The 1,106,941-nt window shown below is 33.6% G+C and overlaps 45 protein-coding genes and 5 long non-coding RNA genes across 101 annotated transcripts; 25 read left to right on the top strand and 25 right to left on the bottom strand.

Moving 5' to 3' along the window:
- The first annotated feature begins 5,754 nt into the window (after nucleotides 1-5,754).
- On the top strand, nucleotides 5,755-19,775 carry Msx (homeobox protein Msx). Its single transcript, XM_083038738.1, has 3 exons — nucleotides 5,755-8,182; nucleotides 15,575-15,771; nucleotides 18,151-19,775. The coding sequence occupies exons 1-3, from the start codon at nucleotides 7,162-7,164 to the stop codon at nucleotides 18,394-18,396; spliced, it is 1,464 nt and encodes a 487-aa protein (XP_082894864.1). The 5' UTR covers nucleotides 5,755-7,161; the 3' UTR covers nucleotides 18,397-19,775.
- Nucleotides 19,776-52,341: 32,566 nt separating this feature from the next.
- Unc-115a (actin binding LIM protein Uncoordinated 115a) lies at nucleotides 52,342-82,714 on the top strand. 15 transcript variants are annotated; one of them, XM_083037635.1, is made up of 16 exons: nucleotides 58,464-58,570; nucleotides 59,113-59,415; nucleotides 67,745-67,905; nucleotides 68,045-68,210; nucleotides 69,088-69,319; nucleotides 69,629-69,947; nucleotides 71,493-71,564; nucleotides 72,129-72,312; nucleotides 72,506-72,765; nucleotides 72,863-73,130; nucleotides 73,315-73,398; nucleotides 75,054-75,154; nucleotides 76,610-76,679; nucleotides 77,808-77,890; nucleotides 79,750-79,953; nucleotides 80,189-82,714. In XM_083037635.1, exons 2-16 carry the CDS (start codon nucleotides 59,322-59,324, stop codon nucleotides 80,300-80,302), a joined length of 2,412 nt encoding a protein of 803 aa, XP_082893761.1. In that variant the 5' UTR covers nucleotides 58,464-58,570; nucleotides 59,113-59,321; the 3' UTR covers nucleotides 80,303-82,714. The 15 variants fall into 15 exon arrangements, with proteins under 15 accessions (XP_082894139.1, XP_082893761.1, XP_082894620.1 ...); XM_083038494.1 differs by adding an exon at nucleotides 76,341-76,438 and having other exon boundaries at nucleotides 58,496-59,415; nucleotides 75,054-75,158; nucleotides 77,808-77,848; XM_083037450.1 differs by having other exon boundaries at nucleotides 58,498-58,688.
- A 250-nt stretch (nucleotides 82,715-82,964) lies between these two features.
- LOC145936389 (26S proteasome non-ATPase regulatory subunit 2) lies at nucleotides 82,965-88,881 on the bottom strand. Its single transcript, XM_083038628.1, has 15 exons — nucleotides 88,846-88,881; nucleotides 88,680-88,736; nucleotides 88,133-88,491; nucleotides 87,772-87,948; nucleotides 87,194-87,380; nucleotides 86,403-86,708; nucleotides 86,018-86,100; nucleotides 85,597-85,832; nucleotides 85,193-85,331; nucleotides 84,965-85,085; nucleotides 84,666-84,874; nucleotides 84,345-84,435; nucleotides 83,735-84,022; nucleotides 83,346-83,540; nucleotides 82,965-83,225 (listed from the first exon to the last, which is right to left on the bottom strand). The coding sequence occupies exons 1-15, from the start codon at nucleotides 88,879-88,881 to the stop codon at nucleotides 83,025-83,027; spliced, it is 2,685 nt and encodes an 894-aa protein (XP_082894754.1). The 3' UTR covers nucleotides 82,965-83,024.
- Nucleotides 88,882-130,935: 42,054 nt separating this feature from the next.
- LOC145935224 (trehalose transporter 1-like protein) lies at nucleotides 130,936-149,920 on the bottom strand. The gene is made up of 7 exons (XM_083036398.1): nucleotides 149,829-149,920; nucleotides 146,929-147,360; nucleotides 138,617-138,800; nucleotides 138,273-138,444; nucleotides 137,708-137,980; nucleotides 136,558-136,866; nucleotides 130,936-133,779 (listed from the first exon to the last, which is right to left on the bottom strand). The coding sequence occupies exons 2-7, from the start codon at nucleotides 147,167-147,169 to the stop codon at nucleotides 133,351-133,353; spliced, it is 1,608 nt and encodes a 535-aa protein (XP_082892524.1). The 5' UTR covers nucleotides 147,170-147,360; nucleotides 149,829-149,920; the 3' UTR covers nucleotides 130,936-133,350.
- Nucleotides 149,921-156,309: 6,389 nt separating this feature from the next.
- Nucleotides 156,310-162,033, bottom strand: LOC145935294 (facilitated trehalose transporter Tret1). The gene is made up of 5 exons (XM_083036521.1): nucleotides 161,718-162,033; nucleotides 158,306-158,835; nucleotides 157,828-158,133; nucleotides 157,222-157,424; nucleotides 156,310-156,998 (listed from the first exon to the last, which is right to left on the bottom strand). The coding sequence occupies exons 1-5, from the start codon at nucleotides 161,797-161,799 to the stop codon at nucleotides 156,704-156,706; spliced, it is 1,416 nt and encodes a 471-aa protein (XP_082892647.1). The 5' UTR covers nucleotides 161,800-162,033; the 3' UTR covers nucleotides 156,310-156,703.
- A 4,306-nt stretch (nucleotides 162,034-166,339) lies between these two features.
- On the bottom strand, nucleotides 166,340-209,629 carry LOC145935477 (protein Star). 6 transcript variants are annotated; one of them, XM_083037106.1, is made up of 6 exons: nucleotides 209,488-209,629; nucleotides 172,751-172,942; nucleotides 172,006-172,219; nucleotides 170,674-170,838; nucleotides 170,385-170,573; nucleotides 166,340-170,109 (listed from the first exon to the last, which is right to left on the bottom strand). In XM_083037106.1, the coding sequence occupies exons 2-6, from the start codon at nucleotides 172,939-172,941 to the stop codon at nucleotides 169,924-169,926; spliced, it is 945 nt and encodes a 314-aa protein (XP_082893232.1). In that variant the 5' UTR covers nucleotide 172,942; nucleotides 209,488-209,629; the 3' UTR covers nucleotides 166,340-169,923. The 6 variants fall into 6 exon arrangements, with proteins under 6 accessions (XP_082893232.1, XP_082893379.1, XP_082893296.1 ...); XM_083037253.1 differs by lacking the exon at nucleotides 209,488-209,629 and adding an exon at nucleotides 183,558-183,676; XM_083037170.1 differs by lacking the exon at nucleotides 209,488-209,629 and adding an exon at nucleotides 179,163-179,914.
- LOC145935357 (serine/threonine-protein kinase 32A) lies at nucleotides 190,239-205,725 on the top strand. Its single transcript, XM_083036652.1, has 9 exons — nucleotides 190,239-190,399; nucleotides 192,203-192,258; nucleotides 193,353-193,521; nucleotides 194,982-195,179; nucleotides 201,937-202,026; nucleotides 202,403-202,569; nucleotides 203,062-203,342; nucleotides 203,543-203,752; nucleotides 204,060-205,725. The coding sequence occupies exons 1-9, from the start codon at nucleotides 190,351-190,353 to the stop codon at nucleotides 204,229-204,231; spliced, it is 1,392 nt and encodes a 463-aa protein (XP_082892778.1). The 5' UTR covers nucleotides 190,239-190,350; the 3' UTR covers nucleotides 204,232-205,725.
- On the bottom strand, nucleotides 207,903-212,010 carry Lost (methenyltetrahydrofolate synthase domain-containing protein lost). The gene is made up of 5 exons (XM_083036782.1): nucleotides 211,550-212,010; nucleotides 210,893-211,278; nucleotides 210,374-210,720; nucleotides 210,057-210,303; nucleotides 207,903-209,782 (listed from the first exon to the last, which is right to left on the bottom strand). Exons 1-5 carry the CDS (start codon nucleotides 211,563-211,565, stop codon nucleotides 209,396-209,398), a joined length of 1,383 nt encoding a protein of 460 aa, XP_082892908.1. The 5' UTR covers nucleotides 211,566-212,010; the 3' UTR covers nucleotides 207,903-209,395.
- Nucleotides 212,011-212,790: 780 nt separating this feature from the next.
- Idh3b (isocitrate dehydrogenase [NAD] subunit beta, mitochondrial) lies at nucleotides 212,791-215,470 on the top strand. Its single transcript, XM_083036171.1, has 6 exons — nucleotides 212,791-212,910; nucleotides 213,458-213,517; nucleotides 213,579-213,788; nucleotides 213,999-214,390; nucleotides 214,489-214,678; nucleotides 214,829-215,470. The coding sequence occupies exons 1-6, from the start codon at nucleotides 212,869-212,871 to the stop codon at nucleotides 215,057-215,059; spliced, it is 1,125 nt and encodes a 374-aa protein (XP_082892297.1). The 5' UTR covers nucleotides 212,791-212,868; the 3' UTR covers nucleotides 215,060-215,470.
- An 851-nt stretch (nucleotides 215,471-216,321) lies between these two features.
- Nucleotides 216,322-221,752, bottom strand: LOC145935020 (uncharacterized). 2 transcript variants are annotated; one of them, XR_014425149.1, is made up of 6 exons: nucleotides 221,680-221,752; nucleotides 220,087-220,191; nucleotides 217,240-217,545; nucleotides 217,057-217,133; nucleotides 216,603-216,910; nucleotides 216,322-216,428 (listed from the first exon to the last, which is right to left on the bottom strand). It is a non-coding gene; the product is annotated as an uncharacterized LOC145935020 (long non-coding RNA). The 2 variants fall into 2 exon arrangements; XR_014425154.1 differs by lacking the exon at nucleotides 221,680-221,752 and adding an exon at nucleotides 221,197-221,289.
- On the top strand, nucleotides 218,129-220,265 carry Sec20 (vesicle transport protein Sec20). Its single transcript, XM_083035921.1, has 3 exons — nucleotides 218,129-218,325; nucleotides 218,482-218,896; nucleotides 218,963-220,265. Exons 1-3 carry the CDS (start codon nucleotides 218,245-218,247, stop codon nucleotides 219,148-219,150), a joined length of 684 nt encoding a protein of 227 aa, XP_082892047.1. The 5' UTR covers nucleotides 218,129-218,244; the 3' UTR covers nucleotides 219,151-220,265.
- A 650-nt stretch (nucleotides 221,753-222,402) lies between the features above and the next one.
- Nucleotides 222,403-228,289, bottom strand: LOC145934834 (uncharacterized). 4 transcript variants are annotated; one of them, XR_014425126.1, is made up of 5 exons: nucleotides 227,970-228,289; nucleotides 226,892-227,287; nucleotides 226,663-226,746; nucleotides 223,474-226,257; nucleotides 222,403-223,353 (listed from the first exon to the last, which is right to left on the bottom strand). XR_014425126.1 is itself a non-coding variant. In XM_083035660.1 (4 exons), exons 1-4 carry the CDS (start codon nucleotides 227,985-227,987, stop codon nucleotides 224,209-224,211), a joined length of 2,547 nt encoding a protein of 848 aa, XP_082891786.1. In that variant the 5' UTR covers nucleotides 227,988-228,289; the 3' UTR covers nucleotides 222,403-224,208. The 4 variants fall into 4 exon arrangements, 1 of the variants encoding a protein (XP_082891786.1); XR_014425127.1 differs by having other exon boundaries at nucleotides 222,403-223,833; nucleotides 224,047-226,257; XR_014425129.1 differs by having other exon boundaries at nucleotides 224,047-226,257.
- A 1,046-nt stretch (nucleotides 228,290-229,335) lies between these two features.
- Nucleotides 229,336-239,048, bottom strand: LOC145934555 (uncharacterized). 3 transcript variants are annotated; one of them, XM_083035192.1, is made up of 3 exons: nucleotides 238,993-239,048; nucleotides 237,364-238,068; nucleotides 229,336-236,878 (listed from the first exon to the last, which is right to left on the bottom strand). In XM_083035192.1, the coding sequence occupies exons 2-3, from the start codon at nucleotides 237,814-237,816 to the stop codon at nucleotides 236,525-236,527; spliced, it is 807 nt and encodes a 268-aa protein (XP_082891318.1). In that variant the 5' UTR covers nucleotides 237,817-238,068; nucleotides 238,993-239,048; the 3' UTR covers nucleotides 229,336-236,524. The 3 variants fall into 3 exon arrangements, with proteins under 3 accessions (XP_082891318.1, XP_082891254.1, XP_082891409.1); XM_083035128.1 differs by having other exon boundaries at nucleotides 238,911-239,026; XM_083035283.1 differs by lacking the exon at nucleotides 238,993-239,048 and adding an exon at nucleotides 238,293-238,853.
- A 91-nt stretch (nucleotides 239,049-239,139) lies between these two features.
- Nucleotides 239,140-240,400, top strand: Ak6 (adenylate kinase isoenzyme 6). Its single transcript, XM_083035413.1, has 3 exons — nucleotides 239,140-239,515; nucleotides 239,586-239,740; nucleotides 239,897-240,400. The coding sequence occupies exons 1-3, from the start codon at nucleotides 239,482-239,484 to the stop codon at nucleotides 240,236-240,238; spliced, it is 531 nt and encodes a 176-aa protein (XP_082891539.1). The 5' UTR covers nucleotides 239,140-239,481; the 3' UTR covers nucleotides 240,239-240,400.
- A 43-nt stretch (nucleotides 240,401-240,443) lies between these two features.
- Hsc20 (iron-sulfur cluster co-chaperone protein HscB-like protein, mitochondrial) lies at nucleotides 240,444-241,464 on the bottom strand. Its single transcript, XM_083035534.1, has 3 exons — nucleotides 241,102-241,464; nucleotides 240,770-241,026; nucleotides 240,444-240,675 (listed from the first exon to the last, which is right to left on the bottom strand). The coding sequence occupies exons 1-3, from the start codon at nucleotides 241,462-241,464 to the stop codon at nucleotides 240,546-240,548; spliced, it is 750 nt and encodes a 249-aa protein (XP_082891660.1). The 3' UTR covers nucleotides 240,444-240,545.
- Nucleotides 241,465-241,820: 356 nt separating this feature from the next.
- Hook (hook microtubule tethering protein) lies at nucleotides 241,821-244,916 on the top strand. Its single transcript, XM_083034646.1, has one exon. It carries the CDS (start codon nucleotides 241,821-241,823, stop codon nucleotides 243,933-243,935), a length of 2,115 nt encoding a protein of 704 aa, XP_082890772.1. The 3' UTR covers nucleotides 243,936-244,916.
- Nucleotides 244,917-245,456: 540 nt separating this feature from the next.
- Nucleotides 245,457-247,639, bottom strand: Dhdds (Dehydrodolichyl diphosphate synthase subunit). Of its 3 annotated transcripts, none has more exons than XM_083034914.1 (6): nucleotides 247,190-247,639; nucleotides 246,881-247,112; nucleotides 246,624-246,785; nucleotides 246,399-246,547; nucleotides 246,087-246,271; nucleotides 245,457-246,003 (listed from the first exon to the last, which is right to left on the bottom strand). In XM_083034914.1, the coding sequence occupies exons 2-6, from the start codon at nucleotides 247,039-247,041 to the stop codon at nucleotides 245,770-245,772; spliced, it is 891 nt and encodes a 296-aa protein (XP_082891040.1). In that variant the 5' UTR covers nucleotides 247,042-247,112; nucleotides 247,190-247,639; the 3' UTR covers nucleotides 245,457-245,769. The 3 variants fall into 3 exon arrangements, with proteins under 3 accessions (XP_082891040.1, XP_082891120.1, XP_082890954.1); XM_083034994.1 differs by having other exon boundaries at nucleotides 246,881-247,100; XM_083034828.1 differs by having other exon boundaries at nucleotides 246,881-247,637.
- An 807-nt stretch (nucleotides 247,640-248,446) lies between these two features.
- Brwd3 (bromodomain and WD repeat-containing protein) lies at nucleotides 248,447-260,747 on the top strand. 2 transcript variants are annotated; one of them, XM_083034585.1, is made up of 22 exons: nucleotides 248,447-248,608; nucleotides 248,723-248,781; nucleotides 248,860-248,889; nucleotides 249,157-249,216; nucleotides 250,020-250,170; nucleotides 250,332-250,427; nucleotides 250,577-250,914; nucleotides 251,002-251,156; nucleotides 251,313-251,630; nucleotides 251,737-252,154; nucleotides 252,239-252,464; nucleotides 252,674-252,998; nucleotides 253,802-253,997; nucleotides 254,152-254,400; nucleotides 254,479-254,700; nucleotides 254,832-255,210; nucleotides 255,490-255,889; nucleotides 255,989-256,210; nucleotides 256,308-256,488; nucleotides 256,576-256,741; nucleotides 256,821-256,952; nucleotides 257,375-260,747. In XM_083034585.1, exons 1-22 carry the CDS (start codon nucleotides 248,566-248,568, stop codon nucleotides 258,364-258,366), a joined length of 5,358 nt encoding a protein of 1,785 aa, XP_082890711.1. In that variant the 5' UTR covers nucleotides 248,447-248,565; the 3' UTR covers nucleotides 258,367-260,747. The 2 variants fall into 2 exon arrangements, with proteins under 2 accessions (XP_082890711.1, XP_082890664.1); XM_083034538.1 differs by having other exon boundaries at nucleotides 256,576-256,747.
- Epsiloncop (coatomer subunit epsilon) lies at nucleotides 260,346-263,335 on the bottom strand. Its single transcript, XM_083034709.1, has 3 exons — nucleotides 263,180-263,335; nucleotides 262,402-262,890; nucleotides 260,346-262,284 (listed from the first exon to the last, which is right to left on the bottom strand). The coding sequence occupies exons 1-3, from the start codon at nucleotides 263,324-263,326 to the stop codon at nucleotides 261,976-261,978; spliced, it is 945 nt and encodes a 314-aa protein (XP_082890835.1). The 5' UTR covers nucleotides 263,327-263,335; the 3' UTR covers nucleotides 260,346-261,975.
- A 155-nt stretch (nucleotides 263,336-263,490) lies between these two features.
- On the top strand, nucleotides 263,491-265,918 carry LOC145939581 (uncharacterized). Its single transcript, XM_083044016.1, has 9 exons — nucleotides 263,491-263,669; nucleotides 263,796-263,815; nucleotides 264,007-264,210; nucleotides 264,295-264,475; nucleotides 264,552-264,658; nucleotides 264,818-264,958; nucleotides 265,169-265,249; nucleotides 265,357-265,587; nucleotides 265,808-265,918. The coding sequence occupies exons 1-9, from the start codon at nucleotides 263,609-263,611 to the stop codon at nucleotides 265,916-265,918; spliced, it is 1,137 nt and encodes a 378-aa protein (XP_082900142.1). The 5' UTR covers nucleotides 263,491-263,608.
- Nucleotides 265,919-266,229: 311 nt separating this feature from the next.
- Nucleotides 266,230-274,354, top strand: Vps15 (vacuolar protein sorting 15). The gene is made up of 17 exons (XM_083033728.1): nucleotides 266,230-266,415; nucleotides 266,832-267,012; nucleotides 267,098-267,241; nucleotides 267,437-267,591; nucleotides 267,687-267,877; nucleotides 268,139-268,875; nucleotides 269,037-269,345; nucleotides 269,494-269,877; nucleotides 270,103-270,429; nucleotides 270,676-271,002; nucleotides 271,090-271,255; nucleotides 271,503-271,613; nucleotides 271,712-271,904; nucleotides 272,019-272,184; nucleotides 272,269-272,539; nucleotides 272,630-272,960; nucleotides 273,043-274,354. The coding sequence occupies exons 1-17, from the start codon at nucleotides 266,324-266,326 to the stop codon at nucleotides 273,257-273,259; spliced, it is 4,302 nt and encodes a 1,433-aa protein (XP_082889854.1). The 5' UTR covers nucleotides 266,230-266,323; the 3' UTR covers nucleotides 273,260-274,354.
- Nucleotides 274,355-274,360: 6 nt separating this feature from the next.
- On the bottom strand, nucleotides 274,361-276,036 carry LOC145934120 (uncharacterized). Its single transcript, XR_014424999.1, has 2 exons — nucleotides 275,655-276,036; nucleotides 274,361-275,088 (listed from the first exon to the last, which is right to left on the bottom strand). It is a non-coding gene; the product is annotated as an uncharacterized LOC145934120 (long non-coding RNA).
- On the top strand, nucleotides 274,507-280,319 carry LOC145934058 (calsenilin-like). Its single transcript, XM_083034317.1, has 7 exons — nucleotides 274,507-274,979; nucleotides 277,708-277,875; nucleotides 278,007-278,137; nucleotides 278,403-278,785; nucleotides 279,109-279,439; nucleotides 279,728-279,929; nucleotides 280,262-280,319. Exons 4-7 carry the CDS (start codon nucleotides 278,665-278,667, stop codon nucleotides 280,307-280,309), a joined length of 702 nt encoding a protein of 233 aa, XP_082890443.1. The 5' UTR covers nucleotides 274,507-274,979; nucleotides 277,708-277,875; nucleotides 278,007-278,137; nucleotides 278,403-278,664; the 3' UTR covers nucleotides 280,310-280,319.
- A 5,651-nt stretch (nucleotides 280,320-285,970) lies between these two features.
- On the top strand, nucleotides 285,971-316,926 carry Stum (mechanosensory transduction mediator stumble). 4 transcript variants are annotated; one of them, XR_014424933.1, is made up of 12 exons: nucleotides 285,971-286,304; nucleotides 286,413-286,471; nucleotides 288,159-288,459; nucleotides 298,243-298,304; nucleotides 298,848-299,230; nucleotides 299,612-301,367; nucleotides 313,218-313,469; nucleotides 314,018-314,234; nucleotides 314,561-314,687; nucleotides 314,839-315,033; nucleotides 315,378-315,745; nucleotides 316,262-316,926. XR_014424933.1 is itself a non-coding variant. In XM_083033804.1 (11 exons), exons 5-11 carry the CDS (start codon nucleotides 298,864-298,866, stop codon nucleotides 315,503-315,505), a joined length of 3,042 nt encoding a protein of 1,013 aa, XP_082889930.1. In that variant the 5' UTR covers nucleotides 285,971-286,304; nucleotides 286,413-286,471; nucleotides 288,159-288,459; nucleotides 298,243-298,304; nucleotides 298,848-298,863; the 3' UTR covers nucleotides 315,506-315,932. The 4 variants fall into 4 exon arrangements, 3 of the variants coding, with proteins under 3 accessions (XP_082889930.1, XP_082890105.1, XP_082890020.1); XM_083033804.1 differs by lacking the exon at nucleotides 316,262-316,926 and having other exon boundaries at nucleotides 315,378-315,932; XM_083033979.1 differs by lacking the exons at nucleotides 285,971-286,304; nucleotides 286,413-286,471; nucleotides 288,159-288,459; nucleotides 316,262-316,926 and adding an exon at nucleotides 290,816-291,011 and having other exon boundaries at nucleotides 315,378-315,932.
- Nucleotides 316,927-330,790: 13,864 nt separating this feature from the next.
- Sm (heterogeneous nuclear ribonucleoprotein L) lies at nucleotides 330,791-482,146 on the bottom strand. 2 transcript variants are annotated; one of them, XM_083034101.1, is made up of 11 exons: nucleotides 481,776-482,146; nucleotides 459,426-459,469; nucleotides 456,448-456,517; nucleotides 420,624-420,709; nucleotides 418,547-418,643; nucleotides 380,904-380,967; nucleotides 341,273-341,365; nucleotides 337,627-337,925; nucleotides 336,535-336,758; nucleotides 333,801-334,060; nucleotides 330,791-333,169 (listed from the first exon to the last, which is right to left on the bottom strand). In XM_083034101.1, exons 1-11 carry the CDS (start codon nucleotides 481,836-481,838, stop codon nucleotides 333,030-333,032), a joined length of 1,440 nt encoding a protein of 479 aa, XP_082890227.1. In that variant the 5' UTR covers nucleotides 481,839-482,146; the 3' UTR covers nucleotides 330,791-333,029. The 2 variants fall into 2 exon arrangements, with proteins under 2 accessions (XP_082890227.1, XP_082890313.1); XM_083034187.1 differs by lacking the exon at nucleotides 341,273-341,365.
- A 385-nt stretch (nucleotides 482,147-482,531) lies between these two features.
- On the bottom strand, nucleotides 482,532-485,366 carry LOC145933415 (methyltransferase-like protein 25B). Its single transcript, XM_083033127.1, has 8 exons — nucleotides 485,188-485,366; nucleotides 484,864-484,973; nucleotides 484,155-484,416; nucleotides 483,919-484,067; nucleotides 483,509-483,808; nucleotides 483,265-483,418; nucleotides 483,094-483,203; nucleotides 482,532-483,002 (listed from the first exon to the last, which is right to left on the bottom strand). Exons 1-8 carry the CDS (start codon nucleotides 485,302-485,304, stop codon nucleotides 482,714-482,716), a joined length of 1,491 nt encoding a protein of 496 aa, XP_082889253.1. The 5' UTR covers nucleotides 485,305-485,366; the 3' UTR covers nucleotides 482,532-482,713.
- On the top strand, nucleotides 484,855-496,268 carry LOC145933309 (uncharacterized). Of its 2 annotated transcripts, XM_083032934.1 has the most exons (6): nucleotides 484,855-485,064; nucleotides 487,063-487,251; nucleotides 487,344-487,515; nucleotides 489,763-490,511; nucleotides 491,727-494,854; nucleotides 495,503-496,268. In XM_083032934.1, exons 4-6 carry the CDS (start codon nucleotides 490,494-490,496, stop codon nucleotides 495,666-495,668), a joined length of 3,312 nt encoding a protein of 1,103 aa, XP_082889060.1. In that variant the 5' UTR covers nucleotides 484,855-485,064; nucleotides 487,063-487,251; nucleotides 487,344-487,515; nucleotides 489,763-490,493; the 3' UTR covers nucleotides 495,669-496,268. The 2 variants fall into 2 exon arrangements, with proteins under 2 accessions (XP_082889060.1, XP_082889137.1); XM_083033011.1 differs by having other exon boundaries at nucleotides 487,063-487,515.
- Nucleotides 496,269-496,841: 573 nt separating this feature from the next.
- On the top strand, nucleotides 496,842-498,550 carry LOC145933225 (smad nuclear-interacting protein 1). The gene is made up of 2 exons (XM_083032817.1): nucleotides 496,842-498,014; nucleotides 498,302-498,550. The coding sequence occupies exon 1, from the start codon at nucleotides 497,109-497,111 to the stop codon at nucleotides 498,012-498,014; it is 906 nt and encodes a 301-aa protein (XP_082888943.1). The 5' UTR covers nucleotides 496,842-497,108; the 3' UTR covers nucleotides 498,302-498,550.
- Nucleotides 498,551-499,034: 484 nt separating this feature from the next.
- Sev (receptor protein-tyrosine kinase sevenless) lies at nucleotides 499,035-532,733 on the bottom strand. Of its 3 annotated transcripts, none has more exons than XM_083032099.1 (20): nucleotides 531,398-532,732; nucleotides 520,986-521,045; nucleotides 514,761-514,820; nucleotides 514,507-514,597; nucleotides 511,876-512,108; nucleotides 511,341-511,580; nucleotides 510,353-510,500; nucleotides 509,590-510,089; nucleotides 509,028-509,317; nucleotides 508,130-508,486; nucleotides 507,582-507,885; nucleotides 506,935-507,258; nucleotides 506,130-506,728; nucleotides 505,351-505,995; nucleotides 503,693-505,107; nucleotides 503,008-503,433; nucleotides 502,635-502,855; nucleotides 502,068-502,538; nucleotides 501,460-501,823; nucleotides 499,035-500,540 (listed from the first exon to the last, which is right to left on the bottom strand). In XM_083032099.1, exons 1-20 carry the CDS (start codon nucleotides 531,548-531,550, stop codon nucleotides 499,660-499,662), a joined length of 7,782 nt encoding a protein of 2,593 aa, XP_082888225.1. In that variant the 5' UTR covers nucleotides 531,551-532,732; the 3' UTR covers nucleotides 499,035-499,659. The 3 variants fall into 3 exon arrangements, with proteins under 3 accessions (XP_082888225.1, XP_082888268.1, XP_082888344.1); XM_083032142.1 differs by having other exon boundaries at nucleotides 511,470-511,580; nucleotides 531,398-532,731; XM_083032218.1 differs by lacking the exon at nucleotides 499,035-500,540 and adding an exon at nucleotides 501,135-501,378 and having other exon boundaries at nucleotides 531,398-532,733.
- On the top strand, nucleotides 512,135-514,827 carry LOC145933003 (cAMP-dependent protein kinase catalytic subunit beta). 2 transcript variants are annotated; one of them, XM_083032453.1, is made up of 3 exons: nucleotides 512,135-512,980; nucleotides 513,193-513,681; nucleotides 513,754-514,827. In XM_083032453.1, exons 1-3 carry the CDS (start codon nucleotides 512,639-512,641, stop codon nucleotides 513,910-513,912), a joined length of 990 nt encoding a protein of 329 aa, XP_082888579.1. In that variant the 5' UTR covers nucleotides 512,135-512,638; the 3' UTR covers nucleotides 513,913-514,827. The 2 variants fall into 2 exon arrangements, with proteins under 2 accessions (XP_082888579.1, XP_082888489.1); XM_083032363.1 differs by having other exon boundaries at nucleotides 512,137-512,980; nucleotides 513,193-514,827.
- LOC145932778 (uncharacterized) lies at nucleotides 522,434-525,154 on the top strand. Of its 2 annotated transcripts, XR_014424790.1 has the most exons (4): nucleotides 522,434-522,908; nucleotides 523,472-523,639; nucleotides 523,888-524,142; nucleotides 524,657-525,154. It is a non-coding gene; the product is annotated as an uncharacterized LOC145932778 (long non-coding RNA). The 2 variants fall into 2 exon arrangements; XR_014424785.1 differs by lacking the exon at nucleotides 524,657-525,154 and having other exon boundaries at nucleotides 523,888-524,575.
- A 12,859-nt stretch (nucleotides 532,734-545,592) lies between the features above and the next one.
- Mgr (prefoldin subunit mgr) lies at nucleotides 545,593-547,001 on the top strand. Its single transcript, XM_083032592.1, has 3 exons — nucleotides 545,593-545,749; nucleotides 546,020-546,551; nucleotides 546,665-547,001. Exons 1-2 carry the CDS (start codon nucleotides 545,672-545,674, stop codon nucleotides 546,506-546,508), a joined length of 567 nt encoding a protein of 188 aa, XP_082888718.1. The 5' UTR covers nucleotides 545,593-545,671; the 3' UTR covers nucleotides 546,509-546,551; nucleotides 546,665-547,001.
- On the bottom strand, nucleotides 546,119-548,851 carry LOC145933152 (c-Myc-binding protein homolog). Its single transcript, XM_083032717.1, has 3 exons — nucleotides 548,535-548,851; nucleotides 547,696-547,817; nucleotides 546,119-547,495 (listed from the first exon to the last, which is right to left on the bottom strand). Exons 1-3 carry the CDS (start codon nucleotides 548,535-548,537, stop codon nucleotides 547,339-547,341), a joined length of 282 nt encoding a protein of 93 aa, XP_082888843.1. The 5' UTR covers nucleotides 548,538-548,851; the 3' UTR covers nucleotides 546,119-547,338.
- Nucleotides 548,852-550,069: 1,218 nt separating this feature from the next.
- On the top strand, nucleotides 550,070-553,005 carry LOC145932549 (transmembrane protein 267). The gene is made up of 2 exons (XM_083031595.1): nucleotides 550,070-550,487; nucleotides 552,009-553,005. Exons 1-2 carry the CDS (start codon nucleotides 550,209-550,211, stop codon nucleotides 552,336-552,338), a joined length of 609 nt encoding a protein of 202 aa, XP_082887721.1. The 5' UTR covers nucleotides 550,070-550,208; the 3' UTR covers nucleotides 552,339-553,005.
- Nucleotides 553,006-554,710: 1,705 nt separating this feature from the next.
- Nucleotides 554,711-559,493, top strand: LOC145932611 (uncharacterized). The gene is made up of 3 exons (XM_083031721.1): nucleotides 554,711-554,945; nucleotides 556,435-556,559; nucleotides 557,890-559,493. The coding sequence occupies exons 1-3, from the start codon at nucleotides 554,943-554,945 to the stop codon at nucleotides 558,074-558,076; spliced, it is 315 nt and encodes a 104-aa protein (XP_082887847.1). The 5' UTR covers nucleotides 554,711-554,942; the 3' UTR covers nucleotides 558,077-559,493.
- A 5,918-nt stretch (nucleotides 559,494-565,411) lies between these two features.
- On the bottom strand, nucleotides 565,412-607,390 carry Sim (bHLH transcription factor single-minded). Of its 7 annotated transcripts, none has more exons than XM_083058945.1 (10): nucleotides 606,321-607,390; nucleotides 605,421-605,707; nucleotides 578,955-579,248; nucleotides 575,320-575,423; nucleotides 575,015-575,104; nucleotides 574,456-574,668; nucleotides 571,251-571,462; nucleotides 569,997-570,103; nucleotides 567,977-568,462; nucleotides 565,412-567,718 (listed from the first exon to the last, which is right to left on the bottom strand). In XM_083058945.1, the coding sequence occupies exons 3-10, from the start codon at nucleotides 579,127-579,129 to the stop codon at nucleotides 567,027-567,029; spliced, it is 2,079 nt and encodes a 692-aa protein (XP_082915071.1). In that variant the 5' UTR covers nucleotides 579,130-579,248; nucleotides 605,421-605,707; nucleotides 606,321-607,390; the 3' UTR covers nucleotides 565,412-567,026. The 7 variants fall into 7 exon arrangements, 6 of the variants coding, with proteins under 6 accessions (XP_082915071.1, XP_082914705.1, XP_082914973.1 ...); XM_083058579.1 differs by lacking the exons at nucleotides 605,421-605,707; nucleotides 606,321-607,390 and adding exons at nucleotides 584,171-584,517; nucleotides 584,607-584,948; XR_014427523.1 differs by lacking the exons at nucleotides 605,421-605,707; nucleotides 606,321-607,390 and adding an exon at nucleotides 584,171-584,948 and having other exon boundaries at nucleotides 565,414-566,469; nucleotides 566,753-567,718.
- On the top strand, nucleotides 577,797-700,199 carry LOC145932736 (uncharacterized). The gene is made up of 4 exons (XR_014424779.1): nucleotides 577,797-578,001; nucleotides 578,280-578,354; nucleotides 578,705-578,752; nucleotides 698,698-700,199. It is a non-coding gene; the product is annotated as an uncharacterized LOC145932736 (long non-coding RNA).
- LOC145943974 (CWF19-like protein 1) lies at nucleotides 611,110-613,259 on the top strand. The gene is made up of 3 exons (XM_083052314.1): nucleotides 611,110-612,013; nucleotides 612,134-612,785; nucleotides 612,871-613,259. Exons 1-3 carry the CDS (start codon nucleotides 611,400-611,402, stop codon nucleotides 613,168-613,170), a joined length of 1,566 nt encoding a protein of 521 aa, XP_082908440.1. The 5' UTR covers nucleotides 611,110-611,399; the 3' UTR covers nucleotides 613,171-613,259.
- On the bottom strand, nucleotides 613,289-614,674 carry LOC145944623 (putative methylthioribulose-1-phosphate dehydratase). Its single transcript, XM_083053415.1, has 5 exons — nucleotides 614,505-614,674; nucleotides 614,302-614,396; nucleotides 613,936-614,204; nucleotides 613,652-613,853; nucleotides 613,289-613,542 (listed from the first exon to the last, which is right to left on the bottom strand). Exons 1-5 carry the CDS (start codon nucleotides 614,574-614,576, stop codon nucleotides 613,407-613,409), a joined length of 774 nt encoding a protein of 257 aa, XP_082909541.1. The 5' UTR covers nucleotides 614,577-614,674; the 3' UTR covers nucleotides 613,289-613,406.
- On the top strand, nucleotides 614,811-615,993 carry Vlet (COMM domain containing 10 protein valette). Its single transcript, XM_083054541.1, has 3 exons — nucleotides 614,811-615,067; nucleotides 615,227-615,590; nucleotides 615,707-615,993. Exons 1-3 carry the CDS (start codon nucleotides 615,039-615,041, stop codon nucleotides 615,914-615,916), a joined length of 603 nt encoding a protein of 200 aa, XP_082910667.1. The 5' UTR covers nucleotides 614,811-615,038; the 3' UTR covers nucleotides 615,917-615,993.
- Nucleotides 616,091-640,249, bottom strand: LOC145942477 (uncharacterized). Of its 3 annotated transcripts, XM_083051092.1 has the most exons (12): nucleotides 639,626-640,249; nucleotides 636,650-636,792; nucleotides 636,345-636,574; nucleotides 626,479-626,787; nucleotides 625,886-626,113; nucleotides 624,305-624,613; nucleotides 623,548-623,847; nucleotides 622,503-622,811; nucleotides 622,112-622,414; nucleotides 616,965-617,118; nucleotides 616,736-616,896; nucleotides 616,091-616,643 (listed from the first exon to the last, which is right to left on the bottom strand). In XM_083051092.1, the coding sequence occupies exons 3-12, from the start codon at nucleotides 636,415-636,417 to the stop codon at nucleotides 616,312-616,314; spliced, it is 2,478 nt and encodes an 825-aa protein (XP_082907218.1). In that variant the 5' UTR covers nucleotides 636,418-636,574; nucleotides 636,650-636,792; nucleotides 639,626-640,249; the 3' UTR covers nucleotides 616,091-616,311. The 3 variants fall into 3 exon arrangements, with proteins under 3 accessions (XP_082907218.1, XP_082905781.1, XP_082906592.1); XM_083049655.1 differs by having other exon boundaries at nucleotides 636,345-636,792; XM_083050466.1 differs by lacking the exon at nucleotides 639,626-640,249 and having other exon boundaries at nucleotides 636,345-637,695.
- On the bottom strand, nucleotides 647,125-685,285 carry Pi3k21b (phosphatidylinositol 3-kinase regulatory subunit alpha). Its single transcript, XM_083055677.1, has 13 exons — nucleotides 680,073-685,285; nucleotides 673,673-673,807; nucleotides 665,251-665,554; nucleotides 664,641-664,739; nucleotides 660,677-660,862; nucleotides 658,305-658,433; nucleotides 657,957-658,164; nucleotides 657,304-657,531; nucleotides 656,739-657,072; nucleotides 656,396-656,643; nucleotides 656,029-656,205; nucleotides 655,754-655,933; nucleotides 647,125-655,478 (listed from the first exon to the last, which is right to left on the bottom strand). Exons 1-13 carry the CDS (start codon nucleotides 681,162-681,164, stop codon nucleotides 655,184-655,186), a joined length of 3,615 nt encoding a protein of 1,204 aa, XP_082911803.1. The 5' UTR covers nucleotides 681,165-685,285; the 3' UTR covers nucleotides 647,125-655,183.
- On the bottom strand, nucleotides 686,641-711,629 carry LOC145932671 (protein kinase C delta type-like). Its single transcript, XM_083031849.1, has 6 exons — nucleotides 711,290-711,629; nucleotides 709,802-710,577; nucleotides 709,587-709,700; nucleotides 709,386-709,478; nucleotides 709,058-709,105; nucleotides 686,641-686,762 (listed from the first exon to the last, which is right to left on the bottom strand). The coding sequence occupies exons 3-6, from the start codon at nucleotides 709,669-709,671 to the stop codon at nucleotides 686,734-686,736; spliced, it is 255 nt and encodes an 84-aa protein (XP_082887975.1). The 5' UTR covers nucleotides 709,672-709,700; nucleotides 709,802-710,577; nucleotides 711,290-711,629; the 3' UTR covers nucleotides 686,641-686,733.
- Nucleotides 711,630-711,649: 20 nt separating this feature from the next.
- Nucleotides 711,650-716,436, top strand: LOC145932471 (armadillo repeat-containing protein 6 homolog). The gene is made up of 6 exons (XM_083031483.1): nucleotides 711,650-711,762; nucleotides 711,893-712,042; nucleotides 713,238-713,569; nucleotides 714,119-714,414; nucleotides 714,610-714,875; nucleotides 715,024-716,436. Exons 2-6 carry the CDS (start codon nucleotides 711,929-711,931, stop codon nucleotides 715,396-715,398), a joined length of 1,383 nt encoding a protein of 460 aa, XP_082887609.1. The 5' UTR covers nucleotides 711,650-711,762; nucleotides 711,893-711,928; the 3' UTR covers nucleotides 715,399-716,436.
- On the bottom strand, nucleotides 712,061-832,564 carry LOC145946625 (thrombospondin type-1 domain-containing protein 4). Of its 6 annotated transcripts, XR_014427190.1 has the most exons (25): nucleotides 832,441-832,564; nucleotides 831,926-832,158; nucleotides 823,362-823,635; nucleotides 822,922-823,254; nucleotides 822,725-822,770; nucleotides 809,467-809,605; nucleotides 775,877-775,952; nucleotides 733,974-734,125; nucleotides 731,579-731,681; nucleotides 729,844-729,946; nucleotides 729,092-729,273; nucleotides 728,326-728,530; nucleotides 727,747-727,913; nucleotides 727,294-727,399; nucleotides 727,143-727,215; nucleotides 726,522-726,721; nucleotides 724,615-724,747; nucleotides 724,083-724,335; nucleotides 723,355-723,534; nucleotides 722,882-723,046; nucleotides 722,396-722,572; nucleotides 722,113-722,278; nucleotides 713,510-713,598; nucleotides 712,766-712,931; nucleotides 712,061-712,166 (listed from the first exon to the last, which is right to left on the bottom strand). XR_014427190.1 is itself a non-coding variant. In XM_083056613.1 (23 exons), the coding sequence occupies exons 3-23, from the start codon at nucleotides 823,512-823,514 to the stop codon at nucleotides 721,828-721,830; spliced, it is 3,228 nt and encodes a 1,075-aa protein (XP_082912739.1). In that variant the 5' UTR covers nucleotides 823,515-823,635; nucleotides 831,926-832,158; nucleotides 832,441-832,564; the 3' UTR covers nucleotides 720,809-721,827. The 6 variants fall into 6 exon arrangements, 4 of the variants coding, with proteins under 4 accessions (XP_082912739.1, XP_082914481.1, XP_082914090.1 ...); XR_014427147.1 differs by lacking the exons at nucleotides 712,061-712,166; nucleotides 712,766-712,931; nucleotides 713,510-713,598 and adding exons at nucleotides 719,782-720,410; nucleotides 720,869-721,943; XM_083056613.1 differs by lacking the exons at nucleotides 712,061-712,166; nucleotides 712,766-712,931; nucleotides 713,510-713,598 and adding an exon at nucleotides 720,809-721,943.
- An 86-nt stretch (nucleotides 832,565-832,650) lies between these two features.
- Nucleotides 832,651-833,528, top strand: Mrpl34 (mitochondrial ribosomal protein L34). Its single transcript, XM_083048509.1, has 3 exons — nucleotides 832,651-832,820; nucleotides 832,964-833,229; nucleotides 833,393-833,528. The coding sequence occupies exons 1-2, from the start codon at nucleotides 832,780-832,782 to the stop codon at nucleotides 833,190-833,192; spliced, it is 270 nt and encodes an 89-aa protein (XP_082904635.1). The 5' UTR covers nucleotides 832,651-832,779; the 3' UTR covers nucleotides 833,193-833,229; nucleotides 833,393-833,528.
- LOC145940729 (pseudouridylate synthase RPUSD4, mitochondrial) lies at nucleotides 833,289-835,347 on the bottom strand. Of its 2 annotated transcripts, XM_083046630.1 has the most exons (5): nucleotides 835,213-835,347; nucleotides 834,768-835,008; nucleotides 834,209-834,395; nucleotides 833,936-834,125; nucleotides 833,289-833,861 (listed from the first exon to the last, which is right to left on the bottom strand). In XM_083046630.1, exons 2-5 carry the CDS (start codon nucleotides 834,976-834,978, stop codon nucleotides 833,340-833,342), a joined length of 1,110 nt encoding a protein of 369 aa, XP_082902756.1. In that variant the 5' UTR covers nucleotides 834,979-835,008; nucleotides 835,213-835,347; the 3' UTR covers nucleotides 833,289-833,339. The 2 variants fall into 2 exon arrangements, with proteins under 2 accessions (XP_082902756.1, XP_082903571.1); XM_083047445.1 differs by lacking the exon at nucleotides 835,213-835,347 and having other exon boundaries at nucleotides 834,768-835,026.
- Nucleotides 835,348-835,618: 271 nt separating this feature from the next.
- On the top strand, nucleotides 835,619-839,547 carry Taf1c-like (TATA box-binding protein-associated factor RNA polymerase I subunit C-like). The gene is made up of 11 exons (XM_083044258.1): nucleotides 835,619-836,134; nucleotides 836,383-836,484; nucleotides 836,565-836,695; nucleotides 836,900-836,990; nucleotides 837,084-837,203; nucleotides 837,374-837,572; nucleotides 837,643-837,778; nucleotides 838,002-838,222; nucleotides 838,299-838,567; nucleotides 838,670-838,843; nucleotides 838,929-839,547. The coding sequence occupies exons 1-11, from the start codon at nucleotides 835,894-835,896 to the stop codon at nucleotides 839,270-839,272; spliced, it is 2,028 nt and encodes a 675-aa protein (XP_082900384.1). The 5' UTR covers nucleotides 835,619-835,893; the 3' UTR covers nucleotides 839,273-839,547.
- A 3-nt stretch (nucleotides 839,548-839,550) lies between these two features.
- Nucleotides 839,551-842,068, bottom strand: LOC145940130 (mitochondrial import inner membrane translocase subunit TIM50-C). The gene is made up of 8 exons (XM_083045336.1): nucleotides 841,785-842,068; nucleotides 841,088-841,431; nucleotides 840,752-840,871; nucleotides 840,561-840,668; nucleotides 840,299-840,430; nucleotides 840,098-840,221; nucleotides 839,844-839,947; nucleotides 839,551-839,787 (listed from the first exon to the last, which is right to left on the bottom strand). The coding sequence occupies exons 1-8, from the start codon at nucleotides 841,921-841,923 to the stop codon at nucleotides 839,695-839,697; spliced, it is 1,164 nt and encodes a 387-aa protein (XP_082901462.1). The 5' UTR covers nucleotides 841,924-842,068; the 3' UTR covers nucleotides 839,551-839,694.
- A 96,508-nt stretch (nucleotides 842,069-938,576) lies between these two features.
- On the bottom strand, nucleotides 938,577-1,105,770 carry LOC145945291 (uncharacterized). The gene is made up of 4 exons (XR_014426827.1): nucleotides 1,105,494-1,105,770; nucleotides 1,105,138-1,105,175; nucleotides 1,026,019-1,026,066; nucleotides 938,577-938,712 (listed from the first exon to the last, which is right to left on the bottom strand). It is a non-coding gene; the product is annotated as an uncharacterized LOC145945291 (long non-coding RNA).
- Between the last annotated feature and the right edge of the window lie 1,171 nt (nucleotides 1,105,771-1,106,941).

The following is a 1,106,941-nucleotide window of genomic DNA, read 5'->3' as shown; positions in this document are numbered from 1 at the left end:
ATATTTTTTCAATAACTTGTGAAAAAAGAAGAGATTAGTCATAATAGTCTGAGAAATTCTTATATAAAACTAAAAAGACCTTCCTCTGTGGGGTGCTATTATATCTTTGGAATGTTGATATTGCGACCCAAAAGTTGGTGTAGATGTTTCCGAATATAATCTTTATGGTCCTAAACGATCATTTGAAATTTGTATTATATCTACTAAAGAAAATAAATAACGAACCACACTATATACAACAAATAATGTATTCCTTCTTTTCATATTCTCTAAGTACTGCGTTAATATAATGAGAGAAAGAGAAAGAGAGAGAGAAGGAGAGAGAAAGAGAAAAAGTATTTTTTTTAAATATTTATTTATTTGAAATAAATACAAAAAAATTATATTTATTTCGTCCATAGTCCATAATACACGTTGTAAACTATTTGTATTAAAAAACGCAGGGTAATAAAATTCCGACGTATAATCTAATAAAACTTAGATAACAAATTATGATATGTTTAACGAGCACGCAAACAATGCAACAATGTTTGATAAAAGAATAGATAAAATTTTCGCTTATCTCTAGGAAGAATATAGATCTAGGGAAATTCTTAAATCATCAAACAGATTAACTACGAACAGTTCACTACACAAACAGGAAGGACGAGATAAACCATTTACAACCATTAACTGCGTAAGCATGTGTTATCGTCTGAATCTGTGAATTTGATTTTATCTAAAAGTGCTTAGTTCGAACTGTCAAATTTATTTCTGATATAAAATCTCCAATATTTGCACGTATCTGAAATAAAATATTATTTTATTTTATTTTCAGATCTCTTTATCTCGATAAAACTATATCTTTCTTCAAAAGCATTAAATATATCATTAAAAAAACTTCGATTTCAAATAAGAAAATAAGGATAATGTAAAATATAGGATAAAAAATATACTTGCGGAAAATATCGTTAATAAAACTAACTATAATATTATAGGAAATCTTAGATTTTTTAAAAATGAAACTATTTATGATGTTTATATAGACAACACACACACACTCTCTATAATACAGTTTTATTTTAAAAATCAAATTCTTCGACGATACTTCGGTTCCTGCGCTTTGTAAATTTATTTCCACGTCAGTTCATAGATTCACTTCCACATCGTGAAGCAAATATTTTCTTTCAAGACGATTCGGCATTAATGCGAGTATTAAAGGTCGCGAGAGCGAGAAAGCGACAAGAGAGCATTAGTGCCGGCTTATTAGGTTCGCGAAAAATGGTGGAACGTCTTTTCCTCGGCAGGTGATGGCATAATACGGCCGCGGCATCGCCACCTTCGTGGCAGCTAATTCCACATTAACTGCACTCTCTAAATCTCTGTCAACGCGTCTCTAGGGCGGCCTCGACAAAAGCCGAGATTCGATTCTCGCACACACGCACCCGCACTCACACATACATACGTCTCCTCTCGAGCTTGTACGCATCCGGGCCCCGGAGTCGATTTCAAAATGACTACTTACTGCTTTCTCAGGAGCACCGAAACGACACGGCATCGGTAGACGGCAAGAGGGGAGTTATTCGACCATGAAACGCCAAACTAAACGGCGCTTTGAGCGCCCAGATATGAAGCTCGAACCCCTAGGTGAGTTCTGCGTATGCGTTGCATTCGCACGAACGCACACACCCGCGCACAAAACGCGATCATACCGTCCCTTAGAAGCGGAGTGAATTCAAATGAGATTATGAAAAGTATACATAATGAGAGATGCTCAGGGATACTTAGAAAGTAAAGAACATAATACAATCAAAAGCAGTAATTAATTTTTTCATGAAGCGGACTTAATTTTGCTATGAGAATATTGCATATTAATGCACAGTTTTGTAATTTGTGTGAGAAAATTATTAAAAGCTATAAAAATAAACAATAAGCTAATAGTAAGGAGAGGAAGTTATATCACATAATCATAAGGAAATTTAGTTTTTTTTTAATGATTCTCTCATGAATATATATACATATATATATGAATTTAAATCTTCTGCCTTTTAACTTTCTGTTTTAATTAAAAAAAAATAATATAATTTTCTGTTATTCCTGCAATGTTGCGGGTTGTAATTTTAAAGTACCGATACGTATAAGTGCACAGATATCGCGTATTTATACCAACGTACGTGGAACATCACAAAAAGGGTATAATGGAGCCTGTAGTCAGATAGATGTACATAACGAGGCCACAGGAGGGGTGGGGTAAGGCATGAGAAGGCAGGGTGGCGCGCGGAGGTTGTCGAGATATAAATGGCGGGGAGGAGAGATCAGAGAGGGTTGTTCCCCTCATCCAGAACGCATCTGCCCCATTATGCTGCCCCGGGGCACTCTCGAGACCATTAATCCTCACTAAACGACAGCCATTTTGTACCTAAACTGGATTGCCGACTCACTAACTGGTTTTGAGGACGCTTAATAGACTACTCGGTGCTCCTATTATAGCGATCGCGCGTCCACGCTGTATTCGGTGTCGTTTATTCCCCGTTAATGTGCAAATCGCCCGGGACACATCCCCTCTTGCGCGCGCGCAAACGCATGCATTTTGCTCGTCACGGTGCACGGTAATTTACAAAAGACAGAGACAAATATATATATACATATAATAGAAAGAGAGAGAGAGAGAGAGAGAGGAAAAAAAAAGAAATAGATCAAGCACAACAACAAACATCTATGTTTTATTATAGTATTTAATCATCTATTTTTAGAAACATTTATTTCTATTTGTCATTTAATTTTATAAAATTAAATAATTTGTTTAGCATTTGCTTATGAAACTATTCAACATTAATTTCAAAGTACAGCACATATCTAAAAAAATTGTTAGATTTAAAAAATTAAGTATTAATACTATTTTGTTGATGCTATCTTCATAATATTGAGATTCTAAACAACATATTTAATTATATGTATAATAATTTTTTTGCTTCTGGTAATTCTAATAAATTTTATAACTTCGAATAATCTGAATTTAATTGTACACTATAAATCTAAAAATAATTCAAACTTTATACAAGGATATGTAATAAATTAAAATTAAAATATATATTCCTATTTATATATACTCGTTATATATATGTTAGCATATATTCAAGTTTCATATACATATAAGCCTAGTTTACCAAACTAAGTCGCTTGCCGTTTAAACTATCTCAGCTGTTCTATCGTCTAATTACAGTCAACGCTTCGGTGCAACGACGCGTCTTAATTGACTCCGCGATTCTATTTCACATCGTGTTTAAATATTCTTGCGCATGTAATAAAACCCGTTCAGAGCGAGAAAAATTACAAAAGTTTAGTGACAATCAATGTCTGCATAAGCATCTCGACCGAAAACGTCAACAATCGGCGAACGAAGTTTTTGTTAGTCGAATTTTAGTTTCGAAATCGGATCTGGATTTCCAAGAAAATCGAATGCAGATTTTCAAGACAACCGAGAGTTCTTCCCGTCAATCATTCTTCCGCGTCTCCACGGGACGCAACCGTTGACACGAAGGTTGTCACTTGTCATTACATTGTCATGAAATTCACCAATCGGATTAGTGATCCGGATTAGTAATCCGATAATAAAGTATTGCCGGTCCAAGTTGGTCTACGAAGCGACATTGTCGCGATTGTGTAGATTGAACGTATTGTACTAGAGTAGTAGTACTAGCTGAGAGTTTGGACAGACAAGGTTGATTAATCCTGTACCACCGGGGTAGAGAGTTTCACGTAAGGCTAACATATACAATATTCCTGAGAAGAGCAATTCGAGCGATGAACAATGAAATTTATAAATCTACTTCTCTTTGAAATTTCTCACCATTTTCAATTTCACGTCGAGCAATAAATGATATTTGTAATGAATCATTAGTTTCTTTTAAGCTACTGTTGAGCAGATTACGATTTGCTATATGTTACATATCTTTAAAAAATATCAGAGATAGAAAACTTGTGTTTTATATATGCTTATATATATATATAAATAATTATGTAATCTCTTTTTAAACTTTCAAACATAATTATATTGATATTGAAAAATCTCTGCATAATTTTCTTATAATAAAAAGTTTGTTTTCTAATTTTTTTAATGTCTTCTTATGTCAATATTTAATAAAAAGTTTGTTTGTAAAATATGTCACATCCGACTCGAAGAAGAGCATCATAAAGAGAGCATTATAAGACACAACGAGAACATGTACGGGTTGCCCAAGGCCTTCTTAGCCCTGTTCGCAACTGGCAAACAGCAAAAACCCCTATGCTTGACGGCTCAATTCTCTCTTTCTGCTTTCTCCCGCCTTCTGATACACCTCTTTCCTCGCGAGAATCGCGTGTGTGTGTTGCGGGTGCTTCCCCACCTTCGCTGCATTAGTGTGCTCCCTTCTTTTGGACCAGAGATTCAATATGCCGGCTCTGTTAACGGATTACGTTAGGTTTATGTTAGGAAGAAGTGGATTGGAGCAATCCACCCCTTCTGTCAAATGGAGCATTCTACAAATATTTTTTCAAAAAAAAATATTAATTTTTTTAATCATTTATATAATTATTTATGCACAGAACAATAATAAGGAATAAATTAACGCTATAACGTATCAGGAGGAAAATTATTACATACTTAGCAAAATTATTAAAATTATTTCCCAGAAACGTAAACGTATTTATCTATATTCAGAAGGTATAAAAGATTTTACATGCTAAAACATCAAAATCTAAAAAATTTTAATACATAATTAAAGCTTACATTAACTATTTATCTTGAAAATAGTCAATTTTATAATTTGATTATTTTAGAATGTGTTTACCCGACTTTGAGGGGATAAATAATTAGAGAAATATTTATATATCTTGAGCAGCGCATTTTTTCGAAATCAACCCTTGCCTCTGCATATTTACTAGTCCATTGTATTATGATAGCATCAGAAATGTGTGTGTGTATGGTCAACCAAAGACTAGACTGTCAAAATTAAATTCTCCAGTCACATGTTTCGGCACGCACGCCAATCTCGCTGATAGTTGAATATGATCGACGTCGAGGTCACGCATATCACCATTATCGTAAATCCTAGATTAGCCTTTACTCGCGCTCTCACGAAAGCTAGACGAGAGGTATCGCGCGAACCCGGTCGTCGAATAAACGCGAGAGGGTTGCCGTTCTCCCAGCATGCGCCCAGCATGCACACAGCCACGTGCACCCGTATTGCCAATCAATTCGCGCATTGCGCGCCCGGGAATTAGACAATTAGGAGTCGTCACGTTCCGCTCGGTCCCGTGCGTCGCGTCCCACCACGTCCACCACGTTCCACATCGACCGTTCTCGGTTCCCCACCACCTGGAGAGGTCTTTCCTCGAAGAGAGAGCTCGGGGTGATGTGTGTATAACCAGCTCCATCTAGCGGCTCTGGCAAACCGGAAGAAGAAGGGGCACCCCCTCGGCTTCCGATTCATCTCGTTGGTCGCTATTGGTCCGCGTTCAACCAAGAAGAACGCCCACTCGCAAAACACCCGAGATGTGCGTCGGCTCGCACGTATTGGTCGAGACCAGACCGCTGTACCGGTTCTGCAAACGTTGCGGGGGCGGCGCGCACCCGGCGACGACACCGCGACACCGAGAACGAGAAAAGAAAGGGAGAGAGAGAGACAGAGATGAAGAGAGCAAGAGAGATAGAATGAGAAAGAGGGAGAATGGGCCCCGGCAGGGCTCTCCGCCGCGAGTGCAGCCGAGCTGGTAATCAGTGCCGTTTCCGCGGCAGTGGCGGTCACCACGCGGCAGATTACACAGATTACACCCGATTACATTTGTACTCCACAGCACTGACGGTCGTCGTTTCTTTTCCGGGAAGATCACCGGTACTCTCCCGCCTTATCCCTTCTATCGTGCAACATAAACTGGAGTACGCGCTTGACCGTCCTGGTGAACCGTCGCGAGGTCTGATCATCGACGTCGACGTCGTCGGTGTACGAAGAGTTTGAATATTTCGACAGAAATTCAGGAGTGCTGAAGGAGGTATCGGGATCGCGTACATGTCGCCAGCGTTCAATACCCTCGAATGTGCGGAAGAATATGTTGATGGCAGCGACGGCCGACGGATCTCTCTGTCTGTTAACCTTGAAAATTAACACTTGATTTTTCTTGAGATCCACGTTTCCAAAGATCTAGTTCATCGATGATTAATAATGACTTTATTCACAAAGAATGACATTTATAATCTATTGGTGAAATAGACGGAGCATCAAGTGTATCGTACATATCACATCATGAAGAAGCTGAATTTAGAACAAGAAAATACAATGCTATAAAATATCTTTTGGAATATTAGCGGGAAATAGGTGCACAAAAAATATTATAATAATTATTGATATTTATAAACAGTAGAAATATATCATGATAACAGAAACTGTCAACGTAAAATTCGACACATCATTTTTAATAAAAACCAGTATTGTACGGCACAGATTTTATCCTGCATAGTTTATTTAAGAAGTGATTCAAATGTTTGTATACAGCCTCATTAAGCGCTGCCTGAGAAAAGACCGTAAAGTATCGTGAAAAGAAAGTTGCTGTATACGAATTATCGGCTAAAGATCGGTCGGGATGCGAAAGATATAAAAGTTAAGGGACAAGAAGAGTTGGGTCATCATGTTGATATCTTAAAAACACTCTTCTGACTTTAATGGGGGAATCCGCTCGTGTCGGCTGGGTCATTCCGCGGCGATGCGGCGGATTCCAAGAATAACGGAGCATGGGACTTGTTGAGACGACGGACTGTATCTAGAGAGCATCTTCGAAGCGTGTATCGAAGAGATTCGCCCAGGAATCGCGATGTAACTGATCGTCGTCTGAAAGTGCCGCGTGACTCGATCGCGTCAACACACCAGAGCCATCGTTCTTTAACTGTCATCCGTGAAGAAAAAAACTAATGCAGCGATCATCAGCTGACACTTTGAATTGCGTCGCTATTTGTTCGGAGTTCTGTTAGAAGTTGCGGTGGAATGGACTTTACAGCATGGAACTTAGACAGCAATCGGACGTTCTTTTTAATTGCATCTTCGAATGACTTCGGAGTGTAGATGCAATAAAATCGCGGATATTCCGCGGTTGTATTCCAAGACTAGCGAGACGTAAAATCTCGAGAAACCGGTGTACGTTAAAATCGGCATGAGCAACGGCGAAGGCGTGGTAACGGGTCCGGGTTCCGGCAACGATCGTCTGTGCGAGGACGTCGACATGGCTACTCCGACGTCAGCATCCTCGAATCTGAAACCGCGAAGCGGCAAGATCAGTTTCAGTGTCGACGCCCTGCTGAGCGGCACGAAGAAGAGTGCCATCGGCGGCGGCGCCTTCGCGGCTAGGCGAGACAACGATGACAGGATGGACGCGGAGAAGAACCTCGAGATGGAGACTAGATATCGAGAGCTGCTGATGGAACAGCAGAGGCTTCAGAGCAGAGAATTGCTCGCCAGGCTGAGCCCTCACGGGCTCGCCGGCTTCGGCAATCATCATCATCATCCGAGCAGACTCGATCAGGATCACCCGCCCGCTCGTCACGAGATGCTCACGGTGAAGGATTTCTCTAGAACAAGCCACGATAAGTCGTCCTCGCCCATCAGGATAGATCAAGAGATTCCAAAGGACCGGGACGATCATCGACTGACGACCAACTCGCCGAGCGCAATTGGCGAGACGATGCTCCAGCGAGAACAGGAGCGTATTCAGGAAGACGACGAGAGGCTCGACAGGATCACCAATCCGAGATCTGTATCGCCTGCAAGCAGACGGGAGATCCTGGACGATCGTAGCGACTCCGAGGCGAATCGTTCGCTGGAAGGAGACCGAACGACGGATCATCTGGATCTCGAGGATCATGAAATAAGAAGCGTCGGCCAGTCTGAGGATCTGAACGTGATGGACTCGGATTGCGAGCTGGAGAGGGATCTGGAGGCCGGCCAAGAGAAGGAGGAGAAGTCCAGTCCGGTAGTGCCTCAGCCGATTCATCCCGGAGTGCAAAGGCCTTCGCAAGGGCCGCCATATCTCGCCGGAGCACCCGGTGCTCCCGGCTGGAACCCCGCGGGATTTCCACATTCTCTGGCGGGGTTCGCGTGGCTACCCCCACCCCCACATCCGCACAATCCTCATGGACATCTTTACACACCGCACGGCGGGCATACTAGTCCAAACGGTAAGTCAATACGATCAAAACATCTCGTAATTAAATATTCATCAGCTGTCGTATTTTAAATTGTGTGAAATTTCATGTTATGTTAAAATGAAACATTTATATTTTCATATTATGATTTATATGACACTTATATCGTTAAATTTGTCCTAAACAAATATTTCTCAAATATCTTTAAATATAGATGAATATGTTGAATCGCAATTGTCGTCATTTAATTAAAATTATTTTATTATATTTTAATATCTTAATAATTATCCCCACATAAAGAGAAATATTCTCTGAAATAAAAACATAGACTTAACTAAAAAATGTTTTAATATCTTAATAATCATCTGCACACAAAGAGAAATATTCTCTGAAATAGAAACATAAACTTGACTAAAAAATGTCATTCTTGGAAAAGAATGCGCGCAGTAGTTTCGCTATATTTTTCTTTTCTTTACCTTGAGACCATACGATTACATTGTCGGTGATTAGATGGAGAATGCAGACTCTTATGAGAATGTATGACACGCATAGAGAGTCATAATGTTCTGTGATAATGTCATGGGTCACGCGAATAGGCGGATATTATCGGTCTTATGTGCTAAAAAATTCATACTCTAGTTTACCTTTATCACACACGCAATTAAAGCTTAAATCTGAAAGAAATTTGAGATTTTAAAATTAGCATCGAGCATAATATCATGACAAGATATCTTCGCCTTAGCAGATAATTTTTTTCGAGCGGAAAGATTTAATGAGAATAATGTCGCAAGATCAATGATAGAATATTAGAATTCTAACACGTGTAACAATACAATAAATAAATATTTAATAGATAACACATATTATATTTGAATTCATTATCATATGCTATCGTATATATATATTTAAGAACCTATTATTATCATATATTTATTATTATTTTATATAATCTTGTCAATATTAATTCAATCTAAAATTTGGTTAAATTGCTGATTATAATTACTGATTATAATTTTCATTGATTATTCGACATATATAATTATATATATTCTATAATCTTTAATTTTCACATAATTATATAACTTTAAAATAGAATTTTTACGCGGAAATCCATACATTATTAATCCATGTTATTAATTTAAATAAATAATTGATAAAAGAGCAACAATGATTTCAAAACCGTCGTGCTTTTTTTTACTTATAGATTCTCATTTGGAATAAGTTTTTTTTTCGAACGAATGTTGAATACACATTTTTATTATATGCGTTATAACATTTATATAAATATTATATATATAATTATTAATTAACTTTGTATTAATAACTATTCATTTATTCAAATTATTACGTCGTCTAATTTTTTATCACTCGAAATTACTTTATTTTTCTGATATTTTCTCTATGCTACTTTTTATCACATTTTTTTATAAGTAAAAATATTGTCAAATACTTTCTCTAATATTATTTAACAGTGTCTCTGAACATGAAATTACCGTGAGTATATACGTTGGCCATTGATTCCAAGAACTATTAGAGTTTTAACATCATTCACTTATCGAGTATAGTTACATACGCGTGCAGCCATCGAAGTCGCGATTTTCCTTCTACTGGTTGACGTCGATAGGGTTGCAACTCGGTCATTAAGGCCTCACATTGACTTTCCTGATTCTATTCCACAAATGTCACGCGGAACTCGAGTCCCTGCTACGGCTTGCAACCGGCTCCCTGAAACGCGTACGATCGGTTCGGAAAGTTCGGTATACGATTGTGCGTCGGACTCGATCGTCGTATATCTAGGCTATTAGGACGCACGATCAGCGTTTACAAAGCGACGACAAGAGCTGTTTTTCGTCGCCTTCGGTGTGATGCAGAAATGACTGTATAACAATGCAAACGAAAAATTGATCGCGCAGATAAAATTCGATGTCTAATAAGGAAGGAGAAAGCAACTGCAGCGTGAGTCTTGAGGCAAGTACAAAAATGATCAGAGACGTACAGATACAGATCTTGTTTCAAGATCGGTGGATATATAGATTGTAATTGGCTAATAAATCGAAAGAAGGAAAGTTGTAGCCGCGTAGGTTCCAAGTCGTGATAATTAAACGCCGCATTGTGCTACCTGTCGAAACATATACTTCATTGATAAATAATTTACGATAATTTCAATGAGAGAATTAGTTGCGATTTATTAATTACTGATTGCGAGGCTGCTCACTCTCTTTCTCTTTTTATTAATTAGCAATTGTTCGAAAAAGCTCTAATCTCGCTGTAATCAAAATATATATGAATTGAAGAAATATATGCACTATATCTGAGTTGTATTTGTTCAATACGAAATTATGACAAGATGTATTAATTCATTTGTCTAAGATCTCGAGATGTTTACGAAACGTAATATCAATTGTCATAACAATGCTTGAATCCTCGTATTAATTATTTCTTAATCGCAATTAATTCTTTTAACCACAGTTATTATCATTTGTCCAAGCGAATGGAAGAAAGCTATTTAATGGAGAAAGACGTTGAAGTGCAAAGACTCGTGTCCTCATGTAAGTAAAGGACTCATGAACATTACTACATGACAAAATCCATCCCTAATGGACAATTAAAGTAATACCTCGTTAAGGTGTAACCGACACCTTCTGCGCAACGAGCTGCATCGTGGCTCTCTTCAAAGTACTCTGCCTCGAGTATTCGAGTACTCGCGAGACTGCAAAAAGACAAGAGTGCTCCTCGTGCCTAACTTCGCTACTCGCGCGTCAACTCTTATGCTCGCCGAGAGAGCTCGTAATGGTTTTAGAGATTTCTTTCTCGGAAACAGCGTGAATTCCTCATTACGCGCGGATATAATCTCGCTTGCGGTAACTTCGAGATTCGCGACGTTATTTACAACTATGATATTTAACGAGGATCGTCTTCGAAGAATAAGCCACTATAGCTGTGACAAAGACTGCATAATCTTAGGTAGATATCTTCGAAAAGTCCTTTCGTAGTCCTTTTCTATCGTAAATAATATCTGCAAAGCTTTTTTTTATAATTGATAAAGTAATAAAATTAACTATAAACATTTTATTATATATAACAAAAGAGAATCATTGAACAGGCTTAGGAAATTTTAAACAGAACGTGAAGTTCTTTATGCATTTTCAAAAGTGGCATAATTGAAATTGCCCACTTAATATAAGGCAACATAACATAACATAACCATCGAAAAAGAGAAAACATACAAACATAAAACTAATATGAACATATAAGAGCAACTTGTCTGTATTACTTTATCTTCTAAAATAGTATAATTAAAAATAACGCTTTTAATATTCGATAAGCAATATGGGGATGTTAATTAGAGAAAGGAAAAATATTGAAAAAATAATTGGAAAAATCTCTCGCAATTAATAAGAGTACAATTAATAAAAATAACTGCTAAAACTTTCTTATCTTTCAAAACAGAATTATTAAATAAATCGCGTTTACATCATTTACTATCCACAACAAAATCCAGATTTTTAAATATTTAATATAAAGCAACAATTGAAGAATGAGAAGATTTTTACAAAAATTATGAGGAAAACACAATTGAAACTTTCTTTTTCTCTCTTTGATGAAAACATATAAGGGCATTACACGCTGTGCTCTCTCGCACACGAAAGAAAGAGAGAAAGAGTGTCTTATTCTCCAGATGTTACTGACAGAAAATGGAAAGTTGACGAAGGTGGATCAACCCGCGCGCCAACCGAGATCGCGAACAGTTCGACATGATAGAGTCATACATAACTCACAACATCCATAATGCATTCAAGAGGCACCGGATAAAAACTGCTCTTGTTAAGGTGGCCTGTTAGATTTAGTGTAGCGCAGCTTCAGCTTCCTGCGCAACGTCTTGAACGAAGCTTTTTACGAACGATAACGACAAACCACTCGCTTTTCGGTCTCTCGATCTCGCCTCTATGCCTTCTCTCTACGATTTGTCTTCCTCGTCTTTTTTCCGCTACTGTGATACGCGACACCAATTACCGGCACTCAGAACGGAAGCCGAAGCAACTCGGTATGCGCCATTATATTGTACCACTCGCGATTATTGCAGTCGCGACATTGTTGCTTTTGCTCCGAGATGATTGTTCACTTACAAGGAATTCGGCTAATTATCGCGTCTTTAGTCTTTGGTATTTTCAACAAAAAATTTTAAGCGATGCGAATCAGTTTTTGACCACTGAAATTAATCGCATCAAAGAATTCTCATATATATATATATATATATTCTATTTTACAAAGAAATTTAGAATTGATTGTAATAGTTTTTAGTAACACTTCTGTGTCATTTTTCGATTCGCATCTCCAGAATTGCGCATCTCCCTCGCTCGGATTGAATGATTAAACAGGAAAAATTTATTTAGTCAGTTTCACTAGCCCTCTACCACTGACAATGATTATCGTATTATGATATGCGGGGTTCTCGTAAATTTGATAATACCGGAGCCTGCCGCTGGACGACGGCTTTCGAAAATTATGAATACGAACATCATTTATAACTCGAACGTCGCTGCCCGTACGCATTTATCTGGATTGCACGCGCAAGAATGAATTAACGTCGCCCGCCCCACGTCCAATGATGTTCTACAAAGTATTTTGGACGATTCATCATTCCGTGGACGTAATTACCCGCCTCAGTCGTTCCAACGATGTTGCTGGCTGCGCTGTCTTTCCTCCAAAAACCCCAGCATCCGTTGACGAAAGTAATGTAACGTAGTGCACGTTGATGTAATTATCTTTTGAAATTTTGTATAAAATCGCGCGTTAATTTTTTTATATCCAAACAAAGGCCCGGTATTTTTTGTTAATTAAAAAAAATCAAGTTTTACATCATATAATACATATAAACAATATTTTATATATTTTATACATTATATTATAGCTGAATTTAAAATCTATAATTCTGATATAGCAACTGTGCGGTTCAGTCATACAAAATCTGTATATTTTTAATTAAGCTGAACGCGGTATACATTTTATCTCAACAATTTGAAGCAATCTTTATCGTTGTATTTTATTATCCGACAAATTTAACGTAAAGTCGAAGGAATGCGAATCATATATCATCTATTAGCCAACGGTCATTATAGCGACGTACTTATTCGCGTGCGTGTTACAGCGATCGGGTAATTAACAGAAATTAATTAGCAGTCAAGAAGAACATATTGATCGTTTACGTGGCTAACTTTGGCGAGCGACATGAAATGGCTATGTTACCGCGTGAATGGAAGGGACGTCGACGTAACGACAGATTGTCTGGCTGCGCGCAGATTTGCGGGTATCTTCTTACGTACTTTCTTTTGTAAACTCAAACACACATTAGGGATACTTTACGCAAACGCGCGGACGCAAATGGAACAGGCTGTCGCATTTGTAAATTTTTAAGTATTTTTATAAATTTAGAATAAATTTATTCGAAGACTTTTATATCTCAGATTGTGTTTTCCCAAAAATATTATTTACTGAAGATTATATATGAATTCATATTATATTTTATGTGTTAGAGATTATTGTTCCATATATGTTTGATGTTAATAAAAAATCTTTTTCTCATGGTAAGATAAATAACATTGTAATTAATTGCATTAATAATTAGTTCAGCGACTCCGACAGTAATTCTGACACCCTTACATTAACATGAACATAAAGTGTCACTAGAAAAGGTAATAAAATACCATTAGCAGAATGTTTAGTAAAAGATCGCGTCGTGTGATGTTGTCACGATCCATATACGTTGCTCTTAAAGGAAGAAAGCGGTGTGAGCAGATCCTGCTGCCTTTGATCCGTCTGAATAAGTATTTAATTAGCAGAAATTAATTAGCCTCCAGGGAGAACATATTGATCGGTTACGTGCGTAAACCCGCCTGCCTCTCTCGGCAGGCAGCACACGCGAAACGAGGAACGAGCGGTGCAAACGCGAATGGAAGACGTAATACCGATGTCTCGACTGATCAGGTCGACAATGCCGGCGGCCCGTGCCTTTTTTGTACACGACCGATCGTTAATTAGCGCACGGAATCCACGCGTGTCCTCCTCGCCGTCGCGAAATCGTCATCATTCCGTCGAGCTGGATGTCGAAAACACTTTTACACGGTGCCCACCATGCAGCCGTGCAAAATCAAGCGATGTAACCGCGCATCTGGCTGACGTAGGTTTGCTTCTATCGAGATATCAATTACTCATACTCTCATAATATGAGTTGCTTATTCCGAATGCGTCGGAGAATAGAATTATGGGAATTGGAAATAATATTTCTAATTGCAGAACGCGCGCGCGCGTGAAAAAGATTTATCGGCAACTGTAATTCTTAACATGTCAATAGCGTTCGTTTGGTCAATTGTGTGTGGTTTTTAAAGTGTGTCATATTGGATATTAATTATTGTAATCTAACGTAAAAATGTTGATAGCATAATATATTAATATATGATAAGCCTTTGTTGCTATACTCACTTTATAGATATAATAATATATTATTTTTAGCTAAAAATAAATGTATAAATGAAACGAAGGAAAATGTGCGAACTGCTGACGATGTATAATTACATTATCGTGAAAAGGTGGCAAGATTTTATGCAATATCAGTTAATTGCACGCGTCATAAACAACGACGGTGATCAACGATCGATGATAATCATGCCGGATGCATGAGACTGGGATGATAGGTCGATGATAATTAGGCGCTGTTTGCTCTGAACATTCAAGCGCAATCGGTTTTTTATGATTTAATTTGGACCCTCGTCGTGCCGTGAGACTGTAATCGCTTCATCTCGCGAAACCTATGAAAAGCATTTTACCTAATCGTTGTCGTAAATTAACAACTAACGTTGCACATTCAACGTTTATTATCACTCGATAAGTGCACGAAGATGGTGGACCGATATTTTAATAGCAAACGAATACGAATATCCGCGGACGTCGTTATTATCATTTTTCTCATTCTCTTTCTTTCTAATGATGCATAAATAGCAAAGTAATACGACAGAGTAATGTTATTTTAATCCATCTCGTTTTTTCACATCAGAAATACCGGCTCAAATCAACTAAAAATGGGCGAGATTCAAATGAGAGAGAAAAGAAGAAAGAAATATTGAGTAATTTTCTAATAAAAATTTTACATCTTGCATCAGAGATATGTCTCCACTAAATAGACATGTAATAACGTTCGCTTTATATATTGCATTTTTAAAGTAAATTAAATTCCACTCCCGCTTGATTGAGAAATATTTTGTTTTATATTATTAAATATTTACTTTATCGTATGATTTTGTATTAAACCTTTATATTTGAATGTCAACATTTTTCCACAGATATTTTTCCATTTAATGACAGCATAAGTAAACTTTATCTGCATAAATATATGAAGCCTATTTAAACACATCTTTCCTTTGGTTTCAGGGGACTTAAGACTACCGGGACCTGGACCAGGTCCGGTCAGATGCACCCTCAGAAAGCACAAGCCAAACCGAAAGCCAAGAACGCCTTTCACGACGCAGCAGCTGTTATCGCTCGAGAAAAAGTTTCGCGAGAAACAGTACCTGACGATAGCCGAAAGAGCAGAATTCTCGTCGTCCCTCCACCTTACGGAAACACAGGTGAGACATGAAAGCAATTAATTCTTTTGGCCCTGAAGAAGTCTTATTTTACGCATAATGATATTTCAGAGAAATATATTTAAGATGTATGCTATAAGAAAAAGAGATTAACAATCATGACTTTCATACAAGTTTATTTGAGACTAAAAGTGCCGCAAGTAAATTAATTTAGTACAGTTAATTATATATATATATATATATATATATATATATATATATATAAAGATATATTAAGCGTACGAAAAAATATATATTTGCTCTTACATATACATATGTATATACATATATATCCGACATATACATTACAATATAAATCGAATAAAAAGACAATGCGCGCATGTATTGACACATTTCAAATTGATATTAAATCGATTGATATTAAATACGGAATACATTCTTCAATTGGCGAGAATACAATTAATAAAAATCGATGCAATTCATTAGGTATTGATTTTATTAAATATTGAATATTTTAGTGACGAGTTTGCTAGTGACGAGCAAAGCTAAAAATATGCTATTTTTCGTCTAACAATTAATATTTATATGCTTTTATACACACATCTGAGAAAAATTAATTGCAAATTATTTTTATATAGATATATTCTTATTTATTACTTTCTGTATTTTTTTGGACTATCATCCTTCTTTGCCATATGTGTAACAGACTACGTTGTTATCGCGCACGTTATTAGCGTGCTAAGATACACTTTACGCGTTCATTACAATGCATCAGTCGAAATGAAGCTACATCGCATTCATTTGCTTAGATAAGCTACGATTACCTCGCCATCTCCTCGTGTCGCTTAAGCCGCTATAAACCGTTCCTTCGACTGTGCTCTCTCCCCTCATTATTCACCTCGGACAAAGAGGTATGTCTACAATTCAAATCGTGATATTCGCGGCGACATTCATCTCCATGGTCTTATGAAATAATTTATCACTTCGTGCGTGATTGTGCGATTTTTATGAACAGAGCGATTTTTATGAAGAGAGAAGTTGACAGACGGTTGATACATTTCTATAGTAGCATTTATGGGAAACTTATCTTTTAAACTTATCCTTTAAGTTATGAATGAATATATGAATGAATCATACTCGGTATTATATTCTATTTTTACTTATAAGCCGAAATCTTTAATTTCTAATGAATGTGATACAAAATTTTCTTGATGTGATACAAAGTTAAATTGAGCACGTACTGTGTAATGAGCAATTCAAAAGCAATCTTAAAATCGAAAAGTTTTCTAGAACATTTAGTAATATTAGTAATATTTTTCTAGGAAACACACACATCTGAGTATAATTATCATATATTAATTATCATATATTGGAGCTTTTATGCATGTTATATAGAAAATGTGCGCTTATTAACAGCTTCATCGAGACGCAAAACGATTTCATAACCCGAATATTGAATCATCTCGTTTCTATACCTACATTTTTATAGCGAAATACTGTAAATTAGCTGTCGATTCAAAGTGACAGTTGCGCAAACTACGGAATTCGTAAACGGCTGTACAAATAATAATTAAACGCAATTTAGCGTTAATTCGATTCGGTTGTATACAAATTCGACTGTTACAACGCGTGTCTTATGACATCGAGAATTTATCGATACCTCGATAATTTCTTGCCAGAAGTTTAGGTTCTTCACTGACTACTTTGTGTCTAATGACATGCTAAATGCTAACATGTTTTTTTTGCGCAGGAATTTTTATTTACCGATTATCATATATTCTAGGTTACTCAGAGTGTTAATTATTAGATTATTTATTTTATTAATTGCGTTCACGTATAGATAGATATATGCTGTTTATTAATTATAAATCCGGTTAGTGTTTAACGCGACGTCAACTAATTACAGCATAGCACTTATATAATGTTTGCAAAAGATATTGATACAACGCAACACATAGTAGAATCTATGAATTCTCACATTACTCGATACCTTTCAAGACGATATTTTCTTAGTGACTTAAACGACATAAAGGAAAGAAATTATTCAGAAATTGCTTTAATTTTCGGATAACTATTTTTCGTGTAAAACTAATTTTTACATAATTATTTATATCTAGAATCTTTAAAATTATTACGATAACTGTCATAATATATTACAAAATTATTTAACTTGTTATTAACGAATAAATTGACTTGTATTCTATTTTGAAATATTGTTGACTGTGATATATGTAGTGCTCTGCAAATATTTTACATTTTTCTTACTATCAATGTTACAAAAATGTTAAATATTTTAACAACATATATTGACACACTTGCATTTAAAGTGAAAAAGCAGCATATAGCGGCAAATTCTGTTCATATTGTGGTATCGACTTTATTCATTATCATCTTCACTCTGTGAACACCGTTATGTTCCAGGTGAAGATCTGGTTTCAAAATCGAAGAGCCAAGGCGAAGAGGCTTCAGGAAGCGGAAATAGAGAAACTAAGACTATCCGCGAGACCCCTTCTGCATCCCAGTTTCGGATCGGGACTTATGTTCTCTGGGGTAGGCCCGCCTGGTACCCCAGGAGTGCCTCCCTTCATTGCAGCTGCTATGGCTAGGCATACTCATGCCGCGGCGGCGGCGGCCATGTTCATGGGACCGCCTGGGCACCGACCTTAATAATAATGTGTCGGCATATTATACACGTGCGATTCAAAATCAATTCTTGACGTAGTCGCCTAAAGATTTGGCAACCTATTCATAAAATAAGAATTCGATGGTGTAAGATCTGTGAGAGAATACAAGAAGGATCCAAAGATTAAGGATTTACAAGAGACAGAAACGTTTATTAATTCAAGAATGCGAAAATCCAAAATCTAGTAACTTAAAAATTTGCAAAACCACAACTCTGCGAATTGAAGAATGGGAAAAGTGAAGATGCAGGTAAAGTTAGTGATTGAGAAATTTAAGAATTAAAATTTCAAGTATAAAGAAGTTTGAAGAAAGCAAAGTCTAATAATTTAAAAATTCAAGATTACGAGAATTCCAAAAATTCCAATCACTTAGTGTTGAAAGTCGAAATTACAATTAGCGTCAATTCAAAAATGTCATCTCTCCAAAGATAATTAACATATAAATACCTTAATTTTTTTCAAAAACATTAAACCAAAAGTATTTATATCGTTGGAATATTTCTATTTGAAAAATTTTGTAATATAAAAAAATATTATTTTTTTCCCTGAACGATGGAATATATCGGCGTCTCGAAAGACGCTCTAAGCTTTGATCTCAAAAAAAATATGAGTGTATATAGTGTAAATAGATATGCGTTCGTACGGTAATTATGGGTGTACGTATGTATATACACACGTGTACAGGACGCTTCGATTACTCTCAGAAGGAGGAATCATGAGGAGCAAGCGTTCAAGAATTAGTTTAACGATTTGGACCGCGCTGGATCTAGCAAACATTCGTTTCAGGATTTGTTTTAAATGTGGACCGGCTAAAAATGCAGTGATGTAAACGAGGTATGTTTAAATAATTACGAGTCTGAAAGCATTATAAAAAAAAACCTACCTATTAAAGTCAAAACTTTTTCTCTAAAAGTAATCTCATATAAAAAAAAATTTCTCCGAACATCAAAAACATTTTTTTAAAACATCAAGCAATATTTCAAAAATATATGTTTTCAAAAGTTATATTGGGGATATTAGTGTAACATTCTTTTCATAGCTATTACTAAACAAGCAATGATTTTTCATTGGCAAATACCACTTGTAATTTACTTAATCCTGATGTCTTTCAGACTTGTTGCATTTTTTCTACGTGAAAAAATGTGATGCAAGCATACGCAATTAAGTATTAGCTTGTATCGATTATGTGAATCGAAGAAAAGAGATGGAATCGTTCGTAAGTAAATACTGAAGTTACGAATGTGGCACGGTTTCTAGACGTACCTATATGCGCCTTGTATAAATGTAAGATGATAATTTATCCATGAAGGTATATTATAGCGAAATAAAAATGATTTCAGTATTTACGTTCCGCCGATTTTTCAATCCTTGATACACAAACTTATTTTTTTATATTATACAGATAATCAATGTGTGTTATATGATAAAAAAAGCATGCTTTATTTTTTTAAGATCTCTTTTAAATATCTATATTAATTTATTTATTTAGATTACATTTCATATATAGAAAAAAGATGATAGACAAAAAATAAACTTTCTCAAAACTTTAATCGAAAGAATTAATGTTACGAATAGACGTCTAATAATTTTTCAACATTGCAATTAACCAATTTGGAAATAATACAATGATCTAATTGACTGAACGTAACTTCCGTTCGAATGAGGCGTCCGTCGTACTAAGGCAAGGCAAACCGAAAAAAAAAGAAGCTGGCTATGATCGAATATATCGCACAGTCATCGACAGGTCGGCTTCATATATGGCAAGTAGTCGGTCCAATGGTATAAGGCGGCCGAAAGTGTCCGCCAGATAATTAGAAATATGTTAATCCACCGTGGTTGCTAATTGGTTTTTGACTAAATTTTTAATTAAGTCTTAAGCCTGGGCGGCGCGCTGATTTATTGAAGAGAGGAGACCCGCGGCTAATTATAAAATATATATATAGAGAGAGAGAGAAGGCCTCAATACACACGCACATCTACGGCGACCGCTCATTTGTCGTTATCATATTTGTGTATGTCTTGGCTGTGTGCACCTGTCTCGCTTTACAGTGTGTGGCCATATATACATATATAGCCGCTTGCAACTTGTTTTTTTTTTTTTTCGGCAACGCGCAACTTTCCAAAAAAGATCATCTCGATAATTGCTGTGTTAATTTGGCATTTTATTGAGCTCGCAACATTCGAAGGCGTCATCGACTCACGATGCAGAGTTTACCAGTATTAGGGATATTTAAGTGGATAGAGATAAGTGATTTAAAACAAATAAATAATTGCATTCGATCATTTTTTTATACTTTTACAAGCTTAGCTTGAAAATTGCTCTTTTGCTAGTATTATTTAACACTAAAAATGAGAAGATTTAATAAGAATATATGAATGGGTTTAATTACTTTAAAATTTTCATCGCAATTTATGGTCATCTTTATGACAATAATTTTTATGGCCGTCTAAATGAATAAATAAGAAAACAAGTTTCGAAAAAAACTATATAGAAAAAGAATAAATGAATATTTGTATCTGTAGATCTCTTCACATTTTTTAATCTTCAAATCTTGAGATCATTAAATTATCATTTAATTAACTCACCGAATCTTTCTTAATACCATCAAATTAGAGATTGAATATGCGACAAGCACATCAGGAATCAATTGCGTCACGGGACAAGTGGCAAAGCGCAAAGAGATCCTTTAAGAGCGACGATTCATCGTTAAAGGCTTTACAAACAGGCGCCAGATATTCACTACCCGTGTAGATCGGAAGCTGTTCGGGGATTCCTCTCTTCCTCCCTGCTTGTGTTCTCCAAAGCCAGCCAACCGCCTCCGCTTCTCGGCACGACTTTAGAGAGTCGGCGCTCCCATATAGATGAAATTTATGTACCGAGCCGGCCGATTCTACGCATACGGCCACATTGAGCGCTGACAATTAATTAAAGAATAATTTCTTGTCTTCGCGATACGCGGAGGAGCGTCGCCGGCTGGCGTCCAATTATGCCCTCGGACCGGAGCGGAATACCAAGCAGGTCCGTCGACGACATTGGACTTCTCCACGCACTTCTCCGGGAGCTTGTACCCTTGTAACCCTTCTAGTCACGCCGCTACCAGTGCGATTCATAAAACGCGAGTCGCGCGAGAGGAATAACGTCTGCGTCTTAATTACACGGGAAACAATAGATTTTAATCTTTTTTACTTCTACTTTAAAGCGTCAATTTCAAATCAGTGATAAAAGGTTCTTTAGTATGAGTCAAAATTAAATTTTCATACTGTTTTAAATTTTCGATTTTTAATATTTTACAGAATTATAACATTTTAATTGCATTAAGCTCTTAATTTCAATTTTTAGTTTCGAAAATTAAAAGTAACAAATATGTACGGATATAAAAATTATGAATATGTAAAGGAGAAGCAGGAAAGATGATGCATTTAACAATTTAATTTAATATTTGGCATTTCTACATACGCATACGTTTTGCCCCTGTTTTCATTTGATGATAATAGTTTCTTTAATAATTTTGTCGACGCTAAGGAATTGATCAGATGCACCTGTCAAAACAGAGACAGGAATGTACATAATGAATCAAAAGGGATAAGAGCGAAAAGGGAGGAATATTCACGGTTAACGCGCGTATCTCGAAAATAGGGTTCTCTGCGCTCATTCAGTTTATCCAAATTAATTGGTCGTAAATTAAATAGCCCGGTCTGACGAGTGGGCGAGCGATCGCGATGAAAAAAACGGGATGGTGCCGACTGAAGAGGCAAGAGGGAAGATCAAATACGCGCATAGTGGAAGAGAGATGAGTGAGCGCGGAAGAAGTCGGACCAAAAAGGTGCCGAGAAATGAGAGGGAGAGAGAAAAAGAGGATGTTTGCGCTCAGACGAAAGGGGAAAGGCAGAGATTAAAAAACCAAAAGGATATAGGTTTAGTGAGAGCACTGTCTGGGGACAGTAGCGCATCGACACGCCATTATGTGGCGGCTGGGACTAATTTATACAAGGGAAAGACGAAGACACTACCGAAAATCAAGCGCGGCCGAGGCAGAGAGGAAGGTCTTGGTGGCATTATATTTAAGGGAAGGGGCCTTATCCTAATTGGAAGCCCGCCACTGTTTCAACGGGTATATACCGATGCTCGGATTCGTGTCTTCCGACGAGGATTACAGATAATCAGAGAAAATTATCCCGCGAGGATGAAATCAAGTTATCTTTCTTCTAATTTTGATCTTAGATTTGAAGGTAAAAATGTTGAAAGAGCACAGATGTATGGCATTATGGTAATTATCCAGCTTTTATTCTTGTTTTTTTTTTTTTTTTAATTATTTTTTATCTTCTCTTTTCCTATTAATCTTAAAAATTATTTAGATTCTTGTATTTAAAAAAAAAAGAGTAACGCATACATATGTATGCAACTTGCACGCTTTTTAAGATGAGCTTCGGAAAAATGTTTCGATAAATGTCGTAGAGAAATAAAATGATCGTGTCGAAACACCATAAATCGGACGCATCGGTAAACGAGAGCGCAGATCATGTGCTGTTGCCAGTAATTGCCGGCAAGATGAATCGAAACGAAATCCCGTTTCCGACTTCGTAGGAAATTTACGAAGCGGCATCGAAGCGTTTACGGCGAGAAAGTTATCCGCTACGGTCGCAAGAAAGTCGCGGCCGATGCAAACGCGTCTCGGCGGACTCTTCAAAAGTACCGAGGAACCGAGTTCCTAATTAGGAACAAGCTTGATGGCCGTTCTTACACGTATTAAGCGATAAAACGAACAGGAAAGGTGAAGCAGGGTAATAAGTAAAATTCATAAGTAATATCATTTGCTTCATCGTGTATTCGAGCCTCCTTTTTTTTGTTCCATGAAATTATTTATCTTAATTTTCGAAATTTTACAAACGTGAATTCCAGTTTCGACAACTAATTTGATATTCCTTTAAAGAAAATTGAGAAAAAAATAATTAAATTAATTACAAAAATGATACAAAATATCCAGCAATATAAATTTAATAATTCATAATTAGTACAGAGATAGAGAGAGAGAGAGAGAGAGAAAAAGAATCTGTGCGTATGTCATTATCCAACAAATTCTCATCGCGCGCCAAGATCGAGTCTGCTCGCGAGATAAAAAGTGGCACATCGCGATATAAAAAGAGATAATAACTATATAATTTAATCGCCGGCACTTTTCCGGGCGCGAAAGCACGAGGCGTTTTACACGCGAGACGATTGTCGCGCGGAATGCTAGCTTAAGTAGATGTTCCATCGCGACTCTCGGTATGCCAGGAGCAATTAGCGCGGCGACGCGACGCGAGACGAGGCGAGGAGGCGCGGCGCGGGGGCGAGTGAACGGAAATCGCTTTAATATCTTTCTGCCTCGACAGTCGTCGGCGCGACAACCGGTTTGTAAATAGGATGAAATGACGCCGCATTATGAATTGTCGACGTAAACGCTCGTTTTTTCTTCCGATTTCGCCGCTGAAACGGCGCGATTACGCGGACGGACGCAGACGCGCGCAGGTGCGATGAAAAACGAAGAGATTTTAATTATTTCCAGAGACTCGGCTTCGCCGCATGCTGCTACTATTAATTACCGAACGGGACTCGTTCCCTATGAATATAGATGAAGACGGAGAGAAGAAATTTCTTTTTCGATTTCTCGCCGATCGGAATCGAGTTATGTCGAGATCGACATCCTGCACAGCCTTCGAATTTATACTCGAAATGCAATTTGTCATTATATTATTTTTTTATATATATATTTAATGTATTTATTCAGCATGCTTATTTAATAGATCTATTAATACGCTTATACATATTTACGTGCTAAAAAGTGCATTAAAATTACATTTTGCTAATGATTCCTAATTCTTTAAATCTCTTAAATCAAAAATCAATTAATTTTTGAAAAATTTTAATTTAATTTTACTCTCAATATTTAAAAAATTTCCTCTCTATACTTGTCGCAATTATTACAATTTCTTGTTTCGATGAATTAAAAAAAATTGCGCTTTTATTTTACTTGTGTTACTTTGTTTTTTTTTTTTATTAGCGCATCTATATATTTTTTTATATGTAAGTGTCATTATTTTATATATAAAAATTATTCATACAATCTCCACGTGAAAGAATTAATTGCTTATAAAAAACGCGGTAATATCTCGATCGAAAATTTCGGAAATGTTCGAGTGGCAGATCACGTCCGTGGCCGAGCTGACAAAAACGATAGCAGAATCCTGGGGCAATTAGTCGATATTTTAATGCGCAAAAAGTCGACCCCTCGTTAGATCCTCTCGCAGCGAAGGACCGAACGCCCGCCACTTCCCAAAGGGCCATCGAGAAAAACGGACTTGAACGCTGGACCGATGCGGCACCTTGTTAGCGCAAGGATTTTCGGGTTGACAGCTTCGAGCAAAAATAACGCGGACGTTAACCCGTTTCCACGGCTAAGGGGTATCGACGCGCGAATCGACCATTCGCTTCGATTCTCGTCGAGACACTCCAATCTACCGTGAATTTGTCAGTAAAATGAGGTTCTATAAACACGCAATTTTAATTCACGCTTTTAATATATTTGATCTGCATTTCTGATGTACTTTAAGCTAAACCAGAATTAATCGAACGAAGAAATATGGGGTATACTGAAATATTAAATACTTTACTTTACATCGTATCCTCAACTTAAAGAAATCGTTGAACAATAAATTTACTAAATATTTTTATAGTTAAAATGTTAAAATAATAAGAGATTGAATTAATTTGCACGCTAATTATTAAAAGAAATATCATATCTTTTATTATAATAATGTAATTCGCTTAATTATTAGCGATTTTACTTAAGTTTGCTTATGAAAGATCACAGTATTAAAGCTTCTCCCTTCGCTTCCGCAAATGTTCATCTGCCTCAGTTTGCGTTTAATTTTGGAACGATCTGTATTTAGCTATTTAGATACATTAATGGGAAAAGGTTGGCTGTGCACGTGGGAAGCGTGTGCGCTTATCGGATTCCAATTAAGTATGCGATTCTCCCGGTAGCGGCAGTTACGCCTATAGTTCCACCTACTTGGGCGCGCGGAAGTGATCGCGCGCGGAGAGCAAGAAATAATTAGAGCTTTCGAGCGAGAGAGCAAAGGGGAAGCAGCAGTCCCAGGGTACTTCCTTAATTGACCTCTGTTTACTTGTACGCCCGCGTGTTCCCGCTTGCACACACGCTCGTTCGATTATCCGATTAACCACGAATCGCGAAATGAGAGTGCGAAATTCGCGTGACATTAAACAACATACAGATGTTCGTATTCGTCTCCGAAACGACATAAGTGTCATCGTAAAACTTGATTACCTTAGCATAAGTTTATGCATAAATATATGTGCACAGATTATGGATGCACTTTCTGCATCCTTAATCACGGCAAACCCGTCGTTTAATTTTAATTTCTACCGATGCTGCCGATTTATCTCAAAGCGGTGCAACTATTTTCAGAATCCTTTTATTTTCTATCTTTTACTTTTAGCAATATTTTTTCGGATTTTGAGGATGTATGTATTATACTATTTTCTACAAATATTTTGTATTTGTTCGTGAGAAGAGGAAACTACGAAAAGAAATAGAACCGGGGCGCGGAGAATAGGAATTCAGATTTATACTACAATCGTCTCCGGCTGTTGTCTTATCCGGCTCGGTCCTTCGGACGCGGCTGCCCTTCGTTCCCAATTCCGATCCAATTTGATGCACGGTAGCTTCGAGATACCGCGTAAGGGGCTACGGGAGTAAATGGTAAATAACTGAGCCGTCCCTATACACGGCTTCGGCCACGGGCGGAGAGAGAGCCTAATTAAACGATGTACAATTTATAACACCAGCCAGAAGGTCTAATGGCTCGCGTTCCTGGAAACCCGTTGGTTCCACCGTAGGACCACACCTAGCCGGTCCTGCGGAGAGATTGTCATCGGCTCTAAGGAATGATGCCGCCGTCTCGTTCACGATTCATGTATAGCCCGCCATGGCTTCTGATATAGTGTGGAAGCCTCCGCGCGACGCTCGCACGCATCGTCCGAATTAATTACTCGTCTTAATTGTTATCGAGTCCTTTCAAAATTTCTCGTCGGTTACGCGGCTTATGTGTTACGCGTTAAAAACTTAATCGAAAATCTCACAAACGGTGATTTTGAAACCGTTTATAAAAGAAGGAAAACATTTAAAGATCGGACTAATAAAAATCGGAGCATTTCTCTTTATATCTCTGTGAATTTTATAAAATATATTACGAATACAAATTAAACATTTTAATCATTTATTCTCGCTCTCTCTCTCTCCGCCTCTTGCTTATATAGACGTTATATCGTTTTCTGAAATTAAATGAAATCGCAAACGTTAAATTAGACTGCCAAAAAAATAAAGGCGATGTCAATCGGCATCGCAAAGCTCGCTCGTTTAAGTTTGTCGCGAAAAGAAAGATACGCGATAATGTATCAATTTATCCTTAATCGAGGACTGTTCGTATAAAACCGTGTAAAATATCCAAGCAGGCTTCTCCCTTCACGGATCCTTCATCGTGACGAACCGATCTCTTTCCCGCGTATCAAGACGTACCGCAACTTTATTATTATCGCGCAGCGGAATGTAACCGGCGAGATGATATCCTTTAATTTTACATTATTGACGAGCGTGTCGATTAAATGGGACCGCTTATTGGTCATTCGTAAGCGCATCTAACGATTCGCGTCGGAATGCCGGACGAGACTTAAGAACGAAAATTAAGAACTCGGCGATGCCGAGGCGGCTTACGTTGATAAAAATGCCGTCCTTATCTCGATCGGTGAAACCGAAATTAGTAGCTGGCGAGCTCCCGCACTCCATGAAGGCGCAGATAAGTAAACTAAATAAAACGCGAAACTTATACTCACAATTAGAGAGATATCTCTCTTTCCTCTTCCTTCCCTTATCCGACACTCTCGCCCAACCCTTTCTCCCTCAGCCCTCCCGTTCGTCCCTGAGAAGCACCATCCATGTGGCGAACAGTAAAATAATCAAATTTAATACGCGCAATTATTTTCGTTACGCGAATGCGTAAATTAGCTCGCACCGCTTTTGTAACATCTCTCCGCAGGTTGTTAAAATAGAACTCGAGATAATTGCGCTCGTAAACCGCGTAAATCGAAGGAGATCGTCTTCGCGCCGAGTCCTACATGATTATTACGGGGATGATAATTTTTACGGAGAAATTTTTTTTTATTTGCATCTGTATGTTTTTTATTGACTTTTGCTGCGGGATATTATCATTTATTTTTAACCGTGAATTTCGCAGAATGTCTGCACAGTGTCACACGGCGTAAAATAATAATAATTCTAAAAGTTGACAGGTTTACAAATCGTTCGAATGTTAATGACATTTAAATGATTATGATATTAAACTTTGCATATCTTTCCTCTACATATATTTTAAATTCTCTCTCTAAAAAAAATTATATTATACTACAAATAAAATATATGAATGAATTACAAAGTTATGTTTATAACAACAGTCTTATATATTTTCTACGCGAATTGTGCTACAAAAGAATCGTGAAAATCATTTGTAATTTTGCGGGGAAAAGAGAGCTATATTAATTTCCATTCTCTGGGTATAATCATGTCATTATGCGGTGTCACTATTAAGTTATTGCGGTTAAGTTATTGATGCAGAAAAAAAGCGCTTTGCTCTTGACGAATTATTTAGTATAATTTATCGCGATCGCACGATAACCCAACGTCTGCACCCAACGTCGGAATTATCGCGTCAAACTGTGAGATAAATGGAGAACTTTGCGGACCGTGAGTTAGCGCCAGCTTTGCTGATCCTCGTCGGCAAAAATTCCAACCTTATCTTCTGATGAAGTCGAAATTAGTAGCCAACTACTGTACAAGTGTCATACGAAATTGGTGATAATGGTGGCGGAAACGAAGAGACGACGTTCACCATGCTGGTGACAAGTATTGCAATCATTTTTCTCACGATAAACACAAAATATAATATAAATATTTATGCTGTCAAAAGTTCTAAATATTTATATTATATTTATATATTATATTTTATAGTAAAATAGCAATCACATGTAGCCTTCTTAAAGTAATTAAAATAAAATTGATTTATAAAGTTTATCGAATTTAATACTGTCCACTAAATTTCTTCTCGCAAGCACCATCAGTCTCGTAATTTAACGTAATCCTATCTACGTGCGATTATCCTAATTAACATAGTGAGGATCTAATTTCCAAACAAAATAATAATTACGGTAGCGCATATTTCTGTTAATATTATAATAGCAATAAGAGTGACGATAATATTGGTCGCGATTGGCGACAACGATTGACCGTGGTAGCGATCGTAATGGCGGTAGCGATATGTTGGTGAATGCACACACATGTACACACGTACGAAGCACCTACACACGCGCGTAAGCCTAACGAGGTAACACAGACCGCCTTGCGGGGCCCAACGCGAGCTCCGTTGGACATCCGTAAGTGTTGGATTCTCGGCCGTTGTTAAGTAAATTGGGTCCCAACCGGTTTCTTATTTCGTGGCCACTGTCTTACTCTCCGCGGTCGTACTCGGGACACTCACGGAGCAAGAACCGCTCTCCGCGGCGTCTTCGGTCGATCGGTTCCCTTCTTCGGGCTCGTGGCTTGAAAGTTCCAGGGCCGTATACGATTGCGAATCGCGAAACTCGCTAGTTTTCAATTAATATATATATATTACGTATTCGCGCCTTGCAAAATAAGATGAAGAACTGACTAATTAATCCGCAATCGACAATCCGCGTGATACGCTTGAATCGCAAAAATATAGACGATTTGTCGCCTGCATCACAAGCTGAAGCTTGGAATTTATAAAGGCTTATAAATCTCGAAAACAAATCGAATAATTTAATTTAAAAAAAAAATTAAAATTAAAGATTAATTTGCGAAAATATATAACGAGCCTGAGATTACCAAAATTTAATTATGTGTTTAATAATAATTAAGATGATCTGTTGATGCAGATTAAGATCTGTTTACAGAGCTCTATTCAGTTATCCCAAAGTATTATAATTTATTTATTTATTTATTACGTTAATTAATTCGAGACTCGTTAACTATAACCGGAATTATACAAATAAGTTTTTAAAAATTTTTTATATAGCTTCGTTTGTTATAGTCTCGCGATTTAATTAATAAATTGTACAAAATTAAATCATCTAATTTTTTCGAGATTCAATCATTATCATATGTTACAAGCAAAGCTATAAAGATGGAAAAGATATTAGATAAGGGTTAAATAAAATTTCAAGAAGATACCAGGTGTTGAAAATATAAATACGAAAACTATTTAGATATATTTTATGTTACACATAAACCGGCATATAAACCGGCATATGCACTTATACCGCGCGCGTGTATACACGTGTCTATCTAAAAGTTTGCAACGCGAGAAGAATTTCTTCTGTTTTAGTTCGGGCAACGAAGGAAGGGTTTCTAGAGAAAGGGTTACCACGAGAGAGAGATCTCGGCGACCGATACAGCCGCTTTTTGTCAATTTATAAGGATTTATACCAGCGGCACGCAGATGCGCTTGTTCTTCCCTGCAACCCGCGTCCGTCTTTGCAACTTTCGCGAAGGGGTGGTCCTGTGCGGTGGCCGAGGGTAACAAGACTTCTTCGAGACACGATTGCCAGATCAAATCTTGATAAATAATGGTTAACTTATTAACGAAACACATATCGGCATCTAATCGAACGCAATTCGTATAAATTATTAGTTAAAATGATTATCGCATGATTACGCGCAGCATTAATTAGCAGAAATTATTCGGGGAAAATCTCGTGCATGATAAAATAAGTAAACAATTATATTTTCATCTTCTCTTCACTATGCACTCACTCTTCTTGCCGTGACCACCCTCTCTCGCTTTTCTTCCGCCCCTTCTCACCGATGGTGATTAACGCCATAAAATGGTCGAAGAAGATGAGCCCCGAGGGCGAAAGTGAGAAAAAGAGAGGGAGAAGGGGAGTCAAAAAGAAACGACCGAGGCTCATCCGACAAGGTGAGAGGGGCAAGTCCTATCTTAATGATATTGTAGCCGGCGTGCACGCGCGCAGGCTTGCTCTAATTGCGCCACTAGGGCGGCCATGTTATCCGTAACTCGCGAGTGGGACAAGGAAGGCAGACGCTTCCATCTCGGCAATTTTGGACGTGTGTCCGTGGACACGTGAACGTGCAAGATTCTCTTTCTCTCTCTTTCTCATTCCGTTTATATCCAGAAACGGGAGACAAAGAGAACGCATGTTGGTGAGAAGGCCGTGGTGTCTGGAAGAGGACGGCGCAGAGGACGAAGAAATCCTCAGAATAGAGGAAGACCGCGATAGAGGCAACGAGGGGAATATTCACGGTGTACTTGTAAATACGTGCCTGCGAGAGAGTCTGCGTGCTCGTCCCGACGAGGGAAAACAGACGAGGACGGGCAATCGTGAGCGAAGCATTGTCGGGTCTAAAAAGGGCAGAGAAAGATAAAGGGTGAGTGGAGGAGGGAGGGTAGGCTGGGAGGGTAGGCAGAGAGAAAGAGGGAGAGAGTTCAGAGAAGGGGGAGTGAGAAGGGCATGGAGAATGGAAGGGTCGAGAGGGAGAGACGACTGGTAAAAGAGAGGGGGCTCGTCGAGAGGTAAAAACCTGGATATGCAGCATGGCGGTCGGGAATCGGTAGCAATTATTACGAAAGGACGACAGTTGAATGCGAATACTCCCGGTCGGGGAAGAGGGCGACTCGTAGATCTCGTGCCACCTCGTAGACCATGGGTGGCGGATCGATACGACGATTAAGGGGGGAAATTTCGATGAGAATTCGTTGACTTTTTATTGGTACCCAAGCATCCTGCGTTACCGTTTTGGCAATCACGATTTATCGTGCCTTAATAATAATAGCTATGCTTTAATATAAAAGTGCTATGCTTTTTAAATGACGCTAATGATGAACAAATATAAATCGCGTAAAAAGAGACGAATTAATTCTCATATATTGAATTGTCCCCGTATTATCATCGAATCAAATTTTTACACTTAACATTAAATGCGAAATAGAAGGGAGAATAGAGGTCTTATCGATCATTTTTAGCAAACTAAATTTATATAATTTCCTTTTTCTGTTTTTTTTTCTCAAACCTTATTGGAACTATAACATACCCAGAGAAAATGAATTTAATTAACTGCGATAAATGTTAAACAAATATTTGATCCAATCGGTGTGTGGTAATTGTTAATAGAGACAAACGTGCCACTTCGACGATGCACATCTCCGCTTGCAGAGCAGTTATCAACGTTAGCTCGTAATGCTGAACTTTCTCGAGATCCGGTATGACTTGGTCGAGCTTGCAGCTCGCCGAGATAACCGAATTGTTTAAACGTAATGTTACGTCGACATACTGGCACATTGTCGCATAATTGCGACGTCGAAGACATTATCATTTATGGCTCACTGAAATCGACAAACATTACGGCTCAATTAGCCGCAAATTTTAATTGAATCTCGTTCACATATTTGAATCTTTCGTAGTTCAAATTGTGAAAATCTTGAATAATATCAAAAGCAAAATAATAATTTTTAAATGAGAAAATATTTCGCATAAACTTATATAAAAATATACGGAAGAATAAATAGTAATATATATGATATTACAGTTAATAAATTAAAGTTTTTTTCGCAACGGTGATAAAAAATGCTAAATAATAAGCTACATGAGAGAAAAGTCTCAAAAATACGGAAGCGTCTTATAGAAGTTGAACGAGATTTAATTTGACGGAAGCGGGAATGGAGCGGTGTTATGTGGTTGTAAGCCGGCGTGCGTTCATATCTGAAATCGCATTGCAATATCTTTTTTTCCTTCTTTTTCATTAAATGCGATACGTGCCGCACAATTATTACATTAGCTGCTCATAAAGCCGGGAGCTGTGAGCTTAGCAACGACTACAACATTGGCGAGCGGAGGTTGCGGCGGGTGTGAGTTAAAATGGGAGGGTTGTTCAGGGCAAACAGCCACTTTGGCGCAGGCGTAACCGCTGCTAGTCAATATTAACCAACGAGGCGGATTCGAGACATCGATGTCACCGGCGTGCAAAGAGCCGCATGGCGAGCGAAAGCTCCTTGCAGCGAAACAGAAGTCGAATCCACTGTCTCGCGCACAACATAAGTTCGAGCATTGAAATATTGTTCGAATAATGATAAAATTACGTACCGTCTCTGAAATATAAATGCTGCTTTACAACAAAATTACATTTATTTATAAAATTAAAAAGATCAAAATTTAATCTATTATTTTGTTGACGTCTACATTATATAATTGTGATACTACTGCTATTTAATTGTGGTGTTATTTTATTAAATATTGTCTGCTTTATGTATTCTTTCATTATCGTTCACAAACTGGTATATCTAGCTTAAAGCAATAAACTTTTGTATACATTATTAATTTCCCGAGAATGTGTGTAAAGATCTGTGTGTAAAGACACATATTTTCTCTAATATCAATCCAATTTATAATGTATATTTTAATATATATTTTATGATTTATATGGATTTTCTTATATTTACATTTTTTAATCTTATAACTTTTTTATTTATTAAAAATTTGAAAACGTTTATTACCATTTTATAAATATTACTCGGAAGAGGAGCAAATTAGAGTCAAGGGTACAATCATCTATTGCAAATATCTAATATATACAACTATATAATATGTTTTCTTATTAATTTTTAGATCATAGCAGAAGCTCTGGCTTATAAAAATCCCTTTCCCAAGTTAATTCAAAGGGATAATCTGTTCTCTAATATTATTTCTCGGGGAGGAAGAGAGAAAGAGAGATCGATTTCTTCCCATTGCTATTACTGGCGCGTAAATATATCGCTGCTTTCTAATTTCCGAAAACCGGCAGGCTGGATGCACAAAACATTTCCCGACCATTATCGGCGGCGTGTAACCGCGTTCAACGCCATCCCTTCCTCCTCTTTCTCTCTCACTCCTCAACCCACGCATTAGCCTCGCGCCGCTGACAACTTCTCATTGTCCGCGATTCAGCCTGACGTCGCCGCGACGTGCTCATTGTTAATTAAACTACGCGTCGTCGCGCCATTGCCGCATTCACAGAAGTCCGCCGCTTTTGCCGATAAGCGATGGTGTTGGTTAGATGATGATGGTAGTGGTGGTACCTTAGACGGCACGGCCACACGTACGAGTACGTTTTCCGCAACGCGGCCTTTTCCGACACGGCCAAAGCCAGCTTCGCGCCAATACGCGCGGGAAAATCCGCGGATTGTGTTGCAGTCCGAGCACGTTTCATCGAGCTGCCGGCAATAACGCGGCAGTTTAATTACCACGGCGAATTAATGCGGCGGCAGCCAGTAAAACGGGAATGCCGACGTTTGCGCGCCTTTAAACCGAGAAAACCGAGACCGACGAGGCGAGCGAGTAAAAAAATAGCTGCTCGACTAAAAAAAAAATAACGATTTAACAGCTGGCGCAGTTTTTGTGAATTTCATCCATTCTTCATTAATTTATAAATGCAAAAAAAATTTTTTTTATATACCATCTCTTCTAGTTGAATATTCTAAGTGTCAACTAGGAATATTATTCGACGTAAATGATTTCTACACTGAACCCAATTTGATGAACTGTTCACCAATGTTCTACATATTGGCGTGAAGGGCTAAACGTGCGATCGATATCCGTGTCGTTCCTTTGTGTATTATTATAGAGAGAGGTAGAAATTGCGGTTGCCGTCCTAATTCTCACAAATTCGATATAGCGCGGCGGGTTGTGCGCGAATGCTCCTTAAGCAGCCCATAAAACGCAGGAAATTACCGAGTAGGAGCATCACGACGCTCCTCTCGATAACGGCCTTATCGTATATAAGTGCTACCGCCAAGAAGTCGTCAGATTCCGCCCTAGCTACCGTAGAAACGGCAAAGCACGAGATACACTATCGCGCGATTTCGCCGTCTCGTACGAAACACTTTTTGCATTTTCGTATCTAGCACATTTCAACCCTAGAACGTGCATTTATATACCATCACTTTTTATTAGATTATTTATAGCGCAATACGCAGTGCTTTTTTCACGATGCCTACGATTATGGAAAGAAATATTTCAATATTTATAAATAAAACACACTATACGTGCGTGCCTGTAATCCAAAGAGAAAGATTTCGTTTGACATGTGTACTTTTTATAGTGAGTGCTTTTCTTTAATATTCATATAATTTTATATAAAAAAAAAAAAGATAATTGCAAAGGATATCTAAGAAAACGCGCACGATATTATTTAATATACGACATAAGTTATCAGTTTGTCATGATTTCACAATAGCTTGACTTTATTATTGAATAATCGTTACATTCTCCAATTTAGGTTTCCAACAGCTTGAATGAATCCACTCGAGCTTAACACGTTAGATACTAGCATATAATATTGTATCTTTTAAGTCCACCTCGGTACATCTCTTCGGAACGATAATCCGAGATTCGCGGTCGAAGAATTCTAGTAGAAAGTGAGTAATACAGGCGGGGGCGAGAGAAGAGTACGTATTGCAGCACGTTGCATGGTAGTGGATGGTCTCCGCCATCCTCCCTTCTCGTATCCGCGCGCTCGCGGACGATAGGAGTGGTAGGTAGGTAGGTATAGCAGCAGCTCTCGGGAGCTCCCAACAATACCCAGGAAATTACATAACTGTTGGAAATATCAACCAATACCAGTGCTCTGGCATTCGCGAGCCGGCGGCGGCGGTGGCGGTGGCGGTGCCAACCCCTCCGTGCCATTATTATAACTGGGTAGGTGGCGTATTATACGCGGCCGTCGGGGGAACTCAGGCGGGCGAACGAGATAGGACCGTGCCTGGAGAATGAAACGAGAAATTGAGTTGTGCTGAAACGGAGGGTAAGGGGGTGCTGAACCACCGCGCATTGGCGGCGCGATGGCTGCGAACGAGCCAACGGTTGGAATCAGGGTTCCGCTCGAGAAAATAATATAATTTATTTTTTACTAGTCGTACGCGTGAATGCAGCCCATATTATATGCATTTTTTAATAAAACTATTAAAATGAAATGATATTAGATGAAGCAAAGAATCGACATATATATAGATACCAATCGTGTATGAGGGGTGGATTTGTCTTTTAGATAAAATTATAAAGGATACAAATACATAAATAAATGAGTAAAAATTGTTTATGCTAGCAATTGTTTTAATAAAGTTTAGAGCTTCGGAATTGTAACGATCGATTGTAATAATTCAATCATTTGGATATCGATACGCAGATAAATCAATTGTTTTTTTAAGCGGCTTTGAAACTGGAAATGATTAATTATCTGATATTCATTACGCCTCGATTCGATCGTTCCTGATTAACATCATAATCATTAATAATCTGTAACAGTTCGTATCGTAACTATAATGCAATGCTTCATCACGCTCTACAAGTTATTAATATTCTTGTCTGCAATTAAATTGCTAATCGTTGAATGAATTTTTAACACGTATCAAACTTTGTAAAATATTAATTTTTGAGAAAGCTAACTATTTCACTCAATTCTCTAACTCTCCTTGAACAATATAAATTAACTTTAAAGCCATTACTAGTTGCGAGAGACGAGGAAAGATATTGCTCCAGTTGCACGTATACCGGTGGCAGCACGTCGACTGCCGAGTAATTCGCAAAAATTAATTACTAACTTGTTCTACGGTGAGAAAGGATCTCTCATACCGACGGCGAAGCGAAGACAAAGGAAAAAGGATCTGTTTCAGAAATCGTCGCACAATAGAACGAGAACGCGAGACATCTCCGAGAAAACAACCGCCGCGGCTACGTCATGTCGGTGTCGCCGTGATCAGTATTGGCTTTTCAATACGTGTTCCTCTTATGTAAGCATACTTCAAATTTTGCACAGAAATTATAAAGAAATAAATATCATGCTCATAATAAATTTGTTACATATATACTTGCAATATAAGCACAAAAATCTGTTCAAGAATTATTTCGTTCGTAATCAACGATAATTTCAGTTCCTTTAAATATAATTAATAAGAATTTAACATATTTCTAAATTATCTTAATCGCGCAGAGAGAAATAAGTTATAAAAAATGTATAAATTTGTAAAATCTGAAAAGACGAAGCTTGTCCATTTAATGTTACACATCATTTGTCCAATCTTTCGCCCAGTAGAAAAATTCGCTATCGAATCAAACGTTATCCAATATAGGGTTAAATGATTCCTCAAGATGACCCATCACAATAATCTTGAAAAATTACAGCCCCTGAGATATTTCGCGCACATATCCCGTGGAGGATGCGAAAACTATCCGGCAATATAAATAAGCGTTTAATGTCGCGCACTCCTAAATTGAATCTCGCCCAGCCGAAGATCCGCGGACAAGATCCTTAGAGAGGGGCAGTCTCGAGCGAAAATATTGTCCGATCTCGATCGTTATTTTTACGACGTTGCACGGGCCACCCTCGGACGAATCTTTTCCGACGATTTATGCACCCTCCTGACGCTGCATTACGCACCGAAAGTCAAGCGCCACGACGACGGACCCCATACGTTCTCTGTTTGTCTATTATGTATGGTTTACCGTGGTTTACCAGGGGAAATCTCTGGTAGCATGAGAGGGCGCGGAGCATCTGAGCCCCCTCTCCCCTTCGCCCTTTCCCCCGGGGACTTATGACCGGTGATTAAGTATGACGTATCGGTGGTGGGATCCGCAGCGAGAAAGAGGGTGGCACGCAGACTCACATCCGCGTTGCAGATATCGCGCTTTTCGTGGAAAAATCGCACCGCTCCATTGTGCTCGTTTCTCGCTGCGAGATGAATTGCCACCGGGCGATATTCCTCGTAGCTATCTGAGACGGTGCCGCCGTTTACTTAGACGATACGGATCGATGGTACTTGTGGGAGGGTGCATTAAGATAAGTTGAATCGTGAATTTTTTTTTTAAATACACAGAATTTTTTCTTTTTATTCACCCTGAAAATCATGGCAATTGTGGGACAATATGGTATGGAAAGAATTTTATGAGAATTTCTCTGATTAATATTTATCACAATAAAAATAATAACATCTATCACAACAAAATATGCTTGATTAATTTTACTATGCAGTTTAGTAAAATTAATCAAACATGTTTTATGTTTTATTGTGACAGATATTATTATTTTTGTGATAAATATTAATCAGAGAAATTCTCATAAAATTCTTTCCATACCATATTGTCCCACAATTACCATGATTTTCACGGTAAATTCTAAGAGAAAATTCTCTCAGTGTACCATTCGATACTTTGAAATAAGTCATAGTTGTGTGACGCATCTTTATTCGGAAGATAAATATTTTTTTATAAGTACGTAATATCTTTCTATACTCGATATTTCAATAATCTGTAATGTATTTCTGTATTAAAATGTGAAACGATAAAATAATAAATTCCATAGGACTCTCGTAGGAGAACAACATTTATATCGGATTCTCTGTCAAGGTATAAAATGACAGAATAATAAAATTCATAAACTTCACGGAAACATCAGCCAGACGCTGCGTCGTTACCGACGACGAGAAAAGCACTGGAATCGATTGTGAAGTGTTAGAAGCGACGGGCACGTTTCGCTTACGAGGCTTTTGAAAATGAGAATCGATTTCACGACGAAGCGGAACAAAGTGATATCGTTTATTGGACAAAGAGCCCCGGTTACACGTGGCCGATCACACGCACGAGCGACTCGCCACGCGTATTTTTATAGCGACGGCGGCGTTGAAAAATAAAAAATAGAGTAGTAAAAAAAGGAAAATACACAGATACATACACACACACGGCCGCGAAACGACGTATATATTTTTAAATAATCGCGAGCTAATGAGAAAAATTCGCGACGACTGACGGAAATGAGGTACACACTCGGATCGTATTTTTCGATCGGTTTTATTCAGCCGGGAACAATCGTGCACTCAGTAAAACTCGACAGCTCTCGCCGCAAAAAAAATAAAGAAAAACACGAGGAACAAAAAAGGGAGAAAGAAAACAAATAGCGATTGAAAAAAAAAATTTATTCACGCGCGAGAAAGAGTCCGCCATCGACGGCTTTGCCGGAAATCGGGCGGCCAACTTCGTCGACGGTTTTATTGGCGACGGCGGCGCGACCATCATAAAGAGAGAAAGAGAGAGAGAGCGGGAAAAGTAACGTAGTCGGTGATAAAGTGACCGAATGGAAAAGACGACGCATAATGCGCCATAGAAAGCCGAATATTGTGTCGCGTTGGCAAAGGGGTAATTCCGCAGTAGGAAGTCTTATTGGAAAAGGGTAGATAAGAGCGGGCGCGCGCCTATATAGGGTGACGCGCGTAACTGTGAATCGGTGTGTTCGCGTTATACGTCGAGCGCGAGCGTGTGGCGTAGTCGCTGTGAGAGCGGAAATTAAATATGCCTGACTCGATAAGTCAGAGCACCGCGACTGTGCTCCGTATCAACGGGCGGGAGATGAGCTATTGTGCTATTTTCGTGCGGGATCTGTGCGCGAGGCCATCCCCCGCGCATCCCCGTGTTTCTACGTCTCTCCTCCGCAAAACGCGTTTCGTTTATTCCCTCGCTCGCGGAGGCGGATATCGCCGTGACGCGTCCGGCGAACGCTCTCCTGCGGGTGTGTCCTGCCTACCCTTCGTCCTCGGGCATTTCGGTTTTTTTTTCTCGTTTTTTTTTCGTCATTCTATAACGGAGATTACATCGGGATTGCATTTTTTTTTTTCGTTCAATACTAATAGATTTTTTTCGCCCGATGGAATTAATAAACGCGCATGCGAAACATTATGGCGAGATCGATTTCGTTAATTCTTACACAGAATTTCTCTTGAAGATAAATTGTAGAAGGCTGTGATATTTGTCACAATGTAAGAAAAATGTATCTACTTTCAAGTGTACTCTACTCCTAAATAATAAAAAGAAAAACGATTCTTCCATGTTATTTTACTTCGAATAAATAATTTTCATCGTCATCTCATACGTTACACTTTTACATATAAGTCTCAATGATAATAATAAAAATTATCTACATTTAAGAACGATATAAATTTGTTTTATAATATCATTATATTTCTTTTGACAATATAAATTATTGATTTTGATAATAAAATGGTAAATTTGTGTTTATATATGTGAGTCAAATAATTATATCAGATTGATGAAACAATATTAATGTCTCGTCCAATCTACATAGTCGCAATTTTTTATCCCGACTAACAATAAGGTAAGAAAAAGAGAAACTCTAAAACTATGCGCATCAGAGAAAGAATTAGTCTGATCTGATAATAAAAGGAGCGCGACGCGAGCGAAATAATTATATTAGATTTATCGAACCGGACGGCAAGCGAGCTCCTTAGATAATAGGCTTTTTACGACTCCGCTGCACGAACCGCGCCGCTTGAAAGTTATGATCCTGTAACTGTAAAGCTCTCTTTACGAGACCATTACCAGGGCTGTTACTCATATTTTTACCCCAAACGATTCGAGAGACACTTTGACAATAGCACAATAGATAGGCGAGCGCGATAACTTCGTTACACAATTTCTGCATTTTCTGCAAATCAATACGCTTATCACTCGATACAACGCGTGCATCAGATGATTGTAAATGTCCTGCAATGACGTCAATTTATTATAATTGATATTAAAATTAAAATAATTTTGTATGTGTGTGTGACCCAAGTCGCGCTTCGTGATTCATAAAATTAATGACTATTTGACGATGCTAATGGCATTCGTACTCATTATGTATGATGTCAGTGTGCAAATGAGATCATTATCTGATGCATATTACATATACAGTGTTCAGTTATTTAATACAATTATTTAAACAGATGAAAATAATTGGAATGAAAATGTCATACCATAGAATAATAATATTTTGACTAATAAAAGAGAAAGAGAATTAATTAATTAAAATTAAAGTGCGATCAGTATATAATTAACGAGAAGTGATGAGCAATAGAAAGAAAAAAAAATAGAATGGAAGATATGATAAGACATCTTGTTCTTCTGATAAGACTTCTTATTAATATAATTTACTACTTATGTGAAATTTAGGAAAAATAATTGTTTATTATTATACCTCATCTATCCTGTATCTTTATTATCATAACAAACCACATTTTCATTGGCAAATGGAGGGAAAACGGTTCTAAATTCGCTATATATATAGAATTGGTAACTGGGAGATAATTTGATAAATCCAGAGAGCGAAACCTCTATAAATCCTCCACTTTTTATAGTCGCAGTCAGATATTAAGATAACAATCGCAAATTCGGTCCAGCGAGCAACGAAATCACCAGAGGAAGAAGGCGAAGGCGAGAAACGGAGGGGGCTGCTCACGCAGACTTTTCTATCGGGTAAAACACCTGAGAAGGAGGATTCGTGGTATTGCTGAAACGTCGACAAAGAAACCGCAGTAAGTCATAGGCGCAGACGGCTGCCGCTTCATTTGTCATCGGGCCCGGGATACAATTGTTCGCCAGCACCGCCATCTTGCCAGCCACCCCCGCCGATACCTAATAGACCACCCCGCGCATTCAGTGACCTCGGTGATAAATTGCGAAATAATCTCGTTCGGGGCGCATTATGTCGGAGGTTTATAGACGGCCGAGCGTGCGCGCGCGGCCACCGCGTCCTGCTCGCTCGGCTGTAACTTATTCGAGTTTTGTCGAGAATTCGAAACCTGTGCGTCTTACACTCGCACCCTGTCTCAATCCCTAAGACTCTCCAAAGAACAGCCAAAATTGCTTCATATAACATTTACAGATATTTAGTTATTGATATCATCTTTTAAATCAATTAAATGAAGCTTTTAAATAATTTATATAAAATAAAACTTCACGTCAGAATTACTTAATATATATTTAATCTCTTCAATCTTAATTACCGATGTACTTGAAGTTTAAAATTGAAAAATTGACATTTCATTCAAAAAAATCTATATTTAATATAAGATATGACAATACTCTTTAGAATTATTTTCCCTAAGAATTATTCTAAAGTATGTGTATTATTTGAGATGATATCGTACTATTAGAGTTACTATTATGAAAAAAGATTTCTAATATACTCAAAACTTTTTCACGGCATCGTTTTGAACTTTATACACCTGTGTGTGACTATGATCCTTTAGGGTTAAAAATCCTCGGAAAATCTTGACAAATTATCAAAGAAGCACAAATGCGATTATTGTCAAATAGTGCTATTCCTCACGAAATCATTGATGCAAAAATCTATTTTGCCATTACCCGACTCACAGCTTCAAAGAATTGCATCTGATCTTCGAGTGGCGAAGCACTTTTTCGCGAAAAGCCTACATTTGCCGCGTCATGCGAAAATACATATCATCGGTTTCAAGGGTTGAATGAATTTCATCGGAGTCACTTTCGATAAAGAGTTCATTAATGTAAGCCGCGACAATGAAGTAGCTCGAGGACCGCCATTGTGAGCGAGAGACGAGTGCAACGCGCGCGCGTGAAAGGTTCTGGAAAATCATTCCGGGATGAAGATGTCGGTGTCGCTTTGTCCGGGATTTCATGGGACTCCGGGATAGTTCATTCAATATTTCGCCGTCTCTTTGCCCTCGATTTGAAGAGGATCGATTTTGCTTTTCATATGAAGGATACGGCGCAGAAAATTTATGTCGAGTCTTTCACGGGTAAAACTCTGTCACCAATTTCAACCAGATTTCGTGGATTCTTTTTAAAGAATACTCGAAATAAAAAACGTAAACAAAAAATTCATAAAAATATTCTTTCAGAGCCTAATATTATCGATTTTTTTATATATTGCATATGCATATTCTTTCTCTCTGTTAATTACAATTTTTTTACGAATATGTCACCTAATGAAAGAATTAATTTTAAAAATTAAGAGGCTTTAGGAAATTATGCTACGATGTAATGGATATATCAAAATGTTCATTAAAATCGGAGAAATCAAGTCTGTGAAATCTGTGAATCGTATTTCGTAATTATAGGGTTAATTAATTGCTAACAGAGAGATATTTAATTTCTAATATATATCGCACGATTTCTGATACATTAACTTTTGTATCAACTTCATGTAACATAATCACATTGCGCAAGTTATTTTTTATATTTTGTCGAGTTCAAGTATGCAGAAGACTGTTAATGGCGACCCCAAGCAATCAGTGATTTTAACTCTAGATTAGTCAGTCAGTTATCGAGATTCAAAGGCCTCTTTTACGATCATGATACGCCGTGCGATACGAATAATCGAACGTATTTCCGGCGATTGTCGCACGATTACTGAATCAATTAGAATCCGGACATAATGAAAATAATTGAAATACAATCACTTAACCATCGGCCGAAGGTCAATGCTTGGACCCGTTCGGAGCAGGCATTGACATTTATGCTTATGCACGTTAATCGTGGGAGAAACGCACCGGATTTGCTGACGTCAGAAGTGTTGTAACAATTTACGTGCAATTCGGAGCGGGGACGATTTCACTTATTTATTCATTTGCGATTTATTCATGGTCACGCGGATCGAAAAATAAACAGTTCACGATTGATTTCGATTAACGATCAAAATATTCCATGTTGCTTCTACGAAAACGTAAGCAAAATATTCTCGTGAAATGAATTATACATTTATTTTGTTTATTTATTTGGTTTGTATAATACCACAATTTGTTTGAATTTGTTTGGTTTATATAATAACAAAGTATTCGAATTTGTTTTTTTTTAAACATTATTTTAGAAATTATATTCATTTTATGAAAAGATATCGTTCATTCTTCATTTACGATCTGTTATTTAAAAAGGGCAAATATCCGAAGAGGGAATCAGAAATAATTCATCTTATGAAAACAATTTATTTATTATGTACATTTATTTGAAAGAAAAATCATAGAGATCATTAAAATCTTTAGTATTGTGATGAGTAGTCGTGCTACTTTTGATTTTTTTAAAACATTATTTTAGAAATTATATTCATTTTATGAAAAGATATCGTTCATTCTTCATTTACGATCTGTTATTTAAAAAGGGCAAATATCCGAAGAGGGAATCAGAAATAATTCATCTTATGAAAATTCTCATGCAAATTTTTTTCGCTTGCGGATCGAAGAACAGCAATGCGATCGTCAAGCTAGATGAACGATCGACACGCGGCATCTCGACCATTCTTTTCCTCCCTTGAAGGGCGAGTAGAAAGAGGGAGGTCTGGACAAGATAGAGCTGAAGAAAGGAAGGCGAAAGAGGGGGAGACGATATCGTCTCGAGTTCGCTCGAAGCGTCGCAAGTAGCTGCCAACGACTCGAGAAACAGAGGCCAGGTGCAAAGTGACTCTGGTAGAGTTCCTTGAAGAGGAAGAGGGAGGACGTGTGACTGTGGAGTAGTGAGATGGCGAAAGAAAGACGGCAAGATCGAGGAAGGAGGACAAACAGAGTTCTCGCTCTCGCTATGTCGGACAGAAGTTTCTCGGAACACAATCGTACGTAATACATATGCAGTAGTCCTGGTCCGGTACCAGGTTTAGTCCTGGCGAATGAGTGTCCTCGGCCGAGAACAGACACCGAAGGTGGACGTCGAGAATTGTGCAACATGGCCGATACCAACAAAGCATGTTCGGCACTCGGTACTCTCTTATGTCTCTACTTTCGCGAATAATTCGCAAATTGATAGTGCAAAGAGATAGCTTATAGATCATACTTGTTGAAAAATATTTATTTATCGAAATGCAATTATTATATAATTTTGTAGCTTAAATGGACCGATGAAAGAAGTGACGATATCTTTTTCTCTCAATATTATATTATCTTTTTTGTCTTTATTATGTATTTTTTTTATTTATCTATTATTATCGCTATTTATCAATTTTTAAGTTAAAATTTACGAGAGACCGACGCGCGTAAATCAGAGATCAGAGTTTACTCTCTCGATTTAGTCGGCGCAAACTGCAAGTACAAGGATAACGCCCACGCGCGAAATAGCGCCGGAAAGCGAGGGGACATTTTAACGAACACCCCTCGCTCATCGATCAAATCGCGATAATAATACCGATCTTGTCGCGCACACGGCCGGAGAAGAATCGAACGTCGAGCTCGCGTCGAGGGACATCACGACGCTCACAGCCTGCGCGATTATCTCCCGACTTATCGGATACAATAACGGCGCGGGAAAATGTCCCCGGCGCACGATCATGGCCTGTTAAAGGAGCTTTCTACACCCGCACCCTCTCTACGGCACCCTATCTACATTTTGCAAGATAACGCCAAATTAAATTAAACGATGCAACGAATCAGAGTGCAAGCGATACTCCCTCGTCGAATTTCATACTATGACGAATGCGCGACGCTAGATCTAAAAAAATATTTTATTATGCGAATTTATCGCGGGGGTATATGTATATTCTTTCATTATCTCGTTAACGTTTATTCAAGTCTATTTAGAGTACACTGAGAGAATTTTCTCTTAGAATTTACTCTGAAAATCATGGCAATCGTGGGATAATATGGTCTGGAAAGAATTTTATGAGAATTTCTCTGATTAATATTTATCACAATAAAAATAATAATATCTATCACAATAAAATATAAAACATGTTTGATAAATTTTACTAAACTTTACTAAACTAGTAAAATTTATCAAACATGTTTTATATTTTATTGTGATAGATATTATTATTTTTATTGTGATAAATATTAATCAGAGAAATTCTCATAAAATTCTTTCCATACCATATTATCCCACGATTACCATGATTTTCAGGGTAAATTCTAAAAGAAAATTCTATCTGTGTACATAAAATCAGCGATTCACGAAACATAAAAATGTAAAAAATATGAAAAATCTATGATTTTTTTTATTACAAAACCAAGAAAATAAGAAACTTTTCGTTATCGAAATATTATAATTTAATAGAAAAATTTCTCTCTCGAAGACTCTCTTGTACTTTTGGACGATTAGAAACGCAATGTGTGCATCGAAGAAATAAACAGACGCAGACGTTACAAAGATAAGTTAGCCCGTTCTAGAAATACAGATTTAACTGCCGGCGGCAGTTTTATGACCAAGACATAGTGTACTGGTTGCACATCTGCAACGTTTAAGTTCTCATCGTTCGCGTGTCCTATGCGGTGCCACCAGAGTGCAATATGTATGTACGCATTTACGGCGTGCAAATTATAGTTAAGTCAAGAGAGACGGGCCAATGTATGCGCATGTGTAAAATTCGGTCAGAAATATCCAAAGTTTGCTCTTTTCTATTCAACTATCGAACGAGAGAATATCGTGTAAGCCTACACGAAAAGCTGCGTACACGAAAAAAAAAATTGCAAGCTAATAAATAATATTTTTTAACTAAATCTTTAATTTTTTTTAATTTTTCTAAGTTCGCCGCGGTGTATCCGCTCGCCCTAGTTGAAACCACAGTCAGAGCATTAATCGACGTTAATATAACCGTTCCCCGAAATTTGCGGAGGCAGGAAGATCCCGGGGATCCGCGAAGCCAAGGGTCCAATTAGCCCAGGCCTGGCTCGGCGCGTTCGCGCATCGACATCTAATTACCGGCCCGGGCATTGTGCGCGTTAATCAACATTTTCGGAAGGGGAGAGGGTGGAAAAAGCCTGAGTGACGTAACGGCGAACTAATAACGCACAAATACGGGCCGGATATATCCGCGAAAGGTGAAGTAAACCCGCCGCCACCATCGGCGTGGTGGCGGCGTGGCGGTTAATAGGACCACCCGTAGTCGCTACTCTAATACCGGTGCGATTAAATGCAGACAGGATATTAAACCGCGCGCTCCATACAGGCGCGACTGTAATACATTTTGACAATGCATCGCCGAGGCAATAAACTAAAATCGTAAACCTCTCTTGCCACGCGCTTATCCGCGCTAGCTCGCATCGCGAGAAACCCCGGCGAGGAAACAATTTAGAAAACACTTTGGCTCTCTATCGTTATAGTGCGTTACGTGGCAATGAACCGCGATACTTTGTCACGTTTAATTATACAATCGATTCAATAAAAAATTTCAGGGTTCAAGAGGCTAAATAATGTCTAGCGATCAATACTATTTTGAAGATGATGCTTTTATGATATTGATAATTCACATATAATATTTAAATTAGTATGTTTCGCGTTTAGGATCAATAAAAATGAGAGAGAATATTTCGATTTCAAATATTTTGCAAAATGTAAACATTTTTATACAATGCTTGATATAAATAATGATTTCTCTTTTTAAAAAAGGCATATTAAGTCAATTCTCGCAAGTATTGTTGCCTCTTTTTCGCGATGTTAATTAGCTGCCTTGATTTGCGTTGTGCGTTATATTCATAGCATCGAGAGTTAGCGGTTTGACAGTTTGTCCAAAATAAAATAAGTTACCGTCATCGCGAGAGTTAGCAGTTTGACAGTTTGTCCAAAATAAAATAAAATAAAATAATATTATGCTTTAAATAATATGTTAATACTTTAAACTCGCTTAATATTTTTGACAGTTATCAGCTGATTTCTGTCAAAAAGTATTTATCGCGGATAAAGTATTATAACATATTATATTACTTACAAATGAATATTATTTTAATTATAGTAATATGTTGTAAATATAATATAATATGTTATAATATGTACGTATAACATATACTTTGTCCGCGATTAATATTTTTTGACAGAAATCAGCTGATAACTGTCAAAAATATTAATCGAATTTAAAGTATTATAACATATTATTTTAAATTTTAATATTATTTTATTTAATTTTATTTTGGACAAACTGTCAAACTGCTAACCCTCGCAATGACAGACTCTCGATGCTATGAATATAATGCACAACGCAAATCAAGGCAGCTAATCAACATCGCGAAAAAGAGGCAACAATATTTGCGATGAGAATTGACTTAATATGCCTTTTTTTAGAAAGGGACTAGAACAACACAAGCGCGCGCAATTCCTTGATTTTATGTTAAAAAAAGAATGATGTAGAAATCAGCTGATAACTGTCCAAAAATATTAATCGTAAGTTAAAGTATTGTAACATTTTATTTAAAACATATTATTTTATAATTTTTATTACATACTATTATTTTAAAATTTAATTAACAAATTAACGTTTTAATCAGCTGAAAAATATTAAACAAGCGTTAATTTGCTAATTAAATATTTAAATAATAAAAGGTTATAAAAATTAAAATAGTAATATGTTGTAAATAATATGTTACAATGCCTTATCTGCGGTTAATATTTTTTGACAGAAATCTGCTGATTAAAGAGTTAATTTGCTAATTAATTTTTAAAATAATATGTTATAAAAATTAAAATAATATGTTTTAAATAATGTCATAATTCTTTAAACTCGATTAAAATTTGTGACAGTTATCAGCTGATTTCTGTTAAAAAATATTAACCGCAGATAAGGCATTATAACATATTATTTACAACATATTGCTATTTTACATTACGCTTAATTAATATTTTTTGACAGAAATCAGCTGATTAAAGCGTTAATTTGCTAATTAATTTTTAAAATAAGAATATGTTATAAAAATTAAAATAATATGTTTTAAATAAAATGTGTTATAATTCCTTAAACTCGATTAATATTTTTGACAGTTATCAGCTGATTTCTGTCAAAAAATATTATTCGAGTTTAAAATATTATAACATATTATTTATAACATTATTATTTTAATTTTTGTAACATGTCTTTATTTTAAAATTTAATTGTCAAATTAACGCTTTAATCAGCTGATTTCTGTCAAAAAATATTAATCAAGTTTAAGCAAACTTTATACAAAAATATCATTCTTTTTTATATAAAAGTGAGGAATAGCGTAGCGCGCTTGTGTTGTTCTAGTTATTTAAATTTTGTATTAACCTGAGAAAAAACATTACGTTTCATATATAAAAATACACAATCCCTGTACCGCGTTAATTACGTTTAATTTGTCGCTCCGTCCGCGCGTTTTCGACAATGAGCGTAAAGTTTGAGACCTCTCACAGGCGGAACAGTGTGGGCCCGCTAAATCGTTCGGCTCGCAGCGGCATAACTGAAATTCGAGCCGGCAGATCTAATGGTGCCAGAGGCAAGTCATCACGTACAGGGCCCTTTTCGGGTCCCGCCGTCACGAAGAATAAAATCGAAATCACTAGCACGTGAAAAAATCGTCGTGTCGTGTTTCGAGCATTAGTTAACGCGCGTATCATCGCAATGGCAACACGTGAATTTGCGATTGCCTCTTGTGCTGTCTTAAAGAATTAACTTTGTAAACTGTCTCGACAGTTTACAATGTTGATTCTTTGCGTTCAAATATTTCGATTATTTTTGAATTTATTATTAAAATCGTAAAAGGCTTCCACAAATGTTCAGCAAGTTCTTGCGCTTAAATAAAAAAAGCTAGTTTAACTCATAAATATTCGTACTATGTGAACAATTTATCAATATTATATCTTTCGTGTTCTCATTTTCTTTCTTTATCTATTGTATTTTCAGTCTTGCTTGTTAGGATACAAAATTACCTACGTATTTTATGATTAATTTTAAAAGCACGCGCTGAATAAATTTAATTGAGAAACATCCCTTGAAATCCTTGAAACTAAATCCCTTAAAATATATATAATATTTTTGGAGAAATGTGTCCTACATCTCTAATATTTTAAATTGTAATTGCAATGTTTTTCCTGAAATGTGCGAAACAGCTAAAACATATCAAAGAACAATTTCACAAAATGACATTGACATTATTGTACTTTGTAACTTTGCAAATTTCTTATCACTCAACGTTTCTGTCTGAGAGTTTTGGATACCCCATTTCTCTTTTTCTCGCCTCTGCGATTTTCGCATCAAAGACGCAACGTATCGGGACCATTTACAGCTGACACTGTGGATGCCTTTTAATTTTGTTTCCTCGAGCGACAAGGATTTTTCTGAGAACGCTTAAGCAGAGAGGCACCGTCTATTTTAGCCTCGGGTTAAAACGCTAAAGCGTTAAACGGTGCGCGCTGACGAACACCATGTAGAGATACCTTAAGATGCGAAAGACATACTGTGTACGTGTGTGTAAGATGCGGATGCCTGTGCATCATTAACCGCGAACCGCAAATCGAAGCGGGTTTGGCCTAATGAAGCCGTTGCAAAGCAAGATTCCAAAAAGAAAAAAAAAACGACACTCGTCGTCGCGCGTGTCAAATAAACGCCGTTCCCACATTTGCAACCATTGCAACGGTAAATTCAGCCTCTCTCATCTTTTTAAACGTCAATGCTCTTGGAACTCGAAGAATATCATGCTAAATGTTTTGTGCATATTTCAATCGATACAAGACTCAATTAACTTATAATTGGATATATATACATATATATATCCAATTATAAGTTAATTGTGTCTTGTGTCGATTGAAATATGCGTAACCCATTTACAAAAATTTCTTAATAAAATTATCTGATACTATTATATATTTTAATTTTATATATATACATAAAATTAAAATATATAATAGCATCACAGATAATTATGAGTTAATAAAAGCGAACGCGCGGAGAAAGTTAATTCAGAAAATTAATTTCGAAATTAATTTTTAATTAAAAAATATAATATTTTTATAGATAAGTATTATATTCTTTTAAAAATGTATATATTCTCTTTTAAAAACGGAAAAATGTATTAACTTTGGAAAAAGAAAAGAGAGAGAGGAAGCTAAAGAAAGACAGTTCCTTATTTAGAAAAATTAATAAACAGATGTAAAACTATTCCGTCCAATTATCTCAATGATTATAAATGAATTATAAATTTTTGAATCAACTTTATGCAAACAAATGAACGGACAAGAATCTTATTTTTGTTTTCATATGAATAATGATTGAATTGCATTTCTTTTACTTCATCGCGTCACGGTCGTTTTTTTTTTCTTTCGTTTATAAGATTGATCGTAATTTCAACGAAAAACCTAGTTACGTCCCTGACCATCTCATCTTCCCGGCGTTTTAACCCGGTGCGCCGGCTTCGTCGGGATATCGTCTGTAAGATGAGACGCACCAGAGAAGCGCACCCGATACGGTAGACTAATTGGCCGATAAATCAACTGCCGGCTTACCTTCCTTCTCCGGCTTCGCGTTCCTGACCTTCTAGATTCATAGGTAGACCATCCGGACGTGCGGTACACCGTGGGCCTGATTTCGAATGCGAATTCGCCGAACAAACTGTATCGACGTTCCGGGCTGACGTGCTGGATCTCGATTAAATCGTTGGAGCAAGTTTTATCCGAGCTCTCGCACCGCTTCGATTATTCGTTCCTGCGAATAAAATATGCAAAATTATACATAATTGTAAATATCTTTCATACGATATACATTTATTTTCCGATAGTCGCTAGATGTTAGATTAATTTGTATATGCATTAATTGTCGCTGTGTTTAATTTTCATCATCCTAACAAGATTGACGAGAATATTAGTTTATAACAGTCCAAACTCTTTATGCAAATATAGTTTAATAAATCTTTAGCTCTATCATAATGATAATTATAGATATGCCAATACATTTTAATTAGATGATATAATAGAATTATGTTGTCAATCAAAAGTAGTAGAGTAAACATTTTATTGTCGACAGTAGTTTCGTAACAGGTAATATACTTCGTAAATAATTAAGATAATTATTAGATCTCTTCGATAAACGGAAGGGAAGAAAATTAATGACAGTACGTACGTAAATCTATTGAGCGCAGCGGGTCCAATTACAACAGCATCAACAAATCGCGCGTCGCATTATTCACCGACCCGTGGCGTCTCCGAGAGAGAGAGAGAGAGAGAGAGAGAGAGAGAGAGCTCGAAAAGATCGCCGCGGGCACGTAGCTTCCAGTAGCTCCGGTAGCTCCGGTAATTTGTGTCCGCAAGCGGCGAGGCGTCGTTTTCGCCGAAGAGGAGCACGTCGGCGCCGATGCGATATCTTTCGTGCGAAAGCAGCGAGAATGTGAGAAAGCCGAGTGTCGGAACAGGTTCTCCTCGATTTCCGCAGGCAGATCCATCGACGGTGCCGGGTGCAGGGGACGATGGTCGGGCTACATAAACCGCAGCCACCACCACCATCACGTATACGCGCGCTAATCGCATCGGACGAACTTGTCGGAATTAATTGGTCCCACCAATTAACGCGGGCTCGGGCTACCGCTGTCGAGGAACACGCCGAATGGGAAGATGCGATCGGGAGAGAAACGGCACTCTTACCGCCATCTGTGTTCCGGCCTCGGTAACTAATTCCATCATTTTATAAGGTAACTGAAATAGATGAAGGTGGTATTTATTTATCATATGTATTTCTATTATTTGTTCGAATGCGTGCCGCTAGATGGCATATATGTTGCGAATTTATGTGCGTTCCGGTTTTATCGCGTCTATGTTCATGTATTATTTATTGTACAGTCAGCCATTGTGTGTGTGTGTGTGTGTGTGTGTGTGTGTAAGTCGGTCATTATCATTAATTAATTAATGAGAGTTCCTAACATAAACTTGTGAAATATAGCGAAAGAATGAACATTCTAAGAAAGATATCTAAGGTAAACGAATTGTGTCATATATATGTATATATTTTTGTGCATACATATTTTCGATCGACTTTAAATCAATTTTGCTTACATTAATGCAAAATAATGCCACACCATTGACAAAAATTTCGTCGTTTATAATTAAAAACTCTCACTTATCAGGATATAAAAATTGGAATGTACCTTTCTCGTTTTTCTAGGATTCGAGTGACACTAATAAACGGTGAATGTAGGACGAAGCGGCGAGTTCGACGGTGATTATGCAGCGATTCGAATCTCGCATCAACGGCATCGCGATGCGACGATGTAGCGCGCATGCGCGAATCGCGCGCCGCGTTCGGCTTCGGCACGACTCGGCGCGACACCGCAATGTCCGCCGTCGAGTGTACCGTGTCAGGAACGTCGCTCGCGTTTTCCGCGATTTTCTAAGTGAAAACGTGCCTCGCGCGCGCTCGCCATCACCGTCCAGTGTTGTGCTATGACCGTGTGATTTGCATATTACGAGGGTCCGCCGCCGTTTCGCCGCAGCTCGTGCCACTCCCGAAGATGGGTGAGTACAAGATCAGCGAAGAACGAACGCCGGTTAGAGCGCTCTTGCCTCGTCTCTTTTTACCCTATCTCTCCCCTTTCTTCCTCTCTCTCTTCCTTTGTCTCTTTGTCATGTCGACTTCGCGACTCGCGGCTAGGAGATGCGAGAGGAAGAGGACGTAGAGAGAGAGAGAGAGAGAGAAAGTAGGAAGGAATGCGGCGTCTGTCTGTCCATCAGTCCGTCCATTTGTTCGTTGTGTTCGCGTTCCCAACTCGCGTGCATAGGAAGGGGGGTACGCCCCTGCGTCGTACAATTTCCGTCTAATTTCCACAAGCTCGCACTCGTCCGAGAGCGGCTAATGTTTTCCAAAAGGCTCATACGCCGCGAACTCACTCGGTGGTTTATAAATAGGCAAATCCGTCGGTTTGACGTTTTCTAGGGCGAATGCCTATCTCTCCCCCCCTTCCCCCCGTCCTTCTCGCGCGTATACGATGCGTGAGCGAGGATCCCCCTTGCCTCTCTTTTTCTCCCCTCTTCCTGTGCTCTTTCTCTTTCTGCCTCCCTTCTCCTTTTCTCTCTTGCATATCGCATTTAATGCACCGCGTTTGTCCGAAGAATTTCGTATCATTCGATCCTGTGACCGCTTTCCTTTTTTTTATTATTTTTTTTACGGCGAGTCTCCCACCCTCGTCCCCTACTTCCGATCTTATGCGCCAGGAAAACGACCCTTTTTTTCTTCCTTTTTATGTCGCATTGCATTCTCGATGTGATCGGGTTTCCATGAAGCATCTTACATTTTACTCGATTATTAACTGTCTTGTTAGATCGTTTTAAGTTGTCTCTTTTGATTGTATTCTATTTTTATTTCTCTATACTAGAGAATCATATTTAATTTTAGATTGCTATTTAGAGCACAGTAATGTGGATCAGAAATATACTCCGAATCATCTTTAACAAGAAATGTTTACTAAAATGATATATATACAAACGTCAAAGACGAGATGGACAAATGACATGCATAAATGTCAGATAATATGCAATTACGAAAATACAACGTTATTATAATTACACGATAATATTTTTAAACAAGATATTTATAAAAATTAATATTATCAGATATTTATGAAAAAACATAATATTAAAATAGTTATTCATTTACCAATATAATGAAATAGAATATTACTATACAAATCATGCTTTTCTTCGGCTCAAGATATTTATCGTTTTAAATCTAATCGTTCAATTTTGTACTATAAATAATATATATGACATATATTTTGCAAGTTGCATATAGAAGTGCAATTGATTATAACGTGCGGACGCGCGTTTGACGTTTCGTCGTGAATGCCGGCACGAGCGAGTACTTGTGAATAGAATTGCTGATGGAGTAGATGCTTTTGCGCTCGAGAACTACCGTAATTTACTACCGCTTTAATATTTTGAAAGTGTATCGACTATTTTTCTTAACAGTGAAAAACATTGCAACATCAATATTATCGAGATATAATTTGCAAGTTGCAACACATTGCTTTTTTTTAAAGAATAACTATACTGGGAGAATTTTCTCTTAGAATTTATCCTGAAAATCATGGTAATCGTGGGACAATATGCTATGGAAAGAATTTTATGGGAATTTCTCTGATTAATATTTATCACAATAAAAATAATATCTATCACAATAAAATATAAAACATGTTTGATTAATTTTACTAAAATGCATAGTAAAATTAATCAAACATGTTTTATATTTTATTGTGATAAGATATTATTTTTATTGTGATAAATATTAATCAGAGAAATTCTCATAAAATTCTTTTCATATACCATATTGTTCCACGATTACCATCATGATTTTCAGGGTAAATTTTAAGAGAAAATTCTCTTTGTGTATGAATTATTAATGAATCATTAAAAAAAATAAAAAAGAAAATTTTCTTATGAAAGAAAAAACCAAGAAACATTAAACATTCCATTTTATTGTTTAATTTCAAGATAGTTTCTCGTTTTTTAATATTCATATAATGCAGTACTTTGTCTTGGCGAATGAACGAATCGCCTATCTGCCGATTGCTTACGATCATCTAAATTATTCGCGATCGCAATTACGAGGTTGATTATCTACGTGCCACGTCGGAGGAGCCAGCAAGTCCGACGAGATGCCAGTGATCCCGTAATTTGTTCGTTGCAATTTCATCTCCTACTCGATGCACCATGAGCGTGCTGCATCCGTATTCAGTCAAGGCGTGACACTCCTTACACAATAAACCGTCATTCTGTTGTTACCTATTTTAAATCATATTTTAGAGCGATTCAATGACTTTTACATATACGACCAGAAAGATAATTAGCTTGTAAAAAACTTATGGAAAGTTATTTTTACAATAATTGTAGCATTACATGTCTACAAAGCATTAGCGAAACCTAAAGCTATGGTTATATTTCTCTAGCCAATAAAAAAGATTTTCTAAGTATCTTTTTTTCGTTAGAAAATTAAGAGAAGCTTGGACGATTTTACTAAACTATATTGGAATTTTATAATTATTCTCTTCGATTAAAAAAAAATAACATTTAAATTAAAAATTAAACGCGAGAAATTGTTTTACGTTATTATATTTTAATAGTACACTTATTAATTTATTTGCACGTATATAAACGTTAAAAGACAGTAATCTCTAAACCACTTTTGGATAAATTTGTTTTTCGAATAATTAAAAATTTTACTATCACATTTGAATCGTTTAATTTGCATTGCACCACGTGCATTTGGTCATTGCATATTTGCGTCTTCGACATTTGTTTGACGATCATGTTACGACACTGTCGTAACCTCGATCTGCAGCATTACGTGGCCGTCGATCTTACAATGCACACATGCCATATGTAAACGCGAAGACGTTATACGCGGTATAACGCACGGGGCCATTTCACACACGAGGAAACGTTTACATAATAGATCAGTTAACGACGAAGCGCGTTAACCCGGAGCAACGATTGACGTATCGCGGTATTGATCCTTTTCTCGGTTTCCCTTGGACGTTGACACATTTACAGACGCGAAGCTTCCACCCTCGAAAATGCTATTAACACGTTTCGCCTGAAACTGCAAACGTGCTGCTGATCGATATCTATTCCCTGTACACGTTGCATTTCTTGAGGGGAAATCCCACTATGGTGAAGACCCCTAATTGGCGTCAACGAAAGGTCGAGCACGAAAATATAGTTTGCTTTCGGAAATGGCACGAAATTCCTTGTACCAAATTTCTCGTGAAACATACATAATTACTTGTTTTAGAGAATTACGAAAATATTTCTGTATAATTATTTCATGATTAATTTCGAGATTAATAATATTCTCATTTAGAAAGTGTTAAGTACTTGAAATCTTTAAGTCAAAATGACATTCTTCCGTATGATTTTAAAATATATCATCTATGTAAAAATAATAATATATATAGGCACTCTTGAATATTTAATTATACATTCTCTCGAAGGAAACGTTAAATTACGAGCTGAAAAGGCACTATATAGTTGCCATATGCATCCTAGATCAATATTGCGGACGCTTATTGGTGCATACGATGCGCAGCGTGCATTGACTGCGCCGGAGGGCCCTTTGACTCGATCTCGGAAAACGTAATGTAATTCTAAAGTTGCACAATGTAGTAAATGCATGACTAGGGAGATAAAGTTATCTTGTCTTTTCTCAAGACATAAAAATTTAATAATAACGTTATCATAACCATCATAATTATTAATAACATTAGTAATTTTATTTCTACATCAATATCTGCCCGAGAACAAGTATAATTTGTCTTGCTCTGATATTTAATTGTTTAGATATTTATTATTGAAATTTTTATAAAGACAATCTTTTATTGTGAATTAAAAGAGTAATGCAGTAACATTTATTATTCTAGTATTAATCAAGTAATCTTGTTATATGCAAAATCAGTTTAAACTGACGGAATTAGGACACCGCGTGCATACATGATGATAAAATTATGACAGACGCCCCGGACATCTTCTCAGCTAACTGGATTATAAAGACTTATACATATATATGTAACAACTTTCCATTTATAAATTGCATTCAAATATAACTTCTAACTCCAGTTACTCAATTTAACGAATCTCATTAATATTAGTATTGTTACATCTTATTATATTTTTTACAAAAATAATCACATTTTTTAAGAATATTAGAACACAAGCTCGTCATTCCTCGATTTTATATAAAAAAGAATGATATTTTTATATAAAGTTTGTTTAAACTCGAATAATATTTTTTGACAGAAATCAGCTGATAACTGACAAAAAATATTAATCGAGTTTAAAGTACTGTAACATTTTATTTAAAACATATTATTTTATATTATTATAACATATTACTTACAACATATTACTATTTTACATTTTATTACATACTATTATTTTAAAATTTAATTAACAAATTAACGTTTTAATCAGCTGATTTCTGTCAAAGAATATTAATAAAGCGTTAATTAGCTAATTAAATTTTAAAATAATAATAGGTTATAAAAATTAAAATAGTAATATGTTGTAAATAATATGTTATAATGCCTTATCTGCGCTTTATATTTTTTGACAGAAATCAGCTGATAACTGTCAGAAATATTAATTGAGTTTAAGGAATTATAACATATTATTATTTTAATTTTTATAACATATTCTTATTTTAAAAATTAATTAGCAAATTAACGCTTTAATCAGCTGATTTTTGTAAAAAATATTAATAATTGTTAATTTGTTAATTTGTTAATTAAATTTTAAAATAATAGTGTTATAAAATTTAAAGTAATATGTTGTAAATAATGTTATAATGCCTTATCTGCGATTAATATTTTTTAAAGTTAACAGCTGATTTCTGTCAAAAAATATTAATCGGAGATAAGGCATTGTAACAGTTGATTAAAACGTTTATTTGTTAATTAAATTTTAAAATAATAGTATTTAATAAAAATTATAAAATGTTTTAAATAAAATGTTATAGTACTCTAAACTCGATTAATATTTTTTGATAGTTATCAGCTGATTTTTGTATCATTCTGTTTAACATAAAATCGAGAAATTGCGCGCGCGTAGCACGCGCTTGTATTGTTCTAGTATTCTAGTCTCTTTCTAAAAAAAGGCATGTTAAGTTAATTTTTGCAAGTATTGTTGCCTCTTTTTCGCGATGTTAATTAGCTACCTCGATTTGCGTTGTGCTTTATATTCATAGCATCGAAAGGCTAATAGTAATATGCTTTAAATAATATGTACCAATATATATACTTTGTCCGCGATTAATATTTTTTGACAGCAATTAGTTGATAACTGTCAAAAATATTAATCGAGTTTAAAGTATTATAACATTATTTAAAACATAATATTATTTTATTTTATTTTATTTTGGACAAACTGTCAAATTGCTAATTCTCGCAATTACAGCTGCTCGATGCTATGAATATAACACAATGCGAATCGAAATAGCCAATGCATCACGGAAAAGCGACAACAATGACAATAACATGCCTTTTTTAGAAAAGGATAATTATGCCTATATAAAAAATTTCTTTATACAGATCTGTACAGCTTTATGCGCAGCTTTGAAACTTTATCCTTCGATGTCTTAAAATTTTAATAATTTCAAATATATTCGTTATATCTGCGTTTTTATGCGCGAACTTATAAATAATTCTATTATTTTATAATTATTCTATCAATTTATAATTTTTTTTCAATTTGCTTTTGACTTAGCAATCTCTTTTGCAAATATATGTGTGTTGAGCACTCAACAGATTACTATAGGGAAAAAAGAAAAAAAAAAAAGAAAAAAAAACAACGATTGCGGCAAAGTACAAAGCGCAAAGTCACTTCTGCCGATCTGAGATTAGGCTTTCGCAGGGCGTAGTCAACCGTGCAAAGTAAACGTTATCTGCGTCGACTGTACGGGTTGACAATCTCGTGGGACTCGACGCAACGAATCTCCTCCACTAGCAGTCGTCGATCGGCAGTCGCAGCTATCGTATCGCACGTGATATCGCAGACATTTCGCGTCAGTTTTTCATATTATTCGGAATAATTGAAATTCAGGTTAACTCATTGAAGTGAATGATGGATTAATCGGATAAAAAAATTCTAGTGGCGTATAAAATTTCGCGTATATACTAAATGTATATATATATTTTATAATCGAGTGAAAATGTATACTAAATATAGTCAGGTTCATATAGGTTCCTATATATTCTAAAATTAATCTCGCTATCATCGATGCACTCTTGGCAAACAATATCAATCACTTCGGCAAAATTGATATCTCGTTAATCTACCGAGGATGTTATTACCTAGAAACGATACTTATTTCATAACGGCATATATAGGGTGTCGCGAATGAGATACATTAGTTTAAAAAATACCAAAAACGTGATTTATTCTCGATTTATTAAATTCAGTACAACTAAACCAATTATCGGTGTCTCCTATAATTTTTTCAGTAAAACTTTTGAAGTTAGTTTAATAAGAGAGAGAGAGGCGCGTTGATTTATGAAGCGAAGTTGATTGATTCTCTCATTTAATTGTTATACGATTTTACGACAGATCGAACCGGCCCGCGTTCCTTTGACAAGATACGGAATCGAATTTTTGATCGACCAAAATTCGCGCACACAGATTGTCTTCGCTGATTTAACGCTATCTTATCGGTATCTCGGGACATCGCGCGGGGAAAGTAAAAAAAAAAAGGAGAAGAGTTGTGTGTGTCGGGCGACTTGTGGCCCTGAAGTTACGCAACGCAGCCAACAGGCACAATGAAATCGAAAACTAGCGAGAGTCTCATAGCGAGTGAAAGCAAAGCGGGGATCAAAAGAGACTGTGCCGACGAGCAAAAACAGTTGAAAAAAGGTAAGGGGAACGGATGGGACAGGCGGCAAAAACCGACGAATCTCGTTTCCTCGAAGTAGCTTTTATTCCGCGGTTGCCGCAATGTGAATGATCCTTTACTTTACGTCAGTTCGCATCCGTCTGTAATTATATAGATTATAACGTGGCAAGATTGAGATTAGACGCAATAGATTCCCGATGATATAATTGCTATTATTTTATGAAGATTTCATAATGGTATTTAAATGAATCATCGGCCTTTTGACGTTAATTTTTCCTACAATATGATTATCTTTCAATTTGGTGTTCGTTCCCCATCACTTCCATCTCATTGTGCTTGTTTGCATAATGGTGATAATAAATAAATGGTGATATTATTATAGATAAGAAAAATTTACGGGTAAAATCCGCACGGCGATAATGTCAAATAAAGCATATATTTCGAAATATTTGCTGAATACATTAATTTTTCATCGAAAAAGAAATTAATTACGCGAAATAATAACTTATATAAATCCTGCTTCTCCTCTATTTTTCGATTTACAGAATTGAAACCGTATCGTATCTCGTGCTGAAATAAAATCTGTGTCGACAAAAAAAAAAGACTCGGTATAATTAAAATTTACACGATAATGCTAAATCGATTGCGATAATAAATTTTACGGCGTGCCGATCGTCATTCGCGCTTATCAACTTGGTTCACAACTGGTTTAAAATCCCGGCGACACACGACTCGACACTTAAATTACACGATGCGAAAGTACCTTGTGTAATACATGCGCGAGCCGCGGTATTCAGAAAAACGACATATTTGCATATTATACGATGCTCATGCTTGAGAGCCATGAATATCTTCGTCACGATTTTCGTCGTTCGTGACGAGGCGAATCCGAAGAACGTGACGTGGCGCCGAAGGTATTTTTAACCATTCCGATATATTATGCTCCGAAGAGGAAAATATATTCCGCGATACACCAGATAACGATTGTAGTATTCCGTTCGTGTCTTACAGTGCGTAGTCGAAAAAGTACCAAAAATACTTTTTTTTTTTATTCATCTATTAACACTATATAATTCACTATATAATAGTTTTCAAATTAATGTATCAACTATAGTGTCGATTTAAATCTAAATTTAGTACAAGGCTGATTATAATTATTTGTCAGTGTTAGATATCCTAATGAGATGTTTAAAAGTGCAAAATATTATTTAATAAATAATTAAATAATTCTCTCTTCTTTTTGTTTGTTGAAACAACACTGGACACGCAGCTGAATTAGCAAACAAATGATAATACTTTGGCTCGCGCGCGAGGAATGCTTTCGTATATCACGGGATATAATTATTGCGATTTTGCTTCGTTAGGTTTGCTTCGTTCACGCTATTGATGATAAAAGTACGCACACGTTGCGAAAAATAAAATACATATATATATATATTTTTTATAATTCAATTACCCTCTCATTTATCGTGGGATACTAATTATTCGCCCCATGCATTATTAAATAGTTGTCGGGCAATTGTCATACAATGAGCACGTGTCGAAAAAATGCGTTTCTCTATGTTACATCATGTACGATCAGATTCTGTAAGATATTGCAATGATAATTTTACAGAATGGTATACACAGCCTTGAACCGCACTGAATATAATATAAAGCATTATTTATAAGAAATCTTTCTTTTTATATGTATCTATACATTGTGTGCATATGTTACTGATTAAAGTATCATTGAATTTATCAGTGCACATATCTTACAGAAACGAAAATAACATCAAGGAAACCTGTTACCATGTGTACAGAGATAAAAATAACCGCAAAAACCGCAATTATCGTACAGTTACGTGCTTCATAATCTTTGGACGATATATATTTTTATTAACTCATTCCTGGAAAACGATGCGAATATTAATAAATAAAATGTTGTTATTCAAATATAACGTTTAGAGAATTATCCATTCTATATCAAATTCTGATAGTGAATTATCTAATAGTGAAATATATCTAATTGCAATCTTATGCGCTACATCAATTTGTTATCGCAAGACAATTAAAGTGTGCGTGCAATAGATTGACACTTTTTTATTAATTAGAGCGAATTTAAGCATGGACGATAATTAAACTTGATATTTTTTTTCTTCGAGAATAATTTTCCGTCATAAGGCTAGTTACGAAGAACGGATTTTTTTGCCAGCATTATTAAAATAGAATAATTACAGTAGGAAATTATTTTAAAGTATTACTATTTAACTATTACTTAAATTTCCTTTTTCCTATTTTTTTAAAAAATTTTTTAAATTTTTTAGTGGTTTAGGAAAATGGAAACAAAGTACAAACGTGGAACAAAAGTCTAGAATAATAGAATGTGTTTCTGTAAATCAAAAAATATAAAAGTGGGATTTATAAATTATCATTGTTTCGCATAATTAATCTTTCATGAAAATTTATGTATTTAGCAAATTGATAATTGTAATAGATGTGGCAACGATTGATATATTCTTTAAATAATTTTGATAAAGAAATAAGCTTTTAACATTTTTTTTTACTTAGGAACAGCAGTTCTGCAGATGTTCCTTTAAACATGCATTCAGCGAAATTTAAGCGCACACGTGTTCTTCTGTTATATTATTCTACGCAAGCTTTTGTTCCGATATTTTTGTAAAAAAAAAATTTATAATGTAATATAAAGTTACCTGTAGCTATTATAAAACACGGATTAAGCAGAATTTGGCTGTTTTGTCGAGTTATCATGAGTAATATTTGTTTCGATAAATGTTCATTAGATTTTTGTAGATTTACAATATCGTCGTATTTTTTCAAAAATTTCTATGAATAAAACAATAGTTGTTTTTCGCATTATTTTTCTTTACATTCCAGGATATTTATGTAATTATATTATTTATAAGATTGATAAGATTTAGCAATACAAATGGCAACAACATTAAATAATACAACAATAATTACACGATTTTTAATTATAATTTTTTTCTAAGAAAGTTTCAACTAAATTTTCTTTTCTATTAACTCTCTTTAGCATTTTATAATTATCTTGTATTTTTAGTTGCATGTTAAAGAAATCATACAATACATTTATAAAAGGAAAATGCAATAAGTTATCACAAATGAGAGTAGAAGTGTTTTTTTTGATTGATATCGACCATATATAATAGAAACATGTAATAGAAACTGTGCATAGAATAATCGCTCGATGCATGGCAGAAAAGTGCAAGGCGATTAGGTGTAATCAAAGACAGACATTTATTGCACGATCGATTACTATTCGATCTTATAACCCAGAGTGCAACGCGAGAAAGATCAGGGCGGTCCAGGGTCGCTGCGTTTGACCCCACTTTGCCACATCCTATTTAGACCACTTATGAATCATATTAACATACCACATTGCCATATGACGGTACCTATGTAGAACAGTCATATTCAGAATCATATTCTTCAATTAATTTTGCATATATTTTGTGTCTCAACAAAAAATAATAGAACTCGAAATTTATTTTCCTAAGATATTTAATGTTGTAAATAATTTAACGCATAAACTTGACGTTTAAGAGAATAGATTCTTCATTTATCAGTCTTAATCATTAATATTTCGCAAATGCAAAATCTGATCTTTTATGCATCTGAATGACGTAACATTTTTTTACACAACGATGAAGTAATACGAATATCGACTTAATAATTAACAACGTGGTTGAAACATCTACATTGTCATTCGATTTATGCTTTACATTAAAGATATATTCATGCAGCTCATAATATTCTTTAGTTATTTTATACAAATTGATTTATTTTTTGATTAACTTATTAGTACTTTTTTGAAGCAATTAAAAGTATGATTAATCAAAATAAAAATATAAATTTATATTAATTCAAATCGTTTCTTCTTTTCTTTCTCTTATTTGTTACAAGATTCTTTCATCGAAAGACTCGATTAAACAATGCGATTTTATTTTATTTCTTTTTTTTGTGCTACATGTGACATCGACGTACTGTTATCAAAGTTATATATCGATGACGATAGTTGACACTTGGCGCGTGAATCGCGAGAGCGATAAATTTCGTTATTGTCCGCTCGTCTCTGTTGGACCTATCGACCAACATTTTTTCTGACCACAGATTTTTCACTGTGGTTGAAGCGTGCCGTAAATTAAACGAGATGTGACGCTCACTCAGACGAGGGTGTGTCACTTTATGGACGAGTGCCCCCGTTCGATTAAATGCGAGCTCGCATCGTAACGGTGCTCAAGTCGTGACTTTGTATTTTATTCGCACTCTTTTTCTCGGCTAGATATAGAGAAAGTAACGTCGGCATTATTTTAAACCGGAAGAGTTAACTGTGCGCGTTAGGCCCTGCGCACGATAGAAAAAATATTAGGAATAAGAATTATTTTAAAATAATAAAATCGGAAAAACTCTGATATAAAAATACAAATTCGGGTATAAAGGACTCTTACTAGTTTATTAGCCCTTACTAGTCCTTTATACTTGAATTTGTATTTTTATATCAGAGTTTTTTCGATTTTATTATTTTAAAATAATTCTTATATTTAATATTTATTCCTAATATTTTTTCTATTGTGCACAGGATTTAACAATATGCTTAATTTCATTCAAAACATTGAAATTGTTTCGTCACACTTACTTTCTATTTATTACAATACTGTTTTCTTTTTTCTATACGCGAATATTATCACAGGTTTAATGGGTGTTTAAAGTTTCTAATTTTTTTACAGAAATCTTGTAATTTTTATTCCATTAATTATAAATTATACAATACATATAACTTTGTCATAAATAAGCGGATTCTCAGATTTGAAATTTCCACAGATTTCAGAATTCAAAATCCAATTGTTCTGTAAATAAATCGCTCTCACAGCATTTAGATATATCGAAACAAAGCGGATGCGTTTAACAACGTCTGCCTACATGTGAAGAGGATTTTTTTTCGCGCTTGTCGACTTTAACTCATATAACGACTCGATGACGTCAGATATACGAGGAGGCTATGATGATGTCAACGCGTATTTTTAAAAATATGCGAGAGCCAACCTCTCGCTTTGAAAGTTTATGCACGTTTTCTCTTTTTCAAGTTATTTATAAATATCACCAATATTTGCTTTTGTTTCATTGAAATTTGCGTGAAATTTTTGGTAGCACGGAATTCCTGCGAAGTAAAGTCATTTATTTGAAGCATATTCGTGTGACTTATACAGGATGTTTAAAACACTTGGTATTTGCCAAATATATCAAGAGAGTTTAAACTTTCACGTGGCAAAAAAAAACATCAAAAGTTTTGAGAATTTGAAAAAATGTATTATATTTATTCGTATTTCTTAAAATCTTAGTCTTAATTATTTTGCAAATTAAATTTGTACTTAAATTTCTATATTAAAGCATCCACATGATATTAATTTAGAAACAATATTTTATATGTACGAAGTTTTCCCGAATTAAAATCTGTTCATGTTAATTATCTCCGGAAATAATTGTCCATCAAACTTTCAACAGATAGAAAGATCGATTTCGTTAAATGAAATATTTGTAATTAACAGATAGTTAGTTACGGAGAGTCACTCTATATTTACATAATAAAAAGTTCTGTTTCGCATCAACGGGATCGAATCGTAATGTAACGCTGCTTTCCGTGCATCTTTTTTTCTATGCACACATCATTAACTCAAAACAAGGCGGAACAACCGGATTCGGTGCAACGAGCGCAAATAGAGGAAAATTATTAGTTCTGCCTCTCTAAATATTGACTACTGTGCGAGGAAACACCTCCCTGACATTTCATGCACAATACAGCTGTGCTATAGATATATTATAATTTTATCGTGGATTGCCGTTCAAAACAACCGATAACTCAATAAAGGCGTACATTCATCGCGTCTTGTCGTAGGACTGACTCATCGATTTAAATGACTAAATGGAATAAGCACTTATTTTGACCAGCTTTTTTGCCGTTTTCCGCTTCTTCGAGAATCTTTTCTACTTAATTACTCTCCTATTTAATTACTTTCCTACTTAATTACTCTCGCGACATATTAATTTCAGATATATAAATACAAGATGACAGGAAAACACACTTAACTCACAGTTACATAAGAATTCATATCGAGAAAGAATGTTTGATTGAAAGAGAATAAGTTATGCTACTTATGTCGGATCAAGATATTTTTTATTGATAATTATAATGTAATGAAGGAGTCGTGCTTAAATATATGCGCGGATAAAACGATCATATTATATTATTGGATTGGACGACTAATGAATAATATATTTATAATACATTAATCGTAGCATACATGTTTAGCACACATACCTCTATTTGTATTAAAATGTTGTATACTTGTATTTATAGCTATATTTCGAGCTAATATTTAGTTTTAATTGATGGCGCGTTATTTTAATTCGCGACACATATAAATCAATGTGTTACGAATGTAATGCAAACAATGATAATCAAGTAATACATCAAAATCCTTTTAGCTGATTGTTATATGTATAAAATGAAAAAGGATGAAAAACCATTTGCGCACATTATTGCAATATTTAATTATTATTTCAAAAGATAATAAAAAAATCGATTAAAGTTGCTATATTTTTAGAAATTCGTATCTTAATAGATATATATAAATATAGACATATTATATATATATATATATATATATATATATATATATAAAGAAAACAAAGAAGAGATAACTCTATATTTAACCTCATCATTAAACTTTTGTGTTTTAATTTGGAGAAACTATCTAAAAATATCAGTTCGTGAAAATCGAATGTGATTATTTTGGAACTTATCCAGATCGTCTCGATAGCTAAAAACGCTATTATACTCACGAGACACAGTCTAGTCTTCTTCCTGAAAGCGAACATTGTAATGCACCCTTCTAGCTGACGACAGCTGCATTATATAACAAGTTAGACGTTACGTATGCTTAAACGAGCACCGATGATCACGCAAGTACGAGCAAGTGGAAGATGCGAGTCGTCATTGTTGCGTAAACACACTCGTAGAAATCTCGAATGATCTGCACGCACGAGCGAGCAGGTGTATTCATATAGTCGTTTTGTTTTTATTTTTATCTTCTATCTCGTACACATTCTTGCAGGAAAAAGTTCACGCTATTAATAATCACTTTATTTCATCAATTTTTAAATTCCGATTTTCTTGATTGAATTAAAGTTAAATCATATACCTATAGACTTTAAAATACATAGCACATTCAAGGGTAAAGAAATCACATTAGACTAAAAAATGTCCTATCTATTTAAATTTGTTATTTTTTGAAAATAAATTGCACGACGAATCAGTCTTTTTTTAGTTTTTTTTGACAGAAATCAGCTGATTAAAGCATTAATTTGATAATTAATTTTTAAAATAAGGATATATTATAAAAATTAAAATAATGTTTTAAATAATATGTTATAATTCCTTAAACTCGATTAATATTTTTAACAGTTATCAGCGGATTTCTATCAAAAAATATTAATTGCAGATAAGGCATTGTAACATATTTACAACATATTACTATTTTAATTTAGATAACCTATTATTATTTTAAAATTTAATTAGCAAATTAACGTTTTATTAATATTTTTTGACAGAAATCAGCTGATTAAAACGTTAATTTGTTAATTAAATTTTAAAATAATAATATGTAATAAAAATGATAAAATACTATGTTTCAAATAAGATGTTATAATACTTTAAACTCGATTAATATTTTTTGACAGTTATCAGCTGATTTCTGTCCAAAAATATTATTCGAGTTTAAAGTATTATAACATATTATTTATAACATTATTATTTTAATTTTTGTAACATATTTTTATTTTAAAATTAATTAACAAATTAACGCTTTAATCAGCTGATTTCTGTAAAAAAATATTAATCAAGTTTAAACAAATTTTATATAAAAATATCATTCTTTCTTATATAAAATCGAGAAATGGCGCGCGCTTGTGTTGTTTGTAGTTGTGTTGTTTATAGTAATAAAAAAATAAGATAAAAAACAAATTATAAAATTATCCTTAGTAAAAATATGTAAATTTTACTAAAATTTTCTAAATATCTGTTTGAACGTATAAATATTTGCTGTAAGCTTGTTATATCAGCCAGCTTAACGCAATATGCAATTTGTTACGCACGAGAGTGCTCGCGAATTAATTACAATATTCTTAAAGTCCATTTTATTCTCGCTAAATCCAAATTTAATTGGATATTAGATTATCGCATATTAGATTATATGAAAATGAAATGGAAAACCAATGATCTGGCGCGAAGAAGATCCCATCTCTGAAATGGCGAATACTTTGTTGTTTCAGGTAAGACATTTTGCCAGTCCTGCAAGAAGAAGTGCACCGGGGAGGTGCTACGCGTGCAAGACAAATACTTCCACATAGGGTGCTTCAAGTGCGCTCAGTGCAATTCCAGTTTAGCACTAGGTGGATTTTTCACGCACGAGGGTTCCTATTATTGCACCAAGGTGAGTTGCGCGTTTTATTCGACATACTCTATCTCAAATATTATCTCTTGATGAGAGTCTTTTATTGCGAAAAAAATAAGAGAAAAAAAAATGTTTGATATTTAAAATAAAATTTTTATCTGCTATTTTTTACTTACAGGATTATCGGGAACGCTGGGGTACACGATGTGCCGGTTGCGGGGAGTACGTGGAAGGTGATGTGGTGACAGCTGGCGAGAAGCACGCGTTTCATCCGAATTGCTTCCATTGCCAGAGATGCCGGCAACCGCTGCTTGGACAAGGAACAAAAGTATCTCTTGTTCAAGGTACGTGTTTAAAACACAATTGATTTTTAATCCGTTTAAGATTGAATTGATACATGACAAAGTTGTGTATTCGATCTGTATCTCTATTTAGCGCATATCACTTTTTAATATAATATAGTCATCGCTACGCAAAATGAGCATGTGCGAGTATGTAGAAAAGTTTTGCTAATTTAAATAATCGGCAGTTCCTATCAATTATAAATAGCGATGCGTGCTGAGATTACGCAGCCAGCGTCACTTTAGTGCATCTTTCACAATTAGCGTGGTAGTCAATCTGTTAGACTAAATTGCCACTTAGGCATATCGTTGCTCCACTATTACAAGGCCGCGTGTCTGTATTATGTCCTTGTAACTATTACGCGGTTAAAAGTAAAAACCTGGTGTGACGTGCATCAGCTTACGGTGATATGGTACAATAGTCCAACGTGTCACACATTTCTCAAGGAATTGAGGTCATTATAAATAAATTGCGTTGAATCTCGTATTTAATATCTTATATTATCAAGAAAATAAAAATAAAAATAAATTCTCTTTTCCTGTTTAATTCGAAGATCTCAATTTTTATCAATCGATTGAAAATATATTTCATGTTATTTTGGATCATTATATAATTCTTGATGTTTGATTATTACTATTAATAAAGCAATAATTAATGTCTTATATACAGCCAATATACAACAGATTTTAATTTGTGTCATCAATCAATCAGATTGATTGTATCCGAATGAAAGAATTCTAGGAATTAATGTGAAATTGGATGATTAGTATCATAATGGAAGAGGTGCAAAGGTTGGCACGTAGCGCGAAGGCTAATGATGACGCCACGACATCCGTTGCCGGATTTCATTAATCTTCGCGATCTGTATATTGTCCATAGGTCAAGCGCTGTGTCACCGATGCGTTGTTATCCCAGTTCGCGAGGCCTCTACGCCGCTCGGTAATAACGCCGGTACTAAAGGTGGCGGACACGCTGACCCTGGTGCCTGCGCTGGTTGCGGAAAGCAATTGAGGGAAGGTCAGGCATTGGTCGCGCTCGATCGCCAATGGCACGTTTGGTGCTTCAAGTGTCATAGCTGCGACACTGTGCTCCATGGAGAATACATGGGAAAGTGAGTCTCTCGATGCGATTCACAAATTTATCATCTCCTGATTTGATCATCCAGAATCCAGAGTATTAATTACGTTCTTTTAATTTTTTTTTTACGAAGTAGTCATAGAATTACAGAAGTTCAAAAATAAAATTCTTAAGAAAATAGATATATTTTTAAGAAAGAAAGTGTTAATATTTGATTGTTGTAAGAATTTCTTTATTTGTTTCACCATTAAATTTGTTGGGTTCTTTTAAAACTGGAATGTCAGAATAAATAAAGATATAAAATAGTTAGTAGACTGTAATTGTTATTTTTTTTCTTCGACAGAGACGGCGTGCCTTACTGCGAGAAAGATTATCAGAAGCAGTTTGGAGTAAAGTGCGCCTATTGCAACCGTTACATCAGCGGCAAGGTTTTACAGGCCGGCGACAACCATCATTTCCATCCGACTTGCGCGCGCTGTACGAAATGCGGCGATCCGTTCGGTGACGGGGAGGAAATGTACTTGCAAGGTGCCGCCATATGGCACCCGCGCTGCGGTCCAGGACCTACCACCGGACCTAATGGTATCGTGAACGGACACGACGCTCACACCCCTCAACATCGGGAATCGGAGCGGATCTCTAGCAGCGTTTCGGAGATGCAGGTAAGTCCGGTTGCAACGCGCAATCGGTGAGATTCGCCGTTCAGGCATATTTATTCTGTACATTCGTGTATAATTGATTTAGGCTGTTATACAAAAGGCTTGTTTATTTTCTCATAATTTAACTATACAAGAACTGACAAAGCAATATTGTAGCATTTTAGTAGATTTAATTGTTTGAATATGTTGTGTATATATGTATATATGATCGAGGTTGAGATTGTTAAATTAACATTTTTGAAAATATCGCATTGTTTTATTCTCATGTGCGCCTATAGCTTGTTATGAATAAAAAGTGGCTATACACGGCATTTGTATTCTGTATAATATTTTTAGCCATTGTTGTGATATGTACAAGATATAACAAGACGAAAGCGAGCTTTCGATTTTGTGAACTAACACGAGTATAATCGGTGCAATCTTATTTGCGCCTTAACAGTCATTTAATATGTATATACATACATGTCTATATGGGCATAGCAGCCTATATAGACTTTTTAAGCAATCGTGTTTTTTTAAACGATAAACTGTGTTTGAAATCAAATAGTGAATAGTTAGAATAAAGATAATATTGAGTGCTCATGATATGCTCTTTGATATACTTAATGACGTAGATACATTAGATCGAAGCAACACTCGCGTATCTCGAACGTTGAATGAAAATAGCATCACGTTCCACGATTGAAGTATCTAACTTTAATTTTCTCTTAATTAAAAAAACAAATTCATATTTTGCAAACATATATAATTTTAGTTACTCATTTAGCATAATTGTTATAAAAAAGATTGCTCGATCAGAGTTATTTATTGTATATTAAAAATTCATAAGATAAAGTTCTTTTAAAATCGAGAGCATTTAACACTGTGTATGATTTAATAGTTGGTACAATATCTCGTTTTTCTTCTTAATATTGATAAATATTATATATATGTATTATATGTTAAAAAATGAAATGTGTGTGCATGCTGCTATTTATATCTAGCACTTGCATTACTCGATTTAGCCGCATTGTACTATATTGTGTTCGTCCGCATAATTATTATCGAATATATTAATTACGATAATAAAGGAAGCCAAGTGTTTCGTGCATATTAAAATATAAAGATTTCTTTGCAATTTTTGAAAAATTTATTTTATAAATAATATCGTAAAGTAATACGCGCGCGAACATTCTCTAAATGAAAAATGTTACTTTACGTTTCACATTGCAGAGATTCTTCTACGAAATGGTTTGGCACTCTTTGTATATGTATCTGTATGTCATTATTAGTATAGTATTCTGTATATTAGCAATATATAGAAAAAACACTTTGTAGATCTAAAAAAATATTCACATTTTATCAGCTTTGTGTATAGCTTGATTTTTTGGCTCGAAATCAATTGCCTCATCGTTCTCTCGTTTCATGCACGCCTCAACATAGGAAACAAGCGAAATATACACACATCAGAGAGATTATATTATTATTTTTCAATTTTTTAATTAAGTTTTTTTTAATATCGCTTTTCTTAATCGTTGTTTACTTTTTTCGCACGGTCATTGTGTATAGTTTTCATTGCGGTCACGCACGCCAAGCCTGAACGGATCGCTGTGCAGCCCTTACAGCAGCCTCAGTCGCAAGGTATGCCATGTGTCACTTAGCACAGCACTCTCTCGACAAGTATTTCTGGTATCACTTCTCGTGCGTTACCTTTTCTTAGCATCGCGTGTTTTCGCTCTGTTAAACTCTCGCGATCCGATTTCAATTCTATCGATCCGTCGAACGAAAGGCGACGTTACACGCGACGTAAAATTTATCCGTGAATTTTTATAAAATTGAATTGCATCGTCGATTGTTTTTCAATTAATTTTAATTTTGATTCAATTGTGCTTTCGAGATGGTAAATATAATATAAATAAAGAGAGAGAAAATTGATGTAATCTTTTTTAATGACAGAGCGTTACTCGCCATGCACGATATTTTTCCTTTATATATAAGGTGTGTCAAAAATACAAACAAAATAATGTTAATTTTTTAAAATGAACAAAAAAGAAAATAAAAGAAGGCTTTACAATGCAAAATAAAGAGAGATTTTATTTTTCGTTTATTCTGTTTCTTGCGCACCTTGTATAACTGATATAACGTTTAGATAAAAATGAAGAAAGCAAACTATCCCACATGATATAAATTCATTAATTGCCTCAGTATTATCCCGCGCGAACTGGAAGTCCCGGTCTGATCTTGAGGGAATACGGACGAGGGGTAGAAGATGTATCTAGGATTTATACTTACTCGTATTTGACTGAAACGCCCAGTCAAGGATATCTGAGACGTCCGATACAGCCGTACGATAAACCCCCAACTAGCCCGCATTTCCATAGACCTAGCTGTAAGTTTTTATTCTATTCATATTTTTTGTTAAAATTTAAAAAGTCACTTTTTTAACACTTTGAAGATTAGCAATAGAACCTATAACCACTAAGAATCTTTATATTAAATTTATTATTTATTATTTATTTCTTTATGAATATGCTCTGAAAATATTATATTTAGAAATTTATAAAGACATTCTGTTTTTGTAGCATCCCGTTCGATAAGAAGTAGCGGTGGACGCAGCAGCAGATCAGGAATGCGAGCCTTGGTCGACGCATTGAGCGACACCAGACCCAAGTCGCCAGCAAGTCAGGTGGATAACGACGAACCGATAGAATTAGCTCATTACCCAGACGCCATGAAGCCACCTCCAGGTGCTCAACCGCCAATCGAAAGAGATGATTTCCCCGCTCCGCCGTATCCTTACACTGATCCTGAAAGACGTAGACGATGGTCCGATACATATAAGGTATTATCTTATCGCTCAATTTTTTTTCCAATTTATTTCTTCAATTGTACTGTGTGTTTAATGATTAACTAATATTTTATGTTTATTTCTAATTCAGGGAGTACCTGCATCTGATGACGAGGATGACGTGGACAACAAAACAACAACGTACATTAAAGAGGCGGAGCAAAAATTGAAAAAGGAGCAGGACGAGCTGAGTAAGATCGATACGGGAATAGCTAAAGTATTCTTGCAAGATCGCGAAAAGGATCGAGAAAATTTGAGACACAGAGCTGCGAACGTTGATCCTAGAAATGCCTCGAGGACACCATCTGCCGCCAGAGAACCATCATATCGATTGCGTTACGAGAGTCCTGTGGGTGCATGTAAGTTATAATTAATTTTGTATTTGTTTTAATATAAAGACTTTTCAATAACTTAGTTCGTTTAATTAAAATTTAACGTTTTAAGAAAAATACATGATTTTGTTAAATATAAAGTGATTAAATAGTATATATTGCATTTAATACAAACATTTATATAGAAAATAATTTCAATATTTTGTTGCAGCCCCTTCGCGAAATATCGACCATGCACGGCCTTGGGAGGACGATGATGGCTTCAGTTATAAATCCAGCGGTCCTAGCTACAACGGTGAGTTTCCGATTGTTACTTGTAACGCGCTACTCGTAATTGTCTCATTAACATAAGTAACGATCATCTCATACATGTCCACACGTTCGCACATGACACTAACATACCACTCTACCGTTTGAAGTAACATTGATTAGAAAACTGTGAGTCTCGATAGAGGGTTTCCCAGGGCGGGAGGTCGTAAATGGTCCAGTTTTTTACCACTGAAAAAATACGTTTACTACGTGGAGCACGACAGAATCGGCAAACCATCACGTGTGGAAGGGTTTTTTATGCTAATTAACAAACGATTATAACAGTACGTAACGAGCAGGATTTTGTTTTAAGTGGGATATAGCACCAAATACTACTCATTGGACGCCCAATTAATCTAACAGGTGATGTATGTTGTCTATGCATGTTGCATCGTTTCCTTAATTCGGTGTGCTTGTCTTATTATCTTTCCGTTCGTCGAGCTGTGTCAAGCAGCGCGTCAACCAGATCCTCAAAATAATGGACAGTTAAAAATTACCATTGCAATCTTTAGCCCTGGAAATCATTTCCCGAGGTAATTGATTCTGTCCTATATTTTGCATGGCACTTGGGACCACAAAGTTCATTATACACGAATACACATTGCCCCCATTGCACATCACTCTCATTTTCGTGGCACAACCTTCAGATAGAACTCGAACTAGATTTTGATGAAATCGATTAACTATCGATTTTCTTTTTTTTTACGCTTCATAGGAGTTTGAATCATTTTTGCAATAATTATTCGGCTTAAGTTTAACCAAAGTTAACATTCAATATAAAAATTGATAATGAAATAAAATAAATATATTATCGAATTAATTTCTAATTTCTTCTAACTTTATTTACAGTTGCATTATTTCTTTGCAATAGAAGAACTGGATTTTATTATCCTTATTTTCTATTTATTTTATGAATAATAAATAAATAGTGTAGCTAAAAATGCATCTTTTGATAAATCTTTTTTTAATTTTAAGAATTGATAAATTGAATTGCTATATATAAGAATTTTAATATTAATGCTTTTTTAGAGACGATTAATTTTTAGATATTTTGCAGTTACACAAATATCACTTACAATATTGGAAGATAATTTGGCAGAACAACTGTTTTATTTTATTGCTACCAGCGCATGATGGTTATTTCTTTCCTGCACATCTTTGCTTTTTTACAAATAGAATTTTGCTTTATAATATCTTCCAATATTGGATCATCAACTAATTTTGGAACGCTAATATGAAATGTTTATCATAATTAATCCAATTTTACGCAATACTAAAAGATAAAATATAGTCGCAAGAAATAAAGCAGAATAATATTGAAAGAAGCAATCAAGATTGCTCTCATGAATTTATTATATTTTGATTCATAATAAATCAGTATTAGTTAATTATCTCAAAATTTTTAATAATTGTATTATTGATAGTGCTTGCAACGCATCAGAAATTTTTCTTTAACTTGTTCTTTATCTACAACAATTGTAAAGATATCTTGCAATGTAACAAAGTTTTTAATCTCAAGTTAGCGTTCTAGATTTAATGGAATACGACAATCTATGTTAGTCACGACGCTACTATCTGTCTACTATCATCGTGTCTCTATTTTGTGTTTTTGTGTTTGTGTTGTGTTTGCGTGGGCGGCAGTTGGGAGGTCATCGGCGCGCTCCCCGGCTCCCAGAAACTATCCACCCCTTGGTACTCAGCGCGCCTTCACTCTTCCAAACGCCGCTAGGCACTATCACTCGGTGAGTCCGAAAACTTTCCAATTCGCCCGCCGTTGGTCTCAAGTCAAACCACAAATCCGCTTTAATTTAATTTGTTTTTTAATTTATCGGTGAGTTCTTTTTTCCATTTTTGTATATTTATTTTTTAAACAATTTTAATGTATTATATTACCTGATTATTTATGATTTTATGTAATTAAGAATTGTAAATTGCACGTGTAATATAGACATGTAAAGTACATTTGACGATGAAAGAATAGATTCATAAATTATTGCTGATATTCACATGAAAATCATTTCTGGTAATATTTACAAGCAGTTTCGTAATTTTAAATGTATCTCATATTGTAGGATTATAAAATATGTACAGCATAATGTATAAATATATAATTTTTTGTAAAGCCATTTTTATTTGTTTTTGCATTTTTAGTAAAACAGGAAAATTTTTGACTTGTCATCACACGGCGGGCGCGCTTACGAAAAGAGTCTATTGTACTTACACAAAAGTGCTAGCTTGTCTTTTTTTTTTTCTTTTTTTTTTCAAGTCGCACATTTTATTTTACGAGAGTCACTGCTTTATGCACTCGAAACTGTCGGTTTCCTTTAAGCGCCGTTTGCCGATGGGGATGCGATAATATATTCGAGATGACCTACTTCGCAGGTATTCTTGCTTTTACATGCAAAGAAATCTAAGATTCTTAGATTCTACAGGATGTATTTAGCAATACTTACTTGCACCCTTTATTTCAATCATTTTTATTAAAATTATTTTTTTATTTTAATCACTAATTAGTGATTAGTGAAATTGCGTGAGATAATTATATATGTAAAGGATACAGAAACAAATAAATGAAAAATTAATTCATAATATATTGCATGTAAATATCAATGGATACCTGCCCTTTTATAAATTGATTCGGGTTCTTAGCAAAGAAACATTGGAAAATGGGAAATGCCAAATGTATCATCATTGGGGCGCAAAGAGATAGAGGGAAATCCCTTCAGAAAGAAAACAGTGGTTGACTTTGGTGACACAAGGGAGCGGCATGGCTCCGGATAAAATTTAATTAACGGTATAAAAAAAAAAAAAAGAAAAGAAAAATCTGGCAAAAGCGAACGTTGGGCATTCGTATGGGATTGAGCGAATTGAAATCACCGCTCGGACTAATCAGTAATATCTATGTCGATTGACTGATTTGCAAACCAGTTGTGAGCTCCCTTCGGCACATCCCGAAGCCGGGGTACGGTCTGGCACCGCGAAGTCACACCTTCTCCTCGACCGGCGGTTCCGTGTCTGCTCTCCCTGTAAGTCTCGCACCGCAAGTCACAGTCGACGATGCGACGTGCACCGCCGCGCTGATAGTGCAAATTATTATCATACATGTATAGAAAAAAAAAACATGCATATACAGAGAATCGATCCGCGGCGGCCGAGCGCATCATGCCTTTCTAAGATATCGCTTTTCTGTCGTCTAGGGCGACTATTCATTCAGCGGGATGGGCGACAAGACTCACAGCACTGATTTCTCGTCTGGCAAGTCGGACAGTGAGTAAAACGAAAGGGACCGAACGCAAGGGTTCCCGCTGCACACACGCGATCCACTCACTTGTTTACACTAAGCTTTTCAAAACTTGACTCGCTTGCAAATTTTACACGCATTAGACAAATGCGGTGCCTGTTCAGTGTTATCGCGAATCGAAAGAAAACTTTTGCTAACTAATTTTTTTAGTGCTAATCTGAAATATTCTGAAGAGTTTTGCCTTCTTAATTTGGAGCCGTATTTGCTGTTTTTTTTTATTTCTAGGATTAAACATTTTGGTTTATTTTAATAAAGGAAAACCTTTGCTTAAAATCACTTAAATTGAATGAAGAATGTATCAAAAATCTATAATTATTATTTATTTCAAAAATTATTGTTCTGATCGTCTTCTGAAGGCATGTTATGAATATTTATGTTTTACAGAAGATTCTTGAGAAAGATTCTCGTATCCATTTGTCAAGCGAATTATCATAGTTTGTGATAGAACTGTTGGTGATTTTTGCAAGCGTGTCGCTGCTATGATTTTCTTTACCTATTTCGTTTCACCTTGTTCCTGCATGCTTTACTAATATCTCTGCGAGCATCTATCGCACTGCTCTTGTGAAACGTTTATACATCGTACATTGGCTTGATGTACGTCTCATACGCGCGACTTTATCTACTTAAAAATCTGTAAAAAGATACTTACTTGTTTGATTATTCATTACAAGACTATTATTTACGGTCTATCTTTTACACGACAATTTTCTTTCTCATACAAGCAAATAATCACGCTAAATTTATGTGAAAAAATAAGCTATATTATATTTTTCAACTTGGAAAAAATATACATATAAAAGCTTTAACTGATACATTCTTAAAGAATTTAGACATTTCATCTAGGAATTTATAGTATTGTAGATTTATCATTGAATTATTATGAAACAATCATGTTCCCACGTTACTTTGTCTATTTTTCATTAAATAAAAAATTGTTTGTGCTATTCTGCGCATCTTTTCAGATATAAATTGTGAAAGTTTATAGGCAGGTAATGAAAGGGGAACATTGATTAAAGACAGATTGTACTTAACATAGGAAATGGTTTGTGCAACGGGTTTGATATGGTTTTCTTTCACATTTTCCCCAATTTTAGTATCAACAGGCAGCATTACGGATGTGGATCGACGGGCATTGGTATGTACCACAGCCCCATACTACTCCCGGCGAATTAGCATGGTTTGTAGTTTGTTCTCGCACTTGTATAACGATAGAATTCCGTTTATTAGAACAATTTAAGCATATTGCAATTTAACCATGTCTCTTTCTACATTAATCTCAAAATTGTTTCGATGCCGATTATAACAATTTTGTTAAATTCAGAAAATGATTTACATTATTAATTCCTTATTGTTAAATGAGTTTTTATGAGGTCAGTGTATTTCTTTTCGAAAAATAAACAATTTCTGGACCTTTAAAGGTTTTCCTTTAACAAATAAAATTTACGAAAATGTAATTTTACTTAAAGCATTTCAAGCATGTTCCTACATAATTACAGATGTGTTGCATTAAATATTAAACGCACACATTTATCTGAAAAACAAGGCAATATACAGTTCGTACGTTCCGATAAATTTTCCCAATGAATAAAATATGCTCATTATTTATGCATATATGTGTGATTATATATAATTTGTTACTTATTTATATTACAATGTAATATATTGTACATTAATTCTATGTATAATGAATATGTATGCATGCTGTATATTTTGCTGTGATTTTGAGTTTTGCATTTTTGATTATTTGTACTTATTTTCAATCTGCTCAATGTTGCATATTTGATTTATTATAAGCCTCTTCCATTTTTTAATTAAGTTAAGTTAATCAATTGAATTAGTTTGATCTGTTTTACGTTATTTAGTCTTATTGGATAAAATGTGTTTTTCCTTTTTTTGAATTTTAATATTTCGTAATGTATTTTGCATCGGAAAACATGTATATATTTTTTATTTTGAGGAACAATAATTTTATATATGTATTATTATTATTTCCCTCAAAATAAAAAATATATACATGTTTCCAGATGTAAAATACATATATGTATATTGGAAGTCTCATCTATACAGTTTTGTATAATCCATTTAGTATAATTTTGATAACATCAAAAATTAAATAAACTATATTTTTATCATCAAAGATTTGATGATAAAAATTATTGATATTTAAAATGACATAACATTTTTATAGGATTTAAATGGATTATTCAATATAACATAAATGTCGTCTCTCGATAGTATCTGTTCAATAAATTATTCGCACGTTAAAATATATTCGTACACAAAATTAATTGCAAAAAATGTATGTTTGATATATATACATTATTAGCATCCGAAAAATCATAGTCAGTATGAATAGTCATAATTATAAACAGTAAATAGTAGAAATTTTATAAAATTTTGAAAGAAAAGATGAAAATGCTCGCATGGAATATTGCTTTGATTTACTCTGATTCGAGTAAATAAATTTATTGTTTAAGAAATTAAAACGTTTGAAGAGCCTTAATTGCGCGCGATATAATATTTTTAGCTAGAAATTTCATTAACCAAGAAATTAGAGTCACTATTGTCTATTCTATATTGAGACGGCTTATGAATTTGATCATTTGTTCGTGCATATAAAACAATCAGTCCATTAATTATATTAATTTATCATGCGATGAACAGTTTTTAGTGTGAAAATAATATAAGTATTTACTGTTCATGGATGTTGACAAGAATATTTTAGGAGATGCCAACAGAATTTTTTTTTGTAATTTACATATTAAACAATTATGTAGCTTCTTTTATCTTATTTTTTAAAAGTCTGTTATAAAATTTATATTCGATATAAAATTAATTTATTCATCCAAATCTTGTATTATTGTGTTGTGCAATTTATTTAAATTAGATTTTCTTGAAAATTTCGTGAAAGTTTAGAGAAAGAATGCACAAGTGCAACTCCTATATATTATTCTCCATACATCGTCCATGTCTTATTTTTATCTTTGCGTCTATTCTTATGAGTAAAACTAATAAATTTGTATAATCGTGGTTTAGAATGATGGTGGGATCATCCCATCATCCACCACGTACACAGGTGGCCTAGGTTCGGTTGTTGGAGGCCACGGAGGTCATCACGTGAGAAGATCGCTGCCGGACATGGGTGCTGCACCAACCGAACCACCCAAGCTTTATCCCTATCACTTACTCATTATTACTAACTACAGGCTGCCAGCTGACGTGGATCGTTGCAATCTCGAGGTAGATGATAGCTGTCATCGTTGCAAACCGTTGTCTAATTAGTTGATTATAAAAAATTATCATATATACACTAATAACATAGTTATTCTTCATCATTATATTTATCAAAATTAATGAGATATTAATTAATTACAATTATGAGATATTTATTATATGAGAAAGATTATTAATTACAATTAATGAAATATTAATTTTCATAAAAGAAATAACCCTAAGCTTTTTTTTTCTTTTTTAGCGACATCTCTCCGATGCAGAGTTCGAGGTCATTCTCCAGTGTTCTCGCGCGGAATTTTACAGAATGCCACAGTGGCGTCGCAATGAAATGAAAAGACGTGTTCGGCTGTTTTAATTCATTTTACAACATTTTACTTATTATATCCGCATTGTGTTGTACTGTGGTACAGACTGTACATTCCTACTGCGTGGGTAGATGCGTCGCAAAGGAAAAAAAAATGTGTTCGATGACCATTGCATGCAATCTGCCGGCTGGCGTATGCTTGCAAAATAGATGTTCTTTAGACAGAAGCACATCACAATACATACATACACATACACACACGCACACAGAATCACTGCCACTTATTGTCAACTTTTTCTCGCGGCAACGAATCCAAGCAGCTTATCTATGACCCGATTTATTTAGCGACATAGTCATTCTCGAATTTTACCATTTGGAATTCTATTTGACTTGATTTCACTCATACACACGTTGACGCGAGTACGCAATGACGGCTGATATTAAAGTATAGATGAGAAGATAATCAAATAGGGGAGATTGCGATTAAAACTCTTAATACAATTTGCTATTGTAAATAAGAAGTTAATCGAGAAGTCGAAAAGCGGTGTGAAAAAGCAGCTAGAGAAGTTTCATAGTAATTGCATATTCGCTAAATTGCATACATAATATTAACCTTGTGGATATTATGACGCAAGGGACGCTGCAATATGGTAGGATTTATTATTATTAATTTTTAACTATACTATTAATATTATTATAATTATTATTATATTTTACTATGTGCAACACATGAAGAGTTAAAAGTATAATTAATAAGTAAAGGCGAACCCATTTTGCTGAAAGATACGAATACGCTGATTAATCAAATAATTTGTGTGTGAATTTATCACATTTTAATTTTGCTCTGTCGAAATGATTACTTTATAGAATCGCTTGCGGTATTTTTTGTGTGAGGAGATGTATCAATGTTTTTAATTATCCTTGGATGTAATAACTAAAGTAAACACTCTGCGGTGCAGATTACGATAGACTTTTACGATCACTCGATCACTCTACATTAGAGTGTAAATATGAAAATCAGGACCAAATTTATAGTCGTGGTGGATCAACAGTCGAATCATCAAAAGGCTTATTATTATATAATTCAAAAGGTATGTTTTTATTACATTTTACCAATATATAGCAACATTCCTTATTGCTATATCACATTTATATTTATAGAATTCTTAGCATTTATAGCATTTTAAAATCTTTCACAATCTTTTAAATATAGCATAAATCAAATTTTGAAAATATCACGTCGATTTATATTCATATCCGAAACATGAAAACTATGAGCGATTTTTTACAATTATAAAGCATTTATATTATATAAAATGTTTATGTATTACATCAAGAAGTATATTCACAAAAATTTTTAAAAAGAGGCATTTAGCGCGTGCACAAGCCACTCTTATCTCAAGTTTATTCTATTTCAAAACTTGTTTTATACTACTTTCGAAATATAAATTGAAACAATGTTCAGATGTTATCGATATTTACTACTGACTAAAATATTAATTTTGTAAATACACGGCAATTATATCCTCCACCCTTAAATTAGGTCCTGCGCAGAATTTAAAAAAATTTCGAAGAAATAGATCGCGTGCAGCAAGCTGAATATATATCGAACGTACGCGCGTTCATTAAATAGAGCAGATTTATTCAAAGCGAATAAAGTTGAATTTTCATATAGTTGAAAAAACATACGACGTATCGACTGTTACGCCAACCGTGTATGATTATCATACATGTGTTTATTACGTATTTCGGATACGCATGCGTCCGATAAGATTGATACATTCGTTTAAACGAAGTCACCAAACTACTGTATTGTCGACGCGCATGCGATATTTATCGAATTAACTGCGTTTTACTATACATACACACACTTCGCCTCCTTACCCTTAAATCATGTGCCTACTAAGCGAATGTCATGAGACATTTCACGCGAGAGAGGAATCGTTAGTCTTACAAAGCGTCCTAAGCACGCTGTACATTTGTGTAACACTTACAATTCCTACCAAGGCAACACGATCCCGATTAGCCGTCCGGCAATATATTCCGATTTTTCACTCGGTGATGATCTTTTAAACTCTCGAACCATTGTGTTGCTTGGGTAACCGCTTTATTACAAAAAAATCTAACGTGCTCCATGATCGCAAACATGCAATGAATTAATTATTTCGTTATCTTTGTTATTTAAAATTTGCATTATTGCAATTTTTATGAATGTATTTTTATTCGCGTAACATATTCGCGTAATTGTCTCTTTTATTTTATTTTTATTATAGTTTATTACAATTTAAATGATCCTCGCGGCCGGTTTTGCTAATTTTTTTTTTTATGTGTCCGGTCTTTTTGATCATGGTGCAACGTTATTCCCACTGTGTAACGCGAACCAATGTATGTTTCTGTTGTATAGAGCACATTGCTTCCGCTAGTCCCTAAAATTAAATAAATGCAAACGTATGAAAAATCTAAGCGTCTGTCAGCCATTGTTACCACTTCGTTGATCAGTAAGCAGCAAATACCGCAGAACAAAGTCATATTTTCACAATATTTTCTCTCTCTAATTTATTTTACATAGATCTGTCTGTCAAAGAAAATTTTTTAATATACGGCTTTGTTCTTGTAAAGAAGCTGCGGTCTCTGAAATCGAAAGACAATTCAAAGCAGTCACCGCAGAATGTAAAATTTAAATCCTTTTAATCTACTGTAGCCGATTAAAAAATTTACACCGCGCATTTAAATCACGCACGGATAGAAACGACATATTAAATAACACATTGAATTATATTTTCTTGCGAAGGATCACGAAACCCTCCAGCACACTGGAAAGCGCTTCGTACTGATCCGACACTAATTCTGCTTTTTCACCCGCACACAGCAACACCGGTGTAGTTTGTACGTGACCACCGACAATGGATTTTGGATTACCCGCTTTTCCCACAACATCTACATTTTGACCGACTCTCACCGATAGCGGTAAACTCTGCAAAATATCGATAAAAGAGCGCAAAACTTTAAAATATAAATTCTTTTCTTTTTAGAATATTTATTTATTTGTTTATATCAGTGATTGACTAATATTGACGGGTTCTTGTATTTTTACCTTAAGATTTTCGTCGACGGTAACCAGCCACCTTGGCTCCATTGCAACCGCTAAACAATACATTAAATAATGAGACTGCGATAGTATAAGATTCCTACAATCTAGACATGCAACGAGGACGACCATCAGCCCAGCCAAGGCAGTGTAATCAAGGACTTTCGAGGCGTATCGCAAAGGTGATAAGGATAAAGTACCCTGGATGGAAAAATAACATGTTTTAAGGTACGATCGAGAACATTTATATTAAGGATAAGAGAGCTAAATTAAATATAAAATTTGTCAGAGAAAGCAATTGCTGCTTCGACTTCGTTCATCCGCTGTTATCATTCATTAATTTAAAGTTTACTTAATTGTTCGAGCTCTCTTATTCTTTCTATCGAGACGTCTACCTTGCCCAAGTGCACCAAGCCCTGAGAGATGCGTACGAGGAACAGGTGAGACGGATTTTTCGCGTGATAAGCCGCCAGTTGTCTTAACATCGTCGCTAATCGTGCATTATTCGTACCGGCGCCTACTAGACCGAGGGCGAAGATCGCATTGAGGGCAACATCGGCGTCCTGGTCGTGGCTGTATTTGTTCAACACGTCCAAGACTGCCGGGTCGGCATTTGACAGAGAGGACAGAGCCATCGCGAGTGGCATAGCTCGTCGCGCTGGCGTTGGACCGTATCTTCCTATCTATATTTATTAAGCGTAATCATAGCAAAGATCTATCGCGAGAACTATATGGGTCACGTTCTCACAATAAATATCAATTAAAGTCAAATCCACTTTAAGTGTGATTCTCCGTCTCTTTATAGATCTGTCTCGAGAGAAAAGAGACAGAGAATCCATTAAATCGCAGTGTTATGAATGAATGATAGGAGAACCCATAAATATTAATTAAGATAAATTGAGGTTTAACTGTTTCTTTGTCTTTTTTTATTCCTATATATATATAAACGCTTTCATAAATATTCATCAAAGTTCATTATAGATTTACGAAGACTCAGTTTCTCACCTGACCAAAAATTCTCGAGTTTTCCTTTCCTTCTCCAAGTCCGACTACTCCTACTCCAAGAGATGCTATTGCCTGCGGCGCTCCAATGTCTCTAAGGTAATAAATTATTAATTAATCCTAAATCCTAAATATGCAGAGAAATATATCTTATAATAAAATTTCTTATTCTTAAAATGTATTTATTGTTATAATTATTATATTTATTAAGAATTAAATTATATTAATTTATATATTTATACGTAATATTACAATTTTTCTATATTTTATTTATTTAGATATACTTCATATTTATAGTTTTAAGACGTTGAGAAAAATATTTACTTAGCAGACTCCTCGGTTTGATTGTCAGTCTTTTTATTTTTTTCCAACGTGGCAGAACTACCTTGCGATTTTCTTTGATCGCAACAGCTTGATGTCGAAGTGTTTTCAGGTGTGGTTTTTACACTCGTTATTTCCTCATTTATTTCCGAACAGATCCTTAATAGTTCTTGCACTATCAAAACATCGCCGGTGCCCGCGTACGCGCAAATCTAACAAAAGTATTTTTACTAGGTTTGAATTTTAGATACAAAATATTACGAGAAACTTTTCGACAAAATTACGTAGCGATTTAATTTTACCTGTAGCATAGTTTGCGAGGCAAAATTGTATGGCTTTGGCAGAGCTTCAAGTGCTGCGGATGGTGTTTCTATGGCGTCTCGAGTTCCCATATAAATCATTCCCAGAGCTAATGCCAAAAATCTGCATGTAAAAATAATTTTTATATGCATTACGAATTTATTTAGATATACATAATCATTATTTACATATATTATGTTAATCTATAATATAATTTAATTATGCAGCACCTGGAATGCGTAACAACAAGTTCCTTCACAGATAGCCCCAATAATTTTAACAGAATAGTCGAAGACACATCGGAATCTCCCGAGCCTACATTTACAAGGCCCAAGGAGATGGCAATTAATGATAACACTTGCATATTATCTGAAAACATGCAGAGCGTAATTAACGATTTTTATCTCTCTTTAAGATTGATTCAATAATTTCAATTCAAGCTACGCACAATATATACTTATATCTTGTAAAAAAACTGTACAATTAAAAAAAATCAGTTAAAAATTACTTTCAATTTTTTAGCACATGATTTTCTCCAGTTTGCGCGTGTAATCATAGAAGGAAGATTTTCTTTTTCTTGCTTATTTTCTAGTTTTAACTAATTGAAATAAAATTAAAACGATTCACGTTTTACTTTGCTCATCGGCTAAAGCTCCGGAAAGAAGTCCAGTAACGTCTTTTCTTCTGGATCCAGCATAAGCCAGACCTAATCCCAAGACGGCTCCGATGCGAAGAGTCTGACTACTCGAGCTAACGTACTCGCTGAGAAGCGCTAGAGCGGGATCACATTCATTATGAATTCCACAATTTACCAGTCCGATAGCTAGCAATGCACCAGATTTTATGTAATCTTCATTCGTGTAAAGATATCTATCGGAGAACGAATCATTAACAATCAATTTACGATATTTAAAAAATGTATGATGGATTCTTTTCGCAATTAGTTTACCAATAATTAATTTCTTCTTCTAGAAAGTAACGTTTTTAAAAATTAGAATTAAATTTTCGATGTTTATGATTTTCTTTTCTTATTTATTGTTAGAATTTATACTCACTTATCAATAGGAACTAATCCGCCGTCGACGTCCCACATGTGTATCAAGCCCAGAGAAGCAGTAGCTGACAACATTCCGTGTTCCTGAAAAAGAGAATGACAGGAGACTATGCACATTACTATATATATTATAATTTGCATTAATTTTGAAACTTGTTTTGTCGACTGACAAATATAATTCTGTTCAATAAACGAGAAATACATTTATAATATTTCAGTTTTTTTAAAACTCATATAAAATAATGAAATAATCATTTATATAATATAATATATTATATATAATATAATGTCTTTCATTGCAATGTAAAAAATAAAATATATAATTATTGTTTATTTAATATTATATCTTTGAGAATTAATTAATGCTAAATAGGATTCACTAAAACCTTATTTTTGTACACCCAACATTCAGATGTATCCGCCATCAATTTATCCTCGCCGAAACCTGCATGTACGAAACCAGAAACAAAGCTCGCCGCCAAATTCGACCTCGCAGAATCGTGTTCCATTTGTCTGAAAAAAAATCCGCTCATTAACCAGCTCTTGTAGATATCTTCCGGAAGTTTCGGCTCGAGTATATCAAGTTCTCTGGCAAGGATTTGGAAGTGAGTATTCACGTGGCCGTTGTTAAAAATCGCTTCTATATCTTTGACATCGTTTCCTTGATATTCTTCTATTTTTAAGGGTTGATCCTATGTTTAAAGTGTCGGTTATTAAATTTCATTGAACAATTTTCTCATTAACAATATTTTATTGAAATTATAATTCATTTTGTGAAAAATAAAAAATTACAAATTTTTTAAGTCAAAAATTTATTTTTATGTGATTGAGCTGCTTTTTTATATATTTTTAATTTGTCTATATTAATTCTATTAAAAAAGAATCATAAAAAATGTATTTCTCACATTAAGAAGTAAAGAAAAAAGAGCGCTTATAAATTATAAAATTATAATTTTGAAGATTAGTTACTCAAATTTACAGAACTGAATTTTATTCGTTTTTGTTTTAATTCATATATTCTTAACAAAGGTATCCTTATAATTATATATTTCAACATATTTGAAATTAGTGAAGTGTGAGTGGCAACTCTGAGACATTATTACTTTCGATTTATATGTTTTATTTTATTCATTGCTTTGTTGAATGCGATGCGAATATATATTATGCAGAAAGTTACTTGCAGTCGGGCGAGGATGAAGGCTAGTTGATTTCTCATCAAAGAATCAGGACAAGCGTTAAAGCACTTGAAAATGAGTTCTGAATTCGCAAGTTGCAGCGCTATCAAAATTGCCCTCGTAAACTCGTTAAACTTTAGATATTGCTCCGTGGCGAATTCTAATATTTGTCTTCTCTCCGTGTCCTCACTGAGGGATATATATATTATTGTTCATGCACAAATTATCAATCTAGCGAATGCAAGTTGAACGCACGACTTAATTATGTCTCTTGGATAAATTGTCGTTAAACTTTTCTAATTCTCTCGTTTTATTTATACAACTAAATGTGTATATATTTTATAGAAACTAAAGTGCAATTTAATTAATTAGATATCTGAATTTCTCAATTTTATTAATTATATTTCTTTTAATTAATTAATTTGTACAATTAGATTCATGTGATTTATTCAAACTGTATCCGATAGTACAGGCCATCAAACATATCACTAAGTTTACACATTAAAAAGTAATATTATATAAATAAAAAATAAGTATGCTTTTAATTTTACAGCCACGTTTTTATTGCAGCTGCAGTTACCTGTAAGCCGCGCAGCTAATTAAATAATGACACACTCGTGCAAAGTTTGTGGCATCCAAATGTTCCGCGAAGAAATTCAGTTCATCGATCTCCAAGCACAGATCACATGCTTGTATCTCTGCATTGTGTTTCATATCAAATGCAATGATGCTTTTAATCAAGGGTGTAAGACGTTTTCTATTATGAGAACAATACGATTTTACGTTATTCTTATTACTTTTCATTCCTAATAGTAAGTATATATGGCGCTCTACGTATTAGAAATATATAAATTGATATATTATCTAAATATTTTTCGTAATTGCTATAAAATTGTTATTTCTATATTTTCAGTGTTATCTTTTTAAGTAATATATTTCACCTAATCTCATGCTCCTCTTTGATCGGCGCATTCGTCCATTCGTCAACGATTTCTGTTTCGAGTTGCCTCACGTATTCATGACCCCATTCACCGGGATTATCCACCGCTCCCTCGATGCAAAAATTTAAGCAATCCCTGAATGCTGGAGTGGCTCTGGCTAGAGCAAGCACACTCAGAATTTCCGCAAAACGTATCTTTACTTCCTTTTGCTTGAGCCTTTCATACGAGCTCTTCAAACTCGGATAGAAATTTCTTAAATACTTAAGAGGTTTCGGAACGGAAGTCATTGAAGTCGTGGATGTGCGAATTAGCATTCTTAGATGATTCAACGACAACAATATGGCTGTCTCGTCTTTACCCTGATAAGAAAATTATACGCGACAATTTAAAGTAAATAATAATAAAATAATAATAAAACTTCACCTCCTCTTCAGGGAAGAGAAAAAATAGTTTTTTTAATTATCACCCAAAAATTGATAAATTTTAATGTCATCTTGATGCCTTATTGTTTTGAAAATGAATAACAGAAAGGTCAATATTTATTTACTTTTAATACGTCGACCGCTTGCAGCAGTTCTTCCTGCAATCTTTTATCTTCTTCATTCTGTATAAAGAACATGAAAATGTAATGATACGCAATCGGATATGTAATATTTTTTAAATGACGTTTTCTAATATTTCTTGCATTTTTTAAAATTAAAATATATGCATACCATATCACTTTCCTTATCTTGTTCACGCTTATTCATCGTTTTTAAAGCTTTTCTTGTCACATACGCTAAATATTTTATCAAGTTTCGATAACGCTGAATTGGACGTTTCAACGACTGAAAAAGCTTTAATTAATATGATGTCAAATAAATTTGTTTATCTCAATTTATCCGTCACATGCAGCGCAGCGCACAGCTTTTGTTTTGTTATTTCGCGGAAACTGGTATGTGGTGTGGTAACGATTATTGATTAAAATATCAATCAAGCCAAAATTAAAAGTAGTAAATTTATGTTACTAGAACAACACAAGCGCCATTCTTCGATTTTATATAAAAAAGAATGATATTTTTATATAAAGTTTGTTTAAACCTGATTAATATTTTTTGATAGAAATCAGCTGATTAAAGCGTTAATTTGTTAATTAAATTTTAAAATAATAGTATGTAATAAAAATTATAAAATAATAATGCGTTTTAAATAAAATGTTATAGTACTTTTTAAACTCGATTAATATTTTTTGACAGAAATCAGCTGATAACTGTCAAAAATATTAATCGAGTTTAAGGAAAATTATAATATATTAATTAAAACATATTATTTTAATTTTTATAACATATTCTTATTTTAAAATTTAATTAGCAAATCAAATTAACGATTTAATCAGCTGATTTCTGTCAAAAATATTAATAAAGCGTTAATTAAATTTTAAAATAATATTATGTCATAAAAATTAAAATATATTTTAAATAAAATGTTATAGTACTTTAAACTCGATTAATATTTTTTTACAGTTATCAGCTGATTTCTGTATCATTCTTTTTAACATAAAATTGAAGAATAACGCACGCCTGTGTTGTTCTAGTCCTTTTCTAAAAAAAGGCATGTTAAATCGATTCTCGCAAGTATTATTGCCTCTTTTTCGCGATGTTGATTAGCTGCCTCGATTTGCGTTATGCGTTTTATTCATAATAGACTATCATTGCCAGGGTCAGCAGTTTGACAGTTTATCCAAAATAAAATAAAATTAAATAATAATATTTGTTTTAATACTTTAAATTCGATTAATATTTTTAACAGTTATCAACTGATTTTTGTCAAAAAATATTAATCGCGGACAAATAAGTTTATATTATAAGTATATATTATAACATACTCGTATAATATTATTTACATATTTACAACATATTATTATAATTAAAATAATAATATTTTGTAAGTAATACACAAAGAGAATTTTCTCTTAGAATTTACTCTGAAAATCATGGTAATTGTGAGACAATATGATTTGGAAAGAATTTTATGAGAATTTCTCTGATTAATATTTATCACAATAAAAATAATAATTTTGATCACAATAAAATATAAAACATGTTTGATTAATTTTACTATACAGATTATTATGGTACAAAGAGCACAAGAGCCTACTAACTTTTTGATATAAAATACGTAAATTTAATATGCGACGTATGGGTTCCGCGGTGCCAAAATTATGATATTTAATACATTTAAAGCGAGTCAAAAATTAATCGTATATACATTTCAAGAGCACATAGTTAGCTGATAATTATGGTACCAAAGCACACAAGAGCCTACAAACTTTTTGATATAAAATACGTAAATTTAATATGCGACGTATGGATTCCGCGGAGACAAAATTTCGACTTTTAATACATTTAAAGTAAGCCAAAAATTAATCATATATGTATTTTAACAGTACATTTTATGCAGATTATTATGGTACCAAGAGCACAAGAGCCTACAAACTTTTTGATATAAAATACGTAAATTTAATATGCGACGTATGGGTTCCGCGGAGACAAAATTTCGATTTTTAATACATTTAAAGCAAGCCAAAAATTAATCGTATATGTATTTTAACAGTACATTTTATGCAGATTATTATGGTACCAAAAGCACAAGAGCCTACAAACTTTTTGATATAAAATACGTAAATTTAATATGCGAAGTATGGGTTCCGCGGTGCCAAAATTACGATTCTTAATAGATTTAAAGCGAGCCAAAAATTAATCGTATATACATTTCAAGAGCACACAGTTAGCAGATAATTATGGTACCAAGAGCACAAGAGCCTACAAACTTTTTGATATAAAATACGTAAATTTAATATGCGACGTAAGGGTTCCGCGGTGACAAAATTTAGATTTTAAATATTTTAGGGCGAGCCAAAAATTCATCGATTATACATTTTAATAGTACATTGATTGCAGATTTTTTTGGTACCATGCAGACACCAGCGTACAAACTCCTTCATTTCATATACGTAAAATAGGGATGCGCTGCATAGGGTTTGCGGTAAAAAAGTATCGAGTTTAAATATTTTAGGGCGAGCCTAAAATTCATCGATTATACATTTTAACATTACATTGATAGCAGAATCTTTTGGTGCCAAGCAAACACCAGCGTACAAACTCTTTTTTTTCATATACGGAAAATTAGGACGCGCCGCATAGGGTTTGCGGTAAGAAAGTATCGATTTTAAATATTTTAAAGCGAGCCAAAAATTAATCGTTTATACATTTCAATAGTACATTGATAGCAGAATCTTTTGGTACCAAGCAGACATCAGCGTACAAACTCTTTCATTTCATATACGTAAAACAAGGATGCGCCGCATGGGGTCCGCGGTAAAAAAGTATCGAATTCAAATATTTTAGGGCGAGCCAAAAATTCATCGATTATACATTTTAATAGTACATTGATAGCAGAATTTTTTGGTACCAACCAGACACCAGCGTACAAACTCTTTCATTTCATATACGTAAAACAAGGATGCCCCGCATGGGGTCCGCGGTAAAAAAGTATCGAGTTTAATTATTTTAGGGCGAGCCAAAAATTCATCGATTATACATTTTAATAGTACATTGATAGCAGAATCTTTTGGTACCAAGCAGACACCAGCGTACAAACTCTTTCATTTCATATATGTAAAACAAGGATGCGCCGCATGGGGTCCGCGGTAAAAAAATATCGAATTTAAATATTTTAAAGCGAGCCAAAAATTAATCTATTATACATTTCAATAGTACATTGATAGCTGAATTTTTTGGTACCAAGCAGATACCAGCGTACAAACTCTTTCATTTCATATACGTAAATCAAGGATGCGCCGCATGGGGTCCGCGGTAAAAAAGTATCGAGTTTAAATATTTTAGGGCGAGCCAAAAATTCATCGATTATACATTTTAATAGTACATTGATAGCAGAATTTTTTGGTACCAAGCAGACACCAGCGTACAAACTCTTTCATTTCATATACGTAAAACAAGGATGCCCCGCTTGGGGTCCGCGGTAAAAAAGTATCGAGTTTAATTATTTTAGGGCGAGCCAAAAATTCATCGATTATACATTTTAATAGTACATTGATAGCAGAATCTTTTGGTACCAAGCAGACACCAGCGTACAAACTCTTTCATTTCATATATGTAAAACAAGGATGCGCCGCATGGGGTCCGCGGTAAAAAAGTATCGAATTTAAATATTTTAGGCCGAGCCAAAAATTCATCGATTATACATTTTTACAGTACATTGATAGCAGAATTTTTTGGTACCAAGCAGACACCAGCGTACAAACTCTTTCATTTCATATACGTAAAACAAGGATGCGCCGCATGGGGTCCGCGGTAAAAAAGTATCGAGTTTAAATATTTTAGGGCGAGCCAAAAATTCATCGATTATACATTTTAATAGTACATTGATAGCAGAATTTTTTGGTACCAAGCAGACACCAGCGTACAAACTCTTTTGTTTCATATACGGAAAATTAGGATGCGCCGCATAGGGTTTGCGGTAAGAAAGTATCGATTTTAAATATTTTAAAGCGAGCCAAAAATTAATCGATTATACATTTTAATACTACATTGATTGCAGATTGGTTTGGTACCATGCAGACACCAGCGTACAAACTCCTTCATTTCATATACGTAAAACAAGGATGCGCCGCATAGGGTTTGCGGTAAAAAAGTATCGAGTTTAAATATTTTAGGCCGAGCCAAAAATTCATCGATTATACATTTTTACAGTACATTGATAGCAGAATCCTTCGGTGCCAAGCAAACACCAGCGTACAAACTCTTTTGTTTCATATACGGAAAATTAGGATGCGCCGCATAGGGTTTGCGGTAAGAAAGTATCGATTTTAAATATTTTAAAGCGAGCTAAAAATTAATCGATTATACATTTCAATAGTACATTGATAGCAGAATCTTTTGGTACCAAGTAGACAGCAGCGTACAAACTCTTTCATTTCATATACGTAAAACAAGGATGCGCCGCATGGGGTCCGCGGTAAAAAAGTATCGAATTCAAATATTTTAGGGCGAGCCAAAAATTCATCGATTATACATTTTAATAGTACATTGATAGCAGAATTTTTTGGTACCAAGCAGACACCAGCGTACAAACTCTTTCATTTCATATACGTAAAACAAGGATGCGCCGCATGGGGTCCGCGGTAAAAAAGTATCGAATTTAATTATTTTAGGGCGAGCCAAAAATTCATCGATTATACATTTTAATAGTACATTGATAGCAGAATTTTTTGGTACCAAGCAGACACCAGCGTACAAACTCCTTCATTTCATATACGTAAAATTAGGATGCGCCGCATAGGGTTTGCGGTAAGAAAGTATCGATTTTAAATATTTTAAAGCGAGCCAAAAATTAATCGATTATACATTTCAATAGTACATTGATGGCAGAATCTTTTGGTACCAACCAGACACCAGCGTACAAACTCTTTCATTTCATATACGTAAAACAAGGATGCCCCGCATGGGGTCCGCGGTAAAAAAGTATCGAGTTTAATTATTTTAGGGCGAGCCAAAAATTCATCGATTATACATTTTAATAGTACATTGATAGCAGAATCTTTTGGTACCAAGCAGACACCAGCGTACAAACTCTTTCATTTCATATATGTAAAACAAGGATGCGCCGCATGGGGTCCGCGGTAAAAAAATATCGAATTTAAATATTTTAAAGCGAGCCAAAAATTAATCTATTATACATTTCAATAGTACATTGATAGCTGAATTTTTTGGTACCAAGCAGATACCAGCGTACAAACTCTTTCATTTCATATACGTAAATCAAGGATGCGCCGCATGGGGTCCGCGGTAAAAAAGTATCGAGTTTAAATATTTTAGGGCGAGCCAAAAATTCATCGATTATACATTTTAATAGTACATTGATAGCAGAATTTTTTGGTACCAAGCAGACACCAGCGTACAAACTCTTTTGTTTCATATACGGAAAATTAGGATGCGCCGCATAGGGTTTGCGGTAAGAAAGTATCGATTTTAAATATTTTAAAGCGAGCCAAAAATTAATCGATTATACATTTCAATAGTACATTGATAGCAGAATCTTTTGGTACCAAGCAGACAGCAGCGTACAAACTCTTTCATTTCATATACGTAAAACAAGGATGCGCCGCATGGGGTCCGCGGTAAAAAAGTATCGAATTCAAATATTTTAGGGCGAGCCAAAAATTCATCGATTATACATTTTAATAGTACATTGATAGCAGAATTTTTTGGTACCAACCAGACACCAGCGTACAAACTCTTTCATTTCATATACGTAAAACAAGGATGCCCCGCATGGGGTCCGCGGTAAAAAAGTATCGAGTTTAATTATTTTAGGGCGAGCCAAAAATTCATCGATTATACATTTTAATAGTACATTGATAGCAGAATTTTTTGGTACCAAGCAGACACCAGCGTACAAACTCCTTCATTTCATATACGTAAAACAAGGATGCGCCGCATAGGGTTTGCGGTAAAAAAGTATCGAGTTTAAATATTTTAGGCCGAGCCAAAAATTCATCGATTATACATTTTTACAGTACATTGATAGCAGAATTTTTTGGTACCAACCAGACACCAGCGTACAAACTCTTTCATTTCATATACGTAAAACAAGGATGCCCCGCATGGGGTCCGCGGTAAAAAAGTATCGAATTTAAATATTTTAAAGCGAGCCAAAAATTAATCGATTATACATTTCAATAGTACATTGATAGCTGAATTTTTTGGTACCAAGCAGATACCAGCGTACAAACTCTTTCATTTCATATACGTAAATCAAGGATGCGCCGCATGGGGTCCGCGGTAAAAAAGTATCGAGTTTAAATATTTTAGGGCGAGCCAAAAATTCATCGATTATACATTTTAATAGTACATTGATAGCAGAATTTTTTGGTACCAAGCAGACACCAGCGTACAAACTCTTTTGTTTCATATACGGAAAATTAGGATGCGCCGCATAGGGTTTGCGGTAAGAAAGTATCGATTTTAAATATTTTAAAGCGAGCCAAAAATTAATCGATTATACATTTTAATACTACATTGATTGCAGATTGGTTTGGTACCATGCAGACACCAGCGTACAAACTCCTTCATTTCATATACGTAAAACAAGGATGCGCCGCATAGGGTTTGCGGTAAAAAAGTATCGAGTTTAAATATTTTAGGCCGAGCCAAAAATTCATCGATTATACATTTTTACAGTACATTGATAGCAGAATCCTTCGGTGCCAAGCAAACACCAGCGTACAAACTCTTTTGTTTCATATACGGAAAATTAGGATGCGCCGCATAGGGTTTGCGGTAAGAAAGTATCGATTTTAAATATTTTAAAGCGAGCCAAAAATTAATCGATTATACATTTCAATAGTACATTGATAGCAGAATCTTTTGGTACCAAGCAGACAGCAGCGTACAAACTCTTTCATATCATAAACGTAAAACAAGGATGCGCCGCATGGGGTCCGCGGTAAAAAAGTATCGAATTCAAATATTTGAGGGCGAGCCAAAAATTCATCGATTATACATTTTAATAGTACATTGATAGCAGAATTTTTTGGTACCAACCAGACACCAGCGTACAAACTCTTTCATTTCATATACGTAAATCAAGGATGCGCCGCATGGGGTCCGCGGTAAAAAAGTATCGAGTTTAAATATTTTAGGGCGAGCCAAAAATTCATCGATTATACATTTTAATAGTACATTGATAGCAGAATTTTTTGGTACCAAGCAGACACCAGCGTACAAACTCTTTTGTTTCATATACGGAAAATTAGGATGCGCCGCATAGGGTTTGCGGTAAGAAAGTATCGATTTTAAATATTTTAAAGCGAGCCAAAAATTAATCGATTATACATTTTAATACTACATTGATTGCAGTTTGGTTTGGTACCATGCAGACACCAGCGTACAAACTCCTTCATTTCATATACGTAAAACAAGGATGCCCCGCATGGGGTCCGCGGTAAAAAAGTATCGAGTTTAATTATTTTAGGGCGAGCCAAAAATTCATCGATTATACATTTTAATAGTACATTGATAGCAGAATTTTTTGGTACCAAGCAGACACCAGCGTACAAACTCCTTCATTTCATATACGTAAAACAAGGATGCGCCGCATAGGGTTTGCGGTAAAAAAGTATCGAGTTTAAATATTTTAGGCCGAGCCAAAAATTCATCGATTATACATTTTTACTGTACATTGATAGCAGAATTTTTTGGTACCAAGCAGACACCAGCGTACAAACTCCTTCATTTCATATACGTAAAATTAGGATGCGCCGCATAGGGTTTGCGGTAAGAAAGTATCGATTTTAAATATTTTAAAGCGAGCCAAAAATTAATCGATTATACATTTCAATAGTACATTGATAGCTGAATTTTTTGGTACCAAGCAGATACCAGCGTACAAACTCTTTCATTTCATATACGTAAATCAAGGATGCGCCGCATGGGGTCCGCGGTAAAAAAGTATCGAGTTTAAATATTTTAGGGCGAGCCAAAAATTCATCGATTATACATTTTAATAGTACATTGATAGCAGAATTTTTTGGTACCAAGCAGACACCAGCGTACAAACTCTTTTGTTTCATATACGGAAAATTAGGATGCGCCGCATAGGGTTTGCGGTAAGAAAGTATCGATTTTAAATATTTTAAAGCGAGCCAAAAATTAATCGATTATACATTTCAATAGTACATTGATTGCAGAATCTTTTGGTACCAAGCAGACACCATCGTACAAACTCTTTCTTTTCATATACGTAAAACAAGGATGCGCCGCATGGGGTCCGCGGTAAAAAAGTATGGACTTCAAATATTTTAGGGCGAGCCAAAAATTCATCGATTATACATTTTAATAGTACATTGATAGCAGAATTTTTTGGTATCAACCAGACATCAGCGTACAAACTCTTTCATTTCATATACGTAAAACAAGGATGCCCCGCATGGGGTCCGCGGTAAAAAAGTATCGAATTTAAATATTTTAAAGCGAGCCAAAAATTAATCGATTATACATTTCAATAGTACATTGATAGCAGAATTTGTTGGTACCAAGCAGACCCCAGCGTACAAACTCTTTCATTTCATATACGTAAAACAAGGATGCGCCGCATGGGGTCCGCGGTAAAAAAGTATCGAGTTTAATTATTTTAGGGCGAACCAAAAATTCATCGATTATACATTTTAATAGTACATTGATAGCAGAATTTTTTGGTACCAAGCAGACACCAGCGTACAAACTCCTTCATTTCATATACGTAAAATAAGGATGCGCCGCATAGGGTTTGCGGTAAAAAAGTATCGAGTTTAAATATTTTAGGCCGAGCCAAAAATTCATCGATTATACATTTTTACAGTACATTGATAGCAGAATTTTTTGGTACCAACCAGACACCAGCGTACAAACTCTTTCATTTCATATACGTAAAACAAGGATGCCCCGCATGGGGTCCGCGGTAAAAAAGTATCGAATTTAAATATTTTAAAGCGAGCCAAAAATTAATCGATTATACATTTCAATAGTACATTGATAGCAGAATCTTTTGGTACCAAGCAGACAGCAGCGTACAAACTCTTTCTTTTCATATACGTAAAACAAGGATGCGCCGCATGGGGTCCGCGGTAAAAAAGTATCGAGTTTAAATATTTTAGGGCGAGCCAAAAATTCATCGATTATACATTTTAATAGTACATTGATAGCAGAATTTTTTGGTACCAAGCAGACACCAGCGTACAAACTCTTTTGTTTCATATACGGAAAATTAGGATGCGCCGCATAGGGTTTGCGGTAAGAAAGTATCGATTTTAAATATTTTAAAGCGAGCCAAAAATTAATCGGTTATACATTTTAATACTACATTGATTGCAGATTGGTTTGGTACCATGCAGACACCAGCGTACAAACTCCTTCATTTCATATACGTAAAACAAGGATGCGCCGCATAGGGTTTGCGGTAAAAAAGTATCAAGTTTAAATATTTTAGGCCGAGCCAAAAATTCATCGATTATACATTTTTACAGTACATTGATAGCAGAATCCTTCGGTGCCAAGCAAACACCAGCGTACAAACTCTTTTGTTTCATATACGGAAAATTAGGATGCGCCGCATAGGGTTTGCGGTAAGAAAGTATCGATTTTAAATATTTTAAAGCGAGCCAAAAATTAATCGATTATACATTTCAATAGTACATTGATAGCAGAATCTTTTGGTACCAAGCAGACAGCAGCGTACAAACTCTTTCATTTCATATACGTAAAACAAGGATGCGCCGCATGGGGTCCGCGGTAAAAAAGTATCGAATTCAAATATTTTAGGGCGAGCCAAAAATTCATCGATTATACATTTCAATAGTACATTGATTGCAGAATCTTTTGGTACCAAGCAGACACCAGCGTACAAACTCTTTCTTTTCATATACGTAAAATAAGGATGCGCCGCATAGGGTTTGCGGTAAAAAAGTATCGAGTTTAAATATTTTAGGCCGAGCCAAAAATTCATCGATTATACATTTTTACAGTACATTGATAGCAGAATTTTTTGGTACCAACCAGACACCAGCGTACAAACTCTTTCATTTCATATACGTAAAACAAGGATGCCCCGCATGGGGTCCGCGGTAAAAAAGTATCGAATTTAAATATTTTAAAGGGAGCCAAAAATTAATCGATTATACATTTCAATAGTACATTGATAGCAGAATCTTTTGGTACCAAGCAGACAGCAGCGTACAAACTCTTTCTTTTCATATACGTAAAACAAGGATGCGCCGCATGGGGTCCGCGGTAAAAAAGTATCGAGTTTAAATATTTTAGGGCGAGCCAAAAATTCATCGATTATACATTTCAATAGTACATTGATAGCAGAATCTTTTGGTACCAAGCAGACACCAGCGTACAAACTCCTTCATTTCATATACGTAAAATAGGGATGCGCTGCATAGGGTTTGCGGTAAAAAAGTATCGAGTTTAAATATTTTAGGGCGAGCCTAAAATTCATCGATTATACATTTTAACATTACATTGATAGCAGAATCTTTTGGTGCCAAGCAAACACCAGCGTACAAACTCTTTTTTTTCATATACGGAAAATTAGGACGCGCCGCATAGGGTTTGCGGTAAGAAAGTATCGATTTTAAATATTTTAAAGCGAGCCAAAAATTAATCGATTATACACTTCAATAGTACATTGATTGCAGAATCTTTTGGTACCAAGCAGACACCAGCGTACAAACTCTTTCTTTTCATATACGTAAAACAAGGATGCGCCGCATGGGGTCCGCGGTAAAAAAGTATCGAATTCAAATATTTTAGGGCGAGCCAAAAATTCATCGATTATACATTTTAATAGTACATTGATAGCAGAATTTTTTGGTACCAAGCAGACAGCAGCGTACAAACTCTTTCATTTCATATACGTAAAACAAGGATGCGCCGCATGGGGTCCGCGGTAAAAAAGTATCGAATTCAAATATTTTAGGGCGAGCCAAAAATTCATCGATTATACATTTCAATAGTACATTGATTGCAGAATCTTTCGGTACCAAGCAGACACCAGCGTACAAACTCTTTCTTTTCATATACGTAAAACAAGGATGCGCCGCATGGGGTCCGCGGTAAAAAAGTATCGAATTCAAATATTTTAGGGCGAGCCAAAAATTCATCGATTATACATTTTAATAGTACATTGATAGCAGAATTTTTTGGTACCAACCAGACATCAGCGTACAAACTCTTTCATTTCATATACGTAAAACAAGGATGCCCCGCATGGGGTCCGCGGTAAAAAAGTATCGAATTTAAATATTTTAAAGCGAGCCAAAAATTAATCGATTATACATTTCAATAGTACATTGATAGCAGAATTTTTTGGTACCAAGCAGACACCAGCGTACAAACTCTTTCATTTCATATACGTAAAACAAGGATGCGCCGCATGGGGTCCGCGGTAAAAAAGTATCGAGTTTAATTATTTTAGGGCGAGCCAAAAATTCATCGATTATACATTTTAATAGTACATCGATAGCAGAATTTTTTGGTACCAAGCAGACACCAGCGTACAAACTCCTTCATTTCATATACGTAAAATAAGGATGCGCCGCATAGGGTTTGCGGTAAAAAAGTATCGAGTTTAAATATTTTAGGCCGAGCCAAAAATTCATCGATTATACATTTTTACAGTACATTGATAGCAGAATTTTTTGGTACCAACCAGACACTAGCGTACAAACTCTTTCATTTCATATACGTAAAACAAGGATGCGCCGCATGGGGTCCGCGGTAAAAAAGTATCGAATTCAAATATTTTAGGGCGAGCCAAAAATTCATCGATTATACATTTTAATAGTACATTGATAGCAGAATTTTTTGGTACCAACCAGACACCAGCGTACAAACTCTTTCATTTCATATACGTAAAACAAGGATGCCCCGCATGGGGTCCGCGGTAAAAAAGTATCGAATTTAAATATTTTAAAGGGAGCCAAAAATTAATCGATTATACATTTCAATAGTACATTGATAGCAGAATCTTTTGGTACCAAGCAGACAGCAGCGTACAAACTCTTTCTTTTCATATACGTAAAACAAGGATGCGCCGCATGGGGTCCGCGGTAAAAAAGTATCGAGTTTAAATATTTTAGGGCGAGCCAAAAATTCATCGATTATACATTTCAATAGTACATTGATAGCAGAATCTTTTGGTACCAAGCAGACACCAGCGTACAAACTCCTTCATTTCATATACGTAAAATAGGGATGCGCTGCATAGGGTTTGCGGTAAAAAAGTATCGAGTTTAAATATTTTAGGGCGAGCCTAAAATTCATCGATTATACATTTTAACATTACATTGATAGCAGAATCTTTTGGTGCCAAGCAAACACCAGCGTACAAACTCTTTTTTTTCATATACGGAAAATTAGGACGCGCCGCATAGGGTTTGCGGTAAGAAAGTATCGATTTTAAATATTTTAAAGCGAGCCAAAAATTAATCGATTATACATTTCAATAGTACATTGATTGCAGAATCTTTTGGTACCAAGCAGACACCAGCGTACAAATTCTTTCTTTTCATATACGTAAAACAAGGATGCGCCGCATGGGGTCCGTGGTAAAAAAGTATCGAATTCAAATATTTTAGGGCGAGCCAAAAATTCATCGATTATACATTTTAATAGTACATTGATAGCAGAATTTTTTGGTACCAAGCAGACAGCAGCGTACAAACTCTTTCATTTCATATACGTAAAACAAGGATGCGCCGCATGGGGTCCGCGGTAAAAAAGTATCGAATTCAAATATTTTAGGGCGAGCCAAAAATTCATCGATTATACATTTCAATAGTACATTGATTGCAGAATCTTTCGGTACCAAGCAGACACCAGCGTACAAACTCTTTCTTTTCATATACGTAAAACAAGGATGCGCCGCATGGGGTCCGCGGTAAAAAAGTATCGAATTCAAATATTTTAGGGCGAGCCAAAAATTCATCGATTATACATTTTAATAGTACATTGATAGCAGAATTTTTTGGTACCAACCAGACATCAGCGTACAAACTCTTTCATTTCATATACGTAAAACAAGGATGCCCCGCATGGGGTCCGCGGTAAAAAAGTATCGAATTTAAATATTTTAAAGCGAGCCAAAAATTAATCGATTATACATTTCAATAGTACATTGATAGCAGAATTTTTTGGTACCAAGCAGACACCAGCGTACAAACTCTTTCATTTCATATACGTAAAACAAGGATGCGCCGCATGGGGTCCGCGGTAAAAAAGTATCGAGTTTAATTATTTTAGGGCGAGCCAAAAATTCATCGATTATACATTTTAATAGTACATCGATAGCAGAATTTTTTGGTACCAAGCAGACACCAGCGTACAAACTCCTTCATTTCATATACGTAAAATAAGGATGCGCCGCATAGGGTTTGCGGTAAAAAAGTATCGAGTTTAAATATTTTAGGCCGAGCCAAAAATTCATCGATTATACATTTTTACAGTACATTGATAGCAGAATTTTTTGGTACCAACCAGACACCAGCGTACAAACTCTTTCATTTCATATACGTAAAACAAGGATGCGCCGCATGGGGTCCGCGGTAAAAAAGTATCGAATTCAAATATTTTAGGGCGAGCCAAAAATTCATCGATTATACATTTTAATAGTACATTGATAGCAGAATTTTTTGGTACCAACCAGACACCAGCGTACAAACTCTTTCATTTCATATACGTAAAACAAGGATGCCCCGCATGGGGTCCGCGGTAAAAAAGTATCGAATTCAAATATTCTTGGGCGAGCCAAAAATTCATCGATTATACATTTCAATAGTACATTGATTGCAGAATCTTTTGGTACCAAGCAGACACCAGCGTACAAACTCTTTCTTTTCATATACGTAAAACAAGGATGCGCCGCATGGGGTCCGCGGTAAAAAAGTATCGAATTCAAATATTTTAGGGCGAGCCAAAAATTCATCGATTATACATTTTAATAGTACATTGATAGCAGAATTTTTTGGTACCAAGCAGACAGCAGCGTACAAACTCTTTTGTTTCATATACGGAAAATTAGGATGCGCCGCATAGGGTTTGCGGTAAGAAAGTATCGATTTTAAATATTTTAAAGCGAGCCAAAAATTAATCGATTATACATTTTAATACTACATTGATTGGAGATTGGTTTGGTACCAAGCAGACACCAGCGTACAAACTCCTTCATTTCATATACGTAAAATTAGGATGCGCCGCATAGGGTTTGCGGTAAGAAAGTATCGATTTTAAATATTTTAAAGCGAGCCAAAAATTAATCGATTATACATTTCAATAGTACATTGATTGCAGAATCTTTTGGTACCAAGCAGACACCAGCGTACAAACTCTTTCTTTTCATATACGTAAAACAAGGATGCGCCGCATGGGGTCCGCGGTAAAAAAGTATGGAATCAAATATTTTAGGGCGAGCCAAAAATTCATCGATTATACATTTTAATAGTACATTGATAGCAGAATTTTTTGGTACCAACCAGACACCAGCGTACAAACTCTTTCATTTCATGTACGTAAAACAAGGATGCGCCGCATGGGGTCCGCGGTAAAAAAGTATTGAGTTTAATTATTTTAGGGCGAGCCAAAAATTCATCGATTATACATTTTAATAGTACATTGATAGCAGAATTTTTTGGTACCAAGCAGACACCAGCGTACAAACTCTTTTGTTTCATATACGGAAAATTAGGATGCGCCGCATAGGGTTTGCGGTAAGAAAGTATCGATTTTAAATATTTTAAAGCGAGCCAAAAATTAATCGATTATACATTTTAATACTACATTGATTGCAGATTGGTTTGGTACCAAGCAGACACCAGCGTACAAACTCCTTCATTTCATATACGTAAAATTAGGATGCGCCGCATAGGGTTTGCGGTAAGAAAGTATAGATTTTAAATATTTTAAAGCGAGCCAAAAATTAATCGATTATACATTTCAATTGTACATTGATTGCAGAATCTTTTGGTACCAAGCAGACACCAGCGTACAAACTCTTTCTTTTCATATACGTAAAACAAGGATGCGCCGCATGGGGTCCGCGGTAAAAAAGTATCGATTTTAAATATTTTAAAGCGAGCCAAAAATTAATCGATTATACATTTTAATACTACATTGATTGCAGATTGGTTTGGTACCATGCAGACACCAGCGTACAAACTCCTTCGTTTCATATACGTAAAACAAGGATGCGCCGCATAGGGTTTGCGGTAAAAAAGTATCGATTTTAAATATTTTAATGCGAGCCAAAAATTAATCGATTATACATTTCAATAGTACACTGATAGCAGAATCTTTTGGTACCAAGCATACAGCAGCGTACAAACTCTTTCATTTCATATACGTAAAACAAGGATGCGCCGCATGGGGTACGCGGTAAAAAAGTATCGAATTCAAATATTTTAGGGGGAGCCAAAAATTCATCGATTATACATTTTAATAGTACATTGATAGCAGAATTTTTTGGTACCAACCAGACACCAGCGTACAAACTCTTTATTTCATATACGTAAAACAAGGATACGCCGCATGGGATCCGCGGTAAAAAAGTATCGAGATTAATTATTTTAGGGCGAGCCAAAAATTCATCGATTATACATTTTAATAGTACATTGATAGCAGAATTTTTTGGCACCAAGCAGACACCAGCGTACAAACTCCTTCATTTCATATACGTAAAATTAGGATGCGCCGCATAGGGTTTGCGGTAAGAAAGTATCGATTTTAAATATTTTAAAGCGAGCCAAAAATTAATCGATTATACATTTCAAAAGTACATTAATTGCAGAATCTTTTGGTACCAAGCAGACAGCAGCGTACAAACTCTTTCATATCATATACGTAAAACAAGGATGCGCCGCATGGGGTCCGCGGTAAAAAAGTATCGAATTCAAATATTTTAGGGCGAGCCAAAAATTCATCGATTATACATTTTAATAGTACATTGATAGCAGAATTTTTTGGTACCAACCAGACACCAGCGTACAAACTCTTTCATTTCATATACGTAAATCAAGGATGCGCCGCATGGGGTCCGCGGTAAAAAAGTATCGAGTTTAAATATTTTAGGGCGAGCCAAAAATTCATCGATTATACATTTTAATAGTACATTGATAGCAGAATTTTTTGGTACCAAGCAGACATCAGCGTACAAACTCTTTTGTTTCATATACGGAAAATTAGGATGCGCCGCATAGGGTTTGCGGTAAGAAAGTATCGATTTTAAATATTTTAAAGCGAGCCAAAAATTAATCGATTATACATTTTAATACTACATTGATTGCAGATTGGTTTGGTACCATGCAGACACCAGCGTACAAACTCCTTCATTTCATATACGTAAAACAAGGATGCCCCGCATGGGGTCCGCGGTAAAAAAGTATCGAGTTTAATTATTTTAGGGCGAGCCAAAAATTCATCGATTATACATTTTAATAGTACATTGATAGCAGAATTTTTTGGTACCAAGCAGACACCAGCGTACAAACTCCTTCATTTCATATACGTAAAACAAGGATGCGCCGCATAGGGTTTGCGGTAAAAAAGTATCGAGTTTAAATATTTTAGGCCGAGCCAAAAATTCATCGATTATACATTTTTACAGTACATTGATAGCAGAATTTTTTGGTACCAAGCAGACACCAGCGTACAAACTCCTTCATTTCATATACGTAAAATTAGGATGCGCCGCATAGGGTTTGCGGTAAGAAAGTATCGATTTTAAATATTTTAAAGCGAGCCAAAAATTAATCGATTATACATTTCAATAGTACATTGATAGCTGAATTTTTTGGTACCAAGCAGATACCAGCGTACAAACTCTTTCATTTCATATACGTAAATCAAGGATGCGCCGCATGGGGTCCGCGGTAAAAAAGTATCGAGTTTAAATATTTTAGGGCGAGCCAAAAATTCATCGATTATACATTTTAATAGTACATTGATAGCAGAATTTTTTGGTACCAAGCAGACACCAGCGTACAAACTCTTTTGTTTCATATACGGAAAATTAGGATGCGCCGCATAGGGTTTGCGGTAAGAAAGTATCGATTTTAAATATTTTAAAGCGAGCCAAAAATTAATCGATTATACATTTCAATAGTACATTGATTGCAGAATCTTTTGGTACCAAGCAGACACCATCGTACAAACTCTTTCTTTTCATATACGTAAAACAAGGATGCGCCGCATGGGGTCCGCGGTAAAAAAGTATGGAATTCAAATATTTTAGGGCGAGCCAAAAATTCATCGATTATACATTTTAATAGTACATTGATAGCAGAATTTTTTGGTATCAACCAGACATCAGCGTACAAACTCTTTCATTTCATATACGTAAAACAAGGATGCGCCGCATGGGGTCCGCGGTAAAAAAGTATCGAGTTTAATTATTTTAGGGCGAGCCAAAAATTCATCGATTATACATTTTAATAGTACATTGATAGCAGAATTTTTTGGTACCAAGCAGACACCAGCGTACAAACTCTTTTGTTTCATATACGGAAAATTAGGATGCGCCGCATAGGGTTTGCGGTAAGAAAGTATCGATTTTAATTATTTTAGGGCGAGCCAAAAATTCATCGATTATACATTTTAATAGTACATTGATAGCAGAATTTTTTGGTACCAACCAGACATCAGCGTACAAACTCTTTCATTTCATATACGTAAAACAAGGATGCCCCGCATGGGGTCCGCGGTAAAAAAGTATCGAATTTAAATATTTTAAAGCGAGCCAAAAATTAATCGATTATACATTTCAATAGTACATTGATAGCAGAATTTTTTGGTACCAAGCAGACACCAGCGTACAAACTCTTTCATTTCATATACGTAAAACAAGGATGCGCCGCATGGGGTCCGCGGTAAAAAAGTATCGAGTTTAATTATTTTAGGGCGAGCCAAAAATTCATCGATTATACATTTTAATAGTACATCGATAGCAGAATTTTTTGGTACCAAGCAGACACCAGCGTACAAACTCCTTCATTTCATATACGTAAAATAAGGATGCGCCGCATAGGGTTTGCGGTAAAAAAGTATCGAGTTTAAATATTTTAGGCCGAGCCAAAAATTCATCGATTATACATTTTTACAGTACATTGATAGCAGAATTTTTTGGTACCAACCAGACACCAGCGTACAAACTCTTTCATTTCATATACGTAAAACAAGGATGCGCCGCATGGGGTCCGCGGTAAAAAAGTATCGAATTCAAATATTTTAGGGCGAGCCAAAAATTCATCGATTATACATTTTAATAGTACATTGATAGCAGAATTTTTTGGTACCAACCAGACACCAGCGTACAAACTCTTTCATTTCATATACGTAAAACAAGGATGCCCCGCATGGGGTCCGCGGTAAAAAAGTATCGAATTCAAATATTTTTGGGCGAGCCAAAAATTCATCGATTATACATTTCAATAGTACATTGATTGCAGAATCTTTTGGTACCAAGCAGACACCAGCGTACAAACTCTTTCTTTTCATATACGTAAAACAAGGATGCGCCGCATGGGGTCCGCGGTAAAAAAGTATCGAATTCAAATATTTTAGGGCGAGCCAAAAATTCATCGATTATACATTTTAATAGTACATTGATAGCAGAATTTTTTGGTACCAAGCAGACAGCAGCGTACAAACTCTTTTGTTTCATATACGGAAAATTAGGATGCGCCGCATAGGGTTTGCGGTAAGAAAGTATCGATTTTAAATATTTTAAAGCGAGCCAAAAATTAATCGATTATACATTTTAATACTACATTGATTGGAGATTGGTTTGGTACCAAGCAGACACCAGCGTACAAACTCCTTCATTTCATATACGTAAAATTAGGATGCGCCGCATAGGGTTTGCGGTAAAAAAGTATCGAGTTTAAATATTTTAGGCCGAGCCAAAAATTCATCGATTATACATTTTTACAGTACATTGATAGCAGAATCCTTCGGTGCCAAGCAAACACCAGCGTACAAACTCTTTTGTTTCATATACGGAAAATTAGGATGCGCCGCATAGGGTTTGCGGTAAGAAAGTATCGATTTTAAATATTTTAAAGCGAGCCAAAAATTAATCGATTATACATTTCAATAGTACATTGATAGCAGAATCTTTTGGTACCAAGCTGACACCAGCGTACAAACTCCTTCATTTCATATACGTAAAATTAGGATGCGCCGCATAGGGTTTGCGGTAAGAAAGTATAGATTTTAAATATTTTAAAGCGAGCCAAAAATTAATCGATTATACATTTCAATTGTACATTGATTGCAGAATCTTTTGGTACCAAGCAGACACCAGCGTACAAACTCTTTCTTTTCATATACGTAAAACAAGGATGCGCCGCATGGGGTCCGCGGTAAAAAAGTATCGATTTTAAATATTTTAAAGCGAGCCAAAAATTAATCGATTATACATTTTAATACTACATTGATTGCAGATTGGTTTGGTACCATGCAGACACCAGCGTACAAACTCCTTCGTTTCATATACGTAAAACAAGGATGCGCCGCATAGGGTTTGCGGTAAAAAAGTATCGATTTTAAATATTTTAATGCGAGCCAAAAATTAATCGATTATACATTTCAATAGTACACTGATAGCAGAATCTTTTGGTACCAAGCATACAGCAGCGTACAAACTCTTTCATTTCATATACGTAAAACAAGGATGCGCCGCATGGGGTACGCGGTAAAAAAGTATCGAATTCAAATATTTTAGGGGGAGCCAAAAATTCATCGATTATACATTTTAATAGTACATTGATAGCAGAATTTTTTGGTACCAACCAGACACCAGCGTACAAACTCTTTATTTCATATACGTAAAACAAGGATACGCCGCATGGGATCCGCGGTAAAAAAGTATCGAGTTTAATTATTTTAGGGCGAGCCAAAAATTCATCGATTATACATTTTAATAGTACATTGATAGCAGAATTTTTTGGTACCAAGCAGACACCAGCGTACAAACTCCTTCATTTCATATACGTAAAATTAGGATGCGCCGCATAGGGTTTGCGGTAAGAAAGTATCGATTTTAAATATTTTAAAGCGAGCCAAAAATTAATCGATTATACATTTCAAAAGTACATTAATTGCAGAATCTTTTGGTACCAAGCAGACAGCAGCGTACAAACTCTTTCATATCATATACGTAAAACAAGGATGCGCCGCATGGGGTCCGCGGTAAAAAAGTATCGAATTCAAATATTTTAGGGCGAGCCAAAAATTCATCGATTATACATTTTAATAGTACATTGATAGCAGAATTTTTTGGTACCAACCAGACACCAGCGTACAAACTCTTTCATTTCATATACGTAAATCAAGGATGCGCCGCATGGGGTCCGCGGTAAAAAAGTATCGAGTTTAAATATTTTAGGGCGAGCCAAAAATTCATCGATTATACATTTTAATAGTACATTGATAGCAGAATTTTTTGGTACCATGCAGACACCAGCGTACAAACTCTTTTGTTTCATATACGGAAAATTAGGATGCGCCGCATAGGGTTTGCGGTAAGAAAGTATCGATTTTAAATATTTTAAAGCGAGCCAAAAATTAATCGATTATACATTTTAATACTACATTGATTGCAGATTGGTTTGGTACCATGCAGACACCAGCGTACAAACTCCTTCATTTCATATACGTAAAACAAGGATGCCCCGCATGGGGTCCGCGGTAAAAAAGTATCGAGTTTAATTATTTTAGGGCGAGCCAAAAATTCATCGATTATACATTTTAATAGTACATTGATAGCAGAATTTTTTGGTACCAAGCAGACACCAGCGTACAAACTCCTTCATTTCATATACGTAAAACAAGGATGCGCCGCATAGGGTTTGCGGTAAAAAAGTATCGAGGTTAAATATTTTAGGCCGAGCCAAAAATTCATCGATTATACATTTTTACTGTACATTGATAGCAGAATTTTTTGGTACCAAGCAGACACCAGCGTACAAACTCCTTCATTTCATATACGTAAAATTAGGATGCGCCGCATAGGGTTTGCGGTAAGAAAGTATCGATTTTAAATATTTTAAAGCGAGCCAAAAATTAATCGATTATACATTTCAATAGTACATTGATAGCTGAATTTTTTGGTACCAAGCAGATACCAGCGTACAAACTCTTTCATTTCATATACGTAAATCAAGGATGCGCCGCATGGGGTCCGCGGTAAAAAAGTATCGAGTTTAAATATTTTAGGGCGAGCCAAAAATTCATCGATTATACATTTTAATAGTACATTGATAGCAGAATTTTTTGGTACCAAGCAGACACCAGCGTACAAACTCTTTTGTTTCATATACGGAAAATTAGGATGCGCCGCATAGGGTTTGCGGTAAGAAAGTATCGATTTTAAATATTTTAAAGCGAGCCAAAAATTAATCGATTATACATTTCAATAGTACATTGATTGCAGAATCTTTTGGTACCAAGCAGACACCATCGTACAAACTCTTTCTTTTCATATACGTAAAACAAGGATGCGCCGCATGGGGTCCGCGGTAAAAAAGTATGGACTTCAAATATTTTAGGGCGAGCCAAAAATTCATCGATTATACATTTTAATAGTACATTGATAGCAGAATTTTTTGGTATCAACCAGACATCAGCGTACAAACTCTTTCATTTCATATACGTAAAACAAGGATGCCCCGCATGGGGTCCGCGGTAAAAAAGTATCGAATTTAAATATTTTAAAGCGAGCCAAAAATTAATCGATTATACATTTCAATAGTACATTGATAGCAGAATTTTTTGGTACCAAGCAGACCCCAGCGTACAAACTCTTTCATTTCATATACGTAAAACAAGGATGCGCCGCATGGGGTCCGCGGTAAAAAAGTATCGAGTTTAATTATTTTAGGGCGAACCAAAAATTCATCGATTATACATTTTAATAGTACATTGATAGCAGAATTTTTTGGTACCAAGCAGACACCAGCGTACAAACTCCTTCATTTCATATACGTAAAATAAGGATGCGCCGCATAGGGTTTGCGGTAAAAAAGTATCGAGTTTAAATATTTTAGGCCGAGCCAAAAATTCATCGATTATACATTTTTACAGTACATTGATAGCAGAATTTTTTGGTACCAACCAGACACCAGCGTACAAACTCTTTCATTTCATATACGTAAAACAAGGATGCCCCGCATGGGGTCCGCGGTAAAAAAGTATCGAATTTAAATATTTTAAAGCGAGCCAAAAATTAATCGATTATACATTTCAATAGTACATTGATAGCAGAATCTTTTGGTACCAAGCAGACAGCAGCGTACAAACTCTTTCTTTTCATATACGTAAAACAAGGATGCGCCGCATGGGGTCCGCGGTAAAAAAGTATCGAGTTTAAATATTTTAGGGCGAGCCAAAAATTCATCGATTATACATTTTAATAGTACATTGATAGCAGAATTTTTTGGTACCAAGCAGACACCAGCGTACAAACTCTTTTGTTTCATATACGGAAAATTAGGATGCGCCGCATAGGGTTTGCGGTAAGAAAGTATCGATTTTAAATATTTTAAAACGAGCCAAAAATTAATCGATTATACATTTTAATACTACATTGATTGCAGATTGGTTTGGTACCAAGCAGACACCAGCGTACAAACTCCTTCATTTCATATACGTAAAATTAGGATGCGCCGCATAGGGTTTGCGGTAAGAAAGTATAGATTTTAAATATTTTAAAGCGAGCCAAAAATTAATCGATTATACATTTCAATTGTACATTGATTGCAGAATCTTTTGGTACCAAGCAGACACCAGCGTACAAACTCTTTCTTTTCATATACGTAAAACAAGGATGCGCCGCATGGGGTCCGCGGTAAAAAAGTATCGATTTTAAATATTTTAAAGCGAGATAAAAATTAATCGATTATACATTTTAATACTACATTGATTGCAGATTGGTTTGGTACCATGCAGACACCAGCGTACAAACTCCTTCGTTTCATATACGTAAAACAAGGATGCGCCGCATAGGGTTTGCGGTAAAAAAGTATCGATTTTAAATATTTTAATGCGAGCCAAAAATTAATCGATTATACATTTCAATAGTACACTGATAGCAGAATCTTTTGGTACCAAGCATACAGCAGCGTACAAACTCTTTCATTTCATATACGTAAAACAAGGATGCGCCGCATGGGGTACGCGGTAAAAAAGTATCGAATTCAAATATTTTAGGGGGAGCCAAAAATTCATCGATTATACATTTTAATAGTACATTGATAGCAGAATTTTTTGGTACCAACCAGACACCAGCGTACAAACTCTTTATTTCATATACGTAAAACAAGGATACGCCGCATGGGATCCGCGGTAAAAAAGTATCGAGTTTAATTATTTTAGGGCGAGCCAAAAATTCATCGATTATACATTTTAATAGTACATTGATAGCAGAATTTTTTGGTACCAAGCAGACACCAGCGTACAAACTCCTTCATTTCATATACGTAAAATTAGGATGCGCCGCATAGGGTTTGCGGTAAGAAAGTATCGATTTTAAATATTTTAAAGCGAGCCAAAAATTAATCGATTATACATTTCAAAAGTACATTAATTGCAGAATCTTTTGGTACCAAGCAGACAGCAGCGTACAAACTCTTTCATATCATATACGTAAAACAAGGATGCGCCGCATGGGGTCCGCGGTAAAAAAGTATCGAATTCAAATATTTTAGGGCGAGCCAAAAATTCATCGATTATACATTTTAATAGTACATTCATAGCAGAATTTTTTGGTACCAACCAGACACCAGCGTACAAACTCTTTCATTTCATATACGTAAATCAAGGATGCGCCGCATGGGGTCCGCGGTAAAAAAGTATCGAGTTTAAATATTTTAGGGCGAGCCAAAAATTCATCGATTATACATTTTAATAGTACATTGATAGCAGAATTTTTTGGTACCAAGCAGACACCAGCGTACAAACTCTTTTGTTTCATATACGGAAAATTAGGATGCGCCGCATAGGGTTTGCGGTAAGAAAGTATCGATTTTAAATATTTTAAAGCGAGCCAAAAATTAATCGATTATACATTTTAATACTACATTGATTGCAGATTGGTTTGGTACCATGCAGACACCAGCGTACAAACTCCTTCATTTCATATACGTAAAACAAGGATGCCCCGCATGGGGTCCGCGGTAAAAAAGTATCGAGTTTAATTATTTTAGGGCGAGCCAAAAATTCATCGATTATACATTTTAATAGTACATTGATAGCAGAATTTTTTGGTACCAAGCAGACACCAGCGTACAAACTCCTTCATTTCATATACGTAAAACAAGGATGCGCCGCATAGGGTTTGCGGTAAAAAAGTATCGAGTTTAAATATTTTAGGCCGAGCCAAAAATTCATCGATTATACATTTTTACAGTACATTGATAGCAGAATTTTTTGGTACCAAGCAGACACCAGCGTACAAACTCCTTCATTTCATATACGTAAAATTAGGATGCGCCGCATAGGGTTTGCGGTAAGAAAGTATCGATTTTAAATATTTTAAAGAGAGCCAAAAATTAATCGATTATACATTTCAATAGTACATTGATAGCTGAATTTTTTGGTACCAAGCAGATACCAGCGTACAAACTCTTTCATTTCATATACGTAAATCAAGGATGCGCCGCATGGGGTCCGCGGTAAAAAAGTATCGAGTTTAAATATTTTAGGGCGAGCCAAAAATTCATCGATTATACATTTTAATAGTACATTGATAGCAGAATTTTTTGGTACCAAGCAGACACCAGCGTACAAACTCTTTTGTTTCATATACGGAAAGTTAGGATGCGCCGCATAGGGTTTGCGGTAAGAAAGTATCGATTTTAAATATTTTAAAGCGAGCCAAAAATTAATCGATTATACATTTCAATAGTACATTGATTGCAGAATCTTTTGGTACCAAGCAGACACCATCGTACAAACTCTTTCTTTTCATATACGTAAAACAAGGATGCGCCGCATGGGGTCCGCGGTAAAAAAGTATGGAATTCAAATATTTTAGGGCGAGCCAAAAATTCATCGATTATACATTTTAATAGTACATTGATAGCAGAATTTTTTGGTATCAACCAGACATCAGCGTACAAACTCTTTCATTTCATATACGTAAAACAAGGATGCGCCGCATGGGGTCCGCGGTAAAAAAGTATCGAGTTTAATTATTTTAGGGCGAGCCAAAAATTCATCGATTATACATTTTAATAGTACATTGATAGCAGAATTTTTTGGTACCAAGCAGACACCAGCGTACAAACTCTTTTGTTTCATATACGGAAAATTAGGATGCGCCGCATAGGGTTTGCGGTAAGAAAGTATCGATTTTAAATATTTTAAAGCGAGCCAAAAATTAATCGATTATACATTTTAATACTACATTGATTGCAGATTGGTTTGGTACCAAGCAGACACCAGCGTACAAACTCCTTCAACTCATATACGTAAAATTAGGATGCGCCGCATAGGGTTTGCGGTAAGAAAGTATAGATTTTAAATATTTTAAAGCGAGCCAAAAATTAATCGATTATACATTTCAATTGTACATTGATTGCAGAATCTTTTGGTACCAAGCAGACACCAGCGTACAAACTCTTTCTTTTCATATACGTAAAACAAGGATGTGCCGCATGGGGTCCGCGGTAAAAAAGTATCGAGTTTAAATATTTTAGGGCGAGCCAAAAATTAATCGATTATACTATTCAATAGTACATTGATAGCAGAATCTTTTCGTACCAAGCAGACACCAGCGTACAAACTCTTTATTTCATATACGTAAAACAAGGATGCGCCGCATGGGGTCCGCGGTAAAAAAGTATCGAGTTTAAATATTTTAGGGCGAGCCTAAAATTCATCGATTATACATTTTAACATTACATTGATAGCAGAATCTTTTGGTGCCAAGCAAACACCAGCGTACAAACTCTTTTTTTTCATTTACGGAAAATTAGGATGCGCCGCATAGGGTTTGCGGTAAGAAAGTATCGATTTTAAATATTTTAAAGCGAGCCAAAAATTAATCGATTATACATTTCAATAGTACATTGATAGCAGAATTTTTTGGTACCAAGCAGACACCAGCGTACAAACTCTTTCATTTCATATACGAAAAACAAGGATGCGCCGCATGGGGTCCGCGGTAAAAAAGTATCGATTTTAAATATTTTAAAGCGAGCCAAAAATTAATCGATTATACATTTTAATACTACATTGATTGCAGATTGGTTTGGTACCATGCAGACACCAGCGTACAAACTCCTTCGTTTCATATACGTAAAACAAGGATGCGCCGCATAGGGTTTGCGGTAAAAAAGTATCGATTTTAAATATTTTAATGCGAGCCAAAAATTAATCGATTATACATTTCAATAGTACACTGATAGCAGAATCTTTTGGTACCAAGCATACAGCAGCGTACAAACTCTTTCATTTCATATACGTAAAACAAGGATGCGCCGCATGGGGTCCGCGGTAAAAAAGTATCGAATTCAAATATTTTAGGGGGAGCCAAAAATTCATCGATTATACATTTTAATAGTACATTGATAGCAGAATTTTTTGGTACCAACCAGACACCAGCGTACAAACTCTTTATTTCATATACGTAATACAAGGATACGCCGCATGGGATCCGCGGTAAAAAAGTATCGAGTTTAATTATTTTAGGGCGAGCCAAAAATTCATCGATTATACATTTTAATAGTACATTGATAGCAGAATTTTTTGGTACCAAGCAGACACCAGCGTACAAACTCTTTCATTTCATATACGTAAAACAAGGATGCGCCGCATGGGGTCCGCGGTAAAAAAGTATCGAGTTTAATTATTTTAGGGCGAGCCAAAAATTCATCGATTATACATTTTAATAGTACATCGATAGCAGAATTTTTTGGTACCAAGCAGACACCAGCGTACAAACTCCTTCATTTCATATACGTAAAATAAGGATGCGCCGCATAGGGTTTGCGGTAAAAAAGTATCGAGTTTAAATATTTTAGGCCGAGCCAAAAATTCATCGATTATACATTTTTACAGTACATTGATAGCAGAATTTTTTGGTACCAACCAGACACCAGCGTACAAACTCTTTCATTTCATATACGTAAAACAAGGATGCGCCGCATGGGGTCCGCGGTAAAAAAGTATCGAATTCAAATATTTTAGGGCGAGCCAAAAATTCATCGATTATACATTTTAATAGTACATTGATAGCAGAATTTTTTGGTACCAACCAGACACCAGCGTACAAACTCTTTCATTTCATATACGTAAAACAAGGATGCCCCGCATGGGGTCCGCGGTAAAAAAGTATCGAATTCAAATATTTTAGGGCGAGCCAAAAATTCATCGATTATACATTTCAATAGTACATTGATTGCAGAATCTTTTGGTACCAAGCAGACACCAGCGTACAAACTCTTTCTTTTCATATACGTAAAACAAGGATGCGCCGCATGGGGTCCGCGGTAAAAAAGTATCGAATTCAAATATTTTAGGGCGAGCCAAAAATTCATCGATTATACATTTTAATAGTACATTGATAGCAGAATTTTTTGGTACCAACCAGACATCAGCGTACAAACTCTTTCATTTCATATACGTAAAACAAGGATGCCCCGCATGGGGTCCGCGGTAAAAAAGTATCGAATTTAAATATTTTAAAGCGAGCCAAAAATTAATCGATTATACATTTCAATAGTACATTGATAGCAGAATTTTTTGGTACCAAGCAGACACCAGCGTACAAACTCTTTCATTTCATATACGTAAAACAAGGATGCGCCGCATGGGGTCCGCGGTAAAAAAGTATCGAGTTTAATTATTTTAGGGCGAGCCAAAAATTCATCGATTATACATTTTAATAGTACATCGATAGCAGAATTTTTTGGTACCAAGCAGACACCAGCGTACAAACTCCTTCATTTCATATACGTAAAATAAGGATGCGCCGCATAGGGTTTGCGGTAAAAAAGTATCGAGTTTAAATATTTTAGGCCGAGCCAAAAATTCATCGATTATACATTTTTACAGTACATTGATAGCAGAATTTTTTGGTACCAACCAGACACCAGCGTACAAACTCTTTCATTTCATATACGTAAAACAAGGATGCCCCGCATGGGGTCCGCGGTAAAAAAGTATCGAATTTAAATATTTTAAAGGGAGCCAAAAATTAATCGATTATACATTTCAATAGTACATTGATAGCAGAATCTTTTGGTACCAAGCAGACAGCAGCGTACAAACTCTTTCATTTCATATACGTAAAACAAGGATGCGCCGCATGGGGTCCGCGGTAAAAAAGTATGGAATCAAATATTTTAGGGCGAGCCAAAAATTCATCGATTATACATTTTAATAGTACATTGATAGCAGAATTTTTTGGTACCAACCAGACACCAGCGTATAAACTCTTTCATTTCATATACGTAAAACAAGGATGCGCCGCATGGGGTCCGCGGTAAAAAAGTATCGAGTTTAATTATTTTAGGGCGAGCCAAAAATTCATCGATTATACATTTTAATAGTACATTGATAGCAGAATTTTTTGGTACCAAGCAGACACCAGCGTACAAACTCTTTTGTTTCATATACGGAAAATTAGGATGCGCCGCATAGGGTTTGCGGTAAGAAAGTATGGATTTTAAATATTTTAAAGCGAGCCAAAAATTAATCGATTATACATTTTAATACTACATTGATTGCAGATTGGTTTGGTACCAAGCAGACACCAGCGTACAAACTCCTTCAACTCATATACGTAAAATTAGGATGCGCCGCATAGGGTTTGCGGTAAGAAAGTATAGATTTTAAATATTTTAAAGCGAGCCAAAAATTAATCGATTATACATTTCAATAGTACATTGATAGCAGAATCTTTTCGTACCAAGCAGACACCAGCGTACAAACTCTTTATTTCATATACGTAAAACAAGGATGCGCCGCATGGGGTCCGCGGTAAAAAAGTATCGAGTTTAAATATTTTAGGGCGAGCCTAAAATTCATCGATTATACATTTTAACATTACATTGATAGCAGAATCTTTTGGTGCCAAGCAAACACCAGCGTACAAACTCTTTTTTTTCATATACGGAAAATTAGGATGCGCCGCATAGGGTTTGCGGTAAGAAAGTATCGATTTTAAATATTTTAAAGCGAGCCAAAAATTAATCGATTATACATTTCAATAGTACATTGATAGCAGAATTTTTTGGTACCAAGCAGACACCAGCGTACAAACTCTTTCATTTCATATACGAAAAACAAGGATGCGCCGCATGGGGTCCGCGGTAAAAAAGTATCGATTTTAAATATTTTAAAGCGAGCCAAAAATTAATCGATTATACATTTTAATACTACATTGATTGCAGATTGGTTTGGTACCATGCAGACACCAGCGTACAAACTCCTTCGTTTCATATACGTAAAACAAGGATGCGCCGCATAGGGTTTGCGGTAAAAAAGTATCGATTTTAAATATTTTAATGCGAGTCAAAAATTAATCGATTATACATTTCAATAGTACACTGATAGCAGAATCTTTTGGTACCAAGCATACAGCAGCGTACAAACTCTTTCATTTCATATACGTAAAACAAGGATGCGCCGCATGGGGTCCGCGGTAAAAAAGTATCGAATTCAAATATTTTAGGGGGAGCCAAAAATTCATCGATTATACATTTTAATAGTACATTTATAGCAGAATTTTTTGGTACCAACCAGACACCAGCGTACAAACTCTTTATTTCATATACGTAATACAAGGATACGCCGCATGGGATCCGCGGTAAAAAAGTATCGAGTTTAATTATTTTAGGGCGAGCCAAAAATTCATCGATTATACATTTTAATAGTACATTGATAGCAGAATTTTTTGGTACCAAGCAGACACCAGCGTACAAACTCCTTCATTTCATATACGTAAAATTAGGATGCGCCGCATAGGGTTTGCGGTAAGAAAGTATCGATTTTAAATATTTTAAAGCGAGCCAAAAATTAATCGATTATACATTTCAAAAGTACATTAATTGCAGAATCTTTTGGTACCAAGCAGACACCAGCGTACAAACTCTTTCTTTTCATATACGTAAAACAAGGATGCGCCGCATGGGGTCCGCGGTAACAAAGTATCGAGTTTAAATATTTTAGGGCGAGCCTAAAATTCATCGATTATACATTTTAATAGTACATTGATAGCACAATTTTTTGGTACCAAGCAAACACCAGCGTACAAACTCTTTTGTTTCATATACGGAAAATTAGGATGCGCCGCATAGGGTTTGCGGTAAGAAAGTATCGATTTTAAATATTTTAAAGCGAGCCAAAAATTAATCGATTATACATTTCAATAGTACATTGATTGCAGAATCTTTTGGTACCAAGCAGACACCAGCGTACAAACTCTTTCTTTTCATATACGTAAAACAAGGATGCGCCGCATGGGGTCCGCGGTAAAAAAGTATCGAATTCAAATATTTTAGGGCGAGCCAAAAATTCATCGATTATACATTTTAATAGTACATTGATAGCAGAATTTTTTGGTACCAACCAGACACCAGCGTACAAACTCTTTCATTTCATATACGTAAAACAAGGATGCCCCGCATGGGGTCCGCGGTAAAAAAGTATCGAATTTAAATATTTTAAAGCGAGCCAAAAATTAATCGATTATACATTTCAATAGTACATTGATAGCAGAATTTTTTGGTACCAAGCAGACACCAGCGTACAAACTCTTTCATTTCATATACGTAAAACAAGGATGCGCCGCATGGGGTCCGCGGTAAAAAAGTATCGAGTTTAATTATTTTAGGGCGAGCCAAAAATTCATCGATTATACATTTTAATAGTACATTGATAGCAGAATTTTTTGGTACCAAGCAGACACCAGCGTACAAACTCTTTTGTTTCATATACGGAAAATTAGGATGCGCCGCATAGGGTTTGCGGTAAGAAAGTATCGATTTTAAATATTTTAAAGCGAGCCAAAAATTAATCGATTATACATTTTAATACTACATTGATTGCAGATTGGTTTGGTACCAAGCAGACACCAGCGTACAAACTCCTTCATTTTATATACGTAAAAGTAGGATGCGCCGCATAGGGTTTGCGGTAAGAAAATATCGATTTTAAATATTTTAAAGCGAGCCAAAAATTAATCGATTATACATTTCAATAGTACATTGATTGCAGAATCTTTTGGTACCAAGCAGACACCAGCGTACAAACTCTTTCTTTTCATATACGTAAAACAAGGATGCGCCGCATGGGGTCCGCGGTAAAAAAGTATCGAGTTTAAATATTTTAGGGCGAGCCAAAAATTAATCGATTATACATTTCAATAGTACATTGATAGCAGAATCTTTTGGTACCAAGCAGACACCAGCGTACAAACTCTTTATTTCATATACGTAAAACAAGGATGCGCCGCATGGGGTCCGCGGTAAAAAAGTATCGAGTTTAAATATTTTAGGGCGAGCCTAAAATTCATCGATTATACATTTTAACATTACATTGATGGCAGAATCTTTTGGTGCCAAGCAAACACCAGCGTACAAACTCTTTTTTTTCATATACGGAAAATTAGGATGCGCCGCATAGGGTTTGCGGTAAGAAAGTATCGATTTTAAATATTTTAAAGCGAGCCAAAAATTAATCGATTATACATTTCAATAGTACATTGATAGCAGAATTTTTTGGTACCAAGCAGACACCAGCGTACAAACTCTTTCATTTCATATACGTAAAATAAGGATGCGCCGCATAGGGTTTGCGGTAAAAAAGTATCGATTTTAAATATTTTAAAGCGAGCCAAAAATTAATCGATTATACATTTCAATAGTACACTGATAGCAGAATCTTTTGGTACCAAGCAGACAGCAGCGTACAAACTCTTTCATTTCATATACGTAAAACAAGGATGCGCCGCATGGGGTCCGCGGTAAAAAAGTATCGAATTCAAATATTTTAGGGCGAGCCAAAAATTAATCGATTATACATTTTAATACTACATTGATTGCAGATTGGTTTGGTACCATGCAGACACCAGCGTACAAACTCCTTCGTTTCATATACGTAAAACAAGGATGCGCCGCATAGGGTTTGCGGTAAAAAAGTATCGATTTTAAATATTTTAATGCGAGCCAAAAATTAATCGATTATACATTTCAATAGTACACTGATAGCAGAATCTTTTGGTACCAAGCATACAGCAGCGTACAAACTCTTTCATTTCATATACGTAAAACAAGGATGCGCCGCATGGGGTCCGCGGTAAAAAAGTATCGAATTCAAATATTTTAGGGGGAGCCAAAAATTCATCGATTATACATTTTAATAGTACATTGATAGCAGAATTTTTTGGTACCAACCAGACACCAGCGTACAAACTCTTTATTTCATATACGTAATACAAGGATACGCCGCATGGGATCCGCGGTAAAAAAGTATCGAGTTTAATTATTTTAGGGCGAGCCAAAAATTCATCGATTATACATTTTAATAGTACATTGATAGCAGAATTTTTTGGTACCAAGCAGACACCAGCGTACAAACTCTTTCATTTCATATACGTAAAACAAGGATGCGCCGCATGGGGTCCGCGGTAAAAAAGTATCGAGTTTAATTATTTTAGGGCGAGCCAAAAATTCATCGATTATACATTTTAATAGTACATCGATAGCAGAATTTTTTGGTACCAAGCAGACACCAGCGTACAAACTCCTTCATTTCATATACGTAAAATAAGGATGCGCCGCATAGGGTTTGCGGTAAAAAAGTATCGAGTTTAAATATTTTAGGCCGAGCCAAAAATTCATCGATTATACATTTTTACAGTACATTGATAGCAGAATTTTTTGGTACCAACCAGACACCAGCGTACAAACTCTTTCATTTCATATACGTAAAACAAGGATGCGCCGCATGGGGTCCGCGGTAAAAAAGTATCGAATTCAAATATTTTAGGGCGAGCCAAAAATTCATCGATTATACATTTTAATAGTACATTGATAGCAGAATTTTTTGGTACCAACCAGACACCAGCGTACAAACTCTTTCATTTCATATACGTAAAACAAGGATGCCCCGCATGGGGTCCGCGGTAAAAAAGTATCGAATTCAAATATTTTAGGGCGAGCCAAAAATTCATCGATTATACATTTCAATAGTACATTGATTGCAGAATCTTTTGGTACCAAGCAGACACCAGCGTACAAACTCTTTCTTTTCATATACGTAAAACAAGGATGCGCCGCATGGGGTCCGCGGTAAAAAAGTATCGAATTCAAATATTTTAGGGCGAGCCAAAAATTCATCGATTATACATTTTAATAGTACATTGATAGCAGAATTTTTTGGTACCAACCAGACATCAGCGTACAAACTCTTTCATTTCATATACGTAAAACAAGGATGCCCCGCATGGGGTCCGCGGTAAAAAAGTATCGAATTTAAATATTTTAAAGCGAGCCAAAAATTAATCGATTATACATTTCAATAGTACATTGATAGCAGAATTTTTTGGTACCAAGCAGACACCAGCGTACAAACTCTTTCATTTCATATACGTAAAACAAGGATGCGCCGCATGGGGTCCGCGGTAAAAAAGTATCGAGTTTAATTATTTTAGGGCGAGCCAAAAATTCATCGATTATACATTTTAATAGTACATCGATAGCAGAATTTTTTGGTACCAAGCAGACACCAGCGTACAAACTCCTTCATTTCATATACGTAAAATAAGGATGCGCCGCATAGGGTTTGCGGTAAAAAAGTATCGAGTTTAAATATTTTAGGCCGAGCCAAAAATTCATCGATTATACATTTTTACAGTACATTGATAGCAGAATTTTTTGGTACCAACCAGACACCAGCGTACAAACTCTTTCATTTCATATACGTAAAACAAGGATGCCCCGCATGGGGTCCGCGGTAAAAAAGTATCGAATTTAAATATTTTAAAGGGAGCCAAAAATTAATCGATTATACATTTCAATAGTACATTGATAGCAGAATCTTTTGGTACCAAGCAGACAGCAGCGTACAAACTCTTTCATTTCATATACGTAAAACAAGGATGCGCCGCATGGGGTCCGCGGTAAAAAAGTATGGAATCAAATATTTTAGGGCGAGCCAAAAATTCATCGATTATACATTTTAATAGTACATTGATAGCAGAATTTTTTGGTACCAACCAGACACCAGCGTATAAACTCTTTCATTTCATATACGTAAAACAAGGATGCGCCGCATGGGGTCCGCGGTAAAAAAGTATCGAGTTTAATTATTTTAGGGCGAGCCAAAAATTCATCGATTATACATTTTAATAGTACATTGATAGCAGAATTTTTTGGTACCAAGCAGACACCAGCGTACAAACTCTTTTGTTTCATATACGGAAAATTAGGATGCGCCGCATAGGGTTTGCGGTAAGAAAGTATGGATTTTAAATATTTTAAAGCGAGCCAAAAATTAATCGATTATACATTTTAATACTACATTGATTGCAGATTGGTTTGGTACCAAGCAGACACCAGCGTACAAACTCCTTCAACTCATATACGTAAAATTAGGATGCGCCGCATAGGGTTTGCGGTAAGAAAGTATAGATTTTAAATATTTTAAAGCGAGCCAAAAATTAATCGATTATACATTTCAATAGTACATTGATAGCAGAATCTTTTCGTACCAAGCAGACACCAGCGTACAAACTCTTTATTTCATATACGTAAAACAAGGATGCGCCGCATGGGGTCCGCGGTAAAAAAGTATCGAGTTTAAATATTTTAGGGCGAGCCTAAAATTCATCGATTATACATTTTAACATTACATTGATAGCAGAATCTTTTGGTGCCAAGCAAACACCAGCGTACAAACTCTTTTTTTTCATATACGGAAAATTAGGATGCGCCGCATAGGGTTTGCGGTAAGAAAGTATCGATTTTAAATATTTTAAAGCGAGCCAAAAATTAATCGATTATACATTTCAATAGTACATTGATAGCAGAATTTTTTGGTACCAAGCAGACACCAGCGTACAAACTCTTTCATTTCATATACGAAAAACAAGGATGCGCCGCATGGGGTCCGCGGTAAAAAAGTATCGATTTTAAATATTTTAAAGCGAGCCAAAAATTAATCGATTATACATTTTAATACTACATTGATTGCAGATTGGTTTGGTACCATGCAGACACCAGCGTACAAACTCCTTCGTTTCATATACGTAAAACAAGGATGCGCCGCATAGGGTTTGCGGTAAAAAAGTATCGATTTTAAATATTTTAATGCGAGTCAAAAATTAATCGATTATACATTTCAATAGTACACTGATAGCAGAATCTTTTGGTACCAAGCATACAGCAGCGTACAAACTCTTTCATTTCATATACGTAAAACAAGGATGCGCCGCATGGGGTCCGCGGTAAAAAAGTATCGAATTCAAATATTTTAGGGGGAGCCAAAAATTCATCGATTATACATTTTAATAGTACATTTATAGCAGAATTTTTTGGTACCAACCAGACACCAGCGTACAAACTCTTTATTTCATATACGTAATACAAGGATACGCCGCATGGGATCCGCGGTAAAAAAGTATCGAGTTTAATTATTTTAGGGCGAGCCAAAAATTCATCGATTATACATTTTAATAGTACATTGATAGCAGAATTTTTTGGTACCAAGCAGACACCAGCGTACAAACTCCTTCATTTCATATACGTAAAATTAGGATGCGCCGCATAGGGTTTGCGGTAAGAAAGTATCGATTTTAAATATTTTAAAGCGAGCCAAAAATTAATCGATTATACATTTCAAAAGTACATTAATTGCAGAATCTTTTGGTACCAAGCAGACACCAGCGTACAAACTCTTTCTTTTCATATACGTAAAACAAGGATGCGCCGCATGGGGTCCGCGGTAACAAAGTATCGAATTTAAATATTTTAAAGCGAGCCAAAAATTAATCGATTATACATTTCAATAGTACATTGATAGCAGAATTTTTTGGTACCAAGCAGACACCAGCGTACAAACTCTTTCATTTCATATACGTAAAACAAGGATGCGCCGCATGGGGTCCGCGGTAAAAAAGTATCGAGTTTAATTATTTTAGGGCGAGCCAAAAATTCATCGATTATACATTTTAATAGTACATCGATAGCAGAATTTTTTGGTACCAAGCAGACACCAGCGTACAAACTCCTTCATTTCATATACGTAAAATAAGGATGCGCCGCATAGGGTTTGCGGTAAAAAAGTATCGAGTTTAAATATTTTAGGCCGAGCCAAAAATTCATCGATTATACATTTTTACAGTACATTGATAGCAGAATTTTTTGGTACCAACCAGACACCAGCGTACAAACTCTTTCATTTCATATACGTAAAACAAGGATGCCCCGCATGGGGTCCGCGGTAAAAAAGTATCGAATTTAAATATTTTAAAGGGAGCCAAAAATTAATCGATTATACATTTCAATAGTACATTGATAGCAGAATCTTTTGGTACCAAGCAGACAGCAGCGTACAAACTCTTTCATTTCATATACGTAAAACAAGGATGCGCCGCATGGGGTCCGCGGTAAAAAAGTATGGAATCAAATATTTTAGGGCGAGCCAAAAATTCATCGATTATACATTTTAATAGTACATTGATAGCAGAATTTTTTGGTACCAACCAGACACCAGCGTATAAACTCTTTCATTTCATATACGTAAAACAAGGATGCGCCGCATGGGGTCCGCGGTAAAAAAGTATCGAGTTTAATTATTTTAGGGCGAGCCAAAAATTCATCGATTATACATTTTAATAGTACATTGATAGCAGAATTTTTTGGTACCAAGCAGACACCAGCGTACAAACTCTTTTGTTTCATATACGGAAAATTAGGATGCGCCGCATAGGGTTTGCGGTAAGAAAGTATGGATTTTAAATATTTTAAAGCGAGCCAAAAATTAATCGATTATACATTTTAATACTACATTGATTGCAGATTGGTTTGGTACCAAGCAGACACCAGCGTACAAACTCCTTCAACTCATATACGTAAAATTAGGATGCGCCGCATAGGGTTTGCGGTAAGAAAGTATAGATTTTAAATATTTTAAAGCGAGCCAAAAATTAATCGATTATACATTTCAATAGTACATTGATAGCAGAATCTTTTCGTACCAAGCAGACACCAGCGTACAAACTCTTTATTTCATATACGTAAAACAAGGATGCGCCGCATGGGGTCCGCGGTAAAAAAGTATCGAGTTTAAATATTTTAGGGCGAGCCTAAAATTCATCGATTATACATTTTAACATTACATTGATAGCAGAATCTTTTGGTGCCAAGCAAACACCAGCGTACAAACTCTTTTTTTTCATATACGGAAAATTAGGATGCGCCGCATAGGGTTTGCGGTAAGAAAGTATCGATTTTAAATATTTTAAAGCGAGCCAAAAATTAATCGATTATACATTTCAATAGTACATTGATAGCAGAATTTTTTGGTACCAAGCAGACACCAGCGTACAAACTCTTTCATTTCATATACGAAAAACAAGGATGCGCCGCATGGGGTCCGCGGTAAAAAAGTATCGATTTTAAATATTTTAAAGCGAGCCAAAAATTAATCGATTATACATTTTAATACTACATTGATTGCAGATTGGTTTGGTACCATGCAGACACCAGCGTACAAACTCCTTCGTTTCATATACGTAAAACAAGGATGCGCCGCATAGGGTTTGCGGTAAAAAAGTATCGATTTTAAATATTTTAATGCGAGTCAAAAATTAATCGATTATACATTTCAATAGTACACTGATAGCAGAATCTTTTGGTACCAAGCATACAGCAGCGTACAAACTCTTTCATTTCATATACGTAAAACAAGGATGCGCCGCATGGGGTCCGCGGTAAAAAAGTATCGAATTCAAATATTTTAGGGGGAGCCAAAAATTCATCGATTATACATTTTAATAGTACATTTATAGCAGAATTTTTTGGTACCAACCAGACACCAGCGTACAAACTCTTTATTTCATATACGTAATACAAGGATACGCCGCATGGGATCCGCGGTAAAAAAGTATCGAGTTTAATTATTTTAGGGCGAGCCAAAAATTCATCGATTATACATTTTAATAGTACATTGATAGCAGAATTTTTTGGTACCAAGCAGACACCAGCGTACAAACTCCTTCATTTCATATACGTAAAATTAGGATGCGCCGCATAGGGTTTGCGGTAAGAAAGTATCGATTTTAAATATTTTAAAGCGAGCCAAAAATTAATCGATTATACATTTCAAAAGTACATTAATTGCAGAATCTTTTGGTACCAAGCAGACACCAGCGTACAAACTCTTTCTTTTCATATACGTAAAACAAGGATGCGCCGCATGGGGTCCGCGGTAACAAAGTATCGAGTTTAAATATTTTAGGGCGAGCCTAAAATTCATCGATTATACATTTTAATAGTACATTGATAGCACAATTTTTTGGTACCAAGCAAACACCAGCGTACAAACTCTTTTGTTTCATATACGGAAAATTAGGATGCGCCGCATAGGGTTTGCGGTAAGAAAGTATCGATTTTAAATATTTTAAAGCGAGCCAAAAATTAATCGATTATACATTTCAATAGTACATTGATTGCAGAATCTTTTGGTACCAAGCAGACACCAGCGTACAAACTCTTTCTTTTCATATACGTAAAACAAGGATGCGCCGCATGGGGTCCGCGGTAAAAAAGTATCGAATTCAAATATTTTAGGGCGAGCCAAAAATTCATCGATTATACATTTTAATAGTACATTGATAGCAGAATTTTTTGGTACCAACCAGACACCAGCGTACAAACTCTTTCATTTCATATACGTAAAACAAGGATGCCCCGCATGGGGTCCGCGGTAAAAAAGTATCGAATTTAAATATTTTAAAGCGAGCCAAAAATTAATCGATTATACATTTCAATAGTACATTGATAGCAGAATTTTTTGGTACCAAGCAGACACCAGCGTACAAACTCTTTCATTTCATATACGTAAAACAAGGATGCGCCGCATGGGGTCCGCGGTAAAAAAGTATCGAGTTTAATTATTTTAGGGCGAGCCAAAAATTCATCGATTATACATTTTAATAGTACATTGATAGCAGAATTTTTTGGTACCAAGCAGACACCAGCGTACAAACTCTTTTGTTTCATATACGGAAAATTAGGATGCGCCGCATAGGGTTTGCGGTAAGAAAGTATCGATTTTAAATATTTTAAAGCGAGCCAAAAATTAATCGATTATACATTTTAATACTACATTGATTGCAGATTGGTTTGGTACCAAGCAGACACCAGCGTACAAACTCCTTCATTTTATATACGTAAAAGTAGGATGCGCCGCATAGGGTTTGCGGTAAGAAAATATCGATTTTAAATATTTTAAAGCGAGCCAAAAATTAATCGATTATACATTTCAATAGTACATTCATTGCAGAATCTTTTGGTACCAAGCAGACACCAGCGTACAAACTCTTTCTTTTCATATACGTAAAACAAGGATGCGCCGCATGGGGTCCGCGGTAAAAAAGTATCGAGTTTAAATATTTTAGGGCGAGCCAAAAATTAATCGATTATACATTTCAATAGTACATTGATAGCAGAATCTTTTGGTACCAAGCAGACACCAGCGTACAAACTCTTTATTTCATATACGTAAAACAAGGATGCGCCGCATGGGGTCCGCGGTAAAAAAGTATCGAGTTTAAATATTTTAGGGCGAGCCTAAAATTCATCGATTATACATTTTAACATTACATTGATGGCAGAATCTTTTGGTGCCAAGCAAACACCAGCGTACAAACTCTTTTTTTTCATATACGGAAAATTAGGATGCGCCGCATAGGGTTTGCGGTAAGAAAGTATCGATTTTAAATATTTTAAAGCGAGCCAAAAATTAATCGATTATACATTTCAATAGTACATTGATAGCAGAATTTTTTGGTACCAAGCAGACACCAGCGTACAAACTCTTTCATTTCATATACGTAAAACAAGGATGCGCCGCATAGGGTTTGCGGTAAAAAAGTATCGATTTTAAATATTTTAAAGCGAGCCAAAAATTAATCGATTATACATTTCAATAGTACACTGATAGCAGAATCTTTTGGTACCAAGCAGACAGCAGCGTACAAACTCTTTCATTTCATATACGTAAAACAAGGATGCGCCGCATGGGGTCCGCGGTAAAAAAGTATCGAATTCAAATATTTTAGGGCGAGCCAAAAATTCATCGATTATACATTTCAATAGTACATTGATAGCTGAATTTTTTGGTACCAAGCAGACACCAGCGTACAAACTCTTTCATTTCATATACGTAAAACAAGGATGCGCCGCATGGGGTCCGCGGTAAAAAAGTATCGATTTTAAATATTTTAAAGCGGGCCAAAAATTAATCGATTATACATTTTAATAGTACATTGATAGCAGAATTTTTTGGTACCAAGCAGACACCAGCGTACAAACTCTTTCATTTCATATACGTAAAACAAGGATGCGCCGCATGGGGTCCGCGGTAAAAAAGTATCGAGTTTAATTATTTTAGGTCGAGCCAAAAATTCATCGATTATACATTTTAATAGTACATTGATAGCAGAATCTTTTGGTACCAAGCAGACACCAGCGTACAAACTCTTTCATTTCATATACGTAAAACAAGGATGCGCCGCATGGGGTCCGCGGTAAAAAAGTATCGAATTTAAATATTTTAGGGCGAGCCTAAAATTCATCGATTATACATTTTAATAGTACATTGATAGTAGAATTTTTTGGTACCAAGCAGACACCAGCGTACAAACTCTTTCATTTCATATACGTAAAACAAGGATGCGCCGCATGGGGTCCGCGGTAAAAAAGTATCGAGTTTAATTATTTTAGGGCGAGCCAAAAATTCATCGATTATACATTTTAATAGTACATTGATAGCAGAATTTTTTGGTACCAAGCAGACACCAGCGTACAAACTCCTTCATTTCATATACGTAAAATTAGGATGCGCCGCATAGGGTTTGCAGTAAGAAATTATCGATTTTAAATATTTTAAAGCGAGCCAAAAATTAATCGATTATACATTTCAATAGTACATTGATAGCAGAATCTTTTGGTACCAAGCAGACACCAGCGTACAAACTCTTTCATTTCATATACGTAAAACAAGCATGCGCCGCATGGGGTTCGCGGTAAAAAAGTATCGAGTTTAAATATTTTAGGGCGAGCCAGAAATTCATCGATTATACATTTTAATAGTACATTGTTAGCAGAATTTTTGTTACCAAGCAGACACCAGCATACAAACTCGTTCATTTCATATACGTAAAATAGGGATGCGCCGCATAGGGTTTGCGGTAAAAAGTATCTTTTTTAAATATTTTAAGGCGATCCAAAATTAATCTGATGCTTATTTCAATTGTACATTGTCTGCGGAATATTCTGGTACCAAGTAAACATTAGCCTACAAACTTTTTTATTGAATATGCATAAAATAAGTATGCGCTGCATAGGGTCCGCGGCGACAAAGTGTCGACATTTAATATTTTAAGACGGTCCAAAAATTCATCTGCTGAATATTTCAATTGTACATTGTCTGCAGAATAATTTGGTACCAAGCAGACACCAGCGTACTAATTCTTTTATCAATATACATAATATAACTATGCGCCGCATAGGGTCCGCGGCGACAAAGTATCGACATTTAATATTTTGAGTCAAGCTTCAAATTCATCGATTGTATATTTTGATAGTACATTGTTTACAGATTATTTTTATACCAAACAGTTACGAGCGTACAATTTCTTACATTTAAAAATCAATACTTTGTTTACGCGAACCCTATACGGCGCAGACTTTTATTATGTTTATTGAATAAAAGAATATGCAGGTTCGTATCTGTTTGATATAAAAATTCTCTGCAAACAATGCACTATTGAAATCTACAAGCAATGAAAATTTGTCTCGTCTTAAAATATTGAAAGTCGACACTATGTCGCCGCGGATCTTATGCTGCGCATACTTATATTCTGTATATTAATATTTTAAGAGAAGCCAAAAATTCATCGCTTGTATATTTATTTTTAACACGATACAATATATATTATAAAGAATTACAACAAATCATTAAAATATACATTAAATATACTTATAATCTGTTTATTATCATAATAATTATGTACAAAAATTGTGGCAAATCTTCGCATATTAAAATATATATAATATATACATCACATAAATGCATATGGCCAACATACACTTGATTTATAATAAAACAATTATCGAACATTCCTTGCTCGTTCTTTTTTTGAAATTAATGTTTGTCTTTTTTAAAAAATTCGAACATTAATACAAGAAGGCAAAAGGAATCTCTTACAGGCACTCTCATACATATACTATAAAAGATTATTTTAACACGTCAATATACTTGCGTGTACTGTAAAATGTTTATAAAACTTATATTTGTTAATCGACATATGTGCGATTCAGCGCCTACTTGTTTCGAATAGATTTACTTTTATAATTATAATTTTTATCGAAATTTACACATATTTTAATCTATTAAATTATATTTTAGATACTAAAATAATACCATATAAGAATTTTTAAAAAATATTATATCAAATTACAAATTACATATACTTATATGTAAATTACATATACTTATATCGCTATCTGATATTTTCTTATATTATTATAAGTTCATCGTATTTCTTTGAGCTATTAAGAAGAAGGAATATGCGTTGCGCAGTTGAAGATAGATATTACTATGTTAGAGTTATATAAATAACAGAAAACATTATTAAATATAATATTAGAGAATATTATTTATAAAAAAATAGAATAATTTAAAACTAACTTAAATCAACTAATAATACGGTATTTTTAAATATTATTTCATTACCTACACTTTATAATTATAATGATTTATATTATATGCAAAATATGGAAGAATTATGATTTGTTGTAATTAAATGTATTGATGACAACTTTGTTGCTGTCAACATTTATTAAAACAACAAAGTGGTCTCACACACATCTTTATATAATCACTACATAATTCATCACAATTTATTTTTATTATTTATTCAGTTCTAGCGATATCTTTAATTTCAATGATACGATAATCGATCAATATGTGAAATGTTTTCTTAGACTTTAATTTTTCGGTGAATAATTACATTTGCTCTTTTCTATACAGATATGTTACGAAAGTCTCTCACTCGTGAATGAGAAATACGTCGTAAGAATAATTCTTTTGGTTTTTTGTTTTATTCTATATCTATAGTCAGAAAATGTAATACTTTTTCGATAAACGATAAAAAATAGAATAATTATTATTAGTAATTACGACGTTCTCTAGTCACGAGAATAGACAGGAACTTGCTAAAAAATGTTTATAGGAATGTTTACTAGCATATCACATATTTGTTTATACTCGGCAAACAAAAGGATATTTAAATGTATCGAAATATCAACGCGAAAATATTTATAAATATTAATAAGAAAAAGTAGGCCAACTAAACGAGCAAAAACATTATCTGAGTGTTAGATAAATTTATTATATCATACTGTTTGAAAGGTAAACGTTTCGACTGTACTCAGTCTTTTTCAGTACATAACGATAATAAGAAATACATAACGATAAATAAAAAACCAAAATACCGGAGCATATAAATAAACGGATAAAGGTAATTAGAAAATTAATGTATTTTTAAACCGATGGAATGAGAGATGCTATGACAAAATGTATATATTAAGCCAGTTATTCGTTCAATTTATAAAATGATGTCATATATGTTCAAAATATGTGATAATTAAATAAAGCTGATAAACCAAATTTCTTCGTTGGTAAGCGAGAAAGTGATGGTCAAATTTTCTTTGCATGTCAATCATTTTATAAGAGATCCACGAGGTTATGAGTTTGGCTTTATAATTATAAATATTTATAAATATGTTATAAATATATTATAGTATGATTTCTATATTATACGTATATGTAATTGTAGTGTTATATGTAACATTTTCCGAGGACGATAAAGATTTTTTGGTCCCTTTGTAGAAAACAATATAATTATCCGCGCATAAAAAGAGGAAATACGAAAAAGAAATAAAATCTATCAATCTCCCTCTGTTTAATGAATTTTCTAAATGTTGGTTATTCTAAATTTCTCACGATTTACTTGAATCATCCGATTATGCTTCTATTTATTAAACCCGTTTATATTTTTCTATTTAATTCATCACTAATGAAAAACTAGACAATAGTGACTAGACAATAATCCAGGCTTAAAAATATGCCGATATTGTTTACATTTTCATAAGTCTGGTAGTAGAATGATAGGCACACACGTTAATTCTGCCTATTGTGACATTTTGTAGCTATTTTTAATTTTTGTTCATCCTAATGAATACGAAATTCTTTCTACGTGTCATAAAAATATATAAATTTACCATGCATTCTATTATCGAGAAATACCTTATCTCCTCAAGGTGTCGCCAATTCACCAGATATTTAATATACATTTGTGAGAATGGATAGATCGCAAATGCTTCCTTTTTACTTTTTCGTACCGTTCTCCATATCTAAAGTAGTCGAAGTCACTCCGTTAAGCTCGTCCTGGATTTGTTGCAAGCTCTTGCCTTTCGTTTCCGGCAATAGGAGTACTGTAAAGAGAATGCTGACGACACAGAATGCGCCGAACATCCAGAAGATCGCATAATTGCCGAACGAAGTCTCCATATTTTTGGAGAACTTTGTTATGAGAAAAGCCAGGAACCAACAGATAGAAACCGTTATACCGGAGGCCTTGGCCTTGACATTCGAGGCAAACATCTCGCCCATCACGGCCCAAGGAAGCGGGCCCCAACCCACGCTATAAGTGGAGATGAAGATGATAAGCGAGACTACCGGCAGCCAGGATATCTGTGCCACCACATCATCCGCGTGCTGCACTTCTTTCAAATAGAAATACAAGCCCAAAGCACCCTGCAATATAAATATGTCACGTGATAAAATGGAAAATCTATCAAAATATAAATAGGATAAAAAAAATTTGATATTTAAAAAAATTCTAATCTATGACGAATTTTCATTTGAAAGCTTTTGTGGCAATTTTTATATCATTAAAATTTCAGATTTTAAAATATTTTTTTAACAATAACAATAAAAAGGATTATATAAATTTTTAAAATATAAAAAATATTATCTATATAGTAACATTTTACAATTTATTTTCAGGGGACTAGAGCTGCCTAAAAGCAACGGATTAAGCCTCTACTGTTTCATCGTGAGTATGCATCATATGCTTTCTGTCTCAAATTCGCATCATTTTATGTAATCGCGCATACGCGATTGTATGGACTCCCCGTTCTGTGTATGCACTGAATTGCATCCGATGTAATAATGATCGGTGCATTCCAACGGTATGTATAATAGTATCGGCATGTATAATAGTGCTCGACCTTCCTCACGTTTTACATTGTGCGTTCCGCAATGCACTTGTTGCATATCCTGCATCGGACATTTCCGAGTGCGCCAGACCTTGTGTCGCATTTATCTTTATTTAATTTACATAAGAGGAACATACAAATTAAGTAATGATTTCATAAGTCGTGACTCACATCAGATAATTAAATCATTCGCCTCGTTCTCGAAGACGCGTTTTACATGCATTATTAAAAAGAAGATGTAAAGTCGATACTCGCATATATCGAAGATCATGTCACCGCTTTATCCGCGATGTTGATTGATTGTCCCGATGTCGAATAATCGCGCGAGGAAACCTCTTGACAAAAAAACGGAGCTGTCTCAAACACGACCGCACTGTTTGACAGCTGTCACAAATCTAAGATGTCCGCCGTGAGACGTGAATTTTGCTTAATATCCTTGAAATTGTCTAATTATTGTGCTTATTTCAAGATGTTGATTTATTTTGTTATAAAAGTTTAAACTTTGAATTAAAAAATTAAGGCCCCTGTAAGTCGTACAACATTTTCTGTAGGCGCGTTTTAAAGATCTCTTCAAGGCCTACAAAATAAGCCCAAAGAAAATGTTCTATATGACTTACACAGGCCTTAATTTTTGCAATTAAAGTTTAAACGTTTTTCGCGAAAATTTAGGCCTCTATAAGGCCTAGAACATTTTCGGTGGGCGCGTGTTGTAGACCTTGAAAAAACCTTTATAACCCGCCCATGCCCATTGCTTTACGACTTATAGTTTGATTAATTTTCGCGAATAACTTTCAAAATTGAAATTCTAAAATGTAAAAACTATAAGTCTTAGAATATTTGCCTTGTTAATTTCTGTCAAAAATTATTATAATCGAAGATAAGGTGTTATAACATATTATATACAACATATAACTATTTTTATATTTTTAACGTATTATTATTTTATAATTTAATTAGCAAATTAACGTTTTATTAATATTTTTGACAGAAATCAGTTGATTAAAACGTTAATTCCTAATTATGTTTTGAAATAATGTGTTATAAAAATTAAAATAATATATTTAAAATAATATGCATGTTATAATACTTTAAACTCAGTTAATTTTTTTGACAGTTATCAACTGATTTCTATTAACAAACTTTATATTATTTTTTTGAAAATATAATTCTTTTGAATGTAAAATCGAAGATTGGCGCGCGCGTAGCGCGCGCTTGTTTTGGTCTAGTGTGATAAAAATAAGAGTTATTAAATTGCTAATTTTTGTAGCACACTTGCATATATAGCATTAAGTGCAATTATGCATGTCGACCGAACACACACTTCAATGGAATGTGTTTAATGATCTGGTGTATATAATCTACTAATGTGGCATGAAAATGAATCGGTGTGTGGTAATTTCCGCACGAGTTGCATCTTCAAAAATTTCATCAACAATTTTTAGAATTATTTGTGGAAAATATAACACGCACAATATAAAATTTTAAAATAAAAACTACAAAATTTTAATAATTTTAAGAATTATTAGTAATTTTAATTCATTTAGCACCATAATCACAATACTTAATAAAATTAAAATATTCATGAAAAAGTTAATAAATGATGATAATCTTATATATGTACTATATATGTACTTATACATATATGTACTAAGTAAGAATAATAATTAATATCTAACTTAAATCTTACACTTAATTATATACTCATTATTGATTAAATTAATACTTAAAAAAAATTAATCGCGTACTTTTTGTAAAAAGCTTAAAATCTTTTATGTTTTTACTATTTAAGTTTCTTAAGGCTCTTTTAATTTTAATAAGAAGCGATGCATATCTAGTTTAACGAATTGTTTAAGTTCATTATTCTGTCGCAATGCGACGAAATTACAGACCGTTGCATAAAACAATAAGCAAACTTTACGGGAAATCACGTTGCATCTGTCCCTTAATAAATACGCTAATTTTGAACGCAATTTTCAATGCAAATTTTTGAACGGATTTGTTGTTTATCAAGTAAAGAAAACAAGAGAGAACCAAAATTTCACGCGACGGCAAGATATATAAAACATTAATTCGTCTTTTCTCGATATATAATATATTATCAATATTCCGTGACATATCACGAAATATTTTCATATAATTAAATTAAAATTAATTTAAAAAATTGAATTAATTTAATTTTAAATTAAAGTTAATTCAAATTCGTAACTTTAAAAAATTAATTTTTTTATAAGTGTGCTTTGAATTCGTGATAAAGATGAAAATCGATAAGTATGTAGTTTAGGATTAAACTTGAAAATAGAAGAAAATCACTTACCAAACTGACTGTTTCTCCAATGCCGGAGAAAACGAGAAGCAGTCTTCTACCCCATCTGTCCACGACGAAGGGTGTTAGTGCTGATGCTAAAAATTGCACGACACCGATAATAATTGGTGCCAGTTCCGTTGGGACAGAGCTTCCGGCGGCAATGAAGATATTTTGCATATAGAATAACACGACATTGATACCAGTAAGCTGTTGGAAAGAAGCCAAAGCATTTGTGTAGATAAGGGCCTTTAAATTAGCTTTCACCTTGAACAGATCCGAGATGCTGACTTGATTTTTAAAAGCCTCATCGATTGCCATCTGAAAGATTGGAAGCAAAGTCAAGCATATTTATTAAACAGTGAAAATTAGAATGAGAAAAATTTTAAATAGAATATTCTGCAACGGATATTCTGAATCGGATGTTTAAAAAAGAAAATTGACATTAACATCCAATTGATATTAAAGCAAAAGTAAATCTAGTTTCTATTATTCATTTATATTTTGAGCTTTAATTCTTCAAAATTTTCCAGTTAGTAATGCTAATTAATTTTGTACAATAATATTTTCAACGTCTGCTTTTCTTCATTTAACATCTAGCACGTGCAAATGAAACAACACTCGAGACAAGTCCGGCAGACACTGCATTGTACGAAAAAATGTCGATTGGAAAAAGCCAGTCATAATAATTGTCTCTCACAGCTGTATCACAGCTGTATAACATTATCATTTAGGATCAAGGAACGAGCTTAGCTGTGACCTCGTTTGCTTAACGTGATCTGACGAGCAGTATACTCAGATATACAATGCTCGAGCTACTACTTATAATCATGTAAAGCAGTTACCTTGTTACTTAAGTAGAGAGTCTACTCGACAAGACATAAATAATAATTAGTAGAATAAAATCGCACAGCATATAGATTTCCAAGTTATAAATTACATAAAATTATATGCTGTGCGATTTTATATTCTACTAATTAGTATTATTATTATATAAATTTATAATTATTATTACTATATATATAAAATAAATTTGATTTCTATTTTTCTAATAGCAGAAAACAATTAACGAGAAATCAACTGGAATTCATTTTTGATTCTCGAAGATAGTTGGAATTTATAGTTTTTTAAAGCAAATTTCATTAAATCTGTTATAATTTACCTGCATTTCGTCAGCTTCTTTCTCAACAGCTGCTTCGGATTTACTTCGGAGTTTTGCCAGAGACGCGATCGCTTCATTTCTACGGCCCTTGCTGAGAAGATAATACGGAGATTCCGGCATTATTGAGAAACACACAAAGAAGAGTACTGGCAGAATGGCACAGAGGATCCAAAAGTTTGTGTAGCTAACGAACGGTCCAATAGCGTAAGAATACAACAATCCGACTGTGATAAAGAGTTGAAGAAAAGAACCCAATGCTCCTCTGATGGAAGTCTGAAAAGATAAACAATATCTATGTATTATTGTACAATGGTCAATTGCGAAAAGATTAATAACTTTATTCTAATCCAGTTTTTGACAATTTAAGAATTTAGATATTGCATCAGTAAAATGGCTTATAAAAAATTAATTTACACAAATTTATTTAGCTCTCTAATAATCATAATTTTTTTAAAGATGAAATAAAAGAATTAAATAAGAGAATTAATTACAATAATCCCAGGAAATTCTACATACAAATGATTATATCATTGATTACAATGTGTATTATGAAAAATAAATTTACCTCGGCGATTTCGCCACAATACATAGGTAGAACCGTGAATGGAATACCCAGAGCGAATCCCAATATTAGTCGCGCGACATAAAGCTGAGCAACGTGACCTGCGCTAGCAATTAATGCCCATCCAATTAAAAACGGTACGACGGCAAATAGCGCCGTTTTTTTGCGACCCCATCTGTGAAAAGATTAATGGAATAGTTTTCATCTTCTCATCAAATATTAAAAGTTAATATACATTTTATATTTTCGCAAAGAAATAAGGGCATCTTTAGTTTCGACTCTCGAAAAATGGAGCGCACAATTAAATCATATGAGAGTCATATGCATATGCTTATACTTATTTATACCTTTCTCCGAGATATCCTGCTGTCAAACTACCAGGGATTGCACCGAGAGCCACTAGAGATCCTATCCACGAACTTTCGTCGCCGGTGATCGGTGATCCCAAAGGTCCACCATCTTTCTCTAAGTTAGGAAGAACTGGACTGGTCCATGCCAACATCGCACCAGTCGCCACGATACATAGATTACCTGTAATCGCATTAAATTCAAAAGGATGCATTTCTAGGTAAACATAAAAATATGTATATCGTGATAAAATAATTTCATTAAATATTTATTGTTGTAATCAATCATTAATATCTCTTCAATCATCCGTTAAATCCGATAATCAAGCACATTATTAATCCACATACCTAAAGCCTACGTATATGCTGATCGCTATTTTATTGCTCCGATGGGATTTGATAAAATATCACAACCTATCCTTAAATTTAAATTTATATAAGCCGTAGAGAGAGAGATAAATACACGTCAAAGATGATTTATATGTAGTTCACTCGTACATCAGTGGTTCTCTAACATAATTCTCTCATATTTATACATTTAATACATACTTTTTAATAGAGAAATAATTTAGGTTGTTCCCTTATACATATATATTAAAATACCTAATCTGCTTTTTTAGTTAAAGAATTTATTTTATTTTGGCAAAAAACTAGCGACAGTTTCTTTATCATATAATACTTCTTTCATAAGTCTTTATTTTTTTATTGTAAAAGAGAAATTAAAATTTTAAATTATTGAAATAGTTACACATTGAAACTTTGATTTGAAAATCTTTTTTATTTAAGAGAGTATTTATCTTCAAAAATTCTCATCAAAGTATTTCTTATCGCTCTCGAGAAATTGACTTTTCGAAAGTGTTCCCGCACGCTTCTCGGAATTAGCAATTCAATTATGTCAGTGGTCGGTATTCTTGCCGGCAATGCTTTGCCGACGAAATGCGAATCAAAGCGCGCTTTGAAGGCTTTTCCGACGATAGAGCGGTTTTACATAATTGTATTTCAAGCAATACGGTGAAATTCAAGGCTTGCCGCGCTTCCGGTTTTACGGAGCAGTGCACGTACATACAAACCTTACAAAGTATAAATTTAAACCACAGAGCAGTAAAAGATATTAAAGACGGCAAACTGTCACGTATAAACTAGATTTTGCATTTCAGTTTCTAAATATTTACGTAAAATAAGTTCCATGAATTTTTAATATTTGCACATTTTTAGTTTTAAATTTTTTATGAATAATATAATAAGTTTATTAAAATATAATATTTTGTATACTACAAGAAAGAATTTAGCTTAATTATAGCTATTATATAATATTCCAATGTTATATAATATTTCACGTTATCAAATAGTATTTTTATATAATAGTGTTCTTATATTTTACATCTTGAATGCATAAGAGGAATAATAGCTTTTGCGTATAAATTCATAGAATAAAATGCACTCATATGTCAGTTTTATACAAATAACGTATATGATAAGAGAAAAACCGCAATGCGGTTATTTTAACAAGATAATATACTCCTCAGAATTATCGCATTTACGTAATCTACGATTATTGTTATGCGATTACACTGTCAACGGTACGTTGCATCACCAAACAAACGAGACAATAACGTATGAGTCGTAAGAATCACACAATATCGAAAAGATGCATTCTCGGTATTGTCAGAATATTGAAATTATTATTAATAACATGAACACGGAGTTGCATCTCGCTAAATTCCTGAGGAAAATAATATCCGACAATCTTTACTAAGCTTACTGAACAACCTAAGAATAACGAATTAGATATGCAGATATGCAGTTCTATATTTATCGTGCGAATTATTACATTAGCATCGTTTTTACTTGCCTTCATTTTACAATTAGAGTGTCCCAGATTTCCATAAATTGTACGTAGCATTTAATGGACACGGAATTATTCAAACAGCTCTGAAAAGTACTGCGGCATACCACAGGTAATCAGAACAATATGCTGAATTATAAAAAAAATTGCAAGAAGAGACAATATCGTATTATTGCGAGCAAAATTTGTGTTAATAATATAATTTGATTAACTTGTTCATGCATGATCGTACGCTAAATTATTAATTATTAAGATATTTTTTCGCGAATAAAAATTTTTTGTTACTAATAAAAACTGGAGGCAAACGCATCATTTTAAATAACCATTAAGTTAATAGCGCGTTCCTCACATAATTTTTTATTGTCAAATTTTATAAAACTTGTATAAAAGAAGTGCACGATTAATCACTTATGCGTTATAGATATAAACGGTCTTTGTGACAAATAAGATAAACCAAATTTTTATTTGTGAAGCCTAATCAGCATTGTGTGGGTTTATCTTTATGTTTCCTTTCATCAACTTTCTGTACGATCTAACATATTGTCACATTACTAATTCCGTTGCGATTAGTAAATTATTTTCCGATTGACCCCGCGTGTGTGCTAGATGATAGCGATTATCTATTAGATTTATTGCAACGCAATAAATCCGTGTCAAGTATCATCAAATACAAAAATCCAGATAGATACGCTTTCAGGTTCAGAGCTTTACAATATAAATGAATATATACGATGAGGTAAAATGAAAAAAAGAAAAGAAAAAAGGGAAAAAAAGAAAATGTCACTCTTATCACATTTGATACGAGGGTTTATATTATAGTGGCCCCCTTTTAATCTCATTTTCGATCTTAAAACTCACGTTTGATAAGTATTTTTCCGTATATTTTATATCATTTTAGTTCATCATACCATATATATTTTTCGCCCAAACGATTCAGTTTTTTTCTTATTACTTAATCAGTCACGATACTATATTTATCCTTTTTGTATAATTTTCTCTCTAATTATGGAGTTATACTAACAATTTGAGATTTAACAATTCAATTTTAGAAGAGCGGAAAAAAATTTTAATATTAAATAATTAGTTATACGTTTTTAAACTTTGCAGCAAATAATTAACTATGTATATATGTATGTATGTATATGTATATATACACACATGTATACTTGTATATATACATTAATTATTTATACAATGAATATGATCATATTACGTTTTATTTTACATTTATAATGCTACCATCGATATTAAATGACATTCTGTATCGGAATTTTTCGAGATATTAAGAAATCTTCCGTTATGCATAATTTTTTTATCGTAGTCTCAAGCAAAGATTCTTGACCTTTATTACACAATTAAGAAAAACACTGATTATCTTTAAAGAAGTTATCATAATCACGCGAGACTTCCAAATAAAAACGTCGATATCAAAAGAGGCGCGACGTTAAAGATGCTACGATGGGCCTTTGCCCCTAAACAAGATATCATAGTTGATGCTGCATCAAATAGCCAAAGTTAGAAAATGACGATGACCCGTCATTGAACTAAATAATCTATTTTAATATTCAATTTTATTTATTTTATTTATTTTTTTTTATTTTATTTTTTTTTTGTTGCAAAATGTACATGAAAATCCGCCCCTTTGTGTTTACACGCGTTACATATGGCATGCTAGATGATAACGCGACAAAAAAATATATCGGAACATATATACGACAAAAAATAGCCCATGCAAATGATAAATGCGATAAGAAGTAAAACGCAATCAAATTTTCCTGTGAAATGTTCCATTGCTCGTCGTGAATTCAGAAGTAGAGGTCAAGAGTCGACTAAATGTAAAAATGATGTCTTGAGTTGCAGAAGAAGTCCAAATTTCGTGAAAGTACTGTTCATTGTTTCAAAGCTTAGATATTCAATTTATATCGTTAAAATTAAATTTATTTTTTTACACTGTTCAATATTTTTTTACTTATAACTTATGTTATTATTAATTTTACACAATTTTTTGTTATTCTTATATTCTTTTTTAATAATAATTAAATTGAATTATAATATATTATATACTTTATTTATATATATGTATTTTACTTTATATTAAATTCTATTTTATATAATTAAATTAAAATATTATATATTTTATTACAATAATTTCTTTCAATCTGTGTTTTTTAGATACATATCTATATACAAAAGAAAAATCTAGCAAAATTTATTATATAATCTTAAGAGCGATAAAATAATATCGGAAAATCATCAATCACGCCGGTGAGAAAAGCGTAACCATAAAAACTGTTTTTATCATTGTGATAAGGTAATCTAGTTTATATAGCCGGTGAAAGGTATAGCTACTTCCATTTTCCGATACAAAAAGAGCAATTTTTTACTTTCTGTACAATATCGCATAACGGATAATGACAATAACATGAGGAAAAAACGATTACATTCCGCAGATTAATGCGTACGATTAATGTTCGATAGCTATAAAAGAGAGCACATTATCTTGCACATTTTCATATATAATTGTAAATATGTAAATATTGTTATCGTCATTTCGTTGCGCAAAATCATTCGCATTGACGTTATGCCAAATCGCGTTAATTGATGACGAACATTGACGTTTATGCAAATAAACTGCATCTGATAACAGTCAGAACATGTGCGTAAAATCGCGACGAATTAAAAATAAAAACAATGATAGAACAAGTAATCGATAGCTAATGACGAATACGCGGGAGGCGTTACGTAGATAACGCAATATTCAAAGAAATATTCCGATATTGTAAATAAAATTATGACATTATCAACGATTAAATGTAGTTGCGACAACAGTATTATTTATTGTATAGATTGATGTAGATCGATATTGTAGAATTGTATTGTTATATATATGACAATCTTGTCATCAAAGATTGATAAAGATATACAATCACGGATAAACATTTTACTGCAAAAGATAAGATCAAAATAAACAATTATTTTACAATTAGTTACATAAAAGTACACGAATCGATTCTAACAACATTCCTATGAAAATATAAATTCTCTTTTATAAATATAAAGGTCTTTTTGTAAATGCCAAGCTTATTGTTCCTTAATCAGTGTCGAAGCAAGAATTTACTCAATCAAATTTACTTATCAATGTGTATTAAAAGATTTTAACAAATTACATCTGATATCTTGATTACGTAGGCCGGATAAAATTTTATTTTCCAATTAACTCTAATTTTAAAGAGTGTGCTTTATTAAGGAAATGATATTTAGCTTAAATTATATTTTAATAAATTATATTTTGATTTGATAAATAAGATTGGAATATATATATTTGATTTCCAAAAAATTAAACGACAAAAAGTAATCTAAATATTTTATCTTATTGTAATGCATTCTATATTTTATATATCTTATTTATTTTATGTGATCAATTTTTTGTAATACAAGATAAATTTCTATATATATTTAGTAGAACTAAAACTTTTGATTGAAATCAATTAGTTTGAAATTTTGTAAGCTGACGAACTGGTTATGCAAGAATTTTTTCCTATAATATAAAGTCTCGTAAATAAATAAATATATATTTATTTGCATCGATCAGATATTTTCATTCATTATATGTTGACAGATTGTAATAGAATATTGCAATATGTCGTGTAATATATATGTATTCTAATAAATAATTATGGCGTGAAGTAACCATGAAATGACCATGAAATATCCGGACTTTAGTCATGGAAATTTTAACGAGGACAAGTCGATTCTATGAATATTGGCTATGTTTTGTCATATTGTGGTTTGTTGTCCTAATTCATATATATAACAGAGAAATCTCCTCGATTAATCCTCGTATAAATAAATAATTTCAGAATAAAAACGCTCGTTTTCTGCAGTCAAGGATCTTTGCTACTCGTGCATTTTGAACTCTCGCGCGCGCAAGTCGACATTTACAGAACTTAATTAGAGCTAATCTGAATTTTTATTATATTTCCAAGCGTGTCGCTGCTGGATATAAAAATTTTAATAAGTTCCAAGTTTTTTGCATTTTATCATACTTCTGTTTACACAGTCTCCAATTTTGGCAAGAAACAACATCATTAAAAAAAAAAGAATCGCATGTTTGTCTCCGTTGGAAATCAGGTTTCTTTTAATACAACCAAACGATCATTATCGCACAATCGAAGGACACGATCGCCACGAATTATATTGATCTATTTCCCGAGGGAAAAAGCGTTCGTCTAATTCAGACTCTCACTTCGAAGTCTCGTTCAGTCGCGATGGTTGTACCAGTAATGAGGAAGTAATTTAAGCCGATTGCGATCTCTGTCGGTTAAGATTGAATTCGGTCGAGCACCGGATGCGAATCGTTTAATATTCCCGTCAACCGAATATGCGAAGGACTTTACGATGGATATGAATCGTGGCACGTAGCTCGTTGTCGTCCTCCGGTGCGACGTTCTCGAGTGCATTCTCTATGCTAATACCTCAAGTTCTCGCTAATCTCTCTTGATCAACCGGGAACCATCGAGCCGAATAATCACTCGGGTTTTTCTTTTCTCATTACATGACGGCTTTGCGCTAATTCAATAGCGAATTGATCAAAGAGTTTCCTTTCCTGCTAAATTGAATCTTTGATTTTATTTATCATTTAAGTGTCAAAAGAACGAGATATTTTCAGGAGATGTAATGGAAAAATATCTTCATTATAACATCTTTATATAATGTGCTAATATTTGTAATCAATTTGTGTTTCTGCAAAAAAAATTATTTTAAACAAAAAAAAGTGACAAAAATTTAGAAAGAATTTTTACCAAATAAAAAGAATTTCAGCAAATTGATTTTTTTTGACACAATTAGCGAAAAACGTGTAATTATATCATTCTATCTCAATGAATATTGTACTTATTGTTCAACTTGACATGAGAAATAAATAATTGACAGAGAAAAATGTACGTGATGAAAATATCAGAGGCTTTGTATTGTTATGACAATATTTACATTTGAATGTATTACATGAACTGTGCATTTGAATGCACCACTTTATTTACCTGGCTCAATATTTTTATTACTATTGTTTTGACACAGTATTGTTCACTAAAGTTTCATAAAAACTGTGTAATACCATTAGATTTTATTATTATATAACATGCATTATGTTTAATATAAACAAACATAATTAATGGAATTAATTTTGTTTTGCTGTCAAATGTTTGTTTATATGCACGTTAATAAATTATTTTCTAGGCTCTTTAAAAGTGTGTAAATGCGCGCGCAGAAAACTTTTAAATATTTTGAAATATATTTTATATGTATAGCAACTTATCACTATATATATGCACATATACACAAGCTAGAAAATAATTTCGATAACCGCGTCGGACAAATATTGCACGCATGTGCAGTTGCAGCGTGCTGTACACGTGGTGAGAGCCAGTACTCTTTTATCTTCTTCAATAACATCATTCATATCAAAGGAATAAGTGCACTGTTAAAACGCAAATCGTACGATCTCGTTATCTCATTGTCCAATCTGTAATTATTATTCAATCTATTCGTTAAGCCCCGCGCTGTACTATGTTGAAAAATACATCATTAATTCTTCTCAGGGACCCGGACCGAACCGGAACCAAAACCGCGATAACCGTTCCATATTCGTTTTTTTAGTAGAACCGAAACCGTATTGAAATTCTATTAAATTTATAACACCGGAACCATAACCGGACCGTTAAATTATTTTCGGTTTACGGTTCTTTTCGATATGTTTTTCCATTTTTGCACAATAGATGGAAATGTCATGATAACTGCCTCCTTGAAGTGCAGTACAATTAAAAATAAATTATTTTTGTAATGTTCTGAAATACATGTATTATCACAATAACGATAGCTGTAAGGATAGTATGTTTTCCGTTATATATATAAGTATAATATATATATTTTTCAAAAATTTTTTATTAATTCTTTCTTCAAGGTTTCTCCTTGAGGTTCAAAAATGCAGAATGACCAAACAGATCTCTCTTGAACAAGAAGCTCGTGTGAAGAATACTCCCCAAAGCGTAATGTCGATCGATTGGGTTGCGTATAACGCAAGAATATGATTATTTGTTCTAATTATTGTATCAATGTACATATCATTGATAAAAACAGAAGTTGTTCTATTCTATTTTTAATTTAAAAAACAATCAAAAAGAAAATAAATACAAAAATATTATATAAACAAAGTATATCTGTGCAGTCTAATTTTATGTGAAATTTTGCAAAGTAAATCTCTTAGATTATTATCTGCTAGATAATGATGAAGCGTAGCATAGTTGTTATAATTTTCGTTATGCTATAGTGGAAAATACATGATGCTTTTACACGAGGAGCGTAAAATAAACATACACACTTTAATAAATTAATTCATTAAATTTCCGGTATCTAATTAATTAATTTGATTTTATTCTCAAGAAAGTTCAGCTCTGAAAAACGGACTTACCTGCCGCAGCGGCCAGGAACTGGACGAGCTTGGAACCTTTTTCCGTCATGTCTTCAGGACGATAATTGTCAACAGCGCGGAAGGATGTCTTACACGACTCTTTACCCTTTTCTATACTCAGTTCCACGGATTCTTTGCCGGGGGTATCAAACACTGCCGAAGAGGAACTCACTGGTACAGGGCTGTAAGCATAGTCTTTATACGAGCGCCCCTCTATCTCTTCATTGCGAGTGGGAGTCATTTTCTCGATCTCTCGCGTTCTCTCTTTCTTTCTATCTCTCTCTCTCTTTCTTTCGACCGGCTTCCTCTAATCGTTTCCACGTTTCTCTCCCACTCTTTTCTTTTGTCGCTATTCATCAAACGCAAAGATCTCGATCGCGTTGTAACAGTGCGGGATGCAACGACCGACGCGATGGTCTCGAGTCCTAGACCCTGAAACGAAGCGATGTCAAGGTCGCATGGCTGGAAAACGATCGCGCAGCTTCCCCATCGAAAGGAATGTCCTTTAATTGATGGGAGTTTCAAGTTACAGGAAAATAAGAAAAAAAAGAATACAAAAACTGAGAATTTTATTTTAAGCTGTATTAATGTTTTAACTTTAAATAGCAATTTGATAATTTTTAGTAATGGTTATGAAGGGAGGAAAGTACATTTTATCTGAAGCAGAAAGTTAAATAATCTCTTAACTAAGACACATTTATTTACTCTTTTTTCTTTTATTGAAAAGGATAATTAAACTTTATTACAAATGAAATTACAGTAATATATGTATATGTATAATGTATACACATAATAATTAAGAAAAAGTTAAATCGCTAGTTGTGTTTGCATATTTTCCGTTTGCAAAGAGAAAAACTACGTAATTCTACGATAAAAACAAATTAAGTTGTAATTAAGTATGATTGTTTGATTTTAATTTACGTTCAGCGTAAAATTTTTATAGAAGAAATTGCAAGTATTATATGATAAATATGTATCTGCATCTCTTTCAACTTTTATATCAATATTTTCTAAGTAAATATATAATATATATCACATTAGTCAGAGAAATAATTTATCTTGAGAGATTTTTACTTAAAACATTTTTTAACATTGGATCTACAATTTTTAAAATATGATTACAAAAATAACTTCAAAGAATTAAATGTTTCGGTGCGCGAATAAATGGTGTTGGCACCATATCTATCCAATGTAGAGAGTATCACCCCAATCGAAGATGATTCCCCTTTCTCTCGCCAGTTCTCTCCCTAATACGAACCGAAAGAAAATCGATAACGCGCTGTACCAAACGTAATAACGCTAATGCGAGCAAGCGAGCGAGCGATCGATTAAAGTGTGAGAAGCGAAATCCATTGCGATGAGATACCGGAGTGGAATATTTTGCCCGCGTTTTCGTCTCGTGTCATTTCGTGTTTTAACTTATCCGAATGTAAATGTTAATTACGTAATGCGCGGATATTATTTATCTAATATCTTTTTAAGAGCTCTCCGTTACTTATTCGTCTTCTTTTTCCTCTATCGCGAGAACGGAACGCGTTGTAACATTTCTATTCTGCTGATTGAAATACGTAGGGCGGAATAATTCGAAGAAGAATTTTCTACCTAACTCCACCCACTTACGTCAGGAGAAAAATCAATAAAATCCAGGACGATATTTACTCGTATCCTACGATGTCGGCCCGCAACCGATACTGCGTTACGCACATGCGTATCGCCACTCGATTTCGAATCAAGAACAACTTCGAGATCGCCTGAATACAAACGGAATTCTTAAATAGATACAGAAATAATAAAAATTCAATTTTACAAAATACGTTTGTAAATAACATATTAATGGTGAAAATATTTTCTAATTTTTAAATGCTATTACGTCACACAATTATTATAAAATTGCAAAGGAATTAAAGACAACAGGTGTCATTTTGTTGAAAATTCTAAACAAAAGGATAAAAAGATAAATAAAGTTCGCGAAATGTATAATCTATAGTGTAGATGTTATTTATTCATAAAAATGAAATAAATGTAATCTTTACTGCAACATGATAAACGAAATATTTCTATAATCTCAATTAATAAGTAAAAGATATTTCAAATATAATTAAGATAATCTCGATTAATTAAGTAAAAGATATTTTTATTATTATTTTAATCAGGAAAATTAAGATATAAAGTAGGAACTTTGTATATTGCTATGTAAATATAAACTCAAATTTTCTTATTAATTTTCTATTAACTTTGTTAGATTTATCTTCATTCAAAATAAAAAAAAATTAATTAAAAAACAACTTTACATGGCTTGAATGGACTGCAATTAAAAGAAATATATTTAGATTTTGTTAGAACAAGTGTTTTTTTTTACGCACTTTACAAAGTAATTTTTTTGAAATAAAAAAGACTCAGTTTAGTGAATTACAAAGTGTTAATTATAGATAAATAAAGACGTATATAGATAGATCAATAAATGTGCACACTTGTTCTAACAAATGAATTCTGGAAAGAAATTCACGAGTTCGATTAATGACGTTCGGCGCAAGTTATATTGTCGCATTATCACTTTCATGGCTAAAATGACACTATTAGAATTAAAACACTCAGAATGAAGAATGAAATAAATGTTTTATGCGTATAGAATGATTATTATCATATCGGCAAAAAATTCCGTTTTTTCATAGCTTATCTCCGTTGTAAGACCTTCAAGGGATCGATAATCGTTCCCTCCGTCACACTTTTTTGCAAACGAAAGAAAAGAACTTGCGTATCGCTCGTATTCATCGCGTATCAATAATTTAATTGCAATCTATCGTTTATCGATAGCAATATGATGATCTCGTCCAGTTTGACAAATCACGGAAAATCCGCGACGGATAATCCAAAGAGAAAAAAAGGGGGAAATCACTTACCGCTGTCGCACAGGCACTTGATTAAAATGATCCTTTCGCCAAGTAAGAGCTGTATTATAAGCCCTCGATTAATCTTATGTAATAAATGAGATGCGATAGATTATCGGTATGTATCGTGTGTGTCACCATTACGTTGATCGCTCGTATCGTATCTTTGCCACAGTAATCCTTGATATCGATAAACAAGTTAATCTTTGTAGCATCGCTAAACAAATTACACGTAAATTCATAAAATATTGATCCACCGACAGTCACGCGGATTCTACTAAATGTCAACTATTATAAATCGCAAACATACATTTTATTACTTCAGTGTTTATTCAATATCAATTAAGTGTCGCGACAATGCCAAAATTTTCTTTCGTTTTTTTTTTTTATTCTTTTCATCTTTTATAATTAGACTTAATTTATTCCATTACTTTTTTAATTTTAATATACTTTTGAAACCTTTTTTATCCAGAAGAAATATTTAATTTCTTTGTAGCGTTAATGAATGAAAATATAATTAAAAATGGAAATTTTACAAAAGGGTGCATATATTTTTCTATGAATTTTTATGGATAAAATAAAAAAGAATTTAAATCTATGTATCCAATGGTTTGATATAAAGATATACAAAAGTCTGACGCAGAATGTCATCTGCACAATAAGTTTTTATCCGTTTTATCTATATAAAACTAACTCGTGAGCGATTTGTGCGAAGGTTAAAATACAATAATTATCGTGCATCATTATCGCGCAAAGCAAAACAAGGAAACGATTTATTTGTCACATTGGCAACAAAATTATTCTCAACGTTCTAAAAAAAGAATGCGCGTTTAATTACTCGAAGCCAAACGTTCGTCGTGATTAATCTCATCCTGCGGCGAGCTTTTATACAATCCGACTTTTAATTAATCATTACACGCGAGAAAAAAGTAGCAAATTAATTGGAATAAGCGAATTAATTAACTCAACGGGATATCGATTGCACACATTTTTCAGCAAGAATTATGTACGAGTTAATTGTAGCCAGTTAATTTTAATTGAGATAATGAAAAAGCAATTCTTGTTCATCGTTTATATTGTAACTAGGATTCTGATCTGAAAGAAGACAAAATATTCAGAAATTATTAATATTGTAAATTAAAAAGAATCATCAGATACAAATATTATACTTGCAAACAAATTGAATTAAGACTTTTTTACAAAAAAATCTTATATAATCCAGAATTCAAATGTTGTCGGTTTTATATAAAATGTATTTCACATTAATATCGCATTCTATAAACAAGCAATAAAACATCTTGATAGTGAAAAAATTTAAAGAAAAATGTGAACGTCATTACTATCAATTATTCGATGCCAATTCATAAAGCTATGCAACATACTGTTTAAGGTCAAAGGCAGAAAAGTCTGGCTGCATCAGTTACTCGAATCACGCGTTTCATCATCGACTGATGTTTCTGAAGTGTCTTTCACCGAGTCAACATATTGATCGAAAAACACAGATTCGTCAATCAAGACTGTTCATTTCAGAGGGACTTAATTAACTGGGTCGCCCTTGAGCTTCGGGCGATTCTCGGGGATTCATCGAAAAAAATCGCGCTTTAAGAATCATGAAGTCTCCTAACGACTAGTTCGCCGAATAAAAAGCTAACATGACACGGTCGACGATTAAAGCTTCTGCTGTCTCCTGGTTTTGCAAATAATCGCGGTAATAATACATTTAGTCCGACTAAAAACCCTCACAGACAAAAAAGTCATTACCCTTTTTAGTCTATTGCTATAGTTTTTATTGACATGTACGCAGAGATCCTCGCCATGGCGATTTTTGACGCGTGCCTGCTGGAGATAAGTTACGAAATCTTTATTCACTCTCTATATTATCAATTTAAAATCTAGTATCAAGAAAACAGACAATATTTTTTCGTGGTAATAATGAGCTTTTTCTACGAAATTAATAATTTGTTTCCTACCAAATAATTGATCTTATAAAAATAGAGCGATCTTATAAATTATTTTTAAATTAATTTTTTAGTTAATTTCATTAATTTTAATTAATACCTAAGCCTTTAATTTATTTAATAAATAATAATTAAAAAGTATTTATTCTGAAAATAACTATTATATTATATATAAACATATAAATATATATATATATATATATATATATATATATATTACATCTGCGCAGTTATTTAAATCATAGATTTCAGAAATTGATTTTTTTAATTTTAGATTTGTTTAAAAAATTTTAAAAAGCATAAAAAAATAGAACGTTTAAATAATTTTCATTCTAAAAAATATTTGCATAAAATTAATTAAAGAATGTATAGGAAGGGGAAATATATGTTACCCGAAATATATAATCTGCAAAATTGAAAATTAAAACTATTTACTTAGAAGTGTTGAAATATTTCCATTTATAGAGGAAAAGTTAGGAAGGATGTATTACTTTTTGTTATTAATTTAGTTTCAGTAAAAAGCTAGTAGTTTAGCTTTAGTAAAAGGTATTGGAATTTTTCTCAAAGGGAAGTTAACTTCGTTTAGAGAACCAAAAATTGGCGCAATAAAGTATCATTATGCTGCCATTGTATAGGTCTATATTACATTACGTAAGTAGGGACAATAAAATCCTACTACAAGAAAAAACAATTAATGGGAAATCAGTTTTATCACAATGTTCCAAGACTCGGCTGATTATGAAATTGATCGTCAATACCGTTAACATAAGCGCAAACGTTAACATAAGCGCAAACGCAATGAGTAATGCGACAGGAAGTCAGTAATCTTTAAACGGTGTACATACATACCTCTTTGCGTGCAATTTTCACGGAATGATCTAATACGCGAAAAAATGCGTGACGCGTGTAAAAAAAAAAGACTAAATATCGCTGAGAGAATTAAAGGGAAACGTGAATACGAATGATACGGCGCAAATAGTGTTATGCACAAAACGTGACTTTTATTTATCTCGAGTGCACTTACGTCCGATGCACCTACAGTATATGAAAATACACATTAAATCATCGAAAATAGCTCATTAAAATTTTTAAATAATAAATCACATGGCAAATTATTCGTAAAAGTTGAGTCCATATTTGAGAGATTAAATTAACACTTTCGTTATTTTATGCAAGGATAAACTGAGCTGCTTTATAACAATTCCTTAGCACTCATTAGACAGAAAAAGATGCATTTTTGGATCATTAAATTCTTGAAAAGTTTTGTATATTATGTATATTTTGTATATTTTATATATATTGTATATATTTCAGTTATTTATAACTAGAAACAATGGTTGTCCATTTGCTTTAGAGTCAGGAAAATTAAAATGTTTTAATAAAAATAATGATAGCTAAAATAAGAACATTCACTTAAAAATCATTTTAATAATAAGAAATGATTTTGTTAACGTTAAGAATGCATAAACCATCATTTGTATGGAAAAGTTTTCAGCATTGAATATTAATCTTCTCGCATATAATTCTTATGAAACTTGTTTTATGATACTATATGACACTCAATATCTGTATTTATGAATTATGTAGCAATAAATTATATTTGTCAATCTTTATGCATAAAGACTTGAAATAAACTTGGCAAGTTATAGCTTGCATACCAATAAAAAGATGAATGTTATCTTGCTGTAAATTAAAAAATTTTCCATTTTTACAGTTCGTTTCTACTGGAAAGTTTTACTTAATTTTCTTATGGAAGAGTACCATTACGTCAATAAAATTCCGTCGACAATTCCTGTGAACAACGTTCTTATCGTTGGGTAAAGAAATTATAATTGTTTACAGTTTTATTTCATAGCTTTCTTAAATACTTTGATAATCTTCCAGTCTTAAGAAAAAAAATCTTGATATATATATACAGGATGCCCCAGAATTAGTGATACACCTGTTAATGGCAGATTCTTGGGATCATTTGGAGACGATTTTTCCTCAGCAAAAATGTCGAGGCACCAATAATTTTCGAATTATAAGCGATTGAAAATAAAGGGTTTTTCACAAACTAAGCTTTGAGCAAAATCACATTCTTCAATTAATTTCAAGTAGAGTTTACTTAAATAGAATTTTAATTTAAGGCTTAGTTAGTTACAAAGATACACGATCGTAAAAATTGAGAACATGCAAAAAATGATGGTCTCCTTCGACATTTTCGCTGAGGAAAAATCGTCTCCAAATGATCCCAGGAATCTGCCATTAACAAGTGTATCACTAATTCTGGGACACCCTGTATATTTATATAGAAATCATCTTATCTTTGGCTATCCTTTTTATTGTTTCGATAAGTAAAAAAAAAGTTATAATTTATTTAAAAAAAATTTTTTTTAAATTAACCTAAAGTACTATTTTAAAAATACTTTGCGTTTAAATTTAATTAGAATTAGATTTAACAGCTTCTTCGCTTTGCAATATAACTTTAATTGAATTCTAGCAAATACACAGATATAAATCAATTGTATGTTAGTCAATTATATGTATGATAAAATTTTTATTTTTGCTACTAAATTCTGTTTTAATATAAATATAATGCTTTTATTAAACTATTAAGTTCTAAAAAGAAAAGATTTATTTTAATTGGTTTCTATTAACATTTATATATATATATATATATATATATATATATATATACAGGTTCTATATACATTTATTCTCACAAGAATAAAGTTTCAATATATTTCAATTCACCTGTATTCATAAAGATATATTCATATTCTGCATTGTATAAAAGATATATCCATCGTTATCTATTAATTATTCTTCGAAACTCAGTAAATGTAACTTTATCTTGACAAAAATTTTATATGAAATCATTATTTCTACCAGCCTTTCAATGCTAAAGTACTCTGAGATTTAAGCCGGTCATTAAAATGTGTTAAAAAGTAAAGCTTGCTTTTTGAAATAACTGAAAAGTAAAAGGATTCGTCGCTTATTTTATGAAACTTATTGAAATTTCTACAATAAGTATATAGAAATTTAATTTATATTTGTTTATCTTATATGTATATTTTCAACAATAAATAACTTTTCACGCGATGCGACTTTCTTATTAAATATCTCCTGACATCTCATTTTCTTCTAATCTCACTTGTCAAAAGATCTGGAATTTTCTAGATCTAACTTTACACTTTCTGCGATAACCTTGGAGAAATAAAAATAAGATTGAATTGACAGCCGATTCAATAATCATTGTTTTATCAGTACATTATATTGAAGAAGCGCGAGTAAAGAGTTTACTTTAGAAAATAATTTAAAACGTAATATAAAGAGAATTATAAAAATAAAAATTTTAAAAAAGTTGTGTTACTTTAAATTTTGATTGATTTGGAATAGATAAAAAATATATTTGTTGCACATTTTTATTTTGTGTGTACCTATATTATATATTATATTTTACAAATATATAGCTTGTAGTCAACAGAGATTTTTTTAACGACGAATTAATTTAGATTACGTCACTTGTAACTGTTGCATGTCAACTCTATTATTGCGCTGCTCTAAAATTTAAATGTTAAGTGTTACGGGTGAAGATACGAATTATAAAAATAAATTTAAATTTCCATTCGCATTAAATTGTTTACGCTTTAATCACTCGTTGATAGCTTTAATCGCAATCTGCGTTATCGCCGTAAGATATCACTCGTCTTGAAAACGACATTCACCAGCGAGAAAAAATATAAAGAATATAAAACGCACCTAGTAGCTAGCAGTATTAAACATTTTTTCCATTCTCGAGAGCAGGATAACACTCTCGAGATATTTTCCATAGTCTAGAATAGACAGATAATAGCATGTGCATTATTACGCGTAATTGTCAGAAAGAACGCGATTAATGGGAATTGCTAATCTCTTTAGAAAATATTTATTCTAGATTCTCGGTTATTTTTATGGTTGCAAAAAGAAACAATTTTAAACAACAGAGAAAAATAAAAAAATAGATAATATTGAAAAAAATGACTTATTATTTAACTAACATTTCATATTAAAACATATAAAATGTTACTTATATTTACATTTACTTGTTATAAATTTCTACTAACATGTCACACACATTATGTCAAAAATTTATAAAAAATTAATAGTTATATTTACGAATTTATATATTTATAACAATCCAATATATATTTATAACAAGCTGTCAAGTTATTTATTATATAGTATTCTTATATTATATAATTAATTTTATTTATAGTTAAAATATTAAAGATCATTAAAATAAATGCAGATATGTCGCAGCTAATTAACATTTTTAAAAATGTTAAATGATATTCTTTTTTTTAACATTAATTGCAACATTATATAGATATTATAATTTACAATTATCGAAAAAAAATTTTATTCTAATTATCAATAATCACAAATGTAAATAAAAAGTCAATCTCTAAGAGATATATGATATATTATTTTTTTGTATAATATAGTGTATGTACATTTAAATTTTAAATATAACAATCATCGAATATATATATATATATATATATATTCGATGATTTATATATATATGCACAATGAAGTTTGTACGTATATGTCAATGAAGTTGCGTGAACAAGAATTATAAGATCAAAGATTTATGACGACAATATATTTAAATATTGTAAATGAGATAAACTTATGAATGAGATAGCAAAAAAGACGATAAATTATGAAGTTTAGTCATTTTTTTCTCAGCACACAACTTTGATATTTATTTTTTAATTTGTTTCTCCTTTTTGCTCGTTTATGTATATCTCATCATACTATGTTGGGTCAAGATCTTCTTATATCTGCAGTTTAGCTAGATAATAAACAATACTTTAAATTATTTACGTTTTGATGAATACTATTGTTGAATCGGCAGTCGTAGTATACGTCAGTGCGGATTTTCGCATTTGTCAATGTGATTCAAGTATTCGTCGTTTTGAATCGAGAATTGCCCTGTAACTCCTCCTGAATCTCTTGAGAGGATTTTCCCTTAGTTTCCGGTATAACGAAGTACGTGAACGCGGTTCCGACCACCATAATTCCAGCAAAAATCCAAAAAGTCACATCCGCACCTAATTCATCGTTCATCATCGGAAAAGTTTTCGTCACCAGAAACACGAGGAACCAATTCAACATCACAGCGATACCGGAAGCGACCGCTTTGATCTCTGCAGGAAATAGTTCGCCCATCAGCATCCATGGTATCGGACCCATCCTACGTAAAAACGTAACGTTATAATTGTGATTTATTTTTTATGTTTATTGTATTGTAGATTTTAGTTATAATTTTTACAATTTCAAAAATACTTAAGTAGTCAGTTTATTTGATTATTAATTTTAAGGCAACTTTCGACAGCAAATTAAATATGTTTAGAGCATGTAATGAATCTTATAACAGATTATTTAAAAATTTAAATGCAATTTATTGCAAAATTTACCCGATAGAAAAGGAGATCATAAATAACGTCAGAGATGTGAGCGGTAACCAGCCTAGATTACTGACGTCATTTCCGTTTGCCTTAATATTGAAATATAGACCAAGAGCTACAAGACTGACTGCCATAACACTTGAGGAAAATATAAGCAATGGCTTCCTTCCGGCACGATCTACAATTATAGCTGCTACACCTGACATCACCGTCTACCAAAAACATTGAAAGTAAACATCGTCATCTAGTATTAGGCAATTAACAATAATTGCAGAAGATGGATGTAAATATACATCACAGATATATAACACGCTGATTACAACTATCTTACACAGCTATCGCGAAAAACAAATTTTGGAGATAAAAAAACTGCAAGAGATTATATATGTACAATTCATATAAATTCATGTTCGACAAATTCATTAGAAAAAAAATTAAAATTAAAATAATTATTAAAAAAAATAGCTTTAATCAAATTTTAAAGATTTTGAGAGAAACATTTTTAAATATATTTTCTACTTTAAAGTAATGTGATAGTTACAAAGAGACACATAATATTTTTCGAATTTTATAAAAATTTAAATTTTTACGTAAGCTGGATATTCACAAGCGTACCTGAACGATTGCTACGACAATAGAGGCGACTTCCGGCGACATCGAGCTGCCGGATGCCTGAAAAATGGTAACGGTATAAAAGATCACTGCATTTATTCCGGACAATTGCTGAAAGAACATGCCGCCCAACGAAGCGAGCAAAGCTTTTTTGGCCGCCCGTGTGCGTACAAGATCGAATATGTTCGATTTCCTCGACGCTGCCTTCTCAGCCTCCTGTTGCATCTCTGCGAGTTCCTCGGATGGATCGTAAGAATCTCCTCGAAAAACTACCATTGCCAATGTAGCTTCCGGTTTCCGCTTTTTGTTCTACAAAAATTCGAATTTTTATTCGACGTCGACGAGAAATTTGATCATTTTACTCCGATTGTTACAATTATTTTCTGATATATCTCAAATATAATTCTTGTTTAATATTAGAGCGAGAGATATATAAAAAGTTAACGACACAATCAGAGGAGGATTCATCGATTCGACCTACCACTAGCCAAACGGGTGATTCTGGCATCCACACAAAGGAGGCAAAAAAGCCGATCTCTATGAGAGCGCAGATAATAGCGAACGCTGTGTAACTCAAGACCGCTCCAAGTACGAAGGCCAACAAAATTCCAATCGTGAGGAACAGCTGGAACATAGCACCGAGAGTACCTCGGGTGGAAGTCTCCGCAATTTCAGAGATATAAGTCGGTACGAGGACGCAAGCCGCACCGACGCCGAGGCCCACTATAAACCTGGCTACGTTAATCAGCCATAGCTCGGAGGCAAATATAATGATCAGCCAGGATAGAAGAAATGGAGCCGTCAGTAGAACGAGCGATTTTTTCCGTCCAAGTTTGTCGGCCATTGGTCCGGATAGGATGGCACCCAGCATCGCGCCCAGAGCCAACAATGAGCTCACCCAGGATCCTTGTTCCTTGGTAAGGACCAGCCATGAATCCGGTTCGTACAGCTGAGGCAGGACGGGCGACGTCCAGGCCAGAGCGGTGCCGACGCCGACGGCCATTAAGGAAGCTTAAGAGATTTAAATGTAAAGTTAATATAAGAAGAAGAGAGAAGATTGTATTTAAAAAACTTTATTATGATTATTTAATACTTCAAATGAAATATTTTTTAATTAATAACGTTTCAAAGAGTGAATAGATAACGTGAATAATACTTTTTATTATACTTTCCATTTTAGCGAAATTACGCAATTTACAAAATCTTTGTAAAATTATTTTGAACGAAGAAATTTTATATATATATATACGAATATTTTTTAATATTAGTAATTTAGAAGTTTTAGGGTTTATATTTATTTCATTTTTTTTATAAAATTCGTGTTTTTTAGCATCTACACATTTAGGTCAAATATCAATCTACATGCATTCAAACTGTTGCACTTATTTGGTGAAATACAAATTATCATCTATCTTAAAAACCGATATCTACTTCGATAAGATATAAAGAATTTCGTAAATTCTCCTTTATTTTTTTGTACCATATTTTTCATATAATGGAAAGTTTATTTTTTTTAAGCCGATTATATATGTTACTCTATCAAATATCTAGAACATTATTGATAACGCAGATAATTAGAGAATATTATGAATTTTTTCTATGTGTGATGGATACTAAACATGACGCAGAAATACTATTTATAAACGACTATCTGACATATGTGATAAGACGGGCAGCCAGGCTCCCTAAATTATTTTATCGTACTTAACAGTGAAACTTCAACTCAATTAAAAGCTTCAATTTAAAAAGCCGCCGTCACGAGAAGACAGTGATACATTATGATTCGGGGATGAAGTAGATCGATTCATGGAATATAGTTGCGCGAGACAACAAATCCACTGTCCTTTAAGACTTCAAATCCGTATATCAGAAATGTACGTGTATAAATTACATTGCATTGAATTCGGATGGCTTTGAGACGGACATCTACATCTTTCATTTCGGAGCAAAATGGGACACTCATTTTAATAAAATATTACGACCGTCGCCGGATTTCAGTAATATGAGCTTATTCGGCGCGTGGAATTTTATAATAATGGGGGACCTTTGATAAAAAGGACGGTTTTGTTGTGTAATTTTGCAGGAAAGTCGTGAAACTTGTCAAAAGATAGTCTGCCGACGCGCGCATGCATAATATTCTTTTTTTTCGTGAATTATCACTTATACTTGGCAGACTATAAAGCAGACTTTAATTAATATAATTAGATACAAGCGGGCATCTCCAAAATGTGAATATTGTATTAAAATTAAAAGTGTAGCAAGATTTAAATTTAGATATAAATAAAATCAACAAGCTAATTGTTTGTAATAATTACTATGTTTTAATTATTTAATTATTAACATTCTTTTTATGAAAAGAGATCAGAAATAATACATAACATAATTTTTTAGTAATATTGTAACCTGTTCTCACGTGAAATTTTAGCTGCTTATAGAATGAAAATTTCATTATTTGTGTCAGGTAAAAATTAAAATGAGTTATTAATTACACAGACAAAGGATGTATTTTTTTAAAAATAATTAAAAATATACGATAAGATTTCATCTTAATAACATTATTATCCTCTTTCGTAATTAAGGAATTGATTTTTATATAGATATAAGAGAATTTTTTAATAAGTAAATTTTGCGGATTAAAAATATTTTAGGAAAACGATATCAAGATTCATTTCGATTTACTTTTAATACTTAATGATTCTTTTATCTCTATATATTATTACATTAATCTGATAATTTAATAAACAACAGAGAAATATAGAACTTTCTATCGTGATTCTATTTGCAAAAAAATCTAAAGCTTGTAAAAAAATAACCATTTTCGTATAATTATTAAAGTTTGAAACGCGCATGTTTCTTGCAGTCAAATCAACTGATTACTCATATGATAGCACATCGTTAATCGCGATAATAGCATAACGATTATCACGATTAATGATTATCGGCGGACACGCGCATTGCAGTAAATTGATACTATCTAAATAAGCAATCACGAATTATTATATCACGAAGTAATAACTTGATCGTTTGCAATCCAATTTTTATTATTTATAACAACGAATGAGAACGCTTGAAATAGAAAGAAATTAATTCTGTGAAAGATAGATAAATTATAAAAAGGAATTATAAGAATTCATAAAATCCTATTTTATATTAATTATTTTTAATTATATTTTTTCTTAAAAAAAGAGAAAAATAATTTTAATGCCTTTTTAATAAAGTTAATATTATTTATGTATATTTTTTAACCTTAAACTTTTGATATTTAGAAAGGCACAAGCAATCTATAATTTTTAATCTGTGTTAATTATGTGTACAATTTATTTGTTTTCGTGTAAGAACAAATCTTTTTTGTAAAGATATATTGAGATAAAATTAGAAACATGCACTAAAAATGACATTATTAAAATGTCAGACATTTTAATATCAAATATCTGAAACGCGCATATAGATTATTAAAAAATAAAGTATGCAATTGCAGAAGGGAACCATTATTAATGATTTATAATCCGGTTCACAGATGCACATTTATATATGCTGTTATATATAATTTAATTAATACACATTCTCTTCAAACATGTAGTTCGTAAGTAAACATAAATGAAAATGGAATTTATATATGTACCATATTTACCACATGTTCAATAGATTATTTATTAAATATATGATATGTGCAATCAATTAAACACGTATACATATCATTTCAAACAAGGATACGATTGCATAATATATCAAACATTTTGAATCAGTAAAATAATACATAAATTTTGGACAACTTCCGTTTGATCGCTTGAAATAGATACATGCTTGCTCCGACCAATCATCTATCCTATCTCATAAAATATTTCAAAAGAAGACGACAACAAACACATTAATATATACAGTCGCTCAAATACCGGAAGTGGATGCGAGGTACTGCCACAATTTTTTGCCCTCCCGATGCACAGGAGCACCACTAATCATCCCGGTACCCTCCATCTTCGTGAATCAGGTTACTGCTTTGAGGGCTTTGAAGCACAAAGATCAACGCTTGCGAATCTCGTTCCAGCACCCTTGACACGTTTCACTTGCCTTTTTCTCTCGACTTTTCAAGTAACACGAGATACATTAACGACGAGGAAAAGTCGCAAGCCACATTTCGGACAACGCTAAGCCGCTCGATACAAAATGAACGATCCGTTACTGGGGCCACAGTATATCATGATCATCACTATCTAGTCATCCATTATCACTAATCTTTATCGCTTATCTGGCACGATCGAAACAAGAAAAATTTAGAAATCACGGTAAATAGAAATCGGCAAAATGAATGATGGAGTCGAAAATCTGAATGGACGCGCGGTACCAAATGATGAGGTGAACAGAAACACACATGGACATATACTATCTGTAGGATATCTTCTCCATGGAATCGGCATATCGTTACGATTTCTCGTCCTCGCCATACTTCTCGCGATTTTTATATAAAGAAAATGTATAGAAAATTTTGTATAAGAAGTATTGGAAATCGTCTGAAATCTCTCCATCTCGAGCATTTCGTAATAGCCTTTGATAACTTAAAATAAAAGAAACCAGGTCACTCAATTCAATACCTAATATTGAGAAGTGTTCCTTTTCATGCAAAATATGTAACATTTTTTTTACACAAAATATATAATAATAATATTTTTGAACTTAAATATAAATAAAACATCCTATACTCGTCGATTGCTTTTTAATTAATATAGTGAGATGTAACTGCATAATATAATAGTAATTTAATATGTTATTTTTTCAAGATATTTTTTCCAAATAATATCTTTGTCGGTTAACATGAAATTTCCATTAATCTTCGAAAAAAATAAAATCGTGTCAAAGATTTCCTAAGAAATTTACAATTTGTTATCTTTGTAACAGAGGATTCTTTCGCTGTACAAAGAACTTGCTGTGCTTAAAAAAAAACTTTTGCTTTCAATTTCACTTTAATATTTGTACGTTTCAAAAACGTTGTACATTATTATCATTTTCCATGTATTCTGTGCGAAATAACATTCGTTGAAATAATAGAAAATGAAAAAAAATTATACAGCGCAAATCAAAATATATCAAAAAGTTATACGACAAAGCATATATGTCTCTATTCCGTATTAAAAACGAAAAAAAATAATATACATACAAATTGTGCAGTATTATTTTATACAGTGTGAAATTTACTGCATAAATACACGATATTTTGGCTTATAAAATACAATATTTATAGAATATTTTAGTAAAATGTGTTTAGTATAATTACATAGAACGTACAATGAGAGCGTCCATCGTAAAATGAAAAGCGTTTTGACGCGAAAATATTCAATGATTTTACAAAGAAAATAAAAGCTCGCTCTGACAAATGTAACTGCTTATTTTCAGCGGAACACTCTTTTTACCGTTAAAGTTTCGTGTGAAAGACACTTCAGTTCGATTTCAATCGTTGACAGAACGCTATTTTCAGTTTTCTCCACCGTCAATTTCCTCCACGTCGAATTTTGCGCTTATTGAGCACAAAAATTTGATAAATTTTAAATTTAAAGTATAAATAAATCTTTCATATATACAAAAAAAAGTTTTAAAAATTACAATTACAATGATTATTATTTTTAGAATTAATTATTATAATTCTTACAATTTCTTCATAAAACAAATGCTTGTTTTAGAAAACAATTTACTACTAAAGATTTTCTATCATAAATGAGAGAAAAATTCGATAATAAATTTTCCAACATAAGCCATGCTCGGTAGGAATAGCAATAAAATCACATCGATAAATCACTTCATATTTGATCCTGGATCGATATCCGGATTGCGATCGTATTTTATCTGTTATTTTCACGAAAAATCCATGACGCAATACTATATACAATATAACTAAGAAGCCGTTATCGCGATTTTCTAAGTGAACGGTAAATATACGTCGAGATTTGTTTAGTGATTAGAACTTCTTCGATGCCACCTAATCATGGCTCTAAAGCTAATATATCTTTTTTTTTTCGTTATTATCGCATTACTGCTTCAAACGTCCTGAAGGAAAAAAAAAATAAGTTAATACTTTATAAATCGAAAGAGTAAAAAGATTAAGCTTAGCTCCTCAAATTGATATATTACCGTTAAAATTTGCTATCAAACAATTTAAGATAATATTAATTAATCGCTAAAATATATAGTACCTGCATTATGAAATTAAAATTATTCCTTTTGGAAATTGAAAATTTAGTAAGGCGTAATATTATAATATTAAATTAATTTACACAAATAACGTCTTAATCAAAATAAAATTAATTTTATTGTTCGGAATATTTTTATTTGTGCAATAATAATATATCTGTGTATCAATATTAATTTAAAACGCAAGGTACTAACTATTTAGCGTTAATATATGTATATATAATAAAATAATATGTACAATGTTAAATATTTCGCGGTGCGCAGCAAATTAACTGTAACACATGATATTTGGCCTTTACGATGTATAATATGTTATTATTATCACAGATGCTCATCTCGTATTGTCATTTGTACAGCGACACTCGAGCAGAAAGGTAGTGATGCGAGATGCTTCGTACATTGTAGAATTTTTATTCAAAATGCAATCGCGACAATTTCTTATTTTTTCTGTTATTTGTGAAAACAATTGTTTATTTTTATTTATTTATTTAATTTAAGTAAAGAGATAAAAAAGTAATTTTATTTATAAAATTTTATAGAAGTTTATAAAGAAATGTTGTACATAATTAATTTAAAAATAATTAATCCCAAGATAGTAATTTATTTACGAATTAAATTTTCTGTAAAATTTAAAAGAAAAGAACATTATAAGGAAGTTATTTGGATAGTTATAAGAAAGCCATTTCAAATATCTTTTCCATAATTCATTGTAAAAGATTGATAATTAAAAAGATGCTAAAAATCATTAAGTAACAGATTTATATTAAATTTATTTTAAAACACAAGAAGAGAGAAGATAAAATTTCTCTATAATCCACATAAAATTAAATAATTTATTTTCTCTTTCTCTTTCTCTCTGCCTTGTACAATAGTTAAAATGGTAAATATATCGATTAGCACCTACATAGAACCGTATAATTATAAATCTCATCTCACTGAAAGCACCGGGCGATATAAATTGAACCTCGCTAAGCATGAAAAGTTGCAAATCTACGATCATATAAAAGTTTGGCTAAATTTGTATATGTAGTATGCGTACTAATATCATTGTGTTCAATATTAAATTTTTCGTTGACAATTTTTTATTCGAATCTTAATTTGCATAAACTTTAATTTGTTAATAATTTTTTAATCAATTACAAGCAATGACTATAATCTTTCAGCTAATGTTATTTAAAGCCATGATTTTGATAACAAATTAAAGTTAAAGTTATTGGGGCTGGCTCTTTTATCGATATATTTATCATCGAAAGTGTCTTTTCAGAACACATGAATTATAACGTTATGTAATTACTACTTTAAATAATAATTCTAATTTATACACAAATAAATATATTATCTTTGTAAAAAAAATTATTTTAAATTATTGATAAATTCCAGCTCTAATATTTATAAAATAACATAAATAATAATAAATATGTAGATTTTTGTAAGAGATTATTTATTAAATTATAAAATAAGAAATTAGAAAGGATAAAGGTCTCAATAAATTTCTAATTTCAAAATATAATATTTAAATTTATTGCTTTCGAAAGGAATCGACTGTCTTTCGCAGGACAGAAATGTAAGAAGCCTTATTCGACACGTCAAATACGAAATACAATACAATCTAAAAAAAGAGCAAACAAAAATGAAAAATATCTCAAAAAACGTATAGATATTACAATTAAGTCGTATAAATATTAGCGAGAAAAAGAGAAATTTTTTCAAATTAGTATCATATCAATAATCAAAAATAATTATAAAGATAAAGTATAACAAAAAAATGAATTATTTTTCTAAATAATACAAGGATTTATAATGAAATCGCGTAATTGTGCGTAATTAAATTCTTGTAAATGTATATTCTCGCGAATGAGAGTAATAATTCAAATAATTTATTTGAAGAATGTGAAATGAGAATGAGATTACATTTATCTATATTGAAATTGTGAATGATTAAATTGCGGTTCCAATTAAAATATTCTCGTATTTGCTTGAGCATAATATATGAAACCTTCAGCTTTAGAATCATATTGTATCTTGAAATATTGAATTTTTATTTATCTCCGTGGGTATAGATGTGTGAAATACTTTAATTATTTCAATTTACTTTTACTCCATTTTATTTTATATATATTATATATATTTTATAGTTTAATTTTAAAATCATAATGTTAAATCTCAATATATAATTACATATGGTGATTTTTAAAGAATGAAGTTCCATTTATATACACACATACATTTATATACACGAGGTAGAGACAAAGAAAGAGAGAGAGAAAGAAAGAGAAAAAGAAAAATTCCATATTCAAAACTACAATTTTGATCCTAAATATGAGAAGTTTCTTAACAAAATTTACGAGTTCTTGATTGAAACCTTTCATAAAACCTTGATGGAAATCTTTCATCTCGTAGATCTATGTATCCGTGAGTTTCAAACTTTTTAGATTCTCAATCGAAAAACTTTGAAATCCAATTCTTCAATGTCCAGAAAAAAACTTTCATTTTATGAATAGTGCTCTTCACGAAAATTTAAATGCTACAAACACGCAATCAGCGATAAAAATAATATAATGATCGTCGCAACAAAGTGATGATTGATGCAAAGAAAATCATATTATTCTTAATAATAATACTATAATAATATTATTATTCTTAAGTATCTGTTGTATTGAACACTTTAATGAATCATACAATCGCAATAATGCGTCAGTAGGCTCTTGAATTAAAAAATCCGCTTTCGCAGTGTACATTTAACGCTAATGACACCTGGTTCTCATTCTTAATTATGCGATTTAAATTACAATATAAATAAAAGGTTATACCACGTTTAGCGTTAAACATGCATTACGAATGTAAGTAGTTCTCGCATTGCCTAAAATTATTGTATAATGAAATTCAAATAATACAAAAGCAATATTTTCATTTAGTATTCTTGTTTCCAAGTGGTTTGCTATCATTTCACATGATGATTCCGAACTTGCATCAAATTCTTTAGAAATAAGCAAGTTCGCAGATTACATGGCATCTGGAAAATAATAATTTTTCGCGAACCGAGGTCAGAAAAATTTTAGAGATTGAAATTTAATGCTCAATTAGCAAACATTATTTTCTTATTGAAAGAAATGCTTCCTAAGTGAGAAATATGTACTTACACATATAAATAATATATTAATAATAAACACTATGTAATTTCTTATTTCTCTAAAATTTTTACAGACGAATCGCGCGAAAGCTTATAATTTGCAGAGAACAAATATCTTTAAAAAAATAATATCTAAAGATATATATCTAATTAATATGTAGATTCCTATCGTGGAGATAGAATTTAACAAATGCGAGAACTACTTTGCGCAGATTAGTGTTACTTATCGATGCTATTCTATTCTAGGATATCTTAAGAAAATATTATCTTACGCACTAATAAGGCCTGTGTTTTAGGTATTTACGTCCCCATTCTTTGTCACACGTGTAGCACTGAATGCAATGCATATTTAAAGTTCTGATAAACAGCGGATCAAATTGATCATAAATCATTTCCGTTATCATTTGATCCATAAATAACATGTAACACGATGTGACATGAAGAACGTGCTCGGTATAAATATAAAGATGAGATTCGGACGGTCGCTATTTTCTGAGCGCGCGATGCGAATATATGCGGGAGCTTAAAAAATATCTTAGATTAACTCACTTGCTTATCACCGTGATAACACATTGGCGCGTGTACCGCATTGGCGACGATGCTCGCACACGCGTGCAATGTTTCTTAAAAAATAAAAAGTCGACGCTCCCTTCGTAAAACGCATTACTGTCGATTACTGTCGCTCTAACTTACCTTAGATTAAAACGTGCTACCATAAAATTGTACGAAAAGTAAGGTTTCTTCTCGCTTTTTTGGTGTGGAAGATATCAGACATGGACAGTTGAACTCTTCTATGACTGATTGTGAGCAGGATTTATCGAGGATTGAATTTTCGAGTATAGATTTTCTCGAATCATTAAGCAATGGGTCTCTTGAATCTTTGAATTATCAGATTTATAGCTCAACAAGAGTCTCAAAGAATTCGTATTCTGAGGACACTTTAACTTTAGATCTTGAAACTTCAAAGAACTTTGAATATCTGATTCTTATATCGTAAAAATTGCATTTTTACACGAATGTCTCATATATTCTATTACGAAAAAAAATACGAAGACAAAAATAAATAGACTATTATTTAACTCAGCCGCGAAAGAGTTAATTTCTCACCTTCTACTACGGTTCCAGTATTTTTTTTTCTACATAAAACTAAAATTCTACATTCTACAAGAACTACGAAAACTTCACCATCTGTTGTTCTTTCGCTTTCTCGAGATCAAATTAATTTCGCGTTATTTTTCATTAGGGCAAAAATGGAAGAACACGGAGCAAAGAATGATAATCAAGTAATCTATGCACAAAGCCAATCATTTTTGCTAATATACGTATTTTACAGACACATGAAATAATGAAAATCAGTTTGCACATAATATGAGTTTTTTTAACACAAACTGTTACGTGTTTGACCTGTAGAAAAATTAGTATCTATAATCTAGTTTCTTTTATATTTTTATCATGTAAATTGTAAATAGTCACCAATTATTGGAATATCTGGAATATCTATTGATGAATCACATTCATTAATGCATGTACGATATGTATGAAATGAACAGATCATTATAATGGTGTCGCATGATTTTAAAGTATTTTCTCGCGAAAGAAAAGAAATGTCACAAGAAGATGGGAAAGCGGTTCTGTGTTTTCACACGGAATCTCAGTCTTTATCGTACGTGTCATTTGCACACATAAATAGAAAAATTAAAAAAAGCTCTCTCTTCTCAGGCTTGTTAATAAAGTTATCGATACTCGTAAAGTGTAACTGAAAAAAAGAAGACGACGAGAAAAATCGCAGCAAGTCTCGTGATAATAAGACATATGCAGAGAGCCATGTATCTATGAAACAGATTTAAGGATTCGCACGTTTCCGTCATAGCGACCGCAAAATATACGCGCTTTTTTAATACGTTATCACTATATTTCGTCCGCGTCGATGAGAGAAATCTTTGAATCCCTTATTGACTGTTCGACAAGCGTATATCAAGAACGCCGGAGAGTAATCCGAATTCTCGATTTCTCAAGGTTACACAACTTTTTAGATGTAGGATCATAATTTATCTCCTGGATACGGGCAATTTATAAGAAGACTACATACAAGGACAACTCGAGGGAATTCTTAAATTTTATATAATTTGGAGTCGAGATACATTATGAAACTAAGATCTTTGAAACTTAAATTACAATTTTAAATATTTCAGAATCTGGAAAAAATAAATCCCTCTCTCAAAATTTATAATTTCTAAATGTTTTAATTTAATTTGAAGAATTTTGTACCTTTGAACTTTTGAAAAATCAAAATCTCATTTCTCGGCTATAATTTCGACTCAATTCTTTAAATCGTTGAATCGTTCAAAATATAATCGTTATATATCTTCCATTTTAACTTTGATCAAAATTCTTAAACTCATGAGTCTTTCGAGATTTAATCGATGATTGTTAGCAGTATAGTTTTAAGTTGCCGATTATCCTATAAATTGCAGGAAAGACAAACTTACCTTCTGTTAAGTGCCTTCTGAAAGTATCCCACAAAGCACGAGACAACAGATTCGAAAATTCGACAGAAAACTAATTCTAGGATTGATTACTTCCGGTGTCCTTAATATCGACGGTGAATTAATTCGTCCTTGTATGAGATCGAACGGGAGATCGCACTTTTGATCGAAAGAAATATTTTTAGACAGTAATTAAAATATTAAGAACGAATCAAAAGCGCAGCGAGAAGGGTTAATGGCGTCTCGAATCGCTGCGACAGACCCCCTCCTCCCTTTGTCCATCGCATTAACCTGAGTCAAGAATCAAATCTTACGCAGAGTATTGTACAAAAAAATCCACTTTCCGGTGTCTGTCGTGTGTACGTGCTTGAATCTCCGGCTGGTCATCTTGTCGATAAAGTTCTTTGTTTCTGTCTCACTGTGATTGGGATGCCAGCGTATCGACAGTATCGATATTCTTATAATATCCCAAGGGATGGTGTCGAGTACCTATTAGTAATTTTTCATCGCTTTTACAAGCTCTACGATACTTATTACCGATTACATTTTTACAATTCCTTGATCAATCACATTTTAAAGGCAAACGCTTCCTGGGCAAACTTGTCAAAGTCGAAATATGCATTTAACATAATATGTTTCAAATATTTAAATCTCGAAAGTAAAACACTATTTCCGCTCTTTTTGAAAATAAAATGAAAAACAAATAAATATATTTCATAAAATTTGTAATTAGAAAGAAAATTATAAAAGAAAAAAATATTTACCTGACCATCGGGAGCATCAGGACTATCTAAGCTTAGATAATCCAGAGTCGTAATGTTATATGCCAATAGTACGCTATAGAGGGGAAAGCACTTGAGTCTAGTGGTAGGAAAGCCGTCGTCCGACACAAGGCTGTTAGGGCCGTCGCCCAATTTGGTGACCTGCACCTCCGACTCCTGGTGATACTTTATCTACAATATATCATTCGCGCGCGTGAAACGCATACGTTCGATTTGTCATCGCGCTTCCTCAAAGAAAAGCTTGCTGAAAAAAGTACGATCTATCTCTCACCTCTTTGGTATCCGTGTCTGTGCTGAGACAGGCATGGAGGACTTTCGATCGCGGATTCCTGGTGCTCCTCTGCGCCTCGAAGAAGCTCTTGGGTTCGGTTAGTATCAGAATGCCACGCCAGTTCAGATTGGACTCTAGCCAAGCGGTGCTGGAAGTCACACCTATCTGAAAGAACGATGGCGCTTCATAATGATCGATAACGAACGAATTTACGGTCACGAAAATCGCGATAGAAATCGAGAGATCGAGTACACCATCACAAGTCGAATACACCATCGACCTAATTTTCGCCCTTTGCGTGCAAGAAGGTAAATAGCAAAGCGGAGAGATACCGAAATTCATGTATACATTTATCTCGTTCATCTATTTTTAATTGATTGCGTGCCGATAATAATTTGCGTGTTTCGCTAATATTACAGTGCACTATCATAGATGATAAAGAACTATAATACAATATTATGGTATCTAATATAGACTTCTAAGACTATTAAAAAAAAAAACACCGACATTTAATTTTAAGAAACTTGATAAATTGCGAAATAAAACGTACAATGAAATTTTGTTTGAGATAAAACTAAATTCCAAATTCTGTAAGAAGTATATGTTCGTAAACTTTTATATATATTATATGTATAATATATTTATATATGAAAAAAATACTTTGAAAATGCTTTCTCAAAAATTTGCATATTAAAAGCCTAACAAATTCTACATAAAGCGATATCATCTTGAAAATTGTAATCTTCTAAATTTCCATGATGCTTTTATATATATGGTAAAAATGCAGAAATTAAATTTTAATTTTAATTTTAATTTATAAAACTTATAGAATATTTTTTCTTAAAAAAATGTCTTTATTATAACTTTTTAATATTTAATAGTAAATATATTTGTATATATGTATGTGTATATATTGTATATATAATTAAAATTTTAAAAATTTCAAAAAAACCATTCAAATTTTTTTTCAGTAAACACGGTAAAATTCTTGTATTTAATTATATTTCTCGAAATCTTAATTCGTAAAACAACTTTTTATTTTCAATTGTTCATAATTTGAGAATTATTAATATCTTAACTTATCGATTAATTATGAAATGTTCTCTCTTATTATCTCTGATTGATTAAACATTCTGTCAGCAATTAAGAACTTTAAAAGACTCTGTATGATATACAGGCCATTCTTCATTATGAATACGTCCATGAACTGCGAGTTCCACAAACAAAGAGAGATTACGCCGTCACATTGAAAAGATGAGAGACTTTCAATGTGCGCAACGGTGACATGTGAAACATTAATCATGCTCGAGATTAAAATGGAAGAATCCTCACCCTGCTGATGTACTCCATGTAGATACCCTCGCGCTTGCCCTGCGACAAGCTGACCACATACTTTTCCTCCGACGTTTCGTTGGCGTTCAAAGGGTCCTGATGGGTCGTGGATTTCAGATGCACCTGTCGTATGTATGCGATCAATTGCGGATTGTCCATGGAAACGCTTTCGAGCACGTAGTCCCTGGTCATGTTCGCATCGAACGCCTGTTTCCTGTAACGGAACGTCCGCTTTAAGCTACACCAGTGGTGTTCAACCTTCTAATCTGCAATTCAATCGTGTAATCCTTTTCCAGAGTAAACAAGCGAACATTAATAATTTTCACACGAATTCACGTCAAAATCTGATCGCTTCCACGGTAAATCGCGTATCATATATATATCCTTTTTTCAACGTAAAATGATGAAATTTTAATATAGAAAATATACGTGAATTTTAAGATCATTCAAAATGAAAGAGAGATTTTAATCATGAAACTTGGAGACTTTGGGGAGTCAGAGGGAGAAAAGAGAGCGCGATTAAGAGATGTAGAGATTTTTATAATAAATTTTCACACTAATTTCGTATATTTTTTCTTTCCAATAAAATTACATGTAATATTTTTTTCTAACATTATAAGAAATAAAAATAAATTTTGTCGAAAATTGAGGGTAAACAAATATTTTCAATATTATCACATGAAAAATAGCAGAAAAAAATTCGAAAGTTTTATTAAAGAGATGGCTAATACGTAATGCAACTTACCTCAAAGCTGCCGCTTCGCTCCAGACGAGAAGCACGGCCATAGCAGTGCAAAAGGCGGAGATGAAGGCCAAGCAGGGGGCCACTTTTTTCCACCAGGCCCTTTTATAACTGGTAAACGACGTGCCGACCAGATTAGGCCCTATAAACGGCGGCAGAGCTGTGTTTGACGAAGGTACCACTGCGGGACGCATTCTGCGAAAATAGAACGAACGTGTAAACACGCGTTGCACGCAAATCACGAAAATGAGACACCCGGTGACTTGCAATCTAACAACTTTGTGATGTGTCACGTATTTTATTCTATTCTATTCTATTCTCGAAGCTGCTTTCAACCCCGAAATCTTTGCAGCAGCAGGTAAATATAAGGATTTTATAATTTTTCAATGCTATTGAACCTTAAATAATAGATGAGCGTAAACTCGTTTTTCAGTTAATCTAATTGTAAATCAATTTAAAGAAGTAAGAGATAGCTGAAAACTGACGCAACTGTAATGAAGAAAATTAGCAGGAATCAGCGGATAATCATAGGGTAACTGAAATAGGGTATTACTCTTTCAATCAGCAGCTTAATTAGTAATTAATAAAATCTTGCTTCGCAATTAACTTACAACGGCAAGTATTATGAGAAAAAGGTTCGAAAATAAAATTGATTTAATTGATATAAAGTTTAAATCAAGTAAAAATCTTGAAAATTTTAAAAATTGGGAAAAGTAGAATAACTTTCTATACAAAAATAAAAAAAATTTATATTTTTTTCTCCGCTAAGAAAGAATCGAACGTATTATATTCAACAAAAAGGCTGTAATTTAGAAGATGTATGAATTTTCTGAGACACCCTATACACGCATGCAGGTATATAACCATGAGTCACTCTGCACTTTCTAACCATCATTTTTTTCAGTCACGTTCAAGTAAATGCACACCTAAGGATTCGAGACAAAGGAAGACCCTTATGGATCAGATTATCACTCATTTGTGTCATCTATCACAAATTGTAATTCCACGAATAAAAATGTATTTTTACAATTGATTAATTTTATTTTATTCGATATATTTTTCATATTATAGAAATCATATTTTATTTTTATTTTATACTTTATTTTTTATATTTTATTTTATATTTTATATTTTATATTTTACTTCATATTATGTGTTGCAAAAGATATATATAAAACGCAATATTTTTTTTAGCTTTTTATTCTCAAAGTTATGTTATAGAGAACTGTTATAAATATTTATTTTAAAAAATCATTTCTCCAAAATTTAATAAATTAAAAATAAAATTAACTTTTATATATTAGAAATTATAAAATACATTAATTGTAAAAAACGTAATTCAGAAATAAGGATGTACAGTATGAATTGACTGTACTGTATGAATTGATAATCTTAACAAACTTTGCAAAAATAGTTTTGCATCATATATTTACATTGCAAGTACTTTAAAAATTTTGTTTGTTTAAAAAGCCTAGACTTTTGATGAAATGCTGTCCTATTTTTAATTTGACGTTTTAATAAAAAGAAAAACCAGTCTTTCTATAAAATGCCTCAATTTACAAAAAGCCTGTAACACATTTATTAGATAAGTTTGCGTGTGTTACATCGTACGGAACAATGTTTGCTCCGTTATTTGTCTCACACTATTAAAGGTGTGCCATGTTAGCGGCACAAACTTCGCCTCACTTCGTGCATCTCACGGTTCGCTTAACTAATTCACTGCGAACTTTTAGAAGGCAAAGCAAGCCAAGTATTCGTCATAAAATATTATTTGCTTGTCTGGATTGAGACAAATTTTTTCTACGTAATATTTCGTAGCATATTTCATAAAATTTATTCTTACATCTTTCTCGATCAATCAATTTAGTAAAGTCAATCTCATAAAAAAAAAATATATATATATATAATATATAAATTAATTTTCAAATTATAAATCATCGAAAACAGATAGGATGTAACAACCAAAACTTCCTTTATATTTAATTCATATTTAAATTTGATTTAACAGAACTTTAATAAGATGAATTTAAAATTTTTTAAGTGATGTAATGTCGCAAAAAAAATTGTGTTTGATCGAATCATCATTAACGTAAAATCAATTCACGATCTGTCAAAGGGTCTACGATTGAAGTTCTACTGCGTGGGTCGCGGCATGATTTTTTGACACATTTCAGCTGTTCGCGAATATATCCATATGTCCATCGCTACATCTACTCACTTTGTTTTCACCGGTTCCACGGTGATTCCGTGCTCTTCCTTATTCATGAAATCGAAGAGATCGGCGAGATGTCTATACAAGCGGGACCATTTACAATCTCTGGTCCGTTTCTGCTCACGTGCGAGCGTTCGTCACATCCCCTAAGTACTACGATATTCGAATCGATTCGATTTCACGATCGGGTCCAAACTGCACTTTTCCGCACCGATACGTCGTCGTATATCTTCTCGAAGATCGGACACACACGTGCGAAATATATGTATGTTTCACGTCAAATTGCGAATGTGTATCGTGGCGAGCGTCGCGCGGTCAAAATATTGTTTGGCTGTGTCACGTGGCTCGACCTTCCCGGTCTGTTGTCGTCGTGTTGTGTTGTGTGTCTCATAGATCGTTTCCCCGCGCGTACCCGTTCCGCTTTCCCCGACGTTGCAATGTGAAAATCTCTCTCGGATAAGCGTCGACGGGAGAGTAATGAATCGAAATCGAGAAGCTTTACCTTCCTCGTTCCTTCTTTGTTTCTGGCACCGTTTCTTGCAGATTATTGCGCAACAAATTGAATATATCCAATACAATCTCGATAAAATAATTTCAAAGTGTCCTTCTTAAAGTATAGTTTGCAGAATACAGGATTTATCTGCGCGTGAGATAGCTTCGAATAAATTTCTCTCCATATCTTCGAAACAAATTAAATATTAATTCCATCAAGAGCGCACGGTTTTAAGTCTTCAAAAAATAATTCGATACCTAGAAAATTTCTAGATAATTTTTTATAACGTAATTTTTAGCAATTTTCCAAATAAATCCAATTAAATAATTACTATAAATATTCAAGATATAGTTAAATGTCTTTTGATTGCTCCACTTGTATTTCTTATGAAAATTGAAGCTCTTTAAGAGTCTTGGAAATATATATTAGTCTAATTGGTCTTCTTCTAATTGGAATTCTTGAGTCTTCTTGGATACAGATTCAAACATTTCAAGCATTCACTGCACTCCCTTCTTCGTTTCACTCTTCTTTTATGTTTTTTTTTCCTTTTTTTTTATTATACGACTGTCCCCTCGAAGGATTCGACTCGTGCTTCTCGATGCAGCTGGGTTTTTATAGAATCGAGACCTTGAAGTATTCTCACTGTCGTCCCTTTTCTAAATTTTTTCCTTATTCTCCTATGTATTTATTACAACTCCGCTCCGAAGATTTTCCACGTGTTTCTTAGCACGACCTGGGATTCTTCACGAGATTGACATTTCTCGAAGTTTTCCTCGTTTGTCATCCTGTCACACCCCTGGAAATGGAAATCGATGGCTAGAGCAAAATCTCACTTTTACCAAGATCGATTCAATCGGAATCTCTCACGAGAATTTCTTTTCGCTTTCTCGAATCTTTTTCCTCTTCTTCTCGCCGTTTCTTCTCTCCAGGAATGCACTCACGACTTCTCCCGCGAGAATTCCCCGACAGATTCCCGCGTCGAAGGGAAGACCGTCGACAGTTAACGAGAAATGGTCGTCTCGACTCGCTCACTGGCGGCGCGACTCGCCGCGTCTGCTAGTCGGTCGCCGACTTCTTCGGGTTTGACCGACATCGAATCGCATATATCGATTCGAGCGGGGACGACAACGACCCGGCAGACGCGACAGACGAGAACAAAGATGACGACGTCGGGACCGCGGTCGTAGCCGCGACGCGACGCGACAAACGAGCCGCGTGCCGGAACGTTTGTGGCGGCTGCGTCGTGCTGAGGAAACGTGTGTCGTGTATTATGGTCGAATGTCGCATTGCAGAGCGGCGGCGGTGTATGTATATACACACGATGATGGCCCGTCGCCGCCACCACGTCGTCTGCATCTGTCACCGTCTGTCCTTGTCGCACTTACGTACTCTTGTCCCCCCTGATCTGACTCCGGGAATCTCTTTCTCCGACCGACCCTCGCATTTCTTCGACGGAACTTCTGTTCTGTCAGTGTCGATAGGCACCCGGGAGCCTCCTGCGCGACAGACGGCGAGCGAAGAGGATCGCATTCGAGATGTGAAAGAAAGAGATTCCCCACATTGTTTACTTTCCAATATATCGATGATGAAATTGAAAGACTGCAACCACGTGTGCGGATTGAAACAATTGTGTCAACTCGTTTCACTTCAAGATTGCATTGGAAACGATAATTGTTAATTTTGCTGAGCGTTTTTATGAACGTTTTGCATCGTTTAGCTCGATATTGAAAATATTGACGAATACGATAACTTGGCTTTTATATCTTTCGTATAACGCGAATTCGATTAGATTCGCTATTTATATTGATCCATTGACGCATACGAGTTGACATAACAATGCACATGCACTTGAGAAGCCGACCGTAAATCCGATCGTTGTTTTTTAGCAGAATGTTTGCTGGATACTCTAGTGGGCAATATATTTGTAAACTGTTTACCAATCTACGTATTTAAATACCTAAATTTTTATACAATGGTTTTTTAAATTTATGTGTATTGGTGCATTCAATCGAATTGACATATGACATACATAATATATAATAGGCAGATGGGCTAATAGATACAATATGACGTAAACTAAAAATTATTATGTATGTGCATGTGTCTGTGTATGTGTGTGAAATAGGAGGATATTAATTCATTTAACTTCTAATACATTATCTATTCATTTCCTTAACATAATCGCTCAGTATAGCTGCATACGCGTATATTTGGAATGGTAAAGATAATTTTGTTAAGTCCCCTAGATATAAGCACAACAGGTTTTAGATAAGTGAGATAAAAAAGTGAAGCCAAAGAATAATATTTTTACTTGAACATGAAATAGCACTGGTCTCCATTAATTTTTAAGTATTTAACAAATTATATTTGTTTATACATATTTTTCTACAAAAAATTTTTATATGATTAGATATTTTACTCAAGATTACATCAAGATGCAATTTATAATAATTTAAGATGTGAAATATTTCTTATACATACTTGCAATTAATTAATAAAATTTTATTATCTATTTTTGCGTGTATATAATTCATTATTATTTATGTTGCTAAAGAAATTTTCTCATGAAAAAAAATAATTTAATTTCCAATTATATATTACTCAAAGATAATTCAAATACTTTAATAATCTGATCTACAAGTATCAAAATCAGTCATTATATTCTTTAAGTCTGTACTTTATCTGAGTCAAGAGAAAGTGCGATAATTAATAAGCGATTTATTAATTTTATAGAAAGTGCGATAACTAATAATATAATATGATGTTATAATGATACTACACTAACAACATTATAATAATATGTTATTTTGCAATGTAGATTTTGGTGATAAAATGTCTCATCGATATTCTTCAAAATTTTGATCATTATCAAAATAATTTATCTTTTCGAGAATTATGCTGATTGCAAATACTCATTAATGAATACATATTTTACTAACAAATAAAAAAACTCTCTTTTTCTCTTTCGAATTAATTTTGACTTACTAAGAAATAGGATTTCTGTATTAGAGACGATGGAGAAAATTTTACAGTGCAAATTACATGAAAAATAAATGAAAAATAAATTCTCTTTTAAAAGATTTATTACTGTAAAACTGAAACGACATGAAAAATATATTCTCTTTTAAAAGAGTTATTATTATAAAACTAAAATATAACGATATTAAGATATTAATTACTATAAAAATTGCAAATTATGCATTTGTTCTATTATTTTTGAATATAATTATAATACTCTTTTGTAAAAAATATAATAGGTATATAATATTATTGAATAAAAAATTTCGTGTTTTTCCATACATGTTAGTACGTTTCATGATTATAAAAATTATATTGTATTTTTACCGTAATATTTTCTCCATGTGTGTATGTAATCACGTCTCACACACTAATTCTTACACGAACCAGCGTAAATCACAGTGCACACGTACTAATACAGAACACAGACAGTCCGTTTCACTTCTTATACCGTAGAACACGAGATATCCATCAGTTAAAGAGAGAGATTATGCGAACAAATTCTTTTTAATCTTTGTAACTAAAAGAACATAATTCTTCTCTCACCTCGTTCCTCCCACTTCCATTATGCGCCAGGATACTTAGATCTCCTTATATTTTTATTATTGTACAAAGAGATACATAGACAGAAGTTTGGATAACTAGATCTTGTAGAGATTTGTGTCCGAATGCAGGTTGCTCTTTCCGCGTACCTGAACCCGCGGCGACCTATCCTTTCGCGCTTCAGTCAGGAGATTGGAGCATCGTCCACAAACAGGTTTCCCTCTTGGAGCGGTGTTGGTCCTGCTCGCGCAATTCGTCGCTTTAGTGTCCCCGAAAACGATCAGAGATCCACTCGATGACTCGACCCACTAACGAACGAGTTACACACTGCTAGCAGTGTTTATGACACTGCGCGGATGATGACACGCGAGAGTACCCACCGAAAGGAAGTTCTCTCTCTCTCTCTCTCTCTCTTTCCATCTATCTAGCTTTCTCTCTCGCTCTCTTTGTCCCCGTCTCTTCTGCTCTTTGTCTTTTCTCGTCTCCCACGCCAGACTTGCAGAGAATCACCACAGAACCAGACACAGACAGAGAGAAAGAGAGAGGAGGACCATCTCGCGCGTTCACCACCGATTGCGAGATGACACCTGAAGACCTGAACGGCTAACTACAGAAGAGGAAGTGCAGGCAACGTACTATCGCTGTGCCCTAACTCGTGGCGAGTAGTCTGCCTCGACTGCCCTCCAGCACCTGGAACCTAGCGCCTGACGCTGGTTCGTTCGCCGAGTACAATGCCTTCTATATCGGGTGTCCTTCTTTAAAACACCGCCTACCTCCGTGCTCAACTATCCCCTTCAAAACCGACGCGCGAGGCCGCCTCTCTCTTTCTCTTTCTTTCTCTCTCTTTCTCGCTTTTACGAGGACATTTTCCGCTCTCCTAGCCAGGTAGTAGTCAGTGACTCTCATCCCGTCCAGGTAAATGATGCCGACTGAATATACGAGTATAGTCGCGAAATTTATCGGAAACTCGACGAGATTTCGCGCTCTGTGATTTGTATTGTCTGTGAAATATTAATAACTTTTTACTTTTATTTTTTAGTAAAATTTTTTAGTAGTTCGTTAACAAATAAAACCAGAAAAGAAATGTGATAATGTTGGAAGACATATCTCTCTTTCTCTCTCTCTCTCTCTCTCTCTTACTAATTTTTGTGCTTCTTTCGGTTTCTATCTCATTTTCGTATCATAAATGCCAAAATAATGTTTGTGTTAAGAATTTAATTCATATTATATGCATCTATTAATTGTGTAAAAAAAAAATTAATATATATTGACGTGAACTACATTATGGCATGTTATTTTTCAGAAGATGTTGCATATGAGAGCAGATCAACTTTCTGAGACTTCGCAGTATTCCTATTTATTATTTCTATTTATTGTTTTTTATAAAAAACTAGATGAGAAGATTTTTTTCTTCATTCTTTAATTAAGATTGTATGATTCATCAGGCAGAATTGTATAAATATGCAAAAGAAATCTGGAATTAATTTTCTATCATGCTCCCGAGACACTTAATGTCTCTCAAGATATAATATACATGCAAATGCACTGATCTGTCATCTTAAAACATATGATACAATTTGGAAACTATAACACTGCTCTTTGCTTGCACATAAATTTAGATATCATCAATTATGATTTAATTTCTAATTTGTGATACAGGGATCTCTTACGAAGTAATAAACTTTAAAAATACACGAGAAAACTTGTGCATAAGCATACATGCGTTCGATAAAATATTTAATTGTAAAGTAAACTTGAATTATTGACGGAATCAAGAAATGCATCATTTATATCTCAAAAAGTGTGAAACATTGAAGAATTTATTACATTAAAAAGGAACATCGATTGCGCATATTTCTAATATGAAAAAAAATTAGAGCAGAGTGGTATAAAAAGCCTCGTTAACTCGAAAGCCGGACATTGCAGTTCAGTCAGCCGACCGCGTGTTATTGATCCTGCAAGTTGCGCCCTTTGCATAACGAAACATTGTTGTTGAAGTCGACAAAGGCGTCTGTGGCGTGCACGGTTCCTTGATCAATACAGAATGAATTAATTTTAGTCCAAAGGAAATCCGTAGACTTCAGTTGCATCTGTGCACATTGTATCTGTTCATATCACGGATCGCAAAGTGATATAACTTCGGCAATTTAGATTTTGCTTTAGAGATGCAAAGATGTATATAACATCTAATATATTGTATCTTCTAAAAATATATTTATTACATTCAATAATTAATTATATGTATTAAATAATGTACATTATTTATTATATGCCACATTCAATCAAAATGCGATTCTTTGCATAAAAAATTTAACCGATCATTAGGCCGATTAATATTGGAGCACTTTATTCGTGTCCCATTTCTCGTGATGTTCTTTCAATTGTAATGATAAATTCTAGATGTGACGACCTTGGGCTTACATTTGGCGTATCGAATTTTCACGAGAGCGGCCTCGAAGCTAGACGCTTATGGATCACGCTCATAATTCAAGGTGCCAGTAGCGACAGGTCGGCGGTAGGAAGGCAGCATTTTTTATTTAGCAGTGCGGCATAACGAGATCGTCTTTCCGCGAGAGGTGGAAAGAAAAACCGGGTGAACGATGACGAGAAAGGGGCAACGAATAGCAAAAAAAAAAAAAAATATGGAACAACGCCAACCATATACGAAGTCACTTCTCGACAGTAATGTGTGTACGGTTTTGACAGAATAATTTGAGAAAATTCGCGAGAAAGAACATGACTCGAAACCGCCTTGCACCTGCCTTTTTCAAGCCAGCATTATATTTTATTACAGAGAAAACAACTGTGCTCGCATACGACTATGAATAGCGGATAAAAAAAAATTAAAAACTGCGCGAAATGAAATAAATTTCTTTAGTTCACAATTAGTGGACTAATTAGTTTAATTACGTAATTAATACAAATTATTTTCTATGTTACCAATGATTCTGAATATTAAATATTTTTTATCTGATACATAATAATAGCATATCTTAATTTGAAAGAAATTATTAAAATCCTAATGGGACAAACTAATAAAAAAGAAATTTAGTTTAAACTTGAGTTAACTTGAGTTAACTTGAATTAAATTAAAAGATTTTGTTTTTATTTTTCAAAAATATTGATTTTATAAATAAAAAATTAAATTTTATATTAAATTTTAATTTAATTCTACCGTACAACACAAACAAAAAATTGAAATAACTGTAAAAAAAACAATAAATTTATTGTACAATACTAGTTTAAAATATTAACATCTTTATTCTTCTTCTTTTCGGTATTTTAACTAATTTTATACTCGTTAAAATTTCTCGATATATAGAACATAGAACTATGCAGATATAATACGGAACGTAAATTCGTCGCATAAAATTTATAACGCGAGATGCTTCTGCAGAGATTAATATTTCATCACCATTGTTGGGCGTGCATTAATCTTAATAGGCGGTGACAACAGCGATTTTAAAAGCAGATAGTTAGATTTAACAATAATTGATCTAAATGGTCAACTATTCATTGGTTTATTCGATGTTATCATTTTCGTTACACATGATAATTGTAGAAAAAGTTAATGAGATTAATAATTTAAATTTTTATCCGGCAAAAGATTATAAGTAAAAATATCTTTTATGAAGAGTGAGTTTTACTTTATCCGACATTGTTTCATGTTGTGAACATACACCCAGAGGCAGATGGCATGATTTCAGTGACATTGAGAAAACAACCCGACAGTCCGTCACCCTTCGTTCCAAGTCCAGCTGCATCTCGACTGGGAGGGCTTGGAGTAATATTTTAGTGCATGTATGTGGAAGCAGACTTTTCTTTTTTTTTTTTTTGATAATAATTTTTCTTTAAAATTACCAAGAAAAATTATTTAGATATGTTGAAAAAGGATATGAATGCTTATTTTATATATACCTTTATCCTGCTATTTTATAATATCCTTACTATTTCCTCTCTTTTGTTTTGATCTCCTCATATAAAAAAAATAAATCGTACAAAGTGCCATATATATCCTGCATATTGATATCCGATCATTCGATTCTTTTCTATGAAATTTTTATATGTTAATATGCATTCTTTTCGTGCGATTTGCGAATAAAACGTCTAAAGCCACCTATTTTAAATATTTATTTCGTTCCTTTCTGTCTGTCATTTCCCTGTGTATTGTGCTTTGTGTGTGTGTACTTTGATAATTTATTTCGTAAACATTGCACAAATTACAAAGGCACACCGGCTATTCTGAATATATTTAACTTCCACTCTATATTTTCCATTCTTCTCACTTATATCATATATTTGCATATGTCATCTTCTGGATTTCAAAGATTGCAGAAAATTATACAGAGTGTCTGTGCTATTATCGATACTTGCCTTATCTTATTTCTCGCTCTTTTTTATCGTATTTTCGTTTCAAGAATAAATTATTTTAAAAAAGTGTCTATTTTACATTTCACTCCTTATACATTTGTTACTATATTTTCATAAAATCTCCTCCGGTTCTCAAGATTAATAGAAAGATTAATAGAAAGTGCCACAACTACCTCTAGTATATATTTGCCGCCTTTTATTCTCCGTTCCCCTTGCGTTGCATCCGTATTCCGATACTTATGCACATGGCATGCGAACTCGTTCAGGCGCAGACGCGGAGCGGCCGTTGCGCGATCAGCAGCACACACGACTGTACTGAAACCGGCGGCTGAGGAGCACTCGCGCACCGACCGCGACCGCAGTAGCTCTGATCTCTCGTCGCTTTGCTCCGAAACGCTCAAACGCGCGCGCGTGTACAGCCTCGTATTCAGAAGTTTTCCCCGAGTGTAATCAGTATGCCTAATAGAAAGTTTCGACGAAGGCTGTTTCGTAATTGAAACGTTCGATAAAACTCGATTACTCTCGATATATTGACGGAAAAATTTATTTATGTAATGTACGAGAAATGTATATTTAGTGTCATAATCGTTGATTGATTACAACATGATACATGAGACAAGGCCAAAGCTCGTGAATAAATTGCTTGATGCTGAAGGAAACGTTAGTATTGTATTTCATTGAGAATATCGATGTTTGTGTTACAAGTAGATAAAAATAGTCGAAAGAGAATTGCTTGATGTTGTAGAAAATATTAATAATTTGTGTTAATAAAATTATTATTTTTATTATAATATTATTTTCATTTTATTATTGCGGTGTTATTTTTTAAATGACCAATTACTTTAAGATTGTTTTTATGTTAGACACGCTGTGAATACATTATATATATTTCAAAAAAATATGTTATTGTTCTTTTTTTTTTTAATTAAAGAGAGAGAGAGGGAGAGAAAGAAATGTAGAGAAAATTTCTAAATACAAAATTTCTGACTGTATAAAGTTTAATAGCGCGAGTTGCATGACCAAACAGCACTAATGTATTTAGGAAATCACTCGTGACTTTGCTGTACATGGTACGTGTGTATATCCAATAGTTCGATTATTGTTTCCTCTAAATATGTCCTGTAGTGTTACGTATATGTATATGCGAAATATATTATGTAGAATATTTATTAATAACATAACTGAAGTATAATTAATAATTTTTCCATTAATAATAGATTTTTCGATAAATTATTTAGTTTGGTATATTCATGATGTTTCTGTACGAAACTACATTATACTTCAACATCAAAATACAAATAGACTATTATCAAGAAACAAAATCAATATTATATGGTCATTATATTTGTGAAATGTATGCGAGTTTATTTATACAAGATTTATATCGAAAAGATTTGTAGCAACTCAATTGGAAGATTAAATTACACAACATGATGAAAATTTAATCTCGCGATATAATAAATTTGTTAACTTAATAATTAATTATTTGTTAAAATTAAATATAGAAATTATATAAATTACGGAAATATTGGAAGTAATTATATGTGGATATTTTTTGCGAGATTTCTTAAAGTTAATTTATATTTTTGGTCTAAATTATTCTCATTGATGTAATATATATATCACTACTAATAACTTCTCAGAGAAGTAAAATTCAACTCTATTTCTAAAACTCGGTACAATTACACGACTATTGATGGTGACAGAATTCTTCCTATCAAGAAAAAATCAAAATAGAAACAATTCATGGCAGAGAGCAAAAAAAACGATATAATATGCGTAACGGGACATTGTACAACAATTCCATTGCGTACGAGAACTCTTTGATACCACCTTTGACGAACGGACTTCCAAACGCTTAGTTACAACACAACAACCTGATTTTGCTTCGGCACATTGTAATTGAACACATTGTACACTTGAAGGAAGCCACTTCGATGTGGAAGTACGCGCTCTCTTGTTTGCAAGTTACAAATGCCTCTTCCTAACTTTGGTCTCGCAGCTTTCGCTGTTTAAATACATGTTATATACAAGTTACATAAAGGATGAAAGAGCCTGTTCTCCTGTCTTACATCAATGTCCCTCGACTGTGCCATTTATAAAATTCCGGTTCAAACTTCAAATAACTTCAACAAGACAATAGAGAACTTCGAAAGAGCTATATAGAAGCATATAAAAGATATCTAAAATTAGAATATTATACTTTAAATATATATATATATTTTTTTTTCAGTGCTTTCAACTAATTATAAGTCAGTATTGAAGAAAACTTCTTCTAAATCAAATGAATCAAACAAGATCCTATAAAAAACCATGACATATGTGGCGTATTAATTCTACTTTGTGTAATATTTTATAATTTATATATTTTATCTGAGTCACACATATTGAAGAGGAGGTTTGAAATGAAGCATCTGGCGTCCATCGTATCTTTTAATACACGGAGAGAATTTTCTCTTAGAATTTACCCTGAAAATCATGGTAATCGTGGGACAATATGGTATGGAAAGAATTTTATGAGAATTTTTTTGATTAATATTTATCGTAATAAAAATAATATCCATTACAATAAAATATAAAATGTTTGATTAATTTTACTATGCAGTTTAGTAAAATCAGTTAATCAAACATGTTTTATATATTTTATTGTGATAGATATTATTATTTTTATTGTGATAAATATTAATCAGAGAAATTCTCATAAAATTCTTTCCATACCATATTGTCCCACGATTACCATGATTTTCAGGGTAAATTCTAAGAGAAAATTCTCTCAGTGTAGAATTGCTTTTAACCTAAAGTTTAAAAATGTTTTCTTTTCGTGAATGTGTAATACTTAACTTTTGTGAATATAGAGATATCAATATCTTATATATTCAAAATTCATAAAGTACGCTCTAGTCAAAATTACATAGTCAATCAAATCTTATAAAATATAAAATTTAAATATTGTGACGATCCTTGCACAAGGCAAAGAAATATTTTTCTCTATGTACAAAATTCCAAAAAAGCTTCAGTCAAACTTTTTCAAAAAAGTTCAATCTTACGCTTGAATTTGTCCTAAACTTATGCTAAATTTATTTCATTGAAATGCAGTATTTTCTCCTAGTGTAATACACCTTATAATCAAATTTGGTAACCGCTACTCTCGTTCACGCTGTCAAGACAAGTTTGTCAAGTTCACATGAACGTAAAATCGGATTTGCATCGGTTGGCGTAAGTAACTGCGAAACTTTATTAAGGCGTTTGTGTTCGCTCTAGTAGCATCGAATAAGTAAATTTTCCGCTCTACGAATGTTTCTTCTCTATAACAGATTCTGTCTGTTATAGTTATGTAATAATGCGCGTTTTTATATGCGGTATCTTTTCACAAAGCTTGCCTCTACCTTTAAGAATTCCTATGTACGGACAAATATAGGACGGAAGTCGTTCGTACAGAGTTCAAAGATTATACGTTTTTTTCCTAAGCAGATATTATTCAATTTTTAATGTAACTGAAATCCGTCGCAAGCACTTACGATACGCCACCATTCATTAAAATATACATTTCCAAATAAAAAAAATATATTGAGTTTAACACGAAAATTTTTAATAGTTTTTATTCCATGTTGCAAGCATTGTGATTATTAGAATTAAACAATTATGGAAAAATTATAAAATCTGAAAACTAACACTTTAAAATTAATAAATTAATCATAATTTAGTAATAATAATTCGAGAGTTTTGCAGAGGTATAATATAACTATAAAAATACCTAATATTCGCGTAAAAGTCACATTTATAAAATTCTCGTTTATCTTCTCTCTCCTGTTGCTTCTCTCTTTTTTCCCCTCTTGTCAGAGTTTCACTGAAAAATATCTAGTACTTTCAATATTTTTTTATTTACTTTGTATATTATTCCCTTTATTTATTTTGTATATTATTCACTTTATTTACTTTTCTAAATAATTTTAAAGTCTCTTTGTTGTATTTTATATCATATCGAGCGATGTTTTGTTAAAACACGCAACTATGTTCCTTTTATTGATAAAATACTCTGGGAAAGCAAACGTGATGGATGAATAGATGATGTATGTCTCGACAAATGTGTATTCCGAACTAACAACGCGAACATCAAGATGAAAATGTCGAGATATGTACACGAGGAAGATTCATTCGCTCCGTATTTATTCGACAACCTTGATATTATCGGTGATAAGAAAATTCTGTCATAGACAAAGTTTGTCTATCCACAATGGAAAATGTCTTTTTATTCGGAGGCTGCGGAAAAACTTTCTATGAGTTTTCACGGGCATTCTAAATGTTAATGCGTTTCGTTCTCAAAATAATAATTCTCTTTTCAGCAGCAACCTTTAACCACCACTGTTGCAGTCAAACTTAATTGACGTTAACAATTTTTCGATATCCATCAGGCATTATCGTTGCCCTATATTTTTCACAATCTAGATTATTTTTTTCGCAGTGAAATTACAGTCTTTGCAAATTGCGAGATTACGGATATAAATAGTAACATAAATTTGTAAATGGCTTTTTATCGCAACTCTATAAAATCACCAAGAAACAATTTAATTATTATGTTGCTATCATATCACACATATTATTACTCAAATTTATTATATCGAGATTATATTTATTTAACAATAAGTTAAAGCACATTTAAATTCTCTTTGTTTATATTTTGTCCTTCCTTTTTCTTTCACGTTTTTTTGAAAAACAAATAAAAAAAATAAATACGATAATATTTTATGATCTCGAAAGCCTAATAATTACGGTTTCATAGCAACTCGTTTATCTAGTGATAGGTTGTGATAAGGAGGTTACTTCACAAGACATAGCATACGTGAGTGGCCCTGCATGCGGCAAGTAAAGTGACACGCGCTGACACCCACACGCGGCATCGTACATGACACCTCGAAACGCGACATGGTGTAGTGACGTGAGATGCATCAAGTTTCCCGCATATCCGATATCTCTCTGATGATAAATTCAATATCGTCACACTAAATTTGACATGCTGATCGCACAAATACATGTGTATATATTTTTCCCTCTGACAAATTTGACTTAGCTTTCGTTTAGAAATATTTTACCATTTTCTTATAATGTGTTTATATATAATATATCTAATATATTCAAAAGTCTTCTTTATATCAAAAATTCTATCCAAACTGATAGATAATCGAGCAGAGAATCTCTATGATGTTTAATACGCATCTAATTAATACGAATTTATATTACAATTTTACATAGAATCATAATTGCTGAAAATCGCATGATAATATTATTTGTGTCATTCTATGAAGTTCAAAATAGACCTGAAGCTTCTTCAAAATTCTATTAACGCAATCAATTTGTAACACATGTATTAAATGTTGAAATTCACATCTGCGGTGGATCCCGTTGTTCATTATTGACCAATATTATTAATTAAAATAATAGTTTACTCAACCGAGTCGAAGATTAATGAAGCGCGTTTCGACGATAATTGAATTAAAAGCGAAGACCCATAATCTCGCATACACACCGAAATACAGACACAGTATACGGATGTATGCGCGGATACTGCACGGAAACCTCTATTCGATCTGCAATTCGAGTGGCGGCAATGCATCAGCCGTCGTATTTGCTGCGCCCGCACTGACTAATCAACGCCATTAATTGGTGCTGATGCTGCGCGCCTCCGCTCGACAGTATAATGTAGATCGCGCATAGAATTTCGCCGATTAATACAATGTCATGTGGGAAAGTCCGTTATCTTGTTGACAGAGAGAAACGAGCGATTGTTCCTGTTCAATCGCTCGAGCATGCTCGAGCATACTCCAAAATTTATTCATTTAAAAAGGCTCTCTCTCTCTCTCTCTCTCTCTCTCTCTCTCTCTCTCTCTCTTTATTGTTATTCGACGAGTTTTAACACTTTAAAAAGCAAATCTCAAAAATGTTGTGTTACGTATATCGTTTTTATGTTATTTCAATAATTCACATTTTTAGTGTAATCTGTATGTTTATGTAAAAATGTGCATGTTTTTCTGCATCTATTTTTAAAATTGATGTACAAAAGAAACGCATTATTGTTTGTACCTCAATTTCAACTTAAGAATGCAAATAGATAAGAGAAAATCTAATTTTTTATATTAATTTTCAAATATATTTTGCTATACATAATAAAATTTTAATTCGAAACTTGTTTTTTAAGGCGTAACATATTTTATTATAATAATTAAAAACTTTTTTAATTTATAAAAAATTCAAATTTGATTTATATAAAAAATTATTCACTTTCCTATATATATTCAATCTTAGGCAAGGGTTTTGCTTTCCCAATTTGACGACACGTCGTATCATTCATCGGATACGACAGAATTGGCGCTCATTGTACGCGTACTCCGTTGCTTCACCCAAAATCAATTAACGTGCAACGAAGGAGCAATCACGAGGGACATACGTTTATTACAGAGATCAATCGAGCCGTTCATGTCGTAAGCAAGACTCACCACGGCGATGCGTCGCGAGAGCAAGTCCGCCGCATTGCCGTCCGAAGGATCATCAACGTCCGCAATTATTCCGCACGTTAGCGCGATCCCTTAATTAAGCCGCTCAAATCAGCGGCGGATCGCTGCTAATTAACGCCATATCGCCATCGTGTTTCTCCGGGGAAAGAGCTTCACGTCATCAACCGACGGATTTAACGAGAAACCATTTGGCGCACGTGACGAGTATCTTTCTCTTTCTGTCTCTCTCTCTCTCTCTCTCTCTCCCTTAAGAAGAAAGGATGACACTCGTTGTTCGATAAAAAAAAAAAATCGCGCGACGAGGCGTCGCGGCGCCGTGACAATGTGGAAATATGAGACTTTCTACGTCAGCCGTCGGATCCCGGCGTCGTTTTCGTCGTTTTCGTCGATATCGCACTCGTACCGATGCAGCTTACACCGGTCGCCGATGTACACATCCGACGTCTATTGAAGAAAAATGGGTGCCAATCAATCGACCCGAAGTGATCCCACCCCCGGAGAAGAAGGTAAACCGTCTATCTACCTTACAAGAAGGACGCGCTTCTTTTTTTTTCTTTTGTGAGTCTCGGACACGTCACATGCGATAATTGGAAATATTGCGACTTGACTGACTCTTATTGTCAGCTATACATTGACGTCAAGTTTGATATTTTATTAAGTATCGGAAAAAGAATGGGAATCTTGATTTCCAGAGCATGATCGATAAAGGATAATTGGCTCTCACTGTTCTTTTAATATCTTAATAATTTCTCTCATGATTTTCATAATTTCTCTATTTTCTTTTCATTAGGTATCAATATAAAATTTTAATGAGATTTATAATTGAGCTCTTGCTATATAGTAATCACTTTATATAAATATTATAATATAATTAATAGCGAACTAATTTTCAATATTAAAGCTTTAACAATATATCCATCAAAAATAGTTTTTAGATCAGAAGCTGTGAATTGAAAAAGTTTAACAAGGTTATATACAAAAATTAGGAAAAAATATATACTGATTACTTCCGTAATTTAGCTTTTACAAAAAAGATTTTAAAATTATTATCAAGATATTTATTTATCTCAATTACTATGATATATGAAGATATTAATTGAGATTAATTGTGTTATATCGCTCCGCTCTATATATAATTCGTATAACTTGAATTCTCGCTCGAGTAAAACATGACAGATACGCATCGCTAATCTTACAAAGTTTCACGACCAAGATCATCTATTCTATCGTGTTCATATTTCGCTGCAGCTGCAGTTGCAACTTCGGCGACGTCTCGTGATACAGCACGACATCACGTAGAACTTTTAGCCTCCGGTTCGATTACAGAATAACAAGTTGTTGCGGGACTATTAATAAATTTGTTTCTATCGGTTGTATCGGCAATCTTATGGGCATTCAATTTAACCGAGAAAACTCCAATTCAATTTCATTATAATTGAATTCCTCTGGAAAAGACCATTTTTCTTCTTCTTATTCAATTCTTTCTTTGCACAAACTTTCTTTCACTTTTTGCAATATATTAGAAACACGGATTTTCTTTCTTTGCGCAAAACTTTTGTACAAGTTGGAAAAACTTTAAAATATGATTAAATCTATATTTTTATAATAATATAAATTATAAGAGATGTGTCATTTGTATAAAGAATTGATTATTTTCCTCGACGTTATTATTGTACCCAAAGTCTTTTTTTTTTTATTTTATAAGTATCAAAAAAGAAATTATTACAAAATTACTTTCATAATTAACTTTGCAAGACCGTGACTTATACGAGAATTGAGGTTAAAGAAAATCAAGCTCGAAATTTCCATGTTATTGATGGAGCTCATCGATTACGTAGTTTGACTATTTCAGATGGATTAGAACTGCGTGCAATATAAATTATGTATACATCTGCATATATCTTCCACGCGATCAAATCCCTGCCTCGAGAGATTCGTAATTTACATCAATCCCATCCGAATAAAATTTCAGAGATTTTTTTATAACAAATCAATAAAATATTATATTCGTAAAAGGAATAGCTAATTAATTAAAAGCTTGATTAATTAAAAGCTACATCTATAAAAAAAGAAGAAAAATCAATATCAATGCAGCTTGAAAATTATCTCATTAATTCACGTCAACACTAGAGAGTTAATCTCGATTAGCGTCAAATTTAACACACGCAAGAACGAACATTGAAAAGCGTGTAATGCTTCACCATACGGTTCATTTTAATCGCACTTTAACAACGGAGAATTAATGCGTTATTCGTCTACCGTTAAATATGGATGTCACTTCGCCTAATTGAATTACATTTCTGTTGCAGTGAACTTCGATCATTTTCAAATTTTACGCGCTATTGGAAAAGGCAGCTTTGGAAAGGTAAGGTCATAAGTTATTTCGCGGTCAAATTATGACAGAACGATGGGTAAATATTGTTACAGTCAAGTTGCGCGTTTTTAACAATTTCCTGTTTGTGGACTCGACGAGCACGTAATAGTTGCATTCGCAGATTTTAAATTATTCACTGCAGTTTCCGAGAAGTTACCGAGATCTCCGAATCAATTTATCCGCATCGGATAATATTTGTATACCGGTGGCATACAGTTTCCAGCGCGACTAAGAATTCTTGCTAATATATATGTATGTATATAAATTTAATCATGTTGTAATTTGTAATAGGCCTACTGATGCTTATTCTCAAGAAAAAAATTGGATTTCGCGGAAACCTACCCTAAAGGATTTTTATTTACTTAATATTAATAATATCGCATCAACAATTCATTATAAATCTTACATGGTATATAATACATGGCATGGTGCAAAGATCACGTAAATACATATATATTATATGAAGAATGGCCTGACATATCGATACAAGCGCACCGTTTCATAATGCAGAATGCAACGCAAATTGGATTTATATCGCTATAAAATTGTTACTCTTAGTCGTAAAAAAGTGCATTCGTTGGCTCTTTTATATTTATGGACTGCTGTAAAAATTTCAAAACCTGTTTCCTTACTTTTATAGCTGGGGCAAATATGCGACGTTCCCACATTTCTAAAAAAAGCGCTAAAAGGAATAAAATTTTTATGACAGACTGTCAACCATTTACAGTTCGAAGGCTTTCAGTTTATATTCCGTTTTAGAAAAACTTATGCGAAAAATATTTTCTTTATTCAATAATAATTAATAATTATAGCAATACAGATCAAATTAGATGAAGTAAATATCGATATTTTCTAGTTTTATATGTATTGCCATTAATTATATTGAATATCAATACTTTAGCTTAAGTCAAATTGTTTCGAGGAATAAATAAAAAATTCTACTCTTTTATATTGCATTTTATGAAGAAAAATGAAATATTTCTTGATATCAAATTTGCACTGATTTGACTATACTCAAGCTGTTTTAGCGCAGAAAGAACGATTTTACACGTAAAACTCAATTTCGATACAATTTCTGCTAACAGGTCTGTATCGTACAAAAACGTGACACTACCGGCAATATGTACGCCATGAAGTACGTACATAAAAACGAATGCGCAGAACGGGGTGCCCTAAAGAACGTGGCGAGGGAAGTCGAGATCCTATCGAAGCTGGAACATCCTTGCCTAGTGAATTTATGGTTCAGCTTCCAAGGTAAGTTTTTCAAGACATTAATCACTCGAATTATTTTTCGAGATTTTGTAAGAAACGCAAAAATATACAGAGATGCATCTCAAGATCTTTAAAAAACAATTAATTTTTGTAAATCTTCTTTTAATTCTAGCATTCATAAAAGCTCTAGCATTAATATTCATTCTAGTATTGACAAAACTCTTAATCATATTCATTACTATTCTTTTCTCATTTTTATTGTTAAATCCAATATAATAATTCCTATTAATCTGCTTGCACACTAATCTTGGCAGTAAACTTTTTTAAGGGAAGAGCAGCGTATCAGATATTATATAAATGCAAAATGCACTATAATCATTATCACAAAAAATCATGAATGTTTTTTTTTTTTCGAATTTTAAGTCGACAAATGCGCATTAAACGATTACGTTTATCTCACAAAAGCACATAAGGCACATAAGGCACATATTTTATTGAAAGAAGCCGAATTCTGTCAACGTCGGAAATACGAATGCAAATATTTATGCAAAAACGAGCAATGCAAAACTTGCACTTGCTACGAAGACTTTAATGAGAATGCGTTCTATTACAGAGTCGAATATTAAATATTTCAGACGAGGAAAAACACGATTTATATATAAAAACGATGTAATATCAAATTCTTTTGTTTTTATGTTATGGATATTTTGCTGCAAAGTAATTCAGACTGAATGACAGAAAAGTGCAACGAAAAATATTATTAGAATCCTTTACAAATAACGATTGTATTAATTAAGTTAATATAATAGTAGAGCTCGCCAAAAATATCAAATCAATATCAAGAGAAAAAAATATTTGTTTGTCATTTATAATATCTAAAATCTTCTGAACATTAATCATCTCTTCACATTGCTTGACGATAACTATGTATTTTGTTCGTCAATAATTATCATGTAACCACGCAATTTATTAAAATATCTATATGCGTAATACAGACATATAGATATACGACAATTAGCAGATTACAATCTGTAGTAGATAATATTTTCCGCTACTTTCCTGCGCGCAAACAATATAAATTATTTAATAAGCATTAATTTGTCAGCTATATTGATTAATAATATTATACATATAAACCAGTAGAATAAATTATTTAATACGTATTTGTGCATATACATACGTCCCGTTTCTGAAATATTTGTAATAAAGGGCATCGTATGTGGAATTTTATAACGCGTTTATTTACAAAATAATAGCTCATATTTCGCGAACTAGTGTAGCTGTATTTAATTGTATTAAGTCAATATTGATCAGTCAATCGTTCGATAACGTTTCATAATTTCGCTTTCATCTTTCGAATATCGCATCGAAAATAGTCGACATGCGCATGTGATATGCAAAAAATGTTCATCAGTGCCATGTGTTGCATAAGAAAGAGAAGAGAAAAAAGAGAGAGAGAGAAAGAGACAAGATTACGCATATGCTATATTGTCATGTTATAGATGAGGAGGATCTCTTCATGGTATCGGACTTACTTTTGGGCGGCGATCTGAGATACCATATCCAGCAGGAGATTGTGTTCAGCGAGGAGAGCGTCGTGCTGTTCGTGGCCGAAATCGCGTTGGCGCTCGATTATCTACAGAATCACAGGATTATCCATCGGGACATCAAACCGGACAATATACTGCTGGATGAGGAAGGTGAGTGCCCACGTTTCTTGATAATCGTGAATTGTGATCTTTTGAACTTCTACCTTTCGCGCCCACACCGTGTAAAGTAATGTAGATAAGGATAATTAATCTTGCCCTGAGGAAACTTAATTCCGTAAGTGCGATTTCCTGAAAGCTTCTCTTCTTGCATTTCGAAAAATACGAAATATATATAAAGACTTGATCATAACGCATACTATCGTTTTATACACACAAAATGCGTTGACTTAATATAATTAAATATTTCCACTTTTGTAAATTTATATTATACTATTATATTTATATTAATTTGATTTAGAAATTTAATCCACAAATTATTTAATTGTTAAATATGTGAACATTTTATTTCTATATGTGCATTTGCATTTATATAATTGGAGATGATATTTCAGAAACTAAAATTTCATTAACTATGTGAAATTATGTATGTGAAATTAATTCTGATTTAATTATAGTACTTTAAATCAATATGTTATAAATTCTATTAAATTAAAGCTAGATATAATACATATACAAGATGTCTCTGAACTCAGTGTTAAAACTGAAACAGCAGCGTTAGCACATGAAAACAAGTCGAAAATGTTAATAAACATATCAATCGAAAAGCAGCAAAAATATCGATTAAATTATTTATCGAGAAAAAGTATTTTTTAATTTTGTCACATACATTTTATTTTTATCCTATCAAAATTTATAAGAAGTCTCATATATACATACAGGGTGTGCCTTGTCCCTGAACTCAGTGCCAAAATTGATACAGCAGTTTTAGCACATGAAAACAAGTCGAAAATGTTAATAAATATATGTCCGAATCCGTACGGTTTCGAAGTTATAGAATATTTAAAGTTGTTTTCGTAAGACAATATAAATTAAAATAAATGTTATTTAATGTTCTTTATTCTGTTTAAAGCTTTACAAAAGATGTTCAAAAATTCCTCCGTCGACTTCGACACACTTTCTACCACGAATTAATAAATATTTCGATTTTTTTGAAAAATGTCATCTACGAAACTCCAAACATTTTTCAAAAAGCTTGCGAAGTCGACGGAGGAATTTTTGAACATTTTTTGTAAAGCTTTAAACAGAATAAAGAACATTAAATAACATTTATTTCAATTTATATTGTCTTACGAAAACAACTTTAATATTCTATAACTTCTCGAAACCGTTCGGATTTTCGACTTGTTTTCATGTGCTAAAACTGCTGTATCAATTTTGGCACTGAGTTCAGGGACAAGGCACATCCTGTATGTATATATGAGACTTCTTATAAATTTTGATAGGATAAAAATAATGTATGTGATAAAAATTAAAAAATACTTTTTCTCGATAAATAATTCAATCGATATTTTTGCTGCTTTTCGATTGATAACTTTAATCACAATCTGAGTCTGATTGTGAGTTTCATTTGTCACAATGCGAACACGAAACGAGAATCGATTAACTACACAATCTACACATTTAGCGGTAAACGTGAATTCACGTGATGAATACACAAAGCTTTGAATCCGATCATGTTAGTCCTCATGCGCGTGTGCGCGCTTTATGTGCGTGCTAATCGAACGAAAGAATAGAAACAAAATTGTCAACATATAGCTTCCCCAAAAGGGAAGATAAAAATATTCCTATAAACACAAGTCGCGAACGAGATATAAGGTGTATTAAAATTGAAAATGGAATTCCTGAAATATTATTATAAATTTTTAAAAATATTATTTTTACATTATTTCTTAATGTACATCATACAATTTAAAAGCACTATGATTAGAAACTTATTTTCTTCTCTAAATTAATATTTACGCGATATTTATTATATATTATTTAGCTTGCACTTTTATATATCCCAAAAAATTATTCAGAATCGGGCATAAGTAATCGGGTACAGCAATTTTTCTTGAGCCATTCTGTTTGAAAGCTCTGCAGATCGAACGAGTTTGTATTATAAATTGAAACGTTTGGCATTTAAGCCACAATCAAGCTCTCGCGTATCTTCGTTTGCATATCAAGCGCTGATTCCAGTTCGTCTGGTTTCAATATCGCCGCCATCGTAGACAAGCGTATTAATCGCCTGTGATTTAGTTATTCCGAAGTACGAACGCAAGATTGAAACACCGAATTATCGTTTGACAAGTAAATTTCGCACGACGGATGAGATTGTGGCTGTATGTATTCGTGGATTCGCGAGGGCTGCTGCTAGAAACTATCAGCAGATTTTAGTGGAATTAACTCTCTACAGTATTTGCGCTATTCCCTTTCGCTTCGAGTCTCACAGGATTAATATATTCTACTGAATATGGATTTAGCAAATTATGGAAATACAAGGCATCATGGCGTATGAAGTGCGGAAATTACTCACAAGGAATATATATATAGTGTAACGAATTTTATATATATATGTATGTATGTATATACACATACACACATACATGGAATCACTAATGACAACTAAAGTCCTTTGCTTAAATCCTGAGCATAATTTAATATATTATCGATTAAGGAATTTTCCGCGCGTTGCTTAAATATGGAAAGTTTTATAACTGTAAATATAAAGTAATACTTTTTAAAAAGTATATATAGAAAACTGACATCTTAAAGTCAATCAGTTAACAGCGTGGTTTCATTTTCGATAATGTTCTTCAATAGAAGTTATTTTCAAAGATATAAAGATTTATATATTATAGAATTTTTTAAATTCTAACACGATTTTTATTACCAGGTCAATACTTCACAGAATTTATGAAGAATAATTGAGAGCAGGAAAAGATCTCTTATTATATATCTATACTAGATACTCTATCTATCTCTCTCTTTCTTTAATATTTTGGCATATTTCCGATATTTTGCCTATTTCTCGGAAAGCCTCGAAATAAACGTAACATCTCCTTTCCGCTTATCAGTGCAGAAAATGCTGTTTCTTACTCTTCACTCTCGATCTAAAAATTATCGGTAACGCTTTTTCCGCTTTATGTACTTTCCCTGATAATAAAAATAATAAAAATACTAACAATAAATTGATTTATCGTCGAAATATTAAAAACTACGCCATAGATTTTGATGGAGGTAAAGCTGAACGAATCTTGAAAGCGCAATATTAAATAATACATGCCGGCTTTTCGAGATCTTCGGCTCTTGGATATGCATAAAATATGGCTGCATTTGTCAACCGAGCGAAATGAAGAGTAATGCAAACAAACAAACAAAACCAATGGTAAAACGGATTATTAATGATTAACTACTTTCGCACAAATTAGATATTTTCCGAATCCATGAAAAATCTATTAGCATAAATATTACGAAATAATATTATTCAATTGCGTTTTGATGACATTAATTTATTGATTTTCCGAATATATATATATATATATTTAGCTCGAAATAACAATAATGGCAAACAAAATGCTTGAATGCAATACATTTAACGACGAAATTACAAGGGAGAGAGATAAAGATAACCAAGAGGATGGCAAAACGAAAGGGTTGTGCGTACTCAAGCCGAAGATCTCGCTCCTCTCGAAGGTCGGATCCGCTTTAATAGAAAGATAGACATGGGGTGACGAGGGTATTTCGTAGGGAGCGTCTCGAAGACGCGGAAAGCAAGTACGTGCATTTACGATCCTGGAGGGAAATGGGGCGAACGAGGGAAGGAAGGAAGGAGACTATCCTAATTTCCTCCTGCACCTGGCCGACGGCTGTTTGAATCCCGAGATTGCCTCTGCATCATTTAAAATTACGCATCGGTGTCTCGCTCTTATCGCTTCGCTTTCGTGTTCCATCTAGCGTGGCATAAGACCTGTTTTGTCGAGATATTGTAGGAAGTTGGCGAAACTAGCATTACTTTATAAATTCAAGCTAAATATACGTACAATCGAGCAGTGTACGTTCTAGTGTATCAAAATAGTTTCCAATCGTTCGATTTATTTTATGCAAGAAGAGAAGGCGATTTCAAAAATTGATCAAAATTGTTTCTATATAGAGATTGAAGTTACTTTTCCTAAAAATAGAATCTCAAGAGACCACCGATGAAATAATTTATTGTGTAACGGTTCAGAAACTTCTTTTTAATCCTTCAATAATCTCATTCCTCTAATAACTATTTTTGTAATCCTTAATACCTAGAAAAATATTTTATTATCTTATGTCTTCTTCAATAGTAATTATTTTTAAAGAAATTATTTTTATAACTTTTAACAATAATTTTTAATGTCTTCTTTAATGTCAATTATCTTTTAACACATAACTTATTGTTTTATTATCAAAATATTTAAAAAATAATCATTAAAAAAATCGTTATAATTATTGATCAATGTAACGCTAAAAAATTTATAGCAGTAATTTAATATAGTATGACAAAGAATGAAATAGTTAAGAATTTTGGGAAGCCAGCTAGTTCGATCTGTAGTGTAATAATTTATGCGGAAGAGGAATCTATGCGGGAAAACTTTGACACACTTCCGAGAGAACCGTTTAGAACTACTTTCATTAAAATCTAAAGCGTTACTACAATAGAGAACGGCATAAAATCGCGATACGATACTACTATTTCTTCCTTCCGGTAATATTACATTCCAGATCCGCATTGTAGTCGTAATTTATTCCGTTAATTTAACTTACACGCGGCTTTATGTACACTCGAGATTATGCGAAGCATTAATACGGGGAAGTAATTTAGCAGACTGAAGCCATCAAATATTTCGTGAGTAAAATGAAATTAAGAATCCCAAAGAAGTGCCTAATCTATTTTGAAGAGTTCTACAAGTCATAAAATTTCACGAAATATAACGAAAGATGTTCCCTAACTTATACATATGTATATCCATGGAAACGTTATATACGAGGGTAAGTCAAAAAGTAAAAGGACAAATAAAGAAAAACACATTTATTTTAACCTATGTGGAAAATTTACATATCATTTTTCGACATAATCCCCACCAACATCGATACATTTGATCCACTACTTAATAAGCTTCTGTATTTCATCCTGGAAGAAAGATTTGGGTTGGATGCGTAGCCAGTTATGCACCACTGCAATCACCTTCTCATCCGAAGAAAAATTTTTTCCTCGTAGTGCTTCTTTTAATAAACCGAAAAGATGAAAAGAAAAAAGAAAAAAAAAAAAGAAAAGAAATACTACGAGAAAAAAAATTTTCTTTATCTACTGATATGTCAATTTTCCACATAGGTTAAAATAAATGTGTTTTTCTTTATTTGTCCCTTTACTTTTTGATTTACCCTCGTATATGTGCATATATATTATAAATTATATAATAAATAATATAGAAATAAGATCGGCTGTAGAGATAAAAGAGAAACCTCTCAAGTGATATTTCTCTCTTATTTCTACAGACAATTTTATTTCTGCTGTCGATACCCAGACCTGATTCTAGTGAACCAATAATTTTCGATTACTTCCATTCAGTAGGAAATTGTTATCGTCAAGAACTGCTTTTAAAAGCGACTCTGAAATAGACATTTAATCTTTTCGAGAAAGAGAGAGAGTATATGTTAATATAATTATTAATTCAAATGATTAATAAATTTTCTGTTTTTATAAAGTTTTACATAAAATATATTATTTAGAATAAAAATCTCTTTTGCTTCTTTGTTATAAATCAAAGTGTAAAATTAAATCAAAATCCAGGCATAGCTTATTCTTTTATGGATTGACGAACAATAACTAACAATAAGTGATAAATGACACTTTCGCGATAAAAGCAAGCATCTGGTCGTGTTTCCGCAGAGGTCGTCAATTTTTATTTTGTACCGTATTTAAAAAATGGAAAACTATTTTTCTTGATATGTGCAAGCTATCCACGTGCCTGGTACTAAAGCACAAAACCTGACTACAATGGAGGGATTGTGTGATATTGCATTGACGTAATGTGTAGCGGTGTATGTTGGTGTTCATTCTCTTTAGTTTACATCACAGCTTGATCCACATTGCGGTCGCTGCAATGTTTAGAAAATGGCAACGGATAAATATTGCGGGAGTAGAGCGTGACACACGCGAAAGAGCCACGTCGGAAAACCAATATCGCGTTCCTCTCTGCTTGTGTGGTATATATCTGTGTGTGTGTGTATGCGTGTGTATATCTCTTAATAAAGTCCTCTGATGAGCCATAGGTACAACTGTATAATATAGTTAAGGTTCATTAGGCGTTTATCCCACAAGAAATGTCTAAAGATCGCGAACACATGTACTATTTGCACACGCGTGATATTATATATAATTTCCATTATTATCTGTATCTTTTTATAATCCCCCTAGCAAAGAGAGAGGCTAAACCCTAGAAAATAAACTTTGCGCAAGAGTGTTGCTTCTCTCTATAATTTTTAATACAAAATAAATCTCTCAGATTGCAGTAAATATATGCAGCGTGCAACGGATTAAATTTTACAATTATTTAATATTCATGTACACGTGTAATACTCCTGTGTGTGCATCGCATAAAAAATTATTACTTAATCAACATACGTATATATGTCCTTTCTCTCGTTATATAAGCTTTTATTTATGTAAAAAATATGTAATGCTATTTATATAATACTGAGATTTGTATTATGGATTCGATTACAAGTATAATATAGTACTTGTTATAATCTAATATTAATTAGCGTAGTCATTAAACGTAATTACTGCCACGTGTTTCCGAAGGGGATATTCTAGAGCAAGTAAATAATTCATTTGTTTAGTCATTAACCTAATGACTATTTAGATGATTGACTAAAACGTAATTTACTTGTTGTTTAGGTCACGCCCATGTAACAGACTTTAACATCGCAACTGTACTCGAAGATGGACAATTGGCGACTTCGATGTCCGGAACAAAGCCGTATATAGGTATGTTTACAGTTTATTATCATTTATATATAATCGAATTTCTATTTACTCCCACATTAATTATTCCTGTTAAATAAAATTTTTTTACTCTAAAAAAAGTTTTATTCTATAAAAAAATAAAAAAAAAACAGAGAAAAAACTCACAAAAAAAAAGTTTCTGTGTAATTAATTTTGCAATTTTTTATACAACACGTGTAAATATAACTTTATCGCAATAAAATATCGTGTACGATTAAAGTAAGATTTGTAACCGAAAAAAATGTTTCAAGGCACGCGCAATATCTATATTTATTCTATTGTGTTATGCATCAATCAAAACGCGATCAGCACGTTTTTCTTTCCTGCATTTCTTCTTTTTAACGCGGATTTGCATCAGCCCCGGAAATTTACATGTGCTCATGCGAGGAATACGGTGTCCTCGGCTATGGATTCGCTGTGGATTGGTGGAGTCTGGGAGTTCTCGCTTGGGAGACCCTAGCCATGGAAAGACCGTATCCACTTCACTCCACGACGTCTAACAGGGAGGCTTTGAGAATCTTACAGGTGAGAGAGAATCGTGCAAGCTTAGAATGAATGAAAAAAAATTGCACAAAAGAGAGAAACGAGATAGAAATATATAATAAAAAAAAGAAATGGATATCTCTGCGATATAAAAAATAATAATGAACATTTCAAAGAAAAAATGTCTAATGCGCGATTATTGTATTCTCATCTCTACATTTTTGAAGCTATGTAAGATATTTAAACTCTATCAAACTTTTCTGAAATAATATGTGGACGTTATTCTATTAATTAAGGACGCGTCATGTCCCGAGGACTTATCATAAACATGGTATTGACACATGCCACGATATGTTATAGTGCCTGTTAATTCTATCAAAGGCATCCTTAACGTCCATTCGCGTAATATCAAAGTTTACGACATAATTCTTACTTCATTTTTTTTCCTCAAAAATCGATTCATTTATCCCACCCGTGTTCAAGCAACTGATGCGCGCGACAAGCTAGCACGAGACGAATATCCCGCTTTTTCAGGAAGAAAGGTCGACACCTTCGCACTGGAGCTCGTCGATATGCGATCTCCTGGACCGTTTATTAACTCTGGCCCCGAACGCCCGAGTGTCGAGTTTAAAGGAACTGAAGCAGGCGAGCGCAATGAGAGAGTTGGATTTCGACAAAGTGCTGAATAAGCAGATAAAGCCGCGTTTCACACCGCCGAAGGATCACTTAAATTGCGATCCCACTTTCGAGCTCGAGGAAATGATAATCGAAACGAAGCCCTTGCACAAGAAAAAAAAACGTCTGGCTAAACAAAGGTCGGTTGCCCTCGAGCGAAAGTTTCCTTCTTAAAAAATATGTATCTCTTTTTTCCCTCTTCTTTCTCTTTACGGTAATAATGGCATCTATTACGACAGAACATTCCGATGCAAGATTCTCTCTCAATGTATCCCTCTCCACATATTCCTGAGATAATACGCCTATTACCGAAGCAATGTATCTTGATGTCCCGTTATAGATCGTTAAGGGTCGAGTACTCGGTGGAGGATGCAGGCGGTTTCGCCGAGGGCGCTGGATCAAGCTTAGACACGCGGAGATTAGCTTACATTCCGGAATATCGAGTTTATAATCGCGAACGCGAGATCGAGAGATTGGAGAGAGAAAGGAAGGAGAGACAATGGGAAGAGGAACTGAACACTGCCATGAAAGGTGCCGAAGAAAGACTCAAGTACGTTCGAGTATATCTCCACGAGAGTATCGCGATATCGATAATCCCCCCCGACATTGATACCCTATTTTTTAAATACCTTTCATCAACGAAGCATCGGTTAATATTGAACAATTTTTTATTTTATTTTACCGTAGCGGAAAATTGCAAACATTTTTCAAAATTCTCTCGATATTATTCGAATGATTATTCATGCTTTTCCTCATGATCTTGTAGCAGATTCTGAATGTCATCTGTACATTAATCTCCGAACGATGTCTTTCTTAGCGCTTGAGTGATATCTATGTCGTAAAACCCTTGATTACAGAATAAAGCAGCAACATCTGCCGGCCCAGCGAACCGGAAACCGACTGAGCGTCTCGACGACGAACGTCAAAGCGCGCATAAATGCCTCACCGAGGCAAGGACGTCGCGGGAGCGCCACAACGTCCTCGGACATAGACTTCATCGACGCAAGTCCGGAGCCTAGCACATCTTAGATAACATTAAGAACTCTGTACCTATCGTAGCCTATCGATGACCAGTAGTCTCTTTTAACCCTACGAATGCGTATTAAAATCTAAGAGACACCAATATTTATCTAGTTTAATAATTTGTTATAAGAATAACATTTAATTATTTCTCACTCTATAAAACACACACACACACACATACACGTGCGCGCGCATATTTAAGAGATTAAGAAATAACCAAATTTTTACCGAGTGATTATTTTACCTAACATATGCGTCGAAAGATCCCATTTTATAAGTAAAGGAAAATTTTTATACTCTCTCTAAAAAGAGATATATGGCTATATAATATTCCTCTTATTTATTTATTTATTGATCCAGTATAAGTCAATTTATCGCCCTTTATTACACTTATAATAGATCTTCTTTCACAAGCGCAAAGTGTTCTTACTTTAAAACAATATTTTTATAATTTTTTATGAGACATTTAAATATCAATGCCGTTTTATGCAGTTGTGTTTTGATTATCTCAAAAAATTTCAAAAAATACTGATACAATTTTAAAACTTCCGGTTTTTTTTTTTCTTTTTTAATTATGCCACAACTCTGCTCCACGGACTTGAAAAGTTTAATTTAAATGGATAGATCAATTAATAATAACTTTAAATCCGCTTATGTTAATTGGTTTCATTCACAAAATCCTGAAAAAATATGGATAACAGCTGGAGAATAATAACGATCGCACGTCGCGCAAGCTTTATCAAACTTTACCATTACCGCACTTAATCATTGTATACCAGGGGAAAATTATACATTTATAAAATTAAATAAAAGAACCCAACCATCCGTATTGTTTCACGGATTTCGATCTATAGCGGCGCACGCTTATTTTGTAAAGTGGTGATCGGTATGTTGACTTTATTTGCGCAGCATCAAATTTTTTATTATTTTGATTTAAAAACCAAGATTTATAAAAAAATTCATTAAAATTAGATATCTTCGATGAATAACATAAGTTAATCCTTTCAGTACAAATCTGACGTATGCTACGTACGTCTGTCCTGAAACTTTTTGGAAATAAAAAATATTTCCACCTCGCTTTCTCTCTAAAAGTCAATACGTAATATTTATAAATCGCACTTTCATTATGTAGGGAGAATATGCAAAGCTCTATATTGTTAAATAGAATCATAATGATAAGTATTTAAGATTACATAAGACGGAAAACTTATAGATGATATAAGAGATATCAAAAATTTGAATAATTAAAAAAAAAGTGTTAAACGAGAATTAAAATAAATGGTAAATTTTTTAACATTTCTATATCTAATATAGTACTGAAAGGGTTAAGGGACGCACATTATTAATATAATTTTTCTTAGTTAATGGAACTGGGAACAATCACTTATATAATACACACACATATATATGTTTTATTCAATAAAGATATATGTTGTTTAGAAGTGAGCTATATACGAATTTAAATAAAAAATATAAAATAAAAAATATCTTTGACATGTTGCTAACGCATTTTAACTTATATTTCTCTCAAAATTCTCGATGCATACGTTATGAAAACATTTTATAAAATTTAATTCCCCCCCATCCCGTACTCCAATAAAATATCTTTTCAAATAAAACAAAACAAATAATATTTTATTTAATTGTTGTATATTTAAAATTTTATCGCAATAAATTTTATAAAGAATATTTGCAAGATTATATGGTTTATTTATGTAGTTTCGCATACTGTTATAAGAATTACAAACGCGGATTTGGCATTAACCAAGCGTCGAAGGAGTGCCGGATAATCGATAGCACCGGCGCCGTTTCGCGAGAGGGTGAAAAGGGTCACCTCATCACTTCATCCTATTCTATACAATATATACTACATTCATATAATGTAATGCATCTCTAAAACGACGTAATAAAAAAATATAGTGATATAATCGCGAAGTCTTTGAAAAGTTTGCTCTTATCGATCAACAACTTTATAGATAAAAAAATGTAATAAAAAAATGCCTTTTACATATTATTTCTTTTGACGGAAAAATATTGAAACAAATTGGCGATTGTTCTTAATGCAAATAATTGGGACAATTGCATAAACGAGATATCGTTGTGAATCACATCTAAAGAGGAGATGAATATTCCGACGTAATTGCATTTGTAAAAGCTACTGTAAACCGGTATAATGGACCAATTACCATGCAATTATTGCATTCACTTGTATCTACGTTGAAAATAACGAATAATGATTAAATTATTGCACTGTTAATGCCTTTACGTAATAATCGATTCTAAACGGCATAATAAGTGACTATAATAAAAATCATTTTTCTTCTTTCTCTTCTTTTAATTTACGTCTCCTTTCAATTAATCAAATAACGAAAATACCGCGATCAGTCTATGAGAAAAAAATTGCATTTTTCGTGATAAAATATTCTTAGAATATTTTATATATATATTTTTTTTTTAAATAAAATTTATTATCACTAACATTCTCCGAATTTGTTTCAATAAATAAGTAGAGGTGCAGAAAAAGAAATATATATAATTTTTTAAATAAAAGTTTATTATCTCTAAAAAATTCTTCTAATTATATATATATATATATATATATATATATATATATATATATATACATATAATTAGAAGAATTTTTTAGAGATAATACATTTTATTTAAAAAATTAGATATTAGTGTTCTACTCTTCGGAACCTAGGTTTGTACCATCAATCCCAAAAGAATTTATAATTTTTCACTGAATAATACTGAGGAAATCTCTGCACTGATTCTTGGCGAACGGAGAAGAGTAACGAAGCGATGGAGAACGGTAATCGCCGGCTTCGCTATTTTCGATGGAAAAATCCAATAAAAGATAATGCAATTTCTAGAGATCGATGTGAAAGCCCTGGCAGTCTTTTGCGCGATAAAGACGCCGTTAAATAAGAAAATTCAACCCGTAATAAAGTCCCGTCACTTCGCTTTTAATTGCCTTTACGCAAATTAATCCTTTTACAGTAGAGAATGAGAGATGTCTCTTCACTAGAACTATAAAAGTTGTAATTAAGAGTCTCTCTGATGTCATTAAAAAAAAAAGTTGCATTTATTTTTATGAAAAAATATTCCACAAGATGATCCTTATATATCCCGATTGTATGCATAGAAAATTATGAAAATTTTACTTTGTCCACTTGAATGAGAAAAGTTATGATTCGTGATAATAAATTCTCGTGAATTGCTTATATGGGGAAATTCAATTGAAACTAATGCAATTTCAATCGCGAATTCGATAGAAAACGAGAGGTGTTTTCGCGACGACCGTTTTAATTCTCTCACTTCTCGCTCTTCCCGATAAAAAGGAAAACGAAGCGCGTTTCTTCAAGGAAAGTAATTATTGCCGCTCGTTAATTACATCTTACTACATAGACAAACAATCGTAAATGAAAGATTGAGATCTCGATGAAAAAGTTACTTATGTTTGAGTTGCTTTAGCCTACTTTTGCCAGCTTTGAGAACTGTTGCGCCTAGCCGCGGAAGTTTCATTTATATTTATGAAGGAAAACAAGCGCACAAAAGGGAAAGAGAGAAAGAGTAGAAATATTTGCATACTCTTGTTTCTAGGAATTATCGGAAGGCATTATGGATATGGCTAATTGGAAGACATAGTAGAATACCACCATCACGAAGCAAAATTGATAAAAAGAAAGTTTTTCTTTATATATGCAAGACTTACGTACATTCTAAAAATAATCATTATTAGTTCTATATGATCATCACATCACTATTATATATATGTAGAAATAATAAATCATTTGTTAATATCACAAAGTATTGCCGTTTTTCCGCTTTTCGGCCAATACGCAAGCACCACCTGTCATTTCGAATGACAATACATGGAAGACCGTAACACGTCTATAAAGTGGTTTTAGAACATGTGAAAATATATTTGTATCTAATCTTCTTCTACGAGAATATGCACGTTCAGAAAAATAGAATACTTTTTCTTTCTGTCTACACGAAGAAATATTGATAGCTTACCTTCATTTACTTCGAATATCCTTTATAAATGAGATTTAAACTATTGTCATCAGTCTATGTTCTAATGTTAGAACAGATCTTTTATGATTGCTACTAGATGATATCGCAGATATGCACTCTACTCACATCGATTAATCTCAACTCATATGTTTGCAGAGAATAGAAAAATTATCCAGAACAATCAATTTTTGATTTTTACTATTCTTTAAAGAAATAAAACATTGATATATCTATCTATCGGCATGTAACTTTTAACAAGCCCCGAGTCACATCATGTATAATCTAATGTATCCTAATTTGAAAATTAATTTTAAAAAATATCTTCGATATTTTATATTAATGTAATTCTGGACTAGAAAAAATCAATCGTTAAAAAAAATCGAAGAAAATATTTTGTTTTTAGATAGTACCAATATGTATATGTACCGATTTAAGTCTCAAAATATTTTTATCTATTTATCTCTCAATCTATTCAGCAATTCAGCAATATTGTGCTTGCTATGTTTCTTCACAGACCAACTATCTTATACTAGATATCTTTTGATCACAGATCATTTTATGCGCAATGAGAATTTGTTGAAAAGTTACTCGATATTTTCTTGCACATCAAACGGCTTAACACGAAAGTAGTATAAATAAAATCATTAGCCAAAAATATGCAATATATCTGTGTTAATCATAATAACTATTAGAATATTAATATTCGCACTGCACCAGGTATATATATCACATCTCGGTTTGCCTGAATTTGTCATTATCGACATCCTATCTCCAGTGTAATATTTGCAAAAGTACAACTCCCAGTATGTAAAAAGCAGAATAAAACAATAATATAATGTAAAATAATTATTAAAAAGATATGCTTATATATATGTAAATATATCAATTCAAAGCATTTAAGCTAGTATCTATAAAAAAAAATTACAATGTCCCACAGAAATCGCGCAATTTCTTACACATAGAACTTGTTAAAATCCATAACCCATAACTGATGAGAAATGCGCGTATTATCTGAGGACATGTATATAAACAAAATTATTAAAAAAAGAATTAATTTTGGGGAAGGTATACTGTATATATTCAACATCGAAACGTCCAAAAAACTACGTAAATATATATGTTCGATGTAGTTCTTAATAAATGTCATTTAAACGGTCGTCACATCAGTAACCTCGATTCTGGAAATCGGTTTCGCGGGTTCTACATGTATAAAGCCTTCCTCGTTATTCATAAACTCACCGATTCGAAGCTGCTGTAAATTCGCCACAATCGAGTCTACCTGAACTGGCTGATCCGGTAAAGCAGTCTCACTCCTGAGTTTGCTAAAATGAAGGTAACAAATGCCACGATAGCCTTGCCAAGTTATCTCACTTGGCTTAATACCACGCTCCAACAAAGCATTTTTCAAATCACGGACTCTCACGCCAGACGAAATGTTCGACAGCTTTAAAGAGAAGTCGATATGCGCTTTCGTTCTGGCACGGAGATTCTTTCGTCGTCGGGGAGCACTCTTGTCGTTGTTTTCCATTTTCGTCTGTAACATAAACAAGATTTATTTATTTATATAATAAATTATAAAAGATACTGTGCAACACAAGTACTATAGAAAAAGTATAAATAAATAAATAAATGATAAAACATTATTTTTATTTTTATTTTATTTAATGTGCTTAATTTAGTGTAATTTATATACACTTTTTTTTACACACAAAGCAGATTTTAATACAAGAACATTTAATTTAACGGAGAGATTCAAATTCGAAATAGCAATTTTACAAAATTCAATATACATATATCGAAGTACTTACTTGCACTTCAGCATTAGAAAGATTATTCTCTTCTTCAGCTTTCGTTTTCTTATAAGTACGTTTTCGTGGGAAACGTGGCTTAAGAATTTTATCTTTGACACCTTCCACAGTAGAATTTTCTATATTAGATGCATCCTTTTGTACATTGAGACGTTTCTTGTTCTTCGGATATTTAACGCGATTTTTTATATATCGATGCGTCTCGATGTCAGAATCGATTTCCTTCAGAATTACCATCTTGCCATCTCTGTAAAAGAATAATCGTGTATTTACGCGAAATAGCCCATTAAGTATGATTCAAGCAACTTAATGCATACTTTTCATCCATCTCTTTGAGCTGCTGTAATACCTGCATAGTTTTAAGTTTTCTTTCACTGAGCACATGCCACAATATACCAGACGGTTTCTTTAATCTCGGCTTCACGAATATAGTCTGTGTTGGCGTAACAATTATATCTACCGGCACATCGTACTCTTTAAACAATTGTGGCGGTAAATGATCTACGATTTGACAATCGTGCACTGTCGTGATAACAACTGTATTTTCTGTTATTGTGTCCATTCTCATCATCATCGCAAATTCGAGATCTGCAAAACCTTCTCCTTTGCCAAGCCTGTATCCATCTCGACTGACGCATACAGATCCCAACACAATGAGATCTACCTGAATAAATAGCATATATTTAGATATATTAATTGTATTATAATGAAATGTTTGAATAATTTATCGTTGTATTTTTAATAATTATGTATATGTTTATCAATTAACTAATAAATATTTTTCCTGATTAAACATACTGAATTATAAGTTTAAAATACTAAATTATAAGAATTACCTTAATATTGGAATCAAGTCCAAGTGGTTTACCCACTTGTTCTAGGCCACGCATAGAAGCCAATTTTTTTAATTGTTCCTTTGTTGCACCAGCGACTGGTGTAACATGCAGAAATAAACCAGATCTTAATCTGGGAATAGGTACAATAATTTCCTTGTTAGCCTCCAGAGCTAAATATCGTACTGGTTCTTGCGGTTTGTCTGGATTTATTTTTATGGTTTTTGCTTTCTTAAATTCATCTAATTCAATTAATCGCTGCGCCGCTTCCACAGCACCCTTGAAGTTAGGGATACGTTTATATATGTTAACGGGAAAGTTTACCAACTCGTTCTTTGCCATATAATCCCACACTTTTCGACGAAAACTCGATTTCGTTATCTCCTTAGCTGTAACATAAAGCAAATAGAACAAGTCTAATCATTAAATACAGTTATACTCAACTTTATGTATACACATGTATAAATATATTTGTTCATTTAACACCTTATAAAATAATTATAAAATAGTAAAACAAGACATATATATATATATATATATATATATATATATATATATTTCTGGAATTTAAACAGGAATACAAAAATACAAATCTTTTTACTATTAGATAAATACAATTTGACTAAAAAAACATCTGTTACACTAATCGTAACTACTCACGTAATTTTTCTGTCATTCTGATTGATTCACTAAAATCTCCCAAAACAAAAAATTAAGATCCAGAGAGATCCAGGAAGGATAACTATATTCTTTATAAAAATAGACACACACACACGGTTTATTCCATCTATGCGCCACTCTTTTCTCGTCGTGTCTATTTCTACACGGGGGGCTACACGTTTACAAACTCCAAGGAATCCTAATCCTCTAGGAATTATTTTTATCGATGCGAAATATTATTTGAAAAGCAGTTTCTTGTGTGAAATTGCCCTGCCATCATGCAACGAAAAGTAACTTCCAATGTTTCATTGCATGCCATTCATAAAAATGACATTAATAATCAATGAACAATGAAAGTAAGCAATGAAAACGAATCAGCTGATCTATATTCGTCTATAAAGATGCTCCATAATGTAGTAAACGAGGGAGCAGTGCAGTGTTGCCAATTTCAGATCGCGCAACCATAGAATATATAATATATAATATTACAGCGCGTGTCGACGTGCGCGGCGCGTTCGAGTTCGACGTTCGACTTTGAATCGACTTTAACCTTCAAGGCGCTGCGGCGTCGGAATTCGGTGCGCGGAGTGGGGGCTGGGTGGTGGGGGGATGCGCGCGCCGCCCAGCCCCCACCACGCACCCCCCACTCAGCGCTCCGAATTCCGACGCGTGACATTTCAAAGTCGAACGCGCCGCGCACAACGACACACGCTCTCTCTCTGGTAACACTGCTAGGGAGTTATATTTTCAGCAAATCGCCAACGCCAATCATATAACTATTGAACAGTGACGGATGCCGCATAGTTGCCAAAAAATAGAATATTTTTTTTCTCCCTTTCTCTCTTTCTTTTTTCTCGATATAAAGATCTTTTAATTTATTTTAGTCTCTCAAGAATATGGACATTTTTGTAACATAATTATACTTTTAAATATCGACGAACATTGGAACAAATATTTTTATACACATAATAATTTTATATATATATATATATAGACATTATTTGCTTATGTGATTAAATTTTTACTTATCAAATATTAATTATATATAATATTATTAGATAAATATATAATACATATACAAAAAAAAGTTATATTTTCTTTCTTCTAATCTAAAATATTTAAATTTTAATTTATAAAAATTTTCTAAATTTCGATTATAAAGAGGATTATATAAAGAGAAGATAAAAAGTTTACTACATTTATTATAAACAAATTCGATTAAATTGATACGTCAACTCAAGGGTAACTCTAAGCGTAATTACACTCCTACATGCGCGAGTGCGAGCGAAATAAATCCAGCTCGGCTTCGTTGTGAAAAAATGGCTCTACTCGTGAGAAATATCTGTAAAACATTTTCCCAGGTAATACGATATTCCTTCGTATTTTCGGAATTCCGCCTCGCTTGTATGTGTAAAATTTGGAAAAATATAGAAAGCGAGTAAAAGTGTTAATAATTATGTTGTGCAAATAACGCGACATTTTTCGGCGAATAATAGACAGAAGAATCGCAAGGGCATTGCGTATTCGAGTATTATTTATATGTATATATTCATGTTGAGTTAAATAACAAAATAGGATCATAATGCTGATTAAGCTGTCATTAATTAGAATTGCACTAAGAGATTTTAAAATTGGAATATTTAAGAAAAATATTCATAAAATAGATATATATAACATATGATACTTCAAAATTTTTTCAATAATTCTTATATTTTTTTTCTTATATATGTAAAGTTCTTTCTTTCTCTGACATATTTATATATTTAGAGAGTATATCAATTTATAACTTTTATATATGTATAAACTACCAAACTATAAATATAATATTTATAAATTATATAATTTTATATATATATATATATATATATATATGTATAAACAATATTGTAATTTATTTTATGTATACAGGCTGCTCAGAAGAGCACTGTTAGGACTCTGCATGTAGGAGTCATACGGCAACAAGAATCAGTAAGTGTCGTTATTCTTCAATTGATAAAATTAGATATCTACTGACAACTATTTCTTTCAGGCAATTGAACAAGAAGGAAAGTTGAAATGTACCTTGATACCAGGAGATGGTGTTGGACCAGAACTTGTGGTTGCAGTTCAGTGTGTATTCAAAGCTGCAGGTGTCCCGGTTGAGTTTGAACCTTATTTCTTGTCTGAAGTGAATCCAACTCTGAGCGCTCCTTTGGATCAAGTCTCCAACAGCATCGCTAGAAATCGAGTTTGTTTAAAGGTCTGATTACATACCTCATAATCTAATGATACAATATATTTAATATTTTTATTTTATATATATTTTATATGTTGTATAAAGAGTTGTATAAAGAATTATACAATACAATATTTTAAATATATGTTCAAAATTTATTAAAAAATGTGTACAGCTGAAAGATAATTATGATTTAGTATAACATTATGTTTAACATTATTTTTTATATTACAGGGTATTCTAGCAACTCCAGATCACTCTATGACAGGAGAGTTGCAAACCTTGAACATGAAACTACGTAAGAGCTTGGACCTGTATTCGAATGTAGTGCATGTAAAATCCCTACCAGGTATCAGATCACGTCATCAGAATGTAGATTGTGTCATCATCAGAGAACAAACAGAAGGAGAATATTCTGCATTGGAGCATGAATCTGTCAAAGGAGTAGTAGAATGCCTAAAGATTGTAACTGCTGCTAAGAGTCAGAGAATCGCAAAGTTTGCCTTTGATTATGCTGTAAAGAATAATCGCAAGAAAGTTACATGTGTTCACAAAGCTAACATAATGAAGCTTGGCGATGGGCTTTTCCTCAAATCGTGCCAAGAGATTGCCGAACTGTATCCCAGGTATCCTAATAATTTTTTATCATTTATCAGCTGTCTTAAATGTTTATTATAAAAAGTTATTGCAAAATTTTTTATATTTATATTTTTTGTTAAAACAGGATTACGTTCGAGACGATGATTGTTGATAACTGCACCATGCAGATGGTTTCCAATCCACATCAGTTCGACGTCATGGTAATGCCGAATCTATATGGAAACATCGTCGATAATCTCGCGTCCGGTTTGGTCGGTGGTGCTGGAGTTGTCGCTGGTGCCAGTTATAGCGCTGAATGTGTCGTTTTTGAACCGGTAATATATTTGGCTTTACTTGTGCAACATAAGATTTATATTTGATACAATTAGTGTTACGGGGAAACAAGATAATTTCTCGAATTGTGACTTCTGTCAATTTCAAAATGCAGAGTTATGTATATTACTAAATTGTATTTTCTTCAATAGGGTGCAAGACACACATATTCTGAGGCGGTTGGCAAGAACGTTGCGAATCCAACGGCGATGCTGTTGTGTGCGGTAAAACTATTAAATCATTCGAATCTCAAACGTTACGGCGAGCAGATTCGGGAAGCGTTGAATCGCGTGCTGAATGATGGAAAGGTGCTCACAAAGGATCTGGGCGGACAAAGCTCGACATCGGAATTTACCGCCGCTGTAATAAACAGCCTGCGTTAACGATATATATAATAATATTTGTGTAATGTAGAACAGGGATATATACATATAGATCCTCGTAAACTCATTTTCTTGAAGTTATCTAGGATATCTGGAATAACTATGTGAAATGTAGTGCACCCGTTATAGGGTATATATACATATAACACTATAACTTACTATATATACATATAACACTATAACTTATACATTATAAAATTTGTAAAATTGTATAATTGTATAGAAATATTTAATGATGTATATTCCTACAATAGTAACACATTGTATGCTTTGCGACAAAAAGAGCTTTATAGTTCTTTGCACATTGCTGGTTCATGGAAGTCCAACTGCGATGTATGAATGCATAATTAAGTTTATAATAGTATACCAAATTGTATTATATCTATATGTAATAAATTATGCTACCTTATACATCCTGTTCAAAAATTACGATTAGAATCAATCAATTCAATCAAAGAATATAAATATATATATATATATATATATATATATATATATATAAACGTGTGTGTATACATTTTCATCAGTTCTACAGCAATTTCTATTTAAATAAATTAAACAAAATTATATTAAAAACTATATAATAGAAATTTATATGTTCCAATATATTTTTAATTTATAATTTTTTTTCTTTTAATTATAGTAATTGTATATTTAATTGTATTTTTATTTTTTCGTGTAATGGAATAAAAATTATAATTGTCTCGATTCGCGTTGTGCGTTATATATTCGTAGCATGGAGAAACTCTCATCGCGAGAGTTAGCAGTTTAACAGTTTGTCCAAAATCAAATTAAATAATATAATAGTATGTTATAATACTTTAAATTCGATTAATATTTTTAACATATTATTTTAAAATTGAATTAACAAATTAACGCTTTATTAATATTTTTTACAGATATCAGCTGATGAAAGCGTTAATTTGCTAATCAAATTTTAAAATAATAATATGGAAAAAATATTAAAATAGTATTAATATGTTGTAAATAATACCTTATCCGCAATTAATATTTTTTGACAGAATCAGCTGATAACTATCAAAAATATTAATCGAGTTTAAAAGTATATTATAAAGTATATATTATAAATATATTATATATATTATATATTTATTATAAAATAATTTACTTATAAATATATAAAATATATTTATTTATAAATTATATATAATATATATCTATATTTCTATGTCTATGGATCTAACGCATCATCATCGATAAATAAGACGGCAAGTTAACTTATTAACATGCCTTTTTTAAAAAGGGATGTTATAAATATAAATATTTTTTCAATTCAATCGAAATAAACAATTTCTCACTCACCGATACGTGCAATAGCTGAGTTGTAGTACACAGCACACACATTGATCTGAAAACAAAATATTCAAATTATGTACATATACATACATGGTACAAATTATGTATATATATGTGTGTGTATGTGTGGGGGGGGGGGGGTATGTGCGTGTACAAGGTGTTTTCAAAGTCTGGAAACGATCGAATATCGCAATACAGTTTAAAAAAATGTTTTTATACTGCATACCTCATAGTTGCCCCGCTGTCGCCTGATGCCTCCCCGGGTCTCCTCCTCCTTTCTTGGTCCATGCGGTAGCACTCACGACACTCGCGAAAACACACGAATTACGATCGCTCTCGACACTTTACGGTATTCCCGACACGCGAAACTTTACACGGCACTCCCGACGCGACGCGTGAATCGCACGCGTATTTCGCGTACACATTGCGCAATGAGAAATAACGATGCGAAAACTATAATCGCACGAATCAACGTCCGTTCGACACTCGAAAATCTCGCGGTCAAACTCGCGTGCAGCTTATCAGCAATGCAACCTGTAATAAATAAAATATACACACACACATATATATATATATATAGAGAGAGAGAGAGAGAGAGAGAGAGAGAGAGAGAGAGAGATACTTAAACAAAAATTATGTTTCTTAAAAGAAATGTTATTATATATAATTATTTTGCTTACCTCACAGTTGCCACAGTGTCGCCCGATGCCTCCCCGGGCCTCCTTTTCCTATATCCTATCTTATTACTAATGCTTACCTGTAATAACAAATAAAATACATATATATATATATATAGAGATACTTAAACAAATGTAACAAAAATGATGTTATTTCTTAAAGAAATATATATTCATGTTGCACACCTTACAGTTGCCCCGCTGTCGCCCGATGCCTCCCCGGACCTCCTCCTCCTCTCTTGGTCCATGGCACTCACGATACTCGCGAAAACACGAATAATTTACGATCGCCCGACACTTTACACGACACTCCCGACACGCGAAACCTTACACGGCACTCCCGACGCGACGCGTATTTCGCGTACATTGCGCAATGAGAAAAAAAGGTTCGAAAACTATAATCGCACGAATTAATAATAATGTGTCCGTTCGACACTCGCGAGAATCTCGCAGTCCAACTCGCGTGTGCAGCTTTTATCAGCAATGCTACCTCTGTAACAAATAAAATAAAATATTACTATTTTAATTTTTAAAATTATTAATTATATTATTTTAAAATTTAATTAGCAAATTTTCGCTTTATTAATTTTTTTACAGAAATCAGCTGATTAAAACGTTAATTTGTTAATTAAATTTTAAAATAATAGTATTTAATAAAAATTATAAAATAATATGTTTTAAATAAAATATAGTATATACTTTCAACTCGATTAATATTTTTTGACAGTTATCAGGTGATTTCTGTCAAAAAATATTTTTTGAGTTTAAAAGTATTATAACATATTATTTATAACATTTTTATTTTAAAATTTAATTAGCAATTGCTAATTTAAATTAATACTTTAATCAGCTGATTTCAGTCAAAAAATATTAATCTCAAAAGTGTTTAAACAAATTTTATATAAAAATAATATCATTCTTTTTTATATAAAATCGAGGAATGACGCGCGCTTATGTTGTTCTAGTAAAAATAAATAATAAAAATTATTATATAATATTGTATTCAATAAAATTCCTAATTCGAAATTTTTATAAAATTTCTCTCTATCTCTCTCTCTCTCTTTCTCTCTTTGCATCAACAGCTGATCGGAGCTTGTGTATTGTGTATTCATACTTCATACTTCATATATCATACATCTACACTTGCATATATGTATATGAAAAGTGACATAAAGCAAATAATTTAAGTCAATGGATCTCGATAATTACACAGTGGACTTAATACTTCAAGATATTGTTAAATATCATCTTCAAGTTAATGCTTTAGTACAAGTAAATATACATTAAGTGGTATACGAAATGTAACCTAATTGTAGCACTATACTAACTTATTGCAAACGATTATATTGATATATATGATTATATTGAATAGTATGAGAAATTATAGTGTATATATCAATTAATAATTTATATATTTCTATTATGCAGGATATTCAACAATGTAGTGGACCATTGGAGGTGCTTGATGAGCTCAATGCAGAGGGCAGAATCAAGATAGCAGTTTTGAAAAACTCCATTGAGCAATTAGCATCTATTGCTGAAACCGAATCAAATAAAAATAAAAAAACTGAACTGTTATTTGCAGTAGATAACTACAAGGAGCAACTGAACGCTTCTCTGGCAGCCTTTCGCAAGGCGAATGTTGTTAGTGCATGTGTCATTGATAAATTAGCAAGGGAGAATTTATTTTCTATGACAGAAGAACAACAGAACGCTCTTCGTAAACGACACGGCAAACAGAGCTTGACGAATGCGTCTAATCAAGTAACAGATAAATTATTGAGCATTTCAAGACATTTAGCTGAAACAACTCAGAGAAGCGTTGACACCTTGGACACATTATGTATGTATTCTGTTATATTACTCGATATAATAAATATCATGATTCTATGGATTATCATTATTTCAGTAACATCTTCAGACAAAGTTGGTAGCACCAAAGATGAGTTAGAACATCAACAACAGGCAATAGTACAATCGGGTAAACTTTTAGGAAAATATGGAAGACGAGAAGTCACTGATAAAGCTTTGCTCGCATTGGCATTTGCCTTTTTCCTCGCCTGTGTATTTTACATTCTGCAGAAAAGACTATTCTGAATATATATTAAATATATAAGATAATATCATGTAATTATCCCTATAGTATAGAAATTCTTATATAAATATAAAATATGTGATAAAAAATAGAATTGCGAGCAATATACAATGCTTATATATATATATATATATATATATATATATATATATATATATTGAACTTATCAAAAAGTTTTATACATCAAAGTTTATATGTATTTCAAAAATGAGCCAGAACCATTATAACGTTATATATTATATATATTATTAATATTTATATGCGAGAGAAAAAGAAATAGCAATAAAAGTGTATAGTGTATAAAATTAAGTACACATGGAGGAAAGCAAATCTTATTTGAATACATGGTATAACAGAAAGGATATATGATTTGTATGATATACAATCATGAGAAATTATCTAGAATTTATTAAAAATTTTATAGATCTCATATATAAAAATAATAGTCTTTATTTTGTCTATAGCATTTAGATAAGAGCAAACTTTATCTATTGAATATAACGGATACAAATATTCAATATAAAATGGAGTATGTTAAAATAGAAAAATTAATGTAAATATGTATTACACATATTTATATTATATGTATATATGTGTGTGTGTGTATACAGTGAGAGAAAGAGAGAGTATTATAAAAGATTTTTCTCTATATTTTTTATTCAAACTTCATTAATGTCATTTTAATCAATAAAGAAAAAGAATTGGAAACTATAGCTTTTGAAACGATGAATGATATCTTATTAGATATTTATTACTTTTTATATAAAGAGAGAATTCATATAATCTTTAGAATGCTGTATTGTAAATGTTTGCTATCTGGTAATCAAATAAATTCATATGATATAGATTTGAACATAAATTATAATAAATTTGATGCAAAGAAAAGATAACATGGATAAATATCACAAAGAAATCGATATATTTCGATCTAGACTCACCTGTATATAAAATAAATTGTTGATGTGACGATGAACGAGATATAACATGTTATTTGTGTAGAGAGATCTTCAAGTCATTCATAGTATCTTCACAATAATTGTCACCTGTGCAAACATATATTAAAATTAATTTTTGTTAAAAATTATTTCTTTCAAAAAAATTAATTTTTTTATAGAACCATTATTAATTGATAATATACATTGTATATTATATTTATTTTTGATACACATAAAAAAAATTATATTATATATATATGATATATATATAAGTTGAGTAATTTAAAATAATTTTATGTTTTGTATGCTTTGTCATAAACCTGTAGTTATTTAAATTCCACACTTAAAGTTTAGGCAAGAAATAATGTTAAGAGTATATAGGAGGAGGAAAAGTTTACCAAGTATTATTTTTATTAAAACTGTATAATCGTTTTAATGAAATATATCAAAATAGAATCCGCACAATTTTTTGTATAAGAACAAATATCTATCAAAACTACATTTTATATAGAACAGTCGCGATTATCTAATGCAAAAAAATCGCTCAATATTTTGAAATTATTTTTTATTATTATCTTTATATCTTTAAAAATTTCGATCTATATTATGTTATAAATAACTATATATATTAAAAATCTCGCAATTTATTCATAGAAAAATACTTTGCGAAAATCTCGTCTATTTGGCTCGATTATCTCTGTCGGCTTACTTATATATTATCAGATATTATCGGATCCCTCAGAGTTTCTACTTCTTTATATTTATGATACAGCGGTCCCGCGCAAAAAAAAAGAAGCTGCAAAATCGCGCGTAGCAAGTGAAGTGCGCAATCGATTCTTAAGCAGAATTTTCAAGCAAAATTTCGTAAAAAGAGCACGTAGATATAATAAACTCGACTATAAATCTATATGTAAATTCGACTCCAAATGTAAAGCATCGAGATGAGGCTCTAACGGCTCGAATTTTTACCAAAAAATTCGTTCAATTTTTGTCACTCGAAATCTCAATCTAATACGTAATAAAATTACGAAATAATCTCACAATTTATTCAGAAGACAACGCTTTTGCGAATAATCGCGTCAATTTGGTTCGATTATCTCTTTGTCGGCTTACCTGAACGGATTATTATCGAAGCTCGAAATTTCTGCTTCTTCACGATATGGCGGTTCCGCGCGAAAGAGAAACAGGAAGTTGCTGCAAAAGCGCGCATAGCATGTTCGACCAATCAGAATAAAGACGCCAAAACTTCCTGCATTCTGATTGGTTAAACAAACGAAGTATTTGTAGCGTTAAGTGGAATCGATTTTGCGCAATCAATTTTCAAGCAAAGTAATTTTCGATAAAAACGACACGTATAGACATTAAACATAGTAAATTTGATTATAAATCTAATATAAACTCGATTCTAAATATACAACACTTGAAAAAACCGATAGAAGGAAAGAATCTAATGGCTCGATTATCTCCACCGAAAAATCGCTCGATTTTTGTCACTTGAAATTTCACACTAATATGCAATAAAATTACAAAATAATCTCACAATTTATTCAGAAGGCAATGCTTTTGCGAATAATCGCATCAATTTGATTCGATTACCTCTTTGTCGGCTTATTTTTGTGGATATTATCGGAGCCCCGCGCCTGTGCTTCTTTATGCAACGACGATCCCGTGCGAAAGAGAAACATGAAGTTGCTGCAAAAGCGCGCGTAGCTTGTTTGACCAATCAGAATAAAGGCCCCAACACTTCCTGTACTCTAACCAAGTAACATTTATAGCGCCAAGTATGAAATGCGCAATCGATATTTCAGCAAAATTTCAATAAAAATGGCATTTACACATGATATATTTAATTATAAATGTACAAATAAACTCGTTTCTAAATTTACAAATAATTAAAAAACTGATAGAAAAAAAATTAATGGTCAATTATTAAATTTGCCTTTAAAAAAATCGCTCATCTTTCTCCCAAATTTCTTATATGCTATAAAATTATTAATCTCAAAATTTACTCAAAAATTAATGTATAAGTAATAATCGCTAATAATCTATTTTCGTAAGCTTTCTATGATTTTTTACATATGATCTTTAATGTACATATCTCAATTTTTTCGTTAAATAAAAAAAATAGATAAATTAATAAAAATTTATTTAATGACATAAATATATTGAAATAGGATTCTCTTTTTCGCGTAAAGTTTTATAATTAAATTTCTATATCATAAATCATCTTAATAAGAAAAATTAATCATAATTAGTTAATCAATATAAGATTATCAATATAAGTCATGTGAAATCAATAATTGTGTAAATAACACAACATTAAATCAGACGAATGTTTTTATTGGACTGTCACAAAATGTTTTTGTAGAGCGTATAATGTATTGACAAGGGTACGATGACTGAGGTTGCTAAAGCGGAAGCAATTTTCACTCTGTACGATGGACAACTCAGTTTAACTTGCATAAAATAGCAAATCTCTTAATCCTTTGAATCCAGAATATCATTTTATATAGACAAGACGTAATTATTCTCTTGTATAATAATCTTTATCTAAACTCAATTTCTCTATATGGCAAATAACATAGCGCATGCCATAGTTAAATTTATGAAATTACATTATCAGTATACAATGCTGCATAATAAATAATCAAATTATGTTCACTCATGATATTATTAATAAATGGGCTAAAAAAACCGATTGTCATTTAATCCTTTGCATCTTTATATCATATTTACAGCGACAGTGCAAAAGATCTTGTGTGTAATATAACGTAAAAGCTGATATTTTACAGAAGTTAATTGCTCAAATATTAATGTTTGCATACATATGCATTGCAAGATTCAGCTTGATTCAGTTTGATCAATTGCTACTGTCATAGCGAGAATAATTCCAAATGCAAAGGATTAAAATATTCTTATCCCAAGTGATCTAGCTTTGGTATGATATATACTTAATATATGAAATTATATTATATACTTAATATATGAAATTAATCATCAGTGATGAATTTTATAAAATAATATCCAATGGAACACAATATTTTCTGGATATTTTAAGTTAATTATAATATTGTCGTTTCTATATTTTTAATCGCGTGCGTGTGTTCACATTGCAAGACAAAAAAAAAATATTTATTACCTATTAATATCTCTCCTTGCCAGAATCATTAAAATTAAATATAATTAAATATCTTCACACTGATCATTCATGGACTGCATTCTCACACAAATAGTATTGCATTTAATATAGTATCCAGTAATAGAGTTTTGCTGCAACACGATATGCTTCAATATCATTTGCTATAAATATATTATTAATTTAACATTTTCAAAATTAAATAAATTAATAAGATTATGTTTTTCTCTAACTAAGCTGTCAAAAATACTTACGTACATTATGAGAATGGTTAATTATTAATCAACATATCCTAAAGACACGTGAAAAAATTTCACAATCAAATAAACAGTGATTCACAAAATAATATTAAGATTCTTGTTTTTCAAACTTATTTTAAACGTCTTGGCAGTGTACCAAGCAATATTCGTGCCCCGTGCACAATTATTTGATTCCAACGAAAACTTAATTTTCGTTGGAATCAACGCACCGAAATCCGCGTACGTGCTCCTATAGCCTATGTAATACGCAATTTATATTTAATATAGAAGGAGCCTTTAAATTCTTAATGTTTATTTTAAACTCTATCTGTAAAACAGCTGCATGAAAAAAATATTGATATCACACAATCGTATCTAAAAATAATGAAAAACAGTTTTTATCTGACTCAGCACATGTGTGTCGTTGTCCCAAAGTCTTTCAATTATTAATTAGGTAATTTACAATCAAATCATGTTGAATCAATCATGTTGAATTTAATTTTGCTTTCAAATTGTCCCTTAAATTTATATTTTAGACTTCAAACTTAAAATCTCAACTTATCTCTTTCATAAATAAAATCGATTTACCTGTTGTGGCATGTAGGAGTTTTTCTTTCTTAAGCAACTCGTCTCTTTTGGTACAGCCTTACTTTATATAGTTACAAAAAATAACGCTCTGTTATATCTTTAAAGGAACTCCCTGCTTGATATAGTCAATTTTGTTTTCTTCGAATGAATAATTCGCTGAGATTAAGCTTTTGAGCCTGTTTTCTCTTGAAATCTTTGCACTTGAAGTCTCTTATAATCCTTTCTATATTTCTCGATCGTCAATTCGGTATCACTAGCAGTCGACAGGCTCAAGGCTACCGGATCTAAGCTCGCCGCCAGCTTCAGATACGTCTCCTCCATCTCCTTCGTGATTTTCACCTCGTAATCTAAATTGTTCTTGTGACATTCCTTCGGTGATTGCTCGTCCTCGAAAGTTATGAGATTTTCGTTCTCCTTCTGTTCCATGCACTTTGACAAAATATTAATATTACTGGGCTCATTTTCCGTAATCCTTTCGCTACCTTCGCTCCTTTCGCCATCTTCGACATTTATCAAAGACTTCTTTGACACGTCTCGAACCTTGCAAGCCAAAATTCCGTCTTGCTTCAAAGACTTCTTCAGACAATTGTTCGGATAGACGTCGCTCGCAGTATTCTCTTCGCATTTAGTCTTATTGCTATCGTGTGACGCAGAATTTTCCACGCACGTGGATTGACGACTGACGTCAATGGACGACTGGACCCATTCGGCTACTCGTTGCAACTGATTGTCCTGCAACATTGGCGGTGAATTGTCCTCGCTATTGTTAGACATCGAGTGTTCAGAACCAGCCCGAGATGCCTTTTTCGTATGCACCAGGGCAGTACTGGCCTTGCCGGTGCCGTTACTGTACAACACAGTTTTGAAGTGACCGGCGTTGTCTAGTAAAATGTTTTTAGAGCCAGGCGTGACGCGCACCAGGCAATTTCGAGGACCTATCACGCGATTCGAGTTGGACTTGGTACTCGAGTTGAAGGTGCCACCGATCAACGATTGTGTGACATCGCTGCAGCTACTAGACGGATCGGAACTGGAAATGACCATACTGTCGCTGCTGAAGCTCGGACTCGTCGCTATTTCCATCTGACTGCTATCATTGTGATTCGCTGCGCTATTGTCTGGACTTTTAACCTCGATCAAAGTGAATTGCGCAAGTGCATTTCGCGCCTCCGTCGTCCTATCATTCTTCCAATCGCGATCGTTGATGATATCGAGCTCGATACCGTGATTCGCCTTGCATTTATCCTCCATCGAAGCGTTCACTTCAGAAGTATTCAATCTCGTCTTCCAATCGTTCTTCCATTCGTTCTTCCACAGCCTGTCATTGATGATATCGATATGTGTCTGTTCTTTATCGGAAAACCGATTGTTGGCACGCGTCGATACAGTGTCGAAGAGAGGATCAAAAGAGTTTCCTTCGTCCTTATTCCAACACTTCATGATGGATCTATTATCGATCGGGGAATCGCACTTTCTGTTGTTGCCTTTAAGTAGTTTGAACGCTTTGTCGATGTTTATTTTATTGAGATCGTTTGATCTCGGAAACGACAACGAGTGCTTACTCTCGTGACTCTGGGACGAGTTTTTTTTGTTTGATGTTTTCTTTGTAATGGCACAATTCTCCTCCGTCATGCAGTCTTGCATAGTCCTGCTGATAAACTTCTCTTTAGTACTCGGAGCTTGAGAAACGAATATAGTGTAATCGCCGTTCACACGATGGCAGATCTTATCACTGTTCTTATTGATCTCGTAGAAGATCGCATGCGATGCGAGGTTCGATTGAAGTTTACCTTTGCTTTGATGCTTCTCACCATTCGCCGTACCTTCTGATGCTTGCTTTTCGACGTGCCCATCGGAGAAAGAAAGCATATCGGGCAAACACGTTTGCGTCTCAGCATCTACCATGAGGATGCTTCTGTGACAGGTGCACGTGTCGCAGTGTTTGGCAAAGATTCTCTCTTTCTCGCGATCTTCCAGCACCTTCGCCATGATGGCCGCTGATACGATATCCATCGGCGGCTTGATTTCATCACTATCGTCATCACTATGCTTTTCTACTGCAGGCTTCGTGATATTATATACCATAGCTGTCGGCGGAAATGTGGATATCGGCACGGTGATGCTCTTTACATCCGGCTGTGTTACATCCTGCGTAGAACATCGCTTTTGCGTGACGTATGTTCGCACTTTAGCCTGCACCTCGGAAGGCAACTGCAATAATAAAATTTACTATCTTTACTTTGTCTCTATATCGCTTTACTTTACTTAAAAAACTGTATAAATATAAATGGAAAACATGGAATCTGAAATAAAGTTTATTTATGCGCGCGCACGTGTAATATTGTTGATGCGTAAAATGAACGAGACGTTATATAAATACAGGTAAAATGTCATTGTAACATTTAAGTTTGCAATAACGTCAAAATATAAAATATAGGAAAATTAAAATGTAATATTTGATTGATAAATGATAAATAAAAATACAGACTATTATAATATAACTCGTTATCATCATATACATAACTTTTTAACAATCAAACAAGAGCATTATAAATTTATTTTACATATATTTTACATATGATCTACATATGATTTAAATATGATATGATATCTTACCGAATCATACTTCTGACCCACAAAATTGGAAGGTTTACATTGTAGTAATTGGATAGCCAAACTAACATCATTTCTATATTTTTCCTGTACAAAAAAAAAGAATATCTATTACATAAAAAATAAATGCAACTTTTCTTTAATTTAGATTTATTGCAATAGAGTTTTTACAAATGATATAAAATATAAAGAAATATAACTTTTATAGAACACACTAGAATAGAATACTTACATTATCTTGTGTTAATTGATGAATTGTATAATTTGCATCTGCTAATCTATGAGACAGAGTTGCTATGTCCTTTGTAAAGGCACCTTTCTCCGTCTCACATTTGTCCACAATTCGTAGCAGTTTATCCTCCAAATTTTGATTGACCTTTTGAACTCTCTTGTGCGCTTCATGCAGGCGTGTATATTTTTCTTGCCATATTAATAATTCTTCTTTCATGGAAGCCAGTTCCCCATTTGGAAATTTATCAGCCTCATTTAAAAATTGTGTCTCCATTGTCACAATGTGATTTTCTCTCTCAAGTAGACGCTGGCGCAAATTCTCTATCTCCACATGCAAATGCATGTCACAGTGTTGTTTATTTTCTTGGCTGCAAGTGCCACACTTACAACCACATTCCTGTACAACATTACGAGATAAGCCCACAAGTGTATACAATTAAATATCCTGTTTTATAATATTGTTGTTAATTGTAATAAAGATAACATAAATAGAGAATAAAAAAATATTTATATTAAAAAAAAAATATATATATATATATTGTTATAAACAAGAGTAGTTATAAGCAAGAATATGATATATATATTAAATAGATCCTAATTATAAATATATAGATGTCGATATAGATATTGTCAGAAAAGATAGTCGCATTACAAATTAAGTTCAATTATATATTATAATATAGATAAAACTATTATAAATTGTTATATTGAGCCACTATTATAATATGTTTATATAATTGTATCAATCGTATCTCTTTTATATTTAAATAATGCAAACAAAGAGTAATCAATAATATCAGAAATACACACAGAAATCCAAATACAATTGGATTCCAATGGAAATCAAAAGCGTATAAAGAGTAAGTTGCAGTAAAAAAAGCAATGTAAATTCACTAAAATAAAATCATTAAAAATTAATAAGAAACCAACACGAGGAAATTCTCATTGTTTTGTGGAAAAAAATATCTACAATACATCAAGCTATGTCCGTTAAATCAGCTGTCTGTCGCCACGTTCCACGTTGGCAATTTTTCCGAAATTAACTGTATGGAATTTTCCCGATTAAATTATTCGCATACCTTGCACTTCTCCGCCATAATGATCCACTCCACTGGAAATGATATCGGAAATAATGGAAAAATATCGTCTAACAGCGCGACTTGTGCGATGTCGTAGGAGCCTCATAACCCTTTCCTTTCTCGGCGTCTCTGACGTGCCTTGCGGAAAGTATACAGATCTGTCAGGTGCTCGACGTCGCGATTAATCGCGTGCACGACGTGGAACTCACAGCGTAAACACGCAAATACTTGACATTTTTAATACAACTGACAGCTCGCGGAAAGGCCTGCTTATCATCTATCCTTTCTTCGTTATGTCGTCGTCTGCCACACGAACCAACACGAATGTCTCGAAACACAGTACCGTATCAATCGATTCTTGGAACCTCATCATCAAGAATCAAAAATCCAAGATATTTAATCACCGCTAAATTCAGTGTTTGCTTTATCTAAATAAAATTATATAGATGATCATCTAGATGAAATTTTGGCGTTATCTTATCTTTATATAGATAATAAAAAAAATGTATTATCTATATATCTGCATCTTAGATAAAAAAAATAAGTGTTATCTTTACTAAATTATCTAACTAAAATAATATTCAGATAATTTGGTTTAGAGTTTCATAGCACATGAAAATATTTTAAGTAATAGAACTTGAGCAGTAAACGATAAAAACTAATAAATAAAACTATAAATATATTTTTATATCTATATAATTTTCATTTTTTTATTTTACATTACATTTTTATTTATTTACATTTTTTAACTGTTTACATAAGCGATTTTAAAAATAATATTATCTGGAAGTTATCTAGATGAATTGTCATATAATTTTATCTTTTATCTAGATATATTTAAAATAAAATCATCATCTTATCTAAGATGAATTTGACATATTTTTATCTCATCTTTATCTAGCTAATTTTAAAATCATCTAAGCACAACACTGCCGCTAATACACACACATATAACATAATAATATATAATAAATTAATATAGAACAATATATAAATAAATATTAAGATATATATATATATATATATATATAATACATAAATTATATATAATTATATAATACATATATATTACATAATTATAATTTTATACATTAACAAAAACATGGTCAGACATCATAAAGAAACAAATAATATTCTAGTATAATATATAAAAAACGTATGATTATTAGTTTATATATTTAGCACAGAGAGAAAGAGATGAATAAAATTATTAAACAATGAGAAGAAAATATTTTGCAAGATTTGATATATTACAATATTATGATATAAAAAACATTTTTTTGTTATTAACTTTACAAATAAATTTTTTTATCTATAATGGATCGAGTGGAATAGGGATATAATACAGGAATAAAGATTGATTTGCAAAAGTATTTATTAAATGTGTGTTACATCCCCATACATTATTTATTTAATTATAAATCGTTAATGGCGTTAATACAATCATAATTAACATTAATGTTCACGATATTACGTCAAATAGAATACTTGAGAAATCGCCGAATCAAAGTGTTTTATATGTGTATGTGTCTGTGTGTATCTTGCTTTTTGTATGCTTTAATTTTAAGAAAAATTGCTATATTTTGAAGTCAAGACCGTATAAGTACATCGGTCACAGTTTATAACAAAGTTGAAATTAATTTTGCCTAAATGTACAGGATATCTGATCAAAAGCTAAAACTTTGCTGTTATACTGATCATCAACGTTGACCAATGTTGCTTTTTCCAATTTCAGAAATACACATGGAATGTTCAGAAAAAGTGCAGCACATAAAAAAAATTATCAAAAATATCTTAAAAATAAATTATATCTTTTACTTCAATGAATTTAATATTCCAATATCTCAAAATATCTAGATTACGACACATGTTTTGTTTCTTTTGTTAACAGAGGAAAAAATATCTATTTTCAAATATATTTGTTCTTAGCTTTACTAAAAAATTAACATTACTTATTGTAAAATTGTAAGTATTGTTGAATTTTATTTCTTTTTTTTTCTTTTTAGAGCGTTTTATATATGTATTTTAAAAAGTTATTTATTTTAATAAAGTCAAGAGTGTAATAAGGTCAAATTTTAAAATAATAAATTGTGATATATGTATTTAAGGTCTTTATATACGTGAGCTATTTAATTTCAATAAAGTCAAGAATGTTCGATAAGGTCAAATTTTAAAATAATAAATTTAAATAAGTCCAATATATGTCACATGTGTGTCATGAAATCCTCGGTTTGATGCCGATAGTCAAATAAATAAAACAAGTTTTCGAAAATGAAAAATAAGTATCATCGAAATTTTAATAAGTTAAATAAACAAAAAATTAGATGCAAATTTTGATATTGCTTGTATGCGTGAGTGATTATTCACATAAACACCTTATTTTGAACAATCCTGCGTATATGTGTGTGCATGTAATGTTCATTTAATATTGATGTATATATACAAAATGCGACAATGGTCGAGCGTTTGTTCTGATCAGACAATAGTCACTACCAACAACAATCTTAAAACTCTGTTGCAGACTGCAAAAACAAAGGCACCACAAACGCTGCCTTAAAACAATACATATAGCTTTTTCTTTATATAAATTAGATTATTTTGTTCGCTATATAAAATTTTTGTAATGTATAAACAAATGTATATATATATTTACATATTTATGAAAGATCTTAAAGTAAAAAATAATAAGTATTCAATGATCATTAGACTATGATAGTGCTAGACTATAATTAATGCCATACTACGATGTTTTTCAATGATAAGATTAACAAATTGCAATAAAACTAATAACAACGCTTAAAAATGATAATTTTTAAACGTATTATTATTTTAGTCGTATTTTTATAATGACTATTAAATAAATCGTTAGCGATCTTTTTAATAACTCTTTGAAATGCTTATTGTGAAAGCTCTCTATGTTGAAAAATATCGCAGTGTTACATTCATGTATAATTAATTGATCTTGAAAAAGAAATTCTGAAATTTCGCTTCTTAATTGCGACGAAATTTTCGAAATTTCGTTTTCTAATTGCGACGTAGTTTGTAACGCCTTCAATTTCACAGACCGCATTTGCATAGTTTATCGCTATATCATAAAACTACACACGACAGAAAAAACTCTTATCTAATTTGCTATGCAAGTGTCGAGTGCAGTCGAAGTCCTATGCGACTCCACCAATGATCATCATCACTTCGTGATTACATCGAATTAAAGCGTCGGCATGCCCTAATCGAAAAATTCTAAAGCGCTATTATTATTTTATTTGGACACGTGAACGAACGCGTCTAAGGATAAAACTTGATTGACAAGCTGTAAATTCTTATTTAGTTTCGATTGCACTGTGCAAAGTGCAAAAGTATATAGTATTATCGATGATCTGAAAATGTGTCATTCTAACATGTATGATATTTTTATCAACAGATAACATGAAACAAAGTGTCGAAAAAAAACAGCTATATTATGTTTGAACTTTATGTTTCAACTTCGAAAAATGCAAAGTGCTAATCATACAATAGAACGTAAAAAGAAACGGCTTTCTTCCTTCCTTTAATCTTTTAATTATTCTAATTATTAAATATCTGTTTTCTTTTTTTTAATTATTAATAGAAAAAATTTATTCTAGCTAATGAAATAGATATAATTGGAATTTTATATAAGTGCACAAATAAAATCTTTTTTTCCAAATTAAAATAGTACATCCCTTCGCCTTTGTTGCATTAATTTGTTCTGATTTACATGTTCTAAAGAATCAAAAATCTTTCTTACAATTAGTAGTTTATCACAAAATCCGTGTGTCAGAAGGAAATCGAACCGTTTCTTTTAACATTCACCCAGGTTTACAATGGCATTGCACAATTATGCAAGAAGAAATATATAATTCGTACAACGTATGATATACCAGTAAGATATATATGTATACAATACGTTTATATAATGCTTACTATACTCTACAATCGAAATGATCCAAACATTAATACGTTCTTCAATATGCGGTAAATCGGAAAATTATCGATCATTTTGTAATATCTCATTGTAATAGAATTCGACGTGTCAATGGAAAATGTGAAATACGATCTCGCATCCGTGAAAAAACAATATTGTGGTACAAATCAACAAGTCAGACGAAGAAAAGGCACCAATATTCATGCTTCCATAATGCGATTTAACACTTTGAATTCATCGATCTAATGATAATACATTTTTTTATTTATATTTTGTGACTGTGATAATTTTATATCTATTTTACTGACTTTCTTTTCTCTCATTTCTCTCTTTAATATACTTATAATTATACAGTATTCATATATTATATATAAATACTGTATAATTTTATTTGAATGCACAATATTTTTATAATAAAATTTAGTCTAAAATAAAATTTGAAATGGTAGAGCGATAATATCGGATTCAAAGTGCTAAAATATTGTTCTAATGAAAGTGGAATAAGTACAAAATGTTTTGTGCTGATCGCAAGCCATTATTTGTTTCTCATATAAGTATTCGTTCTGGTCGCCTCGCGCATATCGCATTCCAAATTTTCTATATAAAACTACTGTTTCACTTCTTTGAATGCTTGTTCGCTGCATTTTACAAGACATACATCACTCTGCCACATATGACTTTCGTATGGAATAATTGACTAACTATTATCATTAAGAAAAGGTACGTTGTCATCGCATTCATTTTTTCCTACATTTGAACACAGTTGCAAAGTTTGGAACATTTCAAATGTTGAGCGCGTTTCTCTCATTTTTATATTATATATACACATATATATAAATATATTTTACACATATGTATATGTATACACATATAAACACACCATTGCACATGTATATATATGTACACATGTATATATATATATATATATATATATGTTTATATATACATATATATGCATATGTTATTATATATATATATATGTTATGTAAGAATATTAATAAAAGAATATGTCCGAATGCAATATTGCTTAATTCTACATATATATACTGTTTTATATATTTATATATATATATGCATATGTATTGTATATATATATATATATAAAATATTTATAAACTTTTTATATTCCTATATAACAACAACATAACTTCTTTGAATAAAATTTAACAAATTGAACACAAAGGTTCCTACACTAGAGCAGATTATATTTAGTGAACAATGCTAATCATAAGACGTGAAAGTTGTAAAATTACGCTATATAGGACGACCCATTTCACATCAACTTCTTTCGTCATAACGGAGGTACAACAATCTCGTTTCGCTGTAAACTGTTATTAATTGTATTATAATAGAAACTAAATTTTTTTTGGAAGTCTCGAATAAATATACATTATTTATTATAAACATTCGAATAATTGTTTCAATTTTTCACTTAATGTTCAGTGTTATTTAAATAAAGAAAAAAAACCAATAACTATATTATAATCTATTTATAAAAAAAATATACATGTATAACATTTTATCTTTTGCTTAAAAAGAATAATCAGTCTTAAGATACCAACATATAATATTTGTCGAAACGAAGTTGCAGCATCTCGAAATTATTGTGCGAAACAAAGTCGCAAAAAGATATTTACAATAATAGCATCATATACTTAAAAAAAAAAAAATTGTCATCTAGTGCAGTTTACTAAGGATTTTTTTATATACATTTAGATTAATCCTTATCATTCATGTATAAAGACTATTGTTGTGTATGTATGTATTCAGCAACAGTATATATGTATCTCGGACTGTGATGAATGCAGCTACAATAATTCTACCATGCGATATTGAAAATGTAACATATTCTCCGATTATACCACATTATATATTAGAAACAATTGTTTGAAAAAGTACTGTCTCTGCTATCTGTAATTAGTATAAAAATGCATATCATGCTTCTTGTTAAAATTTTGTTGGAATTACACATAATATTTGCAATATTATTTGTTCACGTAAAATTGTTCCTTCGAGAAGCATGTATTCATTGCACAATATTCAATTAATTGCACAGTTTAAATTATGCTTATCAAATTTTTGAGATTTTATATTGAATACCAAAATTGAAAAACAACACGTTTTTAACAATAAAGTAAGAAGATAATTTACAGATTTTAAGAAAATTTTTGCAATTTTAGTTGCTATTTTATATTATATGAGAAATTGATTTTAATTTAAAAAATTATTTAAATTTTAATTAACCAACATTTTAAATATAACTTTCTCATAAATTTCTGACATGTATAGCATAGATATATGTGTATAAGAATAGCTAAACAAAATATATTAAAAGTTGCATAAAAAATATTATACTATTAGCTGTATTAATTATAATATATGACCATCCTTATTTAGCTACATAATATTTTGAAAATAGAAGCATTAACTATTAGTATCTAAGTAGCTAAGAAATGTAAGATATTAAGAAGAATGTGTAATTCAAAATTAATGTACTATGAATATGATAAAAATATCTCGAGGGAACAACAATCTTATAGAGTGAATCACAAATAAGAATTGCACTTTCGACATTATTAATTCATTAACATATTTACGCACAGCGTATATATACATATATATGTTATATGTATATGTATAAATGTATATATATATATATATATATATATATATATATATATGTACAGATATACATATACATGTATATATATATATATATATGAAGATATACAAATATAAAGAGGAGATAATACCACAAAAACAAGAAATACGAATGCCTATCATCGATAAAGCCAACGTATATATAAATAAGTATATATATATATATATTAGATCGATTTCATAAATTCTCTATAATATACATATAAGGCCAAATGTACATTGACATGACATTAGTATTACTATTGCGTTAACGTTTTGTTTGAACGTGTTACCTTCGTAAGAAACTGATACGCGAACAATGTGAGTACAGTTAAAAATAGTACATAATTTGTAAGAATAAATTCGACACGCTCGTCTTCGCGTCGAATATGACAAAAATAATATGTTTGTTTAACTGCACGTGGCAGCGCAAATAGATTTTAATGTCGTTGGCTCATTCATTTAACAACAAGCATTGATCATTGATAAAATTTCAATGACGGCAGTATCTTTAAATAACGTATCGTGGATGTCTGTTTTTTTTTCTAAGCTTGAAAATTAGTAGAATGCATTCGCGTTGCTACCCTCTAATATACAGAAAAGTAGAACGAATTTGTTCTCACATTTTGTTAAACGATATAATAACATATATATATATATATATAACATCAGATTAATAAATCAGAATATGTCAAAACTTTACTGAAATCACGTTTAACACTAATAACAATTATTTGTAATATATATATATATACACGAAGTAAAAAGTAACTTAACAATTCCCGCGTTCTTTATGACAATGTATTATTAATATGCAAATAAAATCTACTATAGCAAATATTAGTCATATCGGAACAACCGGTTATTTATAGTCCAATTCAAATTAGACTATAATGGGATGAATAACTGAATTAATTTCGAGAATCTTGAAACGGACATTCTTTAGATGGAAAATAAAGCTCTAAAATCCACCAATTTTCGACGTGCACTAAAAAAACTGATTTTTCTACATGCAAAATATACTTTAATTAATCATCGCATGTATGATCTTTATACCATATAATTATAATTGTCTGATCTTATCAGGCACAAGCTTTCGAAAAGCCCTCATATCACTTAATATACAAAGTCATAAATAAAGTTATATTTTATTTTACGCCTCCCTCTCCCAAGAAAATAATGTTTGTCAAGTTTCAAAATTTTCGAAATTTTCCTTATTTTTCCCTTATTATTGGACTATTAACGCACACAAAAAAATAATTTCATATTGTTGATTATACAATTTCAAGAATTCACTAAATTGACGATATAATTAGAAAAATGTATAATTTATCGAATTGCAGCGATTAGAGAAGCCAAGTAGATTCTCTCAATTTCTCGATATATTGTGTATTTTCCGAATAGTTTTGACCGAAGAAATAACCGTCATGTGATATGACATCTATTTCCATTTCGCGCATTTTGCTAATGCATCATACGTTATTTGAATTGCCACTAGTCTACCTTTCAAGCAACCTTGCATCCGGAGTTGAACATCTATTACTCCAATTTATCATTATATATACGTAACATGTAATAATAATGCAATATCTCTCGTCATAAAAAATCGTAAGCCTTAGTCGTACTTCGAACAAGGTCATTTGTAATTACAGGATGGATAATTTTCGTCACTGTAAAACGCGTTAACAAACCTGTTTCCAATATATAAAAATTTATATATTTATAATTCATATATTTACTCTCTAGACACACATATATTCTATCTGCATACGTATATTGCGAATGTATTTTAACTAAAATCTTTTTAATCGTGAACGTAAATCACAGCATATGATATTTTATCCCAAGATGTAACAATAATAAAGCATCTTCCATAAAACAAGCCTACACTTCGTTATACTTTTTTTCTTTCGAAATATTTTTTTCAAGAAGAAACAGGTTTCCTAACTGTTTTCTCTGAAAGAGATTTTCTTTATACCTTAAGAGTAGCTTTGGGAGACCAGTGGTGGAAACGGGCGGGTCCTGCAGGATAAGAGGACGGGTGTACCCATTTATTCCCCCGGTGTCCCATGAAAGGCGGCGGAGAAGGGCCACCGAGGAAATGCGGAGGCATTATGTTGTACCAAGGCTGGTTGATCGGATGAGGACCGTAACCCATGCTAAAGGAGTGGCCGAACCACGAACGATTTCTGTTCAGATGCAGTCTAGGACTGTTCAAATTACGCCTCCTACCTGTACCGTTATTGCTATGCTGTTGATTTTGATTAGCAGTGCTTAGTAATTTTGATTTCAGTTGTTGTTCTGTACTAGTAGTTAAAGGGGATTTCTGTAAAAGAAACATGTGAAAATTAATTTTCAAGTTATCATGTAGCTGTAGATAGAAAATATAAAGAAAATACTCCATATAAGATATAGCATACATTCGAAATAATTTCAAAGATATTCAATGTTTCAATCTATAAGTTAATAGTTTTTTTGTATAATAAATATAATAATACATATTCAATATCTAATCAACTCATTCAGAATGGATGTTTTTGTTATAAATTAATTATTAAATGTTGCGCATAATCTGAAGAACATGCAATACAAAAACAAATTGATTCATAAATTAAGAAATTGAATGACTTTATATCACTAGTTTCTTCAATTTAATAACTTTTTTTCATCTACTCTATTCAAAGTCTGCATCTATTAGATTATATTTACACTCTATATGTTAAGAAGTTTAATCTATTTTAATTTGTTTTAATCTGTTTGATACAAGAAAACATTAATTAAATTAAAAACAATCACTCTAGAAACACTTGCCTGTATCTTGATGGGCCCCATGTGATCTTCCTTGTTCTCTTTCTCTACGTTCTCTTTGTGTTCGCCTTGAAAGATGGGTACGGTGTTCTCTTTGTCCTCGAACGAAGCCAGTGTGCAGTACGATCCCTTGCTCTCACCGAATCGACAGCAGACCTCATTGGGATCAACCCACAAAGTTAACTCCACGGGTAGGGCCAGATCCTCGTACTTTACTCCAGCAGCACTCGCAGCGCTCTCCAAGGTCGCATCTCGGCGATTGTGGCCGTTGACGCGAATACAACGATAGCCCTGGCCTTTAAACGGCTTGTCGGGAAACCAGTGGTTTTTAAAGCGTTCCGTCAGCAGTTGGACCAAGTGCCGCTTGAAGCATTCTAATTGATCGGGACTAAATTTTTCGCTTTTTTCGATCAGCTTTACTAAGAACAGTACCGCCGCCCTGATCTCGTTGAGCATCTTGTCGCTGTGGTATGTCCGAATTACAGATTGATTGGGTGCACCTCTCGCGATACCACAGTAGTAAGCTCTTGGAAACTAAAGTACCATTTGCCCAAGTCACGCTGGAGCACATAGAGCCCTTCTGCACCGTAGTAATGCTTGAATTCTTCAAGATCTATGTTAGCGTGTATTGCTAGCGTCTTGCTTGCCAAACTTGGAACAATTTTGTCGTGACCGTACAGTTTTATATCCCACTAATGCCGCTACAATCTATATATAAACAGAAAAAGAAAACATTATCATTGTCATCAATTATTATATCCCGCTGATATTTCGCTTCGATATTCCGAGTAGTTTGGAATTCGGGCTATAAGTAGAATCGAACAAAAGACGAAAAACGGTGTTAGAAAATAAAGAAAACAATTGCCTCTTGCTCAATCAAAATCCTCGGTGATAAGTAAAACATATAAACGCGTGAGTCAACGATCTCTTACTCAATTAAAAGGCTGATTTCATGCTTTAATCTCGACATCGTCAAAGTACCTCAGCACGCTGGGAAAAAAAAAACTAGAACGCCGAGCGCGTTCCACTTTGAAACGAGTCACACTGCTTGAAAACACTGTGCTCTATACAAAACACAGTTGTTTGTTTATTTTTCCTCGGTACTTGGAAGTTGAAAACCACGCGTGACACGTCAAACGCGCGTTCAGCGTTTGACAGACGTCGCGCGACCCGGATATCATCCGCGCGACGAGTCTCGTACAATATGTTATGCATGCGCGCGAATCAGGTTATGCAGCTGAATAAATACAAGGCAGGCAGGTTAGGCGGAGGAGGAAGTGGCGCGATTTCCGCGCGGAAACGGCTCGCATCGTTCACGCGGCGGCCAAGCTCGAGCTAAACGATCGGGAGCTCGCGCGAAACGTCAACGAGCTGCTTCGGCTTGCGACGAGTCATTTGTGCCAGCTCATTCCTGCCGTCCCGCGCGCTGCCCGAATCGTTGCCCGAGGCCCGATTTTCTGCTGCGTCGTCGACGCGAGACCGATGCGAGTTCGTTCGCGACGCGAGATTGTTAATTATCGCGCGATAATGAAATATGAGGTCAATCTTACGAGTCAGTGACGAAAATTCCCGTGTCTCTCTAGCGTGTGCGCGAAACTCTACTACGTCTTCTTTCTCTTTAAATAAACGTACCCGACCAACACGTGTTACGTTGCACCCGAGAGCATGGAGGATAGAATAAGATGTAGATGTACCTATCTCACATATTTTCTTACAATTGGACTAAACTGGCTCGAGCAATCAGCGTGTGTCATTGCGATGCCGCCTTGAGAAATCGCACAAATCGCAGGTCTGTTCGTCTCGTTTGAGTTCTCTGGAATTCTTCCTACATTGAACGTACTCGGGCATTAGAAATGACGAAATTAGAAAGAGAGAGACAAGAAAGATAAGAAGCCCATATTCGCTACGAAAAATTTGTCGAATATATCAATCGGTTATCGGATAAAGAACGATACAGAATTTTTAGAGTGATCTAAAAATTCTCTATTCAATATTCAATACGTCTTGTGGCTTTTTTTTATTCGAAATTTACGTCGTAGCTCTCAGCTGAAGCTAAACTGCTAAACGAAGCACGTGGTTGAAATTTGACTTGATACTTGCATATTTGTGTTTTTGGAAAACATGCCTAGAAATGCGCCTAACATTCTAATAACCGGTACGTAATAGATACGTAATTGTGATATGCATCATTTAGCAAATTTCGTTAAGAATATTGTGTTTTTCAGGCACGCCTGGTGTCGGCAAGAGTGTAATGTCGCATATGTTGTCGAAGAAAACCAAACTACAATGGTTGGACGTTAGTGAGGTAGCTATGAATAATGAATGTCTAGATGAAGAATATGATGAAGTATATCAATGCAGAGTGTTAGATGAAGAAAAGGTAATGATTTTTCGATATGATGAATGATACATCTTGCTATAACGATTTTAACCGAAATAGACTGTAACATATTATTTGTTGTGAATTCTGTATTATCTAAATTTTCTTGCCATCATATACCAAATGTACAGATTTTTGTATATTTTTTTTTTCTAGTTACTGGATGAGATGGAAAGTGTCGTGAGTAAAGGAGGGATAATTGTAGATTATCATAGTGCTGAGTTATTCCCTGAGAGATGGTTTGACATTGTATTTGTACTCAGAACAGACAATACTATCTTGTACGATCGTCTCAAGAAAAGGGGATACAGTGGAAAGAAACTGGAGGATAACATAGACTGTGAAATTTTTCAAACTATTCTTGAAGAGGCAAGCAGATCCTACAAGAAAGAAATAGTACATGAACTGTTCAACAATACTTACGACCAGATGACAGATAATGTAAATAGAATATGTCAGTGGCTGGAGCAATGGAAAATAGACAATCGGCAAACTTGAAAATATGTATAATTTTTTCTTATACTCTCTTTTGCTAATATTTACATTATTTAAATTAGATTATATATATATATATATATAATGCATTACATTTAATAATATTTAGACTTTAATAACTTAGTGCCATGGTGGCAAAATTTTATTATATGTGTATGTATATATATATATATATATATATATATATATATATATACAAACTGTAAAATTTATTGCACAAAAATCTGTACATATATAAAACATGATTATATTCTAAATAATATAATGCATTAAAGAAAAATGTTTGCTTTTTGTAAAAGTTGTAATCTATTTATTCTACTATACCTAAATCATGTTTTTGTCTTTTTAATCTATTGTTTATAGAATCGTAATATTTCATTCTTATTAAGATTTTTGTTGCTGTTTCAATATCTTCCTTATTGAATGCTTCTGCTACTTGTCTGAAAAAAATTGAGAAAAATATTAGGTATACTCTGGTATATACTAAAAACAATTTCAGCAGCATAGATTTAAAGCTACAAAAGTAAGGATTACTTTGATAATGTATCAAGCACTTCCTTGGATTCTTTAGCCAATTTCAAGATTTTGTCTTTGTCTCCCATTGCATTTTCTATTTCTTCATTACGCTCCATAATTTCCATAAGAAATTCTGGATTCAAGTTGGTAGTTTCCTCTGGTATCGATATACCTTTTAATTGTAACATATACAATCCTCTTTTCAATGGATGCACCAATATACTATAAGCCTTATTTATTAGAGACGATAAATTCTCTGAGATTTGTCTTTCTTTCTATCGACAAGTAAAACAAATTTTATTTACAGATATGAAAAGGACATTTCGATAATTATAAATGAAAAAACTTGCCTCAGATTTATTACCAAATTTATCAGGATGCAACCTTTTTTGCAACTCTCTATAGTTTTCATGTACTTCCTCATTTGCCACGTTATAATTTTTTCTAATTCCCATGATGTCAAAGTAGTTCAAGTTCTGTGGTAATTCCTGCAACGCTTTGCACTTCGAGCAGAACAGCTCGGACTTGTATATATAATTACAATTCCAACATTTGAGTGGACTGTCGCTACAGAAACGCAGAGTTCCCAATAATAACGTCATAGGGTGAATCGTATTTCTCGACGATGCACTTGTGTACGAATACAGCTGACATAGCTGCTTGACCGGGCTTACTGTCAACGTGGATCTCTTAATGATTCTCGTCAAAAACATTTTTTTCCCAATATAATCTCGTATAATCTGTCACGTCATGCACAACAATAGAGTTGAATCTTACGACTTCCGCCTCTCTCCCGACCTGCTCCCGATAAAGCGTTATCAGACCGCGACAAGCGATAACATAAAGCTTTTTTAGGTTAGATCGAGTCCAGTATGAAGCAGAACAGATGGTTCATGTAGCAACGCAACTATATCCGATTCACGGTATTATATCTGGATTTAAGGTGAGACAAGTGGGATTATGAATTCAACCAAGAGTCGCGGTCACGAGAAGAAGACGTGTCACAGAATCTGACGAAAGCTAGAGTCGTGTGCGAGTGTCCTCGGAGTCCCCGGGAAAACGCAGCGAAATGGGGGACCATCGACAACAGCTGAGCAATTTAATCAAGTGGTTGGGTACGTTCGATCTTCAAGCACCGCACAACTCTGCGGAGGATATAAGCGATGGGGTTGCCCTGGCGGAGGCCTTGGCCCAGATTGCACCCGAGTGGTTCACGGCGGTATGGAAGGCGAAGATCAAAATCGACGTGGGTACCAACTGGCGTCTTAGAGTAAGCAACATGAAGAAGATCGTGGAGGCTGTAATGGAGTATTACATGGAGTGTTTGAACCAGCAATTGTCGGGCTACGTCAAGCCTGACGCGATCAAGATTGGCGAACATTGTGACAGCGACGAGCTGCGTCGTTTGTTACAGCTGATTCTTGGCTGTGCTGTCAATTGCGATCAGAAGCAGCAGTACATCACCAAAATCATGAGTATGGAGGAAACCGTGCAGCAGGCAATAATGCAGAGTATTCAGGAGCTTGATAGCAGCGTGCATGGGCCAAGAATGAGCTTAGGCACTAGTTTGAACTTCGACGTGGCTGATGGTGCTCAGCAGAGACTTTATGCGGAGCTTCAGGCGACAGCGGATATGAAGGATCAATTGGCACAAAAATGTCACGAGCTTGATCAACAACTTTCTTTATTGCAGGAGGAGAAGGCTGCATTGATTGCGGAAAATAAAAAATTCCAACAGCGACTGGACGAGTTTGAGAACCCGGAGGAGTCTGGCTCTATATTAAAATATTCTGGACTGCGGAAACAAGTGGAAGCATTAAAGGATGAATTGTTTAAAATGGAAACGTCCAGGGATGATTATAGATTAAAGGCGGAATTGTTGGAAAAGGAAGTGTTGGAGCTACAGTCGAGACAAGAGGATTTGCAAAAAGCAGCTGACGAAGCAAATCATCTGAAGGACGAAGTGGATGCCTTGAGGGAAACTGCGGATAAAGTAGCAAAGTATGAAATCACGATAGAATCGTACAAGAAGAAGATGGAGGATTTGAGCGATCTTAAGAGACAGCTGAAAATATCGGAAGATAAAAACGTTGAATATTTACAAGCCAAGTTGGACTACGAAGAAGAAGTAAAGCGCACGATGATGTTGCGTAATCATTTGGAGGCGTGTAAGCAGCAGCTCACGGAAGTTCATCATAGGCTGGATGAGCAGAGCAACAAATACGATCGACTGGAATTTGAAGGCAAAAAGATGGAAGCGAAGTTGGGTGCCTTGCAGAGGGAGAGGGATCGACTGATCATCGAAAGGGACGCCTTGAAGGAGACGAATGAGGAATTAAAATGCACGCAATTGCAAACTGCTGAGAATATGGCGAAACCCAGTGCTGATAGTACCGGCGTTGCCGGGACAGAGTTAATCCCGCTCGAGATTAAGGAAAAATTACTTTGCTTACAGTTGGAGAACAAGATGTTGAAGGTGAAGCAGACAGGTAACGAAGACAAACTACCGAGTGTGCAAGCGTTCCTGGAGGATTCCGAGGAACGTTTAAATACATTGCGAGGGCAGAATCGCAAGGCTAATCAGAGGATAATGGAATTGGAGACCAAATTGGAGGAGGTCATGGGTACTCAAGCCAGCGGCGACAACAAGACAACCGACAACCTGGCTTTGAATCAGAAGCTGTCGCAACTGCAGGACGAACTGCGAAAAACGCAGTCCGAAAGGGACCGGCTGACATTACAACTTGAAGAACGCGAGAGCGCTTTGCAAGCACAAAAGCAAAAGGTCTTCGCCGTTCAAGAGAAACTGACGCGGAAGGAGTTCGAAAACGCCGCTCTCGAGGAACGTTATAAGAAGTACATCGAGAAGGCCAAGAGCGTTATAAAGAGCCTGGATCCGAAACAGAGTAATTCTTCACCGAGCGAGGTAGCTGTGCTGCGCAACCAATTGCTGGAACAGCGCAAGATAATCGAGAACATGGAGCGTTCCATGAAGGAGTCCAAGTTGCTGCGAGAGATGGAGGAGAAGCTAATGGTGACCGCTTTTCATAGATTAGGCCTGAATTGTCACAGAGAGGTGATAGATCAACGACTCGCGGCTCTCAGTTCAGGACAGGGTCAATCCTTCTTAGCCAGACAGAGGCAACCTACGGCAAGACGTCATCCACCTTATAACTCGAAATGAGAAGAGCGAATCGCGATTTCATACTTAAGTATTATAAAATTAAGTGATATTTGATTATTTGAGGCAATTCATTATAATTATTGTCAACAATAATAGTGTGATAAATGTGATACTGCACATGTTGCATTTTAATGTACAAACTTGACAGTCAAACTTATTAAATAATGATGATATGTGGATATAACATTCAACACAATTAATATCTATTATAATAATATTAAGATATCACATTTATCTCTCTATTACAATTATCACAATTGATTCTATTTTTTCCGATATAGATATAATTGAATAATATTAAAACAAAGGCAAAAAAAAATAAAAATTAGATATTCACTTCTTAATAAAAAAAAAAAATTTATATAAAGTTTAATAGAGAATCTACAATATAAAAAAATATCATGTTAAAACGAATAAGAATTAGTTCCTTCATTTAAATCATTTGTAGGTGTGTTCAGCCAATTTTTCTGTCTTCCTGTACAATTATTAAACACCGATCGTTAATTCCGACACTTGATCCCATAATTTCGATTCTTAGCCAAACATTTGTGACGATTTTCTAGCTATTAGAGATGTGCCAATATATATGTTCCTGTATCTTTAATGAGTACATAAGTAAAAAAATAATTGCACGAAAATATCTCCAGCTAGAAAAACGAATTGAATTTACATACTTTAAAATTATATTGCAATCTATATCGGAAATGTTTACCATTATACTTATCTTATTTTGATCCAGCTCAAAATAAAAAATATATTAAATAAATAAATTGTAAATAAGAGAAATGATTTTATATATACATATATATTGTAGATAGAATATACATTGCTTCGCAGTACACTAATAACAGATATTGTGCAACACATTAAATATTCTACAATATTTAATTAAGTCTGCACAAATTTTAATCCATCTAGTGATATTTTAATTTACATGAACGATAAACAATTATTGATTTGAAAATATTGTATACATTTGTATGGTGATGCTTATTTTGATAGAGTGTGATTGACGCTAATTGTAAATGTACATTCATGAAAAATGTTACTTGCCTTGTGGAATAATATATGATGAACAAATTATTGTAAATAATGTGTATGTCAATATATACACATTTCTTGAGATTAGAGGAAAACATATATATTATATAAATATTACACAATCCAACTTATTCACGTATTTATATTTTTATTTTATAGTCGCGCGTTAATGTTACAATTAATATTATTTATTTGATACGATTTACGTTACTGCTATTATATATATTTGTTTTACAATTATATTTCATAAATTCATAATCCCCCAATGCAGAGGTAGTAAAGAACAATTGGAAAACTGTTGTATGGAATGTGTACATATAGATGAATAAATATATAAATGCGCTATATAATATACGACACATACTAGAAAACGAATGCCATCGATACCTACTATATAAATTATATCTGGAACGTTTCAAGAAAAACAAATATTCAATTCAAACAATATTAATAATTTGTCAGAATCATTACTCTAACTTATTGGCAATGACAATTATTTTTAAAAAAAGTTCCTGTTTATTTTTGCTTTTTTTATATATTATGTATTTGTTTTATAAAATATCTTGTATAACTGGAAGAATTATTTATTATATAATTATAGTTATCTCCCTGAGTTGTATAAATGTTTTAATATTAATTTTAACAGTTTATGTCTAATTGCTTGATAAATTTACATTCCATTCTAGAAAATTGATTTAAAACAAAATATGTATGGCAGATTTTCAGCAAATTTCACCGACATTTGTATTTATTGGAATATAAGCGCCATTGGACATTTATTTAATATCTATGATTAAACTTTTGTTGATAGATACGTATTTTCAATCATAACTTGGCGGTTATGATGCAACTTATTAATAAACATAGATACTCTATCATTGTGCACGATTGGCTTCGAATTTTGTACTTTCGCGATTTTTTGTAAGTCAGAATAGCATCTTTGATAATAAAAAACAGCACTAAGCAAATTCCAAAAATTGAATTCAGGCCACAATACATCAGTAAAGTAGACACAAGTATTGGAGATCTAAAAAAAGATTCAAGATTATTTTAATTAGTATTTTCTTTAGTGAATACCAATAAATGTTTATTAAACTATAATCTTCTTACTTGCCACAGGAGAAAGTCACTAAATCGAACTTCTCCAGAAGTACGAATTAATAAATCTGGATTTGGGGATTTGTAAGTATATAAACAGTGAGAAATCAAGTCTTCGTTAATATCTTCTGGTAAGATATCGGTATGCTTTACACCTTCTGCTATATCCTTAATTGCATGCGTAATTTCATCCCTTGCTGCAAAGATATTAAATATTGTTAAAAAAATTATGTAATATTGCTTGAAAAAGAATTTAAATTCTTATTTAATATATATATAGAAAATATCACGAGTATAAATATCCAATATATATAGTTATCTTACATGTATAAGCAAAAGCAAGATTTAAAGTTGCTTTATTATTGTTTTTAGTGAGAATCATAGCTTCGGCAAATAATTTACGCATATCTTCTGGAAGTAAGGACAAATTGCCAATCACACGTATACATATTTCTTGTTCCGCCAATTTATCCCTGAAAATATTGCATTTTGTAATAGATCCACCAGATTATGCTGTAATATATGTTTAATTTAGAATTTCATACATACTTCTCTTCTAGGAGACGCATAAACTTGCACCTGGCAAGATCCATAAGTCCTTCAACTTCCTCTTTGGTGCGATTATAGTTCTCTATACTAAAAGCGTACACTGTGACTTCTGTAATACCTAGGTCCCTGCACCAACTTAATGTCTCTGCCAGTTTATCAAATCTGTCATAAATAAAACAAAGTATATACATGGTGTAAAAAAGAATATAATTACTTAGATTAATACATAGTTACAAACTCTTTTCGAAGATACATACCCTTTTACATGTCCTTCTATTTTGGCCATTTTTTGTTTGTTCGCATAACGTCGATTACCATCCATTATAAACGCCACATGTTTAGGTACATGACCAGTTCTTATAATCTTTAACGCTAATGATTGAAACCAATTCAAAGTGTGCTCCCTTATCCACGACATTTGTATATTTCCACGTAGGGACGAGTGAAATTATTTACGATTCTATCGACGATTTATTCCTGTCAAATACACTTTTGCCAAACTTGACATTATTGAGCAAGTAATAAAAATATATTATACGAACATAAATATGTTGTATTGTACGTACGATATGCGGCAATTAAAACGATAACAGCGACTAATGATGCTAATCAGCTGTTAGTCATTGTTTAACCTTCACATCAGGGCTAAAGTCATTTTTGACATTAGGCGTTATCTATATAGACATTTTAATCATCTTATTTATGCACGTTGTGCATTGTTTAGATATTTTGATAAACGATAATATATCGAATTATCATCAAGCTGAATTTCTCTTTCGCGAAGACGTACGTGTCAAGACTTGCTGATAACTCGGTATACATGTGTATGTTCTCTCGGTTCTCTCATACACACATACATGTCGCTTTTATTCCATAGTATGTACAATATCAATGATACATTTTTTATTACTTCTTTTCCTACTTTTTTTATTTATTAATGAATAATTAAAACGAATGAAGAAGCTGTCTCATACATATCGTACAAATTCGTGTACGAGTTTGTTCCAATCATTTTGATAATATATACGATCGTTCGTAATAATAAACACGAAAAATATTTTACGATCTTAAGTCGAACGAAACGCTATATCTTTCGATCTGCATTGCAAATATTGATTAGTTATGTGGTGACAACTGCATATATCGAAGACGTGATGCTAGAACGAACGACGAAACACAAATAGGTTTCTGTCGGGTATAACTTTAATACATAATTTCTCAATTATTTTTGTACATACGGAATTCTTATATCGATATCGTCGCGCGAACAGATGTTATCATACATTTTTCTTTTTGTAAACATTAATCTCCTCTCGCGCAACAAGAGAATATCGGAATATCGCCAAGAGATTATTACAGCGTTCGCATATTTATTTGCATATTATATTTCCGTCGTCATCTACTTCTAAATTAACTATAAAATAATACAATTTGTCCTGAATTTGATCCGCAAATTCGACTACGATCGCGAGATACGTTCAAGCGTGGCGCGTCTCAATGGCGGATTCATCTCTTCGCCGGATGACGCAATCCGACCAGGCGTTTCCGCCTGGGTCAGCAGGGACTTCCGATCGAGTGTAAAATTTCTCGCGCGAGTTCTCAATTCTATCGAGATTACGAACTGACGAAATGATGTTTTCTTCCACGAGAAGAATTATGAGAATTTTGGACGCGAGATGCGAGGAAAAAATTGTGGGTCACCGCGAGCGAGAAGCACGTGGCGCCTTGTGACTCATCTACGCCCCTGACAGCAGGCGCTCCGTCATTGGGGGACTACTTTGCGTCGGTTCAGGCGAGCGTGTGTGCGTGCGCGTTGCGGTCGTACAGCGCTGAAGCTCGGGGAAGGAAAATGAACTCCGCGATGGTGATCGCGGCGCTATGAGCCGTAAATCCAAATGTTTTGTCGCTCGTGAGTGAATAGAAATCGATTAGCACGGTCGGGATGGAGGTCGGCGCGTCCAGGAACGAGTCCGGGATCGCACCAGGTAACGTAGAAGCCCGTATTCGAGCGAGCGAGCTCGCTGCATCTGCCTATTCGTGCCATCGTGCGTGCCGCCGTGTCTATATAAAAGCCCCCCCGTGTGTTCTTCCTTTTTCAGAGCTGTACTTCCTGATCGCGAAGTTCCTGGCGGCGGGACCCTGCGCGGAAGCCGCGACGGTAAGTTCACGAAGTCCGGGATGCCGAAATGAAGCGCGTAGTAACGCACGGGAGAGTCCTAAACGCACTTTGTTTCAGGTGCTGAAGCGGGAACTGGAGCATGCCAAGGTAAGCCGATCGGACCTGACACTGTACACAACGCTAGTCTCGCGGGCCACATGGCATCGCGCACGTGCTTTCTGCTTGTCAAAACATTAGAATCTCAAGGTCGCTGACCTTGGCGAGGTATCGCGGCCGCTCGCCGCTCGGTAAACGCGATCGGTCCCTGCCGATCGTCGTCGATCGAGCCGCCGATCGATCGGATCGATTCTACCTTCCGGCCATATTAATCATCCCCCCCGGTTATAGATTTTAGATCGTAGTTTCTGTTCGCAGACTTTGCCGTCACGACTCGATTGGGAAGGGCACGTGCACAATCAAACGTTCGAGGAGTTGGTGAGTATGGACGATATACGTGACATGGCGATCGGCGCCTAGGCGGACATATAAGCTCGACTCGCTTCACGAGTCGCAAGAGACCCCGCCGTTGCGCTATATCGCAAGGTGGTTAGATGAAATAATATGTCCGTGGAGATCCGCGGGGGGTTGCTCTACCCCCATTTAATCCCCCCGCAATAGCCCTCCTCTCGCGATTCCTCTCTCGCGTCGCTCCTTCTCTCTCTCTTGCGTAAAACGTTCGCCGTGGCCTCTCCCCCACTACTGACGTTCGACGACCAATCGTAGCGCGCTTCCGGCCATTTCGCGTGAGCTGATCAATGAATATATGTAGATGTAGACGGCTTATTTATAGAAAGTCGCGCGCGTGACGAATGGTTTACGCCGATTGGTCGGCCGCGGGAACTACTTTATCGTTCAAATTATGCGCGCGAAATGACAACGTCAGGATATTTAAGATTAATCTTAATTATTTTTTACGTTTATTGCTAACACAATTGGAAACTTTAATTAATTTTCAACTCTGCGTTATAGTATTTTATTTTTTTGCATTATGCAATTAATAATTTCTGAGGTTCATGTGAGAGATTGGTATGAAAAAGATTGAATACCATATAATGTGTCTAAAAGAAAATACACAACATATATATTGCAGATGTTGAAACTATATAGCTTTTTCAAATATTACATAATCCTAAAACTTTTATATAGTGTACAAAAAGTTCTTTAAATCCTCGCACCTTTATCTGTAAATTATTTTACATAGTAGTTTATCGTTGTGATTAAATTTTTTTTCTTTTTAGGAAAAGAAATATTCTCACATTGGGTCGAATCATTTGTTGCAAATATGTGCCAGAATTGGACCTGTGTTAGAGAAAGAAGTGCCGCCATGTGTTCCTGGAGCTATATCGCTTTTGGGCGCAGGCAGACAATCTTTGCTGCGTACCTACGAAGGTATGAGAAAAGATATAACTTCTTTCCTTTCTATTAATTATTCTTTACTGCAATAATTAGTTTAATCTTTTATCTTTTAATAGTTTTATCTTTTAACACTTTATCTTAACAAGTACGTGAATGTTGTACATGAATTAATGTGTAAAATTTTATTTCTACAGACATCACACGTCACATATGCAGTATTGTCAATTTTTCCGGAAGATTCGGTGGAAAGTCCTTTTTGGAATCTACTTACATGTCAGTGCCTAATATAGGTAAGAAATTAACAATTAAAGTAAGAGTTGACAACATACAAAATTATACTAATATATATTATACATTTTACTGACACTTTTCTGATACTTCTTTTCTCATGTAAAATGTCAATATATAATTTTGCTATGTGCATGTTTTTCCCCACTAGTACGCGTACTTCAGGGACGTGAAAACTCTGGTCCTCTGAGTCGAAGACAGGCAATACCTACAAAGTTCTACAGCAAGATGAATTTATATCGGCGTACACTGGGTCATTTATCCGCGGTGTATTGTGTGTTGTTTGATCGCACTGGTAAATATATTATAACTGGAGCGGATGATTTGCTTGTCAAGGTCTGGAGTTCTGTCGATGGACGTTTACTTGCCACTTTTCGAGGCCCGTCCGCCGAAATTATGGATATTGCAGTGAATTTTGATAATACTTTATTGGCGGCGGGAAGTTTAGATCGAATATTACGAGTCTGGTGTTTCCAGACGATGTCGCCTGTGAGTAAAATAAAAATATATATATTAAGCGAGAATTATTTTCATTTTTATATATGATAATTTTTTTAAATTTATATCTTCTTTAAGGTGGCAGTTTTAACGGGGCATACAGGCATGATTACATCCGTGAATTTTTGTCCAATAGAATGTAATGGTGTTTACTATTTGGTTTCTACTAGTACTGATGGATCGGTGGCCTTTTGGTCTCATACAAGGAAATTGAATGAAAGAGCGGTATTTCAGTAAGTTCAATTTAGACATAATAATTCTTTATAAATATCTTTTTGTCTGTAATATATTTTATTGTTACTTTCTACTTGTATATAATATATTACTTTAATATCTTGTATAAATATTTTTACATAAAATGATTGTGTGCCATATGTAATTTGTTGCAGGACAAAACCTATTCAATACCATGAGAAAATGAGACCCGGTCAAGCACAAATGATTTGTGCCTCTTTCAGTCCTGGGGGTGCATTTATGGCAGCTGGATCTGCGGATCATAATGTAAGAGTTTACACAATGTTAGGAGACGAAGGACCACGCAGAGTCCTCGAAGTGGAGTCGCATTCCGATACTGTAGATAGCATTCAGTGGGCGCATAGCGGTTTAAAATTCATTTCCGGTTCTAAAGACGGTACTGCGAATGTATGGCATTTTGAGCAACAGCAATGGGTACATAAACAACTACTCATGGCAACAAAACTACCTGGGTACGTTTTCAAACTAGTTTTTTTAAATAAAGATTTTATATTCGTCAGTCTAATACAGGTTAATAATATTCAACATACATAAAATTAATTTTTATTTTTTTTACAGAGAACCAGAAACAGATGATGACACAAGCAAAAAAGCGAAAGTAACTATGGTTTGTTGGGATGTAAGTGATGAATATGTTATAACAGCAGTGAACGATTGCACATTGAAGGTGTGGAATGCAAAATCGGGTGCCCTGATGAAAGTTTTGCGCGGACACAAAGACGAAGTATTTGTATTAGAATCGCATCCGATAGATCCTCGGTTGATACTTAGCGCTGGTCACGATGGGCAGCTTATCATTTGGGACGTATTGAATTCGGAATCGATAGCGTGTTTCCAAAATAATGTCGAAGGTCAGGGAAATTGCGCTATCTTCGATGCAAAATGGTCGCCTGATGGTACAATGCTCGCTGCGACAGATTCTAATGGACATCTTTTGATGTATGGATGTGGATCTGGTGCTGAGAAACTAAAAATTGTAAGCTATCTTGCAATTTTATTTATATATATTTTTTGTTTTGTTTTGCATGCAGGAGTGCTCAATTTCCTAAATTATTTTCAGATACCAAAGGAATTATTCTTTCATACGGATTATCGGCCCTTAATAAGAGATGCAAATCATTATGTTCTTGACGAACAAACACAAACTGCGCCACATTTAATGCCGCCGCCATTTTTAGTTGATGTGGATGGAAATCCTTATCCACCGGTGCTACAGAGATTGGTACCAGGAAGAGAAAACTGTAGGGGCGAACAATTAGTACCAAATATTGCAGTCGGTGCTGGTGGTAAGATTCATATATACACGATACTCTATACAATACATCTAAAAAAGTTTTAATAATTAAAAAATGTTACGGAGCATAACATCTTCAATAGCAAGATAATATCATGCTTTGATTTTTTAAAATTATATTTTTAATTTCTTAACTCGTATTCAAGATTCTTCATATAAATAATTTTGTATTAAAAAAATATATAAATTTGTATAAAACAGGGATGCAAGAAGTTATAGAAGGTCTTCCAGAACAAGAGCCAAGATCGAATATTGATCGACTGATTGAGGCTCTTGCTCAGAGACAAAATATCAATGCGGACGGAGAAGTCATTGGTGATGATAGGGAGAATAATATCGCGGAGCAACCAATTCGTCAAATAGCAAGTCCCCGTGGTAGTAGAGCCGGTTTGAGGAGAGAAGGCAACGTCGAAGGTGTCCGACAAAGTAGTGGTAATTGGCAGAGGGACAATACCACGCCATGGAACAAACCTATTCTTGCACGTCCCTTGAGGCTAGCCCTCAAAGAGACTCAAATTAAATCAGTGTAAGTAATTACATCGCAGTTCTGATAATATTGAAGTAGATATAATTATATAATATAATTATATAACACACATAATGAGAATCTCATAGAAAACAGTTTTAAATAAATTTATTATTAATTTATTGTTAATTTATGATATACAGAGCAATATTAATGTGATTACGTGTTAAGCAAATTGTTAATATTAATTTTAAAAGAAAGATATCGATTCTTAAGTTTCTGGGTACCTATTATGAAACTTCGGAAAGGTTTCCGATCGGAATAATTTTGTTTTTCCCTAGATAATATAATAAGAAATCTACCCAGGTCCCTCGCCGACCATGTTGGAATTGTGACGTCAGAGGTGAGAAAGCACACGCCGAAAATTCTTGCGCGCCATTTTTAGATAAAAAGATATTTCGATAAAACACAACTTCAGATGGCTTTAACACACTCTTAAAATAGTCCGAAAACTATTCTTTCCCGTTGACAGTAAATCAACAGCTGTAAAATGACTGTAATATGAGACCCAATCCGTCTGGTCTTTGCACATGCACAGTTATTCCGCATGACAAAGTCTGTTATCACGATCATTTTACGATTGTTGATTGATTGTCAAGGGGAAAGAATAGTCTTCGGAGACTATTTTAAAAATGTGCTAAAGCAATCTGAAATTGTGTTTCATCAAAACATCTTTTTATCTAAAAATGGCACGCAAGAATTTTCAGCGTGTATTTTCTCGCCTCTGACGTCATAATCCAACATGGCCGCGGTGAGTACCCAGGAGCCTTAAATTAATTCGCATTTGCACATTATCTGTAAAGTCAATCAATGGCTGAGATGGAGTTAGAAAACTGGCGGCGAGAAATGCGACGGCGACCGCAGCCTACATCGAGCACTGCCATTAATCAAGGCAATATAGGAAGTAGACTTGTAAACCGCAAACGTAATAGAACTACTAGACACGGTTATAGAACCAGAGCAACGCGCGATGAAGAACAGGAGGAGGAAGAATATGAGGTACCTCACAGAAGCGATATTTAATATTGATAAGTATTAACTCGTGGACAATCATATTTACTGTTGTGTAATAATAAATAAACTTTGCAGAATTTTACAATTGGTCGGTACAATTGGTGATTACAATTAAGCGTCGTAATATGCATTTTTACAGAATCCTGATAATACTGGCACATCAGCGAGTTCTGCCAGCATCAACAGCAATGATTCTACTGCTCATGAGGAAGATTTGTGTTCCGATAGCACTACCACAGATTCGAGCACTGAATATTCAGATTGGATGGCGGACCATGGACTGAACTTAGAACCGCCTAAACGTAGTAAACGTAAACCTGTGAAAAAGCGATCTGTCACACCACCAAGTGATACAGACAGAAGACGCAGTAAACGTCCTAAGAAAAAGGTAAGTTTATAACTCTTATCATTTAATTTTAACTCTACTATTAATTTTATTTAAAGTTACCATATTATTATCCAACAGGGAGTACAAATAGCTAATGGTATTTGTGAAGTTTCTGACATGTATCGCCCTTCGGAATGGCTTACCGAAGTAATACCGAGGAAAGCTCCTTATTATCCACAAATGGGCGATGAAATAGTATATTTCAGACAAGGTCAAAAATTCTACTTAGATGCAGTTAGGAATAAAAAGATTTATGAGCCTAGTCCGCGGTGCGAGCCATGGGCCAAGATGAATATTAGAGTATGTTTATTTTATTCTAGGGGATGAAAAAAGATTTTTAACTATATGGGACGGAATATTTAAAAAAAATTCTTATATAAACAGTACAGAATATATATATATACTAATCCCCGAATATATCTATATTCTAGGCACAGGAGTTTGTGAAAGTAGTGGGTATTAAGTATGAAATTAAACCGCCTCGTTTATGTTGCTTGAAATTAGCATTGATGGACGAAGACGGTCGACTTACTGGGCAGAATTTTACCATCAAATATCACGATATGGCCGATGTATTAGATTTCCTAGTGTTACGTCAAACTTTCGATACGGCGTTGGCGCGAAGTTGGTCCGAAGGCGAAAAGTTTCGTTGTATGATCGACGACGGTTGGTGGATGGGACAGATTGTCGGGATGGAGCCCTTAGATGAAGAATTTTCGGATTCGTTTTTTATGTGCTTTCGCGTTAGATGGGATAATGGGGAATATGAACGGATGAGTCCTTGGGATCTCGAGCCTGTTGACGAAGATAGTAAGTTTGTCACTTAATTCGCGGTTATCGAAATAAATATTTAATTTTGAATTAATCGAAAAAGCGAGTAAAGATGTAAAGAAAATATTTTAATTTTATATTTTGATCTCGTTTTTTTCTCTAGACTTTAATCGTACTGTATATATTAATTATATATTAATGTATATTATTATATATATTATAATTAATATATTAATTATATGTAATAATATATATTAATATATAATAATATATATTAATAAATATATTACATATATTAATTATATTCGTTCGTTTTAGGAATTCCTGTGGAAATCGGTGCCTCGGTTCCCGTCTTACCAGAAGAGAGACAAGCGATACTGTATCAACCCCATGCGGAAGAATGGCCCATGGGTGATAGAGAAGCGACTTGTCGTCGAATCATACGAGGTCTGGATCAGGTGATGAGCCTCGCAATCGCGGAACCATTTGTGGTGCCGGTGGATCTCAGTCTTTATCCGACTTATGCGCATATTGTTGAATATCCAATCGATTTATCGACTATAAAAGCTCGGTTTGAAAATCATTTCTACAGAAGAATCACATCGGCGCAATTTGATGTCAGATATTTGGCAACGAATGCTGAACAATTCAATGAACCTCACAGTCATATAGTGAAAAAGGCGAGAATAGTCACCGACTTGTGTTTGCGCATAATAAAGTAAGCAAATGTATATTTTTTCTATTTTTTTTATCAAAAGTTAACATTTGTATAATCTTTACATTCTAGTGAATGTTAAATAATGTTTCTTTTATGCAGGGCACTTAACGACTTGGATGTTCCAGCAGTATATCATCAATTGAATGATACATACCATTCCTCTGAATCAGAAACAGAGATAGAAAACAAACCTTCCACGAGTAAACAGAGATCTACATCGAGTAGAAATTTACGTTCGCAACAAATGTTACAAGACTGGAAATTAGCATGTCGTCAATTATTAGAGTGTCTATGGCAATGTGAAGATTCGATTCCTTTTAGGTAAGATGTGGCGATAAAAACTTAAATTTTTATATACTATTGTTTTTTTCTTTTTTATCATAAGGAATATATAACTATATTGAAAATCGTTTTGCAGAGAACCGGTTGATAGATTAGAACATCCAGAATATTATCAGATAATAGATACACCGATGGACTTGCGTACTGTCAAAGAGGATTTAATGGGCGGCAATTATGAAACACCATTGGAATTTGTCAAAGATATGAAGTTAATATTTACAAATAGTAGAAATTTTAATACGAACAAACGTTCGAGGGTAAGTTAATACAATCTTTGCTTTGTTTATATACTTTATATAGTTACTCCATAATTCTCTGCAACACACAAATATTTTATTATTCAGATATATTCGATGACAGTAAGACTATCAGCCATGTTCGAGGAGCATATGCGTAGGATACTTTTGAATTGGAAATCGGCGCGTAGACGTAACAATAACGCGAAAACAAAAGTAAAAGCAAAAGGGAAGCAAAAGCGGAAACGGAAACGGAAACACAATTTAAGCAATGGTACAGGTAAACGTTTATGTATTTTTATTGCTTTGTCTTTGTATTAACACAACATGATTGCTAACTGTTTTATTCGCAGGATCTTCTAAGTTGAAATCTGCTCCAAGCGACGAAGATGAGGATGAGGATGAAGATGATGTAAATAGCGATGACGATGATGAGGACTCGAGTAAAGATCAGAAAAAGAAAGATTTTGACGTTTCTGCACCTGGTACGTATCTTTCTAAATTATCGTTCTACACATATACCGCGAAATATATTTAATATATTATAATAAATATATATATATATATATATCTATATATATAAGTACCGTCCGTCTGTCTGACCGCGAACTACTTCCACATTTATTGACCGATTTTCTCGAAACAGGTACCAAAGTGTTGCAAATTTTTCGGGGATGGCTACTATGTGGTTTTTTTTTAGTTTTACACCCTCACCCACCCACCCACCCACCCACGCACCCACACACGCACCCACACACGCACAAACAAACACACACGTACACACGCGCAAACACATACATATGCACCCGAACACATCCGAATACACCCGAACATACCCGTATTTTTGATTGTTCTAGCCATTTTATATTAAATTACTAATTTTGACTTGATTTTGATCTCTTTCTAGGGCCATCACGAATGACAAACGGTCACACAAAGCGATCTGTCTCGTCTCGGCCGACGTTGAAACTGCGCATCTGCCGGTCGACCGTATCAAAGAAGTCAAAGAACAGTGATAGTGATGTTAGTGAATCAGAGGCAACAATAGATTTTGACAGTAGTGACAGTGCCCCTGTTCGACGAACTAGAGCAAGGACTGCGGTGCCCAGTGTTAGTGCCGATACCGATTCCGGGGACGCTTATACACTCAACGATCGCGGCAAGCAGGTTCGCAAAAATCGCGGCAGAAATATTAAGAATGGTAAACAATCTAAATCCAAAGTGAAATCGAACGTTATCGTGGACGACGACGATGACGACGATGAATACGTTGCGACAAACAACGATAACGAAGAGAACAAAGAAGACGGGGAGGAAGAGCAATCTGTTGCGTCGGACTCTACGGAAGAAGAGAGCGAGGAGGAAAAATTTGTCAGAAGAGATACTAGATCGCGAAAATTAGTGGTCGAGAGCAAGGAAAACCAAAAATACACTGCTAACAATGGAAAGAACGAAAATAGCGAGAGCGAGAGCGGAGACGATGATGAAGTAGAACAGGATGAGGAAGAAGAGGAAGAAGAGAAGGAAGAAGAGGAAGAAAAACAAATACAGCGCGAAGCCAGCAATCAAGATTCTGAAGACAGTAATTATTCGTATGAAGCATTATTCAGGTCATCGCGTTCCAGTCGTCGAAAACAACGCGGCCCTGTAGACTCGGAGGATACGAGGCAACAGTACGGCAGACGAGCGGGACGAAAACGTCCCCATTATAAGGAGGAAAGCGACGATAGTACCAATGGGGTGCCAGTGAGAAACCGACGCAAGATCAAGCGCCGCTCTTATGCTGAGGAGAGCGACGAGGATAGCATGCAGGAGCCTGGCATTAGCATAAGTAGTAGAGGCCGTATACGTAAAATGACGCAGCGCGCCCGTGCTTACCTTTTCGAATCGATGCCCTAACGGCATCTTCTATGTTAGTAGAAGTCGTATGTATATTAAAGAACTTGTTTCGTAGAAATCCCGATGAGGATTGTATCATCTCGTGCTCATTAAAGACGCGGATCAATATGACACATCGCGATTGAAAAAAAAAAAAAAAGAAACTGAAGGCTACACTGTTTTTTGTGTGTATAAATACTTCGAAATGTTTAATTGACAAATTAGAATAGAACTTTTTACAGGATTTTCCTCTGATTTGTTTCGAAGCGTTTATCAACGTAAAACACAAATGTAGCGGATTTGAAAGACGAATAGAATTTTCCATCTCTTCGTCTTGTTCCATCTCTATATATTTGTTTTTCATTGTTACATATTTTTCACAAGATGTAATTGCAATACGAATTTCCGACACTGTAGTACGATTTTCGGAAATTTACGAACAAGATTTGTATTCGGTGTACTCTTGTTCGACTTGTGTAAAAGATGGATTATCGTACTATATAGTGTCATATGTCATATTGGACACTTCTGCTACGAAGAATTTTCATTTTTACAAGGTAGTTTTTTGAAGCGGGTATTCTTTCCTTTTTTATATTTGTCTTATATCTTCAAACAATATACATAATAGCATAATGGTACAAGCGGAAATAGTTTTATAAGCAGACACGCGATATTTTCGGTATCTTGATAGTCATCCTGTATATGACATGTTCAATCGAATTCACATTAGGCAGACTACTGTATATAAAGTTTCACTCGCTCTAAAGAAAATTATATAGAGAATTCTATATAATCGCGTTATTGTACAGATACAATGATTATCTTGTTACTTGTAAATGTAGAGAAACGAGCGGCTTGCTCGCAAAGACACGAGTTCTCGTTTGATTGTGGCGATTGCTTCCATGATTTCAAAAGTTTTAAGATTCACATAAATACAATTTTTTTTATGTTATGACAATAAAAAAGAGAATCGATATAAAATCACCTTATTTTATAAAATAGTTTTCAGTCTCGCAAAAATAACAAGCAAGTTAAATATTGCACTTGTGAATTTATCAAGTTATCATTTTTACAGGTTTTCGCAATATCATTGTAACTCAATTGTTGGTTGAGATTTATTTATAGGAAAACTTTATGCGATTTTCTACATATTCTGTTTGAGTTATTAAGAACATAATGTATAAATCAGTATTTTATTTTATTTGAAAAATTCTCGACAGAAAAATGTAATAGTAATTAGGTATAATTTAATTTTCTATATATTACCGGGATAAAATTTATAAGGTTTGTTACATATGCAATAACTTACTTCCTTGGATACCGGACTTACAATTAGCGTTTTTTAAAGTTGTATTAAACGACGTGACATTTGCAATAGCAATAGCAGTTTGTTAGCATACAAAGAATTAAATTTAATTTTACTGAATGTGATGAAAAATATCAGGGAGAATACAAGAAAATATTCTATATTATTTTCTTCTCTTCTCTTTTTCCCTTTCTTCCTTCTTTTTTTCTGAAAGTTCGTCACTGTTTTTGCTTCTCACAATTTTTATTTAAGTTTAGGGCACATCATGTGTAAAAATAAAAAATAAAAAAAAAAAAGAAACGCGAGTCAGCTGTGTAAATATACATGTATTAACTCGCACATAATTTTTCTCTTTTCTTTCTTTTTAATATTCTACGTTAAAAAGATAACATTTATATATGGTCCGTAGTGCTGCGTGTGAAATAACAATTTTTTATATAGTTTGTATATCTGTTACGGATCTATATAAAAGAAGTCTTGCGTGGTCACATAATTTTAGAATTTTTCAGGAAGGCAAATAGATATTTTCCAGGTTTATATGACGCGAACTTAAATCGATTAGACATTACATAGTTATGTAAATGATTATTAGATAATTATTGCCACCAGCAGCTAACATCGTTGATCAAGACAAATGCACAAAAGATCAAAAGTCTTGACTGTCTCGAGCCATTGTGATATTAGTTTAAGAATATCAAATATATAAAATATAAATTATAATAATGTAAATTACCAATATAATTAGGATTGTAATCAATATTTTTTTAATGACTTAAATAAGAGAGTCATATCACATATAGACTCGATGATGTATCCAACCTTTGATTAATATTAATTTAACGATGTTAACTTTGGTCTCACTCTATTAATCATATAATAATTGATATACTTCGCACGATATAATGATTCAGAAATAATATAATTTCGTGTATATAAACTCTGCCGAGAACACACATAGGACTTAATACGAAGACAGTTACATTTTATGTACAGTTTGACTTACTCTGTTGTGAAATCTCAGCTTGCTTTGTTACGTATAATATGGTTCTTTGAAACCCATCGTCACATCAATAAAGAAAAATTAAATTGTTTTACATATGTGTCTACCTGTGCATTATAATATTTTCCATTAATTTTATGAGTTTCACAGAAAAACGCCAATTTTTCTCAATGTATTATATGAAAGTTCTACATATAATTAACATATGTATTTAACTTTCATGTAATTTTGTTTTAAAACGACTTGTATCATTTTTAAAATTAATCGGTTATTTATAAAGTTAAATAGTTAATTAACTAATTATTTGATGTACAAGGTATTTCATAAGTTTGAAATTAAGCTTCCAAAAGATTTTTTCTACTGTGTATGTGTATGTACATACATGCATAATAAATTTCTCATACACATGCTAGACATAGGTATATTTACAGATTTATTAACAGATTGATGAATTAAATCTTACATAAGTACACAACGAAAAGACCTTATTTCTGATAGCTTAGAAGATATTTACAAGAATTGAGGAGCAATTTGAAAAGTAAAAAAAGATCTTTCGACTTATATATATTCATAACGTATGAAATATTTTATTTTAATTCGTTTATTTGTACATCTTTCTAAATGGGTAATACGAATATTATACAAAGAGATAATTCCACTAACTAGTAATGATTTATTTAATTTCGATAATTTATAAAATGGCAGCCATATTTTTTTATGATTATGTATGATGAGATTATAATACTAGGATAAAATGGATAAGAGAGATCGTGATTTCTTCAATCACGTACGAATCTGTTCTTACAATTTCAAGTCTACATTTTTTTCAAACAACTTTTCCATACCCCTATTTATTTTCTGTCAACATACTTATTTTAATATTAAAACGAAATATTTCAATATTGAAGAAGAACATGTATATTTAAAAGAGAGAGATGTTTCTATTTATAGAAAGCTCGTATTGTTTTTTATTCTGTGAGAAATTGTTAGAGTGTGGAATCCCAATATATGAATATTATTATGAAAACTGGATCATAAATTCTTCTAATTAATATCGTGATTATATCTCATTCTCGACAAATAAAATAGTAACAAAAAAATATATTTTAATAATTAAAGTATGCTAAGTTTGAAATGCACTCTATAACTGTATATAGAATCTATTTCAATATTTCAACTTTAAGTTTTTTTTATGTAAATAAAACAAACTTTACTCATTGGAGGCCTTCAATGGAGTCATCATTTAGTTTATGCTTGGATTCATTTATAATCAATATCTCGATCAAGCCTAACCCACAGAATGCCATAATCTACTGAGTGGAACTCAGGCGGAAGATGAATATTGTTCTTGAAGCCTATGGAATTCTATCTCTTTTTGCAAATATTCCTTGACAAAAGGATGCTCTAAATGAGAATCTTTCAACTGACTTAAATAACGATTTGCTACTTCTGGTGGTTTGCCCATATGCTGGGAGAGAACAATCATATTGATCAACGTATCTGGATTATTACTATCTTTATCAAGAGACTCTTGTAAAGCCGTCTCCGCCTCTTCGTATTTAGCTTGTCCGATAAAACAAGTAGCTTGTCCATTCAATAACATGCTTGTACTGGAATGCTTGTCAATCATCTCCTGAAATAATTTACAATCATATTAGATATGAGATAATACACTTTTAATAAAGCAAATTAAAATATCAGCATAAAATACCTGCATTTTATATACTGAGATGAGTTAATCCTTTCTTACCTGAAAGATGTAATAAGCATCTTGCAATTTGTCACCACCGCTAGTAATGTTAACCCACGCTTGAGCAAGTTGAGTCAAAGTAGCATCGTCATCCTTTTCTTGCATTGACTTGAGTTCTTTCCGAGCCAGATCTGGACGATCCATTTTGAGATATATCTGCAATGTCAATGCCATGCATTCCAAATGGTCCACGTCGTGCAATATTCGGAGAGCGGCCTCCAGATTCTTCTCGTGATAATAAATGGTCGCGGCTACGATCAGGAAATTATGATTATCGAAATTCGGATGACTGGCTTCCTTGTCAAGTTCGGCTATTATGGCCTCGCGACGATGCGGATTGGCGAAATAATCGGCCAAGGTCTTCAGTGGCTGCAATTCCGGTGGGGACATATTGTTGATTTCATCTAACACCACACGGAATTTTCTTTGTGCTATGTAGGCGCGATAGAGCAGCACGTCGCGTTCCATAGCTACTTCTGAAGAGGATGGCTGTGGAGAAAAGAAGAAATTAAATAAAACAATTTGCATTTATAACTTTGAAACTTCATTCACAAAATATCAAACAACATGTATTAATAAATTCATTAAAACAATGTACAGATACAATATATCCCAGAATTATACTTCGCACTAAGAATAAAGCTTTTAACTTTAAAAATAAAAGTGTTGCAGGGCGAGAAAGTGTCTGCTAAGAAAGGAGACAGAAAACAGCAGTAAAATCTGAACGCAAAAGTAACACCAGGACATGGCGAGGGAATATAATTAGAAAGAACTTTGCCTTGATTTTTTGCGCCTCGTTGATGCATTGCTGGTAATTGCCGATGTAAAAATGATTTCTAACGTCAAAAAGCTCGTCGACGTCCTGCTGCTGACGTGCCATCTTGTCACTTGACTTGTGACGGAGAGAAGCCCGAGAGACGCCCATGCCGGCGTTTTTCGTGAAACATTTTCCATATCTCCTACAGTAGCGTCATTACATCCAGTTTTAGAAATTGAAACTACATATCGAAACTGTTGGTAAAGTCGTTTTGATTGCACAAATATGAAGAAAGGAAACTCACACTTTATTTCGAGATGCAGTGACATCGAGACGCTAACTTCATGATTTTCAATTTAAAAAAATGCCAATATGATGCTTTATTCAAGCGAGCGCGTTTAATAATTAATCAAGAAAAGATTAATTAAAAAGAATTAGAATTGAAAAAATATGGATCCTACCGAATCAAAAAATCAGAATCATAGATATCCTGATAAATATGACAATGAAGGTTTCATCTTATTTAATTTTTTTAATATTTTTTTGTATAATTTGCAGTCAATATTTAGATGTCAAATCATTCTTTTTGTATTTAAATATTTGATTATATTCATCTATCTTAATTCCATCAAACAAGCTCGTGAAAACAGACAGAAGGTGAGAGATTTGCACAATTATATAAATATCTCTATAAATGTTTATTAAGTCTTGTAAATAAAATTTACTATTGATTTAACAATTGCATTATTGTCATAATTATGAGAATTGTGAAACTGTAAAATTATTTAAGCATTAATTACAAAACTCATATACTTTTTTTTCATTAAAGCATCTTTTTTTACAAACAGGATGCAGACATATCGCAAGACGTAGAGTTGCAAAATCAACACTCATGGTTTCAAAGGACACATCAAAACAATTCGACTGTCAAAAATCGTTGTCAGATAACACACGAAATACGCTTTACTGAGAAATTACAGGGTCTTTATAGTGCACGGTTTTCTAAAAATGGTGAAATTATAGCTGCAGGCTTTGGAAGCGGTGCTATTCAAGTAATAATCGTTTAATAATATATAGTATATGGAGCATGATTAAAATTATTGTGACATTATTACTTTTTATAGAACATTTTGTAGATGCGGAATGGTGGGACCGGTGAATTAATAACAATGATTAAATCTGGTCTGGAAATTTCAATGCCAGTCATGTGTTGCAGATTTAATCCAGCATACAAAGAAATATTCTATGCTTCCAGTGCCTGTGGAAGTATTTTTATGTGCAACACACACACTAAAGAGTTATCCAGATTTATTTTTGGTAGATGAATTATATTATACAATAATTACATTAGATTATTTTAGTATTATTTTTCAATTTAAATTTATCTATGCAGAATTAAAAAATGAGGTGAATACGATAGATGTAAGTCCCACAGGAGATTACTTGGTCTCTGGTGGTAAAGATGCAACTGTTCGCCTTTATGATACACAAAATACTAAAGTTAATATTATTAAATATTTATTGTTAATTATAATTGTTGATAAATTCAATTATTCGCATATTTCTATAAAAATTTTTATTTAAATATAGAATACATAAAAACATTTTATTTTTATATAGAATACATATAAACAATATTTCAATATAAATTTATTTTAGCTGATATTAGAGTATAAAAAAAATGAAGATTTTATAGAAAGTAAAGCTATAAACTTTCACCAAATGAGGATATTTGCTTCAAGATTTCACAATGAATATTCTAATCTAATTATCACTGGTGGATGGGATAATACTGTTAGAGTAAATTATATATAAAATTATATAATAAAAAAAATATATACATATAATTGAAAAAGTATTTTTTAAACATGATATATTAAGAAATATTTCACATTATAATATTTCTTTTTCTATATAAAATAATAATGCAAATGCAAAATTTTTTACAATTAAATTAAACAGTTTTTAAAATAATAAAACAATTAAATTAAAAGAAGATTTTTCTTCCAGATTTGGGATATTAGAGTTCCAACTGGTTCGATAAGAGTTATCAGAGGTCCTCATATATGCGGTGATGCCATTGATATACATGTAAGAATTTTTTTATTGCATATGAATAAATTAATATTTATATTTGTTTAATCAATGAAAGCTCTATATTATATAAATGGACTTTTTCTATATATCTCGTTTACTAGGAGACGCGAATCCTTACAGGCTCCTGGGTAGTGCGTGATAGTCTACAAATATGGGATCTGATGAGTGCAAAACTCATCGAAATGATAAGTCCACAAAACAGAGTTTCGACTTTGAACGGTGAATTTCTTTATGCGGTGCAATATCTTGATGGCGATCCTTATGGTGATCTTATCCTGACTGGAGGCTCTGGTACTGGCGCACTTGAAGTGATTAGTTTAAGGGAAAAGAAGGTTTGAGAGATTCATCATTCGTAATTATATCATTCGTAATAATATTAATATTTTTATTAAATTTATCAAATTTATTTTATTATTACATTATATTAAAGACTCAGATTACAAGAAGACAAAAAGAAAAGACAATTATTTGTACATTACTGTATATAATAAATGTCTTTAATTAATGTTTTAACAAGATAACGATTTTTCATTTCATTTTTATTTTTAATAGGTAATGGGAAGTATCAGTGTAAACAAGCCGATTTTCACCATAGACAGTTATCAAACTACAATAATAATCGGTGGTATAGAATCTGTATTAAGACTTGGAAATTATAATTAATATAACATTTTACTGTGTCTGTGATCAAGTTGTTAAATTTTATTAAATAATATAATCTAAAATACATTATTTTCTTGTATGTAAAATGCTACAAAAATATCATACATTTATAATTCTTATTTCTACAGTATTTAAAATACTGTTTTGAAATTAAATAATTCCGAAATTAATTATAAATTTTACAAAATTCGTAGGCACAGAATTGCATGAAACTTTTTTTTATTTGAAATTTCGCGCTTGTTTATAGTGCTAGGATGCACATTTTGCGAAAGACAATAGTACTAGATTCTCAAATCTGGGATTGGCTGCATTGCATCTGTAGGATGTGAAAAATCGGGAAAAATGGACGCCGAGAGTGAATAAAATACATTAGATTTGTCTAAACTTTATCTTTAGCAGCGCAAAATGGGTAATCAATTAGTGGGCATCGCGCCCAGCCAAATATTTCCAGTAGAACACTATTTGACGGATCATAGCGATTTATTGTTCGACGTAAAGTAAGTACACTTAATCGAATCATTTCACTTTACATACGTATCTAGTAGAGTACGTGAACAATAATTGTCAAATCATTCAACCAATCTGTTTTATGATTTTATCATAAGACAGATCGCTCATTATACGTTATAATCATTACGTATATATAATTCATGTTGTTACTGATAATAATATTACGAACAATATTATCAAACATTCTACTATCTGTTGACAATCTTTCATTGTATTTCACATGGTTTCTTGTATGATTTACATTATGTATAATAACAATATATCGAGATGCCGCATTATGTAGAATACACAATTTTGAGGAAATATTCTTAATAACAAAATAAAATTATGGAATTGGGTAATATTTTATAGTATTGATTAAAGCTCTAGCTTGCTGATTTATAAAATTCTTTATTATTTATAGCTTAGGAAGTACTAGATTTTTCAAAGTGGCTCGAGCTCGCAGCCAGGAAGGCCTGATAGTTGTAAAAGTGTTTGCAATTCATGACCCAACATTGCCATTATCTACCTATAAGGACAAGCTAGAGGAAATTAGATCAAAGTTAGCCTCAGCTGTCAACTGCCTACCATTTCAACGAATGATTGTGAGAGCATTATAACAGCAATACTATACAAATATGTAAATGTATAGCTTCTTTAAGAATTAGAATTAATTGTATGTTGGATTAGCTTACAGAAAAAGCAGGCTCAATAATGCGGGAATATGTCAAATATTCTCTTTATGACAGAATCAGCACTAGACCATTTTTAACGAGCATTGAAAAAAAGTGGATTACTTTTCAAGTATTGTATGCTCTTCATCAAGCTCATAAGGTACGTAATATATATTAAATATTTTAAAAGAAGATAACTTATTTAAAATAGCTTACAAAACATCATGAAAATTCTTTAAATCGTTTTGTTAATTCTTAGTCTATATTTTAAGATTTATTTATTCTAATAAAAAAAATCTTTTAATTAAAATTTATAAGAATTAAAAAAATATTTTATTTTCTCTTATATATATAGTTTGGAGTTTGCCACGGTGACATAAAACTGGAAAACATTATGATAACCAGCTGGAACTGGGTATTACTCACAGATTTTGCCAGTTTTAAACCAACATATTTACCAGAAGATAACCCAGCAGATTTCTCATACTTCTTTGATACTTCCAGGAGAAGGTAAATTTTTCACTAAAGTTTTTATTAAGCTTTATTAAAAATTTTTTCTTTTTTTTTTATTGTAAATACATATAATCTTTAATTAATATTTTCAGAACTTGTTATATAGCGCCTGAACGATTTGTGAAAACATTATCTTCAGAATTAAGCAATACATTGTTATTGCCAGAACAAGAAGTAAAAACGGGTGATCTGCATCCCATGATGGATATCTTTTCTGCAGGCTGTGCTTTAACAGAATTGTATAATGAAGGACATCCACCATTCGATTTTTCACAACTTTTAGGTATATATTGTTTAATTGATAGGGCTGGTTTTAGAAATACTATTTATCTTTAATATTTAAATTGCAAGAACTTAATGTTTTCAAATAGCTATATCAATTAAATATATTGTATTTATGTATTTTACTATACTTAAATTTTTTTTTTTTTTTCTCTGTTTCTCGAATTACAAGTAAAAAATAATTAAAGGAATATAACAGAAAAGTCAGTTTTGTATAGGAAATGCAAAAAAAATTTACTAATTAAAATTATTGAAATTCAAGCATACAGGAACAATGAATATTCAGTGAACAAACACTTGGACAGTATAGACGACTCAGGAATACGAGAATTGCTTGGCTCGATGCTCGAAAGAAATCCAGTAAACAGGAAAAGTGCTGAAATTTATCTGGCTCAAGCTCGCAGTATAGTTTTTCCGGAGTATTTTTATTCCTTTCTGCAGTCTTATATGCTCATTTTTTCCGCTGCTCCAATTTTATCACCAGACGAAAAAATAACTAGATTAAAGAAGGACATTGGCAATATTATAAGTATATTAAGGGCAGAAGAAAATGAACGAACGAGAATGAGCGGAACGAAATCTGCAGAAACAAAATCTGGCCAATGCGAAAGTAACATGGAATCGATGAAGGACGATTCTGGTCATAGTGAGGAAAATACTATGGTGGAAGTCGACAGTGATCAAAGCTCCGATAAGACCGATTTGAATCAACTTGATGTGAAGAGTACAACTCAAGATGTTAGTACTGAAATTCAAGTAGAAGTGGAACCAGAACTTAAAACCTCTGTGGATAAACAAATATGCGATGAAGAATCCCAGAAACCAGTTTTGGCCTCGACTGATATTCTAGAAGGACTCGTTATCATAACTCAACTTGTTACATCTTGCATAAGAGGACTACACCATTCGCAATCTAAATTATATAGCTTAGAAATATTATTGGAGCTGGCTGAAAATGTTTCTGATGAAACAACTCTTGATAGAATATTACCTTATATCGTAAGTATTAATGTATTTAGAAATTTTTTGAATCAAAATATATTAAAATAAATATTCGTCAATTTATTACCTAAGAAATTTCTGAATATTAAATGAATTAATTATTGTATGTTTTCTTTCATATTGTTTTTAATTAATATATTATAATCTCTCTTATGTAGTTCCATCTGGTTCACGATCCGGCACCGCGGGTAAGAGTATCGGCGATACATACTCTAACAAAATGTTTACATCTTGTGAAATCGATACCACCTTCGGACGTGAACATATTCCCCGAATACATTCTGCCAGGTTTAGCGCATATAACCCAAGATGAGGCAGTTATCGTTAGGGCAGCGTATGCGGAAAATATTGCACACTTGGCGCATATTGCTTTACGTTATCTAGAAAATGCTCATCTATCCAACTTGAACAACAAAGAGGGACCAAAGCCTAGTTATGACAGTGAACTGCAAACCTTGCATGAAATGGTACAGATAATATTTTTCATATGATTTTTATCAATAAAGTAAAATAATATAATTCATGGAATTTTTATTATTTGAATCAGCTGAAACACATACATTGTCAAATTATCTTGGTTTATCTGAATAATGTTTTCCATATTTTTCTTTTTAGGTCCAACAATCAGTTTCAATGCTGTTAACAGACCCCCAAAATTTAGTGAAACAGACTTTAATGGAGAGTGGAATAAATAAATTGTGTGTATTTTTTGGGAAACAAAAAGCGAATGATATTTTGCTTAGTCATGTTATCACATTCTTAAACGACAAGGAGGACAAGGAATTGAGAGGTTCCTTTTTTGAATGCATAGTGGGTGTGGCTGCGTATGTTGGTTGGCACAGTAGCCCTATATTAATGCCACTTCTGCAGCAAGGCCTATCTGATCCTGAAGAATTTGTAACCACAAAGGCCATAAATGCTATGGCAACGCTTACAGAATTAGGTCTGCTGCATAAATCTGCTCTCTACCAGCTATTATCAGAAACTATGGTTTTTCTGGTATGTTTAATCTGTATTATTATGTAATAGATTTGATAAATATTTGATTATTCCTTTTTCATAATAAGATTTTATTCCTTAAATAGATTTTTTTTTTTAAAAAGCATTTTAAGTTTGTTTTAAAAAATTTAAATTTAGATTTGTAAAAGAATTTGATTGAAAACAATTTTTATTTTAATACTTCTGCATATTAGCACGATATATTTACACATACAGTTTTCGTAGGTTCACCCAAATTTGTGGATACGTCATGCAACTGTCGGCTTTATATCAGCAGCAGCGAGAACTCTAAATGTGGTGGATGTTCAGTGTAAAGTTCAGACAATGCTTCAACCGTATTTAAAACACTCCTTGATTCAGATAGAAAAGGAGATTTTATTGTTGGAGGCTCTCGTTCCTCCTATATCCAGAATAGTATACGATTCTGTGGTAAAATATAATGACGTGGAAGAGTTGTTTCAAGTACTCGAACAAAGACAGGCAGCCAGAGCAAAAGCTGTGATGGGTGTTGTGCCACCGCAATATAATGATATGAGTACCTCTTTACGAAATGTAAGTAATGTTGATTATATTAGTGTATATACTTAAAATAATATTGAAAAAAGCTTTATTATTATAAAATAAAACTAAATATTGAAATAAAGATATAAACAGATTGTATGTTTATTATATTATATGCATGCTTCGAAAGAAATTTGAATAAAATTATAAATTATTTTTCGATAACACTTACCACGTATTAAAAAAGATACACTAACCGCGTATTAAGAAAAAATTCACAAGCATGTCTTTTTTTAGCTTTTTAGGCGACTGAGCTCGGAATCGATGACGGAGGCAGTTGAGGATCAATTATTGATCATGAAACCACACTTGATGAAAATCAACAAATATCGTTCGGCGGACACGAAGCAAAATGCTATAAAGCCTGTGGATGGCAAACTGGAACTAAGTCCAGTGAAGGACAGGATAAGACACCATGTCGTCGTGTTGTACCCCGATACGAAGGGAGACTTGACCTTGCCACCTTTCAAGAGATTAGATCGAAGAACATCGGACACTGTTGGCACATACGCAACGATGAATCAGGAATGGCGCACGATGTTTGCAGCTCAAGACAATGCCCAGGTAACGAAGTAATATCGATAATTTATTTTTTATATTTTTCTATGCTAATTTATGATAATTATTATTATTTTGTTGTGTGTGCGACAGCATGCTATCGTTAAAATGTCAGACATGACTGGAAGCAGTGGTAGTCCTAGTCAGAGCATACATAGCGGAGACATTCATTTATCCCCTCACCATTGTCTGTCAGAGATGACCAGCATTAATTCTCTTATGAACGACCATTCGCTCCATGAACGGTCCTACATACAATGTAAGTGAAATTAATGAAAATATTAAGATAATATCGATTTGTTTGAAGATGCTTTTATAAGATATATATTTTTCTTTTTTATAAGATATTTATATATATATATATATATATATATATATATTTTTTTTTTTTCTATAGAGAAATATATTGAAAAAAATATATCTTATAAAAAATATATATCTTATAAAAAAGAAAAGTATATATCTTATAAAAACATCTTGAACGAGAAATATTGATGATTTTGCAGATAGATGCGCGCCATGTCGATTGGAAGTACGGCAATTAACGTGTCGAAAGCAGGAGCAACATACGGCAATATTAAGGGCGAAGCGTTGGGTTAATAACTTCTGCGAAGCCGGTAAATAAAATATATAGTTTGCGCATAAGTTATATGTTATATGTATTATAGAATTATCACGATATGCTCTTTTATTCGTTATCGATGTTGTCTAAAAGGCTCCACGTCGATGCCGAAAGATTGGAGGCCCCGGGGAATTCCGGTCGCGCATCTTCACGAGCATCGAGCCGCGGTGAATAGACTGGTGCCGATACCGGATACCAGCTTATTCGCAAGTAATTCTTCCGATGGATGCATTAAAATTTGGGACGCCAGTAAAATGGAAGGACGAAATATCGCTAATCGTTCTAGGTATACATTTTTCTCTTCCAGATTTATTTCATGCTTAATAATTATATTAGTCTCAAGTTAAAAATCTCGAGTTCTTCTAGTAATGATATACTTTCTGATGTACGTTTTAAATAGGCAAACGTACATGCACAGAGGAGGTCCACTGATTGGCTTAACCGTGTGCGATCAAGGGCAATCTTTAGCTAGTTCCGCGAGCACGTCTGGAACTGTATTCGTACTTCGGATTGAGCCGAATTCTAGTAAAATGAGTCTAATTGGCACTCGTCAATTGGATCTTCAGGTGAGATATTTCTGTATAATAATATAAACATTCGATAAACGGGAGTGTTTAAAAAAAAAATATTGTTTACGATTGATTCAATAGGAAGAAGGATGTGCCGTTGATCTTCAATACCTAGATTGCGGCTCTCAATCGGTTCTCGTGTATGCTTCGTTATATGGATCACTGGTAGGCTGGGACTTGCGATGCCCTGGGACAACATGGCGTTTGGAGAACGATTTGAAACACGGAGTCATCACGTCGTTCTGCGTAAATAGTCATCAGCAATGGTTGACTCTCGGCACGAGCTCGGGTATTCATACCTGTTGGGACTTGAGATTTCAACTGCCGATTACGAGTATTAAGCATCCAACAGGTAGATTATATATTGATTATTTCTGTATAAAAGTAATATAAATAATTTACACTATCATTGTTTTCAATACTATTAACATATTTCTTTTAGGCGCCAGAGTGCGAAGGGTTATTACGCATCCAACGGAACCTTCGTGGATAATCTCGGCTGTACAAAGTAACAACGAGATCTCTATGTGGAATCTGGAGACTGACCATCGACAAATGGTATTGTGGGCATCGAAGGCCCCGCCGTTGAGTCGCACTCCGGTTGGTCATAGTGTATATGCCATGTATGCTGGATGCATCGACTGCTCGGGCTTCCTCTTGGCCGGTGGTACTGATATGCGATTACGTTTCTGGGATTTCAATAGGCCCGCCGCATCTTACGTCGCTCTGCCTGCTGCTAACGATGTCCTCACGCCGAATTCATTAGCATATGAGTCAGTGATCAATAAAATATAAAATTTTATCTTATATCTAATTACTGCTCGATAATGTATCATGTCGCTTCTTTGTTTATAGCTTACGTTTAATAGACGGAACGAACGTTGTGCAAGAAGTATTGGTAGACGATGAATCTAATCCGTCATCCGGAAGTGATGCGAGAGGAAGAAACATAGAAGAGAGCGGTCCCGAGACTCCACCTTCAGGACAACATGACACGATCTCTGCTGTGACTATGTCGAACATGTGCATTCTCACTGGGAGCACGGACGGCCTAATACAAGTTTGGAAATGATTGTTTTTCCAATGCTCCAAAACTCGATTCCAAAGTTCCTCGCTCGGACGACAAAAGATTTTTTTAACAGTGCAATTGTGGATTTCTCTCTTGTAAAAAAAATCGAAACGAAATCATTGTGATTCAAGTAAGGAATAAGTTATTCTTTAAAATAATCCAATATAGGTGAATTTTTTAGCAATGTGTCCGGATAATTATAGTATAATTTATTTAAAGACAGTCGGAGGAATCGTGATAAAACAGCATGGATATGATGCCACAATATCTTATTTTGGCAAAAATTAGTAATATATTTTTAACAATTTTGCAATTGTTGTTAACGTCAGAACTCGTTGCAGATTATGATGATATCACATTCACTGTGTTCAAATTAACTCTACAAATCACATCTATTTATTTGGATTTATATAATTTTTTTCAAAGAATATAATTTTTAAATATAGTTTTATAGATAAATTACATAAAAATAAGAAAAACATAATTTACAATTATATTTAAATTTAAATTTAAATTTAAATATTTTATATTGTTCAGTTTACTCTTGGACAATGTTAAGATGATTCTTATTATTTTCTTAAATCATATATATATATATAATATCGATGTACATACGATGTTGCCGTGCTGTACTAACTCTGTGATCCTCTTTTTGGACTGTATATAGAACATGTAATATACATGATATTTAAGATTACCAGTGATTACAATTGCGCTGTAAAAGTGCATTTAAACAAAAATCGAACGTAAAAATTCACATTATATTATAAATTCACATTATACTATAATAATGTATAATAGTGTACATAATTTATTTTTGTACGTAAAAGACAGAAAAAGATAGCTTGGAATATTATTGATATATTAGATAGATGTGATGGGTTTAGAATGTCTATATTACACATGTCTAGATTGACAGACAAATCCTCGGAACAGTTGCTTCTAAATTAGCAGATACTTGATAAGTCCGTATGCGCATCTTAAATTTAACATTAAAAGAAATTGCGCTGATGCGAATTGATTTTACAGCATAGTGAACGCTCTTTTATTATAAAAATGTTTAAAACATTAATTCATAAATTGTATTTTCATATATTATTTATATTGCTCAATTTTTTACCCTGATGTTTGTAGTGCGCTTTTTTTTTATTTTATTTTTTTTTTTAATTCAACAAGTGAATACGGACCGAAAAACGAGGCATAATAAGATTTGAAGATGCGACACATGCAGACAATTATTTCCTCGCTTCATACTTTACATGCAGAACGCGTTACAGTAAGTAATTATGTGTAATCGCGTGAATATACATTTATGTATACTACTTTGCTAATATTATCACACACATAAACACACACACATATACATATAAACATACCAACTGAAATACTCATAATCAGTGGCTGTATATTGTTCGAAGTTATATAGGTTGTTATAATAAATTCATATTTTTAACGCATGCTACGAGTTCTTGTTTGGCACGACAGATTGGAAGTTTGACCGAAAGTTTCTTTTACCAGGGACAAACAGGCGCGGCAGGATAAGGTACTCGTCCTGGGAATGCATATGAATCGGGATTTATCGTCCTGCAAATCTGCTTCCAACGTTCTTTACCGCCTCTGCCCTGACGATATTGTTGATACGAACCATCTTGTCCGTTCGGATAGTATTCGGTATTTCGATTGTCGTATGAGGATTGTCGAGGAAACCATAAATCGAGCCAAGGTACGCAAAAAGAGGAACTGACCAATAATAGCAGTAGAAAGATTAGCTTCATTTTAATTGCATCTCCTGGAAATTTTGATCGTTTTTATAATAATCTTCCTGCGATGATCTGAAAAGGAGAGAAGGAAGATTATTTTCTCCATTCTTGTGAATATTTTAAACACTTTAAACAAATTCTTATGTTAAAATTTAATTATTTAATTTATGTATTTAGTATTTTATATTTTTTTTTATTTTCCAAAGCAAAATTTTAAAATAAGATCTGAAAGATTTTAATTATCTCGTGAACTTGATATTTTGTGGATTCTCTCAGCTATTTCTGTAAAAATATAATCTAGATTTCGATCCATTCAAATAATTCGAAATAAATTTGTATTAAAACAGAGTTCTCGTAAAATTATATAAAAATTAAGATATTATTCATTTATAGTTTTTCAAGATTTATTTGATTTCTCTATTTTGTGTGTTCTCATTAAAACGATTATTATTTTCCTTACAATTATTTTGATCTGTAATATTTACAATAGTATAATGCCTATGATAGTATTAAATGAATGCTCTATAAACAAAGAATGAAAATTTCGTTAATTATAATTAATGCCTGTAAATTTTACCATTTCTAACAAGCACATATAATACAAAAGTAGACGAAATAGAAACAAAATATTTACGCACCGAAAGACCATATAATGAAAATGCGTTGCGTCACGAATCCGACGCGTTTTCTTACTGTAACTTTCAAATTTCACACTTTCTGAACCGTGATACACGATGTGACATTTTTCTCAGACACCACCAACGTTGTCAATACTGGATTGTAATACGTAGTATTTAGTCTTTAGTATGTATGTATCTTATTCCGATTATGCGCGATTTAAAAAATGATAAAGTAGTATAAATTCTGCGAGTTAATAAATGTACCAAAATGCGTATGGATAATCGACTTCTCTCTGCTTAATCGCGAACAGTTGTAAGAAGTATACTACTGCAATGAAGAGATACTGGATGCTGTTTTATATACCATCTCAACCGCCCTACCGCTCACAGAAGAACCGCTCTGGCTAGTGATGAATTCATGTCGTCTTTTGATGAAGAAGCCGCATACATCTTCAGCAATAAGAAAAATATACAAGTCTGCGATGATTCATATATTATTTATATGAATATTTAAATTGCATCAATATTTATATTAAACGTGCTTAATGTGCTGGAAAGCATAAGATATAAAATATCATGTGTTTTCTTAAATCTTCAATTCTATGAAAAGCAGTGTATAATCTTTGTAGATCTCTGTAGATGTATAATATGCAATTGTAAATCCTCTGTCAAAGATCTAGAATTTACCTAAAAAATCTAGTCCATAATCGATATTTCATTCTACAGATATATTATTATTGATTTCCTTTAGAGACATTTTTATTATTTTGTAGATGCTTTGTGAGTGTGTATGTTTGATATCCCAGAATTATCTATTTCTATAATATATTTTTTACGATTTATAAGTTTCAATTACATGAGATAGATTCTAGATCTTCCATTCTTTTTTAAAGATATGATTCCGACGATGAAATCTAGAGAGATTACAGAGATCTAGCAAATTCCGTTTTTATTTCCTCGATTTAGAATTCTGCACGTGTTAATAAAATGACGCACGTGTTTGCGCGTTTTTGAACTTGGGGAAGGCCCCTTTCCATTGTCTATACCGATTTATATGCAACATTCGTAACGCTTATTTGTTCTTTCGTTCGCGTATTCTGCGCACATAAGAATATCGTTCGCAGAAAACGCAGAGGGAGATAAATGTGAATAAGAGACTGATTTGAATTGACTGATTTGGCGTGCCTTGAAAATGCCATTGCACCTTGTGTTGATGGCATTTTCACCTAATTCCTTGCAAAAAAAAACTTATATTAATTAATAAGTTGTTAATAATTAAGTTGTTAATAATTTGTTTGCAAGCAGTCTGCAAGAAGTCTGACTATATTGTAATCGCTATTAGATAGCATAAGGTTCTTCGATTAGCATATGAAATGTTAATTTATAAATCACACTTTTACAGCTCGGGTTTGTGTGTGTGTGTGTGTGTTCACAAATCCGATATTCTGCATGAAATCATAATTTTTCATACCTAACGTTATCAGTATGTTGCATGTTGTCATACGTGCATTCGATCATAAAATGCATTCGTGGTGTGTGCGTTTCTTAGATGAGATCGCAAAAGAAAAAGATTGCGTGACCTACATTATAATATGTATATACAATTCGCGCAAGATACGATTCTTGCGAGTTGTGCAATTTTCATCGTCGCGTCTGTCTCTTCCGCTGGCAAACTTGATTGGAAGTTGCTCTACATTCGAATATTATGTCAAGGACGTTGCTTGCGAAGATATTAACGAATTATCTTGCCCGCAAACTTGACATACTTCTCGCACTATGAAACCAATCGCACAGATTAATATGCGGCGTAAATTGCCCTTTAACTTCTTAAATTCTCTGATATGTATATATTTTTTTAGATATTTTTTCGGATAAGATACTTATTGGTAGACATTTATTACTTGGTAGTGTCTAAATTACACTTAATATCTTGAGGATACATCAACTTTAAATATTAAATATTTAAACAAAGAGAAGATTTTAGATTTTAAAATTTAATTTACAGAAGTTTGAAAAAATTATGTTGATTTCTACAATAATCTCTGATCTAATGTTATGATTTTTTTTCCAGCTCGTAACCCTGCTTAGAAGAAAAGAAATTTTATTTTCCTCAATCAGCATTAATACACATCAGTGTAAATCAGCCCATGAAATGCATCCTAGTACAGTTATCAAACTTTTTTCCTCGTTGATTATTCGTCATCTTATGTGCAACTTCCCGACTTCATTCATATTGCAGGTAATCTTATAAAAAACTAATTACAAGATATTGGCAATGCAATTAATTTTTAATTACATAATATTGGGTTGTATATATCGTAAAAAAAGACTGGATTAAATATAAGTAAATAACTCATGTCATCTTGACAGGTAACTCATTGGAAACTTAATGAACCTTTAATTATCGAGATCGATTCGCAAATTGCAAATAACAATTATTTTACGCAACTTATATTCGACGGATTATGAATATTTTTTGGAAGTTCCTGGATTATGTAATCGTAAGTTATCAACTCAATTTATTCTGCAATTTCCTATTATCGTAACAGTTTCCAATCCATCTAACTATTAATAGCATTTGGCAGAGAAAATCCATAATATAGTTTTACACGAAGAGGCTCGTATAGACGATTTTTTAGGCTTAGTTTGTTTTGAGAAGTTTAATCATATAGCTTATTTATAATTATTATAATTATTGATATTAATAATCACAATGATAATATGTGTGTTATAATTATATTTTAAATCAATTAATTTTTTTGTTAGAATCCATCAAAAAGTGCTGTTGAAAATGTCCGGATGATGTCCAATGCGTCTAAAGATCGTCCAGATATCGCTCATGCGTCGCTTCTCGTTGAGATTTGCAGACATGCCAAGCTAAATCGTCTAAATATTTTGACTACTTCATCATCAAAACTGCTCCGTACAGCTGGCTGCAGCAGTCAGTTCTGCTTCGTTCGTGAAAAGCGTTGACCGCTGTCGATTTGTTTCGTCGATTTATTTCTTGTATCTCTTCGAGTTCTTTCGAATGTCAAATTTCAATAGCGTCGATGACAGAGATAGCTATAAGTCTCTTCGCCGATCAAGCTTCTCGATAAAAATGCAACGTAGTCTAAGGAAAATGAGAAGAAGCATCCAAAAAATTACTGGTACGTTATGATTTAAACAACGTCTTTATTTTAATCTCTTTTTTTTAATGACAACTATTATTACGATTAAATTAGATTCTAGAAATGTAATGATGTAAGAGATTAAATTAAGAGTAATTTGGTAATTTTTAATTTTGCAATAGTTATTGAATGTGCAAATATTCATTTAATTAATTAACTGCGTATAATAATTATTAATATATCTGCTCTTGAAAATTTTTAAGAAAAAGAAAAGAATGTTAAATGCATAACAAAGTTAAATTTCTATTATTAATTTTTCAATGGTTTAAATATCATTATACATTTGATTATTTTTTTTATAGAGAGTATTCAAGAAGATGATAAGCATTCGTTGTACATCTTTCCCGAGCAACTATCAATTCTAACTTGGCGCACCGGTTTCTCCAAAAATGAAATTCGCAGGTTGTATCGCGCCTTCAAACAATTGTGTCCCAGGGGATGTGCGATGACTGGCGATTTGAAACCCGCGTACACCAAGTTATTCCCGCTAGGTGATCCAGCCAAGTACGCGCAAATCATGTTCAATAGTTTCGACAGAGATGGTGATGGTATTGTTAGCTTCAGCGATCTTCTCGGAGGTATGACATTGATCATCAACGGTAACGTGGATCAAAAACTCTCCTGGATATTCGAGTGAGGATCTTTCTCGCCTTTTTATTTCTATAATTTTAATATTAATTTGATATTAATAACGAGTTCCCACAATCGTGAGGATTAAAAGAAAGACACATTATTGTCTATTCTATAATATATTCGTTACAAATCAGGGAATAACTAATTAATTTTATTATAAAATTTTTTGACTTGTCTAGAATCAATTTCTTGTCGACTAAAGAAATTTTTTTCTGTAGTTAGATAGTCTCGAAAGTAGTGAAAATGACGGATGCAACGCAAAATCTCTTTGGATTTACTGTTTATCAGGTTGTACGATCTGAATAGGGACGGTTGCATTACAAGACGAGAAATGCTAGTCATAATATCTGCGATTTACGAGATGGTGCAGGACGCGCAGAATGTTGCCCAGTCCGTAGTTGACAGCCAAGTGGACAGATTCTTCGAGAAAATGGACGCGAATAGAGATGGTGTAGTCTCTAAAGAAGAGTTCATGAACGGCTGTAAAAATGTACGGAAATATACCATGTTCTATGTCGTAAGAATGGCGTAATTTGAGTTTAACATCAAAAGGACATTATTTAATAGACATTTTTGAACGAAAATCTGAAGAGTATCTCTTTTATATTAAGTATATTCAAACTTTTCTTTAATAAAAGATATATATTTTATCATTATAATTTTGATATTAATCAAAAATATGTAAAAAATATAGTTTACACAACTGTTTTGCCAGATTTTTTGATGTTAAAGCTCAGCACAAATTAGTAGGTTCTACTTTAATAATAGCGAAAATGAAACTATATGCGTACGGGAAAGTATCATAAATTTTTATTTTTACAGGATACTATTATGTACAGCCAGTTATTTTTATTTAATAAAATTTGGTGAATAAAAACGATTTTAAGACATTAACGAATAATTTATCCATTTGTAAAATAATTAAAAAATTTATGAAAAAGTAAATTGTTCCTTCCCGCTTAAATAATGTGATATATTATTCAATTTTTTAAATCTCTTTCTTTTCTTGTGGTATTGTTTATGAATATATAAAAATCATATACATATATATGAATATAAGAAAGTATGAAATAACACATAAATGGTATAGTATATTAGATCGAATTGAGAGATAAAAACGGATTATTTTTTCGGGCAAGATAATTACTCAGAGCCTTTTATTTTATCTTATCTTTCGTGCTAATACATTATCTTATCTTTCGTGCTAATACATTTAAAGTTGATTTTTTAAATAAATTTATAGTCCATTTATTTATTATAATTAAATGCCGTTTTCATTAAAGTTATAAAAATCACACATAGGAATCGATTCCACTTAACGCTACAAATACTTCATTTGTTTAACCAATCAGAATGCAGGAAGTTTTGGCGTCTTTATTCTGATTGGTCGAACATGCTATGCGCGCTTTTACAGCAACTTCCTGTTTCTCTTTCGCGCGGGACCGCCATGGCGTAAAGACGCAAAAACTTCGAGCTCCAATAATAATCCATTCAGGTACGCCGACAAAGAGATAATCGAACTAAATTGACGCGATTATTCGCAATAGCATTGTCTTCTGAATAAATTGTGAGATTATTTCGTAATTTTATTGCGTATTAGAGCGAAATTTCAAGTGACAAAAATCAAGTAATTTTCGGTAAAGATAATTAATCGAGTCATTAGAGCCTCTCAGTGCTTGTACATTTAGAGGCGAGTTTACATATAGATTTATATATGTATGAATTATATCGCATTTATTATTATATCTCTACGTGTTGTTTTTTATTAAAATTTTGCTCGAAAATTCTGCTTAAGAATCGATTGTTACTATAATAATGCATAAGTTATTAACCGACAAAGAAATAATCGAGCCAAACAGAAAACAGATTATTCGTAATAACATTGTTTATGAGAAACTGTAAAGTTATTTAACAATTTATAGCATATTTATTTGTCGATGCTATATGTATGTACGGCGCGGCGCAACAATATAATTCACAGCACTACCGGTAGCGAGTATATACATATATTATATGTATTATAAGATATGCGTCTCGCATTTGCAAGAGTAACGTGAAGTGTGTGCGCATATCGAAAATAAAATAAATACAGAAAAATCGGATCATAAAACAAAAGTTGTTCCAGATTGATAAATCATCCTCGTGAGCTTTTTTTTTCTTTTTAATTATTCGCGAAATGTAGAAAAGTCTAATTTTCTTAAAAATCGCGATTCCACAGCGCGTTGAAACAGCGAACGATATGAGTGCACTCCATCTAAAATTATAAATGCTTAAAAGCATTTAATTGATCAATTAAAAGAAAAAAATCCTCGTCTTTTTTATTCTGATTAATCAAATAATTCAAAACACTGTAATTTTAGTGGAGTGTGATATTTATCACAATGTCTATTGTTTTAATATTTTAATTCATACGATCGCGGTCTAGATGCGATTATTATATATTTATTTATGTAATAATTTTTTTAAGATTTTTGAAACTGGATTTGATTAGCCTAAATAATTTATTGATATAATTTATTAAATAAATACATTTTGATTGACATTTTTGATTATATTTTTTGGAATTTTTGTGCTCTGATTTTTATATTATAACTTATATTTTTTTCTTATAGATACATGAGCTGACAATTTGGACACTTATTAATGGTCTGTCAATCATCTCTGAAATTCAACGAAATTCATAGAAATTTGACAAGATTTGCAAAAATTTAGCACCGGTGAGCCGGTGAGTAATAAATATTGATATTCTCAAAATCTTTTGTTGCAAAAAACTACAACGGCCTATTTAGTTGACTATAACTATAAAGCATTTATGTTTTCTGGGAGTTGTGAGGAGAATAGAAAATACAGTAACTTTGTATTTTTAGGAGACATTTAAAATAATTTAACACTTAACATTTAAATTAGTAAGAGATTTCAAAATACATCACAATATTCCTTCTCTCGATATATGAGTAAATTAATTTTATTAGATATCATATATCATTAATTAATTAATTAATTAATTATTCTTCTTGATTAAATTTATTCTAATTATTCTTGTTTCTTAAGTTCATTAAATCAATATGGATAAAATAAATTATATATTATCATAATAAAAAAGGAACATATACAAAAATTATATTATTTATCAATTTTATATGTATATTTTTATATATATTAAGTGTATAAATATTTGAATAACAAATTTATCACCAAATATCAATTCGCCAAATTATGTGGTAATCGTATATTTTTATCGTTTTCTAATGAGATTCTATTCATATATGCATATATTTTTCTTTTAAAATATCTGATGGTAAATAGATGATTAGCATTTTGTTATGCAAATACGATTAATATAAAAATTTTATTTAAAAAGAAATATAAAATAATTTAATATAAATTAGAAAAATATTTTTTAATATATGGCAATTTTTGAGAAAACGTTTTATTTAATATTAAATCTAATTTAGCTCTTAACTTCTTTAATGATATCTAACAGAATCTTGCATTATAAATGAAAAACTCAGTAATTTTTAAAATAATGTTATAAAAATTACAATAATATAATATGTTTTTTAAATAATATGTCATAATTCTTTAAGTCGATTAAAATTTTTGACAGTTATCAGCTGATTTCTGTCAAAAAATATTAATCGTAGATAAGGCATTATAACATATTATTTACAACATATTTTAATTTTTATAACATATTATTTTAAAATTTAATTAACAAATTAACGGTTTAATCGGCTGATTTCTGTTAAAAAATATTAATAAGGCGTTAATTTGCTCATTAAATTTTAAAATAATAATAGATGCATTCTCCGATTAAGTAGATATTGCATGTTATAGTCAGACATAAACGCAGTCAGATATCTTTTTACTATTATTGTGCATCTAATTGTATTTTCTTTGTCACAGCTTTTGCAGTGATACTAAATCGTTAAAATTACTAAAATTAGAAACACTAAAATTGAAAATTGAAAATGTTAATAAATAATTCCGTGTGTTTACGATGCTTTTATATTTTTAGAAAAATTGAGTGTATATAGAATCATATCTGCGATTAATTATTAAATTATCCTTGTTATTAGAAACTCGAAAAGTCATTTTCTTGCTATTTAGCTGTAGTAATATGTTGTAAATAATATTAAAATACCTTATTTGCGATTAATATTTTTTTAAAGAAATTAGCTGTCAAAAATATTAATCGAGTTTAAAGAATTATGACATATTATATTTGAAACATTATAATTTTAATTTTTCTAATATATTTTTATTTTTAAAATTAATTAGCAAATTAACTCTTTAATCTGCTGATATCTGTAAAAAAATATTAATAAGGTGTTAATTTGTTAATTCAAGTTTAAAATAAAAATATGTTATAAAAATTAAAATAATATGTTTTAAATAATATTTTATAATTCTTTAAACTCGATTAATATTTTTGACAGCTGATTTCTGTAAAAATATTAATCGCAGATAAGGTATTTTATTGTTATATATTTTTTTTATTGTTAAATAATTGTTAAATAAATTTTCTATTTATTTTTATCACATAAACTTTATGGAAAAGCATTGTACATGATTGCCACTGTACGAGAACTGTTTTAGAAATAACAGAATTCTTGAAATTTAGCATGATCTCATCTTTTTAATCGAAAATACGATTTTTTCGTAAAAAATAATTGTTAAAAAAATTTTCCATTTATTTTTATCATAAACTTTATATAAGAGCATTGTACATGATTGCCACTGTATGAGAACTGTTTTAGAGATAGCAGAACCGTTGAAATTTAGCCAGCATCTCATCTTTTTAATCAAAAATACGATTTTTTCGTAAAAAATAATTTTTAAAAAAATTACGGTTAGCCTTTTCGTCGCGCAATCACTTAATTAATAACATAAAATCATTAATGCCAATCGAAAACAATAAAAAATTATACGCACTTTATATATCGTAAATTTATTATGCGCATAGTAAGAATTTAGATAGATTAAGTAGTACGAGTCAACGATATCTCACTACGGTTAGCCTTTTCATCGCGCAATCACTCAGCTATTTTCGAATAGAAAGATGAGATGCTGGCTAAATTTCAAGAGTTCTGTTATCTCTAAAACAGTTCTCGTATAGTTGCACACATGTACAATGCTCTTCTATAAAGTTTATGTGACAAAAATAAATAGAACATTTTTTTAACAATTATTCTTTACGAAAAACTCGTATATTCTTAAAAAAAAATGAGCTGCTGGCTGAATTTCAAGATTTCTGCTATCTTTAAAAAGTTCTCGTACAGTTGCACACATGTACAATGCTCTTCCATAATGTTTATGTGATAAAAATAAATGGAAAATTTTTTTAACAATTAATTTTTACGAAAAACTCGAATTTTCGAATAAAAATATGAGATCGGGCTAAATTTCAAGAGTTCTGTTATCTTTAAAACAGTTCTCGTATAGTTGCACACGTATAGTTGAAAAAAATAAATAAATAAATAAATAAAAAACAAAGAATTATATTAAAATTATATTTTTAATTAGTAGAATTAAGAAAATAAAAAATAAAAAATGAGAATAGAAAAATGATATATTATTATATTTTATTATTATATATTATTTATTATAATATATATTAATATATTTTACATTTTAACATAATACGAAAATCATTGTCAAATATCATAAATATTGCAACAAAATATTTATCAAATTTAATTAATTGAATGATAAATACGATATTAAGTATAAGTACAATCTGTTTAATTGCTAACGAGCATGATACATTATGTTATTTTATTTATTACGCAATGTTAAACTTGAATAAGCGATATTCATAATTGCAAGAAATATTGATGGACGATCATTGGAATATTACTTAATACATGCAATCGCGATTAATTTTTAATCAGTCTTTCGAAATTTGAAATTAATATGTATGTATGTATGTCAGGTTCCGTACACACACGTATAAATGACACACTTGAAATTACAATCGCAGTGATTACGAAATCGAAATATTGAATCGTATATAATATAAATTTAAATACACAGTAATAATTTAGACGATGGTTCAAGTACAAAAGTTACAGCCTATAACGGTTTTTGAATTTGGCGCGCGGCGCGCTGAGTGTTGACTTACGTAGTTACTACGTCACGTCCTTCGTCCCTCGCGTCCTCGCGCTAGTCACGGTATCGCGCTCAATCGGCTCCGCATTTTTCACGTGTTTTTCCCGTTAAGAATGAATTCCGCGTACAAACGAATGTCGGCAGTATTGAATCGTGCCACGGGCAATTAGCAGGAAGTATTAATTAACTCGTGCGATCGCGGTTAATCAACCTACGACAGTCTGCAACCGCCGGGCTACGCCGCTTTGCCGCTTTTTCTCCGAATCGATCGATCTCATTGAACATTCTGTTTATTAAGAGATATGTATCATTTCGCGTCATTTATTTGTACGAATCGCATCGCGTTCAAGCTTTTGTGCTTTGGTAAAACTATATTTTGGATGTGAGATATTTAATTAATACATAATTTATCGTTTTCAGATGATTGTGTCGCGCGCGAACCGCGCGAAGTTTGTTGCATTACGTCACGACATACTACGTCACAGCGTACTACTTCACTACATATCGCGAATATCGAAAGTGGCGGATGGTTATATATCGTCGTTATTTATCCGTTGTTATTTATGCAATCCGGTGCGTAGTGCGTGCAATCGGTGTCGAGAATGCCGTACAAAGTAACGGGCGATCGTTCTATCGTATTATTTAATGCGGGAAATCTAAATCAGTAATGCCTGGTCGATGAAAATGCATCTCGGCGAACGATTTCCGAAGCGACGCAACAATCAACGAGAATATGGCAGCGTTTCAACGACTGGTGAGCAAATTGACTTTATTTACCTGATTATATCATCGTCATTTACCTGAAATATATAGCTAGCATATAAAAATCGCTCATATAATAATAATATAATATTATTTATAGGAACGACTTTCCGAAGCGACGCAACAATCAACGAGAATATAATCGCGTTTCAACGACCGGTGAGTAAATTAATTTTATTTAACTAATTATACCTATCATCGAATTTATATCATCGCCATTTACTTGAAATATACATTAGCCATATATATAATATATATTAGCCAGCATATGAAAACCGCTAATATAATAATAATATAATATTGTTTAGAATATAAATTGATTTTTGAGATTAGCGCTTAGAAATAAATTTGCATTATATATACATATATTTAAATTATGCATTATATATTTTTGATAAGCACTCGCATTAAGAATTTCATAAATATCTTAAAGTTATTCTTTTTTTTTTTTTTTTTTTAAACGGAATAATATAACATTGGTTAAAAAATCTATTTTTGAAATTAGCTCAGAAAGAAATTTAAATTATACATTATATATATTTTCAATAAACATTCGTATTAACAATCTCATGAATATTTTAATATTATTTTTTTTTATTTGAAAGACTATACTTTAGATACTTTGAGCAAAATATAACTCAAATTTATTTTTCTTATTATTCGCGAAATATATAGCCAGTATATTAGAAAACACTAATGTAATAATAATACAATATTGGTTAAAAAATCTATTTTCGAGATTAGCTCAGAAAGAAATTTAAATTATGCATTATATATATTTTCAATAACTATTCGTATTAACAATCTCATGAATATTTTAATGACTTCTAAAGAGTCTCTAATGAAAACGATTCTATCATTTGTGAATCTGAATACGATGCTCAAAGTTGCGATCCTCTCTTAAAGTATTATAATTTTAATTATATTCGATTGAAATAAAGGCGATGCGATGCGTAAAGTTTACAATGCGGATAAAAATAGTAATATATTTAATAGTAATATAATTAAAATAGTATTATGTTGTAAATAATATGTTATAATACCTTCTTCTTGATTAATATTTTTTGATAGAAATCAGCTGATAACTGTCAAAAATATTATAACATATTATTTAAAACATATTATTTTAAAAATTAATTAGCAAATTAACGCTTTAATCAGCTGATTTCTGTCAAAAAATATTAATAAAGCGAAAATTTGCTAATTAAATTTTAAAATAATAATTATAAAAATTAAAATAATAATATGTTTTAAATAATATAATATAATACTTAAAATTCGATTGTTATTTTTGAAAGCTATCAGCTGATTTCTGTCAAAAATTATTAATCGCAGCTAAGGCATTATAACATATTATTTACAACATATATTACTATTTTAATTTTTATAACCTATTATTATTTTAAATTTTAATTAGCAAATTAACGATTTATTTAAATTTTAAACTAATAATATGTTATAAAAATTAAAATAATAATATATGTTTTAATGTCATAATTCTTTTTGACAGTTACCAGCTGATTTCTGTCATAAAATATTCGAGTTTAAAATATTATAACATATTATTTACATCATATTATCACATTTTTATGAAATTAATTTTATCTGATATAAATATTTTTAAAGAAAACTTTGTACATTTTTTTTATAACGATAATTTTTTCACATTAAATTCAACAACAAATAATATTGAAAGAAGTTATAATAAATTTTTTTTCGATGTAACACATAGTAAAATAGATTAATGTATACCTAAATGAATGAATGAACATTTCTTTTAGGAAACACATAATTTTTGTTATATTTGTTTAAGTATCTTTCTATATATGTATTTTATTTGTTACAGGGAGCATTGCTGATAAGCTGCGCTCTTGACTGCGAGATTCTCGAGTATCGAATGGACGTTGATTCGTGCGATTATAGCTTTCGAATCGTTTCTTCTCATTGTGCAATGTACGCGAAATACGCGTGTAATTCACGCGTTGCGTCGGGAGTGCCGTGTAAAGTTTCGCGCGTCGGAAGTGCCGTGTAAAGTGTCGGGCGATTGTAATTATTCGTGTTTTCGCGAGTGTTGTGAGTGCTACCATGGACCAAGAGAGGAGGAGGAGGCCCGGGGAGGCATCCAGCGACAGCGGGGCAACTGTGAGGTATGCAAAATACCTAAAAATATTTTTTCTAAATAATTGTCTAAATATTGCGTTTTCTCTCAAAGGCTCACATTTGTGAGTACGAGAGCAAGTATCCGAAATACCCGAAGTATCCGAGCTATGCCTGAATAGCCAGACACACAATAGTTTTTATAACTACATACACAAAATATATTTAAAATGATATGTCGTCTGTGTGTTATAAATTTTATTATTATGTTTTTTGCACACTCATTTTTGAATTTCAAAACTTGAATTTCAAACTTTAAAGTTATATATTAAAGCATTATTCATATTTTTCCATGTACATTCTAATTAAATACTCTGACACTTTAATTTTATATCAGTTTCTGTACTATCATGTGTGTTCAGAATATTATTTGTTTAAAAATTGACATTTTGAAAATTTTATACTATATAATATAATATAAGTATATATATTTTATTATCCAAAGTTTATATTTTAGAGAATGTTCTTGTGTGCTAATAAAACATTTCAAATTAGGATAAATATTGGAACGTTTTCGATTGTTAAATATTTGATTGCGGCATTAGTCGCGTGTAAGAACATACAGCCGGCATCGAAGTATTAGCTCGAAGATGATGACATAGGCAAGGCAGTGCAGTTCCTGTCTATTATAGGCCGTGCCCAGTTTCGTCCAATCAAGCTAATGTTCCAATAATTCGGAGCTAGCTGCTTAATAAATAAATGAACAGCCTCGCCTGAGAGGTTCGATTAGGTACATTTAGATGCGATGTACTAGGCTGCGTATTTTCGCGTTACTTGATCGCATTCTTGACAAGGTCTGCGCAGCTCTAAAGGGTGAGGGTGGAAGGGTGGAGAACACGTGGGTGGACGTAGGTGTTGCGTGCAAAACTCGCGGACTCTCTCTCTCTTTTTATTTTTTCTGAAGATACGATAATTTGAATATAATCGATAAAGATGTATAAAACTGGGGGGATCTTCTCGAAAGAATTTTAGAATTTTTCTAAAACATTTCTAAAAATGTTCTGACGATTAAATATAAAAGATAAAGATCTGAAAAAAATAATATAATGGTGCTCTAGCAAAAATTAGCAATAATTTTTCTATTTTAAAATTGATTTACCAATCATAAAGTTTTTCGATAAAATATTATCCAATTTGAAATATTATCCAAATATTATTCAAAATATTATCCAAAATATTATTTAAAATTATGTAGGACATGTTAAATTTTGATATTCTATTTGCTAATTGCAAAAATGTCTTTTAGAGAAAAATCAGAACTGTTTACCAATCATATCAAAATTCTAGAAATTGGGTGCTACTTTCATATAGGTTTCTCTCTTTTGTGAATGGTTTACCGAGACCGATTGTGCTCGACATGACAAATTATAGGAATGATTCCGCAAAAAGTATTATTTTTCTGTACAATTCTCGTATAAAAATTTTTGTTGCATTTTTGCAAAATATATCTATAGATATACATGAAATATATTACATTATAATATACATGGAGTAAATTAAAGCAAATTATATATAATCTCTTTCTTCTTCAAAAAAGAATCATTATTTATGACTATTATTATTGTACAGCATTAATAATATATTATTATATAATGGGATTGTATTATTATGTCTAATATATAATGTCTCTGTATGTAAAGATTTGAAAAAATTTTTACAAATTATAATTATTCATGATTGAGAGAGGATATAATTTAATTATATTTTGATTTCAAAGTTACAATATATTGTTATCTTAAATCTACTTTGGTAGAAGATCGATGTACTTCATAATATAAGTTGGGTATAAAGTGCTAGAGTTGAAAAGTAATGATAAATAGCGTTATTTCTTGTAAAATGTGGTAGAATTGATTTTTGTTAATGGTATTTATTAATGCAGTTTTTTAATGCAGTGGTAATGCATGAATCGAGAGAAATTCATAAATTAAGTTTTAATAGATAGCAATAAAAGTAAAATGTAATAGCATTATTCAATTTATATTAATTCTAACAGAATTTTAATGAACTTTATTACGAAAATATTAAATGCTGAAATTTTAAAATTTACAAAAAAGATAATCTTTCACAAATACAATACATTTTTCTCTAACCAAAGGTCGATTTATAATTTCACGAGAGAGATGAAAGGCTGCGTGTATTCGTTTTCTGCTGATTCTTCGATTCCCCGCGGAGGAATGGATGAGTCGAGCTGTTTGGGGAACGCGACTTTTCACATTTGCAGTGAAGAGAATACGCGTGTTGGTCAACGCGTCCGCGCTTCTCCGAGTGACCACCTTCGGCGCGTATCCCGCGGACGGTCGGGCGCTATAAGTCGCGGCAAGCGACCTCGCATCAGTGAGGACGCGTTCGTGTTCGCGTAAGGACGCGCGAAGTCGGGACCGAGGAGGTTGAGGGAGACGACGACGGCCGAGGACGCGATCTGCGCGCGCTTCCCTCGGGCTCCGCAACCCTCGTGCATGCGTGTTTCGCTCGGGGGGGTAAATTGCCGCCGTAAATGGTGCCGAGTTACGTGATACCACATCTCCATCCATCTGCGAGATAGGTAAGACGACGGTGGATCGCGACAACCACCTTCGTATCCGTAATGCCAGTAAGTCGAGTGGCAGCGCGACCTTTTTGTTTGTCTTCTACAACGAAAAAAAAAGATTGTCATTGGATTCTTATTCCCCTATTTACTTTGGAAAAATCTGGCCAATAAATAATTACAGATTTTAAACTGGATATTCTCTGATATTTATGATAGAAAATGTTAGAATAATTTATGACAAAATAAATCGAAATCACTCGTAAGTCAAGTGTTAAAGGTCATCCTCGTGTAAGGTGCGCTTAGAAGTGATTGTTGCGTCGGATCTGGAGAACAACTCTGTCGATCGATCGCTAGTGATGCGTGTTTGATGATTTCCAGTGTGGAGAGGAAATGATTTTTCACAAGCGTTTTAAGATCTTTAACTCTATAAACTCGCAGATTTTTAATTTTTTAAATAAATAAATTGCAAATTAAATTGAAATAAAAAGAATATATGTGATTCGCGAATGATAATATATCTAATGGTATGTTAATTAATAGCGATTATAAGACACGGAAACTGTTTGCCAACTTACAAAGAAATAAAGAAGAATATATTTTGCTTTTAATTGTACTATTACAATGTAAATTTAAAATTTTACTTGTGTAATGACATAACGTTTTTCTATATGTGTATATACATATTTATGATATATCATTTGAGTTTTAATTTATTTTGTTTCATAACTTATGTTATTAATATCATTTAATTATTATTAGATTGACAAGGTCAATTGTATTTGTTTATAAATATATTGCCAGACATGGTTAATTCAATGAGATTACAATTGCAGAACAATAATTTATTACAGTATTTAATATTAAATATTTTACATATGTTTACAATTTGCATTAAATTTAAAATATATATTAAAATATGTATTAATGATTTCTTGATTTGATTTTGCCTTGATCAAAAAAATTGTTTATTCGCGTTTTTCTAAACGACTGAATAACCTATTGCTCTAATTTTGATACTTTAATAATTATATGTAAATACATGTTACTATTGGCATTGAATAAAAACCTAATCACCGGTGAATTAATTGGTCTTGAATGATTGAGATCGGCACAGTTTCCCAGAGACGAAACAATTATATCGCTAAGAATTCACTGAATCAGATTAAAAAATCGCGTGAATTGCTTCGTTCATTCAGTCGGGGAAAGTTTTACATGTTTGATTGTTTGCTCGCGCGGTCTATGTACTTGAATTTGAATCAGATCAATATAAAGAGGCGGCTCCTTATGCGAACGAAAAATCTTCTTAAATGTCGATCCTTTCAAAATACTGGGGCTATTTTACTTTAACGAGGATGATTAATTCTTAACACTTGCTATATTATCAATCAGAACTTTTTGTTTACTTGATTTACGTGATACAATTTAAAGTATAGTTTAATTCTAACAAAAAAAAATCAGTAAGAGAGTAGTAAATAAATATAAATAATACAAAATAAAAAAGTGTTTTTATAATAAGAAATTTATTTAATATATTTACGTAATAATTAGTGCTAAATATAATTTAAGAATCATGAAAATAACAAACAATACGCGACAGCAAAAATAAATTTCCTGAGATTACGAAAATTTATAGTTTAAGAAATCCAAATATAAATTAATAAGTCGAGATTATATAGGATATTTTAAAATTGCACTGTAAGCCTGCGTTTATCGATGACCATGCGGCCTTGAATATTCTTCAACAATCATCTTTGAAGTATATAGTTGTGATAATGACTTGCACGCGAGAAGTTCGATGCGCCTGTCTATATGCGCGTGAAAATTTATATTTTATGATCTTTGGATTAGAGCGAGAAATACATTCAGACACAAGTATGAAAAGGCATTTTTTATCTTGCGCATCGCAATGCATTCTAATTTGCGCCAGTTTCTTCGAGCGAAACTCAATTTCTTCCGTTGCGGTACAATCGAAGCGAGAACTTCATGAGCTGAATAGAATTTTATGAGCTATGTCTTTATTTCTTCAATGTATTTTTAAAATAGAGAAGGGAAATATATTAAAAATTTTAATATTTTTTAAGTCTTGATATATTTACAAAAAAAGAAAATATAATATTCTTAAACTCAAGTTTACATTAATAGAATGTAGGGTATATTCTTATACTAAAAATATACACATAGTGTGTATAATGTTATAAAATATATATTTAAATATACATATATGTACACATATATACTTACAAAGATATATTTAAATATATACAAGAGAAAGAATATATCCTATTTTATCTAATCCAATTTTTTTATTAAAAAGATTCTCTGCTCCAAAATGGAATTTGAAGTTAAATCTCAGGTTTGAAATATAAATTTATTTTATTGATATAAAATTGAGAAGAGATATCATTATATATATTCTTGGCGCGAGTTTCCTTGTACCTGGTTGAATTTCTACTATTATTTAATATGTTTATCAGATCATTCCAGATTGGCTAGTAAAAGCGTTGTACGGATTTATAAACGATTTATAAACGCTTTCGAAAATCGCATAGACATGGATTTGCGAAACTTCAATTTCCAATAGGTTTCTCAATTATTTAATATATATGTACACACATATATTATTGAGGCTTCCACACGTGAGAAATCGCTTTTGCGGCAGACGCGGTCAAAAACCGGTACGTCTGAATTTATAGAGCGAGGAAGTTCCAGGCGGTGTAACATTCGCGTAATACCCGATCATTTTGCACAAAATGGTCGGTACAGTCCTGTATTAATTGTTGCATGGTAGACGCATCGTTTCTCGATGCAAACGATGCGTGAACCGCTACATGCACCGCATCAGGAAGAGTTTCCAGATCACTGGAAGCTTCGTTACCACACTTTCGAAAGGTTACCTTCGTTGCCGTTATGATATTACGATATTACGATATTACGAATTTATTAGAATTAAAAGTGCTTAGGATTAATATCTCTTTTTTTACGAAAAAAGATACATATCGAGCCTTTAACGCTTCTTGCAGAAACAAAATATGGACTTTTAAAGTAGTATTATAAAATTGAAAGAGAGAGAGAAGAATTTTCGAATATACAAATTAAAAAAAAAATATATATATATACTTTAACTTTGTTCAAAGAATAGTTCATAAAGTATAAATGATATTAGTTCAATGGAATATCGGATATTAAATTACAGAAAATTGCAAAAGTATTAGGAATTATTTTAGTTATATAATCTTTTTCTTTGATCTATAAATTTTTAATTAAAATTCGCACTTATTATTCTTCCGGAAATAATATAATGAAAAAATATTATATCTTTATTAAATTAACTCACGTTCCAGCACATAACGCGTACAAAGCTTATTTAAAAATAAAATAAATACATATCTTAACTATGAAAGAAGCCAAGAATTGAGTTTTCTGAAGATCCAAGAACGGTTATTTTTCTAAAAATAAAAAAATACATTTTTTAAAATCAATTAGAGACTATTTTCAAAGCCAGTGCTCAATGGTTGAAAAAAACTGCTGTAGTTGTGTCCTAATGGACGACCAAAGCAATTAAAGTGTTTTGGGAAAAAGAATCAACGGTTACGCAAATGTTCCGCCGCCCGGCCGCTAAATGCAGGTGTAAAAGCGAGTCGTTGACCCCGAGGTATATGCCGCGATCTACGTTTTCCGCTCTCCTTCAAGGCGCGAGACGAGATTTATGATTTGCTACGTGATACACGCGATACACGCGGTTGCGACAGAACGCATTATTGCGCGGAAGAAGCCGCGGCAAATTTGCGGCTGTTGTGTGTGGAAAGCGAGGCAACGCGATTGATGTACGACTTAATTAAATATTATACAATGGATGTTAATTAAGGACGCAGCTTACAATTAGTGCACTTCTTCCTCGATTTTGTCGTACCGGAATCAGCGGCAATCGCACACGGTTTCATCATGGCAAATTGTTCGCGCTTTATCGGTCACTAGGACGTGAGACGAAAAGTTCTTTGAATGTCTGTGTTGGAAACAAAATTGTGGAGAAGATTCAGAGATATTGTAATATTGCTTTGTCGAATCGGATAAAAAGTACATGATTACACGAGTGATATTTTTGTAATTTTTTAAATAGTTTGTGCAAGATTTATAAAAATAGTGCCACTTATAAGATTCTTTGAACATGAAAAAAAAATTTTGAAATAACATTTTGAAGTAAAATTGTGAGTAAATTTTAGATCAAAAGCAAATATCTATTCAAAAATGTTATAAATTGCCTAAATTATTCTTAAAAAATTGAATTTTTAGTTTAATACATTATAAAGCTATTTAAAGCTATTTGATTCGACTAGACAAGTTTAGTTTTGTTTAATATTTTCAAATATAATCGAACCATAATTGAAAGTTTTATTGCATTTGCCATCACAATTGATTGGCGAATATTCGGTATAATTTGTTTTACATGCTTTTGCAATTTATGTTCGAGACCGTGGCGGCAATCAGGTCTGCATGCACGATGTTCTTATTTAAATTTAAGCGTCGGACTGGTGATCGATTACCGTATTCAAACAATAACTAAAGGTCAAATCTGCGCGTTATGTATGTAGAAGAGTGCGGTATTCAAACAATGACTCTATAAATTAAAATGATTCTATATATTAGTTCTACATTTTACATATTTTACATTTTACATTAAAGGTGCGCTATTCAGACAGTGACTGAAAGTCTAACAAACGTTATATAATAAGCGAAATCAGGAATAAGCAAGTAAATATGTATGTTGCGTTATGACATAAAATTTTGCGCATGAAAGATACATTGATACTACTTGGAAAGTCGAAAATTACATAAAGCGATATGAAATGCTATCAACTTTATTTACTATTGAATTTTCAAGACTTTCATGGTATATTTAGACACTGATTGAAATACTAAACCTATATTAAGAAAGACTCAGTCATACTGAATGTTTAATGCGTTAAACAGAAGTGAGATATAATTAGAACGAAAGTTTTATTTTGCAATGCGATAAAATCAATTTCCACATCTTACAAAAACGCTTGTAATTAAATGCAACGCGAAAAATAATGTTTTATATTTTAACAGTTTCATATTTTACATTTTTATTATGATATACGATTACAAGATAATATATGCATGTCGACAAAATAGAGAAATAAAAATAATAGCAATAATGTTTAATTGATGATAAAATGAATACGATTATAAACAAATTTCTATATTTCTCGCGTTCTTCAAATTACTAAATTTCTAAAAAGGTATCTCGTCAATTTTATTTAATGAGACAATTTAGAAGCTGTCATGATGAGTGAAAGTATACACTCAGAGATCTGCGTTATTTCGGACACTGTATTTTTTTCATAATGTAATTGTTCATTTCATCAACAGTGCATTTATTGATATACGATGGTAATTATGTAGAGTGCACGGTGCATCAGTATATAAGCGGATGCAGAGAATTATGGAAATCACACGAATTTATTGTCGAATCATAAAATTTACGGCGTAAACCAACGACTAATTAGTTTCTACGCGCGTGCAAAAATCTGTCAGGAAATAAGTAAAATATGATTTAATTTAAATTTTTAAACAACGGAAAAGTCAAAAAAATTTTGATGATTTAAGTAAATAAGATTTATAAATTACATATAAGATTACAAATAAGAACACAATACAAAGTATTAGACACGGAATAAGTATATTAGCGACTTTATAAAACTGCTTCTTCTTGCGGATTTAGAATCTGCAGTCCTTGCATATTTTATACTCATCAATATATACTTATGCATGTTTTCTATTTACAATTTAAAGGAATTAATTGCTGGAGGCCGTTTTGTGTATGCTTTGGGTCTATCTCTGGTTTTACAATTTACGATGTATTCATGCTCGTACTTGCTTGTCCATTGATTCGTGGCGAATGACACATATAAATCACTCGGTTGCTATTGTAACAAGCAGCTGTGCGGTAAATTAGACTAAGGACATTTCCCACATTTGTCCTGATCTAAATTTTAAGTGCAAAACATTCGTCGCGATCAAGATATATTTCGTCATTTAAGTACTGTTTCATATTTTTATATGTTTGTATATCTCTTCTAATTTTCATTACATTTTATATATTTTAAATAATTATAATATTTATAATATTTTAAATAATTTAAGAAAAGTGCCTACAACATTCTCTTATTCAAGTAAAAATTTGAAGTTTTTTTTAAAATATATAATTGTACAATTTCTCATAACACTATCAAGAGAGTACAGCGCGATTAATTAATTTAATTTATTCAGTGGCGATATCGGGACGAAAATAACAAACTTTAGCCTCAATCAAAAATTATCAACAGGTTATCGCTATCACGCGATGAGTCGTTTTACTCGAGCAGTTCGATGACGATTGAAAGTAGTTTGTGTTTCGACTTTGTCGGATTTGGAAAGTACGTTCGACGCATTGAACTGTTTCTTCTTCTTCTTTATTATAAAGAATCTTTGTGCGATGCGTCGACCGCATCGAGAATGTAGTTCAGCAGCATCCCGGTAAGCACGATAAATTCGCTCAGACAGATCGTCTACGAGAGCGTGAATAACATGTATTCCACGTATCCGCTGTGGATACTCTCATTGTCAGGACGTATATTAAGCCGCACAGAACGAATAATTACACGCGTGTTTGTTAATTGTTGGCCGCGTCGAGTCGGGTCTTCCTTCATCCGTAAAGAGGGGAGAAAAACATCTAACATCTCGAATAAAATTTACCTATAATAGTGAATTGTGCGAAGAGAGAGAATTACTATCAATATAATGGTAATAAAATGGAAATCTGAGCGCCACATTAATCTATTCTTTGAATTTTGCTTTGACATAGTTTGTCAATGAATCAAATTTAATTAAATTTTATTATAATATTGCAAAGACAATCGATATTGAAATAATGATGGATGGACATTTTGTTTTTATCTCGATGAGCGAAACAAATACAAATAAATATGGAGAAAATGCGAAATCTGTGGTTTATCTTTTTTCCAACACAGCTATTATACGCGAGCTATCGATTGATTAAAATGGTTGGACGATTCTTTCTATTTCTGCAATTGCGTTTTCCATCCGCGCATGCACCATTGCGCGGAACCGCAATCTCGCACTATCTCAACTATCATCGAAATAAAAATTTCTCCGTTTATCCTTAAAATGGTTATGCACTCTCTCCGTAAAGATCTCTCTCAGTAAAGATTTCTACTTTTTGCAGGTGAGAGTAACGGCAGATCTTGGCGTCCCTCTCACTTCAGCGATCTACATGAAGGGCACCAGGTACAAAAGCTTAAGTTTAAAGAAGAATAAATTAGAAAACAAAGAATAATCGAGACATCAAATTGTTATTCAGAAAGAGTACAATCAAAAAAGAAACAAATAACATGTGTTTAAAATTGAAAATTATTGCTATTCTTCAAATTAATTTTTAATATTAAATATAGAAATCTCTCTCTAGATGTAAAACTGAATCCGTAACTATTCAGTAGACACATTATCTGACAATGAATATGCAGTATTATCCCCGAATTTGAATGCAATATATACCTATGGATACTATAAATTATATATTAGCGTCTACTATTATATATATTAATATTATAATTATGCGTGTGTGTATCATTTAAAAATAATAAAAAGTTAAAAAGTTAAAATAATAAAAAATTAGTTTTCTTCGTGCGACAGAATAAGAAAACAGGATGTTTTTAGTCATTATCTCAATTTTAGATTGCGCAGACTTCCTGTCAATTCTTTACATAAATTCGGGGATTAACTAATTTTGACAGATCAATTGCATTTATGTCATGATTTTCCAATGACAAGATAGGGCCTCGTAAGAATGAGGCGGACCGATCATGACGGCCATGTCGCGCGGCAGGGCCCACCATCCTTTCGGGTGTTGGCTGTCTCCGACACCGCTTATCTGTCGCCGACGATTCCCGCGCCGCCGCCGCCGCGTGCGCCCGAACCCTACAAGATCGCTCCGTCGTCGACGTCCTCCGGCAGAGCACATCGTCGTTCCAGTTTCGTGATACTTGCCGAGTCCAGACCGGCGAGTCCAGACAATGCGACGTCCAACTTGTCCACGGGAAGAATCTCGCCTTTCCGTGGACGTGGTTTCAAGGGACCACCTCCTCGCTCAATGTCGAGACCGCAGTCGCCGGAAGTTGCCGGGAACGGACGTCGACGCAGAATCGAGCGAAGGGGTAGGTTGAAAAATTCACCAAGGCGTGACATTTTCATATAGCAAGTTTTAAAAATTTTATAAAATATTTTGAGAATTAAAAGTAAAATGTTCTTGAGCCATATTGATGAAATATTTTTGACAGAGCAGAAATATTGAAAAATATATAATATAATATAAAATATAAAGCATTAAGATATATTTTTTCAGATCGCCTGCATAGATGTTTTTCGAAGTTTCATGTTGTTAGAAAAAACATTATTTAAGGATGATTTAGCACTGTACATATTTAATGTTCAAAATTAAAATTTAATAATGAGAGCTACCTTGACAAGCTTTATACACTCTATTTAGAATTAGTAAGCCGATCTTGTTATTGTCAAATCCCATTTATCTTTTGCAGTTTCGGTATCGCAACAAAACAGTCCTAGAAGAAGCTTGATACCACAGCCTACTTATCGTCAACGATCCACTTCCTTGACGAAAGCCAACGAACGTTCGCCATCGCCAAAGATCGGTCGTCGAGTTGACTCAAAGACGCGATTGAACGTCACGAATTCGCGAAATCGATTAAATGCGACCGACTCGAAGACGCGGCTGAATGATTCCAGGACGCGTTTGAATAAATCCGACTCCAAGAATACGAATTTTGCAGAATCCAAAACTCGTTTTATTTCCAACTCCACTAGTAATCTCAGCAGCAACTCGACGACGATGCGCCGACAAACGACGACAAAAGCGTCGACGCGACTTTCGCCGATACAGGGCACCCCGACGAAACCAGAGAATGCGACCTCTCAATCGAACATAAGAAGTAAGAATTCTACTTTGAGACAATCTTCTATGAAGACATCGAAGATGTCGCCGCAGAAGAACAATGCCGCTACCACTCGAAGAGATAATCAGAGTAGAAACTCCAGCAAGGAACGCCTTCTTTCGCCGTCAAAGATTCCTTTGAAGACGAATGGCTCGTCGAATACCAGCAGGTTCATTTCGATGCCCGAGCAGAGCTCGGAAAGGTTCGTAAAGATGGATAAAACGGGTAAAGCTGTGGCTGAAGGCAAAAGTGATAAGCAAACAGCGAACCAATCTCTTCAGAATGGTCGATCGCCCGAACCGAATTCGAAAGAAAACGAGATAGATGGGAATTCCTCCGGCAATATGGACGAAATGGATCTCGTAAATCTGCTGAAGCAAACCTCTCAAACGACCGGCTCATCTAGTGAACGTCTGGTGAATACCACGACGACTACGGCAGTGCAGCCGCTACACATCGACGCGAATACACTTCTCGTGGAGCCGAATCAGAAAGAACGGTCCGAAGGAATGTCTAGATCTGTCTCTCCCGCATCCAAGGGGGAATCGCCGGTGCCCGTTTCGACGCAGAATACAACATCGGTGAACCAGAAATCCGTCGAAAATCAATCAGTCAAGGCGAATCAAACAAGTAATAATCCTGGGAGCGATAACAAAGACTCTTCCGTCAACGCGGAGAGCAACACCGTAGGACATACGAAGAGCGGCAGCATCGGTCAATCCACGAAAACTGTCAGGATAAACGGTGAAGATTCAGCTCATCAGCATTCCAATCAATCTTCTGCCAACCAGCGTTCTAGTAAAAACAGTCAGAACGCCCGTGGATCTAAGCAAGGCGACGGAAAGACTCCGGGAGAACCGGAAACGATAGAAGTGAAGAGTGGCTCTGCGGGAAATAAGATAGCAACCAGTAGCGAGATTCCGATGAATGATAAGATGCCAACCGTGATGGAGAACGACTCAAAGATTGCCAAGACGGCCGAAGATGCGGAAACGGCGATGAGTAACGCGGCAACAGTACATAACACGATGAACAGCAGGACGGCGAGCAACAACAACGTGAATTCCGCGATCGGTACAGTGAACGCGAGTGTAAATAGCGGTGCCGTGACACGAACGAGGAACGAAAATCGGGGTAGCGACGCCTCCCCGAAGTCATCCACCGGCGCATCCACGGGCTCCATCGAGAGCGTGAAGTCGACGGATACAGGAGTGAGTGTGAACACGGTCAGAGGGGTGTCTTCGCCGAGGGAAAAGACGGGGGTGCACGTGGTGAAGCGACCGCAGGAGATCGAGACGCTCAGCGGCAACATCGTCCACATCGAGCAGAACGGAGAGCCAACGTGAGTAAATTTAATTTTATTTAATTTTATATACAACACACACATGCGCGAACAAATGTATTTAAAAGTAATTTTTAATTATGTGTTTAAGTATCATAGTTTATTACGAATCTATACTCTTTTTCTTTTTAACTACATTTGTTCTACACTTGTTTCTTTGTCTTCTTTTTATCTTTATAGCATCGATGCCCTATTTAAATTGTAATTAAATATAATCAACGTCAGAAAGAGTAATAACATGCGGATGAAAAATATAAATCTAATACATAGTTGATATAATGACGTTAATTTGTTTTACAATAATTATACGTTGTCAACCGATGATACATTAATATAACACACAGAAACGTTTCTATTGAGATCTGTACTTTGATAAAAAAGAGGACTTGTGTTTATTGAATTTATAAATTTTTTTGTTTTGCAAATCGCGTGATGCGATAATTAAAGTTTACACGCATGATTCTGTTAATTTATATCATTATTGTTCATGCGATGGATAAAGAGTTAAAGCTATTTGCTCCAAATATAATCTGATATATCAGTGGAATTTCGATATCAGTCGTGATAAATCAGAAGATGAAATTTTTGCAGATTTCGGTAAGACACGGCAACAAAACATCACTCTCAATTAGCTAAATCACTTTCATAACACGATTGCGCCAAAAAGAATAACGATGACCGTTGGAATCTTTCTCGAAACCCTCTAATTCTGGCAACCACTTTAAAATATCTGATTTTACTTAATTTCTTTGAAATTCTTGGAAATTTTGAGAGGAATAGAGAAAAGTTTTCTTCTAAAATATGTATATATATATATATATATATATATATATATATATATAAATTATCTTTAAATTTCGATTTTAAGCGCAAGTTATACGCCTTGATTTATAAATAGAGTATAGAATCAAGTATATATAACTAGTTATTAGAGTAAGTGAGATGATTATTATGTTCATAGCCTTCAAATTATGCTCATTTTTTATTCACTTTGCCATTTGTTGGAACGAATTTTCTTTTGATGTAAACTTGAGATTGTTTTAAGGAGCAGTTGTACGACATGAAATGATTAGTCGCATATATTTTATTGCATTATAATAACACTCTAAAAACTTGGTCTCTTATAATCACTTATTTGAAATATTTCATACAGCTTCGGCCGAAAGCAAATCGAATACTTGTATTAAATTATTTAAATCCGATTGTGTTTAGCATTCATGTGAATTAAATATTATGATAAAAAATTTTTTTTTAATATTTATATTTTTATATTTCAATATTTTTTTGTAGAGAGAATTTTTATTACAAAAATAAGATAAGTTTAGAGTATGTCTATATTAAATGCAAAGTCTAGAATGGAACACATACATATAAATTATAGAATCAACTTATTCTTAGATTAAACCCTTAATTTGCTATAATTTTATATAAAAATTTATTACATTTTTTGGTACCATACAGAGTTGAATAATTTAGCTCATTGCAATTTATACTAAGAATATTTATACTGTATCATATATTTTGATCAAATCTGTATATTCTATATAATAGGACATATATGATTGTGTATCGAGTCACTGATGAACGTACATGGTAATTCGCGTTATTCGTCATAACTCATAACGTGTAGTATTGCAGTAATTTCGCAAGATATCTCAAAGCAAATCGCGGTTCCACTGCACAGTTATTTATTCATCGTTCTACGATTCCAAGTTTGATCCGAGTTTTGTATGTACTTCTCAAGATGGATTCACTGCTAAATTTAATTATGCTCGCGTGATTTATGCGAATTGCAATATTCTTGACGAGATAATTAATTTTGGCAATTAAATTTGTTGGTTAATTCATTGCGCGTAACCATGTAATTCATTTCGCACGGTAGACGTTTGCGCGTTGTTGCAATTAATTAATTGTTTTTCTTAATAGAGGAAAACAGGGATATGAAGTAAAATTTCAAGTATTTCCGTAATACGTTAAAAATATAAAGAAACGTTGAACATTTTATAGACTGTTCTGCGTATGAGAGCACTTGATAGCACTGCGCTTTCTACTTTTGTGCTACTTGTGTAGTCGCTATTTAAATACTATAACAATTTCTCAACATATAACCCTACAACGAGCAAAAGAGTATAAGTTATTTTACTTGAATGACAAAGAAAGAATTTCTCAATTTTCTTTTCCTCCTCCTTTAAAACTTTCTCCAAGCAATTTAGATTTATATGATATTCTCGGTCCATCGTATAAATAGTACAAATTTCACGGTCGCCGAATCTTTTTTTATAAATTACGCAAAACACAAACTTAAGGATGTTTCGAACTGACTTGGAAAAGTTAAATTATTTTGGGAAATATATATATATATATATATATATTGAAAGAGAGAGCACAATGTTGTGCCCATCTCTCAGGAAAATCTCAAGAAGCACACGAGAAACATTCCTTCCGGGAACAATCGTTCACAGTTGAGAAACTGGACATGACGCGATTTCATTATCGTAGGATACGAGCGAAAAGACGTACATGCTTTCGCGGAAAATTTTCGCTTCGCCAACCAAGATACGAGCATGCCGAAGAAGTTCACTTCGTCCTATCTATAGTCTCGCGCAAGATTCAAGAGTTCCTTCACCCCGGTTAGTTATAAACCTCCACCTTCGGTCGAAGCGGCCGAGGTGTGTCTATCGATCGTGCTAGGATTTACATCGACGAGCTACCGCGGGCTAGTTCAACGAGATAATAAATTAAAATCCCCAAACTTCAATTCTTTCTTGCTGTAATGGCTGTCGCTCTGAATTTCGATGCTTTAACTGTAAAAATATTACTACAACGCTTTCTTTAAAATTATAAAATCAACTCTGTTGATGCTTTTTTTATTTTGCTCTTGATATAATCGAGTAAATATTTGCGCAATTTTTCTGAAAATTGTGTAAATTGAGTTATTTGATAAGCTTTATGTACAAAGATTACTTGAAACGAAGATTACTTCGAACATAATATGATTATAATATCGTTAATATATTTATTTAGATATTTGAAAGTTCTTAAATAGTTTATTAGAATATTTCGCAAAAAAATATAAAGTTCAGAGAGAAATCAAAATATATTAAACCTTTAAAGATTGATTTTTTGCAAAACGTTAACCTTCTTGAATAAATAAATTTTATTATTCAAATTCACATTTATCGTACATTAAATTGTTTCTATCGCAATAAGATTTTTGAAACTTAATTTACCTACCTGAATAATGAGCTCATTTAAGATTTCCTTCTTTTAATTCTCGAAATTAGATTTTAATGAATAATTAATGAATCTGCGCTAGATCCACCTAGGGTACGTTGCACCTCATTCATTATTTATTAAATTCCGCACATTACATCTGCGTGCGTCGATCAATTATTAGGACATCAGCGGTTCTTCAACGTCTTGATGTTGAATCGTGTCTCGCGTTGTTCGACCGTCGAGCGATTATTATTCCCATAGTTGCATGCAGATTAAATTCTTTCTACGCGAGAGACTCTTGCATCGTAATTTTGTGTGATATTATTACTGACCGTTACGTTCCAGTGACTCACAAGACCGCAATAGCGTGACGGTGTTATAAACTCTCTCGCTCACTAATACCGTATTATGAACATATTTTACTCTCGTAAAATAAATTCCGGAAATCTTTCGAATAATCATACACGCGTATCGACTTTTAAAATTTCATTGATTTTCATTTGCAATATTTTTAAAACGTGATATCCTTATAAAAATAAAAAAGGAAGTCGCAAGACGTATCATATCAATAAAATGATAGGGCAATCTACAAGAATTTCAAGATAACAAGTTAATTATAAACTTTCCATTACATTTCTTTTATGTAATACATTAAGAATATAGAACATACGTCTATTACGATTCTTGCGTGCACATTTTGAAGGAATGCGTCACTTCGACGCGAAAGAAACATCTTAATTCAATGAAGGGTAGCTCTACAAAAATTGTAAATTACTCGGGATCTATTGTACTTAATCACGCAGTGCAAGCAGGAAACCACAAGAATCGATACACCTATATTTATGGCCTATTAAAGCATTTTAAATCATCCTTTTTTTAATTATGTGCAAAATACACACACTTCAATATAAATTATTTTATTATGTTATTTTTCAATATATTATTTCATGATTATTAATCTTTAGAGAACTCGATTGAAATAAGAAATTTGACATAGAACTTTAAAATAACTAAAATATATTTTTATATATAATTTATATAAAATATGTTTTTATGTAAATAATTTACACACATTTTAAATTTTTAATAATGCTAAACTATATATGTTAAAAGAAATACATTTAAGAAATAATTTTTTACAAGTTATTATTAAAACAATGCATAAAAAATATAATACAAAAAACAATAATAATCTTTAATTTTAAGAAATCAGTAGTTTTTTTCGAGGAAAAGTAATTTTGTCCAATGAAATTATTTGATAAAAAAATCGAGAGTGTAGGTACGAAACCATCCTTGTATCTGGCGATTGATCTCGCACGCGAACCAACTCGTCCACAATCTCTCGTTGACTTTTGTGGAACGCTAAAACTTTTCTTGCTGCAAAGATATGTTACGCTGGCGAAAATGCAGTATTTATGGACAATCGTACACAGCAAAAAATATAACGTTCTACTTTTTTTTCTCTCTTGAACGATTTCCTTGTCGTATTCTTCTTGATAAGAAAATAGGATTTCTCATATTATATATCTGTGTTCGATATTACTTCAACTTCTCTTTTGATCGTCATCAAAAGCTAGTTGAAACATTAATTATTTTATTTTTAAGATTTTTTTGTTACGTTTATTTTATAGTGTTTTACATTACTTTGAAAATTTTAGTCGATTATATTAGTTCTTGTAAATTATTGACGCGATTATATAAAATTTAATAGTTTTTTGTGGATATTTTGTACAATAAATGTCTATGTTATTTTTGCAAGTAACAATCGATTAGATTTCTTCTACAAGCAACAATTAATTATAAAATTACGTATCTTCAGTTTAGATGTGTAGAAAAATACTTTAATAAAAGATAGATTATCTAAAAAATAGAATAAAAATTAAAATAGATTTAAAAAAGTTAGATTATCTAAAAAATAATGAATGGAATTTATTTTAGGCGCAATTAAGAATTAAGAATTAAGAATTAAAAATAAAAAATTAAGACTTTAATGAGGCTTTTAATGTGAAATACACATTTCAATTTCAACGAGTTAGATTTATTTTCTTTGAAACTAACGCACTACTATTCACGTCTGGCCATCTCTTAACTCGTTAAAATTTAAATAAGAATTAAAAATTAAGATAGATTCGAGTTATCGGAGAATGATTTATCTAATTGAATTGCGAAGTAAATTGCTGAACACAAATTTGCACACTAATGGCGTAATAGCTAGTAATAGCTGTAAGATACTAAATCTTGCTAATATAATTCACAGTTATATCTGATTAAATTATTAGTAATATTCATATTAGCAATTTTATGTTTTCTGTGGTGCATAAATTAATTTTAGAAAATATTTTCTTAAATTTAAAAATTTTATTAAAAAGTCAGAGGAAAGGTATTAATATTATTTAACTAAAAATTTTAATACAGTTAATATTTCTATCAAATAGTACTGTTATTCACACACTCACACACACATACATTTCAACTTTGCATAAGTTCAACATCAGAATGTTTGAGATTTTATCTGTGTTTCAGATATCTTTAATAGATTTTTATTTCTATATATACATTTTTTGGAGATAATAGTAATAGTTTTATTTAAAAAACGCATTAATATATATATGAGATATCTCTTTATATGTAGAATATATTACCAAAATATGTTTATCGTGTTCTCTCTTTTTTGATTGATATAAAAGAGCAGTAAACGCGTAAAGCTATTTTCTGAGCTAAAAGAAAAGAATGTCCCGAACATTTTCACGTCAGCTATTGTATATCGACATCGATCAAACCTATCCACACTTCCACCTATTCACACAAATTGAATAACGCGCGGCTAATGAGTTTTAGGGGGTTTGTGTGCGGATTTTTGCTTCGCAATCAACAATCGGCGAATTAGAAGAAGTGCCCTCGCGGGGTAAGTTTGGGATGTCGAGCGGCTATAAAGAGAAACGAGAACACACAGCCCGAGCGAATGAAATATGGGTGGTGGCGCGAATCGACCTTGGCTGCACGCGACGAGCCGCGCCGCGACGCCTCGCCGGTCATTTCACATTGCCACGTTACGTCAATTTTCGGTCGCGCCGTCTCTCTCGCCTTCCCCTTTCTCGGCACATGCCATTTATCCGATATGACGATCCCTCATTGTGTCGATCTATTGGCCGAGGCTATTTGTCAAGAGATGACCGGCGAGCTTTCGATCGAGGCACTGATTGATCGCTAGTCATTATCTCATCGATTGCTTCATAAAACGTAATGTATACGTATCCAGAAAATAACTTCTATTTCTCATAAAAAAGAATCTTCCAGAATTGATAATATTAAATTATTAAACAAAAGAGACTCTCTCTCGTTAATGGATTCGAAAGAACACGGCGAAAGAGAGCACATGTTCTCGTATCACGCGATAATCCGATTTATTATTAGTTGGTTGATCTGCATCCTAAGTTGAGTCATACATGTTATCAGGTATACAAATGCTTTCTTATATATAAATATATTGGTATTTATGAAGATAGATAAAAATATTTTGTGTGTGACAAAATGTGACAAAAAAATATAATTGAATTTATTTATGGCAATATTATATCTTAATTTAAATTGAATTTTTACATTGAATACATTATTTTACTTGCTAATTTTTGCTTTTCTCCTTAGATATTTACAAATTTATTTAAAAAATTTATTTTTTATTAGTTACAGTTATAAAGAATGAATATTTAATATTTTTATACGTGTGTCAATTTCTTGATTTTAATTTAAAAAATAAAGTTAATTTCAAAATAATTTTTTTAATTACTAATATGTATACTTTATTACTGACAATATATTTTTTTAATAATTATAAAATATATTAAAGGTATTGATTATTGAGAAGTCTTTTAATATATTTAACTTATTTAGAGAAACATAAAGAAACATGTGCTATTCGATAATTTCGTATAATTAACCATACTATTAACTGTCTTAATGTTATCATAGCAATATTTATATGCTCAATTCATTCTATTATACGCCGCGCTTAAATAAGCTATATAATTTTACTATGATTGTACATATGCTTCTCCTTCACTTTATTAAAGTACCTTTGTACTTTTAAAGTTTTTTATATAAACTAGCCCATTTCCCACAATTCGACGTAATTGAGCCGCTAATCTTTGATAGCGTGCGGAAAACGTCACGGTATGCACCGTACAACGCGAAAATATTAAATGCAAAAGTACGTTATTAAAGATCGAGCGAAATGAATTTTAATGTAATTTGCATAGCGTTATACACTCGCCTTCTTTGAATTCAATTCTTTCTTTTTTTTAACCGTTCCTTTATAATTGCTCTTTCAGATCAAGCTAATTGCATTCTGTATCCTGTAACAACAGACTATAAGTGATATGTCAAATAAGTGGATTGCTTTGCAATGTTAATAAAATATGAGAATAGTTTTTAACTTTTGTACAATAGGAGAAAATTGCAAGGAAATTTAACGTGTCTCTATATCTATACGTCGAGTGGCTTTATTTGCGTTTAAAATTTGACAATCGTATAAAACGATTAATATACGCGTTATAGAATAAATCTTTGCGCTTTGACAGGAATATATATCTCAATTTCAATTTCTTTCATGTTTCCTTCTGATGTGTTATATTTTTTAAAATATTGATACGTCGATTTATTCATCAATTTAATTAGAAAAAAAAAACTATTTTTAATTCGTAGATAACATCATGCAGGTTATAAATAAACGATGCTTGCATGTGTTTTTATTTGCATGCTGTAGCAATTAGCACGAAATTGTAAGAAGTTTGCATTAAAGAATTACACTCAAGTATTTAATCGTCAAGAAAATAAACAGATACATAAGCTTTTCTTAAACTTAGAAGTTTATATTTTTTGATACAATTATTAAATAAAGGCTTCGGATTAATAACATGCTAAGGAAAACATCAACTTTTATGGCAAAATAAAAAATATTTCTAAAACTTATTGATTATATCCATAAGATAAAATCGTCAAATATTAATTGTAAAAAGTTCTCCGATAAAATTGGCATACTCTAAAATCATCACCGAAACACTAACATTAGAGTGTCGTAATCGCAAATCAATCACTCGCTTTTTGCATTTTTTTGTGAATTTTTTATATGCATAGAAAGAAATTTCAAGAAGATTGTTCTCGTTACATTTTTATGCGGCACCATACAAGCGGAATTTTACAAAGCAACGTGACGAGCTATAATTTTATCATTACGACAGCTATTAAAATTTGTGCGAATGATAATACCGCTCGCGCGACACGAAACAATTCCGCTGTCGTAAATTTTAAGTATGGCATGCATTTCATTGCGTCCGAGTTTACCTCTCGGAAAGAGCAGTTTCACATGCAACTCGGTTGCAATCACACCGTTAAACCACTTTTGTAATATTCTTCATATTTTTCGATTTTTGGATACCTCACATTTTATCGATGTTTTATTAATATTTTGAGAATTTAGTTTGTATTTGATTTAATATTTCATTCCATAACTAAATACTGTATATATTCTTTTCTCATCTAAAAATATATTTTTAAGAACACGTTAAATTTAAATTTAAAATTAAAAAAGCTTTTAAGTTTAGTAAATAGAAAAAGAAAAAAACAAGAAGATGGTAGCGGAAATGATCATACGTTATTTTCGACATAACGTACGCATTGTTGCGGTAATGCGCGCAAGATTGTGCGATCTGAGAAAATAATTAAATTAATTACGCTTGTTGCGGGTAATGCGAATTGCATCGTATAGTGCACAGATGCAGAAGTCAACCGGAAGTGGTTTTAATTCCCAGGACAATCCGTGCACGAACTTTCTCTGCTCTCATTAACGGCGCGATTATGGGGAAAGTGTTCGGTAAAATTATCTAATTGTAAGTCGAAGTAGACCGTGGTTTGCGCTTTAATGACACCACATTTTGCGAAATATCAGGCGCGTGCTTTTGCTGCTTTCCCTCTCTCCCTTTAATCAACCGTGCAAATTGTAGATACGAACTTTTAGACAAGCATAACTTTTAATAGTTTTGTCTAGCGTGTTGTGAATCGTAATGCAGCCGGTGTAATCGCCCGTGTCTTTAGTATGCTACTAGGATTACTCTAGTAATCCTTCTCAAATTGATTTTAATTTATTCTATTTAGATTTCTATTTAGAGAAACCCGATACATTTATTTTGTAATAAATTTTTGATTGTAATAAACGAAAGTGCGGGTGATATAAAAACGCCACTTTTCAGATTTGGTTCTTTATCGAAGAGTGTAAAATTAAAGTAGATTCAGGTTAATGAAACTAAATCATTTCTTTCATATGAACATCTTGTAAATATGTGTCAATATAAAAAACTTTTTTCATGCAGTAAAATTTTTTCGCATGAAAATGTGTAACAAATGTATCAGTATACATGTTGAGCGTGTTGAGCGACGCAATTTATTAGCGTACGCAGAACGTTGCTGTCGCATAATTTTTTTCACTGCATAATAACATCGCGAGTTGACGAATTGGTTGTTGCCATTTTAATGTTTGCCAGTTCAGTTTAGTTGTGATTTATAAAATTAACAATGGATAGTTGCAAGGAATCATATGTCTCTCGCGAATTAATTAACTCTTTATTCTTTCAGATTTATTAAAAATTATATTGAGCATTTTAATTATACATTTAATGTACAGTAAACATTATAATATTATAATATTATACACATTTAACGTAACAAACATAACAAAATCTTACGATAAGATAAAATAAAATCTGGAATTAAAAATAAAAAGATGATAACAATTAATTAAATAATCAAATAATTTATTGGGAGCTTAAGTACGAATTAAAAAATTATAATACCTATATATAATTATTATATGTATACGTGTATGTAAACGGTATATGATATATCAAATTAAAAAAAAGCTTTTGGTTATATTAATACAATGTATAAAAAATAATCGCAAAGCTTTCGTCGAATGCATTTTCCTCTTTATAGTTTCAAGGTCAGCTTTTGTTACATTGGTAGACATGTATTTAGAACACTTTTCACATTCCTCATTATATGATTAAAATATAAATATCGTTATCATTCAGAGAACTCGCGGAATAATTTTAATCTGAAAATAAGCTCGTAAAAAAAATCCGATAACGATCGGCCTTCTTTTGATCAGCGAAAGTGTTAGCTCTCGCTTAAGGGTTAAGGTGACGACGAATTACAAGCGCAACTTTAAAGCCCTTGTACAGTATAGTCACTGGTTGACACGCGCGTCGCGACACACACGCGTCGGGGGAAAATCGGCCGCGGCCGCGGCGGGACCGCCTTGAAAACCGGTCGGTTAAGGTAAAGAACTTCGTGTCGCGTGTATCGATTTCGTGGTCAGCCAGCCAACTGGCTTCGAGAGCCGGAGGGCGCGAAGGGGGTTGAAAATCTTCGCGTGACCGATCGTGCGGGACCAGCCGACTTCACCCTCTACCCTCGCCTGCCACCCTTCGTGGCCACGTCCTGCCGCGACTGCGGCAACCGCAATCACTGACCGAAGTCACCTGAGGCCGGCCGCTGGTGATGGCCACTCGTTGACTTACAAATCGTCGCGATTCTCATCCTCGCGAGTCATCGTTATTGCCGCGATCTCTCTGATCACTTTCGTTATTATTCTGTCGCCAATGTTCTTTCTTCTTCTCTCAAAAATTTATCGGACGCGTGCCTATCGCAATTTCGAGCTTCGCGATCGTGCCGTCGACGTCTACCGATTACCTTTCGAGTTTCTGGAAATTGGTTCTCTATCCTGCGAAGGAGTTGTGTTTAGGTAAAGGATTTTTCGGACTGCGATTGCATGCGCGGACAGAGGGATGAGACCTGCGCGACTCTAGGGTGCATGCGGTTTTTGTGATGTGATTAAGTTTACTATGTGAGGGATCTTATGCGTTTTTCATCGGCCATAGCTTGTTCCGTGGATGGTCGAGTCACGAAATCTATTTTACATCGTAATAGTAAATATGTTTGCGTTTTTAAATGCGCATTTAGTGGTTTGCAGTTATTTTGTTTTATCCATTTAACTTGAAAAATATTTGGAAATAGATGTAAACTAAACCAAACTCATTATTGTAGTAATGTAAAATGCGATTTAATACTTCGATAAAATTTACATGATTTTTTTCGGTATACGTTTTTAATTCAATTCAAATATTATGCCCCATGAATAATCTAGACCTCTTCATCCACAGCTAAATGTAATCAATACTTTCTGATATTATATATATATATATATATAGAATGTACATTTTACACATGACTCATACGTGTATACAGATGTATATAAGTGCTAATAGCTATGCAGCTAATGCAAAATCGATAATAATCTTTCGGGATTAAAAAGTTGAACATTTATGCTGCATAAGGCGAATTAAATAATATGAATGATTGATTCTTTATTTTGATCCCTCTTATTTTCAATAAATCTTTCTTTAAGAAAGACGTATATATTCCTATAATTTGATATATATTGAAATCATAATATTAAAAATTATTATTTATTAGATATTTTACAGAAAAAAGTATTAAGATATTAATATATTATTACATAATTAAAAAAAAACCTTTTATGATAACATTTAGTACTGGCATGTCTTGATATTTTTATTGTAGTGTCCTGGCTTCCTGCAACGAAAAGGAACAAGGTAGCGAGAAGCTATTGACGCGTTGGAAAAGGTCCTTGAGTCGGTACTCCAATTGCTGCTCCGACATGAAGTGCCTGGCCTGTCGCAGAGACCCCAAGGGTCTTCTATGGACCAGGAATCAAAAGAGAATGATGGTGATTAACGACACTCCGCCGCCACTTCCATCACCGCCTGAGACGAACGCGTTGTCCTGGTGGTCGAAACTGAAGTCACGATGCAGGTAAAGAACCATATCGTTTAACGATTAGAATTTCACGATCAAGTTGCATGCGCTTATTTTATCAGATTATTATATGTATGAATATATATATGCATATATTATTGTACTAATAACACATGGAAAATTTGAAGGCACGAAATGACGCAATACGAATAGGATAACTAATGAAAAAAATATCCTCTGCGAAAAGACCAGTAGAAAATACTTTTCAATCATTCTGTAACTCGTTCTTATTTGCTTAACCATGAGCTTATTTCCAGAATTTTTCAGGCTTGATTTCTTGTAATCTTGCCTTATTATCTATGCCGCTCTACTTTGCTATTCTATCGATTTTAAGTTTTCAGACTCGCGATTTATCCTTCGACAGTTTGTTGATTTCAATTACAGAATTCTCTATCGCATTTTCGTTAAACATTATTCATTTAATTAACAATTATCGAAAGTTATCTTAATCTTTTAGAAACTTTATAGTGACTTTTGAGCTTGCGATTAACAGATCTTAGGATGAAAATGAAAATTGCATCGCGCGATATACTTTTCTCTAACAGATGCACTGGATTACGAGAGATCAAGTGGTGTACAAGAAAATCCAGAGTTGCTCCGGCCGAGCCTACCGTTTGCTGCCCACCGGAGAGAAGATGCGGTGCAATTTGCCGTCGCGTGTTCGGCTGTTGCAGTTGCAAGCGCGCAGACACGCAACAACGCACAAAAAATACACGTGCCAAGCACAGTCTTACGAGTGTAGCACCACCACCCTTGTCGGAGGTACGTAGGTGTTGAAGAACCACTATATCCTGTCGAATAAAATAAATCAGCATTTTGTATTTTATTCTGTTATTCGCGTATAAAAAGTTGCAATTATTTCTTTTTATTAATTCTAATATTTCTGAAAATTGCATATCGAATCTAAATAAAAGAAATAAATATGCATGTAACTTTAACTGCGGGAAGGGATGAACTGTTATTCTCGAATAAGTGTCTTGAATATAGAATACAACGAAGATTGATCAACTTAGATATATAATATCTTATAGAAACGCACTATCCTAAATCGCGTTTCTTATTTATGAGAATTTGATGCAATGTCACAGGAGCCGAAGTCCAAGTTACCAGATGTTCTAGTGGAACATAATTCTGTTATGCGTGGCGCCATTCCTTGCCTTCCGGTTCCTCTCGCCTGGTTTTGCTTAGTGTGGAATGTTTTATTACCGGGCACTGGTACGAATTTAACGACTAACTACTACTTTCTCATAGAAATAACGTATTCTTTTATGAAATTAATTTTTAATTTTGAAGTTTTTTTAAGTATTTTTTTCTTCAATATTAAATTACTATTTTTTTTTATACAATCGATTTTTTTTCCGGATAGGAACTGTTTGGAGCGGTCTATTCGATTTATGTACCGGACAGCCGCGATTCTCTCCCGTCGCCGGACTAAAGTCACGACTGGGTGCACTTATTGTCAATCTTGTCGTGGGTGTTGGTCAATTGTTTACCGTCTTGTTCTGTCTTGTCGGATGGGGCTGGAGCATTTGGTGGGGCGTCACCATGGTCCGCTTAGCTAGTAAGCATTTTCTGATTACTTATCGAAAAACAATTATCGCTTAATTGCCAAATAATATATATAAAATATTGAAAATCGATTACGAATTGTTTATAGTGGGCGCACAATATTATCTAAATTTGATTATACATAATAATAATCCTTCTAAAACTGCTCTTTGATGTATCTTTGATATAAACAATTAATGATTATTATAACAATTTGAATTTGATCGTAAATTATTTCAGAAGGAAGTTATTGATTGAAGTTATTGATATTTATGCTTTTTATAATTCTAGTAAAAGTCTCAAATTCTTTGGACTAATATATATATGACATTATACATAAAAAGTGCTACATTGTAGGGAAATACAAACGATTCAAGGCTTCGGAAGCTGCCAGCAACGATCTTGAAGCCAGAGGAGGCGAACCGGGTCCACTGCCTCCTGGTGTGCCGAGTCAAGCTTTACGAGAGATGGAAAGAGCACGATGATGCATTATAGAGAGGAGACCATGATCATTTTCCAATTGTCTAAAGAAGTTTTATATCTTGTTCGACAAGTTTTCGTGCTTCGTTTGATACGAATCGTCCTGAATTGAAAAATATCGTCCGCCTGAATAAAATAATATTTCTGGTGCAGCTTCTAATAATGATTATATATTTATAAGACGATATTAAGAGAGATGTTTCAGTCGATGAAGATTTTTCTCTGCGATTAAGTCACGACGAAAGGTGAAAATTAAATAAAAAATTTAACCCATTTCATATTAAACCATACAAAATAAGTTTGACAAATAAGCAATGGAAAAAGGTCATAAATTATTAAAATAATCGGATATTTTTACCTTTTTCCTCATTCATTCCTCGCTATTTTTAATAAGAAAGATTTTTTTTATTGAAATTATTATTACAAAATACAATCTATAAATATAAGAATCTCGCATAAATATATGAATCTCGTATAAAGATTTTTTCTTTCGTATAGTTTGACATGTTATTGCATCAAAATTTTCAATTTCAACGAGAAATTTTTCAAAAGAATATCACCGAGATTCTTGTGCAAGATATTTATAAAGTTTCCTTTTATTGAAGTCAGAATTATTATATTGTACTGTAATAATTAATATTTTTTTTTAATTGCCGGCATCTTCTATTTTATAAAAAATAAATTCTTGACTTCGATAAATAGTTGAAATAAAATTGACTATTTTTTTTATGGTATTATTAATTTTGGTAAATATTTTTTAGGAATTTTAAAGAAAGAAGATTAAAGCTCTTTTACCAAGTTAATAGAGAATTTAGAGAAGTCTCGAATTATTCAAGAATTTCATCGCAGATGCCGTTTTCAATAATCCTGTTTGGATCTTCTTGCAAAATTAAAAAAGAATTAAAATTAAGATATCTATATAATATAAACAGAGAGTTTGCGAACACTCTGTATTTTTCTACACAATGGAAACTTTCATCCTTGTCGATGAAAAGTTCAATTTTTGTAAAGACGGCGCTTGTGCGTGAGAAGTTCGTGGCCTATTAAAAAATCCGAAGACGTCCTTGAAGATTAATCGCTTTCAGTGAAAGCATCTTAGACGTTTTTTCAAAATGTACTCGTTGCATCAATGAGAATGATTTACAAAAAGCAGATCATTAACGATGATGGTAACGATATTGAAATGGAGTTTTCTTCGGTGAGTAGACATTAGATTTATATACATTGATTAAAATTGATCTTCGGAGATAGATTAACACAATTTTCGAAGATTTGGCCTTAAAACGATATCGATGGGATAATTACGTTTTGAAAAACGCGCTTTATATTTTTACAAGCGCATCATATACACAGATTACTCAACTACTCGATTATACTTACATTTACGATTGTTGTAAATACGAAAATATATTACGTCAATTTTTAATGTGATATCTGTGTTTTTAGAAATTTTTATATTTTCCCTTCTTTTTCCCATCCATAATCGCAACTGTTTTACACACATACACACATATTTTTTTATTAAATTAATATATCTAATATATTTTATTTAAATTTAAATTATAGAAATCTTAATCAATAGTTGTGATAATTTTTTATATGTTTGTTTTAATAAGTACATAATAATGTATATTTTTATTTAAATTATTTTTATAATAAATTTTTATAATTATTTTTATATTATAAGAAAGAGAGAGATGTTCACATTTTTAAAAATAATAAAATAAACTATCATGCGATAAAATCTTTCAGCTTTCTTTCTTGTCTAAAATGATTATAATAAAAGAGAATATTGTATGTCGTGATAAGATAAAAAACAGTAAAGTTGAATTTCCATAGTTTCTATGTTTTTATTATATTACGATAAAAACTAACAATTGTTTTTTTTTTGTGCCTTTCAGAAATTCTGATGTGGATTGGATTAATATATGCAGAAATATCTTATATTCTTACCGTGCCACTTTTCAAATCTAGAAAACGCAAACACTCCGAGATCTTGAAGTTATAGGATGTTCTTTAGATTCCCCCCTGGACTTCTATTGTTCGAGGTAAATTTTTTGCTTTTATTTTAAAGTCGACATTTTTTTCAAAATAAAAAAAAGTAGATTTAAAATAAAATAAATAAATATGAGATAATACACATGACAGGATAGCGTTACGATATATTGTAACGTTACGTAATATATTAGACAAGATGATTAAAAGATTCAATAGGTCTGTGAAACAATTTGTGGAAAAAATTTATTTGAATTAAAAAGTAGAGCTATTTTCACCTTAACTGCCTTTTAGTATATCACGACGGGATATTATTGTATATAAACATCTTAGACCTAGAGGTTCTAAGACGTTCAAATTAAGAAACGTGCGCATGCTAGTGAAATATAAAGAATCTAGCAAAACTACTACCCTTAAGCATGCAAATCGATCGCACGCTTGAGCAACTCTATTTCAAGCGGTAATTATCAAGATCTTGTTATTTTTGCTTTTGTCGAAGGCCTCAAGTTAGTGATATTCAGCGCTCGCGCGTTTGATTATGCATATATAAAGTTGTTATCTGGTTCCGTGTGATGTGTGGTCAATTAAATTTGTCTTAACCAATCTGCAAGTATAAGTATGTTGATTTATCTCCGGTGTGCTAACTCTGAATTTCTTTTACCGAATATTTTAACAGTTTCATTAAGGTTCTTCTTAATTCAGAATTGATTCTCTCCCCAGAAACTGGTGATATTTATATCATAATGTATATTATGCAAAAAAATATGCCGTAGTATATTTTTCGCAAATGTAATATTATAAGAGACAAAACAAAAATTAAAAAAAAAAGAAATCAAGAAAGGAAAAAAGTGTCAAATAAGAGAAAAGCGTAAACCAGATTATATTACATCAAATCACGTTATTTTCTGTCGGCTACTGTTTTTCATAACTATTATTTTCACAGAAATTATATAAAAAAAGCTTTTCTTTTTTTAGTACAAAACTCTCTTTACCGTATTTCTCTGATATTTTATACGCAGTGATGTTTTCAGCCTGACAAAGCGCTGCATTTGTTTTATATCCTTTGTCCCTAGATCGTCGGTCATTAAATAATTATTTTTTTTAATGACGCGGACGCGTAATTTTTGTTATTATCAACGATGTTCAATACTTCCCAGGATATTGCTCGAAACTCGCGTCAAGCGCGATATTTCGATGCGCCAATCTATAATTCGCGTACATGCAATTGTGTAGGATGCACAATATGTGCATGAATTTATAACAATTATGTTGGTGGTCGGCTGTTTGTATGTCTGTGAAAATTGCAGAGGCGAGTGCGTGTTTGTTCGAAATAAATGACGTGCAGTGATATACGCGCGTTCTTATCGATCGCAATTTATCGCAACTGTAGGTTGCATAAACTTTCACGCTCGTTTTATGCATTCTTGCGAAGAAGCGCGAAGGTATCGAGGGTAAGCGTTGCTGCATTTTAATCGCGCAAGCTCCTCTATTGTTTCGCCGCGAAATAAAAATATAACTGTGCGATTTGCCAGACCGATTAATCCGCCACGGTCTATACGACTAAAAAAAAAAGGTTGGTCACTCCGAGTAGATATGACGCAGAAATGTGTATCTCAATTGCATCGCAGAAGAATGTATATACGCGCGTTTGTGTTATATGAATATTCATGAAATTTTTGTTATGGAAAATTTTTTCATACAACATAATTTTATGAAATACTAAAAACAAAAGATAAAATATATTCTCTGGAAAATAATTATCGGAAAAAACATAATTTTTACGTATCAGATATTACATATATTATACATATAATAACAGAAAGATATATATATATATATATATATAATATATATATATAATTCTTCATATAAAGAAAAATTTTCGTAAAAAAATTCGACTACACAAAAACAGAAAATATACGCACATAGGATTTAACAAATTAAATTAAGATTAAATTTTATTTAATTTTGAATTGTGCTACGTGTGGAATTGCAAAGTCTTATATGATGGTGTTAAATGATATATAAAAGAAAAAAAAATATGTTAAAGTATATACTGCTTTCTCTAAACTCGATAGGTTGTCATACACAAGAAAATATTATAATAGTTCCCCCGATAAAATATAGTGTAAATGAATTATTTTGTTAAATAATACAAAGTGTAATTATACAATATATATAATTACACCTTGTATTATTTAACAAAATAATTCATATACATTATATATATATATATATATATATATATATATATATATAAAACCCTGTATATTATCCTCCGTTGTAGATTGTCCTTGTCAAAATTTTTTAGAAATAATTGTTATTTTTCGCAACGAACACAATTGTATAACCGTTGCAAAATGTATCTCTGAGTAAGTAGGTATATAGTATAATTGGCATGGGTAAATGGGATTAGAGGATGAAACACATTAAAATTTAAAAAAAATCGCATTTCGAAAATATATATAAATTAGATACGTGTAAGGATCGCTTGATCGCTCGATCAGCAGAGTTAATGAAGTAAATCGAAATATATTGAAATAATCGACAATGCGAATTTTTTTTAATTTTAATGAGATTCGTCCACCAAAATCCTATTCACCTATTCTATTGATATCTCGGAATTAGTACAATCATCATTAATTTTATTCCACACTAATTTTAAACAGAATTTGCAAAAATTTATTTTAGAGTTTAAAGATATTAAATATATTCAATGTTAAATATTAAAAAGTTGTGTAAAAAATTTTTAATTATACATAAAATAGAAAAAAAGAAATATTTTATTATTAAATATTAAAAAGTTAAAATAAAAAAAAAATATTTAATAAAAATTTCTTAAGTAAGCTCAATTTTAATTTTAAATTGATTATTTTATACGTGAAAAGAAGTGCCATATCTCTTTAGACATCCTATGTAACAATATAAAATAATAATAGATTTACTTTTTTTAAGAAAAAAGAAATGTGTAATATACATATCTTCTACATATTTATCCGTATATATATATATTCTCTAATTTAACTTATTATTAAAATCTAATTCCATCATACATAAAATTATTTCTATTATACTATAATTACAATATAGAGATGAAAAGGCCAAATTTATTAGATAGAACTTAACTTTGAGATTGATCGTTCCACTTCCGAGTTATCAATATTATGCATGGTTTATGGTGTGGGTGTTAATGAATCGAGTCGTTGACGCTGGATATATTGAGTAGTATATGTTTTAATGATGTGATTCCATAATATGTCAATATGCACAGGTAAATATTCTTGTCATTATAATCGACGTGTTACAGTGTGTAATGTGATACGATAGTAATCGGTTTATAAGTATAACCACTTCTTTTTTTTTCGTATATAATTAAGAACTTAAAATAACTCTAAAGGATAAACTACATCACTATCGGCTAGAGCAACTATTTAGCGATAATAATAGCCTACCATGTCTTTTACTAACGGCGCTCGATGAATATGTATATATCGTTTTTATATTTTCCTCCCTCTTATTCCGTATTTTTTTTCCCTAACTGTGACCTCCTGCAAATCTGTCGCGTTTTTATCAATCCTAGAAATACCAAATTCGTAAGAATTGCAAAGAAAGTAAAATTTTATTGTAACTCCATAGCTCGAAATATTGCTTGATGCTTTGATATTAATTTTTCTAATAGCAGATACTCAACTTCAAGCAAACCTTAAAATTTTCAGACACAAAAGACATCTCGCTTTATAATAATGAAAAACAAAAAAAAGAAATTATTTGATATTATATGCGAAAAGAAAGTTGGTATTTCTGAGATTAATGTTACCGATTCACGCTCGCTGCTTCGTCTCTGTTGACTTCTCGAAAATGCATCTCCGTTGCAATTTCCATGCAACGTTTCAGGGAATATCTAAAGAATTCGCCTTTCATCCTACATTGCGAATATTACAAAAATCACGAAGTAAAAGTTGTAAACTAATAAAACAATTTCCCAATTAATCTATCAAGCACACAGGTAGATGTATTTAAATCTTCTCAAATATTTCTAGATATTGTAACGCGTATTTTTTCTGCATTCTATATATCTGTATCACGTTTAACACTAAATGCAAACGGTAGGAATTAATTATTATACTGAATTATACTAAATCAAACTAGTAAATCATTTTATCGTCAAATAGTTACATTATAAATGAATTCTATAATTCTCAAAAACAGTTATTATACGGAAACAATTTACGCAAGTGCAATTATCAAAGGATGAAAGATCTCACCGTCACAATTGTGGTATCAGAAACGGGAACGCGCGATGCATCAATTCCATTACTTGTGACAAATGAATTGTTTACAATTATACAAATACGCGAAACGACGAGAAGCGGCGTGATTATCAGCGTGTTGTTCGCGAACAGAGAGAAGCAGGTGATAATTCTAGACACACATACAGGCGTCTCACATATTCCTATAGCGTGTACATCAGTGTAGTAGTCATATAAGAGTGAGTGAGGAGTTTCTTTCGTACTCGTAGATGTAATATATAATATAGATGAATATATATATGTATATATATATATATAAATATGGATGTGCATGGGTCGTGGTAGTGGTGGTTGTGGTTGTGCTGTTGTGTTCAGTGTGTGACGGTATAATATATGTGTATATATATATATTTATATCTAAATAACTTTTGCTGCGAGCAGAGTTTTGAGTCGTAAAGCTCGTGTACATGCGATGTCGTTCGGTCTTTTATCATCTTTCGGCAGTAAGAACCGAGAGGTTCACCAAGAGGCGATACTTGCCACGCTTCGTTTTTGCGTCGATGTACCTCTTTTCTGCCTACATTTTTTTTAACACTAATTCTGCTGAGTCGTCCGGCCATTGTTTTTATTTTCTCGGAATGTGTACTTGTCACACATGTGAAGGTGAATTATATCCATAAAATCTCGTAAAATGGCGGATAGAAGATAGATTGTAAATCGGATTAAAAATAAAATCTAAAAATTAATTTTTAACTGTTTATGCTAGAGAGTTTCTTTTATTAAATTTCTATGATTTAAACTGAGCTTAATATTTGTTGTTTTTTAAAGTATAAGTCCAATTGTGTGCGATTATAATTATTCTAATAAATATATGTATTTTTAAAAAAACATATTATCAAAAATAATAAAAACATATAAAATAATGTTTTTATTATTTCACATATATTTAAGGTTTTAAAATAATGATTAATTTTAATCCAATTCACTCTTCTATCCATTTCTAGCAAACGTTTATCACCATCACGTGTGTATTCCACGCATTTCCACTCTCATTCTCTCTCTTTCTCTCTCTCTCTTCCAAAAAAGTAACAACCATTCTAGTGTATAGATAGCTTCTAGCTATCTTTATTGTTTGCGTAAACATGAGTAGAAATTGCACATTCACGTTGTCGGATTGCGAAAAAGAACAAAAACTTTTATTAAATTTGTTGGTTTTCGAGGAGGAATCTCGGGGAGAAACAGCGTTGCAGCGTCACATTTTCCGGTATCCCGGAAAATCGTGTTTGGATTCGGTCGAAAGGGTTAACAATTCCAGAACTAGATTTCAATACTTTATATTTTCATATGTCCAGTTTTTTTTTCTATATATATATATATATATATATATATATATATATGTATATATATATTCTCATATAGAATCTGTAGATATACATTCTTGGCAAATCCGAAAAAACTGATTCCAAAATAGGAACAGATCATTGTGCGAACTATGTATACAGGGTGCAATTTGTGAGAAACACACGTGTCATGTCGTGTTCTGTTCGATACTATACATATCTCTTTTCTGTATTTCTTTTTTCTTTATTATCTTTCCTCTTTCCGTGTTGCCCGAATTCGTCGTGATTTTTGCTTTTTTTTTCCTCCCTCTTTCGTTCGTTTCCGTTTTATCGCTCGTTTCGGTTTCTTTCATCTGAATGGTGGTACATTTGATAGGGTGCACAGGGCTGCTAGGCACAGATAATTGACTCGCAAATAACTCTTCAAACAACATTAGAGCGTACGACATACAAGTATTAATATACACATTACATCGTTTTTTTTTTCTTGTTTTTTATGTTTAGGAGCAACCACACACATGTTGGAGAATGCTTACAAATATACATATGTCATATTTATCTTTCGTCGAATTTCGTACAAATACTTGTGCCACATGCATATTATCCGATGCGGAATGCTCCTGTACGCTTCGAATTTCTTCTGGTTTAATTTTATCTTTATGTTCGATGATTAATATATACGCATTAAGATTTGATTTTTTTTCAGTTAAAATTTGATCTAAAATATTATTTCATTTTTTAGATACTTTATTAGATTTCTTTTACAGCATATAATAAAATGATATATTTTTCACAATTCATCTTTCGCCACAAAATCCCTTAAATTTGGGAATGCATATACATATATAAAGCAATCGATAAAAGAAAAGAGATTAAAGATAAAAGTCTGCGTTCTCATAATACATTTATATGACAAAAATATCCCCTTGGGAAATGGAAGAAATTCGAATGAGTGATAAGAGCAGGCTCATCATGGGTACCATTATTGCACGTTATTGTACTTCTCCATCGTGTACATGTGTGTGGTTGTTGGTGTGAATAGATCATTTTCCACGAGACGTGGCTTACAATATCTACGGCACGCTGCGGCACAACAGACTATTATGGATGGTCAATGCTCGATTGACACGGTCAGGTTCGAAATTGTGACCCGTACAGTGAACAGCGTGTTACACGACGTTTCTTGAATGACCAAATAGATCGAATCAGATCGGAAAATTAACACGAGACGCGAGTTTCCGTTCGGCTCGGTTTATTTCTCTGCAACTGCTTTTCAATGTCGCGAATTTAATCAATTGAATTAATTAAGCGCAAGCTTTCCGGAGTTTGCGAGCTTGCTTAATCCGAGTCTTCTTTGTCGAATTAATTTCTGCGGCTTTCTCAAACACTGTAGTACATATTATAGTAGCCGAGTACTGTACCAATTGAATAAGCAAATAGAGGAATTGGCTTTAAAATTTTACATTTAATTGAGAAATATAGTCATTTGATTTTCTATATGATTTCTATATATATGCAAATTTTGCTAAACGCGCGTTATAAAACTGACACATTACAGAATTGAAATATAATACGATGGCATAGTGGTTTTAATGCTGTTTTATTTCAATTAATAATGGGAAAATTATTTAATTTCTCGTCCAATTAAAGTGCATTAAAATTTTTAAAAGCATTTTACGTGAAAAAATATTTTATAGTAAAATCTATTGTTTGATAAAGTTGCTATAAGCTCGCATCTGAAATATTACAACGTAGAAGAAAATATATATATTCTTTTTGAATTTTCGTTCAATCTGAACATGAATTTCGCGATCGAATTCAACGACTAAAAGCAATTAATCAGGCAAACGTTCTTTTCCTGTGACGATAAAAAACGTCCAATGATCATTATAGAAGACAAAGAAAATATTTTTCACACACACCCACACACATGTCAATCCATTGATAAAACATCAAACAAATCATAACAGTAGAATAATTAATCGGCCAAATCATAAGAATAATCGTGATTTCAGCATTGGCGATCCACTGTTGACTATCCTGACGCAGCGGCTGTCGTCTCGTGTTTTCTGTAGTGTCGTAGTGTGGATTGGTGTCGTGTGCGAGTGAATGTGTATGCTGGTGATGTATGTGATCGATGCATTATAATAATTGTATACAGTCAACAAATCTTATTACATCTAATTTGTCTTTTCACGCAGCATATGGGAAGACAGAGCTTAGAGACCCTTTCCGGCTCAGATATACAATAACGGGGTGGAAAAAATGGGCGATAGCAGATAAAAGGAGGGCTAGAGAAAGGAAATAGGGAGGGAGATAAGAAGTAAAGAGTGTGCATCGATAATCGGCGTATCTCTAATTTTAGACGGGACATCGAAAGGCGCGAAGAATAGGGTATTCGGGACGGGAAAGGGACGGGATCGGGAGATCGGGGAACACTTAGAAACATTGATATGGCGAATGGTAGTGCTCGGGGTATCTAGAACCTGATATGTAGGAGCAGGTATATGTCACCGGTAATACTTGGGCTTATTAGGAATCGCTAGAAAGGCTATACTGCGCTTTGGCTTATTTTGTACGACTTTTTTCATATCCGTAAATTCCGCTCCGCGAAAATTCGTAATAAATTTAATTCAATTAAGATAAATATAGAATTTTAGGTCTATCATATCGCCGAGCGATTTTATATGATATTTATTATTAAGTAAATTGTTTCCCCCAGGTTGATTTAATTAGAAAATACGATTTTCAAAATCCGTCATCTCATAGTCATTAAAAATCGGAAAGATAAACTTTCGATTGACAATTAGACTGGGATAATTTTTTCTCGTTTTATTTTTAACTTATTTTTTCTTTTTTCTTTTTTTTTTACAAATTTGTCGAACACGTATCTTGTTGATTATCATATAATACAGTCATTTAGAATATCGTTATAATATATATAAAGTAGAGATAATATTCTTCTGCTCTAATTAATTTTGCTTAATCAACAAGATCACGTATACTAAATGATCGAAAAAAAAACTTCACAAACAAAATGAATACATCTGACTGATAACGCAAGATGAGAACGAAACATTTCGCGTACAAAAAAAAACAAAGCGCACCGGTAGTAATACACCTTTTCGCAATACCATTAATTAATAACAATATTAACGATATGTACCTACACTATATATTAACTATCTAAATATCTATATAACTAACGAGCATTAACCTAACGCCTTAAACGCAACGCGTCCGTTTAATATACTTATTCGGCCCCGACTTTCGCAAAACCCGCGCAGACGGGAGAGGGGGCGATATAAATAATCATAACACTAATAATAAAGATAATGATAATTACATTATTAATTAATCAATTAAATTTCTCATGAGAGATTGCAAATATATACATATAGATGGGATATGTATTAGTAAGATCTAGCAGAGAGTATACCAGTGTGTTATCTAGTAGCTTTCTCTCTCAATGTTACAATTAATTATCGACACAGATGGCTCGTCTTTACAACCTCAAGTTTAGTGTATATGTATAGGTGTATGTATAGGTGTATGTATGAGTGTGTAATAACATGTAGTCGTGCTTACATACACAGTGCTATGTATACCTCTCTACCTGGAATACTGTATCGTTTACGAGGATCTCTACAGACTACCAAATTACAATTTGATTTTGTACACGTTTAGAACCTGTTCACCAGAAGATATCCGCGAATGTCTCGGACTATCATATTACACGGTGTATTTATTCTGCGATTGACGATTAACATTACACATTAATCTCATCCGCGTCGCGATATTTAATTAGATCCACTATAAGCGTTACACTTAGCGCTAAAGAGAGTACGCGAACTTACTTTAGGGATCCTCTTCGTAATAAAAAAAAAATCAAGAAAAAGTAAGCTATGTACATCCATTCGTCCATTATAAAGAGACGCTCGATTAATCTTATATCGTAAATGTATTTATATCTACGTGCCTCTTTAATCTTTAACTACACCGGCAGACTCCTGAGGATATGGTTAAATTACTGCTCCCTTGAGATTTTGTAATTTTTTTTAGTTTCCCCACTGCATTTCGATGTATTTAAAATCACGAAAAAATAGTAGTATCTAACGACGAATGTACCTATAGCGATCAGATTATTTTTTCTTTTATATAAATACCGTGAATAAATTTAATCCTTTTCTTTTTAAATGGAATTTATTTTATTTCTATTGTCATTTTTTGTTTTCCGCGTCAATTTGGTAAGATTAAACTTTCTTAACGGTAGTTACATAAGAGTATAAATCTATCTAACAACACAAAATTATCGTTTCAAGTACGAAATTTTGTCGTTCATAGATATATTCGTCGTTATTTCGATTTTCCAAATAAAATCGTGCTTTTTAATGCAATGCGATGTATGTATAAAATCCTCAGAATTCTGCAGCGTCAGTTTAACACCGACGAGGGTGATATCCGGTCGAGGGTTGATATGCAAGCCGTGAGCTTCGCCCCTTTGCACGAGGCTCATCTTCTGATGCACAGTACTCGAAATGATATACTCGTTTACTTATACGTATCTTTAAATTTAACCCTTCCACCCGGTCGGTCATTCTAGGCGTAAACATCGTCAGATCAAACGGCTATCATCATTCTTAGGAAATTTGTTTACTCTTCGCGAACTACGAACTATTTAATCTCTTCACGTCGCGTTTTACACACTTTTTTATCTTATTTTCAACTCTGCAACTCTAATAATCTACGGTCCTCGTTTAAGTCCTATCGTGGACCCTCAGCCTTGTCTAGCGCCAAGTCTAAAACTCGGCTTGTATATTCTTAATTTTTCTAATTACACTTAGCGCAAATGGAAAAGGGTTAAATGTAAAGGTCGATCGTCGAAGGGACGTCTTTAAAACTACATTCCATTTGCTACGTTTCGACCTGGACGTGTATTCGGACCGGATCGAAGATGTAGCGAAGGGGATGAGTTTAAACGAGTGTTCGTTGTAATACGTTCTACATACGTCTTACTTTACCGGAGTTTAGCGAGCGGGTAAAGTGTCAGAAAATAAGCGACAGTCTGGTATGCATGCTCGATGCGCGTCCTTTTACGACGTGTCGTTAAACTCACGCCGGAGCGGAATTTTCATCAGGAGAGTTTTGTCGAGATGTATCCCCTAGGAAACGATATTGCTGTTATAATTCCTTGAAAATGAAGGTGCGCGTTTTTCTCCTTTTTATATTTTTTTAACTCTTTATTGCATATATTTTTTAAAGAAATAAAAACGCAAGAGACTGTGAATAAAAATAACGATAAATTTTCATTAATAAAAGATAGAAAATTTTAATATTGAGTGAAAAGAGAGAGAGAGAGAGAGAGAGAGAGAGAGAGAGAGAGAGAGAGAGAGAGAGAGAGAGAGAGAGAGAGAGAGAAAGTGTGACTTTAATCAGAGATATTAATAAAATAAATTTAAAGATCAAGCTATGTCATTGCTAATCCATTATCAATATAGATAAATTATTTTTATAGTGATTTAAAGATCTCTTTTTTTATAAAAAAGAAAGTTCGAAATAAAAATATTTACGTAAATGTATGTATGCATAAATTTTCTAAAATCGATAAGATTGTCATCGAATGGATTCTTATATTCGCAAGTTCATCCTCAAAGAATTTTATGTGATAGAGTAATATTTTATTTCAAAAATTTATCTTTGAATAAATGTGAATATATCAAATACGCACAAAGATACATTTGCGACGATACACTCTTGATTTAAATACCGTATTCCGTATCACTTAAATATATAAATATATATATTATATATATTTAATATATATATTTATATATATATTTATCTACAAAACTGTATGATATGGTTACACATCCTAAATTGCTTAGTGACTACTTACGTTTTCTTAGGTCCTGTTCACTAAATCAAAAATTTGAATAATAAATTTTTCAAATAGATAAAAGAGTGATGTATATTCTATTGTATATACACTCTAAACTTTTTTTCATATATAATTACAATATAATAATATTATTAATAATGTACTTTTTAATAGTATATTAAGAAAAACTAAATAATTTTTTAATAAAATAATAAAAAGATAATATAATAATTACTAATAATATATACCTTAATAGTATGTGATGTAAAAACAATTTTACACTTCTCCCATAAAGGAAAATGAGGGGGACAAGAGTAAAATAATCTATATTGTTGGAACAAAATCGCAACTATAGTCCAAGTATAATAACGAAAGCGACGCATGTGTGTCGCTTAGCTTAGTACCTCTTTATTTTTCCGCTTTCACGCGTTTCTCTCGATGTCGATACGTCGTCCCTTACGATCGACAACAGTTTCAGCGAGACCATTTCATCATCGAGGGTCATCCTCGCCTGCGTTTACCAACCGAAAACCCCCCCTTTTAAAACGGTACACAACTTATCCTCTAATCGTATTGTAACAAATATTGCCTCGAATATATATAAACTTTGTGTGTTTTCCTTATTTAAATTATCTCTCATTTACGTTAGGTCTCTCGTTCTCTCCCTCTCTATCTCTCCCTCTCTTTCTCTCTCTCTTTCTCACGGGTTAATGGACAAAACGGCGGGTATATTCACGCATCTCTCAAGGGCGAGCATTTCGGCCCTTATTATCTTACGTTACGTATGGCCGAGTCTCAAAGAATCTATTATTTATTTAGTTTAGTAGTAGAGTCGTTTGGTTCGCATCGCGCAAAATTTGTTCGGAGATCTAAAACCATTCTTATAAAAACGCCCCTCGGCCCGACAAAATATTACCGAGGGACACTAATATATTGTGTGTCGTCGACTTCATTGTTCTTATGTGTTTTTTTTTGTTTCGATATATATAAAATTCTCAATTTTCGCGCAGTCCGCGATCTGATCAAAAGCGTACGAATGCCACAATGTAACGCTCGTCGAGCGCATATTTATGCACGTGAGCGTACGGGCACTGGTACGTGTCGTCTCGTCGCAACCTGAACACTACAGCTTTGGGGGGGAGAGGGTAGAGGAAATTCCTTCGTTTGTTTATTCGATATCGGAGAAGCGGAGGTGTAAATATGGGGACAGTGAAAACAATTTAATCCTCTTAATCGATAGCAGTCTAAATGACTTTATTGTTAACGCTTAGAACCCGCAAGAAGCCTCGTGCAATGAAAATCATCGAATAGTAACAATTAAAAAATTGTTATGTTATGTTATGTTGCTGCTCAACATGAAATTAACTCTCATCCGGAAATTAAAATAATTGTATGCTTGCACGTAAAGTTTTTGCAAAGGAAACTGGTGTTCTTCTTTTTATTTGTTCTTTTCTCTTTAACCAAAAATAATACTTAAAAAGTATGTCGACTATTTTCTTTTATTACAAATTATAAAAGTTAAAATTAAGAAATAGAGAATTTTTTCAAGAACTATATCAACTATTATATTTATAAACTATATCAACAATTATATTTTAATAAATATATAAATACATATATATATATTATTTTATATATATATAATTTATATTAATTATATGTAATTTAATTATTGTATATAATTTATATATGTAAATTAATTATATATAATTTTTTTAATGTAAATTATATATAATTTTTTATTAAATATATAATAAATTATACATATATATATATATATATATATATATATATAAAATTTAATATATATATTTTTTTATAACGCAAAGAAAAACGTGATCATCTTCTTATTAAAGACATTAAAATTTTCAATTGTATGTATAATTCGGTAATATTACAATCTAACTTTAAAATAACAATATGGTAAACTGTTTATGCAAAAATGGTATAAGAATCTTAGTTTATATTTATTTACAAATTCAATTATGGCCCCGATTGAAAATTTTTGCATTTTTTAACAATAATATGCTAAGGAATAAGTTCAAAAGTCGCAGAGAAGAGTTGCATGCCCGTAAAAATCTTTGAATTACCACGTTGTCGCGACAAGCCCTTTATGTAACAATTTTACTGTTTTTTTTTTCAGAATTTATTAAATGATTATTCCATAGGAAGTCGTCATTCGTATTAGAAAACAAAATTATCCGGATGAGTGTTAAAAAAATCTGAATATAAACTAAACGATGAAAAAAAATTGCGCGATGCTTGCTGTGGGCCGAGCATATTTACGACGATAGAGTAGCGCGTATCAATGACATTCAAAGCAGATGCTGCATTCTGCAGCAAGTCGCTCAGTTCTTTTCTGAACACTCTCTTAAATTGTATCCCGTGTTTAATAAGTGGTCGCCAAGAAATCTCCGGTTCATTTTATTGGATCCCACAAAATATGGTCATCGAGGAGCACGTAGCTCGGTTTCAGAATTAATGTCGTGCATCGCGCACGCGAACGCACGCGGATTTAAGATAAGTTGACCGTAAACACGAGCGAACGAGCGAGCGAGAGAACGTCTCGTCGCGGTCGTGAGACATCATATATACGTCCGGGCTTCGCGGAAGCAGCGCCCACCTGTCTGCTTCACGAGCAACCACGAGGAATTTCGCACTTTTCGCACTCCGGATTCAGATTTTAGAACCCGCGATCTTCCGAGAAGATTGCCCCTCCGACGGTCTTCGATCTTCCAGCTGCCCCTCTTCTGAGAGATTCGACCTTCTTCGGACGATTCCTCTTCCGAAGAAGTAGACCGTCTTCGAGCCATTCTGCTACCACTAAAAAGAATCTCTGCCTTGTTCGATTTATCCATTTCCCGATAGTTTTCCATCTTCTCCCAGTCATTCTAAGAAAGTGCTATCTCCTTTCGATCATTTCTTCTCTGATAGATCATGCTTTTAGGTGCCTTCTGAGAAGGATCAAATTTCCTCCGACAGCTTCTCCTTTTCTCTGGAAATAGACTTTCCGTGAGCTGTTTCTTTCTAAAACAGCTCCTTCAAACCATTCCATCTTCTTCGATCTATCTCGTAGTTAACGTAGTGTTATTTTCTTCCACTTTCTAAGGAGATTTTTTCACGCTCTTCTTTTTCTCTTCGATTCAATCTTATGAAATGGTTCAACTTTACTCGAAACAGTCTTCATGTTTTTTTTTTAATTTGTCATCAACTCACATCAATTCCTTGAAAATGAAATTTTAATAATATCGTGCGCGCATGGCTCCTCGCGAAACGTACCGGTTTACTTCCAAGCCCTTGATATGTGTATGCGTGCCTGAGACCACCCGATCTCCAAGCTATATACAGAGTCTCCGGGAATGAAGCACGATGTCGTTGCGAAGATTGTGAAGTCATTGTATCGATTGAAAGATCCTCGCGACTTCAACACTAGTACCGCCACCGATGGCGTCGAATGCCGAAAAACCGTGTCTGACCCGCGTTGACAATTGTCTCTGGTGGGACACGGCACTATCACGGGTGCCGAGTTACTCACTTATATCATCGGCAACTTTCCCAACCCTTTGACCGCGACTGCGAAGACCCCTATCTAGTTCAGTAGATTCACGAGAGAATAGACCAGTTTTTCTATCGATATGTCGCGTTCGATTGAAAATGAATATCGTTGCGATGTATGATACTTCTCTTTCGCCGCGAAAATCAACGATTCCGATTATTCTCTCGTGTACGGGAGGGTTCGTCCTCACCCGGTCTCGCTGGCACGCGCGTTCGTCTCACCTATCCAGATGGGCCCGTCACATTAGTAGGGCCAGAAAGTGGGCAACGGGGGTGGAGGTGGTGGTGGTACGGTCGGATAAAGGGTCGGGGTGGCTATTAGGAGACAGGTGGGCGGCGGTAGGGGTGGCGGTACGGGCGGTGGCGGCGGTAGGACCGGGGATAATGTTATTGTTGCGGCTGCGGGGTGCAGGGCCGTGCCCGCCGTCGCGGGGACACACAACGGATGCAGGGCGGCGAGTGAGGGGCGCTGGCGGTGACGCTGACGCTGCTGGCCCTGGACCTCGCCGTTCTATTCCGAGTCCTGCTGCATTTTGACGTGGCCATTACCGGCGGAATTGCTCGACGCGCTGCCACTGCTGGGCGGGAAGCTTGTGGGTATGGTGCGCGACGACGAGAAGCAGAGCTTCATGATGTAGGGGAACTTGCCGTCTGAAACAGACGAGCGCGACAAAGGGACCGGCGTTGTAATATTTCCTGTCAAACGTGTTACAGCGAAGGAATAGGGTCGATCGATTAGGGTCACTTGTTGAGCGACGTTTCTCTCGTTATATTTGACAATTTTTATTTATTAGCGGAATTATTTAGAAGAAATTGAGAGGTGGGAGAGCTCTGTATACTCCGATTTTAATTATTCGATTTTATTATAAATTAATACTAAAATATTAAAATAAATCTATTTGTGCATCAAGCGTGATGCGTGTAATCACAAGATAGATATTCTATTCTCAATGTTTTGAATAAAACATTTTTCTTTCACAACAATTTGTTGGATCCTCTGTTCGAGATATATGAAATTATATCGCATTAAAATATATCTTATATCGGAAAAGATGCTTAAACAAGAAGGACCTTTATGAAGGATCTTTCTGATAACAGAATAATCATAAATCTGGATAAGAGTAAAATCTAAATCCAAAATCGGATGAGAAAGCGATAAAGTCATCGTCGACCACTCGCGAAATATCATAATCTCATAAAATCCTCACGACCGCTATCTCGTGGAAAAACTGCACGAGAGAAATCCGAGTTTTACGATCGTACGTGTGATATCGATACTTACTGCTGTTCTCCAGTGCTGTGTGATTGCATTCCATAATGGCAGCCACCGCGATACCGACACTGCTGAATTCGATCAGACCGGACGACGATCGTTCAGATTTGAGAGGGAACAGTTTGATCGTCGTTGGGGCCTCGATGCCGCGTTCTATGAATACGCGATTCACTGTTTCCTCCGTTAGATCAGGCGGGGTATTGAAGAAATGGACTATTTTCGATGGTGGCTGTATTCTGTTCTTATTAGCCATTGCGGGGTTCAGGAATCTGCAACAATATATCGAAAAACCGGGCACTGTAGACTTACGAAAAAAATCAATTTTTAGAAACTATGTATATAAATTTTTTCGGCTAATTTTGGATCAATTTGGAAACGATGATATAATATTAAAATAAGTGTAATGTATAAAATTTCATTATATCTATCAGTTATTTTATTTCAAAATTATTAAAACTTGCACGTTATCTATTAATATTATAGAAATTGAAATGTTAGGTAGTTGAAATTGATCTAGCTTTTACAGTTTTCAGAATATTCTCGTAAAATATTCCACGTCTTTTGTTAACAAAAATTAAATAAAACAAAAATATATAGACACTATCAATCATAATATGTCAATCGTAGAATTCATTTATCAATTTTTTTTTTAAGAAGAGAGTGAAAAATGAATTTAATATTTTCGCTCAACTTTTGCGATATCGTTATAGATATCTATCATCATTCTATCGGAGTTGACCGGTGAATTTTTAACTGAACAAGATATATCGATAGTATATTGGTGAAGATGCATCTCTAGATTTGAAAAATAAAAGCGGACACTTTCATCATCTCAAAACACAAAGAAGCGATATTGGAAAAAAAATACTAAAGCATATTTTTATTTCACTTTATGAAGCCTTATGGGGAATATACTTGTTCTCGATGTAAAATTGCTCTCTTTTACTTGTGCAATATCGGCATCTCATTCTCATTAGAAATGTCAGCTTACAGTTCAGATCCTCAATTACGCAAATGAAAGCGGATTTCCGCATGGAGGAGGAACGTCGGGATGCTTCTGGTGCGCAGTTTGTCTTTCACAAGCTTTAGGGAACTTCTTGTGATTAACTTCTCGCAATCAGAACTCGTGCTCGCGTCCAAGACGGAGCCAGTCCCTGCGGGCGATTAGGTTTTTCGTCGAAGCAAAATACTCATTTCGACGAGAGAGAGATAGCACTTTTTATCCGTCAAAAACACGCATCACGGTGTATTTCTTCGTTTTGTTAAATTATTCATTTCAATAAATTACTCGGTTTAAATTTCATAAAACTATGTTTGAGTAAAATTTAAATTGACTTTTTCAGAATCATGTTAAATAAGTGAAACGTCGAGATCTAAAACGATAAAAGACGAGAGAACAAATTTTAAGAAGAGAAGAAAAATGTCTCAAAGACAAAGTTAAAAAACTTTAAAAATTTTAATTAAAAAAAGTCTTACATACTATCGTCTTCATTGCAATGTCATTGTAATATGAATCATAATTATATATATATTTTAATATGAATAGTAACAAACAGGAAGCATTTTCATATAAAACTATTGTTAACTGATTCAATTTTGATGTAATTTCGACTTTAATTTTTATATTATTCTCGACGTTTCATGTAAAAGCTCAAATTCTTTCTTTTGACACAATAGCATGATCTTCATGTGTGATAGAAATTTCATTCGAGATTTGTACGAAGAACGACTCTCTGCATTGTCTGCAGCTTTCTAGCGTAGTTGAAAGAGCTAGAACTTAATCGCCGAGCCGGATTATCAGACACGCCCTTTTGAGTAACTATAAGGGACGACCGGAGCGGAGAGGTACACTAGTCCAGACGCGAAATTGCAGTGGTGTCGTTAGTTCCTATTCAACCTTTAGATTTGATTCTTCCGCTCAGGCGCGTTCGCTTCCCGAGTGTGACCAGACAAGGCCGCGACTCGAGCTGAGTGGGAACTGCAGATTTTCAGAGTTACGAAGCGGAGAAATTTAAATCGCGCTCGTTTACGCGTTTTCATTTAATTAGACTCCCGAGTTTAATCTCGTGAAGTGCCGTCGCAATCTGCCGGATCGCGCTGAACACGCCCCGCGTTATGTTACTTCCTCTTAAGATTCGCACGAAAGATGATGATGGGGAATAGGTCGATCAGGTAGTCAAGATAGCGTTATCAAAAGTACTTTTTTTTTAAGACCGACGACCTCGATAATTAAATAAGTTAGACACATATCAATTTCCTAGGAGTCTATCGATATATCTCATAGAAATTTAATCTTATAGGAAAAAGCGAAAAAGATACATGTACAAGAGAATATTTTGTCTTTAAGTTTAAAATTCATTAGTTACATATGATTACAAAATTTATTTAAAGATATTTTTGTTTAAAAACTTTACAACTCTTATGTTAAGCATAAAACTGTAATTGATTGTTTCACGAGTTTTTTTCTTTTTTTTTACACGCGAGATGAAACGTGCGATTAAATGGCGAGGAAAGAACAGTCGCCGTGAAAACTTGAAGAGATGTACTTACGATAAGAGTATATGTATATATGTGTATATATATATATATATTCTCTCGCCTCATATATAGGGCGAAAGAATATCGCGACGGAAAATGAAAGAAAGATCAAGCGGAGACAAATGGTCTTCACGAGGGAAAGAACAAACTGAGCGAAAAATGACAGGAAAATAAAATGCGAAGAGTCATTTGCACCAAGACTTACCTGTTATTCTTGCTTCCCGTGAAGTCCTTGAAGCTCGCTGTCTTGTCGGGTAGGATATAAGGGTTGGTGACGTCCGAAAGGAAGGCCTGTTTCGAAAAGCCAAGCTGCAACCTGCCGTCCGTCCCGATCGTGACGTTATTCAGGTTCTGTAAACACCGTTCTACGGCAATGCTGTCCCCCATCTGTATCATCGCGCATCCTTCTTTCGTTTTCAAGAATTTAACCTGCGATCAGAGAGTTTCAAGTTTATCGCTCGTTGTTACGAAAAGCTCACGAAACGTGCGAACCGGTAGTATACTTCTCTTCCTGAAATAACTCGCGATCGATCGTACGTCGTTGCGGTTTACATCGAGAATCAACTGTGTGTAAAGAGTACCTGCCTGTACGAAATTACACGAGTCGAAATTTTTCTCCTATTTTCGATTTCAATGTTCAATCTAACATCTCTATTTTGATATCTATTTAAGCAGTCAGATCACTCTATTTTAAAATTACTCAATTTATAGTTTTGCCGAAGGCTCCTCTTTTAAACCTCTAAGAATCAATGGGAAATTGTTCTTTTTTTTACTTATAAAGTGCAAAATAAAAATTCAATACAAATCCTATATAAATTTAAAATCTGTCAACATTTTTCAGAATTTATAAACATGAAAAAATAGAGATCTTCAAAATAGAAGCAAAATTTCGACTCGGAATATTTTCTTCTATATTTCAAATTGTTTTCAATTAGTTCGATATTTGATAAAGCATTCACTAAATATACCGTATGTTTAATAAATAAAACATTTATTACTCTGCGGAATAAAGCAATGCGGAATTTAGCCTTTATTAAATATAGATTAACATGTGAAAATCCGCTCTCTCGTCCTCGTTAAATACAGAGGGCAAAATACACGAAAACCGATTAGTCCTTGTTAAACGCAAGTACATATGTTACGGATGTCGACGTTACGGTCGTACCACGAAACCCCCGCGTCACAAGGATGACTAAGTCTCGTGCAAGCTCCTCTGTGTATGTATGAACACGCACGCGCGGTTACATTTAACAAACACCTGCGACGACCAAAGAGATCCGGGGTCACCACCACCTACCTTCGTTACGTTGCCGTACAAGCAGAACAGGTTGAAGAGCTTGTCGGTATTGACTTTGTCTGGTTGCAGGCCGTACACCATCATGACTGAGCCCTGCGTGCTCGAAGGTGGTGTTTGGCCCAGGGTGGGCACGTAACCCGGTCGAGGTGGCGTGGGATGTAATGGCTCGCGGCCGCTGAAATCGCTCTTGATGCCGTAACGCTCGACGTAGGGCTCCGCGTATGTCGCCGGCCCGTTGAAGTTCTCCTCGTAACGATCGTGGCCGGCGCCAGGCGGAAAAGTGACCTGTGGCGTGGAGCCTGGAACCATAGATGCACATACCACTGTACGGACATGCGAGACAAATGATGTGTCCGGGACACTAGATAACTGAACATTGTTGTTGTTGTCCACCGCGGGAGTCTGTCGACCCTGCTGATGGATACGCGCAGCTGTTCAGTGAAATCGGGGCATCGCAAAGGAGAATTTAGCACAGGTCGCAATAAATCGTCATAATGCAGATTTTCCGTTCGAAGTTTATAAATTATAGGAAAGACAGATTTTTATATTAAAACAAAATAAATATAATCGCAAAAGAAATAATAAAAATGACAAATAAGAACTAACACAGTAAGTAGGGCGCATAAACTTTATTATTGAATCACAAGATGTTTCAAATCAAATGTTTAAATAATAAGTGTATACGTTTCGATCTTTTTTTGGATCCATTTTCAGCGCAATTTTAATAAGAAATATCTCAATAACAAAATATTATTAGTTAGTTAAAAATTAGTTAAAAATGAATGTTGAAATGAACGTTGATTTATGCCATTTAATTTATGAATAATTTAATTTACTAGAACAATACAAGCGCGCGCTATGCGCGCACCATTCCTTGACTTTATATAAAAAAGAATGATATTTTTATATAAAGTTTGTTTAAACTTGATTGAGCAAATTAACTCTTTAATCAGCTGATTTCTATCAAAAAAATATTAATCGCAGATAAGGCATTATAACATATTATTTACAACATATTACTATTAAAAATTGTATAACCTATTATTATTTTAAAATTTAATTAGCAAATTAACGCTTTATTAATATTTTGACAGAAATCAGCTGATTAAAGCGTTAATTTGCTAATTAAATTTTAAAATAACAATATGTTATAAAAATTAAAATAATATGTTTTAAATAATATGTTATAATTCTTTAAACTCAATTAATATTTTTTGACAGTTATCAGCTGATTTCTGTATCGTTCTTTTTAACATAAAATCGAGGAAAAGAACTAGAATGCGCGCACGTGGTGCGCGCTTGTGTTGTTCTAGTCCCTTTCTAAAAAAAGGCATGTTAAGTCGATTCTCGCAAGTATTGTTGCCTCTTTTTCGTGAAGTTGATTAGCTGCCTCGATTTGCGTTGTCTGTTATATTCATAGCATCGAGAGGCTGTTATCGCAAGGATTAGCAGTTTAACAGTTTGTCCAAAATAAAATAAAATAAAGTAATATGTTTTAAATAATATGTCTTAATACTTTAAATTCGATTAATATTTTTGACAGTTATCAGCTGATTTCTGTCAAAAAATATTAATCGCGGACAAAGTATATATTATAAATATATATTATAACATATTACATTATTTACAACATATTATTATAATTAAAATAATAATATTTTGTACGTAATATAATATGTTATAATACTTTATCCGTGATTAATATTTTTTGACAGAAATCAGCTGATAACTGTCAAAAATATTAATCGAGTTTAAAGTATTATAACATATTATTTAAAACATAATATTATTTTATTTAATTTTATTTTGGACAAACTGTCAAACTGTTAATCCTTGCAATGATGCTGCTCGATGCTATAAATATAACACACAACGCGAATCGAGACAGCCAATCATCGCGGAAAAGCGACAACAATGTCAATAACATGCCTTTTTTAGAAAGGGATTATTGATTGTTATATATAACTTTTATATATAAAAGCAATCAAGTACAAATTTTGTAAATGAGGAACATTTTGTGAGAGAATCTGTATATTCTCCTAGACAAATATTTATAAATATATTCGTAACAAACAAAACCATACAAAACCGTAACAAAATCGTAAAATTTTTCTGCGTTTTATAGAAAGGCAAAATGAATAAAATAGAAATATAGAAAAAATAGAAGAAATAAAAAAAAGGTACCGCGTTAAAGCGAACAATTCAATCTTTAACCGGAGTAATACAAGCTGGCGAGACTATTGGAATGGTAATGCAATACTGTGTCGGCTACGTGCAGCCAAGTATTAAATGTTGCGACAAATGGTATCGATTAAAATGCCGGGGGTTATTGGGAAAAGAGAGTCGCAATGGTGAATTACGATAATGTTTTCAACTATAGGATTACATCGCGCGTAACGAGACTGCAGTGGTTTCGATTGCAGCCTGCGTTACGTTACATTCGATTCAATAATTTCCCGTCCAAAATCGCAATAGGATGGCGGTCGCAGTTGATTTATGGCGATAGTTGTAGACCGAACTATATATACCAGAAATTATTTTCGCTGGGTCAATATTAGAATAGAAACGTTCAACAGCTTAGACGTGGCGCATATACAGGAAACTGACAATAAGTTTAAATGCACATCGATGCAACAGAGTCACGTGTCGTTTATATAACAATTCAATTTGATTTGATTTTGCATTAATAATCAACATCTTTGCAATGTCCAATATGAGTTTCCTCATGACATTACAAGACGATGAATTCTAAAAGTAATTTATTACCTATATCTTACAATTAATAAAATAGCAAAAAACAAAAATAATTTTTATAAAAAAGTAGTTTTAGTCTTTATTTTTAAACTTAAATTGTTTTCTAAGGAAATTAAGGATTTAATTTCCTAATTTAAATGTATAAGTTTTAAAAGATTCTTAAAAAATTTCGAAAATTTATTATATATTTTTCGATAAATATTACCAAGTAGATTATAATATTTTTATCATTAAAATGTGTAGATTTTAGTTTTTATTTTTTTCTATTATTCTATTTTTATTATTATAATTAAAATTTTCAACATTGCATTTGCATACATATTATACATGTTATTCGCGGTGTAAATAAAATTCTAACATTCCTTCGGGAAAACTTGGTACGTATGTTTGTACACTCGATCTTTTATTAATATTTCAATATATATGATGAAAAACAAGCTTTCCATATATGTTTGTGTTTCTACAAAGAAAAACAATCTTCTAATAAAATCTTTTTTCAATTTAAAATGCTTAAATTAGAAATTTTCTTCGCGTAGAAATTTCACGAACGCAATATTCTACGAATGCAGTAACTTCGAGGAATATTTTCCAGATAAAATGGTTTTCTAAAGTAAATTTTCCTCTTCGTGTACGTTGCAAACAAATGTGCTCGACATACTTTTTCTTTCGGAAAACACCTAGAACATCATTTCGCTTCGCACTTCGTCAGTCTTCCATTAATCTATTCTCATTTTTTATTCGTGTTCACGGAAAACCTGCGATCGCCCGGGCCATCTATTTTCCAAACCGGTGAGCTTGATTTGGCCATTAGGTACATTCAGACGAACAGGATGGACAGACGATCGAACAGACGGAGAGAAAGAGAGGCAGACAAATACGGACAGACACTCACCGTATGGCTGGGGCGCGGCGCCGTATCTTGGTTCGGCCAAAAGGGGAGCCGGCCTTCCATTTCCTGTCGCGTCGTTTTTGTGTGTGCTCGAGCCTGCAATAGAACGACAGTTCGTCGATGAGACTATAATCATCTACGACGGATACATTGCGTTCCATACAACCATTGCGGCGCGACGAGATAAATGAGCCACTTATCCTGCGTTCTTAATAATTTCAATTTAAAAATTTGCCAATTTCATAAATGGATTTTGGCCCATTTATGCACATCACTATGTCATACTTTAAATTATTAAGAAAGATCAGTGGAAGATTATCAATTTTATAGATCAAAAACCTCGCGGCCCATTCAATTAAAAATTTTTATAATATAATTATATATTTAATTTTATAATATATTTATAATATTACTTTTACTTTGGAAGATGTATTAATTTTTCTGTCTTTCAGGGAGAGAATCGATTCAGAATTACGTGGTTTTGAAATACATACGTTTAATAAATAAATCGTATAAAAATATAGAGTCATATTTAAAGTCACATTTAATCACGCTATTTTATTAATATGTTTCTTGGCATAGAGTGCATTATTGTTTATATGCAGTCTATGCGATCACGCAGTTGCCTTGTTGTCATTCGCGCGTCGACACTCTCGAGCAAGAAGGTAGCAGCGTGAGTCGCTTCCCGTCTCTCGTATTATCTCTCGAAATATTTATCATGACAAGTATTAACGATATGAGATGTCAAATGCGACATTCTCGACGAAGAGATTACTTCTTAAGATATATATTCCAAAGTAGGAATCGGAGCATAGAAGATGAGAATACTATATATTACTGTTTCATTGCGATATTTATGAGCTTTCTTTTTAAATCGATTAATATCCCGTATTATATAATGTAAATACGAATGAATATATGAGTTAAAATTAAAGTTTTACGGAATGTAATAGTCTCAAAAATATATTTCTTTGCCGACTAATCGTGGGATAAATTTTGATTGAGTATATCATGTTTTGAAATGCGTTAAATAAATATGGAGAGTCATATTTAGTCATGTATTCTAATAATTGTCAATGGTATGGCATATCTCTCAAAATACTATCGTATATTATTTCTCGAAATACCATTGCGACAAGATTAACAATAAGAGATGTCAAATACGACACTTTCGATGAAGAGATTAATCCTTAGAAAATGTGAGAAAAAAAAAGAAATGCTCAATTACTGTTTAATTGTGATATTCATAGCCGAGAGAGAAAAGACATATGCTTTCCTTTTATAACAATTACTATCTTGTAACATAAGTGCGAATAAATAAATATTGTGAATTAAAAATATGAATTAAAATTAAAGTTTCACGGAATGTAATATTTAAAAATGTCTTTTTGTTGATTAATTACGTAATAAATTTTGATCGATCAAGTCGTGAAAAATGCGAAATATACGAATCCCGCGAAATATAGATATCTATTATTATTAAATGTTATTATTATCACGCTTTTGCGTTTAAATTATTCAAATCGGCGGATTCATATACAATTCCGCACTCTTAATCCGAAAATAGTGAGCATATTATACTAAAATTACCCAAAATCTCAAAGCGTGATGCGAGGTATATTCGACTCCACGTGTATTTACAGATATAATATTATCGCCGGCAAGTATCATTATAAGAGTAATTTAGAATTCTCATCTCTTATGCTTCGATTTATACTTTTGAATATCACGAGAAATTTGTTTTGATAAAATAGCCTCTTAACTCTTATAAGTCTGTCAATCGTGAAAATTTATTAGTTAAACATCGTTGTATTTTACGTGATTATTCGATCCAAATAAGAGTAATTAACAAAGCGGCTATTTTAGATATGACATTCTTACTCGGTGCTCGTTTTTTGAAGTATATTTATATTGCATCCCTTTTTGCAGGCAAAGAATCTTCTCATCGAGTACAGAATATCGCGTATTCTCGATTGCGGAATTCGGGAGTGCCGTACAAAAGTGTCGCGCATCTGCTTTTAACAAAGTGCCGTGAACAAATCGCCTGCAATCGTCATTTAACTGTATTTTCGCGAATAAACAGTGCGCGAGTGCAATGAACCTGAAAAGGAGAGACCCTAATAATCTGAGAGGAGAACGAGGCCTAGAAGGCATCGGGCGTCAGCGAAGCAACTTTGAAGTAAGCAATTTATGTACTTTTTAATCTTTTATTATTTTTCACGAAAAATTAATTTTATTATTTCTTACGAAATATTAATTTTATTATTTCTTACAAAAAAAATTTATTATTTCTTACAAAAAATTAATTTTATTATTTCTTATGAAAAATTGTTTATCCGTAATAATAATTTATATTATATCATTGCATAATATAATACATATTAAATATTTTGGATACTTTATATATCTACAATTTAATATATTTGTGTTTTACAGATCAACGTAGTATTGTTCCTACAACTCCGTTTCTGCGCATCGTGTGCCGGTGAGTTTTAAATTATTTTGTATTTTAATCTTAAGCTCTCTTTCAAAAGTTTCATAATTTCTATAAAGGTTAATAATTCAATTAATAATAAATATATGAGAGTACAGATTTTGTTTTAAGATTGTAATATTAAAATAAAATATAGCTGATCGAATGCATAAATCAACTGCAGACGCATAGTATTAAAATTTCAAATTACACGATATGATAATAATGATAAAAAATCGCGCTTGAAATAATTTAGATTTTAATCAAGTTCTTGATAAGAGAAAGAGAGAAAGATCGATACGGTATGTATCCTGAGTTCTCTCTGATTGGTGAAAGACAGTAGTAACAGAACAATATATTTTGCATTACCCATATTTGGTTCTTCACACATATATCGCATCGTGCACTATTGGTTTATACGCGTATGTATACTTTGAAGATAAGCATAAATTTCCTTTCGGTACACTCACATTATAGCATACCACATGCTGTACGAGCTTGTTGCTGCAACAAACTATATCATATCATCCTCTATTTCTCTCTCTCTCTCTCTCTCTCTCTCTGTTTTGACTTAATCTATACTTAATTCCTTGAATGCGTAATGAGTATAATTTACAGTGTATTTTATATACATACATATTGTATATATTATATAGATATAAAGAATTTCGCCTAATTATTTTCGTGCAACGAAATTATCTCATCATTTCGTCCTATGTCTGACTTAATCTATACTTAACTCCTTGAATGCGTAATGAGTATAATTTACAATGTATCTTATACATACATACTGTATATATTATATAGATATAAAGAATTTCGCCTAATTATTTTCGTGCAACAAAATTATCTCATAATTTCGTCCTATGTCTGACTTAGTCTATACTTAACTCCCTGAGTGCGTAATGAGTATAAATTTCCAGTGTATCTTATACTTTTATATACATATATATACATATATATATATATGTATATTATATAGATATAAAGAATTTCGCCTAATTATTTTTATGCAACGAAATTATCTCATCATTTCGTCCTATGTCTGACTTAATCTATACTTAACTCCTTGAATGAGTAATGAGTATAATTTACAGTGTATCGTATACTTTTATATATTTATATTTTATATATATATATATAAAAGTATACGATACACTGTAAATTATACTTATTACATTCAAGGAGTTAAGTGTAGATTAAGTCAGACATAGGACGAAATGATGATATAATTTCGTTGCATAAAAATAATTAGGCATAATTCTTTATATCTATGTTATATATATATATATATATATATATATATATATAAGTATAAGATACACTGTAAATTATACTCATTACGCATTCAAGGAGTTAAGTTTAGATTAAGTCAGACATAGGACAAAATAATGAGATAATTTCGTTGCACGAAAATAATTAGGCGAAATTCTTTATATCTATATAATATATACAATATGTATGTATAAGATACACTATAAATTATACTCATTACGCATTCAAGGAATTAAGTATAAATTAAGTCAGACATAGGACGAAATGATGAGATAATTTCGTTGAACGAAAATAATTAGGCGAAATTCTTTGTATCTATATAATATATATTATATAGATATAAGAATTTCGCCTAATTATTTTCGTGCAACGAAATTATCTCATTATTTCGTCCTATGTCTGACTTAATCTATACTTAACTCATTGAATGTGTAATGAGTATAATTTACAGTAAAATATAGATATAATATATATTAGTGTTCCCGAATATTCGATATTCGCCGCGTCTTCTCTCTCAAGCGATTGCAACCTCCTGCGCCCGTCTTTGAAATATGTAGAACGTCCTTCTATTGCTCAAGTCGCAGCAGCCACTTGATTGGCGCTCGCCGAGGAGGAAGCAATCGCTTTAATCCTGCTTGATCCTCAGGATCGAATCCGATACCACTCTGTTGTGGACGTACCGAATTCCGGCAGATTAATTGCTAATTAAGATCGGTACGCTAATACCATCGTTGCCGCGTAATTGCAGGATATATAATGTTTGATGTAATTGCGAAACTGATTTAAAAACCAAAGATGTACGTTTTTCTTTTTCAAAATAGATTTTTGGACAGCCTCTTTAATGTTTCTTTAATAGAACATTTGCTTGAAAATCACAATCGCGATTTGCATCACAATGCAAATATAAAATTCCTGTCAACTATATCAATCATTTAGATTTAGAATCATGAAAGAGCATCATATTATTTTTGCAAAATTAATAATGCTTATAGTTGAAAATATAGATAGTCAAGAAAATGAAATAAAACGCGCTTCGATAGTTTAATAGCACAAAAGGATTCAATGATTTATAAGATTGCAGAAATGCCAATAATAATTGCGAGCCATTCTTTTTAATCCGCGATTTAATCGTCTAATGTCTCCGAAATGTAGATCGCGGAAAATTTATCATTCGTTAATTTTTCTCGGACACGTACACTTTCAATAATTACGCGAATTATTCAGACGTCGAGAATTGCTAGCATGGCTGGCGAGTGTTTTCCAATAACGTAATAAGAGCAGAAGCACGGCGACGGACCTACGACGAACTCGAGAAACAGCACATCTGGTCTAGGCGTCGTCGAGAGCCTGGCGAGTCTATGAAACTCGATATTGGCACTTGTAGAAGTCGTACAGGTTCGCGGAAATTGCGATTTCGGATACTGGCAGGGCTACGCGTCGCGTCGTACGGAGTTTCCGCCAATGTTTGTTTGTCTTGGCCCGGGTTCTCCGGACAGCGGACACGATTAGCGAATTTACCGTTCACGATGGCGAACGCGAAAATACCTTATTGACAGTTCGAAATTGGAGCAGCTAAGACAGCTCTGCGGACATTTATGATTCTATTTCATTTGTCTGGGTAAAATACGTTCTATCTTCTATGTTCTTCTTCGGGTGGGAGGAAAAAAGATCTCTATATTTTCCCGCTGGATTCTGTATGTCAAATTTCTTTCTCTTTATCTCTCTCTTTCGCAAGTGTCAAGCTCGAGCGATGGACATTCGGCCGTAAATTAATAACGCCGCTGTAGACGCTCGCGCTGTCAAGTTAAATCAGTACGGCATCGAGAATTTCAATCTCCGAAATAATTTCACTGGGAACCAGCAGTTTATAATTCTCCATTATTCTCGTAACCGAAATAAGAGATTGTCTATTCGCTCTTGTAAATCATTAATTATTAATATTATTAAAATAATAATAGTTATCGTTGAAAAGACGGATAAAACTCTTTTTTTTTTTAAATCCTATCTCTAACAACAGATATTACAAAATATATTAAATAATTCCTAAAAACATTCATTTTTTATAAATATTCGGTTTGTATCAAACATCTTTCGTATATAGAACTTGCCTTGTAAATTTCGAGATGAATGTCAAGCGATCTATCATAACTGTTGAATTAATAACGCCGTTGCGGATGTTTGCTGTCGGATTAAATACGATCCAGTGGCGCGCGGGATTTCAATCTACAAAACAATTTCATCGCGAGAGCGTTGCATCGTAAAGGTAAATTCCATTACGATGCCAGTGTAACGGCGTTGGATCCACGTACGATTATTACAAGCCGATATTAGAACTCGTAGGTCATGGGGTTGCTCACTGGGAAATTGCAATTTTATGCCCGACAAGACGCGTGATAGAGAAATTATGACCCTCTGATCACCCTTGCAACCCTTGCGCGCGCAAAAGGTTATCGAAGATTTTCTTCTTTTCTCTCCCTTTTTCGGCGGGATAAAATCATCCACCCCCCGCGTTTCTATGAGAGGACACGATGATGGCGAACGAGGACTTGTGGGCGGTATCGATCTTTTCGACATGGTCGCTATGCAGACTACCATCGTGCACTCCGTGAAAGATACAAGGGTGCTTGATAAAATTCCTACAGACTATGATTTTCCCTTATACATTTTCATTAAAAAAATAAAAATGTAACAATATAATAAAAATATAATATTTATAAAATATCTAACGTGCACATTGCGATATATGTCTTCATATATTTCAGTATTGCATTATTAATCGGATTAATTTAAATGTCAGATTCTTTAATCGATTTCGATTCTACTTCTTCTTCTTCTGTTGACTTAAGATGAATATATGCGTTAGCTTTTGCAAATTCAATAATAAAAATAAAAAAATAAAATTTTATTTGTTCAATTTCTTCGAGTTAAACGCGATAAAATATTTAATGTTTAAAATTGAAAAATTTCGTGTGGAAAACTATGGAAATAAAATGCACGAAGCTCAGTACATTATATAGGTAGCAAGCTATGTTAACTTCGTCGACGCAGGTGGTATATCGGTCGCAGGATATAACCAGAAGAAACGACGTATAGATTATTTGAACGAGGACAGGATTACTCGACGATGAACAAACGCTACCGTGAAACGATATATATATGTTCGTGCTTCAGGATTAAAACTCTCAGTCTCTTTGAAGTTACGAGTATTATATAGTGCAGACGAAACAAAACAAACTTGAATATTAAACACAATCGCCAAATGTCATTCTTTTAAAAAAAAAAAAGTAAAAACAATCTTTCGTCCCTAATTTTATTGAAAGTTATTTCGTGACAATAAAAGAATGAGACAATAAAAAAAACTCAAGATTTATGTAAGTATAGAAAATGCGGAACAAGAGCTCTTAAATTAGATACATCGTAACAGGCTGGCGACCGTTAAATTTAACAACCCCGTCATAGTTCTCTCGCTATTACGCGAATTATCAATTTTCAACTTAATAACGCGGAAAAGAAATAGTATAGGGGGTCTGGAAAAGCTTTCAAAGCTCTATTAAGTGGATTGTGCTGAAAATTAAAGGCAGACGACCTAAGCAATAAATGCACCCAGCACGTGTATGCCAAGTTGTGTTCGAAGTAATTGCACGAAGAAGGATTTTATAGATCTATATATCTAATGTTTTTTTATCAATAAATATACTTTTCTCAGTAAGCAATTTGAAAAGAATAAAAACAGAAAAATAGAAAACGTGTTATCAAAAATGCTAAAAATATTTTCTTTTATCTTTATTCTTATAAATAACACATAATAAAATAAAATAAATGTATCATGATAAGATGTAGTATTAATAATAACAAGATAAGATAATTAATAACAAATCTTAAGTAATTCTCGCGACCATTTTTTGTATTCTTATTATTATTAATATATGCGATTATTCTAGAAATAGAAATTCAATTTAATATTTAAAAATTTATTATCTCAAATTAATATTCAAATTTAATAGATCATTGAAAATATTAAAATAATTTAATTAATATTTTAATAATAGAAACATAATATTTTGAAATAACAATACAACATTTGCCAAGTACTAGATCAGAGTTTTCTTAACGATGACTTATCGAAAGTTATATTATTATTGTGAGATCGAGTTACCGCTTCAAAGCAAATATTTGAGAGCTTTTTCAGGAAGTCGGTGTGTATAGTGCAACAAGTATAGTTAAAGTTAACAGAGCAATGATGATCGACAAGAAGTGAAAAAGCAGGGGACTCTGTCAGATTTCACGATTAATATTTCTTTCGAAAACGGGATCTTCCGCTATATACTTTGGATAGCGTAGCGATTATCTCCGAAGCAATGCGTATGCAAATCGACCTGTGTCGATTAGAAACTATGAATGCATTAATAATTGCACTAATTGCCTCGACTGCATCCCTGGCCCATTTCGGGCGATTTACCTATACCGTGCTTGATGCGAAAATCGATTTACATCTAGTACACGTGCACATTCTGCGATTATTACTATTGTTATTGTGTCATTAGGTGTGCGCAAGTGTCTAATATCGTTTCGACACGTTCTTGCATGAGATAAACTCGTTAATCATTCGATAATAGGATCGTTTTTAATCCTAGAACAGAAATAAGATGTACACATGTACACTACATGTTTGAATGCATAATAGATCAAAATTCGCCAATTATATTAGTTTAGTTATCACTCTTGATATTTCATAGTCATTTCCAACATTATGATCAACGTAAAACCGTATATCCATGGATGCAGAGATGATTTATTTTACACATGTGTGATATAAGACGTACGAGAAAGACGTACAATTATAAATTATATTCGCTCTTATAATTGCGATACTTATTGAATGCTATGATTATCATGATTTTAAAAAATAATTATTTTGTTGATGTATATGCATATTATTTTATCAAAAGAAATTACTTGATGTCGCAATTTTTTTTTCAGTTAAAAATGTAATAACATTTTTATGTTTTAATTCAAGATATATAAATATCTTGAATTAAAGATTTTTCTATTAATAATAATTATAATATTTAGCAATTATCGCAATTATGAAAGTGGCAAATATAATTGTACGTTTCATATGTCTTACATTACATCACATGCTTTCTGTATTTTCTCAAAAAATATTCAGCATGTCCAGCTTTTCATTTGAGGACTTTTTATGTGACAAATTTGTAGATTTTGAAAATCACGTTTATGCAGACGAAATGGTACATGTAGAATTTAGTTTAAATTTAGTTTAAAATATTCTATTCGATTGAACTGATCAAGGTATGAATTTCAAGATACAATTTGGATTAAATTCTGTTATATTGATTTTTCTCTTTTTTTATTAAAATTTTTACTTTGTTTCTAAAAGTTGTCGTAACTTGTCTTCAAGATAAACTTAAAACAATTATAAATACAAAGAACTTATGAGAATTACAAACAATTACAAATTTTAACATTTAAAATACTGATGCCAGAACACAGTAGGATAATAAAATATTAGACGAGGAAAATATTCAATGTGTAAGAATTGTACACATAATTTTATACATATAATTTGCAATGAAAACTTGTCACATATACTAAGAAATTTTATATAAGCTTTATTTTATCATGTATATAAAGAATAATAAGATACGCAATGGAAAATTGCATATAAAAGTTCTCCGACATAATTTTTCTTACGTAATTTATAATACAAACTTGTATAACTTTCCCGAGTAACTTTCGCAAACTTTATTTTGCCCGAGCTACACTCATTCCCCTTATAGCAAACAAATAAAGTCCTTTAAGAAGAATTTTTTGAGGATATGCTATATAGCAAATGTTCATCTATATGATAATATTAAAGCTCGCTAATTGTGCGACATGATCAACTAGCGACGTAAATAGCCGAAAGCGTTTCTGCGATTAATTAGTATTACTGTATATGCAACTTCACCGACCATGAACGGCCATTTCCGCATGTCCCAGAGCGCCCATCTAATGACAATCATTATGAGGGCGTCTCCAGGTGGAGCATAAATTTAGTCCCTTTGTGGTCAGCAGCCGTCGGCACACTATTTGCAGACGGCATAGTGCTGTCATACTATAGTCTCAATGTGACGGTCTAACAAATTGAATTAATCTTGAATGTTCTCGCATCATGACTCGCGATCCAAAGTTTCAAATGTGGACTATAGAATATAATGAAAAAGGCATATAAAATGTCACTATTCTGTGTCAATATAATAAATATAAATTTATATTAAACTGGAGACGTTTTAAATTTTGATTTACAGATCTGAATAGTAGTTTTAATTAAAATATTAAGAAAAAACTAAGAAGGAAAGAATTAAATTTTTTTAATTACATATTCTTTATTTAACATTGCAAATATCTGATAAATAAAAAAAGAGAGAATAATAGACCAAAAATATATGAAATATGAATATAATTAAATGATACTGTAAATAAAGCAGAAATTCTGAAATTTTATGGTATACATCTTTCTGTTTAATATAATATACGACCATACTTACACTAACCGCTAACAATTTAACATGATCAATGATCTTTTGCAAAATAATCAGTATGTTCTTTTACATATCAAGAAGCACATGCTGATTATTTTTCATACATGTCGTTTTTCATTTCTCATATAATATTTTATTCAATATTTTCATATTATTTATAATATCAAACTGGATACATACATGTCATCTTAGAATGTCGGCAGCAAATTTATCGACAAGCGCGTATATATATATATATTTATAATAACAACATGAAAAATTATTTTTCCATAATTGAAAAGACCATTTCGTCATATGTATGGATACACACATTGTGCATATTAATATATGCCGTATGTACACGTATTCCACTCCAGAGTTCTCTGGAGCTTTAAATCCGCGCCACCGGAGAGATTACTATATGCTCTAATGGCTCCAGCATCCTCACTCTGGGGATTTGGTTTGCGGCGCTTCGCCCTTTCCGCAAACCAATGTTACGGATGTTAGCGGTCTAGTGTAGGTATAGGTGGATATATACGGAAGAGGACGTCCACATTGTTCGCGGTCTGATGTCTTGAGGTCTATCATGCTGTGCTTCAGTTCGCTCGACGCTTTGTTGACGCGCGTTTTAGAGGGGAGAGGGACGAACAATATACTCGAACTCACTTACCGTGCGGTCTCGCGGCGACACGTGGCACGTGTCTCGGTAGAGTCTCTGTCGAGCCGTCTGTCTTGCCACTCTCGACAACTCACGGATGAACGGACGGACGAACGGACGGACCGCACATCCGTGTTCCGGACATCCACATCCGTGTATTCACTCTCACTCTCCGTAGATAGTGGTAGTGGTAGAGGGAGAAGGGGGAAATAAGCCGTAGACCTGCCTAAGCCCCCTCTCATTCACCACCGGGCCCTGAACTCCACGTTCCACGTGAGAATCCATCATCACCATCAAGTCAACAACGAGTAGGCTGCATCTGCACACAGACAAACATTCCAACATAACAATCCCTTTTCCATTCTCTCTTTCTCTCTTTCGCTCGCTCTCTCTCTCTCTCCCTCTCTCTCGCTCTCTCTCTCTCCCTCTTTCTCTCTTTCTCTCTCTCTCCCGATTTTCTTCCCGTAATCACCGGTTCCCCACCGCTCGGGATGAGGGGGGCAGGGAAATTCCGGCCGTGTGTGCATTATACGAATCCGTACATGTATATGTTTTAATACACATAGACTCTTATTTATATGTATATTCCGTCGAAGAGGGGCTCCGCCGAGAGAGTTTAACCCGCCGGGCGATCTCGACGCCGACCCCTTCCTCTTCGGTCATGTGCGTGACAAGCGAGAGGAGAGATTGAATAATCGTGTGAGTAATATACATACACGTACGGGCGTAATGTATATATGTATAGATATATACGTATATATGTATATGTACGGCTGCCATACGAGACGATGCTCGTCGGCGACCGGAAACGTTTCCCCGTCGTGCGGAAGATGCGCTCGAGCGGTTTCCGATGAAACTTCGATGATGCCATCAAATAGCGAGAACGAGTTGGTCGAGAGGACTTATTTCAAAGTTTATGTCTTGTCTCATGTTTTCTTGGACTTATGAATTATTTTATCGGCGTAATTTTGTGATATTGTTATATTCTGTGATATTGTTATTGTTATTATATATTCCATTTTTGAAGAAACAATAAGTATCATTTGAACTCGACTCATTGGATATTGAGACTCGATATTGCATTTAATTGTCTACTCGATTAAATTGGCATAATGTTAATAATCAATGGTATCTACTTAAAGACGAATTGAAGAAATATAGACATTATGTCAAAAGTATAGACGTATGTGAAATGTTATGTAATCGTATCATTCAACGATAAGACAACTTTAATAAAAATTTTAATCAATCGTGAAATTTAATTTTAAAATTTTCTATACATAATTATTAAAATCTTTAAATTAATAATTTATATCTTGTAACGCGAAATAATAATTGATTAATGTAGATAACTCAATTTTGACAAGGCTTTATCTTTTCTTCTTCAATCGCAAATTAATTAAAAATAAATTTTTGTAAAGCAAAATTTATTTTCAACGTATTGTATCAATTTTTCTTTAAATTAAAAGGACATCATGCCAATTTTAACAATGTGCCAATTAGATTTATTCCCCAATATATTTTATCTTTCGCAAAAATGATTTTATAATCAACTCGACCAACCTGTTCTTTCGAAATAATCATTGGAAACACTTGGAGAGCCAAAATTGCACCGATGTCAGAGTTGAAGCTAACTCTGCTTAATCTACGTGTCCTCGGCTCCTTTCATAGTCTAGATAGGACTATGAATCAGATTGAGGCAACGAATCGTTAAGCAAAGTTTAGCCAGCCCGGACAGTCGATGCGACTTACATCCTCGGTCGCATCTCGCTCAGATTATTGACTGCAAGAGCAAGGTTTCCGATGGCCAGCCGTATATATCGATATATATAATATATATACGTGCATGTCAGGAATCCCTTTTCGTATCTCTACCTTCCACAATCCGATTGCTTTATACATATATACACATGGAGCCTCTCTGAAAGCCGTTTCTATACGTATATATATAGTCCGACTTTATATATAACATATACATATACACATACACGTACGTATAGATAAATACTTTATCTTTTTTCGAGCGGTAGGCAGTGGTCGATTTGAATGTTTGTCTGTGAGTGCACTGGTAGCCCTTGCAAGACGTTGTGGTGGTGAGCATATTATTCTGAGAGACGTATGGCATTATTGATTGATTTATTTTCTAGCGATTTTTTAGCTCACACGCACGTGTGTGCGTATATGTATGCGTGTACATACGTATGAACGTACGTATACGTATACATATACGTGTGCCCATGATTCGCATTATATTTATCAGTGTGCTATCTTCGCGACGTTGTGGTCCGAGGGTGGAAGATTTTTTCGTGGTTTTCCGATGATTGGTTGATTGGTTGGTTGGTGGTTCGTGGGTGGAGGATCCGGCAGATCTACGGCGTGATGTGTGACGTATATATATTATGTGGATGCTGTCTCTATCTCTATGTATATATGTATATACGGTGCCAACGTATAGGCATATAATATTTATCGTGGGGTATCCGATCTCGAAAATCGGTTGTTGTTGATGTTGTTATTATTATTGTCGATGTTGTTGTTGTGCTTGTTCATGTTGTTGATGTTTGGTTATTTTGTTATATACTCCTCTTTGTATTCTCCTAGACACATACATTCCTCTCTAGCGCTCTTTTTCTGTCTCTCTCCCTCTCTCTCGTCCTCTTTTTCTGTCAGGCTATTTTCCTCATCGTTTCCTTTATCGAGTATACGGGATGCGTGAGTCTTCCTTTCGCTCGCTCAAAGAAAATGTCTTTTCCTTATTGACTCTGGTTTACTTTATATCCCGGTTTTATTTCGTCGTCAAGAAGCGACGCTGCCGACATTGGGAGCAGAGCTCGAAGGCGAAGCTCGGGCAAGAAGCTTCTTGAGAAAAAAAAATTGAATAAACGCTTTGTGTTACGTAAAAAAGATATATACCGACGAGCGTATAACGTTGGCAAAATTAATTGAACAGAGTCTTTAAGAAAAGAATTAAACGCGTAAAAACAAAACTAAATTAAATTGTAATTTTAATTTTTGTACGTTTGTGTGATGTTAAATATAATATAAATAACTAGATATTATTAGACATATTGATAGAGTGACATTTATTTATTATATCTCCAAGAAGATTTTTTTTCTTATTAAATATTATTTTCGTAGAAATAAAAATGATATTATAATCAATAATGAGTAGATTAATCTAATTTACATAATGAGACATTAATACATGTATCTTTCTCTTAAATATTGAAAATTAAATATAAGAAAACTAAAATAAAATGTTCGTGCAGCATACGCAATGTTTGAGATGTTTTTATGAAGAGAATAAAAAATATTGTCTTTAGCTTTTTTTTTGTATGAATTTTTAAAATTTTATGAAGGAAAAAGTTTATAAAAATATGTACAAACTTTTGATGTTTTTTTCCTTCAAAAATCTGTGCAAATATAAACACAATACTCGATGGAACTAGCATACTAATGCGACATATTTCTGCTACTAGCGATATTTTGTACATAATACCTCGATGTTCGCGTTATATTTTTTTTTCGAGGGAAAACGATAGCCATTCCAAATCCGCGTGCATATTCGAGTTTATATATGTACGCGCATTCTCTCGATGTGACGGGATTGTCCAAACGTTTGTCCGGCTTCGGCTGCTTGTTTGATTGTATTGATTCGAGAATGACAGATTGGGAACGGAAATGGACCGATCGCGCGTTCATTAAGAGGAATAATGTTGAGTGAAAAATCGTGCCACGAATCACAACGGATTTCTGACAATAATACGCAGATGTTCGTCGAAATTGCCCGTTTGATTTGTTTCATTCAATTTATACGAAGAAAACGAGATCATTTCGTTCAGCTGTGCAGAAAAATGCTTCGGATTAACGAGAGATTTGATATGTAAATGTAAATATTTCTTTTATTTATAGAACAGTAATTCTGCAAAAGTGATTGACAAAAAAAAAACAAGAGGCAGAGAGAAAATTAATTAGCGCAGGTTAATTTAATGTTTTTATATCTTTTATTCTCTGCCCGTTGGATACTTCTTTAACTACAAATTCTTAGCAAACCATAAACAATTTTTTCTTTACCGGAAATTACGTGAAAGGTCTAATTATAAAGTTATTGCATCCAGAATAAATAATTTTAAATAGGCTTTATATTATCTTATTTTATTCTAGCACAGATTCAATTTTAAATATTAATACAGAAACTTAATTAAAAACACAGCCAATATTGAAAATTATTATTGATATTTCTTTGATGTTGGAACACACAAATAATGATTGTTCATCAAAGGTTTGCAAAGAAAATATCGAATTCAGATTTATCACAGATTTGTAATTGAAAGGAAGTAATAAGTTCCGCTAATAATGAAAAAAAAACATGTATGAATAAAAATATCTTATTGCGATTTCTCCGGTATGCGATTAATCTTGCCTTCTAGACACGCAATGTTGTTCGCTAAACTCGATCGCTAATCTTAATCGTTAAACTAGGCCATTGAACAAGAACTGCCCGCTGCGAAAGTGGAATGGCACGCGCGAGTTTCCGATAACTTTTAAAGGGAGAAGAAAGCTAGGCGCGAACTTTCACGAGGATATCGCGAGGAGACAGCGTCTTTGCGAGAAAATTTTTTAAGCACCTGTCAACCGTTTCTAAGCAACATATTAGATGAGGAATAACCGTTCTCGCAACTTTTGTCGACTTTAAGTTCCGCGCGCTGCAATAAAATAATGATAGGTGTGATGGAGTATATTCGGAGTAAAAAAAAAAAATCATAAAGAGAACGAAAAAGCCACTGTGAATCAAACTTGCCATAGTTTTATTACTTTGAAGTATTTCTTTGAACTATAAAAGAAAAGAATAGAGTTGGTTTGACTTTTGGTATTTGTAGTTCAAAGAAAACGCGCACGACTTGTGAAATACTTTATAGAAATATGTTTCGAACTGAATGCATCGAGTAAAATGTATCAGAGTGTAAAAATAGTATCTATTAGTATTCTGAAATTACTTATCACAATGAAAAATCGGCATTGCGTTTTATATTTTAACATACAGTGCAGTGAAGAATTAAAAAATACGAAGAATCTCTAAAATATCGCTAAAGAAAGTATATACTATTGGAAATCTCTATTACTTTAACAATAGAAATATTAGTGCATTATATAATTTTGTGCATTATATAATACATTGTGCATTGTATTAAAGAGAAAGAGAAAAATTTTTAATTTATTGCTAAAAAAAAAGAGACTAATATATGCTATCAGAATTTATAATCTTCACTACTATTTATAATAGAAAATTAGTGTTATGCCTTGTGATAAATTTAAGAAATCTAAAGAATAAGGCAAGTGAAATATAAAAAATGCACTCGTAAACGTGTTTTGCGAATATTAAAGACGATGACATCATTATAAATTCTTCTCTAATTGCACTACTTGCTGCTACGAGCTCTAAGCGAAATTTCTTTGCTTTCTCTAAGACCTGCACATTGCGCGAAGCCGAAGAGAACGCGTTTGTTTCATCGAATATTGCAGAAGCGCAAGCGAGGCAACACGTGTGCAGGTAGCCACGATTAAAGCGAGCGTTAGACAGAAGCAATAATTAACATTAGACGCTAATTTGCATCATCATAATTAACTTTCTAACACGAAACACTTGCAGCAAATAAATTATAATAATTAATGATTATTTGATGGATTATTTTTTACGGAAAGACGTAAAATGCGGGCGATATCTCTATATGTATTCACCTATATGTCAGAAAATATTATCAATTAAAAATAAATTAGAATTGAGAACAAATCTTTTCAATCGGAATTTATTGATGACATTTAAAACGACGAAGCTCTGGATGTAATAATTCATTTAAAAATGTTTGAGAAATTTATCGACGTTCCGAGGACGACCTAGCTTCCAGATATTTTATGCGCCATTAATGTAAGGCTCTAAATTACGTTTTCTTGCTCATCAGCCATTTTGTCGCTAACTTTGTTATTCACTTATTGTCAATCGCACGATAAAATTAATAAAATCTTTTGTCGCAAATGTGGTATGTGTAAATCTGATTTTTATATAGAATGCAATTTAAGCTTTCAAAATTCAATTTCAACAAAATAAATCTTGAAATAAAAAGATTAAAGTCAAATGAAAAATAGATAACTGATTTTGATAAAAGTTAGAACATATTTTGTTTTAATTCAAATATGTGAAGCTGGCGATATCTTAAAAGTAATATCATGATTTTGTATGTAACATGTTTTTCGATAGTCAACAATTATTGATATCAACCTGTCACCTATTTTATCTTTCTTCAAAATTAAATGTCACTCTTTTCAATTGTGTCTACAAACATATATTTAAAAAAATATATTTTTCCAAGAATTACAATTATTCGTAAATTAATAAATATTTAATTAAAATAAAACAAATAATTGTTTTCAATTGAATATATAATTAATCATGAGATAGAAACTTAAAATAGAAGGAAAAAAAGATATTAACAATTCCTGAATTTTTGATGGATAAAAAATTACATTCTCAATGACTTTTTTGCGAATTGCAGATGGACTCACGCATCATGAAACTCGTAAAGGAACCGAGAGAATAATTGCTCAATCTTACTGATTGATGTATTCTGTTGTATTCTGTCTTAACGGTTAGACTTATCTTGGCGCATAGAGATGTTAAATGATCTCAGATTATAGCGTGAATCTTCTTTGTCTGATGACTGTTGTTTCAATAATATTAATGATGATTGTAGTGGTGGGGTGGTAGTGATGGTAATTGTAACAATAGTAGTAGCAATGAAAGTAGTAATAGTAGTAGTGTCGATGTAGACTGATTCACGTTCCGGGACAGATGCGCTTATGATTATTATTTAATTACGTCGAGCATACTTTTCGTCAAGTGTGTTGCCGATTATATTTCGTGCTCGGCCATTAATATTGTATAGTAGATGTATTTTTTTCTTTTTTTTTTTTTTCGACGAACGTGTGCTTCGATCTCGGTGTATGTTGTCTTTGTTGCTCGGTGTCTTTACATGTCGATGTGGTAGAGATACATTGTATCTCGTTGTCTCGCGCTTGTCTGCTTGCGGTGACTACGGGAGTTCTCTAAGCGCTCGAAGGGATCGAGATCGATTCTGTGGCTCGTGCTGCGCTCGGTGTTGCGGCGATATTACGTAATGACAAAAGGCACTGGTTGTGTGTAACGTATCGCACGAGTCTTACCGCTGGTGAACGCGGAGTTCACCGGTGAATCACCACGTAATGGCTTTTGAGAATTTGATGCGCGATGCATTTGCGGCACGCCGCAATTGAATTACCTTCGTGAATTGAAGAGTTGATGGAAGTATCATGGCGCCTCTCACAAAATTATAATCCTGCTTTGAAATAATAAAGCTACCAGAGTAAAAATATTTTCTTCTCGAGTTTGTGCGATAATTGGAAATTAAAGAGTGCAATCTCTTTCGGCTGAGCATTACAATAACTATGATTTTATGCTTTGGATATCTTTTCGACGTTAGATATTTCCATTAAATCTGGCCTAAGCAGTCGAAGCTAAAAAATCAGGATAATAACGATCAAAATAAGTCAAGTGTTTACATCATAAAAATTTATTAAAATAATTTAAAAAAAAAATCTTTCCGATAAAAATGCATTTGATGATGTGTAAAATAATAATAAAAAATTGTAAATTATTATAATTCCATTAGTTTCATTAGCTTAGAATGTTTTTTTGTGATTTACTGGTAATTAAACTTTACTATAATTCAATAATGTCATTTTAATTCCTTGTCTTCCAGCATCATTTTAATTTTATACTGTTTGACACTTAGACCAGTTTTCGATCAAACTCTTCAATTACACGCGGATTAACTCTACACTGAGCATCAGAGCGAAAACTAACGTGTTAGATCGCGGGAACATCGGCAAAGCGCTTTGCCGTGAGAAAAATGTGTACGGTGTAGATTCGATAAAAACCATCGACTGTCATCAAAAGTCGATTGTGATTGGCTCGTGTGTGTATATATATATATATATATATATATATATATATATATATATATATACATATATATATGTATATACACACGCTCTTGTCGACGAGCATCTACTGAACAAACGTACCGACCATAAAAAAAAAGCAATTCACCAATACGGAGTTTATAGTCGGACGATGTTAAAGTAAACGTTCGCTGAGAGAAATGTAGCGAATGTTGCGGGAAACACGCAGCTGTTGAGAACGCAGGATCTGTGTGCTGTGCTCTCTCTCTCTCTCTCTCTCTCTTGTGCAGTGCACGCGGCCGATCGCCATTAAATTCGAATGCGTACAGAGACGATCGTAATGTAACAAATTAATCGTGCACGTGTTGTATTTGCGAGATCACTCTCATTATTATTCGGACCACCCAATCGAAACGTTTCACACGAAATTTCGTAATACGTCGCGACGCCTCGATAATGCATGGTAACATTGTTGCATTATAAATGGATGCGTAGAAGGAAATAGGAAGAAGGGGAGATATACGGGTCGAATCTAAATTGGAGTGACAATCAGCTTGAACATGCCAATTGCCCTAAATTTTCCGTTTCATTGTAAAGTTCAATTATAAAGTTAATAAGTAATGTGTATTACTTGACACTTATAAGTGATATACTCATTTTATGATCGTAAATTCTATATATGTATAAGTAAATTTATTCTAGTTAAAAATTAAAGGATAAAGAAGAAATTTCCGTTCAAAATTCAAGTAAAAAGAATAATTATTTCTCTATATTAACTACAGATAAAATTAAAGTTATTATCTATAAAATAAAAATAAAGTAGTGTATGCCAAAGAAAGAATATTGCAGATTAGAAAGTGATTTTATTATTTTTTTTGTTTTTATAGTTTAACTTATAAGGAATAATGCAATTTGCAAACACTATATATTACAGATATTAAATTCCTCTCAGACATAGATAGCTCTTTTATCCAAACAATAGTCCATTCTTTACTCCACCTTATGTAGGCGGCAATGTCTCTTTGATTCAAATGCTGCCGTTCGCTACGAACGAAAATTTCCATTTCGCTTCGCTATCGATCCATCCCAGAATACAGTTCGATGCGTATCGCATACGATTGTTTGCTACAGGGCCGATAGTGGATTCTTTGTTGATGTTTGAAATAAAATTACAATACAATTTTTGAGAGAAAAATCGTTTCTATGCATCTGGTTTAATTTTGTCGAAAGTTTATTTGACTTGCTCGTATTTTCAGCTTTTTAAATATTTCGAGAAATAAAAGCAAAAAATTAATTTTTTTATGGCAGACATGCATAATTTTTTAAATGTTAAAATTATCAAAATTTAATGAAAAATTTTAGAAAAATTTTAGAAAAATTTTAGAAAAAAAGAAACCTTTCTCTTTTCTATATTAATTTATGTATTGATTTTGGTTGGACTCGAAATTTTTCAAGAAATGTTAATGATTATAATGACATTTTAAAGGATCATTAAGCGATCCACCGATTCGAGTTAAACAAAAACAGAAGATAATTTAATTTGCAAGTCGCGTATTTCGAATATAATTTTTTGCAATAAATTTTTTATTGAAAGAAATGGTATAAAATTATACATATAAATTTTTGAAATGGAAAGATTTTCAAAAGGTATTGCGAAAAATAGATAATTTGGGAACCCTTGCTGCATGCGAATTTATTTAGCACAAGCGTTATCCGGAAAATGCAACGAGAAATATGACTTTCGAGTTTTTTATTTATTTTTTTTTTAAGTGACGTTTCGCGGGTTTATTATTCGTTATGTGCATTCATATGTGCATTCGGTGCAACGCTGAAACCGCACAGGCGTCGTAAAAAGTCGAATCTCGATAGCCGGCGCGCTCGTATAATTGAAACCGACAACGTATCATAAAGGCACGCAAAATGCGTAATTTATTGCGACGCACCGACGGCGTATACATGAATCCTGGAGATATTTCGCGTCAGAAAATCGTTAATAATGCGTTGACAGTGCGATATAACGATAATATATTGTAGGCTGCGCGTGAATATCACTATATGTATAAAGTTTAAAATAAAAAAATATTACAAAAAAATACTGAAGATATACACATACATATACACAAAAACATAATGTAATGTAAAAGATATTTAAATATATCACTTCTAATCGCATTATATTTTAATGAAAGATTTGCGGATTAGCTTAGATTTAGAGTAGTTAAGAGTTGGAGTTCCTTTGTTTTATGTAATAAAAACACCATGATGGCAATAATTTATGAGCGACTGAGGCTGAAGTAGTGTTCGCGAATTAAGTTTCAAGGCTATTCAACTGCATATCAAGTATTAATAACGTGTACACATACATATACACACTGGCAATATTCCAGATGCTATCGTTACCTATCGAGACAATTTCTATTGCTAAAAAATAATGGACGCCATATTGCGAATTATATAATAGTATATAACGCAACTATGCAAATTAAAATGAGTAATATGTAAATGTTGAAAAATCAATATATATCAATATATATTAATAATTATAAAAAAATTAGGAAAGGTTATTAATTTTCCATATAAACGCTTTCTTTAAAATCACGATTCAGAACTTTCAAATTATTTTTAGACTCGCACATTTCGTATGTAAAATAAACGTCTCGTAGTGCTTCGAAAATTGCAAATGCAATCGTAAAATTGATAATACACGCTCGTGCATATCCATGCGATTGTGTCAACATATGGCGAAGCACAAAGTATCAGAGAGAAAATATTCGCGAGAGATTTGATGAACATATTTCGAAATATTGATAACGTCAAAGTAAGCGTTTCGTTTATTTTGCCATTTCGCGACTTTTTGCAAACTTTATTCGTTTGCATTCTTTTTACGTACACTTTCGATAATATACTCGTAGACATACAATAATTAAAAAAATAACACATTTTTATATAAAACTAAAGGATAAAAAAATGTTTATTTTTGAAGCGGCATTATATAGGCTTTTATGAATTTTGTTAAGCTTTTTAAATGTATAAATTTTTTAATTAAACATTTTAAAAATATATAATAACTGAGAGAAATTTTTATTATTTAATTATACACGTTATTTATTATACAATCACGATAAAACCTTGTTCATGAATTAATTAAATTTATTTGTTCATAAATGTTCTTCACAATTTTTTGTAATTTTCATGAAACGTAAAGTTTTTATTATTTTATATTGATTTAAAAAATCACTGCTATATGTGTATGTATATCTTATATACACACATATACGTGCGCGCAAATGCATCATTCATCTGCCATCTAGTTAAAAGTTTTCTTTCGCGCGTTATAACGATAAAATATATGATTAAAATACAACATTTTACGTAAATAAAAATATTCAATATGTCACCTTTTGCGAACATCGCATTTTTAATTCAGAAAATTAGCTGCACGTTCTAGAGAAAGGATTTATGATTAATATTTATCTTTATACACCAGCAAAATAGCGAGAAAGCCCCCAATGTATTTAATTGGAGAGTGTATATATATATATATATATATATATATATATATATATATATAGCAGAATTTTGTACTATTAATTTGATTAAAATCCCGTCGTTTAAAAAAATGACTAATCAGATAAAGATGAAGATCACATCATGTGGCAAAAACAAATACTTTGTTGCAATACAAAATTTGTAATCTGATCGCGATAATAATTTATTTGACAAACATAACTTTTAGTTTTGTTAAAAAATATAATACTGAGAAAAGTGAGGATGCTAGTTGCAGCAGTAATCAAATATTCATTTGCAAGCTCATAAAGCGAAAGGATGGGGCGGCTATAATTAATTCTTTCCAGTCCAGCAATTTCAACGGGAGAATAATATCTATTAGATTTTCCGTACGCGAATAAGTTCAGCCTGAAATCTTTATCAATTTTTTCGACAGTTGTGGGTTGAGGTGGAACCATTTAATGAAAAATGAAAGAAAGCGTTTTAGCTGTTTCAATTGTAACGAAATAAATGATAAATGCAATGTCGAATTAAATCACTAGAATTTCATTGTTTCATATATCTGTGAATATAAGCATACAATAAATTTTTTCCGCATGATTTATCAAGAAAATATCGCTGTAAGTCTATCTATGGATGAATGATAAAATGCTTTAAAAACAAAAGACAATATTTTATTACAACTAGCGCAGTGTCACCGAGATTGCATAAAAAGTCTTGCAGTTGTTGAAAAACCAAGGACACAAAAGATCCGTTTTTTCTCTTTTTATTTTTAATGAAAGCCTTTGAAAAATTCGATGCGGTAGCTGCAGAGCGGAATTATTTTATACGCCAAACGAGATAGTTGTTGGACATGTCTCGTATAATAACAATAATCGTTACAATATAATTAAATACAAAAATCAAATAAAATCTTAGTTGTCAAAAAATTATTTGAAAACTTATCATTGATCATAGAGCCTAAACTAAATTGTTTCTTTGCTACATTGCGAGAAGTAAAACGTATTTCCGCGTGCAACCCGAAATTACGTTTTCGTCTACGATTTAATATCGCAGCAGAATATTTGATTCGACATAGTTGCATTTCTCGAGGTAATTATAAACGATATCGTTCCTCTTCTCGAAATTACTCGCAAATTTCAAAACGCAATTTCTCTTGACGACGAAGAGAATTAGTTAGTAGAGTAAATTAAAACCAGTAGATTCTAAGGCCTAAGGTATAGATTTTTTGCATTTAAAATCCAACTGTCCTTTAATCGTTCCTTTTATCGTTTATTTATATATGTGAAATAAAATTATAGTTTTCGTTTAATAACTGAAGCTTTTAAAAATCATTTAAATAGAACTTTGCATCAAAAGTAAAAATCAAGTGTCAGTTGTCTTTGAAAATATATAATTAAAAAAACGCTTCAATCACAAAAATTATAGAATTAGCAACAGCTATAATTAAAAGTTCATATAAAAAACCATCAATAAAAATCATTTAATATACTTGTAAGGTGAATAATTAAAATATTCCTCCCCATAAATTTTTGTTTAATTGCTCTGATGTTTCGACTTATTATCCTAATAATTACCTTAATGAATTCCCTTCAAAATCATATCAAAAATAATTCCGTATTATTTTCTGCTTTATGCCGCGGCGTGCTTAATCGCAAGGTTATTTTAATAATTATTCGCCAGGACGGGGTTTAATTAAAATCACAAGCCCTAAAGGGGGTAGAGTTTTATTTTCCGCCAATTTATCTCTCCCCCGTGGGTAATGCATGAGAATGGCGGGCGTGATGTACGGCCGACCTGCAGGTGGTTTCCACCGAAACTATGAATTTATGGATGCCTTTCACAACTGTGATTAAGAACGAGTTTGATGATACCCGCTATGCGTTCTGTTTTTCGTCGCGCTGTGTTTAATTAGAAAATTGCCGGATTATTTTCGGTATTGTCCAGTTTATTTTTTCCCTGAACACGATATATATATAATAGGGTAACACGCGTGTGACATATGACATAACAAAATATCTGCACTTCGCGAATGAAATTAGAAATAGCGAATGTCTGCATAGATGTGATGTTGATTCTATTTTGTTATTAAAATATCAGATGAAAATGGAAATAAGTTTCGTTCTTTCTCTCTTTTTCTTTATTTCGAATATACCTGATTTTAAATGTTATACGGTTTCACTTTAGTTGACGTACCCGACGCACAAAGACATTTTCCAAATAGATAATATGCTGATATAATCTAATCGTAATATCATATTATTTATTCTATCTTTTACGAATATTATTTTACTACAAAAGAAAATAAAGAAAAAGATTGAGATAAATTTCCAGTAGGTACTTCCAATATTGAATGATAATCGAAATGCTTTTAATATCGAATGAGCATTGATAATTGAAATGTTTTTAATTGATGAGTATGCTTTAATAATATATCATATTATTTAATCAACACTGATTAAGTAAATAAACAGGCTTAAAATTTAAATTTTATTTGGTTATAATAATTGAGGATTAAATTTCGATCGTTAATATTCCGTCACACATAATTCTCTTCTTTTTACACGCCTCAGTAATTTAATGCCTGCATGAAAAGAGAAGCGTCGTCTGACTAGACGGCGTTTCTAGCCGTCGGATCCTCTCCGTCTTCTCTTATCATGAGGCGACGAAATTCCGTTGTCGACGGAAAGCGACGTCGACGACGTTTTCCCCTGGAAATGAACTATGCGAGAATAGAGGGAACCCGTTGCACTCAGCGTATATGTACGATACGGAAATTGCGATACGGTGAAACGTGAAATAGTGTCTGTGCTACTATCAGACACTTTCGTCGAGCTACGCGAGCTGCGAGCAAAAGTGCGAACGTTTTGACGCTATTGAGACCGGTAATTGGAAGTGTCTGGCCGTCACCCCGATCGACGAGAACTTCCGGTATACTATGCATTCTTAGTGATATCATGATCGATATAATTTTACCTCATCTTTGCAGTTTCGTCCGGGAGATTAATTCGAACTTCGTTCTATACTGATAATTCAGATTATCAGTATAGATTCAAAGTAAAATCTTAAATATGAAAATATTAGATCGATCTTTCAATATAAATAATTATAATAGAATTGCTATAAAGGATTTTTGCTGAGAAAATGCTTTAAAAAATAGTATATAAACATTAAAATAAAAAAGTGAAGTCTGAAATATTTTAGCACATAAATAAATATGTGTATTTTCTCTTTATAATAATAAAAGGTTTCTAAACATTTTGCGCAAAGCAGAAAAAATATATTATTCATCTTACTAATTATATTTAATTTACAAAATTTTTCTCAACTTTTCTTTAAGCTTTTAGCCTTCGAATTATAAATATTTTTTAGAGAGCGGATATTATCTTTCATGCTACAATCTTCTCGTAATTGTCACGAAAACTGCGCACACACGATTTGATGAGCTCGCTTGGCGAGCGTCGATATCAGCCTCATGAAGGCGACTACACAGTAATTGAGCATTATGGTTGACGTAGATGATGACCTGGAAGCGTAAACGTGAACCAGGTGCTAAACGATCTAATTACGGAAAAATATAGAGTGGCCCGGGTTCATCCTTTTTCCTTTATAGTAGAAAATCCTTTGAGTTCGCTCTTACGCGAAAATTGGACGCTGAACTTAATTAGAAATAGAAATATATTTGATATCGTTAATTTAAAGAATCCTTTAGAAATCAAGTTTAAACATTTTTTATTAATTTGAAAATTTCAAGACGTTTATATATCCTAGAATATTTAAAAATTAAAAACCTATGAATAATAATGATCAGTCAAATTCATATTAAAAAAAAAATCGATTCTAATTTTATCGAAAGATTTTATTAAGAAAAAAATGATGAATCTGATATATAATTCACATCTATTCACATTGTTTAAAAAATTATTGTTTCTTCTCGTGCGTATATCTCTTTCATGTATAAATTTAGTACAAACCAATGGTTCAATGTTTTATATTAAAGAAGAATCAAATTCTAATTTATATGAAAACTTGTAAATGAAAAAATAATGCTATTTTGAGAATCCCACAAGATTCGAAGATGAGACAATTGTCACGACGGTTCATCAAGTATGTTAAAAAAATTGTCGATATTTAAATGAATATCGATAATATAATATATTATATATGAATGTCAAAAATCCTCAACATCATCTCCGCGATGCACTCTTGGGAAATGTTTTAGTGAAATTCCTGAGTGACCATCAAGTATCACGCTGGAATAATTTACAAAAAAAGTTTTTTTTTTTGTAAAAATTATCGATTTTAAATGAATGGTTTTGACAATATATTCTTTATATTGTTTATAAAGAACTATTCATTCATAAATTAATATTGTGATAAATAAATCTAGAAGAACTAATTTTTTGTATTAACTTTTCACATTAAAAAAAAAAAGACAATAGATAGATAGGTAGAGATAAAAATCTTGCAAAGAGAGAGAAATACATGATTTGCAAAATAAAATTTCATGAGACATAAAAAGTGCAATTTCTATCGACAAGTAACTCTCTTTTCTCTTGCATGAGATTGTAGAACATTTCCTTTATCCACTTGCGCGCTTACAATATCGCATTTTATAGTAGCAGTCATTCATTGCAGCAGAGAGTTACATTAATAGTAACCTGTTGTAGTCATTGCAAATTTGACATAGGTATTTTACAATTGCAATGCTGGTTCTACAGTGAGATTGTCTCGCTATTGTGGTAAAGCTGATAACAGCTCATTGCAATGGTGAAAGATAGAATTAGTGAGAAGTGTTGTAATTTTGTTCTTGCATCGTCAACTGCTTCCAAAGAAAAGATAACTTGTCGGTAAGAAGTACATTATATTACATTAAATTCCCTGTGCACTGTTTTTGATATTATTGAAAGAAAGGCAGAGAGATAAAAGTGAGAAAATATATAATTAGTTTCAATATAAATAATAATAGAGCTTTTATATTTTTGTAATATAATAAAAATCTAGTTTTGTGACGATTGAAGGCTATGCAACGATAAGAATTCAATAAAAATCGCGTTTGTAAATTATAGAATTCTGGAAGTGTGGAATTTTCATTAAAATTCAACTTTAATTTTAATAATCCGATCTTGATAATATTTTAGACAAATTAAAAAAAAAATGTGTTTAAAGAAAATTTCGCAATGATAAAAGGGATTGAGTAACATCTTTACATAAAACGGAAATTCTTGATATTAAAGTTTGTCGGCCAAACCGCATGAATCTATATTAGGCTACACATACATATAATAGTGTTTACTGGCCAAAGGGGAGTGTTGTTGCTCAGGGACACTTTGTATATCTAACGTGGTATACACGATACGACGAATAGAGGCGGTTCGCAATTTTCGGCCACGAGGTGATTACCTCACGAGTGCCAATCGGTGCTTCGGGACCAGGGTGGAGTCTGTTGCTGGCAAATTGCTAATTTGCCCGAAAGTTCGGCGGGCTGGCGCGAGAGAGACGCGTGGGTTTCGCGGTTGCGGACGCGAGAAGAGATCGGCTCTTCTCTTCGGTAGGTTGGCCGAAAACCGGGTCCGCACTTGCCAAGTTAAAATGGCGGGCAGTGCCGACCAAGTGACACAAACTATCGTGGAATGTGGTCACTTCGCGCCGTAATACCATCCTAGTTTCAAGTTTCTTGCGTCCGGCCAGATTTTCAAGACTATGGATGATGGCAACAACTTTCATCGATGGTTAGTACTTGCATGGAATGTAGCCATTATATATATTTGACCTCGATTGCAACGGCACGAAGATGATAAAAAAACGCAAAATAGTTTTCTCAGAGATGCTACTTTATAAAGAAAAGTAAAGAGAGAAAAAGAGAAACATTATTTATAATGAGATTTTAATGAAATAAAATTCGAATTAGGTATATATCAATCTTTTAAATAATTATAACAGCTAATTAAAAATAGTTAATATATTAATCAATATATATTTTTAATTAAAATGTGTGAATCACGAATCAGCACATGTATATTATTTTCTAACATGTTTAAGTAAATCTAGATATAATTATATATATACAAATCTCCATGTGTGATTAATATATAAATAGTGATTAAATTAGTAAGAAAAATTTCGAAAGCTCGTTTTATTGCATATGCGTGATAGCTTATTACTTATTACATAAAATATAAATATTTGATCCTTTTATAGCACATTTAACATACATATTTATATGATTGCATAAATTTATACACCATTAATTTCAAGACTAACAAAAGAATTCTTGAAATTGATAAGAAAATTATAAAATTTAAAAATCCCGGCGCAAAAATTAATATATTTAGAACGCGGTTAACGGAGGTACGAATATGTTTTGAGAACGCGCGACAAGCTAAGATTGGAATTAGGGAAATGTGACACATGTCATCCATCAGAATTATCTTTCATTTCGTCACTAGGTTCGAAAGATTTTTGTCCTTTTATCTCTTTCCTTTGGGAAAAGCGAGTAAAGAATTTGAATGATTGACTGATTGAATGGTCTGACGGAGATGTACTGTGATGTCGGCCGGACAAGCTACAAATTTAAGCTCGAATGGGAAGTGTTAGTTTGAGTCTAAACTTTCGGTCGGGCTCGTTAATCACTTTCTCGCTCGGTCACCGATCTTGATCGGAATCAGGAACTTCCCGGTGTGATTTGTCTCACCATAACGTACCCGTCTCTTCCTCATTCCTTGTCAAGTAAAGCAGAATATATTTAGTTAACTTTAGTCTATGGGATTGTTGTTGACAGAATGTTGGCAGTTAGCTTACTGTCTGTACAAAGACACTAAACAATTTATTATACACATATTTCTATAATAGCTTCTTTGTCTTTTTTCTTACTTATAATTACCTCTCATACTCGATATGAAGTAACACGGGGAATATTTTAATTGCAATAAGAAATTAAATTAATTAAAGTTAATCTTTAGATTGATACAATTATTATGTATATATTCGAACGATAGTAATTTGATTCATATTGATATTGATATCTAGATATTTTTCTAGATATACATAGTACAATACGATACATGAATGCAGTGCTATCTCGACAAATTTAGAAAATAAAGTAAATATTTTAACTTATTGGATAATTGCCGGTTACATTCTTTATACTTCGCCCTTATTTTATATCTTAAATGACTGCGTGTTAGTGCGTGTAATTTCGCGGAATAACAACAAAGGACTTATTAATCGCGGACATGCGTGTGCACGCGATCTGGGGAGACAGAAGATCGTCGACTATGACTCGGGCATGCTGCCACAAATCTGCCGCGATGTCTCTCATCACCTCGGGAATTCTAATTCGAAGATGGCATTTCTTATTGGAACGCCGACGCTCTCGGTACGGAAATACCGATCCCATTGTGTATAAGCGACACCGCGACCCACTCCATTTCGGACAAATAGACCTGTCAGTGCTAGGCAAAAAATCGAAGAGCGTCGAGAATAAGATCGGATCCGGGGTCGACGACCCGTCATATTCTGTTCTATGACTGTCCAATTCCGCATTATTTCATAAATTCCAAAAAGTTATGTTACAAAATCAATTTGCTTGAATTTGAATTATTAAATATAGAAGGGAATTAACTTATGAGAGAAAGAGTGATCGTTATGATTATTGAAAGTCGGAAGATTGCATTTTCTTTCTTTCATTTCTTGTTACAAACTTGAATATATCTGTAATATATTTTCTCTTAAATTGTGTATTAAATTAATAAACTAGACAAATGTATATCTGCGGTTGTTAAATTTTTCGTCTATAAATACTCCATAAGTATAAAAATATGTATCTCATATATCCAACGAAACTGAATCAATTGAAACATAGATTTAACGTGAGATAATTCTAGTGTGACTTGCTAGAAACGCGATGTAGTTTTTAGGTCAGAGAGCATATCCGTTAGGTTTAGAATACGATTATTTTCGATGCGATAGAGAAGCAGTTACCGACGCTTGTTTTCAGAACAAATAAGCTCCTGTCATCTTACTCACCGTTTCGATAAAACGCAATGTCGCGGCTGGCCAAAGGGTTTATTTTCTTTAAGCTTAAGCTTAAAAAAAAAGCTTTAAGCTTAAAAAAAAAATCATGGATTATAATGACTTTCGCCAGCCACCGTGACGATAATTTATTTTAGTTAGCACGAGACTGGATAGTACTCATGATATAATTATGGTACGGCGTGACGAGGAATATTAATTCTGTCACATTAATTTCAAGCCGGTGTCATTCAATCACAGATACGTAAAATAAATCGAATAGTCTAAAAATATCCAATATAGATAATATATAATTTACCCGAATTGTGTCATTTATTTGAATAAAATATTTCACGATGACGTGAGAAATAATTTTGAAATCATATTAATTAAAATATCATTCATCTATTTGTGTATATGTATACATGAAGCCTTCAATCTGCTTATATTTAATCTGTTTATATAAAGGAACCGTTAATTACGTAACAAACATTCATGTTATTATTTAGGGATTATAATGGAACTAGTTGCACAATACAAAGTGTGCATAATTAGAATTATTAAATTAATCGTTCTCTATATATATCATTCTCTATGTATTATATCTCTTTTTAACCACAATATAATTAAAGTGTCTAAAAGATAATTAATTCGACAATATTTATAAATTATCGTTAGTTGCACAACTCGCGAAGAGTTATTATAAATTAATCAGTATTATCTTAGCAAATTCAAATTAGTTTGCTTTGATAACGCTTGAAAAGATTCAAACTAACTAGTTTGGTAATTCATTCAGCGTTTATAGTCATAATATTGGGTCTATCGTAAATGAAATTAAACTGAACTTCTCGCTCAGATGAGCATGTTGTAACTTTTTCCGATATGAAATTACTCGCGCAATGCGAGGAATGATCGGCGTAGCCGCGAGACATGCGATCTCTCGTGTGATCGCTTAATATAACGTCGCGCTTAAACGATCTCCTGGGCGAGCATCGGCCGGTTGCTCTCAAAGTGTTTCTTAGAGAAAGCAGTGCCGCAATCTCGACGACACTTTGCTCTCGTTAATACGGGTATACTCGCCTCTCGCGAGAGGACCAGCGAACTCTCATAAATCTCCCCTCCCAATAGAGATGCACTGACACGTGTGGCGCGAGAGACTTCTGCGTTTCGCACAACAGAAGGATGCTCCGTGGTACCCGAATGTTGGGCGCATTTCGAGGGACAGTCGGTCGTAAGTCATAATGCATACGTCGCATATCTTGTTGCACTCTGACGCCTCGCAGCTGCGATCCACAAACCGATAAATCAACACTATCGTCTCACTGACTTGAGCACCGATTAACCCTCTTGCTCTTAGCGTCCGCGATCGTAAACGATATTTTTTTCCCTTCACTCGTAATAAGGAAACGCACAATTTGACAGGAGCGCGATCTATTCGTTCTTGTATTTGTCAGCTCATTTTTTTATACAAAGAAAATTTTGCAGAGCATCTTAAGATCCTCACGCACGTGGATGAGAACCGTTGCTCTCATCGTTGTCTAGACATGTTTTGAGTTATAATTTAAGTCATTTAGTACCGATCTCTCTAAGTAGAACAGCAAGTAAAGACATGTTGTGACAATATCTTTTGAAATCAATTCACATCTAATCATTATTTTCTCCATAATTGACGATAAAATACAAATTTTACAAAAAGAATATGTTATCAAAAAATTGATTTAAAATTTAATTATGTATTGTATTAAATATTTTTCATTTTAAAGAGAGATAAATTTCAATCACAATATTACACACGTTCCAATAATACGTTTATCTGTATACGTATCCTTTTTTTTCTTTGATCTTGTTTTCAAAAAAACTTGGAAATTCGAAAAATATTGCCATCTATTTTCGTAGCGGCCTGTATTCTACACACACATCCTCCAACCGATAACACCACTTCTCTCAATCGATAACCTTTGAGATTTGACGTTTTATTTTATAACATATCCGATGTTATAGAAACCTCCTCCCGTTCCCGAGAGGTATCAAAAAGATCTTGGAACGGCATTAAACTTGCGATGGCGCGCCGACCTCTCCCGATTTCTCGCGCCATTTGTCTCACGCGTTCCACTCCGCTAGTGAGAAATCGCTGAATTGCAGTTTAAAGTTTTATGCAAAGGATCAATCCATTCCGCCCCTCGTCTTTATTTCATCACGCTCCGCGAAGCCGAGTTTATTCCGATTCTGTTCCCCGACCGGGAGGGTATTCTCGCAGCCTCTAGCCCGAGACCTCGCGCAAACTTAAATCTCTCCCGGTATACAAGAAAAGATTTATACTTGGATGCGATGGATGCGACTGCAACGGCTTTCTTTCGCATACGAGATATTTCGCTCTCTTCTATTGACAAGGTTAACCCTCGGATCGCAAAATCTATTCCATGTATACGATTCTATGACAATGACCCATTATGATCAAATTTAAACGACTTATAAACAATCTTTACTACCTTCATTTATTATATTTAGTTATATCAAAGAATATAGAATGAGAAAATAATTCTTAAATAATTCTCATCTCCCTTTAATCTAATTAATAAAATAGTTGTATGTATAGTAACTTAATTTTATCGAAAAAAAAATATTAAGATTTTAATTCAATGCTTGTAATTATATGCTTTATAATTTTATTAATAAGAAAACAAGATTATAGAATATTTAGCAATTTATTACGAGCCGCAATATTTAAGTTTTCCAGAAATTTGGAAATCTCGCATATACGCTTATCTCGAAGCTATATATTTAGATTTACACTTACTACCAAAATTTCGATGATACGGAGAACGGCAGTAGGTATATTCTGCGATACCGTTGCATCAGAAACAATTAGCGTGAAAGTTTGTTAATTTGGAGGCTGTAATGCGCGAGAAAGTTATTACTACAGAAATGTCTGCTAACGTCACCCCGTGCAAAGTAATTACTCTGGAAATTTATAGAGTTGGCGCAACTTCACAATATAAACTTCATATGTAATGCGCCCGAAATAATCATATACAGAAATTTACTCTGAATATAATATGCGTATGTAATTCTAGTGATATCGATGTGTCAGCTTTATTGAGATTAATCATGCAAAAATGGTGATGATAGCATGACATATTGCAATTTGTGGTGAATATTTCATGGTTATATTTAATATGCAAAAGGCGAGGTATCTGCATAATTGCAAGTACTCGCGCATTATATTAGTAGATACTTTAAAGTAGTTTTTTAAATATTTTTTTTTATAATATATTTCTGAGAAGTAGAAATTGATTAAATGCTATATGATTATGCATGTGCATTTCGTACATTTATCGATGCGGTACGGTATTTGCTAAAATTTATTGACGTATCTCAAAATAAATTTTGTTGTATACATTTCTTAATTACGTTACATAGCGATACATAAAACTTGGTAGTTACGAAAGTGGTGACAGTGACATAATTAAATTTTCTCTCGTTTTATCAACTTCTAGGAAAGAAAGAAAAACTTCGATTCGAAGTAAGTTGAGAAAAAGAAAAATACATTTTATAGATATAGTAAACGAGATGCATTAAAAAGAGAATTTTATAAATTTCTTATGAATGAATGCATTAAGATGACAAAGCAAAATGTTCCTTGTCGAGTGCAGATGTTTCTCTCTCTCGGCAAGTAATATATTTTCGTTTGCGTGTTTGTAGAACTTTCGGAGAAAAGAGAAAAATACACATGACTCTTACAGACCTCAGATCCGCCGGGATTTCAGAATTCAAGTTGAAAAAAAAAAAAAGAAGTGCATATTCAAGAGCGAGGACTTCGAAAAGTAAGAGTAGGCGCTTCCATTGAAAGAAATTTATTAAATAGACTTGTGCGTTTTCTAAGGATTCTCGCTTTTGTATTTCTCCGAAAGTTTCAATCTTCAAGAAACAAAGACGAATGGAATCTTATATCCATTACCACCGAGAAAATGCCTTCGTTTATTTAATCGCGTGCTTCGCGTGCGCGCCGTATAATAAAATCACATCTCACAGCCTCTGCCCACTTTCTCGAAACAAACTTGGCTTTGTAGTCGACGTCGACGTCAACGACGGTCTTTTGTGCGTCGACATTTATACACACCGAGTAGAGAAACGAACGAGCAACCGCAATGATGACGCCGAGCATCGTCGACGTCGTTGATGCTGTCGTCGTCGTCGTTGAATAACGTTGCCAAATCGGAATACCGAATCGGTATTCGCCCCGGCGATGACAGAAAATTGAGTGTAAAACGCGATCGGGGGGATTGATCGCGCGTCCGACCGAACGCTATTTCTGCGTTTATAATTGAGTAGACGGCAGAGGCAGTAAATTAATCGCGAATCTTAATCGCCCGGAGAATAGCAAAGATGGGAGCGTGTCGTTGTTGCACAATATTACGTGTTCTCTCTTAGGTACGCGGTAGATTAAAATAACAAAGATGAGTTAAGTCGGTTTATTTTGAGCTCTGTTGGTCGAGATTGCTTAGTAACGCGATCGCTAATTTATTCCATTTATCGGGAATTGCAGCAATTTGATAAGAAACGATTGTATATCACGGCGATAAAAACGTAATTCTTTCATTCATTTAGACGCTTTGATAGATCATTCAGGTTGAAGATAAAGTACACAGAGAACATTTTCTATTAGATTTTACCCTGAAAATCATGGTAATTTGATTAATATTTATCACAATAAAAATAATAATATCTGTATATTACAATAAAATATTTTTGATTAATTTTACTATGCAGTTTAATAAAATTAATCAAACATGTTTTATATTTTACTGTGATAGATATTATTTTTATCGTGATAAATATTAATCAGAGAAATTCTCATAAAATTCTTTCGTATCATATATTGTTCCACGATTACCATGATTTTCAGAGTAAATTCTAAGAGAAAATTCTGTCAGTGTAGATTCAAGTTTTGATTATATATTCAAGAACTCTATTATCTTTATTGCAAATTAAATTAAAATAGATAATGAAGATGACTACTAAATACATCCCCGTATTGATATTTGATTTAAACTGATTACCTTTCAAAATTTGATTTATAATCTCGATAAATTATTCAACCGGCAACATTTGGATCGATACAAGGTGACGTTCATCTCGAACGAGTAAAAATGGTGCAACCGCTTTTCTTCGCGAAAATACAGGTTGCGGTTGGCAACTAGGCTATATCGCCTATGGACTTAATGAAACTTTCATCCACGAGATGCGGATGCAAGGATGGAAAGGTTAGGCGTACAGCAATCGACCTGACCTATCTCCGATGCAATTAGTTCAGCAGACAGCGTTTGTCGACGCGAATCCCACGGGAATTTCGTAATCGAGTTTCTTCCAGTGATAACAAAATATTTTCTATCGAGAAATTGATCCAGCAATAGTTACCGTATTATTTTATCTCGCCGTTCGGATAAATGTATCGGAAATGCATTTGGTAGGTTATATTTAATTTTTATATTTAATTTTTATATTTAATTTTTACAAATTTATTCTAAAAAAATAATATAAAACACGTTAATGTTATTATATAAAAGAAAATCTTATAATTTTTTGATAGAAAAACTTCTTTTTTTTCTTGCAGAAAAATGGATATGTAATTTTAGCTTAAAATTTATCTCTGATTATTATTAAATTTTAATGTTAAATATGGAGATTTAAAACTAGAGAGAAATATTTTATTTAAATTATATTAAATGAAAAAATTAATATTTTTTTATTAACCGAAAACTTCTTAATATTATTTATATTGATTAATGTAAATTCTTAATATTTATAAATATTAATCTCAAATTAATCTTTACACGCAAAACAATACTTTAACATCACTTAATACTTTTTACAATCATTTGAAATGTTATTGCAATTAAATTTTTTAGTGCTAAGATAGTTTTTTAAATTCTAGATAAAAAAGAGAATTTAAAAGTCTTTTTTTAATATTATAAGGGATTTGCCATAATGAGAGAGGGGTACAGCCAATATAATGAAAAATGTCCTTGACCATTTGGACCAAAAGCTCTTAAGCGAATATCGTCGTTATGTCCGAAAACGATGCCAATTAGCGCGAAAATTCATTCGGAACAAGAATATGGAGATTTCGTGCAGTCGAAAGGGCACGTCGTTGGTTAGCGCCTGTGAGTGACGAAACGTCAAATCACTATAATTGGAGCGGATTCCTTAAGTGTCCCGCATTCGCTTGTCGTTTCACCGAAATTCTGTTTAAGACTTGTACCTGGCACGCGATTTCCGGCAATTGCTTGCCGTTAATTGCTGCTTGCAGCATTATGGAAGTCAATATATACGGATTCAATACGTTAGTTAATTATCGAAATCGCGCAAACTTTCTCTCTTCGTGTTTCAAACAATTATTGTTGGTTTAAATATTGCTTGACGATCTTTTAACATTAATTCCTAAATGCGCAAATTGCATGTATCAGCGATATCAGCAACGTGCCTTAAATCTTTCTCATGTTAATGTTTTACCAAAATGAGAAAAAAAATGAAATATTCCTAGAGATAATCCGCATTAGCAAGAATTTAATTTGTTTTGTTACATTTTTCGCACATACACGCATAGACATACGTGCTTAATTTCTTTAATAAATTTAAATTGATGAATAAATTAGTATAATTAAAATGTTCATATTTGATTTATTAATAAAGCATTAAAATTATTTGTTGTAATTCATAGTAAAGCTCGCATATATTTTGCTAGTATTTGCATAAACAAGGATTAATATATTATAATAAATTAATAAGAATTAATTTATAATATACAGTGTGATTCACGAGGTTTATCGCGCTTCAGGAAGGCACTCTTGAGGTCAAAAGTTCACATTAATATTCTAAATTGAAAATGAAGCTATGATACTCTAAATTCTAAAAGTTAAAAATAAGCGCTTTTATGAATATGAAATAAAATTATTACTAAATATTCAAACAAGTAAAAGTATTTTTGTTATATACCTATGTAGTTATATTTAATAATAATATTATTTCATGTTCATGAAAGTGCTTATTTTTAGCTTAGATAAATTTTCAATTTAGAATCCATGTTAATATGAACTTTTTAACTAAAAAATTATCTCAAGAATACCTTCCTGAAGCACCGGTAAAACCTCTTGAATCATCCTGTATTATAATTAATAAAAATTAATAATATATTATAATATATTATCGCAATACCGAAAAAATTAATCTAAATTAATATAAAACTGTTCTGTACGCGTAATTGTAATTCTGTTTCCTTTTTTTCAATTTCAACGGCAAATTTTTTTCGTTTCTTCAGCGTCCATTCGCGAAAATATAAACCTGCGTCGCTAGATTATCTTAACGTAATTGCCATTTAACGCTCCAATTCGTGCAACGAAACCGCAGCAGCCCGGCGCGAAAGGCGATTATCTCGAAAATGGCGCTAATTCTCCAGGGCGAGTTTCGCGTTCGCACGTGGCGTTAGTAATCTTCATTAACCGCGGTAGAAAGAAATGAGGTAATTAATGTCGCAGGATAACTCGAAATAATTTACGCGTCACGACCAAGCGACGTTCAGCCACTAAAACGGCCAGTCTTTTGCGCGCGCACGAAAGCTACGCTTATATTCGCACCTTTGGCATGCGATTTAATCTTTATGGTTAGTGAACCGTGAATTGCAAGAATAATTCTGCCAGCATGGGTTCCCAATTTCGTTGGAATAATCGGGACGGGAATAGGATTTTTATAGGACACGAATGATTTCAAACATATTAAGTTATTTATAAGACGTTTTGAATATTAAAATAATTAATTTACCGAGATGTATTTTACATTTCGCTCGAAATGATACAATTGCGCGTGATATGAACTCATAATTTCAAAAATATGTTGTCAGTAAGAGATCGTGAATTGATATTCATAATAATGCTTGCTTTATCGCGTGAAATTCATTTAGTATTCTTGTAATATGATACACCTTGACTTCATGTTTATTTTATGATATATCTAAGCTCTCTCTTTGTGCGAGAAATTCGTCGATTCAGAAAATTTATACGTTTCTCGCGTCGGGTGGTCCAAATTATTACGCATTTTCATATTCCTATGATCTCTTGTATTCCAGAGTGAATAGATCTATCGGATTCTGTGGTACGTGAATGTTCGCGACGAATTCATGCGTATGACGGTCGAGCGAATTTCAAGCTCGAGGATCGTTCCTATCGCACCATCATTGTGGTTTCCGGAATCGGGTTTTCATTTTGAAAATTATCAAATTTTGACGGATTTACGTTTATAATGTAATTCGTGGCTCTACAATTCTTCTTCGCGATGAAAATTTGACATAAAAAAAATTTAAAAATTCAATATTTACAAAAAAATATATTGTCGCTGGAAAAAACACTGTGTCATGGCCAATTTCATGATGGCGATGCATATCCTTTTGAAAATATTTATATAAATAATAAAAAAACAAAGATTATTTTCTTTTATGTTTACTTTTAATAAATATATTGTTTTTTTAATATTGTTCAAAAAAGAAAATTTTATTCCAGACATGTGAACGAGAAATGCTATGTTTTGGCAAAACCTTTTTGCACTGTCGTTTAATCCAATTAGGTTTTCTGCATCATGTGCAACGAAACACAGAAACGGTACGAATGGAGAACCGAAATAGGGAAGAAATCGCGATACGCTCAGTATCAGGAACGATCCTCCATGTGCACGTACGCGACGAGAGTCGCCAATTGGATCGAATTTTGCAAAAAGAAGTCGATTGAATATAGTTGGCTTCTTTCTGCGGAATATAATCCAATCGACGATCTCGGTACATGAATCAAGCAAGCCCATTTCCTTCGAATAAATTTAGCATTCATCAATTGTTGCAAAAATTTAAATATATCACAATTTTACTCGCATTAATTTCTACTAAAAAAAAAAGTTAATTGATAGATCGTCTTTATAACAATAAGAATTAAAGCAACATGTTAGACTTGAGACGATATTAAAAAACATTTCGGCGACGTTCGAAATAACGGGCCTGCCCGATTCTACACTTTCATGCTTTCAATTGCTAAGACGCATGTCGAGAGAGACGCGGGGAATGTATGTTATGAAGTTACACGTACATAACACCGATAGAAAGAAATAAAAGAAGAATTGAGGGAGATGAAAGAGAGAAAAAAACGGACTCACCCAGCGTCGGGGTTGTGTAGTCCCAGCTCTCGGCGTCGTTCTTGTAGACGTTGAGCTTTGTCGGCTGGAAAAGATAAGAAACGATATTTACATGCGGTTTGAATCATATGACAGTGAATTGAAATATCATAGTGAATTGATGCACGAATTGCTTTTTTCTGCACGCCAGAGCAGAGAAAATCGGGGAACAATGCGCCCCCCGATTCGAAAAGTGTGAGAAAAAAATGAGATAAATGCTAATTTAATTTTGCTGAATGGAATATTAGTACCTTTTTTTCTGAAAAGGCGATAATTTTACCATTATAGATATTGATCTTTGAGAACTTCATTGGCAAACATTATGTTGCAAATAGATACATCCAGACTGGCGTCGAACATTGTTATCAAAACGGTTTCATATCGAGTTTCGAGTTTCTAGTGAATGCGGTCGAATGAGAAATAGCTAGTTATCCACAATTCAATATCTCAATTTTCAAAGGTACTGTGTAGCGCGTCGAATACAGCAACGAATAATCCGCGCTTGTTCTCAGCCATCTAATGAATACTTCGGGCAAATCTCTCGGGCAGGCAAGATTAATTCGATTAGCTTAAGCGACGTAAATCCCCCAGGTGTTAAATAGAAAGCAACTCTCTCTGAAAAGCCTCCAGTGATTCGCTGTGAAACTCGCAGTTCTCATCGAAACTATAGCATATAATCGTGAACGATCGATCGTTTCGTCAAAAAGTTTTGGCGAGGAAAAAAATTGTCCGTGTGCATGGTCACATTCGGGAGTAGTGGATCATAACCGATCCGTTGTACATGTACACGTAACTATGGGAGCACTTCTAGAGCGCTTTCCACGGCCGTAAAAAACGTCACGCTTCAGACTGAATAACCGCTTCAGTATATCTCGCCGTCGTCTCTCCCGTAATAATAATAATTCTGCGAGTATAAAACCTTGCAGAGAAAGTAAAGTAGCGTAGACAGGAGAGATACGGCGATCCGGCTTAGTCGCGTTTACTAACCGCGTCGAGCGGAAAAAGTAAACGCTCGCCTGCAATAAGTCGTCGCATTCCACCAGGCGGGATCGACTTCATGCATTTGTGCCTTGGCTTTACAAGCCTCGCAATTGCACCTCTTGTCGTCATATAAGGTAACTTAAGATGATAATGCAGCATTACTTAAAGAAAAGCTACATTAAACAAGTTATTCTTCCTCTTCCACGCTTGTTCAGTAAATTCGTTTTCTTATTTTTAACCGTTTTGCATCTCTATCTCAGGATCCAAAATTTCAGATACCCCAAAAACGCGCAAGATTGAGAAAATAAATAATTTCTTAATACATCATTTAATGCAACAAAGAGATAAAAAGCAATGATTATATTGAATAATAAGCTTCGAATATCAACGAAATAAACCAGATGCTCAATAATATCAATGCTTTAAATATTTTTTTCTTTTGTATATAAAGTCTATGTGCTTTTCTAAATTTAATTAACATAAGCTGTACATTACTTTAATTCTCAAGTTCTTAAATTCTTTTTCTTCTTTCATTTTTGAAATTTGGAACAAGGGCAGTTGGTGCCAACTGTAGACTTAGATAAAAACTGAGAAAACTGAGAAGAGGCTGTGTGTGTGTCATGTGTAGTAGAAACATTTGCTCGTATGTCGGAAGATCTAGATCCGGTCCTACTACAAGGACTCATCGTAAAAAGGCGAGATAAAAAGAACCAGATGACATCATCCCGATATAATTGCATTGGATCGCGAGGCGAGAAAGATACGAGATTCTTTCCGAGTTAATTATATTTAAGAGAGCTAAATGCGTAAACACGTTCGTCACACGGTATGCGCGCTAACAATAGTCATGTTTGTTGTCTGAAACTGTTAAGTAACTTTATTTTTGTCGTGGCTCGCTTTCATTAGATACAAAAATGGAAGCTGTAAGTGTAAAAACTCAGTAAAATTGCTTTGTCCAAACTTACAAAAAAATTAAATTAAATTTATCTATATATAAATTATCTAGAATAGACATTTTTAAGTTCCGCACAGTATTTTTCTTCATTTTAAATTAAACTCATGACAGTAATTTTCTTTTTCTCTGTAATTAAGAATAATTTTAGTGCATATTTTCACGTTTACTAACAATTTTTATATATATATAATATAATCTGTGCAAATTTTATTAATTAATCTAATTTAAGAACAAATGCGTTCAATATATTATTTAAAAATCACAGACGTTATAATTAAGTTTTATTCCTGTAAAGAATTTTATTATCCTTATTAAATTCTTATTTTTGGATTATTTTCTATTTTTAAATTACAGACTATTTTTAATTAAATTATCTTGTTTTCAATAATTTTATTGTAAAATATATCCTTATTTCTTGAATTCCATTTCCATTCAATCGATCGGTGAGACTCATTGTCCATGCAATTTCTAGGCAATCCTGCCGCAATTTACAGAGAGTTACAGTTGCACATATATTTTACTGAAAAAGTAGACGATACATGATACACGACAGCTTTCTCTGTACAAAAGAGATAAATATTTTTTCATTTAAATATATACTAACGTAATTTATTATTAATAAAAGATCGCGAGTAACTATTTTTAATGCTATTTTTACGCTGTTTTTATTAAAACTAATCGATGCGGGTGGGATGTGTATATTCGTTTAAATTCGAGGAAAAAACCATTTGCACGTACAAGGATACTCGAAGGCCTGCGTGAGCAACATATTCTCAAAGCTCTCCTTTATGGCACGCTGAAATTTTTAGAAGCTTAGATTGCTAACTTAAGCTATTGAAGTTGCTTTGAAGTCGGTGCGGGAATTATTCAACAGGATACAACCTTGATGTAGCTACTACTACCACTATCTTTTGAGTTTAATCATTTCCTCTATGTGCATGCGATGCAGAAGACTGACCTGCATCCTCTCGCGCCCGGAAGAGCGAAATTAGTTCCTCTTTATTGTGCTGAGGTGAGGTAACGCCGTTTACTTCGCTTAGGTATTAATCGTCCTGACGTTAATCTACGTAGAAAGTAACTTCGTACCTCATTGCGTCACTTGGAAATAGCTGCATGAAATTGTCTAAGCGACTACAAGGTTTTAACGCGTGTAGCGTTAATTTCTGTGGACATTTGTTATGTAAAAAGTTTATGTAAAATAATTTTATGATGAAATCATTTGTAATAAGCATATTTTACTCTAAAAACAACATACATAAATTTTTTTTAGTAGAAAAGATTATATAGAAAATTTATCTATATAGAAAAATATAAAAAGAATTTCTTACTGAATAGTAAAAAAAAATTAATCTCTTAAAGAACATTTCACAAAAAAATATTATTTTACATTTTATTAAATATAAATCTATTTTTTTTTTATATATTGCATAATTTATATTGAAATCTTTTATATTTTTCCACTCTTATATTCTTCTACTCTTGCCGGGCTTATAATAATTCAAAAGAGGAGAATTGAACTCGCTGCGAATATGCAGCAGCAAATGAGGCAGACTTCTGCCACAATTGCAGCTTGGTCGAGAAAATTATTAAAGTCGAAAGATAAGGCGGCGCTATGTAGCTGAATAATTCAAGCAACTCGAAAACGCTAATTTCGCTGGCAGGAGAGAAGAGCTCGCCTCGTCGGAGCATCTCATTTCGTCCGACGACGGACGAGCCTCTTCTTATTGGATTTCGGACGTTGAGTTAAGTATTCAGAACTGCAGGCGAATTAGTGCAGCTAGTGCCGATTTAGAAGGTTGCTACTGCAACAGGCCGTTCGCGAACGTGCCGCGAGAAATAATAACTCTCCAAGAGTTCTGCTTTCTATATAAATTATATCGGAATGAAAATAATAATGAGAATATACATATATGGAAATGTATAAAAATGAATAAAACACATGGCGAAAGAGATATATGTATACAGCGGCATTTACATAGGATTATTTGTTGAGCTTAGTTCGAAAATCTAGTTAGTATATTACTTTTGTTTCGAGCTTTGTAACAACTTTCAGTCGTCCTTGCAGCTTTCGAGATCGGGAAATGGGAAAATGTAAAACTGCAACTAGTTGTAGGTTGCGGTGACGCGAAAAAGCTTTTTCGAATCAAGGGATATATCTCCCCCGCGAATCTATATAAGCTACCGTGTACTGAGTTATTTAGCTGACCTGTATACAGGATATTCTACAGAGTGCCTATTCATCTTAATGATAGCTTAGTTAATCAATACGTGTCGACAAAATATATCGGTGCACTAACAGTTTTTCAAGTTACAAATGATAATTTAGCAAATTAAACTGATAGCATATATTGCAATTCAATATATCTTATCGTGTTCTTAAATATAAAGGAACTTCAATATTTTTTCATAATTATAATTAAAATTTTAAAAGAGATTTTATTTTGGATCTGAGAGCTACATCAAAATTTCCTTCCATATTTCTATCATGAAAAGGTCTAGGACAGTCTACAGCTTACTGTACTAAATTATGAGATATGCCACTTAAGGCTCCTGGGTGCTCACCGCGGCCATATTGGATTGTGACGTCAGAAGCGAGAAAACACACGCTGAAAATTCTTAGATGCCATTTTTTAATGAAAAGATATTTCAATTAAACAGCACTTCAGATGGCTTTAGCACACTCTTAAAAAACCCCGAAAACTATTTTCCCTTTATAATCAATCAACAGCTGTAAAATGATCGAGATATCAGACTTTGACATGCGGAATGACTGCGCATGTGCAAAGACCAGACGGACTGGGCTTCATAATATTACATTTTACAGCTGTTGATTGATTATAAAGGGGAAAGGATAGTTTTCGGGGTTTTTTAAGAGTGTGCTAAAGCAGCCATCTGAAGTGCTGTTTCATCGAAATATATTTTTATTTCGAAATGGCATCTAAGAAATTTTAGCGTGTGTTTTCTCGCCTCTGACGTCACGATTTCGACATGGTCGACAGGAGCCTTAAAGGATTTAAAATTTCAACTTTGTGTAACGCTGTAAAATATCCGAGGAATAGTGACATATATATAATGCTAAGCATTATGAGATTAAATAGGAAAAATTGTATAAGCTGACGGAGGCGAATATAAATTGTATCAGAATTTTAATCTAATTTTTTAAAGAAGCGAAATCACAGAGAAAAAGAGAAGAGACAGAGGGAGAAGTTTTTCATCTTAAATTATGTACGTCGGGTGTCACAACAGCGTTATAGAATAAATAATAAATTTCTTAATTATACATTTCTCTCTTTCTCTTTCTTTCTTCTTTTCTCTCTAAAAGAAATTCTTTTAACCTAAAATCGTCGAATAACACATTCCAAAATCTGGCAAGTTTTTCTTGCTGCAACTTATGGAATGGCGCCGTTGGCCGTATTCATACCGCGGAACGGAAAACGTGAAAAGCATGGGCCATTGTTTCGCACTGAACGTCGCTCTCATAACGAGCCAACCGAACACTTATTGATCTGCGAATCAGACGGCGCGTTACTGATTTATGATCGTCTCGGTAAGAGCAAAAACGATATCGCTCCGATACTTTCGCGCTGTGTGTATCATAACTGTGTGCTTTTAATTCTTTTTTAATAAACCGAAAACATTTACGGCGAAAATGTGTAGAAATAAAAATTCCTTTGAAAAAAACTCTTAAAACTTCAAAAATCTTAATAAAAATATTAAGAGTTTCTATGTATGACTGATTACCAAAAATGCGTTGATGGAAAATGTTGATCTCGTTTGGAAATATTCATAATGTAGCGAAGAATACTAGAAAACTAGAAAAGATTGCGGATAAAAATATCTATTTTTAGAATCTTGGAAATCTTGGAAATATTTTAGAAATATCGCAAAGATATATCTATTCAGAAGCTCTCTTGGGAATATCTAACAATTTATAGCATGTTGCATATATGGAAAGTATGCATATTAGGCAAAAAGAACATACGTGCACACATATTTTTCTTCATAACTACATATTTCACAGATTGAAATCTAAAAACACTTATTCAAAGCATATAAACATTACGTTCTATTTTCACTATCTGAAAGATAGAATATTTGAACTTGTTCAGCCGTGCCTCTTTCTATATCGAGTGCTCGATTATACAGCAAAATCAATATATTATCGAAATCAATGAATCGTTATATAATTGCAGGTGAATAGAAGGAATTCGTGATTTTGCCGAATGTAAAGAAAAATGATATCGCGCCAAATGTGTAAACCGCTCTGCAGAGAAGACTCATAAGTGTAATCTGCCTCGAGTTTCGCAGTCATGCGCGTTGAAGAACATAAAACAACTCGCGCGAGTTGAACGCCAAACGAATGCGGGATCTCGCCATCATAAAACTCCGACAGTTTCCCTCTCAGCATTTACGATCTTTCCTTATGTTATCGTTTCTTTCCTTCTTTTTCATTTTTTTTTTCTCTCCCTTCGCGTTCCTACGGGAAAACGCACTCAACGATAGTAAAACGGGGCGAGTAATTAATGCCACGACTAACGCGATATTTCACTTAAATTATAATTTTTTCTCACTCAATTTTTTTTTTTAATTTCGCTAAATTTAATTTCTCCTAACATTTGACCCTGAGCTCTACGCGAAATATTAAAAGATTCGCGTCATGCGTTCTCTCTTGGAACTTTAAGCGTATATCTGTAGCACAGTTAGTTGTGCAAAAAATAGATTACGATGTGTATATGATAATACCAAATAAAAGATCAAAGCACGTGCAAATATACAGAATAAATAATGAAGAAAAATTCTACGCGCGGGTGAAACAAATGTGGTTGATTTCATAAACATCGCACCGGGAGAGAATTGTTTATTATAAACCCTTCCGATGGGCAGGCGCCGTTATTTGCACGCGATAAAATGTCTAAGCCATGTGCCCATCATTCGAGCTTCGACAGCTTGGCAGACTTGACGAACGGCAGGTATATAAAATTCGCTTCCGATATCGCGTACCGATGAGCTTTTATCTCTCCCTCGTGAGCTACTTCGATGGAAAAAGCCGTGTAAATGGAAGAAAGAGAGGGAGAATGGAAACACACGAGCTGCTGCCTCTTTTGTTTCGCGAGTAAACTTTTTTGCGACGAGTGTATGAAAGTTTTTTCTTTTCTCTAGCCGATGTACCGTCATCGATGTCGAAAGTTTGTTCGCGGTTAAACGGGTAATAATCTGTTAGAACGAGGATCGTGTAACTGGCAGCACATTTATTTCAAACCATTTTATATAGTTCGTTTCGATTATGTGTTGCGTGAAAGTTTTTTTTTTTTTTTTTTTTTTTAAGTGAAACACGAGAGAAGTAAAAAATATTAAAGATTGTAATCAATGTTTCGATATACACACCCACACAAAATTCTCTCTTTATTTTTTTCACATTTTTATATTAGGCAAACATGAGAATAAAATCATTATTTGATTAATCGACCAAAAATATCAGATATACAAAAATAAAAGAGAACTCTTATCGACGTCGAATGTATTAAAGTTTAGTGTGCCTGTGGTTATTATACGTACATAAAGATAAGGTATCGTGCCTTTAATCTGGCAACGCGTAATATAAAGCCGCCTGTGGATTTGGTTTTAAATGTGCAATTGATTTAAACTGCAATTATAGCGCAACTTGTAATTGTAAACTCGCTCCACGTATAGGGATTATGCTCGAGCTCTATTTCTGATTCAGAGTCGTAAATATAGCACGCGTCACATATTTCTCGCAGCGAGAACGTACGATTTAACGTCTAATTTCAGTTGTCAGCATTGCCAAAGCCCGACGCGACACGCGAAAAAGAAATTTATGCTCAGTATTCACGCCTCAAATATCTTCGACACTCGCGCGTACATCATATCTACTTATTTTCGTACTTAAATATTTACTAGAGCGTAAATCTTTGTCAATTTTTAAATTGTCTATCTGTCAGAGATGCATAGAGATCTAAAAGATACATTTGAAATAAAAAAAATGAGGTTCTGTCTTTTAATATATCACACTTGAAATTAAATCTGTGCGAAATCATTCATTTTTGCTTCTGATTCAAAAATTAATTAAGGTGTCTCGACATTTCTCCTATTGAGAAACAAATAATTTCATATTAATTCGAAAAATAAACTCGTGTGTCATTAAGAGTTATTGGTAACGTTCAACTTTTTAATTTAATAATACTATCGATACAAATGTATTTAATTTAATAATACTATAAATATAAATTTGCTTTGCTCGATATAAAAACAGACTTTGGCAATTTTAAGACACCTTCCCCTTTTTCGCTCCAATTCACGGAGATCGCGCTGTCAGTCCTGTCGAATTTGTCACGTCCTCAGCCAACTCTCGTATCGGCCAGCGTTCGCGATGCACTTTTGAGCGTCGCGCGGTGACTCACGTCAACTCGTGATTCAATGCCACGCGTAAATCCGCGAAAATTAAGTTTGCCCACGTGGAAACGCGCGCAACTCTCCGGAATCTGTTGAAATCGCGGCCAGATTTATTTCAACGCGTCCCTCGTCGCCGTCAATCGTCATATCCTCGTCATCGTGTATGATCAATGAACGAAGCCGGTTGTATATACTAAACGCGCGTGAATCAAGTTGATATCGCTGTTTTTAGCCCACTCACGATGTATGCGTAAAATAATTTCACGCGTATTTGCATAAAATATCGTCTTGTTTTTTTTTTTATAATTGTTTTATTAATAAAACGATCCAAATAACTTCAAATGTGAAGATTTAAGTCAGTAGTGAAAAATGTTTTCGCAACGCGTGCCAAGTTTTCACTGATGAGTCAAGATGACTCCCTTGAGCTTCGGTCGAAGATTACATTATATGGATTGTTTATTTGCCAAATGATGTAAGAGGCTTTGCTGTACATTTCGTTAATCTATATACTGTACATGCTCTCGAATACAAAAAAGTTATGGCATGCGAGAAGTATTTATTTCGATATATAGATAAGCAATGCAATTTCGATGCAGATATACAACTTCGATCGAATAAACATAATCAGCGATATTTTATTTCGATATCGATACTTGCTAGAAACTGGTATTTACATATTCGATCAATAAAAAAAAAAAAAAAAAAGAGGGAGAGAGAGTTTAAAAACCATTGCATGTACATATGTATTTTAAAAGCTGTAGGAAGTTTAACACCCACGCAAATGCTAAAATATTCTAAGCTATTTATATGTATATCTGCTGTTGCAGATTAAATACATGTTTTACAAAACAATATTAATTGCTCGTATTAATCTCATGTCTCGCATTGATGCCTGAAACTGCTTATGTCGAAACTGTGGAATGCGATTTATTGTTGAAAGCAGTATCGCCATAAACGGTACGCGGGCTGCGTTATTTCAGTTAACGGCTTGCGAATTAGCGGCCCCCGCATTAATTACTACAATTTCTGGTCATTCCCCGTGGCGATATTGCTACGTAATACGTTACGTCAATATTGCGTGTTCGTATTGCTTGTTCCTTCGCTCATTATAATGAACCAGTGAGACAGATCTGATCCGCATAACTAATGAATTCTTAAAATTTGCATATCATAGAATAACAAAATCTTGAAATAAAGTTATACACACTTAATCATAGTGTGTTTTGAGGAAACTTAAGATTGTAAAATAAATATTCTAATTAACGATTAACAATCACATTTTACGATAGTTATGACAATAGCTAAATTCTATCTTATTTTATATATATTTTCTGTTTTTTAATTTTAAATTTTATATATAAATATCTTAAAACTAAGATAAATAATCATTATATTGCATTGTCGTAATAAAATAATTGACAATAGAAAAGTAAAGACTGAATATTACACTTTAATAGCAAAAGATAAAAATAATAATTCTTTCTAAAACAATTTTCAAAATTGCTAAAATAAAATTGATGTCTATATAAAAAAATTCACCTTTAAAATAAGAGAGTAGAAAGAATAAATTTCTGTATCGCTTTATTAATTCCACGCTAGTCGTGCGTGGGTTTATTTTGCATGGAATTTCTTTCGCCTACATATTTTTAATTTAATCTAATTGTTTGTAGATAAATGTGCACTCGTGTGAGACTGTTGCATCATATACGGCATGTGTAAATATTCATATACATTTATTTATAAGAACGTAGGATGTAGATAATGCAAATGTGTATGTAAATGCCTATGTGTTTAGCATAGATCCGTAAAGAGGAGCGACGTCTTTGTCTTGTATGCTATCTCCATTTATGCAGCGTCGCAAAATTTCATAAGGTCTGCCAGATTTGGCAATGATGACTCATGACAATCGCTTAAATTTCGTCGGAAAAACTGAAAGTTATCTCGCCCACACTCTCGCTTTCTTTCTCTCTTCCTCCCCCCCCCCCCCTCTCTCTATGCATCTCGAAAAATGTAAGCTAAAAATTCCGAATAATACAAAGTTTCACTAATTTCTCGATAATACATGGTAATTCAAGATTGAACCATTTCAGCTATATAATCGAATTAAAGAGACATCATTTTAATGATAATATAACCATAGGATTGTTTAACATTAGGAATTTATGAAGTTGACTGCAGAAATCACGAGCGCAATGTATGTATAGTATAAAATTATACAATATTATAAAATATTTTAATATTTCAATTAAAACACATGAAGGTGCTAAAATATAATTAATCCATAATATCTACGCATTGATTTATGAGTATATATCGTTATTATATCATTAATATTGATATTTTTCAAAGTTTAAATTTTCGTTTTTCCCCGGAAATTTGAATATCCTGGCTACTCCACTTAATCCGATTACAAACTTGAAAATAACGATCGCTGCCGCTGCATTGCCAATATAGAATTTCAACGATCTGACTTGTTGAACTAGCTTTTAAATAAACCACCACTCTATCTGGCTATCTAATTACAAATGTTAACTCGTGAAAACGTCAATGTACCGCGTCGTTGCATCGCGCATATACAGCGGCATTCCAAAGCTCTGATTTGTGGCAAACTGTCAGATGATAGCTACGGCCGCACTGCATTAATCACGATGTTGAGGTGATGCCAAACTCAGAGGGAGACAAGCAGAAGGCTCCGTAAACAAGGGTTTTTAGAGAACAAATATAAACCGCTTAAGAGTGACCCCGTCAATTGACTTTACATTGCGTATCGTTTTTACTAAAATGCGAAATTAAGCGAAATTGCTATTATATGCATCATGCATCCTATCCGCCATGGTATATATATATATGCATTTTTTTTGCAATTTAATTAAGTTCCTGAGTATTATATCCTGAGATTTACATATCGTCAAAATAGAAAGGCAGGTGCGATAGATAATGCGCGGTCCCTATTTTATGTTGCAAAACATCAGTAGTTTAAACCGTTTTAAAACTATCGCCAATGTTCGTTAGCATCATTATAATGCGAATTTACGATCACACTAACTAAACTAACTAAACTATCTCTGCCATTACTATCATCAGAATTTATGCTACGTAACTTTTCAGAGACATTTATGAGATATATAAACGAATTTGCGTTTGTATCGGCGATCATGTCTCGCGATAATTTATACTAGCAAAAGGTTGGAAGACTCTTCTCTCTTCGAAATAATCGAGAAAGAGTACATTGCCCACTTCTGTAATAATATAAGCATATACCTTCTGGTCTTCTTCCAGATTATATGCCGACTGCTGTCAACATAAATTGTCGAGAAAGTCTTTTTTCCTTTATTTATTATATAATAAAGAAATGTATTGTATAATAGCTCTTTAATTTGAATCTTGATAAACTTATACATATATGCAAGATATTTTCATATTACTCCATTGACACACTTTCATCTAGAGTTACCAATTTAGAGTCAAGTTCTTTGTCTAATGAAAATTTTAAGACCTTTCTTCAGTTTCTAAATTTTCCGATTTTAAAACTTATTAACTTTACGTAAAGTTCTGATAACTTCGTTAACGAAGGAGGAGATGAGAGACGCTATTCATACAGACAGAAGCACACGTAACCGAAGCAAATTCTTCGGAGCAGACTCTTCGAAGGTAAGAGAAGAATATGCTAACGAAGCACGTCGTGCTTCGAACAACGTCTATTTCTGAAACAAGCGCGGAACATGATGATGCGGGAGCGAAGGAACCGATGTTTGCTCGCGAAGACTTCATCGACGCGCATTTACGGAGCACTTTTAGGTCGCGACTATCCTGAACAGTTCTTCCTCGTCTCTCGCTTACTTTGACGTCGCGTCTGCAAATAAAATCACCCCTCTTCCCTCCGACGAATAACCCGAAGCACCAATTACGACGAGGACTGTAACTCGAGTGCATTCGTCGTAATTGCTATAAAAACTCGCCTCGTCAAAACGTTCCGTTGTCACGAATGCTGTAATCTCGCGGCTGCAATCTCTCGTTGTAAGCACTATGATGAAAATACATCGATAACTCTTATTCCCATCGTTCGCCCCCAGAGATTGTTCAATAAAGATTTAATTAACCGATTGCTATCCAGGAAATATTTTTCGTGACGTTAACTACCTCAAGTTAAACGGATACGATTATTCGAGTTTAACGCGGAACAAATTGATTTGGCAGCAGAAGAGTCGTATCAAGTAATCAGATAAGTTTTTGTAGCTGTACGTCATTGATAATTCTCTCGTTACACCTATCAGCCATACGTAATTCGATTTTTAAGTATTGTTCGATTTAAATTACAAATTACAAAGCTCAAACAAATATCACCCACACGTTCGAATTCTATTAGAATCACGCGTTCTTCTTGCTTCCTCTTCCGACAAAAGACATAAAGCCACCACTTTTTTTCCTATAAACATAAGTGGGTTGCTCGGATGAAACGGTTCAAAGAAAGATATAGACGGAGCAAGGAGGACCCGACAAGATTTATGGATCGTTAACGAATTTTAGTGATCTACCGAACATTTTCAGCCACGTCTAGCACGCTGTGACGTTAAGTGTCTGGCGATACAACAACAATTCTACTCTACTTTGTGTATCGTCGAATAAATTTTCTCAAAATTTCAAAATTAATAGTGACAGATAATGACAATTTCAAATTAAAATGTGCGTCGAGAGAGGAATGTCATATTTACAGTATTTTTTAGTAAAAAATTATATACGATATATTTAATCGATCCTATAATTGAAAGAAATTTTTATTTACGATAGTAACAATTTTTACAAGTTATTTTATTATTCCACATCTTTTACAAGTTCTTATTTTTTTATATTGTTGATATTATAGTTCTTTTAAAAACAAAGTATTTTAGTGAGCGAAACATAAAAGCTGTTTTAGATGTAAACTGTGTTTTATCTGCTGAATATAACGCTTTAGAAAAGTTATTCTGAAAAGTTTAGTATCGCATCTCTGCAGCCTTCCATCTTTTGTGTTTCAAAATTCAAGTTAAAACTATCTACTTCAATAATACATTTAAATAAATTTAAGACAAGTGGTTTTGATTCTATTAAAAAATATACACGCGCTAAACTTGAAACGTACGTTTTAACGCAATATATATTAGTAACGCTCTAATAACATTAACGTCACATAAATTGTAGTATTCCACAATTACGTAACGTAGCACAGTTTGGATATTTTATATTGCAAATCGCGATAATGTATTCTCCATGACGAAATGACAAGAGGGTTGAAGTACACATCTTTTTACGCGAGGGAATAGCGGTTTTCGTCGCGAACAGTTTCTTGCCCTTCTAAACCTGAGCGGAATATCTCAAAGATGCATCTTACGGCGCGACGTTTCTGCGCTAAAGCACGTTCCAGCCGGTCATGAACGACGGCATATCTTGTGGGGCAATGAAATTTACTGCGTCGATCTTTCCACAATGTTTGTGGTACTAGCATGCGGTGGCACATGCGGTGTGTAGAAATTAAAGAGTCGCGACACCTTGTGAATTATAAAAATGCGCGATATAAGAAATCCACAGTGCATATATGTATGCAGGAGAAATACATAAACGAGACTTTAATAAATCGTAAATTTATCTAACGTTTCGCAACAGGGTTATACTGCAAGAGACCGGAAATTAGCGTGACGCGGAAAATTAATGATTCCCCGCGCCTATTATTCCAAAATATATCATTTCGGGACGCTCGCTTCGCGCGTGTGTATCGCGATTTAGCAGGGGATATTAATTGTCACGGAATCAACCGGAAATTGAAACGCGGCGTGTTTCAGCGACGCGATGGGAATCATTTATAATTGTTCTACAGCATGCTTTATTTATAGGCCATGTCCGCGACAAAGGTAGTTTGGACTTTTTTTATGCGTCCCGTGTCGCCTCTCGAAATGGAAAATTGACGAAGTCGATATATTTATTAATGTATAACGGTGTTACATCGATGTAACATAGAATATTTTCGTCTAACCTTGGAATCAATTTCTTACGTATTTTTCATTCTTTATGTCGATATTGCAATATTATGCAATACCATAGAGATAACAATTTTCAATCATGAAAGATATATTTTAAATGGAAAAAATAGGATTCTTCTTTAGGATATTAAAAATTAAATTAATTTTGACGCATTTGGTTTCCTGGCAATAAAATTTTATATTTCGATTAATTGGACCTTGACAGAAACTATTCTTTCGTCAATCGTAATTTCTCAAGCTGAGAGTATGTCTGATAAAAACTTTGACGAGGCAGCAGCCGTTTAAGGAAAATCATCGTGACTCTAGCGAATCGCAGTAGCTGAAGAAAATTAATTAGCAACATCATCGATAGAAATCGATGACGGAATCTTCGTTAGCGCCATTGTAAATGCAATGTAGGTTAATCACTTTGCGAAACTTGCCCCGCGAAACGTTGCTTCCCGACGTCACCTTTATCGCCACTAGTTGCTGGCGAAATTCAATTCGCGTCCGTCTATCATGTCGGTCTTGTAGCGGTCTTTTTTTTTTCCTTTTGTTTATTCTGGCGCGATGCCGTGAAGAGTTTCACGCTCGGGGTCGCCGATGGGCCGTTCGATTTCTCGGACTTTCCCGCGAGAATCGCAGAGAACGGGGCAATAAAATCGCTTTAAACCCTCGACGGGACTATCCGGGCCGACCCCGATTCATCCCGTCGCACCGGTGCGGTCGGTCCGGTTCCGTCAAATTGACTCTCCGAGCGTATCTACTTTGAATCGTCCGACGAGTCCCACCTGGAAAACACGAACGTTCCACCTTCCTACGCGCACCGACCTCGATAATTGCGTTTCTCGTTGTCCGAGGTAATAAAAATTGTACGACATCGTCTAACGAAATGTGCGCCAATACCACGCGACGAATATTGCCAGTTGATTAACTAGATTGCCACTCTAGACTCGACTATTATCCGTCACATTTTTACTTTTCAAAATGCCTGTTTTATCTCAATTAATCGATAATTGAATTAACCGCTTTGTGAATCAATAAAATATCGAATAAAATTTTTAAAAATATATATATATTGCGTTTTTAAAATATATTAAGTTAAATAAAAAATATTCATAGTTTTCAGGCTCACAAATATTATTGTACACAATAAGATAAAAATTTTATTTGATATTTATTTATTATATTTGAGAGATAGATAAATCTTTCTATATATTTTCTCTTGTCATTTCTGACATATACAATTATAATAAATTATAATAAATTATAATTTCTTTAATATATTTCCTGTATAAAATGTAAATGTTTATAATTACAAGTTTTAATTATTCTTAAATTGTATCTAATAAGTTTGAATCAAATTTCTTGTGGATGAAAGATCAAGATGATAAGTACTGAATGCTACGTAATAGAAGAAATAAAATAAGCTATAATAATCTCGTGAGTTAAACGTGAGTGATGAAAAATTCGGGCTGAGAAATCCTGAAAGGGGGATCAGACGCGGAAGTGTGCTTACCTCTCGCGATCGCCTACGCGGAAATCTTTACAATACGAAAGAACAGGCTTTTCCCTTTTTTGTTTCTCTCTTTACTCTCGCCAAGAGATTTGTTATCGTGCAGCTCGACTTCGATCAAGGGCGTGTCTAATGCCACTGTGCATCGATCCGAGAAAAGAGAGAGCGAGATTATTTTCTGCCGATCCTTACATAATGCGACTCCACCCTCTCTACGAGCGTTACGGACTGATTTGCATGCTTGCATAACGTGCCCGATTACCGATTGCCGCGAAAACGCATGAAATTAAGAGACTCGATGTGTCAGCGAAAATTTATCGTGAGAAGATACACAGTAATATATGCATCGATTGTATTTTCTGCAAAACGAATGAATAGCATAGTTCTATATATCTAAAGAATAAAATAGAAACACACACATTTCGAAAACATTAATAATGCCGGTTGATATTGTTAACTAAATATTGTTAACCAAAAGTGTTTCTTTTTTTGGAATAAAATATGAATATTTTATAATCAATTTATGTTAAAGCAGAGCATAAAGTTCGTAAACAAAATTTTATGTTTTTGCATAAGCCTCGTCAAATATTAACTCCGAAGATTATAAATGTCTTTGACCGGCTCAGAGACTTAAATGTTTGGCAAACAGTTTACCGTGAGATCCAGAAAAAAATTCTTTACTTCTTATAATTTCTTTTTGCAAATAAATATTTTAAGATTCAAACTCCTCAACGCTCTTAAAGCGTTGCATCATATTATCTCGTGTATCTCTTTAATATTCAATAATCATAAGATGACATTATTATTTTTATTTAATTATTCTTTATTAATTTTATCATTGTCGATACTTTAATCTTAAAGCTGTCAATATCAATCTCTTGTTAAGTAAAAGCGTAATAAAACGAAGAAAAAAAATATCCTGAGAAATATCATGAAAAAAATTCAGAGTTCTTGATATTCGTTTCTAAACTGCAAGCTAGTATCGATATAAATAATTCCGAGTTATAACGAGAAATAAGGCGCATAGAATAACGTGCTTCTTTCAGTGACGGATTAAATTCAGGATTAAGTCTTTGCTCGACTCGAAAAACACGTCGGTGAACTTCGCATCGAATTTATAGCAAAGTCGGAGGACCAATCAACGCCGGTAGTGCGAAAATCGTTCGACAGATGTAGGTCAATCTGGAAATAGCGAAATCTCCGCCGATGAGATCCATTGTCGTGTCGATTAACACGCCAACGACCACTCCGTGTTCGGTGATCTCGAACCACTTTGCTCGCATCGCGTCGCGAACTTTCGTTGCTCAGTAATAGCGCCTTGAGCCAAGAACGGAAGATTACGACGCTGTCTTCGGAAAAGCTGTCTATCAACTAATCCCGTAAAATATATGTGAAAAGAGAACAAAGCCTTCGTGACAGACGAGAATAAAACTCTAATCCTTTTTATCTTTTCATAAGATGTGCACTTAAAACAAAAAAAAAAAACCTCCTCTAATCTCTCTCGAATATTTTATTAATTTATGTTTATTTCACATTAACAGTGACTTTCCAGTTATACTCGCCTTAATTGCATTTATATTTCACTTGTGTTTATATATCGTTATGTAAATGTTTAACTGTACATAGAGGTTTTCTTTGTACATAATAAATTTATTTACAATATGATATGAGAAATACGACGAGAAATTATATTGGAGTTACGGTAGCATTTAAATATCTTACTCTTTATATCTATATGTTTTCGCAATGAAATTCCAACGGTGATTAAAAAAAAAAAAAAAAAGATAGAGACCTTGTCTGAAAATACATGAACGCGGCGGCTGATTCGTATAAACGGTCTATCCGTCGTAAGTATCGCGAATTAATCGGTGGCAAATGAAGTGTATAAGACTGGCTGCGCGTCGGTCCGGCTTCGTTTCTGTCATATCAACGTCACGTGTCTGAAATACTCCGTCTATATCCGTCACTGGCCGACACCAAGCAGCTCGCATCAAGTATAACAGCATTCGCGTTTACGTATATCTGTATGTGTATAACCCCAGGGCTGTCTCAATTTCTGGAATACTCAGGATCGTTCTCAGTAAACAGTTCGTCAGTGCTAACTAAAGCTTGATTGATGGTTCTCTGTCTTTTTCTCGGGGAAGAGAAATAAAAAGTGTCAGTTGAAACCTTGGACAATTTCAACCGATGTATTTATGAAGAGAACAGCTTTAACGGGGAGATTTTGCCTGAACAAATGTTTTGCTTGCAAGCTTCCTAATACGCGATTCGAGCCTCGCCCGTCTTTTCATGTTCCGTTTGTAGTTATAAAATTTACACATTTACGTCGACATGTTGTTGATCTGCGGAAACCCCTAAGTATCTTAAAGACGGCCCTGTCAGCACACGGTGTACGACCGACTTCCGTGTGAGATCGTGTGGGTGGGTGGATGAACGGCGCAACACATGCAGGGAGTCCTGCTATCGTCTGAGATGCACCAGAATTCCCGTTATTAATTCTGTACCGGAATCTCCCGTTGCTATAAATAACGAATTCTTCAAACCTCTAGTGGCACAAACTGGCAAGCTGAATAGATAGATACGGTTCTTCACGCAGGATGGTCAATAATCGACGAATTGAGAAATGTGAGCAGATAAATATAAGTACGAGAGAAACTTTAGACTTTCGTCGTTCTTTCAAACTGACGCAATTTTAAACGCACAATGTTCTCACAGAATTTCGGACAAACTTATTAGTATAGTGACTAAACCGGAAGTTATTTTTGGTAACTTCACAAATAAGATAGTTACGTATAGCTAGAAGAACGTTATGTAATATAAACAAAATAGTAAACAAAAATTATAAAAGTAGTATAAATAAATTTATATTTTAAAAGTTAAATCTCTCGCTTCTTTTCTCTTGTCGCGCAACGATAAGGAAACGATCGCATAAGTTATCTGCGGCACAGATAAGAATCTCGACCGACAAAATTCCCATAAACACGGAATCCGTTTTATTCTAGTCACACAGTACGCTATCATGGCTCCCCTCGAATCGATACAATCTTCTTTGCGGATTTCTTATGTAACGGGATATCTCTCTTGTACAGAGAACCGAATGGAAAGAAAGGTCGCAGGGTTTAATGGGATGTTTCAAGTGAATGGAGATTAAAGATGCCGGACCGAAACGTGACGCGTGATTCCCCGAGGAACTTTTTAGGTAGAGAAAGAGAGTATCAAAGGCAATTCGTCACACGATCTTGTACTTTTTTCAAAACATTTTTATCATTTACTTAGGACGGCGGTGATCGTCCACAAGATTAACAATTGAGTCGATGAACTTTGGAATTAAACAGAAAAGCTATTCAATAAAAACTACAAAGTACGTGTATGATTGTGCCACGTCGATAAAGTTACCGAAAATTTATAGAAATATTAAATCTTGATAGAAAAATATTGGTAATGTTCTATTTCGAAAGAAAAATATATACCTAGTATATTTCATTCTGTATCTTCTTTAAAATTCGATATATCTAAACATATTATTGTGGAAAATATTTCGAAACATATAGGGTATATATATTAAAAGAGAATTGTATTTAATATAAATAATTGATAGCTAATTGAAAATGACTAGAACTTCGGAGAGCTTATGTGTTATAAATAATGATGTCGATGTATAAAAAAATAGAAAAAAAATATTAATTACATACACGATGGAATAACAGTGTTTGAAACTCACGAAAGTGTGTGAAACACACGATACGATCGTAAAATCTGTCAGTGTAACATTGTAACATTGCGAAAACCAGTTCAGAGTTCAGAAACTTTTATACCCACTCTCGTCAAATTTGAAGAAACTCGATATCGCCTAGCCGGATCACTCGGCTCGTATACCGAAAGGCCTTTGGCGGAAGCAAAAGAAAATTAGATTTCCCGTGTATTGAGGCAAATGTTGAAGTAATGTGGAAAGAGAACTATGAATGCAATCTATATATTCAATCGGTAAGAGACTGAAAATGCGTGTGCATTCGACGATGATTTCGGAGCAAATCATTTTCATCGATTTTGGTTAAAAGTAAAACGACATTCACGACAATGTCGACATTTCGCAGAAAATAAAAAAAAAATAGAAAAATTGAATATTCCTATCAATGCGAAGACACTCTTTACTTTCAACTTACAATTCTCACAGCTCTTATCTTTGAATTCTCAATCCTGGTCTTTCAATCCGCACAATTCTGAAGTCTAAATCTCGAAAATCCTCAATCTTCAGCTCTGAATTCTAAACCCTTAACTTTCAAACTAAACTTGCAAGCGTGAGTTCTCTTTCTGAATTCTTAATCGCGGAATGGTGATAAGTTTCAGTTACATTACAAATTTGCAATTTATATATATTATTAAATCGCAAACAAATATTGCAAATAATAATAAATGCATATAGAGAAGAAATAATAATGTCACGTTGAAGGACAACTGTAACTGACGGCTAACAGAGATGTAAAATGGAAGGAGTTACACGGTCGAGCCGCGGTGTTGCATAATGCCGACGGAACAAGCGGCGCAGGCCCATTCGTTATTTCAATTGCTTGACGTCAATCCTGTCAGGAGCACGTGCAGCTTCCGCAAACGGCGGATATACGGTGGTTTTGGGCCGTTCTGTGTTCGCGTGTTTCTGTAGGATTCGCGCGCAAAGTCGTCGGAAAATTCCGGCGGAAACATGCACGAGGGTCGATCGTAGGATAACCTCGAGCTTCGGCTTCCGTTAAGCTCATTATCTCAAATACTTGTTCCCCGACTACGTCGGGCATTAATAAAGTTCCTAATATGCGAGAGAGAGAGAGAGAGAAAGCAAAATGGAGAATTGACATTGTCAGAGACACACGAGCGGAACATGTTCCGTCTTACGGCGATATACTATGGATTATCTTCTCACCGAATTACAGTAGCGGAATTATCGGATATGTCAAATTATTACGCTACTCGATCAATCAATATTGCTGCCACTAGAAATTATTTATGCGTATATGCGTTCATTTATATGTAAATTAATTTTTCATATCAAAATAAAATTTGCATAGATTAAATAACACACTATATAGAAAAGAGAAATTAATAGCTTTCCAGCCTCCCTCCCCTTTAATACACATACTATTACGATTATTAAATAACCTATCATATTAACTCTACTATAACTTTATATTAATTACTGCAATAAGATTACAATTTGTTTTTTATGTGTACAAAATAAGTAATTCAATCAATAATTGTATTTTTAATTATTATATATATATTGTGATTATTTTGATTTAATATGATTAGATATTTATGAGATGTAAAAGAAGACAATTCTTATTTTGTGACTGTAAAAAATAAAATAAATCAAAATTAATCTAAAAAAATAAAAACTAGAAAATTTGCACGAAAATGAAAATATATTATACATACATATGTAAATTTTTTTAAATATATGTGATAAATGTATGTACGTAAAATTTATACTGATATTATACGTAATCTTCACTGACATCAAAGTGTTTCTCACGAAATGCACGCTTCGTTTTAATCATTTTACTCATTGCTTAATTTATTATGCAAAACATTATTAGAAACGCGTACTTCTTCGAGCGTGTCATTTACTAATGGAATCATAATCATAATCAACCCACATCAGGATGTCATAGAGGTTGGCGGAAACCCTTAGGGAATATTCTAGATGAACGACGTTACGTTAAATACGTCTCTCGACGCTATCATCGACCGACATTTCTCAATACGAGGCGGCGATTATTTTCGACCGCAAGAGAGAAAAGGCGTAGCCATTCCGTTAATGGATCACGTGTATCTGCACAAGAATAAACAAGTAAAAAACGCCACGTGCTTGCAATTAGGTCGGCTAATTTCGCATTGTTATTGTAGCTCCGCATGCGTTTGGCGGCCTTTAGAAAATGCTGGAAAATTGCGCGCCATCGTCAAAGAATACATCTCATTTATTAGGCATTTATGTTATACAATATTTCTAATTGGAAGTTTTATATTACATTTTCCCATTATTTTACCGGGGCTATTGTACAAATGTGTCGCTAAAAGCTTCGGTATTACAATCGCTGCGCGATCAAGTCAGTCGACGAGTGCACAATCGTGTCGCTCCATTTGCCTCGGGTGCATCCGAAATGCTTGTCGCAAAGCGACGTATCACGAGTGCAATGTCAATGTAGTTCTTTCCGAATCAATTCACGCGATGTAGTGACTCCGTAGTGATATATATGTATATATATATATATATATATATATATATATATATATACACAAGACACGACCGTATAGGATTCCGTCGAGAACGTGCAAATTTCTTTAAAGTTTCGGCGCGATAAAGTCAGCTAGAAAATAAATGATTATGCTATAGCTTTAGTTAGCATACTCGTTTATTTTAGATAGCTTCTGTGCTAGCCTAGCCGTTTAAGGATAATGGATTGACTCACGCCCCGTTTTAATCCATGATGAAGTTGCTCGGTGATCGATCAATTACCTTGAAGCGAGAAGGTTTGACTATCGAGCGATAAAGACCGCATCTACTTCACGTCTCGTGATATACAGTAATGCACCGTCGTTCGTCAACTTTGACAATTTTCCAAAAAGCGCCAAAGAATTTTAATAGAGTTTTTAAAGTTCTTTCAAATAAAAATAACGCGCAAACAATTTATGTTTTGAAATAATGTACATTTATCTGGCGATTCAAGAAATAAAGAGAAGAGTAAAAATTTTATCGTATCTCTGAAAGATTATTCGCATAACAAGAATTTAATCTGCAACAAATTGCTTTTCTGTGTCATCATTATTATACCATAACGCAATCTTTTCATTGATAGAGCTGTAAAAATAATTTGAAAAATCGAGGCGAGATACGTCCGCAGTCTCTCTTTCCGTTCGATTTTTCTACTCGCTAACGAGTCTTCAAGATTTAAAATTCACTGAGAGAGAGAGAGAGATGTCTTTATTCCGAGCTCGCCAATCTCGAGAACAATTCCAAAAAGACGAAACGTCGTTTCTCAGTCTCGACACACGCGAACAGGTCCCTTCGACTGTCTGAGCACGCACGCGACGTATAATCGGGACACGCTTGGTATGTGCACAGTCGAACGAAGGACTTGCAGCTAGCGAGCTGCAGTGATTCCGGACGGAAGAACTCGCGGCGCTTCGAAGGAGAACAAAAGCACAAAGCCGCGTGTCGGGAATGAGAGAAGCGGAAGCGCGCCGTTTCCACTTCGGAAGCTCAGAAAGGAGGAGCCATGATTCGATGTCCGCGGAAGGACTCTTTAATTCCGCGACAACCTTTACCCGGTATGTCGTTCGTTGTATCAGAGACAGTACGTTGCACAGTCATTGGCATCGCGACGCACAATTTAATGAGCTCTCGCGTTTTCCAACCTTTGTTTCCAAGCTCCAATGATATATAGTCGTAATCGACAATTCAATTCACTGAAAGCGGATCGGTAGCGGTTGGTATTATATATAAGAGGAATTCCGGTTGATATTAATTGAAGCTCTTTTCGTCGATGTTAATAATGAAAATTATATATATATATATATATATATATATATATATATTAGGTAATATATATACATGTATTTGAGATCTGATTCAAATTCGAATATTGCTATAATAATATATATTGTTGCATAAACAATTACAATAATTAAATTGTAATCATTATTTGTATATAAATAGAGAGCAAACTATATATAGGCAATATATTAGATGCGATAATAAAATATGTATAATATAAAAATAAGTTTTTATTTAAATAATTTAACTTTAGATATTTTTGCAAAAGAAAAATGATTTTTATGCTAATAAAACATCTCTCGCTGATAAGAAAGAATGGCAATAACTTTGGGATAATCACATAGAGTATAGAGGGTTGTGAAAGCTTTTTCAGTTTGGTAATTTGTTTTTTAGCAAACGAGAATTGAATTTCATTTGAATTTGTTTAGAAAACGAGAAAGACATTAAATTTCAATTATTGTGAATTCTTCGGACATTTTTCTGAAGTCGCGATTCGTTGCACATAAGGCAACAGGTATTTAAATTAACCTACTGTCTCTCGACTAGATGAACGACGACGACGACGCTTGCGGGAATAAAGAAGAAAGGTAATGTGAAGAACGACTTGAGATGAAACGGCAGACAACGGGCGAGCTTCTTTCGATTGGCAATCGATACGTACGTGACTGGCTTCCGAAGAAGAACGACACGAAACAATGTTCTCTCAACGTATAATGCTCATGGCTACCATATTGTATTCTAGACGAATCGCGTTAATCCGGTTAAACCGCGGCGACGTGCCACGAACTGAACTCACGAATTCGTCCATTCTTCGTAATTATATTTGCAGTTGTGATAATTAAACTACATAAGTTCGTGTGTTCGAGTGAACGAATAATAGTTTACTCAGAAAGAATAGTCGATTTTATTTAAACATACATTTAATATAATAATTATAAAACTTTAATTGAAAATGTAGAGAATCTTTGATAGATTACGGGCCAAACTGAATTATATTCCTAAATTTCAAGATTAAATTTCTTAGATATTTTAATAATATAATAATATTTCATATTTATGATTATTTGCTATAAAACTTTATAGATTATACATTTTGAATTTGTGAATATTGTTTAATATAATTTAATATTTTTCCACGGTGCTGTTAATCTGTTTCATTATATAATAATTTGCATAACAAATTATAATTTTCTTCTCAAGGCAAAAGATTTTCGCAAAGTATTTCGTATCACAACGAGTAAATTCTAAACTCAATAAAAGCGCGTTGGTTGAAAATTGAAAACTTTAAAATTGTTCAACAAACAACGCGTAAAATATCTTACAACAATAAACTTTAATTACTGTAGGCTATTCATTTTCCGCATCTGTAGATATATTTGCAATATCGAGATGCAAAAGAGTTTCAAGTTTGGTGATTCATAGACATGCCAAGCTTCCCAAAAAGACCAAATAGGAAACTGGAGCAACACACCGCAAATATATTGTCCGGAAAACGTTGCTATTCAGAAATATTATATCGAAAAAATGCAAAATGAAAAATTACAGCAGTCAAAATCGGTGAAAAATAGAACGCTACCATAAAAATATATTTTATTCGCAAATTCATATATCCTTATCTTTCCTGTATTTATTCATATATGTATATCTTCAAAAATTATACTATTTTCCTTATTTTGCAATTATTTTTCGAAATATTTTGAGACTTACAATACTATCAAATATTTAAAAAAATGTATTTCCGTATAATGACGATTTAGGACAATAAATTTTCGTTGTGTAGACAAAAATAATTTTTTAAAATATACACAAAATGAAACATATATATATATCTAAAAATTAAATATTTGCAACGGACGTGCAAAGTTGTAATACGAAACAGTATATTTTATTGTAATGACTATTCTTTTAAGGATTTTATCTCGAGTCATTTTCTATAACTTTCTCTCAAGTATTTTCTCGATGAAACCTCCTCCATCGAGAAAATGTCGATCTTACGATGAAATTACACGCGATTGACCTATGCCGTGATGGATGTTGATTTCACCTAACGCAAAATATGTTATTTTCACGGAATATCTCATCCTCTCTTTCTTTGCAACAGTTCGTTTTTTTCGACAGCGAATATCATAAATTAAAATTGGTATTCGCGGAATGTAGAAAATTAAACCACTTCACGATTCACAATATACTTCGAAAAGGTCGGTACTGCGATCGACGAAGGAAATATTGAGAGGGATGATGAAACATGCTTTACTTCCCTTCGCGCTCGTAGAATAACATTATTTTTCTACTTGTTTCCGTGGGGAATAAATCAAATAAGTATCTACTATAAAAATAAATCAAATCTTCTCAAATCGATATTCTAGTAATATTCATCGGATTATTATGTAACATAAATTGGAGTAAATATATATATATATATATATATATATATATATATATTTTGTCAGTTTTGCTCCCGGATGATTCAAAACCTATATTAAAATGAAACAAGTTCTTTATATTATAAAAAATTAAATATCTTTCTTCAATAACACTCTCTATACTAATTGTTAATGATTATTAATGATTAAAGTTTCAGATTTAAAGAATTTTAAGAAGCAGAATATTTAGTATATATATATTGTGGTGCGTAAAATATTTTATGGCGGCGCAAATAAAATATTTTTTAAATTAATTGTCTCACGGTATGTGTCTGCGGCACTCGTGTTTACAACGTACCAACACACTGTTTACGTGCCGTGATCTTGTCATTCGCACAACGAGACTCGAGCGAGTAACAGTTACGTTACTGTGTGTTGTCGTATTATCTCTCGAAATATATTCGTAATAAGTATTAAAGAATTCCAAATGCGTGATTATTTCTTAATAACGTTACAATTCGATTAGTTATGATTCGCGCAATTAATTAATTCCCACTACGATCATACGTTATTAAAACATTGACTCGACATGTAATATATTGCACGGTGATGATTGAAGGTAAAAGATTGCTATTTTTTATAATATTATTAATTATATAAAACAAAAAAATAGATCGATTTTAAATCAAATGGCGATATGATGTCTTATTAAAACGTTTAATGAACTATTATAAACGAACGTAATTTTACTATTATAAACGAACGTAATTTATTTATCTGCAGGCGACAGAAGGAATATTTCTTTTTCTTCTCGATCTCTAATAGAGGTAAAAGTGGCCAAATAAAGGCCGGAATGTGACCAGGAGGGATAAAAGGCTCGAAGTATGCTAAACTATGCAAAGTAGATGATCAATCTGGCCAGAATGCGTAGCGAGATATAAGTAAAATATTTTTATATATTAAGACCGTCTTAAGAAATTAAATTCTTAAACTATTAAATTTTATAGCTCTTAGAATTTTTTATGTCATTTCATAAAAACGAGATATAATTTTCTACGATAGATTTAAATTAAAACTCGCAGGATTATAATAGCTTTATTAACCATTTGTAAAATTTCCGGAGGCCGGATAAAAGCTATAATATGTGTGTGTGTGTGTGTGTGTGTGCGCGCTTAACGTGCTGCTTCACATTAGTGCCTTTGAATTAGTTGTCCAGCTCGCGCGAAAGTCAATGGACTATCTGGGACGACCATGAAAGGAAACTCGCGGGAAAACGAGCTCGTAAAATCTTGCGTGGCGGCTTTGAAGCGCGCGCTCCTATAAATTACATCGCACGAGCCGCGTTAAAGACGTTCGAGAGAAACTCACGGCAGTTTTAATCGCCGTTACAACGAACGACGATTATACACGTCCGTGATTAAAAGGCGAAACGATCGGATAAAAAATATTTGCAGAACTGAACGGCCTCGAATTTCGCGAATACATAATACCGGGATATAGATCGGCCAGCACGTATGGAAATATACGAAATGCGACGCGAACTATCTATCTTTCTCGGTAGATACCAGGCTGTCTATCCGTACGACGGGGATGCATTTTTCCTCGGCTTTGTGAACGTTCTACAACGCATCGTGGCAAAGTAAAATGCTACAATAATTCTCCGTCCGACTGCGTTCAGTATGCCTTCTTATCTGCTTTATAAGATAAATGCATCGGATTTGTCGTGGCATTATCTATATATGGACTGTCATAAAAATTATGACAGATAATAACGAAGTAGAGACATGATTTCTCGATTAAAGTAAATCGACAAATCAATTCTTTTATTTGAGTTTCGGAGATATAGAATATATACGTGATATACATATATACAAAACTCTTGTAATTCTTATCGTGTTTAATATTACATTTAAAATATTAAAATATTAAAATAGAAGAATATTAAATATTATTGAATGTACATTATTAAATAGTTTAATTAATTTTATCAATGCCTGATACGTCTTCACATTTGATAAAAAATCGAAACATTTTCAAAATAAAAAATTCACTAATTATAATCATTCATTGTTTTAAAGTTGTGAAAAATTGATATGTAAAATCGCGAAACATTAATATATAGGTTTCTCATTTCTACGTATATTTTTCTTGAATACTTTTGAAAGCACCGTTTCATCAAAAAGATAGCCACAATCTATCTTTTTCAATGAAAAACAACTTATTGGTTGACATTTTCGAGAAAAGAAAATTATTGTTCACAAAGTGGAGACGAAAATTGCGTAAACTAGAATTACAAACATTTACTTAAGGAGTTCGGACTTGGCACAATATTTTCCTCGTATTTTAATTTTTCGAAAAATTGTTTGTTTCTTCGAGATGATAAAATATTGCAATAAATATCTTTCTTTTTTAAAAAATGCTTCTCTCTCTCTCTCTCTCTCTCTCTCTCTCTATACATCTAATATTAATATTACTAATATTAATATAAAATGCATCTCCGTTTTACAGTTACTTCTATCACGTCGTCGAGATAAATAAATGCGAGAGATAGATCTCTGTATATCGCGTTAATAACGCGCTCTAAAAACGTTGAAAATTTAATAATTGTCTGCAAAAAGGCAATAAACGTGTTAAAAATATATTTTCATTGAACACATTTTGAGATATAATCATCTGCTGTGAAGCGGAAAATTTCATTATCGCCATTTCTGCTTTACGCGTGTCTGTCTATGACATTAGCCATTCATCTTTTATTATGCATAACGCTCGTCACACCCGAACAAACGTGCGCAGGCAACGTCCGCAATCGTTAATTTCCCCACTAATACCGCTTCAAAAATAATCGATTTCGAAGCCGCACGTAGTAAACATACGACTCGCGTGTACAATCGATGCAGGCATCGAACAAGATAACGTGAAATGGTGATATTTACTGTTCTACGATTGTATCGTATTCTTCAGAATAAAAAAAAATCAGAGAGAAACAAAAGGAACAAAAATACTGAAATTTTAAAAACAGTATAAGTTTTATAACAGATTTCGATTAAAATTTAGTTTTAATAAAAAAACTAAATAGTCTAAATTTTAAAAATTATTTTTTACATATTTTATTGTGAATTACATCTATTTACGTTTTATTTATGATTGTACACTTGCGTGATCTAGATATTTTAATTATGCTTTCAAGTTATACAAAGGTTTTAAATATTTCATCCGTTTAATAGATATAAATATTGCAGCTGCTCTAAATACAGCGAGAAAAGTATTAAATACAAATATTGAAATGTTTCGTAACAAAAATATCGAAATGGTACAGAGATTGAAAAAAAAAAAAATAATAAAATTTGAAGAGCATAAGTGAGAACAATAGAATAGAAAGGGAATAATATTTATTTAGCAAGGCGCGATATTTGGCCGAAATGTAAGTAAGCTACGAAATGTAAACAAGCCATTAAAATTAATTAGCCGAAATGATATCCGAATACAATCGCAATAAATGCTGCTGCGGCGTATTTTAATCAATGGAGATAATTAATCTTACATGAATTGTACGCGAGGCACGTTGGCAATAGCTTTAATTGGGCCGAGGGATCATCGAGTGATTCCTCCCGAGTTTTCGATATCAATCGAAAAGTTTCTTAATAGCCGAGAGATGACTCGAGGTGCCGCACGAGAGGCCAAGTTATTTACGCCTTCGTCGTTATTAAAGTTTCATAAAACGTCCGTCGATGTTATCGGTTCTTCTGTCGTAATACAGCTGACATTCTCATTCTGTCGGTGTGATCTTCAAAGCTTACTCGATATATCAAGGCAAACGAGCTTTCGCACAGAGATCCAAATCCATTGAATGCAAAATCTATACTGAGAACTTTTATATATAACGTTATTCATAAAAGTTTCTCAAAGGTCCCCGGAATAGAATGTACATCTCACACCGCGCGTCTACGGGTTGTATTAAATTAAAATTACTTTCTAAGAGAGAAATGCACAATCTACAAATTCAAAATTTAAGCAATTTTTTTCTCCGTTAAAATAATGCATATTTTTTTGTATTTAAATAATTAATAATTGCAAAGAGAATATATATATACTCATTCTTCTTAGCTTTCAGCGGCGCAAGTAAGTAAAAAATAGATGAATGTTAGATTGCACTTTGCACAATGAAATGTAGCGTACCGTCGAGGATCTGCTATTAGTGCCCTAGGCTCTTACATCCTTATATATTTATACGCTAGAAAAGCTATAGTATAGCACAGCGGAGTTCTCAACTAATTATATTTCACTTTTATGATGATTATGAATGTAATTTTAATTTTTATAATTACACACATTACCAATTTTAAACACGTAAAAATATTGAAATAAGTTTAAACAATTTTCATTTTCCGATTATTATTCGTATAGAATTTTGTAAATTTTAATTGCATATTATCTTTATAGTGCGCACAATTTCTCACACCATCTTTCAATTTTGACGTTTAGCAGAAACAGTTTTGAAATTATAATAAAATTTGCTTAATTCGCAGGAATTTAACTTAGAGGTGCTTTCCCGCTTTCCTGTTTTGAATAATTTTGTAGAATTTCTGTGTACACAATATTCACAGCTCTTTTCATTAGCCAACCGCAGAGCACAGAGTTTAGCAAGTACAAATAATGTGCACAGGTTATTTGACAAAAGCATATATATATACCCGTTACATACAAAATTTCTATTACTTTAATAATAACAACAGCGAAGCGCTATCTTCACAAAATTGAAAGATAGTGAATTCCTATCGAGAATAAACTTTATATATTTTCAACGGAAATCTAAACGTCCGTAGCTTGAAACTTCTAGAGCAAACATTCGTAACTCAATACAATAAATTAAAATTACTCAGACTTCAATAATAAATTAAATTTCGCTCTTTATAAAATAATATAAAAAATTAAAACTAAAAAAGTCTCTTAATAAATATACTCTTTCACAAAATAAAGAACGAATTCTTGCACCTCAAATTTTGAACGAGCGCCTGATCCATCAAAAGCAGTAAAATAATTTCTACATTTGTTGTGCGTTGACAAGGAGAATGATTGACGATGTGCGTATTTTACGAGCGACAAATCGAAGAAGAAATTCTTTTTCTCTGGCGAAAGAAACTTTCAAACTTTACCTTGTATCCGCAGAAAGCACCGAAGCAGTCGGACCGTTCGTTGCTGCAATTTGCAATTCAAAACGAAAAGTAAGATTTCCCAGTGCACACCGATATGCGCAGACTGGCATACGCCAGCCGCGTTTCGAAATTTAACATCGATAACTTATAACTGAGTTAATCGCTGCATATTAACGAGAAACGAACTTGGCGTTGTAATGTCACAGTTATAATGTCGCCTATAGAAAATCGTCGATTCGAAAGAGGTCGACATTTTAGAAAGCAATGCAACGCTTTTGCTTCTATTCTCAGTTTTAATTTGCAATTCAAAATTTTCAGTAACAGAGGAATAATTAACATTCTGTTTCACGGAAGCGAGCTCGCTAAAAATTTTAAAACAGAAATATATGAAGTTTTATTACGTTGCATTATAAAGTCATTTAGTCGTTTGTTGAAATGATAAGAGATATTCATATATGGATCAGCGAATCGATTGTAATTAATGACATTAATAAGCGGAACGTTATAAATTTCTGCGCGAGACGTCCAATTTAGTGCGTGTAGAAATGCATCAGGTCGCATTGCGTAATAACATTTTCTACATAATTACATAAATTTGCATGAATATTAACATACAAAATAATGATGACTAACAAGTTTATCATTTTCATAATCTATTGAAACATAAAATGATTATTCCGTCATTGCCATAGTTTATGACAGAAATTCAATTTCATACTCAAAGAATTAATGATTAAATCTACGGTAGAATTAATGGAACTTTTATTGTGTTAATTTTTCGCTCTTTCCGCAATTTATTAAGTCGTAAGCTGTCAGAATAAAAAATTAAATCTGTTACACAATATACAATTTCATGAAACTTCATATTTTGTTAGAAGAAAAAGTTCTGTAAAAAGAGGTTGTTTCACATATACGCGAGTTTGCTATCAGTTAAAGCGTTAGATGAGAAAACATTAAAGTGTGATATATTTAAAATATAATAACAGCCATAACACCATATATAACAACGGTATGATATTATATTATTGCAATATAACCGTGCAACCGTATATAGGTTTGTTCCATTAAAGCACTTTTCATTCGACACGATTCCACATAGTAATTTCAGATATTATTCGCACGCGAAATGACATGGCAGAAATAACAATAATATTCGCGTTTGAAATGTGCATCCGCGTATAGAAAATAAAGGTAAATGTAGTGACCACTGCCCATTTTACCAGCGTTATATAAAAGGAGAAAATAACAAAAGGACGTAAATGTGATAAACGTTTTGCATCGTGTATCACTATATATACAACTAATATAAAAATAGATAATTACAAATTAATGAAAATGGATGATTCTGCGCGGCAAACCGTGATACAAGAAGAATTATATCAAAATATAATTCTTTAAAAACAACAATTAATGTTAAAAAAGTATATATATGTATATTTTGTATATGTTGTATATATATATATATATATATATATATATATTTAATATTAATGGTTGCTTTTAAATAATATATTATGTATTAAATATATTATATATTAAAGAATTTATATATTATATATTAATATATTTTATATTAAAAGATATACATATATACACATACATGTATATATAACGGTAAATTTATATTACATATAAAGTATCACGAAAAATAAAATAATGTAATTTCTTTAAAATTTAAATATAAAATCATCTCCTTTAAACAAGTAAACACTTAATATAAATGTTTCTGTGTTTTTTTCCGCGTAATAAACGAGTTGCACTGCATTTTCTCGGGTGGGAAGTGAAATGTGGGATAGTTCGCGGTATGGATAGAATGCGGCGTATGCAGCTCGCGCTAGAAAATGTAATTTCAGGATTATAACGCAGCCACTAAAAATTATGCCTTTTTAAATCCCACTATTTGACGCAATAATTTATACCAGTAATTGTTTCTTTATACGTCTCATTAGACCTTAGTAACGTCGTACTCTAAAACAGTGGGATACGCCCCGTTATTTTCTACCTGCGGGAAGAAGTGTCCGGCGCAGTAATACCGTGAGTAATTACTAAATTTGCATTCTTTCATTTGTGCGAGCGGGAATCGCATCGTCATGCAAAATGAATAAGTGAAAAATAGAATGTCGTGTGATATAATCAAGAGAGATATTTTTTCTTTCGCATTTAGCATTAACGATATGCGCAGCAAATATACTTTGAAATTTGAATTTCTCACATATTTTCTTGTGTATTTTTTAACAAAAAAAATGTATAAAATACCGTTAATTTTGAGATATTGATATAATTAATGTCAAAAGTGAAGAGAGAATAGCGGCGGAAAAAATTATCCTTGAAAGTTAACTTGAAAAGCTTGATCAAGAAATCCTGGATAAAAAAATTCGTTCCGAAACATCGTATATATATAGAGACTCAGCTCTTCTCGCTGTTTTTTTGTTGCGCTCGTCATCTCCTTTACTTCATTTTAGATTTTAAAGGAATCTCGTAAAAAATGTAGAGACGCGTATGTCGCGCTGCTAATATCGTTTTAGTGTCGAATATGGCAAATATATACTTTCAATTCCTGACGATATTTCCCGTCCGATAAAAATTTGCGCGGAATCTCAAGGGCGATAAGCCAGCACGTAGAGCAACTTTGTTAACGTTCTTTATGATATTCGCTGAATGAAGATCTCTCGTCGTAACAATAGTCGAACACGTCGCGCGCGTTTTTGCCATCTCAAGACTTATGATATCACAACGAAATTACTTCAAGTTAAAAGTTCCGAGAAATAAAGACCACCGACGACGCGATACTTGTGATAACAGTGACATTTAAATTTTTATCCGACTTCACGCTCCAATTAAAGAGACCATTGAAAAGCGCAATTATTACGTAGCTGCGATTCACAGTTTCTAAATAATGACCGGCTTTATCAACTTTTTCAACTTCGGTGCAACAGTTTTCTCGCATTTTTTCGCCGATTCGTGAAGAACGAAAGTCTAATAATGATTCCCTGAATAGGTATAGCTGGAGATGAAGAGGTGGGCGTTAGGAAATAAAGGGGATAAAACGTTTTGCACACGTTGCGAGTTGCAGTGTTAGCAATATCAGCTCGGAGCGAAAAAATTTCAAAAAGAAAAAAAAAAGAACACTCTGGCGACGGAATAATGGGACAATGGAGAATGTGTGCCAACTGTGTGAATGCTTAGAAATGAATAATAACATCCTTACAAAGACAACGAATTATGAGAAAAAAAAGAAATACACTCACCATTCATTGGATATTCGAAAAATTACAGAAGAATAAAAAAATGCATAATATCGATGTATAATATTAATATATAATATCACACGACCAAGATATTTTGAACAACACGTGCGCTGATCTTTATATATTTTCAAAGAAAACAATGTTACACTAACAAAAGAATATATCTTAAAACAGAAATTTCTTTTTATCTATAAATCCACTTCTGAATCGAGCAACCTTTGCAAGACCACCGTGCAACAGACGTGATATTATCATTCCATCCGCGTTTGTTCTTACAAAAATTTCCGACTCGCAACAGAACACGAATGCATTGAGAGGAGAAAGATGCGAGGAATCCATCTAGATGATTTACAGGATGATGCGCGGTGGCTTGTTCAAATATTCCTCCGATGTATCTGATACGCGTCTGTGATACGACCTATTCCTCACGCAGATACACGCGCAGGATAGATCTACCGTATGATTCATGCAGCTCATGTATAGCTTTCCAACAAGCGCGACCGCTATTTGGCAGGTTCTTTCTATTGACAATAGGGAGACAAAGGAATGGCTCCTGTCATAAGATCTTCATCTTGAAATCCAATTTTGATCGTTGTGCGCTTTCGACTCTATTTTCGCTCTAACGCGAATGTCTTTAGCGCTCTACTTTGGTATGCGCATACTTTCACCCTAAATTTTTGTGACATTCTTTCTGTTGTATAAAATTTTTGCACTTCGTGTTATTTAAATTGCGCAGACTGTATCTATCTAATTCAATCTTATTAAATCTAGATTATATAATTGAAATTTTTTTTATTAAGGATAAATAGTTCACCGCGTGTCATAGGATAAGTTTAACGGATGTTGATTTAGTTCTCTGATACCCTCTGATATATTTAATATATTACTTAATATTGCTTTAGCTTGAGCAAAAATTTTATATTATATATAATTTTTTATTACAGCAATTCCTAACTATGGTTACTTATTTTATAATAAATAGTTATTTTTAACTTTTCCAAAACAAGCAAAAGCTAGCGTTAATTGCAAAGAGATTGTGAATGATCGATTAAGTATAGGTACTTTATGACTTCAAGTACTCCAAAGGGTGTAGAAGAAGCAGCTGCGCGCGATATCCGCGAACGAAAAGTATGGTCGCTATCGCCAATAAATATCTAACATTTTCCAATATAACCCGCATGGTCGGTAGCAAGGAAGCAATCGGAAAGGATAACGGCGAATCGAAGTAATTCCAAGTTGTTTGTTCGAACGAAGAAATTATGTTATCGATTATTTTTGCTACTCCATGATCGGATTTCGTATTACGTAACGAGGAAATAATCGACATTTGATAGTAATAACGATATATAATAACTAAAGTTGAAAGTGAAACGATAATGAACAAAGTGCCCTGCAATCTCATTTTCACACTAGATAACAAAGAAAATGAATTCTGATTTAATTAAATATTTTTTAGTTAATTATTGATGTATAGAATTTTTGTGAAAATTCTCACACCATTTTCTTTCTATCGGAATAAAATATTTTCTAAACATTAGTCAATTTTTATTCGAAAATTATACGCAATTATTGAGACACGCAGAAAGATGATATCCGCTGCAATTATGTTTTCATTAACACCGCTCATGTTTTCATTAATGAGCGATTGCATAACGCTGAGATTCATTAATATTCGGTTGCTCAATTTTGTCGCGTGTTTTCTTCGTGCCAAAAAAAGCGCGCCTTTGCGCGACATACTTTTTTTCTCATTCGCCTCAGGCTTAATGCACCGGATATTCTTTTCAACGTTTCTATCGAGTTGACACTGCAATTGCTGTGTAAACACGGAAACGAATAAGAAACTTTTCAAGATCCGGAAACTAATAATTTCTTAATGAGTTCAGCAGAAGCATATAAATAAAGAGACGTTAAAAGATATGCACTATTTGTGCTTTTATATTTTATAGCGAATCGATAATAATGATCGAACTATATGACTTTAGAAAAAGTGCAATATTTCTGAAAAATTGTCCAAAATTATTCGCCGCGGCATACTTTGACAATAAACGTTTGTTCGCCATTGAATAGCGTATTGTGTGTGAATGGCGCTCAATTCTTCTCGCGTGAAAGTCGCGAGACAGGGGCGTGAAAGAGCACAGCTGTTTGCAGTGTCACGCTAATGCTCGCGGTAGGTAGAATCAGATAAAAACCGGTTAATCCATCTTGTGTCGCGCTCGTGTTGCTTACAAGCGTTAAATTACAAGATTTACGACAGCATCACGAGTGTGCATTGATTACGATAAGTTATTTAAATCGACGGTTGAAGTTTTTGCTGATTCAGCTTTCATCTGGATGAGATTGAGAGCTGCGCAATTACAGAGAGAAATGAGCAGCTCTATTATATATATTCTATTATTAAAAAGTTACACGCGCGCACGCGGTTTTTCTCACTAATCGTACAAACGATATCTCACTCAATTATATGTGTGTAATATAATTATGTGTAACATAATGTTACATCATAGATCAAAATTGCTCCAATTCTAAAAGTTATTCTGTGCATTAAATTACAAGTACAATTATCGCGTGACTGATGCATAAATTATATGAGATTTAAAACTTTTTCATTGAAAGTTTTCATTGTATAGAATAATTATTTTTCTAATCTTTTTTTTTTTTTTTTTTTTTACAAATTAGTAATATATTATTTCTGAAGGAAAATTTAATCGAAAGACATCGTTTGTCGTAGTTTTTCAATGTAAAACGTTAAATGTGCCGATAATTAAATCTCAAATTAAATTTCTTTACGTTATGTTCATTATTATTTAATATTATTATGTAATATTATTTTAATAATTTCTCTGTAAAATTTTGTTTTAAATATATTTGTGTCGGAAAAAGATTAAGCGTTTTCCATTAAAGCTTTTCATCAAATAATTCGTGATTAAAAGAACTGCCGTTGCAGCTTTGAAATTATAATCTAGCGTAATTTATATATCCGATAACTCTATATATGTAATCTGTATTTGCAAATGCACCATAAGTGCACTTAAAGCGGATTTATCAAACATGTCGGAGTACTTATATGAACTTTTGCTAATTAACTGTTGCAAAGTATCACATAGAATTCTGTTTTCAGGCCATAAACTCGCAGCATTGCTAATTGTAATAGGTAACGAGTCGCATAAAACGAATAAAACGAGCAACTTTTCCGAACTTCTGCGTTAACACGAGTCGTATTATGTAAAATGCCTTAAACGTCGAAATTTTAAGAGCGGATCTCTTTATTCATTAGTTTTTTTTTAATCAACGAGAGCAATTTGCTTTAAATGAATTTTAAGAACGGTTCCTTTTCTTCATTAGTTTTTTTAAGTCGACGAAAGCAATTTGCCGTAACATTTAGACATCTGAATTCGCATAAATTTTTCTCTCAAAAGAAGAGAACAATTGTAAAAGTTGTAATTGTTGGTAAAAACTCACCTTCGCGAAGTCAATTTTTAGTGTGCAGCAGCCGGAGTATATGTCTGCTCCATGTAGCGTCTCTTTTGCTCTGGTTGCTGATTCCACCGAGTCAAACGTGATTATCAGAAATATTAGTTAAGGATATATATGACAATTTGTGGAAAATACTTCAAAATATTTCACACGAAATACAAGTGAAATTTGATGTGTGTTATTATTGCTGTTTTAATTTATATGATAACGTAAGTTAGTTTGTGTGTGTGAAATTATTACATCTTATTTAATAAACGTTCATATTATCAGTTTGATAGTATTTGTATGTAAAAATAAAAATTAAGGGTGCGTGAAATGTTATTAAAAATGGCTTATCGCACAAATCAAATTGTGTGAATTGTAATTTCACCAAGAGTTTTATGGGAAACATGTAAAAATGTAGCATTCCGACAGCACGAAAAGCTTCACAAAGTTCGCTACAGCGTCACAATGTTATTTTCCTGCAAAGTGGTCGTCACGCAGTATAAACCGGCGATAAAACCCCGGCCTGACTCGAAGTTCTAACGAATTTATGGTCACGCGGAACGCGGCTCGACTATTATTCGGATCATAATAATCCGGAATATATTCCGCCAGGTGGATTTACCGAAAATACGATGCGCTTCTCGCGGCAGTAAAGCTCTCGATGCGCGTTGAACGAGTTCGCGAACAGAGTTCGTGGCGAGAAAGTCGAATCTCCGTCGAGCCTCCACCGTCAAGTTAACCCGAATCCCCCTTATAAATCTTCATTACGTCGTAATGGTAGCGCGTGTCTTGACAAAGTTTCCTCGGCCCGGGAAAGCGTGTCAGACGGAGACTTGATCCCCGCGGGGGCCTCGAGTTCTCTCGTCGAGCGCGATGTACGAGGTGACCCTTGAACTCGCGCGTACTTACCGCGCAGTTGCCCCGAAGTTATCCATGCCATGTGTAAATCAAATTCCCGAGAAACGCGACGGTTTGCTCGTGTAAACCGTTTCTCGTTATTCGCGTGTGTGCCGTCACAAACTCAAATGTACTTTATGTACTTTAAATCATACTTTAAATTACGTACTTTAAATTTAATTTTTTTTTACATAATTCTTTATATAAATTTCAATGCAACATTTTTTTTATAAATATATAAATTAAAATCAAATTAAATTCCTGGTAAAATGTGCAATTACGAAAAGATTTATTTTCAATTTTGAAAATTAATGAATTCCGAAAAATTTGAAGACTGTTATAAGATGAAAAATTTTTGTCTCTTAAATGCTTATCCAGAATTTTGTTATACGTTTCGCTCGCCAAAAAGTTTACAACTTTATTAATGCGAACATGCAGTATCTATATACACAGTTGAAAAATTTGTGTTAAATTTAACAAATATCACATGTCCCAAACGGTCCACAGAAATTTTTGTGTTAATTTAACATAATACGGATATGTTAAATGATGACACGAATACTGTGTTAATATTTTAACATAAAATAAATGCAAACTTCAAGTAAACTTAAAATAAATTTTGTGTTAAATTAACATAGTTTAAATGTAAAAATTAATTAAAAAAATTGTTAATTTTACATTTTATCATCCCCACTTACATTATAAAGTAAAATTAATATTTTTTTTCTGTAAATTTTAATAGATAAATCTTGTTACTAATAATACCAAACATATTTATTGTGTAAAATTAAAAGTAAATACACATTGTGTTATTTTTACACTTTTTTCAGTTATTTTAATAATTTAACATTTAAGTTCAATTAACACAACAGCAATATGTTAATTTAACATAAAAATTTTAACGGGGACCGTTTTTAACAAAAAAACACAAATTTTCCAACTGTGTAGTCGTAAAATAACTATAACATTCTGCAAACAAGACATTAGTGGTACACTATTTTTCTTAGTGATTTACTACGACGCGGCAACGCGAGCATCGCTGAATTTAAAGTGTTAATTTACACAATTGAAATTTACACACGTACCTTCGGAGAAGTATTAACACAAACCCCCAAAATTGCAGGCGAAATGATCAAACAGAACAAAAAGTCGTAAGAATAAAATGTATTGTAAAGGATATTCAACCATGGCTTGTACGCCGTTTTTCTTGAAGATTACGATACGTTGTACCTGCCCACTGGGTGCACTGATCGTGTGCAACACTTCCTGCAACAGAAAAGAGGAATGCACTTGAACAGATGCATGCGTAGATATTTTAAGACAGTATTTCCATACTTTGTTGATTTAGGTGATGGTGCATCAACTCTCGGCAAGTCTATGAAAAACACTTGTAAATCAACATGTGTGGGAAATTAATTTTCGTTTAAATGTATCACGACGTTCAAATAAAGTGATTAAGAAGAAGAAGTAATGATCGCGCGATATGCATTATCGATTTAAGAAAAAAATGTATATCATTTAAAAAAAAAATATTTTGTCAACATTTTCTTAAATATAACAAAATTTATTCAAAATTTAGAATCATTTTCTGACATGTTCATTTAGGATACGTTTTATTTCAAGTCTTATGCAACTCAGCCACTTAATTAAATTCTTCTATTTTCTTCTTATATCATATCGTTAATTACCATGCAGATAAGGATGAAAATGATTGACATGCGATTTTATTCTAAAATCCTACAATTAATTCCTTGTTATTTAGAAACTGTATGTTGATATTTCTCAATATTGGAACAATCCTCTCATTCTTCTTAATCCGTCATTAAAACCTGTCATTAAGAGGAGTGACGGTAATTTTGAAGCACTTCGTACTTCCGTTAACCTATTTCTAGTACATGATCGATACATCATCGTATATCATGCGCTGCAAATCGAATAAAGTTTACACGATGCGTTCTCCAGGGTATCCCGACATGCATGACGTATGCAAGGCGTTCGATATAAGTTTGACCGTTTTCGCGCGCGCGCGCGATACTCGCAACAGATCTAACCAAGATCTAAACAAGAAGTTTACGTAGGGTGGATGAATTGAGACTCAAAAGTTTGGGAAACTAAGCGAGACAGGTCGCAAACTGCATTTGAACTCATCCGCAAATATCGCCTCGACTAATGCATCGGCAACTCTACATTGTCTTTCGGTAAAAAAGTTAGTTTTACCGTAACTATTTTTCCATTTGAGGAGTCACATACATACAACACACACACGTGCAAAATATTGTCACAAAAATACTGCAAGTTCTTTATTCTAAAATATATTATGCAATTTTATTGTCGATTCTCAACAAGAAACCGAGTTACGTGATTCAAGATTTATGTTATAAAACTAATCACGAATATAACATAAATTCATGAATGCAATTGTATTAATACAATCATACTCTGTAGATGTACTTGCGTGATGAATACTATCATTTGAGAATTAGGTTAACTAGATATTGTTACAGAGAATAGGACAAGCTGAAGAGAAAATAAGAGAGTGAGAGAGAAAACAGAGTTGCAACATATCCGACTGGCATTGATTTACATTGCAATTAGCTCTCTCTAATTCAATTCTTAATTCGTAATGTCCTGTAAAAGTAACAAGGATATATTTGAAGACTGACACTCTGTTGAATGTCAACAGGATATTAAATCGCGACAATTATTCATAGCAACGTTATACAATAATACTTAATCTCTTTGTGACTTAATTAATTTTTCCTTGAAAAAATTTTAAATTAAATGAGCAATTTACGAAGAGAAACAGTGATGAATAATGGAGCTATATTAATTATATAATAAGCCATTTTTCAAACCACGATATCTCAAAGCTCTGGCGACGCGATCAAAGAAGGTGTTAAACATCGCGCAAATGTGTGGACGGATCGCGACATCTTTTATTTCAAAATAGTCGATAATTGAGAACATTTAGCAGAGCAAACGCGTGTTTACCTGTCGAGATGCCAACCGAGGAGATCTCGAATTTGCACGGCACGAGCGACGACACGACGTGGCTCGCCGCCAAAGTAGCTTCCCTGTGAATTCCCCGCGCAGCAACATCTTTCGCGCGGCTAGACGAAAACATGCAACTAGTGAATCGCATCTAGTGAGTCACGCCGTTTATCCGAGAAAAATACATCGTGACACTTAAATGCAACTTCAGCGCGCGAGACAGACCGACGTATATTATCTCATGCTCACGATTAGTCATGCAATCAGACGACTAAGTGAGACGCAACATCTGAATAAGGCTCGAACGAGATGAAATCGAATGAATGCACAATCTCGTCTCATGAAAGCTTAATCTGTCGATGCTCAAATGGTTGATTCGTTTAATTATAACGCACTTTAATTGTTTAATTGTTAGATAGTGACTAAGATTTCGCAGAGTCTTGTTTTAATTATTAAAAATTCGCGATTCTTTACCAAAAAACTCAAACTATTTTTTAATTATCTTTATAAAATTTTTTTCGAATGCTACATGAAATATAGCGAATGCAGTTATTCATTTCTTGTATTCGCACAATCGCGCAAGTCTAACGAAGAAAAGTTTGATTACTTTTGAATTCAATTTATTATACAGCGATCACAAATAGGGGAGCGGAGAAATTTGATTTTTTCTCGGACAGCACGTACTCGTCAGGCTTTACGAAAGGTGGGGAACAGTTGACACGATAATTAAATTGTTTCGGAAGTTAATAAAAAAAAGAAGAGAAAAAAGAAACGCAAGGTATACGCTTGATTATGTAAAACCGTCGCCGTATTCGGTCCGGTAAATTTTTATATACACCGCGCGCCGGCGCATCTAGCGCCGTGTCGCCATGTAATATGTATGATCCGTTGCATTTCAGATTGGCTTATGAATAGGAGCGAGCGTTCGCTGGTTCGCATCGTCGCCTGGTTGTGTTTTCGGAAATTGCGCGCGCGCGAGACCGACACAAACACACACACACACACTCGAATTTAATTGTCCAGTGTCGTCCGGGTCGAGAACCCCCTTTTGTGTGCCGTAACGTGCTAGATACGATGTCAGAAGGGAGGAGGAGAGATCTTTCGGGCACGGTCGCGGTATAAATTCAGAAGCGGACGACGCTTCCGCAACAAGCACAAAGCCGCCGTTCGCACGAAGGCGATAGGATGAGCTCGTTCGCTCGCTCGACGGGATCGCGATAAGAAAAGCACGTAATCCTTTGTCCCGCGAAAATGCATTCGTCGGGGCGAAGCGCATCAAAGAACCGCGCAAGTCGGTAGAACGCGATTTACTAAACCAGCTTATCTGTCGCATTTTCGTGACGGAAGAACGTCGCGGCCGCAAAAGAGGATCGTTTCTAGTATCGTCGAAATCGAGGTGCCTGGAATGCCGGAAACAATTAACGCCTTTAAACTGCGGAAGAAAGAAATTTCGATAAAAATAAATTTTTTACTTTGCAAATGAAAATTTTCAGACAGGAACATGAAGAGAAAATATGAGCGAGACAAATCGTCGTGTATAAACAATAATAGATATCTCGAAAAAAAAAATAATAACTGAGGTAATACATAATGTGAATATTATTTTATAAAAACGTTTTTTAAATCAGTTTTTTAAATTCAGTAGTATAATTCCGTTATAATTCAGACAGTATAATATTATTATTATATATACAAGTCAAAATTGGTAAAATTTGTAATATAAAAATAAATATCACACATGTTAACGTGCGATAAAGAATGTGACAGTATAATTGAGATTAAAAGTTCAAATTCAGTAGTATAATTTCGTTATAGTCAGTCTTATATTCAGGCAGTATTCTATCGTTATTAAATATACAAGTCAAATTTGGTAAAATTTGCATTATAACAATAAATATCACATATTAATATGTGATAAAGAATGTGACAGTATAATAGATGAAAAGTCAAAATTCAGTAGTATAATTCCGTCATAATTCAGACAGTATAATATCATTATTATATATACAAGTCAAAATTGGTAAAACTTGTAATATATTATAAGAATAAATATCACACTTATTAATGTGCGATAAAGAGTGTGACAGTATAATAGAATAGAAAAGTAATTAAAAGTCAAAATTCAGTAGTATAAGTCTGTTGTGGTCAGACATATTTTCACATCGTTATATATACAAGTCAAAATTGGTAAAATTTGTAATATAAAAATAAATATCACACATGTTAACGTGCGATAAAGAATGTGACAGTATAATAGATTAGAAGTCAAAATTCAGTAGTATAATTTCGTTATAGTCAGTCTTATATTCAGGCAGTATTCTATCGTTATTAAATATACAAGTCAAATTTGGTAAAATTTGCATTATAAGAATAAATATCACACATTAATATGTGATAAAGAATGTGACAGTATAATAGATGAAAAGTCAAAATTCAGTAGTATAATTCCGTCATAATTCAGACAGTATAATATCATTATTATATATACAAGTCAAAATTGGTAAAATTTGTAATATATTATAAGAATAAATATCACACATATTAATGTGCGATAAAGAGTGTGACAGTATAATAGAATAGAAAAGTAATTAAAAGTCAAAATTCAGTAGTATAAGTCTGTCGTGGTCAGACATATTTTCACATCGTTATATATACAAGTCAAAATTGGTAAAATTTGTAGTATAAAAATAAATATCACACATGTTAACGTGCGATAAAGAATGTGACAGTATAATAGATTAGAAGTCAAAATTCAGTAGTATAATTTCGTTATAGTCAGTCTTATATTCAGGCAGTATTCTATCGTTATTAAATATACAAGTCAAATTTGGTAAAATTTGCATTATAAGAATAAATATCACACATTAATATGTGATAAAGAATGTGACAGTATAATAAATGAAAAGTCAAAATTCAGTAGTATAATTCCGTCATAATTCAGACAGTATATAATATCATTATTATATATACAAGGCAAAATTGGTATTTGTAATATATAAAAATAAATATCACACATATTAATGTGCGATAAAGAGTGTCACAGTATAATAGGATAGAAGTAATTAAAAGTCAAAATTCAGTAATATAAGTCTGTTATGGCATGGCAATAAATAAATGATCATGAAAAAAACACACAATAAAATACAAATAGATTGCTTGTCTGGTAGTCTCTAAAATCCTATGTTTTCCAGACTGGCTAACAGTAGAGTTTATCGGTAAGATGCTAAGGGATTTAATCCTCGTTCTTGAGCAGGTCAGGGACTAATAATAGATCTGCTTCGTCGGAGGGCATCAATCAGCGTGTCGCGCGCGCGGGCGAGTAGCTTGGCGTATTATTGTCTTTCATCGGTATTTTCGTGTATCTTTCGAGAGTGTTAATACGACTAATCCATCGTCGTTTATAAAACACGATCGGCTCGGCAAAAGCGAGCCGGTGATTTATGGCGGCGGCGGCAGTGACGGCGTTTCTCTAGCGAGGAAATATTTCCGCGCTAGAGCTCTCTTTCCGGGTTGTTGATAAATATTCTCTCCAAGCATTCCCCGACTCGTTCTCTCTCCACCTCGATACCACCAGATGGTTCTGGTTATAATGCTCGTTTTGTACCGGTACGAAACCACCTCAAAGCGCGAGATTCGCCGACCGCGAAAGACAGAAATGCTGATGTCGTCTATTAATTAGACAGAACGCGGGACAGACGTGAAATGAGGCATTTATTAATGCATCACGAGCGTCGCAAATAACGAGATAAAATGCGAAATCGTCGTGAAATATGAAACAAAGATTGCGAAGAAGATAACAAGCGCATGGAAATGTGAGTGACAGTATAAATTTATTGTTAAAAACTCGACTATAAAGAGAGAGAACTTTTATAATACAAAATATCCGAGTCGCAACTTTGCGCGTATCAAGAGCAGCCCCAGCTGCGCAGGCAAATTTTTTAGGGGAAGAATCACACATTTCATTAGCATGTAAACGACGACAATTCTCCGTGAAAATCCTTCTCTCAGGAATCGAGAGAATCGTATCGTTCGCGAAAAAGACGAGGGATAAGAACTTTCGCGTTTCGGAGCAGGTTCGCCCTGCAATAAGCGATCTTTCGCCGATGGGAGATAAGGAGGACCGAATTTACGGACGGTACTTCTAATCTCGCACCAATCCCATTCGTACGGGACTTACAAGGCGCGTGAAAAAGTGATGAAGCGCCCGCAATTACGACATCAATTTGCTCGGCACGAGAGTAGAAGACAGCGCGCCAGGGATGCACCTGGAAACTGGAGTATTTCCCACGAGTGCAATGCGCCGAGATATACTCCACATCGGGGTGTATTCTATACACGCGCGGGTCTAATAAGCATGACGCTTCCAAAATGCCAAATACGACCAACGAATTAAAAGAACGACAATATATTTATTATTTTTATATTTAAAATATTTAATTATATTTAAAACAATATTTAAAAATATATACACAGAGAGAATTTTCTCTTAGAATTTACCCTGAAAATTATGGTAATCGTGGGATAATATGATATGGAAAGAATTTTATGAGAATTTCTCTGATTAATATTTATCACAATAAAAATAATAATATCTATCACAATAGAATATAAAATATGTTTGATTAATTTTACTATGCAGTTTAATAGTTTAGTAAAATTAATCAAACTTATTTTATATTTTATTGTGATAGATTATTATTATTTTTATTGTAATTAATATTAATCAGAGAAATTCTCATAAAATTCTTTCCATCATATTGTCCCACAATTATCATGATTTTCAGGTTAAGGTAAATTCTAAGAGAAAATTCTCTTAGTGTAAATTATATTCATATCTTTTTTATTCCAATATTATTGATTTTATTTTTATTTAAATATGATTGATAATTTACGGATATAAAAATCGATCGGATGTATATCCGATATTTTTCATAATTTTCAGTCGTCAAAAATAAAATCGTCTTTTGGTATTTGATATTTTGTAGAAAATATTTGTCTTATATTTTTTTGAAAATAAAACGTGTTGCAAAAGATTCGATTATGTGATGATATAAGAGTACACAACTCTCAAAGTGCGAATTATTGACAATGTCATCATTGCGTATGTTCTCATAAATTCTGATACTATATAGATAAGCTTGACTCTCAACTCTTGATTTCGATCTTAACTCTAATCTCCAAACTCCAAGTTCTTAACTCGCAAACTCTCATCCAGTAACCCACATCTCCTGAGTCTGAACTGTAAACTCTCAATTCGTAATGTGATTTCGCATTTCACACGAATATTAACGATAAATAAACCCATCTAATTCTACGCTTCTGTCAATATTTAACAGCAAATTTATCGACAAAACTTGTTATTTCTGCCGAAGATGACAGATAAAACAATATTTTGCGAAAAATATTTAGCGTTTTAACTATCAACTTTATCGACTTGTATGACCGCGTTTTTATCGCATTGATGGTTCATTAAAAAAAGACAATAAAGAGCATAAATATCGTAAACTGTTTAATCTCGCATCTAAAAATACTGGAAGGTCAAAAGTGTTTAAGTGTGTGATTAAAAGTTTATCATTCCATCAAAAATGAAATATAAAACTATAACATTATTTTATTAAAATAATCTAGCGCGTGTAACTCGATCCCTTAAGTCAATGTACGATCGATATTTAATATCGCCGATATTTAATAGCGCAATGCTTATCTAGCATGAAGCAAAAAGTTAATGGATTCATCTATAAACACACGTATCGATTTTTAGATTATATTATTAATTATAACTCATGAATATCAAAATGTATAATAAGAAATTCTTTTCTTTCCATTTTTGAAAAAAATTAATTTTTATTTAATAAGAAAAAGAGAGAGAATATAATGTCAAAATTAAATTTCATTTATTTTCCAAGTGATTTTGTTTTACGGATAATTAAAATAATAAATCTGTTCGATAAATCGAGTGAAAATAAAAATATACTAATTGAACAACATCGATGTAACCTAGAGAAGAGTTTCCGGTTTCTCGCTACGAAATTCTAGAATGAGGCGAGCAATCGCCTAGTGAAAAAGGTCTCAATTTTGCCGCCAATTTCTCGGGGGAAATTCGTTGGACACGTTGGATAATGCGGGCATCGCTTCGAGAGGACGATCCCAGAAATGCGAGAGATATCGTTTCACACGCATTAGTCTCTCAGATGCGAGCTATATACTGAGTGAGCTGCAGCGCGAAACGCGTTGCACTCGAGAAAAGAAAAAGATAAGGGAAAGACGGTTAAAATAAATGGGTCGTACAAGAAAAGGAGAGAGGTCTCCGCGAAGAAAAGTGGCGGAAAACCCAAAAGACGTCGACTCATTTTTTCGGTCTTAGCGGAATCTGGCGTCATAACTGACCTACCGCGCGCTCTTTCCTCTTGTTCTCGCCTCCTTCACGAATACAAATGTCCCCCAATCCATATATGAGAAAACTACGTTTTGCATAGTCGTGATTTTCTAGTTGATATGACATTTCCATAGAAGATATTTTGCGACTTTGTTTTATAAGATATTGCATCTACAAATGCTGGTACGTATTTATTACGTATCTTGAGAAAAACTAGTAACAGAAGAAAATAAAAATTATTTATTTATTTATTATGAAAAGATATACAATTTATGAACGTGAAATTTTCTATCTCAAAAGAGTACGATAACAGATTATTTTTTTTTCTAAGCAAAAACAAAGTTATCACATTTATTAGGCATTAATAATGTTGTAAGTTGTAAATGCAATATTTTATACTTTCAAAGCAAATTTTTTTTTTCCGTTTATTTTCTCTTGTAGTAATTAAATTTAATGTCGAGATTAAAATGTATGATAAGGAAAATCCGGGGTGAATTTTTATTCTAGGCACCAAAATCGAGATAAAAATCAGCGTTTTCTGCCCGAAAGAAGGACGAAAAAAATATTTCATTTGATCGTTCAATGATTATAGATAACATAAACATGTACGTAGCTATCGTTTCATCTTATCCAAGGCAACCAAGGGTGCGAGGAAATTCGAGGCACGTAAGCGACTGGATTAAAATGTTTATCGACCCCTGCGTATGCGTTTAATTCCGCAGATTCTTGTTGCTCCCTGAAGATTCTACCCTTAGTATTCTATACAACACCGACAGTAATCATACGTTTTGCTAACATATATGTAGTGGAACGATTAAGGTCAACTCTCATTCAAGACTTTCGGTTGTAAGCTTCCGAATCACTGAAAGCTCTCTCAATGGAGCTATGCCGGAGTATTTCACGTCCGACGGTTATTCGGTTTCGGGTTGTTAAAGGTATTAACATTGTTGCACGTACAACGTCGGTCTTACGTCTATGATCCTCCCGGATAATTCCGGGAAATTGAAAACAGAATCATGTTAATACCGTGTTTGATACATAGCCCGATATTGCCCGACTTGGCAAAAAGTGAAACGATATTTCCTCGATCGATTTAATCGCTCGTCGTCTTTCCGCAATTTTCGAAGTTTTGATATAAAATATTATGGTAAGTAAATCTTAACTACTTAATTTTCTGTTAAAGTACTTATCTTAATTACCATTATTAAGCCTTATTAACCTATATAAAGTTACTTATGCAAAGTTAAAGTATATATAACTGTAGGTATTTTACATTCTTTAAATTTTCTTTCATGGAGAAAGAGTTTAATTCTTCTCAATTTTATTTCGATAAAATTCAACTTTAAAATTAAAAAATTCAAGTTTGAAAAATTTAATAAATATATAATGAACTGGAATATAAATAAATACTAGAAAGTATTTATTTCCTAAGAGGCGTTTTACAAAAATCAAAATTTCAAAATTCGACATTTCATATATATCCAACGATTTAATATTTGAAGAAGGAAATAGCTGGGGCTTAAGATATTGGATACTCGCAAATCGAAGGATTGCGATATTAAATCGCGCGTGTGGATAGATCATAGTGATCGAAAAAAACTTGAAGAATGAAATAAAGATTAAAATATAGAATATAAAATCTTTTTGTTATATGTATTATAATACATGCGAATATATTTGCAATGGAAATCTCCGTCAGGAATAGATTGTTTTATATATTTTTTAGTTGTACAAAAATCAGTTATATTATATGCAATATCGAATATTCAGATATTATTCAGATAGCGAATATTCAATATTTTCATAATTTATAGTTATATGTATATACATCATAATATATACTCTTTCCTCTTAATTATTATACGCTTAGCATATTTTTTAAAATACAAAAAAATGCTACGCACAACTGATTAAAACTTGCAACAATTGTGGATACTAATTGCAACAGCTGTAACGCAAGAAAAGTTCAAAAAGAACCAACCAAGTACCTAGTAGCGGATTTTGTAAAGTAATGCACTCGAGAGTCTCAAATCCGCCGACCGCTTTTGTTAATAATGATATTTCACAGATGTAAAGACCAAAGCATTTGGTAATTAGGCCATTTCGAGGGAGACATTTTCTGACGGTCGCCGTGCATACGCGAAAAGGTTATTCCGTGTCATATCAAGCAGAAAGAGAATACGGAAAACTTTCCAACGAGCGGCACGTGATGCGGGTCAGAAAGAAGTCAAGGAGCCGAGGCTCTAGAGTGATGTAGGTCTGTGCTATACAAGGAGAACTCTGCTTTGTATTTCCCAAGAGGGATTCGTGAGATCGTTTTTCCGGCATTACGTTATTTTGCGCACTTCTAAAAGACCGGCCACATGCGTACGTACGTTTTTGAGAGAACGACCACTTGACATACATACAATTAAGAATTTATTTCAGTAGAACAATGCAAATTCAAAATAGAAATAAAACTTTTGAGAAAGGAATTTCCCGAAAACTAACCAAGTCTTGCATTTCTGTCATATAGGAAAAAAATATTATAGTACAAAATTTAGTATAGTGTAACATAATATTATATATAATACTTATTTAATTATAATAAATATTTTATTAATATAAATAAGTAACAGTATTCTCGATCGAATAATCAAAATTTGAAGGAAAAGCATTATATGATATTATAAATAAATTCTCAATTTTGTTTATTAATTAAAAAACAATCGACACTAAGCTGGCCATATGATTTTTCATTAAAGTAAAATGCGATAGATGTAGGATACCTTGCATAGGTTTAGCGATCTATATATGTGTATGTGTATAAATAGAAATAGTTTTCAATGCTAGAGTGAAGGACTATTTGTTGAAAAAAAGTATCGTCCTATCAGATGGGATGGAAGAAATGTGTTACGAGAAAAAAGATCGTAAAAAAAAAATATAATCGTCATTATTCTTCAAGAGAAGGTAACAATGTACTATCGAATAACTGATATCGATGTATCCAACGGTAATGCCATGCCATACCATAGCCAGATGAGGAGCCGTACAGGCTCTTATCTGAAGAGCAGTTATGTATTTCGGAGTAATATCGGTTGCACGCCTTATCGTGAATGGAGGTCGTACAAAGGTAACTATACTCAACCTCATAGCGTTTAAATGTGAACCACCCTCGTAATCCTATTAAGGTCAGCGCGAGATATTAGTAACAGCCGTCGAATTTAGTAACATACCGTTGATTATCATTCTCGAGACCATTAGGTCAGTTAAACTACAAGAGATTTAAAATATGCACAAGTTTCCGCGACCTGGTATAATGTACATGAAAACAGACGAATAGAGAGAAAGAGAGAGGTGTACACTTACATTCCATTTCGTATCCGAGTTTCTAAACTGAATTCCTCGGATCCTAATTCAGCGTGTCACGCAAATTAATAGTGAGTCTGCTAACGAGATAGCTAATGGTCTGAGAAATTCAAGAAGTTATCGCGATAACTGCGCGGAAGCCGGTGTTGCTGTCTAACAAGCGGTACTAACTACTAACTACAGATGATTGCTTCGCCCAGTATCTCTCCATTAATTTCACGATACTAAAAATTCATAATTAACGAACAGTCAATGTTCTGCGTGTACAATACTGCAGAATTTTGAAAGCTATAAATTAACCATGATAACTAACTTGCTTACATTACGTTCCGACTATAAAAATCAGAAGTCATGTTAAAGTTGGAGAGAAATGTGCAAGTGAAAAATTTTCTATATAAAAAAATTTTATTTTTTTTTTATCTAGTTAAAAAATACTAGATGAAAAATCTGTCACCATTATATTATACGTTTGATAAATTGATATTCTTACAAACGTAGCACATGACAAATAATGAAGCATCTTTCTTTTTTCCCCCTTTTTTAAAATATTTATCGATTTTCTAAAATATAAAACAATATAAAAACATAATAAATATAAAATGCAAACTTTCGTAGCGCGGATCAGCAATTTCCTTCTTGCAGTCTAGAGTTAACGGTGCAGCAGGGGAATACGTAGTTAACGAACGACTGCGCGAAATTACGTACATCGGTATCGGTGAGTTGGGCGTTCGGCGAATGCGAGGTTGTTGTTGCTCAACAAGTAGCAACTGGCCGATTATAATCGCTCGTTGCGAAGCAGGCTGCAAAGCGCCGTAAAGCGACCGGCCATATACTCTAGCCCTCTCTCAATGCAACGGATACTTCGTGTAGTGGAAACTGCAACCTGCACCGGCGGATTTAACAACGGTGACCGAGGTAATGCGGTAAGCTATATATGTATCCTTTCCGTTCTCTATCTTTCTCTCTTTCCCTTCTCTCCCTCCTTCTCTCTCTCTCTCTCTCTCTCACTCTTCTATCTTACTCTCTCTCGATTTTCCGAAAATCCGGATTTCGAACTGCCTAATCCTTCAGCGCTCTGTTGTAAAGCGCTTATATTCACCGCGCCAGTTATCGATCGACGAGTGTCATCGACATTCGATATCCGACCTATGTTGTTCCGTTTCGTGAACTCGTTTATTTTACTCTCACATGTATGCATTTTGAATGCATGATTTGATATTCGCTCTCTCGAAAGTCATACAGAAATATACGAAATTTTCGAAAACTTTTTTGTGTCAAGTTTTTAATATATAAATTTTAAAAGAGAAAGAAAAAAGAGTGTATTAAAAAAAAGTTAATTCTCGGCATCGCAAATTTACGTAACACATATATACATATGTATGCATATAAAGTTTGATTTTTCTTTTATATTCCAAATATACACGACTCTACATTATCTCTTGAAATACTAATTTATTTTTACACCTCATATTTTATGATAAAAATCGGGGTTATTGTTCATGCTTTATACCGTACGAATTTAGGTTAAGCGAGATTTAAAAATTGAATCAGATTGAACTGTGCAAAATTTAAGACTAAAGAGCTTTTTTCATATGTCGAAATTATCCTTAGAGTAAATCTAGATTGCGGTATGTTTTTTTTATAACCATAATATAAGCAGCAGCACGGAATATACTAAATTCATGAAAATTCAGACAGTTGCATAATGTTACTCATTACCTTCGAATGCAAATTTAATCTGTATGTTGTTAACTTACATAAAATTTGCATAAATTTTTCTCTTATATTTTTAAAAGGACAATAATATCGCTTGAAGCACATATAATTCTTCAAATATTTCAAGAGCTTTGTGATAAATTTTCAAGAGATTTAAATCAAGAAAGGCTCTTTAAACTTTTAACTCTTTCAAAGTACTGATATCTGAATGATATCGTCAGAAATCCTACAGAATCCTTTATCTCCAAACTATAGTCGAAGTCAACTTGTAAAACTTTGATGATATTAACTTCATCGAAAATTTATAAGAACACCCATTATACCTATCTTTGAGCTCGTATTGCTTATCGAATTGTCAGCCAGATTTCGAGCTACATCAATGTTTGAGATAAATGATAGCAAAAGTCACAGTAGCGAGATAAATACACGTTTAATATTTATGTATTTGTTGTATTTATGGGTCGTCAGCCGTGCTAGTGAAATTACGAACAAGATTAAGAACCCTTCAACGCTTGTAATGGACCCATAATGTCATCGCCGGAAATAAGAGTCCTATCTCTCCGTCCTGATACAGAATGACGCATGGTATCGATACTATTATAGGAGTGCGAAATCGTGATTATAAGGGCTTCGGCTATCACGCAAGCTCAGGAGCGATAAGAGAAAAGAAAAGACCGTGTCAACTGAAAAGCTTGAGGTCGTAAAATGGGGGAGTTGTCGCGATGCGATATTTTGAAATACATGTTACGTTAAGCAATCTCTTCTCCGCTTTATCTTTTTTCCTTTTCATTTCCTCCTTTAAGATATAAAAAAGATTTTAAGACAAAGGAGATACTTTTATTACGTGTAATCAGAATATATTATCTAAAAAAGTATTTCATTGAAAGAAATATTGAGAGAAGCAACGTTCTTTTTTGTCGAAATTTTCCAATTCAACAATATATTGTTTTCCTTAATTTAGCGCAAACTAGCGAATTTAATCAAATTTAGTGCTTCCTGCGTAAAAGCCACAGGTAAATATAACTCGGTGAAGGCACTCGCTCGCCATATTTGCCCTGCGAATTAATTACGTGCTGTCCATAAAACCCGACGGTGGAACCGTGTGAAACATTCATACTTTCGTCAATGCATCGTCCTAAATCGACGATGCAAGAAGCGCCACAAACAGCTACTCCGCGCGAAATATATTCCATATGCAAATTCGGAATATTCACGAACTCGCGAAAAGCGAAATTCGCGACGAGTGCGCAAGTTGGCACTTTTTTCCCGTGCACTCGCCGAGGACAAACCGTTCCAAAATGCATTTAAATAAGGTACATGGGGCACAAATTATGAACGCGTTGTCACAACATATTACACCTCATGCTGTAAACGTGGTTTACAAGCTCCTATATTGTCGTTTGTGAAAACCTTAATGCGCATGTAAAATGACGTCGACACAAAGAAATGCCTCTTAATTGTCTCGAATTACCGCGATTCTCATTAATTTATTGTATATATATCTTGTGCAACGGAAACGTTTTTGCAAAACTGAAATTATACGAACTAATTTAATAAAGCCAGAATGTTGCCCCTTCATAAATAATGTAGAAAAAATATATATTCACTTATTAGATTCTGAATACATAAGCAATAGAAACTCTTTTTTCTTCCAACTATTAATCAAATTCTAAATATTAATCGAATCGAGATTCAGGTATTCCAAAGATGCACGTTGCATTTTATCTTAAAATTATATACGTTTCTATTTTTCCGTGAATCTCGCAGCTATCGTGCTATGAATATTCCGAGGAGCGTGTTTCTCGCAGCTCCTAAACCTGGTTTTATTAAAAATTTCTGACAGGAACGAGTGTTTCTAGCAAAAAATATATATATATATATGTATATATATATATATACATATATATACTCTCTCTCTATGCTCTGTATACTAAAGTCGCAAAAATATTTACAAGTACATTTGCTTCACTGTTTTATATAATAACAGAACTTTCCTGTTTTGTTCTTGCATTATAACATGGAATATTGTGAGAACTTTTTCGCATTTTATAAAGAAATAAAGCTCAATTATGATAAGATATTAAAAATCTTCGGGTGTGTGAAGTTGGAACCCCTATGTTATGCTATCATAGTTTTGTTAAGAGTTCTGAGTTATTTAGAACCATAGGAAGAGTTGTTGATAATTTTTAAAAATAGTTCCGGTTATTACGATAACGAAAATCAGTTTCAAAAAATAGGGGTGCCAACTTCACATATTTTTACACATCAAGTTCCAATAGTTTTGAGCACAGTTTTAAGGTTCTTTTAAATAGTTATATAATTCTGTAATTTTTAGATAAAAAACGTATCTTCGATATTGAAAGTATGTTTTTTTATCTCTATAAAAATTGCAAAACTCTTTCAAAAAATAATCAGGAACTATGTAACTATTACAATTTAAATTTACTCACCTCACGGTTGCTCCTTTGTTGCCCGATGCCTCCCCGGGCCTCCTTCTCGTACAAGTTTCGAAACACTCGCCTTATTTTTTTTCGTTCGCAACGTGCGGCGACGCCCGGGTTTTAGAATCTTCGACGCGTTTTGGTAAAACGCGAGACTCGCGAGAGCTTATTAAAGAATAAAACCGAAGCTCCATTTTCGCGTCGCCGCTTTTTCCAAGACCCACTTTTCGCAGGGGCTTATCGAACGGAGATGATCAAGAGAGCGACTTGGCCGCGACGCACTCAAGTCGCCCAAGGATGCAGCGAGATTCACGATCGACGAGATCAATTTCACGCGTGCGATCGCGATTACGATGTCGGTACGCGCGACGCGATCGGATTTATACGACAATTAACCGCCAAAGACGCTAATTAATACACTCGTCCTTTCGCGAACCGACAAGAAGCGCGCGACCGTTAATCACGAACGATGGAAAATACCACGAGAATGTAGCAGCACGTATCGAACGAAGATGGCGACTTGGCCGCGACGTACTGAAGTTGCCGAAGGACGCAAGCGAGACGAATATTGAGCGAGATTCACGGCCGACGAGATCAATCTCGCGCGTGCGATCGCGATTACGATATTGGTACGTGCGACGCGATCGGATTTATACGATAATTAACCACCAAAGACGCTAATTAATACACTCGTCCTTTCGCGGACCGGCAAGAAGCGCGCGACCATTGATGACGAACAACCGAAGAAGAGCACTGGAGGTGGAGCTAGACTGGCACTGCCAGTTTCGGAACGCGCAGCGACACGCGCGCCACGTCGTAGTGGTGGGGATATGTAGAGGTTGCGACGTGGGAGCTCGGCCAATCACATCGCGACTACATACCCCCCACACTACTACCTGGTAGGCATGTAGTCGCGACGTGATTCGCTCAACCTCGCACGTACGTTGCATCGCGACCGCTACAATGCCCCACCACTACGACTCGGCGCGACGTATCGTTGCGCGTTCCGAACCTGGCAGTGCCAGTCTAGCTCCACCTCCGCTCTTCTTTGGTTGTTCGTGATCAATGGTCGCGCGCTTCTTGCCGGTCCGCGAAAGGACGAGTGTATTAATTAGCGTCTTTGGCGGTTAATTATTATCGTATAAATCTGATCGCGTCGCGCGTACCGACATCGTAATCGCGATCGCACGCGTGAAATTGATCTCGCTGCATTCTTCGGCGACGAGTGCGTCGCGGCCAAGTCGCTCTCTTGATCATCTCCGTTCGATAAGCCCCTGCGAAAAGTGGGTCTTGGAAAAAGCGGCGACGCGAGAATGGAGCTTCGGTTTTATTCGCGCGCGAATAAGCTCTCGCGAGTCTCGCGTTTTACCAAAACGCGTCGAAGATTCTAAAACCCGGGCGTCGCCGCACGTTGCGAACGAAAAAATATAACGCGAGTACAAGTGTTTCGAAACTTCTACGAGGAGGAGGCCCGGGGAGGCATCGGGCAACAAAGGAGCAACCGTGAGGTGAGTAAATTTAAATTTTAAAATTATTTAATAGTTACATAGTTCCTGATTATTTTTTTGAAAAAGTTTTGCAATTTTTATAGAGATAAAAAAACATACTTTCAATATCGAAGATACGTTTTTTATCTAAAAATTGCAGAACTCTTTCAAAAAATAATCACGAACTATATAACTATTTGAAAGAACCTTAAAACTCCGCTCAAAACTATTGGAACTCGATGTGTAAAAAAATGTGAAGTTGGCACCCCTATTTTTTGAAACTGATTTTCGTTATCGTAATGACCGGAACTATTTCTAAAAATTATCAACAACTCTTCCTATGGTTCTAAATAACTCAGAACTCTTAACAGAACCATGATAGTATAACATAGGGGTGCCAACTTCACACACCCAAATCTTCTATAATTTTATTTGCTCTTCTTTCTTTGCAACATATATTTTCTAAATTAAAAATATGCATATATATATACATATTGTGTATATATGTATATATGATATTGATTTACTTGTTCAATTATTGATTATTCAATTACAGCTTATTATTGATAGCTGTTTGGAATATTGTACTAACAATAATGCATATGCCATAAGCTGCGCATTCCGTATGTGTGTCACGCAAATGTCATAAACATGAGAGCTGAATTACTAAAGTGCGACCGACATTATACCTCAAAGCTTCGCATCCGTGCGCATCGCATCCTCTGAATGAGATACGCCGAATGCAAAATCGTAATTGCGGGGCATGTCTAAATGCGCTCGTTCAAAGACCTTTAAGTAAGATCCGCTAAACGTAATAAAGGTGTCGTATGGCGCGAGACACGTGGATGTTTCACATAAAGCTGGCGGAAACGGCGGATTCCGCCGAAGATTTATGCGAACGCGAATGCAGTTCACCGATAGAATGCATTAAGGAGAGGAAGTTACGGATAAGAGCGACGAAAGCGCGTGAACGCTTCTCTTGCGCGACCGTATCTGCATAAAATTGATACGTCGAACAGGTGGGTGGATGCGATGATGGAAGACCGCGTTATCTTTCGCCGTAATATGTTTCAGGAGCAGAATCTATCATGATTCAAAAATTCACCCAAGTATCTCAGGAATATTGATGCTGTCCTCAGTCGCGCAAGCTGTTATCTCTCTACCCTGTTTTATAGTTTTTCTATTAAAGTTTTATGTTTATGTCATACACTAAAATAATATACATACTATACTAAAAAAATATTCCGAAAGAGAATTCAGATACATACCTATAAGTATCTTCAAATTCAGTTTATATAAGCTATATAAACCTATATGTCATAATGGTCAATCTAAGGCTATATATTATTTGCAGCCGATATTAATAATTCGTACGTTTAAATCTTGTTTAAGCAATTCAAATTTGCCCTCCAATATTCTCGGTTTCAATTTTATTTCATGACAATGATAATTTTCTTATTTCACGTTAAAAATGATTTTCGATTCGCAGTAGATGGAAACAAAACATTTCAATCATGTCGCTCGACAATAGTTCCTTCCAGCTACTCCTTTCTAGATAAACTTTATTAGTTTCCGATATTCAGTTATATGCTCGAATATTTCGAGCGTATAAGCACAAATATGAGGGGAAAAAAAAAATATCCAGCGTTGTTAATCGACAAAAATCTACCATTCGTACATACGAACTTTTTGACCTTCACCCGAATAAAAATTCCATTGAACGAAAAATATAGCGTCACAGGTCGTGACTTTTTGTCTGTGGTGTTTGCCGGGCAAACTTTCTGAAACATACATTAGATCATGTCTAGTACATGTGTTATAAAATTTGAACACCACTGCGCTTGAAATATCTATGAAGGAAGCTGTTTTACTTGGTATTTTTCGCATCGCGTGTATTGCTCCGAAATTGAACGATATTGCGAAGAATCACGTACTACTTATGAAAAAGAAATTCTTACACGCTTCTTTAACATCCATCAAAGTTCTTATTCGCGGATTTGAAATAAATTATTATTATTACGTTTGTTTAGGCATTATATAAAATATATTAATAATATATATATATATATATATTTTTTCAATTATAAGTTTATGTTTAAAAGAATCTATTTATTGAGAATAATAAAAAAAAAAAAATGCTAAAGTATACGCAGCACATTTTTGACAGCTCAATAATTTACGCGAATCTTTATGCACTTGCTTTCCCGTTCGCAAAAAAAGCAAGTAACACTGAGCACAGATACTTCCTACTTATTTAGTGCGACATAAATCACGGGAGTAATTCGCACCGGGAGTATAAAATATTCAAGATACGATCACAAGACTCACACACGCGTGTACTTGCTGCAAGATAACTCGGGGCATGTTTTCGAACACATGGTTACGGTTTTCCCTCTTGTTCCCGGCGCTATGCCGGTATATCAGAAGCTGTCTAATAAACCGACCTTTACGAATACATTACTTGCACGGTGCGTTACTTTGCTATAAAGCCAAGCAGATACCTTTCCTCGTCCATGACTCCATTGTAAATGGAGAAAAATCAGAAATCGTTATTTTATGAAGTGTTAATAAGTGAAAAAAATTTCTATTTTTAACTATACGTAACAGCCTTGGAAAATTGATTATAATCGATCATAATGAGAAATTTTTTCAGCTTTAACATATGTAATGGTGATATATGGAGTCGACACATCGTTAGTAAAGACGAGAACGAAAAATTATTATCCTCACACATGCAGACACAAAGTTATGAATCTTATCCTGTGAAACACGTTTTCCCGTTAGATGACAGTAAAATGTGTGACTAACCCAGTGAAGTTTTTCTTCTGCGGAAGCACATAGATAACAGACTACATGACTCAGCTTTATATGTATGCAAAAACCAATTCCACTCGTTTATCACGATTCCAAAATATAGTTCGCTGCTTAGATTTGCATACATCGACGCGAAATGCGGGATGCGGAAATGGCTACATTTATTACGAGCGCATAATTAACGGAAAATCCTCGAAAAATTTCAAATGCCATGAGTTTGTGATATTTCAATGCAAAAATGCTATTATGACTTTAATAAACAGCGAAAGAGAGATGGAGATTTTACATAAATAATTTTAATATTAAAAAGACTTTATTATAAAAGAGAATTTAAATTATATAATTATTAATATGTAAATATGTCTGAAGTATATTAAGTATTAACTATTACATGTAAAAATAATTATTTTCTTGCTACATATTTATTAACATTTTAACCATATAGCAATGTTTACTCTCTGAAATATCACATTTGATATTCGGTGTCTGTGTCCTTTCAACAAATATTCCTTAATTGTGACGAAATCGGTTTTGGCATGAAATCCAATCCAGTATTATTGGAAATTCGTGTTAGCCCACGCGACCCTTAAAAGTCTGAAAGCGAAATGGCGCGCACCACCTACGCGATCAATCTGTATTTGTCGTGGATCGATATCGCACGAAAGCCGCGTATAGGTATGCAACGTCAGGCAGTTGTGATTAATCGCCCAAATTCAAAGCACAGTTGATATTCCATTCCCTGCGATAACAAACAAATTCCCTTGATATACAACGTGCACGCTGCCTCGGACGTCGGATAATGCATGACTATCGGTAAAAAGCTTTGTGAGGCTGGCATGGGGAAAAAGAACGATTGGAAATGAGAAGGCATTAGAGCGAAAATAAAATTTGATCTCTCCAGGCCAAATGGCGATGAAATTGCGCGTTTGCCCCGTTACGCAAATAAGATATGTATTCTTTTTTACTATACTTTATTAATTTTATATCAAAATATTTTTCAATATGTTTCACTTTATACCACTTTATATATGTATATGTTAAATTTGAAAGAATTATAGTGTTTTAAAACTTTAAAAAAATGTTAAAGAAAAATAAAAAGTCAAATTTATGTTTCCTAAACAGTTTAATGATTATATTAATTAATAAAAACAAAAAATTGATTAAATTAAATTTAAGACGATATGGAGATATTTTAACATGCATGCGGACGCGATTCTCTAATAAATTTCGATTTCCCCTCCCATGGTATTAGATATGGAGGATGCGCTCGAGTAGAAATGAGCAAGATTTTGGAAACGGCGAATGTAAGGCTAATCGCCAAGAATTAGTATGCACGGTAGAGAAGCTAGAATTATAGGTTTGATGAATATCGCGCGTGTAGAGATTAGTCCGGAGATATAAATCTACGGTTCGTCCACGAATTCATATCTGTTTTTATTAATTGAGATTTAGCATGATACGCGCGCGAAAGTGGCGGCGGGCGCTATACTTCGTCGTCGCGACACAGAATGCGGAACCACGTGCTCTCGCGTGCGTATTTAGTGCCGCGTCTCTACGTTCGTTCACGCGTTTTACTCTCGGACATTTTATATATAGATCTCGGCACGGCGGTAACAACTGTTAGCGTCGACGACGCATATTAACAGTGTAGCCAATAAATGCGAGACTCGAATTCGCCGCATTCATTACATACTTTAATCAGAGTCTCGAAATAAATTTACCTCGATTTTATCATGCTTTACTCAATTATTTTAATAACGCGTTGAATAATTAATTTTGTATCAAAATAGCATGATATACATTGATCTCTCTTTTCACTGCGTAATAATCATGTCATAAAAAAAATTTATGAGACACGTTCTCTTGTGAGAAATATAATCAATTATTTTTGCACAACGTACAATATATCTCTTACGAGAACATTATTTAACAGCATTATTGTAAGTTCTTCGTGTACTCTTACGTAAAATCTATTTGAGGAAAATAATAGTGATTTTTTCCATAGCGTTTTCTCATATTTTACAATCTGCGAGATACATTGTGCGCGTGACACAATTACGGACACAATAGCGCATCCATGCAACACGCGCGGATCTTGCAATCTGTCCATAATACATATACGGCTGTGCACTGCATATATGCATAATAATCGAGGGATAATAACAACCACCCACGTGTACGACCAAATATGTGCGACAAGCAAAAAAGCACAGCAGAAAAAAACTTTGAATATAATAGGACTTTATTACTCTTAATTATAACAATATCAGTTTTAATAACTGCGCGTGCAACAGACACACATATAGTTAAATTAATGCAATATATATGTATATCGGAAGGTAATAGAAATATAATAATAATAATTATGGCTCGCTTTTCAGTGGACGACTAATGACAATTGCTAATGACAATTAAACCGCGCGCAATGGAAAAAGCTGCGTTCAAAGGAACATTTTATTAACGTTAATTAACAATCGCCTGTTAGTGTCGATAACGATGTATTGCGCAACGAAATCAATTACTGTTATAACTAAATCTACGATTCTTCACATTCGTGTAAAATTATTAATCTGTTTTTCACATATAAACCTGTTGAACAAAAATAAAAAAATAAAATTCAAAAATAAACGTAAAATTTCGGGCGCAATTAATTTTATTAGATCAAACACAAATATGTTTTATCTCACAAATATTCCAACTCAAATATCCTCCAAGCGGACCTTACATTATAAACAAATTTTAATTTAAAAATTAGTTCAAAAAGTATATTTAATTCAAGTTTTTTCCAAAAATTCCAAAGTTATAAAAAAGATAGTCAAGTTATTTAAAAAAGTTAAAATCGGATGTAAATCTGATGTAATATATTCTTTTCTCATTAATCTGTAATTGTAATGTATTATAAATAATCGTTTTGCGCGATTGATGTTGATTTGTCCCTTATTTCAAGATCGCTTTAAAGATAAATAATTCTGATTGAGGCTGCATTGATAGACATTCGCAAATATAAGCGGCTTCTACAGCTCGCGATCGTTTGTGCGTCTCTCGTATATCGCGATAATCCACCGCATTTCGAATCCAGCAGCAACACGCGTGTGTGTGCTTGCGTGAGAGCACATATACATACATACGAGTCTATAATCCGACCGATAATACACCCGACGACACGCGATACACGAGTACCGGCTGGTCGGGCCTGTCACAACACCAACGGCACTTAAATTTCAAACAGTTATACATCTTCCGGCGGTATTCGGACAGTCGTCCAACCATGCACTCACCATTATGTCATCGGAGATCCGCGGTGGCAGTGTATAAAAAAAAAAATCGATATTTCGTAGAGGACGGATACATTGTCTCGTCGAAAGCCATCGGAAAACTCACGGCTGATTCATTGCTTGCGTTGTTCGACAAACAGAATAGTGTTGTAAATATTTGCACTCGATATGAATTATAACAAGTCGATGAGAAATCTTCAACAAATTGTGTGAGTTACTATAATTCAAATTCAATCACAATAAGTGATGTCGCGTTTATATGTAAATTATATTTTTCAAATCTTTATAAGACAAAAAAATCATTAAGATAAAATATCTATAATATTATTCTTCTTACAATTAAAAAAAAAACATCTCGGGCAAAAATAATTTTTTTTTAATCAACAAATATAAATTTGATATTCATCAATTTATCAATTAGTTCTTGTCAAAAATATATAGTTGGTTTAATATCAAGTATAAATAAAAAAAAATGGCACAAATATTGCTACAAAAAATATTATTTATTAAATATTAATATATTTTTTTTCGACCTACATTGAATAGCAGAGATTTCATGCTTTAGAGGTTTCGCAATATGTTTTCTTTGTTAAAAAGCGAGAAATATACTCTCTTCTAGCTGAAATGTTTGAAAGTATTTCATAAGATGAGAGTGCCAGAATTTCAGATTCTATATCCCATTCACGATCTTATACAAAATTGAGTTTTGATATATACCATGATTTTCCATCACAGGAAAAATATCCCGTGCGCAGTTGTGAAAATCTTTGATATCTCACAATTGTTTATTTCCACAAAAAATAAAATTTACGATGCAAACTTTTCGGGGGGAAAAAATTCCAGAAATATCATCAATTATACAAAAAAATACAATGCATTTAAATTTAAATCGCAAGGTAATAATATACATCCGATCAATTTTAAAGATTAACATTTAACTATGTTGATGACATGGAAAAATATTCGTTTGCTAGTGACATACTGGAAAGTTTCAAAGTTGATTTTAACAATATTGTTTCACACCGACCATAAAGTTTTTCTCGTTATGTGTGCGTGTGTGTGTGTGTGTCTTATAGCATCTCATCAGAAAAAGCTGAAGAAGCAATTATTATATTATATATACCTATATATTTAAATTTATATATATTTGTAATATAAATTATAATTACAAGTAATCAAACTAACAAGAGAGATTCTCATGAGAAATTAATTGAAGATATTCGAAACAAAGCATTATAAAAATGTATAGAGCGATCAAGCTTTAACGAAATGCGAAAGCAATTAAAATATAGCTACCAATGCATTTTCCATGGAATTGCGGATCGAGGAAGATAAAAAAAATACCAACCGATAACCACCTGAGCATCGCGAGGAAAACGCAAGTTTTTTCAGCACGGTTTGCAGTTTTTTCTCTCGGAAAGAAGGGACGGAGCAGCGCGTCGTAAATAAAAGTTATCGCGATATATCATGCAGCGACGTGGCGAAATAGTGGGTGGGTGAAGCAACTCCTGGATTTATGACGAATCTTACGGGTTGTTCGCTAAAAAGAAACGCCGTTGCTACCAGAGAAGACGTTAGGATAGACGCCTCTGGCCACCGCAGACGAAAGACATTGGGACGTTAGAACGAGTGTGAGAGTGAACGAGAGGAAGGGCTAGATGCTATCGATTATCGACTGTAGCCGGAAAAAAGAGCAGACTTTGATGGATTCAAACACAGCCTACCACTTTTGCCCGCACCGCACCCCATCGTGAGCACTCCGCGAGAGTGGTTAAAACGACGAAAACTTTCTGCTCTTCTCTCTGACTATGTGAAAAGGTACGAATAATCGATTCAAAGACAAAAAAGATTTCGAAGCCCCTCGATTATTGGTTAACAATGAATCATCTGTTTCGTCCGACAATATAGATTACCTATTCAACATCTAGCGAAAATTTGAACAATGCTGTTCTTTTAACAATAAATAGCATCGCAATAATTATTCAAAGTTAAACAGAATAATAATTATTCAAAGTTATTTGCAAGTTTATTTTCAAGGTGAATCGTCGACTTGTTTTTTAGCATAAAAAGATACATCTCAGAAATCTACACAGTTGAAAAATTTGTGTTAAATTTAACAAATATCACCTGTCCCAAACGGTCCACAGAAATTTTTGTGTTAATTTAACATAATACGGATATGTTAAATGGTGACACGAATATTGTGTTAATATTTTAACATAAAATAAATGCAAACTTCAAATAAACTAAAAATAAATTTTGTGTAAAATTAACATAGTTTTAATGTAAAAATTAACTAAAAAAATTGTTAATTTTACATTTTATCACCTCCACTTATATTATAAAGTAAAATTAACATTTTTTTCTGTAAATTTTAACAGATAAATCTTGTCACTAATAATACGGAACATATTTATTGTGTAAAATTAAAAATAGATATACATTGTATTATTTTTACACTTTTTTTTAGTTGTTTTAATAATTTAACATTTGAGTCCAATTAACATAACAGCAATATGTTAAATTAACACATGAATGTGTTAAATATTTAACACAAAAATTTTAACGGGGACCGTTTTTAACAAGAAAACACAAATTTTCCAACTGTGTATTATGTAAGCTGGTACTTTTATGCATTTCATATAAGTTCAATAGATTGTGAAATTATATATAAAAATATGATTAAAACAATTTATTGCGACTTTATAAATGAAGAATGCGCTATTACACATTTTATTTTTAATATTCACATTATCGATACTGTATTATAATGCGAAAAGTATCAAATTATAAACGGTTACGCATCTGTACACGTTGTATCAAATCTCATGCAAGTTTTCCATTTTGAAAATTACATACGCGTAATCTAATGGAATTACACAAATTGAAAATCGGTACGGAATAACAATTCGCTCTGCACTGCCAATCAGAACAATCAACTACGAAATTCAATCGAAGCTTTTTGGATCGGAATTAACCTATGAATTGTTCATATCGGTTGCGATTGATTTATGATACGACCAGCGACCCTTGCGCAATTTGAATGCAGTATGCGAAAAGTATCGCAGAATTCTCATACATGGGACAAATGTTTCTTGAATTATATATTACCTATGTACAATTGTAATTTTATTTAGAGAGAGCTTTTATTTAATTGAACTAAGCTTGCTATTTTTATTAATATATAGATGCATATATTTAAATATACAGGTCCTATGTTAAAAACAATCAATTTTATTGCAAATTATTTAAAAAATTTAGAAAAATGGCAAAATAGCAAGTAGTTTTAAAAGTATAAAAATGTATAAGATGTACAGCTGTATCCTTACACCTATAATACTTTTGCGAATGTCTTCCTATCAAAAGATAGCGATAGAGATGTTCGAAAAGTTAAAGTACTTTGGAAAGCTGTTTGCAGAAACGGGAGAACATGAAGACATTAAAGTAGCCTAACATTAGCAGCGCTCTTCTTTTTGCAAGTCTCAAACAGTTTCGAACTGTTGGAAAACTGACCCAAGAATACGACACTGCGCGAGCATCTTCAAGATGTGCTCTCTTACGGCTCGATACCCATCGTCGGTCCGTCGCGTTTCAAGTCGCCGCCAACGAGTTTGTTTTTAATGGCGTGCAGGAGTATTAACGTTATCGCAAAGTCAGGAAATGCTCAAAGAAAAATGAATATGATAGCAAAGATAAAAAGCAGATCGTAATGCAAAGCATTAAAACTTTTCTCATGATATAGTTTGAAAAGTCATAAATAAGAATTATTAAGCGATACGAATAAAAAAAAATAAAGCGCGTGAGTAAAATATTCAAAGTAGAAACAACGGAATTGAAGAAAAGGAGGAATCATTTAATCAAGAGAAAATTATTTAGTCGAGGAAATCATTTAGTCAAGAAATATTTTTCTCGGAAAAATCAATATCGTCACAATTATATAAACATATATATTTTAAAAAAAAGTTAAATTTTGAGCATTAGAAAACGAATTAGTATACATAATAGCTCAAGTTTGAGTTAATTGTTATTCTAGAATTTCGCAGGACATTACTGAGCAATCTTATTGTTAGAATGACTTTCTGCATCGCTTGGACACAATATAAGACGTGTCTAAACAATTCTAGACAATAGTTAGAATCACTCCTAACTTAAACGATATATATGTAGATACAGTTTAAGTCTAGCGACGTCTTATGTCTTATATATTTACTACGCGCTGAGAGAGAGAGAGAAACCCTTGCTATAGTAGTTACATATCCTTCCAAAGCGTTAATTGAATTTCTAAATTAAATCGGAATTATCTATATGGCTTCTTCACTAACTCTAGTTGTTTTAATATATATATAAACTTAACAACATTAAGTTTTATCGATATTAAACTCAATGAAAAGATGAAAATACGAGACAATTTTGTCATACTTTTATTAAAAAACTAAGTATTTTAAGAACTTAAAACCAAAGAGAGCTATGTAAAACATTTTAAATTTCTATCTTTAAATAAAAAAAATTATTTGTAAAATCTTACACAAAAAATCGATCCATATTCTCTTAATTGTATATATATTATGCGTGAAGCAATCAGTAATTTTTTCCTGACTTTTATATACGCGTACGTGACATGGAAATAGTTTTTGCGTTTTCCCGGCAATTTGATAAAATTGGTTGAACTGGTTTGTGCCTCAACCGTATCAACTTTGAAACGTGATGCAGCGTGAATGTGAAATGAAAATACGCGATTAAATGCAGACAATGATCCGATAACGGTAATGTAACTGTGCACAGCGCAAGTAAGTCCTCGATCATGTTCAGCCATCATTGAGAACAGTTATCGAAATTAAACGATAATATTACCTGCCCTCTTTTCCCCCGAAACTCGATCTCGTGATCAAGTTTCTATTTATACATTATTCACTGTTGCACCTGTACTGCTTTAGACTTCATTAACATCTCTTGCAGATAAGGGAAATTAATAATCTTATATTATTTAAACCTATAGTAGTCTTATTCATTTATCATTTAATTGGTAGAGATCAATAAATCTAATTAGTATAAAAATATACGTATTCCTCGTATTTATTAAAAATATTAATTAAATATATGCAATATGGTTTTATTAGTTTAATTATATAAAATTTCGGATAATTGACCTAAATTGTTCATAATATCTTCATCAAATATAAATTTTAATTATGTGAAAAAAGTATATGTTATAAAAGCGGAGAACGAAAAAGAATGATCTATACGGGTGCTTTTTTTCTCGTCGTATCGCATGTGAAAAATGAATCAACGGATTTCCGAGGTGGATGATTTTCTTTAGAACACACAGACGACATTTTCAGATTCGTTTCTGAATACATTGCATAGAAATACTTCTCGGAAGAAGGCACTGGATTATTATGACACGTATTAATATGCAATGTTGTACGTGGAGGTTATTCTTAATAGTAGAATGTAACATTATTTTGAGACATTGGGCTACACACAAGATTCGCAGCTCGAAATATCATGATTAATTGTGCGAGGACGATGAAATGAACGAGCATCTTGAAATAATGACAGCGAGACTAAGCCGGCTTTATGTGCGTGCAAGTACCTCTAAAGACGGAAAAATATTAAGTTAATGGACGCACTCGGACTCTTGACTCGCTTCAACAACCTACTATTCATACGATTTTTTCGATAGCTATTATACCTCATAAATTTGCGCACAAATATATAGTTCAACTAAACTCCGTGTATATTTTTTTTCTGGAAAATCGGAATAACGTTCAGGAAGTAAAAGAATCGAGACAGAAATAAAAGTTTGAAAACAAAGCATCAAGTCGAAGTGATAAAGGCGAAGCAGCCTCCCAATTTCTCCGAGAGACACAAACAATCGCTGGTATCTATAATTTCTATCCTACCGTTGATAGTATTATCCCGCTAAGTTTTCCGAAAACTTGATTAATCCGTCGTTAAACGAAGGAGAGGTTTATTAGATCCGCATCTGACGCGACAAAAGAAAGGATCCACCGAGATTCTAACGATGGCTGCTTGCTTCTACATCCGCTCTTAGGAAGTTTCGAATGCGAGTTAGTACAGAATTGGCAATGAATACACAGGAGATCGTCATCTAGGCAGGCTTTCTCTCCGGAGACAAGGAAAGTAGGTCGCGGACATTAAATACGTTAGACGTTCGCGCGGGTGTTGCACATCGGTTTCGATGCGCCCGGAACTTCGCATGTTCGTTGTCCCCCGTGCGGGAATATAATTTCCACGTGTCATTTCTACGCGAGGGAAGGCTCCATCTCGGGATATGCGACCGCCTCGTCACCGGAGATCGCAAGTTTATCCGTCGAGAATTATTCGGACGTGAGCGTGAAAACGAGTCGACGAATGAGCAACCGTGACGATAAGATGCAAATTACACGCGAGCGCACAAATGCAACAAGGATAATCGAGGAACATTTCCTCCGACTGTCAGTAAATGTCGAGCTAATGTTATATAAACTAAAGCTGTATGTGTGACCTAAAGCTACTTCAAAGCAAGGGTGAAGTGTTGAAAAGTTTCTACGCTTGGGAGAAGAATCCTAAGAGAATTTTAGTCGATCCTGATGTTGAACATATGACCTACCTCCAAGTTATTATCACGATATGTATTTTTAACCTGAATTTAGGAGCGTTTTGCGTCAAAACTTCGCATATGCAAATATTTACGCATATATTTTCTTAGTCAATAATACACACACACATATGTGCGGAATAATATATTATATTATCTTGACATGAAAAATTATTGATAAATAACTTTAATTGATTTCCTAACAGTTCTTTTATAGTTTTTAAAATTTATAGTTTTTAAAGATTACAGAACAAATAAAAAAGATTTTGATAGTTGCATTAAAATTCTATAATATTATTTATAATATCCCTTTTGTATTTTCTTTTTTTTTTTTTACAAGAATATAAGCTCTTTCTCTAATTTAACAAGATAAGTTTTGGAAATCATAATAATCCGCTATAAAAAATGTCATGTTTTTCGCGTGTCAAAACAGATTTGAACAAACGCAGGTATATTTTATCACCGAGCAATTTTATTGTTCCCTGGAGTGGCATGCAACACTTTTTTATGGCGTACATATGCCTCCTCATCAATCTTCAGTAACCGAATATAAACGAAGTAATAATAATAAAATTGAAATTAATATGAACAAACTGCATCTCCTGGAATGTGGTTTTCCGTGTAATTAAATATTATATCGCGATATTAAACAATTTACCTCAATTTATCCGAAAATTTATATGTAATTAAATCAATAAAGCTATTGCCCTTATTTTATATCGCAGTTAAATAATATTATAACTACTGCGATTAATCATTTTCGACAAATCAATGTCGAAATTCTGCTAAAGTTTTCATTGGTTTATTATCATTTCATTGATTTATGTGGAGGATCGTATTAAGCTACAAATTAAACGACTAATACGCTAAAAGATATGCTGAAGCGCATGATATGCGATTTTTTTCATATTTCCATAATCCAGTTTGCAAGTTTGCTAGACAGAAACATATGTCGGGATCGCATTACAAATTCCGGCTAGAATCGGAATCGAGAGTCTTGAAATAACCGTTTCATTAATCTAAATCCAGCAAGCTGTCGCACATCACCGTGTGTGTTATTGCCAAAGTCAAAGCGTGCGAAAATTTATTTCCGCATTCTATATAACAAGTTGCTAAATACAACCGAATATATATATATGTATATATGCACAGCACTTTTCTCAATGTAGACAACATGGAATGCAAGTTACGCTAGATATAAATTTCACAATTATATCCATATATTGAAATTCAATATCCAATAATGAGATAAAATAACGAAATTTTCTTCCGAGAATAATAGTTGATTTATTTAATCATATCACAATCTTAATTTATCCATGTTTCTTTGAACTAACAATAAGAAATACTCATTATATTAACCGTATGAAATCATTAAAATATTTGATAAAATAATATGTGCGTATCTCTTTCCGCGATATGTATGTATAATAAATTATAAGTAAAATTTATAATTGTCTGCTCAGTATTCTGAAATTAAGTTCTGCGATAACATGTCCTTCGCGAAAATATATATATTATCAAAACATTTCATATTAATTTAATGAAATATATTACATTCACTGATAAATTCTTGGCTTCTACATTGAATGCAGATGGTTCATACTCGATCATTAAGATCGTACATTTCAGAGCTGTTATATACTGAGACAATTTAGTCTGATGTTTATTTGCACAGTCACTGCTATTATTCCAAATTACGACGCAAATCGTACAAACTTTGCATACACACGGTGTGGCTATTTAAAGGCTGATATCGCATTTGAATTTACATCCGAGCACGTGTACCTCGATTTCGCAAAGAGTTTGTATTGTGTAAAGGTCAATGTTCTATAGGACTCTTCCCGCGCAATTCAATGAGGTATCTCAAAATATCTGGCCTTTGCATCGAGACACGATTTAATATTAAGTTATTTGTCCAGTTATTATTATCCTGCGGTACATTTAGATGTTTCATGTCTGGTATGTTATCTCTACAAAGTGTATGACTAGTACTAAGTAAAGAATTCTCCGCATGTCTTGATTTTATATACATAATATATCTTAAGATAGATACTCTTGCAATCTTTTCCTCCGTTTCTTATCAAAAGTTAAAAGAATATAATACACGGAGAGAATTTTCTCTTAGAATTTACCCTGAAAATTATGGTAATTATGGGACAATATGATATGGAAAGAATTTTATGAGAATTTCTCTGATTAATATTTATCACAATAAAAATAATAATATCTATCACAATAAAATATAAAACATGTTGATTAATTTTACTAAACTGCATGGTAAAATTACTCAAACATGTTTTATATTTTAACGTGTTGATATTGTTATGTTTATTGCAGAGCTGTCCACGTTTTGCACTTTTCGGCCGATTTCCGAGGCTCACCGCCTAGCGGCCCCCACTTACGCTCGAGACCTTAGCAACTACGGTTATCGGGCCAACCGGGTAACGCGTTGCTAAGGTCTCGAGCGTAAGTGGGGGCCGCTAGGCGGTGAGCCTCGGAAATTGGCCGAAAAGTGCAAAACGTGGACAGCTCTGGTTTATTGTGATAAATATATTAATCAGATAAATTTTCATACAATTCTTTCCATACCATATTGTCTCACGATTACCATGATGATTTTCAGGGTAAATTCTAAGAGAAAATTCTCTCTGTGTACTAACAAAGTATTAACAAAAATATAACATTTCAACAAAAATATTTGTTTTAAATATTCTTAGTTTTAGTTCAATATAAAGTTAAACTTTATGTATATACTAAAATAGTACAGATGTTAATATTTTGTATATGTATTGATGTTAATGTTATATATACATACTAATATTAGTAATTTATAATAATTTTTAATATTTATAATAATTTTCAAAATTTATAATTAATTTTTTTCTGCGTATATTGCGTTTTAAAAGTGTTTTTTAATTTTACTGAATGAATAGAAAATGTATAGAAAATTTTATTTTGGAGTAAAAGCAATATAATCTCGCAAATAGAATATATTTAAAAAATCAATTTCATCTTAATTAAATATTTCAAAAAAATAAATTAAATATATAATATAATAAATTAAATATTTTAATAAAATTTAAAAACATTGTGCAAAATTATTTTGTATAGTCATTTCCTTCGTTATAATCGTTCGCGATTCACAGAGCATATCGTTAATGATATTAATATTTATCTGCTCATGACGCGTACGATGCGATAAACCAGACATGAGATGTATCCTCTCGTGTATTTCGCCACTATTTTAAGCGCGATATATTGGCAAATATGTTGCGCAGCGATACTTGAATATTGTATCGCAATAATACGAATTAGAATCTTTATTAAATGACTAGAGCTGCAGTAAAAGACACTTTTGTCTTACGATTTGAAGCGATATCATATAAAGTAAGATTACAACAGATGTAACTTACAATTAGAAGCTTTCATAAATAGCTTCTATAAATAGTTTAACTAATTACGAAATAATATTTTATATAAGCGATAATAAAAATTTGAGCAAATAATGATATTTGGACAAAGAATTACTAGTTACGTAATTTTCAATTCGTATATTTAAAGTTTTTACACCAAAAAATACTATAATTTATTATAATTTATTATAATTTTTTTTAAGGAACTTCATTTTATTAAATATAAACAAAGCAGGATAGCAAATATATGACAAATCATATAAACATATATTCATATTATTCATATTCATATTATTATATAATTGCTAACGTAACAAACACAAATATATTAATGTACATTTTTTGTGTTTTGCTTAAGAAATTTATTTTATTAAAATATTTTTTATTTATTTGATTAGTTTTATACTACTTTATGTATTTTAACTTTTAATTTTATGTTTTTACCATATACTAAAACTCATGTTTTATAATATAAATGTATTATATTATAATATAGTAATATAAGTTACACAACAATAATATAACTTAATTAATATAATAAATTAATAAACGTAATGACAGTATCATTTGACGCTGATAGATTTTGTCTACATGTCAAATGTTATTGTATATATACGTATGTTCGCGTGTTCTCTCCGAGAAATTTCGCAATAAATATGATATTAAATTCAATTTGCTTTGCACCTCGTAAAAGCGACCTCGCTTGTAACGCCAACCACGTGTCGCAAAAAAATTGCCATTCCCAGAGTATATAAATCAGATTTAAATCGATTACTTCCAGCTGCGACTGTCACAGTTACATCGATACACATAGAATTTTTATTGATCGCGCACCGAAAGAATAAAAATTTCGTACATTTACTGCGTTCTCCAAAAATAGCGATATTCCCCATTCATAGATCCGTCCAGCAAGTTACGCATATCCGCAAAACGTTCTCGTTAAACAAATGTTTATCTAGTGGATGAAAAAGTCGGTAGTATATTTTCGAATAAAATGAAATATCGATCGGCGCATTTGCTGATTAAATATACAGGAAACCTCGCGCGAGAAAAAAAAATAAAAAATAATCAGCAAGAGACAGAAAGACGAATGCTACGATTAATTTATTTTAATGGATAGCAGTTATGACAATTCATTCATTCGTAAATGTCAAGGCGTTAAATTGCGGAATGTTTGACGAATAATTGCTTTACCGAAACATTCTGAAAAAGTAAGAAGAAAGAAAACAGGGACGGAGAAAGAGCTAAGAGCGTGCTTGAGAGCTAAAACCTTCGAGGAAGCTCTAGCTAGATGAGCTTTTAATTAAATTGAAAAGATGAGCTCTTAATGGAATATGAAGTCGCGCGTTTTACAGATTAACCGGTGCTTGTACAAATTGTAAAACATCACCTTATTTTTACCACATATTAATGGTAAATTTCTTGTTCATGATGCAAAAGTTTGCTAATTATTTAATCAGATATGAATTTATAATACATATTTTACGTATACTATTTTTAGATAATACAAGTGAAATACTTTGTATCTCCATGATTTGATCTTTTTCACAAATGATGATTCTATATGAATGCCATTATATGATAATAATTATATTTAGAGATTATATAATTTTTTCCTTATGTTTACACCTCTTTATAGTAGAATAATAAAATTTCTGATATTGGTATCATGAATATAATATGAAGAAGCAAAATGAATGTTTGAGCCAAGATATTTTTGCAACATAAAACAAGAATATCGCTATGTTTACGCTGCAATCTACACTTCGATACACTTCGTAGTATTGTTAGCACCTTCGGTTATCGCGCGAGCAAGAAGCCTTCAGTTGGCTCTTTAATTAGTGGTTCGATCGCGGGAGAGGCGCAAGAAAACGAGCTTTGTATGACAGGATAGCTATGCGAGCGCTCGCGCGCGAACGGAGGCAAACAATGTCGAATGACATCGACCCATCGGCGAGGAGAGGCGGAGAGAAACGGCGGGAGAGCTCAAAGCTCATCTATTATTGGCGCAAAACAGAAATAAAATGCAGTGCGACGGCCTGTAAAATCTAAAAGGCTGACGTGCTGCCAACTTTTGTTCTCTGTGGTTTTGGCTTCAATATTTTTCCTCAATTGTTGTTATAGTCCGCGCATCGAGGAATTGCGCCACTTTTTCGTATCGACTGCCATGTTTGCAAATTTGAAAAAAAACACCGCATTACATATACAAGATGTATGTATATGTATATAATATTTGTCATTTTTATCATAATTTTATTATTGAATTTATATGTATATAAATAATATATATTTATTTGTCATATATTTGTCTCACACCTGCTTTTCTTAGACATTTAATAATACGAGCTTCAGAAAAAAATATATTAAATAATTTGCAAATTATATTTTTTTATTTGTATAAACATGTTAAAAATACGAATTAAAAATTACGCGACTAGCGTTTATTCATATTTTATCGGTTTAAAATTGTGCACAACAACACAAAAACAGAAGATTGATCGTACTAATATCAAATGATAAATTGTCGTGAAAAACTTACCACAGTGATGGGGTAAACTGGATTGATAATTGTGAAGAGGAGGACGTGGTTCGGCTTGTTATTGTCTTCTCTGAAACATTAATTGATTGGCGTATTATTCCAGCGAACGCACAGAGGACTTTATTAAAGTTCGCCTTAAGGCATAATGCGCGATCGCGTAAAATCGAACTTCCCATCATTCATTCTCATTAATAGACGCTCCAATTATTTGAAAATTCAATTACGGAAGTCGAAAACGAGATCTCGATTATCGCTGAGTTTGCAAAAACTGCTACGAATAATAATTCATTCTTCATCGACTACAGCACGGACGTTTTTGCTGACACAGGGCAAAAATTGCATTGATTGCTGAAACTAGAAATATTATCTCGATTCTTCGTGAAAATTGAAAAAAAATCAGTTTCAATGGACTATTCACGCGATCTCCATTAACACTATCTATATTTTTAAATATCATATTCGCGAAAATACTCTCGTTACAATTAAATATTCGTTGCATTCAATTTTCTTTTTTCTTTTTTTTTCTTTTTTCGATATTAGTAACCTAACTTATTTTATACAGAATCATGCCGACGTTTTATACAAGAACGTGAAAATATTTCATACGCAAAGTATAAAAATATTATGGGAAACGTGGGTTGCACATGTGTATAACGTACGGTATACAGAGAATTATGACGTCGAGAATGGAGTATCTCGCATTCCCAACTGAAGGAAAAACGAAACGAAGTAATCTCCACTCGAGATTTGACGCGCTCACTTGTTGTATATATGTGAGGCAAGCAACCAACCGGTGATAAACGCCGGCGCGATACATTTTTCACGGTTGATATTGGTATATACATTTTCTCTTCTCTCTTCTTTTTTTTTCTCTATCGTGAGTTGCATCCAACACAAAAATCAATCGATGTAATTCTTTCACGAGGACAATGGCGAGAATGCCATTGCATCGGCTAATGGCATAGAATATCCAATCGCGAGGATCCATGCAAATTGAATTACTACTCGCGATCATCAACGTTATTTGAAGCTTGTTTATATCGAGTTTTTGTATCATGATACGATTTATTATGTAGCGGATCGCGAGATGGAAAAGTAGATGATAAACATTGTCTATTAATCCCAACGACCCTCTTTTTTTCGATACTATGCAAAAATTTTATAACAATATTTATATGCTAACAAAACTGTATATTTAATAAAAAATATAAGTTAATTTAATTTTTCAAGCATTGAAATATAAGAAAAAATATATATTTTATTTTCAATCGAAAATGATGAAAATAGAATTGAAATTATATTAAATTCACGAATAAAAAAGAATAAGTATCCTTTTATCTTTATCCCGTTCTCGATTCTTGTCGATTATCTAACATTGATATCTGCATCTGCGACCATACTGGCTTTGCCAGCTCGAATTTACCTTTCCAAAGAGTTATCACGAATCCGTGGAGTAGATATCATTCGCTATCGGGTTGCCCCGGTACTAGATTGAATCATGCTTAATGCTCGACTTAACTTCTTATTATTAGGCTTGGACTGTAGGACGACAGACGGGTCAAACTTTGACGAACTACGCCGTTTTAATTAATTTTCGACGTCGCGATATATAGACCACGTTTTGGTACTTATCGAGGATTCAATTCCACGCTTGAGTGTTTTCTTAATAGCGCGTCATTGATATAATAGCGTACCCCCCGGTACACAAATAGGAACTTCTATTTGGAAGAAATTCTTCATATTTGCATTTTCATTGCAATTAAAGAACAAATATAATTTTACGAAACATGTAAACTAATATAATAAAAATATTTATAAATAATAATAAAACACGATTTTTCTGAACGAAATCTTATTTTGTAAAGAGTTTATACACAGTTGGAAAATTTGTGTTTTTTTGTTAAAAACGGTCCCCGTTAAAATTTTTGTGTTAAATATTTAACACATTCATGTGTTAAATTAACATATTGCTGTTGTGTTAATTGAACTCAAATGTTAAATTATTAAAATAACTGAAAAAAAGTGTAAAAATAACACAATGTGTATTTACTTTTAATTTTACGCAATAAATATGTTCGATATTATTAGTGACAAGATTTATCTGTTAACATTTACAGAAAAAAAATGTTAATTTTACTTTATAATATAAGTGGGAATGATAAAATGTAAAATTAACAATTTTTTTAGTTAATTTTTACATTAAAACTATGTTAATTTAACACAAAATTTATTTTAAGTTTACTTGAAGTTTGCATTTATTTTATGTTAAAATATTAACACAATATTCGTGTCATCATTTAACATATCCGTATTATGTTAAATTAACACAAAAATTTCTGTGGACCGTTTGGGACATGTGATATTTGTTAAATTTAACACAAATTTTTCAACTGTGTATAATTTTTTTAATATTTAGAATTATTATTATATAAACAACAAATCTACTCTAATATCGAACAACTTTATTGAGAATGATCGAGCGTGCAAATTGCGTGCGATTGATTTCAATGACTGTTTATGCAAAGTAATCTGTTGAGACGATAGAATGTCGCCATTGATTTGCACGCGTTTATTGTTCAATCAGACGCGTCGCAAATGTTAATGGGTCAAAGAAATGCGATACCACATGATTGATAGCGCATATTGAGAAAATCAAAATGACGTGCTCCAATCAATAATTATCTATCAGATAATCCTGTATAAAATTTTGCATGGTATCGATAAATCGTTTGGAACGATAAGATAGGAGTCATTGCGATTACTATGTGATTGTTCCTGATACACTTATTTCAATTGTCATATAAAGTAATATAATTGCATTTTGTTATGAGTCAGCTATTATTTTAAGCTTTAAGCTTTCATTAGTAATATACGTTTTCAATAACGTGCAATAATCGCATTATTACTTTCGAACACATGGAAGATATACGACCTTTCATTTATATAAATATAAACAATGAAAACATAAATTCTCTTACCTTTTACGACGTGGCTCGTCTCCATATCCGCCATATTCGTGATTCTGCAAACAGAAATAAACAGCATCGTTAATAACTTTCCTTTGCAGACGATTAGATCGTTAAATTCGCGCGAATTAAACGTTGCTAATGACTTTATCCGACTTGCATCATTTATTTTAAGCCATTCGCGCAGGCTTGCGTGCTGTCGGTAAATTCTCTCGAAAACGAGAGCTAGTTTACACTCGAAACTACTCGTAAGTCGAAAGCACGGATTTCCCGAGCGGTGATTTCTCCTCGGTGTTCCTCAACCCCCGGCGGCAACACGTGTTGCCGTCTTCCGTCGTGGGAAAATTGCGTAAGACAAATTCGCGCGGCGGTTTTGGCTGAATTTCGATGGTGCACGGCGACGTCACCACGGATGCGTTGCTCGGTCAGTCTATTAATACGCGTGCACACACATCTTTTTACCACGACACCCAAAGCGACGGAAATAGTGCAGCGAGACACCTTAGGGGCTGTGACGTATGGCCGCTTAGGTAAATTCTTGAGACCCAATCGGGATCGCATAATTAAGTGGTACAGAAGTAGTAGAGCTTGCAATCTTTCTCGAGTTAGACAAGCTTAAAAGCGTTCCATTTACAGGGTGTAATTTACAGCGAAATTAATTTTGAAAAAGAATATCTATATAAAAATTTTATATTTTTAATACACTTTTCTATATGCTTATCTTTTACATTATTTCTCTTTAAGATTTCGACTAGTATTCTCGTAAGAAGCAGATATAAAAATATCAAATTTAGTCGAGTGTCGAACGGTATGTCGATATCGAAGTTACTAGTAAAAAGGATTTGTAGTTAAATTATGTATAGATGAGATTTATTTATTTTTCATCCGGTGCGACAAACGGTTCGTGTCATGGTTCGCCATTGTGCTCTCTATGTAATCCGCTTTGGGAAACCGAGTGCGAATGTCAATTCTCGAGCGTCTAGTCGCTTCATATCGCGTAATGTGCAACGGTGCTAGTGAATAAAACATGAAGCGCATTGGTACGTTGGAGTGACGTGTCGCTTGTCGTGACTAAATAATTCATTCATATTTTCCACAATCGTGGAACGACAAGTGAAATCCGAGTATTCACGCAGATTCAATTATCATTACAAGATTGTGTCCGATCACTCTGTGATTTATATAATGCATTAAATTGACGATACAAATCGAGAAGCCAATTCACGAAGTGCATTAGTGATTTTTTTGAACATCTGTAATTAAACATTTATATTGATGAATTGAAATTCCTAACAACGTGTATGTATAAAGTTGCGAATTCATGCTGCATCAATAATGGATATATGTATATATACATATATGTATATCGACTACATATAGGAAAATATTTGAATTAACTCTGGATTTTTAAATAGAAAAAATAATTAAAAGTTTTCTCACTCTCTCTCTCTTTCATCAAAGATTTTGTGAAGAAAGATGCAACTCTCTTTTGAATGGATTTTTTAAAATTATTAATAAATTATTTTCCAATATACAGTATATATTATGTAATAACATATACAGTATTAGTTCAAAATACAGCGCACGAGAAGATAGAATCAAAGGCGAACGAAGAAAACGCATGACGAAACTCGTGCATGAACCTGCAAATGTGCGTTGCTATAATGATCCGAAATTAGCCTGAATGGCGAAGGTAACAAAGACGCTGCCATTTGGTTTTGTGCGCAAGCTGAGACGTTCAAGACATATCACCCTAATAAAGTATCTTCTTGTTGAATAATAAAGTCATAATATGGTGAGGTCAACGAGCATTTTAGTCTTTTTGTTGAGAGACTCTGCAGAAGCGTTGAACATACATATTTATTATCATTCGCAGAAGTTTAATGTAGTCACACACCCACGGATATAAAGTACCTTTTATTGACAAGAAAAATAAATTTAAACAAACAAAAAATTCATAAAATTTCTATCATAATTCATAATTTTTTAAAATTCTTTTCTGCCCGATTTCGTTACATATTATTATCATCATTTTTTGTTATTGCTATTATATTTATTAACGTATATTATCTGATTAATATCAATGAATCTTCAAATTTTTGCGCGAACGTTTCTCTGAATAATAAAGTTATAATGAATATGACGGATTTAATAAATATCTATTCTTCTTATAGGCAATAATTATGAATATCGAATATGAATAAAAACATGAGACATCAATAAAATATTTCATCTCTAGTATATATAACATGATGAAACTATCATTAATCAAAAATTGTATTGAGAATAAGAGATAATATTTTGGAGATAAAATTAATCAAATTTATGTCGGCGTTTTCCGATTCATTTTTCTAATTCATTTTGCATTTGCTTTACATCTGACCTGACAGGCTCGTACACACGAGTTGAGACACTTACTTTCAGTAGACTCGGTAATAACACGAGAAGGAAAACATTTAGCCGGAATGATACACATCCGTTACGCGGACTTACGAGCGAGAAATTCGAGTGCCGTGTCCTAATGATTTATCGCCGGCGATCGCTCGTTAATTCTTCGTCGCCGCAGCGTCGTGTCCATGACTTGCGAAATGCGGCTGAACGGCCGTCAAAAAAAAAAAAAAAAAAAAATACAATGTGAGAGAGTGGCAAAGAATCCGCTCTCGGCGGACAGCCAAAGTGTAGTGTTCCGAGAGGTGGGAGATTTGCGGAATATCCGACGCGTCGCGTCCAAGATCTCCGTCGTCACGTATATATTATAACTCACGCGCATAGTATCGCCGTTACGAGGCGGAATACCGCGCGGATCCGTCACATACGTTCTTATAAACATAACTGTGCACACTGGCGCGCGACCAACCACGTGCTTTCGCGCTCAATGGGTGTTCAACCCGTGCTTTGGTCATTTAAAAAAAAAATCGCTAGACTGTTTACGCGAAACCATCGTCCATGTGGTCATTCTCGAGGAGACAGACGATGACAAGATGCTTTTACAAAATTATTTAACATGCTTTGGTATTTTGATATACCTACAGTACCGGCCAAAATTATATCACCTTTTGATTTTTTCAGCATAACTTGTTTAGTGCACGGATCTCTATCAAATCATAACATGTTTTGAAGGTTGGTATAACATTAAATTATAATTCAATATATGTTATACCGTCCTTCAAAATATGTTATGATTCGTGTAGAGATCCGTGCACTTTAAAACAAGTTATGCTGAAAAAATCAAAAGGTGATATAATTTTGACCGGTACTGTATATGTATATATATATCCGAGCATGCAAAAAAGTTAGTCTTAAATCTCTAAAGATAAAAGATATATATATATTAGGCATAACTTTTTATCTCTCTCCCTATCATTTGACAAAATTGACTCTTCTCACAAAGATACTAGAAACTGAAAATAAAAGACAGCATAGAATATTCTAATTTGATTGTCCCAACAAAATATACATCAGCAATTATTGCAAATGAGAATCGGAGCAAAGTAGCTGCGTTTTGGTATATTTATTTGCTGAGATTTTATACTTCTATTTTAAGTATACGATATTTAGATTCTGAGAGCCAAGAATTGAAAGATATATATTCTCAATACAAAATCATTTCCATCTCATGTCCGTCCGTCATATAAATCTGCCTATCAAGTTGACCGTTCGTCAAAAGAGGAAACAGAAGGCCAATTTTCCTTGCGTTATATGCATGTCACAATGAAAGATGATAAGATTCAAGACTGCTTATTTATCGCTTCAATTCTCAGAGCGTCCTCCAATTTGTCATAAAGAGTCTTGTGGATTCTTTGAAAAATAATAAAAATAAAATTTTCCAGAAAATATTTCTTTACTTTTAGACAAAAATAACTTATTCAGGAAAAGCTTAATCTATTATAAATAAACTGAATAAAATAAAAAAGAGAATTTTCATGCATTTGTGGAATATAAATAAATGCGATAAGATTTTTTAAATTCTTTCTGTTTTAAATTTTAGACACCATATTAATTTGAATAATTAGTAAACGAGTAATATTTTAAATATTACTAGTACATATATTATTTATTTAAATAATTTTTTCTATTTTTCGTACATCCAAAAATGTATTTTTATCTCGCCATTATAAAATTCATCTTTGCATGCAAGAAGAATATCGCTATTCTTTTCCCTATAGATAGAACTGCGTCTGCACGACAAATAACTTTTAACTTTTTTAAATTCCAAGACGAAGCCAAATAAATCCTCTTAAACATAATCACCATTTTCACGAGAATATCGATTATGCATGGGCGATGTGCAAAAAGTTGCATAAGCCACCGTTTTTTGCGTCACGTCGCCGCAAAGTCCCGAAGACTATCCAGGAACGAGAGAGAAATAAAAGCGCCAACGCTCCATTAAAAATTTTAAACGATTAACGCGAAAAGATTTATAGATACTTAGAAATGCGGTTACTTAAAGATCAAATATACGTAATTATTCGTGCGGAATTGTCGGCAAACTTGTTCCGAACATGCGGGAGGAACGCAAGGGGATCGTTACAAAAGCGTTGTTTCTGTTTGTATAATCTCTTTATCAGCACGTGGTTGGCAAGCAGCCAATCGACTTTCTCTCCGGTCATAGAGCAGCGACCCTCTTGCAATTCACTTCGATTTGCTCTAACCGCCGTTAAATCGGTTAGAGCATTGACCGGGAAGAGAATAGACGTTTAAACGCACTTGTAACGCACGCATATATGTACATGTCAGAGACAAGTATCGCATAAACGTGCGAAAAGTTCAATTTACGACATAGCAAGTGGTGACTCGCAAAGATATGCCGTCACTCTTCAACGAGTAAAACCTGTATGCGTATCGCTTCCATTAACATAAATAAAGTTAAGTGACATTTGTGGTTGACTCTACCATGCCTTTTGTCGTTGTCCTACTTGCTAGTAACTGATAAAAAAATGGCGCAAAAATAGCTCATACTATTGAAAAAAATTGTAAAAAGAATTATTTGAATTTTATGATATTCTTGACTTCTTTTAAAAGACCATCGAGATTATAACTTTTTGTGATTAATTTTTTTTTAAGACATGTAAAAAATTACATATATGAGAAAAAAATAATATTTTCTTTCTCCCTTATCAAAAAATTCACGATTGCGCGTTCATTTTTGTAAAATTGTTAACATTTAATTTATTTCAGTTCCGTACACTCGAAAGAGCGATGTTAACTTTTCGGAATGAAATTTGCCAAGAAACCTTAAGCAAAGTTTACATTCCGCGGTTCTGCGCTCGCTCCCACGGGCGTTATCGAGATTCCGATAAGTGAGCTTTTAAAGAGTTTCACACCTGGCAACGGTGGTCAGTTAAATTCGCATGAGGTTAATACTTGCGTATTATTCTATATCATGTTTTTTGCGAAATTGCGCATTTTCTCTACTACAATCTAAAGATTAATTATTTCTCAAATGATTGCAATGCAATTTTTGTATTATATAACAGACACACTTTTTTACATTCTAATACATTGTGCTGATGGAAGGCATCATATTCTTTTCGATCATTATTTCCGCAATTTATTAAACTCGATCCATAAACATCAAAGATTTCGCCTGAATATAGCAATTAATTAATATAAAATACAATACCAATATATTTTCACGGCATTAAATTTTATTTCATTGTTTGCAACAAATTATTTCTTGAAAAAAGTTATAGCACTATGTAGTAAATACTGAAAAAGTTTTGTGATAAAAAATTTATCCAGAGATTACTTCTATAATATTTGTCATAATTTATTTTCATTATTTCATGGATATAACGAAAATAATAAGTTATTGTATGAGAAATTAGTAATTGCAAAGTTCAGATGAATAATCGAATAAAATGTTGAAAATTAATATTTGAAATTTTATTGTTCGTATCCACTTATTATTATTATGGCAAACAACAACTGAAACTGTAACAATATATTTAATTGCTAGAGATATAATATTTCCGTAACAATCTCGACTCGTTTAAACGTTATCTAATTATTCATAACGTTTAATAATGAATAATCCCTGGAAATATCTGATTATGATATACGTGTTTAATTATATAACACACAAAAAAATAAAAATAAAAATAAAATAAAAAATAGAAAAAAAATAAGAAAACGAGAGAAATATTTTTTGAGCAATTTTAAATTTTATGTATGTTATATACTAGTCCATACAATGTATAAAATATTCATTTGAAGTACAGTATCTCACATACATTTCGAGACTTAACACGTAATAAAGTGTAATATGAGTTAACGAATCGCGTTAATAAATAGCACGCGATTTCTTGGAAAATGCATAGGCGGACCACAGGCCAGACGTTGTGTGTATCGAGTTTTCGCGAGAGTTCCCTCGAGTGCGCAATATATGTGTGTGCAATCGCTATGCCCCAATTATCTTGTCGGCTATGAATTACATACGGACCTCCCCTCGCGTCGCGTAGGCATCCTCGGCAGACAGAACAGGACAAAACTTTTTGCAGATTTCGCGTTAATTTCGCAGCCGAGCAGCTGGTGTCTTCTCATCCCGGAGACGGGCGAATGAAAAGCGCGAACTTATCCTCTAAAAAAAAAATTCCGGAATTCTCGCTAGAAGCATAGCACGAAAGTTTCCGCGATTTCACGGTGCTTTTAATCCGCTACCAAGTTCTGCGTTTCTGTCGTGTGTCGTGCTACGATTTCTGAGTCGCTTTTAACTTCCGGCTCTCCGCTTCCTTTTTTTTTGTATGGGAAGAAATTTAAGTTTTTATCCAGATTTACATTTTGAACGAGACTCTTAAAAAAAAGAGAATAAGAAACATGGAATAATTATACTTATTGTACTATAAATTTAAGCCTTAAAAAAATTATCTACCGCAAATCTGTCAAAAATTCATTCATTCCGTTTACGAAAGGATGACTTCAATTTATCAAATTTATTTAATCTATCCATGATTCTCTAAATCATCATCTTCCTGTCGCAATAAATTAATTCTGCAAAAAAAAATAATAATACTATATATAGAGAATTTTCCTCGCGAAAACAATTATTATAAAATTCCTTCTAAAAATAATGAAGAGCGGTAGCAGCTTTGTCTACCATCTTTGTTCAAACCTGGTTCACTATGACGAACTATTTGGACGATTCTAAATCACATCTAGCCACGCGAAACCATTTCGTCACGGCAAATTGATTCTGAACGCAATTATTAGAGCAGAACAATGCGCCCCAGCGCAAGCACGAGGACCAACTTAATTTCTCTTTTTCTCGGGTACCGGTCGGCTGCGAAGTTCAAGACAGAAGAGCTATCCGTCGTCAAACGACATTTCCTGGCTCTTAAAACCGCTCGCAGAGATACTTCAGACACGCCTTGCGTGCATTCGCACTGAATGTCTGCATCAGTCCCTTCTGCTGTGTACTTTTAACCCTACACGCGATGAACCTTTATGTTTTCATATATCTGGCTCAATCATGCTTTTTTTAAAGAAGTGCCATGTTTAAGAAGATAACAAGAAAATAAAATAATGTTTTGTATTTAAATAGATACTTTTTCCGTATTTAAATTTAAATAATTTAATTTAACATTAATTTGAAAGAGCATTCTCTTTTTCTCTTCAAGTCATATAAAAAATTACTTATCAATATATCAAAGATATTAATTCAGTATAGCAAAGATATTTTTTATAAAAGATATGAATCTCTTCCTTTCATTGAAAGCAAAAGCGTGAATTTAATATTACTTATAATGATATTTGCTATAAAGTAGAAGAAGGGAAGAAATGCAATGAAATAGATTTAATAAGAAATAAGAACAATTTCAAACACCGTTATAGAATAGTGTCGTCTTTATCATCGGCTTTATTAAATTATTACGTTTGCGCTGTTCAGCAAAGTGATAATTGGGTTAATTTATTAAATTATGACGCAATCGCATGGTTATAGATATGGACGCTGAAATATAGACGGAGTGCGATAATGGTTTTCGAGCCGAATAAACATGTTTTATCAGATCTAACTTATTTAATTTCATTTATTTAGACAGTTTATAATTTCATATTAAGGTACACGCGGAAAGAATTTTCTCTTAGAATTTACCCTGAAAATCATGGTAATTATGGGACAATATGATATGGAAAGAATTTTATGAGAATTTCTCTGATTAATATTTATCACAATAAAAATAATAATATCTACACGTTAAAATATAAAACATATGTTTGATTAATTTTACTAAACTGCATGGTAAAATTACTCAAACATGTTTTATATTTTAACGTGTAGATATTATTATATGTTTATTGTGATAAATATTAATCAGAGAAATTTTCATAAAATTCTTTTCATACCATATTGTCCCACGATTACCATGATTTTCAGGGTAAATTCTAAGAGAAAATTCTCTCTGTGTAGAAATTAATAAGTAATTTATGCGTGCGTGTGAATAGGAAATCTAATAATTGTTCTAATATTCATATTTTATTATAAATTATGGCTGTGTCGATTAGCAATACTATTATGTCTTTTTTAATCATGAAAGTAAGATTGCCGCATAATATAAGACTTTATATGCAGAGTAGCTATTATGGTACCATATGTCACAAAATGTAAACCATAATAGAGATATAATCTTTGGCGCACTTATCGTTAAGAGTAAATTATATCTTAACAAAGATTTAATAGATGAGTATTATTATTCAAAAATACTTATCAAAAATTATATTAAATAATTAAATTATATTTTAAGAAATTTCTGCAAAAAAAAAAAAATATATAAGAAGATTGAACACACATAACTAACAACAACTTTAATGAGTAATTGAAAAGCTTTATTATAGAAATCCACTTTTGAATATTAATTTAAAAGTTGCAATGAATTCATGTGTATTTAACAACAAAATTTTTATTTATTTAAAACTTTGTAAAATCAACGATTCTATTATTTATATATTCATGCTACATAAATATTACATCTCTATTGTAAAAATATTTTTAAAAATATCAGATTTTGTTTATATTGATTGCAACGTGCTTTAAATTGTCCGATTCATATATTCGCGTGTCACCCGTTTTTCGAGAGGCGAATTTTAGCTCTGTCGTCTCTCGTTATTCTCGAAATACCAGTCATTCGTGTCCAGCTTTGAATACCCGAAGGAAATCTCGGTGACGCAATGGCGTGTCTCATTACGAGCATGGCACAGCAGCGCGACGGAAAATCGAAAACGGGAAAAGCGAACGCCATTAAAGCGTCGAACGTGCGAGGCGGCCTCGCCGTTCTAATTTCGCTCTCTAACTTCACGGCGGCCTTAATTCCGTTTAACTCGATGCCGTAAATTTTCGCACCCGTATATAGGCGTGCACGCGCCGCCGCGTCTCGCCTTGTCCGAGAGAAGGAGTTCGTGTATAAACAGACGATAACGAGATATGATGAGAGAGAGAGTTCCGTTTCGCGATTAATCTACGATGCCCAGTATCCCGCTACCAACGATTCAAACGCACACGAACAACCGATGGAATCAATTCGCCAAAAATACTTTTCCGAGAAATTTCATTCACGTTCCAAAGTGGAATTCGATTACTCTTGTATTTTTAAAAATTTGGTGCGAAAAAAACTTTTTGGACGCTGTGATTTATCCAATATAACGTCTCGGTTCCCCTGCATATAATTATATCATTTTAGATCGGTTATTTAAATTTAAAAATAATATATAAAAAATACATGTTTACGTGGACAAATTGTCATTGCATTCCCCCTTTTTCTGCGTATTTTAATTCGTTTAAAAAAACCAAATTCATATTTAATTTTATGCACTAAATATTTTAACTAAAATATTTTACTTGAAATTTTTATTTATCGATTTGAAATTATTATGCAAGCGCATTCGATTTACGAAAAAAAATCTCTAATAACGTGACATTGAAAAACGTTGGTGAAAAAAATTGTGTGAAGGGTAGATAAGAGAGATACAATTTAATAAAATCAGATAAAAAGCACCTGCGCGCCGTACTTTAACGTTGTTGCGAGAATGCGATGTTTGTCCGAAATTCGATGTATTCCATTGCTGCGATGGTTGCCCGTCGCATAAATATGTAGATGGGTATTATTCGCGGCGGGTGCTTCGAAAGAGAAGGGAAAACTTCCGCGGCGCGAGTATAAGCACGGTTGTTACGTCCATCCGAGGCGGCGCAATGCAATAATATACTCCTGAAAGCGGAGCAGACTACTCGTCTACTATGATGTGCAACACGCGCACGTTCATCTAAGAAAAGACGAAGTCTCGCACAATCTTGAAGAACCAGGATCCGATATCCGGAGCTAACTTGATTCCTTGTCGCGAATCCTCGTTGAATCGAGATTTTTTTATCAAGCGCGACATTTTTAACGTAACGTGCATATTATTGATGCGTTTAGAAGTATACGCTTCACGAATTTTAAATCGTGATTCTTAAAAAGATCGTGATACTAAAAAAATTCAATAAAAATGTCAAAGTAGTACGCGACTTTTTGTCATTAATAATTAATCTAACAGCTTAAAACGTTGATATATATGTATATAGAAACTGAAAATAGTTCATTTTAAATCAGTGATTTAAATCAATATTAATGTTCTTCGATAGATGATAAAATTGAGATGAAATGTACATAATATATTTTTGAAAATTAGATCCTTTTCAATGAAAGAGAATTTTGTAACAGTTTTTGTGCTTTGCGTTGAATTATTCCATGCTACATTTCTTTAGAAATATCGTTGGAGATAGAAAGAAGATGAAAACTTTTAACTAAAATTCATTCGCTTGTGTTTTCTATTTTATTGTTATTAATCAGTTTCAGTCTTCTAAAGTAATTTTTCCTTCATTCATTCTTTGCAGAACATTATTTCTTATCGTTAATGAAGAGATGATGCGAATGTTTATAGAATACAAGAACTTTTCACTTATGAAAACATTATCAAACTCCAAAACGCGATAGGACAACAGTGAAGCGTTTCGAGAATTTGCGAGTTTCATATTAAACTTTAAATTATTAAGTTTAAGTTAACCAGTCTGTCGTGAAAATTGCGAAAATTTCAAATTGCGCAGCGAGACAAAACTACGTTAATGCAGAAATAGTATATTATTCATTCGATATTCGCAATGTGAAATCGATCCAATTATTCGTGGCGATACGGAGTGCTGATAAAGAGCTTAAGTGACGATTTCCATGGCGATATCTTTCGATGAAATGATGGAAATATCCCGGCCAATTGAACGAACGGACGCGATTTCTCGTTACGTTAACATCCGCCGTCAAATACGGATTTCGGACCAAAAAGATTTTATATGTGATATCGCTGACATATGATACGATATCAAATTGTCTTTAAAGTTTAATTTTTCTCTGAGAGAGAGAGAGAGAGAGAGAGAGAGAGAGAGAGAGAGAGAGAGAGAGAGAGAGAGAGAGATTGTAACTTTAAATATCAAGTCAAGCACTATAAAAATTGCACGTCATGTAAAGAGTTTTACATGCAATACGCATTTTTTATTTTGCTAATTACGTCTGCATATGCGATTGTACATTTAAAAAAAAGATTTTTAGAGTTTTTTAGTGGTTTTGCAATCAGGGTGCAAAGAATTATGTTATGCAATCGAACAGAAAAATAATGTTACATCTTGTTATCATAATATACTCCACCTCATTAACTTCATACGATAATAACTCAAAACGCAATGTTTGCCTCTTAATTCATTAAACGCAAGGTCGTTCAATTATGTATGCGAAATAGTTTATTACATTAACTTATTCACGCCTCTTAGAAATTATCGAAAAATTATTTTGAAAAAGATTTGATAAAAAATATTTTGAAAAAGAAAAGGATTAGAAGAATATGTAAAAAAATCTATGTGAAGACAAAACGTTTCTTTCACACATCTTTTGTGATTTTATTTTTAAAATATACAATCTAGTACTTTGTCATGCCTTGAATGTCTCGCATGCATTGTGCGATTTCAAGTTGGAAAGATACTATCTCCATCTATACTCTTTTATCTATTCTGAAGTTTCTGCTTTGCATATGCTAATCGAGTTGCGAATTTGAAAAGATGCATCAGGTTGTTGCGGGCGTGCATCTGATTTTAATGCAAGTGATAAAATCAAAAGAATGCGATTGAATGTAGAACGTGTGGGAAAGTCACATTTGCATTCGCAGAAATATTCGATGGACACGAGAGTAATTCCCATGCGGAAACACGCTCGTTCTCTGCACGATTAAAATTCGCAGTGTCATATCGCAGTTTGCGCGACTCTATTGATTACAAACGAACATCTGGCTCGCATTTCACAATTTGCATAGAGAGCACCGTGAAAACTGTCTTGCATGTGGATCACAATCGGTCTCGCGATTTTAAAAGCAATTGCATCTAAATTAAGAATGCACCGACACGAGAAAAAGAAAAAGTATCGGCATATAATATCGTAAAATATGATAGAAAAATTAAAAAATTATGGCAATATATTAACATAAAATTATATTAACATTATTCAATATTTTTTAAAATCGATAGGATTGCAAATAATCTTAGTTAACATGAGATTTAATTAATAAAATAAATTACTATAATATCCCCCTATCGCGTGCTGCCAAGAATTCTGTTAACGAAGACAAAAGAGGTGCGAACAGACTTTCAGCGATCGATATACCCGGACGTTGCGTAATAAGGTTTTTTAAGAACTGGTCCTGGAAGGCGCGGCTCGTTAACGAGGGTTAGTGACTTTATTTCGGTGCGGTTATTTCCGACTACGTAAATACCGAAATAAATGCAGCAACGAGAAGGCGCGCGAAAAAGTGCGCATTTCCGCCTAGAAATAGCTGACGAATTTCACACACGATTCACACAAACGTAATCTTTTCCCTCCTTTTCCATCTCCTAGATTTCTCAGAAATCGATTCTCATAATTCTAACGACAATTTCGGAATATTCCTAATTCTATGCATTTTAAATAATAATATATGAAAGAATCTATCGTTTGATAAACAAATATTTTTCATAATACATATATAATAATTTTTCAAAATAATTTTTCAAATACAATTATTAAAACAAGATTAATGCGTTGTAGATCGTTGAAATTCTGTTCTTGTATTGAATTTCCTGTTCTTTAACTGAATATACATATATATCGCCGTTTGCGCTCTGTAATAATCCCGGTTAACGTGACCTACATCCAGGCATAATACGTCCGCAAAAGATTAACCTCTTGTAATCAAAAAGAGCTTGCAACATAGCAGCAGGATCAATTTAATTGATTACTACCGCAACTTTCATGATTATACAAATTTAAGCTTATTATCATGTTATTATAATATGTTATGCATTTTCTACACAGTTGAAAAATTTGTGTTAAATTTAACAAATATCACATGTCCCAAACGGTCCACAGAAATTTTTGTGTTGATTTAACATAATACGGATATGTTAAATGATGACACGAATACTGTGTTAATATTTTAACATAAAATAAATGCAAACTTCAAGTAAACTTAAAATAAATTTTGTGTTAAATTAACATAGTTTGAATGTAAAAATTAACTTAAAAAATTGTTAATTTTACATTTTATCATCCCCACTTACATTATAAAGTAAAATTAACATTTTTTTCTGTAAATTTTAACAGATAAATTTTGTTACTAATAATACCAAACATATTTATTGTGTAAAATTAAAAGTAAATACACATGTGTTATTTTTACACTTTTTTCAGTTATTTTAATAATTTAACATTTAAGTTCAATTAACACAACAGCAATATGTTAATTTAACACATGAATGTGTAAAATATTTAACACAAAAATTTTAACGGGGACCGTTTTTAACAAGAAAACACAAATTTTCCAACTGTGTTCGTAACACAGGGCAAAAGTTTTTATAATCGTTCAAAAAATTTCAACTTTATCTCTTTTGAAAATAACAAATAGCGATGTTTCGTCCTCCCGAGAATAAATAAATTAAAGTTTGTTAAAGCCGATGTCTAAAGTTGGCTTCCTTCTCATTAACAACATGATGCATTGTGCAATAACGAAAGAAGAGCGAGCCTCTCTGGGTGTTATCCTTTCTTGTTTTGTACGCGACATTCGACTAACGAAGCAGGGTGAAAGCCATATTCGCGCTGCATCGAGAAAGTGGAGAGTTTGCGCGCCCGAGTCATCGTTCATTTGCAATTCCGAGATACGAGCTCGTCGAATACGATGTTCCGGTTGAAACGAGGTAGTAGGCTGGAAATTTATTGGACCGTTCAGAGCACTCAGGACGCAAGATTATTTCCTCAAGGTGGCAAATTTGTCGCTCTTCGCAGCCGGTAAATACTCTAATCTTTCGCGGAAAGTATACGTGTCATTTTGATTACTTGCGCGCTTGATTTTCGCGTGTCTGCAACCTTCGATTTAAATACAAGTGATAACGTCGAGGAATAAACTGTTGATTAAAATGTATATATGCAATGTACAATACGAATTGAAATAACTTTGAATAATTTGCATACTATAAATAATACTCTGAATAATACTTTTTTTAAATCGAACGATAAGTTCTTGATTAGAGTAAAAAATAGAAGAAAGCATAAAAGATACATTTTCCGTGATGAAAAAGATAAGTTGAAGGAATTTAAATTTTCAATCATTATATTTATTCTTTCTGTATCTAAGCTCTCTATAATTAAAATTTATCATTAACGACAATGGACCATGTAGACGTAGCATGTAACATTCGCTGCTTTGTAACCGCGGTAGATTAATGTGCACGGAATCACACGACTGCGCACTCAAAGTATACCTGCGTCGCGGGTTAACGAGACAAAGTGAAAAAGAGATTCGCCCTGCGTACTCCGATTTCAAGCATTCGCCATGGTGACGAGGCATCGGTCTTTCCACGTGAGATACATCACCGTCCGTTGCTACGGGAGATGCTTTGAGGCAGAAACGCCGCGCGTATAGGTGTGTCTCTAACACACGTGTAAGTACACTCTTATTGAAGTAAAGATATTTCGGTCGCCGCGTGACACGCTGGAAAGTTCACAAACGAAAAAAGTGTGGCCGAACTTGAGAGACAGCTTGATTTCGCGGATCTGACCGATTCGCCCGGATATGCAGAAACGATATCGCGACCGCCACTTTTAGATATCGATGCTTTTATTCGCTCAATATGGAGAGAAGATAAATGTGATAAATGTGGCTACCTTAAAAGAGCAACCATATATTTATTCATTCGATGTGGTAGAGTGAACAAGTGACAAATGTGAGGTCGGTTCGTTCCGGTGCAGAAACACGACCGCTATTAGGAACACAAAAGCTTTGGTATATGTTTCCTTCCTTCTATAATATTTCGCCTTCTTAAATTCGCTAGCTACAGCTCGAGAAGAATCTTTGCTTCTACAACTGTTTCAAAAAATTTAATAAAAATAAATTTGTGTATGTGAAACTAACGAAAAAATAAAACTTTCGTAAATTTATATTTTATGTACTAAAAAATTGATATATAAAATAAAATTATAGATCTACTATTTTTTTTATTTATTATTTAAATATATTTTCCAAAAATGTGTATATTAATTCAATAAGAATGCTGAGATGACGAATGAAAACTCAACATACTTCAATATCTCGAAAGAATGTATCCGGTATATTTTTGCTTATATCATGCATGTGTGTGTGTGTGTGTGTGTCGAGGTTGTGGCCTAAATACGCGGTAAAATAAAAGTGTCAGCATCAAGAGAAAACAGAAATATATTGGATATAATATTTCAAAACAGATGTTCGAAATTTTTTTAAATAACAACCACAATTATAATATTTTATATTTTATGAAAAAAAATAAAATTTGTATTTAAATTTTATTTAAAAAATTTTATTTAGAAAAATTTAAAAATGCAAATTATTCAAAAATATTATTTCTGTTAGTGATTCTCTGCTAGTTCTTTTCAGGTTTTTGCAAGATGAATCTTGAATTGCGAAAAGTCTCAAACATATTCTCCGGAATATTTTGCATGCGGCAGATGGGTAAAATGATACGAGGAACGCGGCGCAGACAGCTGGAAAAGTTGCAACTGTATGCGAAACGCAGCTCCTATCTACGAATGACGTTGCTCGCAAAAGCTAGCTAGCGAAACTCGTGCGAGCGAACGGATTCGTTTCGGAGAAATATCGTGACTATTCCTGCTACACTTGTCACAGGACATGCAAAATTTATGCTTCCATCATACATCCGCGGTTCTTCATCAGAGAAAAGAATTTGAGCGATCGGGAGCACGCAACGAGGTCAACTATCTTGATGCTTAACATGCATGTCAAGATATAGTTTTGCGTTTAATATGCTATAATTTTTATTCAATTCTCATTTATACAAATTGCTGAATATGGATTTTAAAATAATTCAAAATTATGTGTATACGTAATTTTTCACAGCTTCTTAAAAAAATAATGATTTTTATCATTTTCATATAAATAATAGGTATCCAAAAAAGATAATAAACATAGAAAATAGTATTACCATTATTTTTTATAAAAATGTGATTTTTCAATTATTAAATAAGTCTTGTTAGTACTATAATCGATAAAGAAAACTAATGTATTAAAATGATTATTATTACGTATAAAAAATAAAAAATAAAAAATAAAAAAAATAAAAAATCTTGGTATGTTCATATTTTGTGTCGAGGTAAAGATTAAAATGGTGTATAACATGCATGCAAGTTTAAACAACAAAATCGATTTGCCATCCAGAAAGTTTGCGTCAAAGTTCAAGCTTTCGAGCAAGCAAATTTGCTTTCGCGATCTACTTTCGTCCGATTGTGCTAACACTGCGAGTTTCCGTGTGTCCCGCAAGGAATGATCGACGTCAAATCTTCTCCCTGGAGTACGCGAGAGAAGAAGGATACCGTGGCAAATATTTATTCACCGCTCTTTTTTCAAATGGATATGAAGGTAGGATCGAGAGATGAAGAATTCATCGAGCTGGCATCACAATTATGGAAAAAAAATTTTTTTCACCGAAAATACATAAGTATTATAAAAAGAGGAAGAATATATATTTTTAAATGTAAAAATGCACCTTAATGAGAAAATTTTGAAGAGATGGAAAATAACTATAGAGACAGTGAGAAAATATATTAATCTTTTTTTGTTGAATCTGCACATTGCTTATTTTTCCTGAGGGATTATTCTTTTTATTTTTCAAATTACGTCATAAATTATTCAAGTAGGAATATTTATGGGATGTCGACTTATATGTCGAGCGATATCAAGTAAGATGAAATATTAATAGCAAGGCAGGCAACGATATTCAAGTATATTCGTTCCTGTTCCGATTTAATTTATTGTCAAACGATTTTCAAAGCGTTTTTCAAATATGTCCAAAAATTAATTATAGCGATTTGATTATTGATCTAATGATATTATTATAAACTTTTTAATAATTATTCTATTATATTTCTCTTTCATTTATGGAAAATAAATCAGGAATAACTCTTTTAGATGCCTTAAAATTTTAGCGACAATAGAGCCTATATTGACCATTATAATAAAAAAATTAGAGTTCTAGCTATATGACTGGAAAGTCATAAGTCGATGTGCAAATAATGCGCAAATAATGATATTCAAACGTCAACCAACATGCATATGTGCATAACGTAAAACGTGCATTGTTACATCAACGGAGTTTTTGCAACGACTATCGATGTGAGATAGTATAATCATCACGACAATGACCTTAAGTTATTATTACCGCAAGTCGTAAACACATCGGTTAATGATCGAGACATCGATTGATAGCATCTACATCAGCAGAAATATCGTATCACAACGCGAATGAGTTATTTCTGTGCGAGAGATTCACTACGAGATTCTCAATCAATGAAATTTATTACAATATGAATATTGATTTAGAATATATATATAATTTTAACAGAAATAAACCTTATAATTTCTGATCATAAATGACAGATGGTTTATTTTATATATACATATATATAGAGGATATATATTATCTAGTATATTTTTAAGTATATTTTTAACTTTAATATTCACAAAGAATTATATTTAAAAAAAATATAACTAAAGAAAATATAAACGCGAAGAATATATAGACCATAATAATTTCGTGGAAAATGTTTCAAATAGATGAATAATTCGCAGATGTGTCTGTTGATCCCCGCTGGGTATACGCACAAGGAAGTTAGTCTAATACATTTATGCAAGTCTGTAATCTCCTCTGAATACACTACCGTTATGATATCTTTATATATTAAAGTTAAATTATAGCGAACTGTGCATTATCTTAAACTTCTACAGGCAATTTAGTTTGTATAATAAACTATAGTAATAATATTTTAGTTTAAAATCTATCATTTATATCTTTCTTTAGAATAAACTACGAAGAAAATAAAAGAATTGATTTTATTCATTTTAATGAGTTTAAAAATGTCGATTAATAACAATTTTCATGTTAAATCGAAACAATGATATTTTATTGTATTCGAGAGTGCTTTCTTGCTACTCTATTGTGCAAACAAACTATATGTATTTCACCTCGATAATCTGCGAAAAAATATACGATAATCGTGAAATATGCGATAATCTTTTAAACGTGACACAACTAAATTTTTGCTCGATTGGCGCACGATGATACTTATCTTTTTTCCATATTTTATTTACCTATGCTTGATCCGCGAGATTTGCAATGCGCGCATGTATTACAGTGTCGCTGCATCTGACGTAAAACGGATTCTGACGTAAAAGGACCTCGTGTAATGCGTGGTAACGGTGCGAACGAAAAAGTCGATTTATGCGTTAGCACAACCGAATCATTTGTACTCAACTCGATATTATTCGGGCGACCAGTTGCTGCATTGACGATATATGTATATACACCAGTCCGGATGCACTTTAAACTCAATGGGGACGAAGTTGCATCGCGATGAAAAGGTTTCTTTTGACGTTTGCGCGCGTTTCACGAATCCCGACAATATATATATATTCAAAGCGCACGATAAACCGGAAGTACAGGGGGGAGAAGAACTGTAATTGTATAAAGTGTATAGTGCTAGAAGCAAAGAGGTATGTAAAAAAAAAAAATAAAAAGAAACACGAAAAAGTATCTCAGGCAAAAAATATGATAATAATTTATGAAGTCTACGCACGAATTCTTCGCAGCGAGTATCGATCGTGGAAGAAGGATTTTACGGGACAGAAATAAATTGGAAATCCTGCCACCCATTATATTCGACCTCTTCGTCGATATGTTGCGATTATCTCGAGGGAACGTCGCTTGGTGCACCGCGCACTGTGATAACGCGTGCAGAATTATCGATCACGAAGCGCGCGAGCTTTGTTTTGTACGTACATCATCCTCACGTTGCTCATTTTGCGACAACGATAACGCGACCTGCCGACGTGGTCGAGCAGTGTCGTCCGGATAACAGGTTGTCGTCGTGATACTTAACCACATGTGTAATACACATTACACGCGCCAAACAATTTGGGCATTCAGGATAAAGATAACATAATACGATTGATTAATTAGAACGTAAAATTAAATTTGAGTTCGGACTCGTACACAGAGAGAATTTTCTCTTAAACTCTACGCACAATAGAAAAAATATTAGGAATAGGAATAAATATTAAGCATTAGGCCTACTGCACAATATAAAAGTATAGAAATTAAGAACAGAGAATAAAAATATCCATGCATCTACAGAAGCAGATATATATTCTTTGCTTCTATTGATGAATATTTTCTATTTTCTGTTCCTATTGCTTGTACTTTTGTATTATGCAGGAAGCTTAATGCTTAATATTTATTCCTATTCCTAATATTTTTCCTATTGTGCGCAGGGCCTTAGAATTTACCCTGAAAATCATGGTAATCGTGGGACAATATGATATGGAAAGAATTTTATAAGAATTTGATTAATATATTTATCACAATAAAAATAATAATACCTATTACAATATAAAATATAAAATGTTTGATTAATTTTACCATGCAGTTTAATAAAATTAATCAAACATGTTTTATATTTTATTGTGATAGATATTATTTTTATTGTGATAAATATTAATCAGAGAAATTCTCATAAAATTCTTTCCATACCATATTGTCCCACAATTACCATGATTTTCAAGATAAATTCTAAGAGAAAATTCTCTCAGTGTAGTTGTACCGTTAACGTTATTCAATAAAGCTGGGATATATTTGAGCACGAGTTTCAAAATTTTAATTCTGAACCTGGCAATATTTTTACAAGATACAGTTTTGCTTTTTATTGTCTGAATTTGACAATTTCTCTTTATTGTCATTATATCTTATTTAGCTAATAATTGGATTAATTTTTATCAGTTTTTCCTATGAAGCCTCCTGAATTAATGTTAAATACGTAGAGAAATAAAGGAATGTTTTCAGTTTTTTCTGTGTAAAATTGATAATTTTCGAAGGTATTTGCAAAACAAGGAGGCGTTAAAATAAACATGATTTATCCGGTCCATTATTTCTACAACGTAAAAGAATAAACAAGGCGCAAATAAATATTTTACATGATATTTAAACGAATAAAATATGAGTGAAATTGTCGTGATTTAACAAATATGGACATAATTAACTTTCCAATACAGTCTGCGAAAATTAAACTGATCTTGTACGTTAAATATACACAATTCTCTCATCTCGTATATAATAAACAAATTTAAATTGAGATTATATATACGCAATATAAGAGAATGTAATTATCATTTTAAATTACATTACATAAGGTGCCCCTCCCCCCCTCACTCATATACATAATAAATCTACGAACTCTTTTTTTCTATTCAAAGTCCATTAACAAACAATTGTTTAGTTGTTTTTCTCACAATTTTTTATTCATCATTACAAAAATATATTCACAATAATAAAGCTTTTGATGATTGATGCAAATTATTAAGATCTTATTATTCATTTATACATCTAAAGCATAATTGCAAAAATTGTTTTTTATTTCAATATTATTCTTTATTTATAATTTAAAAATTACTATTTAAAAATTACCTAATTCTGAAAAATTTATGAGAAACTTAATTTTAAGTTTGTAAAAGAATTCATAAATAGACAGCAAATGTGGGGCGCCTTGCATATATCTTTTAGATAAGATAAAAATTGGACAGACTATCGATTAACAACGTTAGCGTGCAAAAGTTGCTTTTTACTTTCCGAAAGCGGTTTTTAATAACTTTCAGCTTTTTGTCAAAATTATACGAGATTGTTTTTTCATTGTAATGTCTTTTTTCATATAAAATTGCAATATTTACAATACTATAAACAGCGATTATACTATATTAGCGATTGTACGCATTAAAAATTTTTTTTATTTTAATGCTCGATTTCGATAAGAATGCTAAATCTCTCCACACACACATTCACGTAAAATGTGTATAATATATAATATTAATCTCTTTATCCTTTAGAGTAATCATTCACAGATCGATTACATAATTTTATATAAGTTTGAGAATGGAAAAACACAAAGATACACCTAAATTTATCTAGAAATATGACTAATAAACTTTCTTTCAATAAAAAAACCATATAATGACATTTAATCATAAAATTCGCACAAATTTTCAGAAACGATTGACAAACATTTTCCACGAATTAACTCATATCAGTCTTTTTGCAATGAGAGAGAGTGAGAGAGAGAGAGAGTGAGAGTGAGTGAGTGAGTGTGAGAGAGAGAGAGAGAGAGAGAGAGAGAGAGAGAGAGAGAGAGAGAGAGAGAGAGAGAGAGAGAGAGAGAGAGAGAGAGAGAGAGAGTGTGTGTGTGTGTGTGTGTGTGTGTGAGAGAGAGAGAGAGAGAGAGAGAGAGAGAGATTTTTATGATATTTGCGAAATGACGATAAAGCGACCGGCAGAGCGAGGATCAGATGGACAGAGAAAGACAGACAGACAGACAGGCAGGCAGGCAGGCAGGCAGACAATCGACATCGACATGTCAATCGCGTCGATTCGCTGCTCGACTGTCGCGAACGGCGGCGAATACAGCGGCCCCATTATTATCGGGAGCGAGCACAAGCCGGCGGGCGACCATGGGCATGCATGCATATGCATACGTGTGCATCGGAATCGCAGATAAATGGCGTCCCGCGCGTCGCTCGGAAATCGCTCGCGTACTCGAGCGCGCGCGGCGGGACATGCTCTCTCGCGACCATGATCATTACACCGATAAATGGCGACGCGGCTTCCCTCGCGAGCGCGTCCCAGAACACGCGAGCAGGCTCGCGAAGCGAAGCGAAACGCGAGGACATGGGGCACCCAGCGGTGATGCTCGACGATGATGATGATGATGATGATGATAATTAGCGGGTACTCACCCTATGTCCGGATTCCTCGAGTCGCTGCCTCTTCGAGTGCGGACCGTCTCCGTTGAATGCCATCCTCCGTTGAGTACCGGGTACGACGCGTTTGAATTAGAGCACTCGGCGTTGCGACAACAACGACGACGACGAACGACAAACTACGGACGCCGATGACGAGGACGACGACGACGACACGAGGGTATATTGCGTATACCGCTCGCAGTTTCTTGCACAACCGTGTCGACGATCTCGTGCGCGCGAACCGGGGAGGGGAGAGGAGGAGAAAATAATAATCGGTAGAGGATGCACGACGCGACGAGAACAGACAAACGCGCGAGAGCGGCTTAAGGGAAACTGTGCCTAGATCTCGTCGGATGAACGTCAACGCTTCGTACGAACTGACGGCCGGGCTAGCGTCACGCGCCCTATCGGTGGCGCCGTGAATTAGCGCCTCGAGTCTACGCATGCGCGCGCGAAACGTCGTCGCGTCGCGCGTTTTGATTGGCTCGCGCTGTCGCAAGCGCGTGTTCCTATTGGCCCCTTGCGATTATCATCGATTTCTATGAGGAAGTTTGTACGTCGCGTATCATACGATTGCATTTCTCGAGGCTGAAGGCTAATCTGTTTATTTACTGAATATGGAATTAATAGAAACGCGTTGAAGTTTGTATATTCAAATATGGCAGTTTAATTTTTAGAAAGAGCTATTTTATCAAAGGTATGCACGATTTTTACGTACAGATATTATTCGAAATCATATGCAATTATATTTTGATCGAATTTGTGTGAAAAGCATTCTTATTTTAGAATTGAATTATATAAAAAAAATAGAACTTTAGGACAGAATTTGATTGACGTAAAATTATGAAAATATAAAATATTTAATTTTCAAAAAAACACATGAAATGTTTTAAGCTTTATATTAACAAAAAAATAGAAAGATTCAGATATTATTAAAAAGGCGATTCGATATTTTTCCTCGAGTACAATAAAAAGTTTCTAGGGGACAATCTTGCATCAAAAATCGGTTTCAATACGGGAGATAATTGATTTTCTGATAAATATAGAAATCTGTCCAATAATACTATAGTTTCTACTAATGGCGCCAACATCGTACGTAATGCGCCGAATATTACAACATGTTCCCATTGACTTAGATAAAACTTTATTTGTGAATTCTGAAAATCCAAATCTTCAATTTGGAGATGTGCCTCGAAATTTGCAGTTGCAGCCATGCAATATCTGTAACAATACAAGCACATTTGATTGTTATAATAATATATAATATATGTTCAATTACAATAATATAAACGTTAAATTCATTTTACTCAACTGTTTAAATGTCATAGATTTCGTCACCTTCACGTTCCTCACTTGAGTGTGACGTAATTGTTTGTTCTGTTTTATTAGAATGGTTTCTAAGACAGCTCTATAAGTATGCACCTAAAACGTTACATATTTTAATAACAGCTTTATGACATTTCAAAATATATCTAATACTAACTATTAGATCTTCATAATTCCCAGTTTTGAGTTTATCACAGTAACTCTCGATAGCATGACATGCTACTTCTAATGCTGTATACGACAACTTGCAATTTGCAAATGACGACAGATATTTACTTAGTGGGTATCCATTTAATACATCCATTGGATATCTGTAATATAAATATTTTATTTATTCATATTTAATAACTGTAATATCAAAAATATGATATTATATATTCTGTGGTATCTCAAAGACATACCCCAATGTTAATTTCATATAACAGCATCCGACGATGCAAATGAATCTTGTTTCACATTGAGATGTGTAAAGCTTCAATAATGTAGCTGCAAGATCTCCACACGGATGTAATCCCACAATGCCAAATTCAGATTCTTTTTCATTTAGATTAAAATCCTTGGAAAATATTTTTTGTATATCTTTAATTGTTGATCGACCAGAATTAGTATTTTCCAGTTTGATCGATACATGTTGTGGAAGATTCACTGGCAAGTCAGGCAAATGTTTAGATAAGGATATTAATAATTCTTTATCCCATTTCCTGTCAGTAAAAGTGTTAAATTAATAATAAAGAAATGATATTGTAAAATTAGCATGCAAAAATTGCTAAAAATAATTAAAGAAGCTATAGAAAAAGTAATATTGAATTACCTGGCTTGCTGTGACAATTCTGCATCTTGTTCAATGCATATTACGCATAAGTTATGTTTAAATGCTAAGGACCGAGCTAAATGACCCATTCCTGCTCCGATATCCACAACACATCTTGCATTGGACTCTTGCGCGCAGTCTGCACATATCTATATAAATTAATTGTTATAAAGGATCTATAAGTAATTTATATCTAGTCTAAACTATTATTTTAAAAATAACTTATATAATTTTACCTGTGCTATCTGTTGTATCTCATGTCTTTTTTTTATTTTAACACGTTTCAGAAAGAGATTATTATGTTTCTTCAAAGCCACGTGTACGTCATGCGATCCTTCATTCTTATTTTCCACGATAAAATTCTCTGAATTGTATTTTTCGGATTTTTTTGCTCGGTCGCATCGCAAGATACTTTCATCATTTCGATAATCTCTGTTTAATTGTAAATCCTTTGTTATCTGCCGAAGCGCAAGCAATGACAGTGGCCATACGCGTTTGCTAAGAGATAAATAATTATATTATCGAATTAAATACAAGCACAGCAAAACAAATATGAAAAATATGAAAAATTTGCATCAAAGACTGCTTTCTGTTTCAATAATCAATATGACTAATCCATATAAAAATATGAATAATCATTGACAATCAGCTGATAGGTCTATATCAAAACATAACCTTTGTGTGTGTGTGTGTGTGTGTGACATTTGTCACCTTAAAGGTGAGATAACATTCATACAACAAAATGTCTGCTGGAAATATCGATTGGCTGTCGAATAGAGAATTTTCGGAGTCCCTATCGAGACTCTAGGAGAATTCTCCAATAATCAATCGACATATTTGACAAACATTTTGTCGCAGAAATGTAAATCATCTGTTTTATCAAACATTCCTATCTATATATATAAACATACGTGCATTATCGACCAAAGTGAGATGCACACTTACCACGAGATGTCATTAGCTAACCATTTTCCGAACTCTTCAGGTGATACGTCTTGCAGAACGTTCCTCCAACTATTCGGCAGCCTTTCCCACAATTGTTCCTGGAAGAAATCCTACGAGACGATATTTTCCTGTCAATCGTTCCTTTTTGAAAGATGTATTGATGAAATATAGAAGAGATGTGTTTATGTGCACATAAAAAATGTACGTATATATCATATGTTTACATAACGATACATATGTGCGGTTAAGTTCAAAAGAGAGATATCGTTCGGAAAATCAAAATACGGGATGGATGTCGAAGCTAATCTTTAATGAATTACGTACCACAACGTATGAGTCTAACAACCAGCCGTATATATCTAGTACATTGAAGATTTGTTGGATCGTTACGTGAACTTTCCAACAGACCGCACATGTGCACGTAACTACAGGGCCAGCCATTGTTGTGTTGAGAGACTGTATAAAGCTAATAATTGTTCTGACGCATTGTTTATATATGATGCAAAATATATATCAAAATATATATCAAATATATTATTATTATACATAAAATTGTTTGATCTATTGTTATTTGAAATTTTATTAGAAAATCATATTATCTATCATAAAAGTAGCTACATGAATTAATTATTGCAAATAAAAAGAAAAACATATTTATTTTATTATGCATATATATTAATATGCATATATATACATACATATATATATATAATTAAAATAAATATATTATATATTTATTTTAATTATATATGCATATGTATGAATTTTATATATAGTATTTAATTTGTTTATACATATAATATTAATAGTTTACGCATTATTAGTAAATATATTTTAATTTATATATGTATAATCATTTTGCGATTTATTTAAATCTTGTAAAAATAACGAAAAGTGTCGTTTACAATTTAAATAAAAGCTGCAGCTAGAGCTCCTCATAATAAGAAACACTTCACTGCTAGCATGAGTGATTTTTAGTCGGAGAGAAAGTTTATGCTTATTATTCATCATGCTCTTTATGATTTATTTAAATTAATGGTGACAACACTCTGAGAGTGAGATGTTTAGAAAATTGCGATATAACATTTTTAATCAATTGAAAAAGATAATGGAAAATGATTTTCCGACAAGGCTGCACCGACATTGCAACGCGAAGTGCAATGCGCTGAAATAGAAAGTGCACCGAGCATAACGTCAATTATAAGCTATTTTTCGTTTCATAGTATGTAATTATATAACGTAGTTATGTATTTTCTGCTTATATATAGTCGATATTCATAGATACCTAGAATGTCTGTGTTGAAATTTTTCTTCACTTTAAACTCAATTTATAAAATGATATAATATTATTTATTGTCTCATAAAAAAAAATATATTTTTAGAAACAAAAGTCTTACAAGTATATTACATCGCGTGTCAGTTTCGGTTCGGCACCATTTCTTAATTAGTTCAAACTCGCGCATTCATAGCGTGCAACACCCTTGTAGATTATGAAATAATTTTCTCACGCTGGAAAAGATGAGTGAGAATTTTCCATAATGAATTAGATCACTGTAGATTAGATTGTACAGCTGAAATGATATATATATATATATATATATATATCGTTTGTATGTCACTAGAATTAAAAATAAAAATAAAAGAATTTTTGTGTAAATAAACAGAAAAACAAATAATTATCTGACAATAAACATTCAATATAGTAAAAAAAATGATATTTGAAGTATAATTTAATGTTAAAAAATAATCTATAATATATATGATAGATAATAAAATTTCAAATAACAAAATAGATCAAAAAATTAGATATAGTAATAGATAGATGTTAACCAGGCATTTTTATTATAAACAAATTTATATATCACGATTCCACGCATAAAATAAATTTATGTAAAAAATGATGGAGATAATTTTTATTTATAGATTAAGTAGATAACGATGAATGAAGTAAACTTTTAAAAAAATACACCAAGCTACAAAACAATTTGATAATATTTTTTAATTGCAACCAATAAGTATTTTCTATTTAAAATGAGAAAAAAAAGGGTAGAAAATTTGAAAATAATAATAAATGTTATCTCTTAAAGTAAAGCATTTTGTTAATTACATAAATAACTTTATTAGTTTCTAATACAAATTCTGTAGTATGATTAAAATTTTATAAATTTACAAAATTTGACTATTATTTTTTATTTTAAGGATTGTGCGACATTCTTGAAGAAGTGAACGTGGGGAAAAGGTCTCGATCATTAACCGAGCACGGATAGCAAGGTCTCATAAAAAATGTCACATTGAATGCAGAATTGTAGAATGACGATGAGAATCGTTTGCAGGCTTTGTTTATTAATTATAAGAGCGAACGTTATTCCCGCAGCGTCCCACTTTACGGTACTTTCACTCTTCAACAGTTACGTTATTGCTCACATGAAGGTACTGCTCTCGAAGAACTATATGTATAAGTTAGTACTATGCTCTCGTAGGAGGATCGTATCATCCGTAGTTTCATGGGAACTGGGCAAATCAAATTCGCGTAATCTTTTGCCATCGCTGTTACATAGATCAGTCTTGCAATCGCGGAGAGAGAAAGATGACGTGACAAAGTCGTCCCAAGGAAATTTCCACGCTCTTCGTGCGTGAATACGTGGCTCGATGGCAAGTATAATAATTGCGTAGCATAATATAAGACATGCATGCAACACGTAAGATGTAAATATTAGACGACAAATTGTTACATTCCTGCAATAGAGCTAATCTTAATCTAAAATTTTATTTATTTGGATAAAGATAATTGCGATGGTCTTATTGTAGAAATCAGTTAGAAAGTATCGTTTCAGGAAAAGTAATTTTGTCACTAGGCAAATATTTAATTCTTGTTGTATAATGATACTGTCTTTGGTACTATCTCGACAGGATATTGTGGATCTATATAGATAAAGTAAACGCGTTCTCGAAATGTGTGTAAAACAGATGAAATAGAATAATATCATATAGCCACATTTTTCTCATTTAAATAAAAGAACTAAATCATACATAGCTCTTGTTTTTCAATTTAAATAGTTTCTTAATAGAAATTTATATAATTTAATTTTGAGCAATTAAATTACATAAAATTATTTATATAAATATAATAATATATATTTATCGGAAATTACATAATACATTAATTTCACAACCAAAAAACATTGGACAGTTCCATGACAATATATATTTATCACGTTTCGAGAGCGGATTTCCTTAGAATACCATAGAGAAAACAACTTGCGAGTAATTAGGACCTTGCCGCTTGACTCTTACGGCGCCGCGAAAAAGTGATAAATTGTTTTTGTTGCGTGCGAGATTATATTCGGTTCAGAGAGAAGAGAGTACGATATCGTTTCTCAGCGAAATGGCGATAAATCAACGTAAAATATCGTTTTAATCCACGAATCGCTGATTGTCTCAGACGGACGAATAGACGGCGGATCCTGTATTTATCATCTTCGAGTCTGCCGGCTGTTATTCGGACCCTCTTACGCCAACGTATATAAGTGAAAGTTAGCAAGTAGGACGCGCGACGTCCTACCAATCTCGACGCCGATGACGTCTGGATGTCCAGAGACTCGAGCTCCTCGTCACCGCTAGTACCGGATTATCGTCTCTGTCGCCAAAAAATTAATGAATGCCGATATTAAATGACCTAACTCCTGATCACGCGAATAGATTCTTCTGTAGCTTTCGAAATTATACGATACTCTCTCATCCGTCTCTGTAGCGTGAGGCTCGTCCCGATTTATTTCCCCTTCGAGCGATCGAAGGCTATCTATTGAAGAGGTTCAGGAAGATGATAGAAAATTATACCGGTTTTGATGTGATCAGTCGATCTGGAACGAAGGCAATTGCACAAGTGCGAATGCGAGAACTTTGCATCACTTTTGCTGCAGAGCACTTTTGCAATCGAAGGAAGGCTCTCCCCCAGGTCATCTCGTTCAATTGCTCCATTAGATCTGCGCCTTTCGTAATGACGAACATGATTATATACAATTTCCTATTATTTCTTGCGACCAAGCGGATTACCTCAGATCGCCTCCGTATCATATCTGGAAAAATGCTTCATGTAATTTATAGGTCATATCTGTCGTACGTTGACGTAACAGGATTCTAATAATCTCTTGCGCTATGTGAAATCTTTTATAAAAGGTACAAGAAGTCTCGATAGATAGAATCATTTTAATTATCATCCCAATCTTTGTTTGAAATCTTTATAAAAATTGTATAAATAATGATATAATATCTTATCTTTTAAAACTTATTTTGATATGCACACAATTATATATATAATTATTATATATAATATATATAATAATTATATATTTAATTGTGTGCATTGTTCTCTCGAATAATAGTTGCATTTATATTCATACTTTTAAACAGTGCACGTTGCATATTGTAAATAAATTTTCTAAAAGCGAAAGCAATTATTTTGCAGAAGAGAAGTGCAAGGACAGAAATTGTTATCATTATTTTTTTATAGAATATTTTCTACAACACTGATATTCTATATTTTCTTTATACGTGTATAAATTTTCAATACAAGAATGAAGAACGTATTTCTGTCGGTGTAACAATTTCTGTCAGCTTTTACATTTCTGCAAAATTAATCAAAATTGCTTTCGCTTTTAGAGAATTTAGGTCTCATATGCAACTTACTTGCACTGTTTAAAATGAATGTGAATGTGTACCTATTATTCGAGAGAGGCAAGATCCACAAGGGAAAGTCAAAGGCTAGAATGCTAATGATAATATAATTACAGACACGATTTAATCGTATCCATCACAGAGACTGAGCGCAAGAATAAGAATTGTAACAATTAAAAGTCATATGATTTATCAATAATCGAATCGATGTATTTTTGCTTGCAGACATCAAGAATTATTGAACCGATCGGAAACGATCACCTGTCTCAAGGAAATCGCAGCTTAGCGCAAGTTATCCCATAGGGAAAGTATTCGCTCGGATTGACGGCATAAAAAGACCTAGCTCTTTCACCGAATAGTCCTCTGCGCAAGGCAACCGCACCGAGAGAAGAAAGAAAGGCAGCAGGTTTCGATTTCGATGGGCCTTGGAGGTCGCGGAAGAGCGTAATGGCGTTTAGTATAATCGTCCCCTCCACGCTCGATCGGACGGATTTAAAGAAAGTCGTTGTTCTGAAGAAGATACACTCCATACTACTTGCATCTGCCTCTCTCCGTCTCCCTCTCTTTCTCCCTCTATCTTTCCACCATCCTTACTTATGTACGTATCTACATGCACCACGGATACAAATACCAATGAGACATGTGCGCATCGAGGGGGGCCCCGGAGAAAGGTGCTGCTCCACCGTCTTCGATATTAGAGAGGAGCTTCTTGAGGAACGGTGGCCTCAAGGTGGTGGTGGCATCGGGTAGGGAGAAACGGGCCCCTGGGCTTGATCTGTCCTCAGTTCCCATGCGAGGCTTCGCTCGATATCGTCCAGCAAGACACGCACGATCGTCTCGAGCGGTGTCATGCCGCGAGTCAGCCGTCTCTAACGCGAGAATCGGCCGGTGAGAGAAGTGCGAAGACCCTTTCGGCGCGGACCAAACGAGGAAGAGCGACGAGGAACGACTACAGGATGCGGTCCGCTAAACTGGTAACTATTAATAGGGCGCGTTTGCGCGCGGGGGATGGATCCCTTAGACGAAGACCGCTTGTACTTTCATTGTAATAAGAACGTATCGCGCGAAACCCTCTCGGTTCTATCATTTGCAATCAGCGAGCGTATCGGTGCTCGTGAAACGGGGAAAGTGCATTAATAAAACTCAGCGAACGCGACCGGCAACGAAACGACCGATAATCTCTGCTCGGATAATTGACCGTTTATAATCGCAGACGAGTTTCATCATCGGTGTATATCGCCTTTTTCTTCGCAGTTGGCTCTGCAGCTTCGAATGCGGCTTCGAAAACGCGCGCGCATCTCGCGCTAAGAAAGATGCTCGGGGCCTTATTCGAATATGCTAACCAGCGCCGAGAGAGGCACCGAATTCTCGAGGTGAAACGCGACGCCATACAGTCTTGAACTTTGATTCTCTCTTTCTCCGTCACCCACTTTTCGGTTGACTTCAAAAAATTAATCGAGCACATTGAAGCATATTCTTTTTATTGCATGATTTATATATTATATTTTTAAAATTGTGGAAAAGAATGATAACAAAATTAATTAGATTTAATTATATTTTTAATTAGTTTATTACTTCATTATAAAAAACAATATACTTCATTATAAAATAATAAGAATATTATTATATTCATCTTGTCAATAATTACGTCAATGAGACATACGGAAACCTGCAATCTCCCGGTAATAAAAATTTGGGAATCGAGCGATTTCAGAGAAACGAGAAACATCCGATATGTCGCAAGTCGGTCTTACCATATCGAGAGCGCGATTTCAACTGGGAATTGCTTATCAGGTTAACTGTTTCCTCGATTCTCGCTAGCATACCAATCGATTCAAAGCCTGTTAAGGTCTTGAATGCGTTTTCTGGTTATTAAACGGGTTACTCGGTTATCAGAGCGCGTAAAGTCCCCCTTTACATTTTTGCTTGTGCTAATCGATTTGAAACGGTGACATCATCAATCCATTAGACTATGTCAAACGGCGTAGATCATCATGTGCTACTTCTCTCAGAAGTTCGAATTTTATTAAAAAGATTATTAATGCTCTGTCAAAGCGCTAGAAAAAACTTATTTCTCTCATATTTAAAATTTTAAAATTTATAATAAAAATATTAGTTTTATAAATATGTGGCTAAGTGTTTTATGAAATAAAAAAATATTTTGTCAATGCGTCGACTTTTTTTTCTAGGCATTCTTGGCGGCGACGCTCCTTGTCGCCGCGGCTTTCGCCAAGGAAGAGAGCTCGTCGTCGAAGAACCGCGACAAGCGTCAACAACTCGCCTTCCACTTGCGAAAGGGCGGTCGTCTGCCGCCATATGCGGTGCAAATGGAACCGATAGTGCAATATTCTCAAAGGGATCCTCTTTACAATCCCTTAGCGAGCCCGAAGAGTGACGATCTGTACGAGGAGAGTCCGCTGAGTTATTATCCAACGGAACCTGAGCCGATCATTGAGATCATTATTAAGGAATCTAATGAATCTCTGCCGACTCCTGCACCACCACCGCTTCCACCTCAATCACGACCCACTAAGGAACCTATTCAGGTGTTCTACGTGAAGTACGAGAAGAAAAAAGGTTACGGTGACAAGACTCGCGTCGTCTACGACCCGCCGATTCCCGCGTTGACGCCAGTGGAAGAACACGAGGAGATTAAACCGGATAATCACGTACCATATACGGAAGAACCGACACAGACGGCGACGTTGGCGCCGCTTTCGGAACCATCGACGACCTTGCGCGCTATTATTCGACCCGATAGCGAAATGTATCACTCTGGTGGTAGTGGCATTCGTGTGACCTTCGGCACGGAGCAAGTACCACCCAATAGTCACAGCAAGCGCAGCGACTTGGAGACGCCGGGAAACAGTGCACAACAGCATACCAGCAAACCGACAGTATCTCCAGGATCGCCGAAGAGACAGCACGGTCCGTACCAGTCGCTGCAGCCAGTAGTGCAGCCTCCGCGAGTACTACCCGCATTTCCGCAACAACGTATCATTAATTCATTCCCATCTCAGCAGCAAGCGCTGCAGCAGCCGCCGACGTTTTTGCAGCAGCAGCAGCAAGCGTTCTTGCAACAACAGCAGTCGCCAACGTTTTTGCAACAGCAGCAACCGCAGCAACCACCACCGCCACCGCCGCCGCCGCCGCCATCGCATCATCAGGCATTTCCACCTCAGCAACCCTTGAGAAATCCGGCGCCACCGCCGTCGAGACCGCCGCAGCGCCATCCCATAACGATTCAGGGTTTACCAGAAGTGCAACAACGCGCGCCATTCAACAATTTTGGCCCGCCGCCGCATCGTGTCAACATCAATCATCCACAGCAACCTGGATTTCCACCCAGTTTATCAGTGTCGCATCAAAATGTGCATTTGCAAAATCAACCGCTGCCGTTACCACAGAATAACTTCGCCGAACCACCTCCACAGACGCTATCCATCAGACCTGGAGGCTTTAACCCGGAATCGCCGCAACAACCGGTGCCCAGACCAAACAACTTCAACATTGAGCTTCCACCACAATCGCTACCTCCGTTCAAGCAACAGGAATTGGAGAAGCAGCGATATCACGAACAACGACGACAGCAAGAACTGTTGAAACAACGGGAACATCAACGGCAACACGAGCAGCAGCGACATCAGGAACATCAACGATTTCTGGAACAGCAAAGACAAATCGAACAGCAGAGATTGTTGGAGCAGCAGAGGCAACAAGAACATCAGAGGCAACAGGAGCATCAACGACTCCAAGAACAGCAGCGATTGCAGGAACAACAACGTCTACAAGAACAGCAGCAATTTCAAGAGTTGCAACGTTTGCAGGAGCAACGTAGGCGGAAGCAGGAACAGGAGCAGAAGCTTCTTCAAGAACAACATCGATATCGCGCGCAGCTTAAATACAATCAGCCGCAGCTTCAACAACCGCAACGACCGGCGGGCGAAATCTTCAAAGCTATTCCGAAACTGGAGCAGCATTACGCAATCAGAGAGAATCCGCTTCATCCCGGTCCCTTCCCACCAAATCCCACGATAGTGCAACCAACTGCGTTCCCCGAAATTTCTCAGAACCAGTATGTCTCACAATCAGCGCAACCGCTTGATATTCTTCACGAACCCCAACAAGTCTCCGCGAATGTGCCGAGTCGTTTCATCTCTGCCGATACTCTTCAGCAGCAACATCAGCAATTAAACGCGAAACATCAGGCCTATCAAAATAATCAACAGAGTTTCTTCTCGCAGAATCGTCCGACGCCGCAACAACGACCGCAGATCGTTTCCTCTCAACAGCACTCTATATGGGGCAGCCGACCGGTGTTCCAAAACGATCCCACGCAAAAGATCTATGCGACGCCAGTTAGCCCTTCTGAAGAGTTCACCTCGCTGTCGACTGCCAGAACGTTCCTGCCGTCAACGACAACAACAACGACTACAACTACCACTACCACGACTACCGAGGCGCCAACTACGCTCTCGCCGAACAAGGCGGCCAAGATCAAGGAGAACATCGCCAACCTGCCGGACGAAGTGCCGGATGACATCAGGGAACAGCTGCTGAGCTCCGGGATTTTGGGTAACGCCGACATCCAGATTCTCGATTACGACAAGATCGGCGACATACCAATCGAGAAACTGCCGCCGGAAGCGCTGGCGAATTTCTACGGCGCCGGAGGCGGTGCGGCTCTCGCCGCCGGCAGCGAGCCGGTGCCAACAATCGCCAAGAAACCGGTGACGAAGACGTCGCAGCGTACAACGAACGGAGAGGACTCGCCGTCGAGGAAGACGTCGTCCACCATCACCGTCTCCAGCAACGGCGGTTCGACCAAGTTCGAACAGGCTACCTTGCGACCCGGCGGCGTCGAGATGAAAGTAGTACGCTTTGATCCGAATACGGAGCAAGGCCAGGCCGTGGCGGAGGCGCACATACGGGACGACGCGACCCGGCTCGAGCCGGTGACCGTGAGAGCGCACGGAGACCCCGTTCAATACAATCGTTACCTACCGCTTAAAGTGAGCGGCGCGTCCTTCCCGATACCGGACGTGCCGGAGCTCAACGGCCGTAGGATCTCGAGCGTCGTGGTGCTGGCACCTGTCGACTACGACTTTCTCGGCGACCGCGGCGAGGAGAAGGAGATCGCGGATTCGCAGCGGCGCGGCAGAAAGGCCGGTGGCGATGTGCAGCCGGTCAGATTTCTCGCCGGTGACACCCTCAAGCAACTCGTGAGGAAGCCCACCGCGGAGAACTACAAGAAGTGGCTCGAACAGGAGAGCCGCACCGAGCCGCAGAGACAGTCCGTCGTGCTCCTGGTGACCATGTGAGTATTGGTTATCTTGACGAGCGTAGATTGTTGTATAAATCGTTTTTCATTAACACTTTTTACGTCGACGTCGAGTTTCGTTGTGGGAGATTTTTATTGCAATATAGATAATAAGCAGTGGCTGTTTTTCATTTTTGCGATGTTTCTTTCTAGAAAAGAAAAATTGTTTTATATATTGGATAGAGTAATATATACATATTTTAATAATAATATTTTATAATATAACGAGAAACTGAACTTATATACTTTCAGATTTAATAAGACCATTTTATTGATTAAATAAAAATTTCTTTATTTCTATTATATATAATTAAATATTCTCTAATCCATATCTAAATATATATTTGAACTTGTTATTTGTTCTTATTTCATTAATTCGTTATCCATTTACAATTACAGTCATTAAATTTATTAATCTTGTAATTTGATATGAAGGATTCACGATCCCCTTTGTATAATTTCGTCCTTTCATTCTTATATTATACATACTTGTGTATCTACTACTAACTAGTCATTTGCTTCATTAACTTTTTAACATGTACGATTCTCTCATCATATATATTATTATTTACATGGTTTGTCTATCTACTTGAAAGTCAAGGAATTTGCTAGTGCTACGCGCTTTCACTCACCGCGATTTTTCAGGCCGAGAGACGGCGGTGATCAGGGTGACAAGGAAATCTTCATGTATGATGTGACCTCTGGATCCGTCAGCAAACTGGCCGGTGACCTTTCGACAGCTTTTGTGGACGCCGCTGAAAGCAATTCTGACGGCACTGACTCTATCGAAAATTCCTTCTCGACATACTAATTTTATTTAAAAAAAAAGCTCTCCTTTTTTCTCTCTCAGTTCAATGTTCAAAATTTCAAAACATAATTTGTGGCTGTACACAACATACTATTGACTCTGAAAGTTTTATAATTTATTATATATTCCATAGTATGCGTTATTGCATTTTAAACTTTCAATTTATTTCTTCTTAAACGAATTGTCTCTTCACATTTTTTTCCAGATATAATTAATCAAATATATTTCAAATAGCTTAAATTAAACGAAATTTAATTTTTTATTATATTTGTTCTCGTTTTACAATAAGGGAAAAGAAATGGATTTTTCTAGATCTATATACGACCGTATCGTAATAATAAATGCTGATGTATAAAAGAGGCGGATATATTTTCTGAATTGTCACACGATGCATTTTTATTGCAGTTAGAATAAAAACAGAGGCAGCTTCTTTTCAGATAATAAGAGGTAGAGAGTCGCAGGATAACAAATTATATATGTATTTCAAACTTATAAGTATCTTGTAGATATCTTGAATATGTATTATTATGTACATAAGAATAATTTTGTACTTTTTTATACAAAATAAAACGCAGTCTCTTGATGTTTGCACATGTATATGTATATTTCTCGTAGCTTATGTGTATTCTAATTACAGTATATCTATTTTCACAATTTATTTAATATGCATTTATTTTCAGATGCAGAGAGAGAGAGAGAGAGTAATAGTGCATTCATCATCGATTTGTTGGAATATTTAAAATTCGCTTATTTGACATATATTTTATATATTTAAAAGTATATATAAACTTATTGAAAAATCATGTTAATATAATATTACTTAATTAGAAAAAATATTATAATTAATTATATAATTAAAATTTCAGAAATAAAAATTTAATGAAGACAGAAAAAAATATACTATAAAATATATTTAATAATATTATAATTATGTATTATTATATTAAAAATACATATATATAGAGGCTCTTTTATGTATGTACATGAGCTACATATTTCGATATAGACTGTCATTAATGAAAAATTAATATACGTCTTAAATGTATTCATTGACGTTTTAAATGTACCAAGGATAACAATCACGAACATTTGATTTAAAATTTAAAGGAAAGTTCTAGATATCTACAGTCGGTGTTCTGCGTCATGCTGATGGACTCCTGCGTCTGCGCATCTTGCAGTATCTTTTCTATAGCACTGTCGTGCAGTATAAAGAATACAGGATCGTTAAATAGATAAATTTTTCTCAGCAATATACAGCAACAAAAACGTTGGTGCAACAATTGATTTCGTTGTAAAATCTTAATACATATGTAATATCGCGATTTGCCACGATTTTGCTTTAGTCTATCTAATCGCACAGATATGTGATTAGATTAGGTTAGATTGTCGACATTGACGATTATTCACTCGGATTTATTTATTCTTCTAAATAAATTGCAAAATATGTCAAACTATCGAAGTCATAGCAACGGCGCAGAGCGAAGAGATACATCTAAAAATGACAAAGAGGATAGACGTGAGAGGAGTAACGATTCTCACAGAGGCAGATCGCAAAGAGACAGGAGCAGAGACAGGGATCACAGAGGTAGTAGACGCGATTATCCCAGAAGGGATGATGAGAAGCAGAATGGGAAGAAAAAATACGAAAGATCACCAGCAAGAAGGGAGAATAGTCATACCAGACACAGAGAACGCAATGAAAGGAGTAGAAGTAGAGACAGAAGGGATGACATCGGAAGAAGACGCAATGATCAACACAAGCAAAAGAGAAGCTCGGATGATGTGAAAATTAAAAGAGAATCTTCCGTTGAATGGGGAAAGGCGAATGTAAACACTGAGAAAGAAAAGCCCAACTTTGAAGTATCAGGAAAATTAACAGAGGACATGAATACTGTGAATGGAGTAGTTATAAAGTATTCCGAGCCGGAAGATGCCAAAAAACCAAAACGCAGATGGAGATTGTATCCCTTCAAAGGCGAGAAGGCATTGCCTACATTATATATTCACCGACAGTCAGCTTATCTTATGGGTAGAGATCGTAAAGTAGCCGATATACCTTTAGATCATCCCTCCTGTTCCAAACAACATGCTGCTCTACAATATCGTTTAGTTCCCTATCAAAAAGAAGGAGGTATTGAAGGTAGAAGAATACGACCTTATATTATTGATTTAGAATCAGCAAATGGAACATTGGTAAATAATGTAAAGTTAGAACCAAGAAGATATCATGAATTGTTAGAAAAAGATGTAGTACGATTTGGCTTCAGTACCAGAGAATATGTCCTGTTACATGAACATAGTAAGGATGATTCATTAGATGATGATGTACCTCTTACAAATGAGACTTAGGTAAATAATTTTACTAGATATTGTATTATATTTGTAATATAGAATGCATAATATTATAAATTCAATTAGGCAACATTAAAATCTGAAGCTATTTAATATTATTTAAATTTTATTACTTTGGAAAAAGAAGAAAAAAAAAGTGATCAAATGCTTGCTTTTTCTCATAAAATATAATGAGTCTGATTTTATATTAATGATTTCACTTTTCTTGTATTAACTCTTACATGATAAAATATTCTTACTATTTAAATTAACTAAAATACAACTGTCTGTTTTCTAATTTTCAGGATCAATTCTGATAAAAATATCCACTAATGAATATGTATGAAGACTGATACGTGAATCAAATTGATTCAGTTAAAGAATCGAAGAGGAGAAGATATCTGTGAGAGGAAAGTCCCAGTACGTGTGTAGATACAAAACCTCGAGCTTTTGGACCCCTGGAGACCCTTTTATGCATATTAAATGTTATATATATTAAAAATGTAAGATACCAGCTCTCGAAAGTTCCTGAAAAATATATTGAAAATCCAAAATTTAATAATTTATTTCCCTCTTTTGTATTTTTTCTAGCATTGTTTTATAAATATTTTAAAGGAATTTAAAGATAAAAAGTATATATATATATATATATATATATATCTTAGATAATATATATTTTTCTTAATTAATTAAAACACGCTTTTATATACATATATATCTATATATTATTTACAATTATTAATTCTATCACTGATTGATCTAGATATATAAAGCAACTTGAAATTAGAAACTTCAAGAATAATCAGTCCATTGGCATAAATTTCACAAGATTTTATATATTCAAAAATTATCTTTTCAAAAAAAATAAGATTATAATATACACTTTTATATTATTAAAACTATGTAAAAAACTTAACAATTTTTCGCTTTCTATATTATTTGTTAATTATTATCAAACGTGAAATTTGTACAATGAATAATGAGAAATTTCGTAAATTATTCAATAAATATGTTATTTGAAATGTAGCGATTATAAACTTAAACTGTACTTCACATTTATTATTCGCCATCAACATATCATTCTTATATTAAATAACAATTTCGCGATTATTATTGTCGCGCAATATGTATATACGTCACAAAACGATCTGCCATAATTTGTTGCAAGTTTTGAGTATAAAAGTTTATGTATGTACATTAAAATGGCAGTTTAAATCTATTTAATTCCGCTTTTAACTTTGCAAATTTTCATTTTTGCATATAAGATATTTAGATTTTAATAATTATAAAGAGTTTTTTAATATATTGAATGTGCATAATTTGATATATATTTAAGGCACCATGTTAAAAAAAAAAAAAAGAAAAATTTTTTGAACAAAATCATATTAATTGTATCTTTCAATTAACACAATAAATCTGTCTGAGCAGACCTTTAGTAGAATAGACCTACCATAGAAATCATTTACAAAAAAGAGCGCCACAAAAAATAGTAACTCATAATGATCTAGAAATTTATTGTCATGTAATAATTTGTTATGCAAAGTCCTACAGATCTACTGGAGCGTAACTCATTGTCAGATCATTTAATTATCAAGTTATATCACTCGTAAATTTAAAAATAATTCATAGGAATTTTATTTTTACAGCCGCTACGATCAGCGATTCACGATCCGTTCACTCTGACAGCGTCCGCATTTATATTTGTATACGTGACAATGTTGTTGCCTTCCTCGACTACGGACGTCTGTTGCTGCAGCATATTCAACAATGCGCTGCTATTTATCATGAGCGGTATATTTGGCCTGCCGTTTTGCAAGTTCGAATGAGTCTTTTGGATTTTCGGTAATGCACACTTTGTCACTGCGCTCTCGTTCGAAGGCACTTCTCCGTTTCCCACAACGTTCGCGTGGACGTTCTTCGGACACGGGAGAACCTGCGAATTGATCAAGGACGAACTAGGACGCGTGGAAGGTGCCAAGCTGTGCGAACTAGAGCTTCTACCCTCGATGCTAGTCTCAGAATCCCTTCGCTCGTTCAAGTCAGTCCTATATTTTCGTCCGTTCAAGGACGAGAAAGAATCCCTCTTCGGTGTCGTCCTTGCAATTGAGTTTACCGATTTCGAGCTGTCCAACGTGTTGTATTTTTCTGGCATACCCGAAATCGAGGTACCCTTTCGATCTGACAGATTCAGACTAGCGATCGACGATCTCTTTTCGTATAATTTTCCATCAGATTGCTTCCGTTCTGTCGTGGAATGTTCCTTATGTTCCTGTGTGGTCTCGGTAGACAAACTGCGTTTACGATCTTGATTCGTGCAATTAATCTTGCTAATATTTGTTAAATTCTGATCTGAGATGTGACTTGAACGAGGTACTTCGTAACCACTCGTAGGATTCTCTTTTAAAACATCCTCGTTATCCGCTAATAATTCAAGGTACTTCGGAACTTCACCGGTTTGCGAGTTGAGCATGGCATAATTCGAGTTTTGGAGAAAAGGTTGCATATCCCGGCTTCCCTCAGAGCTGCTGGATTTCCAGGAATTTCCTATACAGAATATCAATTACAATTTATAAAGTATTAGAAAATATTGGTGCTTTTAATTGCGAAACTTTCAGAAAAATATGTTTCTTTGTAATAACGCATACGAATTAATTATAATGATAGGAGAAATATGAGCTTGCAATAATGAATGAAAAATGAACAATTATTTCTTTTTAGCGCAGAATGATAGGCAGATGATGTTTATTAAAACCCACCTGCATTATTATGATATTGATTCTCGTCAGCAAAGTAAGCCATGTTAGACACGCCTGCAAGCACGAGCCATGCAATGATAAATATGTATTTAAGCACAAACGATAATATTCCAGTACATTTAATTTAAGGAAAGAAGCGTGTGATAAAGATATTTCATTGTATGATTTGATAATATCAAATTAGGTGAATGTATGAGAAACATGCTTATATTTTTTCGATAAGAAATGATGTATAATTAAAATTAATTTAAAAATAAGTTTTGTTATCAGTTTTTGCACTTGACATTTAATTTGTAAATAATAATGTTTTCTCGCAGTCAATCATTTATAATTTGTAAGCTATTGTATGTATTGTAAAATATTATATGTTTATATACCTTGTTCCATTCATTTGTAATATTTTTTATATCTATATTTTATGATTAATAAATGCATTAAATATTTTATATAATGCAGATGCGAGTAAAACAAAAACTTGTGTATTCTCAGTCAACATTCGGTCGATTTGCAAAAATTAATTGCTCCATGCAGTGATGTGAGTATAAAAAGAATTAGGGCCACTTCGACCAACTCTGATTAACTTTACTCGACGATTAAACTATATATTTGTCTCTTTAAGTACGTATCTGAAAAGAGACAAAGATATAGTTTAATCGTTGATTAAAGTTAATCAGAGTTGGTCGAAGTGGCCCTTAATGTTAATTTACCTCTGCAGGTCAAATAATGTCCAGTATGCACTGGGCTCAATATTGCGTCTTCTATGTTGCTTCTCAAGCTGACGATATTTTCTAGACAAATTTTGAAGCTTGGTCTAGCATCCGCTACGCTCCAGCAACGCATCATTAATTGATGCAGCGTCGGTGGACAGTTGAGAGGTTTCGGTAGCCTGCCGCCTACACGCACGAAATGTAAGACTTCGAGATTATTCCTGGCAGGATAGGGTTGCTGACCCAATGATGTAATTTCCCATATTAACACCCCGAATGCCCAAACGTCACTCTGCGAAGTAAATATTCCGTCCACCAAGGATTCCGGTGCCATCCAGCGAACCGGTAATAGACCTTCTCCTTCCTAAAATATGATTTGTACTGATTAATTCTTTTGCCCAAGTTGCTCTTAATTTTTTAAACAAGGATAACTATTTGCTAAAACCATTTTAACTTATATATCTTTTGATTTATAAAGAAAAAGAAAATAATAATTATTTTTTTATATTTTATCTGGCATAAAGATGTATAATATTATTTTTGTGTGAAAATATATAGATGAATAGTTTGTAAATTCTTTTTTATTATTATCCAAAAATTGTATTTACCTTGCGATAATAATCATTCTTGTAAATATCTCTAGCTAATCCGAAGTCACCGATTTTCACGACACGATTCTCGCGATCCCTCGCTGACACCAAACAATTCCGACATGCGAGATCTCTGTGCACGAAATGTAACTCCTCTAGATAACGACATCCCCGTGCAACGTCTTCGCACATGGCGAGTAAATCTTGCAGACGCAGAGCGTGCGGATCTGTGGATTGCAAGGATCGACTCTTCCTCAAATAACTCAGTAGATCACCAGCTTCCATTAATTCCAATACGAGTAAGGGAGGATCGGTATCCAAACAAACGCCTAACAGTCTTAACACATGTTTATGTCGAAAATGGCTCATCAGTCTGGCCTCTTGTACAAATTCCGTCTTCTCTTGCGAAGAAGCATCCTTTCGCAGCATCTTTATAGCGACCGGAGTTATGCCCGGTCCTTCTAAATCCTTGGCATCTCCCTGAAATACCTGCAAAATATTCAGAATTAATTTAAAATGTAAATTTTATATATTTTAACAAAGATATATTGTGGAAAACTGTGTTAAGAAGAAATTAAATTTTACCTTTCCGAATGCACCGCTGCCTAGAAATTTTGTGAATGTGATTTGTTCGTGTTTGATTTTAGGCAATGCAGAATCATCTGGATCATTTTGCAACGTAGAAGCGTATAATGCGTTGGATTGAACGAAATTCCCGCGAGGTATTTCGCGAAGAGTCGCTAATTCGACGTCGGATACTATCGGAGGTAAAACTGCCTTTTTATCTTCTCTGCGTTGTCGATAAACTGAATAACGTTACGATAAACTCTAATATCATATTGCCAAAATGCAATCCTTACATATATAAATTATTTTTTATCAACATTTTTTTTTTCAGGAATTCTATAGTATCTGAATTAACTCACAATTAAAAACTCGAGTTATTAAATATACTTACGGCAAAAAAAATAGCAGAAGAAAGTCAGCATTATGATAACAACGATGATTACGATGAGGCCTAACATAAACGGTAAATACTGTTGTGTAGCTATATTCATTACTTCAGTAGATTCTGTTAGTTCGATGATCGACTCATTCCAAACGCCAAAACCATAGGCGTTTTTAGCTCGTACTCGAAATCGATATTTTTGATCTAGATCTCCGGTAATTATCCAGTAATTGTCCGTTCCATTATAATATAGATTCCAAGTTTGGTTCTCATCGGCTTTGTTATCTTGTTTGTAAGTGTCGTCGATAATTAAGCCTTCCAATTGATATAAAGTTATTTGTGAACCGTGAGCTTGTGCAGATTCCCAATTTAATTGATACACAGAATTTCGAAGTCTTGTTATCGTAGGTTTTCCAGGAGCGCTCGGGACATCACCTTTATTAGACAAGAGTAGAATTTAAATAATATTTCTTTGTTTTACTTTATTTTAATACACATACACACACGTATACATACATACACATATACATATGTATATGTATATATATATATATATATATATAATTTATATTTCAAATTTTATTATAGTTTCTCTCTAATCTTTCCATAATGAATCTAGAGAAAATATTTTTATATCTATAATAAGCATGTTAAATACTTCAATTTCATCATGTCTTTATCTTTATTTACTTACCTAGCGTTTGAAACGTAAATCTCCCATCAGACGGCCATATAAAGTCTTTCTCGTATGCGGGATATCTCAGTCTCAAGTGAAAAATGTATAACGTACGCGGTTGTAAATTTCTTATATGATACATTACGTTGCTCTTATTCAATTCAAAGTTGCCTGCGATTTGCCATATATTCATTGCAACGTCCTTGTATTCCAGCGTATAATTGATTGTCAGATTACTAAGGATCCAAGAGATGTTCATACTATTAACGTTGATTCCGCTCACAGTTAAATTGTTCGGTTCCGAATACATGCGGATAACTTCTTTACGAGTCTCGTTATATAAATCGCTGAAGTTGGCTGGATATACGTGTACATATACCATATAATTCTGGCCAGGCAGTAACGTTTTCAGCATCGTGAAAAACCTGCCATCCTCCGTGCGCACGGGCTCCTTGAGCAGATATTCGCCTTTCTGTCGGATCCCGTCCAACAAGGAATACAATCTCCAGTGCACCTCGTAGATCACAGTCGCACAATTTAATACTTTGGGCGGCATCCAATAAACTACCGCTAAGGTTGGCGTCAGCACCTGAACTGTAAAGTTCTCCGGTGCGTCGGGTTTGCCCGGACTAGTCATCAGCGTCACAGCATTAAGGCTTGATAGGGAAGGCAGTTCAAATTGCTTGATGTAAACGTTGCTCAGGTTCAACTGCAGCTTGTATTCCGTAAACGGCTTTAGATTCTGAATCTCGTAATATCGCTCGTACGTTTGCAGTTCGAAACCTTCGCATTCTTTCAGACAATGGAACACGTGGATAATGTATTGTGTGCTAGGTAGAATATAGTTCTCGCAACCGATCTCGGGACTTATTTCCGGGAGATTGACAATGATACTGGTCGCCGTTGCCTTCACTTGCTCGACGATGTAATTTTTTTTACGAGGTATCAGACAATTCGTTGTAGGATAGGTTTGCAAGGATTTGCCGAAGGCTGTGATGCGACATATGTTAGGCAAGTAGAGGCTGTTCAGTTTCGATTTAGATGTGTTTTCCTTGTTCACTAGGAAAGAATATTCTTTTCTTATAAAATAGATTCGATTTTCCGTTTTATTGAACCAGTAAATATTCATTTTGTCGACCGTGAGAGACGTAACTGTCGCTGTTGTAAAACCTGCACGTAATATCACATTGCACATGCAACCATGAATGTCAGCTACGTTTAAATGCCCCTCGTCCGATACCCAGTATAATACTGGTTTCTGGATATTGGTTTTATCAATCGTCATTATGGGCATAACCCATGAATTAAATGGGCAAGTACATTCTGTATTATTTTTGAAAAAGTATTGCGCGTTTTTCCCATCGTCCGATTTTCTCAAATCCGATTGCATTATTATACCTGAGCTCTTCGTCCCTTCAATCCAGTATAAAAATCTAGAAAATATATTATACATTATATTTTAATTATTTTAAAACACTATTTTAAACGAAATAAAATTTTGTGAATTTATATTTTTTATAAGTTTGCTTAATGTTTTGAGATTGCACAATTTATGATATTAGTTACGCTAAAAAACTTTATTAAATAATTAAAAATAAAGTAATATATAAGTAATGAAAAGAGATAAATAAAATTAATGTTTTATTGTAGACAAATAAAAATAAAAATCAGCGTACCCCAAAGACGGCACTACATCTATAATCTGAATATATTTTGATCTTTTCACAATACTGTTGTATTTAATTATGCCAGCTTTCCACATTGTTAAATCCAGTTTCATGATGTTGCTGCTGGTGTTCCGATTGGTATTGTTATATTCCATCCAGTACAGATTTCTTGCTACCCAGTCGATGCAGAGACTATGCACAGTATTATTCAAGGCAAGTATTTTTGTGACGTTGGCTCCGCTGATATCCGACGTCACTAATTCCTGCATCTCACTAATCCAATAAATATCGTTTTCAACTTCCAGGTAATTGACGTCTGTCGCGCTATGCCTAGTGAGCGTGTAATTGATCTCTTGATCCAAGTCCAATATTCTCACAGCTTCCGGGGTGGCGACCAACAATTTAGGCACCGGATTCTCATACGTGGTTGTCACGTTGATTAAATCCGTGTAAGGACCAGGACCAATTTTGGTATGTGCTCGTACTTGAAAATAATACATCATGTTGCGTTCTAGATTCTGTACCGTGTACTCTAATGTCGAAGCTGAAATACTTTGATTCTTGCAAATTTGAATTCTTTTTCGATTCTCGATAAACCAACACTGAACTGTGTAGTCTTGAATCACCCCGTTTGTAAATTGAGGCTGATTCCATCTATAAAGAGAATAAGATATTTTAATATTATATATATATATTGCTTAAAGTGAATCTTTAACAGACTCAGATCTTGTATACATGTCGTTAAACGTAAAAAAAATGAAAGAATACAAAGATTTCAGATTTTTCACCTAAATATTACGAGGCGATCGTTCATTGAGTCATGGCGGAATTCTTTGTCCACAAAGGCCCTAGGAAACATCGGCTGACTCGGCACGCTCTGTGGTGATCTCAAGATCTTTCGCGAATTATGCGCCGTTTCCCAGTAAGTAAAAGCCTTTATAGTAACCTCCAGGACGGAATGAGGAAGAATCTGGTCCGAGTTGTTGTATGGTATTGTCGTTTCAATCGTGATTTCCGGGTTCGAATTCGTATTAATGTAATCCGCGAACTTTACTTCGTAGAAAACTGTACCGTAATTAATGTTTTTAACTGGATCCCACGATATATTAAAATTCCTCCAAGTTCCTTCGACTCTTATACTATTAAAATGAACAGCGTTTGGCGAAACTATTACGGTTTCCGATGTTAAATTATTCGGATACTGATGAAGCGCGGGATCCATGACAGCCACCATGTGTAAGCCGGACAAAGTGATTCCGTTGATCACGGCGATGTTCTGACCGGAGAGATCGCCGATCACTGCATTCGTATCGTCCTGCAGCCACAGCAGGTGCTCGGAAAAATAACATAAAGGTCCTTGTACGTTTGGATCTTTCAAAACAGAAACCTTAAAATAAAAATGTTTATATATAATTATTATATTGTTTATATTTATTATATTAATTATTATATTTTATTTTAATTTATTTACGCATATTTTTTTGTACATTATTTGATAAAATTAAAGAAGCGGCGTCTATAATTGTATCGTGCCCAAATTTATTAGAAATAATAATAGTTATAAAAATTAATCGAATAAAAGTATGAAGTAACCTTTTCTGGGATAATTTTTTGATTCATTGGAATTCTTTCGGACGTAGGTGCTCGATAAACGATGGATCCACTTTCGTAGCTTCGAACGATCCAATAGACGTATCTGTTTTCGGTATCAAGAGTGAGTCCCATCACTTGTTTGCCATTAAAAATTTCATCCAAATGATAGTGTCTTCTGTTTTGTCCATTTAATCGCACAACTTCTACAGCGTGACCAGTAGACCAATACAAGTATGCTTCTAGAGAGTCGATCATAAGTTCTTTCACGATTGCTAAAATAGACATCGGCTCTTGTTGAGATCCGTCCAAGTTTGCTCTTGTTATCTGTAAAGTTAAGTCAAGATATTGGTCTGCAAAATATATTCTTGAAATAAAATGAGAAATATATTCTTGACATTTTAATCTTATAGCCATCAAAAATTTGTATGATATTAGATTTTTGTAGTATAAAAGCCTTGCAAAGCAAATATGGAATTAGTAATATAAAATAAATATTCTATGTTAAATGTAAGGATTTATATCTGTGGATATCGAGATATTTTAAAAACATTGTTATCAAAATTATAATAATATAAGTGTAAAAAATTACGTTTTACACTCGCGTACTCTACTTCGTTTTCAATTGAAATATATTTAATTATATTTACAATCTGTTGTTTTGGATTCGCCCAATACAGCTTCTTTGATAACCAGTCCACAGCAACACTTCCCACCGAATGCATGTTAAGTTTTGTCTTCTGATGATTGCTAACATTATAACGATATAGCGCGGAATTATTTCCAACTATGTATAGCACGTCCTTATACCAACTAACGTCGACGATGTGGAAATCACTCTCGGACTCCTTCAGATTTGTTTTAGAAATGAGCGTGTCTATATTTTCGCCGGTTACATCGCTCCTTAAAAGTCCCTCGTTTGACGACCACAAGATAGATGCATGCGCACCATCCCTACATATATAGTTTGATTTAATAAATAGTTTAGGAAGAATCAACATAATGCAAAAAAGACATTTTTTCACAAATCTTATACGTATATATAAAAAACTTTAACAAAAAAATTAGAAAAATAGATAAAGAAAGAGAAAAAGAGAAGAAAAAAAAAGAAAATATCCCAAATTATGTATAAAAGAATATCCGTTATATTTATTATTATATTATATATTTAGCTTAATAAGTTATTAATTAATATTACCTTAAAGTTCGTCCTCGAAACTCTGAGGACCACGGTCCTCTACCAGCATTCGTATATGCCGCAGCTTTGATCGAATATTCCAATTTTTCTCGCAAATTATAGACAGTATGTGACAATCCAACGATATCTTTCTGATGTATAGTTTCACCAGTTGATTCGTCTATAATTTCAAGCTCATATGACCAGTTTTGCCAAGCGCCTTTTCCTTGATAACCTAGTAGATGAGGAGCTTGCCAGGAGACCTTTGCTCTTTCTGCTCCTAGGACAGCTTGTACTCCCGTAGGTGGATTTACTGGAGCGGGAACGGGTTGGCTTGCATTCATCAATACATTCACACTGACGAAGAAAGTGTCGGACCTGAAGACAAGAATATTTACTCGTTGGCGCTATTATAATATAGGTTTAATTCAATTTCTTACAGCAAAAAATTATATATAATTTTTACTAATAACCATTAAAATAATATTAAGTAAAATATATAGCCTCGAAATGTATAAAATATGAGTTAAAGATAAAAGATCAGAAAGAAAATCTTTATGTTAAATATTTCTTCTTTTATTAATATGTTTTATTAATATCTTTTTAAGTTTTTTCAAAGGTGCAAAAATATCAAGTGATATGTACATATATATTACTATGTGAATTTCAGTAAAGTTGTTATTATTATTATTATATTGAGTTAATAGTAGAAACGTGCAATAATTCCGTCAAGTAAATTCCGCGCGACCGTATCTCGAATTATTAAGCGGATGGTTCCGTCTAAGAATTCTCTCTCTTTTTCTTTTAAATAAAAACTCATCGCTTTATTGTTTATAACACATTTAAATCTGATTAAAAAAGAAAAAATTAATAATAATGAATATTTAAAGCCAAATGTAGAATTAAAATGTAAAAATACCTCTCAAGATAAGAATTGTGAAAATATCTATTTTGCGCAGGATGATAGTTTTCGGTAAAAACATCTTCACCATTAGTCCAACAAAATAATCCATTTGCCATAGCTAAAGAAACAACGTTATTGAATTTGGACTTTTGTGTATTGGGGCGAAGATCATAAACTTCGCGACCATCCAGTGTTACCGATATCACTGTATTTTTAGTGTGATGAGGAACAAGTAATCGAAAATTCATATGGTCTACCGTGAAAGCACCCAAATTGGCATCTTCGAGAATTAAGTATGGTTGAACCTAAAGAAATAAAATAATATCTATTCTTAAAAAGATAATTATATTTTTATTTATATTTTATTTTTATATATTTTTAAAATATCTTTATAGTAAAATGTTTAAAAAAATTATTTTATTTAAAGAAAGTAAAATATATATTATTAATATTAACATATTAAAATAATAAATTAGTATGTATATCTTAAACGTCTAAAAATTTTACATCTTTTAGTATAATACTAAAAATAAAAAATTCAATAATACAAAGTTACAAAAAAGGAATTTATATATACCTCGTGTTTCACACCGTTGCTAATATCGGCCAAATCTAATCTAAACAATCCTGCTTTAGTGACCCAGAAGATGTACCCATTGTAAGGATCGACTTCGATATGCGAGGGTCGGGTCAAGAATCCCGCCATGGCTACTGTCAAACCTTTGCCATCTAAATTGCATCTGGCTATCTGCCAGATTACTGTCGTCGTGTGTTTTATTTCTCCCAATACGTATAAGTGAAGATTCAACCAGTCGACGGAAAGACTCAATGGTTTAAAGTTCACAGAAGGACTTAGAATGACTTCGGCTCCCGATTTCTTGATAATCGAGGTACGAAACACGAAACCCATGTTAGTAGAAACAAATAATTGAGCGGATGCCACGTGTATCGCCACTCCGCGGATCACATTCTCGGTTTCATAAACGGTACTGGATTCGTCCAACATATCGACGCCTCGCATCATGACTACTCGGTGCTGGCCACCGAGAATGAGAATCGGCTGTTGTGTATCCTTGACTAAAAATCGTTTTTAATTAGTTATATGTAAATTTTATTTTTAGGATTATATGGACATGAATTAGTAAAGTCTGAGAATCGGCAGCCGCGCGATTAATTCTTTGAAATAATAATTAAATAATGCAATTTCAAATAATAATGAAATAAAATTAATTAATAATTAATTTTAATTAATAATCTGTAAGATCTAGATAGAAATATTTGTGTAATGTCTGCATTTTTGTTAATGTTAATGTAAATATATACATTCTTTCGCAACGCACCGGTAGGTTCTCGAGTCGTAGAGATATAGACAATTGCAGGTGGACCCTCGCCGACTCCATTTCTCATAGTCACACTGACAGAATAATTCTGATTAGGTTCAAGATTTTGAAACATGTAGTGTTTGATGTTCTCGATGAATGGGATATCCTGTTGATAAAATATAACATATATTTTATAGTTCGTAATCATTCCACCGTGAATCCCTCGCTAGGAAGTAAAGATGCAATTAGGAGAAAAAAACGCCATACCAGAAACTTATTTCGCAGATAATCTGGTTCGTGCAAGTTGTTGTAAGTTAATATTAATTTGGGAGTTATTTGAATGACGTGATTAATGAAGATGCAATAGGTGTCTAATATTGTTTCATATTAACGTTTCAAAAAAATAGCCATGCTTCAAAAGCGTGCATTCTCTTCAAATTAATATTAGTACGCAACATGAAAAGCAAAAAGATATAAAATAAGAAACTCATTGACGATCTTTAATTATTAATATATTCATAAAAATAGAAGCTAATATAATAATATTTAGCAGAAAATAAAATTAAATAAAATTAATATATTCTCTGCTAAAATTAAAATTTTAGCAGAGAATATACTTAATTAAGCATTTTATGATTTTCTTAAATTAGATACAGAGAAGATTTATCGCGTTATTGTTAGATAAAATGACAAGTATATTATTTAACATTGCCGTAAAACTCAAAGTGATTGTTCGCCAATGAATTCTTTTCAAACAGGATAACGGGATGTACCTTGCAGAACCAGTTACGCATATTAAATTTTTATATATAAACAACAGTTAAAAATATTATAGCAAAGCGTGGTGGCGCGTCTTGCGCGAATACACGAAAATATAAGAATGCATCAGTTTAGAGAGAGAATAGAAAAAGACTTGAGTATACAGAAGTATGCGAGAGACACTTCGGTGTGAGTACCAGAGTAATCGGATACGCTGGTCTTTATATGGTTCTGGCGTGGCGTGTACCTTAAGCTGGGAATGTTCAGCCCCTTGCAGTCGTAGGACATAGGACATAAGTGGCCCGTTCGTGAATGGGCCTGGTTCCCAAGATATAGATACGCGGTAGCTGTCTACCGCCGCCGCTCTTACAATTACCGGTGCTGATGTCGGTAGACCGGCTGGATTTGTTAATATTACCACACTCGGCGCTGACACAATCGGCTCCGGATTGTGCTGTGACGATTTCAAAAGCAGCGCTACGCGAAACTGCAAACGTCAGCGTTTTTTTTTTTTCATGAAAAATTGTATAAGAGAAAAAAGGATTCGACAGTCTTAAATGCACCTAAAGTCTAAATCAAGCTTAAATTAACATATATATTATTTAAAAATCTTTGGCAGATACAGTCTATATTTTATGTTTTGTTAATATAAGTGCGATATTCTGTATATCAAATAAAACAAGAAAGAGATTATATTTTGCAGATTATATTTTGTAATTTATTTTTATTAATTTATAATTTATGTAACTCCATCTCAGAGAGTTCCTTTCGTCTTTACGTACCCTGTACTTGGTATAAGGTTGCAGATTCTCGACTAGTATCTGATCACCTTCGCCCCACGATTGATTCCTGCAGTACTGCCATGTCTCAGCTAGTTCTTCGTATCTCCATTGCACCAAGTACGATATACCTGCGGCGCGTTTATCTATACCTACGCCTTTCCATTCCAGGCTGAGCGAGGTCGCCGTCAATGAATCCGCGACCAATGCTGGTGCCGGTGGAGTGCCGATTTCCGCTATTCAGTAAATGATTTTCTTATTTAATTTATAGAATGTTTCATGTCGCAATAAAAATGTCAATAGATATTTAATTCATATTTTATTTAACAGAGTTTTATTCATATCTATAACTATAAATATATGAATCTCTCGCGTGAGAAAAGGAAAAAATCATTCTGCCTGTGAATGGGGGCTTATTATTTTATATTAGCATTATTTTTAGTCATAAAATATAATATAAATGCAAAATAATATAGTGATGCACCTATGCATTACTCATACATAGATATTAGGTTTGTTCTTTTTAGCTGCACTGATGAACTAGTGCAATAAGTTAGAGTGAAACAAAATATATTTGTCTCATTTTAACTTATTGCACCAGTATGAACTAGTGCACCAGTGCAGCTAAAAAGAACAAATCTATTATAAATATAAATAAACAACATACGATCACACCTCGTCACATATAGCAATCTTTATCATGTCATCTCATGATAAATTAACCTTTAAACTTTAAAACATTCAAGTTTAAAGAATTAAATTTTAAATGTCACACGTAAAAGTGGTGGATACCGAAAGAGAACGAATGTTCAAAGAATACAGTGATATCTTAGACAATCTGAAGGCGGCATTTATGGAGAAGTGGAAGACAAAGGTGGATGATAATGCGAAATTGGAGGACTTTGAACGTTTCAGAACCGTCGGCACTGGTGCCTTTGGTCGCGTTATCCTCGTCAAGTATAAATCAACGTCCACGTATTATGCTATGAAGATTCTCGATAAAGGAAAACTCGTGAAGATGAAGCAAGTGGATCATTCGCGTAACGAGAAGAGAATCCTGCAATGCATCAACTTTCCCTTCATGGTCTTTATGGAGTTCTTCTTTAAGGCAAGGCTTGAAAATCGAAATAACGACACTACTGACATTAGAAATCTCTATCTTTCTATACACAAAGTGTATTAGATAGATAGATCTTTCGGCAAACTTTTTTTCTAAAAGAGAACTTACATTGTTTCTTTTGTTATATTTGATAAATACCCTAAAATATTATATTTTTATAAAATAAACGCATCTAACATGCATTTTAATTCTTGTTCCAGGACAATTCCTACGTGTACATGGTACTGCCATTCGCGCACGGAGGCGAGATGTTTACTCATCTTAGACGTATGGGAAAGTTCGACGAATCGCTGGCGAAATTTTATGCAGCTCAGGTGGCTCTGGCTTTAGAGTATCTGCATCATTGTAGCCTAGTTTACCGAGATCTCAAACCCGAGAATATCCTGATACAGAATTCCGGCTACATCACGGTGACCGATTTCGGTTTCTGCAAGATGATAGACGGCCGCACGTGGACTTTATGCGGCACGCCGGAATATCTGGCACCGGAAGTAATTCTGTCAAAGGGTTACGGTAAGGCCGTCGATTGGTGGAGCTTTGGCGTGCTGGTCTACGAGATGAACGCGGGATACCCGCCATTCTACGCGCATGATCCTATGAAAATCTACGAAAAGATCGTAGCGGGCAAGTACAAGTTCGCGCATCACTTTGGCGAGGAGCTGAGGGACATACTGAAGAATATTCTACAAGTAGATTTATCAAGAAGATTCGGCAATTTAAAAGATGGTAGTATGGACATTAAGAAACACCGTTGGTTCCAGTCCATCGATTGGATCGAGATCTATCATCAAAAAGTGCAACCGAGCTTCATTCCTCATTGCAACAACAACGGCGATGCAAGCAACTTCGATTATTATGATGAAGAACCGCTTGAGATCGCGTCTTTTGATCAATATGGCAAGGAATTTGCACAATTTTAGAGATAAAAACGCTGACAATTATAAATTGATATAAAAAAAATGATTGAGGTAAATTAAGAGATGATATGGTATGATAATATGATGAGATGATATGGAAATTATATATAGATCGTTATGTTATTTGCAATGTCTGTAAGTATCTTATATTTAGCTCAGAATTATAATTAGTTTATAATGGCAATAATTAAAAAATAAACAATATTATTTAAGTTTATCAAAACAATACTTCATGTAATGACATAAAAAAAGGAAAAGAAAATAGAAATAGAAGTAAGAGATGAACAAGAAGAGTAAAAAAGATAAAATGTAGGAAATTCCAAAAATTTAAATATTATATACATTATCATCGTAAAGGTTCACGAACATAATGTACACAAAAATGATATTCAACTGTATGAGATTTAACTGTAAGTTTAACGAGAGACATAATGTTATATTTTGTGTTTGCAAGAAATAAATGTTCTTTTTTCTGATAATATCTCTCATCACTCTGAGATATATAAAAGATTTAATTATATTCATTATCTATAGATTTTAATATTTTTTTAAAAATAGTATATTTCTAAATCAATATAAAAAAATATACTATTATACCTTTGAGCTGCTGGAAATAACGATTTAACGCATCGTGGCAGCCCAAAACGCAATACAATTCCTTTGGAGGTAGCAATTCTTGCGTTCCATTCTGCAAACAGTATATTGGATTGACATTATGCGTATATTCACCAGAGAAATTAGGAGAATATTACGTAAAAGACGGTGCGAAAAATTACATTACGAGTGTACTGCACTTTTACGTAAGTTCGTCCGATAAATGTCATAAAAATAAAAGTAGCAGCGATACTAACGCAAACAGCTTGGCAGCTTGTGTCGAGTGCCTGTTCCCATGCTTCACAGCCTTTTGTACACTGCAAAAATAAACGTGCTGATAAGAAAATGGCAATATCTTAATTTCATATATTCCTAAAACGAATGCCAGTATGTACATAATATACAGAAAAAGTATTTTGCTTTAAATGAAGATAAATGCTCTTCTCAACATGTACACAAACTTTATCTTAATAAAGTAAGTTATATTCTTTTAAATACGATAAATTTAAGTAAGATATTTGTGTAACTTAATATTTTTTATAATGTAATATCTTAATTTATATAACAAACATATTGAGATTTTTATTTGTTTTAAAGTGGAAATATATTACGCGACTTATATTTTGCTAGTATTTATTTTTATGCCATTATTTCTAATTGAAATTGTTCGCGAATGCATATTACATTCATGACAATCATATCTACATTATTGTTTTATGTGGACATTTTGTATTCCAGTCGAACAATGGAACGCTTCAACATAAGTATATCGGATTTGCAATAAATGGTCTGTTCGATATACATCCTTCCGTCGAAGGTCATCGGGTATTCTATGCGATTCGCTAAAATGCAGCTCCGGAAGTAGCTGAACAATGGGTCACGTTATCTGGAGCGATGTGACATAACTCGCTCACTTTGCCGTAGCACAGGCAAAGCCGTAATTTTTCGTGATCGCGTCTGGTCCCGGCCTGCGTGGCACGTGCCTCAAGTAACGCCCACGTTCATAAGACTCTCGTTGCATGGCAGCTTGTCGGGCATGGATTTGCGAACTAAAAGTTTAACGCATTAACTTACTGCGCGAGAGGATGTGGGCATTTGTCGTCGACAACAAGCCAGCTGTAGCCGAGGACGCGGACAGCGCAGCTTCCACTACGCCAGTGCATGTCTTTGTTTACCTTGCGAGATACGACTCTTTTAATTTAAATTTCTTTCGCGAATGAAGTTAATATTACTGTATTTCAGAAAATTATTATGCATGCGGCAAGAAGATAATTATTAATTACGACAAAAGTGATTAGTCAAAGATAGATTAAAATCATTTTCAATCTCACTGTTCTAATTTTATTCTCAATTAATTTTTTTCAGGGTGAAGAATTTCTTTCACAATATACTGAACCTACGTGTCGTTAAGTTTTTAAAGAAAACATCGGAACGGAAAATGCATCCTCGAATGCATTTAAAAGTATAAATATACAGGAGCGACTTGCCTCGAGTGTCTCGAGAGTGCAGACTTTGATACATCTCTAAACAGTTGGAACATTTCAATCGTCGATGACATTTTTGTAAGTATTCGAGTTTTTTGAGATGATTATATTGTTTAACTCTTCAGATAAATTTCAAGCGAAGTAATATTTTTTACGAGAAGTAATAAAAAAAAATGAATTTTCTTAATCCTTATGCATTCTTTTCATGTCGCTTTATCGTTAGTTTCGTTAGCCTTAATCATAAATAAGTATATGATGGAGTTTTATAGTAGTGCATAGTGGAAAGTCTATTCTAACGTCCGGAGTTACAAGAGATGCTATTTAGCAATTGGTAAATTGATCGTCATTCTGGTTAGTGCGTTCGAGAGGCGCCGTATATAAATAATACTGCACTCGACATTGCGGAATAATAAGCAAATTGCATCGTACGAGAAACCTAATTTCTTTGAACGAATTGCTACGCACGCTAAATAATTAAAATTCTAAATAATTACAAATCTTTCCTAAATAAAAATATATTTTTTAGGTAATTCTTGTTGACAGAGATTCTTATGTTCAATATTTTATTTCTTTTCCTAATATATATATATGTCCATTTGATAGACATATCAGGTTATATAACAGATGTTTTAGGCCATTGCCTCGTACTTATATTTTAAAAAAGAATGCAATATTTCAAGCACGAACTCTGGATGTGATCTTACGACATGCGCAGTATATAATAGCATACGCATATAATAATGCGTGCGTGTGTATACGTATGGTGGTATATGGCCTATGTGATACGAGGGTATCACATAGGTCAGCTCGTCTGAAAAGTCCGTAAAAATAAAGGGACTTCCAGCGCCAGATAAACGTTATTAATAACATTTGACGTTGGAATTCTATGACAATTATGGCAAATCATCGACGCGAGTAATACATAAACAATATCATTCAAATATATTAATTTGCTGTCATAATTAACTATAATAATTTTTTTAATTAATTGCAGAATTATGTTTACAGCTAAAAAAATTATTAATTTTATTTTTTAGTGATAAAAAAATTGAGTACAGATTTGTTTATTATCATGAAATTTGAAATATTCGAGTAATTAAAAATAAGTTTTGTCTTGAATATATTTCAATATATGTATTTGAATATTTGCATTAATATTTGAATTAAATACAAATATTTGCATATGTATGGAATTAAAATTTAACTTTCTCTTTCTCTCTTTCTTTTCTTTATCTCTCTCTTTTTTCTTCCTTTTTCTCTTTTTCTCTCTAGTTGGAAGCTACGCAGAAAGTAAAATTCTTTATCATGTGACTACTCTATGTGTTAAGAAAAACTGTTGATTTATGGCTTATCTAATTTATAGTCGCGGTGACCTACAATTCTTCGCCCTTTTCGATGATTTTGATCAATCCATCGTTTATTTTTAACAGTTACAAATTATTAATTTTATTCTTTTTAGAGAAATATATAAATATCAATCTTTTGCGCGCGCGGAGCAAAGGATGTATATATCCTGACGTTCAATTTATTTTAACGAGCTCTGGGTGTTTTAATTCGACACGCCTCATCAAACATATATAAGTTTTTAAACGCTCTAGTCGTTTACAATGAGGGTTGACAAAACTATCAGACAGTTGAAAATGGTTGAACCGAGAGTAACTCCGCACAGCGGCCGCTAATTTCTCACTTCCTCATTAAATCCTCAGCGTGTATTATGCCCCCAGCTGGGTCGTCCCTCCGTATACGCGGCTCCCCGTAGATCGTAGATCTTCATCCTACCACGGAACATCTATCTGTCCTCTCTTCGTTTTGCTTTAACCCCATTTACTGCTTTCAGTCTGGCTCCACAGACCATAGACGAGTAAGAAAAAAAATCCAACGAATATGATGACTCAAATTACCTCCGTAATGTCTTTATAACGAGCTGCTAATTTATGGATAATTGATTAGCAATGTCATATTTTAGTAGATTTTGACGTTAATAAATTCGACTTCTTGTCTTGGCATTGACTGTTTATACTGTCTGCGTAAAATATAATTTTTTATTATATTTGCCATGTCTATATATATGACTCGTTCAAAAATATAATTAATTTTTAAAATTTTTCTCTCTTTTTGGAATATCTAAAAAAAATAGAGATTCTACACTGTATACAATTATATTTTATATTTATATTTATTTGTCCAAAAATGAGATCTTCTTAGACATAAATATATTTATACTGAAAAATTGTAATTTAAAAAAATTGTAATACAGAATAATTAGAGAAAAAATATATGTCACACAAATAGTATCAATCATTAAAATTGTTTTTCTGCTTTATAGTATACAAATTTTATCTTTATCATTTACAGCAGCAATTTTCAAGCCAAAGTGACTTCTGGGCAATAGTCGTTATCAAGCAGAGACATTTGTATGGCTACTTCGCTGTAGGTAGTCCTCCACTTTACTTTATTGTAGATAAACACACTTGACTGTCTGGATTCTTAGCATACGACATAAGGAAGCAAATGTTCATCGTTTGTTTGTAGTTTATGTTTCTTTCAATGTATAAAATAGAAGATGTTACAACTCACCATAAAAAGAGCGCATATAGAAAGAGAAAAAGAGAGAAAGATAAAAGGACAAAAACAGAGAGGAAAAGAAAAAAATAAATACCTTTTAATTTAAGTCTTGCGTTAATGTATTAATTTTTTAAATGTAAATATTCTATATACTTATATATATACTTTATATACTTGTATACTTATCTTGATACTTTTTGTTTTTTTTCTATTTGTAGCAAGAAGCAATTTTTATATTTTAATTGATGTACGTATAAGAGCAGTTTTTTAATTATGGTCAAATTTTGTAAAGATCGGAAGTCATCCGATGGCTATTTCCGGAGGTAAGCAAAGGACGCGCAAACCTATATTAATTTTCGAGAGCGATCCAAAAATAAGAGGGCATCGAACAAAAGAAATTCCAGCAGTATTAATTCATCGTTATCGACCTGTGAAATTGCCGGAAGAGAAGTAAAGTCAATTCGCTGATGTTTGTAGAGTACCCTAATGTTTGTACCCTAATCATTGGACGCTGTGGACGCAGGGTATACTTAATCTTTTATATCAATTAGATGAATAAATTCAAGGAATTCTTTTAAAAATAGATTAATAATAAATAAATTGTTAAATTGCAATGAATATTTCAATAATGCTCTATGAAAGATGAAAAAAGAAATGTGAAACTATAATGATGCGAACATCGATGACGATCAGTACAAGTTAAAAGGTCGGAAATTTCTATTGTGTTAGAATTAAAGTTTCCACGCAAACTCATTTTTCCCAGGCAAAAGAGCGCAGTAGTTAATAAAGACTAGAAGTGGGTCGCGCCGAAGCGCGTAAATGTTCAGCCAGAATCGCGGATCGTCTTTCTCCACCTACGTCGCCCTGTCCGTTACTCGTACGCATTACTGGCGACTTACGAACCGTGAAACGAGCCGAGGGAGGAAATCGTTTTAAGCGCAATTCGCGCGGTAATTCGCTTTCCAAGTCCCGCTCCACGACGCACGCAACGAATGTCGAACCGCGTGCGACATCCTCGCGCGTCGAGCAGCACGAATCGCTTAACGTATTGATGACCGCATTTTTTTCGGAGATAATTAGGCACGCCAGGATCCTTTTTGTCCTTTTCGTGAGGGGTTAATTGCCCTGCTCGTTTCCTATCCTGGAGACACGCGTTGCTGGATATCCTTCCGGTCCCGCAGGGGAGTTCTTTCTATGTTTTACTCTCGTTGGAATGTGCATTTTTATTTTTACGTAATAAGCTAATGATTCATTTATTAGGAATTCGAAAGTGAGAAGGAAATTTTTAAAAGTAGGATAAACAGACAAATGTAGATCGATTACGTTTTTAATTATACTGGATTTAACCTTTAGGAACAAGATATGTTTCTCCCTAATTTTTATAATTATCTTACATCTACTGTGTAAAATATAATTAGTAATTTTATAAATTGCACAATAATGAAGTATCATATGCTCCTCTAAAAAGTAGCTGATTTATTACCGACTTCTTCAGATTTGTTTTTATCATCAATTAACTTCCATTTTAATTTAACTGGTTTTTCATCTCTTTCTATATATGAAACTCAAAGTAAAACGTTGACAACGAATTTATTTATCCCACCACGCGATGACGAAATTACGACACACGCGCGGCGTTAGATGCTCCCAATTTCCCCGTTTTTCTCCTTCGCACTTCCGTTTTACGGGGAGGAAACTGGGAGAGAAACGGAGAGTGCGACAGCTAGACGGACGAAGCGCGAGAGAGTGAATCCGGAGTCGCACGGTAATTTGGCGACATCCGCCATCGGTCGCACTTGTACGCGATCCAATTTAAAGGCACGAAGCCGTACTAGAGAGAGAGAAAGAGAGAGAACGGGCCATTCTTTCATTCGTATACGCGCGCAATACGTTTCGTACGTACGTGCGTACGCGCGTCCGCCCCATTCATCGGCCTCGCGTTGTTTTTTATTTGCCGTTTACCATCTCCGTCGCCGCGAGTTAGGAGCGGCGGGGTCCCCTGGAACACCAGCGGAAGTACTTTCATTGTAACGAGGGACTGTCGTCCCTTCATTTTCGTCTCCGACGTCCGCACCGGTCATTCGCGTATACCGCGTTAGGACTGTCGATTGTTGTTCCGAGATCCGTTAGAGTATTCTAAACGATTAGATTTTGCCGAGGGGGTAAGTTGACCGATCTTTAAACCAACCGAGGAGATAAAACTCTATCTGTCGTGCCTGACATTTTGCTTAATTTTTCACGCACTTATTTTACTTTTCCATTATACAAATTGTAGATCAATATATATATATATGTTCTTGATAAAAGTCAGCGTGAATTATTTTATGTGGTAGCAATGGACGAGTAAAATTTCTGCTCCAATTTTAATCGAGAGAAATGTGTATGTGTCCTGAATAAATTTAATTCAATGATCAAACACGCAAGACTTCTTACCTGATCGATCTTACATTTCACCCCGCATCCCACTTCCGAGCTCAAGTCGTCCGTTCGATTCTGCAATCAAATATGTATCTCATTAAAAAAAATCATGAATAGTATAATCATTTTAAAGCTAGATAGAAATCAAATAAATTTTTAACATTAAATCATCGATTTCCAAAAATGATGTACCTATATGTATATATAAAACAGGATGTGTCATACAGGATATGCAATCGACAACATGCGATCACTGTCGATTGAACGTAAAAATAGAGATGTTGAACAACACGATGGCGCGTGAACTTATGCGTGTGCGATTATGTTACGTGCAGGGGCGGTGTAAAATAAATTGAATCGCTTGCAGTCTTTAAAAGACGTTAAACTGTTCCATCCGGTTCAATTGACACCCCCGGTATCTGGCGCATTTGACGTGGCGCGCAGGAATGAATCGCCGAATATAATCGTCCCCCCAAGGTGCCCGGTCTTTTCCGCACTAATGTCGGAGATAACGTACCGCTCGTTACAGCGACTGCACCTGTACGTTACACATTTCCGGGACACAGGTGCGTGTCCGGTTCTCGATGAAACGCGCGAGAGTAATTGGAAAGAGCCCGACACGACGAGATCGGTGGCAGAGAGGGAAGTCGTGCACAAATATCGTTGGGAGAGAGGGGTGCGAAGTGAACCATAATATCCATAGTTACCACCATGGGAATTTTGGAAAGTCAATTCTTTGACCGTCTAATTATCATAACGTATTTATTATGGAATAGGGTTTCCACCTGCGGAATGCAAATTTGTATATCAAACTGTGAGAACCTTATTTCGTTCTGTAAATCAGTTTAGCAATCTTTAAATCCAATATAAAATCTTATCTTTCTTTTATATTTAATCATCCTATTGAAATTAATAAATTTTCGAATAAAATGTGATCAAATATTAAATCCCTTAAAATACTGCCATTTCATGACAGTAATTATTTCTTTTTTATGCCTGTGTACAGTATCTACACTGAGAAAAAAATACTGTTGAATCAACAACATTTTTGTAGTTAAATTTTATTTTATTAATTCAATGATATTATTAATCTAATCAAATACTGACGTATTTTGTTGATTCAACAGTATTTTTTTCTCAGTGTATAAATATTTGTTTATGTAATTAGTTGATTATGTAAAATATCAATGTATCAGCAGAATATGCGCGAATTAAGCTTTATTAAAATTAAGTATCTTTATTATTCTTTTCACAGGCATTTGCAGCGACACAAATGCGTGTATGTGTTCCATAAATAGCTGTACAAGAATTTTACACGGCGATAATGTTTAACTCCGAATTTCCGTAATTAGATAATGCTCGGGCGACAAATTACGTCCTGCCACGAACTAAAATTTTCGCGGAAGCGGTAATAATCCAGAAATGCTGCGACGCAGACTGTTGCAGATATGCTCGAACGTGTTTTCATCTCACTTACTTAGCAGCCAGCAGGCGAGTTCAATGATAAGGGTTCAAACTCTGAGAGGAGAGGGAAACGGTAACAGAGTGTTTTCGCATACTATCTCACTTCTCTCGTGGATCTATCAATTTTACGACGATTTTTTTTTATCCCGCTCTCGTCTCGTGGAAACATCTTCCCGCAATAAGCGTCAAGCATTTAACTTTGCACTCGATTAATCAATCTGTTTCGTGCGTCGATGAGGAACCTTGTGCAGACGCGTGTGACCGCGCTTATCTCTACATTTTAACACACTATATTGTTAGGTATCTTATTGTTAAAAAAGTTTATTTGTGCGTGTATATTGACATTGCGAGAAAATTGCGAGAAATGCCGTAGTTCACGCTAAAATAATTGACACAATGTCACATACTTTTGTTTACTCCGTCGTAAATTATTTTGAACTTGTTCGAAGAAAGCAAAGGGGACTGATAAAAGAAGTAAGATATAAATAGCGTATGTAGAGATAATTATCATAAGATGAAATTTGCGTACAAAATGTTTTTTGTTTCTTTAATTTTGACTTTATTTTTAATCAGACTTTGTATTCATAATTTGCGATTAAGACGTATATAAATGCATAAATTATTGCGTAATCTGTAGAATGCTGTGTAATTATTTCTTTTAGAATCTTACTATAATATTTTCTTTCTGATTGTAGACAATACTTTTTTACAAATAAAATATGTTCTTTTTTATCGAAAAAGAAATTACGCAAGAATAAATTAATAAAACAATCGTTTCTCGTGGCAAAACAATTCAAGCTTTGCTTTTCTTCATTTGATTGTTAGAGCAATTTAATGGAATTTGGCTTCTTCGATTAATTTTTATCTTCACAATTGATTATTTCTCTTCGAGGAGGCGCCTCGACTTCTTCTTTCGCTTCTGTTTTCACTAAGTTTCGCTAAGTTTTCAACGTTTCAACGGTCTTAGAGAAAAAAAGAGGGAAATTACCTGTTAAGGAGCAATCTTATCTGATCTAAGGTAATCGCTTAATGCATAGGTGCCTGTCTTTTCGTATACGTTCTTCCCTCGTGTTCAACGTCTACGTCACGCTTGGCAGCATCGGCCACCTGTTGCGTCTTCCTACCACATAATCTCGAAGAGGGAAATAATAGCGGATGTCAAACACGGAAAGATCTACTACACGGAAATGCTTGTTCGCTATTCGGTAAACAATGTTAGAGGAGGATTCTATCATAAATATTCTTATGGCAGGAGAAGTTCGAAGAATTATTCTTTTTCCCATTAAATTCAATATAATTATACACATATATATTCATTTACATTTATATTTATGCTATAAATTTTCCCTCTTTTTTCTCTCGTCATTTCTAGTTTTAACATATCAAACAATATCATGTGATTAAAATCAAAAGATGCTCGTGCTTTAACTATCACTATTTTTTATATTTGCAGAATGGAGCTGAATAAAAAATTGAAAAATTTTCAAACCGATAAGAGACGACAAAATATAACGTTATGAATGAACGTTGGGGAGAAGAATCTTTTTAAGTCTCAGCAAGTATACACCGTGTATGAAGTTGCCACGGTGAAACTGAAAGGAGCGACGGACGACATGGAAAACCTGATACTTGTCGACGTAATAATACGACATAACGCTGTTATTTTGCACACACATTCTTTGCAACGGCGCGCTGTTTCAAGTTTAAGGTAAAGGGTGTCGGATTTTTCCCTGCGGTCAACAACGTGCACGGTCGCACGGTGTTGGATGTACACCGGCTGGTGTCCACTCGGTTGGAACAGCGTCGAAAAGATCGAGCTCTCTTTGCTTTCAGCGATCAAAATCACTGATGCCATAAGAGAAACAGTGGACACGTCAAATTATTGAAAATCATGATTTTAAAATGAAAAAAAAAATGTATTTGAAATTTATCGCCACGAAATGTTATTATAAAAAAAATTATTTGCTATAAATATTTGAAAATATGCAAAATTTCGTCATTAAAAAAATTGAAAAGCACGTATTTGTAAAAATTTATGGGAAAATATAAAAGAAAAGATATGCAAAATTTTTTTTCCAGAAAACGATACATATTAGATAATGTGTTTATTTTTAAAGTAGAATTTTTTTCTTATTTGTTGTATCATGATTTCTTTTAAAATATTATTTTTTTATTTGTATATATGTGTATGCACTTTATTATCTCATTTTCTGATTTTTCAGATATTCTTCACATGTTTACATTTAAGAGACGTCGTTGGTGTCATTTGAATGCACGCAAACATTTTCTTCCACGAACCAAGTCAATTATTCTCATATTACGTCGAGAATTGAAAGGATAAGCATCGCGGTTGAAGCTGTAATTATTAGCGTAGTGACCAGGAAGTTCTCCCAGCTTCGATTTCGCAATCGCCACGTGCATTTTAATTTCTTCTGATGCTATTCAATTTTTACATTATTTTCAAGTTGCAGGCAATACAATTCGAAATAATTATTTATAATATTATATGTTTATATTATTCGCGAGATATGCGCAGTATAATTTCATAAGTATACGAAAATATAAATTTAAATCGATCAGTATTCTTATCTTTGTATATATATATATATAATATAAAAATAATATGCAATTTTAAAAATAAGATATATCAGAAGATTGATTTAATTTGTTATAATTAAATACAATTTAATGACACTCAAAAGTATTAAATATCTAATAAAAATAAATAAATTTTTTCCAAAAATTATTGAGACAGACAGTGTTATTGCTATATACTCTAGCAAAGAATTATAAGTCTCACGGTACAAATAATTTAGAATGAAAAAAAGAATTAGTCTCTTTCCTTTTGACACCCATTCAATAATTTGTATTGCAATAGCAATTAAGTGTTTGTATACACATCGTGGCGCGACGAATACGGCCCGACGAAAATCATTCTGACAGTCATTTCCCGTGAATAAAATCTGCAATGTTGGCGCGACGCGAATTGAATGAAGGGTAATAAAAATCGACAATGACGTTGTCACGACAGGCCGACGTCGTTTACCCGCACGAGATGAGAATCTGGGTTATCGTTGACCTTAAGTGCTCATTTGCTTATCCTAATGCAACTGCACGAGACGTTGAAATGCATTTTCGGCGTATCGCATCATACGCAGCGACTCTTTTTTCCGTACATAAGTATCCGCGATCTTTCATTGTCAGAAACGCGTTTGTGAATGAAATATTACAGACGCATCCTTTCTTGCGTAGATTTTACAGAATAAGGGTGTCAACCCATGAGAGACATTTCTCACACGCAATTAATCTTCTCGACATTTGTGCTAATACAGTTGCATACGGGTCTACCCACATCTATATTTTACTAATTTTCAAATACTATTTTTCGTGAAGTTACCACATAGAAAAGAAACCCTCATGAAAGTTGAATTGGTGATCAAATATATTTTGTCTTGCGTGCCGCTGATAAATTACAAAGATTTCTGTCTGAGAAAAAAGCAAAGAGATTCTTTTATTAAAATAATGATTGATTTATAATAATCTCTGCCTATTCTGTCAATGATTATCGTGATCTAAAAATTAAAACATTTTATTCTCTCTTACGTGTAAACGTGTTAATATAATCTTTTTTACAGTTAAAGCTATAATCATATATATGCATGTACTTAATGATTTTTTGCCAAAAGGCTTCTCATTAAATTTTTGAACGCAAATTAATCCTGGGAAACGCGGTGCTAACCGCTTTCAACTGACGTCATCCCAATTAAAACGCGTACATATGTTGGCATATATACAGAGAATGTGACCAGTTTTCAGCCTGTGAGATGAATGACAGCGGCTGTTTTTAATTTAACTTTTGATCTTAGGGAGAATTAATAAAATTGGGGAGATGTCCCACCGTACCGACGTTCATCTTTCCACTTAAATATTTGGTAGATGCCTTAATAATTAAAAACATATATTTTCTTGGCTAAAAAAAAAAATTGATTTCAGAAAATAATTTATGTAAAATTTTGTTATATAAATCAATTTATCTTGTAATGCATTACTGATGATGCAAAAAGCATGCTTCAGATTTGCATGGCGATTAAAGGCGAAATTCGCACGATTATCGATGTTCGAGGTGAACCCCTACCGCGCCACGTTGTAGGTGAGAGGATATAGCCGACAGGAAGTTTATTGTGTATGGCTACACATATAATGTTGCATGCCGGACGATCCTGCATATTCGACGTAACATCAGGCTCATAGCGCGAGAATCCGGGATCTCCCTCAATATTTTATACTTTAATCGTTAAAATATATGCGCGATTTACTTTTTTTTATTAATATCCCCCCATCTCTCTATCCACGTTTCTTTATAAAAAATTAAAATCATCTAATCTAAAAATAAAATTTATTAAATTATCTCTTTGTATTATGGTTTCGATATTTTTATTGTATTTATAATAATTAGCTTTTGAAAAGAAATGTTTTTATAAATAAAATTACATGCTTTTGTTTCATAAAATATATGTTAGTCATGCTCGAAGAATCGGAAATATTTACTCTCGCTTACATTAGACGTAATTTAAATTATGTAATAATGTTGATGCGCTTAATAAAAAGTAAAAAAAATAAAAGCCGATAAGACATTAATTATTACTTGTTTGCAAGAATTTGCATTATTTTGTAATAAAAATGTGTAACAATTATATACATAATAATTACTTCTTGTTAACAAAGAGATGAAAATATAATTGTTAATATAGAGCGATTTTTATATAAGATTATTTTAAGATTTCACTACATCTTTTTTATTCTAAAAAGAATTTTATAAATTTATAATTCTCAATTTAAATTAAAAGAGAAAGTGAGATTTTTCTATTAAATTCTTATTTGTGATATTTTTAAATATATAATCTTTTAATTTTATTATTTATAAAATTGTTCTTATTAATATATTAATTTTCTCAATATGTCTTATAAATTTTTTTTACACTCATGCATATAGTATTTTTTCTATTATAAATCTTTATTTTAATAGCCTTTGTAGAATCTTGAATATATTTAAAAATAGCGCATTAGAAACAACTACATCGCACGACGCGATGTTGAGAAGAATGATAAATTATTTATTAAGTAAGAGATACTATACTGATTCGAGATTAGAATATCGGGGCCGATGTTCAAGAAACGAAGACGAGAAGAAAATTTCCCTGTGGATTATGCAAGCTTAAGGTCATTATCTAAACAAGCTAAGGTCATTATCTAAGATATGATTTGAACTTTAGTATTAATACTTGCGTGTTTAGTGAATAATACGGGCGCCTCTCACATCATTTTTACTTGACGAAAGAGTCTGCTTCAAGAGAATTAAGTCATTAATATTCCTAAAAACTAAATAAATCATGTAAAACGCTTATTTAAATCAGGAAACAATTCCTCTCCACTGTTAAGCAATAAGAACATATCACGTTAAACATAGTGTAATTCTCCAATATTATATTTTATTTACTTTTATAACAAAGATTATTATATATAAAATATTTGTGTGATATAAAAAGATTTATTAAGATTAAGTAATTAATTTTAATAATATTTGTACAAAATATTATTAAAATTAATTACTTAATCTTAATAAATATTATTTTGTAAATATAAAGACCTAAATTTCTTCCGGCTTGTGTTTTTTGCATAACATAACTAAAAAAATTTAATAAAGATTTCAAAAATCATGATATGGATTCTAATCGATTTATAATCGATATATTTCGTGTGCTTAGAAAAAAAAACACTCAATCGAGATCGTTATCGCGCTGCCTCCAAGAAGTTTTTCTTAATCATTTGGAAATTTACGAAGAGGAAAAGGAAGATTAATAAGAGAGTGAGTTACAGATTAATAAGAGAGTGAGTACGCGCTACAGATAAGGGATCGAACAAAGTGATTTTTCTGTACCATTCTTATCTGGCTGCGACGGGGTAATTGAATCGACACACGCGCGGACGAAGAAGGGTTGGGTGAGTTCGATGACTTAATAATATCGTTCAGCAGTCATAAAACTAATTAGAATAAAAATTAATTCTTTGCATGCGGTTTGCAATTCTTCGTGACGAGAAGTGAAATTGCAATAGTTCATAAAATGCTTTTTAAATCTATTAAAATTAAATATTCTTTCAAGTACATTCATTTAAAGTTATTTGCTTGCACTTTTCAAAATTATTTCTCACAATGTTGTTTTTATTTGTATTAAACATTATCAGTGAATTAAATAGCGTCGTTCTTTATTATTTCAATAAAAATATTTTTTAAATGAATATCATATTTTTTATAACTTAGAATGATTGAAAAAATCATTGTTATATTCTTTTAAATACTTGATATACGTGAATTTTACATGATACGTGATTAAGAAGATCTCCAGAATTGGACACAAGGTTGCAGCGTGATCTGATATCAGAAGAAACGTTGGAGACAATCTTTTTGAGGAGACTTAAATTGATAATTTAGTATCAATTCGTTCTTCTCAATTGTCGAATGCACTGATTAAAACTATTTTATGGAGAAACTTTTCGCACGCTGTTGCATTAAACCAGTTTACTTTGCTACTTGAAAACAACACAAAGTAAAATAATGTGCTGCTTATTGAATTATTAAAAATTATTCTTTGAATACAACGCACGTATACGTATTTTTATATGTGATATTCATAATATATAGCTTATTATTACGAGCCGAGATTATATATGTATGTTAGGAAGAGAGTAATAAAACATATATATTTTCAGAAATTTTCAGATTATGTGTATAGAGTGCTGTGATATATACATGCGCGATTAGTATTTTATATAATTAATAAAATCCGAATCGATGAAGACGGCACGTAATAAAACAATGTTCTCGTCCTTTCTTTGTAAGAAAGGGATTAGATGGCCCTGTATCCGTTACGTGCTCGTCTTTCATCCTCGACGCTATGCTTATAGGTTGCCATGATGCGTCGTCGTGTAGTTAAGTTAATTAATGAATGGTACAGTCGGGCTGGAGAGTGGACTTAAATTGATACGTCCTTCGCTGCACAGCCTCGCGCACAGCCATTTTCGTGTCGCCGCCGCTCAGCTCGCAGCTAAGGACGTTTAGCATGGTACCAAAGTAAATACTTTAGCTTTTAAATTAAACATTTTCGACAAATTTAATTTTACTTTGATTATTACAATTACATTGATGCCGGAAAGGCATCAGTAAAGTCATTGTGAACAATACTTTTTGAAATATTCTATGCACTTTTATAATGCATATTATTCATATGAAAATTCATTAATTTATTGAATAAAAGTGTCAAGATTCTATTAAACTATTAAATACGCTTATTAGAAATACGCGAGTTTTTTGCTCTTCCGATAAATTGATAGTTCGAATTGAAAAATTACATCACGGATGCGCAAGGATACGCATACGTGCGCTGCATGGCGAGAAATGTTAATGGACCGCCGCAACGCGATAAATTGACACGCCGACATGAATTTCGAAGATCGCGTGTGGCGCAAATTGTGTGTCGCGTGCTTTAAATATTTCTCATTAATTAGCACGAAATAATTGGCATTCAACAAGTCAATTAAACAGCGAATAGAAAGTATCGAGTGCATGTGCAAGATGATTACTCACTGAAGAGATATCTATAATGTTGAAGAATTGCAATGAAAAATAATTATCTTTGATATGTGAACAAAATCTTTATAAAAAAAAAAAAAAAATTATTTTGAATTTCTTAAGGAATGTATATAGTCTAATTGTAAGGAGATTCATTTAGCTGCGAGAGTTTTTAATAATTTAGTATGTAATATCTTTTGCTAATTAATAAGATCCAAATTTTGTACACCAGATTCTGTACACTAGATCTCTCTTTTTTAGAAATTAACAGCAAATTATATATTAACTGTAATTTTAAATAAACATAAAAATAAGTCAGATTAATACATTTTATGTTAACACAAGTAATTTAATTAGTTATACATTTATCACATGTTGTATTTATTAACGTTATTATTCTTATCCGAATTAATCTAATCGTACTTTTGAGTAACGTAACGTACAGTTTCATAATAGGGTAGTACGATGCGGTTAAAGGTAATCATAAATAATGTCGATAAGCGAAAGATTTGATAAAGACCAAAAATGTCGTAATCAACTCGTAACATTGCGATTTATCGGTATGGGCTATCTATTAACACAACGTGATTTCGATGTATATACTATATATACTACTACTATATATATTACGTATACTACAGATTGAAGCGTAAATAAATTGTCATCTGTCGTTAACCAAATCACACCATTTGTTATCCGACAGTTCTTATTATGACCGCGTGAAAATATACGTACTTGGTCTATTTTATATCTTATAAATATGGATTTTTTGCGATTAAAATACACAAACCATGATTTAATGCGATATTTTTTCTCCATGTTTTATGTAACAGAAAGCAAATCGAAGTAACATTAACAATAAGATAAAGATGAAAAAAGATTTAAAAATTTTCTTAAAATTAATCTCTATAAAAACTCGTATTAAGTTTTTCAATATATTGACTGCGTTTATACACTGTAAAAAAAAATTTGTTAATTTGACTAAACCGTTCAACTAAATTACTGTTTTGTTAATTGAACATATATTAGTATTTAAGTCAAATACGTTTTGTCAAAAGTTTTGTTAGATTTAATATGTTATATTTAATTTAAATATTTTTATATGTTCAGTTAACAAAATATTATTTAGTTGAACGGTTTAGTCAAGTTAACACATTTTTTTTTACAGTGTAGATATGGGAAGAAAATAAATCGGTTTCTCTAACTTAGAGATTTTCTTCTTCACATTAAATCCCTTGGATTATACATTACACGGTTATACATTATACGGTTCAATTATACAAATAAATTGCAATAATATCTAGCTTGTTTATCACACAAAAAAGAGATCTTTTACCTGCATAAGATCCAGATTCGGGCACTTGGAAGAGCATTCCTCCTGGAGGCTGGTCGGAACAGCATGGTCCTCCAAATCCTCCGGCAAGAGCGCGATAGCTGCTCCTGCCAGCACCAACACCTTCACCAAAACGCATAGTCCTTTTCCTAACATAATAATCCCCTCCCCCCCCCCGTAGATCCTTGCGTTCGATCAGCTTCCACGCGATCCTCGGTCGCTGGCTCAGCTATCAATAATCATCGCGCCTGTCGATCTTCTCAATAAACTATGTTAATTGATTAGCGTTCGATGCTTCCTCATATTTGTCGGTGGATCCTGCGGAACGTGTCGCGACGTATATCACCGTCGTCGTTATCGTCGTCCCTCGCAAAGTCGCGTGCCGTGCAAGTGCATCAGCAAATGCGACGAAGTTGCATCAAATTGATCACTTCCGTCAAATATCCGGTGAAAACCTGGGGATCCGGCGTTTGCCGTCCCGGGAAAATTCCGAGAGGAATTGCGTTGCGTAGTTATTGTGAAAATTAAAAATTTGTCGTTGCTGTTAAATCATTTATTTAACAATGGAAATTATTCGTGCCACGCATACACACGTGAATATAGTTGTCAATCTTTTCTGTTATCGAAAAAGTTACTTTCCATGCGCGCACAAGTCATGAACCTACGAACTTTATCTTCCAATGTTATTTTTAAAAATAGTTTCCTCATTGATTGCGATATTTCTCACGATCAGAAATTATAGAGCTGCTGATAATTAAATAATCACTATGTTTTGCTCGACGAGAACTAATGATGATGCGAAATGACGCATATGCATCCGGTTCAAAGAAAGAGAGAATTAATTAATGCTATATATAATCAATCTTCTTTCACGTGCAGTTTCTTTCAAAATTCCAGCACCAGATGAAACGATCGAGTGATAAGCAACGAGCAATTATTGTTGTTGTTTCAGTGAACTGCGTAGAGCGACTATCTCGTTCTTGCACAAAGTTCATCAATTAAACTGTGATTTTAGCACTGCAAAATATCTCGACTGCATACAGATTCAACTTCAACGTTGCAATCATCCGGAATGCACAGAATCATTCATTTTTCGTCACTTTCTCGTCGCAATTTGAAGCGTAAAGAGTCCGGGCAGATTTTTCTGTCCAATTTTTTTTTCACCGAAATTTGCAATTGTCACAATTATTTCGTAAATTCTTATTACACATGTTTTTCGGAATTTACAACTTATTGTTCTTGACAGTCTGTTCCCGTCGCGCGGTTCCAGTCGAGCGACACGCAACACGGTCGCACTGTTGATGGTTGGCGAGCATAAGAGCAACTGACTCCGAGCGGCCACTCTAGAGTTAACCATCCCCCACTACGAGCCAAGAGCACCCTTATCTGTTGCACTCCGTTTGTGGCTAATTCTCCTCGGCGAAGACACTCAGCGCCTGCTTTGTGTGGGTGCGAACGCAAGGGAGGAACATGATCCAGAAGTCCATTCATATACGGTACCGACTATTGACTCTGACTGGTCAATTGGCAGATTGACCTGTTCTTACTATCCTCGTAAACTTTCATTCATCTATTCGCACGTGCCATTAGCTAACGACCGATAGTTATCTTTGAGAAAGTGTAATGAACATCTGGATCAAATTGTACGAAAGGAATGAAATGGTAAAGTAGTCTAATTTGATGATTAATCCGTTTCTCTACTGTGAAATTTCATTCAGTTATATTTTGAGTAATGTATTATAATTTTATTTGTATTGAGAGAGAGAGAGAGAGAGAGAGAGAGAGAGAGAGAGAGAGAGAGAGAGAGAGAGAGAGAAGAGAGAGAGAGAGAGAGAGAGAGAGAGAGAGAGAGAGAGAGAGAGAGAGAGAGAGAGAGAATTTTATTTATATGAGAAACAATTTTAAATCAGTTTTATAAATACATTTATGCAGCTTGAAAGTTACATTCTAAAAAATATATACTTTCTAGATTGTTTATATATTTTTTTACAATAAGATCTTGATATTCTCTTAATAAAATATATATATAAAAATAATATTTTTTTTAAATATTAAAAACTTTTCTTTTTGTTGATTTATTATAAATATCAAAGAATATATTTTTTCTGTCTAAATGATTATAATGCAAAGAGTCTTGAGAAATACTTGTCATAGCATTTTGAGATAATATTTTATGCCACATATATTTTATCAGTAAATCGAATTAATTTTTATTTTTTAAGTGGTCCACATCATGGATGATATCAAATTTGAACATGAATATTGAACTTATTTTATCTTATATGTCTTATATATCTTTATACATCTAAAAGAAAAAAACATCCATCCAAAATCTATGTGCACACATACTTTATCTTGACCAAAAAGTTGCCATAGCAATTTAATACATTTTGAGATAATATTTAGTGCCACATATATTCTGTCAATAAGTCAAATTAATCAACTTTTATTTTTTATGTCTACATCGCGGATGATACAAAGTAAATTTAAACATGAATATCAAAGTTCTTTTATTTTAAATCCTTCGCAAAAAAAGCCTTTATCAAAAAGAATGTATGCACGCGCATACTTTCAATTTATTAATGATATTTCTTTAACCATCCCGAAAGAAATTTAATGATAAAAATGTATGCTTTTATATTTCTTTATATTCATATATATACACTGAGAGAATGTTCTCTTAGAATTTACTCCGAAAATCATGGTAATCGTGGGACAATATGATATGGAAAGAATTTTATGAGAATTTTTCTGATTAATATTTATTACAATAAAAATAATATCTATCACAATAAAATATAAAACATGTTTGATTAATTTTACTATGCAGTTTAGTAAAATTAATCAAACATGTTTTATATTTTATTGTGATAGATATTAATCAGAGAAATTCTCATAAAATTCTTTCCATACCATATTGTCCTACGATTACCATGATTTTCAGGGTAAATTCCAAGAGAAAATTCTCTCTGTGTAGCATTCCTATTAAGAAATATAAAAAAAGTTAAATGTAGAAAAATAATTATATTGTATTTTTCAAATTTCTCTCTCTCTCTCTCTCTCTCTCTCTCTCTCTCTCAAATAGATCTTGAGTTATCGTATTTAATGTATGCTTAAAAGAAGAGAAATTACAATCGATTAACATCATCGAGTTGTTAGGACCAGTCTTTTACTTTTGCGAATCTTTTTATTGACTGTTATTCTCGTGAACACGTTTGTTAGCCGTGAGCCCATCAAAATGGTGACTCATTTCGACAGATTATATCTGCGTACAATGAGAGTCAGTCTGTATTTGTGATGCCATTGTTAGCTGCACCACGCTTCTTTCTTCGCGATGACCTGAAATCTTTTCTTGGCCACGCATATCTCCGCCGATCGATTCGCTCTTCGACGTATCTTCAAATTCTCTTCTTTACGAAGATGCTATTATATATGTTTAAAATGTCTCTCCTTCTGTCAATGCTTTTTAAGTAAATATCATCATATTTTTTATAATATTAAATGTCAAATATAATATATGACATATACGAGGGTGGTCCGATAAGTACTTAGCCTCACCGCCCGATGGTGCCAGTATCACAAGAGCGATTTACTATCGTGTAGTACATTCTCGTAGACGGCTACTGTCAAAATTTCAACCGAATCGGACTCGTAGTTTTGTTTTGACCGCGTGTGGGAGCGAGCGTGTCCACGGATTTTAGAAAAATGGAAAAAGAGCAATATCGGTCGGTGATTCGATTCTTGTTTTTGGAAGGGAAATCGCGCAGCGAAATCAAAGAGCGCTTATCCAAGCGCTCTTTGATTTCGCTGCGCGATTTCCCTTCCAAAAACAAGAATCGAATCACCGACCGATATTGCTCTTTTTCCATTTTTCTAAAATCCGTGGACACGCTCGCTCCCACACGCGGTCAAAACAAAACTACGAGTCCGATTCGGTTGAAATTTTGACAGTAGCCGTCTACGAGAATGTACTACACGATAGTAAATCGCTCTTGTGATACTGGCACCATCGGGCGGTGAGGCTAAGTACTTATCGGACCGCCCTCGTACATGTTTGAGGAATATAGACAGGATAAGACATAATATTGTATAATAATAATTTCCAAATTTAGAATCTGCGACTAATTGCCATAACGAGGGAAACTATGCGATACGAATGCGCGTTAGTCATGTGAAACTCCAGTTTAGATATGTATTAACGTCCTAATGTCTTAACGTGTTAATGTCTCAGTCGCTGCTTGACTTTGCAGCAGACGAAGAAATGCGAATTCTTTGTCTAGGTATGTCATATGTCTCTTCTGGTATTATTATTTATATTTAGATACCATGGAATATACATAAATTCTTGAATGAATAATTTTGATATAATTCTGATTCACATAAATATTGGAGAAAATTATTATTAAAAAATGGTAGGATTTTTTAATGTAATAATTAGTAAATTTTGCTTATCATAAATCAAGAATGCTACATGTAATGTATATAATAACGCATAAATCATAGATCGATATGTAATCAATACATTTGCTGATATAACATATTTTATATTATCGTAATAAATTGCGTCAGTTATTAAGGCAAAAAGAATTTTTGAAAATACCAATTTTATTTACTAAAAAAGTTTTGTTCAATCTGCAAGTTCTGTTTATAATAACATTCTTATTTCGCTATCAAAGCAATAATAGTTTCGCTTATACAAATGTATCAATAAAATACATTTATAAAGAGCAAATTAGCTTGCTTTAGCATAAAATTAAATTTGTCGCAGTGCGTGAAAAAGTACGCGTAAGTATACACTGAGAGAATTTTCTCTTAGAATTTATCTTGAAAATCATGGTAATCGTGAGACAATATGGTATGGAAAGAATTTTATGAGAATTTCTCTAATTAATATTTATCACAATAAAAATAATAATATCTATCACAATAAAATATGAACATATTTTATATTTTATTGTGATAGATATTATTATTTTTATTGTGATAAATATTAATTAGAGAAATTCTCATAAAATTCTTTCCATACCATATTGTCTCACGACTACTATGATTTTCAGGGTAAATTCTAAGAGAAAATTCTCTCTGTGTACAAACAAATTCAACATGATTTTTCTTTGGTTATAAAATAAATTCTTCAATAATTTCTATTATAATAACAAGTAATTAATTATAATAACAAAGTTTCGACGCTTTCACGTCGAAATATGCTGTGAAGAAAGAGCTTTTTTTTTTTTTACCAACGAAACCTTGAAAAGGTAATGACGTTAGTTTTTTCGCGTAGCACGCGCGCGTAGGATCGACCTAACTAGAACGGATTAAGGATGTAACGTTTGTTGTAGGCGCATAGATCATGATGATGAGCCGTAACAAGTGCGTGTCGAGCAAAGCAGCAGGGCGATTGTGCATGGGGTATATAGTATCACGCCTGACAGGAGCGTGATCCGAGTGCGCGCGTTTGCGAGAGGCGAGTGAGTTGGAGGTCGGAGGTGTATATTGGCCATTTCCGCAGGAAGCCCTAGGTAACCTGTAACCATTGAGGTTCTAACTGAACGTGCCACGGATCTATGCTATCGTTTCATAACATGCCAGCGCTCTGGATTCGCGTTGCCCGTGTTGCCCCGAAACGCTTCATCTCCGCTCCCGATCTGCCTCGCGTTCCTGCGAGTCGGTGGAAAGGACGGAATTAATCCTTCCTGGCTAACGTTGCATTCATTGGATTGTTCAAACCTAGATGTACGCATCTCTAATCTCTCTCATATTTTGATACCGTGTAAAAATTAAAAATTTTTATTATATTAAAATGGATATGTAAAAAAAATCATATTACACCTATTCAATTTGTCAATTTAGAAAAATTTAATCTTGTATTTAAAACTTCTCTTATTTTAATATTCAAAGCTTGTAATAAACAATTCCGAAACTCAATATCAATTAATATTGAAATAAAGTTTACTATAAATTTCATAAAATAATTTTCCCGCATATTTGATTGTTTGTAACTCAAAATTTTTATAGAATTTTTTATACTTTATTTGTATTAACTTTTATATATAATCATTTCAATTCAAAAATTCAATATCAAAATATTCAATAAATATTCAATTTCAGAGAATTATTATTGCGATATTATGTTTATTCAGAAAAGAGAGAAAAGATAATTTTAAGAAAATTAACTCGATGAATTTAATTTTCAATTATAAGCGCCTTACTTTATAAATATGTTCTCAAGTAAAACGTATGTAAAAATTTATATGTATATAATATTTTATTATAATATAACATAATATATGTAAAATATATATTATATATTTTCTTTTCTAATATTATATGTAATATTTTCTTTTCAATTTAATGTGTAGCATATATAATGCAGCGCACGATGAAGATAAGAAGACCTTTCAAAGAAGAACCTAACTCAATAAAATGAAACATTGTTGAACCGTCGACTCATATGTCAAATATATGCAGCACATTATGATGTACAATGATGTTTACGCTTGGAATTGAAAAAAAGTTTCCAGTGGTTTAGATTGATACAAAATGTGACAACGCTACTAGTATGCTAATTGCGATTACTATGCAACAGATATTAAACGTCTGACAACCGTTCTATTCATTTCACAATTGTCTTGCATGCAAACTATAAACGTCGACGAACTGACATCATTTATGAATTAAATGTAATTACATTTAATTCATAAATGATGTCAGTTCGTCGACGTTTATAGTTTGCATGCAAGACAATTGTGAAATGAATAGAACGGTTGTCAGACGTGAGTTGTCTATACAACACTCTAGCCCAGATCACCCTTCTTTACTCGATACACCAACAATTCGGCTCGATTAGATCCAATAAAGTGTATCAAAGAGGAGGAATGCACCCCGAGTCAATAATAAATGTAGTGTCCGTTGGACCATTCGTGCGCGCAAATGCACACGAATGCATGTGAGGTGCGGGTGGATTCCTAATTTAGATTGAACATAATCATCAGGGCTGTCTCGTTATATGACAGATCGTATGTATCACACGTTTATATTTCGAGGTTCTCACAACATTTTTTGTTATGTTTTATATATATATAATATATATTATCAAGCGCAGTATATATTATTACAACGCCAAATACATAAAAATTTCTTTCTGGCAACAACTTTGCCTATGTACACTAAAAAAAAAAAAATTTGTTAACTTGACTAAACCTTTCAAGTAAATTAATTGAACACATATATACATTTAATTAAACATATATTAGTATTTAAATCAAATATACGTTTTGTTAAATTTAATATGTTATATTTTTATTTAATATATTTATGTATTTAATATTATAAATATTTCTATATGTTCAATTAACAAAATAATATTTAGTTGAAAGGTTTAGTCAAGTTAACAAAATTTTTTTTTCAGTGTACAAAGTAACTTATTTTACGTTTAATAATACGTATTTATTAATTAAACTTAACATATACATATTTTTTTAAATAACTTAATAGCAAATTTAAATTAAGATACAAAATTAAATATACATATTAAGACATATATAATATACATTGTATATATGAATATATATGTGTGTGCGTACATTTTTCCTTCTCTTATATCTTTCTCTCTTCTGATTTTTAATTTTGTATCTTAATTTAAATTTTGCTAAATATTAAGTTATTTAAAACTTTATTACAAATATGTATTTGTGTCAAGTCCAATTATTATAAATTTTTCAATCTATTTAGAATTTATCATATAGAAGAGGCTGCGCATAATAAAAGAAATGAGGAACAAGGAATAAAAAAACAGAAAACAAGAACCAAGAATAGGAAACAGTTCAATATAAAACATATGAAATATAATTTAGTAAAACGCAAAATAGAAAATAGAAAAATACTGATAAGGTAAAGTGATGAAATTTCTCTATTCTGCGTTACTATAAATCAACATTTCATATGTTTTATATTAAATATTTCCTGTTCTTGTTTTCTGTTCTCTATTCTCTTTTTCTCTTTTTTTTTATGTTGCCGCGGACTCTATACTGCACATTTTTATATTATGTATATTAAATAAACAAATTTGTACACTGATATCTGCTTGGTACCAAAATATTCTGCAAACAATGTACTATCGAAATATACCAGCGATGAATTTTTGGCTCGCCTTAAAATATTAAAGATCGATATTTTGTTGATACACTGCGCATACATAAATTATGTATATTAAATAAAAGAATTGATAGGCTGGTATCTGTTTACTATAAAAATAATCTTTTACAATATACTATCGAAATATACAAACGATAAATTTTTGGCTTCTCTAAATATAGTAATATACGTAAAACAAAAATGCGCCCCATAGGGTTCGCGGAGACATAATGCCGATTTTTAATATTTTAAAATACGAGCCAAAAATTTATCTCTTGTATATTTCGATAGTACATTGTTTGCAGAAAATTTTGATACCAAACAGATACCGGCGTACAAATTCTTTTATTTAATATACATAATTTATGTATGCGCAGTATAGGGTCCGCGGCAACAAAGTATCGATTTTTAATATTTTAAGGCGAGCCAAAAATTCATCGATCATATATATCGATAGTACATTGTTTGCAGAATATTTTGGTACCACGCAGACACCAGCGTACAAATTTTTTTATTTAATATACATAATATAAGAATGCGCCGCATAAGGTTCGAGGCAAAACATAGTGTCCACTTTTAATATATTTTAAGACGAGTAAAAATTCATCTCTCGTATATTTCGATAGTACATTGTTCGCAGAATATATTGGTACTTAGCAGACAGCAGCGTTCAAACTTTTTAATTTAATATACATAATATAAGAATGCACCGCATAGTGTCCGTGACGATCCCAGTGTCGATATTTAATATTTAAAGGCTAGCCAAAAATTCATCGCCGGTATATTTCGATGGATTTTTGGCTCGTCTTAAAATATTAAATGTCGACACAATGGCCCATATGCTGAATCTTCTTTTATCGATAAAAGAAGATCCAGAATATGGGCCTATGTCGCCGCGGACCCTATGCGGCGCATTCTTATATTATGTATATTAAATAAAAGAATTTGTACGCTGGTGTCTGCTTGGTACCAAAATATTCTGCAAACAATGTACTATCAAAATATATAAGCGTTGGCTCGCCTTAAAATATTAAAAATCGATACTTTGTTGCCGCGGATCCTATACTGCGCATTTTTATATTATGTATATTAAATAAACAAATTTGTACGCTGGTGTCTGCTTGGTACCAAAATATTCTGCAAACAATGTACTATCGAAATATATAAGCGATGAATTTTTGGCTCGCCTTAAAATATTAATGATCGATATTTTGTTGCCGTGGACCCTAATATACTGCGCATACATAAATTATGTATATTAAATAAAAGAATTTGTAGGCTGATATCTGTTTGGTATAAATATAATTTTTTTATAATATACTATCGAAATATACAAACGATGAATTTTTGGCTTCTCTAAATATAATAATATACGTAAAATAAAAATGCGCCCCATAGGGTCCGCGGGGACATAATGTCGATTTTTAATATTTTAATACAAGCTAAAAATTTATCTCTTGTATATTTCGAATGTACAATGTTCGCAGAAAATTTTGGTACCAAGCAGACACCGGCGTACAAATTCTTTTATTTAATATGCATAATTTATGTATGCGCAGTATAGGGTCCACGGCAACAAAATATCGATTTTTAATATTTTAAGGCAAGCTAAAAATTCATCGCTCATATATATCAATAGTACATTGTTTGCAGAATATTTTGGTACCACGCAGACATCAGCGTACAAATTTTTTTATTTAATATGCATAATATAAGAATGCGCTGCATAGGGTTCGAGGCAAAACATAGTGTCCACTTTTAATATATTTTAAGACGAGTAAAAATTCATCTCTCGTATATTTCGATAGTACATTGTTCGCAGAATATATTGGCACTTAGCAGACACCAGCGTTCAAATTTTTTAATTTAATATACATAATATAAGAATGCACCGCATAGTGTCCGTGACGATTCCAGTGTCGATATTTAAAGGCTAGCCAAAAATTCATCGCCGGTATATTTCGATGGATTTTTGGCTCGTCTTAAAATATTAAATGTCGACACAATGGTTCATATGCTGAATCTTCTTTTATCGATAAAAGAAGATCCAGAATATGGGCCTATGTCGCCGCGGACCCTATGCGGCGCATTCTTATATTATGTATATTAAATAAAAGAATTTGTACGCTGGTGTCTGCTTGGTACCAAAATATTCTGCAAACAATGTACTATCAAAATATATAAGCGTTGGCTCGCCTTAAAATATTAAAAATCGATACTTTGTTGCCGCGGATCCTATACTGCGCATTTTTATATTATGTATATTAAATAAACAAATTTGTACGCTGGTGTCTGCTTGGTACCAAAATATTCTGCAAACAATGTACTATCGAAATATATAAGCGATGAATTTTTGGCTCGCCTTAAAATATTAATGATCGATATTTTGTTGCCGCGGACCCTAATATACTGCGCATACATAAATTATGTATATTAAATAAAAGAATTTGTAGGCTGATATCTGCTTGGTATAAATATAATTTTTTTATAATATACTATCGAAATATACAAACGATGAATTTTTGGCTTCTCTAAATATAATAATATACGTAAAATAAAAATGCGCCCCATAGGGTCCGCGGGGACATAATGTCGATTTTTAATATTTTAATACGAGCTAAAAATTTATCTCTTGTATATTTCGAATGTACATTGCTCGCAGAAAATTTTGGTACCAAGCAGACACCGGCGTACAAATTCTTTTATTTAATATGCATAATTTATGTATGCGCAGTATAGGGTCCACGGCAACAAAATATCGATTTTTAATATTTTAAGGCAAGCCAAAAATTCATCGCTCATATATATCAATAGTACATTGTTTGCAGAATATTTTGGTACCACGCAGACATCAGCGTACAAATTTTTTTATTTAATATGCATAATATAAGAATGCGCTGCATAGGGTTCGAAGCAACATAGTGTCGACTTTTAATATTTTTAGACGAGCCAAAACTTCATCTCTTGCATATTTAAGCGAGAAGACCCTTTGCGGCGCATACTTATATTATGTGTATTAAATATAAAAATTTGCAGGCTCTCTCTTTGGTATAAAAATAATCTATAATGTAGTATTGTAACTAACGTTTTGTCAAAAAATATTAATAAGGTGTTAATTTGTTAATTAAATTTTAAAATAAAAATATGTTATAAAAATTAAAATAATAATATGTTTTAAATAATATGTTATAATTCTTTAGTTTATCAGCTGATTTCTGTCAAAAAATATTAATCGCAGATAAAGCATTATAACATATTATTTACAACATATTACTATTTTAATTTTTATAACCTATTATTATTTTAAAATTTAATTATCAAAGTAACGCTTTATTAATATTTTTTGGCAGAAATCAGCTGATTAAAGCATTAATTTATTGATTAAATTTTTAAATAATAGTACATAAAAATTATAAAATAATAATGTTTTAAATAAAATGTTATAGTACATTAAACTCGATTAATATTTTTTGACAGTTTTCAGCTGATTTCTGTCAAAAAATATTATTCGAGTTTAAAGTATTATAACATGTTATTTATAACATTATTATTTTAATTTTTATAACATACTTTTATTTTAAAATTTAATTAGCAAATTAATGCTTTAATCAGCTGATTTCTGCTAAAAAATATGAATCAAGTTTAAACCATCTTTATATAAAAATATAATTCTTTTTTGCATAAAATCATATGGCGCGCGCGTAGCGCGCACTTGTGTTGTTCTAGTATTTTAATATATAACACAGAAATAATCGTCAGAAAGTTTTAATCATGTTCATTAATATGTAAACGTAAACATTAACCGAAAAAAGAGAATTTTTAATATTTTTATTTGCTTGGCATTTGTTTTTTAATTATTTAAAGAAAATTATGTAATTCATTGTTTTAATAAAAATTAACATATTATTTCTGAAATTTTTTAAATATAAAGTTAACATATAATTTTTAACTCTTTTTTCTAAATTCCGCTTTATAGTTAATTTTTGGTGATTAATCTACATATACAGATAATATTATATTGCAATACACTCACCGATACACAGCGGAGCTCTATAGTACAAAGCGTTGATCTATAACATATAAAAAACACAAATTATGTATACAAAATAGTTTTCAAAATAATTAATATTTGAAAAAGTTAATAATGCGCAATTAAATTTTTATTCGTATCGTAAAATATACTTAATAAAATTAGGCCATAAAAATTATTAAATTTTTAAACTATTTTTTTAGATTTAAATTTATATAAAATATAATAACATTTAATCTTGAAAAAGTAAGTTAAATAATTATAAATTGTATAAACAATATTAAAAATTATATACATATATATATATGTATAATATAATTTTTTATTATTAATTATGTAATTATAATAAAGTTTAATATAATAATTTTTTTATTTTTCTGTAAATTACCTTAAATATTCATGTTTATTTTTTTTCTCAAATTATTAATTTTTTTTTAATTTTATTTCAAATTTATTCTTAATATTAACTTATTTTAAACTTTATTTTAATAAAAATTTAAATAATAAATTTATGTAAATATATATATATATATATAATTATATAAATTTTATATATACACAGTTGGAAAATTTGTGTTTTCTTGTTAAAAACGGTCCCCATTAAAATTTTTGTGTTAAATATTTAACACATTCATGTGTTAAATTAACATATTGCTGTTGTGTTAATTGAACTCAAATGTTAAATTATTAAAACAACTGAAAAAAAGTGTAAAAATAACACAATGTGTATCTATTTTTAATTTTACACAATAAATATGTTCCGTATTATTATAGTGACAAGATTTATCTGTTAAAATTTACAAAAAAAATGTTGATTTTACTTTATAATATGTGCGAATAATAAAATGTAAAATTAACAATTTTTTTAGTTAATTTTTACATTAAAACTATGTTAATTTTACACAAAATTTATTTTAAGTTTACTTGAAGTTTGCATTTATTTTATGTTAAAATATTAACACAGTATTCGTGTCACCATTTAACATATCTGTCCCAGACAGCATACCATGTCCAAAATTGAAGCATAATACATTTTTAAGAAGTCTTATGATATGATATCCAAAAGACATCTTAAAAATATCTTAAAGATGTCTTATGCACTGATTTTGGAGATGGTGCTGTCTGGAATATTTTATGTTAAATTAACACAAAAATTTCTGTGGACCGTTTCGGACATGTGATATTTGTTAAATTTAACATACATTTTTCAACTGTGTATATATACATATATACACATATGCACATATACACATATACACACATATACATATATATATTTATATAATATTAATTTATATAAATTTGTTTGAACTATAATCTGTTTACCACATGGTTGCTTCGCCGTTGCCCGATGTCTCCCCGGACTCCGGACCTCCTCTTCCTCTTCCTCTTCCTAACCTAATCTTTTGTCCGTACTTAAATAGCGTCTTTCTGGCACTTGACAGCACACGCTCGCAAAGATACGATGACGCGCGCGCGTTAATCAGCAAAATAAAATAATCGCACGACAATTTGAACGACACTCCTGATGTTAATCGTACACGACTCTATACGGCACTTGCGATTATTTTAATCGCGCGATACTTTGCGCGGAACTCCCGACATTCGTACGTGACTTTTCATACGGCACTCCCGATGTCCCGATTTTAATCATACGCATATTTTATGCGCCTTTGGTAATTATACGCGACGCATATTTGAGAGAACAGCACGCGAGAATTTTAATTATACGAAGCTACGATCCGCACGACGCACGAAATTTACGCGGGATGCGGGATGTCGTCGCAGTGATGCCAACTGTTTAATTAGAAATGATCAGTCTTTTGCGATTAATCGATCATTGAAACGCGTCCTGTGTGCAGTAGCCCAAAGAATTATTTTTCTCTTGCTTCACAACAGTTTTTTTTATCTGGAAATAAGGAACAGTTTAATATAAAACATATGAAATGTAATTAAATAACGCAGAATAGAGAAATTTCATTACTTCCCTGTTCTTTATTTCTTTTATTGTGCACAGCCCCTAATTACACGAATGGCCAGTAGACACCGCCACAAATCAGTATAGCTATCGATATGGCTATATATAGTAGTCGAGCAGACAGAGCAGAATCAAGATGGAAGACAATAAAATGGAAAATGAGTTGAGCGGAGATAGAAAATCCTATGCTGGAATACCAGAAGCTGATTTTGTAGTAAGTGTAATTTATTAATCTTTAATTATATGCATGTGCTTATTGTACATATTTATAACATCGAAATTATTGCTGAAATTGTAACCAATCATTTTCTAACCAATCAAACCAATTGTTCAAATTAATTTGCATAATAATTTTACATTGTAAATATGTTGCATTTTCTGTTAATCTTGATTTGCCTCATTTAATAAAATTTATAATTAAGTATCTTTTTTATTAAAGCTTATTGTCAGTTTATATTGAATCATTCATATTATACAATTTCAGGATGATGTCGAAGCCTTCATGGCAAAACCAGAAAACGAATCTGTAGATAAAGTACTCAGGAAATTTGACGAGAGCCATGGAAAGTATAAATTTATGGAATTCAATTTGGTTAATAAGAGAAGACGATTAAAAGCACAGATACCAGATTTAGAAAGATCTTTAGAGATGATCGAGAAGCTGCAAATTGAAAAAAACAACAGCCACAATTTAGAAACACAATTTCTATTGTCGGAACAAGTATATGCAAAAGCCATAATACCACCTACAGATAAAGTATGTTTATGGCTGGGTGCTAATGTGATGCTAGAATATACTTTAGATGATGCACAAGAAGTGCTGACCAAAAATATCGAAGCAGCTAAGAAAAATTTAGGATACGTAGAACATGATCTAGATTTTGTACGAGATCAATTTACAACAATGGAAGTGAATATGGCACGTATTTATAATTGGGAAGTAAAGCGCAGACAAGCAGCAAAACCTACATGAGATTGTCAATCGTACTATATAAAGTTCGCCTAAAACCCAAGAGGTAATCTACAACAAATTTAAATTTGTTTTCCACTACATTTTTTTATATATGTAACATTTTGATAGTTCTATTATTTTTTGTTTTATAATACTTTTAATATTATTATATTTCAGGGTATTTATGTTAACAAAAGAATAAAGTTTGAGTACAGTACATTGAAGATTCCGGAATTATAACTTGGAAGATTATTCACAACTCTAAATTATTGAATCACGATGTACATTACTAAAAATATATTTGGATTCCAAAGTGAATGTTCTGCAATTTTGAATACTAATAGTGATATTCTTCTAATATCTTTCATTCTTCATAAATTAACTTTATTTGCATTTATATCTATGTATTATGAATCCTGATAAAATTTAAATTTTAAAATAAAATTGTCAAATAACTATCAGTAAATGTGTACACTTAAAATCGAAATCCCCTATAATAAATGTAAAAGAAATATTTATTTGTACTTTGAGATCTATTCTGTATAAACATATTAAGTATACATGTAACTTCAACAAGTACCTAACACGATAAATTTGTTTATAGAGAAAACACACGGTGTATGAAAATTAGGAGCTAAGTTTCCATTTTCTTAGATAAGGATGACTGAAAAAAATGTATGCATAATGGAATGTTTACACAAAATTGAGTAATTTACCTTATCTTCTAATTTCCTTAAATGTGTTATTTATAATAGTAATAAGGCACATATATAAGTAGACTGACTTTAGAAAAGTCAGTGTCCAAATGGGACTAGCATGAACTCTGGTTGAATATATATTTTCCATCTTGGTTAATCAGTCATCGCTTCGTCATCACTATTCTGTTCATACTTCCTTAATTTTGATCTCAGTTCGGCAATTTTAGCTTTGGATTCTTCCAATTCTTTTTTCAAGTTGTCAGCTTCCGAAGTGTTATTTACGACACTTCCAAGACTTTTATGTATATAACTATAATATGGATAAAGAAATAACTATTTTTTTTTATAATTATTAATACAAAAATTAGAAAATGATTGCTTTGTCATACAATAATGTGATATAAAGACTATAATATAAAATTTATATGTTCTATATTTATACAATTAAAAATAATTTAAAAGTATTTTTTAGAATTTTAATTTTATAAAACACATGTTAAAAAAGGATACTCCAAAGCATCAGGCGGTTTTTCAGTTTCCTCGTAGAGCGACACAAGAATCTTTGTGAGAGCATCCATGACGCCACACCTCTCTAGATACATACGAAATTCTTCTCGTTTGGCAGTGACCGACTGTAAAGCAAAATTAAGTTAAATGCTACTTCTAGACAAGAAACCAAAAATTTTAAAAATGCTGATACATTAGAGCAAACTAATGCAAAACATAAGCATATTGTAACTTTATATGTTGTGAATACTAAAGTTCAAGTAATTATCAAAAAGAAAAAGATATAAAATTAAAATCTCAATTATTTGAAATAAGTAGCTGTTTATATTTTTAACTTTCTCTTTTGAAGAATTATTTCAAAGTTTTAAGTTACGACTCTAAACTTTACAATATTCGAATATTATGCATAATTTATGTTGATAAATAATATTAGAAAAGATATTTAGTTTTTGTTTGATCTGCACAGAGATTAAACGATAAAAAGTGGCATTTGCAACTTACTGCCAAGAGCAATTTTAATAATTTTAGCAACTTCTATTGTTCGATACGCATTTATCTTTTAAGTCAAATAAAGAATAACCTACTTTTTGAAAAAAGCATTATATCGTGCGTTTTTAAATGATCTTTTGTATTTAATATACGTGTTAATTTTAGTACCAGCACAAATAAATATTTAATATATATATAATATAATATGGCCGAGACGATCGACATTGTACAGAAATAAAACAATAGCATGTGTGATACTCGAATTAAATCTTGCCCCAAAAATTCGACACGAATCCAACAATCTTTCGAAAAACACATTATCAAATAAATCAATTAATTAACAAGACAATTACCATTTTTAACTTAAATTTTTAGATGGCTTTTCCTTCGAGCTTCTGTGAGAAACGATCTCCGAGGTATATATCGAGGGGAGCTTTTATCCCTCGTGCGAATGAAGGCGTAGTCAAGCCAAAATAACGCCTGTCTCTTATCACGCCCCAAAACTTTCTAGATAGCGATTTGTAGTAGTGATTCACATTCGTGAGAAACTTCGCAACGATTCTTGCTTTACAAGAACGAGACCGTTGATCATTCGGTTCTCGCCAAAATTGTTTTTACGAAGGAGCAACAGTTAAGGAATCGTGTATCTCCATATATACATATTTCGAACTGATAAGAGAGAGAGGAAAGAAGAGAGAGGGAGAGAAGGAGAGGGATCAACCATAGACAATAAAAATCAAGATCGCAGCCTCCCCCCATTTTAATTAAACCCCTTTGAAGGTGCAGTCCCATGGAGCAGCGTACAGCGTAAAAGAGCTCGGCCAATCACAGGCTTTACGCTCGTTTTCGTTACGTCAGTACAAACATCGGCTGTCCCATGGAGCGTTTTACGCCGGCGTAATAATTAATAAGCCTATCACAGTGCATTTTACAAAGTTTATTTTCAAAGTAGATATTTAAAAGGTTTTGTGATTGACTTATTGATGATTACGCTGACGTAAATACGCTCCATGGGACAGCCGATAAAGTTTTAACGCGACTTTTTAAACATACATTCATATACATAAAGTTAAAAAAGTTAAAATTCAAATTTGCAGAACGTGTTAAAATGTCGAACTCTCAGTTTGCATTAATCAATTTAATTAAATACTTGAAAATTTATAAATGTCCGAAAAATATGTTATGCAAATATTCGACGAAAATTAATTCAAATATATATGATTTATAAATTAATGAAAGCCGAAGAAAAGAAAAAAAACTCCCACATTGGACACAATCCTCGAAGATTTTGGGTTCGACCAATTTTTAGTATTGAAAGACGATTAGCACAAGGGGCTAGCAACAATCTGGTCGAAGAAATGATTTACACAGATACAGATAAATTCCTCAATTTTTTTCGAATGACACCAGAAATATTTGAAAAATTGTTGCAAATTGTTTCACCACGTATACAGAAACAATTTGTAATTATAAGAAAAATTTTACGAGTATTGTAATTATAAGATGTATTTGTAATTATAAGAAAAATTGTACGAGTTATTAAACCGAATTATAGGCCGTTCAACAACCAATAACCATTCAACAACCCATAAGCGAGGTAATATTAACAATGGCGTAAAAAATATTGCCTCGCTTATTGGTTGCTGCTCGCTGCTTGACGCTTGACGCGTCCTGTCTGAATGAGCCTTAATGAAAACGAGCGTAAAGCCTGTGATTGGCCAAGCTCTTTTACGCCGTACGCTGCTCCATGGGACTGCACCTTGAAGCTCCGGAAGCTCCGCCGCAGAAGGTGCGAAGCTCTCCAGTATCAGGGGTACCAACGTCGAAAAAATGAATTATGCATGAATGTAGATGTCGCCACCGGACGACCTGCGGAACGTCAGCAAGATGGCGAATTGTTACTAGTTGCGTCTCCGCAGTTTCGGTTTATTATTGTCGCGAAGCTCGGAAGCCGCTCGTCATATTACAACATTGAACACGATAATTGATTAATTAATTAGCCGATCGCGATTGGAGAGAAGTACGCGATGTGGCGCGAGCTTTGGCTACGCGCTTCCTTGACGTGCGCGATCGGCGCTTGCTCGATCATCGGCGATTTCGGACTCAAGTACGGCAAGAACGAGTCGGAACGCGCGCTGTTTGACAACATGACGCACGCGACCGTGGGCGGCCTCACGTGGACGTTGATCGTCGTCCTGTCACGAAAGCCGTTCGTCCGGAACGTGGGCGGCATATTCTCCTGCTTCCTCCTGGCGTCCTTCATCGACCTCGATCACTTTATCGCGGCCCGCAGCTGGCACATTCATGTGAGTAGATGCAAATCAGAGTGAAGCTCCGATATGCCATCGAGAGACAATAAATCAATTATTTATGAGTTATTTATTGTGTTTCATTTTTAATTAGAATGGGAGTGACAAAAATTATTTTATTTTATTATTTGCAAATATCAAAATAATTTTTATCACTCGTTACAATTAAACATTAAATATACAATTTATACATATAAATATATATATATATATATATTTTAATATCTTAAAATGTTTATATTTAATTGATCATACATGTTAATGTTTATATTTAATTAATCATGCTAATGTCGCGCGTAATAGGAATTAGTGCTCCAAGTACGTCATACGCGCGCGCCGTATTTATTTCGCGTAGAATCACGGAACCTCGGAATCGAACCGGTCCTAACGAAATCCGGAAATGGAATCGGAATCTCCCGCTCTTTTGCGGTGCGTGCGGAATAGTTTCCCCGCCATTTTATAGTGCATTGTTTGTGGCGTCGGACGTCGGGACGCTTGTGATACAAATTAATCGCAATCGAGCATCGTGAAAGTTAAAGAAATAGTTAACAGATTGCTATTATTGCTGTAGTCATAATTATATTAATGTTGTGATTGCTGTAGTCATAATTATATCATGTATAATATGATTGTAAAGATCATTTGTCTCGTCATACCTCTGAGTTACGATTTTTGGTTAACCGAGAATAAATATTGCCTACAAATAAGCGTAAATAGTGTTCGGAGTACCGTGAAAATTATCGCGAGTGTCGAAAAGTATCGGGCGATTATTGATTATACACGGATATAAACATATATCGCGTCGGTAGTGAAAAAATTCCGATAAGAGGACAAGTTCGTCAAGTTAACTTCGTGCGACCATAGGTATGGTATCAATGTATTAATAAGCTTACACATGCAGAATTAATATTTTCAGCAAGTAAGCGTATAGTATTTCAAGTACCGAGAAAAACTAGCGAGTAATTATTACATATTATGCACAAAAAATATATATTTCGCGTCGATATTACGAACGTGTGATAGTTTCGTCAAATGAACTTCGTGCGACCATAGCTTCAAGCATTAACGGATTAATTAAATTACTGACAAATTTAACTTCCGTGAATGAATATTGCCTACAAATAAACGTGTACAAATATATTATATATAAATTATTCCTTTTTATTTGTTAATTATTACATTAATATAAAAAATTATATAATGAATAATACTCTTCCCTGTAATTATATATTCAAACTGTGTGCGCAAGTAAAATCAGAAATATTAATTAATTACAAAACAAAATAAAATAAATATGAATTTTCTAAAAGAAATGATAAATTTTTAATTAAAATAAATGATAAATATTTATAGAATTGTCAATTAAATTATATCATGTTGTTTATTATCAATCATTGTTACATATTATTTATATAATTATATGGCTCATTATTTATATAAATATGCTCTTGTTTACTTATCTATTTCTACATTTTTTCTACTTTTATTCTTAATTTAATTTAATTTTTTTTTTTTCAGGATGCCACGCATTTGCAGAAGCGACCATTCTTGCATTGTACTACGGTTCCTATTATGCTGTGGATACTTTTCATTTCCCTATCTAACACTTTACACTCTCCTACATTGGAACATACTTCCTGGGTAATATTGGCTTCCTTTCTGAGTCATCACATTCGAGATGGTACAAGAAGAGGTTTATGGTTCTGTCCCTTTGGATCTACCCGTCCTATTCCCTACTACCTGTACGTGAGTCTTTGTATGTTCCTTCCTTATATATTTTATTGGCTGATGAGTCTGCATACATTTGCGCAAAAGAGTAATGGCAATTATACTCTCATCGATATATGAGACTTGCCATATAACATTATACCCAGAAAGTACAAACAAAAACTTAATACTTTTTTAAAACTATATATACGAGAACTATTGATTAATTAATGCTTAATCATAAATTATCACAAATTAAAAGCAGTGGTAATTATATATCTATATATGGATCTCGAATATACATTGAAATGAAATTTATGTATATCGGAATTTTTATAATTCTTGAATTAGAAATGACTGTGAAAATTAGACAAAAAAATGCAAAAATTATGCTCTCTGAGAGAATAGATATTATAATTTTTTAGAATTAATATATATAAAATGATTCACTTTATATAATAGAATTTAATTTTAACTTTAATCACATACAATATTTAATTTAATATTGGACGTAACAAAAAAATTTACAGTTATAGATTATCACAAATCTTTTCAATTGTTTCATTCAAATATAGGTGGTTAATAATTTTTATTATATGTATATAAGTTATAATTTTTAATATATTTGTTCCGTACAAAATTAATATAAAGAAACATTAAAAAATATAACTATTTTTATTTACTACAGTACTTACTACAGTAAGTAAAAATTATTTTAGGATGTTTTTTATATTATTTTCCTATGGAAAAAAATATTAAAAATTACAAATTACATATATCATTATGAAAATGTTTTCTACCTACATTTTATAAAACAGATGAAAAGGATTGTATAATTTACAATTGTAAATTTTTTAAATTTTCTAATTTTTTTTTAATTTTCAATGTTAAATTATCTACTTGTATATGATTAAATTTAAAATTAAGATTTTATTACATAATTCAATGTACATAAAATATTTTTAAAACGTAATTGTTATTGGAAATTATACAGAATTTTTTTTACATCTTGCAACAAATGCAACAAATACGTATTTTTATACGTAACGCATTTTGTGTTATGAGAGAATATCTTACTATATATATTTTATATAATTATATGTAAGATTTTAAATCCAATTAATTGTGATTAAGTGTGATACTTGACAACATGATAACTAATAATATATGCACAACAAATAATATATGACAACAAAATGATGAGTTACATCGTCGCTCGCTTGAGCGAAAGGGAAAGTCGGAATAAAATTTTTGTAAGTTGTGGATGGCAACTCAAGTTTAACATACCACGTGTGCCATAATGTATATAAGCGCGTGTGTAATATTGAATTTACACATAAGTTTTCGCAGCTGTGTACATAGTTTATGAGCGAGTCTCACGTGCATTTGTTTTCTATATCTGCATATTCACCATCCGTTCTATTTTTTAAGCGAGGGACTATTCATAGGTTTATAAATATATTTACAAATTTCCCTAACACTTCTCTAGAAATATAACTTTATAATCAATAATATATATTGCATAGTTTGGTTGACATGTGGTGGACGAATGAATCAAAATTATTTAATGTCAAGTTGAAATAATAATTACAAGTGCAGTTACAATCTCATATGTTTATTTTTCTAATAAAAGATACATAAGATATATTTTATGTGTTTTAAAAAATTAACCATTTTTATTTTTATATCCAAAATCGCTGCATCCTGTTTTATAACTGCAATTGTAATTCTATTTTACGGAAAATTTTATTGCTACATACATCCAATCATTTATCCTACTATATTAATATCTTATATCCAGTAAAAAATAAAATACCCAATAATATGTTGATACTTATGAGAACGATCTATAAATGATTAGAAATATCAATAATTGTCAAATCAATAATCTGTCAAGTTTAAGAATCTCCATTAACGAAACATTAATGTCGTTCAGCGACATCAGAGTATCTGTGACGTTCAATTGTCACACCCTCGCTTGCAGACACAATTAACATTTCATTATTGTCGTGTACGCCAATAATTACCATGTGATACTTGAATTAACAGAATTATCGATACTTAGCGAATGAGAATAGAATTATCGATACCTTATGCAACCGAGCATTCCTGCCCACGTAACGCGCGGAGGCGACCCGCGAGACAAGTCGCACACGCGTGTATACACGCCCGTGTTCGCGGTCGTTCTGGAGGGGCTTATCAGCATTCAGCATTGCTAAGCTGGCACCGTCACTTTGCTTTACCTCGCTCTCGTCGGTCTCGCTTAGTACTCGTTTAACTAGCCGGCTGTCCCGCACCTGTTGAATGTGTACGGTGCAAATGGTCGATCGATCGCTGCAATAACGAGAACCGCCGATCAAAAGTCTGAATTGATACGCGTCTCCTGCGTGTGTTTCCCCCTCCTTTTTCTCCTTCTTCCAATTTTTGGGAGAGGGACAGGAAATTTTCATCACAGTTTCATTATCATCGACATTGTAAATCAACGATTGTCGCGCTGGATCCATCGAGTCGAGCTCGATTTTTCGCGACCGATCGGGACCGCGAATGGCTCGATGAGATGTTTCAATATTTTGGAATCTACAGTGTCACCGCGTTTCGATAGATACGCGAACGATCGCGATAACGCCCTGATATCGATCTTCGATATCTTAAGAAAGTGCGACATCTTACACAAACGAACAAACATCGTGCGCAAGGCATGACAAGACAACGTTCGCGGGTTCAGCTGGTTGATTCATACTCACGATGGTAAGTACATATTAGTTTCTCCCACTTTCAATGTTTACATATCTTTCGAATAATACCGAGGTCGATCGTACGGTCCCTGACCGCAAATCTCGTTCTCGCGAATATACGTATATAAAATCACGCGTTTCCTTTTTTTACGGCGAAATTCCTACTCGTGTTTTGTCGCGCCTTTGACGAAGTTATCGGAATTATTTCGAGTATCGTAAATATAATGTAAATCGTTTTATCGGTCATTTGCGTGACGTTATTAAAATAGTTACGTCTTCGGTGTAAGCTTTATGGCAATGCTGGTATTACTTGGTGTATCTTTATCCATCGTAAGTTTCCACATCTGATAATCAAATCGTAAAATGGAATGTGAATTTTATCTTTGTGTGGATAACAATTGTGAATAGGATATATACATTTAACCAGCTGCATTGTAACTTTTCATTATCACGTTCAATATAATTAATGACTTTATGTGTGTGTGCAAAAAAACGCTTCTGTAAATGGCTCAAAAAAGTAATATTACAATAGTTTTAGAGTATTTGTTCATTAATATTAATATATTAATATATTTTATAAAAAAATAATATATAAAAACAAGTATATATAATAACTTATCTCTTTAAAATCTGTCAGTTTTATTGTAATCAAAACTGTGTATAGTCGTTGATACTATCTTGTAAAGAGCTGCCAATAATTTTATATCGATGAGTATGTTCTTAGTAATTGATAACAGTATTGTTTCACAACGAATATGAGAAAAGAATATGTATATAGATACATTTTTAAAGTTATACAAACAAAAACGAGAGAAATTTGAAAAAAAAAATTTTTATAATATTAATATTTAAAACTCATAAACAACATACTTATTATTGTCGTAACGTTTTCTTTTAGATTACTTAGATCTCTTTAGTTTTTCTACTGAAAATAAAATAGAGATATTTACAAATTCCAGTAAATTATCGTAATTGATCACGTCCGTTCACAGACCTCGTTGTTAGAGATGCAACTATGCGCACGCAAGGTCGGATGCAAACGAGCCGATGAGATGCATAAGATAGACATTCATGAGATAAAGTCTGATTAAAGATACGATCGCGTCACAATAGTGATTCGAGAAAGGCGTTTTAATCCGCCATTCCTGGCACTGTTAGCAATCGTCCATAACGTTGATATTGGAATTAAGTGCAGTTTACGAAATCTCTCAAGAAAGCGGATATCGATCGTGCATGACGTATAAATCCTTTTCACAATCTTGCATTTCCGTTTCCGATATCCTTATCTTTTATAATTTTTGCTTCGTTTTAATTAACACGTGCTTGATGAAATCACGGTTAATCATATTACGTAAACTTTATTGCGAGAACAGATAGGTAACTAATCTATTTCTATATACTAGTAAATAATTTTCTGCGCTTACATTTTATTTGTGGATTTTAGTTTTCTTAATTTTTCAATTTTGTAATTAAAAAGTGTGATTGCAAACTGTTCTTTCTAGGACACTCTCGAAGATTTGACGCTATATTTTTACATTGCATGCGGTGTCACTGCTGGCGCGCTTATCTTACTTTTCATTTTGGTGATCGTACTATTCGTGAAAGTTAATCGGTTAGCTGGGGATGGGTGAGTATTACTTGTCTTTTGTCAATCGACAATAGAAGTGACAATTGCAGGCTTTAATAGTGCTATTAGCATGGAACCTGTTTCATAAAAAAGTAGTTTAATGAATAGAGGCAGTAATATTGAATCAATCTGTCATTAAATGTAAATTTAATGACTAACATTTACATGCCAATGTATCAATTATAATATTTTACTTGCGGTGAAAGTACGTTTGATCGTCAAGAATGACGTGCGTCATCCGCGTAACGCGTTTCAAAATTTCCGTCACTAGAAATTATACCGCATAGTTAAATACACATTACTTATTTCACTAAATTGTTACATGCGAAATGTTTTATAAAGCTTTAATATCAAAATATTTTTGTAAAGCGAACGTTTTTCATAACTTGTTTGGTAATCGATTGCTACATATTCTTGCGACATATTTTTGTCTTGTAACACAATTCAGTAAAATTTAATCGAAAAATTGAATCGTAAGTTTGATTATTTAAAATATATATATGTAAAATTATAAATATATATTTATATTATAAAATCACTTATCAAATATTACATGCAACGGGCTAAATCTGTATTTTGCTATGATTATACGATTGCTCCCTCCATTTAACGATGCGGCAAAAGGAAAGTGAAAAAGTTCACGACGCACGTCTACAGCGACAATAGACATTTTCATATTTCCATTGCAAGAATGAAAATCAAATATTCAAGTTTCGTTTGTGACTCACGTCGACATTCCGTCGACGGAGAATCGTTGATAGCGTATCTTTATTGCTCGATTATTTGGCTTATCTCATTCAAGAATGTAGAGCGGTAATAATGATCAAAAAATGCTTTTATTCGTGAGTAATTTCTTTGTAGGTTGTTTGTAGATCTTTAATATAAAGATTATTTGATAATTGCTAATTTGATTTCATGTTCTGATTATTTACGGCAATAAAAATTATAATATTAATTTTTGTAATGTATAGAAACTTATTCTTTTTATTTTTTATCAATTAATTTTATCTTTATAAATCAAAAATATTTCCAAGTTTTTTTTCGAGACTTTTTTTAGATTTTTTTTATTATATAAAATCAGAAAAATTAATTTTTATTTTTTTGTTTTGTAATTTCTTCGATAAGCACTCATTAATAGTCAGTCTTTATTTCGATATTTTTCATGAATACATTCGGCATTCAAGAAATGTCTTGATTATAATTCAGTCTAGGATCGAATTACATTCAAACAGATGTCGAGATAATTATTTTGATTAGATCCTTATCCCTCTCATTTTTTAATTTAATAGAAATTTGATCGCCAAGGTTGTGAAATTGAAAATTGATTTAGGTCCAACCAACTAAACAAGCAGACGGACATGATGGCGGATTTTTGTTATACCAATCCTACAATTGTGCCAGGAGAATTACTCTCTCGACGTGGCTTTTCCATGTACAGCGGAGCTACAGATGAGGACTTTGGAAAGAACAAAAACGTTCATTATGGAACTTACCACGAAGCTCGATCAAAATTCTGATATATTGAATCTGAAATAATCAATCCTATAAAGTGATTAGTCGAGTCATTGATGCGTTTATTTATGTCAATCAACCATTGATTAAGACAAATGGAGATTAAATCAAACTTATAAGCCTTAGTTTAATTTTTAGTTATTTCTAATTATTATAAATTTTCCTTAATGTGTACAGTATTCTGTTATGTAGCTTATTGCGAAATTACATGTGCAAGTTTAATTTGTCTTAATGACTTTTATGTAAATATTAGATATCTGTCACATTGAAGTATAAAAATCAAGTTTATTGCAAATTTCTTATATAAACAATTCCCGAAACATGCTGAAAATTTTGACAGTATTTCACTGCGGCGTAAAATTACATTTAAAGTTACAATTTGATAAATAAAAATCTATTATTTTATAAATGCATTATTTTACGAAAATCCAATTTTTTTAAAATTTAGTTTAACTTTTATTTATATACATTTTCGAACATCTTCGACATTATGAAGCAGCGATTATAGATAATAGTTATCTCGAAGAATAACAGAAAAACGATTTCGATGACACGAATAAACATTAGATGTATGAATAAAATAATTTATTTTATATATAAGAATATTTATATTATCTATCTACTTTATCGGCCACTTGAATGTCCAACAAAATTGAACCTTTACTAGAAAATATCCAGATGTCTCCATACACTTTTGCGCCGCAGAGAAATTATATATAATACTCTAAAATTATCGCATTTATTTTTGCAAGACTGGAAAAAATTCGAAAATTCTTTATGCATTTATCGTGCATATTTTTGTAAGACGAAAAAATTCGAAAATTCTTTATGCATTTATCATGCATATTACTGACAAAATTTGCAATAAATAACAAAATACTAGAATGTCCTAGTCGACTTTGATAGATTTTGTAATAGATAATAATTTGCCCATTATAAAGATTTAGCCAACACAGATTATGATATATTAATATATAATAATATATAATTAAAATGCAGTACCAAAGAGATAACCGTCTGCTTTAAATCTGTAAATATGTATACTGAAAAATAATTAATTATATATTTATAACATAAATAAAGTTAATATTTTAGCAGAAAATTTTCATGAGTTTAATTTATGATATTTATTACATAGTAGTACAAAACTATAACATATAATACGCGAAGAAAACTTTTGCCTAAATTAAATTTAATGGACTCGAAGAGACGACCAAATTTCTATGCGAATTAAGTCTAATTATTAAATTATAAATAAAAATTCAAGAGATTTTTTATTTACGGAATTACACATTCACAAGCATATAATATATGTATTTATAATATAAATAATTATTTTTCAGTCTATGTATTAAATACATTATTCTTCTGTTATTCTTATGTTTTGTATATTGTTCACTAATATTAAAATTTAAATATATACATGTATATATTAAATGTGTGTGTATGTATATCTTATGCCATGTATATTTACTCCATTATTTAAGAGAAAAAAAAAACTCTATTCCATCCAAAATTAATTATGCTATAAAAATTTAGCAATCAAAATGTTACAATACTTTACTATAGCACCATGAAAAAAATTCCGAATAAATTCTAACATGTCTTTAAATCTAAATATCACAATTAAAATCTTAATTTAACACAAGGTATTATTTAAAATATTGTGAAAAGAGTTATGTAAAAAAACTAGATTTATAAAAATGTAATATATTTTGATATTGATATTTAAATTGATATTAAACAAATATACTGCCTTTCTTTGGAAGCATCGATATTCGATACTCATCGATAGTAATGCCGAATACCAAATTATTCGACTTGCGGTGATCTTACTTGCATGTACTGATAGTGATGGTACTTAGTCGCCGCGCTTCCGTTCCGGAAGTGATGGAATCGCACGCGGGAATGGCAATGGTGTGGCAGCGGCCGATGCTGGTAGTGTGTAGGCAATGGCACGGGGATAGGCCGTAATTGGTATAAAATCATCGAGCAAACACATCGGACAAGACAGCCCGGGATTGTGGGCGGCATTGCGTGCCGTCGTCCTGGTTACCGTGGAGGCGATTCCGCTAAAGCGGTCCCTTCGTCCCCGATTGCGCGCAAGTTCGCCGCCGATACAAACCTGTGTGCGTGCGTTTGTATGTCCTACCGACACCCTTGCCAACGCGCCGCCCTTGCCTTTCCTCAGCTACACGCCAAATTTACCGCCACCAGCAACGCCAAGGATCACCTCCGATCAGCGGTGATCTTCATTCCGCGGTAATCCATCAGTGAAATTATGGTTTTCGAGCAAAATTTAAGATTTTTCCCTGTTATTTATTCATGACGATGATTTTGACATATCTTTATAAATTAACTCTCACATGGAATAAATAATTTGCAACATTTGTGAAAATAGAAATTTCAAAAATTATTATTAAGTTAGATAAGATCGCATATACTCATAATTAAGCCTAGTTTAATTAATTCCTCAGTAATTTCTCTATTTTACTGCATTTTTAAATATTTCGTACAGATACGTTATAGCTTTCAGATATTTTCGTGGATCAAATCTAATCTCATCTCCTTTTATCTGCAAAAATTGCGGTTTATGCTACCCCATAAATCTCCATAATCCGAATCTTAACGATAAGTAAATACTACATCCCGCGATACAAATGTTTCTATAGCGCACGCAACCTGTCAAGTGTTTAGTTAAATCCCCCTGCCCCACAGATCTGTGCTTATCCCTAATCGGAGATAATAGTCACTTCTGCGGTACCTACGTTATAACCGATGCATATGTTACTTTTTTGGAGAATGCCATATATCATGAGCAATATTATTTCTTATCGATACTCAGAGAAAAAATTTATCTATCATACTCTTTTGCAAAAATTTAGATTTGACGCTATAGATAAACGTTCTGGGAACAAGAATAGAATAAAATAAGCATTCTCAATATTATCGAAATATATACCGATAATAAATTAACATATTAAGAGAATTAAATGTGTGTAGATAACTTAAATAGTTTTTAAACTCGTTCGATTATAAGAATAATTTTAATATTTTATTTATTTTTTTTTAATAACAAATTGAACAGGCTCTCTGATATACATATAAATACAAAATCAGATATGAAAAGGGCTAATAAGGGCACAGATATTAGGCAAGATATTACGCAACAAAATTGTTTATAAATTCTTTAATTATTTTAAACATTTCGGTTCTTCCTTTGGACTATCCTCAGCATATCGATTAGTAAAAATCTACATGTATAAATCCGCGTTTCCGTCTTACATTCTTGATAAGTCCTCACAATGAGCGAAGCCGAGATGATCTCATCTTTGCTCGTTGTGAGAACTTACCAGAGATGTAGAACGAAAATGCGGATCTATATGTCTGGATTTTTTTATTAATCGATATGCTAGAGATGGTTTAAGAGAACGACCAAAACGTTCAAAATAATTAAAGCAAAATTTAAAAAGAATTTTGTTGTTCCTAATATCTGACCCTGGCTCTTATTAACTTTCGTACCTTATTTATTTATTTTTTATTTCTTTTCAGATGTATGTTGTGATAAAAATAAGAAATAAAAATAAATTAAATAAATGAAAGACTGCGGCAGGAAATTTCTAATTACAAAAATATGGCTTGCGCAATCATTTTTTGCCGATTATGCACGGCCTCATTACTTTTCTTGTGTGTGACCCAGCTCTCTTACAATACTCGCACGTTTTTACGGTAGAGTAGACGCGCAGCGAGGAGACGGGTATAAAAGTTTAAGTCCTCCCTTTCAAGTCTCATATTTTTACGAGCAACCCGCGCGAGAAGAAACAAAACCACTTGCTGTGGCACGGCAATTATCCACAGTCTACACTGTTCGAACCGGCCTATTCACAGTCTTCTCTGTAAGCCGACTTTCAGTATATTATTATCGCGCTATTTTCGCGCGCTATAAATAATCGCCGTCTGCATACAAACGTTTTAACTTGCGATAACAACAATCGCGTGATAAATCTCGCAATTTCTATTTCTTCGTGCTTCTGATAGAATAGAACGGATGGATAAACGATTGAGATGCTCTCTAAGAGATTAAAATCTTAATGAAATTTAAAAAAGAATTACGCGATATTATTATTTTATTATTATATATATAAAATATATGCGACATATATGTCATAACTGCAATATATCTTTGTCTTATCATCTATAATTTGCAACATTAATTTCGAAAAAATAACGTTTCTTCATTCGCAATACTTTTGCATCCATATCGATAATAATCAACTAGTCCTTCCGCGTGATTCTGCCGATACTTCTTGTCATAATACGTAGAAACGAGCGAACGGAAGAACACACATCAGTCACGATAGGAAAGTATATAATGAGAACGTTGGACACGGAAGGGATAACCCGTGAGGGATGTTATTAGAGGTCGCGTGCGACGACGTGTCGAGGCTGTGCGGAGCCGCGTGCGGCTCGTTAAATTCTTCGGCCGGTGAACGAAACGCGACCACGATTCTGTGAAATCGGGTGATCACTCGTTACAGAAGGCACCGATTGTCGAATATCGCCCGCAGCGTCGACTTAGGGCACGTGCGAACATATGTACGTTTGAAATTTTTCAGGTCATAGCCTCCAATCAATATTATAGATATAAAACTAAAAACTTTTAAAACAAGTCACATTTTTTGAGATTTTTAAGATTTCTTGTGTGTGTGAACAAGTTCTATTATAATATATTATAGTGGCCAACGGAGAATATTGTAGTTAAAGAACCTTCTCAAGTTTAGATCTCATATATTTACAAAGCAAGTTCTGTTTTTTTAGGATTATTGTAGCAAAAAAAAATATATATATATATTATTGAATTAATCGATCTCTTAGATGAATGAACTATCTGCTTTAATTTTCTTTGCTGTATTTCCAAAAAAGAAAAATTTATGGGAGAGTAATATGTTGTTCGTAATAGAGTAGATCGACTTTGGGAAAATTAATGACTCCTAGAAATCTTGCTTTTTTGTACGTTTGTTTTAATTGAGCGAGAGAAAGAAAGAGAGAGAGAGAGAGAGAGGAGGGAATTGAATAACGATTATAAAATGGCACGTGTCTCTTTCCAAAGACGTCATGTCGACAAGCACACGACCGCCGAAAGCTAACTGACAGAGAATCATACGAGGTACAATTAATTTATTGTTTGTGCCAGCCGAGTGACAATCGGGGTTGCGCGGCAAAAAAGCGGGATCGCTGCCTTGTCATGTTTGTGGCACAAGGGGCCCTCGGCTGGATGCTGTGCGATGTGGACCGCTTTTGTGAGTGATCCCGCTCTTAATTTGGTGAGAATCTCGCGTAGCTGAATTATCTGAAATATTTATTATCGCTTTTCGATGCTTTTTTAAAAGGGTTGACATCGTTCACTCCTCCCCTCTCCATACAACTGACTTATTATTTTCTTTTATTACATAATATCTAATAAGCATGTGACATAACATGCACCAGAGAATAGAAATTTGAAATACCGTAAACTAATCATAAACAAACGTCAAAAATGCGCACAACTAAATTGCTGTAAATATACTTGTAAATGTTTTTTTGAGATCTTTTTTAACTGATATCTAATAATATTTTAATGAATCTTTAGAATCAGGTTTTGATTCTGTAATATATAAAATTATTATGTAAAAAATTTTTCATGAATTTTTCTTCAGTTTTGTTTTTTTACCTGAGAAACTTAGGACGTGTGTGGGAGCATATATTTACTTTTGTCAGTAATTTCCTAAAGGCGTATTCATATATGCCTCTGCAGTCAAATGATTAAGGATGTACATTATATGTCAAAATTCTTGAAAATTCGAAAATTGTTTTTTTTTAGTTTCACGGTATTTAAACTCGTGTTTTTATTTCATACTCCGATTTGACTTGATCTTGATTTGACTTGATCTTGAAAAAATCAACAACAGTTGACATTAATCTCTAAATGCATTGTTAATCCTGATAAACATGAATCACTGAAATTATCCCAGTTAGAAGAATTCAGCTGCATACAGGATTTATAAAATATTTTTGATTGAAAGATTTATTTATAGTTTTTAAGTGCATTTAAGAGTTCGTGATACATAAAATGAAATAAATTAACTTCACAGATATTTTCACACCAAGATTATTTGCATATAACATAAGTGTTAAATGTTATGTTTTGTTTATCGAAGAACAGCATTATTTTATTTATTCATTTTATGCGCGAAGAATTTTCGTTTTATTAATTTTTTTGTGAAATATTGCGTTAAGTTGATATATTATTTTACACACAATACTTTTGCAAAATGATTCTAAAGTGTAGAAGCAGGAATAAGGCAACAAGTGGAAAATATCATATCTTGTCAGAGGAAAATATTAGATATATTTTTTCTTGTATATATAGGTTTGCAATGCACGCTCTATAGTTTTACATATTTACAAGACTTGACGCGGACACGCTTTGCCGTGATTTCTTTGCTACGAAATCTTACACTTTATATATATATGATATAAATAATCTGACTTGCGCCACGTGCGTGTATAATCGACGTTAAAATGATTGAGACCTTTTTCTTTAATGATTTTCGGAGAATCACTAAGAAAATATTGAATAACTGATTTTTATTTTGACGCCGATTTTACATGCATGTCGATTTATATATATATGTATAACGATCTACGAATCTCTCGTAATAAAATATCTCGTGACAATCAAAGTATACTGAGTCTTGCACTACGTGTTTATATTTACAACAGTAATATACTCGTTCTTTTTTATCTATATTGGATATTATTATTAAATAAGCATATATAATATATATAAATATAAATATAATGATGCTAATTTTCCGATAAAAAGAACGCGTCTCTTTGGTCGATTGGCATAAGCACCGGTCAGTCTTCGCGAATCAATGTAAATATTACTATATACATTTTATGTGTATTTTTACGTGTAAATTTTTTATCTTAATTATATATATATATATAATTATGATAATTTATACGTCTACACAGTATTTACATTATGTTACGTTCGAGAAGACTCGTACTAATAGTGTATGTACAGCAACAATACTAGTAGCCTCATCAGCATATTTTTTAATACTAGAACACCTTGTTTTAATGCTCAAGATTGAAAAATTGAAAGCATAAAAAATGATCTACTTCACATTTATTAAAACTTATTATAATTTAATATATATTTAATATATATGTTTAATTATATAACATACTATATTAAAATATAATAAAATATATTATAAATAAATGTTTAATATATTGTAAATATATATTTTTTTAAATAATAAAAATATTTAGGTAGTAATAATTTTAAACATATATATGAAATTCAATATGTATTGAAAAAATATTCTGAAAATTCTTACATATTAAAATTTATTTACATTTTTTAATGAATTCTTATATGGATTTTTATGTGGGATTTTTATATTTAATTTCACGATATTTTCAAATCAATAAGAATCCTGTAAAAATTAAAGTTTTATTTTGAAGTTTTCATCGCACAAGTTATTTCAATCTTTCTTATACTTTCAATTTTTCATATATCATTTTTAAATTCAAATGTTTTAATATTAATTAATATGCCATTCAGAATATTCTCTCGTTGAATTACTTTCTGCAGAAAGTTTTCAGAAAACGCGTCCAGCGCGTGTAAAACATTTTTAACATCTTCCTCTATGATGTTTGCAATTATCTCTATTGGTTGTGAAATATTTAATATGTCTAACTAAGTTATGATATCACAAATTAATAATTACTGTTACATTTCGAGATATGTGGTATATATTTATATATAATTTACAAGTTTATTTACTCGTAATATTTTTTATGACGCGTAAAATCATCATCGATTTCTTAAGTGTCATTTGCGCTAATTTTTTATATTATTCAGTTAGCATATCTGGGTTTAATACGCCATGTTTCCTTTTTCCCATTGTGATCTTCCAACTTGTATTCTCTATCGTTAAAAAAAATGATATTAAGATCGTCAGTTGCACTCAACATCATTGTTCATATTGCAATCATAATGATCTCACCAAGTCTTCGTAGTTTTCTAAATTGATCTTTAGATTTAGTGATTAAAAAAAACAATCAATGTTATATTTATCATTATATATTTAATCTAATAGCATTTTTAATAGTATTTATCACAGCTGATAAAAATTATTCAAATCAAAGAGATTGTTTCAATCGGCATCTCAGTCATTGCGATGTTGCTATTTTACTTCGAGATAATAACACGAGTTAAAAGAAAAATACATGCGGCGTTGAATTATGAGCAGGATCGGTTACATGTTTCGTTGAAGTCTAGTCCATAGATGTAATGCCATTTTGACGCAACATTTTTCACTGTGTGGAACTTTGCGGAGCTCTGTCAGTAATGAAAGAAATATCTTCAAATATCTTGTCATTCTCATAAAATACACTTTCGAAAATTATTTGATTGTTGATAACTTACACACATATATATGCACAAAACTATAAATATATGAATAATAATACTAAACTTTTAAAAACTACGTATTGGAGTAAATTTAATATAAAAAAATTGGAACTTATTTTCATTTTTTATAACATTTATATTTATATTAATATTAATAATATTTTGTCATCTCTCAGACGATACTTATCTTTTGCTATTGGTTACGAGTTACCTTTCAAGATCGAGACGTTTCTCTCCTCCATCTTCCAAAGTCGTTTGTAGGGCGTGACGTAAGTGGTGACGTGAGGTCCCGAAGCATTGTAAGAACTGCTATTCGTCTGATGCTCAGCATATTGTTCCCCACTGCATTCTGTCTCTGCGCAATGACGCTGCTGTTGTTGATGATGATGATGGTGATGGTGATGTCGATGATGATGATGATGCCCGCACGCGTTGTCGTCGCAAGCGGCGTTGAAGTGCTACGTGCAGGGCACCTCGAATTGATGTCAGTGAACAAACTGATGATGCGTTTCATAATGTGGCTGGTGCAACGGCGGTGTGCCGCCACTGACTGGCGCCGTTTGATGCGCGTGTAGATCCTGGGAAACAGTGCTAGGACTGTATTGTTGAGAATCGACGATGACGCTGGTGTAGCCGGTCGACGAGGTCTCCAGGTGATGGTGATGAAGATGCTTCACCGTTGCGTTGCCGTTGCTGTGGTGAGGCTGACCACAAGAGTGACCTTGCTGGTAGCCTTCGTGATGTTGAAGCGTCGCGGCATTATAGCTCTCGTTGTTGTTGAAACCGCAGTTCGGATACATGATGACGCCACCCGCCTCGTTTAACGTCGTCGACGACGTTGAATCCGGCGGCATATTATGGTGATGATGCGATGAATGATATCCGGACGGTAGCAGAGAATTTGTCAAGTGCACGTCCAAACCGTCAGTGCTACCGCAAGAACTCGAGGACGTCGAGTAAGGTCGTTTCTGTTGTCCGCTCTGGGGACTGTGTTGTTGTTGTTGTTGTTCAAGAGACGTCAAAGGGTTAGTCTGATGTAGTAGATGCTGAGGATGCTGTCGTTTCTGATTATTCTGCGGACTCTGTTGTTGGATAGTCAGGGAGGTGGCGTGATGCAAAAGATGCTGATGATGTTCTTGTTGTTGTTGTAGAGTGTTTACGGGGTCTTGGTGGAGATCTCGAAATTATAAGACAAATAATGATATCGATTAGAATCAGGTAAACTGTATAATTATTTATGATAACGATTTTATTGAACAAGTTGGTAAACAATAAGGGAAAATGGACTTGCGTGATTGAATTTTTTATTTTTACTATTTTTTATTTGTGATCTTTGATAATTATTATTTTTTTTATAGCTTGTGCAATTTGTAAAAGAGAAATGTTGAAATTTAAATATGCCATTATTCAAGTCCAAAATCATTTTTAGACTTACCATTGTATTGATAGAATAAATCCGGACTGTAGTAAGCGCTGTCCTCGTGAGTCGCACCATTGATGCTGTGCGACGCGTACGGCGATGACGATAGGTAATGATTGTGATTCGTCGAGCCCGTCATATATTCCGAATTAGGGTAGCCAGAGCTATCGGCGTACTCGGTATCGGGTGGTTCCTTGGTCCTATTACGATAAGAAGGCGGACTCGGACTGTGATTGTCCAGGTCATTCGCGCCAATCGTAGGTGTTGAGACAGGCGCGCTTGGCGGATTTCCGGGACTCGAACACGACGACTTTTGCTCGCAATTCAGGATCAGGCCGGTACTTTCGGTAGCCGTCAATACATAGTTTACAGAGACGATACAGTGCGGCCGCGAGCTTCTTGAATTATGCACAATGGTCACGTACGATTGCATCCATACCCAGCCACCGCTTTTGGTCAGAAACCTGTAGTATCTCGTCGTCACTTGCCCTTTGCGCAATACTGCCAACAAGGCAATGGTGATCGTTAGCATAGTTTAATGTCATAAAAGATTTTTATAATTTTTTTATAAAAAAAAGACTTTTTATGATTATAATTTATAATATTAATCACATTATAATATATACTATAATATTAATTACATATTTATTATAATATGTGTATACACACACACATATATAATATATATACATACATTACTACTGGATTTTGTTTCATCTCATCTTTATAAAATTTATACCCGATGCTTAACATCTTTATTTCTAGCAATCATGCTAGGAAAAGTAAGCGAAAGAAAAGAATTGTTTGAATTTGAAGAAAAAAGTTTTAATAATCCAAGAAGGAGAGAGATTATGTATACAAGATCTCTTAGGAAAAATATCTTTCAGACATCCATGATGTCGCCGTCAAATTGCGAAAAAAAATGAGCAGGACAGACACGGCGATGTCGCGCAATCCGCAGGCGCAGACATTAGCGGCATTATGTCAGGTTCCCTTCGAGTCGCGCTCGTGAAACTGCGAGTCTGTTCAAACAATGATAGCAGTAACAGCCTCCAACCTCGCTCTCACCTCTCGCTGAATCTCCCTCACTTCTACTCCCTCTCGCTATTTTCTCTCTCTCTCTCTCTCTCTCTCTCAAACACACACACACACACACACACATAAAGAAATATAGACACGCGCGCATGCCGGCAGCCTCCTCTTTTCGTCGGCACACTATGGCAGCATTGTTCAATCAATAATGTACACCCTAGGTGTACCACGTGTGCACATACTTAGAATAAGCGCGCGCGATGGCGTTTCGAGGGAGAAAAGATGGAAAAGAGTGGAAATATATTGTAACTATGCGACGCGCAAGAAACGTGAGAAAAGATCAAAGAATATTTTGTAAGGGCGATGTAAAGGCGTCGCCGAGTTAAGCAGCGTCAGCTGCTTTCGGTCCACGAAGAGCCTATTCTCCTCGATCGAGTCGACTCGACTCGAGAGGACTTCCGTCAGACCATCGGTCGACGGAGAAAATATCGAGGAAAATATTTTCGAACGTTTATTTCAAAGTTTTTCTTTTGCAATATGATTGAGTCCCTTAGAAATAGACGCTGACCTTTGGTCAAGGAAAATATATACAATGAAAATATAATATATTCAAAACAGAGAGAGTATGCAATCATCTTTTTATATAAATAATCGTGTGCATTAGGAAAGGAAAATTTAAAAACAGCCTTTTGATTTTATTAGTGAATACTTTCGATAGGAATTTGTTAATATAAAACAAAATATTTTAAACAATCTTAAGTTTATGCACTTTGTTAAGTAAATAGAGTATTGAATTAAATTAAATGGTTTAAAGAAATATAATGAATTTCTCTTTTCTGGGTATAATGTGCACATAAATATTATCAAATTTAATAGCGAAAAATAATATTAAATATATTCTCTATGTAATCTATTAAAAAGGAAATTGCGTAAATAAAAGTAAAATTATTTAATCTGTCCCATAAAATGGGTTCCATATCAAATAATGTAAAGAAATACTTACAAACATGATGAGCATGCTTGAGCTGCATAATATCGCAACCGTGTACGTAATGATATAACGTCTTCTCGATGAGATCCGGCGGATCGTATCCTGTTAATTGGGCTACCCTATAATAACACAAGATACGCTGATAAATAATTTTTTGCGAATTTATTATATCTATTTAATATATTACAACTTTAATATTATATTTAAAAAATTCACATTTTTTCTGAAAGAGATCTTTTTGGAGAGAAGTCTAATTATAATTTAATTTTTTTTTAAATTATAGAGACGTGTATATATATTTTTTTCGTACAAAAGAAAGCCACGCGTTAGTTTTCCCGTGTAATTCACAACACGCAATGTTAACAGAACCTACAGTCGAACAGATTCGCTGATCGTTCTTCGCATCGGGCTTGTTTTCGTCGGGATTTACGGTGCGAGAGTCGGGAGTTTGCACAATGCGCGCTAGCCGATTCCGACGTATGTATGTATAATATAAAATTTCATCGTGCTCTTCTATCCGCGCTATATTTATACTGCATCACGTGTTCGTTCCCAGTGAACGAGCGGGTGCGTAACGCGGGCTCGTCAGGCTTGCCTGATGGTGGTGGATATTTATTTACCGCGGATGGAAAGAAAAAAAAAGGGATATATACGCGGTAGCGCTCGGTAACACGAAACTGATTTTAATGGCCGTACCCCTCTCGACCGAGGGCACCGTGCGCGGGTCCTCCATCGAAATATTAACGGCGCAATACGACACCCAACTATAATTATATTGGAAATAAATAATCTCGGTGCTCGAGTCAACGCTGCTCGCTTCCTCTTGCAACGCGAAGAGATCCGGCTCCATCAATAAAAAGAAATTTATTCGAGAGAAATAATTTTTTTATTATATGTATAAATTTATAATAAATGTTTTTTATTAATTTTAAATATAAATTAAATATTATTATAATAATTTTTTACGCCGTTAATATCGTATAGTTTGCTTTATCTATGCATGCATACTTTTGTATGCCTAATTTTTTTATTTATATAATTATTACCGACTTTAATTGATTTTCTTATTAGTTAAAATTAATCGATTAATTTCTATGTCTATACATACATATATATTTTCTTTTTGAAATTAATGACCAAAAAATACGAGGAAAATATGAAAAAATGATGTTCATGCTGATAATTAATATTCGAAAAATCTTTATAAAAAATATGTAGAAAAATATTTTAAAAAAAGGAAAAGAGATTTAATAATCAAAATCTTACCGCGCATCGAGAAATATGAGCTTCAGGTCGAGCGATGCCCGGAACATGAACATGTTGTGATGCAATTTGATTTCGGTTATGGAACTCGTCGGCAGCGAATGGCCAACCGCCAATAAGCCGACATTACGAACACAACGAGTAACACCATCCTCGTATTCAGATCCGATGGGTAGCTCCACGATGCATTTTAAATAACCGGAACAGTGTATGACCTGAAACATCGAATTAAAACAATATCGTCTAGTCTTCGCGTTTTTAAAGTTCTTTAAACATTTACAATTTTTTAAAGTACTTATAGATTAAAGTTGCTTAGACTAACCAAACACATATATTTATTATATATATAAAATATTATTATATATTTTAATTTTCCTGACACAGACGTGGACTTCTTCCATTTTCACTATTCTTATACAAAGTACTTGCAGAGAATTGATGAAAAACTTGACACATATATAGAATCTTATCTTCTATTTCTGACAACTCATTCATCCAAATGAATTCTTACACAATATATGTAACACATACAGTCTCATACAGTTCAAAAAATGCATACGAACTTTCGCGACATTATTCTTTTGGCCGAGCATAAGTGCGATACTTGAGTGATTCCCTCGCATGCTGCCGTTGAAGTACGGATATTCGCGCGGAACAACGGCAAATTAACAATTCCTGCTTAATTGAATGGCCGATGATGCGGAAAAAGCCTCGCTGAATGTCACGCTCCTGTCTCGAGTACCAGAGCGAATTTGTGAAGCAAATAGGCCCCTTATTATGCCCGTGTTGCATACGCCACCTCGTATGCGATCCCGGTGCATCAGCGCACGTTGCAACGCGAGAGGGACTCGAAGAGAATTAAAAAAAAGAGGGCGACCACCCTTGATCTCATCCTGGATTCACGCATGTCTCGTCAGACAAAGCGATCAAAGTTATCAATAAAATATTTTTAATAGCTTGATTCTCTATTAAGATTAAAATTAGATTATGTGATTTAAAAAAAGTATATTATATATACATATAACTGAATTTTTATTTATTGAGAATTAGATTAAAAAAAATAATTACAGACAAAAATACAAGTGCGCTAAAAAAGTTTTGAATAATCTAAAACCATCTTGATATAATTAAAAGATATATAGTTTATGGCGTTAAACTATAAGTTTAAAAAAATTCTTAATTAAAAATGATCAAAATTATCGTATAAAAATTATATCGTTTGACTTAAATTTGTACTGTTTCATATTTATATTATACTAAAAAATAAATAAAAATTCAGATAAATTGCATCATAGTCAATAATTTAACGAAATTTAATACTTTTTGAAGATTTTTCGACACGTTTCTATTTAAAGGGTTTTCTTTATCATTTAAACGCGATCGTTAATTCGAGTTCCGTTCGCGCTTGGACAAAAGAAAAGCCAACTATAATCCGGTCTTTGTACGTCTATAAGTGTCGTAGGGATAAGTCCCTCCTCTCTCTGCCCCGCGTCTCTCGGCTTGTCTAACAGCTCATAGGGGTTGCATTCATGACTTTGCCCAGCGGGGATCTTCGCTCGCGATTTTGTGGAGGGCTACGATCATCATAGCACTATAGTTTGAACGAGCTATTTGCCAAACATTTTCGTCCATAAGAGCTTGTCTTCCTCGGTTAGCAAGTGCAAGGTATGTCGCGGATTATTCCCCTTCGTTCTTCATCAGAACGATAACGTTGCCCGTTATTGCCAGAGCATATGTCGAAAGTTTGGCGATGACCGGGGAAAGTTAATTCGTGCAGTCTTACCCGATTTCGGAAAATTAAGATCCCTTTCCCTTTACATAAATCGAGATCAATGTTGGCCTGTAACTTTTCGCAATTTGCGCGACACATCCCGTAAATCTGATTAATTGTGCTAACATATTGGCTAAAATTGATTCGGTAAATATCTGAGAAGGTAAACAATTGAAAAAAGTCATATTTTATGAAAATTAAGCTTTTCAGATTATTTTATATCACATAATGAAATATGTGATGTAAACAAAACATAATAACATGATTTATCATCTTACATATGTATACTTATTTAATACTAAAAATAAACATTTTTTTTTAACAATTTCAAATATGTAATATATAAAATATCGCTTTCAATTTTTTTTATGACAATCATTAACTTCGGTTACGCTATATCAGTAGTGTATTATCAGTATATAGAATTCTTCGAGAAAAATAATTGATGGAAATATAGTATTTTTTAGACATAGATCAAATAAGAGCGAATTTAGTATTATACATCTATTTGATGTTTGTCTTTTTTTTTGATAAATCATGCGTGATTTGATGACCAATAGTACCCCTACTAAATACTTTTATTTAGTATTTAAGAATTTTCATATTTTTCTTTTATGATTTCTTATACATATAATACAAGAATACTTACGCTAATTCACGTATATATGTATTGCATTTCATCTTTCTTTTTTGATTTTATTCTGTAGTGAATATTAACTTATGAAACTTAGAAAAACTAATGTAAAAGATTAAAGGAAATAATAGAGACTAATAAGAACCCGTGCACAGGAATTAAAATGCAAAGACTTTGTTGTAGTATTTTTTATTTACATAGAACGTTTCGGTCCTTTGGATTATCTTCAGCTATTTGCACAAGAATGATGTATAAAACAACACTGTATTGTACAAATAGCTGAAGATAGTTAAAAAAGGACCGAAATGTTCTGAAAATGCAAATAAAGAATATCACAACAAAGTCTTTGCGTTTTAATTCCTGTGCATACCTTATTATTTCCTTTAGTTCTTTACATTAGTATATTAGAGCCTTTTTCTCTATCTAGAAAAACTAATAATTACTTTTTACTAAATTTCACTTTTACAGAATATCATATTATACTGTTTTTAGATTCTTAAAATTATTAATTTAACTTTATCAATTTTTGAAAATTTCTGACGTATTAAAAAAAAATAAAGTTCATAAAATAATTTCGCCGATGTATGCTTAATATTTATCATTTTTGTTAATCACTAATCAATAAAATTATAATATTAAAATTCTTGAATACATTTTTAACTAATATAAAATTCAAATTTCAATTAAATATAACCAGACATATTAACACTTCCTGAATTATGATAAACGTGATTTTGGAGAACGTTTGGCATATGCTAAAATGTTTTTTATGAAAAATTTTGTTTTCTCATATTTTTATTTACCTTGTATCCTTCCGTGACAAGACCCGCGTTTCTTTTCGCCAGAATGCATTTCATTCTGAGGAGAAAGGCACGTTCCAGCTCGATCTCGCCTCGCGAATTCGGTGGCGGGAATGCGAGATCCGCGGGATTCGGCGGAAGACTTAGCACGGAAATCATTTCGTTGCGATCATCCGGATAAATGTACTCGAATATACTGTTTCCTGTTAATTCCACCTGTATACACGAATAATTACCGTCAATGGTTTTTGAATTAATGCAAATTTTTGGACGTAGCAAAATGTAACATGCAAACGATATATTATAATGTGACATATATATCGCGTAATAATGTAACTTTGTGTGAAAAAATTTGATTGAGAATTGCATGCAAAATATTTTTTTACATTATTGATTTGTTTTGATATTTTCTTAATATGTGAAATTTTTTATATTTATCTATAAAAAAAAAGAATCATACTCGTATGCAATAATTAAACAGTTGCGTCGAATATCCATTTTTCTCGAAATTGTCAAATCAACATTATAAAATTAATTTAATAAATGAGAGGATATCTCCCACCTGGGACAAACCTAAATGCACGCTAGCTGTTTCGCTAATGTACATAATTTTCCCGTCAGGCGCCACGACGAATATAAACCCATCCAGTGTCTGCAGTCAGAAATCATCTGTTATCATAGTTTTAATTCACAACTTGCATGCGAATGTATAATAAGTAAAAATAATCTCATTAAATTTTAAATTGTTAAAATTTGGCGAATAAAAAATATTTATCGCGTATTCTCAACATGAAAATTCTAAATTAATATCAATATTATTAATAATGTCAATACTATTAATAATCGATAGGAATATAAATGACGCACTTTGCGCAAATCACGCACTTGTAAAAGATGGGAGCCCAGTTCCTTGATAGCTGCCTCTAAGGGATTGTTAGGCGGTGGTGCAGCGCCCCATTCGTCTCCGAGACCTAAAATTTAGATTCAATTAAAAAATCAGTTTCTTCCTTGAATGCTAATATTGAATGCAAGTATACATATGTCTATTTGAAAATATATTTTTTTAAGGCAAAAATATTGAACAACACATTGTACTTGATACATTCTTGTGGCATTTAAAATAACTATTATTAAATTTTATTTATATTTTAAATGTGTGTGACGGTAACAATATTTCTATAAATTATTAGCATGCCATAAATAAAATTTTGTAAGTAATTTATCATAATTTAACGAAATTTATCTTTTTTCTAATTTGTTAGTATAATTTATCTCACTTTGGAATTTTCTAATGTTTATTCTAATGAAGATATCACACACGAATAGACAAAATATCACAATTTCTTTTATCTCTTTTGTGTATCCTTCATCCAATATGTATATTTTTAGTGATGTTTCATGCATGTATAATTAAATCTACGATTACATCTGTTTATTGTCTGCGCATTAATCACAGTGCGCATACATGCAACGGAAGCATTTTCTTCTATCACACGTAAGAAATAAGTTGATTTAGTCACCTTTTTGCTGACGGATTGTTTCTCTTTTTAAAGCATTCAACTTTAGTTTATTTTATATAACATTTATATTTCATAATTATAAATTGCCAGTCAATACGTTTAATTTAATTTGCTAATAATTTATTTTATTTATAAATTTCTTTGAATTGATATTCAGAAAAATTTTGAGACTCGCTAAATATCTGTGTAATACAAACATCGTATGTTCTGGAACATATTTCTTTCGAATTTGATTATCAATTGGTACACCTCTTGGACGCACCGTCAATCTATTTTAATACACGACATGTGTCAGATCTTTTTTAGTGATCAGCATACAATAGTGTACATTTGACAGACAGCTCGATCCATCTCAAAAGAAGGAAACAGCCTCGATTCAAAGTTCTTTTCTATCACGGCGTTATATCGAAAATTCTATATCATTGGAATCTGATGTAACAAGTGTGAGAGATACGAAAAATAAATCTTATTTTAATGAATTTTATCAAGATTTGTCATAGACATCGATGTTATCTTCTTTGTTATGTTAACCGTTGAGAAGAGATGAGAGATCGCTGTTAGACAATTAATAAATTACATACTTCTAGAAATTCAAAATAATGTTTATAACACGTTGCATTTAATATTGATTTACCGTTGACAATTTTTTTTTAGATTGTAAAGGGTTAAATCTTGTGGTAATAATCGATGGCAATCGGCCTCTTGAAAAATTTTACGCTCTCTTTTCAATAAAGTGTTCGAGGAAGCATCCCTAAAAGCGTCGTCGTGAGGACGTCGTGTCTCTTTTTCCCGAGAATAAAGACGGGACGGTCGTTCTAGAGGGATGCAGCCACTTGAAATTCAATTCGTCGATGTCGTAAGAGGGAGAATCGAACTGGGGAAGGCCTTTGTAACACTATAACGGCCCCCATGCTTTGCTTACAAAGCGCCTAGGACTAACAATGCATTAAGTGCGCAATCACATCCATCTCATCCGATACTATTTGCCCTTTGCGCCTAAGAGTCCGGTGGCTAAATTCACGAATACCAACTCTTATACAGCCGAGAAAAACAAAAAGATTACTAGCTGCATTAATTCGTGGTTATTAGCGTTCAATTATTGCGGTTAAATTTGAATAGCGTAATAATATTTTGGTGGGGGTTTAAGTAAGTTAATGAAAGGAACATATAAAAGTAAGTGCATACATACATACACAAATACACATACATATACGTGACAAAAAATCTTATTTTATGTGAAAAAAGTGTGCAAATTGGAAACTTGCACATTGCTTTCTATTTCGCTCATTAAGCTTCTTCTATGAGGAAGTCAGAATTGAAAAATCAGCTTGCTCATAGAGCAAGCTTAATGACCAAAATACAATGATGAGGAAGCAATGTGCAAGTTTCCAATTTGCATACTTTTTTTGTTTAGTGTTTTTTCATTCTCAATTTATGATCTTATAATGGAAAGAGATTTACATTAGTAGAAATTAGGATAATAATTATTTCTCTAATAATGCTTGGAGTCAAAAATATAATTTATCCGATAATAATTTAAGTTTTCCTAAAATGCGAGCGTAAATTAATTATTAAATCAAGAATTGCTATGTATATCGCGACTTTTCATTATTTTAATATTTCGATCCTGACGATTTTATATATGTATTGTATTATATTACAAAATTATATAATACAATAATCCTTCCCATGGGTACACCTTGACGTGGTGGGAGGGCTCTAGTACCTGGATGGTTAATCCTTTAAGATTTATCCTAAAGGTTTATCCTGAATGGGAAGCAAAGTACCCGTCGTCGGTTTCCGATGTGCCGCGCGCGGATCGGCATTCGCGTCGTCATCGCGTTTCGCGTAATAGTAATAGTTTTATTTCTCGATTTCGGGAGTGCCGTTAAAAGTATCGCGCGTACAAGTGCGGGAGTGCCGTTAAAAGTGTCGCGCGTGTTAGTGAACGGATTTTAATAGTCCTGACAATCTGAGAGGAGGAGGAGGCCTAGAAAAGGCATCGGGCACCCAGCGGAACAACTCTACGGTAAATATTTATTATTTTGTATATTAATTGTTATATGAATCGCGCATTAATTCGATTTGTATATTTAAATTATTTAAACGAGAAAGAATTAGAGAAAAATACTTTTAGCAACTTTTTCTATAAATCTTATAAAAATTTTAATTATAAAAAAATAGTTATTCCATTGTATAAAATCTTCTCATTAGGTACTATATGCATCGAATATCAATTTTAATATGTATAATTTTTTGAAGCTAATAAGTTATTTTGGGCGCTACAATTTGGATTTTATGTTACAGATCAACTTGACACCTGACGACCCTGACAACCTGAGAGGAGGAGGAGGCATCGGGCACTGGCGGAGCAACCTTAGGGTGAATATTTGTTATTTGCTTATTAATTATTATAAATGGCGTACACACACACACACACACATTAATTCGGTTCATTTATTTGAATGATAAACAAAAGAGAAAAAGATCAGAGAAAAGACTTTTATATAAATCTTATAAAAGTGCTTCTCTATTTATAAAATTCTATTTTATATATAAAAAAATTACTTTTAAGATTTTATAAAATTATTCCATATTTATATATTTGCTTGTTATTTTATTCATGGGATGTAAAATTCGGCGTGTGTGTACAGTAATAATAATAATTTCTTGATATATTAATTATCTTTGGCATTACTATAATTTAAATTTTATATTTTTATATGTTACAGACAACGTAGCATCGATTTCATCAACTCCGCTGTTGCTCATCGGTGCCGGTGAGTGATAAATAATCTATTATCATCTCTTTTTAATTTCATAATAAAAATATTCCCTAAATAAAAAAATTACCTAAAGAGCGATTACTTTATTATCACAACACACACATAACGAAATAACGAAATAATGTTCATAATACGAATTTTTACCTAATTATTAAGAATCGAAGATATTAAAAATTTATAATTTTTATTTTATTACCGTGAGGGAAAACGGCTCTCATTTTGAGGTAACTAGTAGTGAGTCTGATGATGCTGGCCTTATCCAATTGTGTCGTTATTGCGGCCGGTAGTGGGAGCAGCTTCGCTAGCTCTAGAAATTCTTGATTCTCTTTAACGCGGCGCGATCGCGCGGCGTTTTTGCTTTTCTCTTTCATTACGATTTCTTGCGGATGTCCGGATGTAGCAAGGTTACCGATCGAATTATTATTATTATGATGATGACAGTGCAGACGTTGTGAGCTCAGATCCAGTGTGTCTGAGGAAGGGCTGCCGCCTGTAAATAAAAAAGATATTTGAATTTGCATTAATTATATTATAAAAATTATTTACAAAATCTTACTGTTTTATTACACAATGGCAGTTCATATATATACCTCTAAAATTTATATATATATATATATTTGAAATTTTAGAAATATATTTTATTTCAAACAAATATATTTATCATTGTCAAATAAAACAATTTATGAATATATTACTGTATTTCTTCAATAAGCTATGAAGATGTTATATTACAATAATAGTTTTATACTATATAAAATATATGAAATATTTTTTTCTGCATTACATTACAATTGGGTAAAATTTTGTAATTAGACATTTTGTTCAATTTTATATGATGATCCTCTTTTTCGCAATTATTTAATGTGATATTATTAAGTATTACATACACATTTTTCTTGAAATATAGTATAACAATTAATCGCATATTAATCATAACAAATTAATCGCATACTTTCGTAATCTACTTACATTGTTGAAATTTTAAGAGTCTTTTAAATCTTAAAGAAGCTTTAAATTATTGTAGTTGTAAATCTTAGAGAAGCTTTTAAATTTTTGAAGTTGTAAATAAAATATCTTTTTAAGTATAATAATTTGTAATTAAATTAGGAAGAGTTTTATACACATAGTTAGACTTGAATTTCAATAATTATGCATCTATTTTAATAATATAATTTTTTTAGTAACAAAATTTAATATTACACGTTAAAAAATCTAATATTATGTATAAACAAAATTGAAAAGAGATGCCCGCAAAAATATGCGTCGCACGTTTATCATTTATGTATACGCGAGTATATACGAGAAATTCTTAAGTAATACAATTTAATACGTCAGACGGTATTAGAGGTTTATGATGAAGTTAGGTATACGTGATCTGTATGCGTGCGTGCAAAATCGATGCAGCAATAACACAAATCGCAATTGTGTTGCACAAGCGACAGCGTAAAATAGTCGCGCTATCAGCATACCGGGGTGAATTAACTTAACTCCGCTATGCCTGACACGGCTGACTACACGAGTTCCAGTTCCACTCCCGCCGTAATCGCAATTCCTCGTCATCGTTAATGTCGTCGGCAGAGATGCCGACGTAACACCAGATATCCCAGTAATATCAATAACAATCGGGTGGGAAATATATGGCTGTTTGTCCGTCTTGTCTTCGTTTAAGACACTATCTGCAGAATATTCTGAAACTGTTATACTTTTCTCCCTATATTTTGTCATTTATCTTTTTCTTGATATAAATATCACTCACATTACTGAATATTATTATTGAAAAATTTATATATTATATATATACGTATATATAATTTATTTATTTATTTATATATTATTTTATAACAAAACCAGGAATTATATCTATTTGCATATCGCAAATATTTCTTATTTCTACAATGAGATGAATAATGCTTTATAATATGAAATGATCCTATAATAATAGTATAAAAATTGTGCACATTTTTTAACGCTTTGTACAAAAAATCACATCGGATGATCGGAAAGGTCATTGGTCTGTAGAAATCGGAATTTTGCAGGCGCAATTATTTGTCTTGCAGTATTGGCGGTCGTGACTTTATTTCGAAATCACGTTCGAAACTGAATTACATTTTTTCCCAGATGAAATAGAACCGTCTCTATGGACACATCGTGTACAATCCATAAAACTGGGACTACGAATTTTATTTTAATTTTCCATAACTTTGCGGACGCGTGACGAATTTCAAAAGTATAAATCGGTGAAGAATTTGCAATCGAACTGGCTTGTACTAACAAAGCGTTGAACAATACGAGGAAAGTCTCTGCACAATTTCTATATATCTTAAATATTCCTGTTTTATATATGATCCTAACCATATACACATAAAAAAATTCTTATATTTTATTTAAAAATAATATAATAATATCTTAAAAGGAATAAAGAGAAGAGAGAGTTATCTCCTCCCTCTCCTAAAAGCTCGGCAAAGAATGCGAAATATAATTAATCGTTTATTAAACGAAAGTAAAAGTAGTTAAATTATTTTCTTGAGAATTAAATTTATTGCATATACTTTAACTCGATACGCAATTAAGTTAATTAAATATGCTATATTATTTCTAACTCCTTGTATCCGATTTCATGAATGCCGGTAAAATTAAATCCGATTAAAATCAGCGTTAAATTGGGACTGAAATGCATTTTTTAAGTACTTTCTAACTGCAATAGATACAAAAGGAATTTTGACTGTGTCGTTGTTCGCGAGTGATACTGCGCGAATGCCGTGTAACAACGATGTCGAAACTCTTCGTTTTAAGAAATGAAAGCAAAGGGAGCAAACCGTCATTAAAGCGCCAGCAAGAGAGCAATCTAACGACGTAGAGCTACCCGGACTTCTCTCGGATGGAAATTCGCCTGAATAATGCATTTTTTTTCCACTTAGTATTCGGCGACTGTTCTAACCGATCCACCGCTTCTCGATTTTTCTTAGAGAGATTTTTATAATACGCAGAATGTGCTTTGTGTGTGTCTTTTTGTTTATTTTAGAAAAGTCATTTCTCACTTTATCTTTTTAATGTGTTTTTTTTATTCGAATTTTTCTAAAAAATAATTAATTTTTTTATTAATTTGTATATACTTAAAACAATTTTTGATTCATACTTCTTCCGCAATAAATAATTTGATGAGAATATTAATTATTAGAGTTCTATTATATTTGTCATACGACAAGCTTTATTCTTATATAATTAAAAATATTAAATAATAATGTATTGTAACTGCTATTGCAAGAAAATTTCTAAAATTCTCTATTTGACAACTGATTGGTATGTCCAATAAACTCCTCAAACGTAACAGATACAAAAGTATCTTAATCTTAAGACGGTCAGAAATCAAAAGAGGATGTTGAGATAAGAGCCAAGCAAAACCATGCACAATATTATGACGAATTTACATGTGCATTGTTACGCTACCTAGAAATATTACTTGTCCAAGATAATATACATAACTTAACGCCGTTTGCCACTATTTCTGCATTCACGGAAACCACGTTCAAACATCATTCGTGCTCGTTGCACCGTTAGGAAAATTGCAGGTTCGTGGTAGGTCGTAGGAGCGAACAGGTCCGGGGAAAAACGATTCTGTACGCCGAGAATAAGTTGTTTCCTCATTGGCCAATTCCAATGCAGTACTCCCACGTTGCAACCATGAGATGTTCGAGAATTATTGTAGCGGAAATTAAAGGTGGCTCTCAGCCAAAGATGCCATTTCGCGCGCATAGAACAGTTTAGTCAATAACTACCAGTAACTAATTAAGAAATTAGTAATAACTATGTAGTAAAAATCGTGTAGTAAGAACTGTGATAATTAAAAATATTAAATAATAATATGAAAACTGTTAAAATAACATTATTTATATTTATATTAGTTAACAATTACAAGCTTCGATTAAAATGGGAAATTTCTTACGAGTTCTTTATCTTTTCACACACGTACGAGCACTGTTTTATTGTTCAATTTATTAAAAGATTGAAGATTTTTAAGATTCCACGATAATTGTTTAACCTTGTAAAAGACTCCAATTAATTATAAAACTCTACCGGATGGACAGTGTAATCGGTGTCGCGAAAAAAATTTGACTTGAAATTTGACTTAATGTGAATGCATAATTGCAAAGTTTGAAAAATTCAAAATTCGCTTCAATAATATGGATCTTTTTTGAATTAAGAAAAGGATCAGCATCCATTTGATGTTAAGGTTATAAATATATTCGAAGAATTTAATATCTAAACTGTATGAATTAAAAAAATACCAGCGATTATTTAAATATTTGAATAAATTATTCGATTAAATCGAATAATTAATATTTTAAGAGTCAAATCTATCCAAGTTTGCGAATTATTTTAATTTGAATCCGAATGATTTACTATAGTAAATTTAATAGGAAAATAATTACAAAGAATAATAATATATATTGAAACTATATCATGCAATTATATGTATATCAAACAGCAGCTAAGAAATTAAAATTATTTTTTATATGCTTTATAATCAAACAATATAAATAAATAAATCTCTTTCAAAATCTGTAGCACATTAAGAATGTTCTTTGCGACGGAAAAAAATATTCTTATTAAAGTAACGATATTCTTTCCGTTGCAAAGAAGATTCTTAATGTGTTACAGATTTTGATTTATTTATTTTTATAAAATTTTTATAAATTGATACAAATTTTTAGAAAATTTCTATCATTTAAAGCAGATCGTGAAAATAAATTAATAACTTTTAATAATTAACAATTTTTACAAAAAATGACATATTCTAGTAACTAGTTTTATTTTTTTGTGCGAGAAATTTTAAGCATAATTTAATTTTAGTATAACTGCAAAACATATCCAAAAATAATACAAATTATTTCTTATATATTTGCATAAGTCTGATCTAAATTAACAAATTTGCAAATTTAAATAAATTTTTAAACGAGCAAGAAAAGGCTAGACGCGGAGGGTAGTGCGTCAGTTTCAATGAAAAATTAATTTTTATTGAAATTGTTTAGTTGTGTACAAAGTATAAATTTTCCTTGAGATTTGAATTGAGATCCGAATTGAGATTTATTAAATTACTTGATATCATACCAAGAAAAATTTGTGTCTTGTACATAAAACTATAATCAGTTTTAATAAAAATTAATTTTTTATACTACCATCCGCGTCGCTCTTTCCTGTCCGTTGAAATTTAAATGTGTATTTTATTAGGAGTCTTGCTAAAGTCTTAATTTTTAAGTGTCTTAATTTTTCAAAATTTGATTTTTAGGACATCAAATTTGTTTTTTTAAACAACTGAATAATTATTTTATATATTGTATAATTCGATTATTTCGAATATTTCACTAAAATTCGGATTGCATTTATATTCTAGATCGTATGTATAGTTAGTACCTTTCTCGTTTTCTTTCTTATTTCTGGTTCTCCAATTTTGGATATAAGGATCGTTTCTTGAGATAGCTGATCTGCGTCCGTGATTTTCCATCGGCGCCATACTGCATACATTCTCCCTATTGCGACTATCTGAACTCCGACACCATGCAGATTGCTCACAATATTTTGCACGTGTTCCCAACGACGTTAAAACTCCTTAATCATCAATTCTAAGCACGCGTATATTAAGAAACTGCTATGATAACCATTACTTTCATCGTCTGATTTTGATACTCAGCGTATCAATTTGCATACGTATTAGCGATCAAAGACATCGATCGATATCCGATATTTCTGCAAAGAATCGTCTGCGAAAAAATTTTACGATCACTCTTATATATATGTATATAAATTCGTTTCGAATGAAACGTCGCTACACACGATGAGAAAGACGAACTTGTGTTCCTCGCGTTGAAATCTCGACTAGCGCGTGCATTGGTTTTATAGCAATTTATTGCCGCTACCCTGGACTGATGCTTCTCTCAGCTATACCTTCGTTCCTTACTCATCTCAACCAACGCTGTTTCCCAATGGAGTAGGTAAGCTGAGAGAGGTTCCACCCTTATTTTAAGCTCCACCCTTCGTAGTGGGTCAGCCCGACCAGGGGCTCGACAGCGTACACGCACATGCGAATGTTCATGTATACGTTCCCTCGGGTTTCGGGGAAGCGAGCTGAAGACCGAAAGACGAAGATAAATTTGCGAATAGAACGGAATTTCTAACGGAAGCCATTGTTGGAAATTATTATTTTTGAAAGCTCTATGTTGCTAATTAAAAAAAGCAGCGAAAAATTTGAAAAGTTGAGTGTATACATGTGTGAAGCGAGAGATTAATAAACTTTTGAAAAGTAATAGCTAAAGAAGTTGTGCATTTATTAGAAATTGCACATTGTCGATTGCAGAAGAAAAATCCACATTCTGTATGATAAAATATCTTTAAAAAAATATGGTATTATTTTCATTATTAATTAAATAATTATCTTCAATCTTTCATATGCATCGCGCATGATACCTGAATGTAGAATGACAATATATTTATATACAATTATCAGATTCTTCAATCAAAATTAATATTATTTATTTTGTACATCTTTAATATAAATAATCTTTTTTTTCAGTCATATATGTTGCACGTTTGACATTGAATTCCATGGAAGCCATAGAAATATTTTTTAATATTTTATTTCTTTAACATTTCACAGTGCACACATAATATATTTGCACTGTATATTTTGCAAAAAAAGTTTACATGTTTTTTTCTAATTTTATAATTCAGTAGTACATCGATAGACTAAGAATTTTAATTATAGGTATTAACACAGCATATAAATATATAGAGATAACTAAACTTTGCGTGCAACAAATTTTAATTTTATATCTTAAAGTTTATGCTTCTAACGTTAATAATATGATATAAATTATCCCAGAGTCTTTCGAAATTAGCAACATATGGTACTTTCTTTCTGTTTCATTTTTTCCTTGATTTTTTCTCATTTCACCTTGCGAGATGAATATGAAACATATTTGCAACATGTGTTTGTAATATATCATTCTTAAATACGGTATATCCCAATATCCTTTATTTTCTTGAAGAAACCCACAGGTAAAATTATTTTTGATACAAATGAGAAACAGATGTTTCGAAATACAAAAAACGCTTTCGCCGAGAGTTTTGTCTTTCGCATGAAAGGAAAATCTAGTAAAAAGCTTTATAGTTTTATTTTCGAAAGTCGATCGAAAGTATAGAACAAAATTCTAACAAAAAGTTATAAAATGCGACAGAATAATCTTGCCGCGAATATTTTCCGTGCGACTATATTGATGTATTATTTGATTTGTGATCAGATGATATATATTTACGTACATAAAGACGACGAGAGAAACGCTGCACTTTTGAATTTGTTTGTTAAATATTCGCTTTCGTGGAACGTAAATTTGTGTTGAAGGATTTTCTACAACTTCCGTCCTGTGATTTGCGATTTTTATTTGCATATTTATTTTATTTCTAATCCACTGGCCTAGGTAAAGATGAAAGTCAACTGGTCTCTTGAGGCTTTGAGAGAAAAAATTTGTAATCTTTCACGCGCATATTATTCTATTCTATTATTATTTATTTATGTATTCCATTTCATTTCATCGATTGTATTTTGTAGATAATAGAAATTTAGGTGTGCAGGATTTTAATATATTTTGACAGTTAGAAATCTTATGCAAATTTTGCAAATTTTCTTTAAAGCCTTTAATAAAATATTGAAATTAATATTCGATTAATTCAAAATGTTTTGCATCACTTTTTTGTTTTCCGCGCTTACACATTTTAGATGTCATTAAATTTTATCAATGCACAGCATGATATAATTTTTATAACGCCAAAAGAATATAATTTTCTAATATGTATTTTAAAATATTAACTCTTTTTAATATCACTCTTTTTGATAACATTCTCAACGTTCACTCGTTCACTTATTCTTCGTTCAAAAACGTGGTCCATTCGCGGATTTTCACAGCTATTACATACCATTACGACTATAATCGATATCCACGGTATAGTAAGTAAGCGCGACGAGGGAGGATGGGGCAATCCAATTTGCGGCCACTGGTCTGATCTGTCCCCGTCGTCCAATTAACGGATCTTTCTTCTAATCTCATGGATTCACTCCGGTCCGTCGGGGAAATCGCGACCTTTTTGTTCGGATAAAAGAGAAGCGAAAGAGGAACGACGTGGAAAGAATGACGTGCAATTATCTAGGTATGTCGATTGTACTATATGTACTATCGAAAGTGCCGAATTGCAGTGAATTGCAATGAGTCTGTCGATAGTCGATATTATATACCGTTCGATAACAATTACCGGGACACTGTTTTGTACATATCGGAGTAGACAAAAAATTCTGCACGAAGAGAATTAACAGGGAAAAAACTTGCGTTGTGTCTATAATGTGTTTTCGAAAACTAATAAATTTTTCTTTAAACATTTATACATCGTATAGAATATATATCATTCGAGTATACATATATGCTATATGTTATATAATATCCAATTTAAAACAGAATGCATATACTCCACTATTATTACGGCATTAAATCGGCCACAAATTTCATATAAAAAAAATCGGAAGCGGCTCGCGTATCCTTAATTATTTTTAGCCGGGCAATCTTTATACGCGAAGAAAAGAAATGCGAAATGGCCACAATTCAGTAATCTATCTCTCCGACGGTGTGCAACCGTGTCGCGGAGAAACTTATTCCTTCTCTCGGAATGGAGATCAAGCGCGACAAGCACGCGTATATAGTACGCATCTCCGGTAGTTTTCGCGCAAATACGCGGGATATCTGTGTACGCGCGCGAAACAGGCAGAGATAATATTTGCAGAGATTTGCACACGTGCCCGGCCGGTCGGACGTTATTTTCGTATCGTAATGCCTCTCTGTGCATCCTCCCCCTGCTCACGATACTCGTGTATCCGTGAGAAATGACACATTTGCACGCGTATGATTTCGCGACGCACGCGTCTCTATTGCGTATGTGTGTGTATGTGTATGTATGTGTATGTGTAGGCCAGAGTAAATAGGTGTGTCTATACTCTACGTCGCCGGGAAGCGCACCGGTGTTATCCGAATTAGAGAGACTACGTGCTTGCACTCGCTGCTATTATCCGACGCTCCGTAAATTCACATTGCGCGATGCGTATTTGATTGTCCTCTGTATATTATGTTTCGTATATCCCCTGTAGGTCTGTGTGTGTATGTATGTATCTCTCTTTTATATATTTTTTTTTTATTTTGATAATTGGTTCAGCAAAGGCAACGCCGGAATAATAATCGAAAGGGTGTCTTATTCGAAAAAGGATTGCATTATTCGTTCTAAGAATAAGTATATCTGATTGTGAATTTTTCATTTACATATCAGATTTTACATATAAAGAGTACTTTTGATTTAGTATAAAACAGGGATAAAATAATATTGAGAATAAATGTTCTTCCTATAAGATCGATCTTTTTAGCCGTTTTATCTTGTTATAATGTGACACAAAGATCTTTTATGCAGAGAAAAATTTGAAAATTTGAGCCGAGTTACGGTAAAGCATTGGCAGGTGGATGTTTCGACCTACAACACTATCGCTCATTAGGATGCGTAGTCACATACAAGTTGTTTTGTTGTACAATCTGAATGAATTTCCGTCCAAAAAACGCTCGACCGTTGGGGTTGATGAATTGCACGCACCCTCATATCCTGTAGCCCTTGTCTTTTTTGCCGGTGGGGGTGAAACAACCATGAAAGATATCCCCTGGACGGTTTACTGGTGTTGCCGTTCTGGTATCGGTCCAATGAATGTAGGTGAAACCAAGGTTTAAGCTTCGCCGAAGTTGCAAGACCGCGCCTGCCCGATTGCATTCATCCAGTCACGAACGACAATAATGATCAACGTATTTCTTAGCAAACGAACAATAAAATCTAAGCGTAAAAAAAGATTTGTGAAACTTTGAATTAGAAACACCTGCGTTTAGGAACACTTGCTTTTTTGAAAATATTTGAAAAATATCTATAAATCTTAACTAAAGCTGAAAAAGCGCAATATTTAAATGCGCACTGCTTCTATTACTCGAAATATATAGCGCATGATGTAGGAAAAATTCTTTTTATTTTAAATTAATTTTTATAACATTTATAAATGTTATTTCATTAAAAATGCGTGAACAAATGTGTACGTTTACTGCTATGAGCATTTCTCAAAGAGAGACAAGTTTACATATAGAAGATTACTGCCGCGTATATTTACTTTTTCATAATATTCTTCATTCACCGATGCATTATTACAATTGTGATATATATCCAGATGAACCGACTTGTCGCCAAAAATAGTAATTTGTGTGATTAAAACTTGCAATTTAGGGAATTCTTATGCAAATATATAGCCTATTTTCTAGTACCTGCAGTTTTAAATTTATCTCACACGCGATAATAAATATTGAAGAAATTTTATATATAATAATTTATTGTTAGATACAATTTTTTCTTTAAAGAAGGTGCCGATAAATTTCCTTCTATTGAGCTAATCCATAGAAAAATATAAATTTACACTTTTATAATTTTACGCTATTTTAACTTTATTAACCTCGTTTCGATTTCTGTATATGTTACGTCGATGACATAAGATCAGCGGAACGGCGGCCTAAATTATTAGCATATTGCGTGTCCTGGCATACAGCGCGCAGTTTATGCCGAAAATACGCCACGCCGTTAGCCGTTGTAGCTGTCATACTAAAAGAACAAACAATCGAATCGCCAGATTTCATCCTCCGCCGTCGCCCCGATCAAATGCGACGAGGTATCCATTTTGCAATTAGTCGTACGACAACATGAAGTATTCGCGTAGGCTTTAAGAGATGCATTGACAGAGGAAGCATTCGGCTGATGCATGTTATATTGTTCGGATTAATTAATTTTGGCGCGTTAATTGAAAGGGTCAATAATAATAATAAACACTAATAAGCCACGCAATCTCAAATAACCGAGAAAATAATTATTATCAAACGACAGTTACTAATTATTCTGCAAAACATTATTTTATTCATTAACTTCAAATTTGAAAAAGTTTTTAAGGTGTTATTGAAAATTAATGAGAATTTAATGGATTAAAATGCATAAGACGGATAGATAATCAACTTTATATTCCTTTCATTAATTTTAAGTACATTTTACACTTTAATAGAATTTTAATCTTAGATTTAATTACCAAGATAGTTAAATATTAAAGAGATATATAGATAAAAGAAGAAGGGATTAATACTCAATTAAAAATTTTTGTAAAAAAAATCAATTTCACAAGTTGCTTGAAGAATATATAATCAAGATAAAATAATTAATTTCTCTCTCTGATATATAAAACTATTTTTTTTATGTGTGTGAAAAATTTTGCTGATAAGAGTTATTTTAATTCATTACTTTCTCACAGACAAGAGGTGTATTCAGGATGTACCAGATAACGATTCGAGACATATACGCAGATAATTCTATCGTTCCTGTCGCGCGGCGCATTCCTTAGACAGATAATTCCGTCTGTATTCGAGTTGCACTCGCGTGTACTCGCACGTGGAGTGCGCCGACTCGGAGGTACCTGGAATCGCGTTCATCTCAGACGACTCGCCGTGTTTTTCTTGCATAATGCTGACCATGTATGATCTCAAGAGACGAAGTATGCGGACCAAGCGTTGCCAACCACATAATTATAGAATATGTGCAATGCAAAATGAATCAAATCAGTTAGGAATATTTTTGAATAACACAACCCCTTTTGGCCGGAGGGAAGTTCGTAATATCTTCGTCGCGTTTTATTTATTTTTAAATATCAAAATCTAATTTTTTTAAATTTATATTTTTCTAATTGTAAATTATTGTAAAAGTATATTTATAAACTTAACAGATACAACTTATATAGCTAAAAGTTATAGAAAGAAGCTGTTGATTATTATTCATTATTATGTCTTTAAGAATTAAATATCATCCTTTTATAAATTTTACATTAAAAATGTCTAATAGAGGAACATAACAAAAAATATATATTTAAACAATTTCTTTTTTTCATTTCTATTATAATTTTGATTTAAGATCCGTCTTTAAAGGTTGGCAACGACGACGATGGTCTACATTTGCACGTGTTGCACTTCGCCACGTAGACGGTACAATGTACCCGACTTATTTTTTTTTCTCACTTCAGTGTGCATTTACAATGTTGCTCGTGAACCGGCAAACACCGTCTCGTGAGTCGACGCAATATAGTGCGCGTACAATCCGCAATTCTACACGTGCAACTCGAATTTCCACGCGTCTTTCGTGCACGCCGTCTCGCGACAAAGCTGCTCTAACGCAAAACGTGCGAAAGAAACTAAAGCACAACTCACCTTAACCCCCTTAAAAATTAATGATTCATAAAAAAAGTTTTGTAGCTGTGGGGTAAGCTAATTCTGCAATCTAAAAATTTCTTTTAAAACAAGAAATTTTTAGTTTGTTGATTTAATTAGCTTACTCCCACAGTTACAATATTTTTCTTATGAATCATTAATTAAGTGTTTTTTTGAATGTTGATGAAATTAGAAAAGTTTTTTTAATAAATGTGCTTTGTTGCTATAATTGCCATACTAAACAAAGTATATTCATTCAAAAAATTTTTCTCATTTTGTTAAAATTCAACTAAACATTTTAATAATTCAATATAGCGCTTCTCATAATGGATCTTATTTACAATATTATTCAAATCTTCTATTACATATCATATAATTGTGTATGCTTAAAAAAATATTATACTTTATATGACTAACAAATTATTAAACTGTCTTAGTGTGACAAATAAAGATTTACTAAAGTGACAACCCAGGATAGAATAGGCTGCATTGTGAATGTTATAAATTGATACGAGCTTGCAACCAAGCGTATTTTTGTTGCATTTTGAAACAGGAGAGAGAGCGCCATGGCTGATAGGTCGCGTAGTTTATTGATCATGAATTCGAGCTTGTGTTTAGACGCCAGTATCGCGACGTTGTAACGCGAGAACTGTGCTCCGTGTAACACACCAAGAAGGCAATAGCCGGACCAAATCGTTAAATGCCTCAACGCCACATTTAACTTTTAGCTAAACGTCATAACAAACGAATATCTTTCGATTGGCACTTTGTGTCGAGTTCAGAGTCGAAAGTCGGGATAATTATATCAGAGAGATTTTAAAATTATCTATATATATATATTCTCTTTCTCTTTCTCATTCTCTGTCATTAGAGAATTTTATATATTGTCCACTACGAATTCTTTGAAAAAAATATACCGATTGAAAGATAATATAGAAATATAACATCCTGGAATCAATGTGTCCGAATGAAAAAAATAATTATTTTTAAAAGGATTAATTATGCACATCGCATTTTCTCTCCTAGTTCTCGTAGATTTCACAGACGATTGCTGCTTGTCGATGAAAGTTTTGGGCGACAATTAGCGTAACGACAAGATCTGCTTTCTCTCGCGGCCTGCGGGAGATTCTAACAACCCTACATTCGAGGGTGAAACTTCGCGCTCCAGGGAGGAGTTTGCACCGCACTATACGATAGACGCGTGAACGCGTAATGAACACGCGTAAAGTCCTTATTAGACGGTGGGATATTTCTATCGCATATAATATTATATCACACAGTTATCTTGTAACTGCGTGAGAGAGATAGAGAGAGAAAAATTTGTTTTTTTTTATTATTATATTTATTTATTATATTTTTTTATTATTGTATTTTTTTCTCGATTACTCTGAAATGCATGGCAAATATCGTTGAAATCAAGATACAAAAAAAGAGTAGATGATTCGATAAAATTACTTTCGGATAATTATCCAGATATAATATTTCACATTTTATAAAGTTAACATATGCAATTACATCGATTATGCATCATCTTATTTAGTCAATCAATTGGATTGTCTATATAAATTACCGCACATTTTAGCTTTTTGAATATGATAAAAACCTGAGATATAGAAAATATTTTTAAATTATATATATATGGAATATGGAGTAAAGGATTCTTTCAATGAAAATCTCAGAACAATCAGATTTCGTTGGATTTTGTTAATACATTAAACAATTAACAATGGGAGAAAAATAGAACAAATTGTACCGCATGGCAAGGATTTCTATATTTTAGAGAACGACAAAGGAAAGGAACTAGGATTGGACGAAAGCTACCCCTCCGTTGTCATAACGAAGGAACAGAGAGGGTAGAAGTGGCCGAGCACTCGCGACCCCTCGATGCCGAATGGGCGAGGCCCTTGTCCCTTCATACGGAGAAACAGCCCGCCCTTAAACAGCCCTAAACTAAGTCACTTTAGCTCTGACGTTAAGTGTGACTGATCGTCCAGGCGTGCTTTTAAAAATGGCCACCGGGTGCTATGCGTTTTGATATATTCGAAAAATAATAAATGATCCGACTCACAACTGCACCTCTGAAGACATTTTTCCTTTATGTTTTGTACCGGATGTAAAGAATATATATTGCAGCCAAATGCAGCTATTAAAATATTTTTTCTGACTAGGAGGTATAAAATAAATAAGATGCACAAGATGCAGTTTCTCAAATGAAAGCTGTGCTTTTTGATTATATTTTCTGAATAACTGATTTATATATATAAAATCAATTATATATTCTTCAATTCTTCATATCTCTGAACTTGGTATTTTCTTTTCTTCTACATTTTTTAATATAAAATAATTTTTTTACATATTTTACGTATGCATAATTATTCAATTATGTATACGTCCATTATTCAATATATTTAAATATAATTCGCGTCAAATTAAAAAATTTTCTAATACCAAATTTTACCTTTTCTCTTTGTAATATTATTAGAAAATATGCAGTTTAATTACATAAAGCGTAATATTTTTGTTCTTAAAATCAAATTTTTACTTCTGTCTAATCAAGATATTTTTACAAAAAGATTACAATTTATCAACAGTCCATCGTCACTGTTTTCGCGATAACGCGAGTATCGAAATGACGCGAATGTTCATATGTTATTAGAAAAACTCAGATACATATACATATACCTACAAGCAGCTTTTGCGGCATAATATACTTTGTAAAGGACAAGCGTGTGACATCATTCGCGACCGTATGTACGTGCCCAAGTGGAAAACACGCGCGGTACCAATTATCCATTTTTGCACGGAATTATCGTCGACGACCGAGATAAAGCTATCCGAGTCGTATACAAATCATTCGCGACAATTGTATGCAAATTAATCGCGGATAAGTTGCGAATTCGTGAATGCCATCACGTCCGGACCTTGTCGTTAATGTATACACGTATTTAAGGCGACTCATCTGTCTATTTTTCCATCTGTATCTTAAAAATAAATTTGACTATTGCATTACTTCTGTTTTTAAAATTCTCGTAATCCGTACTATCTAAATAATTGATCATAACCAGAAAAATACAAAAGCAGACACGTCGATCTTTTTTATATTTTAAAAAGATCGAGAAATATATTAAATAATAATTACATATATTCTTTTCATTACAAAGAAATAAAGATAATTTGTGAATTTATATCTGGGAGTTGTGTGACGTGCAAAATGAAACGAGAATCGACGTTCAGAGCGAAATATCGCGACGAGCGAAATATTGCATGGCCACGCAAAAGCGTGACATCGCGAGAAGAAATCTTTCGAGAGGACACGCGGTGCGTACGGCCGTCACGCCCTTACGAATGCAGGAACGAATGCAGAAAACGTAAAAAAAGCTACACGTAACGCCCGTGACGTCAACGAATCACCGGGCACAAGTCGGGTCAGCTGGCCGAAAGCCAAGCTGTAAAATAATGGTACGTTAGTCCCGGCTCTAATCGTCAGATCGACGTGTCTTAAATTACGGCCTAATAACATTCGTAATAACGCGAACACAATTGCATGCATCGTGCAGCATTTTTAAATCCTCCTTGAATTCCTCGATATTTTTCGCGATACATTGTGCTCTCATTGTGACGCGTGTATTATTATCACCTCCCAACTATAATATTCATAAAATGTGGTTGTAGGTTTTGCAGATTATATATATATATATATATATATATATATATATATATATAAAATTCAAGCCTTCGATACAGTAATATTTCATTAATCAATTCTGTGCAAATGCAATTCCCTTACAATTTAGTAATACAAAAAATGTTTGATGGATTATATATTCGGAAAAATAAGATATATATTTGTTCTAGCAGATAATATTCATATATACTCATTTTAATAATAATTTAATAGTTCTAGGAATTTTTATTAAAAGAGTACGCTACACAAAAATAAAGAAACATTAATATCTCTTGTATTATTTCTAAGTAAGATGAAATTTTGGATATAAAGATCTCATTACTTTCTTATTCGAAGGATTTTTTTTTAATTGTGTATGCATATTTACTTGAATTTTTCACAGAACTTTGTTTAGTTTATCGTTCTGTTTACTAAACGCGCACATTGTCGGACATCGGCTCAACCACGACTTCTGCTAACTAAAGTAATTTTCCCTTCGTGGAATCGGCGCGAATCCGCTCGCGGTATTTTTCTCGCTTTGTTCCGCGTGCGCCATCGCCATCGCGTTGATGTATCACACGGGGTGAGAGGGCGAAAGCGTGGAGGTGATAATAAGCCGTAAAGACTGTGAGACGCATCGGGAATGCGTGAAGTATTTACTCCCCTTATGGACCGAGTGATTCCGCCGGGCCCAATCGTCGCGGACCGCCCATAATTCAACAACATTATGGCAAAAGAAGATGTCACTCGAGAGTGCAAGATGCATTTAAGGAGCGTTGGTTAATTGACTCTTGGACCATCGCGCATATATACGCACGTGCGTTTTTCTTAAATTTTATCTTTTTTTTCCCCTCATCTTTAATTTCATTTATGTTTGATGCAATTTATGACCCCCTCGATCGATTGAGGAGGGGGAGGATTATAATATTTCGTACTGGATATATTTTATGCGAGAAAAGTAAAGATAGGCATTCAGAAATTTGGGGAATTCTTTAAAAAATAAAAAAGTGGTGAAATTCGATTAGAATGAAAACTCATCGAGCATTCAAGTCTCCGGCACATCGTACGTGCAATCGTCGCGTTATCAGGAATTGTATTTAAAAGAATTGCGTTGAGCTAAGAAATATGATGAAGGTGTGCGGGGAGAGAAAGGAAGAAAGAGCGCAATATCCATCGCGCGTCGGCTCGCGGCAAAGTAACGCGGAATAGAATTTATTGGCGTAGGCAAGGGTGTGCCGGTGAGTTTTTGAAGTCCCCGGACTTGGTTGCCTTCGCCATTCGACTCGCCAGTAAACCACGACTCGTCTCGTGGACGCTGCAGAATGGAGCAGCGAGCGAGAAGGTACCGCGCGCACACAGGCTCGGTTTGAAAGCCTTAAGGATTCTTAATATAAGAGAAGGACGAGTCGCTTGACATCGAGAAGGAATCGACTGTTCACCACATTCTCCTATGATAGCCAAAAAAAGTGATGAAAATGCAAATATTAATTAAAGAATGGCAATGATTGTTCTATAAGCGTATGCACTCTTCCGGCAAAAATATTATTTTGTAGCCAAACAGTTTGATATATTTCTCAAACATTGAAATTAATTCATTGCACAATTTTATTTCTCTCCAAAATATTTTTTAAATGTTAAATATAGATTTTTTTATCTCTGTTATTTTAGATGATGCTTTATATCTTGATATATTTTTATAGATAATCATATTTTTTTCAAATGTATGATGAGTGTACTACACAAAAGTTTCACTTGCAGAAATCAAATGTAATAAATTCTGCTGTGGATAATTACATGCCCGTCACACATCCAATATGAAATGCCGCCCTGTCTGCGTGCAGTAGATATAGAACTTCTTTTCTCTCACCTTCACGCATGTACTCGCTCACACTAACGCATCGTCTTTCGCTATGGGCCGTATAGGGCTTATGGGTTGCGCGACGCGGAAATCGCTTAAAAGCATCGAATTGCACGCGTGGGAATCGGACGGTGCGCGACCGATTAGGAAAGAAAAAATAAACTATTCCCTATTTATTTGGATTACATAAAATTAATAAGAATAAAGTTAGCGAGTCATACTTTAATGGAGAAATATGCTAATATTCTTGAACAATCAGATTAAATGATTAAACAGAATAATTACAAAAGGCGAGAAGAATGACCCCAAAAGGGAGAGAAAATCTTAGTCAATTTTATCGTGATAATGTTTTCAAGAGATTTAAAAATTGCATTATATAATGACTTTTAATCGCATTTTCATAAGAAAAAAAAATAAACATTTCCAAAGTTAAAATAAAGATTTCAAGCGTATGCTTTTTTAATTAAAGATAAAGAACTTTCCATAAAAAATCCGCAAACGACACGCCAGAATTCATTAATTAATTAAGCATTTAAACTTTATTGATTGTTTGTTGATTGCCGGAAAAATTTTCGTAAGCAACGAATTGCTCCATTCAAGGTTGACCCGTATCTTCCCGAGAAAAGGCTTTAGGCTGAACATGGGCAGCGCAGCCTTGGACATCGATACAATAACAAGGATGTCTGTTATGCTGACGAAGCATCCTCTACCGTAATCAAATTGTGGTGCCCACTAGAGGTATCGGCGAATCGCGAAATTAAAATATCGCGGCGTGCGAACTCGTGCGCGCGATTGTATTTCGGGAAACGATGGCGTTGCTCGTGTTTATCACACTTTGGGCACGTGCACGATTATTTTCGTGCGATGTTACTATACCAGACGGCCATCGCGATACTCCTGGATAAGGAAGATTTTCACGGAATTAAAAATAAAATTAAGAAATGTCATAAACAAAAAACAAAACTTACAGATCCCTCAAATCAAGCTTTTTGAAGCCAAAAAAAATTTGACGAAATAAAATTGATTAATTATATCTGAAATTATTTTTAGGAAAAAGAATATTTTTTGTTATACATATATAATATATATGATATGTTAAATTTTTTATATAAAAATTATGTTATTTAAATTTTTTCTTGAATTGACTTCGTAATTTCTCATTTTACTTCGTATTTCTTCATTTTACTTCATAATTTCTCATTTTACTTGTGCAGTAATTTTCCCAAATTTTAATGACACATTACGATTGTGACAATAATCTTTTTCTGTCGCAAAGCGGAACGATGAAAAAATAAAGCGCGCCAGAGACCTGGCGAAATTTGCAAGTCTCGCGTGGTAAAGTGCCATAAGCACCGGCCAGGGGTTGACTACCGTGGCGACCCGCGATATTCTTTTTATTATCCCGTCGAGAGCTCCCTCGGCCGTTGGTCGGTTCTTTTATTTCGCGATTTCTCTCTCATTTCGTTGGACCGACCCGCCGACACACCCGGCCGAACTTGGACCCGGTCGCTCTGCCAATTTAGCGGGATTATTGGAAGTCGCCGATCGTGTCTGGCAAAAGTAACGCAAGAATATCGTCGATAAGCGATACGATAGTTACGACTATTAACACTTCCGATTATAACCATTGTGTGTATGTGTGTCGATTTCTGATTTCTATATTTTTAAAGAAAATATCAAGTTCTCTATTTTTATCAAATTAAATTTGTCTGAATTTTAGATACTGCAGAATATAAAGAACATTATACATATGATATTAATCTCTATATTTAAAGCTTAGATATTATATATTATTTAAAAACTGATATACCATAAAAGAAGATTCATCATTATCTATAACTAATTTTTAATAAAATTGAATATTTCATAAATACTCTTTATATTAAATAAGTGTGAAAATTATAAAACGCTATAAATGCAACTCACGTTTCATGACGTTGGAGATTTGTATGTTGAATATTTTATTTAGATCCAAAATATCGATTACATACGGTGTAACGGTGTAACATGGTCACTTGTAGATGCGAAATTTTTCTTCGAAATCGACTAGAGTCAGGATCATCCCCTGACTGTCGCGAAAGGATCGGGGGACAAGAACGATGCAACTTAAGGTTGTCTTAAGCAAAACTAAACTTCGGTCTTGCGTCCTCGACATCCCGACATCGCGTATCCCCCCACTATCGGCTTCTTTTTAGTCATGTGGGATTTACGCGTACGGGGAGTAGCACGGGTTTCTCACACCCAGGGCGGTACCCGTTTAAATGACGAGCACCGGTGTCAGCGTCGCGCGTATGTTACGCGTGTCATATGCAAACGCGCGCAAAAGGAAGTATAATCAAGCGGTTAATCGTCGGAAAATGTTGGTACACAAGAGACATGTGTTATGAGCGAGAATTACTTATATATTATGCTGATTATATATAATAATATATTGCACTGTGACTTAAATACATAGCATCCAGATTGTCTGATTAAAGGCTTATCTATATTATTTTTTGAACATCTTGATTTTAGAAAGACAATGTTTAAGTTACCAAGATAATTGAACAAGTATCAATATAATTCTGAAATTATTATTGTCCAACTTAAAGTATTAAACGTCAGAACGTGATAGATGATAAATTTGTGTATGATCTTAAAATCAAAACTGAGAAATAACAGTTTTTCAAATTCAAGCCGATTTCTAAATTTGATAGGAAAATTTTCTGCATCTGCTGGTGCGAGCTAAGCGAGCTAAGATGACACAACAATCTTCGTCGTGCTTGAGATATCAACGTCTGAGTCATTACACGATATGCTGATTCGTAGACTTTGCGAGATTATCAAATCACAAATACACTTCGCTCATCCGCGCATGGTGTAGAGTCCTTTAAATTGTTATTATATCTGTGTCCTTCTTCACTCGTATGAGTATTGTTTCGCTAATCATATTCTCGATATGTGTGTCATATATTACACTATGGAGATCAAGGTATCGCAGATAGTCAGCAACAATTAAAGGTCAATCGTAGAGTTCGAAAGAGACATGAGATAAGATGAATCATTTTTCATAACAATATGATGTTACATTAAAGATTCTCGCAGCTATTAATTTCATTTCATTTCTGTTTGATTAATCAGGGATATATAAAATATCCATAAAATATTATCACCGCATCATTTAATTATTATAGATAAATTTGTATTTAAAAAAATTTGTCTAATATTGATATACATATATTGACAGCATACTGAAACGTTTATTATTTCAAGGAATTATTTTTAAAAAATTATAATGAGAAAAATTTCTTGATGCTTTTCAGTTATTTACACGATTTTATAATTGATATCGTTAATGTTTCTTAGCATTTAACTCTATTACAATACTAATTTTAAAAATTTTATCTATGATAGATATTATCTATGATTTGTCATTTTTTATGGGATTATCTTGAATGTTCTCTCTCTTGCGACAATCTTCTAGGGCGGTGATTGGTAATTCGTCGGCGATTTGCCAGTCGGTCCCGAGCGGATCTCGAGATCGTAGATCACGCATTAATATCGATCGGATAACTAGGACTGTCCGGTAGGTGTGTAGGAAGTTTCGAGTTTCGTGTTTCTACACATGTCCAAACGCTTAAGCCGTCTTCATCTATCCGGTCATCCGGGGCGAGAGCGTGTTCCAGCTGCGGCTTGCGGCCTTTCTGATCTCGACCACCGCCGGACAGTTACGGAAATCTGTCCCAATGCGTCTGGACCAGAGTCACGATTGAAATTCGTGTACTCTTCCCCTCCCCCTGCCCTCGCAACGATCTACATACAGAAATCGAATGAGTTAAAGTGCCATAGCAGTAACGCGAATATATATTATAACAGTAGAGAGTGATATATGTGGAATTGAAATGTGCAAGATACGTCTTAATAGAAATTATATCAAGTATTGTTTAAGAAAGATTAATTGCAATTCGCAGTTATATCTCGATTTTTTTATTCGATTATCATAATACATTATCGAAATTCAATATTAAGAAAATGTTATATTTGAGACAATATATATGATACGTCTTATTATAAAAATCTATTATATAAGCTATATGGGGATAATGTTACTAATTAATTTAATATTGATTAATATATGTATTATTATATAATATTAACAGTACGATAAATATTATATATATTACAGAAATTAATTATAATATAATCATATAATATTATATAGAGATTATCAATTATGAAAATAATGTTATTAATTCAATTATATCTTCTTGTACTAGTACATCATAAATTATTTTAAATGTCTAGATGACACTTTCTCAATTACATATATCATGAATTTTTGATTTTAAAAAATTCTAACCATTAAAGATTAATTGTTATTGGTAAGGATTATTCACCGTTCAACAGTCCGCGCGCAAATCACTATCGATACATCATGCATCGAATCGCTCGACGCTATATTAGTCGAGACAATAAACAAGGGAGAACATAAACATAAACCGGGACGAAAATTTTTACGTGTCGACGCGAGATTTTCTTCCTTTCTCTATTTTTCCCGTCTGCGAGAAACTCAATGCGCTATACATTGTGATTCCGCCGGACACGTTTACGTCCGCGTGGCTTTCGAGAGAGCTGCGAGACAAAGCCTCTCTCTGTTCTGGCATTACCCCGTTTTATGTAATGTCCGTAGATTTTATGAGGTAGTAAAATAAGACGCGTAAACTATTCCTAGGACGGGAGGGGGAGGAAAGGAAGGTCGGTCCTCCAATTTTGTTCCACCTAAGATTTCGTTTCACTGATAAAAATATTAACTCAAGCGCGCGAATGAGACGAGAACGAATAAATTTGACTTTTATTTTGAAAAGTTTTCAGAACTTTACCTCTGGATAGCTATTTAATTCAATTTTTCATTATATACTTCTTTTTGTTAGAGTTTTATAAAAGAATAAAATCAGAAACAAAGTTTATGAAAGAAAAAATTATTTATATTACACATTTTTGGGGAAAAAATAATTTACAATAAAAAATATTTTATACACTCCGCAAAATAATTAAGGGATCAAAAAAATTGTTTAAAAAATAAGCAAATTTTAAATAGCCGTAACTTTGTTTCAAAAAATAAGAATTTAAATTTTTAAAAAGAGTTTTAAAGCTTGAAATCCTTTTTTAAAATTTAAATTCTCATTTTTTGAAACAAAGTTACAGCGATTTAAAATTTGCCTACTTTTTAGACAATTTTGTTTGATCCCTTAATTATTTTGCGGAGTGTATTTTCTCTGTTCCATATTTTCGCCATTCGAAACTCATTAATATTAACGGAACACACGATCTTCACTATCGTGTATCGTAATGTTTATATTTATTGCGTTTTGTTATGGAGACATTAATCTCTTAAATGTGTCAACAATTTATAATATAATTCTTCCGGTTGGTCATGCTTATAATCAGCGGTAACGAAGCAGTAACGCGTGATATAGAAACACTGGTCGACTTTAATAACTCTTCCGTCACCAATATTTTCTTTTTAAACTTAAAACAATAAACAGCAATATAGAGTGTTCTCGCAGAAATTTATACCGCATTCTATCATAATTTATCTGTTTTATTAAATTTTTGTTTAATCTAATTTTATGCAAGAATTTATTTTATATAACAAAAATGCGAATAATTTGAAATAGAGTCTGTATTATTTATAAATAATCTTTATTAGTTATTAGAGATACTGCGAGTGTGTAAATTAATATTAGAAGTTTTTTTGGCTCTGAAACTCCGGAGCATTCGCGGATATGATTTGAAAATTCAAAGGATTAAAAATCTCCATAGCTCCCGCGCAGAGAAGTAATGATCGGCGCGTGTTCACGCGCGAAATTTCTCCAGAAAAGCGCGTTGCTGTTTGCGAGCGTTTTGCATATACACGCACATATACGTCAGGCGTCACCCTGAATTACCTAAGAGCTGTTTACGCACGTGCCAGGATGTTGTAAGGCGTGCACTCGCGCGCGGTTCATTCAATTATTGCCACCACCATTACGATCGCGCTATTATTAGCCGTCGCGACCAAACCACATTCATGAATTACTATTATCATTGTAGTTATAGGTACATATGCGCGTCACGATGAATGCCCCCCTTTGAACGATTCGCGAATTGCCTGATTAATTGTCCAACGATCTGAGCCGTATTATGCAATGATCTCTACGTGATTCTATCAAAGAAGTTGCAAAAAATTAATTTTATTATCTGTATCACATTTTTCTGAAAAATCTGTGTTAATCCTCTGCTTAATCTGCGCTAGGTCTAAAAAAACAACCAATTTCCTTCCCACTGTCAATCAGGGCATTCAAATTAGAATTTTTTCAGTATTTTTTTAGAACCTTTAGCCACATCACAAAAATCTTCAGTTTATTTTTACAATGTAAAAAAAACTGTTGTGTTATCTCTTTTTTGTGAAAAGAAGATTGTACTCTCATGTTCTCTATTAATCGAAAGGATGTAAATAATATTAAAGGGATTACATATATACAGGAACTTAGCGTCAGGTCAAGTGTGACGATGGTAATTCGGTATTTGAAAAAAAGTTTGAAAATAAAGTCTCGATGAATAAATCCGAAGAGCGCAAATCCGACGGTTTATCTCGTCGTGACAGTTGTTCATAGACGTAAACCTACATAAGTCTTGGCGCGATTTTTGAGCCGCAAAAGGGTACACCGGTCAGGACATCACAAGGACAAGGATCACGTCCGACAGTTTTCTTACTACAAATTGCTTCAGGAAGTGACACGCCTCTTCGCGCCTGTTGCGACGCATTACGTGCACGTTTCTATTTACCTAACGTCGCATTTCCTCCTATTTTTCTTTTCTTTCACCCTCGTCGGCGAAATGAGAATCCGGCGCTCGCGCGTGAGTACGGTGACACGAAAATAGTCTGTTTCACACGATCCGTTTCATACGCGCGGCGCGTGCTCACGAGCGGATAAATCACGCTTTTCAACCCCTTTTGCCACGACGGCGCTTTTAGACGCGAGATGGCTGAGTAGGTGCATTCTCGATGCATGGATATTTTAATGACGCGCTCGGAAGAGATTTACGATTTGCTCAGAGAATATGGTCTCTCGAAGAAAGATGACTCCTCTAGAAAAATATTCAGATCGAGATTTAATGACGGAGAAATGTATCGGATGTTTTAAGAACAAATAATTTAACGAGTTTGGGAATTAGTTTTTTCATCGCAGAGTTTCAGCCAGGCATGCTGTTGCTTAACATTTTTAAAGGAAGATTTTTAGGAAAAAAAGTCGACAAAATTCGACTAGATAATACAATATTTTCTGTATTTGTCATTAACGCATATATTTCTTTTTTCCCCTCATAAGCTTATCTTCAAGAAGTGTATTCAATTAATTTTTACATTCGCGCGAATGGATGAAATTGTATATAAAGCAGAAATGCTTTCTAGCACAACCATTTTTTTAGTATTTAAATTAATTCAGTCTTTTAGTTGGAATAAACCGTGAGATGGCATTTCGAAAAAGAAAATCAATCTCAGTATTAGCAGAAGAGTGAAGGGATTTATACATTGTGTGTCACGTGTGAAAGATCATGCGGGTGCCGTAACACAATATCAAGATAAATTCGAAGCTCTGCGAACAATTTACCTGCATCCGCGCACTCGAATTACACCTGTGAGAAAATAATATAAAATCTATTTCCTTATTAAATTCTTATATTAGAGACTGATATTAAAAGATATGTTTGCATTGCAACTTTTAATATAATTGTTAATTTAAATGTTAATTAATATCAAAATTTGCTGGAAACGTATAAAATGTAATGGCATTGTTATTCAAATTAAATCTATTGGCAATATTATGATAATGTAGTGAGATATATATACCAAAATCACTTTTTTTCATCAATATTCTATATGAGAAGCTTATAAAATTCAATTATTTACATTACACAAAAGCATTATTTATGTATTGTTAACATTATCATATGCTAATGGACAAATATAATGTCCTATAATTTTATTAATATTTAATTAATATTTAATGTTATATAAATAAATAAATTATAAATAAATTTGATACATAAATAATTTTAATACATACACATGAATGTATAAGGCAACGATTTCAGACGATCGATTGCCCAAGCATTTCTACTTCTTTCTCACGCTGTTTGTGTGCAGATGCATGTCGTAATACGTGAAATACAAAGATTTCAATGATTACGAAAGATTACTCATGCGAAACATTAAAGATATCGAAGGGAGATATATTGAAAATATCGACGAATGCGGGTTGACATAAGTTTCGACTCTGATTGTTGTGGATATGCGACGATAAAGAATCGACGAAGAATACGCATTATATTTTCAATGGATAATTATCACTCAGAATATGCGTATGCATATGTGTAAGAGAGAAAAGGGAAGAAGTTGTATTTTTATATCTATCACACACACATAGAAATATAGAGAAGAACTTTCTGTGCCTTTCTGTGCCTCTTGTATAGATAACTAGAAAATAATAATTAAATAGCATTCAAAAAATCAGAGTTATTTGTTCCAAATTAATTCAACTTGTTAAGAAAAGAATAGCAATTAATTTTAACCACAAATTAATTTTTGCATTAATATAATCGATACTTCAATGTACAGTTGAAACACTGTTGCACATTTTTTTATATCAAATAAATATCTTTTTTTTTTTTTTTTTTTTTTTTTTTTCAAATATAATTGCGATATTTTTTTCGCTTGCGATATTGAACATCTTTGTGCAAATCTTCGTCATCGATTGTTTTACGAACCTTTAATGAGAGCGGGCCTTTCATCGGAATCCGTCGGGATCGAAGGGGAGAAGAGAGGCTGGAACCAATTAGTCTCCCTTTCGGCAGGAAAGTGATTTCGGTACGGTCAACTTCCCTCGAGACGCGCACTCTTATCAAGCCGACGATACTTGACACATTTCCAGAGATGCCTCAAATTTCTTCGCCATTTCCGACTCGGTTGTCACTCTCTTCAATCGTATTCTTACGTGTAGAAAGAGTCTCAGTCGCGAGATCTCATTTTTATATCATTTATTCGCTCTAAAATTCTAATTTCACAAAGGATTTTTTAAATCACCTTAGCTATATGTATGTAGTTATGCTAATACATACGAATACACGAATCTCTAGTTGTTTATTGTATAATTAAATGCGCTATTATAGTAATTGTTAATTCTAACTTTATATTTGTGCAAAAATTTTTATAATAGAAAATTTTTTTACGATAGATAGCTTTATGTTATGGGAGAATTATTTTGTTATAATATTGCATACTTAAATAATTTTATTAATTAGCAACAAAATACATATTTTATTTTAAAGTACTATTTTATTTTGAAGCAATACTTTACTACTTACTTTTGCTCAATTTTAATTTTTCTGTATATTTTCATTGTTATATATTTATTTATTCACATATAAATGACTGCTATAAATAATATTATTTTATTATCATTATCATTATACATATATTTATGTTTAATTTTATAACTTCAGAAATAAAATTGCACTTTTTTTTATGTCTTTAAATATCATGCACTATTTAATAATTTTATATATATTCTGTCTTTATTAAGCTATCGGAATTAAATCTGTGTGAAATATATTTGTTTTATTTCCGCGAATTTATCTCATTTTTTGCACATCTATTCTTTTAAATACCTATTGCTAAGCGGCTTTTCATAGTTTTTTATTGAAAAAAAAAAAAAAAAAAAAAACCATTAAAATGCACTAAATAAATGCATTGATTGTTATTTTGCACTGATATTCTGATATATTCTGTTTTTTATTAATTAAACTGATCGCACTGTCACTCTCAGGATCGTCTCATCGTCTTTCCGTCGGAATTTGAATAGTCGACTATATTTTTATGTAATCCATTTCGTTCAATTAAATCGCGCACTATGCAACATTTTTTTAGTAGTCAACTTACGCGAGATTGTAATAATTTAATGAACGAATAACACGAGTTACACTCTTTTAAATGACTCCTAAGCACATTCGGAATTGTATACTTTTATTCGCAATGAAGTTAAAATGTCAATTATTTCGGAAAACATATCTTTTATCTCATGAAAATGTTTGTCACACGATTCACGGTTTTATTTAATGAAAATAATACAGTTCTGTCATATAAAAATGCACACTGTTCGATTTAAAATAGAGTCAATTATTAACCACGTCGTCAGCTTTTACAGTCTTTTAATCCTTAAAGGATCACTACATACACTGTATAACAATTCGATAACTGAAGCAATTCACTCTTCTCAGTTATATCGAGATGACATCTTGAATAAATGAATTACCACTCGAATACACTCACTTTCGCAGCTCTTTTTATGAAATGTTAATGAATGTCCGCAATGTCCTGTCTCTTCTTTTTCCTCAACAAAATCAATATTTGTTGTACACTTTACGATCAAACAATCACACTCTCTTCTTTCAATCGCAGCCAAGTACCATTATCTCAAATAATCGAGATTCGCGTAATCACTTGTTAAACGCTCGCGATAATCGTTTTACGTTCGCGTCGCGGCGCGTCCCTTTTCGACGACGATGACGTTTGTTCTCCGCTTCGGAGACGGTCGCTCCAGCGTCGTGATGCTGTTAGAGTCTGGTACAGCGGTTTCGTCACTAGCAGCGACTGATACACGCACCTTACGTGGTCAATTCATCTGGCGTTTACAAGCGTCACACGTGTGTACCATTAAACAGAGCCGCGCGTATTTGGTACAACTGGATGCACCGTGCACGCTGGACTCCCCGCCAAGCGTGGACCAAGCGGCCGAGATCTGTCGCCCCCGCCCACCGCTATCCTTTTCTCGCACCTTTGCGCATCTCTCCTTCTCTCCATCCCTCTCCCTCTCTCTTGCCTACCACCAGATCGGCTTTAACATAATGTACGTTCATAGAGAGAACATCTTGCAAATCTAGCTGGGTAGCGTTAGGGGCAGCCACCCATCTTTTCATTGATAGAGTTATGTGTTTGTATCTTATGAATCCCTATCACATCTTCTCCATGTATCCTCTGTAATTTGCTATTCGCTTCTTAGGATTCTATCTATATTTCACGTAGCACGGAATCAATTTCTCTCGCTCTCTCTCTGATACTCCGTAGAGAATCTTCACCTTCCTCTATCTATCTGCGTGACATGCTTATGCGGGGGATGATAACGCAGCCGCACACAATTGCAGCTTCCGCTTATGTATCGGGGTAGAGAGTAACTATATACCAAGATAACGCCTCTCTCATCTCATTGGTGCAAATTCTCCAACTTCTCGGTCACGCCCACGTGACATCTATGTAGGTATCCCCTCTGCTTCCGCTGGTATATGTATATTACTCTTCGGCTTTCTCTGTTCCTCTCGGTCTCTTTCGCAATGGACTCTTTTGTGCCGCCGCGAGAGAGCATCTTCTCCATTTTGCACTCGTTTTTTAATGCTTCTGCGCACTACCATATACGGGGGTGGGTATTACTTTATGCAATACACAGGGATGCTTTACGTGAGGCCGTTCACACATTTTCTGCGCCGAGAGACGATGAACACGAGGACGTGGCACATTCTGTCATAGAAAATTTTTGTCGTTTTTAATAATGTTTAAATTTCAATGGAAAGTGCAACGGATGTGGAAATTGATTGTTTTTTCAACTTTCATAATACAATTTATTATGAACTTGTACTAATATAGTCTATTAACTCAATTATGCTCGTGTACTCTCATTTACATTATAATAGGATTAATTTTTATATATATTTGTATTTTAAAAATAATTTTAAAAAATAATTCTATTGCTGAAAAATTTAAGAATTATACTTATATATTATTATATATTTGTGGAAATTGATTGTTTTTTCAACTTTCATAATACAATTTATTATGAACTTGTACTAATATAGTCTATTAACTCAATTATGCTCGTGTACTCTCATTTACATTATAATAGGATTAATTTTTATATATATTTGTATTTTAAAAATAATTTTAAAAAATAATTCTATTGCTGAAAAATTTAAGAATTATACTTATATATTATTATATATTCACTATATTTTTTTCAGAACTCTCGTATATAAGAATACGTGCGCGAGACATTTTTATTTTTACATAAATTTCTTTTTCTATAATACGCTGTCGGTTACTGTCTTTGTGCTTTTTTTACTAATTGCGGACCTGTTCTTTTAAACCAACCTGTACCTTGCATCTTTCACCTTGCACTTCACATTTAGATTTAACAATTTATTACAATGGTCCCAAAACTCCAGATGGTCAACACATGTTGCACACGTGAAAATAATTTTCAGCTTACTGAACTATTGTAGTAGTAGACAATAGAAGCTTAGACTGTAGGGATTTAGAATTTTTATATTTATCTTATTTAATGATCGAATTCTGACAGCAGCATATGTTTTTTGAAATGCTGTAATTTTCTATCGGTATTTTCTCTCTTTTGCTGCATTGGCAATTTTTGAAAATTTCTACATAGAAATTAAAATAAAAAAAATATTGTGAAAACAAAAATCGCGAGATGAAAAGAGAGAAGATTGTTTTTTCAGGAACAAATATTCATAAAGAAGAAAATATTTCTTTCTCTTTTTGTCTCGCGATTCTTTCCAATATTTTATTTTAGTCCAAAGCTTCTTTTAAATGGAATCAAAATGTATTATCACACATTAATAAGCAGTGATTCAATTATAAGTATATACACTGTAAACAGTGAAATCTTACCTGTTTTTCGCTTTTTGTTTGATTATATTTTTATTAATATATATTTTTAAATTTGAAAAGTTCTTATCAATATTTTCAGCAATAAGATTTTAATAAATGAAATTATATACCATTAGCACTGTTTGTGTTTCAAAAATGAAAAAAATATTCTCTTAAATCTCTTCTTCGAATCAGTGAAAATCACTATGATTAAAATAGTGATAAGATCGATGAATATTTCACTAATTTTTACTAACAACACTTTGCATATTTCTGTGTTTCATTGATTATGACAGCAAGATTTTCATTGAAAAAATTAGTCACTATCACTAATTAATTTCTCTTAATAAGATTTCACTGTTTGCACTGCTATACTTATAATTGAATCTGTTTATCAATCTGTTTATCAATGATAATACTGATTTCATTTTAAAAAACTTTGAATACATTTTTTTTTTAAATATTTGCTTCTCAGAATCACTCTTTCATTGTCTGGCGATTCATCTTGTTTCCGGTATTTTTTTTTAATTTTAATTTCTATACATTTCAATAATTGTCAATACAACAATTTCACATCACTGTGTCTAAATTATCGAGAAACATTTCCAGCTATTAGCAATAAATCTTTCTATGATGTAAATGCTTTATAATATGTATTTAATTTGATTTTATATTAATTTAACTTTTTTTACAAAATAATAACAGAGAATTTTGATAATCTTGATTTAGCTTCGAATCTATATTATTTTATTATTTATATATTGAAACGAGAAAGAGATTTTTTTCTTCATTGCAAAAAGCAAACTTGTTTATTTTGCGAATTGTCGACAGCAAGTTTCCTCATTATTCTGGAGTCGACCTTTAATTGCTATTTTAATTGCTACATGTAGAATAAAAATTGACATTCTCTGTTTTATTTTATACAATAATCACGTGATCAAAAAGCTCTATCTTTGACCATTTCGTCATTTTTTTTTTTCAAGAAAGTGAATCAATTTGTTTTATTTTCCGAGCAATCTATGAATAAAAGTATATGCAAAAATATTTATAAAATATTATAAAGGGTATTTATAAAATATATGTGCAAAAATATTTTGTAGAATATATTTATTGAGATCGTGAAAATTAGTTAAAATAAACAATTTTTTTTTACATTTCTTATATATAAATATATTTTTCAAATCTTTAACTTCCCATTTTAAAACTTTGTTAAAAAAAAATTAATAATAACATTTTTTATTCATCACATATTTCCCCATTCTTAGAAACAAATTATATAATCGCTGTTATTAAGACAAAATAAAAAATATGTATATTTAGTACTTTCAGAAATCAGTCATCGCATTAATCAATTCGTGATAGCTAATTAAATAAAATGTCTAATAATTAATTTTGTCTAATGTTCTAATTGATTACTGGATACAGAAATTTAATTCTAAGATCCTTAGAATTTTTTTGGACATTATTTTAAGTTATATATCATTATTTGATAATTAGTTTTGACATGCTCTCTTATTTTTCTTTCTCTCTAATAAACTCGTCATTGCAAATATAATATATTAATTTTACAATTATCATACAATAATATTATCTAAAAAAATTAATACATATATGCTAATTAATTTAGATAAGAAATATATTTTTGGTTCTCAAATCTCTAAATTCCCTAATTTTAATAATCAATCACATATGCTCTCTTCCTCTTTTTACTAGTGACATTCACTCTTGACATTTTATTTTCTATGACTCAAATCAGAATGAAAACAAACCTCTAAAAATAGATTTAACGTGACTTAACCTATATAAAATAAAATAGTATTTATAAACCTCAATACGAGGTTGAAGGCGTTATTTCATCAACCGGTGATCAAATTGGAAAAACCTCCCAAATAGTATTTATAGAGATAATCAAAAGAATTCTTTTTCTTGAGATACTCTCTGGAGTATTTGAGAAAAGCAATGAAACATTGTTATTAACTAGTTTTATTGATATCGTAAATCGGTGCATATTATTGCACATTATATTATTAGACATGAGTGATAAACAGAAAGTTCTTATTTGCGGAGACGTGGAAGGACACTTTAAATTCTTATTCTCCAAAGTGGACGCTATCAACAAGAAGAGTGGGCCATTTGATTTCTTGTTATGCGTCGGCAATTTTTTCAATGAAGATAATTCCGAGTTGGAGCCCTACAAATCTTGCGAAAAAACTATTCCAGTGGCGACGTATATTATTGGCCCTAACAGGGAATCTGATCTGAAACATTATGCAGATGGGGATGGATACGAGATATGTCAAAATCTCACCTATCTCGGAAAGCGTGGTCTTTATACTGCTAGTTCAGGTCTTAAAATAGCATATCTCAGTGGAATTGAGAAAGCATCGACTGAGAACAAAGACATATATTTCAACGAACATGACGTTATATCAATCAGAAACAGTTGCTTAAAAGGCCAACCGAGTTTTCGCGGTGTGGATATCTTATTGACGTCCCCGTGGTCGGATGGCATAACTAATCTTGACAGTAATAAGCCAGAATGCAAGTATCAGGGTTCCAAATTAATTGCTTGGCTCGCTACTCACATTAAACCTAGATATCATGTCTCAGCTTTGGAAGGAATTTATTACGAACGGCCACCGTACAGGTAAATATATTTTTGAAAATTTTCAAACTATTTTTTAACATAGATCTGAAAAATTCTTGTATAAAAATTACCATGTTTAAATTAAGGCTTGTGTTTCAAATCTCAATATTTTTATTACAGGAATCAGAATCAGGGCGATGGAAATATGGAAATAGCCACTAGGTTTTTAGCTCTGGCACCAGTAATGAATGCTGACAAGAAAAAATGGTTGTATGCATTGAATTTAACACCTGTTGATAGAAGTAGGTTATCAGATCTAATTATGAAAACAACAGACGAAACATCGAGTCCATATCCCAAATCTATGCTATCTGATGATCCAATGTCGCAAAATCAAACTCGCACACAGTTCTTCTATGATATGGATTCTAAAGACAATGGGAAGAGATCGCGACATCAGAATGATAATCGCAATAAAAAGTCAAAACTGGAATTTGATCAATCAAAATGCTGGTTCTGCCTATCCAGTCCAGTGGTGTCCAAGCATCTGGTGATTTCTGTTGGTACAGAGATCTATTTAGCATTAGCAAAGGGTGGTTTGGTAGAGGATCATCTCTTAATTTTGCCAATAACACATCATCAGAGTCTGTCAATCCTACCGAAAAATGTGAAGGAGGAAATGGATCTTTACAAGAAATCAGTGACAAAATACTATGAAAGCACTGACAGAGTGCCAGTATTTTTTGAGAGAAATTTCAAAACATCTCATTGTCAACTCCAAGCAGTACCTGTTCATAAAAATCAAGCACCAGCCCTGAAAGAAATGTTTGAGGTATTTTTCTTTTTATAATACTACAGCTTAATATGGGTTCTTCATTGTTGCATCTAACATTTAATATGTATGAACTTCTGTTTAGGAACTGGCTGAATGTAATAACTTCAAAATAATGGAGTTGCCACAGCATACAGATTTACAGCAGATTGCAAAACCTGGTGTTCTATATTTTTATGTAGAATTACCGAACGGAGAGATGTTATATTACAGGATTAAAAAAGATTTCCCTTTACAATTCGGCAGAGAAGTATTAGCGTCCGACAGGATATTAGATATCAATGATAGATCCGATTGGAAGGATTGTCATATGAGTCAAGAGGAAGAAACTGAGCTAGCAAAGAAAATTAGGAAACAATTCGTGCTATTTGACATAGATACTTAAAAATTTATACTACTTTTTAAATAATTATGATTTATATCCATAAAAAATGTATACACTAATAGATGAAATATAAGCAGTTCTATTTATAATTATATATTTATAATTTCTGTAATCAGAGTTCTCATAATTCATTTTTTATTTTAATTTGTATAAACATTTTTTATATGCACATTTAATATCTAAAATATGTATATAATTTCAGGATATATAGATTTATGATAAAAATTGGATTTGTATTAAAATATTGACATATTTTCTGATGTATCATTTGCTTGGTATTTTAATTCATAATCACTTGGGGTTGCCCGTGGATCTAATCCAAATTGTTTCATTTGAACAGCAATATCAAGCAAATAATCATAACATTCTGTCCTGTAAAAAAGAAACAAAACATTTTAAAGATTAAAATAAAAAATTATTACAAATAAATTTTATTTTGCTATGGAAAAACATTTGATAATACATGAATGAAGTAACTTACATAGTTTTTGCCTGCTGCCAAGAATCACCCCATACATAAATCCCATGCCTGCGTACCAATACTGCACAAGTTTCAGGATAACGAACGATAATGTCATCTAAATCATCTCTTAAATCTTTCTCAAAAGGAGTGTTTTCTATGATCGGTATTACCAATTCCTCATCATAACGATATGCTTTACCCTCTTTTTGATTCCATATACCTGCATTAATTAAACTATTTTAAATCATCTTTAACTCTCATTTTTACGTATAAATTATCTTTAAAATAATTTAAATGCATACCTTTTATCATCTCAAGATGAGTGAGCCTGACTTCTTTTCCAGGCCATAACAATGTTGCCATTACAGCGAATTTAGAATGTGTATGAATCACAGCACTTGCGTTCCTCCTTAAATAAGCACACATAAATAGAGGAGTACATTGTGACTTCTTTAATTTCTTTTCTAGTGGTGGTAACTCCAAATCTGTTCCATTGATATCTTGTACAAACATATCATTGGGCATCATTCGCTCTTTTTGTACACCAGAAGGAGCTATGTAGATCTTATCTCTGTAACAAAAATTTTAATAAATATTTTAATATTTCCAATCATAATTTTTCATAAAAATAAATTCTTTCTAGAACAAATAATATTATAAATATTAACTCATGTTTAATTGAGATACCGCCTCCTGTACCAGTTACCCATCCAAGATGATAGAATTGCCTACACAGTTCTGGAATAAGATTTCTTGGATGTTCCTGTAAAAAATAATCAATTTTCTTAGAATAATTTGATAAATTCATTAATTGTAAAATTTAATTTTATATAAATTATGATATCACTTATATAAATAGCCTGTATCATACTTTGTCATAGTTGGGATCGTAAGCTTCCAATGACATTTTCTCTTGTAAAATGAATGGAAGACTTTCCACCATGAGAGCAACTGCGTAATTGTATCTATCAAAGTAGAATCTTTATCACATAGATAACAAAACAGTGATATATAATGGGATATAAAGATGTGTTATTTTCGAATATTAATGCATTAATATTTATGTGCATATATGTATAAAGATTTGCATATGTATGGAAGACAGCTTCTGGACAAAAAATTTGGACATTTCTCAATAAGTTTTGGAACACAAAGGTCTCAAGGATGATGGTATCTAGTTTATTCATGCTCTATGACAAGAGTATCGTGGTCAGAGTATAGTGAATGAGAAATGTTTACTGAATGAGAAATGTCAAAAGTCATTCATTATTGTTTAAATATCACGTGCACAGTGCAACAATAGTTTAGGTTTTTACAAGCGTGAGAGATAGAGTTATGAAAATTAAGATATTATAAAAGAGAAATGATATATATATAGAGAGATTTATTTCTCTGATTATATATAATGGCTGCTTGGATCAACGTAACTTCAAAGTATGCATACTAAAGTATTTCATCTCTCAAATTATTTATGAAGAACTCTATAAATAATTATGTGTTCTGTTATGTATTATCTTAGTTAAAATGGTCATAATTATTTATCATTTAACAGAAATACAAAAATGCAATTTTTATTTGTATTATTTTTTATAGATTAGAGCAAGGTTTAACGATAGTGGCTCGGCTGGATAATAGCAAATTTCGTCTTCTCGTCAATCGTATATGCCAAAGCCTGCAATCTAGCATTGATACAAAAGTATTTAATGAGGAGGAGGAAGAAAAACTGTTGGTTTCTTTAGATTTAACAAAAGATGAGTTAATTCTTCTGTTAGATACTATTACATTGATTTACACGCAAGCTGCGTGTAATGTTGTCAAGCCATCTCTTATGGAAACAGTCATGAAGGATAATCTTAAGATAGACGAAGAGAAAATATCAATCTTTATAAATGCATGGATGACTTATGGCAAAGGCATTGTGGAAAATCTTAGGCAAAAATCTATGTTTCCTATCCAGGTATTTTAATATGAATTTAGATAGAAGGAAACTTTAGTTTTTTAATGGCAATTAATCTATATTAATCATGGTGGTTTAAAAAAAAGATTAATTATACTTTTATATTATTTGACAAGGTGAAAGATATCAATTGGTGTTTAAATGTGCAGTCATCATCCTCTGCAATTTCCAAAGATGCACGACCTGTAGCATTACTTCAACTTGGTTTAACTGGTGATAAGACATCTACATTAACAGTGGAATTTGACAAAAAACAGTTAACAGATCTCTATTATAATTTAGAGAAAATTCAAACTCAACTAGATGCTCTAGAAACCAAAATGTAAATATTTAAATTATGCACGTGTATTATAAATGGATAATGATTTATGATATAATAATATATTTTGCAATTTTTACATAATTTATGTACAGATTTATTTATATATATTATTTATTCATTTTCTTACATAAAAATTATAATTATAAAATTATATCTATACAAATTTCTTAAATTGCTAAATTGCTAAAAATTACACACACACACACACACACACACACACACACACACACACACACGACGTTTGTTCGTAATTTCTATAGAGACAAAAGATTATTTTACTTTTCTAATCTCTTGCTATTTTATATAGTATAAAAGAAAAAAATTTTTTATCTACTATATAATCTTAAGTTAATCTATTAGGAAAATTTTTTATATCGACGAAAAAAATAATCACATATATTATATTCCAACATTTTCAAATACTTTGGACGGGGTTGCATGAGTTTTCTCTATACGATCCACGCGCGGGCTTCTATTAGGTAGGACACTTTTGATATTCGATACACGGTTTTCGTCCTCAACGAATTGAAGATTGATTTTCCCCTGATCCTCGCTATTTTCGCCGCAAAATCTCGCGCTTTGTTTGCTTTCGTTGGAAGGTAAAGTTTCCAGAACTTCGGATGTCTTGCGAACGAAAATTCGCGCCTTAAACACCACTAGCACCACGACTATTATCATCAGGAATAAAATCATAGCCGTTAGGATACCCACGATCCATCCTAGTTTTTCATCTATATAAGACACATGAATAATTTTATCCTTATTATAAAAATGGAAGAAGAAATAAAATCTGATATTTCTTTTATTAAAAATGCTAGCAAACCTGTTAAAGTATTGAGCAACACGAGTGTAGCGCTTCCTATCTCGATGTCGGTGCTTTCATTCCTCAGAGTAAATCTGCAAGTCCACTTTCCTAGATCGGAATGATCTGGTTTGAAGACTAGTTTGCATATACCCGTGGTATAATCCATTTGCATGTTATGTCTGCATTGTTATAAAAATACGGAGAAATGTATTAGAAAAATAATATATTCGGTAGGAGATATATATACCTCGTTTTTTTTGCAAGCTTGCTAGAGTTCTGATGTATGTGAACGTTTGGAGCATGATTCCAATGACATTTGGCCTCTGATGACACAGCTCCGATCCTACATGCGAGAGTAACCATCTGATGAGGCGTAGACCAAACCGCGATAGTGACGGGCTCTAAAAATGATTGATATCTCGTAAATTGATTTTATTTTTAATCCTTATGACCTCAAGAATTTATTGAAAAATCCACGATTTCGATAAAATATTATTTCTGCGGATTTTAATTGCTAATAATGATATAACAAGTAATTTCTTTGCATTATCTTTTATATTAAAGATAAATTGAATTTTAATGTGGATTTTTCTTGAGGCCATCGGAAAATTCTTTTTGATCTTTTCGTCCCACTCACCAAAAGCCGCTATGTCTTCGGTGCAGATTATTCGACGAATAGACTACTTTGACCACCAATCACCGTTTGTGCATCGATGATTTTCGTGGTTTGACAAGTGCTTAAACGGCGTTATGTAGAGCGTGCTGATCTCGTATGCATTAATGAAATTGAAATCCCAGAAGTTATATATTATAAGCGCCAAATTCTTTTGTCAGATGTGCTCAGATTTTTATAAAAAAAAAATAAAATAGATATATATAAACTATGAAATAAAAATGAAATAATAAACTGAAATTTAAATAATGATTTTTATATTAAAGCTATTATGAGGATAGTAATAATTTATGCATTAAAATGTCAATTTTATGAAACGTAATAATTATGTGAATTTCTTTCTTTTTTTTTTCATAAAACTCTAAATAAAGCTTGAAAATTAGCGTTTGTAATATTTTTCTGGGAATTTATTGATTAATTATTACAATTTGGTGATACTCATTGTCAGTTAAGGAGAACTTTTCAGCTCTAATGTAATTAGTAACCGAGGATGGAAGTGAGAAGACCACTGTTTTCGCACTACCATTTATTTTTTTATTTTTTTATAGACAAAACAAAAAAAGTTTACAGCAACTCAGAGACACAAAAATTCGCTTGAGAACACGCGAATATTTCGCGGAACTTAACGATACTTAATGGCACATGAAGATTCATACACTCTGCAAGTAAATCGTCGTTCTAGTTTGGTCTGTATATACGTCATCTTTTTCTTTAGAAAAAGCAATACCGATATTAATTAAAGTACAATATTTTAATATCTTTACTATTGCATCGAAACTAATAATAAAATTTCCTAATTTTTAATTTTATGGACTCTAAATTAAATGTATTCAAAATTCTTCATAATGTTCAGATATTAAAGAAGAAATTTAAATAATTAAGAGATAAAAATAAAATATATTATTTCTAAAATATACGAAGCTAAATAAATGACGGAGCGATACACGACAATGTTTTTGTATTATATCGACCAACGAGCTGAACGAGGATTACTCGTTGTGGACATGAATTTTCTGGACGCTGAAAATTGTAACATTAAAAATTGTCTACTTAGCATTAAAGTAGCGGCTATTCATAAGTAATAATTGAGTATATATAAACAGACATATGTCTAGATTGGCTATGAATTAAAAGCAATAAACACAATGGACAAAAACGCGATGTCAACTTAAGAGGAAATGACTTTTCTATAATAAATAACATATATGAAAATGTGACGAGAAACGCAGTTTGAAACATGAAATGTGCCTGTGAGTAACTTTGTTAGATAACATCGTCAATCAACACTCATTTAGACAATTTCTTAATCTAATATTTCTCGCTTTTACCTAAAATACATACAATATGAAAAAAGATTCGTAGTTTGTAATTTTATTAAACTATCTACAATAATTGAAAAGCAAAATAAAATAAACAATAAACAATTATTATTTTATTATCTAAATGCAAAATTATTTGTACGCAATTTCGTTGAGAATATAAATAGAAAGGATATATGGCATTGCTAATAATAAATGAAAAATACAATGTGTCGATCGAGAACAAATGTGTAAAATAAGAAATCTAACAATCCTTTAATTTTTTAAGGACTTACCTTTAATTATTTTTCAACGTTTTTTCATTATATTAACATTAAATAATGCAATAATGTATTTAATTTTGTTTGAAATTTTCATTATAATAAACCTTTTATTTTTTATATTATGTCGCTATTATTAATCTTACTTATAAATTGAAGAAATTGTGCTGTTGACACGAAAAGAAGCTCTAGTCTTATCCGAAATTGTTGATCAATATTTGCATAATTTTTTAGATAAAATGTACTTAACACGTGTAATATACATAATGGAAGAAATGGAAGAATTATTGTGGCGATATCCGTTGCATAACAATAATGTGGATGGATGGATTACTAAGGAGAAAATCACAATAAATTGCGACTCGTGTGAAGCCTCCTTAATTAGTAGAGATACAAGAAAAGCTGACAAGATTGTTAATTCGTGGTTTATCACGCGGCGCACGACAAACCGATAAATCACGGTTTATCAGAGAATCGCGAATGAGAAACGGATGCGCCAAGACTGAATGAATAAGCTAAAATAATTTAATGCTAGTAAATGCAAATGCACGACAATATAATTAAGTTAAGAATGGATATTGCGTATTGTGGTAAAGCAGAGAATGATGACACATAAACGTATATATGTTCGAATATTGCAATCTATACGTATATGACATAAAAAAATGTACTTGGATTACAGTTTCTTTAAAAAAATATATATAATTGAGAAAAATATATATAATTGAAAAAAATATATATAATTGAGAAAAATTTATTCTTTCATGTTCTGCTCAGTAGAGATTTAGTACATCTATTTAAGAAATACATAATTAAATAATGCAAATATAATTTTGTTTAAATAGAAAATATTTAATTATATATATTATACATGTGTATGTATGTTAAAATTAAAGTTTAAAATTTTTGCTTTTACTGTAAACATTTTATCATCGTTATATCTTATTTAATTAAATTTTTATTTAATATAATACTGCTTTTTTATACTGAGACAGAACACGAAAGTTATTAGCTTAGACGTCTTAAACAATTCGGCTCTCGCAATCAGCATCGCGGTTAAATTAAGTGACACAATTTAATCAATAAAATGTGATGATCATGTGGTGTAAGATAGGTCTCGTACAGATATAATAAAATTACGATTATTTCTCTTTAGCACACACATTGGCTGCCTATATCGGCAGCCCAACAGCTTCACTCACAGGCACTCGCGCTTCCACCGCTAATCTAGCGATATGAAGCTTCATCGGCATGCAAGATTCATCACCTTCCATCCACGACAGTCTTCAGGGCGAGGATCCGCGATCGATATGGTATATACTTTCACTTTCCCTGTGAATTCTGGCCGATTGCTTTTCGCCGATATCGAACGCGGATCCTTTTTATCATTCAGAATATACATACAGATGTAGGATGATGAGTTATGCACAGTCTATTTTTCGATTGGACAGTTGAATATAGCCATATGTTGTAATGAGAGCTGAGTTATCAATGTCGTGAATCAATTCTGCAAACATTTATACCGATTCTTTCTTATTAGATATTAAATGCGCCGTGCTTACATGAAAAGAATAAACAAAAAAATTACAAGCAATTTATATACCATCTGTTAGCAATATCGAATCATGATATGTAATTTCTGCATAGTAAATAGCGAGATCGATTTCTTGGGACCAGGAAATGTATATCATCTGATCGCATTCGTTAATAACTTACTAATTTTGTTCGATAATGATTTGGCATCAAGATTTTGATTATTAATCCACTATGGCATGTGAAACCGTTCAATCGAGATGCTCGTGCCGTGAAGTTTCTTTTACCGCAGATTGCAAAGACGTGCGTCAGGATCCATGGCCTACACTTATGTACACGCACACGCAGCGACGCGTGCAAAGCTCACGTGCAGTTCGTCTTGGTGCACTCGCGATCGCGGTTGGTTGCGACAGTCGTCGCGACAATGCACAGGCCACGGATCCTAAAATATATATAATACATGTGTGTCCTACGATTTATTATACAAGTAACACTTATCGTAGATTGTTTTAATCGATCGAATGCAGAAGCGACTCTAGCCAGGCTTTGGGCGAAAGTGTTTCGAAACTCGACTCAGAAAAAGATGATTAACGATTTAAAAATGATTTGATATAAAAATGATCAGTAAGTCTGGCGACTTACAGATTAAGAATTAAGAACAATTACGAAAAATTAAGTATCAGTAAGAGAAAAATCTTCGATATGTCCAAGTGTCAATATACATATTGTATATTGTTGAATTGCCATGTCATCGTGATCGCTCCCATTATTTGTTGCCTGTCAATTTGAATCTCATGAGACAGATACCTGACTGGTCGGCTGTCTACGAACAAAGTCCTTCTACACGCGAATCATCCCACGCGAAAGATCCTTGTACACGTGACAGCTCGTCACGTGTACGCAAGATCCTCAAGTATTCCTATTGCACGCGAGATTCTTCTCACGCGAAGCGAAAATTTATTATAGTCCATGCAATGTATCTTACGCTCGATACGTTCAATGAGCCTTCTCTAATGAAACAATTCATGAACTTTACGTATACTCGCGCGGTATATCATATATGATTATCCGTTTCAGTCACGAATTAAACGTGCTGTTGAGAAATATATAAAAAAAAATTCTAACTAAATTAAAGTCTAGTTTTTTCGATGGTTGATGATGCTTCAAGAGTATTATAATCTTCGCACATTGACGCGACGCGCGATATGCGAGAACGTTTATTACAATAATTGAATGCTATACATTAAAAAGGATCTAAGCGTTACAAAAATTTACAAAAAGGATCGGGCAATGCAGAGTTAAAAAAAACAATGTCACCTCTAATTAAGACACGACTAAATATTCGCAATCTAAAAAAAAAGCAGACGAGCTCTGAATACAATTTTATCGCTGGCTTAATATTTTCAAATTTTCTGCGCTCTCCGAATTTTCGGCACTTGAGGATCCTTTGAAGATCCTTTTTAATTTACAGTACTCAATCGTGATTTACTACTACGCGATTTACCGAGCCCAAGCCGAGCGCGTCGAAATCGCGCGACGATCGATTAATGGTGCATCCACCCTTCACCGTGGCGGTGGAGAAGCGGCCGTCTTTAGGACTCGATGATACCTGGTTCGAGGAGACTCAGCTTCGCGGGCGGCGCGTCCGTGTAGTTCTGGCGACCGTGTATCCTGGCCCCGCAAGTCCACAGTCCTTCCTGTTCGGCGAGAGCGTGGCTCAGACGGACGCTGCAGTCTCGTGCCTCGTTGCCTGCAGCCGGAAATTGCTTCACCACCACGGTGGTGTTGGAGTTGACCGGGGTGAGCGACCAACGGCACTGATCCACCGCCGAGGATGTCACGCAGCGTAGCAGAACGCTACCACCAGAGGAGATCTGAATGTCCTGCGACAGCTCCGAGAACTTTACTTCGTCTGGAAGAGAGATATCAGAGAATCAGCGACATTAAAATTAATTAATATGTCAAATTGAGAAGAAAAGTATAGATTATACGCGAATTACCTTGCTCGAAGACCGTGAGTTTGGCGGATGGCGACGTTAGGACGGTGCCGAGCGATGCGATGGATACCTGACAGACCCAGTTACCTTGTTTCTCCGCGTGCACTTGCGGAAGATGAAGCGAGCAGTCGCGGCCGAGATCCCCGTTGCTAGGGAATTCGTCGATAACGACACTTTCGGAGTCAATGCCGTTTAATGGCTTCCAGATCCAGGCGCATTTCTCCACACGGCTGCTGGTGATGCACTTCAGTACGGATTCTGTGCCTACAGACACCGCCGTGTCCGTCGGCAAATCCACAAAGCTCACCTTAGCTGGAATTGGTCGTCGTGATAAAAAAATTGCACGAAAGACGCATAAGGTGCATTCGTTTGCATTTGTAACGTGATGGATTTTTTTTCTTTCGCGAGTACGTAAAAAATGCAATTTCCTCGATTTTCGAGAAATTTGTAAAATTGAAATTGAAGCCAAATAATAATAATTTTTTTTTTATTTTAACGCTTGATAGATCTTGAAGGCTTTTAGTTTTTGATTAACAGCGACGCGCTTTTCCAGAAATATCAGGAGATTAAATCGGATTCAATGTAATTAGCAATTACATTACGTTTCGCGCTGAAGTGCTACATAAATTAAGTGCGAAATGCAAGAGAAAGGTGAAATGTATAAAGGGAAAGTATGTAATCGAAACTTCAAATTCCGACATCGATGATTTGAATTATACTCCCGATACTTAATTTTTTCTCAAACGACTGCAATTGTATATTGATGCATAGTTTCTGCATTTTAATTCGACAGAGAGGCAAAAGTTTAAAATCATTACATTACCACTTTGAATTTTTTAGCTCAACATCTTACAGAGTTACACGTAATTTTTTCTGTACGCGAGCAATCAACTTTTACATCATCTCACGTTAAGACGTATCAATCAATTCGTAATCGCAAGAACGTCAACGTAATTTCCTTCGGTCGTAATTACAGCGATCGGATCGGACGCGCGATTACAGGGTTTCGGGCGTATTTATTTCTTAATTAAAGCGATCGTCGCCGTACCGGTAGGCAGGAGGCTGACAGTGGCCGCGGGCGCCGTATGCAGGATCCCGTCCGGCGTCAAACGGACTCCGCAGGTCCACAGTCCTTCCTCCTCGTACAGAATGTTCTTGAATCGCACGGAACAGTCGTGATCCGCGTCCTTGTTTGGACTGAACTTCTTGACCATCAGCGGTTCCTTGCTCGAGTTCGACGCCCTCCACGACCACTCGCACTGTACCACCGGCTTGTTCGCCAAGCATCGTAGAAAGACCGACTCGCCGGCCGCAATCTGAACGCCGCGCGACAACTGCACGAACTCGACTATAAAAGGGAAACGAAAGCTCTCTTGACGGGTTTTTGATGAAGAAACGGATCGCGTAGTACAAGATCAATCGCTGTTGTTGTAACACTAAGTTAATGCGACGTTGAAATATTTTTCGATAACAAATTCCCTAATAATTATTACAGAATCGTTGCAAAACTGATTAAATAAATATCATGATCATGATGAATTAAGAATAGATTATTATCAATTGTATTATTGAAAAAATTATTTTAATAATATCTTATATTATTAAAATAAAACTCTAAAGGCCAAACTCCAAAATATAGTATACATAAGATATATTATTCCTCTATATTTTCTCTCGAATTATATATTTCCTATAATTATTTATTATATAATTTTTTGCACGCGCAAAATATAAGCAAATTTACGTCAATATAAAGGGGGGGCACAGTTTAAAAAAAATGCTAACATAATTGATCAAAGTAGTACCTTCCGATATGAGAAATCGAACAGGAGTCGCCTGGGTGAATGAGGAATTCGGGTCGATTCGGGCACCGCAGGTCCAGTAGCCCTCCTGCTCCGGCAGGACGTTCTTGAACTTGATGCTGCATTCCGTGCTATCGTTACCAAAGGCCGGGAATGATTTCACATCGAGGTTCCAGGGCTGCGACTGATTCAGTTGTCTCCAGGACCACTGGCATTCGCGTACCGGCGACTTAGTTTGGCACATTATCTGCGCCGAGGATCCAGCCGGCACCTCGATGACATTCTGGTGCTTTGTGAACGTGATGAGGATACCTGAAACGTACGAATGCACCAGGTGCACTTCTCGATATTCCTTACGCAATGCGTCGTTTCTTTGCGCGCCATTCGAAAGTCGATCGAGATTTCGCGAAAAGAATTAAGAATCTTAATTCGTTAGAGATAATTATCTCCCCTAATTCTTTCAAATTAATTTGTATATACGCGACTATTTTTTACGTTCAGATTTTTTCTAATTTATTTAAAATTGATTTTTTCTCTAAAGGAAAATCTATTTATACACAGTAAAAAAAAAAAAAAATTGGTTAACTTGACTAAACCTTTCAACTAAATTGCTATTTTGTTAATTGAACATATATTAGAGTATTTAAATCAAATATACGTTTTGTTAGATTTAATATGTTATATTTAATTTAAATATTTCTATATGTTCAATTAACAAAATAATATTTAGTTAAAAGGTTCAGTCAAGTTAACAATTTTTTTTTTTAGTGTGTATGTTTCATATTACATGACTCATCCGAGATGATTATCAAAGTGAATTAAATGTCTTTCACTTTGGATGATTCACCTGGAATCATTATCAAAATTGAGTGCAAATTTATTTGAACGTAATCGCGAGATATTCGAAAAATATTAAATATTATTGACAATTAGACGTTAAAATTCTTAAATAAATATTGAAGTATAGTCTGTATGATAAACGACGATGTGACATTTTTTATCGAAAAGTACTTGATGTGGAAAATATATTATGACAGTTGGCACAATTGATGGAGACGAACAGCGATGTCAAGCGTGTTCTGTCACCAAGAATTCGAGGTCGTCCGAAAGCAACTGCGCAAATACATCGCGTTTATTCGCTATGCTCACGCGATTAAAATTCTAATCGAAGAACGGGACTATGGTTAAAACAGCTTTTCCTCCTAGGAATACCAGAAAACGTACAGAATGTCAAAAAAAGACAGCAGGATAACACATTTATCAAATTCTCAAATAATTTATCGTTTGCAAACATTTAATCGGAGGCTTAATTAATCATCAGTTTATCATAGATAAATAGAAAATAAAAATAAACGAGAAAATTTTATAACTACATTAAGAAAAAAATACATAATCGATGATATGCATACGTTGCTTTTTAAATAAATATCCTGTTAATTAGAAGTTTTCTCGCTAGTCACGAAAAGAAACGAAATAAAAGTTAAACATAATTGAATTTTTAACACCTAAAGGTATCAAGATAATTCGCAAATATTAAAGAGTGAAATTTGTGAAATCGAATTAAGAAATTCGAGCAAATTCTACCGTGATTGGCGTTGACGATGCTGAGCTTGGCGGGTTCGGTGCTGGTGAAAGGATCGTTCGTGGAGACTCTCGCCGCACAAGTCCAGTATCCTGTCTGCTCGTGTTTGGTACTGGAAAATCTCACGGAGCAATCATTGCTGTTGTTCCCGAACGCCGGAAATTGTCGTACCGGCAATGGATGAGTCGTGGGAGTCGACGTGGTTGTCGAAATCGTCGAGATCGTCGTAGCTGAAATCATTGAAAGATTCGAGAGAACGGCTCTCCGATGAATACTCAGCGCGTGATTACAGAATTATAAATATATATAATGGAAAGGGAGATAACATGATCGTCTATAAGACTAATTGCATAAATTAAAGTATTAGAGGAAGCTATAATAAAAGAACGATTTAAAAAAATGTCCAATTATTTTAATTAAAGTAAGAAGATATATTTGCTTTGCAATTAATTTACTATAAAACGTAATCAATCATTCAGAAGTTAGATCGTTTGCACGAGTTTATCATTGATGATTCTTCGCCAATGACCGCAAGTCACATATGAATATTCGTCAGGAGCTAATCGTAAAACAAATCAGCGAATGTCGCGCTTACTCGTAGAAACTGACGGGCTTTCACTGACATCCGGAAGTGGCAGGTGTATTGGCGGTAATGGCTGCCAGGACCACTGGCACTCGGCAACAGGATTAGCGGTTCGGCATGCCAACAGCACGGACGAGCCCAGTTCCGTTTCCGTGTGCTCCGGGATGTCGACGAACACCACGGCAATCGGTGGCGGTTTCGTTCCCGGCATTATATCATCCATGGAATGACCTTTCGCTTCGAGAACGGTAGTTGCTTCCGAGACATTTCCGATACCTCCGATCGTGCTCGTATCAACGGGCTCGTCAGCTACGGGAAGACCTAGGTATCAAATAAAAAAAATTGTAAATTACGAATTAAGTTTATAAACGACAAGTTGTTGCACGAAATATTTTTACTCGTGATGTGAAAGATGAAGAGCGATAAAAACTGAAGGTATCTAATCTCTATTTATAAAGACAATATAATTGTAAGAGGGAGAGAATGGGGAATTAAAAGAAGCTTATCTCAACATATTAAAAAATGTTTTCTCCTAAATTCCCTGACATAGACACTTTAATATCAAAGTCATATCAAACACTGAAATCATCAACGGGTTAAATGCGTTAATAAGACCAAGCCTGCGTGAAAAATCGAAAGCGCGGTCGGAAAACCGAAGACGCGAAGACGCCCAGCACGAAGAAGAACGGATATGTGGGACACGTCGGGCAGGAAGCTACGAAAGTCACGTAGACAATCGCCTTGCGCGTCGCGCGTCTGTCACCACATGCAGATAGAATCAGGGTCGGATCGATAGATTGAATCGCGGTAGGAATCGTTTGTGTCTTCGAGAACAGCTTTATTTCCACATCAAGGCTATTTGCGGGACTGAAAAAATTTTATATTATATAAGAATCGCTATGATGCAGGCCTCACATATATCGCACAAGTTATAGCTGTTCAAAGACATATATTTACATTAATATCACGTGAATTAAACGGCTTGCAGGTGAAGTGAACAAAGATTTAGCCCGAGGCGTTGTAAATTAAATAGGTTAGTTAATTTAAGTTAAAATTGATATAATAAACAAATAAATTCATAATCTTATATAAATTGTTGATAATATAAATAGTTATATTTTTTATATACATACTTTTAACAATTATTTTTAATAATACAGATAAATCTTATAAATTTGTAGTAAAGCAAATATATAAACTTTTAATTTTAATTTTCTAATAATGCAACAATTAATAATCTTGTTACTTAATAAGTTGTATTTCTTTTAATCATATTTTTTATAATTAAAAAAGATAGAAGAAAATAGCGATTTTTAGGAGATAGAGGAATAATTGCTCTCGACTTCTAAATTAAATCGCATGGCTAAAAATTGTTAAGTTCCTTGAAATTAATCAACTTCTAATAGCTATCTTAGATTCGTTCACCAATCGTCGAAGGAAGAGCGCCCCTGCGATCCATCATCGCACGCTTTCTACATGGTGGGTATGTAGTACGTGCACAATTATATGCCCGAAGTTGGTCCTTGGTATTGTCGCGTAATGTTCGCTAAGCTAGCGTTAAAACCGACGCCGTCCTTAAGACAAGCGGAATTGGTCGCTGACACTGGAAGGTCGTTTCCACTTTACATTGACACACTGAACCGGCGGTTTTATGGCGCTACGTGCCGATCGACCTGATTAGATGTCTGATCGGATGTCGGAATTCCCACATAAAAATTCCTTGTCGCAATCGGGCGTTGCACCAATTTCGTAACAACTATAATTCCTTGCGAGATGGAGATAGCTCTTGAATGAGGTAAATCCGCACGACGAAAGTTTGCAGACAAGTTAGAAATATTAGCGTATTATATTGTGAAAAATATCGTGTCTTAGAAAAATTATTATGACATCAATCTCGAATGATAATGGACGATTTATTCGTAATTTGACAGAGAAAGTTATAGAGTAATTTTTTCTATTTTTTTTATTTTTGCATATTTAATCTCTATATTTTTAAAATATTCCGTACTATATTTACGCTTGCTAAACGTACGATAAAATATAATTTTTATTTGTTTTTACTAAGGATACACTTCGCAAATTCGTTATTAGTTTCATTACTCTTCGCTGGCATCTTACTTTCCCGCTTGTTTATAGAACACGATTAACTCTGCGGGGAGCCAACCAGGAATTTTTGGCCAGAGGAAGCGTGTACGTTCCACTGAGTTACCGTTAACTTTCTTACACTTTCTTTGACAAATATACTCACAGGAGGAGTAGACTTAATACATCGAACAACAAGTTGGTCACGTACGAGTATTTTCAAAATTTGATGTTCAACAAAGACTTCGGCAGGTTGGAACAGGTCCGGGATTTTTCGTGACAGAATAAGAGTATATCGTGATTTAGTAACAATGGGTGATTAGAAACAATGAGACCCTAGAAAAAGGATGAGTTAAAAAGTTTATTTGCCAGATGTAGAATCGATCGGTTTAGCAAAAATAAAATAAGCTTTCAGAATATTTCTAATAAATCTTGTTTTGTAATTAAAAATGCAAGCGATTACGATGCATTTTTGAGACCAGCTCGATTTCGTCTTTTTAATTAATTCGCTTTGTCATTTTTTGCGACGTACAATTTAATCGTAGTCAATATGTATAGTTTTAATGAAAAATATTTTTTAATGAATATACGCACATATAATTAAAACTATATAATTGCAGCTACAGTGAAATTAATTAATAGAAATATTGGATCTAACATTGTTTAAAAGTAGGCCAGAAGAAATAAATTATTTATTTTGAAAGTATAACATGCACAAATAGAATTACAAAAATTTAAATATAATATAGTATATTTTTTATTTTAAACAAGAAAATTTTAAAAATTCAACTTTCGATTTTTGTGCGACGTTAATTTCCCTACAGATGTATTCTTTTCAAAATTACCAATTCAAATATTGCCATACGGAAGATCGTTAAAGCAAATATAAATCGTCAGCTTGTATGAGTCAGAAATGTGCGTGCTTTAAGTAGTTATCTATGCGTGAATTATCTTCTGGTATTGTTTGACGTGAAGATTTAACTAACGATAATTATAGAAATTATTATAATTATTACGAAAGATGCGCAGTAGCATAATTATGACTCATTTTTATTTAGGATAAAACATCGACATTAGATACTGATCGACTACAAATCCTATTGTGACAATTTATTAACAATATATTAATTTAAGTAAAAAAAGATGTATTGACAGTTGCTTTTTTGTATAGCTAGATATTTGATAGCCAAATCTGTGTGATAACTAAAATTATTATTAAACTGATTGATTAAATTAAAATTATTGCCGTGATGATAATAATATAATAATTGTCATAAATAAGAAAATAAAATTAAAATTAAATTTAAGATGTTGTGAGATTCATAGGATGAAATTCTGTTCAATATTAGTTTTTTTTCTTAATGATATATAATGTCTCGTTATTGCAAGCGTATTACATCATGTTTATGTTACAAGATAATCATGTCTTTCCGATGAGACCTTCAGCTAGCATCACTACAAAGGAAATTCTTTGAGGAAGCAATTCTTCTATTCATCAAACTTCTTGCAAGGTTCACACAGCATTGGCGGTCCAAATTCAATAGACTTTTCGTTTGGAAGTTATTCGAATTCTTTTAATAATCGAATTATAAGACAGCTGTTTTCTGCGAGATGTAAAATAACTCTTTGACGTCTTGCCTCTTGTTCTCTGACTCGAATAGGTTTTAATTGGCTATTTTAAAATTCTTATTAAGCTGATTGTTATATATACATGGTAACGAGTAGTACATCTAAGACATCTTTTATTTTTTTTGTCGTGTATTGAGAACAGACTTTCTACAAAAAGAAAAAAATGTACAAACTGACTGTACAGGGTGCATAAGTCGCGAAGCGGTTTGAAACATTCATAACTTCTTTGTCTTTTAATATATTTAATATTTTTATTTTTTTTTATATAAAATAAAGTTTATAAAAAAGAAGTTTTTTTTTTTAAATTAAGTGTGAAGTATTATGTCACGTAATAACGACCATTTTTAACTTCGTAAAGAGGATTATTTCAAGTCCATTTTCTATGACATCTCTAAGGATTTCCATATGCGCAGTTAAAACCAGAATTTATGAAATTCATCAAAAATGTTTCTCAAAAGCTTCATAACAAAGCGATATAACAGAATAAAATTATAGCTTTTTAAAATTATAACTAATTTTCTAAGTATTTTCTTGAATTATTAAAAAGAAAAAAAATTAAAAATTAAAAAATTATTAATATTTCAAACAAATTGCTTCACAATTTATGTATCACCCTGTATTTATTTTTGACAATATATTATCAATAATTCATTTTTATTAAATTTATCAGCATCTTGTGATGTAAAAGCAGATATTCTTCTTTCCATATCCTAGTCTTTTTACTTAAAATAATTATCTAGGAATTCTAAGATTGTTTTTTTTTTATTCAGTTTCTCGTCTCTCTGCAATCAACCTCGGAAATGCGGTTGCAGCTCTTCGATTTCCTGTCGACGGATCGACCCGGCGCGAATATTAATCGATCGCACCGTTACCGGTCAGACCCGGAGATCCATTGTCGTCACATTCGCTTCCGCTCGCGAGATCATTTTTACGAGTTATATCCGCAATTCCTTCATTCGCTATTATGCATATTTAAATCAAGGATATTGCTCGTAGATCTTTTCATGATCGATTCATAGCGATAGTGATCTCGCAGAATTCTTACAAACTTTTTGATTATTTCTTCTCCCTCTTTGTCTCTTTGTCATATTTTTAATATTTATTTTTTTATTAATTTTTGTTTAAACATTTGGATAATATTAATTTTTTTATTTCGCATGCATCTCATTTATCTTAATTTTATTTCCCACAACATTATTTACATATAATTTTGTGTAATATTTTATGACACTAGTTTGTATTTCTTTGTATATCTCTCCTGGTCTTTTGTTCCCAATAGTAATTAACTGATAGATACTGACGGATAGTAATTAACTGATTTGTCTCTTTCTTTCTGTTCTCCCTCTCTGTCTTTCTTTTCATGCACTGCTGCGTTCGCGTCGAGGTATGTGCACGTCCGTTTTTTATATTTGCACGGCAGTGACGACGTCGACGCCTTGAAACCTGAGAATTCCGTAAACGGTGAGACGTATGTCTGATGCGAGAACCGAGCGGATCGTGTCAAGGATATGCAGGAATGTGCATCCTTCACATCCGCAGGATCGGCTACTATTTTATGTTAATCGCGCGAACCAAATTTTTCTCGACGATATCGTTATGAAATAGTGGTCTCTATCTACAATTCCGTGTTTTGTTTTCTGCATTCCTCATTTTTTTTTGTTTACCATTACCTAACATTTCAAAGAAAAGATAGTTTTCACTTCATTCTTATGGAGGGAAAGACTCCCTCACTAATATAATTGCAATTAATGAGTATAGGATCATATATATCGATTTTCTTTTATTATGACATTTCGAAGTCATCCTTTTAATGTGACAAATTAAATACAGAAGAAACAAAAGAGGATAAAATTATATATTATAAACAATCGAGATGCTGTTTATTTAAAATTAGTCATTTAATATTTCGAGTATAGTAAAACCTTGTGCAAAAACGATAGATAATTTATGTGTCACTGTATTTCATATAAATTGCACAGCTTATTTCCAACATTGGTGATACTAGCCGGCTCAATGAAGCCCGATCTATTGACGCGTGACGTTTGACTAACAATAAGCACTTACTACACGTGTTCCCGATGAGCATCCAGGTTATGCATTGCTCAAGTCTCTTCATATCTGTTCGTTGGATAGTCGAGGGCAGATTGCGAGTCGTGTATAAACCGTGATTTACCTCATTATACCCGTAACGTCTAATCTTTTCCGCAAAAACATCGTGCATGTACGAATCGTTATTACGTCGTGCACTCTGGTCTCTATTCTGCTTGACAAGATATTCACTTTTATTCAGTTTCCGTCATGTTTTCACCTTTAAATTCTGCTAATAGTTTTATGTGTTCATCCTCAATTCTTTTCGATCTTCATTCATATATCTAATTAATTCATTTCTTGTACACGTGTGTACATATAATTTTGAGAAGCTTATTTTCCTTGTTGCACAATATATATGTGTTCATGCTCAATTATGACAATAGAAATGTAGTTATTATTATGATGTAAGGTACATTTTTTCATCTATCTCTCTGACGTATCTCTCCGAGATTGCATGCGTTTCGGTAACTGTTATCCAGTTTTTATTATACAGGACGGGGAGGAACAGTGGCGATGAAGTTTGAACGTAGAATGATAATTGTAGCCTATTCTTCCCGAGTTTCGGCGCTCCTCCAGGACTCTTTTTTTTTTTTTTTTTTTTTTTTCATGCCTTCTCGTAAAACATGCAGCGTCTCGATGCGGCGCGCTGCCGGCCCCAAAAGAACTGGTTCTCCCTCCGGGAGGGTGGTTAAACCCGGTGCAATGCGTGCATTTAGTGAAACATCGCGCTGGAATGCAAACACGTGTGTTGGTATGGGCTGGGAAGAGGGTGTGTGCGGCCTCAGGACAGAGAAGAGAGAAGCCGCGCGCCGGAATTCGTACGAATTCCTCACCGCCCCCCGGTGGCGGGATGCATTTTACGGCATGTATAGCGTGATGCACCGGCCTATGAAGATTGTTCAGGATATTTCCAAGACCGCGTGTGAAACGCAACACACGTGATACACATATCTGCATATAAAATATATATACTTTCTATATAATTATTATATCAAAAATAATTTCAAGTGTCTTGTTCGTATCTTACACTTGCAGTTGCACAGATATTTTCACTCAGAAATGTGGTCTTCTATTAGGTATTTCAAAAGATTTGAAGGTTGTCTCATTGACCACTAATGACAAAATAATTTGTATCGTCATCAATTTTGATATTATCTTATGACATTATTAATTATTCAATATCTACGTCCATGCGTGTCCCCTGCATTCTAACATCTTACATCTGTAACAATAACTGGCTTATGCAAATAAATATTTATCGGCGAAGAAATTGCGCGCTTTGGATAGCGAAAATGGTGCACGCGACGAGCTGCGTTTCGCTCTGATTCCAACCGCGTGAGAGATCTCGGCATAATTTCGCTTCGTCGTAACGTGTCGGGCGAAAATCGCACGCTGCCGCTGATTTGTTATTCCGGCGACGCGCGGGACGAAAGTGAATCCGTTGGCATCGGGCTAAGTAAGGCCCATTCAGATGGAATAATTTACAAACACATCGCGTGAGTCGGCTCGAGTTTAACTAATTTTGAAATTTACTTTTACATTCTATTTTTTTAAATCAATTACTTTTTTTACATTTTATTTAAAAAATGATTCCCGAAGTTACCCCATTCGATGAATACTTTTTTTATATTTTATTTGTATTTTTATATTGCAATGGATTGCAAATAATGACACAAAATTAGAATATTGCAATGTGCAAATAATAGGTATAAATTATTCAAAGAGGTATACATATACATTTCGTGTATAATCTCTCTTCATAAGAAAAAAGCAATTTTTGTATTCAGCGCATTCCTTTTAAATTGCCCTTTAAATTTGCAGCCGTGCGGCTACTGGCACATCGCCGCACGTGCATCTCCCGAATTGCGTGCTGAACTTGTTAATGAAATACAGCCGACGTGCATACGGCGAAGGAGAAAAGAGATCCCGAAACACAGATCGCGCATGCAAGAGAAGCTGGTTTCACTTCCAAGGTGTAGATCCACTGAGGCACATAGAAGTAGACTTTAACGCTAGGAAAACAATGTCGAATTGAAGTATACTTTCTCTACTAGTGTTGAATTTTCAATATAATAGAGAGAGCGACATTTAAAAATATTTAATCTATAAAAAAGTAAATTTTTTTGAGGGAATAGAGTATGAAGAGTAAAATGAAATCTGAAATCAATCAATCTTGCTTTCTTCTCTCGCATCGTTTCGATGATATTTCCCGAATATCGAAATATTTGCTTTGTAAAAATATTGTAAAAATTTCAAAAATAAAATTATCATGCGTCGCGAAATATGATTTGTGAAAGAATATAGATTTACTATTTGTAATAATTAGTAATGTGATCAATATTCGATATCAATATTCCAAGTATGAATAATAAACAATAAATTATAAATATATATATATATATATATATATATATATATATATATATACTATATATAGTATTAAAAAATTGTAATTTTAAAAATTTGTAAAATTATTATGAACATGCACGCACATATGACTGTATTAAACATACCTATTAAAAAACGGATGCATAAAGAATAAGAAAACATACAAAAAATTACATGGCTGATATTATCACGCTTACTATGTTTGTTAACGTCTCTTAATAATTTCAAATAGTAAAAGCAATTAAAAGCGAGAGGCATAAAAGTATTGTTCAAGATGATCCTACGCGGACATTGAAATTACATAATCCTATAAGAAAATTACACTCTTGAGGAACTGGAAAAATGTTATATATTACACATTATAAAACATTTTCTTTTTGTTTAAATTACAGAAATAATTAATATAGTATCAATAATAATCAACATCAAGATTTTTGGAAAACATAAAGCTTTATCATTTATTGCAGATATTGCTGACTAAACTAAACCAAAGAAGAAATGTTAAAAAATATTACTAAATACGATAATTATTTGAGATAAAATCGACAATTTTTTATTAAGAGTTATTACTAATTAAATTTTCAAAAATAAATATTCTATTTCTTAACTTTCCAATAATTCTAAGTATACTTTCCCTCCTTTAACGATATATAATTTAATTTAAAGTTTACGTATTAGAAATACACATAAAATTAAAATTAAAACACTACAATATAAATGGATGAAATCTTAATAATTCCAAGTCCCCAATTCTTCAAAATCTTAAGCTATGTATATCGTGAATAATTTTTTGAAATCTCATATAAAAGTATATTCAATTAATTTAAATAAATTGATTAATCTTGAAGATTGAGTCTCCAACTTGATTACACTTGTCATCGAGTGGAAAGAAAATATTTTTTCAAGAATTCTGCACTCGAATAAAGAACAGCACATCCTGCGTTATGTAATGTACATTAATTTCCATCGCCAGTCCCTGTAATCGCTCAATTACGTAAGTAATTTTCAGCGAAGCGATCAATTGACGACAAATTTCTGTCATTACATACAACTGATATCCAAGCGGTTCATATGACGACAAGTCGCATTGTCGATTTACAGCCGCGTTTAGAAATGAGTATCGATCGCATCCTATCATCTAGCCCTCTATTTTAAGACGCTGTGCTTCGATCGGATATCACAAACTATATATATCAAGATTTGATTTTCGCCAATTAAGATGCAAATGATCGGTCGTAATTTGCGGATGATAACAAGCGTTATCAAGAATACGTTTAAAACTTTAGAAGCTCCATTATATTATAGAAAGTCAACTTATATTCCTATAATAAAAATTAATTATACTAAATTGTAAAAAATATAATAATCCCTTTTTTTTAAGTTGTTGAAAATTGATATAAATTAAAAAAAGTAGAAGTATAAGGAAAAATTAAGATAGAGTTTGTTCCTCCGCAAAAAAAGACATAGACGCAGCAATTGTGCTTTCTTAAAGCGTGTTTTTTATGATGGTCTCTCATATCTTTGTCGTTTTAAATATCATTTTATTATTCATTATTATTATCATTAATTATTATTTTCAATTTTTTAAATAAATTGCAGATGTCTTTTTACAGACTAACATTAAATCTATAATTTGAACTCTAATGATTAATTAGAACGATTAATAATAAACGTCAGATTGTACTCACTCTGACAGACGGCGCCGAGAGCCAGCAAAACGATCCAGTGGGTGATCATCTTGGAGAAGGCGCGGAACGTCATCCGCGGCAACGACGGTGCATTTATCGCTGCACGTGAGCGACAAGCTGTGGCGACGACGGGACGGAGACGTCCGGGTTGTTGCAGCGTGCGATGCCAAACGTCGTGGCAAAACGCACGTGTTGTACTGCCGTTCACGTGCTAGGCTCACGATTTGCACCTGCGATAGCGCGATGACGCATGTAAGGGCGTCCCCCTCTTCGTTCTAGAGATTACGCGTGTTCTATGCACTGACTTGGATTTCTGGTTACCTGACTACCTGGTCAGGTGTTGGATGCTCGCGATTTCGTTAACCGGTCGTTCTTGGAAATAAAATTCTTGATCTTGAGGGATGAAATGGGCGTCGAGACGTCGCGAAGGGTTTTTTTATCAGATTCGCTATATCAAACGGATAATGGAGAATTTTACGTTATTATAAGCATTTATAAACATTGTTAGCATGATATCATTGTACTATCTGTCGTAACACTTGAACAAACAGTCTAAAATATCCAATTTTAATATTTTTCTAGCAAATTCTGATAATTATAAAATTGATTTTGTCTTAGAAAGAAGTTTGAATGAGTCATCTCTTATGCCTTTTTAATATTCGATGAAAAATATAAAATACAATAATGGAACACTCTATATAAATAAAATCTAATGTTAAAATGAACGGGGAATTATTGAACAATTTATTCTACATAAGTAGAATAAATGAAAAATGTTTTTATTTTTTATGTGCATTTAGTCGAAGAAAAAAACGCAAGTATTGCTTTCATTTCGTTTTCCTATTTTTTGTTTGCTTAAGACATGTGTTGGATTTTACTAAATCTATTTATACGATATCTATGCATATAAACTTTTCTATGTATAATATATTCCACGATAGAGCTTGAAAACTGTTCTATCGAAATAGATCTTTACTCGTGCGAAGGTGGTGATTTATGGAGAGATCGATAGAAAGAGGGCAGTACTGCACTCAGTGCTCTAATCTTTTGCATGTGAAGCAAGATTAATTGTCCTAAACCTCTTTACTTTATTGCTTCTTTAGATATGATTTTATTTTATCGCGCAAAAACAGTTGAGAGAAACTTTTCAGCCTTCCAACGCATATATTATTACGATAAGAATTTTATTACTTTTTGTTTCGTCATAATATTTTATATGTAATATTTTATCTAACAGAAAAGTCAATAATATTGTATCTTAATGTTAGCTCGTGTGTAAATTTGTTTTCAAAATAAAAATTGGATAATTTAATTTATTGAATTTTATTTATTATGTAAAAACTGAAATTTATATATTTTCTGTAATTAAATATTATAAAATAATTAAATGCAAATTAAAAAATAAAATAAAAAAATAAAAGTATCAAAGAATATGAACCTAATGTTTTTTAGATATATAGTTTTCACTGATTTGTTATTTAATTTAAGTTTAGCGTTGCTAATTTCACTGTCTATCATTAGCGTTTTATTAATCAAGATTTTTTAATTTGTTATTTTCAGTTTTTGTTGACGGAAAATAAGTTTGATATCACCGTATTTGTATAGGATCAAGAGTAATTCCATTTTTAACATAATCGGTTTTACTCGTATGTAAAATAACATATAGTTAATTATTGCGTTGTAGTTTCTAATTAGCATAAAATGGAGTACAAAGCAATTGCAAATAAGTAATCGTCTAAATATAATGCCAACTTTAAGGAAATCCGCGTTTAATCTGCATTTCCTTGAACTTTTCATAGCTAAATGCGAAACGTCAATTAACTATATAGGTTTTGATTCATCAAATTATAAATATTTCACAAACAAGAATGAAATATATCAGTTTGCAGAAGTATCGCAGAATTCTTTAAGAATCGACCGATATATTTGATATCAATGATTCAATTAATGATTCTTAATTTCCTTGTATTAACATCTCTTCGAACGACTCTAATTCAAATATAAATATTCAAATATATATGTATATATGTTGCTTGAATCGTAAAATAATTTGATTAATAATATTCATAAGTGATTTATAAATTATTTAAGCCTTTTTGTATAGATTGAATTGATATAGAAATCGTGTAAAAGAAAAATATTATTGTAATATTATGCTAAAATATTATATACATATATTCAACAATATATTATAGAGAATTAGAGAATAAACATAATTATCTACAAATATTCGATTACTTGTTTATCAACACATATTTAAAAATCAATATTTAAAAGATAAATTTAAAAGATAAAACAAAAAACAAGAAGAGAAGGAAATAAATTAACCCATATTTATACAATCTATGTTTTTGTATAAGGAAATTAAAAAGAAAATTAAGCATATTTAATAAGTGTTAGTATTTTCTTTCTTTGTGAGAGGGCAATAGAGGTTTTTCCGACGGGATACACGCACTTTCTGATTCATCCTACTGCATTCACTGGCAATCGTTTGTGCCACGCGCATACATCTCGATCGCTCACGCATCTCTATTAACGTAATACTGTCACCGGCTGTCACCATTATCGCACGCGCGAATACCGTACATTAAATATCTTCCGTTCGTGCGCTTTTCTCTCATTGCATTTTATTTAACGACAATATCTTTTACGCAACGCAAGCACATAATTTTGCGACTTACGCGTGTTAGCAACAATATTTATTCAGTATCGCCCTTCAGTGTAGCATCATTAATTTATTAATGATAATTAATATGTCTTAATCCATCAAAACATCATCTAGAAAATGTTTTTTAGCATATGTATTGCATACTCGATAGTCATGGTACATTTACATTTTAAAATCATTAATTAACTAATCATGAGAACGATATCTCTTATCAAAATTATTGATTGATAAATTATTAGGGCGTCTTCTTAAATTCTATTAAGATTTCTGAAGACTCTCAATTTAAAATATCATCTATAAAATTATTACAAAAATTTCTTCCCAAATATATCTTGAGATACATTCTTTATACTTTGTTTCAAACTCATAAACTAACTAATTATCTTGACAATTTATGATTCTCCTACTTTTCTCTGGAAATATTCTTACTGCCTAATAATGCCAGCTATAAAAATCCTATAAAATTTCTTCGCATTTCCCAGTTTCTCTCAACATAATTTTTTTACTTTGTTTTGAAATCATTATATTTAATGAATAACCAACACAATCTTTATTCGATTAAAAATCGACAATATCTGAGTATAACACTATATTTCTGATCATCATTACTCACTGTATTCTCCTATTCTGTATTCTCCTATTCTGGAAGATATTACTCTTTTTCTCTCGATTGATTAAATATAATATTCTCTATATTATAAGTAATAAATGTTGATATTCGCAGGGTATTAGCACTGAGAATCGTAGCACTGAATTCTCCGCAAATTAAATAGCAAAACACGGATTTCAAACGATGCAAATGTTGATTCTTCGCGCCTGCTGATCTTCGAGTATTCAAATTATTCATTAATAAGTACAGACGTCTATACATAAAGCGCATGTACACCAGGCACGACTTCAAGATTCGTAAATCTTATTGTTAGACGAAAAAAAAGAAAACGCGTTATTTCTGTCGATTTCGCGCCAGAAGTATAGTGGTACTCGAATTTTTCACTGTCGAATACGCGTATTCGCGCAAAATCTATTATCTGAAGTATTTATATACTGCGATTATAAATACAGGCAGAGGGTTGCGTTTTTTCCACTCGAAGTTCGAGTATCTTTTTTTTTAACGAGATTTATTAATTATTTATTATTCCAAGAGTAGCGGGTATTTTCGCGGTATCCGCCGCGGTGCGGAATGTCGCGTGCTCGCGGAATGGTGCGCCGACTGCAACTGTAGGAGGCGAGACGCCACGGTCTCGATGATGGTCATCGCCGGTCACAAGTGGGGGTCCAATGTTACACCGGGGGTACGTGCATGCCGTGGGAGCTCGAGGGGGGCCCCTACCTGTCTACCTTACCTGCCGACTACTACGGGGCCCCTACCGAGACTCGTCACCCGTGACTCCACCTCCCACCTGAAGGCCCCCATGGATAACCTGCGCCGAAGGGAATAGCTCCTCGCGAAAGACGAGCCGCGATAAGGTGTATCCGCCCGGCGAGGAATTCCTAAGCGGAGCCGCGTGCGGAATCGCTCTTGGCGCCCGCGCCAGGCTTCTCTCTTTAACCCGTTAAACGATTTTTACGAGACGCCAGTAGGTTTTCGGGATAGCTTTAATGCGTTATCGGCGATAAAAAGATGCTTCATAGAGCAGTGTCTTTTGAAAAAGGTGTCAGGCAGCCAATAAAGATATGATGGTATACGTCTAGTGATAAGTATACAAATAAATAGAAGAATGCTCTATTTTGGTTAAAATATAGACTAAAATATTCGAGAAAAGTAGAAAAAATAGAAAAAGAGGGAGAAAATAATTAAATTAATTAATTTCTGAGATTAATTCAAGTATTGAGATTCGTGAGATGAATTTTTTCCATCAGCTCCAAGAAAGGAAGGGATATTTAGCTTCTTCTAATAGTTTGTCTAAAGAGCGCACCCGGAAACGAGTAACGCGCACATAGATCGGATCTTGCCTTCGATCATGGCAAAGGCTGTGAAAAAAAATCGCACATAACAGGATGCGTCAGATCTACGAGTATGTATCTCCCGATCGAAACGGATAGCGTATTGCGAAATCATATTGCTTTCTGTGACGGTGATGTTCATCCCCGCGAGGCACGATAGACAATAATGCGCATTCACCATCACAGAACATTAATGCAATAACGGAACTTTTATTACGACTCGCCGCGGGTGATGATTAAATAATAACGCGTCTCGAAAGAAAATGAGTAATGCGCTTAAATCGTTTATTTGACCTTTATCGGCTAATAATGATCAAAAAATTGCTTATGGAGGAAATATTCTTAGATGATTCACGCGATGATTCCTCATATAAAAGCGTTCGACGATACCGGAAATAAAAACATTACATGTAAGTGAGATTACTAGAAGAACTGTTAATAAAAATGTCGTGACAATGACATCTACCATTATTCAATGTTAAATGTCAAATAATATCACAGTATTAATGCATTTTTTTGCGACAAGGCAATTGACTGGATCGATGAACGCGCCGAATGTTTGATCGATCGCTATATTGTATCCCTTTCTTAGACGTAGTCATACTTAGCTCTGAATGTGAGATACACCAGGTCTTGCAAAAATTTCAGAGAGGAAGAAAGAGAAGAAAAAAGGAAGAAAGAGATACCCGATTTTCTTCAATTCCCATCGTCGATGTAAACTTAAGTAGATCGACTTGGACCGTTGCCAAGTTTCGTTCGTATGAGATTCTTCGACGTGCAAGTTCAAGGCTCGCAAGGTGGTACGGATACCATCAAGGTCACCAAGTACGCGAATACCGTGATTATGATCAGCGCAAGTAGCTTTCTCATTGTCGGTCGAGATCTGACATAAGTGCATCGCGCGCTATCAAAGTATCCCGAGCGCGATCGATGCTCTATAATCGGCTTAATAACACTCGGTCATTAGGCAGTGAGCTGCGCTGAGAGAGTTCACATGTGCATTCTCTCTTTTTCTTTCTCTTTTTCTCGCCCTTCTTCGGTGCATTCGCTCTGCACTACTTGATTGAGAGAGAATTCTTTCGATTTCCCTGGCTCGGATCCGCTTGAATTACTCAATGGAATTAGTCATCGTGCACCATGAGTCACATCGACCAAATTTTCTGTCACGACCGCAGGTAGGTAGAAAATATCTTTCGAGAGGAACGGAATTTGCGCGTCTGAACTACCTAGCTACCTTTCGAAATCGATCCGTGAGTGATCACGTTCAGCAAAAAGCTTTGTTGTAAATAAAAACATTTTTTAAATAGTACTTCTTTAATTTTTTTATTTACAACACTTACAATCCGAATATTTACACGGAATAAAAACTATATTCGCTATCAACTTATGTTTCATATTATATTCGCACGAAGTGATAATAAAAAATTTTTTATAAGCCAAAAAAAGGAGAAAAAATAAAAATATTCTGCATTAAAGAATTAAAATGTGTTTAAAAGGATACAGAGCCATGAATATTTTTAGCAGACATACCTCTAACGGATTTGAATATATAACTTGCGAATTGCGAATATTTTAATAACTAGAACAATTTGAATGGCTTTCGAAGGCTGAGAATTGCCGCGATGGAAAGAATAAACGTGCTCGTTAATCGTCCAATGGATACGAGCCGGATACGTATGAACACATATTTCTAATTCCACGTAATCGTCCGTCACGTTTTTAAACAAGGGGGTACGTAATCACAAGATATATATCGCGTTAGTATAACAAGGCAACTATTTCGAGGCCGCGAGTCGGAACGTTTGTTTCGCGAAACGGAAGGCGGCTCGTTCATTGCATCGCTGGAGCATCGTGAACAATGACCGTGATAAGGTAGCCAGGTAGTATCGATCGTCGTTGGTAATTATGCGGGCCGAACCCTTCACGGTGGTACCATCATGTACCATTTTAACCCACGATTTAGCGCATTCTTGTAAACACAATAACGACAATAAAATGGTAGATCAAATTGTCGTAAATTATTTCTTTTTAAACGAAATATGGCTGTTTTCTTAAATAGTTCTACCTGTCACGTGAGCTTAATAAATCTGTATTCTATAAATTAACGTTATAAATTAATCAATCTAATACTCAAAATATAATTACTGTTTGAAAGAAACAAGTAGACAGATTGATTTCGGAAATAACAAATTTAATAAATTTTTTCTTCGTATCTCAAGATTATTATTTTGACGATAAACGTTTAAATTCTTGTTCTTGATGAACATGTTACGTATACGTTATAAAAAATTAATTTAATTTCCTTCTCAAAGACACAACAATTCATTTTATTTTGTTATTATAACTTGAGATAAAATGATTTGGGCAGACACTTGTATTTGCACAACGTTATCTCATCTTCCTTGTGTTAAGATAGATAGATATTAAATTTTGACAGCTTTTAAATTTATAATTTAAACGATAATGTAATTTCCGACATTTAAACAGCAGGAAACATTACTTTTTTTTAAACAATACTTAAACATATATAAAAATTACTTTTCGCGGTTATCTCCTGTTTTTCAATTATTCAAAGACACAAATAATATAAATATTATCGCAGTTTGGAAAGATTATACAATCGCAAATAAATAATTTGAAATTACCTATCGGTATACATTTAATTAATTTTCATCCGTCAAATTGACAAGACGCAATTGCGGAAAGAGCGAGCGTAGAAAAGCGACTCGAAGCAATCCAACATGAGTAATTATTTGTCATCTTCTGTCTGTTTGAATTAACGCCAGCCAGAATATTCACGTTGTCGATTTCATCGCAAAATTATAGTTTCTTCACAACGCGTTAATGACGCATTATTAGACGATGAGTTATAGCGTGTCATCATTTACGGCTTCTTTCAGCATTCTGAGTATTTATTGCTACTTGTGCAAAAGCGATTAACATCAACAATATCGCGAAAATTATCGGGCCATCCTTTTCTTCTTACATTTCTCAAGATAATTGTAACAAAGTAGATGTGCAGGAAGCCAAAAAAATCAGTTTTTTTTTTGTTCGAATTATTCTTTATAAAACGTGCGAATAAAAATTGTGAAGAAAATATATCTCATCGTATATATTGTTATTGATAAAAAATATTTTTAAAATTTCGTAAGTTTGTCAAAAAATTCCGTAAGTTCATCAAAAAATCATTTACCAAGATTACCATCGTTTACATTTAATTGTCATTTATCAAGGTTTCAAATTAAATGCGAACAGAGTATTTTCTGCGTTCAAAAAAATTTTAGGATTTTCCGCGACATTTCCATAATCATAATGTTACCACGCGATAACAATAATGTCAATAATTAAGCGTCAATTAAATGTTTCCGGACGGATTACATAATTATTCATATATGCAACCGCGCAAATGCAGGAGGGTTCCGAGGGATGAGACGGACGGGAATCGACATTCGAAGCTCAAAGTCATCTTTAATGTCACCTTTCGCTTTCATAATTGGTAAATTGCGGACGTGCTCCTGGATCTCTTGCGGCGTTCATAGTCATCTCGTCTGTTAGAATCCGCACGAGAAATCCGTCTTCTGTAATAACCCGCGCGCGTCTCCATTCAATTTCCGGTTGCATAACGTATGCGAAGAAAAAAAATATGTACATCGAAAACATTTTACGATTTCAAGAATTCGACTTTGTCTTTGCGTTGAGAAGCAATTAATATCTTTAAAAGAATCCGTAATTCATTGTACGACGATTCATATTATCATATGAAAGATGTTATTATAAATATGATGAACAGCTACTATTTTTTAGTTTTTTTCTAACTTGATTATTAAATTATAAATTTAATTTTTGATCAGATAAATCTAGTTGATACTTTTTCTAATTTATTTTTTTGAAAAATAAAAAAATTATATTGAATTTAATTACTTATTTATAATAGAGATTTTATTCATAGAAAGGAGCAGAATATCCCGGAACCGGCTTCAAAGCCGCGCATAGCAGGATAAATAATACTTTCTGTGTATATGTGTGCGCGGTTGAAAAGCAATGTAATTCAATTATGACATTATAATTGCGAGATCCTTGTGACTCAGACGTAAGCATAGGTCTCGCACGATTAATCTCACTTTCAAAGCGGCTCTATGTTCAGCTACTTCTAACATCGCAGGCAGATAACGCCAAGAATGTTATAAGTGGTTTCAAAATGTATATCGTCCGATAGATCAGTTAACTAAAAAAATCACGTTTATTGATAATGACGATCACTCGGTACGTGCTTGTGCTCGCTTTCGAACCATGAATCATATTTGTTCCTGGAGAGAAACTCGCGTTTGCAGAGTCCGAAGATCATCTCGGGAAAATTTACGAATGATTTGTTATTATGTCTGAAAATGGAAGATATATAATAATACTTCTAAAGTGCTGATGCATTTATATAGTTGCGTTAAAAATTTAATAAACTCGCGTAATAGATTTGCGTGCTTTTATTATACGTTCGGACTGAAGGAAAAAGGATGAGAATGGTTTCCAAAGCGATATATAACACGAGTTTATATATAAGTAAAACATATTAATCATATGCAAATATAAATGATTTTACACGGTAGTTCTAGCAAATAAACGGTACAATATGAGGATGACCGTTGCGCAAAGAAGCGAGTAAACATCCATTATACCATCAGTTTTACGCATCCGAAAGGTAATCGAAAATCCCAGTTATATCAGTTTCGCGCACTTCTCTCGATTTCGATCAAGACGATTCAAACTCTTAATCAAGCGCACAAATCCAATTCTGCTCAATTACACTCTTTCTTCACTCATTTTACAGAACTTTAGAATTTCAATCATAATAGTAGGTATATTTTGTCAATTTACTAAAAATAGATAAGCTGAAAGAATTATTTTTGTCTAATTTAATCTTATTAATAATTAATATAAAATGTTATATTCTTTCATTATTATATTTCTTTATTAGAATACTTAATTCTTCCAATAATTATATGATCATTTAATATATGTGATTAAGATCTCATCCTATTAATTTGCTAAAGCTGTTAAATAAGCAAAGAGAGAGTGTAATTATAATTCAATCATGCAAGTTTTTTGTAACTCTCGTTCTTTCGAAAATTTCTGCATGGTACGATATGATGATTTTCCATGATTTTCGATAAAATCGATCTCGCGATGACAATCGAAGAGGCAAAGCTAACGATCGCACTTTCTCGTCCCACTTTCGTTGAGAAAAATCGCTTCACTTTGCGAAATAAGCGCTATATGCGAATTATTTGTCTCCCTTAATCGTTAATCTTGGTGCGAGAAACTGGACGAATCGTCTGACTATGAGATTCTGGACAAAAAGTGAGAATTGACATTCGAGGTAATCGCAGAAGAAATGGACGTTTCCTAATACGAGAAAACAAATCGTCAGCTTGATCTCTTCGATTAATCCCGATTGATCGTACCTATCGAAGGAGCTTGCGGAAATTATAGGTATAGGTAATTCTCGAAAGATACCAACACAGCATTACGACAATCGAATTATTGCTAACGAAGCTGAAACCGCAATTCTTCGCGAATCGATGTGTATGTATGTGTGTGTGTGTATGTTTGTGTACTTGTGTATAATAAAGGATACAAAAGGATTGTCCGAGTGTGCCGAGAATCGATGAGAATCGAGAATGAGCCAAAATTTCTTATCGGCTGCATATCGGCGAATTGTATCCTATATATTCCGATATTCGGTGTATTCTATTAACGATAATCACAATTTGTCCTTCGTCAGCGTATATGAAGATACGATGTACGCGAGAATAAAAGTCCGCATACATCTCTACGCTCGCAAAATGTCATACAATATACATACTTATATATAGCGTATATATTGCGTATATTCGTGTTCATATGTATGTTGTGTGTGTATGTGTGTCTGTATATATATATGTGTGTGTATGTGTGCATGTATATGTGCGCGAATACGGATACAGATTACCAGGATCGATCATGCACATGTGTATATTGATATATCTGTATCTGTACGCGCGCACACATCATCATAACACGACTCTCTTTCTCTCTCGCGCGCGCTTATGGCAATAATAGTAGTATATATTTTATACATGCAAAAACAAAAGTTTTCTTTTATCACAGTGGGACAGCATACATTCGTTAATAATGTAATATTATGACAATACTTTTTTTTTGCTTACGCCCACGTCTCTGTGCTCTTTTCCGCACGACTTTCGCACACGGTATATGATCCCCCTTTTCTCATCCGGCATCCGCATCATTGATTAATGATCAATGATTATCGCCTTGCAGCAAACACTCATTCCATCTAATCGAACATACGATCGATCAGATTCGTATGCGATGGATTATTCGATGGATGATTATTAAAGAGATGGCGCGAATGTATATCAACAACGGTAATAATTTTATATAATCAATTAATTATATTGTTAGTTATTATCGCTAATTATATATTTGTGGATAATCAATTAATTATATGAAATTGTCCGATTAGCGCTCATGTTTTCGGTTATATCGTTAAATATACAATGATTACATCGATTAACGGTGGCTTCGCGCATCTATTAATTCCTACGTTTAAAAAAAAGTGCACACACTTTTTTAATTTTTATATTATTATATTTTTATTCCCTCTTTGAAAAAACAGAAAAAAAAAAACCGGTTTCGTTTTGACGCTAAGCCAACGCGAGAGAATTTTTTTTCATTTATAACTGTATTGTTACATGCTAATATCATACAATTTACATACAATTCATATATAATTTGATTATCATCATTTCTCTTTTTCTCTCTTGCTGCAAGGCTGTCTCTCATTTTCACACATTCACAACCACTACGATAGCTTATTAGATTTATCAATTCTTATCACACCATTTTATCGTCAGAGTCGATTATGTCAGCCTATCGCGAAATTTCGCGCACCCATTCGACTCCTGCTTCCTTCCTCCTTTTCAATCTCTCATATTCTCGTTTGCTTGTACAAAAGCTAAGGCAAAGTTTTCATTCACTCTCTTTTCTTTTTTATTATTCTCTCGCTTTATCGCTACCTGTCAATTCTCGGAGATCACAATGTAACGCAACGAAAATGCGTTGGTCGACGAAACGTTCTTTTACGTGGTTTTACACGCCTGTTTAGGGCCAGCCCTTCCTCATCATTAAATCATCTCCCCGCACTTATTCGCGATTGCGTCTTTTCTCGATTCGACCTGGACATTGAGTATATATCGAAAGATCAGACGCTTCGTACACGTATTAATAATCGTTCATTCAACGATATCATGGTTGTTAATTCTCTCAAATCGACGCATAATAACACTGATTAATTTCTTTAAATCGACACAATTGCAAGCAATCGATTTCGCAGATTCGATGCAACACAAGTTGCTTCGACGAATTGCACAATTTCGACAAATACACAGCTCTATATATATGCAATAATAGTTAAGTATAATTAAGAAACATACAGAGCACGTCCTAGCGCTTCATCTGTTAAAGGATACTTGTAATCCTTCGAAATATGTATTTTGTAATTTGTCGTTGAAATTTTTATTCGTTTATTCGAAATTTTTCCTGAAATTTTTGAACAATTCTAATTTTCTCTTAACTATTATTGCATCATACCCAACGAGCACAAGAGTTCAATCACCTTACTTCGATATTTCTAGTATTCTTCATGGACCGGTCCTGCCGAAAATATTCGCCATTAAAAAGTATCATTCTTGTCTCCTCGTTCTTTCGTTTTTTTTTTTGTACACAAAAGAGCAATTGGCTCGGATATAACGACACGCTGCATTTTTCCTCGATAAAAAAAAAAATTAAATTAAATTAAATTAAATTTAAAAAATGCCAAGTTTTGATAATCGTTCGCAATATTGACTCCGTCGAAATGCATATCCCACCTGTCACTCCTTCGATTTAGCCAGCTTTCCTTATTAAGTGATAGATGCTTATTGATGTGAATCGAAATTTATTATAATAAAATTCCTAAAATCTCAAAAAAATCAGATTCTGATGTTTTGGACATGACTAGAATGGGGGGAGAACTATGCGTTATTTTTTATATTTATATAAAGAAATTAAATATTAGAAAGTAAATCTTTTAATGAATTAAAATGGAATATCTTTTTATTCGGAGATAACATTATGAGAAATGGATTCGCAGAGTCGAAATACTTTATCGATTTTAACCCAAGCTTATTAACGTTTGTGATTATGATCCGCCAATCGCTTCTTCACGTCATTAAGCATATATTTGCGATTTTTGTTAGTATGAAATGACAATAAGATTCTCTCAAGATGCTTCGGCATTATCTTCATTTCCGAAATATTCGCGATCGTTCTCGGGATCGTCCAAAAGCTTATTCTTATTCGAATATTTTTTATCTGAAGACTTTCTATGATGACATATAGTGTCGATCAAAATTTATTCACGACTCAACGATATAAAACATCGGCACAAATTAGATGTTAAAAAACTTTTATTTTATAAAAATGTCATTACACAGTTCACAAATATTAATAAAAGTTATCATATATTTGGATAACAAATCACGTGTGATCATTACAGAAATGATCCTTTTATTTGCAAAATTTCTATCAAATAAAATCTTGTCTTATATTTCCTGTACTTTTACGTTATACATATTATGCGATATCTCAGACTTTTGGTCGACACTATGTGATCTCATAAATTATATTTTGATTAATGTACGAAACGTTATTAGCAAATTATCAACGCTAGTAAACAAATATGTTAAAAAATTTCGTTGTGAATTAAATGGAAAAGAAATTAGGATTTCTTCGTGCACGCGCGAAAAAAACCATAAACGATGAAGAAATATCGTAAATTACTTGAGAAAGAAATATCGCAAAAGTTGGATGGAAAATATATCGCACGAGATTACTTTGCTAGGCACAAACTTGTAAGAAAAAAAGTTTCTGATATCGACGAAAAATAGCGCATCATATTACTTCGTCTTAGAAAAGACGAAATAAATTTTGGTAAAATTTTCCTGCCATATATATTATACCAGAGAAAGAACGCGGTAAATTTGATGAAAAAAATATCACGCATTTTATTACCACAAATATTACTACATATAAGGCGAAGCACACGTCAGCAGCACGTGCGCGTAAATTTAAAAAAGATATACGAAGCTCGATCGCGTTTTTTCTTTTCGCAATTTAGAATAAAAGTTATTTTAGGCGCATAATCGACGCGTCTATCAAAAATATAATTAAGAACCAATTTATACATTTATATTTTCGAGGTCGTATTCCGAATCGCAACTATCATCACGCGATCTATCTCCGGAAGTACAATTCGATGTTGTTCATTGATCAAATCGGATCTTTTGATCTTGCGCTTTAATTCGACTCGACTCAATCGATCGACTCTTCGAATCCCGTGGGATCAAGGATCGCACTTGTGTGTGGCTGTTCGACATGTTTGCGCGAACCTCCTCAAAGAAACTCGCAATTGACGAGACTCGCGCAAACCTGTCATTAATATATAATATGACACTTCATATAATATATATATAATATATATGTGTATGTATATATAATATGTGTATGTATATATACGCGTACGTATATATTATAAATAATCAATTAAAGGTTTGCTTTGAAAGTAAGTAAAAATATATATAGATATATATACTCGTATATATATATTTTTTTTCGTTTTCCTCTCGTTTTCCTTCTCTTTGTTTCATATCTGCACCATATATATTTCTCGACGAAATGCATATCGCATCTATATAATATTTATATATATATATGTATAGCTTTGTTTATATCTCGCATATATATATATATATCTACTTTGTGTGTGTGTGTGTGTGTGTATATGTGGATTTACATGTTGCACCATTCGCGCATCTGTATAAATATGATCTTTTCTCACTGACAATGAGAAAAAGCAACGATGAGTGCGACTCATGATAGATTTCGAGACAAATGATACATTATTTAATCCGAGTTTTTCTTGTTTTACATACCATAAAAAATTCGCTCGCAAAATATTATAAATTAAGAAAAGATAAAAAAAGAATTAATAAAGCTCTGTTGAAAGTATTCAAGCTGCTCAGTTTAAAACTTTGAAACAATATTTAAATTTCTCGAGTTTAAAACACTTATTTCCGTAAAAACTGAAATAAACTTGAAATTATATATTACTATATATATAATATTGAACTTTATATACAAATGTATGGTTGCCTTTAAAATTTTTATCTGTAAAATTTATAAAAATGGAGCAATTCTCTTTTTCATTAAACTCATTTTTTTATATTAAGAATTTCGTGAAGCTATACAAATGTATAACACACTAATATAACACATATAAAATATTTATATATTACCTCTAATTTTTTATTATTTATATTATTATTAATTATAATTATTTTTTTTATTATAACATAATAATATGAGGATATAACAGTGAATCGCATCACCAAAGATTTTATCGCGAGTCGTACTCGTCGGTCATAATATTTTTATATAACTTGTCCCTTACATAAGTTGTTCATTGTCGTCGAATCGTTTCCTTTTGCATCAGGAGATTAATCACTTTCGTTAGAAGACCATAAAGAACTGTCTCAACTCGCTTCACAAAAGGACTCGATAAGTTTCACACTTTTCTCACTACTGTCTTACTATTGTCCATCATGCGTAAGGCTTCATCACCGAGAGAGACGTCCATTTGCCTTATAGTAAAAATATTAAGATAATTCTTTCTAAAAACTTACACGACAGGGATTATCTTGACCTTGATATATATGTTGCAAAAGATTCACTTTTACAATAATTTACTGAGTAACATGTATAATTGATACGTGTATATATAAAATAATTGTGCAGAAATAGGACAATAAGTAAATAAATTTCAGTTTGAAAGTCAAAGACTATATCAATAACGTTAAGTAAAGCTTAGCAAACACGACAAAAAAAAATCTTTGTATTTCTGCTTTTTTAAATATAATATATACAAAATAATATTATAAAATTTTCGACCTTAAAATTTTAATTATATATCTTCACTTCAAATATTTTAGAAACTATAAGAGAGCGCCATTTAAATTCCTGTTGTTCAGGAATGAACCCTCTACAACATGTCTAAAATCAAGATAATTTACACTAAAGTTTTTATAAAGATTTATCAAAATCAAAACTCCAACAATCACAAGGTTCAACGAATCAAACACGAACTTGCTTTTTAGAGTACAATAAAACTAACGTCGTCGTTGTTCTGCTCTTCAGAAAGCGCGAATATACGAAACGGTATAAAATAACAAAAAGCGGACGAGGCTTCGAAGAGGAGAACAACACGACGAGAAAACATGAAAGTATCAAAGAAGATGAAAGAAAACGGACGGACGACGACGGACAACGAATTGAACAATCACGTAGTACAAGCCAGGCCGCTTGCCTCTCCCCACTTATATTTCGTTTGTATAAAAAGTCTTATACTACCCCTAAGCCTACGTAATCCGAAGCATTCGAAATGAGCAACGAGCCTTTCATTCACCGTTTTTTTTTTCTGTGCAACTTTCGATTGCGATCTCATCTTTTTTTTATTGATTCATCTCGCGCGGCATTCATCGCTCTGCGCTTTTGAAAAAAGAAACGTCTCGTCGATCTTTCTCGCTTACTCTACATAAAATATTATAATGATTGCAGAAGGAACAAATATGTAGAGGTGTAAAATATCTGTATTCATATACTTTCACGTAATTGTATCAAACAACTGCATTTTACTCCAAACGCGTGATAAAAATACCACTTATATGCGTTGATGCAATCTATCGATAAAACTTTCTAAATTCGATTTGCGCCGCTTTTTGTCTAATACAATTAGGAGCAGTAATGAATAGAAGGATGAATATTGAATGGTAGCAAATCAGCCTGATTTCCATTCATTTCGATTACCTTCGATACTTACAATAAAATTCATCTTTCAGATCAAATCTTTGTCGACTTGCATTCACGTTAGCTTTCTATCAATTATGCGGTAGCGCGAGAGGAATTCGAGGAACTATCGATCTCACTGATCGTGTGGAAGCGTTCCTGATACATTCTCGACATTTACCGACCGCTCTGTAAACGTGAGATTTCTCAGGCACGCACTTGTACATTTATTTTGTTTCGTGATGGTTCAGATCAGGACACATTGAGAAATAATTCTAAAAGAATAAAAATAAATGTGAGAAATTAACGACAATAAATAATAAATATTCAACGATTTATACAATAGAATTATAAAAAATAGGAATAAACTTTCTAACACATTGATATTGATTCTTACGCAAGAAAAAAATTAGCATTATTCGATTGTGTTGTTTCTTCAAGTTCGTTTTTCTTCATATATTGATAGTCTTATTTTTTTTCATTCTTTATTCTTAATTCTTTTTGCGTTCTGATCTTTCCTCTCATCGCCGCTAGCCTTTGAGATCGTTCAGAATCCGAAACAAATCCGCGAGAACAGCGAGAAAGATCGATTCGATGCGTTTATCATTAATCGCAAGGGCATACGTTGAATTTTTGGCGAAAAAAAAGCTCACATACATTCGAGGAAAGAAAAAAAGAGTGTAGAAAAAGAAGAAAACAAAGACAACGATAAGAAACTAGGGACAAAAGTGATCGGAAACGACAAACGTGATAACTCTTCTCCCCGCTCACAGACAATCTGAAATCACAGATAATATTTATATATTCTTCTTCATCAATCTGCTTATGGCGCAGCCATTCGAAATCTAATGTATAAAAAAAAGCTCTCAATGACGAAACTTCGTCGGGAGATCCGCTGCGGAACGCGATCGGGGAAAGACGACGAGATATTTCGTTCATTACCGCGATTAAATACGAAGACTTGGCCGCAAAAATCGAGTGGATACTTTTTCTTAATGACTTAAAGAAATTTGAAATACCATCAGACATTGGTGCATTGCGGCAGATAATATGAATTTTATATAATTTTCATAAAAATTAATATGTATATTAACATTCAGGTTGTTGAGGGCTAGACGGTCATAGAAAGATATGACTACCCTGATTACTTGAACAGTGGAATCTACACGAATGAAGCGAACTATCTCGGTCACCGAAACGATGATAAGTCCTTGTAAGGCCGATGCTTCCGAGCGGATCAATTCTGCGATGACGAGCGTCAAAATTAAAAACACATTTTGCCGGAGAACAAAATCGGTGGCGGTAATGTCATTCCGCTGTAATCTCCGCGTAAACCTTCGACAGGGCTCTCTCCGCGTTGTGTAAATCCTGAGGGAGCATTGGTGACATCTGTCGTTGGTGTTGTTGGTCCTGTTAAGTCTCAGAGGTTTCCAAACTCTTTTGGTTTAACGGTTCTTTAAAACTGATATTTTTTTTTCGTGTTTGTCCTACATGTTGAGATAAGAAAGCATGGGTATGCGATATATTAAATTTTTTTTTTATGCTTGTTTATCTTTATTTACGAAACACAAGCAGTCAACACTTTCAACTCATTCTCGTATCATCTCTAAATTCTAAATGAAACATTTGAATATTTAATCACTTAACCGTTGCTGAAATAAAGACAGGATTCAAGACAATTTTCCGGAATTATCTTTCAAGTTTTTAATTCGTTGTTAAACATTTCGGATAAGAAAGAAGACTTGCTTATCTCTTATTTTTAAGTCTTTTCGGACAAAAACCGTATATATTTTCACGGATGTCGCGACGTGCCGTTTGGAAACCTCTGTGTTAGTCAAAGTGATCGTTACCTATCACGATAACGGATGTACATCTAATTCTATCGCTAGTAGTTCTTACGATAATTACTGTTATGGCTATAACACGTTTCGTCGAAGGTGCTCCGTGTTTTCGTAGATCTCGTGACTTATCTACCTACCGTTCGATGATGATCAAGCATCCGGTTGCACGCTTTCGATTGCGCGCTTTTACGATGTTGATTCGCGCGAGATATTGTTTCCCCTGACTATGTGCATAATTATTGTACGCGGTTTTGGAAAATATTCCCGAACGAAGGAACGTCCTGTTTCGCAGCGGAACATGTTCGAACTCGTCAAGGAAGGTTTACATGACGCGATCGGATTCGCTGGTCGTGTCGACGAATGCTGATGCTTGCAGCAGCAGGATTCACGTCTGCGTGAACGTACTCGGACTCGATCGCATCCTGATCGCGACGCTAATCAGCATGCCAATATTACGTATGCGGCATGACGAGCTGATTTTCGTGGGGTACTCGCACAAATGGCAATTGGTTCTGAGTGTAAATATGCAATTGCTTCTGCTGGGATTGCAGCTGCGCGAGCGCCGCAGGTGACGCAAACGCGGGATAGGCCAAGGTGGTGGTTAGGCACTCATTGTGCTCCTCTAAGGAGTTCTGGGCATAGTGCAGCACCAAATGTTTCAGGCTCTCGTGAATGTTGTAAGGCTCGGCGAAACCATAGCCGCGCTCAGTGGCGTATATTATGCAGTGTTGCACCATGCCGTTGCACCTGTAACAAAGTAATTCTCGAATAAGTCATTGTATAAGGTATCTCGATCCAAGATACGATTTTTAATACCAGATTCCAAATCACAAAAAAAATTTATTGTTTTATCGATCGCGCGAGATGAAATATCCCATAAATTGGCGAAGAATTAATCTTTGTTTTAAACGATTCTACCATTGTCCATGTGTTATTATCGTGATATTCATAAACGTTTATATTTTAATTTATTTTAATCGATTCGAAACATGATGGTTATTTACGTCAGGAAAAAGACTTACACTATGGAGAGCGCGTACTGGCCCGTTCTTGATCGGCGAACAAGGAAAGTACCGTCGGGTCGATCTTTCAGAACGTGATCAGCATCGGTACGAGAACCCTGTAGATAAAGCCATGTTTTCTCGTCGGAGTGGACCGCGAAGTCCATCTTGTTCTGTTTCATCGCGTTTTTCTTTAAACATCTGCACGTTTGAAACAAAATGCGAACGAATTAGACAGTTTTTTAACATAAACAAAATAAAAAAGAAATATTTGATACTCAAAACAGGATACGTACAGAGCATAGCGGTCCCTTTGCCGCGCGAGCTGTCCAGTCTCCACCTTCAACCTGAACGTTTCTCTTTCGACGGTCCTGCTGTAAGCAACCTGTTGCTTCACGCTCTCCTCCAATTGTTCCTTGCTGTCTTCTAAGGCCTTTAGTCTTCGTTTCAGCAACTCCGAATTGTCCATTAAACTGCAATTATTCATCGCGATATTGATTAATAATTTTCAATTTTAATATGCGTGGAATCGGGATCTCATACATATAATTATGCTTTTTATACGTTGTATTATTTTATATATTATCTTGATCAATGTGTGTTCTCAGTGGAATATATAAATTAGGATAAAATATAAAAGTGACAGAAGAACAGAATACTTACGTAGAAATCTCGTGAGGCTGGGCTTCCTTCTGGAACTTCTCTTGTAACTTTATCTGTTCTTCAAACATCTTGATGGCTTCCGTGAAGGCTTCCAATGCCTGACGCTTCAGATCAACTTCGTAGGTAGTTCTATTATATAAGTCCCAACAATTCTGGTACTGCCGGATACCGTCGTTTACTTCTTTCTCCAGTTCAACATACTTCTGCAGGATCTTTGTTATGTCGGTCGCATTCGCGAATTCATCTTCCTGTTTTCCGACAAATAACAGATAATTAAGTTCAAAGATGATTATAGTAAAGCTATCACACTTTGTAAATCCATTGGAAAGTTCGTGGAAATTACCTGAACGTGCTGATTTCGCGATATCGGATAGAGTAGCTTAATGTCCAGCACGGAGTTGTACTGCGCAAGCGAGCAGTTCCTGTAATAGTCGACCAGCTCGATTACCGAATTGAAATTGTAAGGATCCGAGAAACCATATTTCCCATTTCGATGACTGATCTTGATAAGTTTGTTGGTCCCGCCCTTACGCAGTGTCAGAGTGTACTCGCCAGACTTGGAAGACGCGTTGCGTACTAGAAAGGTGCCATCCGCTGCATCAATCATCATGTCGTTTACATCGTCCCTCGTGATGTTACCCCAATACCATTCGGCATCTTGAAGCGAACGCGGCGGCCTGGAATTTTTTCAATATTAGTCATAATTATTTATACACTTAATTGTACCACGTAATTATATAAATATAAAAATAAGCAATTTATATGTATAAAATTAAATATATAGCGTTAAAATAAATTAAGAGAAAGATTTGAATTAAAATTCGATATAACATTGGAATTACAAAGAAAAAAATTTGCAAACCTACATTAAGATTTAGACCGAAATCAAAATTGGATTTGAAAATCACCTGTGCGATTGTTGGTCCTTGCCAGTATCTGCGCCAGGTGCCGTTCTGTCTGCGACATCGTCCTCGGGAACCGGCAACGGGTCCACAATTGGAAACTGCGGTCTCGAAACTTTACGCGGGGGCAATTGAGGGGGACTGGCAAACTCCGGCAGCCTCTCGTTCCAATTACCGTGCAACAACAGCATTTCCGTTATGCGTATATGTGCCTCCGTGTTGTGAACAATTTGGCTGTAATAAAACATGCGCAATGCAACGTGTTCAATTCTTCGTAATTAGATATTAAAAGTGGTCTATTGAGCAATCTTATTTATCAATAGCAACGCAGTTGCGCAAAAATTAATAAATTTTTTCTTGTAATGTACTAGTATATTACATCATTATATAATAGTATTATATGTCTTGAAAGTAATTAGTTATACAATATATCTACATGGCTTTTTTTTTGCAAAAGAATTTAAATAACACAATGCCAGCGAGCTAGAAAGCTGAACTCTTTTAATTTAATTAAAGTCAAAGCGAGGCGGAAAATGAACTAATACCAGCATCCATAATGTATGTATTTTTTTATCGTCGCCAGAAAAAAAAACATCGTGTGAACTACGTTCTACTCTGAACCCTCCCACTACAATTAAAGAAATTCACGTGACACTCACATGACTCGCTCCCAGGGCGGCCTGAGAAATACATGGCTGAGCACTTGCACGAGGATGGTCGGCGGTTCCGTGTAGCCCCTTCCGTGCTGCAATCGGCAGATGCGACAGAAATGTGCCATCAAATAGCACAATGTGCTACGATGATGCTCCGGTAACTCGGCTACTAATTGATTGAGGCGCATCGCGCATTGCTCGTCGTTTCTCATAGCTACACGATGAAAAACCAATTCAAACATTTGCGATCAACGTTATAACATTGGAATTATGTCGTAATAATTATATAGTTGAAAAAAATATTTTATTACATTATATATATATATATATATATATATATATATATATACTCACTTGACGCCTCTAGGAATCTGTCGTACCATTGTACAGGGATCACCGAATCCGGCAATTCTCGCAGGAACTTCTTCAGGACACTTGCAATACACTGCGAGGTGTACGGATTTAAATCCGCGTTGCAGACATCTGAAAATATTATGTCTCGTTTTTATCATCGCTCCAGATTATTGGTGCATACTTCTAATCATAACAATATTACGCGTTAACAATTAATTATAACGTACGCAAAAATTTTATGCGACACATATTTCTGATTATAAAAGTTTCTTTTATTTCCTCGAGGTATCTACGTGATCCTTTTTGCTTTGCGAATTGTTCATCAATTTTTCGCGCAACAAGATTTTATTAAGTAGCTTGATTGTATGTGTATAAAAAAAATTATAGATTGTATTTATTTTAAATATATTAGATTAACATAAGCGCGCGCTATTCCTCGATTTTTTATATAAAAAAAGGATGATATTTTTATATGAAGTTTGTTTAAACTTGATTTATTTTTTTATAGAAATCAGCTGATTAAAGCGTTAATTTGCTAATTAAATTTTAAAATAATAAAATGTTATAAAATGTAAAATAGTAATATGTTATAAATAATTTGTCATAACGCCTTATCAGTGATTAATATTTTTTGACAGAAATCAGCTGATAACTGTCAAAAATATTAATCGAGTTTAAAGAATTATGACGTATTATTTAAAATATATTATTTTAATTTTTATAACATATTTTAAAAATTAATTAGCAAATTAACTCGTTAATCAGCTAATTTTTGTCAAAAAATATTAATAAGATGTTGATTTGTTAATTAAATTTTAAAATAATATGTTATAAAAATTAAAATAATATGTTTTAAATAATATGTTATAATTCTTTAAACTCGATTAAAATTTTTGACAGTTATCAGCTGATTTCTGTTAAAAAATATAAATCGCAGATTATAAGCCCCTGCGCACAATAAAGAAAATATTAGAAATAGGAATAAATATTAAGCATTAGGCCTACTGTACAATACAAAAGTATAGACAATAAGAACAGAGAATAAAAATATGCATCAACAGAAGCAGATAGATATTAGGGGATAACAATAGATATTCCTTGCTTCTATTGATGAATATTTTCTATTTTCTGTTCCTATTGCTTGTACTTTTGTATTGTGCAGTAAGCTTAGTGCTTAATATTTATTCCTATTTCTAATATTTTCTCTATTGTGCGCAGGGGCTTATAATCTGCGATTAATATTTTTATTTACATTAACTTTTAATTAACTTTATTAACTTTATAAATATTTCTTGACATATATGATTAAAGCGTTAATTTGCTAATTAAATTTTAAAATAATATGTTATAAAAATTAAAATAATATGTTGTATCATTCTTTTTAACATAAAATCGAGGAATGGCGTACTTGTGTTGTTCTAGTCCCTTTCTAAAAAAAAGGCCTGTTAAGTCGATTCTCGCAAGTATTGTTGCCTTTTTTTCGCGATGTTGATTAGCTGCCTCGATTTGCGTTGTGCGTTATTTCATAGCATCGAGAGGTTGTCATCGCGAGGGTTAGCAGTTTGACAGTTTGTCCAAAATAAAATTAAATAAAATAATAATATATTTTAAATAATGTTTTAATACTTTCAATTGATGACAGCTGCTCGATGCTATGAATATAATGCACAACGCAGATCGAGACAGCCAATCAGAATCGCGGAAAAGCGACAACAATGTAAATAACATCCCTTTTTAGAAAGAGATTAAAATAATTATATATTACATGCGATTAAATTGATAAATTCGCAATTCTCAGAAAGCGCCTTCCTAATCTTAGCGGACAAAATAATTGCGCGTGCTAAAACGTGATAAAACAATCAAGTGCGGCGTCAATCCAGATCTAGGATCAATATATACGAATGCACGTACATAGATGCAGATAGGTATAAATAGCAGTAGTACATCTTTCTCGGGAAATGTGGCGAACTTACTTAACACACCACTTTGAAAACAACTGATTCGTGCACTTCGCGCACGAGAAGTTAAAATAAGTTTTCAACGATACGCACGAGTGAAATATTTTCCGCATAAACACTCGGCCGGATTTTTGCCTTGTTTAAATGCCCCGAAGAATGGGATCCCGAATTCGTTTCGCGCTCGTTTGTTGTCCGTGAAATCTCGATCCGTCGTACAAAATAAGCAGAACGCATTCGCAGTTTTTCTATCTTTTTTTTTTCTTTTTCGTCGCTATCGGAGGGCCAGGCCCTTCTCAACGCACCCGAATGAAGTGCATCTGGTGGCGCGCCTCGAAATTTTTGCAACCCGAAGAACACCGTGGAATGACTGCCGCCCGGGCTATTTATAGCGCAATCCGGCCTGTTCGCTCTTACCTTCGGTCAGCTTTTGTCGCAGCTCGAGGATCTGCTCGATAGGCGGACTGCTGTGGTAAACCTTGTACAGGTCCAGTGCCATGTCGGCGCACGCTCGTTCCTCGAGGGTGCGGGTGCACCGCTCCACCAGAATCGGCGCCACTTGGCTGGTGGTGTCGAATTGCAGACATAGCGCGAGGCCGAACACTGTAAAACGCGATAAATACCGCATATACTGTTTGGTTCGACAAACTTATAGGCAGGTAGACCCAGCCCGGAATTCCACGCTTGAACTCGTAGAATTGCGGCGATCAGATTTTCGAATCGCGAAAGACGCATTTTTTTCGACGCGTTACACTTTTGACAACAAAATTAGTACCCGAAAAAAAAAAAAAATAAATTATAGATATGACATTAAATCTGTCAACTTTTTTTCACAGCATTGTAAAATGTAATTTTGTTGTTGAACTTCAATCTTTAATCAGGCAACTAATTAGAGAACGAACGTACATTTTATAATCGCATGTTTTCAATAATCCTTTATCGAATATGTTTAATCAGAGGAAAAGATAGAGCAGCGTAAAGATATGTTCATTATACAGTACGAAATCAATGATTTTATCTACTTAGATCAAAATGTTTGATTGTATCTAATCTGATCTTCGATGTTATTCGATTTTATGAAGAAAGCAAACAATTTTAATGTAAAACAATATAAAATATGTTAAATCACTGAAATATGTATAAAATTCAAGGACAAAGTGTAATAAACGTATCCCATCAAATTAAATGTCTAATATTATTGGTTGACAGTATGCGTGTCATTTTTTTTCCTTAAAAAAAATTAATGCATCGAAGATAAAATCATATCCCATCTCGTTATTAATTCCATAACTATATGATCCAGTATTCATCTATTTAATTAAAGCTTCAATCGTCCAATCTTAATCTTTGCCAGATCCTTGCCAGAAGTCTGCCAAGCGCTATCAATCGCGGGAGGATATAGCAGGATAAAGCAAGAACGCAACCTTCTCGTTTGTCTTTTCATTTCTGAGACGACGAGCTGGACCACGAAATTCGGCGAGGTGACAAAGCGACGGAATTACGTAACACGCCGCAGCCGCCCGAATAATTCTTGAAGGTTTTCTCGCGGTTCCTCGCAGATTTTCGCGCCAGTGAACTTCTCGCCTGCGGCCGTCCGTCTTTTTCTTCAATTTTTCCGTTTTTCTTTTTTTTTTTTTTCTTTCGTACGACTGACGAACCTTTGACTTTATTTTCGTGCGAGGATATATGCGCGATCATATTTTCAGGCCGCCGATCTCTTTTTCGCTCCTTCTCTCTCTTTCCTTCGGCACACGCTGCGAATGACGCGCACACACGCCACTTGTACAATCAAAGAGACACGTATGCATGCATTATGACAAAAGAGAGGACGAGAGTGCGACGAGCGAATCGGACCGGAGCGAAGAGACAGCAGGGAAGGCAGGAGGAGGAAAAGGAGGAGAGAAATTTATTTTTACGACCGCAACGGCGACGTCTTGTTTCTTCATGACCGTATCTTCTTCTTCTGTTCTCTCGGGAAGGACGAGTGACCGAGAGAGAGTAAGAGGGAGGACACACAAAAAAGTCAGAATTAAAACACGATCTACGAGCGTGAACGTAGGCGCACGCATGCGAATTTTATGCGCGGATGCGCACGATGGAGGACACAGCCGGGCCATTCGATATTCGTCACGAATCCGCTGTTGCACGCGCGAGAAATCTCGAGAGATTTCGTCGGACTCGAATAAATCAATGCGCGAGTAAATACGCTGGAAGACACTCGAATTTCGGGAGGTGATTTGCGGCTTTCGAAGCTCGGTTTTACGGCGTCGATTTCGAATTCTTTAGTAATTCTTTAGAAGCTTAAAACTTGGTCGAGACAAAAATCTCCAAATAATTGATCTTAGAAATTACAGAAAATTACATTTTTTTTTTATATATTCCTACATCTGCGTTGAATTTACAATTAATTATGACAAATAAACACTCTGCAAATGTATGCATTACGAAATGCCTCGAGAGTGAGATGTCAAGCCTTAGCAAATACAATTAAAGATTTAAATTGATTGCTGCGTCATTTTCAATCAACTTTTCAAACGGACAGATGCAATCTGCAGAGAGAAAGAGAGAGAAAGAGAGACTGTCAATGTCGAAGTCGCCAGCGTGCGGTCGCACGTGACTCGAATTTTTACTCTTGCAGGAGAGCAGCGTAATTGCCGTCGTTACACCTCCACGTGTATGTGTGTATGTGTGCAGCTCGGTCGAGAAATGCTGATGACTCGCGTATAAGCGATTAAACGCTACCAATTACTATAAATCAACCGAAGCCGATGCAACAATCGCATACGTGTGAAACCGCACCGTGTGGAAACCGCACCGGGTGATTGTTAGTCGCGCGAGACCGCGAGACGTGTACCAAAGCCTTCTCTCCTTCGTAAAACGCGAGATTAGATTGTTCGCGATCCCGAATGGGCTACATTTTTGAAAACGGAAGTTCATTAAGTCCGATCTCCCTCGGTGAATAGACCGAATAACGAAATCAAAGCATAATTAACATCCCCTTCGTAGGATGTCCCGAAACTCCATCGCATTAATAACTCTCCACTCGCAGAATTATATTTGTCCCATTAATATTAGCGAATTATATTATCTCAAAATTGTTATTATTATCGTTAGTCGCGAATTGGCATCGCGGATAAACATTATCAGTCGGACGATAATTTCCAGCGATCGATGCACCGTCGTGCGATATGTACAAATGCAATTGGCGAACGGCGAGCTCGGAATAAATGAATGAAGGATCGGGGGACAGCGGAGACGACAGGAAGGCGACACACGGCCCTGAAGACCGGCGCCGTGTTCGCGGTTTTGCTATGCACAAATATTCAATTCCGTCATTCGTGCCGCGGCGTGTGCAGCGTTAATTAAATGCATCATTGGAGGCGCGCGTTGACGACGCGAGCGTCGAGTCTCGCCTGCGTTGTCTCTGCCGATTATCGTTGTCTGAGAGATATTCGCGCCGTTTAACTATCTCTCGCTGTCAAAGGCACACATCGCAACTCCAGCCGGCGACTGGTGCGACTTGAGAAAATACCGGCGATCTAAAATCTAAAGGATCGACAGTTATCGGTGCAAACGGAGAGAAAGGAAATGATTAACTATGACTTACTATTGATATGTTAAGAAAATCTTCAACAAGAATTTTATATCATGGTTATCAAAATTTAGGAAAATAAAATCTCTTAATTTCGATTTTCTCGAAAATTATTTCAATAAATTTGACTCTTTGTCGCATCGTCACAGAGCTACTTTCGGCGATATGTAATTGAAAATTGACAAAACTCTACCTCTTCCTTTCTGTCTACTTTCTATCAAAAGATAATTATAAAAATCTTATTGAAATAAATTCCAAAATACGTGACTTCTTTTTCTTGTGAATATTATTTTTCCTCGCGATGCAGGGAATGCGTCGTAGAGCGAGGCAAAACTCGTGTTGAAACTCGCACGCTCGGTTAAGAATCATTAAATGCCAGCAAGTGAGGCGACTCCCACGCGGCCGCGACGCGGAGGGACTTCAATGGAAGAAAGTCGACAGCCGTGAAGTGCAAGAGTCCTCCGTCAAGTGATCCAGGTTATCATAGAGCGAGGTACGCGCAGCCAGCAGCCAGCAGGCGCCAGGATGGGCGTCCTTGCTGTCGGTTTCGCAAGTTTCGCCAGGAGAATCGTCGCCGGACCCCTCCGAGCGCGTATCTGACGCAACCTCTCATTTTGGACAACTGAATTTTTCAACGCGTCTTTCCGTGTTCTATCCATTAGGGACGCGACAGAGAGAATTAACGAGCGTGTTCCATCCTACCTACCTACTTACCTACCTACGGTCGCGCTATAAAATTTGCAACGACGACGACGGCGCCGAGCTGGCGATACAAACGACGTGACTTACCTGAAGTAAACCTGCTGATACAATTGTCCGAGTCGGCCGATATGCAATTGGAAGGCAAACCCGTCGCTGAACACGTCCTGTGAGCGACCAGCCCGCAATCTGCGCAATGCAAAAAAAATCGCAAGATCAACAGCGCGAAACGCAATTTCTTTTTTTTTTCTACCTTATTTGTTCTAGTTTCAGAATTAACAACTGTCAGGCAGAAATAAATATCAAATTATAAATTGCCAAGTATTTTCGATTTATACATATGAATAAATTTCACAAATCCTTATAGTAAAAGTTAATAATCATAATTAAACATTAAGAATTTAATCATAATTAAGTTGTTAATAATCATAATTATTTTATAGATATCACTTGAAATTATCAAGAAATATAACACGGCTTCGTTCGAGGAATTAATTAAAAATGCGATAATGTACCTATAATTTGTAATTGTCACGAAAAGCATAAGAATCTGGCGAATGTAAAGAATTAAATTGCATGTGAAATGACTCTCAATGAAGCTCTTTTCGCGTTGATTATAAAATTCAGTCACTTCAAAGTACTCGACGGATTACGACTTAAAGGAGAGCTCGATGCTGATAAAGGAGAAAAACGGACGTACCTTGGCAGAGAAAGCCTTGATGTAAGAGGCCTCTGAGGTATTTATGGCATTTGCTGCACTTCTCCAAGACGCTGAAACTGTGCGGCTTGAGATTGTGCGATTTATTGACCACGTTGTTGCTCGGATAGTTGACTCCGAGCGAACAGCCACCCGATTCCACGGCGACACCGGATGTCGCTGTGCCGAGAGCCTGGGGGCCCGTCATCTCCGTCGTCACCGTCGAGGGCAGCGATAACGGCTGGCAGAGTTCCTCGATGCAGACCAAAATATTCTTTTGGTGAAATTCATCTTTTATACCCATATTCTGCAACAGAATTGCACGCAGCGAGGTTTCGTATGTGTTTGACTGAAAAGTGACACTAGTCTATCTTTTAAGACGAGCGTTAAGTTTCAGTTTTAATCTTCTCGCGACGAGACACCGCAAGATCCCTTATAATGAAAAGTCCTTACTACAACGCAGTAAAATATTTTAAAGTATAATTATATATAATATTTCAGATGTATAGAGTTAAAATGCAATAACTTTATCGACTGATCTAAATAAATAAATAAATGAATAAAAAAACTATTGTAAATTAATAATTAAAGTAATATTGAAGAGTATGTTTAATGATTAAACAGCTTTTTCTACTCGGTAAAAATTTCCATCGGATTACTATAACTCTTTGTAGAAAAAAAATTAATTAGTTTCACGTGTTGTAAGAAAATAAAAACTTAATTATAGTTTTGTATAAAAGTGTTGTAAAAGCTTTTCCGGAGAGAATGTAAAAAATATTTTATTTTATAATTCTTGTTACGGCATTAAATTAAAAAGAATGATGTTCATTGAATTAAAATTTTAATCATTTTTTTTTTTTTAGATTTGTCTACTTATATTATTCTCGAATATATACATCTATTAAATATATAATAAGCACATTTTACGTAACAGTGTAAAAGAAAATATTCCGATTTAAATAATTTGAAAAAAATTATTATTAATGATTATTATCACCTTTTTTTCAGATATTTATCTCGCACTTTCGTAACCTTTGACCGACTTAACGCCACGTGTGCAACAGAAGACGGCGGAATCTTTCGGGACCAATTCCACAGAATTACCGAGTCGCGAAGACTTTTCCGTCGCATTACTTCGGTAAAAATGTACACGTATCTCGGTGACGGTTGTAAATCTGTAAGGGTATGACGCGAGCCAAGAGAACGACTATAAAGAGCGAGCGCATAACGCGTGTCAAAGTCGAGCGTGAAGACAGTTACATAGTGACTAATGAGGAAAAATAATACACTCGTCATAAATAGCCCGGGCGCTAACTAGGGTTCAACATTTCGGATAGATAGCGGATCAATTAAGACCCATTGACCCACTTTTTCGCCGACAATTACCTTTTGATCATTGACGAATAGAATCATTATAGTCCCTAACAACACGTGCACCCAATTATGTGCACGCGCGATCGTCGTATAATTTTATAAAAATTAAATTTTAATTGCATTATTATTTTTCGTAGAAGCTTTAAACGTTTCTTTTGTTAATAGATTTTCTTTGTTTAATAGAGTCGAGCTTCTAATATTGAAGGAGTCTCAGATTGCTAAAGTGTTCTTTTAATTGTAAAAAAAAAAAACCAATTAATATTTTATGTACTGTAAAATATATTTCATATAATATATAGTTTATATCTTTTAAATAGCGTCTAGTGTACATATATAATCGAGTTGGACAAATTTTCTATATAGTCACAGGCTTTCTAGATTCCGCGATTGATCGCGATTGTTTTCACGTTATAAATTATAGCGTGCCACCTTTATTCTTTTCGCAAACGAAACAGCGGAAAATATCTACTCCCTGAGAGTAGCGATATCGCTGAAAAGAACAAAAAGGGGAGAGATAATTCGCGGGTACCGCGGCGGTAAATCAGTCAAGAAGGACTTTGAAGAGTCGGGAGCACCGCGCTCGTAAAAGGGGTGAACACGGACGATCGTAATTTATACGCGTCGTTACGACCCTCTGCCTCTCTCTCTCTCTCTCTCGCTTTGTTCTCTCTCCCGGCAGGCATCTCGTTTTCTCTAGAGCACGGCCGAGGCAACAGGTGTCGGGTATACGCCGTTGCACAATACCTGCACATTGCACTCGCCAAGAGATACAATGCACCCCGTGGTTCGCGAGTTGGCGAGATGCGGATCGCATTCGCGTAATGGAGATCTTCGAGAGAGCCTAAAGTATCTTTGCCAATCGTTACAGGTTTTTTGCGAATCTCTGTCATGGAATATTTCATGCATGTTAACATGATTACACGGTTCGAATCGATATCATTTAATTGTTAAAAACAGTATAAATCGATCGATTGCACAATATTTTAAATATAATAATAAGAAGAAAGAAAGATATATGCAGATTCGTTAATTAAAGATTAAATAACTGTATCGCTGATATAAAGTTAATGTAAATTTTATAGTCCTCTCCAAGTGTAGCTTCATAATTAAATAAAAGTATATGATAGAAAATCATTTATAAAGATCAATGAAAAATCAATAAAATCAATGAAAAAAATCAATGAAAGATTTAAAAAATATCTGTTAACATATGTATATTTATTAATGTGTTGAGAACTCATCAAATACATGATAAATAGCTAATTGATTATAGGTAAGAATAAAATGTGACCTTCACACGTGCAAAATGATATGCGTCAATGAGTTGCATATTTGCTACTGGGTGAGCTTGATGAGATAATCGTGCATTAATCACATTATTTTAATCGATCCATATCGGCCGATTCAATGTCACGTGTATAGTTCCTCTATTAATTTTGTCTCGATGAATTACTTGACCGCAGCTTTCTTTTCTTGCGTTTAATTTAAATTCCTGGCATTCGCGTTGCTACATTTATTTACGAGCGTGTCGCAAACTTGACCTGAACTGCATTGTTTTTATGTCCTGTCGACGTGACTGACTCAGAAAATTGTACTTTTTTACATTTTTGCTGCAATTTAACGATTCAATGTTGAAATAAATTTCATTTAAAAATATTTAACGATTCAGTATCTTGAAGTAAACTTCATTTAAAAAATGTTTGCACAAAAAGTATTTTTATAATTAATAATTAATAATAAGTATCTTATAATATTACATATAAATTTAAGAACATATATTTTCACAAATATATTAAAAGTATATTAAAGTATTAAGTATATCAAGTATTAAATATATTAAAAGTATATCAAAAAATGAGAGAACAATATGTACCTATGCTTTAAAAATTCTTACAAGTGTAATGCAAGTGAAAATAAGGAACACTGTACAACAAGTTCTGTTTTCGACTAATGTAAGTCTCAAATGGTGAATTTTTGAAGAAAGATCTCGCGAATTTTTAACTCTGAATTTGGCCACTTTTTACTAGTTCATTATTATTCATTTATTATTATATTATTAAATAATACACACACACAAGTTACTTAAAATTTCAAATTTATATGTGGCTTATTTCCATAAAGAAAAAAAGGTTTTATAAAAAAAAAATTTTTTTTTTGCAAATATTGAAAATATTAACAGCACGAGAATACTCACAATCATTATTTCATTTTATGTACATTGTCTTTACTATATAAAAAAAAAATTAATTCAGCTTAAGAAAGAGATGGAGAGAAAGAAAGGAAGCGCTTCCGGCAGCTGGCTTCTTTTTCAGATTATGGTATTCGGTTGTGAGAGCACGTTCTCGCATGATGGCGCGCTATTTCGACCGGCGCCACGACGCGCAGTGGGCCAAACGCTATTATTAGCGGCGACAAGCCAGCAAAAGTAAAGTGATCGATATATTACGCGGCCGTGCGAGAGCGCGGCGATAAAATTTGACGGGCTCGTTATTTTATTCTAAGTGCCAAGAAATGCTCGAGAGAGAATTCGCTGTTTTGCGACAAGGAGAAAATCCGCCCCGAGTGCAGATACAGCCCCGCATTTTTTTTTCTCATAAAAACACAATATTAAAAAATATATATACCTATGTGTATTTTTTTTAGAAATAAATTTTATTTTAGGAAAATCTATTATTAATGATCTTAATAAAGTAATTTCTTGATAATAAAACTTTGAAGAAAGAAAGAAAGACACATGATTTCCGGAATGGAATACATTTTTTTAAAAAATAAAACTGCGAATGAAACAAATCCCTCAATAAAGTAACAGGGAATATTTAATATCTTGAAAACTTGATCTAAAACTGTGGTGAAAAAATTAAGGGAGCTCTTGCAGTATTTCTCGTCGCGTAGTCAGAACAGAACGGGACAATTTTCTCGAAGGACGAGCTGAATCGGAGAATCAAACGATTTCTCGCGTTAAAAGAAATAGATTTATGAGTCGATTAGCATGGTAATACACGATTTATGTACGTAGTTTCCTTGGCGCGCATTTTTGTTCCGCGAGGAACGTGTCGAGGCTGAATTTGCGAATTCTCGCGGAAAATCTAAAGAATTTAATCGGATTGAAAAATTATGCGGCGATCTATATATATATACGAAAAAAATAATAATCCCGAGTGCGGAACATTGATTTCACGATAATCCGATAATATTTCTGTACGGATTATTAATTAGCGAATGAACAATTCGAGCCTCTCTCTCCCACTTTAATTAAGCCTTTGTTTTTAGCCCGATTTTCAGACGTGAATCTGTCGCGGATCTTTGCAATACAAGTCTTTTTTTATTATCCGTTCGGAGCCCAATTATCGTGGAAAACGCTGTGTGTAATTACGATCCAAAGGAACGCCCGTTTTCCCACGACATATATTGGTACAAGAATACTTAAGCCATCACCGACCGGTGTAATTCGATTGTCCATCTCGACCCGTTACTTTGTGTGCGCGTGCGAGTTTCTTGCATAATTATGATAATGCGGCACGTGGTAACGCATAGGGAAAACGCATGCATGATACAATCATTACGCGCAAACTACCGAGAGTTCAGAAAAGCGTAGGAACATATGTTTATACATATAATATCGCGTACAAGCTTTTCTCTCTTTTTTCTTTGTAATAAGATATATTGTAAGATGTTAGAAAAGTGTCAAAAGTTAAAATTTTTATATCGTATCTCGCTATATTAATCATGTGTGCGTGTATATGTTTGTAGCATTACATTAAATATTTAAGTTAAATTGACAAACTGTTCATTTTTTGTCATATTTATTTCGAAGGAAAATCTTTGCAGATTTATTTAAGATGTATATTATAATAAATATAACATCCGCGAGAAGAAAATGTAATAAAAGCAACATTAAAGATTTACACGCGCATGCAATAGTTTTATCTACGTTATTGCATCAGTTTAATATAAACGAATCTGGTCATTTGATATAAAATATCGTGTCTCGCACACAATGAGAGAAAAAGCATCTTTACTCTGTGTTTTATAGCGTTGCAGTTTATATCTATATCCCCGATGATGTGTGCGTTTTCATTGCGACAGCGTTTATTTAGCATTTTAGCATGCACATGGCGAGATCATTAAGAAAAAAGAAAAAAACCCAACAAAACTTAGTCAGCAGATATAAAAAAAGTTACGTCTCGTACGATGAAACCGCTTTTACGATATATATTTTGTAGCATTTCGTTTTATGTTGCGTGCTAGCGATCTCTGCCTACGCTTTCAAGACCGCAGCATTTATCTAATATTGTTTCAGCGTTATCAATCGCAAGATGTATATTTCGTATCTTATCCTCTAAAGGTTAAAAATATTTTTCTTTTAACTCTTTGCATGCTCAATATATATTTTATATATAACAAATATCTTACGATTATATTAAGAGAAACTTGCGTTTTTCAATATTTCATTATCTTATATAAGAATTTTTTAAGACACAAAGAATTTGAGAATCTTCGTTTCTAAACGTCGCTAAATTTTTCGATGCACATTACAGAATAATAATAGCCTACGTGATAACAAAATGTATCGGCACCTATGTTGGAACACCGAAACCACGTAGAGTTATAAAGAACATTATCGCGATATTTCGCGGCGCGGTAAATTATGCATTTTACATTTTCATGCACTACGCAGTAATTCTACCGCAATGTTTCGCACTGATAGCGATACAGAAAGCGCCGCGATTGCATTGGATTAAAGTAGACGTGTGGTAATAGGATCGCGACAGATGTTCAAAAATCGTGTCGGCCAATCCTGTCCGCCTCGATAAAGACCTCTTCTCGTCGAATCGCGGCTATTAAGAAGACATTAAGAAAAAAAAAAGAAAGAAAAAAAAGCACGATAAGTGCATCATAAGGAGTGACGCGCTCTCTGCGCCGATAAAAGTGATCTCATTAAATCCAGCTCCTTCCCGTCCGTATATGTATGTCTCGTGTCTCGATTTTACGTGTTAGACTTTACAATAAGCGTGTAACGTTACTTATAAGATAAGTCAAATACGAAGCTCTTCGCGCAGCGACAAGAAGAGAATCGCCGAGCCGAAAGCTCCGAATCGCTTCGTGCTCGACGATAAAGAAAAATCAGCGCTGGACGGATGGAAGAAAGAGATGTATAGAGAGAGAGAGGGAGATTCGATAAAGACTCGACTGTGTGGCGCACTATGTGGCAGACGCTACAGGGCAATTACAAGGTCAACGGGCCAAGGAAAACGTCGTCCAGATACTCTCGACTCGAGGTCATCGTCTCTCCCGAACACTAGCCGAAGAATTTTTTGATCGCGCGATTCCGACTTTGATCCCGACACGACCCGAAACGTGCGAAAAGCAAGAGACTAATGATCGAGAGAAAGAAAAAAATCTTCTCTTACGATATATAATAAACATTTTTTTCTTATTTTAATCTATTATTTTTTATTTGGAAATTTTGAATTACGTGTTCTTACGAGTATAGCGTAGAGGTGAAAATATTTTCTAATATATTCATTGTCATCTGTGAATAATGTAAAAGTTGCGGAAAAAATATGTTAATGTGTAAATTTTTGCCATGCTATTTTTAGACAGGTCAAAGAAAATGATTTATTTAATTTCGGAATGTAAAATGTGTGTGTATTTTAAGAGATATACTTTTCTATCTTTTAAAAATTGAAGAATTTGACACGGAATAAATGAGTAGGATTTTATCGGTCATAAAGCAGATAGATGGTCAAATATATACAACGTTAAAGTTTGAGAAAACGCGTCAGCAATATATCGAATATAAACCTGAAGAATTTAAATCTGTGCGCATTCTAAAATTAGAAATACAGCACATAGCAGACTGCTGACGATTATTTGTCGCAGAATTAAATTTCAATCAAGCGGGACCTAAGAAAATGAAGAACCTTAATTTGCACGTTTTAGTTAGCCTTTACTTCGTGAGAGTGTGCATTTCATGATCGTTAGTATGCCACAAAAATATGAAAATAATACCATAAAAAAATATCGGGACAGCGTCCCGATTATAGTGCATTCGATTCATGCACCGAATAATTTCGTTCAACAGATATCTCCCCCGTTCGATTATAAATTAAATAAACAATCTTTTATGCGATCGTTTCGCGCAGCAATCGGTTCGATACGGCGCATTAATTCTTCCTGCTAATTAGTTTTAATAAGCATCTAACAGTCGCATTTCTCTAAACCGCGGCCGATTAATGGGACGGGATTAATTAGTCGATCGAGAAGGAAATGATTGGCCAACATTAGCGAAACCGCCGGCCGGTGCTTTCTTAGAGCCGTCGGCAAAGTCAGGAAAAATTCCGTAATAGTGTAATTAACTGCTGGCAATGAGCTACGGTGAACTCGCGCGCGAACGAGGACATTGCACTATCGTTCATTAACTCAGAAACTGTGTGTTTCAAGATTAATATAAAGCTACACCGGAATCGGCCTTCCATGTCACCGTTCGTTTGCAATTAGAAGAGTTAATGAATTAACGAAATGAAATAAAATTAGAAAAATTAAAAAAAAAGTTCCGCTCAGTGTCTTCACACTGGAATTGTAACACCAGTTTTATGAGCTGCTCTTTAATTAATGTTTTCTGATTGTAATTTATTTTTAGTTGCCTTGTATATCGTATCTTTTATTACCATTATATGCCGTTTCTATATATCGATGCATTAATCTCGTAACCGGAGCAAAGTAGGGTAGAGTACATTATAATGACTCTACTATATATGCCCTACTCTATTTAAGTATCTGACTATTCATTAAATTAAATTATTATAATCTGCTTGCCATTATTGGAATCACTATATTAGAGTAAAAGCAGAAAGTAAAGTGGCATGTTAATAAAATAAAATTTATCTCGATTATAATAATCTAATATCGACAGCAATCTCATAAATGTCCCACATTCTTTCGTTTCGAGCCGACTTCTAAGTCGCTGGAGTGGCATTGGTTACTTTAATCCCGAGATATATAGACGATCGATATGTTAATATATATATAATTAAGATGATCGGCTTACCATGAGCTTCTCTCGATCCAGATGAGGCAGATCGCTGCCTTTGATGTCCTTCGACTTGAACACGTCCGCATAGCGGTATAGATTTAGGGCTGACATCCATTCAACTACGTTTAGTGACGTCCACTCACTGACGGGCTGCGAACAGAGAAACGAGACGTAGATTGTAGGTGGACATCGATGGCACGAGAATCAGCGGCGACTATTAATCGAGCCAAGTCCACTTGCGCACACGAAGAGGATCACGCGCACTTACATAGTTGTGTTACTGGCTATCATCCCGGCTAAATTGCGCGAATTGTTAAAAGATAAATCAAAATCAAATGATGCAATCGAAGGTTTTTGGATGAATAGGATAACGCAATCATTTTCTCTAATAAGAATAATAATTACGGTTACACAAATGTGTATATAAGATACCTTATTTCAGAAGTTGATTCAGAATCTTGCAATTTTCCACATTAAATACCTTTGTAATTGTTGCTCATATTGATACTGTGTTAAAATAAAATTTATTTAAAATTATATCGTGAAACATCATTGTTTGTTCCCCCCCCCCCCTTTAGAATAATTATATTATAAAGCAAATATTAAACGCATTAATCTATTTTTGATAATGAATAAAGAATTATCCGAGGAGAGCATCAACACACAGTGAATCGTGTAAAGTCGTCTTTAACGCGCATGATTAATCGATTCTTTGCAAGCGGAAGCAGATAATGAGCCGGAGCGTTCCGCCCGCCAACCAATATACACACGCGCTTATTATCCTCGAGATTTTCAAATGAGGACGTGTGGCAATTTTCCGGCTTCGCCACGATCCGTGGAAACTTGTGTTTTTATTCTTGGCAACCGATGATGTTAATTCCTTTCTAAATCCATGAATCTAGAACCGTTTTATAGAACGATTCATGTAGCAAATTGAAGTAATCGCTAATTGGTCGAATTGAGGAGAGTGAAAGTCGGAATAATTTAGATCTCTTCAGACGTCTAATTTTTACTCGGTAATAAAAAGCAATGGATCAGATTAAGTAGTTTGAATTGTTATTTTTAATATTACGAGCATTGCATTTTAAATAACAGCTAAAATATTATTTACGAGTAATCTGACTTGAATAATACTTTACAATTACGATATGACTTTCAAATAATCTCGTTATTAGCAACATATATTGTCTCGTAATCAAGATAACATCTCGATTCAATTAAAATGTTTTCTGTGTATAAGGAATTTTAGTAAGTTTTACCATTCTTGTAATTACCTCTGCAATAAACGTATCAATTTTTTTCAAATTTAATTGAATCACTTATATTTGCTTTTGTATATGTACTCATACAACATTACGATTTGATTATGATACAAGCTATCTCTATTATGGCGTGCTTCAGAGAACACATCCATAATCATATTTCTCCTCATCATTATACAATCATTTAAGTGGAAACTAAATTGCTTCAATTACAAAATCGTGTTGCGATTTCTTCTGAGTTTTCAAAATTAAATTATTCTCAATCAGAGCTTTCTATAAACATTTCAATATATTAAAAATTTCTTTTATTCTCTATTCATTCGAATTAAGAATAAATTAAAAATAAATAAAAAGATAAATAATCTAGATCAGTCAAATAATTAAAAAATCCCTGTAAATTTTAATCGAATAGAAAATTCAAATACCGTCAATGGTCTTTGTTTAATTATCGATGAACAATAAAGTGTCTCGACGGTAATAAAAGTCAAACACACATACAATATCATTATATACAATTATAACACTATATCGTCGCACTAATCTTCTATGATCGATAATTATGATTTCCATTTAATGATTATTTAATGATTATGTACACGTGCGTAACAATATACCTACACGTGTTTGACACTTATTATTATTATTATTATGTAGACTTGTAAAAAAGTGATAAAAAGAATGAAATGTTTATTATTATTTTTTTCTTCTACGAATGACTCCATTCTCTTTCTAGACAAGCTGCTGTTATTATCCGATGTCGATAGCCGAAGATTACGTAAAAATATTGAGCGCGCGCGCGCATCATCGGGAGGAGCATCGTCTGCCGATTTTCTCGATCCCCAAGATACGCGAGTGTGTGAAGTTGGCACCCCTATGTTATGCTATCATAGTTCTGTTAAGAGTTCTGAGTTATTTAGAACCATAGGAAGAGTTCTTGATAGTTTTTATAAATAGTTCCGGTCATTATGATAATGAAAATTGACTTTGAAAAATGGGGGTGCCAACTTCATGATTTTTTTACACATCGAGTTCCAATAGTTCTGAGCTTAATTTTAAAACTCTTTTGAGTAGATCTATAGTTCCTGATACTTTTTTTAAAGAGTTCTGCAGTTTTTAGATAAAAAAAAAATACTTAAAAAAAATATTAAAAATTGTAGAAAATTTTATTTTAAGATACGATAGTTCTGCGATATTTCTATTATTATTTTATTGATTTCGAAGAGTTCTCTGCAATTAAAAATAATTTATATCCAAAAATGAAAAAATTCTACACTTTAAACGAAATTTCAAAAACCAGTTAAAAATAACACGTATCTTCTTACTCCGTCACCCGATTGCATTGACTCATAAGACTTTTCGTCAACACTCGTCGAGAACTGTCCAGAACTCCAGTCAGAACTAATCGGAACTCTGAAAAAATTTTCGATCTCGAAACTTAGAAAATTTTTAATCACCGTTCAAATATATCTGACATCTTGCAAACCGTTGGTCCGATCGCATTAACCCATAAGACTTTTCGTCAACACTCGTCGAGAACTGTCCAGAACTCCAGTCAGAACTAATCGGAACTCTGAAAAAATTTTCGATCTCGAAATTTTCTAAGTTTCGAGATCGAAAATTTTTTCAGAGTTCCGATTAGTTCTGACTGGAGTTCTGGACAGTTCTCGACGAGTGTTGACGAAAAGTCTTATGGGTTAATGCGATCGGACCAACGGTTTGCAAGATGTCAGATATATTTGAACGGTGATTAAAAATTTTCTAAGTTTCGAGATCGAAAATTTTTTCAGAGTTCCGATTAGTTCTGACTGGAGTTCTGGACAGTTCTCGACGAGTGTTGACGAAAAGTCTTATGGGTTAATGCGATCGGACCAACGGTTTGCAAGATGTCAGATATATTTGAACGGTGATTAAAAATTTTCTAAATTTCGAGATCGAAAATTTTTTCAGAGTTCCGATTAGTTCTGACTGGAGTTCTGGACAGTTCTCGACGAGTGTTGACGAAAAGTCTTATGGGTTAATGCGATCGGACCAACGGTTTGCAAGATGTCAGATATATTTGAACGGTGATTAAAAATTTTCTAAGTTTCGAGATCGAAAATTTTTTCAGAGTTCCGATTAGTTCTGACTGGAGTTCTGAACAGTTCTCGACGAGTGTTGACGAAAAGTCTTATGAGTCAATGCAATCGGGTGACGGAGTAAGAAGATACGTGTTATTTTTAACTGGTTTTTGAAATTTCGTTTAAAGTGTAGAATTTTTTCATTTTTGGATATAAATTATTTTTAATTGCAGAGAACTCTTCGAAATCAATAAAATAATAATAGAAATATCCCAGAACTATCGTATCTTAAAATCAAATTTTAAAACATTAAAAATTTTTTTTTTAAGTATTTTTTTTTTATCTAAAAACTGCAGAACTCTTTAAAAAAAGTATCAGGAACTATAGATCTACTCAAAAGAGTTTTAAAATTAAGCTCAGAACTATTGGAACTCGATGTGTAAAAAAATCGTGAAGTTGGCACCCCCATTTTTCAAAGTCAATTTTCATTATCATAATGACCGGAACTATTTATAAAAACTATCAAGAACTCTTCCTTAGCTTCTAAATAATTCAGAACTCTTAACAGAACTATGATATCGTAACATAGGGGTGCCAACTTCACACACCCAGATACGCGGTGCGTCGAACAAATGGTGCGATTTAACGCACCACACACGACCGGGCAAGTCCGATTAAATAAATCGACGGATTGCGATCGCGGAGGCGCGGCGAGACGCGGATACGATGCGATACGAAGAGAAGAGACGTCTCCGGCTGCCGTTATCGGGCAACGCGGACCCGATAAAGCAGAAGCGTAAAAAAAAGAAAAAAAAAAAAAAAAAAAAAAGGAAAAAGCGCGGAAAAAGGAAAAAAATGTAACTTCCCCAAGTCGTAACCCCGAGTCCGCGATGTCGTGACGACAGCCGCGAGATAAGACCTTCGTCCGTCGTCCTCTCTCGTCCGAATAATTTACGCTGGCCAGCAACGCGTGTACATTTGCGCGTCCGCTCGATCGACACGCTCGGTTAATCCGCGCCGAGATCATTTCTTCCTCGTGTTATATCCCACGGATCGCCGACGCTGCGAATTTTTGCGACCCGATCCGTCATCAGTCTCTATGAGAGAGACGCCTGCTATGGGGAACTTATTTCGCGGAAGTTATCACCTCCGCGATGGATATCCTACCGCAGATAGAATGGCATGCAAATAGGAATGATGTTATTACAGACTTCCTTTTCGAAAAAAAGTTTCATAATAATCAATAATAAAATCATGGCATTCGCGCTATATTTAAAATCGTGCGTGAGATTAAGGAAAAATCGCTACGATCTCAATAATAAGTTTAGACATAGTCGCAAGAAATGATTTCTATCTTTGACTCATTAAACTTGATTGATAATATCTGAAATCCGCGCGAATGTATATGTTCTGTTCTTAATATTGTTTTATATATATTATATTAACCTCTTATTAACTCTCATATGTTGCAATTAAACGTAAACGCACCAGACTAACTTCATTTAATCTGTTCAGTCATCTGTGACACATTTACATACAACATATCGCTCTGTATCGCTGCGAAGAACTTACTTCAGTTTTCTTAAATTACGATGGTTAAAAGATTTAAAAGGCAATTCATCTTGTGCGCTTTTCATGTTTAAATGATTAATTTCATTAAAACTTTCACTTATCGATTTTCATTCGATTTAGTAGAATAATAAGACGCAATTATTTACATTACATGATTTATATAAAAAAATATTATTGAACTTATATATTATTTTGTGTAATTTATATATTTTTATAAGAAATCAATATTATAATATTTTTCAATATCCTTTATTACTTCGCATATATGTCTTGTTATTATTAAATTTCAAATTTTATCAATTTTGTTCTACTATTGCGCTAATAACAAATAATTTTGATTTTAGCTCATAAGAATAATTTTAGCTTGAACAAATTAGAATGATTTTCTTCACTGTATTTGTATCTTTCGTAAAAAAAAAACAACGTCCGGATTTTTTGCTTTTTTTTCGCCTCAATTTTATGACGAGCGCCGTCGAATTTAGATTACTCCATCGAGCCTTGGGCAAGTCTCGCCCTGATAACGCCACTCGCACGTTTATGTAAAATTCGCGACTAGATACGCGCCTCAGGATAGACTTTCGTAGCCGACAAATAGCGGCAATACTATATGGAAATCGCATACCTGGACAGATTCAGGCGATTCAAAATTGGAATTTTAATGCTCGGCCGATTGTTTGAACCACCAATTGCTTAAATAAATAAAAAAAAAATACTTCAAAATTTCATGAAAATAATATATTTAAATAACTGTTTAAAGAAAGATTAAAGAGAATGATTAAAGAAATTTTATTGTTAGTATTCATCGCGCAAATAAAGACGAAAACAACTCTCAAAAAAATATAAAATTTTTTTATGATAAAAATATTTCGTATTTTGTGCAATATCAATTCTACGTGCATTATAGTGCATACAAATTTCCTGCATTTGCTAATGCCTCAATCACTATAAAAAATATAATAAAAAATAAATCTTTATTACACAACATATACCAGAAATATTATTTTCCTTTGATCTCGAAATTTTTGCGCGTGATTGTCTCGATATAGTTTAAAAACTTTTTGTTGCGATGCCTGGAGTTTTAACGTTGAATATTGTAATTTTGCCTTGAGCATTCTACGAGATTTCTGTACCCTTTTGTTTCGCCAAACTGTGATAGTGCATGCGCAAAAGATAATTCGATCATGTCAAATTCCTGTGTAGAAACGATGAGTTGCAAGACAAGTCGATTTACGTAAAAAATATAAAAAATATACTGGATACACAAAAAAAAAAAAAAAAAAAAAAAATCTGCTAAAATATAATATAGATTTCTTACGCTGAAAACTTTTACATCATTTTTAAAATCTGCATATTTAAAGGCGTGAAAAAATATGTTTCGAGCAACACGATCCAGATCGCAACGACATTCGCTCTACTGATTGACAAAAAAAAATTACATCCCGAAGGACACAATACTTAACGATAAAGACCTCGTATGCACACGTCGTTCGTAATGTAACGAGAAGGCATTGAGCGTTTACTGACCTTGTCCTTGTCGTGAACCTGGCCGGGTACCGCGTGACCCTTGGTAGTCCATTGGCACAGGTGCTGGCCGCTGTAGTCCGAACACAGAATGTGGAAGCACGCATGGCACTCTGCGGGACATAGAGAACCGCACATGCAGCAGCATAGACTATTACTACTACAATTATCATCGCGCACCGTTCGTCTGAACCCTTCGTACGGGACAGCCGCGCTCTTGCCGCCCTTATTCGCGCGATCGCCGACCGAGTTCGCGTCGACGGCCTCCGCCACGGCGGTGCCGCACCAACACATGTACCGATGAAAGGACACCAGCCTCGCGCACACCAACTTGGGGAAACCGAGCTCGCCCTCGACGTCCTCCGCCGACGCCGGCGTCGTCGTCGTCGTACGCGATTGCAACTGCAACTGCTGTTGCTGCAGAGATTGTTCCTCGAGCTGCGCCGCTCCTTCTCGATGCTGCCTCGTCATCTGGTTACTGTTACCGGCAGTGTACCACCTGGGCGACACGTAAGTCGCCGTCGATCTCGACGTCGTCGTACGCGACGTGACATCGTACAGCTGACCGACGTTGACGTGGTCGCCGCTATTGCCGTAAGTCGCCAGGATCGACGACCCGGTAGCCGATCCTATGGCTAGACTCTGCATCTGCCGTTGCAGTTGCACGCTCGCGGAACCGTTCAATGTCGACGATGACTGCGACGATGAGGAAGCGGTGGACGACGGCGCCGCGGCGCCGTGGCTCACCGACGTTGTCGCCGTCGCGGCGCCCTTACGCAGCATGTAGTTGTCGGAATCGACGGCCAATAGTCGCGACATCGCCGTAGACTTAGCCTTGTTGTCGTCGTTCGTTCCTGGACTGATCTTGGGCGAGCCCTTCGGCTCCAGCCAGGTGGATATCGTCGTAATTTGTTTATCTTGCTCGTCGACCGTCGTCGCGCTCGTACTCGTCGTCGCCGTCGCCGTCGTCGTCGTCGTTATCGTCGTCGTCGACATCGGTCCGGGAGCGAACAACTCCTGGACCCTGGCCTGGTGATGCACCTGCGTCGCGGCGGCGGTGGCGGCCGCAACGGATGCGCTCGTCACACGTTTCATCGTCACCGTAGCCGATCATCAAGCGGATATTCGCGGCGAGAAGGCTAAGTTTTCCTCAACGATGTCGACGTTGTCGCGACTGACGCGTTGCTACTTGACCCAGGCGACCAGGAGTCCTGCTCCTTCCGCGGGCTACCCAGGTCCCCTGACATTTTTTTCTTTCAAGCTGTCTCGAGATTCTCCGTTCAGTTCGGTTACGCACTCTGATCGATTGCGACACTTGAAAACGTTGGAAACACTTTTGGATATTCAGCATACGTTTTAATATGATTAAATGTAATGTTCTTATTTAAATGTAATTCACGTACAATGTTCAAATATATCTTATTTTTTCTCTCTTTCTAGAAATGTTTTTGAGTCTATTACGTTTATTAATTATTGAACTGATTTCATGCTGTCTGTAATCCAAAGTTAATAACTAATTCTGGCATCAATTGTAGAATACGATTTGACGGCATAAAATTCTTCTTATCATAAGTTTCCTGATAAGTTATTTCTGATCTTAGGTATTCTAAAGACCTGAGTATCTTCACTTTTGTTGGCAAAAATTCATACTTTTACTAAATCTTCTGGACTTTGTGTCATCGAACACTTCATTATCTTCGTTTCGCCGTTAATTCTTCGCACGACGATCCGAGACAGAATTCTTCAAGGCCGTTGCAAGTATGGCATATATTTATCCGGCCGATTGATATCGGAGCGGTATCTTTCTCTCATCGATCGAGATTTCGATTCTTCAAGGATCCTTCAACGTGGTTGACGTCTGGCAGTCTGATTTTCGCTGTTATCGCACAGATTTCGTAGTTATTATGAGCAGAGGTAACGTGCGGATAAAATGATAGATGAAAAGAGGGGAACGGGAAGAGAAAGAGAGACAGATAGAACGAGTTACAGCAAGGAGAAGAACGAGTAAGAGAGACAAAGATACAAAAAAAAAAAAGGAGAGAAAGAGAGAGAGAGATAGACAGCCGCTCCCGTGGGTGTGACCTCGTGTAAATTCGTTTTCCATAAATCTCACTCCTACCACTCTCTCGTGGTCGCGCGCTCAGCGCGCTCTCACACACGACCTTTGTATAAACGCCGAGACTCGCCGAGCCGAACGAAACCGGTTTTGTCAAGCAACGACACCGAGCGATTTTCAAGCGTAGCGCCGCGCGAGTGCGAGCGTAGAGACGATGATCTTCGTGGCTTATCGAGAGCGCGTTCGGGAGTAAATTCCGGATGATGTCGGAGGAGAAGAGCGCGATCGTCCAAGGATTATTCTGGGAATCGTCCTGGACGAATCAATCGAAACAGCAGCGCCGGATTATTCTCGTAGCGATTAATAATGGTGGATCAAGACTCCATGGAGACTCCGAAGCGAATCTCTTCGATCTCTTCAAACGTCGTTCGTCACCGTCTATTTCACCAAGATCCAGGACTTTTGGTTATCTTCTCAGAGAGCCATCGAACAGTGTGCACACGTGGAAATCGACGAGTCTCATGCTCGTTTCTCGTTAAAAAAAAAAAGAAAGATCGGCGCACCGGGTAGTGTTGAGACGACCGGATCAAACGGCGGAACGAACGTGCACGATGTGCGCAAACGTGAAAATTACTCGCGGATAATTGAAATCATCGCGGACACTAATAAGCGTTGAAGCAGCCAGCTCCCGTGTTCGCCGAGTCAGCGGCTCAACTCAACTCGAGATGGCGAGCTCCGCTTATCGCCCGGGTTCGCGCTGATCAGCAAGTAGATCCTCTCCTCGCTTCGTCCCTCGCCGTCCTTGTCGCCTCGTCGCGTTGTCTGCCGAACGGAGCGAGTGAAACGTGGGTCGCCTCTAATGTCCCCCGATGTGACGATGCCCGAGTTAATGTCGGTCGCGATTCAGCTCGATCACGTAGCGCCGGATGGACCATCAAGGACATTCGCTCCTGTTCCCTTTCTTCCTTTTGGCTTCCTCTCCTGTCTTCTCCGCGCTGTCGATCGCGATTAAATCCACGTAGCACCGGATCGCTAACCAAGGATTCGTGTTCTCCCTCGTGGCTTTCTTCGGGTACTTCGGTATATATATATATATATATATATATATATATATATATATATTTCGTTTCTTCTTTATTCTCTTCACTTTCTCCCTGGTTCTCTCTCTCTTTCTTCAATTTCTTTCGGTCCTTCAAGTACCAGCACGATTCGTAACACATGTAGCACCGGATGTAATATCAAATTTTCGATCGAGAGGATATGGTGGTTCTCTTCGCTAGATATTTGCTGATCACTTCTTCATGTTCCTTTCCTTTCTTCCTTCTTTCTTTCTTTCTTTCTTCCTTCCTCCTGCGACTCGTTCTCGCACGGTCGACCGCTTTGCTCGCCGGATCGCACCGTTCGTCCTTATCACGTCCACCAGAAAGCCGCGACTGCCAACCGTTGCGCTCGTTCACGAACGCTAGTGTCTCGTTGGATCACCGCCACCGTCGTCCCGATGCTTTACCGACCGCGAGTCAACGGCGAAGTTGGAGTCGGAGTCCGTGTGTACCAGGTTCGTTCGTTCGTTCTTGCTCTGTCTTTCTCTCTTTCTGGCTTCTCTCCTCTCTCTCCCTCTCTGTTTCTCTATCTCTCTCGGCCGGCAAGGTAGACCTTGGTTGGCGGACGATCCTATTACCTCCTCTTCTCTCTGTCGACGAATCGTGGTTGTTTCCACCCGGTAAAGCCGTCCACGTAGGTATCCTCTCGACGTCGGCGCCGCGACGTCCACCTCCTGATCCCCCTTCACGAGGATATTCTATTATCTCTTTCTTTTTCCTTTCTCTTTCTCTCCTCGCACTTGGTGTGCTAGGAACTCTACGAAACCAAGTTAGCTGCTCTTCCAAGTGCCCTGTCTGCTTTCCCTCGGTTCTCCTCTCGCAGCGGAATCATCATGTAGATCGTGAAGAGAGAGAAGAGTCGGTCGGTCGATCGGTCCTGGTTCTCGTCCGTCCTCGTTCGCAGGCACCCAGGCCGAAAACTCGCCGGTGTGTCTGTCTCTTTGCAATCGCGAAGGCGGCGCACGCACTCTCGCACAAATACATGCACATAGAAAAAGAGAGAGAGGAAGAGAAGGAGAGAGAATGAGAAAGAGAGAGAAACACGTATACATGTACGGACGGCACGGACGGACAACACGCACCTCTCGCACGCACGCACGCACGCACGCACGCACGCACGCACGCACGCACGTACGCACGCACGCAGTTCTTCTTCGGTATGGAAAAGTCCACAGAGCACTGCACTTTTTACAATCGACGGTCTACCTGCACCACGCGTACACACCTGCACACGTAGCTGGCACACACGTCAGTCGCCGCACATAGGTATACAACACCTATCTATCCTGGCCTATATCTCTGTCTCTGTTTCACTCCGCGTCTCTCCCACACTCGATCTTTCTCTTTTTATCTCTCTCTCTCTTCCACCATCCCCTTCCACCGTCTCTCTCTCTCTCTCACTCTTTTTGTCTCTTCTCGCTCTTTCTTCCTGGATCGCTCGTTGCCACTCTCTCGTTCTCTTGTGGGATCGTCTATGTGTTGGCCGTGTACAGCCGGTCGGTCTCTACATGTCGAGTGTTGCCCGTGGGCCAAGATCCTCCTTCTCTCTTTTTCTCTCCTCGGTATCTCTTCCTCTCTCTTTTTTTTTCTCTCTCTCTCTCTGCGCTTCGTCTGGTTTACTCTCCTACTCCGACTGTCTTTATCTTTCGCGGCGGTGTATAGCGAGCGGATCGTACGCTTTGGGCTTTCACTCGGACTGATCCACCGACGACGATTATGGGACCAGGCACGGTCTTTCTCTCTCTACTCCCGATTCTACTTGCTGATATAGCTGAGAACGCGCAGCCACCATCCAAAGATCGTCGTTCAGAGTGAGAGCGGTCTTCGAGCACCACCATTCGCCGTTGGATTACTCTTCTCCTGAATTCTCCTGGCTGACTCCACCTCGATCCGACTGGACGGACAGACGTTCGCTCGTTTCCGGTTTCTTTGTCACTGATTCTCGCCGGCCTGACGACGACACCGTCTCGTTTACGTGGACGGCTTCTTCTTCCTGGTCGCGTAGGAGAATACCACACTGCCGGCGAAGCGCACAGCTGACCGGCCGGTCTGCCAAGCTCGGTCAATAGCCATAGCCAGTCGTGAGCTGCTGCAGAGGGTAGCTCGTGGCTCGGCGCAACCGCACCTCGGCCATCTCCGATACTTGTCGGCTCTTCCCGTGGCCTTTACGACAGCAGACTCGTATTAGGATGACGTTGGTGCCCCGAGCCGTACCTTACGGCCCGATCGAATCGCTGGAATGGAAATTTCCTGTCGAACATTCCTAGGCGACGAGCGGATCGACTGAGCTCAACTACCGTGAATACGCTTGGAAATTATCCGCTTCGAAATCTATGATAACTTCTGGGAGCTTCCGTAGTCCTTCCTAGTTTCGGATCATCGTGATCTTTTAAATAATTCCGGTATTAGGAATCAGTGGATTGACTTCGTGACGATAACAATTGCATGGATGACACAAATTTGCTTGATTCAGCTTTTAGTTTATCGAAAAGTCCCTGGTACTCTGTGTTTCCGACTGAATATCTTGAAGACGAAGAATCAATCGATTAATCCTTGAAATAATGAAAATGAGATGGATGAAAATAATCTATTCGATGAAACTGTTTGGTCGTTATAGTTTTTTGAGACACTAAGAACCTCTTTTCTTATTTGTTGACAGCGACGATTTCAAAACCGCGGTTTTTCAAAGCCACAATAATCTTTTTTACCGTATCCGGTTAAACCACAGTAACAAGTTAGTAAAATCGATGCTGGAATGTTGAAAATAAGATGCTTGATTATGCGAACGCGTTGTGCTTGAGATGCATGCACAGTCGTGCTTTAAACGGAACTTCGCTGTGAATTTGCTGACATGATTCGAAGGTCTTTATCTCTGTGGCCAAAGATACTGTGAGCCGAAGATACTGAAACAGTTTCGAGGTCGAATTTGTCTTGTCGCACAGATTCAGCCGGGATGTCAATAAAGGGAATAAGTTGATGTGTTTCGATTTCTTTGTCTTTACGCTCAGTTTTTCGGGAAGACGATACCTCCCTTTTTGACAGAAGATTTTTGTAAAGAAGAGGAAAGAAATTAACGCTGTTCTCCAAATTCCTCGACGATAACTATTTTCGATATTTAGATCTTCAATGATGAGGTTTAAAATATTCGGCATTCTCCTTATATTTTTTTATCATAATTGTTCATCTATTTTCGAAATTGGAATTAATTGTTTTGTTCTTCATGATGTATAAGATTAATCTCTTCATTGTGTGTGTGATGACTTATTAATATACGACATCTTCGATGACGAAACTTCTATTCGTTGTTTGTCTTGATGCGAATTTTTCAACATGTAGCTTGATTTTTTTCTCGAATTATTTAACGAAACAGCGGCGGGCGCGCACGAGAAAACTGCTTCGCAACGGATATTGATCGGGCAACGAGAGCGAGCGTTGACATGAATTTTATAGTTAACATGGCACGCATGGCTGGCGGAGGTTGATAATGCTCAATCAAATCCAGGCGTCATTAATAATAAAAATAAAAATAAATAAATCCTGGAAACAAAAGCGGACAATTTCTGCTCCCAAAAATATATATATATAAAACCGATAGATATCTCTACCGCATGAAAAAAAATCTTTTCATGTCTAAATACATTATATTTCGCACACACAGAATAATATACAAAAACTGTTCAAATTAAATTTAAACAATTTTGTGGTTGTCAAGATTTTATTCAAATTACAATGTTTATAATATCACTTATCAGAAATAGCAACATTTATAATACGAGTATATAATAATAGAAGAAAAATTATGAAGAAAAAATTATGAAAAACTACCTTGAGATATTTATTTTATTAAGATATGAATAATACATATACATATGCTGTGTGTGTGAAATATTGTAAATTTAATGTTTTATAAAACCTACGAAAACATGTCTCTTTACAAGATACACATTGTCCGCTTTTATCTGACATGATACTTCGATCGATTGCCTAATATATAATACGATTCGAGCGATTAATGAAGAATTACCATCGAATCGTGGTCTGTCAATTGGAGTTCACTCTTACCTAACAATAAGACCAGCTGCGATAAAGGACCGAACACTCGTCGAGAGCATTTGCCGCAATTGTACTAGCTCGTATATATAAAAATCATTATTAAATAGACAATATGACGATCACGTAACAAGGAAATAATTTTCGTATAATTATTATACATTAATTCTATTACGTGCATCGACAGAATCGATTCGCTGCTCTTTGTTCGAAGCGTTCGATCCTTTTCGTGAAATTCATTTGTGTCAGACAAAAAAATTCCGTCATCGTTGATACAAGTATTAATCTTCGTGACTTTTTAAAGACATGCTTTACAGTCTCACCAAAGATTAACAAAAACAATATGTTGAAAATTTGTTGGAAAGTAACCGATATTAGGAATATACTGTGATTTAAATCTTTCACGCTTAACAAATTAAAAAATTCATGTCTTAATTATATTTAGATAAAAAATCCTGATAATTCGTTGTTTAAGGATATCCCATCTCTTCTTTTTTTTGTACAAAGAGCCAGTTTTATCAATAGTTTTAATTAATTAGTTTTACTTAGCTTTAATCTTTATTACAGATAATATTCTTTGTTAAATCTATTTCGTAAATAATAAAAAAAATATAGTTATTCGTAATTGAAATAGATAAAATGTATAATGTGTGTGCAAGAGATATTTATTATTCTTCATTCGTGTTTTCAAAAATTTCTATGCTGTGCATATTGTAGATATTGCTTATAAAAATAAAAAATAAGTTTACACTTATTATGAAAAGTTTTGTGGATTCGTATCTTTTATATTATTACGTAATATATAATAAAAAGTATATATTATTATTACGTAACATATAAATAAAAAATATAATAGTATATGTATAAAATATATAAAAGGACAATATAAAACTACGTTTATAGGATTTGGAAAAACATTGATAGAATTCCCGATAAATAATTTGGAATGATCCGAAAGCTTTGATTTTCCGGCTAGTTGAACGGAAGAAAGCGAAGACCAGCTAACGACGCAATTTAAGCCCGAATTTCAAGGATGCCCTCAAAGGGAAACACGAAAGGGCCTTTGATTAGGCCTGCATACTCGATCGAGCGTTAACGTCGATACCTTTCGTCCGCGATCGTTTGCGCGAGGCGTGAGCATTTTTTTTGCTTTTTTTTTCAGGCTGAGCATATATTTTCAATTGTGCTCCCTCGGCCTGCCACACGAGATTCTTTTACGAGCGGACCTGACATTCGCTCTTATCGTAAAAGCGCGCTGCGTGGGATGACGCAAGCGAGCGGACGAAGGGACAGGGAAAGGGACGTGAAAGTGAAAAGCGACTTTCCAAGCCAGCCGGTGCGGCAAAGGGTCCCCGGCGACGAAGGATGATCGAACCCTGCGGGCGAACGCGCCTGCGCACCGCGACAGGCACGTCCTGTTCAAGGTCACAGGGCCGCCCACGCCGCACAGCCGTCCCTTCGCTCAGCGAAGACCCGGTGCCCTTTATTGAAATTCGGCGGATCGATTGTCGTGATTGTGCTGCGAGGAACGCTCTCGACGACCCGCCCTCGACGATCGCGAGAATATGTTTAAACGCGATTGCTCAGTTATTAAAACGTTCCTATTTTGAAATTATTCGAGCCTTTATAATACAATTTGTCTCCAGAAAAAATTATTATAGTAATGACGGAATGTTAAACAACCAATGTGAATATGAGTGATACCTTCATTATATATTATATAAGTTTTTTTAGCTATATATTTTTTTTCTAGATTTTATTTAAGATCTTCCCAATATAATTTCAAATATTTGTCAAAGAATCTCTTAGATGTAAGGATTAGAAAACTTTTATAGACATATACTATCAACTGACTTTTCAAACCTTTCAACTTTTTGGAAAAATTAAGCATTTTAATTGAAATTAATATAATAAATATTCTGAAACATTTGAGAGATTTAATTCTTTTAATATTATCCTAATTAAATCCTAAATTTTTGTATATTTTAAGGAAACAATTAAGTATTCTTTTAAAATGTTTAACTTGATTATTCGCGAATTAGCCGCACACACATATTGATCAACAAAAAATTTTTTTATTTTACAATATTCACTTTATCGCTAAAATAAAAATTAAAAAAAAAACGCAATTAATGTCTTCTCTTATCATTTTTCTTTGTGCTAACAATTACCGAGTTCATGCACCGTTCGCTGTGCTCTGATCGAGTCCGCGGATCGCAAAACGCATTGCAAGACACGTTTCGCGGCGATTTCGCAGGTTGCTAGATATCTCTAACAGACGCATTTACGAATCGCACTCGATAATGTCCAACTATACATAGTCCGAACAGGCAGCTGAAATAACACGCGACAAAAACTGGAGGTCTCCCGCCTGCGGCGGGTGTTTACTCGCGAATTTACGGCGCCGATTCGCAGCCGATCTCGCAGATTCTACCGAACGTGATGCGAATTCCCGAGCGGAGAAGCGGGCCATCGATCGCGTGTTTGCATAATCCAGGATCGATCGGTTGTGCATATTGCACTCCGTTCGTCAAGTTTCGACCCAAGATGAGAAAATGTACCGATTTATTCAGAAACTTGCTTGAAGAGCCGAAAAGTTAATAAATAATTTCCTTCCTTCAACGATAAGAACGACACGACTAGCTTCAAACTTTGCGTACCACGAATGCATAATAAATTTAATATAATGATTATGTAATATTTTCGTGACAGAACGATTATTTTGTTATCGAGAGAGAAAATCTCTAAATAGAAGCTCTTCATCTCAGAGCTGCGTTCATTTCTAGAGCTATTGACGAAGAAAAGAACAAGATATATAAGAAAAAAAATTATTTCTTTCGTGTACTTGTTTATCGAACTTAAAAATATCCAAAGGTCCTAAAGGGTTAGATACTTCGCTGTCCTGACTGAGATAAACAACAAGGGAGAACACTTGTTTTCGTGGCGAGGTTGCTGTGCTGGTTGCACGTGCACGTGATGCGTGCAGTACGAAAGTATCAAGCGGACAAAATGGAGCAAAAAGGAGCTGTTCACTCCGTATTATACGGGCGCGGCCGGCCGCGTCAGTGCTGCGTTGTTGCATTTAATGATCGACGGAAGCCGCATCGCATCGTGTCCGCGTTATACAAGTGTGACCGCTACCTCTCTATTTAAAATATATGGATATATATATATTAATACACATATATTATGCCTTGAAGATAAAAGATGAAAAACCTACAGATAAGAATATTACACATATACTATATGTATATGTAATTTTCTTATCTGTAGGTTTTTCATATTTTTTTATTTTCAAAGAAGAATAAAAAAAAAAATGATATTTATTCATTATCACATTTCGTACTGTTTCCAAATATGTTGAATAAATTTATACAATAATGATAATATCTCTTCGCGCAATTATATATTTATATATTTATATATGTATATTTATATAATTAATTCAAGGATGTCAGATATAAACAATGTTTTATGTTGCGAAACTTGCGATTGATAATTCATGAAGAGTGTGCTTCCTTGTTAGGATGTGCGCGATAAATATGAATAACCGGCTTTAAATCCTAATCGATTTTACTGTAGCTATTTAAATCGGATTTTCTGTCGTACTAGTCATCGGCGCCGTCATCACGCGTTCTCCGTACCGCGATTATCTTTCATGGAAACGTCGGTTCGTATCTGCGCGTCTTTAATCGTTGCGGTGAGCACACGTGTAAGACGGCACGAAACAACGAACCCGACAGATCGAACTCTGCACAGTCTGAGAAGATGCAGGCATTGACAGCCGACCATTCTTCAAAATAGAACTGACGTTCGAGCTACACTTTTTCATTTCATTATTAATTCATTAAATTGGATTGGAGATAAAATATGCAGGATAAATCCATTTTCATGGTCGCACTCCTTTAAATACAACATTCCTTAAATCTATGCGCGATTGACTTGTATAAAAACGTCGCGAATTAATCGAGTCGCGATAAATGTGAATGCTACTTCGCAGTTTCGCTTTGCGAGTGAAACTCAATTGTGCATTCACTCACGCTAGCTTAGCATTAATTTATCTGTACCGAGAAATGTCTATCATTAGGTTACAAAAATTACCACTCGGCTGTGTTATTATAACCCAGATTTCTATATCTCTATTAAGCGCCTCTCTTAAGCAAAACTATAAGGAGATGATTGTGAAGGGACTATAATGTGATTTAAATTGCGTGACAAAAATTCAAAATTTTTATCTTCTTATATAGTCTGTCTGAACTGTTAATTAGTAAATACGAATATAACTTTTATTCCAATTGTATTAAATTAATAAAAATAAATTTCAAATAAATAATGGAATAATAAAAAATCACATTTCGTGTATTTATTGTATTTAATTGTTAAAAGAACACAAAACGTCTAGAATTTTTAAGATGTCTCCCGATATTAAAATTATCCTTAATCATTTTAATCATGATAGAACTTACGTGATTCGAGGAGTGTTGAAACTCATATTATCTTTTATCTTATTGTTAAGCGCGCGCGAATGATACACCTTTTGAGAATTGATCGCTAAAGCTCTTTAGGGAGGATTAACGTCACCAAGATGATCGCAACCCAATGGATTATCATGTCGCAATTTGCAAAATCGCGCGCAAGAGGAGTCGAGCGAAGAGTTGTTAACGCGTTGCATTACAATAACATGACGTTACATAACTCGTCGAACTGCGGATGCTTCGAATACCGATAATTAGGCATGTAATCGCCGTTGACGACAAATCCACCGGCTCACAGTGGCGATTTCTAGCTACGTTTGTAACATTCTTAAAATTTTCGCCGAACAACGATTTGTTTCCCATTATGAACTTGATAATTATTTGCACTTTACCGAACAAGAAAGAACAAAAAAGGAATTATTTAAATAAATAAATTAAAGTTATATACAATAAATGTATATCAATAAATTCAATTAATTAAATTTGCTATATACTCATGTGCAATGTATAAAAGTCATTTAAATAATTAAATGTCACATTTCCAGCTTATTTAGCAATTAATTAAGTATATAATGTTCTCATCCATCCCTAAATTAAAAAGATAAATGAAGACTACTTATTCTTCCTTTTTTTTTGTTGATAAAAATTACAATATAATTTTCCTCGTGCGCTTGTTTTGTATAATTTTTGCTTAATTCATTTTTAATTTATTCACAAGCGGTTTGGCCCGACGCTAATTAATCTGTCATAACCATCGGACGGTCAGACGAAACAATGGAGCATAAAGCGCATAAATAGCGATCGTCCGAGGCAGCCTTTCGATATCGCGACCAGCTATCCTCTCGCTGCCTCGACCCTTACCCGGGGAATCCCGAATTTCCCATAGCAACGTGACGGTGCACTCCATTACCCATGACCTCCGCGCCCCGAGCGCACCTCCGCTGCGCTGCCTCTGTATCTGCGAATCAATGCAGCTCCGTCGCGTGCATCCCGGCATTCCCCGAAATGCGGCCGTAGGCTAATTGCAACGGAAATTACAATGAAGAAAATCGTGCGCGCGTCCACGTACTTGGTGTGCCTCGCCTTCCCGCAAAGCGCATATTCGCCGATATTCGTCGTCGCGAACGTAACGAAAGTCGGAAAGTTTCCAACATGCGTTTAAATGTTCACTCTCGTCCCGTATTTTAAATAACAAATTGAATGCGAGTTTTTTAAATTTAATGCATCGTAAGATACTTGTCCGAATTTAGTTTCAAATGGAGTCAATAAACGTTATTGATTCTTATTCTTATATCACGCGCTAAATGTTGCTGTTTGATGATAATAAGATTACTTTTTATTAGATGTACAAAACTTGAAATTAGACAGATGAATCTAAAATGTTAAATGCAATAGGAAATAAAGAGAGAAATAAAGGCTAGCTCATATTTTTGGTATTTTTAAAGTACGATATATATGTAAATGTTTCTTCAATTTTCATCTTCTGATATTAAAAAAATTGTGTAACTAACGATAAATCATCGTAAGAGCTAAATAAAATTTTCAAATATCGGTGCATAAAAAGATACGACGGCTAAATGAAATATATATATAGTCCAAAGTGAAGTAGGGAATCGACGGATGCAACGCAGTTGAATAAGACGATAATCGTATTTGTACTATAATTGAATTCACGTTCATGAACCGGAATCGGAATTTATGAACTTATTCATAAATGATGTAACAAACTAAGCGAATCTTGTTCCTAATCAAGATAATTGATAAATCTAAGAAATTCTTAATGAGAAGATTATTACAAATAAAATCATTACTGTTATTTTATGGGTTTTTCTCTCCATCAATCTTTTTAACAACATTTAAAATTACAACCAGACGAAATGCTATGTATTTTTCGTATATGACAATTTGTTTGCTTTCTCACTGCCACGTGAATAATGGCAAATAAAGTTTATATGTGACAGGTTATCTGGTTAATGAACATGGTGCGGCTTTTGAAACATGAATGTTTGAAACATTAAAGGATTGCAGAAATGTGCGAGGTCTAGGAAATCTACTATGCGGAACGTATTTTTGATCTATTATGCAGAACATATTTTTGATAAAAATTTCAGATTTCTATTTAAAATGCTTGCTATGAAAAAGAGCTTTTCTCATTCAGTAGTCAAAGAATTTTATTTAAATAAAAAAAAATAATTTAAAATATATTATATAGAGCGATATTTTGAAATATACATCGCGCACATGGTTGTATATATCATTTAAGTGTTATCATATAAGTATTATCATTTTATTACAGAAACATTCATATTAGTTATATAAGAATTTATATAAAAAAATTTTTTTTAAATTACTGGTACGGCAACATAATTTGTGAAAGAACAAACTTGTGAATAGAAAATAAAAATAAAATGTGAAGTAATAATTATTCTAATAGAATGCGCATTCGCAAAGGACAGGAAAATGTATTAAATCGAGATTAGTCATTTATCTCGTTCAAGACAAAAACACTTAAATAGATACGGGCAATACAGATTTGTAAAGAGCACTTCGAGAAGACTGTAAAGATATGCAGTTATCGATAGATATCGAAGGCCAAAATTAAGTCCAGACTTGTGTGTATTATCACTAATCTTAATTTCTCAATATTAATCCGATAAGAATATGCATTCTCAAATAAGCGCAGGATATTGGATACGGGGATAAACGCTTTGAGGTGATAAAATTATGCATTTACGAGCAGAAAAATATCAAAGATTAGTAATAAATTTGCGGTTACTAATGGGTTTTGAATGAGAATCATTCTGTTGCGTCAAGTAGACCGTCAAGAGCGTACGATATTAAAATGAATGCAATAAAGAGTTTCTATTTCAAGATAAATAATTCTTATTAACTCAAACTAAAAATGTTTCAAACAGAAGATACACATTTGTGCGAGATTAGAATATAACTTATTCAAAAAATAAAATAAAAATAATCTTATTAATATCAAAATTGTTTAAATTGAGATAAAGTTGAACTTAAATTATAAATTTATTATTAAAAAATTATAAACATTTAAGATATTCATAATCCCTAAAGATTTAAAATTTTAATTACTTTACAATGCTTAAAAATAAAGTTAATTGAAGAATAAATGTATGTACGTTTTATTTTATGCATTTCTGAATGAAGAATAAAATAGAGATCATATGAAAGAGCTTTAGGATGCTTAAGGACACGTCAATGTGAACGCAATGCTCGAATGTGCTCCGAAAGAGGGAACTCGCTCGAGCGAACTGGACGAGTTAATTTTAGTTTAATCGACCGACCTGATACGGAGAGCTGAGCGTACGAGCGACGATGCACGTACGAGCGTGCACACGACGGCGAATTAAACAAAGTGTCACCGAACGGACGCGTCCCGAAGACAAAACGCGCTTTCATGACAAATACGGAGCGAGCAATCAACAGAAACTACATCTGAAAAAATATTGATTAACGAAGAAAAGAGATAAATGTTATAATTATAAAACTTGTAAATAAACGTATGTCGATAATAAACTTACAATATAGCAAGTATATCGAATTTTTAAAATTTCGTTTATATGTACACGGAGAGAATTTTCTCTTAGAATTTACCCTGAAAATCATGGTAATCGTGAGACAATATGGTATGGAAAGAATTTTATGAGAATTTCTCTAATTAATATTTACCACAATAAAAATAATAATATCTATCACAATAAAATATAAAACATGTTTGACTAATTTTACTAAACTGCATGGTAAAATTACTCAAACATGTTTTATATTTTAACGTGTAGATATTATTATGTTTATTGTGGTAAATATTAATCAGAGAAATTATCATAAAATTCTTTCCGTCCCACGATTACCATGATTTTCAGGGTAAATTCTAAGAGAAAATTCTCTCTGTGTATAAAACGAAAAATAACTAGCTATATAATTAGGAAGAGAGAGAGAATGATTATTTATATATTAATAATTTTAAAATATGTGATGGGCAAAAAGCCTAAAGAAAATATGTCAAAAAAGATCTCATTGATATGTCAAAAAATATACGCGGTTGTTGATGACACATTATATGTATAGCGCAATGACTATATACATATATTATATGTCGGTAGGTTACGTGCAAATTGCCACGAGCCTTGTTTTCTCCCACCACGGAATATATTTCCGAGATTTCCGAGATTTCCGAGTTTTCCGACCCTTGGACAACGAGCAACGTCATCGACGCCTAGGATGCGAAATCCTTGACAAGCGCAGCTGGTCAAGGCCGACATTTCATTTTACCGCGTCGAACTCGCCAGTGCATTGAGAGAACTTAACGACTTTGGTTCTCCAATATCGATCAGAATACCTTGACGCAACTATAAGTATAATTTGAAATATTTATGTGGGTAGACTTCTTGAAAGCTTTATTATGATTTCGAGCTTAGTGATTAATCAACGACGCGTGGGCTAATTTCTTTAGGAAAACTTTTAATAGTAATTTCTAAAATGTAAAGCCTCAATCTAATTAAACTATCAATTTAATTGTTATTTTACAATTTAATTTAAAACTTGATATAAGTGTGTTGAATTAATTTTAAATTAAATTATAAAATGACAATAAACATCAAAATATTTAAATATATTAATAAAATAGTTAAATATTTAAAATATTTTATTAATATATTATGTTTAAAAACATTTCTTTTCACTATCTTTGCAATATCTTCTAAAAAGCTATTATGGATATAAATTTGCTTCAAATATACAAAAGTAATACATTTAATAACAAAAACAAAGACCAGAATTAAATACTAGAATCGACGATTTTTATAATTTCTCTTTATCAAATTGTTATTTTTTTTCGTCATTTTCTAATTTTTTGAAAAAGATTTTCCGAAATAATTATAAATAGATTTAATAAATTAACAAATTTTTCTCTTATATTATGTGTCGTTTTTCTTCTGGTAATACTTAAAAATATGTTCTCCAATCAAAGGATTCTTCATTCTCTTTTCGAAATTAAACAAAAATTGATTTTATTTATCGAAAAAAAGACTACATCTGTCCGTTTTGGATATATCCCTTTTTTCACACACCTACACAAGATCGATCGCTTCTCTCAGACAGCGATTTACACCGCCCGCGGATCTAGATCGCTCGATTTCGATCCGCACAACCTTTCGCTCCGGCCCCACTCTCTCGAATGGGTGATCCATATGCACATCAGCCCCCGAGGGAGCGAGGTAGCCGGAGTTATGGCGTATAGATCATCGCGTTAAAATCAGATAAACGGCGATGCCGGCCGGGCTCCAAAAAAAAGCAGAAAAGGCAATGTCGCAATGCAGACCTCCCTCCCTCTTGTCACGATAAAAATGAAAAAGCGTCGTGCGATCTTCGATCTTTCCTGAAATAATTCCATCTCACGGCTTCATCGTAGATCATCGCAGACGCCGATGTTGTTAAGACATCGCATGGATAAGATTGAAGGGGGATACTCTTATCTACATATGGATAAGATGGAGAGAGAGAGAGAGAGAGAGGAAGTCCTCCTCTATATGTGATATATATATATATATATATATATATATATATAAATGTATATAGATATTAATTTAATTATCGCTGAAAAGAATAAAAAGATCGAAATCGTACGGTCTATATCGCGACATTTTCGATGGTTCAGGGACAAAAATTCGTGCAAGCCTACATCTTTCCGGATCAAGAAATTATTAAAATAAAGACACTCAAGATTAATGAAGATAGATAATGTATCTAAAAAAGGAGTGGTAAAGAGAAGAGAAAAGAGAAATACTGTCTCGATATGGATAAGATCATAAGAGATATCATTTTTATATATATTTTTGTATATCTTTTTAGAAATCTGAGACATGCTAGTCATTTTATGGAACATATCACGCTCTTGATATCAAACATAAATGATAAACATTAATTGCCCATCAGTCTAATTATAAAAAAATAATCGTAATATAAAAATTTCAAATGTCAATAAATTTAATTAATTTTCGAAATAAAAAAACTGCGCGTTCCGCCGTTTTTATATAAAATTCTGGTGGCGAACAGAATATTTCTCGCGATTTCGCAATACGGATTCATATTTAGACTCGAATTGCTTCCGTAACGACATCAGCTGACATCGAGACAATTTTCCTCCGCCAATTCGCGGCGATTTGCGTACGCGGTCACGTAAGAGCGATTTTCGCAGGCGGCAGAGGACTTCTCATTACAATCAGCATCGTCTAATTAGTCCGCTCCTCTAGAACACGGTAGTCTGCACAATGAATTACGTCAGGTTCGTGCATTTTTTCCGTCGCTTTTATTCGTGCGGCCGACGAGATGACGTTGGGATATCTCTGCGAGACATTAAGCCGCGTGACTTGCGAATCCACTGACAAATCTCGGCACACTGCTCCCTTTTCGGCACGAATACTATAGTGACTGGCGTGGAGGTAATATCGCGTCGCGAAAGAAACGCAATTTTGGATGCATCAGTGACTAATCGATCCAAGAATGTTGTTAGATAACTCAATCTTTTCGTTAAATTATTTTTGTGCGTTTAGACAATTATTGCTTAAATGTCCAAGCTGTGTCGACATTATATAAATAGTATACTTAATTTTATATTTAAGTTTTAATTGTTTAATTTTAATAAGAAAACACTGACACAAAAAAAATTTAATTTTAATAAAGAACACCGACCGATTAAAAATATCCTGCAATTTATTTTTAAATTTACTATTTAGTTAATTTCTTTCAGATCTATGGAATCAAAAATTTTTGCGATCTGTGATTGCAAAGATTTTGAAATTTTAAATATTTAAATTTTTTTCTCAGATATTTGTGCTTCCTTTCCCCTGAATTTTATTTACATTTTTGCTAATAAAACTTTTGAATTTTGTCGCTCGGAATTTAACATTCTTGAATATTTTCAGAGTTACATCTTTCATGAACGAGATTTGTCGAATGGAGAAGCCGAATACAGTCCCGAGGTCGCGTTGCATCTCGATTTGCACCGGCGCCGGCTAAAGTGCAACATGTGCTGGTCGCATAAACGGAGAAAGGGAAGGGAGGAAAGAGAGCTTTGAGGTCGGTCGTTTGGAATTGCTCGATTAAGGCCATAGACTGCAGGCCCTGCTATCAAAAGACTATCGCACGAGATATGTGCAGTGAAATGCAGTGATGCATCGAGATTGCTGGAAGGGATGTATCCGCCCAAAGATCGGTTGAAAGCTCGAATTTTCGCCAAGTCCGCAGAAAAGTTCATATCGGAGTCTGCGAAAATCCTGATCATTTTTATATTACTCGCCTAAGTTTCGGAGACTTGAGAGATAAAGATATATGGTTATAAAGTAAACAAAAGTCACCGTCATAAAGCAAAAAAATATTTATCCTCCTTTTCGCATGTAAGAATTAACGTCAAATCAAACGAATGCTATGGAAAGGAAAAATTTGTATCGAGCAAATCGATTAGAACCAGTAGTAGTTTGCAGGTAATGTCAGGCAGCGCTCAAAAGGCTATCGAGCGAGTGAAGTGAAATGGAACGATGCACCGTGTGTGCGCGAGGGAAAAATTTGATATTTAATATTAGAATCTTTGATCCGCGATATAAAGCGGTCCGTTTGTAAATAATTGAAGCGTTGATTCACGCATAAATAATCGGATCACACATTGCAATTGCCATAGCTAATACAGATTTTTAAATATTATTTACTGTCAAAGTACTTCAAAATCTTTTTGGGAAATTTGATACTTTTTGTATGAAAATAATCGTTATCTAAAGAAAAATGTTGATATAATTATACAATTTTGTTTCTGTTTGTATAATCAACATCTATTAGCATAATTGAACATATCATAAATGTAAACAGACGTATAAAAAAACAAATTTAAATTTAACGCGTATACGTGAATAAAATATACGGGTAAATTTTATTTAATTAAACAATTGTTAATTGGCAACGCGTCTTTATTTCTCGCGGACGCAAATTTGTCAGGGAAATGGAATCTCTTCGACGACTACATCGACTATTGTGAATATGGATGGGACGAAACGATTTTCAGGGATGGCTGGCGATAATTGCGCGGCCTGAAGCGCAACAGTAAATCGTACAAATGGTGCAGAAGAGAAAGGTTTTGTCGTTGGAAATCGGTCGATTAAGGCCATAGACTGCAGGCGGTGCCAATCAACTATCAAAAAGCTATCGAGCGTGTGAAATGAAGTGCGGTGATGTGCCGCGGATGTGACAAACCGAGGCGGAAGTTACTCAGGGAGATAAAATTGATATTATCTAGTTTTGCCATAGATCGTTACTAATCATCCAGGTATCATTTTGTTATAGAAACAACAGATATAGATACAGAGATAGATATCACATATAGCGCAAAAATTAACAGATAATTCATTACAAGAATGTATAAAGTTTCACACACACACACAAGCCAAAAATATATTATAAAAGTTTAAACTATATTGTAATAAAAAATTTTTTTTATATTTCTCAGATAATTTGTATCTATAATGAAAAGTATAAATTATTCGAGAAATATAAAAAAACGATTATATTATGAGATATGTAATTTAAACTTTCAATAAAATATTTTTCTTGTAGTTTTCATTTTCACATTTTTATAAGATAGTTTCCTTTCCATTAAATAATGAAAAGGATAAAATGCATACAATTGTACGTAAAGCTAATATATTTAAAAATAAATTTCACGGGTGGATGACCAAAGAAAAAACGTATATTCATTAAATAAATTAAGATATAGCGCGCGCGCTTCCCATAAATAAACCAAAATAAATTTGACATTAAGAAAATAATATATGAACAAAAAAGAGAAAGAGAGAATAACATATTCGTTCGATAAAAGTGATGGGTTTTCACTGTCACCAGATAATGAATAATGATCAAAAAGCGCAATCCTATATCCGCGATGACAAACTATATGCATATGCAAGATGTAGCGTGACCGATACATTAGAGACATTGTAAAAGATTAAGAGTGCAGGTACAGGCTTTACAGCGCGATCGGGAAAAACGACTACACCGCTACGCCTAGTTGCAAATAATTGATTGAAGTCATCCTTGAAGTCAATGAACAGTGGCACCATTTTTAGCCGTCGAGTGGTGAACTTAGATCGCGCTGTTTGACCCAATATTCGTCGCGTGGTGCTCCGTTGATCGATCGATCACTATCGCGCACACGCACGAGCTCGCAAACATCATCTCTGCACGATGTGATTTCAATTTTGTTCAAAATATTAGTAAAAATAAAACGTCACGATATTCAAACTGCTTCTATCTTTTTGCTTACTCAGTCAAAAAATCAGTGAATTTGTTTAACAGAGAACTATGTTTCGAAGTATAATTATATAACATTAAAAATTTTTAATCGTAAATATTTTTCGCAAAACACAAAATTCTTGACTTTTTAATTTTACCTCCCTAGTTTCTCAAACTCAAAAACAAACTCATATGTAGCCTGCAAACTTACTGATTTTTTTCTATCTAACATTTTAAAAAATACCTTTTTACCGATTATTTTTGTTGCAGTCTTTAAGGATTTAACAAAATTTATGAGACCATTTTTAATTTGAAAAATATATATAGACAAAAGAAAAATAAGAATTTTGATTATTTATTCGGAAGAGAGAAAAAGAACAAAATTAATGAATTAATTATAAAAGTAATCAATAACAGAGTCAAGTTGTCTAAAAGATGTATTATTGACCAAGCAATGAGAAAGTCTTGCAGCAAGTCACAAGAGGAACACGACTTTCGTTCTTTCATAGCGGTCAACAGCCGTAACTGTTGCGACATCGCCATTTTCACCTACGCTGCTGCACATGCACCCTTGAGAGACTAACGATGCATCATCCGCCGACACGATTTTCCACTATTGACTCGTTTACTGTGATATTCTTACTTCCATTTAGCGCACTAAGAATGGCCATGCAATTGTGTTATTCCAAGTATTAAGTACGAAGATTGTAAATACACAGCCATGTTTAGCTAAATACACAATTTAATAAATTTATAAAATTTATATAAAAACTTTGTTAAAGATAACCGTAAATCAAAAGGTATTTTTTTTTAGTTTATAAATCACCAATTTCTATTTATCTCGAAAGAATTTTTCATTCGTCTTTTAAAAATTTTTTACGAAAACTAAAAGAGCTCGATTTAATATATTCTTAATATATGTCATTTTCATAAATATAATTTTAATTATCGATTCATAAACGCTTATAGAAAAAAATAGAAATTTTAACGACGTGACAAGCAAAGTGCAACGATTCAAATCATCATAATGTAATATAAAAGTTTACATCCGGTTTATATGTGCAGGATGTCGAATAAGCGTGTTATGCATCGACAAGAAAAGAAGTAGCTAGATTTGATGTTGAAAGTCGAGAAGCGGGAAAACTCGCGGCTCTTGCTTGGCCGGAAATCGAGGAAAATAAAAAAGAGGGGCAATAGGAGAATTCGGAGGGGAAAATGCAAGGCGCTTGCGCGACCAGCTCGTTTCCATGGCTTCGTAACGTTTCGCGTAGCAACGCGAGGACTTTTGACCCCGTTCGATTGTCCTTCGAAACGGCTTCGTGCGCCGAGGAAGCGAAGCGCATCGCGGATCCACGATGCCTTTTTTTTTTAGCCTTATTGCCTTACTGACGAAGTTGTCGATGCATCGCGATGCGCCCTTGGCTGCACGAATCGCGAACTTGTACGATAACAAGCTTCACGGACGAGAAATATTTTTTATTGCTACCTTTGTCGTATATATATTTTTAATTAAATTATCTCAAACAAGTAATTACAAAATTGCGGTAATAATTTTCGTTATTAAGTGTGTTTCTAATATAAATGAAATATAATGTATATTAATATTTTTTAATTTTTGTGTTTGAGATAGATTTAAAAAATTTAAGATTTCTTTAGAGATACATGTAAAATATAAATGACGAAATTTAATTAATTCCAAATAGATTTTAGTTCAAAAAAATTTTTATAGTAAAAATTAATATTTTCCGTGACACTTGTCATCGAAGTCATAAAGAATTAAAGAACTACAAGAAAGAGAGCAAAATATAAATGAAAATTTTTATAAAATATTTATATTAAAATCTATATGAAAAAATATTTATAATTTTTTGATCGCTTGTACGTAAAAAAATGTATCTCTTTTTCTAAAAAAAAAAAAAAAAAAGGGCTCGTTATTGACAATGTTGTCGCTTTTCCGCGATGCTGATTGGCTGTCTCGATTCGCATTGTGCGTTATATTCCTAGCATCGAGTAGCTGTCATCGCGAGAGTTAGCAGTTTGACAGTTTGTCCAAAATAAAATAAAATAAAATAATATTGTTTTAAATAATATGTTATAATACTTTAAACTCGAATAATATTTTTGACAGTTATCAGCTGATTTCTGTCAAAAAATATTAATCACGTATAAAGTATTGTAACATATTATATTACTTACAAAATATTATTATTTTAATAATAATAATATGTTGTAAATAATATAATATGTTATAATACATACTTATAATATATATTTTGTCCGCGATTAATATTTTTTGACAGAAATCAGCTGATAACTGTAAAAAATATTAATCGAATTTAAAGTATTAAAACATTATTTATAATATATTATTATTTTATTTAATTTTATTTTGGACAAACTATCAAACTGCTAATCCTCGCGATGACAGCCTCTCGATGCTATAAATATAACGTACATCGCAAATCAAGGCAGCTAATCAACATTGCGAAAAAGAGGCAATAATACTTGCGAGAATCGACTTAATATGCCTTTTTTAGAAAGGCAAATTAGAACAACACAAGCGCGCACCATTTCTCGATTTTATATTAAAAAAATTATACAGAAATCAATTGACTGTTAAAAAATATTAATCGAGTTTAAAGTACTATAACATTTTATTTAAAAGATATTATTTTAATTTTTATAAAATATTAGTTTAAAATTTAATTAGTAAATTAACGCTTTAATCAGCTAATGTATGTCAAAAAATATTAATATATAAATCGTTAATTCGCTAATTAAATTTTAAAACAATATGTTGTAAATAATATGTTATAATGCCTTATCTGCGATTAATATTTTTCGACAGAAATCAGCTGATAACTCAAAAATTTTAATCGAGTTTAAAGAATTATAATATATTATTATTTTTATTTTTATAATTATTATTTTAAAATTTCATTAGCAAATTAACGCTCTAATCAGCTGATTTCTGTCAAAAAATATTAATAAAGCATTAATTTGGTAATTAAATTTTAAAATAATAATATGTTATAAAATGTATAATAGTAATATATTGTAAATAATATAATATAATACCTTATATGCGATTAATATTTTTTGACAGAAATCAGCTGATAACTGTCAAAAATATTAATCGAGTTTAAGGAATTATAATATATTATTTAAAATCTCTATTATTATTTTAATTTTTTTACATATTTTTATTTTAAAATTTAATTAACAAATTTATACCTTATTAATATTTTTGACAGAAATCAGCTGATTAAAGCGTTAATTTGCTAATTAATTTTTAAAATAATGTTATAAAAGATTAAAATAATAATGTTTTAAATAATACGTCATAATTCTTTAAACTCGATTAATATTTTTGACAGTTATCAGCTGATTTCTGTCAAAAAATATTAATCACGTATAAGGCATTATAACATATTATTTACAACATATTACTATTTTACATTTTATAATATATTATTTTAAAATTTAATTACCAAATTAATGCTTTATTAATATTTTTTTAACAGAAGTCAGCTGATTAAAGCGTTAATTTGCCAATTAATTTTAAAAATAAGAATATGTTATAAAAATTAAAATCATAATGTTTGTTATAATTCCTTAAACTCGATTAATATTTTTGACAGTTATCAGCTGATTTCTGTCACAAAATATTAAACAAGTTTAAACAAACTTTATATAAAAATATCATTTTATTTATATAAAAACGAGGAATGGCGTGTGTTGTTTTTGTGTTGTTCTAGTGATAAAAAAATGTATATGATAAAAAATTATGTAAAAAATTAATCTCTCTAACAAATATATCATTCATCTATAGATAGTAATATAAATTATAATGCACATTGTCTGCGATATATGTAATTTTTACGTTTCTGGATTCGTTTTAGTGCACTTATGGGATTTACCTCAGAATGCACAGTAAATTCTTCTCTCCCTCTCATTCTCCCATTCCTTTCGCGCGTATTATTCCGCGAAGGTATTCCGTTGACATCGGTCGGTGATTTATACCGAAGCAACTGATCGCAATTTGGCATAAAGCGTGCCTCACGAATACTCGCGCACTTTATGTTGAAGTACTGGGAAAATTTACCGGAATGTACGCGCACGAAGGTGAACACGATCAATTAAATTCTCTTCAACGTTTCGCGGACTCAGAACGTCATGCAAATGCTATGCAACGGCTGTGTTTAATTATTTGATCAATTAATATTTCACTTGTGTACTATAACTATCGATCAAGTAGACGTATTATTATGAGTATAATTAAAGAGAGTAAAGTGTAAAAATAGAGAAGAAAAGATTAAAAAATGATAATTTTTGAGCGCCCATCTCTCATTATAAGTTCATCTATCTTACACTTATCTAACGTAATCGATCAACTCTGGCACTTTCAAGAGACTAATAATGATAAAGATGTGTCATATATACGCACGTGTCATATATATATGTATATGAATATTATACATATATTAAATACATATGGCTCTGAATAAAATCATTATCTTATAAGAAAAATTTTATTTTAAACATTATTACTTGCAAATATTAGAAGGTTAAAAAAAGAAAAAATTTATTTTATTTTTTCTATGGAACTTAAAAAAGAAAAAAATTTTTTTAAATAAAATTCAAAAAATAATATCTTTCTGCAAGTCAAAGTAAAATTATAATCGAATTAGCAAATCCAGGTCAAACGTATCGTGACTATTATTTCGGGAGGTAAAAAAAAAAAAAAAAAAAAAAAAAGATTTGGCAGCGTTCGACAAGCAGCTCGGCAATTCATCGATGCAAATGCAGCATCGCGTGGGCGTATAAATGCGTCTTGCTCGCTTGCTCGACCGTTCGTTCGCGGCTTCATAATCGAACACGCCGATTTTCAAGGATTACCACGTGCCAGCACTATTCCTTCGTGAGCAAAACGGCCACACTCGAGCGTCATTACTCCCAGGGAGAGTGAAACACCTCGACCGTATAAAACTGCTGCGTGTGTCGCACACGTGCGAACAAAATTACGTCGAGCGTGTGCGACGATTTTTTTTTTTTTTATAACCAGAACGGCAAAACTGAAAGCGCAATTAACCCTTAGCGCACCCAAAACCGGATCGCGCCGGTTTTCATAGTATTTTTAACTTTAGGTAGACTTGTGCATAAATATCGAAGAAAAGATTTCAATATGTTTTATGCGCAGAATCTGCGCAGCTGAGAGTCAAACTATTACTTATCGTTAGAATATATACTAGATTTTACATTTAAAAAAAGAAGATTCATGAAGGATAATGTATACTGCAAATTTGCATTAATGTGATTTTTAAAATTCTTAGTTCAAATCGACTATATCCACCACTAACATCTTTATTTGACTCTTAGTTATGTAAGATCGTGCCGATAAAATATTTATCTCCTTTCATTTTTTTTTTTTTTTTTTTTGAGAAAAATTCCATTTATATTAGCCACAAAATTTATCATTATATGTAATTAAAATTATATGTAATCGAAATGTGTAAAAGAAAAATTAAGTTATTTTATAGCTACTTATGAAATTATATGACAGAGCGAAAGAGAGAGAAAGAGAAAATTATTGTAATATAGATGGTAGTGTGTAATCAATTAGATTCGAATTATAGGCAGAAAATCATTATTAAATTTACTAATGATATCGAATAGTATAATCTGATCGAGTAATCGATAGTGAACATAGAGTAATGTCTACGTGACGAATTAAATCTGCTACTTGATCTAATTACAGCGTTAGTTTATGTATACGTGAAAGACAGCTGTCGAATAAGTCTGTCATGTAAAAACGACAAAAATTAAAGCAAAAACACTTGTTTTATTGCTGAAGCTTAAAGCGAAGATATACTCCACGTGTTGTATGAATAATGTTTAGCATTTTATTGCAAAGTATTTGCTTCGTATTTTATAGCGTGTACATTTGTCATCGCTATCATGACAAATATCAATAAAACATAGTCATATAAGTTAAATTCGTGACATACGATTAGCAAAGTATATGTAATTTTGTAGTATATGAATAAATATAAATGTATATATGCATTCGAAACAAGTAGACAAAAATCATCAGCATGGCTGATTAACAAGATATTTAACAAGATATGCTTACTTTATATCTTTAACAAGTTCTTTTCTTTGCTGATGATTTGCATATCCTTTTTTTAATCATTTCTTATTTAAACGAATAAATAACTTGAATTTGGCATTGAATGTTTCAGTATTAAATTAAGACAAAATTTACATTTTTCAAAATATTCTAAACAAATAACTGAACAAAGAAACACGAAAATATTTTATTTAATCTATCTAATCAATAACAAACAAAAAATATAAAATATGCTAAATTAGATTCATACTGTACGGAATATAATATGTGCATCCATGAATTTATAACAAACTAAAATGTTATTTCCATATTCGAATTTCTATTATTCAATGATATCAATGAAAAATATTGTAACGAAAAATATTGTGAAATATTAGCTGTAAAAAATTTTCTATTAATTTTTTATTTTTAAAATTTTTATAAATAATTCATTTGCAAAGAAAGAATTGTTTAATAATTGTACAATAGTTTTCTTTCTTCTCTCTTTTTTTCCCTTTTTGAAACTGTCTTGTTTATTATATAGTTACAATAGAAACAAAATAAAATAAATATTAAATTATATAGATTAAAACTAAAATATCTTTTTAAGGCGTACTACTGCTAAAATAGAATTCGAAAATGATTGTAATAGAAAATATTCAAAAACATGTAGCTACAGTACTTTTCATAATGCTGTTAAAAATATATATATGTATATTCCTTATTAATATAGGCGAGTTTTTAAAAAAATTCATCGATTAATCAATCGTATTATGTGCAAATGCAGCAAAATGCTGCATTTGCGCATCATGCGATTGTTTATATAATCGATGAATTAAAAAACTCGTCTTATATATATTCTTTATATATTTCATTTGTTAATTTCCTTTTCCTTTTTGTGTATCATGATATATGATCAACTTTATATATTATAATTGTGCCTCGTTAAATCATATGATCATTTATTATGTTTCGATTATAATTGAAACATAATTAATAGCGATATAACAGTGACAATATGAGAGAATAATATGTGAAAGATTTGCATGAGAGAAAAATCGAGTTGAATTGAAAAAAAAAAAGACAAAATGAAACCTGCAATTGAATCGGAAGCGCACTTTGATTAGGCACGACCCTGAGCTCGTACGATGTTGAGAGGAGGAGGATCAGTGGGATCCAAGAGGGCCGGAGGGCGGAGTTTCGGAAAAGAAACCGGCGCGGCGAGAACACGCGGTAGCGAAGGTGAAGGGGGACACGATACCGCTCTTGAAGATTGGCGCTTGCCGGCGTGTTACTATGCTACGGTGCCGCCCTCAATGGTGGATCCACGCGAAATCCACATGTGATCCATGAGAAATTCACACGTGATCCACACGTGTGAATTCCTCGATGAGAGGGTATTGCTGCGATCTAGCGGATACCCGGTATAACTTCATGACGATTGTTGTCATGTGATTATTCGCGTAATAATGTATTTAAATCGAGCACAAAATAATAGGGAATCTTTCTTTCGATAATTAGGCGCGAGAACGCGTTCGCGTTTCTCCATAATATACATATAATATATAAGGAAATTGATATGAAAATATTTCACATTTATACTTTTTTCTAAGATCTAAACATAGTCATATAAGTTGACTATATATTAGTTTATAATGCAATTATCTATATATTAAAATTAAAATTTCTTTTTAGTTTATTAAAAAAAAAATATCGAGAGCACTCGTATTTTATATTCTGAGGAGACTAGTTTCGGAAAAAATCTTTGGACTTATTATGTTGATAATATCGCTAAGCGGATCAGAGATGCACTTCGCATCAAAAAAGTATGTCTGACACAAACGAACGACACAAAACTTCAATGTTTAATTATATCTAATTGTAATAAAATGTTTTACCTTTGCATTTGACGCCTACTTTGCCAGGTCCCCAGATATAATCTTCACCTGTGATAAAAAGATTACAAATAAATATATATACATATCTGCGTGAGTGTATTTCTATCAAGATGTAAGATTTTTTTTTAAATCATACAATAGTTATTCAATATAATGTTAAAGTAAATAATAACTATATTTTAAATGTAATATTTAAACAAAATACAAAAGAAAAGATATGATAGTTAAGAAAAATTATTTTAATAATACAATATCTTTTTCAATACACTAAATTAATTCATGCAATAAATCATATAAATTAATTCGTTTAAATTAGCGTGTTACTTACAGTGCTTGCAGAGGATAGGCGTTACGAAAAACACATCTATGAGGACGTGATTGTACGAGTTGTGTTCCGCGCTTGTGGAATCGGCTACATAGGCTGAAACAAGGTAGCGAGGAATTAACAAATTAATTAATTACTAAAAGATATGAAAATAACGCTCGCTGTTATATGGCGGTATATATGTACAATGATGCTAATGCTTACCATATGGCCCATTGCTGAGCGTTACATAAGACGACTCTTCTTCATTGTGAGTGTCAAGGTACGGCGACAAGCTTCCTTTCAGCATTAGGGCTTCGTCAATCGTATCTTTCGTATCTAAACATAAAATTATACGAATACAAGTTACATAAATTATAAAAATAAAAAACGATTCAAAAATAAAATTGCATAATAATTTATAAAGTGAAATTTCATACCAGGCACAAAGTCTTCCGCTGGAGTCTGGAGTCGCACAAGACGACACCAATGTATGTCTTCAATCTGCAAAGATGTGTCAGCGGGAGTTTATGAAGGAATGATCACATCAGCAGATCGTCGTCTTCATAGAAAAGCGTATGCAGGTTTATTTGCTTATTAGTCATACATGGTATGTAGCAAGTATGAACGATTTTGTGCAACACTATAATCACGATACATAATCTTTTTTGGCCCTTATGCATTCTCTTCAGAGACTCAAAGCACTTTTTCTTAATCGCTTCATAGCAATCAAGGAAGGCATTTATTTCATGTGCGATCTCAAATTACTTGCAGCTATTTGAGCATTTAGGAAGGCCGATTTTTGTGTAATCGACGTATAGTTTATCTTCTTATTGGGCACATACAATTCTCACACATTGATTTGTATAATTATTAAAAATAATGATTTGCTCTCTGTTAAAAAAACTATTTTTGTATATCCTTATACAATGGTATCCTTTTAAAAATTATCTCTGTACATGAAATATGTAAAGTGCAGTGTGATAATGTTGTCCCAAAGATGTTGGTTTTGTCAAATATATTGAAATTGCTCCTCAATAGCAATGTGATATGAACACTATGATAATTATTCATGCGTGACGATGCAACGCATCATAATATTTATCATTCTCCTTTGTCTTTCTTGCGTGGACATCCACTCTGCAAGTGTACTTGCTCTTGTTTTTCACTATTTCTACGTTTCATATCCAAGATACTGTGATGAGCCAATGGTAGTCTGTAACACATAAATATCATAATATTACATTTGGATCAACTGTTGTGTTCTATTGTAACTTAACTAATAATTAAATATTCACTTATTTTTTTCTAATGATATATCTTAACTATTAGATGAGAACATAGATTAGAATACTTCTCGTCTAATAACTAAATTAAAGATATTACTCTATTAATTAAGCAAATGCTTTTTAAGACTAATTGCAAACTTAAGGTTATATACACTAAAAGGTATTTATGTATCGTATAATATTTACAATTATGTACTCAGAGAAAAAAAGCTCAAATAGGCTAACCTCTTCCATCCTCACTTTAGAAGGAATACAAGAACTCTTTATTATATAAAATATATATTCGATATTTATATATACTCCTGTGAGTGTGATTCAACAATACTACGAATATATTCTACCGATATCCTTAGCTTAAATCAATATCACTTTTATTTGCCGATTCTTCAGGTAACTGTCACCAACCAAGAAACATGTATGACGTACATGCATGAACCGCGTGCCTCGACGAAGCCGTAAACGAAAGTTCACGTGCCAAATATGTGTACGAGAAAGAGAGAGAGAGAGAGAGAGAGAGAGAGAGAGAGAGAGAGACAGAGAGACAGAGAGACAGAGAGACAGAGAGACAGAGAGAAAAATAGATAGAGAGAGACAGAGGGAAGGAAAAAAGATTATAGCGCTCCGACGAAAAACGCTTACCTTACTTAACGTTGCTCTTGTCAAGCAGGAAGGCGAAGGGACAAGGGCGAGGTGGATGCGCTTCGCCACCTCGCCAACGGGAATCCTCAACGACGTGAAACCCGCGACGCGAATACTTGGTTCGAGTGAACGAGTGCGACAGCTACGGCGACGACGCTCGGCGACGTGGAAACTCCTCTACTCTCTTCTCGGATCGGCTTCGTACTCCTGCTGTCCGCAAACTCGCGGACGAGACCGTCGCGTCGTTTATCAACGACGAGGTTGCACACAATAATAATATCGTCGATCGTGTCGCGACACACGAACGAACACGGTTAGGCCAGCTTAGGCAGCTGAGGTCGCCACCGGTAGCCACGCTCGAACATAGATCAACCGCGCGATCAAGACTGCCCACTACTTGTCCATCTGACAGCTCGACGAATAATGCGCCGTCTGACGGCGTAAACTTGCATTATTCCTGCGGCGGGATTTTGGTGAGTTTACGAACGCAGTCGCGCTTTGACAGCTTTCCTCTTTTTCTTACCACGTGGACAAAGCAGTAGCAGTAGCAGTGTACGCTCGCCTGGCTCGCGCGACTGACACGACGTTCATTTCCTTATATAGCGAATTGGAACACCGTCTGAGAGAAATCTCGTTATCATGAGCAAGATTACTCAGGAAGCTTACGATGAGGAGATTAAGGAATTAATAGAGGATCTTGGTTTGTCCGAAGAAGAGGCGGTCGAGGACGCTATCAAGTGCTTTGAGATGAAGGTAATGTTCCGAATCCTTTGTTTACATCGCTTGATGTGATCGGTGAAAAATATATCTTTCTGCTCCTTGTGTGCGATTCTGTGACTCATGCGTCAGATCATTCAGAATTCTCACTTTCGATGTACTAAAAATAAAGAAAGAAACGAAATTTTCAAAGTTCAATTTTCTGTTTTTGAGAATAAAATATATTTTTTTTATTTCAAAATTTTCAAATTAATCTTTACGGATAAAGTATAGAATAAAAAAATATCTTTTTTTATTTCTTTTACAGGCGCGATTATTAAAGATTTTTCTTTTATTATTATTGAAAAGAAAAATAATTCATAGTTTTCCAAGTTATATTATGTTAAATTTTACAAAATTTTAGTTAGAATTTATTTCGAAATTTAAATTGTATCTTTACACTTTAATAAAAAATGTTGCTTCACATATATGCATTTACGTAAGTATGAATTAGCGAATAAGTCATCGGAAATTTTTATTGATATGTCATTAGAAATAAATATAGAATATTAAATCAAAGCGAAAAATTTCACGGCTAACTATTATATAAAAATTAACGCCACAAAATTTTATTTTATTAACCGAAAGCAAACAATTCCGATAAAAGAATTTCAATTTCATTTTCGTAAAAATTTTGGAAGCTTTATGATAAATATATTTTATTGATTTCTATATACATATATTATTATTATTATTAAAGTAAAACATTTTAGTACTTACAAAAGGGTACAGAAGGTTTCGTAGTATAAAAATAAAATTTGTTACGCGCTCCTTCCGCATTTCTTGACGGTTTTAGTTTCGGAGCACTCGTGTCACAATTGCTATCTTAAGACATCGACCTGTTCTTTATTGTACTGTATCTATCTTAACGCATTTATCTTTGATGCTGTAAGTAAAAAAAGAAAAGATAAATTAGTATAAAAAAGAGGAAGAAAAAACTTATTTTAAATTACGAAAAATTTTATAGCTATTATTTCGCTTTGTTATAAACAAATTATTGTTAAAGAAAGTGATTCCATTTAAAATACATTAACTGTAGCGTAAATATATATAAGTCTTTAAATATTTATAAAATAAATTAATTAAAATTTTATATGCGATTATCAGAAAAAATGTACACTTTGATCATATGGCCTTATCATACAATATCGCTGCTGCGATATAATTAATATGGAGCATTTATTTCGCGCAGGGGATAGATTTGAGCAACATTATCACAGATTTAGTTCTTGAGGACAAATACAAACAGATAGTAATATGTCTGGAGCAATTAACGCGTGCTATGAATGACAAAAGTTACGAATCTGTGCCCGAAACGTTGCAAGAATTGCGAACTGAATTGGATAAGGATATTCGGTATAGAGTGTTTGCGGGTAAACGCAAGTGTTACAACATCCTAATCGATCTCTTGAAGGATTGCAAGAAGAATCACGCGATATTTAAATCCGCGCTGGAGACAATTACCTCATTAATGTCCGGTTATCCAGATTTATTGGACGACGACGGGATTGCGTTGCAGACAGAGTAAAGATCCTTTCCTTACAAGACTGGTTCTAAAACAAAAAAAAGCAAGCGCATATTAATAAATATCTATCAAAGTCGTAAAAAAAAATATAGAATACTATAAATATTTATAAGAGAGAAAAATTATCAATTTATGTCAAAATCGAAAAACAACAAAGTCATAAAGAAAAAAAAGTTTTTTTAATCACATGATAGAAAAATCGATGTCATCTGTTGATATCATTTATAATTATAAGAATATCATAATATCCAATATTTTTTTCTAAAAAATATTTACACATTCTTGTTTAAATTAAAATTATTTTTTAATTAAAAATTAAACAAGAATATTTTTTAAGGTGAAAATTATTTTATTTTATAAACTTTGATCTTTTTTTATTTTTCAAATTCGTAATAAGTCAATGAAAATCTGACATAAGATGCGTAAGCATAGGAAAGAATCATGCTTGGAAAAATAAAAATTACAAAACATATACATATATCTAGTTTAAGTTATAAATATTCGTCCTTTTTTCTTCTGGACGTCTTTCACGGAATTTTACTTGTCAGGATTTTAGAGAGACATCACGATACTGCGATATTGCAATGTCTATTGCATTGGATACGAGAGTGTTGCATAAAACATGAGCTGAACAGGCAAAAGATCTTTGACACCAATATCTTCGAAAAACTCAAGAAGATATTGGTGCGCAAAGACGTAGACGCGTACGAGATCAAGGACGCATGTTCGGTGATCAGAGCATTGGTCCTGGACGATGATATCAGACATGAATTTGGAAAGGCCCACGAGCATGCAACTATCATGGCGAAGGGTGCTCTGGATGTTCTCACAGAGCTATTGACAAGTAGATTATATTTTTAGACAGCTTTAAAATTAATCTTTCTTTTTAAAATTAATCTCGAATTATTTTCGACCATTACTGTTTATATTTGTTTTATAATAAAAAAATAAAATAACATGCTTTTTATTGGAATATTTAAAACATTGAATATTTCAATAAAACATTGTGATAATATATATGCATTTGTCACGCGGACAGGATTTAAGAAGGACATGAAGGTCGTAGGTGATTTAATGATCACCTTGGCCTCATTAATTGTCCGAAATGAATTCTGCCAAGAAGTGGAAGACGCTGGAGGTTTAAAATTTATTCTGGATGTAATGGCCGATTATCCAGACTCTGAAAAATTAAATTGGCAGGCTTTGAAGTTGCTCAAAGCGCTTGCTGGCAATGACAATGTGAAATCTCACATTGTGACTTCCGGATGCGCGCCTTTAATCGTATCCGTTATCAGTAGAATGAAGGTAAAATCAGAGGGTAAATCAGTAAATTTATATGTGATAGACAAATAACTTTTGTTAGAGTAAATTTCAGAAAATATTTTTTTTTATCATACAGCCAAATAGTTTTTATATAAAATAAATTTTTATTCAAATTTATTATATTTGGCAGAGGTCAGAGAATATCGTGACTGCCGGATTAAGTTGCATATCCGCATTATCTTTACGAAGCACCTCAAACTCTGGTGTATTTTACGATTGCGGCGCAGCCCAAGTGATCGTAGACGCTATGAAGGCTTATCCTAATAACGTAAACGTCCTAAAACAAGGCTCTTGGGCGATTAGAAATATGTCAGTGCGAAATAGATCCGAGTCCAAGGAGTTTTTAGCATATGGCATTGAAGAAGTGTTGCTGAATGCATTACGTGTGCACGGTCCTAAGTTGGAGGACAACATGAAAGCCGCATTGAGAGACCTAAACCTGAAGGTAGACCTAAAAGAAAGATGGACAGGAAAAGGTGTTGGCGTGAGAAACGAGCATTATTAATAATTGTTTTCAACAATATCGATAAAATATAATATTATAGCATTGCATTTGCTATACAAATACATTTACAACTTGAATTTTGTACTTCGCTTTATCTCACCTCGCAATGCTATATAATATTTGATAATAGTCTTTAACTAATTAATAAGATATTTTTGTGCTCAAAAAATATATAAACTTTGTAAAATTGCTGATTCTAAGCGATATTTCATAAAACATGAGCATTTTAATTTGTGTATATTATTTTTTTATTGAAATTATATTTTTCTGCTTCCAAAGCAAAATTAAATGGTAAGCAATATCTAATATTATTCGTTTTTTGTAAAAAAATTGTCGCTCATTATGCAAGAAGAATTAAAAATTTCATATATAGAAAGTGCCTGAAATTTATATAATATACTCCTCTAACACACTGCCAGAATTTATATTATATATTTTCATTTAATTAATTGTATTATCTGTACTTTGAACTGTTGTTTTTAATCGATGCCGTATATATATATACACACAGATCCAGTTTTACTATTAATATGTATAAATAATTATATAAGACTAGATTTTAAACGTGAACTAAATTATTTCCATATATATTAGCATAATTATATTATTAAAGATAACACTAATTTTTTCCGAATTTATATTATAATTAGAATTTTGAGATAGGTAGACAGGATTTTGCTAATTAAAATTAATAATCAAGACTGGTATAATTAGGTACCTAAATAATGTGACACATTATTTAGGTATACACACATTGCTGAACTGAAAAAAGACATAAATTAATACGAATAAAATATAGTGGTATATACATACATATATATCGATGCTATCTATATCGATTTTTATAAATTATTTTATACACATGCAGCGAAAAATTTTGCATGTATGCTAACGTATTGCTACGAGAAAAAGAATAAAAATAAAAATTCAATTTTAACTAATCAAAATATAATCCATTAAATCAATGCACTATTTCCTTTTCTTTTCCCTCTATCCACTTTTTACGTGTCCATTTAATTTTACGTGACAGAGATACCCAAAATTTTGTTTTGTTTTAAGCATTGTATAATTCGAGAGCAACACTCATTTTATTTTGCGGATATGATTATGTCAATTAATTAATTTATGCCAAAATATTTGATTATATTGTCGATGAGCACATACTGAAAAATAAATTATTATTTGATATAGAATTAATTGGAAATATGTTAAAGAATAAATTAATTATTAAAGATAATGTTGAAAAATTAAAATACTGTTTTATGCAAAAAAAACACATAAAAAGATATATATTTTTATTCGATAATATCCATTATATAGTTTGTATGGTTTTTTTCAAATATAAATGACAAGGAGAAAAGAGAGGATGATATTTTATTTCCAACCAATCTGTTAATATCCATCTAATTCATTGCTTCTTCAAATTTCCTTGAGCAAAAACAGGTGTTTGTTGATTTCCGCTTTATTAATATCTAATATTCAAGAGCGCTCGAACGTCAAACATGTAATTACAATCTGTAATACATAAGTAATGCATATTCATTCTTAGTCTGATTCTCTTATGATTCATTTCACGTCGCCCATGTATCTTAAATAGAAATCTGTATCCTATATTATTTCAGAAGATATCATGACGTATAAGATTCATGCGCAGGATAACAATCTTTAGTAAAATCGCTCACATACATCAGTGACACTGCAAGAGAAAATTGCGGAAAATCGGATTAAACGATTATTTACATACTGCAAGAATATAACATTATGAAATACACGATGATAATTAACTGATTAATCAAGCATAGAAACTTGCATGATTATAAAGCATCGAATAAATTAGAAAATAAAAAGAAAAGTTATTTTATTCTTGTTAGTCATATATGTGTTCTAGCCATGCAAATTAAATACTTCGAATATATAATAAATAGTTCCGATTTTCTGCGTATAAGGATATATCTTTTTTATACAAAGAGACATTTTTTAATGTTACTATATATACGAGCAAAAAGATTCTTGACATAATACACTTGCAGATTATGAAGTAGCCAAATTTTAAATTTTCCATTCATAAGCAATCATTCTCGTTTGTAATTATAACAATTATATTCTTAGTAGTGTATAATTTCGTCACGATTAATTATACATCGATTGCAATATGATTGTCGTATAATACTGTTTTCGCTTAAGGCTTTTATTGCACTACGAGTGACACGAAAGCAATTTTACAAAGCGCCAGACGACTTTTCTTTCTCGGAGCAGCTGGTTTTTTGTATCGATCATTAATTGTTCGTTATCGTTCGTTGTACTTCATTCCTGCAGACTACGATTGTATCACAGTTCTTGACGAGACGCTCGCGATAATCGAGCTACGCGATTGAGACATATTTGTGTGCTTGCGATGACACAGAACATATATTTATGAACATTAGTGGACGTTTTGTCTCGATAAAGGAGCACGATAGCGATTAACTATATTCATCTTCGTACTTCTTAAGTTAGTGATATTGTACAGTGTACTATCTCAAAAATAAGTTTGTTCATCGTCGAAAATTACTTCTATAAATTCACATTAACTTACATAGACAAAAATGTGCTGCAATCAAATATATAATTATTATTTATATTAATCAATCAATTAATAAATTGCATATAATAGGTAAAATATTCTTCCAAAACTTTTTTCTTTACAAAATTTCTACAAGATTTTTGCCTGTTTAACATATTTGTATATCTTAATACAATATATTATATATTGCTTGTTTTTCTAGAGAACACATTAAAAATTTTAAATACTTACAGCACTTAAATACTTATAAAATATTTAAATAGATACTTATGCTAGTTTTCTTTTCACTGAGAAATAGATGCAATTTTTCGAGTCGCAATTGTTCTATATTCTTCAATCAAAGTTAATAATGTTGATTTAGTCAAACATATAAGATTATATCACAGACATATGGACATTTAACACTCAAATAATTACTGCCACAATTGATAATAGACTATCGTCGCATTTACACGTTCGCGTTAAAGCATTTCTCCAAAGCATTTCCCATAATCTATCATTTTGCATGTAAAATTGCATTATTTGATATAATGTCCGTAAAAAACCGTAAATATTTATCATAATATTATTATATAGCGCAAGTGACATCATTTATTCCGATTTGATGAAAATGCGGAGACTTGCAATTAATATTCAATTGAGCAAGTTTTCGTTTTTGAAACTGAAACCTCAGAGAAAATTTAAAATTTTAAATGTAATAATAATAATAATTAGTATGATGATATTCGTCAAGGAACTTTATATAGAATCTCAGGAACATCTGTTTGCAGAAGATAGAAATTGTAACAATGAATAAAAGTATATATAATATTTAAATATTTTTAAACAATAAAAATATGCTATATTACGATAAAAATAATGAAATAATGTAAACAACAAAATCTATTGTATACCTAAAACAAACATTTTAATTTAAAATTCAATAAAAATTTTTATATTTTTACAATTTATAGACACATTAATTTAAATAGAATATAAGCATAAATTCCACATTTGTTACATAAATCCATAAAACAAATTAACATAAATGTTAATATGTGTAATTTGTAAAATGTTAATAAATATTTTAAACAAACCATCAAATAAAGAAGATAAAAATTATGAAAGGCACTTACCTGATGTAACCAAGGTAAATAAATCGATGCAAAATTGATAATCGAAAATGGAATAAATAAAAGTTTTGTGTAAATAATTTGTAATTGCTGTAAAAATAGAAGGAATCTGAGAGACGAAGGATATGAGAAATACAATTCAATACAGAAATTCATTCGAATAATCCTTTAGACTTGGTCAAAGGATTCAGTTAATACAGTTTGGATTAATTAATCCAAACAGCTTAATACTAATGGCGTTAACAGTTTGTTTCTAATGACGTAATTAAAAACAAGTTTAATATACCGAATTATTATGCTGACGATTTAGAGAATCACTCTAATATTTATCTCGGTGTCGCGAAATATACAATATATATAATCTAAGGACGAGTTTGTTCTACACATATAAGTGTATTTTTATATTATTGCAATGTATATATTATCATGCTTAATCACGTTTTTTGAATAAATTTACTCGATATCTAGTGACGTACGCAGATCAAGAGTTTTAACATTCGTAATTCCTTCGAGATCAAACATAAGCATCAAAGAAAATTTGCTTTAAACAAAATTTTTTAATTCGAAAAATTAATACTTTATCAACGTAATTTGACATAAATTAGACATTTTTGCAACTTTCTAACTTATATATAAAAGTAATTATTAACATAAAAATATGATTAAAAAAAAACTATTAATTCTTAAAAAGAAATCAATATTTAAATCACGAATGCAAGAGAACATTAACAAATATTTACGCTTTATTAGAAGAAATGCTTTCGTAATTTTTTATATCGCGACGTTAGTACTTTATTACATTATTTCGCCATTCAATGTATGTACAACAAGCTGTGTATTTTAAAAACTTATTTACATAAAAAACATTTCTTTTCCTCTTGATTGAGCTCGTTTGTTCGAGCGTGGCACAGTAACGTTGCCACATTAATTTGTTTAATGAAATTCTACATTTCAACACAGAAGGCAATTATATTTCTGTGATAAAATGTTTTCCTTCGGAAACAAGCAATGCTAATTTTTTATTCCGCCGTATTTCCCGGTCTGTGTAACACAAGCCTGTGCGCTCGAACGACACCTTTTTACATCGTTTCACGTCGATTCCGGAATACGGACTCACTGAAAACTCGTTTCGTTTTACGCGATCGATGCAGAGGCGGATATAGTAGCTTCGGAGATTTCCATGAGCATACAGGTTTTGCGCAAACGTGCATGCAAAGAGAGGCTCGTTATCCAGGGACGTAATTGGATGTATTCGAGACTTGGTGTTCGTCTTTGAAAATATTACTTTTTAATCGGACTGCTTTTGTAGCGTATACCATTCAAAACACACATCAGATCTAAATTAAAAACGCATTAAAAGCATCGTATACACTTTCTTTGGTGGTGATGCCATGAATTAAATTAAAATATAATGATATATTTAGAGAAGAGTAACATGTTTTTTACCATGTATACTCCACTCTATCTTTTATATATATATATTAATTTTATACATAATTTTTAATGCACACAATTTTTAAAATAAAGCAGTATATGTCTCTAAATGCATACATACAATGTTTAATTGAATTTGACAGAATTTTTTTTTATATAATAAATTAAACTTTATTAAATTGAAATTTCTAGTCACACTTATGGCATCACATTTAATATAAAAAATTTATATATAAAAATTTATATATAATGTGTGAATCGGAGAGATTTTATTACATTACAAATGTAATAAAATCTCTCTGATTCACATATTATATATAAATTTTTATATTAAATAAATAAAATTTAGATATATATTTACCGTTAAATACAACATTAAATAGAAAACATGAGTTTTCTTATTTTTCTATATTTTTCTAATCTTCAATATACTTCGGGTCTTCAAGAATGAAATCACATATTATTTCACTTTGAATACATTAAACGTGGCGCTCGACAGAGTACACAAAAATCAAGTTTGTGATACTGCATATAAAAGCACCAGAGCTGACAGTGTGTATGCATAAGCACTCGTCCGAATCGATAAAATTACGCTCCTGCATCCCCTGTTTGGAACGATAACATAGATATCGACTCGTACGTGCATACAACGCGATATAAACGATCTGTATGTACACGTATCTGCATGTGGATGTATCATATCACACATTGCAAGATATTATCATACACAAAAAAATGACAATGTTAAACAATATAAAATCTAAACCTTTTCACTATGTTTAAGATCCTCGGAAAAATCAAAATTAATTTTTCGAGGCTTAGCTTCTCTCATAAAAAAGTTTATTTTTAATTCGAATGCATAAAGGTTTATCGTTTTTAATTTAGAATATTTTTCTTTTCTTCTGAAATTTAAATTTTATTTTATTTTACTGTTTCATTCATTTATGTCTCATTCAGAGCACAGTTTCAATATTTCTCCAAAAGTTCGAAAATTCGTAGAATTATAATGAAGAATTAAAATAAAGAAATAAACGCCGCGTTCTGAATTCGTCTTGGAAACTTTCTTTGAAATAAAAAAAAAAGAGAATTCTGTATTCTATAAGAATACAGTTATTGACAAAAGAAAACATGACTATATAAGAAAACCTGTAATCCGAATTCGCGTGTCGCATAAGTAAAAATATACATATGAAATCGTCTCTCTGTAGCAGTCTTACGCTCGGCATGATTTGCCTATGTGACATGATATTTATATTTTATTCAATAAACACTAACTTTGCATTTATAAAATTGCAAATAAACGCAAAATTGCTGCCTCAGCTATTGATGACATTGGCAACATGAGTGCTTGTAATATTTTATTCGACACAAACCGTTTTTTACTACTAAAGCGCAATTCGGATATTTGTCAACGCACTCGGACGGTTCGTGCACTTCTGAAATGTAATATTAAAATATGTATCTATCAAGCTTATCTTAAACTTGTTATTAACAAGTGATAACATATCACTAATATTATTGATTTATTATTAAATAATTGCTCGAACTTATTTGCTGAAATTAGAAAGAATCAAAATTAGAAAGATATAGCGTGAGTTTTCTTACTTTTCGGTGGTTTGCTCGCTACTGGCAACTCCTTTCTACACGGCTCCAAGTTACATCGTTGTTCCGTGCTTGGTTTATTGGTTTCTGAACAATTGGTGCTACTAATGCCCTCGACGATGCATCGTACATGTCGTGTTTGCGCTCCGAGACCGCACGTTGCAGAACACTAAAGAGAAGACACACAAGCATTGCATCAAACACACTTCCTAAACATAAACTGATAAAATTCTTAAGAAAAAAAATTTTTCATGAAAAAAGTCTTTAAATATAATTTATATTTTACCGTCGACCAATTCGAGGTGAACCATTCCGGCGAACACGCCGAAAGTTTGCAAACTTGTTTAGTCACTGGCTTCGGATCACTGCAATTTTTCGCGGATAATACGACAAACTCATCATTCGTTCTAGCTATGCAAGCGATATCTCGATGTTGCATGCCGACACCGCACGAGACAGAACACTAAAAGCATAAGAAATCAATGTAAGAGATTATATATTGCTATTCATTATAAAATTAAAATCAGAATAAGGATAAAGAAGAATTTTTTAGTAAGAAAAAAATATTGCTTCTATTCTCATATTAAATCGTCTAAAAGAATAAAATCATAATATAAAAATTATGTGCAATTTTTTCTATGTAATTAAAAACATGCATTTTGAAGTGAAAATTAGATTCGTTTAAAAAATTAATGTCATCTACGGTGATCACTTTAGCATTACGTGTTGCCACGAAGCGAGCGTTTTATTTTCTGAGTCATCTTGTACTAACGGAAGTCCATGGACCGGTGAACCACTTGGCTCGATCGCAGTTTGTTCCTTGTTCAAAGCAATGCATCTCTGTGTCCGGTCTCTCTTTGGGATTGCAAAATAATTCGCTACCGTCAGCGCACGCCACTCGTCTGATTTTCAGACCATTTCCACATTCCGCGGAACACTGCAACAACGACAAATGCTATGCTGCATATTTCGAATAAATATTTAATTTTTAATTTATTTCGAAGTACAGCAATATAAGATAAAATCCAATAATGTTTGAAGTATACATATTTTTATGCTGGTCGTCATTAAAGATGCTGAATTGTATATATTTAAAATATATCGAATATGAATGTATAAAATTTTCTTATAAATCAATGCATAAAGAATCCATAATTTGTTAACAAAAGTATTCTGTTTAATTTAATATTTATTATTTATTTATAATTAGCGAATTATTAATTTAATAATGTATGCATTTTATACTTTAGAAGACCATTCTGAGTATAGCCAGGGTGCATGATGTCCCATGTCCGTTGCTCCATTACAAGCTGTAATCTCGCACGCTTTTTGGGATTCCGGCTTACTGGCTAATGAGCAGGATTCTCCGGACGTTATGCAAGTCACCGTTCGATTTCGGGTTCCACGACCGCATGTCGTCGAACACTAAAAGTGCAATTACGTGACAAATAGGAGACTCGATAGACAGAAGATACCGCTGAATTGAAATCAATTCTGACAATATAAAGCGAAGAGTCTCAATAAAGTCATTTATACTACACGTTAGAGAAAACAAAAAAAATGACATAAAGTTAACAATAAAAAAATTCGCTCTCATAAAAAATTTCATTTTATAACAATATATTTATAATAAATTTTATTATTGCGCTATTATTCGTATAAATTGATAATTTTTGAGCTCACATTTTAACATCTTTCTATCTAATCTTGTTATGTGTTACACATTAAGAATTACATATAATGTAAAATTTTTAATATTTATTGGAATATACTATCCGCTATCCGCATATATTGCTTCTCACTTTTGATATGTAAAGACAATGATAGCGATTATTAAAACTGACAGAATTAAGAATGTCTCTTACATTTGGAGAGATTTCTAACTTTTAATCCCTAATGATTTTCGGACGTACTTCTAAACCGCTAAAAGTAGAAGTCCAACAATAAAAGTATTGAACAGATTAATGACTCACCGGACTCCAAACGCCCACATCCCACCTGGGTGCGTCGTATTGTGAGGGCATATGCCTCAATTCTGGGCCCGCGTTGGGACAGGGGGACAAACTACAAGCTTCCGTAGTGCTCAAATCTGGCGGTTGAATGCACGCACCGGCAGCAACGCGCATTGTCAATCTTGCATTCAGCTCCTGAACGCATTCGAGTTTTCGCGTTCTGATGCCGATTCCGCAAGTGACCGAACATTCGCTCCACTGCTCGGCTCGCCATCTAATGATATTTCCACTTTATCGAGTACGAGATTCAAACTTGTCTGATTAAATTCTATATATAAAATTATTGCATTTTTATTCGATCAAGACTTCCTTGATTATTTTTGAAGTCAATCTTTTCTTAGCAAAAATATGATTGAATGCAGGTTCTCGATTTTTTAACAATTAGATATATTTTTAAAAAATTGATTCTGAATGCATCGAAAAATTTGGCTAAAAGAGGACACGATGATATTACAGGATTTATTGGAGAAGAAAAATATATCAATGTAGATACCTAGCGGCGCAAGGATGATCGTTGCATTGCAATGGGGGAAGATGATTCGGTTTTTCCACGTTGCGACAACGTTTATCGCTGACAGGCGTCTGATTATTCTCACGAATGCACTTTAGAATCGTCGTACGTACGCCTGTAAATAAATATGCATCGAGTTGCAGAAACAATACGATGTGAGCAAAATTTCGCGTCTTATTTCACCTTCTTAGCCTTGTTAAAAAATTGTTAATATAGAATAAAAAATATTATTGCAGTTGGAATATTCTATTAAAATAAAATTGAACGGAAAGAATATATGATTACATCTGTGTCTTAAATTGCAAAAAGAGCTCTTCATTTTCATTCAATTAATGCAGAAATCATTAATGGATATTTTTATTAAGAAAATTTCAATTTCACATTAGTCAAAAATTTAATGGATAAAATGAAGTGCGACTGGAATATCTTATATTATGATTGACGTGACCATCGCATTGTTTTTCTGATCTGTCGCTTTCCGCCCGTATCGTGTCAATTTGGATCACGACATTTATTTGAATCATAACATCGACTATCGGATGCTGTCGCCTGCAATGTCTAGATGTCAAATAAATAAGAAAGTATCAATGCATAAAGCGAGTATCAATTGTGATTTCCGGCTGGCATCTCAAAAATAAATATGTTCTTGCATATTTTTTCAGACGTTTGCGTCTGCAATCATCTGTTTCATTTATCTTTATTTTATCATTTTATTTATTTCAATTATTTCATTTTATACCTAGTCCGATTTATGTATAAAAATTATTTTTAAAACAGATAGCTTTTTTTCATTATTATATAAAATTAAAAATATTTCACCCAAAATTTTTGTTCGTTACACGCTAAAATGTGTGCAATTGTACCGAAACGAACACATCTCGGGTCACTTCCCACGCAATGCCTCAGTGATGTCTAGACGAAGTCGTTTTCGTAATGACCTTAATTATCCAGGCGCTTTTTGCTTAATTGTCCGTTTAATCGGCTTCTTACGAAAGATCCAAAATGATGACTTGAAATTGTATGATCTTTTTATTTAACAATATCTTTTTTATTATCGTTAAACTTAATGCTCAAATATCATACAGCTATACTTTCAAATTATATGTTTCGCAATATTTATCTTTTATTATAATCGATAATTATTATTGTATCCCCTTCAAAAGTGCTTTTATCGTTTATACTAGAAAGGATAATCGCAGAAAATAATTAAATGTTATGAATAAATAATTTTAAATAAATAAATAAATAAATGTTGTGAAAACACATTTCACACATATCAGAGAAATGCTTATACATCGAAATACATGGTGGTAGCTGTTAATTTTATCAACAAGCTTTATACTATGGCGCTCAATTAAAAATTTGTGTTGTACAATCACAAATATTTAATCGCATGTAATTTAGAATATATCCCGCGTACATTAATAGCACTTATTTGCTAAATTCATTTATTTCTTGAACACTGCAATATTGCATTTCCTGGAATATACGAGAGATACGCGAAAATGCATTATCAGTGATATTGGAAGTTAATACAAACTCGCCGATCTCAACATTGAAATTATAACACCGCGCATCACGTTTCGAAAATTGAAATATTCATCAGTGTTCGCACAATGTAAACACAATTAAATCACGTTTTCATGCTAAATATTAAAATTGCGAAATAAATATTTTGCTAAAAACTCATTTTCTCAAACTCTGTAACTCATTATTTGCCATGCACTGTCCTAAATCGATACTGAAATTATTTTGCCTCTAAATCTTTGGTGCCGTTTGCTAAATAATATGATATCGTCAATGAAATTTGTCTCGTTACGACACGCAATATTCTAGCGCATAAATATCGCTTGATATTAATTACAGGCGATTAATTATTACATTCTTACCTCCTCCGCATTCCTTCGAGCAGGGAGCGTGGCCGATTATTTTCCAGGCAAACTTCCTTTTTCTCTTCTTCGTCGTCTTTGACTTTGGCTGATCGCCCGCCATCACCGTAGTCGACGGATGCTTCATCTCTTCCTTCCGTCCGCCGTCGTGCGGATCGCGATCGCGACGCGTTGGAGATAAATCGCTCCGCCGATTTGATCTGGAAGGTAGAGAGAGCAGCGTGCTGAACGAACGAAGACAAATCGCGCGGCTTGATTCGCGAGAAGCTCTTGCATAGATTTCCGTGTCGTACAAAGCAAAATCCCAGCCGAGCGCCGTATGAAAGATTTGCCATAAGATATATTATAGAAATGTTACGATTAAAAAAAATAAAGACAAAAAAATTAAAGATTAAAGATGAGAGAAAACGCACAAATAAAGAAGAAAGCCGTGTAAAATTGTTCAAGATAATTTTGGATTAAATTATGAAAATATATTTAATAAATTGATATACCATATAGAAATATTAATTTGTTAATTTGTAATTCTAATGTTTAATGTTAAGAGAACATTTTTGAGAAACGATAACATCTTATAAAATATATCGCTTTAAAGATTTTAATAAGTATATATGTACTTACATTCTTGTAACAGGTACTCGCACGGTTACTTGAGTATCTGGACTAGGTATCTCGTTGCCCTGATCATTCGATCCTGCGAAAAAGAATAAAACATCATGGACTATAATCGATGATTTTTAATTGTATATAATTAATTGGCAACGAAGATTACCCGCGACAAGCAGTGGCGGTGCAATCACCGCTTTACTGTCCGGCACTTCCTTCACGGGGAGCATGTATTTATACAAAACGCCTGGATTTAACTCCACGGATAAGATCTACAAGATATAATGTGTAAACAATAATATTAATAACATAAAGATTCGATTGTAGATCAGAGAATACGATTAAAAATATGATTGAAAATTGCAATACAAATATAAAATATGCAAATAACGTAATAATAAATGACACTCAAATATGTGCTAAAATTATTTTATCTTCAAATTATATCAAAATGGAATTGGTAATTACGTAATTAATAAAGCTAACAGAATTAGAGAGAGCTAACAATTCATTAGTAAAGTTGTTTGTAAAATGTGACATATAAGTTATCTACATAATTGAACGAATAATTAATCTGCCCTTGATACGATTAACGAAAAGACGATAACATGGGCAGTACCTCTAAATGTAAAGACTCGTTCAACGGTCCAGTCGCTAAGATACACTCCATACGGTTCCTATCGCCCCTCTGGTATGTTAATGTCGTGCCAGCCGCTTTATAAGTACCACTGGGACTGTAAGACCACGGTCCGTTTAGGATGTAACTGCCGTTACTGTCTCTCAACGCTGCGAGTAGATCGATCGTTTGTTAACCAGCATACCACTGTTGCAGTATCTCGCGAGCAAAAACTGCTTAATATTACTCGCCTTTTTGCTATACTACTAACATTTTATTCCAGAAGTAATAAAAACGTCCACGATAATTTGCAGCGACTATTTATCAATTTTCTATAGTATAACATGGTCTTTATGAATAAGAGGTTTAAGAAAAAAAATATTAAGATAATATTTATAATTTCTTGAAAAAATGCATTAAACAAATGTAATACTTTATCGATCGGTTGTGTTGATTAAATAATAAATTGTTAATAGTTTCGTTAAATAAAAATTTTTTTAAATATAAAAATGATAATTATAACTCTCTATATATTGTATTAATTTATAAAGATATTTTACTTTGATAAATCGTCGATGCTACCTAAAAAATTGCTGCTAAATCGTAGCTCGGAAATGTTGAGTGACATAGCGCCCTTGGGAATCGTGGTCACTTGCTGATGACCCTTGGGCAAAATTGGTTCCATGAAGATGCCTTCGAACAACCTGCATCCCCTGCCCTGGCCACCGCACACGCCGCAGGTATCCATCGTCGCGCCGGAACCCACCACCCCGTCACATCCTACAGGCTGAATGGCAAATACATGCAAGTTTCCAGTGCTGTTGCATCTAATTCACTTAGGAAACATATGCGGTGCGATCTCTCTCCAATTTTGTCGAGCTCAATTCTCGAGCTCTATTCCCGATATATTCCAAGACTGTGTTTCACGATATTTTTCTAGATAGAGATATTAAATAAACTTAATATATTCTCTAACATATACAAATATATTTTTCTTTTATATCTTTAAAAAAAAAATAACTGTCTAAGAGTGCTCAAGATCTCTATCAAGGAAAAATCGATTGTTTCGAATCGAAATGACAGGAAATAAAAACACGCGCGCGGGTTATTATTTCCCGTACACATCGGGAAGCTTGTGAAAATCGGAGAAACCTAATTCCGAACATCATTGATTGATAAACGCCCAGTGTATCAGGCGTACAATGAACCCCGATGCCGACAGGAAAAAGAAAGGAAAGGAGGGAGGGAGGGGGAGGCAAAGGGCGAAAAGCACGATCGTATCGCACCCCGGTCGGTCATTAATTTCCGGCGTCGTTCCTCTCGCACATATCGCTCGCGCTATTCATACCTTGCATTGTCCGGCGACGCAGAGCCACCGTTCGCCGTTGCGTTCCGTCGAAATCCCGCTGCTGCTGCCGCGTCCGCGAAGATTCGGAGCATCGCAGGGCGTGCCATCCATTACTGCCGGTTCAAGCGTTGCGTAAAAACGCTCGCCGACTGCAAGGCAATTGAGCGCGCAGGAGTTCGGTGCTGGAGAACAACAGTGATCGCGATTAGGCCAGGCGGAAGTTAGGTCACCAGGCCTGGCCGCTAGCTATATATGCGTCATCATCGCAATGGTCGGACATCGACGTCATCGGCTCATTTTAATACCGCACAAATATGCCTTCTTCTATTATTTTATAAGATCGTACTTCTCGAGAGGCAAGAGAATTATTTTATATGTATATATCTTAATAAAAATGAATATCATTATATATTAAAACTGATGATTGGCATATCTCGTTATGATCAGCTGATTACTTGTCATTTTTTGTCAAATAATAGTAATAATAAATGAATTAATTTAGACTTTTAAAATTCAATCGATATCGGTAAAATCATGTCTTGAAAATTTTAAATTGCATAATTTTTCATAATATTGTTTAAAAAAAGATATTAAAACTCAATTATATATCTTTTCGTCTACAAGAAAGAACACATGCTCTTTTATTGATATAATCATTCGATTATATTATTAGTTAAAGAATATATAATTCTAGAGGAAGTAATCTCTCCCTATATATTGTAGAATCGGAAACTGTCACATCGTAGACTCACCGTCTACGAAAGGCACCCAGACGTAACTGCGGCCCTTGTAGTTCCTCCCGTTGTACTTGGCACACTGTTCCGCCCGCAGGTCTTCCGTAAAGTTCGGGCATTCCTGCACAAACGCATAATGAATTAATTAAACTTGCGATAATTAAGGATCGATCGGGGAAGAGGGAGAGAGGGACACGACAGATATACGCCAAGAAGGAAACGGTCTGACTTCCGGGGAGAAAAAAGTAACCCCCGGCGCGATCGATCGCATCGCTTTTTACGGCACGTCGCGCTTTTCCCAAAGCACCGTGGGTAAATAAAGGCAAAATTATTTGCGGCCTGGCGAAAAAAAAGAAGAACTCGCGTTCCGAGCCGCCGTATACGCCGAGAGGAAGTTCGTATATTCGCGCAAACATGCGAATGCCGGCACGTGTGGTGTGCTACGTGCACGGCCGCATTGCAATTTCCGGATAGACTATTAATTGCCGGTGAACGAAACGGTGGTTACTTTGCCCGGGGGCATGTTTGCGAATCGCGAATGCAGCTCGGAAATGTAGTCCCGGGTATCGAACACGAAGATAAATATTACTGCAGCGAAGCGCCGCCGCTTTTTTCCCAGGTAATAACGGATAACGAAGCCGTATGGTTCGGTTAACTTTTCAAGCCAACTTCGATTGTATCGCTATTTTAATTTCAGGCACAATTCGAAGCAATTTTAACTTGAAGCTTACGTTAACAAAAATTGTTATTCAACGTTCATCCGCTCTGTGTTTTCGATAGGAGCATTTTTTTTTTTTTAATTTACGACAATGCAAACGTACGATTAGTTGGTCAAGTATATCGTGCATCAGTACTAGTACAGTGAATTTGATCGAAACAGGTCGAGAAGTAAACAGATCTTATCGTGCGATTTTTATTACCACCAAGGACTAATCGACACCAGCGAGTCGTTCTTCTCTCTCTCCCTTCCTCTGCCCAATGCTAGGCAAAGCCATCCATTACTCGGAGATCTTTAGTCTCGCAGATGGTGATTATTCTTATGAATTTTACAACGCACACGCGCGCACGCATGCCGGGCCACGGTATATAAATCGTCGTCGGCGTCGTGCGCATCCTTAATTGGCCTGCGCGATGATTTGTTTGCGACTCGTGACGCACCGTCGAGAGGAAAATCCTGAGGAGCGTGCCCTACACACGTACGAATCCGCGTGGATATAGACGCATCCGTTAATATATACGGCATTGTAGAAGTAGTGACACGTGTGAGCATGTATATGGATTTTATGGACGAGCAAGTTTACACGGTTAATCGTCGGGGTTCAGAACTCTAATAACTGCTTAAGAAACAAGGCCATCATGCGACATGAGAAAACAGAGCGAGTATTAATTCGAAAGGATGCTAAACAGAAAGAATCTTTTTTCGCGTTGCAAATTTTTTTTTAAATTTAAAGTTTAGAGATGAAAATATCGATAAAATTATACAGATACAGATAGATTAAGCACAATTGACAGGTCTTGATCAATAAAATTCTATTTATACGAGCAAATTTTTTTGTAAAGCTATTTAAAAAAATTTAAAAATGTATCTTTAAAATAATTCTTTAGATCATCCATACAAAAGAAAAAAGAATTAGGACAAGAGGCTTTATGTTTTACTATCCCTTTTATAAAATTTTTAAAATTTTAATAACTTTAAAAATTCTTCTGATCTTCCTTAATAAGTTGAGGATGCAATCTGCATGCGACAGTTTACCTGTGTATTGCACGTGTGATAGCGCTTATATGTGCCGATACAAATAGGTCTGGTGCTGCTCGTACTATTCTCCGAGATAATACTTCTCTTCCTCAAAAGTTTCCTGAAATAAATTGCTCGCATTAGCTTATATATCGACTCGCACAAGCGAGTAACGCGCGATGCATCTTGATTTTTCAATGCCGAGTGTATAAATACACTTTTTATAGTATGTGCAGGGCATTATGCTAATCTCGAGATCAAAGGAGAGAGAGACTATGTGCGATAAAAATAAACGAATAAATTATCTGCGCATCTCATTTAATAATATTGCTATGCTGCAAAAGAAACATTTGCTATTACATGAGAGGATAATTGCTCGATATATTGCATATTTTTATATTTTACATAAAATTAAGTATAATAATAATTTGAATATTCAAATTTGAATTTTTTTTCTTTTTCTTTCTCTCTCTTCTTTTTTCTCTCATAAATTATTTTATTTTTGTTTTATCTAAAAATTTCATTTTCCTAAATTCATTAAATTTCTTGATCTTTATAATGTAATGTGATTCAGTAATTCTTAAACATCCGCGAAATTATCGTTAATTCAAGTTTAAAGTCACGACACGATGTGCAATTACGAGAGAAATTGGGTATTCCTTATTTACTCGTATGGTGAACTCATCGCAAGATATTCATACTGCAAGTCACGTAACAACTCACAGTAGCGTTACGAAGGTGTAAATGTCAGCGACGATAACAACACGTTTCTGCCCTCGAGAGAAGCTCGCGAGAGTCGTCGGCCTGCCGGTGTATAATCTTCTTACGCTACTGATCCGTAATTTGCACGCTGGTTTATAGCTAGCCGGACAAAACATATAGGGTGTGCGGAACTTGTATAAACTTATATTTTAATTTAAATGATTTTAATTTATCATATATTTTAATTTAATTTCTTACTTTATTTTTCTTTTCAATTCAGCAATTTCCCGATATTTTTTTAACCTACGTATTTTAGAGGAATACGAGATGTATTTAAAATAAATCTCAACTCGGGATTATTTAAACACTTGATGTTGCTCCGAATAAAATTTATGCCCTGAGCACCAGTTTTAAAGAAAAATAATTTTTTTTGAAACTTATACACTACCATCTGAGTTTGACTCTTATTTAACAGAATAAATTAAATTGTGCTTTTTTTACAAGAGAGCCGTTTCAATGTCTTAGTATTTTTATTTTTCTTATTCTGTCTGAAATATTTTTTTAATTTAATTTTTTATTTTAACAGATATATAACCTTGAAGTAAGATTTTATCGATGACAAAATTCGCTAAAAAATAGCCAGAGAAAGTACACTTAAATAAGTAAATAGTTCGTACTCATGCATCGAGTATACAATAAATATTTGTATGAATATGGCGGTGTACGCAATCTCAAGTATAAGTCCCAAGAAGTTTTATCGAAGCTCTCATGTTCGTTATATAAATAAAAGTATCCTATGTAATGTTTATGAAATTTATATAAATTCTATAAAGAGAAAACTATCCATTTATTCAAACAAAATCACGTTTTATAATATTACAATCTTTTTTAAAAAGATAAAAAAATTGCATTTCAGAATCAATCTTGATTGCTCTACATTTTTTTTATAAATATCGTTAAAAAAATTTTTATTAAAAAATTTTCTTCATAATCTACGAAGTTTCTTCTTATAGCTGTGTTACAGAAGAAAAATAATTAAACAATGTGTGCAGCAAGACACGAAATGCGCGATGAATTCGAGGCACCCTGTATGTGTTTCATGGATACGAAAAAACCGAAGAAGATCGATGGTGATCTATCAATTGAGGAGCATCCCATAGGAATAGCGTATTCACACACGCGAGTTCAAAGTTCCGCGCGGTTATGCAGCGACTCGCCCAGCGAGTGCTTATGATCTAAATTGCGCGAGACCCTAACGGTACCGTGAAGCGTGTGATTATTGTTAGAATCGACCGCGCATTATCGCAAGGTGCTTTGCATTCAAACCGCGATTACCGATCCCCGCCATGACCTCGCGCGAAAGATGCGTGCCTTCCCCATCCCGCGAGGACAAAGGTGAGGCCAAGGTGTGGAAATCATTAATCGAGCGTGAAGATATTTGGATGGCGCGCCATATGGTGGCTTGATCTTTGTTCTTAACATATGTACAAGCGCTCATCGTTTTACTTTTATTTTACTTAAAAACAAGCAAGTAAAATGTGAGGAAAACCACGTTGCAGCTATAATTTATGTATGTAGCATCGTGTTTCTTTTTCTTATTAAATTGCTAGTTTCATAAACTAAAATGTATTAGTTAGCATTTTATGCTGCATCCTTTCTATTATATATATTTTGAGATCTTTAATATAATTCATTATACTAATGCACTCACCGTAAAGGAATGCATTCTCGAGATTGAGACTGGACACCAGTGCCGCATGATCGGGAACATTCGTTCCACGAGCTCCACGTGCCCCAAGTTCCTCTCACCCTGTTATCACGTCCAATTCCAAATTGCGTTCTTTCTTGTAACATATGATACACCTGGAAAAAAAAAATCAACACTGTTGCATTAATCAGTTATTCAGCAAACGATAAAACTTACAATAGAAATTAAAAACGAAAAGTTAATTTAAAATCGTAAAGAAGCTAATATTTTTCGTAAATAAAAATAAACTATTTTTCGTTAATATAATTATGCAATACAAATTTTAATTTATGAAAATTGAAGATTTTATTAATTTATACTCGTAGTTTATTTAAATTAGAACAAAACAAGCGCGCGCAATTGTTCTATCCTATAATAAAAATAATGTAATTTAAAAAAAACAAAATATGTCTATTTTATCTAATTTTGTCAACAACTGTCAACAACTGTTCATACACATTGAACACATGATTATATTGTTATATGTTATTACACATAATAAAAGGTTGCGTTTTATAGGGTCCGCGGTTATAAAGTATTTATTTTTAATATTTTAAAAGGAGCCAAAAATTAATCGTTTGTTTTTTTCAGTATTATATTCTTTGCTATATATATATATATATATATATACATTTATGTACACATATATATATATATATATATATATTTTAAATATACATATATTTTTATATACATATGTATATCTCTCTTTCTATACATATATATAATATATTTTTATTTCCTCATTTCGTTTAATCTAACCAATTACGCGCGCGAAGTGAAGTTATATTATTCTTTGATAATAAAATCTCAAAAATTGCAATGCATGCATAAAAATATATTAATTAATTAAGCAATGCATACAAATATAATATTTAAATCTTTAACAGGGAACAAAAAATAGGATTTTCTAAAGAATCTTTTGAAATCAAAATATCTGCGCTTTTATTAGACTCACGTATCTAATACACATCCACTGCGCTGCACGTGTCGCGTAAGACTAGACTGGACACTGGACTGGACTGACCGCAAGATACTGAGCGAGCAGAGCGAGCAGCGGTGTCCGTGTCGCCACCTGACGGTGATACCTAACTTCACAGCCAAGAGTGAACCGGACCCGGCGAAACATCTCTCTCTTTTTATCCCTTCCATTAGACTAACGCGTCCCATACGTTCACCATGCTGCACGTCTCGCGAGAGACTAATCCCCACCACCGACCACAAGACTCTGCGCAGCGGTGTCGCCAACTAACAGCGCAAGCCAACTTTACAGCCAAGAATGAACCGGGTCCGACGAAAACATCTCTCTCTTTCTATCCTCTCTATTAGATTAACACATCCCACACGTCCGTCATGTTGCGCGTCTCGCGCAAGACTGATTCTCGTGCGAGATATCTCGATCGCGAGACTGGTGATCAGTCCCACGCGAGATGCGCAGCGTAGCAGATGTATGGAGATGTGTGTCTAATGAAAGCGTAGGTATTTTGGTCAAAAAATTCTTGTAGAAAATTCTATTTTGTTGTTCGCAATTTCTGTTAAAGATTTAAATATAGTATTTTTGTGCATTGCATAATTAATTAATATATTTTCTTTATGCATTGATTGCAATAATAATTTTTATGTTTGCGTTGCAATTTTTAAGATTTTATTATCAAAGAATAATATAATAACTTCGCTTCGCGCGCGTAATTAGTAATTATATTCGGTTAGGATTAAATGAAATAAGAAAAAAAATATATATATACATATATACACAGGATGTTTCAGGAAGAATATGGTCAGCATTCTAAGACATGATTATACATATTATTTTAAGCAAGAAAGTTTATATAAACATGTGTCCTATTCTGGTTAGAAAGACACAACATATTCAGTTTTAAGAACGAATACATTCATTAACTTATTAGAACTAAATTCTATGAGAAATACAAAAATTTAATATAATTGTTTCGTAGCATTTGGTTCTACTAAGTTAATAAATGTATTCGTTCTTAAACTTGAACGCGTTGTATCTTTATAACCGTCCAGAATAAGACACATGTTTATATAAATTTTTTTGCTTAAAATGTGTACAATCAAGTACTGGAATTACCTAACCATTTCCTTCATTTCCTCCTGAAACGCCCTGTATCATTTATATATATATACATTTATGTACACATTTATATATATATATACACATTTATGTACTCGTTCATATATATATACATTTATGTACACATTTATATATATATACATTTATGTACATATATATACATATATGTACGTTTTTATATATATATATATATATATATATATATATATATATATATACATTTATGTACACATTTTTTTAATTAATATACACGATTAATATATCACGATTAATATTTTTGATAGTTATCAGCTGATTTCTGTCAAAAAATATTAATCACGGATAAAGTATTATAACATATTATACACTGAAAGAATTTTCTCTTAGAATTTACCCTAAAAATCATAGTAATCGTGGGACAATATGATATGGAAAGAATTTTATGAGAATTTCTCTAATTAATATTTATCACAATAAAAATAATAATATTTATCACAATAAAATATAACACATGTTTGATTAATTTTACTATACAGTTTATATATTTATACTATGCATAAAATTCTTTCCATATCATATTGTCTCACAATTACCATGATTTTCAGGATAAATTCTAAGGGAAAATTCTCTCTGTATATTACTTACAAAATATTATTTTAATTATAATAATATGTTGTAAATATGTAAATAATATTATACGAGTATGTTATAATATATACTTATAATATAAACTTATTTGTCCGCGATTAATATTTTTTGACAAAAATCAGCTGATAACTGTCAAAAATATTAATCGAGTTTAAAGTATTATAACATATTATTTACAACATATTAGAATAATTTATTATTTTAAAATTTAATTAATAAGTTCTTGCTTTATCAATATTTTTTGGCAGAAATCAGCTGATTAAGGCGTTATTTTATTATTTAAATTTTAAAATAATAAAATGTTATAAAAATTAAAATAATAATATGTTTGAAATAACATGTTATAATATTTTTAATTTGTTTATTATTTTTGACAGTTATCAGCTGATTCCTGTTATAATATATCAATAGAAAATGAAGTATTATATCATATCATTTATTATACAATATATTACTATTTAAATACTTTTAACTATATTTTAATTATTGTTATTTTAAAATTTAATTAGCAAAGTAACGATTTATTAATATTTCTTGACAGCAATCAGCTGATTAAAGTGTTAATAATATGTTATAGTTCTTTAAACTCTATTAATATTTTTTGACAGTTATCAGCTGATTTCTGTCAAAAATATTAATCGAAAATAAGATATTATAAGATATTATTTACAACATTATTATTTTAATTCTTATAACAAATTTTTATTTTAAAATTTAATTAGCAAATTAACATCTTAATAAGCTGATTTTTCAAAAAATATTATTCGAGTTTAAATAAACTTTATATAATCTATTTAATAATATTCGTTTTCAATGTAATCAATGTACTATTAAAATGTATAATCGATGAAATTTTGGCTCGTCTTAAAATATTAGAAATTGATACATTTTTGCCGCTGACCCTATGCGACGCATCTCTATTTTAAGTATATCATATTAAAAAATTTGTACGCTGGTGTCTGCATGGTACCAAAAGATTATGTAATCAATGTACTATTAAAATGTATAATCGATGAATTTCTGGCTCGTCTTAAAATATTAGAAATTGATACTTTTTTGCGGCTGACCCTATGCGACACATCCTTATTTTATGTATATCATATTAAAAAATTTGTACGCTGGTGTCTGCATGGTACCAAAAGATTCTGCAATCAATGTACAATTAAAATGTATAATCGATGAATTTTTGGCTCGTCTTAAAATATTAGAAATCGATACTCTTTTACCGCTGACCCTATGCGACGCAACCTTATTTTATGTATATCAAGTTAAAAAATTTGTACGCTGGTGTCTGCATGGTACCAAAAGATTCTGTAATCTATGTACTATTAAAATGTATAATCGATGAATTTTTGGCTCGTCTTAAAATATTAGAAATTGATACTTTTTTGACGCGGACCCTGTGCGACGCATCCTTATTTTATGTTTATCAAGTTAAAAAATTTGTACGATGATGTCTGTTTGGTACCAAATGATTCTGTAATAAATGTACTATTAAAATATATAATCGATGAATTTTTGGCTCGTCTTAAAATATTAAAAATTGATACATTTATGCCGCTGACCCTATGCGACGCATCCTTAATTTATGTATAGCAAATGAAAAAGTTTGTACGCTGGTGTCTGTTTGATGCCAAATGTTTCTGTAATAAATGTACTATTAAAATGTATAATCGATGAATTTTTGGCTCGTCTCAAAATATTAGAAATCGATACTTTTTTACAGCTGACCTTATGCGACGCATCCTCATTTTATGTATATCATATTAAAAAATTTGTACGCTGGTGTCTGCTTGGTACCAAATGATTCTGTAATCAATGTACTATTAAAATGTATAATCGATGAATTTTTGGCTCGTCTTAAAATATTAGAAATTGATACTTTTTTGACGCGGACCCTGTGCGACGTATCCTTATTTTATGTTTATCAAGTAAAAAATTTGTACGCTGGTGTCTGTTTGATGCCAAATGTTTCTGTAATAAATGTACTATTAACATGTATAATCGATGAATTTTTGGCTCGTCTTAAAATATTAAAAATTGATACTTTTTTGACGCGGACCTGGTGCGACGCATCCTCATTTTATGTTTATCAAATTAAAAAATTTGTACGCTGGTGTCTGGTTGGTACCAAATAATTCTTTAATCAATGTACTATTAAAATTTATAATCGATGAATTTTTGGCTCGTCTTAAAATATTAGAAATTGATACTATTTTGACGCGGACCCTGTGCGACGCATACTTATTTTATGTTTATCAAGTTAAAAAATTTGTACGCTGGTGTCTGTTTGGTACCAAATGATTCTGTAATAAATGTACTATTAAAATGTATAATCGATGAATTTTTGGCTCGTCTTAAAATATTAGAAATCGATACTTTTTACCGCTGACCCTATGCGACGCATCCTTATTTTATGTATATCATATTAAAAAATTTGTACGCTGGTGTCTGCTTGGTACCAAATAATTCTGTAATCAATGTACTATTAAAATGTATAATCGATGAATTTTTGGCTCGTCTTAAAATATTAGAAATTGATACTTTTTTGACGCGGACCCTGTGCGACGCATCCTTATTTTATGTTTATCAAGTTAAAAAATTTGTACGCTGGTGTCTGTTTGGTACCAAATGATTCTGTAATAAATGTACTATTAAAATGTATAATCGATGAATTTTTGGCTCGTCTTAAAATATTAGAAATTGATACTTTTTTGACGCGGACCCTGTGCGACGTATCCTTATTTAATGTTTATCAAGTTAAAAAATTTGTACGCTGGTGTCTGTTTGATGCCAAATGTTTCTGTAATAAATGTACTATTAAAATGTATAATCGATGAATTTTTGGCTCGTCTTAAAATATTAGAACTTGATTTTTATTGACGCGGACCCTGTGCGACGCATCCTTATTTTATGTTTATCAAATTAAAAAATTTGTACGCTGGTGTCTGGTTTGTACCAAATAATTCTTTAATCAATGTACTATTAAAATGTATAATCGATGAATTTTTGGCTCGTTTTTAAATATTAGAAATCGATACTTTTTTACCGCTGACCCCATGCGACCCAACCTTACTTTATGTATATCAAGTTAAAAAATTTGTACGCTGGTGTCTGCATGGTACCAAAAGATTCTGTAATCAAAGTACTATTAAAATGTATAATCGATGAATTTTTGGCTCGTCTCAAAATATTAGAAATTGATACTTTTTTGACGCGGACCCTGTGCGACGCATCCTTATTTTATGTTTATCAAGTTAAAAAATTTGTACGCTGGTGTCTGTTTGGTACCAAATGATTCTGTAATAAATGTACTATTAAAATGTATAATCGATGAATTTTTGGCTCGTCTTAAAATATTAGAAATTGATACATTTATGCCGCTGACCCTATGCGACGCATCCTTAATTTATGTATAGCAAATGAAAAAGTTTGTACGCTGGTGTCTGTTTGGTACCAAATGATTCTGTAATAAATGTACTATTAAAATGTATAATCGATGAATTTTTGGCTCGTCTTAAAATATTAGAAATTGATACTTTTTTGACGCGGACCCTGTGCGACGTATCCTTATTTAATGTTTATCAAGTTAAAAAATTTGTACGCTGGTGTCTGTTTGATGCCAAATGTTTCTGTAATAAATGTACTATTAAAATGTATAATCGATGAATTTTTGGCTCGTCTTAAAATATTAGAACTTGATACTTTTTTACCGCTGACCCTGTGCGACGCATCCTTATTTTATGTTTATCAAATTAAAAAATTTGTACGCTGGTGTCTGGTTTGTACCAAATAATTCTTTAATCAATGTACTATTAAAATGTATAATCGATGAATTTTTGGCTCGTTTTTAAATATTAGAAATCGATACTTTTTTACCGCTGACCCCATGCGACGCAACCTTACTTTATGTATATCAAGTTAAAAAATTTGTACGCTGGTGTCTGTTTGGTACCAAATGATTCTGTAATAAATGTACTATTTAAATGTATAATCGATGAATTTTTGGCTCGTCTAAAAATATTAGAAATTGATACTTTTTTGACGCGGACCCTGTGCGACGCATCCTTATTTTATGTTTATCAAGTTAAAAAATTTGTACGCTGGTGTCTGCATGGTACCAAAAGATTCTGTAATCAATGTACTATTAAAATGTATAATCGATGAATTTTTGGCTCGTCTTAAAATATTAGAACTTGATTTTTTTTGACGCGGACCCTGTGCGACGCATCCTTATTTTATGTTTATCAAGTTAAAAAATTTGTACGCTGGTGTCTGTTTGGTACCAAATGTTTCTGTAATAAATGTACTATTAAAATGTATAATCGATGAATTTTTGGCTCGTCTTAAAATATTAGAAATAGATACTTTTTTGACGCGAACCTTGTGCGACGCATCCTTATTTTATGTTTATCGTATTAAAAAATTTGTACGCTGGTGTCTGCATGGTACCAAAAGATTCTGTAATCAATGTACTATTAAAATGTATAATCGATGAATTTTTGGCTCGTCTTAAAATATTAGAAATTGATACTTTTTTGACGCGGACCCTGTGCGACGCATCCTTATTTTATGTTTATCAAGTTAAAAAATTTGTACGCTGGTGTCTGTTTGGTACCAAATGATTCTGTTATAAATGTACTATTAAAATGTATAATCGATGAATTTTTGGCTCGTCTTAAAATATTAGAAATTGATACTTTTTTGACGCGGACCCTGTGCGACGCACCCTTATTTTATGTTTATCGTATTAAAAAATTTGTACGCTGGTGTCTGCATGGTACCAAAACATTCTGTAATCTATGTACTATTAAAATGTATAATCGATGAATTTTTGGCTCGTCTTAAAATATTAGAAATCGATACTTTTTTACCGCTGACCCTATGCGACGCATCCTTATTTTATGTATATCATATTAAAAAATTTGTACGCTGGTGTCTGCTTGGTACCAAATAATTCTGTAATCAATGTACTATTAAAATGTATAATCGATGAATTTTTGGCTCTTCTAAAAATATTAGAAATTGATACTTTTTTGACGCGGACCCTGTGCGACGCATCCTTATTTTATGTTTATCAAGTTAAAAAATTTGTACGCTGGTGTCTGTTTGGTACCAAATGATTCTGTAATAAATGTACTATTAAAATGTATAATCAATGAATTTTTGGCTCGTCTTAAAATATTAGAAATTGATACATTTATGCCGCTGACCCTATGCGACGCATCCTTAATTTATGTATAGCAAATGAAAAAGTTTGTACGCTGGTGTCTGTTTGATACCAAATGATTCTGTAATAAATGTATTATTAAAATGTATAATCGATGAATTTTTGGCTCGTCTTATAATATTAGAAATTGATACTTTTTTGACGCGGACCCTGTGCGACGTATCCTTATTTAATGTTTATCAAGTTAAAAAATTTGTACGCTGGTGTCTGTTTGATGCCAAATGTTTCTGTAATAAATGTACTATTAAAATGTATAATCGATGAATTTTTGGCTCGTCTTAAAATATTAGAACTTGATTTTTATTGACGCGGACCCTGTGCGACGCATCCTTATTTTATGTTTATCAAATTAAAAAATTTGTACGCTGGTGTCTGGTTTGTACCAAATAATTCTTTAATCAATGTACTATTAAAATGTATAATCGATGAATTTTTGGCTCGTTTTTAAATATTAGAAATCGATACTTCTTTACCGCTGACCCCATGCGACCCAACCTTACTTTATGTATATCAAGTTAAAAAATTTGTACGCTGGTGTCTGCATGGTACCAAAAGATTCTGTAATCAAAGTACTATTAAAATGTATAATCGATGAATTTTTGGCTCGTCTTAAAATATTAGAAATCGATACTTTTTTACCGCTGACCCTATGCGACGCATCCTTATTTTATGTATATCATATTAAAAAATTTGTACCCTGGTGTCTGCTTGGTACCAAATAATTCTGTAATCAATGTACTATTAAAATGTATAATCGATGAATTTTTGGCTCTTCTAAAAATATTAGAAATTGATACTTTTTTGACGCGGACCCTGTGCGACGCATCCTTATTTTATGTTTATCAAGTTAAAAAATTTGTACGCTGGTGTCTGTTTGGTACCAAATGATTCTGTAATAAATGTACTATTAAAATGTATAATCGATGAATTTTTGGCTCGTCTTAAAATATTAGAAATTGATACTTTTTTGACGCGGACCCTGTGCGACGCATCCTTATTTTATGTTTATCAAGTTAAAAAATTTGTACGCTGGTGTCTGTTTGGTACCAAATGATTCTGTTATAAATGTACTATTAAAATGTATAATCGATGAATTTTTGGCTCGTCTTAAAATATTAGAAATTGATACTTTTTTGACGCGGACCCTGTGCGACGCACCCTTATTTTATGTTTATCGTATTAAAAAATTTGTACGCTGGTGTCTGCATGGTACCAAAACATTCTGTAATCTATGTACTATTAAAATGTATAATCGATGAATTTTTGGCTCGTCTTAAAATATTAGAAATCGATACTTTTTTACCGCTGACCCTATGCGACGCATCATTATTTTATGTATATCATATTAAAAAATTTGTACGCTGGTGTCTGCTTGGTACCAAATAATTCTGTAATCAATGTACTATTAAAATGTATAATCGATGAATTTTTGGCTCTTCTAAAAATATTAGAAATTGATACTTTTTTGACGCGGACCCTGTGCGACGCATCCTTATTTTATGTTTATCAAGTTAAAAAATTTGTACGCTGGTGTCTGTTTGGTACCAAATGATTCTGTAATAAATGTACTATTAAAATGTATAATCAATGAATTTTTGGCTCGTCTTAAAATATTAGAAATTGATACATTTATGCCGCTGACCCTATGCGACGCATCCTTAATTTATGTATAGCAAATGAAAAAGTTTGTACGCTGGTGTCTGTTTGATACCAAATGATTCTGTAATAAATGTATTATTAAAATGTATAATCGATGAATTTTTGGCTCGTCTTATAATATTAGAAATTGATACTTTTTTGACGCGGACCCTGTGCGACATATCCTTATTTAATGTTTATCAAGTTAAAAAATTTGTACGCTGGTGTCTGTTTGATGCCAAATGTTTCTGTAATAAATGTACTATTAAAATGTATAATCGATGAATTTTTGGCTCGTCTTAAAATATTAGAACTTGATTTTTATTGACGCGGACCCTGTGCGACGCATCCTTATTTTATGTTTATCAAATTAAAAAATTTGTACGCTGGTGTCTGGTTTGTACCAAATAATTCTTTAATCAATGTACTATTAAAATGTATAATCGATGAATTTTTGGCTCGTTTTTAAATATTAGAAATCGATACTTCTTTACCGCTGACCCCATGCGACCCAACCTTACTTTATGTATATCAAGTTAAAAAATTTGTACGCTGGTGTCTGCATGGTACCAAAAGATTCTGTAATCAAAGTACTATTAAAATGTATAATCGATGAATTTTTGGCTCGTCTTAAAATATTAGAAATCGATACTTTTTTACCGCTGACCCTATGCGACGCATCCTTATTTTATGTATATCATATTAAAAAATTTGTACCCTGGTGTCTGCTTGGTACCAAATAATTCTGTAATCAATGTACTATTAAAATGTATAATCGATGAATTTTTGGCTCTTCTAAAAATATTAGAAATTGATACTTTTTTGACGCGGACCCTGTGCGACGCATCCTTATTTTATGTTTATCAAGTTAAAAAATTTGTACGCTGGTGTCTGTTTGGTACCAAATGATTCTGTAATAAATGTACTATTAAAATGTATAATCGATGAATTTTTGGCTCGTCTTAAAATATTAGAAATTGATACATTTATGCCGCTGACCCTATGCGACGCATCCTTAATTTATGTATAGCAAATGAAAAAGTTTGTACGCTGGTGTCTGTTTGATACCAAATGATTCTGTAATAAATGTATTATTAAAATGTATAATCGATGAATTTTTGGCTCGTCTTATAATATTAGAAATTGATACTTTTTTGACGCGGACCCTGTGCGACGTATCCTTATTTAATGTTTATCAAGTTAAAAAATTTGTACGCTGGTGTCTGTTTGATGCCAAATGTTTCTGTAATAAATGTACTATTAAAATGTATAATCGATGAATTTTTGGCTCGTCTTAAAATATTAGAACTTGATTTTTATTGACGCGGACCCTGTGCGACGCATCCTTATTTTATGTTTATCAAATTAAAAAATTTGTACGCTGGTGTCTGGTTTGTACCAAATAATTCTTTAATCAATGTACCATTAAAATGTATAATCGATGAATTTTTGGCTCGTTTTTAAATATTAGAAATCGATACTTCTTTACCGCTGACCCCATGCGACCCAACCTTACTTTATGTATATCAAGTTAAAAAATTTGTACGCTGGTGTCTGCATGGTACCAAAAGATTCTGTAATCAAAGTACTATTAAAATGTATAATCGATGAATTTTTGGCTCGTCTTCAAATATTAGAAATTGATACTTTTTTGACGCGGACCCTGTGCGACGCATCCTTATTTTATGTTTATCAAGTTAAAAAATTTGTACGCTGGTGTCTGTTTGGTACCAAATGATTCTGTAATAAATGTACTATTAAAATGTATAATCGATGAATTTTTGGCTCGTCTTAAAATATTAGAAATCGATACTTTTTACCGCTGACCCTATGCGACGCATCCTTATTTTATGTATATCATATTAAAAAATTTGTACGCTGGTGTCTGCTTGGTACCAAATAATTCTGTAATCAATGTACTATTAAAATGTATAATCGATGAATTTTTGGCTCGTCTTAAAATATTAGAAATTGATACTTTTTTGACGCGGACCCTGTGCGACGCATCCTTATTTTATGTTTATCAAGTTAAAAAATTTGTACGCTGGTGTCTGTTTGGTACCAAATGATTCTGTAATAAATGTACTATTAAAATGTATAATCGATGAATTTTTGGCTCGTCTTAAAATATTAGAAATTGATACTTTTTTGACGCGGACTCTGTGCGACGTATCCTTATTTAATGTTTATCAAGTTAAAAAATTTGTACGCTGGTGTCTGTTTGATGCCAAATGTTTCTGTAATAAATGTACTATTAAAATGTATAATCGATGAATTTTTGGCTCGTCTTAAAATATTAGAACTTGATTTTTATTGACGCGGACCCTGTGCGACGCATCCTTATTTTATGTTTATCAAATTAAAAAATTTGTACGCTGGTGTCTGGTTTGTACCAAATAATTCTTTAATCAATGTACTATTAAAATGTATAATCGATGAATTTTTGGCTCGTTTTTAAATATTAGAAATCGATACTTTTTTACCGCTGACCCCATGCGACCCAACCTTACTTTATGTATATCAAGTTAAAAAATTTGTACGCTGGTGTCTGCATGGTACCAAAAGATTCTGTAATCAAAGTACTATTAAAATGTATAATCGATGAATTTTTGGCTCGTCTCAAAATATTAGAAATTGATACTTTTTTGACGCGGCCCCTGTGCGACGCATCCTTATTTTATGTTTATCAAGTTAAAAAATTTGTACGCTGGTGTCTGTTTGGTACCAAATGATTCTGTAATAAATGTACTATTAAAATGTATAATCGATTAATTTTTGGCTCGTCTTAAAATATTAGAAATTGATACATTTATGCCGCTGACCCTATGCGACGCATCCTTAATTTATGTATAGCAAATGAAAAAGTTTGTACGCTGGTGTCTGTTTGGTACCAAATGATTCTGTAATAAATGTACTATTAAAATGTATAATCGATGAATTTTTGGCTCGTCTAAAAATATTAGAAATTGATACTTTTTTGACGCGGACCCTGTGCGACGCATCCTTATTTTATGTTTATCAAATTAAAAAATTTGTACGCTGGTGTCTGGTTTGTACCAAATAATTCTTTAATCAATGTACTATTAAAATGTATAATCGATGAATTTTTGGCTCGTTTTTAAATATTAGAAATCGATACTTCTTTACCGCTGACCCCATGCGACCCAACCTTAATTTATGTATATCAAGTTAAAAAATTTGTACGCTGGTGTCTGCATGGTACCAAAAGATTCTGTAATCAAAGTACTATTAAAATGTATAATCGATGAATTTTTGGCTCGTCTTCAAATATTAGAAATTGATACTTTTTTGACGCGGACCCTGTGCGACGCATCCTTATTTTATGTTTATCGTATTAAAAAATTTGTACGCTGGTGTCTGCATGGTACCAAAAGATTCTGTAATCTATGTACTATTAAAATGTATAATCGATGAATTTTTGGCTCGTCTTAAAATATTAGTAATCGATACTTTTTACCGCTGACCCTATGCGACGCATCCTTATTTTATGTATATCATATTAAAAAATTTGTACGCTGGTGTCTGCTTGGTACCAAATAATTCTGTAATTAATGTACTATTAAAATGTATAATCGATGAATTTTTGGCTCTTCTAAAAATATTAGAAATTGATAATTTTTTACAGCTGACCCTATGCGACGCATCCTTATTTTATGTATATCATATTAAAAAATTTGTACGCTGTTGTCTGCTTGGTACCAAAAGATTCTGTAATCAATGTACTATTAAAATGTATAATCGATGAATTTTTGGCTCGTCTTAAAATATTAGAACTTGATTTTTTTTGACGCGGACCCTGTGCGACGCATCCTTATTTTATGTTTATCAAATTAAAAAATTTGTACGCTGATGTCTGGTTTGTACCAAATAATTCTTTAATCAATGTACTATTAAAATGTATAATCGATGAATTTTTGGCTCGTCTTAAAATATTAGAAATTGATACTTTTTTGACGCGGACCCTGTGCGACGCATCCTTATTTTATGTTTATCAAGTTAAAAAATTTGTACGCTGGTGTCTGTCTGATGCCAAATGTTTCTGTAATAAATGTACTATTAAAATGTATAATCGATGAATTTTTGGCTCGTCTTAAAATATTAGAAATTGATACTTTTTTGACGCGGACCCTGTGCGACGCATCCTTATTTTATGTTTATCAAGTTAAAAAATTTGTACGCTGGTGTCTGTTTGGTACCAAATGTTTCTGTAATAAATGTACTATTAAAATGTATAATCGATGAATTTTTGGCTCGTCTTAAAATATTAGAAATAGATACTTTTTTGACGCGAAACTTGTGCGACGCATCCTTATTTTATGTTTATCGTATTAAAAAATTTGTACGCTGGTGTCTGCATGGTACCAAAAGATTCTGTAATCAATGTACTATTAAAATGTATAATCGATGAATTTTTGGCTCGTCTTAAAATATTAGAAATTGATACTTTTTTGACGCGGACCCTGTGCGACGTATCCTTATTTAATGTTTATCAAGTTAAAAAATTTGTACGCTGGTGTCTGTTTGATGCCAAATGTTTCTGTAATAAATGTACTATTAAAATGTATAATCGATGAATTTTTGGCTCGTCTTAAAATATTAGAACTTGATTTTTATTGACGCGGACCCTGTGCGACGCATCCTTATTTTATGTTTATCAAATTAAAAAATTTGTACGCTGGTGTCTGGTTTGTACCAAATAATTCTTTAATCAATGTACTATTAAAATGTATAATCGATGAATTTTTGGCTCGTTTTTAAATATTAGAAATCGATACTTCTTTACCGCTGACCCCATGCGACCCAACCTTACTTTATGTATATCAAGTTAAAAAATTTGTACGCTGGTGTCTGCATGGTACCAAAAGATTCTGTAATCAAAGTACTATTAAAATGTATAATCGATGAATTTTTGGCTCGTCTTAAAATATTAGAAATCGATACTTTTTTACCGCTGACCCTATGCGACGCATCCTTATTTTATGTATATCATATTAAAAAATTTGTACGCTGGTGTCTGCTTGGTACCAAATAATTCTGTAATCAATGTACTATTAAAATGTATAATCGATGAATTTTTGGCTCTTCTAAAAATATTAGAAATTGATACTTTTTTGACGCGGACCCTGTGCGACGCATCCTTATTTTATGTTTATCAAGTTAAAAAATTTGTACGCTGGTGTCTGTTTGGTACCAAATGATTCTGTAATAAATGTACTATTAAAATGTATAATCGATGAATTTTTGGCTCGTCTTAAAATATTAGAAATTGATACATTTATGCCGCTGACCCTATGCGACGCATCCTTAATTTATGTATAGCAAATGAAAAAGTTTGTACGCTGGTGTCTGTTTGGTACCAAATGATTCTGTAATAAATGTACTATTAAAATGTATAATCGATGAATTTTTGGCTCGTCTAAAAATATTAGAAATTGATACTTTTTTGACGCGGACCCTGTGCGACGCATCCTTATTTTATGTTTATCAAATTAAAAAATTTGTACGCTGGTGTCTGGTTTGTACCAAATAATTCTTTAATCAATGTACTATTAAAATGTATAATCGATGAATTTTTGGCTCGTTTTTAAATATTAGAAATCGATACTTCTTTACCGCTGACCCCATGCGACCCAACCTTAATTTATGTATATCAAGTTAAAAAATTTGTACGCTGGTGTCTGCATGGTACCAAAAGATTCTGTAATCAAAGTACTATTAAAATGTATAATCGATGAATTTTTGGCTCGTCTTCAAATATTAGAAATTGATACTTTTTTGACGCGGACCCTGTGCGACGCATCCTTATTTTATGTTTATCGTATTAAAAAATTTGTACGCTGGTGTCTGCATGGTACCAAAAGATTCTGTAATCTATGTACTATTAAAATGTATAATCGATGAATTTTTGGCTCGTCTTAAAATATTAGTAATCGATACTTTTTACCGCTGACCCTATGCGACGCATCCTTATTTTATGTATATCATATTAAAAAATTTGTACGCTGGTGTCTGCTTGGTACCAAATAATTCTGTAATTAATGTACTATTAAAATGTATAATCGATGAATTTTTGGCTCTTCTAAAAATATTAGAAATTGATAATTTTTTACAGCTGACCCTATGCGACGCATCCTTATTTTATGTATATCATATTAAAAAATTTGTACGCTGTTGTCTGCTTGGTACCAAAAGATTCTGTAATCAATGTACTATTAAAATGTATAATCGATGAATTTTTGGCTCGTCTTAAAATATTAGAACTTGATTTTTTTTGACGCGGACCCTGTGCGACGCATCCTTATTTTATGTTTATCAAATTAAAAAATTTGTACGCTGATGTCTGGTTTGTACCAAATAATTCTTTAATCAATGTACTATTAAAATGTATAATCGATGAATTTTTGGCTCATCTTAAAATATTAGAAATTGATACTTTTTTGACGCGGACCCTGTGCGACGCATCCTTATTTTATGTTTATCAAGTTAAAAAATTTGTACGCTGGTGTCTGTCTGATGCCAAATGTTTCTGTAATAAATGTACTATTAAAATGTATAATCGATGAATTTTTGGCTCGTCTTAAAATATTAGAAATTGATACTTTTTTGACGCGGACCCTGTGCGACGCATCCTTATTTTATGTTTATCAAGTTAAAAAATTTGTACGCTGGTGTCTGTTTGGTACCAAATGTTTCTGTAATAAATGTACTATTAAAATGTATAATCGATGAATTTTTGGCTCGTCTTAAAATATTAGAAATAGATACTTTTTTGACGCGAACCTTGTGCGACGCATCCTTATTTTATGTTTATCGTATTAAAAAATTTGTACGCTGGTGTCTGCATGGTACCAAAAGATTCTGTAATCAATGTACTATTAAAATGTATAATCGATGAATTTTTGGCTCGTCTTAAAATATTAGAAATTGATACTTTTTTGACGCGGACCCTGTGCGACGTATCCTTATTTAATGTTTATCAAGTTAAAAAATTTGTACGCTGGTGTCTGTTTGATGCCAAATGTTTCTGTAATAAATGTACTATTAAAATGTATAATCGATGAATTTTTGGCTCGTCTTAAAATATTAGAACTTGATTTTTATTGACGCGGACCCTGTGCGACGCATCCTTATTTTATGTTTATCAAATTAAAAAATTTGTACGCTGGTGTCTGGTTTGTACCAAATAATTCTTTAATCAATGTACTATTAAAATGTATAATCGATGAATTTTTGGCTCGTTTTTAAATATTAGAAATCGATACTTCTTTACCGCTGACCCCATGCGACCCAACCTTACTTTATGTATATCAAGTTAAAAAATTTGTACGCTGGTGTCTGCATGGTACCAAAAGATTCTGTAATCAAAGTACTATTAAAATGTATAATCGATGAATTTTTGGCTCGTCTTAAAATATTAGAAATCGATACTTTTTTACCGCTGACCCTATGCGACGCATCCTTATTTTATGTATATCATATTAAAAAATTTGTACGCTGGTGTCTGCTTGGTACCAAATAATTCTGTAATCAATGTACTATTAAAATGTATAATCGATGAATTTTTGGCTCTTCTAAAAATATTAGAAATTGATACTTTTTTGACGCGGACCCTGTGCGACGCATCCTTATTTTATGTTTATCAAGTTAAAAAATTTGTACGCTGGTGTCTGTTTGGTACCAAATGATTCTGTAATAAATGTACTATTAAAATGTATAATCGATGAATTTTTGGCTCGTCTTAAAATATTAGAAATTGATACATTTATGCCGCTGACCCTATGCGACGCATCCTTAATTTATGTATAGCAAATGAAAAAGTTTGTACGCTGGTGTCTGTTTGATACCAAATGATTCTGTAATAAATGTATTATTAAAATGTATAATCGATGAATTTTTGGCTCGTCTTATAATATTAGAAATTGATACTTTTTTGACGCGGACCCTGTGCGACGTATCCTTATTTAATGTTTATCAAGTTAAAAAATTTGTACGCTGGTGTCTGTTTGATGCCAAATGTTTCTGTAATAAATGTACTATTAAAATGTATAATCGATGAATTTTTGGCTCGTCTTAAAATATTAGAACTTGATTTTTATTGACGCGGACCCTGTGCGACGCATCCTTATTTTATGTTTATCAAATTAAAAAATTTGTACGCTGGTGTCTGGTTTGTACCAAATAATTCTTTAATCAATGTACCATTAAAATGTATAATCGATGAATTTTTGGCTCGTTTTTAAATATTAGAAATCGATACTTCTTTACCGCTGACCCCATGCGACCCAACCTTACTTTATGTATATCAAGTTAAAAAATTTGTACGCTGGTGTCTGCATGGTACCAAAAGATTCTGTAATCAAAGTACTATTAAAATGTATAATCGATGAATTTTTGGCTCGTCTTCAAATATTAGAAATTGATACTTTTTTGACGCGGACCCTGTGCGATGCATCCTTATTTTATGTTTATCAAGTTAAAAAATTTGTACGCTGGTGTCTGTTTGGTACCAAATGATTCTGTAATAAATGTACTATTAAAATGTATAATCGATGAATTTTTGGCTCGTCTTAAAATATTAGAAATCGATACTTTTTACCGCTGACCCTATGCGACGCATCCTTATTTTATGTATATCATATTAAAAAATTTGTACGCTGGTGTCTGCTTGGTACCAAATAATTCTGTAATCAATGTACTATTAAAATGTATAATCGATGAATTTTTGGCTCGTCTTAAAATATTAGAAATTGATACTTTTTTGACGCGGACCCTGTGCGACGCATCCTTATTTTATGTTTATCAAGTTAAAAAATTTGTACGCTGGTGTCTGTTTGGTACCAAATGATTCTGTAATAAATGTACTATTAAAATGTATAATCGATGAATTTTTGGCTCGTCTTAAAATATTAGAAATTGATACTTTTTTGACGCGGACCCTGTGCGACGTATCCTTATTTAATGTTTATCAAGTTAAAAAATTTGTACGCTGGTGTCTGTTTGATGCCAAATGTTTCTGTAATAAATGTACTATTAAAATGTATAATCGATGAATTTTTGGCTCGTCTTAAAATATTAGAACTTGATTTTTATTGACGCGGACCCTGTGCGACGCATCCTTATTTTATGTTTATCAAATTAAAAAATTTGTACGCTGGTGTCTGGTTTGTACCAAATAATTCTTTAATCAATGTACTATTAAAATGTATAATCGATGAATTTTTGGCTCGTTTTTAAATATTAGAAATCGATACTTTTTTACCGCTGACCCCATGCGACCCAACCTTACTTTATGTATATCAAGTTAAAAAATTTGTACGCTGGTGTCTGCATGGTACCAAAAGATTCTGTAATCAAAGTACTATTAAAATGTATAATCGATGAATTTTTGGCTCGTCTCAAAATATTAGAAATTGATACTTTTTTGACGCGGACCCTGTGCGACGCATCCTTATTTTATGTTTATCAAGTTAAAAAATTTGTACGCTGGTGTCTGTTTGGTACCAAATGATTCTGTAATAAATGTACTATTAAAATGTATAATCGATGAATTTTTGGCTCGTCTTAAAATATTAGAAATTGATACATTTATGCAGCTGACCCTATGCGACGCATCCTTAATTTATGTATAGCAAATGAAAAAGTTTGTACGCTGGTGTCTGTTTGGTACCAAATGATTCTGTAATAAATGTACTATTAAAATGTATAATCGATGAATTTTTGGCTCGTCTAAAAATATTAGAAATTGATACTTTTTTGACGCGGACCCTGTGCGACGCATCCTTATTTTATGTTTATCAAATTAAAAAATTTGTACGCTGGTGTCTGGTTTGTACCAAATAATTCTTTAATCAATGTACTATTAAAATGTATAATCGATGAATTTTTGGCTCGTTTTTAAATATTAGAAATCGATACTTCTTTACCGCTGACCCCATGCGACCCAACCTTAATTTATGTATATCAAGTTAAAAAATTTGTACGCTGGTGTCTGCATGGTACCAAAAGATTCTGTAATCAAAGTACTATTAAAATGTATAATCGATGAATTTTTGGCTCGTCTTCAAATATTAGAAATTGATACTTTTTTGACGCGGACCCTGTGCGACACATCCTTATTTTATGTTTATCGTATTAAAAAATTTGTACGCTGGTGTCTGCATGGTACCAAAAGATTCTGTAATCTATGTACTATTAAAATGTATAATCGATGAATTTTTGGCTCGTCTTAAAATATTAGTAATCGATACTTTTTACCGCTGACCCTATGCGACGCATCCTTATTTTATGTATATCATATTAAAAAATTTGTACGCTGGTGTCTGCTTGGTACCAAATAATTCTGTAATTAATGTACTATTAAAATGTATAATCGATGAATTTTTGGCTCTTCTAAAAATATTAGAAATTGATAATTTTTTACAGCTGACCCTATGCGACGCATCCTTATTTTATGTATATCATATTAAAAAATTTGTACGCTGGTGTCTGCTTGGTACCAAAAGATTCTGTAATCAATGTACTATTAAAATGTATAATCGATGAATTTTTGGCTCGTCTTAAAATATTAGAACTTGATTTTTTTTGACGCGGACCCTGTGCGACGCATCCTTATTTTATGTTTATCAAATTAAAAAATTTGTACGCTGATGTCTGGTTTGTACCAAATAATTCTTTAATCAATGTACTATTAAAATGTATAATCGATGAATTTTTGGCTCGTCTTAAAATATTAGAAATTGATACTTTTTTGACGCGGACCCTGTGCGACGCATCCTTATTTTATGTTTATCAAGTTAAAAAATTTGTACGCTGGTGTCTGTCTGATGCCAAATGTTTCTGTAATAAATGTACTATTAAAATGTATAATCGATGAATTTTTGGCTCGTCTTAAAATATTAGAAATTGATACTTTTTTGACGCGGACCCTGTGCGACGCATCCTTATTTTATGTTTATCAAGTTAAAAAATTTGTACGCTGGTGTCTGTTTGGTACCAAATGTTTCTGTAATAAATGTACTATTAAAATGTATAATCGATGAATTTTTGGCTCGTCTTAAAATATTAGAAATAGATACTTTTTTGACGCGAACCTTGTGCGACGCATCCTTATTTTATGTTTATCGTATTAAAAAATTTGTACGCTGGTGTCTGCATGGTACCAAAAGATTCTGTAATCAATGTACTATTAAAATGTATAATCGATGAATTTTTGGCTCGTCTTAAAATATTAGAAATTGATACTTTTTTGACGCGGACCCTGTGCGACGCATCCTTATTTTAGGTTTATCAAGTTAAAAAATTTGTACGCTGGTGTCTGTTTGGTACCAAATGATTCTGTTATAAATGTACTATTAAAATGTATAATCGATGAATTTTTGGCTCGTCTTAAAATATTAGAAATTGATACTTTTTTGACGCGGACCCTGTGCGACGCACCCTTATTTTATGTTTATCGTATTAAAAAATTTGTACGCTGGTGTCTGCATGGTACCAAAACATTCTGTAATCTATGTACTATTAAAATGTATAATCGATGAATTTTTGGCTCGTCTTAAAATATTAGAAATCGATACTTTTTTACCGCTGACCCTATGCGACGCATCCTTATTTTATGTATATCATATTAAAAAATTTGTACGCTGGTGTCTGCTTGGTACCAAATAATTCTGTAATCAATGTACTATTAAAATGTATAATCGATGAATTTTTGGCTCTTCTAAAAATATTAGAAATTGATACTTTTTTGACGCGGACCCTGTGCGACGCATCCTTATTTTATGTTTATCAAGTTAAAAAATTTGTACGCTGGTGTCTGTTTGGTACCAAATGATTCTGTAATAAATGTACTATTAAAATGTATAATCGATGAATTTTTGGCTCGTCTTAAAATATTAGAAATTGATACATTTATGCCGCTGACCCTATGCGACGCATCCTTAATTTATGTATAGCAAATGAAAAAGTTTGTATGCTGGTGTCTGTTTGATACCAAATGATTCTGTAATAAATGTATTATTAAAATGTATAATCGATGAATTTTTGGCTCGTCTTATAATATTAGAAATTGATACTTTTTTGACGCGGACCCTGTGCGACGTATCCTTATTTAATGTTTATCAAGTTAAAAAATTTGTACGCTGGTGTCTGTTTGATGCCAAATGTTTCTGTAATAAATGTACTATTAAAATGTATAATCGATGAATTTTTGGCTCGTCTTAAAATATTAGAACTTGATTTTTATTGACGCGGACCCTGTGCGACGCATCCTTATTTTATGTTTATCAAATTAAAAAATTTGTACGCTGGTGTCTGGTTTGTACCAAATAATTCTTTAATCAATGTACTATTAAAATGTATAATCGATGAATTTTTGGCTCGTTTTTAAATATTAGAAATCGATACTTCTTTACCGCTGACCCCATGCGACCCAACCTTACTTTATGTATATCAAGTTAAAAAATTTGTACGCTGGTGTCTGCATGGTACCAAAAGATTCTGTAATCAAAGTACTATTAAAATGTATAATCGATGAATTTTTGGCTCGTCTTCAAATATTAGAAATTGATACTTTTTTGACGCGGACACTGTGCGACGCATCCTTATTTTATGTTTATCGTATTAAAAAATTTTTACGCTGGTGTCTGCATGGTACCAAAAGATTCTGTAATCTATGTACTATTAAAATGTATAATCGATGAATTTTTGGCTCGTCTTAAAATATTAGAAATCGATACTTTTTACCGCTGACCCTATGCGACGCATCCTTATTTTATGTATATCATATTAAAAAATTTGTACGCTGGTGTCTGCTTGGTACCAAATAATTCTGTAATTAATGTACTATTAAAATGTATAATCGATGAATTTTTGGCTCTTCTAAAAATATTAGAAATTGATAATTTTTTACAGCTGACCCTATGCGACGCATCCTTATTTTATGTATATCATATTAAAAAATTTGTACGCTGGTGTCTGCTTGGTACCAAATAATTCTGTAATCAATGTACTATTAAAATGTATAATCGATGAATTTTTGGCTCGTCTTAAAATATTAGAAATTGATACTTTTTTGACGCGGACCCTGTGCGACGCATCCTTATTTTATGTTTATCAAGTTAAAAAATTTGTACGCTGGTGTCTGTTTGGTACCAAATGATTCTGTAATAAATGTACTATTAAAATGTATAATCGATGAATTTTTGGCTCGTCTTAAAATATTAGAAATTGATACTTTTTTGACGAGGACCCTGTGCGACGTATCCTTATTTAATGTTTATCAAGTTAAAAAATTTGTACGCTGGTGTCTGTTTGATGCCAAATGTTTCTGTAATAAATGTACTATTAAAATGTATAATCGATGAATTTTTGGCTCGTCTTAAAATATTAGAAATTGATACTTTTTTGACGCGGACCCTGTGCGACGCATCCTTATTTTATGTTTATCAAGTTAAAAAATTTGTACGCTGGTGTCTGCATGGTACCAAAAGATTCTGTAATCAATGTACTATTAAAATGTATAATCGATGAATTTTTGGCTCGTCTTAAAATATTAGAACTTGATTTTTTTTGACGCGGACCCTGTGCGACGCATCCTTATTTTATGTTTATCAAGTTAAAAAATTTGTACGCTGGTGTCTGTTTGGTACCAAATGATTCTGTAATCAATGTACTTATAAAATGTATAATCGATGAATTTTTGGCTCGTCTTAAAATATTAGAAATTGATACATTTATGCCGCTGACCCTATGCGACGCATCCTTAATTTATGTATAGCAAATGAAAAAGTTTGTACGCTGTTGTCTGCTTGGTACCAAAAGATTTTGTAATCAATGTACTATTAAAATGTATAATCGATGAATTTTTGGCTCGTCTTAAAATATTAGAAATTGATACTTTTTTGACGCGGACCCTGTGCGACGCATCCTTATTTTATGTTTATCAAGTTAAAAAATTTGTACGCTGGTGTCTGTTTGGTACCAAATGATTCTGTAATAAATGTACTATTAAAATGTATAATCGATGAATTTTTGGCTCGTCTTAAAATATTAGAAATTGATACATTTATGCCGCTGACCCTATGCGACGCATCCTTAATTTATGTATAGCAAATGAAAAAGTTTGTACGCTGGTGTCTGTTTGGTACCAAATGATTCTGTAATAAATGTACTATTAAAATGTATAATCGATGAATTTTTGGCTCGTCTTAAAATATTAGAAATTGATACATTTATGCCGCTGACCCTATGCGACGCATCCTTAATTTATGTATAGCAAATGAAAAAGTTTGTACGCTGGTGTCTGTTTGGTACCAAATGATTCTGTAATAAATGTACTATTAAAATGTATAATCGATGAATTTTTGGCTCGTCTTAAAATATTAGAAATTCATACTTTTTTGACGCGGACCCTGTGCGACGTATCCTTATTTAATGTTTATCAAGTTAAAAAATTTGTACGCTGGTGTCTGTTTGATGCCAAATGTTTCTGTAATAAATGTACTATTAAAATGTATAATCGATGAATTTTTGGCTCGTCTTAAAATATTAGAACTTGATTTTTTTTGACGCGGACCCTGTGCGACGCATCCTTATTTTATGTTTATCAAATTAAAAAATTTGTACGCTGATGTCTGGTTTGTACCAAATAATTCTTTAATCAATGTACTATTAAAATGTATAATCGATGAATTTTTGGCTCGTTTTTAAATATTAGAAATCGATACTTTTTTACCGCTGACCCCATGCGACGCAAACTTACTTTATGTATATCAAGTTAAAATATTTGTACGCTGGTGTCTGTTTGGTACCAAATGATTCTGTAATAAATGTACTATTTAAATGTATAATCGATGAATTTTTGGCTCGTCTAAAAATATTAGAAATTGATACTTTTTTGACGCGGACCCTGTGCGACGCATCCTTATTTTATGTTTATCAAGTTAAAAAATTTGTACGCTGGTGTCTGTTTGGTACCAAATGATTCTGTAATAAATGTACTATTAAAATGTATAATCGATGAATTTTTGGCTCGTCTTAAAATATTAGAAATTGATACATTTATGCCGCTGACCCTATGCGACGCATCCTTAATTTATGTATAGCAAATGAAAAAGTTTGTACGCTGGTGTCTGTTTGATACCAAATGATTCTGTAATAAATGTATTATTAAAATGTATAATCGATGAATTTTTGGCTCGTCTTATAATATTAGAAATTGATACTTTTTTGACGCGGACCCTGTGCGACGTATCCTTATTTAATGTTTATCAAGTTAAAAAATTTGTACGCTGGTGTCTGTTTGATGCCAAATGTTTCTGTAATAAATGTACTATTAAAATGTATAATCGATGAATTTTTGGCTCGTCTTAAAATATTAGAACTTGATTTTTATTGACGCGGACCCTGTGCGACGCATCCTTATTTTATGTTTATCAAATTAAAAAATTTGTACGCTGGTGTCTGGTTTGTACCAAATAATTCTTTAATCAATGTACTATTAAAATGTATAATCGATGAATTTTTGGCTCGTTTTTAAATATTAGAAATCGATACTTCTTTACCGCTGACCCCATGCGACCCAACCTTACTTTATGTATATCAAGTTAAAAAATTTGTACGCTGGTGTCTGCATGGTACCAAAAGATTCTGTAATCAAAGTACTATTAAAATGTATAATCGATGAATTTTTGGCTCGTCTTAAAATATTAGAAATCAATACTTTTTTACCGCTGACCCTATGCGACGCATCCTTATTTTATGTATATCATATTAAAAAATTTGTACGCTGGTGTCTGCTTGGTACCAAATAATTCTGTAATCAATGTACTATTAAAATGTATAATCGATGAATTTTTGGCTCTTCTAAAAATATTAGAAATTGATACTTTTTTGACGCGGACCCTGTGCGACGCATCCTTATTTTATGTTTATCAAGTTAAAAAATTTGTACGCTGGTGTCTGTTTGGTACCAAATGATTCTGTAATAAATGTACTATTAAAATGTATAATCGATGAATTTTTGGCTCGTCTTAAAATATTAGAAATTGATACATTTATGCCGCTGACCCTATGCGACGCATCCTTAATTTATGTATAGCAAATGAAAAAGTTTGTACGCTGGTGTCTGTTTGATACCAAATGATTCTGTAATAAATGTATTATTAAAATGTATAATCGATGAATTTTTGGCTCGTCTTATAATATTAGAAATTGATACTTTTTTGACGCGGACCCTGTGCGACGTATCCTTATTTAATGTTGATCAAGTTAAAAAATTTGTACGCTGGTGTCTGTTTGATGCCAAATGTTTCTGTAATAAATGTACTATTAAAATGTATAATCGATGAATTTTTGGCTCGTCTTAAAATATTAGAACTTGATTTTTATTGACGCGGACCCTGTGCGACGCATCCTTATTTTATGTTTATCAAATTAAAAAATTTGTACGCTGGTGTCTGGTTTGTACCAAATAATTCTTTAATCAATGTACTATTAAAATGTATAATCGATGAATTTTTGGCTCGTTTTTAAATATTAGAAATCGATACTTCTTTACCGCTGACCCCATGCGACCCAACCTTACTTTATGTATATCAAGTTAAAAAATTTGTACGCTGGTGTCTGCATGGTACCAAAAGATTCTGTAATCAAAGTACTATTAAAATGTATAATCGATGAATTTTTGGCTCGTCTTCAAATATTAGAAATTGATACTTTTTTGACGCGGACCCTGTGCGACGCATCCTTATTTTATGTTTATCAAGTTAAAAAATTTGTACGCTGGTGTCTGTTTGGTACCAAATGATTCTGTAATAAATGTACTATTAAAATGTATAATCGATGAATTTTTGGCTCGTCTTAAAATATTAGAAATCGATACTTTTTACCGCTGACCCTATGCGACGCATCCTTATTTTATGTATATCATATTAAAAAATTTGTACGCTGGTGTCTGCTTGCTACCAAATAATTCTGTAATCAATGTACTATTAAAATGTATAATCGATGAATTTTTGGCTCGTCTTAAAATATTAGAAATTGATACTTTTTTGACGCGGACCCTGTGCGACGCATCCTTATTTTATGTTTATCAAGTTAAAAAATTTGTACGCTGGTGTCTGTTTGGTACCAAATGATTCTGTAATAAATGTACTATTAAAATGTATAATCGATGAATTTTTGGCTCGTCTTAAAATATTAGAAATTGATACTTTTTTGACGCGGACCCTGTGCGACGTATCCTTATTTAATGTTTATCAAGTTAAAAAATTTGTACGCTGGTGTCTGTTTGATGCCAAATGTTTCTGTAATAAATGTACTATTAAAATGTATAATCGATGAATTTTTGGCTCGTCTTAAAATATTAGAACTTGATTTTTATTGACGCGGACCCTGTGCGACGCATCCTTATTTTATGTTTATCAAATTAAAAAATTTGTACGCTGGTGTCTGGTTTGTACCAAATAATTCTTTAATCAATGTACTATTAAAATGTATAATCGATGAATTTTTGGCTCGTTTTTAAATATTAGAAATTGATACTTTTTTACCGCTGACCCCATGCGACCCAACCTTACTTTATGTATATCAAGTTAAAAAATTTGTACGCTGGTGTCTGCATGGTACCAAAAGATTCTGTAATCAAAGTACTATTAAAATGTATAATCGATGAATTTTTGGCTCGTCTCAAAATATTAGAAATTGATACTTTTTTGACGCGGACCCTGTGCGACGCATCCTTATTTTATGTTTATCATGTTAAAAAATTTGTACGCTGGTGTCTGTTTGGTACCAAATGATTCTGTAATAAATGTACTATTAAAATGTATAATCGATGAATTTTTGGCTCGTCTTAAAATATTAGAAATTGATACATTTATGCCGCTGACCCTATGCGACGCATCCTTAATTTATGTATAGCAAATGAAAAAGTTTGTACGCTGGTGTCTGTTTGGTACCAAATGATTCTGTAATAAATGTACTATTAAAATGTATAATCGATGAATTTTTGGCTCGTCTAAAAATATTAGAAATTGATACTTTTTTGACGCGGACCCTGTGCGACGCATCCTTATTTTATGTTTATCAAGTTAAAAAATTTGTACGCTGGTGTCTGCATGGTACCAAAAGATTCTGTAATCAATGTACTATTAAAATGTATAATCGATGAATTTTTGGCTCGTCTTAAAATATTAGAACTTGATTTTTTTTGACGCGGACCCTGTGCGACGCATCCTTATTTTATGTTTATCAAGTTAAAAAATTTGTACGCTGGTGTCTGTTTGGTACCAAATGATTCTGTAATAAATGTACTATTAAAATGTATAATCGATGAATTTTTGGCTCGTCTTAAAATATTAGAAATTGATACATTTATGCCGCTGACCCTATGCGACGCATCCTTAATTTATGTATAGCAAATGAAAAAGTTTGTACGCTGGTGTCTGTTTGGTACCAAATGATTCTGTAATAAATGTACTATTAAAATGTATAATCGATGAATTTTTGGCTCGTCTAAAAATATTAGAAATTGATACTTTTTTGACGCGGACCCTGTGCGACGCATCCTTATTTTATGTTTATCAAGTTAAAAAATTTGTACGCTGGTGTCTGCATGGTACCAAAAGATTCTGTAATCAATGTACTATTAAAATGTATAATCGATGAATTTTTGGCTCGTCTTAAAATATTAGAACTTGATTTTTTTTGACGCGGACCCTGTGCGACGCATCCTTATTTTATGTTTATCAAGTTAAAAAATTTGTACGCTGGTGTCTGTTTGGTACCAAATGATTCTGTAATCAATGTACTTATAAAATGTATAATCGATGAATTTTTGGCTCGTCTTAAAATATTAGAAATTGATACATTTATGCCGCTGACCCTATGCGACGCATCCTTAATTTATGTATAGCAAATGAAAAAGTTTGTACGCTGTTGTCTGCTTGGTACCAAAAGATTTTGTAATCAATGTACTATTAAAATGTATAATCGATGAATTTTTGGCTCGTCTTAAAATATTAGAAATTGATACTTTTTTGACGCGGACCCTGTGCGACGCATCCTTATTTTATGTTTATCAAGTTAAAAAATTTGTACGCTGGTGTCTGTTTGGTACCAAATGATTCTGTAATAAATGTACTATTAAAATGTATAATCGATGAATTTTTGGCTCGTCTTAAAATATTAGAAATTGATACATTTATGCCGCTGACCCTATGCGACGCATCCTTAATTTATGTATAGCAAATGAAAAAGTTTGTACGCTGGTGTCTGTTTGGTACCAAATGATTCTGTAATAAATGTACTATTAAAATGTATAATCGATGAATTTTTGGCTCGTCTTCAAATATTAGATATTTATACTTTTTTGACGCGGACCCTGTGCGACGCACACTTATTTTATGTTTATCGTATTAAAAAATTTGTACGCTGGTGTCTGCATGGTACCAAAAGATTCTGTAATCTATGTACTATTAAAATGTATAATCGATGAATTTTTGGCTCGTCTTAAAATATTAGAACTTGATTTTTTTTGACGCGGACCCTGTGCGACGCATCCTTATTTTATGTTTATCAAGTTAAAAAATTTGTACGCTGGTGTCTGTTTGGTACCAAATGATTCTGTAATCAATGTACTTATAAAATGTATAATCGATGAATTTTTGGCTCGTCTTAAAATATTAGAAATTGATACATTTATGCCGCTGACCCTATGCGACGCATCCTTAATTTATGTATAGCAAATGAAAAAGTTTGTACGCTGGTGTCTGTTTGGTACCAAATGATTCTGTAATAAATGTACTATTAAAATGTATAATCGATGAATTTTTGGCTCGTCTTAAAATATTAGAAATTCATACTTTTTTGACGCGGACCCTGTGCGACGCATCCTTATTTTATGTTTATCGTATTAAAAAATTTGTACGCTGGTGTCTGCATGGTACCAAAAGATTCTGTAATCTATGTACTATTAAAATGTATAATCGATGAATTTTTGGCTCGTCTTAAAATATTAGAAATCGATACTTTTTACCGCTGACCCTATGCGACGCATCCTTATTTTATGTATATCATATTATAAAATTTGTACGCTGGTGTCTGCTTGGTACCAAATAATTCTGTAATTAATGTACTATTAAAATGTATAATCGATGAATTTTTGGCTCTTCTAAAAATATTAGAAATTGATAATTTTTTACAGCTGACCCTATGCGACGCATCCTTATTTTATGTATATCATATTAAAAAATTTGTACGCTGGTGTCTGCTTGGTACCAAATAATTCTGTAATCAATGTACTATTAAAATGTATAATCGATGAATTTTTGGCTCGTCTTAAAATATTAGAAATTCATACTTTTTTGACGCGGACCCTGTGCGACGCATCCTTATTTTATGTTTATCAAGTTAAAAAATTTGTACGCTGGTGTCTGTTTGGTACCAAATGATTCTGTAATAAATGTACTATTAAAATGTATAATCGATGAATTTTTGGCTCGTCTTAAAATATTAGAAATTGATACATTTATGCCGCTGACCCTATGCGACGCATCCTTAATTTATGTATGGCAAATGAAAAAGTTTGTACGCTGGTGTCTGTTTGATACCAAATGATTCTGTAATAAATGTATTATTAAAATGTATAATCGATGAATTTTTGGCTCGTCTTATAATATTAGAAATTGATACTTTTTTGACGCGGACCCTGTGCGACGTATCCTTATTTAATGTTTATCAAGTTAAAAAATTTGTACGCTGGTGTCTGTTTGATGCCAAATGTTTCTGTAATAAATGTACTATTAAAATGTATAATCGATGAATTTTTGGCTCGTCTTAAAATATTAGAACTTGATTTTTATTGACGCGGACCCTGTGCGACGCATCCTTATTTTATGTTTATCAAATTAAAAAATTTGTACGCTGGTGTCTGGTTTGTACCAAATAATTCTTTAATCAATGTACTATTAAAATGTATAATCGATGAATTTTTGGCTCGTTTTTAAATATTAGAAATCGATACTTTTTTACCGCTGACCCCATGCGACCCAACCTTACTTTATGTATATCAAGTTAAAAAATTTGTACGCTGGTGTCTGCATGGTACCAAAAGATTCTGTAATCAAAGTACTATTAAAATGTATAATCGATGAATTTTTGGCTCGTCTCAAAATATTAGAAATTGATACTTTTTTGACGCGGACCCTGTGCGACGCATCCTTAATTTATGTATAGCAAATGAAAAAGTTTGTACGCTGGTGTCTGTTTGGTACCAAATGATTCTGTAATAAATGTACTATTAAAATGTATAATCGATGAATTTTTGGCTCGTCTAAAAATATTAGAAATTGATACTTTTTTGACGCGGACCCTGTGCGACGAATCCTTATTTTATGTTTATCAAATTAAAAAATTTGTACGCTGGTGTCTGGTTTGTACCAAATAATTCTTTAATCAATGTACTATTAAAATGTATAATCGATGAATTTTTGGCTCGTTTTTAAATATTAGAAATCGATACTTCTTTACCGCTGACCCCATGCGACCCAACCTTAATTTATGTATATCAAGTTAAAAAATTTGTACGCTGGTGTCTGCATGGTACCAAAAGATTCTGTAATCAAAGTACTATTAAAATGTATAATCGATGAATTTTTGGCTCGTCTTCAAATATTAGAAATTGATACTTTTTTGACGCGGACCCTGTGCGACGCATCCTTATTTTATGTTTATCGTATTAAAAAATTTGTACGCTGGTGTCTGCATGGTACCAAAAGATTCTGTAATCTATGTACTATTAAAATGTATAATCGATGAATTTTTGGCTCGTCTTAAAATATTAGTAATCGATACTTTTTACCGCTGACCCTATGCGACGCATCCTTATTTTATGTATATCATATTAAAAAATTTGTACGCTGGTGTCTGCTTGGTACCAAATAATTCTGTAATTAATGTACTATTAAAATGTATAATCGATGAATTTTTGGCTCTTCTAAAAATATTAGAAATTGATAATTTTTTACAGCTGACCCTATGCGACGCATCCTTATTTTATGTATATCATATTAAAAAATTTGTACGCTGGTGTCTGCTTGGTACCAAAAGATTCTGTAATCAATGTACTATTAAAATGTATAATCGATGAATTTTTGGCTCGTCTTAAAATATTAGAACTTGATTTTTTTTGACGCGGACCCTGTGCGACGCATCCTTATTTTATGTTTATCAAATTAAAAAATTTGTACGCTGATGTCTGGTTTGTACCAAATAATTCTTTAATCAATGTACTATTAAAATGTATAATCGATGAATTTTTGGCTCGTCTTAAAATATTAGAAATTGATACTTTTTTGACGCGGACCCTGTGCGACGCATCCTTATTTTATGTTTATCAAGTTAAAAAATTTGTACGCTGGTGTCTGTCTGATGCCAAATGTTTCTGTAATAAATGTACTATTAAAATGTATAATCGATGAATTTTTGGCTCGTCTTAAAATATTAGAAATTGATACTTTTTTGACGCGGACCCTGTGCGACGCATCCTTATTTTATGTTTATCAAGTTAAAAAATTTGTACGCTGGTGTCTGTTTGGTACCAAATGTTTCTGTAATAAATGTACTATTAAAATGTATAATCGATGAATTTTTGGCTCGTCTTAAAATATTAGAAATAGATACTTTTTTGACGCGAACCTTGTGCGACGCATCCTTATTTTATGTTTATCGTATTAAAAAATTTGTACGCTGGTGTCTGCATGGTACCAAAAGATTCTGTAATCAATGTACTATTAAAATGTATAATCGATGAATTTTTGGCTCGTCTTAAAATATTAGAAATTGATACTTTTTTGACGCGGACCCTGTGCGACGCATCCTTATTTTAGGTTTATCAAGTTAAAAAATTTGTACGCTGGTGTCTGTTTGGTACCAAATGATTCTGTTATAAATGTACTATTAAAATGTATAATCGATGAATTTTTGGCTCGTCTTAAAATATTAGAAATTGATACTTTTTTGACGCGGACCCTGTGCGACGCACCCTTATTTTATGTTTATCGTATTAAAAAATTTGTACGCTGGTGTCTGCATGGTACCAAAACATTCTGTAATCTATGTACTATTAAAATGTATAATCGATGAATTTTTGGCTCGTCTTAAAATATTAGAAATCGATACTTTTTTACCGCTGACCCTATGCGACGCATCCTTATTTTATGTATATCATATTAAAAAATTTGTACGCTGGTGTCTGCTTGGTACCAAATAATTCTGTAATCAATGTACTATTAAAATGTATAATCGATGAATTTTTGGCTCTTCTAAAAATATTAGAAATTGATACTTTTTTGACGCGGACCCTGTGCGACGCATCCTTATTTTATGTTTATCAAGTTAAAAAATTTGTACGCTGGTGTCTGTTTGGTACCAAATGATTCTGTAATAAATGTACTATTAAAATGTATAATCGATGAATTTTTGGCTCGTCTTAAAATATTAGAAATTGATACATTTATGCCGCTGACCCTATGCGACGCATCCTTAATTTATGTATAGCAAATGAAAAAGTTTGTATGCTGGTGTCTGTTTGATACCAAATGATTCTGTAATAAATGTATTATTAAAATGTATAATCGATGAATTTTTGGCTCGTCTTATAATATTAGAAATTGATACTTTTTTGACGCGGACCCTGTGCGACGTATCCTTATTTAATGTTTATCAAGTTAAAAAATTTGTACGCTGGTGTCTGTTTGATGCCAAATGTTTCTGTAATAAATGTACTATTAAAATGTATAATCGATGAATTTTTGGCTCGTCTTAAAATATTAGAACTTGATTTTTATTGACGCGGACCCTGTGCGACGCATCCTTATTTTATGTTTATCAAATTAAAAAATTTGTACGCTGGTGTCTGGTTTGTACCAAATAATTCTTTAATCAATGTACTATTAAAATGTATAATCGATGAATTTTTGGCTCGTTTTTAAATATTAGAAATCGATACTTCTTTACCGCTGACCCCATGCGACCCAACCTTACTTTATGTATATCAAGTTAAAAAATTTGTACGCTGGTGTCTGCATGGTACCAAAAGATTCTGTAATCAAAGTACTATTAAAATGTATAATCGATGAATTTTTGGCTCGTCTTCAAATATTAGAAATTGATACTTTTTTGACGCGGACACTGTGCGACGCATCCTTATTTTATGTTTATCGTATTAAAAAATTTGTACGCTGGTGTCTGCATGGTACCAAAAGATTCTGTAATCTATGTACTATTAAAATGTATAATCGATGAATTTTTGGCTCGTCTTAAAATATTAGAAATCGATACTTTTTACCGCTGACCCTATGCGACGCATCCTTATTTTATGTATATCATATTAAAAAATTTGTACGCTGGTGTCTGCTTGGTACCAAATAATTCTGTAATTAATGTACTATTAAAATGTATAATCGATGAATTTTTGGCTCTTCTAAAAATATTAGAAATTGATAATTTTTTACAGCTGACCCTATGCGACGCATCCTTATTTTATGTATATCATATTAAAAAATTTGTACGCTGGTGTCTGCTTGGTACCAAATAATTCTGTAATCAATGTACTATTAAAATGTATAATCGATGAATTTTTGGCTCGTCTTAAAATATTAGAAATTGATACTTTTTTGACGCGGACCCTGTGCGACGCATCATTATTTTATGTTTATCAAGTTAAAAAATTTGTACGCTGGTGTCTGTTTGATGCCAAATGTTTCTGTAATAAATGTACTATTAAAATGTATAATCGATGAATTTTTGGCTCGTCTTAAAATATTAGAAATTGATACTTTTTTGACGCGGACCCTGTGCGACGCATCCTTATTTTATGTTTATCAAGTTAAAAAATTTGTACGCTGGTGTCTGCATGGTACCAAAAGATTCTGTAATCAATGTACTATTAAAATGTATAATCGATGAATTTTTGGCTCGTCTTAAAATATTAGAACTTGATTTTTTTTGACGCGGACCCTGTGCGACGCATCCTTATTTTATGTATATCATATTAAAAAATTTGTACGCTGGTGTCTGCTTGGTACCAAATAATTCTGTAATCAATGTACTATTAAAATGTATAATCGATGAATTTTTGGCTCTTCTAAAAATATTAGAAATTGATACTTTTTTGACGCGGACCCTGTGCGACGCATCCTTATTTTATGTTTATCAAGTTAAAAAATTTGTACGCTGGTGTCTGTTTGGTACCAAATGATTCTGTAATAAATGTACTATTAAAATGTATAATCGATGAATTTTTGGCTCGTCTTAAAATATTAGAAATTGATACATTTATGCCGTTGACCCTATGCGACGCATCCTTAATTTATGTATAGCAAATGAAAAAGTTTGTACGCTGGTGTCTGTTTGATACCAAATGATTCTGTAATAAATGTATTATTAAAATGTATAATCGATGAATTTTTGGCTCGTTTTTAAATATTAGAAATCGATACTTCTTTACCGCTGACCCCATGCGACCCAACCTTACTTTATGTATATCAAGTTAAAAAATTTGTACGCTGGTGTCTGCATGGTACCAAAAGATTCTGTAATCAAAGTACTATTAAAATGTATAATCGATGAATTTTTGGCTCGTCTTAAAATATTAGAAATCGATACTTTTTTACCGCTGACCCTATGCGACGCATCCTTATTTTATGTATATCATATTAAAAAATTTGTACGCTGGTGTCTGCTTGGTACCAAATAATTCTGTAATCAATGTACTATTAAAATGTATAATCGATGAATTTTTGGCTCTTCTAAAAATATTAGAAATTGATACTTTTTTGACGCGGACCCTGTGCGACGCATCCTTATTTTATGTTTATCAAGTTAAAAAATTTGTACGCTGGTGTCTGTTTGGTACCAAATGATTCTGTAATAAATGTACTATTAAAATGTATAATCGATGAATTTTTGGCTCGTCTTAAAATATTAGAAATTGATACATTTATGCCGCTGACCCTATGCGACGCATCCTCAATTTATGTATAGCAAATGAAAAAGTTTGTACGCTGGTGTCTGTTTGGTACCAAATGATTCTGTAATAAATGTACTATTAAAATGTATAATCGATGAATTTTTGGCTCGTCTAAAAATATTAGAAATTCATACTTTTTTGACGCGGACCCTGTGTGACGCATCCTTATTTTATGTTTATCAAGTTAAAGAATTTGTACGCTGGTGTCTGCATGGTACCAAAAGATTCTGTAATAAATGTACTATTAAAATGTATAATCGATGAATTTTTGGCTCGTCTTCAAATATTAGAAATTGATACTTTTTTGACGCGGACCCTGTGCGACGCATCCTTATTTTATGTTTATCGTATTAAGAAATTTGTACGCTGGTGTCTGCATGGTACCAAAAGATTCTGTAATCTATGTACTATTAAAATGTATAATCGATGAATTTTTGGCTCGTCTTAAAATATTAGAAATCGATACTTTTTACCGCTGACCCTATGCGACGCATCCTTATTTTATGTATATCATATTAAAAAATTTGTACGCTGGTGTCTGCTTGGTACCAAATAATTCTGTAATCAATGTACTATTAAAATGTATAATCGATGAATTTTTTGCTCGTCTTAATATATTAGAAATTGATACTTTTTTGACGCGGACCCTGTGCGACGCATCCTTATTTTATGTTTATCGTATTAAAAAATTTGTACGCTGGTGTCTGTTTGGTACCAAATGTTTCTGTAATAAATGTACTATTAAAATGTATAATCGATGAATTTTTGGCTCGTCTTAAAATATTAGAAATTGATACTTTTTTGACGCGGACCCTGTGCGACGTATCCTTATTTTATATTTATCAAGTTAAAAAATTTGTACGCTGGTGTCTGTTTGATGCCAAATGTTTCTGTAATAAATTAACTATTAAAATGTATAATCGATGAATTTTTGGCTCGTCTTAAAATATTAGAAATTGATACTTTTTTGACGCGGACCCTGTGCGACGCATCCTTATTTTATGTTTATCAAGTTAAAAAATTTGTACGCTGGTGTCTGTTTGGTACCAAATGATTCTGTTATAAATGTACTATTAAAATGTATAATCGATGAATTTTTGGCTCGTCTTAAAATATTAGAAATTGATACATTTATGCCGCTGACCCTATGCGACGCATCCTTAATTTATGTATAGCAAATGAAAAAGTTTGTACGCTGGTGTCTGTTTGGTACCAAATGATTCTGTTATAAATGTACTATTAAAATGTATAATCGATGAATTTTTGGCTCGTCTTAAAATATTAGAAATTGATACTTTTTTGACGCGGACCCTGTGCGACGTATCCTTATTTTATGTTTATCAAGTTAAAAAATTTGTACGCTGGTGTCTGTTTGATGCCAAATGTTTCTGTAATAAATGTACTATTAAAATGTATAATCGATGAATTTTTGGCTCGTCTTAAAATATTAGAAATTGATACTTTTTTGACGTAGACCCTGTGCGACGCATCCTTATTTTATGTTTATCGTATTAAAAAATTTGTACGCTGGTGTCTGCATGGTACCAAAAGATTCTGTAATCAATGTACTATTAAAATGTATAATCGATGAATTTTTGGCTCGTCTCAAAATATTAGAAATTGATACTTTTTTGACGCGGACCCTGTGCGACGCATCCTTATTTTATGTTTATCAAGTTAAAAAATTTGTACGCTGGTGTCTGTTTGGTACCAAATAATTCTGTAATAAATGTACTATTAAAATGTATAATCGATGAATTTTTGGCTCTTCTTAAAATATTAGAAATTGATACATTTATGCCGCTGACCCTATGCGACGCATCCTTAATTTATGTATAGCAAATGAAAAAGTTTGTACGCAGGTGTCTGTTTGGTACCAAATGATTCTGTAATAAATGTACTATTAAAATGTATAATCGATGAATTTTTGGCTCGTCTTAAAATATTAGAAATTGATACTTTTTTGACGCAGACCCTGTGCGACGCATCCTTATTTTATGTTTATCGTATTAAAAAATTTGTACGCTGGTGTCTGCATGGTACCAAAAGATTCTGTAATCAATGTACTATTAAAATGTATAATCGATGAATTTTTGGCTCGTCTCAAAATATTAGAAATTGATACTTGTTTGACGCGGACCCTGTGCGACGCATCCTTATTTTATGTTTATCGTATTAAAAAATTTGTACGCTGGTGTCTGCATGGTACCAAAAGATTCTGTAATCAATGTACTATTAAAATGTATAATCGATGAATTTGTGGCTCGTTTTAAAATATTAGAAATCGATACTTTTTTACCGCTGACCCTATGCGACGCAACCTTCTTTTATGTATATCAAGTTAAAAAATTTGTACGCTGGTGTCTGTTTGGTACCAAAAGATTCTGTAATCAATGTACTATTAAAATGTATAATCGATGAATTTTTGGCTCGTCTTAAAATATTAGAAATTGATACGAATAATTTTTGGCGCGTTTTAAAATACTGAAAATTAACATTTTTTAAGTCGCGGATCCCATACGGCGCGGATTAATTTTACGTTTATTAGACCAAAAAGGTAGTACACTGGTATGCTTATGGTACCAAAATAATCTGCAAACAATACACTATTGAAACTTATATACGATTAATTTTTGGCTCGTTGTAAAATATAGAAAATTAAAATTTTTAAGCCGCGGATCGCATACGGCGCACAATTATATTACGTATATTACACCAAAAAGTTTGTAGGCTGGTATGGTGATGGTACCATCATAATGTGCAGGCAATGTATTGTTGAAATATGTAAACGAATAATTTTTGGCGCGTTTTAAAATACTGAAAATTAACATTTTTAAGTCGCGGATCCCATACGGCGCGGATTAATTTTACGTTTATTAGACCAAAAAGGTAGTACGCTGGTATGCTTATGGTACCAAAATAATCTGCAAATAATACACTATTGAAACTTATATACGATTAATTTTTGGCTCGTTGTAAAATATAGAAAATTAAAATTTTTAAGCCGCGGATCGCATACGGCGCACAATTATATTACGTATATTACACCAAAAAGTTTGTAGGCTGGTATGGTGATGGTACCATCATAATGTGCAGGCAATGTACTGTTGAAATATGTAAACAAATAATTTTTGGCGCGTTTTAAAATACTGAAAATTGAAATTTTTAAGCCGCGGATCGCATACGGCGCGGATTTATTTTACGTTTATTAGATTAAAATAGTAGTACGCTAATATGCTTATGGTACCAAAATAATCTGCAAACAATACACTATTGAAATATATAAACGATTAATTTTTGACTCGCTTTAAACAATTGGAAATTAAAATTTTTAAATCGCGGACCCCTTACGGCGCGGATTCATTTTACATATATTAGATCAAAAAGTTTGTAGGCTGGTATGCTGATGGTACCATCAAAATGTGCAGACAATGTACTGATAAAATATATGAAAGATTAATTTTTGGCTCGTATTAAAATATTGAAAATTAATATTTTTAAACCGCGGACCCCATACGGCGCACAATTATCAGCTTATTTCTGTCAAAAAATATTAATCGAGTTTAATGTACTATAACATTTTATTTAAAACATATTATTTTATAATTTCTATTACATACTATTATTTTAAAATTTAATTAACAAATTAACGCTTTAATCAGCTGATTTCTATCAAAAAATATTAATCAAGTCGAAACAAACTTTATATAAAAATATAATTTTTTTTTATATAAAATCGAAGAATAGTGCGCGCATTGCGCGCACTTGTGTGTTGTTCTAGTAATATAAAATTGAGAAAAAACACGTGACAGTAAAAAAACACGTAACGTTAATTATGGAGGAAGAAATTAATTAAATATAGGTTTCTTCAGTCATTTTCCGAAACAATTCGTGTATATTCGATCGCAATTTTATATAAGAAATATATTTTTGAACTTATCTTCAGAAATCTTACTTCTAAATTTTCAATTATCATCGCCTCTGTATCACATCTAGTCTTTATAAGAAATAGCCACGCGAGCGCGAAGAGCAGATGATAGATTTTGTAGAAAAAAAGTAGCGAAAAGTATTCAGATAGTAATTAAACGATGGAGATAGATGGAAGGAGATAATACGCGTCTAGTATTCTCTGTTAATCACACACGCCGGTATCATACAGCACAAACTGTTTGTTCGGTAATTAATATCGCTACCGCGAACGAGATTCCAATTAGACCGCGTATGCCTCGGTATCGCGGACTCTTGTCGTGATTAATTAAACGAAGGATCGATTACCTTATTGTGCACACACGGCGCTGAATTTACGGTGTTTCGATCTATCTCCGCGCACCACGGGCTGTCCGTTGTATTAACTTCTGCCGGAAGTTCGCTAATGTAGCATCGCTCTAAGAGGCAAAGAAAGGCTCGATTCTCACGTGAAGATTTCCCGCGCTTCATGCTTCACATATCCGATCCTCCCTCCAATCACGCTCGTCTAATTAATCAAACGGACGAGTCGCATATCTCACGCTCGCACGTGAACTATACGCGTAATATTTCGAGCCTAGAATACAAATCGTCGATTTCACCGAACCTCGCCCGAGACGAATAACAACCGTTAAATCTTGAACGGCTTCTTAAATGCGACTTTTGTTTCACCCACGTTCATCGACCACCGTTGTTAGATCACTTCTATTTTTAACGGACCGATATAATGATTCAGATTTCGTAGGAGAGTAAATACATCACGCGCGATTAAATTTTTCGTCAACATCATGTGTCTCCGTTAACGGCGAATTTGGGATTCGAACGAGAGCTTTCAGCCGCTTTTTTGTAAGTCGTTAACCCCGAGAGCAACAGACTAATACTTCCTTAATGCCCCGATATTAACTCCGGAACGTTAATCACAGCACTTATACAGTATAGCCATGCACAAAGAAGGAAATATATACTTCACGTTGGATATACATAGAGAAACAAGATTATAGTGTAGCATAGAGTAAGAGAACTTGATTGCGAGGATAAATTCATGCGTGAAAACAATACTTTTCGTATTAAACACTTTTCGTATTAAATACTTTTCGTATTAAACAATAATTTTAAAAAAATTGGCTATACGATTTAATCACGAATTTAATCAGAATCTATTCAATATTTTGTTTAGATTCAATTCTAATATAAAATCAATGGAAATTATGAGAAAATAATATGCATCTTAAAGATAACAGATTATAATTATAAATATCAGATTTGAAAAAAAAAAAATAATAGAAGTTTCAAGAAAAATTGGCTAACGATGAAAAAAACATTTGTCAAAGAAATATCAACTATATTTGCCAAAGAATTCGTAATGCAAGACGACATAATTATTTCTGATATTTTGTCAAATTCTTCTTATTGCGATATAAGTTCAAAAGCATGCATATGCATATTAAATACTTCGGAGAAGCGACCTTGACGTAAGTTCTCGCGATAAGGGTCGCAGGTGTGACTTCAAGTGGCAAGAATGTATCGCGTTTTCTAGGCCGCGCCGGTCTATTTTCGTGTCATCCGTAATGCCACAACGTTTTCCAGAATAAACGGACTCTTTAAGTGTAATTATAACATGATGAAGGAACGACGACGAAGGGGATTGTGTTTGCATTCGTTCTCGCGCCGTGGCCTTGCGCTTTGCACCAGTGTAATTTAGGGACCTCTTCTATGTGTCAATTAATTATCCTCTCAGCGTAATGCCACCCAGTATAGCGATCACGTAATTGCGTATTAATTCTCGCAAGTGAATTGAATTAATATGCGCACAAAGTGAAGGTTTTCAAAGGAAGATTTGAGGAGCAGACGAGATCGCTATGGTAATCAATCGCGAAAGCAAATCACGAACGTTGTTATTTGTCAGTGTTTCATCATTAATATTAATTTTCAATGAAAGCCAGCTTGTCATAATATTGTGTGGCAAGTCGATACAATTAATATCTCTCCCGACTTATTATTTATTAATGAAAATATTCGCTATCATTTTTTATTTTGGTTTAAAATATCATATTTGAATATATAATATATAATAATGTTTGTAAAAAATTTGGAATTTATATGATAAATGATTCAATTTTCAAAGAATTTAGAAAAAAAATTGACATGGATAATATTTTTGTAATTTAATTTCACGAAAATATTTTTTTCTACCATTTAGAAACATTTTACTAACTACTACAATTCGTAAAATAGAGAACATAATTTCTACGGGAACTTACCTCTATGGGATACTTCTCGGGCATGTGGGAGGACGAGACACCGGCTGCGCTCAGCATCATCAGGGCTAGAATCGATCTGCAACATAGATAAAAGGAAACATATAAGTCGATCCATTGTATATAAATACGAAGATCGATGAACACAATTTACACTTTCGTGAACGGAAACTATTTCGCGTCGAAACGAGGCAATTATTCTTTTAATAGCGCATTCTCTTTCGTCTGCTTTCATTGAGTTAGAAATTTCAAGAATGCGATCTTAATCTTTAAATTGAATGACTAACGCGCACATCCGCGAATTTTGTAATAATGCTGGTGAATTAAAGTCGGTAATGCCAGCGATAAACTTATTTAACCCTTTGTGCTCTAATATATTTTTCAATTAATATGATTTACAATAAAGATATATAGAAAAAATAAATATATATATTTATATAATTAAATAATCATCTAATTAGTTCATATTTTTTCCATTAAAAGACAATAATTTATCAAAATAAAATAAAATAACAAAATATCTATAATTTTATATATAAATACAGAGCACTGTATTTAGTTTAAGAAACATGATTTCTATAACATCTTATTATACTACTTCAAAGTATTATGCGGCTAGAAAATATATTTGACAACCCTCGGACACATGTTGCTTCCGTTGATGTAATCAGTATGTTGATTACATACATAGATGTAGATCTTTGCGATCGATATAATCGATTCGCGTCGCTTTATCTCGGCTCGATCGAACAACACCACATGTACGTCCCAATTTTTCTTCCCGCATATAATCGCTCTTTCTCCCTCTCTATCTTTCCACGTGCATCCCGGGATCGAGGTCGACATGCAATCTCAGCATCCGTTGCTCTGCGGGATAACGATGGCGCGCCGCGATCTTTGCTTTTACCGCTTAGGTAGCTACGTAAACTACAGACGTCGGCTCAATTCGTCATGCTAATTGCGCCAAGGTAAGCGTTATGATAATATCTTTAAAAAATGGATATTTCAAGTATTTTTTTAAGTAATAATAGAGACGCGAAATTGACAATAATAATTCAATCTAAACAATAGAATAGTATGATTAGTAAAATTAATAAATAATAATTTTTATAGAAAAATAAATTTCTATAATCTTGGAATTTTTTGCTAAAATTTTTATGGAGATTTCTAATACCTAAAACTTAACAGATTGAAAAAAAAGATTTAACTCTTGATAACTTAAACAATTTTTGCATCTATTTTTATCCTATTTTTATGCAATTAATGGAGTTCTGATATTTTCCCAGAGAAGATTTTGTAGTTAAAATAATATATCTTCCAATTATTTTTTCACAAATATATATTAAAAAATGCTTTTCTAATAACAATCCTAAATCTAGAGAGAATACAGTTATTAGAGTCAATAAAATATTTTTTCGTTATTCAAATTTTAATATTTCCTTTTCTTTAGTTTTTGAAGTGATTTCTCGGTATTTTGAATTTCTTTCTCTCAAATCAAGAAAAAGGAGGAGTAAAGTCAGAAGTGTGAAGATGAGCGATGTCCGCTCGTGTAGCAAATGCATATAGGTACCGCAGAGTATGCTGATGCGCTTTCATGCGCGCAAGAAGCGCAACTGTCTTGTCGCTTCTCCATACTAATTATTCATGAGCGTTAGCTTAAATACCGTTTGCGAGTTGGGAAACGTATATACGGACAAATAGAAAACGTATACGGCGATGATAGGTCGCTGATGCGCTGTGATACGTATGCAGACGGCAGCCGCTGTATCATTTCTCCGCGGAAATTACTCAAAAGCGTGCAAACTTCAAAGATGCAAGTAGGAAATGAAGTAATGCAAAATGCAGATGGCGATAAATTTTGACGTGCTTTGGCAAGATGCCCGTATCATTTACGCGCTTATCAAAAGTTGAGGTAAGAGCCAAGTACACTTATTGTTAGATTAAAGAAATAAATATTCAACATTGAAATTGATAAACAATTAATTGCAAACATAGGTATAACTATTGATAAATATTGCATTCGCTATCAGAATCTATCTTCTTGAAGAATAAATGTTCGATTATTCGGTTCTCCTTTAATTTGTAGACAAATTGATTTAATCTAGAATTAATAATAAAATAAAAAAATCATATATAAAAAAGAAGAGATGAATGAATGATAAAGTAACTCTCGCTTAATCCGAGCATGGACAGCAAGTAGAATTTCTCGTTTTCGATCAGACTGTAATCTCGCGCGATCGTCACACAAACTTCACGCATTAATTATTTCCAATAGACAATTCCAAGAAAATATGTAATATAAATTATATAATATTTAACACACGTTGTGTGTGATAAAGAATAAAATTTGAACGTATGTTTCTTATTAATTTATTATTAATTTATATTAAACAGAAAAAGTCGAAATTATTCGTACTACATATTTGATTTATGTCGAATAAAGTTATTAAAAGCTGACAAGGTACTCGCGCGAGCAGGAAGTGCGTACAAGCCAATAGATTACACATAAGAGGGCGAAGGGGAGAGATCCCGATTGCCGCTGATCCGAATAAACTGTGCCACTAAGCGCTAATAACGTTTCACTTGTTGCGTTTTCTCGGAAAGCTTAATTAATCATTAGAGCACGCCGCAACGGGACGGGGAAGGGAGAAGGAAAGCAGAATTCGAATGAATCTCGCGGTGCAGCCGCGGGATAAGAAGAGCGAGATGCGTAGACCGCCCGTCGCTACCGCAGCGGCATTGCGTACGCGAATGCGTGTGTGCGTGTTGTTCGTGCGTAATCACAGAAAAACGCACTATCTCAACTTTCCACGCGATGTGCTCGTAAGTGGTGCATCCGAAGGGCGGCATGGATCTCGCACTGCGTGCACCGCATGCAGCGTGTTAGTTTGCAACGCGCGTATGGATTCTGCTGGGCAGCGTCGAGTCTTGCGAGCCTGCAAGAAGATTGCGCGAGATCGAAAAGGAGAAATTCTAATTTTTATCTACGACTCGATCGAGCGGAAGACTTGTCGTTCATTCGCCTTTCCTTCGTAGCGCGATTTGCTACTTAATCCTAAAATCGTTGTAACATGTGCTACCAAGCAGGGCATTTAAACCAGAAAGATATAATTTGCAGTTCATGCTCTTATATTCTGCATACTAAAATGCTTATCTATTGTCTCAAATAAAACACCGAAAAGTATCAGACTTCTGGTAATCTGATCGGGCAATTTCAAAAAGCGATTTGTAGAAAATCTAAAATTAACAATTGGAAAATCAGTCGAAATAAAAGTAGTATAATTGTAATATTTTATCAATATCTTAGGATCATCTCTCCTTAATTAAATTAGTGTGTATATAAGCGGTCAACGATCGTTTTGATATTGATATTGTAATCGTTGTAATATGTCAAAAGATTCCGAGTTTACTTTAAGACAGGAAGTTCGCAACAACTCTCAATTATTCGAGACTTCTTTGTAAGTGGGTCTTAACCCTTTGAACGATGAAACCATTCCAAAGAATCCTCTCATACCAAGCATAGCATACACAACAAAGTTCTAATCTCCTTAATAAATATCTCGTCACTTTATCTCGATAACAGTTAAGTAGCTTATATCAAGAAAAGAGTCGATGTTTGAAGTATCTTGATAAAATATCTTGATAAAGTCCATAGAGTTGTTGAAAAGACATTAAAATATAAATAAAAAAATATATACATTATGTCATCTATTATAAATAAAAATTTTCAGATTTTTTTTGACTAAAATAAAAATTAAATTAAATACAAAAGTTCCTAATAAGAGAGATATATGCTAATTTATTAAATTTTATAGGAGCATATATATTTCAATCTAAAAGATACTGATAAATGATATTTGTATTCATATACATTTTTTATAGAGATGCAAAACAACAATATTACCTAATTTCTTTCAATTTAATTGACATTGAATCCTCTGAATCTTCTGTATCAATTTGCTTCCGCTCTTCTCTCCGCACTGCTTAAAGTGCTTCAATAGAGATTCTGCGTTTATCAGCGACAGTATCGCGAATCGCGGTGCAAGTCCTAATGCAAATACGTTCTTGCCGAAGTATCGGTGATCGATCTCCGCAACAAGAGCCTACGAAGCTACGGACAGCTATGAACCTTATATCCGCGACCCGTTACGACTTCCCGTATCACGTGGCCCGTCCATCGCAGCATATCTCGCACTTATAACAAACAATGCCAGTCTTGTACTCAATAGCGTAGGAATGCGAAAAATCGATCAATAAGAAACAGCAGCACGCCTCGGCCGGCTTTATAAACTCCAACTAGAATTTCTATTGAAGGCGAGTACAGCACATCAATGGCAGCCAGATACGCCACTATAAAGTCAAGGGAGTCTCAATGGATCCCATTAAGAAGAATACCGAGCTCGCTTTTTGTCGTTAGAGCGAAATTACTAACGCTGTGTTCGATGCGACTCGCCACTTCCGTCTGTTTATATTTTTATATAAAGATGTTAAAATATAATTAAATAGAATATATATGTATATAATATATGATAAATATATATATGTTATAACATCTCTCTCTCTCTCTCTCTCTCTCTCTCTCTCTCTCATTATTAAATTAAATAAAGAGTGCAGCAAATTGTCAAATTTTATATCTGTAAGCAGCTATAAATACAATATTTATTTTAAATGATACTAAATAATATTATATTTATTTTTTCATAATCAATAAAAATTTTTTTTGCTTTATTGCATGCAGAGCAATCCGATAAAATCAGTGCAAGTCATTCTATGAGAATCATTATCCGACGTTGTAATCGCAATAGCATAATTAAATTACTGTATTACGTGGCCAATGAACAAATTCTCTTCTAATGATATGTGCTCAGACGGTACAATTGCGAGTCGCGCGACGGGTTTAACAACGTCATATATTAATACAAGCTTTCGCCTCGTCTTCGAGCACGGCTGCACATTGTAACTTTTACGGCGGTATTATAAATAAACGGCACTTGCCCCGCAATTACGGCGGATCGTAAAAATTACGCCGAGTTCTGCGCGTTCGTCGAATAAAACTCCTTAACACTGTGTACAATCTTTCAAAGTTAGAGTTACGGCTCGCAATTTGAAATCATTATAAGGCAGTGCAACGTTAAATCAAAATAAAATCGAACGACTATGTTTAATATGCAATTTCCAACTATTTTATATTCTTTCAACAGAGAGAGCTTTCTCAAATATATATTCAGTCATAAATTCCTTATATTTCATTTTTTAAATTTTTACTCAATTTTTAATTGCCATAAATGTTTTTTTATGAATTTTAGAATAAAAATCATCGCTTTTTTTCTCTTTCTCTGTCAAAAAATTGGTATGTGTATTAAATTTCAAAATTTATGTTCTCCAAAGTCTTTAAAGTCTCTGACGCGACAAAATGAGAAGACGCGAAAGCAAGAGGGAGGGATGCGTCGTTGGCATCTGACGGCACGGGAGGCTCGCAAATTCGGTATCACGGTGGTCCTTCGAGAAGAATTTTCGTCGCCATCGGGGCCCGGATTGGAGCGATGCACACGTAGCGGACGCAAAAAGAAATGACTGTGAAATATGATGCACGATACGCGGGGCACGGCATTGTCTTCGGCACGAGGACCACCGTATCCTTTCTCCAAGAGAAGTCGCCGTCGGATAAGGGGGGGAGGAAAAGGGCATGTGTGTGAGTCTCGAATGGTCTCTCTCTCTAATGATACCGGAGCACTTCGATCGGCTTAAGGAGGATTTCCACTACTGGCCTACGACGACAGCTCGAGCTCTATCTCAAACCCGTGCGCTTAATCCTCTTCCAGATCCGCCAAAGCTCCCGTTTAAACGGAGCTACCTATATAGTTAAATGTCGCTATATTTTACCGTAATCTAATGAAAAATAAACAGTCACCAGAGAGTAGAAGCAATTAGCAGCGCTCCCTCGAAAAGTTTATCCGGGGAGATACATTCCGATTCAGATAAAATAAGCGACTGCTGTCTAAATTTTTCATTGAAATTCTTATGTGGATTTATAAATTTATCGCGCGAAGAAATAGTTTCTTTTTCATATTAATAAAAAAATATTTAATTATATCGTCTAAAAGTTCAAAATATGTCCCCAAATTTATCAATTTACTTATGCCATTTGGTAATATATGCCATTTATAATAAATTATTTAAAAAATGGCATAAATACTCTTTTAGAATTCTAACAAAATTGCAACCTTGTTAGCTTTTCTGAGAAATTTTCAAGAAACTATAAGAGATCATAGAGTATAATCAGCCTATTTTAATCTAGATATTTTTAATGTCATTTCTGACGAAATATCACCAAAGTGTAAATCAAACTTTACGCGAAAGCGCGTTGTAGATATCGCAAGCAGGTGCATCCGATGCGAGATACGTGCCTTACCGGTGCAGTTACCAGGAGGCGGTCAGCGCCAATTTCCGATAACCGAAACAGCTCCGTATTGCTGCTGTTGTTATTGTCGTCGTCGCAGTAATCTTTCTTTACTTCGACATTTATCTTCCATTTACGAAGGACCGCCGATCTCGTCGGTCTGGGGAACCTCGTTATACCGTTCGAGAGCTCGCCCGAAGGTGCCTTCCGCATGCGGACGGCGCCTGTGCGAAAATGCTTACGATATCTCGATACGATCGAAGTATTGATACTGCGTTTTCAGCATCGAATATTTTTATTATTAAAGTTTTATTAAAGTTATAAAAGTTTTGCGGTCACACAATATTTGGCGTCGTTTTCTTTCCACTTGCATACTCTCGACAAAATAGAAAGAGAAACAACTAATGCAACAATTAAATTGAAAATGGTTTTGCGTGCATATAAATTCATCTATAAAATTAAATTAAATTAAATTAAATAAAAATAAAGTAAAATAAAAATCCATTATTATTGCGATTAATGTAGATTGTGAACTTTTAATCAGATATGCAAAGAAAGCACTGTCAGAAGCAATGGTGGTGGAGCACATAAATCATTCAAGGCTTTTCAATCGCACAATAAAGACAATATCGCCGGTTCCACATTTGTCGCGACGCATCTGTTTAAATTTACACCGCCACGCTGTAAATGTGATATCGCAATCAAAGTAACACGGTCGCTAACTGGTCATAATTTTTTCATTATCGAACGTGCACGTCGCGCCGACCGACACAATTCGTGATGTCTGCCAAAGGTGTTTAGTGACCCCCTTTTAACGTTTGTTATCTGTGTTAACTGTTTCAAGGCAATCATCGTCTATCTAGGTATTGTTCTTTTCATTCGTATTTTCAGATCAATTCACCACGCGAGTGTTAGACTAACAACGGCAGCCACTTAAATGATGTAATGGCCTCGTTCATCCGACAATCGACCGACGTCATTGAGTAGGTCCGCTATTATCTAGATATTCGGAGAACGCGGATACTGGGATAAAAGGATAATTGTCGATTAAACTTGTAGCATGACGGGAAAGTTTATCAGTAATTAAGTAAAAATTAATTAAAAGATAAAATAACTAAAATTAATTGAAAGATGAAATAAAAGATTAAAATATTGTGCGAAAAATGTGTGAAAATTAACGGCGAACAAACAGTTCCACAGAGTCACGATAAAGTAAGATTGAGATTTTAAATTTTAATTGATAGATTTATTAGAGAGAAATAAAAAAAATAAAGTAAAATAAGAATAACAGCTATATAAGATAAAAATGACATATCTGTTTCTGAGACCATCCATCGATCCAATTTATAACAAAGTTTTACGTTCCAGTTTCGCTTATCAGAAGTGAAGCAATTCGCTGAATCGATTTTCTCGTAAGTAAGAGCGATGCATCCCCGAGGACCTATCTACTACGTTCGCGGGGCATCGCGTACGACTTTGTAGATATGAGTTTAGACGTACATCTCGCGAAAATAGATGAGGAGACCGGTATAGTATATATAGATGGTGGCAAAAACATTCGGAAAACCGGCCAGCGGTGGCGGGGCTCGGCGGGAAGTAAAATTAGCGCGAATCACCCGCGGGCGGTATACCTCCCTACATGAAGACGGGCCATCTACGCCGAAGAGCGTCTTGTTAGCTGCACGCACGACTGCGCGTACGTGTATCTCCGCATGAAACTCAATACATCGAAGTCAAGTCGGGACCGGCGGTTAGCTGGATCAGGAGATGGACGGGAAGATCAAGGTGGAAATGGAAGGTGGGATGTCCATCTGACGACGGTCGGAGCGAGGGACGAAAGGATATACCCAAGCTTAGGATCGACGTGTGACCACACGCGTGATCTGGGTCAGTTTTTGGTTGGAGCCGGATATGCGCAAGCATGGACAGAATCAGTGATAATAGAGGAGAACGCTCCGTGTTGTCGCAGACTGATCCGATTAAAATTTCTCCGTAAATTACTCACACGAGTAGTATAGTCGCAATTATTAAATTAAATTGCCATTTAATCATCTTTGATAAAGTATTAAGAAATTATAATTATAAAAATCATAAGTAAAAAATATAAGGAGAATATTAATTTATAAAGAAGAATATTCACATACACAGGCAATCTGTGTAGATATTTACAAACTGTATCATAGATATATAATTATTAGATGTTTTTCCAAATAAAATGGTTAATACAAATATATATACATATATATGTTTCAATAATTTTTTTTTTGTACGAGTGAAATAATTATAAACAAGTATATTAAAAAGATGAAAAAAATATAAAACTATAGTATAAATTTATAATAAAATTCCAAAATCATCTATCATCGATATATTTACGCAAGTGATTTATTTATCCAAAATAATTTTGGTATGTGAAGTTACTACTACAGAAGTCAATCGCTTCACACAATTGCAACATTCGATTTTTATACACCGAGAGATTATACGATCCTACCAAAGATTTGATCGCAAATGTCAAAAGGCCAAGACGTCTGTTGATAAGGTAAAAAATGTTAAGCTGCTCGGCGAACGCGCGCGAATGTCAAGAGGTCAAAAGGATTGAAAGGATCGAAAAAATCGCGGAGAAGACAGAACAGATCCTTCGGAGGAGTCCAAGTCATTCGAATGACTCACGATTTCCTGTACAATCAGAATTTAGCAAGAATTTAGAATCTACAACCGAAATTCAAAGTTATTCTAAAGTTCTACACATAAAATATATTTAATTTTTGTTTCTATTATAATTATTTTATATATATTTGCCTTAAAAATTAATTTAAGCAAATTTTAATAACAAATTTTTACGATATTAAAATCAGCGATAAAAATTTCGTTGATAATAGTTTCATCGACACTATTTCATCTACATTAAATGTAATCGACAGATATATAATATTCATCGAAAGTTAATTTAATTAATTGCGTTATTTTTTTCGTACATATTTGATTAAATCTTAATTAACTTCAATTGTAATTTTTCTTGCATAATTTAAAATTAATTTCAATGTCTAGCTTCGAACATTTTGATAGATTCTTGAAAAGTCTAATAAAACATGTCATAACATCGTAAACATAACCGTTGGAAGATTTAATAAATAAAATGATTCTGCCCATGTCACCATACTCGAGATACATTCATGCACGCTGTCAGATAAAAGAGGTGTCGCGAATCGTTCATTATTCGGCGCGTGTTCCCTTATCCTCCCACGGTTCTATTAATATCCGCACGTGTATACGCGAACGCCATATACATTCATGTATTTTTGCCGTTTATGGATACCATAAACACAAGAAAACTACATGAATTCCTTTGAACCGCATATGCGAAATATATATTTCTTTCTCTTTTAGCAAACATAAAAATAAAAAAGAAGCATATATAGGAATTATACATTCGTGTAATTTTGCGCAAAATTAATTGCGTACCTCAAAACAACACGTTTGGCTAACAAATTTCATAATATAGAAAATAAATTTCGTTATATTACAATGTATCTATTCCATCATATTGTGTACGTAATTATGTAATTTATAATAACAAAAGTGTTGTGTTATAATATTAAATATTTTATTATAATATTAATTAATATGATAAAAATTTGCATACATGGCTTTGCCGTGTGCGACGAACATGTTGCATGTACTGTTTCCGAGAAGTAAAGGACTAAAGTAAAATACCCTTGCGTGAGAGAAGGTTAAAATTCGTACATCAAATACGCATGGAATTAATTGTGAGTTTCGAAACAGCATGTTATACTGGCCATTTTAAAATATCCATTAAAATGTTATATTGGATAACAGCGAATACATTTCATTACATTATGTTTTTATCATGATAATATGATATTAATTTATAAGATAATTTTTTCCCCAGAATCTCTCTCGTATTTCTAATCATATATTTTCTAATCATAATCTCTTTTTACAATTTATTATTTCTTAAATATTTAACACTAAAATCGAAATTAAATATCCCATTTAAATTTGACTCTTTATGTTTCTTCTAAATATTGAATATTCCTAATATATATATAAAAAAAATCATGCTAAATATTTTACATTGTTCAATTATATTATCAATGTTACATTCTAAGATCAAATCTTTCATGGATAAATATTTATTATCAGAAACATGTTGTATAAATATTATTTTTTCGCGAAGGATTAATAAAAGAATTACGCATTCTCCAATAAATATTAAAAAGAATATTATTAGAATCGTATCGCAGCGTACCATCAGTAATCAATATATCATCCTATCGAAAGGGTTAAAACCATTAATAATTACTAATACTAAAGTGTTCCTCTCACGCTTGAATTATTTACTCTTCTGGAATTGAATTATTAAAAAATCGTTCTCGTCGCGCAGGTCATTGCCATGCATGTTGCATCATCGTGCATTATTCACGCGCAATTCACGGGCATCGTCACCGCGAACTCTTGGGATCGTTGGAGTCATCCCGGCGATTTATTAATATTAGGATCCATCGAATTAAGATTCCTCCGTGCTGGAGGCAGTCACGCATAGATCATCCGATTGCGCACGACAACAGCGAGACGGTCCAAGTCTTACATTCTATTACTTCTCGACACGGGACTCGTGGCTGATTAGTGAGCAAGAAAGGGGCTGCTGTGAATCGATAATGATCGACGGCAGCAGCGTTCCTTTTAATGACTTGCCGTACAACGCGATTATATTTCCGCGTTAAATTATTTTTACAGTATTAGGTAACGGAAATTTTAATTAAAAGTACAATAAATATAGATTAAATGAAATATTAACACATCTTCTCGTACAAAGACCGTAATTAAAATTAATTAGTTTGGTGAAATTAAAAGCTACACAGGAAAAATGACTCATTAACGAAACGGCGATTTTCACGCTGCGAATAATATTTTCAAAAAATGTCTATATGTAAACTGTATAATTCTACTACAAAGAATTGTGAAATAATAAAGTTTTACTATTGATAATGCAATTATATTTATATTAAAATGCAATTACTAGAGTATTTTTAATGCAAATAATAATTTGAAAACTGTGTAAAATATATATATATTTGATATTATAGATAATTGCGATAAATTATACATTAATTATTATATTAAATATGTACATTAATTACTAATAATAAATTGTGCTCCAATGCAAATAAATTCCAGAGAAATACGTGCCTTTTTTTATTACACGGCTTGTAATAAAGCGCGGATCTCCGATCTACCAGTTAATACTTCAAAGGCAAAGCTATGAAAAAATGATTGGCATTTTCCAAGGGATAGCTCGTGATGTTTTTAATTTCAGAAATATGCGATGCGACATTTCATCGTAAAACAGCCGATATATTATATACGCTTCTCCAAAGATAATTAAATCCATGCCGCATACACATGTCGTGTCGCACAAAGACACGCATCACAAAATTTTGGGGATCTTGTCTCACAAATCTTTCATGTTTTGAATCAACATTCAGTAGATACTGCCTACATTCACTGGTAATTGTAACACATAGTACAATATTAATTATTATTCCACATTCATGTCATACATACGAAATTTGTTATTTTATTTGAAATTTTAATTAAATTTGTAACTGGTATTACGATAATTTCTAAAAAGATGTTATAATTATATATTACACTTTAAAGTTTAAAGTAAAGTTTTTAAGCACAATCTCTCTCTTTGCAATTTTTAAAGGAAAAAAGTTTTCCATGTTTCAGAAAAAAGGAAGAGAAAAAATATAAAAATTTAAAGTTTTAAATTATAAAGTTTCAACAAGTCTAAAAGATTTGAGGTTTTTAGTCCGCTAGTATTTGAAGAAGACATATTAAATTTAATTTTAGCTTTAAATTAATACATATTAAAAATCTCTATAAGAGAATTTTCTCTATAAGAGAAATTAATCGGAATTTTTTAATTTATATTTACAGAGATTTAATAATTTCAGAAACTTTAAATATTAAATGCCTTAACAATAAAAAATCAAGTTATGCACGCAATATCAATAATAGTAAATTACAATTTAAAAAAACATCCACCAACAGTTTGCCATTATAACTCACTGCGCTGACAATGACAATTAAAGTCTGTGGTAATCGTTGCAATCATCGCGAGTAATCTCCTGTAGAGCAGATGCGAGAAAGGCGCAGCATGATCTGATCAAGGGATCAACCTTCCGCGGATTCGCAGTAGCCGAGAAACATACGATCGACCTTCCCAACTTTTCTCCTCTCTTGTTTCTTTACATCCTCTGCACTCGTTTCACGTATTACACTCGGATCCGCACCGCGTGACGTGAAATTATGATTCCGTAAAATTAACGTTGCATATGTTAATTACTAAGAACCGGTCCATGTCTCGCAGTCACCTTCAAGGTTCTTCGTTCCGTTGGCAGAACGTACATACATATATGTGTGCGCGAATTATGATGCACAACTTATGCGCATCCTTGTGCATCGGGGTGGCGCACGGTTGCATTTAACCCCGCGAATGATGATGTCGAATATTTGTGAAAATTCAATGATTTTTTTTTCTAAGAATAAGGATTTCGAATAGAAAAATAATAATTGCAAAAATTTCTCAACTTTCTGAAACTTGAAAAATTTCTCAATTTTCAATGTTTCTATATTTTCCAATATAAATTAACAAAAATTAATCTAGTAAATGTTAATTAATCAAAATTATAGATGCTAAAAATAATTAAACCTTTATATAGAGTATTAATTTATTATTTCATGCAGTTGTGTCATATTTGTTTATTAGCGAAAAGAAAAAAAATAATGTTTTACTCTAATAAAAAATATAAAAAACCGATCGTACTCGAGAAATTTTTTTTACACTCAAGTTATTTTCGCATATGCAAAATCAAGGAGAAAAGGTCAGGAAGCGTCACCGTTGCACTTGTGTTTTCTCGTATATGCGAATCACCGACACCCGGAATCGAGAGTGCAGACGAGCCACCTCGTCGAAGAGGAGAAGGAGATTGCATTAGGCCGCGGCTGTGTACCGTGGGCAAACAAATCCGCAAGAGTACACGGACGGCCTAGTGTGTACAAAGCCGGTGTTGTCCATCGTGTCAATAACGGCCGACGAGAGAGAAGAAAACGCGTGCGTTTGGTCGGCAAACGCGCGCCGTTTTAAAGCGAAGGATCGCGATTTACGGCGCCGATCTCTTTGCGCTCTTTGCGGGAACAAAAGCCCCAAGCTCGAGGCGCCGTTTCGGAGCGGAAAATCGCTTCGACGCGCGCTCGATAGCTCGCCGCGAGTAATATCGCGAGGAAAATGGAAACGCGGCCGCCGCCGCAAGCGTTCGCAAAGAAACGTTTCACATTGAATCTAAGTTTAACAATGGCACGCTCTTACAATGCCGCGGTATGCATCTGGCTTAAAGACATCTACATTACAAAATCAATACCGGAAAAAACTTGCTATTGAATAGCGAAAAGTGCAGAATGCATTTCTAAAGAAAAATAAGTTCCTTTTTGACGATTTTTATATATGTCATGATAAATATTAAAGATATTTACAATGTTTGATTCTTTAGGATTAAAGTAGGATTAAAATATTTAAACTTGGAAAAATTTAATCTTAATTGTAATAAAAATTGTCTCAATGCTTTCTAGTTTTATATAAATAATTTACAAAAATATCTATGTGTGTGCAGTATTTTTTTCGCTTGCAATGTCAGTTTCCTGAGAAAAAGATATGTATATATACTATATATATTTTTTTTTATTTATAACTTTTTTGTGAGAGAAATGTTAGATTCAATGTAAATTAAAGTTTCAAGAATTAATGCTCAAGATTAAAAAGTTGTGGCGATATAGTCTCTCATCAACAGAGTTTTATAGATCAACAAACGTCTACAACAAGTCTGTATGAATCTAAAATAAAATTCAAAGTTTATGGACATACAAAACTTGAAGAAGTTGCGTAACTCTGTATTAGTCATAGTACGATTTTAGTTAGAAATTAATTGCCGATGACAGTGGTCATGGTCAGATACGCTCGCACTTCGCTAATAGCTAATTAGTTAGAAAACTCTTCGATAACGAGAGCAAGCATGGATCCCTGGAAGCGATAAAAATAGAAGTCGTCTGCGCTTCAGAAAAATACTCCAACTGATATAAGTCCCCGAGTTAAATCCATGGAAATTCTTTTCGAAGAAAAATCGAGTTTTATCTCTCCAGCATCCTTCTCTCTTCGAATGAAATAGACATGTTCGCCAAAAGAGAAAAATACGATTTACGAGATAGAGAAGTTAGTACTGAATGTGCAGTTCGTTGGTGCGCATATTTCTCAAATACCGTGCATTGTCCCTTTTTGAAATAAATTGAGAATTTAATTTTTACTTAACAAGCAGACGGGACAATTATATTCGAATTTTATTCAGCGCGTGGAAAACACAAAGCAGAAATAGAGAATAAAGAAGAATAATCTTCACGATCCATGCATTATCCGAATTTTCTAGTTATTTACAGTTTGTCAAATTTACCGTAACTCCAAGACTTTTGAAAATATTTCCAGGGAATCGGGACAAAGTTTTCTAAAAGAACTGATTCGCTTTATAGAAATTCTGCACAATTGAGATTTACCAAATCCAATCAGTGCAGCAACGTAATAGATTATCGGAATAAATAATAGTAAAACTGCGCGATTGAAAATGATTTGAAAGTAAGGCTCTGGCGTAGTTTCTCGGTAAATGTCGTGAGATCGAAATCGAAGGGAGTCGCGATAAGAGGACCACGCTTCCGTCGTTGTGGCGGACAGGAACAAACGGTACACGTGAGCTTACCGATATATACGTGCCTCACGGTTCGTTAAACGCGACTGCCACCGACGGAAACAATGGCTTGTATACAATGGAGAGATACGTGTGTCGTGTGTTCGATCCGACCATAGAGGGATTCCATACGAGAGCGGCATAGCAAGCATAGGGACGGGTCGAGATATCGTCGTCGTCTTATGTACGTCGTATATAAGCGTCAGTGCGTACCTATAATTTCCGGCCGCGATTAATTGTTTCCTGCGTAATAATTAAATCTGTTCGCGAGTCGATTGCCCTTAATATAAACGCACGACCCTTCCGTAATGTCAACATTGGAGAAATACGATTTCTTATTTTAGGATAAGTACACAGAATCGGAGATCACTTCCGGCTTTTATGTTGAAATCAGAAAAAGTAAATGTTTATGTTGATGATTTTTTGATGTGCGCATATAAAGTACAAAGAAGAAATTTAAGAAAAATTTTGTTCAGAAAAATAAAATTGTGTAATAGCTAGTTTCTTCACCTCCGGTTAAACTATATCTTTGTCTCTTTTCAGATACATTCTTAAAAAGAGACAAAGATAGTTTAACCGGAGGTGAAGAAACTGGCCATCAATCTGTTGTCTCTGAATATACAAGATTATTTCATGTCTATATATAAAGTGTATATATAAAGGATTTCATTTAATATGAGAAATTAGCATGCATAATAAATATGAAAGAAATTTTTTAAATATAGAGATTACGAAATGTGCGAGATGCCATAAGGTCATTGCTCTTTAGAAAATTTTGACAGGAGACACCTCTGCTACTTTGAAAGGATTTAACCGCGGAGATTCGATATAATTGCGCGATTAAATGTCAGATCGAAAAGTCAAACGCGCCTGCTCGCGCATAAATGGCGATTACATGAATATTTTGACGAGGAAGATGGACAAGCTCGGCACCGCGTTTAATGGCCGTAAATTTCCACGTCTCATCTTTATGAACTCTGGATCTACACACGCCGTTGAGTGTGATGTCACGTATGAAGATGCCGATGTACGAGATAATGCGTCAGGAAGCGCGAGCAGCGTGAAAACTATACGCGGCTCGTGATTGCACGCGTGTCCGCGCGCGTACGCGTGCGTAATTAATTCATCAATTAAATGCGTAAATCGAAATAACAAGTATCAGATATCAACAAAATTGTCAGGATATTCAGAAATTCTGTAGAAATTATTTCTACAAGAAAGTCTCACAGTTTCAAAGGTAAATAATGTTCGTAATATCTAATTAATCGATTATTTAAGAATTTGCTAATTTAATATCAAAAAAGGATTATTAATGTAGCCTTGGCATGTTGAAAGTTCCAAGTATCATAAAATTTAAATATTCATATTTATATTTCACGTTTAGCATTAAGTTCGATTTTGAGTTTTATTTGTTTCGTACGATTTCTTACACACGAAATGTAATATGTAAATATTTTATTTTAATAAAAACTTTTTGTATAGTGTTGCCCAAATTAAACATTCGAGTTTTATCCTGCGACGATCGCGATTATCTTTCCGGAAAGGTGCGAAATTGCTAGTCATCACTATTGCTTGCATCGATGCAACATCGACGTTGCACTAATCGAGTGCAACGCACGATATAAATCTAAAGTAGCGTAAAGGAGCGTTCACATAATCAAGCAATATATATATTATCAATCATTGCAGACAATATAAACGCTAATTCAAAATACTGATAATAACTGCTAATTATATATAACAATACTTTTACCTTTATTTATTCTCTACTTATGTATGATCAATAATAAATAATATATTTGATTATGTTATTTAAAAATTAATTATAATATTATGGATATAAAAATTGTCGATTTTGTGAAGAGACCTTAAAAAGACAAAGATATGCAACAAATGTTCAGCGATAGCTAGTGCGCTCGCTCGATATCTCGCGATCCCGGTACAACGACCGGGAATGTATGACTATGTACTATGCAAGTACAAGCCGTGAGCGGCACTCGGCTTATTTGTGCAATTGCGCGTGTACACGCACATGCGTAAATGGTGGGAGGAGACGCGTGATGTTCTCCATGTAACGCTAATGCACGAAAACGATCGCTAGAATCGTATAACATACTAAAGACGCCCAAGTTAGAGTCTGACTAATGCAACGATTTGCTGCGACTGGCTTCGCTGCATTCGTTCAGCAAATGAGATAAAAAAAACGTTTTTTGCACTAGAAAATACGTATTTGAAATTCCTCTACTTGTTTTTATAGAATATTTAAAAATAACTCCACTAGAATTTATTGGAATTATGTGTGAAATAATCTCACTATTTTTTATACTGATAAAAACTTTGAAAATGCATGATTTTTTTCATTTATAAAAATCTTTTCTTCTAACGTCGTTCAAATTTATTAAAGAATTTTAATAAAATTCGGAGAATAATGGCGAATTTCGCGGCTTCTTAAATTGTCTATTAATTCGATTGGGATGTTTCTGGCAGGCACGATAAGTTTTCGCGGATTCCCTGTCGTACGCTGCACTTTATTGCATCGTATGGTGCAGCGCGTGGGCGCGCGGTGATATTTACTGCTAAGTAGTCGGCGCGATCTTGCCGGGTGGCAAGAAGATCCACACGTCTGGTTATACGTATCGGATTGCCGATAAATCTCTGAGGGATTTCATTTCGGTTATTATGTCGCATGGAAGAAAGACCGCGTTTGAATTCATTTTCGAACAGCCTGAATCTATGGATCATCAGAATCTTAAATGAGACAACTTGAAATAATTTGTTGGAGAAATTGGGGAATATACGAATGTGCATATAAATGTGAACAGACGTATAAAAGATTATCTCTTTAGAATGTTTAATATAAAATTTTTAGATATTATATATCCAGATTTTTAAATATAGATATATGTAACAAAAATCATATCATATCAAAACTTTGACGTTTGTAATAAATTTGAGCTTCATTTATCTTTCAAGATTTTTGGCTTGGAGAAAGACAATATTAAAAGACATATTAAAAATAAATCATATATAAAAGTGCATTTATTTTCTAATTTCGTAGAATTATTTATGATCGCAAACGCATTAATATATTGCCCATAAATCATGTCAATTTATACAACAACGGTTTGAATGAATGTATTAATAATTGTGCGAAACTTGCTTGGATAAATCTATAAAATTATAATCGCGCAAGCTACGAGCTATTGCGGTGAATTTCGCATGAAACGTTCAATCCCTTCACCCTTAAAAGTTTTTGCGCGATTTTTCATGGAAACAGAGCGCTTTCGGAGTCTGCTCTTTGACCTTATATAATTGCAGCGAGGCCACGCAGCTTGTTCTTCTCTTTGTCTGTTTTTCTCGCTCTTTCTCTTTCACTGCATCTCGCGCGTAATACGCGCTCCATTCTAGCGCAAGAAGATTTTATTAAACAGGAGAGAGAAACAGCCGCACGGTCGTCGTAAATTTCAAAAAGCGGCGAGTATATAGACGGTTGGCATAAACGGCGAGCAGCAACGCGATACGCGTTCTGCGTAATTTTTTATGAGGCGCTTTTGCGCGTAAGTTTTTCTTAAAGGCCATTCTTCGCGCATTTTACATATGCACGGTTCTATTAAAATCGTCATTTAATCATCCGTAAAATCGTGCAAACATGCTCGCTATGTGTAAATAAATAATAATAATGCGCCGCTGAAGACGCGTCTCTACACTCAATGTTGCTGCATTGATGTGCTCTAATTCGCACATTAGAAAAAATAAATTACATATCTCGTGTACGACGAGATTATATTACATGCATAAATAATCTCATGCATAAATTATGCACTTATTTATAGTTTTTTTTACAATGCTTATATAAAAGCTATATTATTAAACGCTATTTAGAAATTGATTGATTACATTTTGTTGTTATAATCTCTCTTCATCAATTTGCAAATATAATTAATGTGATACAATATTAATTTAGTATTGTAATAATATTGTAGTAAAATAATTTTCTCTTTAAATTGCAAATATTTTTTAATAAGTATAAAAATTCATTTAAAAATAAGAAAAAATGTATTTATATATTTTACATTTTGTTTGAAGCTCATCAGCAAAATTGAGTTTTAAAATTTGAAAACTTCTCTTAGAAGAGCTTTAGCATATTTGTAATAAAAATGTCGATATACATATAATTCACGCATGATGACACTGACAAGACCATACCACACATTTAGCGCCAAGTGTGGCCGCCTGATTCCAAGTGTTATTCGCCTAATACAAAGATCGCGTTCAACGTCAACGTGTGTGCCACCAGAATCAGATAATCCCATTTAACGTTAAATGCGCGCGGCTCCAAGTGCTCGCCGTGGCGTTGTAATACACGTTACAGCGCGATAAATTACGAAGGGCAACGCGCGCCTTCCAGCGGGTCAAGATCGTCGTCAGAAGAGAGCCTCGAAACGCTAACGATCTCAAGGTCCGCATGCGACGGATCAGTTTTCGCGTCTTCGTCCACGTTGCAATTCGCAAGAATAATTATAGGTTTCGGCGGAAAAAGGGAAAGCAAAACGAGGGAAGAGAAGAGAAAGAGAGGCACGATAAGAGATGAAATGACGAGATGGTACCAGCGGCGGTAGCTGGCAACCAACGTATCTCTCTCGACAGAGCTCACTGAAAAATAAATGGAATACCGCGTGCCTTCCGGTGCATCGACGACGAGAGACCAAGCGCGTGCACCGTATCTCCTTATCCGAATGCATCCATCCACGTCCACCTCTGAAACGCGTCCCAAACATCCTCGCATCGCACTCGCGGCTACTCCTCCCTTTTTCTCTCTCTCTGTTTCGCGACTGCAACTCGCGGTATGCAATTCTTTTTTGCGGCAATTACATGGCTGATAAACTGACGGCATTTTGGGCAACAACCAACGATCCATAAGGTCCGTGTCTTAATCGCGGTCTTAATCGCAACTGTATTATGGGGAACAAGACTTAAGTAACGTTTCCTTTTTGCGAAAGCTGGACATATATCACCTATATAGATCAGCAATGAGGTGAAAATATAATACAGCCAGCTAGTTTTTCTCATTACAATATACGAAAAATGCAAATGAAATTTTAATTAAATAATACGAGTATATTTAGAAAATAGAAAAAAGTAAAACTAAAAATATTGATATTGAAAAATTTGAAAAAATGAGTGTAATATGTAACGAAATAATATTTAATTTCTGAAAAAGCGTAGTAAATTAAAATTATTTGACAAAATTTGGAACACACATGATGTCTACAATTATCGAATGGAATTATTTTTAATTTGAGCACAATACTCAATGGCAGTAAACACTCGTGGGTTACTGCGCTTGCACTTTCGTCACACGCACCGTTGACCGATGACCGGGCCCGAGCCATTAAGCTGTCCATTTAACGACCGACCGAAACAATGTGATTAATAACGAGGCTACGCCCTATGTCGTAAAGTACATCGCAAACGAGTGCTTAATAATATTCGTTGACAAACGTTAAATCCGGCTAATTACGAAGCCTATGCGCGAGATTGGGCGTCGCGAGCTTCTGCGATGAATCCCGTTGCTTCCGAGATTTATGGCGATCATCATCCGCTTTAATAAAGCCGGGAGTACGAGATCAATGATCGCTATAACATGTTGGGAAAAATTGTTGAAACGATCAATATTTCATTTCGAGCAATGCAGAGTATTGCCTTCGTAACCGCGGGCATTTAACTCAGTTTGTTGTTACCAAGTGATTTAAAATTGTCATTGCATACACAATATAAAATTGTCATGCATGCACAATATAAAATAAAAAAAAAAAGACATTATTTATATAATATACATTATATGTTATTGCAGCTGCACTAGTTATTATTTTATTAATGTGCGATTGCTTACTTAATTTTGATCGAGAATATATGGCAAAAAATCCAATAACTGCACAATTTATTAAATCAAGTTTCATGATACATATTGATATTAGAAGTGATAGATCCCTATCCCTTGCGCGTTCAAGGGCTGGTTTTGTCAGTTTCGAATCACGGAAATGTTTCCTCCCCCCGTACGTATGTTCATCCCGTGACGTATGTTATCGACAAGATATCAAGGACTGTGTTCCCACGAGCGACATCGTCGCAGAGATTGCAGCGATATGTTACACACATGTAGCCCGGCGCCGGTTATTATACGGCGCAGCGTCGAAACAGAACCATCAATTAGGCGTTTGAAGCGAGACGAAACCGTTTCCGCATGCGGCGGCGAGTGGCGCAAATTAATTCCTGCCAATTCGCAGAACGGATTAAAGCTTCCTCTAGTGAGAAACATTGCGAAGAATGTTCGTCGCCGTGATTAATTTAACACGTGGACCGACAGTGATGAGTGTAACGAGCGTAACTATGTAAGGTTCCGTCCTATGACACGACGGTCAGATCCGCATCCTTTTAATACAGGCCAATCGAAAAGGAAAATCGACTATCTAGAATATATTTTCTTTTTTTGAAATTTTATAATTAATTGCAGTGCGATACAAAATTGCACAAAGTTTCGCGCAATTTCCCTTCGAATGTTACCATGCACAGGAAGGTCATTTTAGCGCGTCATCCTCGCGTTGTTATTACAAACGTCTCGAAATAGACGCGCGCATATAACGCTATGCCGGAAATCGCTGGTTTTCCTAGTCAAGTTGCGGTATGTCACGCACGGAACGGTTTATAGTCACGTCGTAATGTGTGATTCCATAGAGGAACATAGTAATATGTTGCGATTTTGCAACTGCTGAAACAGCGGTAACAACCACATCCGTTCAGGACACGCGTACGAAGATATCTTTCACCGGATGAATGATGAAATCGTGAATTCATAAATGAAATTGATGGAACGCAGTAAACGTTTAGAAACATTTAATTTGTCTTGACAATGATGGATATTCTACGTCGGAGTCAATCTCGATTCAATCTTAAAATAAATACCGAATATAAAAATAAATACCGAAATATTAATGAAAAAGACATAACGAAAGAATAATTCATAAGTATATAAGATATAAGAATATAAATTATTTTATATGTATTATTTTATATGTATTATTTTATATATTTATTTTTATATCGGTATATTTTTATTTTTATATCGGTGTTTATTATTATCTATAAAGTTAACTGTATTATATTATCGGATATGATATAAGCAATATATTAAAAAATTTTTATTTCAATATTTAGTAATTTATTATTTTTAAAAAATACAAAAGCCAATATATATTTTTATATACAAAAAATAAAAAGCTACCACACAATTCACGTTTATTCTGATGCGTCATGAAGGATCACAAACAGAAATAGAGATACGTTCGATAGTTTATGAAATCATATATAATCGCTAATAAAATGCGAATAAAATGATTATCAAATATATTTGCAAATTATTGAATCAATTTATTTATGTTATCATTGACAATATTATTCCTCGCTATAGATAAAAAAGTTTCAAATATGTTGTATATACAACAGACTAGAACAGACAGGAAAAAAAATATATATAAGTATTCTTTCATATGTTTAATATAGATAAAATTAAATCAATTCTTGAAAATTAATTATTAGAGTTAACATTAAAGTTTCTTCTTAAGTTATCGCGTGCCGAATTGTGACGTCAAACGCAATCAATACATTCGCGCGAATCCAAGAAATCATTTTGCAATTTCTACCGAGATTAAGCGGGATGGTGACCCTGTTGCAACTAATCATGAATATTTCGAGATTTCCCGGAGCCTTATCTAACATGTGCGTACCCCGAGTTCTTCCATCGTTTAAGATATCTCATATCTTATTATAAATTATTTCATTTTCTTCTATTATGTATTTTTATTATTATAAATATTTATTTTTGTATGCATATTGCAAGATTAACTCCGATGTAAAATATTTATCATAATTAAGATAAATCAAATTATTTAAATCATTTTTACTGCATTTAATTAATTTTATTTATAACTTATTCGCACTCGCATATTCTGAATCGATACGGTTGTTATTACTATTTTAATTAAATTCTGATTTATAGCAAAACAAATATATTTTCAATAACAACGAATAAATCTGCCACAAACTCTAATATAAAATTTTTGACTGTCTGACTATGTTCGCGTATCGTAATATCAGACTTTTATTTTTGAACTAACTTTAGAGGAATGCTTATCAGGACCACGACTTTTCTGACAACTTTGCATGTTAGATCTGACTCTGGCGCGACAACAAAGTCGGCGACGCCGTTCGTCGAGCCGTCATAAAGCCCGTCGAGGCAGATAAGAGCCATGTAACCCATTTTTTTCGAAATTATCTTACGACGCCGGCGTTCCCGAGCCTCCCCCGCCCGATGCAGCACAATAGCCGCGTTGTATGCGCTGCCCGTACAGCTGAGAAAGAAGTTTATAAATATTACGCGATGAGGTTTATACGATTTACATTTGTCGCCGACACATCGGAGTAGGTGAGAAAACGGCGTTATCGCTGCACGAGTTCGAGTGTAATGTCACCAGTACACGTGCGCAACAGGACGTGACTACTCGCCACGATTATACTGTTATGTGATATGTTAATTAGATCGCCGTTTGACTGGTTATTTACAGAATGCAACAAAAATTTTTTAATAAAGTCCGATGTGAGACTTGCATTATATTAAATAAACTAAATGGCTTTTAAATAAGAATAATCAAACGCTTATTTTAAGCGTTTTAAACTGAAAAAAAATTTGAATACTTTTACATGTTAAAATTTTGTTATTTATAAAAAAAGATATATTATTTTATATATTTAAATAAATTAAATAAATGTTATATATATATAAAAATTCATTAATAAATCTACAATATCATAAGCTCACACTGCTCTCTACATTGTAAATTGTTGTCTAATTGCAATTGAATCGGTTATATATAATAAAGCTAACTCTTAAACTCAACTTCGATTAACTGCTTAATATTCTTCCTTTCAACTGTTATTAACTTAATTTAATAAAATTTTTATGAATTTAAAATATAATAACGTCGTTGGAAATGCAAAGAAAGCGGCACTTCATTGACGAGACCATTAATAATAATTTTTAAATTGAATTAAAATTGATCTCTCGTGCTGCGCTACCGATCGTCTCGAGTTCAATCGGGATCGCCATCGAAGATATCGGGACGGGGACGGTGAAGGTATTAAAGCTAAAACGGGCCTGCTCGTCGATCGCGCGCGCTGTAAATTACAGGCTCCGCGATAAAAGTTCGTGACGAGTTTGAGGAGAGGCTATGTAAATCCGCTATAAATAACGGCGGCAAAAAGCGAGAACCGGCGCGACGGCAGCCTCCCCCCGTCAATATCCGGCGGTTGATGGGAGTCTTGTCGTCGCCGATGCGATTAGTCCGACGCGAGCAGATCCGTTCAAATCTGTTTCAGCCGACGAAGCGTCGAAAGAAAGTCGGAGTACCCTGCCGAGAGAGGATCATGCCTGCTATTCGTGATTCCGCGCTTAAGTAAAGCCGTTAACGCCTCCTCTACGCAACAACGGACGGACGAGCGAACGCTGTGTTAACACAATGTAAACGCATCGCTCAAAGTGGTAAATTGATGCTCTTGACCCGTTGATAATGCACGGAGGTCTCTAAACTTGTTTGCACGCGAGTTCGCCACTGAATAATACAGAGCTCTCCCCCGTTTCTCTCGGAGAGACCCGAGTTTGCGTTCATTTGGAGATACGCAAATTCTCGTCGGTGTAATTTGTTTCTTGTTATCCATAGAATTTAAACCTTGTTACGTGCTAGAGATCCTGATATTTCAATATTCAAAATTCTGGGTATCTGTATTTATCTGTCATTTCATTGTAATTGAATTTAATATATGAAATCAATTATTTCACATTAAAAAAAGATAAAATAAAGTGTTTAAAAAGAAATTTTCATCCAAAAGTTTTGCATCTTAAAAAAAACGCAAAATCTCGCATATCTCTGTCTTGGATAATTCTTTCCCCTCTTCATTGTTACTAAAATTGTAAAATATATAAAAAAGACGAGGGTTTCTACTCTCTTCTCTTAAAGACCTTGACGGAGGGGATGTGTATTCTGTCAGCGTCCGAATCTCGATGGTCGCATGCCGAATAAACGCGCGTTCCTTTGCGCGACAATAGATTCTATGGAACGAGAAGAACCGCGATCGACGCCGACAAAGCGCGGAATGAAACAACGAGAGGATCGTTCGCGATCTGAATTGATAGCGAACTAGGAGAGCACCGCGGATGCACCGCGCGATTAAACATGCAGTCGGTTGGCGCGATGCAACTTGACGCCCGCGATTCGTTGCTCGTGTTAGATGGAATTTCCGAGTGGCCACCGCAATTCCCCCGAGATTCGTTTGACGCGCACCACTAGGAATTTCGTAACGGGAAACTCGCAATTTCAAGTTCTTCCAATGAAATTAGTTTCATTTCGATTGATTCTCTTCACAGCAAACCTCATGCCTTTTGATTAATACTAGAAAGATTGTTTTTATTCTTTAATGAAATTCATGCTCATATATATTCTCGTGTCACTCGATAAAATTTATGCTTCTTTGAATTTATTCTAGATACTCTCATATTTGTTAATATTGACATGCGCGAGACATTTTATATTTAGAACTTTGTATTTATTTTTTATATATTATATTTATATAGAACTATTTTATTTTATATTTTACATTTAGAAAAATATTATATTATTAAGAATAATACATGTACGTTTCTTTTCTCTAACAATAAGATATATTTATGCTAGAAAACTGACAAGCAAAGGATTGATAAAATTACTTTATCCTTGATTAAAATAAATGTCTTTATATATATATTATTCAAAAGAATTTTATTTGGACTTTGGAAATATATCGTGAATTAAAATTTCAGTTCTGAAAGGGACCGCATCAAGAGTTCGATGCACTCTATGACAAATGCAATTATAGACAATGCACGTATCTCTGTCAAGATGCGCGCAATGGCGTGAATAAGCGTCATCGAGTCGTCGTCACGATCGACGTTGCAATTCGATATCTGCATTTAGTGCAGTTAAACGATGACTGGTCAATGTGCAGGCACAATGCTGGTAATGGGGTGTAGGTCTTCTCTCGAGACATAATGACGCGACCGCGATAATGACTCGCGCGCAAATAGACTTTGGCAGAAAATCTGACGCATGCATTAGTGCATGTTAAACGAGCAACGCCTAAACTGTACACAATTGTCGGAAAAAAATCAGCATTTCGCGCGCACTGTCAAACTTCTGTCAGCGGGTTCTGCTTGACGTAAACGAGAGTCAATGACTCGCTTGCGGCAAACTCGCGTTGCATCGCTGCGGCCACAAATAGCCGCGAGAAATAGACGAGTAGGCGCGGATTATTTAAGAGGAGCTTAGAAAATTATCGATCACCGGAAGCGACCGCACTCGGATAAATCTGTTCGCTTCCAATATAAATACAGGTTTTCAGGGATCCTATTATACATCCATTATCTCTTTTCCTACTCCCTCATATAGCACTCTTCCATATTTTATCATCTTTCTCTAAATCCTGTTTTGTCTAACAATTTTATTTATTTCATCCGCAAAGAGTTTAGTAATACTGTCTTAGATCATTTACTTTATTAAAAATTTTATAAAATCTCAAATGAATCAAAAGTTATCAATATTACGAGAGATCAGTTAAAGTAATAATATAATGTAATTTCAGTATCATAACATGTGCAAATAAGGTAAAATCAATAAAGTTGACGGGCACTAAATCTCTTCCAAGTGAAATATTATATGTATAATATAACGAAATTTAAGCACGCGCGCTTTAACGCAACATCGATTCGCAAATGATTTATTCACGGCAAAAATCATTCTACTCGAATTCTGCAGCCAACTGCAACGAGTGCCTCTAATGGCAAAACGGAATCGAATGGCGAGTTGTACTCGCGTAATTTCCAAGCCGCTACAGGGTCGACCGTATTTCAAATTCTCTCGATTTGCATCGCAACCACCTGTTCGGCACGTCGGTCGCGAGAAACAAGGAACACGGGTGCAACGCGAGTGCATCCCGTTTACGGATGCCTGACTATGGCGCGCGATGTGCATTACTCGCTGCACTCCTTTCCAAGAGAATGCAACGTGGGAATGTAATAACAGAAGTAACATATCGCTATATAAATTACATCTAACTTTACATTCTGTTATTTGACATTTAATAATGTTATTACTGCAACTTTTTTATCAATTAATATACGGAATTATTAGTATATTTCAATTAGTATTTCAATTAGAATTTCATCGTCAATCTTAATATCTATAATAACAGATATTTCAACATAAAAATATTATAAAAGACATAGATTTCGCTCTAATATTTCCTTTAAATTCGATCATTGTATATGACAATCATGAATATTGCAGTTAAAAACAAGAATATATAAAGACGTTTCTTATTCTTGAAAAACGTGAATGTGGGACATCAAGATTGAGAAAAATTATGCAACATATTAACGGTCGGTGTCAGTGCAATCACGCGACTGTCTTTAATAGACCCAGATAACGACATGGAAATCGACTTAACCAAGTCCTCGATAACGAATTCGTGAAAGGGTCGAGTCGGCCTCTCGACATCCTCGAATCGACAAAGCGCACCGCGATTCATGCATGCGTGCGCAATTCCATGACGAAGAAATATACACTTGACAATAGCTGCAACCCGCCCATAACTTCAACGAGAATTTCACTCTTGGATTAATGTTATTCGCGAGCGGAGAAAGATAACCGTTCTGTTATACCAAAAAAAAGAAGCTAAAATGCAATCGCGTGAGAGAATTTATTACCCGACAATTATTTTTTGAAACTACATTTCTCATAAATATGTGTCTTTATTTTAAAAGAATATTTTCTTCTTTTATACAAAGGTAAATTATTTAATTAATACATAATTTATTTTATATTCATAAATTTCACTCTTTTATAGAGGTAAATTGTAACAGTATAATTTCCGAAATGAGTATTAAGGACTAATTGTATAGACAGTTTATTACCTCAAAGATTATAATAAATAATTTAACGCAATTTCGCTACGTGTATCCTAGTCTTGAAAATGTCGAAGTCGCCTAGACGCGCATGCAATGTCGATGTTCGTAAACGCGGTCGCGAAAAAAAGAATTGTCCGATGAAAATTACGAGGTGATTACACACCGAGAGGTGCCATGAATTGCCTTTAGGCCTGTTCGATTTATGAATAGTATTCCTTGTATTGGTATACTCGTATACTCGTGAGACGAGTTCATTGCAGCGTTTCTATCTTTGGTTCTAATGGGATCTTCTCTTTTTCTCTTTTGCAAGCGTCTTTCAATATTGCCTCGAAATAAATTGATCGGGACGCGCGTTCACGCGAAATAGAAACGCTCGATTTACAATTTGCAGCGAGTCTGCTTCGAGCATCATTAAAGCCTTTAAGAGTCACGAAGATACGACGCTCTATTACGCCGTCTAATGATATTAATCGGCGGTCATCGTGAGTTATTAAGTGCGCGTCTGAGAATGACTCTGAAAATTTATTTAGTTTCAAATCTGCATCGCCACTGATAAATGTACGTATGTGCCTGTGACAATGATGTTAATGATGCCATCGTTTGTCAGTCTAATGGTAAACGATCGAATAAGTTATGTGTGCAATTCATTTTTATTATTATTATGAAACAAATTAATTAATTCTTTTCGCTATAGAACGATATCTTGTCAGTTGGAACAATTATTAGATAGAACAGGAAAGACTGACTATTTATTACATATTAAATAAATTTAACAGATTTTATATATAATTATTGTAGAAGAAAATAAAAATATTTAATACTGTAAAAATAATCACATATTTTTTAGCTTTATGTAACTTAACATTTTATCGCGTTTTATAAAATTATCAGAATTTTTTACATTCTGAAAGAGACATGAAATATGTATTAAGAAATAAATAAATATAGTATTTGCAATTCCTTTACACAAATGTACAAAGACGCCTACTTTTTATTATATATATTATTATATATAATCTATATTTTATTAGATTTTTTAAAACTTATTTGCATTTGATATAGCATATACTTGATATGATCATTTATTCATTAAAAGTGACGACTCTGTCAGATTCTCGACACGAGGGTCTTTGCGATTAGAGTACTGACGGATTAAGAAATGCACGGCGCAAAACGCTAACGCGATCCGATCGCGTACGAGTGCATCTCGGCGGGATACGCGACGTGGAATCGCGGTGTCTACGCGCGTTTCGCGCGCACGGCGGCGAAGATCAAAAGACATTCGCACGTCGCGACCTGGCGTGCCGGCTGCCCTTCAGATTTCTGACACGTTCGTTTTCGAGGCGCGGCTAATGGACGTAAAACGCGTACATGTGACGTTTACGTATCCGTTCGTCCAGTCGTCGTCGCCGCGCGCGATTAAGCCCTTTCGCTTCTATATGCACAAGTGCAATATGCATCGTAAATAATCAATATTAATCGCATCACGCTCTCTCTACCTTGATTTTAAATTCGCACCTTGCGACTTAGCCGTCCGCTCTCGTTCATTTCAGGTTATCGCTCGTCTGACCCGGTACACACACAAAAGCATATATGTATATGCTAAAGAATTGTTGCATATGCACTTTCATGCACACGCTCATAGTCATCTCTGCGAACGCATTGTACATATATGGTATGGTTTGCAAATCGCGTTCGGAAAAATATTGAAAAAAACACGAGTCAATTTATTGAAATATATAATTGCTTTATAGTCACAATATATACACACAGATTAACTAATTAAATTTATTAAATATTCAAAAATTTTATTTATAATTTTTATAGATAAATTATTTATAAATTTTTTCATGAATATAATATGATTAATATGACAAATAAATTCTTATATTCTTTTTTACAAGAAATTACTCATACATGTACTCATGTATTAGATATCTGCTAAAGACTTGTGTGTATAGTTTAATCCTTTTTCTTTTCTATTAATGCAGTAACAGTTTATTAGAGAAACTGTTGTCGAAAAAGAGATAAGAAAATTAAGGTACTTAATAAAATGTACAATTTATACACGTTTGACGATGTTACATATGCAATATTTAAATACGTACAAAGTGTTGCAGAGATATCGAGTTTTCGTCAAGCTTAAAATTTTCGACCAAACTGTCAAGACAGAGAGAGGTAACTCCATTCTTAATTTAAATACCTTAACAATTAAATCTCAAATCAAAATTCTATTACATTAAAATTCGTTTGATATCAGTTAAGAAAGAAAGTTCTAACTTAAAAACTAGATTTTTCTTTCGAAAATAAATAAATGAGGGAAGTATGTAAAATAGATTCTGTAATGCTCTGTATATAGTAAACGACCACATATTGTATGCAATGTATACCGTATACCGCATGTGATCCACAGAAGAAGGACTTTATGTAATAATCGTACGCGCCCAAACTCAACATAATTATCATACGGATTTGCTACTTGCTTATTGTTCACAATTCTTTTTTTTCGAAAGGATTCATCTTTTTATACCGCCATGGGATTAACGTTGTAAGGTAATGCACGAGTTATTGTACTTTCACGGGCGTCAACGTCAAGGAGCGACGTATGGGCTCTTGAATCGCGCCGAATGATTTTATTCGTAGCGTTACAAAAGCACATTTACGAGGTAGCCGAGTGATTTAACCCCCCGCGGTTCCGGATCATCTCGAGAAACGAATCTATATATCAAATATTTTATTTTTTACTCGAATCTTGTCGACGTTAAATGAGAACTGACTCACGTATATTGTATGTGTATGTATAATATAAAAGAATATATAATTTATAAATTATAATCGACTGAAAATGTTTGTTAAAATATGTTCATAAACTATGATGTTAAATTCTAAAAATTGTGAAAATTATTTCGATATTTGCAAAATTAAAAACAAAAATTATATTTTTATAATTAACTCTCTATAAAGTATATTGTAAAATATTATCTACGTACTCTCTGATGGAAAAAGCGAGTGCTTTAATTTCGGTATAGCGAAATATTCTCGCGCAAGATAGCAGATAACAGCAATACGGCATGACTAATTTTTCGCAATTCTACGCTTTGTGTCCCTTTCCACTGTTGAAGCTAAAATTTAATAACTCCGCCGCGGAAATTTTTATGCGCTATAGTTATTCTCTGCTGTAATTAAAACAGGAATAATTAGCACTTATTTCGAGCGCGTACCGTAGAGAAATTTGATATAAAGGAACAGAAAAATTCTCAGAGATTCGCATTCTTTCGTTTCTAATGCATGAAAATAACCCGTGTCATAAAATAGTAAACTTTAACAGTTCTAAAATGTTTAATCCGTCCATAAAAATAAGAAAAGATAACTTCGTGATTTGATAAAAAAAAAGAAATAATAATTAAAAAATATATATATAGATAGAAAAACTGCTAAACAACGTTCCTCAAATAAAGATTGAAACATATCAACTTTTTAAATGATGTATCATGTTTTAACTATAAATAGTATACATGTTTTACATGTTTTAACTATATTTATCTATAACTGCAGATTTAATATAAATTATATATTTAATAAATTACGCGATGCAGAATAACTGTAATAAGCATTCTGTAATTTTTCCAACTAAATCAATAGTATTCTAATAGAAATACAAAGATTTTACTTAGAATTTTTATTTTCAAGCATATCCACAGTTCTCTTAATAAAGTTTTCAATTAGCAGATAATGTCAGAATAAAAATTGGGGCATAAGAAGATTTCATGCGGAAGCACGTCTCGAGAGAAAAATCAACCGAGAGACAGGACGCGAACGGGAGGAACAGAGCTGCGCGTTTTTTCGAGAGACGCGGAAACGCGGCGATGCACTTGCCTGATCGAAAACCGGTAATTATGCACCGACATTGGCATACACACGGTATAAAGGGAGACGGATAACAAGAGATTTTCTGCCCGAAGCATCGAAAGTAACGAGGACAACGATTGATGTCCCGTTTTGCGGGCTTGCGCGTGCGATGTATATATGTACACACATCGCGAGAGAATTATTATGTGAGATACCCACGTATTAAAATAAACCATCAGGCGTACCCTCGGCGTAAAGAGGAAAATGAGAGAGACATTCTCTCGTTAAGATGACGAGTTATCGAAAGATCGTATTTCGCGTGGAAATAGATGTTTTTTTCTTGCTTGTTCGCTCTTCTATCTCTCTCCTGTATAAGATTGATCCGCACCGAAATGCACCACGGCTCGAATTGCATGCCATCATTACGAGATATTACGCGGATTGATTTTAGACGAGCTGTACCATTTAATAAAAACTTGTCATTTCAAAGAGAGTAAAATTATTGAAAAATTATTTTTACATATAATGAATAAATACGACTTTTTTCAGATTCTCAAAAAATAAATTTAAAAAGATTTTTAATGTATCTTTTAATCCTCCCTACTTCTCTTTTTATTTTTATAATTTTTTATATCATAACTTTCTCGTTGTATTCATATTATCTTTTCAGGATCCTATACTGTTGTGTGTTAATCATCATATAAATTTATTTTAACGATGTAGAAATTCTGTCATACATTTAAAGATTAAGAAATTGGAGATGCTAATAAATGTCGTCTTTTTAATCGCTATCGTCACAACAGCACTTCATCAGTGCCACATGAGTGTTTTATCGAGTATCTTCCGTTTCGCATACCGGCGCCTAATTATATCGTAACTCACTCGCGTGCAGCGAATTACTCTCAATGTATCTATCGCGAACGCGCTTCATATTTTGCACATAGAAAGCGCGTTTTCGAGCAATATCTCAAGCCTGCGTGTTATTCAAGGGTGAAGCTCGATGCCACACAAGATGTCTGGCTCAAATATATTTTCAACACAAATATCTTGAATAATTTAAATTTTGTTTTCGAAAAGTTTAAACCTGCAAAACCAAACTTTAAAACAAAAAACGGAATTTTAAATTTTTACATTGCGTTCAGGATATTTTGCTGATCTTTGTATTTTCTAATTCTGACATGAGTTAAAGAACAATAAGTTCTGACACACTAAAGTTCATATGTCAATTGAAGTTCAAATCCATATACATAAATTATGCCTGTTTCAAATTGTACATTCAGATGACTGAATCGTTATATACTGTATCATTTTATTTTCGTTCTATTTTGCTCGCTATTTCGCTGCTTCCGTTTTGCGTTAAGTTTAATATGCGTATGTCGTGGCATTTTTATTCGCACATTTGTGAAATTGTATTACTTCTATTACTACAACATGCATGTATGTATTCTAATACTAGAATAATGACGCTACTTACCCTAGATCCATCCTGATCACAGCTGATCGCCGGCGATGTCGTCGACGCGGGAATCCTGGAAAGATGCACGACAGCAGCGACTCATCCTCTGATTTTCGTGGACGGTCCATGGAAGATTTGCTCCGAGGCTCAGGCCATCCTGCGTGAAAAAGAGAAGGGCAAAGCTCATTATCAAACGAATGATACAGAGAGCGTAAGCAAGGGCGCCACGCAACAAATCACGATGCCCTGTAACGGCAGTGAAGGGCAATACGCGAAGGAGAGGAGACGCCGTTTGGGCAGACCGATCGCCGTAACTTTCGGAAGATTAAGCTTCCCGTTTTTTTTTCTCGCCCAAACGTCGCGACCAAGCTTTAATGCGCCATCCGTCGCCAAGCTGGCGCTTATTAGATTCGCTTCGAGTTCCACTTAAAGTTTTATGACTTGCCTGGAAATACTAATGGCTCAGAATGTCAATGATCCAATAATTATTTCAACACATGTCGCAAATGTATGTGGATATATGTACGTTAATGAATAGAAAGATTAAAATAAAAAATTAGAACACAAAAATATATTAAATATATTCTGATTAAATATATGAGTAAAAAAAATTTAGAATAAAACATTAGAATAAAAAATTAGAATAAAAAGATTAAATATATTCAAATTTTTTTTTAGACAATGCATAATCGTTTTGTTAGACATTCTAAATAAAAAGCCCAACACAATAAACTGACTTAAACTTGATGATATCTGAACTGATTAAATATGACAATTATTTATTTTCTTATTTTTATATGCGATAATAATATGATTAATTTATTAAAAGTTAATCAGCAAAGTTATTTGATAATTATAGTCAATGACTTTCGTGACAAATTAAGCATATTCATGCTTAGATATTAGTAATTATTTAAATTAAACTATGTTAGAAAAATAAATAACATTTATTGATATAAAAATTATATCACTGTTTAAATTGCAACAAATAAACGAATAAACTCTCTATATTTAAAATAACTCCAATAACTTAATACCTATATATACAGGGTGTCCGGTAATAGTCGCATCAACCGTCGTGTGCAGGTAGAGCTAGTTAAACCGAGTAGAAAAGTCCTCTACCATTTTGCGATATTCTCAATAATAAGAGAGAAATAAATTAAAGAAAATCAGCCAATTCGCGCGATGATAAGCGTGCGGCGAGAAGAGACAGCCCACTCGGTGGTCCAGAGTTAGCGCTACTCGTATGGAGTTACTGTCTTTTGTAAAGCGCTCCTCCCCGCTTCATCGCGCGCTTAGCAACCGTGTAACATTATACTGTTTCTTTTCGCCGCATGCTTAGTAACGACATAAAACTGGGCTGTCTCTTCTCGCCGTCGTCACGCGAATTGGCCGATCTTTATTAATTAATATCTCTCTTATTATTGAGAATATCGCAAAATGGTAGAGGACTTTTCTACTCGGTTTAACTAGCTCTACCTGCACACGACGGTTGATGCGACTATTACCGGACACCCTGTATATGAACATCAAATATGTATACGAATTAAACGTTGTGAATTAAACGTGTTGACTGCTAGAAAATATAAACTCGAAATCCAACATTCCAAACATAGTAGATTTACAATGTAAAATTCTGCCAAATAAACACGTATTATCAACAAACAATCAATCATATCTTTTTATTACTTAAATCAAATAGTTATGATAATTTTACTTGTCGCGGGAAGTAATCAATTGTGCGGAAATGGAAATAAAGATCCGAATAAAACAATTTTTAATTTTTATATCTTTTGTTGCTTCGATTTTTACTTGAAATGTAATCGCGCGAAGTACATATTTACATATTTTAACACAGATAGCCTCGGTACGCTTTTGAGTTGTCAATCGTGGAAGTTCATTAATCGCACAAGCTGATAATTATTAATAGAGAATAATTGCGTGTCATTCCATATCTCTTGGTATGCGTACTTCTCATGACTGTGTTCCGAAGAGTACTGTGACAATACAGAGCGTCTCGGGTTCCTTACCTGCCGCTCGAGCCTCGCCGCGTGAATGACAACAAAGCGATGTAAACAAACAGCGCTATACATACGCTGTGGGATTCAACATTCCCCGGCCCCCTCCCCTCTCTCTCCATCTCAAACCCCTCACTCTTTCCCTCTCTCTTTCTTTAACGAATATATATATTTAGTAATACAGTATTAATAACTATATTAAAGATTAAAGATTTAAAATTGTATTCAGATCGAACGAACGAGTGTAAAAAGACGTTAATTATTAATTTATTGTATTTCTTAAAATAAAATAAAAATAATTTTTGTAAAATTATTAAATTAAATTAAATTTTAAATTAAATACAAATATTAAATTAAATTAAATTTTAAATTAGATAAAAATATTAAATTAAATTAAAATTTAAATTAAATAAAAATAATTTTTTGTAAAATTATTAATTATATAAAACGTTTTTCACTAATATTCACTTACATTCATTCGTGATTGTTTGTTCTCATTCATCTCAACCCTTAATACACACAAGATCTGAGATATGTATATAATTATGACCATATTACTTCCTTTATATACGTATATTGTAAATGTATGTGCAAGTATAATTTTCATAATTCTTGAATGTTTTCCAATATGTATTCTTGATTCTATTTTAGTTAGCGCTATTCTATTTTAATAATCTCGGGAAAACCACAATTATATACGCGATACGCGAGAGAGCACTCGCGGAAAAATTGGTCAGATAAGAGTCATAAAGGCATAATTTACAGCGCTGATGTATTAAGTCGCTATTCGGCAGATATAAAGAGGTGTGTATGTCGTGGTTTTTTTTTTCTGAGACAGCGTGTGTGATCTGTTTGTGTGAACAGCTGCGAAGAATATACGAGTACTCATTTCGTATGTGCGCGCGAAAGAAAGAAAGAAAAAACATGGCCCTATGATAAATTATGTTATGAAAAATTCACGGTAAATTCGTCCCAGTCCTCCTCCTACATTTCGTATTCTCAGAGTTCGCCTTTCTGTCAACGTGTTTGATGTCTTTGACTCTTTGTCCGCTAAATGAACGCGTGAACACGTTCGAAGATCACATAAAATTAACATGAGCACTATACTGACTGTCAAAAAGCAAAGAGAATAATATACGTCATATGTAAAATATTTAATAAAGACTATTAATAAAACTGTTATGTCGCGAGAAAGAAGAGCGAATAAAAACATTATATTTAAAAAAAGATATTTTAATGTGGTGCACATATATTTCGCTATCAGTAATTACACGAAAACATTTTTTCGAAAAATTAGATGTAGTGTTTTTAATATTATTCTCGATTGACATATATTTTCAAAAAGACGATATTTTTCATGCCTTCCAATCAATTGTACTTCCTTTTAAATTTTTTATTTATATTTTATAGTTTTATAATTCTCATATGAATAGTATTCGTAACAAATTGATTAAACATACCATTAAATTTTTTTCACAAAATGTAAATAAACATAGATTCCCTGATTAGCGCTCCTCAATTTCGGAGCAGCGCTTTGTCATTGCATTATTGCATCGACTTACCGTCGTGCCTGCTCGCTTAATCCCACTCGATAGTGGCAGCAGCAGGTGGATCTTCCGGTTCGGTCCACGTGGCACACATGTCCCATAAAAAAACCCTCGCGCACCCCCGCGTACAAAAAGACCTTTACGCGTCACCGATCTCGATTTAAAATTTAAAAGTCCCCTAAATTAGTCTCCCTTTACAACGACGAAAAAACCGCACCACTATGTAATGGTTTCGATAAGAGGGTGCAAGGTACGAGGGGTTGGACAAACGAGACACGAAGACGCGCGAGCGGATCGTAACTTCCGGTCTCCGCGTGAACTCGACAGGAAGGACGGACTGCCGGACGTGTGGCGCGCACGAGCGCTGCCGCGACAGAAATGATAGTGGCGAAAGTGGGAGACTCTCCGTGAAATATATAGGTCCGCGAAGATGGTGTGGTGGTGGACCACCATACGAGTAAGCGAAGGAAAGAGGAGAGGGAGGAGACGCGCACGCATCGCATCCCTCCGCGCGCGCACCGGTTGCGCATCGCGCGCTGCGCTGCGTAATATCCCGCGGGACTCCTAGCAATAATTCGGCGATTCCCGTGACTATTCGCGTTGCCAAATACACGCTTGGGTTAAAAATGACAATTTATGATTTTTGGATCTATCGAAAGTATTTTAAGAACAGAGACTAGATTTAAATATATATGATTGATATATTGTGTTTTATTTATATATTATTTTTATATTTTATATATTAAATAATTTATTGTGTTTTTCAATCAGTATATTTCGCTGTAAACGATGATATTTTACGAGTAAAGTTTTCAAATATTTTCCATTTTTATTGAAAATAAATGATGAAAATAAATTTATTAAACATAAATTTTAATTAAATTTTAATTAAATTTAATTAAATTTTAAAAAATTGTAAATGAAATAATAACTTTACATATGCTTTATTATCATCGATATAAAATATTCATTTGTGATGCAATATTTTTAATTTAGTTTGAAATTTTAATGTAATAAAAATAAGTAGATAAATTCTTTTTCATATAGACGTATATAGACTTATATGTTGATTATCTTGAAAGTATTTCTTTGAAAAGTAATATTTTATATTGCACAGATTTATATTCTTAGAGATACGCACGACACAATTGTATTGCAACTTCTCGTATCTCTCTTTCTCAAGAGATATGACCATTAAGAGAGAGGACTATGTAAAATGAAACTTTTCACGAGCAACCGGGGACGATGTATGCAAACAATTTCTACACAAAGCAGAGACGCGCACGTTGACTAGGTTATCAGTCGTTATCGCGCTTATTTTACCGGTGAATCTCATCTAGATAATCAGAAGCATTGTTTAAAATGGCGTTATCTACGCGCTAAATAGACTGACGGAAATTCCGACATGCCCCTTTTCCTTTCTCGCGCGCGCCCTTCGCTCCCGGTTCAACGAACTGTAATTGTGGTACGGACGGAGCCGTAAAATTCTACCTACGAGATTAGACTTGTGGCTTTTCCTTTATCATCCCGGTGCAATGTTGCAGCGAGAACTGCCCGAGCACAGCGTTCCCTTTTTCTTTTTATTTTTCCGTTCATCCTTTTTCGCATTCTCCTTCCAGTCGCGCGTCGCCAATCGCTCGCGAGTTTTTTTTTATTAGCGTAACAAATTGCGCGTAAAATACTGAGACGAATCGCGACGGAGCCGAGAGAACTGGAAGTGTCTTATAACACATGCGATATAATGTAATGCAGAACCAATTACGTTGGGCGATTAAGTCCGGTAATTAACCCACTAGCAATCAACATCTTTTTTGAATGTTGGATATAATTTTTTTTGTAATGTTCAAACGCAGTCTTAAAGTCTTTCAATAAATGAAAGATAAATTCCTCTTTAATAAATTAATCTGAAGAAAAATAACCAACAGCAATGTAGAAATGACATAACAAGTTTTTAAGATGTAAAAAAAGAGAAAGTAATCGAAATAATAAATAACAAATGTAACTATGTAAATGTTTGGGATAGCCTAAAAAAATTATATCTCGATCAAAAAATAAAAACAATAAATGAAAAAAATTTTTGATGGTTTTGCAACCAACATTAATGATTGAAATTCAATATGATTGCATTCTCCAACTTAAGAACAACATCACTAAATAAATATGCGATATACGATAATTCGAGGAACACTTCAAGCATTTATTTATTTTCTGTCGGACATAACAATCCAGCCAGTGATATACCAGTAGTCTGCCTGCACCCTCGAAACATTAAGCTTTTCTGTTTACTACATAACGGGCTGCAGTTACTGCATTTTTATAGTACATTTCAAAAATTTCTCAGGGTCACAGATCATAAAACAGTGCAATTTATTAATGCGGAATTTTTAACAAAATTACTGAATGCTTTCAGTGTAAATTTATATGAATATTTATATTAAAAATTATAACCAAATACACATACATAGATCTAATATTCTCAAAAAATCATAATTTTCTCTTTTTTCAATTTTACTAGATATCGAATTTGTGAACGCGTTTTGTCAAACGATCGACTGTCTCGCTCAAGTCTGTTAACAAATAACCAGTCATGGCGATTACTTGTCGAATGCCATTGTAAAATGTGACATCCATAACCGTACTTCAAGGTGGTCGAAGCCTTCGATAAAAGTTCAGTCACGCTGTGATTTATTAATTATAAAGCATTGTGATCCGCGCGAAGCTGCATAGTTGCGGTTTCACGGTGATAAAGCAGCACACGACGCTAAGGATTTCTACTTCGAAAATAGACTGCCGCTTGATCGGCGATAAACACCTTCGCGATTTATTTAACACAACGGCTTTCAATTGATGAGTTAATGCGAAACACACTTTCTTTTATCACCCATCTCCCACTTTCTTTTTACACATACACACATGCACACATATTAATTAAAATTTCAATCTCAAATTTCAAATCCCAAAAGTCAGATTAAAACAAATTATTGAAAATCAAGATAATATACAGTTAAGATAAAAGGTAATATCTTTATGTGTAATAATAAAATTTAAAATATAATAATATTAAATCTTTTAGAAACTTTAACAAAATAGAAAGATCTTGAAATAGTAAATTATTATAAATAATCATTGCATAAAGATAAATAATCGTAATACCAATTAGATAAGATGAAATAAGAAAGTATAGATTGGCAGAAAAAAAATCGTATTTTGTTCTCGTTTATAATACTCTAAATTATAATATAATTTATAGCATAATATAATTATAATATAATTATTATATATTATATACATATATTTAATTAAGTGAAATATAAACTGCGTAATAATCAAGTTTGAAATTAAGATGACATTAAGGAAGCTCAGACTACAAAGAATCTTAGGTGACAAAACAAGCAAGAGGCGTTTCACGATGCTTCATTGCCTCGTAGGCCCAGATTGCAGCCCGTATGTTTGACCGAATAGCCCCTTAACTGATTATATCATAGTCTTTTGAACCGTTTCTCATCCCAACCTTCGTCAACATTTACATAACGAACGTATACGAGCGATAACTCTTGATATAACGTGATAATTTCATAAAAAGCAAATAATCGAGCGTTAAATTGTTATCAATCTTAATATAATTTAAATTAAAAAAATATTGTATAATAATATTGTAAAAAATATTGTAAAATATATAATATATATATAATTTATATTTTACAAACTTCGATTAATTTATTTATTTTACATATTCTCAATTAGTCCAGAAATAATGAAAACTTTTTTTATCTCATTCAATCTCTGTCTTAACCGCTTGCTAAGCTAATCTGTATAATTTAATTTTTTTAATTTCAGTAAATTGTATACATTAATTTTAACTTTAAGAGAAGCAAATACAATTTCGAGGTAGATTTTAAATCGTCATATAAAATGGTGTTTATTGCAGTCTAAAATGATTTATTGACATATATATATATTTGCAAGGAACTCTTACTTTCATCATTAAATAAGTTGTTGACAAGAGCGATTCTTCATTTTCATATCGACGACTGGTGTCAAACCTTTCGCCATGCGGAAAATTGAAACCGCAACGTCATAAAGCCACCGTTCGAATGAGCGAATATAGTGAAACTTTAGAGAAAAACTGACTCCTTGCGATTTCCATTAACCTCATTGAGAGAAATCCACGTGATCGTTTGCTATGCCGGTAATATTTCAAACGAGTTTGTTATTGTAATTTTTCGAAAGCAATACATACTAGGTTGCCGCGTAATGATTCGATAAAATGCCACGTGAGAAACGCAATCACTGATTAATCGTTAATTGATTACCATGTTTTAACTCAGTATAATAATTTACACACGAATCAATCTCTGTGATTAAATTGCGATCGACTGAGAGAATTAAATTAATCACTCGGAACAAAAGTAATTTAATTAATTTGTTAAACTACAAGAACATTTGTTAAATTTAAATAGAAATTGGTTGATATTAAACATGGTTTCGTTATTATTGCTTTGGACTGCAGATTATTATCCAATTATTTAAATGTATCAATTATGAATTATTGCATTGTAGCATTAATGGTTGATTTCGATGAACAGAATTATATACTTAATTCTTTATTAAAATATCAAGCCTCTGTCACTTAACCTGTGTACTTTTCATATTATTTATCGCGCGCCGTTTAAAACTCCGGAAGAAGAGAAAAGAAACATCACGCGATTAATTGATTAATTGCCGGTTTTTAATCTTGTTAGCGGTGCGATTCTCGGGGAGATTTAAGCCGCTAAAAAGCCGTGATTTCGCGTATCTACGAAGAGAAATGGGTACGCTTGTTCCCTGGATCGCGCCGAATTTTTTTTTTTCGGCCATGCACGATTCTGCTCAACGCTTCGTCGAATTATACACCGTGACCTGTAATTTGGACACTATTTCACATGCCGTAAGCATGCAATCACGAAAAGGTGTTCCCCTTTGTAAGTGGTTCCTACCTAGATGAAGAATTTATCGGCTAACAGCCCTTCCTTGAGATTATAATACATGCTGCACATATGATCCGATCGAAAATCGCGGCGTTGCACTACGCCGTATGAAACATTTAATATTTTCGTCCTTTTGATTTGACAATATTATAAAACTTTCGTAATCCTTAAGAAATTCTTTGTTACGTATTGTGCAAAGATCATCATAACTGTTGTTTTTTTTCTTAATTGCGATTAATTTTTGACTTTGTATTTATAAAAAAATTTAATTTATTTAAAATATTATATAGAGGAGAATACACTCTGTGTGTGTATAAGAAATTATTTAATTTTCTTTGTAAAGTGATAAAATATTCCTATAAATATAAGGTTAATATAATATAAGTTAATCTTCTCAATAGTTATTTCATTTAAGGATCTATAAATTGTATTTGTCCACTTGGACTTCATACATATATTCAATGTCCTTACATAGATGTATATATCGTTGAGTAAATTCTCGGAAGGAGGATGAGACAGTCCAGGAAATGTGAGATCTTGAATGCGGGAGACCGGAAGAAACGCAATAACATCCAAGAGATTTGATTTATTCGAGAGGAAACGAATCTCTAGAGTGCGTCGTGTGTGTTCGAGAAACAAATATCCGGTCACTCGAATGGCAAATCAATCGGAACAAAGATTGAACATATGCATTTGATTATATTTTGTTCTTCGATGCAATTCTTAATATTTTCCGGTTATATAAATTTACTGTTGATATTTCATAAGTATACAAAATGATATATAAAATAGTCAAGACAATTTACAACTAAATATCATCAAAAGAAATTTTAACTCGCATTTAGTGTAGCTGCAAAATAATTACAATTTTTTAAATATTATGCGCACACACGCAATAAACTAAAATAGAGAAATCAAAATAAAAACAGAGATTATATTGTTATTTAGTAATTTTCTATATCTATTAGAACACACACAAAACACACTGCAACAATTGTATTGCAGTTTAAAGTTAAATAATATGACATCACAAATTTTAAATTAGAAAAGAATATTTCCGAATTATGCAAATATTTACTTTGTTTTAATGAAGTAAATGTTACATAGTTACGTAATATTTTCCAATTAATTTTGAGTATATCTTTATTTTTTTTTATCTTTTTTGACAAAGATATACTATTACGTTCATTTTACGGCAATCTCTACAAATCGAGATTGTCTGAAAAAAGGGATCGAGAATCTTCATTAGCCGGCGATTTTCTGCGCAAACGATTATTTGGAAAGCATCGATTAACGTACTGATCGCTCAGATTGATTCACGGAAACAGGAAGTCCTTAAAAAAAAAGCACGACAGAATTAGACCTCACATGTCGAAGGTACAACGCGTTCGTCAAGTTTCTTGGATCTCGCCGACAAAAGTGCGTGAATCGCGCTTCATAAAAAAAAGATGGTCAAATTCGTATTGAAAAATGTTCCGAAACACGCACAACTTATGGTATTTTGAAAATTTATAATATTATCTTAAACAAACTTAAATAAACAAAGCTGTGTATCGATATTTAAATATATATTCGTATATTTTACAAAATAAAAAAAAATATTCCAAAAGATTTTTATACTGCCAATATCATTTCATCTTTACATAGCGTACTTTACATATAACGAAATACTTGTCACTTTCAAAAGTAAAAATTAACTCAATTAATACAATGGCAATTTTTACACGTGTCTCGCGCTAAATACTTCCTCGTATTGTTAAATCAAATCCGCCTGGTCAATCAACGGGAGCAAAAAAGGTACGCAAAAGGGGCGACCGGAAATCCGACGCGCGGCGAATTGTCGCTTGTTAATTGTATCGCGAACCTACAAGGTGCGCCGGGGCGTGACGATAAATCGATATTGAAATTTCAACATTAGTCGGATATATATATATATATATAATATATATATATATATTATATATATATATATATATATATATATATTGCACATACGTATACATATATGTATAATCGCGCAAAATGCACGTGCGGCCGTAAGGGCATAGATTAAGGCATAATGCAGCCGATTGAGAAAGCGAGAGGGAAACTTGCAGTGGACGCGATGTTCGTTCAACTTGGTCTCGAAATGAATTTATGGACCCGTAATCAACCAATTGAGACAGGTACTTGTATGCGATCGGTCCGACCAAACCTTGTGGCAAAGCGTTGCACTCTCACGTTAAGAGTTACACTGTACTACTGCACGTTGTATCGGACGTTGCAAAATCATGCGGAAATTAATACACCACCTTTCCGGTCAATATATCTGATCAGCTTTACGATTCATTACGTTTTAACATCTAACAATTCACACTTCAAATAAAATACGTTCACAATTTTGCTATTCTATATAAATATCAAATTTAAATTCTTATTGGAATCCATAAGTATTACAATATATAAATATTAGAATATACATAAATATAAATTATATATGCACATTTTTTAAAATTACTAATGCAAATAATAATAAATTAATAAAAAAAATTAATATGGAAAATCTAAAATGTTGACTTGCATGGAATTTCAAAAAATTTTTTTAACTATTATTGTTCTTTTATCTTTGTATGTGAGAATGAATCAGACAGTGCATAAAAAAATTCAAGATTTGCAACATCCTGTAGGGCGGATTCAGCGTCGATGACGCAGAGATGGGTATACTCATGCACTGTCAATGTCAAGATTAGCTATAAGTTTAGTTAGAACCTTAAATGAGAAAGTTTCGACTGTGTCTGTTTTATGTAAATGATCAGTTGAATCCGACCGTTCGCATCTGCAGATTATCATTTGAGATATGTTTATATTACTGCAATTCTCTCGTTTTGCAGATGCACCTTTCAACGATATATTATGGCGTGTTTTTGGAATAAATTTATACCGCAAATTCATTAAGCATAAATAGTAAGATATTTAAAAAAATATATATTATAAATAGCTTCTACAAAAAAGTAGTCAAATACCGATTTTAATTATTTTAGATTAAAAATATTTTGTAAATTTTAATGTTTTGATAATGTACGCATGAAGAGAGAACTAATTAGTTTGTTAAGCACATTAAATCTAGTTTGCAATATCAAGTTGTAACGAGCTCGAAAAGATTTTTTTCTCAATATTAATATGGAGGCATTTTTATATAATCGTATCGCATTGATATGTCAACACACATTGACTCGTAAGCACATTAGATATAGTATTTGTAATAATCAATAATTTATTTTGAATTTTATTTTATTTAAAAAAATATATATAACAACTTGCTATTTATTTTCATTCTCTGAATATATTTTCAATATCACTTTTATTAGACATGTTTCTTTCTGCAAGCTGTATTATTATTTTATTGCCAATAAAACAATGCATTTAAGAATTAAAAAATTAAACTGCATGCAATTAACGTCAATATGTGTTCAACAAATATGCATTTACATGTGAAATGTATAAGTTAAGTAGATTTATGAATCGGCCATAATCATGTGTATTTTTTTGAAATATAAGCTATTAACTATTAGTAGTAATTGTTTTAGCATGTCTCAATAGTGTCGTACACTGACCCAAGCAATGATGATTCCTCTGAAGGTTTTTCTAATAATAGCGCGTATCAGCGCGCTGAAAACTGATTAAAAAAATCGCTCGATATGGGCCAACCAGGATATCCTATTAACAAATTAGCACGAAACGCTATATAGATAAAAGCATCGTTACGACCCGTGTCTTATCTGCATTTGTTTGGCCATAAAATACTACACCGAATCTTCCAAAAATAGTTATATAACATCAGAATGAAAATTTATGTTTGAAAAAAGATTAAAAGAGGCAAAAAGCTTTTCTTTTACAATAGCATGAGATGTTAAATATAGGGATTATAAATTGAGATTGTAAAAATGAATATGTTTATAAGTCCCTTTCTAAAAAAGGTATGTTAAGTCGATTCTCGCAAGTATTGTTGCCACTTTTCCACGATGCTGATAGGCTCGATTCGCGTTGTACGTTAAATTCCTAGCATCGAGAGCCTGTCATCGCAAGGATTAGCAGTTTGACAGTATGTTCAAAATAAAAAATAAAATAAAATAATATGTTTTAAATAATATATTATAATACTTTAAACTCAATTAATATTTTTGACAGTTATCAGCTGATTTCTGTCAAAAAATATTAATCAAATTTAAAGTATTATACCTGACATATTATTTACAACTTATTATTATTTTAATATTTTAATATTTTAATATTTTTAACATATTATTTTAAAATTTAATTAACAAATTAACGCTTTATTAATATTTTTTACAGAAATCAGCTAATTAAAGCGTTAATTTGCTAAATTTTTAAAATAATAATGTAAAAATAATGTGTGTAAAAAATATTAAAATAGTAATATGTTGTAAATAATATATTATAATACTATATCCGCGATTAATATTTTTTGACAGAAATCAGCTGATAACTGTTTAAAATATTATGACATATTATTTAAAACATATAATTTTATTTTATTTTATTTTGAACAAACTGTCAAACTACTAACTCTCGCGATGACAGCCTCTCGATGCTACGAATATAACGCACAATGCGAATCGAGACATTCAATAAACATCGCGGAAAAGATGCAACAATACTTGCGAGAATCGACTTAACATGCTTTTTTTAGAAAGGGATGTTATAATACTTTAAACTCGATCGAAATAAACAATTTCTCACTCACCGATACGTGCAATAGCGGAGTTGTAGTCCACAGCGCACACATTGATCTGAAAACAAAATATTCAAATTATGTATATACATGTGTGTATGTGTGGGGGAGGGGGGTGTATGTGTGTGTACAGGGTATTTTGAGAGTCTGCAAACGATCGAATATCTTAATGCAGTTAAAAAAAAAATGTTTTTAGGTATTTTACATACCTCACAGTTGCTCCGTTGTCGCCCGATGCCTCCCTGGGCCTCCTCCTCCTCTCTTGGTCCATGGTAGCACTCACAACATTCGCGAAAACACGAATAATTACGATCGCCCGACACTTTACACGGCACTCCCGACACGCGAAACTTTACACGGCACTCCCGACGCGACGCGTATTTCGCGTACATTGCGCAATGAAAAAAAACGATGGGAAAACTATAATCGCACAATCTCGCAGTCAAACTCGCGCGCAGCTTATCAGCATGCTCTTCCAGTTGCCCCAGTGTCGCCCAATGCCTCTCCTGGTCTCCTTCTCCTATCTTGTTACTAAAGCTTACCTGTAATAACAAATAAAATACATATATATATAGAGAGAGATACTTAAACACATATAACAAATATAATGTATTTCTTAAAAGAAATATTATATATTTATTTTGCATACCTTACAGTTGCCCCGCTGTCGCCTGATGCCACCAAGCCTCCTCCTCCTCTCTTGGTCCATGGTAGCACTCACGACGCTCGCGAAAACACGAATAATTACGATTGCCCGACACTTTACACGGCACTCCCGACGCGACGTGTATTTCGCGTACATTGCGCAATGAGAAATAACGATGAGAAAACTATGTAACTATATAATCGCACGAATCAATGTCCGTTCGACACTTGAGAATCTCGCACAGTCAAACTCGCGCGCAGCTTATCAGCAATGCTACCTGTAACAAATAAAATAAAATAAAATAAAATATTACTATTTTATAATTTTTATATATTATTTTAAAATTTAATTAGCAAATTTTCGCTTTATTAATATTTTTTGACAGAAATCAGCTGATTAAAGCGTTAATTTGCTAATTAATTTTTAAAATAATAACATGTTTTAATATGTTATAATACTTTAATAATATTTTTGACAGCTATCAGCTGATTTCTGTCAAAAAATATTAATCGAGAATAAGATATGATAACATATTATTTACAACATATTACTATTTTAATTTTTTACCATATTATTATTTTAAAATTTAATTAGCAAATTAACGCTTTAATCAGCTGATTTCTGTGAAAAAATATTAATCGAGTTTAAACAAACTTTATATTATTATTTTTTTTAAATATCATTCTTTTTAACATAAAATCGAAGAATGGCGCGTGCTTGTGTTGTTCTAATTGTTAAAAGAAGTAAATGACAATCTTAACTGTGTTGACATATTTTAAAGCAGGTTCGTTTGCTCTAATTAATTGTGATGTAATTGATATATTAAATAAAAATTCACGAATTATTCTTATGATAAAAGCCATAAAATTAAGCTCTCAGTGTGCATGTCTTAAATATGAAATATATTATATAAGCTACAGTGGCATAAAATGTTATTTATTTTAATGAACAGCATTTATTGTAATTTACGTAGTAAGTAAAACACGATGAGTTAGCAACGACAAATAGTTTCTATCTGTAATTCATAGGTTTTATCAGACGAGTTATGTTTCCTGTAGGAAAAACTATTTTGATAAATTGTATTGCATTAGTTTACACACATACACACACAGGATACACATTACGTTTATTATGCTCATTTAAGATTTGCGTGCCGGACGGCTTCCTCTTACTTTATGCATGCATATTAAAGTACAGGAATCAATATCCTTTAGTGGATGTCAGTTACTATCCACTTATACGTAAATACGACCAAGATTCTGTTGCACAACGAGTTCTCGTGATGCGATAAGATGCAACTCGATTATTTAATTAAAAATTGAAATAAATCATACTTGTTGAACTATATAATAAAGAGACAATTTTTTAAAATATATCTTTCATATAATATGTATATAATTAAGAAATGTATAAAAAATGACAAATCTGAATTGTTAACAAGTTCTTGAGAAGTATTTATCTTTGCGATAATTGCAATCAAATATATTTGGAAGAATGTATAATATCCGTATATCGACAGGGTCTTTTTATTTCTCGCTATTCGATCGTGATAGGCGTCGCGAGTTTATACCGCGGGCAGCGTAATCACTGTTATTTCATCGTGAACAGTAATGCTCCGGCTTAAAGCCGCTCTACTTATACGCATTATCTCTTGGTAAGAGTAATACACAGAAAACAAGAAGAGAGAAAAAGAAAGAGAGAGAGAGAGAGAGAGAGAGAGAGAGAGAGAGCCGGTCCCCGGGCAATCATCGTTTTCAAGCATCATTATGAAATTGCTTTGGTAAATGAAATGCGCAGTTATGCGTGCGCATACATTAAAATTTAGATTTATTGGAAAATCGAAAATGTGTTTTCCCGCCCTTCGATGCATCTCCTATCTATTAACGGATCCAACCAACGTTCCGGTACATCGGGCTGCATCGCCCACGCGGTGCATCGGGTTACATCAGGCTGCATGCATGCAATTACGTCGGTAGATTCGAGGGAGATTCAAGGAATCGTTTTACCGAGGGTCAAAATTACTCCGATTTTCGCCTGAGCGTCTTCTCTTTCATCACTGACCACGTAGTGTCGAAAAAAGCGTGCGCAAATCGAGGATTTAAAATAAAAAAGATATTGCATAATTTACTGAAGTTCAAGAGCTGTGTGTAATTATATTTCTGAAACTTATTTTTTTAATGGAGATTTTTTTATAGCCTTGCTAATGCACACACACACACATACAATTTAGAAACTTGTATGATACAATAATATTTTTATATATATTATGCGATGAGATTCCTATAATCTTTAATTTTATCATTGATTTTATCATAACGCGCCTAGCTTGATATTCAAATCCTAATGATGGATAATTTTATAATCTGCTACAATAATTTTACTCGTACGGCACCGATCATCAAATCACTTTTGTATGACACATTAATTAAATGGTGCCACTGTCTGCAACGTACGGCAAGATCGAGATCAAGAATATGATATATCGCGACGCGACGAAGGGCGACTCCGATCATTTTTCATCATCATCGATGTATCTCTGAACTCGCCGACTTCACGATCGATCGATCAAGCAACGGGTGCCTTCAATTAGTTGACCGAACTAATTAATTTGACTCGATCGCAATTTACATAATTAGACACGCCGAATGCGCCCTTCAGCTCTCTCGGAAGCGTCGTAATTGCCGCGTCGAATGCGCACGCTTATGCAGGTTGCAACTACGAATGATTACTGAGAGATGCTTGCTACCTTCCTGCTTCTGGCAGCATGAAACTACCCGATGACTACATCAAAGTGCGCTGATTGAAACGCACGGAACTGCGGTACATCCCGCGCATCTATAATAAGACGATGCGGTTAACTTCAACGAATCGGCAGAGTAATCCTTGCAAGTATATCGGCGGTACTTCATAGGCTGCATATCGCATACTTACGACATTATAACGAAACTATAAATTTCTGCAAGTTATGGTTATACAGCAAAATATATGTGGCATTTTATTCTTAATGGATTAAAATTAATGATTTAAAATGTAATTTAAAAAATCAATGTTTAAAATTTAAAAGTTGCAAAGATAGCGTTCTGCCAAATTTTATATAAGAAAAGAAAATAATCTCCAAATTTGATACTAATCTTGACATTCAATGCAAACTATATGAGTTACTCTTTAATTATATTCATTTTTTTCCTTTCAATGAATAGAGAAGGCAGTTTTATATATATATATATATATATATATATATATATATTTTACTACCTTATCTATATATCATTGAAAGGAAGAAAAAGAGAACGAAAGTTAAAGACTATCTCTAAAGCGTATAGATCTAATTTCCGTCACTCGTCACCTGTCAACTCGTCAATTTTCTTGAAGTAGGTCTCAACTTGTCAGAAAACGCGAACGTAGCATGTTCGAGAGATTACCCATTGACGAGAGACGACAATTCTTACAACGTGAGCTGCCCGTTTAGAGTCAGATTTCCGCGGCCAAATTTTTCCGACATATTTCTAAGGGATTCGCCGCGACAAAGGGCAAGCCCATAGCGAATTCTTTGCATTCGCATGATCGAACTTGAAGAAACGTGCTCGATTGATGCATACGTGGAATTTTTCAAAATATATAGTATACTTTCGCATAAAAAGCTTTTCACGTTGACAATGCGACGCTGTCGACACAATGAGATCGATATTGTGTTTAAAGCGCCAAAGGGACGGATGTTGCATCATATATAAGTTGCGGCAGTAAAATGTTTGTAAGGTTCCATGGAAAAATAGAAAGAGGCGCGAAAGGTCGGTCGATTCATGGCGCGGTTAAATAGATTATAAGATATAGATAAAATTATATGTATAATTGTAAAATTTTTTCCTTTCTAAATATTGTAGAATAATAAAAAAATTACTTTTCTATGGTAACTAAATTAATAAAAATCTAAATATTAATTAAATATTAAGATAAACAAAAAAGAGTTCTTTATGCTTTCACAAAACGAATTTATATGTAAAAAGGATCTGCCTTAAATTTCTGAATCTTTTTATTAAAATAAATATTATTAAATTATTAGTGTACACTATTTTGAAACACTATTGTGACTGTAGAAAGATTAAAGAAATCTTTAAAAAGACTCACATAATACGTGACATTATTTTTAACTCTTATATTTCTTTTTTTAATTCAATCCTACTTTAATCCTACTTTATGTAAAACTTTTGATGACGCGAGATAATTTAATCTGAATCAGAAAGACATACATCGAATAATCTGTCGATGTATCTTTTATAAGATAAAACTGAGTCAAAGAAACTGCCTGTATAAATTGTTTGTATCATAATCACAAACAATGAACAATCTCTCTAATATATTTTTTAGCTTTATATATTCCATATTATTGTAATTTTATTTTCAGTAAAATTTTAGAAAATTATAGAAAGTTTTAGAAAAAAGAACAAAATCAAAGCACGCATACACTCACAAACACACACACACAATTCAGAACTCTCATATTTGCATTATATTTGCATTTTTTAATTTTATGTTTCATGAGTATGTTTCACATGTTTCTTTTTCGCTAAATTTTTTAAATAAATATGCAAATAAAAATCTAATATTATATAAACATTAGTATGTCATTCTGCGTGCTCTTCTATAGATTTAGTCGACCCATAAGCAACTATAGTCGCAGCATGCCAATATTTTTCGGTACTGCACGTTTTTATCGCTCGGCTGCGAGCACAATGAAATATCGACGACGTAACATAAGCATGCAACATAAGTTACTACGTATGCTTTGGCGGTAATCGCAAGCCCCGCGGTCGTAGGAAGAATTATTTGACAAGTAAATTGTCGCTGAGAGATGCGCGTGTCACGGTCGAGGCCGCATCATGGCTATTTCGAGATTCGGCCGACACAAGAAAAAGTTATATTTTATACTTATTGTTAGTCTAAATAAAATGTAAAAAAAATTCTTTTCTCATTAAATCTTTTTCGTTAAATTGTACTAAAAAATTCGGAATAACACAGCAATATAAAAAAAATTTTTTAATTTTTTTCTAAATTTATTTTATACACAAAGCACATTATATATAAGCTTACTTCATGATACAAGGAAAAAAAAATACGCGAGCTGATCAATATATAATCTCCCGGCGCTATGACATGCTCATGTTGAATCGATGGACGATTGAGCGCGATTCTATGGGATGGGAGTGCCGGTTCGAAACTCTTGCAACGGAAAAGGCACATCCTGTATCTTGTCAACTGACAGTTGGGGTGCCTGATATGCGAAGGCATTTCTTTGCCGTTTAAAATAAAATTAATAAACACGCGAATTTTTTCAATTTAATATGCAGCGGTACTATAGAACATTTCGATTTTGTATATTTTCACATCAGCACATATGAGATCTTTATATAATTTGTATTTTCTCATTTAAATATATTTACTAATATTTCCGTAATGAAAGTAATTAAAATTTTAATATTTCTATGATGTTTATATAGTTTTAACATTGTTAATTATCATAATTGTACTATTTTATCTAATAATAGAAAATATTAAATAATAATATTATTTTTATCTTATAATATTACAAAATGCGCGCTCCACATTTTTGGCTTCCATGTTTGCTCTTTTGCATGTAATTTCTCTGACATAATATTGTAAAGAACAACGAGAAAGTACAGTTTTAATTGAGAATTGAGTACGCGAAAAAAATATGAAAATTATTATTCGTGAATTGAAAAATTTTTATACGCGTGAATTGATGAGAATTATTATACGCATGGATTGATGAGATTAATTAATTCATTTATGTTATAATACTTCAAATATTTTTTTTTAATTATTGATACTTAAAAATCAGCTTCTTAATTTAGCGAATGTTTTATATAGAGGCAAGTGTTATATAGAATAATTACTTTCATCTACAAATAATAACTAAATTAAACATATATAACTGCATACAATAGTATGTATAGAAATAAGTTTCTTTTAATTTTGTAAAAAAATTACGTATTCTTTATCTCAATAAAAAATTAACAAGACCTAGCCGCGCTTTTTATTCCATATTAATAATAGCTGTCTTTTTCTCGGATTTTTCCACCTACTTTTTATAATTAATGAGAGAAATAATTAAAAAGGAAGAAAGTTCCCTTTGCTTTAGTATCTTCCGTACAGTGCTTTCACAGATTGTTGGAGATGTTCTCAACATTCGAATAAAAGCGGATATTAATTAACTCAGTGATAATTTAATTTTGCAACGCATTATTATAAGATAAAAATAATATTATATGTTTTATAAGATATATTCAATGCTTCAATACTTTTATTATTAAGTAAAAGAGCACAACTATAATAATTAATAGTGTCAAAACTATTTATATTATTAAAAATATTAAAATTTTAATTACAAAATTATTATGATTATTAATGTTAAATATATTTAAATAGAAAAATAGATACACAAATCTTATACGCGGATTTAATAAAAGGAATTCAGACTGCTCTAGTATACTGCTACGTATTAAATTAAAAAACTCTGCAAATTTGCTAATTTTATTTTAAATGACATCGATTCCATGATGCACCATATTTAATCGATGTTGTGATAAGATATACGCGGTAATAGATTCGGTGATATACATATGCGCGTGTTCGAAGAACGACCGCGTACATGTTCCACGTGATATAACAAATAGGTCACAGCCCTATCATGGATGTAAAAATGAAAAATTTATCTACCCACGGGATATAAGTTCATTCTAACAATATCTAAGTGCGCCCTTTGAATGGCAAGCACATGCAGTATTTTCCTGTGTAACCAAACCCCGATAGTTTATCGTATTAACTTGCTCATTAAATCGATTATAAATAGTAGAGATAGTATCATTACGTTATTCTCGATAATCACATACGATAGTATATTCGTATTAACATAACGATATTGAGATTTGAAAAATATATATTTAAATAAAAAGAAAATTGGTTTTTAAATAAAAATCATATTCCAAAGTTTCATATAAAGTTTTATATAAAGTTATATTCTCTCCAAAGTTTTATATAAAAATTAAAATTAGAAATAGTTTATTGTCTAAATTTTTTAGATATTTTAGATAAATTTTTTAATTAATGAAAACAGTTGTTCATATTTATGCTAATATCAATATAAATTTACCTATATTATTATTCTATGATATTATTCGCGTGTTAAATGCACCAAAATCATATCGGAACAAAGGACCTATGCGGCCTTAAGATCAGGCAACCATTGCGAGATGGTGATGTCATGAATGTTAGTATATCTGACGATTGTGTATGCGTTTGTCTGTTCCACGCGACATGTTAATGGGGTCACAGCAGTTCGATTATTATCGACATAGAGGCGAGATCAATCCTTCCATAGGGTAGATCGGCACCATGCGGCGCATTAGATAAAAGAAAAATTTCTCCAAGCAAAGGATACGATAAAGAGAGAATGAATAAAGAGAATATTATGTATGATTGAGACTTATTGTTAGTTTAGTCGCATTATTTCTACGTATGTGCACTAGACAAGTATTTTCAAAATAAGCAATATAAAAGTTGAAAAAAACGGATAAAGAAACTTGAAGAATATTTTTCTATATTTTTATATATATTTTTTATTTGTTATTTTTAAGATTAATATATTGCATAGGAAACTGCAAATGAGCAAGAGAAAAAATTTTTATATGTTATGTGTTAATTAAAAACATCAGTATTAAATGATAAAAATTTTAACTTCTAAAATGTAATTTATATGAAACCAATCTTAAAAATAAATGTTTATTAGTTACACAATAAAATACTACATATAATTTATATAATTATATAATTTATATTATATAATTATATTATAATTTATATAATTTATAAATTTTTATATAATTTAGATAATTATATTTATATTATATAATTATATTAATTTATATAATTATAAAATATAATGATATATATATATAATTTATATAATATATAATTTATATAATTTATATATTCCAAAACATTGTTGTTCTAAACAAAACAGTCATGGAGTTCAACCGACTTAATTTAAAATTGAGTAAATCTCTATTAATCTTAAAAAACAAACAAAAATATTTAGAATATTTTTTAAATCTCTTATTTTAGCCAATGTTTTCAATTTTTATATTGTTTAAAATATTTAAAAAATGCTGTTTAATGTATACATGTAGAAAAATGCTCTATGATTATTAAATCAATAATAAATTTCAATTAATAATTAAAACACTTTCTCAATTTTTCCATATCCTTAACTTAGAAAGTCTTTCTTAATAATGAACCGGTGGCTTAATCAATTAATAAAAAGATAATCGAAAATATATTTTAATTGTATATATATAATTCTTAACAAAATTGATAATGTTTTAATATATATATATATATATATATATATATATATATATATTTTGTTCGTGATTTGATAAGATTTTAAACGAGAATAAAATTTGAACAAAATTATTTTTTCAATATATTGTCAAAGCCATCGGTGTGTTACGTTTCTAGCATGACACACAATTTTTTAAATATGTACATACCTATTTATCCCCTTATATATGTCCTGCTGCCGAGATCGGCCGAGGTCACGATTGTCGTGTCGCATTCTCAAGGGCTGTATTCTTAATACTGCTACGCCCTTTAACAGCCTCCAGAGTATTGTAAACCCAAGAATAGGTTAATCAGGGAACACGGTGTTCACTGATGAATCGATTGATGCCAGCCGGACAGGCGTCCACAAATTCTTTCGATGATCCGTAAATATTTGATGTGCCTGTGTGAAACGACAATGCCGATATGAATTCCAATTTAATGATTTATTCGAAAGATTTAATAATTCTACACATTATACATTTACGATGAAAAAATTTGTTACGGTTACAACCGTTGAGATATTTCACGAAAAGTTTGCGCCATTTTAGCGCCAAAATTTTATTGTACGGCGGAGGGTTAGGTTACCTTATTATATGTAATTATTTTACATTAAAATTCACATGCATATATACAGTTTCAAAAAGTAATGAATATATAAAGAACGGTATAATTCAATACGTACTCATTTATTCTACAAGATGTTTCAATTTGTTAGACGATTAACTGAAATATCTCGATAAATAATTAGAGCCGCGAATCTCTCGTTGCCGTAAAGCCGTGAATAACTAATAAGTAGCTAACGTAACAATTCAATCTTCGGAAATGCTCGGTAGTTTTCGGTAGACGCGTTGATCACGTGATTATTACGTAGTTGATCACATGATCACTTGCGCTTGCGCGTAGAATGGTGTGGAATGCGCAGAATTAACCTCGAATTTCACGCTTGAAATTGCTCGAGATATACCGAGCAACGATTTTCACGATATCGTGAATCTTTTTCGGATCTTTACGACATAAAAATATGATTGGCAAATTAATCTCCGGCATATTTCAATCTCTGCCGTACGTGTAAAATTTGATTTCTAGTTATAAAATAATGTGTTATATCACTCAATTTCATATATATTAACATAGTAATAGGCACAGCAATAAAATCTTGAGTAATAAAATAACTAATGTTAAATTTTAACATTTTTTCTTTTTAGACGGATGGGAGCTATAAGCCAGGTTTCTTCAACAGTGAGCGTGACACCTGCGTTGTGGAATCCATGGGGTTTAATACAAGTTAGAAACAGAATGAGATATCATTTTCCTCATCCTAGTGAACGTAAGCGCATCAAAAAATTCGGCTGGTTTGCAAGAATGGCAACACCATCCGGTAGGAAAATTCTCCAAAGAAGAATTTTAAAAGGCAAACATGTATTGAGTCATTAATCATTATATTCATACAACTACCTGAATATATTAAAATGTATGTATATATTAAAATATATTAAGAAATAAATGCTTTTTCATCAATTAGCTTTAAATTTTTATTATAATAGTAGACTCGTGAATATTGTATATCGGTTTTATCATATATTATACACAAGTTATCTTTATCTCGTTCTCCATACTGTCTTTGTTTAATTCAGGTATGTGCTTGAACATAAGTTGTTCACAAGTCCAATCAAAAGGATGTATTAAAGGTGCTTCTAGCTCTATATCCTTTTTCTCTTTGCCAAAGGAGGTTAAATATATATTTCTCAAGTGGACATGAGTTGGAATAATTTCTTGCTGATCTTGCTTTATATCCAACAACTGCAGCAGTTGTTTATTTATTTGTGGCATATCCCAACAAGATTCAGCAAATGGATTGACTTTTATCCATGTACCCATGAATTCTTGAGCTCGTGATCCGTGATAATTATCTCCAAGAATCGGACTGTATAGCATAGTAGAAGCAAATAATCTAATAGAATGCCACTTTCTTGAAGATACTTCCATTTCTAGTAGGGAACTCAAATTATGTGTCGAATTGGATATAATTCTATAATTTATATTTAATATTTTTACTTCGTTTCTCTTTCTTGCATTGTCAGTCCATTTTGTTAATATAACTGGCTGAAATGCATATAAAATTATTAATAAACGTTAATTGATTTGCACATAGAATATGTACACAGAGATAGATATACCTTTTTGGTTCCTAATAAAGATTTTTGTAAAGTCATTCCTAAATGATATTTTCCTTCAATTTCATTTGGAACTCTGATCGTGATTACCCAGTATTTTCTATATTTGCCCATTTGAAATCGTCTTCTCGCTTCCTCTATCTGCTGACATGTATTGTCATTAATTCCAAAAACATAGAGACCAGTCATATATCTATAAAAAAGAAAAATAATTTGTAATAAAAGTTATAAATGTTCTTGAAAAAAAAAAAAAAAAAAGAAAAACTAGATATGCACTTTTCTGCACCCATGCATGGTATCAAGACTGGTACATCCAATTCTTTTGCAAGATAAGGTAAAACATTATGTAAAGAATAATCAACTGCTCCCACAATTTTATGACAGCTTGTTAAAGCTGAGTCTACATTTTCTTTCTTATTATATATAGCTATGCCATATGGTTTGTTTATTGCAACTATTCCATCTGAAAAAAAATACCTGTAGATTAATACGAGATGTAATGTATTGACATATCATTTTAAATATAATAAAGCTACTAATTTATAAGACAAGTATTTCTTCACAAATTAACACATTGAACAATATTGCTTGTGTAAGTTTTCATAATATTGAATAATTTGAGTTAAACATTTTTATCTATTACCAAATTGAGTTTATTTTCTTTTAGAAAAGATTAAAAAATCAGTGCTTTTAGAACTATTGTATATATAAAGAAGAAAATCAGAGGAATACAAATATTAAAATCTTATTCTAAAAGATGAAAATTTCTATCTACATATTCTATCGAATAAAAATATTATATTTAATCAGTTCTACATATAAAATAATATTCTACCTGCATTATAAATAACATTCTTCAACAAATTATTTGCAAATTCGTTCTCCGATTTCCATGGATGGATTCGGCGGTACGGATGGATCACATTTTTCTTTGTCGTATATTCATTTTCCAATATATTTGTGCAGTATCTTCTGGAACACGTGCAAAATGTCGTCGCGAACTCACTGTTCCGCATAATCCTAAATAGCGTCATTGCATTCATCATCTTTTCGACAAAAGATTACTTCTTTTTATCCTGCACAAGTATTTGTTTCTATTAGAAAATAACTACTTTCTAATTAAAGGTTACAACAAATGAAATCTGATTATTTGTGATAATAAATAAAAGATTAAATAATATGAATGTAATTTGATTATTGAAAAACGAATAATATATATTATTTATTGTCTGTTTTATTAAATAAATTGAATAACAAAATAGTTTATATCGAATACATACGAATATAGAAATCCATATGCTTATAGATATATATATACTATAAAGCCTGAATCCGACTATGCATTGAAGATAAAGATTGAAGATTAGAATTTGACTAATCAGAACAAAAGGAACTAAAAAGGAACTAAAGTTTCTGTGTCCTGATTGGTCAAATTTTAATCTTCAATCTCAATTTTCAATGTGTTTGATACGGGTTTTAAGGTGCTTTTTCATGCTGACGCTCGACGCTCATTTTTAGCGTCAAAAGACGTCACGTGACCAAAATTGACGAATTGGTATCTTTATTTTTGGTCACGTCTTTTGACGCTAAAAATGAGCGTCGAGCGTCAGCATGAAAAGGCACCTTTAGGCTGTAAGCAAATCGACCAATCGCAGTCAAGCATTTTATAGCAAGTACGGCCGCGTTCAGCAGAATGCAATTGTTGTCAAACAGTTCATGATTTTCTGTTGAATGATGTTTAATTTTATATTTTACAATTTGCAAAAGGATCAATTCAATCGGAAGAAAAAAATAAAGAAAATATTTAAAATTGTGTTAAAAAAGAAAAAAAAAGAAAATTAACAATTAACCTTTATTTAACATTTATAATATTAATTTTACATCTTTTAATTAGATTGATGAAAATCATTTCTGAATAGAACTGCATATTTTATAAACAGATAAATAGATTTGATTAAACCATGAGTAAACGAGAATTAAAATCAAAAGGATTTAAGCGTGCTGAAAATAATTTGCTGAACAAACTCGGTGCTGTATTTTTGAAGAATTATCCACATCATGTAATGCCTGGTTATAACTTCAATAAATCATCATGTACTGAGAATTGGGATGAAGAAAGTGCAATGGGGCTCTATCAAGAATTTCCATATAATTGTGATTTACCAAAACCATTATTGCCCCCAGCGAGATTATCAAGAACAGGTGATAATAATACTGACATAAAGGAATTTTTAATTTGTGAAATATTCTTGAAATTAATCTTTTTGCAATTTTATTCTATTTTTCCTAGAGATATTTTGTAAATATCTTTCCAAAAAAACTTTGTAATTATTTATTGTCTTTGTAATACATTTTTTTGTCTCTTTGTAATACTTTCTTTTCTTTTTCTGATTTCATTCAATATATATTTTAGATTTTTATAATATATTTTATCTTTGTAAATTTTACAGTTCTTTGTGAGGAAGATCCAGCTTTACAGCTTCTTACACTAAAAAATCATTTAAAAGATGATATTAACAGAATCATGAATCATTATGAAAGGCATAAGAAGGGTTTGTATAAAAAAATTTTTATAGTAATTTTTATATTTATATTAATTTATATTAACTTAAATAAAATTTATTTTTAATAGAGTTTGACGTAGTACATACAAAGAAAATAAAATGGAACAGAGGAAGTAATGGATATAACGCAAAGATACCTAGATATGTTGCAGATATAGCAGAATTAATTGACATGGATCCTGATCCTTATTTTGAAGGGGTATATTCAACAAATCGTATCTTTTAGAAATTTTTATTTAGCAAAACAAGTAAATATTTAGAAAAATATGTGACTATTGGACAAATAGTTGAATTATTAAATATAAACAACTTGAAATAATACTCAGTAAAAATTAAATTTTTTATAATATTGATATATTATTTATAATATTGATTTTATTACTAATAAGATATATCTTTTTAGACTTATAATTGGTATTACACTGGTGGATCATTAAACTATATTCAGTTAAGTAACTGGGATGTTCTGCTATTTCCATTTATGGAAGACTTGGGTACTATTTTGGACAAAATATGTTTATATAATGCATATAATATTTTGTTTATATAAAAATATTAATCTCTTTTGTATATTGAAATATTTTAAGTTGCTGCAAATATTATACCCATGGAAGACTCAATATGGAAGCCATTATTGCAAAATTCAGCTAAATGTAAATTACACGGATTATTATATGAAATTAGGCACAGTGAGGTTGATAATACATGTATGTGTGTAATTTTATAGTTAAACAATATAAAATAATTTATATTGATAATTTTCTTTATTTTTAAATTATTTTATAATTATATAATTATTTTATAAATATAAATTATTTTATCATTATATTATTTATATTTATGTGTGTGTATTATATTGATATATCTCACATTTTAGGTAGAATTTTAGGAAGGCATAAAAATCAATGTGCTATTTATATGCTTTCAAATTCTGAGAATTATTTATTACTTAATGAAATTCATAGGCAAGCCTCAAAGGCACCATATGTCAGTGCTGATTTGAGTTTAACTAATGTCAATTACCATTGTACATTAAATGCAGAAAAAATATTGTCTTTATGGGATATAAATAATATGTGAGTATTTTTTTTTGTCTTATTAATAATCTATTGTGTATTTACAGTATCGATATTTTGTTTTTTCCAGGCATTCTATTAACAGTGGTCCTGTATTACAAAATAATATGACTTACGATGTTTGGGGATGTATAAGGTTTCAACAAATGGATCTAAATGTTTTGACTTATATGGATAGATGTTGCTTACATTATTTTGATATCAGAGTAAGAAAGAGAAAAATTTTAAGATTAATTATTTATCATTCATATATTTACAAATATCAGAAGTTATTTATCAGTATTATTTATCTAATAATAAAAATGTATCTGTGTTTCTTAATTTTTATGTACTATAGTAATATATACCTTAATATAATATAATCTTATTGAATTTTCTTATAGTAATATATACCTTAATATAATATAATCTTATTGAATTTTCTTATAGACTGCTTTTGATCGATCATGTCTTACATTGTGTCCTAAATTTAATTTGGAAAACTGCGAGAAGCTCTCGGTCGAGGCACCGAGTAAACACAATTCCTGTCGATATTTGGGCACTTATCATTCTCTCTTATTATGTGATAATCGTTTTCCAAAACACTGTGTACGACAAAAATGGACACATCAATTGAAGGATACTCCATTATTGGCAACTGTAACTAACAAGTAAATAATGTTTTGAATGAGACTCTCTTAAAATAACTAATTACACAATATCATTCATATTACTTATTAATTGTAGCAATGACAAGGAAATTATTGTTTTATCAACTCAAAGAGTCGGTGAAAACGCAATAATTTTGAATACTTGGATGAACGAGGAGGAATCTCATTCCTTCAATTTACCTTTTACACCTCCATGCATTGCGGAAACGTTAAATGAGTCTCAAATTCAAGGAATGTGCTTGAATCCATATTTACGAAGCAGATTTGAACTGTGTAACACTGGTAGCACATTAGTTACAAGTACAAAAAAAGGAGAAGTGTTCTACTTTGTACAAAATTCGATTGGTATAATTCTATTTTCTTATATAAAATATTTTTTGTTTTATTGTGTAAAATACTTAGAGAATATTGCCTAAACATAAATATATATCTTTCCAATATTATCAGGTGACATATTTTATCAATGTATAACACACGAAAACACATTGGATAAATATTCTCCCATAAATGGCAAAGCTTGTTATGCGTTGAATATGTGGGAGAAAGCTTTATCAACTCAAGCTGAGCCGTTAGTACCTCTGACACTTTCCAGCAAATGTAACATGGAACATATATACAAAAGTAAGAGAATTTTTATTTAAGTATATTATTTCGATTGTTTGCTGTAATGTAAAATATAAATTAATTAATAAAAATTATTTTACAGATTTTACGAATAAAAAGCTCTGTTTAAAATCCAATAAAAAGGATGCAGACTATTCTTTTGAGCCAACCTGGAAACAATCATTGGCTACATTAGGATCTTACATCGATCTATTAGCACCAGAACTTCTTGCAGTGTGGGAAATACGGGAAGAAGTGCCATTACCTAAAAATACAGGATCCCATCAGAAAGTTTGGAACTGGTTGGAATCGTCGACTTCGAATCATCCGATGATGCAATCACGAAACGACTCTGAATATATATCTACATTTAACACTAATGAATTAAATAGTGTTTCTCAAGAACAAGATCTCATATGTATTGAGGAAGACAATGTATTGCAATAAATACTGTAACTAAAAGTTAGAACAGTTAGTAAATGTAAAGACATGTTTAAATAATTTGATTATAGATTAACAAAAGAGAACAAAAAAATGTCATTTACTTGTCATCAACTTGCATCCACTAAATATCATTAGATTATTTAAAGATTATATTTTCTGTATGTATAAAATTTAATATTAAAATAAGTTGTATGTATAGATATAAAAACATTTTATTATATTTATATGTAATTGTGATGAAATATAAATATGTAAATAAGTTGAACTGTCATAAGAATAGATCGAATTTTAAAACATTACTTTATTACAATAAAAATTATACAGTAATCATATTATGCATAATCTTTTGCGATAAAATAATGAAAAATTGAATATATTGCATATTAAAAAATGTACATTTCTCAATTTGCAATGTCATTAGTTGACTAGCGGTTCCGTAAGAAAGATGGTTTCCACCTCGAAGTAAGTACTTTGCTGCTATCTTCTTGTGCCTTATTCTGCTCTTCCTCGATTTGCATCTGTTAATTATTATTATAGTTAAATGTTCTAATTATATGCGCTTATAATAACTTACCAATAATTTCCGCCGATTTTCTTTAAACATTTCCAATGGGTTATCAAACTGTCTATAATAGTTTAAGACGTCGCGTACATCTTGCACATTCGATGTCAATATTGCTAAGAAATAAAGTATTGTATATCTTATTAAACTAAGGAAGATTATACATAACAATGCTGATATTTATAATATTAAGAAACAATTTACATTTGTGGAGATAATGTTAATAAGAAAATATAAAGGTGAATAATTTTAAAATATTGGCTTACTTTTTAGGAATGCCGCTAAGTCATATAGCGTAGTATCATCATCATTACCAGTCCATCGAGGAAGTTTAAATGCATTTTCTGGGTTTAACTTCACGCTTTTATCATTCCAATCGATAACAATAACCTATTAATAATTTTAATATATAAAAAACACCACAAACATAACGAAAAAATAGTCTTTTATAATAAGAAAATAGTTACTTTACTAAGATCACGATTAAGAGCTCCTAAATCTTTAACATGATGTCCATCCACAAAACGTGTTGCATCTCTAACTAATCTGTACATTATGTATGCATTTGGATCTAATGCATCTAAAATGGGGAATACCGTCTGCAAATAAAAATCAATAGATATATACTATAGACATTTTTCCTCGAATAAATAACTTTTTGTCAAATATTCAATATAATATTATTAGTATTTAATAGCTATTTTTAAAAGAAGTAAAAATCACAATTACCATTCCTTGCTCAGCTGTATAAATCACAGTTTCAAATTGTGGTGGTGCTACTGCTTCCAAAAACTGATCAACTCCAGGCCGTTTTTTAAATCTCCATCCAGTTTGATACTATAAATAAGATATATGTCTATAATATTCAAGCATCAAATTAAATTATACATATTTAATCTTTAATCAGATTAAAAACTTACTGTCCAATCTGGATGTACAAGAACGTCTGTCATTTCCAAAACTAGAGTATATTGTGGTTGGATATATGGATATTTTAATGGATCAGGCAATAATTTATCTCTACTGGGTTCTTGTACTAGCTGCAAAAATCAATAAATACTTATACAAAGTGCTTTCTAATATATAAGTATAGTTTCATAGAATTGTATGTTGAATGCATTTTTAAAGTTAAGAAATATACATGTCACAAAAACTTTAATATAAAAAATTATAAAATTATTCTATTAATAAAATAAAGCAGTATATTTTTCAAATATATATATATATATATAAAATAAATTATAAAAGCATCATACTCTTGTATAATAATTGAGCTCTCTCTTGACTCTCTTATAGATCTGTTCAAAGAATGGTAAATTGGAAAATTCATCCTCAATGACATTCCCATGTCCATCATAGTTAGGTCTTCCTAATTCATATACTAAATAAGTAAAGCCAAGACCCATGAACACACCAAAGGCTGCAAACCCATAATTCATCATTCTCTTTGATCGTTCGCGATTTGCTTTTTCTTCTTCATCTTCTGTTTGTTGTTCATTCTGTTTTTTATGAGCTGTTGTTTCTTGTCTCAATGATTCAGCTTCATTTATTGATGACTGTATATTTGTTAAATTACTAGTGATCTTTGGGCGATCTGTTGCTGAAAACAAAAAACACAATTCTTTGTATAAAAAATTAAATATCCAATATTATTGTATACAAGTATATATATATTTGTGCAAATAGTGATCTTTTAACATATGCAACCTAAGCATATAAAAATTATATTTTTTCACACTAATATATACTAAAATAAACAATCCTTAATTAATATATATATTTCCTCGATTAATGTATATATCTATCAAATATTAAAATAGATGTTTATTTTTTCATCGTTCTATTTTCTTTCTTTCTGGGTGATTTTGATATTTATGTGTGCAATTTGTGACTTAAATTATTTTTATAACAAAATTTTCTCCATGCACAGTACAGGTTATGTTTTGTACTCACTTTCGGTACTGTAATATTTTTGTGTAACTCGAACAAACGATATTCGGCTAAATGGTCGTCGTAAAATGCAATGCGTTGTTCCTGCATTTGCATTGTATATTTTACACAAAACTCGCAGACCTCGCATTGCAAATGCCATACTTAAAAAATATCATGAGCTTTCCGGCTCCGGCACCTTTTTGCGCATGTAGAATCTAACCCTAATCAAAATTCACTCTCATATTATCTGGCTAACTTCGACGCAGCCGGTAAATTCAATCGTTCATCTTGTCTCGACAACATAATATATAATAAATATTTATCTAAACTAAATAAAAAATCTTACGATAAATTCGAATCAAAGATGCTACATAAAGAAAAACATATCAAGAGATTTCGAAAACGATACGAATTTATTCTCTATTATATATTCATAATTACGTCATCTATAATATATATATATATATATATATATATATATATATATATATATATAATCAAACAAATATTTGTTATAAAAAATAAGGGCATGAAAATTTTCGAATCGTAAAGAATAGATCTTTCCATTGTTACATTAACAATAATGAACTAATTAATCACTAATATTATTATATATAAAATAGTTAATATATATATATATATGTTAAAATAAAAAATACAAAGTTTATTAATTAGAGTTTTAATAAAGAAAAATTAATTTATGAAGAAGAATATTTCAATAATCTTGCGCATTTTCATATTTTATTCGAACAAGTTTTATTTTTCGTGAAAAAGTTTTATATAAAAATTCACAGAAATTATATATAGATAAACCGCGTACTCCTCTACTATTATAAGCAAGATTTTGCTTATGCAATTAATAAAGAGAAAATATATATAAGCATTTAATTAAAAAATCCTTTTTGATCATTAATCTGTCTTATTGTATTATTCATTTAAAATAGCGCTCAATCTGTCTACATATAATATAAAATTGTATTTATAGCTCATTCATATATTTAAAATTAATATTTTTATTATCGATTTCTTATATGATCTTATTATTCTATTTGACCAATGACCGTACGATATCTCAAGACTGTACCTAAATAATCCATAAATAAGTCAGTAAAATAAACACAATAAGTACTAAGAGAATCGGCCAATTAGAGAGCAGTAAGACCCTCTATCTACATGTAATTGGCTTTATGAACAAATCGCAAATGGGCCCTAAATGCAGTAGCGACATCCTTTCTATATTGATCACGTGATTGCAAAATCACGCCACCACTTGCGAACTTTTTCGGTACTATGATATAAGTCGAATCAACTTCCGCTTCCTTTTCCCTGTTGGATCTCGTCGAAGGACGGCAGACGGCAGGTAGTTACGTCGTTTATAAAAAAAAAATAAGATTTTTGTTGAATATTCGCGTCTCTACTAGTTTACACATATATAAATTTGATAAAGTAAATAAGGCCTAAATCCTAAAATATTTGATCTTAGCCAGTTAGGATCGATTGAACAAGGAGTAAAGAACTGAAGTAAAGAACGCGTACATTCAGCAGTACATTCAGCCATATTGAATATTGAAGGTGGCCGCTTGTTAGATCGGTAAATATATAATAAATGTACAATATATACACAATATGATGATTATTGTGTCCATAATTTTATTGGCTATTTACTGATAGCATGCGGCAATCTTCTGTATTCGATATAACTGGATGCGTTCTTTGTTCTATTCAATTGGTCATGGCTGGCTTTAAAAACAATATATTTTAGGGTATTTAAAACTTTATACTTTGTACTTTACCAACGTTCAAACAAAAGACACGCGAGAGAATATGTTTAAATTAATTTACAGACCCGGAAACTCAATTTATATGTATATATATATACAATCGGTAAATATCTCATAAAAATATATACAATAATAATAATTAAAAATTTGCTAAAAAATATGTGTTGCATTTATTGTAATATATACATATTATTGTATATATTACAATAAATGCAATATGTATATTTTTAAGTAAATTTTTTGGTAAATATAAACAATATATATAATATATTACAATAAAATACTTGATCTATCTTGTTCCAATAAAATTACAATAATATATACAATAATAATTATGCAACGCATATTTTTTAACAAATTTTTTGCTAATATATATTGTGTAACCAGTAGAATTAATATGGATGAGTTGACTGAAGAAAATTGTTGGAGAAATTTATTAACGTACTTTATCCATTTATTACAATCCATCGTTAATGCCTGTATCCATAAGCAATAGAGGTTGACGGTGTTACATTGCTTATAAATACAGACATTAATGATGGATTGTAATAATTGATAGAATACGTTAATGGATTTATCCAACAATTTTCTTCAATCATCTCACCCATATAATTCTACTGATCAAACAATATATATTAGCAAAAAATTTGTTAAAAAATATGCGTTGCATAATTATTGTGTACATATTGTAATTTTATTATAATTTTATTTATGTATTTTATATATATATATATATATATATATATATATATATCACACGCTCATTCCCAGTAGTGCAGCTTAGTTATATTTGACCATCGAAGTAAATAATTACATTGTATTACATTGTATAATTACTTATCGATGGTCAGATAAAACTAAAACTGTATTACTGAGATTGAGCATGTGGGTATGTGTATATATGTACATATATATATGCAATATACATAATATATATGTAATATATATAACTTAAGTGATTTGTTGTAGCGTTTTTATCTCGATTGTTTTCAGATTTATAAAATATTCATAATTTTCGATTTTTCTCATTATAGTCTGTGCTGTTTCGGCCCTGGTTTTTCGGTCCCGGTTTTCGGCCATGGTTTCGGCTTTGTTTCATTAAAACTTACCTCGATGGTCGGATGAAACTAAGACTGTACTACTGGGTTTGAACATGTAAGTATGTGTATATATATGTACATATATATATGTATGTATATATATAATAATATAACTTGAGTGATTTTATCTCGTTTTTATCTCGGTTGTTTTCATAATTTGTAAAATTTTCATAATTTTTGGTTTTTCTCATTATAGATTCTCTTTGCTGTTTCGGCTCCAGTTTTCGGCCATGATTTCGGCTTTGTTTTAACTGTAGATCAGAATTGATATCAACAGGTATTTTTTTATATTCTTGTTATATATTTGTACATTTTTGTATATATTGTTTTACTCTCGATTATCATAAACATCGTTTTTATATGTACGATAGGCGGATTATTTAATAAGATAGGATTTATTTTAAATAATTGTATCGTATTCTTTCGCTATGTGTTTTAGAATCGTTTGTAGTTGTAATGATTTTCGTTTCATATGTGATTGAATAGTTTAGAAGTTACAATGTATTTACAGTATTAAATAACGTAACTTGGTCAATTTTTAAAATATCTCGAATCCGCTTGCAGCATGTATTTTAGAATCATTGTAGTTTTTAATAATTGTATCTTTGTATTTTTTATTTGTATTTTTTTGTATTTTCTATATTTAAAAATTTTTTTATAATATTTAAAAAATGACAAAAATTATATAGAAAATACAAAAAATAACAAATAAAAACACAAAAAATACAATTTTTACAAACGATTCTAAAACATAGTGCAAACGGATTTGAGATAGCTTTAAAATCGTCCAAGTTATGTTATTTGATACTGTAAATGCGTAAATTTTAAACTATTTAACTACAAATAAAACGAAAATCATTACGATAATTAGTACAAATGATTCTAAAACATGGCAGAAGCGAATTCGAAATATCTCTAAAACTGTATATAAAATCACACACAAACATACACAATTTTAGAAGTAATTACTATGAAATTTATTAAGTCTAATGGTCACAAATCAAGATACGATAATTCGAAATTAGTGGACCAGTTACACATTAAAAAATAAAAAAAAAATTCTTTAAAGCAAAATTTTTTGAAGCAATTTTAGAAATAATAAGTTATTAAAAAGATAGTTAAATAATATATATATTTTTAAAGATACAAGTTTACTAGTTTTGAATTCATTTGGCTAATTTAATCATAGGATTTAAAAAATTAATTAGCATTATTTCTGAAAAATAATTATAAAGAATAATTTTCTTTGTATATAAATGTATCATTTTCTTCTTTTTTATTCTCTTTTTTTAAATCTAGCGTTGAATTTTTTATTTGAAGTACATCTGTTTCAGTGTACTAGTTTTATATACAGTTTTATATATATATGTATATACTATTAATATATTTTTTATATTTTCTTTTAATATATTTTATTATATTTAATATTTAACTATTTATATATTATATTTAACTATTTTTCTTCTCGTAAATGTAAAACATGAAAGTTAGATAAATGAATCTCTTTGAGAATATCTTTATAATTATGTGAGAATTAAGTAATCAGAAATGTGCTATAACTTTTCAAAATTATATTATGTTATAAATATATATAATATATATAAATATTATTATTATATAAAACGTACAATAATAATTATTGTTATAATAATAATAATAATACACATTACCCATATGTTCACTCTTAGTAGTGCAGTCTTAGTTTTATCCGACCATCGCCGTAAATAATTACATATTTTATTATTATTATTATTATAACAATAATAATTATAATTATTGTACGTTTTATATATATATTGTTATATTGTTATATTTAGCATCCATTCTTAATTGCAATAACAATTAGACAAAATAGAGTTGTGAAATAAAAAAAATAGTGGTAAAACATTTAACGTTTATTTCAAGAAATTCAATATTGACTTTTTTTTTTATTTCCCAATATATTATATATATATATATATATATATATATATATATATTATTATGTCCTGTTGTCATTTTCTTCTTCATGTATCATTTGATGTTAAGATTTAATTAACTCTGTTGTGTTATTTTTTATTAGGTGATTGCGGAGTTTGGTTTACCATTTTCTACAAACTGGAGAAGTATTTTTGGAGAACTATTATACAACTAGAAATATTTTTGGAGAACTATTATACAACTGGAGAATTATTTTGGAGAAAAGGGATGTGTCAAGTTCAATGGTTCTCACAATTAATAGTTCTTACAATAATTAACATACTGGTTTTATTGGTCTTTCATCGTTAATTTTTATTCGGTAAGTTATATTTTATATATTTATGTTTTATGTATTCTGGTCATATACTGATTTTTATTAGTGTTATTTTAATATTATATATATAAAATATATAACTTTATATTAATATTTTTCTATTATAAATATAATAAATTATATTAGAATATAATTAAATATTAAAAAGAATAATAGTATACTAAAGGCTCGGAGCCTTCTGTTTATATCTGTTTATAATATATATTTTATAATTATACGAAAATTACACGAAATGGTCAAATATATGGCATTACTTGAATTAATTGTGTGTGTGAAGCAGGCGTATTGCATTTCGTGGAAACTTAAATAATTAAGAATTCTGGTTTTAATTTCAATATTTCTATAGTTTTTATAGTTCTATAGTTTCAATGGTTCAATAGTTTTCTATAGTTTAAATATTTCTGATCTTTAAATTAAAGAGAATGCCTCAGGATAAATTGAGATACACAAGTTCACATAGCATTTCATTTTGTCATACGAGATTTTCTTTCTTTATATCAGATTTTCAAATTTATAGTTTTATGTAAATTATAGAAAGAATTTTTAAGAAAAAATTCTATTTTTACTCATCCGTCTCGAGACATTTGATTGGGTCTTTTCTCTCTCTGTCTTTCTCATTGTTAGTATTGAGGAGTTTACCCGATTATCGATCAACTCTCATCCCAGGAGACCAGATTTATAAAATTTTTCTACTTTCGCAAGTCTATACGATATTAAACTACGAATGTACGTGTGTATTGCTTTAACTCGCGACTGCAATCGTGTGAAAATGTTTCTAACATTTTTATAAAGTGACAGTCGCGTTTTGTCGCGACCGACCCTGACTATCGCGACAACACGGGACGACAAAAGCAGATGGTAATAAAAATCGGTTTCGGCGCTCGTATCTGCGCGTGCACGCAACCCTCTGTCACGGCTGTGTCGGCCGCAACGATCTCACCGTTCATTCAAGAGTGACGACAATCGGGTGTAGCAGCGTACGGTTTCAGGCGGACAATACCGAACGACGTATTCCGGACGCGAATTTCATTCTGTCGCAGCATGTCGCACTGTTTAGAGCCGAAAACACGCACACAAAAGCTGGCGCTTTCATATTTCTGCCACGACGCGGAGATCTCGCGTGAATTCGTGTCGATATACGCGGGTCCGGAAAGTTACTTTGTGAAGGATGGGCGTGATCGCAAACGTCAGTAGCCCTTGCTACCATTGTCTTCATCGCGTTTACGTTTACGCAACTGATTACGAACCTTCGCCAACTTTTTTTTTTCTCTCTCTTTTTAATATTGTGAGTTGTATAGGATTGAATATCGATTGTAGCAACCTGAGTATAGCATAACTTGTCCTCTGTACTACTAAGGTATACAGTCCTCTGTACAGATATACTATATTGCTGCTTTCCATTGGTCTTTGTAATTTGAAGTTCAGCCAGCATTTGTATGTTGTGATGAGAAAAATTACAAATTTCAAATAAATGGTTCTGATTTAACATCGCCAGGTTGCAAGACAATCACTGAATTCGTCGACTAATTGAGTGTAAACTATGCATATATAATATATAGTATCAGAAGAGAAATTGAGAAATGTCCTCCAACTAGAGATGGACAGATAACATTAAAAGATTAACTGGGATAAATAAGATAATAGAAATAGTAACACTTTTATTACAAGTGAGCCATTGAGAGCTCTTATCTTTGAAGATGTGATTATAATATCCTACAAATATATATATATAGCGCGAAAAGTCTCGAAACGGTCTAATATTTCGGAAAGGAAGCATTTTACAAAAAAATATTTTAGACAAAAATTATAGATGTGTGTGAAGCTGGCGTCTGATTTCGTGGAAAGTCATAAATAATTAAGAGTTCTGGCTTTATTTTAACCGAGACGCCAATTTCACGCATCATCTCACTTTATACTACGGCATTTACTTTATCAGTAATTATTAGGATTAAAAAAATAGGATTAAAAAAATGTATAGTTCTACATGAGTTCTAAAAAGAGTTCTGCTTTCTAAAAGCAAAAAAAATATTAATTAAACTAAAATAAAGACAATCGAATACCTATATCTACAGATATTGAGATAAGATTGCTCTAATATATGTGTCTCTCTCTCTTTCTAATGTATGTATTTTATTTGTTATTACAGGTTTTCGCAGTCAAACTCGCGCGCAGCTTATCAACAATAATACCTATATCGAACGGATTATTGCTTCGCGTTTTCGATTATATAGTTTTCTCATTGTGCAATGTACGCGAAATACGCGTGCGATTCACGCGTCGCGTCGGGAGTGCCGTGTAAAGTCTCGGGCGATCGTAATTCGTGTTTCGCGAGTGTCGTGAGTGCTATCATGGACCAGAGAGGAGGAGGAGGCCCGGGGAGGCATCGGGCGACAGCGGGGCAACTGTGAGGTATGCAAAACAAAAACTTTTTTTTTAAATTGCATTGTTTATGAGATGTTCGACTGTTTCCAGACTTTCAAAACACCCTGTGTATACAGGGTGAGTTTTAAATGTTACAAACTTATATCTTGGAAACAAAATATTTTAGATAAAAATGTTTCATACGAAAGTTAAAGAATTTCGAGGAGGGATAAAATTTGCGCTACTAACTTTTTCTTAAAGGGCGATTTTCAGAGTTATTTGAATATTATTTATGTTTCTTTAAATGGAACTACCTTAATTTTTTTTATATAAATCGACTTCTCAGAATATTTTGCATAAAAAGTTATAAGGATGGGATAGTCAAAAAGTGAATATAGTTTATGAAATATTTAATACGTTCTTTTGACATAGGTAATTTTACATAAACTGTGAAATATGACGTAAAATATTCATTTTTTGATGATTTTATTTTAATATTTTTATGCATAAAATAATGAGAGGAATCGATTGGTGTAAAGAAAATAGTTGATTTTAAGAAAAAATGTAGCTACTAGTTGTAAATTATAATAATTTTTATTCTATTTATATGTTACAGATGAACGTAATTTGCAGTCATCAACATCGATTGGTGAGTAATGAATTATTATTTTACGAGGTAACGGTTTTAGAGTAGAAATGTAGATTGTAGATAGATCCGTTATCTCAATATAGTAAATGAATAGATTACAAAATATTAGTATGAAATTATATGTTAAAGTAATAATCACAATTTATCATTAGAGTGTTTTTTATAAAATAAATTAAGTTAAATTTACTACTACTAGTATTATGAAATGTTTTTTATATCTTTTTTAAATTTAAATATTTATCTTAATCTTGTAATTTGTAATCTATTTATTTATGATTGTTAACTTTAAAGTTGTAAAAATTATTCAAATAACTTGAGAAAAGATATTGAGATTGAATTTACGAATTTCAAAAAGGTACAAAGAGTTCTAATAGCACTTTTCATAATCCTACAGTTTCTGATCAAAATTTAAAAAAAGTTTCTCATTCCTTATAATTATATTAAAAATTCAAAATTGAAAAAATGTGCTAATTTTTCACAAATCTAGCACGACATCCTCCCTCTAAAATACTAAAACGCGTTTAATATTATTATTTTTGACAAGAGTTATCGATAATACTGTTCAAGTTCCTTTTTATATGTGCAATTTTAGATCGATTCCACTATTATTCCACCATTATTAATCATTTTTAATCGATTTTTATTTATGCTCAGCATGACATTTAGTGAAAGTGTGCCATGTTGATGATTTTTGGCAGTTTTAATCATAGTTTTCGACAGTTATATAAGAGTTCTATGCTTAAGAAGTCTTTTGATTAAGAAATGTATTTTATTAATTTTTAATAAAATTGTGTTTCTGCATGTTTAATGATTTTTATAGTGTTTGATGTGAAAGGCAGAAAGTACATAGATAAAATTAAAAACATGTGCAAATCCCGTCTAAAAGAGAACTAGAATTCTTATAAAACTGTCGAATATCATCAGCACGACACAGTTTCAATAAGTATTGTGCTGGAGGTAATTGTTTAAAAAAAAGTTAATGAACGGAACTGTTTTTAGAATTAATTCTAGTGCACAGAACTCTTATAGAACTTTTGAAAACATTAGAACTACGGAAAATCATTAGCACGACACATTTCCACTACATGTTATGATGGGCATAGATATTAAAAATTGATTGAACATTATTAATAATGGTGAAATATCGATCTGAAATTGCACATATATACTGAACTTGAACAGAATTATCGAAAACTTTTGTCAAAATGATAATATTCAACTCGTTTTACTTTTGAGGCGAGAGAGTGTCGTGCTAGATTCGCGAAGTTAGCACTACATTTTTTCAATTTCGATTTTTTAATATAAGAAATGTGGAACTCTTTTTTTAATTTTTATCAGGAACTGTAGAACTATAAAATGTGCTATATAACTCTTAGTATTTTTTTTTGAAGTTTATAGAATGTCGTACCAACTTCACAGACACAATACGTGTGCGTGAACCTGGCGTCTTCGTGAATCTCAAATAATTAAGAGTTCTGTCTTATTTCTACTAATTTTTCTTGGTCCTTAAATTTTTTTCGTACTCTGTCGCGAGTACATAGTATAATTCCGCGGTGGTAGAATCCGACGTTCTGTTGATGTCTTATAATTGAGCAGTCGAAATATTCGTCGAAATACTCTCTAGCGAAATATTGAAATTTTATACTCTCTTATTTGTTGGTTTAAATATTCTGGGGCATTATTTTTCTGGGAAATATTTTATTATTTCATTATTGGCGATAGTTTGCTGATATCGGATGTTTCCATAAAAATGTCGAATTATGTGTAAATCGTAATAACACTTTGCACGTAATGCGCGCGTTCCTAATCCGTAGCGGCATATGGTCCAACATGCGAAATATCTCGCGCGAGCGTAATCATCTCGCCGCATTCTTCTTCTCGCTCTCTCGTGGATTAAATTCGCCATTAAAACCCGTGTCCACCATTTACCGTAGATATATACATCGCGTTGCGAGCTTACGTTATCGATCAGTTATAAGTCGGAACGAGGAAAGAGCTTGATTTACGAGCACTCTCATGAATATTACTTCCCATACTCTGTATGTGCGCTTTATTTTTTTTTGCATTTTTTTCTTTTTACATCTTTCTTTTAGTTTAAGACAACAATGTCCTGTTAATTGTCATTTTTTCTTTGTTTCATTTGATGTTAAGATTTAACTCTATTGTTACTTTTTGGGTGCCTGCAGAGTGTATGGTTTACTCTCTCTTTCTCCGTCTCTACACGGAGAGAATTTTCTCTTAGAATTTACCCTGAAAATCATGGTAATTATGGGACAATATGATATGGAAAGAATTTTATGAGAATTTCTCTGATTAATATTTATCACAATAAAAATAATAATATCTGTCACAATAAAATATAAAACATGTTTGATTAATTTTACTAAACTGCATGGTAAAATTACTCAAACATGTTTTATATTTTAACGTGTAGATATTATTATGTTTATTGTGATTAATATTAATCAGAGAAATTTTCATAAAATTCTTTCCATACCATATTGTCCCACGATTACCATATGATTTTCAGGGTAAATTCTAAGAGAAAATTCTCTCTGTGTATCATCTTCTCCAGTAATGGTTCTCAAAATGGTTTAATAGTTTAATTTTAATTATTCTATATGAGTTTATTGGTCTTTCGTTATTTATTCTCATCATTCATTTTTATTCGGTAAATTTGTCATGTTTTATATATTCTTTCGTCATATATTGTGTGGGTTTTTTTTTACTGATTTTATTTTAGTACTGTTGTTACTGGTTCCATTTGCAACTCACAATATTTTTATTATCCTTCGGTGTCGGTACAATAATCAACGTTCTTTAATGAATCGATTTCTTCATCCATCGTTTTCTCTTCTACTTTTTTGGTCGAGATAAGGCTTCTTGCATATTTTTTGGTTTTTCTGTAACTAATTTTAATGTTGCCATATATCTATCCGGCCGTATTCCTCGTTTCAAATATAATTTACGCCTCACATTGTATATTCTGTTTTAGAAATTTTTTTAAAATTAAAAGCCATAAAGAGAAGTAATGTTATAAAGATAATGTTGCGAGGAATTTTGTTTGCGAGGAATAAAAGTTGCATGAAAATGAAAAAAACAACTATTGATTTTTCAAAATTCCAACGTACGTTCGTCAAATATACAATTTGACATCATCGTTTCTCGCACCGGCGGTGCGTGACTTAATTCGAAATTGTGATTTTAACAAAAATATATATACACATAGTTCTGCATTTGCGAGACAAAAACATGGCTTTACGTGTACGAGCGATGTCGTGTAATTTAAATACCCTGTCTTTATATTGAAAATCCATATTGATAATATTATCAAACTTTTTTTATGTGTCAGTTATAGATAAAAAATTATAAATTTATTTTTGCATCAGTTCATCATTTGAGAAAGAATTAGATACAATTAATAACTGCAAGATCAAATGTGAAACAATATATGACCTTGCAGTTACATTGTGCGACCCGAACATCCGAGAATTATCATGACTGCGCACTAGTTGGTCAATATTGCACTGCATTTTTCTTTTATTCAATTATTTGTTTTAAACAAACTATATATTATCCGACCTCCCGACTCTAAATGCTTTTTTTATGGTTGTATTCCTTTTTAATCTCTTGTTTCAGTTTCCTCAAAATCATGTTACTATTAACAAATTAACTGACGTTCTCATTGTTTTATACGCATCTTAGACTTCCAGTTATATTTTTCATGGTTTTAAAATTCCAGCTTTCTCTTGAAGAGTTTTGAAGTCCCAATTTTTTTCTTAAAGAGTTTAAAAGAAGGTTTTTTTGTCTCTTTCACTACATTTTTGACTGCACTAGTTGGTCAATACTGCATTCTTCTTCGCAATTATTTATTTCAAACAAAATATATTTTATCCGCCCTCCCGATTCTAAATTTAATTCTTTTTTTGGTGGTTGCATTTCCTTTCAATTTTTTGTTCCAATTTTCTCAAAATCATGTTACTGTTAATCGATGCGTAACAGCGGAGTTGACTGCATCAAAGCTTTTAATTAAAAAAAATTTCAAAACAGAATATACAATGTGAGGCGTAAATTATATTTGATTCAATATATATGACCTTACAGTTACATTGTACGGCCCGAATTTCCGAGAATCATCTATATTGTAATCATGGCGTTTTTTTTTATCATAAAATAAAAGTTTTTCACTCACCAATCGATGCGCAACAGCGAAATTGATTACGGTGAATGCTACGGATATGCGATAATCAATTGTACCATAAGTTGGTATAATTTATTATCGCATATCCGTAAACATTCACGTTTTTATGTTACTGCATTTGTTTCTCTTGGTATGTTACGTAACCTCGATTTATCTTGTACGGATCGAAAAACGCTGTACTATATACTATAAAAATATTGCAAAATTATGTATCAAACTATCAAATTGCTCTTTCATCTATTGAAAAATGATTCACAAAGTTTTCTCTTATGGATTTTCTGGATTCTTCTCATATACGCAGCATTATATCTGGTGTGTTTCCTCATATGTATAATATATTATCATATATGTCTGTTAATGTTCTGTGCATACGCATGAGACATTTCTATAATTATAAGGATATAAAAAATGGTAAGCAATGTATCTTTGAATAATACTATATTTTTGCAAGCTAATTATAACAAAAAATTAAAAAAAAATTTTACATCTCATTAAGAGATATTATATAGATATTATAAAAGAATTAAATAATTACTCGATTAATTACAAATAATATGCACACAAATTATATAATCTATTATTTCGAAATCAATTCTGGACTTATCACCTTGTTTTTCTATTCTCGATTATATAGATTACAAGCGCATTATAGGAATATTATGTGGAAAGTGTTGAGGCTCATTTTCTAAAATGTATATCAGTTTGGAAGATATGCATTATTTGCAAAAATTACAACACGATACTTGCGCAACGAATCCGCCGCTTCTTTCAGCGACTGCGCGATGGACTCGAAATGCATCAGAGGCATTTTATAAAAGCACGTTGGATTATATCCGACAAAAAAACAAACGTTTGGAAAAATCCATGCCTTTGGCTACGCTGGCGCATTGTGCATTTAATCTGAAGCGCGTATCATAGTTTTTGTCGGCCGATGAATTCCGCCGATGTATCTCCACGGTGCACGCCAGAATATTTGCCGATTCCCTTTCATTTTCCATATCCAGGGTTGGAGAATTATAATATACACGTTCTTTCCTAATGATACAATATCAATATCAATATTTTTTTTTGAAAGGCGAATAGCACAGATAGCTTGCTTTGTATAATTTGTAAAAAAGATAGTGGATATACTTATATAATTATTTTTTTAAGCACAAGTTTATATATATAATACAGTATAATAAATAACGCATTATAGTTTTCAGATAATAATATAATTTCGTTTATTTCTCTTAATATTATAATGGATTTGTAATAGATATGAATTATATACCCACAATTATCTACACACATTCACATGGTCTACCGTACATTATTTTTTCTTTGTCGACAATAATATTTGTTAATTAAGTTTCATTAATCCAAACGGATAAAAGAAAGTGAAATTTGATCTCAAGACAAAAATTACACATTTTGAATCTTTACAGTAATGATTCAAAATATATAATTTTTGTCTTGAGATCAAATTTCACTTTCTTTTATTCGTTTGGATTAACGATTTTCACTACGCAACACACAGTAAAAGATCGACCGCTTAAATTCTCCCTCACGTCCGTCTGTTCCGACCGCGAGTTAAAGAACAAGTTTGTGCGAGCTTGCCCGGGGATGAAAAAAAGGGAATCAGGCTGTCGACGCGCTGGGATTCACGCCACGTTCGATACGATTTTTTTCGAAAAGCCAAACACGACAAGAGAAAGAGAGAGGGAGAGGCAGAGAGAAAGAGAGAAAGCATAGAAGAGAACTTTTAAATATCGACGTCGCGCTGAATAATTCATCCCGTGTACACTCGCTGGATATTTCACCCTCGCGAGATTCCGGATTACGGGATAGATTGCGTGGCTCGATCTTAGAGCCCTTCCTTGATGTAGGGAGATTAATTTAATAACGAGGATCGGCGGATGAAGTCGTAAATGAAGTTGAGGAAACTCAGTAGCTAATATCGAAACGCTTTCATTTGTGAAAGCACAAGGAGATATGAATCGTTCATTTTCAGAGTAGGGTAAATCCTCTCTCATAACATTATAATTTTCGAGAATAATTACAAAGCTTACAGAGATTTTTCATAGTAAACTCATATATTTACACAACTTCAAAATAAATATCTTAATAGGAATAGTAATATATTAAGGCTCCTGGGTGCTCACCGCGGCCATATTGGATTGTGACGTCAGAGGCGAGAAAGCACACGCTGAAAATTCTTAGATGCCATTTTTTAATGAAAAGATATTTCGATTAAACAGCACTTCAGATGGCTTTAGCACACTTTTAAAAACCCCCGAAAACTATCCTTTTCCCTTTATAATCAATCAACATCTGTAAAATGATCGAGATATCAGACTTTGACATGCGGAATGACTGCGCATGTGCAAAGACCAGACGGATTGGGCTTCATAATATTACATTTTACAGCTATTGATTAATTATAAAGGGGAAAGGATAGTTTTCGGGGTTTTTTAAGAGTGTGCTAAAGCCATCTGAAATGCTGTTTCATCGAAATATTTTTTTATTTCGAAATGGCATCTAAGAAATTTTAGCGTGTGTTTTCTCGCCTCTGACGTCATGATTTCGACATGGTCAGAAAGGAGCCAGGAGCCTTAAGTACTTAATGTATCGATAAACTTCAACTTTTTTTTTAGATAACGTTTAATGTTTTATATATATATATATATATATAATATATAACATTTATTAAGCATTATCTAAAGCATTATTTTAAAATGTAATAACAATATAATTAATTATAATTAAAGAAGACAGATATTTGAATCTTATATGCGTTGTACATATGTTTGAGAATTTTTATTGTTTTTAAACATTTATTAATAAATTATTGCTAATAAATGAGATTTATCGATTTCTCAATGAGAATCTGTCTGCTATATTGAGATGACCGTCACCTGGTACAGGGCGGTACGTATCATTCTGTACGGTTACTCCACGTTACGTCGGGCGAGGGTATTCTCGCGATGTTAATTATGCGGCGGCGTAATTAAATAGGAGGTAATTGAGGGACGTGGAACGTATTATTGAAGTTTCTGATGGCGACGGGACGGCTAGGACTCGTGCTGGTGTTTGTAAGTGGCTACGCGTGTACGTGAAACTATCATGTGCAGCACCGACCCTTGCCATAGGGAGCACGAATGGCACAAATAGAAATCTTCGATCTTTTTAAAGAAAGGAAAATTAATGTTAACTTAAATAATGAATGACTATATAGTCTTCAGGATCAAAAGGAAAACGAAAATTCATTGAATGTCTGGTATACGATATACGCGAGATCGTTATTCTTCCTCCGCGGTACGTATGCATTTCTACGGTGTAGCTTGAGAGATCGCGCACGCTTGATAAAACTTTCAGAGAATCGCTCTTTCTCGGTTGCATAATGCACCCAGAAACGGGAGGTCGGTCGCGATTGTACCGAGAACTTTCTCACGTTTCTTCACGCGGAATCCTTCCACACATTTCTCCTATATATGTGTATCAAAATAAATCCGACTTACAAATATATCCGAGAATTAAAAAACGTTCAATTGATAATCGCTTAACGTTCATAAGGAACTATATATTTCGTATTCTACTAATTTTGTGTAATATATTCCGTATTGTGTAATCAGATATATTACAGTAAGAGAAGCGAGGAAAGAAATTAATAAATTTATTACAGTCTTACGGTATTTTTTGGAAAGCATCACGTACAATCATAAAATATCGATCGAAACCGTCATATTTGGGCCTGCAATAATTACGTTTACCATCATGGACCGATCAAACCGGAGATGCATCGCGCGAGTCTTGGAATAAACGGAGCGCGCACGACGATCGCGATTAATGCGGCGCCTGCTGCGAGCGAAAATTAATTAAAAATCGAAACGCATAATGGATTCTGGGAACGGCGCGCAACTGCATAACTAGACAGCTAGGGCATAACGCAGGGTTGGAAATTAGCGAGGGTGGTCTCATAATGGGAAACGATTGGCCTTTAATTGCCTGCCTCTAATCGGAAACGAGCCCCGCTCCCTGTTCCACGCAATTTCGATAGGGCAATAATGAAAGCAATTAATAATTAATATTAACGTTTTCTTAGTTTAAGTAAATATTTTTGATTCTTTATTATTTATGTTTGGATTAATTAAATCTAAATCGATTTTGTTCTTTTTCCTTGGTGGTTGTATTACCTTTCAATCTCTTCTTTCAGTTTTCTCAAAATTATGTTACTGTTAACAAAATAACTGACTTTTGCGTTGCTTGATACCCATATTAGACTTCCGGTTATATTTTTCATGGTTTTAAAATTTTTATAGTTTTAAAATTCCAACTTTCTCTTTTTAGAGTTTTAAAGTCCCAGTTTTTTCTTAAAGAGTTTAAGAGAAGGTTTTTTTATCTCTTTTGGCTACTTTTCTGGCTGCACTAGTTGGTCAATATTGCTCTGCATTTTTCTGAATTTATTTTAAACAAAATATATTTTATCCGCCTTGTCGATTTTAAAATTAATTAGTTCTTCCTTTTCAGTGGTGATATTACCTTTCAATCTCTTGTTTTATTTTTCTCAGAATCATGTAACAAAATAACTGACTTTCGCGTTGCATTATACGCATCTTAGACTTCCAGTTATATTTTTCAATGGTTTTAAAATTCCAGCTTTCTCTTGAAGATTTTTAAAGAATTTAAGAGAAGCTTTTTTGCCTCTTTTAACTGCAATTCTGGCTGCACTAGTTGATCAATATTGATCTGCATTCTTTTTCTCAATTATTTGTTTCAATCAAAATATATTGTATCCACCCTCCCGATTCTAAAATTCATTGGTTTCTTCTTTTCATGGTTGTGTTCTCTTTCAATTTCTTGTTTCAATTTTCTCAAAATCATGTTACTGTTAACAAAATAACTGACGTTCGCGTTATTTTATACATATTTTATATTTCCGGTTATATTTTTCATGATTTTAAAATTCCAGCTTTTTTTTTAAAGAATTTTAAAGCCCCAGTTTTTTCTTAAAAAATTTAAGAGAAAGTTGTTTTGTTTTTTTTAACTGCTATTTTGGGCTGCACTAATTAATCAATATTGCACTGCATTCTTCTCAATTATTCCTTTTAAACAAAATAAATGACTTTCGTGTTGCTTCGTACGCATCTTAGACTTGCGATTTATGTTTTTCATGGTTTTAAAATTCCAGTTTCCTCTTGAAGAATTTTAAAGTTACAGTTTTCTCTTAAAGAGTTTATGAGAAGATTTTTCGTTTTTTAAACTTTATTTCTGGCTGCATTAGTTTGTCAATATTACACTGCATTCTTCTTCTCAATTATTTGTTTTAAACAAAATATACATTATCCGACCTCCCGACTCTAAATCCATTTTGTTCTTTTTTTTGTTATATTTCTTTTTAATCTCTTGTTTCAGTTTCCTCAAAACTTTTTTTTTTAGATAACGCTTAATAAATGTTTTATATATATATATATATATATGTATAACATTCATTAAGCATTATCTAAAGCATTATCTAAAAAAAAGTTGAAGTTTATCGATACATATAGCACTTAATATATTACTATTCCTATATTAAGATATTTATTTTGAAGTTGTGTTAATATATGAGTTTACTATGAAAAATTTTGCGAGTTTTGTAATTATTCTCGAAAATTATAATGTTATAAGAGAGGATTTACTCTACTCTGAAGATGAACGATTTATATATATTATATATAACATTGATTAAGCATGAGAGTCGACTGTCTGTTTCTCTGAGATTGAAATTGATTGAATTTTTCTGAGATTGAGATTTCAAAAAAATCTGCCTATTGATCTATAGTTACTTTTGAAATCTGCAGCGATTACGAGCCGTTATCGTCTAACTCTATACAACGTTGACGCACTGACAATGAGTGTCGACTGTCGAATGCATAGAACTTAAGTTCTATGCTGTGATTAAACCGGTGCGCGCGTCATAAGCGCGATAAGCATCGTTTGTGTGTTGATGGCGAGTGGGGTGCACCACATTTGAAAGGGTTTACACCCTCCTCCCTTGTGCGCATTAATTTACCGTGCAGGTATCGCGCGTACCACCTTCCTCATTCTCCTCTTCCGCATCCCTCATCGATACGTATACAGTACACACGCGTTAGGTACACATCGCCGTTTGTGCGTAGTGTATTCGCGCGCGAGCTAGCCTCGATTCCGTGGTAATTTCCGGTTCGACTGGCGGGTAGTGCATCATCATTGTGTAAAGGGGGGGGATAGGGGAGGAAGGGAGATAGAGGACGATGCAGGAAATAGATAATCATCGGACGTTTAATTACTTCCTAAGTGCTGCTCCGCAATTAAGTCATCAAACGAGAAGTAAGCCCAATGCGGGATTTACGAGCACTACTTAGCGGCTAAATGACGATTTATTACGCAACTTTTTCCTGCAATATGATGCATATATGTAAAATAATGCGAATTATAAAAATATTCGCTGAGAGAAATTTTTTAAAAAAAGAAAAATTAAAAAAGGTTGAGCCGTGTCATCTCTTTCAATAATATCTCGCATGTTTTTCTTAGAAGTTGTCCGTATTTAAATTTACGCTCTTACATTCCGCAGTGGCATCTCGAGAGACATCAAGGGAAATTATTATGTCTTCCTAGATCACGTCGCGATTTTACGCGATCGCATTTCTGAAGTTCGCGACGCTAATTCCCAATTTCAAGTACGTGAAACTATAAATCGACGCGAATGGAGTTACGTAGCCAGCGGGTAAACCGATCGCTGTAGACACATCGAGCGCAAACTCCACGCACGGCGGGCGCGTGTAAGCCTCTAATATGATTGTCTCACGCCCGAGCACGACTTCTCGTTTGTCACGCTCACGGGATTTTCTTGTAACGATATTCTCGCGCAACCCGTTATACGCGAGAAGTTTACTACTCCGCTAAATTAAATATGATCATGGAACGAGAGACGGAGAGAAAGAGAGAGAGAGAGAGAGATTCACCTTACAGCCTCGACCTACACCTATAGTCCCGATAATGCCGTCGAACAATTTCCCTTTGTGAACAATTTTGAACCGTGAATGACGTGTGTTTGAGCTTATTAATATATGCCTAAAAATCAATTTAATTATAGGAATTATATATCTTTCTTCTAAAAATTGCTACAGACTTTTCGCTTTCCCGATTTACACAAATAATAGTACAAGGATGAGAAAAAAAATCCTGAAGACGGTGATGTAATTCGCGGGGGCAAAAGGCTCGGGGAACTACTTGCGAATATTGGAACGCAGAAACGCACTTTTCTCGGCAAGTTCAAAGTCCGCTTCCTTCCATTTGTTACGGTCTATCCAACGTTTTATAAGGAATTTAATATGTCCGCTCGGGAATCTTCCCTCTGAGATGGGATAATAACTGCGGGTGTCTGGACCGCGGGTACACTTACAGATATAAATTGTAAGATTGCAACAGCGCGACGCGGATATAATAAACGGCGTATCTGAAGCCGCGCGTTTGCATTTTCCTCATCGTAAAATTCATCGTATCCTTTAAATCACACGCTTTCCTCATATCTTATGAATTATATAGCCATAATTATTTAACTATAAAAGTAGAATACAATCTTAATTTTTTCTCATAAGAAATATAGACTAAAACAGTGATATCATATATATTACAGAAATACATACACAACATATAAAATAAATGAAATATAAAATACTATCAAATGTTCTGAAACTATTAACACCGTATATCACTCATGCCACATCTGTTCACAGCGTAAATCAGTGATCTATACTGTGATGAAATTATCACATAATTATTCTGCAATATTAACGATTAATATTATATTTTCGTGACGAGCGGTACGATTCGCAATGATTATGAAATTAGTCGTCAAGCAAATCACCAATGATAGAACGTTTTCTTATTTCTATCTTTCGTACAATTAATATCAGAATGATTCAAATTCAGATGATTCTTCTGGCTATGATTTAGGATACTAAATACATATAAAGCAACGCAAACGTTATTTTGTTAACAGTAATACATGTATACGAGAAGTTGCGGAGAGCAGAGCCGGTTTCTTATATTACGATGGAAATCAAAGAAGAACATGCAAGGTGCGACGATCCACATAATCTCTTGTTTCAGTTCTCTCAGAATCTTTTTATATAATTAGGCTCGTCATCGAAATTCCTCGGTAGTTAGAGTCTTATTGACTCTTTTGCGTATCGAGGAGATATACGAGTTTTTATCATAAATATTTTAATAATTCTAAAATTTTTTTATTTGAAATATACATATATAATGGACGCTGATTGGTTTTTAAAAATTTTGTCTATATTCTTGAACAAGAATGGAAATTTTCAAAATTTTCGTAGATATATTTTTCTCAAAAAATGATTTATTCAGAGTTCTAAGAACAGCTTTTTAAATTTTATAATGATTTTTAATGTCGGTTTTATCAAGGCAAACCATTCGGTTATCAAGTCAAACCGGTCCCTTATTTCTCCAAGCGCATCGCGCGCTGACATTGCGTTTGCTTGTTGGTTTTGTCATTTTTGCAATAGGCAATAGCTCATTTGAATGCGAATACCGTCCGGTGCGTCGCGCCGCGCCAATCGAGCCGCTGGACGATTTTTTTTGTTTTACATGTGTACGGGCCGATGGACTCGGCTCAAAGTCAGTCACGAAGTCGGAGGCAGGACTTGATTTAAGACCGGCACGATATCTCGAGGAATCGCACTGCGCCGCTTAACGAGCGCGGTATGTATATACGCGAGCTCTCGATCGGTCTGGCCATTCTCTCCTTCTTTCCCCTAACGTTTTCAAAAATGCCATCGCGTAGAATGTGGATCGTCGCACCTTGCTCTCCTTTGATTTCCATCGTGATGTAAGAATACCGGCTCTGCTTTTTGCAACTTCTCGTACATGTATTACTGTTAACAAAATGAAACTAACATTTGCGTTGCTTTGTACGTATTTAGTATCTTAGACTTTTGACTACCTTTTTTAAAGTTTTAAAGTTTCAGCTACAAATTTTAAATAATTTTAAATAATTTTTAAATTCCAGCTTTTTTTTTTGAAGAGAAAAAGTTATAGAAAAAGTTTGTTCTCTTTAGCTGATCAGGCTGCACTTAGTTCTTCAATATTGCACTGCATTCTTTATTATTTGTTTTAAACAAAGTATATATTATCCGACCATTCGATTCTTAATTTATTTTGACCTTTTTTTGGTGGTTGTATTCTTTTTTAATCTCTTGTTTCAGTTTCCTCAAAATCATATTACTGTTAACAAAATAATTAACGTTCGCGTGACATATCTTATATTTAGCAGTGTATTTTTGTTGTTAATTATTCAATCGAATGTTATTATAGGTATACAGACATAAATCCTGTTTAATGTTTATGCAAGTTAGCGAGCTAAATGCGTCGTCTAGACGGATTGTACTCTCGTTTCCGCATGCGGTTAAGATACTTTCACGGGCGCCAACGTATCGTTCGTTCATTGAAGTTTACCTTCCACGCCGAATCCGGATTTGATTAATTATCCGGAAGCGTGAGAGTTGTTACCACGGCAAGCCGCTTACACTCGACTTTCGATCCTAGAACTTTGTTCCGCTGCAACACAGCGAGTATCTAACAGTTTGCAGTGCCACGACGTAAATCGCGGCGATAGTTATCGATAGTTTTCAATACTTCTTTTTTAACGGAAGTTTAAGATACGTATAAATGTCACTAATGCATATTTTCGTTTGTATTAATCTACATTATTACATTTATTATAAGTGTTTCAACACGTATAATAATATTAAATAAAATACGTATACATATTAAGATATACATATTATGATATTATACATATTTCAATATTAATATTCAATGAAATTTAACTTGTTTGTAAAGATAAATAAAATAAAACTATAAGGGATTGTTTTAAACATACACACATTTCTGACTGCACTAGTTGGTCAATATCGCACTGCATTCTTCTTTTCAATTATTTGTTTTAAACAAAATACAATATATTTTATCCGCCCTCCCGATTTTAAATTAATTTGTTTTTTTTTCTTTTTTGTTGTTTTATTCTTTTTCAATCTTTTGTTTCAATTTTCTCAAAATCATGATACTGTTAACAAAATAATTTACGTTCGCATTGCTTTATACGTATGTTAGACTGCCGGTTATATTTTTTCATGGTTTTAAACTCTTAAAGAGTTTGCAAATTATTTATCAATTTCTATATATTTTTATAATCTGTAATATTTTATTTTATAATATATATAGTCAAGATTTTATTGAAACTTTGAATAATTTAATAAAACTTTCTTATAAAAACTATATATAAATAAATATGATATCTCAAAGATATATGAAAACATACGAATACATGAAAAAGGATATATATATACATATGTCTTAAAAAGCGAAGTTGACTACGTGAATCTTTCATAATTATAGCTTGCATACATGATATGGGTTACAATTTTAAGTTTATACATATATCCAAATCTTATAAATTACTTTTAAATAAATAATAGTAAAAAGTCGCAGAGAGATTATACGCTCAAAAGCAGATATCTTATATTTCATACAAATAATTGCAGTTTTTATAATTATATCTTCGCGTTTTTATTATAAAATAATATTCACGTATATAATCATCAATCGTGCAACTTTTCGTCATATCTAAGGAGGCGATTTGCGTGAATTACTTTTCGCGGGTGCTGCGCATTCTCGCTCCTTGCAGAGAAATAGCGGCCAAGAGGACTTATCTCGTTTAAGTTTCCTCGGTTACGTGGAATCGCGGATCGCACCGCTTTGCCTGCCCCGTTCTTATCCTCGAGCGTTTTGAGGGTGAAACTCGTTTCGTCCGCTTATATCCTCGAGAGCGAAATGCCGCGGGGTAGATGGAGTATCTGTGTGTGCGTATATATATGTGGACGGGAGGAGGTGATTTTAGTGGGAGTTACGGGTGCCCAGCGAGCTGCTTGATGTCAGCCGATAGTTCATATGCCGAGTTTCGTATCCTACGTGACCGGTTTGACAAAAGCTAGCTTGAAAATTCGGAGGCGCACACATTTATTTCGCAGTTCATGCCTTCCACGAGATTGCACCCTTCACACGCGTTTTTCTTCGATTTCCATCTTCTCGATCTTTTTGCGAAATGGCACGATTGAATCGGTGTATGGAAATTGAATAGAAATGAGAAGCGTATTTATTCTCTTGTTATTATCGCTAGTTTTTTATTTAAAAGACATTTTTTAATATTTTTCAAATTTTTTAATTTTATACGATTCATTCGTATATTATTTAATTGCGCTTGCGTTACATCATTGTCTTTATTTAGTACAAATGTGCGATTTATACTCATTAGCACGCAAAATGTCTTGTCAAAACTGGATTTCTCGATTTACTGGGCCATCATTCGTAAAAAAATTAAATATTAAATGGTTTTTTAAACTGAGCATTTTTTTATTATTATTCGATGGCACTACAGCTCGGGGCGAGCCATGGCCTCCTGAATTTTGGACCTCCAGGTCGCGCGGTCAATTGCAGATCTTTTATAATTATTCACGTGTAGCAGAATTTTCGTGTCAGTAACCAGATTGTTTCTCAGATTTAAATAAACATTATTTTGATATAATTAATGCACACAACCTGATAATAATTAACCCTTTGCAACACAAAAATATATATTGATTTTAAAATCATTGAAATTCCAGTTCAAAGGGATATTTTTTATAAGCGTTGCATTTTTGGCACCGAATCTTTAAGTCCATCAGAACACGCGAAAAAAATCAGTTATCTGTGTAACAATGTCCGCATTTGGGAGTTGTTAATAAATAATCGAGAATGGTCCATTTAAAATTTAAAGAAGAGAACAAAGATGGAAAGAAGAAAGAGAAAAGAGAGAAAGTCCCAGGGCGCAGGATCGCTCATTTTGGAAAATGCCTTAATGCAATCTAAACTGGGATCAGTACGCGTTTCGCTCGGTACATTCAACGATTCCTTCTCGTCGTGGTTGTCGTCTTCGTCTCTGCATCCGTTTGACAGAAGCCGATGCATTCCGCGCGACATCGCGACTGTCGTCCCGCTCTGCTCGTCTCGTCTCGTCTCTCTTATTTATTGCCGCGGGATCCCGAGCGAGAGTCGGACAAACGGATCGATGGCTCGACGAAAGAGCCCTCCGCTAGTCTCCCGCGCGACATTTGACATGTGCGTATTCAAATCCGTCTCCGTGACCATTCGCGATACGCAGCGACAGACGCGAGGCGGGCGACTCTCGCGACGTTGATTGAATTAAAAATAACTGGCAGGATCCCGCACAGCCCGCGTTCGATTGTCGCGATTGCGCTATTCACAGAATCCAATTAAGCCAGACTGCTCCTGAAAATGTTTTCTCATGAAAAAAGTGATTAGTCAGAATAAAAGCCGTGTTGTAATTCTTGATGTAAACAAATTTTAATTTTTTATAACAGAGATTACAATTAATTGAAAAAAAGTTAATATTTTTTTGAAAAAATATTAAAAACACCGATTTTCTCATAAGTTGCATTATTACAATATCAAATTTTAATTACGTGAAGCAATTTTAAAAACGTCATTGATTTATATATAACTATCCTCTTTTTATCCGAACGCTGACCGTCTTTTTTTACAATTCATTGTAGAGTACGAGTTTGTCGTCCCTAAAAATTTTTCGCATTCTATCGCTTCATTATAAGGGTCGGCCCTCTCGTATTCGACTTCTGGATCCGAAGGATCAATGCTACCCATGAAGTCGAATCACGCCGTTCTCTTAGAATGTGAAACCTGTTTTCGGTTCCTTTTACAATTTCTTCGAAGATAGCGCTCCGCTTCTGTCCTTTTCAAATGAATCATTCCCTTCTCATCATCGATGTTTTGTCCGTTTTTATTGCACGATTTTGACAATCGATGTAGTAAAAATTAAAAATTTACGCCATTATAATTAAACAAAATTTACATAAAGAATATTTCCTATAAATAAGGTATTTTTCTTATAGAAAATTTTTTTGTATTTCTTTTCTTGTTTTACATAAAGTTTCAAAACAATGTAAAAGAATTTTTTGCAATAAAATAATCGTAAAATTTAACATTAAAAATAATGGTTGTATCAAACCGATGCACGTTACGCATTTTGGAGTCGGAGTAAGAAGGTGAGAATGAATTATGGCGCCTTAAAAAGCGTCACTTCGCGAAGACCATTGTACTTTATCGTTTTGGTGGAGCATCTGTGCGAGTGCAAAGTAATAATCGATTGTCGGTCGGTTTAAATGTCGAAAATTTACGTTCGGCCCTTTATGAGTCGTCCCCCTTCGCCCTCAAAGTGGCGTTCACGTAACAAAACATGGAAGACGTAATGCATACGACCGCGAACGCAAAATCCTAAACCTGAAATTTAGAGCCCCAAAAACTATGATTTATCGGGTCTTTAAACTTCCGTTTTTTGCTCCGCCACACGTTTTACGACAAGAGATTACCAACGATAAATTCGAATGCACAAAGAAAAGTTCGTCGCCTCAACATTGTAAAAGGCTAACCTTCTCGAACATCTCGCAAAAAGTATTTAACACGGGATATTGTTTCCAAGAACGCGCTACTTTATACACGAGATCTTAAACTCGAAATGAGAGGATATTGTACATCGCAATATCGTGTTTATTCTGTACAATATATGTATATGTATATAGGTATACATATACATATATGTACATGTATATATATTCAAAGAAAAACGAGTTAAAAATGACATTAAATAAAATGTCAATAAAAATTCCAAATATAAATTAACACCTTTGAACATTTTCATCATTTTTAAATACCAGTATCAAACGTCGAGAAATGCACTTGTTGTTGGGTTTAGGGCTTTCGGCGAACATCGGTAACAATGTACAATCTACGCGGGGAGGAAAATAAATTCCAACGCGTTCCGAGCGTGGAAAGCTCTGAGCGGAAATTCCGAAGCCAGTCAATTTCGCGTTGTCGCGAGCGGCGAGAATCCGCCTATATCTATACCGTGTCCGGCGTCGGGATAATTAAATTATCAAGACTTGATCTCTTCCTCTTCGTACTCGCCTCTCTTCTTTTCGCATTTTCTCGTTCTTCTGAACGCCGACGAAATACAGCCGACGCGACCACTTGAACATGTTTGTTCCGAACGTGTCAGTTTTCGAATTGATCACAGAAGAGTGCCCTTAGACGGCGTAATGAAACTAATTCCTTGATTGCCGCCTGACGCAATATCCGCTCGTTAACACTGATTTCTGAATTTCCACGTTCCCGGTATTTTCGATTGGACGCGTAACTACAAGTACCGCCGTATAAAAACCGACGAGTCATAAATTCATTTTGACCGGCGTAGCAAGCTATCCCCTCGCGCAATCGGAAGGTCAAATCGCCAGTTAAGAAATATTTGTTTAATTGGAGAGAAATTATTTAATCTTTCTCTCTCTCTCTCTCTCTCTCTCTCTCTCTCTCCCTCTTTCTATAGGATGCAGACAAATATGTCGAGATTTTGTTATGAAAATATGGAAACCAGCACATAATATCCTTAATTAAGAAATATTTGTTTATTGCGATGCTACGATAAAAACGACGTTTATTAGCCCATGCGAAATACTTTCCAACTCAAAAGGGAAATGCGCCGCGCCGTGGTACGTATGTACACGACGAGAGATTCAGGATGATATTCTGCAAGATAAACGAGCGACCATGTTGCAGCTCGCTGTCCGGGCCCTGATTGGTATTGGATCAAACGAAGCGGTCGATCGATCATGTCCCGCGCGCTTTACGAGGCTGTTGACACTACCCTCGCACGTGTATGTATATACTATACGGTGGACGTCGTATAATTCAGGATGCCCGATGAAGAAACAGCGACGTTATCCATTTGCAAAACACAAATTCATTCTCGATCGTCCTCGAACAGGAGGGCCGCGTTTTACGACGATCCTGATCCGCTTTCGACGATTTTGCATCGAAACTGCCGCTTCAAAATTTTGATAATTCGTTACCTAGCAAATATTTCGCGTCGAAATCTGAAAATCACGAAATAATAGTCGCCTATAAATTCGATATACGATATAATTTTATAGCGAGAATATAAAAAGTGTTTGCATATTTATCTATTCGTTTTTATGATTCGTATACACATACTTTTTATCAAAAAAATTTAAAATATTTTACGCAAATATTTTAAATAATTTTATCCTACAAAAATTCAACACTTTCGCACACAGATACAATTTCAATAGAAATACAAAAATTCATTTATGACGGGGATTTGTTTTATAAATATTTATACTCATGATTTGTGTAAAAGACAATTTATGAGGATTCACATACACAAAAGTTAATTAATAGTGGCATATGAAAATAACGATATGTATCCTAAAAATATTACAGTGTGTTCTCTCAGTAAATAGATAATAAATAATTTTCGCGAACGTCAAATTTGCCATTTTGGCGCTCAATTTATATCGAGTGTATCTCGCGAATACTGGAATTTGTCATAAATTGTCAAGGTGTATAATGTCACCGATTTCGTCGTCGATAGAACTACCGTAGGCCCGAACTGCATCTATGCACGTGTCAGATACAGTTGAACGCGTACAGGTTCTCATAAAGCAGCGCCACGTGTGATCAATCGTCCGTCTTGTTTGATCCAATTCCAATCAGAACTTCGCCCGCGAACTACAATCCGATCGTCCATCTTGCGTGCATCCGATCGTAAAACTGATTAAATCTGTCCTCGTATTTTTATTTCCGCTACACTTCTCAATCCTTTTACAAGCTGCTCGTAATCGCCGATCGGCGCGACAAACTAATCGCGTGATGCATTTTTGAACGTAAACAATATCTGAATGAATCCGTACCAGAAAAGACTAGCTGATGACAAAAGTGTTAAATTTCTCAGTACACAGATAATTATAACTCTCTAAAATAATCTCGAAAATGATATTCCATACTTATATTAAAATACTATTAGCTTACGAAAATAAAATCTATAATTAGAGTCATTGTTATATAAGCATATAAGCAATATAAATTATATAATCTTTTAAATCACACATTTTTTTTATTTATCCATCTTTTCCTCATAAATTTCAATTACTTTCGTAAATATTAAATGAAATCATACAATTTTACTCTCAATTGATATATATAAACGTCATTTAGATTACGATGTCTACGATGATTTAGTTATATTCAATTTTATGTTTGCTTATTTGTCTGTCTGCCTACTATTTGCTATCAGCAAATATTCCAAAAATGAATTGACTAACTTATTGAGATTAAATTTGCAGGAATCGATCAATACAATGCACAGTTTAAAATATAAGTGTTAGAAAAATTTGCTGCGCGAATTATTTTCGCAATAACGTAAAGTATTAAAACAAGGCAGCACCTAAAAGGACGAATGAACGATGATTCGTGGGGTGGTCCGTGCGTCTATGCAATCGTTTTTGTGTCTATCGACCATGGCGATTAGCGCATGGGGCCCCGATACACGGGCTAGGAATTCGCGAAATTCGAATGCAACTGGCAAATTGCCGGCCGAGAATTCGACGATGGAATTCCATTGAACGAGATGCCGTCGCGACGTTCTTATCTGGACGCGAAGGAATGGGACCGGCGCGGATTTCGGGGCCCTGTGTTTATACGGTTGCGCGTATTGCGGCGGGCACAAATGAGGAAACGTGACAATCATCGAGATACATTTCTGTATGTTATTATCGAGTTCCTCCGTGTTTCTCTCGTTCGAGGCTCGCGATAATAATCTTCGTCTAAACTCGTTTCTTTTCTTCTTCTACAGTCTTATCTGAGATAGATTATAGAGGATTCTCGAAAGTTTTGAGATAGTGATATATTAAAGTGAAAATTTATCTTACAGATAACATTTTCTCGTTTAGTAAATAAGTATCATGCACAAGTAAATTTAAATTTACAGTTGAATGATTTATAAAAATATTTTTGTATGTTGTACATACATACATACATGTATTTATTTCTTTATGCAGTCATATTAATTTATTTTACTTGAGTTGTTGAGACCAATCAGCTCTGCAACATCTCGTATCGATCGAATGTCATTAAACTTTGTCAACTTCCCGATTACTTAATTCCTCGTTCGGGTTCTCTTATTGCTTGCAAATCACTAATTCCTCGTCGTTCGTTCTCAATCCCCTTCGGCCCATAGACCCTTCGAAAGATACCCTTCGCATGCGACGAAAGACTTTCCGGAAGTCATCGGCAGGACCGATAGTGACGGACTTAGATTAACTTAGGAGCGCAGGGCGTAGGAACTTCAAAGAGATGTCCCGATGTTGCCGTGCCGCGGTAGCCGCGAAGTATTCGAAGAACGGAGATTCAACGGAAGCAATCTGATTCCGGCAAGGCTGATGATGAGGAGGGAATTGGAAGAGGGTACGTCGACGTGATGGCGTCGCAAGCGAAACTTAACATAGGATATATTGTGACAGTTACGTCTTTTGAAAGCGTTGTCGCAGTCATCTAAAAAGTGTATGTTGAAAGAACTAAATAATAATTAAATAAACCAGAAGAGACCGACGACGTCAATTTATCTCTCATTGTTTTAATTCAAATCTCTTGATTCATTCGTACAAAAACTTACGACTACTACATACTTTTTGCCGCTTACGCTACGTGCCATCTCGACTAAAATAAGTACAAGGAAAAAAAAGAGTAATTGCGCCAAACACGGTAATTAGCATCTTCTCGCGTAACTATTATACTCTCGATTCGCGCCGCATTGCATCTACGCGGCTTTCTTCGACGGAGCGTTTCTTGACTCTTCGCCGATCCATTAATAACTGTGATGTATGTGAGAATTTCTCGTTATGGGACGTTACGCGCGCCGCAACTAACAACACCCCCCAAGAATTGACAGTTCCTTACGGGGCTTCCGCAATAACTTCCGGCGCGCAAATTAACGAATGAGTTGCAGTTTCTAGAGTGTTTGCGAAGTGACTAGTCGCGTACTAGTTCCACCGCGCTCTGACAAGTTCTAACAGATTCTCTCTCGTCGCCATCGTCGCGTCTCTACGACTATATGTTCGCGCGCTATCGGCCAACCCTCGAAATATGTCGGCAATTCCTCAAATTTACTTTTATTACGACGAAGCAAAACTTCGACCTCTTTCGGCAATTAATTTCAGTTTTATGCAAAATATTTATAATAAAAATTCGCGATGAAAATTGTACAAATAGCACAGTATGCAAATGAGAAAAACACTCGATCGCGAAATTTTAAACACATAATTTAAGGGAGAAGACATAAAGGGAGGCCTAAAAGTAGGTACACTTTGGGAATTTTTTTGTAAGAAAATTAAAATAATGACAAAACGGTTTTATCTCACCAAAGTGTACATATATTTTACTCTTCGAGAATTTGTAAAATTAAAACAAAAGTTAATTTGCGCTGTATACAATCTGTGCAAGAATGCTGTTCGAAAATTCAGGGGGCATAATTATAAATCTTTTTATCAAAGGTGGCCAAAAGTTGTCTCGAAAAAAAAAAAATAAATAAAATAAAGAACAAACTCATTCTTTCTCATGCCAAGCCCTTCGTTTCGTTAATTGTCGCCAAACGTAATCCGAGCGAATGTCGCAGTGCCTAAAAGTGCAGGAGACAAAAGGCCGAACAGCGGGAATGGCGAGACAAACAAATACGGAGAATACGTCGGGAACGACGAAGGTCTCGTTTGTGTACTGTTGTTCAGGCTCCGCTGTTTTGTACGACTTTCTGTACGCCGGCAATACGAACGAACAGTTAACGACGATCACGGGGAGCGGATTGCGGGAAAGCACATCGGGAGAATTCCCTTGCGGGACACGTGGATTATTCCAATACCTCGTGCAACGAGGACAATCAACGTCATTCTGGGATTCGAGGGATAAAAGGACGAATTCCCGACACATTGACGCGTACAATGTTTCCCTTCCTTTCGTCACTAATTTAGAAAATTATATTAATTGTACTCGCATTAAGATATTGACTTAACGTCGTAATCCACGGATGCTTATTAGGTATCCATTGAACGTTAATTGAATGATCGAGATTAAAAGTCTGAATTTTATTTATATGTGATTTCGAGATAATTTCATATCTTTTAATTGGTTAAATAATGGTTAATATGGTTCAATAATGTACATCAATTAATTTCCCTTTCTCTCTTTTTCTCACAACTTAATTTATGATTACATCTCGAGCGAATTTTCTTGATGGTAAATAATATTCCGAATATGAGGGAGGGGTAATATCGATTCTTCAGATTCCGACGTTTCCGCGCGCTTAAACGCGACCCTGGTTAGCTTTCCGGAAAAATCGTAGGGAGACACGAGGACGAGAGTAATCGTTCCCGCAGGAAAAAAAACGCCACCAAGGGGAGGTAGCAATCTCCTCAGCTTTCTTGCCATGAAAAGTTCGGCCGCGTTGCCACGCGCGTTGCCCCGGTCGATTTAAGCGGAAGTAAAACGCGAAAGAGTTCTCCGAGTAACACAGATGCGTTTACTCTCCCGTACTGCTCAACGAGTTAAACCGCAAACTCAATTGGACGTCAGAAAGAAACTCTGCAACAAATGGCCAAAGTCTGGCGCGGACGCGGACTCCGGCCTCAGTCATTTGACGCCTCATTTCTGCTGCCGCAAAAAGCGAGGTAACGACCAGAAACGACTGCCACGACCCGCGCGAGTATCGACGTTTACCCGGGTCGAGCATCGCACGATGACACGGACAGTATATGTATATCAAGCTCGCGAAATTCGTTCGCGATGACCCTGCTTTGCAAAACAAATTTTCATTCATGTTGCAGTAAAAGCGTCATGTTGACTTTTAACTCGGCGTTTTATTTATTAAAAGCGCAGGCAAGACATTGATGAAAGTAAAAGTGTTATGATAAAAACCGTGTTTTCGTTATATTTTTAAATGTGTGAAATTCAAAACAGAAGTGTTCAATAGAAGCTCGAAGACTAAGGCTTTTTATATCATTTCATTAACCGATAAGGCGTAATTTTTGTTTAAAATTCTGATCTTCGCTTTCGGATCAAATCATTCTATATTCACGTTTTCAGCGTCACATTCATTATTAGTGTTTATATACTGTCTTTATTAGAATGTAGTATATGACATTTCTTTACACAATATAACGATAATTGGTCAACTGAACTATCATTCTCTGATGATAAAAATTCTAATTTGGCATTTTTTTCTTTCTTTTTTTTTTAAGCAAATCGATTTCAAGCAAAGCTATATTTCGCTATAAATTATTTTTATATCCGTCTTGTAATAACATTTTTTAGACATCTTTTGCGCGGTTAATAATTGTTAGAATAATCGTAAGGAATGATCACGTTTGGTGTCTCTCAAAATTTCTTTTCGTAAATGTATCTCTTCTTTCACATTTTCTGTCAAAAAGCAGTCACTTTCACTTTTTTTGGTCCGATAACTTGATAGCAGCGCTGTCGAAACCAATGCCGCATTACCTCTTTCAATTATTTGTTAAAGATAAATAGCATAATCGTTACATATATAGGTGAACATTTTTTGCCTACTACAATAACTATAAAAATTTCCTTCGTCTGCTGCAAGGAGTGAAGCAATAAAACAATCATTGCATTCGAAAAAGATGTGTGTGTTTCGTCTAAGAATTAAAATAACAATTTTAAAATCTACGTTTACCGACATTATAGATATCCCACCACTAGCATATTATATTTTAATGACCGATCGCGGCGAGCAACGTTGCGAAGGGTTATGATACGCGTGTCAAATTCGGACGGGGCCCCGAGAGAGACCGCCCACGCGGCAAAACGGCCGAGAGAAGTGAAGAGGTCCGATCGAAGCTGCGCAGGCGGCTTCTCGCTTAATTATCGTACCTATGCCACATCCGCGCGCGTAAATCACTTGACGATGCCTTGAGACGGCAGATCTTCGCTAACCCTTCCCACACTTTTTCTTTTTTCCCCTCCCTCTCGCTTCCATCCTTTCATCCCGGCATCCGGAACTGGCCATCCGGAGAGATATGCAACTTATTTATTTATCAAAAATTTTATATATGGATATACATAGGTACATGGTGTGTGTATACATACAATATATAGACATCTTTATTCAAATCTGGATTTATAAAAATATATATATGTATATAGACCGAACAGTCGATGTAAATTAATTATAATTTTATGAATTATATTATATTAGAACATTGGCAAAAATAGTGGACAGCAGACTAGCAAATTTTACACATAAATTCTAAGTTAAATGAACCAATTTCTGCTGCAAGCATGCCAAATAAATGGTGAACTGCAGGAATGTTCTAATTCCAACTCCGTAATCTCTATGAATTCGTATATTTATTTGTATTTACATATTGCTTGTATATGACTATTTTTATTTCTGAAAAGAGGAAGAAAAATATATACCTACATAGAATATATATAGTAGAGAAATTCGCTGAACGAATCGCGGACGAAACGATAACCGCGCAAAATAAAGTCGCGTGTATAGGCATGCAGAGACGGGCCGCGCGCATTTTCCTCCATTCTGGAGGATTAGAACGTGGCGTTGCATTGTCGCCATGAATATCTCTCCCGGTCTTTTTTTTGTCGAGCTACGACTTCATAAACGTTCTCATAAATTTCTGCCGACTGCCACGCGAATGTAGGTATATGTACGTGTGTATATGCGAATGTACTCGCGTGCGTTCGGTATCGCCGCCGTAAAACTCCGCCGGACTATTTTCCTGAGGGTGGTTATGCGTTATCCAGCAGATTGTCTGCAACGGACGTTCCTATCGCGGGCAACGAATAAAAATGCATCGCCGATATCGAAAAATCGTTAGGAGATATAACCGCGGAGATATATATGTACGTGAAATACCCCTCGCTGTGTCTCGCGCGCGTGCAAGCGCGTACCCGCGGTTCTCTCGATATGCTCGTTGCTGTCATTTCAATTATTCTTCGTTATTGTCCCGTAGCTGCGAAAATTGTGGTTACTTCGCGCGAATTCATAGAACTAAACGCTATCAGGATATATGGTGTATATATATATATATATATATTGCCTTAATATGTTGATCTAAAATCTAAGACATTTGCAACGAATATCTCGTTGAAATTATTGGAAAACATACTCGATTTGATAATGAAATTATATATAAAATATATTATTTTTATGTATATACATATATAGTAGCGCGGCGCACGAAATGTCGCCAGCAGATATGCATCGCGAATATGCGACATCATTTTTTTACGAGTTTACGAGAGACGCGTGTCTCGCTGTCGCAAAATTCGCGCTTTTATTTTTCGCCACTGTGTCAGGATAAAGATTTTCGAAAGCGAGCATGGAGTCATTGAAAAAGCGATTATTTCATTTCTCCGCACGCAAAAGTTTTCGACGAGGTTTGGTCTTATTTTTTCTGCGGATTATTAGAGAATTTTCATCCTTAAATATATATCTTTAAAATAAATCTCGACGTCTGTTTTCTTATTGTATTATAACTCAATTATATAACATGTTTTTTGTCTTTTATTTTCTAACAATTCATATTTTTATATTTCTTTGGTGTTGTTATACATTTTTATTTTTTTATTTTCTTTTCAAAACATTATATCTTTAACATTATATCGCTAATAGAAACTGAGAAAATTTCTCTTAGTCATTGTTAGTATAAAAATTTAAATTAAATTTCAATCATTTTAAAATCAATGTGTTACAAATTGCAAATGAACTCCTAAAAAATATTGAGATATATGCGATAATATCATACACGTATTTTTAATACAAAAAATTAAAAAATTCAAAAGTGTAACAAGTTAAATTCCAACTAAAATTAGATAATGATAACATTGTCCAAATTAATAATCTGTCATAATCGAAAGTTGTTCGAGTTGTTCGAGTGAGAGAAAAAAGAGAATCGGATTCGCGTATTATGACAGTAAGTGTCTCTCCCTTTTCTTGTTCACACGTTTGAGATATGGTCGTAAGATTGATATAAAGCATGCTGAGGCACCGAGAAGCTTTACAGCGTAATAAAAAATTGCGGGTATCAAGAATAATTTGAGAATAAAAACGCGATGCGAGACACATCATCGAAAGATAACCATTACAGAGAAAGACAACCATGATCCATTAAATTATTGTGAGATATTATAAAAAAAATATTTATATTATGTTACATTATCATTGAAAATTTACCGTCAATGTTAATATATTCGTTTCTACATTATTTATTAAACTTATTACAATTTATTCAACTTATTCTTTTCTTATTTTTATCTGTAAATAAAGATTAGTATCAAGTATTGAACGCGTAATGTTTTAAAATTTATTTAAAATTATTTTTTTTAATCGAATGTGAAGTAAAAAATGCATTTCGAGTTTCCCTTAAATTTTTTCCAGAGTAGATTTGGTACTTAAATTTTCCAAGAAAGTTTCTTAAATTCTAGCTTTGATAAAACAATCAAAGAAATGCAAAAGAAGAATTGTAAAATTGTACTAGAATTAACACACACATATACACACATACACACGTAAAATTTGTTGAAAATGAACTTTTGTTGTAGATGATTAATTTACTGTCACTGCTATGGCATAAGAATAATGTTAACAATTAGCCTAATGGTATGCTGTCATGCAAAGCTTCATTCTGCGAAGCAACTTTGCAGCTTTTCACTTTGCGCTTTTTCTTTCTTTGTCTCCTTTCCCAACTTGTTATCTATAACAAGGTAGATTCATAAAGGCAAAACGCAAGATGGAAAGCTGCAAGGCAGCTTCGCGAAATAATGCATTGCTCGGCACGGTCATCACCTCGAGTGTAATCGCGTTAATTTCCAGTCGTCGCCGAATTCATATCTTTTCGCGGCTGAATTTCGAGCAACTGCACTGACATTTTCTGCTACTTTATTGTTAAAATTGCGAGAACAATAAACACCGAAGATGAAAATTACAAAAATGATAATGCAAACGTCTCGTTCAATCGTCTCGATCAAAATTCAAAAAATTAAAACAAATTTAATTGTATATAGATTAAATTTTTTTTAAACGAAATTTTTCTAATATATATTATTTTTGAAATTATATTATATTGCGATTATTTCCGCAATTATATTTCTACAATTTCTATTTCTATTTATTTTTTCTCAGATACTTCTTAAATGAAAATGAAACTTACCTACTTTAATGCATCTTTAAATCAGATGTCACATCTGTTCCTTTCCTTCGTGAGAGCCTGTGTGTTATCAGAATGGTTAAAAAAGCTTTTATATATAGGATCACCACCAGGTGATCTATATACCAATATATGGCGGATCTTGGTGGCAAGAGGGGGAGCGAATATTGACTTGAATCCATAAAAAAACATACGAGCGGGATCGTATGCATTTTTAAGAGCACTAACTCCGTCAATGATCCTTACTAGGACTTAGTGTTCAGACTTTGCGCAGCTTTATGTCAGCTTTTGCGTATTTCGAAGGAGGTGCCTGATTTCCTGAGGCTGTTAGGTCAGTGGGTTATGTTACGGTTATCCTCGGGGTGTATCGTCTCTCTGATCTCGGCTTATACTTCACGATTTCAATTGCATGCACAGAGCTAGCTAGTTAGCTAGCTTCATGTGACGCAAAAGCTCACAGAGTGCCTAACTCAACACCGAGCTTTATTGTCCATTCAGGAAACCGTTTAACTTTACGCAACAGAAATAATTACAAATTAATTTAAAATTAGAACAATGTTTCCTCAGACAAAGTCCTCTAATAACATTAAATCGTACATACAAAAAGAATCTTATCTACATTATATAAATCATTTTTATTATGTAAAAGACAAGTTGAACTTTTTGCATTTGATACCGATTTTTTTATTCTTAACGTTAGGTGATATTTATTGGACAACTTACAATTTGCGGAATCCAACATTAGGGGTTCTTCTATAATTTTCTTCGCTGTTGCTCTTTCCCAATATTGCTACAAAATTTCGTCCACGTCGTGAGAATTTCGGTTTGGAACACGTTTGACTCCTACACGTTCGTTCAATCGGTTCATAATTTTTGAAAAGTTCATAACTTCTGAGAAGTCAGCGTTGGCAAGGCGGTAAATGTCAGCACGCGAACTCTGTATCGTTAATATAAGGTAGACGTGCGTTTACGACTGCCACTGACCCAGGCGTCCGGTCTCACCTGGTAGACGACTTTCAATTCCGTTGCAATTTCGCGATATGACTTTATCCGCTCTTTAGGATATCAAGAGATGAGTCTCACAGATTTTTGTTTTGCATTCTGTCTGTTTATCAATCGATAAATTTTGCTTCTTTTTAGATTTTGTTGAACATTAATGGAGATTATATTTTAAAGAACGTGATATATTGATAATAATTTACTTTATTCTTATAATCATCCATTTTAAGTTGAAAGTAGAAAAACTTAATCTCAAAGCTAAGAATGGAAAGAATCTTTATATATCTTTTTATACTTTATTATAGCAATCTAGAAAGTTAAATGATGAAAGCTGAACTTTTAATAGGATGTGACAGAGACAATATGAGGAGTTTTAACTATATGCCAATTATGTACCTTTCAAAATCTTTTATTTAAAATTTATGCTATTACACAATATATAATAAAGATATTAATTTTTATTAGATACTAAAATATTCTGGTCAGATTCGCTTTAATTTATTGAAAAATTTGTCCACATGAAAAGAGAAATGTTCGAAAGATTTATAAATTTTAAATTGACGGCGATTTTACACAATTTGATAGGTCGAAAAGGGAAAATTCGATGTCACGACATTCGGAATTAATTCACAAATTTAATTTACAATAGCGCAAGTTTTTTCTTGTATCGTGGATAATTTTCTCGCAGTTTTGTTCGCAAAATTTTGATTTTATGTCGCATTTTTGTATAACAAATTTTGTCTGAAAGATTTTTTTCAGAGAAGCAATTATCACGGCTAGCATCACAATTCTATCTTTATTATAAGAGTAAATTGTTTTATTATTTTTATCTTTTTGTTGCATCTGTCATTTGTTTTTTAAGAATTTTAACAAAAGTGACATACTATGTAAGAATAAACGCATGTGTGCGATAAGTGCGTATAACATCTTTGTAACTTTTTTAATTGGCAAATTATTTTACTTAACAGAGTACAAAAACATTTAAAAATTGTTATACATTCGCACATTCTTGTATGTTAATAATACACTTATTTTTTTCATGTGTTTAAATATTTACACACAGAATTTTAAAAAGAAAATTTACTAAATGTGTTGCAAGTTTCACTAATTTATTAAAATTTCGTATACGCGCGAATATACTTCTCTATCTGCCGAAAAATCTCTAATGTGAGAGAGAAAAAGTGAATACCTTCGTCAAAATTTCATCGAGGGGAATTATCGTACACTCGTTGTTTTATGCGGAATTTACGCGCGGAAAGACGTTGCCGTAAATTCGGTTAACCAGCCGCAGGTGATCGTTGATTTCTACTTTACGATTGTCATAATAAAAACGTCTCGAGAGGACTGTAGGTGGGCGCACTGGGTTTTCTTTCTTCTCTCTCTCTCTCTCTCTCTCTCTCTCTCTCTCTCTCTCTCTCTCTCTCTCTCTCTATATATATATATATATATATATATATATATATATATATATATATATGACGCGCTTTTATTGTCTTAGCAGTTTTTTTCCCGGATGCCGTGCATGCCAGTATATGCAAAACGCGCACGATAAAAAGAGGCGAAATACCCGAACAGCAGCTGATGCTTGTAGTCAGACAGGCGTCGTTTTCGCGTGCATCCCAGGATCGATCGAAATTTTTTATTTTTTAACCTTTCAAGACTTTTACGGTGGTAAAACATTATTTTATTTCGAATAAATATATTTTTTTTAAATTTTTAAATGTGATTTGCATCTACATTTAAAATATAAAAATATATTTTGTAATATTTTAAATAACATGAGATGTATCATCTGTCAACGTCGAAATGGATATTTTGAAAGTAAAGACTTGGAATTTAATATTAATTAAAAATATTTTTATCTCAGCTCGTTGAAATAAAGCAAGAAATTAAATTCTATATTTATCCTATATATATCTCTCTCTTACGCTATATATATTTCCCGTATCCTTTATATTTCACATTCTGCAATTTATGAAATAAGAAAGATTAAAGAGAAAAAAGTATTTTTCTCGCGCGCGTTTATAGCAATAATAATAATAGTGTATATTGTTACAAGCAGAAACGAAAGTTTTCTTTTATCACAAACGGACAGCATACAATCATTAATAATGTAATATTATAACGATAACATTTTTTTGCTTAGACTCACGTTTCTCTCTTTTTCTACTTTCACGTACGGTATAATCCCCTTTCTCACCGACATTCGCATTATTGATTAATGATCAATTACCGCCTTGTAGCAGCAAACGCTCATTCTTAATCGAACATATGATCGATTAGATTCGCATGCGATGGATTATTCGATAGATGATTATAAAGAGATAGTGCGAATGTATATCAACGGTATAATCAATTAAGGTCTTAAAAATAAATTTTAAATTAAAGATTAGAGCAGAGTATTATATAATTACATTCGGCAAAAAATATTAAATAATGATTGTCTTTCCGAGCAATCTTTACTGACAATTTCGCCAATTAAAGCTTCGGTGAGCTAATAACAGGACATGTCGCTTTAATGTATTCGCTCAGTGTACGCGTAAAATGCCGCGCTCGTAAACATTCGGACGGCTGATGTTTAATGTCGACAAAAACTTGTCAGAAAATATCCAATACGCGACCCAAGATTCCAAGCAACGTGGTGCTCACGAGAAGCGCTTCGATCTTTTTTCATCTCTTTATATTTTATATCTTTACACATTTTCTATCTTTTTATAAATGTTTAGCCTGTTCTCTCCTGTATTATTTTTCCTATCTGTTCTCCGTTTTCAATGTCTTTTAAATATTTTTTCATTTATTATATACGTGTAATAAATGTTTTGTTTAAATGTTTTTATATTTCAAGATATAAATCTGATTGATATTTAATATTTTAATTGCGATAAATATATGCGTAAAATTCTCTTTTATCTCTTTCGAAAAAGTAAGGCATTCTAAAGCACATCTCTTTATACCAAGCGCTAAAAAGACTATTAATAATTAACATCTCTGTCTCCTCTTATTCCTCTTTTGCTTTTTGTCTCGTTCGCGCAAAATGTACATCGTGCGTGATACCAGAACATCGTCGCGACGCCGTTTAAAAGCGACCGAGCAGCGTATTAATGGCCGCAGAGCTCGTGCACGTTGAGCTGTTTTTGCCATCAGTAACATCGTATGCACCCGGCGAGATGCATATGCTATATATGCAACCTCCGGGTCCGCATTGCAACTTCATTCCCGTCATTAAGCCGCGTCACCTTTTTATTTTGCGCCCGTTATTTCGCGTCCCACAGTAAGTTCTTGAGCGCGAAAGGATCTTCGATGTGTAAATAGACGACCATTTCGATCGTTCAATTAGAGCGCGATGTTAATACCGATAGAAGTAATGACTCGGATAAACATGCAGGATAGTCTAGGACCTAGGATTATCTGCTATTTTTATCAATCGATTAGTTTTCGAGACACGCTATTATACAATGTGAAATTATTAATTAATTGACAATTAATGACTTTACTTGATTCTTACATGTAATGTAAAAAGAAAAATTTTCTTTGCTAAAATGATTAAGGTCAATTTTATTTATATATGTTATTATTTCAAGCAGGTCATATATAAAGATAAAATGTATATATTTTGTTGCATTGACATCTTAGATCGAGATATCAATTGTATCTCGATTGAGATTGCATCATATTCTCAGTTGCTTAAGTGCGAAGATATATTTTATTGATATTTTTATATCGATATCTTTATATCGAGCATCCTGTAATTATATCCCAGTATTTAAGCCATCGAAAGCTATGTTCTCGAATATGAGGATATGCGTGCAAACGCATATTTTATGTGATAGGCATGATAATATTTTGTCATCAATACGTTTATATTGAATATCGCATCTCAGATACTTAACATGGCGTTAAAAGCGAGGTCCTCGGTCATTCGTTAGCGAACATGTATACGGACCCTCTTCTTGCGAGAGTAGAGAACGACCCGGGAAGGTCACGCACGTGACACACGCGGGCGCGCGAATAGTGGTGGTCTCTGCCAATGGCCATGCGATATTTCATAATTAGCTTTGAAGCCCATGCGTACACGAGTGCGTGCACGCAAGGTGCGCTTGCGCCTTCTTCCCATACCACGATATTATGCCCACACATTGCTGATTAAATGCCGTATTAACTGCGAGGCCCGTCGTATTTCAGACCTCGATGGGGTCGAATTCTGCGGAGTCTTCTTTTGAAAAGGAATTAAAACGTGGATCAAATAAAACATAATGCTCGAAAATATAGAAGTATTCTTGCTAAAGAGAAGCTTTAAAACTTCGTAATGCGTGTTTCAAAAAATATAATTTGAGAAAATTATAATGCCAAGTTTTTGAAACCTTACGGTTGAAGATAATTTTGAGAGATGCGAATAACAAAGTAAGACTTAATGATAGTAAAACATTATAATTTTTCATTGTGATCATTGCCGACGTAACATTAAATATAGCACAGTTTTGACAATTGTATTAAAAAAATGTACAATCATTATTCTCTATTATTTTTAATTTAACATTTCTGAGAAAAATTATTTATATCTAATCTCTTTCTGAAAGAGATTTTCTATACACATATCCAGCTTAACACTTAATTTCTTAAGAAACGCAACTCATTGTCAGTTGGAGAATTAAAGCGACAATTCGGTGATCAAGAATAAGTCCGCTGTTAATCTGTTTCCGTAAATTCGTGTTCCGACGAAAGTCAAACGTAAATAAAAAATGCAAGTCCTGTTCTACACGATTTCCAACATCAAAGGGCCAGCACGCGATACGGTGTAATGAATTGGCCGACGAGTTATCGAAACGCGCGAACCGCGAGATAAGCGAAAAGAAACCAGCTGTTTTTCTTTTTATTATTTTTTCCCCGCCATTCCATTACAGCGTTATTTCGTTGGCGACGGTAGTCCTACCGAGGACAGCGAGAATTCGCATTAAGAAGCATCATTGATCGACCGCCACCCTGTTCCAGACGATATGCATGAACAGTGGCGTATTTATCCCATGTGTATGGATACAAGTACAAGTTTATTTGACATTATCATCTGATCAGTTTATTTTATTATTACATATTATATTTTTAAAATTTTATTTAGAAAAGAAAAGTATTCTTTGAAGTGCACATTTTTTCGAATGACATTTATTTTAAGAAATAAGTAAAAAATAATTTAAAAAATTTTCTGATTGATAAAATCATATTGCTCTAATGTCATATATTTATTCATATATTTTAATGTGTGAATACCTCTTTGAATTATTTTCGTTACATATAATGTAACATTTTGTTATATGTATCTCGTGAAAATATTAAATAGAAAACGTACTAGAATATCTGAATTTTAATTTTTCAAATCGACGAATGCAAGATTCCGAAACGCGCAGATGCGCCATTGCGCATCGGCTTTATCCCCGAAAGCTTGCCGAGACCCATAAAGCGCGGGCCAGGACCGAGTTAAATCAAATTCGTTCCGCGAAACGGGTCCTCCCTGGGAAGCGCGTTTTGCGCACGCAAACGAGATTCCGCGGCGACATTCCCAATCACTCTTCCATGCGAAGGGTTATAAGGCCGATCTCTCGTATATTTCGTGAGTATGCACGTGTAGCCGAAATATCTCGACGTGCCGGTCCAAGGTAAAAGGAGAGATACGAGGCCTTAACCCTTGCACTCCCAAAAGCGGCTCGTGATACACCTTGTGAGCTGCTTAATATATATTATAAAAACTTATCATTTTATTGAGAGCTGCTTCGAAATAATAAAGCGTTACACAAAAGATATAGATTTAAAACATAAAATAAATTTTTTAACTAAACGAATAAAATTTTTAGAAATTTCTGTCTCCCTTTTCTTTTCATCAAATAAACTGACTTGCTACATTTCTTTTAGGGCAACATCATACACTTTTCAATAATCTAATATCAGACATAGATATTGCTTCTCCTTCCTCCTCCCCCGCTTTTCAAAAAATGGTGAAACTTCGTCTTCTTTTCAAACGAGTCTATTTTCTTCGAAAAATTCCGCAAGCTTGAACGATTCCGATCTAAATGCAAGAGGCGATGTCGTTCAGGACGCTCGGATCTTAATGGTCGATCTCTAATAGTAGCGAGAGATTTACTAGTAAAGCGTGACTTTGCTGTTTTTGAATTCTATCGCGAGTTATCCGCGCTGCATAACTAATCGCCCGATAAAACTTTTCTCGTCTTTTTTAAGTGATACACCGAATCTTGAACCCCATCAACTTTTTACATACTTGTCCCGCGCATAACCAAATCTATACATTAATCGGTTAAAAGATATTCTGTTTTATAACATGCGTAAAAATATTTCTAAAAATACTTATAAAAATATAAATTTCTCACAACTTTTTCAAGAAATATTTGTAATAAAGAAGAAAAATAAAAGAGAAAATAATCGAAATATATTAACATCTCGCGCGCTGAGTATATATTATTAATATATTACATTTCTAAAAATTTAATTTATTTGCTTTTTAATACATCTGAAAAGATCGATCTCGGACTTAATTTTTTTCATGTGTGTTAATTTTCAAAAATATTAAAATATAAGACGTAATTTATTTGCACTATATATGGTGACACCATACGTACATTTCTAGCCAAGTAGTGCACGTACGAAACCACGAGCGTTGGTGCCGGCCGTTCGTTTGTCGAGCAGTACCGCAAAACCGCAGAGTGACGCAGAGAAAATTTTCGGTGAAGAGTATTGCTAAGTAATTTGTTTTTTTCTTTATTCTCTCACATGGTGAGAGAGGACAGCAAAGGGTGGGGGATGGTCCACCGCGTTGTGCGCGCAATCCACCGCAATATAATCTCATCCATTCTCTTGGTGCGAAAGAAACTTGTGCTCTTTCTCTCTCTCCCTTTGAAAGCGACCGTCAAGCAGACCCTTTTCCTCAACTCTTTGCTCCCTTCCTTTTGGCGGCCACCGACGACGAGTAGGTAATTAAAGCGGACAATGTGTTGCACGCGGAATTAGGGATTCACAGAACTCCCCGCCCGTAGCCAGAAATGCGAATGGCAAATGTTCGTAAGCTAATTCTTTTGTAACTCTAATAACATTAATATTTCTGACAATTTTATTTTTTTAATTATTAAAATACATATTTTGTATATATTATAAATTTTGATGACTATCTTGATTAATCATATAAATTTCATTTTTATTAATATCTACAAAACTTATTTCTCTATGGATTTCTTTATAGAGTTTTTTTTTACTTACAGTCTCTTACTGAAATATTTTCCTACATTAATTTTAAAATGACATACATATCCAAATTTTCAATAACATGAATTTAACGCATCAAATTATTTTGTACTTTCTAAAGTGTTTTCGTATTAAAATGAAATTGTTGGAATCTCTTTCGCTTTCATGCCACTGCGAAGTTAAAGCAAATTTCATTTAAAAGGCGTAAAAAAAAAAACGCTTACACTTGGACACTCGCGAAGCTAGAAGCTTGCTGATATTTTTGCACGCAACGTAAGCGGTTAAAGAATATCTCGCATGTAGACTGGAGGACAACTATGGGAATTCTGTTTGCAAGTGTAACCTTCGTTATCGTCTTCTTCATTTCTTTTGTTGATTTTTCAAACGTTTTTTCTTCCGCACTTGTCTTTATTTTTTATAATGTGATTTCTTCGCTTACTTCACATTTTTACGTAAGGATGTTCACAATCTTTCGAAGATTTTGTGAAATTTCCTCAAAAATATATTTTTTCTTTTAATTACTTATTAATTGATTATACATATACATAAGTTATTTGTGAACTAGAAGATTAAGATAGTCTCTATTATTTGTGATTATACATTCTGATTATCCTTTCAATGTAGTTAGTTTTTTAATAATATTTTTGCATATGCATATGTTTCTCTAAATTTTTCCTTTTTGATTAATATTTATAAACATATTTAGAAACATTTAAGTATAATATTAAAATTATAAGCTTTAAAAGAATCTCATAATCCAAATTGCTTAAAAAAAGACTATTTGCTAGTCTCTAATACATGTAAAAATTTTATTTATGCTGTAAAAATATTTAAAAAATACTCGACTTAAAAATTCCGCAGGATTACACAATAGTGGCGAAAGATCGTCTGCCTTTTTCTCTTTACCTCTGCTTATTCCATACATTGTTTCCTCTCTCTCTTCTTTTTCCACTTCTATTCTTCCTCACCATCTCTCCTTTTCTCTGTCTATCTTCCCTACTTCTCGTTATCTTTTTGCTTCTCCCTTTTCGCAACGCGACGATGTGTGTGGTCCGTCGTGGCAGCCGCCAGGGTCGACTCGCTAATAACACTCCCGGCCCTTCCGGTCCCTCGTCTTTCTCCGTTTCTCTCCGTCCTTCGCGCCCCCACTCGGCCGCAATGCCGCCGAAGGAAAAGGGTAAAAAGATACCGAAGATCCAGGATCGCGATCCGCAAATCGTCTTCTATGAATGCCTCAACATCGGTCCTAAGCCCCCATCCACCCTGCCCCCTTCCATGCGAACATCACTCGTCATCCGCGATCACCTTCGGCAACCTCTTACAGGATGAGAGAAACTGTCCCTCTCTTCCTCTCGCGCGCGTGCGAAGCATAAAGCGTGAAATTATTGCCCGACATTCCACTACGCAAAACAATCGTTTATGATTTTTTCGTCGATCATAATTAGAAATTTTTACCCTTATTTAAATTTTTAAACTACGAGGCGCGTTTTTTAAGTGAGATCATTTTGAAATAAAAGATCTTTATATTTGTGAATATCTTGTAATATTAAGGATGAGAAAGCTTATAAATTTCATATTTCCTCCATTGCGTCGCAATAAGATCGACTCGCTTGGCCATGAAATCGGATTCGCCGGGCAGAGTAACGAAGTCGATTCTTCGGCCTAATGTCGAAGTAGCGCATTTAATACAATTCACGGGACATTGACGCCCTCGTGAAACGCGGCTGTGATCGATGGATCAATATCTCATCGCGAGGTAATCATTCGCTTTATTGCCTGGCTCGCTATGCTAAAACGAAAAGTCGTATGGTAAGGCTGCGTGGTGAGAGCTTTTAAGAATAAAAGTCTTCGATAATCGCAGAATAAAAAATAATTTTCAATTGTTCTCATTTATACTTATAATGGAAGATTATTACGGGAGTAACTTTTTAAAGTAAAATTTTCTCTCGAGTGTTTGGCCGAAAGTTAGTATCTAGTTATCTTGCATAAAAATTGATCCATATATAAAAATAGAAATTGTAAGAGAAGATATTGAAGAAGAGAAAATAATAGAAAATATTTGTTGTTTATATACGAATTTAATTTCTTGAAAGAATTTAAAGTATTTATTTTTCTTGTCTTTTATTAAAAATTATTATATGTAATTATTTATTTTTTTACATACTCTCTTTTGTAAACATATTTTTAAAAAACGTCATTAGGAATGGAATAAACAAGCAAAGATTTCCAAAGAATATTCTTTTGTAGAATCAGTAGTAGAATTTTATTTTGATGTACCTACTATGTGGAGACCATCCTGCAAAAGTATCAAGAGAGTAATTCAGACTAATTCATACTGAACCCGGCTTTTACCTACTAATAATGTTCTGTATTGCTCTCGACATTATCCTTTAGCGAATATCGCTTCCTGGCAAAAGTCGAGCGGTAGCCGGCACACCTGGCGGATTAAACGCGCAGGCATTTAGATACTTTTTCAGATGTATCTCTTAGAGAATGTCCTAATGGTTCCTACTCGACATGACGATCCCCTCCGTCCTTCTTTCCCGCGCTTCTCATCTTGCTCTACCAGTCCACTTATACAAGTTGGATCCTCGAATCCTTCAGCCTCTTCAATGTCGAGTGGTATGGAGAGTTGTCTAAGGATTAGAGATCTGCCGAGGACTCACTCGAAATAAGTTCAAAGTGCATTACATTAAAGTATATCGATTTTTAGCTTTTATTGCCGTTTATAAATTGTGTGTAGAGATACTGTATAAAAAATATTTATACTGAATTTTGCTAATCATCGCCGGGGGGGAAAGTTGTTCAAAAGAAATATATTCCTGAAATTTAAAAATCCATAATTTTTGTCTTTTCGTAATTTGTCGCAAATTATGAATAAGTCATTGCATCCAATTTTTTGAATTTCGTATTATTTTATCGCAGTGAGAAGAGTTTTTTATAAGCCGATCCTTAGCGTGCATCTAGCCGGTATTAATGTACGAAGCTCACGATCATAATAACCTATCGGTATTACTAGGTAAATCATTCGCTCTCGTCAGCGATGGTTGCGCGGCAGAATGTTATTGCCGCTCGGTCACTCGCTGTGCAGCGAGTAGCTATTGCCGCTCATTTGTCAGCCGCGCCGTTGAAATATCACGCTCTGGAACGTTGCACTCGCCGTGTTGCACTTCCGTTGCAATTTACCCTGTGCACAAGGGCGTCACACGATCCTTATCTCGCAAAGCTTTTACCCCTTCCGCGTCAATTTTTTATAGCTATTTTATTTGCGGTTATTATTTGACAAGTGTCTTTGTGTTTTTATTGATATTTGTAGTAGTTAATGAATATATTTAAAAATATATGGATATATAAAAATATTAAAAGATAAAAATTATTAATATTTTTTAATAAATATTCCTATTTAAAGAATATCGCTAATATATTTTAATTAGCACGTTATTTTGCCTCTATTCATTAGAATAATATTGACTGAATAGATTTCGAATTTTATATCACTAGAACAACACAAGCGCGCGTTATTCTTCGATTTTATGTTAAAAAGAATGATATTTAAAAAAAAATAATATAAAGTTTGTTTAAACTCGATTAATATTTTTTTACATTAATATTTTACAGAAATTAGCCGATTAAAGCGTTAATTTGCTAATTAAATTTTAAAATAATAATATGTTAAAAAATTAAAATAGTATGTTGTAAATAATATGTTATAATATGTTGTAAATAATATGTTATAATATCTTATTCTCAATTGATATTTTTTGACAGAAATCAGCTGATAACTGTCAAAAATATTAATCGAGTTTAAAGTATTATAACATATTATTTAAAACATTATTATTTTAATTTTTATAACATAGTTTAAAACTTAATTAGCAAATTAACGCTTTAATCAACTGATTTTCTAAACTGCATTGTTTATGAGATATTCGACACACACATATGTAAATACATAATTTGAATATTTTGTTTTCAGATCAATGTGTGCTGTGTACTACAACTCTGCTATTCTACGTATCGGTGAGTGAGAAATTGTTTACTTTATATAACATTTCTATAGCGGTAATAGGTGTATATAATATGTTGAAAATATTATGTTTTAAATAATATGTTATAATATCTTATTCGCGATTAATATTTTTTTGACTAAAATCAGCTGATAATTGTCAAAAATATTAATCGAATTTAAAATATTATAACATTCCTTTTTAAAAAATGTTAAGTCGATTATCGCAAGTCGATTGTTGCATATTTTCCGTGATGCTGCAATGATTGACTGTTTCGATTCGCATTGTGCATTATATTCGTAGCATCGAAAGGCTGTCATCGCGAGGGTTAGTAGTTTAACAGTTTGTTCAAAATAAAATAAATAAAATAATATGTTTTAAATAATATGTTATAATACTTTAAACTCGATTAATATTTTTGATAGTTATCAGCTGATTTCTGTCAAAAATATTAATAGTGTTTAAAGGATTATAACCTGACCATATTATTTAGATCATATTATTTTATTTTATTTTATTTTGAACAAACTGTCAAACTGCTAACCCTCGCGATGAGACCCTATCGATGCTACGAATATAACGCACAACGCGAATCGAGACAGCTAATCATCAGCATCGCAGAAAAAAGGCAACAATACTTGCGAGAATCGATTTAACATTCTTTTTTTAGACAGATTTTATACAATTTTATTTGATTTATATCTAGAATGAAAACTAAAAGTCTGTAATCTTCCCCTACTTGATCTGCCTTATTTTTTTCATCATTTCTCGTAATCACGCGTATACGTTTCGAGTTAATAGGAATCGTTAATAAAGAAATGTGAAGTTTTTGAAAAGTTTGATATTCCGATATCGATTTATTATGGTGTAATAATTTTTATTCCTTCGCGACAGAACAGTATGTATCGTGCGTGCTATGACCTTACGTCGCGATGATATAATGCGCTTCTCTCTGTATTACACATCGATGTCGATGTTCTGAGGTAGCCATCGTATATAAGCATTGCATACGCCGATTGATGTTTGCCGAGAGTACATGCGTGCATAGAGGTGTACGTATTTACAGAGCGGCTGAGAGCGGCGCCCAATTTCGGTGCCGATGTTCGAATTGACGCAGATAGATGAGTCGCTATACTATATCGGAGCAAGATATTACTTGTATTTGTATTGCTATCAAAAATAAATGTCGATATTACACTTATCGTATTGGAGAGAACGTATTATAATAGGGTAAAAATGATAAGTTATTCGTTGAGTGAAATAATATCAATTGTAAATTTTTTGACGTATTTAATATTTTAATAAAAAAAAATTTTTAACCGTAATCCTTTAATTTACAATTGATATTAATTTCTATTAATTGATAATATTTATTGATTATGAATTGTTATAATTTTTTTAATGGTTTGTTCGATAGCTCTCCGAATATTCTTCTAGCATATTTGTCTTTATTCGCAGTCTTTTATTTTATATTATTTTATCTGCTATGTTTTTATCATTTTCGCTATGTAACAAGATAATATACACTCAAGAAAAATAATTTTTCTCACGAAAAAATTTCCTATAATTTTGAATATAAAATCGTGTCTTCGTTATAATTAATATTTTGTTCGCGCTTTTGTTATCATAATTGTGTTTGTGTAGTTATATCATCTAACTACTTTTTCAAATTCGACATTTCTATGATCTTTAAAACTGCCTTCAACCGAGTTCAATCAACTCATTCTCAATCTGTCTATTTTTTTTCCCCCGAGTATAGTATTAATATTTTTATATTATTATTAGAAGTATTATTAGAAGTATCCTATGGATACTTATGGGATATCAGCAATCTTCAAAATATATTTCTTATCTTATATTCAGGTATCTGATTTTTTTAAATAATTTGAATATAATAACAAGAAATTTAACAGAATGGCATAATTAATCTTTGATACAATTAATAACAATTAATAACAAGAAAATATCTGTTATAGCTTTTCCTTCCGTGGCAATAGGTATTTATTCGTTGTTACATTTCTAAAAAGGAAATATATCAAATGCAATAATCATATCTATATTATATAGTACACTATTAGATTTTTTGATAAAGATAGACGAGGCTGTCAGAGCTTATTAACATGTGCGTTTAATTGTCACTCGGTTTCTACTTGCACGCAATAGATTACCGATCGTATCTGTCGGCTTCTTGAAAGTGCATTCCTTTAACGTGCGTTCGACTAAAACGGCACCGTTATGATATACGCGCCTTTTGTCGCACCGTGAGAAACGCGCGATGGGAGTATGTGCACGCGCAACGTCGAACCAAGCGAGACAGCCGCACTTTTGTCTTTCATTCATCGACATACGGGGTGTTTGAAAAAGAGTGTCGAGGATATACTAATTTAATCGAACGCGTATCGTTATATGCTTGATGAAAATAACGTTAATTTATATTTATAAAAAATTATAAATTATAAAAAAATTATTATAAAAATTATTCAACTATCTTCCAAAAAAATCATTGCATATTGAACATATTTTTAGATATCAGAATGTGAATTTAAAATCATTTTTTATGATTTAGTATAATAAAATTTTGATTTTTTAGTAAAGTCTATTTTGCATAAGTAAAATAACTACACAAATAAAACTTATTTTTTTTCAACTATATCGAAAATGCTGGTATTATCTGCGTCTATTGTCTTGAAAACTCGATTTCAAATCATTTATTTAGGCACACCCTATAGATTTGTGCATTTGCTTGCTTGCTTATTTGTGGGGAGGAACATACGACTTTGTGCAGCGTCGGCATCGCGTAGTCAGATGCGTATAAGGCACCATTGTCTTCGATGACTGGTGATATTATTTTGCTTCGAAGATCGAAGCCTCGTCGAAGAGTCATGATCGTCTTTGATTCCACTATCGATTGATTTAAATGCTCGATCAAGAAATCGATTTCAAAAGCATTCCGTTATCGATTATAGATAGATTCTGAATGCATTAGAATTTGCGATTCGCGCAGTGCAAAAAAATTAATTGTTAAATTTTAATTGTTATGATGCGGCGACTATCTTGTATAATCATGAAAAATTAAACTTGTGGAGAATTTAACCAATGCGGAATGCAAATATGCAATCTCTTCCTTCTTGCGATAGCAAGCACTCCCGCCGAACAATCACGTCTCTCATCAACATTTACCTTCGGTTTTACATCCTTGTAATCCACGAACAATTAACCCCCTCTCTTTCTGTTTGGCCGAGAGTCCTCCCCCTCGCGTACGATTTTTCTTTGCGCTAATCCGGTTACCTTGATCGCAGATCTTTCTGGCTTTTCCTCGGCGCCTTCATACCGGGGATTGATAATTCAATTAGACGGTTCACACAGTTGATTTAACTGCCGGGTCTTTCCGTGCTGCCGCTCTCCGGCATTGGGATTCACAATTCAATTAGAAGTTAAACGCCGGTAGCTCTGTACACGGTATCCGAGTTATCCTCTACATCTCTGCAGCGCACCCACTTAGTCGCTTTTATGCCCCTCTCTTTCCTGGTTCCATCTCTTCTTTCTTTCTTTTTCTCTATCTCACTCTCGGAATAGGATTGAGTTCATCTCATAATTTAGCTCTCGGTCCATCCTTGTTTCGCTCTAATTAAGTATAAGATTTGAATAAACAATGAAGCACGGTATCATTTAAACGAAAGAAATTCTTTCATAATTATGCGTCGTTCCGATTACGTTGATCTTTCTTATTAAGGCTCTCTTGACTTATGTGTATATAATATACAAAAATATAAGTTCTCTCTCAATCAGAAAGTTGAATAAAAGCAAAATTTTGTCAATAAATTTGATGAATGTGAATGAAATGATTTCTGTTGTCAATGTTGCAATTATTATTCGAAGATAAATTCCTGTATCTAAATATTTAAAAGTAAAGCAAAAATCAAGAAAAAAAAATTTTTTTTTACGACACTAATAATTTAATACATACAAAAGTAATACGATTATTATTTGAGGAGATTATTGCTTGACGTAAAATCGCTTTTACTGTTACCATCACTAGAAAATCGAAATAAAAAAAAGAATAAATAAATAAATGGTCGTTTGTGGACTACTTTATACGCTTCGACAGGCTTCATTACGCGGCTGAATTTATTTCCTTTTAAATTCAATATGGTAGGCATCACCGCAAACAGTCCATAAATCAATGGGCACTCCCAGACACAAGGGGTTGCACATTTAACGTCGCTCTGCGGTCGGCAAGCCTTGTGATTAGCGCGCTGAAAACACGTATGAGATTCGACCGGCCGTAGCCGACGCAAATACGACGCCGTGCGTGTTTAAGATTTATTTTAATGAAGCTTTCGGCTTTCCCCCTTCCCTTTCTTTCCTTCCGCGATCGCGCATTCCGCGTTGTGCCGTGACCCCTAGACTAGCGGTACTCGGCCCGTTTCGCGGCATTTCTCTGTAACGAACGACATTGAACTATGTCGCCGCGGAATTCTGCATCGCGAGCTATCATCGATCGTAAACGCCGGAATGTCGAAATCAATTGGCGATTTAGCGTCGATTGTCTTCTGGCGACACAGAGAGAGAGAGAGAGAGAGGAAATCGCGACGAGGAAACGCGCGCTTTTTTTAAAATGGCATTTTTCATCTATCTTCGGTATGTCACTTGTTTTTTCAACCGTATCTCGCGTTGAAATTTATATGACGTTTATCCGTACAGGTGTGACAGGAACGAAGATGAAGTTGCGATGCAACGTGTCAGTTGATTTTTTTCGAGAATTTTCATGAATTTGTGAGTTATCGAAAATTAAATTTTAATTGAGCTTTATATTCGCATTTATACGTCTGACTAATTGTGAGAATAACTCTCGCGTGTGACTCCTACATACATTTTTCAGACTTTTTAATTGCTTGATTCTTTTGTGGTCCATTAACACGCGCCAAGTTTTATTTAATTTGTGTGTACTTGCTCAGCAATATGCTCTCCGACTTATGCAATACCACGACAAAATTATGCTTTACTCGCGCGCGTAACAATAACTTGTTGTTGACTGCAGCCGAGCATTTTTTATGGATATTTCGAGGTATACATTTCGTAAAGGCTTTTAAAGTCGAAAGGGGGAGGCGTGTGCCGTCGACATTTACGATTGCATTGCAAGTGAACTTTTGGCTACGGCAAAATTAGAAAGCAGTACCTCTTGTGGCCTGGAGTTTACACCCGTGTTCTTGTATGGATAAAGTAGATTGCGGTGTAAAAGGAGATACAAGTAGGTCGAGTATTTTGTTGTGCGGAAAATACGTTGCGAAAAAATGCGCCCGATGATTAAAAGCGCCGCCAAGTTGCACCTGTTTTTGCATTACGCGACGAACTGCGACCGAATCTTTTCGCATAATTTAACGAACGCGTGTTTTTACGAAAAGAAACGTCGAGTCACCGCAAATTTGTTATCATAAACTCGTTGTAAAGTATCTCAGGTGTTTTTCGCGGTTGATTTTTAATTGCGTATAATTGTCGTGTTTGAAAAGTTTCTTGAAAATTTCGCCGGTAATATAAACATTTGGAGAATTTTATTTTTTGAAATATGTGTGTTGTTAAAACACACGACTTATACTTAAAAAGTTTGTTCGAAAAATTTTTGGATTTCAGACGTAAAGCATATTTGATTTTCAAAGAATTTGATTTTAACACGGGGATTTTGACAGATTTTATTGTAATCTTATCACAATATTTCGAAAATTTTACTGATTAATGATTCCTTGCTAGATTTGTTATTGTATTGCGTTTGCGATTATAAATGATCGCGGTAATGGTCTTGACTTTCGCTCACGTGAATACGGTTGTTAGTAGTGATGTCGATGATAGCATCTCATGTCGAGGCATGCGCGGAAAGTAATGCACAATGCATTCCGTGGAAATTGACAATCGAGTCCGGCGTGCACTTAATTATACTTTGCGTCGCTGCAGACGCTTGTAACAAGGCAAGTTAATCAAAATCATTTGTGTCACTGCACAAATGGCTTTCGTCCGCGAGCCTGTACGACCGGTTTACTGTCAATAGGAAACTTCCTGAAACACCGCGTGATCCGTCTGTGAAGCTTTAATGGCTGGCGTGCCGCACTCGCGGAATTTGCAAATTGCCAATGCATCGCTCGTAACATAAATCACTAGTTTTCTTCGATGCATATTTAAAGTAATAATAGATACACGATACATTGAAACGTGTTCATTAGTAATAATTGAACGATTTTTGTATTTAAATGTATATATACGCTTCTTTTATAAACTTATTTAACACACAACACATTACAAGATTTTGATTAATTAAGCTTCATCAAATGTGCGGATAGAGAAATATTTTATTTTTGTTATTTTAATTAAATTAATTTAATTGGATCTTTGGTACATTAATTAATACGCTTCGTAATAAAGAATTATTTATTTTCCGTATCCGTGCATCAATGAAAATAATGCATGAAAATAATGCAATCTTTATCCTTCATTAATAATCGCGTATCACATATTTTACGTTCGTACTTTTCTCTGGCTCTATTGTAACTCTCGCTTAGATTCGATTATGATCGAATTAAATTAAGATGCAGAGGCAAGCATAAACACGCGACCTAATTAGATTCGCGCTCGAGATGTGTTCGTGTATTTTCGAGATACCATGCATGGGCTTTTCGGATATGTGAGATGTAAATTTTCGTACGATGCATATTTTAATAATCGTCTTTAATGTCGATATAATACGATACGATACGAGCTGCGCGCTCGGTTGGCTCGCAAATAAATTTAAAGTATATTGCTCTCTTCTATACGCGCGTTGCTTGACCTCCTCGGAAATAAATTGTCGCCGGCTATATCTATTGCTATCGATATTTATCGTGACAGACACGTCGTCGCTAATTACGCGATATTCGTATTAATGTGTAACTCGGCTCCGAATTACGAACGCAATCGCCGTCACTAATCGTCCGTGAAAATACCGGTGCTTACTGGTGGTCTCTCATATTTCATCAATCTTGACAGATTATTGAATACGTGAACTCTAGTTAATCTGAAGAGATTTGACTTCGAAAGTATGACGAATATACATATAAGAGAGATATAATATGATCTTGTCTTATTTTGTTCGATAGCTCTTCGAATGGTTTTTTTTCTAGCATATTTATCTTTGTTCGCAGTCCTTTATTTTAATGCATATTGCTAGATCTTTACTTCCTAAGTCTTTAATTGTATCCGGAGTGCTAGTGCCATACATTTTGACAATCCGTTACCGTGTTCGGAGTTTCTTGTGTTCCCACTATAGATATAGATACTATGCACGCATATTCTTAAATGTTATTATTGCAACAGCATTAATAAAATTAAAGTTTTTTTATTCAAGCCGAAAGTGTAAGATATTTACGAACAATGATTTTAATCGATACTGATGTTATTATAGTAACAAAAAAATATAACTGACGATTTTTTTACTTCCATATGTAATACATTATAGGTATCGTTAGTATTTGTAAGTGTAGATACAAAGTACTCCATAATCTCTGAAGCTGAACACCGATTCTCGATTTATCAGAATGGTTTCCTCGAGGAAATTTATGGGCGTTCTGTTTGCGCTATCTCTGAGATAACTGATTTTTGCGGGCTGAATGATGGATTCTGATGCGAGCCACGCATAACGACGATTTGTCGGAGTTTGATTGGCGGTCGAATTATGGCAAACTACCGAAGCTCGCGTAGATACATGCTAGATAAATGCTCATAAATTATATATCTTTAGTCTGACCGAAATGTATAATTATGATATATATGAAAAAATAAAAAAATTTTTAATATAACGTGCTTAGAAAAACTAGAGCCTATTTAATTAAAGGCGATGTATACTAGATATTAATTTACTGCACGGAAAATTTATACGCATTCCCAGGATTGTTCGAAATTTTTTAGACGAAAGAAGCAATCGATCAAACGAAGAACGTTTCGATATATTTCGCTTTGGCAGGGACGTATTATTGACGTATCGCGGTAGCGAAACCGGTTTGTCGGTCGCTCTCGGTCGGGTCGCGAGCGAAATTATTCCCGTCATTAAACCGACGTCCCGGCGCCCTGGAGATGGAGGCACGGCGTTTACCGGTTTTATGGGCACTTGCATTTTACTGGTTTAATCTCTCTCCCGCGTAGCTGGTACGCCTCCGCAACACCACCATCGCGTCGGCTCTTTCTCAGCTCTCTTCGTTCTTCCCCCGAAAACTTCGCAGATGTTGCGGTTTCGGAATGCTACGCGATATCCTTTTCTTTACCGATATACTAAATGCGCTTAATTTTTTGCATCACAACGTGTACTATCTTTTTGCTGGTTGTATCCTGCAGATGCATTTTTGCTCTCTTTATCTTTCTCTCTCTTTGCAAAACCCATACGAGATACCAATAGGATTTAGAGTCTTTCCTCGTGAAGTATATTCTATTATTAAAATATAAAATTTATATTATTAGTTATTCTATTCTACGATTAAAATATTAATAAACAAAATAACCACATCACAAATGATTGAGATCCAAAGATCCTCGTTAGTATGTGCGCTTCAAGCTCTTGAATTCTCTCTGACATGTCACATGAACTTTTGGTTTTGAAAGTATGCTGACACTGTTACGATAGTGCTGCGAAGTGATCTACCTTGATGCATCGTGTCATATCACGATGCAGCTTTTCTGTGTTGCATCCTATTTGCCCAGGTGTGTCGTAAAACTACTGCTAAACAACTCCGACTCGTACCGCGGATGCTTTTATAGTGGCCCGAGCGCGCGATACCAGATACGAGCAATCTCCGTGAATAACGCGACAGACGGTGGAATGCTGAAAGGGATGCTGGGAATGCTTCATCGTCACCCGGAACTTTTCGGTATGTTCGCATCTATGAGGGTGCATTGCGTTGCATCACGCTGTCCCGGAATCATCTCCCGGAAAATCATAACGCTCTCGATGCGAAACAGATACATGTACGAGTTTGCGAAGAATGTAAAAAACTGAAAATGAGTTGACGATTCTATAGACATGGAAAAAGGGATGAATATATGTACGTTAAATTTTTGGTTTTTATTTAAAGTTTAATGTAATTTTATTAATTTTGTTTAAACTAATATTTTTAAATGACGGTTTATAATTACTGCAGATAATTGTTCAGAAATAATTTAATTAGCCGACGAACTGAACGGATCATTAGTACATCGCGCATCGTCGTCGCGTATATATTTCCATTCTTTTGTTCACATTAGTAACAATTAACAGTAGTTTATGGTTTAGTGTACAAATTATTTCAAGTTTATAAGACTTCCACGTAAGGTCGAATGTCGTCTAATCTAATAATTATATGCCTAATTTGATTATTAGTTTTAATGATATTATATATTGTAATCAAGATGCAATTGCTGTAATTATTGGTGTGTCACAAGAGAAATCTCACTATAAAGGTGAGAAAAAGAGAAGGTAATTTTATTCGCGACAGAAAAGCGCGACCCACTTCGTTTCGACAGAGCGACTTTTTCCGGCGAGCGAAGAGCGCTTCTGAAAAATTCAACGCAAGTTTCACGGTGACTCCTCGAACATTCTCACGGCTGCTCCTTCGGTTTTAAGATTTCGACACTCTTCGCTCTTTCCACCCATCGCGGGGAAATTGCGGAGAACGCGCAACGAAGGGAGAGTTCTCCCTTTGAGGGACGAACACGGCTTTTAGGACAATAGCACTCGGTCTGCTACGAGTGCGTTGCCTATTCTTCTAACCGGTGGCGAACATTATACGCCAAGAGGGCGAAGGGACCTCCTTCCCGACCCATGCCGGATGCCGTAAAGTGGCGGGAAAAAAGCGCCCCTTCTATGTATCATCATGAAAGAGATTCCGGGCTCGCCGCGACGCGAAATTCTTCACCGCGCTGCAAATTAAACGTCACAAATTCATTTGTAACTCTCTATGAATTAATCCGTCTCGAAACCGACGTATTCCGAGTATTCGTTTCTTTTCTGTAATTAAATACGTGCGTCTGCAATTAATTCCAACTATCTTTCTTTATTATTTATTATATCTGTTAACGAATTAATAATAAATTAAACTATGTCGACCAAGTTCAAATACAGTTTTTAAAAATCGTGGTGAATGATATAATATATGCGACGAAGATACGCAATGTACTAAACGATCCGTTCAGTTAATTCGCTAATTAGATTGGGCACTCACTTGGACGCGCCTAATGCAAGCGGATGTAAATGACCTAACGAGAGACTTTAACCGAGAGGTGTCAGACAAAAACGGCGCGCGAAGTTTTTTTCCGATTATATATTATTGATCGCACTTGAGCGCAACTGCGATCGAATGGACTCATTTCGATCAGGGAAAATCGTCAGGTTTTATATATCGCGTTTAAATATAAACGTGATGATCGCGTTAAAATAGCCTCTGATAAAAGTCAATCTTGTGCATAAATTCCTGAGATTTTATATTAGAATATATAAGTGAAATGAAGAATTAAATTCATTTTTTAAAAATATTTTTTTATTTTAAGTCTTTTTCTTTATTTGCAATTTTATTATACAAGTAAAAACAGCTGTGAAAGAATTTGTGTTTTAGATAAAATATTGTCTCACAAAAATTATTATATAGCTTTATAATTATGAATATACATTTGCGAGACATACACATATTATACGTATTAGTCTTGTCATTTCAATTATGAAAAATTACATGTATTTTTTGGTGATGTAAATGCGTTAAATTACAGTATGTAAAATATATCAAGATATATATAATATATAAAAGCTTTCGTTTTGCACATACGTCTACAACACACAGTGATATACAACAGTAACATTTTATGCGTCGTGTATAATATTATAGTGTTAAAAGCGATATTGTAAAATTGTAAAAGAGGCAAACCGGCAAGAGGAATGTGATTTCCGAACCAGTGAAATTTCTACTTTGGTCGAGAGAAATTTCTATTTCGCACTTCGAGGTAAACGGATAAATACATCAAGGTGGTGCTTTTGGCGCACGTTTGTTTGCCATCGTTTTCGTCGTACTCTCGGTACTCGAGACTTCGAGTCCTTTTTCATTTTCCATCCACAACTCTGTCGTTGGTGAGGAGTCGATTTCTGGCATAATGATCTTGGCGAAGAATCTTGTCAAGCTGCAGCCTCCGAAGAATCGAGTGTTAGCTTTCGTCTTTTTCTTCTACATCTCTCGCCATTTATTTTCTCTTTTCTTTCCTTTTATATTTACTTTAATGATATACTGATACATTATTTTTAATTTTTGTCAATTCTTATTACAACTTTTAAAAATTAAGTATGTACATTTTTCTTTAGTAATTTTAATATTTTTATTTGATTATTAATTATTTTTGCGGACTTAAATGTCTGCATTCTCTGTACTATCAATAACTAACACATGTTATGCGATATGCTATCCTTCAAATCAATTCTTCAGCAGCTGTTCAGTACCAACTGACAGTTAATTAATACCGACAAACTAGCTGATATTTCGAAACAGAGAGATAAACGTCACAAACGCTCTGTCGCGATATATGTGGTATATTCATTAGTCGCACGTAATTCCATTCTGCATATATTAATTAGACATTCGCAATATCTCTTCACATTTCGAACGTTATTCTAAATCGCTAAGTTATGGTTAAGAATAATATCTGTTAACCTGGAATAATCTGAATTTATTAGCAGTTTTAATGCAAGTGTATGTGTGTGTTTTCTCTCTCTTAAGATTTGAATTATTTAATACAAAATATTAATATTAAAAATCATTAAAATTTTTTTCTCATAAAACTTAAGGTAAAATAACTGCTTATTTATTATTTTATTTTATTTTGCTTATAGATTTACGATGGTTTTATTCTTGATCGAGTGTAAAGCGTCTCGAGCGAGATAAATAATGCACATCACGATCGCACATTAATAGCCACAATGCGATATATATGAATTCCACTCGGAAAGCGGAGGGGGGAAAAGCAGGAAGAGAAGTGAGAGTTGATTTAAAATAGCCCTGAATTAACTATAATTCTAAAGTCATATTTCACGTTGATTTATAAATATATTTCACGAGATTCTACACAAACTCGCGTTATTCAGCTAATTGCTCCACAATATTAAAATAATGACAATTGGATAAATAGAAGGAATACAAGGACTATATGTATATGCGTATAAAATTATAACTTAATTGATATTTATGTTATAAATAGGTACACATTGATTCATTCATTACTGTAACATTGTGTAATTGTCTTCATCGATTCTTCATTTTTTTGGAATAAAACTATTATATATCAAATATATTTATATATAGTATATTCTACTAATATCAAGTATTAATAATATCAGTTGATAATATCAGTTTTTTTTATATCTGTGAGATAAAATTTAATATTCACACTTTTATGTAAATGTGTAACATGTAACATTTTTCAAAATCATTGTAGATAGCAGATCCTGTAAAAGAAAAATATCTTTACGAGACATTTTATAAAAATAAACCTTACAATATGAAGATCTATAGTAACAAGCGCATAATGAGATAAAAAAATGTGTATTGATTTAATATTATATTAATATCAAATATACAGTTTTGATTTTGCACGTCATAATTTAATCTAACAACTGTTTCAAAAATCATAATATGATTAATCTAATTAGCATTGCAATTTACCTCGTAGTTATACTATTTTCGATAATCGACAATTATTATTCGTACAGCCGAATAATGATCGGATGAGATTAGATTCCTTCAATGAGAAAATTAATTCAATTCAACGGTAATTAATTTGCGCCGTATCGTTCCAGTGGCGCATAATTCTTTAAGATCGATCGATAAATCTCTCTCTTGCTGCTTGTCAACAGTAACCGGCTTCATTTAATTTAATGCATACCGATCGACTGCGCACAAAGCGCGAAGTCGCTAGAACTTATTCCGGGTGGAATTTATTTATCGTAGCGGGATGCATATTTTTATGATATCGGTATATACTCGGCACTATCTTTTCCGTCGTCGGCGATTTTCACAAAGCGAGACGCCTGCTTACTTTCTAAATTCTTCTGATGATGCAGGTGAGCAAACGGTTTACGTGTCACACGTGCGTGGCGGCATACATGTCTGATATCGGGAAAATATAGAGCATTTGATAAAAAAAAGAAAAATCAGATATGCAACAGACTCTGCTACACGTTTAAGTTTCATTAGAACTTACGTTCCATTTTTAAAAAAGTGAGTTTAAATGTGTTTGGTAATTCATTTTCTTGCTCAATGATTAAATAAATGTATGAACGTATCAGTTTTTGGGGAACCACATACAATTTCTTTTTTTTATATTTGCATAATTGTTTAATATTATTTTTTAATAGTTATTTAATTTCAAGTTAAGATATATCAGATGTTTTAATTTTATAATATGTATTACGTAACAAATCGAAGATTAAGATAGTTTATATCGTAATAATTCATAATAATAAAATGAAACAAAGCAATAATGTATTACTATATTCGCGGTACTTCTCTTCTGAAATAACTATAAATTTATGTACACTAGAATCTAGAACAACACAAGCGCTCCATTCTTCGGTTTTATGTTAAAAAAATAATATTTTAAAAAACTAATAGTTAATATTAAACTAATAGTTATCAGCTGATTTCTGTCAAAAAATATTAATCGAATTTAAAGTATTATAACATATTTTATTTAAAACATATTATTTTAAAAATTAACTAGCAAATTAATGCTTTAATCTGCTGATTTCTATCAAAAAATATTAATAAAGCGAAAATTTGCTAATTAAATATTCTAGCTTATATATTTATATTTATATTGTATATGTTGTAATTTGTTAATTAAATTTTTAAATAATAATATGGTAAAAGTTATAAAATAGTATAATAATATGTTGTAAATAATGTTATAATACCTTATTCTCGATTAATATTTTTTCTTTCTAAAGCTATATCTTTTCGAACGAATCTCCTTCCAGTTTTAATTAATTATTAATATTAAGTCATGTATATAGTATCGCGCGCGCGTTATTAGAGTGAAGTTGCCGATGTTTGTAGCCGCGGCCATTACCGAAACGCCGCGAGTATCAGGCAGTTCGAGATGCGTCCTGCTGTGATTAATTAGTAAGCATAATCGTTAGAAACAATTTCTAACCTTTGTATTGTAATACTTATCAATCGCATATCATATAATTTCAACGTTAATATGTAGGCGTAATTGTTCGAAACGCATATTTCGCGAAAAATTCGATGCAAAATCTCTTGCCAACATAACCCAACTTAATCTGTTGTCGCGCGCGCGAATGTGTTGCGATCCGTGGATATATTTATCGTTAATTCTAGTTTACATATTTATATTGTGTTATAATGCGAAATAACAAGATTATTCTAATATGTATGTATTTTATTTGTTACAGGTGTTTTCGCGAGTGTCGTGAGTGCTACGAAGGACCAAGAGAGGAGGAGGAGGCCCGGGGAGGCATCGGGCGACATCGGGGCAACTGTGAGGTATGCAAAATAAAATATCATAACATCCTTTTCTAAAAAAGGTATATTAATTGTAAGTCGATTCTCGCAAGTATTGTTGTATCTTTTCCGCGATGCTGATTGACTGTTTCGATTCGCATTATGCGTTATATTTGTAGCATCGAGGCTGTCATCACGAGGATTAGTAGTTTAACAGTTTGTTCAAAATAAAATTAAATAAAATAATATATTTTTTTATTATAATACTTTATCCGCGATTAATATTTTTTGACAGAAATCAGCTGATAACTGTCAGAAATATTAATCGAGTTTAAAGTATTATAACATATTATTTAAAACTAATATTATTTTATTTTATTTTATTTTGAACAAATTGTCAAACTGCTAACCCTCGCGATGACAGCCTCTCGATGCTACGAATATAACGCACAACGCGAATCTTGACAGCCAATGAGCATCGCGGAAAAGCGACAACAATAAACTTCGATATATGCGAGTATTAACTTTACATATCTTTTTTAAAAAAGGATATATCGGAAGTGTGAGCGAGTGATCGCAAAATAACGAGCGCAGCTCGTTTGAATTTTCCTCGGTGGCTAATATTTGCATAAACCCAACACGTGTTATATTGCGAAAAACGATCTAATATTCTGGTCACGTTGATGAGCTATCAACTGCTTATTTTTAAAATACTGTAAGAGTGATTTTTGACAACATCAGTAAGATATAGTACATCGATTTTAGCGAGAAATATCTCATCTTTATACCATCGAATTCTCTAATTGGTCTATATTTTTCTGTAGGATTTTTATATTCTATTATTGTGTTTTCATAATACTATTATTGACCTTGGCACATATATAAGGCTTTATTACCAGTGAAAAAGATATATGTATAGAGAACATAGAGACTTTTTCAAGGCTTCGCAATTAATCTCAATTAATGCGAATGCGCAAGGCGTCATCTCTTGATAGTATTTTCGCCGTGCGAGCACGTTTGCGAACGCGCCGATCGTTATTTCGCTTTTTAATTAGCCTGAGCGAAGAAAGCTCGCGCGCTTAACATTCGAATGAACTACTTCTGTGCACCGGTCGATAATTAAGATTAATGGCGAATACGAATGCGTAATTGCGCGGGACGCGGCGCTTTTTTTCGCGCGGCATGCGCGCGTGCTTCATCAATCACCAAGCATTTTTTGAGCCCTCGGCCGCGCCGCATCGCGTCGGAGCAACACATTCCGTGCACGCTTTACGCAAGGCTTCGCTACAGTATGTTATATTAATATCAGAACTATGTTTTAATAATAATGTAATTATTATTGTAAATCATGCTTGAAAAATCGCGATTAATACATATATTTACAAAGCAACTTATTTATTATACGTATTGAATTGGCAGCTTTATTAAATATAAAAAATTATAAGGGAGGCATAACGTTAAAAAGAAACTGAACGAAAATTAACTCTTCTCTCTTTATAAAAAATATAAAAATAAATTATATATTCAAAAATAAAATAAAAAATAAAAATATATTATAAAATAAATTAAAGATAAAATAAATTATTCAGAAAGAATATTCAACATCCACAAAAAAAAAAAACTGAGAAAAATATATATTGACGGCAGTCGCGAATCACATTTTGATTGTTGAAAGAATATCGTAAAAATTCTTTCTTATGCTGGAATTTTCGAAAATTCCGCCCGACAGCCTCTATTCTTGCAAGCATAATATTCGCTTTCTTCGCAACGTATTCCCACAACTACTTGTCAATGCATCTCAGTAGCGCATCGCCTGCATTTTCGTGCACAGGTCGCTCGCGGCATTCACACGCAGAAAAATCAAGGAAAAGATATACCTATAGTGAAAATGCGTATGTCTCCTGCGCTTGAGTGAATCCACTGAGAGAAGCGAGAGGAAACAAAGCCCAGAGCCAAAGAGTGCAGTCGCGACGAAGAAAGTCGCGAAAATCTTTGGCGTGAACTGCTGCCACCACCCTTTGTGCTTTGATAGCATCCCGCCGTCTTGTACTTTTCGCCTGCGGGGATGGGACTGTACACCCTCTTCCCCCAGAGAAAACTGTCGTCCCTTTAAATTTATTTATTTTCCCCCCTTTCAGTATCTTCTATTCTCTTCGATTTCCTTGATCTCGACGCTCACAAGTCCAATCCCTCAAATTCAGAAAATCGATTACACAACCGAGATCTTTGAGACACAATTTCAACAATCTTTATCGCTTTTGCGTTATTGTTTTTCTTTCTTTTTTTGGAGAAAAGAAAACTTGTTATACTTGTTAATAATGGGCATTCGAAGTTTTGATTTTAACTTTGATCTATAATTGCATTGAATTTCATATCAAATTAATTTTATTATTTGATTTTAATTATCAATGATTTATAATTCATAATTATATATATATATATATATATATATATATATATATATATATATATATGTATATATATGTATATATTTGTTAATTTATCGACAAAATGAAAAATATTAGTTTTTTTATTGCAGAGTCTGTAATTGCATTTGCTTTTAAAAAGATGTATATGAATAAGATCAAATTTTTAAAATACTATTTTTTTCATTATTTACCGTTTTTTACTTTGTTTATTTCTCAATTTCCTAATTGAAATGTCATGCGATTCCAAATTCTTTTTTACTTGTGGATAAGATTAATCCTGCCGAATAATCAAATTGATGCATTTCATAATATATTCTTATCACAAATATGACAGAGTTTTATTACGGTTCGCAGTATCGGGCCGATTTATTTCCACCAAATAAATGAGCAACACTGCTCGGCGTGATTAGAACTGATTTACCGTGCCGAAACGCGCCGATCGATAATAACATTCAAACCAATCGGTCGTTGCACTGGTGGATTTACATATTAAAGCTCGAGCCAGAGAGATTACGCGAAATTTGGGGTGAATCGGCGAAGGGAAGAGCAGATAAAACACTAATTTCCTCGCTTGCTATACGCTTATTGATTTTTCAGTTGCAAATAAATTTTCTTTATAATTGTTAATTTCAACTGTTATCCATAATAAATGTTTTATTTCGTTATAATTTATTAAATTTTTATTTAATTTCTGTTTTGCATTTCTTTTTATTATCGGGCCAGTAAATTTTTTTACATTTCTTATAATACATTTCAGTCTTTTAACCGCTTTCTTTCTTTGACTTATTTTTCAATTTATTTCATTTATGTGTCTACCGCCGTTAGTTATTTTCACCCTCAGATATTTATACTTAAGGCAAGCTGTGAGCTCGTTATTAGCTAATTTCAGATTGTCTCCCGGTTCTCCAATACATAAGTATTTAATTTTGCTGATATTCATAGTTAGTCCACTTGTTGTATTCTTTTTTATTTTTCGGGTCACGTATCATTTTATTAACTGACGAATAAACATGGGCGGCAGGTGGCCACCGTGAACATTCAGCGGCGAATAAACGTCAATGCCTGTCTGATTTGCAGGTATTAAGTTGCTTAATGAGCCTGACATTAATTTCGAGCTCATTGCTAGTGCGGTGAATTATATCGACGGACGCGTTTGATGAGCGAACGATATTTATCTCGCGATTAACTCGTTTCGATTTGTCCGTAAAACTGCCAAAACCGAAACCTCTCTATCGCCTTGTATTATTTGCGAAATAATTTTCAAAATAGATCCTACTAAAATCCAATAGTCTAAAATTTTATCCCATTTCGACTGCTCATGAAAATAGATTAAAGTGCAATAATAATGAAATTATTGAAGATTGGTGATTTTTTTCTCTAAAGAAACCTTTTTGTAAGAAAATATTAACAGTGTTGAAATTAAGAATTTTAATTATTAGAAGCGTTGAAAATGAGAACCTTGATAGTGATTATTTTAATAAGATTTTGTAATAATTCATTCGTCTATTCAAAACGAGAGAATTTTACGCAAAATTATTTAAGCTAAATTAATCGAGGAGAGGGCAAAAACATTTGTCTTTTGTGATTTATTTTTTAGTCATTATTTTAATTATTTAAGCGGGCCGTAGATTTTTAAGGTGGCTGATTCTTCGTAATTAATCAAGCGACCGTTATTCCCGTGGAAAACAATCCAGAATTAACGCCAGTGCGATTAAAGAAACATATGTTAGCCTCGTGCCGTAATATTTCGTGCGGTTACGATCGAACCGTGGAAATAAATTTTCGCAGAGTATTCGGTGCGATCCGCCAGGTGCAAGTTTTCATTAAAACCGATCTTGAACGTTTACACGTAGTAACGTAATAAAGTCTGTACTGTATAAAAAGGATGCTTTCACACGTAATCTGTGCAAACAATATATATAGTTTGTGTATAATATGCTTATAATGGTTGTTTTGCTGTTTGTAAAGTGAAACGTTCATTCGAATAAATTGAATTGAATTTAATGAGCTTGAATGCAAAGGTAGAATATAAATACGCGACAAATTCTAAAAACATAAACGCATAAATATCTTTTTAAAAATAATTTTGTTGTTTTTACAAAAATAGTTTTACACATTTTTGCTTTTTCATTGTGCTAGATACATTTTAAATAGATAAAACATTCAAATTGTTTCTCAATTGAAAAATTGAAGACTATTTTTTATCAGTGTATCGTTTTTGCTTTTACGTTTCTCATTTATATTTTCTTGGTAGCTACAAAAAATATTTTTACGTGTTAACTTGGTCATATTTTTATCAAAAGTATATTCTGTTATTTTTAACGGAATATCTCGATTATTTTAAACTGGCAATTTATATTCTTTTCTTTCTTTTATTTAAAACGTCCATTCATAACCAAGGGCAAGATTAGTATGTATTTTCTTGCACGGGCGGAACGCAAAAATAAGAACCGGCTCGTCTTTCGCGCAACTCTCATAGTTTACAGTTCGCGTAAGAAAAAGTCCAGGTAAACATCACGTAGATGTAATTTAGTATCGCGTAGTCGACGGCGCGACCCTGATTAAAACGCAAGGCGGCGAAGAGGGTAGAGAGAAAGAGCTAGCTGGCTGACGTTCGCGCGCGCTTTTGCACGAGGGTGTGTTGGTCGTGTGTATGCAAATTTTATAGGTTAAATGGGGCGCCCGACCGGCCACGGAAATAATTATCCCAGTTACCCTGTATTCAGTACCTTAATCATCCTTCCCCGGTTCTAGGCGCAACTCTCTCTCGGGGCCATTGTCGCGCATGCATGCCATCGCATCTGTACTCACTTCCTCGTTTCGGGTTTACCCTCGGATAGATAGATTTCGGTATAAAATTTTTCGTTAAAGTTTATTGTATTGTGTTGCAATGTTTGAATTATATCATGTAATTATCGTAGCAATTATTTTTGAAAAACATGGTAAGACTTTAGGCTCTCCATGTGAAATACATCTTTTAAATTTTAACAGGCTGATAAGTAATTATGATTAACGTTACACATCAATATATTTTGTTTAGCGCATATTTAGAATAAAGAAATTGCCATCCCGAGAAAAGAAACTTGATAATTTGCAATTTTGTGATGTTACATTCTTAAAAAATATATTATATATATTGCTGCAAGAATGTCGTTCGTCATTGAACGAAATTAAACGGAAAAGGAAAGCTCCAACCATGTAAAACAGCGAGATGTAACGACCATGTACGAACCAACATCGTCGTCGTCGGGTCGCTCTAATCCCGCCTAATCGATACGAAAGTCGCGCACTTACTCAATGTCACTGGCAGGATCGATAGGGGGAACTTTCGACACAACCGGGGGATGCCCTGGTTCCCTCGGCATTTTCCTGTTTCCTGCGGCGCGCAAATTTGTTAAGTTTCGCTCGCGACGCCGTCACGTCGACGTACCCTCCAATTCCCTCCTCATCATCAGCCTCGCCGGAATCAAATTGCTTCCGTTGAATCTCCGTTCTTCGAATACTTCGCGGCTGCCGCGGCACGGCAACATCGGGACATCTCTTTGAAGTTCCTACGCCCTGTGTTCCTAAGTTAATCTAAGTCCGTCACTATATAGAATACTTTTTGGATTTAATTGTTAAATTAAAACAAATCTAAGTTTGAAAAGATAAAGCGACGAAAGTGAGCAAACACGATGTAAAGAAAAAAAAGAAATGTATCTCATAGTCTTCGAAAATAATTGTTTTTGCAGTTTTTTCTCGAACTCGTCTTTAAGTTCGTATAATAAAAAACACTAAATATCAAAGAGACATTTTTACTTCGTACGTGCGAATCAATTTTTGCATAATATTTCGAATAATCTATTTTCGCCTTTTTTTATCTTTGCCACTATACGTTCATAAGAGAGTGAGAACAGTTTTTTTATTTGTACAGAGGCACGATTAATATAATGATAGGGCGACGAATTTCCAGACATCATAATCGTATTTAAAATTGACAAATTTATTGCATTTTTTTCCTCTCCTTTTCCCGCGAGCTCATCAAATTGTTTCCTCCGTGTAATTTGTCGGCTGGGAATATCGAGGCGCTGGTTAACGACGAGCAATTTGCCCGTCGAGTGTTTATCGGCACGATCGTTTGAGGAAAACGTAATGAGGTCTGAAAGAAAACTGCCGAGACAAAAGTATTGGTTACCTCATCGTTCCCGCGGGAATCTTTCTTATTGTTCACCCCCGGTTTCCTTTACTTGGTTTGCATAGGAGAGCTTTATCGACATTCTGCAATTTAAGGAAAACTCGGTACGTCAATATACTACGGGATGTATAAAAAATTGCGCATTTCTTCCACATAGTGTATACATGTATTAAAAATAGAGTAAAAATAATTCTAATTGATATATATTAATGTATCAATAATTAATATTTTGGAAATTATTCAATTTGAGATTTGTCTTTTGACAATGAAATGTAAGCAATCGATAAAACGCTCTTTAATTTAATCCTTATTCATGCGAGATGAAAATGTGTCTTTTATCTATTCATTTTTTATCATAATTAATTCGTTGCCATCACGAAATATTTAACGTACTACAAACTAATATACATATACGAGGACTGGAGCGTAGTTTCATGTAATCGTAATTTTCATATTCTTCCATGTCGTGCGCCATTAATAAAAAATGTTATGTAAAGTGCTGGACAATTGTCGTATTTTAATAATTAATGCGCGCGCGAGATCATAATTAACTGTTTTCACAAGCGAATGTTGTAATAAGAAGGTAATAAGAAATCAAATTTGATATATGGAATAATTAATTAAATACTAATTTATTTATTACTATTTATTAGTTTGTTGATTAGGCTGTTGTATCCGAATTTAATTGCTACCCTACCAATTAGCCAAATAGATCCTTTGCATCTCGTGTATAAAAACAAACGAAAACGCTTGCCTGCAATATTTGATGTGAACAATTTACCGGCGCGAGCGACACACGTTGTTTAGTCTCTCCGAAAAGGTGCACCGCGCCGATTTTTCCGGTAACGCATCGAAATTCCTCTTGATTGAATTTCGATTATTCGCGACCGCTGCTGCGGCAGAACGATCCGCCACGGCTGCCGCGAATGAAATTGCTGCGCAAACACGGCCGTCCGCAATTCGCTGGTTTTCAGAAATATACGCTTGCGTTTACGCGAATTGGAAATCGCACACGATGCACCAAGTGCACAGCGGCGACACGTGCGTGAAAAAGGTTCCCTTGCTTATTTTCGTTGCTTTTTTCGTTTGCAAGTGACTTGGTCCTAAATAATGTGTAAAATAGAGATGTGCATTTTCTTTCGACAAATTTAAAGAGAATTTTTCCCGAGGTTATTATCTATTAGAATAAATATAGAAGTTTAAATTCGCAATATATTAATATATAATTAATTTTGTTAATTTTGTGTTTTTTTATAATAAGTTTTGTAATACTCTTAAGAGGAATTATTTAACCAAAGAATAAAAATAAAAATGAAAATATCTGTAAGAAATTCTCTGCTTCGAAGAGTACATTCACATGCATTTTATAATGGACCAAATGTTATATGTATATATATCCGGTTTTAAAGTGTTTTTCAGTTCTCGACACCTTTTTCTATCATTTCAATTTGGGTGTAGATTTCTTTTGGATATAGTTTTTTCGATTCCTTGCCGCTAACAAAGTATATTTTAGTCTACCCCGTCTGCGTCTGTCCAATGGTGTCCAATCCATTAGTCACTTTGATATTCTTTCTCCATACCAGCAAAGTGATTTTTGTTGTATTTCATATGTAATATCCGTTTGTACATTCATGTTTTCTCGAATTGTCTCATTTTTTTGTTCTGTCTCTTCTCGAGATTCTGATTTTCGCCAAAAATCTATTTCTGTGACAATTAATTTTTCCTTCTATTGTTCGTTCATTTGCCATGCTTCAGAGCTATAGAGATGTTTTATAATTATTAAAAGGATAATATATCTAAAATAAGCGACTAATGGTTCCACACATCATTAACAAAATAAAATGATAATTCGTAGGTAACTATAATAAATCATCGAAGGACCTCCGTATCAGAAGGGCGGGCTTATGTTTCGCGGCTTTGATCGATTTTAATAATAATGCGGTAATGTATTTCGGGCTTATGGCCTTGTGCACCTTAATTGCGAATTCTAAGTCCATTTTGGCGAGCGGTCATCCTCCGTGTAAATAATTCAGTGCGCACATGCGACCATAGCCGCTCGTGCATGGATGTATGCGGGCCGTAACTAGTTTACTGATTATTAAATGGACCACCCCCGCTGTGCATCCTTTCAGCGCTAACACGTGCTACGACTTTGCCGCACTGGCATGTTTCGGCCTCGGCCGAAGAATTTATTCAAGACGTTTAATGCGAGTTTCCGCCTCGAATTTCGCCGCATCTAAACTCGCTGAGTATTAATAAATGGCATACAATTTTTCATAAATTTTTTAATTATGTTCAGCGCTGCCATCCAGTCACTTAAGTCATTTATTGTCACTCTTTTTTGACAAGTCATTAAAAAGTCATCCTCGTCTAAAATGGGTCACTATAATCACCTTTTTTTTCTTGAGCTGACATGAAATTTATAAAACACTGAAACAAAATAAGCGCGCGCCATTCTTCGATTTTATATAAAAAAGAATAATAATTTTATATAAAGTTTGTTTAAACTTTATTATTATAATATTTTTTGTCGAGTTTAAAGAGAATTATAATATATTATTTAAAACATTATTACTTTAATTTTTACATCAAATTATTATTTTAAAAATTAATTAGCAAATTGATGCTTTAATTAGCTGATATCTGTTAAAAATATTAATAAAGTAAAAATTTGCTAACTACATTTAAAAATTTTTAAATAATATATTATAAAAATTAAAATAGAAATATGTTATAAATAAATCACGTAAATTTACGCGATAGAAATGTAAGAAAACATTTTAATATATAATATTTGCATATAACATTTGCAGAATTATATGAAATAATGAAATATTCATTAAATATTTGCATTTGTACTTTGTTTCAGGAAACGAACGTCTCGATCTACCCATTGGATTACGCGGTCGGGCATCCGCGATTATTTAAAATTGGTGTTCGTCGCTTCGCGAGTTCGAGTGTTTGTCGTGAGACGTTTCTCCAAACACGTATTTCGCGTAATTTATGATAAATATCGCGGGTACCTGCCGCGTGTGACGAACCGCGAGTGTCGAATTTAGCGACGAACGAACGTCTCGATCTACCCATTGGATTACGCGGTCGGGCATCCGCGATTAATTTATTAAAATCGGCGTTCGTCGCTTCGCGAGTTCGAGTGTTTGTCGTGAGACGTTTCTCTAAACACATATTTCGCGCAATTTATGATAAATGTCGCGGGTACCTGCCGCGTGTGACGAACCGCGAGTGTCGAATTTAGCGACGAACGAACGTCTCGATCTACCCATTGGATTACGCGGTCGGGCATCCGCGATTAATTTATTAAAATCGGCGTTCGTCGCTTCGCGAGTTCGAGTGTTTGTCGTGAGACGTTTCTCCAAACACATATTTCGCGCAATTTATGATAAATGTCGCGGGTACCTGCCGCGTGTGACGAACCGCGAGTGTCGAGTTTAGCGACGAACGAACGTCTCGATCTACCCATTGGATTACGCGGTCGGGCATCCGTGATTAATTTATTAAAATCGGCGTTCGTCGCTTCGCGAATTCGAGTGTTTGTCGTGAGACGTTTCTCCAAACACATATTTCGCGCAATTTATGATAAATGTCGCGGGTACCTGTCGCGTGTGACGAGCCGCGAGTGTCGAATTTAGCGATGAACGAACGTCTCGATCTACCCATTGGATTACGCGGTCGGGCATCCACGATTATTTAAAATCGTCATTCGTTGCTTCGCGAGTTCGAGTGTTTGTCGTGAGACGTTTCTCCAAACACATATTTCGCGCAATTTATGATAAATGTCGCGGGTACCTGCCGCGTGTGACGAGCCGCGAGTGTCGAGTTTAGCGACGAACGAACGTCTCGATCTACCCATTGGATTACGCGGTCGGGCATCCGCGATTAATTTATTAAAATCAGCGTTCGTCGCTTCGCGAGTTCGAGTGTTTGTCGTGAGACGTTTCTCCAAACACATATTTCGCGCAATTTATGATAAATGTCGCGGGTACCTGCCGCGTGTGACGAGCCGCGAGTGTCGAATTTAGCGATGAACGAACATCTCGATCTACCCATTGGATTACGCGGTCGGGCATCCACGATTATTTAAAATCGTCGTTCGTTGCTTCGCGAGTTCGAGTGTTTGTCGTGAGACGTTTCTCCAAACACGTATTTCGCGCAGTTTGTGATAAGTGTTGCGGATATATCCAACATTGCGGAATGGATGGCGAGACGGCGATGCTTCGACCGGTGAGTCTATTATTTATTTGATTTATTTAATATTTATACATTTAACTAAATACTGCGAAAATATAAATGTGAATGATTACATGAAACTATGATCCGTGAAAATCACGTGGCCGAATGCTTTTTATAATGTTATTTATAATGCCAACGAATATGCGCGCGTTTTATGACAATTTTATTTTCCATTATAAAACAAATTAAAGTTAAATATCTACTCGAGAAATACAATATCTATGAATCTATATCGCGATTAATTTCGATCAAATAATTAATTAAAAATACGCGTTTCAATAGATCATTGCCTTACTAATTATTGATTAATCCGTCGAATTGATTCGTTTTATATTCAGTTAATAATTGGAAAATTTTTTAATGATGGCAACAATTTTACTGCGTGATATTACACGAGTTTCAATGGCTAATTAAAATATAATAATTGTGAAAATTAATTAATTTTTTGCGCGTACAACTACTGTACGGATTACAAACACGGTATTCATAGCGCATATATACTTTATATGTAAGTAACAAACCTTGCATGTATACCGTGATATTTTGAGAGACAACAGTTTCCTCCGCGGACTTTACTAATGAAACGATTTTCTACATGCCTGCTTAAGCATCCGATATTTCTTCTCGTTATGGAATAACGCTACATTTATGATTAATTTATACAATCGCGGAATATTATTAAATAGTATAATTTTAAATTATATATATATATATATATATATTATATATTATTATATATATTTTATAATTCCTCTCTTCTTGTGTTTGAAATAAAAATAGGGAAGATTTTTTTCTTTGTGTAAAAATACAGAAAAATATTGATGCATTTCTTCGAATTTATTTATAATCATAATTATTGATTGATATTTATTGATTAGTAATAAATCGCAAGAGCCCTTATCACATTTCGAAAAATTATATCGTTACACTGAGACGCGTTGCTATTTCGTTCGAGAGGATCTATATAAAATTCAACGCCCATCGGGAACTATGATGCCACGGTACACAGTATGATGTAAACCATAGTGTAAACCCACGGTACGATTTATTTTCGTCGGCAGGGCAAAGTATAACGGCATGCCGCGATGCTTAACCACTCGTGATTGGCTACCGCCTGCGTGATTTGCTACCGCGGGCGAAACGAATTTATTGCATATTTTTCCCGGCACAATTTCCGGCCCGACAGCGCCGTAGGTAATGTTTATCTTCGACGTGCGTGCTCGCGTTTATGAGTTCTCCCACGACATTGCGCGCTTGGCCCAACAACTTCTATTTAACTCGTTTTTTTTTTTCATTGTTTAAAATTGGTATACTGGTGCTTTTACGTGAAATCTTGCATCAGATCTCGACCATTTTCAGATACATTCTGAGAATATTATATCTTTTTATATAAATAGAACAAAGTCCTATTCACATATAATATAGGTCTAAGTAACAGTGAAGAGGGAAACCAAACAAAATATCCATTTGCTGCATTTTTATTACGATTTTCTATTTTTAAATCCACTATTTCGATAATGCACACCTTAAAAATATTGTATAATAAGAGATCAAGAAATATAAAATATATAAATTTAAGGGAGAGAGAGAGAGAGTTCTTGTTTAGAACAGTATATAAAATAAAACTTTCAGTGAATCTTAATAACTGTATGTGCGTAAGAATCATTTTGAATCTCAAAGTACATCATAGGACAAGCGCGATATTCGTTTCCTCGGCTGTAAATAACTGTCAGGGTCGTCCACGACACGTGAAAAATCCACCGGTCCGGTTTTCTCGGCGCGGCACGGCGCCGCGCGCTCGTTCCCCAGATTTATCGATTACAAATTGCACGGCTATCAATCGCCTAATGATACTCTCTCATAAGCGCGCGCGAGCGCGCTCTCCGGCCGTTCGCAAGATGTATTTATGAATCGATACGAAATATAGCCTTATTAAATCACCTCTCGCCCCCGCCGATCGGGAAGATTCATACGTAATGCGTCGCGTTTAGCGGCGATTAATGCGGTTATCGTTGAGAGTGTTATTTCCCAACGGTCGTGAATAAAACATTTCGTGATATAAAACCCAGGTTTCGATCGTAATCATAATATCGGCGATGTTAAGTGAAAAAAACTGACGATTCTGTTCGCTTCTCTTCGCATATTTGGACACGCGCGCTTCCATGTTGTAAATAAACGTCTTATAGTATGAATAATAATTATTATTTTTAAATTATAATATGCTAATAAATGATTATTTTATTAAAATCTCATAATGATATTTTGTTGTATATTTTTTTTGAAGAAAAAATATTTCAAATATTTGTAAAGATTTTTCTGTCATGCAAATATTTTCCGACTACAGATTTTTTGCAGATATAAAAATTGACGCGAATATTTCTCGCAATTTATTAGCCTCTTTTTTCCACCTGAATCTTACTTTTATCAAAGCGTTAATAAGTCACGTGCGAAAAATCGGGATGAGAGGCGCGAGCAATTACGATGGGCGATTAAAGCTCGTAATCCGCGTGCTGGCGTATCAAAACGCAATAGCACGCACTCTTCTTACGTCGTCATGATTGCGCGAACGAACAATTTATCGCGGGTAATAATTGCGCCGCGACTACAAATATACTGATCGCTAGTAATAGAGCGATACGTTATTCCGGGCGGACATATGGAAATGTTTATCGCCAGACCGGCCGATCGTGAATAGTTAATAATAATTTACGACAATACAATCACACACGATATTATTAATGTAATGAATACCTACCGCCGGGCTGCGCGCTAATTTCGCAATTTTAGCGTAGAGAGGGTTTGTAGTTTGGAATAGTTACAGAATGACATCAATTGTTATTGTGCTGAGATATTGATACATTTCGGTCAGTTCAGATTCGTTCGACAATTTTCGATTCCCGTTAACAACGTCAGCAATTTTAAGAAGGATTTATTTGATGCTTCAGAGCATTGTCACGAATAAAATTTATAACTGTTTTTCGAAAGAAAAAAATGGAAATTAAATATCTAAAAACATAAATAAATATTCAAAATGAAAGCCTCATGTGTGATATAAAAAGGTAATATCTTTAAAATTATATTCAGAATAAAAGTATAACTACAGAATATTTTTCAAAAATATAAATAAACATTATCTAAAAGAGAGAACAGGTTTCTGTTTGAAAATTTTTATCACTACAATATTTCTATATTGCTACATCCACGTAACACATATACATATATACTATAAATGACATAAAAATTAATTAGCGTTCTCATGAATATCCTACGTGTACGAAATTCAAGCAAACGGTATCAAAGGTCGCGTGGTAAATTTCAAACGATAAAACCGAGCGGTTAATTGAGCGAGGTATTTCCGGGAATATATTCAGTACGTCGATATCTATTATGGGATTCGTCATGCTTTCGAGGCGCGCGCGATATGGCTTTGCGCATCCCGCGATCAACTTTATAGCGTCAGCATTTCATAGGCGTTCCGCTTCGTAATTACCATATAGCGTCGTGCCTCCGTGCGCTTTATTGCGCGCGATTATCCATAAAGATAAACGAACTTATACATATTGTCCGGCGTCCGGCTATAATTGAACCGCGAGGGATGCAAGTGCAAGGAACGCGACGGATCGCGGTTGCATCGGATATAGTCGGATCTGATACGAGAGGAACAGAGTTGATGAAAGATCGCATTTTTATAAAATGATCGAAGAAGGTACAATTACGAAAAAACATCGTTTGTCGTTTCAACTTGCAATTTCAATAAAAATTTATAAAATATTTTTTTATTAATATATTAATATTATGTTGTTGGTACGACGAATATAAATAATATTTCGCCACATATCGTGTGTATACAAAACACAATCAAGAGAATTAATTTTCCATTAAAAAATATTTAATGAAACAAATATTATATAATATATTGTAGAAAATGTAATCATATAATTGAGAAAAAATTTAAATTGCGCTACATATCGTGCGTATACAATACACAATCAAGAGAATTAAATAATGTTCCATTAAAAAATATTTAATGAAATAAATATTAGATAATTAAATATTATATATACCTATATATAACAGAAAATATAAAATAATTAAAAAAATGTGTGTCGAGTTTGGTTTTCCTCGTTTATTATCGTGCTTTTACGTAATATTGGATCGACGGGAGATTCATGGCCTGCAGATCTTCTCGACGTAATGCAAATCGTGCAGCATCGCGAAGAAGCCGCGCGCATCAATCCAGGATACGAGAGTATTATGCGCGCATGAGAGGAGCAAACACGCGATATCTTCCACGCGGTAGTTGCATTTGCCATTGAATAAAGACGCGAATCGGACTTTCAATTGTTGCTGCGAGTGACTTGGTCGCTTCCATATTTCCCGAATAAAGCGCCATATAAAGCAACCGACGAGAACAACTGCGACGACGACGACGACGACGACGACGACGTGCGGTGCTCTTCATCCGGGCCCTTCGTCGTCGATAAACCGTCTCCGTTGTGTACATACACGCTGTCCTTCGTAATAAAGTATTCATCGCGGAATCAAGCTGGCGTTCCTGCGTCGCGTTACCGCAGTTGCATAATTTTTGCATGCCGTCTCCGCCTCTCGAAGTCGACGGTGCCTGCATAAACGTCGCGCATCCGATATTAACGTGGAGTCGCTTTTGTTTAAGAGAGACGAGCGCGTAGTACTCGACTCTCGCGAAATTTGCATGCGTTATTATTCAGGCTATGTCAAATTCGCTTCATTTTATGCGAAAATGCATTGACGACGTACTAAAAAATCTTTACAAATATTTGAAAAATATTTTTTTTTCTTCAAAAAAATATATATAACAAAAGACAATTATGAGATTTACAAAGGGCAGAGATAGAAAACAATTAGAATTATTATAATTTTATACTTTTTATCATTAAATATTTGAATAATTAACTCGCATTTTCTAAATTAAAATTCACTTGTAGAAATCAAATCAAATTATATATCTACTTATATATCATCATATAATAATATTCCGAGCCAAGTTTGAATAAAACATTTTGAAGATTTGATTTTAAAAGTTCGCATTTAATTTTATTAACTACAATTTGAATCCCATTACATAATTCATAATCATATCATTCGCAAATAAAGCAGTTCCCTGAATATACCTGATGATGTTTTCAGGGCGCAATTATACTCGATACTATTATTAACGTGTCAGTTATTAAGTAATATCGTTTTCGTGACTGACACATTATAGCAACCTATCTATAAATAATCTAGTTATTTAATATAAGATATCAACCACTCAAGTGACGCCTTTCTCTCTTCTCAGTATACGTGTTCCATAATTCATTTCCTTCAGAAGATTTCTGTAATGAAGTGACTTATTTCAAGTAAAGTCTCTCAGCATATGTGACATTCTTATCGCAGTGCTGTATTTAGACTCGATCGTATTAGAATTTATAAGAGAATAGTCATTACATTAGATAAAATATAAATTTAGTATAGATAATTAATTTTAAAAAGTATAGATAATAAACCATTTATCTTTAAATTAATATATCTGATAAGTTTAGTGCTTGCACTCTCTCGGATATTTTTCTCTGGATTTTTTCAGCTCAAGAACACAGTTCAACAAAGAATTTTCTATCGGCACGTTTAAAGTTTAATTCATTAAAATAATGTTTTGTATAACTACTTACTTTGTGTTGTAGTTTTCAGGAGAGAACACGAAGAGAATTTTCTCTTAGAATTTACCCTGAAAATCATGCTAATCGTGTAACAATATGAAAAGAATTTTATGAGAATTTCTCTGATTAATATTTATCACAATAAAAATAATATCTATCACAATAAAATATAAAACATGTTTAATTAATTTTACTAAACTCCATAGTAAAATTAATCAAACATATTTTATTGTAATAGATATTATTTTTATTGTGATAAATATTAATCAGAGAAATTCTCATAAAATTCTTTCCATACCATATTGTTTCACGATTACCATGATTTTCATGTAAATTCTAAAAGAAAATTCTCTCTGTGTACAATCTTTTCGCTTATTCGTCAGAATGTCGTTTACGATAAATGAGCCTACGGAATTGCGCTGAAGGATTAACGATTTAGAGCCGACCCTGCGAAATTACCGGCGTCCTTATGCGATCCGCGGTCGTAGGGCTTTGTTATGTATTTATGTGCATATTCGCCTATTTGTCGAGAAATTCCAGCGTCGTGTTGGCTCTAGGGTGCTCACGATTCGCTTCAAGTCCCCCTGTTACATGCACGATCCTGGCCCCGTAAGGGGACGTATTTTTGTATTTTGTCACATATGCACGCGAGTATTCACGTACGTGTATATGGGCACGTGCATTTTGCTCACGTGACTCTCTCCTATACAGAACTCTCGATGTGATACTTTATCGAAATCCATATCGAAAATCGCGAATACTTTTAACGTTCTTGAGCATTTTACGAGAATAGTGCTATTATTTTTCTGTACGTTCTTCTTGAGAACGATTTCCCATAATATTTGCGGGAAATAAAATAAAACCTATTTAAAAAAAAAAATTTTGAAATATTTGCAGGAACGATTTTCTCTCTCAAATAAATGATCTATGAAATTTGTAAGCAATGTATCGTTTATTCGCGCAATTGCATGCCGTATATTTGTTTCTGGATACGCGAATCCGATCTCCGCAGTCGGATCGCCGCATGCGGTTTAAGCCTTGACCGAGATCGACGGGAATGCCGTGGATTCGGCGCGGTATGACGATCACGTCCGTAATTAATTGTGCGCATAGTCGCGGCCGCACGTTCGAGATTCGTGCGCATTTGAGCGCAACGCGCGAAAAATGTGTTCCGGGAACGATTTGCATACGCGGCGCGTCGACGATTTCAACCAACTTTTGTGCCCTCGTTTGTCGCGCGCGAAAATTATAATGAGAAATCCGAAAGTTTTTCGAAAGAAAATATTTATTTTCGTTATAAAATGAAAAGTTGCCGTTTTGGTTTTTTTGCTTGACATTTCAAATCTTCAAAGGTAATGGAAAAGAATCTGCATTCTATCACATTAAAAACCAAATATTTGTGTGATAAATATCTGTCATGTCTTTCTAATATGTATATCTACGTATATATGAGATATTTAAAAATATATTATTCTTATTTTATATGTGATGCAAAAAAGCATTTTATAAAATAAACTCTTAATAAAAATTTATTTTTTAATAGAGAGAATATGTTGAAATTAGATTTGTTGATAGAGAGAGTATGTTAAAAATGTTTTTTCCATTAAAAGAAAATTTCTATTTCTCTTTTTTCTTGTCGAAAAGCATCATTATATTTATCATTATACTATTTATTTTAAAAGAATTTAAAATAAATATCGCGAAGAATATATTGAAGATTGTAGTTTAAATGAAATTCTTGGCAATGATTCTCGCGAGCGCGGCAAGAATGCTTGATCTCCGAATTAATCATTACGTAGAGGGCAAAGAGGCGAACTGGAATATCGGATCATTTGTAAGACGAAGAACGCCCGATAAATCCTCATTTGTTATTATAAATTCCCGGATGTCTCGAATTTTTGTATCGGATGAAATTCTCTTCGCTGCTCGATCGGTTGGGGGCAATAAATGTTGTACAAATATATAAAATTCAGACTGTCTGCTGTATATAATCACAATTAGCGTCTTATTAGGCCCTCTTATTAATGTTTCACATTCAATGTATCTACCTCTGCGTGCAAAGTTCACATCACCTTTATCATGCATGATTTTCTTTCGCAATGAGCGTCGTCATTGTATTTTGATCGATGCAGTTTCGATTAGTAAGTGCATTGCAAATAAAAATGCATCACACATGTATCGCGTAATTTAGCGCACGTTGAGTGGGCCAAGAGAGTTCCAATTTTTATTTTATTTTTATTTTTTTTATTTTTATTTATGGCTTTAAACTCCTGATATTTTATTGAGTTTGGACATGTCGCAGAAACGGACGGGATCTTTTAGAATTCATCGCATTGTTCGCACGGCGACGAAAATCGACAATGGAAGATGCAGGGGAAAAAAAAAAGAAATCTTAAACCGTACTGGTTGAACCTTTTGCTCGTCGTGTGCGCGCGCGTAAGAAACTATAGGCCGTTCCTCGGGGCCCCCGGGGTCATGGCCTTGCCCGTGGCGCACCGTGAGGACCCCAGCGGGAGGTATCCGTGCTTTCGTCCGTATTAATAATGCGACCTGGCCACCGCCGGCTATACATTAAAGAAAATAATCATCGTAATCGTTCGTAATACGTTCCCCTCCGTAATACGGCCGCCCGGCGATTTCGCGTGCGTCGTTCATGTTATTTCCCGGTAGAGGAGACAAGCTCTTTCGACGTGAGAGAAGGGACGCCGTTGCGAAAACGTTATTGAAACATTAACCCTTTTGGTGTCAGCGCGTTTCCAAATATGGTCCTTCTTCATTTATAACATGCTAGCGTGTAATTTTAGTCACTCGATATCGTTGTCCCAGTTCGTGTTCCGAATTATCGTTTGTCATTTCTGCGATTTCTCTAAGTGAAATGATAGACGAAGAACAAGTTATAGTATTTTGCGACCAAAAATATCTGACGTGTTATCTTTTTTTATTTAATTTTTACACTTTATATAGTTAAAATCTGCAATTGATTTATCTGGGATATGGTTATGACAGGTAGAAGAGAGGAAAGAAAATTATAATTTTTTATAATTTTTTAGATTTATATAAAATTATAATTCAATTTCTTGTCTTTGGGAAAAGTATTTAAAATGAAGTAAAAGAGTTATTTAATTTTTTAAATAGCGCGTTAAAAATAATTGAAATATTTTTACTGGTAAATTTAAGACAATAGAACATCGTCAGTGATAATTGATTATGCATTCTCGCGAAAAATCACAGCGGATCACTGACAATCACGTAACCGCAGAATACTCTGAACGGGAACACCAGATTCATTCAGCGAGAGCTTTCCAGCTAATTTCGCAATTATACCCTATTAATGTAACACTCGTTATCTGGTTCTCATTGTTCCGCGATTAACGCAATTATTGAACTCGTTTCGAACGATGGCCCGGCACATTTTTACAAGTATATTCGAAAAAAAGATATTACATCAACGAGTTTGTCTCGTCGATGGGACGATGTACGTGTTACAGGACGACGCGTCGAGAATGGAATGTAAATTTGCATTTTGTTCGCAACATCGATTACGAATTACAATATATTTTTCTTCCTTGCTTGCAGTTCGTTGTTACTCTGTGAAAAATGGTGATATATATTTTCGTTTCATTTATTAAACTCTGTTCTTTTACTATGTAATTTATGGACCGTATTAATAAATTGTAACAATACCGTTTTCTAAATATAAATTGGCGCTCTTGTTAATTAATCCGTAAACTGCATAGTTTTATAAATTTTCGTTAAATATTTTTTTCCTAAATTCGCGTTCTGATGTCTTATTGTCTTCAACTTTTTTTAGTATGCTTTGTTTCAATCGAAAAAATACGTTCGTATCTGATAATAGACTGTAATATTAGATCGCAAAGAAATAACAGGGCTTAGTTTCGTATAATTATGCTTATAATACTTTGTTAATTAACAAAGGTCGATATTATCATACTCGCGGTTACTCGGGCAATTTGCCTATGTAACTGAATCATTTAATGGAGTTACGAACTTTCTTCATCCCCTACGTCGGAACTTAGACATAAATATCGAGGAAACTTTTGCTCGAACTAAAGGGCGTAAACGGCTCCCGCGGAAGTTGCAATCTAATAGTCTAATAATCTACTTATTACTCGCGGTAATAAACTAATATCGGTGTCCGCCAAGTTATGTATATATCCCCCCGCGGCTTAGAAGCCATTAGATTCTTCGGGACTGGATCGAACCAGGTACGATCTTTATTCTGTATATCTGAGAACTATATTATCGTAAAACGCGTTTGTTTGTTTTAGCACGAAGCGTCGATATAACCATGCTATATTCTTTACAGTTTTATTACTGTTCGATAAAAATGTTGAAAGAGAAAGAGAAAATTACATTTGATGCAATTTCATTGCTTCGAATACAATTCGTATATTGGAAGTTTATTAATACTACATCTTATATACATATATATACACTACAATATTTTTTACATTATCTTAAAATTTTTTTCCTTTTTTTTTATGATAAATAATTATTTTGTCAATAGTTTTTTTCTATATAAATATTTTCATGAAATAAAAATATGTTTAAATTTTTTTATTTTATTACAGAAAAAAAATTGGATTTTAGTTTTGTGCAATTATTTATTGTTCTGCAAATGTACTAGAACATACTTTTTTCTCCTCCGGGAATCTATTTGCTTTCAGTACCGGATGTATCCGTGTAATTCGCACTTGAGCATCCAGGGCGAATGTTTGATATAAGCCTCTCGGCCGGGCAAAGTTAATCTTGACGACCCCCTCGAGCAACGTTCTCGAGCATGCTCACGGTCCCTCTGTGTGTAAATGTGGTTTGTGTCTTTCGAAAACAATGTTGGGAAATGGTCGAGTAAATTCCTGAATAAGCTACACATACAATCATACCTTAGAGAATTAATGATACATGGTTATTTATTTTTTGATTAATTAATTTAGAACAACAAACTACACAGGATAGGATTGCACGAGAGAGATTTTTACTTTATATATTTACTTTAAAACAATTTTACAAATAAACAATTTTTTTTAATTAGAAGAAACCTTTTCCGTTTTTCTATAATGTATTATATTTTTTTATTCATAATTTTTTTGAAAGATATTTGAGGCAAAAGGACTTATTTTATGGGGATTACAGAGAGGCTACGTTTTGGGGATTACTTCACGTAGGTTTAATAAATGAAAAGAGATAAATTGAAATGCAAGAGAAGGGCAGGAGAGAGGCCGGAAAGATGAGAAAGACGAGGAGAAAGGTGCGCATGGCCGAATAACTCTTGGCAGAACGGAAAAAGGACCGACGGGAACCCCCCTTCCTCGAAGCCGGCAGTTTATGCAGCCATTATCACAGGTGAACGCCGCGAGCGATACGTTGCGTTACGCTGATTTAAAAGCGCTCTTAGATTCGGTGTGCCCACCTTCGTTTCTCCTTTCTCGGCTGTAAAGAGGGCCTCTCCGTCTTCCCGTCTTACTTCCGCCCTTCTACCGCTATGTAAAGCGTACATTTATTTCCTTCTCCCGACGCGAGAAATATTGCAGCCAATCTCTTATACATACATTTTTTAAATAATTCTTTTATTCTCTGAAATAAAACAAATTTTCTTTCTCAAATCTTATATAATACTAATAATAAAAGATTGTTCGAAAAAAGAAAACAATTTTTATTTCTATCATTTTTTCATATAGAGAAGCGAAATGTAAAAATATAACAGATGTCTCAATTGTATAATATTTTTACTTATAAATTTTCCGGTAATAATCCGGATAAAATTTAGAGGTGTTACGGCATTTCTCTACTTTTCCAGGATGTGGTTGTTGTCTACGCGAACGTGAGAGATATTGTTGGCGAAACTATTTCCCCTTTTCACCTGCCTATTCTTGACGAAACCCCCTAATTGACTGCGGTCAAATCTCGAGCCGAGCGATACCGATCTCGGCCAATTCGATCGAATAAATCCTTGCTCGCGGATTACAAGAAGACGCGGGAACGCAGGTGGAAACAATATTGGAGAGAGGGAGATGAAGTTAGAGATGGATGGATATGTAGGTAGAACATCCCGTCTCCTCGCTCAGGAGATGGATAACCGACGTCTTCGGGATATCGAGCTCCCCCGGCCTTCATAGATCTCGAGAATCGCATTCTAAACTCCGCGTCTCGTTTATCCACTTCATTCTCCTACTGTATCGCAATGTTGCCTCGCGAAACAAAGTGAAAATAATTAATCTGGCAGAAAAGCATACCGCAATCTTTACATCTATAGATTTACGATGTTTAATATCGATATCTTAGATTTATTCGTTCTTTTTAATTTGAAGATTAATGAAAATTCTAATTTACATTGCGTTTATCATTTCGGTCATTTTACATCATTCTTCATACTGTATATTTTTTTTTATTCTTTAATTTTATCAATTTCTCGTGTAAATCTTGTGTTAACGCTGCCATTTTTGCGAGACCGTCTGAAATACCGGTGGTACCTCTTGTCTCGCTAAAATATCGCCCTTCTTTACGCTACTTGCAGGCAGTGTAAACGGGGCCGAAAGTACCGGCCGGCTTTATGATGAGCCACCGACTCCGCCAGTTTTGAAAAATCGCCCGCCAAATGGCACTGCCTTTTGTTTAAAGCCTGGACCTTCGTCATGCCGGCACAATGGCTGCTGGATTTGCCACGAGCACTGCCGCTCTAAGCCCCGCCGGTTGTTTCTTTGCTGGTGAAACCGGCTGATATTGTTAAGCATTACGGCCATTTCGCCGGAGTTACCGTGAAAAAGTTTGCCGGAGAAAAATCGCACAATGGCGGAGCGAGTCAAACTTCGCCCGATCTTTTCTCTTTCATAATTTTTCGTTCACCCCCATGTCTTATAAATTCAACCATTCTTTTTTACTCTAAAGGGTTTGCTGCCGAAGATATGTAAAATTATAGAATATATTTTTTGGGAGAAAAATATATACGAAATGTATATTTCATCTTATTTATCTATCTGTAATTGGTGCATACTTGTTGATATTTAATTTTCAACATTAAATATCTCGACAATTTTTAAAGAAAAATTTTTTTACAGTAAAATTTTAGAATTGGAATAAAGATGTGATATCTCGGAATTAATTTATTAAAATATTTTATATATGTATATAATTTACTATAATATTTTATGTTAGAGATAACTGTATTAGATAACAATTATATTACTTCTCTCGAAGATTTTATTAAAAAGAAATTTAATAAAAAATATACTTCGAACACAAACATTTTATTTGCAATTTCGTATAATTCTAAAAGCATATCTTTTAGCGATAACCTACTTGCTTCACTTATATTAGAATAATGCATTATCTCACGAGCGGTCTAGTTAAAACGCTATAAATTATTACGTCAAATAAATATGTAAGCCAATTAAATGCGTCGCGCATATATGGCTTAATGGATATATTATGTTCCTCGGATCTTCGATAGCGAATCTTCTTTAACTTAATTATTTAATTGAATTTCTTTGTTGCATATCACAAGAATTCGCATTTTATAAATATATGTACATTTTTTTCTTGTGTATGATTAGTTTCATTATATTATGATTTAAAAATTATCATTTTTGATGCTGAATTTTGATGAAAAATATTTCGAGATATCACAGCCATATTGCATCGAAATAATTTATCGTTCTAGCAACTTTATTTGTATTCATCCGCGTGCTTGCAATTTCTTTGTCGATACCGAGGAAATGCCTTACCTCTTATCTCTTGCATCTAGATCTCTGCGGTTCTTTATCCGCGGTCGATCTTCGGAGTTTCTGCTCCGACGGATTCACCATATTCGCGTTGTACACCATATAAATGAGTTTTATTGCATTTTATTACCTCTCTACGAGAGAGGGCGAGTGCGCGGAATATAAGCAAAAATATCAATTTTTCTCAAACTCAATTTAAAGGTTCAGTTTCTCTCTCTTTTCATATTTCTCCACATATTCCACTTTCTCTGTTTCTCTTTCTCTCTCTCTCTCTCTCTCTCTCTCTCTCTCTCTCTCTCTCTCTCTCTCTCTCTCTCTCTCTCTCTCTCTCTCTCTCTCTCTCTCTCTCTTCTGGCTCGCTCGCAGTATTCGCCGCTATTTGTATTCGTGCCCACTGCACTTGTATCTAATATAAGAGAACATATTGGATTCCGGGTACAGTGATGTCATCCAATAGCTGTTCTTTATTGGATGTAAGTGCAACGAGCGTAAATAATCTCTTGTGCTTATTTTATTACTTCGCCTACGGTACTGCTTCCGCTTCGTATTGTTTGTATGCTTTTATAAGTTAAACAAGACACGCGTTCACCGGGACAAGTCTCGCCTGTTTAATCGGATTTCTTTCTTGTCGGTGCCTATACGCATCTCGTTCATAAACTCGTTTTTGTTTCTGTCGAATTACATTAAATCTGAAACTAGCATTGTGTTATAACATAATACGAAAGTATCTAGATGCAGAGATATTTACCCAGATGTAGAATAAAATATTTGTTTTAATTTATTTGAAGATGATTAGTCACAATAATTATTAATTGTAAGATATATTGCATACCTATATATGTCAGGAATTTTATATCAAATTCCCGAGAGTGCATGTTTTTAAAATTATTAAAGAAAAAAATGATGTGCAAGAAAATAAGAGAGATATCCATAGAACAAGACCCCTGCAGCATAAAAAAGTTATAAGTTCTCTATCTTATAAGTTCTTTCTGAGTTGAAATTAACGGAATCCCTTGAAATAGTTTTTCGACTTTGATTAAAGACGCTCTTATGATCCAAAGTGATACTTTATAGTATTATTTGAGACAATTAAAAAGACAATAATTATCCGTATCCGTCACCTCAATATTTTCTTCTGTCTAGCCAGGATCACGTCGCTCGTTTTTCTTCGTATGTCACGCGAGCGCAGTTTTATAGTGCGACCATAAATACCACGCGGTATATCGACTGGCGGATAGTGTATTAAAATTCCCCCGGCCATATTGGTGGGGCAAAAATAAAATGGCACAAAACTGACGTAAAACGGCTTAATTAAATGCGTTGACGTAACTTTTTGTCGCGCTTGCTCCGCTCCTTATATAATCACTGCATATATGGGATAGTAATGATAATTACATGTAAAATCCGAAACCGAGTACGAGTTTATAAAAAATATCGGTAACTCAATAAAATACACAAGAATGTTTTAACGCACTCCACAATTTTTTTGTCACATCAAGAATTACAGAATCTTATTTTTTTAGTTAATTTTAAATGCATATTATTTTAGTGAAACTTTAATTAGAAAATTAATTGCAAATATATTTAAAACTGAATATGCAAAGATGGTGATACATAAGTACAGTCTATACGTGAACGAGCGAGGAAAGTATTGTATATATAAATATATATGTGGAAGGTCTGTGTATGTTAATCCTTTTTACGGGATAATGGAGAACAGAAAAAAGACTCCGCATAGGGAATGAAAAAAAGAGAAGGGTAAAAATTCGCGATAATTTTTTGGTTCGCCTGGATTTGGAGAAAATATTTAATATCGAGGATCGCGCTTATATGAGAGCGAAGGGGTTTCTCGTCGCATTTTTAATTCTTTCTCGCTTCTCATCCTCGTTTTATCACCGCCAATCTCTCTCTCGCTTTCTTTCTTTCCTTTTCTACCTCGGTATTGGTAGTCAGTCGAGCGTGTACGTTAGATCATATGAAATTCCGCGTCGCACCGTTTCCGCAGTAATAGAGTATTTCTATACGCCGGAATTTAATTCGGGCCTCCCGGGGGCTGAATGGTGGCGGGCGTCTCGGTGGCGTCTCGCGGATGAAAAGTTCGCCACGCCGTCATAAATTCGGCCGCGAGGAACGGTTCCGTTTATCCGAACAATAGGAGATCGCGAACCCCGGAAAATCAGCATGGCGAAATTCGCGGCTGCGCATAATGGAGTATAGTGAACGCTATCTATCGCGTTTTAACTCGCGACGAATAGCCGCGTCATGAAAAATCGCGCGTCTTAAAGATTGCCATGCTTTGACATAACGGTATTAAATTTGTCATCGTCAATTTTCATAGGATTATTACAAAATCTGACTATGAAATTGATTGTCGTATTATCGCATGTACGAGATCGATAACGTTAATAACATCTAGAATTTTTAATATCAAGTCATTGCTTAAGATTACTTGCGGAATGTTACAAATTGAAGGATTAAAAATTGTGTCGCCATAAATTGATCATTCACTGTGGTTTTATTATAAATTAAAATTGAAGGACGACCATTATTTTTTCAATATTGCAATAAAGAAACGATTTAATAATGAGATTGATACTAATGTTATAGCCTCGAGATATATAGACCTCGGCGAAAGAGAGAAGACAAATGTCTGGGAAATCGATCGGGTTGGCAAGCAAGCAGATGTCATATACGAATTACGAACTGTTAGAGGCGACATATTATTTCCGGTCAGATAGGGGTTGCAAATAAGAACCCGGAACGATAAATAGAGTCATATTTTTGGGGACAGCTGCGCTGGCGCGCCGTCTCCAGGGAGATTCTAATAAGAACCGCATAAAGCTTAGAAATTAATGTCTTGCCACCTGTCTCGCTTCTTTCTCCGGCGTCGCTCGCGCTGTCGCGCTGCGGTGCGCGATGGAGTTCCTTGCACCTTCCTCGCTCTTTTTTTTTGCTCCACGGAATGGGTTCTAGACCGACGGTAATCGGCCCGTTATTGATTTGTGGTAGGGGAGAATCACGCGCTGGCCAAACCCTCTTTCGTGGCATTAAATCCAGTCGATACGGCGCACTTTCTTCCGCAAGCTATAAGCTGTCCTCTCGATCTCGTTTTCTATTTGATATCTGTATAACTTATTTATATTTCTAAGGGAGAAAGAGAGACAATATTAGGATTATATTTTATTTATTTATGAAAGGGATAATAAGAAAATACATATTTATATTGTACTATAAAAATTAGAAATGATAATACTCTATTTTGTGTATTTTTAATACTTACTATTTTTAATAATCTACATGGTATAATATTTTTATAGATTATTTACGAATGCGCAGTGTGTACCTACCATTTTGATAGAAATTAACAAAATTAAAAATTAAAGAAATATGTAGATATAATTTTCTATAAACACATTTCTGCCCCACATGCATAATTTCATAATATGTGAATTGTATTTTTATATCTTATTGGAATTATTTAAAATATTCTTGTGATATGTTGATAAAGTTATACAAATCGTATAGATATATTATAATTAAGTTTATAGATTATAATTAAATTTTGCAACAACTTTTAAATCATTTTACATAACCTGGTCTAATTAAACTGATAATTTCTAAGTAACTTAAATTAATTTTCTAATCGACATTGCTATTTGCTTTTCCTTCTCTTTTTGATTGAGCCTTTATAAAATATTGATTTATTGTCGTATATCTATTTATTGAAATACGTAAGCATAAATCAATGCTAACTCGAGCGGTATACATCACGAATAACGATAAATCGCGCGCGAAATTTTCCGATGAGCTTTATTTACGTCGGCGTCTTAAATTATTCCGCGTAACGTTTCGCGTTCATTCAGTGTTGCAATGGCAACTGCAATTGATCCGAATTCGCACGGAGATTCCAACGGACGTGTTCGCGAACGAATTAAAATTTATCGTTCATTTCGCATCGCGGTGTCATAAATCTGAGTCTGATCTGCTCTTAAGCTGTCGGACCGTTTGACGTATCGCGCCCATTACATTTAAATGTCGTTCAAATGGAGACGTTCGTTTCTTTTTTTAAATGCTTCTGATTGACGTCGGCTGCTCGTCGATTTCACACGAATAAAGTGAGAAATATTGTATTTTTGATTATATTTCATAATAGTAATAATGACGCCTATGAGATATTTGATACACACATATGTATATACATAATTTGAATATTTTGTTTTCAGATCAATGTGCTGTGTACTACAACTTCGTTATTGCACGTATCGGTGAGTGTGAAATTGTTATTTATTTTATATCGTTTCTATAGCGGTAATGGGGGGGGGGGTATATATGTTGAAAATATTAAAAATAATAATGTATTTTAAATAATAATATATTTTAAATAATATATTATGATTTCTTATCCGCGATAATTATTTTTTGACAAATATCAGCCATCGACTTTACATATCTTTTTTAGAAAAGGATAATTTAAAAAGTAATAATGTGTGTCCATGTACTAATTTTGCATAATTAGGTCATACTAAAACGTAGAATTTCTAATACGAAATGCATCAAGATTTGTTTTTCTAGAATTCTTATTTGGAGAGATCAAATGTATTCTATAAATAAAAATGACTTTCAGTGATATTTTAAAAGCATACTTTTTATGAGATTATTAGTCTCTGTACATGAGGCAGCGTTACATCATATTCAATTATGTCGATAAATCCGGTGCATTCCCAACATAGTTAGCCGCGCTAGAGTTCTTGTAGTAATTATGGCCGAGTGCGCCACTCCGGTTGTTACATTAACCCTGGTGGCACATCGACTAGGAACACGGGGAAACACGCGTAATATCGTGCAGTCGCATCGTAATACCGCGACGAGATATCGATCGCCGTCGTCCACACGAACGAACAATCGCGATGCGCGAATTTTCTCCGAAATCCGCATCGCGCAGGATTTCATCGGTCGCAGACGTAGCTGATATTGTTCGGGATCGCGTGATCAAATTTAATTACCAGCTTCGTAAATTTACGCGCACATCCACCGACCAATTAATCGGATTTACGGCGAAATATACATATTCTCCGAGTACATCAAATATATATTTATCTATCAAGTAACTGAAATATCTAAAAATTATATTAATATTTACCTCTATTAATATTCTTTCTATTATATTATCTCGTCAATTATCTATTTATTTATTTATCTTACTTCACCTTTAAATTCTATTTCGCTTTTCTTGCATGAACGTTCCCACATTTCTTTAGTATGGGTTCCCCATTTCCAAGCTAGGAAAAAATTGTAGATGTCGGGTTTTATGATTATCACTGTCTACGCTAGACGAAAGTTATTTTGTAACAAAATATGGCAAAGATGTCCATATATTCGTTTTCTTTGCTGCGATCGGTCCATGACGGTCCTTTCTTCCCTTCGTTAATAATAATAACGGCGATGCCGTTCGCGCCCCGACACTTCACGCCGGCTGTCAAGTTAAATTCAACGTCAGCTTCGTTATGGCGCTGAACTCGTCGCGGGATTTAAGGATTCAGAGCCCGCCGGACTCGAAATCAGGAACCCTGCTCGACGACGTATCGGGTCCTCCCGCACAGACTCTCGCCCTTCGTTTACGCCGTCCACCCTCTGACGTTAATAGTCTCGCGGCGGATAAGCCGTTTTTGAAATGACGTTCGAACGGAATAATACATGGAGGGTCACTTTTCGTTCTCTCGCGATCCCCCAACCGGCCCCTTTCCTCGAGTTCTTTCCTTTTCGGCAAGCTGAAGGACCCTTCACCGGGGCGGCTTCTACCCTCGAAGCGCGTGAGACACTTCGCTTTTATGTTGACTTGAGCGTGTGTTGGGCAACTCTCTCTCGTGCACTGGGTGTCTTGAAAATGTGCACGGATTGACATCTAAAAAGGGATGTTCGTGCTGGTCTTGGTGAAAAAATGCGACGTTCTCCAAATGGGATAATAGTCTCTCTATAGATTTTAATTGTCGTTAATTGTCGCAATGAAATTGACTTGTTCTGAATTGAGTCGGCGATTTTTTGAACAGGAGAATGAGTGAATGCGTTTTTCCGATGCAATAGTTTCATTCCATGATTTTTATTTTGCGAACAAAGTTCTCAAAATTATATACAAATGATACATACTTGGGATAAAGTCTCATAAATATTTATTTACTTTTAGTTGCATATTTTTTGTAATGTAATTGAAAAATTAATTAAAATATTTTGAAAATGTGAAAGAAATTACGATCTTTTTTTAAATATTTTTATTCAAGGATTTTAAATGAAATTAATACATTAAAATCTGACATGTATAAATTATATAAATTTGCGCAATCTCTATATTCTTTAATGTTTTCTGTAAAAATTTGGAATCGATAAAATTAGGTCAGATACTAACAAACGACGACTTTGCGAGACACAGAATGTACCTCGTTAGTTGTAGTTTCTGCAAGTGATACGTACTATCTCGTTACGTTTTGATCAATCATACTCTTTTTCAAATAATGACGTTGCCCGGTAGAGGTAACAAAGGGGAAACCGCATGAAAGGCATCAAATTACTCGTGTGTACGAGCTCGTAATGACACAGGAACATGCTGCAGAATGGCCGAATTATCTCCCAATACATTGACGAGGCCATTGCATCGTTTCCCAAATCAAATTTTATTTCTGCCCATTAATCTTATAACGGATGATCTTGTTTGGGAAAATACGATAATAAATTTGATATTTGCGCACAATAAACCATATATAGTAAATAATTTTCCTTTGGCAATGTCTCGTTTTAAATGTAATTTGTATTAAAGTTAATTATCATTAGAGAAATATATATATCTAGAAAAATTATTTTAATTTCTACGTAAATAAAGAAATATTAGTGTGGAGGCAACATTCGATATTCTCAGTGAAGCTTTGAATTTGATTTAATTATTCTCCTGGATATTCTAGTCTTTATCTTGTCTAGAAATACTCGATCGTGATCGATCCTTATATAGTGTCTAAAAATGAAAATCTTACGCGATATATTTCTTGTTATTTAACATGTGGATCCTCTAAATATTCTTTATTAATTATATATAATTATTTTTTTACATTATACGATAGGAATAAAAGCTTCGAATTATTTAGAGAAATTTCATACCAATAAATAACATTTAATCACACAAATATAACATTTTTTTAGATTACGTATACAATAGTATTAAAGCAAAAGAAAATTAAAAATAAAATGGTTGATTAAATGTGAGGAATTGGAATTTAGTTAAACTGAAAGATCCGGGGAGGTAGATCGCTCATACAACTTTCCCAGAAGCAACTCGACTAGTCCACGATTATATTCCGCAATTCCGCTCGCAATAGTATAAGTTTTGCGCAATTCCATGTTATTCGATTACGCGCGGTCAGAAGCGTAACTCTCCGAAATTAGAGGAACGAAAGGATCGGCTCCCGGGGGGTCGTATTGCTGTTGATTATTTTTCATTTTCTGAGATCCTGTATACGTGCACGAAATCCACTTTCTTCTTCTACCTCTCTCTCTCGTATTAACTTTTTAAAAGTGTATATTGCAAATTTGTTACAAATCCTCTTCTACTCTTTCGATAACACGATCGAAACTATTTTGTTACCTGTTGCACAATTAAAAAAATTTGTTTTAATATCTAATATTTCCCCCATTTTCACAAAATCAAAAATTACAATATAATTTTTTCGTAAAATCTTTATTAAAATTATCGATCATAATGAGAAGCGCACATATTCGAAAACAACAAATGAATCGACTTAACAATCGAATTCTCTACGTCTCGGAATTAAAATTCCACAGCTGACTCTCTGCTACAACTATCTGACAATGAGGCTTTTTCCGTTACGCGTGCTACCAAGAGGCATGTCTTGGCGAATTAGCTGAAAGGCAATGGTGGGCAAAATGCTAATTTTTTTGCCGAACGAAAATTCCGCTCACGTATCGCACCGTTAACGAATCGGAAACCACTAATTAAAGTTACCGGAAGTCTCGATCGCGTTAGTCGCTGACGCTCTTTATGCCGCTTTTTACACGCTCCTCGTCGTTTTTTGTTCGTTCTCGAGGCTGGAAGTAAGCCAAGCGCGAATGTTATCGACAGATTTCGCTATGGGCTCGCGGCTCGAATATCGACGCGCGTAATATATCGAACAGTTTGCTTTCGCGTGTGGCGCAGTTTCGAAAAATCGCTACGACAATGCACAATATTATATCTTCGAAGCTAATTACGCAGAAAACACAATATTAAACAAAAATTTTAATAAATTTGTAAAATTCTAACACTTTTATACTCGTATTATAAAGAAATGTATATATACATATGTTGTATATCTTGTATAAATCATAATTAGAATTATTAATTACTCTGCTATAATATTATTTTTCTATCAAAAAGAATATTGCTGAAATATGGTTACAATTTTATTTCTTTATATATTTCAATTGTCATTTATAGAATAAAAATATTGCTTCCCGTCACTCTAATTTATCTGCATGCAATTCATGATTTTCGATATTACGTGCATCGAATACGTCAAGCGATAGAATTATTACAGTAATAGTAGCGAAAAGATAATTGATTTTGCAGAGATATTACAAACGTCGACTTTTCATTCTGCAATCAAATAAATTTTTATGCGAATATATTTCGTGTAATTATTTCATGTTACATCCAATGGCGTTTTGCGTGCAAGCATTGACAGACAGGTCTTCGAAAAGTATGCGCCGTGTGTATTTATCGTAATTAATAATTACAACGAAGACACGCTCGTCAAAAATACAGGAGAGATGAATAACAGATTGACAGGCCGCGACGTCGATCGCAGTGACATGCATGCGCGAGATATATCCGCCATTCGAATGTCGACAAAATTAATATGCCTGCCGGAGATAACGATTGTGAACTTCAACGAAATTATTATTAATAATTTATGCAAACGTAAAAGCCGAGCGCCGCTTTTAATCGTCCCTATCAACTCGTTACAGACACCGAAAGCATTAATTAAAACAAACGTTAATTTATATATCTGTTATCTCTAAATTCTGGTCGAGCGAATTATTTATCATAATTCTTTGATTAAATGTAAACAGACTTGAATATGAAAAACAATTATTTCACAGGTCATTAAAAAGTATTTCCTAATTTTTTATTTTTAATTTCTATATAAAACTGAATTTTTCAAGGTAATATTTTCAAATATAAAAGGAATTATTAGATTCATTTAGCTGAGCTGTTCATACAATCCTTTATTGTTTTTCGCTCACCTAGAATATTCTGTCTTGCATTTTGATGAGCACAAAGCTTATATTCTTTTAGAGGAATAATTATGGGAGTCATAACTCTTTGCTGTCTCCTGAAATGAGAAAAATCAAATTTTAGAGAAGGAATTAATTCATAGTTAGTAGAAATATATATTTTTATATCCTATGTGATTAAAATGAAAAATCCGTCGTTTTTTCCAGTCTCTCTTTAAATCTTAATAAAATTTTTTGCAAATGTCTCTAATAATCTTTACAGTAAAATGTTTTTAGAGATATCTATAATATATAAGATGATTTATACCGCAAAATTTATCATAAATCGCGCGGCCATAAAAGTAACTTACAGTTCTTCGTTAGAAACAGGTTTTGCGATAGGACCAAGAAAGCAGAAAGAGCGGAAAAAACGCGTTAAAGCATTTCATATAATGAAGACAAAAGCATGGTCGCGCAAGAGATTGTCAGTGAATTTTTTAGGGTCAACTCGTCACAATTAATTACATCTTCGTCTTGAAGGAGCGCTGAAAAATTCTTCTGTAAAAGATATTTCTCGTTCTCTCCTTCTCTCTTGCGAAAAAGGAACTTTATTATGCCGAGCGGAGTTTAAAAGTCAAAAGCTCTTTGCTCAGTTTCATAACGATTTATTTTAATTAAAGTATCTTTAAAACGATTACAGAGAACTGTTTTCCGGAGAACATTCGATTCTATATATAATAACAGTATCGAGCTTTCTTGATTGTTTTATGATTTAAGTCACAAACGTTTTATTTTCTCATTAATGAGCGGTATTGTTTTTATTTCTATTTTAAAAATAACAAGAGTTCGCTTTTAAGACGACAGATTCAATTTAATATGACAGAAGGTGCTAGGATGATAATTAGGTAAGATTGTAATTGCAAAAATAGCTTTGTTCTATATAGTGTTCGAATATTTTCTTGCTGGTTAATTAATTAAAACTTCCGTAGAGATCTCAAACGCATATTATCCGCACCCTGTCATTGCAGCTGCTCATCGACAAAGCCTTGAAGATTAGTATTGTAATAGTATATCCTTGGCTAAACCAACGGATACTAATTACTCACGTACTTTTAAAGTGCATTATAGTTTCATGTAGAGTATACGATTCACCGACCTCTCATCGGATTCTATCGCGATCATTAAGCATCTTGCATGAGGTTGACCAGAGAGACGATATATTTTTTTCTTCTTTATTTGAACCTTTTCGAGATTGAAAGTACCTACTCGCACGTTCTTTTCATTTTGCGCGAAATGTTATGCTCCAGAATTTTAATCAATCTCATAAGTCGCAACTAGTTTCACATTTCGCGGAACGGAATTGCGATGAATATCGAATTTTATCGTGACGGCGGAACTCACGAAGTGGAGTGCGATCTTTTACCTCGGCTTGTAATGAACTATACAGTTTATGCACGCGATTCGTTTTATTGTATTTTGTATTCTAGAAAATTGGATTGCATATATTTTATTCCAATGACATTTTATCAGCTGTTTTCCGATGACAGATCATCAGCTGATTTCGCGCGCAAGAGAGTTTATAATTTCTTATGGTTTTTTTTTCAAATACTTTTTCTCCAATCGTTTTATATTCCAGACTTCAAATTTTCTCGTAAAGTATAATCAATTTAATGTTTGTCGGAGAAATCTTAATCAAATTCTAATACATCCTGCGTAATTAAATTATATATTACGAATGAATAAAAAGGAGAGCTAATTGGAGAGACATGCATATATAGTTACCCGGAAATGAAACTATTTTCTGCGCGCAGGCGTCGGGTGCGCGTTTAAGAATTCAATGTTTCACGACTCAGAAAATAAAAAGAAAGAATTGAAGAGAGAAGAAAGGTGGCTTGTGAGAGAATGGGCGCGCGAAAATTAAGAAGGAGAAAAAAAAAGGGAGAAAGGCTCGCGGATTCGCGTTTGCACTCGCGCTTTAGAGGGTCACGTATTCGGCCGGAACTTCGCTCCTTAGGTCTAATTGTTACTTAGTTTTAATTGTAGCCGTCTGCGCGCGCGTTGCACATAAGTGGCCTGGCGGCCGTTTGTTTCTCTTTTGACGTCGCGAGAGAAGAGAGAGAGAGAGAGAGAGGGAGGGAGAGAGGGAAAGCGATCGCGAATCCTTGCACTTGCGCGTGTATTAAATTGAATTAATTTCGCCCTCTCATTCCACCGGTCGTTACCCGGGACGAGATAATTAATTGCCGGTTCGCATGGCGGTCGATAAATAAATCTTTTTAAAGCGGAAACTCGCGTGCGACCCAATAATGTCCGATGTTTCATAAACGAGCTCACCATTGCCATTTATTAATTGTTGTGTATTATAAAATATTAATAGCAGAATTTAAAAGATTTATTGAGAATAAATAAGAATAATATTCATCTATATTTTCAAGTAATATTCAATGTAATATTATTTGGAGGATTATGAAGATATTTTTTATACATAATATTCAGAGTTGAATTTTGAATAATATAAAATCGTTTAAAAAATATAAAAATTTGTAAAAATATTTTTATATTTGCAGACACAATATTTTGTATAACATGTTAGAAATTAATTTTGATGAAATTATCAGCATGTATAATCATACTTTATATTATTATCATTTTGATTACTACAAAATATCTATAAATAATAATATTTGCCAAGAGAAAGTTGGGAGAATAGGGGATTAATTTAGTTTTTCGTGAAAAAAAGATGTATAGAGAAAGTAAGAGAGATTGTATATTACGCTTCGATTCAGTTAATAAGAAAGTTCAGTTATGTTTCCGCAAAAAGAGAGCGCGGTGGTTACTGGATCATCAAATTGATGTCCAAAAGTATCATCAAAATCAAACGACGGTTCGATTAAGGCGATGAGAAAAAGGGAGCTTCAGTCGAAAGCTCAAGGGGGCGAAACGGAGGATGAGAGGAACAGCGGGGCACAAAAGAATTTTGCATGTCTGATTACTTAGAACGGAGGAGGCCTTTTGTAACTTTCAGGACGTTGCTTCTTCGGGGAATCATTCGATGTCTCGGCGCATCTTTATTGGAGGATCGCGTCGAAATCTTTGTTATGATATTACGAACAAATGGAACAAAGAGCAAAATAATCTTTAGCGATAATGAGAATCTTTATACATATTGGAGGAAATATCAATGTTGCGAATTTTTTTAAATCTGGTTTGTCTGATATCTTTTTAATCTAGTTGTAAAAATATTTCCATCTGCTTGCTTCTATAAAAATCACATCCGTTAATCGTAAATGGATTAATCGAGGCGTTTATTATAAGATCGCGCGATGCCCTCCGTGATTAACAGCCAGTCGGTCGGCAGAGAATTTACAAGTCAGCAGAATGCGCTTGCGGAAGTTATCACAACGTTCGATGATAAGGTCCTACTACTGTCTATTCATTCATCCGTTGTATGTTAGTTATTTTCTTGCTTCCTTCCTTCCTGGGCCTTCCAGTCTCGGCCCGGAGATGGTTGAAAACCACCGGCTAAGGTTGTCATATTGCCCCCGCGATTTCGCATCTGAAATTCAAATGGACGACGCGCGCGCCATGACTTTCAAATCTATCGATTAGCGCGGATAGCATACTGCAGGGAGATACAAATTCTCCGCTCGAGATGCCGGCGCATATTTATGCACCCGGTGCAGCGCGGCGGTGTGATATACTTCGATGAATAATAGACCAGAGAGAGATCTGTCTAATCCGATGCCCCGCTCGCGCGTCTTGATTTGTTAGCTGTTTTTATCGCCGATCGAAGATTATACATTTCGCAAAGAATATAGCGCCTTCGCGCAGCTCGATTCTCTTGCATGACCAATTATAAGGAACTAAATAGGAATTTATTTGCATAAATACAGTTTACAAGCAAGTTTACGAGCTTACGATTAATTGGAATATGCAAATAAAACTCATAAAAATTTGTACATCCTAAACATATTAATTTTGTATTATCGTACAATCTTTATTTTTAAAAAACCATTTAATTCGACAAACTGTTACGAATCAATATCATTCGCATATCTTTAAAAAATTCTCAGGCTCTAAAATATCAAAGTACTAATAATTGTTGTAAAAATAAATATCAAAGTGTCTTTTTATCGGATCCACATCGTAATAAAAATACTTTCTTATGACTTTGACTCGCGAAAATAATTTTTAATACTCTTTTAAACTAATTCAAAATAATTTCAAGCCACACTTTTCACAAACGTAATTACCTTATGACGGGCATGTGATCAATAAAGCGCATTTCTTAGCACGTCCCTGCGCTCGAAGGCGAGCTTCAATGCAACGCTGCATACGTTTAGCTAAATTACACTCCATATACACCGTTATTATTTCACGGATGCCGCTGATGCGGCCTCTCAGGTCTGACGCCTTTTTCTCATCTCCCTCGCTCTCCCTGGACCCCTTCGTCTCCAACTATGCCTGAAGCTCTCTCGCCGTGGCCCGACGAAAAAGCGGCAGATCACGTACCGCGGTAGGTAGGTAGGTAGATACGTACCTGCTCGTATCACTTCTTGATTGCGCGCAACGTGGGTGAAAAAATGCGCGCATGCGAGCGCCGATGCATGCACAAGGCGGTGTGACGAGTAAATATTATCATATAGCTCGCATACGTGATTCACACACGGCGCGGTGTGCCGTTAACTCTCTCGAAAAAAGTGGTCGCATTTGAATCCGCGTATATTTTATTTCTTTCTTTTAAAAACACATACATACAATATATTATATGTGCGCGCGCAAAAAAAGATCGCGGTTTAATCTTCTCAAAATATCTTAACACGTTTATGAATGTAAAATGATTTGATTTTTTATTTTTACTTCCCCCCCCCCCCCCCGATAATAGTATTTTGGAAATTGAATAGAATTGCTTATAATATCTTCATTTAATATTGGAATAAAATGTCTGAGAGCTTAAATAAAAATTTCGTGACTTAATATAATATTTTGTCAATTTTATATAAGTAGTATAGAAACACTTCTTATGCGAAAGAAGTAACACTTTCCGCTAAATAAATAAAATATTGCTAGTAATACTTAAAAAGATTAAACTGCTGTCCAAAAGATTATCATGCGACACAGAGAAAGGAGGAAATAAATATACAAAAGAGAAAAATATAAATGCAAGAGACAGAAAAAGAAAATGTTAGGAAAAATGTAAAGAATTACACTATTCAAAAATTATCTTTATTAATGGGTCAAAGTTTGCAGAAATTATGCAGCGACGACGACTGTAAGAATGCTATACCTGAGCGCATTTTTCTTCAAAAAAGTTTTACTGCGCGTGAATTATATTTAACGCGAAGACTTTTGCAGAAATTGTTGCCTCGCGAAAATTACTTTATTTCTTTGGATCTTTATTCAAGAAATATTATCTAAATGTATATTATAAAATAGTATAATAATATATATCCGCGTAATTTCTTTAAGTAACAGCTGGCTGCTCAGTAAAAAATGAACAACGTTTATTGACAAATTTAATTAGTAATTTAATAATTTAATTATGAAAACAATTTATAATATAATAATTTAACCATTGAAGCTCATTAATGATTCATTAAGTCGATTAAGAAATCTCTTCTTTAAATCAAGGTGTTAATTTATGCACTCATCAGAAGGATATATGATAATATATCAGGCCAATATACATGATAATATATCAAGCAATGTACATGTTTATATTCCAACCCAATGATTAAACCTCATCAGGATAACACCGATTAAGAGGGGCTGAATTCTTCCAGCCAATCCTCGCAGTTTTTATCTTTGGATTGGTATGCCTCGATGCTGTTGCATAAATTAACCATAATTACAGTTTATACATATTATCATTATAATGCTCCATCGAATTACACTTTATTAGTATTATTATTTCGCGAGTTCTCGTTCTGCTGACGCCCTTATTCTTTCGAACAGCAAAACAAATGCAGATCATCGCATCATCTCTTATGCTAATATAATCGTATTTCTTTGTTGTAACCGCGCATTGTTTTATTTTTATTTTTTTAAATACATATATATATATATATATATGTTTGATATATTCTTAACTTCTCTTATATAAATTTAAACCTTTAGCCGTTATAACCCACGAGGAAACGCGCTTTGCTGAAGCACCCTGTATATTGAAGTGGAGATGGCTCCGGTCGATCGAACGTGACAAATAGTGCCATTGAAGATAATAGAATTTACGATCGCGTTATATCTCCGCGTCTATTGTTTCCGCGACGCCGTTCCGCCCGCTGACAACTGCCGTTTTTCTTCGTAGCATCCGCAATCACTCAATTACGCGTCGCGACTACTAATCCTTATAATTCATGTAACCCATCTATCCATTGTCCATATCATTGCTATCGAAATGCAGTATATGTAAATCGCGTTATGTGCAAAATACTTGCCTTTAATATTATAAAGATTTTATAAAAATAATTATTTTTGTGGAACAATTAAAAAGAAATTATAAATTGATGCAAATTATAGATAGTTTCAAATGTATCTCGTTTAAATAAAGCTACTGGACAAGACATAATTATTGTATAGCGAGGTAAATTTCATAAATTTCAGGCATTTAATATTCAGTACAAGAATATAATTCATTCTACTGCTGATTTTTGTTTATTATACTATTTTTTTACACGAAAATAAATATGTTCGTATAATTCCTTGTTTTCGGTGGAGTTTACTTTTCCTATATAAACGAATGGCAAATATATTTAAATTGATCTTCACGGCTAATTAAAATTTATTCCAGTATCGGTTTTTGCGCTATATTTCTACAGTCAGATACGACAAGTGTTTTAATATAAATTTTACGTAACTGTTGCATCTAAAACAGAATTTCACACTCGAATTTTCCTGAATATGAATTTGCGGATCATCGATCGTTTGGAAATTCGATCTGTTTGGAAAACAGTCTCGCTTCCATAATCCATCGCGCGATATTAATTTTCAAATCAATTCTCATTGTAATTAATGCATTTAATTCCATTAAATATAATCATTTGTAGCACATAGCTTTTCTATAATTAATTAATATATTGTGTGCAATATAAGGTATTATTTTAATTGTCAAAGTGCTACCATTTTATTTTGCATCGAGATATTTAATCTTAAAACATATATAAATATAAATATCTTTTTAATATAATTGTCATAAGTATCTAGAAGAATTTTTCAAGTTCTTTTCTTTTTGAGTTTTTAATTTTGTATGGAAAAAAAAACAATGTAACTAAAAATGATGCTACAATTATTATAACAAAATTTATTTACTCTCTAAAAAAATAAAAATCGTGAAAATTAGATAAAAATATTTAAACAAATTTTTTTTATAGGTATATTATGCCATATTTATGACATATATGACAAATTATGGTACTGATATACACATCTCATTACACAAATCTGTACTATATTTAAAAAAACGTTTAGAATATTGTCAATTTTTTGTGACTCTAAATCGTATCAAAATCTCTTAAGAATAGCTAAAAGATTATAAAGAAAATTGAATAAGTTAAATAAAATGCGTTCGCAATTCATGAAAAATCACGCAGTGGTTTGCGCGAAACGACACTCCAGGGGCCCGACAGGCCCATCCCTGAGTTATGCCATGAGATGGATAGCCTGAGGCCTGCGGTGAGTAAATTACAAGGTAAGACGGAACGCCGACTCTCCCTCCTGATCCCTTGTCCTCCTCCTTCTCCTCACGCTCTCTCCTATCCTACCGTCTCCATCGTGTTTCTGCAAGGGGTCCGAACGTCCCACGAGCATCCAACACTTTGGGCCCCGCTATGATACACCTTCGGCGTAGCTACTGTATTGCGAGATATACTCGATGTTCTTCGTTCGGTCTACTCTTCTCTCTCTCTCGTTTCCCTTCGTTCAATACCTTTTTCTTCTTCCTTTGCACGTTCGCTTCTTCTGTACTTTCTTCCGTGGTGGATCTCGACGAACACTTCTTCATAGTGCTCGTGATGTGTAAGAAAGATGAGTTTTATTGCGGTATGAGAGGAACCATTAACCCCTTTATGCGTCGTTGTTTGTTTATTAATGGAATAGATCGTTCATAAAATGAAGGAAGCGAATTTATTATTCGATGGATTCGTTCAGGATTTTTTAACGGTGGATTTAGTTTCCTGTATATTAAAGACGAAGACATTTTTGATACGTTACCGCCATTAAAAGATTCTGTCTCAATATACATGTAAATTAGATGGACATTTACAAGGTTTTTAAATCACGATTTTTTTTAAATAAATATTTTATATAACAGTTTATGTGTGCGTGATAAAAATTAATATTTATTATTGACGATCAACACATATGTGTGTCATTAATTAGCGCAACAGTTAATGGTAGGCGCAATAAATTTCTGATCATTACGTTAAAGAAAAAAAAATAATATAAATTCTTAATAAAATACGCTCTGTCCATTCATCTCGATATTGCGAACGTCCAATAAACGACACGCATCATAAAGACGTCACGAGCGTCGCATTTATCGGGCGCGACGAAATACGCGCGCGCATTACTGCAACCGCGTTTGCGGACAGATGTCGAATTTTTCCCCTTGGCCCTGTTGCGGATTTTCCACGCACGTGGCACACAGGCCGCACACATGTGTCGCCGATAACGACCATTAACGGACTGCCGAAATTTTCCCGATCCGCGCGAGTATGAGGGCATTGCGTCGACGGATAAATAAGTGGCGTCGCGCTGTTTCCAGCGTCGAATGCCGATGCTGAATTTGCAGTTTCGGTTATAGCGATATTAAGAGCGTTCTACTCGACACGAGAAAATATCCCGCTCTCTGTTTGACTTTATTTCGCAGATAATTTTTCTCTTTGGAATTCACGTTTGCTCGCGATTATAAATTAAGCATAAAAATCTGAAGAGAATTTTACTTTATCTCGATCTATCATTAATTGAAGAGGATGTAAAATTCATAAGCTATTAATTTATTTTGGCATATTTTGTGATTTTTTTTGTCTATGATAAGATCTAATACATGCAAAATAGAGATGTTCAACATAAATGAAACTAGACAAAACTTAGATAAATCACGATGGTGATCATTCATATTTGTTCATAACATGATTAATACTAAATATGAAATCATATTAATTAGCAATTAGTATGAAAGTTATTACGTATCATTCTCGTGATTTGTTAATTTCGATTTCGGCGTACTATGCGTCGCAGTCGAGCACAGCGCGGCCGAATTACGCAAGTTTGTTAATTAATCGCGTTATAGATAACCGCATCAAAATTTCGCATCGCAGGTTAAGGGTTAATTGCATTCGCACCAGTCGACGCCGCCGTCGCGGCTAAGTCCTTTACGCCACTCAACTGTATGGCAGACGCCAGATTTGCAGCTTCGCAATTTCCACGTGTAACTGCGCAATTACAACTTACCCTCTCTTGTCTTCCTACTCGGCAGACGTAATTTTGCAGCCAAGAGTCGCGATAATTGTTATAATAATTTTAAAAAAATGCACTTTCTCGCATAAGATGATTTTGCAAGATGCAAGACGCACAGTCATAAATCTGATAAAGATCAATGCAAGCTTTTTTTAAATACATTTTGAAAATAATTGGCTCCGATGAAATTAACATTTATAGGATATTTTAATTATTAATATATGAACAATATTAATTAAAATAATGCAGAATTGTTGTTCGATAAATTTATGAATTTGGAGAAAAAATTTTTTTTATTTGTATTGTTACGTTACACATGATTATATTTGATCGAAAAGACGTGAATGGCTTTTGGCAGATACGATTCGAACTGGAAATTCGGTAAGATAGATTCGATTCGATTTGATGCACATGGAATTGCGTGTGCGTGACTGCACGAGCAACGTTAATTATGCATGCGCGCTGTTAATTTCGCGCGCCTGATTTGTCTCCCCCTCGCAATGAATTTCGCACGGTGCCAGTGTTGTGGATTGCGAGCGTCTTGCTTTCCAGACAGGAATCCGCTTCGTACATGGATTTATGCGACGTTCCCCTACAGGCCGACATTTATTTCCTGTACACAGTTAAAAATTCTTCAGAGAGCATCTCGTAAGATTTATTATTACCATAAATTTGCAATTACGTTTTTAATTAAGCTAATGAATCATTTTTATTGATATATATAATTTTTTGCGGCGATGTGTTTTGGATGATTTCGCAAAATTTATAATTAGATTTCTTCTTGTCTAAAAAATGTTTGAACGTAAGTATATACATATGTATTATAATTTATATATGTATATAAATAAATACGTAGAAAAATATTTTATAAATAATATTACTTAAAAAATTATAATATGCGCTTTTTAACTGATTTCGTAATGCAGAGATAAGAGGAGAGATAAATGTTTTGCATGTTCGCGCAAAGTGAATCGTTTCGATCGAGCTTATCGCGAATGGCGGGCGATTTCCGCGAGCTATGAGCGTGAGGGGCCTCATTAGCGTCCCTTTTTATTCATTCCAGAGAACGATTTCCCATGTTGTCCCTCGGAACGGAAATGGCGAGAGTTCTCTTATCGCGGTTCCTTCCTGCTCGCGTAAACTAACCGTGCAGACTACTGTCAGTCCTCCGGAGTTGCGACCTTGCGCATTCCATCTCTTTGAAATGCAACTCCTGACATACAAATGAATAGGTACAAAAATAAACGCGACATTAGTTAGGCGAATTATTAATATCATTATAAAATTATTTAGAAATATTTGCTTATATATTTTTTTTTATAAAATTTTCTTCCGTATAATAATATATTTTTTCCTTCATGATTCATTTTTAATTATTAGGACGATGTGCAATTTTATCCCATTCAGTTAATTCTTAAAATAAAATATTCCTATCAGTTAATTCTTAAAATATAATAAGGTATTAAATGAACTTTTCTCATCTATTCCAAACATGATGATTCAGAAATGAACGGCGAGTTCTGCGAGTGTAAACCGCACAAGAGTTATTGGAATTTGTGACCTTCGGCGAAGAGCGAGGTGGAATTTGTAATGCATCGTACTTTTGTGTCCACGCGTGGGCGACGAAGGTGCGTGCCGTCGTGAGCGTGTCGGGGCAGTTACGAAAATAAATTCATTTACCCAGACGGAATGAGTTGCGTATCGGAGAGAGCATATTACGAAATGCTAAATTAATTTTTGAAATTGAAAAACTGCATGAATGTCGAGGCAAAAATACAATATCATGTATTTTTTGTTATCTGTAATCGTTTTAGCAAAGAAATAATTTTTCTACGCTAATCTCTTTCTTTTTCAATTAGCTGAATTATATTTTAAAATATAGAGTATCCGAAAAAATTGTTTTTTACTGAAGTTTTCTTTTCGAAAAATTTTATTTTTATTGTGCTAACAACACTTGTCCGCAGTTCACGAGATATAAAGCGATCTATGTAAAGAATGAATGACTTTTTAAAAATATTTTATTGTAGACTAGATGGACGAAATTTGGTACTATTGTGCGGTAGAAATGCGCAAGCGGAACTCGCACTGACATCAAGTCGGAGGAAGTTAGATCTTAACTCAGGGGGGAGGGATTTAGTGGGTTCATGCCCCACATAACCTCGGGTACGCGAAGGCGTTTTCCCCTCCAGCACTAGGCAAAAAAAAAAAAGAAAAAAAGAAGGTAGAACAGATACATATACTATATTATCAGCTTGTATTTAGTTGGCGCATCAAGTCGCTTGCTTTGTGTTATTATACATGTCTCTGCATTATGCGCCTTAATGCAACCAAAGCCGAAGAAATACGTCCATTCGGATCATTTGAAATGCCGACGTGTCACGAGCAGAGTCACACCACGTCATAAATTCATCGATATTATGTCCGATTAGCATACCAAAAGGGTCATATGATTCATCGAGCGACGTCTTCGAGCACCCATCAAGTGCAACGTCGAGATTTAAAGTTTTGAACGAATCTTTTGTCAGATTACAATTGATAACTCTTTGCAACGCGACTAGTAACTATAACAAAGCGATGTAGTTATCATTAGTGAAGTTCTATGATATCAAAATTTGCAATAATTTTAGATAGTTAATTTTAAAACAAGTACATAATTTCGAACGAAGCATCGTTCTGTGAATGAGTCTCTCTTTCTCTCTCAGAATGTATATTTTCGTTTGTTTGCAAGCGGCATCACATGGTTTTGTTGTTCCGCGTACTGCTTTGAAAAGAATTCTTTTTGAAACACCGTAATTAATACAGCTCGATGCAACGTTGCGTTCGTGTCTCATACGCTCCGCTAAATATCTGACGGCCTATGCCGAACAAGGTCCTTGCCAGTTCTCGCCTGATTCCGCGTCTTTCTGCTTCATGCCACGTTTCTTTTTCATTTCGACGAAAGTCATTCCGTCGGAAGGGAAGCAACGCGGGATACAAAGTGCTGCCACGTAATTGGAAACCCTTGAATACCGGTCGAGACTGTCTCCATCATTCTATGGCACGAAATGCACGAAAATATTTTAGTTTCTCTAGAAGCTAATGCGGCTTTGATATATAATACTTACAGAATGATTTAGATAGCATGTACCATTAGATAGATATATAAGTGTGTATGTGTATAAATACATATTGATGTTGAGAGGAAATTATAATACATATAAGTATATACTTATTTTCAAAAATTAGACAAGAGCGATGATAAAGAAAATTATGAAGAAGATATTTAATTATACATTTGCCAAATTATCCGAAACATTGTCAGTATTTAAATATTATGAGATAATAGATGGATAATATTCTCAATTCTGCCATTATCTATCATTGTATTTATATGATCACATCGAGATATATCTAATTTAACTTGCAGATTTTTATTTATAGGAAAATATTAAAGAGAAATTGTATACGTAAAAAATTTTAATATAAAATTATGTGTTATTTACACCTGCGTTTCTATTACTTTTTCGATTTTACGAAGTTTACAATTTTCATTTTCTGCATCTTATTGTTAGATATATTAATTATATCTAAAAAATTTGACAATGGACGATGAATGATGATGATTGTTATCAAAATTCGTTATAAAATTTCACGCTTTGAGAATGAAATCAATAATCGTGACTAACGAAAAACGCGTCGTGTAAACGTGCCAATCGCAGATGTTATCCCTCGGCAGAATTACCGGAAATCCTTGGAATCGTCATTGATCGCTGCTTTGTGCGAAACAAGCGTGACGTATCGAAAAAAAAGCCGAATTGGAATACATGGGTGCCGTCAAAAATTTCATATACACTTTTACGAATATATATACTATATAAAGAGTAGGTATTATCAAACTTGTGTACTTGATAATAACTATTATTTTACAAAAATTATTAATTCGCGAAATATTTTTTCATCGAACTTTTTTCTCCTTTTCGAAATAGAAACACTGCATCTTCTTGTATCTTTTTAAAATGTGTACATAAGCATTATTTTATATTAATACATTGCTCTCTTGCATAATAAATATTTTGCTTTACTTGCATTATAAAATTCAGGATTTTTAAAATAAAATTATTTCGTAAAATTATGCTTAACAAGCAGATGCGACTATATCATTCAAGCGGCGCCCATGGTCGAGTGAACATGCGCGGCCAATTTCGTGGATAGGCCGTCGGCTTTATCGAATTAGAAAAAGCTGCGTCGCTTTCCGCTTATCCACATAAATCTGCAGAAAGGCCACGGTCATCCCGCATGGTCACGCTGACGTCGCAGAATCATCCTCTCTTTCGGTCCAGCGCGTGCCGTGTCTCTTCCCCGACTAGCCACGTGCGTGTTATCAAAAGGCGCTCTGTCGTAGTGCTACAGGAGCTTTCGCTTTGTCGATTCACGAGGGATGCTTCTGATAATCTGATATATGTACGGATGCTGTCGGACGGATATTTTTCAGTTACGGAATATTTGCCGGTCACAGATGCGATAGAATTTTAAATTTCAAAAAATTCTAAAGCTTCTTTTATTAAAATCATTCTTTTTTAATTTTGAAGAGATAAATCATGGAATTTACATCGTTGCGTTTATATAGAACGTTATATTATATTAATGGAATTTTTTAACGTTTCCGCGCAAAACTGTAAAAACATTTTTTTTTCTTGATTAAACGTTATTATTTCATTTTCGTATCACCCGTTAATAATTAACATTTGTTTATTTTTCACTTTTATTTGTTGACTCATGTATCATGCAAGAAGCGTTTTTTACACGTTATGACCGAGAATATTAATAATCTTACTTTATCATCAGTTATTGGACGATCGGTCGCGCAATATCTTCTGAGCGCGTCCTGAAAACCGTAGTGTTGGCGCGTATAATCGACGCACCCTCGACATCGTCGACAGAGGAAGGGGTGGAATAAGGGCCGTTCATAATTGCCAGTGCATTGTGGATATTAATTTAGTGGCTCGTTCATATCGAAAGTAATATCGACCGCCCTGACCAGCGAAAGTCTAATAGAAGTCCCGAGATGAGTTACTGCCTTTAATTTCCCGATAATAGGGAGCTCCGACAGCCCTCCCGACCACCATCGTCCGTCCATCCCCTTTCGTTCTCTTTGTCTATTACTCCTTCCAACTCGTCGGTCCTCGCGATCTTCTCTTCTCCCCTTCTTTCGTCCTTTCTTGTACCCTCGTTCAGAGTCTATTTCCTTTTCTTCCTTCTTTTCCCTGTTACTGATACTCTCTTTCACTCTTCGGCTGTTTTCCGACTACCACTTACATTTTCTCGTTTTCCCCGGTGTCTTGTCTTTCTTGGTTTTTTTTTCTGGTTTACCGATTATAACTTCTTCTGTAATTTACTTCTTTCTTTCATCTCTTTCTCATTCCTTCCATGTTTAATTTCTCGTTTTTTCCGTCTTTTTCATGTTCGTTTTTCTTTTTTTTTTTGTTCTTTTATTTCTTCCTTTTTAATTCTTTAATTTGTTTTCTTCACCTTTTTCTTATTTTTATCTTTTATACTATTCACTTTATCCACGCTTATGCGTCTGTTTTTTTTGTTTTCATTTACGTCTCTTCCGTTCTCATCTTTCTTGGGATTTCTCCTTTTCTTTTTCTCCTGCCTTTATTTCCTCTGTGTACCAAGAAACGTCATCCTCAGCAACAACGGAGCGGCCGTCGTCCTACTTCGCATCCCGCGGGTACCATTGCGGAGTAGGCGGTTCCGGAATTGTTCTCTGATAGTTTCCGTATGGGGGATACTCGGGGCCAGTAGTTAACTTCGCGGCCGGGGCCCATTCATTCCCGCAGAACAAGTATTTTATCGGCGAGCTCGCAATAACCCCGTCGGACATTTATCAGAGAACTATGCCGATCGGCGTCCCCCGCGGAATTGTTGATCGGTAATTGTGCAGCAGACTTATATCTCGCGCGCCGTCTTCGCAAAGATCCTTTCTTTTTCTTCCGGATGGAAAGATAAATTATTTATTTTACTTGCGGTTGCCAGATCTTTCCATGGTACAAGGTGCTTTTAATAAAATCTGAAATTGATATTTTTTAAAACATTTTTTTCCTCGTTATATACATATTTTATTTTATTCTTACATTACTCATTACTTAAAATAAATTTTCGAATATTAACGGAATACCTTCTACAGTTACAGAAGATCTATAGATAATTGTTCGTTCGATAATAGTGCATGGAAATCTATGCTTTATGGAAGTTATGTTATAAAAATGTGAAAAAAACTACGACGGAATTCGTGATTATTTTAAAATTAATTCTACATGAAATTTGATATAAACTATGAAAACTTTTTCAAGCCGTTCTTTACTGTCGATATTCTTTCATTGTAAATTCGAATTACAAATTTAATAATGTACGAAAGAGAATTATTCAATCGCTCGCATAATATTGAAACTGCAGAAAATATACAGACGTACATTTTATTGAACAAGCAAAAAATCGTACAAGACTCTTGGTTGTGTGCACATATCACGTGAATTATCATTATCTAAAATTAATTAAATTACGAGTATTTATTCACGATTGAATATCATTGTATAAACATTTTATCAGCGATATAGAACTACAATATAGCGAAATAAAAAACTTGTTATAAGAACTCCAAGATATATATTTTGCATTCCTCCGTATAGAATTATCTATATTATTTGTAGAAAAATGCAGTGTTTTGGTATTTAAATATATACAATTTTATTCGTATAGAGAGAGACTAGGCTCCCTTTTTATAAAATTTAGTCTCAGAAAACTCTTCATTTACGGCAAAAGAATATATGGTAGTTCTCAATGATTTCCTTCGCAATTCGATCGCTCTAAACTCTGGAGAATTTGCACATGTTCCTAATCACCCTCTGTATCGGATGAGAATGGTGGACTCGGATTACGGAAATGGGATTGCCGTCGTCGGTTTGGAACATAATGAGCTGCCGGACTAATGGTTTCTCTACGAGAGAAAGAGAGAGAGAGAGAGAGAGAGAGAGAGAGAGAGAGAGAGAGAGAGAGAGAGAGAGAGAGAGAGAGAGGCGAAATCGCACATCACACCGAAAATATATTTTAAACTCACCAGGCCAATTATGCGTAATTCAGTTCCGTGCCGAGTTGCCGTACGTTTTCACCCTTCTCTCCTTCGCCGCTGCTTCGTCTGCTCTTGCGAGGGCGAAACGGCGTTAGCTCTCACCTTCCTAATCGTTTTAGTTTACGCATACACGCCTGCTGCTCGCTCACGCATGAGCGCCGAAAATCATTACGCGGTGCGAAACTGTTCGTTTCCGCCGTCGTAAGACGCAAGCGTGTGGAAGGCGCAAAGCTTGCATTTTGCGGAGGAGGACTTTCGGATGAAATGCACCGCCCTGATTTTTGCACTTGTGCAAAATTCTTCTAAGGAGGAATTCTTTTTCACATAATCCAAAAATTGTACAAAGCGTTGCACCGCTTGGAGAATTTTTGCAATCTTATACCTCCTTTTATCTCGATTTTCGAATATCTCGAAGACGTCAATTGTTCAATAGTGCAAATTTTATTGTATCGCGATCAAATTACACTGCTTCGTTTCGATATGAATGATCGTAATGTTATAACTATCTTGGCCGTTTATAGTCTTCCTTTCGCGAGTCTTCAAAATTCTCGCCCTTATCGTACGTTACGAATCCAGCCCTTCTCGAGCTCATCGATGATTATATCGCGAAATTGAAATAGAATTGCCAATTAATGTGACTTTAATACTTTTCGCGTGAGTTTTAAATTTTACGCGAAATTTATCATTGCTTTTTCTATTCATTTGACAGCTACGATTTTCCAAATTTATTCCAGCGATTTATTTGTCGAGTCTAATAGATAATCCCTTGCCTATAAATAATCGAATCCTATTAAGTTTCGTAGCACAGAGTGGGACTTCGACACGCGAGAGCCGAGTCCTGATCGTTTTCAACTAAGCATAAAGTCGATATCTGTCGGTCCCGAGACCCGTAATTGCGTTCGCACAATGCGTACACGCAAACGTCATCGCCTGTACGTACATGATAATGGTCTTCGATCCTAGGAACTATCGGTTTACAGCTTACCTACATGCCAAGCGAATAGGACATCGGTATATTCGGCGATCCCGTGCACTTTGATCGGCATAATAAGAGCAACATTCTTATTAATAATGTTCTTTCTCTTTCCAAAGATAGTTCCAAGATATTTGCAAAACAGCTGCTTTAATGTCATACTTTGTATAATTTCATTCTCTATTAGAGTGTAGTACTTCGATAATTATATATATATATTTTTTTTCATAAGAAAAATATGATTTTTATATAAAATATTTTATAATCTAACGATGATTCTCAAATGCTAAAACAATTTTATATGCGTACTCCGACATTATGAGATATTTTTTTTCTTTTGTATTTTTCTTGTTGAAAGAAGAAAAGAAAGAAAAACGTGTTGTCCGACATGACTAGAAGTCTGATATTTTCAGCATTAATTGCGAGGGAGAGGTGATTGCCCGATTCGCTCCGTAGGCAAACTCCCGCTCGGGAACAAACAACGCGAATGTCTCCGTGAAATACTGAGGAAGTTCCGCGCCGTTATAACCCGATAAGCTCGTATTTTCTCGAACGCCAGATCCGACGCACCCCTTACGAGCGCGCGCCATCATTCATACATCGTCGATTACCCAAAATAGATTTAATCAGCAGGGCATTTTCGCAGCCGCGAGAATATATATCGTTTCCCTTCCCGCCGCCCCGGTTTCTCTATGGTCCCGTTCGATCATGACGAATCGGTGAGATCGGCCGCATATGCATCCGTGCGAACGCAAACACACGACTCCCGCTGCGTCGATATTAAATGGCACATCGATACGTCATCAAAATCGCGCGGAACAGAGGACGTATATGAGTATTTCTATATAACTACAAAGGCGGACGTTTCGTTCACCTCGGGGGTTAACTGAATATCCCATCGTTATTAAACGGTAGTCCAGACACGCATTGATAAGTTACCGGAATTGTGGAGCATGCGGCGAGTGATGCTATTTAATTGTAATAATAGCCATTCCAATTACGATGGAATTATTAAATGCATCGTCATGTTATCGAAATCGTCATTAGTGGAGAACAACGTACATGATCATGTCGCAATTAGCTGTAATCTCATGGTGTATAATTATGCCCAACTATAAAATCTAGTAGATTTTAAAGAGTGAGATATAGTATATAGAGCTTAGTTGGGAGAAAAAAATCACAATCTTACACTAGAAAAATATACGCGGTACTAAAATTAACTACATGTTACTAAATTATAGCAAATAAACTTTACATGTCTGGATTATTACGTTCTGAGATGCCTCAAAATATTTCAAATATAATGCAATCATATGATCGTTCATGTGTGAATAAAAATTTTTTGAAAATTTGCGTGTTCGAAGAAGAATAATTAATGTATCGCGTTAAAACAGATCGGATTTCGAGTTCTATATTCGACAGGCGTTACAATTTCTACCTTAAAACGCGTCGGTTCTCTTTGACGCGCGTTGTTGGTTTTCAAAGCCAAACGTGTAGCGTCGATGATTGAATGTTTAGCATGTTACATAGCTTGCGTGGTATGAAATTACAGAGTCGATGCCCGTGCTACTCTTCGACGAGACAACGTGTACGGGCACCAACGATACTAGTTAGGGTCACCGAGGGTTGTTTCGCGAGGGGGAAATGGCTGGGTCGAACAATGTGGTGCGTGTGTTTTTTTACAATTTGCCTGAGAATAACCTTCAATTTCTCGCTGCGCCGAAAGCTCTCGCACACCACGAAGACTCTTGATTTTCTCACATAGATGTGAGCGTTTGTGTGCAAGTCGCGTGTATTAGTATCTGTGTAATCAACTCGCCAATTTTCGCCAGTTCTCGAGCTTTATACTTGCATGGGACTTTTAATTCGTTATTAGGCCACGGGTTAAATTTAACGGTGATTAATATAGGAACAAAAGGCTCATTTTACTAAGCGTAAGAGTAATTAGCATCAGAGAATGAAAGCAGAAAGATTATTTCTATTCGCATAATCTCATTCTATTCAGATAATGTGCTGCATAAATAAATATGCCAGATTTTGTATTTAAAAGATACCTATTTTAAATATTACAGTCATATTTTAAGCATTGCTTAATGAAATTGGGACACCACAAAAAATTTAAAAATTTCGTATTTTAGAAATATACGATATTTCTCGATAAACATATAGATACACTTTTGAAAGCTGTTTAATAAATAATTTTGCATATTTATTTTTATCTTTTTCATCTTTCTCTCTTATTACGGTCTCTTAATTTTAAAGATAGAAATAGGAATAAGGAAATATATACACGTATGCATAATAGAACGAGAAATATAAGCATCTCTATGTTTGGAGAACGCTAAGAACAGAGAAATCGAAAATGATCGAAACTCACAGTCGCAATTATCATCAATCGCTGTAATCTCTTTTGACGCATTCGCTGTCTCTCTCTTTCCCAGATAGAGATTTCCTTTGGCGGCGCACAAACGTAATGCGTTTCCGCAAAGAGCGTGCACACAGCGGCAATGGATTTGCGTGCTCAATCGATGCCGTAGAAACGCGCGGTTGATTTAGATACGCAGAGATAGAGAGAGAGACGAGCAAACGGGTGCGCGCGCGCGCTCGTCCTTACCGGGGATGAACTCTGAGTCACCCCTCGCGTTTCGGGGATGTAGTCTGCCAGCCAGCCGCTCATCTATCCCCGAGCATCCTCCCGATGGCTCGCCTGGCCCCGAGCTACGCACGCAATTACCATCCCTGATTGGATTAGGCGGCGTCTTGATTTGAGCCCGGCGTCGACAATCTCGCTCTCGAACGCGTTTACGCTGTCTGTCGGTAAAGCTACCGGAATTCGTTCTGCGTAAAATAATAATACCAAGACCGAAAGGAGAGACACGCATTTACCGTGTAAAAACACGAAGCCGTTAAGGAAGTAATTATATGAATAATTAGTTTTTTTTAATGCATAACGTGTTGATTTTTTTCCCACAAACTACTGATCAAAATCATTTTAGTTCACTAACTTGATTAGTTCTTACTAAAAGATTAAATCAATTTTCTTGATATGTAAAAAATTTTATAACACATGCAGTAAGATTAAAAGTAATAAAAGATGCCACAGTAATCTTTGTTGCGATGTTATACATTATTCGATAATTACTTTATAACGACGATTGAAAAATAACAATCGCTGTTTAGTGATAATTTAATAAATCAATAAATTTAACAAATTAAAAAAGAGGAATTAAAACGTTTTAAAAACGAATTAAATAAAAAAGAAGAAAGAAAGAAGGAAATAGAACAATCATGGCTACAATGTTTTTCTCACCACGTGATCAATATTTTAGCGTATGAATTGAACTTTATACGTCGCGAGAGAGGCAATGCACGCGCGCGTGCCTAATGATGCACGTAACAGCCGCTTATTTTCTATTTCTTACACGCAATTACAGCTGTAACCGTCGACTGCGACCTGCCGGCCGCTGATTCGATTAGCGATTTCTAACACTCGCGCCGACTTAATAGCCGGTAATTAGGGTCGCTCGGAAAGCGACGGGATGTCACGCACGGTCGTTCGTTGCGAAACGCGACGCATTTAGACGCATGCACCGGGCTGAGCGTGTGTGGCAGATACGCTTATGGCAAAAGGCATTTATATCGATGTCGACGAGAGCACGCTCGCCGTTTTCGGCACATACATTTTTTATGCCAACTTTTTTCCAAACTTGTTTCCTATGACATATCTCTGACATAATTCGATTTTCACCGCACACAATGTCAACATTTTCTCGTAAATGTTATTAAAAATTCAACTAATTCTAAGAAAAGTGCTCTCTTATATCGGTAGTTCTTTAATTATGAGCGACTTATTTTTCGCAAATCAAACTGGTACAAATATATCACATTAATGTTGACATTAATGATTATTTTTAAATTTATTAAAATTATTGTAAATTTAACTTATTAAAATTAAATTAAAATTATTTCCTATATATTATACTCACTTCGTAATTTAATTATCAATTTATTCTTTATTTTCTTACGCTCTATATTGTCTTGACATAAAAAGTATACAAAACATTCACAAAAAGAGATATATACACGATTCATTAATAAAATACAAAGAGGAGGAAGCAGGTAACATTGTACAAATAAAATAGGTTAATGAGGCGTTCCATTAACGCTCGATATACGTAATAATTTTAATCACGGCTAACGACAAACCATACAGTACAATTTTGCATAAAACTCCCGCGAATAGTCAGCACGAGGATAACATCAGAATTAATGGATACTGATTATTACTAGCCATTCTGTGGATATATAGATTATCGCGAAAACAACAATAACTCGATGAGAGTCCGAAGCGACGCGAGTATGCAGTACGTGTATACATATACATATGTATATATTAACCCACTTCCTGTCGCATCATAATTGACTTCTCATTGCAATTGACTTCTCATCGTCGTTTCAATTACCCCATCCGGTATAATTGAAATCGATTTTGCATCTTTGAGACTCGCGCGTTCGCCTTCGTATTGGCTAATATGTATGTATATGAAAACATGATTATATTTTTGCTTTTGGAATTTACTGTAAAATGCTGAATTTTGTTAGATATAATACGCATTTTTAGGATCAAATTTAGGGAGAGTTTTAAATGAACTTATTTTAATGACATATTTGTAGGTATGTTTAAATTATAAAAAAATCTTTTTTAAAGTTTTATAGAAATATATATACAATTAATTTTGCCTATTTTCTCCTATATTGTTATTTAAAAGCTTACACACGTGCGAGACGCGTCGTTATTATGTACAATTAATGACAGACGCCAATGTAATTATTAATTATTTATAAGTACGATCTTTACGAAATAATTCCCTTTTATTATTTCTATATCTTCAGTGAAAAATGTATGTACACTGTTGTAAAATTATTAATATCGTAAGAATTGCATTACATATGTGCTATTACTTTACTATTATTATTGCTGCATAATAGTGTTTATATATTACAGTATATATTGTGCTACTACTTACTATCATTATCACAATACTGTATAAAGCATTTCGAATCTTTTTTTGTGAGCGACTGAAACAACCCTCCCTCCTATATCATTCATGGTCCTCACCAAGCCAGTGCCAAAGTCTCCCTATCGAACGATACATCAAGACGTTTATGCTCCCCAAGTGCTCTCGTATCTTTCGCAACACCCTTCCTCGATTTCTCCTTGCCGAAGAGTAGCGTTCTCCACGTCAGCTTGCAGGACAACTGGAAACGCGGTAAATTCGGTCGGATATCGTTGGAAGGAACCATTCGTTTAGGATCCTCCGGTATTCTTCGGCTGGGTCGCGATGTGGGGTCGCGCGGGGGGTTCGACGAGACTTAACATGTGCACTTTATTGTCTCTTAGGCGGAATAACACGCGTTATTTGGCGCGAGACAAATGTTTAAATCGAACGATACTGGAGTCGGCGGGGGCGGCCGCGAAACTCCGTATATCTCTCTCGCCGCCGGTGTTTCGCCTCATAAAGGTCGATCCGGCTGTCCTTTCTTCCCGTCTGCTTGGTTGTCGGGAGCACGGCGGGTCGCTCTTTGTCATTCCTTTTATGGTCGTCGCGAACGCGCCGCAGAATGACGTTGGCAAGTCTTTATGTCGCAGAGAGCGCATTCGCAGCGACTAATGTGCTTTATCGAATAAATTAGGCTAGGCTGTTAACACAATAGAAATATATATATTTCTTGGGCAAATAATTACAATTACACACATATAATGATTCTGTTTTTAAAATGTAATTGAAAGAGCTACATTTGCAAAACAGGATATACACATATATATACGTACATATATCTTGACTGGGGCCTTTGAAAATCTCAAGAGAAAATATGGTGAGAGAAAGCACATATTTATTTAAATATAAATTGAAATATTTCAGATGTTATTTCGAAAAAATTTTTTTAAAAATTGAATCGAAGAGAAATTAAGTTTGAGAATATACAGTGTAAATCCAAATTTCTGGCACATTTTTTCACATTAATTTAGAATCGACTTTTTTTTATTCATCATTGAACGTCCTTGTTTCTAGTTAAAATTTAATAAGTAAAATCTCGAAATTAAAGAATATTTAAAAATCTAAAAAATGAAAATTTTCCGGAGAGAAAAATTCCAATAAAATCCATCGAATGATAGGTAAGCGAACAATAAGATTTTTCTCGATTCTCTTCTTTAAGAGCCACGGTGGTCCGAAGGAAGATCCTTTCGCGCTTATTTCCGCGCGATCTGCAGACGGAACGAAGCCTCCGGGAGGCGGGACGTTATTACCATAAAATAATGAAACGGGATCCGGGGGCATTACGGGCTCCGCGCGGTCCATTATGCGGGGGTGAGAGCCGTCTTCCTTCTCTATCTCGAGACACGTATGCCTCACTGGACAGACAGATAGCCGCCCGCAATGACGGGGCGAAAGTACGAGGCTTTCCGCAGAGCCTATCTAACGCCTAGACAAACTAAAGACACGTATCTGGGCTCTCTGGATCTTTAAGATAAATGACAATATAGGAATTTTAATTGACAATATAGGAATAGGCACAAAATTCATTTTATTGATTATATATATATTTATATAAAGATTTTGTAATTCGAATGGCAATGTATGAGCGTGAACATTTATCACCCCATACTTCACGCTCGTTTCCTACCACCGAGTCGTCCATTTGGCATCCCCTACTTCTCGTCAACTTGGAAGCGCGATCGAAAGTGTTCCGGTGACACGTGACACGGGAAATCCCCGAGGATATTCTCCATCGTGTTTCACGAGACCGCACACGGTCTTATCTCCACCTTCGAAGACGATTGTCTCTGTTAGTGCAAGTTAAGGCAATAAACGCCAATGTATGTCGAATGTTTTCGTGACGAAATTCTTACAATCAAGCTGACAACTCTTTTCGTTTTTCTAGTGCAGCTTTATTTAATGTAAGAAATGCATAAATATATTAATTACTATTTTTTTTCTTTTCAAAAAGGTTTGTTATAATATTAGAGAAAAATTGAAAAAAAACCATTATATATGTATATTTATAATATATATTTATAATTTATCAATTAGAGTCACATAAAATTTATTGTGGAATATTTTCATACACGATTTTGTTTTATTTTACTTTTTATACTTGTTCTCTGGAATTGATTCTATCTTAAAAGCCTCGATGACTTACTAGCAATTGAGAATGTGTAGAGTAAAGTGGTAGTTTTACCTTGTGAAACACTGTGCACTGTGTTGCTGTAGGCGAAGTTTGTTAAATAACACTTAAATTCTCATGCGATACTAGAGAACGTTCGTTTCTTACTTCACGTAGGTTCAATCTTCCTCAATCGATCCGTCGTTTCTAACACTCATTTCCTAATAGTCGTGTAATTAAAGCTTCGAGAACGACTCTGCATCACGCATACTCGCAGTGCATTTACCGGTATGCATGCATTCGACAAGGTCGATTTATGTATTAGATGCCACAAATACTATATATATATATACTACATATATATATAATTAAAAATTGTGTATTAAAAAAATTCATGTATTAAGAAATAATAATTATACTTCATGAATATGTAAATGTACGTATGTTTTAAATACGATATCATAGAGAAAGATTTATCGATTGGTATTTCTCGATCATGGTTGGTATCGGCATTGGTAATGATTAAATCTTAAAAAATACTCTAATTTCGCGTTTTGTCCCGCTATTTTTTTTTCCCATGCATTATATAAGAATTGCATCGCTCGGGGTTATATTATGGTGCCTCTTTCCCATACACCGTGCGAGATGAAATTTATGGGTGAGTAGTCGCGCTAGAATGAAAAGCAAGAATGTTTGGCAGTCACGAAAGTGCACCGCAATAAACGCATCACGACTATATACGACTCAATATATCGGCTCATGATTTTCGGTCCCGGAATCGAGAGGCGCGTCGTGCGCGACATATCGATGGCGCCGAAAGACGAATGGCTCGCGCGCGTAGCGATGGCTACACCCTAAATCTGTTCGAGATTTGGCGAGGTCGACGGGACTTGGAACGAGACTCACGTTTCCTATCGGGGAAAGGACGCTAGGTGGCTTTTCCTAGGGAGGGACATACTCACGTACAAGGGCTCATCCCCGGTATTTGACTCTCCCACGAGGATTGTTCGGCTGCTTCTAATTTATTTCGTACTCGTTACTTAGCGAAATCATTGAATTTTGGATTATTTTTGCATTCGGCTGTCATCGTGGTTAAGTATAGCAGTTTTCAAATTATAAAATTAAAATTTTAAAAATTATCTATTATAATTATATATAATATTACGAGTGACTTAAAAAGTGTATGTAGTGACAAATGTTCATGTTTTTACTATAATTTTGGTTAAAGTAAAAAAAAGTCTAATAATATTGCAGCAGCAGTTTTATTAAAATTTTCAGATACTGAGATTCATATAAATTTTTTTAAGTTATAAATTATATAATTAAATGCTTATATATAAATTATATGTATATTATTTTGTTCAAAATGTTGTAATTTTTCTAAATATCGTTATAATTGTTATGCACTAAATTTATTCTCTTCTTTCAATTTATTCTATGCAATTAATAAGAGATGAGTGAGAGATAGAAAGAGAATCCCGGAAAATCATTTGTCCTAAGCTTCTACAGTCAACTTTGTCGACGAAATCTTCCCATTTTGTAACCACCGGCTAATGGAAGGTGTCGAAAGGGCACTCGCGGGGGTGGAAGTTTACTTAGGGGCGAAAAGATGGGTAGAGAGTGCAATCTCAATCTCGACGCGACTCGCCCACTACATGCTGAGTGTCATTTTCATTTCTGCTAGCTCGAGCGAGGTGTGTCTGTGTATGTGCCGACACGGTGCATCCGATGCACACCCACCCGTTCTCATCTATGCAATCATTGAATTCGAGAAACTCACTCTCGACGAGGCTGATGAGCCAATGCCTGCCCTTTCCTACATATTACAATACGTCCCTTTCTCTATCGTAATTATAATCCTTTCTTTATTGCATTATATATCGAATGTTTTTTCTGTCAATTATGTGAATGCAGATGTAAAAAAATATATAAAAAATTAGATATTAATTATATAAATTTATAATATTCGGTAACTATTTTTACAATGTTATAAATTTTTCCTGTTGAACTTCTTTTGAGATTATCCTACGCTGACGACTCTCGTTTCGCGAAGCGCTATTTATAATTCAGGAAATATGGTGCGAAAAAAGCGCACCGTCGACGCATCAATCTGAATCGGTTGCGTGTAGGATGCGCGTAAGGGGATGCTGCTCTTACGAAAAATTGCTTTCCTTCCTGGTTCCCGAGAAAAACGCACCGGTGGTCCACGGGCGGTGATCGAGGATGTGCATTAAACTTCCTTCGGCAAATTGTTACGTTCATTCTTCGTCGACGCGAGCGTGTAAACTACCGACGCAGTGCGATGAGTTCGATCACGGCACAGGTGTATTACAAAAAATCGATACTCGGACTATTCGATGCATCCATCAAAATTAATGGCCGTTCCCACGTCTCGACGATGCTGTAAGATATTATTTTTGTCTCCAAGAAACGTAGCGTGAATTTCTTTCTTCATACGATTAAAAAAAAGAGTATATTGAAGATAATATTTATTAACATAAATATATATAAAATAAAATTATTGCTTAATTAAATATATTATTAAATTATATATATTAGTTTTTCAATATTCGAAACTTTTCTTATCAAACTTTTTCTCTTGAAAGTAAAGGATCAATCAAGAGAAAGAAAGATAAAGAAATTCTTATTAATTTTTCTTAAATATTTGAAACTCTCTCTATATTTTAAAATATAATATTCATCAATAACATTTCTCTGTCTGCTAATCTATTTGTAAAGCTGAACAATTTTTTTTGCGTTTTTTTTAAAACTCTACCATAGTCACGACGTAAACGTACTCGTTCGTCCATATCCGACTGCATTTTGCGCAGCTGCATCGAAGTGCATATTACATGTCAAGCTTGATCTTGCGTTGGCAAGGGAATTCGCGCGGCGCCAAAATCCAAAATCATGCGAAATCCGCGCGATGAGGGAGGAGGACTGTCGGACGGCTGTCACAATTTCCGGATTTCAATATTGACGGTTGCGGAGAGCCGCGCGCGCGCGATCTCTCTCTCTCCTGCGTTATCCAATGTGCAAACTTTCGCCCTGTATTTTAATTTCGCGACGCTCAATATGCCGTCGTCGTCGCCTCCGACGTCGTCGACGCCGGCGCTCTCTTCGTTGCGGAGAGTTTGCAATAACAGTTTAATCCCCGGTGATGAGAGACCGGAGAGCCTCCTACCACGCTCTTCCCTGCCCCTTACCCCTTTCGGGAAAGTGCACTTCAATCAAGCCACGTGTTTGATTTGGCGCTATCCAAGACGCACCGATAATAATCGATAAATCCCCCGGTGTCTGGTCCGCACCCAGAGCGGATTCCGTCACGCATTTTCCGCTCGCGGAGAGATAATCTTCTCCGGAAACAATGTGATCCGTCGTCGATACTTCGGTAGAATTTTGCGAGATTGCATAGGAATCTATGGTCGTTCACTTTATTCACCTTTTCATTCATCTTTTGACAGTTTCAAACATTGTGAATTCAATTTTGAATTGTGGTTTATCTCATATTGCATAATGGTGTATAATTAAAAACTACCGAACGAATATAGCAGGAAAAAAATTTGTATTTCGTAAAATAATTTAATTTTTATAATTTTTATTACCTATTTTTGTTTCTCATAATTTATTCATATTTTGCAAGGCCGTTTCACCTTTTGCATTCTCTATGTAAAATGTAATATAGTGTCTAATCAGAGAATACAGAGAATCTAAATAGATTATATGTATATAGAACTGCTAACAAAATCGTCTATATTAAATCGTTTGAGATGATTATTTTATACAAATAATTTCGCAATTGCTTATTAAGGGAATAATGACAGAGTATCGTCGTGTTTCAGTGATCTCATCTCCTCTGTTGCTATATTTTCATATTCCGTGGAGCGCTCAAACAAAGACATTATATCCGCCTGTGCGTCGCGATTACCGTCATTAACCCATGGACATCCTGTTGCATCTCTCTCGATATAATTTTCACAACATACTTCGAACTACCGCTTTGGCGCGCGGAGTGTTATTATAATATTCACTGAAAAATCGATGTTCTCAAACTCCATAAAACCTGATGAGTATCGAAACACAAATATGAACTTATTTTCACGAAATTTATAACGTGTCATGCATAACTTAAACAGAAATATCATGTAATATCAGGAAAAATAACTTAAATGTAAAAAAAAACAATGTAATATCATCGCTATTGCATATATCATGAAATATACATATAACGACTTGCAAAAGTATTTAAATGATATAATTTAATTTATAAATATACTCGAATATGTTTTTATAATATTTTTGTGAATTTTTATTATACATTAAATGTTTTTTAAACATTTATTAAAACTCGAATTGTTTTAAATGTTTATTATTTTTATAATTATAGAAAACATATTTTTTTATAAATTTATATTTTTAATTTTGAATGTTAGATATTGCTTTAATAATATTTTTCTATTATATTATAAATGAAATATTTTCAGTATTATATTTTCGAACCTGTGAGTAATTCTCTCAAAGAACATTCGAATTGTGTTTGATTCATTTGGTTGGATCTCTCGATGAACATTGCTTGTCTGTAAATTACAAGAGTACGTTACTTTTGCGTTCGTTTGAGCGGAACTAACGGAAGTTACTTCTCGCGAAAAAACGAATTTTACGAAGTCGCTGACGGCAAATTTATCAACGAATGCGAGAGATCCCTGATTTTCGTTTTATGAATTTTTTGTTGACATACGCGCAGAAAATCTGATCGGTCGGCGGCCCCGAAGTAATCGGACCGAGAGAGCGTTCTGAAATCAAAGTATGGCTTTGCTATCCACGTCGATAAATCACTTGCACGGCAATTGATACGAACGCCTGGCTGAGAATTTTTCTCTTTAAACATCAAGATCAAACGTTTTAACCAGTTAGTAAACACGCACAAATTTGCGTGACTGAAATATCGTTAATTGAGATCGTCTGCGCTTGAATTTTGATAAAAATAGAATGTGACAAAATGCACGAATTATTTTTTTTTCGCGATTCTAGATTCTCTGTGTATTCTCTGATTATATGTACACCATACTACACTTTATAAAAAATGTATATAATATATAATTGTCTAGATATTTTTTTCGAATTATGTGTGAGATTATGTCGACTCTTATATAAACTGTTTTGAATTAACTTTCCAAACGAAATTCTCAGTAAAAATAATTATGCTAATGATAATATATGACAAAAGTCTATTTTATATTTTTGAAAGATTACACTTGATTGATTATATTATTATTGGCTATGCGCACATTGTTTCCGAAATTGCGTCTCCCTTTATTCTGCTGCATTCTGTAGAAAATGACGGGACCAGTAAGGGTTATCTTGTGTGTTAGAGTCGCTCTTGGATTTACCAAGAATTTGAGTGCGCCTACCGAACTCTCTGTTTACGCATGCAAATGAGCGCGGATCAATGCTGTTAATTAGGATTCCAACCCCTTTTGCGGTCTATTCTTCCTCGTTTGCAGAGACAACGTCGATCTATCTATCTCCACTCTCGCCATCTCATCGATTAAGTTTTCTATTAAAAATTCTATTAGGAGGTAAAAAATAAGTGCATATATAGTATCCGTATATAAATTGAAAAATGCAAAATGTCTCAAAAAATTCATATGAAATGTCAAATTAAAATACAATTTTTATATTAAGAAATATTATTTAGGCTCTTCTGTATTAAATACAAATATATAAGAGGTAGGCATTTTATTAAGAGCCAAACGCGGGTGTTGATGCGTATTCCAGCGAAATTTAATTTTTCGCTGGAATTAAATTAATTGTGCACTGGGCACTAATTTTTTAATACTTGGTATACTGCCAAGTCTTTGTATGGAATGATCTCTTACTTGAGATTTTTTATTCCAATATATCCCCTCTAATTCCCCTAAAGAATTAAATGCGAGAGAAAAATATAGATCCGAAAGTCGCTGAATCAGGAATCGAACCCGAGACCTTTCGCTTGCCGGGCGACTGCTCTTCCATCTGAATTTTTATATTTTAATTGTATGTTATCCTTATTTTCTTCTTTGTAAATTTTTATTCCTATATTTTATTTTTCAATATTAAGTGATATAATTATCTTTTAGTTTAAATTATAAGAGAGTAAAGCAAATCTCCCTCCCCCCACACTTGAATTTATTTATAAAAATATTCTCAAAGAATACATATTCGTAAAATGTGCTACAAAATTTGGAAATTATTCTAATGTAATTCTATCTATATAATTCTCTTTGCATAACTTTTATGAATTTAAATTAATAAGTGTATCAAATAAAATACAGATTATGTTAAAATAATTTTAATCAAAAAAATATTTTTTGTCCTAAATATTAAAAGATTCGTATTAAAAATAAAAAATTCTAATAACAATATTTTTTTATATTAGAAAAACTCATATACAATCTATATTCAAGAATGCTCTTTATTTATTTGATATTTCGAATAGAGATATGCATCGTAATTACTATCATATCTCTCAAAATTCGACCATATCCCCATAGATTCGTCCCCCTGCTTTATCTCAATTTAGCGGCTATCGCGTACACGCCTACGATAAACTTATAATGCGCCGGTCTCGCACGGACGAGCGACCATAATCGTACGTGATGGTGTATAATCATACATGGTAGTGTTCCTCTTCCTTCATTCCCTCACATTCCGCCCTTTATCACAGTATAATCCCTTCCGTCTTCCCTGTCTCTCATTGTCTTCTTTCGCTTTCTAATGTATCTTTGCGATTCTGGATTTTCTGTATTTTCTGATTACACACTATATCTATATTTTACCAAGAGAATACAAAAAATAAAATGCGCATGGCCTTGCAAAATATCGATAGAGTATCGATAAAAATTTTGAACCCTTTTCTTTTATATATTCCTGATAAATACATTGTAAATTTAACTCACATTTTACTTGATCCACCAGATGATTTCTTATAAGAATTAATTAATGGATTGTATTATATTAATTAGATTAAAAGATAATGAACTTTATGATTATATTGATCGTGCTAAGGACGATACTAGATTATGCCTTGTTTCAAATTTGTTCTCGTTAGACGACAAACATGTTTCGGAGATTTGTTTAATTCTTTGCTAGCCGTTATCATGATAAAGTAATATTTATTTTATGATTAAGAATTTTTGTATAAATATTTTCTATGTGTATTAAAATCTTCAGCAATTTGAATAAATAATAAAATTTTATATAATTTTTAAAATTATCTTTTGCAGTCTTTATTCTTCTTTATTCTATCTTTATATTTTTATAGTTTATCGAGACGAAATCTATTAAAGGGTTTATGTCGACTTCTTGTTTTTAATTAACGGCCGAGAAAATGGCTTATTTTTACGATTCAAATCATGTTCTTTCTGGAAGCCCTTGATAGCAATTTTCGATTAACGCACACAGTCGCCCCTTATTTTCGTCCTGCCACACGAAGTCCTCGAGGTCCAATTGCGACGACGCGTGGTCGATTCTGGTGAGTCTCGAGTCATTCGAACTTAGCATATCAAAGCCCTTATCGAGGCGAGTCGAGGGCAGCCGCCATCTCCAGATGACCGGATTGTCGATATTCCTCTGGAAATATCCCGGAGAAATACGAAACTCAGAAAATATGTATATATAATATACTCGCTTCCTCGATCAAACGTGATATAAATAGTCGCCTGTTTGACAAATTATTTGAATTAAAGTTGACGTATTCAAATGGAACGCGTTGAGTTGAAACGAAATACAGTTTCTAATCTTTTTTTCCAGTATAACTTGAATCCGGTACAGTTAATTTTTTATAATAATTGTATTTTCTAGTAGAACGGATTTCGATAGCTTTATATATGACCACTTAAAAGATTTCAAAAATTTCTTGCTTCTGGAGCACTTTTTCCGAGTCATCTCCGATTACGTTCTGGCTGCAGTAACCTTATATCTTGTTTCGAACTCATATCGCAGGATCGAGGGATCGCCAGCTTCCATTTTTCTACATCTTCAGATATAATGGGAGAACATTGAGCGCGGTCTCTCTATGAGCTTGAAAATAATAGAAGCGCTTCCGCGGGGCTCTTCCCTCCCCCCCCCTCTCTCTCTCTCTTTGTCATTGAATGTTCTTTAAAGACTGCTGACGGGTCGTGAATGCTCGCGTTATGGTTTATGATGAATATGTCCTATCGTGTTACTCGATTAATGCTTCCTCTGTGCGTTCTTTTTTCTGTTCGTCTCTCTCTCTCTTCTTTCTAATAATTCTCTTTCTCTATTCTTTAAAATAGATCTCTCCATTTACGGTACTTTTGTATTCTTTACATGTCCTACTTTTATTTCTTCAGCCTTGTTAAAGACGAGTGTGTAATGATATTTAAATTAAATATGTTTTTATTACTATCCATTTTTTCATACATTAAAGAATGCGTAAATATGTAAAGTTGTAAAAAAAATTATAATATTTTTTTCTAATATATTTATAAAAATCAGATATAGAGAGAATATTAGTATTAATATATAATTTCGATAAAACATTTCGTCTCACATATTTTTAATATCATTGTGCTTCTAGCATATATTTGCATGCAGCACGCATCGATGGTTCTAGGACGATATGTATTCAGCCACAGCTATTCTCAATCGGCTAAATATGCGCGTTAACCACTTGATTCCCGATCCAACGTATTGCGTAACGTCGTTTGCCGCGATTGGAATCGTCTCGAAATCCCAGACATAGCACTGCTTGTTTACGTGACTCGGTTAAGTGCGGCGCCGGGCCCGACGACGACATGTGCTAATTGGTTAATTAAATCTAGGAAATTACTATTCCCTCGCCACGTAGTGCCGACTACGCCGTCGGCATACGGCATCCGAATCTAAGAATCCCGGGCTGATTTTTGAGAAACGATCTCGTGCGAATTGTCACTAGCGTTTTCGCCAGAAATTACTTTTACGCTTGCATTTATTGTCATTTTGAATCTCGCATAAATTCCGATATAAAAGAGCATTTATTTAATTATAAATTGCATCTACCTGACTTTAAAATAGCTATAATACCTATATAATCTTCAAATCTGTGCTACCTATTTTTACGATTAAGAAAAAAAGTTCATATATATATTATATAAAATTTAAATATAATATTGGAAGAGACGAATATATATTAAAAAATTGATAGTTTAATCTAAGATAGTTATGTGCTGATTATTGGGATACCAGATGCGATAGATGCATCAGATTTAAGAAAGAATTTTACGCGACTGTTATTTGCAAAACCTATTACAACGATGATGAGACTGTTATACGCGAGTCGTCGTGCTCGTGCACTGTTGTGATAAAAGCGGCACAAACTTTACGTAGTAGTAGGGCAAGATGATAGACTTATGACGGTAATATACATTTACACGAACATCTTCTTTCTGTATACTATAATATGTCATACGGAGCAGATATTGCTTACGGCTATTTTTTCTCATGTTTATATTTCGTTTTTATATATAATGTTATAAGTCTCTCAGTCAGTCGGAGATGTTAGAGCGAAGAAATAAGTAGTTAGTAAAGAGATCTATATTCATTTTAATCTGCCTTTTACACAGAGAGGAAGCTGAGGGTTCAAATATAGCGTAAAAGATTTATCGTTTTTCCTTACATTTATCCTTATCTTAAGGATACGATGCATTGTGCACAGCCATCGTTATGGCACTTAGCCTATCGTTTCCGGTTTTCCTCCGAGCGAACGAAGCTTATTTCTCGGAACTAAATTGGAGGATTTCGAGGGATCGTCGATTTATGGTCCGGAACGATTCGAGATAGTCGCATTTGATGGAACGTGATTTATTTGAGACTACTTGTAACTTGTTCAAATAATTCTAGGCTTCATCTCATGATGAAGAGTGAGAGATCATTTGCATCGTATTGGACAGTAAACTTTAGTTTGTAAATACGTAAGAACTAAATTATACTTTGAGAAAAAAATATACATTTATTTATTAATGATTTGTTGAATCATGTTTTAATGAAATATTTAACACTGTTTAGTAGCACAATTAACTCAATTAAATTTCATTTTGCATTATATTGTAAAAATATTATATTTTAAAATTTACTTAATTTATTTAATCTTTTTCTAGATCTAATTGAATATCATAACTATATCAAATTGCATACAAATTTAAGAGCACTATACGTTTATTTTATTTTAACAAAGTTAAATATTTTAACAATGAGATAATTAAGAACTCATTCTTCAGAATTTCAATCAGACGAGAAAACTTATCTCTACACGTATCATCATGAATTGTTTATTTTTATTTTTTGTCGAACAGCCCATTATCTCAGATATTGTTCCACGCCGTCTGTAATTTAATTTGAGTATATTGTATATGAAAAAAATTAAAAATTTTCCATTACTGTTGCAAATGGTCAGCTGTATTAAAATTATTACTGTACATATACGAGTTTTAATATTTGTTATTTTGCATTACCACACATATCCATAAAGCCGTAAAATTTCATTTTGGAATAAACAGCTTATAATTGGAACACGTTTCGACTGCGAATAAGTTTGCATTATTGCAGTAAACATTATATTCATTCAAAATGTTTGATTGCGTTCGAACTAGGCAATTTCATCGAATGTTACTATTTAATTCTGCAATACACATATAGTATAGTGTAATTCAACGATGAATAAAGGTGGAATAGACAAAGCGAAATTTCGCAATTATGATTATGGCAATATAAGGGATAGGGCGAGGATTACGAGACACACACACATACACCCGCTCATCCGTCTTCTATAAACAAAAACAACAATGTATAACTTCGTATGCGTATTATCGACTTATCGCCCCTCGCTTATTCATCTTGCTTCCGTCTTCTCCGATATTGCTCTCATTCTTTGAAGAAGCTCTAATCCGCAATATTCACCGGCGAGTTTCAACCAACCAACCCAATACATCGATGTGTACGTAAAAATACGAGATGCATCAAAATGTATTTGCATCTATCATTTAGTGACTGGAATTGATTTTTGAAATATAATTTGATTACGTTTTTTACGTTTACGTATTTATTTAATTTTCTATCTGATTTTCTTAAATATAATTTTTCTATCGCGGTGGCATTACTTTTTTATTAGCGTTTGACAGAAAATTTTTTCCAAGCAATTTTTTATATGTAATCTTTATTTTCAGCAATTCGCACAAAGATAATGATTTCACAAAAATATTCAGTAAAATATCAAAGTCAATTTCTATTGTAATATATTATAATAAGTTTTTCATATTACGTTTTCTGTAATAAAGTCTGCACTTAAAGGCCATACATTTGATTTTTCGTATGCACCGCACGCGCGACATATATTTTATACGCACGATGCACACGTGCGATTGTGATTGCGATTCAGTGAGATTATGCGTCTGGGCGACTATTGGATTCCCATTAAGATTTCCATCGAAATGTTCCTCTCTTTCCGCCCTTTGTCCGTGACGTCGTTGTAATTTCGAGCTTGAAGATCATTTCACATTTACACACGAAGCGCGAAGCGTGTTTCAATCAGACGTCTCTCAAACGTGTAATACATATATCACACAACTCAGTGTAACTTATATTTAAACCATAATTTCATACCAAGATTTTCTGTACAATATATAATTTAATATAAAATTTAAAAACCTTAGTACACACAATTTTTTAAAAATTTAAGTATATACATATATTTGAATGAAATTGTAACTATTTCAGGAAAGACTAAAATTTTTTATTATTTTTTTTCATGTATATTTTTTTTGTATATTCTATTTATATATAGTTTATTTATATATAGTTTTATATACCCGCAGATACATACATATACATACACATATATAAATATATCAAAGTATTATGTTTGCACGCTTATTATGCAGAATATGAATCGGTTTTTACACTTTAGTTTATGAAGAGCGAGTGTATGATCTCTTTTCATTTGCGTCGGTTTCGTGCCGACCGAATTGTCGTCCGCGCGATTTATTAAAAAGCTGGGGAAGCTGCCACACTGCATTAATCCGCCGTTCTCATAGTCCTCGAAATATCCGCCATTATAGTCCTTTGAAGCCGCATTGTAAGCTCTCTTTCTCTCTCTCGCAATAAATCGCGCGTTCCGCGGACGGCCGCGAACGAGCCGGATAAATTATTTAGTAGGTATATATATTATACGCCGACTTTTCACTTCTGGTATTTACGAAGCTTCGCTTCCCTCCCGTGTTTGCTCGCTCGTTCCGCGCTTTTCCGTTACGCGTTTTCGCGTGCCGCCTAATTAAATGTGTTTCCGTACGTTCCCTTTGAAGGTTCGCGCAAATGCATTCCATCGTCATAGGGAAATGGCTCTGAGCTATAGCGGAATATCAGATTGACTGATTTTGGCTCGAGCTACAATCGTCATCGGGTGATACGCAATGTAGAAAATTTTTCCCGCGAAAATTCGATATATTATAAAATGCAAAATATTTCAACGAAGCGAAAACAGTTTTTTTTTAACTATATTTAATTTTACACTTTAATTTATAATCATTAAAATTGAAATTAAATTTTTGCTGAAATATGTTATAAGTATTTTTATTGCTATTTTTATCGCTATTTTTTTGCTTAACAATTTTTATATGCAAAGCCAAATGTTTTCTGTTTTATAATTATTATGATTATAGAGTATTTGTTCTCAAATTTTCAACAATTTTAAAATAAGATAAAATGCACATTGTCAGACGTAAAAACTGACATTTTTAACATATTTAAAATAGATATTAACGAGAACGTATTAACGATAAGCTTTTCGAGAAAAAGCGGCGATAATAACCTCGTGTAAAATCAAGTAAATATATTAGAGGGAATTGCTGCGGGGAAGAAGAGGGATAAAATAAAAAAAGAAAGGCGGTTATAGGAAAATTGGTTGTTCAAAGCGGAATTCCATTTAGCTATTACATGCTCCCGCGAAAATTCTCACAGTCTCGGATATACACGACACATACACAGAGTTTTGCGAAGTCGATAAATAATGTATCAGCGGGGCCGCGAAACTTTGGTGCGCGATGAATCAACGCGTGTGTACACGCGGAAATGGCGCGGCGCGGAGTAACTTGTTGCGATGTAAATCAGATCGGATGAATCGAGACGGAAAACAGAAACTCGCGCCACCGTCTCGCCTGCAATTTCGCGATATTGCGAGCGTAGGAATTCATTCAACCATTTCCGAGTGAAGTCTTAAGATGGAGGAGGAGTCCCTTAAAATGTGATTAACGATAAGATTATAATATTGTCGATGGTACGTATTGTGCAAAATAAGAGAATTGTTGAAAGCAAAAGAAGAAAAATTTGTTTGCGGAATAATTGAATTACTAGGTATTCGTATTACTTTAATGTTTTAAGACGTAACTGATATTTGTCACGATTTCACGCATTAAAATTAATAATATTTATATTTGAGAAAATAATCAAAATTTCTTATGAATTATATAATTGCAGAGTTATCATTATTTTTCTCATAAAATACTATCTTTAAAAAAATCTATGTTGATGAACATTTCAGTCTTGTCAAAAATATATATGAGAAGAAACAAATAAAAGAAATATCAAAAACTTGATAAGAAATCAAACATTTTATGAAAAATGTAAATTGTATTTAAAATTCATAAGAAATATGTAATACATTTTTGTTGAAACACTTTATAATTACATTGATTAATTGTAATTAACACCAATTAAATGTCAATAGTTGTTTTGTAAAAACGATAAATTTCTTTTATGAGATCGTGCTAGCTATTTCCGCAACATAAATTGCAATCGTTAGATCAACAAATGATTGGGCCCTTAAGCCTGGTGCGCTAATATCTTTTAATTCATTATTACATCGACTATTTATTGCCTTATTATCGTATTCCTTAATAATTCTTGGCGATCGCGTAATGATCGTGCCAGTTCCGTTTGAGATATGGTTAGTTAACAAAGATCATTAAAACGCTGACCATGCGGCTCTTCGGAAATTATGCCACATACGCAATGATCTCAATATAAGTTCGATTAAAACATCGAAATATAAATATAAAAATAATTATTTAAATTGCTAAATTTTGATCCTCTTAATGGTAATATCTAAAATAATTGCACTTTTTTAATCTGTTTTTAATCGCATTTTTTTAAAATTAAAAACATGTATAAACAAATTTTTAAGTTTTATCTAGACAATTTTTATTTATTCTAATCTCTGTTCTGTTTGAATGTATGTTAAAATAATACATCAATGAGATGAATTAGCTTTAATATGTCAACATGTTAACAGGTATATAAAATAAAGTGTCAATGTTCTGGAAAAATTATATAAAATGTTCGAAAATAAAGGTTGTAACTAGTGTATTTAAAGACTTGGTATCTTCGTCGTAATTTTCATGTAATTGTTGCGTTCCTAGTCTGGCATCGGATTACTTGAATAATGGCGACCTATTCTTCATTAAATTAGTCCTGGCGCTAATATATTATCCAGGTAACTCGAGAATGCAGTTCTCGTTCTATAGGCGCGCACGATTAACAGACAAGTACATCCGGTAGATGCAGCGTGGTTGTTGACGTGTGAGTGTATGGGGTGTGCTTGAAATAGCAATCGAATTGTGCGCTTTTAATTTTATCAAACCATATTAGCGCTCGATATTTAGTAAAACAAGTTACTCTGTCAAATATTTTTTTTTATCTTGAATATGTACAATGAGTGGACACAATTTGTGATTATTTATTTAATATTGTTAAAAAAAGATTATATATTTTATCTATATCCTCTATAATTATTTATATTTATTTATATCAATATATTTTTTGTATGTTTTTTTTACAAATAAATAGATTTATTAATTGTATGTAAACATTGTAAATGTTAATATCTCTCAATATAGCAGCTTTCTGCTTGAGAAAATTTTGACATCGACCAATCTCTAAAAAAATTTAACTCTTTTTAGATGTCATTAGAAATTATACACTTTTTATAAGTTTGCTATGTGCAAGTATGTTATATCTCTTTGAACACCCTGTACCACAATATCGATGAACGGACATATAAAGAAGAATGCACTTTCGCGCTTATAGAAGTATATTTCTCACGTGTATATATACGTGTATAGGAACACATACACGCGCGTTCATTATGATCCGGTGCGGGTTGAGGGCAATGAAAATGTTGGGCGGCCGATAAATGTCAGCGATATGGGTGTATAGCACGATAATTGTACGATAACTTTTACGATGCGCTTGCATTATCGGCGCGGACACGTTTCCAGTGTGAGATACCGTGACTGCGACTCTCGCGCGAATAGAGTATCATCTTACGTGGGTGCATTTAATTAAGCCGTGTGTATCGCGATCCGAGGAACGTACAGCGCGAAGTTTTTTCGGTCGCAAAATGCATTTTTCTGCACAAAGTTTCAACATATGAAACTGCATTACGATTGATTCTCTTATATAATTGCTTATAAAAATTGCATTGTCTTTAACATTTAAATTTAACCATTAAAAATGCAAGTTTTTTTCGTACTGTTTAGATATTTAATATAAATAATTAATCTGTTAATTTTTAAATTTTTATAGATTCATTTGTGCATGTAAATGCTGAATAAGTACTTTCTTGGTTAATAACATATTTTTATTTAACGAGTTTTCTATGAGAAAACACGCACATATGATCGATCGATTAAAGGTAGAGGAAAAGAATGAATTTTTTTATTGCTTCTGCGGAGAGAAACCCCGAATTCGTTTCCACAAAATTCCATGTGATTCCTGCATCGTCTAATTATTACTCATCGATGCGGATATATACGGTAGACCACACGAAATACCATCCGCAAAACGTACACGGAAGGGATAATTTCGAGGGAGAGTTGCTCTTAACGGTTGCGCATCTCCGAACTATTCATTCGCGCCCTTCGCTTGCATCCCTTCCTCCTCAGGCATTATCTCTCCTTCGCTCTCAGAGATCACTGGTGGTAATGTGAGGTTCTTCGACTCGCATTAACGCGCATTACACGAATCGGGCGCAATTTCAAGATTTTCGGAGTATTTCTTTTTCCGCTCTTTCGTGCGCGATTGCGGAATTAAAAGGATACGCCGATTTATGAATCGAGCCTTTGCTTTCTCTCTTCTTTTTTCTTCGGGCTATCAGAGAGTATAAGAGAGAAGAAATTGAATGCAAAAAATAACGTTAGGAAATTCAAGAAAGCAATTTGATAACGTCAGTAAGATACAAATAATTAAAATTATCACAAGCTCCAAGTTTTGAAAGGAAAGAACGATAATATAAAATACATACATACATACTATATTGCGCTGCATTTTTCCTAAATTGTATACTCAAGTGGTATTTTTTCATTATCTCTTCGTGTGCAGTAGTTGGTTAATTCGCGCGTAATTTAATTCTTCGAGATTATCTCGGTAAAAATATTTATAGCCGTTGTGTGGAGAAATATTATTATCAAGCGCCCGGCGATATATATTAACTCTACGTATAACACCTAGTCGAGTCTCCTGAGAACGGAAACGCGGTTAATTCTGATAAATAAATGACTATCTCTCGCGAAATGATATCGCGTAGTTGTGAGTTGAGGGGAAACATATTGATATATGCGGCTAAATTAGATCTAAATTACCCGACACTCTTCGTGCTATAATTCTGAAAGCGGTCACAGAAGATTGGCATATTCTACGTATAGTGCTACGTCTCGCTCGAAAAAGTCAAGATCTCTCACGGCTTCCTGTAACGAGCGGAGGTACGCCCTGAAGATCCCAACGATACCACGATGATATCGGACGCCCATTAAGGGCCGCACACCTGTGCGTTCTCTCCCTTTCCCTCCCTCTCTCTTTCTCATATCTATATAGATACGTTGCGTATTGCCGGCGGCTTCTCTCCGATGGAGAATACGACAAATCGACAGTTTCTCGCGGCGTGTTTTCGAACTGCCAGAGGGAACGGAATCCAGCGAGAGATGAACGGGCAGGAAACCGAAATTGCGCCCGTTTCGCCCGCGCGCGTACAGATATGATTTATCGTCTTTAAATGCAGATTTCTTGCTACCCCGGGCATTCGCCGGATAAATCCGCGATGCGATACGATGCGCCAGACACATGAGAATGTTTAGTATTCGGAATGTTACATATACAGCGGTATCATTTCGCGAATTGGCGTTTCTGCGGTTTCCCGCGACGTTACTAACATTATTATAATATATCGAGCGGACGAAATATAATTTTACGATTTTATTATAATTCTGTACAGCACACGATTGTAAAATTGCACAATTTTATTTTATATATATTTATATATTTTTTAAAATTTTTAGTCTTGATATATTTTTGCAATTAAACCTGCTTGTGCTTGGAAAAGATCCTTTTCTCACGAATAAAATTTCGCGCGGATATCTAGAGATCGATAGGATCGGGACGCTGTCGGAAATGCGGCGGCATCCCGGGGCACGCAAAGTGGCGGTAGGTTTTACATCGCGTTGGTACCTTTTTATCGGCGTCGGATCTGCCGGTGCATTTAGAAAGAGATCTCGGCCCGATGCACCGACCGGCACGAAATCGCTCGTCGCCCAAAGGCGTGCCGACCGATCTTACATGGGTCTACTACTTCCTGGCCGATGGCGCGTCTAATTGCGGACGCGCTCCACTGCGGAAAATGGTGTAGCCACACACGTGGAACTGATGTTTTAATTCCTTCATGGTCAATCCTTCTCTCTATTGCATACAAATTCTAGCTTAGCTAAAACTACGACGGTGCATTATATTTGTCATAATTAATTTGTTAGATTTTTAACTTTTTTTAGAAATTATTTAAAATAAAAATATATTTTCTCTCTTTTTAATATTACAATTATATATTAATTTTACAGACGTTTATTTGAATTTAATAAACACTTTCGCGAGCATAGATTATATTGAAAGAATTTATAGCTTGTAATTAATCCGCTCGGTTTAGCTTTACGATAATTTTTCTTTAAAGTGACACCTTTAGATTAATTTTTTTTATGTTTATTTAAGCTTTACTTTACACTCAAGTTACGGCTTCATAATCTCGTGCACTCGGCGGGAACGAATTCATTAGAAGAGCCAACTCTATCGGCCACGTCGTGCCATGAATTTTAATTAATCAATCCGCCGACTTTGGTCGAAGTTCGCGACGGAACTTCGTGCTTTCAGCGAAATCGACGCGGTTAATTTCGATCGAAGTTCAGCGACTCTAGTCTTTGAACTTCGGATCCCACGCGAATACTTTGGTTCGTATTCGTGCCGCGTACACACATTTAACGCTAAACGCAACTGTCTAATTCTCTTTGACATACGACACGATTTAGTATTTAACGTAATAAATATACAATTCTTATGTATCTCCGATATGTTTAAAATTAGACGTACGAGTATATTATTCGTGGTACAATTTGTGTGTACACAGTCTTTCCATTAAGACAAAGTAAAATCCGAAATCAAGCTGTCATCTTTGGTGTCCCATTAGATGAAGTCCTTAGATATGAGAGCATGTGGAACTCTGACGTGAATGTCGCTTTTGAAAAGCATGCAGTCGCATATGCGAATATTATGCCGCGTGATGCCATCGCGATAGAGATAAAATTTCGCAGGACGCATATCGTAATTGACTTGATCGCTTGACATGACACGCCAGCATTTATCAAACGGATACGCTCGCTCGCGAAGTATAATTTGATTTATATGTAATTACCGGGACCTCCATTATATCCACCTGACACGGATCAAACTCGAATTAGCTTAATCATAATCGAATGCCGGTCGTTTCAATCGGGCAACAGGAGAATGAGAACGAGGGAGGTAGGGTAATTAGTCGAAACTCCTTTGACCGATCATCGATGTTCTTCATTTCCTCGCCGTTTAATCGCGTTTAATAAACGTATTTCTACTCTTGTCCGAAAGTCGCAGGAAATAATTTCTCACTTTAAATATATTTATATTTATTTTTATTCGTTTTACATTGAAATTTTGTATTTATTTTCCAAGTTTCATAAAAAATTGACGGTTAAAATTATCGTCTTATTGCAGTGCGATATCAGGGATCAATTGTAGGTCAGTTATACTATCCCCGGGAATGTGCTTAGCGGATTTGGCCGTTTGCGGAATCCTCGAGGATTTCGCTACGCGAAATTATGCCAGGTGGGTGGACGCGTATTTGCGCGAGTCATGCAAACGGCATATAATCGGCATCGGAAATACCGGTACGGAATATCAGCTCGGCTCGCTTTAACCGTTCGATTCCGCGGTTTACATTTTCCCGTAACGTCATACTCAGCGATTTCGCGGTCGCCCGTCTTTGCAGAGAGACGGAGAGTTTGCTTGCGCGAGTTTGCTTCCCTCACCGAGAGAGATTTTTCTCTCCGTTCTCGCAGACATATATACGTATCTCTCTCTCGATTCTCTTTCGTTCGATTTCAAAGTAAAATACCGAGGAAATCACAGAGTTCGCGAATGCATGAGCTGCGAAATGCGCTGCGTCGCGCACGCATCGCGGATATATGGATAAATCTATTTTCACGTCGATGTTCCCGATTCCTGCGGGATCGCGCCTTTTAAAAGTGAATAAAGCGCATCTTCATATTTTGCGAAAAATAAAATACATACGTGCATATATGTATGAGGCGTGTGTGCGACAAAATTATATGCGCGCGAAGAGAAGCGAATAATTTATAAATCGTCGTACATAAAAACAAATATAGCTAAAAATTGACGATTCTCCACTTATTTTCGAGCAACCCCATACGATTTTCGTCGTTCACGCTCGTTAAATATTAACCGCAAAAACTGCTCCGACTGGCTGTTTACGAGCGACGATTCCCATTTCGTCGCGGTTAATTCGTTTAGCCATCCGGACGGGGCATTGAGCGCGAATCGAGTTAATATCGAGTGCACGGCTCTACGGTCGACCGGCGGCCAAACTCTCTCCCTTTCTCTCTCCAGGTCGGCTTTCCCCCGGTCTGATTATCGGACCGGGAAAAAAGCAGCCCTGTTGCCATGGCAGTCAAATCGATTACTGATTGGCAGGTAATGCGCGTGTAATGCCGTCGATTGCGACCGCCGTCGCGGCCGTCGCGTCGTGCCCTTTCGCGGTCGATGAGTGCACTTGTTGACTGACGCAAGGACGACCGAGATGCGTCGTGCACCGGCTTCTGCATATAACGAAGCACCACGGGTCAGATGCATCGGGATTCATCGATTAAATTAAGACGGGGCATGCGCGATCGCGAAGCGATGCATTGTCTTTTTTTTTTAAGTGCAGCTATAATTGAAAAACGTGTTATTGATGCATCTGCGCCGGGGATTTGAATATATATAAACACACATTATTCCATGTAAGTACGTAAGAATGAACAAGAATTATTACACATTTTGAAAGTTAAAGTAAAGTTGAAATATATACGACAGCTTTATTCTCTCTGAAATATAATTTAAATAAGAATCTTTTTTTTAAGATTATAGATCCCTAAATATATTGAATCTCTTGGAAGAAATAATAATCGTATATTATATTTGTGTATTCTCACATTTTTCCAAGTTTGTTCATCGTTGCAAAACTATTCGTGAAATACTGTTCATTCCCTTTGAAATATTCTTGACATCGCTGTATAATTTTATACTTGTCTGAACGCGCGTGGATAGCTCATAGAGTTTTCCCGGAAGAGGCCGATCATCCGTAATCATCGATGTAAATCTTACACCTCGGGTTAGGTGCTCGTCACGCGGGAGAAAGTGCGATTTTCGCATCTCGCATTAGTCGACTCGCGCGATAGAAATCACTTGCATGCATGTGCGGGATTAGAAGAAATATATACACATTTTATATAAACACGCTACACGCATATTATTTCTTAACCCATTATTTCTGAAGACATCTCGGGTTCGGCGAATTATTATTATTCCCCGATACGCTGTAGGGATAATTTCTCAAGGATTAAATTAATCTCAATTATCTTGCATAAGTGACAATTGCACTGTCAAGTATAGCGTTAAGTAAAATGTACATTTTTATGTCAGATTTAACTCGATTTCATAGAATTTTCTTATAAATTGATATTTGAGCGACATCTTATTTTATATTTTAAGTGTCATTGCAAAGTGACAGTAGATTTGGCATGAAGAATTATAAGCAAAACAATGTATAAATTTGGTTTTATATATAAATTATATATACGAACACTTTACACAATTCTCTGTTCAATTACAATTATTTTAATAACTGTCTTTTCACGTATTTTCTCTCGCAATTTCGACGTGTTCCATGACTTTAACAATAGAATCTATTTTCAGTCTATACAGTGAAATTGCAAAGTTGTGTCTTCGATACGATCAAAATGTCACTCGGCGCATCAAGAAAGTTAGAATATATAGTCTTCATAATATTAGAAATATTATGCAGATTCTTTCTATTTCGTGATCTTCCCTTCTTTTCTAAATTTTCGTCTAATAACTTTTTTTATATATATAAAATACAACAATGTTTCTGCGAGGACCGTTTTATATATATAGTTATATAAAGTTAAAACCGCGGGTCACATAATATTTTTTTATTTATTTTTATCGACGCACGAAGATATAGTGTTGCGCTCGCAATTTCACTATGACTCCTGATATTAAAGACCATTCTCCACGATTACAATTTTTAAGCATAATATTCCCTGCCATATCGCTTTGTTGCATTAAAGACACATTGTTACAATACTGTGTTTTGCAAAACGTAGAAAAAAAATGTTTCCAATCGGATTGCAATGCACTGGTTGCACAGTTTCGCGCAACAGCTGGTATGATCCGATTTCCGGTACATTCGATTGTGCATATAAATAGGCGAAAAATGATTTTAGCCTTTTTCAGCAAATTTGCATCCCGTCGCAGTAATGGATACGCAACAAATTTACTAATTGGAGCTTGTAAATTTTACTAGTGCATATACATAGATGTTTGTTTGATATTTGTATATTGTATATGTGAAATATTTGTTTTTATTCTATTTATTACTGTATAATGTCCATTTAGGATGTTTTGATATATAGAATTAACAATTTTAATTTTAATGATGGATTTTTAGAGATTTAACTGAAAATATAACATTCTTTCTTACAAGAATTCAAGTAATCACATAAATTTCATAAAAGCATTTCAATTTCGTTTTATTTTATCTCTCTACTTTTTAACACGTTACGAGAACTCGCTGCGAAAATTCTCCATCCCGGGTTTTCGTTTAATACGACAATTCTCGTAGCTCGTTAGCAATGTTAAGAATTAACTCCCTCACTCATTTATTTATGCACGGCCCTTAATTATCATTTCCCATCCTCGCTTTTAATTACCATCTATTTATTCCTACGGGACGCATGTTTAATTCCTAAAGACGATTATAGTCGCGGAGTCCTAGCAATGTCATAAATATCGGCTGCGATTTATATAACAGTTTCCGGTTTAAACAATAAAACGCTTACCAGTATACCAGTGCAGCGGTTTCGCGAATTTTAGTGTGACAATAACACCAACCGCAACAGAAACAAAAATATAACACACCGTCGAAAAATATAACATACAGTCTACTATGCAAACAACCATGTATAACGCACGATGCCGTGATTGAACCTCTGGACTCAATTAAAAGCCAAGCTGTAAGCAATTCGTATACATAGAAAATTCCACTACTTTCATCATCAATTTTATTTATAATACAAATATGTTTATCGAGTTGAAGTTTGATTCTTCTCTTTAAAAATTTAATACAATTAATATAAAATTTTTTAAATTCTCGATATTAACATTTGCGAATTTAATTTTTATATATATTTTGCATTAAATATAATCAAAATAAAAATTCTATCAATATATATATAAGAAACATTGACTGAAAGATAAAGCTTTCAATAAAAAAAAGTTTATTACAAAGCTTCATTCATATGTCTACGAAATGTGTCTCATTTGTTTGAGCCGAGAACGAAGATCACATTGAAAAATTTCAGTACTAAAACGGACCCCTTCGGGGTTCTTATCTAAAGTTATTGTTCAAGTCCAACGATGGCTCGAAAATGATGAAATAAAATAAAATAAAAAAATTAATATCGAATATGCCAATAAAAAAATTAATTAAAAATAAATTAATTATGTATGATACATTATGTGGTACATAATGAGTATTAAATTTTCTTATTTTTATTTAAATTTTATTTAATAAAAAAAGAAAACTGAAAACCATAGCTTTCTTAACAATGAATGGCATCTCATTAGATATTTATTATTCTTGATTAGAGATATACATATAGAATTTCTATAGAGATATCTCTTTAAACGGCTTATCGACACCTTATAAAGTGCATTAAAGAATTCGAAATACCGAAGATTATTAACCAGCTCCTTTCACTGTCCATTAGCCAAATAGCCCACATGAATTTTACGCCCGCCGTCCTTGAAAAGTATTTCTTAACCATCGTAGACGGAAAGATATACGAGGCGCGCCTGAGACTCGGCTGAGAAGTGATCGTAATTTTTAACTTCGTATTGAACCTCCGATAAAATTCGATTCGCGATACAAAGTCAAGTCAGTTATAAATGCCTCAGAAATGCAGAAAAACGATTTCTCTCGTAATTATCAATCAGTTCAATGTTAAAGAAGCAAAAGGACTTCGTGGAATCATTCCACAAAACTGACAAAGATTGAAGTATACGATTACAACTGTTAATTAAATTGCAGAACTTAAATTAATTCAGAAATACAAAGAAAAAGATATATTTTAAATAAAAAAAAATTTTTTTTAAACTTGATTTTTCAAACTTTTTTGCCACTTGTAGTAATTTTACTTTGTAATTATAAATTCGAAAGAGACAATTTGATAAACGTTCACCCCCCACGACTATTGAATTTAATTGTACGAGTAACACATCGGTGGATGGTGTTTAAAGATTCAGCGCTCGATACCTTGCGGCGATCGCGTAAATAGTTGCAAAATCATCGATAAATGATTTAACGAAACGAGAGAGTAATTCGGTCGACGTGATTGCGCGACTACCATCGAGATAAGCATCGAGCGAGCTTGTATGCACGGAGTCTCCGAGAGGAGTCTCATCCATGCCTCTCACGACTTCTCGCGATTGCTTTCCTCCGCATCTGATTGTTTCCCTTATGAGAAAACGCGCAGCAGCCGTGTTATCCGTGAAACTAACGGCGGTGCATTGGGTAACGACACGTAAATCCATTCGCGAAAATAAAGATCGGAGAAATCATCGCGATGAATTAACATTATATTTAGATAACGCGCTAATCTTTTCGTAAGATGGCTTGAAGAAGAAACCTCATTAAAGTGATTCAATCAAAGATTGTAGAAGCATTAAGAGTAATTTCTAAATTGCCATCAGTTTATGATAGAGAAATAGAGAAGTGCATAAAAAAATGCACAGGAAAAATTAGCAAAAATAAAACATTGCTTAATCTCTATTTAATAGTCAATGAACAATTAAATTTATTATTATCAATTATCCATATATTATATTTTCTCATATATATAAATAATTAATAATAATTTAATATATCTAAAACAAATTATTTAATAATTCAACATCGGTACAACACAAACTTTAACTTTTATAAGTGATACGTTGCTTATACAAAAAGTTATAATTTAATGTTGAATTATTATCGACGCGAAGAGACAGAAGAGAGGCAGAGATAAAACAATGAGAGGAAATAATTATAGACACTTTCCGCAATTTCATTTTCTGTTCTTACTGGACGCAGGACATCGTAATCGGTTTTCGTGCACGTAGAAGGGTTTTGATCGCGTTCAGAGAATAAAAAAGGTGCCTTCCTTTCTCTCCTACCTTTTCCTCTCCACCACTTTCCCTTACCCGCACTTATCGCGGACGTAGCACTTTTAACGTTCGACCATTTCGTCACGAGAAGAAGGAAGGAACGTGAATAATCGCAGGCAAGTCGAGACGAACATTCGCGACTTGTCCATAAAGGCATCGAGATGGATCTAGTCTGAGAGAGGATGTTATGATTCGAATACGGTCAATTGTTGTCCGTCGAGAGTTTCGCGTCGATATATTGACGAGAGTATGAATAGAGAGATTGCGAGGGTAAAATAATTGCGTGGTCTTTTAATCCCTTCTCGATATATATATGTATATAATGTATATACACTATACTAATATAACTTAGAAAGTGTAAGAGAGAATCCATTTTATCTTAATGGTCAGAATTTACTTAGCAATATATAATTTTATCACGGACCTTTAAGTGGTCCATAAGATCCCTTGGAAAATCGATACATTTGGTAGGAATGTGCTGTGCCGTGAAGATTTAATATTTCACGACAACGAAGAGTGTGAAAAGCAACTGTCACCTGATGAATTCTTAAGGCCCCCGTGAGTACAGGAGGTCCCGATAAATCACGATACGGCGAATCATTTAAAGTGGCCCGACTAGGTTCAACTTGATAACCGCTGCCCATGTATCAGCTCGCGCCGCCGTTATATGCGTCCGATAAATTAAGCGTGTCCGATTACTTATGGCTCAACGATATTGACTGAACTCAGGCACATTAAAAGACTTTGAAGATTGATAAAAGAAAATAGCTTCATATTGCAATAATTAATATCAGTACTTACCATCATAATGTCTATCATTAAATGCGTTTTAATATTACTAGAACAACACAAGCGCACGCTACGCGCGCGCCATTCTTCGATTTTATGTTAAAAAAATATTTATAAAATATTATAAAGTTTGTTTAAACTCGATTAATATTTTTTTTTTTTACAAAAATTTGCTGATTAAAGCGTTAATTTACTAATTAAATTTTAAAATGTTAAAAAATTAAATTAGTAATATGTTGTAAATAATATGTTATAATATTTTATTCTCGATTAATATTTTTTGACAGAAATCAGCTGATAACTGTCAAAAATATTAATCGAGTTTAAAGTTATAACATTTTATTTAAAATATATTACTATTATATATTTTATAACATATTATTATTTTAAAATTTAATTAGCAAATTAACGCTTTAATCAGCTGATTTCTCTCAAAAAATATTAATAAAGCGAAAATTTACTAATTAAATATTCTAGCTCACATATTTATATTTATATTTTATAATTTATGTTATAATGCGAAATAATAAGATTATTCTAATAATAGATTATTCTAATATATGTATGTATTTTATTTGTTACAGGTAGCATTGCATACACAGTGCGATTCACGCGTCGTGTCGGAAGGAGCAATGACGATCGACCAAGAGAGGAGGAGGAGGCCCAGGGAGGCATCGGGCGACAGTGGGGCAACTGTGAGGTATGCAATATAAAAACATTTTTTTCTAAACTACATTGTTTATGAGATATTCAATACACACATATGTAGATATATACATAATTTGAATATTTTGTTTTCAGATCAATGTGCTGTGACCTACAACTCCGCTATTCTACGTGTCGGTGAGTGAGAAATTGATTATTTTATAACATTTTTATAGCTGTAATGAGGGTGTACATAATGTGTGTATCATACACACACATACATACAAATCGTTAAAAATAATTAAGAAAGAATACAAAAATTGTAACATATAGTAATATAAAAAAATTGTGTAATTTTTTAAGCACTTTTAATTTGACAAAAAGTCAAATTAAATATAAAGCCAAATTAATTATATACATATATCTATACATACAACAATACATTTTCGATAGAAAAATCTAGATTATACGTATAAATAAAAAATTGCATCGAATATGATATATTATACATTTGAAGAGAGAGAGAATATAAAAGCTTAACTTATATAAAGTTATACCTATATAGAAAATGTTTAATCGAAAGCGAATTCTTTAGAGAAGGCGTAAGAAGGAAGTAATTGCAAACTTACCAAAGTTGTGAGTACATCCCAAAGTTAGATAGGAAACATCTGTAAGCCTAACTTTAATTTGGTACAAACACGAAATAGCTAACAACAAAACGCCTTGCAACCAACCGTATTCGAGGTTGTATGATATAACAAAATGTCAGGAGAAAAAGAAATAATTACATTCGATAACATTTTATCTCTCGCATTTCTTATTTACATTTCAATAAAGTAATAAAAAATATTTAAAGTAATAAAAAAAATTCGATAATTTAATAAAATTTAAAGCATGCAATTTTAAAGTATTATAATTGTACATGCCCTCCATAAAATGCGCACAAAAACATAAAATATTAATTAAAAATGTTTCTTTCCAAAATAATATTTTTAAAAACAGTTGGATTATATTATACATATATCACGTTATGTTCATATGTAATATTGCTGAATAAATATAATCTTATTAGAAAGTTTATATCTACAACTCATACGTAGCACTCTAAAAGCTGCTTAATTCTAATCTCACATTTATGATATTCATATTGAGCGAATAAAATTCAAATTAAATAATCACATTTAATGTTAAATAAAATTCGGAGAAAGAACCCAAATATATATATGGAATTTGATAATGACCAAATAATAACGAAAAGACAAAGTTCTAAAAAAAATAAAGAAACAATCCCTTGCAAATGACTGAAAAATAAGAAAGGAATGAAACGGCAAAAAGCTGCATTCAAATGCAAGATGCAGCGCAAAATAGTAGTTCTGAGAATGAACCGCATGTAAATGAAATTGGAAAGATTTTTAAATATCGCGTCCCTCACGACGCGTCCTCGCTTGTAATTAGCATTATTATCTCGAGACTGTTGCCGGCGAAGAGAGACCGTCCCGAACGACCTGCGTGACTGAATGCTGAAAAAAAGAAACATTTTAATCGCGTCTTGACCGAATCCTCGTTCGTCTACGAATGTGTTTGTAACTGATTTTTATATATCACATTTATATATCAATTTTTTTCTTAAACTACAGTGATAATACGTGTCTAATTTCGTATTTTTAAGAACAACAAAAATTTGTTTATTAATATCGTGGGATTAATATTAATTCATCAGCGGTACCTTAGCGTTATGTATCTTGTACTCATTCCTTCATTTTTATCTAATTATTAATTCGCATTTCATCAAACTGTTTCTCTTTCTCTCTTTCTCTCTCTCCTCTCTTTTCTCTTTCGAAAATATATTTTCAATTAGTACAGATTAACTGAGCGTTGCTAAAAACCATCGGATTAGGATTGCAAACGAAACGGAAAATTGAACCGTATCGCGGCGGACGGAAGTCGGTCTCCGCTCATTAGTGTGTTGTCTTTGTGCCGTCGCGTCGGCGCGAATAACAAGTTCAAATTAACGTTACGAGGAGAATTGGTTCTTACGCAAATGAAGAAGCGGACAGCAACAAATAAGAAAAGAAAGGCGAGAAGAGAAAGTTGAGGAGAAAGAAGCAGGTGAAGGAGAATGCGGGTTAATCAGTAATATTCGAGAAGCTTTCTTTTCGCGCGCTTTTCTGTCCGAATTGCAAGGCGAGAGAGATTCAAAGGAAAGCATTAAAAAATACGGCGTTAAAAAAATACGGTCAACACGAACGGAAACAATCGCGTGATGCGCGCGAAACTGTGGCGGCCTGTGGATACTTCGTTCCTGGAACGAGGGCCGTGTAAATGGAAATTAATCCTTCCTCTCGTTTTTTTTTTCTCCATCGCATCGCATGATGCCAGATGCGGTATTTCCCGTCGCGTCTTAATCCACGGCGATATCATTAACACATGAGGTTACACCGCGGCTACTGCACGAACGCGATGCAACATGCACTGTGGAAATGGAATGGCCGATATTCGTTAGAATTAGCGACTGTTGTTAGAGCTTAAAGTGCCATAAAGCTGTTCGATCTGTTATGTGCATTGGTTATACTTATTTATAGACTCTCAATATTAAAACGACTGGTTTATTGAAGTGGAGATTTTTAAATATTCTGTCACGCGTTGAAAAAAATTGTGCTCCTTGTAAGAAATTTTTTATAGATATTTTCAGTAGAGAATAGCAGAAAACAATTATAATACGTATTCACAAAATTCGAAAAATTGTTATCAATTCGAATATTAAGCACACTCTGAAATTTAAAATTAACATTTATCCTCGTAAACAATTTTTTATAGATATTTTTAATAGAGAATAGCAGAAAAAAAAGTATAAGCAATACATATTCACAAAATTCGAAGAATTGTTATCAACTCGAATATTAAGCACATTCTGAAATTAAAAATTAACTTTTTATTACGAGAATTATATTATCATTCTATTACTATATTTTTCTAAAAAGATTTGTTGTATATTAAATAACAAATACTAAAATGTTATATTTCAAATATATCCATTATCTCCGTTTTAGCGACTAATTCAAATTTCTCGTATTTATTTTCGTCGAGATTGGGTGACGATAATCATGATGCAACATCAGTAGAGATGCCCCGCTATGTTCTATATTCCTGATAGCTGACTTCTTGCTTTTAACTACTCTTTTTTCTCTTCATTTTCATTATTCTTATTCCAGACGATAGCACTTGCTGAAACTTCATTTTCTTGTAGTTACTGGTAGCGACAAACATAGAAACGCTACTAATAAGCGCGACTCGTTTATAGTACCTGCTTGGCCGTGCATATAATTATTGTGCTCTGTCACTTTTCTAGCTTATGCTAAAATTAATTAGAATTAACATTGTTCTTCTTTCTCTCATCGTATAAATCAAATTAATTTATATTTAAAAAAATTTGTTCAAATAAAATTCTATACGGAAATAATTTCTAATTTATATCTCATTCTTTATTCGCGATAATAAAAATATCTGAAAGCTATACAATATCTACGGTTAGTTAATTATAAAAATATGTTTTCAGAATATTAAAAAAAAAATCATGCGGGCATACATTTTGTACGCTGTACTATATAACACGCATTTATATATGATTAAAACATTTCAGTATTTAATTATATAGCGATTATATAGAACACGATGATTACACGTATTTGGATACTACCACCGTGCTATCTTAATTTTCTATTCAATCACGTATTTCGATCTTGATCTCGATCTTTCTCTTCTATCTCTCCGACTGAAAAATTAATAGGCCGTCCTAGAATTTAAAATTCTAGGACCTGTTGGCCGATTTAAAGATGATCGCCGCATTTCGCTTTTTGCCCCGCGCTTGCGGTCTATATCTGCCATACAGTACACGTTCACCGGTACCGAACGTCATCGGCAAGGATGACGAAGAGTGCGCTCGCGCGAGGGGGAAAACCGCGCGTAACAACAACGCCGGCGCGCAAAATGAGTGCCGGCCGGTATATTAATTCCGCGTTTAAAGCTGTGGTCGGGGCACGCCGGTCTCGGTGGTCGAGCGGTTAGTACGAGTGTAGGTAGAGAACGCAACAATTCAGAGGGGCTCGCCGGGTGTAATGGCTGGTAATTAGAGTGCCATGATAGCAGGCTCCGCGAAACCAGTTATCTCGCTACGTGCATCGTGCATGCCGAAGCTCTCCGCGAAACCCTGATGTCCCCCCTCGTTTTCTCTCTTGTCTCTCCTTCACTCTCTTCCATCCAGTCAGCCCTTCTTTAGTCGCCTTCTCATCCAGCAAACTTCTTCACTCCTTGCCGTCCTTGTCGTTCTCTCTTTCGTCCTTCGAGGCCTTTCACTTGCTCCAAGTGTACGCGATATATTATTTTTTAAGGAATTTTTTTTAGTAGGCGAGGAAAAGAAATTCTATCTGTCACATGTGCATTTTCTTATTATTTTAAATACATATATATATATATATTACTTTCCTTATTTATTTCTTTTTTTTTTAACGCGAAGTGCATCACGTTATGCATCAAATTGTGTTTCATCTCTATAGATAGCGTTGTTTGGCTGCGAGAGTGTGACATCGATACCAAAACAGTACTTGTATCGGCAATACGATAATCATCAAAAAATACACAATTGCAAAACGAACAATCGCGCGACTCCATTTTCCACAAAACCGAGCGAAAATAAAGAAAATAAAAATCGCACGAGGACAGCTTTCCGCAGCTACAGAATGTAGTCGATAAAATTTGATAAGCATCGCTCGCGCCTGAACGAAGGGAATTGCTGCTATCGAACGAGTTGGAAACCGCGAAAAATCCGCCGCGACCGTAGAAATAGCTTTTCGCTGCCGTGTAAAATTTAGTTTCCGCCGGTCCGCACTTTGAAGCTAACGGGCAAGCTTTGCATTTATGGTTACGCGAACCCGATGTCGAAGCGTGTTTGCCGTTTAATTATATTAAGGCAAACGGGAGGACGTCATTTGATTCATGTTCGGTTAACGTACTTAAAATGGAAGGACGAATTAACCGGGCGCGCATTAGCCAAAGTGTCCAATTGGGGCATGTTTGTTCTCTTCTCTGTGGCAACGTTCGTCCGTCTGTCCGATTTCATGAAATAGCACGTTTGTGTGTAACATTTTTTCTTTCTTTTCTTTTTTTTTTTATTCTCGCGTGTCACCGGAAAAATTGGTTTTTTCCATCGCACAATAGCAAACCACCGCGAAAAAGCGCGAGCCAACATTTTTTTTCTGTAAATAGCGTGCTTTGCTACGCGACAGGTAAAACACGAACGCACCTCGTTTAGCTCTTTAACAGAGCTGATCATTATCCGCCTGTTGAAAGCATAATTTAATTTAATACTAGACTGAGAGAGTAGAATGTCATTTATACTAAAATAATAAAGAATATATATACATTTGTTAAATTTTTTTATCAAAACAATTATAAATAAATTTATAAAAGTGATAAAATAAAAATGCATGCGAGAAAAGTTATATATGGCAAGCGCTGGATGATCGCTTTGTTGTTTAAATAAAATAAAGAGCTGATCATTTTGTAATTCTTTTTGAGTCTGGTGTATCTAATAGCGCAATTTGTCGATCACGCAATTAAATACGAGATCTTTACGATGGTATGTATAATGGGAATGTAACCTTGCGGCGAAACACCGTAAAATGTAAGGTAGCACGGTTTTAACGCGAACGCGGGCAAGTGAACGAGGATACGTGTCGGAGAAGGGATCGAGGATAATAATAATTGCTAAGGTCGGGCGCTTTCGCCCTTCGTATAAAATGAATTCTTCTTCATTTTACAAGAGAATATCGGCGTTATTGAATTACGTGAATTTAAAGGCTTCTCATCGGATTTTTATTCCGTCGAAATTATAGTATCTCGAAATTGGATCTCTTAATATCCTTGACATAAAATTTTCGGTCGTAATTTTTCATAGATATATATATTCAGGATTCTATAATACAGAACTTAAATCACTTGTCACACACTGTTATTCTTTGATTAGAAAGAGAATTGAATTACATTTTTGTTTTAATACACGTAATGCAGCTCGCTTCTTTAGTTAAAAATCTTCATTTAAAAAGAATTATCTTTAAATTCTTCAAAGAGCCCATTAAAAGAAAAAAGAAAAAAACCGTAAAGAGCTTTACTTTAGACGCAAAAGATGCAGAATAAAGATACCGCAGATAGGTATATATAAAGTACGTTCATTCCTTTCTAGTATTATTATTAAAAACGAGTAATTGCGAAACTGCGTAGCACATATAGAGATAGAGCTGGGAAACGCAAGAAAAGATTATCCTTAAATTTAGCGCGAGTGTTCTTCAGTCGTGTGTGTCCAATTACGCACATGAGTGTATCTATGTGGGTGGATATGTCACGTATAAATTTACATATGTATGTGTGTATATATTATATATATATATATTTGTTGTATATTTCATGCTCATTGGTTCCCCTTTCACATGAACTTTGCGCGGCTCGATCTCGTCCTCGTTCAGAATCGCACGTACGTTATCTTAAGTAACGTAAGTCGTATACGTATACGTGCAGCCGCACCGACGTTTCTATTCCGTTCGCGGAAGGATAATTAGTACAGACGAACGTGATTTCTCGGCGCGCGGACCATCTTTTCAACGATCGCGCGCGGTTTGTTCGGCCGAATGATCGATTCGATCGGCGGTCTCGGTTTTCTGCCATAAACTGCGCGACCCGATTTTCTCTACGACGGTCGCGCGTGTTATATACTTAGAAATTGCAGTCGGATTACGAGCGAGGTGAGCGGTATATCTAGCCGAGAACTAACTGCAAGTGCGGTTGAATCCCGTTTCTTGGGTATACGTTGATCCTGAGATTGCTCGTCGTATAGCGAGGTGCGAACTGATCACCGTTAAACTGCAATCGCTCTTTGTTTGATCCGAAAAATTAAAATAAAGCTATATGAATTATATTCATCCACAAAGTTAGAAATTTCATATCAAAATATTAAATAAATAATAGTTTTTAATTTTTTAGAGGCTTAAAAAGGAATTAAAATTCTTCGTCGTTAGTGTCCCACATTTCCAATAAAAAAATACTTCATACGTCGCTCACGACTGTCTGTCATCTATTCGGACGTCCATCACTCGTCAGAAAATCTGCGCGCGAAAACATTGTCGACGTGTCCTCGCGTGCGTGTTTGGGTGTCCGCCTCGACGCGATCTCTCGCGTGAAACATCAGTTTAATATAAACACCCTCCTCATCGATGCGCTGGCGAGAGTCCTCGGAGTCAGGCTGAATTTTCAATCGCCGCGTCGCCGCGAGAAAGGAACGATTATGCGCGGAAAAAAGCAACGGCGGGGAATAACAAGTCGCATATTTATGAGCTTACTTTGAAAACTTATCCAAGAGAGACGCGGATTCCTCTCTTTCTCTCTTTCTCCTTCTCTTTCCTCTCTCGGGACACTTTGCACAATGATAAGTAGGTTCGCTCGTCTACGTATATGTATGCTTTGGTACATATATATGTACATATATGTATGTATATACATCTACGAGATTGCCGCGGTACATGTATAAGAATGCGCAGTTAATTAACCGCTCGGTATCGGACATCTGATTGCCCATTTAATTGGGTTAGCCATGGTGGCGCATATGCGCGTTTCTATGAGAGCGCGTACACGGTAATTACGTTGGTAGGTATACGCTGCTAATACACGTACTTGTTACACATCGCGGTGCCAGTCGATCGGTCCAGCGAACCGAGGCTGGAAAATGCCGAGCTCTGCCATTGGCTGCGAATATCGATGTTAGGCGCGTGCAAAGGTCTTACATAAACCTTCGATTATAGAACTTCCATATAATTTAGGAGTCTAAGAAGCTACCGAATACTTTTATTACACAGATTACGTGTCGATTGTTTACCAGGATGAGCACTATTCATGAAAATCAAAGTACAATTTTTTTTTTCTTGTTAACGGGGCTTAATAGTTTAGACATGAAACAAAAAGAGGAATGAGCCTCAAAGGAGGTTCGAACTCTGAGTCTTTCAAACTTTCAAATTGTGGAAGTTTATGACATAGCATCTATAATCTTCCTTTGAATATCAAAATCTATCAAGTTATAATTAATAAATTTACTTAGATATTGAAATTGAAGAGTTTAGCTTTAAAATTTAAGCAAGTAAAGAAACTTTATTTGCATCTGACATTTAGGGGTTTGTTTTTCCGATTTTGAAAAATATTGAGTTTTTAAAAGAAAAATTAAAATTATATTCTTTTTACATTACTTAAAAATTTTTATTTATCTATTTTATAATACTTCGCGAAAAAATTCCAACAATTTCGAAAATTTAAAAAAATGTTCTGCAGAAAAATCGATTTTCCGGCGATCTGATTAAGATTCATTGTATTAATCACCATATTGACATCTTGCATAGCGATTATTCGACGGGAGAATCGCGGGAAATTATGCATTCCCCGGACAATGAAGACGAGGTGTAAAGCGAGCTCGATGAAGCGAGTATTTAAAGGTCATCCGCGGTATAAAAGGAAGTTAGAAAGCGAACGCGAGCCGTGAAAGTCGATGTGAGACTTTTGCACGTGTGTGCAGATGTGCACACGAGTGTTCAGGATAAGCGGGCGAGGTTGTTGCCGAAGAATGTAATGTACATCATGTAATGACACCGAGAGAGCCACTGATTTACAGCGCGGTCCGCGGTTACTTCGCGGAGACTCCATAACTTCGCTTTCGCAATTTTATTTCGAGTATTTTTCATCGGATTAAATTGAACGCGCGACTGGTAGACAGAGAAAGGTCTGTAAGTGGCGAAGATAAAAATCTCGGGCAGAACCCTCTCTTTGCTAAATGGTATATATATATTTTTTTTTGTTTGAAAGTGAGATAGGGAAAAAATATTTCTCTTACATTTATTTTGTTCATCATATGATGACGCTGAGCTATACTGAGCCTGATTTATAGGGCCGCGCCACGTTTATTCGGAGAGTTCGTAGTTCTACTTTTGCTATCCGCGAATTTATTTCGCGTATTTTTAATCCCGGAATACGTTCTAGAGATCGTTTTTTAAAGTCGGAGTTTTCTCTTCATTTGGATGTATTATTATGCAAGAATAAATTGCACGGCGCGACTTCGAAAGCGTAGAATTTCAAATGGACGTAGTTACCCAACTACCAATGCAAACTAGAACCGAGCTTACTTTTGCTTTTGTATGTTCAGATGAGATGAAGTTTAATAACCATCGGTCAGGATTATAAAATGCACGTGTGTGTCCACATGTAAAATGTAAACCAGTAAAAAAAAAATATATATTTTTTATTATTATTTCAGAAAGTTTCTCTTTTTCTGATACAGCGAACAAATTAAATTTAAGTCCATTGATTCGTTTGAATATAGAAGCTTTCATTGTAAAGTACATATATTGTAAATTATTCGAATAGCATAAGAGAGACGTGGGTTTTTTTAGGGGAAGCTTCGTTCTCTTTTAGTTTAGATTTACAGATAGTACGATTTTTCTAGATGTAAAAGCCGTCCACAATATCGCGCCTACGAATAATGTTGCGCAACGTTGTATATGTTCGATGCGCTGCATTCTCAACTCACATGCGATATCTGCCTGCTTGCTTGCCTGCCCTGCGGCTGCCGATCGTATTTATAGACGTAGTATATCGCACGCAACTAGATTAAGTAGATAAGCCTCGATATGAGTTGATTCCGATTGTCTCCCGCTGGTCAGGTTGCATACTCGCTATTCCTCCCCCTTCCGCCGCCTCGTTCTCTAGCTGCATCGTCGATGCATCACGGGACATAACGCCGCGCAACCAACTGCACTTGCTCTCGTGCTTGTAATGCTCGAATGCGAAAAGAAAGGCCCGTCGCGTTTTTGCGATTCATTACTTATTGCCGATATCATCTCGGATGAGATCGAACGGCATGTTAAATTTCGACGAGCGAGAATGTACGCAATTTTTGCCAATTGCGATGCAACATCGCGCAAAACTTATGCCTATGTTAATTGTACATGAAACTGCGATTTTACAAATCATTAAACTTATCGACATCAATGGAATATGTATATGTATTCATGTATTCAGAATATATGTTCATATATTCTAATTGTACGATACATTTGAAACACAAGGTTGTAAAATTTAAGCTTTTTTCCCTATTATTTTATAAAGTTTTTTTATATAAAATAATTATAAGATATATATATATATATATATATATTGTCTAGATTTAACACAAAAGATGGCAATTGCATAAACATGATAAAGAAAAAAATTCCATAAACATTCTAACGAAGAAGTCCATTCCAAAAAAGTTTTGTTGAAATTCCATTAAAGAAAAATCCACAACGCAGTTATTTTTCTGCACATTTGTGAATGTCTTAAAAAATATATGTATAACTATACGCATGTGTGTAGTATTCTAAATTTTTAGTCAAAGGACAGAACGTTGGAATGGATTTCCTCTTGCGTAATTGTATCTAATTATAGAGTCTAATTATTATAGTCACTCGTAATTAACAAGAAAATTACGCGATGATACTGCTTGTGTTGGCTTATCATCATCAAAGAAACATGAAACATCAATTTTTTGAATATTAATGTTTCGACTTCCAACTGTGAAAGTGCATATCTAATGCATTTGCGCAACAATTCGCGAATATTACGCAACAGTATAGCCGAGCTCGAAATTCGCGACTATAGCTTTTTTGCACCTGTTTGTGATTTCAGGTATACACACTAGCAATTTATTTTTTATTTTTTTTATATTTCCGGAATGTTAGTACGCATTCGCAATTGAATAATCGTGGGAGGAAAGAAACTTCATCGCGCAACAAAGCAATGACTGTTTTGTACGATATTAAGTCTCGCTAATGATCGCCTGTTTTGACCCATAATTATTTATATGCCGGTTGCGGTTAACGGAAAAGCGTTTGTTAGCCGAATAAGCGTGAGTTATAGGCACGTTGATATCTGGCCGGGTTTATTGCTGCTTTGCCGTTGATATTTATGTATATCGCGCCATACATCATACGTTTCAATTCCGCGCGGTATTTATGGAGTGCGCGAGCGCTCGCATGAAAACCGTCGAGGCTGAACTTGCGGGAAATAATACGAATGTCCAGTAAAAATATTCATGAAATAGGTAACGAAATTAATTTTTAAGCGGCCCGGATAAATGCAACTGACGGTTCGTCGTTGTGACGTTGAGGAACGGAGACGTGGCAATTAATTTTTAGATCATATAATTTAGCTTGCCATATCTATTATTATTTTATTCGGTGTCGGATGGCTAATGCACATTTGTTTTCACTCATAAATATTTGACTTGCTATTTTAGATTTTTTTTTAAAAAGAATGGATGTGTATTTGTATTCATTTTGCTAATGAACAATTTCTATTTTTATGAAGAAAACTTATAATTTTTAAGTCGTTTAAGGCTTTTGTAATTAGGTATGACGATATAATATGATTGAAAATATGACATTCATTAAATGAGATTTTTGTGTGTTAAATTTCCGAAGCGCAATTTCGAATAGAATCTCCTTCGAGAAGAATAGCTAGACAATAATAGTTGGACAAATGATTGAATGATTTGAGAAATCATCTGCGGTATATTACGCATGAGATGCAAGTTTGTTGCACGAGATGCAACGTGGTGCAGCGTCACAATCGACACTCGTATCTCGCGCTCGCTTTAACATTACATCTTCCGTCCATTTTTGAATCCTCTGCGTGGAAACACGCATCGCGAACGGAGGCTTCCATCTCGAATGGTTATGATGTATATATGTATGTGGGCATATCCATTTACATATTAATGTATCGTATTTTGAGATGAAACGCTTTCTGTGCTTCAAAATATTCAATGATGACAAAAGCAACAAAGTGCATTGCGCTGCATGTACCGTCGACAACTCTCACGATTTTTGTATGCATCTTTGCTTTGATACGCACTTTGATATCAGAGATGTACCTGTCTCTCGGAGCCTTTGTGATAATCAAAATAGAACATGTAATAATTATTTCATAATTATATATATATATATATATTCTATAAAATTTTTTTTTAGATTCGAATAATGTATATTATTTAAACAAATTTTCGAAATATATTTTCTTTATTTAAAATATTTCGGTATTTTAAGTTCAGTTGTAACACCGGATATTTTTGTTTATAAATTATAAATCATATTTGATATATTGGACTATTTTGAAGAGGAATGCATGCAATATTGAATATTATTAAAATCCTGATAATGTATCTATTTTTTGATCATAATAATTATAATGATATGTGCTTTCTATACATTTTTATCAAATTAGTAATTAGAGAGTATCGAGAAAATTTTATAATTTATTTTTAATATATAAGTTAATAATTTTTATAATATTTTTCTCTCTCGTATTGATCATTTATTGCATTTTTATGCTTTTTTCGGAGATAATGGGCTGATCTATGGCATGGTCATTATTCCTCCTTCATTTTCTCTCTCCAATATTTAATTAGAAATATTCGCATATTTTATACCTGGCAGGAGTAGGTATTTTCGCATATGTAAATTATAATTATGTTAATTTTTAATATTTTATATTATCTTACAATAGCACTGATTATGAATATTATTAATATACTGTTGATTAATTTTCTATTCTTATAAATAATCAAAGAAACTGTTGTATGCTATAATACACAAATCTTCAGAGAAAGAATGAAAATTGATCTTTACATGGGATCAGTAATTTGGGACACTTTCGTTCCCGTCCACCGTACGTTTCCTTACGTTCCTGCTTCCTTTTCGAGATAATGGGTTCGCTTCTAGTCTCGCTATTACTCGAAGCACATCTCCCTCCAATCTCCAAGCCTACATGGAAACGCATATCACGAACGAGCAAGACCGGCTTTCTGAGATGGATATAATATCCGTACGTGGGTAGGTCGACTTACATATTAATGTAATACATAATCACGCGGAGATTGGAGAGGCAGAACCCCGGTCCCCCCTTTAAGATGAATGAGCCGTAGAGCATGCTCAAAAGGTATGCGGTTGATCCAATGTGTCGTAATCGTGACCCCGCGAGACACAGCATAGATCCGCTATATCCCGTGTCTCCGTCGAGGGATTCGTATCTAGACTATCGGTCAATATGGCCGATGTCTCTTGAATCCGATTTTGATTAGTACTGCAATGTACACACATCAAAAAAGCATGGAACCATTCTCGTTTCATCGGCCAAGTGCAATATTGCACCGCCTAAATATTTCCCACGATATTAATATGTGTTTTGAATAAAAGCAGTTTTTAGGAATGAAAAGATTCATTGTGGTAATCTTAATACAATAAAGTGTTATAAAATGTTATTTTTTAAATTACTGATTAGTTAAAATATATTCTCTTTTTTTGGTCAAAAATATAATATTTAACATAGACTGAATATTATTTCAATTAATTTCCGGCTTCTATTATGCATATCTAGGATTACATTATTAATTATTTCTCGTCTACACATTTACATAATTATGCGCCAAATGCATACTTATGTTGGATATCGATTTATTCAATTGCAAATATATTAACTATTAATTTCAATAAATGTTCCTTAAATTATTGCCTAACAATGTGGCGTGGGCGCTTTGAGAATTATATATGGCTTTGACGTTATTTGTATATCCATTTTAATCCGTTCGGTATATATTGCATGTACGTGCGCCTACACGCAAATTTATAAGCAAATACCGGCGATCAGAGAAAACTCTGATTGTAGTTTAGCCACTATCAGATCTTGGTCTGGTCGGTATAAGGAGTGTCTGGGAAAACGCACTTACGTTGTGTATGTACGTGTCTCCGATTGGCGGAGAGATGTACATACGACAATTAGAAAGTCGACATTTATGTACTCCAACGAGAACTCAAATGTCTCGTTTCTCTCGCGAAACACCGAATAATTGATTTGCCGAATGCAGTAATGCTTCTTAATGTCATATAACTGTTTATTAATTTTATAGTTAATGGAATGTTGAAGGAAATGAGCACATATACCTACTTGTAGAGATTACATCTCTGATGAAAGGTAATAAATAATTAACGCGAAATAAAAAGAAGGCTCTCGAGAGAGGTGATTGCACATTACGTTATACATTTCTATATTATATTTAATACAAAATTCCGTTAATCAAAGTGTATATATATCATCAAAATTAATTTTGTACTTTTATTGACGCACTCAAACAGAATGTATCATTTAACATGTGTCACATGTGTAGCATGAAATATTTAATTGAGTAAATTTATTTTGTCCATTAATTTCATTTGTAACTGAAAACTATTGATGGCATTGAAACAGTCAATATTTCCCCTTTTCGCCTAACTTTTAATATCCATTATAATTGTAATGTGCATCTTACATAAGTAATCGGATAGAGGAAATACTCGTCTCCCTATTCCCACATCGCACATCATTAACGCCGGCTTATTCTACGTAATTCCAAGATATCGAAATGATTAATGAAAATGCAACACGTGCGGACGAATCGCTCGGTCTTCTCGCACTCTCGCTCTCACGCATTTGGCGCGCGTGTTCCGCATCTGCGTCCCTTCAGAATCTCCGAGAGGACATTTAAAGGCATCTCGTGGACTTTCCCCATGAAATCTCGCAGGTCCACGGGAGGTCGCCGAAGGGTGGGAGAGAAAGTAGGAAGGAGAGAAGAGGCAAAGGAAGGCTTTCGAGCGCGGTTATCGTCTATACCCATACGAATCATTCATTGTCGCTTTAGACAATAGAGATTACTTTATCTCTAGCGCGAGATGCGAGCCTCGTATAAGCCTTACCTCGCTCGCTAGCTGCACTCGACTTTCTCGACGGCACGTATCAAGTGTACGCGTCGACCAATTGTAATTTATTCCCCGTTGCAGTTGCCTAATATGTAGACCGACTATGCTCGCGTTCATAACTCACCGAACGTGGTAGAAAAAGAAGGAATATAATGGACGTTTAATCGAGATTTATGCGCGTCGCGGGAGTTCCACGCGCATGAGTACTAATTCGATTCGCCGGAAAATTATTCGCGTAGAAAACTGACTCTCTTGATCTCCTTACGATTAAAATTTATTAGCTCGTATGTAATAAAACTTTGAACATATGAATATTCTAAATGCGACGTATGTAATCTGACCGAAAGTTTGAATTTCAACGTCATTTCGTTCGTTCGTATAATGAGTTCCGCTTTGTATCTTACGCGAGATGCCATTGAAATGTCATTTAAAACACACGATTAAATATTACAGATACTAAAAGGCAATTATCGTAATCGTATCACAATTATATAATATTTTAATATTAAAATATCACGATTATATAAAGTAATTGCAATGATATATCTTGACATTATTATTGTTGTAAAGTAAAATTGCATTTCATAAATTTATTAGTAACATCACAGTTTCTCACCTCCACCTACTCGTTTAATAATTCTCATATAAAGAATAGTATATTTTATAATCACGATAGGTACATATTTTATTTATCGCCCGCCTTCATATATACGTATGTATGTATGTGTGTATGCGAGTGAAAACACTTTGACATATACTATCGAGCGATTTCGCAGTGAAACCAGGACACGATTTAAATAACGCGGCAGAACAGGAAGATATCGCGCCCTGAATTGTACCCTTCAATCGGCGACAAACACACATTTCGCCTAGATTTTTATCGTGTCACATTGTCAGGGGCTCTGATTAGACGACGACGATATTCATGCATATGCTATATGAGTCCATCGTAACCCACACACGAACATACACAAAGATTTTTTTTATTACACCATCGCTCATGAATATTATATTATGTACCGCCACGTGCTTGATTGAAGCGAATTAAACTTGGAAGTAGTTTCCGATATTCGTGTGTGAATGATGACACAGCAGTGTGGGTTCTCGATAGGATAGGAATAATAATTCTCATTCGTCTATATACAAAGGCTTTCGTCCTGTAAGCCGTGGATGACAGGCTTTCTTTGTTATCTTTTGCTTTATCATTTTGCGGAGTATTACATTAAAGGTATACATTAAACCTTTACCCCTACTGTGCCATTTATAATATCACACTAGTTTCTCGCTGTAACAATCATATATATCTCTCTCTCTCACTGGAATAGCACATCGATTATTGAAATTTTTCCATTTGTCAGTCAACAAGATCCGATTATCTAATTAATGTATTTGCTGTCAAACTAATGAACCTCGTGCATTTATATCCCCTTCGAACAAATGCATCGCTATTTCCACCATTTATTCTCATAATCGATAACATCTTAAACACGCGAAAAAATCGCTGATCCATTGAAGCATGAACTCATTAAGTGTAAGTTACCCAGTGTGCAGAAGTACAATGCGTGTCGAAAGGGAGTAAAAATCGCGATGGAGAAAGAGGCCAGCTATTCACAGATTAATTCATAGTTCACGTCAGTTTCTCGTTACATTAACGTATGGCAGCGAAAGTCTTTGTTTTCGAACGTGTATGCTCAATTAATTCATATATGCACTGTTCGGTCGGTTCGCAATATTTTTTTTTCCAGCACATACGAATAAAGTCGGTCACCGGATATTTCGTTTTTCATGTGTGGAAATACGTACCTGCATATATTGTACTTGATGGAACGAACATATCACAAACATATCACACTCGCGCGACGGATAGAGAATTGAATGATTTTTTTTTAATGCCATCAAATATCACGTTCACCGGAGTATGCGGCGTAGCTTAACTATATACTACTATAGAACGCATTCGCACATATACACGTTTTTGGGGCTCTTTTTCGTTTCCCGGTTTTGATTGTGCACTGTTATTAGATACCAATCGAATGTGTAACGTGACACGAATAAAATGTCAATCTCTTTTTATGAAACCGCGGTGTTTTAGCATTTCCGCGGATCAGTCTCACTTCGGTTGAGTCATTAATATTTAGCGATTTGTTCAAGCCCTTTCCGCATCGCGTCTCGAGCTAAAATATCGATGACTGATGCAGGTTCAAATTCGACGCCGTTAATATTGAAAGCTTTAAATCCTAGAAATATGAGACCCCTCTCCCGTATAATAATGGCAGTTTAGAAGTGCGAAATAATTTTCTCGTCGCGAGTAAATTGATTCCATTAATCAGTCTACTTGTAGAATTAATCGCTACGACTGAGAGGACTCGGTTCGAACCGCACTAATGCCACCCACCCGCCTATCTAATGCAGTCTCGCGGATCGCGTCGCAGATTGATAACCGAGTATCAATAAGGCGTACATGTTACACGGTGATCCGAACAAACGACGCCGGGGCACGGTCTCGTGAGACTACGAGAGAGTCATATGTGCAGCGTCCGATCACTGCGTTTATTTATTACAACGGCCGACACATTATCTCTCTTCGCATCGTGTTAGGTGTGAAACGGTCGGGCAGGTCAAGACACCGTTCCTTATCCCCTATGCATGTATACCGACCGGTGAAATGAATTCCTTGCGAGCGCCGGTGTGCATTCGTGTGTGCATTCACACGCATATGCATACGCTCAGTTCCGTGTTAGCGTATGAGAGGAAACGTATACCTAATATGTACGCTACGCTATTTATGGGTTATTAACGTCACCTGAGAAACGACCCAGAACGGACTCGAGGGATAAGAGAATATTTCCGGCGATCGAGACGGTGATAGCTCATCACGCCGAAAACGCGTCCTCAACATGACGTAAACCGATGACAATTTCTCGCGTTTATGTTCTGCCTCTTTAGCTTCTGAAGAGAAAAGTATATGAATTGCATCAATCCTCGCGCGGGTGTGATATGAAATTTATATATTTTATTTTATATAAATTCAAATAACACGTAAGTAACGTTAAAAAATTATGTGTGTGCTTTCTGAATGTTTAATTTTTTTTAACTCGAAATTTTAATATAGAGATAATTCATATAAGTTTAAATATATTTCTAATTTATCTATATCTTTAATATTACATATACTTTTTGCGAAGTATAATAATTAGAAAGTTTACATTCTTCTAATTTAAGTTTTTATAAATCAGTATTGTATTATCGGAACTTTGTATTATTATACAAAAATATATAATATATTCAATGATATAAAATAATATTATATTTTTTAATATAAATTATAACATATTGAAAATAATGAAATAACTGAAAGAATTATGTTACGATAAAAAAAAGAACTTTTGTAAGAATGCTAATAAATAGTAATAAATATATAAGAGTGATACGCATTTCTCTTTGACTGAAGAAAGATGTTCCTTCGTCGTTTTCTCGGGCAAAAACGATACCGACTCTTTTGTCCTACCGCGGTACTTAACGACGAGCTTCGGCAACGTTGAAACTTTTCGTGTTAATCTCTCTCAGGGTGCCCCTACGGACTCGTCCCCCGCTATGAAATAACATAAAACTTTTCGTTTCGCCCGAGTCACCCTCCTGCCCGCGCTCTTTCTCTCTTCGTGACGTCGCTCAGGACTTTTACTTTTAAATCATTCAGCCGATGCCCGTTACATTATTCAACCACTAAAACCTCGCTATGCGGATTTCTGGGGAATCTCAAGGATCCCCTTTCGCGCGTACCTCGTCCACTTTTATCTTTTTCCTCTCCCGAAACCCCTTCCTGCACCCTGTATTTGCACGACCGCTTCTTATTCTCGATGCCGATGCGAGTCGCGAAACTTTCCGCGAAATTTTCTCAATAATTCTTACTCACACATCTGCATTTTGGCCGCGTTATGAAAGTTCGCGCGAGCGAAGTGAATTATTCGACTTTGCGATTTGCGTTTTTTTAACGGCATATCCACTTGTGTATTATTCCAGATCGCTTGTGTGTGTGCATGATCTCAATGTACCTGGTCGATCTCAATTTTATTTGATAAAAAAAAAAATTATTAAGTTTCAAATAGCCCCATGGGAAAATTTTTAAAAATTAAATTTTGATTAGAATATTCTCACAGCTTTTGTTAAGCTTAGTGATAATTATCTCTTTAATAACACGGATTTATATGTATATTTATATTATATATTATATATTTTTTTATGTTTTGATATGAAATCCGTTAATACGTGTTAATTGGGATAAAAATGGTCGAATTTCGATTTAGATGATTCGATTTTATTTGCTTCGAACTCCTTAACGATCATATCGTAGCGCAAGCCATCACAACATTGAGTGATAATGTCTGTCATGTGACTGATAAGTAATAAAATAAAAGAACTTGTCCATCTCCAGGGAAATAATCCGATTATGGGGAGATGGTTATCACGACTATCGTCCCGTTTTCTCGTTGAGCGATCAATAGATAGTAAATGAAATAACACCTCTTGTGTACTTTGTGCGTGGGTGGAATGACACGGCTTTTTCGTATGACACAATTGTTGATGTCATCGCTTAATGGACCAGCTATGAAAAGTGCATTATAGAAAGAAAGCTTTTGACTAGTTTAACAAAAGAATTTGTTAAAAAGAGTTTTTCAAGTTTTATTGTATGAAGTCGCGCGAGATAAATTCGTTTATAATGAATTACAAGAAATGTATTGTTCGTTATGTTGTAGCTGTAACGAGCGACAAAGTAAGCAAATTAATTACGCGGATAAATGGAATCGACGCAACGCATCGTGATATGCTTTCTGTCATTTGTAAATCGGATGTCCAACACTTCGTACATTACTATATATAATATATTCGTTGTTTAAATTCGGCGAGAATGTGTCCCATGTGGCTGATGTTTAGCGCTCGATATGCGTTAAAATGTTATTACGTCGCGAACTGGAGCGGAAACGGAAGGTAAAGAGAAAATACGCGTAAACACGAGAAAGAAAAAGGGAGAAATATAGCATATAACGCAGAAATAAATATTCCCGCGACGAGATGACAGTCGATTCAACGAAATAAATCACGTATTTGACGGATCTCGATCAACTCGGAGTTTATTTTTTCTTAAGTAAAATATCGGGATAGACTTTGTCTTGTAAATATAATTGTAAATGTTATCAATTTTATCAATTAAAATGCTACTTTGATATATATATATACATATATAATTTTTATTTAAAGTTAATAAAAAATATTTGAGTTATCAAAATATATATATTTAAATATGAAAAAAAAATTGTGAAAAAAATATCGTGCTTAATGGAATTTTTGCTATGCGAAAGTCGATTTTAATCTACCAAAGAATCTATGGATAAAAGAAGCCATTAGTTAGAACTATGCACATACTCTATACACATATATGCATTTTTTCGTATAAATTAAGGCTGCCCATTCTAGCCAACGTCAGTCGCAACGAATCGCGCTGGTGGCGAACGACGTTTAAATTAACTTCAATCAATCCTTTCATCCGCTGTGCCAGTTATTTATTGCTCGCACGCCGGTAAATTTCTATTTGAGTTATGCTCTCGCATGTACAAATGTGGCTATATGAATTCTAATTATATCTTTTTGACTCGGCATCGTCGGATCTTTCGTATTTGGAAATTCGATATCTAGGTCATATGAGATTGAAAATGCAATTTATCGTTTCTAAAAAGTATAATCGATGTTTTCATTTGTGAGTTGATAATTGGGATTCGTAATTTTTCGAAGTTCTTGTGGAAAAGAGTAATCAAATGTTTTATTGATATGCTATTATTAAAATTATTATTAATTTAACAGAATTTCTAAAGTTGCGACTTATTTGAAATATTTTGATATATCTTGATAAGATTAATACTAAGATTTGTTATATATAATAGAATTATTATAATTAATAAGTTATCTTTATAAATGAGATTCTCTGGATTATAAATGAGAGATTCTAATCATTTTTTATATTTTTATATATACTGTTAATGCAATATTACAAAACGGTAGTATATTTGTATAGTGTTTTATAACTTGCAGCCTCAGTGGAGTATTAGTGTGTACAAGTCGACGTTAAACAGACACTTTACTTTCATTTTATATTACCTCTTCTCTTCCACCACCTTATTTTCCTTTTGCGACGGCAAATGATTAATAACTGCGCATTACGGGCTTGTAATTTATCAGAATAACACTGGCACACACACACACACACACACGCTCACAACACTGATCAACTTTACACCAACGCGCCATTTCGCCTCTATTTTCTGCAAGTTAATTAAATTACGGTACTATAGCTTTTGAAGCGTAGAACGGAGGAAGGAAGCCTCAAATTGTGCAACACTCTTTAATAGTCTTCGAATAGAATTTATGTATTATATATAGTGTATTATATCGTTCAGATTTAGTTCGGTAAGTCTAATATAATTTCGGTTGTGACGCGATGCATTTCACCTGTGTGATCGCTCACGGGGAAGTTCATGTAATAGTTGACGTTAAACAGAGACCTCGCTCCCACCTGAATGATTAATAACACCTTGGCGAACGTTAAACGTGCTTCTTCAGATTAGTCTGTGCAAAAATTGCCAAGTTTGAATGGGAACGCGCATGCTCGTACCTTATTCCAAACTAAATAAATTACTTTAGAAAAGACCTTCCTATATATGTATATGAACATGTACACGTGAACACTCTTTCGTTTCTTCCTCCTTCGATGCCGATTTTTTTTCTCTCGCGGCTTGAGTTATGGCAAATAAAGGAACAAAGACGGTGGGTCATGCGGGAATATCATGCGTCGCCACGGAAATGGCGTTTTCTCACGTTACTCGGCGAAGAAAATCAATAGTTACCGATATTTATTAGCGCGCAAGTAGCATAACAAACTATAAGAATTACAAAAATTTTTAATTTTTAATTTGTATACCGCAGACATTCATAGATAAAGAGAAATATATAAATAATTTAAATATTTTATTATTTACGAGTGAATTATGATTGTCGTTTTTGTTAAAAAACTTATAAATAATATAAAATTATGTAACAACTCTATCCATAAAAATTTAACATATTGGTTAATTTTGGTTAATATTTGTTAATTTTCAAGAAGTATCATTTATATTATTCTTTATTTTATCAGCGAACTATTTCCTTGAAATTTTAGTTGACAAAACTAAAATAATCGAGCAACTCTGGCGCGAAAAAAACTCGAGAATAATCAGGATATTTCTCTCGCTACGTAATGTGAGTGCGGGCATAAAGTTTAAGATATACGAAGCCGTTATACCCGATCTTTACCGGTTTAATGTCACCATATAGCCCGCGTCCAGAAAGACGAAATAGTTGACAGGCATAAAGGCTGAACGCGGTTTCATCTTCCCATGACTTCTCACGGCGTTGTGTATAAGCGTATATAAATGCGGCGCGGAAAGCAAATAGTAAAACTAGAGATACCGGGGCGTGTAATGCGCGCGCTAGAGGATCGGGATATGACGTACCAATGCGGACGTACCAGAGCGGTGGACTCGCTATCGCGAGTGAAATAATGAATAAAGAAGCGAGCGTCGAGCGCGCCAAGTATCCGGCGGAAAGAGAGCGTCACACTTCTCCCTGTAATGGCATCTTTCCGCGATGCTTTACGCGCGCGGTGTATCGTAAAGATAAAACTCCCTTTCTTGTCTATCGTATATAGTATTCCTCAAGGAAAAATAATATATTCCTTCGGTATGCTTATAATTACGTCCTGCGTTTTTTTACACGAATTTTCTCAGGAGCTTCTCGCCTTGTTCTGATAATCTCCTCTCGATCAATGCTGCAAATATTTTTCTCGTGTGTTTTTAATTCTCTTCTATCGAGTTTCAAAACAAACTTTTATTTGCCTGGTGATATAGATATTCCGCACACATTTCACATACACTCTGGTGTGCAGAAAGTTATAAATTTTACACATACAAAAATAAAAAACTTAATATTTTAAAATATTTTTTATCAAGATATATTGTATTATATATATGTATAAGATTTTTTAATTTAAGAAATAAATTTAATAAATATCAATTTAAAATATTTACGTTGTGAATTAAAAACGTCGAGAGAAGAAAAACGAAAGGAAACGAGCATGTGCAAGAGGTTGTCGGAAAATTGTGTGGAAGTTACTCTGTGTGATAAATAAAATTGTACTTTCTCGTCGCGGCACAAAGAATTGATAATCCCGGCATAGTCGGTCGTCGTAATGTCAAGTCGGTTCAGAGGGTATATCGTAATCTTTGATGATTCCAACAATTCTCACTTTTCTCGTTCCGCGTTAGATTCAGAGACTCGTCATACCGCTTTCTATTACCTTTCGCGCACTCGCTTGAACGCGAGATTTTTTAGCCAAAAAATTTAGATACTGACGAAAAACAATGGATCTTATTTACTTTGGATATTTTCCTCACACGTTTAACACTGCGATTGTTTTTTCAAATTTTCTTTGTTTAATAAAAAGTAATGAATGAAAACGTGAGAGAGTTAAATGATCATTGCAAAGTTAATAATAAATATATATTTAATGATGATATAAAATGATTTATAGTAAAATAATTTTTTATATTTGTAAATAAAATTACTCACAGTAATTAATTAGTTAAAATTAATCATTTGTAAGTTAAGTGATGACTGAATTTATTTATGCTAATAATGAATTATTAACATATGCATAGGTATCTCAAATTGCTCATATAATATAATATAAAAAATTTTGATAATTTCCTGAATGAACAGTCTGAATATCTATCTTCAAATATTTTTAATGCTCAGCTCTCTAATAAAGATATGAAAAATATTTTAAAAATTCGTAGTTTTCGCGAGGCGCAAAGAATTTTTCGATTACAAGAAACGACCATCTCGCCGAGTGTCGAGCGCGATGCCGTAATTGAGGAAACTTCGCGAAACTCATTAGCTTCGCTAGTGTCACTCATTTTCGCCGCAGGATCGCGCAATTAAAGAGAGCGACGCCGGAAGTGGTTTCTATCGCGACGTCGACATTTGGCGACCTTTTTTATTGTTTTTTTCTCTCTCTCTACTGTTTGTCGGAATTTTCGGGTAGCGAAAGTATAGCTGACATTAGCTCTCGTTAGTCGTGATCGCGGCCACTCACGTAAATCACCCCCGGAATTCCACATTTACGCGTTGTGCCATGGAGTTTTCGCCTTGCAGCACCCAGTTTCAATTCTCCCGCTTCCTGGACTTCCTCTTTCGCGCGGCAAGAAGGTAAATGTTGGCGAGATTACGGTCCTTGCTAAATTTATTCTATTAATTAAGTTTACTCACTCTGCTGCCGCCTTGTCCCGCCTTCGAGACGACGGTCAGTTCGGTGGAGGATAATACTGAAGAGAAACTGCTTCGTAATTCGTGAAGATTATAATCACGCAAAGAGATCACAGTTTTTGCAAGATATATTCGATGACTGTGCTCTAAGATATGAATTTTGTTTTAATCCTTCCGTTTCCAATATTGTGAATATATTTTTTTTCATAATCTTTTATAATATGTATAGTTTTGGGGACTCGCAAGAGCGTGCATTAGAAGAACGCATTATTGCCAATAATTGCACACGATAATATACATAATACGAATATATAAATAGAAAATCATATATATAATTATTTAATTTATTTATCATAATTTTAATAGGATGTACAATATAGTTTTTAATATTCTCGTTTAGTTATTTTTATCGCATTTGAGAGAAAGAGATATATATTCTCAATTCAAATTAATTTATACATAAATGTCGGAAATTAAATGTTGTCGATTATTAAACGAGTGCTCTATAAATGAGCAATTCAGCATCCTACAATTCTCTAGTTTACTCAGCTCTTATGATCATGTTTCAAACTTATAAATTAAACATAGTTTTCGATATTTGGCTTTAATTGTTATCTATTTAATTTAATTTATCGCAATCTCCGAATATCTGAAGAGAAACTTTACTAAAGTTCGCGCTTAACTTTCACGAGACTTAAAATATACAAGGCGCCTCTTGTTTTCTTTTCTATTATCTTTACTGTTTCGTAATGGAAGGCACGAATTTAACGCAATGCTACAACTTTTCTCGGAGTCCGTATCAATTGCCGTGTTTTCCGCCGGCGATAATCGGGTGTTAACTACGCGTTTCTAGGGAGAAAAGGGGAGATGACGTCGTGAGAAGAGTGGGCACGAAAGGGGGATACACGATGCCAGAGAAATTTCGGAAAATTTATCGCTTCGACCTCCGCGAATTTCGAGAAGGGGCGAGAGAAACATCTTAACGAGGGGTCGGGCTATCGGCGAGAGCGGATGCGCGTTCCACTTCCGGCGGGGATGGGACGGCGGATTCGTCGCCGAGAAATTATTGCGCCTCGCGGATTCACCCCTGATGGGTTAACCCGTGTCAAAACTTTATCCTGCGCTGTCGCGCACCTGCAACAACGGTGGCATTCCCTTTAGTCGTGCAGCTACCTCCACGCTTCGATAGTTCGAACCCAGAAAATCACACACGATGCTACATTAATGCGTACACATACATACCTATCCGTTAGAGTATTTATGTGGTGAGGAGGGGAGAGAAAGGCGAAAGGGCTACGCAAGGGCCGATGAGCTTAATCAAATTAGTAACGTTCTCGTCATATTCCGGAGGAAAAGCGCGCGATGCCGATGGCGTGTGTAGAATATACTAATCGATGACCAGAAACTGCTACATGTTTCGAATTTCTCGATATTGAATTTATCATGTAATTTTGAAATATTCTTTCCATTAAAAACAAGAATTATGGAATTATTCGATAATTTATTTATATTAAATAGTTTATTATATTAAATAATCAATACTAAAAATAAAAGGAAGATTTATATATACATAAAATCGAAGTAATAAATTAAATTTCATTATAATGTTTATTTTTACATTCAGTGTATGTTTCCTAACAAACAATTTTTCTGTATATATTCTATTTTTTTAATAGTTTTTACTTATATTAAATTTTTAGTATAATATGTAATAATTATATATACTAATTATACATTTTTTGTTTTTTTTTATCCTGTCTCTAAAGAAGTTTTTGTTATATATAATGATTTATATTATACAGACTCTGTAGATATAGACATGAAAAGAATTTATGGTGAAAATCACCTGGTTGAATTTGAAGAACGTATATGTATAACTTGGTCGTGTGGGATTACATATTAATTACTGTCGTGATGACTGTTCTATCCGCAATCCGCGTGTCATTTCGCGCATGGCCTAATAATATATTTGTCATTATTCCGGACCCGTTGTTCGCGCGCCGTATATTTTAAATAATGCGTGCGACGTGTGGTGCATCGCGCCGTGCAAAATTGCAATCGCAGTTTTCGCGCCCGTTCGTGCTGCTGGTCAATAAATTACAATTGTTCGTCGCACATAATTCCCCGTTGCATTAATAAATATCGCGCGCTCCATCGGGCGCCACGCTGCGCGGCCTGTTTGTCCATTATGTTGTCGGTTCTTTAAACAACAAAAGAAAACGAGCTCGTGAAATGCTCATGAATAATGCATTTTTATTTGTTCATTATTTTTCGAGAAAAATGTGTGAAATATAAGAGCACGTTAAAAATTGATGAATAAACTTACATAATTCTTTTCCTTAGCAAAGTTTTAGATATTTTTATTTTTTACTTTGGGTGAAGCTATAACTCCTTTCGAGACTACTCTGATTCAACAGTAAAGAATCTCGCAAATTCCGATTTTCTCAAATTCTTTTTTTTTCTGGGAGAAAAAAGTTAGAATAACAGCATTTTTGGAGAATACATAATAGCGCGGCTCTATTTTCGTTCTATTTTCCATTGAAATTCCGAATTTCCACGCATCGACGCTCACCGCTGCCATTTCCGCGTTCGTCGATGACGTTCACACTTGAATTTCCGTCCCAGTGCCCTGTGGATTGGCGATTTTATACCGGCAGATGCAATAAATCTCTGTCAAGTCTCGTAACGTCACATCGTCCGTGATAGCGATACCTGGACGAACGATAGGACGGATAATAATTTGCGTTACTTATCGTATAATTTGCGTGCCAGTTAAATTGGATTAGTTAGCAACAAAATAGTTGATTCGAGCGTCTTTTCAAAAGCTAATCCGGCCGAATACAGACCGCGTTACAGAAGTATCTTTCCATCATCGTCGTACTTCTGAGACCCTTGGTATCACGCTGCTATTTGGACATGAAGTCCGAAGTTGAGTTTAGTAGACTTTTGAAGATATATACGATATCTCTCCGAACTGTCGCCGTTTCTTTGAATTACAGATACTATGAAATAAACCTCAAGAAGTACAGGTTTTTCCATATGGATATATGTATATATTTATGTGTGTGTATTTTGTATAGCAGTATAGGTTTTAAATTATAAAAAAAATAGATTTGTGTGTTACAATGCACAATAAATAAAATGATGAAATTCATACTTTAAATGTCTGAGTTCTATTTTTTTTAAAATATTTTTCATAACTTAAATTTTTGATAACTTTTAGATATTTCACTCTCTAAAGTAAAATTTATTTAATTAAAATTAATTAAATAATAAGACTTTCTATTTTGATCCATCTTAATTTGCAAAATTATTATTAATTATTTGCAATGCTATTTTGAAAACTGTTGACGCAGATGAATATAATGTTTAGCAGATATTTCTATGAAATTTTACGTCAGTATTGAAAGACAAATTTTTCTCGTAAAATATATAGTTCGTGATGCGAATAATGTTTATGACAGACACGTAGAGTGAGAAATGAGGAAAGAAGCGGCGAGAAGTTTAAGGATTTTCCACCGTAACACAGCGACTGAATCTGGCGGGAATAAATTTCTCGACGAATTCATGATCGAACGCTTTTCAATAACTCCTATCTTGCAATCCCTTGGCTAAAGAAGGCAAAGCTTCCGTGTTATAAAGTATTACGAAGCGCTTGATACGAATTGTTTGATACAGATATGTAAGTCCACTGTTTTCTCCATTGTAACGCACGCTGGAAGAGAGATAATGTATATAAAGGCTGAAAAAGCTCGATTATTTATGATACAATGCGATTCAAAATAAATATTATTGAAAGTACACACGACGAAGAAGAAAACATAATTTAACAATATAATTCTTCATAATTAAAATTGATACTTGATACATAAATTTTTTTTCCAGTTATTTATATTCGAAAATATTTATTATTTAGAGATTGTTGACAATTTTGTAAAGAAAAATAAAGTCTCTTCCGACTTGCTCAAAGAGTCCGTAGAATCGCGGGGTTTACGTCCTCTATATGCAAAGTGCAGCGCGCTTTATCGAAAAGCTTGAATGAAAAGTCACGGCATGCGGTTATTAAGGAGGAGCCGGACTAGAGTAGTACGCTCGTTCGTCTCGGACGGACTCGTTAACATTATCTTCGGGGTTGTAATGCGGTGCGTGCGGTAGCCCATCTCTCGAATCCCAGAGATTGCCCTAACGAATTTCCTGCCCGCGGGAAGCTTGATCGTAAATCACTCGTTACCGCGAACCGCTCGTCGTAATGCTCTCGGATCTAGCGCGCGTTTTTAACGAGCGGGCAAAAGAGGGCCGTGTTTTCCATGTCGATGAAAACGCGGGCGATGCGGTGGTAATGATGATAATGATGATGATGATGATGACGATGGTGATAATGGCGGAGCATCGAGACTCGCGAAATAACGTATGGCGCGATGTATTGCGTGTTTATGCGATGTGCAATTAATACTCTGATGTATTTTAACGACCCAAACAACACCTAGACTGCATGCAATTTTCTTAACACACGTTTTAGTCGTATTACTCTCTATTGAGACATTTTTTTCATCCCTATACCTAGCACGAAAAAATGAAATTAATGTAAGAAATCAGATGTACAACATGTGAAAGACCGGAAAGTATAATAATCTGTATAATTTTTGTGCCATCACACATGTACAATTCAAAACGTAATGTACAATACGTACATGAGATTAAAGACTCAATTTTTTATTAGGTATCTCATATTTTACTTCTTTCTTTATGTTATATAAATTTGTATATTCTCATCACATAAACACACACATACACTGAAGTCGCACCTTGTTTGGCTGCAAAGAGATGCATCGCACGTTTTGCGAAAGTGTGCGCCCTCATCGACTTGGCACGGTCGGTTACATGATATTCATTAGCTAAACCAGCTCGTAAAAGCGAAATCACTTGACATTTGACAAGAAATCGATGAAAAGATAAGCCCTCATTGCGTGAAAGCGTTAAGCCGACCTTCTCCGCAACCTTCCTACTTTCTCTTTCTCTTTACCTATTTTTCTCTCTCATTTCCTTGAGTTTGCATAGAAACTAATAGAAATAACACGAATAATCCTTCGATTGCCGAAGTTTCGCCGAGTCTGTCACTTTCACGTTAATGCTGGAGAAGATTAATGCCCGCCCGAATAATCGATTAATTAAGATTGAATTGTCACTCTTGAGAACTGATTTTGTCAATTTCAGAATGAAAATTATTTTTAAATATACGTAAAGTAGATATACTCTTATACGAATATGTTGTTATATATGTTGTGCTAATAGATTCTTTAAATAAAATAAATTATTATATAGTAAAAGAAGATATAGCAAAAACGTTTATTTAATTAAAATTCTTATCTTTTTATTTCAATCATTTAAATTAAAATATTCTTATTTAATATGTATATATGCATGTATAACATTAAGATTGTTAAGAGTACGTACATATTTTTATTAATTCTATAACCTTGAAATCAAATTTTAAACTTATTTAAATTATATCGGTCCTAACTTTTATATAGGAATTTATAGTTCTTCCTAACGTTACGCTTGTTTCCTGACACATACCGGGAATCTTTATGCTCAATACACGATTGCCGTGATATCGTGCGCTATAGATGCTATGGATGGGCGGACATATCAAGAATATCATATATTTTTCATTTTCTGGGACGAATGATAGCGCGTCCACGGAGACGCCTTTTTTCAGACATGAGTTTGCTCGATCTTCTCCTCCGTTTCTTCTACTTCTTTACTGACTACGTCTATAAATAAAGGGAGGCGAAGTAAGTGCGGAGCAGGTTGCGTCGTCGAAGTCATTAAGGGTAGTGCTTCGGTTTCCCTTGGAAGCGCGGGTTTCCGAGTTTGTTTGTGCGTCTCGCAACGACGAGAAACACACATATACATTCGCATACACATACGCAAACATGAGCCTCAGTAGAATGAGAGGTCGATTCTGTCGAGAACTAACTCGCAGTAGCGTCGAATTATCAAGTCATTTCACGTAAAATGTTCGATTTTGGTAATGCAAATTTTGTCAAACAAAATAAATATTTGACGATTATCGATTGCGATATTTTAAAGAAGATATTTTTCAATTATCGAATTCATTATCGTGAGTCCTCTCTCTTTACAATTCATTTATTTAAGATTAAATATAATTTACGAGTATAAAATTAGAGTGAATAAATTTTTGTTAGATTGTCTTTTTTGGTAAGACAATATTTTCATTAAGAAAAAGAAAAGGGACAGAGCGAGACGAGTCGATAAATTTTTCGCGGAGTTTCCTTACAAATCTAAATTAGACAAAAAGTTGGAACGTCATTTTACGTTTCGTACGACGCGCGCTTCTTTCCCGGGGGACGAATTTTACGAGGTGGTCGAAAGATGGGAACATCCTCCCATTATCGCGACTGGTAATACGAACTTGCCCTCTCGGCGCTCCTTGCAGAGTTTTAAACGCGCCATTAAATGAAATATTCCAACGTCCACGCCATGAATCATTGATGCTACCGTTGCAATCATCGTCGCGCGCTCTCAGCGATTATTTTGCACGTCGTGCTGAATCTTCCGAAAGAATAGCTATGAAATCGTACTTCTTGAATATATATTTTTTAGAGGAATTCTAGAAATGCATCTTTTGATTTTAGAAATTATATTTATTTGTTCTTTATGTAGAGTTGAGAAAATAATAATTTTTTTGAAAGATTTTAACATATGTGCGTTATGCTCTCTAATGTTTAAACTTACTTTTTCTATGAACAATTCGCGTCTTTGTCAAGATTTGCGTTTGAAAAAAATCGTCTGAAGTCTGGTACTGGAATGTCTGTTCCACGTGAAAACTTTGACGCGTATACTTGTGTAATTCTCATCGCGCTTTCACGACTGCAGCTGTGATTTTCTAATATTCAGCTGTAATGAAGACCGGACCGTTTGCGGGATGTGTACAATATTATAAAAAGACGAACGTACAAAAGACTGTGCGATGCTATACGGTGCGACACGTATCTTGAATTACTACTGATGTATATTTTGTCGGTCTCTCGCATCACACTGACATAGCGTAATCAAAAATTTTAATTTTTTATTTCGGAAAGCGTGAAATTACGAAAGTTAGAAAAACTCTAAAACGTCAATCAGAGTATTATTATATATTTTGTTATAATATGTCGATTTACGAAAATTTAGAAATATTAAAAATTTTTTTCTTCTCTAATGTAGGTATGTAAGGAGCGAAAACGTATGATATTTGAAATATTAAAAAAATTAAGAAGTACGTATAATAAATAATCTCTCTTTTCTTCTCTATTTTATATATTTTCAGTTTTTTTTTTTTTTTTTTTTTTTTTTTTTTTTTTTTTTTTTTTTTTTTATAGTTTAGAGATATATTTCTTATATATGACAAAAAATGAGAAATTGATATAATTTTATTTTTGTCTTCTTAAGAATTGATAAATTAAAGTGACTTGTATTATGATGGATATAGCCCCCGTGGCTGTGAAAAGTAGTGTAATCACAATTTGTCATTCTTCACAAGAATGACGAATATTTTTAGCAAACGAGACAGTTCGTATCTTCTTCATTTCCTTGGCATGAAGACAAGGCGATCCAATTTCGTGTAATTCACCGTTGCGATCTTTTTATCATTAGCGGAACGTACTTGCCGTTCATACTGCGAAAATTACGTAATTTTGCGCGAGTCCCATGCCGCGCAAATGGAGTCTCGATGTGACAACTGTAATTTGAGCAGCGGCTTATGTCATCATGAGAGCACCAAGTAATGAGCAAACAAAAGGGCGAAACTTGTTCTGGCAGAGTTCACACAAATGGAGAGAAAATTTCTATGACTACAGAGATTTCTCAGTGTGATGTATCGATCTTACGTAACATGGCATAATCAAATAAATTTTAATTTACTCAACGATCTTATCAATCATTGTAAATGAATGTAAAATAAAGAATAATTAAATTTTAACTCATTGAACGTAAATTCTATCCATTATCTAGATGTGAATATAAAAGAATAATTTTTTTGGAAAATAAATGTTTTAAAAAAATTCTGAAAAAATTAATCTAATTTGAAGATTTTTTTCAAACATCACGATACTTTATCGTAAAAGAATCATATTCTATTTTCTCAAAACATGGATGATTAATAGTATACGGTATCAGCTGATCATACTGTGTACCTGCTAACTAAGGAGACTACATGGCGTATGTTCGCGCCAATGACATTAGATTATAGAAGCAATCATTTACGACTCCTCACGCGACATTCAAACTGGCAGAAACTCGTGTTGCAAGGCGCGCGAGAAAGGGTTTGCTTAATCACTTTTTAACTGCATTAGTACCGGTAGGCACCCCTGTCTGCCGCTGCTGGGCGCATTGCACCCTCGTCGCATCAAAAATAGATTACACCACGCGTTCGGGTCCCGATGTATTCTCTCCGGCATGCGTCTCTGCATTATCGGTATATTACGATAATATATGAACGAGCGCGGCGGGGTAGGAAGTGCAACTGCATTAAAAATGAAGGTCCCTTTCGCGACGGGGAAAGAAAAGCACGCCCGAAGGAAAAGCCGCGAGCTGTTGTCCGCGAGTTGGTCCAACAAAATTCGGATTTATTTATTCAGCCCTCAGAATTTGTATACCGAGTGTCTGTGCCAGAGTGAACGGGCTAGAATGGCTCGCAGTCAGCTTTATGACGAGAAATTTAAACGTCGTTGCGCAATTTGTCGACTGAGTTTAACGTTAACTCTCTTCTAGCGTTTTTAATGTATTAATAGAGTTAAGTGATTTTCGTTCTCGTGCCATGCGCGTTAGAATGATATAATACTGATTTATTTATTCAATGTTTGTTACATGGAAAACAATTATATTGAAATGACCAGAAATGTTCTAAATAAAAATTTTTTATATCAAAATTAATTCAGTGTCTCATTATTTCACAGATGCGATATATATATTGTGAAATCTAAAATAAATATATTTTCGAAAAATACGATTAAAGCGAAATGAGATTTGTGTCGGGAGGATTCGGATGACAAAAGCTCGTTTTTCACCCAAATAGTATTGCGTGACCAAAGTAAGAGGATAAGACGATCTATAATCGCGAAAAGAACATTTGGAAGAATTGTTTGCCGAGCGGTAGAGAGAAATGGGGAAAACCCGTATGGGATTGTTTCCCATGTCCGAGCTACCGTCGCCGTCGCTGCCGCAAGACAATCTTGCCGCATGCCTCCGCTAATAGACTGCTCGCGTCAGCCTTTTTCTCCCGCGGCCATCTCTTTTTTTCCCTTCGGGCGCGATCTTCCTCCGCGTTGGATTCGCTGCCAGGACGATGGATAACCCCAGGGCTCTAACAGCCGTTTAATTTGTGTCTGGCTCTACGTTTTTGTGCCGCGGACGGTCCTTCGTTCGAGCCGGAAACAAGACGCCCGTCTGCGCGACGACCCTCCGCCTTGACTACTTGTTGTAGCCATTCTGCCCCGAGTGTTTCGAGTGTTTTTCTAATCTCCCCGTTTTAGAGCGAGAGAGTCTGTGATGGCCCTTCGAGCCGCTGACACGGCACCCGTGACAATAACAAATTAGTTTGCTCTAGTTTAAAGAATGAGAATCGATGGAACGAATGGAAGTCTGTTGTTGCATGCGGCTCATTTCGGCAAATCATGTTCGTGACTATCACGTAATTCGATAGTTTTCATTTAACAAGATAAGATTTTATTATTGACGTGTATCGCGAAATTCTTTTAGTCTTTAAAGTCAACAATTGATATTTTAATTTTTTCGACGTTATTTTTTTTTCAGATTGATTTTAGGTAGATTTTAAATATTATTAATGCTAATTTACGACATGGAAAATATTTTTTTAATCAAGTAAAACTGAAATATTTTGCCTTTTATTACGTACAAATAATTTGAACAAAATAATTCGGTGAAAGAAACGTGCGCGAGTAAAAATATTAAATAAAAACGAAAATATGTGAAACAAGGCGAATTGGGAAACGTCGAAAACCAAGAATTATGAGAAATAAATAAACGCAGCATATCTAATCGGATAGACGTGTCTGACTTTCGGCTCGTCTAAACGACGGATTCAAATACGAGAAGCGTTTACAATAATCTGATATCAATGCCAACCGCAGATTATGGTATGGAACGAATCCAAACAGCTATGAATGCTTATCTATATGGAACATATCACGAGATATCTGCTTTTATTGGAATCCTGTATGTATTTTTCAAATGATGAATACGATTTGATAATTAAATGCGAACTATATTATATAATATATTATATTTTTTTTTATACACAATATATTTTGACATATTTTTTTTACAAACTGTACATCTCTCTTAAAAAGAAAATGTCCAAACAATTTGCTGCATTATAAATTATTATCGCGAATCTCTGATGATAATAATTTACGCATCTTTATTGCAGAAAGTAAGCAAAAATTTATACGAGAGATGTACCTACATATTTATAAAGAATAATTCAAAAATTTTTGCGTGATTGATCTGTTAAATTAAATTATTCTTTAAAAAATTATAGAAAAAAAAAGAAAGAACATAACTTTTTTTGTTTAAGAAAAAGCTTTTTGTATTTTTTGAGGAGAAGTCATTCGAGAGTTAAACGTTGAAATTTGTGCTTTAAATGTCCGACATTTCGCGGCTTGGTACAAGCTTACCAATTATTCATATCCATCGGACGATGGAAAGACGTGTCTCGTCTTCGGCGACACTTCCTAATTCCTAGACAACGGTTGGAAGATCTAATTTCCTAACCTGTCATTCACGGCACCAGAACTCCGTGCCTTCGTCAACGGCGCGGACGGTTACGGATCGTTCTAAGGATCCGTTTAAGTCGGAGACGTGTTCCGATACGCTCCGAAAATTTCCTGCGGCAAAACACTCCGCAGCCGTAAATTCACTTTAACGCTTTTAACACATGGTCATTCACTTCGTTGACAGCACACATTTTTAGTTTTCTCGAAATTATATTAAAACTAATCGGTATCTTTATTGATGAAATTAGTGCTTTAAATTTACATTAAAATCGGAAATGTGATTGGACGGTTATTTTTATTGGAATTACTCGATTCAATTTGCACAAATCGATTTTTTAAACTTAAGTTAATAATTGGTTTTTTAGACAATAAAGATTATTTTATATTAGTGATGAAGAACATTGCTTAAATCTCAAATTTGGAAAATTAAAGTCTTTCTTATAAGAAGATATATGTGGAAGTAAATATGAAAGCGTCGATAGTTTTCTCGATTAGATATGTTATTGCATGTACAAAAATAGAAAATATAAGAAAATGCTTTTAAAGGAATTTTTTGCTATGCATTCTGATCAATATTAGACATCTACGTAGCTTATAATATTCTTCAGGATAGTAGTGGATCTTTTGTCACTTCTGGCCACATTCATTCTGGCTACATTTAGCCACTTTGATTTCTATTAAAGATCGAGAAAGGAAAGAAATTCTCTTCTTTTATTGCCGGTTAATTATTATCATCACCGATAAATAAGCGGTAAACATTTTATATTCGTACTTTACGATTGTGCGACTTTATGATCGTTTATCGGACGTCGTTTTAATATTACTTTGCTTTAATTGATATAAAAACAAGTTGTCTATCAAAATTGATTAATAATTGATCAATAAAAAATTTTTTTAAGTGATATATAATATAGTAGCTATAATGAAGCGTAATTTATAATAAAATAAAATTAACTAAACTTTTATTTATTTTATTTATTTATTATTACTTTACATGTAATTTAATTAATTGATAACTTATTTTTATATCAGTCAAAGCAAAGTTTCTTAATATGTAAACGGATAGGTTAAAAAAGATTAAGATAAAACCAACCGTGCGTTATAAGTTATTATTGCAGATAATAATATTATAGATAATTAAAATCACTAGCTAGTAGCTCTTTAAAATAAATTGATAAAATTTATTAACTTAGAAAGTGCTTTCTACCCTTCTTTCTAATTTACACTTTAATTTAGTTTTATGATACATATACATATATCTAAAAAAATCTACGTTAAAAGTTAATCAGCCTAATCTATTTTAGTCCATCCATTTTAAAGCAACGGATCTATCTACATCTACAATATCTACGCGAATCCGTTATTTTAAAATTAAATTAAAGTTTGTCGCTCACCAACATCGATGTGCAACAGCGGAGTTGTTGACATTGAAGCTACGTTGTCTGTAACATACAAATATAAAATCCAAATTATAGTAACGCTAGAAATAATTAATAATAATTTCAAAAAATAATTATTATATGTGCCGAATTTTATATTCAATGCAATAATGAGCAATGATTAAATATGGAATAATTTTACAAATTATATAACTTATTTTATGAAAAAAGTTTTTTAAATAGAAAAATTTTAAGAGAAATATTATAGAATTTATATATTATAGGATTTATATAAAAATCTTTCTCTTTTGTTAAAATTATTCAAATAAATAAACTGAATTAATGCATGTACGCGATTTATAATAATTAATATACAAATAATGATACTCACTTAATATTATTATTTTACAAATATTTTTTTATTAACAGGACGAAATATATTGTCAATAAATAAAAAATTTGTTATTTAATTTTTTAATAAATTAATATAATGAAACATAATTACTGCGAAAAAAAATGATAATTTATTGTCTTTTTTTTGTTTTTTTTTAATTTGCAAATTTCTCTCTTCTACAAAATAAAAATTTAAAAGCGCAAGAGAATTAATTATATAATTCATTTTTATATGTATAATTCAATTTTCATCTTGCAAATATAAACAAAAAAGACTTTATCTTTTTAAATATAAAAAAATTTTAATATAATTAAATTTTAAATATAACTAAATTAAATTTTAAATATACATTTTTTTTTTTAAATTTATTAATTCTTTTTAAATGGAACAGTGAAATGCTTTGAGTTCACATTAAAACTAGTAACCACCTTTTCTACTAAAATTAGTGCTCTTTGAATATATAAATTTTATATATCTATTAAATGAATCCCTAAAAAATTTATGTTGCAGTTATTAAATTTTGTAATAATTACAAAATGTAATAGTCACAACATAAATTTTTCTTACTTTTGAATGGAAATAAATATTATAAATGATTGAGTTAAGATGTTAAAGGTTCAATAATTATTGGACTTTAATGAAGATTTTTACATATTGTACATAGCTATATTAAATTATAATTTTTTATATGACACACACGCACTGTCATATTAATAATTATTACAGTAAATCTTTTAGAGAACATATCGCTTCTGCTTTTACATGCGAAATATATATACCGAGAGTCTATGATATATAAAAGAAAGGCGGAGTCGAATTATACTGGTTGACGTCTCCAGTGACTACAGTAATAATATGCAAATTCAATACGGATGGTTGAAGCGCGCGGTTGCCGGAATAAAAATAATGTAACAGAGCAAGAATGCGCGCGCGCACGCTCGTGTCGGAGCTTATAAGCTTTAAATTTGTTTTGCGCGCAAGTCCATTTTGCCTCCTCTTCTTTTGCGCGAAACGGTTTCGTCATAAGCTCTTAATGCAGCATTGCAAATTTACGCGGGATTTTTTCGCGTTGCCGTCGCGAGTTCGGATTTTTTTTTCAGTTCCACGCTTTGTGGGATTAGGAAAGATTGCGGCCGCAACGCGGTCTCGCGGAACTCGTCAACATACATTTATTAACGACGAATGTTTTTATCAGAATGACTTTATCAGAGGAAAGGGTGGAGAATGAAAGGAGGGAGGTTGAAAGAGAAGAAGGAAGTGAAAGAATTAATCGATGTTACGTTGCTTCAAAGTATGTTTACAAGTAAAAACTTGATTTTTTTTCAAAATAATTTTTTGCATCACTCTTTAATTGAAATTCAAATTTCGTATTAACACACATTGTAGCATTGTTTGAAAATCTGGTAATATTATGGCATTGTTTATATAATATTTTATTCGTCACTTTATCATTTTATTATTGGTAAATGTATAGATAAATTTGTGGGAATAATTATTCGAAATATTTTTTGAAGATTTTTTTATTTTTATATTATTTTTTTTTTACTGCGACGTGGATTTATTTATAATTTGTGATCAGCTTGATTTTAAAGTTTGAGCTTTTTTCAAGGAAAAATAATAATATAGATAATTATAATTATTAAATAAATTATTAATAAATGTTTTCATATGTTAATGAATATTTCTAAATTAAATTTTTTTTTCGTTATATTAATATTCAACTTTCTTTATAAAGTTTTATCGTAAAATTTTTCGTAAAAATACTTGTTTTTAATAGATTAGAAATCAAACGCTTTTTATGTTATCGCTTGATAAATATCTAACAATACTACGCGGAATGTGGTTACATTGTACGTTACACAGACAAACATTTTGTGGCATGATAGGGTAGATTTGTCGAATAGCGTTTAGATTGATACCGAAAAGCACAGTCGGAATGAAGGGAAGGAGCGGACAAGGGCCAATCGGCAAAACGGATGGTCTAATTTAATCTTGACTAAGCTCGCGAAGAAAATTGGCTCGCGATCTGAAATGGTCGTCCAAGGAATCGCAGCTGCTCTTCGCACTAACCAGGAACCTTGTCTCGACTTCGTTAAAAGAGGAAAACGCGAAGACCTTCGACACGGACACGACACGACACGGACCTATTAAAATTACCGTTTGCAATATTGCTTTCGTCCGTCGCCATTTTTTGCAAAAAAAAAAAAAAAAATATTATGGAATCGCGTGACTCTCATAATTAACAAATCTCGACGAGCCCGTGAAATTTAATTCAACTTCAAGTATTTTAATTTATCGCATTCCCCGAATTTTGCGAGCCAGCGAGCATTTACAGGCAGAAGATACATAAATTAGATTTATAGAGATATATTTATTCAGATAAAATTACACGCAATAATTTTTAATTAAATTTATTAAATCTCACTTGTATGTGTATTATATATACGCGTGGAATAATTCTCACGTTAATTTAATTTATCCAATAATATATAAATATGTTACAGAAATGTGTGCATGTAATTTTTCAATATTATGCACTAATATTATGCAATTTTAGAAAAGCATTAATATATTGAATATTTAATACTAATAAAATTTTTATAAAATATTTATCACACACAGTTCTCGTTTGATCAGATTGTTTTTTTATTCACCCGGTATGTGTGCAGGAGCTGCAAGTTCTTAGCGCGAATTCGTCTCGGGAATTCCGGACACGTAAAAGTCAGGACCCGAAGGGTTTACCGCGAATATGCGGCCGATGATCGTGTACGGCGAATCGTGAATACGTACGCATTATCCGCGTAAGTTCTAACACGTCGATTGTAGCTCATGATATTACGCGATCCGCCGTTACGTCGTAACGTAAATTGCTACATCGATACATTTTCTTCCGGATTTGCGTGCCCGCCGGTTCCTTGCGTCAGCCGAACGCACTTTATCATTTCGTTAATTGCGATCGTGCCGATCGCGTAATACTACGGGATTAGATAGCGTCTTTTAATGAAAACTCGTCGTCGACCTTTCACCGCTCAGTAATTCATTCGCGCTTTCATCGTGGGAGCGTTTATATATAAGAGATACATGTTAATGGTTAGTAAGGGAAAGATAGTTTAGAGGTAGAGATGTTAAAATTATATGATAATACATATGTAAGGTATATGTGCTATAATTATAGTATAATCGAGACTAACCTCCAGTGTGTATGTACCTTGTCTAAAATTATACATAAATTAAGTTAGGTAATATCTTTATATGTATGTAACAGATATTGTGATGCAAAAAGCAGAAAGATAAGTATTTAATATTCAGTATATTAATATGATATTTTAACATCTCATATGAATTACACAAATAGTTTTTTTAAAATAACTTTTAAATGAAAATATAATTACGTAAAAAATTCATATAAATGTAAATATTAAAAAAATTGTTTCATTAGGTAATAAATTCAAAATAATCTTAAAATAATTTTATCTGTTAGAGAGTTTAAATATTTTTTTATTTTAATTTTCTTTTCTTATTATCTTTGTTTCTTATCATTGTTACTTTCTCTCACTGTTTTTCTTATATGACTCTTTCAAATTTAAAAGATGCTACATTCTGTTCTGAATCATTAACAAACATTTATCATGTCGAAATCACATTTACCTTAATTTTTAATCTTCGTTAGACGGATCATCTTGCATTCGATCTTTTATAAATCATCTCGATATCCCGAAAGGACCATCTTGGCGCATCGTCATTTTAACTTGACCGGACGCGACACAAACGCATCGTCAGTCGGTTATTAAAGATCGCGAAAGAGAGGAAGGGGTGAGAAAGCGAGAGAGCGGCGCAATCTATTCCAATTTAACACCCGACTCCGTGGCATTAAATAATCGCCATCGCCTTCGGTGGGACTGGTCCCCATTCAATAATGGACTTTTATCCAACGAGCTTGTACTTAGCGTTCGAAAGGGGCCTGGGCGGGCCGGGATATTACCGCCGGTAAGTCGGTGTTGTGACAGTAAAGAGCTCGAAATAAATCTTGGTTACAATAATTTCTTTTGCGGCCCGCGGCCCACGACGCGCATAAATCAAATATCATCGTTCCGCGCGAACGCTCTCGCGCCGCGCTTCTTCTTTCTTTCCCATAGTCGTCCTCGACTCTCGATGCACTTTGCATTTGCACCGCGATGCCACCCGCACCCTACGTCCGTTTTTTCATTCTCTCTTTCCTTGTGCGATATTTTCTGCGAGCGATCGCTTTATGCGTATTTGACGCCATTTGCGAGTTGAACGTGTATACTTTTGTTATCAAGAGTCACCTCAGCGTATAAACACGTTGAAATATTATTCTTGATTATATTATTTATTTGAAGTGCGTCAGTTTAAATCTAGAATCCTAATATTTTAATAATTCTTACAGCAAAACTTTTGATAAACTGTTTTTGTAACGTCTAATTTGCGATTAATTTGCGAAACAATGCATTAATCTCATGAAAACAGAATAAAGTCAATAGAAAATTTAAGATAATTAATTTTTCGCGCTTATCGTACGATCCCCGCGGATGGGAACACTTTAAGAATTTTACATTATGAATCATGTCGAACAATTTTCCTGGCAAATCCGTCGTACAATTTCTAAATCCAGAGATTCTGCAAAATTAACGTGCACATATATGCGAAGGAGAAGCGCTCTGGAATAGCTAATCTATCTCGTTAATATATACTTAGCGATATAATTATTGCATCTCGCTCGTGCATAATACAAGGGATATTCTAAGCAACCCGTGAGAAGTTAGGACGATAAAGCCGTTTACAAGCGACGGAATTAGTAGGCTTCGTGTACTCAAGTGCCTAACTGTCCCTAAACTTCATCCGCCAAGAACGTTAAGCGAACTGGTCATCAAGTATGCAAACATGACCCACGTTATGTGTTTATTATTTATAATATTAATTATTTTAGAAAGATTGAATTCTTAATTGTCAATGTTAAATATCTTTATTAAAAATTAAAAATCTTAGATATTTTTATCAAAAAGGAATATTAACTATATATTTATCTTCGCTCGCGTTAATAATTTTATTCATGTAGCGATGTTGTGACGTTCTGTATACAGACACACAGTTATCGCACCTCGCAAAGTGTATACTCTCCTGAATACTAAATTTTCTGCGACGAGTTTTTCAATGCAACAGTGACCACGATTTAATAAAATCATGCCCGGGACAATAATAATTTGCAACCTTTCAAGAGATAACACGTTCTCCGGCTCGCCCTGTTAAATGGCGAACGGCGATTTAATAATTCTTTCGACGGGGGATAGTCGGCCAGCGAGACAATCATGTCGAAAGTAGGTTTCGCCATGCCGACCCCCGAATTCGATCATGGAATCGCGTTAAAAGGCACTTTAACCGGGCGACTCGATTTTCCGGCACAAATGACAGCACCCCACGTTCTTCGGCCGACGCCGACGCGCTATTAGCTTCGCTAATTTTCTATTAACCGTGCCGACAAGCTATATTTGCAAGCCGCAGTCTATCTCCAACCCATCTGCAACAATTTACGAGGTCAGTCGGGAGGGAGAGGAAGAGAGTGAGAGAGGAGGCGCCATAAGAGAGTTTTAATAAATTGCGTGTTAGCGTCTTGTTTCCTCAGGGCTGCAGAGCGCCAAACTTGTTGCAGCGAAATTAGTTCACCGAGAGATCAACAAGTCCGTTACGAGAAATGACTTGCTGATGGCTCACTGTTAATTAATTTCTCAGATATCTGCATTAATTAAATAACTAGAAAAAAATTAATTAGAACCTAAAAGAAATTTACTTAATATTAACTCATAATATATTTTGCTGTAGCTTTAATATTTACAACAATACTTTATGAATCAGAATGTGCAATACAGATCACTATGTTTAAGAACATTTTTTTTGTATCCTGTGTTATCGTGTTTTTATAAATGTTTGTTGAATAATAAGATATAATTTTTAATTTGAAAAATATTTTTGCTCATGATTTTATTCATAGTTTTTCGGCAACAAATATTAATGTTTCATAGATTATCAAGACAAATTGAGAAAAATTAGGAACGAACGTTTCGTTTTTCCGGTTGACTTTTCCCTCTTTCCGGCGTGTGATGGCAATACGAAGCGACAAGCCAACAAGGGTTAACCTAATTATTTAACCGGTCGAACTTCTTGGCCGTGAAGAACAAGTGTAACTATTCCGCTTGAATGATACCCATGGGACACGAACTATAGAGAAGGATGCTGAGCGAAATTGTGCTCGTATGTATGTGAAGAGTCAAGGCGAAACGAGAGAGAGCATGTGAAAAAAGATAGAAACGTTTCGTCAATCGACGATATAAATAAGAAAGATAATAGGTATATTTATACTACGAGAGAAAAGAAAGCTAAGATTTACTGACGATTCTCTCGATTTGCAATGTATTTTTCTTGAAATTTTGCAAATCAATTGACGTAATTAAAAATTTATGTAATCATTTACAATTTTATTTAATATATATAGTTATGTGGTATTTATTATAAATCAAACTTAACAGAAATTTTTTTATATTCTTTTTACTGAACATTTATAAATTATATTAAATATTCAATAATATAGTAATTTAAACGAAATGCTGTGCATATATGTTTAAAATTAAGTTTCGATAAATATTTGAATTTATATAATGATTTCTTTACGTAAGTTAATGGATGGATTATTTTGTCTCGTGATCGGAGAAATCCTATTTGGCGGATTTCTCTAATTGCCGGTTATTACACTTCATCCGTTGATAATCGATCTCGCGTCCCATTGGCCGAGTTGAAACTTCCTATGCATGAAGATCCACACATTCGCGAGCTTGCGATATCACGGCGGCTGATTATCGTAAATTTCGTACTGCCTCTTCCGGGAGATCCCCGAGGTTATTACGTCCGGTAGACCCTCCCTCAGGGGTTCACCCTTACATTTCTTGGAGATTTTGGATCGATAACATGTAGGCATGTGACCGTACGCGATAAATTTGAGATTGTATCTGATTAGTGTTGCGATTGTTTAAGACTTTGCAATTATAATCGTGAAATATTAGAAATATGTGTGAATAAATTTATTAGAATATGTTCACGATATAATAAAGAGAGATATGAGAAGGTATTTGAGATTCTTAAATTATTAAATGCGTTTTTTTATGATATTTAAATAATATGTAAATAATACGAAATTTAAGTACTTTAAAGCAAGTTGTTCAGTAACTAAAATTTATCATTGTGCAATTATATGATACGCTCGTAAAAGCATTTATAAATATTACGAGGAAACATTGGAGAGATTCTCGACTCTTTGACATCTGCTCATTCTTCATCCAAATAGGAATTTAAGTTTTCATTACCAATATCATCATAGCTTTTGGTCCTCGCTCTCTTTTCTCTACTTTATTTTCATTTCATCTAATTTCACACGATTTATTTGCATTTGAAGTTGGATTATAGGATTGCGAGCCATGAAGCCGAACGTGGTACGAGTCCTCGCTAATTTCTTCCTCGAAAACGGAGACACCTTGCACAGATCCGCGTTACCTGCCCTTTGCTAAGCCCTGGCTAGGCCCCGTTCTTAATGGTCGGTCATACATTATCGTAAATGAGGAAAGTTGAACGCGGGGTGAGACGGAACAACGGGGTAAGGGCGGCCCACGCGGCGCCAGCTGCGGGGCCGCGCAGCTTCCAACTTCATAACCGCCGGCGAGATGGGCCAAACTAGTCATATACCCCGAAATTTCCAAAGTGCATCCCACATTCGTGCGCGCGATTCTTTTCTTCGTCTCTTCTTTCAGTAGCGTGCGCGCCGTTAAACTTTGCTCGTTAAAGCCTTCGCTCGATATCTAACGCATAAAGAAAAAAGAAAATAAAATAACAAACGTTTCGATCGTTAATTCTCTGTTGCGCATCGTAGAGACAAATCAACGCGATTTTGTAAAAATTTTCTCTTTTCTTTTCTTTTTAATTATCAAATGCCAGAACCTGCTGTTTCTCATTGACAAGTATTAAACTGAAGTGTTACACTTTGATTTTTTCAAATTTGACAAATAGAACAACCAAAAATATTTGACCCAAACTACCAAAAATATTTTTTTATTTGTGCTCATAAGCGGTTTTAGTTAGTATATCTTCGATATAATTGCCCCCCCCCCCCCCCCTTCAGTATAATATTAATTCAATATAATTCACAATATAATGCTTTATAATACCCAAAAATTCTCTGTAACTTAAACCACTATAAAGCACTTCAATTTATTTCAATCTTATTGCTGATTTGTTTAACCATTTATTGTTTGAATAATTTAAAACAATGCACTCTTGAAAAATTTAATGCCATATTTAGACTCACTGTACTACTCATTATATTGCATTTTTTTCAACATTTTTGCTAATTTATTTCAACATTTTATTATTTAAATAAATAATTTTTTACATTTATAATTAGCGATCCAAAAACTTCTATATCTTGCATTAAATTTTGTTTTTTATGCACTTTTGTTGTACTTATAATGATAGAGAGTTAAATATATTGAAGGTGTATTAATGACCCGTAAAACCGCTTTTGGGCACAAATGAAAAAATACGAGTCAAATATTTTTGATAGTTTTACATTTATGCCTTTGAAAAAATCGGAATGTAACATTTGAATAGGTTTACTTGTCAGTGAAGATAGGTGTGGCATCGCGATGCTAAATTGCCGACTTAAAAGAACGCAAGCGGTGCGGCGTTCCTATCGCGCGTTTATTATAATAAATTATACGAATGTGCGTGCATATATCTGTATGATTATACATATATGCCGCTCGTCTATGTGCACGCGTACGATATAATAACGGCGGGACTATAATACCTCACACTCCTATAAGCGCTCGTACGAAGAGAGCACGTACTCGCGTATACACGCTGCTCCATCACGATTATCTTCTTTCGATCCTGTCCTCCTGCCTTTGCTTCTATTCTTCCCCCTTTCCCGCTTTCTCGTTTATGCCATAAGAAAGATTCGAGATGCGTTTAGCCGCCATATGCTGCACATGCCGATATGGCTATTAGCTCGCGATTTCTACAAGATCTTATATTGATATACGTCTAATAGATACCGTCCGCTACCGCTTAGTCTGCCGTTTATGCCTGTAAATTGCCGATGGGATATCTTTCCAGCTTCCATACCCGGTGGTCCGAAAGCGCACTCTCGAAATTATACGGCAAGTTAAAAGGATCGACGGCAAATGCTCTCGATTTTATTTTCCGATGTTCATGGAATTTAATGTATATATATCGCAGACTTTTTCTAAATTCAAGTTTTTTTTATAAAAAGCTTGCTAAAAATTGCCGCAAATTGCTAAGTGTTTTATGAAGCATTGGTTTATAAAGATTTTACGTTTTGTAAAAGGATCGACGGTAAATATTTTTATTTTCCGATGTCATAGAATTTAATGTATATATACCACAGGCTTCTTTTAAATTCAAATTTTTTAATAAAAAGTTTGCTAAAAATTGTCGCAAATTGCTAACTGTTTTATGAATCAATGGTTTATAAAGATTTTATGCTTTATAAAAGAATTGACGGCAAATAATCTGATTTTATTTTTCAATGTTATGGAATTTAATGTATATATGTCACAAGCTTTTTCTAAATTAAGATTTTTTTTTTATAAAAAGTTGGCTAAAAATTGCCGCAAATTGTTAAATGTTTTATGAAGCATCAGTTTACAAAGATTTTACGGTTTATAAAAAAGTTGATTTTGTAAAAACTCTACAACATATATGCACATGCATATTACAGTATCCTGTGTGAGCTTGATTACTTTTAGCAAACTATAGATTAACGTAATGTCAAATTTATAATTTTTCACAATATTAATTATTGAATAATAATTATTGAATATTTGCATTACGTGGTTCTATATGTATATGAATGAGTGATTACAGAATTTTAAAATTATATCTTATATAAATCTTCATCGCGTACGTACATTTGAAAATTATCAAGTATTGACATAATATAAATCAAATGCGAATACTTTTTTTTTAATCCGATAAATACCGGATTGATTCACAAACATTGAAATAGGATAACGAGAAAGATCAATGACTGACGTGTACGAATTTTGCCCGAAATATTCGGTTAAGTGAGACCATTGTAATGGAACACCCTTAGAATATGAATACAATGCTCGTGTGTAGCCTCACCCTAGGTCAGAGAACTACCACGTTTTACGATGCTGTTATGATTTGCTCCAGCTTGTCATAGATACGCTTGTGAAGCTCTTTAAATAGATATTACTTAATCTGCAATATCCTTAATAGTTTATAATGCACAGATTAACTATATATTTTTATAAGTTTCTCACAAAATTTATACGAGATTATATATAACTTTCATTAAACGTATGCTTTTGTTAATTATGTTTTCAAGTCTCTTATATACGTATAGAATTTAAATTTAAATTTTCTAATATATATATACATACATTTAAAGAATCTTTCGGAAAATTAAATATAGAACATTTATGTAAAAGAGAGAGATATTCTCTGTAAAATTGTAATTAAATTTATCTACATGAATTATATATACAAGATATTATGAGTTCGGCACTAAAACTTAGTAAAATTATTAATAATATATTTATTTAGACTTGCCACCACACATGTGGTAAAAAAAGAAAGAGAGAGGAGATGGAGAGAGCTTCGTTAAAATGTTATATACATATATGTAAATTTCTATTACATTTTACAAATTTGTGATTTGCGGAGCTGCGGAGATTATCGGTCGTATGGATCTTTGCAAAGATCCGAAATCCCATCGGATCCTTCCGGATTCCATTACAGAATACCATTTCGCTCGCCTTGCTCGTCTTCCATCGAGCACGAACGGAATCGCGCGCTTTGCACCTTTGCTGCAAGTGGAAATTGGTTCCCTCCTCCGTCTTCGAGTCTAGCAACTTTAATCTCGCGCCAAAATCGATGCGCTCTCCACTGTCGTCCCGACAGGATGGGTACATTGATTTACCTTGTGAGCGACAGGTTTATTACTCCAACGCGTGTACGAGTGCACCCGCATGAATAAAACTCGAGTCGTACGACTCGTTGGGATTGATTCGGGACCAGGGTGCCGCTCCTCTTGGAATCGGCCGTCCCGTCGCGGAAATGCGCTCGTATAACCTTGCCCGAAAATGCCGAGATTGAATTCCTGCGTTTTTCCGCGGTTTTCCGTTCTCCCTTTTTCACGAGCCACTCGTAAAATCCATAATAGTAACGTGCGTCAATATGTTGCCACTCTATCTGTTTTCTTTATGATCTTCTCCGAGACACAGCAAAAGCGAAATTAAATTATCGACGGCTCCATTAGATCGTCGCAATATTTTTCTATTAGTTGGAAAATCTTATCGAAATTACCTAAATAATACCTCGTATCCAATTGTCCAAAGCATAATCATATAAAATTATTTATCGTTTGAAAAGTAGAATTATATGTTTGCCACAGATATAATTATTTATTCGCTCCGGTAGCGAAATCATTTTACCATTAACGAAAATGTAATGAAATGTCACATTACATGCAATTTCCAACGTTAAATATCTTGAGTCTGAAATATCCGTCAAGCATAAATTTACATGCGTATGTATGCAGTTTAAATTTTCCTTGCCTATGTACAAATACATATCGATCTCCGTTGGAAATGGAAGATATCCACAAACGTGTCACGCGAATCGCGCGCAATTCGACGAGAGGAATAAAACCGCGAGAAAGCTTCTCGCGCGCGGACGAGCAGGTTAATTTCGGCGGCGCATTTCATATTCGGTGCGTCACGGGCAAACGATTCTGCCAGTAGCGTATCACCACAGTGTTCAAGAGGTGGCCCTGACAGTGACACGCGGTCGCCGCGGAAAAGCGTAAAACCCGCGCGAAAATCCGCGCTTGATCGCCGAGCGAGCGTGCCGTGCCGGGCGGCAATCACGTCGCCGCAGTTGAAATTGGCATTTTGATTGGACGAGACAAAAATTGCGGTCGCTCGAGGATACACATCGCTGTTGAAACGCGTTCTTCAGCGTCGACATTTCGCTTCAAATGCAGATCCTCCGGTTAGGCTGCGCGATCCGCGTGACTTTCGGCCTCTACTCGGCGCGTATCAAAAGCAGACGCGCTGAAGAGCGGAGAGATCGCTATGACACTGAGCGTGTCAGCCTGGTTTAGATCACTATACTTGGAAAAAAACAACCGATATATATTGATCGACAGTTTAACTCAGATTTCTCTCGACTCTATATTGATATTTGATCATTTAACAAAAAGTGACAACGCTTTTTTTATATTAAAATTTATTTTACATCAGATTTTTAAGTGTCATTCGGATCTTTTTTTATTATTTGAAATCTTGCAAACAATATATGTATTGCAATTTAATCTAAAAGGAGAGGACACGCATTTACTGTCGATCTCGCGGGACGCGGATAACGAAGCGTCTGCCTTCGTCGAGGGCTCGCACATTTCTTGAATTCGAAGATCGCTCGACTGCATCGACAATCGGCACAGGGTATTCGAGATGAAACCGGGATCGCCCGAAGGCATTTTGTCGGGAACCCGACGAACGAGTTGTCGTCCTGTGTCGTTCGTTCGCGAACGTCGATTGCCCGCCGCGATGCACGTTGATTCGAGACTCTTTCGGGGCTTTTCATCGCGACACTTTCGTCTGGGGCTCTTTGTGCGATTTAAGGGGAACCTTGCTCGACCCGAGGCAATTCGCTCCGAAGGCGGTTTCGAATTTCACCTCCTCTCCTCGCGTCTATGAAATGCCCGGCTCGCCCTCTCTCCCGATCCCATCCGAAATCCGTTTCCTCCGAGGAGAATCGAAGGCGCTACGCAAAGGCAATCCGACCTTCATCGATTGCCGGGAAAAGTTGATCTGAGCTTTTCCTCCTTTGAGAACGCACGACACCTTACCGCGGTCGTCTACACTATGTGCTGAGTAAACCAGAATGTTACTTTTTGCACAAGGCGTCCTTTGACTGGCGATATTCAGAGCCCGAAAACTGAATACCGATGACTTAAGGTACATGTTATGTCGAAGAGAAAAAAATTGGACCTCTGCTCGGATGATGTAAACCCGTCCAAACTTGATAATTAATTAACAGCTTTTTATATTTATTATTTTACACATTTAAACGATAAGGATGATGAAAAAAGCAATGCCTTACGTTTCAAAACCGTGATTGCGGATGATGTCAAAAGCGGGACTTCTTGTATTTTCACGAAAGAGGAAAGATCAGCCGCTTAACTAGGCTAACTGTCGGAGACAGAAGGATATCCTACCGTAACGTGACGATCCCTGCGGCGCTTCAATTAACGAGACCGGCAATTATCCGATATTTAAATGAGATCCTCAGAGCTTTCAGAAACGAATGTGTTTTATGCTCTAATTACACAACAAATGCAACACAAAAAATAAGACTTTAAACTAAGAATGTATTCTACATTATGAAATGGGATAATTAAGACTGTAAGTGAGATAACACAATTATTTTTATAATAAAATTACACACATTTCCCCTGAATAAGATTCGTTTACTGAAAGTTTAAAATTATTAATATAAATTTATAACTACGATATTTTGTGTATATTAATTTATAAATGTTTGATTATATCAATCGATATTTTCTCTGCTTAATATTTTGCAAAAATATGTGTGATAATCTCTTATTTATAATTAAATTTTTAAAACTTAGAATGCTTAGAATTTTATAGATCTTATATTTATCTTCTCTTAAAAATTTTTTTTTAATTTACGAGACGATACAACTTTGCTACATAAGATGCAAACAATTTTACCCAAGTATAATGTTCATGGAGCAAACGCTCACGACTTAAAACATCCGGCTTTACATCAAGAGTGAAAATCCTCGGCGACGAAATAACCCTTCTAATCGTCGACGACGCCGCCCCTCGCAAGGTATCCGGGATTCTACCTTCCCCTCGCAGTCTGCTGCGACTACATCCGGGCGCAAAGACGGAGAGACGCAAGGGCCTCATTTAAATAACAGATAATTGCTAGTCCTGTTAATTGAAGCGCCGCAGGGATCGTCGGGGCAGAAGAGTTACCCAAGATTTCGCGCGCCGCCTTTCCGCCCCCATCGTTGGGGGCTCCTCTTCGTCACCGTCGTCGTCGTATCTTTCGTTGCGCGCTCGAGTTAGTTAATGCGGGGCTCGTTTTACGACGACGAGTGTATTGCTTTTGTCGTCAGCTGCAACGCGTTTCGGTACTCATTACGTCGCCTCGACTTTGTCTCAAAGCACCGTCATGGCCAACCGTGTTGCGATCGAGAAGCCCGCCAACCTAATAATAACGCAAGTCGACTCACGCCGTTATTGCACGAGACAATTTTTCTTTTCAATCATTTAGCTAGCAAGATTTTATTTTCTATGATTTTATAAAAGATTAGAAAAAGAACATTTTTTTCTGTATAATCGACAATTAAATTTAATAATATTGTATAATTTATGAGAGAATGTTATATATTTTTGCATGTACACGTAATGTATGTACATACATATCACTAAAAGTGGATGAATGCAGCATAATTTATTTTTTGACAATTACATTTAATTTTTGTTATTTCAGTAAAATATATATTTGATATTGTAATGTCAGATTTTTGCTATTCAGATCTTTGCGGTTTAATTATTGTAACGTCAATCAGCTTAATTATAGAAGTGAACATCTCTTCCGCAGAGAGATAGACAGACTATATTTATCAACATAACGAACACATCACAATTATGACATTCTGTAATATTATGCACAGCTTTAATGTGTTTAACTATGCATTATTACCTGCTTAATATGGGATAAATCGGCTTATATATAAACTTTACGGAAAATTGATTATCCTTTATTTTACTATAATATTGCATAAATGGAAAAAAATAGAAAAATATCAAGAAATGAAAGATATACTTTTCTGAATAAATAATAGAAAAAGCACCACCATTACGATTATATAACATACTATAATGAATATCGTAGTGCACTTCTATCTGAATCTCTATCTCCGAATGAGTGAATTGAAGAGCAGGTAAAAGACACGACCGGAATCAGTATCCTTGCTACCCCTTTCCAGTCGTCGTCGTCGTTCTCATCGCCGACGTTCTTACATCTTACACCCCGGGCTGCCACTTTCATGAACCATCCTCGTCCACTCTCCCCTCAACTACTCTTCCCCTAACCTGCTGCCGTCGCAGACTCCGAAGAGGGTTGACAGCATAAGCTCTGATCTAGCAAGCTCGGTTCCGACAGCAGTTCCCAAATGCATGAATTTTTAATAAAATCACCTACGCCAGACACTGCGTGTTTCTCTATTCCTCTATTTCTCGCTCTCTCTTTTCCTTTCTCTCTCTTTCTATCTAAACCATCTTAGATAGAACTGACAGTTTTGACTGAGAATAATTCACTCTTTCATGATTGCTGACCGATTGGTTTGCTATGGTTAACAGCTTTAATCATGCTCAATAAATCAGTGCGATATGAAAATTCGTCCTTTTCAATGAATTTACAGATGCTATTTCTTACATTTTTATGGCTAATTAATAATAGTATCGTAACGTATTTATTTTAATTGTATTTATTAATTTTGATTATCATTTATATTAATTATATTAATAACATTGTTGCAAAAGAAATAAAGAGCGATAGGGATGGACTTTGATTGTAAATTTAAAAATTGGTTGTAATTTTGATTGCTCTCTTGCTTTCAACTTAATTAATGATAGCTTTAAGTTTTCAATGTGCTTCAAGTATTACCTATGAAAATAATTAGTAATCAGAGAAATGATACTGTCGGATTTAATAAATCGGATTTGCTTTCTAAAGATATTTAGAATCTAAAGACTTTCCTTTGAAGGATTAGAAATTCAAAACTTACTTTACGATGCTTCCTATTGTATTGTCTTATAATTTTACTTATTAAATGTGTGTGTGTGTGTGTGTGTGTGTGTGTGTGTGTGTGTGTGTGTGTGTGTGTGTGTGTGGAATATGATTTTAACGAAAATAACACATGTTCTGTGACAACAATATTATGAATGAGTCATAAAATATAACGCGTTGCTAATTTTTTTATACAATTATACGAATAATGATTAGATGTAAAAAGGATTGTAGACAAGTTTCTTATATAAATTATGGATTGATTTATGGTATTTAAAAGCGCAATTTACGGTATTTACAGTGCAATCGTGTATCACTCGAGGCCGCATTTAAATTCACTTTGATATCGACACGTTGGCTCCTTCGATGCCCGAGTCCGATACATCACGTCATGCCGCATTGTAATTAAATTTCGATACATTTGCAATTGTAATGCAATAATATGCAGCAACAATCAGCACGCTATAACACCCGATGACGCAACGCGACGTTGCATTTCCCTCCCAGAATTGATATTGTTCATGTTTGGATGATCGTGCGGTATACAGAGTTCCTATTATCATAATTGTGGCTAAGTTGTAAACAAACAAATACATTATTTAGATCGCGTTACAGCACGCATACATTTTGTGCGATTTCAAGAAATATAATTACATCTTCATCATTACATTTAATTATAATTTTGTTATTCTTAATTAGATTTATTTCATGATGTGTTTAATTATAAATTTGTTTAATTATACTTGTGGAAAATAATCATTTGTCATCGTTATAATATCTAGATGTTTAACTGACGTATATGGAACAATTAATCGATTTCTTCTTATCGTAGAGATTTAATGAAATTATAAAAAAAATAAAATACTTCTTTAAATGAAACATATTTGAAACTGAGTGAAAAAACATGTTTTCGCATTATTTTATTCTCTTTCTTGTGTGTTTACTATTCTATCTTGAACTTTAAATACCTTTCGTATATAAGTTTCCATATCAAATTTTCGCTGAGGAGAAGCTAATTTTAAGTATGTCAAATAATATATAACGAAATTTCTGCGCATTGAGGTGCGTGTTGCAACATCTCGTATATTTTGACAGCTTTGTGTAATAAAATTCTTGTCGCGCACGTTTACATAAATATAATCCAAATGGAGCATGATAAAAAAAATGTAGCAAATCCATGAAACAAGAGGAGAGATACGTGTACGAAATATAAAATATAGTTTCTCGTACAACAAATCGATTCCGAGCAAGCAGAGATGGTAAGAAATATAACGCGTATCGAAAGGTTAAACGGCGCCGCATATCGTCGAGTCTATTTCGTGAATGAGAAATCGATTTTACGTATGCGCGATATTCCTTAAGTTTCCGGAAACAACCGCGTCGCGGTTTTCTCTTTTTTTTTTCTTTCGCAAAGAGGACGAACTAGGAAAACAGGCAGGAGAAAAAAATCACGAGGGGTGAAAAAGGAAAGGATACGAGGGAGAGCAAAGTTTTGCAGCGAGCTCTCGTCGGCGATTCATGGACTCAGCGCGATCTCATCTTAAAGATTACATCGAGCAGACTATAACGAACCGACCCTTTTTTTCTCGTTGAGACTGGTTCAATTCCCTGCCCTACCCTTTATGATATCGCTTTTTCCGTCATCCCCGCCTTAACCCGTCTGCCTACAGAAGGCCAAGGGGGGAAAGTTCGAACTGCTCTTTGATGACGATGCGTCGCCAAATCGCCGTGCTGCAGCTTTATTTTATGGGCATTCCGTAGATATTGATTGAGATTCCTTATCCTCTCCAAATACTAGTAAAGAAGAAGAAGAGGAAAAAAGAGCTAGCTTTCATGGCTGATTGTTTCGAGAGACTCAAATCTTGACCCCATTCGATAAAAATAATATACATATTTTACAATTTTTCTTTTAGATTTTATAGACATTATTTTATATCTGATTAAATTCGCTGACATACATAAATAAACGTGACGTAGTTTATGTCCTAATTAGTTCATACACGAGCATCGATCGCGCGTGTTCACTATTAATCATTTATCGTGAATCAAGTAAAACAAAACCGAATTAATCATTAATCATTATTAACCAATTATCTTATAAAGCGCGAAAATCTCGAGGGTTGATTCGTCACGCAAACAGCAAAGTGTGACGAAACGAAATAACAGACAAGCAATTGAAAAAAAAACATGTCTATCGGAACAGAGAGCAAAATAAGCGAGGAACAGGAGGAGAAAAAGAGCACGTATTGTTAAAAACGTGGGCATATGGCGTCGAAATGAGCCACTAGGAAGGGATTCCCGAAGAGAGTGAATACACTTTGTTGTATGCATCCATGTTTACCGATTCACCCCTACGTGTGATGTTCGTCATTGTGCATCACGCACTGCACTCTTGCCGCCCTTAACACGCTCATTGAGGCGTGAGGGCCGCCTCGTTGTTTTGAGTGATTGAAGGCGAAGACAAATTGATAGACTCCGCGACAATTCAAAAGTTGGTTCTATATTAAATGTTGTAATAATTCCTGCTTTTTCGTATAAACTAAGTTTTGAATTTATTTAAATTTATTTAAAAATTTTTATGTTAATATTTATTAATTTGCAGAGGAGTTGAATAGAGTTAATAACTTGGAAAGATTCTTGTTTTGTACTTATTTTGAAGTTCCTTCAATATTTTATGTCTTATGACATATAATAATAATAGCATAATGTATTATATATGTCTATATGTCACTGGTTTTCTAATTTCAAAATAATATTTATTATTTTGTGCAAATGATTATTTTATAATTATATTTTAGCTAATAAAAAAGTGAAAATAATACTTTATTTTCCATATGCATTTCTTAAATCAAATTGTAAAACCTATATTGTGCGATGCTTTTGGTTATTTGAACGAACGCTGAATATCAATTATTGTGTACTCGAAATATTCGGCGTGATATCGAATAAATAATTCATTCGGCAAACACGATAATCGCTCGTTTCTTCACGAATTTAAACGTCAATGTCCGGCATTAATATATTTTATTTTCGCGCATTCTGACAAAAGATATATATGCGCGTCATGCGGATGTGTCATTTATAGGCGGTGTTGGTTCTGCACATTAAATGCATGTCCTGGAACAAATTCATCCACAAAAGGCTCATTAACACCCTTGCTCGTTTAACCTGTTACGAAGCAGATAATTTATTTACATTAACGCTTTTATGCATGTTGACCTCATACTATTTTGTGAATTAATAGAAACGTTTTGCTAAAAAAAATTTATGTTTTACAATATATATGTTCTTAAATAAATATGCTCTAAATAATATATACAAACGCATTTGTTAATAATAATATTATTCATCGTCGAAAATTTGTTAAACATTGTTTCCAAATAAACACATACTATTTTGTATGAGATAAATATCTCGAATAGTGATTTTTATTCAGCAGCGGAGTATTTTTAAATATACGTTCATGAGAAGCGCGCACTTTCTCTAATTGTTCGTTAAAAACCGTGAGATTTAATTTTTACCGTGCATAATTTCCGGAGCATGGCTAATTAAAAAATAGACAGGTATTATTATATGTATAATATTCGAGATATCCACTCGTATACATTTTTTTTTCATTTTCCGATCAGATCTGTAATTGGGGGTTCGAGTCTCTTTCGATATTAATCATTAAAAAATTCCACGTTGTATGTCGGCTACCATATGAAACCGGAATGCCGATATTGCATCCACGAATGAAGAAAATATTATTGCGATGCAAAAATGTTTAAATATAATATAAGTTTAAATTGATCAAAAACATATAATACATACTATTTTTTTATCTCTCAAGTATAATAAACTTTATATTTCATTAAGAAATTCTTTGCGACGTTAATTTATAAAGATTCCTTATTTAGTCTCTTGCTATTTCTTTTCCAAGAAAACCGTCATTAATTAACCTTTAGTTTCAATGATTGGTAGCCGTTTCTGAACGAGGGAAATAGGTAATTACTATCTCGTTCGCTGATTGCCAATCGCAGAAGCGACGGGAAATAAAGTTGTAGTGGATTTTTGCGTGGCGGGTGGACCAACATCTCGCGGTTGACCAACGTGCAAATGGCTTTCGTAGGAATGAGAGACAACTAACTTTTCTCCGATGGTATTTTAGGTCGTTTGGGGAATGTAGAATTTTTTTCTACAACTGCGACCAAAACAACTTTATATAGACAAAGCGTGTGATTCATTTCAAAACATTGGGGACTCTGTCTCTCAATTCTTTCGCATCTATTTCTTTTATTTCTTGAGTAAATTTCGCAGTAAATTTGCATTTACGATAATGTGCCGTGCTCATCTTTCTCATCTGAAACATTTAATTAACAACGTCACGAAACAAGTGTGCATAATCAACGCCTTGAGTGTTTGCTCGTCGAGCGTGTAATCCTCTCATAAATGGCCACGTGCACGTACGTTCAATTAGCGCGCGCATTTAAGTAGAACACTTTAGATTCGTCTTCATTCTGAACGATATAAAGCGACGAACAAGTCGAGAGTTACAGTGTAATGCAACTCTCGAGGATTCCCGTTATATTCTTTCGATTTTTGTTTGCATGCACTGGCGAATGTATTCGTACTGTAGTGTGTATTCGTTTTAGATGGTATTCTCTGGAATAATCGTCTTTCAATGTCGTAAAATTATTGACAACTTAAACGTTTTTCAATTTTGTACAGAGAATTTTCTTAGAATATTAGCGTCGTAGGATGTCCTGTAAAAATGATATATATGTAGTCTGCCTCGATTTTTATATGCCTTTTCTAAAATCGAAAATCGATTATGTCGGAGGCATCCCGGTTTAAAGTAGCTTTAAAGTAGCGGATTGGGGAAAGTTGCCTTTCTTGCAAAATTCTAAAGCAATAGCGTTCCGACCTTTGCTAGATTTTTGAAAAATCAGTAACAGAAAAGCCGGTAAGCGAATTTTCGATTTGGAAAACGCGATTCGCTCTTCAATTCCATTCGCCGTTACTATACGATAAAGAAATCCGCGATGACTAATAGAAGATAGACCGCACGGCAAATTGCACCGAAAGATGGCTTCGTCCGTCCGTTTGTTGATCGTCGGCATTCAGTTCAGTTATATAGGGAGACGAGAGCGCAACCCGGATATCAAAGGAATTGTAAAATAGGCCAAGAACCGGCTCGGGTATATATACGTACGAGTTTCCCCCGTCGCGCGCCGATACGCGCGAGGCTCAATGTATTATTCATACGGCACTGCCTGCGTTCGCGGGTCTCTCATCCCCTTTTCCATTCTCCCCTGATCAAGGTTGGATGATCCATCGGGTACAGTCGCGACTTGCGAAAAGTATTCAGAATATCCAAAAGGAATCGTTGGCTTTAAAATTAAAAAAAATGCAAAGCATCAATTCTTGGCTGCTTCATATTGATTTTGTTGATATTTTTAATTTATATTTCAGCGAGACAAAAATAATTAAAGAGCAGTTTAGTAACTTGTTGATTATTCATTTAATTCGTCAAGCTATATTTGTTGTCGATACGTCTTATATTGTGATAAACAATTTTGTCCAATGAATATTTTATACAGACACAATTTTCTATTGATTCTTTGTTTATAAAATCTCAATCTCGTGACAATTTCAATTCGGTTCATGATCCGCCTTTCGATTCCTCCTGCCGATTTTAACAAGGAGCTGCCTCGAGAATCGCGCAAGCGAAACACTAAGTGACGGTCGCTTTTCGAAAAAAAAGTCCGAATCGGGTCCCTTGATTATTTGCAGCCGGCGTGTAATGACGCGAGAAGAAGGTCGAATAATTAATCTCGAGAGAAGGGAAAGTACGACAGAATAAGGAAAACGGGAAAGGCGAGGAGGTGGTGGGAAGGTAGAGGGAAGAGTGACACGGCAGAAAGGAAAAAACGAGGATCCTCTCTCCGATTCCTTTCTCGTTTTCTCTTTCTTTCTCTGGGAAGTTACGTTTCCGTCGACAGAAGGGTAGATGGTGCACAGAAAAGGGCGAAAGGGGTATTGACAATCCTTTAGCTGGTACTTAGCAGCACTTTTTCCTTCTCGCGAACATCGTTCGCCGTTCTGGCGCCGCATCTTCGGTTCGTTTTACTGATACGAACGAGAATATTCGCTATTATCGAAATTGATAGATCGATAAGATCGTAGTCGATATAAATAAAGCTCTAAAAACATTCTGTAAATAACTCTAAAGATTTGTCTCAAATGTATTTCTTAATGCATTTTGTATTTCAATATTTTTTCTTTTGTCATAATAAATTGAAAAAAATTCAATGTTATTATTCATTATCTATACAAAATTTTGATGTTAGATATCTATTAGATTTATGTACGTTTAACTGCATATTTCTCGAAAGAAAATTTATCTTTCTCCATCGTTTGACAACAATTATCAGCGGAAAATTATTCATTGCAATAAAATTATTCTTGGAAGCAAACACGCTTACAATTCTTTTTGTCGCGGTTTTATTCCTTTGCAAGTGGGTTCGCTAAGATTGCGGAATAGAGATCTAAACGGTCCCGGAAAAGAGCGAATAGCTTTGGAGGAGCAATCGCTCGTAGTGGTAACTCGATTCGCATGGAATGGACCCGGTGGTTTGCTCGAGAGCGATCGATGCAAACGAGCCACCGACCGAGCTGCGGATAGAAAAGACGCAATAAGGGAAGCGACGACCGACAGAAACAGAGGCACGCGCGTCCTGCAGAAATAGGACCGCGGTGACTCAAGTTGATGTCCTTTTCCCCTTTGTCAGACAATCGATACTCCCTGGAGATCTGCTTGATCAAGTGCAGCCCTTGCGTAGGGATTTGCTGAGCATGTACCGGAACGTACGGTCCCCTTTTACGCCCTCGAAAAACTGTGTGACGAATCGTTAAGAAGTCCCATTCTCGCCCCCTTTTTCCTTCTCCATTACAAGCGCGCCAATCAGTGTCAAATATGTGTCAGACTTGTCTGCTGCAGCGTTAATGTGACGTACCAAGTTTCTTTATTGTTTTAAGCAACGATGACGAGAGTATTACATGGTAAAATCAGGTAATTGATATGTTAGAAAACGACGTGTAATTTATTAAGAAGATATTCTTTACTAGTAATGTGTTCATATCTTTAAGAAAAATTTTTCATTTTTTATATACCTAATGTTGCCATATTTACGTTTATAAAAATGTATATGTTGTTGACAGTATCGCAAATATTTTGTATTTTTATTAGAAACATCTTTTTTATTTATCCTCCCTCGATATAAATGTTATTTATTTTTTATACAAATAAAATTAATAATAAAATTTTTAATGGTACTGTATGTTTTTAAAAATATTATATAATTTTTATGCAACAATTTGTTATACATTTTTTGGCCGCAAATCAGAATTTGTATTCATTATTTATTCGAACAAAAAAAAAACATCCCATCGAACAAAAAAATCATAAAGTTACGGTTGCGCAACTGTGTACCACGAGATTGCCAAGTATTATTAACGTTTTCAATACGCTTTTCGCGAGCATCCCTCGTCTGGCTGTAGGGCAGAATAGGAAATAGAAAAAAAGCCACGATGCACGGCATCGACAGCGAGCCCCCTTTTCAAGAATTCGTCTGAAGGCCCACTGGGAGAATCCCTCTTCTATCTACCGCGCTGATCCAGAAGGGCATCAAAAGGGATTTTCTCTTTGCCATATCCATGATCCTACACGAGTGAATATAACCGAATTACGGCATAAATCAAGTTTTTATTTTTTCTCGTGCATTTCATCCCGCTATATATAATAGTTAAACAATTAAGTCTATAGTTTAAGATTATGCAATATGTAGTGAAGAAAATATATATGATGGATAAGGAAATTTATTTAGATTTTTGTATTCTGTAATAATAAAAATGAAGATATATTCAGTAATAATCTTTTGAAAGATTCAATCTCTCTGAACAAGCGAATTTTTTCCTAATATTTTCTTTCAATTATTTTCTCATTTTCGCAGGGAAAATTTCGGCTGACTGTTAGTTCTTTAATAAAGTTATAGTACATTTGGATTTGGAACACAAAAGCTTTGAAAGATACTTAAAACTTTTGAACTTTAGTTTCATTTACAAAACAGAAACATTTACAACATTGTAACCTTTAATATTTTAAATCGCCTGACACAGCGTGGACGAGATGTATGTTTGTTACAAACTCTCGGAAAAATTATGGTACAAATATCCATGATGTATTATTCGCATCTGCGTGGCAGTCGACTGCTGTATTCATAGTGGATGGCGGCTTTATAGTGGCAAACAACTAGAGTGTGCCAGAACTGTCTCAGTTGCGCGGTAATAGACTGCTATCATGACCTGGTTCAGAATGATAGTTCCAAAACTCCCCCTTGTCAAGCTTATCGCGGTAGCCAAGGAGGATTATACTTGGCTCCTCTCCGATAATTCTGACATTCATTCTACTTAAAACTGTTTTCCATTCTCCTGAAGTTCTCTCGCGCCCTCGAATATTTTACGAAAACATTCACGAAATAACAAAGCAGCAGAAAGCAGTCGGCGTATTTAAATAGAAGCATTGTTGAAATCATGCAATATCGTGGCTAAAAAAATGCATCAGAGTATTGAAATATGAGAAGAACTATGTAAAAAACAGATAATTGATAGAACAATAGTATTTTATATGAATATCAGAACGAAATATTTCACAATAGCAGATAGAAATATTGATTCGATTAAAGGAACAATATTTGCTATATACGAAGCAATGATATTTATTATACAATTTTAACGAACCCACTAACATTTTTTGTAAAATTTTATTTAAAAAATTATTTGATATATCATGAAACTTATTTTAAAAAATGAATTATATATATATATATATATATTTGTAGGAGTTTATTTATAATAATTAATTTTTTAATAATATTTCGCTGTTATAAATTATTCATTTTAATAATATTTAAATAATATATAATAATAATAATATTATAGAATAAATATTGTCTTGAATTGAAATATTGCTACTTTTATAATAATAAACTCCAATGTAATAATAATATTTGATTGTGTAACATAATTAATTTGTATATTCCTGTTGCTAAATTCATAATAGCATAACAATCGAATGAATAAAAAAGTACTTGGGGCATTGTGATCAATATAATCAACGCAGAAATTGGAGCGAATTTGACAAGGCAATTAAAATTCTATTAACCCATTAGAGATTATTATTTAAATATACATACGATAGATATGACAAAATTAATGTGGTGCTAATAAATTTTGAACATCGCGTACGAGTATTTGTGAGATTCAATGGTGTAATGCAACAATTGTTGGAAATTAGTGATTGCAATTTTAATATATGTAGGTATGTGCGTATACGTGCGTGTATATGTATAATTTATTTTTACTATCGCAGAAATATTATTAGTAAATTATTAGTAAGATAATAAAAATAGAAATATTAATAAAATTTTTGCATTAACATATGATTTATGAAAAAAAATAGACTAGAATGACATTTTTTTACGAACGAGATGAGACAAGTGTTTTACTACAAAAATAAAAATTGTAATCATAAATGTCTTGCGAGTATAAGAAATCCATGGATAATTTTGTCATGGACATACTAGCTTCTAATGATATGCACTTGTTTTCATATTCGACATAATTCAGAAAGCGATCGATCGATCGTTTCTTTTCGATAATGTGATAGTCGGTTCGATCTACATATTTGTCTACTAAATCATTATTAGATGCGCGGAAGAAAAACGCGACTATGGTAGGAAAGTAAAATAAAAATAACGCACTGCGAGATTTTCTAGCGTCATTTTCCGATTTAAATGCTAATGAAAAATTTACACAAAAATGCGCGACAATAGCGCGATTAACGCGGAATTCATAGTCTCCATAATTGTTTCATCATTATGCGTTTCACGATGGTATATACTACGCGAGAATTATAATTTACAGTTTGAAGATTCATCCATACACAAAATGCAAATTAGTAGCTGCGAAATATAAATGGAATAATTTTTAATTCATAATATTGTTACATGTCAATTTTTAGAGATAACATTAAACTTTACGTAAAATATTAATGATAAATATTACGTTGTATTTTATATTTTTTATTTTAGTACATATTAGAATCAAATTTATAGTTGCGATATAATCATATCTTTTTATTCAAGAATCTGATACACGCCGGCATTTCAAACGAAATCAATTCTCAGATAGATTATTACGTATATAAATTCGGTGCATCACCTTCCTCCGGCGACAAACATACTTATTTAGAAAGGCGTTAACTGTAAGATGCGACGATGGCAGCGGCGATTGTTAATCAGCCAATAAAGTCGCACGATCTCTTCCAGGCTGACAGCGGCCGACAATAGGAGGATCCCGCGGGCGCCGATCGAGCCTAGAATAATGTATTTGATTTTGGTTTTCAAAACCTGGCGCGCACACTAACGATTGCCCGTCCCACCCTTCGTGGCCACGTAAACGGGGCCACGTGTCTAATTTAAACAGAGAACGCGTCTCCCGTCGTTGGTTCGCGCGCGCTGCCGTTCGGCTTCGAGCTCGCCGATCCTGAAGCCGAGAGTGCGCCGAACCGTAAGGTATTGTCGCCGGCTTCGGAGGGTTGGCGACCACCCTCTGGCTCGTTGCCTTCTCTAAACCCTCGCCCGTCATCCCCGTCGGCCGGAGGGGCCGCGGATTATTTCGCCCAGTTTTCGAGCGGCCCATTAAAAGCCGGCTTGTTGGGGCGATAAACGCTGATTCGGCCCGGGAGCTTGATTTTCCTCTCTCTCTCTCTCTCTCTCTCTCTCTCTCTCTCTCTCTCTCTCTCTCTCTCTCTTTCTCTCGTTACCGTTGTTCGCTCGTCCTACGATCCGTATCCTCCTCGTTGACTCGCTCGCAAAAATTCCCGGTGGGAGATTCTTCCTCCCAGAAACACACAAGCAAGTGCTGGATCGATGCAGGTGGTTTTGTGACAATAGATGAGAAAAATATTTTTTAGTCAACTTTGCTAATCGAAAACTTGCCAAATTTATTTACGTACGAATAAATGTGCATCTAAGTGATGAGTATTTAATAAATATCGAATATATTGTTTTAAGCTGTTTAAGAAATATTATTACATTGCGAAAATTTAAAAATAGACATTTTTTTCGTAAGTCATATATGTGTATGATGGATCATTGACAGCAAGGCAATCTCTCTTTAGCACATCGTTCGTCGTCTACCATAATTGACGATCGTACTCGCGCTTTCAACAGGGGGGAAGCTCGTTCCTTTATTTTATCGAGTACTTTTATCTTTCCGCTTCAGCCGGATCGAACTCCGAGCTAACTCCTGTGATATACCGACATCGTCGGTTTCAACTTCGGAAAACAAATACTGTGAAAAAGAGCGACGTTAGGGGCGAGGGAGGGGGAAAGAGAAGGGGGTACGAATGGGCCACGAAAATTTATTTCGACTATCCAATTGTATTTTCCTAAGTGGAGGATCGCGCGCCGCCGATAGCTCATCCAGCGACTCCTCTTATCTCCGGTTAACCGGGTGATGAATGTCGATCTTTTCTCTCACGATTCCCGCGCCCGTTCCTCGAACCCCTGAGAATAAGAACGCTCTATGTGTGGTAAGAACTGTGTAAGGAGCAACGGCGAATAAATCTACCGCGGGCGATCCCGCGAAGTCCGTCTTCGCCGCCCTTCACGCAGATCAGAAGGGATACATATAAAAGGTGGAAGCGAATAGAAAAGGCATCCCTCTCTGAATCACCTCGGGATACTCGTGATAGAAGCTTCTTCAAGATAGAAGGTTCTACTCCGCGAGATCAATGCTCCCGGCATGTTAGTGATGCTATCGACTATTCCTCTTACGTAGATCGTTGTTATTGATATTTGATTTTCACATTTCAAAATTTTATCGTTTTAGAATACTTGTCAATATCTTGGAAATGATGTTGCATCGAGTTGATGTTTGAATTGTCAGAAATTTTTTATTATTCTGACATTTTGTATGCAAAATTTCACTTTTTTAATATGATTGTACGATTATTTTTGTCATAATATTACTGATTTTCATTGGTTGTACGAGATTTGTTACATTTATCGTATTTAAAATTATAATATTTTATTACATTAATTTTTATTTCACGTTTTCGTCTAATTAAAGTTTGAATGTTATAATACTTTATGCTTCATGCACTAACATTTTAAAATTTCTCTATACTAAAATTTTATTTTTTTTTCGTTTAATAAAATTTATAAATATTATAAGATATTATACAAGTACCTAAAGTTTGATAAATTGGAATGTCTTACTGTAACTCTCTAAATATTAAATTGTTATTTCAAAATTTGCTTGCTTTTATAATATTAATATACGATTTCGATATATTTCTTAGAATCGAAACAGATAGTATTATAGAAAGAAAGAAATTAAAATTCTGTCCGCTATTCTTTTGCTAATTCAAAAGCGAAATCGATTCGGGGCGGGAAATTATATGTACATCTAATATGTAGACAGTACATAATATCGAGTATAAGCATTCCATCGCAGGTCCATTATCATATGGCAAAGTTGGCAATCATCCTACATTGCTCTGTGGCTGAATTGCGAGGCTGGCTTCTCAGCCGCAGCAAGATACGTCTCTCTCGCTCCCATCGCACCGGTAACGCACAAAAAGACGCTCTGAATGGAAACTTCGCGGCATTAGGGGACAATTGGGCTCTCCGTCGTCACGTTATTATTCCCGCCACCGCCGCCAAGGCCGGAGCACTCCTGAAATTGCTAGAATTTATGGACTCGGCCGGAGAGCGAGAGGAGAGCACAGTGAGCGAACTTGGCGAACTTTTCTCCTCTCGGACGACGCTTATGGCCTTCTTTTTCGACGAATCGTCTTCCCGGTCTCGTTTTAACTTCGAAGACGAATGATTGCTATCTATGATCGCGTCAAGAAATTGGTAGGCTAGCTTATTCCGGACTGTTTTATAAATCTTATATAGAAGAAAAAATTGTAAGATTTATTTTTTATATTAGAGAAAATTTGTAAATTTTTAATATTTATCGAAGGTTTTCAGTTTTTTTTTTACGGAAAATGATAAGTTAAAAAATCCTATATTTTCTATATTCTTATTTTCGTTACTATTTCTTGATTTTTGATATACGAAATGTGTGAGTTTAATATTTATTTTTCATTTGGCGAGGAACTATTTGATACGTTCAATTTGTTATTTGGCACAATTTTTTTATCTAATAAGATTGTTGGTATAATCTAATTTCTGAATTTTCTCTATATATTTATTACATATTCTGAACCGTGCAAACTTTTAAGATGTTTTCCCCTATTGAAACAACAAAAGAACCGCGCTCCTTTCTTTTTCTTATCAATCGACTGACGCGACTTTCGACTCTTCTTAAGTACTTTTAAACTCCTTTTTATATTGAGCACCATTTGAATCGTGCAATTCGCCATAATGCGAGTATCGGTACGCGGGTCGGTTTATAAGCCGTTCTTCGAGCCGGGAAACTTTTCCGAGAGCGAGTAACGATAATGTGACGGTGGTAACGGGTGTTCGAAAGAAGGAGAACGGCAATTTCGATGCTTAAGTTGTTGTCGCCGTGCCGCCGAGGAAGCCCTCGAGAATTCGTCTGGAAGAGGTGGCCATTCTCTACCAATACCCGAGATTCTGCTGTTGTATATGTGTGTTTGTACAGTATTAAAACTTGAAACTCGCTTGGCGCGCCTCCGGAGAGAGAAAGCTTTAAGCTTCCTTTCCCCCATGCTCCGAAAGTTCCTGCTGTCCTCCTTTCGGTATTTATGCTGCGCGTATTTCGAAAGCTTTTGTCCGTGCGGGCAAGCTGCAAAGCTCATTGGGCTAGTCAAACACATTTATCAACGTCGCAGCCGGTTTATACTTTATACTTACAGACAATAATATACACGGGATATTTCGTCGCGACGAAAATCGCGAGGTGACATTAACATTTGCGGCGAAGAGAGCGAGAGTTACTCCAGGCTAATTATTTGTAAGTGATACTTTCATAAAGGATGTCATGTAGCGCGAGAATAGACAAAGCGATTTTATCAAATATATTATTGCATGATGATCATAGACTATTCGTCGATTCTTCCGACGAAAATATTTCATTATTGTATATATTTTAACAAACTTATAGATACGCATTCGCCGAAAAACTAAATACGGAATGGATAGCTGACAGTTCGTGTTCGTAAATGCGCCCTCAATTACCGTAAAATCATATTTTTCCGGCGCTCAATCGTCTGTATTCGCACAATTAGGTCACCACTGTCAATGATCCATTAAATTTCCGATATACAATTTCCGATATATAAACCGGAGCGGAAAACGATCGGTTATAATACGATCGCGTGTCGGACAAGTTTTGAAAAATAGATCTTTCGGCCTCCGGGTTAATATGGTCCAGCTGAAACTTCATTGATTATATCCGCAAATTTGCTCTTGTTTAACCTGTTTAACCAATATCTGCAAGTGATATCTTTATATTGTTCTATTTTACGTCAATATAATGCTATTTAGCAATTATTCTATATCCAAAGATATCTCTATTAGTTTAATCTAGGGCACATTATGTATAAATAACCAAAATATCGATTCAGCTGAATTCAGAGACTGACATACAAATATATTAATACGCGAGAATATAGGAAAACAAGTTTATATATATATATATATATATATATATATATATATATTAATAAAAATGAATATATAGAATAAAATATAACAAATAAAATATATGTATATAGCGAAAAATGAACAAATAAAAAATTTATTGAGTTGTAATGTAACTTAAAATAACATTGTATGTACCCGTTGAATTTATTTTACTATTCTCTACTATTAAAATAAATACGATGATTCCATTTAAAAAAATCAAAGTACAGCTTTTTTATCAAATAAAAAATGCTCAGTCAATTTTTATTATTGCAATTTGTTGCCGGTTAGAAATTACTAAATTTATATTTGTCTTTTTTTTGTCAGATTATCGTAATTGTCCTTAAAAACGCGACGACCACGTTAGGAGTATCATCCTGTACCTATATATATGTCGCAGAGTAGTATTAAAAACAAAACACAATTTTATTTACGTTATTGATTTAAATAACAATTTGTTTAAAAGATAGCATAAGAAAATGACTGAAATTTTTATAGAAAATTTATCTTAAAAACTCAAGAATAAATGATACATTTAATTAATTTGTAAATATGCTACTGAGAAATATAAATAGGATAAAACAAAGAATAAAATTAGATATAAATCTATTATATTGCTTTTCTTGGAATGCTATTTTGTTGTTTTCCCGTTGCTAGTGACTGTGTGTATGTGTGTATTTCACTTTTTCTGGCTTAATATTATACATTGTTAAATTACAATCCTACAATATTTTACTGGCACAGTACGTTACTTTTTTAAATTTTTTGTAAATTTTGAATGTTAAAAGATTTCACACAGCATACCTATTAAATTGTTATTAATTCAATATCTTTGTTAGAGGGTTAAAAGAGCAATTATGCTGTTCTCCTCGATCAACAATCGAGATCAAAGAAAACCACGAATTTATATGCGGCGTATATCTATTTCTTTTATTATCACATTGCGTTCCGAGATAATGTATTGCTCGCAATACTTTGTTACATATTATATTCCGAAGGCTTTTTCGCGAAGGCAGCCGCCGGCGCGCATTTTTCTCGCAATATTTCTGCGGTAGGATCGGAGGTTATGGGTTTCGGAAGTGGGCACTACATTAAAGAAGGGCTGCTCACTTTTTTGCTCTCTTTCTTTCTCTCTCTTTTCTTTTTTTTCTTTTACAACCGTTCCCATATTTATGGCTAGTGATCTATGGAGTTCGCCCACGCTCGTCGTGAAAAATTCGACGGGTAAACGGATGCTAAGCAGCTCTCGAAACTAACTTAGCGCAAGAAAAGTTGAACGAACATCTCCGTCTCGTGGAAGCACCTTTATTGATCGCGACTACAGCATTGAAGACTATCTACGGAGATTTAACAGCGAACATTTGTGCTGCTTGTATATGAAAATATAAATTGCAAACAGAACTCGCGACGAAAATTGAACGTGAAAACGATTTAAATGGATTTGAGTGATGACACATTGAGTATTATTATAAATTGATAACTTTAGAGAGATTTTTATGAATTATTGTCTGAATAGACATTCTCTCTTTTAGTTTCTGTATCGAGAGTACAGTATTTTATGAACGATCTTTTCGAGTTAATATCAAAATGATAATTGGCCCGCACATGTGAAATGCTGCAGAATTCATATAATACAGAAATATGTGAGATTATTGAGAAATATAAAGCAATATGATCAAATTCTTTTCTTCACTGTTTCAAGTTTTTGATTTTACATTTTTCTTAATATTGTTATTTATTTATTGATAAAGCAAGCAAATTTTGTAAATTTTATTGTGTTATAATTAATAATAGCTAAAATCAGAAAAATGCTCTGAAAAGTTTCGTGCAAGAAAAGAAGAATAACCGTTTTTGAACCGCGTGCGGCTTAAATTTTGACAAGCCCCGATTTCATTTGGCGAACCGCTCGTAACAGGACGCGTGTATGCACGCGACCCAGGAATCTCGTTTAATGAAATGTCAATACCCGCGACCTGGGTTTTAGTCTGGAAGCTTTCGCGTTACTGTTAAACCGGATTCACGCTCACCATAGTTTTCCCCACTCTGTTTTGAGGACAAACGGCGAAGGCGGATTTATGGGTTGACAGACGACGGCGATTGCAAGGAAAGGATGAAAGAGAGTGTAGGAAAGGAAAAGAGAGAGAGAGATAAGAGAGAAAGAGAGACAGCAGACTCAGTGCGACAATATTTTACGAACTTGCCCGGTAGGATTAAATAATGCAGATTGCAATTACAGAAAGCAACGCGAATTCGTCTCTGGCGTTACGCCACTCCTCTCCGAGGAACGATTAAAGCGTAATGAGGTGACGTCCGTCGGATTCGAAAATATCCCCTTCGAGACGTGTCTCTTTCCTTCACTAAATGGAACGCGAGGATTCTTCGTCAGGTCTTTTCACGACGGAGATTGACATTATTAGAACTCGGTTCAGTTTAGAGATTGATTTTTCAAATAGACATTCAACTCATTGAGCCTATAAAAAAATACTTCAAAAAAGACTAAAATATATTTGCTCATTGCATTTGTATAATTGACGATATTATTTAGATATTCATCATCTATTTGATTAGATAATATAATGTATATATGTAATTGTTTTGTATAGGAAAAAAACTACACAGCTAAAAAGGATTTTAAAATGTAGTGGAAGCCAGAAAACTGTGTAATCAAAAACTACCAAAATCAACGATAAATATCGAAAAGCAAATACCGCGCTAACGAAAAAAAAAAAATTTTCAGAAAATAACGAGCACATCTCCCCTCAAGGTACTCGCTGATATTTCGCATCGAAAAGTTAAACCACATCGACGGGGAGTGCATCCCTGTTCGAATGGAGGTGCGGGGAGATGAAATGAAAGAACGAAGCTGTCTGCCTCGCGACGCGGAGCCCTTGAGGCTTCAGCCACGTCCTCCATCACCTCTCTCTCTCTCTTTCTCTCTCTTTCTCTCTTCGTTTTCCTACATCCGTTCAATTCTCCCGTTCATCCCCCGAGGCTGCGTAACACGTGCGGGTGGATCGCGAGGGTGGGTTCGAAGGCGATGGCTACAGGAGCGGGGGATTGAGAAATCCGGAGACGGGGGAAGTTGAAAAGGTGGTCGGGACTCGCGCAAGAGTAACTGCTAGTAACAATGTTTTCTCACCCCTTTGCGTTTTAGCGGCAAGAGAAGGAACGGATGGGCAGGGGGTGAGTAGAGCATGCCATCCCCACCCCCGCGCGCGTTGCTACCCCACGTGGGACCGCGCTTGCTTATACACCCTCCGCAATCAATTTCGTCAATACCGCTTGTTGCGGACGGGGCATGGGGGGCTAGAAAAGGGGATGGAAAGAGGGTCGCCGTCTCGCCCGCGGCTGCCTCTCGTTCTCCTCGTATTTCCCCTCTCTCTTCTTCAGCCATGAGAGGGGCTGTTGATGGATTTTTACGTTCGAGCGATGGTACGACGTTGAAATCACCGAGATCTTTTGTTTCCGTCTCTCGTTCAAGTTTTGATTAAAGGTATTATGTAAGTAGCGTGTTGAGAGTAGCGGTAAAGATTGAGATACAAGAGTGAAGACGATTAAATCATGAAATAGAATACACCTGATAGTTCTGAGAGATTTAGTAAGCTTTATAAATTACCAATTTTTCTTGTTCTTTATATTCTGTCAAATCGCAACATAGTTATATCGATGTGTTTTTTTGTATTATTATTCAATTATTAATTGAATATAATAGAATATCCAGAAATTTTTTGTTTGTTTTTGTAAAGAAAATAAATAAAATAATATGCATGCGACGTTAAGTATGCACATCAACAAGCCTTTATAAAAATTTATAGAAAGTTTTTTTATTCGTCATTTTATACAAGATTTAATTTAATAATTTTTTTAAGTATTTCTTAATTTTTCTTCTTTAATATACATAAGAACAATTAATTCTAAAAACTTCGGAAGTAGTACTATTTTTTTTAGTTAAATTTTTTACAGGAATCGATCTTCGTGTGTTCAATATTTTATCTCTTCTGTGTTCTTCTGTAGAAGGGTTTGGTGATAGATTTTTATGTTCGTACTGTAGCACACCGATACTTTTGTTTTCCCCCTTTTGCGCTTTTATATCGAATCCACTTACACCCTTACGTTGCAGTTCCCATTTGGATCGTAATTAATATTGCCATACAAGTAGCTATATCGAAAAAGGATCGTGTAGATATTGGAGAATTATTACACGGTAGAAAATAGTACTTCTGTTGTAATGGGATATAAATAACAATAATTTTTTCACAATTGATATGTTTCAATAAAAAAAAAATATATATATATATAGCTGACAAAAAATGAAACAGTTGTAAAGTTTTCAATTTTTGTGAATAAATTTATACATTTATTCTCGTTAAATAAAATATTAAATAAAAATAGAGAATATGCTAACAATAATTATGTCCTTTAAAATTACTTATTTAAATCTCTCTAAGAATATAATAAACGTTTTTATAAAAATAATTTATTTTATCGAGCATTTCCTTATGGATTCATCTTGTTTTCTTATTTTGCTAACATGCTTAATATTTTTTATGTTTTCGGATATAAGAGATAATGGTGAATTTACGTTTATATACACGGATGAATTCTTTATATTTGAAGAGAAATAGTGTATCTTGTATAGACGAAAAAAAAAACAATTTACTCGTCTAATACGTAGGTCTGTGCCTATAAATATTATTGCAAGCTTTTGGTCTGTAGGGTGACCATAACAGTTGCTATAACGCCCTCGAAGATCTCAAGATATGATGCTTTCCAGTAAAATAACAGCCCTGCAGGCATCTCGGACTTCCCCGGCCCCCCTTTCCTCGCGAACTTCCATATTTTTTCCAGCGCCCCTAGATAATTGGACTCCATGATTTTGTGCAAATACAGCGATGACAAACTAAATAACTTCTTATACAATATTGAAGAATGATTGACAAGATGCACATAAATCAAAGTTATAATTAAAAGCACGAGAGTGTAAATTGTAAACGTTTAGTCCCGCAAGTTAAATATTTAAATTTATTATTAAATGTAACATTTAAAAAATATATATTTTATTAACTCAGTAAAATATTAATTTTTGATATATTTAAAATATGATTTTATTATACTTTTACTGTAGAATAATTTTTATTAATATTTTTTGTAAAAATATTTAAATGTATTCTAGTTTAAAAATATTAAAATTATTAATTTATATTTTTATACATTTCTACGACATAAAATGCTGCAAATATTTAATTAAATATTGAAAAATCTTGTTTAATTAAAAATTCGATTTATAAGCATCAGCTATTTCATTCCACGTATACATAATAAAAATAAATAAATTATGCACTATTAATATTAATTTACATAATAAACTTAACAATTGTATTATCAATCATTCCTGATTTTATTAAAATAATAAATAGCTGTTTTATCAGGTAAACTGTAAACTAATCGACGACGCTTTGTTGTTTTCAACTCATTGTCAAACTTCAATAAAACTTTGGAAGCTCTATCACTATCCTCTCAATGATTCAAAATCGCGATCATATACGAAACAACTACGACGGCAACAATGCCCTCGAGGGCTCAGGACAATATAGTCGGATTAAGGAGGCGCCATTTTTTGCGCATCCTTTTGCAAATATTGATTATCCCGTTTATCCGGATGATCCCCGCAGATTGAAATTATTATTGATCTTGATTTCCGCAAATAGTCGCTTTGTCGTACAGCTACAGATTTGGCTCGTTTTAATAAGAAAGTACTTTCCTCGATAAAGTCTTCGTATTCGATATATCGAAAATTAATAGGCTTTAGTAAAATCTTTGGTCTATTAAATCAAGAATGCAATATTCTTTACACATAGAAAACTTTAAATAACTTTTTCATTATAATATAAGAAATGCAAAAAAGCATATAAAAAAATGATAAAAACGCTAATTCATGCATTTTTTTTACTTTTACTCTTCCATTTATCGGGTTCAAGCGTCGCAAAATCACGATTCTCCATTTGCTTGAAAAATGAGCTTTTTTATCGTGGCTCTAAATTGTTTATAACAAGCGTGAAATTTCGCAGTCGCCGGCGTATGGGTTCTGAACTGGTTCTGCAACCGCGACGAATGGAAGTGGCCGGTGTGGCCAGATTGACGTGCACGATAGTGTCGCCGAGAGCGTTTGTCAGGACCTTACTGACCGTGTGAAGGGTTCCTTAAATACATCAGGATTTCGTAGATGAATGCGCATGAATCATGATGGCCTATATTGTCTTGAGACTGTGACAATGTGAATTTACAGCGCGAATTTACATTTCAAGAAATTATTTATTTTATATTTTTTATGATACGAGTAATTAAAATTTATTGCAATAAAGATTTTTTGATATTTTTAAAACTTGCTTTAGAAGAAAAAGATTTCAATTTAAATAACAGTTAATAATATATGCAAAAATGAGAATCGATCTCTCAATACATGAGAAAAAATAATGTGGCAAGTAACGTCGTTAAAAGAAACCTTCGTGATGTTAAAGCCTTCGATGCGGCTGCTTATTCAACGTTCCATTTTTAGTAACGCATAGCGAGAATCTCTAAAGTGCCTCTGATAGCTCGTAACTCTCGGCGAGAAGACGTTAATCCATTGATGCCATTACGCGTATGGTACTTTCCGTCGTGTCGATCAATCATGAAATCGTCCCGCTGTCATGCGAATAAACGCAACACGGAACTGACGCATTTCAATTATTTGTTATTACAAATCGCGCCGCCAACGAAATTACAACATCGCTCGACATTTTTATCCCGCCGTAAATAAATCCGATCACACACGTGAATTACGCACCGTGTTTTCCCACTCTCCAATCGAATCTGCGTTGTAAAAAAAAAGGTGCACGCATGCCAACCACGTCGTGCTATCATATTTTTATCTATAAATCAAACGAGCACTCGTGAGCTTTGTGTCGAGTTTGGATTCCGCCTTGCGCCGAAAAAATTGTCACAAATTCGATTGCTTTGTCACTGTTAAAAAATTATAAGATGCTTGTAGTTGTGTTAATTTTTCATTGTTACATGCAATATTCAGATCAATGTGTCAATATGGTACATTTTTAAAAAATTTAGAAATTACAAAATACATGCTACATTCTTAAAAAAAAATTTTTTTTATAATGGAGATTTTTTTTATATTGTGTCTGTATGTATTTTTTTAATTTAAATATTTTATGTAAAGTTAACATTTATCACAAAATATTCTTATTTACAATATAAGATAATTATTACTTAAGCATACAATAATATATAAAATATCTTTTATATACATCAAAGAATATATATTCCCCCTATCAATTTCTATCTCTTCAAGTATCCCTCTTCATGTATTTATGTCACAATCGTTTCTCCCCGAGCAAATCTGACTTCATTTGCGGAAGTTTCTCGAACGTGAAAGAATTCGCTTTATTCGATAGCACGCATGGCCAATCATCTCTCGTTCGTTTGTTCCCGGCGATCGACAAAAAAATCTCGCTCGCCGATCGCGATCGATTGTGATCGATTCGCGTAAATTCGTAATTTGCGTCCATTAGATGATTGTCGCGCGCGCGCGAGGAATTATCGTGGAAGAGCGTTGTTTCGCGATACCATCACGAGAAAATACAACGTCGATCCGCTATCGGATTCAGTGCGAAGAGGATTGAGAGAGTGGGCGGGACGGGTTGTTGCACAGAGAGGGTGCGTAAATACGTATTACGTTACCACCGATGTTTGTACGTGCGAGGATATGAACAAACACGCATCGCTGTGTATATCCCAGATTGTCATTTATGAAATTAAATTTCATGGTCTGCGGTGTGCCGGTTGTATACGGTTTGTCAAATCTTGCCGATGTACTCTCTTCCCATTTCCCTATCGTTTGACAAGGTTTGAGCGGCCTTGCGTATCGACGATCGTTGATCATATAACTGATCAAACGTCAAATTGGCACGATTCTGTTCTTTGACAGAATTATTATACATTTTATTAAATAGGATTTTCTATTTTATTTTTATTTTGATTAAAGAGATAGAGACTGTTGAAAAGCATTTATTTATCAGAAATCTCAAATGCATCAGAAAAGTTTTTATTTTTATAGTCAAAACTATTCAGAAAAGTTTCACAAGATCATGTAATAATTTTTTTTCGTGCTAAAAAAAAGAATTACCTGTTTAACTTGAAATAATCTTGTAATACGTATTGACTCTTTCTTTGTTTTTAATAATAATAAGGATAAAAAAATAAATAAAATTATTCACACTGAAACGAGTTGAAGAGCAGAATGAAAAATATAAATTATATAATCAGCTATTAAATATAAAATTTATCTCGCCAAAAAATTAAAAATTACTTCTATTTAAATTGATCACGTGCCCCACAATAATCTTAATTATCTCAATTAGATTTTATATGCTTTCACGAAAGCATGAGAAGCTTTAGAATAAGGTGCCGCAATTGTGCCGAACATCCTCTCATGTATGATTGCGCAACATTGTCTATAAAGAGAAGGAGGGGCGAATACCCATGGCGCTAGTAGTTTCGAATGTATGGTCCGACGGAAAGATGAAGAAGAGAGAAGGAAATACGCAGATGCGTGCGCGACGCGTAATTAAATAAAAGGTCCATCAGTTATAGCGCCGCTTCGAAACCGGCGCTAGACGTCGACGCGATAAAACACCCAAGGGAATCGCGATGCGCCATTGTATCAGCTGAATGCACGCTCATGCATCATTCCCAGCATCATAAACGCGTAACGGACAAGTCATTGATTAGATAGTGGACGCGAATGACTCAGGAAATTGTTTTGTTACTTATTGCAAGTAGAGAAATACCCCTTGTCATGCAAGAAATATATTTGAAAAATAATTTGTGCAAAGGAGAACTAATTAGTTATTTTCATTAAATAAAACCATTATAGATTTGCGATTTGTATAGATTGATATTATTATACATGTAAAGAAAGGTAAAAAATGCCAAGCACATAAAAAAAAATTAAAAAATATACAACAAAGAAAAGTTTATAGTTTATAATAGAACAAAAGAGAAAATAGTTAAGACATATTTTTATGTACTTGGCGTTAATAGATCATCTCGAAGAAAAACACGATGACATATATGAAGTATATCATGTGAAATTAGTAGAAATATCTGATGCAGTTATCAGTAAGCATTCATTCTCTAACTTTTTTAAATAAATGACTTAAACAACGATGTAAATCTCAATGACATTTTAATAAAAATAGCACGCGATTCCTTCAGTGTCGAGCCGAGCGATTTGTTCGGGAAACGAAGAGTTATCTCACAATTCGCGGAATGGTCCTTAAACAATGACACTGCGGCGTTTAAATAATGATCGTTGCGTCGCACGATCGAGGGCGATTCGTCGGTCGAGATCAGGTGTACCGAACGCGAAACTACCCCCGGAAATGGATTGGATCGAATTCCAGAGGGTCCGGGGGTCGATTAGGGTGAAGCCAAACGGGAGATGCGAGAGATTTCTCGAGGAAGTGGAGAGACGTCGCCCGTCTATCTCGATTTACCGAGCATCTCTCTGTTGCTCTTCGGTCATTTTCTTCCACCCCCGTTTCCCCAGTGCGTTCAAGCAAGCATGTTCCACTTAACATTTCCATCGAATTCTTCCGCGCCATGAAGCACCGTATGAGCGTTTTTCGTCGCGTTTACACGACTCCCTATTCTCCGATAAAATTGATTGTTTCTTATAACGCATGACATTCTAGGCTTATTGCTATTTTTTTCGTCTACATATTTTTTTAATAACTTTTTTTTAAGATTTAATTAAATGTTATCATTTTATAATGTCCTCTAGTTTTTAATAAAAATTCTGCCACTCTTTATTGAATTTATATTTATCATATATATCTATTAAAAGAATTTTTTAAATTTTATAAGCAGATTTATAATTGCATTTAGTATATAATTAGAATTCAATAATTTAGAAATGCACAAAAAATTTAGAAAGATACAAATCGAAGCATACAAAAAATTATTGCACTAATCTTTATAAATCTAAAGCTTTTGAGAAAATTTAAGACATTTAAGAAAAGAAAATTTTAAAGATACAAAAATGGCAAAATATCAATAAGTCAAATCCTCAAACATCCAAAAAGGCAACAATCTTACCAATTCAAAGACTACCGAGACAATTTCAGTCGCCCCACGATTTTATTCGCGATCAAAGCGAATGCTAGCATTATCTTTCGAGATGTCAAAATCAGTCCCCAGTCTCTGTGTCTGGCTTCTACCGAACGCTTCCTATCGAAATCAAGCGCTTGCCACGATCGAGTAGCGACCGACCCGCAAGATGAAAGACGAGGGTGGGTCGGGGCTGGATATGCTGCCGACGCGAGGTAGTGAAGGAGAAGGGATGGGGAGAAGAGAGAACGAAGCAGGTATAGGTAATGTACCAAAATTGCTTTACCGCCGGTCCATTTACGGAGATGAAAAGCACTCTCTGCCAAGTACACCGGTGGCCCCGGCCAAGGGCTCACGGCAGCCCAGAAGCGCCCCGTGTGCCCTTCCACCCTTACGACGTAGCCCCGACAAGAGAAAGAGCGAGAGGGAGAGAAAGAGAAAGAGAGAGAGAGAGAGCCCTCTCCATTTCAGTTTGCAACCAACCCTTTCACCAATTTGGCGACATTGCCCGACGTATAACTTTTGAACGTGGCACTACCGACTATGACGGCGGCGATGGAGCGACGTGTAATAGATTACACGTAAGTGGACTGCTACACGAGTACATGTCGTGTAGAGTATGCGTTATCGCGGTCGAAGGAAATCGCCACCGTAATGCCGAAATTGCGGCGAGTGTGTCGGAAATAAGTTCTTAGCGGCTCTTACGCATTTCCTATGCATTTGCGACAATAGTAATTATATTTATTACATCATATATACATTGATTTTAGAGAGATACGATTTATTTTCTGTCATTCTTAATAAAATATAAAATTTTTGTAAAGATACTTGGAAAGGGGGTTGTTATTACTTCAGAGATGAATTGTTTTACAAATAACTGAAATATATATATTGTCTATAAAATTGTTTTTTACAACATCTATGAATGTACTGGCAAAGAGAGATTGATTAATGCAAACGCTTCATATACTGCACATATCTTTGTCCGAAATCTCGTACAAGTCGCGCGCACTTTCATTAAACAATCATCACATTGGAAAGCAATCAATTACTTACGAGAGCCTGCATCGAGATTACGCTAGGTTATTGCTAAGCCGCGTCCCAGTGCACTACGGCTATTTGTCATACGATAAAGTCGTTACGGAGATGCGCCTGCACCGGCTGCGTTCGTCGGCGAGGAGCAACTTTTGTGTGTGCACTTTGCGGCTTGAGAGAGGATAGGATGCCATTGTCACGAGGCGTCCTGTGGAAGGTAACGGCATTGTCCTCCGTCTACGCTCTACTATACACTTCTTTTCGCACCTCCGATAACGAGAATCAAAGGAATTAATTTCTCACGAATCTTTTCTAAAATGAACTTCACCGAACAAATGTTCGCAGATTTTTGTCCGGTTATTTTTTCTCTCTTTCTCTTTTCCAATCATTTCATTTCGCTGACCACGCCACATCGAGTATGTAACAGTGATGGAAGCTTGTTAATTTTTAGTTCTGCTCCCATGAGGGATTTTATATATATATATATATATATATATATATATATATATATATGTATTGTATATACCTATATTACGAAATGTTCTAGATTAACTGTCTGTCCGTTCAGCTACGTACTCTATGACAGAATAAAGTTAATTTTCTCTTAGCGAAAAATTTCATTATATTTATTTTAACGAATATAATTGTTCTCTCATTCTCTATTTTTAATGTTTAGTATACAGGTGAATAAAATTCTAAACTTGCTTTAAATCTTATTTTTATATGCATAAAATTGCTTCTTTAAATCATGATGAAAAGCGTTCAATAGCTTTTTGTTATAATGCAGTTTTACATTTTGCTAATTTTATTATATTAAATTACATTTATTAACTCTTCGATGCATGTCATAAAAGCATTTTTTTGCATCTTTTTATATAGCGTATATGATAATCGAATCACTTTAACATGTCGGCGTATTTAGTTATAATCGTATTGCGATTCGCAATCTACATGTTAAAAGCAGTTAATCGAGGCGTTTATTTTGAAAATGGCGTTAGTCAAATTTCGAATTACTAAATTTAAGCCGCGTTACGCTACAAAGAGATGTAATATACCCTTTTTCATTTAGATATTCAAAGTTTAAATTACGTTACTTTGAAAATGTTATCAATTACCTCGAAACATCACTGCCGAATAAAATATAATATAGTATGTATGCTAAAATATGTTAAAAGGATTATAAAAATCATAATTATTCTATAAAAAGATAGAGCATATGATAATATAACAAAACTGTTTCTTTATAAAGAAATTGATTTTCTCTAATATTATTAATTTTTTTACGATAAAAGTTAACAAGTTTTTTTATTATAAAACTTTTAGTATAAAATAGATCATATAGAGATTCTATTAAGTAATTTATCAAAGATAAGATCATGTCTCAGATACAGACGTAATCGATAAATTACACGAGCATTTGATTATATAAGTATATAATGTAATCTTTAAATCTCCGAAACAAATAAATTTTAGACATATTTTCTCGATGCGATTCTATATATTTTCATTAAACGATGGGATATAAATTTAATATCTACGCATCATTCCCTAAGCCGAGTTCCTAACGGAGGGCCTCTTTCAAAGGGAACACTTCGGGGGCGGCATTGAGAAGGTGCGAGGGTGCGAGAAAGTTTGTCGCAGCAATGAATGGCTATACAAACTCGCGGCGCCGTATCAACCCTTCGAGCGTAGGAGTAGGATAAACCTAATTTGAAGGGTCGCACGATTCGTTTTTGAAGGCCCTGGTCGCGTGCTCGCGGCCGATCGAATCCCTTGGGGACGCTGGTGGCGACGGTCGTGCAGCCAGTCGTGATTTTCGTTATCGAGACTACCCTTCGTCCGCAACCAAGACAACGCCGTCCGACGTTACAATGCCACCTCTCCGTGTTGTATCCTCTACCCATCCTTCCGTTAGTACGATGCGACAAAAGCACTGATTCCTCTCTCGCGAAGTGAAATGTAAAGATTTACGCGGCGTATTTTTTGATAGAATTAAGCATCGTCTCTCAATTTTCCGAGCTATTCTTATTTTGTCGGCGTTACTATTTTATTATTTTATTATTATATGATTTACGAATATTTTATCGCTTTTTCATCTGCAGACTGATCAATTAAAAAGTCATTTTTCCGATAATAGATCGTAAAATCGTAATAAATGCCGAGGAATGCGATTTAATCTTTCCTCCGCGGCGATTCGGCAGAATAGGCGACGCTGATTTAGTCGGCTGATTCTTACAGATTCTTGTATAGAGCGTCACCTTGCAAGAGTAGCTCGTGGCTTTCCACTTTGAAGGCTTCCCACATTGCCATTCCGCATCTCCAAGCAGTCGTGAAGATTCTCCGCTTACGCGGAATGTGGTTCTTTCATCATTCTCCAGGGATCGAACCTTTTTTCCAGGGACTTCGTAGTTTAAACGTAGCCACGATTTTGCACTTTCCCGCATACATCGAGGATCGCCGATACTTTTGCTTATACCTCTTCGGGGAACTTCATGCTTTTTGTATTCAGGATTTTCACGGTTCGCCTTATCGTCGTCGTAAGTCAAAGTCTCAAGTTTATGATATTTGGAAGCAACGAAATAACACTTTCGATTTGAGTTAAAAGTTTTAATTCTTTTTCTTTCACTATTTAATTTCTATTGTCTTAATTTTTTTATAAGCGCCAAATCGAATGTTGTCGAGACATCGACTGTATTTTATAGTTTAGAGACGGGAGGAAAATATGTCTTATTTGAAAATGCATAACATTTGTTATTTCTAATTTATAAAAATGAGAATAAACTATTCTATTCCTAAATTATTCAAATAATCGTATTTAAAATAGTAAAAGCATATTTTTTAAATATGAGTTATCTTTTAATTAAAGTATGCAAGATTTTTACAAGATATAATTATTTCTATTGCGAAAAGAATTTACATATTCTCATTTTAATACATACTTGTGTAACTATATATATATAATATATCAGTGAAACAATTAATTCCTCCTTTTCGCCATGAAGTAACAATCATTTCAAGAGATGTAACAAAAGAGAGTAAGGGTGGGAATCTTGCAGTGATAGCTTTATTGCGTGATAGACGTTTAAAGATTAATTCGTGGTATCCTCATGGTAATCGCCGATAGGAGGACGAGAGAGGATTGAGAAAGGGAAGGTAATCGGTCACGCAACCAGAGATCAGAACTTTCTCTCTCTCTCTTCCGGCGAAGCGGGAATAAATGAACGCAATACGAGAAAGGGGTTGAGAGCGATCGAAATAGGCGGCGGGACCTCTGACGCACATTTGATGAAAAGGGTTTATGGCGCGGACAGAAATCCCGCAGACAATAGCCGAATTAATTCCTTAAGATCTAATCGGCCTGTAATGATTCTGATCTTAGTCGACCGCTCGAGAGGGAATTAGCCGTAGTGTTCCGAGTTGCGGAGATCACTGGCGTTCGTCGCGTAATTAACGACAGTTTGATCGATGATTTAAGGATCTCCAAGTACAAAGCGGAACCTTCTGTCCCTTTGTCCGAAAACAGTCTGATTTCATCCCCTACGTCTTGTGGAATTCAGGATTCAGGTATTTCATTATAATAAATGGTCTCATTGTGATGCGTTACAGCTAGGGCTAAAATTTCATTAGACATTTTTACGTTTATCAACGAGAACGTTTTCGTGAGTGAATTTAATTTGTTGCTTAATTAAATTTCCGAAATAAAATTATGAATAGGATTTTCTTTAAAGAAAAAATAAAAATTTATATTTTAATATTATATAAATATGATACTATATTATTCCATATATACTGCAACATAATAATTTTCTAGAAAATATACGAGCTATACTTGCATATAATAAAATTTTTGCATCCAAACATAATTGATAGCACATTAATGAATAAAGTTCTGTTATAATTATTAAAGTCGTATTGAAATGCCTTCTTCATAAGTAAGCTAATAAATCGTAAATAGAACTAAATTGTATAGCGTGTTCAATAACGCTCTGGCTCCATCGACTTCTGCACGCTCTCGTCATCACCTTGTCGAGATGCTCTCGCGGATCCTTTCACGGAAAGCAGGCTCATTTGGCTTGACGTTGCACGACCGGTGCGAGCAAAATGCACGAGAAACCGCGATAACCCGCGGCGACAGGGCATGGCGATTAGTGTCCTAAGAGTCCCCTCCCTTCCCTCTCTTTCCTGACCGTCTCCTTTCCCACTTTCGAAGAAAGAAGGAAGTTAATACGGATCCTCTCGTATCCCGCGGTCCTATCTTGTCTTATCTCGTCCCTTATGGCCTGGTGCCCATGGCCACGGCGGGACGTATCATCTTACTACTTGGCTCCAGGCAAAGATTGGTTGAAAGGGATTGGGGAAAAAAATAATAACGGAGGTGAGAAGACAGCCGTTTCTCGATGCACCCGGTTATACAGAATCACATATCAAGTTATTTGATTCTCAGTTCCGTTTGTTTCCCCATTAATAAAGTAATATGTACAATAAAGATATAAATAATAATAAAATATACAAATATATAGATATAAATATTCATTTATCTACATCTAATAGTTTTATGCTTAATAATTTAAACAAAGATTTTTATCATTATTTTATTTTATCTTTTTTTTATTACTATTTTTTATAACTATAGCTTTCTCTGTAAACCTCAATTTACATCAATAATTAATTAGTTTTCTATATGTGCGTGCATTAATTATCATATAACCCATATAGCAGTCTGTTATTCGTGCAAATGGGCGTATATGTAATTTTAATCTCACTTGCCCATGCAAGAGTTCTTATATTACAAATGGTAGCTCGCATTAGCATCTCCGCGCCATTTTTTACATCGCAAGAAATTATAGCATGCTAGCCATTTGATCTACACAATACAGAAATCTGCGGTATTTTTCTCCTACAGATTTTTAAATTCGCAACTTTAGCAGCGTTTGAATTATGACAATCTTACCAACGATTTTTTTCGGAGGGAAAATTTTCTTGGATCGAAAATTTGCAGAGTAATAAAATTGCATTAAATATGTATGTAAACATGCACGCACACATAAGATGAATCGAGCGTTTCTTTTTCGTGATCAAAGCGACTTTGTTCGCTAAGTACTCGAGTTCCTAAATTCGATTTAGCGTCGTTCGTCTTTACGAAACCTTCGCGAAAAAAAAAGATCTCGTAAACTATGTGAGTTGGCACTTAGGCTTTATTGCCGGAACTTAGGCTTTCATTGCTATCAAGCAAGTAGAGCCCGCGTTCACGTTCTCGCGAGCGTGCGAGCGCATCACTTTGACCGGTATGAAACGTGTCAGTTTATGATCATTTTTATGGCCCCTGATTACCAGGTACGCTAAATAACCATCGCGCCTGATCGTTCGTTCTATCGTAACCGGATCGGGACGATCGGCCACAATGCGAATGCGATATATCCGCGCATGAGCGAGTATTCCGCGTGCCACATGTGTGCTTCGATAAATTATCGAGGAGGTTTAAGCACTTTGTAAAATATAATCTTGATGGATAATGACATAAATTTGCGAAATTCTTATTATTTGAGTCAATTAAATGAAATGTTGGTATATTCCTCTGTTTTGTTATTAAAGTATCATTTAATAAAAAAAAATATATATGGAACATATCACAAACACGAGAATATATTTCAAGCAAATATTGATAAGTTACATTTAATTACAGTAATTATTTAGCAATTCAGAATAATATACATATATTGCAAGCGGAATTTCTATTTACGTTTAGAACGCTTTTCAGATTAATATAAAAAATTGTAAAATAAATTTTCTTAATAATATAACAATATAATCTTCTTTAAGAAATGAAATTTCGATGGAACAAAATTTTCGTTACTTTCAAACTTTTATAACTACCAACTATAACATCTTTCAAGTTTAAAAGTCTTTTAAAAGCATTAAATTATACATCGCGTATGCACATCCTTAACCAGTCTTTCGAACATATCTGTTGAAAAATAAACGCATCGTACAATCGAGCCAAACGACATGTTGGCACTGATAAATCGCCGCTAATTATGAAATCTTCGTCTGCGCCTCATCGACGCCTCCGGACTGTAACATCGGCTCCGTCGTAAAACGGGGGCGCTATTAGTTTCGATCGGATCGCACGCCGGTCGGGCTTCCACGTTTTTTATCTAAAATATCTGCGAGTCGCAGAGAGGACGCGTCGCGGTGACCGTGATGCAGTTGGGCCGCAAGCGCAGCGAGGCGGTCCGGTCGCTGCAACCGCACTGCAATTAAATGCGCGCGCGTAGCCGAACGCATCGCGCGGCAGATTTATGCGTCACTGCCGGCTACACCTTCCCTTCTTCTCTCCTCTCTGCCCCATCATTTTCTACTTCTCGTTCCGGGCCCTTCCGGCCCTCCGTGGCACGGCTTGTCCGCCCTCCCTTCTCGTGTCCCGTAGGAGAGGAGAGCAGAGGAGTCGGAACGATCGTCGCGTATCTCAATCCCGGAGGAGGTGGACGCGCCTGTGTGCTTTGATTAAGTATTACGCACGATTAACCGAATGCCGTGCCCGGAAGCGACGCGATTCCTGCTCTTTCTTTTGATCGCTAAAGACACCCTTCATTCTATGTCGCGTCTTTGTCTCCCTTAGCATTTATTCGTTCTGTAAAAGTTATCTGGATATTTTTGTAACAATAGTGTTCAATTGCTATATAATTTTTATAAAATTATATAGCAATTTTTTAATGCAGTACTATCTATATTCTTACATGTTTTCTCTTTATGTAACTTCTATCTTCTACATATATGTAACTATATATACATTTACATAATCTTTAATACAATAGATAATACAGATGCACATATAAATGCAATTAATAATATAATAATTACATGTAATAATATATGTAAGGATATGGAATGCTGTATAATGCATCTAAAAAGTTCAAACTGATTTCTGTGAAATCAGAAGTTCCTCTATCCATCCAATTACAATTCTAACTTCATATTCCGGCTAGTAGTTTTTCAATATAAAACTTCCGAGCTATTCCTTCGGTTTTGATTACATTCCGCTGCAACCTTTATACCGGCGGTGACGACGCTTGGTATATAATTTTCAACCGCGAAAACAGCAAACTCGTCGCAATTTCGCTTCGGGTCTCCGCTAAAAACACCAATCGCGAATTTACAATTGCGAAACGACATCCGGGAGATCGCGAAGGAAAGTCATCCTTTTTATCGCGAAAACATTTGATCTCATATCACCGGGGTCGGATAAGAAATCGTCGCTTCCCGAACTTCTCCAATAATACTTTCGGCCGCGGTGTGTCCCCTCGGTTTCCGAAAAAAATTCTCTTTGTGTTCAATACGAGTCGATCGCAGTAGCTATCGCAAGTGGACACACGCGTCTCGAGAAAATGAATCGCTTATTCGTCCCCTCCGCTCCGTGGGACCATTGTCGGCGAGATGAGAAAATAACGCCGCGGATATTCTGAGCGATCGACACCGTCCACCGCCGTTTAGAGCGAAATAAAAAGTTTCCTCGTTTCTCGAACCACACCCCGCCGACTGCATCTGCATATCCGACATAAAAACGAACTGGCGCGAGCTGTATTCTCCCTCGTTTTCTGTCGGCAATCCCATTTACTGGTGTTGCTGAACACGTATCGCGATACACAGAATTAAAACAAAATTCCAAAGAACTATTTTGAATGTTAGAATACACATTTTTTTTAAATTCTGCAAGAACGATTGTATATACAAACTGTTTGTTAAAAACATTTATATATAATTTTAAAACATTGCTTTTTATACATTTAAGAAATTAATCACCAAGTTCTCAGCATTGTGGAAAATAATTTAATTGCAAGCGCAGTTTCAACGCTGTGCTAATTACTTTTAATTTTCGTTGAGAAGCATTTTTCACGCTTCGACAAATCATGAATACGCGGAGTTGAATTTATTCCGTAACGATTCCTTCCTGCGGAAGGAACTCCGCGTTGCTCGGGAAATTTTACAAATGCAATTCTCGACGGACCGACAATGATAATGCACCGGCGCTGCGTGGCGCGTGGCTGCTGCATCAAGTATTAGCGACGATGCGGCCTGCGCGATCCCGTGAGCGCACGTGGAAGCGAGTCCATAAATACACGACGCTTTTAAATCCCTTTTAAATTCCATTTAAACGCTGTGGGTGTGCGTGTATGCCTTATTTAAAATTCCATTTTAAAGAGCCGGTTATATTGTCTTTGACACATGATTTAAAAATTACGCGTTGTAAGTCTTATGTCATTTTTCAAACATCAGTTATTGTTGTGTGAGAAATACATATTTTGTAATACAATAAATTGTAAATATATATATATATATGTTTATCTACGCGCATGAGTAGAAATTGCATTTGCTGTTACGATAAAACAATTTTTGCTCAAGTGAAGAATATACAGATGTAATTTTTAAAATAAATAGATTTAAATTTATAAACATTCCATTGTGTATATTCTCGTGCATTTCTCTCTGTGTATATTTATCACTATTTACTTTTCAAATATTCTAAATGCAACAATTCTTCATATGGAATTTACAAAAAATGTAACACGCGAAATCTCGAACTCGCTATTAAATATTAAACTATGGGAGTTCCAATGAGAAATTATACTCGCACAATTTTCGCGCGAAAACGCAACGCACAACGATGAAATGCACTTCACACGAGAGGCCCCGAGGATTGCGTCTACTAGAATAAATGCCACGCATTAAGGACAAAGTGTTTAAGAGCAGAGAACTCGCGAGCTCGATCGTTCTACGCAAACGACTTTAACCCACTCGGAGATAATTCTCTTCCGACGCTGCCGGTTCTTCCGCTAATGAAGCGCACTTCTTTCGATGATTTAAAGTCAATTTACTGAGAGCGTTATCACGCTCCGGCAGTTACCATTTAGCGCTATTTAAGCGCGAATTTCTAGAAATTTATGGCGTTATAAGAACGTTACATTATTTAATAAACGCAATGGAGGCGAGAGGTCGTTTTTGCACGAAATAATACACACGCGAATAAAAAAGTCAACGAATTAAAAGATGTAAGAGGTACTATAATCGAAGGTAATTAATTGTTGTAAAATTAGATAGTTCTAAGCAGAGATTTTAAGAGAGATAAAGTAAGTGAAGTATAGAATTATGAGAGAGAGAGAGAGAGAGAGAGAGAGAGAGAGAGAGAGAGAGCGAGAGAGAGAGAGAGAGAGAGAACACACACACACAAATTTAAATTACTGGATCATATAATTTTTCATTAAATATTTTTTTAATATAAGTAGGTACTCGTTTTTCTCCTTTGTTTCTTTTCTGCTACGATTAATCCGGGAAATAAAATATTTCAATAAAATTCTGCCATCGGTTTTTTGATATTCTTCTTATATATATTGATTTTTTTGACCGTGCCTTTTAACTAGATTTCACTCCTAAAAATGAACCCATTAAACTAAACATTTTTCCTTAGGTGGTCCAATTTTTGGGCACATACATCCATGACCCTCTCCCTATATGTTAGGTGCACTGGGCGGGGCGCACTAAATCTCGCTAGAGTGAGACGCGATGTGCTTTCGGGGGATCGATATTATCAGCGATCCGAGTACGAGAACGAGAAGGGGGTGGAGAGGCATGAATTACCGAGATGTCGTTTGCGACTCGGACTGCACTTACGTGCGGCTCGCGAAAACGAGTCGGTCGAGAACGGTGCATACGATTTCGACCGGTCCATTACTCCTGCTACGATGCGCTTCTCCGTCGAGAAAGACGCGGTCTTTTCTCTCCTTGCCCTGATCGCTTCTGAAACGACGCGCGTATCTTTCTGCGCTCGGCCTATCGGATAGTGGCTTCGTATTCGCCGGTGATAAACATCGACTACGTGCCAAATGTGCACGCTTGCGGCTCCTCGAGATAGCGTAAAGCTGCATCTCCGTCATTTCCTCTCCCACTTCCTCTGGCTTGAGTCCCGTTCGCGTATAATGTCGATCGCTCTGATCGATTTCCACGTACACGGTTTCCCGGATCATCAATTTAATAGAGTTCTCCGTTACAGATCGCGTTAATTTCGGGAAAGTACAAATTAATTCGTTAAAATAATTTTCTTTACGTATATTTTGAATTGACATTATCTTATCATAGAATATGTCAGGCTATTTTAATAAGAATTTAAAAAAAGATTAAACGATATATATTCAACAATTATTTTTTGCGTATCATCTACTTGTCATTATAAGTGCAATTATAAAGAAATTCAAATTCCTAATAAATGTCAGTCTATTAATTGCAATTAATTGAATATTAATGTTAAATATAAATTTTATGATAAACGATGAGAAATCAAGAGATATATAAAATATTGAAGTTTTTATAATTAAACACGTCGAATTGAAGATATGTAAAATATTGAGAGAGATCGAAAAAAGTATTTTTAATGCAAGCATTCTTTCAACGAGGCGAAGAAATGACGATAGAAATTAAAGTGTTGTTCGAGGAACATTTTATTATACATTGAGCCCACGATGCCGCATCGGCAATGCGCGAGATGCTGCACAAAAATGCAGTTCGAGGAAAATACCGATTCAAATAAAAGGAGCATTTACAGCGACCCACTTCTTGCTCGTATCTCCATTTCTCGTGTGCAAAACCGCCCTCCCGCCCTTGTCCCGTCCTTCACTTCCTCTCACGCCCCGCAAATCCCGTATCCTATCTTACATCCTGACTTTCTCTCAAAAGAAATAACTGCAGTCGTACAATGCATTTCCTCGAGGTGCTACACATTCGCCAACAACATGACACAAATAGAAATAAAAACATGGCTAAACGCGAAAGAGAGAGAAAGAAAAACTCTCCCGCATCTTCGGCAAACATTTGCGCGCTTCCTGATACAGAAGTTTTTCTCAGAAGCTTGCGCATCGCAAGACAGTCAAGTTTCCTTGATTAATGCATAATGTCTTTTTTTCAAAACATTTGATGCGGATCATTTCACGTAATACAAAGGCTGTTTCGAATGCGTCCATTTTTTACATCGAACATTAAATGATATCCCTTATCGTATCATACATACACACATTTTCTAATTTTTAATGCTCTATATAAATAGCAATTGTGTGTGAAAAATACGCTTTTATTTCATGGAAAGTAGTGTGCAGAATCTTGAGATTGGGTGTCTTTTCTTTTCCTTTTTCTTGCCTACTTGAGCAACGATGCAACAAAGAAGAAAGATGACTTCTTCTTGCAGGATTTTAATGAGACTTGAAGAGTACTGCAAGCGATTATCTGCAGTGTAACAAGCATTGGACTTCTCGGCTTTTTACATTTTACAAGAGACTTGTGATGAGACGGGTGTACATATCTGTGAGATATTCTTCGGTGCTCGCAGAACTTGACGAATATATTCGAAGAGATTGCTCGTGAAACGGTGCGCATAAATTTCCACGCTTAATCAAATTTAATTTTCTACATTGTAATATTGTATATTAAGTATAACTCAATATATAAAAGCTATTATTTGTTTGGATAAAAAATGGATTAGCGAATGCATTTATGATCTAGATACGTCTTAAATTTTAAACTCTACATCCGTGTTTTTCTTCCATAATTATCACCTTTTTCTTTTTTTGAATTTTGAGTTCTGACCAATAAAATAAAATCCGTGTGTCTAATGACATCTTACTAATTAAAGAGAATCGCATTGAAGATCAATTTTTAAGCTACTAAAGATTCAAGAAATATCGAAGATGTAAACGCGCTTCTTTTGATCCATCGAGTATTCTCTCTTCATTCTCTGTATTTCTTCCACGTATTCGCGGCATTCGCCCTTTGACATGAACTTTTTCAATCTATGACTCAGTGATATGAGAGCAGAAAAAGGAACGCGGAAATAAGAATGCGCGAACTTTATATACATTCACGAACTATATAATATATAATATATCGTATACTTGATCTCTATTTTCCTGGCTTTTGTGATTCGCGATACTTTTTTTATGATTTTTGATTATATTGCTTTATTCTTTTACGATGCAATACGTCCGACATTTTTTAGTTTGCATGTAATATTAACCATTTTAGATACTGAAATTTTTAACGTTTTTGGATTCTTCTATTTCTTGATTTTATGATTGATTTTATCAACTTTTCTTACTCTCTCAGTTTTGCAATTTTTACATCAAATTTTTTTCTAAATTAAGAGTCGCCATACCTTTTCGCTGTCAGTTAACTTATATATATGATTTTAGTACCTTTTTTAGGAGAACTTCCTTCTTAAAAAGCATATAATAAATATTATATATTTTCTCTCTCTTTTTTCTTTTTTTCTCCGCGATTATCGTCTCGCGGATCTTCGTGTTACAGAAGAATCAGTAACAAATATCTCCCCTTCTTGTTCGAGACCCTTTCGAGACTCCTTCGAGACTCTCGTTTTATCTGGATCGTGTTTCAAGTTCCCGTGATTCAGTGAGTCCTTAAACTTTCCGCTAATCGTTGTCTCGCATGCGCGTTGATATAATGTGCGATGATGCCTCTTTTCACTATATTTCTTTACGTCGTTCTCTTCGTCGAGTGCTTCCCTTTTCATTCGTCCACGAGGGAAGCAATCGCAGAACGAGGAAGCTCTTCGCGGATTCGTCTTTGTCTTCGTCGGATGTCCGATGTCATTATCAGACGCCACATTGCTCGCTGTTTGTTGATCACGCCACTGGATCGACCGATCCAACTCGGCGGTGCGCTTGATCTATGTCAAGCGATCCCTGAATCAAAGTTTTACAAGGGTTCGATTTTATCGTGTAACATCTTGTACTTCTGAACCATGAAATATGTTTGGTCGGTCGACTCGAATTTTCGGCTCGTGAGATTCTTGATTGTTTGGACCTTTTAAGAATTTCATATAATACCGAGTCTTTTACAGAATTCGCACTTGCTTATATAAAGTCTTTAATAATTAAATCCTTCATGCGGATATTAATAAAGAGCTGAAGAGTTCAATGTTTTGATATTGATGCAACCTTGCACATATTGGGGGAGGAAGAAATCTTTTCAAAATAGATGAAAAACTTAAGAGAATTTTGAATCCTTGTATCACTGGATCAAAGAATCTTGGCCCGATATTCTTGTTCCCGGACAAGTCATGCATGCTGGTGTACAATTTTAAACCATCACGTAGCATAAATTGCAACAAAAAGTCCACGTTACGCGAGCGTGCATCGCTTATAATAACCAGCTTATAATAACCGTGCACAGTATAATTATTACACACGACTCTCCCAGAAGTTCACGAGTGCGCGTTTGGTCATTGTCGTATTTCATTTAATTTCTGTGCCTGCTATCGTCCGTCCGCGCCGATCGAGCCCCGCGTGCGCGCAGGACGCGTGTTTCACGGGGGCGCGTAATTGAATTGGTTTATCTTGCCGGCCCCGCGAGAGCGAGTGAAGAGAGAAGAGCGCGCCCGATCGTGGCAATGCCGCGGGGCTTTGCGATTCATCAGCGTCACGTCAATGCGTTTCGATGCTGATTTGCGGCCGGCGTAATCACTCTCTTTATTAAATTCCATCATCCCCGGGCAAACGCGGCTCGCTCGCTCGCTCGCGACTTGCCCCGGCGCCAATCACGAAAACGTCCGGAACTGCGGTTTACCCCGGAGCGCCGTTTGATTCGCCGTCATCAGTGTTACCCGTTGCAATCCCGCGCTTCGATGATGCACTCGGTTCATCGTTTACTTGCGAGTCGCGTGGTTATCAATTACGGTTTCGCATTCCGGCCATACGCGGCTTCCGCAAATTATGATGCGGTATCGGGCCGTGAATACGAAACTTGTAACGCGGGGGGTTCTTTGCTCTTTCAACTTTCTTCGTTTATGATGCCAATAAAATATTAACGTGGAGCATTTGCGGGAAAAATTAGTGGGGATTTATGTTGCATTATTATAAAGTTATGTCAATAGATATTACACTTGTATAAATTATTTATTTGTATCAATTTACTTATTGATCCGTGAAATGCTCATAGAAATCGTAGATACGCATACTTGATCTACTCTAATTTATTGTTAGACGAGATTTACATGGTGGCAATCCACCGATAGAGACTTCTTCGTGAATGCGGATGATTATTCCGCAGAGCTGATGGTCATTCATTGAGCAAAGAGGACCATTGCATTGTCGTTAAGACACAGCGCAATTGAGGCGACTGCTCGACCCTTGCCTGTAATCATCCAAGCCAAGCCCTGTTGTTTGATTACAAAGAACCTGCTGCTGATTCATGAACATTGAGATAATAATCTCCGTCACATTATGCCACTACGATTTATCCGCGATAGACAAATTTATTCCATTCATGTTATTTTAAAATGCAATATCTATATCGGTATTTTTTATAATAAAATATTAAGAAATAATTATGAAAGAGTAAATAGAAATTTTAAAAAAGTTTGTCATTTATTATTACTATTATTATTTTCATTAGTCTTGGATTTTATTACTAAATTTATATATTCTATTATTTTTTATTTTAAATAGCAATTATTTAATATTTTTGGAATCTGTTATCCTGATAAGTTTGTATTATATTATCTTTATAAGTGGAGAGAGCAATCTCTCTTTATGAAATTATTGCAACATTTCAGCAAAAAAAGTTTTACAGAGAACTCTAAATGATAGATCATCCGTAATTATTCGCGATATCTAAGATGAATGAACTGAATTTTCCGTTGATAATAATTAATAAGTATCATTAAGATCAACCCAGTTTCTATAATCGAACGAATAGTATTTTAGTCCAAACTTAATCTCCATCTCTCTCTTTGGCGTTTAAAGAGGGACCTACGTTCTCGAAGAAACATGATTCTTGCCTATCCCGGACTCAAGGATAGATCGTCCGTGGAGATTGTCGGGAGCGCAATTTGTTTCAGTGCCTAATACGAATGTTCTCTCTCGAGACGTCGGCTACTTGGGGTACCCATTCCATGGACAGGCGAATTTCGTGTCCTGTGAACGCCGCGATTTAACTTTAAGATATTTAATGTTATTTCTAAAAATATAGAGTTATGAAAATAAGTTTTAAAACTTTTGTAAAGTTCAAATAAATTTGTGTCTAGATGTGTTTATATCGAATATTTAAAACATTTATAATATGCATCTTACGATGTCGTTTTTTAGAGTTTGCAAACTTTTAATCTTTTTATTTTTGACACAAATAAAAAATATGTAATAAATTTGTTACATATATATTTTTTAAAATTTTATTATAAATTAAATAGTATAAAATTATAGTATTTTTAAATGTATTAATTTTCTTATATGCTAAAATAAAAAGTTATTTAATAATATGAATGTCCAGCACGATTAATTTAAGTAGAAATTACGAAATTTATGATTTAGCTGTAATACATGGGCAGATGTAAGAAAGAGGAGTAAATTCGGGGTACAATGCGAGGAGAATGAGAACTTAATCTCGTACGACCCGCTCCCTTTCCTCGTAATTTCAGGGTAAGATATCCATATACTAGTGTGAGGGCACTTTTGTTACCAACTTTACCGAACCGCCCCCTTTACTTCCGTTCGAGTGCTTTATTTGTTCTCGAGAGACGCGTTGCAAAATAATAATTAAATCAGTATACGAGAAAGCCTAGATCTATCGCTTGTAACTATGTACTATATACGCCCTTTGTAAGAACAAATGCATTATCCAGTGTAGCAATTATTTCGTGAATTTTTAATGCACGGTCATTAATATTCCTTTGTTATATACAAAAAAATTTCAACACTAACGTGATTTACCTGAAATATTTTATCGGTCGATTATATTGAATAAATTTAAAGTCAACTTTTTTTATATGAAAAATTTCAGAGAAAGCAATTTGGTGCAATTTGTTAATACTCAACATATTTTTTTGGTCAGATAACTTATTAGATATAATTAAATCTTAATAATTAAATCTCAAAGTTTTGAGAGTAAAAGTTTTAATTTTTTCGCAATAATCCATCTTAAAAATTATTATATTATACAATTTAGTAATTGATAAGCACTTAAGCGTAATTTTGTAAGATACTTTGTTATCCATTTTTTAAAATATAGGATCTTTGCTCTTGCGATCTTAAGTAGTAAGGGACCTAGTTTGTCCTTAAACATTATCGTAAATTTTGTGTTCACGTAGAGAGAATAATGCAGAGAGGACAAGGTAATTAGGCGGAATTTATTTAGTGTAGCCGAGCGTACGCGGGATTTAAGATTATTGCGAGGGATGCGCGGCTCGGATATAACAAAAAAACTTATCGCTTTCGTGCGTTGCATAAAAACACGCGCGAAAAAGTGCGCACGGTAAAGTTATCTTATCTCGCGGTTGCGTTACATTCGTGTATTCACGTACTCATGGTTAATTAAGAGAACTAGGTAATCCTTAGTGTAGTGGATGGTCACCATGCACATCGTAAAATTACAACGCTGTTAGAAAAAGTACATTGAAAAAACGCACATTATGTACATAATTTTAGCTGGATATTATGTTGAACAAACCTCAAGTTTTGCAAAATTCTGTGAGCAAATATGAAAAGAAAACAAAGATTTTTCATCTAAAATATATATTTTCAATTTATTGTAAATAATATATAATCTTGAGAGAAAGAAAAATTTTATATTATTGAAAATATTTTTTGAAATATTGCAATAGAGTTTGTGTAAGAAAATTTTTTACAAAAGAGATATACTAGATATAATAAATACACGTAGACGCGCATTTAAAATATAAATTCACGAATAAAAATGAACGAACAAAAAAAACGAAAATAAATTATTTTTGATAATCAAAAATGATGCGAGTATAGTATCAAAGAATATACAATATAACATATAAATTTAAAAAAAAGTAAAGTGTATTTTAAATTGAAAAACGATTGAAAGAAATACAGCAGAGACAAGATACTATATAAATCTACCTAGAAAAGAGAGACAAAATAAAATCACAGATAAGACAAGAGAGAGTAGAGTACACTTGAGAAGTAAACGAAAAGAAAGGAGAATAACAACACCAGTATGAGAAAATAGGAACGGAAAGATGCGAGAATCCTGCCTGTCCGCTTTGGATATTCTGGAGTGTATATGCGAAATTGTCTCGCCGCGCGAATATTTTCAACATGTGAAATTATCTACCAACCGAGCTGCCTCTCTGATTCTACAGGCTACACGATCACTCCCTTGTTCGCGTTTATACGCCATCGGCAGTATCGATGCCACGTCGCTTCGCATCCCGCGCATGATGAAAGTGCAAGGTGCGCAACGTGTTTAATGCATCGCGCGATGCAGTTTCCGCGGGCGCAAAAGCATGCACCGCCTTCTATATCGTCATTTAGCCTCTTAATTCTAAGAATATATCAGCTCTTTTTGATTACATGTGCTACCAAGAAAAGCATTTTATGCCTGTGATATTATATAAAGTAGATTTCAATCTTCATATGTATATTTTTATTTAATATTATATTCTTATATAATATTATTATTATTCATATATATTAGATTCTTCGATCAAAATTATATGCAAAGTTAATTCTTTCTTATTAAAAAAATTTCTTCAATGTTATTTTTGCTTACTATATATATTTTTTATATTTTCTTAACACATTATTAAATTTGAATTCTGTAAAAATAAAATTTATTTGAAATTAAATAAGAAATAGCAGATTATTATTTATTTGACGAAGTTATTATTTACTTCATAAATGACACATCTTTATTTGTTTGTAATTTTAAAAATATTTGTCTGGGGAGAGAAAGAGAGAAAGAAAGAGGGAGATAGAGAGAATTTTTAAATAAATTTTTATGAAATAAAATGTTGGTCCCTGTTCGATTTTCTGGATAATCCGCGTGAAATTCTCTCATTAAATATCCTGATGTTTTCGCACCTTCAGATTCATATCCTGTAAATGTTACGAGATCTACGCTTGGGAAATCGGTTCGTGTATTTTCTCGTTTGATATCCGAACGGACGCGATGACCATTTCGAGGCAGAATATTTAAGCTATCTGTTTGCATACATTTTCCATGGCCAGTGCGGTTCGCGCGTTCGTCCGATCGCCGCCCATGATTTTGTTTGAGCCTTCCGTGGAGACGGAAAATGCACGGCAATATTAATTGATTCCCGGGGCACGCTCGAGCCCGTAAATAAATTAATAACGCAGCCGCCCGTTGTTTACACACGCCGCTTACAAATGGTGCCAATAATGATCGGCGTGGCTAATATACGCCGAACATACAAGGTGAACTTTTATATCATGTAGCTTTGATCGTCAAGTCATAACTAAAATTTCGAATACCACATGATACAGCTAAATTGCATCAGCAAGATCTAATTTTGTATTGCCATAATTGAGAAAAGATTATTGGATAACAAATATATAAATTTATTATTATAAACTCTACTCTATACATATGTATATAAATAATATTATGATTTATTTATATATGATAATAGTATAAATTTAATAATAGAAATAAAAAAGCTCTATCTGATATATATAAATATGAAAATTCAGATAGAAAATGGATAAACATTGCTATCATTATGCTAAACATGAATCCAATTTGAATTTAAAATAAATTTGAATTAAATTAAATAAAAAAGATTTTAAGACAAGTTTTAATTGCGTCTAATTTCTGCGCTTGGCTCGTATTTCCTATCTGATCCTTTTGTATTTATTAATTAAGTATAAAAATAACTTTTTATTAATATACATGTAAATCAGAATTAACATCAAATTAATTAATATTAATTAAATTTATATGTATATGTATATATAGAGAGAAAGAGAGTATAAAAAAATTTAATATCTTAGAAGGTAATCAATTTTCGAACAATTGTGACAAAAGATACCTGCAAATATATTTATTCTGAATGCTTGTCCATCTCTATTGTGGCACGTGCTGATTGACTGCCAAAATGTCTAAAGAAATTTAATAGCAAATCGTCAGATTGATCGATAGAGAGGAGCATTAAATTGCCGATTACAAAAAATTCTTATCGAAACCGCTATTCCTTTCTTGTCAAGATCCGTTATTGAAAGTTCCGATTTATCGGCTGCAGAAAATAATTGATAAACTGCACTGTGTCTGCGATGCGGCGAGTGAATCTCCGAACAGTTAATCAATCACAATATTTCGACACCGCAAAAGTGATTACTCCGTGCATCCCCCTTGCGTTAATTTACATTTAAGTCATTTTTTCTTGTGATATATTTAGAATGAAAGGAATTACCTGGATTTTAATATAATCTATTTTTCTTAAATCGTCATAATTTATCTTTTTTAGCTACAATTTATGTTTAAACGTCTGTTTTTTTTCACGCAAAATTATGTAGGTTTTTATAAAAAAAAACTTATTTTGGAATACAAACATTCTTTCCATTCTTTTTATGAATATCTCCCTAGATCTTAGATAGTCATTTTTTAAGAATCTTCAAACACGCAAAAGATAAAACTATAATATTTCTTAAAAAATGATCTTTTGAAGCTTCAAGAACAAATATATTATTTTAAATATTAGTCTTTAAAAACAATCATGTTATTAAGAAATATACGATGTCGCAGAGAATTCTCTGGTCACCATATCGACCAATCAGCAATTCGGTTGAAGCAAACGCCGTCTGCTTTCGTAATAAATGAGCTTCACAGGGGAGTAACAGTGCTTTCAGGATGAACTCGTCAATGTGCGTTTCGTCGGACGATAAGCTTCTCCCGCGAGCGCGAGCTTTATTATCCGCCGGCACGAGCGGGTCGGGGCAGCTTCATTAAATATCGATTCCCGGATGCGAGCGCGCCGCGCGTATCGTGCATATGCGCGTCTTCCTTATCGGAATCGCGACGATAAAACGTACATTCGTACACGTGTACGTCTCGCCAGGCCAGGTGAATTATGCGTATAACGCGTGCCGCCGACGCCACACCTCTCATCCCCTCATACCTGGTGTCCTATCTGCCGAGCATCGCTTTTATCACCGCGCGTATATAAACCACCCCACGTGTTTCAACGCCGCGAACAATATCGAAAATAAATTTCGGATAAAATACCCGAAAATTCACGTGGATTAATATTCTCTGTGATATTACCTAAGCTAGACAATACACGACAAAAGAATGGGATTATCTCTTGTCAGTCAAAAGCGCAGCGCGCTATGACTTCATAGAGTTTGAATATTGATAAAATAGCAACCCCTCCCCTGATTATACACGCACAATTGAATATTAAAATTTCTTAAACTAAAAGAGTTAATATATAGGTGACCTACTTCATCTACAGTTTTCGAATGCGAACGATATTATCTCACGAAGCGTATGTATATCGGTGCGGTTAAGTAGTCGTTCTTGGGGGTGGCTTTTTTCTTTTACATTCTACCCTTCACCCTTTATAATGTACGCGTTAGGCGCACGAGTTGCGTTTCTCGCAGCGCGTGTGCGACCGCGGAGTCATAAATAATCTAGAAACATGAATATCGCAGGACCGACCACCCCCCACTATGTATATACACCTTTCTCGTTTTTTTTACTTCACTTCTCTACTCCCGTGTGTGTGCGTTCTTCGTTAGTAATTAGGAGATTTCTCTTCTAACCGCCATTCTTTGTCTGATCCTTTTTTAATTTGTATCCTGTTCGTACTCGCCCACGAATTTCGCTTTAATTTGCTCTCCTATCCTTCGCGGAGAAAAACAAAATACATTGAGGAAGAGTTTTGCAATTTAAAAATTTAAAGATTTTCTCATTCGAGTTTCGTTGTTTTTTGAAGATTTCCGACAAATTGTGGACATTTTCGAGAAAATCCAGAAAAAAATAATGTTACTAATAACATTCGTTTATCAATTTCAAATAATATATATTATAAAAATATATGTTAAAAGCAAATTATGAATCTAGTATAAAAATATAAAAATATAAAAATATCTATATTTATGTATGCAAATTTCGGAGAAAGATGAAAAACTTGGCGGATTTGGCAAGTTGCTCTGTCCTAGGATACCCGATACTTCACGAGGACGAGCAATAACGCGTGAATCCTTCCACGAAATTGTCGCTCCAGTATTCGCGGGATAGGAACAAAGGTGTCTTTTGGCGAGGGAGAAAAACACGCCGTCTGTGAAGGCAGATAATCGTACGGCGGATCGCAGATTTAATGCTGTCGCAGCGGGTATGCACGCGTGTATGCGTGTTGGTCATGGGATTCCTGCTCCATGGAAGCAGCTACCTTCGCAGTTAAGATCTCAGGGTATTAGGTTTCCCCGATTCGTATCATCGACTGGTTTCCGCTCCGTCTCTTCGTCATCCTCCCCGCCTGAATTGCGGGCGCGTGTTAAAAAATATCTCGCAATACATTGCATCCAACGATAAACAACGAAAAATCGAAAAAGCGTAACAAGTAACAAGACATGAAAAGAGATGAATATATTTCAAGTTCCTTATTATACGAATGTAATGTATAAAATTGCATAAAATTGTTGACACAATATTTAATAAAATAAAACAAAATATTTAAACATAAATATAATTTTAAATTTTATATTTCAGAGATTTTTCCACGTATAATTATAAATGTTTAAAAATTACATTGGTTATTACCAAGGTTATTATTAAATTATGGACTTTAAAATGACATATTTTAAAGAGCGAGTCTTACTATTTTGATGTTCACTCTCTGTTTTGAAATGTATTTTTTGTTCAGGAATGAAAAAACGTACGATTATAAATATTCAGCCATCTGTTTTGTGCTTATAGAATTCGCGGTTAAAAACTTTAATATTTAAAATGATTAAAACATTAAAATATGATACAATTAATGATTAAAATATTAAAATATAAAAGAGAGCATTTAAAAATATGGGAAAACATTAATAAAATAGTCCTCCAAAAAATAATAAAAAATATTGAAAAAATACGTAAAACATGGATTTGTCTGCATTGTTTCGAAAAAGCATATTGAAAAATTGAAATATAAACGTGGGATAAATATTAATAAAATATATGAAGCAATTGTATATTTTATACAATACATTGACATATTCCGCTTATTTTTATTTCTAGAAAACTTTCATAAGTTATATAAGACGATTTAAATCATAATTCGTGATCTATATTTGAAGCATTTGCGAAATATTAAAGCAGAATATGAGTTATCTGTACATTATCACGATATAATTTCAGACTATATACTCACTCAGGCTATACGTAAGTACAGCAAATATTAAATGTACTGAAATACATTTACTCTGGGCGACGCGACGCGGTGCGATGCAACGGCCCTTAAATAAATTGCGACCGGCCAGAAAATATTTTGCGGTCGGGAGACGTGTTTGCGGCGAAAACAATTCGCAGGACATTACGCGGAGAACCGGTTCTAATAATGTTTAATATATATATAACACGTGTGTATATGTGTGTGTGTATATATACATACATACATACACACACACACATATATGGTTGGAGAATAAAACGACACCTTTGTTTATCTATAGATCACTGCACTACACTGCACTATGCGGTGCAGAACTGAGTGACATTAGGATTTCGGGATGCGCACATGGAAACTGTCAAAATTTATTAAAACTTTGCCACTCGACTGCGCGAACTGAAGCCTAGATACGAATCCCATATCCGATTATACGGCCGACGTTTTGAAATCTGTGTGGAGATTTTTAGAATTTTTATAGTGGACGCAAATTCTCGAATCTTGCAAAAAATCGAATCTTGTTAACGGATGTTGGGAATGAAATAATAATTTTTTATTAACTCGTTAAAAATAAAAATAATTTAATAATGCTGTTGATATATAAAACAACAGAGAAATCTTTCGGCTTTTCTCTGGCTGTTTGCAGAAACAAATTTTATCTAGAGAGCTATATGAATGTAATTTAACGAATGTAGTTGCCTTGATAAAAATTTATAAAATTACATATTAATTGTTTTTAATTGCTTTTTTATTCTAAATTGAGAATTTTCCTATTTAATACCATATTTTTTGAAATTGTTTAAGGTTTTTGTTCTAATTTTATAATATTCTACTTTTATACATTTTTATGGAAGATGTATAAAATCAACTCTTTTTCTTCCTAGAAGTGCATATTTTTAATGAGACATTTTTTTTAAATGCAAGTTGATAGAAGTTTTAACGAAAGCAAATTGGGTTACGAAATCGAAAATCTCTAAGGAAAATGACGTGTATTTGGATGTTTTGCTCAAAAGACGGCAATTAACGCGGAATTAAATGACATTTTGCGTATAAAACTCAAGGATCCACCTATATACCGGTAACGAGCTCGCCGACAGTTTCGCGGTAGCTCTTCTTTCCGTTTCGCGGCGTCGCGTAATGGATATATCCCGTGCACAGGTAGCTGATGATCTATTACCGCGAAAATGGGTCAATTAGACGGCTTAGCCTCGGGCAACGGTTCTCGTTCCCGAATTTCGGGATAACTCTGTTTACCCGCTTTAATTACGGGATCCGGTCCCTGCGCCGGCAACAAGGCGGGATGAAAGTGACACGTTCCGGCCGGATCTGTTCCGCGACGAGCTGTTTTCACGACAATGCGACCGGTCTTCTAATGATCGCGGAATTAATTAGTGCTCTTCTCCCATCCATGTGAAACAAAAGTTTCGGGCTAGTCAGAATAAACATCGGGCGAGAAAATTCTAACAAGCAGCCTTCACTCTTCGCTGCTTTTCACTTTTCAGTGCGAAGAAAACGTTTACATAAAATCTGTTATATATTTACATTATATATGCATATATAAAAATTAATATGGATAGCAGAAAGAGAGAAAGAAAACTGCATATGTATTTGTTCTTGACAAAATTTCAGAATAACGCAAATAACATTACATTGCTAAACAAAAGAAATTTATATTGTATCTAATCATGTATATTAATTTTTTCATAATATAATAAAAACACATTTATGTTATAGTTTGTATTAACTTCTTATTTTGTTAAAAAAAAAGAATAATTTGTGATAGTTATGTTGATACACCTGTTTAATACAAATAATTTAACATGCAAAGCAATGGCACGTTATTCTTATGAATGATTAAATTTTAATTTCTGTTCATCACACAAAATATGTAAATCGCGTGGAATCGATTGGAATAAAATTACTCATTTTTCGAAATTTTCACGTTACGTAATATCACTTCGTGAGGCTTGGACAATGAAATTAAAATTTCATTGAAACTATGCGTGTAGAATTTTCTTTTTACACATAACATGTATGAAAAAATACTTTGATATTAATAGAGCATTGGCGAGATGAGAATATTGTGCGCAGCAGAAGGATATAATCGAGACGGGTTTTGACTTCATAATAAAGTGGTCAAAGAAACAATAAAGTATCGACCATGTCGACTATGTTAAAGCGTTGTTAACTTATTTAATCTCATAGTGCAGTGAGACTGAAATAAGAAGGGATCAAAGCATCGCATCTGTTCTGTTTTTCTTGTGTGACAAAGCCACACATAAAATTTTACTTGTAAAAAAATAAGCATTTAAAGCATGTCTTAAAAATATGCAACGTTCTTTCTGATTGCTTATGCTATATTACATTGAAAAGAAATCTATTTTATAAGAATTATAATAGCATATATATGTATTTTATATTGACAATTTATAATTTTACGATCATCACACATCGGCTCTTTTCATTTTGAAATCTAAAATTCATATTTTCATTACTTCTTACTCAGTGTATCATTAATTAATGTAATAGTCGAGCCCCTTAATCCGATAATTACAATGATTTTGCTAACAGCGAACAATTATTTCTCTTCTGGTATTCATATTAAGTCGTATGTTATTATATATTCAGTACGACACAGTATTACAAATAGCAGATGCAATCCGGCACCGAGTAATTGCATTTCATAACGACTTATGAGTTGGTTGATACGAGGGTAATTAGAGCGTATACTGTTGATGCAGGAACAATACGCTTCGCGAGCCGCGCTGACAGTAAACTGTTAAAGGGCGATCATAACGTTTCGCATTAAATAACCTGTGCCGGGGGTTATCACTCTATATTCGCTACATTGTAGAAATTGATTGAATGGAAATAGTTATTTTACTCTTAATTAAACCTTTACGACACATTACTTCTGTCATACGAAGTCCTCCGTTTGCGGTATGTTTCACCACGCGGATTTTTACTGGTATATTGAATAAAATATATCACCGTTAATATTTGAAGGACGATCGGCATCGTCAATAATTTCGTCTATCTCGTTTATAAAGCATCATCTGATAAAACAATAAATAAATTTTTGAGCAACGCGCCCAAAAATTTAAATAAGAAATTAAAAAGTTAAGAAATGAATTTTCTTCGTTTCTTTTAAATATCTATATATGCATATACAATGTGTGTTAATAAAGTAGGAATAATTCCACTAATGCAATTAGTATCTAGTAGTTTTAATAGTTTGGGGAGTGTTTTGCCTATATATAAAGATGTACTTAAATAAATTTTAATTATAGGAATGCAAGTGCCAAGTCGTAAACTTGAATTAAACTCGTATCGTTTCCGTGCAATCTTTTAAGTCACGGCGGGTGCGGCGTTGGAAAATTGCATGCCTGCAATACGCTAATTTACTTTGAACGCGAATATGCGATTTGCAATATCATCTTTTGCGTGATTCTTAAAAAATGCAATTCTATGGAAATTCCGTCGTAAAACACAGATGCTTGGTAAATAATGATTCTAAATGACGCAATTATTGACCTACATATTTCAAGGTTTAAAGCAGAAAAATTTAACTCGTGCAAATAGAGTGTTAAAAGAATAGATATCGAAAAAAGCGTGTTTTATAAATAAAATAAAATATGCCTATTTATAACAAAATTATTGAGAAAAAAGAACCCGCCCCATTACCTTCTATATTAATCATTTAAAATTTAAAGAAAGTAAATTTCTTTTATTTTATTAATGTTCACTGATTTAATGGCTGGATCTAATTTCATAATGAATTCCGCAAGACAAGGGCAGAAATACTGAAAAACGGGACCTTTTAAAGTAGAAGAGCGGCGATCAAAAGCTCGTGACGGTGAATAAACACGCGCGCTACTTGAAATACGCTGATTACTCGAAGCGTTCATAAAAGTCGCGCATTAATTCCGTCTCGGGTCTTAGATTGAGCATGAGCGGGAAGAAGGACGAGAATGCGCGAAAGCTAGGATCGCGCCCTGGAAGGAGCCACGCAATAAAGGCGACCGCCGGGCGATATTAAAAGTTTAAAAGCGCGGTCGTAATGAAATTGTTGTGTGCGCTCCGAAACGACTTGCCGCTCCCCCAGTTTCCCTGGCTTGTCTCTTCCTCAGGATCGTTGAATTTTTTATTCCGTCGTAGGATGCGTGCCCGTGGAAACTTAATCACGCCTGTTCACGTGCCTCGGTGCCCGTAAGAACGCGCGTCACGCCGGTTCCTCGTATATCACCGGCGACGTATCGAGCAATATTTTTGTAGTTATGTGTTCGTACTTTATTTCACGCGCCTGCCGCGTTTCTGACGAAAATTGTCGGTTTGCAACGACTAATGTCCGGCTGGTCGGGATAAGATATAAGACATGCAATAGAAATAGCATATAACCTGATTTACATTTCTTATGAATTTTTGTCTGAATAGATTTAAAAAAATTATCTACAATAATTATACAAATAATTCAACAGCCATATAAGAATTTTTGATTGTTCTCATGGATTTATAATTTGTGTATTGTATTCTTCCTTTTTTTATTTATATATGCGACCAATTTGTTAGTTTTACTTTCGAAACGTTACGAATATTATCATATTAATTTTAGTGGAACGCGACCAGAAATATGAAAATAAATAAAAAAAATCTTAATACAATCACTTGTGCATATACGATGTGGTCAAGATTTCGTTTTATCCCGTTCTGGAAATCCGATGTCGGATTATTGCGCCATTAGCGCACAAACACTAGTCCTTTATCGGGCACGTCGATATTTGTAGTGCATGTTGTTTTATTAAGATGTGTTTTCTCATTAAGAAATCTCGGGCCATTAGCGCGGCCCGCCACACGAACATTTGCGCGGTTTATTTGATAAATTCGTGATATTTTTGTCAATTTGTCATACGGATTTTATCTATTTAACTCTAGTATATGCATAGTATATATATTCCATTTATATAATATTCTGTCATATTTAAATGCAAATATAATTGAAAAAAAGAAATACACATTATACATTAACATGATTTTTATATAATTTTTTATTTGTTTGTTTATTAAGAGATTTATATTCCGTCCTCGCAAATATCAAAAATGTGTGTGTGTGTGTGTGTGTGTGCATTCTTCTAATTAAAAGTTACTTTTTCATAGAAATTTATTTAAAATTATTATTGTAATAGAAAATTAAGATAAATAAAATTTGGCAGAACCTTAATTATACACTATAATAAAATATTTTATTTGCTTTTATATAATTTAATTGTCTAGTTATTATGCAAACTACAATAAAAAATGATCTATATAAATATACATATATAATAACCATGACATAATTATATTTATATAATTGCACACACTAACATTTACACATATATGATGGACTTATATTATTTGATTTGAACCTTTCTGGAAAAGCTACAATTTGAAGAAGCTATGTAATTTATCATGTTAATATAATTTCATGTGAACGGAGCAATGTATGCGAGAAGTCTGTAAATAGTTACATAAATTGACATATTGGCGCGCAGCTGCTTGCAGTACTATATGTAGGTATAATGATTTCTTTTCCATTTTTGTTTTATTCAAATATAATTCTAAATTATTTTTGTTATATAATAAAATTTTAAAAATGAAATTCTCTGGAACGTTATTAATTTTATGAAATATATAGATTGAAATATATTTAATCATTCTAAATTTTGTTCTCTTATTCAGTTTTATTTTGTTCTGATATCGTAAAAATTAAATTTTTGCTTGTTTAATGAATTGAAATTCAATTTATAATCTACTAATTTTATAGTTTTATATATTATATTAGATATCATAAATCTGTGATCTGAATTTTATTGAGACATTTATTTTTATTGAAATATTTATTAAACAATGTGGAATCAATATTTTCTTAGCAAAAATTTAATTTGATCTTTTTATGATATTACATTTTATTTTTGTTATTAAAATTTTAAACTACTAAATTTTATTAAAGTAATTAAAAATAAATCAAATGATTTTTTATCGATTGTATCGTGGAGTTTGTAATCACGCAGCTATTGATATCTAGATATTTATGTTAATAAAAGAAAAAGAAATTACTTGAAAGTATGCTAAAAAAGTTTGTTGGCTAAGGAAAGCATAAAAATTATGAGACAATGTGTATATTTTTCCGTGGTGAAATAAAAACGCACGCCCATTCGTCTCGGCATTTCTATTTCTCGTTATTTCTGCCGTACCTTTTTGTTACTTTAAATTTTCGCGATGCAGCCGCCTCCACCCGCGCATTTCGTAACGTTCTTTATGCGCCGGTATAAACACAATTTCTGGCAAGCAAGGCTCGCCACCAACCCTCGTGTATCCTCCCCGCACTTTATATGCATGCACGCTTCTCTCCTTAAACTCGTCTTGCGAGACTCGGCAAGATACACAGCAATTTCTGCCGGATCTACAACTTGTATCTCTCCGCATTATGGCTTTAATTTCGGTTGCATTAAGAGATAGGGCTTTTTCCCGGATAGCCGAAAGCTTCGACGAATGCAATTGACATACGTTTGCGAAGTGTATTCTGTAGCAAGGTATTTATACTGTAATTTTGTTACATTAGCACAAAATGCAAAAAAGATTTAAATAATACAAGTGAACGTAAATCGTTGTTAAAACTGAAAATATCGCAATCAAGGATTTTAAATCTGTGTCAAGGAAAAAATTTCATATCAACACGGGAATGACTTTTATTGATTCAACTCTCGGAGTTGAATCAATAAAATTTCTATAGCCTTCATCAAGCTGGATTTGTTTGATACTTTAATAAAACTGTGAATGAAGATTGATGTCTATACGTAAATCCAATTACGAATAAACTATCTTTTTCTTACATTAACATTAACATATCTTTCTAAAATTGCAATCATTATATTTTTTAAAATAAATGTGTCGCCAATTTTACACAAACCATAATTTGCTTTGTTAAATAATAATTTAATATTTATCGCGTTAATTTCATTGTTTAAATTTATCTCTTTCTGCAATAATGTGATACTATACGTTAAATATTTTTAATTACTTTAAGAAGTATATTGAGAAGAAAAAGCAAAGTTACATTAATGGGCCAGATTATACATAATTAATTAACGGTAATGTTAGCATTGGCATCGCGGTGAGTTGTCGATTTCGTGGCGGCCATCGCGGACGTGATTTTTTACTCGACATGAGAAAGCAAACACGTAAACGCACGGTATCATAACACCTGCACGGCATCCAAAGCACAGGATAGTGCGTTCCTGCCAGTGTGTCTCCTTTTCATATTCAAGTGGCTGACACGCCGACGTGCCTGTCGAGCTTTCAGAAAAGTCTGTTATTTTTAAGGCCGAGACGCGCGGCTTGATATTTGCCGAGCATGTTTACCGGCCGCCCTTAATCTGTCGCGCTGCTTTCGAGTATCGAGAAAAGTTTACCAACGCGAAATACCGCGGTACGATCGACCAATTGGAGACCATCGTGCTAGGTAACCATTTTAAAAAATTCTTTTTTTCATGAGTTTAGGAACTGGACACGATTGTAGAACTTAGGGTGAGATAATATGTATAAATGCACAATATAATCTAACGTTGAATTATTTTTTTATACTCTTCTCTTTCTATTAAAATTCTCTTTCTAATAAAATAACAATGCAGTAGAGAGATACAGTTATTTAGCATTAATTATTATAGTATATAATTTTTATATTAATTATTAAAATTTTTATTGATAATATTATTTAGTAATCGTAACAATATGACAACGATATAACAATTGTAAGATGTTTTAATTATATAATTTAATTATTTTAACAGAAAAAGAAGGAAAGAGTCTTGATTTGCCAAAATTAAGACTTTTGCATGAGAGGCTATTGTTTAATTGACACCGTACAAAGCAGTCGAAAGTGCGCCTATCTTTTCCGTAATAAGTAATTTCGCGACTTACAACACATTCTGACTGACTAAAGCGAAATTGCATTCGTTATAGCGTCGTAGACATGCGTCACCCTAAAGTTTTCTACGACGAGCCACTTACAACTTTGTTACAACTTCCTCGTACGGACGAGGAGTAATTTTTCGAATTTACTGACTCCGCGTGCTATTTCTGATTACCGCCACGTATACTCGTCGAGAAAAAAATTCCGGAAGATTATCTCAGACCAAATGGCACATGACACATAGACCGAATCTGAAAGTTTTAACCCAATACGTGATATTAGAGAAATCAATACTAATGAACAGAGCTAATCAGAAATTTTATATACAGGGTGTCCGGTAATAGTCGCATCAACCGTCGTGTGCAGGTAGAGCTAGTTAAACCGAGTAGAAAAGTCCTCTACCATTTTGTGATATTCTCAATAATAAGAGAGATATTAATTAATAAAGATCGGCCAATTCGCGTGACGACGGCGAGAAGAGACAGCCCAGTTTTATGTCGTTACTAAGCATGCGGCGAAAAGAAACAGTATAATGTTACACGGTTGCTAAGCGCGCGATGAAGCGGGGAGGAGCGCTTTACAAAAGACAGTAACTCCATACGAGTAGCGCTAACTCTGGACCCCCGAGTGGGCTGTCTCTTCTCGCCGCACGCTTATCATCGCGCGAATTGGCTGATTTTCTTTAATTTATTTCTCTCTTATAATTGAGAATATCGCAAAATGGTAGAGGACTTTTCTACTCGGTTTAACTAGCTCTATCTGCACACGACGGTTGATGCGACTATTACCGGACACCCTGTATATAAAGAATATTTCATTAAACAATTTCTTTGAGGACAGATGCATATCAGAATTACTAAAATATAATTTTTATATTTAATATATTTCTATTGCGTATTATATTATATACATATATATAGTAAAGAAGAATTTTTATATATAATAAAAAAGAAAAACTTTTTTATTATACCAGAACAACACGAGCACTAATTCGATTAATATTTAGACAAAATAGATATTATAAGTATATATTATAACATATTATATTATTTACAACATATTATGATTAAAATAATAATATTTTGTAAGTAATATAATATGTTATACTGTAAATTAAAAAATCTTCAAAAAATTTAAACTTTTTTTATAAAAATTATCTCAATCTTCTAAAATATCTTGTGTAATTCGCTAAATAAAGATATTTATATAATAAGATGAGATAAAATAAATAAAGATTTTACTATAGAAAATTTATTAAAAATGTTAAAGGACTGTTTTATTTATAACATTGAGACATAAAACAAAACATATGGAGTAGTGTATCATTTCTTTATATTTTCCACTTTTTATTATAGCGTGTGTGAGTTTATACATATTATCTCATCCTAAGTTCTACAATCGCGTCTAATTCCTATAAATTCATGAAAAAAATATATTCCTTTTATAATTACAATAAACATTTACCATACGTATAAATAAGAACAAATAATATCCACAAGATAACCAGCATTTTTGCATTTTATAAGGATAATTCGTAATTAAGATTAAAAATTTGAAAACCAATTTGCTCATTGCAGCTTGAAATTACTGGCGTGTTAATTGGCGACGTTAATGAACGCCGTACAATTACAACCAGTTCGCTTCCGATCTATTTCATTCTCGTTTCGAATCAATACTAATTTGTCACTTTCGGTTTGTTGCAAATCGCAAAAAGTGGTATTTTGGTTATGAATAAATAATTATGAAGAGCATTTTGATAAACTTTAAATTCAGATAACAACTAGATTTAACTTAAAATTGTATCGATAGATAATGATATTATGTATCAATACAATTTTTCTTAATATTAGAAAATCTCAAATTTTTATATATAAAGAATTATGTTATGTAATTTTTTTTTAAATATATTGAAATTTTGTGTTTTTAATCTGTATTTTCTGTTTTATTCGCAATATAACATATACATAAACTAAATTCATTAACAGTCGCTCGAAAGATTATCATAGTCAATATAAACAACTAAACAAAAAGCAGTTAATTTCCGCATTCGTTATAATATCCTTTCGGAAAAATGTTTTCGTCGCGAAGCTTGTTAATTAATGCGTGAAATTGTTGTGCACGCGATATGGACGGTGCTTATTGTGAGTAGAAGGGTAAGCGATTGTTGACACACACTCGCGCACATACGCACGTGTATGCACACGACGATTTGGAATTGAGTGCTCGTCGTAATTACGCTCATATCTTCGACGGCCAGGCGCCGGCCATTCAATTTTTATTATCGCGGAATATCCAGTTCCGGCTGCGCTACATAATCGCGTTTGGCGCCTCAACGCACTCGGGAATTACCCGGTTCGACGCCCTTGAAATTATTACGAAACGCTTATTCGACGGCCCCGTCAGGATCTACTGCATGACAGATAAAAAGGTCCTTAAAGGCTCGGAGACTTATCTCTTCTTTTCCTTTTTTTTTTATTTAAACGGTTACAATTTTTTAGCTTTATCGCGTGGGAGCAGCTTGTTGGCGTATTTTTAATTCAACGTATCGTTAATTCTAATGTGCATTCTTGAAACTATTTTTCATTACTTAGAAAAGTTTCATATATGCCGATGACATTGTAAAAACTTAGTCTCGTTTATGTATATTTATTTGAAAATATAAGATGTATAAGTAGAACAGCATTTTTGTATTCTTAAAATTGAAAATTGCAAATAGAAAGTTAAATATTTTTATTCTTAAAACAACTTAATTTTATTATTAATGGAATAAATTAATATTATATATATATATAACTATATTATTATTTAGAAAAAAAAAATAATTATGAAATGATGAATTGTTCAGAAACTAAATTTTCATTTAACTTTTTCTTAATTTGGTAAATCCATGATAGAAAGGCAGTCACAAAGTGCGAGAATGGATGACCTTCTTCACTTTGAATCATAAAGGAAGCGGGAATCTTCTTAGAAGAAGGGATTTCCCGATCTCTCGATCTAAGTAAGTCCCTGCAGAATAATTCGGTGGTCCATCCAGTGGCCAACCGCTTAACAATAATAATGTTTGCGAAAGAAATTGCGGCGAATTTCGGAATAAGTTTAATTAGCTCGGCAGCTTCTGCGTACCGGGATAATTGGAAAAAATTTCTGGATTAAGGGACTATTGTCCCGAGACCGATTCTGAATGGCGGCCGTTGTCGTCGTCAGCGCCAGGATATTATACAGTCGCCTATAAGGAGGACCAAACTGGCTTCTCCACAAAGGATTATTAATTGACTTTTGTCTCGTATCAGAGGGTCGCAGGCGCTCGGAAGATCCTTAATTATCCATGAAAACAGCAGATCTTCATCGTCTGAGATTGCTTCCCGTTGTAACCGATAATTCATCGACCGAACGGATAATCGTAACGCGATAAGTTTTACCTGCCTTGCAAAATTGAATTTTAACGTTTCATTGAAATCATCATGCAAAATTCGTAAATTGATTTTCAGTGAGAATAATCTCTGCATGATATATAAATGTTGAATAGTCTATACCTTTAATCAATAACGACGGCTGATGCTAAATCATTTTTGCGGCCGATTGTTTGTTGAGAGATAAAGACGCAAAAAAGGGGGGGGGGGGATTCATTCGTTCGCTTCTATTGTTAAGGTATTCTTTGGGAGGGAAAATAACGGCGAGTATATCGCGGCGATAAATTGGCAGGGGAACGTCTTGCTTTTCGCCGGAGATGACGACGTGCAGCGCGGTACAATGAGAGAGGATAATATTCAGTGGCTGTGCGAATTGTCTTCCACCCCAGAAGTCACCCTCGGACCCATGATTGACTGTTTGCAGACTGAGCGTCTCTTAAACAACGGAAGCGAACCGGTCTGGACGCGACAATAAGACGCGACTCTCGAAGAAATATAAGAGAATATTTTGCATTTAAGCAATGTGAAATATGAGAAATAAATTAATTATAAAATTTTATATCGGGAGTTTAAAAAATTGCAATTAAATATTTTTGATTAAATTTAAGGCTTAATGTCTTTTTGGCAAAAGATAATTATTTAAAAAGTGAAATTGATATATTAATATCACATATTTGAAAACTAGAGTTGTAATAAATTATATATTTGTAATATATTTAAAAGAAAAAAGAAAGTCTTTATTTAAAATCTTCGTATTGATAAATAGAGATAAATGTGAAATTATTACTATCAGATATTCATTACTAACGCAATACATGATAGTTTTCAATTATTATTTATGAATGTATAGCGTGTACTTTGTGTAACATTTTACATAATATCATAAAATTACAGAAAAACTTTGATATATGTATGTACAATCGTCAGCCATCAATGTAAAAACATTCATGGAACGTGATCTGGCAACTGTTCTCAATATTAAAAGATGCCATTTACCGGCGAATCTTTAATATCGTGCCTGAGGGTAAAAATTTGCATCGAAAGCGAAAGTGGGGCATAACCAAGGACTATAGGAGCGTCGATGAAAAAGAAAAAAAAGTGTGATCCACACATACACATACACATTCAGAAATTATCGACGCGTATAAATATCTTATTTTTCCTTTATTTCATTTCCGGTGAGACAATCTAGTGATTTTTCTTTCTCTTGTTTTAGTTACGTAAATTTTTCAATGCTTATTTTTATTTAAAAAAAAAACATAAATACTTGAAAAATATTGTATTATACTATTATACCTAAACCCTATTTGACTAACGTAAAATATAATTTTCAGTTAAAAATGACTGGTCGTTAAAAAGTTGCAGAAGAAAAACATACGAGAGAGAGAGAGAGATAAATGAGACAAAATAAAACATAACGAAATAAAGTAACGTGCAGTCAACGATTAACGTGTGCGCTCATGCGAATCTCTCTTCTTGCGTCCACTGTAAAACACGTACATACATACGAAATATTTATCGCGCGGATTAGAGATTGCTCGCGAAGGTTTTTCAGTCTTATCTCGCCGAGTTCTTACGAGGCATTGTGCCGCCTGCGAACTCATCAGCGTGATGGACGAGTAAGTGTAGAAAATCGTGCCGCGCCACTTCGAAATAGGTTCCTGATGTCTCTTTTACTGTACATACACATACAGCCTCAGTCCTTCCGCTTTTCTTCCCACGCTTTCCACCCGTTAATGCTCCCTTCGCGATAGTTCGTTCGCTCGAAATCGCTATCATCTACGGAAAGGCGTTTATTTCGTGCCGCTCGCTTATCTCGCGCGAAACAAGCTGCCTTTCTTTTCAACCTCGTCGGATTCCGCCGTTAATCATTTTTTTTTACACACGATCCAGATCGCCGTTTTGCAGGAGAATTTAATTTAACGCTGAAAATTTTCCTAATGTTGCTTCATCACACGATTTAAGAAAATTGTCTTATTTTTTAAATAAAAAATATTTACGTAATTCTTAAAGATTACACATTTTCAAGATTTCTTGTACAAACTATTTCTTGTACATTCCATTTGTCTGCTAAAACCCGATTTAGAAGCGTTCCGATATTATATCAAAACGATTAAATTATCTTAAACTTACTTTTAGAGCAAAGTTGGGCTACGAGATGCTTAAAGAAGCATTTATCTAAGGCGGAAAAAATCCACGTATACGTTTCCGATTTAACGATTATTTACGATGCACAAGAGTTTGCAAGCGTGCTTCAGGTTTAACATAATTTCGCATGAAAATATCGTGTCAATAATTGCCTGATTAGAATTTTATGATTATGAGAGTCATTTGCGGAAGCTGGATTGCAAATGTACATAATGACATGTACATCATATGTATGCATGAACCGGCTATAAATAATCGTTCACCCCAACATTGACTATAATTTACGATGAATTTGACTGCATTTCACAGCTCATGACTAATAACCAGGGATAATAACGAGCCTCTTAATGTCGAAGCTGGCGGATCTTGGAGCAACAATGATTACAAATATCGTGTTTACGACAATATATTAGAATGTAATTGATCGCTCGTTACCAATTCTCTGTGGCACGAATTTTTAATTTATCGCTCTTAATATCTTCTTACTTAATACAATTTTATAACGTGTAATCAATTTATACTTTTTTCACGATTTCTTGACAATTATAACACGATTGTCGACAATTATTATTATTTTGCTAAAATATGGAACGTTTTTTTAGCGAAAAAAATTTTTAATTTGCTAGTAATAAGCTGATCAAAATATATTTGCATGTAATATAAAGATATTCTCATAAAAAAATTATATTATATTATCTTTAATAATTATTATATAACTTATTTATTTAGAATTAATTTTATTGTGCAAAATTGAAAAATAAAAGAAAAATAATAATATATATTCAACTAAGCAAATCCTTGTCTTTTGATTAAAATGTAAAATAAAATTTTTTAATAAAATATTTTTTCGTTAAATGCAAAAAGCATGATCAGAATTTTTAAATCTAATTATTTTAATTATGTGCGATTATTTTGAATTAAATAAAATCTATTTGGGCCAGAGTTCTTGGCAAACTATATTTTTTCTATCAATTCTAGAAAAGTTTTAAAAGTGTTATAATATTTGTGCAATTTTTAATATAAGATACAGGGATTAACTGCTAGGAATTTTTAATCATGTATACGTGCACACAAATAAAAATTTTTGAATATATAAAGATTTTCCAGCCTTGACTATTAGCAGACTCATTATAATTTTAAAATAATTTATATATAAAATCCTTTACAATAAAAATAAAAAAATGCTTAGCACTCACCGGTATGATGCGTAACAGCGAAGTTGTACAACGTTGATCTGCAACATACAAATTTTGAATTAGAATTAATTATATAAAATAGTGTCTAAAATAACTAATATTTAATAAAATAATTATTGCGCGCAATTAATTTTTCGTGACGTATCACTTCACAGTTTTTTTTTTTAATTCATAAATTTTATATATTATTTTTGCTTGAGAAAATTATCATTCATATCTTATTTTTTTGTATGATTTAAACAATGATGATATGTAAATTTTAAAAATACGTACGATAAATTTTAAAGATCTACAGAGATAAATAAATAATTAATTTCACAAATGAGACAAATAAATAAGTTAAAAATTATTCTCACCTCATGGTTGCTCTGCCATTGCATGATGCCACCCCGGACCTCCTCCTCCTCTCGTCTCCTTTGTCCTTCCGTTATGGCACTCACATACGAAAACACTTCCGAAATACACTCCCGAAAACACGGTTAATTACGATCATCCAGTGCGCATTAATCAACGGAATTTATAATCGCGCGGTATTTTGCATGGCGCACTCTCGATATTAATAGCACGCGACCTGTGCCTTATTATGTTGCGACAGAAATATGTTCACTCGAACTTACAATCCAATCAGTACTAGAAAATTGCATGATTTTCAAATAAATAATACGCTCTCATTCTATACGTATAAAACAATTATATTAAAATATTTATATTGAAGCGTAAGTATGTGTGTGTGTGTGTGTGTGTGTGTGTGTGTGTGTGAATGAATATATAAATTAAAATTTAAAAAATACATTAATATCTATATGTACATCTACATATAACAACCGAAAATACTCGCGCAATACAGAATTTTATTGTCACACAAATCACGAGACTCGAATAAATGACTGTTTAAAATACGATGCACCGTCCGAAAATACGTTAGCAAAGTCCAGTAGAAATGCCGGCAAAATACCTGTTACGATAGATCGAGCTGTTGCCTCAAAAATGTTTACGAGTCGCGATAGTTAATCGCTTGGACTAAGAATCTTTAATTGTTCGTGAAGAATGATCGCCTTTTATATCTTCGAGTACTTAGCTTGATCGTATTTTGAGAAATAATACGACGATATACGGAGCACTTCGCTTCCACTATCTTCCCGCGCGATTGAGAAATAGAGAAATGAACAAAGACAATATACGTGTTATAGAACCGCCAAAACATACACCACGCACGACACTTTAAATGTCCCCACCACCGTCACAAAATATTGTACACACTAGAAAGGAAAGTTATATGAAATATTTTGTTACTAGAAATAATTACCACGATATGTGGTGCACTTCACTCCGCAACCTTCTCGCTCGAGTTTCGTCGCGTCAATGAGAAGTGTACACATAAACAACGCGCGTTATGTAAAGCCGCCAAAATATAAATGTCGCGACAATACATGTATGCGTGGCGTCATCATCGCTATAATATTTTATACATTACAAAGTAAGTTTAACGAAATATACATATATATATATATATATATTCTCTGTTCTTTACATTGATTCTTAATAAACGGTAAATATATCACGGCTTTTCATTATTAAAATTACTCGATTTTACGATTCGTGTATTACTGGGCGCTCTCTCTCTCTCTCTCTCTCTCTCTCTCTCTCTCTCTCTCTCTCTCACTCATTCGCTTCTCACGCTTTCTCTCATTCACTCACTCACTCAAGAGGAGAATAAATGACATTTAAATCGACGAAAGCTTCGAAATGCAAGCTGAGATATATTAGATTTCAAGTATGTATATTAAAGTAATTATATTAGTCG

This window comes from Prenolepis imparis, unplaced genomic scaffold (genome assembly GCF_030444845.1).
Source record: "Prenolepis imparis isolate NDT839.2.m4 unplaced genomic scaffold, iyPreImpa1.0 SCAF_1, whole genome shotgun sequence".
Classification (NCBI taxonomy): Eukaryota; Metazoa; Arthropoda; class Insecta; order Hymenoptera; family Formicidae; genus Prenolepis; species Prenolepis imparis.
The sequence above is the reverse complement of the archived record's forward strand: the minus strand, read 5'-3'. Positions and strand labels throughout refer to the sequence as shown.

What these genes read in the sequence shown, in the direction of transcription:
- Brwd3 (XM_083034538.1), top strand. Translation starts at nt 248,566, where the DNA reads ATGGAGGTCGGCGCGTCCAGGAACGAGTCCGGGATCGCACCAG. An exon ending in CATGTCAGTGCCTAATATAG is followed by an intron (nt 250,428 to 250,576) that starts GTAAGAAATTAA and finishes TTTCCCCACTAG; the next exon opens with TACGCGTACTTCAGGGACGT. An exon ending in GTTTCCAGACGATGTCGCCT is followed by an intron (nt 250,915 to 251,001) that starts GTGAGTAAAATA and finishes ATCTTCTTTAAG; the next exon opens with GTGGCAGTTTTAACGGGGCA.
- LOC145932549 (XM_083031595.1), top strand. Translation starts at nt 550,209, where the DNA reads ATGTGGCGCGAGCTTTGGCTACGCGCTTCCTTGACGTGCGCGATCGGC. An exon ending in CCCGCAGCTGGCACATTCAT is followed by an intron (nt 550,488 to 552,008) that starts GTGAGTAGATGC and finishes TTTTTTTTTCAG; the next exon opens with GATGCCACGCATTTGCAGAA.
- LOC145933152 (XM_083032717.1), bottom strand. An exon ending in AAACCGCCTGATGCTTTGGA is followed by an intron (nt 547,496 to 547,695) that starts GTATCCTTTTTT and finishes TCCATATTATAG; the next exon opens with TTATATACATAAAAGTCTTG.
- LOC145943974 (XM_083052314.1), top strand. Translation starts at nt 611,400, where the DNA reads ATGAGTGATAAACAGAAAGTTCTTATTTGCGGAGACGTGGAAGGACAC. An exon ending in TACGAACGGCCACCGTACAG is followed by an intron (nt 612,014 to 612,133) that starts GTAAATATATTT and finishes TTTTTATTACAG; the next exon opens with GAATCAGAATCAGGGCGATG. An exon ending in CCCTGAAAGAAATGTTTGAG is followed by an intron (nt 612,786 to 612,870) that starts GTATTTTTCTTT and finishes ACTTCTGTTTAG; the next exon opens with GAACTGGCTGAATGTAATAA.
- LOC145934058 (XM_083034317.1), top strand. Translation starts at nt 278,665, where the DNA reads ATGTCAAATTTCAATAGCGTCGATGACAGAGATAGCTATAAGTCTCTT. An exon ending in AAGCATCCAAAAAATTACTG is followed by an intron (nt 278,786 to 279,108) that starts GTACGTTATGAT and finishes TTTTTTTTATAG; the next exon opens with AGAGTATTCAAGAAGATGAT. An exon ending in AAACTCTCCTGGATATTCGA is followed by an intron (nt 279,440 to 279,727) that starts GTGAGGATCTTT and finishes ACTGTTTATCAG; the next exon opens with GTTGTACGATCTGAATAGGG.
- Unc-115a (XM_083038494.1), top strand. Translation starts at nt 59,322, where the DNA reads ATGAAATCGAAAACTAGCGAGAGTCTCATAGCGAGTGAAAGCAAAGCG. An exon ending in GATGGTCCGATACATATAAG is followed by an intron (nt 72,766 to 72,862) that starts GTATTATCTTAT and finishes TTTCTAATTCAG; the next exon opens with GGAGTACCTGCATCTGATGA. An exon ending in GTTCCGTGTCTGCTCTCCCT is followed by an intron (nt 76,439 to 76,609) that starts GTAAGTCTCGCA and finishes TCTGTCGTCTAG; the next exon opens with GGCGACTATTCATTCAGCGG.
- Lost (XM_083036782.1), bottom strand. An exon ending in CTCAAAGAGATGGATGAAAA is followed by an intron (nt 210,304 to 210,373) that starts GTATGCATTAAG and finishes ATTCTTTTACAG; the next exon opens with AGATGGCAAGATGGTAATTC. An exon ending in TTTCTAATGCTGAAGTGCAA is followed by an intron (nt 209,783 to 210,056) that starts GTAAGTACTTCG and finishes TTTATGTTACAG; the next exon opens with ACGAAAATGGAAAACAACGA.
- Idh3b (XM_083036171.1), top strand. Translation starts at nt 212,869, where the DNA reads ATGGCTCTACTCGTGAGAAATATCTGTAAAACATTTTCCCAG. An exon ending in TCTGTAAAACATTTTCCCAG is followed by an intron (nt 212,911 to 213,457) that starts GTAATACGATAT and finishes TTATGTATACAG; the next exon opens with GCTGCTCAGAAGAGCACTGT. An exon ending in AATGTGTCGTTTTTGAACCG is followed by an intron (nt 214,679 to 214,828) that starts GTAATATATTTG and finishes TTTCTTCAATAG; the next exon opens with GGTGCAAGACACACATATTC.
- LOC145932671 (XM_083031849.1), bottom strand. Translation starts at nt 709,671, where the DNA reads ATGCTGAAAGGAAGCTTGTCGCCGTACCTTGACACTCACAATGAAGAA. An exon ending in GCTCAGCAATGGGCCATATG is followed by an intron (nt 709,479 to 709,586) that starts GTAAGCATTAGC and finishes ACCTTGTTTCAG; the next exon opens with CCTATGTAGCCGATTCCACA. An exon ending in AGTAGGCGTCAAATGCAAAG is followed by an intron (nt 686,763 to 709,057) that starts GTAAAACATTTT and finishes TTTTGTTTCCAG; the next exon opens with GATTTATTTATTTTTATTTT.
- Mgr (XM_083032592.1), top strand. Translation starts at nt 545,672, where the DNA reads ATGGAAGACAATAAAATGGAAAATGAGTTGAGCGGAGATAGAAAATCC. An exon ending in TACCAGAAGCTGATTTTGTA is followed by an intron (nt 545,750 to 546,019) that starts GTAAGTGTAATT and finishes ATACAATTTCAG; the next exon opens with GATGATGTCGAAGCCTTCAT.
- Hook (XM_083034646.1), top strand. Translation starts at nt 241,821, where the DNA reads ATGGGGGACCATCGACAACAGCTGAGCAATTTAATCAAGTGGTTGGGT.
- LOC145935477 (XM_083036911.1), bottom strand. Translation starts at nt 175,012, where the DNA reads ATGAATAAGGAAGAGCACGGAATCACCGTGGAACCGGTGAAAACAAA. An exon ending in ACATGGAGTACATCAGCAGG is followed by an intron (nt 170,839 to 172,005) that starts GTGAGGATTCTT and finishes TCGTTCTTTCAG; the next exon opens with ATAGGTGTGACTTCCAGCAC. An exon ending in CTGATGCTCCCGATGGTCAG is followed by an intron (nt 170,110 to 170,384) that starts GTAAATATTTTT and finishes AATTACTAATAG; the next exon opens with GTACTCGACACCATCCCTTG.
- Sec20 (XM_083035921.1), top strand. Translation starts at nt 218,245, where the DNA reads ATGGATCTCGATAATTACACAGTGGACTTAATACTTCAAGATATTGTT. An exon ending in AAGTTAATGCTTTAGTACAA is followed by an intron (nt 218,326 to 218,481) that starts GTAAATATACAT and finishes TCTATTATGCAG; the next exon opens with GATATTCAACAATGTAGTGG. An exon ending in TGACACCTTGGACACATTAT is followed by an intron (nt 218,897 to 218,962) that starts GTATGTATTCTG and finishes TCATTATTTCAG; the next exon opens with TAACATCTTCAGACAAAGTT.
- LOC145932611 (XM_083031721.1), top strand. An exon ending in AATCGGTTAGCTGGGGATGG is followed by an intron (nt 556,560 to 557,889) that starts GTGAGTATTACT and finishes AAATTGATTTAG; the next exon opens with GTCCAACCAACTAAACAAGC.
- LOC145946625 (XM_083056613.1), bottom strand. Translation starts at nt 823,514, where the DNA reads ATGTACGCGAAATACACGTCGCGTCGGGAGTGCCGTGTAAAGTGTCGG. An exon ending in ACGAGTCTTTACATTTAGAG is followed by an intron (nt 727,400 to 727,746) that starts GTACTGCCCATG and finishes TATATCTTGTAG; the next exon opens with ATCTTATCCGTGGAGTTAAA. An exon ending in TCACCTCGAATTGGTCGACG is followed by an intron (nt 722,279 to 722,395) that starts GTAAAATATAAA and finishes TCTTCTCTTTAG; the next exon opens with TGTTCTGCAACGTGCGGTCT.
- Msx (XM_083038738.1), top strand. Translation starts at nt 7,162, where the DNA reads ATGAGCAACGGCGAAGGCGTGGTAACGGGTCCGGGTTCCGGCAACGAT. An exon ending in CGGGCATACTAGTCCAAACG is followed by an intron (nt 8,183 to 15,574) that starts GTAAGTCAATAC and finishes CTTTGGTTTCAG; the next exon opens with GGGACTTAAGACTACCGGGA. An exon ending in TCCACCTTACGGAAACACAG is followed by an intron (nt 15,772 to 18,150) that starts GTGAGACATGAA and finishes GTTATGTTCCAG; the next exon opens with GTGAAGATCTGGTTTCAAAA.
- LOC145934555 (XM_083035192.1), bottom strand. Translation starts at nt 237,816, where the DNA reads ATGCTCAACGAGATCAGGGCGGCGGTACTGTTCTTAGTAAAGCTGATC. An exon ending in TGGGGCCCATCAAGATACAG is followed by an intron (nt 236,879 to 237,363) that starts GCAAGTGTTTCT and finishes TTTCTTTTACAG; the next exon opens with AAATCCCCTTTAACTACTAG.
- LOC145932471 (XM_083031483.1), top strand. Translation starts at nt 711,929, where the DNA reads ATGAGCAAGATTACTCAGGAAGCTTACGATGAGGAGATTAAGGAATTA. An exon ending in TCAAGTGCTTTGAGATGAAG is followed by an intron (nt 712,043 to 713,237) that starts GTAATGTTCCGA and finishes TATTTCGCGCAG; the next exon opens with GGGATAGATTTGAGCAACAT. An exon ending in GGGATTGCGTTGCAGACAGA is followed by an intron (nt 713,570 to 714,118) that starts GTAAAGATCCTT and finishes TTTACTTGTCAG; the next exon opens with GATTTTAGAGAGACATCACG.
- Dhdds (XM_083034914.1), bottom strand. Translation starts at nt 247,041, where the DNA reads ATGTCGTGGATAAGGGAGCACACTTTGAATTGGTTTCAATCATTAGCG. An exon ending in ATGCGTCTCCTAGAAGAGAA is followed by an intron (nt 246,548 to 246,623) that starts GTATGTATGAAA and finishes CAATATTTTCAG; the next exon opens with GGATAAATTGGCGGAACAAG. An exon ending in TCTTGCTTTTGCTTATACAT is followed by an intron (nt 246,272 to 246,398) that starts GTAAGATAACTA and finishes ATATCTTTGCAG; the next exon opens with CAAGGGATGAAATTACGCAT.
- LOC145940729 (XM_083046630.1), bottom strand. Translation starts at nt 834,978, where the DNA reads ATGATGAATGCAATGACGCTATTTAGGATTATGCGGAACAGTGAGTTC. An exon ending in GAATGTTATTTATAATGCAG is followed by an intron (nt 834,396 to 834,767) that starts GTAGAATATTAT and finishes ATTTTTTTTCAG; the next exon opens with ATGGAATAGTTGCAATAAAC. An exon ending in CCATGCATGGGTGCAGAAAA is followed by an intron (nt 834,126 to 834,208) that starts GTGCATATCTAG and finishes TCTTTTTTATAG; the next exon opens with ATATATGACTGGTCTCTATG.
- Stum (XM_083033804.1), top strand. Translation starts at nt 298,864, where the DNA reads ATGAGGCGGACCGATCATGACGGCCATGTCGCGCGGCAGGGCCCACCA. An exon ending in ACGCAGAATCGAGCGAAGGG is followed by an intron (nt 299,231 to 299,611) that starts GTAGGTTGAAAA and finishes TATCTTTTGCAG; the next exon opens with TTTCGGTATCGCAACAAAAC. An exon ending in TGTTTTATTACCGGGCACTG is followed by an intron (nt 314,688 to 314,838) that starts GTACGAATTTAA and finishes TTTTCCGGATAG; the next exon opens with GAACTGTTTGGAGCGGTCTA.
- LOC145944623 (XM_083053415.1), bottom strand. Translation starts at nt 614,576, where the DNA reads ATGGTGGAAAGTCTTCCATTCATTTTACAAGAGAAAATGTCATTGGAA. An exon ending in GGTATCTCAATTAAACATGA is followed by an intron (nt 614,205 to 614,301) that starts GTTAATATTTAT and finishes TTTTTGTTACAG; the next exon opens with AGATAAGATCTACATAGCTC. An exon ending in TGGCAGCAGGCAAAAACTAT is followed by an intron (nt 613,543 to 613,651) that starts GTAAGTTACTTC and finishes TCTTTTTTACAG; the next exon opens with GACAGAATGTTATGATTATT.
- LOC145935357 (XM_083036652.1), top strand. Translation starts at nt 190,351, where the DNA reads ATGGGTGCCAATCAATCGACCCGAAGTGATCCCACCCCCGGAGAAGAA. An exon ending in AGGCTTTGAGAATCTTACAG is followed by an intron (nt 202,570 to 203,061) that starts GTGAGAGAGAAT and finishes CCGCTTTTTCAG; the next exon opens with GAAGAAAGGTCGACACCTTC. An exon ending in AAACGTCTGGCTAAACAAAG is followed by an intron (nt 203,343 to 203,542) that starts GTCGGTTGCCCT and finishes GTCCCGTTATAG; the next exon opens with ATCGTTAAGGGTCGAGTACT.
- Pi3k21b (XM_083055677.1), bottom strand. Translation starts at nt 681,164, where the DNA reads ATGAAACGTGTGACGAGCGCATCCGTTGCGGCCGCCACCGCCGCCGCG. An exon ending in TGGATCGAGAGAAGCTCATG is followed by an intron (nt 665,555 to 673,672) that starts GTAAGCCGATCA and finishes ATTCTGTTGCAG; the next exon opens with AATATGGGTATAAAAGATGA. An exon ending in CAAAGGGACCGCTATGCTCT is followed by an intron (nt 655,934 to 656,028) that starts GTACGTATCCTG and finishes TCAAACGTGCAG; the next exon opens with ATGTTTAAAGAAAAACGCGA.
- LOC145933415 (XM_083033127.1), bottom strand. Translation starts at nt 485,304, where the DNA reads ATGGCTGGCCCTGTAGTTACGTGCACATGTGCGGTCTGTTGGAAAGTT. An exon ending in TTAGCTAATGACATCTCGTG is followed by an intron (nt 484,417 to 484,863) that starts GTAAGTGTGCAT and finishes TTTATCTCTTAG; the next exon opens with CAAACGCGTATGGCCACTGT. An exon ending in AGATACAACAGATAGCACAG is followed by an intron (nt 484,068 to 484,154) that starts GTAAAATTATAT and finishes TAATTTATATAG; the next exon opens with ATATGTGCAGACTGCGCGCA.
- LOC145939581 (XM_083044016.1), top strand. Translation starts at nt 263,609, where the DNA reads ATGGATCCTACCGAATCAAAAAATCAGAATCATAGATATCCTGATAAA. An exon ending in GTGATGCCATTGATATACAT is followed by an intron (nt 265,250 to 265,356) that starts GTAAGAATTTTT and finishes CTCGTTTACTAG; the next exon opens with GAGACGCGAATCCTTACAGG. An exon ending in TTAGTTTAAGGGAAAAGAAG is followed by an intron (nt 265,588 to 265,807) that starts GTTTGAGAGATT and finishes TATTTTTAATAG; the next exon opens with GTAATGGGAAGTATCAGTGT.
- Mrpl34 (XM_083048509.1), top strand. Translation starts at nt 832,780, where the DNA reads ATGATTGGCAAATTAATCTCCGGCATATTTCAATCTCTGCC. An exon ending in GGCATATTTCAATCTCTGCC is followed by an intron (nt 832,821 to 832,963) that starts GTACGTGTAAAA and finishes TTTTCTTTTTAG; the next exon opens with ACGGATGGGAGCTATAAGCC.
- Ak6 (XM_083035413.1), top strand. Translation starts at nt 239,482, where the DNA reads ATGCCTAGAAATGCGCCTAACATTCTAATAACCG. An exon ending in GCCTAACATTCTAATAACCG is followed by an intron (nt 239,516 to 239,585) that starts GTACGTAATAGA and finishes TGTGTTTTTCAG; the next exon opens with GCACGCCTGGTGTCGGCAAG. An exon ending in GAGTGTTAGATGAAGAAAAG is followed by an intron (nt 239,741 to 239,896) that starts GTAATGATTTTT and finishes TTTTTTTTCTAG; the next exon opens with TTACTGGATGAGATGGAAAG.
- LOC145942477 (XM_083049655.1), bottom strand. Translation starts at nt 636,417, where the DNA reads ATGACGTTCCGCGCCTTCTCCAAGATGATCACCCACTGGATCGTTTTG. An exon ending in GCTGAGTCTCCTCGAACCAG is followed by an intron (nt 617,119 to 622,111) that starts GTATCATCGAGT and finishes AATCATTTTTAG; the next exon opens with AGCCCGTCACTATCGCGGTT. An exon ending in AAGCTTGCAAAAAAAACGAG is followed by an intron (nt 616,897 to 616,964) that starts GTATATATATCT and finishes ATAACAATGCAG; the next exon opens with ACATAACATGCAAATGGATT.
- Taf1c-like (XM_083044258.1), top strand. Translation starts at nt 835,894, where the DNA reads ATGAGTAAACGAGAATTAAAATCAAAAGGATTTAAGCGTGCTGAAAAT. An exon ending in CAGTGAGGTTGATAATACAT is followed by an intron (nt 837,204 to 837,373) that starts GTATGTGTGTAA and finishes CTCACATTTTAG; the next exon opens with GTAGAATTTTAGGAAGGCAT. An exon ending in CTTTGTACAAAATTCGATTG is followed by an intron (nt 838,568 to 838,669) that starts GTATAATTCTAT and finishes CAATATTATCAG; the next exon opens with GTGACATATTTTATCAATGT.
- Hsc20 (XM_083035534.1), bottom strand. Translation starts at nt 241,464, where the DNA reads ATGTTTTTGACGAGAATCATTAAGAGATCCACGTTGACAGTAAGCCCG. An exon ending in AATTTGGTAATAAATCTGAG is followed by an intron (nt 241,027 to 241,101) that starts GCAAGTTTTTTC and finishes ACTTGTCGATAG; the next exon opens with AAAGAAAGACAAATCTCAGA. An exon ending in GTGCTTGATACATTATCAAA is followed by an intron (nt 240,676 to 240,769) that starts GTAATCCTTACT and finishes AATTTTTTTCAG; the next exon opens with ACAAGTAGCAGAAGCATTCA.
- LOC145935294 (XM_083036521.1), bottom strand. Translation starts at nt 161,799, where the DNA reads ATGGAGGGTACCGGGATGATTAGTGGTGCTCCTGTGCATCGGGAGGGC. An exon ending in GTACCTCGCATCCACTTCCG is followed by an intron (nt 158,836 to 161,717) that starts GTATTTGAGCGA and finishes AAATCTCTTAAG; the next exon opens with CTTCCTTAATGGCCGTCGGC. An exon ending in ATGATCTCCTTTTCTATCGG is followed by an intron (nt 156,999 to 157,221) that starts GTAAATTTTGCA and finishes GTTTTTACGTAG; the next exon opens with GATGGGTCCGATACCATGGA.
- Sm (XM_083034101.1), bottom strand. Translation starts at nt 481,838, where the DNA reads ATGGCATTCAACGGAGACGGTCCGCACTCGAAGAGGCAGCGACTCGAG. An exon ending in CTACACAACCCCGACGCTGG is followed by an intron (nt 341,366 to 380,903) that starts GTGAGTCCGTTT and finishes GTTCTATTGCAG; the next exon opens with GCTCGAGCACACACAAAAAC. An exon ending in CGCCGCGCCCCAGCCATACG is followed by an intron (nt 337,926 to 341,272) that starts GTGAGTGTCTGT and finishes CTATGGTTCCAG; the next exon opens with GCTCCACGCCACAGGTCACT.
- Epsiloncop (XM_083034709.1), bottom strand. Translation starts at nt 263,326, where the DNA reads ATGGGCGTCTCTCGGGCTTCTCTCCGTCACAAGTCAAGTGACAAGATG. An exon ending in ACGAGGCGCAAAAAATCAAG is followed by an intron (nt 262,891 to 263,179) that starts GCAAAGTTCTTT and finishes TTTTCTCCACAG; the next exon opens with CCATCCTCTTCAGAAGTAGC. An exon ending in ATGCTTATTACATCTTTCAG is followed by an intron (nt 262,285 to 262,401) that starts GTAAGAAAGGAT and finishes AAATTATTTCAG; the next exon opens with GAGATGATTGACAAGCATTC.
- LOC145933003 (XM_083032363.1), top strand. Translation starts at nt 512,639, where the DNA reads ATGTCACACGTAAAAGTGGTGGATACCGAAAGAGAACGAATGTTCAAA. An exon ending in TTATGGAGTTCTTCTTTAAG is followed by an intron (nt 512,981 to 513,192) that starts GCAAGGCTTGAA and finishes TTCTTGTTCCAG; the next exon opens with GACAATTCCTACGTGTACAT.
- LOC145940130 (XM_083045336.1), bottom strand. Translation starts at nt 841,923, where the DNA reads ATGGCATTTGCAATGCGAGGTCTGCGAGTTTTGTGTAAAATATACAAT. An exon ending in ATACAGCTGAGCAAGGAATG is followed by an intron (nt 840,431 to 840,560) that starts GTAATTGTGATT and finishes TTTTATTTGCAG; the next exon opens with ACGGTATTCCCCATTTTAGA. An exon ending in CTTAGCGGCATTCCTAAAAA is followed by an intron (nt 839,948 to 840,097) that starts GTAAGCCAATAT and finishes TTTATTTCTTAG; the next exon opens with CAATATTGACATCGAATGTG.
- LOC145935224 (XM_083036398.1), bottom strand. Translation starts at nt 147,169, where the DNA reads ATGACTCCCACTCGCAATGAAGAGATAGAGGGGCGCTCGTATAAAGAC. An exon ending in GTTCCTGGCCGCTGCGGCAG is followed by an intron (nt 138,801 to 146,928) that starts GTAAGTCCGTTT and finishes ATGCGATTACAG; the next exon opens with GTAATCTATGTATCGTGGCG. An exon ending in ATTGTGGCGAAATCGCCGAG is followed by an intron (nt 137,981 to 138,272) that starts GTAAATTTATTT and finishes TTATCTTTTCAG; the next exon opens with ACTTCCATCAGAGGAGCATT.
- Vps15 (XM_083033728.1), top strand. Translation starts at nt 266,324, where the DNA reads ATGGGTAATCAATTAGTGGGCATCGCGCCCAGCCAAATATTTCCAGTA. An exon ending in TGAGTACCTCTTTACGAAAT is followed by an intron (nt 270,430 to 270,675) that starts GTAAGTAATGTT and finishes GTCTTTTTTTAG; the next exon opens with CTTTTTAGGCGACTGAGCTC. An exon ending in CCGAATTCATTAGCATATGA is followed by an intron (nt 272,961 to 273,042) that starts GTCAGTGATCAA and finishes CTTTGTTTATAG; the next exon opens with CTTACGTTTAATAGACGGAA.
- Sev (XM_083032099.1), bottom strand. Translation starts at nt 531,550, where the DNA reads ATGTTAGGAAAAGGACTATGCGTTTTGGTGAAGGTGTTGGTGCTGGCA. An exon ending in AACCTTATACCAAGTACAGG is followed by an intron (nt 511,581 to 511,875) that starts GTACGTAAAGAC and finishes TGACGTTTGCAG; the next exon opens with TTTCGCGTAGCGCTGCTTTT. An exon ending in CTTCTGCTATTTTTTTTGCC is followed by an intron (nt 502,856 to 503,007) that starts GTAAGTATATTT and finishes AACGTTATTCAG; the next exon opens with TTTATCGACAACGCAGAGAA.
- LOC145933225 (XM_083032817.1), top strand. Translation starts at nt 497,109, where the DNA reads ATGTCAAACTATCGAAGTCATAGCAACGGCGCAGAGCGAAGAGATACA.
- Sim (XM_083058501.1), bottom strand. Translation starts at nt 584,270, where the DNA reads ATGGCGCCGATGGAAAATCACGGACGCAGATCAGCTATCTCAAGAAAC. An exon ending in TTGTCACGGAAGGATACAAG is followed by an intron (nt 571,463 to 574,455) that starts GTAAATAAAAAT and finishes TCGATGTTTCAG; the next exon opens with GTCATACACTGTTCCGGTTA. An exon ending in TTTATTCTATCAATACAATG is followed by an intron (nt 567,719 to 567,976) that starts GTAAGTCTAAAA and finishes TATAATTTCGAG; the next exon opens with ATCTCCACCAAGACCCCGTA.
- LOC145934834 (XM_083035660.1), bottom strand. An exon ending in ATCAATTAACACAAGATAAT is followed by an intron (nt 226,747 to 226,891) that starts GTAAGTATTCTA and finishes TTTTTTGTACAG; the next exon opens with GAAAAATATAGAAATGATGT. An exon ending in TGGGTCAGAAGTATGATTCG is followed by an intron (nt 226,258 to 226,662) that starts GTAAGATATCAT and finishes TTATTATTGCAG; the next exon opens with TTGCCTTCCGAGGTGCAGGC.
- Vlet (XM_083054541.1), top strand. Translation starts at nt 615,039, where the DNA reads ATGGCTGCTTGGATCAACGTAACTTCAAA. An exon ending in TGGATCAACGTAACTTCAAA is followed by an intron (nt 615,068 to 615,226) that starts GTATGCATACTA and finishes TATTTTTTATAG; the next exon opens with ATTAGAGCAAGGTTTAACGA. An exon ending in AATCTATGTTTCCTATCCAG is followed by an intron (nt 615,591 to 615,706) that starts GTATTTTAATAT and finishes TTATTTGACAAG; the next exon opens with GTGAAAGATATCAATTGGTG.
- LOC145936389 (XM_083038628.1), bottom strand. Translation starts at nt 88,881, where the DNA reads ATGAATAAGCGTGAACAAGATAAGGAAAGTGATATG. An exon ending in GTTGGGTGTACAAAAATAAG is followed by an intron (nt 86,101 to 86,402) that starts GTTTTAGTGAAT and finishes TCTCTTTTTCAG; the next exon opens with GAACACGGAATGTTGTCAGC. An exon ending in CAAACCGAGGAGTCTGCTAA is followed by an intron (nt 84,436 to 84,665) that starts GTAAATATTTTT and finishes TTATTACCTTAG; the next exon opens with AGACATTGGAGCGCCGCAGG.
- LOC145933309 (XM_083032934.1), top strand. An exon ending in GTCGTGCTCCTGGTGACCAT is followed by an intron (nt 494,855 to 495,502) that starts GTGAGTATTGGT and finishes GCGATTTTTCAG; the next exon opens with GCCGAGAGACGGCGGTGATC.